This window comes from Bos grunniens, chromosome 20 (genome assembly GCF_055505025.1).
Source record: "Bos grunniens cultivar Pamir isolate PY7600 chromosome 20, Bosgru_T2T1.0, whole genome shotgun sequence".
NCBI lineage: Eukaryota > Metazoa > Chordata > Mammalia > Artiodactyla > Bovidae > Bos > Bos grunniens.
Window position 1 is genome coordinate 60,072,679 of NC_141184.1, and position 1,153,433 is coordinate 61,226,111.

Sequence of the window (1,153,433 nt, forward strand, 5' to 3'; positions counted from 1 at the left end):
TTAGAACTGAGTAGAACCAGGACTCTCCGGAAAACAATGTGCTGAAAGTCTGTCCTTGAGAGCTTTCCAAGCTGAAGACACTCATAGGAGCACTTCCTCTAAGGCCAAAGGCTTATTTGCTAAGAGCAGTTCACAGGGAAGAAGACAGCCCGCTTATCTTTGGTAAGAGGACAGCTCTCATGATACCGAGTGACACAGGATCACCCTAAGAGTCAACAGCATCCATCTTACAGAAATCAACAACCCTTGCTTTCCCCCTTTCAAAGAATTTACTGGTCTGGTTTGGCCTTTCTGTGCCACATTCCGTTCCAGAACCCCAGCTAAAATGTTCTCAAGGGCTGACCAGAGATCCCTCCTCCTTTCCCCGGGCTGGTACAACTTGACCGCTGCTTGACATCAAGGTCAACTGGAGACTGGGAACAGTTATGTAACTGCATTATAAATTGAATTAGAGCTGTGCATGAGCCCAGACCAAGTAACCAGGGCAGCTCCAGGCAAGAGCAGCAACGTGTCCCCAGGAGACAGCATTGGAGGAATCGTTTTCTGGGGAAAGGAAATAATGTATCACAGGCAGCAAAAAAAAAGAATCTCTCCCCAGTCCCTCCCAAGTCCGGGCAGGCTGCTGCCCTGTCATGCGAGGAGCAAGAAAGAGGCATTAAGTGCAGAGGGAGTTGGTGGCTATGTGGCAGTGGGTACTGAAGAAGAACCAGGTATAATACACACACACACACACAATGAAGAAAAGAAATCAGTTTTAATATCAGAACAGACACCACCCTTTACAAGAGCATTAACAAGGCTTACTCATGGGGAGGAAAAAAGCCACAGGCAACCATCTGTGCATTGGAAGATGGATGGGAGAACTTATTGCAAGAGTCCCTCTGCTACTAGGCCCTGAAAAGACCCTGATGCTGGGAAACATTGAAGGCAGGAGGAGAAGGGGATGACAGATGAGGAGGTGCTTGGATGGCATCACCGACTCAATGGACATGAGTTTGAGCAAGCTCCAGGAGTTGATGATAGACAGAGAAGCCTGGCATGATGCAGTCCATAGGGTTTCAAAGAGTCAGACACGACTGAGCGAATGAACTGAACTGAACTGAACCCCCTTCTACCAGCAACCTGTTGTTCTAGAGAGAATATATCCACAAGGGTCTTAAAATGTGAGGCTGAAACATCTTTTGATGCCTCTGATAACCCAGGACATTCTTCCCCGAATTAAGATGTCATACTTGAGGGGGGGTGGTGTGGAAATAGTAGCTGTTTTGTTTTTTTTTTAATAGGCAAATAAATACAGAGGTAACTTTTGAAATGGTAAAAGGTGCTGGGATCACAGTTTAACCCTGGTCTATGATTGCAGGACCATCTTTAGAATCAAATGAGAAAAGGCAGAACAATGTGAAGCTGAAAGCTTAAACTGTGCAGTTCACTGATGGGACCAAACCATAGTTCCATCTTTTACTGAGTACTTGACGTGTGGCCAAGTTCGAAAGTTCCCTCTAAGCTCCAGCTTCCTATGTGCAGAAAGGGATAATTACAGTACCTACCTCAAAGGGCTTTTGTAAGATTCAATGACATCAAATGCAATAGCATTTGAAAACTAGTCACACAAAGACTTGAAATGCTAACAACAATTGCTGCTGCTGCTGCTAAGTCGCTTCAGTCGTGTACGACTCTGTGTGACCCCATAGATGGCAGTCCACCGGGCTCCCCTGTCCCTGGGATTCTCCAGGAAAGAACACTGGAGTGGGTTGCTATTTCCTTCTCCAATCATGAAAGTGAAAAGTGAAAGTGAAGTCGTTCAGTCGTGTCCAACTCTTAGCGACCCCATGGACTGCAGCCTCCCAGGCTCCTCCATCCATGGGATTTTCCAGGCAAGAGTACTGGAGTGGGGTCCCATTGCCTTCTCCGAACAACAATAGCTAATGGTTCTTAAATGTTTTAAGTGGTTTACACGTATTAATCCATTTGCTTTTCACAATAATCCTCTGAAAGATGCAGAGAGGTTTAGCAAATTTGCTCAAGTTTGCATATCTAGTGAGTTGCAGAGCCAGGATTTGAACCCAGGCAGTGGTTTTTGCATTCATATTACAACCTAGAATGTGTTAATGAAGGAATCGGGGCTCATGAAGTTATATGTGTGTAATAAATTGTAGGTTTTAATATCTGGCAAGGCCAGTGCCTAAGAGGTGTTTATTGCCCATGTTTATTTTCCACTAGAATTGGTGTTCTAGAGATGTGCTCTCTGAATGTGTGCAGCTGTGTTCTCACATGTGAGCATGAGCAGAACATGTTATTCTTTTGCTTTATGCCTGGAATAGGGCAACTGCTGCTGCTGCTGCTAAGTCACTTCAGTCGTGTCAGACTCTGTGTGACCCCATAGACGGCAGCCCACCAGGCTCCTCCATCCATGAGACTTTCCAGGCAAGAATACTGGAGTGGGGTGCCATTGCCTTCTCCAGGAATAGGGCAAAATGACTATCAATTGTACAGTAATTTAGGAGGGTGTATGGGGCAGCGGCCGGGAGGAGCTACCCCACGCCCCTAAGCCCAAGACCAGGGGCAACGGCCGGGAGGAGCTACCCCATGCCCCCACACCCAAGGCCAGGGGGCTGCGATGAGAGGAGTTACCTGGAGCTGTGGCTGCACGGGCTCAGGAGGGTCTAGAGGAGCTATCCCACATTGAAGGTCAGGAAGGGCAGTGGTGAGGAGATGGCCCTCGTCCAAGGTAAGGAGCAATGGCTGCGCTTTGCTGGAGTACCCGTGAAGAGATGCCCCATGCCCAGGGTAAGAGAAACCCAAGTAAGACGGTAGGTGTTGCAAGAGGGCATCAGAGGGCAAACACACTGAAACCATACTCACAGAAAACTAGTCAATCTAGTCACACTAGGACCACAGCCTTGTCTAACTCAATGAAACTAAGCCATTCCCATGGGGCAACCCAAGACGGGCGGGTCATGGTGGAGAGATTTGACAGAATGTGGTCCACTGGAGAAGGGAATGGCAAACCACTTCAGTGTCCTTGCCTTGAGAACCCCATGAACAGTATGAAAAGGCAAAATGATAGGATACTGAAAGAGAAACTCCCCAGGTCAGTAGGTGCCCAGTATGCTACTGGAGATCAGTGGAGAAATAACTCCAGAAAGAATGAAGGGATGGAGCCAAAGCAAAAACAATACCCAGCTGTGGATGTGACTGGTGATAGAAGCAAGGTCCGATGCTGTAAAGAGCAATATTGCATAGGAACCTGGAATGTCAGGTCCATGAATCAAGGCAAATTGGAAGTGGTCAAACAAGAGATGGCAAGAGTGAATGTCGACATTCTAGGAATCAGCTAACTGAAATAGACTGGAATGGGTGAATTTAACTCAGATGACCATTATATCTACTACTGCGGGCAGGAATCCCTCAGAAGAAATGGAGTGGCCATCATGGTCAACAAGAGAGTCCGAAATGCAGCACTTGGATGCAATCTCAAAAACGACAGAATGATCTCTGTTTGTTTCCAAGGCAAACCATTCAATATCACAGTAATCCAAGTCTATGTCCCAACCAGTAATGCTGAAGAAGCTGAATTTGAACAGTTCTATAAGACCTACAAGACCTTTTAGAACTAATACCCAAAAAAGATGTCCTTTTCATTAAAGGGGACTGGAATGCAAAAGTAGGAAGTCAAGAAACACCTGGAGTAACAGGCAAATTTGGCCTTGGAATACAGAATGAAGCAGGGCAAAGACTAATAAAGTTTTGCCAAGAAAATGCCCTGGTCATAACAAACACCCTCTTCCAACAACACAAGAGAAGACTCTATACATGGACATCACCAGATGGTCAACACCGAAATCAGATTGATTATATTCTTTGCAGTCAAAGATGGAGAAGCTCTATACAGTCAGGAAAAACAAGACCAGGAGCTGACTGTGGCTCAGACCATGAACTCCTTATTGCCAAATTCAGACTTAAATGGAAGAAAGTAGGGAAAACCACTAGACCATTCAGGTATGACCTAAATAAAATCCCTTATGATTATACAGTGGAAGTGAGAAATAGATTTAAGGGCCTAGATCTGATAGATAGAGTGCCTGATGAACTATGGAATGAGGTTCTTGACGTTGTACAAGAGACAGGGATCAAGACCATTCCCATGGAAAAGAAATGCAAAAAAGCAAAATGGCTGTCTGGGGAGGCCTTACAAATAGTTGTGAAAAGAAGAGAAGCGAAAAGCAAAGGAGAAAAGGAAAGATATAAACATCTAAATGCAGAGTTCCAAAGAATAGCAAGAAGAGATAAGAAAGCCTTCTTCAGCGATCAATGCAAAGAAATAAAGGAAAACAACAGAATGGGAAAGACTAGGGATCTCTTCAAGAAAATCAGAGATACCAAAGGAACATTTCATGCAACGATGAGCTCGATAAAGGACAGAAATGGTATGGACCTAACAGAAGCAGAAGATATAAGAAGAGATGGCAAGAATACACAGAAGAACTGTACAAAAAAGAGCTTCACGACCCAGATAATCACAATGGTGTGATCACTGACCTAGAGCCAGACATCCTGGAATGTGAAGTCAAGTGGGCCTTAGAAAGCATCACTACGAACAAAGCTAGTGGAGGTGATGGAATTCCAGTTGAGCTAGTGCAAATCCTGAAAGATGATGCTGTGAAAGTGCTGCACTCAATATGCCAGCAAATTTGGAAAACTCAGCAGTGGCCACAGGACTGGAAAAGGTCAGTTTTCATTCCAATTACAAAGAAAGGCAATGCCAAAGAATGCTCAAACTACCACACGATTGCACTCATCTCACACGCTAGTAAAGTAATGCTTAAAATTCTCCAAGCCAGGCTTCAGCAATATGTGAACCGTGAACTTCCTGATGTCCAAGCTGGTTTTAGAAAAGGCAGAAGAACCAGAGATCAAATTTCGAACATCTGCTGGATCATGGAAAAAGCAAGAGAGTTCCAGAAAAACATCTATTTCTGCTTTATTGACTATGCCAAAGCCTTTGACTGTGTGGATCACAATAAACTGTGGAAAATTCTGAAAGAGATGGGAATACCAGACCACCTGATCTGCCTCTTGAGAAATTTGTATGCAGGTCAGGAAGCAACAGTTAGAACTGGACATGGAACAACAGGCTGGTTCCAAATAGGAAAAGGAGTTCGTCAAGGCTGTATATTGTCACCCTGTTTATTTAACTTCTATGCAGAGTACATCATGAGAAATGCTGGACTGGAAGAAACACAAGCTGGAATCAAGATTGCCAGGAGAAATATCAATAACCTCAGATATGCAGATGACACCAACCTTATGGCAGAAAGTGAAGAGGAACTCAAAAGCCTCTTGATGAAACTGAAAGTGGAGAGTGAAAAAGTTGGCTTAAAGCTCAACATTCAGAAAACGAAGATCATGGCATCCGGTCTCACCATTTCATGGGAAATAGATGGGGAAACAGTGGAAACAGTGTCAGATTTTATTTTTCTGGGCTCCAAAATCACTACAGATTGTGACTGCAGCCATGAAATTAAAAAGACGCTTACTCCTCGGAAGGAAAGTTATGACCAACCTAGATAGCATATTCAAAAGCAGAGACATTACTTTGCCAACAAAGGTTCGTCTAGTCAGGGCTATGGTTTTTCCAGTCGTCAGGTATGGATGTGAGAGTTGGATTGTGAAAAAAGCTGGTGCTGAAGAATTGATGCTTTTGAACTGTGGTGTTGGAGAAGACTCTTGAGAGTCCCTTGGACTGCAAGGAGATCCAACCAGTCCATCCTAAAGGAAATCAGTCCTGGGTGTTCATTGGAAGGACTGATGCTAAAGCTGAAACTCCAATACTTTGGCCACCTCCTGTGAAGAGTTGATTCATTGGAAAAGACTCTGATGCTGGGAGGGATTGGGGGCAGGAGGAGAAGGGGACGACAGAAGATGAGATGACTGGATGGCATCACTGACTCGATGGACGTGAGTCTGAGTGAACTCTGGAAGTTGGTGATGGACAGGGAGGCCTGGCATGCTGCGATTCATGGGGTCGCAAAGAGTCGGACATGACTGAGCGACTGATCTGATATGATCTGATGACGTAGTCATTAAGTGCATGAACTCTGCAGTCAGGCTGTCCGGGTTTTCATCCCAACAAAAAGTGAAAAAGTTAAAGTGTTAGTTGCTCAGTTGTGTCTGACTCTTTGCTGCCCTATGGACCATAGTGCTCCAGGCTCCTCTGTCCGTGGGATTCTCTAGGCAAGAATACTGGAGTAGATTCCCATTCTCTTCTCCAGGGGATCTTCCTGACCCAGGGATCGAACCTTGTTCTACTGTATCGCAGGCAGAGTCTTTACTATTGGAGCCACCAGGGAAGTCCAATACCAGCATGCAGTAGTTCCGTGCCTTGGACAAGTCACTACACATACCCAGGCTCAGTTTCCCTATCAAGGATAGCATACAAGCACTTACCTCCTGTGCTTGTACTTAAGATTAGATGAGTTAGTACACAGAAGCTGACTCAGCACAGTACATGGCAACTCCTAAGTGCCCTATCACTGTTGACTGTTGTTGATCTTTCTGCCATTCACCCTACCAGGCCTAGAGAGACAGCAGTGACAGGCCATGCTGCTGCTTTCATGGCATTTCCATGGATGAAGCAAGTAAATAAACAACAAAGATGTAGATTGTGAAAAGCGTTAGAGAGGGCAATATACTACAGGCTAAGAAACTGGGTCTCCGAGGAGGTGATAGTTAAGCTGAGGCTTGAAGGAATGAATGGTAAGCAGAGGACAGAGTCCCTAGAAGAGGAAAAGTGCGTGCCAAGTCCCTGAAGCATAAAGGCACTCACCACATCCATAAAACAAGACAGAAGCTGCAGTGGTGTAAGAACAGCAACAGGGGCGTTGGACGGGCTCACCTAGCTCTGGAGAGCAGTGGAGGGTGATGTCCCATCTCCCCCAGCTCTGTTTGCACCCACTGATTGCCACTGGGCCTGAGGAGCATCCTGAAACTGAAACCTGTTCACCCTGGAATTCAGTCACCGGTGTGTCAGCTTATTGAGGTGGTCCCAACAAGGAAAAGAAATCTTTGAAAAGTGAACGGAAACCAGAGGCAGGCTTGAGCATTGTGGGAGAGTGACAGTTCCAGGTTATACATGATAAAGGACTCCACAAGTTATCTTGACCCAGACACCCTTGCATTGTTTTTGGGAAGAAAGGTATGTGTGTTCACGGAAAGAAATGCAGCATTAGGTACATGGAACTTTGGCTATAGTCTTTGAATAGTCCCAGTTGGCTACCAGGACTCGAATAACCTTACTGAGAACCCTTCCCCAGCACCAAGCTTAGCTTAAAACTGAGTGTCCCCTTGTCACTTTGCAAGAGTGGTGGCAAGATCTCCAGCCTTAAGGCACAGTCACTGTCCAGTTTCTCCACCGTGGGCACCATGAATAGGAACCTCGAGCTTACAACTCTGTGAAAGTGGCTCTCACAGTAGCTTTAACTTCAGAGATTCCAATGCACTGGTTTGGTTGGCCATCAATGGCAAGATACAGCAAACTCTAATTTGGGGGCACGTGAGTATCCTGGTAAATTTCTGGAAATATTTAGAGAGGGATCTATAAGACTGGTCTTCTCACACTTTAGAGGTGGGAGTTAAGAACCGCCATGTACATTTGTAGAGTAACATTAAAAAGTGGTCACATTTCAGACAATTTTAATTATATTTTTATATTCATATTTGAACTGAGACTCATTAGATGGATGAAAACTATCAGGCCATCTTATTTCCATTTGAAAACAAGCAATTTTCTAATCTCACCTTCAATTTGTTTCCTTACCGGACTTCCTAGAAAGTGATAATGAGAGAATAAAGGCTGAGGTTTAGAAAATAGACCAGAAGCATGAGAGCCAAGGTCTCACCCTCTCATCTGAATTAGATGGAGATGGGCAGAGTGAACACGACTTTGCTTCTGATAGAAGCCATCCCAACCCTCCACTCAACTCCTACTCTTGTAATCTAAGACGAGTTTAACATACCTGACAGGGCATGGAGATATGTTTTATTGCTCTTTCTTCAAAAATTGCTTCTCTGGCATCACTTACCAGTTACCCCTGACCCCTAGATAGACCTCAGTGGGCGTGTTTTCACCCATAAACAAGTACATGATTATTAGGGTATTTTATTTTTAAGAGTTGAGACTGCTTAACTCATGTTGATCAAGTAAAGCTTGCTTGATAACACTTTATGCTGTATTTACAAATCCCTTTCATTTATTTATTTTTTTTTACTTTTCTTTAATAGCAGATGAGAAAGAAGACAAGCAAACATTATCCTTAATGGTGGTTTAGTCGCTAAGTCATGTCCAACTCTTACAACGCCATGGATTGTAGCCTGCCAGGCTCCTCTGTCCATGGGATTCTCCAGGCAAGAATACTGGAATGGGTTGCCATTTCCTTCTCTAATCCTTAATCAATAGATGAATAAAACTGACTTTCAAAAGGTTAAGGGACATGCTCAAAATCTGACTACTAGGAAATAGCAGAACCAGAACACGTATCTACATTTTCTGCTACAAAATTCTCAGTTTTTTGCATAAAGTTTTTTGCACACGTATCCACCCAATGCAAATGACCACTGTCATTCCCATAGGGACTTCCTGAGAGGTGCATGACAAATGCCACTCCAAGATCCTTACGTCTTATTCTCAACCTCTCATCCCCCTGCTCCTTTCCAGAATAAAATACCATACTGATGTGACATAACACAAACAGCTCAGAGCTGGAGGTAAGGAGATTGAGGCTTTTTTTACAGGGTCTTCACAAATGGCACATATAAAGTACAGGACGTGTTATTTTTCCTAGAGGAACTTACAGTCTAATCTTCTCATTGTTCGGTGGTCTAATGAAGCAAACTCTGCAGCTGTCTAAAATGTTGGCCCATGATTGGCTCTGCAGGGGTAAGCAGCAGTCCAGGCAAGCCACACCACCCTCAGAGTATGTTCTCTCATCTGTGAACTCATCAGATCCTGAAATGAACGGAAGCAACAAATACGCAATCATCATTACTGCTCCCTTTGGCCCCTAGTTTGATCTTTTTTCTGGTCTGTAGTCCCCTCCTGGCTCCAGACAGACAACTCCAGGAACCCCCCACCCGCATCAATGCCCCATCCAGACACCGCAGATTTCAACCCTGAAGCAAAGTAGGAAAGGCCATGGAGACAAGTGAAATGTCGCACTGCCACCTGAGGCCTTTTCTTTTTTAAAATTTTCAACAGGGCTTGAATGTACACATAGAGCTTAATTGGACAATAGTTTTTCTCTCTGTGGAGGCTGCTTTGAACAACAAGAAGGAGTTCATTGCCAAGTTCGTGTGGTGAAATTAGGGGTAAGTGGGAGAAGGGAAAGATAGACCGAGTCTCATAAAGTGCGATTTAATTTTAAAAATGCTTATGCTGCTTTTTATACGAATAGCTGTTTAACTGGATTTAACTGGATTTCTTTCTTGCTGACAAAAGAAAGACAAAAATTGCCGTATATAAAATAAATCTGATTAAAACTCTGTGTCTGTTCCAGTCAAGGTGAAGGATACAGACCCAAGAACAGCACACATTTGGATTCCTAGTGTGTGCAAATGATTGTTTATGGGATGTCAGCTTGCCAAGACCCGCAGAAAGCTCTTGTGCTGCCCCGTAAAAGTAGAGGGAATGGAAAGCTTTTCCTGAGGCATAAAAAGTTTATTTTATTTCTTATTCTCTTTCACAGTGGTAGCTATTACATTGTAATTTTCTTGGCATTTTGTTGGCAGCCAAAAATGACAGAAATAATAGCCCTTGCTTACACCGTTTAGTTCCGATTCATTTTATCTCAGGTTGCCTTGTGTGATAAAGGCAGCAGCTGCGAGTCCTTGTGCAGAGGTCTAGACCAGAGCAAGTTTCTTTGAGCAAGTCCTTAAGCAGAAAGGCAGAGCAGGTTCAAACCCTTCCCTCTCCTTTATCCTAGCAGGGATGTAGAGGGAAGAGAATAGCAAGAAATGAATACAGCTTTGGTAATCACCATTGAAATCTTTTCTCTGCAGTGTCCAGCTAAGCAAACAACCTTTATCAAGCCAGTCAAGCACCATTTCATACAGTTATATCTGTGTGATGCTGTTTGGACAGCAGGCTATCATGAGTCTCAGACACAGATCAAGGTGTGGGGCTAAAGTGTCTGAGAAGGGATGCAGTCTCCCAGATCTGGGGCAGTTGTGAGGAGTCACCAGAATCCAGGGACCATTAAGTTGATGGTGTAGTCAAAACATGGAGTCAGAAATCCAGGCAGGAACACAGAGGTCTGGGCATGTGTTCAGTACTCAATAGAAGTGGTAGCCTTGAAACCAGGAGGCACAACTGCCAACAGATAAGATTGCTGAATCTGGGAGCCTGTAGTAGTCGACAGATAGTGGACAGCAAATGCAACATGAGAAAGGCTTGGCTTCTATGTTAGAAGCCACCTCTCCACAGTCAGGAGGACTTTCATCTGCTGCTTCTATTAAACAAAGAAGCAATAGGCTTGTGCAGCTTGCCTGGAGCCTTCAGATGCTAACAAGCACACTGGATCACTGATGTGGGACGTAGCACTGGGTGGAGAAATGCCTTCCTGAAAATGTAAAGCACTAATTCGTGCCCTCTTTAGCTAATGAACTTAGTGAGTCACTAAATAACGCAGAAGTCTAAATACAAAAATGCCATGGCTTGCTTTGGATGTGGCCATTTTTCAGGTGAGAAAGCTGAGACTCAGATAAATGCATTGACTTATCCAAGGAGACTGAGTCAGGCACAGAATACATGGCTTGGAATCCATGTATTAAGTCTTGAGTCAGCTCAGTTGATTCTGTTAATCCAGAATCTTGAGCATCTGTGTCTAAAGTATCTACCTTTGGTCAGAAGGTTTTCAGTTCCTGTCTGAAGGGTTTATTTTCAGTTGGTGGGAATCTAGGGCTGGAGAACTCGGTCACCAATGCTCTCATTCCCAGCTCCTGTTAGGGCATTCCTAAGTCTAGCAGGAAGCCTGGCATAGACAGCCTGCAAGTTGTACTCAAAACAGTTTGAGCTCCAGATGTCATGGGTGCCCTGGTATTAGAGAAAGTGGCACAATGGGTCCCAGATGCAGCAATTGCCATCTGGACAACAGAGAGGAATAACAGATAAAGTTTCATAATTGTGCACGATGCTTATAATCTTTCAAGATAGGTAGTTATCTAAAGAGATCTAGAGGTATTTTGTGGATGACATTGGGCAATTAAATGATACTGGTGATGAGGAGGTTTATGAGAGTAGTAGTTTTGATTAGGAGGAGGAGATATGTATGTACTAATTTATATACAAGGGTTCAGTTCAGTCAGCTCAGTAGCTCGGTCATGTCCGACTCTTTGCGACCCCATGGACTGCAGCACACCAGGCTTCCCTGTCCACAAACTCCCAGAGCATACTCAAACTCATGTCCATCGAGTTGGTGATGCCATCCAACTATCTCATCCTCTGTCATCCCCTTCTCCTCCCGCCTTTAATCTTTCCCAGCATCAGGGTCTTTTCCAATGAGTCAGTTCTTCGCATCAGGTGGCCAAAGTTTTGGAGTTTCAGCTTCAGCATCAGTACTTGTAAGGGTTAAAGAAGCTAAAATGTATTTTTGGCCTATGATTGGATGACTCCATGAGGGCAGGGACCAGGTCTGTCTTTTTCCTCACTTTATGCTCAGTGTCTTTCTCTGTTCTTAGCCCTGCAGGGCTGTGCTATTATTAATATTTCAGGACTGAATGCACTGATGGCCATAAACCCATGGCCATGCCAGGGATGACGTATGATTGGTGTGAATTCTGCCTCACTGGGTGACACCCTTTGGGTTACAGCCTTGAGATAAGCTGTGATTTGGCACTCGTCCATTCCTAGTTCATTTATTTTTTGAGGCGGGCATTTTTTGCCTCATTGATTTTCACTGCTCATCAAGTTCCATTAACCTACTCATTAGTGATGGCTTCATTCCCTCCTCACATATTCTGTCTCCTCAGTGACACTTCTTTGTGTCATTAGTACTGACCACGATTGCTGGGTATCAGCAGAACATGGCATTAACAGCAGGGGCTGCTGGCTGCAAGTAACACCCTTCTCTGTCACATTGGTACCCATGGGAAACAGCAGTTTCAATGACAAAGAACTAAGAACATTGGGTTGTCACACTGACATTAGAATTCTAGTCTCTCTCTCTCTCATGCACACACACACACACACACACACACACTCAGTAGATCTGATTCAGTAGATGTGGGGTAAGTGTGCAAATCTGAGAATCTGCATTCTGACAGGACCCCAGGTGATGTTGATGCTGCTGATGGGGACCATGCTCGGAGTCAGTGCTCCAGGCAGCACTTGTTTAGAGCACTTTCTCCTTAGGCACACTATTTCTCTGTAAAGACACTCCTGCATTACATCTAGTACTTCCAACTCACTTGCCTAAGTATGAACACATTATTATATCCCCAAACCTTTTCTTCCGCCTGAATCAATTTTCCCGCTGGAATCACTCTAAACCTGTCAGTCCAACTAGAGGCAGACCCATCTCTGACTTTGCTCTGTGTTTCTCCACATCTGACCAGGCACCCAGGTCTACCCACGCCTCCAGAGGAGCAGCTCTTGGATCCTCCATGTCTCTCCTCTGCCACTGAGCCCACGCTACTATAGCCCTCTGTTAGCTTTTGTACATGCATGCTAAGTCAGGTCACTTCAGTCATGTCCGACTCTTTGCAACCATGTGGACCATAGCCCGACATGCTCCTCTGTCCATGGGATTTCTCCAGGCAAGAATACTGGAGTGGGTTGCCATTCTCTCCTCCAGGGGATCTTCCCAACCCAGGAATCAAACCTACATCTCCTAAGTCTCCTGCATCGGCAGGCAGGCTCTTTACCACTACTGTCACCTGGGAAGCCCCTGTTAGTTTCCACCTGGACTCAATTCCAGCTGTTTTTCTGGGCTCCAGATATTTCCATCCTGCCCGTTCCTCTTCTCAGGGCATAGTGAGGGTGCACAGTGTCTGTGGGAAGGAATAAGGGAAGACAGACTCCCAGGATGGCAGAGAGTACTAATAGTAAGTATTTTTTCCAGAACATTCATTGAGCACTTTCTATGGGGCACACGTTGTTTTCTTAATATTTACATGATTTTACTTAATCCCCACAAAAACCTAAGCTACAAAGATATAAGTATAGATCACATTGCTAGGAGCGGCAGATCTGGGACTGGAATCTGGAGTTATTGGACTCCGAAGTCCACACCGTTTCTATGGCAGCATCCTTCCTTTCTAGTTGCTCTAGATGAGAAGTTGAGAATCACTTGGAGGGCTTGTGAAAAACATACTGGTGCCCCCACCCCTGGGGTGAGTCTCTAAATCAGTAGATTTGGGCTAAGCTTGCAAACCTGAGAATTTGCCTTTGTAACATGATCCCAGGTGATGTTGATGATGCTGATGGGGACCGTGCTTGGAGTCATTGCTCCAGGCGGTGTTTGTTCAGTGCATTCTCTCCTGGGGTGCAGCACGTGCAGTTCAGAATTCAGATGTCAAACTGGTTTCCAGTCCTAGAATTGTGTCTGTGGGCCATCAGATTTAAACTCTCCAAGCTTCTGTCACCCATTCTATAAAATAGGGGCGTTTGAGGACTGAAAATCACATAACCAAAGCTCTGAGCTCTGCAACAGGTGCAGAGAAAAATTCAGTAAATACTGTTTATATGTTTCTTGTACTCTTGTGTCCAACTCTTTGTGATCCCATGGGCCGTAGTTAGCCAGGCTCCTCTTTCCATGGGATTTCCCAGGCAAGAATACTAGAGTGGGTTGTCATTTCCTTCTCCAAGGGATCTTCCTGATCCAGGGATCAAACCCATGTCTCCTTCATTGGCAGGCAGCTTCTTTATCACTGAGCCACCTGAGAATCCCCCTTGTTACTATCTTAAGTGAGCCTTTTTAATCTGTTTCTGCTGTTTTGCTGTCTGTCTCTCACTGGCTTAGATACTTTGAGCTCCCTCCTTCTCAACACTCAGTTTTACCTGAAATGGTCCACTCAGAGGCTTGGAGCCTGGATGAGGGAGCCTCCAAGCACATGAGCATTTTTTGGTAGGTAGATTTTTAAGTATTGATCTAATTTCTAGAATGATTTTAGAACTGTTCAGGCTTTCTATTTTTTTTTCTATAATCTGTCTTAATTTTGGCTTTTAAGATAATGATCCACTTTTACCAAGTTTTCAAATTTCTTGGCATAAACAAATTCATGGTACAATGTTTATATACTTTTAATCTTCACCCCTCAGTATTTTAACCCTTGCACTTCTAATATTTTTTGTACCTTCTCTCTTTTTTTGCTGATCATTCTTGCTGAGTTTGGTCTCGTTAATTAGTCCTAAAAAACTTTCTGATATTATACTTGCTTTCTGTTGATTTCTATGGTTTATTTCATGTCTTCCTTCTCCTATCTTACAATCTCCCCAGCTTCTAAGATTGGATGCTTAGGTCTTTATCAGTGCTTTTCCATTTCTTCTGTAACCATTTAAAACTATAACTGTCTATTAATATCACATATCTCACTTTCATGCTGGTTGTTTTCCTATATGTCTTTCAATATTTTTGAGCAACTTAAATCTGTTGGAATTCAGAAGGGCCTCGGTTCACCTCAGCAGAGGGTTTCCTTTGGCTTCAGCCAGGTGCCCAGGGCGCTCTCCATTTTGTGTCAATTTCTCTGTTTCAGGTTTCCCAGATCACGCAGGTGGTACAAATTTAAACCTCAAACCCACACAAGGGCAGGGCTATGGTGGTCAGTGCTCAGGAGGGATCATTTTTTGCTTCTTCCCGGATTGAAAACCAAGACAAAAGCTCTCTGCTCATCTCATTCAGAAGGTAGGTGGAATGGTTTTTTTTCCATGTTTACACTGAGTGGCTAGCCCTTCAGGGGCCCTGAATTTGCATAATTTTTTAGTTCTTGAGCTCTGCCATCTCCTCTAACCCTGAAGCCTAAAATGCCATATTGGTAGGCGGCCTCAGGGTGATTCAGTGCTAAGTATTATGTGAAATAATTGCTTACCTTTTATATTTGATCTGTATGAAGTTTCCTCACTTTCTTACTAGTTTGGCTATACTTTCTAAAAGGAAAAAAAAATGTGTATTCATTACAAACTGTGTATGTGTGTTGCATTATTAAAAAAATAAAAAGACTTTTAAGACTAGTCAACCATATTATCAGAAATTGCAGTAACCTTGTCAGTCTTTAGGATTATCTGTTATGGTCTCTATAGTCGTCGTCAGTACCTGAATTTATTTATCTATGTGTTTGTTTTTTGTGCCTCATCTTCAAGTTAAATATGAGTAATTGGATGCCTGGGACTCTGCCTTGTGCACTGGTCACTACGAACTGTTGTTGGAAGTGTCAGGGTGGACAAGTGGTCTAAGGCGCCAGATACAAGCTCTGCTTCCTTGTCTAGAGAAGTCACTGGCATTGAATGAGACTCAGTCAAATTTGCCAATTGACCTGCAAATAAATTATGTATTAAATCATGTATGCTGCTGCTGCTGCTAAGTCGCTTCAGTCGTGTCCGACTCTGTGCGACCCCATAGACGGCAGCCCACCAGGCTCCTCTGTCCCTGGGATTCTCCAGGCAAGAACACTGGAGTGGGTTGCCATTTCCTTCTCCAATGCATGAAAGTGAAAAGTGAAAGTGAAGTCGCTCAGTCGTGTCCGACTCTTAGCGACCCCACGGACTGGAGCCTACCAGGCTCCTCCATCCATAGGATTTTCCAGGCAAGAGTGCCATTGCCTTCTCCGTAAATCATGTATAAATATATATATATATAAATTCAGTATTCATACAGTAGACTCTATCCTATGCAAACTTTTAAAATAATTATTTATAGTCAGCCATTAATATGAAACATATCAATGAGATACTAAAGTAGAAAAGCAGACTTTAAAATAGTCATGTGTAATATGACCACCCATTATAAAATACATGTGTGCTTGTGTGTGTTCATTTTATGTGTATTTGTTTAAAACTATCTGGAAGGATATATGATAAAAGTCATCTATTTCTGGTTACTAGGGTTTTACAAAATTTCTGTTTCATCCTAATGTTTTATATTGAGCACATGTATTTATAATCAGACACATGGAAAAAACATCTTTTAAAGTTCTAGGGTATTTGTTTCCTAAGTTTTGAGGTGCGTATTATAGGTAAAGCTTCTTTTTTTCTTTCTTCCTAAGGATTCAGCTTGATATTATATATGCTTGTTTCTACTTTTCTTGAAAGCAAAAATAGGCCATTTTCAGGCTTGGTATGTTTTCTTTAACAACATTAGTATCTTTTAACTTACTACACACTCAAGATTAGAGTGAGGCTCTGTCAGGGCTCAGCTCAAGTCTGTTCTAGATTTGAAGCTTTATCAGCTTCGTCTTGTTCCTTGTTTTGTGGGTAGGAAGGACACCGTGATATGTCCCCCTCTGACCTTGTGAGAGGAAAGTACACCATAGGGCCTTTTTCTCCTCTACACTATAGTTTTTGTGATTATACATTGTGACCTACTATATTATATGCTAGGGATCGCCTATCTTTGTTTGAACAGCCCAGAAATATTCTAATGGATCCCCTGTCTTCTGAACTGCTTATGATTTACATCGATGATAAAGTTGGGAGCTGGGAGCAGAGAATGAGTAAGAATCAGCTTCTCCCATTCAAGCCCATAGATTTGTTTCAAAACATAGTAATAATGTTGTAAGTGTTATGTGTGAAATGCTTTCAGAATTCAGAGAAGGTGCTTGATGGATAAGTGAAGATGAGACAATAATCTCCCTATTGTTTATTTTTCAGCCTTATCCACCATTCTTAATAATTTTGCTCCAACCATTGTATCTCTTATACTTTTTTCCACAAACATCAGGCCATGCATTATGATCTTACTTGTACTCTTTACCTGGAATCTCCTTTTCCATCTTCCAGGCAAATACCTACTTACCCTTTACAGTTTGGATCAGGCATCAACTCCATTAGAAACTCTTCCTAGCAGCCCATCCCTAGGCAGGCAGATGCTATGCATTGGCTCATTCATTCAACCAGCATTTATTGAGCATCTGTGATGCACGCAGTAGTCTCTATGCCAGATCTAGAAAGGCAGTGGTGGAAAGACATGCAGTGCACTGTGCTGGGAGTTCTTATATCCTAACGGGGGTGGCGGGGAAACGGCTGATGAACAAAAACCAGCCCAAAATAAAAGAAAGGTGCTCTACAATCACTGGTGAAGAAAATAAGCCTGAAGTTCTGAAAGAACTCCGGGCCTAGAGATAGAGAAGGGTGTGGTCGTGCACAGATCAAGAAAGCATATTTAGTAGACAGTCTTTGAAGAACTGATGCATGAACCAGTCACCTTCTATCTTGCAGCTCTTTCAGTTTTTCAGTTGGCTCCATCTGCCAGCTGGGAAAGGGAGAGAGGGGAAAAAAGGCAGAGAGGAGATGTGATTGGGCCCAATCCTGAAAGGAACAGGACTGGGTCAGTTTTGCCCACATTCTATTGGCAAGAATTCAGCCCCAAGGTCACACCTAACTGCAGGGAAGGCTGGAGGATGTAGACTCGCCGTGTGCCCAGGAGAAAGAAGACATGGGTTTGATGAATGACTCCTTTGCAGGTCTCTGCCACATTTGTCAAATACAAAAGATGGTTCCTCTGGTAAGAAGTGAAGTCATTCTCTGGACATGTGGGTGGCTCCAGAGCAGCCATTACAAGTGACTAATGCTTCAGCTTTCTCCTCAACAGCAGACTAAGCACAGTGAGGCCACTTCCAAGAAATCAGTTCCTGTTTAACATATATTTCCTTGAGGAGAGTTCAAATACTTAATTTGATATTGTGCTTTTTTTTTTGGTGTATGCCCACATGGTTCTATTGATACCAACAAGGAGTTGGGAGGATAAACTCTGAAGTATTGGCAATCACTATAATTCTTCTTATAATAATATATAATTACAGCAAACTCAATATTCTCAAGTATCGGGGCTTCTTTCTATCATGTTTTTCCATATTGAAAGAAATAAATATATGTTTTTCATCAAGTAATTCTGGGGGACATATTTATTCTGCCTCATTATTTTTAAATTATTTTTAACTTAAGCTCTCTATATTTAAGAAAAATTGTAACTTCTATTTGTAATTAGAGAGTCAATATAACATTACAGGTGAAAAATGAAATACTCTGTGATGATAATATTCCCTGGACTCATGATTTCTCAGTTGGTGATGAAATTTTTACTACTGATAATTTTTATTATTGATAATTTTTATTACTAATAATTTTGATCATCTGATATTGAGATTCATGTCCACTTATGTAATGTAAATTCCTAGCAAGGTAGAAAATATACCATTCCTTCTGCTATAATCTTATATTCTAGCTTCACCAGAAAATGAAAGCAATTAAATGGATGAGGAAAAGAATAGATAAAACAAAATCAATTTTGTTGTTAGAACATGGCTATCTTGCCTCAAGTATACCCTGAACCCTCTTGTAAATATTCATCTCTGACTGTAAACTGTTTCTGGGTAGAACTCTTATTCTTAGCTGTACTGTGGGTGTTGACTGTGGTTTTCAACTGGAACGCAATGATGGAGGAAGGCAGAAAAATGGCAGGCAGGAAGGGGAATATTGAAAGGAAATAGGTAGTCCAGTATGTTTAACTTGACATTTAAATCTAGACTTTAGGAAGGTAAATATCTAAGAAAACTTAACAAATTCTCAAAGTTAGGGTATTTTACCTTTGAAACTGGAACTCTCTCTCCAGCATTAGATATAGTTAGGACCCACTTAATGAAATACATGATGCATATTCAGATCAGATCAGTCGCTCAGTCGTGTCCGACTCTTTGCAACCCCATGAATCGCAGCACGCCAGGCCTCCCTGTCCATCACCAACTCCCGGAGTTCATTCAGACTCACGTCCATCAAGTCAGTGATGCCATCCAGCCATCTCAACCTCTGTCATCCCCTTCTCCTCCTGCCCCCAATCCCTCCCAGCATCAGAGTCTTTTCCAATGAGTCAACTCTTCGCAGGAGGTGGCCAAAGTACTGGAGTTTCAGCTTTAGCATCATTCCTTCCAAAGAACACCCAGGGCTGATCTCCTTCAGAATGGACTGGTTGGATCTCCTTGCAGTCCAAGGGACTCTCAAGAGTCTTCTCCAACACCACAGTTCAAAAGCATCAATTCTTCGGCGCTCAGCCTTCTTCACAGTCCAACTCTAACATCCATACATAACCACAGGAAAAACCATAGCCTTGACTAGACGAATCTTTGTTGGCAAAGGAATGTCTCTGCTTTTGAATATGCTATCTAGGTTGGTCATATATTTCCTTCCAAGGAGCAAGCGTCTTTTAATTTCATGGCTGCAGTCACCATCTGCAGTGATTTTGGAGCCCAGAAAAATAAAGTCTGACACTGTTTCCACTGTTTCCCATCTATTTCCCATGAAGTGGTGGGACCGGATGCCATCATCTTTGTTTTCTGAATGTTGAGCTTTAAGCCAACTTTTTCACTCTCCACTTTCACTTTCATCAAGAGGCTTTTGAGTTCCTCTTCACTTTCTGATGCATATTAGTTATATGTAATTGTAAGTGTAGAGAAATATTTAAAATATACAACAAAAAGGTAACAATGATTTCATTTGGGTGATGGATTTAAGCTGATTTTGGATTCTGTTCTTTATATCTTCCTGTGCTTTCAAAAGAGTTGTTACAAAGAGTATTTCTTTTTGTATCACAATAGAAAAGTAAATGTCATTAAGGAAGGAAAAAGAGAGGTACTCTTCTTCCAGTCTGCCTCATTTCTTCTTAGAATATTATCCTGATTTCCTCTCTCTATACCTAAAGCAGCAGTAGCACAAACTCAACCCAGACCCGTGTGTCCACCATGCCTGTCGGTAGTCCCTCTCTGGACCAACAAACTTTGTCCTTCCTTGAAACCCTTACTCCCACATCTTCCTTTTGGAACTGGGATGCACATTCTAAAGTATATCAGTAGAATCTGAATTACCTGATATCTCTCAAGTATAATTGGCCCATTAATAACTGAAAGCCTTTTTTGAGTGTTCTAAATTCTAAAGGCCTTTTCATGAAACTCTGGAAAGCTTCTCTGCAGGAGGTAGAGATCTACCCTGGGTCTGATAAGCATCAGGACTTGGTGAAAGTGATGTGTGTAGGTTCCTCCCTAAGTTGTTGCTTGCATTACCAAATAGGCGATGATGTCATTATGGAGCTGTGAAAGAAGACTGGCTTTAACCGGGAATGTTGGAAGTGGAGTTCGTAAGACCAGGTTTATACATAATGAAGTTGAAATGTCTCTAGGAATTCAAGAGAGCATTTCATGTAGGCAGATGGATGTATGAGCTGAAGTATCTAGCCTGGAGATTCAAATTGATGCTTTATTTGCAAGTGGGGATAACTGAAGTTATTAGCTTGGGTGATACCTGAGAAGAAGAGAGCACTGAAGAACTGAAAGGAGCTGAGTACACAACCTGGAAAAATTCCAGCATCTAATGGCAGGTTATAGAAAAACAAGCCTGCAAGGGAGACAGAGAAGAAGCATCCCAAAAAGTAGCAGAAAAGCCATCAGACTATTAGGTCCCAGAAGCCAAAATGAGGAAATGCGTAAAGGAGTATGTTGTCTACAGTTCAGAAGCTGCTGAAAGGTTGGATAAGATAAGAAATAAAAAATATCCTCTGGCTCTAGAAACAAGTAGTCACTGGTAACCAGAGAAAAAGATGAAAAACACATATAATGTTGGGCCAGAATTCATATTAGAGTGGATTAGACAGTAAATGCTGCTGCTGCTGCTGCTAAGTCACTTCAGTCATGTCCAACAGTAAATGGGAGGTGAGAAAATGAACTGATGAAAAGAGGTGACTTTTTCTAGTACTTTGGCTGTGAAAGGGGATGAGAAAGATAGGAAAGAGATGGCCAGAGATGAGAAATCCAGTAAGAGACTTGGTTTGGTTTGGTTTAATTGTTTGCAATGTGAGAGACTCTAGATGACGTCTGAAAAATTATTCAGTATTTGGAGAGATTACTGGGGGTACTTTCAGTAGAATGCTAGGCTGCACTTTTTACAACTTTCTTGCAGTTTACAGTTCTATAATGGCAGAAGGTGGAGATTTTTTTTTTTTTTTTTTTTACCCAGGAAAGGCAACTAATTTCTGACTAGAGTGAATGGGCTATTAATGTTAGCAGCCTGTTGAACACCAAACCACCAAACCAGTGTTGTATGCAACCCCGACAGCTTATCCTGATATTTCTTTTCTAAATTGACAATAGGGTAGTATTTCAAGTGCTCTTTGGGCTGGTTTTAATGTCTTATAGACTCCTCAATTAATTGATGAGTTAATTAGAATCCTTGTGTGTTTGTTTTATATGACCCTGAGAATCATGTTGTTTACCATTTTGAAAATTATGCTTGAAGAGTTGTCAAGCCAACTGAAAGAGGAACATTGAGAGAGCACACCAAACACATTGGAAGGAATACATTCAGAACACAGCCATAGAAAGGAGAAAGGAGTCTGCGCTGAGAGGGTGAGAAAAGCCTAGTAGATATATGCACGTCTCAAACACAAAACCATACTATCTGGGGTTTCAAATTTGAAACATACAAAATTTGCATCACAAATTCATTTAAGAAAGATTAGTTGTTACTTATTTTAACTGAATGAAGTAGAAAATACAGAGAATTTCACCCAGAAAGAAAAACTGAGTAAGGTAAGGGGCCTTCGGATACCTTTGTGAACGGGAATCCAAATGCCATACATTTTTACCACAGCTGTCTTTATGATTCCAAACCAGTAGTTTGTTTCTGAGCAGAGTACTGCAGCTTCGTGCAAGTATCTCGCTCACTCTGGAGCCTCACCGCTCACTAATGACCCCTCACCCGCCACTAGTGTAGGCCGTGCTCCACACAGCCTGGGGATGAAGCGGCCATTAGGAAGTAGAGCAGATGTGATTAAAGGCAGCGGCACACCGTACCCAAACCTCCCAAAATAAACTCCCTTACGTAACAGGCAAAACCTCCCAATCACTCCCTCAGGTTCTCTTGGCAGAACAAGCTGATTTCCACCGAGAGGAAATATTCCATGATCCAAGATAAGGAACTCCATTCACTAGTATTTTTGTCATTCCTCCATTAATTCTCTTCAGGAACTTCCGTCAGAAAGGTCTTTTTTGAACCATTTCACTACACAGCAGCTGTAGTTGTGGGAATCAAACTGGTCAGCAAAAACAAACAAACAAAAATGATGCAACAGTAACTCGCCGGCTTGTTTTCTCAACAAGGGTCTGTTTACCTTGCAATCGATCGGCTCCTCCTACGAAGTCATTGTGAGACTCCTAATTTGGACTGTTTTAGTCAGAGATGTTCAGCCTCTTGTTTTATTCAAGAGTGTCTCACCTTTTGTTCATTTCGGACAAGGATCTGACTATTCATACATTTTGCCTGTTGAAGTGTTCTTTCACACAGAAAGCAAAAGTAAGATTTTTGGTTTCTTTCTTTTTTTTTTTTTTCTTTTGAAACAAGAATAACAGTGATAAAGACACAAAGGCTCAGAAACACGTGGGGAGTTCTTGAGGTGGCCCAGGCAGGAAGCCTGCTTGTAGTCACGGCTGGTGACAGAACACAGCTGTCGAAACCGTACTGTGTACAGCTGACGGATTCTGCCTTGGCTAGTCCTAGAAGACAGGCCCTTCCTGACTCTAAATTTCTATGCATTACAAAAGACTGGTGAGTCTAAAAATACACTTACAGTGTCTGACCGGTTTAAAAAAAAAAAAAAGTGTACTTTCCTCATTGGTTTTTCTCTTTCTCTGTATACAATCCAGATTTCCTTATCATATTTTATCACTTGTTCTTATTATTGCCACAAACATAAGAAGGCCAAACTGTTACTACATGTGCTGCTGTATAGTAAGGACTAAGGAGAAAACTCCTGGTGAGCACCTTTGCTGCAGCCAAAACCACATACGTATCACCAGGCACCGCAGAGCCCTGAGAGGGAGGAAGGGATGCCTTAGTAAGAAAGACTATTCCTCCAAGGGTGTGGGAAACCACAGACAGGAAATCGAGAGCCCAAACATTGTATTGGCTGCAGAGGAAATGGCACAGCATCAACACATCATCTTCTGCCGGGAGGAGCTCCAGTCACCTTCTATTGCTGGGACAAAGCAGAGGGGGCAGAGTGCACCGGGAGGGGAGATGTAAGGAGATTGCTGCTGCTGCTAAGTCACTTCAGTCGTGTCCGATTCTGTGCAACCCCATTGCTGGGGTGGGGGCCATTTCCACAGGTGCCAGAGCCCCCTGGGTAATAATAGCAGCAGTACCATTTATGAATACATGATGCATGCCCATCTCTGAGCTAAAAGCTGTCTGTACTCTTAATTCAATGCTTATAACACCCCTTATGATAAGGTTCAGACTTAAACTGAAGAAAGTAGGGAAAACCACTAGACCATTCAGGTATGACCTAAATCAAATCCCTTATGATTATACAGTGGAAGTGAGAAATAGATTTAAGGGCCTAGATCTGATAGATAGAGTGCCTGATGAACTATGGAATGAGGTTCGTGATATTGTACAAGAGACAGGGATCAAGACCATTCCCATAGAAAAGAAATGCAAAAAAGCAAAATGGCTGTCTGGGGAGGCCTTACAAATATCTGTGAAAAGAAGAGAAGTGAAAAGCAAAGGAGAAAAGGAAAGATATAAACATCTGAATGCAGAGTTCCAAAGAATAGCAAGAAGAAATAAGAAAGCCTTCTTCAGTGATCAATGCAAAGAAATAGAGGAAAACAACAGAATGGGAAAGACTAAGGATCTCTTCAAGAAAATCAGAGATACCAAAGGAACATTTCATGCAACGATGAACTCGATAAAGGACAGAAATGGTATGGACCTAACAGAAGCAGAAGATATTAAGAAGAGATGGCAAGAACACACAGAAGAACTGTACAAAAAAGATCTTCACGACCCAGATAATCACGATGGTGGGCTCACTGACCTAGAGCCAGACATCCTGGAATGTGAAGTCAAGTGGGCCTTAGAAAGCATCACTACGAACAAAGCTAGTGGAGGTGATGGAATTCCAGTTGAGCTAGTGCAAATCCTGAAAGATGATACTGTGAAAGTGCTGCACTCAATATGCCAGCAAATTTGGAAAACTCAGCAGTGGCCACAGGACTGGAAAAGGGCAGTTTTCATTCCAATTACAAAGAAAGGCAATGCCAAAGAATGCTCAAACTACCACACAATTGTACTCATCTCACACGCTAGTAAAGTAATGCTCAAAATTCTCCAAGCCAGGCTTCAGCAATATGTGAACCGTGAACTTCCAGATGTTCAAGCTGGTTTTAGAAAAGGCAGAAGAACCAGAGATCAAATTGCCAACATCTGCTGGATCATAGAAAAAGCAAGAGAGTTCCAGAAAAACATCTATTTCTGCTTTATTGACTATGCCAAAGCCTTTGACTGTGTGGATCACAATAAACTGTGGAAAATTCTGAAAGAGATGGGAATACCAGACCACCTGATCTGCCTCTTGAGAAATTTGTATGCAGGTCAGGAAGCAACAGTTAGAACTGGACATGGAACAACAGACTGGTTCCAAATAGGAAAAGGAGTTCATCAAGACTGTATATTGTCACCCTGTTTATTTAACTTCTATGCAGAGTACATGATAAGGAACGCTGGGCTGGAAGAAACACAAGCTGGACTCAAGATTGCTGGGAGAAATATCAATAACCTCAGATATGCAAATGACACCACCCTTATGGAAGAAAGTGAAGAGGAACTCAAAAGCCTCTTGATGAAACTGAAAGTGGAGAGTGAAAAATTGGGCTTAAAGCTCAACATTCAGAAAATGAAGATCATGGCATCCGGTCCCACCACTTCATGGGAAATAGACGGGGAAACAGTGGAAACAGTGTCAGACTTTATTTTGGGGGGCTCCAAAATCACTACAGATGGTGACTGCAGCCATGAAATTAAAAGATGCTTACTCCTTGGAAGGAAAGTTATGACCAACCTAGATAGCGTATTCAAAAGCAGAGACATTCCTTTGCCAACAAAGGTTCGTCTAGTCAAGGCTATGGTTTTTCCAGTGGTCATGTATGGATGTGAGAGTTGGACTGTGAAGAAAGCTGAGCTCTGAAGAATTGATGCTTTGGAACTGTGGTGTTGGAGAAGACTCCCTTGGACTGCAAGGAGATCCAAGCAGTCCATTGTGAAGGAGATCAGCCCTGGGATTTCTTTGGAAGGAATGATGCTGAAGCTGAAACTCCAGTACTTTGGCCACCTCATGCGAAGAGTTGACTGATTGGAAAAGACTCTGATGCTGGGAGGGATTGGGGGCAGGAGGAGAAGGGGACGACAGAGGATGAAATGGCTGGATGGAGTCACTGACTCAATGGACGTGAGTCTCAGCGAACGGGAGTTGGTGACGGACAGGGAGGCCTGGCATGCTTCGATTCATGGGGTCGCAAAGAGTTGGACACGACTGAGCCACTGATCTGATCTGATGATAAGGTAGGTCTAATTAACTTTTTAAAAAATGACTTTTTGGTGATTTTTCTCTCTAAAACACATTAGTCATTCATTTAAATATCTGATTTCATTAGAAACCATATTAACACCTTTTCTCCCCCTTGCCATAAAAATACACTAAGAAACTGGCTTTAGAAACAAACAGCTATGAGCAAATATTCCTGTTTCCTCTGACTTAATGAATGTTTACCTCAGTGATAATAGTCTGTAAATCAGTGAGACAGGAGGCTGAAGACTGAGATTCAAATGATCATCCTCTTAAAAGTGGTAAAAAGCTATGGAACTCTGTTCCTTTCTTCACCATAGCCTAACATATGTACAACTCTTCAAAATTAATTTTTATTGGAGTAGAGTTGATTTACAATGTGTGTGTGTTTCTGCTATACAGCAGAATGAATCAATATAAATATACATATCCATTATTTTTTAGATTCTTTTCCAATTTAGGTTATTACAGAGTATTGGGTAGAGGTCCTTGTGCTATCAGTTCAGTTCAGTTCAGTCGCTCAGTCGTGTCCGACTCTTTGCAACCCCATGAATCGCAGCACGCCAGGCCTCCCTGTCCATCATCAACTCCCAGAGTTTACCCAGACTCACGTCCATCGAGTCAGTGATGCCATCCAGACATCTCAACCTCTGTTGTCCCCTTCTCCTCCTGCCCCCAATCCCTCCCAGCATCAGAGTCTTTCCCAATGAGTCAACTCTTCGCATGTGGTGGCCAAAGTACTGGAGTTTCAGCTTCAGCATCATTCCTTCCAAAGAAATCCCAGGGCTGATCTCCTTCAGAATGGACTGGTTGGATCTCCTTGCAGTCCAAGGGACTCTCAAGAGTCTTCTCCAACACCACAGTTCAAAAGCATCAATTCTTCGGCGCTCAGCCTTCTTCACAGTCCAACTCTCACATCCATACATGACCACAGGAAAAACCATAGCCTTGACTAGACGAACCTTTGTTGGCAAAGTAATGTCTCTGCTTTTGAATATGCTATCTAGTAGGTCATTATCTATTTTATGTACAGCAGTATATATATGTCAATCTCAGTCTCCCCATTTATCCCTACCCTCCACTTACCCCCTCAGTAACCATCAGTTTGTTTTTTATATCTGTCACTCTATTTCTATTTTGTAAATAAGTTTATTTGTGCCATTTTTTTTTTTTTTTAGATTCCACATATAAGCAATATCATACAATACTCGTCTTTCTCTATCTGACTTCACTCAGTATGACAGTCTCAAGGTCCATCTAGGTCATGCAAATGGCATTATTTAATTCTTTTTTATGACTGAGTAATATTCCATTGTATAAATGTACCACATCGTCTAGATCCATTTCTCCGTAAGTAGACATTTAGGCTGGCTTTATGTCCTGGCTATCATATATAGTGCTGCGATGAACATTGGAGTGCATGTATGTTTTTGAGTTATGATTTTCTCTGGAGATATTCCCTGGAGTGGGATTGCAGGATTATATGGGAGTTCTATTTCTAGTTTTCAATGAACCTCCATACTATTCTCCATAGTGTCTGTACCAATTTATATTCTTACCAATAGTGCAGGAGGGTTCCCTTTCCTCCACAACCTCTCCAGCATTTATTGTTTGTTTTTCTATGATGGCCCTTCTCACTGGTATGATGTAATACCTCACTGTAGTTTTGACTTGCATTTCTCTAATAATTAGTGATGTTGAGCATCTTTTCAGTGATCTTTTTACAGATTAGGAAACAGCTTTAGAGAAGTTAAGAAACTTGCCTCAGTCATGCTGCTGAAAGTTGAGAAGAGTCCATATTCAAATCTCAGGCCTGTTTGACTCATAACCTCCCCCTTCATCATTACACTATGTTAATCCCATAGAAAGTTAGCAGTTATTTAGCCTCGTGTAGTCCAGCGTTTTATCGAAATCACAAATCCCTCTGATAACACACTCAATATAGGGTCATCTGTGACTGTAACCTCTAGTAAGGGAGCAGCATTGGGTATCCTGGTGTTTCTCAAACTGGATACCTGTGCCTGCAAAGTATGTACATTCAGAATAGCCATTTGTATTCAGGAAACAGTCAAACATGGTCTAACATGCCTTCACTTCTGGATAGTTAAATATATTTAAAGGCTTGAAAGATTGAAGGCAGGAGGAGAAGGGGACAAAAGAGGATGAGATGATTGGATGGCATCACTGACTCAGTGGACATGAGTTTGAACAAATTCCAGGAGATAGTGAAGGACAGGAAAGCCTGGCGTGCTGCTGTTCAGGGGGTCACAAAGAGTCAGCACAACTGAGTGGTTGAACAACAACAACAAAGGCTTGAAAGAGAAATTGTATTTTTAAGTAAATGTAGTAGGGGATTAACTGCAACATCATCATTCCTTTTAAGGTAAAACATGAGACCTTAAAAATTAGCACCAGAAACTGCAAATCCCATCTGCACCCCCTACTGCCACCCTGCCAGGGTTCAAATTGTCTCTTTCCTTAGAAGGATTTCAAAGCAAAAGTGTAGGAAGAACTAGGTTAGTAGACTACTTTATATTCTTTGGAACCTGCTTCCAAGGCTCATATCCCATCACTACTACTGTTATCAGCCTAGTTTAGGCAACTTACTTAGCCTCTCTGAACTTCCATTTTTTTCTTATCCATAGAATAAGAACAATAGTGCCAGCTTCTCAAAGCGTTTAGGGGGGTTAAACAAGGTGACAAGTGCAACGTCTTCAGCACATTCTGTCATAAGTGGCCAATACAATTTCTGCCCCCCTGCACCCCACCACACTGTTCACTAAAACCCACCCTCTTAAGTGGCATCAACTCTCTTGACATCACAGAGAGGCTCCTCCTTGGCGCTGATGTTTCTTGAACCTGTACTTACCCCACCCTCACAAGACTCAGTTAATGAACCTTGCTATAGTACGCTATGCTAAGTCGCTTCAGTCGTGTCTGACTCTTAGCGACCCCATAGACGGTAGCCCACCAGGCTCCGCCGTCCCTGGGATTCTCCAGGCAAGAATACTGGAGTGGGTTGCCATTTCCTTCTCCAATGCATGAAAGAGAAAAGTGAAAGTGAAGTTGCTCAGTCGTGTCCGACTCTTAGCGACCCCATGGACTGCAGCCTACCAGGCTCCTCCATCCATGGGATTTTCCAGGCAAGAGTACTGGAGTGGGGTGCCATTGCCTTCTCCATGAACCTTGCTAGAGAACAGCTAACATGACTTCAAGATCTTTCTTCTGCTCACCTCTTTCTTCTGTCCTCACCTGGAATTTTTCTGGAGGGCTGGCATTCCTCCTACCTTTGAGACCTGCAGACAACGGGCATGTCTGATGGCCTGCTTCTCTCTCACTGTCAGCAGAAACCCCAAATCAGAAGACATCTTAGGTACCTGAGTAGGAACTCATGGAGCTCTAAAGCTGTCAGGTGGTGGGATTTTTCCTATAAGAACTACTTTATCATGTTAGCAGTAATTTTCCATTGTGGACAAATTGGAAGAAAGAGATAGCACCTGGATCCTAGAAATACCACCGTTACTTGGGGCTATTGCAAATTGTTCACTTTTTTTTTTTTTGATGGGACCTCCAGTTCCTGACTCAGGGCAGGGGGATACATTGGTCACTTTCAGGGGTGTTGAAAGGGGGTTTGCAAACAAGAACCCGCACCTCTTCCGCAGATGCCTCTAATGAAAATTGCACCCAGATGCTCTGAGCTCTCCTTACACTGACAGAAGTGACAAAGGAAACAAAGGGTCCAGATGGACCTCAGGCTATGCCTGTCTCACAGCTGATAGCTCATCTTTCTGAATCCCAGGGTACTGCTGGTTGGGGTGGCCCGATGCAGAGAAGGCAATGGCAGCCCACTCCAATACTCTTGCCTGGAAAATCCCATGGACGGAGGAGCCTGGTAGGCTGCAGTCCATGGGGTCGTAAAGAGTCCCACATGACTGAGTGACTTCACTTTCACTTTTCACTTTCCTGCATTGGAGAAGGAAATGTCAACCCACTCCAGTGTTCTTGCCCGGAGAATCCCAGGGACTGTGGAGACTGTGGGGCTGCCGTCTATGGGGTCGCACAGAGTCAAACATGACTGACGCAACTTAGTAGCAGCAGCAGCAGCAGTGGCGTTATGGGGTTGGTGAGTTAAAAAAAAAAAAAGGCAAAACAGATTTTACTATGATAATGGTTGTTAAAAGAAAGTGAAGGGCAACCATTCCTTGGGAGTCATTTTGACAGCACTGTTACATGTGATACTTAGAGAAAGCATTTCCCTTTTGCTCAAGAAATGGCCAGATACGCAGGTGGTGCCTGGGTAAGTTTTCTCCACCAGCACCTTTTTGATCTGATGAGGGAGACGGTGACATTGTAGGTGTCTGTTGCACCCATCAACCTCCTAGTTCACACTTGATTTGACTCCTCGCCTGCATCCTGTATCCCCAGAGCACAGGGTCAGTATCCTCTGGACTCGGCTTCCCAGACTGGAAGGAAGGCACCTAGCTGAGCTGCCATGAGGTCATCCTAGTCTTGTACAGGCTCGGGTGACAGCGGATATTCCGCTGTCTCTGGGAGGGTGCAGCCAGAGAGAGAGAGAGCTGTGTGCCTTGGGGGGAGGGGGTGGATCTGAGGAATAGCTCAGCCTCACTCAGCATCAAAAATTTTAACCTCACTTAAGCCAGTGTGCTCTCCTCTATCTCTCTCAATTGAGCTAGAAGCAAAGCAGAAAGTCACTATGCAAATCCAGGAACTGCGGACCTGATAAAACTCCTCTCTCTGTGGCAAGGCTGGTGATTCCTTCTGCACGTTGCTGGTTGGAAAACTCTATCCATGGTGAAAATCGAATGTCCTGGACATAAATAGCTGGAGTTGATAGGCCTGTCAGATTTCTCTTATCATGTGGGGTTTTACTTCTCAGCACATTATAAACTGGGAAGAGTTTACAGGCTGAAGAGTTAAATGGCTCTCTATAAGTTCATGAATCTTGGAAACTGAGGAGAGAGGTTCTGCTGGGGGCTAAGGCTGTTATGATGCGGTGTGTGCTCCCAGAGCACTCTTCTTTTTTAATGTAAACAGTTCATTTCATTTTGTTAATTTTTCATTTGGCTGTGCCAGGTCTTATTTGTGGCATGTAGGGTCTAGTTCCCTGACCAGGGATTCAAGCCGGGCCCCGTGCATTGAGAGCATGGAGTCTTAACCACTGGGCCACCAGGGAAGTTCCTCCACATTGCTCTTCCCTGATTCATGAGCTAAAGCTTCAGGACGACTCTGTCAAAGGCATTGACACCACAGTGCTCAGTCTCTTATCTGTATTCATAAAGTGTCAAGGGAAGATGTGATACGCTAGGGTTCCTGGAGACTCTCCTTGGACCTGGGACTTGAACCATTAGTCCTCCAAGCAAGAGGGCAGACTAATCTTCCTCAGCTTTTCCGCACAAGTCAGTCACTTGCCCCTGAACTGGGCTCCCCTCTTGACTCTGTCTGCTCATTGTGTTAGTCACTCAGTCGTGTCCGACTCTTTGTGACCCCGTAGACTATAGCCCACCAGCCTTCTCTGTCCATGGAATTCTCCAGACAAGAATACTGGAGTGGGTTACCATTTCCTTCTCCAAGCTATCTGCCCATTAACCATCTCTTATTTACACATCTGTTTATTAGATCCTGTTTTAGAAGTGATGCAAGGCTAAAGGAGAATTTGAGAGAAAATATTCATAAGTCATTATATCCTCACCAGATGGAAGGAAAATAAAGAAACATTTAGGAGGGTTTTTTTTTCTTTTCTTTTCATATGAGTTGAAAGAATGTCCCTGTGTGGCTTGAATAGCAAGAAAAGGAAAATATTCCTCTTTCAGTAGGTACTTCCTCTACTTTAAGCTGGCAAGAAATGTTTCAATAACAGGTTGTACAGAATGTAACTTCAAAGACCTGGAATTGGCACGCTGGGTACTCTTGCCACAAACTGCATCCAAAAATGATTTAACTTCCCCAGCCAGTGATGTGTACAAATGGCACACACGCTGCTAACCACACATGCACGCAATGTATGAATTCCCACATTCCTGATTTCTCATTCCAGCCAGCGAATATTTTTTTCAGAGCTAAAAAGACATGAATCAAGTTGTAAAAGGATATGTGTGGAAAATGCCAAAGGAAAAATGAAAATCAGATGCTTTGAAAGGTGAAAGGCTCTGCTGAGATGCTCTGTGTCCTTTCCCATTCTCTCATCAGAGGTGACCAGGGGAGTGGCCATTATATCCAGTGGACTTAGGGGGTGGAGGGTGTGGGAGGAGGCAAGTCATCCATCATTCTTTAAAACAGTTGTGGCATAGCTCAATACTTTGAAGGAAAGGTATTTCAAACTAGTTCTTATGGACATAACATCTATGCAGCATAAAGTATTTTTTCTGTATCATTGCTGCTCTGCTTTCAGCTGGTATGATTCTTGAAAAAGAAAAAAAGCCATTCCCAGCACAGTGAATCCTCCATTAGCATGACCAGGCCAAGGAATAAGGAAAAAAATACATATATTTTTTTCAGTCTAGTGCATTCATAGACTCACAAAAATATTTACTGGGGACATGGAGAGGTTGGAAGGTAATATTTTGAATCCCATTTTTTATCTTGATAAATCCCTGATGTGAATTCCTGTGCTCTGAGCCAGTTTCTCATCAACAGAATTAACACAGTCTCTGCTGTTCCTGTCACAGTACAATATTGATCACAATGCAGAGCAAACTCAGCTGCCTTCTCCGCCAATGGCTACACACGGGACAGTGTAGATATACTGACAAGATAACTGCTGGGGACAGTGTAGATATACTGACAAGATAACTGCTGGCCTTGGGCGTATTCTGTCCGTGGTGATCTGGGATGTTTCATGTATGCCACTGCTTAAGAGCCCTTTTATTGGATGAGATTTAGAAGGTCTGTTAACCAGTGGAATATCAAAGCCCTGCCCTAAACATTCATCAGAGGCATAATTTATGAATGCCCTGAATACTATAGGGTCTTTATACTTTTCTCTAAGTCATTTGAATGCTAACTGTTTGACTGGGGGCATGTATATACCACGTGGGCTATTGTCATTTTTTATTTGAATGGGGCATTGTGATTACTCAAAGGAAAGACAGATTTGAGTAGGGCCATAGAATAGGAATGTGATAAGTAGCTAGATAAATACATTAGCCATATAGGCACACAACAACCCCCATTTTTTATAAGGAATGGCAGTGTCAGCAGGTATTAAGCCATGCCTTGTACACATGGCAATCTCTGCTTGACTAAAATTAAATAAAGCAGACATCATGACTTAGATAAACATGGCAACGCAGAATTGGAAAGAACTGACACCACACAAAAGACTGTTTCTCCCCTTTCCCGGTCTCCCCAGGATCACAACACTACCTAATATTGACAAGTCTCATTCTGGTCAATCAAATACTCTTGTAGTGTGATTTATGGGAGAAATATTGGGCTTGCATCATCTTTTTAAGGTTTTTCAAATTGCTTTTGGAACTGCCTCTTTCCACCATTATTCTTATAAATACTGAAGGAGTCCTAAAAGAACTACTATCCTTCCTCTTCTTCAAACAATCCATTGTATATTCTATCTGGCCTTAGAGATCAAACCAAACTCTGAAGTTTGAAAGTAGAAATGGTATTATAACAGACAACTGAGAAGAACCATCAACACTGGGCCAGATACTAAAATTTGGTTTAAAATAAGAGATGAATATTAGCAACCGATATTTTTCAGTATTGTCATTTTGCCATTGAGCTTGAGCTTAAAGAAATTGCAAAGGTCCTTTGTGCTCTTTCAAGAGTTACTTTATCATATTGGTTTTACAGACGAGAGTTCAACTTCAGTTAAGTGACTTGCTCAAGGAACTGAGGGGAACTTGAGGGGAATTTGATGCATTTCTTAATAGGGTCTTAACTTTGTGCTTCCACATCTGTCCTTTTCTGAAATCCCTTTTACTATCTGATCTCTTTCACTATCATGATTCCTTTTACTATCTGGAGAATTCTGATCACATGAGTGGGTGTTGGAAGACAAGATGTCAAACCTATTTTTTCTGTAGAATGTGAAATACATACATATAAAATGTATACAAACAAATGAGTAGAACTAAAAGTGCTTTACAGTATTACATAAGGTATTATAATCACCATGTCTTCATTTGCAAGATGCCATGAAATGTAGGACGATGTATCACCAGGTAAATGACTTTTCAGGGAAAAAAAGAAATTCTATATTCAATGCATAAGATGCATTTCATTGTTTAAAAAAGTGAAAATATGAAGCATATATATGTTATAATAAGAAGTTACCATTATATCTCCCCAACTAAAATATACATTCTTTTAAGGCTATTCAATTTTGAATGCAGACAATCTATTATCTTTTCTGTAACTAACATTGCATTTCTGAAAAACAAACTTTGATATAGTAGGAATGAAATATAAGAGGTGACATGTCTTGTATTTAGAGCTCCACAGAAATGGTGCAGTCTCTGCTTCTAAAATTAGAAAAGAAAAATTTGTCTCATTACCTTTCAGCATGTGTTTGGAGAGAAATTATAATTTCTTCCAACTCAAAACTTCTATTGTTAAAATTAAGAACAAAGTAAAATGTTCCAATTGATACAACTAATCAATAATAAAGCTCTCATTGGTGCCTTTACTCTAAGAAATAAAGAAATGTACTTGAACAATGATCAAATGGAATGACCTTGAAAGAAAGTAGTTGATAGTGGTTTAATCACTTTATCCTGAACCACTGAAAGTGAAAAGTGAAAGTGTTACTCGCTCAGTTGTGTCCAACTCTATGCAACCCCATGGACTGTAGCCCACCAGGCTCCTCTGTCCATTAAATTCTCCAGGCAACACTGGAGTGGGTACCCATTCTCTTCTCCAGGAGCGCTTCCTGACTCTGACCCATTATTTTTAGCTAAATCATTATAACAACCAACAAGCTTTTTTACTTATTAACCCCGTAAGAACTTTAAGGTTTGCCTAGAGTGGACAGAAGTCATCATTGGCCACCAATGATCAGTTCCCTTGAAAATAACAGAAATTTTATCAATATAAATTGCCTATAGTCTTTGTAAAATCACCTGAAATTTTGACAGAGAGAATCATCTTCATCATCATAAAGAGAAACAGCAGCAATAATAATAGAAAGCTAACAAGTTGCAGAATGTTTGTCAACTAAAAAAAAAAAAAGCAAGACCTAAAGTTGACAGCTCTTGCTTTACTCAGCAGACTTTCTGAGAACTTCAAACCCTGGGTGCATCCTCTCAGATCGCTCTGAGGGACTGCTCTGAAGAAGTAAGGGAGGAGCCAGGATATATAGGAGTTTTTCCAACAAAGACCAGGTACTCAGAACATCAGAAGATTATTTAAAGAAAACTAGATATCTAAGTTAATGAATTTAGAGTTTTTCCTCCTATGGGAAGATGCAAGAGTCTAGGCTCATTGAAATCATTCCTTTGATATGCACCTTAGCTGCCTAGGGCCAGTATCCTGTTCTTTCCCATCCTGAGTCCCCCCCACCCCCACCAGGATGCATCATTGTAGGTGGTTGCAAAGGCGAAATGATTGACAGTAGACAACCCATTTGTCTCCATCCTACTCCCCTCCGGGCTTACCACTGGGGCAGCTGTAGTGGCTGACGGCTTGCTGGGCTCAGCATTCTTTGTTTGCTGATACGGCAGGAAACATTTTTATCCACATGTTAGAGAAACCTGGAAACCCTGGGTTTGGTGATGAAGTGAGCAAGCCTGCTGCAAGCCTGGGATGGGGATTGCACATGTGCTCCGCTTCTCCCCCTATGGGCCCAGGCCAGCTGAAATGGTAGGTTCTCCACTCTTCTACTGAGATGTTAACTCTGATCTCAGAACTACAAACCTAGGGATGTGGCTTAATAATTGGCCATGTTTCCAAGTAGAAAATGAAAGAGTCATTTGCATCTGGTTTGGAGCTTAATAGCATGCTGAAAACATTTAGATCATGTTCCACTATTGAGGAAGATTTTGGGAGAGACAGGAAGAGAAATGAAAAGAGAAAGAAAGAAGACAGCTTTGCACCATCCTGATGCATATCTGGTCTGTAACTCTATGCCAGGGGCCCTCACACCAGGGTGCTGAAAGGATGTTCTCATTACCTAATGCGGAAGACCATGCCTTTGTCCTCGGCCACTGTGTCTGAAAGACCCAGGTGCGAGCCAGAGAACTGTCCTGGGAGCAAGAGGCTTTTGCAGTAGCAGAAGGCACTATGGAAATGAAGGTAACTTGGGACTGTCAACTCAAGTTACAGGGAGCAGTAACAAAAGTCAAATCACAAGTTATTGCTTCCTTGCCACTGCTGAGTACTGCTGAACATATGGAAGCTTGGATTCTCTCTAGCCAAAAAAAGAAAAAGAAGGATAATAAGGATCCCATCAGAATAAACGCCATCTTCTCAAGCAAGAAAGCATTATTAAAATTTTGTTTTGTTGGTTTTCAGCAAAATCTGTTAAAGAGAGACCTTGGGCATCTTTGCTAAAAGTCCAGCTGGCCAGAGAAGTCTTGTGCAAGATAGACTAGTAGCTTTTGGTTTTAAATGCCTGGAAAAGTCTAGGTTTTACCAAAGCTTCAGATCAAAGGAACAATTTGATGATGAGTTCCGCGAAATGTGGAAGTTTGCCTTATACTGATTCCCTTTGGGCAATTTTGTTAATCTTTTTGGGTCTGTATTTGAGATTGTTTTCCTGGCCAATTGTTTGTTTAACTCATAAAGGAGAAAGCAGGAGGTGAGGGGTGAGGGGTCCTGGGCTTTCGTTTCTTGTCAGGACCTTTAGGCAAATCAGTGACTTGACATTTTTCTGAGCCTCCATTTCATCATAAGTTGAATGAAAGATCTGAATGTGCAACATTAGGCTTCTTTGCTGTTTTAAAGACCTAATTCTTCGGTTTATTAACCCATACCGTCATTGCTTGTGTGCTTAGTCACTTAGTCATGCCCAACTGTTTGCCACCACATGGACTGTAGCCCACCAGGCTCCTCTGTGGGGGTTCTCCAGGTTCCTCTGTCTGTGGGCGTTCTGCAGGCTAGAATCCTGGTGTGGGTTGCCATGCTCTTCTCCAGGGGATTCTCCCAACCCAGGGATCGAACCCAGGTCTCCCGCATTACAGGCAGGTTCTTTACTGTCTGAGCCACCAGGGACCTGATTCTTTGATTTATTAACCCTCATCTTCATAGCCTACTTACTGACATCTTTACCCTCTTTTGTAGAGACTATAGTGCTGAGTTTTCCTCTCCTCTATTAGAAATACGATCCCAATTCTTCTGTCTGTCTTCCCAAGGACTATTTCTCTATGCTTTAATAACTTTGTTCTGATAACTGAAAAAATGCACAGCCTCAAAGTTGATAATTATGTTTTATTTGGCAGTCAAAACTGAGAACTTAAACCACTCTGAGAGACTACTCCGAAGACATTAAAGGAGAAGCCAGGATATGAACAGTTTCGTAGCAAAATCAGGCAGTGACAATATCAAAAGATTACTATTAATTAAAGAAAACCAGACATCTCAAGTTAATGGATTTAACGCTTTTCCTTTTATGGGAAGATACAAGAGTGTGGGCCCCCTGAAACCATTCCTTTGATGTGCACCTCAACTCTCTGGGGCCAGTATCCTGTGTTTTCCCATCTTGAGTCTCCTCCTTGGGGGTGTGTGTAGTAGCTGATGATTTGATGGTGGACATCCTGCCTCTATCCTGCCTTCCCTCGGGGTTCACTGTTGGGAGGGCTGTCATGAGATGCCTTGATGGCTACAACATCCTCTGTTTACTGACACTATTGCAGGAAAGTGGACCCCTTCCAGGGACCGAAACCAGGCTCTTGTCTAACACTTGGAAATGAACTGTCCAAGGAGACACATGTGCTGATAAAGCAAGAGATTTTATTGGGAAAGGGCACCTGGGTGGAGAGCAGTAGGGTAAGGGAACCCAGGAGAACTGCTCTGCCACGTGGCTCGTGGCTCACAGTCTCGGGTTTTATGGTGATGGAATTAGTTTCCGGGTTGTCTTTAGCCAATCATTCTGACTCAGAGTTCTTCCTGGTGGAGAACGCCTTGTTCAGTCAAGATGGATGCCAGAGAGGAGGATTCTGGGAGGTGGTCAGACATGTGGTGTCTCCTTTTGACCTTTCCTTAACTCTTCCAGTTCATGGTGGCTTATTAGTTCCCTGTTCCTTACCAGGACCTCCTGTTGTAAAACAACTCACGCAAATGGTTACTACGGTGCCAGGCCGGGGTGGGCAGTTTCAGTCTGTGTGCTTCCCCCAACAATATGGCAGACAGCACTTCCCCAGAGTTATGGCTCAGCGGTGCAGAGCAACACTGAAGAGAGGGCTCCAATAAAAGCCCACCTATTGCTGAAGTAAGAGGGGCACCAGGTTATCCATCACTGTGTCTGACAAATCTAAGCATCTGACCCCCTGCACATCTCTCTGTGCACCCACCTATCCCTGGGATGGAGAGGGAGCCCTGGGCTGTGAGAGCAAATCTGACCCCAGCCTCCCTCAGCCACCAGTCACCGCAGCCAGTGCCCTTACCCCAGAGACATGCCCTGTTTTCAGCTCAGCGCCTTTTTCAACTAAAGAAAAGGATTGGGTCAGCTGCCTGGGCTCTTTTAGCTCCATGAGAAATCTTCTGAGATGACCACATCTTTGAGGGCCATGTTTGCTTCAAGCAATTCTGACTGCGTTTCACATTTGTGCAGTTTGTTTTCATTTTTTTTCTCTTAATACAGAACAAAGAAACCTCTCCTTTTGAAGTCTATGCTAGAGGTGTCCTGGTTCATTTAAAAATAGCTCACTTTGTGTTTAAATCTTATTCTCCAGAGGAGAACTACTACCATTCAGATTAGTTGTCAGGCTGCCCCTCATTGGCAGATCATTAATAAACCAGTTAATAACTAAGACTGGGCCAACACTGTACTTGAGGAATTCAGTAGGAACCGGCGGGCTCAGGTTGACTCACTGGTAAGGGCAGATTTGATTCATTTTAAGTAAAACAGATTGTGAGAGAAAAACAGTATTTTCAGGTGTGGAGAATTAGCCAGACCAAATCTGTAAAAAATCTGAGAGAAATTTTTCAATATCATTTTTCGTTTCCTAGAAATAGTTACTGTTATTATTATCTATTCTGTCAGACACCAATATAAATGTTTTTTTATTTGTAATACCTCATTTTATTTAACAATGGATAAGACGGGACAAGAAAAGGATAAGACATGATAAGAAAGGTCCATCTAGTCAAGGCTATGGTTTTTCCAGTGGTCATGTATGGATGTGAGAATTTGACTGTGAAGAAAGCTGAGCACCAAAGAATTGATGCTTTTGAACTGTGGTGTTGGAGAAGACTCTTGAAAGTCCCTTGGACTGCAAGGAGATCCAACCAGTCCATTCTGAAGGAGATCAGCCCTGGGTGTTCTTTGGAAGGAATGATGCTAAAGCTGAAACTCCAGTACTTTGGCCACCTCATGCGAAGAGTTGATGCATTGGAAAAGACTCTGACGCTGGGAGGGATTGGGGGCAGGAGGAGAAGGGGACGACAGAGGATGAGATGGCTGGATGGCATCACCAACTCGATGGACATGAGTTTGAGTGAACTCTGGGAGTTGGTGTGCTGCGATTGATAGGGTCACGAAGAGTTGGACACGACTGAGTGATTGAACTGACTGAAGACAGAACAGGTAGCTAAATTGACAAGTAGAAGGATTCCCTAACTATATTCTAATAAACAGATGAATGCTACAGAGCCTCCTGAGATACTTAGTCTTTGGCAGGTATTAAGAAGTCTCCAGGATGGGGACATTCACACACCTGAGTGAAGAGAGCTGAGTGTGAGACAATAGGAAATGACGAGGGCTTTAGAAAACTGAGGACTACATTCTGTAGCTAATTATTGCCAGGACGTGGATGTCTTTCCTGATCTTGTTTTTTGTTGTTGTTGTTATTTTTTTCCAATAAAATTTGGAAATCTCAATATGTATGTGACATTCCCTCTTGTTTTTAAAGCACAGACTAAACAAGAAGCAGCTGAGAGACAGATTTCTGTCCTTGGTATCCAGCTCATGACCTTTGTACTGTACTGCTCATTCATACACATCACACACTATCTTGTCACAGGGAATTTCCTAGGATGTATACAGGGAGTCTCCAGCTTTGAAATGCCTGACATGGATATCTCTTCTTTACAAATGACTGCTATGAATATCCACTCTGACTAGGGACTTATTTCCCTTCTATGCGACTCTTACAGTGCAGTGCAGGAGACCCCAGTTTGATTCCTGCATTGGGAAGATCCACTGGAGAAGGGATACGCTACCCACTTCAGTATTGTTGGGCTTCCCTTGTGGCTCAGCCGGTAAAGAATCCACCTTAAATGCAGGAGACCTGGGTTCGATTCCTGGGTTGGGAAGATCTCCTAAAGGAGGGAAAGGCTGCCCATTCCAGTATTCTGGCCTAGAGAATTCCATGGACTGTATAATCCGTGGGGTCACAAAGAGTCAGACACGACTGAGATACTTTCATTTAAATAATTTCAGTTCACTTAATGTGACTCTTTATTTCCAGTGCCTCCAAAACCTTCTCTTAACAACCAACTCAGCTATTCCATCCTCCTTGAGATAGTTTTCCCTCAGGCATGTTTTCCCTTTATTGCCTCATGGCCAGTAATGACACGGCATCCTTGAAGCTGCAGACCCATCATCCCTGGATACATTCCTACAGCTAAAGACCTTAGCCGTCATTACCATTTATCAAGAACCTGCTAAGTAACCTGATCTTGTTCACCATGCCCCAAGACTTTACTTTCCACCCTAACTGCAAAAGACTTGAACCCTCTCCAAATCTTGCAAGACCTCTACCTCAGTCCCTTTTCCTGCTACCTAAGATCTTCACTCAAGAACCATAAATTCCCATTTCGCCCTGCTCAGGAATCTCAATTTGGTTTATCCTCCACTGTTTGAGGCAGACAAGTCAAAGTGTGAAGGGGCAGTAGGGCAGGGATGGGAGTAGTGTAGACTCATCTCTGTGCAACTAACATCCAAAGCACTCTCGTCGCATAGCAACAGTATTGAACTTAGAAGATTGGTTCTGAAGCACCGTTTTGTACATACTGCTCAGGAGCAGGATGAGAGATGATTAGATTTTCCTGCCCAAGTGTCTGTCAGAGGGCAGAGACTGTGTAATCCCCTCACTTCCACAAATTCCTCTCTCTGTGAAATCTTTCTGAAGATGTATGACTTAAAAGTTTATGAGCATTTTGCATTTTATTCCCTGCTCTATTTACCTAAAATTGAGAATCTTAGATGATGTATATGCATAAAAATAGCCACTTCCAAAATATCCACATTTATAATAGGTTGCCATAAATTTTATGTGCTGTTGCATATACTTGGCAATATATGAGCCCAGATTGAGAGCCATAGGGCAATATTGTAAACTAGACTTCACAGACAGGTCTAAAAATATACTAATTTTCATGTGTAATACTATTCTCATGGAGGAATTTTATTACGAATGGTCTATCTTCAATATTCATCCCTTCAGTGCACATTTGTTGAAAAGGCAAAAGAAGTCAATCTTTATTGAGGGCTCAGAAAGTACTATGTACTTTAAATAATTTATTTCCTTCAAAGTAACATTCTAAATTGTGTGTATATATAATTTTACAAATGAGAATACTAACTAGAAAATGGCCAAATTGATAATGGGGATGTGTTCACAAAGTCAGCAGAAAAGAGCAGTTGAAACAGATCCTAAGAAAAGATGTGGAAAATGGTTTTTGGAATGAATAGTTTCATTTTATGTGTCAACTTGACTGGGTCACAGGATGCCCAGATGTCTGGTGAGGCATTGTTTCTGGGTGTGCCTGTGGGAGTGTTTCTGGAAGGAATTAGCACTTCAATGGTAGACTGAGTGGAGCCCATTGCCATCCCCAGTGTGTCTGGATATCACTCAATCCATCTGGGCCTAAAAACCAAAACCAAAACAAAAACAGAGAGAGAGAGAAAGGGAGGGTTCACCCCTTATTGTTGGCTTGGTTGAGTTGGGACATTGTTCTTCTGATCATGGATTGAAATTTAGACCATCAGCTCCCCTCTTCTCAGACCTTCAGACTTAGACTGGAATTATACTACCCACTTTCCTGGGGTTTCCAGCTTGAAAACGGCAGGTTATGGGACTTCTCAACCTCTATAATGGTGTGAGCCAATTTTTTCTCAAAATGCATATGTGTATCTTGCATTATATATATATATTTACATATATATATATATCTACATATATATATATATATCAGATCAGATCAGTCGTTCAGTCGTGTCCAACTCTTTTCGACCCCATGAATCGCAGCACGCCAGGCCTCCCTGTCCATCACCAACTCCCGGAGTTCACTCAGACTCATGTCCATTGAGTCAGTGATGCCATCCTGCCATCTCATCCTCTGTCATCCCCTTCTCCTCCTGCCCCCAATCCCTCCCAGCATCAGAGTCTTTTCCAATGAGTCAACTCTTCACATGAGGTGGCCAAAGTACTGGAGTTTCAGCTTTAGCATCATTCCTTCCAAAGAACACCCAGGGCTGATCTCCTTCAGAATGGACTGGTTGGATCTCCTTGCAGTCCAAGGGACTCTCAAGAGTCTTCTCCAACACCACAGTTCAAAAGCATCAATTCTTCAGCACTCAGCCTTCTTCACAGTCCAACTCTCACATCCATACATGACCACAGGAAAAACCATAGCCTTGACTAGACGAACCTTTATTGGCAAAGGAATGTCTCTGCTTTTGAATATGCTATCTAGATTGGTCATAACTTTCCTTCCAAGGAGTAAGCGTCTTTTAATTTCATGGCTGCAGTCACCATCTGCAGTGATTTTGGAGCCCAGAAAAATAAAGTCTGACACTGTTTCCACTGTTTCCCCATCTATTTCCCATGAAGTGATGGGACCGGATGCCATGATCTTCGTTTTCTGAATGTTGAGCTTTAAGCCAACTTTTTCACTCTCCACTTTCACTTTCATCAAGATGCTTTTGAGTTCCTCTTCACTTTCTGCCATAAGGGTGGTGTCATCTGCATATCTGAGGTTATTGATATTTCTCCTGCAATCTTGATTCCAGCTTGTGTTTCTTCCAGACCAGCGTTTCTCATAATGTACTCTGCATAGAAGTTAAATAAACAGGGTGACAATATACAGCCTTGACGATATCCTCTTTATCTGTTTCTCTGGAGAATCCTAACACAATAGTAAAAAATGTGTTCACAACCAAAAATGCTGCTGCTAAGTCACATCAGTCCTGTCCGACTCTGTGTGACCCCATAGATGGCAGCCCACCAGGCTCCCCTATCCCTGGGATTCTCCAGGCAAGAACACTGGAGTGGGTTGCCATTTCCTTCTCCAATGCATGAAAGTGAAAGGTGAAAGTGAAGTCGCTCAGTCGTGTCAGACTCTTCATGACCCCATGGACTGCAGCCCACCAGGCTCCTCCGTCCGTGGGATTTTCCAGGCAAGAGTACTGGAGTGGGGTGCCATTGCATTCTCTGACAACCAAAAATAAGATTCAATACAATGGAAGCAGAGAGTTCTAAAAAATCAAGCTTAAGAAAAAGAACCAGACATATGCTGTTGAAACAAGTAAAGGACATGTAAATGGGAAGTAGAGTGAGAGAATGTCTTATCTTTCAGATGGGCTCCTTTTTCAGCCTTTTATTACACATGTAGTCAATAATAATAATTAAAAAATCCCAAAGCATTTTTCCCTTAAGATTCTTGAAGTGTGCTAGGAAATCAGAAGCATTTTAATATTATTTTAAAAATACTTTCTCCAACAAGAAAAAGAAAACTTTTATAAAAAGATTGAACTCTTATTAAAAGGTATAAATTAGTTTCCAATTGCATTTATTAGACTAGACTGTCTTCCAGTATACCCATAAATACTCTGAAGCTTCTATCTAGAATCTAACAGGTTAAAGCAAAGCACTACATCATCTCAGAGGCCTGAATTACAGTGGTAGACCTTTGAAATATGTGCATTTTTTTTTTTTAATTCCTGCAGACTTTATTAGAATCACATGGAGGACTGCTGCTCAAAAGCTTTTTCCCTTTAAGACCACCTTTAATCTCTAGAGTATACTTTGGCCAAGGCAGGGGAGGGTAAATGTCTACAGCCCAACAAATTTCTCATTAGCCCAACTTTCTCACCAGCTTATTTCCATTTTACAGCCACAGAAAACTTAAAGGAGTTATACGACACATTCATCTTCTCTTGAGGCCTAAGGCCTAGAACAGTCTATAGCAGTTACCACAGAAGGAGCACTTAAGGAATGTATTTATCAGGTTAGGGGTACGAGTTTCTCTGCCATGCATTTCTCAACATGCACTTCTGAGTAGTATTCTTCCATGTACAACAGGAGCAGGCTGGGCAAGAATGAAACTCCAGAGTGTTGAATAGGCTAGTCTATTACATTCCACAAAAACTTCAAGGAATCACCCCCACCAACCTACCCAAGATCAAGTAATAGGCCATCTTCAATAGATTATTTGAACAAACGGTAATTAACGCACACTTCAACAGATTTATTTCTTTAAAGGAATGGATTTTGAAGAGAAAAAACATGGGGCAGAGAGGTATGGAATAGAAAATAAATACAAATGTAAGCTGTTTTACTAATTGCTTTATAACCACAAACTAGTACAGAGAATGCCCTGTACAAAACACAACAAAGATTCAAAGATGGAGATGTTCCCTTAGGCAAGGCTGAAGACTTCAGTCTCTGGTATTTGGAATTTAGGCTGCAGTCCTTGTTTTTGGATGGATCACTGGGTGTGTGGCACAGTCCGTGCTTTTAACCAGATTTGAACAGGAGAATGGCCACTTGGCCCAGGTAGAAGTAGATGAAGTGTTTGGTTTCATGTGTCACATAACTACAGAAGTTCCTCCCCACGATGCAGTGCCAGGTGGGGTTGTACTTCTTGTCAAACTCCTTCTTGATATGGGCCGCAATGTCCTTCTCTATATTATACTTTTCCAATGCCTGAGTAGCACACTCCACCGAGTCCTGTTGCATCTCCTCCGACATATCGGCATTCTTGATTACGGCCTTTCGGTCACACATGGTTACCAAGGAGCAGGGGCTGGCCGACTGCAACGGTCTCCTGGGGGAGGGGCTGGCGAAGCTCACACCCGCGTAGAGAGGCGGTCGCTACCGAAGCCGTGGCGCATCTAAGGAGCCTGAAATATGTGCATTTTTTAAACAGCTTTGTCAAGGTATAATTTACATACCATAAAATTCACTCATTGCACATATACAATTCAGTAATTTTCAGTGAATTTATAGAGTTGTGCAACAAACCCCACAATCCAGCTTTGAACATGTCTACCAATATAAAACATTCCCTCATACCTGTCTGTAGTCAATTCCCATACCCAGCCTTAAGCAACCACTGACTACTTTTTTCCTCTATAGATTTATGTTTTCTAGAAATTTCATGAAAATGGAATAATGTGATATGTAGTCTTTTGAGGCTGGCTTTTTCTACATTGCATAATATTTTTGAGGTTCATTGATGCTGTAGTATGTATCAAAAGTTCATTTCTATGTGTTGATGAATAGTATTAGATTGGTTCCATATTTTGCTTATTGGTTTGAATCACTTTCAATTTGAGGCTACTATGATAAGGCAATGGCACCCCACTCCAGTACTCTTGCCTGGCAAATCCCATGGATGGAGGAGCCTGGTAGGCTGCAGTCCATAGGGTCGCTAGGAGTCAGACACGACTGAGCGACTTCACTTTCACTTTTCACTTTCATGCATTGGAGAAGGAAATGGCAACCCACTCCAGTGTTCTTGCCTGGAGGATCCCAGGGATGGTGGAGCCTGGTGGACGGCCGTGTATGGGGTCGCACACAGTCGGACACGACTGAAGTGACTTAGCATAGCATGATAAAGCTCTGATAAACTTTTATACGCAAGTTTTGGGGTGGACATAGGTTTTTATTTCTCATGGGTAGATACCCAGGAGTAGAATTGCTGGGTTGTATGGTCGTGGACAGTGGAGCCTGGAGGGATATGGTCCATGGGGTAACAAAGAGTCAGATACCACTGAATGACTGAGTGCACACATACAGAGTAAATGTATGTTAAGTTTTAAGAAATTACTAAACTTTTAAAAATGGGAGTATACCAATTGATATTCCCACCGGGAATGTGTAAGTGTTCATGTTACTCCATAATTTCTCTAACACTTATTGTCATTATTTTTATAGCTATTCTAGTGAATATGCATTGGTCTCTGTGTGTGTTAGTCACTCAGTCATGCCTGACTTTTTTCAGCCCCACGGACTGTAGCCTTCCAGGCTCCCTTATCCATGGAATTCCAGGCAAGAATAATGGAATGGGTAGTCATTCCCTTCTCCAGGGGATCTTCCCAACCCACAGATCAAACCCAGATCTCCTGCATTGCAGGCAGATTCTTTACTGTCTGAGCCACCAGAAAAGCCTATGTGTTGGTCTCTGGTTCAGATTTTAATTTGCATTTCCCTACTGATCATTTTTTATGTTGCATTAAGCCATTCATGTGTCTTTCGTGGAATTTAATTGCTTAAATTAATTTTTTGGGCTCCTTTACAGTCAGGAAGATTATTCTCTTATAGCAGTGGTCCCCAACCTTTTCCGTACCAGGGATTGGTTCTGTGGAAGACAATTTTTCCATGGACCAAGATAGGGGGTTTCAGAATGACTCAGTTCAGTTCAGTTCAATCACTCAGTCATGTTTGACTCTTTGCACCCCATGCACTGGGCACACCAGGCTTCCCTGTCCATCACCAATTTCCAGAGCTTGCTCACACTCATATCCATTGAGTCGGTGATGCCATCCAACCATCTCATCCTCTGTCTTTCCCTTCTCCTCCTACCTCCAATCTTTCCCAGCATCAGGATCTTTTCCAGTGAATCAGTTCTTCACATCAGGTGGCCAAAGTATTGGAGTTTCAGCTTCAGCATCAGTCCTTTCAATGAATTTTCAGAACTGATTTCCTTTGGGACTGATGGGTTTGATCTTGCAGTCCAAGGGACCCTCAAGAGTCTTCTCCAGCACCACAGCTCAGAAGCATCAGCTCTGCAGCGCTCAGGATGATTCAATCATGTTGGATTTATTGTGCACTTTATTCCTATTATTATTATGTCAGCTCGACCTCAGATCACCAGGCATGAGATCCTGGAGGTTAGGGACTCCATCTCAGATCACCAGGCTTTAGATCCTGGAGGCTGGGGACTCCATCTCAGATCACTAGGCTTTAGATCCTGGAGGGTGGGGACTCCATCTCATAAAATAATAAGAGTGCTTTTAGGTTCTAATTTTTTTTTTCTAGTGTGTTTGTTTGTCTTTTCATTTTCTCAGTGATGCTTTTTTAAAATTCAAAAGTTTTTAATTTTGAAACAGTTCAGTTTCTTTAAGATTTTGATTTTGGTGTCATGTCAGTGTCCCTTTGTAACAAAGATTTTCTTCTAGAAGTTTTATAGTTTTTGTTTTTCATGTCTGGATGTCCAGGGTTTTTTTAATCCATTTATCAAATTGATGGACACTTGTGTTTTTTCCACCTTTTGCCTATTATAAATATCGGTGCCGTGTACCATTTGTGTACACACTTTTTTGTGGTCATGCTTTCATTTCTCTTGGGTATATACCTAGGAGAAATTCCAGGGTTATAAGATAACTCTGTGTTTTGAGGAATTGCCACAATATTTTCCAAAGCAACTGCACATTTTACATTTCTATCAGCAATGTATGAGGGTTCCAATTTCTGTATATCCTCACCAACCCTCATCTGATTTCATTTATTATCTCCTTTCTATCTAGCCATCTCTGCTGCTGCTGCTAAGTCACTTCAGTCATATCTGACTCTGTGCGACCCCATGGACGGCAGCCCACCAGGCTCCCCCGTCCCTGGGATTCTCCAGGCAAGAACACTGGAGTGGGTTGCCATTTCCTTCTCCAATGCATGAAAGTGAAAAGTGAAAGTGAAGTCGCTCAGTCATGTTCGACTCTTAGCGACCCCATGGACTGCACCAGGCCCCTCCATCCACGGGATTTTCCAGGCAAGAGTACTGGAGTGGGGTGCCATTGCCTTCTCTAGCCATCTCAGTGGGTATAAAATGGTATCTCACTGTAGTTTTGACTTCTGTCTCCCTGGTGGCTAATAATGAGCATCATTTCATGTGCTTATGGGCCAGTTTTTATATCTTCTCTGGAGAACTATCTATTCAGATCCTTTATTCATTTTTAGATTGAGTTTTTTATGCTTTAAGTCATAAAAGTTTTGTGTATAGTCTAGATACAAGTATCATAACAGACATGCTATTTGCAAATGTATTCTCCTATTGTCCTCCCTGATAGCTCAGTTGGTAAAGAATCTGCCTGCAGTGCAGGAGATCCTGGTTCGATTCCTGGGTTGAGAAAATCTGCTGGAGTAGGGATAGGCTACCCACCCCAGTATTCGTGGGCTTCCCTTGTGGCTCAGCTGGTAAAGAATCCACCTGCAATGAGGGAGACCTGGATTCAGTCCCTGGGTTGGGAAGATCCTCTGGAGAAGGGGAAGGCTCCCCACTCCAGTATTCAGGCCTGGAGCATTCCATGGACTGTACAGTATGTGGGGTCGCAGAGTCAGACACGACTGAGCGACTTTCACTTCACCCTCCTATTCTCAAGGTTGTCTTCTCACTTTCTTTGTGGTGTCCTTTGGAGCACAGAAGTTATTTTTTTATGTTTTTGACTTTGATGTTGTTCAGTGTATCTTTTCTTTTGTTTCTTATGCTTTTAATGTCATATCTAAGAAAGTTTTGTCTAACCTGAGTTTGTGAAGATATACTCCTATAATTTTACTCCTTTCTTTCCTCTAAGGAGGGATCCAGCTTTATTCTTTTGCATACAGATATCTAGATGTCACAGAATCATTTGTTGTAAAGACTATTCTTTCCTTCTAGAATTGTCTTAACTTCTCAGATTTTTAAATCCTTACATTTACTGGGAAAAAAAAATATTGATCTAGCTTTGTTGACATCTTTGCTCTTTAAAGATAATGTGCAGGCCAAGTAAGCATGAGATCTGTTTCCATGGAGAAGCCAACACTTGTCTTCTCCCTTACCAGGTATCTTCCTGTGTGTTGAGTCCACAAGCTTTGGCCTTCTGAATGGCACCCATTATTTCTATTCCATGCTATTCTCCCTACTTTGACATTAGTACTGAATAATTCTAAATAAAACACCACCAATTAACACCTGGGAGCAACTCTCACTTCATGTTTCAGGACAACATATTTTGGGTGATGAGATCCTTGCAAAAGCGAGAGATTGCTATTAGATAGTATGCATGATCAAGAACCAAAATGGATGAGACCAACACTGTACTATAGAAGGTCAGAAAAAAGCTGAGAGCAATTGACCTGTGACAACTCCCAGGATTCAGACCTGTTTCCTGTTTTACACAGATGCAGCCACCAGCAGACCAAGGTGCTCTAGTTATAATTTATTTACATTTATTTGTTTTCATAGAGAGGACTCATTAATGACAATGATCCTCCCTCTCTCACCTGCAAAGAGGGACAGTTATGCTAGGAAAAAGTGCCAAACCATTTTCCTGTTTCTGAAGCCCCCGGGTGCTTACTGATTCCAGGTTAAAAGTGTTTACCGGTGGCCCTGTTTGCACAATTTCTTTTACCAGTAACTTCCTAGTTTTTGCATTATTATAAATGAAAATTTCTGACTGAGAGGTTACACAGGAAAGAGAACAAAAAGATGATTCCTAAGAGAAGCCAGAGTTTTTTCATTCAGTATCTATATTGCCATCCAAAAAGTAGTGATTCAGTACAAGCTATTGGTTAATACTGTAGTGACGATAGGGTATACCCACTGACTTGGGACCGTGTCACCTCACTGATGAGGTAAAACACTCACATCCCAAACAGTTCGGATTTACCACAAGGTAGCATGTAGGTAGCACAGAGTCGGACATGACTGAAGCCACTTAGCAGCAGCAGCAGCAGCAGCACGTAGGTGGGCGGGGCCAAGATGAACCAGAAAAGAAAGACTGAATGAGAACTATTAGGCACAAAGCCTGGAACATGACTAAGGTTAGTATAGTAAGTTTCCATTATTAATACTGATGAGAACAAGAAGGACAATAGTGTATCAGAAGGAAAGTGGTATTTGAGACTACTCTGAGCTGAACTGGAAGGAGAAATTCTTCTTTAACTTCCTGGAAGAGCATTTGCGAGGATTATTTCCCTCTTGAGGACACTTAATTGATCCTATAAAACTATTTAAAAAGACAGAGCTACAAAATCTAGATTACTGGAGTATCCGAAGTTTATATTTCACAGGCAGTTGAGAGAGATTTTAAAAGCCCCCGACCATAAAGTTACACCCTCCAGCTTTGTATCCTTCTTTTTCCACATAGTATCTTTTTTTTTTAATTGAAATAATGTTAATTTACAATGTTGTGTTAATGTCTGCTGTAGAGCAAGGTGATTCAGTTATACATATATATATATATATATACACACACACATACACATACATATATTTTTTCAAAACTCTTTTCCATTATGGTTTATCAAAGAATATTGAATATAATCCCCTGTGTTATGCAGTAGGACTTTGTTTATCCATTTCTATATATAATGGTTTGCATTAGCTAACCAAACTCAATCCATCTCTCTTCCCTCTCCTCCTACTTGGCAACTGCAAGTTTGCTCTCCATGTCTGAGTCTTGTTTCTATTTCATGGATGGGTCATTTGTGTCATATTTTCGATTCTAAATCTAAGTGACACCATAAGGTATTTGTCTTTTTCTTTCTGACTTACTTCACTTAGTATGCTAATCTCTAAGTCTATCCATATTACTGCAAATAGGATTATTTCATTTATTTTATGGCTTAATAGTATTCATGGGGTCGCAGAGTCAGATACAACTGAGCGACTGAACTAAACTGAGTATTCCATTGTGTATACGTACCACATATATGTATTATCTTTATCCATTCATCGCTGACACACATTTAACTTGTTTCTATGTCTTGGTGCTGCTACTGCTAAGTCGCTTCAGTCGTGTCCGACTCTGTGCGACCCCATAGACGGCAGCCCACCAGGCTCCCCAGTCCCTGGGATTCTCCAGGCAAGAACACTGGAATGGGTTGCCATTTCCTTCTTCAATGCGTGAAAGTGAAAAGTGAAAGTGAAGTTGCTCAGTCGTGTCCGACTCTAGCGACCCCGTGGACTGCAGCCTACCAGGCTCCTCCGTCCATGGGATTTTCTAGGCAAGAGTACTGAAGTGGGGTGCCATTGCCTTCTATGTCTTAGCTATTATGAATCATGCTGCTATCAACTTAAGTGTACATGTATATGTTTGAATTATAATTCTGTCTAGATTATGCCCAGGAGTGAGGTTGCTGGATCATATAGCAACTGTATTTTTAATTTTTTGAGGAACCTCTATTCTGTTTTGCATAGTGGCTGAACCAACTTGCATTCCTACCAATGGTGTAAGAGGATTGCTTTTTCTCCACACCCTTTCCAGCATTTGTTATCTGTAGACTTTTAATGGTAGGCATTCTGACTGGTGTGAGGTGGTCACTCACTGTAGTTTTGATTTGCACTTTTCTGATAGTTGTGTTGAGCATCTTTTCACGTGCCTGTGGGTCATCTGTATGCCTTCTTTGGAGAAATGTCTGTTTAGGTGTTCTGTCCATTTTTTCCTTGGGTTGTTTGTCTCCACATGACATCTATGTGCTTAATTTTTAATCTTAAAGTTGTAATTCTTTTTCTGTAAAACGGGAATAATTTTTTTTATCTCCTAGAATTCTGTGAGATTTATTAACATATTATGAGTATGTTGCTCACATGTTGTAATAAGATATAATGACTAACATCTACTAGATATGACTAAATTCCCAATGAATATGGAGGTAATAGTAGACACAATTTTTTTCTTAGCTTATAGTTTCTTTTACTGACTGTAGAGACAGCTAATCAACACTAAGACCAAACAAGACAGCTAATCTACACTAACAATATCATTACCTTTTGCTTCAAATGATTTAAATTAGAACCTTGACTGTAAAGAAAAGTCAACTGCATAGCAAATCTGTCTGAAGATATGAATGAAGTTCGATAATTGTAAATAACAAATATGTCTCACTTATAACAGAACCGGGAAAGTGCTTCTAAAAAAAAATTCCATGGTCTAATAACCTTCCCCAAAAAAGCTGCTTTGGGGTCACTCTGTAATAAAAATGCAATGGCACACAGCATTGCAGTGAACAATTGACAAATTTGAACTTTCCCCATAATGGGGAGAATTTCTTTGTTTTTGAGTATTTGTATTTTTATGTCTAGAGGCAGTCATATGCCCTTGGACTCACCAGTAGGCATGTTGAAATGTCTATCTGGAAGTCAGTAACATGAAGAAGCAGGCTTCCCTGGTGGCTCAGAGGTAAAAAATCTATCTGCATTGCAGATCTGCATTTCAGGAGACTGCCTGCAATGCTGGAAATGCAGGTTTGATCCTTCGGTTGGGATGATCCCCTGGAGAAGGAAATGGCAACCTACTCCAGTATTCTTGCCTGAGAAATCCCATGGACAGAGGAGCCTGGCGGACATGACTTAGCAACTAAACCACCACCACCAACAGGAAGAAGCAAGAGCCACAGAAAGGCACTTGGCAGTTGTGCTGGATCCAGATTGTATGCTCTACCCAGATTCACTCGTCCATGCGGTAATATAATGAAAACTGTTACTTGGGTTTTGTTTCCAGTAGACTTATATCTATACCAGGGGTTCAGATTCTTTTGGCATAGAGCTTCAAAAAACCTTCCTGAGTGATAGAAGTGTCAGTAAGACCCTTTGGACCGCATGTGAGTTTATGTTAACAAGGCTCCTAGCTGTCTTTGGGATGGAGGTTAATTGCCAGAAACAAGTCCTACCCCCTAACACCCAGAGAGGGAAGTGTGGCTGGAGATTGAAGTCAATCAAATTGCCAATGATTCAATCAATCTTGCTTACATAATAAAAGCTAGATTAAAAACTATGAACAATGAGGCTCTTTAGCTTCCTGGATAGTGAATACATTAACATACCAGGAGGGTGGCACTCCCTGGTGCTATAGAGAAAAGATGCCCCCTCTCCCGTCTACCCTGCCCTGACTTCCGACTGTGTCTCCAAAGTTTGGCTGATCCCGAGTTGCATCCATTATGATATACCTGTAATTATAAAGTGCAGCATTTTCAGTGAGTTCTGTGAGTCTTTCTAGAGAATTATAAAACCTGATGGGCATCATAGGAACACCCACTTTGGAGCCAGTTTGTCAGAAATGTGGGTGGACCCCAGGACTTTCACTCGTCTGAGGGGAGGACAGTCTTATAGGACTGAGTCCTTAACCTGTGGGATCTTATACTCAATCCCGGTAGTTCTAGAATTAACACCTTGCCCTTAGCTTGTAGGATTTGGGCTAACTCTAGGTCATTAACATCAGGCCTGAGCAGAATTGTAGCATGCCCAGGTAAAGTGGGCAACTGGAAACCACGTGCCTTCTCCAGGACTCAGATTCTGGCTTATTCTGTCCTTGAAACACCCCCAGTGATGCCTTACATTGCTCCTGCTCCCTCTAACAGTACTCCTCCTTATCTCTGCCTTTCCCAGTAGTGCACACTGGGTTCCAGCACGGCCTCCATTTGTAACCCCTCCCCAGTGAGTGCTGCAGGAGCATCGGAACTTGGATTCAAACCTATCAGACTCATGAAAACTTTGATTTCTCTAGTGGTTGCATGGAGGTTCTAGATAATACAACCTCAGTGTCTTTCAGGATGTCTTTCACCAAGAAGGAATAAGCAGGTAAACCACCCATGCTGCCTGCCACCAAGGAATTTTACAACATGCGGTGTTTGCTTATAACCTCTCTAGAGACATCCCATGTATTTAAATAAACACTGAGGCTCTGTGTGAAATTTTAGCCAACTCAGCAATGCACTGTGTGCTCACCCACTGAGTCATATCCAACTCTTTGAGACCCCATGGGCCGTAGCCTGCTAGGTTCCTCTGTCCATGGGATTTTCCAGGCAAGAATTATGTCTTCAGCATTGGCAGGCAGATTCTTTACCACTGCAATACCTGGGAAGCCCCACTAATGCACTGCTCTCCTGTTTTTCTTTTCTAGTCCTGCTTTCCAGGATTGCACCCACCCTTACTGCATTAGAATGTAAGCTTTTCCTTAGACTTTGTTTTCTAGGAAACCTGAAATAAGACAGATGTGTAGTTAGCAAAATCCTGCACTAAAAGGATCTGTGGCTGCTGGTCTGCTTGTTGTATCCCATGTCTCGTATCTGCAATGTGGACTGTGTAATACTTGTGCCAGCTTCAGATACAGGGTAGGCTCAGGTGGAATCATCTGAAAGTATATTTGGGCATTACCCCTGTTTGTATAGCACACAAACATGTTTTTATGCCCCTTTTAGAAATGTATTTGCAGCTAATAATCCTATCTCATATAAAAATAATTTAAAATTACACGCATTATAAGTCACTAAAACCTTCCTATTTGGGAGGTGATAGGATGTCTTTATTATGTAATGATAATAATGGTTGATGGCTGATGTGTTTGTTTTATTTGACAAAGTAAAAATTGCCCTGATTTTCTAAAACAAACTGCCTCCCCCCAAAAGTGTTTATCAAATTCAAAAGCTCTTGAAACCACTAGATTTCCCCATTAAAGGACAGGTCCTAACTATCTATTCTTTGGCTTTTCTTTGACCCAAATATAAGACCCACTGAGCCTGCCATTTTCCACAGCTATGAAAGGAGTAATTAATTGGGGGCTTAGGGACTGTTAGTGAACCAGTGAGGGTGAATAGGTTTCTTGTTAGATACTCATTGGGGATACAACAGGGAAATTATTCACTAGATTGAGACTATGAAAAAAAATTATAGAAGACATCTTTTTCACACAGCCACCATCTCTTCCTACATAACTCATGTAGAAATCAGTTACACTGTAAAATATCAGATAATCAGGTCACCTGTGTCTAATGTTAATAGGACAGTACATTTTCTGAGTCCATATCTTCCAGAGCTCTTCTGCTAAATGAGACTATAATTGCTTTCTTAAGCGCGCGCGCACACAAACACACACACACACACACACTTATTGGGGAACCAAAGGAGGGAGATTTCTGGCCATAGTGGAGTGAAAAGTAGGCTAATATTCTCCTAACAAAAAGCATAAAACTGGACTAAAGAATGCAACCATTTCAGTGCTCTGGAAATTGACCGCAACAAAGGCAAATGACAAATTGAAAAGGGTTTCTTTAGGGAAAACTGCTAGAACTTCAAGTGAGAACAGTGGGAATCTTCAGTTGAGATGCCTGTAGCTGTACCCATCTACTCTCTGGCTCCAGCTTACTTGGTGCTAGTGTATTATCTGGAGGCAGCCAGCTGTAAAAACCAGCAGCCATGGTTGGTTGACATGATTTGGAGCAGAGAAAGTCCATACCTAGCAGTGTTGTCCGGAGAAGGCAATGGCACCCCACTCCAGTATTCTTGCCTGGGAAATCCCATAGACAGAGGAGCCTGGTCGGCTGCAGTCCATGGGGTTGCGAAGAGTCAGAAATGACTGAGCGACTTCACTTTCACTTTTCACTTTCATGCATTGGAGAAGGAAATGGCAACCCACTCCAGTGTTCTTGCTTTGAGAATCCCAGGGACTGAGGAGCCTGGTAGGCTGCCGTCTATGGAGTCACACAGAGTCGGACATGACTGATATGACTTAGCAGCAGCAGCAGCAGTGTTGTCGATGAAAGAAAGAAACCTGGTCGACAACAAAAGAGCTCTGCTTGCCCGAGGTTGCAATCTCAATGAGAATGGTAGACCAGCCATAAATTTTAAAAAGAGCTCTTAGTGAAAGTCATAGAAGAGATTTAAATGCTCTTCACACATCCTGTATTCATACTTTTCTGACCACTGCTCCAGCACTTGTGCCTGGAAAATCCCATGGATGGAGGAGCCTGGTAGGCTCCAGTCCATGGGGTCGCTAAGAGTCAGACACAACTGAGCGACTTCACTTTCACTTTTCACTTTCCTGCATTGGAGAAGGAAATGGCAACCCACTCCAGTGTTCTTGCCTGGAGAATCTCAGGGACGGGGGAGCCTGGTGGGCTGCTGTCTCTGGGGACCCACAGAGTTGGACACGACTGAACTTAGCAGCAGCCATGTACAGGAGAGACCTGAGAGGTCCTGGCAGAGGATAGAATCTGAGGCAGACTTCATAAAGCCTGAACTTTGAATGCGCTTGTTAATCCACATACAGATCCACAAGGAAAGGGTAGGTGCCTTATAATGGACATTTAAGCACAGCATCTGCTCCATCACTGGCTGACCAGTCAACAAAAGAGATACTATGCAAACTCAGGAACAACTCTAAGTGAAAAAATAAGAATAAAAAATTTAAGCAGAGACATCAGTGACTGCTCATAATTGGAGAGATCAATTCCACAAACTGAATCCAGGTGAGTTAAAAAACAATCTCCATGAATCTGAATCCAGATTTGCTACAGTGTTTTATATAAAATATTCAACTTTCAACAATAACAAGAACACAAGCAAAACATTCAAAAGAAACAAAAAAAAAATGTAAGCCTTACTTGCTATATTGGCATTAGCAAAGATTTAACTTATATGCAGAGTACATCTTGAGAAACACTGGGCTGGAAGAAGCACAAGCTGGAATCAAGATTGCCGGGAGAAATATCAATAACCTCAGATATGCAGATGACACTACCCTTATGGCAGAAAGTGAAGACGAACTAAAAAGCCTCTTGATGAAAGTGAACGCAGAGAGTGAAAAAGTTGGCTTAAAGCTCAAAATTCAGAAAACGAAGATCATGGCATCCGGTCCCATCACTTCATGGGAAATAGATGGGGAAACAGTGGAAACAGTGTCAGACTTTATTTTGGGGGGCTCCAAAATCACTATAGATGGTGACTGCAGCCATGAAATTAAAAGATGCTTACTCCTTGGAAGGAAAGTTATGACCAACCTAGATAGCATATTCAAAAGCAGAGACATTCCTTTGCCAACAAAGGTTCGTCTAGTCAAGGCTATGGTTTTTCCTGTGGTCATGTATGGATGTGAGAGTTGGACTGTGAAGAAGGCTGAGCGCCGAAGAATTGATGCTTTTAAACTGTGGTGTTGGAGAAGACTCTTGAGAGTCCCTTGGACTGCAAGGAGATCCAACCAGTCCATTCAGAAGGAGATCAGTCCTGGGATTTCTTTGGAAGGAATAATGCTAAAGCTGAAACTCCAGTACTTTGGCCACCTCATGCAAAGAGTTGACTCATTGGAAAAGACTCTGATGCTGGGAGGGATTGGGGGCAGGAGGAGAAGGGGATGACAGAGGATGAGATGGCTGGATGGCATCACTGACTTGATGGACGTGAGTCTGAGTGAACTCCAGGAGTTGGTGATGGACAGGGAGGCCTGGCGTGCTGCGATTCATGGGGTCGCAAAGAGTCGGACACGACTGAGCGACTGATCTGATCTGATCTAACACTATAACGAATATTATAAATGCATTCAAAGAATTAAAGGAAAATATCAGGACAATGTGAAAACAAAAATACCTAGCACTCAGATCTTGGTTTCTAATACTGTTATTCAGTTAAAGGATGCAGGAATCCTTAGAGCAATGGCTGAGACTGGAAATATACAAGATGAGCTTGGAGGAACTTGTGGTTTAAGAAAGTACTTAAAAAGCAAAAAATACTCTCAGGGATTCTAAGTTCTCATACACAGCCTAGGTTAAGCCTCCAAAAATTCATTAGACGATCAGCTGGGTCGTATGGTAGTTAGACCCAGGGATCCCACTACTGGGCATATGCCGCAAGAAAACCACAATTCAAAAAGACTCATGTACCCCAGTATTCATTGCAGCACTATTTACAATAGCCAGGCCATGAAAGTAACATAGGTGTCCATCAACAGATGAACAGATAATGAAGATGTGGTACACATGGGCAATGGAATGTTGCTCAACCATAAAAAGGAACAAATTTGAGTCAGTTCCAGTGAGGTTGATTAACCTAGAGCTTGAAAAACGAATATCGTATATTAATGCGTATGTATGGAATCTAGAAGAATTGTACTGGAAAACCTACTTGCAGGGCAGAAATAGAGTTGCAGACATAGAGAACAGACTTTTGGACATGGAGAGGGAAGGAGAGGGAAGGACGAACTGAAGAAGTAGCATCGACACATATACTGTCTCGTGTGTAAAACAGATGACTCGTGGGAGGCTGCTCCAGAACACAGGGAGCACAGCCTGATGATCTGTGATGACCTGGGCAGAGGGGAGCGGGCCAGGGAGGCTCAAGAGGGAGGGGATATAGATATAATTACGACTGATTCACACTGGTGAATGGCAAAAACCAACACAACACTGTAAAATAATTATTCACCAATTAGAAAATGTTTTTTAAGTTCAGCTGTTTTCTTCTTCTCCTTATCTGTGACTCTTTTCTCCTCTCTGTTCTACCAAACATGAAAATCGCGATGGTCCTCATCTCTCTTAGGAGGAATTTGTCCACTTTTTGATTTCAGTTTGTCCAATTGCTTTGCATTCTCAGCTCTCTGACACATAAAATGATAGTGATTTTATAAATTATCTTACTTTTTAGTGGGAGTAACATTTTCTTGTGACTGTCCACATCCTAAATAGAGATGAACTTTCTCTACATATTTGAAATAGTTCTCAAATTCTTATCAAAGTGATCTCCTAAAGTTCTGTCATTCAGGTTTTTCTGCTGGAATCTTCTCTCCACTTATTTGCTTGGAAATTTCCACTTATTCTTCAAAACTTCAGTTACCTTTTACTTCTAAAAGAATTCCTGGTTTCTCAACTTCTGTGGACATCTAGGGCCAGAGAATCCTTTGTTGTGGAGTCTCTCCTGCGCATTGTAGGGTGTTAAGCAGCATCCCTGGTCTCTAAAAACTAGGTGTTGGTTGTACACCACACTCCTTCTCTGATTGTGACAACCAAACTGTCTCCAGACACCCCCAAATGTAGAGAGCAACAGGCATGCCTTGATCCTTCTGGGATCAGCGCAGGGGGCAGTCCTTATTTGCTCTCATTCTCGTGTTATCTTGGGTCTACTTATCACGTTAGCACTTATATTTTGTTTTATGTGCCTGTTTCCTCTCTCTGTCTCTAACACACACATTTATATCAGGTGAAAAGTAATTATTATTTCAAAACCTCGGATGCATTGAAGAAGGTGAATGTTAAGAGGTAGAGAGGTAGGGAGAGAGTTGATGGCTGTGATGATGTAAATAATTTGAAAAGGCTGGGGAAAAAAAGCTAAAGATCTGTATGCAAGAAAAGGGAAAGATCCAGGGGAAAGTTTGTGTGTATGTGTATTTGTGCATATGTGTGTGTTGGCATGGAAATATGACGAGGAGGGAATAACCCCCTTCCTGGAGAGGGCTTTGAGTTGGAGCCAGAGAACTTAGAGAAAGTAATGGAAAAAGGATGGTGAGGAAAATAATGTTTGGCAGTCAAAGTTGTAATTTGAAGAAGTTAAAGAGGTCTAGTCAGGATTCTTGTTGAGTTTTGCCATTTAGCATAAAACTGACATTCTCATTCTACCCAAAAAATCGTTATCATTGTGGAGTTGGATTTGCTTTTATAAGGTTGCAGAGGAAGTTCCAAGTTCTGCTTTGAGGCAGACAAAATGTTGGTAACAGTGCTGGAGTGGTGTGATGTATACAGTCACCTGTTCTTACTTGGTTTTTTGTGTATAGTCTTCATGCTTTGGGTGCCAGTTGAAGGCAAGATGTGCCCCTGGTATAGAGCAGAATTCACTGCAGATAGTATACTCTCAGGATCTGTTGTGCAGGACCATGGATGAGAAGTAGCTTCTCTTTGAGGGATAATGCAATGATCAGTGAATATTATTCTCCTAGCAATGGGGAAAAGTAATAACCTGCCCATGCAACCAGGGGAAAAGAACTCCTGAGTATTTCTCATTCTCAGATATCAGGCAAGGACTGGTACTCTTGGGATATAAGGTAGTAGTGGAATAAAGAGAAGGAGGAGTAATATTTATTGAGAATTTACTAACACTATATCAAATTTAAGATTGAAAGATACACCCATAAGTGTCAATGATAATTTTAATGTCAATCATCATTTCTAAAACACATGCAAATTTTATAGATTTAAATATGAAATAAAAGTTAATATTAGAATTGGAAATTCTGGTGAAAAATTGTTTCTGAAAGATATAAGGACAGAAGCTGATCAAAAGTATCTAAGAAAGAATGAGTGGGGTGAACCTGAAAATCATATTCTAGAGATCTAAATGGGGGAAGAAGAAAAATAAATAGATGTCTCATTCCAAAGTATTCCATGATGTTAACATAACCCACAAACTGTGAGGCAGGAACCAATTAAAACATTCTAAAGTGCTGACAAGTCCTTCTGTACCAGGGCAGCAGTTTGAATGGGTGCCATACTGTTTGAATACCAAGCAAGACCACTTCCCTTTTGCTATACAGCTGTGGTCAGAGAGGAACAGTTCCATGGGGAAGGGAGTGGAGGAGGGGATATAGAGAAAGAGTTTGTTGTTCCTGAGAGGACAAAAATCTCAGCATGCTGGAAGTCTTTCCATCCCTCCCCATCTCCACCCCACCCCACAAAAGCTTGGGAACACCATGCTGAGAGGAGAATCCACAAAGAAGATTAAGAAGAAGGAAAGCAGACAGGGGATCTGGACATCTGATGGAGGAGAGTGAGCAAGGGTGGTTAGAAATGTGGATTTGGAAACAGGGAGCTTGCATGTGAAGCCTGGCTCCATCCATTCAGCCGATGTGACTGGGGCAGCTACGTAGCCTCCCGCAAACCTCAGTTTTCTCTTCTGTGAAACACAGATGATAGTAGTATCTGCCTCACTGGGATGGCTGTAAGATTGTCAGCCTACTGACTGGCACTAACTTAAGTACAAGATAAGCATTAGCTGTGGTTATTCTTAAAAAAGTAGCATGCCTCTTAGAAATGGATAGAGATATTAATATATAAAGTAACCCTGTGTGCATGGCTGAGGAATGTCTATATAATTAAAGAAGGAAGGCAGGTAACCAGATGCAGAAGACATGACAAGCACATTTGTTGACATGTGGCCAAGAAGCCAGGACAAACTCCCCTAGAACAAGATTTTGACCCTCTTTGGAAGAATGTGGTGGCAAGTCATGAATAGCTAAGGGCAGAATTACAACTGGGCTTCCCCAGAAATTGCTTGTCAACTGCAGTAAGTGACTGTTTCTGATTGGAGTAATATTGCACATAGACATTATCCTTCAGTGGTGTACCCACCAACATCACTGTTTTACAGAAGTGATTTTTGACTTTGCACAACAGAATCATCTAGGGAGATTTTAAAATTATACAGATTTCTAGACCCTACTCCAGACCAATTGAATTGGAATCTCTGGGAGATTCAGGCATCTGTGTTCCAGTGGGCAACTAGAACTGAGAATCGTTGCCTTAGAGCTGTGGGTCCCAAGCTGAAGTGTGCGTCATGACCATGTGGAGTGCCTATTAAAACACAGGATGCTGGACAAAACTCCCAGACCTACTATTATTCATTAGGTCATCCTTCTGTTATTCATTATGCTGAACTCCACCCTTAGATCTACTGTTGTTCTTTAGGTCTAGGGTTGGACCCAAGTGCCAATGTCCTTCAGCCAAAGACCACCAGGAACACAGCTGTAGTTAAATAAGTTGGATTTATTATTTGCTGCCAGGAGGAGAAACACACACCTCAGGGAACCATGGATGTGTCAGGGAGAGGGTGCTCAGAAGACCCTGCTGTAGGCTGTGGGCTTCTGTTGAAAGACTTGAAGGAAGGTTCAAGCAGGAGTGAGTCTGCTCTCAACTGGTTGCTGCCAGAAAAGGGGAATGATTCCATGAGTAGATATCTCAGAAAGTTTTATCTTTAGGGAGGGGAGACTCACAAGAGGATAAGCTATACTTGGAAGAGAAATAGAAGCCGCTCATTTTGGCCAAGAGAGGGGATGTTTGGTAACTTGTGGGCTGCACAATGACCTTGGTTTTGTCTGTATTTAGATAAGATTATGAAGTGGCCTTGTTTTGTCTTATTTTATCATGGTTTCAGAGTAACCTTGCATGGGATTGGTATTCGGTGAGATTCTTTTCTGTTCAGTAGAGGAATAACATGGCCCATGGAGAGTGCCAGGCCAGCTTTCCAGTGTCAGGTATCGCCCTTTGCCCCTTTTTTTCCTTTCTCACAAGTTCCAGGTGATGATGATACTACTAGTCCAGAGACCGCCAGACTTTGAGAACCACTGTCTAGGAGGGTAAAGAGACCTGAGACCTGTGTTTGGAACAGGTAGATAATAAAAAATGCATGAACACAGCCTTAAAAAGCCAGGGCACAGAGTTTCACGGCAACAACAAAAGAATAGCGTAGCCTGGCGGACGATGTAGCTTGGGGAAACTGAGTCCAGCGCGGATGAATGCAACGCAGCAGCTTTAAGGGTGGATGTGGCCAGTGCATCTGGTTGTGTTCTTCCTCTCCGGTTCCACCTTCCACCTCAGGGCCTTTGGCCCTGTTTCCTTTGGTAATGGGCCCATTTTTGACCGTATTCATTCTTCATGTGTCCTTTGATAATGTCCCTCTTTCAGAGAGGCCCGGACCCGCACTCAATCGGATTCCCTCTTCGTCACCCTCTTCTCTTTCTTCAGTGTACCAATCACGATTTACAATCAGATATTTTTACTCTTATGATGGCTGATTTAATGTCTGTCTCACCTGGTGGGCTACAGTCCATAGGGTCGCCAAGAGTCAAATGCCACCGAGCGTGAATTCCCCTGCTAAACTGTAAGCTCCCTATGGGTAGAGCCCATGCTTAACTTGCTGACCTCTGTCTCTTTCCCTTCCAGTACTTTTCTGAAAGACACACTTCCTTCCACAGCATGTGCATATCACAGATGAGTCCCTCTTCCCTCTATCCAGCCCAATCCATACTGCATCTTTAAAAAATTACTTATGGCTTTGGCTTGTAAATGATGCTCTTCTCTGTTTTTCATTGCTTATATAGATCCTATCCAGCACTTTATATTTTTCTCTGATTACTTCCATGAAAAATATAAAGTGTTTGGTGAAGTCTCCATGAGCAAAGAAACTTGAGTTTCACATCTAACAAATCACGATTTGTTGTCAAGCTCTCCCTGTCTTGATTCAATCTGGCGGTGGTTCTTTGAGCTGCCATTTTATGAAAGCTAGAAGGGACTATCTTTAAAATAAAAATTTTCCTTCAGGCATGGCATGTGTTTGAGACATAGCTTGGATTTGTTGTTTCAATTAAGTGTTCTGACACACTTCCCTTAACCCTTCTTCTGGGGCTGGGCTTGCTGCAGCAGCCTCCTTGGCGATGGATCTGGGACAAGAGGAGAGATTTTGCCAAAAATGAGATCCAACGGAGCCTCAAGAGTTTTAAATTTCAAGCCAAGCTGGGTCCTGTTCAGATCTGGTTTAGCTGGCTCCTGGATTCTGAATGCACATGCTTCAAAATGCTCATAAAATGGTAACAGAAGACTCTGTGGACATCAAATGGCACTCACTGAACATCACTTTAATGAGTTAAGTGAAATGAAACAGGAACATATGGATTCCATTGTCCTAAAAATACACAGGGGTTTAAAATAAAGGCAAATAAATAAGTTCCTTAGTGACATGTGTTTTGGGGTTTGCTGAACCAAACACATTGGAAAGTTCTCCAAGACATCTATCAAGTCTGAAATGCAGCTGGCTTCACCCACTCCCTCATGTGTGGTCAATAATTTCGTATGCCCACTCTTCCCTTGCACTCACAAAGCCATTTGGTCTCCTAAGATGGAGCCAAGCTCACTGTCATTAGTATATACAGATGTGAACAAAGCTCTGTTTTCTCAGAGCCTTGGGGAACATGTGTTCCCCAAGCAAAGATAAGAAATGCTTTCTTTTCTCTCTACCCCAGTCCATCCTCCTTTGCCTTGTCTTACTTTCTCTTCCAAAGTGTTGCTGCTTCCCTGTACTGGACAGAGGGGTGGTCAGTGGGCATCCTAGATGGGACTGGCCTCCAGTACAGGCCTGCAGGACTCGGAAACTTGAACTGATTGTTGATTGTGCTGATTCCTATAGGCCCTTGAGTGTCCCTTAACTGTAGACCCTTGGCGCCAAGTATACACACTTGCCATGTGTGTACACACACTCCCTTTGTCTGTTCCTGCCTCCCAAGTACCCATCCTTGCAAATGTGAGAAGGGCTTCATTCCACAGTTACCCATTTATACTCACAGACTTCTCGAGTAGGCGAAGTAGGTATTTTTGACTTTTTGTATGAGCATGGGCCTTATTTTCCTGTGGTATGTAATATACCTTACCACAACAGTAGAAATGGTTCTGCTGCCTTTGTCTCAGACACATGTTGAAGAGAGCCTTTGGCCATATTCTGCAGGCTGTAAAAATCACTAGCCCCGGAAAAGCTTCAGAAAAATTATCGCCACCTCTTCAGAAAAGGTAAAATGGACATCTGGGATCCCTGGAGGCTTCTAGGCATCTTGTTTCCCTATGACTGTACTGCCTCACAACTCCAGCAAGTAATTCTATCCAGGCTGGACCCAAGGATCAAGAGCCTCTCTGTACAATGTGATCCCCAGAGAAGCTTTGGGCAGAGGGTCTCTTGTTTTGCTTCCTTCCAGGTGAACAACTCAAAACAGGGGGCTGTCCCTTTCCTGAACAAAGTAGCTACAGAGAGGCAGTCGGCGCACACTGGGGTGTCATCTACAAATTGTTTGGCTTGTGGGGCTGAGTCACTCATCTGATGGGAAAGAAGTGGCTGAGATTCCTATGCTTTGTTTTGGTTTGGTGTTTCCTGCTCTAATCTTTTCTCCTTCCAACAACTATTTCTTGTTCCCTAATGCTTTGTGACTTGTTTTAAAAATATAATGTTTTTTTTTTTTTTTGGAGGGGGGTGTCAAGAGAATAAGGGCATGGGGGAAAGGGTGTTAGAATGTTGGATAAGGAATAAAAAGTTGGCTCAGATGAACAAGAAGAGACCAGTTATCACTAAAGGGGAGTCACGAACGACTTTGTGGTCCTGGAGCCCTGAACAGTTTAGTAGAATAGGAGTCATGTTCATTCTTGTCAGAAACAGTTAAAAAGGGGATCAAGAATGTATTGAAGCAGGATAAATTCCTCTTTGTTGCAACTTTAGTCCTTGTTCAGCAAATAAAAGAGAGATTTGAATGCTGAGGGTTAAAGGGAAGCCTGTTCCTCTCCCTTTAACATATAGAAGAGCTGAGAACATTTTCTCCTGACATAGCATGACCCCTGTCAGGCTCCTAGTCAATAAGACAGAGTGAGGTCTCCTGGTGTGAATCCCCACTACACACAAAAATGTGTTTAGAGACTCTCTACCTCTCTGTCCATGCACTGTCAAGCTTTCTAAGATCTCTCAAGATTTTCAGAGGGACATTTGCATAATTACTCTTCCTGGCTGTTTTCTGTCCCTTGCTGTTGTGCAGAGTGGCTGCAGCTCTTCCTCTCTCCCTCACTTTCTAGTTGTGCATTATGCTCATGGCCAAGGCCAAGGCCAATTTCTATAAAGTGAAAAATGAAATTCAGTTTAACCAAACAAGTGGTTGGGTTTAAGACTACAAAAACAGACAACCTTGTGCATCCCCTGGACACAATCTAAGAAAGACTTAAAATGTTCTCTTTATTCTTATTCAAAGAATGACTAGACAAGATTCACCAGGGACCATTTTGGGGAGCGTTCTTTCTTGGTTGGCAAAGGGAAGGGGGGATGACCTCATAAATTTCCTCCATCCCTAATTTTTAACGACTCTTTATGAGAACATTAGCTTTGTAAGCTTTTACCCCAGGGTAAGCTGGTGCTCTTTGTGGGGAACTGTTTACATAGCTACATAGCCCTGTGAAATACTTGATTCAGCCAGATTGCATACGTGGTGAGTGAAAAAGCAGACTCATTTCCTCAGTAAACACATCTGCCTTCACAATTGCTTTCCTTTGCCTGAGCTCTGGCGACATTGTGAGAAATGACTCTGCAGTCACTGAAAGCAGGGGTGGAAGGATAGTCTTCAGCCTTTTGTTTTCCATTACTACCCATCCCTGTTCCCCAAATAAGATGAATGTACCAGGTTTCACCTGCCAAAACCTATGAAAACACTGAGCCTTCTCCAACACCCTGCTATGACCTTGATTATCTTTCTTCGTGTCATTGGTTCATAACATCAGCGTGAATGTGGCAAGAACATAAGCTCTCCAACTCTAATAATAATGTTCTGAAACTGTTTGCCTTGATGCACCTGCCATGAAATTATATCAAGCACTTTCTAGAATTTTCTTTACAGAGTTTCTCCCTAGATGGCCATTGTTTCTCCTTGTTTAGTTTACTTTATCTCTTTCTCATGAGTCATCTTATCCATCTTATTTCTTTGTAGTACATGTCTACGTTTTGTCTTACCAACCCAACTCACTCTGCCCATTTTCTAGGAGTTGCTACTTCTTCTCCAACACCCACTCACATTCTTACAAGGGGGGGATCTGGATCATAACTTCACCCCAACCTCAGCCCATCCTCTACACCCAGTGAGCATCTGATTCAACTTGAGCCAATTAGAAACTCTCTTTGGAGAATTTAGATTCCAACTTCTGTCAGACTGGTCTAGACAAAGGAGATACAACATTGTAAACTGTTGGCTACTGAGTTTTGTAGGAAGGAATAAATGTTTCTACCACGTTGCAAAGGAGCAGAAGCTGGACTGTGGGTACAAAGCAAGCAGGTAGATTGGGAGAAACATAAATGAGATGAAAGTTGGAGAGAGAATGCCGGTGGGATTACCAAGATTTCCCTTTTAAAGCCTGGCTGCATACTTACCTGTGGGTCTGATGAGTTAGTCTTGTGTAATAATATTTTCCTTTTATGATTAAATTTGCTAGAATTGGCATGTTATTTATAATCCAAAGAATGTATAACTAATCTATCTTTTAAATATCCTCTTTATTAATTTTTTGGGTAATTTAATGTTATTTTCTTGCTGTACAACAAAGTGGATCAGTCACACATATGTGTGGGTGTGGGTGGATGTATGTATGTGTGTATATCCACCTTTTTTTATTTTTCGTACCCATTTGGGTCACCACAGAGCACTGTGTAGAATTCCCTGTGCTACTATGGAGAACAGTGTGGAGTTTCCTTAAAAAACTGGAAATAGAACTGCTTTATGACCCAGCAATCCCACTGTTGGGCATACACACCGAGGAAACCAGAATTGAAAGAGACACGTGTACCCCAGTGTTCATTGCAGCACTGTTTATAGTAGCCAGGACATGGAAGCAACCTAGATGTCCATCAACAGATGAATGGATAAGAAAGCTGTGGAACATATACATAATGGAATATTACTCAGCTATTAAAAAGAATGCATTTGAATCAGTTCTAATGAGGGAGATAAAACTGGAGCCTGTTTACAGAGTGAAGTAAGTCAGAAAGAAAAACACCAATACAGTATATTAATGCATATATATATGGAATTTAGAAAGATGGTAACAATGACCCTATATGCAAGACAGCAAAAGAGACACAGATATAAAGAACAGACTTTTGGATTCTGTGGGAGAAGGCAAAGGTGAGATGATTTGAGAGAATAACATTGAAACATGTATATTGCCATATGTGAAATAGATCACCAGTCCAGGTTCAATGCATGAGATAGGGTGCTCAGGGCCAGTGCACTGGGTTGACCCTGAGGGTTGGGATGGGGAAGGAGGTGTGAGGGGCAGTTCAGGAAGGGGGACAGATGTACACCCATGGCTGATTCATGTCAATGTATGGCAAAAACCACAACAATATTGGAAAGTAATTAGCCTTCAATTAAATTAAATGAATTAATTTTAAAAAACGAAATCCCTGTGCTATATAACCAGTTCTCATTCAGTTCAGTTCAGTCGCTCAGTCATGTCTGACTCTTTGCAACCCCATGGACTACAGCATGCCAGGCCTCCCTGTCCATCACCAACTCCTGGAATTTACTCAAACTCATGTCCATTGAGTCGGTGATGCCATCCAACCATCTCATCCTCTGTTGTTCCCTTCTCCTCCTGCCTTTAATCTTTCCCATTATCAGGGTCTTTTCGAATGAGTCAGTTCTTTGCATCAGGTGGCCAAAATATTGGAGTTTCAGCATCAGTCCTTCCAATAAATATTCAGGACTGATTTCCTTTAGGATTGACTGATTTGATATCCTTGCAGTCCAAGGGGCTCTCAAGAGTCTTCTCCAGCACCACAGTTAAAAGCATCAATTCCTCGACGCTCAGCTTTCTTTATAGTTCAACACTCACATCTATACATGACTACTGGAAAAACCATAGCCTTGACTAGATGGTCCTTTAATGACAAAGTAAAGTCTCTACTTTTTAATATGCTGTCTAGGTTGGTCATAGCTTTCCTTCCAAGGAGTAAGCATCTTTTAATTTCATGGCTACAGTCACCATCTGCAGTGATTTTGGAGCCCCCAATAAATAGTCTGACATTGTTTCCCCATCTATTTGCCATGAAGTGCTGGGACCGGATGCCATGATCTTAGTTTTCTTAATGTTGAGCTTTAAGCCAACTTTTTCCTGTCAAGTCCAACCACTTTCTCAAAGTTAAGAAAAGTCTATATTAAAAAAACCTGTGACTTTTCTTATCCATCGTAATTTCTTCTGTCGTCTTTTCTTAAACAGCAGTTCAGGTCTGCTCAAGGCCTTTCCTTGACTACCTCTTTATACCAATCATCATTCATTTCTAGCCCTCTGGGCATGCGTGCATGCTAACTCACTCCAGTCATGTCTGACTCTTTTGTGACCACATGGACTGAAGTCTGCTAGGCTCTTCTGTCCATGGGATTCTCCAGGCAAGAATACTATAGTGGGTTGCTATGCCATCCTCCAGGGGATCTTTCCAACCCAGGAATCAAACCTGCACCTCTTATGTCTCCTGCATTGGCAGGCGGGTTCTTTACCACTAGCGCAAATCCTCTGCTAATACCGTCACTCACTGAGGTGCTCCTGTCCTTAGAGCAGGTTTGCTTAGGTGGCGCAGTGGTAAAGAACCTATCTGCCAATGCAGGAGATGCAAGAGACACGGGTACGATCCCTGAGTTGGGAAGATCCTAGAGTAGGAAATGGCAACCCACTCCAGTATTCTTGCCTGGAAAATTCCATAGACAGAGGCGCCTGGCAGGCTACAGTCCATGGAGTCACAAAGATGGACATGACAGAGTGATGAAGCACGCATGCAAGCGCACATGTCCTTGGGGTCACCTCAGTCTCTACAGATCAGGAGAAGGAACACATAAACTATTTGTAGACAGCCTAAACACACACGATGTGTGCAAGACACAAAGAAATGTCCCTGCACAAAAAGCAGGTTATTTTTAGCACTGAGATTCAGTGAGAGTTCATTGAAAGTAGCTTTCATTAAATGTGAGTCACAAGTAATCAGTCTTTGTGACATAACCTGTGAGTTAGTGAATTCTTACAGGTCTTGATGAAAATCATTCTTTATCCATGTGGTTATTAATAGGTTTGTAAAATTGCATAATAAGGTGAAACGAAGGCTTAAAAGCTTACTTCTCCATGCTAGTTTCAAAAAACAAACAAAAAAACCTAGTCCTGCACCATGTCTCATGGCTGGGACTATGATTTTAAGATGTATACACTAGGTTAGCAAGAAACCTGCTTTTAAGGGGCTGCCTTTTTCATCAGAGGACTTACCACTTGGCATAAAAATTGAAGGGCTCAGTGATTAAAAAGACAAAAATGCAGGATGTATTCATATTTCTGAGGTTATGAGAATATGATTTCTAAACATAGGTTCTAATTTTCTCTGGCTACAGAATGACATTCTGTGTGTGAGAGTTCCATTGTCAGTGGTGAGTTCATCTTTTACTACCTTTTATCAGAGCAAATGATGGTGCGCCAGGCACTTACTTCTCTACGCCAGGAGGGGTCAAGTAGATAATTAATGAGAATTAATCTGTAAAAAGGAATGAAATCTCCAATTTGAATCCTGGTTTATGACTTGGTTTATGATGCAAGTGTGAAACTTCAAAGGGAGTTAACTCAATGTGGCACTTTAATTGTGTTTTATTATATTTAAGAGCTTTATGGAAATTTTCCTGCCTGCCAAGAAATGGCCTTTGAGAATACTTTCCTCCTCAACAGGCTGCTGGGGTCCCTGTTCCCAGAGCAACTACAGAGAGGAGCCGCTTGCACCTTCCTCATATCTGAGAAAGAAGTTGCAGACAGCTGCTAGGTGGTACACTGGCTTAGGCAACAGCCAAGGATCATTTCTCTAATGGAGGGTGAAAGCACAGAAGCCAACAATCACCCCTCTGAAGATTCCAAATTCAAACATTCCCAAGGGCAAACTGGAAAATTTGTGTTAGGGACAGGCTTTTAGTGGATCAAAACCACAAGGTATCAATTCTATGGTGACCTCAGAGATGGCCATTTCCTCTACTCAAGGAAAAAAAGCCAAAAAATAAAATAAGTGGGGCACACATATCTCTTCTTTGTACCTTAATTCAAGAGAATTTTCTTAATCATGTTGGCTTTGGCAAAGAAAAGACACCCTTTCTTTAATAGCCATATTGTCTCCCCACCCTCTTATCTCCTGTAGAGCATGACACTAAGGGAAAAGGGTTCCTGGGTTAACATGACCTCGGGTCTGAATCCAGGGCTGAGAGCCAGGATTCCTCCCATCTGACTCCAGCTCCAGTGCTGACTTGTCCCATGACCTTCGGCAAAGCCGCTGAGGCTCTATGCTGGGTCTGCCCCCTCCTAAAATGACAAAGATGATGCCATCCACCCTGACCTCACTGGGACATTGTGCAGACGAGTGGTCTCTGGTGATGGCAGGCTGAAGGAATGCTTAGAAAGGGAAAATGTTAGAGGAGAATTGGTTGATTTATTTGGCAGAGTAAGCGATAAAACAGTATGTTCAAAGGTGTTTCTGCAAAACAGAAATCAAGTAATGATACTGAAAAGTGACTTTGTTGTGAGAGGAAATTGCCCTCCAGCATGAATAGTTGGACTTTTCCTTTTACCCCTACTCATGGATTTGTTGTTGTTTAATTGCTGAATCATGTCTGACTCTCTTGCAGACTGTAGCCCATCAGGCTCCTCAGTCCACAGGATTTCCCAAGCAAGAATACTGGAGTGGGTTTTCCTCTCCAGGTGATCTTCCATACCTAGGCATTGAACCCATGTCTCCTACATTGCCAGGCAGTTTCTTTACCTCTGAGCCACTCATCAGTTAGCACTATCTTTCCATAAATGGTCACATCTAGGGGTCTTTGAACTAAATTAACTTCACTTGGAATAAAGTAGAGAAAAAAAAAATACACCATTTCCTCAAAGATAAGACACAAGTTGTAGGGGAAAAAAAATGTGGATATTGGGATAACATTGGCAGTTGGGGGGAGTACTGCATTTTTCCAAGTGCTATTAAAACTTTTATTTATAGCTTTGGAAGTTGAGAAGAGAGAGTCAACCTCATATCTGGGGCTGTAAGATGGTGGGCAGCATTTATTATACATTTCATCATTCAGTAAACATATATTGAATATACTTATTTGGACATAGTTCTTGTCTTCCAAGAACCTAGACTTCATGAGAAAACATCATGCATCCAAAATTGTTGCAAGATCCTAAAATTAGTGTCACAGTAGGGATACAGGATGATACTGTACTAGTAGGGATAAAGGTGAGGGGTGTTTTAAGAACTCTGTGGAAGTCAGAATCAAATCTTCCATGTGAGGCTGAATGCTTCTCAAAGTGATGTGTAAGAGTTTCCTGGGAATCTGAGGAGATTCAGACAGAAAGCAGAGGGACCTGTGTGTTCACAGGTATAGAAACCAGGAACAATATCATAAGTTCAGAAAAGAGGTAGATGGAATTTCTGATGAAACAAAGAAAATGGTAGAAGATGAAGCCAGAAAAGACAGGAAGGTCATCAGGGAGGGAGAATAACTCTGCAATCAACCTGCTTTTTTACCCTTATTTTTTAATTGAAGTATAGTTGACTTAGAATGTTGTACCAATCTCTGCTATACAGCAAAGTGACTGATAAACACATACATACATTCTTTTTTAAAATATTCTTTTCCATTTTGGTTTATTCCAGGAGATTGGATATAGTATTCTGTGCTATACAGTAGGACTTTGTTGTTGCTTTTTAATTCTTATTCCAATCACTTACACACCAAGGTACCTAGGGCAAGTTCTTCAGTTCCCTCATAAGTGAAATGAGGGTGGTAATACTGCATACACCATAAAGTTGCTATGAGAACTGAATTAAATACCATGTGGTAATACATGTGATTAGAACAGTGACTGGCACAAAATGACTTCTCAACTAGTATAAACTTATTGTTATTAGTTTAAGAATTAGGTCTTTAGTCTTTTATAGTCAGAGGAAAGCCATGCAATTATCTTAATAAAAGCAATGCCATATTAAGATTTATATGGAGAAGGACTGAGAGAGGCTTTGTGTTAACAGGGAAGGAAGACTGAGATGAAGAAGAGGAATTTATGGAATTGAGTGAGAGTAAGATGAAGGATTTCAGCTATTTCCCAGATCTGGGACTTGGGTGACTAGAACAGATGATGATAACAGTAACCCAGATAGGAAGAGACATAAGAAACAGGAAATGTGGTGGAAAATAATAAATGAGGTTTACTAACATGTGCATTTTAAGCTATCCAGGGACATTCAGGTAGGGCATTCTGCAGGCAAGGGGAGTCAGGCCTGGGTGTCTGAAAAAGCCTGGACTAGAAGTTCAATCTTGAGTGTTTTTGGATTAGTGAGATTATTCAGGGAGAAACGCTAGTGTGTCTGTCTAAGAAAGAATAGAAATAAGAGTGTGAGGGCCCAGGAGAGAATGAGCCTGCAGAAATCAAGGGAGCAGAGTTTGAGTCAGTCTGGAATCATGTTTGGACTCTTATCTTCACTCTACTTTCCTATGTTGCTACCCCTCTATGGCCAGAGTCTGGGTCTTACCCCAAGCAGCTAGAATTATTTGTATCATCTCTTGTGGGACACAACATTCTTCTTGACTCCTCTACACTTCCAAGCTATAGGATTTGTTTTACACATGCTTTTCTTTTAAACCACCACAAAATGCATGGTACAATATCTCTAAGAAAGGTCCCAGCAAACATCAAATGTGAAACAACATTTTTCCCTAAGATTTTATTAACACATATTGGAATTGCATTCAAGTATGCAGTGCGGGAGACCTGGGTTCGATCCCTGGGTTGGGAAGACCCCCTGGAGAAGGGAAAGGCTACCCACTCCAGTATTCTGGCCTGGAGAATTCCATGGACTGTATAGTCCATGGGGTCGCAAAGAGTTGGACACAACTGAGCAACTTTCACTTTCCCTTTATGCATATATGACTTTAAGAGCAACTGGAAATCCAGAATCACTTTTTTAAAAAAAGACAGTGTTTTGTTTTGTTTTTTGTTTTTTTTTTTTTAATTCAGCATAAAAGCAAACACCATAAGCAAAGCCAAAACTTGGAAAAGTATTAGCAATTCATGCCACAGACCAAGAGCTAATCTCCTTTATTATCTTATTACACAAAGAACATCTAGAAATTCAGGTGAATTTTTTCAGTGATAGTAAAATAAATGGGCATGAGCAGTTCACATACACAAAAGAAGAGATATGAATGGCTCTAAACAACTGAAAAGGTGCTAACTCATTCATCATAAGACAAAGTTGAATAGTACAGTGATCACATTTTGCACTTTAGTGGAAAATACCCCAAAATTGCATGTATTGGTGAGACTATTGGGAAATAGACAAATACATTGCAGGTGGATGTGCAAAATTGAAGGAACCTGGTAACCTTGAAGGAAGGAGATTTAGTGAGATTTTATCAAAATTACAGATGCCTTTGCTGTTTGCTTCGGAAATCTCACTGCTAAGAATCTTGCCTACAGATAACCCTGAACAAGTTCAAAATGATGTATAGAGAAGATTATTCATTGTGACACTGTTTATAATAGCAAAAGGTTGCCAGTACAAACCTAAGTGAGGGCAGTAGGGTACTTGGTTGAGAAAAGTATTAATACATTCTTAGAATATAGTAACATGCAACCATTAAAAAAAAAGAAAAGAAACATATTAGATTCTTGTATACTAAGATGCAGAGATCTCTAAGACATTGTATGTTAAAAATACAAGGAACAAAAAGAATACAAGGAACATAACTGCTATTTATTTGCTGCTATTTATTTGTTACTATTTGTGTGAGAAAGTGGGATGGTAAGAACATATGCATTTGCTTATAATTATAAAAAAATATGAAGGAGCAGAGCTTTTTTTCTGGAGAATCCTTTATTCTTTGCTAGTACAAACAAATATTTAGTAAAAATAATTACCACAGGGGAGGAAAGTGGGGTAGAAGGTATATTTGTTGTGGGATATATTCCATAGACAAAACCCATGAATAAGTTCTAAATGACATTCAGGATTGTTATTAATGTTGTTAGAATTAAAATTTTCTAATGTGAAAGAAAAGTTTAGTTACAAAATCAAAGAAGTAAAATTAAAATGTTAAAAATAAATTAGAAATATCAGTATGAGCTAGTAGTTTAAAAGACATGTAATTTATTCTCCAGCACAGAAGTTGTCTAGAGAGAAGGTCACCTTGGGAGCATCCACACTCATCATGCCCAGGTTTTTAATATCATTGCTCCCCCAAAGGGAACCAAGAGCCTTTAAGATGTATCTGATTTCTGGTTTAGGGTAGGGAGGGCACAAATGATGAGCAAAAGAAGCTTTCACAGATTAGTGGGATCTTATCAAATGGTATGGAAGCCAGCTTTTTGAAGTTCCAACTAGCCAAAGATATGACAATTTGAACATCAGAAAGAATACTGTTTGTTACTATGAAATGAAAACCCATGATTCTCCAAGAATGCTCAAAGAGAAAGACAGAAAAAAAATACGTTGGTCACTATTTGAGGAGACTGTTAAACCAAATCAGCTTTTGACGATTAGTAATTTAAAAGGCGAAAAGGTTAGCAATTATCCTGTCTATCTGGAAGAAAGTGTGTTTCTGGAACCAAACAAATTCAGTTGGTAAGGGAGAGCTCTGCTTTACAAAAGAATAACAATTGATACATATGAAAATAATAAATTTATAAAATCATTGCTGTGCAGCCACAAATGAAAGTTTTGATTCAGGCAGATCACTCACTGCTGATCAGTAAGGATGAGTTCTCCATCTGATACCATGTGCCAAAGATCTTGAGGCTGAAACCATCAGGTAGGTGGTTGATGAAGAGCTAAACATTGGTATGGTGCTCAAACCGCACTCTATTACTCAAAGGGGAGAAATTAGCAGTGGGAGAATCGGATTGTCCCTGATACTCAGTCTAGCATCATTAATAGTGGGGCAGTTCATTTGGAGTGCAAAGTGATGTTATAGGGAATGTACTCTGTCCCTAAATGTTTACCTCAAATCTAATAAAGCCCTTCCTATTCATAAGAAGTGTGGGGATAGTTTCCTGTTTGTAGGAAATATGGGGAAAATAGGGATAAAGTAAATGATGTCTTCAGAAAGCAGTCAAATCACAAGGAGAAATGACTGTGAGATAAATGGGGGCATAGACTGAATGATGACTTTTCTCTATTTCCACAGAGCCTTGTAACCTATGTACTAAAAATTGAAAAAATAAACAGTAGTGATTAGATATTTTATCACATCTTGTTAAACATGAACTCTAGGATATTGGAATGAGAAAAATAATTCTAAATACAGCTAGCTATTCTGCCATCTTGAAAATAGGGTCGTCAATCAGTAAGAATGTGGTCTTTCCACCTTCCATGCTGTCTCAACTTCATGTTATATAACTCAGCTGTAGCTCTGGACCACCAAGTCCAGAATGATCTTTTATAAGGGAGGAGGGAGGGAGGTTTAAGAGAGAGGGGACAGATGTATACCCATGGCTGATTCATCTTGATGTATGGCAGAAACCATCACAATATTGTAAAGTAATTATCCTCCAATTACAAATTAAGTTAAATTTAAAAAAGAATGTCCTTTTTTTTATAAATGCAGTAGTCATGTTCCTCCTCCTGCCTTACCCACTTCCCCATTACATAAGAACCTAACCCTGCCAGATAGTCAGCCAAAGGAAAGAAGGATGAGAAATTTCATTCTGGAAGCCTAAGAAGAATATTAGAAGCACAGGGTTTGGATATTGAAGATTTGGGTCCAGTTTCTTATAAGGATCCATAGCTATTCTCATAGCAGTTTAGGTTGGTCAGACCAACTCTTGCAGCAGCAAAGGGCCAGCAGACCTGCTTTCCTTTTGCTGCTTACTGACAGCAAATAGCAATCATAAAGAAGACCATTGAGAAGATAGATTGTCCCAAATGTAAAACTTAGGGAAAATTGCAAAGGGAAGATACACCTGCAGGTCAGAGGTACCCCTCCTTCACCCCCACCCCGGGGGGCCTGGGTTCTGACTGGCAGGCCATGGTGCCTCTGCTTCTGTGCGCATATCAGGGTTAATAGATGGACTCACACTTAAATTATTTTCTACTTCCTGCAGATGGCACAGATTTAATTTTTGAGTCATTAGATAATAGTAACACTTTCTTATTTCAATGCCTGGTAAAGGTCCTTATTTTGAGTCCCTGGGAAAAAGGCAGTGAGTGATCTCTTGGGTCTTCCCAGGTGGTACTACTGGTAAAGAACCAGCCTGCCAATGCAGGAGACATAAAAGACATGGGTTCAATCCCTGGGTCAGGAAGATCCAGAGGAGAGCATGGTAACCCACTCCACTTCATTGCCTTGAGAATCCCATGGACAGAGGAGCCTGACGGGCTACAGTTCATAGGGTTGCAAACAGCTGGACACGACTGAAGAGACTTAGCATACAGCATGTGGAATCTTCTTTGTAGTGATTCTTATCAACTATATAAAGAGCAGTAATGACCTCAGGAGCAACACGCAGAGAAATGGAAGGATTTAAAACTGGGTTCCTTGGGAGGATGATTCTTCTTGGGCTATCACTGGAGTCTCAAATTAGGGTGGATGAGGAGACAGAAATTGAGGATATTTGCAAACCTTGACGTTGCAGGGGAATTAAATTCAAAGTCTGATTGATATTTGACCTGGCAAGTCACACTATCCCCAAACACCATTCCCTTGAGCAAAGGAGAAATTATGCTCATGGTAAACAAAAGGAACTTAGAAATCCAGAGAACATTTGAGCAAAGAGTTTTGAAGAAACCCTAAGTGAAGGGTTCACAGAAGTGACCACTTGCAAAAAAGAGAAGTAGAAATTGGGAGACAACATCTGGGAAGATTCTCAAGGGCATCAAGGCAAGGTGGGGGTGGATAAGTTTATAGGGAGCCTAATGAAGCCATTTATGCAACAAGTATTTGAGTACCTTCTAAGTGTTAGGCATCATGCTAGGTGCTAGGGACACATGCGTGAGGAAAAGCAGATACAATTCTAGCCTTGATGGAGCTAATGAAGGGAGAGGGCAAGCATCAAGATCACAACTGTGCTAAACACCACAGAGGCTGGGTGTTCAGTACCATGAAAGTGTGTGTTAGGGAGATTTCTCTGTTGAAAAGTTCAGAGATGGTTTCTTGAAGAAGTGATGCTCAAGATGAATCTTGAAGGGAAGGTGGGATACAGCAGTAATAGCATGTGTAAAACCCAGAGGGCAAGAAGAGCATGGCTATTCGAGAGACAGAGAGAAGCCCAGAATGGGAGAGAGCCTGATGCAAGATCAGAGTAGTCTTTCTCCTGTAACAATGATGGTTCTTTATTTGGCAAGGAAGCTGGCTGTTTTCCCAACATTTTCTTTCTATTTGCTGGTCCAGGACTGCATTACAAAGATTGTGTTCTGGGTCAAGATGTCCATGATCCATAGCTAACAAATTCAAGAGTGTGCTTGTCAACCACTAAAGGATAGTTAAACATTATTTTGTGCTGGGTCCTGAACTAGGAGATGGTGCCTTAAGATATCCACATTTCCCCAGGTCTTAAAAGTCTCAACTGGCTCGTATTAGTGAAATGTTTCACCCGCTTGGATATTTTGACCAATATCTTAATTCTGACATAGGAGCCACCTATGGAAGCTTTCTTACAATCAAAACTAGCATACGTTATAGTGAATTGCAGAGTGCGGTCTTGCCGAGACATTTTCTCTAGTTTCTTGAAATTCCTCAACATAGATCCATAGTAAAGAGCAACCCAACTGAAAGAGAACCTGGCTCTTTGTTCCATATGTACTTACCCATTAATCTGTAAGACATTCCTTCAACTCTCAAGTCTGGCTTATTTTTCCACAAACGATAGTACCGGACCTTTAAACTCACAGTAGGAATGAATAGATTTTTAAGTCAAAATGTTTTTCTATCCACGAGAATGTTTCATTCCACTAAAAATATTGTTAAGAACGAGATCCTTCTAATGTTTTGTTGCTCTCTAGCAGCCTTTTATTCTCAGTCAGAAAGAGTCTGGGCCCCAAAATGTTCAGTCTTGGGATAAATTCCAACTCAGTAATGGTTTATCAATGTACCGGGTAGGACCACGATGAGCAGAACAGGTGTATGACGGATGTAATTCTGATTCCAAAGTGGTGAAGCATGATTGTGCCCTGTTTCTATTTGACTTCTAAGTGGCTGATCTCATAGACAAAGTGGATTCGTACTACTGCCCGCCTTAGCAAATAAGAAGACAAACACTTTAGGAAAGGTGGCTTGGCTCTGTCGTGCAGCTATCACGCTCTTATCTGACATAGAGTTTTTAGAAAAATCTAGAGTCTTAGAAACTCCACAAGAAGCATTCAACCAATCTACTTTCCTCTCTCATTGATCCTGGGTTATACCTTGGCAAATTGTTGCCCAGCGTCAGTTTATAGACTCTGCATGTGAACGGTGGTTCTCTGTTAGTTTGTCTGCGTAAATCTGGTTTATTAACACTGCTAACTTTAGATTTCGAATTGCCCATTATAATTCACCAAGGGCCAGGGGCAATACATTGTGCTAAGTCTCTAAAAGGGACAGAATAAGATTTATATATATATATATACACACACACACATATACACACACACACACACACACACATATATATATATATAATCTGTTCTTGCATCTTAAAGTCTCTTGAGGAAGAAAAGATAATGGACACAGACCAACTAGAGGGTCATGTTTTTGTTATTAGGAGCTTCTTAAAGATTTCACTGCCAGAGAGGGCAATGGCACCCCATTCCAGTACTCCTGCCTGGAGAATCCCATGGATGGAGGAGCCTGGTGGGCTACAATCCATGGGGTCGCTGAGGGTTGGACACAACTGAGCAACTTCACTTTCACTTTTCACTTTCCTGCATTGGAGAAGGAAATGGCAACCCACTCCAGTGTTCTTGCCTGGAGAATCCCAGGGATGGAGGGGCCTGGTAGGCTGCCGTCTATGGGGTCACACAGAGTCGGACATGACTGAAGTGACTTAGCAGCAGCAGCAAAGATTTCACTGCACCTGCCTCGAGGTTCCCAAATGAAGACTTTTCCATATCATTTTCTCTGCTTCTGTTTTCCTGCAGTTTCAGTTCTGTCCCTGTACCATCCACAGACATCAAGTTCTGCTTCTTCAGAGTCAGAAATTGACTGACATCAAAGCATTTTTTAAGTTTAGTAGCTTCACTGAAGATGTCCAAGCCCTGGAGGAGGAATTACATCTCAAGGTCCTCTGTGGTTTGACCTCCTACTGCCAAATCCTCTTACTTCCATTATTTGTGTCTCTATATGTCAGTCTCTGAAGTAGCCAGCACATCCTTTCCCCTTTTCTCACAAAATGGTCACAGAATATTATAGGTACTGCAGGAGGAAAGGTCAGGGAGGTGATGGGTGCTACTTCAGGAATGCAGAATGTAGGACTGATGTGTTGTCTTGGGTTTCTCCTGAAGCAGACCCTTAGTTAAAGAATTTTTTCTTTAGGAGGTAATCCCAGGAAACAGATGAAAAATGAGGAAGGGAGGTAGGAAAAAGAAGGAAGACAAGAGGAGCTCAGTGCTGCCAGGGAACTCTGGAAGGAAGTATTGCAGGAAATTTTTCAAAAGGCAAATCATGTCTCTCACATAAACATAAACATGTATAAAGCTTGTGTTCAACTCTTCATTGACAAGGGAACCAGTAAGATGTTACAACACGTTCAAGTGAAAATTTAACTTATTCTCTGCTGGATAAAAATCCATTGACTTTGTCATGAGTGGGAAACATTGGCTTCACGATCAGTACTCTTCAAATTAGCATATGCCTCTGCAGAGTGGTGGAGTATCTAGTTAAAGACTGTCCAAGCTGCACACCCTTAGAAAAGAGACAAAGCCCCAAGGGTTGCCAGACCGCATCTTGAATTCATCTCTTTTGCCTGTTTCAAAGTCTTTCATAATTTTTGCTGACAGCAGTGTGAAACATATCTCAGAGTTGTCCCACCTGAATGGCAAGGAAGCTGGAGAATTTATGTACTGAGCCCAGTCTACCATCAATTGAGGAGTTTTGACATTCTGGCCTTTCCAGCTTGTTCTGTTTAGGGGCCAAGCACAGTCTCCTGACCATTTAAAAAAAAAAAAAAAAAAAGCCCTTAGGCAGAGTCACAAGTACTGGCAGGAAACTGCCCTTTGTGTGTAGAGGTGAATGCCAAGGGAAATGGGGGGAGGAGGAAAGAGGGTACACCAATCATGCCTGATTTATTTGTCCTGTTTGTTTATTGGCTGATTTATCATTTTGTCTGTTTCACACTTCCCATTAGAAGGTAGGTTCCCTGAGGGCCAGAAATTTTCTTTCGTATTCTTTACTATCTCCCCAACACTTAGCCTACGGCCAGGCACACGGTAGGTAATCCATAAATATCTGATACCTGTTGAATAAATGAGGACTTCAAGCTGGGCCCAGAAGACAGATTGGAGTCCCAATTAGAGGAAGGGAGTTTGCAAGAAACTCCAAGAGGCCCATACATTCAGGCTTTGTGTAGTGTCCTTGGAACCAGTCACTTGCTCCATAGTCAACCTCCACCCTATCCCAAGTCTTGTTCATATTAAAACAGAGGATCATAAAGTACAGACTCTGCTTTCCACATACTTGAAAAGAACCAAGAACACAATCTTACACCTTCTTCCCACTGCCAATTACTACGCATTCAATATGTTTTTGCTTATACACACTAAAGCCCTTATATATGTATTTTCAAGACTCAGAGCAAAGAAATTAGACAAGAGGCAAGGGACGTTTTCTGGGAAGCACACAGTATGTTTGTCAGGATAGATATGGAAAAGTCTATGAAAAAGCTAAATTGCATGTAGGCATCACTGAACAGCCCCAAGAGATATACCGGTTTTATTAAGTAGCCAGATGGCCTTCAAGAGTAGCCAGAAGAGCAGACAGGCCCAGATGACAAATGATGAGAGACCCTCCCTATGGGCATTTTTTGAGACAATGTGTTGACATTAGGTATGGAATAAATCCATAACTGTTCTGTTCATGCAAATTCACAAGACAAGCAGGTGCTATTCACTGACCTTACCCAATGAAATTTTGCCAGAGAAAATAGCCCAACTCTTTTAAATTCAATTTTGGCAGATTCCTTCTCCCATCCCCCCCCAGAAACGTTCAAAACAAAATTCCAAACAACAAACAAAATGGGGGAAACATAACTTGAAAATTGTCCTTCATCTGAAATGGTTGACAGATGCCTTGCAGAAATTCGGAGTATCGTCCAGCTGCTTAGAATCTACTCGTATGAAATGGAGTGCTCATGAAAGCATCAGCATTGTCAGATTATAATTGTCTTATTATAAAAAGAAACACTATTAAATGGATACATGCATTTTTATTGGTGTCAATACTGTGTACCAGTGACATTAAATGGTTTCAAAATTCAGAGAACATTGTAGATTGCATATAGGTTTTAGTCCTCAGAAGAAACTCCAGGGTTTGTCCATGGTAATGAAAATGCCCATTGTGCGTATGTATGCGTATGTGTTTGTTGTTGGATTCGTATCTGATTCTTTAGGGAGGGACGACTCTGAGAACCTGACCACACTGTCCAGTTGAGTTACCCACAGAAGGTATTTGGTGGCCAGAGGAAAAACGACAGTGGATAAGCTATCCCACCTCCTCTTAGAGGTCGTTTTACTTTAGGATGACTTAGAAATCCTCCAATCATTTGCTCAAAAAAGGAATTTTTGAATTACTACTGTGTAATACACTGGTTATTTTTGTCATTTAAAAAGAAAGATTTTCTTTTCCTTTGTGGAGCTTATGTATTGTTGTGGAGAATAGCAGCAGATAGATCAAAGATACACTTTAAAAAATGCTAAGCAACAAATGTACAAAATTGCAGAGAAACATTTTTAGTGGAGCATATACACTAAGAAAATAGAGAAATATATGAAGTAACTATAAAAATAGAGTAGAGTATGGGAACTTAATGGTGGGAACTGAGAGAAAATTACTGGCATTTCAAGAAAGCTGGCAATCCATCACTCGTCAACAAGAACTCCTAGAGGATCGGCTGCATGCCCAGGACTATGCAGGAGACATGTAAAGAAATGTTAAGTATAATTTTTTCCCTACGGGCCCCCAGATCACAGTGAGGATTCAACCCTGCACAGATAACAGAATGAATGAATAACTGCTGTATGTAATTAAGAAGAAAACAAGTTAGCATAGAGAAGGAAGGTTCCTTAGAGAAAGCGTGTTTGGGGGAATCTTGGTTAGGAAACAAGGAGTTAGGTTTTACTCCGGCCACTTCTATCCAAGAGATTATTCAGATGCAGAACTGGATGAAATTGCCTCAGATTCTCGCCTGTTCTAAAAACCCAGCCTTTTCACTGTTAAGAGAGTGATCATGATGGGAAGAGTCTGTAGCAGCATTCAGCATTAGTGTGAAAAACTGGAAAGCACGTGGCAACTATAAAATGCCATCAGAACAGTGAAGAGTGGTCACCATTCCAGGGGAAGAAGTGGGAAACTGAGATTCTGTCACGATGCCTTCTCTGAATTTTCACTGCTTGTCAGTGGATATGAGAATCTCTTCCTTAAAATCCTACTTAGCAAACTGTTTCATTCTCTGCTCTTTACACCTGGCCTAATGGAATGGACAGCAGCAGCATCTATTCAGGACCCAAATGTCCAGGAGGCGGATCTGTTCTTTCTTTTCAGGTCTAGGGCAGCGAAAGCCTGATCCATCAATTGAGGAACAAGCTTTGTGCTACAATCATTCTGATTGCAGGGACATCAATATTGACAAAAATGCCCCTGAAATGTTGATAAATGCAGAGCACATGTGGGATTTCTACGTCATGCATGGGGTGGGCTCCATCAGACAGACTGAAAGCTTTGCAATATCCAAAGGAATAGAATACAGCAGAACCCATGCATGTTGACATGCAGCTTCCAGGCATGATGTTTGCAGATTCACGAGGAGCTCATGGAAAAGACTAACTCTGTATCATCTAGGAGTAGACAGAAGACAGCAATAAAATGAGGACCAACACCTGGCTTCTGCTTCTGCCTCTGGAAGACACCCTGGCAGTGTCTCCAGATACTGTAAAGCCATGGGTTTTGAATTGTAGGGAAAGTTAGCCTGTGGTTTTCTTTGCCCATGGGAACAGAGAGAAGATTTTGCTAAATACTTTTTTCTTCTTCTTCTTTCTGCAATTATCATCACCATCTTCTCTTCTTGTTTGGAATTTGTCCAGATGCACTTGGGACAATCTGAAGCTTAGAGTCAAGACTGTCACGTTGACTTGGTTCCCCCTAACTCTTTCCTTGATGCTCAGAATAGGGCTAGACTAATGGCTGTAATATGTGAACCGTGAACTTCCTCATGTTCAAGCTGGCTTTAGAAAAGGCAGAGGAACCAGAGATCAAATTGCCAACATCCGCTGGATCATAGAGAAAGCAAGAGAGTTCCAGAAAAACATCTATTTCTGTTTTATTGACTATGCCAAAGCCTTTGACTGTGTGGATCACAATAAACTGTGGAAAATTCTAAAAGAGATGGGAATACCAGACCACCTGATCTGCCTCTTGAGAAATTTGTATGCAGGTCAGGAAGCAACAGTTAGAACTGGACATGGAACAACAGACTAGTTCCAAATAGGAAAAGGAGTTCGTCAAGGCTGTATATTGTCACCCTGTTTATTTAAATTCTATGCAGAGTACATCATGAGAAACACTGGACTGGAAGAAACACAAGCTGGAATCAAGATTGCCGGGAGAAATATCAATAACCTCAGATATGCAGATAACACCACCCTTATGGCAGAAAGTGAAGAGGAACTCAAAAGCCTCTTGATGAAAGTGAAAGTGGAGAGTGAAAAAGTTGGCTTAAAGCTCAACATTCAGAAAATGAAGATCATGGCATCCGGTCCCATCACTTCATGGGAAATAGATAGGGAAACAGTGGAAACAGTGTCAGACTTTATTTTTCTGGGCTCCAAAATCACTGCAGATGGTGACTGCAGCCATGAAATTAAAAGACGCTTACTCCTTGGAAGGAAAGTTATGACCAACCTAGATAGCATATTCAAAAACAGAGACATTACTTTGCCAACAAAGGTTCGTCTAATGAAGGTTATGGTTTTTCCAGTGGTCATGTATGGATGTGAGAGTTGGACTGTGAAGAAGGCTGAGCACCGAAGAATTGATGCTTTTGAATGTGGTGTTGGAGAAGACTTTTGAGAGTCCCTTGGACTGCAAGGAGATCCAACTAGTCCATTCTGAAGGAGATCAGCCCTGGGTGTTCTTGGGAAGGAATGATGCTAAAGCTGAAACTCCAGTACTTTGGCCACCTCATGTGAAGAGTTGACTCATTGGAAAAGACTCTGATGCTGGGAAGGATTGGGGGCAGGAGGAGAAGGGGATGACAGAGGATGAGATGGCTGGATGGCATCACTGACTCGATGGACATGAGTCTGGGTAAACTCTGGGAGTTGATGATGGACAGGGAGGCCTGGCGTGCTGCGATTCATGGGGTCGCAAAGAGTCAGACATGACTGAGCAACTGATCTGATCTGATCTAATTGTTGTAAAACATCATACTATGACTAGAGATCCCATGAGTTGTTTCTGCTTAGGGTATAGACATTTGTCTAACAGAAAATATGCCCTTTGAGAACAAACATCCTCTCAAGCAATAATAGCACATTAAGAACTAGGCTGATTTAATTCTATTAAAAATTAATAGAGTTTCAGAAGGTGGTGCAGTAGTAAAGAACCTGCCTGCCAATGCCAGAGACTCAAGAGATGTGGGTTCGATCCCTGGGTCAGGAAGATCTTCTGGAGAAGGAAATGGCAAACCACTCCAGTATCTTGCCTGGGAAACCCCATGAACAGAGCAGCCTGGAGGGCTACAGTCCATGGGATCTCAAAGAGTCAGACACGCCTGAGCACACACACACACACACACAAATATACATGATTCATAGTTATTGTATTCAATACCGAGTATCAATCATCCATATATGTGAATACTTAAAAATATAAATAAAAATATTAAAGTATAGAGGTCTTCCTTTCAGGAAGGCCAAGAAAAGGAATTCTGTTCAATACATATATTAAAAAAAAAAGTGACAGTTGAGGCAAGCCCTAACAGTCTTTTAAAGTCAATTATCAGTGTAAATGAGCTGGCCGGATTTACATAGACTTGGTGAGACTTCAGAGGCTCCCTGGCATCAAAGACCTCATCCAGATGAACTGCCTGGAGAAGAAGGAGAGAACAGACAGAGGAACTGGCTTGCAGACATTAACCCTCTCTGGGCTTTTCCCTGACACTTGCAGAGAGTCATCTGGGTTAGGTTTAGAGGGTGACTCAGTAGAGAAGAAGGAGCAAGAGACTAGAAATAAGAGGTCCAGCCTCAATTTACTTGCAGTCTGCAGGAGAGAGAAGGGAAACTGCTGTTTCTTCGCTGCTGCTTGTTCTGGTCTGTGTCTTTGTAGTATCATTTCTTTACTCAGAGTGGCGGTTGAGTTATCCTCAAGGATGCCTTTTAGTTCCCACGGGCTTCTTCCAGGCTCTAAACTTTAATAATTTCCCTTTATCCCTCATCTGCGGTAACAGCTGCCCTTGCTGTTACCACTTGTACAGTGTGCCACTCTCCAGTTCTTGCCTCTTGGCTTGTCTGGCGCAGGGAGTTCTTGCTTTGCACAGTTACAATAGATATGAGTTTCAGTTACCGCAATAGAGTTAAATTATTCCAATTTCCCAACAACACAGTCAAATTTTAGTTGCTATATTAATAGCATATTAACTGAGAGCAATTGCATAACATACAGACTTTGTTGCCAGCTCTTTAGTCCACAAATCTTTATATAAATAACAGATGTGCACCATGATTGGTGACCAAGCACATTATTTCTTTCTAAATCCATTTGATTGGTCACTCTGCATCTGTTGCTCCCTTCCCACACACAAACAGCAAAGCATGCAGTTGCATTGTCTCCCAGACTCACAGTGATAGACCCACGTGGCATTTGATGAGAAAGAGAGAACTGGTCAATAAAGATGAAAATGCAGCAGCAAAAAGGAAAAGTGATAATATTAGAAGGGGAATTTAAATTGAACAGAATGGAGTTATAGGATAAACATCTGACCAAACACTGATATTGCTGTCCTTCAAGAGACTCTGGAAGTGTAGGCAGAAGACAAACTTACAGCATAAATGAGGAAAGTGGGTTTGGTTTGAAGGATGAAGGTGTCTGAGAGGAAAAGACACTGGCAAGACACTTCACATCAAAGAAACTCTAGGAGATATTTTATGACATCGAAAGCATGAGATGTAAAATGTTGAGAACTGACCCAAATGTAGAAATGAGAATGATAATTTGCTGATGCACAAATAAGATGCTTGATAAGCATGGTAAATTATGAGACTGGAAGAAGACAACCAAGCACTTGTTCAAATTCTTCTCTCTCTCTCTCTTTTTTAAGAAAGTGATTAATTAGAAACAGTAGTCCTTGCACAGTTGTGGGCTGATGGAGTAGTCTTTCTTGGCCATTGCCTCTGAGTCTAGATCTGAACTTCAAGTTATCATAGAGCAAAAGGCTGGTGATCAAAAGTCCAGATGGAGGTGGACCTTGAAACCCATGAGGATGAATTGGAATCCACAAGGATAAACTGGAACCCATGTCTGTCTCTCACACCTCTAATTTCAACTTTGGCCATAGAGCTGTCCTCTCATGGCCCAGGACATGAAGAAGAGGATCTGGCAAGAGTTTGAACAGCAGTAGATCAGAGTGCTGCCCTACACCAATGAGATGAGCTAATCGATCTAAGATAGCATGCATGATCCACCACAGCCCATGAAGCCCTGTGCTAACCTTTAGTGCATGAAAAGTATGGCTGGTGCTTCACTTCTGCCTTCCGAATCTATCACAAAATATTTCCTGTGGTATAGCTAACCCCGAATCATACAACGAAGGAATTTCTGGGAAACACTGTTCAGCTTAGCTAAGTGAACACAACCCAAAGCCACCACATGTGGCCTGTAAGACCTGGCATGAGCTGACCCCTGCCTACTTCTCCATCGTTGTCTGAGTGAACTTTCCCCCTTTTCTATTCTTTTTTGTCTCTTTTTGTTTTATTGAAGCATAGTTGATTTACAATGTTGCATTGATTTCTCCTATACAGCAAAGTGACTCAGTTACATATACATATTTTTTCATTTTCTTTTTCATCATTTATCATGTATTCCCCTGTGCTATATAAATTACTCTTTTAAACATTTTATAAAGATATGAAACACTTTTAAAGCATTAGAAACATGGGAATTTAATTATAGGGTGCTTAGCCATGAAATTAAAAGACGCTTACTCCTTGGAAGGAAAGTTATGACCAACCTAGATAGCATATTCAAAAGCAGAGACATTACTTTGCCAACAAAGGTTCGTCTAGTCAGGGCTATGGTTTTTCCTGTGGTCATGTATGGATGTGAGAGTTGGACTGTGAAGAAGGCTGAGCGCCGAAGAATTGATGCTTTTAAACTGTGGTGTTGGAGAAGACTTTTGAGAGTCCCTTGGACTGCAAGGAGATCCAACCAGTCCATTCTGAAGGAGATCAGCCCTGGGATTTCTTTAGAAGGAATGATGCTAAAGCTGAAACTCCAATCTTTGGCCACCTGATGCAAAGAGCTGACTCATTGGAAAAGACTCTGATGCTGGGAGGGATTGGGGGCATGAGGAGAAGGGGATGACAGAGGATGAGATGGCTGGATGGCATCACTGACTCGATGGACGTGAGTCTGAGTGGACTCCGGGAGTTAGTGATGGACAGGGAGGCCTGGCGTGCTGTGATTCATGGGGTCGCAAAGAGTCGGACACGACTGAGTGACTGAGCTGAACTGAAACAATATCAGTTTTAGCATGTTTTTCCTTTCCTTATACATTTACATCAACAATAAGAGACATTAATGTTTTGACAATAATTTCTAAAGTTCATAGAACAATCATAGTTTTCCCATTGATTATTAAGATCAGTTTCTATAGCTGCAGCTTGCACAATAACTTTTACAGTCCCATGTTACCAGGAAAAACAAAGACTGCCTGTATATGGTTTAATTTTTAGAGTCAATTCTTTCTGTTTAACGTGCGGATTCTGTTCCCTGACTTGACCTGGATCGATACTCCAGCCTTTTTTTTTTTTTTTTTAAACTTTTATAGGAGTATAGTTGATTTCCAATGTTGTATTAGTTTGGGGTGTACAACAAAGTGAATCAGTTATGCATATACATATATCCACTCATTTTTAGACTCTTTTCCTATATAAGCCATTACAGAGTATTGAGGAGAGTTCCCTGTGCTGTACAGTAGGTTCTTATTAGTTATCTATTTTGTATATAGCAGTGTGTATATGTCAGTCCCAATCTGCCAGTTTATCCCTCCTCCTCCTTTCCCATCTAGTAACCATAAGTTTGTTTTCTACATTTGTGACTTTGTTTCTGAATTGTAAATAAGTTTGTTTGTACCATTTTTTTCCGTTCCACATATAAGCACCACCATATCTTTCTCTGTCGGGCTTACTTCACTCAGCAATGACAAACTCTAGGTTCGTCCATGTTGCTGCAAGCGGCATTATTTTGTTCTTTTTTGGCTGATTGATATTCCATTGTATATATGTACCATATCTTCTTTACCCATTCCTGTTTTTATTTTACGTTTAGGTTCGCTCCATGTTCTGGCTATTGTAAACAGTGCTCCAATGAACACTGGGATATATGTACATTTTTGAATTATGATTTTCTTCAGCTACATACCCAGGACTAGGATGCTGGATTGTATGGTAGCTCTATTTTTCATTTTTTAAGGGACATTCATACTGTTCTCCATAGTGGCTGCATCAACTTACGTTCCCGCCAACAGTGTAGCAGGGTTTCTATTTCTCCAAACCCTCTCCAGTATTTGTTATTTGTAGACATTTTGATGATGGCCATTCTGACTGGTTTGAGGTGGTACCTCATTGTAGTTTTAATGTGCATTTCTCTAAGAATTAGTATCCCAGGTAGTACAGTGATAAAGAACCTACCTGCCAGTGCAGGAGACACAAGAGATGCAAGTTTGATCACTGGGTGCGGAAGATCCCCTGAAATAGGAAATGGCAACCCCCTCCAGTATTCTTGCTTGGAAAATTCCATGGACAGAGGAGACTTGCAGCTACAGTCCATGGGGTCTCAAAGAGTAAAACCTGGCTGAGCATGCACAAGAATTACTGCATACACACAGCTGTACAAGAATTAGTGATGCTGAATATCTTTTCATGTGCCTGTTGGCTATGTTTGTCTTATTTGGAGAAATGTCTGTATAGGTTTTCTTCCCATACTTTGATTGGGTGATATGCCAGTCTGTTGGAAATCCCCACCTCTTGTGACTTTTTTTGCCTTTCATTGCTATTTAGTAGGAGGGAGCAGTGAATGAAGAGCTGGGAGAATTGAGTTGGAATATAAGTTCCATTCATTTCCTAAATGTAAGTCACTTAACCTCTCCGAGTTCCTATTTCCTCACTTAAAAATGAAACTGATAACAAAATCAGCTACAGTAACAGTTGTCATGAGAACCCAGTGACGCACATGTGAAAAGTACATATAGTAGTAGGTTACTGGGGTAGGGTGGATAATGGCCCCCAAAGATGTCCACATCCTAATCCCCATAACCTGTGAATATTAACTTGGCAAAGTTAATGTCAAAGGGATTTTGCAGACAAGGTTAAGTTAAGGGTATTGTGATGGGAGAATTATCTTGGATTATCTGGATGAGTGCTAAACGCAATTACAAGTGTCTTTAGTGGGAGGCAAAGGGAGATTTGAGTACTGAAGAAGATGATGTGAAGGAAACCAACACTGGCGTGATGCACAGTGAAGAAGAAGGAAGTGGCCCCAAACCAAGGAATAAAAGTGGCTGCTAGAAACTGAAAGAGTCAAGAAAATAGCTTCTACTCTCACAGGCTCCAGAATGAACCACCTCTACTGATACTTTAGCTTTAGCTCAATGAAACTGATTTATACTCTGACCTCCAGAGAATAAATGCATATTGTAAGCAACTAAACGTGTGATATGTTACAGCAACAATAGGAAACCAATACAGCTACAAAGTGCAGGGATTATTGCTATACTCAGTGAAACTGCTCGTGCAGCCTCTTCTCCCTTACATCTTTTCTTTGGATTCATCCTAACTAGAATTAAGACCTTTAGAAAGCACTGGGAATGTTAAGTTGGAGAAAGACAGGCAGCCATGCTTGTTTATCGTTTGTCAAGTAGAACCAAGGAGGTTACAACCTTCATCTTCTGTGGTGCACATTCATATGACCTGAAGATCATAATTTGTCCAAGTCTATTCTGATGAATTCTTTCCAGTGGAGTGAAATGGTTTGTTCTACTTGTACATCTTTTGCCAGAAGTGTAGGTAAATCAGTTGTCTTTGTCTTGCCTTCATTTCAATGTATGGTGCACAGTGAGATAAACTTTCTGGCCCTGCCCTCCTGAGTAACTTTAAGGGAACTGGCTCCAGAGGAAAGAGTGGTCTGGCAAAGTTGTATGCCGGCTGAGCTTTGGGACCCATAACATGACAAGCTTCTGTACCTCCCAGAGAGAAGTTGGAATGACGTGTTTGCCTCACTGGCAGTAAAGGGGTTATATGTTTGCTTCAGTGACACCCAGAATATCAACTCCCATCTTTGTCTGTAGCTGTGGTCTCTGCCATTTAGTCATCTGGGTGTTGAAACTGCTGATGATTTACTTTTAAAGGACAAAACCAAATGGTAATAATGTTTCAGTGGGTTTATCAGTGCCCACCTAGACATGCCCAGAACTGAGAACCAGATGGTACATGACCTGCCATCTTTAAGGGAAAAACCAGGTATTATGGGGATAAGTCTTAACATGCACCTTTTGTGGTAAAATGCCAGTGAAGCTTTCTCCTGAGTGGATTGGCTAAATCTGTCGTTATACAAATGGGTGGCTCCAAAGAGAAGTTCCTCCATCAGTACCCTTACTGGTCATGCCTGGATGGCCTCAACCTGGTCCCCAGCGTGGTCAGGTGGGATGTGTCTCAGTGGGGAGCTGTGGAAGGATTAGCATGCTAAGGAAAGCACCCAGAAGTCTTGGTGTCGGGGCTCTTAAGCATAGTCACTAAAATAGCTCAGCAAAATCCAACCTTAGCATTATCACAGATGCAAGTAAAGGGACAACCTGATATTTTGTGCCCCTCATCTGAAATAGTAAAACATATGCAATACTACCATATGTAGTATTTTTGCCAAAAATGTTTAAAAGAAGTGTAGTTCTGAGAATTCAATCAAATAAATACAGAGTGCAAGACACTCTGTACGATAGCTCCTGGACGCTTAAAAAAAAAAGTCAATGTCATGAAAAACAAAAAAGACAGGAGTTGATGAACATTTTCTAAGTTAAAAGAGACTAAAGAAACATACCAACCAAATACAATGTGATAACAAAATCCTTGGATTTTGGATCCTTGGATCCTTGATTTTTAAGACTGCTATAAAATATAACGGGGTTAATTGGGGATATTTAAATGTGGACAGCACATTGTCTATTTCAGAATAAATGTTAATTTCTCTGAGATAATACTATTTAGCTAGAAAAATATCATAGTATTAGAAAATATAAGCTGAAATATTTACAAGTGAGATATCATAATATAAACTATTGACTTTCACATCCTTTAATTATAAATAAAAAGAGACTGAGAGTGGGCACTACGTGGTAAAATGATAACAACTGGGGAATCTTAATGAAGACTAAATGGGTATTCCTCGAATTGCTTTTCAATTCTTCTACAGATCTGACTTTTTTTTTCAAAATAATTGGGATTATAAGATATTTTTTCAATTACCCCCCCAAAAGTTCAGAGGACTATAGAAATTTACTTTATTCTGAGAATATCTAGACACAACTTTTAAATCATGTCACAAGTTCTTTTGTCTATCAGTGTTCAAGTAAAGTAATAATGTCAACAGTAAATGCGGTGTTGGTAGCTCCTTATAATACACAGCATTCTAGTGTTCACAGTATGTTAATGCCTGCATCTGCATCGTATTTGCTATGACTTGGCCACTGAACACAAAGGCCTTCATTATAGATGAAAACCTGGCAAGTCCAGTTCCCTTTCTGTCTCATCACTTTGCATTGGCAGTGCCTGGTTTTCTTATGTAACTAGCCTTCCAGCATGAGAGCCTAGCTCTGGATTATTTTATATGTCCTGACCCCCTGATTTTGCTCTGGTCCCAGATCCTGACAGTAGTTCAGTTCAGTTCAGGTCAGTCACTCAGTCGTGTCCAACTCTTTGCGACCCCATGAATTGCAGCGCGCCTAGCCTCCCTGTCCATCACCAACTCCCGGAGTTCACTCAAACTCACATTCATAGAGTCGGTGATGCCATCCAGCCATCTCAGTTATTATTAACAGACAAATAATGAATTATATCCAAGAGGGCGGGGGAGTATTTTAGCCACTCAAACAAGACAGCTGTCCCAAACTAATTAGTAGTGGGTGTGTTTACCATCAGCAAAAAGTATAAAGAGTGAGTACTACACTAATTGCAAAAGTTGTTGATTTTTGGAAACCTGAAAAGGCAGGAAAAGAATAGAACTTTGAAAAGTAATGAGTACTTATTAGACCCTTTTTCTTTTGATTATTGGATAAACTGAAGATATAAGTTCCAGGTCTTGTTTAAATTCAGAATTTCACCTGATTTTTCCTAATATTTGCACAGCTTGGTGAGACTTAATTGGAAGTTAGTACAAATAACACCACCCTTATGGCAGAAAGTGAAGAGGAACTAAAAAGCCTCTTGATGAAAGTGAAAGAGGAGAGTGAAAAAGTTGGCCTAAAGCTCAACATTCAGAAAACTGAGATCATGGTCTCTGGTCCCATCATTTCATGGGAAATAGATGGGGAAACAGTGTCAGACTTTACTTTTTGAGGCTCCAAAATCACTGCAGATGGTGATTGCAGCCATGAAATTAAAAGACGCTTACTCCTTGGAAGGAAAGTTATGACCAACCTAGATAGCATATTCAAAAGCAGAGACATTGCTTTGTCAACAAAGGTCCATCTAGTCGAGGCTATGGTTTTTCCAGTGGTCATGTATGAATGTGAGAGTTGGACTGTGAAAAAGGCTGAGCACCGAAGAATTGATGCTTTTGAACTGTGGTGTTGGAGAAGACTCTTGAGAGTCCCTTGGACAGTAAGGAGATCCAACCAGTCCATCCTAAAGGAGATCAGTCCTGGATGTTCATTAGAAGGACTGATGCTAAAGCTGAAACTCCAATACTTTGGCCACCTCCTGCGAAGAGTTGACTGATTGGAAAAGACCCTGATGCTGGGAGGGATTGGGGGCAGGAGGAGAAGGGGACGACAGAGGATGAGATGGTTGGATGGCATCACCGACTCGATGGACATGAGTTTGAGTGAATTCCAGGAGTTGGTGATGGACAGGGAGGCCTGGTGTGCTGCGATTGATGGGGTCGCAAAGAGTTGGACACGACTGAGTGACTGAACTGACTGACAAAGGAATGTCTTATGTTGATATTTATTTCAATGGTGACTGGAGCCATGGCTACTGACAGCAGCTCTCATACAAGACATGCACAATAGGGGGACTGTTTTAACAAAGAACCAAAAAAGTTTAAAATAAATAAGGCACTCAGTTCTTAAGTTTGTCATCCAAAAGCTTAAGAGAATGTACGTGGAGAAATTCTATACTGTGTACATAGTAACTCAAAAATAATCACTAAGTTGTTAATTAGGTAATAATTATCCAAGACACATAAGTGATCTATACAACACTTCGGAAATCTCTAGGTTAGTCCAAGCGTCTGACCACAGATGAGCAAATTGTAGACTATGACCCAAGGTGTACAATAACAACATCAAGCATGGTGCAATCTTAAAACAATGACATAAAACACTATAACTCTTCTGCAAGAACTTGTTACCATCATGGGAATTTCCTAGTCAGCCTCGGCCTTCCCATTCAAGTCAACAGACACACCCATGCTTAGAGAAAGCCTTGTCTTGGGTAGCAGAGGCCTGGGTAGTCTGGGTAGCCTCAGGAAAAGTCCTATAATTTTACTTATATGAGAAACCTGAGGAGCCTGGGCAAATATTAACCAGTAATATTTACTGAGCACTTACTATGCATTGGGGCTTCCCTGATAGCTCAATTGATAAAGAATCTGCCTGCAATGCAGGAGACCCTGGTTCAATTCCTGGGTCGGGAAGATTCCCTGGAGAAGGGAAAGGCTACCCACACCAGTATTCTGGCCTGGAGAATTCCATTGGACTGTAACTAGCAAAGAGTCATACACAACTGAGCGACTTTCACTTCACTTTCACTTACTATGCATCAGGCCCCGTGCTGAGAGACTTATATGCAAATCTTCTCTAACTCTTACAACAACCCAGTGGGGTAGGCCCTATATTTTATTTATTTTGCAGGAAGAAGCTGGGGATCAAGAAATCAGGCGGCTTGCTCAAGTTCACACAGAAGGCAAGTAGCAAAACCAGGAATGGTACCTCCTCTGTTTCCATACCTCTGCACTTTAAAATATTTGTGCATACTCTTCAAGCAGGAAATGGAAGCACAATAATTCTGTCATCGATAATAACCCCTTTCATATAGCTGTTCGGAGTTTAGAATTCTTTGAAAACGGTATTTCAAATGACCACTACATGAATGCAGTGGAATTGGCCATGATGTAGACAGAGGATCCTCACTCATGGGCAGGACTTCTGAGGCCATGAGCGGGTCTTGGCACCGCATGGCCACCATCTCCCAGTGTGACTCCCAGGGACTCCCAGCTGGTCCCTGTGGTTGGGACCAGCTCCTTTTGCACAATTCTTGGCAAGTTCTCCATGTTCTCCTTGGTCTTGTTCCTCAGGATACAAGTAAAAATGCAGGACTGTCTCTCTCCCTTAAGGTTGCCTCGTTTGCCATCTGTCTCAAACTTGGCCCCAAGGGGAAGCTCTGCCACACTCAGTTTCTCTGATCATTTTCCTTCTTTCTATTGATCCTCATGGAGATATCAGTCCAGTGAGGACATTGGCTCTCTGATTTCAGGAACTCTCTTTCTACTTTAGCATTTATCAGCCCCTGTTCTCTAATGAGAAGAGTGTAGGCGATAAAACACCCACAATGCTTAGAGTGCAATACAAATGATCTGCAGCTTTCAGATGTTTATTTTACTAATTATCTGCCATGATTTCTTTCTTTTTTTTTTTTTTAAATTTTCACTGTATTATTATTATTTCTTCATTTAATCACACATCATGGATCTCTCCTAAGCCAACAATTTCCTTGCAAAGCATATTTTTCTGTGGGCATCCTTTATTCATTCAGTCATTTTCCTATAGATTGCTGACAGTGTTACAGTGAATATATACATTAATATATGTATGTGTTACAATGTTTAGGGCTCCCCAGGTGGTGCTAATGGTAGAGAACACGCCTGCCAATGCAGGAGATGCAAGAGATACAGGTTCAATCCCTGGGTCAGGAGATCCCCTAAAGGAGGGCATGGTAATCCACTCCAGTATTCACACCTGAAGAATCTCATGGACAGAGGAGCCTGGCAGGCTACTGTCCATAGGGTCACAAAGAATTAGATATGACTGAAGTGACTTAGCACAGCACACAACATTTAATGTGGAATAGATGCTGAGGAGTGGAATCACTGGGTCAAAACGGTATGAATATTTTTTTTTTATGGATGTCTTTTTTTTTTTTAATTTTTTTTATTTTTTTAATTAAAATTTTCCTGAACCCTCCTCCCTCCTCCCTCCCCATACCATCCCTCTGGGTCGTCCCAGTGCACCAGCCCCAAGCATCCAGCATTGTGCATTGAACCTGGACTGGCATCTCGTTTCATACATGACATTTCACATGTTTCAATACCATTCTCCCAAATCTTCCCACCCTCTCCCTCTCCCACAGAGTCCATAAGCCTGTTCTATACATCAGTGTCTCTTTTGCTGTCTCGTATACAGGGTTATCGTTACCATCTTTCTAAATTCCATATATATGCGTTAGTATACTGTATTGGTGTTTTTCCTTCTGGCTTACTTCACTCTGTATAATAGGCTCCAGTTTCATCCACCTCATTAGAACTGATTCAAATGTATTCCTTTTAATGGCTGAGTAATACTCCATTGTGTATATGTACCACAGCTTTCTTATCCATTCATCTGCAGATGGACATCTAGGTTGCTTCCATGTCCTGGCTATTATAAACAGTGCTGCGATGAACATTGGGGTACACGTGTCTCTTTCCCTTCTGGTTTCCTTAGTGTGTATGCCCAGCAGTGGGATTGCTGGATCATAAGGCAGTTCTATTTCCAGTTTTTTAAGTAATCTCCACACTGTTCTCTATAGTGGCTGTACTAGTTTGCCAGCCACTAGATGTTTATTTTACTAATTATCTGCTATTTATTTTTGTACTAGATGTTTATTTTACTAATTATCTGCCGTGATTTCTTTAGCTGCCTGGCAGAAGGGTTTTTGACTCTCCTTTTGCAGACAGAATTGCTTGATAAGATTGATAGAGTCCAGCAGAACTGGGGAGACTGGCCTTTTCCAAACCTGCGTTGCTTTCAAGCAACTGCAGCAGAAATCAAGCAAAGCACCCAAGGGAAGGAGACCCAATGAGATCACACACAGTGAAAAGAGTGAGATTTTTATGATGGTGCTTAGCAGCTATAGCCTGGAAAATCCCATGGACAGAGGAGCCTGGTAGGCTGCGGTCCATGGGGTCGCTAAGAGTGGGACATGACTGAGAGACTTCACTTTCACTTTTCACTTTCATGCATTGGAGAAGGAAATGGCAACCCACTCCAGTGTTCTTGCCTGGAGAATCCCAGGGACGGGGGAGCCTGGTGGGCTGCCGTCTATGGGGTCGCACAGAGTTGGACACGACTGAAGCGACTTAGCAGCAGCAGCAGCAGCTATAGACATGTGGAAAGACATTAGAATTTACTCATAATTGACTAGCACAAACTAAGTGATAATTGAATAGCATTTATAGGTTACAGGTGGATGGTAAAGAATGCTCTGGTGAGTGAACAAATGCAGGGACAAACATTAGTTAAGCATTAACAGTGATGGACTTTTCATGTGTATAAATCTTCCCCATGGCTCTGTGAGATAAAACTGCTATTTTACTTTTATAAGGGAGGAAACTGAGGCTATGCATGAGATACAAGTGACCAAGCTGATGGAGCCAGAATCTGGAGACTTCTGAATACAGATTTCCCTTGCTTTGGGTTGTTTAAAAATGTACCTGGGACTTTGTTGTTATGCAAGGATGGTGAGACCAACAGCTCAGGAGACAACTGCCACCAAAAAGATAAGAGTTTGTTACTCACAGTTCTCAAGAGGAAAGGGCAAATGTCAATACACAGAGCTACTTGGGGAACACCAAGTCTGGTTAGGAGGCAGAAGAGTGAGGAAAAGATTGGACACAAAACTTTATTGTGGTGGTTGCAAGAAGGAATGGGCAAGCAGGCTAAGCAGCTGAGCTTAGGACTGGGTAATTTGAGTGATTTCAGCAGACGCTAAGATATTGGGGGAGTCTACCTATCAGGTACCTGAATCCTGGAGTGGTTTAGAGCAGAGGGATCCTATCCTCAAGAGCAGGGACCAGTAAAAGGAAGCAGGTGGGGGTATGGATTTGGGATTCATTGGTTGTATATGAAAGGCATGCCCACGGGCAAGCTGTTAGCCATCTCTAGGAATCAGTTAACCTTGAGAGGAGCAATTCTGTCCCCAGATCTGCAAAGCTCCAAGATAGCAATGTATCATAAAATATAGGAAATTTAAAACATGATTGATGCTTCATGGGCAAAATGTATAGTTTTATATCTGAGATTAGAAGTACCTAATGACTTATATTCTGGAAGCTTATGATGTGGTCTTCCAAAATACAGCTGAAAATTAAGCTAAAATGTTTGACAGCCATTTTTAAATAGCTTAAAGTTCTATTCTGTGTTTTGGGTTCATCCCAAAGCAAAACCTTTATCCCTGGCTCTAATCTTATTGCCTTGCCAATTTTTAAGAAAGTGTCTTCCTTGGCTGGGAGGCAGGCCCCCTTGTGTGTACCACAGCTGTCTGTTGGTGTGACAACTCATTTCCCAATTTTTCTCTCAAACTTCAGAGACTATGGTTATTTAAGAATATAACCCATGTTATCTTTGCCTCTCCATTTTTGGATGAGTTGAAGTCCACAGGCAGAAATCTCCTCTCTTGCGTTCATGCATACCTCTTATTCAATAGTCATTATGATAATGCTTATAAAATTATCTGCGTTTTCTTGAGCATTTACTCTGTGTCTGGCATTGTGCTAATTATTTTATATGCATGTGAAAGTCACTCAGTCGTGTCCAACTCTTTGCAATCCCATGGGTTATAGTCCATGGAATTCTCCAGGCCAGAATACTGGAGTGGGTAGCCTTTCCCTTCTCCAGTGGATCTTCCCAACCCAGGAGTTGAACCAGGGTCTCCTGCATTGCAGGCAGATACTTTACCAACTGAGCTATCTGGGAGGAGAAGGGGATGACAGAAGATGAGATGGTTGGATGGCATCACCAACTCAAGGGACATGAGTTTGAGCAAGCTCTGGGAGTTGGTGATGGACAGGGAAGCCTAGTGTGCTGCAGTCCATGGGGTGGCAAAGAGTTAGATATGACTGAGTGACTGAACTGATTTTATATCCATTTTGTGATTTTTATCCTTGCAGCAACTCTCTGAGATAAATATTGTTAGTCCAATTTTTGAGATGAGGGAACCAGAGCAGGGAATGTAAATAAATCGCTGAGACCAGTAGGGCTGTGCCTAATTCAGCCCCAAGTCTGTCTGACATCAGTGCTAATGCTTTTCACCATTAGCTGCCTTCCAATCTTCAGTGTACATTTTTCTATTAGAACAGGGTACCTATAAAACTCCTAGAGAAGAACATAGGCAAAACACTCTCTGACATACATCACAGCAGGATCCTCTATGACCCACCTCCCAGAATATTGGAAATAAAAGCAAAAATAAACAAATGGGACCTAATTAAAATTAAAAGCTTCTGCACAACAAAGGAAACTAAAAGCAAGGTGAAAAGACAGCCTTCAGAATGGGAGAAAATAATAACAAATGAAGCAACAGACAAACAACTAATCTCAAAAATATACAGGCAACTCCTACAGCTCAATTCCTGAAAAATAAATGACCCAATCAAAAAATGGGCCAAAGAACTAAATAGATATTTCTCCAAAGAAGACATACAGATGGCTAACAAACACGAAAAGATGCTCAACATCACTCATTATCAGAGAAATGCAAATCAAAACCACTATGAGGTACCATTTCACGCCGGTCAGAATGGCTGCGATCCAAAAGTCTACAAGCAATAAATGCTGGAGAGGGTGTGGAGAAAAGGGAACCCTCTTACACTGTTGGTGGGAATGCAAACTAGTACAGCCACTATGGAGAACAGTGTGGAGATTCCTTAAAAAACTGGAAATAGAACTGCCTTATGACCCAGCAATCCCACTGCTGGGCATACACACTGAGGAAACCAGAAGGGAAAGAGACACGTGTACCCCAATGTTCATCGCAGCACTGTGTATAATAGCCAGGACATGGAAGCAACCTAGATGTCCATCAGCAGATGAATGGATAAGAAAGCTGTGGTACATATACACAATGGAGTATTACTCAGCCATTAAAAGGAATACATTTGAATCAGTTCTAATGAGGTGGATGAAACTGGAGCCTATTATACAGAGTGAAGTAAGCCAGAAAGAAAAACACCAATACAGTATACTAATGCATATATATGGAATTTAGAAAGATCATAACAATAACCCTGTATACGAGACAGCAAAAGAGACACTGATGTGTAGAAGAGTCTTTTGGACTCTGTGGGAGAGGGAGAGGGTGGGATGATTTGGGAGAATGGCATTGAAATATGTATAATATCATATATGAAATGAGTCACCAGTCCAGGTTCGATGCACGATACTGGATGCTTGGGGCTGATGCACTGGGACGACCCAGAGGGATGGTATGGGGAGGGAGGAGGGAGGAGGGTTCGGGATGGGGAACACATGTATACCTGTGGCAGATTCATTTTGATATATGGCAAAACCAATACAATATTGTAAAGTTAAATAAAATTAAATTAAAAAAAAAAGAACAGGGTACCATTTATTTGTATTTTCCAAGCCTATAGTTTCACAGACATTGGTTATGCAATAATTTCCCAAACCCAGTGTGCTCTTTATAGGAGGGTAGAAGCCAGGGACAGAATCTTAGGTCCTAAGAGAACAGGAAGTGGGGCAGGCTGGCCCAGGAGGAAGGCAGATTGATGGCTTTGAAGAAACTGGAATATCAGGCAGGGAGGATCTGAGGTCATCATGGAGCCACCGTACAGGGAGTCAGTTCCTGAAAGTGAAGAGCAAGGCAGAGCTTGGTGATAGAAGAGCCAAGGAAAAGGCCAGCAGTGGAAGCTGTCGTTAAGGCCAGAGCAGGGCCAACTGCTGTCATAAGGGCCAGAAGGCTGCAGAGCCTGAGAGCTTGTCAAGAGAAATGTCCTTTCCAGGCCTTGCTAGAAATCATGAATGTTCCTGAGTCCTAGGTGGGGTTGAACCTCTGGGTGAGACCTTAGTATTCTAACTTCAAGAGTATAAGGTAACTACGGGCTAGGGTCAGAGAGACCTCATGAATATGCATTGCCAACACTTGGTCACTAGTCTTATGCATCTACTTTTAGGTATGTTGAAGCAGAAGGGAGGTACTTGTGGGTATGCTCTGAAGGGTGAAAACTGAAAAATGTCTCCATACACACATATTCTTAAACTAACCTCCAGCTTCGACTGAACCCCACCCACCACCCCTCCACCCATTATGGGCTTTGGATTCAGACATTATTTTTCTGAAAGTTCTGGGCTAAATATTACTCTTATTTTGGGAGGAGTAAGAGGTTAACCACTGGCACCCATTTTAATAAACCTTGACTTGTATGTAAGGATATCACAGTGGTGAGCCTATCTGGCAGAAACGGCAGGGACCCGAGGACACAATTAAATCACAGTGCACGTAAATTTTAATGGGGAATGCCACCCTAAAATACAGTCAGCTACGTAACGCTGGGCAGGGCTGCCATGAGTGGAGATCTCAGTACTGGGGAGGCGAGCGAGGGGCGGGGGCGGAGATCCGGGGAAAGAATGAACGCCCACTGCGAACCGTTCCTGTGCTGGTATCGTTCCATGTCCTGTATCTTATCGAACATAAGGATTGCAAAGTAGGTGTCGTAATTCTGCTAACTCTGTGGAAATCAAGGTTCAAGGGGCTAGAATAAGTGCCCAGCGTCCCTCAGCTGGTCACTGGTGGAGCTGGGATGGAAGTCTGCGTCTGTCTGAAGGCCATGTTCTTTCCCGTTGTGCCGCAGTGCAGAAAATGCCGAAGATAAATTCGTCTCTCCTAATTTTCCCCAGAGTCCATTCCAATGATAATGAGAATTGATGCGCATCTGTAAAGTGGATCTTCTAGTGTAAGCCGTGTCCACAGAAATGACTCTTCAGTCCTGCAGACCAAAGTTACTTGATAGCGCTCCGGAAGGGCTGACACTCACGCTCACTATTTTGGAATGCTAAATGCTTTCCTTCATGTTCAAATTGCTTCTCTGTTTAAAAGGCAACATGAAAAGCTTTTCAAGTTTTAAAAATGACCGCAGGGAGACTTGTACATGCCATTTGAACTGTGACTGTTGAGAAACAAATGTCGTTTTTATTTTTAAATGTTCCTTCAACTCACAAAGACATTTAAGAAACAAAAATGAAGCTTTTAAAACATCCTACTTACCCTAGATTGATTTGTTCTTTGCAGAGCAAGAGCCAAATGGTAGTCAAAAAGGAACTGCTTAGATTAGGTTCTGCAGCCCAGTGGGTGGTCTCAGGATTGTGAGGGACTCTTTAAGGTCTTCTGTTACTGTGAGTCCACTGAGACCCTCAAATGACATATGTTGTCCTGGGTACTAGCTCAAGTAGCCCACATCTATAACCACTTATTGAGAGCTTACAAGATAGTACATTCTGTCTCCACTATTCCACACCCTAACATATTGGTATTAGGAAATAGACCTGATTAGTTATGTCTAGACTTTGTGACAATATTCTATTCATTTTCCATCTGTTTTATAAAGGAATCACTGAAGGAAATGTGGCCCAGGACAAGTCTTGGTGACAAATGAATCTTGGAGACAAAGCAGGGTTGTGAATTTGATGATGACCAAGCACTGTTTAAGGGTGGAATAAGAAATCTCTTCACCATCTGAACACCGACTCTAAGTCAAGAAGATTTCCAAAGGAAGCTTTTAAGCCAATTGCTAACAAGTATTTGGTAAACCTAATGGGATAGCTATTCTTGTTTTGTTTCCCAACTGAAGCGAAATCCTTTCAGCCACATTTGAGCCCAAGAGACTGGAGGAATAACATTTTCTTTGTTTACCATTAGGGCAAATAAGAACTCCTGCTTTCTTCCCAGTTTAACTCAGGGAAAATGAAATTTCAATCCTGAAATATTTTTGAAAAGCTGCATTCTTTGATCATGAGATTAAAGAATACAAGAAGAGTTGACGACTTCAAAAAATTACACAGAGGTTAAAATGCAAGAATTCATTTTTATAACCTCAGATTCATCAAGGGTGACAACCTCAAGCTGTCTGCCACTTTCATTTATGTCTCATGGGGTGACCTTGAACAGAGCAGTGCCTCTATTTTTCTTTCTGCAAATGCTTACATAACAGCTAACCTTCAGATTGCAGGATGTGACTACTTCAGTGAATACAGGCATACCTCAGAGATTTTTAGGCAAGTGCAATAAAGTAAATATTGCAATAAAGCAAGACATAGATTTTTTTTTGTTTCCCAATACATGTAAAAGTTACGTTTACACTATAGTCTATTAAGCAGTCAACAGCCTTCTATTTAAAGAAACAATGCACATGCCTTAATTAAAAATATTTTATTGCTAAAAAGTGCTATCCATATAATCTGAACCTTCGCTGAGTTGTAATCTTCTTGCTAGTGAAATGTCTTACCTTGATGTTGATTGTTGCTGGCTGATCAGGGTGGTGGTTGCTGAAGTTTGGGGTGGCTGTGATCGTTTTTAAAAATAGACAACATTGAAGTTTGCCTCAGAAATTGACTCTTCCTTTCACGGATCATTTCTCCATAGTATACAAACCTGTTTGATAGCATTTTACCCACAGCAGAACTTCTTTTGTTAATAGAATCGGAGTCAATTCTTACAAACACTGCCTCTGCTTTATCAGCTAAGTTTATGCAATGTTCTAAATCCTTTGTTGTAATTTCAATAATCTTCACAGCATCTTCACCAGGAGTAGATTTCATCTCCAGAAAAGTCATCTATGTAAGTATTATCATGAGATTGCAACAATGAAGTCACATCTTCAGGCTCCGCTTCTAATTCTAATTCTCTTGTTATTTCCACCTCTGCAGTGACTTCTTCCACTGAAGTCTTAAACCTCTCAAAGTCATCCATGAGGGTAGAAGTCAACTTCTTCCAAACTCCTGTTAATGTTGATATTTTGATCTCTTCCTATGAATCATGAGTGTTCTCAATGGCATCTAGAATGATGAATCCTTTCCAGGAGGTTTCAGCTGACTTTGGTCCAATCCATCAGAGGAATTTTTGTCTATGGCAGCAATAGCCCTATAAAACGTATTTTGTATAGAATAAGACTTAAAAGTCTAAGTTACTCCCTGATCCTTGGGCTGCAAAATGAATGTTGTATTAGCAGGCCTGAAAACAGTATTACTCTCCTTGTACATCTCCCTCAGAGCTCTTGGGTCACCAGGTACATTGCCAGTGAGCAGTCATATTTTGAAAGGAATCTTTTTTCTGAGCAGCAGGTCTCAACAGTGGGCTTAAAATATTCAGTAAGCTATGCTGTCAGTCGAGGTGCTGTCATCCAGGCTTTGTTTTTGCATTTATAGAGCACAGGCAGAGTAGATGTAGCATAATTCTTAAAGGCCCTAGAATTTTCAGAATGGCAAATAATCATTAAAGTGAAATTAAAGTCACTCAGTCATGTCTGACTCTTTGCGACCCCATGGACTGTAGCCTACCAGGTTTCTCCGTCCATGGGATTTTCCAGGCAAGAATACTGGAGTGGATTGCCATTTCCTTCTCCAGGAGATCTTCCTGACCTAGGGATTGAACCTGGATTGTCTGCATTGCAGGCAGGCACTTTACTATCTGAGCCACCAGGGAAGTCATTGGCTCCAACTTAAAGTCACCAACTTCACTAGCACCTAACAAAAGGAAGCCTGTTTTTTGAAGCATTGAAACGAGGTATTGACTCCTCCTCTCTAGCTATGAAAGTCCTAGATGGCACTTTTCCCAATAGAAGCCTGTTTCATCTACATTGAAAATCTATTGTTGATTCATGAAAGCACCTTCATGAATTATTCTAATAAGAGCTTCTGGATAACTTGCTGCAACTTCTACATCAGCACTTGCTACCACACCTTGCAATTTTATGTTATAGAGATGGCTTCTTTCCTTCAATCTCTTGAACCAAGCTCTGCTAGCTTCAAATTTTTCTTCTGCAGCTGCCTCATCTTTCTCAGTCTTCATTTAATTAAAGAGAGTTAGAGCTTTGCTCTGGATTAGTCTCTGGCATAGGAAATATTGTGGCTGGTTTGATCTTCTATCCAGTACCAAAATTTTCTCCGTATCAGCAATGTTCACTTTCTTATTTTTCTTATGTGTTGATTTTTTTTATGTGTTTTTTATGAGTAGCACTTTTAATTCCCTTCAAGAATTTTCCCTTTGCATTCACAACTTGGCTAACTGTTTGGTGGGAAAGACCTACATTTTGGCCTGTCTCAGCTTAGACATGTCTTCCTCACTAAGCTTAATCATTTCTATCCTTTGAGAGAGACATGTGACTATCCTTTCATTTGACTACATAGAGGCTATTGTAGGATTAATAATCAGCCTAATTTCAACTTCGTTGTGTCTCAGAGATTAAGCAGACCTGAAGAGAGGGAACAAGATAAGGAAACAGCCAGTTAGTGGAGCACTCAAAACACACACATTTATTAAGCTAGTTTTCTAGCTTATATGAGTGAGGTTTCTGGTGTCCCCAAACAATTATAAAAATAACATCAAAGATCACTGAGCACAGATCACCACAACAGATACAGTAATAATGAAAAAGCTTAAAGTATTGCAAGAATTACCAAAATGTGACACAGAGACAAAGTGAGCAAATATGGTTGGAAAAATAGACTTTCTCAACAAAGGGTTGCAACAAACCTTCAATTTTTGTTAAAAAAACAAAAAACCCACAGTGTCTGTGAAGTACAATACAACAAGGTATACCTGTACTGTTACCAGACAAATCTCAAAAAGGTCAATACAACCAAAAAATTAGGAAAAACAATAGCAAAGACCCATGTTGGTCTGGATATTTTTTTCTTATCCCACACTCCTCCTCCATGTAAATAACCTCTCCTCCTCTGTTTGCCTCTTGCACACTCAAGGATAGTGTCACAGGCAGATGGGGATAGATTAGCTTAGAATCGACAGAAGAGGGGAAAGAGGACGAGGACTTTCTAAGCAAATGGACCCAGCTACAAAATGTCTTGACTTTTCATATAAGCTGATAAAGAACATTCCCGAGGGACAGAGAGTGTGAAAGCAAAGAGCAGTGAGTGCAGCTCTGAGGAGCAGGGTGACAAAGAAGTCCCACCTCTGCTGCCTACCCTGTTCAGCTGGTATAGCTGCCCACCATATTAGCTTGAGAAAGATTCTTAGGTTGCCCCAGCTTTGTGTGAAAGTGTGCTATGATTGATTACTGATATCTTACATGGGCGTGGCTGGGAGAAATGTAACAGAATAATTCCTGTTGTTGTTCAGCCATTGTGCCCGGTTCTTTGAAATCCCATAGACTGGAGCATGCCAGGCTCCTCTGTCCATGGGATTTCTCAGGCAAGAATACTGGTTGTTGTTGTTCAGTCGCTCAGTTGTGTCCAACTCTTTGTGACCACATGGACTGCAGCATGCCAGGCTTCCCTGTTCTTCACTATCTCCCAGAGTTTGCTAAAACTCTTTCCCATTATTAAATATTTATTCTCGAAACAGTGCAGTGAGATAGATAGATATTATTAATCTCATTTTATAAGACATGAACCTAAGACTTAAAGAATTTGAGGAGACTTCCAAGAAAACAACTATAGAGTGCCAGAGCCAGGATTTGAACTTGACTGTCTCTCTCCAAAGCTCATGCATCTTCTACTAATACACATTGCCCAACTCATCTGCTGACTTGCTCTGTGAACTAGGGAAAGATATTACTCTTGGCCTCAGGGTCTGCTGCCCACAAATGGAGGTATTGGAGGTATTAGACCCAGCAATGCCTACTTCATAGGGTCATGATAAGGATTTTGCTAGGTAACCATATGACAAAGTTCACAAAATCTTACAACTGCCAGTGGTACTTATATGGTACTAGCACAGAGTGTCAGGGATGATCACCTTCCTACCTTTTGTCTCATAAAAATACTGCTGTCTGTCAAAGACTCATTTTAGGACACTAAGGCCAAGTTCCTATAAATCAACCAATTCTGAGTGTGTGATTGCCTTCAGAGAGTATTGTAGTCACATTATAAAATTGCCTCCTGTTAAACGCTTCTCTCAGTTAAGTCTGTGAGAGAGAAACCTTTTTCCATTGGCAACTCTCTAAAGTGCTGGAGTTCCCTGCCGTAACTAATGTTCCTCTAGAGGCCTTAATAGATTGCTGAAATTGTGAACTTTAATACTGCAAAAACGTTGGTTTTTCTTTAATGTGCTATAAAAAATTCATAAAAATAAGCAATATTTCCTGTGCATATTTTCATATTCACTATTTGCATATGTGTGGTTTTCTGTAAGCTTTTTTCCATCCTTAAAATCATAAAAATGCTCAAACTAATGCAAAAATATGGAATAAGTTTCACTGGAGATTATTACTAGAACAGTCCTGCTTCATACAATTGTCAATTAAATATGTTTTCAGAAGCACTTACAGACTGCATTGTAAAGGTTATTAACTCAGGAAATTGCTGAGTGACAGAAAATGAGAATCATTTTCCCTCCTACTTTTTACTTATATGTGTATATACATATAATATGTGTGTATATATATGTATATATATATGTGTGTGTATCTCTACTTTTTGTAAAACTATACCTAAGCTGGTGGCTCATATGGTAAAGAATCTGCTTGCTGTCCAGGAGACCAGGGTTTGATCCCAGGGTTGGGAACATCCCCTGGAGAAGGAAATGGCAACCCACTCCAGTATTCTTGCCCAGAGAATTCCACGGACAGAGGAGTCTGGTGGGCTACAGTCTATGGGGTCTCAAAGAGTTGGACACAACTGAGCATTTTCCTACCTAAGCTGAGGGACATGTGGATTTTATAAATAACAGTGTTTCTAATTTTTCAAAATTTAAGCATAGGAATTTATCACTCAAATTTCATTCTCAAAATTGAAAATATAAATATAGCAAAAAACAAATTTTAATGCCATCAACATGCCGCAAGTCATACCATTAGAACAGCCATTATTAAAAATGGAAACTAACAAGCGGTAGTGAGGCCTCCTAAGAATTGGAAGCCTTGTACATTTTTGATGGGAATGTGCATGTTGTAGCCAATGCAAAAAACAGTTTGGTAGTTCCTCAAAAAGTTAAACACAGAGTCACCTTATGATCCATCAATTCCACTCTAATGTGTATGTCCCAAAGTATTGAAAGCAGAAATTCAAACAGATACTTGTACAGTAGTACTAGTCACAATAGCGGTGGAAATAACACAAATATCTATCAGTCGATGAATTAGATAAACCAAATATGATATATCCATACAATGGATTATAATTCAGCCTTAAAAAGGAATGAAATTCTGATACATGTTACAACATGCATGAACCTTAAAACTGTTTTGCTAAAGTGAATAAACCAAACACGAAAGAACAAATATTGTATAATTTCATTTATATGAGGTACCTAGAGTGGCCCATCAAAACAGTAAGCAGCGTAGAGGTTGTCAGGGTCTAGGGCCAGGAGAAATGGGAGGTTGTTTAATTGGTATAGCATTTCTGTTTGGGACGATAGAAAAGTTCTGGAAATGAGAAAATAATGATGGTTGTACAGAATTGTGAATGCAACTACTGCCACTGAATTTTATACTTAAAAATGATTAATAGGGTAAATTTCATCTTATATGTATTTTACCACAATAAAAAAAAGAAAGCTAAATAATGAAGACAGACTGTGTCATGTAGTACTTAATAGATGAAACTTTTAGTGATCATCAACGTTATTTAAAAATAACGTTGACTTACAAACCAAAATAAACATTTAATTTAAAATATTTTTTAAAATGTCACCAATGCCTCAGAACCTTTTCAGTGTTCCTATCCCCAAATATTGTGTTGATTTTGCAACAAACATGCTATCTGGCACTGGGGATAGAGAAATGACTAAGCCACAGTACCTAACCTAAAAGTAATTATAGAGAACGCAGTAGTAGAAAACACAAACATGTAAGTTCATAATCCAGTATATTTTAAACATGTTGATAGAAGCATTTTTGTAGCATTGTGTGCCAAAGTAAGCAACCAGATTTAGGGTTAGTCTGAGAAGACTTCCCAGAAGGAGTGACATTCATTCTGAATCTTAAGGGATAAGTAAGAGTTTGCCAAGAGAAAGCGGAAGTTGGGAAGGGAGTGTCCTAGGAAGAGAAAATGCATCAGCCAGGCCAACCACAGTCCTGATGCAGAAGGCACAGGCTCTGGCAGGTGAATCTGAAGACATAAGCCCTTTCCAGAATACAGAATATAGCCCTTTCCAAAACAGCTTATTTTTTTTCCTATTTTTAATTGAAGTATAATTAATTTACACTTAATAAGTCCATTCTGAAGGAGATCAGCCCTGGGATTTCTTCGGAAGGAATGATGCTAAAGCTGAAACTCTAGTACTTTGGCCACCTCATGTGAAGGGTTGACTCTTTGGAAAAGACCCTGATGCTGGGAGGGATTGGGGGCAGGAGGAGAAGGGGACGACAGAGGATGAGATGGCTGGATGGCATCACTGACTCGATGGACGTGAGTCTGGGTGAACTCCAGGAGTTGGTGATGGACAGGGAGGCCTGGCGTGCTGCGATTCGTGGGGTCGCAAAGAGTCGGACACAACTGAGCGACTGACCTGAACTAAAGGGTGTATTGTGTAAGTGTAAAGAGGCAAGGAGAGTGATTAGATGATATTGCAAGTCTAATTATTTCAATATTTATTGAATGTCTAAATGTCTATTAAGTGTCAGTTTCCCTGGTGGCTCAGTTGATAAGGAGGCTGCCTGCAATGCAGGAGACCTGGGTTCGATATCTGGGTGGGGAAGATCCCCTGGAGAAGGGAATCGCTACCCACTCCAGTATTCTTGCCGGGAGAGTCCCATGGACAGAGGAGTCTGGCAGGCTACATTCCATGGGATCACAAGAGTCAGATATGACTGAGAGACTAAATCACAACCATAATTAATTTACAGTATTTTGTTAGTTTCAGGTGTGTAGACAAGTACCTTGAATAGCTTATTAAGGAATAATGATGTTCTCCTAAACCATGTGCATCCTTTGAAAAGTTTGAGAAAGGAGAGTACTGTCATCAAGGTTCATGTTTGATGAGGATTGTCTTCAGAAATAAGGGTATAGTGTGTAAGTGTAAGGAGTTGTGATTAGATAATAGATGATACTGCAAGTCTAATTATTTCAAAATTTATTGAATGTCTAAATATCTATTAAATGTCAGGCACTATTTCTAGACTCTGGGGATAGTCGTAAACAAAACAAAACAAAACAAAAGCCCTTCCCTCTTAGAGCTAGTGGAGCAAGAGAGAAAATGAAACTAATGAGCTATGAGACCTTTTTCTCACTTAAAGCCTTCTCTTAACTAGAAATATAAGCAGAGAACCAGGTAATGAAAACAAATATGACTGTAGAAAACACTAATTCTATTTTTTTCCTTCTTAATAGTAGGTTGTAACTTGTTTTCTTGAATTACTATTGCCTAAATCTATGTGGGTTCAATCTGCATTGGGAAGGATTTGAGATAATAATACAAAAGACTTTCTTAATAATGTTAATTGTTCTCCAGTAAAATGAGTCCTTTAGACTACCTGTGGTTTTTACCCTTCCTGGATATCTTCATAAATATTAAGCTCATTTCTTCTCTTTGGCTTGGGTTCTCCAGGTCTTGTTCACTTGAAGGCTAAAGAATGTTCATCATTGATGGTCTATAGGTTCTTCTTATCAGGATTCTGTGATAAGAGATCCTGCCTGGACCTTCTGTTTTCCTGTTTCTGTGCCTGTATAGACCATCTAGCTCATTACAAAATTCCAGAAAGTCAGAAAAGATTTTGGTCTGCAAGCCCAGATTGTGTGCAGTCCTGATTTTTTTAGCCTTCTCTTTTACTATTCTGAGCAGACTTACACTCAGCGGAACTTTGAGTTCCCCTTAACTCCTTTGATATTATATCCACAGCCTCCTTATTATTATTATCTTTGTCAAACTCAAGTTTGTGTGCCCAGTGCACAGTAGGGCCAAGCAAACCTAAAAGTTGGAGTTTGGAGCAGAGAAATGTTTTTCACAAGGGCCAACCAAGAAGAATGGGCAGGTTGTGCTCAAAAAGCCTGAACTCCCTGCGCCCCCAGCAGTTTTTCAGGGAAGAGCTTTTATTTTAAAAATCTGGGAGAAGGGCTGCAGGGTGTGTGAATTTCTTCTGACTGGCTGGCTGTGAGGTAATGGGGTGATACTCTAAAAATCCCAGTCATCAGCCTTCTGATTCCAATCACGCTGGGATCCCTGTGCTTGCAGTCAGACTGAAGTTACCATCCTCCACATGGGTAGAGGCCGGAGAATTCAGAGATATATATCAGATTGCTATGCATATCCCCAGAGGGGGCACCCGGACCCTGCCCTATCCTGCACTGCTGTTTCTTTTTGCATTTCCCCCCTTCCTTAATTAGTAATTGTTTGAATCAGTCCTTTGGAACTCAGGGAAAGTCCAAGAGGCTGAAGCCCTTTCTCTACAAGAAAGAAACTGGAGTGCACTGAAAGCCTTGCATACCTGGGAGGGCCCCACAGGGGTTCTGCTTGGTTTCATGATGATTGTTGCACATCTATTGGTAAGCCCTCCCAGGTCTGTGGCCTCGCACTGGGGATGTGAAGACTCACTCATCCATGCTCTACAAAACCATTTCCCCTTCTCCTCGGCATTGAGGTTTTCCATTTCATTTCAGAATTTGTATTTTAAAATATACATGTTTGAAGTGACCCCATAAGTACAAAGAACTATTATGAAGGTATGGAGGAAGGCTTATCAAGAGCTGCAAATTCTCCTTGATCCTTCGACTTCCTCTGGATTTTCCTGCTCCTCAACTAAGTTCGGTAAAGAGAAATACCTCTTAATTGGAGTGGGAACAGGAGGGTTGCAGGAGCAAAAGTGAGACCGGCCCAGGGAGAAGCTGGCCTTCAGTACCCCACGCCCACTCTGCTCACTTCTATTTCTCTTCCTTCTGGAAGCCTGTTGCTACGCAGGAACGTAGTCACTAGCACCCTAACGGGACACTGGCGTAGTCTGTTGTGGATTGCCCTGCTCACATGTCTTTCTCTCGCCTCTCTCCTAACAAACCTTGTGGATTTCGGTTCACATTTCTTAAAACTTTCTTTTTACCCTGAAAACTACTTCCAGTTAAGTTTTTTAATGGTTGACAATGTACTACTGAGTTACCACCCTTAGGAAAGCTTTCAGTTGTATGGATAGTGAGCATCATAGCCAAAAAGGTTAAATTATAACCGCATTTGATCAATTGTTCCAGAAGAGAAAATGACCAAAGAGAGGGTTTTTGATCCGGTTGGCCTTTTTAAAAGCTTCTTACTATCAAACATCTGACAGTCCCTTTCTCTGGCTCTAGAAAAGGCCAGCACAAGCCAGGACACAGAAACAGTGGCACAATCCTTTGTTTTGTTCCATTCATATTTTCCTGCCTGGGTTCAAGAGAAATTCTTCCAGACTGGCAATGTCCATTTAAATACTGAGATCCAAAACAGGTGGGGAAAATGATTACAGAAAAGTCAGGAAGATCATGGGTCAGTGGCATAAGATACGAGTGCTGGGGGAGTTACAATGCAGAGTTAGATCATAAGGTCAAGGGTGGGTGAACTCACAAGCTCTGGCAGCCATGTGTGACAGACAGCATGAGCTTTGGTGTCAGATTTGGTTCTGTAGGCTGAAGAGGAGGTTCTGTTTATTTCTGTAGTATGGTCCTGAGGGTGCAGGCCCTTACCCTTCCTACACAGAATACAGCTGCGGGGAAGGATGGACTGTGGTGGAAACCAGCCCAGGAAGCTAGTGCACAGTGGGGAAATGGCTAATGTCACCTCTGAGATGCTGCCTTGGCATCTGGGCACAATCACTGGAATTCTTTAGAGCATGGTTAAAAGCACACATCTTATCCTGAAAGCCACTAGGCTTCATAGCTTTATATGCAGCTGCATCCAAGCCTGAGGCTGCTGATACTTGATGCCAGAAGCTATTTATTTAGTGCAGAGGGCCCCTTTATATCTTGAATGAAGAAGCAAGGCCTGGGGATAAGAGTGGGGGAGGGGTGAGAACCAGTGCTGAGTGCCTGTAGCATCTTTGTCTTCGCTATTTAAAACTTGTAACTGAAATATTTAAAGTGAAAGTGAAAGTTGCTCAGTCATGTCCGACTCTTTGCAACCCCATGGACTATACAGTCCACGGAATTCTCCAGGCCAGAGTACTGGAGTGGGTAGCTGTTCCCTTCTCCAGGGGATCTTCCCAACCCAGAGATTGAACCCAGGTCTCCTGCACTGCAGGCAGATTCTTTACCAACTGAGCTATCAGGGAAGCCCAAAATATTTAAAGAAATTGATTTTAAATTCAAATTAAAGGGCAAATGGTTCAAAAAAAAAAAAGCAATTTCCTCCTCTTTCCCTTCTATGTGGCCTTGGGTAAATTTTTTAATCTCATGTCTCTCTTCTATAAAATGAACATCACAATATTCATTTTAGTATAGTTTATAGATTATAGATGATGTTTCTCAACAACTTAGACCAGAACCTAGAATATATTAATACAAAGGGCTGAGAAAATGATAACTATTATAAGTATTGAACTTGCTTTGCCAGATATGAAATAGATTGTGAATAGATTTACATTACTTGGATTTCCCTGAAACTATAAACCTCCTTGAAGAGCAACTCTGCACCTGTACTCACTACATTCCACAAATGGTTTTGAAGTTATTATGAGCTGACCCTGGGCATCTGGGAATGGACAAATAGAGGGGAGTTCAAGCTCTTTACATTTATTCTAAAGCTCACTGCTCCTCCAAGTTCCACTTTTCTTGTGGGTTATACCACCATTTTGCCCTTATTGCTGTGAGAGAAATCCGGTTAAGGTGCCCTCTTTCTCCTCTTGTCAACTCTAAAAGTTGAATGTTGTTTTCTTTGGTGAGAATTTTTAAGACTTCAAGCCTGGGAGGACTACATCTCAAGTGACCCTGAGACAACAGTTCCAAGGAGGTTTGGGGAGGAGTCGGGTTATATGTGTGTGTGTTAGTCACAGTCGTGTCTGACTCTGTGTGGTCCCATGGACTGTAGAGCACCAGGCTCCTCTGTCCATGGAATTCTCCAGGCAAGAATACTGGAGTGGGTTACCATTTCTTCCTCCAGGGGTCAGGTTATATAGAAGTCTGCAAATTCATGCAAATGTAACTTGTGTGTGAATGAGAATATTCAATAGCTAGCATCATCTTTATTAGAATAATGTGCTGGTATCTAATGAGTTATATTCATCTTCCTGGAATTCAAAGTCAAACCAAGGGAGCCTATCAAACCTATTTCTGGAGGGCAAACTATTTCTGGAGGGCAGTGGTTCTCAGATTTAGGGTGCATTAGAATCATCTGGAAGACTTAAAACACAGATTGCTAGCCTCTCCTTCCAGAGTCTGTAATTCAGTAGGTCTGGGCCAGAGGGTATAAGAATTCACATTTCTAACAAGTTCCCAGATGGTGCTGATTCTACTGTGAACTACTGCTCTAAGTAACATTGGGTATCCAGTGGAAGTTAATGTGAATGTATATGACATTATTTCTCGGTTTTAAGCAAGTCTAAATGCAATTAACTAGCACATAGTAGTAGACCACCTAGATAGACAGTGCATTTTTTAGAACTTTAGTCAATGCTTCCATGGGCATGGTGCTCCACTCAATAATGCGTATTCAGCTTAACAAATCATGACCCGTATCCTGAGGATGTTTCAACTTCTTCAGGCCAGGGATCCAGAGAAGGCAATGGCATCCCACACCAGTACTCTTGCCTGGAAAATCCCATGGATGGAGGAACCTGGTAGGCTGCAGTCCATGGGGTCGCTAAAAGTCGGACATGACTGAGCGACTTCACTTTCACTTTTCACTTTCATGCACTGGAGAAGGAAATGGCAACCCACTCCAGTGTTCTTGTCTGGAGAGTCCCAGGGACGGGGGAGCCTGGTGGGCTGCTGTCTATGGGGTCGCACAGAGTTGGACACGACTGAAGTGACTTAGCAGCAGCAGCAGTAGCAGGCTAGGGATCACGTTTTATACCAGATTTTGCTCTCATCGTACCCAGCCCAGGGGTCGACAAACATCCATCGAATACCTACTGTGCTTTATGAACTAGATATAAGATGTAAATGCAGAAATTATTAATAGGCTTGTGGCCTCATAGAAGATACTAACACATTAAGACATTATTTCAGTGTCATATGGTGACTAGTTAGATGATTTGTATGACAGCACACTGAAGAAGACCCTTAGCTAAACTCAGCCAAATGATTGAGTCATGAATGATGAATAAGAGTTGGTTAAGAGGGCATATCCAAATATTCAAGCTGGATTTAGAAAAAGCTTGATTTAGAGGAACCAGAAATCAAATTGCCAACATCCATTGGATCATAGAAAAAGCAAGAGAATTCCAGAAAAACATCTACTACTGCTTCACTGATTATGCTAAAGACTTTGTGGATCACAACAACCTGTGGGAAATTCTTCAGTTCAGTTCAGTTCAGTTGCTCAGTCGTGTCTGACTCTTTCCGACCCCATGGACTGTAGCACGCCAGGCTTCCCTGTCCATCACCAACTCCCAGAGCTTGCTCAAGCTCATGTCCATAGGGTCAGTGATGCTATCCAACCATCTTATCTGTCGTCCCCTTCTCCTCCTGCCTTCAATCTTTCCCAGCTTCAAGGTCTTTTCCAATGGGTCAGTTCTTCACATCAGCTGGCCAAGGTATTGGAGTTTCAGCTTCAGCATCAGTCCTTCCAATGAATATTCAGGACTGATTTCCTTTAGGATGGATTGGTTGGATCTCCTTGCTGTCCAAGGGACTCTCAAGAGTCTTCTCCAACAAGAAATGGGAACATTAGATCACCTTACCTGCCTCCTGAGAAATCTGTATGCATGTCAAGAAGCAACAGTTAGAACTGGACATGGACCAACAGACTAAGTAAACTTAGAATCAGTAAACCACAGGTTGGACAACAGTTTAAAAGTCTACCTTCATCCCCTGCAGTAGTATTCACAATCGCTAGTAAGCACTTCACACAGCAAGGTACTGTGCAATTGCCTATGCAGTATCTCACTTCTTTGTATAAACTCTATTGAGGAAATATTATCTCCAGTTAACAGAAGAGGAGACATGATCAGCCAGATTGAGTACCTTGTCTGAAGTTATACAACTAGCAATCAATAAAGTTGAGATTAAAACCTAGACTGATTCCAAACTGTACCCATGAAAACACTCCAGTCTACCCTCTCTCCCTTTGTGAAAGTTTGAAAGACCAGAAAACAGCAGCAATTTAAGTGACCATTTAAATCTCAGCGAGGTCAACTCGATCCTAGCTCAAACACAGTCTGCGTTAACTGCTATGTTAATCCACCAGCTCTGTTCTCATCTATTTTTCTCCACTATGGGTGAGAAATTATGAACACTTATCCTCATTTTTTCTAAAGTGTACGAAGTGCACTAGTGACTGATTTTCCAAGCACTCTGAAAACTGGGGATTTTTCTAAATTAGGAAACTGGTGGACCTGTGCAGTTGTTTATCAAAACAATGTCTCCAAGTTACACAGCAGAAACTGTCATCTTTTGTCCTTGTGGCTAAGCCCCAAAGTTTTCCCAAACCTCCATATATCTTAGGTTTCATTTGCTGTCAGTCAGTTGGTCCATAAATAACTTCCTGAACACTTACTGAAACCCCACTGGGAATAGGAGATAGGGTACCAAGAAAATAGAGGTTTTGGCTTCCATCTGCAAGAACACTACAATACATTTTGGGAAATAGAAGGGATATATTCAAGCTGGAAATGTAAGATCACTTTAAACAATGTACAAATATATCCAAAATGCATTTGGGTCAATGTGATCACAAAAGAAGGAAAGTAGTGTAACTTTGCCATGGAACAGCATAGGTACCCGGGGAAGGGGTCAGGCAGGGATTTGGCCTGGAGGGGTTCTAGCCTCAGTTTTACTCTAGCTAACAATGTGAGCTTGAACTTACCACTGAATATTTCTGAAATTCAATTTCTTCCCTGTAAAATAAAGCAACTGGTCAAGATCAGTGATTTTTGAACTTTGCATAGCCAAGATCCATTTTTTCCTTCCTCGCACACAATATAAGCTTGAGTTGAACTCCAGCTGGAGCTGACAGGAGATGGAGTTCCTCTATGTCCTCTCAGAAGTCTCTTATCTATTTAGGGAAATCTAAGTTTCCCCCAGGACACAGCCTAAAGACCTAGATATTATCAAGGTGACCTTGGATTAAAGCTTGGTGATTTTATGGGTCCTAGAGCATGGACAATTTAATGTGAGAAATAGATTTTAGTTCTTCTGAGATTTGAGTACAACTCAATTTATAAATCAATAGAGCTACTGTAGAAGTAAAGAGCCATATCTCTCTGCTATATAAGATATGAGATCAATAACCCATTAGACAGTAAATCAGAGTCATGCTTTCATTCATAAACATTCTTTGAGCATCTTCTACATGCCAAGTTTTATAGACATAGGGGCTGGTAATGAAATCCCTTGAGAAGTACTTGGTCTAATAGGTTCTTGGACCAGAAAATGTCCTTCAATTTGAGAAACTCTCGAAAAGGCAAGGTAAGAATGGCATGGAGTGTTCTCAGTTAGTGCTTTTAAGGACTGGGTATTTGTTTCCCCTAGTTGTAATTGCTCTGGACAGATTTAACATGCACAGCGCAGCCTGAGAAGTTCTGTGCAATAAGCCCAGGGTAGACAGCATGGTGGCGTCCTGACTCCCAGCCAGGGGCACAATGAAGTCAAGTGCACTTAATCAATTAGGGATCAGAAAGCAGATGGAAAATGCTCTACATGTACAAGCTTCACTGTTCATTTTATCCCGAGAGAGGGCTCAAAAAGGTACGTACCCGACCACATCACACTCACCCACTCACAAATCCACTCCTGAACTAAAAGTTTAGAAAAACAGGCTACAAAATATCAGCCTACCAGAGTACAATTAGTTCAGGCATGTTTTATTAGAGTACTTGCCTATGGAACTCAAACATGTCTTATATCTTAATGGTTATATTAAACTTTGCTCTGCCTTAGGACTATTACAATGTGGTCATTGACTCATTGAAAAGCTTGTAAGATAGAACATCAGATTTTAATACTTTGTAGCAGGAGAAAATGAGTGTATATATTTTTAAAACATTTTAGTGAAAATGACTGGAAAGAAGAGTAGAAAACAAGGCATAGTTTAAAAGGAAATTCCTTTCACACTTATATGTTTATAGATAAATAATATCTTTATAAATAAAATTATAAGTATCTTATTTATATTCTATGCAGTTAATTTTATATATAAGCATAAATAAATATAGAGATTAATATGCAAACATTTTCTGTGGATATATTTATGAATATATTATTTATATTTTATATTTATAATATAACAAAAGCTACCTTTCTTTGAATGATATTAATATCAAGATCATTTTGGGATTCAATATGCATTAATTCCCTTCGCATGACTTAGTCACGTTAACTTCTCCACACAAAGAAAACTCCTAGTGTACATCTACTATAATAAAGCTGTATCAAGTAACCTTCTTCTTGTCAAGAGGCTGAGAAGAAACTGAAGTGGAACCTTTATCATGTACATATCAATTGCTTATAGATATGTCAGTGCCTTGCTATCACTAGACATTAATAAAATTTGTCCTTTTTTGGTAAATTACCTTTTATCATAGAAAATTCAAAACATATGCAAAAGTAGAGACAATAGAATAATAAACTTATAGCTCCCATTACCTAGTTTTACCAACGATCAACCAAAGGCCAGTTTCATTTCATTTATATGCCTACCCACTTTTTCCCTACCCCATGCATGGATTACTTTGACATGAACATATGACATCATGTCATTTGACTCATAAATATATTGGTGTATATCTCTAAAAGATAGGCACTTTAAAAAGCAAAAGCAAAATCATAGTGTTAAGACTTTCCTCACACCTAAATATTTAACAATATTTCATTATGTCAAATATTCAGGCAGTTTTCAAATTTTTTCTCATTGTCTCATAGTTTTTACATAGACATTTTATTGAAATGTACTTGATTTTCAGTATTATATTAGTTAGAGGTACATAACATAGTGATTCAATATTTTTAAAGATTATATTCCACATAAAGTTATTACAGAGAAGGAAATGTCAACCCATTCCAGTACTCTTGCCTGGAAAAGCCCATGGACAGAGGAGCCTGGTAGGCTGCAGTCCATGGGGTCACAAAGAGTAAGACACGACTGAGCGACTTCACTTACTTACTCACTTAAAGTTACTATAAAATATTGGCCTATATTCCTTCCCCTACTAGTAACCACTAGTTTATGGTCAGTATCTGAGTCTGTTTCTGTTTAGTTATATTCATTTGTTTATTTTATTTTTTAGATTCCACATATAAGTGATAACATACTACTTGTCTTTGACTTAGACATAATTTTTGTTTTAATTAAAGCTTCAAAGTCAGTGCATTGCAGTTGACTCATATGTCTCTTAAAATCTCCTTTTACCTATAAAAGTGTCCAATAAGAATATAATGTGAGCCACACATAAAATGGTAAATTATCTAATAGCCACATTTAAGATGTAAGAAAGCAACATCAACTTTAATAATATACTTGATTAGACCAATATATGTAAAATATTATCATTTCAGCATATAATCCATATAAAAATTACTCTCCAAAATCTGGCATACGTTTCACATTTATAGAACATCTCAATTTGGACTAACCACATATCAGGGGCTCAATACCCACAGGTACCTAGTACCTACTGATTGGACAGTGTCAACATACAACTTTCCTATCTAAAGCATACATTTTTGGTAATCAAAACAAGCAAAGAACATAGAAAGGACTTTTATGTAACTCTTCCTTACCAAAGGATAAGAAGAGGATTCCCCCAAGTGTTATAAATGCCTATTAGAGCCTATGTCTCCCCAGAGTGTGAGATAGACCCCGGCATGCCCATGATTTTTTGGGAAAGTGATCCTTTAGAGCAGAAGAGGGGGAAGGGAAGTAATCATTGAAAAAAGGGAAAACCTATGCAAAAATATGTTGTTGAGTTGACTTCTGCTACAGGAAACTGGTGGTTGATTCTGCTGGGACCTTCTGAGGAATCTTATAAACAAGTGTTGCAGAACTAACCACATGGGACGAACAGGAAAGCACTCCTGTTCCCATCCCCTGTGCTGAAGGATGGACCTCGGGAATTATCACTCTCATGCTTCCGGTTGTGAATGTATAAGCCAGCATCTTCAGTTTTGTAAAGCAGATAAGCCCAGAAGAGGAAGCAAGCTATATCTGATAAGGGCAGAGATAAACTGACCCAGGAGAGCTGTGCAGATCTGGTCACAGCCTGCAGGGACTAGGTTGCCCAGTGCAGCAGTGGCTAGAAAGAAGAGGATTCTGGAGAGGGACACACAGGTGCCCAATGGGACACACTTGCAAACTGAAAGTAAGCATGTGTTAGATGGAAACCATTTACTGCAGACATAGGATAATCATGACAGGAACATGGAGAACACAATTCAAAAGGGAGTGAAATGGTCCAGGAGAGAAAAATACTAGAAAAAACAATCCCATGAAACTCCACATCTACTACTGGTTTCTAATACTTTATGTTTATTGAATGTTTCATTTCTTAAAAAATTTTGGCCACCCCACACGACATACAGGATCTTAATTTCCCAACCAGGGATCAAACCTGGTTTGATAAGCACTGAGGTTATCCACTGGACTGGCAGGGAAGTCCCTCTACTACTATTTTTAAAGCCTCGGGATTCTTCAAGTATAATCAAGTATAATCAACAACATCTGAAATTCTGCCAGACTATATAATGTTCTGGTTTTCATTAAAATAAAGGCTTACTTTTATTGCATTAGTGTATTTTTATGAAACTAACCTGATATCACAATATGGGCAATAGCCAGTCAGTGCCTAGACCTCATATCTGTTTAATAAATAACACATCTCCAACATTTATAGTGGAGATGATTTTGTAAAGACACTTTTTCAGAGCTAGACATGACCTTAGAAAGGAGCATATTAAACCAGTGCCATTAAGTGATAGAAGAAATTGTTTAAGAGCCGCCACTAGAAATAGTCACGCAAGGTGTGTTGCCACCAGGGGATAAATGGGAAATACCCGGCTTAGTTTGGGACATCTCATTTGGCCTGAATACTTACGATTATCATAAAGCTAAGCAGCTTGTCCACCCTTCACCAGTAAGTGCTGCTGCGTAAAGTAAGACACACGTTAGCCTAGCAACTGTTAAGTTCAAAGATGCCAGGTCCTTTAATAAAACACCTTGTAACAAATCTGTGCCATGAAAATGGTATGATCCTTCTTACCTACCTTGCTACCATACTATAGCAGATAAATCATCTGCCAGAGTGAGCTTTGCTGTGCCTTAAAATGTCTGTGATGGCTATACAAGAAATTGTGTTTATCACTGCACACAATATGGGATCTCATTCTCTTTACACATCAAATGCTGATTCCTATTAAGTGACTGACTCAAATGACAGCACTGAGACAAAAGTGATTAATCTGAGAATATGTATAGACTTCCACACTCATCCAGCGCGCCTAAGAGAATTCTGCAGTTTTTGTAACCCAATTTTCCTTCTCTGTAGTCTCCCTAAAGGGACTTGATAATTGGTACTTGGAAAGAAGTTTATCTATACAATAAAGGGCTAAGAGAAATACTGCAAAGAAGGGAAAGCAGTGCGAAAAGCCCTATGGGGTAGGGAGGAGCGAATATTATTGTCTTGGAAGTTAAAGAGAAGGAAGAGAATATGAATGGCTGTGATGAGTGAAAGGAATGAAGAGAAGGGACAGATTTCAGCCTTGCTGTGGATTAGAAAGTGAGCTCCTTTTTAAATATCTTCTGCAGCAAATGATAAAGAAAGCCATTCCTTTCTAATTAATGTTGCCCTTTGCACTGTTCTTGTTTATTGTTATATGGGTCTTTGTGTTTATAGAGAGTACACTCCTCCAAATGAAACCCAAGTTCAATGAGATGCTAACCAGGTATGTCAGTGGAGCCCAGTTACTGATGTATTTGGCTTTATGTCTTGGTTTTCATATTTATTTTAGCTCCTTTCTTCAGAACTGCATTTTTAAAACTCTTTCTTGGCTTCTCTTTGGAAATATTTCTACTGAGTGTAACAGCTATTGTGGTTAAAGTTTCCACTGCGTTGTTAGTCATTATATTTCATTCACCAGACACATACTAAGTGCCAACCATATGGCACGCTTGACATGGAGAACCGGGAGTTGGAGATGATCAATGATCAGACCTTGCACTGAAAGCTCCATAGCTGCCAGTAATGGCACTGGAGAATGTGTCATAATTCAAGTATTCTAATATTAGCATTCTCATCCTACAGGCCATGATCTTAGGAAGCTTATAATGTCTATTATTGCCAAGTCAAAGTACCTACCAAGATAACTTCAATTTTGGATACTTATACACAGGGGTGGATAAAAGTGAAAAATTGAATCATTCATCCTGATATTTTGCCAACATTTAGAAATTTCTGGGCAACAGTCTTATTTCCTTCCCTTTCATCTTGAAGCTTGGCCTCATGTAACCATATGTTGAATGTAAGCACTCTCAGGAATGCACATCCTCAGTTCCAAGGGCATTTTTCATCCGATTGAAGGTGATAACACAACTGGAACCAAGTCATAACATTTGATGGATCCCTCCCATTCCAGTAAAAATGGTTGGAGAATGTTCAGCACCTGAAATTAGCCAGAACTTCAAGTTGTAGATCTCATCATTAAATTTATCTTTTCTGAACCTGAATTTCCTTGACATGGAAAGCTTTTTTTAAAATAAGTGCTTAGGGCTGGGGAAATGCCCAGCATATTAAGCCTTGAACCACACAAAGGGAATCATTTTGTAAATGGAAGTAAGTCCTTTAATATAAACTGGGCGACCATTCAACCACTAAGCCTAGCTTTGGAGGAGCCTATTTAATCCACTGAGTGTTCTGTTCTTTTCCATTCATCTAGCTCGAACCACAAATATGTTGTTCCTCAGTTTGCTCTCTGAGGATTTTTTTTCCTTATCATGCCTTAGAGGTAGCAAGAGAATAGTATTCATGCTTGGAAATGAACTATGAATCATTCGGTAGCTTTAGAATCCAAAGGGATAAGAAAAGTAATAGTCCCTAAAATTCTAGTCATCCTTTTTAATTCTACTTTTTGTAATAAAAATGCTATAATTTGAAAACTTGCTACAAATATTCTTGTTGAGGTCAGAGGAGCAAATAGGTAAAGATTTCAAAGAGAGAGAGAGAGAACAAGAAAAAGCATCTAAGTGCATTTTTATCAGATATAGTTCTGATGGTCAGTGTATGGGGTCAGGATGTGAAAGCAGGAAAGGATGAGTATCATGGCTTTATCTTCAAGGTGTTGCTTGCTGCTTCCCACCAAATGGAATGTAAACAGAAGGCAAAGCGTTCCTTCTCTGTCGTGAGTCAGACCCAGCCTGGATGCTGAAGGCCCATTCAGGAAAGAAAGCTGCCCCATTCAGAGATGACCTTATGATCTGACAGAAAAGTGCTTCTGTATTTAGGAAGCTCAGCCTGTGCCAAAAATAAAACTGGTGGTCCCTGGGAGCTCCCCTCCTATTCCAAAGTAAACTGAATGAGTTAAATAAATAGAAAGTCTGAACTAACATTTAACATCCATGACAAGTAAAAAGGGATCATTCAGAAGGGAACATGGTCACACCTTGTGTCAGACTCAAAGAGAGGAATCGGGCTGAGAATAAGTAATAATTTACTTACAGGACTATAAAGGCAATCTTCAAAGATGTTTTTGTCATGGTCAGTATCTTCCTATTATTATATGTGCGGAAAATCATATAAAGTACTTCACAGTCTCAGTAGCAAACATTAGACTTGAGAGATGAAGTACTTTATGTGATGATCCCAAACATTGACTTTACTAGTGAAGATTTATTAGTCTAGGTTTATAATCAAAGATAGCGAAGATGATCTCAGAAGTTTTCATATTCCCATCCCAATGTCTGTCTTTTAATTCCATAGCCAGATAATATTTAATTGCATCAGGTCCTTTCAAGTAGCTGTGCCAGAGACCAGTGCTTACCTATTTCAGTATCTATTTGATTCTTCCTTTTAGTAGAGATACCCTAATTTCTACCTATGTTTGCCAGATTTAGCAAATAAAAATATAGACTATCAAGATAAACTTGACTTTCAGAAAAGAAGTAAATGCAATTTTACTGTAATATGTCTCAAATATCATACTCTTATACTAAAAAAAGAAAAAAGGTTTATTTGGAAACTATCTGATTTAATTGGGCACTTTGTTTTCATGTGTCCTTACAAACTGCTTGTGTTTCTCCCCAGCTAAGATTGCATTTCTGAGGCTCACAGTATGATGTGATCACGTGACCAAGTTCTAGCCAATGAGGTGGAAGCTGCTTGTGTTGCGTGTTCCTAGAAAGTCTCCTTAAAAGAAACGTGCATTATCTTCCCCTCTACCCCAATCTCTGTACTGATGTCTGAGAAGGATATGATGGAATAAGAGCAGTCTTGGGCCATGAAAAACAAGACCATACCATAGCTCTGGTAGAGCAAGCAGGAGCCTCCATTCCCCAGCAATATCATGCTCCTGAATACCAGCCCGGAGCTGCCTTTCTGAAGATTTTCCTTGAGAGAGGGAGTGAGGAACTGGGGGAGAAGGGGAAAGAAAGGGAAAGAGAATGGGAGAAACTTCTTATATAAGTCACTGTTATTTGGGGCTTTGTCTTGTATTCAGTTGAATCCAATACTAATATAAACCTTATACCCCTAAAAATTTGTGGGCACAGCAAAACAAAACTTTGTGAAACAGAACACTGTGTAGAGCAGAGTATTCCACAGACTCTGTGAATGCTCAGTCACATAGATTTTCATTGTCTATCTCACAAACACAGATTCACTTACTTTTCTAAAGCTTCTGATTCCTGTCTTATCTCCTTGATAGTGCTCAGAAGTTAACTCTTGCAAATCAAGGGGAATAAAAGGCCATGCCTAGTGAAGCAGAGCATAAAGGTGAATTGTGGTCAACAACATCATCTGAAGAGGTTGCTTGAGCATTTCAACGGATTTCATTGATAATTTTTGAACATGCTGTCAGGTGGCAAGAAGAATAATTGATTAAGTGGATTTCATATTATGTTTTGAAAATCTTTGGCTTTGAGAAATATAAAAATGAATTCCTAATAACAATTATACCTTGTATAAAGAGGAAGAAACCAATATATCATTTCTTGAAGTTATCCCAGATCAGAACACTTATATATAAAATTCTAGTTCAAATGAGCAATGTTGATTTTTTATTCAGTGCTTGAGATTTGCCAATTTCAACATTCCTCTTTGTGCCATGAAAAATGTTGCCACTGGCAGACACTCCAAACTACAGAGAAAGGAAAAAATAGTGTTAAATGGTAGAACTATGAGAGCAGGAGTCTACATTTTAATTAATGTATCACTCAGAATCCTTGGTTGGGGAGCTTAGATTCCACAAGCCATGTGGTGTGGCCAAAGGGAAAAAAAGTATAGTTTAAGTCCAGTGTTTCCAAATTAATTTTTTATCTGTATAATCTATCAGTTGATATATGAGTAATAAACAATGATTAAATAGTTTTTTAAAAATCTATCAATTATTGACAGCGGGAGTATTGAAGACCACTTTTATTATACAATTCTCTATTTCTCCCTTCAGATCTGGTAGTACTTGCTTGTTATATTTAGATTCTTCCATGTTGAATACATAAATATTTACAGATTGTTATATTCTATTGGTAAATTCTTAATCATTACATAATGATTTTTGTCTTGTGTTACTGTGTTGACTTAATATCTATTTTGTTGGATATAGGTATAACTACCCCTGCTCTCTCTTTTTTTTTTTTTAACTTTACAATAATGTATTGGTTTTGCCATATATCAACATGAATCCGCCACAGGTATACACATGCTCCCCATCCTGAACCCTCCTCCCTCTTCCCTCCCCGTACCATCCCTCTGGGTCGTCCCAGTGCACCAGCCCCAAGCATCCAGTATCGTTCATTGAACCTGGACTGGCGACTCGTTTTATACATGATATTATACATGTTTCAATGCCATTCTCCCAAATCATCCCACCCTCTCCCTCTCCCACAGAGTCCAAAAGACTGATCTATACATCAGTGTCTCTTTTGCTGTCTCGTATACAGGGTTATTGTTACCATCTTTGGTTTTTCATGTGCATATAATAACTTTTTCAATCCCTTCTCCTTGAGCCTATGTGCATCCTTAAAACAGAAGTAACTCTCGTAGGCAGTATATAGCTGGATCTTGATTATTCACTTAACCATTAAATACCTTTGATTGCAGAATTTAATTCATTTAAAGTAATTATTGATAGGCATGGTGTGTGTGTTAACCGCTCAGTCATGTCCGACTCTGTGACCCCATGGACTATATATAGCCTGCCAGGCTCCTCATCCATGGAATTCTCCAGACAAGAATACTGGAGTGGGTTGCCATTTCCTTCTCCAGGGGATCCTCCCGACCCAGGGATTGAACCCAAATCTCCTGCATTGCAGGCAGATTCTTTTACCACTGAGCCACCAGGGAAGCCCCGATAGGCATGGTAGGTGGCACTAATGGCCGCCAATGCAGGAGAAGTAAGAGACTTGGGTTTGATCTCTGTTGGGAAGAGGAGGAAATGGCAACCCACTCCAGCATTCTTACCTGGAGAATCCCATGGACAGAGGAGCCTGGCAGGCTATAGTCCGTTGGGCTGTAAAGAGCTGGACATGACTGAAATGACCTAGCATGCATGCATGGTCTTTTTAATGGCATCTTAATGTTTTTGGCTATTTTGTAGGAACTACAAAATACTACTACTACTATAGCCTCCTCTCTTGCCATCTTTTAAAATGACTTGATGGTATTCCATAGTAATACACCTTAGATACCTTCTCTTTGTCTTTTGTGTATCTACTGTAGAGTTTTGTTTTGTGGTTATCATGAGGAACACATAACACATCTTATAAATATAACAATCCAATCCCAGAGAAGGGCAATGCCAAAGAATGTGCAAACTATCACACAATTGCACTCATTTCACATGCTAGAAAGTTCATGCTCAAAATCCTTCAAGCTAGGCTTCAACAGTATGTGAACAGAGAATTTCCAGATGAACAAGCTGGATTTAGAAAAGGCAGAGGAACCAGAAAACAAATTGCCAACATCTGCTGGATCATAGAAAAAACAAGAGAATTCCAGGAAAGTATCTACTTCTGCTTCATTGACTATGCTAAAGCCTTTGACTATGTGGATCACAACAAACTGTGGTAAGTTCTTAAAGAGATGGGAATACCAGACTACCTTACCTGCATCCTGAGAAACATCTATGCAGGTCAAAAAAGCAACAGAACTGAACATGGAACAACAGACTGGTTCAAAATTGGAAAGGATCGCACCAAGGCTGTACATTGTTGCCCTGTTTATTTAACTTATATGCAGAGTACGTCATGTGAAATGGCCAGGCTGGATGAATCAAAAGCTGGAATCAAGATTATAGGGAGAAATATTAATAACCTCAGATATGCAGATGACACCACCCTTATGGCAGAAAGTGAAGAGGAACTAATGAGCCTTCTGATGAAAGTGAAAGAGGAGAGTGAAAAAGCAGGCTTAAAACTCAACATTAAAAAAATTAAGATCATGGCATCTGGTCCCATCACTTCATGGCAAATAGATGGGGAAACATTGGAAACAGTGACAAACTTTGCTTTCTTGTGTTCCCAAATCACTGTGGATGGTGACTGCATCCATGAAATGAAAAGACATTTGCTCCTTATAACAAAAGCTGTGACAAACCTAGACAGCATGTTAAAAAGCAGAGACATTACTCTGCCAACAAAGATCCATATAGTCAAACCTATGGTTTTTCCAGTAGTCATGTATGGATGTGAGAGTTGGACCATAAAGAAGGCTGAGTGCCAAAAAATTGATACTTTCAAACTGTGGTGTTGGAGAAGACTTGAGAGTCCCTTGGACAGCTAGAAGATCAAACCAGTTCATCCTAAAGGAAATCAACCCTGAATGTTCATTGGGAGGACTGATGCTGAAGCTGAAGCTCCAATACAGTGGCCACCTGATGCAAAGAGCCAACTCATTGGAAAAGACCCTGTTGCTGGGAAAGACAGAAGGCAGGAGAAGGGGACGACAGAGGATGAGATGGTTGGATGGCATCACCAATTCGATGGACATGAGTTTGAGCAAGCTCCGGGAGATGGTGAAGGACAGGCAAGCCTGGTGTGCTGCAGTCAATGTTGTCACAAAGAGTCGGACACAGCTGAGTGACTGAACAACAACAATGCAGATAAAAAATTAACTTCAACTGTCTACAAAATCTTTATCCTTTTACTCCTCCCACACATTTTATTTTTGATGTTACTGTTTACCTCTTCTTTTATTGTATATCCATTAACAAATTATTTTACCTATAGTTACTTTTAATTCATCTGTTCTTTAACATTTATGCTAGAGTTAAGTGGTTAACATACCACATTGAATTATAGTACATTATCAAATTTGACTATATATTTACCTTTACCAGTGTGTTTTATATTTTTATATGTTTTCATACTAATTAGCACTCTTTCGTTTCACCTTGAAGAACTCCTTTCAGCATTTCTTGTAATGCAAGTTTAGTTAGTATAGTTTTTCCAGTAGTCACGTATGGATGTGAGAGTTGGACTATAAAGAAAGCTGAGCACAGAAGAATTGATGCTTTTGAACTGTGTTGTTGGAGAAGACTCTTGAGAGTCCCTTAGACTGCAAGGAGTTCCAACCAGTCCATCCTAAAGGAAATCAGTCCTGGGTGTTCATTGGAAGGACTGATGCTGAAGCTGAAACTCCAGTACTTTGGCCAGCTGATTCGAAGAACTGACTCGGTGTAAAGACCCTGATGCTGGGTAAGATTGAAGGCAGGAGGAGAGGGGAACGACGGAGGATGAAATGGTTGGATGGCATCACTGACTCAATGGACATGAGTTTGAGTGAACTCCACTAGTTGGTGATAGACAGGGAGGCCTGGGCTGCTGCAGCCCATGGGGTCGCAAAGAGTTGGACACAACTGAGCAATTGAACTGAACTGAAGTTTAGTCATCATGAACTCCCTGTTTTTGTTTGTCTGGCAAAGTCCTTATCACTACTTCACTTCTGAAGGATAACTTTGCCAGGTAAAGTATTCTTGGTCAGTAGATTTTTCTTTCAATGCTTTGAATATATCATCCCCCTCTCTCTGGCCTGCAAAGTCTCTGGTGAGAAATCTGCTGATAGCCTATGAAGGTTTCTTCACAGATGATATGCTTCTTTTCTCTTATTTTCAATTTTTTTTCTATATCTTTCATTTCTGACAGTTTTGTTTTAATGTATCTTGGAGACATCTTTGGATTAAATTTGTTTGGAAATATGACTTCGTGAACTTGATACCCAAATTTCTCCCCTTATATGGAAAGCTATCAGCAATTATTTCTTCAAATAAGCTTTCTGTCTCCATTTTTCTCATTTCATCCTGGAATTCCCAATAGTATAGATTGTTTATTTTAATGGAATCTCATAAGTTCTATAGATTTTTTTCATTCTTTGCATTCTTTTTTCATTTGTTTCCATGATTTGATAATTTCAAATTATCTGGTTTTGAGTCTTTGGTTCTTTATTCTGCTTAGTCAGTTGTGCTCTTGAAGCTCTTTATTAAATTATTCTGCTCAGTCATTGTATTCTTCAGCTTCAAATTTTGTTTGGTTCTTTTTTATGTTTTCTTTTTGTTGAACTTCTCATTTTGATCTTGTATTGTTTCCCCGATTTTATTGTTTATCTGTACTCTATTGTAGTGTTCTCTGAACATTGCTAAAACAATCATTTAAAATTTTTGTCAGCAATTCATGAATCTCCATTTCTATATAGGTCAGTTGCTAGAATTTTACTGTGTTCCTTTGGTAGGGTCATGTTTACCTGATTCTTCATGATCTCTGTAGCCTTGCATAGATGTCTGCCCATATGATGAATGTCACCTCTTCCAGACTTTATGGACTGACTTTAGTGAGAAAAGACTTTCAGCTGTGGGTTAATGCACACTGGAATGTGCTGATGACAGGATTCAGGGCAGGTAGTGTATAGCTGCACAGCTACAGGGGCTAGCTATAGCAATGCAGGACAGAAATAGGAGTCAGGTCCTGATCCAGTCCCACAAACAGCTATGGGCATGTGTGGTGGTGGAGATAAGCTACAAATGACCTGTCGGTGTCTTGCAAGTGTACAGCTGAAAAGTCCAGGCTACTGGTGTGGATCCGAGGCTCTGGTAAGAGTGAGGAAAGACAGCATGCAGGGACTTGGGCATCTGGCATTCATGAGTGTAAAACCTGTAGAGTGGAAACCTCAAGAGGCACAGGCCTGAGGGATGGGATTATGGAGGCAACATGGAATGATCATTTGATATTATTTTTCTTGAAGAAATGTAACAAGGAGCTCATATCTGACTGTTTTTATATGTACCGATTCTGAAAGGCATAGACTGAGGTACATTTCTCCATAGAGGATTTGTGTTATCTTTTTCCAAGCCTCTGGAACACTTCTGATCCAGAAGCATTTCAATTTAATTTATTGAATGAATTTCCCTGGACTGTGCAGATGATGTGATTCAAATCCTTAATCTCTGCATGGGCAGGCTTATGGTTATGACTTTCCAGAGAGATTTTTTTTTTTCACTTCAAGCCAGTTTTCTTGTCACTTAGACTGACAAGTTTTCTTGCCACTAGGTCTCTTTTCCAGGGAAGAGTGTTTTTAGGCCACCCTTTCACCTGGCTATAACCCATCATAAGTACAGAGCTTGTGGAACTATGTTCCTTCTCCACACTTTATATGGGACAAAGTCTTGCTTCTCATTCTTCCACATGGGCCAAAACCCAGGTCCTGAGTTCTTAGTATTGGAACCTCACAGAGTAGCTTTTGTCTCTATTACACGTGCATCGCTCTGGTTCAGTTCACTCTGGTTTTCATCACTATAGACTCTCTCTCTCTCTCTCTCTCTGAGGCACCATATGTTTTTAAAAGGCTGTTCGTGAGTCTTCAACAGCATTTCTAGGTGTTTGTAATAAGGTTTTCCAGAATTTCTTATTTATAGCAGTGCCAAAGTGATAATAGAGCTGAAAGCTACTGAACATTTGCAAATTTTTGAATATAATAACATTTATAATAGTTTATTATATACCAAAACACTCCTGATAACTTACAGTTTTGGGGTGCAGTGTTCTAGGAGATGCTAGGGTAGTGTTCTTCTAGCTTCATTAACATCTGGTCTTATATCAACTTTATCATCACACAATATAGATGAACCAGCATTCATATCTTGTCAACAAATATTTTAAGTCTCAGTTGTGAGGAATTGCGAGTCAAAAGCATGAAAAAGTTGTAAAGGAATTCAGTTTGGTATTTGGATTCTTGGATTCTAATGTTGTCTTTGAGGTCACTGTCTTATGTCTGTCTCTAGTCACAGATTTCAAACCTGTTGACAATCTTTATCTTCTACACAAACAAACAAGCAAAAACTTTTCTGTATCCAGAAGTTTGTGTACCACAATGAAGTAGATTTTTGTTTTTCTGTTGTGGAGAATGTACCTGCTTGAGGTGTGCGGGGGCTTAGAATCCACATGGTCTTCTCGGGTTCTCCCTCGTGAGGAAGGAGGCCTGAGCTCCGATTGCAGGTACCCTGAGAGTCCTCACGAGGTGCCACAGGCTTCCCGTGAGTCTCCACCGCAACTCCGGCTTTGAGTTCTGACCGTAATTGCCTGGCTCTCTCCCTTCCCCCACCTCGCTTTCCTTCTTCCGTGCCAGAAACAAGTGGGAACGTCAGACTCCTGGTGGAAGTCAGTCGGTCACGAGCATGAACTCCTCACCACGGGTTCCCGGATTTCTGTTCTCTCTCGTCTCGGGCACAAGCTCTGTGGGAGAGGATGAGTTTCCCCTTAGGCTCTGGCCTCCGCAGAGCATCGTGTACCTGCTGAGCTGTGATGCGGCCCTGTTCCCGAGCTGACTGCCCTTGGGGTGGAGAAGCAGCCCTGTTCTTTCTTGTTCTGTGGAGTGGTGAGCGCACGGCCACTAAGGCACACACTGGCTGAAGCCCCACCCCACCACACCCCAGGCCGGGAAGGCTTTCTAAGCGGGTCGCACCTGTTGACAGAGGGGCTGTGACCACATTGTTCGCCAGCACTGCGTCCTTCAACAGGAGAGTGTGAGCACTGCTAAACTCCTACTAAGCAGCCCCAACCTTGCAGGTGGGTCGGGAAAGGCAGAGGGCCTTCTAGGAAAAGATGGATTGTTGTGAATGACCATCACACCAGTCAAGGCTTCCCACAAAGAAGGCAAAGAACTGTAATGTCTTCCTTCCTCTCTCAGAATGTATAACCTACTGCCCTGAAACGTAGCTGGTCAGGGAAGCAGGTGTCAGCTTACAGCAAAACCTCCATGTCTGTGTCTAAGGGCTTCCCCTCTCTTTCCTCAGGGGTCTCTATGCAAGGCTTGTGTTTTGAATATTCCCTTCAAGAAAAAGAAAGCAGACATTTGTTATCCAGAGATATGCATACAGTATTCCCTAGACATAATTAGATCGCATCACTGACTCAACGGGCTTGAATTTGAGCAAACTCCAGCAGATAGTGAATCAGTCCATAGGGTCACAAAGAGTCAGACACAACTTAGCAAATGAACAGCAATATGCTCTGTGTAATTATAATACAATCTAGATATCTGCCTTCTAAAATTTTAACTTTCAGATTTTAGTTCATAATGATTCCAGCTTTCTGGTTAGTGCCACATGTTAACATAGTCAGGGTTTTGACTTCCTTAGTCAACAACTGAATTCCACAACAGACAAATTTGTTTGTTTGACAAATACTGTTGAACATTTACTATTGTCAGGCTCTAGATTAGGTGTGAGGTACAGTCAGACATGACTGAGCAAATAAGCACAGCCCATATAAGAGTGGAAACACCAGACAAGATCTTTAGAGTTTAAATTTTAATTGGAGAGACAGAACAAAGCCCCTACCTAAATAAAATAACTACACGCTAGACTGGGTACCATGAAGGAAACATAAAGGGGCTGAGCTGGAGCCTAATGTGACTCCAGAACGTTTTCCATCACAGCATATCATAATGGTCTGTTCTGTCTCCTCACTGGATACAATAACCTCCAGGGCTCACTAATTCTTTTTTTCACCTTGGTCCTCATCGTACTTACAACAGTGCCTGACACATAATGCTGCTGAAAAAAATGTCTACTTCATGAATGTGTGGATGTTCGTGTTGATCAGTGAATTAACAAAGGATTGGAGTTTGATCTACACCTTGAACTAAGTACAAAAATGACCAAGTACAGCCTGTATTTCACCTTCTGTTTTCTTAGTAACATTTTATATGTAATAGTCAAATTCTGTGATTTCATTCTATGTAAATTCAGTCCATAAGCAAATGGAGGTTTCAAGGGTGAAATAGAATCCAGACTTCTTAATCCTCTTCCAATCCAGTACAAGTGAGGCACGTATTACCTACCGGGGCTGTTAAGTGTCTGGCTGTGAAATCAAAGCTAGAGGAAGACAAGAAGGTTTGAGGTATCACTGGAAGCATTAGTGATAATTTAGTTCCCTGTTCTCAGGTTTCCTGTCACCTTCCTTTTAGCTGCCAGAAGAGCGTGTTTCAGTCTTACTGCTAAAGGACTAAATGAGCAGCTGTGTTCTGTTCCTGTCCCTTCCCCTGCTTTCAGTTGCTTCCTTGAATTTCCTGTCATTCTGGCAACCTGTCAGGGGCACTGGGCTGAACAAGTGCTGGTATCTCTAAGCACAGACCACGATTTATCCTTGTCCTTCATGTAACAAGGCTTTTGACTACAGAAAAGTGGATAGGCTGGACAAGAGAATGCAGCTTTCTGAGACTGGAGGATTGTGCTGTTTGGGGGAATTACATTTGGGGAAATTAAAATGAGAGTAAAGTAGAGAGTCACCTGCCAGCTTTACAATGAAGAGGCTGGGGCTGGGGATTAGTACCTGAGGGAGGTGGGAACACAGACCTGGGACTAGAACCAGAGCCCAGCTCTGCCCAGTGCCCTGCCTCCTCCTCATGCACATTTATAGACCTTTACTCCAGGGTGTTTTACCGTGCTAAACATACAAAACCTTGAAATTGAGAACCAGAAGTTCATTTTTAGTTGGTCAGAATGGTCAAAAAATCATACAAATAGTTATGGAGCACTTGTCAAACTCATGAATACTATTATAAAAATCAAAAGGCCTCAAAAACCTCACAATATAGTTGGGAAAGCAATTGTAAAATAAAGCTAGAATCCTGTTATTCAACAAAGGAAGGAAGAATTTTATGGAAGGGAACATGATTTACTCCTGGTTGAATAGCTGATTGGAGAAAGAGTTGAGACTCAGCTCCTGGGTCTCCGACTCCCAGGTTATTAAGCATCCCACGCCACCTCACACCACTGGCACTGCATACCTGCAATGTCCAGCAAGAAAACAGACATGGGAAACACGACTACAGGCTTTGTGGCACTGCATAGTCACTAACGAGCCCAAAAGAAAAAGGATACTAAACCATCAAGGTAGTTCCCCAGAGAATCTGAGTTCTGAGCAAGATTTATGGGAATGTTCCATTTGGAGAGCAGAGAAAGAGAAGGGAACAAGGGAACATTACTTCAGATTGAGGCATGAAGTAGTAAGAGTAAGCCAGATACCTTCAGGGGCTGTTAAACAGACTCGCATGCCAGGAGCGGAAAAGCTTCAGAAGAGCAGAGGAGAAGTTGCCAAGAAATGCTGGGATCGGCTCAGAAGTTTATCGTATACCACCAAACACTCGGAGTGTGCCAGGCACTGTGCTAGACGCTGGGGACTTGGGGATGAAAAGGAAGTGATTCCCTATTAAATTGTGCTTCCTACTCTGGTCGCTAGAATGATTCTGAAAGCCAGGCAAATTTGGCAAATCTATCCATAGAGAATTAAACCCAAGGAGAACTTTTAACCCAGAAGTTTATGAAGATGACAGGAGGGTGTGATAAAAATAATAGAAACCATACTTAGTTAAAAAATCAGTTCTTAGTCCATACCTGGGAAAGACGACCTCTAAAAGATACATTGATGTTGCAGGTGCCAGTTCCTCCTAACCTGGGAGCAGGCCAGTATCTTCAGCCAGTGGAGTTCAGGGACTGTCTTCTGGACTAGCCAGGTCCTGCCTCTGCTCTAGGTCCCTTTGGCTCTGATCAGATCCAAGTAAGAATATTTGTTTCTTGCTTCAGAAACCTTATTTCTAAGAGTTATTTTCCCCTTAAAAAAAATCCGTTTAATTTGTTCATCAGTTGATTTCCTCCTTCCTGAATAGTCTGCAAACTCTGGTGTGAGTGTGTAACATTGGAGTCCAACAGTGTTCCCTCCACAAGCTACTACTTTTGTCCTGGCTGCCAGGTACTTTATGAAGGATTCTCATGGTTCTGTGATCTTGTCGGTGGGAGGGATTTTGTTCATTGTTGTTCTTTTCTCAATTCTATAGAGGATAAGATGAAGGTGAAGGTCACAATGGCCGTTCTGCAACGCCATTTAGCATCCACAAAGAACTGGCCTGCCAATGCAGGAGATTCCTTCCCTGGGTCAAGAAGATTCCCTGGAGGAAGAAATAGCAACCCACTCCAGTATTCTTGCCTGGGAAATCTCATGGACAGAGGAGTCCGGCAGGCTAGAGTCCACGTGGTCGCGAAAGAGGTGGACACGACAGTGACTAAACAACAGCAAAAACTTAATAATATGTGCTTGACATTAGAAAACTCAGCAAGACTCCACCAGAAAATTACTAGAACTAATCAATGATTATAGTAAAGTTGCAGGATATAAAATCAACACACAGAAATCCCTTGCATTCCTATACACTAATAATGAGAAAACAGAAAGAGAAATTAAGGAAACAATTCCATTCACCATTGCAACGAAGAGAATAAAATACTTAGGAATATATCTACCTAAAGAAACTAAAGACCTATATATAGAAAACTATAAAACACTGGTGAAAGAAATCAAAGAGGACACTAATAGATGGAGAAATATACCATGTTCATGGATTGGAAGAATCAATATAGTGAAAATGAGTATACTACCCAAAGCAATTTATAGATTCAATGCAATCCCTATCAAGCTACCAACAGTATTCTTCACAGAGCTAGAACAAATAATTTCACAATTTGTATGGAAATACAAAAAACCTCGAATAGCCAAAGCGATCTTGAGAAAGAAAAATGGAACTGGAGGAATCAACCTACCTGACTTCAGGCTCTACTACAAAGCCACAGTTATCAAGACAGTATGGTACTGGCACAAAGACAGAAATATAGATCAATGGAACAAAATAGAAAGCCCAGAGATAAATCCACGCACATATGGACACCTTATCTTTGACAAAGGAGGCAAGAATATACAGTGGATTAAAGACAATCTCTTTAACAAGTGGTGCTGGGAAATCTGGTCAACCACTTGTAAAAGAATGAAACTAGAACACTTTCTAACACCATATACAAAAATAAACTCAAAATGGATTAAAGATCTAAACGTAAGACCAGAAACTATAAAACTCCTAGAGGAGAACATAGGCAAAACACTCTCTGACATACATCACAGCAGGATCCTCTATGACCCACCTCCCAGAATATTGGAAATAAAAGCAAAAATAAACAAATGGGACCTAATTAAACTTAAAAGCTTCTGCACATCAAAGGAAACTATTAGCAAGGTGAAAAGACAGCCTTCAGAATGGGAGAAAATAATAGCAAATGAAGCAACCGACAAACAACTAATCTCAAAAATATACAAGCAACTCCTACAGCTCAACTCCAGAAAAATAAATGACCCAATCAAAAAATGGGCCAAAGATCTAAATAGACATTTCTCCAAAGAAGACATACAGATGGCTAACAAACACTTGAAAAGATGTTCAACATCACTCTTTATCAGAGAAATGCAAATCAAAACCACTATGAGGTACCATTTCACACCAGTCAGAATGGCTGCGATCCAAAAGTCTACAAATAATAAATGCTGGAGAGGGTGTGGAGAAAAGGGAACCCTCTTACACTGTTGGTGGGAATGCAAATTAGTACAGCCACTATGGAGAACAGTGTGGAGATTCCTTAAAAAACTGGAAATAGAACTGCCTTATGATCCAGCAATCCCACTGCTGGGCATACACACTGAGGAAACCAGAAGGGAAAGAGACACGTGTACCCCAATGTTCATCGCAGCACTGTGTATAATAGCCAGGACATGGAAGCAACCTAGATGTCCATCAGCAGATGAATGGATAAGAAAGCTGTGGTACATATACACAATGGAGTATTACTCAGCCATTAAAAAGAATACATTTGAATCAGTTCTAATGAGGTGGATGAAACTGGAGACTATTATACAGAGTGAAGTAAGCCAGAAGGAAAAACATAAATACAGTATACTAACGCATGTTTATGGAATTTAGAAAGATGGTAACGATAACCCTGTGTACGAGACAGCAAAAGAGACACTGATGTATAGAACAGTCTTATGGACTCTGTGGGAGAGGGTGGGAAGATTTGGGAGAATGTCATTGAAACATGTGAAATGTCATGTATGAAACGAGATGCCAGTCCAGGTTCAGTGCACGATGCTGGATGCTTGGGGCTGGTGCGCTGGGAAGGCCCAGGGGGATGGTATGGGGAGGTTGGGAGGGAGGAGGGAAAAAAAAATAAAATAAAATAAAATATAAAATAAAAGAAAAAAAAAAAAAAAAAAAGAAAACTCAGCAGACTTTGTTGATTTATTGGGTGTGAGTCAAGAAGAAGAGAGGGTTGAAATAATAGCTCTCAAAGTGTATCTCCTACTAGGTCCCCACAGCATGGATACACAGTTTTTAGCATAACTTTCTTCTCTTCTTGTAAGCTTCACTCTCAGAGGCATTGGACGTGGGCTAATGAGGGAACTGCCTGCCCCCTGGAAAGTAAAGGGAGTCAAGGAACATGTCTTAGATGATCAATCAAACTCTGTACTTTCAAGTTAGAAAACCAAAGAGACACCACAAGACAGTTTGTAAGGAGTAGAAACAGAAAATTCTTCTTTTTAAATATTTTTCTTCTCATTTCCTTTCTTATCATGGGAACATTGAAACATATGAAAAAAAGTCACAGATTGGTAAAAGGAACCTCATGTATGCAAATATGTATATTTTATTTTCATTTTACCCTTTTGATTCTATTTCATGCATTTTTATAATGTATATATTAAACAATCCAATATACAATTTAAGTTTAAATAATATATATTTTTGGAAAGCGTGCTTTAAAATGTCTTATAAATAGTGATAATACATTGAAAATGTTTGGACATACTTGTGTTAACAGCAGTCACAAGCTACTGTTAGGAATAATAATAATGATAATTAATATTTGTTGATGCTTATTTCCTCCAGGCACAGTGCTAATAGCTACACTATACAAGATGTCTACAGGCACAGATTACACACTTTTCCTATAATATCCATAACAGGAGGAGAAAATCTAAACTGATGGACTTCAAATCGGTTTCGATTTTGGATCCTATCTCCAAAAAAGAAAAAAATCTTTCTAAAAACAAGTACTAACCTTCCCTATACCGCTATACATTTTTCAGTTCAGTTCAGTTCAGTCGCTCGGTTGTGTCTGACTCTTTGCGACCCCATGAATTGCAGCATGCCAGGCCTCCCTGTCCATCACCAACTCCAGGAGTTCACTCAAACTCACGTCCATTAAGTCGGTGATGCCATCCAGCCATCTCATCTTCTGGCGTCCCCTTCTCCTCCTGCCCCCAATCCCTCCCAGCATCAGAGTCTTTTCCAATGTATAATTTATGTTTATATAGCATTAATATTAAAGAAGTACTTATGACCTTGGAGAAGTCACTATATTTTTAGAACCTGTTTTATCATCTATAATGAGGGTGTCGGGAGTGTCTATGGTATCTAATATTCCTCCCAGCCCAAACATTTTATGAGCCATTTCTATGAGGCTATAACTTGCGAAAGCCAAACATCCTATCCAATACGTTATTTATATTGTGTCTATTTTTATAGCAGAGACAACGCACTGAGGCACACTGTTATGTAAATATTTATCAAACATCAACATTCATTGAGGATCTCTGCTCTATGGCAAATGTCATCAACCATGACAAGGAACAAACATGAACGAGGCTGCGTTTTGCGGTTTGTTCGTAACTATGTGATCCTCTCAGATTTCATGCATACTGACCGTGCCCGGTCATGCCATCGTCCTTCTGGCCCCCTCTCCCCTGGTAGGAACGGGTGTCCGGGGGCTGGCACATGGGTCAGCTGGCTGCCGGGGTTCTTGTCACACTTACAGGGATGGGCATGTGGGATTCCTTTCAGTAAAGTGATAGGCGCATCACAGGCTGGCCTTCAGGCTCTGACACGCCACAGAGTAGCAGGCGTGCCTCTGTTAAAAGACATGTGATGGGCCTGTCAGTCTACATTCTGAAACACTCAAATCCTCCCTCACGCCATTTCCACCCAGTTAGAGCCTTTGTCACTATTTTTCTTTAAACGGTTTGAGTGCAAAATGAAAAGTCAGAGCAGTGGCTATGGCTCACTTACCTTCGAATGCTGCATTTCCATTTTTTTGTTAGATATAGCTTGGAGAAGAGACGCTGCAGAGACTAGGAGTGCTAAAGCAAATGAAGGGATTCAGTGTGCTCACTATAGAGACGCTAGTCTATGATGGTTTTTAAACATTGACTTCAACATTATTGGTCTTAGTAATATTCTTTATAATCTGTCTCTTCAAATGAGGGCAATAAAAGCAAAATAAACAAATGGAACTATATTAAACTATAGCTGAGGATGTGGAGAAAGGGAGCCTTTGTGCATTGTTGATGAGATTGTAAATTGGTACAGCCACTATGGAAAACAGTATGGCGGTTCCTCAAAAGGTTAGAACTGTTATATGATACAGAAGTTTCACTTTGAAATATTTACCCAAAGAAAATAAAGCACCAATTCAAATTGATAGCCACCTCTGTGTTCATTCCAGTATTATTTACAATAACCAAGATATGGGAGCAACCTAAGTGTCCATCAATGGATGATGAATGGATAAAGAAGATGTAGTATACATATATGAAATGGAATATTACTCACCATATAAAGAAAAACCATCTTGAATTTGTGACAGTAGTCATGTATGGATATGACAGCTGGACTGTAAAGAAACCTGAGCACCTAAGAATTGATGCTTTTGAACTGTGGTGTTGGAGAAGACTCTTGAGAGTCCCTTGGACTGCAAGGAGATCCAACCAGTCCATCCTAAAGGAGATCAGTCCTGGGTGTTCATTTGAAGGACTGATGTTGAAGCTGAAACTCTAATACTTTGGCCACCTGATGTGAAGAGCTGACTCATTTGAAAAGACCCTGATACTGGGAAAGATTGAGGGCAGGAGAAGGGGACAACAGAGGATGAGATGGTTGGATGACATCACCAACTCAATGGACATGAGTTTGAATAAATTCCGGGAGTTGGTGATGGGCAGGGAGGCCTGGTGTGCTGTGGTTCATGGGGTCCCAAAGAGTCGGACACGACTGAGCAACTGAACTGAACTGAGAGGGTATTATGCTGAGTGAACTAAGTCAGACAAAGTCAAATCGAGTATGATTGCATTTATATGTGGAATCTGAAAAACAAAAGAACAAACAAAATAGAAACAGATTCATAGATACAGAGAACAAGAGGGTGGTTTCCAAAGGTGTGGGAGCGTGGGGGATTGGGTGAAATAGGTAATGGTGATTAAGAGGTCTCTTGATGAAAGTGAAAGTGGAGAGTGAAAAAGTTGGCTCAACATTCAGAAAACGAAGATCATGGCATCCAGTCCCACCACTTCATGGGAAATAGATGGGGAAACAGTGGAAACAGTGTCAGACTTTATTTTTCTGGGCTCCAAAATCACTACAGATGGTGACTGCAGCCATGAAATTAAAAGATGCTTACTCCTTGGAAGGAAAGTTATGACCAACCTAGAGAGCATATTCAAAAGCAGAGACGTTACTTTGCCAACAAAGCTTCGTCTAATGAAGGCTGTGGTTTTTCCTGTGGTCATGTATGGATGTGAGAGTTGGACTGTGAAGAAGGCTGAGCGCCGAAGAATTGATGCTTCTGAACTGTGGTGTTGGACAAGACTCTTGAGAGTCTCTTGGACTGCAAGGAGATCCAACCAGTCCATTCTGAAGGAGATCAGCCCTGGGATTTCTTTGGAAGGAACGATGCTAAAGCTGAAACTCCAGTACTTTGGCCACCTAATGCGAAGAGTTGACTCACTGGAAAAGACTCTGATGCTGGGAGGGATTGGGGGCAGGAGGAGAAGGGGACGACAGAGGATGAGATGGCTGGATGGCATCACTGACTCGATGGACGTGAGTCTGAGTGAACGCCGGGAGTTGGTGAAGGACAGGGAGGCCTGGCATGCTGCGATTCATGGGGTCGCAAACAGTCGGACACGACTGAGCGACTGATTTGATCTGATTAAGAGATAAAACTTACAGTTGTAAAATATATGTCATAAGATATAATGTATAGCACAGGAATATAGTCAGTAATACTGTAAGAACTTTGTATGGTGACAGATGGTTACTAGACTCATCATAGTGATAATTTCATAATGTATTTAAATGTCAAACCACTATGTCATGCACCTGAAACTTACATAATATTGTATGAAAATAGTGTCAACTATCAGCTGTGAATTCTGTCAGTTTTTAAAGTAAAATTTAAAAAATTTAAATTGACCTTTGCTGTCAGACAAAGAGCTGATTCTCATCTAACTCACTGGTCATATGATCCAGGACAAATTTACATATAATAAAATTATATTAAATACTTTTTGGGTTGGTGACAGAATTAAATGAATTATCACAGATAAATTGCTTGGGAGAAAACCTAGCATCTAATAAGATCTAAAGATCTAGAATCAATTGCTGTCATCATCGATAATGTCTTCATTGAGTTATAAAGTCAAAAGATTCCCCAAACTTTGCAGTGGACAATTTATCTTAGAACCTGATTTATATAATCAAGAGTTGTAAAGTGATGGATTGGGTTATAGTTGATCTTAAAATATATGATTAGTTCTTTGGGGCATTTTTTTATTGAAGTATAGTTGATTTACAGTATTTCAGGTATACAACAAAGTCATTCAGTTATGTGTGTACATATATATATATATATACATAATTTTTCAAATTCTTTTCCATTATAGGTTATTACAGTATATTGAATACATCCCTGTGCTATACAATAGGTCCTTCTTTGTTGTTTAGCTGTTTTGTATATAGCAGTGTATATCTGTTAATCCCAAATTCCCAGTTTGTCCCTCCCATCCTTTCCCCTTTGATAACCATAACTTTTTCTATGTCTGAGTCTATTTCTGTTTTATAAAAGACTTCAATTGTATTATTTTTTTAGATTCCACATATGAATGATATCATATTTGTCTTTCTCTGTCTGACTTCCTTCATTTAGTGTGATAATCTCTAGCTCCATCCATGATGCTGCAAATGGCATTATTTCATTCTTTTCTATAGCTGAGCAGTATTCCATTGTATGAGTATGTATGTACATGTATCTGTGTGTGTGTGTGTGTGAGTGAGTGTATCCACAACTTCTTTATTTATTCACCTATTGATGGATGTTTATGTTGCTGCTATATCTTGGCTACTGTAAATAATGGTGCTCTGAACATTGGGGTGCATCTATCTTTTTGAATTAGAGTTTTCCAAAGGAATTTTTAATTGTCAGATGAAGAAAATGATATCATATGCCCAACTGATAGTCAGTCTGCCGATCTTCCTGAAATACCCCTCTACCAAGTTCATCTCTTAAAGGCCTTTTTTGGTAACTGGAGTTTCTCATGGAATGATATGCTGTTTACCTTATCAGAGTACTGAAAATGTTTGTGGAAAAAGAAAGTAAAAAAAAAAAAAAAGGCAGTTACTGGTTTTACTCACTTTATCCCCAAACCAAGAAATAAAAGCCCAAAATTAGTTACCCTTCATATTTGACTAGGTTTTCCTGTTTCATGACTTTCAGCTCTAGACTTGAATGCATGTGCCAGCTTAGTTCACAAAGGTAAATCAGGTTTGCATTCAAACTACCTCCAGAAGGCTAGTTCCAGAGCCAGGGCCAAAGAGATTTCTGCTTTAAGGTTTTTAAACCCTACATGAGAAGCCTGTGTCCACAGGGCACCCTCTCGACTGATTTTAAACGCTTGATGACTCTCAGTGTGTTTGGATCCATGTTTGTTCAGACTCTCAAAGGACAAGTGTTCTGTTCCAGTTTGTGTGGAAGGCACAATAGCCTTTAATAGTCCAGAGTTCTGTGGCAATGTCCAATTGCGTAGTTTCTGGTGGTCCAAGACCCTCACCTGGGGGTGGATTGGAATAGGTTCTGACCTACTTTCTACCCGCGAGTGAAAAGTGTACAAAGATTTCATAGATTTCATAGACCTCTGGTTGCCTTTATTTATGAGGTGGTTTACAATTGTTCTTTGGAACCATGTAGCAGTTTCTCCCTGGTTTCCTTCAGTTGATACATGGCTTCTATAACAACGTATCAGTACATCTTTCTTAAACCCCTGTGTTTCTCCTTTCATTGAACATCACATTTGTGCAAAAACTTCTCTCTCAGCTTGCAGGAGACTGTGTGTCATGGGGCAGCCCTAGCTGCCCACCCTTGAGCCCTCTGCTACTAAATTATCAGAAAGGAGATTGAGTTAGCAAGAAAGACATTGTAGCAGATTTCACACAAGTTAAGAACTCAGGTGGGCAGGAAATGCCACATCGGTTACTTCTATGAATCAAATTAAATTTCACTCTTCACTTTCATCCAGGCTGGCGGATAATCAAAGGCAATCATCACTGAATCTCCCTCTCCTCCTACCCTGCTCCCACCTTCCCCACACCCCCAACACAAGGAGTCTTATATTCAGAGGTAGCTCTCTGGCCTTTAACCCTCTCCAGATACTGCACAGATCAAATCCATTCAGCCTAAATGTCTCCGTGAAGCCCGGGGACCATGGTTCTTATAGCTGCTCATCGTTTTCAAGGTTGCTGGGGTCAGATGTCTCAGGCCGAGCATCCTTTCTGCACCCCCATTCTTTTTCCACCCTTGAGCAAAACTTGGGAGCAGAGCCCATGACCCAGCAACACACAGGATTCACAGAGCCCTGTCTCCTCTCTGAAAACCGCCTCCATTCTTTCTGTCTCACTTTCCCCTTCCCTGGCTTTAATCACTTGAAAATGAATTCATTTTCCAGAGACTTCCCTGGTGGTCCAGTAGCTAAGACTCTGAGCTTCTAATGCAGGGGGCCTGGGTTCAATCCTTGGTCAGGGAACTTAGCTGCATGCTGCAACTAAGACCTGGCACAGTCAAAAAGATAAATAAATATTTAAGAAGAAAATGAACTCATATTTAAAAAAAGCCAAGGAAGACTTTCTCAGATGGCCACTTCTGCTTCCCATTGTACAACACACACCTCTCCTGAGGCCAAGAAGCTTCATGGGTTAACAAGGCCATGCCCATTTTCTTGGAATGGGGTTAAAATATGAGGAAAATGAAACAGAATATCTTTATGAACGACCCTGCTGTATTATAGAAGACACTGAGGCTGCCTCCAGTGTTTTGGGCTATTACAAATAAGGGAGTAATAAACACTCCAGTACATATTTTAGTTCACATATTTATGATTAGTTCATGAGGGTAAATTCCTAAAAGGGAGATTATTAGGCCATATGGTATGAATAAATAACATTTTACATAAATATTGTTAAACTGAACTTTCCCCAAAAGTATAGTAATTTACAGCCCCACTAACAAGGCACAAGTGTTTTTTCCCCCATATCTTTATCAAACTGAGTTTTGTGTCAATTTTTTAAACTTTGCCAAATCAATGGACGTTTTAAAAATCTTGCTTTGTTTGCAACTCCTTGATTGTTAGTGATGCCAAATCCATTTCTCCACATTTAACCATTTTAATGGCCTGTTTATATTTTGTTTACTTATCTGATGGGGTATTCTTTTTCTCACTGATTTCTAAGACTTTTGGTATATATTAAGGCTATCAGCCCAAGATTCAGTGCCAGTCTCAAAGGGTTAAGAGATCACCCCAGTGGCTCAGATGGTAAAGAATCTGCCTGCAATGCAGGGGACACGGGTTTGATCCCTGGGTTGGGAAAATCTCCTGGAGAAGGAAATGGTAACCCACTCCAGTTTTCTGGCCTGGGAAATCCCATGTAGATAAAGCCTGGTAGGCTGACTGTCTGTGGGGTCGCAGAGTCCGACACAAATGAGCGACTAACAAGGCCATCCTCCACTGTAATAAAATGGAGAAACCCTTTCAACAGAGGAGTCGCTGCTCTGACAACATCAGTTATGGGACCTGACCTCCCCAGCTGGAAGCAGACTGACTACTATTATCTGGGTACCCCCTGACCCCCACATTCTCTCCACCTGCTGGGCTCACTTCTGGAGCGTGAGACACACCATGTCATATGTGGTGCCAACACCCTACACACCCACCTAGTGAATGAGGCTGAGGTTGAGGGCGCTGGCCACAAAGACTGTATGTATGTCTGATGACTGTCTTTCTCATTACCTTAATGTGGAGTTCTTAGACTTTATAACGCAGACTCTTGAGACAGTGTTTTGAAGCCCACCGGCCCCTTTGTAGATTAGATTTCTTTTTCCTTTTGGCTGCACCGTGAGGTTTCCAGAATCTTAGTTCCTTGACCAGGGATTGAACGATCAGCAGTGAGAGTGCGGAGTCCTAAGCACTGGACCACCAGGGAATTCCCTGGATTTTACATGTGTAAAATAAAATACACAGGATTACATAGAAACAAATTATGTTAACTTGCACTTAGTAAAATAACTTTAAAAACAAATGTGCAATATAAAAAAATATATATATATATATACACACACACATACATATTTTATTGCCTCATCAAATAAAGAGATCTAACAATGGGTCTAGTAACTACCCTAAATTTGGAATTTAGTACTGAGGGCAAATGATAGCTGTGACAATTATCAGTTCAGTTCAGTTAGTCGTGTCCAACTCTTTGCAACCCCATGGATGTCAGGCTTCCCTGCCCATAACCAACTCCTAGAGCTTGCTCACTCATATCCATCGAGTTGGTGATGCTATCCAACCGTCTCATCCTCTGTCATCCCCTTCTCCTCCCACCCTCAATCTTTCCCACCATCAGGGTCTTTTCCAGTCAGTCAGTTCTTTGCATCAGGTGGCCATAGTATTGGAGTTTCAGCTTCAGCATCAGTCCTTCCAGTGAATATTAAGTATTGATTTCCTTTAGGATTGACTACTGATTTGATCTCCTTGCAGTCCAAGGGAGTCTCAAGAGCCTTCTCCAACACCACAGTTCAAAAGCATCAGTTCTTCAGTGCTCAGCTTTCTTTATGGTTCAACTCTCACATCCATACATGACTACTGGAAAAACCATAATTTTGACTAGATGGACCTTTATCAGCCAAATAGTGTCTCTGCTTTTCAATATGCTGTCTAGACTGGTTATCGCTTTTCTTCTAAGGAGCAAGTGTCTTTTAATTTCATGGCTGCAGCCAACATCTGCCCTGATTTTGGAGCCCCCCCAAAAAAGGCTCTCACTGTTTCCATTGTTTCCCCATCGATTTGCCATTAAGTGATGGGACTGGATGCCATGATCTTCGTTTTTTCAATGTTGAGTTTTAAGTCAACTTTTTCACTCTCCTCTTTCACTTTCAACAAGAGATTCTTCAGTTCCTCTTCACTTTCTGGATAAGGGTGGGGTCATCTCTGTATCTGAGGTTATTGTTATTTCTCCCAGAGATTTTGATTCCAGCTTGTGCTTCATCCAGCCCCATTTATATTTAACTTAATATAAGTTAAGTAAGCAGAGTGACAATATACAGCCTTGGCGTACTCCTTTCCCAATTTGGATCCAGTCTGTTATTCCATGTCCAGTTCTAACTGTTGCTTCCTGACCTGCATAGATGTTTCTCAGGAGGCAGGTAAGGTGGTTCTGGTATTCCAGTCTCTTTAAGAATTTTCCAGTTTATTGTGATCCACACAGTCAAAGGCTTTGATGTGGTTAATAATACCAAAAGCAAGAGGTAGATGTTTTTCTGGAACTCTCTTGCTTTTTCTGTGATCCAACAGATGTTGGTTATTTGATCTTTGGTTCCTCTGCCTTTTCTAAATCCAAGTTGAACATCTGGAAGTTCTCAGTTCAAGTATTGCTGAAGTCTCTCTCACTTGGAGAATTTTGAGCATTACTTTACTAGTGTGTGAGATGAGTGCAATTGTGTGGTAGTTTGAGCATTCTTTGGCATTGCCTTTCTTTGGGATTGGAATGAAAACTGACCTTTTCCAGTCCTGTGGCCACTGCTGAGTTTTCCAAATTTGCTGACATATTGAGTGCAGCACTTTTAACAGCATCATCTTTTAGAACTTGTAATAGCTCAACTGGAATTCCATCACCTCCACTAGCTTTGTTTGTAGTGACATTTCCTAAGGCCCACCTGTCTTCAGACTCCAGGATGTCTGGCTCTAGGTGAGTGATCACACCATCGTGGTCATCTGGGTCATGAAGATCTTTTTGTATAGGTCTTCTGTATATTCTTGCCACCTCTTCTTAATATCTTCTGCTTCTGTTGGGTCCATACCATTTCTGTCCTTTATTGTGCCCATCTTTGCATGAAATGTTCCCTTGCTATCTCTAATTTTCTTGAAGAGATCTCTAGTCTGTCCCATTCTGTTTTTTTCTCTATTTCTTTGCACTGATCACTGAGGAAGGCTTTCTTATTTTTCCTTGCTATTCTTTGGAATTCTGCATTCAAATAGGTATTTCTTTCCATTTCTCCTTTGCCTTTCACTTCTCTTCTCTTCACAGCTATTTGTAAGGCCTCCTCAGACAACCGTTTTGTCTTTTTGCATTTCTTTTTCTTGGGGATGGTCTTGATCACTGCCTCCTGTATAATGTCATGATCCTCTGTCCATTGTTCTTCAGGGGCTCTATCAGATCTAATCCCTTAAATCTATTTGTCACTTCCACTGTATAATCATAAGGGCTTTGATTTAGGTCATACCTGAATGGTCTAGTGATTTTCCCTACTTTCTTCCATTTAAGTCTGAATCTGGCAATAAGGAGTTCATGATCTGAGCCACAGTCTGTCCCAGGTCTTATTTTTGCTGACTGTATAGAGTGACAACTATAACCTAATATAAAAATATCTGATTTCTAGTAGTGATGTAGGCAACACTAATACTAATGCAGTTTACTGACTGTATTCATAATCGAAAGACATACTAAGTTTTAGTCAGACCTACTGGAAGTTGGAGAAACTAAGATTTTTTTCCCCCCATCCAAATTCATAGACATTCTGAGTTCAGGGGATTGTTAAGAGTTTTTTTTTTTTTAAGTTTTTATTGAATTTGTTACAGTATTATTTCTGTTTTATGTTTTGGTTTTTTGGCCGTGAGGCATGTGGGGTCTTAGCTCCCCAAGCAGGGATCGAACCAGTATCCCCCACACTGGACAGCAAAGTCTTAATCACTGGAATTACCAGGGAAGTTCTAAGATAATTTTTATAAGGGGCAGAACCATCAGTGCTAATTCACATTATAATTATGCTTCAGTACTTTTCTTTAGAAGGCCCTAAAACATTTGCCTACCATGAATTTTGTTATACAGAAATTTTAAATTTTCATAGAGTCCAATTTTAACTTTGTAGTTTCTGAATTTTCTACATGCTTTATTGGTAGGCAGAAGTTTTAATCAAAAGGAAGCAAGAGGAAGCTATGATAGAGCTTAGTAAAGTCAACCCTCCTCTTTGAGGCTACAGGGGTGGGGTTAGTAGAAGGCGATCTTCCTGAAGAGTCTTCTGTAACTTCTAGAAGAATTCAATAGCCCAACCATTCTGGAGGAGTCTATAAACTGGGCCCAGTACTCTAATAAAGGTCTTTAATAAGCAAAGATTATAAAAATATTCACCCATGTTTTCTTCAAATGATTTTAATAGCATAAAAATTATTCAACTTTTTCTATCTGGAGTTTATTTGGATGTAAAGAGTAAATTTGGAATCTGGCTTTATTTTGAACCAAATGAATAGTTGCTAGTCTCAGTCTCATCTTTTTTCCACTGATTTGAAATGCCATCCTTAGGATATACTGTATTCTGTGCATATCTGAGTCTATGTCCTGAGTTCCTATCCATTTGGTTACTCTATATGTTCTATAATGTTTACTTAATTGGCTTTATAATTCATTTAATATTGGATTCTTATGGATTACTTGGAAATGCAATATTCATGTTTATAGCTCTGAGCCGGGAAACAAATAACAATGCCCTTTTAATGTGAAAACATCCTTTGCCTTTGCGCAGTTCACCATCTCCTCTCTGTGTGTCTTTTCCCACTGGACACAGTCACTTCTGGCTTCCTTGGAGTTTCTCTTCCCAATCATTCCAACAGCATTTCTTACTTGACGTGCTTTATCATCATCAGGCATTTTATGACTAAGCAACTGATTCCCTAATTAGAATATGGTCTAGTCATGACCATTTGTATATATTTAAAAAATCAAATCTTATTCTATACTTAAAGGAAATATTAATGAAGAATTATGCATCCCATGTGGTCACTGTAACTTTACTGCGACAATGGAAATCCCCAGCCTTTCTCTCTGATAAAGTTTCTATGCTTCTGACCCCTTGCCTACCTCCTCCCTTAATCTTGCCATCTCATGCTATTTCAGATATCACATTAAGTGTGATTTATTCAGAGAGTTAATGAGTCCCCTGTTAAAAGCTCTCATTGTGTATAATGTGTGTGCTAAGTTGCCTCAGTCATGTCCGACTCTGTGTGACCCATGGACTGTAGCCAACCAGGCTCCTCTGACTATGGAATTCTCCAAGCGAGAATACTGGAGTGGGTTGCCATGCCCTCCTGCAGGGGATCTGCCCAACCCTGTGATCAAACCCAGATCTATTACATCCGTTGCAGTGGCAGGCAGGTTCTTTACCACTAGTGCCACCTGGGAAGCCATGAAATATGATAGTTTTTAACTATATAATTATTAGCTTAATATTGCTCTCTTTTGCTGAATTCTAAATGCCATGATGACTGTGGCCATATTTGTTTTTCTATTTCAGTCTTCTCAGTGCCTAATTCAGACCCTGGCACGTAGCGAGAGCTCCATGAATCTTTGTTGATTAAACAGCAGTTATTTTTACCTCCATCAAGGGAGGCAGCATAACATCAAGATATGAGCTTGACTTAAAGCCAGAATGCCTGGGTCTAAATCTGATATATGATTTATTATCTATATGATCATGGGTACATTATTAAACTTCTCAGTGACTCAGTTTATTCATCTATAAAATGGACATCAGTAACATGAGGTTTTATGAGGATTAAGTATACAGAGTATCCACAAGAACTCAGTGAATGTCAGTTATTATCATCATGATCAACATTGGAGAGGAAGTTGTTTGAAGGGAAAATAAGCCATAGAAAACATTAAAAATCTCACTTCACATCAAGTTCTTTCTTGGATTCTTTTGAATGAGGACAGAAAAAGTAGTTTGGCAAAGATTTCTAAAAGCATCAGCTTTCCAGCAGATGAGAAGTAGATGTACCCTCCATCCTGTGCAAACTCATGAGCTCTTTATTCCTTTAACTAAAAATGCTTCCTTTGAGAAAAAGTTGTATAGTCACAAGTGAAGGTCTAACAAAGCCAGCAAACTTTCTGAAATAATCAGTTTATTTTTGGCAGAGTCATAGATAGATTGCACAGGAGAATCATAGGAGACAATGGCTAGCAGAAGCCTTGCATTTGCCTTCAAACTGCTAGCCAGTGATGTCAACCATCAGCTCTCAGTTCCACAGCAAATGCCACACAATGCGGTAAGTACCATCATCAGTGCCATCATCGTTGGCATCATTACCACAGTCTTTGAGCATCTACCAGTGTAAACCTCATGGAAAGTGTATTTCCTGACTTGTGAGCTATTTCTCTACCAAAGTATGCCTGATTGATATACTTGTAACATTTCTGTGGAAAGTAAAAATTAACCAAAAGTAGTTCTTTCTTCAACCTTTAAAGAAATGAGCAGTTCACAACCACCAGGATAAGCAACATATATAGCATTTAAATTAAAAAAATTAACCTCATTGTACCACTTATCTTTATATTACATCAAAATTCTTCAAAAATTAAAGATAACCTCTTGCTGTATGCCTGAGAGCTCATACCTCTTCCTTCCTAAAAGTCCTTTCAAGTTGCTTCCAGAAGACTGGCCTGATCCTAGAAGGATATGGAAGTAATTCACAGCACTGAGAAGACCCACTGCTTCCTGTTGGCCTTCCTGCCTCAGGCATTTCTTATAGTCTGCAGCTTCAGCATTCTGCAGTAGAGGGATGCCAGGGCTCAAAGCACCATCCTGCAATTATGATGTGCGGTTACAGCAGGCACAAATACACAAAGACCACAGAAGGAAGAACAAAGATGGGAAGGCGTTGAAAGATGCAGCTGGGAAAACTGAAAGCTTCTTCAGAACCATGAGAACCCTGATTGTGCTTACAAATAGAGGAGCAGCAGTTTGAATCGTGGTGCAGCAAAAGAGTTGGTGATGGATGGGGAAGCCTGGCATACTGCAATCCACGGGGTCGCAAAGAGTTGGACACGACTGAGCGACTGAACTGAACTGACAGCAAAAGAGTGGGAAACTTAAATCTCACTCCTGTTAATTTAGCCCTTTCCCTTTTATATTTCTATTTCATCAGAATTCAGAATGGCTGATAGCAGCATAGGAGGCCTCCAGGTCAAGACAAAGGTGGCTTCTACTTCAGGGAGCCATGTTGGGCTTCCCATATAAGATACTCACTTATCCTTGAAAAACAGGGGATGAGGGCATGACAGCCTCTCTATTCAGAGCAGCCATCCTGGAGGACCTCAGGCCAGATGTCCCGGCAGCAACCACATCCAAATATATCAAGGTGGCAAGTATCACACCCCTCCCTTGCAACCTGCCTTTCCTGGAGATGCATATGCGAGGTCTCTCTTAAGGCAACCTTTTCTGCTCATCATGTAATTCCACATGTGCACAATCTTCTGATGGAGAAGGGATAATGGGAAGAATTTAGATGCCTGAGTTTCTTATTACCTCAAAACTCTACATATTTGAATGACTTTTCAGTAACAGTGGCTTGCTTCACTATGAAAAACATAATTTTGCCTCTCTTTAATTTTATTTCTGCAAGTTAGAAGTGTAACGACCTTTTTGGAAACCAATTTCTGCATTTGGTTTTAGGTGTTAATAAATTTTTGAAGATGTTATTAATAGTGAAGCAGTGGATTTGAACTTAGTTGACTGTTTTTAATTGCAATGCTTAAGTTGTAGCAAGAAACAAGTGGTTTTATACAGGTTTATTTCCAGTTCAGGGAATAGCAAGTTAATATCCAAAAGGATATTAAAAAGGAAGATGGAGGAAGAGCCAGAGAAGGGGATAAGGGAAAGAAGAGACAAAAGAGAAGGAAGAGGAAGTAGGTGGGAGAGAGGTAGGGAACCCAGGAGGACAGGGGGCATAACAGAATGAGGCAGTGGGAGATCCTGCTGAAAGATGCTTACAGGAAGTGATATTGGTGAGAAGCCGGCAAGTGCCATGAGGCTGCTGAAGAGGAGTGGATGGACTGATATGAATCCACTCCTGGCTGCCCCGAACTTTGGAGCAAGCATTCATTTGGTCATCTGTGGGCAGAAGGGCTGCTGCAGACCAGAGCTCAACAATGAAAAGAAGAATGAGAAAGCATGGCCCGTGCTCCCGCACCAGGCCCAGCTCATAGCATTCCCAGTCAAGACTCCTCCTGGGTAAGAAACTTGGCCTAAAGCACCCCAACATCACCAGCACTCACTAAATGTTAAAGAACACAAATACTGGAATCGCTTTGAAAATATCTAGCTGTTTCTCCTCAAATGTGGCTCAAGTTTTCTTTCGCAATATGAACGATGTTCTTGCCAATTTTCAAGTTTACAGCTCCAGCTGTTAGGGGGTTATGTAAGAGCCAAAATGATCAAAGGGCCTCATGAGTGGAAAATGCATTTTTCCCCTTGGTTGCATAACTCTCCAATGGAATGGGCTCTGTAATCGAAGCATTGTCTGCCCACTCCTCCTGCCCCTCACTGCTTCTCTACAAGCAAAAATGAAAGAAAGAAAGAAGGAAAATTCACATTGGCGGGAATAAAAGGTTATAAAAAATGTTGTTGGACTCATTTAGAATGTCCAAGCATTTTTCAAAAGAAAGTTGCAGGTAACTTTTATGAGTAATTACAAAAATAGTAACTAAATAAATTCCCCTCAACTCTAGGGAGCTTTCTCTAAAGCATATGAAATCATTACATTAAAAATATAGTTCCTTATAGCCAGCACAGTATTCTAATGTCATTGTTTTCTGAATGTCACTCTTTCTGTCGGTCTTTTAGTCCTTTCAGAGCAGGGAACTTATCTTTGTGTTGTAGCCTCCCCAGTGCCTAGCATACAATAAGTTCCAATAAATAGCAAATGTTTGAATAAGGATTTAGAAAACGTGATCACAGTCATATATCTGCAGAGACCTAGACATGATGCAATGACAGCTTTTCTAAGTAGAATCAGAGGCTAAACAGGTGTTATTTGCCCTTATTTCTTTTTATCTTGTGGACATAATTTCAAAAGAATAATGAAAGCTGGGCAAAGTCAGGTGGACAAAGGTAACAGTCTTTGTAAGCCCTCAGCAATAACCCCAGACTTACTTTGGGGTTTCAGGCACCAATGGCTTGTCCTTTCCGCTTCTGGAAATGACAGCTACCAGACTGCATTTACCCCTGCCCAAAGTCTCAGTAGTTAATGATTATGGAAAGCCTGGGCCCAATTGGCACCAGGTTCCCTTAAAAATGGCCCAGTTATCAGTTGGCAAATTACAGTCCCCGATCCAGGATATGCTCAACCAATAGACAGATTAATTTAGATTTATAACACTTCAAATATCCAGGGAGATCCATCCGCAATGGAGAGATTGCACTCCAGTGAGAGGAAGGGGAAGCCAGGGAGGAATTCCAAAGGGCTAGTGAAGCAGACTGGGAGGATGGCAGGATGAGAGGACCCCAGGGTCCTTGCTAACTTAAACCACGCTGCCTCTTCTTTGAGGCAGGACTGGCCCTCTTTGCTTTGCTGGTGTTTCCTCTCCACCATCCCTAGTTGGCCCTTTCATTTTTCTGGTCTTGATCATCTATGGAATGCACGGAAAAAATGTTCAATTAGAGGACACTTCTAGCTCTCAGATTATCCCATATCTGTGTATTTTAATGTATTTTGGGGCTTCCCTTGTGTCTTAGCTGGTAAAGAATCTGCCTACAATGTGGGAGACCTGGGTTCTATCCCTGGGTTGGGAAGATCCCCTGAAGTAAGGAAAGGCTACCCACTCCAGTATCCTGGCCTGGAGAATTCCATGGACTGTATAGTCCACGGGGTCACAAAGAGACAGACACAACTGAGTGACTTTTGCTTCACTTCTCATGGGTCTAGATTCACCCTTTATCTCTTAGGACCCTCCCCTGTTATAGAGAACCATTCAATTACTTTCGTTGTTTCACCCTCCTTTCAAAGGCTGAAAATTTCCTCCCACCTTCCCCTGGCCTACTCAATGAAGATATGTGCCACCTAGCCTGGCTGTCATTAGCCCTTCCCACTGTGGTCTAAACCCTCCTCTTCTGCCTTCTCTGTTCCCCTGCCTGGAAACACTGCCTCTTTCTGAATCATGCCCATCTTTTGACATCCTAAGTACATCTGATCTCATTTTCCCAAGCCATGGTAATACTTTAGGCCTCTCAGTTCCTGCAGAATGACCAAAGGCTCATGTACTCTCAGCTTTCTGTGCCTTGCTGGACCCATGGGTTAACTCTCTCTGTTTAAAACACAGTGGCTTCTAAATGTCACAGACCCTAAACGAGTTCCAGTAGTGAGACTACTACCGAGACAGAGTCAGAGGCCCAAGTCTCAAGCCAACGTGACCACTTGATGTTTCTGTCATCTGGCGCAAACGATTTCTAACCTGGTATGGGAAGGGACAGGTACACGACCTAGTAAGACATGCTAGAAAACTGAGATTTCAGATTGTTTTAATCATGTGTTCAATAGTATTTACACCTAGGAACACAGATTATTTTTGTAACACGTTCTAGGAGGGAAAGTTTAGCCAAATCTTGCCTTCAGAGTGCCTATAGATATTGACTCTACTTTGTAATGATTGATGATTCTTGATCAAAGGCTGAAGCCCCCCATGCCAAAGGATAGGATAGATCAGAATTTCTGGGAAATGTGAGGTTTTTGTGGTTATTAAAAAGGTAAAGTTTTAAGAAAACTAGCAACTTTACTCTTTCTTAAATATTGCCTTATATAAAATGGGGAAAACAATTAACCATGGGTTCTTATGAGAAATAAGACAAGATCTATGAAAGTATTTGAAAATGATAAGATTTACTTAAATATAGCCTGTGAGTATGTATGAGGTTCTCATTATCTGAGGTTAACTATAACCAGACAAAATCCATTTAAAAGAGGGCCAAAGTGGACATAGAAAATGGTGGGAAATAAAAAGTTCAATTTAAACCTGGCTTTGAAAATTGTAACTAAAAATTATGAAGGCAACTTATTTACAATACATCTAATAAACTCTAGATTACCATTATGGCTATGTGTTAAATCTTAGGACAAAAAATGAACAAAACTATTCAGGATTTTGGGCACAATTTGTCTAATAAAATTGCTTCATAGCACAATATAATTACTTTTACTTCAGGTTTGGGTTTCTCAATGTGCTCATAAAAAGGATTATTTTTCAAAAGCATTCAAAAATGTGTCTACTTTATTTTTTCATGCTTTCTCAGTTTGAAATTTACTTTATTTTTTTAATAAATTTATTTGTTTTAATTGGAGGCTAATTACTTTACAATATTGTATTGGTTTTGCCATACATCAGCATGAATCCGCCACAGATATACACGTGTTCCCCATCCTGAACCCCCCTCCCTGGTCCCTCCCCGTACCATCCCTCTGGGTCATCCCAGTGCACCAGCCCCAAGCTTCCTGTATCCTGCATCGAACCTGGACTGGCGATTTGTTTCATATATGATATTATACATGTTTTAATGCCATTCTCCCAAATCTTTCCACCCTCTCCCTCTCCCACAGAGTCCAAAAGACTCTTCTATACATCAGTGTCTCTTTTGCTGGGTTATACAGGGTTATCGTTACCATCTTTCTAAATTCCATATATATGCGTTAGTATACTGTATTGGTGTTTTTCTTTCTGGCTTACTTCACTCTGTATAATAGGCTCCAGTTTCATCCACCTCATTAGAACTGATTCAAATGTATTCTTTTTAATGGCTGAGTAAGATTTCATTGTATATATGTACCACTGCTTTCTTATCCATTCATCTGCTGATGGACATCTAGGTTGCTTCCATGTCCTGGCTATTATAAACAGTGCTGTGATGAACATTGGGGTACACGTGTCTCTTTCAATTCTGGTTTCCTCGGTGTGTAAGCCCAGCAGTGGGATTGCTGGGTCATAAGGCAGTTCTATTTCCAGTTTTTTAAGGAATCTCCACACTGTTCTCCATAGTGGTTGTACTAGTTTGCATTCCCACCAACAGTGTAAGAGGGTTCCCTTTTCTCCACACCCTCTCCAGCATTTATTGCTTGTAGACTTTTGGATCACAGCCATTCTGACTGGCGTGAAATGGTACCTCATAGTGGTTTTGATTTGCATTTCTCTGATAATGAGTGAGGTTGAGCATCTTTTCATGTGTTTGTTAGCCATCTGTATGTCTTCTTTGGAGAAATGTCTATTTAGTTCTTTGGCCCATTTTTTCATTGGGTCGTTTATTTTTCTGGAATTGAGCTGCAGGAGTTGCTTGTATATTTTTGAGATTAATTGTTTGTCAGTTGCTTCATTTGCTATTATTTTCTCCCATTCTGAAGGCTGTCTTTTCACCTTGCTTATAGTTTCCTTTGTTGTGCAGAAGCTTTTAAGTTTAATTAGGTCCCATTTGTTTATTTTTGCTTTTATTTCCAATATTCTGGGAGGTGAGTCATAGAGGATCCTTCTGTGATGTATGTCGGAGAGTGTTTTGGCTATGTTCTCCTCTAGGAGTTTCATAGTTTCTGGTCTTAGGTTGAGATCTTTAATCCATTTTGAGTTTATTTTTGTGTATGGTGTTAGAAAGTGCTCTAGTTTCATTCTTTTACAAGTGGTTGACCAGTTTTCCCAGCACCACTTGTTAAAGAGATTGTCTTTAATCCATTGTGCCCGCTTTATTAAGGACTGCTTTCTCTTTGAAAATCCCATCATGTCATTATCATTGTCAGTTTTTCTCTTCTTCAATAATTTACTGATAAAACCCTGCTAGACTTTTACTTGTCGAGAGTTTCCTTTCTGATTGACTATACCTCCAACTTCAATTTCATCCATGTTAGAAAATTCTGAATATTTTGTAAAGTTGTAAATTTACTTCAATTTTTCCATTGTTTTCCCACCCTCTTACAATAACAGCTAGTTATTAAAAAACTATTAGACAAAAACATTGCCATTATGAGTGAAGGTGGATTTTAGATTTAAAGAGAGGAATGTTAGAATGGGCCAATTCATATTATAATTGGTCACTTTATTCATTTTTTGTATGATGATGACTTGTTTCCCACTGCAACTTTGTACCTCTAAGGCTTTGGGAAAATGCATTTTAAGGTTATGGGTACTCTGTCTCATTTTTCATAATTCTCATGTAGTCATGTACTTAATACTTACTGAAATAAGTGCTAGATTACTTTTGACTGAAAAAGTAATTGATCCAGTGAGTGAATGGAAAAACTGGAGGAAGAAATGAACGAGCAGCCATAGGTTCCCACTGCAGATTTTATACTTTTAGTAAGAAAGTCACACACAAGAATAGCTGATCTCAGTGAAATAGGTAAACATAACACCAGAGATGAAAAGGGCTTGAGGTTTAGATCGAATTTTTCCATTTACAAAACAGAATCAATTTGTCCAAGGTTCATGCTGGAAAATGTGTGGGTTCTCACTAGGTCTGTCCCTTGGAGAGTTGTAAATGAATAATGTTTATAAAAGTAATTGCAATAAAAACTCACACCTACCCTATAATGGGGACCAACTTTGTTCCTTATACACATTATGTTAGAGATTCTCACATCAGGGAGCCCAAGGGGTCTGCAGAGCTATAGCATGAACATAGTCATCTCAGGGAAACATTTTACTTAGAGACTTGGAGAAGTGGAAAGAAGAATTATATCTTTGGCTTAGAATATAAACTAGCTCTACATTTTTACAATAAAACTTATTTTTTTTATTTTATTTTATTTTTAAACTTTACATAATTGTATTAGTTTTGCCAAATATCAAAATGAATCAAGAAATTTTACTTTGGGACTTCCGTGGTGGTCCAGGGGTTAAGGATCTGCCTTCCAGTACAGGGTGCGCAGGTTTGATCACAGGTTGGGGAATTAAAGTGCACATATCACGGGCAGCTAAGCCCACCCACCACAACAAGCCCATCCATCCACATGGCTGCAATAACAGAAGCCCACATGCCACAGCACAGACCCACAGAGACTTCCCCACAGTCCAGTGGTTAAGAGTTTGCTTTCCAATGTAATGAGTGCAAGCTCAGTCCCTCATTGGGAAGTAAGGTCTCACAATCCTCATGGCAAAAAAAAAGGTTTTTGGTGGTTTTTTTAAACTTTTACAGAAGGTCTTGAAGGTATGCATGCAGGAAGCACCCCTCACACACAACCCACCCTTTAGGTGCCCTTCCCACTTCAGCGGAAAATTTAGCAAGCTCTCCATCTGGTATGTCATCCTTTTAACAACTCTACCGCGTATATATCATTATCTTTGGTTGCATATGAAGAAAATGAGCTACATAGGAGTTGTGAATGAAAATTTTCAAACTCCTTGGTGATAGAACCCTGCTTTCCCCTAACTGTGTTGTCTGGTAGTAAGATGACCCTTCCTGTTCCCATGACTATCTGCATTTTTTTTTTCTCTTTGAGTTTCTTCTCCACATGCCCAATCTCTACAAGGACTCTAGGTGCCTAGAGAAAAAAAAAATCTGAGAATTTGTCCTTATACCTTAGGGTTCTGGAGTGACTAGGTCAATTCAGACTAGCTGATTTGAAAAGAGGACTGTTGAGACAGGGGAATGGAATTAATCTTAGAATGGAATTTCCCCACAGACTGATTGGGATATTACTTGAGGTGTTGGTGCCCTTCCGTCAAATGATATTGAATGAAAAATTGTACACATGTCAGGCCAGTTCCTTTTTAAAGGAATGACCAAAAAGGTATCCAAGAGGTATTGTTGCAGCCCACTTTCCTAACTTTCCAGATACAGTTGGTAGTTGGGGAGCCAGGCAGATAAGGGGTCTGCTAGCAGCAGAGAACAGAAGCTTGCTCATTGGATCAAGGAATCTTGAGGCCCATTTAACAATAGACACTCTTCCACCAGAGTGAAAAAGAATGAATGCAAAAAGATGAACAGTGTCTTTAAATAGCTCTAGGAAAGGTCTTGTAGAAGGCAATGGCACCCCACTCCAGTACTCTTGCCTGGAAAATCCCATGAACAAAGGAGCCTGGTAGGCTGCAGTCCATGGGGTCGCTAAGAGTCGGACATGACTGAGCAACTTCACTTTCACTTTTCACTTTCATGCATTGGAAAAGGAAATGGCAACCTACTCCAATATTCTTGCCTGGCAGATCCCAGGGACAGAGGAGTCTAGTCAGCTGCCATCTATGGGGTCTCACAGAGTCAGACACAACTGAAGCGACTTAGCAGCAGCAGCAGGAAAAGTCTTTGCCCTGAGGGGGAACCCAGATCCATTCCTAGGTCTTGGGGTCTGTTGTCTCAGCATCCTACAGAACTGAAGTAATAGCCCTGCTCTCACCTCTCTGAGTATAGAAAGTAGACCCATTACCCACAGAAATGTGGTTGGTTTGTCAACATTTTAGGAGAGTCACTAGGCTCTTCTAAAGCACAGGAATTTATGAGTTGAAAACAGGCTTAGAATCTCCAGGGTTGGGCCAGCACTCCAATTTGTGGATAAACCACAATAGGACATAATATTCTTTCTTGCTCAGTTCATATATAATTCTGGTTTGAATATGTCCATACTTGTGGTTTCTATTTCTGACCTAGTTTTGCTTCCTAAACTTCAAAATATTTGAGTATTAATCTCTCCATCTCCCTCTCTTGCTCTTTTTCCTATGTATGCACACACACACACACACTTCATCACAAATACCTTATTTCTTTTATTGGGATTTCTTTTTACATGACAATTAGAGGATTGCAGAAAGCAGATGCTGGTGGCCTTATCTGACGAGTTAATTGGGGCTTTCTAAAGAAACTATGACAGAATTTGTTTATCTGGATCTTTGTCCCAAAAAGCAAACATGCAGGAGCCTACGTTGAGGCTATTAAGTGAAGAGTAAGCTATTGTTTGTAAAAAGAATTGTGAGAAGAGGGCAAATTGATAAATAACAAGCATTTATGTGGTAATGATTATTTGACAGGTACCTTCCTATGTATCTTAAATAATACTCCCAACAAGCTCACTATATGCAGAACTATTACTGTCCCCACCATACATTCCCTCCAGAGGAGAAAGTTGGGGCACAGAGATGTTAAGTCACTTGCTTAACAGCTAACTAATAGTGGAAGGAGAATTTGAGCCCAGGCATTTAGGCTGCCAAGTGAAGTGAAGTCATTCAGTCGTGTCTGACTCTTTGCGACCCCGTGGACTGTAGCCTTCCAGGCTCCACCATCCATGGGATTTTCCAGGCAAGAATACTGGGGTGGGTTGCCATTTCCTTCTCCAGGGGATCTTCCCAACCCAGGGATCGAACAGGGGTCTCCTGCACTGCAGGCAGACTCTCTACCATCTGAGCTACCAGGGAAGCCAAGTTTATGCTTATTACGATTCACCAGTCTACTTTGTTAGCTTTATTTATTCATCCATCATAGCCTCAACCCTCTATTCTCATTTATTCTTCCTTTCACTCTCATTTTTTTTTCTTTTTTCTCTCTATCCCACTGTTTATCCCAACAGGAAACCGGTCCTTTTTTAAGCATTTGCTATACTTAATCTTGCAAGCTGTTCCTCATTCATTCAGCAGATAAGAGGACATTTCTATTGAAGATATTTAAAGATAGAAATAAGATTTGCCTACTTAAAGTATACAAAGAAAATACAATTTCTTTTCTTTGTAAGTCTTAGAAGAATATTTCTTCTGAGGGTTAATAAAAACTTCTTTTCTTTGCTCTTACTTCCTGGATTGCAAAAAACCCTTTAAAATTTTTGTCTTTATCAATCTTCCTTAACATTTTAAGGACTTGAGTCCAATAAGTTGGTTTATGGTTGGACTCAATTCAGCTGAAATTCTATAACCCATATATCAGCCACTGAACTGAAGCCATTGCTGGTTCTTTAGTCTATCCTCTGAACTGTAGTCATTTCCATGGTAATTTTCTTATTTTTTGTGGTGTGTTTTTTTGAGATTCTGTTTTTGAGCTTCCCATCAAACCAAAAACAGATTTCTCTTTTCCATTCCAGCCCATTCTGTTCTTTTAAGGTGGAGGACAGCTGTAAGGTAGGGCTGGTTTCCGCCACGTACTAGACTGTCAGCGGCTGGAAGGCTGGGACCAGTGAGAGCATCTTTGTTCCCTGGTGCCTGGCAATGTCTAGCGTGTAATAGTTGCTTAGTAATTGGAGGTTAAAATGAATGAAACAGTGAAATGGGAATCCTTTTCTCTACGTTGGCCATCTTCCTATTTCAAAATTTGGATATAACATCCCCCTGTAGTTTACCAAGAATTCTTCTCCACTGAATATGTCGGACACGACTGAGTGACTGAACTGAACTGAACTGAATATGCCATTATTAAATTAGTAGAATTCCAAACTGAGAATGGGTTAATATGTCAGTGAACTTCTTTTTGTTCAAGATATCCTCTGCCAAACTTTTGAATCAAAACCCAGTCCCAAAATGTTACTAATTTCTAAAGACTGGTGATGGATACATGAAGGTTTATAATGTTATTTTCTCTATCCTTGTGTATGTTGGAAATTTTGCATAACTTGTTAAAATCTGCCTACATAGAATGATAGTTAAATTAGGATAATGGTGATTTTAAAGAAAGTGGTTAGTATAATGGAGTGCACGCAAATTTTCTAGGCACCATTGCAAAAAAAGCTATTAATATTTTTTTACCCATAGTGGAGTACTGGTTTAAAAGTTTAGTTAGAGCTTGCAAAAGCATTTTAATTTAAATAATGACTTCTTTGGAAATAATATTTATTCTTTATCTTCCTATGGAACGCAGTAGCTGGGGGTCTGTCTTACAGCAAAGTGGTCAATCTGTTCTAAAATGCTGAAGGAATCTAGGCTGTAATGCTGATATTTTCTAAGGACTTAAATATGAAATGGTACCAATGAGAATATACACTGGAAACTTTAAGCATATATGGTAACTCTGTGTGTATGCATGTGCGTGGCTATATGTTAGATAAATATTTACAGCAAGAGATCTTTCCACTTAAGGGAAATGGGGGAAATGCTAGCTATAGCCATTAAAATTGCAAACATTAATGGTTCAGGAATGTTCAAACAGCAGGTTCCTGTTTCTAGCCCTGCAATTAGACTCTTCTATACAATTGTGTTAATTGAATAACAGGCTTTACAATGGCTTTATCTGGGTTAATATATCCACTCCAAACAGACTGGACAATGGCTTTCTGTGGTAATAGTGATCTTTAGTTTATTGGAATCTTCTTGAAAAATCAAAGTAACCTACACAAGGAAAGGAGGTAAACTTAAGCTAGAATTTTTTGATGTTTGGGATTTTTAGAAGAAAGTGGGATCTAAGTTGCGTAGGCCTGTGACTCCGTTTCCACTGCTTACTACTACCATACGTATTTCTGAAGTTCTCCATTGTCTCAGTTTCCCACTTTGTTTAACATGCAGAGATCATTCAGTTTAGAACTGAAACCCACAATTTAGAAATACAAGGATTATTCTTACATTTGCCATCGGTGTTTTCCCTCAAACATGCAGTATCTAAAGAAAGTGATCCAAACACCTTCACAAAAAACAAAACAAAACACTTATTCCTACCTGAAATTTAGTTCCTTCTTTTTCGGGAGGAGGACTGGTTTACCATATGTATTCCTATAATAGTGTGAAGATCTAAGAAGCTTCTGAAATTCAGTATTAGCAGAGATAACATGTCCACCTACCTAGATGTGAGGACGGGAGCATCAGAGGAGATGTGAATGCATTCTCAAATCAGATGGCAGCTTCCCAGTAAGGTGATGGCTGGTGGGGATGCTGGTGAGATTGGCTACTCGTACATGTGGGATCCACATCCCCAACAGAGTGCACGTGAGGAAGCCACAGCCATCTTCAAGGATTAAAAAAAAAAAAAACTTGAGTTCTCTCCAAAATCAGAGCTTGGCAGGGTTTTGGACCAGGCATTCAGCAATATGAATAGCTCATTTTCAGACGCTGTTCACATCTTATCTGATTTGAATTGATTCAGTATAGTTTCTCCAGAAGACTTTGAAAACCAAGTAAATATTAAGCCGTTCTCACTGTGTTAGCCAAACACAATTAATTTTGCTCTGTATAATCCTAACAAACTAAGATTCTACAAACAGAACATTCTGAGTTCCGCTGACCCACTTTAAATGAAAGTATATGCAACTGAAGCCAATTCCATGACTAGCTGGGCATAGTCAGAATTATTTGTTTTACCATTACTTTACTTCATGTCTCCCTGTTAAGGATATGCCCAACTATCGACCAATCTGAAGCTAAAATACCCCAAACTACAGCATTCAACTGTTAGTCCTGGTGGGAGGACAACCTTTGATCACAAATCCCTTTGGCCATCCACTCTGTGTTACCAGATCAAAAATAGGGGTGTTTATTTCATTTGGCAAAGATTGGAAAATTAAATCAACACATCACCAAACACAAACTCCAGAAGATGTGGCTCAGACAAGGATCATAGCGCAGTCCCAGAGAAACAGTTTTTTATGGCACATAAAGTTTCTATTATACATAAATTCTAAATTTATTTTTAATTCTTTTCAAGTCAGTCAGTGGGAGGATTGCTGGCCGATAGCAAATTGCAGATTGTAAAAATCGTTCCGCAGTGAAGCAACATCTTTTTCCACGCTGACTATGGTCCAGGTTCTCATAGACTTGTTCTTACCACACTGGGTCACGGCCAGGTGTCTTGGAGTTTAGACAAATCCAGCCAGCTAAGGAAATCCTAATGATAGTTCTGTCATGATGTTCTTCCCATCTTCCTCCCAGACCCCAAACCATTGGCTTCGTTGCCACTGGGCCAGGATATATCCTTCCCTCCTTCCCTTCTCCAAACAATGACCAGCATTCTGCACAGTTCTTGGCCCATGGTTTGGCTCATACTCCCAGGACCTTGGAATTCATCTAGCAGTGAGGCTCTCATAACCCAAACTTCCTGTGCAGACTTCAAACACACACACAAACACTGGGACCAGAGCTCATGGAGCAAGAAAATGACACAAAGTACACAAACTCTCTCCTCAAACCTGCCAGCAACATCCTAATAAATCCTGCCTTGTTTCCCCGGTGGAAGAAACACTTCTGGGATCACTTCTTCTCTACTTGTGAGATGAAGCATCCTCCAAACCCCAAAAATGTAGCCTAGATTCTTCACAGCCAGCCTCCTTACTAAGCTACAGTTTCTGAAATTAAAAGTTACTCTTTGAAGATATTAACAAAATTTCCATTTTTTAAGCACCCAGTTTTACTTCCCCACAAATCTATTTACTTTCTGCAAAAGCTTACACTCTGATAGAGGATATTTACACACACACACACACACACACACACGCTTTCCTGGTGGCTCAGTGGTAAACAATTCGCCTACCAGTACAGGAGGTGCCGGTTTGATCCCTGGGGTAGGAAGAGTCCCTGGAAAAGGAAATGACAACCCAATCCAGTATTCTTGCCTGGGACATCCCAAGGACAGAGGAGCTTGGTGTTCTATAATCCATGGGGTTGCAAAAGGATCGGACACGGCTTAGCAACTAGACAACTAAACAGCAACAATACACAGAGAGAGAGAGAGAGAAAGAGAGAGAGAGAGAGATGCACATCACACAATAAATACACAGGACTCAGATCTCTTCTTGCAAAGACTTTAAAGAATTTCAGTTGGATTTTCTGTTTAAGGGGTTGAAAAGCCTCCTGGGAAAAGTAAAATTTGAATCCAACTCTAAAAGAATACATTCAACCAATACACACTCAGAAAAAGTTCTTCCTATCTCCGATCATACTTTGTGAGGAAGGAATGTGAACTTTGAAGAAATTGCAGGGATCTGGGCTGAAAGTCACTACTTTGAAGAGAAGGGGAACCGAGATTCAGCTGCTCCACACTTTGCAAAGCCAGTGCTTGAACGACCAGGGATTGACTGTGCTCATTCATGTCACTTCTTCCCCACGTGCTTTTTAGCAGCAGCTCTGAGTTCCATAGGCAGAAATTCCATTGAATAGATGTAGTTCTGGCTTTAGACAAGGGAGTCTAAACTTCATTTTTGTTTGTCCTGTTGATGAGTCTGTTCAAAGTCACTGGAATGGCAAGTCAAAGGAAATGTTATGATTTTTCTCTCATCCACCAGGGTCAAAAGATTTCCCTCCTTTTGCTATGGATGATGGAGGCTCTTATCAAAAACCCTTAAAGTTTTCTTCAGTTCTGGACCTGGCTTCTGGCTATGTAATGAAATTCTTTCTCTAGAATTGAAACTCATGACTTACCAAAAATTTCTGGCAAAAGTAAACACACTTTTAGTAGACCAATAGTAGACAACGCCATTAGAACCCAAGTACTCCTAAGAAAATTAAGATCTTTGGGTATCAGGACCTCAAAACAACATGGTATGCAGCAAGTCACTCTGAGTCATATTTTCCATCAATAAAAGTTCTTAAAACTTGTGCAAACATTAATTAAACAAAGATCATAGAGCTCCAGACAATTAAAAGAGCACTGGCTCCCAAACATTAAGGATAACTATGATAAGATGAATAGGTTTGAGCAAGTTTCTTAAAAGTGTGCTGAACCAAACTGTTAGGACCTGGGTGGTGCCTTTAAAGATACAGAGAGCATGTGTGCCTTGCTCTGGACTAGAGGCCATGAATGAGTCTTCTTAAGTGGTATGATTTGGGAAGACCTGATAAAAATCCATTTAGTGCTTCTTTCAGAAGAAGTAAAATTTATGCCATCAGAGATTCATTATTTGGGGATAGGATTTTTGTTATTAATTTTTTTATGAAATGCACATACTCCTGGGAAGCAGTATGACCTTAGCATTAGCAATCAATTGAAATGGCATATCAATAACTTCTCTAGAGGGCAAGAAAAATGAGTCAGAGGGAATGAATTTTGGTGGAAAGATTACTTTTCACTGTGTCAGAAAGGGGCTCAGCAGAGTTAAGATGATGAGCGTAATAAATCCTATTAAGAGGAATCCTAGATCACCAAAAATTTAACAAAAAGTAATGAACATCTAGTGGCATGATTTCCTCTATTCCTCAGATTATAATACCCATCCAAATCTCCTCCAGCAAAGACTTTGGATGACTGTAATTAGGTTGTTTTAACTGCATTATCTACATATATTATTAATACAGAACATGCATGGGCATATATATAGTTTTATAACATGCAAGCCTGTGGGCCTCTCCCTTAGGATGTTTCCATCCGTCCTTACCCCAGACAAAGGATAAGATAACCAACCAGCCAGTCAACCCTTCTGGAGGTGTTACAGCCATTATAGACTTGTTCATAACAACTGCTCAAAACTCCTTATTTTCCTGCCCATTTTGCTCCTGTTTTCTGCACCTCCTTTCTTCCAGTTTGGCTCAGCCCTAACTGGAAATTGAGCCACATGTCTGCTCTTGCCTCCATATTTTGAAGGTGAATTTTGTTTCTTTGGTTCTGTTTTGGACCTGATTTAAGTTCACTATCCAACAATTTTGCTTCCTGAGCACTGGGTAAAATCTCTACAAAACCCAATTTGGCTTCAACCTTGGCCTGAGGGGCTCTGGGGAGGCAGGATCCTAGGAACCCTTACTGATGCACCTCTGCTGCTGTGGTCAATGTGTGTTCCATTTCATATCCTCATGATGTCCTCTTCTCACAGAGAAGAAATGGTGGAGATCTTCACTTCCAGTTAATGTCAGCCCAAAGAATCTTGGAGAATTTATAGCAAAGAAGGTTATGCTGCTGCTGCTGCTGCTGCTGCTGCTGCTGCTAAGTCGCTTCAGTCATGCCCGACTCTGTGCGACCCCATAGACAGCAGCCCATCAGGCTCCCCCGTCCCTGGGATTCTCCAGGCAAGAACACTGGAGTGGGTTGCCATTTCCTTCTCCAATGCATGAAAGTGAAAAGTGAAAGGGAAGTCGCTCGGTCGTGTCCAACTCTTAGCGACCCCATGGACTGCAGCCTACCAGGCTCCTCCATCCATGGGATTTTCCAGGCAAGAGTACTGGAGTGGGGTGCCATTGCCTTCTCCAGAGAAGGTTATAGTAACATTTTAATGGCATTTATTTGTCTATCTTCACCCTAATTACAAAAATAGCAGGTCACTGGAGAAAATCTGGAAAGTGAAAAAAAGATAATCTAAAATTATCCATAATGCTATCTCCTAGACATAATATCTGTTAACATTTTAGTTTATAAATTTCCAATATTATTTCTTATATCTGAGTACATTTGCATAGCAAAATTAGTCACACTAATAATTCTGTTTTCACTTAATTTTATCTAATGTATTCAATTACTATTTCCTATATCTTTAACTGATTATATTAAATTTGAAAATCTTATAAAACTTAATGAATTCAATATAATGGAAATCTGGCTGTGAATAAATATGACAGATGCAGTTAAACAAATAAGTAAGTCTGCTAGAGATAACTATAAAGCACAATATAAACATGACTTAGTGATCTAGACTCTTTTTAAGCAGTGTCACTTATGGATAACAATCTTCAGACCATAAGACAGAACTTCACTCTAGAGCATTGAACTTGGAGTCAAATACCCTGGTATGAGTTGAAATCAGTGGTACATCCTTCAACAAATTCCTTGGGCTTTCTTTTTTAATTTTTGTTTTATATTGAAATGTAGTTGAACAGCAATGTTAGTTTCAGGTATACACAGAATGATTCAGTTATATATATACATGTATCTATTTTTTTTTCAAATTCTTTTCCCATTTTGGTTATTATAGAGTATTGAGCAGAGTTCCTGTGCTCTATAGTAGATCCTTGTTGGCTATCTATTTTAAATATAGCATTGTGCACATGTCAATCCCAAACTCCCAATCTGTCTCTGCCTGCAACCATCTTTCCCCCTGGTAACCGTAAGTTCATTCTCTAAGTCTGGGAGTCTGTTTCTGTCTTGTAAATGAGATCATTTTTTAAATTCTGCATATAAGCAGTATCATTATGTTTGTCTTTTTCTGCCTGACTTACTTCACTTAGTATGATAATCTCCAGGTGCATCCACGTTTCTGCAAATGGCATGCTTTCATTCTTTCTTATGGCTGAGCAAGATTCCATTGTGTAATTGTACCGCATCGTCCTTATCCATTCATCTGTCGATGACGGTTGCTCCCATATCTTATCTTGGCCATTGTAAACAGTTCTGCAGTGATCATTGAGGTGCATGTATCCTTTTGAACCATGATTTTCTCTGGATATATGCCTAGGGATGGGCTTGCAGAATCATGTGATAGCTCTATTTTTAGTTTCTTAAGGAACCTCCATACTGTTTTCCATAGTGGCTGCACTAATTTACATTCCCACCAACAGTATGGGAGGGTTCCCTTTTCTCTCCACCCTCTCCAGCATTTATTGTTTGTAGATTTTTTGATGATAGCTGTTTTACTGGTGTGCAGTGATATCTCACTGTAGTTTCGATTTGTATTTCCTTAATAATTAACAATGTTGAGCATCTTTTCATGTGTTTGTTCACCATCTGTATGTCTTCTCTGGAAAAATCTCTGTAGATCTTCAACCCATTTTTGATTGGGTTGTTTTTTGGATATTTAGCCACCAGAGCTGTTTGTAAATTTTGGAGATTAATCCTTTGTTGGTCATATCATTTGCAGATGTTTTCTACCGTTCTGCGGCTGTCTTTCCATTTTGTTTATAGTTTCCTTTGCAAGCGAAAGTTTTTGAGTTTAAGTAGGTCCCATTTATTTATTTTTATTTTTATTTCCACTACTCTAGGAGACAGATTGAAAAACATATTGCTACATTTGCATCAGAGTGTTCTTCCTGTATTTTCCTCTAAGAGTTTTATAGTATCCAGTCTTACAGGTCCATTTTGAGTTTATTTTAATCCATTTTGAGTTTATTTGTGTTTGATATTAAATAATGTTCCTATTTCATTTTTTACATTTAGCTGTCCAGTTTTCCCAGCACCACTGATTGCGGAGATTGTCTTTTTCTCATTTATCTAGTCTTGCCTTCTTCGTCATAGTTTAATTGAACATAGGTGCATGGGTCTATTTCTGGACTTTCGGTCCTGTTTTGACTTGTATTTCTGCTTTTATCTGTACCAGTACCATACTGTTCTGATTACTATAGCTTTGTAGTATAGTCTGTAGTCTGAAGTCAGGGAGGCAGATTGCTCCAGCTCCATTCCTTTTCTTTCTAAAGATTGCTTTGCCTATTCAGGGTCTTTTATGTTTCCAAAAAATTTTAAGATTTTTTTGTTCTAGTTCTGTGAAAAATGCTATTGGTAATTTGATAGGGATTGCATTGAATCTGCAGATTGCCTTGGGTAGTATAGTCATTCTGACAACATTGATCCAAAAACAGTGTATGTTTCCATTTGCTTGTGTCATCTTTGATTTCTTTATCAGCATCTTATAGTTTTCAGAGTATAGCACTTTTGCCTCCTCAGGTAGGTTTATTCCTAGGTCTTTTATTCTTTATAATGTGATGGTAAATGGTATTGTTTCTTTAGTTTCTTTTTCTGATCTTTCATTGTTAGTGTATCTGTATACAACAGATTTCTATGCATTTATTTTGGATCCTGAAACTTTACTGAACTCATTGATGAGCTCTAGTAGCTTTCTGGTAACATCTTTAGGATTTTTCGTGTGTAGTAACAAGTCATCTGCAAACAGTGACAGTTTTACTTCTTCTTTTCCAATTTGGCTTCTCTTTATTTCTTTTTCTTCTCTGAGTGTCATGGCTAGGACTTCCAAAACTATGATGAAACAAAGTGTCAAGAATGGACATTCTTGTCTTGTTTCTGATCTTAGAGGAAATGCTTTCAGCTTTTCACTGTTGAGTATGATGTTAGCGGATGGTTTGCATATAAGTCTTTTATTATGTTCAGGTTTGTTCTTTTATGCCCACTTTCTGGAGCAAGTGACTGTAATTTCCTTCTTCTTCTTCCTTTTTTTTTGTGGTATTCATTCATAATTTTATTGTTTCCAGTTGTGGCCTTTTTTCCACCTAGAGAAGTTCCTTTAGCATTTGTTGCAAAGTTGATCTGGTGGTACCAAATTCTCTTAATTTTTGCTTTTCTGTAAAGCTGTTAATTTCTCTGTCAAATCTGAATGAGAACCTTCCTGGGTATTCTTGGTTGTAGATCATTCCCTTTCATCATTTTAAATATATTGTGCCACTCCCTTCTGACCTTCAGAGTTTCTGTTAAACAGTTGGCTGATAACTTTATAGGAGTTCTCTTATATATTATTTGTTGCTTTTTCCTTGTTGCTTTTATTATAATATTTTCTATTTGTCTTTAATTTTTGTCAGTTTGATATCTATGTGTCTAGGCATGTGCCTCCTCAAGTTTATCCTGCCTAAGTCTCTGTGCTTCCTGGAGTTGGCTGACTGTTTCCTTTTCCATATTAGGAATGTTTTCAGTTATTACCTCTTCAAATATTTTCTGAAGTCTTTTCTCTCTTTCTCTTCCTTCTGACATCTCTATAATGTGAATTTTAAATATAAAACTCTCTGGGCTCTGGAAGAAAAATTAAATAAAATAAACTAACAAGCTAAATAAAATAAACTTTTATTATAAGACAGATTTAGAAAATAACCTAAACCTAAAACTAGGTGTTCCTCCACAAATCGCATCAAACACTAGCCTCCTAATTGCCAATTTGTATGTGTGGAGTGGAAGAAAGGGATCTAGATAACCATGAAATAAGTAAAAATGAGAAACCTGTGACACTCCACTCTACTTTAGTTCAGTTCAGTCACTCACTCATGTCCAGCTCTTTGTGACCCCATGGACTGCAGCACACCAGGCTTCCCAGTCCATCACCAACTCCCAGCACTTGCTCAAACTCATGTCCATCGAGTCAGTGATACCACCCAACCATCTCATCCTCTGTTGTCCACTTCTCCTCCTGCCTTCTATCTATCCCAGCATCAGGGTCTTTTCCAATGAGTCAGTTCTTCGCATCAGATGGCCAAAGTATTGGAGTTTCGGCTTCAGCATCAGTCCTTCCAATGAGTATTCAGGATTGATTTCCTTTAGGATTGACTAGATTGATCTCCTTGCAGTCCAAGGAACTCTCAAGAGTCTTCTCCAACACCCCAGTTCAAAAGCATCAATTCTTCATTGCTCAGCTTTCTTTATAGTCCAACTCTCATGTCCATACATGACTACTGGCAAAACCATAGCTTTGACTAGATGGACCTTTATCTAGTCCACTAGACCACTCTACTTAGAAGGCTATAAAACAAATTTAAGTAGATTCCATTGTATCTTACAGACTAAAATTAATGCATTTGTGGTGGCAATTACCTGTTGTCTTATGCTCTTCTCTGATGTGCATTAATTTTGGTGCTGATTCTCAAATAAATCATGAGCCCAATGAAGGAAAGATATGCTTAGTAACCTCTGTGGCTCCCATGAGTCTCATCACAACAGAAGGAGTTCATTAAAACCTGCTGATCCAAGATATACAAAGGACTCTTAAAGTAAACAATAGGAAAATAAACAACCCAGTTAAAAAATGGGCAAAAGATATACAAATAGCAAGAGAGCATATGAAAAGATGCTCAATATTGTATGTTCTTAAAGTTCAGTCACTAGCTTTGTGACCCAATGTGCTGTTGCACGCCAGGCTCTCTGTCCTCCACTATCTCCTGGAGTTTGCTCAAATTCATGTCTATTGAGTCAGTAATGTTATGTAACCATCTCATCCTCTGCAAAGCAATGAAGACAAAAGGAGAAGGAAGTGATGGTATGTCTATGTGGTGGTGGTTGTTCAGTCTGTCAGTCATGTCCAACTCTTTGCAACCCCGTGGACTGCAGCATACCAGGCATCCCTGTCCTTTACTGTCTCCTAGAGTTTGTTCAAACTCATGTCCATTGAGTCATTGCTGCCATCCAGCCATCTCATTCTCTGTAACTCCCTTCTCCTACCCTCAATCTTTCCCAGCACCAGGATCTTTTCAAATGAGTCAGTTCTTGCATCAAGTGGCCAAAGTATTGGAACTTCAGATTCAGCATCAGTCCTCCAATGAACATTCAGGGTTGATTTCCTTTAGGAGTGACTAATTTGGTCTCCTTGTTGTCCACAGGACTCTCAAGAGTCTTCTCCAGCACCACAGTTCAAAAGCATCAATTCTTCAGCACCCAGCCTTCTTTATGGTCCAACTCTCACAGCCATACAAGATTACTGGAAAAACCATAGCTGTGACTAGACAGACCTTTGTCGGCAAAGTAATGTTTCTGCTTTTTGATACCCTATTTAGGTTTATCATAGCTTTTATTCCAAAGAGCAAGTGTCTAATGTCATGGCTGCAGTCACTGTCTGCAGTGATTTTGGAGCCCAAGAGACTAGACGGTCACTGTTTCCATTTTTTCTCCATCTATTTGCCATGAAAGTGATAGGACTAGATGCAGTGATCTTAGTTTTTTGAATGATGAGTTTTAAGCCAGCTTTTTCACTCTCCTCTTTCACCTTCATCAAGAGGGTATTTAATTTCTCTTCACTTTCTGCCATTAGGGTGGTATCATCTGCATATCTGAGGCTATTGATATTTCTCCCAGAAATCTTGATTCCAGCTTGTGCTTCCTCCAGCCCAGCATTTTGCATGATGTACTCTGCATATAAGTTAAATAAACAGGGTGACAATATACAGACTTGATGCGCTCCTTTCCCAATTTGGAACCAGTCTGTTGTTCCATGTCCGGTTCTAACTGTTGCTTCTTGACCTGCAAACAGGTTTCTCAGGAGACAGGTCAGGTGGTCTGGTATTCCCATCTCTTTAAGAATTTCCCACAGTTTGTTGTGATCCACACAGTCAAAGGCTTTAGTGTAGTCAATGAAGCAGAAATAGATGTTTTTCTGGAACTCTCTTGCTTTTTCTAAGATCCAGTGGATGTTGGCAATTTGGTCTCTGGTTCCTTTGCCTTTTCTAAATCCAGCTGAAAATTCTCAGTTCACGTACTGTTGAAATCTAGCTTGGAGGACTTTAAGCATGACCTTGCTATGAGTGCAGTTGTTCAGTAGTTTGAACATTCTTTGGCATCACCCTTCTTTGGGATTGAAATGAAAACTGACCTTTTCCAGTCCTGTTGCCACTGCTGAGTTTTGGGAATTGCAAATTAAAACTACAATGAGATACCACTCTGCTCCTGTGAGAATGGCCCAGATCCACAGCACCAAATGCTGTTGAAGATGTGGAATACAGGAACTCATTCATTGCTGGTGGAAATGCAAAATGCCAGGGCCACTTGGCAAGACAGATTGACAGGTTCTTACATGACTAAATATATTCCTACCATATGATCCACAATATATTCCTTGATATTTATGCAAATGAGTTGAAAACTTTTGTCCACATAAAAACCAGCACACTAATGTTTATAGCAGCTTTATTTGTAATTGCTAAAACTTGAAAGCAGTCAAGATGTGCTTCAGTAGATAAACAAACTGTGGTATATTTATATAATGGAATATTATTTGGGTATTAAAAGAAATGAGTTACCAAACCACAAAAGAACTGGACGATCCTTAAATGCATACAGTTAAGTGAAAGAAGTCAGTTTGAAAAGGCTACATGCTATACGGTTCCAACTATAGAACATTCTGGATAAAGCAAATCTTAGAGTAAAAAAGTGGTTGTCAGAGTTCAGGGGAAGGGAAGGAGAGAAGAGGGGATGAAGAGATAGAAGACAAGGGATTCTTTACAGCAGTGGAACAGCTCTGTATGACTCTGTAATGATAGGCACATGTCATCACCCATTTGTCAAAATCCATAGAACAGTACAACACAAAGTGTGAACCCTAATGTAAATTATGAACTTTATTTCACATAATACACTAATACCATTCACCAATTGCAGCAAATGTAACACACTAATGTAAGATGTTAATAGGGAAAACTGGGGGGCCTGGGTGGGGGGATATGCCACACTCTGTTTTTTCTACACTTTTTCTGTAAAGGTGAAACTGATCTAAAAAATGAAAGTCTGTTAGTTAATCTCTCTTTTTTTTTTTTAGTTCCTGGTGATTGATTGGTTTCTTTTCATTGTAAGAAATGGATCCTCTGAAGAGATGTTACTTTTTCCTAGCAGGCACTGTAGCTGACAATTAGAACAGTGAGGAGTCTTCCCACTGAATACCAAGTGCACAGACAGTATGGAATATGAATTTATGGAGCTGTCAGCAAGTCAAGTCTCTTCTTCAGAGCCTTGATCTTTACTAAAATAAAATTCACAGGAAATTTCACACGCCATGGAAGCAAAATGGTTCCTCCCCACCACCTCCCAGGGGAAGTGCCCTTGTGCCCTTGAGCGCAGACACAGACAGGGAGAGGCCAATTAAATAGACCCCTTGCTCTCCTCCTGGGAGTCTTGGAGTTTCACAGAATCATAACTTCCCAGCCAGCTAAAAAGGCCTTTCTACCAAGCTAAGGGCATTTTAATGTATTTGCCTTATTAATCTTTGAACCCTTACTAAATGGCATGTGCATTAAATGGACCAGAGATCTGGGAGCTGAGAGAATATTCTGGGTTGTATGGAGTCAGTGTGGAAAAAATAAATGAGGTAGAGAAAGGTGGGAGGAGAGAGAAAAAGACAGAGAGACAGAGAGCAAGAGAGAGAATCTTTTCCAAAATCACAAAGCATAGATGTTTATTTTTTTGTTTGTTTATTTTTTTTCAGATTGGCTTATTTTATTATTATTATTTATTTATTTTACTTTACAATATTGTATTGGTTTTGCCAAACATTGACTTGAATCTGCCATGGGTGTACATGTGTTCCCCATCCTGAACCCCCTCCCACCTCCCTCCCCATCCCACCCCTCTGGGTCATCCCAGTGCACCAGCCCCAAGCACCCTGTATCATACATCAAACTTGGACTGGTGATTCATTTCACATATGATAATTTATATGTTTCAATGCCATTTTCCCATATCAGTCCACAGAGTCCAAAAAACTGTTCTATACATCTGTGTCTTTTTTGCTGTCTCACATACAGGGTTATTGTTACCATCTTTCTAAATTCCAAATATATGCGTTAGTATACTGTACTGGTGTTTTTCTTTCTGACTTACTTCACACAGTATAATAGGCTCTAGTTTCATCCACCTCATTAGAACTGATTCAAATGTATTCTTTTTAATGGCTGAGTAATATTGCATTGTGTATATGTACCATAGATTTCTTATCCATTCGTCTGCTGATGGACATCAAGGTTGCAAGCATAGATGTTTAAATACAACCGTACCCACCATGATTTGAACTCCAAAATTTACACATGGAAATGTAGGGTCACCTGCATATATGGAAAAAGACGGTTCATGGGAAGAACTGATATATTTTCCCTTTGTTTTCATATTCATTCTCTTATTTTTGCTGTTTTTCTCACCCATCTCCCCTAAGCTAGTACACTTTTCTAAAATTTTCCCTGTGGTCACCATAAAATTCTAATTAATTAGAAAGCATTTTCCCTTCTCTAAACCCTTTCTCAGAGCTCATATTTTCTATTAAAACTTTTCAGAGGACAAATTCCTATTTGATTCATTGTGCTGTTTAAGGTATCCTGATACTATACTAACTGGCACCAAGCATTAAAAGAAGACTTGGAGATTCGCAATAAAATAAGAACATTAAAGCAGAAAGAAATGTACAGGTCCTAAAGACTAATTTCCTTTTTTGTAACATATGAAGAAAATGAGACCAAAAGTTTCCTTCCTTGGTATCTTCTAAGGAAGATACCTTCCTTATTATCACATAGCAGCAGACCTAGGACAAGAACCCAAGTTTATCAGAATCTTTTTTCCCTTATCTTTAGGGTAGTATCCTTTAAGCTAAATACAAATTTTGTTTCAATCCTGTTTTAGTTTCAAAAAACATTATTTTTAATTATAAAAGCACAGTTACTCATTCATCCATTCACTCTATAATATGGTTGAAGGCACATACTGTTCCAGCACCACTGGTCCTGGCAATACAGAAATCAATGGAACGGACAACATCTTCAGCATCTTCATTATTTAAAAAGACAAAGGGAGTGGAGTAGGCAGTGGATAAAAATATAAATTGCACTCAGATCTTGCCCTTATGGAATTTAGAATCAGTCACAGGGTACATGAAGGGGTACAGAGGAAATAAAATTAAGGGAAATTAAAAGTTAAAGAAAATAAAATTAAGTAAAATTAAAGAGATCCTGGGAGTCAGGTCAAGAAATGATAAGGACCTGGATCAGGGCATCACCACCCTGCTCTACACCAGCCATCCTCTCGGCCATGGCCTTCACCGAGTCTGCCCCTCACATCACAGCAGCATGTAGTTCGGCAGTTATTTTAAGAGACCAAGTCCCCGGTTCCAAAGGCTCTCTAACCTAAAATGCCCATCACTGATATCATTTCAGAAAAGAGGTGCTTGTTGAGTAGAGTCATTTTTAGCTCAAGGGCCCCCTGAAATGCCAATGTGAGTCAGATTTAAAGATCCAGTGGCCACACCCATGAAAAGTAGTGTCAAGATGCAGTCCTTGCTGAGTCCTCAAGTTGGAGGGAGCTTCCAAACCCTTCCTCAAGTGGAGTTATCTTACATAAAGGGCAGGACTCCATGAGTAGTAATTAAGACAAACTAGTTTGATTTCCTATAGTAAGGGTTGCAAAGATTTCTGTAAAGGGCCAGAGAATAAACATTTTAAATTTTGTGGGCAGTACAGTCTCTAAGGTAACTACGCACCTCTGCCTCTATAGACAAAATTTAAATGAATGATCTTGGCCATGTTCCAGTGAAATCTCAGTTGTAAGCCAGGTTGACTACAGCCCAGGTCCAAACCCTTACCATTTCTTCTCCTGTCTCCCAGAATGCTTTTCAAACTGGTCTGCCTTTCCTATTAAATTGACCCTCTGCACTGCACTAGAAGCAATTCTCTGAAACACAGACCTTAGTCCGTGACTTCTCTGCTTGAAACAGGCAATGAACTAGATTTAGCCTACGGGCAAGATTTGCTCTTATCCCAACCCCACCACTCCATTTCCCATCCTGTAAGAATCACTGTATACTTTTCCTACAAGGACATATTTGTGGTACATTACCCCATTCACCCTGAACATGTAAAAATCTGAAATTTCAATAGAGTTGCTATTCTCGTTTTCTCATTCTTTGCTTTTTATGAAACCGATAAACACTACCTTTCTTAGAAAGTACATGTTGAATTTTGTTTGATTTTTAAGCATCTTAAATAGTAGCAAGTAATATAAATTTATAGCATTTAAAATTGGAAGGGGATTCAGAGATCTACTAACCCAACTCCCTTTCTTGGCATAAGGATCTGAAGCTACAGGAGCAAAGGGACTTGCTCAAGGTCTTAGATCCTGACTGACTGCAAATTGTGTATCCAGGTTGTACATCATGAGAGGCGCCCTGTTTGGGGTGTGTCCCTCTATGCAACCACACTCATATACACATGCTCTGACATTCTTTTCCTTGATTTTTTTTAACTTCATCTTGAAAAATAAAATTTTCAAGCCAGAATACTGGAGTGGGTAGCTGTTTCCTTCTCCAGCAGATCTTCCCAACCCAGGGATCGAACCCAGGTCTCCTGCATTACAGGCAGATTCTTTACTAGCTGAGCCAACAGGGAAGCCCAGAAATGTCTGTACGTTGTCCAAGGAATTGTAAGCCATATTTACATCCACTGGAGTGGAGTGAATACCAAACTAGAGGAAAAGTGCCAGGAAAATGAATATTTCCAGTGTCACCATTTCCATTCTTCTACTTCCATCTTTTCTCTAGGATCTCCATTTTTCAACAAGGCCAAGACAGATATAGTAGCAATGTCATACACTAGTTTTGAATTTAAATATTCAAGATGGACTATTTAGGCCTGCACTGAAAATTTTTTTGAATGCAAGTCATAAAAATGAATTATGCAGTGTCCACGACTGACTCATTCAGCAATGGTTCCCAGAGAGAGGCCAAATTCACTGTATTCTGTCTTGATGTCCTTCCACTAGCATTATATCTACTTGGCGTCTTTGCATTTCCATATTCTGAAATCTTTTTATGCACATTCTGTTTCATCACATGAAAAGATCACAAACTCTTTATCAGTTGGTGTTGTCTTTTATTTCTGTTTTACTTTGTATATTTATTTCCCTTCCTTTACTAGAATTAATTTAGCCCCATAGCTAGTCGAGAGGACTGAGGCAATTCAAAAGAGTAAGCTCTCTTCTGGGATAGAGTAAGATGGTTCCAAAGACTTATAAACTCAGGAAGGTCCTTGGGTTTCTACCTCCTAACTTTGCTTATTAGATGCCAAGCACTACATAAGTGGTTTGTGTGAATTATGTCATTTAATCCTCCAACAACTCTCTGAGATAAGCATATAATTATTTCCGTTTTACAGACAGGGTAAGGCTTTACATAAGGCTTTGGGTGGTTAAATAAACTGCCCAAGTTGACAAAACTAATAAGTGGGGAGACCAAAAGTTCCAACCTATTTTGTCAGCCAACAGAGCACAGACTCTTAAACACTATGCAAACCCTTTTAGTTTGCCAAATGATGCTGGAATAATTTTTTCCTCCAAAAATGCAAATCAGATTACACTACTCTTCTGCTGTGAACCCTTGAATAACTTTTTATGTGTACTATGTGCACAGGACTTTATTCAAAATGCATTTTCCATAGAATAGCATTGAAAAGCCTCTGTCCTCTCCCTCCTTCTTACCTTATACCTTCTCAGCTATTCTCCTGGCTTGCACCTTATGTGCCAATCTGCTTGCTTCTAAATAGGATGAGTTACTTCATCATACTGTTGCTCATAGAGCAGACTCTGCTTGGAAAACTTCTACCAGTCTGCCTGGGAGATACTTACTCATTAGCATTTGATTCACTATCATTTCCTCTTAAAGATTTTTTTGAACTTCCTCCCAGTTTCCTTCCTTCAGCCCCATTTTCATCTTTTTCAGACTTTTGTCATGGTGACTAAAATACATCATTGTACTTCTTGGTCTACAAATATATCCAAATACCTCTGTAAAGCAGGCCTTAAACCTTATTTATCTTCTATCCCTAGTGCCTATTGCAGGTTCCTATAGTAGGTGTTTACTCACAGCAGCAACAGAAAGCTACCATTTGTTAAGCATATGGTATGTGCCCAGTTTGCATATGTTTGTGAACCATATGTCTGTATAAATGTCTATGCATATGTGTATGTATTATTACTCCCCTACAGATAAGGAAGCTCTTATAGCTTGATTGTAGCTTAGAGAGGTTATGTGACAGAGTTGGAATTTGAACACAGCTTTGACTGACTTCAGAGGAAAAGAAGGAAGGAGGAAAAGTAGAAGGAAGAGATACATAATTTAAAATGAATGAATAGAAGTACTCAACATGAGATACAGCAGCAAAATCGCCCCCATCAAAATGTGAACAGCATATTTCGCAATGAAGATAGCAGAGTTAGGGGATCTTTCTTGGACGATAAACCAGTGGTACCCTTTTTGGGGAGAAAATTCAAAGTGAAAATTCCTGCTGCCCCAGAACTCTTTCCCAATCCCACTGCCAGGAATAAAATGGAAAAGGAAAAAGAGAGACCTTTAAACATCACAGTTCTTCCTTTTTAACAGACTGTCATTCTCTCTCAACAAATAAAAAATGAAAACCTTTATAGTGAACTACATTGGAAGGACTGATGCTGCAGCTGAAACTCTAACACTTTGGTCACCTGATGTGAAGAACTGATTCATTGGAAAAGACTCTGATGCAGGGGAAGATTGAAGGCAGGAGGAGAAGGGGACGACAGAGGATGAGATGGCTGGATGGCATCACCATCCAGCTCATGACTCAAAGGACATGAGTTTGAGTAAACTCCAGGAGTCAGTGATGGACAGGGAGGCCTGGGGTGCTACAGTCCATGGGGTCACAAAGAGTTGGACACAACTGATCGACTAAACTGAACTGAACTGAACAGCTAGCAAAGAAGCTCCTTATCCATAAAAAAAAAAAAAAAAAAACCTTTGCCCTCAACTGTGTAAACAGTCCCTTTAAATTATTCTAATCTAAGTGTGCCTTCTGTTTCCTGCTAGGAATGCGATTGATGCACATAGAAGCATATAATTCCCAGGAAAAGAAATCTATCTGGACAAAAAAATATATGAATATGAAAATACACATTACAACAGCAGTGGGATAATATGTCCTACCTATTGGATTGGGAGCAATGTCCAAGTTTGGCAGTACCAAGTTTAACCAGAATCTGGGGAGAAGGGAAGCTGGCAACTCTCACTGGAAGGATTATTTGGTACACCAGCTTTGAAGAACAGTTCGGCATTGCACAGCAAATTTGAAGCTGTACCTTCACTCTACCCTAGAAATTCCACCCCTGAGTATATGCTTTAGAGAAATTCTTGCACCGGTGCACAAGGAGACATGCATGAAATGTTCATTGGAGCATAATTTTCATAATTTAAAAATGGAAATAGGCTTCATGGTCATCAAACAGGTGAATAACTAAGCAAATTATAGGATAGCCATACTCTGAGGTTCTATGTGACAGTTGAAATGAATGGATTAGAATTCCATTCTATAGTATCAGTATGCATGAGTCTCAGAATCATCCATTTAAGAGCAAGAAGCTGATATAAACATTTTGACATTATTTATGTAAAATTTTTAAACACAAAAAATAACACTATTTTGCTAAAGAACGAATTAGTGCATTATAATGTGGATAGAACTAATATTCACCAACCTCAAAGTAGGAGTTAACTCTAAGAAGGAGGAGGGGAAACTGGTCATTTTTAATTTTAAAAAATCTGAAATAACTACTACAAAATGTTGATTGTTAATTTGTGGACTTCCCTGATGGTCCAGTGGTTAAGAATTCACCTTGTAATGTAGGGGATGTGAGTTTAATCCCTGTTGGAGGAACTAAGATCCCACGTGCCTCAAAGCAAGGAAGCCCGCAAGCCACAACTAGAGAGCCTGCGTCACAAAGAAAGATCCCACATGACGCAATGAAGATCCACATGCCATAAATAAGGCCTGACACAGCCAAATAAAGAAATAAATTATTTAGAAAATTGTTAACTTGGAGTGATAAGTACCTGGAGTTTTGCTATGTTAATATCTGTTTTGTTCAATATGAACATTTTTTTAAATAAGAATATTTAATATCACTAGCAGTGATAGACTGCTAGTTAATGACAGAGTGTGAACTTGGGTCAAGTTAAATTAATTAACCAAGGAGGCCATTGGACTGGGGGGCTCTAATGCCCTGGTGCCCAAATTAAGCAAGCCAACTTCTAAGCCTAGAAGGTTGGAGTGATAAGTGATAACGTATCATTTCCAGGTTAGGAAATCCAACCTAAGGACAATCAATTGCAAACAGTCAACTAGGCTTTTGACTATAGCCAATCAATATTTTCCTTTCTTTGTTTCTGCCTTTTCTCTGTGAAAGTCTTCTCCCAAGCTCCTGTGGGTAGAGCTCCTAACCACTTCCAGTTTGGCACAGCCCAACTAGAATCAACAAATTTTTAATCTGATTCATCTTTTAACAGTCATTTGACACCTATGTCTGTGTTCTTCCAAGATCTCGTACCCCTTCTCCAAATCAAAATCAGAAGGAAAATCACTTAGTGCTTGCCCAGTAAAACTGCTAGTATGTTCTTCTTTTCTCTTTATGAATGTTATGCAAGTTATTGTTTACTTATTACTTTGTAATATTTATAGCAGCAAAAAATGAGAAGAAATAAATGTAAATGTTCCCATCATTCCTATTCTCTGATGGGAGAAAAGGAGATTGTTATTTTGTAGAAAGCATTTCCGAATGGAACAACAAATCCCTATTCCAAAATCACCTTACCTTTGTGTTTCTTCCTAGCTGATTGTCAGGACAGGGGGATTGGTTTGTAGCACAGCTGAGTTGCTACAGGACATTCTCCATAACTTTTCTCACCTGTTTAATTTCACACATAAAAAGAGAAGGGCTGCTGTTGCAGGCAAATGTTTGCAGCTTCTCCCCATCCAGACTAGCCACACCTGAGGTTGCCTCTGGGTTATAGCAAGAGCCATGACCAGCTCCCTTTCCTCCTCCGTCATCTTTTGTATAATCCCCTCTCCCTACATTGCTCTCGCTGGCTAGTGTTTGATTTTCTCCTAGCCCTCTTCTGTGCCCTTCTATATCATGTCTTAATCGCCACCACAAAATGAGATTCTGTGTCAACATGTAAGTGGAATAGGGACACCCAAATCCATTGTTGGTGGTCGTTGCCCCATCTGAGAGTGACCCAGGATGACACCTAGAATATCACACCTCTGCGGCAGGAGGTAACCCATACTGTGAGTCATGCCGAGTCTCAGAAGAAAGTCACAGGGCTCTGGAGGTATCTAGGTGAGGTCAGTGTCCAAAGGGGAGTGTCAAACTCTGACATCATCAAAACTAGAGACACTTGGAGAGTTGAACAGAGATGGAGGTGGCGGTGCCATATGTCTAGATAAGCTATCCATTTTAAACCAGGATACCAGGAAGTGGCTGGACTATCAGAGACAAGTGTAATCTCTCAGAGGCTGAAAGAATGGAAAGCTCATCGGGTTCTGAGCTGCCTTGGATTCATAGCACAACTACACCTCAAGAAGGAAAACAGAGTGAGTGTAACTCAGGAAACCAAGGCAGAAGATAGTGAGCTGTATAGACTGGAATATGGTCAAGGAGGTGGATTCATGAGTGATGGCTGTGGGGTGCCAAGGGTTCATCCCTAACACAAGGACTGTGGGCTCAAGGAAGTCAGACTAATTCTGACTCCACCCAGGGAGAGGCCAAGTCAACTGATAACCTTCCTGCCTGGGTCAGGGATTGCTCAACCCCTGGGAAAGATTGTGCCTTCAGGGAACATTCTCAGGGCTACGGCCTGAGAGGCTGGGGAGTCAGCTGTAAGTTAGTAAAGCCCTCAGGACACTCTCCTGGGAGAATTGGTGCCTGCTTATCTAATTAGGGCTAGCTGGAATTTACTGTCAAGTTCCCAACATCCACATTCTCATTGGAGTTCATAGTTCCAATTCCCCAACCCCATGTGACGACAGTCATGCAGCCTCCTCCCCACATAAACTTTGAGTATATTAGCCCCAAGAAGTCAAAGGCATTTCACCTTTTCCTCTCTTGTGGGTGTACCAGAGAGGCAGTCTCAGATCAGGCTGAGGTTGAATAATCTATGTCTGAATGATGGCATGTATAACAGAATGTGCCTTATAAATTGTTCTTAGATAAGATCTAAAATTAGAGATCATTTCTGTCCCTGGCATCCATGATTTTATAAAAATAATGACTTCTTTCCAGATTGAAAAAAAAAAAAGAACAAGGATGAAGTAACAGTTAATTTTGATCTAGAAACATATACTTAAAATTGTACTGGGTAGCTCCAGGGTTCTGAGAAATCATGATGGAGAGCTCAGTTACTGTGAGGTCCACATGATTATAAGCTCCCTGAAGGCAGGGAAATCCAAATCCTGCCCTCTGAAGTACCTTAGCATGGTGGTTGGCATGTAGACAGAATGTTCAAAATAACTGCTGATTAACTTCAATAAAATATTTTTCCTTAATTTTTGGTTCTACTTTGAAAGATGGTTTAATAAAATATTTGTATATTATATTACAATTTATAAGCTATATTTTAAATATAAAATAATATAACTTTACATTTTGTAAGAATTTATGTAATAAAATTTTAAATAAATTAAATTTCTATATAATTATATAATTTAATGTAAGGGGGAAAAGAATCAGCATTGAGCATTATGCAATGTCAAGCACTCTACTAAGTTCTTTCACATATTTCATTTCATTTAGTTTGCTGTTGTTTAATCACTAAGTTATACCTGACTCTTTGTGACCCATGAACTACAGCCCGCCAGGCTCCTCTGTCCATGAGATTTCCCAGGCAAGAATACTGGAGTGGGTTGCCATTTCCTTCTCCATTCATTTAGCTTACCTTTCTATATGTGTTCCCTTTTACATCCTGGAGATGCATAAGAATGACTACCTTTTACCCCAAAAGGGACAGCACAGTGAGTTGAAAAGTCAGTGATTAAATATTAAGCATCTTTTCTTTATTCATTTTTTATCCATTTGACAATCAAATGCTTATCAAATGCCTACTCGATAAAAGCCCTTTATTAATATCTGAGGATACAAGTAAGAATAAGATACAAGGGCCTACCCTCAAGAAGCTTACAGTCAGTCTAGTGGAAAAGACAGAAACCTAAGCAGATAATTAGAATGCAGTGTGATAAGCAATATGGATATATCCAAGACATGATGGATGGCCAAAGAAAATTAACCAAATAAAGACTAGGAGTGAGGAGGGTATATGGGTTTTAGGCTGATATGACTACTAAAAATAATATTATGGGCTCAAAAAAAATATGTGCAGGAAGTTTCACAAAGTCTGAAACTTCCAGGGCATTGGGTATCAGTCAGGATATGAGGAAAGGTGAGGATGCAGAGATAAGGCCCAGACTGTGGGGGCTCTATCCGTGACTAGAGGAAAATCCTGGAAGTGATGGAAGCAGGTGAGCAACGGGCTAGGTGGACAAGTTTGATAGTGGACTTTGGCTGCAGTAAGAGTGAGAGGGATCAAGACAGCCAGGGGCAGAAGATCAGGAGGAGGCCATAAAGGGGCAGCTTAGCGAGGGATGGAAGAGGAGGAGGGGAGTCAAGGACACATTCAACATCACAGCTATTCATCTAGTCCATGAAGGCCCATGATATTGCTACTATGAACCCATGGGTCCCCAACATGGCAGAGTGTGTGTGTGTCTGTGTGTGCGTGTGTGCACATGCATGCAAGTGAATATTTGATAAAGGAGAACGTCGCTTCAATAGATTCTCAAGATTTTGACTTATAAGCAGATTCTGGAACATGATTTTACCTCCTATACAGAGTTGCTGATTCTGGTCATCAAAAGAGGTTCTTCATTCTGACTAGCCACAGGTGGGAAGTGGTAAACAACAGGCTAATGGCAAAAAAATTGATTTTAATTTAGGCAGGGGAAATAACTTTTTCAATAATACAGCCGAGCCTAGTAACTGAAGTTAGGATTGGTGAACTGAATAATGATCTCTGCTCTTGGACTCATTTCTTCTGCCTTTAAAATGAGTATTCATGATTGTCATCAGAGAAAAAGGTCTGGTTCTATTTCCCATTAACTTCACCGGCATTGTCAGACCCAAATTAGAAATGTTACTTGTTCTTTGTTCTCATCTTTCACACAGACATCCCACTTCCAAAGTCATCATCTTTCTAATTTTGAATTATATCAGTGAGTTCTAGTCTACCAACAGTCAGTTGTGTGGCTCAGTCCATTAGCTCTACCTTTTATGATGTTCATCATGGTAGATACCCATGGACGGATAAGGGACACGAGAAGTTACACAAGGAGCTTTGGGGAAGAAATGTGAGGGCGTAACTTTTAGGTAATCTGGCGAGGATAGTCAAGTGATTCTGATTTCTGCTCTAAGAAAGCAGGTTTTTTCTGTCTGTTTTCCCATGAAAGTGTTCTATACCCAGTTATATTAATGAATGGCAAACTGATAATGTGCCCCATCAATAAGGACAGTGGTATGGAATTAGACGGTCTAATGGGGACAGCCCACCCACTCTTGAAAAACCCCCTGCTGACCAAGGCAGAGCATTCTTCTGTAGCTCTGTTCAGGGTGGGAGGGGAGTCAGAGGAAAAACAATGCTCCAGTACAACCAATGCATGAATAAGATGATACAGCACTACGTTCCTTCGGTCTGTTTTTAGTCAGAAATGTATATATTGTAGGGAAGTGTAATTGTATAAAAATCAAGACCTAGAAAATCTAGACTAAAGGTTTTTGCTAACTCACCCCTATGTAATCTCGAGCAGACTATTGTACATCCCAGGAAGGAAACAGGGGCCAGCACAAAAGCCAAGGGCTACAGTTTGTTATTGCTGGTCACGTCATGCTGCCTGACCTTTGTCAGAAGGTATGATGAGGATGGAAACACTTGTTTAGGAAGTTACTTTGGGGTTATACCTTCTTTATACCCAGTATCTGTGTTATGCTGCACTCAGTCTTACCCTAATGTTTGCTCAGGTTTTTCCATACTTGGCTTTCCCTGTGATCATCATCTGCAAAAATAAGGGAAATGATGACGTCCAACCTGATGTTTCCTACACAAGATAACAAATGTCTTACAAATCCTGAGTGCCATACAAATCCCATGTCTCACAAATCCTGAGTTCTGAGAGAGTTTTTGTGGGAAATTTTCAACCTGCTGGAGAATCTTCTTTAACTTCCCATAACATTTATAATGCCCATCTTTAGGTTAGGACTGTTGTAAAAATATTTTCACTATAGTTATTATATGTAGTCACTGTTAAAAAAGTAGGTAATTTTTGTAATACTGAGAATGGGGGTGTGTGTCCATATAGTGTAAGTTCCCCTCTGCTAAATGCCTAAGAGAGTAGAGTAAAGCATTAATTAAAACTCTTTAAATGCAGGTTACTGCCTGAAGGATGCACACATATCTACATAATATATAATACTATATATTGTATATTATGTGTACTATACATGAATTATGTATGTATTTGTGTATTTGGTATATATGTGTATTCTCCAAGCACCATCTCAGCCCCCAACTTATGATTATATTAATATCATATACATAATTTCTAAATATAATTGTTATAACTATTAAAATATAAATAATATGGGTATATAATAGTAATGTATTAATATTATATATTACTTGTATGCTTCCTTGATGGCTCAGCAGGTAAAGAATCCACCTGTAATGCAGAAGACACAGGAGACGCAGGTTTGATCACTGGGTTGGGAAGAGCCCCTTCAGGAGGAAATGGCAACCCACTCCAATATTGTTGCCTGGAAAATCCCATGGCCAGAGGAGCCTGGCGGGCTACAGTCCAAAGGGTCACAAAGAGTCAGACACAACTGAGTGACTAAGAACATTACTTGTGTTTATACATTTAATATATAATTTACATAATATGTATATGTTTATATATACATATAGTATATATTGTATATATAATATGCTATATATTGTATATACTATATATATAGCATAGCTATACATACACAAAATATGTATGTGTATATATGTGTATATAGCATATATATATAGATACACATATGTTGTATTTGTGATACATACACATGTATGTGATACATACACATGTATCATATGTATACATGACATATACACATATACCATGTATACATATGATATGTGTATACATACTTATATAATACATGTGTATGTATATATATGTATAATGTGTGTATGTGTGTGTATGTGTGTGTATATACATATATGTGTGTGTCTCTCTATATATATAGATAGATACTCCACTGTGCACAGTATTTCTTTTAGAAGTTGCATTATTGCATTTCATCAAAATACCTCACTGACTCCATCCCAGAGCCAACCCAGAGAGAAAAGCTTTGGTTCTCTTCTCCCCTGTGCTTAAGAACTTCCTCAAGAGCAAATTAGGAATTTATTTGCTTTACCTTTTAAGTAAATAATAAGCTAACTGTGACCCTAGTGACTTAAAAGAGTGTAAAGTTTCAAGCATCATTTCACCCTCTTCATCATGTATATACAAGATGGAAAACCAAGTACATCTACCAAATACCCCAAATTACAACAAAACTCCATTGGGCTCAGTCATAGTTTGTGTGTGTGTGTCAGTTATTTCATTCTTGTTCAACTCTGTGCGACCCCACGGACTGTAGCCCACCAGGTTCCTCTGTCCATGAGATTCTCCAGGCAAGAATACTGGAGTGAATTGCCATTCCCTTTCCATGGGAATCATAGTTTGCCCTTGCATATTCTATCAAAATAGAACATGTTTAACCAATTTAAGATATAGTTTATAATATTATATATTATCATATAATACATTATTATCAGTTCAGTTCAGTTCAGTCGCTCAGTCATGTCCGATTCTTTGCAACCCCATGAATCACAGCACGCCAGGCCTCCCTGTCCATCACCAACTCCTGGAGTTTACTCAAACTCATGTCCATCGAGTTGGTGATGCCATCCAGCCATCTCATCCTCTGTCGTCCCCTTCTCCTCCTGCCCCCAATCCCTCCCAGCATCAGGGTCTTTTCCAATGAGTCCACTCTTCGCATGAGGTGGCCGAAGTATTGGAGTTTCAACTTTAGCATCAGTCCTTCCAATGAACACCCAGGACTGATCTTCTTTAGAATGGACTGGTTGGATCTCCTTGCAGTCCAAGGGACTCTCAAGAGTCTTCTCCAACATCACAGTTCAAAAACATCAATTCTTCAGTGCTCAGCTTTCTTCACAGTCCAACTCTAACATCCATACATGACTACTGGAAAAACCATAGCCTTGACTAGACAGAACTTTGTTGACAAAGTAATGTCTCTGCTTTTTAATATGTTGTCTAGGTTGGTCATAACTTTCCTTCCAAGGAGTAAGCATCTTTTAATTTCATGGCTGCAATCACCATCTGCAGTGATTTTGGAGCCCCAAAAAATAAAGTCTGACACTGTTTCCACTGTTTCCCCCATCTATTTCCCATGAAGTGATGGTACCAGATGCCATAATCTTCGTTTTCTGAATGTTGAGCTTTAAGCCAACTTTTTCACTCTCCTCTTTCACTTTCATCAAGAGGCTTTTTAGTTCCTCTTCACTTTCTGCCATAATGGTGGTGTCATCTGCATATCTGAGGTTATTGATATTTCTCCAGGCAATGTTGATTCCAGCTTGTGCTTCCTCCAGCCCAGTGTTTCTCATGATGTACTCTACATATAAGTTAAATAAGCAGGGTGACAATATACATCCTTGCCGTACTCCTTTTCCTATTTGGAACCAGTCTGTTGTTCCATGTCCAGTTCTAACTGTTGCTTCCTGACCTGCATATAGATTTCTCAAGAGGCAGGTCAGGTGGTCTTATATTCCCATCTCTTTCAGAATTTTCCACAGTTTATTGTGATCCACATAGTCAAAGGCTTTGGCATAGTTAGTAAAGCAGAAATAGATGTTTTTCTGGAACTCTCTTGCTTTTTCCATGATCCAGTGGATGTTGGCAATTTGATCTCTGGTTCCTCTGCCTTTTCTAAAACCAGCTTGAACATCTGGATATAAATTAAAATTTAGGAATGTGGTGATCAATGGGGTCTATAGTCCCCACACCTGGTTTGAATCCTGACTTTCCTGCTTGTTGTGGATGAAGGAACTTCTAACTCACTTTAGAGAGCCGTTTTGGTGGCTCAAATGGTAAAGCATCTGCCTACAATGCGGGAGTCCCAGGTTCAATCCCTGGGTCGGGAAGATCTCCTGGAGAAGGAAATGGCACCCCACTCCAGTACTCTTGCCTGGAAAATCCCATGGACAGAGGAACTTGGTAGGGTACCGTCCACGGGGTCGCAAAGAGTCGGACACGACTGAGCAACTTCACTTCCTTTCTTTCACTTTTGATAGTGAGATAAGTTGATAAAGAAATCCCTACTGTTAGGGGTTGAATTGTGTCCCCTCTTCCCCATCAAATCCCTAGGTTGAAACCCAGAGACTCAAGTACCTCAAAATGTGACTATATTTGGAGATACAGTGTTTAAAGTGGAAATTACAGTAAAATTAGGTCATGTAAGTGGCCCTAGTACAAGACAAAGGGTGTTCTTATAAGGAGAAGAGATTGTAACAGAGACACATGCAGAGGGAAAACCATGTAGAGACATAGGGAGAAGATGGCCGTTTCCAAGCTGAATAGAAAAAGGAAACCCTACCAACACCTTGACCTCAGGCTTCTAGCTTCCAGAATGAGAAAAAAAAAATAATAATAATAACTTTGTTGTTGAACTCAACCACCCTATGGTACTTTGTTATGGCAGTCCTGCACACTAATACACCTACTAAACCATCAAACTCCATAAACCTGAATATTTAATATCCTATCTCTGGCAACAATTGCTGCAGAGTACCTTGCTTCTATATAAATACATATGTCCCAAATTTCCAATGGTAAGGAATTCATATTTTTTCATTTTAAAGTACAACTCTGATCAGTCCTTCTGACCTAAAACATTTTAGCTGTCACTTATTTTTCTTTGAACTACAAAATAATGACTCCTAATTTAAGTTTTTCAGTGATTAACTCCAGCATTTTGTTTAATTTGTTTAAATTATTTTCATTTTATGGATCCTGTGTTTTTGAGACAATGGGATTGTGCACTTTTGAAAATGCCGTATAAATACCCAAAGTTGTGGGTTTTGGTGTGAGCTCTTGCATTTTTGCTCATTTGTTTATTGCATTCCTCTCTGTGTATTTGGAGCCTTTTATTTTTAAAATGTGATGCGCAAAGTCAATTTTACTGTGTGTAAACTTTTTAAAAATTTAAGGTAGATGATACTGATACTAACAATATATAGCATGTAGAATGAGTCATGAGGGCAAAAAATAAATTAGGCACAGTTAGTCACTGATGTTTGGGGATAATTTTTTAAAATTAGGCATATTTTGACCCCAAAAAGAAAATATATAAAATGTGATTTGAAAGAGTATAGAGAGGGTCATCAATGTCAAGAAAAAAGGGTGTCAGTGAATAAAGGAAGCAGACAAAAGTCAGAATGAACCTGTATTAATCTGTTCTGCCTGCCATAACAAAATGCCACAGACTAGGTGGCTTAAACCAAAGAAATTTATTTTCTCAGATTTCTGGAGGTCAAAGTCCAAGATCAAGTCCAGCACGGTTGGTTTCTGGTGAGACCCCTCTCCTTGCCTCGCAGAGGGCCACCTTCCCACTGTGCTCTCTCAAGGCCTTTCCTCTGTGTAAGTCTAGAGAGAGCTCCCTGGTGTCTCGTCCTCTCCTCATAAGGGCCCAACTTCTCTTTGACCAAGGTCTCCCTATGATGTCACTTAACCTTCATACATCCTCAGAGGCCCTGTCTCCAAATACAGTTGCACTAGTGGGATAGAGTTTCAACATACAGATTTGGCAGAGGGCACAGTTCAGTCTATAACACTTGTCCCTCTAGCTCTCCAAAATCTGTGTTCTTCTCATACACAGAGTGCATTCACCCTGTCTCAACAGCTCCAAAAGTCTTAACCCTTTTCATCATCAATTCCAAGTTGAAAGTCCCACTAAATGACATCTAAAGCAGGTGTAGATGAAACTCAAGGTAAAATTCATACAAAGGCAAAATTCCCTTCCAGCTGTGACCCTGAGAAAACAGACTAGCTGTGTGCTCCCAAAATACAATGGGCAGGCATAAGGTAAACATTTTCATTCCAAAAGAGAAAAATCAGAAGAAGAAAAGGAAGACAGGTCCAAGCAAGTCCAAAACTTTCACAAGGCAAATTCCATTATATCTTAAAACATGAGAATAATCTTTGGCTCCATGTTCTGCCTTCTGGCCCACTGGGGCAGCAGCAGCAACCTTTTAGCCCTAGATGGCAGACCCCAGTTCTACATGTTTTTGTGATGCCCCACCCCTGTGGCACTGGGCGAGGGTAGCCTGTTTCTGCTGAAAGAAAGAAGATGGTCCCACCCTCTGAAACTGAGGAGGTAACAGCCTCTCCTCTCTGCCCCTAAAGTGTAAGCTTTAGGTCTGCAGTAGGAATGGCCTGCTAATCTCTGAATTGCCTTTCAGAGGGTCCTTCCCTTTTCTTGAGGGATAAATCATGTTCACATGCGGATAGCTGTATTGTCCTGTCCTGTAGAATCCTGGAAATCTGAAAGATTTCCTTCATTTCATCCTGTCTTGATCTCTGTGTTCAAACTGACAGTGTCTCGCTGGTATAATCCCACCTCTATTCTGAGCTTCTGCTGAGATAACTTATTAAGAACATGGACCATCTCTTTGTGGAATGATTGGCAAGCCACATGCCTTCTCATTTTTTGAAATATGAACAGACTAAGAACATTCCAAAACTTCAGGTTCTAATTTCTTTTTGCTTAACAGACTCTTCAGTTTCTCTCTCTCGTCTCTCGTTTTACCATAAGTAGTAAAGAGATACCAGGCCACACCTTCAAAACCTTGCTTAGAAATCTCAATTAAATACCCAATTGCATTGCTGACAAGTCCTACGTTCCACAAGAATACATTTCAGCCAAGTCCTTTACCATTTATACAGGAATCACCTTTCCTCCACAGACCAATAACATATTCCTTGCTACCACTGAGATGTCACCAGAATCACCATTAATGTTTATATTTCTACCAGCATTCTGTTCATCATGATATGTGTATCTCTAAGATAGATAATAGCTTCATAGATGAGTCAGTGGTAAATAATCCGCCTGCCAATGCAGGAGATGTAAGTTCGATCCCTGGGTCTGCTGGAGAAGGAAATAACAATCCACTTCAGTGTTCTCTCCTAGGAAATCCCATGGACAGAGAAGCCTGGTGGGCTGTAGTCCATGAGGTCTCAAAGAGTTGGACCTGACTTAGCGACTAAACAAGATAGATGGTAGAAGCTTTCTATGTACAGTTCTCTTCTTTCTGAGCCCTCACTAGAATTTCTAACGTCCATAATTCTGCCAATAAATTCTTCACAACAATTCTAAGCTTCTAACAAGGACCTCAGGACTCACCAGCCTCTATGCATTACCCAGTTCCAAATCCACGTCCACTCTTCAGGCATTTGTTATGGCAGTTCTCTGCTTCACCCTAACAAAATCTGTATTAGTTTGCTAGGAATAGTAACATAATACTGCAGATGAGGTAGCTTAACCAACAGAAAGGGATTTTCTCACATTTCTGTAGGCTCTAAGTCCAAGATCAAGGCATCATCAGGCTGACCTCTGGTGTGGCTTCTCTTTCTGACGCTGCCTTCTCTCTGCGTCCTCATGCTGTCCCTTCTCTCTGCATACACAGACAAGCATGTTCTCTGGTGTCATTTCCTCTTCTTATAAGGACAGCAGGCATATCTGATTAATTCCTTACCCTTATGACCTAATTTAACCTTAATTACCTTCTTAAAGGTCCTGTCTCCAAACAGTCACAGAGAAATTAAGATTTCCTTGTATGAATGTGGAGGAGACAGAGTTCAGTCCGTAACAGGATCTAAGGGGTTCATATAAGAGCTTTGCTTGGGCATGGAGAGAAATGAAGAGTGAGCCAGAAGTAAGACCAGACTTGCAAGCTCCTATATCTAGAGAGAATCTTAAGAAAGCATACATTAGCATTTGCTTCAGAGAGTAGATGCCAGCTAAGTCAGAACTGATGATTTTCTATTCTCTCTTCAAATGTAGAGTATAGAGCCTCTACACCCACATTAGGTAGTACAAGTCAAGGACTTCCTGATGAGGAACAAAATGTTTCATCTTTTCGTCCTTCAAAATCACCAAGAATGATTTGCACATACACATTCAACAGGAATTCATGTCCACATGATTCAAATAGTCTTCCCCAGTGGCTCAGAGGTAAAGAATCCACCTGAAATGCAGGAGGAGACACCGGTTTGATCCCTGGGTCAGGAAGGTTTCCTGGAGGAGGAAATGGCAAGCCACTCCAGTATTTTTGCCTGGAAAATTCCATGGACAGAGGAGCCTGATGGGCTACAATCTGTGGGGTCGCAAAGAGTCAGACACAACTGAGCAACTGACCATGCATGCCTGGTTCACGTACTAGAAGATAGAAGGCAAAGCACGTTTCCTGCTTTGAAGAAACCAAGGCAGAGGCTAAGAGATTAGGAAGTCACATAGATCAGTTCATCCAGAGACCTCTGTCATTGAATCACTCCTTTTACCTTAGTGGAAACTGCATTAAATCAGAAGTCAGGAGTGCTGGGCTGTGGTCCCAGTTCAACTCCCACTTAAGCACAGAATTCATCATCTCTGTATGAATTCTACATCTCTGTATCTCTGTTTCATTATGTGCAAAACAGTGGTAGTAGAAATAGGCAGTGGCTGTTGAACTCGAAACTCTCTAAATACTCTACAGCTTTCTAATATTCCACAACTACCTATTTCGTATATATGTATATTTTTATTTCTCTGACATAGTCTTATAGGTTCAGTTGTCCACCACTTGACTTATTTTTGTGTTTCATGTGATCATAAACTGCAGTGACCCCAAACTAGAAACTGCATTTTAATGAAGTTTTGACTAATGCTGAATATACCTGGGCCTTGAATATCATTCTTCTTGTATGATTTCTCAATATCATGTCTCTCTTTCTCCACAAGGGAAGTTTGGCTGAGAATTGTGAACCCAAAATAAAGTTGAATATGATATGGCATGTAAGCATGAAGAAATCGGGGGAGGACTCAATAACATTTACAGACAGTCCAAAAATAAAATGTTTGTTCCTATGAGAAGTAAATTAAATAATCAACAACACTCCTTTTCCTTATTTTCTATGGAGGCAATGTTTCATTTACAAGACACAGTGTGAATTATGACCATGACAATGACAGTCTTTTCTTCCATTGATTCTGGGTGTCAGGCCCAGCTCAAGTGAGAGGTCTGTCATTTAGAATGTGACCTTTCAGAGTGCCTTGTACAAACCTGCATGTCTGAGGTTAAACCTGTTTGAATGGTGCTTGGACCCTACAGTGCCTTGAAATTTGATTCCAAAGTTTGCATACTAAATAATACTATTTTTTAAGGTCAGGATTGTCCTTGTTTAAAAATAGTTGTTCCCCTTTAGAAAGATCTTCAGATGATGTAATTGCCATATATTGCACCGCAATTTGAGAAGATCAGGTTCAAGTATCAAATTCTCAGACACTGGGTAAAGAGAGACTAAGAATGTGACAGAACTGATGAGCTTGGTCTCCTGGAAAAGGAATTTGCCATCTTACTTTTCAGCACCTTTTGTTGGTGGATTTACCCCCTTAATATGAGAATCCAGAAAACTACATATCTCTTAAAGACGGACCATGGTAAATGGAAAGGAAATCCAAAGTAATGGTAATTACCTGATAGAAAATACAACCAAGCACTGTACTTTGAGGAGTAAATGTGCATTTATTCTCTTTGCCTTGGAAACACACAGGGGAGACCTGCATGGAATGGTGAGGGGATTTGGAGGCTGAATTCTCAAAGTCTTGGTACAATGAACGTGGGTCTTAAGGACAATATTTCATAATGCAAATTAGACTATAAGAAAAGAAAGCGGGGCAGAGTGGGTGAGAGATTCAAACACACTTTGGAAAGCTTGACAGGAGAAGCTCCCAATTTCTTATTTTTATCCTTACGAAGCAGAATTCCTCACAGGAGCTCTGCATTCCTCAGGCTCAGACATGATTAAACACCATACCTTTTAAAATGTTTTACTATTCCAAGCTGAGGAATATATAAATAACCACTTTCCAGCTACCACTCCTCAGCCTGGAATTTAAACTGAGTGCCTTCTGGGCTTCAGCCTGCTTTGACCAGACTTTGCATCAGAAGAACTTAAAAAGCTGCCTTGCTGAGCAGCAGCATGGAAGTCTGTGTAGGGGTAATAGACAATAAGCAGCCCAGGAGGGTGGTAGGGGAGAGTGAGCAGCCAAGTGGAGCACATGCTTTTCTTGTCCGGTATGTTTTAAGAAGCAGTGATGATGTAGTACTCACGTGAGGAACTGAAAGAAGTTTGAACCAACTCAGATCTATGATGTGCATGCATGCTGAGTTGCTTAGTTGTATCCGACTCTTTGCAACCCCATGGACTGTAGTCTACAAAGCTCCTCTGTCTGTGGAATTCTTCAGGCAAGAATGCTGGAGTGGATTGCCATTCGCTTCTCCAGGGGATCTTCCTGACCCAGTGATCAAACCCAGGTTTCCTGCATTTCAGGTGGATTCTTTACCATCTGAGCCACCAAAGGAGCCCCAAAGATCTAGAACAAAAGTTCTAAAAACCCCTCAGGTGGCAGGTGTTGATTAGGACACAGGGCTTTCATGACCAGGCAGATAGGAAGACTTGAGTGTCCACTGGAGTCAGAGTGCTTCAGAATGAACATATGAAGTGATAACACACCCTCACAGCTCTGATTTGTACAGAGAAGTTCATATGTCAGGGCCCCTGATTGCTGAGGCTGGGACCTACCTTGCCTGATGCAGCCTTGACCTGCCTCCCACTTTGAATGTGAGCACTAGCCAAACTGAATACTCTTTTTTTGCAAAAACCAAAATGGTGGTTAGATTCCTACTTCTCTGCTTTTTCTCATTCTGTGAAGGCCCTGCACCCTCCTCTCTTTCCTCTTTTCTTGTCTCTCTCTTCTCTTCCTCATTTAAGTATTGTTCTCCCCTCAAATACCAGTTCAGGCGTCAAAGAGTTAATCCCTTCCAAAACAACTTCCCTGTAAATGGTAGATCAACATCTGCTTCAGAATGAAATGTCACTTTCTGAGCCCTCACCCCAGACCCACAGTATAAGAATTCCAAGTAGTGAAGCCAGGAACCTTCATTTTAACAAAGCCCCCAGGTGATTCCAATGCTCTCTCGAGTCTGAGAAACTCTTCTGCAGCCTCACGGCACACCCCTGTAGCAAGTACTGTCAATATCCTGATGGTGTCATACAGCAGTGGGTCCTTCTCAGTGGGTCTCCAACTTCAGTGTGCCTTAGAGTCTCATGGAAAACTCATACAAAATGCAGAGGCCCTGTCTCAGTGGATAGGCCCTTTGTAGTGTCACCAAGTTCCCCAGGTGATCCTGACTCAGTAAGACTGAGAAGGACAGCTTATGGGCGTGGATGGCGGGGGGTGGTGAGTCAGAGAGGACCCGAACACAAACACAAGCTTCCTTGTAAGAGGAGGTTAGAAAAAGATTTGAGCACATACACGAAGGAGGTGACGTGAAGACAGAACACAGTTTTGGAGATGCTGCACTCAAAGGTCACAGTGATGCAGCCACAAGCCGCAGAACGCCAGTAACTGCCAGAAGCTGGAAGACAGTAGCAACAGCCTCTCTCCCAGAACGTCCAGCAGGAGTGTGGCCCTGCTGACACCTTTGATTTTATCCATTGATATTGATTTTAGATTTAACGGCCTCCAGAAATGGGAGAGAATAAATTTCTGTTGTTTTCAGCATCCGAGTTTGTGGCAATTTTTTACAGCAGCCATGGAAAATGAATATACCTTTTAACTAATTTAATATGATGCAAATGTTGCTTAGGAAATTAACCTAGAATTAATGAGAATAATAAGAGGAGAAGAGGCACCAGAGTGGGAACTAGTTTATGCCAAATAGGATGTTTGTGGCAGAGGCCTCAGGTAAAGGAGCCAAAGTCATGAATTACGCTTGTGAAAACAAAGAAGAAAAAAAATATCCAAAAGCCATCTTGAATAAGAAATTGCAAAAATATGTAATAGAAGGCCTTCAGGTCCATAAACGACACAGATGAGGTAAAAGGTCTTTTTAATAAATGGTGCTAGACACCCATTGAGAAAATAAAAGGACTTTGACTTCTGCTTCATACCACAGATAAAAATTACACAAAGATTGTAGATTTTAACATGAAAGATAAAACAATAATCTTGGAAGAAAATAGAGAAGAAAATCTTTGTAAACTTGCAATAGACAAAAAACCTCCCAAAACAGGGCACCCAAAGTAATAATTATTTTTAAAATAAAAGATAATTTAAAAACACCAGGAGTGGAAAAAAAATATTACTAGTAGGAGATGGTATTCACAGTACACATATCTGACAAAGATATACCCTGAATATATAAAGAATTCTATTAATCAATAAAAATGGGCAAAAGACTCAAACCAATACTAACATCAAAGAGGGTATATGTCTAAATGGCCAAAAAAAAAGTTTAAAATGTGTTCATCTTCATTAGTCATCATGAAATGTACATTTAAACCCACAGTGGGATAATTCTGCATGACAACAGAATGGCTAAAATGTAAGATGAAAATTTCTCAAGTATCTCTGAGAATGTGGAGAAACTAGAACTTCTATATATTTTTGTTTCCAATGGGAAAACCCCTATTGAAACTACTAGGATTTGCCAGTGTCTACTAAAGCTGAACATATGCACAATCTATGACCTAGTGGTCCATTCTCAAAACAACAAAAGCACATACATGTGTTTATCAGGAGAAGTATATTAAAAATCTGTATGTGTTCAGTCGCTCAATTGTGTCTGACTCTGTGCGACCCCACGGACTGCACCCCATCAGGCTCCTTTGTCCAGGGGATTCTCCAGACAAGAGTACTGCAGGAGGTTGCCATTTCCTCCTCCAGGGAATCGTCCCCACCCAGGGATTGAAACTGCATCTCCTCCTGCATCTCTGGCAGTCGCCTACATTGGCAAGTATGGAAGGATGTGTGCGTGCTCAGTCGTGTCCGACTCTTTTCAACCCTATGGACTGTGGCCCACCAGTCTCTTCTGTCCATGGGGAGTCTCCAGGCAAGAACACTGGATTGGATTGCCATACCCTCCTCCAGGGGATCTTCCCAACCTAGGGACCAGACCCATGTCTCTTGTTCTCCTGCATTGGCAGGTGGATTCTTTACACTGCACCACCTAGGAAGCTCAAAAAGTCCATAGCTCTATTCATAATAGTCTCAAACTGGAAATTACCCAAAAGCCCATCAGCAGTAGAGAGGATAAATAGATTGAGGTATACCCACACAATGGAACATGTACACCAGTGAAAGTGAATTATCTACCACTAAACAGCACACATACCTACTTGTTTTTATTTTATATCTTTTGGCATTGTTTGAAATTTGTTTTTTTTTAACTTTACCGGGGGTGTTACTTTTTAAATCACAACATTAAAGTTTTACAATGTGTTAGGGCTTCACTGTGCTCAGAAACGAGGAAGAAGCCAAATATAAATATATATATATATATATATATGCCCTGTGTGATTCTGTTTAATTAAAAAAGGAAATAAAGGGCAAATATATATGCTGTCAAAATACTAGATAGTGGTTACCTACAGGGGAGAATGTAACTTGAGGGAACATGGGGAGGATTCCGGGAAGATGGCAATGACTTCTTTTATCTGGATATTGATTACAAAGGTGTGTACAGATTGTAAAAATTCAAGCTGTACACTCAATGTGCCATTCTCTGTACAGATTCCATTAACAATGTTGTAAGACCCCAAAGTCTAATAAATGACACAGATACATGTGTGTAAAGATGTCTTGGGTTCCTACATACCACATATGCACATAATACTGCTCTTTTGGAGGACTTAATCTTAGCACATTTTAAAGCTGAGCACTGAAATTCCTTCTGTCCCTTGTGATGACTTGCCCTTTCTCATAATTTTATTTGAAGTCACAGAAAGTTTCGTATTTAGGCATTTCAGCAGATTGTGCTTCTCCCAGTGAAGGAAAATAAGGAAATGTCACATGAAGACTTATATACCTCAGAGGCAGTTCGGCAAAATGTTCTTAATCATCTCATTTTCATCTCTCAGCCGGTCTTTTTGACTTAGAGGACTTATTTTTAGATAGCTGTGCAGCTGGTAGTTTAGAATCCAGCCATTCTACCCACCTCCTCTCCTTTCTCTGCCAGACCCTGTCCAGTTGGGAATTTACATTTCCAATGGTCCCATAAAGATTATAATGACATTGGGATTAAGTCGACATGGAAAGAGCAACCATAGATCTGGACAAAAACTGATGTTTGCAATGGAACATTTGAAAACTGAAATAATCACCATTTGATTTAAAACTGGAGTTTCATGAATTAGAAATGAGCTATGAAACTTTCACATCCAGGTCACTGGGTCACATTCCAATTTATATAATCAAATTAAATAACCCACAAGACAATTAAACATCAGTTAAAAATGAAGCATTCAACCATACACTATATCTCAGTGGCACTCCAAGTGGGGTCCCCAGGTCCCAGTCTCTGAATCAGAAACTCCAGAAATAGGGCCCTGGGATCTGTGTTTAGCAGGCCCTCCAGGTGATTTACAATGCACACTCAAGTTTGAGAACCACTGATATACATGTGGTCCATATGGAATTCAAATGTAACCATTGTGCTGCACAAGCAGAATGTTTATCACATATTAGAATGGCTGTAATAGAAACTCACTAGCAGTTTTTTCTTAATGACCTCATAGGCCAGAAATAGCAAAAGAATATGTGGCAACACAAACTGTATTTACAGGGACACGGAAGTGAGTGGGTGTGTGTAAGCCTTTGCTAGAGAAGTCTGCCCTGTATTGGGCCAGTGGTACCACAGTTGCCAGCATCCATGCGTGCTGCTGTCCACTATGACCCGCAATTATCACATTTGCTTGGGTTTGGAAAAATTCTTTCATTTTCAAAACTCTGCCCCCTGCCTAGAGACTCGCAGAAATACTCAGTAATAGACCTACTAGCCTATCAATACAGTTTAGATAAATTTAAGGCAATAAGTGAAAATTTACATTTTCTTTCAAGAGCAATTATGAATGCCAGAAAACTCTTCCAGATAGGATTTTGTAAACAATTTGGCATTAATGTATCAAAGAAAACCAACCTGAGCTGAAAGAAGAGGATCTTTGGACTCAACCCCCCATAGAGAAAACTCTGTCACTTAAGTTTGGAAATGTTTAATAAACATTTATCAAGCATCCATCATGTATAAAGTCCTGTGGTCATTTTGATCAGAGTCCCATGATGGAGGGCACAGCACCACTGCCTTAGAAATATAACCGCTACTCCTCTTATAACAGTGACAGAAGGCCAACTTGAATTAGATTAATAAAGAAAAAAGGAAATGGAAGAATGGAAAAGGAGGCATTGGGATTTTATTGGCTCAACAAGTAAAATTTGGGAAGAGCAGGATGGAATATGCAGAATAAAATCTAGAGCCAGTGACTCAGGCACTCTCTGAAGAATACTCTCTGTCCGTCCTTATCTCTGCCTCCCTTTTCTTAGCAGCATTTTCTCTCTCTCTTTGAAATGCTTCATTGAGATAAAATTGACAAGTCATACTACTGATTCATCTTCTAAAGTGTGCATTTCAATGGCTTTTGGTGTTTTCAGAAAGTTCTGTGTCCACCCCAATGATCAATTTTATTGAAGTATAGTTAATTTATAGTGCTAGTGGCAGGTGTACAGCCCAGTGATTCAGTTACACATACGTATATAAATATATATATATATTCTTTTTTAGATTCTTTTCCCTTATCAGTTCAGTTACTCAGTTGTGTTCGACTGTTTGTGACCCCATGGACTGCAGCATGTCAGGCTTCCCTGTCCATCACCAACTCATGGAGCTTGCTCAAATTCATCTCCATTGAGTCAGTGATACCATCCAACCATGTCATGCTCTGCTGTCCCCTTCTCCTCTTGCCTTCTATCTTTTCCTGCACCAGAGTCTTTTCCAATGAATCAGTTCTTCACGTCAGGTGGCCAAAGTGCTGGAGCTTCAGTTTCAGCATCAGTCCTTCCAATGAATATTCAGGACTGATTTCCTTTAGGATAGACTGGTTGGATCTCCTTTGTAGTCCAAGGGACTCTCAAGAGTCTTCTCCAACACCACAGTTCAAAAGCATCAGTTCTTCAGTGCTCAGCTTTCTTTATAGTCCAACTCTCACATCTACACATGACTACTGGAAAAACCATATCTTTGACTAGACAGACCTTTGTTGGCAAAGTAATGTCTCTGCTTTTTAATATGCTCTCTAGGTTGGTCATAGCTTTTCTTCCAAGGAACAAGCATCTTTTAATTTCATGGCTGCAGTCACCATCTGTAGTGATTTTGGAGACCAAGAAAATAAAGTCTCTCACTATTTCCATTGTTTCCCCATCTAGTGCCATGAAATAATGGTACCAGGTGCCACAATCTTAGTTTTTGCATGTCGAGTTTGAAGCCAGCTTTTTTACTCTCCTCTTTCACTTTCATTAAGAGACTCTTCAGTTCCTCTTCACTTTCTGCCATAAGGGTGGTATCATCTGCATATCTGAAGTTATTGATATTTCTCCTGGAAATCTTGATTCCAGCTTGTGCTTCATCCAGCCCAGCATTTCACATGATGTACTCCGCATATAGGTTTAAATAGGCAGGGTGACAATATACAGCCTTGACGTACTCCTTTCCCAATTTGGAACCAGTCCATTGTTTCATGTCCGATTCTAACTATTGCTTCTTGACCTGCATACAGACTTCTCAGAAGGCAGGTAAGGTGGTCTGGTCTTCCCGTCTTTTGAAGAGTTTCCCACATTTTGTTGTGACCCACACAGTCAAAGGCTTTGGCATAGTCAATTAAGCAGAGGTAGATGTTTTTCTGGAACTCTCTTGCTTTTTCTATGATCCAACAGATGTTGGTAATTTAATCACTGATCCTCTGCCTTTTCTAAATCCAGCTTGAACATCAGGAAATTCTCGGTTCATGTGCTGTTGAAACCTGGATTGGAGAATTTTGAGCATTACTTTACTAGCGTGTGAGTTGAGTGCAATTGTGCTGTAGTAGAGAAACCGTCTATTCCTGGACTTTTGTTTCTTGGGGGTTTTAAAATGACAGTTTCAATTTCAGTACTTGTAATTGGTTTGTTCGTATTTTCTGTTTCTTCCTGGTTCAATCTGGGGGGATTGTACTTTTCTAAGAATTTGTCCATTTCTGCTAGGTTGTCCATTTTATTGGTATAGAGTTGCCTGTTGTAGTTTCTTATGGTCCTTAGTATATGTGTGGAGTCATTTGTAACTTCTTAATTTCTAACTTTATTGATTTAGGCCTGCTCCTTTTTTTTTCATTATGAGTCTCACTAAAGGTGTATCAATTTTGTTTATATTTTTAGAGTACTAGCTTTTAGTTTCATTGATTTTTTTCTATTGTTCTCTTAGTCTATCTCTGCTCTGATCTTTACGACTCTTTCTTTCTACTAACTTTAGGTTTTGTTTGTTCTCTTTCTCTAGTTGCTTTAGGTGTCGAGTTTGGTTGTTTATTTGAGATTTTTCTTGGTTCCGGAGGTAAGTTTGTATTGCTGTAAATTTCCCTCTTAGAACTGCTTTTGCTGCATCCCATAGGTTTTGGATCCTTGTGTTTCCATTTTCATTTTGTCTCTAAGTATTTTTTATTTCCTCTTTGATTTCTTCAGTGACCCATTGGTTGTTTAGTAACATATTGTTTAGCCTCCACATTTTTTGCAATGTTTTTCTGGTAGTTGATTTCTATTTTCATAGCATTGTGGTCAGAAAAGATGCTTGATATGATTTCAATTTTCTTAAATTTATTGAGGTTTGCTTTTTGCCCCAGCATGTGATAAATCCTGGAGAATGTTTCATGTGCACTTGAAAAAAAAAAAAAATGTGTTCTGCTGCTTTCAAATGGTATGCTCTATAAATATTAAGTCTATTTGCCCTAATGTGTTATTTAGACCTGTGTTTCCTTCTTGAGCTCCTGTCTGAATGATCTTTCCACTGATGTAAATGTAGTGTCAAAGTCCCCCACTATTATTGTGTTACCGTTGCTTTCCCCTTTCATTGCCCTTAGCCTTATATATTGAGGCACTCCTATGTTGGGTGCATATATATTTAGAATTATTGCATCTTCTTGGATTGATCCCTTAATCCTTATGTAATGTCCGTCTTTGTCTCTTGTAACAGTCTTTAAGGTCTATTTTGTCTGATGTTAGTATTGCCACTCTAGCTTTCTTTGGTTTCCATTTGCTTGGAATATCTTTTCCTACTTCCCCATCACCATAATCAATTTTAGAAATTTCTCAAAAATAAACCTTGCACTCCTTGCACACCCTCCCCACAACCTCCCCTTCGCCCTCAACACTAAACAACCACTAATCTTCTTTCTTTCTCAATAGAGTTGTCTTTTATGGATATTTCATGTAAATAAAATCATACACTATGTGGTCCTTCATGACTGGGTTCTTTAACTTAGTGTAATATTGTCAAGGTTTATTCATATAATAACACGCATCAATACTTCATTTTTTGTGTGCCTGATTAATATTCCATTGTATGGAGATACCACATTTTATTTAGCCATTCATCAGCTGACAGGCATTTGCATTGTTTTCAATTCAAGGCTGTTATGAATAATGCTTGCAGCATTCTCTTAAGCCACTGTCTTTGGATGGATAAACCTAGCCAAAACCAGCACTGTGTTCGCTCTTAGTCTCTAGTCACAACTAGGGATAAGCAGAATATTCCATACAGATTTTAGGTATAAAAGAAACAAAGGAAAAGTATGATTATTCTGAATCAATGCCACTTTCAAGCAGCCTAAAGGGCCATGAAGATGGAGGCATCTAACAAAGATGACTACTCAGTCACTTGTCTAGAGACCAAGCATATGAAATGTTTCCCAAAGAAAGTAGGCTGACATAGACATGTGTACAGAAAGAACTTTTAGTTAGGCAGCCTCTCCAATTTTTGTGTATTTTAGCTCTTCTCTACAACTACTCCAGTGAACCTCAGACAGGAAGTCAGGAGACTTGACATCTTTAGATGTGAAACCATAATGCTGCCAACTCTACAGTCCTGCAGAAGGTCGCAGAAATCTTTAAGGGTGATCTTACACAGGGCGAATCAGGTTGAAAAGCAAGGACACTGGTCCATATGAGGAGAGTTCATCCAGTTAGTCAACCATCAGATACTGACTACATACCTACTGTGAGGAGGTATCATGCTAGTAGTGCAGCTAAAAAGACACAAAAAAATGGTTTGGAGACTGCAGAGAACTTTCTCCAAGGCTTTCTTTTCTTCTTTACTCTTTATTCTACTTCTCTGTTTAATTCATGGTGGCCTGTGGGTATACAGGCTTGGCACAATGTACCCCAAGGTTTCAAATTTGTAGATTTGTTCCACTGCCCATCACCCAAATTTGCTCTGTTCTGTGGCACCAAAAGGCAATAAGCTCTTGAAGACTAGACTTTGCATCAAGGACAGAGAACAATGGATGTTCAAATGTGGAACGAATCCATGCTGAAAAATCAACCAAAGTTTACCAGGTGCTAGCGTGTTTGTTTTGCTTTTAGCAAAGGTGAGAATTGAGCCTAGTAAGGAGGAATTTCAAGATGAATGAGATCCTTGGATTACGGGGTCCTGACTCCATTCTGTTGCATTTCACCTTTCCCTTGGGTCTCAATCACTACCATTGTCATTGTCCTAGGAACTATTCTCCTTTAAATGTCTGGATAAATTCAGACAAAATCCTTAAAAATGAAACAGGTTAAAGCTGCCAAATGCTACTGGGGAACAAAATGATAATAAGTAAACGTAGCAGAAATAATATTGGCTCTGATGCTCATCAAAAGCATTCTACAACTTCCTATCTATGGGATCCTGGATTGACTTCCTATGTTCTGTCAGGCTCTTTTCCTCTTCTGGAAAATGAAATTAATAATACCTATCTTGTAGGCTTAAGCTGAGGGCTACATGAGATTTATTCCCTCAACAAATATATACTGAGTGCTCATTAGGCACTGATGTAGGTACGCCAGTGACACACCACCCCCAAAATCACACCCTTATGGAAGCTATTGTTAAAGGAAGACAGACAATAAGCAAATCAGTAAGTCGAAGATATGGGCTTATTTGTTTTCTACAGTGAGATAATCTATGAGTAGCAATGTCTAAAAAGGAAAAGGACATATAAAATTCCATCTGAAAGCCACCTGCAATTTATACCTATTGCTCAAGAACGTACTTTTAGAGGAAGTTGGCCTCTTTGCCTGAGAACAGCATTTCAAGGGGGAATTTAGTTATCCAAAAGAAAAGGCCAAATTCCATTTTATAACCAAGACATCCCAGAGAATGAAGAGCAAGGCTTCTATGCATAATAATGTAGAAGGCTAGTTTGGGACATTAAGACAAGTTGAGAAAAACTTGGCCTAAGGTAAGTGACTCCTGAGTCGAGGGAGTTGGTCTGGCCCCTGGCCAGTGCTGTAGCCTGGGGTCTCATGAGGGAGCAGCCAGCAGCTGGTCCCTATGAAGAGGCTTAGTTCATGGTTTACAGGGGTAGGGTATTTGGCTTATAGTCTGAATTTTCCATCTTGGCATTGAAATCATCTTATACTATTCTCAAACCGTGTGTAAATTTTATCGTACACTTGAAGCAGTAGTTGTACTTTCTGGAAAAGAGAAAGGCCTTTGTTCACACCTAGAGTGCCTCAGGGTGGAGAGAAGATGGCAGAGTTGATGAGAGAAGGAGAAGAGTGTGGAGACAGACAGCTGGAGGACAAGTGCAGGGTGAGAGGGGATGGAGGTCAGATTAGAGGGCATATTGGCACGTTTTCTGGTGGGACTTAGAATTATGAAGGAAGAAGAAACTCATGAAGATGAGGTCATGTGGGAAAGAGCCTCAGCTTACATTCATTCAGCATTCAAAGGAAGCTCCAAAGGCAGGAGAATTGGGGACCCCTTTTTATTACATATGGAAATTTCTGAACGCATCATAGATACTCAGTAAAGACTCATTCCCTTCTTCCTCCTCCTCTATTTCCATAATAAAATGATAGGGAAAAATTGAAGTTGCGAGAAACTGTTCACCCAACAGGGAATATTTTGTAGAGCTACCAGAGTTAATTTGCCTACAAGGCAATTTTGATATAAATGCTTACACAGCTTTTCAAAGCTCCTTACTTCCCGGTTGCCACAGAAGGATCCCTATGAGTGTGTGTGTGTGTGTGTGTGTGTATTTGTGTATAAATGTGTGTGTGTGTGTATTTGTGTATAAATGTGTGTGTGTGTGTGTGTGTGTGTATTTGCTACAGAAGAGTTGTTGCCTGAAAGGTCTTTCTTCATGCCTCCTGAGACCTAAGAGAATCTTCACTGGACAACCACCTTAAGAGTACAGCCTAATCCTGGTTTCTGTTTGTCAATATCTTCCCTCCTCATAAGTGAAAGAAGTATTACATTTGATGACATGTATGGTCTCATATCTAAAATTGGTCTTGTTCCCTAAATACAAGGTACCTTGACCATATGACTTCCATCCAAAGAATACTTCAGTAGACACAGCCATATCGCTAACATGGGAAAAACACTATTACAAGGATGGTTCTGACAGTGTAAGTGATAATTATATTTTCTTTCCTGGTATCTTTCTTTGCTGTTTCCTCTGCATTTAAAAGTTTCTCGTTAAAGCAGCATGTGTTTTTGTTTTTGTTTTTTTCCTCTCCTCTCCAGTATTTCTTTTCTCATCCCTTTGCTTAAGAGTTACTATTTACAGGTAAGCTTGGAGATGGAGTTTGGTTAGAGTTACACAATTTCATCTATTTAGCCTCATCATGAAGCGTGCTGGAAAGACTTTGAAGCTGGTGAACATTTTTTAAGGCCAGTAAATATCTGATGGGCATTTTCATTTACTTTATAGCTTTTTTCCACGACTGGTGCATGTCTACAATGCAAGAGTCAGCTCTTCCTTTAAGTGACAGAAGGAAGCCATTCTCAAGTAAAAGGAACACATTTAAATTTATGATAGCTGAACTTGGCTGCAACAGCCACATTCTTGTTCTACTTTGAGCTTGGCAGGCCACTCTAATATTTCTTCTTGGTCTGTAGATGAGAGATCTCTTTTATTTTCCTTTGTTGGAAACTTGAAAAGCTTAAGAATAGATTTTTTTATTTGAGACTTTAACAAACTATACAACCATTATGTGAATAGTTGAGCTTTGCCCAGCCTGACAAAGCAGTAAATAGAATATACTCATAGCACATTTATGTTTCATTGCTCTGATACTGCCAGTGTCTACCCGAGTACTTTCTTTGTCCAGGAGTGGATTTACAGTCAGATCCTGATAGCATGTTGTTCTACTCTAAATGACTTGTTCAATAGATTCAACATGGAAGTAGGGCTTTTAACAGAAATAATATTTTTGGAAGCATATAGGCCCCCAGTGCAAATGGTCTAGATTAAAATGGAAAGTTATCACATTTATGTGGCTTAAACCTAGGCCACGAATCCTGGGGCAATGCAGTGGTTTCCATCCGTCTCCATGTACAAACACACATGTAGGTCATAACATATCAGAAGGAAACTTTACCATTAGAAATGTATACACCTCAGTATTTTGCAACATCCCCAAAGACCACTGTTTTTCAGATTTTGATTCATTTAACAAGCAATTATTGAACATCTGTTATGTACCAGATGCTGGGAATGAAGATAACAGTAAACCAAAAGACAAACTTCCTAAAGTCATGGAGTAGTCCAAAGAGGGAAAGGATAGTGTGCAGGGTACAAAATAACAATCAGATAACTGCCTCACGTAAGGTTGCTGCTGCTGCTGCTGCTGCTAAGTCGCTTCAGTCGTGTCCGACTCTGCGACCCCATAGACGGCAGACCACTAGGCTCCTCTGTCCCTGGGATTCTCCAGGCAAGAATACTGGAGTGGGTTGCCGTTTCCTTCTCCAATGCATGAAAGTGAAAGGTGAAAGTGAAGTCACTCAGTCGTGCCCGACTCATAGTGACCCCATGGACTGGAGTCTACCAGGCTCCTCTGTCCATGGGATTTCCCAGGCAAGAGTACTGGAGTGGGTTGCCATTTCCTTCTCCAATGCATGAAAGTGAAAAGTGAAAGTGAAGTCACTCAGTCGTGCCTGACTCTTAGTGACCCCATGGACTGGAGCCTACCAGGCTCCTCTGTCCATGGGATTTTCCAGGCAAGAGTACTGGAGTGGGGTGCCATTGCCTTCTCCGCATGTAAGGTTAGCTACTGGTAAGTGCTAAGAAAAGTTAGTCTTCTTAAGAATTGAATGGGGGTGCTTGTTGGAAAGGCAGATTCCTAGGTCTGTCCACATTGAACTAGAATATTCTAAAGCTCCCACTGTACCCAGGGAGGGATCTCCAATGTCTGTGGAGGAAGTCTGGTTCATCTAGAGGTCTACCATGCCGTCTCAGCCCTGGCAGGGGACCAGACACACAGAAAGTGAAGCACCCTCCATCACCCTCTGCATGGCTGTCTAGGCCTGGAGAGTAATGATTCATCAAAAGTAGTATACCTTCGACCAGACCCAGGCCACTGCAGCTTGGCCTGGGACAGCAAGTGTCCCTGAAGTCAGCTCTGCGCTCCCTCACAAGGCTGCTATAGGCAAGGACACTGTAAAGAGAAGAAAGCAGGTGTTAGAGAGAAGACATCAGTTAGATTCTCTTCCTAGTAATGCATGACCCAGACATCCCAGATGGCAGATCTTTCCCACTCAAATGACAGGGTTTCCTGAAAGGAAGACTAAGCGGTCCATCCCATTATGAGAGTCTCATATGGGGTGTGTCTGAGTGTATCTGTGCGTGAGAGAGAGAGAAAGAGACATATATACATACACACAGAACACAAAGAGACACAGAGAGGAACAGGGGGAGAGGCAACCACAGAGCCCCTTTAAGACAGGGCAGCTTGTTTCTCTTTGAGGAGCGCTGGACTCAGTGGGAGAAAGGGCTAATACCTTAGACAGAATGTATGCCTTTATAATTTGCAGATAAAAATGGTATCTGTAATTTCATAGAGTGTTAGTCCCGGAGGGAACCTTAACCATCATCTATCCAGTTTAGGTGAGAAAGGCAAGGGCTAGTGAGGCTCCCCAAGGGCTCAGGGCAGGGGGAAGAAAGTGCCAGTGTAGCCCGTGGCTCCTGGAGCCAAGTCCATTGTCACCTGTTGAAGGTCAGTCCTGTAAGCACACTCACATGGGCTTACTCATCGTAACCCTCTTATTGCATCCAGTGTTTATTTGATCAGAAATAACTGAATCCAGATGAACCATACTGACCGTTTACTACATGGACACCTAGACGGAGCCTAAAGCGAGGTTAACTCAAGTGTACTGGGGAGGAGAGCGAGGCGGCTCCTAGCACAGCTTGAAGTTCTGGGCCATTTACCTCTGCCCACCTGTCATTTGGTGAGAAGAGACCTATGGAGAAATAGGGGTGAAGGGTTAAGTTTGGAATGTCTGGCCTTTGTTAGCACAGTTGGAAGGACAGCAAAGCCTGGTGGAGGCTCCCAGAGCCTCTTCTCTGAAAACCGCTCAGGGACACCAGAGACAAGGAAGAGGACGCACCTCTGAGGATGCCAGCCTGTCCAGGGGCTCTGCGTTGGGCACAGCCATTGCGAAACACAGGGAAACCACCCTCCTCCGTGAGGTCACTTTGAGAGGTGAAGGCCCATTTCTGGCAACTTGGGCTAAAAGGAAGAAAAGTTTGCTTAAAAAGAGGCCTCACTGGGAAAAACAAATAAATATCTCCAAGAGGAACACCCAGGCTGCCCCTACTCCCAACCCCAGGCAATGCTGAGCCATGCCTGTAGGCCCAGCTTTACACTCCAGAGTGTAAGGCAGGATATGCAGAGGAATTCGATCAACTAGTGCTCCTTGACAGAAGTGATAAGGGCTGGAACCTACAGACAGGACTTGGAGTCCTAACGTCCAGCAAAGTCTGGAACTAGGCCAGTGGGGAAACAGGCAGACACATTCAGATCTCAGCCCAGCAGTCCTTTTCCCTTGCCCCATGGAAGCCTGTCCACACCCAGCCGCATCAGCACTGCTCTCGGGATCAGACGGATCCAGGCCCAGGACTGCTGCCCAGAGTCTCCTGCTGTGCTCCCAAACCTCGCCGCCTCCCGCTGGAATTCTCAACCCACAGGTCTCTTCTATGGGTGTATGAGTGGGGCCTCACTTTCCTTAGCCGAGACCCTCAGAGTAGCCAGTCGGCTTTGCTTTAGTCCTGGTGGGCGTGCAAAGAGTTATTTGCCGAGTTGGATAGAAAAGTACGCTTAAAGGCTTAAACTGGTAAGATAGAGAATTTCAGCTATCACTAACTGGGATTGCAAGAAAGTGTTTCTAAATTCAAACTCTCATATCCTGAGCATGGAATGGAAAAAGCCTCTCTTTTTCACAAGCCGGATCAGTGCTCACCTCCTTCCCGAGCATGCAGCTCTGGTGCTCGCAAACCTTTCCCACCACAGCTCCTCATACTCAAGTGTTCTTCCTCCGCCATCTCTTCTACTTTTGGCTTTTATTGCTTCTCACATATTCTGATTACTGTATGTCACAGAGATTAAGAACAAAGACTTTGCTGTCAAATAGATCTGAGTCCAAATCCTCAACTGCCACTTATTAAACACATGCCCTCGGACTAGGCAACTTCTCAAGGTCTCGATTTTCATATTTAACAAATGAAAAATAATAATCCCTCCCCCCTGGGGTTATTGTGACAATTTAAGGAGTCAAAAATAAAGCGCCTAAAATAAATCCTAGCACATAGTAAGCATGATAATAAAAGTTAGTTCTCATGTTTACTATGAATAAATAATAAGTAGATCCCCAGTTATTTGATATTTTTTAGGAAATGAGTCCCTTTGGATATCTGATGTAAAATCCTTGACATTCTTCCCTGAAAAACTATGTGTACTCAAGAACTTTGCACATAATTTCAGAGGAAATATGGAATCCCTGAAGCCATCCTTTGGTCTCATTTTAGGATGTCCCAGCATAGACCTATACCTCACTGTCCAAAAAGAATGTATCATTTTTGAGGGCTAAAATCATGTCTTCTAATTTTTCTGCTCCCCATAGCACCTACAATGGTATCTTGTACTTGGAAATGCACTCCATAAATATTTGATGAGTAGCTGATGCCAAATTTCAACTCTCCATTGGATGTTGGAACTAAGCAATAATAATTTGGATTTAATTCTCCTATTCGTAGAGGAAAAAATGACTTTTGCTTTCATGTACTACAGAATACTTGATGTTAGTACTACTTTTGCCCAGAGCATGAGTTGTCAATTCCAAATGGGACTCTCACTTTCCAAAGCTCTGTGGCCAGTTCCAAGGAAGGACATTCAGGCCCCAAAGCCAAGTCGCACTCACTAAGAAGGGAGTGTGTTCTCAGCCAGCCCCTGAACCAAAGGTTCCTTACATCTTTGCTGACAACCAGATGTCATGGTGGCCCTGGGCAATGGCTTTCATTAGGTCAAGTTTACTGCACGTCAATTTAGAGCAAGCCTAACTCTGGCTAAATGGGCTAGACATTGAACCAAAAATTCAATAAGAACTCTGACAATAATTAACTCGTACTGATTACCTTTGTAAACGTAGACGTACTGTAAATACATGTTCCTTTATCCAAAAAAAATCAATAAAAGGGACGTTTGTCAAGGTGCAAATGCAGTCATGTGACGGGACCTGCACTTCACGTCCCTCCCGCCCACTCTCCCATCCCTTCAGGCTTTGGTTGTTCCTCTCTGCTCTCCTCCTTTAATGGTCCAAGCACATTGAGAGGGAAGCAGATACTAACTGCAAATAGCAGATCTTTTTTTGTTGTGTTATTGAAATTGGTTTTTACCTTTCTTGAATTAATCTATCTGTTAGTCATGCACGCTAAGACTTAATAACTGTGCAAACTGAAAATGAGGTAATCACAGCCAAAGAAAAGAAACCGTACCGAAGGCTCTTTTTGCAGCTCTTGTCAGAATGAAAGCTCAGACTTCACCATTCCTGTTCCCCTTTCTTTTGCCAGCATAAGCATGACAGGTTCTAAGCTGATTCTTTTTTCTGAGCCTTGGTGCTCTTCAAACTAAATGACTCTGGCAACCTGTACACAAGAATGCAAAGGGAACTGGTGAGCAAGCACTGACTTTTCAAAGCACAGTTGAGACTATTAGGAGGGAAGATGAGAGGAACTGTGAGCAGCTTTTGCTAATCCAGACACTCTGTCCTGCACCATGTTCTAGCTTAGGGGGAAGAAGTCCAAGGTCATGTTTGGTGGGCTTTCATTGCAGGGAGGAAACAAAATGCTAAGAGACTTTCAGCATAAACTTCTTATACTGACCTGAAGACAGACAAGCAAGTGCAAGGTGACCTCCAGTCCCCCGCAGGGCATAGCATTCACACGCACCATCACACACACACACACACACGCAGGCACATACGTGCACATAAATATATCTGCCCCACTACCTAAAACAAAAAGTTCTACACATTTGGTGTTCATGAAGACATACTTTTATTAAAAAAAAAATTCCTGAGCCCCTATACTTGGTCTCTCCATGCCCACCAACAAGATCATTTCCACCATCCTAGCTCTTCAACACTCCTGTCTGTGAGCAGAAGTCTGAGGCGCCCTCAGGATCCAGCTTCCTCTATGAATAACATGGGCGTCCAAGCTCTGACTGGACTGGGGGGCCCCTTGTACACACCCTTCCTGTTCAAACACCAGCAAGAAAACCAGTGCCTTTTTTAGTGTGTTCCTTTCCTCCTGCCTGGTAGTGGCTCCAGAGGCCCCCTCTAGTCGCTAGTGAGTTAAAATTTCTGCCTTCCGATCCAACCCCACCCATTAGTAATCTTGCTAATTAGAATCCCATGGACAGAGGAGCCTGGCAGGCTACAATCCATGGGGTCACAAAGAGCTGGACATGAGTGAAATGAATTAGCATGCAATATATAACTTATCTTTGGAGACTGGTCTTTACTCAATCATTAAAAAAAAAAAACTAGTATTGAAAACAAAGCTTTAACTTAAACACTAGAACCAGAAGCAAGTTAGACAAAATAGGGAATGTGGCTTAGGCCAAAATCTGGAGCCCCTATTGTTGTTACTGTTGTTCAGTCACTCAGTTTTGTTCAACTCTTTGCAACCCCATGGACTGCAGCACACGAGGCTCCCTGTCCTTCACCATCTCCCGGAGCTTGCTCAAACTCATGTCCATTGAGTCAGTGTCCATTGAGTCGTCTCATCCTCTGTTGTTCCCTTCTCCTCTTGCCTTCAGTCCTTTCCAGCATCAGGGTCTTTTCTAATGAGTTGGCTCTTCCCATCATGTGGCCAAAGTACAAGAACTTCGGCTTCAGTATCAGTCCTCCCAATGAATATTCAGAGTTTATTTCCTTTAGGATTGACTGGTTTGATCTCCTTGCTGTCCGAGGGACTTTCAAGAGTCTTCTCCAGCACCACAGTTCAAAAGCATCAGTTCTTCAGTGCTCAGCTTTCTTTATGGTTCAACTCTCACATCTGTACATGACTGCTGGGAAAACCATAGCTTTGACTAGATGGACCTTTGTTGGCAAAGATCTCTGATGATGTCTCTGCTTTTTAATATGCTGTCTAGTTTTGTCATAACTTTTCTCCCAAAGAGCAATCATCTTTCAATTTCATGGCTGCAGTCAGCTACTGGGACAGAGTGAATGGGTTTATGTGGTAGATTCAGGGTGTATAAGCAGAGGAAATAAGCCTTGCTCTAACTTCCATTAGGAGAGCTGGATTCTCTACTTTGTGTTCCTTGAATAGCTCTGACCAGCAACCTGAAGCTTGGCCAGAAACCAACAGGACCTGGAATGCCCAGCAAATAAAGATAGCATTTTTTTCCTGGTTCACAGTATCTCCAGGTTTCTAAATATGGACTTCCCATCTTTCAAACCAGGAGGATTGCATTTTCTAAGCCACAAGACTTTGCAGAGAGCAGGACGGACAAAACACGTTCTGCATCCCGCTTCTTTCAGTCTCAATGCCAGGTCCACTTGCCACCACACCATGGCCATCTGTGGGAGGCTCAGATGCAGCAGTGCAGAGCAACTGGTCTCAGGTCCCCAGATCTCTGCTGCTTCCCTGGGGGCTCAAATGACTACAGAGAGTCACTTTCTTTCCATCAAGGACTCTAGAAGTCAAGGGTTCTAGGTTCATACAAAGAATCTATTTCACTTTGGAAAACCGAATGTTTTTATTTTTGCTAATTACCAACATGCGAAAGGCTTAATGGTGAAAGCAAAAAAAATGAGGTGGACAGAACTCATGGAGTTCACAGTCATCAGATTCTATATACACAAAAGGGTGTTATCTTCTTGGACATAAAATCTCCAATTGGTCAGATATTTAGTATTTTAAGAGGCCTTGACAGTTTTGTTTTTTAATATCCTCAGGGGTGGTGCATTTTTACCCTTTGAGGATGGATTTGGTGTTTGAAGGCAACCAGAAGTCATTTCGGAGAAGGCAATGGCACCCCACTCCAGTACTCTTGCCTGGAAAATCCCATGGGCAGAGGAGCCTGGTAGGCTGCACTCCATGGGGTCGCTAAGAGTCGGACACGACTGAGCGACTTCACTTTCACTTTTCACTTTTGTGCATTGGAGAAGGAAATGGCACCCCACTCCAGTATTCTTGCCTGGAGAATCCCAGGGACAGGGGAGCCTGGTGGGCTGCTGTCCATGGGGTCACACAGAGTCGGACACGACTGAAGTGACTTAGCAGCAGTATCAGCAGAAGTCATTTGGACTTAAATCTGAAGACTACAACCCATCATCAAGTTGGTTATCTGTGGCAGGCAGCTTAAAAAGGCCCCAGTAATTCCTGCCTCCTGGTGATCACACCTTTATGTAAACCCTGACACTTGCCTTGGGCTGGGTTTGCTTCTAAGGAATAGTGTACAGCTCACTTCCAAGAACAGTGACAAACTATCTGTGACTTCCGTCGTGTTCACACTGTCTTCCTGTATGTGGCTCTCCCCCATGTTTGCTCTCTGAGGGAAGCCCATGCCATAAGGAAAGCTGCCCAGTGAGAGGCAGGGAACTGTTGTCTTCAGCCAGCCGCCAGAGAGGACCCGAGGTCTGCCTACAGCCCCTGCAGTAAGCTTGGAGTAGACCATCCCCATTCAAGGCTTGAGACGCTGTAGCCCTAGCCAGTACCATGTCTGCAACCTGGGAGACGCTGGGCCGTAGGACGTGCACATAGAAACTACACACAGATTCCTGGCCCACAGAAGCTGTGAGATCAGAAGGGTCTGTTGGTTTCAAGCTGCTGTGTTTGGAGGGCACTCTGTTACATAGCAGTAGATAATGAACACAGATTTCTTAGAAGTAAACAAGGATGTGTCCATTGAGCAAGCAGAATGGTTTCTTTGGTACCTCAGAATCAGCCCTCTTCCGGTCTTCGTGAGCATATTATCCCCAGGGGCACCTTTCCTCAGGGATGCATGTCTCAGACCTGCCCCCCACCCCCCCAGCCCCGCCTGCCTCAGCCTCCAGGTGGATTCCCGGCCTATTTACCACTCGTATGTCTGACCGTGTGCTCAGGGTGTGGATGCGGTTTCCAAGGCAGATCTGAGTAGAAGACGACCTAGTAGGGTCCCTGAGGACTGTTTCTGGGCCTTCTGTTGCTCTCCCTCCTGTCCTCAAAATACCATGCTGTCTTCCTGCCTCCGTGAGGATGGAAAAAGAATGTTTGAGCACACCTTTGGGCACCGAAAGGTTTTTTTCTGTCAAAGTCTTAAAGAGGCCATCTCTGAATGAGTGATGGGGACTGAGTTCTGGTGATGGTGAGGGTGAAGGGCAGCAGCTTTCTCCTCCTCTGCTATTTAATGTCCACCTCCATCCACCCAGTGAGGATGCCCACCTGTCATTTCCACCGCTTACAACTGAACCAGTCTCTAGTCAGCCTTCCTAGGAACTAAGTCAGGGAAAACGGGCCTTTCTAACTGCTCCCTGGGAACATCTTCACGCGTTTAGGCTCCTTTCTCTGCCTCTTGGGAGATGCTGTGAGGTTCATGGCATGCTCTGTGAGCTAAAGGGAGAGAGAAAATGAAAAGCAAGGTAGAGGAAAAAACAGAAAGTGATGGTGAAGAGATGAAAGAGATGGATGAGTGGAGAAGAGCCGCTCACCTGGCCTGCCCCTGGGCACCACGGTTCCAAGAGAGTCCTGATAATGGACTAGCGTTCGCATGCCTGGTTTGTTCATCCCTTCATTCAAGATTACACATGGCATCATTTAGTCCAGAGAATTGAAACTGCTCAGAAATGTGGTCACAGTGCATCTCCATTTCTATTTCTGTAATTATTCTTCTCTGCAGAACTCTGAGTGGCCTACTTTTAAGTGTCTGCTTTTCTTTGAGTGGGAAAAATAAATACTTCTTTAAAATCTGGAATCATTTTTCTATCAACTCAACAGAACACTGTTTTAAAAAACAGAATATAATTTCCATGGTAACCCCAATGGCCATGGGGCTGATTCTAACTTTCTATCTTAGGTGCTGGATTTACCGTGCTGATTTTCTAACGATAATGTAAATGGTTTCTGGGCTCAAGATTTTATGGGAATATATTGGGGTTTGTATCCTTTTTATGATAGTTGGATAACTCTAGAAAGATGTGCATAAAAATCTTTTAATGTGGCTTTTCTGTAGCCTCATCTCAAGGTTAGTTGCTGTCCAACATGCTCTTCCCTTTGATACCACCAGGATACCTCTCATCTAGAACTTTCCTTTTGCATACTGACATCAGGGTGCTGATAACATCTGCTAAGCTGCCATGCAGAACCAATAACCCCTTCTTCCAAAGCTAAGGAAATCAGGTTATCCAAAAAGTCACAAAAGGTACCCATGAGGCACAGAATCTTCCTTGTCTCTGGCCCCAGGGTATGCACAGTTATTTCCAGGGGGAATCACGAAAGGGATGTGATGACTAAATTCTAATCAGATCTTCTTTGATTTCATCCTTCTCTTTCCTCGTCATTCTTCTGATGATGTCTATAATCCTAAGTCTATAACAAGCCATCGTGTATTTCAGGTTTATTTGAGATCTGTGAATTTATGAAGAAGGGGGCTTCGCAGGTGGCACAGTGGTTAAGCATCGGTCTGTCAGTGCAGGAGACCCAAGAGGTGGGGATTCGATCCCTGGGTTGGGAAGATCTCCTGGTGGAGGAAATGGCAATCACTCCGGTATTGTTACCTGGAAAATTCCATAGTCAGAGGAACCTGGCGGGCTGCAGTCCACAAAGAGTCAGACACAACTGAGCCCTGAGACTTTGAGGACTCAGTGTATGCATTTGAGGGTCACTCAGGTGTTCGCCCAGGGAACACGTCTCAGCCTACTGAAAAGGAACAGCGGCAGTATTGGAGACACCAGCCTCAGGCCTGCAGAGATTCTGAGTGGCGAAGATGCTGCAAATCCCATTTCCTTCCCACTGCTAACACCTTTGGCAGCACTTCCCACCTTGGTTTCCTCTGGCCGCACAGGCTGGATGAAACTTGTTCACGCTCCTGCCATGGGTACCGAGGGGACACATGTGAGTGAGAGGTCTAAGCCATAACGTGCCTCGTCAGAGAGTACAGTGTTGATGAGTTAGAATGATGTAATTAGAAGGCCAATGACATCATATCTGCCATCACTTATGTTTTTAAAAAAATATTTAAATATTTTATGTAAGTCAAAAGTCAAATAAATACCATTCACATATGTCAGTATTTTCAAACAGTACGAGTAGCCAGTTGCCTGGCACTCAGCCCCCTAGATGTCAGCTCTGGGTCTCAGGTCTTTACTGGATATCTTGGTCACATTTCTTATCTTCTGAAACTTGGTTTCTTTGGTGAAATGAGGATGAAGATAATCCATAGTTGATGAGGCTCTTTGGGATTGTAAAAATACTCTAATACATGTAAAGCTTTTTGCATAATATTAACTATTAGGAAAGCAATAGTATGAATTGTTCAACTGTACAAAAACTGTGAAAGCATTCCATGCCTATGGCTTGTAGACTATGCCCCCTGCTATCTGTCTCTTTGACAATCAGTTGGTAGCCTAAGATCAAGACTATTTGTCTAGACCAAGGTTGTTAAATTACAGCCTACATGCCAAATTTAGTCCACCTGTTTTTACAAATATAGTTTACAAAACTCACTGGCTTACATATTGTATCTAGCTGCTTTCAAGCTGAAATAGCAAAAGTTGAGTATAACTGTAAAATCTGAGCTATTTACTCCATGGTCCTTTACAGAAAAATGTTGCTAGCCATTGGTTTATCGTGCTGTGAATATCCTAGCAGAGCCTACACCAATACATCTTTTTGGCAGAAGCAGCTATGTAGGGCCCATTCCAAACTGAAAATGCCATGCACCTTCTTCCAACATTTTAAGTTTCAAGACAACAGCAGCAAGTCATTCAGTCAAGCACAGAAGCCTCGTGTATGTGGAGCCCTGTGTGACTGCGGAGGTGACACCCCAGGGAGGCCAGCTCCGCCTTCTTGTTATCTAGATGTCACTCCCTTTATAAACTCTGTCTTCATTTAATCCCCAAAGGACTCTTAGAGCAAAGACTAGAACAGGAAAGGGAAGCACTACCAAAGTTATACCATAAAATAATTCCAGGTAAATGGAGTTCAGAGTTCTCTATTAAAGGGATAACTGCTCATTTGAAGCATCCTGCTTTCACATGACACAGGGTTTTCCCTCTTGGTTCTTTGTTTTAAATTGTTGTCCTGGATTTTCTCTAGTTTTTAATATTATTTGACTAAACATAATTCTCTATCAACACTGGTTAGATGACTCCAGGAGAATTGTCATATTTGGTGTTTGGAATCTAACAACTATTAATGCATTTTCCCTTGAATGAAAAAGAATGTATTTGGTATTTTAAAACTTATGAGACTAGAAGTATCTGAAAGGCTAGAATAATACCTCTGGGCTTATAAGTCACAAAAATTCAAAACAAAGTGAAAACACTTAAATTGTCTTTTTCTCATCTTCTCTAATCACTTCCCACATCACTGTTCACCTGAAATTATCACAACATTTTTAATTGGCTATACCCTAATACAAAATAAAAAGTTTAAAGAAAAAAAAAAATCACCTACCATCCAGGTTCCTAAATTGTACAGGACTTTGAAAAAGTTTGCACTTATAAAGCAATTAAACATTTCTGTCTCATCAAAGTCAGGATTTAAGAAGGTCTAGTGTTTCAAGATTAGCTAGGAAACCATTTTGCTGGCCACATCAATAAACGAGGAGCTGATCAGACAGGGTCCCTCCTCTTAGTGTAATTTATGCTACAATAACATGTGGGATAAGACAGAGGAGAATTAAAAAGAGAATAAAGTAGAGAAGACCCTCATTAGATCAGCATCCTTCTCAGACTCATGTTTTGTCTCAAGGAGAAGCAGATGTGGAAGCCAAAAACCAAAGCAAGAAAGAACTTCATTCGTAGACAGTCCTTCTCAGTCCTCTCTCTCCACCAGCTTCCCAAGGCCACGAACAGCAGCAGAGCTCTCTGGATAGTAACCAAGAGACGAGACTTGCTCGCCCAGCCCCGCCTCTGGGTCTCACCTCTCTAGCTTCACTCTCCCACCCTCAACCTTCCAGTTGTTTGTTTTCAGCCCTCTCTTTTTTGAAAGACTGAAAGCTTTTTTTGAGATTTTTTTGAAGTATAGTTGATTTACAATGTTGTCAATTTCTGCTATATAGCAAAGCAGTTTAGCCATATATATATATATTCATTCTTGTTCATATTCTTTTCTTTCCTAGTATTATGGTTTATCACAGGACACTGAAGGTAGTTCCCCGTGCTATCCAGTAGCACCTTGCTCTTTATCCATCCTGTATAAGACAGTTGGTCTCTGCTCGCCCCAAGCTCCCAATCCCTCCTCTATCTCCCTCCCCCTTGGCCCCACAAGTCCGTTCTCAACGTCGGCGAGTCTGTTTCTGGTTTTCAGGTGAGTTCATTTGTATCATATTTTAGATTCTGCATGTCAGTGATAGAAAACGGTATGTGTCTTTGTGTGAGTTACCTCACTTAGTATAATGATCGCTAGTGGCATCCATGTAGCTGCAAATGGCATTATTTGTTCTCTTTTATGACCGAGTAATATTCCATCGCATATATGTATCACACCTTCTCTATTCATCTGTTGACGCACATTTACACTGTTCCCATGTCTTGGCCATGGTGAATGGTGCTTCTATTAACATTGGGGTGCATGTATGTCTTCCAGTTATAATTTTGTCTGGATATATGCCCAGGAGTGGGATTGCTGTTTTCAGCCCCTTGAAGTCAGGGAATTTTATGTGAATTTATCAAGAGTCCGTCAAGCTCTTATATTCTTGTCTCCACAACCCAAATTGACCTTCCAGTTTCCATAGACAAATGGCCTATTCTCAGCCAGCCAGACGCTCACACCTGCTGAAGAGTGACCCAAAGATGCAGAAAGAGTTAATGATTCTTTGAAAGAAAGACATACTTAAAAGCTCAAAAGGTCCTGGTGGTGCCTGGCCAGGCTGGTGTCCTAACAACATTCTCTGCAGTGCTGTCCTGAATGCATGTCTGCTCCTGGCCTCCTGGAGTGTGGTGTATTTTCTTCTCCTTTTTATCTCACCTTCCTATCCACTTTGTGAGCACCCTGGTATTATTTTGGTTCATAAGTGTGCTACTTTAATTCACCGGAACTAGCTTCTATGGTTTGTAACCAAAAGCACTAATGGATACAGCTGGTCTATTAAGAAGTGATGGTGCGGGTGGTAAAGAACGTGCCTGCCAGTGCAGGGGACTTAAGAGGCGCGGGTTCAATCCCTGGGTCAGGAAGATCCTCTGGAGGAGGGCAGGCCAACACACTTCAATATTCTTGCCTTGGACAGAGGAACCTGGCAGGCTACAGTCCGTGGGGTTACAAAGAGTTGGACATGACTGAAGTGACTTAGCATGCACAGAAGAAAGGATGAAAAGGGCTCTGAAGTTTAGAGTGGCGGTCACGCCCCTAAGGGAGTGAGGAGGCTGGTTTGGCCTCCCATCAAAGTACCCACTTCTGGCCAATACGGAGTACAGGGTTCAGTGCTCTGTGGCAAATAAGCCTTTAACACAGGCCCAATGGTCAGGTCTCAATGATCTTAAGCAAGATGTTAGAGAGAAGACAGGTTTAAGATGGAAAAGACTTGTTTGGTTATATCCTACTGAGCCTTCAAATGTCTCTTCCTCTCTTCTCATGATGGGTACTACCACCCACAAAATGAATTCAGAATCAGAAAAAAAAAGTTATCAGTGGAAAAAATGTAGTCAGTCATTCATGTTCATCTCCTTCTCTGAGGTAGGAACACCCAGTAGTTACAAGCAAGGGTTTTGAAGACAGGTGACCTGGGTCCAGACTCCAGTTCCATCATTCACTAGACCCCTGATTCTCTCTAAATTCTCTGGGCCTCAGTTTCCTCACAATAAAGTGAAAATTTAAAATGGCATCCACCTCATGAGTGTTGTAAGAATTTAAATAGCTGCATGTAGAGAATTCAGAACAGTGACTGGAGCAAAACAAGGGCTCATCAAGTGTCTTGCTGCTGCTGCTGCTGCTGTTGTTATATGACTTCAGTCTACACAGTGCTTGGTGGTACCTAGCATTTTCTCTGTAGTGGTGGGTTACATGAGTGGAAAAAGTATCAGGTGTTTCTTTTAGTATATAGAGGAAATTATATTTTAATGCAACAATAGGATTTTGCTTTACTCAGAAGCCCCAAGTAGAACACAGCCAACTGCTTTGATAAGTGGTGTGGGTAAGGATGGTTTCCCTGCTGGTTCAGCTGGTAAAGAATCCACCTGCAAAGCAGGAGACCCCAATTTGATTCCTGGGTCAGGAAGATCCCCTGGAGAAGGGATAGGCTACCCACTCCAGTATTCTTGGGCTTTCCTGGTGGCTCAGATAGTAAAAAATCCACCTGCAATGTGGGAGACCTGGATAATTATACTGACTTGAGCAAGCCTCTGTCTTAATGGGTTCTCTTGGGCATCTCACATGCTACCTGCTGCCTCTTTGGACCAAATTTGGTTAATCTGCCATTTTGGAACCAAATAGAGATCGCTGACGTATTAAGATAGACATATCTCTTTGTTTTTAGCATATTAAAGTGCATTTTGATACAAGCAAGTGAGATATCAAAGATATGTAATTTCTGGGAGTGAGGTGGACCATGTCTAGAACCGACAGTCTAGGGGACTGAACTCTGATGAGTAATCACATGACCTAAGGCAGGAGAATGGCTTTGACCACTGTAAGGAGAAGTGACCCGGAAATCGAATTTTATTCCAGAAAGAAATGTAGCTTACCCGGTTCCGTTTTTCATCTGGACAATCCTGTATCACATCATGACCCCACCATTCTGGGAACGGGGTCATTCTTTCTTAGAAATGCAGACCTGGGGTCACAGCGCTGTGGTCGGGGAAGCATGTGGCTGTGTGGGTGCCTTGGGAGAGGCACATGGGTTCCCCAGCAGGCTTCCCCTGTGAACAAAAGCAGAAACCCACCAAGAGGACCAGGAAGTTAGATTCATGGCCCACAAAGAGGAAGAGGGAGCATGAGACTCGGGTGTGAGCAGGGTGACACCACATAAGTGGAAAGAAAGGTCAGGTGTCCAGGAAGCCAGAAGCAAGGGCAGGACGAGGTCACAGGATTCGACTGCCAGGGTTTGAATCCTGGTTTCAAAGTTTATAAGGTGTATGACTTCAAGAAAATTACTTGAATTATCTGTGCTTTATTTTCCTCATCTGTAAAATGGGACTGGAAATAATCATCTTTCTCCTAAGATTGCTGTGTAGGTTAAATTGGTTACCACGTGTAAAGTACTCAGAACAGTGACTGGAGCAGAACAAGGGCTCATCGAGTGTCTTGTTGCTGCTGCTGCTGCTGTTGTCATATGACTTCCATCTACACAGTGCTTGGTGGTACGCCTAGCACGCAGTGACTCTGTTGCTGTGATTATCAGAGCTTGCTATTCTTACCATGTTAGAATGCTTTGCCATGTACAAAGCAATATACAAGCGTAAGGCATGGTACTGGATTGATCGGTGTGGTAGTTTTCTAGGGCTACCATGACAAAGTACCACAGACTGGGTGGCTTAAATGACAGAAATTTATTTTCTCAAAGTTCTGGAGTCTGGAAGTCTGAAGTGTTGTCAAGGTTAATCTCTACTGAGGCCCCTCTTCTTGGCTTCTAGATGGCTGTCTTTTCCTCGCTGTGTCTTCACATGTCTTCCTTCTGTGTCTGTGTCCTAATCTCCTCTCCTATTGAGGATGCCAGTCTTGTTGGTTGAACCTTCCCTAGTGGCCTCATTTAACTTAATTACTTCTTTGAAGACCTTCTCTCCAAAGATAGTTACAATCTGAGGTTCTAGGGCTTAGAATTCAACATGAATTTGGGAGGTGGTGGAGGAGACAGATATGCAACTCAGTCCATAAGAACCAGTGGTCCCTTTGGTGAAGCTGGAACTGTATTTCCCTTATCCAAGTGAACCCTGACTAGAGTTGGCCAAAAGAGGTCCTTTTATAACATAAAAACAGCCCCCTGCTCTCTGGACAGCATGGCTGTTAGATGTAACAGATGGATGCAGGGATGCCTGGCAAGATTTAACTTACCCTGGCTCTCCTCTGCTCCCCCAGCCCATCTCCTAAATTGCTTACCCTAGTGGTCTAGTGCGGAGAAGGCAATGGCACCCCACTCCAGTACTCCTGCCTGGAAAATCCCATGGATGGAGGAGCCTGGGGGGCTGCAGTCCATGGGGTCGCTATGAGTCGGATACGACTGAGCAACTTCACTTTCACTTTTCACTTTCATGCACTGGAGAAGGAAATGGTAACCCACTCCAGTGTTCTTGCCTGGAGAATCCCAGGGACGGGGGAGCCTGGTGGGCTGCCGTCTATGGGGTCACACAAAGTCGGACATGACTGAAGGGACTTAGCAGCAGCAGCAGTGGTCTAGTGACTGACAGTGGCTCCGAAGCATCCCTAGGCATGACGCTGAGGACCCAGGAATTTCCCATGCTCCTCATGATCCCCCTTCAGTGATTGGACATGTTTGGGTTCTAGTTTGACTAACTGGCAAATCCTCTGGTCTCCCGCTTTTCCTCACCTCCCACAATTGTGTAAAACCTAAATAAATCCCTTATCCTAATACACTTGTAGTGACTCTGCTTGCATGACTGAACCCTGACAGATACAGGAATGATAATAATAATACTAGTCTTCTGGACACACTATCACTAAACCTGAAAAGAATCTATGACTCAGAAGCATGCATTTGAAGTTCTTCTAATTACGGCAAGCCTGAGCTTACTCCAAAGTTCTCCGAATTAGTCTTTTCACTTCCATTTCTCCTGGCTCCAATATGTCCCACCAATGGCTGCCAGATGAAATTTCTCACACCCCCTTTATGTTATCAAGTAACAGTCAAGAAAAGTTCCCAGATGACTGGGTAGCTGGCCCAGAGAACAATAGGTTCAGATGGAGGGTTAAAGGATGGAGGGTTCCCAGAGGGATGTCTCCAGGTGAGGGGACTTGGAATGGATGCAAAGTCTGATAAATAGTAAGAAGGCAGTTTACAATGTCATTGAGTCATTGGGATGAGAATAGCAATGGGATATAGAAAATTAAGAAAATGTTTTGGAAAGTAATTTCAGGACATACAAAAAATCACATAAGAAAAGATATATGCAAATTACACTACTGTACTCAAATGTGGAGTTTTTAGGCATAATAATGTAATAGTAAATCTAATATGACTATAACAGTAGGTTGTAAAGTAAGCCTATGGGAGAAATGAGAAGGCGGATGGCAGGCAGGGCAGGAGCCACACTGGAGCCTATTTGAAGACTTTACCAAGACAAGTTTTTGAAGAAGGCATACTGCTATGGGAAGCTGAGAAATGGAACAGCAACTAGAGGGGCCTATGGGACAAGGGAAGAATCTTGGAAGACACAAGTCCATGTTTGCAGACTTCAAGACTGATCCAAGAGAAGAGAGCTGCTAGCAGAAGAGGAGGTAACAGGGCAGAATCCTTGAATGGGGAAGGCCGATGGATTCAGAGTCCAAATGCAGGAGCCTGGCTTTGCTAGGAGAGGGATGTACCCTCCATTGTATCAGGAGGGAAGAAGCCTGATCCAGAGGTAGAAAGGTTGTGTATCTAGGTCAGAAGATGAAGGCATCTTCCTTCCTTACTCATCTCCACCTTCACTGCCGTCGGTGCGAAGTTTCAAAGCACTTGGCTCGATCTGCCTCCTGTCTCTGCACATTTGCAGTGGTTACCACAGAGGAGAGAAAGCTGGGCTGAAGGAGGTTGTAAACCCAGACAGAGATGAATGAACTTGTTGGAGTAACACAGCTAATTAGTGACAAAGCCAGGACTGCAACCAAACTGGCTCCCAGCCTAGTACTCTTTCACTACCAAATTACCATGTAATATTGAACAGATGGGAGCGATTAAGGTTTAGGACCATTAGAACGACCAACACAACCCAAGTTACATGAAATAAGGAACCAAGCAGAAACAGAGCACAGAGATTTAAGCCTCAAGTCGCAGGAAGGGGTAATTTTACCCGTTGTGAGGCCATGATTAGATTAGGGTGGGTTGAACTAAATTGTCAACTGGAAAAATGCACTGCCCCCAGAGTTCCCTAACCCGGCAGGGCTGGCAACACCCTGGCTCCAGGAGGCGGCTCTCAAGGGAAAAGACTGAGATAAACCTCAGCCAACAACACTTACCAGCATGAAGCCAAATTAACTCTTTAAATTACATAGACCTTCTGGCAATCTTTGCTCTACTCCATTCAGAAGTACTTACTAAAAATGCTAAACTGTACCAAGTTCTGAAAAATAACAGGTACTGCACTACCTCCTTACCTATGGGGGCCCTGGCATTTGTCACATTAATTGGAAGAGACTCTTTCTCAAAAATATTCTTTCCTTAGACTTTTCCTTCATGCTGCTCATGCAGCGCTTGTTCCATTTGCAACAAATGTGTTTTTTCTTTGTTCTGTGTCTGAATTTCCAAAAGATCTTGGGTGCTGGTGTTTATTTTGATTGATGTTTGGTTAGCTGACATGCTGGTATTATTTCCCCCTCAGTATCACTAAATGTGATGGACAGTATCCCACTGCTGGGCATACACACTGAGGAAACCAGAAGGGAAAGAGACACGTGTACCCCAATGTTCATCGCAGCACTGTGTATAATAGCCAGGACATGGAAGCAACCTAGATGTCCATCAGCAGATGAATGGATAAGAAAGCTGTGGTACATATACACAATGGAGTATTACTCAGCCATTAAAAAGAATACATTTGAATCAGTTCTAATGAGATGGATGAAACTGAAACCTATTATACAGAGTGAAGTAAGCCAGAAAGAAAAACACCAATATACATACAAACAATATATATACACCAGTATACTAACGCATATATATGGAATTTAGAAAGATGGTAACAACAACCCTGTGTACAAGACAGCAAAAGAGACACTGATGTATAGATCAGTCTTATGGACTCTGTGGGAGAGGGAGAGGGTGGGGAGATTTGGGAGAATGGCATTGAAACATGTATAATATCATGTATGAAACGAGTCGCCAGTCCAGGTTCAATGCACGATACTGGATGCTTGGGGCTGGTGCACTGGGACGACCCAGAGGGAGGGTATGGGGAGGGAGGAGGGAGGAGGGTTCAGGATGGGGAACACATGTATACCTGTGGCTGATTCATTTTGATATTTGGCAAAACTAATACAATACTATAAAGTTTAAAAATAAAATAAAATAAAAAAAGCTATCACTGGGCATGCAAGTTGGTCTCACTACTACATAACTTAGTGGGGTGGTAGGGAAGCAGATTAGAAAGCCCACTTTGACAGGTTATCATCGGGTAATGCTAACTCAGAGTCTTCTCTGATTTAAAATTCTTCTGATTCAACTCTTAGTGCTTATAAAGAATAGTAATTTCTAAATAATCAGCTAGTATTCACATTTTCTCCTATGTTTGAACCATCCTGGTGCCCTAACCCCTAGCACAGTACTCTTTTGTTCCCCAAGCTCAGGGAAGAGTTCCTGGACCAGGGAGACCAAGAAGATGAACCCCATGAGCTGCCAGATTGCCTCAGTTATCACCCCACCTGCCAATATCCTTTTCCCTTAGACTATGACTCTGGCTAAAGTCGCATAATTTTGTTGTTCAGTTGCTAAACCGTGTCTGACTCCTTGCAACCCTATGGACTATAGCATGCCAGGCTCCCCTGTTCTTCACTGTCTCCTGGTGCTCAAACTCATGTCCATTGAATCAGTGATGCCATCCAGCCATCTTCTCCTGTCGCCCCCTTCTACTCCTGCCTTCAATTTTTCCATAATCTTACCTCAGACTAGATAAACCCAACTGTACACCCAGGTCTCACGCTTACCTCACAGGTAGACTCTGAAGCACCTAGGGGAAAATAATACAGTGGACACCATACAGAGTCCTGTTCCTACCCATTTCACAAGGAAAAGGGTATAACTTCTGAGGGGAGTTAGTGAAAGGATTATAAATGCAGAAGACTTCTCTGACCACCTTATCTAAAGAAAATGCCTTCCCTCTCTTTGCATGCTATGTCACGTCACAACATCTTGTGCATTTTTTTTGTGGCATGTATCATAGTAATTTGGATTTCAATTTTACTTATTATTTTTTTCCTCTGCTAGAAGACTTCTATGGAAAGGATCCATGTCTGTCTTGTTCCCTATTGAATCTTCAAGTGCCAGAAAAAATGCTTGGCACACAGTAGGTACTAGATGGGCTTCTCTGGTGGCTCAGACTGTAAAGAATCTGTGTGCAATACCAGAGGCCCAGGTTTGATCCCTGGGTCAGGAAGATCCCCTGGAGAAGGAAACAGCTACCCACTCCAGTATTCTTCCCTGAAGAATTCCATGGATGGAGGAGCCTGGGAAGCTACAGTCCATGGGGTCGCAAATATTCAGACATGACTGAACAACTAACACTTTCACAGGTGCTAGATAAATATTAATTGGATAGATAGAGGGAGGGGTATGTGGATGGAAGCCGTGTGCTCCCTTCTCCCACGGGGAGCTACCTGTTTAAGAGACATCCCAACTCGGGATCACTAGGTGGGTCTCAGGTAACATAGATACAGCAGGGAGGAGGATAAGGTGCTCATTGTTTGGTCCCATTGAGGCTTACACTTGAAAGAAAAGAAATAAGCCAGACGAGGAATTGGGGGAGAAACCAACAGTAGGAATAAAGGGAACGTTAGAAAACCACCTTTTATCATGTGTCTGAGGAAGCTAATACTCAACAATGAATTGGGCAAGAGGGAAAACTAGATTGAGATTAGGAGATATTGAACAAATACATTTTGACTGACTAACTGAAAAAGCAAAGACAACCAAAATGAGTAGAAACATAAATTCAATATAAGACGTGTTAAAGTGGACTTTCATCTGATCTCTGTGCTCTTGAGGAAGATATTACATTGAGATAAAGTAGAGAGAGTTGTCTTTGGGACACAACTGTCACTCCCTGTCACACACATTCCATCCACACCAGTACACTTGTGCTGACAGCCTGCAAAGCCAGCCTCCCAAGGGCTGCTTTCTCCAAAAGAGACTGCCCGCTTGGTAGAGTATTCCAAGAATCAGACTTTCTTCCTCCCATCAAAAATACTGCTCTGGGTCTTCTCCATTCTAGATTCTGAAGATAAATAGTTAAACTGAAAAATCCTCATTACTAGGTCATTTCCATGGGGGGGGGGGGGGGCGGGGGGGGAAGTGCTATAATTTTCTCATCTTAAAAATAATAATTTATTGACTTCACCTCCCCCTCTAGCTACACTTCAATTTGCTCTCCATTTCTATGCTCTTTTTACAGAAAAATTCATTAAAAGCTTTGTCTATACTTGTCATTTCCAGTTTTTTTTTCCTTTCATTCTCCCTTGAGTCTATTCTAATCAAGTTTTTATCTCAAACATTTTACCAAAACTGCCCTTATCAAGGTCACCAACAACCCCTAAAGTTCCTAAATCCAGAAGTTATTTCCAGCCCTTCTTTTGTTTAACACATCAGAAGTATTTGACACCACGGATTGTTCCCTCTGGGCTTCTCTGATAGCTCAGCAATAAAGACTCCACCTGCAAGGCAGGAGACACAGGAGATGCAGGTTTAATCCCTGGGTCAGGAAGATCCCCTGGAGAAGGAAATGGCTACTCACTCCAGAATTCTTGCATGAAAAATCCCATGGACAGAGGAGCCTGGCAGGCTACAGTTCACCAGGTCCCAAAGAGTCAGACACTACTGAAATGACTTAGCATGCATGCATTGTTCCCTCTGCCTGGATACACTTTCTTCTCTCAACTTTCAGAACTCCACCCTGTCATGACTTCCTTTCTATTCACTGGTCACTTCTTTTTGGATGTCTTTGCTGATCTCCTCATCCACCTGACCTGGTAGTTAGGACTAAGTCCTTTGTCTTCTCATCTTAAATGTACTCACTCCCTTGATCTCACCCAGCCTCAAGGCTTTAATGGATGTTTATATGCTGAGATATGTATACACCGCCAGCCTACATTGATTTCCTGAACTCCAAACTAATAGGTCCTACTGCCTAATTGGTACCTTCACTCAGATGTCTAAAACTCTAGATTTTCCTACCTCTTTTGGCTGGTTACTATCTTCCCCACATCAATATTGGTAACACTGGTCTTCCAGAAGCTCAAACTCAAAAACCTCAGTGTCACCTGATTGCTTTCTTTCTCTCATACCTCATATCTAAACATCCACAAATTCTTTAGGCTCTATTTTTCAAAACATATCCAAGTTTAGACCACTTTTTCAGTTCAGTTCAGTCTCTCAGTCATGTCCGACTCTTTTCGACCATGGACTGTAGCACACCAGGCTTCCCTGTCCATCACAACTCCCGGAGCTTGCTCAAACTCATGTCCATCAAGCCAGTGATGCCATCCAGCCATCTCATCCTCTGTCATCCCCCTCTCCTCCTGCCTTCAATCTTTCCCAGCATCAGGGTCTTTTCTAATAAGTCAACTCTTCACATCAGGTGGCCAAAGTATTGGAATTTCAGCTTCAGCATCAGCCCTTCCAATAAATATTCAGAATTGATTTCCTTTAGGATTGGCTGGCTTGATCTCCTTACAGTCCAAGGGACTCTCAAGAGTCTTCTCCAGCACCACAGTTCAAAAGCATCAATTTTTCAGTGCTCAGCTTTCTTTATGGTCCAACTCTCACATCCATACATGAAAAAACCATAGCTTTGACTACATGGCCCTTTGTTGGTAAAGTAATGTCTCTGCTTTTTAATAAAAAGACCACTTTTTACCACCTCCTTAATTACCATCCTGGTCCAAGCCACCAGAATCTCTCTGCTGGGTTAAATTAAGAACCTTCTAATGAATTCTCCTGCTTCTGTCCTTGCCCACCTGGAGTCTATTCTCAACACAACAGCTAAAGGGATCCTTTCAACAGAAAGTCAGGGAATGTCACCCCTCTGCTCAGAACCTTCCTGTGGTTTCACATGTCATCTAGAATGCAAGCCCAAGCCCTTACAATAGCCTACACAATCTGGCCCCACTCTCTCTCTGCTCATTTCTTACTATTTTTCTCATCGCTCACTTCTCTAGCTGCTCTGGGCTTCCACTTATTCCTCAATCTTGCTAATGATGCTCCCACAAACTTCCACCTGCTGTGCCACTGCCTTGGTCCTTCCCTGCACCCAACCCCTGATCTCCACATGGCTTCCTCCTTCATCTCCTTCAATCTTCTAGGTGAAGTCCTTTCTGAGTTTTAATCACAAAGTCTCCTCTTCTGCCACTTCCCCTTTTTCTCCTCTGCTCTATTTTTTCTCCAAAGCATTTATTACCATCTATTTTATTAATTTTATTACATCATTGTAACAAATTTTATTGGTTATAGTCTCTGTCTGCTCACATTATTGTGCAAACTCCATTAGAACAGGAAGCTTTGTTTCTTTTGTTCATTGCCTTATCCCCAGAGCCTAAGACAAACCTAGCACGTGGCAAGCAATCCATGAATATTCATTGAGTCAATGAAAAAGCCATACTGCACCAATGTGTAAGTGATTCCTAATGAGTAGCCTAGATTTGACTCATTCCCCCAACCACATTGTCTAACCCAAAGAAGTTCCTCTAATGGAGAAATGTCAGACCACATAGATTGAGACTACAGTACCAGACAGTCTAATGGGGAGAGATTTTGGTGTGGTTGGGGCCTTGTGGAAACCCTTCAAATTACACTGCATTGCTGACTCCTATGTGAAAATGACCTAGACGTGATACCAAGCCACATGCTCTGTATGAGTCACATAAAGAGACCCGATTGTTGATTGCATTGATGGTAATGTATTTTAATGGATAGCATAGTCCCTTTGTTTTCTGATCTAGTCAGACCACATTCAGAGTATTATGTTCACCTTTGGGAATTATCTTTCATGAGAAATATTGTTCAGAGAAAATCAGCCAGGAGAGTGAGGGCTCTAAAAATGGTACATGAAGAACGACTGAAGGAATCAAGGGTGCCCAGTGATTCCATTACTTAAGAATAAAGTCTGAATACATGTACCACCTGTACCAGCATTCTCGTCCTTTGTTCTTGGCAGACTTTGATAATCAATCTTGATTCTCTTTCCTACGGCATGTGCACAGCTCACAGCCCTCCAGGCAGCCACAATCCAATCTACTGGAATTGGCAAGTAAGACAAAACTTGTTAGTTGTTCTGGCTATAAGGGAGATATGGTGTTTTTTTTTCCCATGAAATATTTGTGATATGAAAAAAACTAAACTGGTCCCATCTAGTTTTACAGGGTAAAACTATGAATAATGAAAATCCAGGATAGCATTCTCATGGTAATAACTGTCCAAATGTGAGGTCTTGGAAGGTAGAGAGTCTGGAGGACCACTTACCAAGGATTAACAAAGGAAATCTCCTTGTTAGGTGGGAGACTGAACTGGATAATCGCTCAATTTCATCCACCCCTAAAGTTCGGTGGATATTTTCCTACTTGGCTCTACTAGGCAAGGCCAGGGAGGTCGGCTGGGAAAGAAAACCTAAAAAGTGAACATTCACCTTTCAATTGCAATTATTTCACTGAGAAAGGTAACAGAAAACCAAAACAACAACAACAAAGGCGATGGGTTACACACAAAGAGAGAAAATGATTATCTCTAAGCTTAATAACAATAGCAACAGAAACCTTTTTTTAGTTTTTGAACACTCTTCGACTTTTATTTGTTTTAGTTCTTTCCTATTCCTACATATTTTAATCCCATATTTTTGGTCAGAAGCCAATTAATTTCATTAAAAACGGTGGATGCCAGAAGCTTCACTTAGTGTGTTCCAAGACTTGGAAATTCCTTCCCTAATGACATAGTAGAAACTCTGTCGCCACAGTTAAGAGCAGGCTAGAGACAATTATTACATTTAAGTCATGTTTTGCAGGTTACCATACCCACATCTGCAAGCTATTCCCTTTGTAAACCATTTGGGGGTATTTGCCACAGAAAACTCATTGGAAAGTGCCGGCAATTGCGTGAGGACCCATGACTGAGAATCTCCCGTGTGGCTCCAGAAGACAAACAGAGAACTTTCCTTTCAGCAACTCCATGCCCACTTCTTGGAGCCAGGCTCCTCTTACCAAGAGAAGAAGTCTCTGCTTGGGGTGGAATGAAGGGGTGGTAAAGAGCAAATCCTTAAGCAGCCACCCACCCTGGCCTGTGAAAGGAGAGAGGCCCATCCGGAGAGTTGGTCAGTTTGAGTGCTACTCTCCCTGACTTCTATAAAAAGAAGACAATACCAGGACAGGACCTCTGCACAGGATGGCATTTTCCAACAGAGCTCAGAGAACATGCTGCATCCGTCTAAACACTCAACTGCTGGCAGCTGTAGCTTTGAGCGTGTGACAACTGTTCTTGGCTCCCTCATCCATAAAATGGGATAGCAACACCTGCCCTTCATACCCTAGGGGCACTGGAAATATCGAAGTAAATAACATATGGAAAAGCACTTGGAAAAGAATTTTAGGCACTATACTAATATCAGGATTTTTGTGATTATGAGCATACTTTTGAGCCTGTTAGGTACTTTTTTATAAGGTGATGATTATCCTTAAACCAAGATGAAATCAAGACCAATGTCACTCTAATGCTCTTGCTTGGGACCTTTGATTGGGACCATCCTTTCTGAATTCATCCCTTTCCCAGTTTATCCAGAATGTGCAGCTCTTGAGTTGAGTCCTTGAGTTCCACACTTTAAAATTGGGGGTCAGTTATAGTTGGAAAGAATGTGTCAGTCAACTGGGATATGCAAAATCACACTTCTCTCTGCTGACCAGAGGGGCACCCACTTTGAATTCCACCCCACCCTGCCCCTTGTCTCTTTCCCCATCGTCCCTCCCTAGTAAGTTAGACTTAATTGGATCTGTCCATGTTCTTGACTTCCTATCCCCTATAATGAAAAGGATATCTTTTTTGGTGTTAGTTCTAGAAGATGTTGTAGGTCTTCGTAGAACCGGTCAACTTTAGCGTCTTCCACATCAGTGGTTGGGGCACAGACTTGGATTACTGTGATGTTGAATGGTTAGCCTTAGGAACAAATAGAGATTATTCTGTCATTTTTGAGACTGCACCCAAGTACTGAATTTTGGACTTTTTTGTTGATTATGAGGGCTACTCCATTTCTTCTAAGGGATTCTTGGCCACAGTAGTAGATATAATGGTCATCTGAATTAAATTCACCCATTCCCATTCATTTTAGTTCACTGATTCCTAAGATATTGATGTTCATTCTTGTCATCTCCTGCTTGACCAAGGCCAATTTATCTTGATTCATGGACCTAACCTTCCAGGTTCCTATGCGATATTGTTCTTTACAGCATTGAACTTTACTTTCACCACCAGACACATCAACAAATGAGCATTGTTTCTGCTTTGGCCCATTTGCTTCATTATTCCTGGAGCTATTAGTAATTGTCCTCCACTCTTCCCCAGTAGCATATTGGACACCTTTTGGCCTGGGAGAGTAGGGGGGTCACCTTCCAGTAATTGTATCTTTTTGCCTTTTCATATTGTTCATGGGGTTCTCCAGGCAAGACTACCTCAGTGGGTTGCCATTTCCTCCTCCAGTGGACCTCCTCCAGTTTTGTCTCATAGCTTCATTTGTCTCATAGCTTCATTCATCATGCAAGCCCCTTTGCCACAAGATTGTGATGTAGGAAGGAGTGCTCATACTGGGAAAGATTGAGACCAAAAGGAGGAGGGGGCATCAGAAAATGAGATGGTTTGATAGTGTCACCAATTCAATGGACATGAATTTGAGCAAACTCTGGAAAATAGTAGAGGACAGAAGTGCCTAGTGTGCTGCAGTCCATGGGGTCACAAAGAGTCAGACATGACTTAGCAACTGAACAGCAACCCATGTTCTGTCACTGCTACCAAATATGCTTTTGCAAGATATGCAGACACCTCTGCTTTTTTCCTGGACCGATTATTCTGGAGGTTTTTTTTTTTTTTTTTAATCTCAGTCCTTTACATCCCCACTTGTTTCTGTCTGAATTTTAATTTTACCCCTGAGACAGATAGACCCAGAAAAATGGAAGAACTTAACACTTATTAAAAAATATTTAACAGGTACATAGGAAAAAAAATGAGCTGGTTTGTAAGGAAAAGGAGTAAGAAGTTAGGATTGCAACACTAGTTACAAAGAGGTTTATAGATACCATTTAGTGTGATATTGGTGTCATCAATTACTATCTATGAGCTGCCTAAATCTGTGGCAAAGCAATCGTTCTCAGAGATTTTCTCAAATTTCCCAATAAGATTAATGAACTATTCTAGAACATGATTGGTTTTTGCCCATAAGATGGAGTCCTACAATATTAGTTAAGTATCAAGCTCTTCAAATATTACAATTCACTGTAGTCATGGAATTCTATGAAATACCAAATAAAACTAAACACCAACACATTTCCTAAACTAGCTTAGCAACTGACAAATGAGACAATACAGCATTATCTTCAGTCGCTTAAGCTAAGTCTACCTCCACTTTACAGAACCAAATTTAATATATAATTCTAACCTGGTTGTATGGAATGTACCATAAGAACATGTGTATGCTAATATACTTCATTACAATAAATCAGAAGAGAAAAATATTGAATCAGACCCAGCCAGCAGACAAATAAATTCACCACATCTAATCTAAGTGTCACTTTAAACCGACTTGTCTTCCTTTCCATTGTAAATATGGCTGGCGTGTAATTTGATATGACAATATGTGGTTATGACAAATGCAGCTTTACGTTCTCACATTGATTACTCTACATAGCAAATAAATCACAAAGCATTAATCCAGAAAGGACAAAACCTTAGAAGACATGGAATGAGATGTATATATATTGAAGGACTATGACTTCAGTAATCACTCAATAAATATCCATGGTTTCTTTTTCATGTTCTTTGCCTACCCCATCTGATTCCTTATTCAAGATATTAAAACTTAAAGGAATTCTATGAATAGCTAGACTCCAGGTCCATAAAAGTTCATAAAGGTGAGATATTGAAACTATTTTCAGTATCTCAAAAATCCTAATAGATGTCATCCATTTCTTGTTAAAATTGAAATGTTGATTTCATTAGCTTAATTTAGTTAGCCTATGTTGATTAAATATGAGTGGCAGTTACATGTCTTTTGTGAATAAAATATGTGAAATAAACACTTACTTCTCAGTAAAGGCAGTTAGATAAGTATGTGAAAAGGTAAGGTCTGTGTACATGGACTCGTCCATGTCGTTGACTCATTGGAAAAGACTCATGCTGGGAGGGATTGGGGGCAGGAGGAGAAGGGGATAACAGAGGATGAGATGGCTGGATGGCATCACTGACTCGATGGACGTGAGTCTGAGTGAACTCCGGGAGTTGGTGATGGACAGGGAAGCCTGGTGTGCTGCGATTCATGGGGTCGCAAAGAGTCGGACACGACTGAGCAACTGAACTGAACTGTGTACGTGGAAATGCAATTAACAGAAGAGACTAATCCTACAGCTGTCTTGACTTGGTGGTAAAAGTTTTGAGCAGTCCTCAAGTAGCAACTTCTTTAGGAGTAAATTGTAGAATAGATAAGACAGATTCAGACTAATATGACCCCTTGGTAAAAGGAATTCCTATTTTCCTGGTAAGGTTATTAATTTGCTTCCTCAATTCTTTCTTATTTTCATCAGGAGCAAATTTAATGGCCGTGGTTGTTTTTGTGTAGTTTCTAAGTTGTGTCTGACCCTTTGCGGCCCCATGGACTGTAGTTCACTAGGCTCCTCTGTCCCTGGGATTTCCCAGGCAAGAATACTGGAGTGGGTTATCATTTCCTTCTCCAGGGGATCTTCCCCACCCAGATATCAAACCCATGTCTCCTGCATTGGCAGGTGGATTCTTTACCGCTGAGACATCAGGGAGTTTCAATGGTGTAGTAGTAACTGTATAAATAAAATGATAATATGCACACAGACACACATACATACAGCCGCAAACACACAGGCTCTAAATTTCAGAGGGAAATCTAAAGAATGTGGAAATGAAAATGCTCATATCTTGCCTGGTATGAAACATAAGCTTTTGGTATGTCAACTATAGGACAGGCTGGAAATTTTAGAAACAAACCACGACTAAAGTGATGCCTTTTTTTTTTTTTTAAACTTTACATAATTGTATTAGTTTTGCCAAATATCAAAATGAATCCACCACAGGTATACATGTGTTCCCCATCCTGAACCCTCCTCCCTCCTCCCTCCCCATACCCTCCCTCTGGGTCGTCCCAGTGCTCTAGCCCCAAGCATCCAGTATCGTGCATCGAACCTGGACTGGCATCTCGTTTCATACATGATATTTTACATGTTTCAATGCCATTCTCCCAAATCTTCCCACCCTCTCCCTCTCCCATAGAGTCCATAAGACTGTTCTATACATCAGTGTCTCTTTTGCTGTCTCGTACACAGGGTTATTGTTACCATCTTTCTAAATTCCATATATATGCGTTAGTATACTATATTGGTGTTTTTCCTTCTGGCTTACTTCACTCTGTATAATAGGCTCCAGTTTCATCTACCTCATTAGAACTGATTCAAATGTATTCTTTTTAATGGCTGAGTAATACTCCATTGTGTATATGTACCACTGCTTTCTTATCCATTCATCTGCTGATGGACATCTAGGTTGCTTCCATGTCCTGGCTATTATACACAGTGCTGCGATGAACATTGGAGTACACGTGTCTCTTTCCCTTCTGGTTTCTTCACTGTGTATGCCGAGCAGTGGGATTGCTGGATCATAAGGCAGTTCTATTTCCAGTTTTTTAAGGAATCTCCACACTGTTCTCCATAGTGGCTGTACTAGTTTGCATTCCCACCAACAGTGTAAGAGGGTTCCCTTTTCTCCACACCCTCTCTAGCATTTATTACTTGTAGACTTTTGGATCACAGCCATTCTGACTGGTGTGAAATGGTACCTCATAGTGGTTTTGATTTGCATTTCTCTGATAATGAGTGATGTTGAGCATCTTTTCATGTGTTTGTTAGCCATCTGTATGTCTTCTTTGGAGAAATGTGTATTTAGTTCTTTGGCCCATTTTTTGATTGGGTCATTTATTTTTCTGGAGTTGAGCTGTAGGAGTTGCTTGTATATTTTTGAGATTAATTGTTTGTCCATTGCTTCACTTGCTATTATTTTCTCCCATTCTGAAGGCTGTCTTTTCACCTTGCTAATAGTTTCCTTTGTTGTGCAGAAGCTTTTAAGGTTAATTAGGTCCCATTTGTTTATTTTTGCTTTTATTTCCAGTATTCTGGGAGGTGGGTCATAGAGGATCCTGCTGTGATGGATGTCAGAGAGTGTTTTGCCTATGTTCTCCTCTAGGAGTTTTATAGTTTCTGGTCTTACGTTTAGATCTTTAATCCATTTTGAGTTTATTTTTGTGTATGGTGTTAGAAAGTGTTCTAGTTTCATTCTTTTACAAGTGGTTGACCAGATTTCCCAGCACCACTTGTTAAAGAGATTGTCTTTAATCCATTGTATATTCTTGCCTCCTTTGTCAAAGATAAGGTATCCATATGTGTGTGGATTTATCTCTGGGCTTTGTTTTGTTCCATTGATCTATATTTCTGTCTTTGTGCCAGTACCATACTGTCTTGATAACTGTGGCTTTGTAGTAGAGCCTGAAGTCAGGTAGGTGGATTCCTCCAGTTCCATTCTTCTTTCTCAAGATTGTTTTGGCTATTCGAGGTTTTTTTGTATTTCCATACAAATTGTGAAATTATTTGTTCTAGCTCTGTGAAGAATATTGTTGGTAGCTTGATAGGGATTGCATTGAATCTATAGATTGCTTTGGGTAGTATACTCATTTTCACTATATTGATTCTTCCAATCCATGAACATGGTGTATTTCTCCATCTATTAGTGTCCTCTTTGATTTCTTTCACCAGTGTTTTATAGTTTTCTATATATAGGTCTTTAGTTTCTTTACGTAGATATATTCCTAAGTATTTTATTCTTTCCGTTGCAATGGTGAATGGAATTGTTTCCTTAATTTCTCTTTCTGTTTTCTCATTATTAGTGTATAGGAATGCAAGGGATTTCTGTGTGTTGATTTTATATCCTGCAACTTTACTATAGTCATTGATTAGTTCTAGTAATTTTCTGGTGGAGTCTTTAGGGTTTTCTATGTAGAGGATCATGTCATCTGCAAATAGTGAGAGTTTTACTTCTTCTTTTCCAATTTGGATTCCTTTTATTTCTTTTTCTGCTCTGATTGCTGTGGCCAAAACTTCCAAAACTATGTTGAATAGTAATGGTGAAAGTGGGCACCCTTGTCTTGTTCCTGACTTTAGAGGAAATGCTTTCAATTTTTCACCATTGAGGATAATGTTTGCTGTGGGTTTGTCATAAATAGCTTTTATTATGTTGAGGTTCCTTCTATTCCTGCTTTCTGGAGAGTTTTTATCATAAATGGGTGTTGAATTTTGTCAAAGGCTTTCTCTGCATCTATTGAGATAATCATATGGTTTTTATTTTTCAATTTGTTAATGTGGTGTATTACATTGATTGCTTTGTGGATATTGAAGAATCCTTGCATCCCTGGGATAAAGCCCACTTGGTCATGGTGTATGATCTTTTTAATGTGTTGTTGGATTCTGATTGCTAGAATTTTGTTAAGGATTTTTGCATCTATGTTCATCAGTGATATTGGCCTGTAGTTTTCTTTTTTTGTGGGATCTTTGTCAGGTTTTGGTATCAGGGTGATGGTGGCCTCATAGAATGAGTTTGGAAGTTTACCTTCCTCTGCAATGTTCTGGAAGAGTTTGAGCAGGATAGGTGTTAGCTCTTCTCTAAATTTTTGGTAGAATTCAGCTGTGAAGCCGTCTCGACCGGGGCTTTTGTTTGCTGGAAGATTTTTGATTACATTTTCAATTTCCGTGCTTGTGATGGGTCTGTTAAGATTCTCTATTTCTTCCTGGTCAAGTTTTGGAAAGTATTCTTACTAAAGTGATGCCTTTTTAAGAGCAGTTCCTTTAAGAGAATCTGTTATGTATCCCTTATCATATTTCAAGAACCCAGGATTTTCTTTGCAAAGGAAAAGATAACATGCCAAGATAACTGAGGGAAAAGTAAGAGCCAGGCCCTAAAAGCAAATCAAAGCCCTAAAAGCAATTCAAACTCCTAATTGAGGCCCAGGCAAGTTCACTTGGTCAACAACAATTTCCATTTCTGGTGTTAATAGCCTGTCCCTATTTTGTTCATTCACTTACTTACTCTTTTGTTGATTTGCTTGTTCTTCTTTTTTAGATAATGTGCAGCAGATGGTTATACATACCTATTACATTCTAATACTAGTTGTAGAACTGCATGATGACAGTATTACAGTCAATACCACCAAAGGGCTTATAGTATAGCAGAAGATTTGGTAAAACAAATATGGTTGAACAAACAGATTCTTATTGAACACTTACAATGCACTAGGCGCCGTTTTCAGTGGTGTGACGCAGAAGATTAAAGCAGATGCAATCTCAGTCTGGTGCAGCTTGTCTTATGAAGATTGCTCTGGTAAAAACATGAACCGAGCCAAATTTGGAGTCTGACAATAGAGTAGACAGTATTTTGTGATATTCTCGGCTCCTAGACAATAAGAGGCACCCCAGCCTAAAGCTTCAATGTATCAGGACATCACAGAGACTTTTAGAAAATAAGTTGTGGTGAATAAGAATTATGTGTTGTGAATTTTACAACATGCTGTGAAGTCATTGATAGTGTTAGGTCTATAAAACCACTGTTTACCATTGTTATCTCAATAGATAACTATTTAATCCACCCAGTCAAATGTGATCTTTCCGCAAGTCTTTAGAAAACCAAGATATGAAAATGCATTAAATCTCACTAATGTCATCTTCCTGGAGAATAGAGCTGACCTCATTAAAAACTTAGTTCCCTAACAAAATGAGGGTTTTCAAAAATATGGTAACTGTGATCATTTGAAAGTTGTACTTCTTGAGCTTTTCAAGGATTGTGCAAAATCCAAAAATTTACATGTGCATGTAAATATATCAGATCAGATCAGATCAGATCAGTTGCTCAGTCATGTTCGACTCTTTGCGACCCCATGAATCACAGCACGCCAGGCCTCCCTGTCCATCACCAACTCCCGGAGTTCACTGAGACTCACTTCCATCGATCGAGTCAGTGATGCCATCCAGATACACATACCATATCATTAGCAGTGGTTGGCTTTGGAGTGTGGAAATACGATTGGAAGATAGAAGGGAGAGACATTCAATAGTGTTTGAATTTTTTAATGATTACATAGTTACATGTTATTCATATAATTGTTGAAACATAGTATGCATATAGAAGGGATTGTCTATATAAAAATTAACAGTTAATTTATCTAAATCTCTAAATTTTGGTTTAATCATTTAATGACCTTTTGTTTTCAACTGAATCAAATGTGCTCATCTAACCAGAAGCATCAGCAGGAGCTCAGCAAGCTGTGAGTTTACTAGGAGTAGTAAAGGTAGGAAGATTAAGAATTAATGACAGGATCTCTTTCTAACCCACTCAAGTTTGTTCTGCATCTTCTCATTTGAATAGTAATGTGTAAAGGAAGTCAGGAAAATAAATTTTTAATTAAAAATTGTAGAGCTGGAAAGGAAAATTATTATTACTTCACAGGTAATTTTTTTTTAATCTCTAAAGAGAATGAGGCCTTAAAGGTTAGCCTTACCCACTGCCAGATGCTGACCCAGTGGTAGGGGGACACTGGGGGCCAGGTCTTCCTGTGTCACACTCTTTCTACTGAACTTCTCTGGCTTTTAATCTCCAAGTCTCATAAAGTTTAGTTGAAACAGCTCTAAAATATAAGTTTTACCCAAACACAACTGCAGTTTCTTATGATTCAGATACCAAATCGTGAGATGCTCTGCCCATCATAACATTTCATCCCAAATTCAGTAAGAGAAAAACTTCTTTAAAGTGTCTTTGCAGGTCCAGGTCTGATGAGTTTTTCTCTCTTTCTGGAGAGCCCACATCAGCATCTCTGCAGGTGTCTTTCAGTCCTAAACAACTCAAGGTCATCCAGGTCTGCACCTGCACACACCCTCATGCCCGGATGGCCTTGGTCTGGAAGGTTCAATGTATTCACCTCCCTTCCTTCTACCTTCCCCCAAGCCACAATAATAGAAAACACACAACTTTATCCCTATGTCTTAGAGAACCACTTTACATGACTTAGACTTCCAACCCAAATATTTAAGGGTTAAATTCTGCAGTTGCACTCCAAAAATTAGGTCTGGAGGCAAAACAAAAAACAGTAAATCAAAATCAGAAGTGACAGTAGAAAGGGAATCAAATATTTTTATAGAAAAGTTTTATCATTTTGGGGAGCAGTAAGAGAGACTGGGATTACTCAAGCTCCTTTTCAGCAAGCCCAGTTGGAGGAACAGAAAGTTAATCCTACATCTGGTGTTGCCCAGAACAGTAAAGATACACTGTTGCATCAGGTGTTCAGACTCAAGCACTACATGCATTTTCTAATGTCATTTGTCAAAGAGAGTTTTTAAAGCTGATATTGTTAACGCCAGCAGAAGGGTCTGTGAGTCACAGCCCCGGCCTGCAGCAGAATGCTACATGGGAGCTACTTTGACCTAATTGGGCTGAAATTCAGAAGCTACACGTTGACCTCTGAAGAAAATACATTGATTATCCTTCTGGATTTGCCCCTCAGTTAACAAACATATGAATTTGGACTCATTCACATGCCCCTCATTTTTTCAAGTTCACTCAAGCGAAGACATTTTTTAAAATGGTCTCAAACAATGCCCATTGAGCAGAGTCCTGAGATCAGCTGAGCAGCTCAAAAGGCTATTTTTTGAAGTCCTCTTCTGTGTCACTCATTCATTCTCTCCACTCAACCAAACATCATTTTCCTCGGCCCTGTGGGGATCTTTGGGTTAATACCTGGTAGTTGCCATATTTACACCCTGCAGATGGCTGCAAGATGGAAGACATGGATGTGTCTATTCCCAAATTGGAATTTCTTTTAATACCACTTGAAAACATTTAATACCTGGAGAAGACTGCAGGAAAAAAAAAAAAAAAAAAAGACGTGTGGGGTGATGTCACACTCCAAGAGGTATTTTATACTTAGAGCCTTCTTCTAAACACCCATAACGAGATGAGTATTCTTCTCTGGGAAAAGCTGAAACTTGTCACTGTCTAAATCTTCATCAACTCAAAAAAGAAAAGAGTTCAACTCATTTACAGTACAGTTGTCAAAACTGTACATTTGACTCTTCTCTTTAACAATTTTATGTATCTGTATAAATGGTGAAAGTGAAGTTGCTCAGTTGTGTCCGACTCTTTGTGATCCCATGGACTGTACCTGCCAGGTTCCTCCATCTGTGGGATTTTCCAGGCAAGATTCCTGGAGTGGGTTGCCATTTCCTTCTCCAGGGGATCGTCCCAACCCAGGGACTGAGCCCAGGTCTCCTGCATTGCAGGCAGACTCTTTACCACCTGAGCCACAAGGGAAGCTCTTGTATAAATGGTAAGGTTTACAAATTTCAGGTTGATATGTTTATCCATAAAATGCCTTTCCCCCCTACATAGTAAATATCATATTCACAATAAATGCTATCAAAACTAGCCTACATTATTCCTAGTTGCATTAAATTTGCCTAGGAGTTTTAAACAACAGAAATTTACAATTAATTTAGATCAGAGGGGTTGTTACATTTGTTAAACCAAGGCTTTAGTAGAACCAGCTAAATCTGGATGCCAGACCCAGTGACTTTTCCTGTTTTACTGAGACGCAGTTCACAAACACTACTGTGCAGTTTAAGGTGTACAGCATAATGGCTTGACGTACGTATATTTTGAAATGGTTACTACAGTAAATTTAGTCAGCATTCATCCTATAGAAATAAAAAAAGAGAAAAAAGAAAGGAAAGTTGTTTTTTCCCCCCCTTCCTGCAATGAGAACACTTAGTACCTCAGTTCAGTTCAGTTTAGTCGCTCAGTTGTGTCCAGCTCTTTGGACTGCAGCACACCAGGCTTCCCCATCCATCACCAACTCCTGGAGCTTACTCAAATTCATGTTCAATGAGGCGGTGATGGCATCCAACAATCTTCCTCTGTCATCCCCTCCTCCTCCCACCTTCAATCTTTCCCAGCATCAGGGTCTTTTCCAATGAGTCGCATCAGGTGACCAAAGTATTGGAGAATCAGCTTCAGCATCAGTCCTTCCAATGAATATTCTGGACTGATTTACTTTACAACTGACTGGTTTGATCTCCTTGCAGTCCAAGGGACTCTCAAGAGTCTTCTCCAACATCACAGTTCAAAAGCATCAATTCTTTGGCACTCAGCTTTCTTTATAGTCCAACTCTCACATCCATACATGACTATTGGAAAAACCATAGCTTTGACTAGACAGACCTTTGTTGGCAAAGCAATGTCTCTGCTTTTTAATATGCTGTCTAGGTTAGTACCTGAATGGTCTAGTGGTTTTCCCTACTTTCTTCAATTTAAGTCTGAATTTGGCAATAGGAGTTCATGATCTGAGCCACAGTCAGCTCCCTGTCTTGTTTTTGCTGACTGTATAGAGCTTCTCCATCTTTGGCTGCAAAGAACATAATCAATCTGATTTCGGTGTTGACCATCTGGTGATGTCCATGTGTAGAGTCTTCTCTTGTGTTGTTGGAAGAGGGTGTTTGCTATGACCAGTGTGCTCTCTTGGCAAAACTCTATTAGCCTTTGCCCTGCTTCATTCTGTACTCCAAGGCCAAATTTGCCTGTTACTCTACTTTTGCATTCCAGTCCCCCTAATGAAAATGACATCTTTTGGGGGTGTTAGTTCTAAAAGGTCTTGTAGGACTTCATAGAACCATTCAACTTCAGCTTTTTCAGCGTTACTGGTTGGGGCATAGACTTGGATTACCGTGATGTTGAATGGTTTGCCTTGGAAACAGAGATCCTTCTGTCATTTTTGACATTGTATCCATGTACTGCATTTCAGACTCTTTTGTTGACTATGATGGCTACTCCATTTTTCTAAGGGATTCTTGCCCACAGTAGTAGATATAATGGTCATCTGAGTTCAATTCCCCCATTCCAGTCTTAGTTCCCTGATTCCTAGAATGTCGACATTCACTCTTGCCATCTCCTGTTTGACCACTTCCAATTTGCCTTAATTCATGGACCTAACATTCCAAGTTCCTATGCAATATTTCTCTTTACAGCATCAGACTCTGCTTCTATCACCAGTCACATCCACAACTGGGTGTTTTTTTGCTTTGGCTCTGTCCCTTCATTCTTTCTGAAGCTATTTCTCTACTGATCTCCAGTAGCATATCGGGCACCTACTGACCTGGGGAGTTCTTTCATTGTCCTATCGTTTCAGCTTTTCATACTGCTTGTGGGGTTCTCAAGGCATATAATCCCTTATGATTATACAGTGGAAGTGAGAAATAGACTTAAGGGACTAGATCTGATAGAGCGGCTGATGAACTATGGACGGAGATTCGTGACATTGTACAGGAGACAGAGATCAAGACAATCCCCAAGAAAAAGAAATGCAAAAAAGTAAAATGGCTATCTAAGGAGGCCTTACAAATAGCTGTGAAAAGAAGAAAAGCAAAAGGCAAAGGAAAGATATACTCATTTGAATGCAGAGTTCCAAAAAATAGCAAGGAGAAATGAGAAAGCCTTCCTCAGTGACCAATGCAAAGAAATACAGGAAAACAACAAATGGGAAAGACTAGAGATCTCTTCCAGGGAAGGCAATGGCAATCCACTCCGGTGCTCTTGCCTGGCAAATCCCATGGACAGAGGAGCCTGGTAGGCTGCAGTCCATGGGGTCGCTAGGAGTCGGACACAACTGGGCAACTTCACTTCCACTTTTCACTTTCATGCATTGGAGAAGGAAATGGCAACCCACTCCAGTGTTCTTGCCTGGAGAATCCCAGGGACAGGGGAGCCTGGTGGGCTGCCATCTCTGGGGTCGCACAGAGTCGGACATGACTAAAGCCACTTAGCAGCAGCAGAGATCTATTCAAGAAAATTAGAGATACCAAAGGAACATTTCATGCAAAGATGGGCTCAATAAAGGACAGAAATGGTATGGACCTAACAGAAGCAGAAAATATTAAGAAGAGGTGGCAAGAATACACAGAAGAACTGTACAAAAAAGATCTTCACAACCCAGATAATGACAATGGTGTGATCACTGACCTAGAGCCAGACATCTGGGAATGCAAAGTCAAGTGGGCCTTTGGAAGCATCATTATGAACAAAGCTAATGGAGGTGATGGAATTCCAGTTGAGCTATTTCCAATCCTGAAAGATGATGCTGTGAAAGTGCTGCACTCAATATGCCAGCAAATTTGGAAAACTCAGCAGTGGCCACAGGACTGGAAAAGGTCAGTTTTCATTCCAATCCCAAAGAAAGGCAATGCCAAAGAATGCTCAAACTACTGCACAATTGCATTCATCTCACATGCTAGTAAAGTAATGCTCAAAATTCTCCAAGCCAGGCTTCATGAATTTCCAGATGTTCAAGCTGGTTTTAGAAAAGGCAGAGGAACCAGAGATTAAATTGCCAACATCTGCTGGATTATTGAAAAAGCAAGAGAGTTCCAGAAAAACCTCTATTTCTGCTTTATTGACTATGCCAAAGCCTTTGACTATGTGGATCACAATAAACTGGGGAAAATTCTGAAAGAGATAGGAATATAAGACCACCTGACCTGCCTCTTGAGAAACCTGTATACAGGTCAGGAAGCAACAGTTAGAACTGGACATGGAACAACAGACTGGTTCCAAATAGGAAAAGGAGTACGTCAAGGCTGTATATTGTCACCCTGCTTATTTAACTTATATGCAGAGTACATCATGAGAAACGCTGGGCTGGAAGAAACACAAGCTGGAATCAAGACTGCTGGGAGAAATATCAATAACCTCATATATGCAGATGACACCACAAAAGTGAAGAAGTACTAAAAAGCCTCTGAAAAAGTTGGCTTAAAGCTCAACATTCAGAAAACTAAGATCATGACATCCGGTCCCATCACTTCATGGCAAATGGATGGGGAAACAGTGGAAATAGTGGCTGACTTTATTTTGGAGGGCTCCAAAATCACTGCAGATGGTGACTGCAGCCATGAAATTAAAAGATGCTTACTCCTTGAAAGGAAAGTTATGACCAACCTAGACAACATATTAAAGAGACATTACTTTGTCAACAAAGGTCTGTCTAGTCAAGGCTATGGTTTTTCCAGTAGTCATGTATGGATGTGAGAGTTGGACTATAAAGAAAGCTGAGCACCAAAGAATTGATGCTTTTGAACTGTGATGTTGGAGAAGACTCTTGAGAGTCCCTTGGACTGCAAGGAGATCCAACCAGTCCATCCTAAAGGAGATCAGTCCTGGGTGTTCATTGGAAGGACTGATGTTGAAGCTGAAACTCCAATACTTTGGCCACCTGGTGCAAAGAACTGACTCATTTGAAAAGACCCTGATGCTGGGAAAGATTGAGGGCAGGAGGAGAAGGGAACGACAGAGGATGAGATGGCTGGATGGCATCACTGACTCAATGGACATGAGTCTGAGTGAACTCCGGGAGGTGGTGATGGACAGGGAGGCCTGGCGTGCTGCAGTCCATGGGGTCACAAAGAGTTGGACACGACTGAGCGACTGGACTGAACTGAACTAGGTTGGTACCTACTCTCTCATTAACACCCGGAAACTATTTTTAACTAGAAATGTTTGGGTCTGTGTGATCAGAATACCTCTGCCTGACTGTTTCTGGACAATTGGGTGTCTATTGCATTCTCATTTCCAGAATTTAGAAATACACCTAAAGTTATTAAAATCTCATTGCCCCTATCGGATGCATGAAGATGAAAATGTCTTCCAAAGGGGCACAGATTTAACCTGTCTTCCGACTAGACACAGGCATGATTAGAATGATGAGCTGCCTGTAGAGCTTGTCCGTTCTTCCCAATACACTGATATTCTCCCTCGGCTTAATCTCCTTTTCCTAAGTTTGTTTTCGTTTTACTGTACTCTCCACAGGTACTAATTTCAATTCATCATCATGGTAACTAGGAATCAAGTTCTATTTTGTTTCCTTTCTCCACATTTTTTTTCAGTAGCAAATGTTTATTACAATATATCTGATACTTGCAAAAATATGGAAGCAATCTGAAAGTCCAAAATAGGGAATTATTAAATAACTTATATTGTGTTCTGGAGTTTTATGCAGCTATTAAAAATAATATTTGTCTATACATCTATATCTATAATCTCTTTCTAAGTAAAAACATCAAATTAATACAGTAAGACCCCATTTTTGAAAAAAATGAAAATTTATTCCAGTGATTTTTTTAATGTATGAAGGTTTGCATGCTGCTGCTGCTGTTGGTACTAAGTCGCTTCAGTCATGTCTGACTCTGTGCAACCCCACTGATGGCAGCCCACCGGGCTCCCCCGTCCCTGGGATTCTCCAGGCAATAACACTGGAGTGGGTGAAGGTTTGCATTAGATGGGGAAAAATATGGAAAGATACATACTAAATAGTTGATATTAGTTACTTTGAAGGGAAAGGGTCTTGTGGGTATATATTTGGAATAGTTTTAAAGTTCTAAAATTCTGATTTTTGTCTCCAGGAGTGCATCAGGCACAAGCCCTTGAAATCTTCACGTGGCAGGGGCAAATTCCCCTTGAGGCTTTCTGAGTTAGCTGCCCCTTAGCTTGGCTTCATGGGCTCACATGGCCAGTATTCTAAGGTTAATACGAAACACCAGTTGCACAATAGCAAAAGAAGAGGGGGTAGGGTGAGTAAGCATGTGTTTATCTGCACACACTCCTCTCTGGAGATCTTCCCTTCAAAAGATAGTTGAACCAAGATATGATTTAACAAGAACCAAATATTTGGAATTTTTTAAATGAATACTAAAATTCTGACTCAGTATGGTACCACAAGCCAAGATGACAGAAGGTGACTAGTAAGACCCTACAGACAAGTGAATGAAATTTCTTTTCACGAAAGAACATTCAATGTGGTCCATGTGCACTATTTAGAAACATCTTCATTAATCAAGAAGTGAAACTATATTCTTTAATATAGTTACATATCCATGCAGTCGTTTAATCTCCAGAAATTTCAGTTAACTACAGACATGAATTTCCAACAACCTCTAATGGGTGTAACTTAAGATAGAACAGATGACTCTACCAGCAGATTAATCAACCTCTTCCAAACTGCAAATTAAAGAAGAAACAAATCAAACACTGCGTTTTCCTCGCAGATGTTGAGCAAAATATATTCCATCTTACTCCTATAATTACAGCATTAGGAGAGATTTACCAACATCAAAGTAAATAAAAAACATACCAAATGAAAGCTGGTGAAAAACTAACAAGAGACTGAATAATAATTTTTTTTTAAATCTCACAGCCATAGAATCTCTTATTGATTTCAATTATATATTCATTACTTTCAAATTGAGAGGCCTGGAGTAAGAATTAAATGCAACTCTTGTGGGGACCTCAGCCATGTTCCAACCACACAATATCCGACTAAATTCATCTCCAGCATCTGCAGTTGGTTTTTTTTTTTTTTGAAAAATCAAATGTTTTCATTTGTTTGTTTGGCCAACCTTCATTTGAGCTTTTCTAATACTGGATAAAGGAAAAAATATCAGTATATTTGGCAAAACTAATACAATTATGTAAAGTTTAAAAATAAAATAAAATTAGAAAAAAAAAAATATATCAGTATGGATGCCCTGGATCTGGAATATTCAAAGCAAATGTTATAAATTGGCCTTCACAAGTGTACTGGGCACAAACAGCAAATTTTCACAAGTGATTTCCTATCAGTGACACTTCTGCCAGACTTCCTGGAAACAAATGAGGGTCAGAGAGGGCTAATCTCTCAACAGATTTATTAGCAAACGTCCCATTCCATCATCTCCTAATGCCCATGTGACTTTACCACACTGAGTCCTGGTGGTATTGCCCACAGACTGACCAAGGTTGGACATCACTTGTGCTGTCTCACTCTCTACACAGCAGCCAATCAGTGTGCCCCAGTATCGCTGCTCAGGACTCTCAGTAGGATGGAATGATAGGGCAGTGGTAAATCAAAGCTATAACTACTCCAGCTCCCGCCAGTCTGTCTCCACTCAAAGCGTCCATTTAGCCGGGAAGCACAGCAAAATTTATAGCCTGGACTTTTATTGTGTGGCACTTTAACACTTCGAGGAACCCTATACTCATGCCTGAAATCCTTTAAGAAGGGCAGACCCTCAATTTGTTTTAAGCTATAGGCGAGTTCAGTAGTCAAGGCTGCAACAGGCCTGAAATTTATCAGTTTGACATTCACAAATCTCTTCAACTATCACTTTGCATTTTACTTCGAAGATGCCACAGGTTCAAAAAAAAATGATTGCTTATAGCAACAGTCCTGTTTCATATTCATTTTCTTTCTGCACAACATATTTCTCAAAAATTCAAGATGAAAGGTGTTGTCTGAGAAACACTTTTAGAATGTCAATATGAAGCATTCATCTCTTTCTCTCACCTTAATTTTTGAGTGTTTTGTTGATGAGGTGCCCATGGAAAAATTCTAACTTTTCTTTATTCATACTCTCAAGAACCCTGCCCTGCACACCATATAAAATGTCAATACTCCCATAACCCCAAACACAGATACATCTTACCCCACTTCCCTGTTTTATCTTTTCTTCCTGGCAATTATCACCATCCATCAGACTACCCATGTACACAGTTTATGCATATTCCACTTGATGGTTCAATTTATGGTCTCACTCAGTGGAATGTAAACTGCATGATACTGGGGTTTGTCAGTCTCGTTCGCTGCTGCGTCTCCTAGCACTTGGAGCAGGGTCTGGCACGTAGCAGCTGCTCAATAAATACTTGTTGAATGCAGATCCTGCTGACATCATATATGATTGATGTCAGGCAATGGTTATCTCATCTCTTTACTTTTTTAAAAGATCAGAGCTTTTTTTTTTCCGACTACACTGGGTCTTCATTGCTGCGCAAGGGCCTTCTCTAGTTGTGGCAAGTGGGAGTTACTCTCCAGTTGCGGTGCACAGGCTTCTCATTGTGGGAGCTTCTCTTTGCAGAGCATGGGCTCTAGGCATGCAAGCTTTAGTAGCTGTGGCCCACGGGCTTAGTGGCCACATAGCATGAGAAATCTCCCTGGAGCAGGGACTGAACCCAGGCCCCCTGCATTAGCAGGCGAACTCTCAACCATTGGACCACTGGGAAACTCCAAACTCTTCACTCTTAATGAGTCTCCATCCCAGACTCCCAAGGCCCTCTCTTAAAGCACCAAATCTAACCTAGACCTTTGTTCCACATCCCTGCCTCTATTCCATCCACCAAGTTCCACCTAATCTAATCCTGGCAGATAATCTGATCAGCTAAACTCTGCAGAATAATAGTTGCTGAATTTATTGAAAGTGTTAGCTGCTCAGTCATGTCCGACTCTTTGGACACCATGGACTGTATGTAGCCCACCAGGCTCCTCAGCCCATGAAATTCTCCAGGCAAGAATACTGGAGCGCGTAGCCATCCCCTTCTCCAGGGGGTCTTCTCGACCCAAGGATCAAACCTGGGTCTCCTGCATTACAGGCAGATTCTTTACCATCTGAGCCACCAGGGAAGCCCAGTTGAATGTGTTAGTCACAGTAATAAACAATTACCTTGGGATTTAAAGTCTTAGCCTCAAGCAGTGACTCTTGTGACAAAGTATGTTCCAAGTGGTCTACTCTTATCCTTACCTCATCCTGACATTGAAACGATGTAGGGGATCAATCAGTCTAGAAGAAGTTTTCAGACTCTCCTAATTCAATCTACAGAGGTCATCAGATGGAGAGGAGGGCCAGTCACACAGAGGGGAAAGTCAGAGGATAGTGTTGCTAGGGCAATACCAGGGGTCAGCAAACGTTTTCCTTAAAGAGCCAGAAAGTAAATAGGTTAGGCCTTGCAGACCAGACTCAGCGCTGCTGCTACCGTGTGAAGGGAGCCATATACAGTAGAATCCTGGCTGTGTTCCAATAACACTTGATTCCCCAAAACAGGCTGTAGCCAGGTCTGCTCCATGGGCCACTGTCCACTGACCCCTGCTCTGTTGTTGTTGTTAAACCATGTCCGACTCTTTGTGACCCCATGTACTCAGCACGCCAGGGCTCCCTGTCCCTCACTATCTCTCAGACTTTGCCCAAGTTCATGTCCATTGAATCAGTGATGCCTTAGACCCCTGCTTTAGACCCAGGGTAAATGTAAAATAATCCCAATCCTACTCTCTAGGCTCTTAAAATCTAAAGGAGTTCTGATGTTTCTTTAGTGCATTTTAATGTAACCAATAACCACAGGTAGGGGCTTCCCAAGTGGCACTAGTGGTAAAGAATCTGCCTGCCATTGCAGGACACTCAAGAGACTTGAGTTCGATCCCTGGGTTGGGAAGAAGCCCTGGAGGAGCAAATTGCTATCCACTCTAGTATTCTTGCTTGGAAAATCCCATGGACAGCGGAGGCTGGTGGGCTCTAGTCCATTGTGTCGCAAAGAGTCAGACACAACTGAACGAGAGCATGAATAACCCCATGTAGCTGCATATCTACTGGCTACTTTTAATATAAGGTAAAGAAGGATGATAAAATGTCTTGATAAAATGAATACACTATAATTCCTTCTTATTTTTTGTGCTCACCCACCACTCCCCAGCCCACAAGACAGCATGGAGGAGCACTGCTCAGACCTCCCTTCAGGAAGGAACTTGTCACTAAGTTTCAGGGAGCTCTGTTATACCCCAGTCCCCAGGCCCAGTGCCCTCAGGATCTGCCAGCCTCACTCTGATGCCATGGTCTTCCTGGGCAGCCCTCAGCCAATGACCGAGCATAGTACGGACTAGTATCTGGCCATTCCCACCCAAGGAGGGCTCCTCTCCTGGCCACCTTGGCTCTAGAAACCCGCATTGTATTGACTGAGCTTTACCAGGTCTGAGTTGTATCCTGTGATCACCCTGCTCTGCTCTCTCCTCCCTTTCCTTTTCAAGGTGCCAGATCTCCATCTCCATCTAAAGGTTTCCTCTGCCCAGCTGTTTCCCCTCTCTCTCTTTTTTCCAGGCTTACCCCCTCCCCAAACAAAAGAAACCCACTGTACTTCTAATTCCTGGTACTGTCTGCTTTCCGTCCTTACTCCACCCCTACCATATTTTATTGAACTTGGTTGAGATTCTTGATATAGTCATGTTACAAAGAAAATTCCAGCGTGCATCTACAAATACTGTGATGTGAATAAGGGGGGAAAATTGTTTCCTACTTCTGAAAGATGTCTTCCTATGGTTTGGATATTTAAACTTTGCTATTCAGTCGCTCAGTCGTGTCCGACTCTTTGTGACCCCATGGACTACAGCATGCCAGGCTTCCCTGTCCTTTACTGTCTTCTGAAGATTGCCCAAACTCATGTCCATTGAATCAGTGATGCCGTCCAACCATCTCATCCTCTGTCATCCCCTTCTCCTCCTGCACTCAAATCTTTCCCAGCATCAGTGTCTTTTCCAATGAGTTGGCTCTTCGCATCAGGTGGCCAAGGTATTGAAGCTTCAGCTTCAGCATCAGTCCTTCCAATGAATATTCAGAATTGATTTCCTTTAGGATTGACTGGTTTGATCTCCTTGCAGTCCAAGGGAGTCTCAAGAGTCTTCTCCAACACTGCAGTTCAAAAGTATCAATTCTTTATGGTCCAACTCTCACATCCATACAGGACTACTGGAAAAACTATAGCTTTGACTATATGAACCTTTGTTGGCAAAGTTTAAAGAGTAAGTTCACTCACTCAAATTATTCACAAATTATTATTAGGAATCAGAGTGTGGTTGCAGTATCTGCTTATACCACACAAAGGCATGCAGAAGGTCAGGACCATTGTGAGAGCAACCACTCCTGATCAGGACACGGGCAAGCAGCAGCCTCTGGCCCAAGACCTCAAGTTTCAGTGAATCCCACACGTAGGACCTCTCTGGGCCTGGGACAGGTGCTACACTCGGGTCTCAAGCTTACTTACATGAGAGACCCCGGTTAGAGCGAAATTCAGCCACGCCCACTTTGGAGGCACCGGGCAGCACAGGTGTCAGAAGCGCTTGCTGCTGGGACCCCAGTGCAGCGGCACCCGGAAGCACCAAGGCCCCTTCTCTGTCCCCTGCAGGCAGTGATTTCCTTAGGAAGGAGGGCTTGTAGCCTGCTTTTTAAAAATACTTATTTATTTATTTGGCTATACTGGATTCTCTGCTGCAGCACGTGGGACCTTTGATTTTCATTGCAGTATGCAGGTTCTTCTAGTGGCATATGGGCTTTAGTTCCCTGACCAGGGATCAAACCCAGGCTCCCTGCATTGGGAGCATGGAGTCTTAGCCACTGGCCCACCAAGGAAGTCCCTGAAGCCTGCTTTTAGTACTCTGCTGAGCCTCCGAAAAGGGCCACAATAAAGTCCATAGTTCTTGCAGTAATGGTGATCCCAGCTGGTCCCAGGGGAGGTCTCTTAGTCTGTTTGGCATTATGACTTATAATTTGCCCTCTCACCATATAATTGACAATGTGAAAATATGAGGAAATGGGACTATAGACGATGATGGAGGAGGGATGGGAGAGGGGAGAGGATGAGGCAGAGAGGAGGAGGAAGATGAAGAGGAGGAGAAGGAAACAGTTTAAAGTAAGATAGAAATCAACTAAAATGCAAGACTGGTGTCTAAGGCTCTTGTAGTTAGTTAATCATTGCAATTGATCTGAACTTACTGTTCTGATCTGTTCTGAACTTACTGACCACCTGAGATCTAGAAAAAAACACAACAGTTCTGATGAGGCAAACTCCTTGTGGCCTAGCTCTCTGGAATCCATTCAAGAGTATAGCCAAGTCAGTTTATCTACCCGGGCCTCAGTCTCCTTATTGCTATAAAAATGTATCTTGTATTCTGTTAACACCATGGTCCCCACCACACCTACCATTCTGGGATTAAGTAGCGCCCAGAGAAGCAAGCCAACCCCCAGAGTTTATCAACTCACTCTACCTCTTTGCATTCCTATACATCTATAGGAGGTTTTAAGTGCCAAGCCTGGAAGTGGAATGTCTATTTCTCCCCACATACTGTTGCCCAGAATTCAGTGATCACCCCACCTCATCTGCAAGGAAGTCTAAGAAACAGAGTTCAGCTCTGCACTCAGAAGGAGGGACGCCATTGGGTAAACACCCTGCTAGTCTCCACTAGCTTATTGTTTAAGACTCTGCTTCAACATTCACCAGGGAAAGCTAATCACTCTCTCTTTTGAGCCTCTATTCTGCTTCCTCCCTGCTTCTGACATCTGCCTCCAACAAAAGAGGGCGTGGCTTTGTCTTCCCATCTATTCTTACTGACTGTGGTGGTGGTTTAGTCGCTAAGTCATGTCCGACTCCTGTGACCCCATGGACGGTAGCCCACCAGGCTCCTCTGTCCATGGGATTTTCCAGGCAAGAATATTGGAGTGGTTTGCCATTTCCCTCTTCAAGGGATTTTCCAGACCCAGGGATTGAATCCAGGTCTCCTGCACTGCAGGCAGATTCTTTACCAACTGAGCTATCAGGAAAGCCCCCTTATTGATGACATGAACCTTGAGTAAAATTCGGATTTTATTTATCTCTGAGCCCAGTTCCTAGAGCACAGTAATTAGTCACTTATTCTACATAAATAAATAAATATAGAGAATTTTCTAAATAAAAGTAGAGTATACCTCTTTATTTAAAAACCCTTCAATAGCCCCCAACTGCCCAGAGGATTAAATCCAAATTCCTCATTATGACATTAAGGTAGACTTTCTTACCTCTTCAGTCTTAAATCTTATTACCCAATTTGACCAAACTGCTCACCACTTTTTTTCTTTCCTCTGCTCCTTCCTTCCTTTCCTTTTTTGTTTCTCTCTCTCCTTCCCTTTCCCTCCTTCCCAGGGAGCCATCTCCCTGGTGGCTCAGACAGACACGACCGAGCGACTTCACTTTCTTTTCTTTCTCTTTCCCTTTCATTCCCCTCTCCTCCTTTCCTTCATTTTTTTTTCTTTTTTGCTTTTACCTGTATGCATTGGAGTAACCCTTGAACATCTACTGTGTGCCAGGGACCAGGGCATAAATGAAAGATACAAAGGTTGAATTGCCCTCCACGTCTACTGAAGACAGATGGAGAAACAGACAACTGGAAAGTGCTATGAAAGTCAAAGTGGCCTAGTAGCTCAGGGGATGGATTCTACTCCGAAAGAGGCAGGGCAGGAGGACAGACGAGAAGGTTCAGGAGAGGTGATAATCCCTGACTCTTAGAGATGGAATGGGGTTGTTTGGGCACAGGAAGGTGGTAAGGAAATTGCCAGCAGGGAGAACTGTGTGCCCACGTACAGCGCCACTAGAGCACAGTTCGTGTGAGACTTTGAGAAATGGTGTTGGCCAGGAGCTAGATTATGAAGGTAATGTTATGCTAAGATTTTTGGAGTGTCCCATCACTTCATGGAAAATAGAAGGGGAAAAAGTAGAAGCAGTGACAGATTTTATTTTCTTGGGTTCCAAAATCACTGTGGACAATGACTGCACCCATGAAATTGAAAGATGCTTGCTCCTTGGATGGAAAGCTATAGCAAACCTAGACAGCATATTAAAAAGCAGAGACATCACTTTCATCAAAGGTCCCTATAGGTCAAAGCTATGGTTTTTCCAGTAGTCATGTACAGATATGAGAGTCGGACCACAAAGAAGGCTGAGTGCTGAAGAATTGATGCCTTTGAACTCTGGTGCTAGAGAAGACTCTTGAGACTTGCTTGGACTTCTGGGAGATCAAACCAGTCAATCCTAAAGAAAATAAAACCTAAATATTCTTTGGAAGTGCTGATGCTGAAGCTGAAGCTCCAATACTTTGGCCACCTGATGTGAAGAGCCGACTCATTGGAAAAGACCCTGATGCTGGGAAAGATTGAGAGAAGGAGAAGGCAACAACAGATGACAAGATGGTTAGACAGCATCACCAACTCAACGGACATGAATTTGAGCAATCTCTGGGAGATAGTGAAGGACAGGGAAGCCTGGTACACTGCAGTCTGTGGGGTCGCAAAGAGTTGGACCTGACTTAGTGACTGAACAACAACAACGAAGCCCAAAAGGGCAGGCTGATCTCCACTTTAGAGGCATCCCTCTGATGACAAGGAGAAGGTCAGCTGATGAGAGACAAGGAGAAGGTCCAGAGGGAAGAATGCAACACAGGGAAGATGCAGGCCTGTCCTGAGGGAGGAGCTTTGGGACGGGAGCTGCAGAGAAGGGGAAAGAGTCAGAAGATAGGAGGAAAAAGTGGTCAAATTTTGTGACAACCTGAATGAAAGAGGGATGCAAGTTATGGAAGAAAGAAAGGCAATAAGGGAGGCAAGAGGGTGGGTTCGTTCCTAGAGCTTCATTCTTAGATGGCCAGGTGGACCATGGCTCCATCATTGTGACCAAGGACGTGGGAAGAAGAATAAGATACAGAGGCAGGGCAATGAGACCAATACTGGATCGGCTGGGACTGAGCCACGTGGAGGGCATCTAGGCAGCTATGGCAAGTAGATTCTTAGAAGTGCTCTTTTTACATACGGGGAAAATCATGCACAGGAAGATTACACGAACCAGTCAAGGAGGAATCAAGGCCACAATGTGCTAATGCCTAGTCCTGAGCTCTTTCCATTACAATTTCTGCATTCATACGTTGCAGCAATAATACAAGATAAGGTCTCTCCAGTCACCCACTGGCAAGTCACTCATTCATCTCTGTGGTTGCACATTTAAATATGTGGGGAAGATAAGCCTCTAGAAACCTCATCAGAAAGTCCCAAATCATTTTAGATTATGGACACTTAAACTCATATTTAATTGGTTAAGACTATTATTCAGTAATTTGATGGATCTGTTCCTTTTTAATTCCAAGTGTGCAGACCCAATTTATACAGAAATTATTTCTAATTTCTAACATCTGAGTTTATTAAAAATATCCTCAGTGTGACTCAAAATACCAACTTCAAGAAGATTTGGTCATAAAATGTTATTATAGCTTTTCCTTGATCTTCCTCCTTCCCCCATCCCAAGTTCAATTCCAAGTATGAAGCAGAGGCAAATGGAAAATCTACTCCCAGAGAGAGGTTCACACTTACTCCTGTCTCAAGAAAGTTGACATTTGGGGTGGTGTGGGTTTTACTTTATTGGAATTCATTGATCTTCAGATTTTCCTCATGGTAAAGTCAGGGAGAGCAAATGTCATAAGAAAGTCACATTTTCCAATGTTTTCCTGGTATGCCTCACACAGAACCCGTCCTCATAAAATGAATTTCTCTCTCAACTCCTCAGAGAGTTGTGCCCAGCATATGAACTTGAGAACAGTTGCCTAAGAACGAAAAGCATCACCAAAGTGTGGTTTACTTTTCCAGTCGCTGTTTTCCAGGTCTAGCTGTGAGCTCATCACTCGTTAAATGGTTAAATGACAGCTGCAGCCATAGAGGTACACTGGCAAGGATTTCTCAACCTAGCTTGCAAAGGGCCAAGCACATTTTCCGTACATTTCCCCCATCCTCTTTTTTTAAGTGCTCTTTCTGGGGAGCTCTTTAGTGACATAGAAACATTTTGACCTTCAAAAAGAATTAAAAACTTGGGGGGAAAAATCCCTTCCAACGCTTTGCTGAGAAGAGCCTGAAGAAGCTGCTGGAGGAGTTGACGTGAAGTCGAAAGCATTAGCAAATACTGAAAGTAATTTGCTGTGTGTGAACCTTAATTAAAAAAAAAAAAATACAGCATAATATTTAAACAGCTCCTTCCATCCAGAACTCTCCAAACATGACCTGCTCTGTTCAGCAGGCAGCTTTGGGGTCACTGACTCATGCCATTCCTACGGGGGTGAGTCTCTAAGTCAATTCTGGGGCTCCTCCACCACATCCCCAAAAGTCCTGTTTCCACGCATGCTGAGATTCACTCATTTGTCATCTCCTGACTTCTCCTTTTTCCCTCTCATCAATACCCAGAAGTGGCCCACAGGTTGTGAGTTCATTCTGGCAAGAGCAGACTTCCTCAACTGTTTTACAAGTTCTCCTAGAGACAGTATTCTGTCAAGAATGCCAGTGAGCTCCCCACAAGCTTCCTTCAGGGTCATTTCTCTTAAATGTGATCAATCTAAATCCATAGAGTTTGGATCATGTCCTACTTTTGTTGTTTTTGTTTCCTGAGACGGAGAACAGCTGGTCACCAACTTCGTATGATTCCCCTTTTGCAAACTAGCCAATAGAAATATGTTTCTATCCTTTTCTTTTATCTCCCCAAGTAAAATAACTCAGGTTTCTTTATTTTCTTTTCATACTCTTTCTACCACTTTCTTTCATTTTAATCCATCTTCATCAGGCTTCACTTTCCCTCCTCACTTGACTCATGACTTGCTCACTGAATCTAGTCCTCTCAGCAGGGTCCGATTATTACTAATGTGTTGGGAGATATCCTCTTGGCTGCTTCCGTGATTTATGCTCCAGCCTTGAACTGGCCTTTTGAAAACCACTTTTGGTTTTCTGACTCGTGTTTAACTTTTGCTACCCAATTCCTTGAACATATGTAAAACCTAAACTGCATTTGGGCAGTCCCAAGGTCATCTGCCCCCATTCATTTGACCTCCTCCAACAGTTTGGCAAGTTGGTTTTGAGCTCTAATGCTGCCTTTCCCTGTGGATTTTCCCTAGTTTGAGGATATGAGTCAGGGTATGGAGTCCCCATAATTGTCAAGCTTTTCTCTGTGTCACCAGTATCTCTTAACCACCAATATTGTCTCCTTCCCCACACTTTGGTCAAAGGAATTTACAGAAATATGTAGAGCTAGATATAAGCAAGGACAGGTTTTCAAGCCTTAGGTATAGACATCTTTTGAAGCCAAAAAAAAAATTTATAAGGTATACATGTGAGCCTATAGTATTTAATTGAAATGTTACTTAAATATCTATAAGCATAAATCCAGGTACAAACTCCCTATACCTATAGCTCTTATACAACCATCAAGCAAAAATGAAATTATGAACTACAGTTCAAACAAAGTCATTTAATGTAGACAATGAAGTTGATTTGTTGAAATGAACTCCTCTCACTCAATATGAAAAGAGTAGTATGGGCAGTGTCAAAGATTTTTGAATTCTGCACACCTGTAGTTTGGTTTGTGATGTGGTGATTCCATTTTAGCAACATATTTTTTCATCCAAATTTCTACAAAGCCCTTGACCTTATAAGGTCTTGGGACCTTCACCTGGCTGGAATACATCACTTAGGGGTTAAATTTCTCTCTCTTCCTTTCCATCTGACCTCTAGGTTGACTCTGCTGTAATATGTCATTTCCACAGTGTCTCCTCATTTTTTTCAATGCATTAAATCGCTTACAAAATCCAAGTCTTACTTTATGAAAATGACTTTTAGTTGAAAAATATTTGATATCAAAGTGAAGTTTTGTCATTCAGATAAAATAGTTCAAGATGAATGTAGCAGTAGACACAGGACCTGGGTTATGGATTTTAAAGTAGAACAAACCATTCTAGGTAGCTGAAGAAGTCTCCCAACATTTTTTACCACTTAAAATTCCTTTAGGGATCAAAAGCCGACCTAGATGTACACTTTCAAATAAAAAAATAAATGCTAGGTGCCGAAATCTGCAGCCATGATTTCATCATGCAAATGATCAAAAATTTACTTCTTTTTTTGTCATCAAAATATGAAATTTAGAGTTTTTTACTGGGATCTCACAGATCCAGGAGACTATGTCCATTGACCTTGGAATCAGAGAAGTACAGTTTGAAAAACAACCAAGATTTTTTAGTGGAAAGGAACCCTTGAAAATGCCTATAGAGACTAAATCATCTTCATTACTCCTTGCAACTTGAAATGACAGAATAAAGATCTAAGGAGGTTAAATTGATGGTTAGTGATAAGATCTGCTTCTCCAGATTCCAAGTTCATGCCCTTGTCTACCACATCAACATTTACCCAGGAGTTTTACATTTAGGATGCTAGCTCCCATAGATAATTCACACACATAAGACCTCGTGACTCTCACAAGATATTCTTATAATCCAACACATAATATTTTTAACAACAAATCCTGTAAGTTATTAGTACTTCCATCCACTTAAATGACTCTCTAATGAATATCTAGTTGTGAAGACTGTTTATTAATAACCTCTGTGAAAATCAGCACTTTATTTGTCATAAGGTTATTCTCACCAGTTTCAAAGATTGCCTGGAGCTTTTAAGTGTGTTCAGATCTCTGCCATCCTAAAGGGATGCTTCTCAAATTATTCTCTTCTCTCCTCCTATTTTAAGCCTAAGTTCCTTGAAAATAGAGTATGGATTTTATGTCTCTATTTCTTCCAGTAACCCATACACATGAGCTTCTATTTTCATTGCTCTGTTGAAATAGTTCCCTCAAAGGCCACGTTGCACTCTTGCTATATCTGGTAGACTCTCTGTACTATTCTATTTGACCTTCCTTCAGGGCCACTTCCCTCTTAAAACTCTTCCTTGGCTTTTCCAATGCATCACTATGTACTCTCTAGATTGCATTGTCTTTGTCTTCCCTGGTTTCTTTTCCCAACATCATAAATATTGATATTCCTTAAGATTTGTCATTATTCATGTTCTTTCCTTACTATATATGATCTCTATGTTGACTTCATATAGATCCATGGTGGCTCAGGGCTTCCCTGGTGGCTCAGATGGTAAAGAATCTGCCTATAGTGCAGGAGACCTGGTTCAATCCCTGGGTCAGGAAGATCCGCTGGAGGAGGAAATGGCAACCCACTCCATTATTTTTGCCTGGAAAATTCCAAGGTCAGAGGAGCCTGGTGAACTACAGTCGATAGGGTCGAAAAGAGTCAGACATGACTGAGCAAATAACACAGACAGATGGTGACTTCATGTAGATCCGTGTACTAATGATGCCCAAATATGTCCCTGTAATCTCTTTTCTGAGGCCCGAATAAGTATTTCTGGGAAACTTGTACATTTAAGAGACAAGCAAAGGATTTTTTTTCTTCCAGTTTTATCAAGATATTGAAATAAGTTTAGAGACCATTCTAGTAGATTTTAGTGTCATGAATAGATATGTAATATTATACATGGTATATAAACTTAATGTATAGAGACATACATATTCATCCGTTATTCCACTTCACATATAGTAAATTTAGAAACACATTGCTTTTGCTTTCATATTTGTTACTATTATCATACATTGTAATTCTAAATACTACATAAAACCCATATTACCTTATTACTATTTTTGCATCAGACAGTAAGTTATCTTTTGAAGCATTTCAAACTAAGGAAATAATGTCATTTCTATTTACTTCCGTATTTGTAATTTCTTAGTACAGATAAGATTTTAATCTGAAGTCATACTGTTTCTACCCTAAAACATTTCTTAGCATATTTTGTAGTACATTTAAGCATAGGATTCCAAGCTCACAAAAAGCCAGAGAATATAATAATAAAATCTTCTACATGGAAGGAAAAAGAAAATGAAAGAAGAGTTTCAAGAAGGGAGCAGCCGGCTGGTTCAAATGCCATGCTGGTGTCGAAGAGGGTGAGAATGGAAGTATTCTTTCAACTTAGCTAGTGGAAGACCACTGGAAACATGGCAAGAGAAATTTGGATCAAATGCAGATTGAAATAAATTGACAAGTGAGTTAGAAGAGAAGAAATGCAGACTATGAATGTGGAGAAGCTGTAGCAACTTAACTGTTGAAGAAAGGGGGGATAGAGAAATGACTACAGAGGAATCTAGGATCTGAGAAAGGACACATTTTATTGGCTAAGGAAAAGAAGTCAGGGTAGAGAAGGAGCAAAAGTTACAAAAGGGGTGAAGCCACATGGTTAAGCAATATTATGAGCTCTTATCAGGAAAAGAACTACCTCTTCCATTGACTAGGAGTGATGGAGGTGGGTATTATTGTGATATGCTTCTTGTTTTTCTCTTTGAAATAGGAAGATAAGAGGCAAGGTTACTTCCTGCATTTCATAGGGAAAATGGTGAGATTTTGAGGAGAGCTGAGATTTTTAAAAGGATCCGACCAGACTCCACAATCTGTGCTCTAATCTCTCCTGTACCCTGTTCTGAAACACAGATCCAACCATGATTCTCTGGGGCTCCCAGTTTCTTCAGGATAAAATCCTACCCCACAGCATATTCCATAGAGCCCTCCGTGACAGAGCTCCCACCTGCATCTCTAGACCATCAACCCCTTCCACTTATCACCCACTCCTGCTCCAAGTTCTAGAATCATGGTTCTCCAAACACACCACATACCAGAACTGTCAGCCTAGAATACTTTCAACCTTTCTTCTCTGCCTAGAAAGCCTCCATCCACTTTTTAAAATCCAGTTTGAGTTTCTAATTATTCCTTAATATCCCTGACTTTTGCTAACCTATTTCCCTTTGTCCCAATTTTGCCACTTCTTTGTTTCTGCATTTATTTAGTTTTACACTGTCACTCTTAAGTATTTCTGTAAAGTATCTAAAATCCTCTTGGGCAAGCACTTTCATTCAATTATTTACTTGCAGTGACTGTATATTTGTTAAATTTTATTTTGACTGCACTGGATCTCCATTGCTGTGAGTAGGATTTCTTTGGTTGTGGCAAGTGGGAGCCACTCTCTAGTTGAAGTGCACAGGCTTCTCATTGCAGGGTGGGCTCAGTAGTCGTGGGCAAGGGTTTAGTTGCTCAGCAGCAGGTGGGATCTTCCCGGATCAGGGATTGAACCCATATCCCCTGCATTGGCCCAACCACTGGACCACCAGGAAAGCCCCTCATTCAATTACCTAATTAACTATCCAATGAATATGTACTAAGCAAAATGTAATCCCTAATTTCATGAAGCCCACAAGGCAACAGCCAGTCATAAGGCAGTGTGACTTGAGCTGTACCTGAAGACTGACCAAAGACAGGGGAGAGGGGAGAATGCTGAGAAGAATAGCTTCCAGGGCACCTCTGCCTATGAATGCCTCTCTTCCAGTGGAGTTCCATGGGAAGTTCCATGAAGGCTGGGGCAGAGCCTTGTCCAATAGGGTGCACCCACATTGACCATCACACTGCAGTTACTCTGAATGTAGACTGTCCTTGTACCAAAGTCACTCTATAGCTCTTACTTTCAGGAGTTCGCAGACTCCGAATGTAATCCCTTTCAACTGGAAAGATTAATTACTCTTTCTGATGTTTTGTCCCTTCCTACAATACCTGTTCATGGCCCTTGACAGAAAAGAAAGTCCTTTCTGATGCCATCCTGAAAGTCAAGTCATTACACAGGATCTGTTTCTTGCTCTGTTCCCCCTTTTCCCTGAATCCCTGACTCAACTCCCTCATCACAAGGGCCCAGGCAGGGTCCTTTTCTGTGCTCACTGCCATAGATTTGGCCTCTTGTTGTTCTTCACTTCTTTTATCTATACTAACTATTATGTTGTTGTTAAATTGCCTTTTTTGTTGTTGTTCTTGTCTATCATGGTTGTACATAACTTCTTTAAACTAAAAAGAGAGAAAGAAAAGGAAAAAGTGCTCAGTTTAGCATGACTTATGCTTTATGGACTCAGGTTGCTAGAAGAGTCACTGTTGTCTGTTTAATTCGAAATCATGATTTTCCTGTGAACTGTTCTAATCTCGGCTTTACCAGCAGATGGTCTTACACCTAAAATAAGACTAGCTTCACGCCTACTTGTTTTCTGTTTAAATTCTGTGTTATAGGAAGATGAAAGACTGCAGGTTAAAATGTTCACATTTGCTGTGATTCCTTGTTACATAAGTTTCTACACTTGAAAGATGCAGCTGTAAAATATACAACTGCAAAAGCTGTATCACCCAGCCCCACTGCTGCCCATCCATGTGTTGCCAGGCCCTGGCAACGCTGCATAGAGTCTAGTAGACTCAGGCACCCAGCACCTTTGTTAGCAGTCTAGATACCAATTTTTTCTTAAGGTGAAAATCACATTCCTCCAAAACAGTCCTTTCTTTCTGACCATCACCATCCATTTCTGACCATCTTTTCTTTCAGATTGGTGTACAGTCTGCTTTCCTCCTAAGATTAATTTTAAGCAACAAGGGAACTGTTTGTATAGTAAAGTTGCCTTCTTACCAAATAGGAGTGCATTTGGAAGACCAACATATCTGTGAGTGAGGAGGTGCAAGCCCAAGAGTTACGTTAGAGTAGTGAGTAGTAGACAGTCTTAGAGATGGTGAAAGTGAGAACGTTAGTGCTCAGTGGATTCTGACTCTTTGTGACTCCATGGACTGTAGCCCCACCAGGCTCCTCTGTCCATGGAATTCTCCAGGCAAGAATACTGAAGTGGGTGGCCATTCCCTTCTGCAGGGGATCTTCCCAACCCAGGGATTCAACCTGGGTTGTCTGCACTGTAGGCAGATTATTGTCTGAGCCACCAGGGAGAGAAGGTCAAACGCAGAGTTCTTGTTTGGTTTTGCTGATGTGAACATGCAGCTTTGGAGAGGAACTGAATTTCTCAGGACAACAGAAAAAGAGATTGAGAGCTGTCACCTTCTCAGCTCTTCCCCCAGGGCAGCACTTGGACTTTCTTCTAAGTAAATGTTGATCAAATATTTTAATGGCAATATCTGAAGAGGTGCCAAACTATCAGCCTGTTAGAGAAACCAGTGTCTTCGTTCCTTGCTTGGTGCTAACAGGTAGCTCAGAACTCATCACCTCCTAGCTTGTGCTGCTTTTTCTCTAACATATTCCCTTAGATCATTGCCAGCATTCAGACTCATCAGTCATTTCCTTGATACCATGTATCCTATCAAGATCTTCTAGAGTTTTCCCTCTTTGGACTTGGCATTGTGCTTCTGAGAAAAATGTCACTGTAAACTCTCTCTTCCAATATATGCTGAAGAAAACTAGCCATGCCCCATTTTGGGCCCCCTTCCATACCAACCCCCCATTCAGAGAAGGGTCCATTCTCTTTGGACAGGAGGTTGTAAACATATGGAATTCGTTACTAGAAGAGTTTGTTGGTTCTGGCTGTTTCCGCTCCCTAAGCCAGTTCCCTAGCCATGACAAAACATTCCCCACACTCTCATCATGACTCATTTTTATTTTTAAATAACCTCTAGTGTGGAACTTTGTCAAGATTTTTCAAAAGGTTAAAGAAATTATGTCCGCATGCTTTTGACCCCCTTGGAGAATTTTAGTAGATCAAGCACATTCTCTCATTACAGAAATCACTGGCTATGTTTGCTGAAAATCTCATGACTGCCCTGAAACTCATGGATGTGAATTTCTCTAAATCTGTAATGTATGCTCATCATTCAACACTCTATCAGTTCAGTTCAGTCACTCAGTTGTGTCTGACTCTTTGCGACCCCATGGACTGCAGCATACCAGGCATCCCTGTCCTTCACCAACTCCCAGAGCTTGCTCAAACTCATGTCCATTGAGTCGGTAATGCCATCCAACCATCTCATCCTCTGTTATCCCCTTCTCCTCCTGCCTTCAATCTTTCCCAGCATCAGGGTCTTTTCCAATGGAGAAGGAAATGGCAACCCACTCCAGTATCCTTGCCTGGAGAATCTCATGAAAGAGGAGCCTGGCAGGCTATAGTCCATGGGGTCACAAGAGTTGGACACGACTTAGCAACTAAAGAGAAAGAGAGAGTTCTTCACATCAGGTGGCCAGAGTATTGAGTTTCAGCTTCAGCATCAGTCCTTCCGAAGAATATTCAGGACTGATTTCCTTTAGGATGAACTGGTTGGATCTCCTTGTAGTCCAAGGGACTCTCAAGAGTCCTCTCCAGCACCACAGTTCAAAAGCGTCAATTCTTCAGCAGTCAGCTTTCTTTATAGTCCAACTCTCACATCCATACATGACTACTAGAAAAACCATAGCCTTGACTAGACAGACCTTTGTAGGCAAAGTAATGTCTCTGCTTTTTAATATGCTGTCTAGGTTGGTCATAGCTTTTCTTCCAAGGAGCAGACATCTTTTAATTTCATGGCTGAAGTCACCATCTGCAAAGATTTTGGAGCCCAAGAAAATAAAGTCTGCCACTGTTTCCATTGTTTCTCCATCTATTTTCCATGAAGTAATGGGACCAGACGCCATGATCTTTATTTTTTGCTCCACCCTCTGTGAGGGGATATAAAGGCATAAAGATATACAGGCATAGTCTCTGATATTAAACTGCTTGAAATCAAATTAGGCTAAAAGAAGTCACAAAATCATGAATGAGCAACAGTATACATAAGTTGGTGGTGACTAAAATTATAAAAGGAGTTCAGAAAATTAACAAGTGTATTCAGGAGAAGATGGAAAAATCTGTGCAGAGGAGACAGCCCTTGAATTTGGTCTTGAAAGCTAAATAGGATTGAGAGAGACAGGGAGAAGAGGAAAAAAAGGAGCTGCCAGGGGCTTCCAGATGTTTGAGAAATAAAACAACATGAACAAAGACTTCAAGGTAGAAACGTCCGGTGAGAGTGGAGCAGACATGTGAAGGGGTCTGATAAGTTGAGAGAAACCAAATTAACAAAGGCCTGGAACAACCAGCCACAAGAGTTAAAAACTGGTAAGAGAGGTGATAGTTATGGGGGACTATATTTAAGTATGTAGTATTTAAAAGAAAACAAGTTGTTGACTGGTGAGAGATAATTTAATCAAAGGACCATCAAAGCAAACCAAGATTGAGAATGTTAAATTTTGTTTAGATCAGAATAAGTTAAGCACAAATGAAAACAGAAATGCAAGAGCTCAAAAAGGATAAATGGAAGCTGCAAGGGATGGTAATAACAGACATGAAATTCTAAAGGAATTATTCCTGGTACCAAAATCTGTATGTTTCCTAGGGCTATCATAGCAGAGCCCCATGAATGACGTGGCTTGAAATAACAGAAGTGTATTTTCTCAGTGTTCTGGAGGCTAGAGGTCCCAAATCAAGGTGTTGGCAGGGACATGCTCTTTTGAATGGCTGTGAGGAAGAATCCTTTCTCACCTCCTCCAGCTTCTGGTGGTTGCTGGCAATCCTTGATGCCCCTTGTTCTGTAGCCACTAACTCCAGTCTCTGCCTCCATCTTCACACCAGCTTCTTCTCTGTGCAGCTGTGTCTCTGTACATCCCCTTCTCTGTTTATAAAGACAACAGTCATTGTCTTTAGGGTTCACTCTAATCTAGTATAATCTTGCCTTAACTCATATCTGCAAAGCCCTTATTTCCAAATAAGGTCACATTCTGGGATTCTAGGTGGACATGACTTTGGAGGGGACACTGTTCAATCCAGAGGACAGCATAAAATCCAGAAAGCACATGGGGGGGGGTTGGGCTTACAGGACCTCAGGGAAAAGAAGCTGTAGGAAAGGAAAGCTTCTTTCTACCTTCTTAGATTTGAGTCAAAACATTAAACTGGCGTAAGACAGAGTAGCAGACAGAACAACACATATAGATTTCATTTAATATTTTTTCACGTACACAGGAGTCTGCTAAAGGAAAATGAAGACACAAAGAAGCCATTAGGCCCTGAAGCTTACTTAACGATTTACTGTGTTTCGTTTAAATTACCTTCATCTCTTTCAGAGGTACTGATGACTTGGGGCAGAGCACAGTAATAAGGAAATTTCTCATTCCCTCTAACTTCTCTGAAAGCACTGATGCTGCCCAACCCCTTAATTTTTGAGAGTGAGGAGATGGGGACAGAGTCCTTGCCCAAGAACACGCTTTGTTAAAGCAGAGGCCAGACAAAACCCAAGGCCATTCACTTCCCAGACAGTGACCTTCTCTCTCTACGTGATAGGCAGGCTTGATTTGACATCCCTATCTCCCCCAGTAAATCAGGGCCATTTTCTACATCTATTTTCACAACACGTGGGGAACATTCAGGCAGCTGTTGCTGGTATTTTAAGCTTCCCACAGCAGTGGGGGACACCAGGTCTCCCAGTGGTGGTATTGTATAAATTCACTAGAACAGCTGGCTCACCCAACTTTTCCTTGTGATGCTTTTGAATTATGAATCGGCTGGAACACACTGGCCCCGCTGCTGGTGCCTGTTCCTGGGACACAAGTATCAAGCCACGCCAAACAGTTAGGTCATGTTAGATTCCCTCTGTCATCAGCATGTCAAAATCCTTTTCCAGGACACAAATTCCGTTGCCCTGAGAGCTGTCTAATTAAACTTTCAAAAGGATTAATTGCTTATTTGTTGTGTAAGTGCTAAGAACAAATAGAAATCCACATGACATTTTGGTGGAGAACCTAAATTTCTTGCAGCAACCTAAGAGCAGACACTTAGTTCAGCTTTAAGAAGACCCCACTTCTACTGCCTTTGAGCTCAAGTTATTACTTTTGACTTTCCTGATGTTTGTAAGGTTTTACCCATGTGGTTGTTTTTTACATTAACAGACTTAGGTAAAAATATTTTTCCTGTTAATTCAGTAGGAATTAACTGAGTTTTCAAAGGAAAACTATCAACAAAAGAAAAATGTACAGCTAATGCTAAAGTAATTACTAAATATGAATACATATGTGTTTTTTGGAAGGGGGGTATCAAAGTTGCCTTGAAGATAATTAATATTTTTATTACTCAATTCTTTAAAACTTGCTTATTCCAATGTTTCATTCCAATTTATTGGAAATGGGCCTTGTGCCTGGTACATTGTAATCAATCCAATATTTTTGTCATTGTTATTAATATATTTTATTATCATTCCCTGGGTTGCTTCTCCTGCCTTTAACTTGCATAAAAACTTGGATTTCCCGCCCCCTGCCGAGTAATGTTTATAGCAATTCCAGGAGTAAATAACACGGTACTAGTCAACAAGCAGCCTCCCTGTATACTTTTGTTTCATGAATAGGGCATTTCGTGAGCAGGACACTCATTTATTCAACAGCTATTTTTAAAATTTGCCATTGTAAAATTTTTAAAATTTTTTAATATGTACAAGGTAAGACGATCCAACACAGTATACAATTTCCCCATTTTTAGCTCACTTTCTTTTGAAGGACACCATGTATCTAAAGAACCTCTTTCAAAGGCACATGGTAACGTTGGTTTAGTTAATTTATGAACTAACTGTCACACATGTTTGGCCTTAAAGATCTCTCTCAGGGAAAAGTGCAGTAACAGTGTTTGTGGTTTCATGTGGGCTCCAGGAGTCTAATCTCTGCTATACAACAAAAAATTAGTTCTGTGATTTTAGGGAAATCATTTCACCCTCATGGGCATCAATTTCCCGGTCGTGAAAAGATGGTTTTTGAATAGCTTGGTAGTTTTTAATAATTTTAGTGAACCATATTCCTAAGTAGATCTAATGATATGATATTATTAGCCCCTCAATAGAAACACGAACATACCAACTCATAGTTAATATTCCATTTCAAAAGCTCCTGGCCCTCCTTGAAGCTCACCTGTGACCTGCGGAGGTCCATGGACCTCAGGTAAAGTATCCCTGGGTTAGAACAGGGTCTCTGCTTCACTGTTTTGAAATTCTCAACCACACCGCCAACACACTGTCCACCACCCAAGATTAACAGGACTGAAGTCTCTTCCTAGATAACCGTCACTCCACACCTCCAGATGGCTCTTCTTCCACTACTTTCTCTAATGGCAGTTACTGCTCCCAAATGTGCTGATAGGAATAAATGATATCAGGGAAAACACTTGCAATCAAAACCCTTGTGCAGATCTTGAGTAATCACTTTTAACTCCATGGAAACTATAGGAAAGCCCTCTAGGTACCTCAGCCTCCTGGTGATTACCTCCTGTGTCATGTACCTGGGCCTCCAATCATGAGTCCCAGCTATTTCCACCGGAAGAAGCAGGTGACATGTCTTCCTATATGAAAGCAACATCCAAGGGGAAAGTGAAAATCTTGCAGGCTACTGAGTATGTCAAAATAGGAAAGAAGGGTCATAGATAAAGAAGAGAAGCTGTCCAAGAGTGCAGAACAAAGTATATTCATATTTTAAAATGATGCTGTTACAGAAAATACCTGTATCGTGGACCAGGACAACAGACCTCAGTCAGAGTTCAGAATAATCCAACCTCTCACACACCACACATGCTCTCTATCTTACACACACACACACACACACACACACACACACACACACACGCACGCATGCACGTGCACACAATTCCTGAGCTCAAACCAAAGCCCTGGAATAAAGAAAATGGCATAGACAAAATTCTAAAATGATCCCCTATGACATTTGCCCTTGTATACTTTCTTCCTCTTGAGTGTGGGCAGAATCTGAATATACTATAATATAACACCATGATTATGTTAACATTAATATGGCCAAAGGGATTTTGCAGGTGTGATTAAGTTCCTAAATCAGTTGACCTTAAGAGAGGCAGATTATGCAGGTGGGCCTGACCTTATCACTAATCCCTTTAAATCTGTGTTTATAGACCAGAGAGAAATTTGAAGTGGGCCAGAAGGATTCAACATGCCACTGTAGATGGAGGGGGCCATGTGGCAGGGAAGGTGGGTGGCCTCAAGAAGCTGAAAACAGCCCTCAGCTGACCATAAGAAAAACTGTGGTGACCTGAGTGCTACAACTGCAAGAAACTGAATTCTGCCAATGACAAGAATGGGCTTGGAAACAAAGTTTTCCTGGATCTCTGGGTGAGAACTCAGTCCAGAAAATAAGTTGAATTCAGCCTTGTGATACCCTGAGCAGAGGACCCAGTCATGCTGTGGAGGAATGCTGACCTACAAAACTGAGTGAATGAATGGGTATATTATTTTAAGCTGCTAAACTTGTTATTATTTATTACACAGCAACAGAAAAATAATGCAGGAGAGAAAGTGTAAAGATGTCTGTCTGGATTCTTGATGGCCAAGCACATGGAAAAGAATATTTCTTCTTCCCATCAAAGAGCCCAATGCTTACACCTTCAGGCTGTGCTCAATTTGCCTTAACAGTCAAGGTTATATTATGGTTTCAACAAATACTTATTGAGCTTCAGGTGATACTTTAGGATCTGTGTACAGTTCAGCTCAGTCACTCAGTCGTGTCTGACTCTTTGTGACCTCACGGACTGCAGCACGCCAGGCCTCCCTGTCCATCACCAACTCCTGGAGTTTATACAAACTCATGTCCATTGAGTCAGTGATGCCATCCAACCATCTCATCCTCTGTCATCCCCTTCTCTTCCTACCTTCAATCTTTCCCAGCATCAGGGTCTTTTCAAATGAGTCAGTTCTTCACATCAGGTGGCCAAAGGATTGGAGTTTCAGCTTCAGCATCAGTCCTTCCAATGAATACTCAGGACTGATTTCCTTTAAAATGATAAGAGTAAAATTATTAGGACTTGATTTTTAAATATCTTAAGCCATATTTTAAGACTAAGCCATTAGAGAAGTAAAAGTAAAGCATTTCAAATGACACCACTAACACATTAGTAGTGTCATCTCATACATCGGCCTACATTTTAATACACGCCTCATATGTAGTTAAATTTATAGCAATTTCTATAATCTATTGACAGTGTATGCATTTGATAACTTTCATCTGATAACATCCAGCGTCTCACACACAATATCATTGTGACTGTTAAAGTGGTTCTCTATGACATCAATTGAACTTACATTGAATTTTATAGTGAATTTTGAGGTGGTATGGGGATAAATATATTCATTTATTCACTGAATACTTATTGAGCATCTACTGGATATCAGCTACTCTCCTCAGCCCTAGATATAGATGTAACTTAGGAGCTTATAGTCTATGGAGACCCAAAATTCAATAAACAATTTTACATTTATCACTATATATATATATGTTCATATATATGACCAATTTCTTTCATATATATGAATCTTTTCTCCTTTAAGATGAAACTCTATGCCCTCTGCAGTAGTTTGTATTAATATTAAAAATTTAAGTCCTAATAGTTTGTGATGCAAGAGCATCACAAATTACATTTAAAGACAGTGACCAACCTCAAGAAACAAGAAAAAAGTCAAATAAATAACCTAACTCTACACCTAAAGCAACTAGAAAAGGAAGAAATGAAGAACCCCAGGGTTAGTAGAAGGAAAGAAATCTTAAAAATTAGAGCAGAAATAAATGCAAAAGAAACAAAAGAGACCATAGCAAAAATCAACAAAACCAAAAGCTGGTTCCTTGAAAGGATAAATAAAATTGACAAACCATTAGCCAGACTCATCAAAAAACAAAGGGAGAAAAATCAAATCAACAAAATTAGAAACAAAAATGGAGAGATCACAACAGACAACACAGAAATACAAAGGATCATAAGAGACTACTATCAACAATTATATGCCAATAAAATGGACAACGTGGAAGAAATGGACAAATTCTTAGAAAAGTACAACTTTCCAAAACTCGACCAGGAAGAAATAGAAAATCTTAACAGACCCATCACAAGCATGGAAATTGAAACTGTAATCAAAAATCTTCCAGCAAACAAAAGCCCCGGTCCAGACGGCTTCACAGCTGAATTCTACCAAAAATTTAGAGAAGAGCTGACACCTATCCTGCTCAAACTCTTCCAAAAAATTGCAGAGGAAGGTAAACTTCCAAACTCATTCTATGAGGCCACCATCACCCTAATACCAAAACCTGACAAAGATCCCACAAAAAAAGAAAACTACAGGCCAATATCACTGATGAACATAGATGCAAAAATCCTTAACAAAATTCTAGCAATCAGAATCCAACAACACATTAAAAAGATCATACACCATGATCAAGTGGGCTTTATCCCAGGGATGCAAGGATTCTCCAATATCCGCAAATCAATCAATGTAATACACCACATTAACAAATTGAAAAATAAAAACCATATGATTATCTCAATAGATGCAGAGAAAGCCTTTGACAAAATTCAACATCCATTTATGATAAAAACTCTCCAGAAAGCAGGAATAGAAGGAACATACCTCAACATAATAAAAGCTATATATGACAAACCCACAGCAAACATTATCCTCAATGGTGAAAAATTGAAAGCATTTCCTCTAAAGTCAGGAACAAGACAAGGGTGCCCACTTTCACCATTACTATTCAACATAGTTTGGAAGTTTTGGCCACAGCAATCAGAGCAGAAAAAGAAATAAAAGGAATCCAAATTGGAAAAGAAGAAGTAAAACTCTCACTATTTGCAGATGACATGATCCTCTACATAGAAAACCCTAAAGATTCCACCAGAAAATTACTAGAAATAATCAATGACTATAGTAAAGTTGCAGGATATAAAATCAACACACAGAAATCCCTTGCGTTCCTATACACTAATAATGAGAAAACAGAGAGAGAAATTAAGGAAACAATTCCATTCACCATTGCAACGGAAAGAATAAAATACTTAGGAATATATCTACCTAAAGAAACTAAAGACCTATATATAGAAAACTATAAAACACTGGTGAAAGAAATCAAAGAGGACACTAATAGATGGAGAAATATACCATGTTCATGGATTGGAAGAATCAATATAGTGAAAATGAATATACTACCCAAAGCAATTTATAGATTCAACGCAATCCCTATCAAGCTACCAACAGTATTCTTCACAGAGCTAGAACAAATAATTTCACAATTTGTATGGAAAAACAAAAAACCTCGAATAACCAAAGCGATCTTGAGAAAGAAGAATGGAACTGGAGGAATCCACCTACCTGACTTCAGGCTCTACTACAAAGCCACAGTTATCAAGACAGTATGGTACTGGCACAAAGACAGAAATATAGATCAATGGAATAAAATAGAAAGCCCAGAGATAAATCCACGCACATATGGACACCTTATCTTTGACAAAGGAGGCAAGAATATACAATGGATTAAAGACAATCTCTTTAACAAGTGGTGCTGGGAAATCTGGTCAACCACTTGTAAAAGAATGAAACTAGACCACTTTCTAACACCATACACAAAAATAAATTCAAAATGGATTAAAGATCTAAATGTAAGACCAGAAACTATAAAACTCCTAGAGGAGAACATAGGCAAAACACTCTCTGACATCCATCACAGCAGGATCCTCTATGACCCACCTCCCAGAATATTGGAAACAAAAGCAAAAATAAACAAATGGGACCTAATTAACCTTAAAAGCTTCTGCACATCAAAGGAAACTATTAGCAAGGTGAAAAGACAGCATTCAGAATGGGAGAAAATAATAGCAAATGAAGCAACTGACAAACAACTAATCTCAAAAATATACAAGCAACTCCTACAGCTCAACTCCAGAAAAATAAATGACCCAATCAAAAAATGGGCCAAAGAACTAAATACACATTTCTCCAAAGAAGACATACAGATGGCTAACAAACACATGAAAAGATGCTCAACATCACTCATTATCAGAGAAATGCAAATCAAAACCACTATGAGGTACCATTTCACACCAGTCAGAATGGCTGCGATCCAAAAGTCTACAAATAATAAATGCTGGAGAGGGTGTGGAGAAAAGGGAACCCTCTTACACTGTTGGTGGGAATGCAAACTAGTACAGCCACTATGGAGAACAGTGTGGAGATTCCTTAAAAAACTGGAAATAGAACTGCCTTATGATCCAGCAATCCCACTGCTGGGCATACACACTGAGGAAACCAGAAGGGAAAGAGACACGTGTACCCCAATGTTCATCGCAGCACTGTGTATAATAGCCAGGACATGGAAGCAACCTAGATGTCCATCAGCAGATGAATGGATAAGAAAGCAGTGGTACATATACACAATGGAGTATTACTCAGCCATTAAAAAGAATACATTTGAATCAGTTCTAATGAGATGGATGAAACTGGAGCCCATTATACAGAGTGAAGTAAGCCAGAAGGAAAAACATAAATACAGTATACTAACGCATATATATGGAATTTAGAAAGATGGTAACAATAACCTGGTGTACGAGACAGCAAAAGAGACACTGATGTATAGAACAGTCTTATGGACTCTGTGGGAGAGGGAGAGGGTGGGAAGATTTGGGAGAGTGACATTGAAACATGTAGAATATCATGTAAGAAACGAGTTGCCAGTCCAGGTTCGATGCGCGATACTGGATGCTTGGGGCTGGTGCACTGGGACGACCCAGAGGGATGGTGTGGGGAGGGAGGAGGGAGGAGGGTTCAGGATGGGGAACACATGTATGCCTGTGGCGGATTCATTTTGATATTTAGCAAAACTAATACAATTATGTAAAGTTTAAAAATAAAATAAAATTAAAAAAAAAAAAATAAAGACAGTGACCAAAGTTTGAAGTGACTCGAGTATCTGTTACTTGAGCCTCGACACTCTAATCATACTGGCAGGCCTGTGGGGCTCATCAGGGCACCACTGGTACCACAGGATCTCAGCAAATCAGCTGTCTGTGTTCAGACCACTAGCTGACTTCCCCTCCAGGTCTGCTGACTGGCCACTGGAAGAAGATTTGTATCATGTGGGAGAAAACTAAGACTATCTGCCAATGAAATGCACAGGCAGCTCTGGGGGCTAGGGAATAAGGCTCCAGGTATGGCACAGCAGCATCAGAGACCCAGTCTGCTGCTGCTGCTAAGTTGCTTCAGTCATGTCTGACTCTGTGGGACCCCATAGACGGCAGCCCACCAGGCTCCCCCGTCCCTAGGATTCTCCAGGCAAGAACACTGGAGTGGGTTGCCATTTCCTTCTTCAAAGCTTGAAAGTGAGAAGTGAAAGGGAAGTCGCTCAGTCGTGTCTGACTCTTCTCGACCCCATGGACTGCAGCCCACCAGGCTCCTCCATCCATGGGATTTTCCAGGCAAGAGTACTGGAGTGGGGTGCCATTGCCTTCTCCAGAGTCCCAGCCTAGGAAGGCCTTTCTAAGCAGGTGCTGGGAGCCAGACTGCAGACCACCAAAGCTCCAGGCCTAGCAGATGACTTCTGGGAGACATGGACAGCCTATTTGAGACCACCACCAGCTGGGACCCTCTGCTGCTTGATATGCATGCTGTTTCTATTTACTGGATGTCTTCTTGGTTTAAAAAAAAAAGTTATTTTCTTGTTTCAAGTCAGGAGAGTTGAGATTACTGCAATCCCATAAAGAGGAGAAGTGAATGTCCTTTGCCTAGAGGGTGGGGGATGAGATATTGCTAGATCCTTGGCAATTTAGGGTGTCAGGGGAAGAGGCCTATAGTCTGAAATCTTCAGGGGAGATAAATTTTTGTGTGGAGGTCAGAAAAGAGGCATGAGATAGTTTTTTGTTTTGTTTTGTTTTGTTTTTACCAAAAAAGATCAATATGACTGTGACACAGAGAATGTAATTTGGGGGATTTGCCAAAACTCAGTTCTCAGTAATCACCAACGTACTGAGTGACCAATTTGCCAATTTTCAGTTCGTCAAAAGTTCAATTAACTTTCTCCAAATATTATAGCTAACCATTTCCCATAAATGGTTGTGACAGCCTTAAAGGATGTGTCTCACCATTTAGTTAGTTTTGGTTGAGGCAACTTGAAATTCACCAGCAATGCTCATCCCCCAGATCATAAATCCAAAGAAGCTAAAGTACAGAAGCTTTGGCTGGTCCCTGGAAATGAAGTAAAATTACTTCAGTGAGATTAGACTAACTGGAAACTAATAGAAAATGGTGTTTATATAGGATTCTAAATTGTTTTAACTTTTTTCCTGATCTCCTCCTATGTGTTACCAATGGAATTTATCATTCTTTTCAGTAACCCCCTCATCTGAATCCCCTTATAATGGGCTTGTTCCCTTAAGAGGCTGAAATGCTAAAAACACCAGCTACTAAATTCCCTTGCTGCCCTGCCACCGACATGATTTGCTATAAAATGCATAAAATTATCTAATCATAACTTTTTTTTTAAATCCTTAAATATTTTTATCAAAGAGTTTGGAATGTTCCTCCCCTGATCCTCTCATGTCTGCCCCCCACAGCCCCCCCACCAAGTGCAATAAACAGCTGCTTCTGTCCACACTCTGCACCATGTTCTAAATGACTGGATTGATTAGTCATAAATGTGAAATAGAAACATTTTCATTCTTTTTAAAATTCATTTAAATTCAATGAAAACAATGACGTGAAAAGCAGTTAACTAAAGCATGCAGTGTTTAGTTTAAAAATCTCATTCAATGAACCACCAGGGAAGTCCATCCAATATGAACTGCCACAAAATTTATACTTAAAAAAAAATCTGGGGGGAATGTTAATAATTTGGATATTTTTAAGATTTTGGTTTTCTAGTTAAGTTTGTTTCTAGTGAATCAGTTTTTGGCAACTTGACCTAGAACTGAGCAAGGGTCAGAGATGGCAGGTGCGGCAGTGTGAAGGAAGCCGGTCAGGAACCCTTTCCCAGTCATGCTCAGGAATCTGGACTCGATCCTGGGACCCTAGGTCCAGAGCATCTGGGAATTCTTGAAGGAAACTGACTTGTCCTGATTGCATTTTAGAAGATCTGGATACAGCCAGATAACCTTAACAGTGGTTACATGGAGCAGCGGACATAAGAAATATCGGGAAGATGATAAATCCTTTTATTTTTTTTTTGTTTATTTGACTTCTTTACTTAAATAGTAATCATGCATTGATTAGAGGAGAGAAAGAGGTAAAAAAGGAAAAGAACCTCTCACATTTTCCTTGGGTTTTTTTTTTTTTATATTGAAGTGACAATTGCTAGATGGCTATCTTTTAATACTTTTTTTACCCACATTGTTGCTCTGTCTTCAGTAATGAAAGCTAAAACTAAAATTCCAGTCAGAAAGATAGCTGGCTTTTCACATGATTCTTCCAGTAATTTTGAATATTGCACTCAGCAACTGAAATAAACCCTTCTGGTATTCATCAGATGACCACTTAATAATTCACTCTCTGTGCTAGATTCTGGTTAACTACCTCATCTGTGTATCTCAAAACGTGTTTCTTTAGCCCACCAGCAGCAGTTTCACCTGAAATGCTTATTAAAAATGCAAATTCTGGGACCCAAGCCGCCCAATTAAATCTGCGTCTCTGGGGTCAGAGCTGCAGGGTCTGCACGTAAATGAGCTCCCTCTGTGACTCCTAACCACGGTGATGTTGGGGAACCACTGCCTGATTTAGTGCTTCCCTGTTCAGTTGGGCTGGAATCACCCAGGGAATTCATTGGCAATACAGCCCTGGGTAACTCCCCAAGAATCTGATTGCATACGTCTCTCCTGGGCTGGGCTCAGTCTTTGAAGTTCTCAGGTAAATCCAGCGGGATCAACGGCATCACCTTGCACACTTGATAGCCCTCGTGTGGGTGCTCTAAAGGAAATGATGGCACTTTTCACAGAGCCCCTCTTCTCTCTGGACACATGGTTGAGTGAACCTAAGAGTATCTTACCCTTTGGCATTCACGGTACAGGAAGGCTTGCTGTGACTCCATAGAAAGTTTTGGCCTGAATTTCAACTGAAGCTTTCAGTGTATGTGATAAACATTGGTGGTTGCAGTAGAGAAGCTACAGTAAGTTCTAGACTTTGCCAAGATCCTGATGGCATTTCCCCCTTTACATAGATAACCTGAAATGCATTTTAATATCCTTAAAGACTGCAACCTAAATGTAATCTTCACATGACCAAAATAATAATAAAAATTATATATATATATATACATATACATATATATATATATCCCTTTTTGCAGAAGTAAGTTACAACTAGTAAAGAACTGAAATATAGTTTTTCTGATGGGGAGAAGGTCCTAATGGTATTTCAGAGATAGAAGCCATCATTTTCATAGCATTAAAGTGGAATTTCAGGCAAATTACTATTGCCTGGCATGAAAAATGGATGAAATCCTGGATGACAGATGAGAGCAGAAGCTTGAGAGGGACTGTAAACCATCAAGAGCTTGATAGCAGCTGAAGATAATTAATTCTGTTAGAAACTAATAAATAAAGATAACAATATGTTGCATTATGCTTAGCATGTCTGGTACCTCAAAACCGAGAATCAGAAAAAAAATGAAGTATGAGTCAGCAGTCCTAGGTGGAAAAGTCACCCCCAAAGGCGACTCTGAATTGCTTTTTTCATGAAATCAAGTGCTGCATTAGACCTAATCACTGGCCTTCAGCTCACAACTATGCGGTCATCGCTGGCGGGGAAAGGTGGATTATCAGCTTTCAGTTGGTTAAGAGTCAGGTGGCACCGACACAGTGAAGTGGGTCAATATTTGGACAGTCGATTTTCTCTCTCTCCCTCAGTCTTCAAATGTTAAAGGGCTGGGAAGAGGGCTGAAGACTACTGAAGGTGAAGGACAGCACAAAAGACCAAGAGCACCAACGTGAGTCCCTTTTATTAACTTGTCTCAAGGAGACCAGATTTTTGTTATTACAATCATGATTTCAGGATTGGCCAGGCAAACTAAAATGTACCTAGTGCACCTTCTTTCCTTTTCAAACATAAAAACAGATGATCAGTAAGAGTGAAAATCCCGGTAAATGAATATGGTACTTATTTCTTAAATATGGATTCTATTGGAGCTATTGCACTCAGTACTTTAAGGGTTCCTTTGAGATCTCATCTTTGTATAAAAATTCAACTAAGTCTTTTTTTCCCAAAAATGTGCTGTATTCCTTTAAATTATGATCTCTTTTAATGAAAAAAAATGTTGCCATATCATATAAACAAGTGTAGATATTAAAATTATTTGAAAAACTCCTAAACCCTATAAAATTCTCATGGCCACTTTCTTTGTGCCAGGCTCTAGGTCCATAATCTGGTGTAAAGGAACTGACAGCCCAGTGAAGGAGAATAGACACCTGAACAAATGGTTAACAAATAACTCAAATAAAATGTGTTCAGATATACGTACATAAATAATGTGAAAAGAATTGGAAGTAAAATGTCTTGAAAGAATAGAAATCAATACGATTTGGGAGATTTAGTGCCCACATTTTTATAAAAATAAAGTGAAGTCGCTCAGTCATGTCTGACTCTTTGCGACCCCATGGATTGTAGCCCACCAGGTTCCTCTGTCCATGGGATTTTCCAGGCAAGAGTACTGGAGTGGGTTGCCATTTCCTTCTCCAGGAGATCTTCCCGACCCAGGGATTGAATCCGGGTCTCCCTGGATTGTAGGTAGGCGCTTTACCATCTGAGCCACCAGGGAATTTTTATAGAATGGCGTTAATAAATCACCTTCATTGCATTTATCCAGGTCGAGAGAACAAAAGAGATGGTGAAAAACAGGAGAGATAAAAACTGGGGGAAATTTTCATTCAAAGACTGTCATTTCTAGATTGGATTGTGAAAAAGAAAATATTTCATGGTAGAAAAAAAAAAATATATATATATATAAACAGCAGAGTGCCTAATATGGGTCTGCAGGAATGATGCTGGCTGCTGGAGATACAGAGCCAATAAGCTTGGTCCTGAGTCTCTCAGTCTTGAGGAAGAAAAAACAGGCAAATTGCAATGGTAACATTGTATAAATATTATAATACCTAAAGCACAGATGGCTGTGTTTTGGTTGTTTTGTTTCTTTTTCTTGAATCTGTATTGGCTAGAGGAGAGAAATCTCCTTGGAGAATACCAAGAAAAATACAACCATAATTAGGAGCAGAAGCCCAAATTCTGGAAATAGGAAGCAGAAGAGAATATACATTCTTTCGCCTGCTCTGTGTTGGTACAGATCTGGCAGGTGTGAATTTGCATATAAGTAACCACTTCAGGTAGACACAGGTCAGCACCTGCATTCACAAACACAGGTGGTTGGGCAGTATTTGTGAAAATTTAGCTACTAAATTACAGTCTCTTGTTCCTACCCTGTGTTAATCTGTCTGATTCTCTATGCTCCTTATAGAGAACTGGCAATTTAAAACCATTCAAGGGGCAAAGAAACCCAAATACAGTTAATTCCCTGCTCTAATCATGAGCTTGTTTTAATACAAATTCCTGGGACCATCTCATATATATTGAATTAAATCCACAGGGTGTGGGGCTTGCGGGATCTGTTTGTATGGCTCCCCCCTCCACCCAGGGTTTATGCTAGATGTTTATAAACTTCACTTTGATTATACAAACACAAACAAAATCAGTTGTTTTGGTCTGACAGTGAGATAATGAATGACTCGGCCATGTTTTATTTAATAATTAAATTATATTTTTAAGTTACAAAATTAATATGGCCACTCATTCTCATTATATAAATTTAAACATGGAATTACATAGAGCAAAAAGTGCCAAGCTCCCCTTCATCCCCTCCCCATGACACTCCCCACGTTACTTAACAGTTAGATACAGACTCTTCCAAAGCTGTCTATATGGCTTCTGTAAGTATGATACAGTTAAGTTTTACTTCGTTTTCATTTTAAAGAAATGGCAACTTTTTTCACTTACCCTGTAGACATTTTCCAAGTTAGAATTTATAAATACATTTCATTCTTTTCATCAGTTCTTTGATATTCGTGTATAGATACAACATTATTTGCTTAATTTTTTCTAGCAGCTGTACATTTAGCTGTACATTTAGGTTATCCTACATCCTTTTTTTGCTACCAACATAAAGTATTTCAGTGAAACATCTTTATGAATGCCTCTTGGTGCAAATGTGCAAGAATTTCTTAAGGATAATCACCGTCTAGAATTTCTGAGTCAAAGGTATATTCATTTTAAACATTATTTGCCTTCAGATACTACCACCTGATCAAAATGAGTTATCCTTTTTCTTTAACCAGTCTGATGGGTGGGAATTACTTCATCATTTTAATCTGCATTTCTCTAATCATTACTAGACTGAGATTCTTCTGAGAAGAATGGGGATCACCTGTGTTATTTCTGTAGCTTGCCTGCTCATGTTCTTTCCACATATGTCTGCTTTTTCTTGTTGATTTATGGGCCATTTTAAATAGTCTGGGTGATAATTCTACTTGAGAAATAATGATAAAAGTAAAAAGGAAGTCAATCATAGAATTAATATGATTGGGGCTATAAATAAGAAATCAATACTGTAAATAATATCTTACATGGTAAATTATCTCTTCTTTTTATGATGCCTATTGTTGTTTTCTGTTTATATCCAGTCACATCTGATCATCATCATCTCTATGATTTTAGATGCACTTACTGTCTGTCTTGCTTCTGGACGTGCATGAGGGCAGCGGGTGGGGAGTTGCTGGGGTGAAGGAGGGGGAGCACAGTACAAAGTGATCAGGGATTTTAGCTTCAGCGACTTGAAAGTCAGTAACTAACTGACATACAGGATTGAGGAAAAGAAGCATCTTTGAGAAGGAAGAGAATGGTTGGGTTCTGTGTGGGGCATGTCGAGTTTTAGATTTCAACAGAGTATCTTGCTTATGTCCAGTAGAAAGTGGGGAAAACACCCGCCACTCACCTCTTTGTTGGTGTTTGCAGCCCAACGGTCCGGTTTTGCTGTGTGAGTCCACTTTCTTTGCTTATAGGAGATGGAAGCCTGGAATTCAAATGACTAGATCTTTGCTGGGTGAACTCACTCTGAGTTCTTCTTTTGTTGAAATATAATATTGCATACTTTTTAAAAATAGCCTCTTTGGGGAAAAAATTATTCCCAAGGTATTTGCAAAGGCTACTGCTTGTCTGTCCTAATGTTCACAATTTCCAAATAACTGGTGAAGAGCTAGCACTAATGTTGCAGCATCTACCCAGTCTTCCTGCTTCAGGACTGTTTACCTTTTATGAATGTTGACAGTTTATAGCTGCTGATAGGGTATATTATCAACATCTGTGATTGACTTACCACCTTGATACTTGGACAAGCTTCCACATAGACTTGCAGATTTTACACCGAGACATTGCAGCTCAGAAAGAGTGAGTGTCTTGCCCAACATCACACAGCTGGTGAGTGAAACTGTCAGGAGTAAACCAAAATCTACCTGGAGGAGACTGGTGGTCAAAGAGGGAGTGGTCATCATACAGAATAGTGTTTAAGCCTAGAGCTCAGGAGAGGGGTCTGGGCTGGAAATAGAGACCTGGGAAACACTGTGCACTGAAGTTCTAGAGTTGATTGAACACAGGACCGGCTTCATGAACGTGCAACTTACACAGTTGCCAAAGGCCCATGCTTAAACCCATACTCTACCTGAACCATCTTGAAATGTATAATCGTTGTTTAGAAAAGGACCCTGAATTTTCATTTTGCAGTAGACCTCAAAATTTATGTAGCCCATCCAGGGAAAACATGACTTCTCCTGGGGCTGTGAATAAACTAAGGACAAAGGAAGTGGGAGAATCCAGGCAAACTCCACCTGGGAGTATTGGGAGAGGTCAACTTGGCCATGAAGAGGAGTGTGGAGTAGTAATGAGAAAAGTAGGAAGAAAACCGGAGGGAAGGGATGTGATGGAGGGTGAGGGGTGAGTTCCAAGAGAGAAGAGTAGGTCTGTAGTGATGCCAGCTGTCAGGAGGTCAGGTAACTGAGAACCAAATGAAATCTTTATCTTTTGAGGAGTCAGAAAGTGGGAAACGGTGCTGTCTGAGACCAGATGCACCTCTGTGATAAAGTGGTCAAGGAATAGAGCTGGTGTGTGTATACTATTCGTGGCAGAATTTTGGTCAATACAGAAAGGGGAGCAGTTTGGAGGAGATTCAGGGCCATGGACAACAATTATATAATGAGAGAAATGAGAAAATGCTGAGCCTGGGCAAAGAAGAGAAAGAAGGCCATTAAGTAGAAGGAAAGGAATTTATGATACAAGGCAATTTAGTATTGTCCTTAGTTTGGATGAGTGGTAGTGAAGCAAATTATTGAACTAACCGTCAGCAATACCCAGAAGACCACCTCCTACGTGCAGTCTGCAGCCCTCACACCTTTTGTACTTCCTCAGGATCTGTCCCACCCTTACCTCCAGTGGCCACAATGTGGCCCCTATCTCTCCCACAGTTCCAGGCTGCAGTTTATCCAGCTTCTCCCACCAGTCCATGCTGATCTCCTGTCCCTCCTGGCCCCGGTTCAGGAAGCTTGTTAAGTCAGTGCCTCCAGTGTCCCACTCAGTTTAGTAGGTTAGAAGTGAAAAGATGCTCAGCTGGTCATAGCACAGTTGGAATCACAACTATGACCTTCAGTCTTAGTGGAGCGAGAGAAGTCTAGGTTTCTATATGCAATTCTGTATGTGAACATATGTGTGTATATACACAATGCCATGAGCGGCTTATTTGAAATAGATTTCCCACAGGGGTAATGAAAACGGGAAGCTTCGTCAAAGTAAGGACGACATAAGTAGCACATGCTGCCAAAAGCATTAAACTGAATGAGAGAGTTAGGCTCCTGGCATGAGGCCACCCTGCTTAGCCTCCAGCGCTGCCGCAGTCCTGCTGGTTCATCAGCCATCCCCTCAGGACAGCTGCTATCTGGTCACTGAATGCATTTCTGTTTGGCACATGTGCTCACGTGGTTGAATACTCGAAGTGTGTTGTTCTGCAAAGCAGACACAGAGGATCATATTTCTAGGACTTGACCAAAGACATAGCTGACTAGACATGATTTTTTTTTAGAAACTTTATCTTATACTAGTCACAGTATTTAACCCAACAGATTTTTCATTCACATAATTTTACCCCCCTCCCCACAAAAAAAGGATGTTGAAGATGTTTAAGATGTTCAGAGTGGTATACCACTTTGGAAAAGAGTTTGTCATTTGCTTTAAAAAACTAAATATGCACCTACCATACTAACCCATCCTCAGTTCCTCACACACATGTTAACCCAAGGAAAACGATAGTACATGTCCATACAAAGGCTTGTATAAAATGTTTCTTTATGATAGAACACTTCCAAAAGAAATCCCAATGTCCATCAACAGGTGAACAGATAAACAAATTGTGGTACATCCTTATATTGGAATACTACTCAGCAGTAAAAACGGATGAGAAAATGACGTAGCAAAACATTGATGAATCTCAAGATAATTGTGCTGAATGAAAGAAGCCAGATAAAAGAGCTGCTGTTGTTTAGTCGTTGAGTCGTGTCTGAGTCTTTTGCAACCACATGGACTGCAGCCCACCAGGCTCCTCTGTCCACGGGATTTACCAGGCAAGAATACTGGAGTGGGTTACCATTCTCTTCTCCAAGAGATCCTCCCAACCCAGGAATCAAACCTGAGTCTCCTGCATTGGCAGGTGCCTTCGTTATCACTGAGCCACCAGGGAAGTCCCAAAGAATACCCATTGTATTATCCCATTATTAGGACTTTTGGCCTCGGTTAATAGTTTGGGTTTTTTTTCTTCTTCTTCTTGATTTAGTGTGAGAATTCCAGTACTCTGAGGGTAAAAATAATTGGAAAGCAATTTGAACATTATGTTGAGGGAGACTATGGAGCAGATACTAGTGGACAGAAATTAGAATGTGGATAGAGAAGTTCACCTTGGAAAGAAGGAAAAAACTTATTTTAGGAAAGCAAGACCAAAGGAATAGGGGAAGAGATGGGGGAGAGAAAGGAAGTTGGAGCACCATTTCCCAAATGATTCTGAGTTGTTAGTGGGTAGTCGAGATCAAGAGAGGGCATAGGATGGAGCATGTGAGAATGGAGAATTTGGGAACAGTCGCACAGAAAGTCTATAGGGAATTGACAAGAGGTGAGGGAACAAAACAAGCTTGGTGGCACCTGAAGTCAACTAGGATGAATTTTTGTGGAACCCACCCAGCATGGTTTTGTGAAATTTTTGAAAATACTAGCGACATTCAATTAGAGGTACAGTCAGCCTTTCTTACTTTTTTTTATGGTGAAAATTTTATATGTAGAATTAGTCAGCTGGACTCCTTTAGATGATCCCAATTTTGTGGGCAGCATGCAAAGCGTCACAGTCACCAGTGGAACGTCAGGCTTTTGCTCGCCATCAGGCCTGATCAGGATGTTGACCTTGGCCATGTCGGGGTCATAGGGCTTCCTCACAGCCTGTCTGACCAGGGCCGGCTGGCCTCACGTCCAGTGACCATGGGGATGCTGTCCTCGATCTTCATGGCTGACTCGGTGGTCAGGCAGAACCCGACAACAGTGTAGCGGTCAAGCGTGTTTCTGCGGGGAGTGTTCTTCCAAGGTAGTTTGGGTGGCCTTTGGGGCAGCGGTATCTCGGGCTGCCGTGGGGGGATGGCGTGTGGCTCTTCGTTTTCTTGTTCCCACAGACACCTTTCAGTGCTGCCTCCTTGGTCTTTGCAGCCTTTTCTTTTGCTACAACTTTGGAGGGGCGGGGGTGTCACAGTCAGACTCCTTCCTTGCTTTCACTGCTGTCCTCATAAAAACGTTCAGCCGTTATTTTAAAAGTTAAAAAAAAAAAAAAAAAAAAAAAAAAACAGAAAAACTGTGCTCTCATCTAAAAACCAAGCTTGCTTGAAGTCTGTTCTCAAATAAATAAGCCATTACATTGAAAATAATTGAGTTGCACTGTTTAAACTGTTTCCATCTTTTCAGAGACCTTCAGTAAGTGTATTGTATCTCTCATACATGAATTTTATGTAGTAACTGAGTATTTTTACAGTTAACTGTAAATACAGCTATTTTAATCATCTTTGCTAACGTTTACTGCCTATTTACAGTATGGCAGGCACTGTTTAAGGCACTTTAAGTACATTACTCTGTTTAATGCTCATAACAACATACTGTCATCCTTTACAAATGAGAAACCTCAAGCATATAAAAGGTAAATATTCAATAAAGACAAAGCTAGGATTAAGAAAGCTGGTTCCAGAGCCCAGTGTCTAACCTTGGCAGCATAGCACCTCTCATGCCGTGTCACAATTATACCAAACAAGCAGGAGTCGTGGGATAGAATCAGGAAACACCTTTCTTTGTGTCTCCCACAGCCCTTTAACATTTATTCTAGTTCTTTGCTCATCCTTGAATGAAATTTACAGCCATCTCATCCCTTGTTGTGGAGGAGAAAATGGTAACCCACTCCAGTATTCTTGCCTAGGAAAATCCCACAGACAGAGGAACCTTGTGGGCTACAGCCCTTGAGGTCACAAAAGAGTGGGACTCAACTGAGCAACTGAGATCCAACCAGTCCATTCTAAAGATCAGTCCTGGGTGTTCTTTGGAAGGAATGATGCTAAAGCTGAAACTCCAGTACTTTGGCCACCTCATGCAAAGAGTGGACTCATTGGAAAAGACCCTGATGCTGGGAGGGATTGGGGGCAGGAGGAGAAGGGGACAACAGAGGATGAGATGGCTGGATGGCATCACCTACTCGATGGACGTGAGTCTGAGTGAACTCTGGGAGTTGGTGATGGACAGGGAGGCCTGGCGTGCTGCAGTTCATGGGGTCACAAAGAGTCGGACACGGCTGAGCGACTGAACTGAACTGAACTGAACTGAGCAACTGAGCACACATCCCCTGTAGAGTTGTTCTGAATAGCATAAGGTCCTATGATTAGTAACATCCACCACTAGTCCAAAGCAACAACTAAAACTGCAACTTCGTTACACATATCTTTTTCCCAAACCAGGCCTGATACAGCTAGCAGCCTATAGATGGTGGTGGAAGGCAAGTTTAACCTTTCTCTCCCCTTCCAAACTTCCCTCTTACCCGCCCCCCACCCCCCATCTTGCTCTTTTGTGGTTTCTGCTCCCAACCTCCAGGATCAAAGAGGCAAGAAGAACTAAAATGGCAGGAAGTGTTTCACCTAACTGGCAACAAAGTGATCTTAGTTTCCTCTAGCTGTGGGGTCAAGGCTATCTCTCAGAGGCATTTTTGTGTTTTTTAGCAATTCTCCTACAGAGTTACCAGGGGGTTTTCACCTGTAGTTTTCTGGAGTAAGGCAAGTTCAGCTGGTTATTAGCTCCTTCCTCCACTCCCTGGGTATCTGACAGTTTCCTTCTACTGGGGTCTTTTACCTTGAAGCAGTTCTCTCGAGCAAGGCTCATAAAGAACCTGCAAAAGCACATTCTCCCATTGAATCCTACCTCATCCATAAGAAACATTCCAGCATCATTTGCCCAGGCCAATTCTAATGGTCCAAGCCACTAATACAACCACCTTTCCTTTGCTCGGCCATCCCTTTAGCATTTCCTCCAGTGCAGGTCACATTTCTTTAGGCTCTTTAAATCCTTAATATCTTGACTTGATAGAAGGAGATGGGTGGGAGCTACTTTCTCCTTCATCGACAAAAAACAGCAATATAAAGAACAAAAAACCTGGATGACCAATAAGCCTATTAAAAGATGTTCAACTTCACTCGTCTTTCAGGTGATGGGAACTGAAACAATTCTATCCTTCTTTACACATTGAAATGGAAATAACTACAAAGCCTAATGGTACTAAGCATTGAAGAGGACGAAAGAAAACAGAAACTTCCACTTACTGCTAGTAGAAGAACAGAGTGATGTAAGAGCAGACTGGATCTTTAAAGGTCTGCCTTTTAAAAATGTGTAAAATAGATAGTTAGTGGGAAGATGCTACAGAACACAGGGAGCCCGGCCTGGTGCTCTGTGATGACCTAGAGGGATAGGATTGGGTGCGGGGGGTTGGAGGGAAACTCAAGACAGAGGGAGTATACGTATATAGTTAGGACTGATTTGCTTTGTTGTATGGCAGAAGCCAACAAGCATCACAAAGCAGTTATCCTCAAATTAAAAAAAAAAAAAAAAATTTAAGTGTCAGGCAAATAAGACAATGCTAACATTTATAAAATCTGGGTGGTAAATACACACATTTTTATTATATTATCCCTAAATTTTAAATTACTTATTTTTTAATTTTGAAATAGTTTCAGATATTAAAGAATTTTTAAACAGCACAGAGAATTCCTATATACCTTTCACCTACATTCCATAAATATTAGCAACCTTGCATAACAGTGGATCAAAATCAGGACATTATCATTGATACACACTACTGTCTACGGACCTTACCCAAATGTAATTTTTTTCATTTAAAAAATCTAACCATCCTATGATTAATGTCATTTAAAATGAATCCTGGGAGTTAACTTACATAGTAACTCAGCCAAGTTGCTGTCAGCAAGCAGAAAATGTATTCCTGGGCATGAAGTCTACCTATTTAGGTATTCTGTACAAGTGATGGAAAAAATGTCTCCTTCTCCTGAAGATATACTAGAGAGAAGAGGGTATGTAACTGATAAGAAGGCTCAAGAGAACATTTTTATTCTATAGATCTTCACATCCCTAAATGTACCAAACAGAAAAATGTGAGAAAAGTTGTTTTCAGGTAATATATCTTATGATTTTATTATGAAAATTTTAGGATATATACAGACAATACATTTTTTCTTCAAGTAACAATGGGATTTTAAATCTAACAGACACTTAGTTTATGAGTAGTCAGAAGTGAAGCCTGAGCAGGCTTAGTAAATTTTTTAAAAATAGCCATTGCATTTATTCATTCTCTTTTTCTCAACAAATACTTAACTATCTATCCCTCCCTAGCACACACACCCGTGTTACTGCAAAAATCCAATGTCAGGATGCGATAGATGCTCCCATAAAAGCTAAACCAGTGTTTTACAAATTTGCCAGATCATAAGAACACCCGGATTATATGAAGAATGAGACCCCTGGACTCTACCTCAGAACCATGGAATCAGAATTTCCACGTTTTGCAGGTATCCCAGTTAAGTCTTAGGAGCAGGAAAGTTTGGGAAACAAGAAAGTTAAAGGAAGACACATCTGTCAGTTTTGCTGGTACTTGAGTTGAGCTGATGAGGAAGCCTTGGTCAATATGTTTAAGACTAGTGTTGTAACCTTGGCAGAATCTATCAAGAGCCCATAGACCACCAGGCTATGTGGGAAGGAGGGGTGGGCGGCAGGGAGAGGATGGCTATGCAGGAAGGGGCTAAAATAGTTCAAAGAAATAGGGAGCTGCCACGTTTAGTCACAAAGCCACCCTCTTGTTCACGTAGGTGACCAACACTCCACTTTCATTTCTTCTGGGTTTCTACGAAGTTCCACCCCGACTCCAGGGGTCAAACTACCCACCTGGCTGAATCCCCCAGGGTTGAAGCGGAAGACATGAGAGGAGGTACCTAGCTGGGCAAGCTGTCTGAACCAAAGTCAAAATGCTTTGAGATGCCTCTGTGTTCTATCACTTTAGAAAGGTGGTGTTGTTAAAACATTCTTCACATAACAACTGAAGCCAGTTACTAGCCTCTGGCGACAATGATTTGTGCCAGAAGGACGCTGTAAGTTTGGAAAACTGCTCACATTGTGGGCCTTCAAATCTCAGGGAAAAAAGCGGCAAACACACACACACACACACACACACACACACACACACATACACATGCACACGAGCTGAGAGGTTGTTAATTTATCAATCTGTAAACCTGGGGCCAGGCCAAACTCTGTAGCTGTCAAATCACATATGAACCCAAATTAAAAAGCTTTATTTTTCTAGTAATGATTCCTAAGAGGACCCTTCTAGAAGTTTAACTTTCAAATATCCATGGAGACAAGCAACATAAAAGGACCCAAACAAGCTTTTGTGGCTACAATGAGGGAAACAGAGTCAACATGTCTAATTATATTTCATGACACTAATCTACAGTGTGTATCATAGATTATTTTAAAAATTGAAGATGTTTTGGAACTACGGCTAAAACTGGGGAGAATATAATTACAAACATAATAATTGCCAGGGTGACACACCAGGCCAGTCGCACTAACCACGCTGCGTCTGCTGTCTCATGCAGTCTTCAGAGCAGCCCCATGAGATAGTGACTATCATTATGTCCATTTTACATGCAAGGAAATTCGTGAATGGAGGTGTTCAATTACTTCCTCAGGGGGACTGCTTTTCAGAGGCCATACTGTTGACAACTATACTCTTCATCACATCCAGCGATTTGATAGCTAAATTTCCTGGACCTGTATCCCACTTCCTTAAGATGCCATCTCCATTTCTGGGCATTGTGCTGGCATTTCACACCCTACCCGCCCCAGCTTATCCTGACGCTCACTGTTTGTGACAGCCCTTCTTCTCTGTCATCTCTTTAATGCTGCTATTTAAATGTTTCTCTTGGTGTGTGTCTCCACCCTGAGTGGATCCCACGCCACCTGGGGCTGAGATCATGTCCTGTTAGTTTGTCCTCTGCTTCCCTGAGCTCTCCAAAGTAGCAGATATTCATTAGATAATTGATAAATATATGTTATTTCAACAGTGATGTTAGTACTGAAGTCATTGTAGCTTAAAGAATGAAAAAAAAATTCCAAAGACATTTAGAAAACCAACCAATTCATTTTGAGATTAAAATTGTGTGCTCTCAGGAAGGACAGTTCTCAAACACAAGAGCTAATGGCTCAAGACTATTTTGTTATTAGGGAAAAATGAATGAAAAAGTAACTACAAGCTTCACGGCCCGTGAGCAATGGACTATACATTTTGTAAATCATTTTGTTGTCAATCTCCTTAGTCAACCTTTCCTTGCCAGCAGTTAATGGCCGTGCCTATTTTCTTTATAAAGAAGCAACAATTGAAAGATGAAGATGGATTGGGCTGCAGTATCCCCACATACAGCTATTTATCATCACTAACTACACTTCTGAGTCTATAACTGTTTCAAAGTAATTTATAGGAATGAAATTCAATATTCAGAAAAACCAGTAACAGATGTCAAGGATGGAGGGGTACAGCCTGCAGGTCTTGCTAATCAGCATTTTTCTTCTTGGGCCTGTCCCATTGCTCAATTCATGCCATATCGCCATGATCTTCAATAAGCACCTTTCACAGAGAAAAGTCTGGTGGCAATCCTGAGAGTCAGTGACCTTCCTTTACCATTCAACTCTTTCAGATTCCAAACAAAAGGTAAGAACTAGGTTTGCCTTTCTTCCATTAGACAGAAGAGTTTTCTCCCAAAGTATTTTCAATGAAATGTGTAGAACTGCACGGTTGGATTACCTGAGTGGGCAGCTACGTTTCTTTCCACAGCATTCGTGAAGTACACAACGAGATGTTCCTTTAAGACATGCTTTTTAATCATTCTTTAAGTGATAACTTCTTTTTGTATCTTATACACTGAAAAACTCTCTTCATTGGTGCACTAAAGCAGGTGACTTTTTAATAGATTGTAACCTAGTCTGTTGTTATTCACGTCTCTACTTCTGTGGAGTCTACTTTGGTGGGATTTTTGAAAAGTGATGGCTTTATGTGTACTCTGAATGTTCCACCTGCCACTTAATAAGTCACTTACCCAAGACTGTCTCTGCTAAATTAAGCAATTTGGTATTCATTATTAAGGAAGAAAGAAGTTACAGGTCTAACCTACTAGAAAGCGGATATGTGATTAAAAAAAAAAATCCTGGATTTATTATATTGGAATGTATTTAAAGAAGCAAAAAATATATAAAGGAATTTTGATTTTGTTCATGAGAATAGTACATGTGAAAATATATCTCCCTGCTGCAAACAGAAATCATGTCCATTATTATTATTATTAAGAATGACATGGGGAAATCTCAGCAAGAACAGTTAATCCCAGAGAAAATGCCTCCGTGGGAACACTAGCAAGGTCAGTGTTTGCTTAATTATTCACCACCAACTGTCATTCTAATTGCAAATAATAGATGAGCCTTACATGTTGAAGGTTTCTGTAGACCTCTGCATTTCAAGGCTATTCCCAACTCTCTGAGATCTGGACTCAAGAGTCAAAGCAAAAGCAATAGGTATCTGTTAAAACCACTCCCATTGAAAAGAGAGTTTCCATTTTGCTTTGTGTGTCCTTAGAGAAAGGTCTTAGGTAATGAGATGCTAGGAGATTTAGCTCAGGTAAGCTCTGTGGAGGTTAAGTCAACAAACAAAATTTATCGGGAGCAGGGAAATATTCATCATGTTATATAAAGGGTGTTATAAAACAGATAAAACCTTTGGTCCATACATAAAGCAACAAGCAAGGCTTCTGGAGTTAAGTTAGCCTGCAAAATTCAAGATTTTAAATCGTGTTTACACAAGGCTGGACCTGAAAAAAGTTAGACTATGAAAATGTAGGCTCTATATCACAGTAACAAGCTGAACGTCTTTGGATTATGAGTCTTGGCTGCCAGTGGATACATAGGGTGAATCTAAAATGGCTCATTATCCTTGTCTACACAAATTCTTTGACAATAATTTGCAGTTTAGCTCCATGGTCAGAGCAAATCAGGGTCATTGCTTGAATTTCCACTGGCATGCTTAGCTGCCCTGGATAGCATGCCCATGGACAAGGATTGCCAACTCAAAAACGCAGGAACAAAGCCACTAATGGCCATGAGTGAAATGGCCCTGGGGTAAACAACAGAGTGGTGAGGACTGTGGCAATGTAGAGAATTCAAACCCCCTGTAAAGGAGCAGTTCTTCTGCAGGCTCCAGCCTGGTTACTGAGAGGGAACGTGGGCCCGGTACTGTTAGATCTGACTTCCAAGAAAAGCCAGAAACCTGAGACTTTTATGCAAAAATACTCCAGTTTTTCACATACTCAACTAACTCAAAAATATTAAAGCCCCACAGAGAGCAACCAAAACACATCTCTTGATTAGAGCTGACATTGGGTCCACCAGTTTGCAATCCCTGCTTCAGCCTCTAAATTAGGCTGCTGCTGCTAAGTCACTTCAGTCGTGTCCGACTCTGTGTGACCCCATAGACGGCAGCCGACCAGGCTCCACCATCCCTGGGATTCTCCAGGCAGGAACACTGGAGTGGGTTGCCACTTCCTTCTCCAACGCATGAAAGTGAAAAGGGAAAGTGAAGTCACTCAGTCGTGTCCAACTCTTAGTGACCCCATGGACTGCAGCCCACCAGGCTCCTCTGTCCATGGGATTTTCCAGGCAGGAGTACTGCAGTGGGGTGATGTGTATTCACTTTACATTCAGAGTAAAGGAGGCAGGCGCTTACGGGTAAATCTGTATAAATCCATCATCGCTATTGGGAAAGCACCTTTGTTACCTTCAGGACTTCCTGACTGTGGGTCCTGTGGTGAGCTCAGTGGTGGTACCCAAAAGGATATGTCCATGTTCCATCCCCCTGGAACCTGAGAATGTGATCTTATTTTGAAAAAAAAAAAAAAAAAAGGCAGTTAGGGGGAGGAGCTTTCATAGATGTAATTAAGTTGGAGATCTTAAGATGAAATCACTCTGAATTATCCAGATGGGCCCTAAATGCGATGACAACATCCTTATACGAGACGAAAGGATAGACTTAAAGAAGAGAAGAGCAGGTAGAGATGGAGGCAGAGCTTCTAGTTATGTAAACACAAGCCATGGAAACTCTAAAGCCCCTAGGGGCTAGAAGAGACAGTGAACAGTCTCCCTGAGAGTTCGCAGAGGGTCATTTTGTACTTCTTGTCTTCAGAACTGGGAGCATAACTTTATGCTGCTTTAAGTCACCCAATTTGTGGTAATCTGTTACCACAACCCTAGGATATTAATACAGGTCAATAACATCATCTTTCTAAACAGAGCTTCTATAAGCATCATGCTCACCACCTGATAGCGAAAGGTACCTCTGAGGATGGCTGCTTCAACAGAATGTTTGCCGAAAGTTAAACATCAACTCCTCCACTTAAACTCTGGATTTCATGACATCAACCCTAAAATAAGGATGCTCATATAACCCACAGAGAAAATTAAACTTCAGAGAAAACTATCATTCCGGAGAAAGACACATTGAAAAACCAAAGACTGGGGCCACTCACTGACTATACCTCAGAAGACAGTGCAGAGATAAATGTCATAACATCTGAATTCTGACTAATGATAGCTGGTCTTCAATGTTTGCCTCTGAGTTAAAAATGAGAGCTATAACTGAGATATTTTGATGGATCTGAAGACTACTGAGACAATGGTCATTTTCTAAATTCTAGATACTAACTAAATGTGAGTTTAGAAACCAAATCCAAAATAGTAAATTACCCAAGGGTGGGGGAGGGAATTGAAGTCATCCATTAGAAGCCACTGAGTGTTGGGATTATTCAACCCATTTATCACCCTTTCTTAAGTAAGCACTTTGTATCCCCTATGATGTCCCCAAAATTATAAGATCAAAATTAGTTGATATGTGCAGCCTAGAATAGTGCCTGGGATGCAGTAAATGCTGTTTAGGAGTTAGCTATTGTACTTATTGTGGGCTGGTGAACTCTTCACTGTGGTCAAACATCATGTCTTCTGAGAATCCTCCTCTGACCTCACATTCTGCTCTGTGTTCCCACAGGACCACTGTGGTCAAACATCATGTCTTCTGAGAATCCTCCTCTGACCTCACATTCTGCTCCGTGTTCCCACGGGACCATGGACCAATTAATAGTTCTGTCTTGATTATTGGTTGCCTGTCCCACTAGTCTGTGACCCCGTAAGGCCAGAGACCTCTCTTCTTGGAAATCAAAAACTCAGTCTCTGGAGTCCACCTGGGCACCCACACCAGCACCAACAATTACTATCTGTGTGTACTTCAGCAATTTTATCTAAATTGTAGTCCTAGGCTTGCTTATGTGTAGAATGGATATAATACTACTACCTACCTTGTTCAAGTAGCAACTGGCTCAGTGGTAAAGAATATGCCTGCCAATGCAGGAGATGTGAGGTTCAATCCCTGGGTCAGGGAGATCCCTGGAGAAGGAAATGGCACCGCTCCAGTATTCTTGCCTGGGAAATCCCATGGACAGAGGAGCCTGGTGGGCTACAGTCCATGGGCTCTCAAAGAGTCGAACACAACTTAACAACTAAACAACAATGATCTTGTTTAGGTATTGCAAGGATTTAACTATATTAAACACATAAAGGACACCTTTGCTACAGAATAAGAAGTACTGATTATTAGCTATTATCTATTTTTATAAGCTTTGTGTCTCCACCATCTAGTACTTGTTAAGTATGCAGCGATGTTTAGTTTGAATGTGATATCTCTGTTGGTTTCAGAGGCTGTTGGAAGGACAGCCCTCAAAGATCCAACGACAAGCAGCGCAGTGAAATCCTTGGCTTCCTTCTCTTCTCATCACACGTGTTGGTCTCATCTCTAGTGTGATTGTGGGACCGCATCAACCACACCATAGTCCACACAGATGTAAACATCTCACTCCTCTCCATAACTGTGCCTCTTTCTCCTCCTGCCCATAATAAGTCTTGCATGGATTCCAGAGCCAAATCTCTGCCAAAATGTTAACCTGGGAATCCAAAAGAGACAGCCCACAATTCTCTACTGGGATAATAGCGACTTTAACTGTACGCATTGGAAAACTTAAAATGAGTTTATTAGGTGTCTGTAACTAGTCTCCTTTCAAGACACATCATCTAAAATCCACCACCTCTAATCCTCCAGCTTCAGGAGAGCATGTGAACAGATGGCTTTACAATGGGAAGATCTGAGAGGTAAACAAGGAGGCCAGACCAAAATACTTTTGGTTTTACTTTAATACAAAGGCAAATAAAATTCCATAGACAAAAGTTAAGTGGGGAAAGCACAAGCAGATTCAAAGGATTTTCCTCAAACCTTCCATACACAGTCTGTCCACACCTGACTCCTTGTTGGCAGAATTTTCCCTCACAACATGTTTCACACGTCTGCCCTTACAAAAGGAAAGGGGAAGTCAATACCCACCTAATGTTTTTCCCTCTGATGTATTTTTTAATTAATATTCTGTGATTGTCTCATTACAAGTACAGTATATACTCACCAGAAAACACAGCAAAAAAAAAAAATAATAATAACATTTCTGAAAGATCAACAGTCATGCACATCCAGACATAACTGATGTAAACAGTCTGGCGAGTAGCCTTTGTATTCTATAGCTATAGACAGAGACATAGGCTATAGATCTAGATAATAGGCTGTAGCTCTAGTTCCATCTGTTAGTAGACATAGCACATCACTCTCCATTGGTAGCACCAGCACATACAGCTGCAGAAAATGTTCAAGTTGATGGCAATTTATTGGGTGGGAGGGACATATTTTGATTCATAATCTGCCTTCTTCATTGAAGTCAACACACACCTTGTTTAATCCTAAATCTTTTCCCTCCTAAAACTTCAGATTGGGTTGTTCTCCACTCATCCAACTCTAGCTTGGCTCTCCCCAGTTATAATCCATTTTTTCAGCCGCTGTAAAGCTCCTGTAAGCCCAGGTGCTCTGTGGGTTACTGGGTCCAGGGAGTCTTCAGATTTCCCTACCACAAAGAACTGGCTACTCGTGTTGTGTATTGGGAAGTGACTTGGCCTAAGAATTTCCAATCAAATGTATTCACCCAGCATTTGCTGTTTCTTTTTACATCCTTAGATTCAGTCGTGACCCTTGAACATGTTTCCCAATGGCAGAGATTCCTTCTAAATTTGCAGATGATGGGATCTTAAATGTAATGACAACTGCTGCAAAGCTAAGAGCTTCAGAATTAACCCTTCGAACCACTCTTTAAATAGATACTGTTATTGTCCCCAGTTTACAAACAAGGAAACCAAGACTTAAAGAAGTATCTTATCTAAAGTTTGAGTCAAATCCAGGATTACCTGACCCCATAGCTTGGATCATGCTGCACTAAGTTTGATCTACAAGAGTTTCTCACAGAGGATTTAGCAAACTCCCAGGACATGGATCCTAGGTATTAAAGTCCTCCTTCTCAAGGTTTGAATTCTTTCTGGATGAGAACTATATCAGCAGGTTTGTAGGAGGATCTTAGTCAAGGGAAGTAGGTCATCTCCCGGGAATGCCTCCTGGTTTAGAAGGTTGACTTGCTGCTGCTGCTAAGTTGCTTCAGTCGTGTCTGACTCTATGTAACCCCATAGACGGCAGCCCACCAGGTTCCTCTGTCCCTGGGATTCTCCAGGCAAGAACACTGGAGTGGGTTGCCATTTGCTTCTCCAGTGCATGAAAGTGAAAAGTGAAAGTGAAGTCGCTCAGTCATGTCCAACTCTTAGCAACCCCATGGACTGCAGCCTACCAGGCTCCTCCGTCCATGGGATTTTCTAGGCGAGAGTCCTGGAGTGGGGTGCCATTGCCTTCTCTGAGAAGGTTGACTTAGCTTGATAATATTATAAACTGTGTTGTTGTTTAGTTGTTCAGTTGTTCAGTCATGTCCAACTCTTTGCGCCTCCATGGACTGCAGCATGCCAGGCTTCCCTGTCCTTCAGCATCTCCCAGAGCTTGCTCAAACTCACATCCATTGAGTCCGTGATGCCATCTCATCCTTTGTTGTCCCCTTCTCCTCCTGCCTTCAATCTTTCCCACCATCAGGGTCTTTTCTAATGAACTGGCCCTTCGCACCAGGTGGCCAAAGTATTGGAGCTTCAGCTTCAGCACAGCTTAAACTGGGTAATTCTGTGTGTCAGATGACTGGGAATCCTCTTCAGAGTGCTGAAGGCCAGGTTTGGTGGTGGGCAGGCTGAGGCTTTACCTAAAGACTTATTTGACTTAGAGTGCTGTTTCCCCAAAGATTGTTTCTCCAGAGAAGACTTAGCAATTATACGAAATAACTCCCAACCAGGCCCATTTATATAGTTTCCTATTGTTGAAATCAGTTGATTTGGCATGAAGGACTTCCTAGAGATAGTTTTTGCCTATTGAGGATCTTCTGAGGTTTATTTTTCTTTTCTTTTATCTTTTTTTTTTTTTTTTTTACTAACTTTCATGAGTGTTTCCCTCCCACTTTCCACTTTCCTGTCAACTTCCTGTTGACATACCTGAAACTGGTTGTGATCCCCCATGTGTGGATAAATGTGAATTTATCCTTGTCCTCTTAAATCCATCTGATAATGACTAACAAGAAACAAACCAAAAAATTACATAAAAAGTGTACATCTTGGGCAGGTTGGCAATGCAATATCCAAACTACAGTCTGGAATAGGGTCCTCAAGAACTTAGCATATTTGTATCTCATCACAGACTTTCTTCTCACTTGCCTACTAATTTGTTAATGATAAGTGTGAAGAGGATAGACACAGTTGTGACATCCAATTATGAGAATAGATGTTGGGACACAGTTCTCTAAGCAAGGGTCTTAGACATATCTCAGAAGAAAAGATTGTAGCTGATGCATGGACATTGTATTTCTTCCCAATTATACTCCTGTGAAAGCTGCTCCCGCAATGCAGAGGGATGAGCTATGTTCAGGGAGGGATACTACTTCTATTGAAGCTGAAGGTAAGGAGATGGGGGTAGTGAGGAGGTTTATATATCATAAAAAGGAGCCCTTGGTTCTAGGGCTGTCATACATGATGGTTTTCATTTCCTATGATATAAGGGGACAGAAGAGATGGGGAGGGTAGCGGGAAGAGAGTAGTGAAATTCTGGCCCTAGTGGAGAATGCAAAAGGGCTTAGAGTATGGAAACTCTTTTAAAGGACACAGAGGTCGCCAAGAAGCTGTGAGTTTGAAGACTCTGGGGAGGGCAGCAATAGGCAGTGGAGTGACAGATAAAAATAGGAGATAGCAGGGACCTCCCTGGCAGTCCCCATACTTCCACTGCAGGGACTATGGGTTCTATCCTGAGTTGGGGAACTAAGATCCCACATGCCACGTGGTGTGGCCAAAAAGTTTAAAAGAAAAATAGGAGATAGCAGATCATTTGGCTGATCCAGGTTTGGAGTTTGGGGAGACAGTTATAGCATAAAGTGGTGAAAGTGATGCATTTGTGTGTCTGGTTTGGATAAGGAAGGAAGCGATGCCATATGTAGGGATAATCAATGTGGATAGAAAGGAATATTGAAGAGCTGGTGTACTGACAGTAGTGGGGGGGACGAATAATCAGATAAGAAGCAAAAAGGGAATATGGAAGAATAGAAGTTGGCCCAAGACTGATAAATTGGAGCTTAAGGGAAAGTTCCAGGTGGTAAGATCCAGGGTATATCCATCAATGGGAATAGGTGGCTGAGATGGGAAAAACAGGAAGTGTTAAAGACACAAGACTCTTGAGGCCAATTTGTGGAAAGAGTGGACCAGAAGGATCTGAAGACATTCGTGATGGTGGCCATGCTTTCTTTCTAGTACTAGTTGTTATCACTATTTTCTTGTATGCTTTCTTGTTACAGGCTGCTTCTAATACTTGTAAAAAAGGAAGAAAACAAAAGAGGTAGAGAGCCAGTGAGAAGGACATCTTTGGATATAATAAGTGGCCTAAATGACAGGGATTATGTATCTCAGGGACCTTAATCTCTCCTCATGTTATGGGGCTGTGTTTATATTTCTTACCTGCTCTCCTCAACTGTTGGTTTCTTGGAAGGAGACCTGTAGCTCATCATATGAGCATCCTCCTCAGTTCTGAGCATGCAGAGCACTTCTTCAGGAAAACTTCATTAATAGCTTGTGGATGGTTCTAATAAATCTTTAGATGTCTGTAGACAGTTTCTACAAATGCTTATATTAATGCTCGAACGGTTACATGATGTTTTCTGTATGCGCAGCTTTGGCCCACTTGCATAAGTTGGGAGATTCAGGATGACCATGAGAGTAGATCTGAACACTGCTGAGAAAAGGGAAGTTCCCAGAGGACAGGTACAAGCTCTCCTATAGCTTCTAGACTCCAGCCTCTAGCACAGGCCCCTGTACTTAATAAATGCCAGAGAGGCCCAGATTAGAACAATAACATCCCATTTTTCAAACTAATCTACTTCTGACCAATCAGACACTGAGAGGCAAGAAGCGTCAGTATTACCAGAAGCACAAGTCCGTCTGATCACCCACAGACTCAGGTTCATAAAATGTTTCTTGACCTTCAGATTAACACACTATATATATCTTTTAATGAAGGCTAGTACTTGAACTATTTTACAAACATAAACTAAATAAAGAAGATCCCAGTTGGGCAGTGTTTACTGAACTGTAAGATAATGTGTTCTGAATGGGGGTGATTTCAAGTCCAGAAATAAGAAATAGGTAGTGTGGTTTTGATCCCAGGCCACTGACAGTTCTTAGCCAGTCTCTGAAATTCTTGGAGGCTTGGGCACGCTTCAACTCAGTGAAGGGACACCATGACAAAAAGGCAAACTTCTTGTAAACACTGGTGGTACAGGCCTGGGCTGGACCAGGCCAGACATGGTTCCCCTTGATGTGCTCTCTGTTTAGAACCAGAACCAGAGAAATTGGAGCAACAGGGCAGGGGCGAGCCTGGAAGTGGTGTGTCAAGATCTATGACTTGACAATACATATTTTTTGGTGACCATCTGGGGATTAAATTAACATATTTAAAGTTCAAAAGGGAATAGAAATTCATTACTAGAATGGGAGAGGTCATTTTTTTCCTGGATCCCTCCCAAAGAGAAAATTGAGAACAGGATTTGTTGCAGGAAAAACCCAGAGGGATTTTTTTCCTTCAAAGAAGCCAGCAGATGTTTTCACTCTTTTTAGAGCCAACTCTCAGTTAACCAGCATTTGGATATTCAGTTTTTCAGTTATTCACTTTTGCTTTTCTCACTCATGTCACCAGACCTGACAAGAGCTCCTCTCTAGTCAGTATTTGAGAGATTCTACTGTTTGTTGGACCATAAAGAAAGCTGAGTGCTGAATAATTGATGCCTTTGAACTGTGGTGCTGGAGAAGGCTCTTGAGAGTCACTTGGACTGCAAGGAGACCAAACCAGTCAATCCTAAAGGAAATCAACCCTGAAGATTCATTAGAAGGACTGATGCTGAAGCCGAAGCTCCAATACTTTGGTCATCTGATGCAAAGAGCTGACTCACTGGAAAAGACCCTGATGCTGGGAAAGGTTGAAGGCAGGAGGAGAGGGGACAACAAAGGATGAGATGGTTGGATGGCATCACTGACTCAATGGACATGAGTTTGAGCAAGCGCCAGAAGATGATGAAGGACAGGGAAGTCTATCATGCTCCAGTCCAGAGGGTTGAAAAGAGTCAAACTCGACTGAGCAACTGAACAGCAACAACTAATAGACTTGTTAGAAGATCTATTACCAGTGAGAGAGAGCAAAAAGAACAGAAAATAAGATATTTCCCAATTTATTAGCATTTTGCCTTCTCTTCTTACCTTCTCCTTTTCCTCTCTACCATGACACTCCCTCACCGTCTCCTTCATACAGCAGGTGGGCAGACCCTCAGAGTTTTGTTATCCCTCCTAGTCCTCTCCTCAAGACATATGCCCTTCTCACAGCCACTCCGCCTTACACAGAACAGTTAGAAATTCAGGGCAGATAGCAGAATTTTAAAATGAAAATAACACTGCAATGAATTAACCTCTGGAGGTCTCATTCACTGAAGTACTATTTTTCCAATTAAAAAAAATATTTTTGTAAGTAGCATCAAAGATAGCATTGCTGTTCAGCTACAGTACTACATTCAGCATCCAAGATCATGGTCCACTGGGATAGGCATATCTGATAATCTCAACTTCCTATACAGAAGAGAAGGAATGTATAGAGCACTGCTACATCATTATTTCATTTAATTTTCTCAGCAGCATGCTGCACTATACAGATGATGGTTCCTGACATGCAAAAGCCTTACCTGGTTGATCTCTAAATCCATGGTTGCTGCTGCATCACTTTCCATGTATCCCTCTTTGTACCTCCCTCTCCACATTGTCCTCAGTGGGTGGCGACAGGAAGGGACTCTGGACAAGAAATTTATGCAGCCTCCCTTTCCTCCCAAACTTATCCTGTCCCCCAGCCCACTGCCCCACACACACTTCTTTCTTTATTCAGGGACATCTAGCCTTAGGAGAAACATAAAGGAGTTCTCCACCTAAAACTTTTTTTTTTAAGTTATCCTATCAAAATAAATTTAACTTCTTCAAAATTGTTGTTGCTATTCAGTCACCCAGTCATGTCCAATTCTCTATGACCCCATGGACTACAGCATGCCAGGCTTCCCTCTCCTTCCCCATCTCCCAGAGCTTGCTCAAACTCATGTCCATTGAGTCAGTGATGCCATCCAACCATCTCATCCTCTGTCATTCCCTTCTCCTCCTGCCTTCAATCTTTCCTGGCATGAGGGTCTTTTCCAATGAGTTGGTTCTTTGCATCAGGTGGCGGAAGTATCGGAGCTTCAGCTTCAGCATCAGTCCTTCCAATGAATAGTCAGAGTTGATTTCCTCTAGGCTTGACTGGTTTGATCTCCTTGCTATTTAAGAAACTCTCAAGAGTCTTCTCCAGCACCAGAGTTTGAGGACATCAATTCTTTGGTGCTCAGCTTTTTTTATTGTCCACCTCTCACATCCATACGTAGTTAATTGCAAGGTTGTGTCAGGTTTCAGGTGTCCACCAAAAGAGTAAAACTAACTTTTAATGTTAAAAATTGGAGAATAAAACAAAAAACAAGTCTATGTCCCAAATTGAAAAATTCTTTCGTAAACAACCCTTGGAATGAAAAGGAAATCGAATCAAAAACTGAAAAATGACTAAGAAATGCTGATTCTAGAACTATGTAGCAGAATTGCTTGGTGGGAGAAAATACGATTAGCTGGTTTCAGAACAATATAAGACATCTCTAGATGTTTTGGAAAATAAGAATTACAACAGCCAGCCTCTGTTACCCTCAGCTACATTAATAGCCAACCAGGACCCAGCCCAACTTACCAGCAGGCCAACAGTACATATAGAAACTTTGGCCCCCCAATCACCCAGAACCAATGCTTTGCCTGACAGTGAGCCAGGACTAGCACTGGGGCCCCTGGAATCCCATAACCAGACACATCATGACCCAGCCCTGCTAGCCAGTGGTCAGCCTCCACACAAGTTAGGGCCTGGAAACCAACCAGACCGGGCCCCAGCCTGTCTCACCCTAAAAGACCACCACTGGTAATCAGCCTACCCACAGAAGGACTCCACATGCAGCCCACACAAAGACACCCCTAGAGCATATAATTCTGGTGACCAGACATGAGCATGCTGCTGGGATGCATAAGATGTCTCCTACAAAAGGCCACTTCTCCAAGGCTGGGAAACAACCTACCAGATACATCAAAACAAAACTGGCAAGTTAGGCAAAATGAGGCAACAGAGGGATATGTTGCAGATGAAGGAACAAGATAAAGGCCCCAGAAGAAGAATTAAGTGGAGATGGGGAAAAGAAAAAGTTCAGTTCAAGCTAATAATTGTAAAGATGATAGGAGAAGAAGAGATGAACAGAGCAAACAGATGTAACAGACGCAGGCTGTTGTAATTCTTATTTTTCCAAAACGTCTAGATATGTATTATATTGTTCTGAAACCAGCTAATTGTATTTTCTCCCACCAAGCAATTCTGCTATGTAGCTCTATTACCAGCATTTCTTAGTCGTTTTCCAGTTTTTGATTTGATTTTGTTTTCATTCCAAGGGTTGTTTACAAAGGATATTTTCAATTTGGGACATAGACCTTTTTTATTTTTTGTTTTATTCCCCAATTTTTAACATTAAAAGTTATGTTTATTTTTTTGTTGGACACCTGAAACACCTGTAAGTTATTAACAAAGAGAAAATAAAAGAAAGACTTAAACAAAGATGAAGGATGCAGTAACTGAAATGAAAGATACACTAGAAGGAATCAATAGTAGATTAAATGATACTGGGAATTGGATCAGCAAACCAGAAGACAGAGTAGTAGAAATGACTGAAGTTGAATAGAAAAAAGAAATGAAGACAAATTAAGAGACCACTGGGAAAACATTAAGCATACTAACATTTGAATTAAAAGGGTCCCAAAAAGAGGAGGAAAAAAGAGGCAGAGAGCATATTTATTTGAAAACATAACAGTTGAAAACTTCACTAACTCAGACAGAAAAATAAACAGATCTAGATCCAGGAGCACAAAAAGCATCAAGCAAGACCAACCCAAGGAGGACCCTTAACAAGACATATTGTAATTAAAACAGTAAAAATTAAAGATAGAATATTTAAAAAAAAACAAACACGGAGAAAGCAGCACTCCTGGGCACATATTCAAAGAAAACAAACTAAAAGACTGACCTAGAAAGGTGCATGCACCCCAGTGTTCATAGCATCATTACTTACAATAATCAAGATATGGAGTCAATCTAAGTGTCCATCAGTGAATGAATGAATAAGGATATGGTATACATATATACAATGGAATACCATTAAAATGAAAATTTGCCATTTAAAACAACATGAGGACCTGGAGGATATTATGCTTAGTGAAGTAAGCCAGACAGAGAAAGACAAACACTGTATTTATCACTTATAAGTAGAATAAATAAAAACAAATAAAAGACATGAATGAATATAACAAAACTCTGTCCATAGGATAAGCTCCACAGTACATTGTTGAATGAAAAAGGTGAAGCAGGCAGGATGTGTAACATACTATACAAATACACAGCTAGCATATTGAAACAGCATGACTCACGAGTGAAATCACACAGTGACTTTATGTCCCACTGACCCATTAAAATGTATTCACTGGGGAAGGTCTCCTACCCCTCGATTAAAATTCATTTCCATGATTTTTCTGATCACCTGTGAGTTATACAAAGTTTTATATCACTTCAGATCACCAGTATCAATTTAGATTTCTCAAGCTCAATTAAGAAATTAGAATGCCCAGTCCTATGCCATACTCAAAACTGTGAACCCAAAGTTAAGTTACCATTGCACTTCTCTCTCAAGGGAGACTTGCTTTCTCTAGCTCAGCTCTTCTGCTTCTTATTACTAGTTATTTCTGACCACTCTAGGGTGGGATGATGTAAGGTAAAGACAGCATGAAAGTAAGAATTGTGCTGTACATTCTGAGGGGCTTCCCAGGTGCCTCAGCAGTAAAGAATCCACCTGCCAATGCAGGAGACACAAGTTTGATCCCTGAGTCAGGCAAATCTGGAGAAGAAAATGTCAACCCACTCTCATATTCTTGCCTGGAAAACCCCATGGACAGAGGAGCCTAGAGGGCTATAGTCCATGGGATGGCAAAGAGAAGGACACAACTTAGTAGCTAAACAACAACAAATACTCTCTAGGTCTGACAGGTGATTGAAATGGACAATTTTTACTCACGTGTAGGGTGACCAACTTGTTCCAGGTTTCCAGGACCTTCCCAGTTTTAAAATCAAAGTCCCTGCCTTTGCAATTCCCTCAGTCCACATCAGTTGGGATGGCCATCATCCTACTCAGAGGATACTGTTGTGGCTATGTAGTGGCAATCCTCCCACCCCTGGAGGTATCTCACCTGTTTTTCCCTGATGCACTTGATGTGCTCTCATCGGGGGTACTGCCTACTCTTCCTCCTGGCAACCTTGCAGTCCACCTCCACATTGTGAATGCTGAGCTCTCTTCCCCTTCTAGATAGACTGTTGTGTGTGACTTAACGTAACTCTTTCCCTCCCCTTCCCCATCCCTCTCTCTCTCTCTCCCCCCTGTGTGGTCCATCCTGGTACATGAAAATCACACATTTTTTGTGTGAAGCTCACACTATGAGCTTCAGGAGCCAACCCACGTGACCAAACTCCCACAGCTCCACCCATCTGTTTCTTTGGCTCTCAGGCAAGTGGGAGACACCACACCCTTAGTGTCTGTCACTTGGCAAGGCCCCATGTCAAAATGAGTCCCATGGAAGGTTCCCTCTACAACTGAGGGGGTGGGTCATGCACTGCTCTCTCCAAAGAAATCCTTTTCAAAATCACAAATTTATCTCACTCTCCTTTTCCATCAGCAACCCACTATTTTATACCCACAAAGTGGGTACAAAATTGAAGGCCACAAAATTGGCTTCTGTTTCCATTGAGGATTTATATTTTGGTATGCTATTCACTTTAGTATCTGGCAATCTAATATCTGTCATCTTAGGCTCTTTACTGAAAGTGCCAATTTAACATCATATTTCTATTCTATATAAGCATAGAATAGCACTGGAAGAATGTATAAGAAATAGCAGTTTAAAAAAAAAAAGTAAAGAAATAGTGGTCGGCTCCAAAATGGGAAGTAACTGACAGAGAAGAAAAGAGAAGGAGATTTACTTTTCACTATTGACAAACCCACTCCAGTACTCTTGCCTGGAAAATCCCATGGACGGAGGAGCCTGGTGGGCTGCAGTCCATGGGGTCGCTAAGAGTCGGACACGACTGAGTGACTTCCCTTTCACTTTTCACTTTCATGCATTGGAGAAGGAAATGGCAACCCACTCCAGTGTTCTTGCCTGGAGAATCCCAGGGACGGGGGAGCCTGGTGGGCTGCTGTCTATGGGGTCGCACAGAGTTGGACACTACTGAAGAGACTTAGCAGCAGCAGCAGCACATCATTTAAATGTATATACTGTACATATATTATTAAAACAAATTAGTATTTCTTGAAAGGTGATGGTAGAATGCCTATAATTAAACTTAAGCACAAGCCTTGTATAAATTGCCAAATTTAGCTTCTAGTTCAGTTCAGTTAAGTCGTTCAGTCATGTCTGACTCTTTATGACCCCATGAACTGCAGCACGTCAGGCTTCCCTGTCCATCACCAACTCCCGGAGTTCACTCAAACTCACGTCCTTCGAGTCGGTGATGCCATCCAGCCATCTCATCCTCTGTTGTCCCCTTCTCCTCCTGCCCCCAATCCCTCCCGGCCTCAGAGTCTTTTCCAATGAGTCAACTCTTCGCATGAGGTGGCCAAAGTATTGGAGTTTCAGCTTCAACATCAGTCCTTCCAATGAACACCCAGGACTGATCTCCCTTAGGAAGGACTGGTTGGATCTCCTCACAGTCCAAGGGACTCTCAAGAGTCTTCTCCAACACCACAGTTCAAAAGCATCAATTCTTCAGCACTCAGCTTTCTTTATAGTCCAACTCTCACATCCATACATGACCACTGGAAAAACCATAGCCTTGACTAGATGGAGCTTTGTTGACAGTAATTAATAAATGTGGTTCTATGCAGGAATATATGAATCAAAAAAAAAAAAAAAAACGGAATGGAAAGTACAGAAACAAACCTGAGGCTATATATGAACTTACCATATGCTAAAAATATCTCAAATCAACAGGAGGGATCAATTATTTTAAAAGCCATGTCTGAGCAATAGGCCAGACATTTAAAGAAACATAAAGTTAGTTTTCTTGCTCACTCCTAAACCAAATCAATTTCATGTAGACCAAAAAGATGAATTAAAGAAAGTTAACCATGCAATGATATGACATGGGGAAGGATATCAAGTACGATACAAATAGAGAAGTTGTGAAGGAGAAGTTGAATAATTAACTACATAAAAATTAAAGCCATCAAAAATTTCCCCAAATGTAAATAATGACAAAAATACATATATATGTACACACACAGAAAAATAATCCACAAAGCTATGCACCATAGCAGTCAAAGTAGTTTGATTTTATGAGCATATTACACAGGTGATTTTAATTGTTCTGTTCTTTTTCTTGAAAAAAAGAGTTGTCCTGTTTGTTTTTTCTTGAAATTAGCATGCATTACTTAGTAGTAGAAATATTTTAGATTACATCAGAAATAAACTGTGATCTGTAACAATAATAATTCCTTATTGAAACAACATTTTCCAGTAAAACATAAATATGTTTGCTCACGCAAAGGACGTGTTTTCATAGCAGGTATTTTATCCCCGCGGTCCTATTCCTAGAGTTACTGATCCTCATCAAGAAAAGGGCTGAAACTTGAATCCTTCCATGCACTTACTTACTTTGAGCGAATGTTAATAGTCCACTGTCCACAATGACACTTGAGACGGGTTCTATTGATGAACCTGAAATTGGAGACCTTGGTTATAAGCAACGCCCAACAGAATGCTATTGTGAAGGGTGTACATGCTCTAATTGATTTATTCTTTCACACCCAGGTTAAATTTTTCTAATTCCAGCTCCAGAGGACAGGGCAAGGCAGATATTTTTAGCCAGAAAGTTCAGAGAAGAAGAAATTGTGGTTATACTGCTTCAAAAACCAACATTTGCAGTGTTCAAAAGCTGGGGGAAAAAAATATGTGTAATCCACAAAAGAAAAGCTCAGTATGGGATAAAGTACTAGTAAACCACAAAACAGATATGAAGATGTTCCATTAGGAGTAGTGACAGTGACTTTTATTGAATGTCTACCATGTGCCAGGCTCTGTGCTATATGCTTTATTATGTTCTCTCAAGCCAGAAGTAACTTCTTTAAAAACAGACTCCTTCATTGATTACTTTTCTAAAAAGATAATTTCATGAAAGTTGGATTTTTTGAGATTTTTCTAGCTCATTGCATTTTCTGAAAAATTGTTGCTGAGTACAGACATAAGTAATAATAAAGGTCCTAATACCTATTAAAAGTTCTCCAGGAAGTTTTAAAATATAAATGAAGATCTTTGGACCCTTTCATTTTCCACATTGAAAAGCAGAGTTTATAGCGTTGTCAAACACTAAAATTTCTGCAAGGAGTTAGAAGATGCTGCTGCTGAAGGTGTTAGCCAGCACTTAATGAGCCTTACTCTAGGTCTGGTGCTGTTCCAAGTGCTTTCCACGTGTGAATTACCTTAATCTACCCAGCAACTCTATGAGGACTTACAAGTATTATCTCTGTTTTAAGAGAATGAAACTGAAGCATAAAGAAATGTTAAAACTTCTCCAAGATCTCACAGCTAATGAGTAATGAGGCTGCTGATTGGACCCAGATAGTCTGGTTCTAGGGCTCTTATACAACACACCAGGACTTGGAGACTGGCCTCCCTAGGCCAGATCCCTTTAGGGAGAGGTGGGAGGGGATGGGAAGGGGTGTCAAGTTATCAGACTTGTAGAAATAGGTCCGCATCCTTTAACTAGCATTTCAAAATGAAAAACTGAAACATTATTTGGGCCAAATCAGTCCCACATTCTTGTATGAAATTAAACAAAAATCAGGGTGCTTAAGTTGCCAAGATAATTGCCTCAGGGTTTTATTATCCTCTGCTACAAGACAGCTACATAGAAGGGAATATTTTGCTGGATACCCACTTCCTCTGTGAATCTGAAGGATCAGATTTTCACTTACTGTCCTTGTTCCTCCCTGGGCAAGCTAGTTGCCTTTTATCCAGTGAAGTGAAGTGAATGAAAGTCACTCAGTCATGTCCTACTCTTTGCGACCCCATGGACTATACAGTCTGTGGAATTCACCAGGCCAGAATACTGAAGCGGATATTCTTTCCCTTCTCCCGGGATCCTCCCAACCCAGAGATCGAACCCAGGTCTCCTGCATTGCAGGCAGATTCTTTACCAACTGAGCTATCAGAGAAACCTGGAGTAGTAACACTGTGAAAATGTAGGCTATACATACTCATTATACATAGCAGAAATCAGAATTTCTGCTATATAAACCATGTGGTGTCTCTGGAAACACAGTTGAGTCTAAGTAATGCAGTAACTTTACAAGTCAAAGCTGAGTTCAGTGCTGAAAGTGAAAGTGTTAGTCACTCAGTCATATCCAACTCTTTGCAACCCCATGGACTGTAGCCCACTAGCCTCCTCTGCCCATGGAATTCTCTAGGCAAGAATACTGGAGTGGGTAGCTATTCCCTTCACCAGGGGGTCTTCCTGACCCAGGGATTGAACCCAGGTCTCCTGCATTGCAGGCCCCTAGCTTATTAGCTCTGAGACCTTGAGAAAGTAGGCTTAACATCCCTAAGCCTTAGTTTTCTCATCTCTAAGATGGAGATAAAATGTACTTACTTTACTGAGTTGTTGAGAGGGTAAAATGAGATACTATGTCTGGTACAGTGACTGCTAAGCACTCCGTAATTGTTAGTTTTTAACTGTTTTCACCTTCTTTTTCTTCTTCAATATCTCATCATAATTAACCAATACCTGCTCTGATGTTATCATTCTTCAACATTAAAAGTGATTTCAATGTGCCTGTCATCTTGATTTTAGTTTTTAAGTGTGAACAATGAGATGTTGAGACATGAGGCTATCAAGGTTTCCATCTGAAGCATCTTGTAACCTGGAACCAACAGGAAGGAAGGACAGGACAAGATGATAATGAGGAAAGCCCAGCCCACAGAGCATCCTGTGGCCAAAGCTCTTGCAAAAAAATGCAAAGCACATAAGACAAAATGTCCCCTTATGTCACAGCTGAAAACTGTAACATAAATATTTTTGTCAGTTGGCTTTATTCTACAGATGTTTTTGAGGATTTGTTGTTGAAACAGCCAATCTACTCCTGAATAAAAAAAAAAAAAAAAACCTTTGGCTGTACTCAAAGTGTCAACTAATTAGATCCAAATTGCAGCTGAACATTTTGAAATGTATGCATCGCCCACGTGAATACTGAGCAAATTTATTATAAATAGAATTTCAATTGCTGTGAAAGAAGGACCCTCAATGGGTCAGGAGTAAACTAACTGGTGAGTGTTTATTAAATCTCACCTCACAAGGGACAGTTCACAATGGACTAAACGATGAGTATTCCAACTGTGTACTTGGGGAAGGCGTTCTGCAAGGGAGTCAGAAAGCCACTAGAAGTTTTGTGTAACAAACTAAATCCATTTCTTCTACTAATTTTGTGAAGGTTAAAAAGTCACTTACCCTTTCTGTTTTAAACTGGACTCCTACCCTGTGGGCCTAATTCTCCCAGCAAACTTATTTATAAGTGAATTTGAATGCTTGAGAATGGTGTCACCCATTCTCATTTGCAAGACCCACAGCTTCTTAGAAACTCACACACTTATGCTACGTTCTACTCTGAAGATGAGTTGATGCAGGCTTTGAGGATCTGTTTCTGCCTTTGGATGAGTTACACTTTGAGTGACCCATTTGCCAAAGTACATCATGATAGGTGATATAGATGACAGAATTCTAGATGGGGTGGTTGATAAAAATAAAATAATGTAAGCAACCAACTTGTTCATTATGTAAAGAACTCGATATCTTTTAGAACCATCCAACATTGAACCTATTTTTTAAGTAGTGTGTGATTTGTCATTGGAACTTCAGAGGTCAGTGCCACAAAATAATCTCCAAAAGGTTTGAAGAAGAGACTTTGATGTAAATAGGTAGGTGTATTGGTTTCCTTAGGCTGCCCTAACAAAGCATCACAAACCGTGCTTTGAAAGAGCAGAAATGTATTGTGTCATGGTTCTTAAAAATCCAAAATCAAGACAGCAGTAGGGCCATGCTCCCTCTGAATGCCCTAACGAAGGATCATCTTTTCTTGCCCCTTCCTAGTTTCTAGCAGTTGCCAGAAATCCTTACTGCTCCTTGGCATGTAGCTGCACTGCTCCCATCTCTACTCCTGTCCACAAAGGGACTTCTTCCCCCTGTGCGTGTTTCTAAACCTCTCTCCCCTTAGAAGTGTACCAATCATTGTGTTTGCTGCTGCTGCTGCTGCTAAGTTACTTCAGTCATGTCCAACTGTGTGCGACCCTGTAGATGGCAGTCCGCCAGGCTCCCCCGGCCCTGGGATTCTCCAGGCAAGAACACTGGAGAGGGTTGCCATTTCCTCCTCCAGTGCATGAAAGTGAAAGTGAAGTCGCTCAGTTGTGTCCGACTCTTAGCGACCCCGTGGACTTCAGCCCACCAGGCTCCTCCATCCATGGGATTTTCCAGGCAAGAGTACTGGAGTGGGGTGCCATCGCCTTCTCCCATTGTGTTTAGGGCCCACCCAAATCTAACATGACCTCCTATTAACTTGACTACCTCTGTGCAGACCCTATTTCCAAATAAGATCACATTCTCAAGTATAGAGGATTAGAACTTCAACCCGGGGTTTGGGGATAGGAGAGCACATAATTCAACTGACAACAGTTGATTAATGGATTCCAGGAGTTTGTAATCAATTGATTATTGATTGATCCTAGGAGCTTATAATTCCTTTCTATCAAAATGATGCCATTATTTGGCCCAGCAGTTACTAACTAGCTCCCTCAGTACTAAACAGAATACTACTATTGTGAGGGGTTTTTGCTTTTATTGTTGTGATGTCTTGCTAGTTCTAAAAGTCGTGTATTCTGTGAAGGATTAGGGAACCTTCAGTTGCTGTCTTGAGTCAGAGCACAAGATGTTATTTACAGTGTGTTTTTAACTCATATTCAGGCTTACCCATCTCACATTTGCTTATGTTCAGAAATACACAGATGCACACTACCGGAGTTGACTTATGGCATATAAGTGAGATAGAATGAGCTTCTAAAATTTTATGAGAATTTTAATAATAGACTAGACGGCACCCCACTCCAGTACTCTTGCCTGGAAAATCTCATGGACGGAGGAGCCTGGTGGGCTGCCGTCCATAGGGTTGCTAGGAGTCGGACACGACTGAGCGACTTCACTTTCACTTTTCACTTTCATGCATTGGAGAAGGAAATGGCAACCCACTCTGGTGTTCTTACCTGGAGAATCCCAGGGACGGGGGAGCCTGGTGGACTGCCATCTCTGGGGTCGCACAGAGTCGGACATGACTGAAGCGACTTAGCAGCAGCAGACCACAGATATTAGCCCCCTTTGGAAAATGACCAACTGGTCTCAGTGGTAAATCAGAGAACAATTTCATGGCTTTGGCCTACTCTCCTATGCTGATTTGCACATACCTTGATTAAAAACTGTGGTGTTTCAGATGCATACATTTAAGTGATTCAGTTTTCTCTTTGTTCTGACAGGCAGTTTATATATCTGTTTACTGTAGTTAAGGTAAGGGTTTCTCAACCTCAGCACCACTGATACTTTGTGCTGGATAATTCTTTGTTGCGGGAAAGCTGTCCTGTGCTTTGTAAGACGTCTAGTAGCATCCCTGGCCCCCACAGTGGATGCCAATAGCACCTCCTCCCTATACTCTCCATCCACCCAGAGTGACAACCAAAAACGTCTGCAGACATCTCAAATGCCCGTGGAGGGAGAGTGGTCACTATCACTCCTAGGTGTAAATCATTGCTTTGCCAAATTTTTAAAAATTTATATTCTTTGTTGTTGCTTCCAAATTTGTCTCCTCAATCCATTCAAATCTGTAACTCAATTTAAGATTAGGCCATGAACAGATAGATTAATCATGGTTAGTTTAATTCTCCTACTTCTGAGTCTTAAGGCCCCTTAAAAACTGAGGACCTCAAAGAGCTTTTGTTTATGTTAAGTATAAGCCTTTCTTATTTATAGCATGAGAAAAATTCAATGTTTATGTGTTCATTTAAAAACAATAATAAAACCCATTACATGTTTATATAAATACCATATTTTATGAAAATACACTATATTTTTCAGAAAAAAATAGAAAAATAGCATTGTTGCATTGCTACAAATATCTTTAACATCCAGCTAGATAGTAGACAGCTGGATTTTCATCCACTTTTCATCTTGTTGATAAATGTTGTGCTTGACACATGTAAAGAAAATTCCATACAGATATACAGTTGGAAAACAGAGGAGTATTTCAATTGCCTTTTCAGGGAGTTTTGGATATTTTTCTTTAATACTTCCCCAAACTCTCCTTGTATGTAGTTGTTTTTTAAGGGTTACTTTGTCACATTAAAATTCTTTTGTCTGTCTTTCACTTTTAATGGCTATTTTACCCATTTGTTGGTCATGTGAAAAATACTGGTTCATTGAGTTATATGCTGCTTCTAAAACTTGTGACACATTAATAAAGTTTATTGTTCTAATATTGAACACTCGTGATCATTAACATCATCACCAATCCCATGAGCAATGTCTTCAAGTATTAGATTGTTGTCAAGCTCACAGCGGTGGATATGAGTTTTCCAAAGTTCTAATTTTCACTTGAAAGCTTGGATTTTATCATTGGCAAAGAATACTGTGGGTTGCTTCCCTTGAAGTGGCAGACTCACTTCATTAATTTTTGAGAAAATGTTTGACAAATACTCAAGTCTGAATAACTATAATTTGTCTGTCAGTCGTTCTTGCAAATGAAATCTTGTGTTCTGTGAGAAATAACTATTTAGCTTAACCCATGCAATTAAATGTGCACTTTTCCTCAAGACAAGCACCCTGTTTCAGTGGGCAGCAGAAGTGTCTTACACGCCCTTCCCATTTTGTCACATGGAATACTTAATTGTACTTAATAGTTGGGATTTAATAAGATTAATCATTTTCATGTTTGATCTAAGACGTTCTTAAGAGAAACTGGCTCTGTTTTCACTGCTAGTGCATGTTATTGAAGAAATCAGTATCTGTTAGCATAGTTTGATGCCACTGTCTTGATCTGTGGTCAAGCACCAACAGGTGCAAATATCAATACAGTGAAAAAGGCAAATAATGTCATTAGTTCAGCTCAGTTCAGTCACTGAGCAGTGTCCGACTCTTTGCGATCCCATGGACTGCAGCACACCAGGCCTCCCTGTCCATAATCAACTCCTGGAGTTTACTCAAACTCATGTCCATTGAGTCGGCGATCCCATCCAACCATCTCATCCTCTGTAGTCCCCTTCTCCTCCCATCTTCCATCTTTCCCAGCATCAGGGTTTTTTCAAATGAGTCAGGTGTTCTTCACATCAGGTGGCCAAATTACTGGCATTTCAGCTTCAGCATCAGTACTTCCAATGAATATTCAGGAATGAGTTCCTTTAAGATTCACTGGTTTGGTCTCCTTGCTGTCCAAGGGACTTCCAAGAATCTTCTCCAACACCACAGTTCAAAAGCATCAATTCTTCAGCACTCAGCTTTCTTTATAGTCCAATTCTCATACCATAAATGACTACTGGAAAAACCATACATAGCTTTGACTAGATGGACCTTTGTTGGAAAAGTAAAGTTTCTGCTTTTTAATATGCTGTCTAGGTTGGTCATAACGTTTCTTCCAAGGATCAAGCATCTTTTAATTTCATGGCTGCACCCACCATCTGCAGTGATTTTCGAGCCCTCCAAAATAAAGTCTGTCACTGTTTACATTGTTTACCCATCTATTTGCCATGACATGATAGGACCAGATGCCATGATCTTAGTTTTCTGAATGTTGAGTTTTAAGCCAACTTTTTCACTCTCCTCTTTCACTTTCATCAAGAGGCTCATTAGTTCTTCTTCGCTTTCTGCAATAAGGGTGGTGTCATCTGCATATCTGAAGTTATTGATATTTCTCCCAGCAATCTTGATTCCAGCTTGTGCTTCATCCAGCTCAGCATTTCGCATGATGTACTCTGCATAGAAGTTAAATAAACAGGGTGATGATTATAACCTGGATGTACTCCTTTCCCAATTTGGAACCAGTCTGTTGTTCCATGTCTGCTTCCAACTGTTGCTTTGTGAATACAGATTTCTCAGGAGGCAGGTCAAGTGGTCTGGTTTTCCCATCTCTTTCAGAATTTTCCAGTTTGTTGTGATCCACACAGTCAAAGGCTTTGGCATAGTCAATAAATCAGAGGTAGATGTTTTTCTGAAACTCTCTTGCTTTTTCTATGATCCAACGGATGTTGGCAAATTCATCTCTGGTTCCTCTACCTTTTCTAAATCCAGTTTGAACATATGGAAACTCACAATTCACCTACTGTTGAAGCCTGGCTTGGAGAATTTTGAGCATTACTTTGCTAGCGTGTGAGATGAGTGCAATTGTGTGGTAGTTTGAACATTCTTTGGCATTGCCTTTCTTTGGGATTGGAATGAAAACTGACCTTTTCCAGTCCTGTGGCCACTGCCGAATCTTCCAAATTTGCTGGCATATTGAGTGCAGCACTTTCACAGCATCATGCTTTAGGATTTGAAATAGCTTAGCTGATATTCCATCACCTCCACTAGCTTTGTTCATAGTGATGCTTTCTAAGGCCCACTTGACTTCACATTCCAGGATGTCTGGTTCTAGGTGAGTGATCACATCATCGTGATTATCTGTGTCATGAAGATCTTTTTTGTATAGTTCTTCTGTATATTCTTGCCACCTCTTCTTAATATCTTCTGCTTCTGTTAGGTCCATACTATTTCTGTCCTTTATTATGCCCATCTTTGCATGAAATGTTCCTTGCTATCTCTAATTTTCTTGAAGAGATCTCAAGTCTTTCCCATTCTATTATTTTCCTCTATTTTTTGCACTGATCACTGAGGAAGGCTTTATCTCTCCTTGCTATTCTTTGGAACTCTGGGTTCCAAGTGGGTACACCTTTCCTTTCCTCCTTTGCCTTTAGCTTCTCTTCTTTTCTCAGCTATTTGGAAGGCCTCTTCAGACAGCCATTTTGCGTTTTTGCATTTCTTTTTCTTGGGGATGGTCTTGATCACTGCCTCCTGTACAGTGTCACAATCCTCCATCCATTGTTCTTCCGGCACTCTGTCTATCAGATCTAATCCCTTGAATCTAATTGTCACAGAATAATAATGTCATAGAATTATTCCATAGAAACATTTTTTACCTCAGGGACTTCTAGAGGCCCACAGAGGCTAAATCCGAGAACTGCTGAAATCATTCTACTCCATACTTCAGTTGAATGATACAGAAAGTATCTCCTGATGGACTTATGTAGTAGTAGATACATGTCTTCTGACTAAAACTCAGGAGATCCCAAGAGCTGCACGTGGCACTCCACAAACGTATCTCCCACCCCCACCAAAATTTGGGAAAGATATGCTTCTTTTCCTTGACAGTAGTCTCAGAGGTTAGAAATGTGTCTTCTTCATTTTTGTCTTTCTTGATGGAGCTAATATTTGTGCACTCACTGTACCTTTTTTGAGATTATTTCCACCTCTAGCCTAGATCCTTTTGGATTAGTAAGTTTTAAAACTCTGTGTGTCAGGTTTGTGTATCAGTACTACTTTCTTGCTCTTTACCTTAAAGAATCGGTTTCAGTTCCAAGGAATTTGGTAAAGATGTACACATTCACTCTTTTTCCAACATGAATCTATGCTCGGATTAGACATTGAATTGTCTGAATATATTATGAGCTGTTGTATCTGTTGTTGATTGACTAACAACAGTTGTCAGAACTTTTCAAGAATGACCAATGTTGCTGTAAACTTTCATAAACACGTCTCTGGGTGCATACTTCTCTAGAGCAGTGGGTCTCACAGGGTGGGCCCTGGACCGGTGACATTAGCTTGCTAGTAATACGGTTCTTGGGCCCCACCTCAGACCTACTGAATCAGAACCAATAAGGGCAGGCTCAGCAATCTGTGTTTTAACAAGCCCTAAAGGTGATTCTCGGAGAAGGCAATGGCACCCCACTCCAGTACTTTTGCCTAGAAAATCCCACGGACAGAGGAGCCTGGTAGGCTGCAGTCCATGGGGTCGCTAGAGTCAGACACGACTGAGCGACTTCACTTTGACTTTTCACTTTCATGCATTGGAGAAAGAAATGGCAACCCATTTCAGTGTTCTTGCTTGGAGAATCCCAGGGACGGGGGAGCCTGGTGGGCTGCCATTTATGGGGTCGCACAGAGTCAGACACGACTGAAGCGACTTAGCAGCAGCAGCAGCAAAGGTGATTCTGATGCTCACTTAAGCTTGAGAATGACAGACACTGTGTGATCATGAATTTATCAGTTTCTTCTTGTAGTTTTATCTGTATTTGGTTTATATATTTTGAAGTTATATTTTGGGGATATGTGAATCAGAGTTGCTGTATTTTCCTGGTGAATTGAAACTTTTAGGAAAATATAGTGATTCACTTTATTTATAGTAATGCTTTCAGCCTAGAAGTGTATTTTGTCAGATATTACACTTGCTAACTTTCTCTTGTTCTCTGCTTATTGTTTAGTTTTCCATCCTTTAACTTGAACTCTTTTTTCTATACTTAAGTTTCTGTTGAATGTGGGCCTTGTAAGACAACTTATTACCTTTCAAAAAATGCATTCTAATAGTCTCATGATTGAGGAGTTTAGTCCACCTATATTGATTACTGGTCTGTTTTAATGCCTTTCTACCGTCTTATTTTTACATTCTATTTGCTCTCATTTTTCCTTTTTATTTTTTTTCTCTTTTTTGCTTCTTTGGGTTACTTGGGATCTGCTTTTTCCTCATTCTATTTTTTTCTTCTGCTTGTTTTATGCTCTTAGTGTTTTTCCTAGAAATCATTTTAATATGCATATTTAATTTTTAAAGTCTGAATTTAATCAGCATTTATACTCTGAACAATATAAGAAGCATATGACATTTTAATGTTGAATGGAGCTCTTCCTGACATGTTTTATTAATCAGGGATTTTAGTTTTTAAATTTACATCTTAACTCCATAAATTAGATATTATTATTTTATTCCATTGTTCATGTTTAGACACCAATGTGGTACTATTCTTGATGCTTGTTATTTTCTTTGTAATTTAAGTCTTCTTGGAATCCTTCTCTTCATGAAATCTGTCATGTAGGAGCTCTTTTAGAGAAGATCTGGTGGTGGTAAATTCTCTCCATTTTTGTATGAAAGGTTCACTATTTTATCCTATTTTTAAATGATAGTTTCACTGGGTAAACAGTTCTACCATGATAGTTATTTTATCTTCAGCAGCTTAAAAACAATATTCTAATATTTCCCCATTTCTGTGTTGTTGAAAAGTCAACTGTCTAATTGTACTTATATAGTAAACCTGCCTTTCTCTCAAACTAATTTTTGTTTTACTTCTAGTTTCTCTAAAAGGTATCTCAGTCAGCTCTCTATTTAATTTTCCTAGGGATTTATTGGATTGTATGAATCCAAGAATTGGTCTTTTCATAGAGATAACAATTCAGTTATACAATTTTCATGTAACTTAAACTCTAAGTTTTCCTGTGATCTTTTCTAGCAGCCTGATTACACTGGATCATCTCTCCCCATGCTCAGTAGCTCTAGGCCTCTCTTTTATATATTTTCACTCTTTTTCAAATCCTTCTATTTTCTTTTAGCTTTATATCTGATAATTCTACTACCTCCTGCCTTTGTGGGTCTGTTTCGATAGTTGGTTGTTTTGCTCGTTCTTCCTCGTGGTGGCCTGTTTCTCCATGTTACTGTGATGTGGGAGATGGGGTGGAGAGAAGGATGGTGGAGGATGTTCCTTGGAACTTGACCCATAAGAATTGATTTGAAGCCTGGATTTAAAGAGGATTTGTATTGCTTCTGTGGTATCTGTGGACAATGCCAACCTGGGATCATTGTAAACACTGTATGCGTATGTGCGTGCTGAGTTGCTTCAGTCACGTCCAACTCTTTGCGACCCTATGGACTGTAGCCTGCCAGCTCCTCTGTCCATGGAGTTCCCAGGCAAGAATACTAGAGTAGGTTTCCATGCCCTCCTCCAGGGGATCTTCCCCACCCAGGGATCAAACCCGCGTCTCTTATGTCTCTGGCATCAGCAGGCATTTTTTTTTTTAACACTAGCACTCTTTGAGAAGGCCAAAGATGTAGAGATATTAGCAATTATGATCACAAACCCCCGTCATTAGAACATCATTGAAGAGACATTTAAAAATATTTTTCCATCCTTATTTTTTATTTGTATTACACGAATTATTGATAGAGTCTTTTATTGCAAGTCCTTTTATATCCTCTTTGACAACACTTAATTGTCAAATAAAATGAAGAGAATAAAGAACATCTAAAGGCTGGCTAATTATAACACTGGATTATTTTTAAATGAAACTTTGTTAGGATCTCAGGCAACACAATCCAATGTATCTTACTTTTAAAGTCAGTTTCAGCACCTTTCATAAGGCAATGGTAGCAGAATGAGTTGACTTTAAAGACTGCTTAGGCAGGCTCAAAATGTAAATGAGGAAAACAAGGAAGTTCCAAGTTAACATTAAATATTTATGTGGAAGTTAAGATTTAGAGACTTAGAGAGTCAGACGTGGGTTTGCTTCCCAATGTGAATGGGCTGGATGTAACAGTATGGGTCCTGTGTTTAAAAAAAAAAAAAAGAGTAGTAAAACTCCAGAATATGCTAAGTGGAAACCCTTAAGTGCAGAACAGTGTGTATAGCATGCTGCCTTCATGTAAAAATAGGAGGAGACGGATATGCATTTCCTCATCTGTGTGCATGAAGTACCAAGGGAAGAATACCCAGGATCTCCAAATATTGCTTGCCTCTGGAGACAGAACTGGATGGTGGGGGAGAGGGATGCAGGACAAACGTGATACACATTTTTCCACATGTATATTGAAAAGCAGAGACATTACTTTGCCAACAAAGGTCTGTCTAGTCGAGGCTATGGTTTTTCCAGTGGTCATGTATGGATGTGAGAGTTGGACTGTGAAGAACCTGAGCGCCGAAGAATTGATGCTTTTGAATTGTGGTGTTGGAGAAGACTCTTGAGAGTCCCTTGGACTGCAAGGAGATCCAGCCAGTCCATTCTGAAGGAGATCAGCCCTGGGATTTCTTTGGAAGGACTGATGCTAAAGCTGAAACTCCAGTACTTTGGCACCTCATGCGAAGAGTTGACTCATTGGAGAAGACTATGATGCTGGGAGGGATTGTGGGCAAGAGGAGAAGGGGACGACAGAGGATGAGATAGCTGGATGGCATTACTGACTCAATGGATGTGAGTCTGGGAGAACTCCGGGAGTTGGTGATGGACAGGGAGGCCTGGCGTGCTGGGATTCATGGGGTCACAAAGAGTCAGACACAACTGAGCGACTGAACTGACTACCATTTTGAACCTCTAGAGTTTTGTGCCATGAAAATATATTATCTATGCAAATCAGTGGATACATAGGTACATCAGTTCAGTTCAGTCGCTCGGTCGTGTCCGACTCTTTGCACCCCCATGAACCACAGCACACCAGGCCTCCCTGTTCATCACCAACTCCCAGAGTTCACTCAAACTCACGTCCATCAAGTCGGTGATGCCATCCAGCCATCTCATCCTCTGTCATCCGCTTCTCCTCCTGCCCCCAATCCCTCTCAGCATCAGGGTGTTTTTTAATGAGTCAACTCTTCGTATGAGGTGGCCAAAGTATTGGAGTTTCAGCTTCAGCATCAGTCCTTCCAACGAACACTCAGGACTGATCTCCTTTAAAATGGACTGGTTGGATGTCCTTGCAGTCCAAGGGACTCTCAAGAGTCTTCTCCAACACCACAGTTCAAAAGCATCAATTCTTTGGCGCTCAGCTTTCTTCACAGTCCAACTCTCACATCCATACATGATCACTGGAAAAACCATAGCCTCGACTAGACGGACCTTTGTTGGCAAAGTAATGTCTCTGCTTTTAAATATGCTATCTAGGTTGATCATAACTTTCCTTCCAAGGAGTAAGCGTCTTTTAATTTCATGGCTACAGTCACCATCTGCGGTGATTTTGGAGCCCCAAAAAATAAAGTCTGACACTGTCTTCACTGTTTCCCCATTTATTTCCCATGAAGTGATGGGACCGGATGCCATGATCTTAGTTTTCTGAATGTTGAGCTTTAAGCCAACTTTTTCACTCTCTTTCACTTGCATCAAGAGGCTTTTTAGTTCTTCTTCACTTTCTGCCATAAGGGTGGTATCATCTGCATATCTGAGTTTATTGATATTTTCCCGGCAATCTTGATTCCAGCTTGTGCTTCATCCAGCCCAGTGTTTCTCATGATGTACTCTGCATATAAGTTAAATAAACAGGGTGACAATATACAGCCTTGACATACTCTTTTTCCTATTTGGAACCAGTCTGTTGTTCCATGTCCAGTTCTAACTGTTGCTTCCTGACCTGCATATAGGTTTCTCAAGAGGCAGGTCAGGTGGTCTGATTTTCCCATCTCTTTCAGAATTTTCCACAGTTTATTGTGATCCACACAGTCAAAGGCTTTGGTATAGTCAATAAAGCAGAGGTAGATGTTTTTCTGGAACTCTCTTGCTTTTTCCATGATCCAGCAGATGTTGGCCATCTGATCTCTGGTTCCTCTGTCTTTTCTAAAACCAGCTCGAACATCTGGAAGTTCATGTTCATGTATTGCTGCAGCCTGGCTTGGAGAATTTTGAGCATTACTTTGCTAGCTTGTGAGATAAGCGCAATTGTGCGGTAGTTTGAGCATTCTTTGGCATTGCCTTTCTTTGGGATTGGAATGAAAACTGACCTTTTCCAGTTCTGTGGCCACTGCTGAGTTTTCCAAACTTGCTGGCATATAGGTGCATAGATAAATATAAAGATAGACAGGAAGTTGATGAGTAAATAAGAGAGTGAATGAATGTTTCCTTTAACTGGATGCACCATGTACTAGCTATTGTCTGAGCCTTCTGTGCCTTCACTTCCTTATCTGCAAAATGCAGATAATGACATCCACCCCTCAATGGGTTCTTGTGTGAATTAAATAAGACAAGTAGTCAGAACAAAGTGTAGCACATAGTAAGTAAACACACACAAAAAAATGCTAGTATCTTTGTTTTGCACTAATCCTTGTGATATTGAGAACATGGGCTTGTGTTCATCTACACCTCAACCTATAAGCAGATTCTCCTACTTCTGTGAGATATTGTGCAGAATTTTTAACTTCTCTTGCCTTCAGTCTCTATAACTGTAAAATGTGAATAATAATATAACAAAAGCAATAGTTATGAACTCAAAAAGCCATCTCACTGATATTTGTTGATATTAGAAAATAATTATTGATTTTTTTCAGTGTGGTGTAATGGTATTTTTATTTTTAATGAGTCCTTGTATTTCATAAGTACATACTAAAATCTTCATGGATAAAAATATCTAAGATTTGCTTCAAAAGAATTAGTGATTGCCATAAATGAGACATGAGCTCATGGGACTCATTAGATTACTCTCTCTGATTTTGTGTATGTTTGAGTTTTTCCCTAATAAAAATTTTTTCCCCCTAAAGGGCTGTTGTTAAGTGAGAAAATACATTGTCCAGTAGCAGATATATAGGCATGACTCAGTGAATGGCTACTGGAAGCAGGTGTAGAGCTGGTGGTTACAACAGGAGTTGTAGCATCCTATCTACTTTTATTAGCCTCAGTTAGATGGTCAGGAACAAAAGCTTATAGCAAAACAATGGATTAACTGATACACATGAGGCAAACCATCCTATATTTAATTCTCCTGATGAATATCCCAGCTTTCTGACATGTGGGGAAACACCAACCTACACTCCCACCCCCACTGCAGAAATCTGTGCATAGTCACAGCTCTCAGCCCCAAACCAGACTCTGGAAACCAGTAGGATTCTCTTTCTGTCTTTAAATGGCAGCAACCATTTTACCTTCATTTGAGCTCCAATTTTCAGCTTAAACAGTACCCAACAGAATGGGTGTTTTCTTTTTTTTTTTTCATGCAAACATACCTTTGCAAGCAAATACCTTATTTTCAGCCATTTAACCCTGAAGAATAAAGAAAATTTCAGTTACTGATGTGTGGCCAGTTTTAACTTGAACACTCTTTAGGATTGGAGGAGTGGGGATTTGAAAATACTGCCTTCAAGAAAAAAAAAGTTTTCCCTTTAACTTATTTTTACCCTTCCCACCTCTGTCTCCATGGAAATGGGGTCAGAGGCCACAGGGAGCTCTTAGGGAGCCAGCAGCTGAGAATGAGAGTTCGCACTTAGAGATTTCAGCTGAAAACTATAAACTCCTTCACAAAGACCAGCTGAGTCTTGGCCCCTACAGTCTCTGATTTTTTACACTGGTAAATAAGATGCTTTTTTTTTTCCTATGTGGAGGAGGATGTGATGCTAAAGTAAAAACCATTTTTGCATTTAAACTTAAACTTTTTCTCTGTAGTAAATCAAAGACATCTCTTCAGAAGTTATTTTCAACTTAAAAGTTTTAAATGATCATGTACATTTGAAATTAAGCAATTATCACTAGTTTTACCTCTGTCCTCCTCTCAAGCTTATGATAGTACCAGATATTTGAAGGAAAACATGTGTGAACTAGCTCATTGCATAGTATCAGCTGTAAATGATTCTAATGGAGTATCACTGCAGCACGATTCAAAATCATTTGAACGAAAAAAAAAATCTCCAGAATATGGGTGGTCAGTACCATTGCACAGAATGTTTTATGAATTAAAGTATAATTTACAGTTAGTTCCTTGTTTTTCTTGAACTGTTATCACTATTTCTTTCCTTCTTTCCTTTATTTTTTGTGCTTGAAAGATTCAGTTTATTTTCTTATAAACCATTTGAAAATATCTGAGAAGGCTAAATACTCAAATATGCCAACTATTTTAAGTTATTTTTATATATTCTACATTATTCTGTTATTCAGTAGCATCCAAGTAATTATTGAAGCAATATGAAATATAAATATGGTTTGAAAAAGTCCTGGCAGGTCCTGATTACATTTGGAGTTAAAAAGTCTGTGTTTCAGGCTATTCCCCCCCCTTTTTTTTTTTTTAATATTCTTTTTCTCTTTATGCCACACGTCTTTCTAGTTCATAGTTTATAGACTCAGCATTATTCCCAAGCAAATTTTTCAAAATTTCATCATTACTCTGACATAGAACATTCAGTTATTATTTTTAATCATTAATCACACAACTGCTCTGAATTTTCCAGAATTTAGTTTCAGTAAACATCAGAACTACAGTACCTCTCTCAGGGGCGATAATTACTTTCTCTCTCTCTCTCTCTCTCTCTCTCTCTCTCTCTCTCTCTCTCTCTCTCTCTCTCACACACACACACACACACACACACACACACACACTCTTTTGTGTCCACCAGTCTAAGGATATTGCCTTATTCCTTAGCATTTCCTTTGTCTCTCGGCCTTGCTGCCTGTGTGTGCTGAGCCCTCGCGATGTCCTGGGTTGAGCCCTTATTCCACTTTCCTTCACTCGCAGAGTGAACAGAACATTGTGTTCTGAAGCTGCCCCAGCACACATGCTTCCCAACGCTGCCAAGTTTGCAGCTGACCAATTGGCCTACTTTAGAGGGCTTGATTTATAAAATTTACAACCCTTAATTTCCACCACCCCACTCTTCCTCCCCAACACACCCCTGAAAAAGAGTGTGCCAAATGTACTGATAAATCAAGCGTCCTTTGGTTTCTTTGCAACAAAATCGGCAGTCATTTCTCTCCCCTTCATTGGCTCTCAGCCTTGTCATTCCCTCCTGAATAGATGGAAAATAGTGGTTGATGTCTCGTAGGAAGACATTTGATAGTGGCCGCCTCTGAATTAATAACTCATTTTAAGAGAAATGTACTAACAAAATCATACACTCCTCAGTTTCTGGAACTGCACTTCTAAAGTAATTCCTGTTCCAAAAACCAATTCAGGCAAGTTTGTCTTCTTCCAGATTAGGAAGCTGGAGTTGGATCCTTGATTTTTTCAGTGAGGTTGGGTCAGGCGGGTCTCCTGCGTTAAAGGCAGATTCTTTACCTTCTAAGCCACTATGGAAGCCCCTTTTGTATTTAGATATTTTGAATACTCCTTCTTGGCATTTGACTCCTTGGAGCCTTTTTAAATAGATGCAAGGCCAAATAGGATGGATTTCCCTGGTGGCTGAGTGCTAAAGAATCTGCCTGCAATGTAGGAGACCTGGGTTCAGTCCCTGGATTGGGAAGGTTCCCCTGGAGAAGGAAGTGGCAACCCACTCCAGCATTCTTGCTTAGAGAATTCCATAGACAGAGAAGCCTGGCAGGCTACAGTCCGTGGGTTTGCAGAGTCGGACACAACTGAACGACTGACTTATAAGAAGGCCAAATAGGAGAGGGTGAGGATTTAATGGAGTAAAGAAAAGCTGTGGGAATTGGTTTCTCATGATTTTAGTGATTTCTTATGATTTTTTTTTTTCCTGCTCACTTCTTTAAGAAAAGGAGCCCTATCAGAGTAGAGCTGAAGATTCACAAGGCCTGATGTTTCTTAAATAGGGAGCCCTCTTTATGAAAGAGAATATGAAACTAGATTCAGGGTAGAGATCTATTTTGAATGAAAAAAAGAAATCATAACAAATTACAAATTACAAAAAGCATCCAGGAAAATAGCATTATTATCACTAGTATTAACAGTTCTTGTTATTGTTACAATTTAACTGGTTGACCCACATATATAATGCACATTTTCCCTATATGTTTGGTTTTATACTCTTCAATTTTCACATGGTAAAAATTTTATAATACCATTTATTATGAAATTTAATAATAAATGAGAGAATAGAAAGATAATTTTGTCTTTCTCCTGGCATAGTAGATAGAAATATATTTTTTGTTATTGATGGCTTAGAAAAGGCTTTTTTAGCTTCAGAACTTGTTGGTCATCCCACAGCTCAAACAATTTCTTGCCCTAAAGGTGCTTTGTGTCCTAGGAAAGGCCCTCAGAGGCTGCAGACCTTTGATATCACTGGAAAGGGCTCCAGCTGGCCATTTGGCCATGGCCTCAGGGCCTGATCCAACTAAGCCAGGTCTGCCATCCAGTTAGTACTGGGCAGAGGAAGGGGGTTGCAGGGAAAAAGGTGCACTGAGAGGGGAGTAGCATTTTAATCAGAACCTTCTTGATGCCAGAGTTGGGCTCAGGGTACTTGGGGAGGCCCCCATGTAGTATAGAATGTCACTATGGGCCAACAAAATTTAAGGAGTTCCTAGGACCCCACTGATCTTCCCTGTAGATCAGGCTATAGAGGACAACGCCCTGGCTGGAGCAGGGCCTGTGTATCCATGAGTCCCAAATCCCTGAGGAAGACACACAGAACAGGGGGCCCATGAAAGCAAGCAGCCACGAAGACTGAAGTTCATTGGTTTTCCTGAGAATCTGCCTCTGTAGCTGAGCATATAGTGGACATTCATGTAACTGAAAACAACACTGAATTCCCTGCTCAAGTGAGCCCTACTTAATATATGTGAAATTATAGGATCCATAGGCAGGTTCATGACTATACCCTTATCATTTAGAACAGTACCTAGCACATGGTTGGAATTCAATAAATATTTGCAAAATGAATGAGAAGTATTTTTTTCTGAATATTTTCCCATTTGCAGAGGGGACCAAAGTTAGTTACCAACACCTCTTATTTTCCTGGGTTAAAATAGGCCAGCCAACTGGAAGCCACTGGATATTGCGCACTTTTCATGTCTTCATCCACCCTTACTCCTTCTTACATCATCCAAGCTCCTTCCCCCCACAATGGGTGGCAGGCAGGACTTTAAAGCATAGTTTGAGCATCATGTCATTTTCTTTTCATTTTGAGTACATGCTCTTTTGCTGCCCAGATAGTCAAATGTCAAGCCTTTTCAACTGGGATTCTTCCAGTTATGCTATAAGGCCTGAACTTTTCCAGAGTACAAAAACTGTTTACCCTTAAAAAAATTTAGTTAAAACATTGAGAGAATTTTTTAAAATATGAATATGTTTTCTTCTTATTTCTTGAGGATTCTGAGATGCTTCTTTCAATCTATTGGAAGAAGATAAGGCAGTCATCATGTTTAATGTGGGGATTATTGTGACCTTGTCATTTCTGAAGCCTGCACGTCAGAATGTGGCCATACCATTATCACCATAGTGAGTAGCGATGCAAAGAACTCATGAAACTCATCAATGACATAGAATCTTATGCTGACAAGTGACATCCTGTATCCTACCTCTTTATTAGTGAGGAAATTGCTGGTCAGAAAGATAGTGAATTGCCCAAATTTATAGTCATGACTGGCATTAATCAGAAGTTCTAAAAGGCAGCATAATAAAGCTATTCCTCAAAATAAGTTTTGGAACTTTTCTTATCTTTTATATTCATTTCTTCAACTCATATCTCTAATACTGTAAATCCAGTTAACTGTCTCTGCATCAGTAAAGTTCAAAAACCCAATGTTTTATCAATATAAGGTACACTGGAAACCAACTGAGTCAGGGAGGCTGCCTTGGAGGAACTTGACATTGGCATGGTGCTGAGCACCTAGTGAGCATTTGAAGAACACTACTGAAATAAACTGAGTAGACTGAACCTTTGTTTCTAATTTCCTATACAACATTGCAAAATTTTATTCAAGAAACACTTATTAAACCACTGTTCTAAGTTAGGTACTTTGCTTATAGGGGACTACGTTGATAGTTAAGAAACAAACCCTGCCTTCCAGGTGATCACTGTTCAGTGAAGAAGACAGATGCAAAATCTGTTACTTTCTATGGCTGTGTTATTGTTGTTGTTCAGTCGCTCAGTCATGTCCAACACTTTGCGACCCCATGGGCTGCAGCATGCCACGCATCCCTGTCCTTCACCAGCTCCCAGAGTTTGCTCAGACTCCTATTCATTCAGTCGGTGATGCCATCCAACCATCTCAACCTCTGTTGTCCCCTTCTTCTCGTGTTGTCAATCTTTCCCAGCATCAGAGTCTTTTCTCATGAAAATCAGTTCTATGCATCAGGTGGCCAAAGTATGGAGTTTGGAGTTTCAGCTTCAGCATCAGTCCTTTCAATGAAAGTTCAGGATTGATTTCCTTTAGGATTGACTGGTTTGATCTCCTTGCAGTCCAAGGGACTCTCAAGAGTCTTCTCTAACGCCACAATTCAAAAGCATCAATTCTTCAGCACTCAGCTTTCTTTATAGTCTAACTCTCACATCCATATATGACTACTAGAAAAACCATAACTTAGACTACATGGACCTTTGTTGGCAAAGTAATGTCTCTGCTTTTTAATATGCTGTCTAGATTGGTCATAACTGTTCTTCCAAGGAGCAAGCATCTCTTAATTTCATGGCTGCAGTCACCATCTGCAGTGATTTTGGAGCCCAGGAAAATAAAGTCTGTCACTGTTTCCATTGTTTCCCCATCTATTTGCCATGAAGTGATGGGACCAGATGCCATGACCTTAGTTTTGGAATGTTGATTTTAAGGCAACTTTTCCACTCTCCTCTTTCATATTCATCAAGAGGCTCTTTAGTTCTTCATTTTCTGCAATAAGGGTGGTGTCACCTGCATATCTGAGGTTATTGATATTTCTCCCAGCAATCTTGATTCCAGTGTGTGCTTCATCCAGCCCAGCATTTCACATGATGTACTCTGCATATAAGTTTAATAAACAGGGTGACAATTACAGCCTTGATGTACTCCTTTCCCGATTTGGAAACAGTCTGTTGTTCCATGTCCAGTTCTAACTGTTGCTCCTTGATCTGAATACAGATTTCTCAGGAGGCAGGTCAGGTGGTCTGGTATTCCCATCTCTTGAAGAATTTCCTACAGTTTGTTGGGATCCACACAGTCAAAGGCTTTGGCTTAGTCAATAAAGCAGAGGTAGATGTTTATCTGGAACTCTCTTGCTTTTTCAATGATCCAGCGGATGTTGGCAATTTCATCTCTGGTTCCTCTGCCTTTTCTAAATCCAGTTTGAACATTTGGAAATTCATGGTTCATGTAATGTTGAAGCCTTGCTTGGAGAATTGTGAGCATTACTTTGCTAGCCATGTGAGATGAGTGCAATTGTGTGGTAATTTAAACGTTCTTTGGCATTGCCTTTCTTTGGGATTGGAATGAAACTGACCTTTTCCAGTCCTGTGGCCACTACCGAGTTTTCCAAATTTACTGGCATATTGAGTGCAGCACTTTCACAGCATCATCTTTCAGGATTTGAAATAGCTCAACTGGAAATCCAACACCTCCACTAACTTTCGATGTAGTACTGCTTCCTAGGCCCACCTGACTTCGAATTTCCAGGATATCTGGCTCTAGGTGAGTGATCACACCATCGTGGTTATCTGGGTCACGAAGATCTTTTTTGTACAGTTCTTCTGTGTATTCTTGCCACCTCTTCTTAACATCTTCTGTTTCTGTTAGGTCCATACCATTTCTGTCCTTTATTTTGCCCATCTATGCATGAAATGTTCCCTTGCTATCTCTAATTTTCTTGAAGAAATCTCTAGTCTTTCCCATTCTGTTGTTTTCCTCTATTTCTTGGCATTGATCACTGAGGAAAGCTTTCTTATCTCTCCTTGCTATTCTTTGGAACTCTGCATTCAGATGATTATATCTTTCCTTTTCTCCTTTGCCTTTAGCTTCTCTTCTTTTCTCAGCTATTTGTAAGGCCTCCTCAGAAAACCATTTTGCTGTTTTATATTTCTTTTTCTTGGGGATGGTCTTGATCCCTGTCTCCTGTACAATGTAATGAACCTCTGTCCATAGTTCATCAGGCACTCTGTCTATCAGATCTAATCCCTTGAATCTATTTCTCACTTCCATTGTATAATCATAAGGGATTTGATTTAGGTCATACCTGAATGGTCTAGTGGTTTTCCCTACTTTCTTCCATTTAAGTCTGAATTTGGCAATAAGGAGTTCATGATCTGAGCCACAGTCAGCTCCCAGTCTTGTTTTGCTGACTGTATAGAGCTTCTCCATCTTTGGCTGCAAAGAATATAATCAATCTGATTTCGGAGTTGACCATCTGGTGATGTCCATGTGTAGAGTCTTCTCTTGTGTTGTTGGAAGAGGGTGTTTGCTATGACCAGTGTGTTCTCTTGCCAAAACTCTATTAGCCTTTGTCCTGCTTCATTCCATATTCCAAGGCCAAATTTGCCTGTTACCCAGGTGTTTCTTGTCTTTCTACTTTTGCATTCCAGTCACCTATAATGAAAATGACATCTTTTTTGGGTATTAGTTCTAGAAGGTCTGTAGGTTTTCATAGAAATGGTCAACTTCAGTTTCTTCAACATTACTGGTTGGGGCACAGACTTGGATTATTGAAATTGAATAGTTTGCCTTGAAAACAAACAGAGATCATTCTGTCCTTTTTGAGATTGCGTCCAAGTACTGCATTTCAGACTCTCTTGTGGACTATGATGGCTACTCCATTACTTCTAAGGGATTCTTGGCCACAGTAGTAGATATAATGGTTGTTTGAGTTAAATTCACCCTTTCCAGTCCATTTTAGTTCGCTGATTCCTAAAATGTCGATGTTCGCTCTTGCTATCTCCTGTTTGACCACTTCCAATTTGCCTTGATTCATGGACCTGACATTCCAGGTTCCTATGCAATATTGCTCTTTACATCGTTGGACTTTACTTCCATCACCAGTCCTATCCACAGTTGGGTGTCGTTGTTGCTTTGGCTCCATCTCTTCAACCAAAATGGGGAGTTCATCTTTCAATGTCCTATTTGCCTTTTCATACTGTTCGTGGGTTTCTCAAGGCAAGAATACTAAAGTGGCTTGCCATTCTCATTTCCAGTGGACCACGTTTTGCAGAACTCTCCACCATGACCCATCTGTCTTTGGTGGCCCTACACGGCATGGTTCATAGTTTTGTTGAGTTAGAGAAGACTGTGGTCCATATGCTCAAATTGATTAGTTTTCTGTGATTGTGGTTTTCATTCTCTCTGCCCTCTGATAGAGAAGGATAAGAGGTTTATGGAAGCTTCCTGATGGGAGAGACTGACCTGGGGGAGAAACTGGGTCTTGTTCCCCAGTCTAATGTAAGTTCTGGCGGCTCTGTGTTGGGGTTAATGGAGACCTCCTCCAAGAGGGCTTATGCCACACCCAGGTCTGCTGAACCCAGAGCCCCTGCCCCTGTGACAGGCCACTGCTGACCCGTACCTCTGCAGGAGACACTCAAAGGCAGGTCTGGCTCAGTCTCTGTGGGGTCTCCTGGTATGCACATGGTTTTGTTTGATCCCTTGGAATATCTCTGGCAGGTATGAGGTTTGATTCTAAATGCAGTTTCGCCCTCCTACCATCTGGGGCTTCTCCTTTGCCCTTGGACATGGGGTATTTTTTTCCGGTGGGATCTAACATTCTCCTGTCAGTGGTTGTTCAGCAGTGAGTTGTAGTTTTGGAGTTCTCACAGGAGAGGACGAGCACACATCCTTCTACCCTGCCATCTTGTCCTTGTTAATTGATAGTAAATATTTAAAAAATATTGTTAAGTACCATAATGGTCTCATGGATTTATAAAAAGAATCTTTACATTTTGGAAATATACATATAGATGCATTTACTAATAAAATCATACAGTGTCTTGAAAAAATAAAGATAGTAAAATTTGATTTTCTAAAAAGTTTTAAGATATTTGGAAATAGTCATGTGTGTACACATAAACGTGGACATAGAGAAAACTATACGACTAAATTTTAGTAACTGACTTCAAGTAACTTCTCCTGTATTTTTCTCTTTTGCTTATCCTACCCTTTTATATTAGGGATGTTCAGGTACTTATTAATTAAAGAGATTTCAATTTTAAGCAGCAGAATCTAACTCTACTTAATTCAAGAGAGTTAAAAGGGAACTTGCTAGAAGCCTGGGTATCCAGTAGCAGTAGCTAGTCACTAAAGAAAGCCCCCAATGAACCACACTTGCCAGACTCTGCGACCTTACATAGGTCCACACTGAATTTCGGTTGGCACTTTCACTCTTTTATTGTGGTTTCTTTGTATTCTTTTGTCCAGTTTTATTGACATTTAGTTGACATTTAACATTGTATGCTTAAGATGTACAAAATAATGATGTTTGTATCTGTGCAAATGATTACTACAATAAGATTAGTTAAAAGTCCATCACCTTATGTAGTTACAAATTTTTTCCTTGTGATGAAAACTTTTCAGATCTATTCTTTTATCAACTTTCAACTATATAATACAGTATTTTTAAACATACTCACCAGGCTGTACATTACATCCCCAGAATGTATTTATTCCATACCTGGAAATTTGTACATTTTTACTACCTTTAACTAATGTCTCCAATACCCTCAACCCTTTCTCTGGCAAGCAGCAATCTGTTCTTTATTTCTATGAGTTTTGTTTTTGTTTAAATCCACATATAAGTGAAATCATATAGTATTTATCTTTCTCTGTCAAACACATTTCACTTAGCATAATGCTGTCAAGTTTTATCTATACTGTTGAAAATAACAAGATGCCCTTCTTTTTCATGGCTGAATATTATTTCATTTTTTCCTATTTAAAAAAATTTGAGATATAAGTGACATCTAACATTACATTGTTTTAGCATTTATTAATGTAAAGATTTGGTATATGTATATATCATAATATGATCACCACAATAAGTCTAGTTAACATCCATCAACACACAATTACACTTTTTTCTTGTGATGAAAACTTTTAAGATCAGCTCTCTTTGCAACTTTCAAATATGCAATATAGTACTATTAATTATAGTCATCATGATACATGTTACATCCCCAGGACTTATTTCTTTTATGATTGGAAGTTTATACCTTTTGACTACCTTCATACGTTCTGCCCACCCTAGTCCCTTGTTTCTGGCAACCACCAATCTGTTCTGTATCTGTGATTTGAGGTTTTGCTTGTTTGTTTGCTTGTTTTTAGATTCCATGTTTAAGTGGGAGCAATCACATGCCATTTGTCTCTTTCCATCTGACTTATTTCACTTAAAATATGCCCTCAGTATCTACCCATGTTGTCACAAATAACAAGATTTCCTTCTCTTGTAGCTGAAATATATACATATCACATTTTCATTATTCATTCATTCTTCAATAGACACAAGTTGCTTCTATATCTTCAGTTCAGTTCAGTTCAGTCACTCAGTCGTGTCCGACTCTTCGCAACCCCATGAATCGCAGCACGCCAGGCCTCCCTGTTCATCACCAACTCCCGGAGTTCACTCAGACTCACATCCATTGAGTCAGTGATACCATCCAGCCATCTCATCCTCTGTCGTCCCCTTCTCCTCCTGTCCCCAATCCCTCCCAGCATCAGAGTCTTTTCCAATGAGTCACCTCTTCGCATGAGGTGGCCAAAGTACTGGAGTTTCAGCTTTAGCATCACTCCTTCCAAAGAAATCCTGGGGCTGATCTCCTTCAGAATGGACTGGTTGGATCTCCTTGCAGTCCAAGGGACTCTCAAGAATCTTCTCCAACACCACAGTTCAAAAGCATCAATTCCTTGGCACTCAGCCTTCTTCACAGTTCAACTCTCACATCCCATACATGACCACTGGAAAAACCATAGCCTTGACTAGACTATATCTTAGCTATTGTTAATAATGATGCAATGAACATGGGGATACATATACTTTTTGAGTTAATATTTTCATCCCTTTTGGTAATATTTATTTCCAGAAGTGAAATTTCTATATTAAATGGTGGTTCAATATTTAATTTTTTGAAGACCTTCCATACAGTTTTCCATAGTGACTACACCAAGTTACATTCTCACCAAAAGTAATGTGGGAATGTGTTTCCTTTGCTCCACATTCTTGCCAACATTTGTTACTTCTTGTCATTTTTCTAATAGCCATTCTAATGGGTGCCTGGTCTTTATTTACATTTCCCTGATGATTGTTGATGGTCAGCATCTTTTCAGGTACTGTTGGCCATCTGCATGTCATCTTTGGAGAAATGCCTATTTAGCTCCTCTACCCATTTTTAAATCAAATATCATGGGTTTTTTCCTCAACTGACTTGTATGAATTTTTATGTATTTTGAATACTAACCCCTCATCAGATATAAGATTTACAACTATTTTTTCCTGTTCTGTTCTCATTGTGTTGATAGTTTCCTTTGCTGTGCAGAAGCTTTTTAGTTTGGTGTAGTCATATTTGTTTATTTTTGCTTTTATTGCCTTTGCTTTTGGTCAAATCCAAAAAAAAAAAAAAATCGTTGCCAAGAGCAATGTCATGGAACCTGTTTTCTTTTAGGAATTTTATGATTTCGGGTCTCATGTTTAAGCCCTTGATCCATTTTGAGTTGAATTTTAAGTATGGTGTTGAATAGTGTCTACTTGTAGTCTTCTGCATGTGGCTGTCCAGCTTTACCAGCACCATTTCTGAAAAGACTGTCTTTCCCAGTTATATGTTTTTGACTCCCTTGTTGTAAACTAACTGACTCTATACATGTAGGTTTATTTCTGGACTCTCTTTTCTGTTCCATTTATCTATGTGTCTGTTTTTTATGTCAGTACTATACTGTTTTGATTACTGTAGCTTTGAAACATAGTTTGAAGTCAAGAAATGTGTTGCCTCCTGCTTTGTCCTTTTTTCTCAAGATTGTTTTGGCTATTTAGAGTCTTTTCTGATTCCATACAGATTTTAGGATTGTTTGTTCTGTTTCTATGAAAATATCCTTTAAATTTAGATAGGAATTATATTAACTCTGTAGATTTCTTAGGGTAGTATGGACATTTTAAAATATTAACTCTTCTAACCCATGAGCATAGAAGAGCCTCACTTACTGTGCCTTCTTCAATTTCTTTCATCAATATCTTATGGTTTTAAATGTATAGGTCTTTTACCTCCTTGGTTAAATTTATCCCTAAGTGTTTTGTTCTTTTTTTATGCAATTGTAAATGGGATTATTTTCTTAATTTCTCTTTCTGATAATTAGTTATTAGCGTGTAGAAATGCAACTGATTTTTTTTATTGATTTTATATATTCAAACTTAACTGAATTTTTTATTAGTTCCAATAGTTTTTTGGTGGAGTCTTTAGGGCATTCAATACATGATAGGATGCCATCTGCTAATAGTAACAGTTTACTTCTTTCTGATTTGGATGCCTTTTATTTCTTTTTCTTGCCTAGTTGCTCTAGCTTGGATTTCCAATACTATATTAAATAAAAATAGCAAGAGTGGGCACCCTTGTCTTGTTTCTGACCTTAGAGGAAAAGCTTTCACCTTTCCACTGTTAATAATGATGTAATTTGGGAGCTTGTCACATATGAGCATTATTATGTTAAGATATGTTCCCTCTGTATCTATGTTGTTGAGAGTTCTCATCACAAGTGAGCTGAATTTTACCAAAAGCTTTTTCTACATCTCTTGAGATGACTGTGTGACTTTTATCTTTCAATTTGTTAATATGACATATTACATTGATTGATTTGCAGATGTTGAATCATCCATACCTTGTTGGAATAAATCCTAACTAATCATGGTGTATGATCCTTTTAATGTGCTGTTGGATGTAATTTACTAATAATCAGTTAAAGATTCTTTGTGTCTATATTTATCAGGAATATTGACATGTAATTTTCTTTTCTTGTGGTGTCTTTTTCTGGTTTTAATATTAGGATAATACTAGCTTTGTAAAATAAGGTTGGAAGTGTTCCCTTTTCTTTTTTCTGGAAGAGTTTGAGAAAAATTGATGTTAGTTCTTCTTTAAAAGATTGGTAGAATTCACCAATGAAACCATCTGGTGCTAAAGTTTTGTTTGTTGGGAGTTTTTTTATTACTGATGTGATCTCCTTACTAGTAATCAACCTATTAAGATTTTCTGTTTCTTCATGATTCAGTCTTGGTAGGCTATGTGTTTCCATGAATTTATACATTCTTCCAGTTTGTACACTTTTTTAGTGTTCATAGTTGTCTCTTATTATCCTTTGTACTTCTGTGGTAACAGTTGTAATGTCTCCTCTTTCATTTATGATTTTGTATTCTCTATTTTTTTTTTCTTGGTGAATCTAGCTAAAAGTTTTTCTATTTTGTGTGCTCAGTCGCTTCAGTCATCTCTGACTTTTTGTGACCTAATTGACCATAGTCCTCCAGGCTCCTCTGTCCACAGGATTCTCCAGGCAGAAATATTGGACTGGGTTGCCATTTCCTTCTCAGAGTATCTTTCCAACCCAGGGTTCCATCTCCTGCATTGCAAGCAGATTCTTTACTGGCTGAGCCATTAAGGAAGCCCTATCTATTTATTTTATTTAAAAAAAAAAAACAAAAAAACCAGCTGTTGGCTTCATTGACCTTTCTGTTGTCTTTTTAGTCTCTGTTTCACTTATTTTCATTCTGATCTTTGTTATTTCCTTCCTTCTACTAACTTTGGACTTGGTTATTTATTTGTTTTCTATTTCTTGAGGTGTAAAGTTAGATTGTTTATTTGAGATCTTTTTTGTTTCTTAGTAAGCATCTATCATTATGAACTTTTCTCTTAGAACTGCTCTCTTGCTACAAACCACAAGTTTTAGTATGTTGTATTTCCATTTTCATTTGCTTCAAGATACTTTCTGACTTCTTTTTTGATTTCTTTATTGACCCAATGATTGTTTAGTTGCAGGCTGTTTAGTCACCACATATTTGTGAATTTTCGAGTTTTCCTTGAATTGATTTCCAGTTTCAAATCATCACAGTTAGAAAAGATGCATGATATGATTTTAATCTCATTAACTTTATTAAGATTTGTTTTGTGGTCTAACATTTGATCTATCCTGGAGTAAGTTTTGTGTGAGCTTAAGAAGAATGTATTTTCTGTTTTTGGTCATGGAATGTTCTGTATATGTCTGTATATGTTCTGTGCATGTGTGTGCTCAGTCACTCAGTTGTATCCAACTCTTTGTGACCAGTCTTCTCTGTCCATGGGATTTTTCAGGCAAGAATACTGGAGTGGGTTGCCATTTCCTACTCCAAGGGATCTTCCCCATGAAGGGATTGAACCTGAGTCTCCTGTCCCTTCTGCATTGGCATACAGATTCTTTACCACTGCATATCACCTGTTGCTGCTGCTGCTGCTGCTAAGTCACTTCAGTCATGTCCAACTCTGTGCGACCCCATAGACGGCAGCCCACCAGGCTCCCCCGTCCCTGGGATTCTCCAGGCAAGAACACTGGAGTGGGTTGCCATTTCCTTCTCCAATGCATGAAAGTGAAAAGCGAAAGGGAAGTTGCTCAGTTGTGTCCGACTCTAGCGACCCCATGAACTGCAGCCCACCAGGCTCCTCCATCCATGGGATTTTCCAGGCAAAAGTACTGGAGTGGCGTGCCATTGCCTTCTCTGATATCACCTGTTAAGTCCACCTAATTTAATACATAATTTAAGGCTAATTTTCCTTATTGAATTTCTGACTGGATGATGTTAATATTGACAGGTATTGAAGTCCCCTACTATTACTGGATTTCTATCTGTTTCTTCCTTTCAGATCAGATCAGATCAGATCAGTCGCTCAGTCGTATCCGACTCTTTGTGACCCCATGAATCACAGCACACCAGGCCTCCCTGTCCATCACCAACCCCGGATTTCTTCCTTTAGGTCTTTTCATATTTGCTTTACACATTTTGCTATTCTTATGTTGGGTGGACAGATATTTACAATTATTATATACCCTTGATGGATTGACCCCTTTATAATGATTTCTGTGTCTCTTATTACAGCTTTTGTTCTAAAGGTTGTTTTGTCTGATATAAGTATAGCTACTTCACTTTACTTTCGGTTCCCATTTGTGTGAAGTAATCTCTTCCATTCCTTTATTTTCAGTCTGTGTGTATTCTTATATCTGAAGCAAGTCTCTTTTAGGCAGCATATAGATGGGTCATGTGTTTTTTTTTTTTAAATCCATTCAGCACCTTGTTGTCTTCTGATAGACTGATATGGTCTATTTACATTAAAGTAACTATGAAAGGTATGGACCCTTTGCCATTTTGTTAATTATTTTCTGGCAGTTCTGTAATACCTTTTTTCTTTATTCTTCTTTTGCTCTCTTCCTTTGTGATTCATTGATTTTCTATAGATTTTTTTTTCTGTGACTGTTTTCAATTAACAGAATGCAACAGACATGATGTTGTAACAGTGTGGGCTCTAAACCTTAAGAAGGTATTTTTATGCGTGGAGTCCTGACCACCACGTACTCATGGTGCTGTCAGAGGCTCACCTGAAGCTTACATCCTGTTGGACCAAATGGACTTAGCATACATATATATCATAGGTAGCAAATTTCTTTTACACTTAAACCTTTATATTTTCTATTAGTTGTATCTGAAATGATCTTTGTATAAGGGCCATTACCAAACAAGAGAGAGATTTTATAAGCTAGGAAAATACCTCAAGAGAGGGGTTTGGGGAAGAAGATACATGTATATATATGTCTGAGTCCTTTTGCTGCTCACCTGATACTACCACAACATTGTTGATCAGCTATCAGTTCAGTTCAGTTCAGTTGCTCAGTCATGTCTGACTCTTCACGACCCCGTGAATCACAGCATGCCAGGCCTCCCTGTCCATCACCAACTCCCAGAGTTCACTCAGACTCACGTCCATCGAGTCAGTGATGCCATCCAGCCATCTCATCCTCTGGCATCCCCTTCTCCTGCTGCCCCCAATCCCTCCCAGCATCAAAGTCTTTTCCAATGAGTCAACTCTTCACATGAGGTGGCCAAAGTACTGGAGTTTCAGCTTCAGCATCATTCCCTCCAAAGAAATCCCAGGGCTGATCTCCTTCAGAATGGACTGGTTGGATCTCCTTGCAGTCCAAGGGACTTTTAAGAGTCTTCTCCAACACTACAGTTCAAAAGCATCAATTCTTCTGCGCTCAGCTTTCTTCACAGTCCAACTCTCACATTCATACTATACCCCATTACCAAATACAAAGTTTAAAATTTAAAGGGAAAAAGGAATGTAACTCCTTTTCACTTAGATCAAGAGCTGTCTTGTAAGCACAGAAATTTGGGACAATAGAGGAGGATATGAGGTCACATGGTTTCCTATTGCCATTACAACTCTTTATGTCACCTGTTAGGAAGGGACAATGATGGAAAAGTAACTAAAACCTACTGATCCCCTACTATGTGCTAGGCACTGGCCTTGGTTCTTTATGTATCTTACTGAATCTTCACAAAAACCTTTTGAGTAGGTATTCTTAACACTGCAGATGTAGAAGCTGCAGCTCTGAGAGGGTAACTTGGTGAACGTTGTGTTGCTGTCAGGCAGGTCTTCCATCTGGCTGCAAAGCTCCTTCTCTTCTCCTCTCTCCTTTGTTCAATCCCAGAAGCACCCTTTTATATCAGTTCTGTTATCCCCACCATTAAGCATAATTAAACAATACCCAGTTGTGGATGTGATTGGTGATAGAAGCAAGGTCCAATGCTTTAAAGAGCAGTATTGCATAGGAACCTGGAATGTTAAGTCCATGAATCAAGGCAAATTGGAAGTGGTCAGACAGGAGATGGCAAGAGTGAACGTCGACCTGCTAGGAATCAGCGAACTAAAATGGACTGGAATGGGTGCATTTAACTCGTTATATCTACTACTGTGGGTAGGAATCCCTCAGAAGAAATGGAGTAGCCATCATGGTAAAAAAAAGAGTCTGAAATGCAGTACTTGGATGCAATCTCAAAAACGACAGAATGATCTCTGTTCGTTACCAAGGCAAAGCATTCAATATCACAGTAATCCAAGCCTATGCCCTAACCAGTAACCTGAAGAAGCTGAAGTTGAACAGTTCTATGAAGACCTACAAGACCTTTTAGAACTAACACCCCAAAAAGATGTCCTTTTCATTATAGGAGACTGGAATGCAAAAGTAGGAAGTCAAGAAACACCTCGGGTAACAGGCAAATTTGGCCTTGGAATACAGAATGAAGCAGGGCAAAGGCTCACAGAGTTTTGCCAAGAGAACACACAGGTCATAGCAAACACCCTCTTCGAACAACACAAGAGAAGACTCTACACATGGACATCACCAGATGGTCAACCCCGAAATCAGATTGATTATATTCTTTGCAGCCAAAGATGGAGAAGCTCTATACAGTCAGCAAAAACAAGACCAGGAGCTGACTATGGCTCAGAGCATGAACTCCTTATTGCCAAATTCAGACTTAAATGGGAGAAAGTAGGGAAAACCACTAGACCATTCAGGTATGACGTAAATCAAATCCCTTACGATTATACAGTGGAAGTGAGAAATAGATTCAAGGGATTAGATCTGATAGACAGAGTGCCTGATGAACTATGGATGGAGGTTCATTACATTGTACAGGAGACAGGGATCAAGACCATCCCCAGGGAAAAGAGAAGCAAAAAAGCAAAATGGCTGTCTGAGGAGGCCTTACAAATAGCTGAGAAAAGAAGAGAAGTGAAAAGCAAAGGAGAAAAGGAAAGATATAAGCATCTGAATGCAGAGTTCCAAAGAATAGCAAGAAGAGATAAGAAAGCCTTCCTAAGCAATCAATGCCAAGAAATAGAGGGAAACAACAGAATGGGAAAGACTAGAGATCTTTTCAAGAAAATTAGAGATATCAAGGGAACATTTCATGCAAAGATGGGCTCAATAAAGGACAGAAATGGTATGGACCTAACAGAAGCAGAAGATATTAAGAAGAGGTGGCAAGAATACACAGAAGAACTGTACAAAAAAGATCTTCATGACCCAGATAATCATGATGGTGTGGTCACTCACCTAGAGCCAGATATCCTGGAATGTGAAGTCAAGTGGGCCTTAGAAAGTATCACTACGAACAAAGTTAATGGAGGTGATGGAATTCCAGTTGAGCTATTTCAAATCCTGAAAGATGATGCTGTGAAAGTGCTGCACGCAATATGCCAGCAAATTTGGAAAACTCAGCTGTGGCCACAGGACTGGAAAAGGTCAGTTTTCATTCCAATCCCAAAGAAAGGCAATGCCAAAGAATGCTCAAACTACCGCACAATTGCACTTATCTCACATGCTAGCAAATTAATGCTCAAAATTCTCCAAGCCAGGCTGCAGCAATACGTGAACCATGAACTTCCAGATGTTCAAGCTAGTTTTAGAAAAGGCAGAGGAACCAGAAATCGAATTGCCAACATCCACTGGATCATGGAAAAAGCAAGAGAGTTCCAGAAAAACAGAAAAACATCTACCTCTGATTTATTGACTACGCCAAAGCCTTTGACTGTGTGGATCACAATAAACAGTGGAAAATTCTGAGAGATGGGAATACCAGACCACCTGACCTGCCTCTTGAGAAACCTATATGCAGGTCAGGAAGCAACAGTTAGAACTGGACATGGAACAACAGACTGGTTCCAAATAGGAAAAGGAGTATGTCAAGGCTGTATATTGTCACCCTGTTTATTTAACTTATATGCAGAGTACATCATGAGAAACACGGGGCTGGAAGAAGCACAGGCTGGAATCAAGATTGCCGGGAGAAATATCAATAACCTCAGATATGCAGATGACACCACCATTATGGCAGAAAGTGAAGAGGAACTAAAAAGCCTCTTGATAAAAGTGAAAGAGGAGAGTGAAAAAGTTGGCTTAAAGCACAACATTCAGAAAACTAAGATCATGGCATCAAAGTGATGGTCCCATCACTTCATGGGAAATAGATGGGGAAACAGTGGAAACAGTGTCAGACTTTATTTTTGGGGGTTCCAAAATCACTGCAGATGTTGATTGCAGCCATGAAATTAAAAGATGCTTACTCCTTGGAAGGAAAGTTGTGACCAACCTAGATAGCATATTCAAAAGCAGAGACATTACTTTGCCAACAAAGGTCCATCTAGTTAAGGCTATGGTTTTTCCAGTGATCATGTATAGATGTGAGAGTTGGACTGTGAAGAAGGCTGAGCGCCGAAGAATTGATGCTCTTGAACTGTGGTGTTAGAGAAGACTCTTGAGCGTCCCTTGGACTGCAAGGAGATCCAACCAGTCCATTCTAAAGGAGATGAGTCCTGGGTGTTCATTGGAAGGACAGATGCTGAAGCTGAAACTCCAATACTTAGGCCACCTCATGCGAAGAGTTGACTCATTGGAAAAGACTCTGAGGTTGGGAGGGATTGGGGGCAGGAGGAGAAGGGGATTACAGAGGATGAGATGGCTGGATGGCATCACCGACTTGATGGACATGAGTTTGAGTGAACTCCAATAGTTGGTGATGGACAGGGAGGCCTGGCTGCTCTGATTCACGGTGTCACAAAGAGTCGGACATGACTGAGCGACTGAACTGAACTGAAGCATAATTATCAGTGAAGATAAGGAAAGGAAGGCATAAAAGCAACTCTGGGCACACAAAGCCCTGGGGATGGGATTAGAGGAATGAGATTTGCCCTCATCCTCACTCTGTTCTAATACGTTTCATGGCCATATGTGTTCCATATAGAACCCTGAATGTTGAAGCAGTAAGAGAACTTTGTGTCATCTACTCTTATCTTTTCTTTCTACAGTTGATGAAACTGAATCCAAAAAACTGAAATGACCTGCCCTAAAGTCACACAGTTAGAGACAGTGCTTGAACTAGAACCAGGGTGTGCTTTTAGCTCCACCTCTCTGGTCTATGCTGCTGCTGCTGCTAAATCGCTTCAGTCGTGTCCAACTCTGTGCGACCCCATAGACGGCAGCCCACCAGGCTCCCCCGTCCCTGGGATTCTCCTGGCAAGAACATTGGAGTGGGTTGCCGTTTCATTCTCCAATGCATGAAAGTGAAAAGTCAAAGTAAAGTCGCTCAGTCGTGTCCGACTCTTAGCGACCTCATGGACTGCAGCCCATCAGGCTCCTCCATCCATGGGATTTTCCAGGCAAGAGTACTGGAGTGGGGTGCCATTGCCTTCTCCATCTCTGGTCTATAGTATAGTGTTATTTCAGAGTTCCAATTTTGGAAACACACTACCTGGGTTCAGTACTCAGCCCTATCATTTCCTGAGTGGGCTGGGCAAATAATTTCCCCACTTGTTAAATGGAGAAAAAAACATCACCTCCCTCTTGGATGTAGAGCACATAAAACGGTATCAAGAACACAGTGAGTGCTATCTGTTTCTTACCATTGACCAGCTTACAGCTCATGGTCTCGGTGACGCTGATTCTTTTTCCATTCTGGCCCTGTCTTGAGCACCTCCCAGGAATTTTGTTATACTCTGGTTACCTTCAGTGTGAACTGAATTACAGTCTTTCTGTCATCTGCCTATATCTGCTCTAAAAAAGAATTTCTGATCCCTGTGCTATGAAGTAAGGGAGACAATCGGGCAAGACCCCGAGTTTTGGTCCTAATATCTCTAACCTTTAGTTTTCCCTTTTTGCTTTTCCCACCTGTTGGAGGCAATAGAAGGAGCGGGGCTCAGAGTTTTCCTCATCCCACCCTCTCAAGTTTGAAATCTGCCACTAGGAAAGGATCTGATAAGCTAATTCTTGGGTAACTTACTGATAAGGCCTAACCAACAACCTCTTCTTTTAGGGACGTTTTGAAGTTTTACAACAGGTTAAAGCCTAAACCAAAAGACCCTCTAATGTTAGGGTTTTGGTATGAGTTAGGAGAAGGATAGGTTTGCATTTTGGTTTTGTGTTGCTGGTATGGGACTGCGGAGAAGGAAAGGGAGGAAATCCACGTCTTTCCTATGAACCCGGGTTCTATCCTCCAAGCTGGGAGTGAGCTAACCATGTGGGCAGTTGGGGAGAAGTACTGGATTTTTTCCCAGAATTTCTTGAGGCAACTCTAGGATAGAAAATCAGAATTTCTTTCAGGGGAACCAAAGAGTGGGGTTAGACGGCGACTCCACCAAAAAATAGAACGCTTACTGAGAACAAAAACATATCTAAGCCAGAAGAAGATAGAGTGACCCGCAAGTGATGCCAGGAATGAGTCTGAGCCCTGACCTTACGCTCTTTTTTAATTTGAGCTGGCTTTGTGTGCTATGAGACAGTGACAGATTCAAGGTCCCAAAACATGTTCACGTGTTGCTGCCCTTTCTTGTTGTTCTCGGGGTTCCTACACCTTCTAAAGAGCTGTGAATGGAGGGAGCCATTGACTAATGTGACCAAGAGTTACTTGGACTCCTGGAAAAGTGAAATTCTAGCCAGGCCTATCCATCAGCCCACATAGAGTTCCCTCTGCACTTCTTTCAAATAAAGTTCTGTGGAAATGTGAGGAGGAAGTGGATCTACAGAAACTAGAAGTCCAGATGTAACAGCATCTACTAGAGGAGAAGAGCTAGATCAGGAACCTAGTGATGGGCATGGGAGTAGGGTGGGCAGCAGGAGCAGTGGCAGAAATGCATGCCTTCCCGATTGTGGGTCATTACAGGCCTTTATGCAGCAAACACTAGCTACAGACTTGATAGATATGTTTTCACACATTAGATAACATGTCTCACACATTAGATAACGTGTTTTCACATATGTTTGTCACTGGTTTTTCAAACACATTTGGAAGCTATAGTGTAGTAACATGGTTAATGCTGCTGCTGCTAAGTCGCTTCAGTCGTGTCTGACTCTGTGTGACCCCAAAGACGGCAGCCCACCAGGCTCCTCTGTCCCTGGGATTCTCCAGGCAAGAATATTGGAGTGGGTTGCCATTTCCTTCTCCAACATGATTAATATCATCCCTAATTTATAATTCATTGGCAATGAATGCATAGTAAAATTCAATGACTCTTATACAGGGTTCCATGAACTTGTTTTGACTTGCAAGAGAGATTCTTGTACTTGTAAAGGCTGGAAACACTGGGCTACATATATGTCTGTTCATTGTCACTGCCATGTACTCTGTGACAACCTAGAGGGGTGGGATGGGTTGCCAGAGATGAGGGGGATTCAGGAGGCAGGAGACATATGTATACCTGTGGCTAATTCATATTGATATACAAAAGAGGCCAACACAATATTGATGTTCTTGATCACTGCCTGCTGTACAGCATTACGAACATAGTTCTTCAGACACTCTGTCTTATCACATCTAATCCCTTGAATCTATTTGTCACTTCCACTGTAAGGGATTTGCTTTAAGTCATACCTATGTTAGCAGACAGATTCTTAACCACTAGACCAGCAGGGAAGTCCTATTTTATTTTCTATTAAAACTCAACAGTTATTTCCTTTATTAAAACTCATCCAAACCAGTGCTTACGTATATAACGTTGAAGAAGTGATGCTTCTTCAAATTTATATCCTCCTTCATCACCTTTGTACTTCTCCTCATCAGCATCAAAGAATCAGCTGCCCTTTGTGTTTTGTTGGGAAATCCATGTTCACAGTATCGGTTCCCATGTTTAGTAAGCAGACTTTGTTTCCTTGAGTTGAGACACCACCTCGGTGACCTGACATTTATTTTAGGAGCCAGAATGACTCTGGTCCCTAAAATAAATCTCAGGACACTCAACGAATTTCTGAATATCCTATGATAATGGAGGGGGGGCTTCCCTGGTGGCTCAGTGGTAAACACCCGCGTGCCAATATAGGAGACACAAGTTCAGTCCCTAGGTCAGGAAGATATCCTGGAGAAGGAAATGGCAACCCACTTCAGTATTCTTTCCTGGAAAATCACTTGGACAGAGGGACCTGTTGAGTAATAATCCAGTCCATGGGGTCGCAAGAATCAGTCACAACTTGGTGACTACACCACCATCATGATGATTGCTTCCTTGCTTTCAGGGAATATGAAATATGAAATTCTTTCAAAACATGTATATATTTTTGCTTCCTCTATCAGATAACTCAATCACAAAAGGGCTAATGTAGTTTATACTCTCTGAACTCTGAAAGTCTAGGATTTGAGAGCAGTAATTTGGAGAGTAGGAGCAGAGATGAAGAGATTAATTAACAAATGGTATCAAATGAGGCTAAACAAGAAGTCACTTTGTGTGATGGAGGAAAATTAATAAGACTATTTTTAAAAGTCAACGAGCACCCCCACTTAAGTGTGGGCTATGCATAGCGAGTTTGAAGGAACGTAGTATGGGAGGTGGGGGTTGGGGATAGGTAACCTCCCAGTGGGGAAATCTGATAAACATTACCTCAGCCATGTGATCAAGGTCAACATCAACAGTCATAGGTCATGTTGATAGTATATACCCTTGATATGGTGTGATGAAAATGGCACCTTACATCCAAGGTCCTCTACCAAAACCCATTACCTTAGTCTAATCACAAGAAAATATGAGACTTGTCCTCAGAGAGCACATTCTCTTACCTCTTACAAAATCACTGGTATACTTCAAAACTGGCAAGGTCATCAAAGCCAGTGAAAGCCTGAGAAACTCTCACAGCCAAGAGGAGCCTAAGAAGACATGGCAACTAAATGCAATGTGGTGTCCTAGGTGGAATCCTGACATAGGAAAAGCACATTGGGTAAACACCAAGGAAATCTGAATAAATAGGACCTTAGTTATACTATTTTGATATTAGTTCATTGATTATAACAAAGGTGCATTAGTAGATGTTAATAATAGTGGAAACTGGGTGTAGGGTATGGGGAACTCTGTATGACTCAGTTTCTTCCACAAATCCTAATTGTTCTAAAAACTAACAGCTATTTTTAAATTTAAAAATTTAGGAACAATTATTTAAAATAAGAACAATGACAATTGTTTTAACAAGCTCACTGAGCCCATACTTGGGAGGGTAAAACCTCTTATTATTAAGAAGAGACCTTTCTGCCTAATGATTCGACCTCATCTGACTTTTCCTGGAATTCTCTGTAATGAAAAGAGTATATAAACTATTGATTTACTCTGTACTCCCATGGCCAACTTGCCTTTTCTAGGCCACAGCCACCTGGAAACTTAAAGTTAAAATTTATAAGCATAAGCTATAAATGTGTCTCCCCCAGAAAGAGTAGAAGTTATTTTATAGTCGTACCAGGGTTGGATTTCTGGCTGTACCATTTATAAGCTGTGTAACAGTATTGAACATATCACTTAACCTTTCTGAAACTCAGTGTTCTCCTTTCTTAAAAAAAAAGAAAGAAAGAAAAACAAAAGACATTGCAAGATTATGACAAGCAAGACAACATGCAGTCCTTAAGTCAGTATCCAGCACATTAGGGTTCCCAGGAAGTGATAGTTAATAATAAACAGGGTCGTCAATCTACAAGATGAGATCATCCCTTGGGTTGCACCAAAATATAACTTAGAGCTCTTCCCTTCCAGTCCTCCTTCCCACTCCAGCAGGTCACACAGCATCAAGCATCCAGAAGGCTTTCTGCCAAAAACGGTACTGGTTTGTTATCTAAGTGAGTCTGGGCCATTTAGCAAAGTCAGGGTCTTTGTTATTGTTTTCATCACCACTGGCTGAGCAGAGAAAGACCAAGCCACAGGGTACATCTCTGCCTGCCAAGGTCCTGTGTTCCTAAAACAAAAACGCAGTAAAAATGGCAGTTCATGGCAGACACTGAGCCCAGGCTTGGGAGCCCGTGGGGAGGGGCTGCTCCTTCTCCTCTTCCTCAGCACCTGTCACTGAGACGGGGTGGCCCAGCCCGGGGGCAGCTCCAGCCCCGGGGCTCCCAGCAACGCCGCCCAGCCCACTCAGCGACTAGAAAGCGCCCATTGAGGGCTTGCAGCTGCCGGGGCCGCTTGCCCAAATACTACATAAAGCCTCAACTTCAGCTCCAGTGAAGAAGTCACTACTGTGTTCTTCCTGAGCCCCAGTCACGGCTATCAAACATTCAAAGCAAACTGGCGATGGTTAAACACTGCATGTGTTTACACCCCGAATCTTGAATCACAATGGGGAGGCTTGAGCTGCCAAGGCCCGGCTTTATCCTGGACACTGAAGTCTGTTCTCTGACCCACCGGACAGGAGTAGCATTGAGTAAATACCAGATCGCTTTGCTTTTCATCGATGTTTGCTCTCAGGGACTTCAGTGGGGTTCGTCTCCAGGCGGGGTTGAAGGGCACATACTTGCAGAGTCAAGATGCTGTCTCACGTGAGTGGGCGTTCAGAAGCTTTAAGGCTTTGGAAGCCATCTCTAAAGAGAAAACACAAACAGTATAAAATAAAATATATCCAAGCAGATGAAAGGGTAACTGGGATCCTTTAAAAAAATAAAAATAAAAAACTGCTATGAAAAAAAGTGAGGAGGAAAAAGAAGGATGGCAGTGTGGTTAGTGGGGTGAGCTGAGGGCTGGATGTTTAGCGCCTCATAACACTGTTCTCTACCCTTGAGAATTTAAACACTATTCATTTTAAAAAATACTATAATTAGAAAGACCCTTTGCCTGGCCCCTTTATCTAGGATAAAATACAAAACCTAGATTTTCTTTTAAATGTCCCAGTCTGTTCTGTGTTTTTAACTCTTTCAGGTTTTTTATCCTTTACATTGCATGTCAGGATTTTGTTTTTTTCTGACAATAGAAAAGTACATCATCATTGTGATAAATTGAGAAATCCAGGAAAGAAACATAAAGAAGAAAGTGTAAGTACTGTATCTTTGAATTAGAGTTTGTATTTTTGTACACTTCCTTGCCACCTGTTTACACAGAGAGAGAAAGAAAGAAAGAGGAAAAAGTAATTTTAAACATACTTAAATAGAATCCAGTTTTGTTTAGCTTTATACTATGTGTTGTTTTCCTTTTTTTTAACTTCTCTTGACCATTCCCCATACCACTAGATATTCCTAAAAGAATGACTCATAATGGCTTTGGAATATTTTCACCCTATGTTTTTCAATGCCAGAAAAAGTTCAAAACAGAGTTTTACTTGTATACCATGCCATATTTTTAAAAACTGGAACAAGCTTTTTATAGCTGGAGAGTATAAGGAAATTTATTTTGCACTAGATATATACCACTTTCTCCAGAATAATTTAAGAATCGCAGCTGGATTCAGCATAGTATTTGGCAAGTACAAATATAGTAGTAAGATGAAGTTTTCTTACCTTCAGAAGTGCTCCAAAAGGGAAATGAGACAAAGAAATGGAAATTGAGCACAAGGGTGGGTTGTAGACGTGAGGAGTGAAGCCAGAAATGGGAGATGGTGACTCAGTTCTCACACACAATCACACGCGCACACACACACACACACACTCACACCCCGACTTCTGCAGTCTGTGTACCAGCTGACAGGACCTCTCTCTTTTAAGAACTTTGGAATCAAAGCTCAAAAGGATCCAGTGAAAATCATAAAGATTAGGAGGAAAAGACATACTACATATTAGAATGCAGAATAATTGAAGGGATGACAGGCAGATCCAGGGACAAGCCTCCAGCATTGTATGGGCACTTGCCTCACCTACAGCCATACGTTGGATACGACGGTGAAAGAATAAACTACAGGGTTTGGCCCTGTGGAGCTCCCAGACTAATGGAGAAGACAGGACACAAGCAAGTCGTTTCAGCTCAATGTAAGACTTGTACGGACGGAGAATGGAAGGCAGCCCTTAGCCAGCCTGGGAGCTGAAGGATGAGGATCCATGTGCCATCAGAAGGTCTCAGAGAGGATGCAGCCTAGGAGCCAAGCTGAGAAGAATGAGACCTCACCAACACAGGAGGAAAGGGAAAATCACAGGGGGAACACTGAGTTAGCAAAGAAAGAGAAACAACTCTATTTTAAAACATCTTTTTGTCATGGGCTTGAGACCCAACGTTATTTGATATAGACTTGTCCTTTCTTCCTGTAATTTACATACAGAATGTATAATATTCTGAAGCACCCCTGAAAACTTTTGTGCTGGACAAACTTTGATAATTTTAAGCATATTCCAAATAAACGAAGGGTCAGTCATTTAAAGAAACCCTATTTAATTTGTTGGGATTCCCTGGTGGTATAGATAGTAAAGAATCTGCCTGTGATGCAGGAGACCAAGGTTGGATCCCTGGATCAGGAAGATTCCCCTGGAGAAAGGTAATTTGTTTATCTAGATAATCCCTTATTCCATTATTTTTTTAAAATATAGGATTATACATACCGCCTGCAGTTAGTGCAATGGTGAAAATAGATGTCTCCCTACTTGTTGTATTTGTTAGTTCAAAACCCAGAAGGACCTTGAATGAATTTTATGTTTCTTTTCTGATGCCCTGTCTCTCACTCACACATACCCACTTACTTAGTCAACTTATATAGTGAATATTAAAATTCAGATGGCAAAGGCAGATAGCAGTACAGACAAACGTGGCCAGTTGTTGTTCAGTCCCTAAGTCCAGTCTGACTCTGTGATCTCCAAGGACTGCAGCACACCAGGCTTCCCTGTCCTTCACTATCTCCTGGAGTTTGCTCAAACTCATGTCCACTGAGTCAGTGATATCTAACCATCTCATCCTCTGTCATCCCCTTCTTGTCCTGCCCTCAGTCTTTCCTAGCAGCAGGGTCTTTTCCAGTGAGTCAGCTCTTCATATTAGGTGGCCAAAGTATTGGAGCTCCAGCTTAAGCATCAGTCCTTCCAAAGAATATTCAGGATTAATTACCTTTAGGATTGACTGGCTTGATTTCCTTGCAGTCTAAGGGACTCTGAAGAGTCTTCTTTAGCACCACAATTTGAAGGCATTGATTCTTTAGCATTCAGCCTTCTTTATGGTCTAACTCTCACATCTGTACGTGACTTTTGAAAAAAAAACAGAGCTTTGACTGTGTGAATCTTTGCCAGCAGAGATGTCTCTGCTTTTTAATATGCTGTCTAGGTTTGCCATAGCCTTCCTTCCAAGCAGCATCTTTTAATTTCATGGCTGCAGTCACCACCTGCAGTGATTTTGGAGCCCAAGAAAATAAAATCTGTCACTGTTTCCACTTTTTTCCCTTGTCCGTGGGCCATTAAAAATATGGCCAGTATGAATGCAAATTTTACAGATTAATCTCTTTTTTAAAAAAGCAAGTTGAGTTGATTTTGAAAACTTCCACATTTGCAAAGCTGACTTGGCATTTATAATTCTCAGGATTTTTTTTTTCCAGTAAGTTTGCAGCCTCCCACAACCTACACAGTGACAGTTCAGGGAAGTCAGGACTATAATTACCACTTAGCACATAGAGAAACCAAAATAAAAAGGCAAGGTTGGCTTTTAGCTGCTCTCCCAGGTAGACCTTTAGATTGTCAGCTGTCAATAGAGAGGTTTCCTGCAGTGACTAGAGGCTGCATCCTCAGATGAGTTCTAGGTCCACTGAGTTACAACACAGCCATTTTCAGGAGGTGAATCATGCCCTCTACTTCAATTTAATTAGAACTCTCAAATCTTGATGGTATTGAAAGTATCTATGAATCTGTGGCAGGATGGTCAAGTGCCCCACAAATTAGCTGAAGGGACAGGAGGCAGGAGATTATTCTTATCTCCCTATATTATTGCTTTGATCCCCAGGCCAGAATGTGTTTCACTGTAGTTAGAGTAATTACAGACTCAGAATGACTTTTTTTTTTCCAAACAGAAAAAATTTCATTTTTCATTTGTCCAGAAGAGCAGTGATAACACAAAAGAAGACAAGTGTAGTTGTTATTTAATGAGTCATCTTGGTTTCATTTCTCTTAACTTGAATTTTTATTGTTCAGAATATAATGTTCCACAGATATGTTTCTAGTTTGAAGGAACTTAAACTACTTCACAAGGTTATACTTTAAAAGAGTAAGGTAGTGTAGAACATGCCATGATTGTTTATATAGGTTTTAGGTCACTTATACCACTGTTATCTTTCTCTCCTAGAGCGTGGACTATATACTTATTGGAAAATTTTCTTGAAATAGAAATTTTCTAACTGTGTTCACTTTGATTCTAGAATAATCAAGGATCATTTCAGTGCCGATGTTGTTCTGGTGACTATTGCTTGCGTTACACATTACCCTGAAATCAGTAGCTTAAAACTAACCATTTTATTTTGATCACAGTTTTGTGGGCTGGGAATTCAGGAAGAGCTCAGCCTAGGCAGGTCTTGCTGAGGATTTTTCAGGCTGTTGCCGTCAGATGTTGGCTGGGGCTCCTACCATCAAAGGCTCCACTGTGCTCTCTCCTGAGTGTGTGGTTGAGGAATTCCTATGGGAGCTTGGCATGGTTAGTTAACAGAGCACCTACACCAGCATGGCGGTCTTGGGGTGGTCACACTTCCCAGATGCTGCATGACTTCACCCAAGCCATCAGTCCCAAGAGAAACAGGCAGTAGCCTTTGCCAACCTAACCTCCGACATCACACAGCATCACTGTCACAGACTCAATGGGTTACAAGCGAGTCACTAAGATTGAGCCCCCTCTTATACGGAGAAATATCAAAGACACATTTTTAATCTGCCAGATATATGTCTGTGTTTGTGTGTTAAATAACAACTTAGAGTGTATTATCTTAAACTAGCAACCTGGATCCTCCTCAAGACTGCACAAGTCTGTGAGTTCATTTTTTACTTACAGTACCTAGCACAGGCACTGTGTTGTATCAAATGTTCCAGGGTGTCCCTGGTGGCTCAGACTATAACGAGTCTGCCTTCAATGCGGGAGACCTGGGTTCGATTCTTGGGTCAGGAAGATCCCCTGGAGAAGGGAATGGCTACCCACTCCAGTATTCTTGCCTGGAGAATCCCATGTACAGAGAACCCTGGCGGGCTGCAGTCCATGGGATCACAAAGAATCAGACTCGAATGAGCGACTGAGACACACACGTTAATCTAAGCAGAGAACTGACAAGCTAAGGACACTACAATGCAAATGAAGAAGGGACTTTGTGGCTGCCAAATTTTTACCTTTTGTGAGCTGGAAGGATGATTGTGCTGATAAAACCACTCTACATAGTAACAACAGAAAAGCTTGGGGTTTTAAATGTAAAAGGAATCTCAGAAATCCTATGACCCCACCCTTCCTTACAGCCTTCCTCATTGTACCCCAAGGGCTTCCCTGGTGGCTCAGAGGGTAAAGTGTCTGTCTGCAATGTGGAAGACCTGGGTTCGATCCCTGGGTTTGGAAGATCCCCAGGGGAAATGGCAACCCACTCTGGTACTCTTGCCTGGAAAGTCCCATGGAAGGAGGAGCCTGGTAGGCTACAGTCCACGGGGTTGCAAAGAGTTGAACACGACTGAGCGACTTGACTTTCACTTTCATTGCACCCTAGTTTTTTCAGCTGAAGCCCAGAGAAAGTAAGTGACATAACTAAGTGACAAAGATCAAGTCTCCAGTCATAAATTCTAGTCACTGCTTTTGGTACATTATAAAACTTTTTGTCAGCCACTGTTTGAGGTTATGACTTGATCAAATTGCAGGGGCTTCCCTGGTAGCTCAGATGGTAAAGCATCTGCCTGCAATGCAGGAGACCTGAGTTCAATCCCTAGGTCAGGAAGATCCCCTGGAAAAAGGAAATGGCAACCCACTCCAGCACTCAGGCCTGGAAAATTCCATGGATGGAGGAGCCTAGTAGGCTCTAGTCCATGGGATCACAAAGAGTTGGACACAACTGAGCAACTTCACTGTGTTCACTGGTTCACTGTGGTTTAGATCTTTTTCATATATAAGGGTGAATGAGGTTGAGACTCTGCCAACCTGTTGACTTAGCGCGAGTCCTTTTATTACAGGACTTTTCTATCCATTCCATCAGGTGGGTAAAAGTCCTAAAAATGTCTCACTGGGAGGCCCCAGGAGTGGCTCTCTTCAGTCCCAGGTCAGAAAACCTAACTTTCTAATGCTTTCTTCCTGTTGCAATACAATCTTGTAGTTTCTACGACTGGGCAGTGTGGAATCTGGAAGGCTTCCTGAAATTTACAAAAAGCCGTGAGGTAACGAAGATGTCCCTAAGATTGCCTATAACCTGTCACAAGGATCCACTGTATTTCTAGGTAGTGAGCACCCAGCCTACTATGACAGTGTGAGATGCTGTGCTAGCTGTTTAGAGTCTTGGAAGCAGAAAGATAGTTCAGTCCCCTGTTTTGCATTACACTGATGCAGTTTTGTCTGGAAGAATAGGATTTTTAAAGTGACCACCCAGTTAATTAATATAAGGAAAGAAATCACACCTTCTCCTTTGAAGTTTCTGTAGCTCCCTTTAGTAAGGGAAGGCTCCTGCCATAGCCTATGTCAGGGCCATGTTTGAGGCTTATTCAATTTAATAAATTCCATAGTTTTGCAGAAAGGCAAGCGATAGAACTGGTGCCTCAGACTTGTTCTTAAACTAATTTCTTAGCTCTGTAAATATGCCTTTAATTCATTAAACTGATGTTTGTGAAAGTGACTGGCTCATAGCATGAACTCAGTACACGTCAGCTCCCCTTTTCCAACCCCTCAGAACTATACAGTGAGTGACTCATGTTCACAATGTTAGTGTTTCTCTAAAATCTTCTGACTCTTCGTTAGCAATGAAATGTAGTTAATATTTGCTTTCCTGACCTTATTAAGGCAGAAAAATCTTCTGGAGCTCTTTGTATTAGGGTTCCCCAGAAACCTAATAGAAAAAAGTACAAATATATATATACGTATAGAAAGTGAAAGTGGCTCGGTCGTGTCTGACTCTTTGCGACCCTATAGACTATAGCCTGCCAGGCTCCTCTGTCCATGGAATTCTCCAGGCAAGAATACTGGAGTGGGTGGCTGTTCCCTTCTCCAGGGGATCTTCCCAATCTAGGGATCAGACTCAGGTCTCCCACTTTGCAGGCAGATTCTTTACCATTTGAGCCACCAGGGAAGTCCATATATATGTATGGAAACATAAATATACATGTGTGTGTGTGTGTATATATATATATATATATACACAGAGAGAGAGAGATTTATTATAAGGAATTAGTGATCATGGAGGCTGACAAGTCTCCATGAGACTTGCAGTCACTCTCCATAAGATCTGCAGTCAACAAGCTGGAGACCCAAGAAAGCCAGTTTAGTTCCAATCTGAGTCCAAAAGCCTAAAAGCAGCAGAACCAATAGTGTAATTCCAGGCTAAAAGCCAGCAGAGTTTCAACTCAGGAAGAGCCAGTCTGAGTCCCAGAGAAAAACAAATGTTCCAGCTCAAGGTGATCAAGCAAGAGGAAATTCCTTCTCCTTTGAGGGAAGGTAAGCCTTTTTATTCTATTCAGGTCCTCAAATGATTGGATGAGTTTCACCCACAGTAGGCAGGACACTCTGCTTTACTCAGTCTGCCTATGCACATGTTAATCTCATCCAGAAACACCCTCCCTGACACATCCAAAATGTCTAGGCCCTCTGTGATCCAGTACAGTTGATACACGAAGTGAACCGTCACATTCCTCTTCCAATGAGTGCTAGTCAAACTGAACTTCAGGTGAAATTGGTATAGTTATAACAAAAATGACTTTCTAGTTGAAATGGATGTTACTGAGGATGTGTGATGTAGCCAGTCCTCTGTGCCGTCACATGTTACTGTGTGCTCAGGACATTTCATTCCAGTGCTGTGCGCTTAGTCGCTCAGTCGTGTCTCACTCCTTGCAATCCACCAGGCTTCTCTGTCCATGGGGATTCTCCAGGCAAGAATACTGGAGTGGATTGCCATGCCCTTTTCCAGGGGATCTTCCCAACCCAGGGATCGAACACAGGTCTCCCACATTGCAGGTGGCTTCTTTACCATCTGAGCCACCAGGGAAGCCCACAATAATTTTGTGGTTATGTAAAGGAGAAAGCAAAAGTCACTCAGTCGTGTCTGACCCTCTGCGACTCAACCCCATGGACTGTAGCCTGCCAGGCTCCTCTGTCCATGGAATTCTCCAAGCCAGAATACTGGAGTGGGTGGCTGTTCCCTTCTCCAGGGGATCTTCCCAACCCAGGGATCCAACCCAGGTCTCCCGCATTGCAGGCGGATTCTTTATCGTCTGAGCCACCAGGGAATCCCAGCATTCCAGAGCATGTGAATAAATGTGATGTCCCTGGGAATGCATTTACAAGCATAAGGCAGGGCCAGAGGCAGGAGGATGTCCTATGTAGAAGGTTGCCTCAGTCACTATCCTAGGAAGGGGTGCTGGTGCAAGCCCTCCGTCTTCCCTTCAGAAGGTGAAAGACTTGCCTTCAGAGATATCACAAGGCATGGAGAGTATAGTACACTTCACAGACGTTTGCAGACAGCAATGGCATTTTAGTGCCTGTAGTCAGAAGGTAAATCATTTGCACAATCATGATTGATCCAAAATTCAGAAATTGTAAATGTGCTGCACGTTGGTCTTATTTAGAAACCAAATATTGCTGTTTATGTGGTAGCAGCAATATTCTTGCCTGGGAAATCCCATGGACAGAGAAGCCTGGCAGGCTACAGTCCATGGGGTTGCAAGAGTTGGATGCAACTTAACGACTAAACCACTGCAGCAGCAAGTTTGCCCCCTAGCAACTGGGGGTGTCGACCGCAGTGGTTCAGAGCATGCAACTATCAGGCTCCTCCTGCTGCCAACACAGAAGCGAAAATGGGGAAACTTGTAGAGTTTCAGAGTAGAAAACAAGTTATAAAAACAATGGCTGAAGAAGCCTTGTGTTAGCTAGAATTTGTGCTTGTGTTAGCTAGAATCCATTATCTTTATAATGAATCGCTAAAGAGATTGTATCTATATAATGTTGTATACCCACTGCACTGTCATCTTGCTCATGATACAGTCTGAAAACAGAAACAGAGAACATAACGAACTTGTCCTCAGGTCATGCGGCAAGTAAGTACCAGAGCTCTCTGTAGGAGTTTGAAAAGAGAGTCTGGCTGTATGTCTAGTCACCAAACTAGATGTCCCATCTAGAGAAGTGGGTCCTCTCTCTGCAACTCAGACAAAACCACAGTCTCTCCCAGTAACCCCATAGCGTTGCTGCCTTGTCCTGCCAAGGCCCAGGGGGATTACTGAGCAAAGGTTCTCCTTTTGTGTTTTCAAGCCGTGCCACTTAAGCCATAGGTAGAAGTTTATGGGGGTGAAATGAAGACCAGCCCTGGTGGAGTCAGAGCCTCTCCTCTGGACCCTTCACCTAACTTGAGCCTTTTATGCCCTGCCCATTCCATCCACCATCAACTACAAGCCCCTTAAAATTTTTTATTGCCTATTCCACTTAAGACTTGAATTTTCCTTTGGAGTTTTTGTTAGTTTTATAACAAAAATCTTGGCACTGAATTTTAATTTCCATAGCAGTAGGGTAGCCCTCAGGAAATATTTCCCTCTCCTCCCTTGGTCCTCGTCACAAAGAAAGAGGGCCGCCTCGTCTTCCTTTGTGAGGAAAGCTGTGGACTGGAGATGCAGCAGTGAGCAAAGCAAACAGGGCCCCTGCTCACAGAGTGTATAGTTTAGTGGGGAACACAAACATGATTCAGAGACTTACACATAAATATAAAGCTTACTGTGACAAGACCTATAAAGGAAAGGTGCAGAGTTCAGTGGGCCAGAATGGGCAGTTGACCTACTCAGGAAGGTCCAGGAAGTCTTCCCTAAGGAGGTGACATAGAGTGAAGATCTGGAGAGAAAGGAGAGTGTGTCACAGGAAAAAGCTGCTCAGAGGCCGTAGACCCAGGCAGGAAGGAGTATGGGGATTTTGAGCAACCAAGAGAAGACCAGCGTGGCTGGAGAACAGTGGATGGGGATGTGGCAGATAATGAGGGAAGAGAAGGAAGCAGAAGCAAGACCATATCCAGCCCCCATGAAGCAGGGCTTATACACCTAGAGCAGTTCTTGCAACTTTAACTTTTCATTAGAATCACCTAGGGAGTGTTTTAGAAATACTGATCAGAAGATCCCACTCCAGAACAATTCAATCCAGACTTCTGGAAGTGAAACCCAGGCCTAAGTTTTGTTTGCTTGTGTGTTTGCTTGTTGTAAGGCCTCCAGATGATTTTATTGTGAAGTTCAGAATGAGAATCATTGCCCTGCAGCAAAGAGGAAACAATATAACATTTAAAAGATGTATATATTGTGTGTTTGGGGGGAGATGGATGTCATCATCAGATTTACACTTCAAAAAGCATCCTTTAGCTAGAACCATGGAGTAAGAAATGCTAGGAAGTAAAGATTTCAGAAAGGAGTCCAGTTGAGTGACAAGTAAATGATGCAACAACTTTGGATTAGGGTAGTAGCAATGGAGGGCTTCCCATATGGTGCTAGTGGTAAAGAATCCAGTGGAAATGAAAAGAAATGGGTAAAGATGAGAGACTTCTCTTCTATTGAACAACTGGGACTGGTGGAATGGTGAAATGATGGACTTGGTACAGGAGAAAAGGAGAAGATGATTACTGGGGTTCTGCTTATACAGCAGACTAGATAATTGTCCTCTTTATTGAGACAGGGACAAAAGCTAGCCCCAGACATGGTTAGAGTGAGTGCGGGTCTTGAGTTGTGGCGTGTGGAGTATGCTTTCATTGCATACTTTCCTTCTCTTTTCTCCAGGTGATCAATATGTCACTCACCAGTCCTTGCTATTTATTATCCATTAAAACAAACAACAGCTACAACAACAAAATTATTGAGCACTTACTAAGTTCAAGTCACTTGCCTTATTAATCTGCTTTCAATTTACTCGAAGAAGCTTACTTATGAGTGAATAAGCTTTCTTAGTAAATATACATATTTCACTAGCATAGTTCTATTTCATCTTCTCCTTAAAATTTTTTAATACTATGTATTTATTAAGACATTGAATGCCAAGTGACAGAAGCCCCACTCCAATAAACTTAAATAGAAAAAACATTTTCTTGTAATGATATAAAGGTATCTCATGGACACAAATTTGAATCTGTAGGAAAAGCTGAAATCAGGAAGTCAGGACTCCATGGTAGCTCTCCTCAGTTCCCCCTCTCTGCAAAGCTGTTTGTTCTCTCTCCTCACAAACCAGCTTCCATGACATTTCATGTCAGCATAAAAGAAAATAGGGTAACAGACAGTTTGGGAGTTTTAAATGTTAGAGCTCAGACTGACTGACTCATCACAAAATCCAAAATCCTGAGAAAGGAACTCATTGGCTCAGTTGAGCCACATGTCCTCCTTTGGACCAATCAGCTGTGGCCAGGAAGTATGAGCTGAGGAAAAGGGGATGGTCCTCCCACACTGATTCATAAACCCCACTGTACTCTGGCTGAAATGGGTGCTCCTATGATAACCCGTGGGTACTGCATCAGTACCAGGCTTGCAAATCCTGGAGAAGCAGAGGTTAGGCAAATAGTGCAAGTTTTCCAATCCATCCCAACTGAGTAAATTCACATATGTGAGCCATCAGCTCCATCTGAGAAGAGTTTCAAAAAGGTTGATACTTTACAAAATATTTTATTTCTTTGGACTGGCGCTATCATGACATCTGAAGTTTCCAAAATTTTGAGAATGTCATATTAGATAGTGATTACACCAGTATATTTGTATTTGAATGTATATGATTTGGACTGGGCTTTTCTGGTGGCTCAGATGATAAAGAATCTGTCTACAATGCAGGAGACCTGGGTTCAATCCCTGAGTCAGGAAGATCCCCTGGAGAGGGAATGGCTACCCATTCCAGTATTCTTGCCTGGAGAACTCCATAGACAGGGTAGCTTGGCAGGCTAAAGTCCATGGGGTTGCAAAGAGTCGAACATGACCGAGCAACTAACACTTTTCATGATCCGGACTACAAGGTTTTGAATGGATTCAACAAAGCAATGCACTAACTGTAAAATTATGCTGATTTGAAACATCATTTGCATTTCTGTAGATGGAAAATTATATAACAATTTCTAGCTCTTTTGATTCTCATTAATATTTGATTAACACTGACTCCCCAAAGCCCTAAAAGAAGGAGCAGGGGTTGCAATTTCAATTGCATTTGGGAAAATATGTACTTTGTTCCCTTGGAAATGAAGGAGAACATATTAAATGACAAGTCAGGAAGAAGCTGGTTTTGACAGTGTTTTCTTTTGAAGCTCTAAGATAAAATGAGGACTTTGCATATGACGGGTGATGAAAATGATCAGAAATAAAGATTTTGGCTGGGCTTTCTTATGGATGGGCCTCGAACAACATTAGGAAGTGATCAGGTCGATATTTGCATTCTAACTTCTCAGGGTGGGGCCCTCTTTGTAGACCATACTCATGTATTCATGACTTTTGGAATGTCCCTCAAGGCATTTACCATCCAGTTAGAATTAAACGAATGCATGGTTAATACCGTTTATGAAACTTCTACTTCTGAGAGTCCAGTAGACAGTCTACATTAGTTTTATTTTTTTTTATTTTTTTGTGCTGCTAATGAAACTTTTATTTTAATGAGTCACAGTTAACATCCAAACTGTTGAACAATCTTCAGAGAAAACTGGAATGTGCAAGGCTGCAAAGAGAAGTCAAGGGATGGGAATCCAGGCAGGCATGAGCGGCCCTGCCCTGCTGCCCTGACAAAACTGTGAAATAACTGCCTCCAGACACTTTCATCGGGCTTCCCTGGTGGCTCAGTTGGTAAAGAATCCATCTGCAATGAGGGAGACCTGGGTTCGATCCCTGGGTTGGAAAGATCCCCTGGAGAAGGGAAAGGCTAGTGACTCCAGTATTCTGGCCTAGAGAATTCCATGAACTATACTCATGGGGTCACACATTTATCAGCACAGACTGAGTTTCCTCCCTATTGGCCTCTCTTTACTTACCTTTAACTTCCTTCTCCATCTTCTGGAGGGTCGCTCTGATTCGTTCCAGTCTTGCTCTCAACTCATCTTTAACTCTTTCCTGCTAAGGCGCTAACTGAAAATTGAGGTGTTGTCTCAAACACAGCAGGGCAGCGAATTGAGGATTTAGATTCTGGATCCGTGTCTGCTGTTATCAGTGTCATCTGGAGGTCAGTTTCTCTCATGTGCCCAGACCTCAGTTTCCTCACCTTTAAGACAAATGGGAAAGAATTAGATGCTAAACTCTCTCCCGGATATTGCATGTTAGTCTATGTAATAACAGCTTTCAGATGTGTTTGTATTCTAAAAGGTATGAAGAGAACAGTCCCTCTCCCTCCTCCAGTATAATTCAGAAGAAGGGTCAGCACACTCTTTCTGTAAAGAGCTAGTAACAATTTTAGGCTTTGTGAGTCATACAGTCCCTGTTGCAACTACAAACTCTGCCAGGTGAGCATAAAAGCTGCACAGAAAGGGGAGTTATTTACGATAATAGGTGGTAGGCTGAAGTTAACCTGCAAGATAGAGTTTATAAACCCCTGGTTTAGAAGATGCTGTGTGAGACCAAGTTGCTTGAGTTCAAAACTCAGCTGTACCAGGTCCCTGATCTTTTTGTGCCAGTTTCTTTATCTGCAAAGTGGGAGAGATGGCACAGTGGAGAAATTAATTCTTATGTGTACAGCATGTAGACCAGTGCTTGATTCATAAGAAGTGTGGTTAGCGGTTATTCTCTTCCCTCTTTTCAAATTCATGTTATGTTTCTGCACACTGTCTTTCTGTTGATGAGCTTAGCCCAACAACCTATTCTGCAGGGAGGTGTTACTAAGGCAAGGGCCACTGGCCTGCCAGGTGAAGAAAGACCTATCCATGGACAGAAACTCATCTCTTCTGAGCTTTCTACTGGTGGACAGTCACAGCTGTCTCCAAAGCTTCTTACTAGAGCAAAAGCATATGAGCTTGGCCTGCCTCAGATGAATGGCTCTTATGCCCTCTTGTAGGATACCACCTGAATCTAAGATGAATGGTCTTGTACCTTCTGCAGGGTAGCCTTATTGTTAAGCCAAGAAGTTTCTGAACCCCTTGCTAAGAGAGGATGAATAAGGAAAAGCTTGACAAAGCCACCTCTGTCAAAGTACTGAGCCTTCGTTGGTGGTCCAGCAGTTTAGACTCTGTGTGTCCAGTGCAAGGGTTGCAGGTTCGATCCCTGGTCCTGGAACTGAGATCCCATGTGCCGTGAACTATGGCCAGTAAAAGAAGGTACTGAGTCTCATGATGTGTAGAATAACAGATTTCTGGTATTACACCAAGGATTGGTGAGGGAATGTCTCTGGCATGAGGGGAATGTCAGGACACAGTTTTAATGTGGTCCCACATGGTCTGCAGAAGGGAGATGGTGGTGTTGCTGGGTGTAGAGAGGGTATGTGCCATCATTTTTGGCTGGGTAAATGGTTTGGGAAATGGGTACATATTCTTTTTTCCTTTTGAATTGAGTGACTGAAAAAATAGCAGGAATTGCCATTTCTTTGCCACAGAATTGTGTGGTAGAGTCTTTTATAGCATTTCACATTTAAAGAAGCTTTGTCCTTAGATTGCATCATAAGCCTGCATGGTTCCTCCTATTTTTTCATGTGGCTCAGTGCCTGAATTATGTACAAGATTATTAATATTTTACAAGGCCATTGTTGACAGACCTGTAGTCATGTAGACGAGTCATAAACCTTGTCTTCCATAAGTCAACCGTACCTGTTACACTTGGCAAGTGCTTACCAGGCACCAGCTAAACCAGAATCATACCGGTGAGGCCATGGGCCAGACCAGTAAGGCCCACAGCTGGTTTAGGAGATGTAGGTTCTTGTCATGATTCTGTAACTAATTGGCTGTGTGACTTGGAGCATCACCTAACTCAGTATTATGGAGACAGTTATCTACCCTCTCTGAGACTCAGTTTCCTTCTCTGAAATATAACAGAGTTAAACTATTTGGTTGGTTCAAAAGTAATTGCAGTTTTGAATTGTTGAAGTTTGTTGTTTGATATTGGAATACATTCTTAAATGTGGTTATGTTATACATCATTTTAATGTGCATTTCTCACTTTCTGTTTTTTGGTAATGACTTATTACTTGCTGTTTATTTTATATTTATTTTAGACTAGGGAAATGATGTTAGACAAAAATCAAATTCAAGCAAATTTTTTATTGAGTTAAAAATGGGTTGTAAAGCAGCAGAGTCAACTCACAACATCAACATATGGCCCAGGAACTGATAACGAACATACAGTGCAGTGGTGGTTCAGGAAGTTTTGCAAAGGAGACAAGAGCTTTGAAGATGAGGAGCATCGTGGCCAGCCATTGGAAGCTGACAATGATCAACTAAGAGCATCATTGAAGTTGATCCTCTTATAGCTAGAGGAGAAGTTGCCCAAGAATTCAACATTGACTATTCTATGGTCATTTGGCATTTGGAGCAAATTGGAAAGGTGAAAAAGCTCAGTGAGTGGGTGCCTTGTGAGCTGATTGGAAATCAAAAAAAATCATTGTTTTGAAGTGTTATCTTCTTATTGTATGCAACAACAACAAACCATTTCTCAGTCAGGTTGTAATGTGCAATGAAAACTGGATTTTAAATGACAACTGGTGATGACCAGCTCAGTGGTTGGACCAAGAAGAAGCTCTCAAGCACTGCCCAAAGCTAAACTTGCACCAAAAAAAAGGTCATGGTCACTGTTTGGTTGTCTGCTGCCCATCTGATCTACCTGATCCACTATAGCTTTTTCAATCCTGGCAAAACCATTATATCTGAGCAGTATGCTCAGCAAATCGATGAGATGAACCAAAAACTGCAGCAGGCATTGGTCAAAAGATGGGCCAAATTCTTCTCCACGACAACGCCTGACCACAAGTCGCACAACAAACATTTCAAAAGTTGAACAAATTGGGCTACAGAGTTTTGCCTTATCTGCCATATTCGCCTGACTTCTTGTCGGCCCAGTCACCACTTCTTCAAGCATGTTGACAACATTTTGCCAGGAAAGTTCTTCCACAACCAGCAGGATGCAGAAAATGCTTTCCAAGTGTTTGTCAAATCCTGAAGCACGGATTTTTACAATATAGGCATAAACAAGTTTATTTCTTATTGGCAAAAATGTGTTGATTGTAATGGTTCCTATTTTGGTTAATAAAGATGTGTTTGATCTAGTTATAATGTTTTAAAATTCACAGTCCAAAACCACAATTACGTTTGCACCAACCTAATAGATGCAGCAGGTACCTGCCAACTCTGTGATTCAGGATTACCCAAGGAAGCAAATGAGGTGTTCCCAGAGGTGTGAAGTTTTCTGATCAGCCTAGATCCTGAGGGAACCTCCCTGGTGGTCCTGTGGTTTAAACTCGGCCTTCCAAGGCTGTGAGTTCAATCCCTTGTCAGGGAGCTAAGATCCCTCAAACCTCATGGCTAAAAGACATAAAACAGAAGCACAGTTTCTCCTGGATTTGTAGTGATGATAGATTAGCTGATAATTGCAATGGTTAGATTGAAAGTTGCCTAGAAGTGACTTATCACAGATTGAGGATAAGGAGCACATTAACCAAAAGGGAGGTATTACTGAACAAGGCAGCATATGCTGCAGTCCTACAGTTAAAAAGCCCCAGCCAAGATTTTATTCTGCTGCTCTCCATCTATGAGACTTGGGTCAAATCACATAGCCTTCCCAAGTTATCTTCTTCATCTGTAAAACGGAAATCATGATGCATGCTCTGCCTACAATGTAAAGCAGATGCATCAGTTGAAAGAATTCATGACCAAGCCCTCTTGAATCGTTGCAATCCAACACAAAAGCCATCATAAGCATGGCTCCCTTTTACAACAGAAAGCATAAGATGTATGTTTCAAACATATCCATGGTTAAAGAAGCTCATGTCCTCCCAAACCATCCTAAATAAGGAGTCGTCTTTCCTTCACAATGCATTTTGCTCATAACTGAAGAGAGGAAATCCTTGTTAACATTGGGATACAGTCACCCAACAAAAGATTTTAACTACTTTTAGAAAATTGGTACTGTCAGAATATAGCCTTACCTGATGTAAAGCGTTTTCTTTGCACACCCAGCTTGGCAAGACCTAGAGGAAAGGCAGTGGGGTGGAAAGTAGACTGGAGAGGCTGATGGTAATGGGTTTCCTTTATTCTGTGAGGCTGTCTGAATCCTTGGGGCTCGGACTGACAGTTCTGGATCCCCTCCAGTGGAGGGAACAAAGGCTGGGGTTTCTTTTGAAAAATTCTTTCTGAGGACTGAGATTGTCCAACACAGTTTCCTTGATAAAGGGCTCATTATCTATCAGTGTGACTTTGCCCTTAATTTTTATGCTGGCAGTGCCAACATGAGCATATTTAAGCCAATCCTTTTACCCAGACAGCTGTAACGGCACCCTAACAATTTGTGCCAGTGCTCAAAGCTTGGGTGTAGAATATAATCAACTATGGGTGAAATTTCCAATTAGTTGAATCACCAAGAAATACAATTTATCAGCTTGCTTTTCATCGTATTTACACTTCTTGTCATTTTCCAAATGCAAGCCCATTTTAAATTTAAAAAACATAGAACATTTCAGAATTCCTTCCTTAGGTCAACCGACTCATGTTTATAGATCTAAAGAGGTTGCTTTTGTTGGAGAAAGGTGGCTCCAAACTTCAGAAAAGGGGACCCTCTGAAAAAGAAATCCATATTAACAATGAACATATGAGCAACTAGCCAGAGAGGGAGAGTCTGTTGATGGTGATGGAGAAAATCTTATATATCACCCAAGTCTAAACAAGGTGACTACATTTTAGTCTCTAAAACTGGAAGGACTGGAATGTGACGTTAGCTCAGAAAGCTGAAAGCTAACTAAGTATACTGTAAGCTTTGTAAACGATTTTTAATCAAAATGACAAAGCTTCAAGGAGCCTACACAAAAGGGAATCAAAGAGTACAAGTGAAATAGTACCAAGGGAAGGCGTGTGAGGTGGGCTATATAAACAACACGGCTCACTGATGGGGGACGGGTGCTCCCCATCAGGTGCCTGGGACGCTTTGGTAAGGTTTTCCAAAGGCAGGATGAAACATCCCTCCAGCTTCCCCACCCTGTGTAGTATGGATGTTTTCAGGGTTTACCCACGTTGTAGCCTGTGTCAGGACTTCATTCCCTTTTTTACGGCCAAATGATATTCCACTGCACATCAGTATACTTTGTTTAGCCTTTCATCTGTTCATGAACATTTGTGTAGTTTTCAGCTTTTGGTTATTACGAACAGCACTGTTATCAACGCTGCATGCAAGTTATCTATTTGAATCCCTTCTTATTGTGGTTTTTATTTGCTTTTCCCTAATAACTAAAGATGCTGAGCTTCTGCACTTTATTCTTGGGTAAAGTGTTCAAATCTTTTGTCCATTTTTAAAACTGTTTTGTTTACTTTAAAAAAAAATATGATTGTGTTGTGAGAGTTCCTGACCTATTCTAAACACAAGTCCTGTGTTGGATATATGGAGAAGGCAATGGCACCCCACTCCAGTACTCTTGCCTGGAAAATCCCATGGATGGACGAGCCTGGTAGGCTGCAGACCATGGGGTCGTGAAGAATCAGACACGACTGAGTGACTTCACTTTCACTTTTCCCTTTCATGCATTGGAGAAGGAAATGGCAACCCACTCCAGTGTTCTTGCCTGGAGAATCCCAGGGACGGGGGAGCCTGGTAGGTCGCTGTCTATGGTGTCGCACAGAGTCGGACACGACTGAAGCAACTTAGCAGCAGCGGCAGCAGTGTTGGATATATGTTTTGCAAATATTTTCTCCAAGATGTGGCTCTTTATTTTCATGAGTGGTTTTTGAGGAACAAATGTTTCTGATGAAATCCAATTTATTGATTTTCTTCTCTTGATAGTTCATGCTTTTTGTGTCCTAGTATTTAAGAACTCTTTCCTAAACCTATGTTCTCTTTTAGAAGTTTTATAGTTCAATTTTTAAGTGTAGATCTGTGATCCATTTTCAGTCAATACCCCATATTCAGTGGGGTACTAACATCAAGGGTCATTTTTGCTTGCATGTAGCTTTCCAGTTGCTCCAGGCCTGGTGATGTTTCAGCACCACTCACTGACTAGTAGCATTAATGGTCCAGTTGCTCTGTCCTCAAATCTGGTTCTGACTTAGACATTCAGAGGTTCTGTCTGAACAACCTTTGCATTCTATTGCTTTAACAGTAACACATATTAAGAATTTCCAGTTGTTTCATTTAAGCTTCCAGACCTTTCTCCATTACTGAGTGTCCACAGTGTACCAGGAAGTCTATTATTTGCTGGAGTTATACAAAAATACAAGTGGTTCTTGGCATTAAAGAAAATAGCTACAAAAATCTCATTTGCATGTTTCATATTTTATCAACTCAAGTTAGATTATCGTATTAATTTTTTTTTAAATCCAGCTTCTTATTACAGGGGATTTTGAGAGCAGATACAGAATAGAATTAACTGAAAACTATTACTAAGGTGGCTCATTTACTTCCATTGCATACTGGTTGATTTATTTAGTTTCCTTCCTAAAGTATGAGGACTAAAGAGCTGAAAGAGACAAGAAATGCCCAGACCACAGATTATGACCAAAGAACTCTGAGTACAGGTGATGATGATCTGACATGTTCACTGAGGGTACAGTCAGGAAATTGCCTCTCCTTCTGATCCTTCAACATGGTTATCAGCATGTACAAGCTCAGAAACAGTAGAATGAGAATTCTCAATCTGTTGGCCTTCTGAATTCTCCCTTTGCTAGGAAGTACTATTTCAGCCAATAATTTTTTTATGCTCCTTGTAATATGTGTTTAACCTGGGTAGCTCACAAAGAGTGGAAAATTTTAAGCTAAATAATACAAAGATTGATTTTTCTCCCATTTTAGTTATCAGGGCAGGAGATAGGGAAAATAAAAATATTGGGCAAAATGTCAGAGTATTTTGCCCCAAGGTTGCTAGCACTGGTATCTTACCCATTACCAATTCTCAGCCATTGAATTCCTGCAAATGTTTGGTGTTGTAGGGAACAGAAGATTCAAAATACATGAGCCTTGAGATTAACAGTTTGACCTCAAGTTCATTATCTTCTTGGGTGTTCTTTCTTTTCTTATTCTTTTTTTAGGCCCACTTAATTTTATGTCATAGATCATCATAAAACTATAAACTGGTGGTCATAACTCTTATGTGGCCTAAACCCAGGGTTCAAAAAATGTTGAATGAATTGCCAGCATTTAATAATTGGGAAATCGCCCATTAAAAAAAAAAAAATCTGGATTTCCAACTTCTCTCTGAAAGGCCTGGCAAATCTGGGCTCACATTCCTGCATGGCCACAGTCAGCTAAACTCTAGTACCAGCTGCTTCTTTTAAGACCAGCCATTTAGGCTCCAGTCTCTCCCCAGTTGGCTTTCCTGTGGCACCTTTCCCACCTGGGTCCTTTAAGACAGTGGTTCTTGAACCTGGCTTCAAATACTGGAATCATATGAAGAACTTTAAAAGCTACTGATGACTCTGTTCCAACCCCCAAAGATTTTGATATAATCTGTTGTGTAATCCAGGCATTGGGATTTTTATAAGCTCCCCAGGCAATTCCAAAATTGAGGACTGGTCTAAAAGCATCTCAGAGTTTAACTTGCATACAAAACACCTGGGGACCTCGTTAAAATGCAGATTGTGATTCAGCAGGTCTGGGATTCTGCAGATCTAGCAAGCTCCTACATAGTGCCCATGCTGCGGGCTTTAAGACAAAGGCTTGAAGGCATTTGTTCTTGTTTAATTTTGATTTTGACCCTGAATGACAGACTTAGGTTTCATGTCTAATAGAAGTTTATTCTTTTTGTTTGAAGTTGTTTATTTATTTATTTCTGGCTCTTCTGGGTCTTTGCTGCTGCACGTGAGCTTTCTCTAGTTCAGCGAGTGGGGGCTACTCTCTAGCTGTGGTGCACGTGCTTCTCATTGCACTGGCTTCTCTTGTTGCTGAGTACAAGCTCAGTCGTTGTGAGGCCCAGGCTTACATGTGCAATCTTCCTGCACCAGGGATTGAATCAGCGCCCCCTGTTTCGGCAGGAAGACTCAACCACTGAACCACCAGGGAAGTCCTAACAGAAGCTTATTCTAGCACTCCTGTCATTGAAGTAGCTGGAATGATGGTAACAAACGAGAATATCCTACTGGTCCTCTTTGAGGAGGGTACTTCTCAGCTTGCTGTGGCCTCTGAAAGCCTTTCAGTGTTGGGGGTCCTTGAGCCCTGTAGGTCTGCCTTCTGAGCCACCTTCGCTCTCACCAACCATAATATCGTGTCACCACACGATAAATCCTCTCTCCCTTTGAGAACTGTACCTCCTTTGACGTTTTGAGCTCTTTGATGGTGGCACTGCTGCCAGCCACCAGTTCGGCTGTTATTGATTGAAAGGTAGTGTTTGCGCATTTATTTGAGCATTTTATTGCAGTGGTTTCCGTGTGTGTTTCCAGATGCCTTAGGCCTGGAGCAATGGTTCTCACACCCTAGCATGCCACTTGGAAGGCATATTAAAACAGATTCACAAGCTCTACCCCCAGTATGTCTATTTCTCTGAGAGGGAATTTGTATTTCCAACAAATTCCCAAGAGGTAATGCCATGGCAGGTCCAAAGACCTAGAGATGCTCTTGGTCTCACCACATGACTTCTTATAACAGTTACATTTTGGGAGTCCAGATAAGATTAGATTAAAGCAAAGGTTATTTTTTAAAAATCTGAATATTGCTGTTCTGGTGACTTTCGCTTTTATTATTCAAGTTAGTAGAAAATGAATAAATATTTGAATATTAGTGAAATGGTGAAGAGATCAATTTAATAGAGATGAAACAAAGACTAAAATTATTCAATTTATGGAAAGAGAGACGTATTGTCCTTCCATGCAACACTCTATGGACTTATGCTTTGTGTTCAAATATGATAGAAAAAATACATATATACTGGAAATAAGTGGCTGAAGTCTAGAAAAAGAAGCTTGATCAAGGATTTCATGCTATTTTTAGTTTAGGGAGAATAGAACACCACTAGAGCAGTATATAAGTGTCTTTCCAGGAACTCATTATGTAGGAAAGGAGACAGCTGGTAAGGTTTCTTCCGGCCCATGCCTAACAGAAACACAGCAAATGTCATAGCAGTTATATCTCAGTTTATTGGATTGGATAAAATTATTCTGTCACAGGGTGAGGCCCCTCCTTTCGTTTATAAAGCTCAATGTATGAGGTCCTTTATTTCACAGGATGCATGGGAATGATGTAGCTTGGTAAACTTCATATTTACTTTTAGATGAAGTGGATTCTTACACCAGTAGGTAGCTGTCTGCTTTTGTATCTCCACCTCAAGAAATACGTTGGAATAACAAAAATGCCAGGCCTGAAAACCCTAAAGTAGAACTAAGCTGTCCATCAGAATGTGAGTCACCTTTAGGGATGACTGTATTTCCCAAGGACAGTCAAATTTCAGGATATTCTTCCTCTACTTCCATTGTCCATTAAAAATAAAGAAAAGAAAAAAACAACGGAATTAAAAAAATACCTGAAAAAAAAAAAAAACCCACCAAATTCAAAGTTTGACAAAAGTAAGTTATTGGTTTAAAAAAAAAAAAAGTAATATTCTTGCAAGGAAATTGGGAACAGGGCTTTAGGGCAAGTCGACTGGGCGGGTGCAGGTCTCGAAACCGCAGAAAGAGGAATCTGGGAAGAGGTTTTTAAAAGGCGGACTATTACATGTTTTTATGGGCGAAAGAGGAACAGAGCGGGTGGTGGCATCCCATCATATCGTCAGAGGAAGGTTTGTATCAACAGCAGATTTTTCTTGAGCAACTAAGATAATGAGGACTAGCTGAAAAATGTGCATTAGAAAATTAAGAAATTTAAGGAATTCACAGTTCACGTGAGCTTTCTCCCACCGACCCCACGAGCAACTGCGGTCTGCCTGAGCGACCTACATTTGCTCCGTCATCTCAGGACTGGGAGGGATCAGTCAGCGTGCGCCCTCCTCATAAAACTCTGCCCTTCTGGCGGGCCCGCCTGGCTCCCGGGGGCGGCAGTGCCAGCCAGGGTCCTGGAGTTCCAGGCAGGCTGCGGACGCCCGTCCCTCCGGTTCACCCTTTCACCCCTCCTTCACCCCGAGGCGCCACGCGGGGTGGCGCGGTTTTTCCGCCCACCCCCGCGGCCGCACTGGCCAAGCCGAGAACTGCAGGGCCTCCGGCTTTGGCGAGCCTGGAATCCGAGTCCTCCCAGCCTCAACCCAACCCCTGCGCTGGGACGCTGGGGGCTCGAAAGAGGCTGGGGTGTGTTTCAAGACACCGCGATTAGAGACGCAGCTTCTAAGTCTGAACTCGTCCTCGGTCTCTCGCAGACCTGCCGCCTCCGGTCTCGAAGACGCCCGGCAGCCGGCTCAGCCCTAGGCGGGAAGCAACCTGGCCGGGCTGGCGGGCGAAAACCCAGAGCACTCGACCGGGTAGCCCAGGGCATCCCCGCGGCTGGGGGCGGAAGGCGAACCGGGCCGCAGGAAGAGTCGGCAGGAACCGAGCTCCGCCCAGCTGGCCGCCGGGCTCGCAGGCCGCGCGGTGAATGGCAGCGGCGGAGGGCGCGGTGCCAGCGGAGAGGGGCGGAGCCGCGGGCGCTGGTTGGCGAGGGCTCGGGGGCGGGGCTCGCGGGGCGGGGCCGGAGGCGGGGCCGCTGCCCGGCGCTGGAGCTGCGGGCGCACGGAAAAGAGTCGCGAGCAGCTGGAGCGGAGTTGGAGGAAGCGGCGGCCACGGCTGGCAGCGGGTTGGAGACGGCGAGCTCGGGTCGGGAACGGCTGGCGGGTCTGAGCTGGGTCAGGGGCTCATCGGAGCCGTGCGCGCCAGAGGCTGCCGGTGCAGCCTGGGCCCAGCAGAGGAAGGAAGCCGGCCGGCGGGGGAGGTAGGCGGCGGCAGCGGGTCCGGGTGTGTGCTCGGGAGGGGGAGGCGGTGCGTGCGCGCGCGGCCACCGCCGCTCTCTTCCTGTCACCAGCAGCCGCTTCTCCTTCTGCAGAACCGAGCCGGAGGAAGCGAGCCGGCCCCCGTCCTCCCTGCCGCTGGCATCTGCCGCCCTCCGGGCAGCCGCGGGTTCCCTTCGCGGCCAGCGTCCCCGCGTGCTCCGGGTTCCCTCGCGGCTCCCGTTTCCCTGGTCCTCTTCCGAGCGGGGTGTGCGCGCCGCCGGGAGCATTCGTCCCCGGAGTTGCAGGCGAACTCGGGCTTCCGCCACCTATCCGTCACCGTACACTTTCCTGAGGGTTCCCCCAGTCGCCCGGCTGCAGTTTTCCGGAGCCCTTCAGCGGAGAAGAGCTCCCTGACCGCCGGCTTCGCGTAGCGGGCTGGATCTCTGCTTTCCCCCGCGCTCTCCGGCTGCAGCCGGGTCGCTGCCCGGGCACTTCCCCGGGGCGGGCGGGGGTCCCAGGAGCTCGCCCGCGGCCCCCGCCCTTCGAAGTTTGCCTCCCTCCTCTTCCGGGGTGGGGGAAGTGTGCCTCGGGGCGGCCGATCGCCGGGGCCCTAACTCGGCGTGTGGTGCCGGCCGGGCCTGTGGCAGGTTGTTGGAGGCAGATTTAATGGGGTCTTCGGATAGCCCGGAAATCTAGCTTTTTGTAACGTGGGGCTAGACTGGAGGGACCGGCCCCGCAATATGGAGCCGGCTAGAGGGAGCGAGGGAGCGTGCAAGCCCGAGCTGAAAGATCGTGCGGAATTGTCTGGAATCCACAGCTCTCACGCTCACTTCCCAAGGGCAGAAACTGCCCGGCAGATCACAAGACAAAGAGAACAGGAAAGCTCAGGCCAACCGCTCGAGTGCAGAAATGTACTTTGGTAACCAGATTCGATCGTGTAATGAAAGGGTGTGAGCGGAATGGCTGTTACATGTTGAATGCAGAATGTGTGTGAACTGGATTTGGGGAAATTCTGCTTCTCTGGACGTAGTTTAATATCAGAAAGCTCTCACGTTTACCGTTAATCTCTGGTGTAGCTGCAGCACTGCTGGTACATAAGTGTGAGTTTACTGGGTTGGGGGGTTTTATGACTTTCGAAGCGATAGGGGTTTTTCCGGCCTTTTTTTTACCCCTCTCCAGTTCTTTCCTCTTTGTCAGTCTGTGCGAAGTACGAATGGATAAAACAGTTCCGGGTTTTGAACGCAGCATTAGATTGTCATTTCAGTGTGATGGGGCTGAAGTTTTTAGTTGTTAGGCGGGACATTCACAATATAAGTTACCCAGGCATTATGTGAAGTGGGGTTTTTTTTTGCCCCCCCACCTTTTTTTTCCTCATTGGCTTGTGTTGCGTTTTGGCAACTTTAAAGGTGGTTAGGTGTTAGTTAGAAAAGGTCAGAATAGGTAGGTATCAGCTAGAAAAGGCCAGAGTAGGAAGACAGGTTTATCAGTCATCATCAGGAATTTGGTGACTTCTGCACAGAAGGCCACAAACATTGAAATCGTTGAAACACACAAATCATTGAAAGAGAGGGAAAAAAATCACTCCTAGCCATAATTTCTTGATAGAGTACACTGTCTTGAAATAGTTTTTTAAAAGCAGTAGATGATAGTTTTCTAAGGAACAAGAGTTACTTAAGCTTTGGGAAGCAAGTGTTTTGGTCATTCCAGAGAAAATACCCAGAGTGATTTTTTTTTTTTTTTTTTTTTTTGAGGGATCCCTCTTCAATTTGGAAAGATATGTTTGGTTGAGGATCAGGTTTAAACTGGAAAGGCCTGTGGAGGAGGGTCTCTGCCTTGCAGAAATGCTAGGTTATGTCAACTACTGGCCTCTTTAGCTTTTATATGCCAATTGCAACTAGAGAGTTGTACTTTTTTTCCATAGAAGTATATAAATTTTTGTGATTGGAAGAAAGTTTTGTATATCTGATACTGGCTTGTAAAGTGTGTTAGGATGTAGCTTTTTAACTTTCATCTTGATCTGGGACCTGTTCTTGTCAGTTGCATAATAGATATTTGCATTGTACACATTACTATCTGCTGTTTTATCTGCTTTTGTAAAATGATGATATCGCTGTGTCTTTTCACCTCTGATGCTGAGGGCTGACGTGAAAAAAGCATTTCATTTTCCATTGATTAATGGTATTGTCTTTCTCTACCTGTGTCTTTAAATTGATTAAGAACGGTAAAGCCCTGAAGTATTAAGTTGATTTGGGAAACAGAAGTGGTACAGTAAGTCATAGGTGATATGTATGTTGCTTATTGACAGTGGTGGTGGTAGTGCAAATTTATCTGCTGGAAATGTCAAGTGCACCTTGGTTGGTTATAGAGGGTTTTGTATTTTCATGCAAGCCTGCTCCACTTATTCAAATTTTGTGTTGTTTAAAGTTTTGCTCATATCTTTAAGTAAAATTTCATGAATGCCTGGTAATTCTTAGGCTACTATGTTGGTCAAAATCTTTCTTTCTTAGGTATTTTAAGGGATTATTCTAAAAAGACATCTAATCTGAAAGATTGTCCACTTGCTCATTAAAACAGGAACAATTCTAGTTGAGCTCGCATTGTGTTTGCATTTTGTCATATGCAAAATCAATTTTCGTGAATAAAGAGATGGTCAATGAGCAGATTTAAAAAAAAAGATTTCGTGGTCAGGTAGAATATTGAAAGCTAAGATCATGTTTGCATTTGGTGTTTTGCTTTTAATTCTCCCACAACTGAGGCATACACAATGCAGAAGAAAAGGGGAAGTGCCTTTTTTTAGTATATTATACATTTAGATGGGCTCCGCACAGCTCTTCTGTATTTTGGAGGACGCAGGAATTTGCCAGTGAAGGCAAGAGAATAGAGTGTCCTAGTGAAGCCCTCAGAAGCCCTTACTTATCAATGGAAGGAAGGGGTTATCACCTTAGAAAGCAAGGCATAATATCAATTATATGACGGCTTTTAATAAAAAACTTAGCCTGTAATTCATTTTTGAAATATTCATCCTATCCCTTTTTCTACCCGCCCCTCTGTATCCCGGTCTCCTCTACCTACACCCTAATGTGATTACCTGCCATGATTCTACCAACGCTCTTATTGGAATTACTTGCTTAAGAAAGTGGCAATTAAAGGCCATTTCACATACATGATGCCAAAGCAGCTGAAAACAGACTGTAATTACTGCTAACCATGTCTGTTTGGGTGATGTTAGGGTTTTTGTGTATATTTGAAAGGATAGAGTGAGTGTAATATACCTTTTGCTTAAAAAAAAAATCCTAGTATAAAAACATCTTGGAGATTTTATATCCTCCCAGCATTGTTTTCCTTGAAGTATATCTATACATACATGCTCCCCACCCCCACTGCCCCCCACCCCCTGCACCTGTAGTCAAAATGGTGTTCATGTTAATAATCACCCCAAAGAGTATTGCAGTCATAGGAATCTGGCAGAAGGGAGGAGAGAGTGAAGAAAGGGAGGTGCCAGGCTGTACCCCTCTCCCTCACTGGACTTCAGTGGTTCAGCCCTGGACTCAGCCTTAGGAGCTAGGGCTGCAATAGGAGCAGCCACTGCTTTCAGTCCTTGGAGAATGGTGTGAGTGGGATCACCTGTTTTCCTTTGAAGGCAGCTAGGAAGCAGCCACCACAGCTTCCTGGAGAGTTTTGTCCCCTAACTCCACCCCCTGCCTCTTACCACCCTCTCACACAGCCCTGGCCCCTCCCAGGTCTCCTCAGCCCTGACCTCTATAGAGCCACCCTCTGCCCCAGGACTAGATGGACAAAGTCCACAAGCAACCCTTATCTGTCTATCTATTTACTCTGAAAAGGAGTTAAAGAAACAGAGTTTTATTTTGGCTAGCTTCAGGAATCTTTCTGTACAGTTTGCAGAGTTTAGAAGCAGTGCCAAAGAAAAATTCTTGGCAAATGTTTCCAGTTTTAAATAGGAATTGTATAAGTGGCAATCAATGCTAATAATAATGATGGGATATACAGTACTGCTGCTACAGCTGTGATTTCCTGGCTGTCTGACCTGAGGCACATTATTTAACTTCTCTGTGCTGATTCTCCTCTCTGTAAAATGGAGATGATAAACTGTACCCAGAATGCAAGGATTAAATGAGTTGATATATACAAAACTAGAAGGACAGTGCCTGGCCCCTAGTAAGCACTGTGTCGGTATTATATTAAGCTCCGATTATCAAGACCAGAACTCAGCCTCTGTATAAATAATTTCCTTTCATCTTCATAATAAACAGTGGCACAGAGAGGTTTAAGAGGCTTGGTCAGGTTGGAAAATCTAGGCCCCAATGGGGACAAGCATCTTTGAGTGTGAAGTCCAGTGCTTATACTCGCCTGCTTGCTGAGAATTTTCCACAGTAACATCCTATTTTTGCAAGAGGAGAGACGCTAGAGTGTCTTCTTCCGCCCTGCCATTCCAGGGCGGCTTCCTCTCAGGGCTTCCTTGCCCCGGGGTGATGCAGAGAACTGGAATGGTCCACCCCAGGGCCTTTTCTGGGTTATAGGATGTGTTTCTCAGGCTCTGGAAGCCACAGCCTCCCTGTGATGACCACTGAGCCTGAGAAATGCGTCCAGCTGGGGCTGTGTTTCTGCCTCGGGCAGTGCTGGCGCCATCCCATCGCTCTGCTTTCTGGAGAGCCCCATGTTCTTGTTGTTTGACCAAGGCTTGTCCTGTCCCCACATACCCAGCCCCCGGAGGGCCTGCAGGCAGGAGGCATGGCTCAGATGCCCAGCTCCCCCAGAGCATGGCAGCCTGGTACTCATTCTGGTTGGTTTGAAAAATGAATGGGGATACTTGAGGACGCTGGTTTGGGGCTTCATCCCAGCCCCTCATTTTATTTTAATTGAGATGAAATTCTCACCCCATAAAACTTTACCCTGAGCCCAGCACTTTAGGTTGAAATTCATTATGTTTAATAGGAAAATTTGATTTTCATGATTTCCAGGACACCATATTTAAAAGGGGAAAAGATTTTTAGATGATGATTAGATGATGAATTGTGTTTTCTGTTTTTTAAAAAAGCGATGTGAGTTTAGGTAGGGAGCTTGCCCTACTGAAGATGAAAGGATGAATTGTAGGGCTGGGGCCCAGGCATTGATCCGTAGCTTTGCAGCCGGATTGAAGGTCTGTCTTGTGCTGAGAACCAGGGCCAAACAGCTGATTTCATGGCAAGGTAGAATCACACGATCAGGATATATTCTTGGTTTATTTTAAGTGATTTGAAAATATTCTTTATTCCTGCCTCCCCACCAAGATTGCTAAACCTCTGTCCTTTGTAAATGGGAATGAGTAAGTCAACAAAGTCGGAGGACTTTTCAAAGAGTTGTGTTTGGTTCTTTGCCCAAATGCCTGCGGGTTAGAGGGTTAAATTGAAAATTTACTTTCAAGCAGTTGGACATGGAGAAGTCATGGATAGCTTCTTGTGGGGCGTCAGAAACAACTTTATTCTGAGGAACAGAATGATAATTGGTCAGTATTTTAGCAGAGAGAAAATCTGCCTTCATTGCAGGCAGTCTGTAAAAGGCTTGAAAGATAGGAGCAACATAATTCCCGTTAAGGAACTTTCGAACTGTTTCATATGATGTTCTAATAAGAGGAAGTTAATTTGTTATTTGTTCCTAGGTTTTCTTTATAGCTTTTGTTACAGTAACTCAGGCTATGCACTGGCTTAGAGCCTATGTCATAAAACTGCCTCAGGTATTTGAAAACATTAATTACTAATGGTGGATACTGTTGTTTAGTTGTTAAGTCGTGTCTGACTCTTTTTGCGACCCCGTGGACTGTAGCCTGTCAGGCTTCTCTGTCCATGGAATTTACCAGGCAAGAATACTGGAGTCAGTTGCCCTTTCCTTCTCTAGGGGATCTTCCCAACTCAGGGATCGAACCTGCATCTCCTGCATTGCAGATGGATTCTTTACCATCTGAGCTGCAAGGGAAGCCCCGTGGTGGATATTATCTGCATATAAAAACCTAAACTATGGAAATAATTCCATTGGAACTGAGTGGAAATAGTTCAATGGACAGGTGCATGTAGCCAAAGGGTTAGAGGTACAAGCTGGTGAATCTGGGGAACGTATAGTTTGGGCTCCACACTGACCGCAGGCGAGTAACCTAGGCACTACCAGTGTCCGAGGTTGCAGAGATTGCTGCTGTGCTGGGGCAAACCTGAAGGTGAGAGAAAGAGAACTTGCCAGTCCTCTAGACATGGTCTCCCCAGTGCCTGTGAATGATGATTTACATCTCTCTCCCCCACCACCCAGCAGGGACTGAGTTGTCAGAAGTTGTGCAGTGAAGAGGACTGGGGTAGCAGCAAGAGGCATTTAGGTGACAGAAGCTGAAGCTTGTAGAGCAGAAATGGACAGGATTCCAGAAGAGGGAAGCCTTCTAGAAGTTAGATGCCCAGTATTTGATTCACCCCATTATGGACTTGTTTGGCAAGGATGCATCTCAGTGAAGTCTCTTTGGAAGAAAATCTGCATGGTCCAGGATGCTGAGTCTTGGACTTGAGGGCACTCCTGCTGAGTTAGAAAGGCTTCTCTTTGTGCAGGTGTTTTTTTGTGAAAGAGCCACAGATACTGCCAGTAAGGCCACTATCACAGAGAGTAAAAAGCAGACCATCAGGATGAGTTTGAGAGGTCTGAGTATGCAGGCAAGGAATCTACATGGGTGACCTTATTGACGTATCTGGCCATCCATGGGCATCCAGGGAAACTGAGTTTGAGCAGCAGGTTTTAGAATGTTAAAAGTGATGACTCTGAAGCCAGACTGCCTGGATCTGAACTCTAGTTTTACCTGTCACTTGCTGAGCGTTGTCATGGCCAAGATATCACAGCCAAGACACAAACTCTGCACCTCATTTCTTCTTGCGTAAAGTGAGAATGTTGGTAGTACCCACCTCATAGTCACTGACCCGTGTCAATACATATATAGCTCCCAATAAATATTTGATGGTGATGGTTGAATGGGTTAATACATCTATCTATAGCTCCCAGTATTAGATGATGACCATGATGACTATGACATCATTAAAATGGGCGTGGCCATCAGGAGAAAGTGTAAGGTGTGCAGCAGAGAAGCCACGTGCTTCCTCCCTCTAGCGAAGGCCTCTCTGTGCCTCTCCATAGGATGCCTTTCACCTGCCCCCCAGATGGCTAGGCAGCTCTCCCTCTTAACTGCTCTCCACTCACTTAATTGCCACTGAATCATGGCTGACCTTGGATTGTTTTGATTGGTCTTTCTGGCCTTGATGGTGGAGTCCCAGAAGATAAGAGTAGTGTGTGTTACTTGCAGCCCTAGAGTCATAGAAGATCTGGGGATGTTTTTTTTTTTTTCCCCCCCGATGGAGGGCCCAGAATTCTGCACAAGATTCTTACACACAAAGTAAGGTGGTTCTTACAAATGGTGAGGAAGGGGAGCTTTGTAGAGACAAGTCTCTGGCATCTAAGGCGAGGATTGTTATTGCTGCTCTAGAGTCTAGCAGTTGCTAGAGTCTTAGGGTTCCTCAGGGTTCTTTATCTCTTTGCAGGGATTTAGCTTCAGGCTGGTGTTAACATAGTTTTTAGGTTTATAAAACCTTGAGCAGACCTAGGGCTTTTCGTACTACAGTGTCCCTGGTGCAGGACATGCATAGCTGCAGAGAGATGTCATGAGCAGGGCTTGGCGATTTGCTGAGACTTTTTAGAGGGGAGAGGAGGAATTGCAGGGGACAGGGAAGAAGGGAGAGAGGGATCATTATACTGCTCATTCTGTTAAGAATCTCACCGAACTGGCCTTCTGGGTTGTTGAAACAGGAAGCCATAGGCAGCATCTGGCGGAAAGATCTACCCAGCCTACTAGTTGAGGATTTTCCTCCCCCCCTCCCCCCCAAAAGATATAAACTGCCAGGAAAAGCTAACAAAAATTTCAAGGCAAATTTGAAGGAATTAAATTATTCTTAGGCATATTGCCTGGTTTCCAGGCATTTAGGGATATGTAAATTTCCATGTTCTTTAGAGTTCTGTGTCTCATTTGTAACAGAGTACATTAGTACTAAAAATGGGATTTGCTAGTTCTACATTTTCGTGTGAATTTATGCAGTGAATATTTAATTTGATTCTGGATCTGGCAAAAGGAGAGGCTGTCTTCAAACATAACATAGTTTATTTTTCTCATATGCTCTGCTGGCTGCTTTAATTTTTTTTTCCTCTGCCGACTGAAATGCAAAGTAGAATACTACCCCAAATTAATATTCTTACTACACAAAGATCTCTAGTGTTTGTTTTTGCTTCTTTTAATATGTAACTCTCCTAAGAGCGTTATTGTATTACAGCTAAGAGGCTTTAGCCATGTAAAGTTGAATGCTTTACACTTCTGAATGCCAGTATAACAATTAATCTGTGATTAGGTTTTGCTTCTTAAGATGCCTGCACCGCAGAGTGCCTATAATGTTAAACTTCTAAGGGGTTCCACTCTTGAAAACTTACAAAAGCTCTCTTTGACATAGCACACCGACATTGTGAGGCTATTGTTTTTATTGCTTTATTGTTCAGCCAGCTTAACTGAAACCTTGAGTTTGCTTTTCCTCTTTATGACCAAGATAACCTGGAGAAATGAACATGGGGCGCATAGTGCGTCCAAGTGCGCGCTGTTCTCTGTTGTTCTAGCGGCAATCCAAGCTTCTTACCGCCTCTCTTAAGAGAGTCTCTTGACTCTCCAAGCCCTCTGCCTCCACTAGTTAAAAAAAGAAGAACCTTGCATTTCCTCCTCCACTGAACTGTCTTCATAGAGTGATCTGCAGCAGCTATCTGCTTTCTCTTTATTCCTTAACTCCTTAAAGGCGTGCCGCAAAGTCCATGGGGTCGCAGAGTTGGACACGATTTAGCAACCGAACAACAACAGATCCTCTATACCATTAGACTCGAGTGGCTTGCTCTGCTTTTCTACTGTGCGTCCACGATGGACGCAGCCCTGGGGTGACCTAGCCCTGCCTATTTTACACTCCCAGAGGCCTCTGCAGGATTTCGTCTTAGAGATCACCCTTTTCTACCTGAACCCTCTTACCCCGTATTTCCAGGGCATGGCATTGTCTTCAGACCTTGACTTTCCCATTTCAGCAGCATTCAGTGAGCCTCAATGTTTTGTCCTTGGATTTTTTTTTTTTTTTTGACTTTTAATTTCTTTTTTTCCCCTGAGTTCCTTTATTCCATTGAGTTTGCCCATGTCTTATTTGCAGCTGATAACCAAACTTCAGGTGTGTTCCCTGTCCTGAATCACAGACCAGGTTTTCAGCTACTCACACGTGGGTTTGGATGCTCAGCATCACTGCTAGCCCACCAAGGCCTCCTGGCTTCCCTTTACCTGACACTGGTATCTACGGTCTTCTCATGAACTCAGGGTCACGCACCCTTTTTGCTCTCTTTCTCTGTTTAAAAAAAAAAAAAATCATTTTTATTGCTTTTTAATATCAAACAGTAATAACCTTTGGGATAAAGGAGAAAGTGGGAAGGAGAGAGCATTTTTCCTTTTTATTTTGTACTTTTCTGTACAGTTTATACTTTCTACTTTGCTTTTTTTTGCTTGGAAGGCACCAGCAAAATGACCTAAGTTCTGGTATTATATACTGAATTTTTGTGTCTTTTTTATTTCTTTGCATTACCACATAGTAACATGTTGCTAAACAGACACACAAGTAAATATTTCTCGATTATCTGATGTCATGTATAAATGAGTTCTAAAATAGTGGATGGAGTAGCTGATCTCTAGGCCCCAGTAGTCGGACAGCGCCTTGAACCTTCACTCAGCTCTCGAGGCTGGGAAGAGCCCTTCCTCTTGGCTTCTCTGCGGTCCTGTTCCTCATCTTGCTGTGGTCTCTCTGTCTCCCACACTGGGATGCAGTATCCTAGGCCCGTGTGCTTCTCTCTCTCCATCCATTTTTCAGCACTGCCGTGCCCCCCCACCCCGCCACACCTCTTTGTCCCTTTTCAGTTCCCGCCTTTCCACGCCTTCTCCTGCCACTTTGGTTCATGCCCTCATGCCCACTTGCCCAGATGGCTGCAAAACACCTTGCCTGGCTCTCCTCTTCTGTCTCTATGACAGCCTCTCTCATGCATCAGGATTAGATAGAAATTCTTCACATGTAACCCTGGTCCTGCCCGTCCCCTTTCTCCAAGCCTTTTTCTGGCTCATTGCAGATAGCATTACTCATGAACCCGCCACGAGCATGTGTGGTGTCATACAACCCCTGCTTATCTTTCTAACTCGGATCTGACGCCTCCTCTTTGGCTTCACACATACTGGACTGCCTGTTCTGGCTCTTCCCAGAATGTGACACATGCCTCCTCAGAGCTTCACCTAAGTTCATGCCGCATGTTCTTTCTGTCTTCAGATGCCTGCAGTGAGATGTGGGCTCTCCCCTGCTGGAACTCCCTAGCGTTCAGTCTCTGCTCTCTTAGGACATGTACCTCATGTCACGCTTCCTTGTGTCCCTTCTTGTCTCAGAGATGTTGCCACGTGCCAGCACCCCTCTCAGCCTGCCGAGCATTCTTAGAAAGCAGGGACTGCCTGCCTCCCTCATCTTTGTTGTGTATACCGCGTGAAGCCCAAGTACGCCGGCCCATGTCCGTCTGCCAGATTGGTTAAGTACTTGTTGAATGGCAGTCCAAGTCCAGACTCATGCAGATGGCCCAAGTGTGCTGCTCATTCATAAGTCTTGCTTTCCCTTTGCTAGGTGCAGCTCGCATGTGGCGTGCCACAGTCAATGACAGATGGGCAGTGTGACAAGAGTGTCAGAAAGGATCGGGCCTCGCCGGGGGACTCAGCCTGGAGTCGGCTTGTCGACGAGTCGCTGAAGAGGAAGCTGGTGGGGGGACCGTGGCCACAGAGGAGGAGAGCCTTGACTTCAGTCACACCCTTCATGGAGGACAGATGGACGGCCGGATGGCCAATCACCTCTCCTCCTAAACCTTTGGAGATTGATGCTTTGTCTCCTGCTGGAGGTGTATCAGGAGCCTTCGCACACACTCTGAATTCACTTCCCGGAGAAACGTCAGGGTAGACTGCAGTGTGCAGCCAGCCTCAGCCGTCGCATGGTCTCAGGTCTGCAGCCATGAGTGCCGAGGGGTACCAGTACCGGGCGCTGTACGACTATAAGAAGGAGCGGGAAGAAGACATTGACTTGCACCTGGGGGACATATTGACTGTGAACAAAGGGTCCTTGGTCGCTCTTGGATTCAGTGATGGACAGGAAGCCAAGCCTGAAGAAATTGGCTGGTTAAATGGCTATAATGAGACGACAGGGGAGAGGGGAGACTTTCCGGGAACTTACGTAGAATATATTGGAAGGAAAAAGATCTCGCCTCCCACACCAAAGCCCCGGCCACCTCGACCCCTTCCTGTTGCCCCAGGTCCTTCAAAAACTGAAGCAGACAGTGAGCAACAAGGTCAGTATTGATGAGTGATTGTTTCATGACTCCTTTTTTTTTTTTTTAAAAGGAAAAGTCTCAGATTGGTTGGGCTGGGCTAAAATGCTCTGGGCAGAAATTGTTTTAGCAGCTTTACTTGAATTTACATGCGGTGCATAAAAGTTGATTAGTTATTACATGGCTAGAAATTTGTGTTCGTGGGGTGGAGAGTTGTTATAAAAATAGGACATGATATATGAGAACGTGTTTAGTGAATGTCTCTGAACATGATTATTAGAGTCACCGTGGAATCAAACACCTATTGCATTCTTATTCGTGTAATTGGTAATGTATATCCAAATAATCATTAGGGGAAAGTAGAGGGTAAGGTTAACTTAAGTATATTTCTTCATGGAAAATGGAGAGAGTAATAAAATGACCACAGAACTCGGCAGAGAGGAAACCAGTGTTTTTATAACCTGATGTCTGCCTCTTGGTTTCTTCTCCAGGAGTACTGGCTGAAGCCCAAACTCAATCCTGTAGTTAGTATAAATGCATAGGGAACCTCTTGCTGCCCGGGTCATGTCGTCTGTTCATGAGAAAAAAAGAAGCCACTGAATGTTTTTCTCAAATGGAAACCACCTTGATCCAAACCCACTCGTGTTTTTTTTTTTTTTCTTCATATATATGTAATTTCATTTATTGATTTTTGGCTGTACTGGGTCTTCATTTTCTCTAGTTGTGGCCAGAGAGGACTACTCCCTAGTTGCAGTGCTTGGGCTTCTCGTTGTGGTAGCTTCTCATGTTGCAGAGCACGGGCTTTAGGGCACTTGGGCTTTAATAATTGTGGTTCCCCAGGCTCTAGAATGCGGCCTCGCTAGTTGAGGCACATGGACTTAGTTGCTCCGAGGCGTGTGGGATCTTCCCAAATCAGGGACCGAACCCATGTCTCCTGCATTGGCAGCCGGGTTCTTTACAACTGAGCCACCAGGGAAACCCCGAAACCCACTCATTGTTGATGGGAGATGGTCTCCACTTCAGCTCTGAGCACAGCTGTTCCTTAAGGTGTTTCACAGGGACAAGCCTTTTGCTGTTTTGCTGTTAACAGCCTTGTCAAGTCATTTTTTCACTAGTAAATCTCAAGCGTTATTCCCCCTGTATAATCTTTTGCCCACAGACAGAGAAAGGTATGGAAAGATGTGTTTCTAATGGGTGGACTCAACTGCAGTGGTTATTGTCAAGTAAAACTGACTCTGTATTTCTGGATAAGCTCCTGGTACTTTTGTGTCTTCTTTAACATTGACTTATTCTAGTGTAAATGAATGAAGTACCAAGAGTGAAGAAGCAGAATGCAAGGCTAAATAGAATTGGGAATATTTTATAAAAGTCAAGGAACTCACTAAAGATTCTTGAAGAGAAGAGCTTTTCTCTTCCATCCCAACCCAACAGGGATACTTGTTTTATAAACATTATACCATTTGTTAGAAGTAATGCCCAAATGATACATTTAACTTGACAGTTCAAAACAATAGTTCAGAACTGATTTCCTTTAGGATTAATTGGTTTGATCTCCTTGCAGTCCAAGGGACTCTCAAGAGTCTTCTCCAACACAGTTCAGAAGCATCAATTCTTTGGCCCTCAGCTTTCTTTATAGTCCAACTCTCACCATCCATACATCTCTACTGGAAAAACCATAGCTTTGAATAGCCAGACCTTTGTTGGCAAAGTAATGTCTCTACTTTTTAATATGTTGTCTAGGTTTAATATGTATGTCTGGGTCACAGTTTTTCTTCCAAGGAACAAGCATCTTTTAATTTCATGGCTGCAGTCACCATCTGCAGTGCTTTTGGAGCCCAAGAAAATAATGTTGGTCACTGTTTCCATTGTTTCCCCCATCTATTTGCCATGAAGTGATGGGATTGGATGCCATAATCTTAATTTTTTGAATGTTGAGTTTTAAGCCAGCCTTTTCACTTTCCTCTTTCACTTTCATCAAGAGGCTCTTTAGTTCCTCTTCACTTTCTGCTATAAGGATGGTGTCATCTGCATATCTGAGGTTACTGATATTTTTCCTGGCAGTCTTGATTCCAGCTTGTGCTTCATCCAGCCCGGCATTTCTCATGATGTACTGTGCATATAAGTTAAAGAAACAGGGTGACAATATACAGCTTTTTTTTTTTTTTTTTGCTAACACTTTTAGTTTCCTATCTTTTTTTAAAATATCAATTTATTTATTTTAATTGAAGGCTAATTACAATATTGTATTAGTTTTGCCATACATTGACATGAATCTGCCACAGGTATACATGTGTTCCCTATCCTGAACCTCCCTCCCATCTCCCTCCACATCCCCTCCCTCTGGGTCATCCCAGTGCACTAGCCCCGAGCATCCTGTATTATGCATCGAACCTGGACTGGCGGTCTGTTTCACATACGATAAATATACATGTTTCAATGCCATTCTCCCAAATCATCCTACCCTTGCCCTCTCCCACACAGTCCAAAAGACTGTTCTATACATCTGTGTCTCTTTGCTGTCTCACATACAGGGTTATCGTTACCATCTTCCTGAATTCCATATATATGCGTTATTATATTGTATTGGTGTTTTTCTTTCTGGCTTACTTCACTCTGTATAATAGGCTCCAGTTTCATCCACCTCATTAGAACTGATTCAAATGTATTCTTTTTAATGGCTGAGTAATACTCCATTGTGTATATGTACCACAGCTTTCTTATCCATTTGTCTGCTGATGGACATCTAGGTTGCTTCCATGTCCTGGCTATTATAAACAGTGCTGCGATGAACATTGGGGTACACGTGTCTCTTTCAGTTCTGGTTTCCTCAGTGTGTATGCCCAGCAGTGGGATTGCAGGGTCCTATGGCAGTTCTATTTCCAATTTTTTAAGGAATCTCCACACTGTTCTCCATAGTGGCTGTACTAGTTTGCATTCCCACCAACAGTGTAAGAGGGTTCCCTTTTCTCCACACCCTCTCCAGCATTTATTGCTTGTAGACTTTTGGATCGCAGCCATTCTGACTGGCATGAAGTGGTACCTCATTGTGGTTTTGATTTGCATTTCTCTGATAATGAGTGATGTTGAGCTTCTTTTCATGTGTTTGTTAGCCATCTGTATGTCTTCCTTGGGTAAATGTCTGTTTAGTTCTTTGGCCCATTTTTTGATTGGGTCGTTTATTTTTCTGGAATTGAGCTGCAGGTGTTGCTTATATATTTTTGAGATTAATTCTTTGTTAGTTTCTTTGTTTGCTATTATTTTCTCCCATTCTGAAGGCTGTCTTTTCACCTTGCTTATAGTTTCCTTTGTTGTGCAGAAGCTTTTAAGTTTAATTAGGTCCCATTTGTTTATTTTTGCTTTTATTTCCAATATTCTGGGAGGTGGGTCATAGAAGATCCTGCTGTGATTTATGTCGGAGAGTGTTTTGCCTATGTTCTCCTCTAGGAGTTTTATAGTTTCTGGTCTTAGGTTTAGATCTTTAATCCATTTTGAGTTTATTTTTGTGTATGGTGTTAGAAAGTGTTCTAGTTTCATTCTTTTGCAAGTGGTTGACCAGTTTCCCAGCACCACTTGTTAAAGAGATTGTCTTTTCTCCATTGCATATTCTTGCCTCCTTTGTCAAAGATAAGGTGTCCATATGTGCGTGGATTTATCTCTGGGCTTTCTATTTTGTTCCATTGATCTATATTTCTGTGTTTGTGCCAGTACCATACTGTCTTCATGACTGTGGCTTTGTAGTAGAGCCTGAAGTCAGGCAGGTTGATTCCTCCAGTTCCATTCTTCTTTCTCAAGATTGCTTTGGCTATTCCAGGCTTTTTGTATTTCCATACAAATTGTGAAATTATTTGTTCTAGCTCTGTGAAAAATACCATTGGTAGCTTGATAGGGATTGCATTGAATCTATAGATTGCTTTGGGTAGTATACTCATTTTCACTATATTGATTCTTCCGATCCATGAACACGGTATATTTCTCCATCTATTTGTGTCCTCTTTGATTTCTTTCACCAGTGTTTTATAGTTTTCTATATATAGGTCTTTTGTTTCTTTAGGTAGATATATTCCTAAGTATTGTATTCTCTTCATTGGAATTGTTTCCTTAATTTCTCTATTTTCTCATTGTTAGTATATAGGAATGCAAGGGATTTCTGTGTGTTGATTTTATATGCTGCAACTTTACTATATTCATTGATTAGCTCTAGTAATTTTCTGGTGGAGTCTTTAGGGTTTTCTATGTAGAGGATAATGTCATCTGCAAATAGTGAGAGTTTTACTACTTCTTTTCCAACCTGGATTCCTTTTATTTCTTTTTCTGCTCTGACTGCTGTGGCCAAAACTTCCAAAACTTTGTTGAATAGTAGTGGTGAAAGTGGGCACCCTTGTCTTGTTCCTGATTTTAGGGAAAATGCTTTCAATTTTTCGCCATTGAGGATAATGTTTGCTGTGGGTTTGTCATATATAGCTTTTATTATGTTGAGGTATGTTCTTTCTATTCCCGCTTTCTGGAGGGTTTTTATCATAAATGGATGTTGAATTTTGTCAAAGGCTTTCTCTGCATGTATTGAGATAATCATATTATTTTTATTTTTCAATTTGTTAATGTGGTGTATAATATTGATTGATTTGTGGATATTGAAGAATCCTTTCATCCCTGGGATAAAGCCCACTTGGTCATGATGTATGATCTTTTTAATATATTGTTGGATTCTGTTTGCTAGAATTTTGTTAAGGATTTTTGCATCTATGTTCATCAGTGATATTGGCCTATAGTTTTCTTTTTTTGTGGCATCTTTGTCAGGTTTTGGTATTAGGGTGATGGTGGCCTCTTTTGGAAATTTACCTTCCTCTTCAATTTTCTGGAAGAGTTTGAGTAGAATAGGTGTTAGCTCTTCTCTAAATTTTTGGTAGAATTCAGCTGTGAAGCCATCTGGTCCTGGGCTTTTGTTTTTTTGGAAGATTTCTGATTATAGTTTCAATTTCCGTGCTTATGATGGGTCTGTTAAGATTTTCTATTTCTTCCTGGTTCAGTTTTGGAAAGTTGTACTCATATCAGATAAAATAGACTTTAAAACAAAGGCTGTGAAAAGAAACAAAGAAGGACACTACATAATGATCAAAGGATCAATCCGAGAAGAAGATATAACAATTATAAATATATATGCACCCAACATAGCACCACAATATGTAAGACAAATGCTAACAAGTATGAAAGGGGAAATTAACAATAACACAATAATAGTGGGAGACTTTTAATACCCCACTCACACCCATGGATAGATCAACTAAACAAAAAATTAACAAGGAAACACAAACTTTAAATGATACAATAGACCAGTTAGACTTAATTGATGTCTATAGGACATTTCATCCCAAAACAATGAATTTCACCTTTTTCTCAAGTGCACTTGGAACCTTCTCCAGGATAGATCACATCCTGGGCCATAAATCTAGCCTTGGTAAATTAAAAAAAATTGAAATCATTCCAAGCATCTTTTCTGACCACAGTGCAGTGAGATTAGTTCTCAATTACAGGAGAAAAACTATTAAAAATTCCAACATATGGAGGCTGAACAACACGCTGCTGAGTAACCAACAAATCACAGAGGAAATAAAAAAAGAAATCAAAATATGCATAGAAACGAATGAAAATGAAAACGTAACAACCCAAAACCTGTGGGACACTGTAAAAGCAGTGCTAAGGGGAAGGTTCATAGCAATACAGGCATACCTCAAGAAACAAGAAGAAAGTCAAATAAGTAACCTAATTCTATACCTAAAGCAACTAGAAAAGGAAGAAATGAAGAACCCCAGGGTTAGTAGAAGGAAAGAAATCTTAAAAACTAGGGCAGAAATAAATGCAAAAGAAACAAAAAGACCATAGCAAAAATCGACACAGCCAAAAGCTGGTTCTTTGAGAGAATAAATAAAATTGACAAACCTTTAGCTGTACTCATCAAGAAACAAAGGGAGAAAAATCAAATCAATAAAATTAGAAATGAAAATGGAGAGATCACAACAAACACAGAAATACAAAGGATCCTAAGAGACTATTATCAGCAACTACATGCCAAGAAAATGGACAACTTGGAAGAAATGGACAAATTCTTAGACAGTATACAGCTTTGATATACTCCTTTACCGATTTGTAACCATTCTGTTGTTCTATGTCCAATTGTAACTGTTGCTTCTTGACGTGCATACAGATTTCTTAGAAGGCAGATAAGGTGGGCTGGTATTCACATGGTATTCCTATCTCTTTAGGAATTTTCCACAGTTCATTGTCATCCACACAGTTAAAGGCTCTGATGTAGTCAATATAGCAGAAGTAAAGGATTTTCTGGAACTCTTTGCTTTTTCTGTGGTCTATTGGTTGTTGGCAATTTGTGTTGGCTCAGATGGTAAAGAAACTGCCTCCAGTGCTGAAGATCCAGTTTCGATCCCTGGGTCAGGAAGATCCCCTGGAGATGGGAATGGCTGCCCCCTGGAGTATTCTTGCCTAGAGAATTCCATGGACGGAATTCTATGGGCTGTAGTCCATGGAGTCAGAAAGAGTCAGGCACAACTGAGCGACTTTCACTTCATTTTCATTTGTCGCAGTTTGAGACTTCCCTGGTGGCTCAGATGGTAAAGAATCTGCCTGCAATGCAAGAGACCCAGGTTCGATCCCTGGGTTGGGAAGATCCTTTGGAGAAGAGAATGGCTACCCACTCCAGTATTCATGCCTGGAGAGTTCCATGGACAGAGGAGCCTGGTCCATACAGTCCTCTGTAGGGACAGAGGACCCTACAGTCCATAGGGTCGCAGAGAGTCGAACACGACTAAGTGACTAAGCATGCACACAATACGAAAGATTACAAAATCATAAAAATATCTGAGTTGGAGTAGAAAAGATTATTTAACAGGTGGAAAGGGGTGCCTTGCCAAGGTTAGGGACAAAAATTTTGTAAAAATAACTGCTACACAAAAATTGCGTTTGATATCTGCTGTCAGGTGTAACTTCATTTGATTATAGCATATGGAGAAGCCAGTTATTCCTTAAAAATAATTTTCTCTTTGTAAAATATAAAATATTTTATAATGCTTTCTTTCTCATGTACTATGGTAACAATTGAGATTTTTAACAGCTTTTTCTTTTTTTTTAATGTATAGAAAGTTAGAGTAAAATAAAAAATTTTAGCAGAGTTTAATAAGAAAGAGATACATAATGTGCACTAAAGTAAAGAGCAGGCCTGAATATAAATGAGAAACTAGGAGCCATTGAAAGGTTGAAAAGGTAGTATGGGGAGGTTGGGTAGGGAGCTGAGATGCTAAATATTAGATTTTCTAGAAATGTTAATCTGAATGTTAATGTCTTCTGAAGAGGATTCAGCAGCTCATGCTAGTTGCATGTCAGATTGATAGGGAAAACAGTTGTAAGGACAGATTTGTTGGAACCTGTGGGACTCTAATTTCGTTTGCCTAAGCGTGTGTTTATTATTTGAAAAGTGTTTGCAGGGACAAATTATGTGAAGGTGAGAAAGGATGGTTCTTTTCTTACTGTAATTGAATTCATTGGCCTTTTTTCCGTTTTTACTCCTTCACCTGACTTAGCCTGTTTTTCAGGTTTGACTGTCTTTATTTTATTGAGGAGGTACCCCTGTGACATGCAGGTCTCTTTTGTGGAAGGAGTGTCCTGGGGATGGTGGGCACGGCACCCCTGCTTGGAATAAAAGGAGGCCGCTGGGACGTGCCTTTAAGACCCCTCACTGCCTACCCTCTTTGTAAAAGGAAGTTGTCCTTAAACTCTGCCCACAAGTAGAATCTGTGTGAGAAGTTCCCCCTTAGATAACAACATGCTTTCCCCACTTTTCTTGTATGTTCCTAGAAATAAAGCTGTCATGTTTCACTTTGGGGAGGAAAAGAGGGTCACAAACCTATTTGAAGATCTGGCACCCAGTTCCTCTCAGGACAATGTGCCATTCAGCTATCTGGTTCGCGTGCAGTTTTCTTAGTAAGTGCTGGCCTGTTTGGATTGAGTTTCTATACTTGATAACCTTGTGTTTCTTGGAGTTTAAATGATCTGAGTGCCTATTCTGTGCCAGAAAGCAGGGATGAAAGATGAAGTCAGGACCTGAGAGAGATGGCGTGCCCTCTGATGCACTTTGCAGCCCCCCTTAAGCCCCTTTCCCACCTTGCGCTCTGCTTGGACACCCTCTTAGCTGACCTACTCTCCACTCTTTGCTTAAAGCTTTCTTCTCAAGGAGACTGGCTCTGCCTACCTCAGTCTCACGTGGCAGCCTTCCTCTCCGCTTTGGCAAAGCATTTATCATCTAACTTACTACAGAATTTACTTGCCATGTCCTTTGTTTATTTTCTGCTCCCTCGGGTAGACTATAAGCCCCGTGAGGGCAGAGCAGTCTCTATTGTCCCAACAGTGCTGTGGGTGCTCAGCAGGGGGACAGATGCTTGCTGTTGAAATGTATCATCTAACTGGTTCACAGCCCACGTGACTGTGGAAATGAGCCATATGCTTTGTATGTCAAGTCTGTTGCAGCCCATTTCTGTTTTTAGACATCATGGTTTATTGTGCATGCACATCATTCACATCTGAGGGATCTTGCAGCCTTGGCCTCGACTGTTGCCTGGTGGTCTGTAAAACTGTTATTTTTTTATCCCGTTTCCTAGGACTGGTAGTTCTGCTGGCAGGAAAGCTTGTGGAGCTGAGAGTGGGCTCGGTCAGCCACTTAAGCAAAGTGAATAGAACTTGTGTCAAGATGAGCAAGTGTCCTCAGGAGCAGACTTTATGCCCTCACTCCCCATCTTTTATCTCCTCTTTGCATGGAAGCTAAAATTGCGGCTCTGAGCAGCACATTTCATTTCCGCAAAACCCAGTCAAACCCTGTTTTACCCTCTCTGAAGAGAACCTCTTCCCTGCCTGGTGCAGGTAATGGGTGTGCACAGTGGATGGGACATGTGAGCTCTTGAAAAGCCATCCTTCCACCCTCTCTGCATCAGGCTGCTTGCACGGGACATGGCATTCCCATAAACACAGCCCTCTTCAACCATGCTGCCATATTTCCCCTGACACAAGGAAATGAGTTGATGGAAGTGGGGATTTAGGGATAAGAGAATCAAGAGAATCAAAATGTGTTTCTTTCAGATAGCATCCACTGGGGCTATTTCTCGAGACAGTCTTCTGCAGTCCTTTAATTAAAGTCACGCTAATGTGGAATATTTAGACTAGCGAGATTCCAGGACCACAGCAGTTTGTAGAGGATGTTGAAATCCGCTAGCCTGAGTGATCACTTAGGAATCTGAGTTCATCCCCACCTCCATCCCCCATCCACACACTCCTCCCCCAGCTCCTACTTTGGACTCTCACAGTGGGTCCCAGCTGGTCCCACATATAAAACATAAAGCACACATTTGGTGTGGCTTATTTTAAACTTTGATCAAAATTCTTTCTAAACAGAAAAGGAGAAAAGCCTGCAGCTTGTGTTTGCTTTCACGGTCTCCCCAGGCACGTGATTTTTCCATTTTTCACACTCAGCATTTGTGTGTCCCTTCACGGCTGTCGTTCCCTGTCTGGGAAGCCAGCTGTAATAAATCACATAAATCAGCTACACTACACAGAGGTCACAGAGGATGGCGACCTGATCCCAAATTATACACCTCTGCTGAGCCCTGTGGTAGAACGTACTGCTGTTACCCACAGAAATGGTACCCGTGAAAATAGTTTGCTGTGCCTCACGAATTCCTGCCTCATGAATTCTATTTTAGTTCAGAATCTGCTTTCTCACAACTTTCCTCACCTTTCCTCCTGCTTAAGTGAGACTTTGCTGTGATGCGGGAGGACTGTGGTTAACCACCAGTGATGGGGTGAGACCTTTCACTTTGGTGCTGACTCCCTGTTTTTCATCAGTCACTCTGCTTTGGGGAGCAAGCAGGCCTGGTTATAGGATATTTGAAGATCAGGGCCTTGGTGTCCTGTCTTTAACTTCTGACCAATCAGAAAAAAATCAGAACAATAGAAAATTTTACCCAGATATTAATATATAAGTGGTTTTTTTGTGGGGCGGGCGGGAGCGTGGATATCTTAGTTCCCTGACCAGAGATTGAACCGTGGGCTCCAGCAGTGGAAACACCCAGTCCTAACCACTGGACTGCCAGGGAATTCCCAATATATGTGTTTGCTCTTTGTGTTTTAGTAAGAAGAGAAAAGTGTTGATGAAAGATGTCAATGTAATTGATTAAAGAGCAGGCCTGGGTGAGGGGGGAATGTGATAATCATTTTTGATAAAATCAGGTGAGCCTAACCACTTCTCTCATGATAGAATATATCACTCAGGCATTTAGTTACATGTTAGAACACAATTCTCTCTCTCAGAAGCACCAATGTTTCTACTGAATTCTCTAATTTTAAGATGTTGTCCCTGTTAAATTTATTTATTTAGTTTCCCCGGAGGAAGTAACCCTAATTAACAATTTCCGTATCTACGGTTATTTGAAAAGGAAATTGACGAGAAGAGAAAGGATTCTCACCTTTGCTGCTTTTTAGCAGGAAGGTTCCACCCGGAGCTGACCCAGCCGCGTTAGAAACTTGCAGGCCACCCCGAGGTGAGAAGGAGCCGGAAGCTCCCCTCTCCCAGGTGGAAATGAGCTGGACTCTCTCCTCTTCAGCTAGAGAATTTAGAATTCCTCCCTCCTTCTTCCAGTGTGTTATTAGACGAGAAGGTCTTGATAGTCTCTTTCCTGGAGCTTCCGTGACAGCTAAGTTCAGGGTTACAGATAAGACATTCGAGGAAAAGCTTTCCTCCCAGGCTACCATGGCCTGTGTCATTTAGAATCTCAGCTGTAGTATGAACATTATTATTACTTTTTACTTAAGTAAAATTAATATTATTTACTTTTTACTTACTTTATTTCAGAGGCTTTTATTAAGGCTACTGGCTCTACAGGTTTCATTCCCTGTTCTTTTTTCTAAAATGGGTAAAGGGTCCCATGTCTGCATCTGTGCAACCCAGCAAAGCCCTCCCACTTCTGATTCAAACAGGAGCTGTGTGAGTGGAGTGATCCTGTTTTGTTTACTAGCAACCTAGCTAATGTTAATGTTCTGATACAGTTTTCTTTGTCGTGAAAGTAGAACGCTGTATGTTAAAAGTGTTTCTGTTTTAACTTTTTAGCTTAGTTGTCAATAGATCATTTGATAACTTTGATGTCAGTCTTTTCTGGTTTCTCAGTGAACGCATCTTTGTCTAAAACAGGCAAAATTCTGAATTCTGATTAATAAGCACTTTTTCAGTAAGTCAGAGTTTGAGAAAATAAACATTCAAAATTCTGAAATTTAGTGACACATGGCACCTTATATGCTAAGTAGCTTCCCGAAAGGGGAGAATATGGTACCTCTGGCAAATAAGAATACCAAGTATTAGATGCTATTTACATATCCATGTTTTTCTTAGTAAAACAAAACAGATGTTAGCAGTACAGCTGGCTGTTGCATATTTGTGTATTTTTGTTGCTAACAAATTTCCATGAGGAAGGGCATAAAATTGGTTTGAAGGCTAAAATGGGAGAAAATAAGTTGATATTTTAACTAGAAATGAGAAGCATAATTACATGATGGATTATATCTTAATTTTTGAGGTCTTGATTGAATTTATAGCATTCAATATCAAAACAGTGTTTTCAGCGTTCAATGAAACTAATCTAAATAGAGGAGGTCAGAGTGAACTAGAAATTGGCTTTATTTTAATTACTCGGTACAGCTCCCTAAAATGTCAAGTTTAATGGAATGTTAGCATACTTTATATAGTAAATGTGTTATTCCTAGTTACTAATTTATATAAAAGACTGATTTGCATCTGCTATGATAATTGCATGCAGTATGCATTTTTTAAATGTTCTGATAAGACATAACTTTGCAGTTAAAAACAAAACGGGCATGCAGAAGATCTTTGTTTCATTTTTATATGCAGAACTTTGTCCTCCTGACTTTATGCGACCTAAAGTTTGGCTGTCATTTTCCTGAATACCTTCTCTCCTCTGTTTCTTGCTTGGGGGTGTTTGCATTCATCTATTTTGTCTGTTCTCGGTTGGCTGCTTGTGTTATGCAGTACCTATAGATCCTTCTGTCCTGTCACAATCTGATGCATACTAAACTTAGCACTGCGAGTTCCTTACACTCTATTGTAGGAGACTATTTGTAATTTGATGATCAAATCTGATAAACAAGATGGTGAAGATGTAGGCATATGTGAAATAGAAATCCCTATATTATTTGAATCAAAAATTCCACTCAGCTTTGCTTTCTGTAAATTATGTAACCCTTCTTATCTCAGTGGTCTCTACTTGTAAAATAAGAAGTAGATGCTGGATCTTTTGAGTTCTTGCTATATTTTTATTTTAACCTCTTAGTGACACTTGACCAGTGAAAGTTTCTCCATTCCTGTTTATAAGAATTGTTGGGCAACCAAAACCCAGAAAATGTAAGTTCTTACTAGTAGTGTTTCCCCAGTAATGCAAACCGAGACTTCCCTGGACCTCCAGTGGTTAAGACTCCATCACTTCCTGTGCATGGGGCAAAGGTTCAGTCCTTGGTCAGGGAACTGGGATCTCACATGCTGAAGGACGCAGCCAAAAAATGTATGTGTGTGTGTGTTAGTTGCTCAGTCGTGTCTGACTCTTTGCAACCCCATGGACTGTAGCCTGCCAGTTTCCTCTGTCCATGGAATTCTCCAGGCAAGAATACTGGAATGGGTTGCCATTCCCTTCTCCAGGGAATCTTTCCGAACCAAGGATCAAGTCCGGGTCTTTCCTGCAATGGAGGCAGATTCTTTACCATATGAGCCACCAGGGAAGCCCCTGCCAAGAAATAAAAATAATAATAACAATAGTGTAACCCAGAAGCTAGAAGAGAAAATAAGGAAGGAACTCAGAGAAATAAACAAGGACAGTTGAGCAGATGTGCTCACGTGACCTCACGCAAGATCTGATTGCAGGTCTGTACTTGGGATGATGTGGGATTGTTGCTAATGAAAGTGCCAAATTGGTACCAAGTTTTTGCAGATCTATGTACTGTATGATTTTAAGATCTGTTTCACCAGTGTGAGAATTTATGCTCTACCTTTATCGCTGGCATCAAAATTGGTTTGGGAGTCTTCCCATTTTACACATTGCAGTTCATCAGCGAGTTAAAAGACATTGATGGAATACCTCCCTTGGCCTGTGTCTGTGTGGCATAACTGCATTTGTTGACGTGATATGTGATCAGAGCTCCTAGGGATTTTTCTAGTGGGTTTTTTGTTAAATTTTCCAAGGCAGGAGGTGATGTTTATAACATTTGCCTATTCAAGTTTTAAAGATTTATTTAGACTTCTTCCAGTTTATGAGATAGACATATTAAAATATCCACCCAAGAGAATAATACTCTTGCATAAGTGTTAGGTGAGTGTGCATTGTAAAACTAGAGGGACTACTGAGGGGTCAGTGTTCTCTCCCAGACTTTAACTGCACAGTGCCCTCAGGCTCAGCGCGTGGGACCACCGCCACAGCAAGAGAAAGGCAGCATTGGTTCCCACTGGCTACTGTGTTTTGGAAAATGCAGTTTTCAAAATGACCTGAGGTTGTTCATAGAATAACCTATTGTGAATCTGCACTAAACCACTAGTGGCTTTATTTTTATTCTTTTAAAATTTTTTCTAATGTTTAAGAATGTTGCTTCTTTTATCAGTAAATAATTCATTTGAAATTTCTTTCTATTCCTGTGTCTTAACTATGGAAATGTCATTGAATATTTGTATCATTGTTAATTTATAATTTCAGATTATTTTACAGCATGGTTAACTTAGGTCTTGCCATGTTTCTTCCAGGAGCAAAAAGTAAATTTTCCATTTTCAAAGGAGAGAGGTTCAAAGAAGTTAGAGCAAGATGTGATTTTTATTGGTAAATAATTGCTCAGTGATTATCTACAGGGTACCAAGGAATGAGATGTAATGAATTTAGTTATCAAAGTATACATTAGAGTCATTGTCCCATGTTTCCCCATGTATTTATTTAAATACTGAAAATGGCTTTTTCAAAATACACTCTAAAAATTTGCTGACTTAACAGTTTGCTAAGTATTCTGCTAGGCATTTTAAAGACATTTTTCCTTTGATCCTTATAGCCACCCTGCAAATATGGCATTATTATAACTATTTCCCAGATTAAGAAACTAAAGCTCAAATGATTGTATAAATATTTGAAAGGGGGGCTCCCTAAAAGGAGCATTCAGAGGTTCAAGAACACTCCAGCAGGCAGTTGGGTGGGTCTCGTGAAGCAGTCTTTTGTGGAGTTACCAGTAACTGAAGAAGTCAATTATTTTCTGCTTTTTGGGTGGTCTGTAATTATGTATATTTAATCTGTTAAGTTTAATTGGCTGTTACATTCATACAGTCACACAAATTATCTTATTTTACCTACAACTTATAGAGTTTTCGTATGTTGCTAAAAATATGAAAGAGTTGAGTCGCAAAGAGACTGATAATGGATAAGGCCATGAACCTGAAACCAAGTTTTTGGTTACATGTGTGTATGTGCAGTTTTTGATAAGTGATTAGTTGGAAGAAGTTAAATGTCTGCCTCAAATGTTTCCCTGAGCTCTACATTTTCTGACTTCTGATTCAAAATTGAGTCATTTTGGCTAAAATTGAGCACAGGCTGGTTATTACCTGCTTCTTAAAAGCCCAAAGCTGAGGATATTCAGCATAAAAATTATGTGTTTTGGTGTGTGGATAGCAGCTGCTTAAAATTCCTGATTATAAGAAATCTTAAATGAAATCAAGTGAATATAAAGTCTCGTACCTGAGTTCTGTCAAAATTAGCAATAAATGCCATTTTTAGAGTTTGGCTAAATAAATTCCTTTGAATGTCAAATTTTATTTCTCAGGAATATTAGTCACTGCCAAGTTTATAACATAAACATCGTGTTTTTGTTACCTGAATTCCGACGACAAGAGGGTAGATGAGGGCAAGTGAAAGGCTCAGGTGAATTTTATTTCTAGGTGTTTAATTTAAAAGGACACTGTGACATTACATAGAGAAAGTCTTTCTAGGGATATGAGTGCCAGTAAAAATTCTTGGATGCTTTTATTTTTGATTATTATTAATTTTTTCAATTAAAAAGGAAACTTGTTAAAAGTTTTCTGATTTAAAAAGGTGTCTGCCAGGTAGTCCTGACATGCTTCTCGCTGGAGTCTCTAAGAAGGTAGAGAAAAGCCCTTACATTCTAAACAGTTAAAAAAACTAGAACTAGCTGGAGTAGTGTCTACTGTAAACCAAACGGAACTGGGTTTAAAAATATGGGCAGAATAAGTTTTGACACCTAAAAATAGGTAGGGAGAGCCATGTCCTTGCTGACTCTGCCTGTAATTCAGAAAGAGCCTCCTAGCAGCTGTCCCCAGAATGCTCTTCCCTTCCTCTTTCTAATCTCCTCCAACAGTGCCTTTTTATTCAGTGGAAGGTCATAACTCAGAAAATAACCAGGCAGAGCTGGGGGTGGGGTGGGTAGGGGCTGGTATTACTGTTACATCCTAAGAATCTTATTCCATAAAAGTCAAGTGCTGGAGGTCGGGTAGAGTTAGAGCTGTGTTTCCTGAGGGTTTGAGTATTGTTTGAGTCCACCATCATTTAGAGCTTCAGAAAGCCTTGGCAGTAAAGGTTGGAGAAGGTTTGCTTTCAGCAAAACTATATTGGAATGAAAATCACATTGGAAATTGGCCTGGGAACTATTCAGCTCAACTTGCCCACTAGCTCTTGGTCTGAAGCCAGCATGCATGTGGATCAGCAGTAGCTCAGAGCAAACACCAGGGCTAGGCAGATATCTCCCTGTATAATGACCAATAAATAGGAGGGGGAAAATAGCTGAAAAACATTGCTTTGTAAAGGAAAGGTGAGATCATAGCAAAGATTGAAGGAAGAGCAGACCGCCAAACAGTGGCCCAAATGAAAGAGGAGCAAAAAGCAGTTAGATGATGAGCTAAAAAGAATTAGATGGGATGAAATGAGAGTGAAACCATTAAGAAAAAATTGTAAAGAAATTAAGAATGCTGTATAGCGCATTAAAATCCGTAGGGGATGGCAATAAAGAATAGAATTAACACTACTGAAAGTAAAATTAATGTCGTGGAGGAGAAACTCAAAGCTCTTCCAGAGTCCAAAGAGAGAATAAAGAAGATTGTAGATGCATTGTGGAAAGATACAACCTGGGGATTTTAAGTGTTGATAAATGAGAAAGAACTAAGTCATATCAAATGGAAAAAAAACAAATATAAGAATAAGCCTGTGTGTATTTTGTGCTGATTTGAAAGTGTTGCTCACATTGTTCAGATAAGATCAATGAAAGGCCACCTCTAGATACGTTTTGACAATTAAAAAAATTTTGTTTAAGAATACTATCAAACATCTTGCCAAAATATCTGCTTAACTATCACAAACCCAAGTTCAGGCTTCCTTCTCTTTTGTACCAGTAAAGCCAAGGTGGTGGATGGAGTTTTGAGGAAGAAAAATTTTGATGCAAGACCTCAGTGTGTTGCCTCCTTATATATCATGTGGAAGGAATTGAGAGGTGTTCTCTGATAATCAAGAACTCAGGGAGATACTTTCAACTTCTCATGTCAGGAGGGTGAACTTCAAAATTGCCGTTTCATTAAGTTTTATAATTAGAAAAGCATAGATTGAAAAGCAATTCATTTTGATTATCTTAAAAATAATTAGCAGAAGAGTAAAACTGTAAGATATATTTTTTCCAAATACCTAGGTATATTTATTAAAAAAACAACTAGACACAAAGAGCAAAACTATTATTGACATGGAGAAAATGTTTACCGTGTATGAAAATTTAAAGAAATACATATATCAACACATATATACATACAGAAATACAAAATTCAATTTGTTACCTACCTATATTTGTGTGTTCAACAAATACTTGTTTTGTGTCAGATGCTATTCTAACATTTTGCTACATTGACATGTTACTTTTCATTAGGTGTCATGACATTGGCCTTAATGTTTTACCTGCTCTAAAGATAAATTAAAAAGCTTAGTTAATGGCCCGTAGTCACATAGCTTATGCAGGAGTTAGGGTTTGACCCCAGCCATGTGACTTTTGACCCAGCTTTCTTTCTTTCTTTCTATCTGGCTGTACTGGGTCTTTGTTGCTGCGTACAGTCTTCCTCTAGTTGCTGTGAGTGGGGTCTCGTTGCAGTGGCTTCTCTTGTCGCGGAGCACAGGCTCTACAGTGTGTGGGCCTCGGTAGTTGGAGCACACAGGCTCAGTAGTTGGGGCTTGAGGGCTCCAGAGTGTGGGCTCAGTAGTTATCACTCACCAGCTTAGCTGCTGCGCAGCATATGGAATCTTCCTAGATCAGGGATTGAACCCGGGTCCCCTGCATCGACAGGCAGATGAACGCTGAGCCACCAGGGACGTCCTGACCCAGCATTAGTAAGTGACGGTGTGACACAGTGATGCACGCTTGGGCAGTGTTGTTTGTGCTGTGTGACACTACTGTGTTTCTGGCCACGGTCTCCCAGCCAGGAGGACAGATCATCTCCTGGTTTGCCAGTGACCTATGCTGTGGTCTGATATGGGGGGGGAAAAAAGGAGTTAACCAGGTTTTTCCATTCTCAGGCAATAGACCCAAGAAAATCTAAAGAGAATGAAACAAATGCACGAGTTACTCTTGGGTCCAGCAAAAGAACCTCATCGGAACAGACTGGGAAGAGGTGATGAGTTTTAAGGGACAGTCCTTCCCTTGGCAGTTGGAAGCTGTGGGGCTTATTAAATGGTTAAAATACTAACCTTTGCATCAGCCCTCACTTGGCTAGGGTTTCTCAAAACGTTTTATATATCTATATCCATAGATTTATTATTATATATATACATAGATATATAAAACATAAAAGATAAATTTATAAAATGGTATAAGTAACATATAATCATGCATGTATGTAACATGCATACATGTATATACATGCATGCATGTATATAATGTAACATACATTATTATATAAAGTTATAATTTGTGTGTTTAATAACATTTATATAGACAATGTTTATGTAAACATCTATCTGCTAGTGCAGTATGTAAGGCAATATAGGAAAGTCATTGTTGGGTTGATTATGCAAATGTAATTGATCTGCTGTTTCACTACAACAGGCTTGAAAGGATTGAAAGCTCACTCTAACTCGCTACTTTCCTGACCATCACTCTGCAGTTACATGCACAGTTATATTGTAACTGTCATTTGTGATCTAATCTTCCCCTCAAGGGAAGCTTGAGAAACCTGGTCAGCTTTAACATTTAGAGGAAGTTTAAACACACTGGAACATGAAATGTACAGTTGTTTAGGTTAAAACTCCGTTTCTTGTCAGATCACATGTATCCAGCTCTTCTGTGATTAGAGTCATCTGACTTTGACCTGAATTAAGGAAGGGCCTTGCAAGACACACAAATGTTTGCTCTTGTTTGCTTTGCCAGCTTCCGGAGACTGTGCAGTGGGCTGAGACCTCTGCTTATCTGAAGGCAGTGTGGCCACGTAAACCAGTTGTCACTGGTTAACTGTTTTCATCCCCTGAGCTGCTTTGGGTGAATTTCAGCCTAGTAACTACATCCCTTTAATATTTTCAAGAATTTATATTTTTTAAGAGTGAAGATATTTATGGGATTTTTTTTTTTTTTTGAGGGGCAGGGGTTAGTTAGAGTATAGCTGTGAGGCTAGTTCCTTCATATACTCCAGAAGAGAAGCATAGGGTCAGTTTCACAATGATCTTTTTCCAGAATGCAAAACCACTGTCCTCCTCATCTCTTGGGCAACCCCTGCTCAGTCCACTTTCTAGAAGAATTTAAAATGCAGCCAAGGCTTTGGCTTCAGAGTCTCCAGGTCCCTAAAGGATCATCTTTTGTCTGTGTCAAATGTTGTGTTTAGGTTGTATTTTGAAATGTTCCAAATTTTATATGCTAGTAAATATAGTTAATAGTCTTCAGGTTATGTTGTCTCACATTTGTGTATAATTTCCTCAGAAAGGGAAATGGAGAGGGTGGGGGTGAATAGAGTAATTAAACCTTCTTTAAAGGAAGGGAGGAAAGTCTCTTGTTTATACACGTTGAATAGACCACTACTGATTGATGTTAGTCTTTTCCCGGAAATCCATCTCACACAGTTGATACTCAGCGTTTTAGACAGAGGTGGTATGGGCTCTGATAATTTTGTTACCGTATTTTAGACCTTTTATTTATGGTCATTTAGTTGAATGATGAGGGCTCCCTTGTTGGCTCAGTAGTAAAGAATCCGCCTGCCAATGCAGGAGACCCAGGTTTGATCCCTGGGTCGGGAAGATCCCCTGGAGGATGGCATGGCAACCCACTCCAGAATTCCATGGACAGAGGAGGCTGATGGGGGTGGTAAAAGAGTTAGACATGATTTAGTGACTGAACAGCAAGTTGAATGATTACATGAATTTTTGATTTGCTAAAAAGGTTATATATGCGGTTTTTAAAATTTTACTTTTTAGTTCATTGAATCTGAATGCTGGCTCTTTCCTTTCTTAAATATGTGTCGGATGAAATGTTTTACCTCTGAGATGAGAAGTTCCAAGTTTATTCTTTATTGATATGTTTGATAGCATGCGTGAGCATTTGCTCTGTGCTTTATCTCCATAATTTTATTTATTTAGTGCTATTTATAGGTGGTGGCTTAGAAAGAACAACCTAGTAGATGACATTAGACATCTGATGTAGTAGATGGTAGACAGCTGAGACTTGGCATGCAGGCTCTGACCTGAGGATGTGTGCTTTCCAACCTGTATCATCCCCAAAGGAAAATGGGGAAGGAAGGAACCTTTAGAAGTAACTTCTCCAGAAATCATGTCATTAAAGCAATCACGGGTTCTGAAAGCAAATACTAAAAGGCAGACATTTTAAACAGTCTCACATCTTTGTAATCTTTGCTCCATAATCAGGTTACCCTCAAATTAATTGAAAAATGTTAAAGACAGATAACTAAAAATGCTTGATTGGCTGATATTTTGTCTCTGTCAAGATCATGTGCTTGAACCATATGTCAAACCAGAGACTTTTTTGAGACAATTTGTATGAAAATGTCAACTTCTCTAACAGTTTTCTTGCAGTAAAAAGGGAAGAATATGAAATCTATAAGTTAAAACATTGACCTCATTCCGTTCATGCAAAAGTGTTGTGCTATCAGAAGAGAGGAGAAGGGGACGACAGAGGATGATGGCTGGATGGCATCACTGACTCAATGGACATGAGTCTGAGTGAACTCCGGGAGTTGGTGATGGACAGGGAGGCCTGGCGTGCTGCGATTCATGGGGTCGCAAAGAATCGGACGCGACTGAGTGACTGATCTGATCTGAGCAGAACAGTATCAGTGTTTAAACCTGGAGTTTAACTCTTTGATAGCAGTGCCAGTCTAGAAGAGTATGTGTGCTTTAATGTGTCGTTTAAAGGTTAATTGTTTAAAATTAACAATTTTAAAAATTTGAAAAGAGAGTAGCTCTGAGAACAGTTGAAGCTAGAACATGGATCAGGGGACTGACTGAATGTCCCCATGTGGCCTCTGGGTCTTCCTCAGGGAACACGGCAGCCAAACTTCAGTTCATCTCAGTCATGAAGTCAGAAGCCAAAGAAAAAGTCCTAGGTGCTAGGTGGTTTTGTTAAGTCATCAAGATGGATTTAATGTTTTTACTTGAAGCATTACTTCCAGTGAACCACAGCTTGGGGGCTCAGAGTTCTTGCAAGAGTAGACAGGCCCTCAAATGCTTTTCCAGTGTCCATTACTGCAGTCTATTTTAACTCTAAGGCAGAAAACTCCTCCCCTCTTAGAAGTTAAGAGTATCCTCTGTAGCTGGGATAGGGGGAGCTTCACTCCCATTAACTGGGAGGTATGAGGGCTTGACCAGTTAGCCCAAAGCTCAACCATAGACAAGGATTTCTCAAATTCACAGGGCCTCTTTCTTAAGCTTGTCTTCTTTCAGACGTAACCCTCAGTTTCTGGGTAAGTTGCTGTATATCTATAGGGAAAGCCCCTGGTTTGAGTTTAGTCACGCTTGCCAGAGAATACTGGATCTAAGTGGGAATAAAATTTACTGACCCCTGTTCTCAGAGGTTAACATTTTCATTTATGTTTTACATGACTCATTTTAAATTACAGTGCTCTACAGATATAGAAAGAAGCCTTCCTCTTCCCACCCTCCCCCAGACACCACATAATGGAAAAAGCAAGAATTTTCTGCATAAGCAAGACTTTTTTCTTTTTTAAACAAAAAGCCAGTCTCTGATGGGACTTTTTTTCCTGCCAGAATTCCCACTGGTCCACTGTTGCAATATTTACAAAAGGCCACGAAGAAAGAGGAAGGCCCATTTTTGAACACTCTGCCTCTGTGCTACGTGAAAGTCACTTGTATTTCTGTTCTTGGTATCAGAAGAATTGTTCTTTTTTCTCTTCTCTGATAGGTTTATAAACCTACTAGGCCCTTTTAACTCTTAAGGTATCATTTTAAGAGATTTGTTCCTCTGCTCTAATTAGACACATAAAACTTTGAAGGGTTTTGATGTTCTATTTCCTGTTTAAAAAAAAAAAAAGAGTGTCCTCTCTTGTGAACTCCAACTAGATGAGAGGATTTTCCTCAGAGAAAATTCAGCTCTGGGAAGAACCATCCATGGAGGTCGTAACCGAGAACATTTTTGAAGGGAAGTTTCAGTGAATTAAAAGAGGGCAGGGTAAGGAAACAACGTTCTGTCCTACCATAGCTGCAGCTAAATAAATCATTTCACTCTAGAGCCTGGGCAGTATCATAATTTTTAGCCAATTGTCCACAGAGGTCACTGATTTCAGTTCATTGTGGAGGGGAGAGGAGGCCTGGACCCCACTAAGAATTTATATTAATAGTTGTATCTTACCCAGAATGTTCTCTGGAGAGAACTCTGTTAACCACTGATCCTCAGTCATCTTTTATTTCTACATCAATTCAGTTCAGTCGCTCAATTCATGTCCGACTCTTTGTGACCCCATGGACTGCAGCACGCCAGGCCTCCCTGTCCATCACCAACTCCCGGAGCTTGCTCAAACTCTTGTCCGTCAAGTCGGTGATGCCTTCCAACTATCTTATCCGCTGTTTCTACATAAAAACCTTTTAAAATGGAAACACTTTGACTTGATTTTTCTTTTTATTTTTTTAGTTAGGTAAAGGAAAAGTGAATCTGCTCAAAGCACAATTAAAAGAAGTGTATTTGCTTGGGTGCGGGACTGAGAGATGGAAAGCTTCTGTTCTTTCACTCAGTGGGACAGTGTAAGCAACTGTGGTAAACACATATCCCCTTGTGTAGCCTTTCTTCTACTTTGGAGACAGTCTGATATGGTGACCAAAAAGAAGCTACATCATGACAAGCTTCCAGCCCAGGGCTTTAGCATAAAGCAAGTGCTCAGTTCACTTTGGGGGCTCAGGAGGAAGAAGCAAGTTAGTTTTGGGATCCAGATTCTGAAGAGTCTGCTGTTGAACACCCACATGGACCCGGGTGACAAGAGACTGTTTAATTGAAGCTTCATAAAATGGTTCCTTAAGTTTCATGGACAATTAAGTAACTTCAGTTTCCTCTCTTTACTCTTGTTTACTTCCTGCTCTTCTAGAATCCAGCATTAGCTACTCTGGTCTCTTACAATGAGAAGATTAGACAGATGTAGTTTAAATTAAAGCATTAATTTGGAGTGTTCTGTAGCTGCATTAATTATATCTTTACTAAGATTACATTCCTTTGGATTCGACAGAGGCGTATGAGCAGCAGTATGACTTATCTGGGGCAAACCCAGATTCTGTTAACCATTGAGCCTTGGTGATCTTTTATTTATACATAAAAACCTTTTAACAATGAAATAATTCACCTTGATTTTTTTTTTCTTTTTTTTTAATACTAGTTCAGTAGAAAAACAAAAGAACTGGCATGGTGCACAGTGGTGAAGAGTGTTTGCATGGATGCAGAACTGAAGTATGTATGAAAAAGTCTGTTCCTCGGTGAGAATTAGCAGGAAGCATGTGTTGAAAGTTTCTCACCTAAACAGGTCATAATTACAGACTTTAGGATTTATTTCTTTTAATTAGAACATGAAGCTCACTTAGTGGTCCTTCTGAAAACTTTCCTTCTGACTGCACATTTTATATCGAATAGTAAGTTAAATTTCTCAGGTAGAAAGAAGAGTTTTTTGTTGTAACTGTAATTGTAGCTCGTGCTGAATACATCAATGCTGCTTTTCCCTAAGTAGTTGACTAGTCAGCTTTTAAGTTTTCTTCCTTTGTTTTCTAAGAATAGTCTTAAGACAGTGTTATGTTTTTAGAAAAATGTACTTGTTTGGAATGTCTCGGATCTACCATGACCATCAGTGGGAATAGAGGTGAGAAATTACAGCTTTAACTGAACGTCATCTAGAATTCTGTAATATTCCAGTGCACGACACACCCCATGTGTTTCACAGTTTCTAAGAAATTCAACGTTGTGTGCAGTTTTATCAACCTCCCTGCATCCCTGGAGCACAAGGAATTATTTTTGTTATTGAGGGGACAAAACAGGGGTGAAGTGACTCACAGTTAATTGCCGGATTAAATCGGGCATCTAAGCCTCTCTGCTTTGGGTAGATTCTCAGACTCAGCTGCTATCGTCAAAAGGAAGAAATACATTGCCGCATCCGAAAAGAACATGGTGTGCAGTATGTGATGGGTCTTGTTAACTATCCCTTGTTTTCTAATCAAAATAGCCTCCGGGCTGGAGGAAAATTTTGAACTCCTGTAGTAAATTAGCACATCTCTTATTATGTTTCGTCATTATTTATAGCATTGTGAATGAATTAACAGTGGCAAGTTGTGGTAAGTTGACGAATTCTAATTTTTTTTTCTTTTAATTTTAAGATGGTTGAGTTTTACATAGGCTAAGTTTTGATCTCTGTGGGCTTGTAAAGATGCATCGGAGAATGCGTTCGTTACTGACGTTACAGGAGCACCCAAGCAACCATCACACTGTTCAGCGTCCTTTTTCATTGTTCTTGCTTTCACGGAGCCCTGTGCGGCGGCCGAGCATCTCAGGGCTTTGAATAATGCCCTTTGCCAACCGTTAGTCCTAATTGCTGTAACTAATTTGCTGTGTGACCTAAAGACAGTAACATCCTTAACTTTGGTTTTCTCATCTGTAAAATAGAATTAATGACACTCTACAGGCCAGGGATTTCAGGGAGGCATCATCATCACAATACTAATTAGAGTATTAAAAACCAAATATTTGGTGAAAGCCAGATATACTCATAGATGCCAGTCAAAACCATGAAAAACACATTTGCCACAGACAGATACAAAATATTTCATAGACTTAAGTGATATGTTTAGACCTGAAGGAAATGAAAGGAATTGAAGTTGTTGAGCTACAGGAAATAAAGATCTAGGGCCGATTTAAACAGTTGAAAATGATTTGAAGAAGTGTTTTGTCTCCATAGTAATGAATTCTTTTTTAGCTTCTTTTGAGGCTATCCAAAGAAGAAGTGAGATTCAATTACAGCAGAATTACATAAGTTAGACAGCAACGGTAGTGATACCAATTCTTTGTAAGACCCAAACTTGAGTACCTCAGTTTCAACGAAAAGGTCAGTGAATTTGCCAGAGTTGTGTATGTGTTGCCTCAAAAGAAAATCGAAAAAACCCCACAAAAACACTGGGCTAGTGCTCTGAAGATGTTTTCTAGTTATAACCCCTGTGTTCTTTTTCTATTTGTATGGCTTCATTACCTATACAATTTCATTGATAGACATTCCACAATCTTTATTATGCTATCTGGGTATATTGTATACTTTTTCTTTGCTGTACTTGGAGATAATACTGTCAAAACCATGCTGGCTACCCCCCCACCCCACCTCCCGAAAAATATCTCCTGTTTTTTGGTGTTTATTTTTGAGGAGATTTCCAGGTTGTCTTTTTCTCCTCCATGCCAAAATTACAATAACTTAGTAAATTACAACTCTTTCATTTTTTTACCATTACCAGTCATTTGTCAAATAGTTCATTTGTTTAAAAACAAACAAAAAAAAATTCTGAGCCTTGACAGGAGGGAGAAAAAAACAATCTTACCCAACTGAATCTTTTGCCTGAATATTCTTGGTGATAAAGATTGCCACCTATTGGTTAAAGAAAAGAACTAAAACTAAAAAAAGGTTTGCCAGTCCCAAGTACTAAGTGTGATCAAAACAGAATTATTTCAGTGGTGCTCTGGGTGGAGGTATTTGAAAATGTGTGATCTGATGAGAATCTTTATTCTGTGCTTTGAACTTCGCACAGCCAGTATCATTAAAGTACAGCAGATATTTAAGGAGAAGGATCCCTTAAATATCTGTTCTCAGGATCCCTTTTTAAACATGTATTTTTGAGACTGTCAGAATTCCATTTTAATGGAATCCTAAGTGGATAAGTGCATGTTTAATTGGACAAATGTTGGAAGCTTGATTTTGAAAACATTTTTCTTTTTTTTTTTTTGAAAACATTTTTCTAACTCTGTAGTTTGGGCTTCCCTTCAGACTTTGAAATCCAGCATTTCCTGTCCAACCAAAATGGGATGGGGTTGGTGACACTGGCTTTTCATGCCCCTTGGTGCCAGGATGTGTTTTTTCCAGATGGCAAACACTACATGGGGCATAGCCCTGGGTGACTTCCTCTCTCCAGGGTCATCACGTGTCCTTTTAAGGTGCATTTGATAATCAAAAAAAAAGTTCCTATTTTCTTGTTGAAAAGTCCCAAATGGTTGCATACTGGGAAAATGTTCTTTTTAATTATTTTTCCCAATATTATATATGTATTTATGCTGCTGCTGCTGCTAAGTTGCTTCAGTCGTGTCCGACTCTGTGCGACCCCAGAGACGGCAGCCCACCAGGCTCCCCCGTCCCTGGGATTCTCCAGGCAAGAACACTGGAGTGGGTTGCCATTTCCTTCTCCAATGCGTGAAAGTGAAAAGTGAAAGGGAAGTCGCTCAGTCGAGTCTGACCCTCAGCGACCCCATGGACTGCAGCCCACCAGGCTCCTCCGTCCATGGGATTTTCCAGGCAAGAGTACTGGAGTGGGGTGCCATTGCCTTCTCCGATATGTATTTATACATACATATAAATTCAATTATTAGGAATACTTCTACTGAATATAAAACACCAGTGTACCAATTCTTTGTTAATACTATACCATCTTAAGTCTACCTCCCTCTGTGTTTCCTCAGTATCTAAACACCCTTTACATCTACAGATAATTAAAGTTTACAATGCGTTTTATCAGTGATTGTGTGTTACATATGTATATGTAGGTATATATCCTAATAAATTTAGGATTAAGGCTATCACTGCTCCTGTGTTTATTTTTTGCTCATATGTGTTGGCATTTAAAATGTTAAGCTTTTTCATCTTAGGTACTTCCCAAATAATTTGATGCCCTTTGTTGGCATCATCTATTTGGTTAATAAATTTGACAAAGCCTGTTTTATCATCCTTCCTGGCTAGGGAACCAAGTACTCTTAACAGCTACAGAAGAGGTGGTACAAGGGAAATTAGGAGAAGAACCATATGTTATTTGACTTAATTTGTACATAGCACACCTATATGTGTGTTAAAAATATACATAAACTGTTATAAAGCAGCATATTGATGAATTTAAATTAGTAGGTACAATTAAAAACAAAAATCACGCAGAAGAGAGGTTGGAGTGAGGCCATAATAAATCAAGGAATGTTTCGCAGCAGATTCCTATGGATGTCGGGAGTAGGCTTATATACCTGCTGTGTACTTTGAAAAGCTGAAATAGAGAAGAAAAGATAGCTTTGTCAACATTGTTGAAGAATTGAAGACCTGAGCATTTTTATGTAGGAAAGTTGGAACACATTGTTACAATCAGTCTGTGTAATTTCCTTCTGTAAAGGCCTGCCCATTTACCAGTAATGATACCTTCTTTCTCTTCTATTTTTGTCCCTTCCTTTAGGAAAAGGAATATATGCTTACTCATTATTTAAAATTCAGAGTCATTTTCCTGTTCCAGTCGGTGGGGTTCCTACCATTACAGAAGAGTGGAATTAGGTACATGTGAAACTTCAGCCCTCCTTAACTTGTACTCTTTCCAGCTACCCAGCTTTGTATACCTTTTAGAAATCCACTCTTCCAACCGTCAATCTGTATAGTGGTTAGCTCACCTTGGTCTTTTTGTGGTTTGTTTCCATCAAAGCAGATGTACTGGGCTTTTTCAGTTGCTGAAATGATCTGCCTTGGGCACTAAGAGGTGCTGTCACAGAATCCAGTACTTAAACATACAGGATTGACCTGTTTAAGTTCAAACTCATTTATAAAGAATACTGTGTAGGGCAGTTGAATGTCTTAGCTAAACAGTTTCTTTTCCCCAAAGGACATGTTAGTCCAACAGGCCATTCTAGGACTTCTACTAGCCCAGTAGCTCCTGTTACCGTGCTGCTATGATAATGATTTAATCTCCCATAAAGCTGCATTTTAATAGGTGTTTATAGGTATCACTTACCAAGCGTTTCAAGTACTCTTTGGATGGAAACTGCTGGGGGAAAATGTTAACACAGGTACTTTCTCAATCACGCCACCACATAGAAAGCAGTTGGTAGATGATTTCGTGAGTAAATGAATATAGTCGTTTACATTCAGATGGGATTTGTTTACCAGTTAATAATATTTATTATTCAGATGGGTAAATGAATACCCAGCTCAGGCCAGTGACCTTCAGTTTTTCCTGTAGGGATGTGGAGGTGATTCCCTGGGCACCTCTGTTCATATTTATTATGCACTTATTTTATGCCCCATGCTGGGCTGGATGCTGGGGTCACCATAATGAATAAAACATCTTCTTGCCTGCAGGGAAGCTCCAAAAGTGCAGGCAAACAAAGAGCATGAGCGAAGTGCCACCCCCGCTGTGTGTACAGAGAACCTTGGAAATGGAAGGCGGTGCTTTCTTTCACCCCTGCACCAAGCCCCTCTCCTGCATCACTGCCCTTCTCCCTGATGTGGGTTGCCCGGGCTGCAGTGCCCCCTCCTCTGCTCATCCAAGCAGGAGGAGGGCGGGGGGAGCCTCTCACAGGGTCTCGGGTGTCAATGACAGTCATCAGCTGGATAGAACCCACAAGTTGCTTCCTGGAATTGCTAGGTCTCTTCTAACTCTTGCTTCCCACCCCTTGAATTTCCCCCTGCTCCGTCATTGCCTGTGCCTCTGACGTCACTGGCAAAGGGAGGGAGGTCTGGATTATTCCTGTTGGTCTTGAAATACTTACATAGAGAAATTCATACAAGTGATTTCTGTGTGTATTTACTATAAATTCTGTTACCCATGGTGCCATGAAATACACTAACTTGCAGTCATCACCCATGTAGTTATTGAAAATAGCTTGTGAAATAGACTTTGGTGGTCTAATCTGGGGAACCTAACCACCTTTTGTAATGTTTCTAGGGAAAATGTGTTCCAAGTTTTGCACAACCAACTTACAAATGAGCTTGGAAAACACAGTTCATGTATAAGTCAGAGACTTCCTGTATTGACGTTCAGCCACACTGGGAGAGCCTCATTTTGCTAGTGGTGGTGTATCCCTAGCCTTCTGCTCCCAAAAGTAATCTGAAAGCAGTGCTGCTGGGGATTTCAGATTGACTTTGGGATTCTTGAAGTTAGGTACGCAATTTCAAAATCTGCTTACCAGCACCACAGAGCTAAATGAAACCTAATTCATATCTGAAATGATCCTTTCTGATCAGAAGTGTGTGTTTTTACCTTTTATGCACATACTGAAATTAACCTGGTGCTCCCATCAACTTTGTTGCCTTGGGATGCTCTGAGGCACTAGGGAAGGGAGGGAAATGATTAATTTCCTGACACAGTAACCACCTGTTGGGTATTAAAGATTTATCGTCAAAACCTCTCAGCATACAATGGGTTACCTTCGAATAAGGATCCCATTTAAACTGCCTTAGGGTTTGTATTGTTTGTTTGGTTGAGGGTTTTTTTCTTTTTTTTTTTTTTGCCAGGAAGATTCTTGTAAAGTAGTTGATTCTTAGTTAAAATTCCTGAATTCTAGATTTGATTTTAAAATAGCTATTTGATAATGTGTAATGTATTCTTGATAACACCTTTCCAGACATCTCTGGTGGCCCTGCTGTGCATGAGATGACCCAGAGTTTCTTGGTTCAGTAGATGCAAGGTGTACAGTGTTTCTGAGTTGGTTTTTCAATGTACCCTGTGTTTTAAAAAAAACTTTATAATGAATATATCTTTTTTTGAGCTTTACTGGTCCTTGACGTTTTTACTTATTTGAACTAAGCAAGCTGAATGTTCCTGAGCCATTGACTAATACAGGAGCCCTGGATCATCAGCCACTGATTCTAGATGGTAGACTCAGCTGCAGAAAGTAGGAGGCCTCCCTTAGGGGCTAGAACAACTCCTGTTCTTTCTTTCAAAACTTCTAGCCTTTTCATTTTTCAGATTTTACGGGTTTGAAAATTGAGTCTTTCTGTATCCAGAGGAAGGCACAAAATTGACACCACTGAGAGAGAAAGATTGGAGGGGACTCGTGTCCTCCAAGGAGGGCCTCAGATCTGGAGGTCTGCATGTCCCCCACCCTGCTGGGGGTAGGGGGTGTTGGTGGAGCCTTGGCTGTGTGTGGAAGGAGTGGCTGACCTGGGAGATGTTCCGGCTGAATCATGCATTTGGGCTTGGAAAGCCCTGCCTCAAGTTCACTGGCAAGAATGAGGCAGAATTCACGATGTGGTGTCTTAAGATCCTGACGTTTGCCAAGGGTTTGAGCAATCCTTGACATCTCCTGTGGAAGAGAAGGCTATGCCTTGTCTCACAGTAAGTCCGGCAGAGATGGAAAAAGTCCATCCCTTGCATCTCTCTTGTGCTGTTTAGACTAAGACCTCGGCCTTGCTGGCCCGCTCTTGGCACACTTTCCCGAACCTGACGACCAGCAGAATTACAGGCCCAATTTCAGGCCGACTTGAGTTGGTGTCTGATGACGGACAAGTACCTACATGTGTCTTTCATTATTCTGTTGCCTTAGGAGATGCTGTTTAAGTTGGCAGATAGACTTATTGAAAGCAAAGCTTGTCACTGGTGAGATTACTGATTTCCCAAAAAAAAAAAAAAAAGATCAAATGCCAAGGGAGAAGGAGGGGCATGTGTAGCATTTAAAAGTGTGGTGAAGCCATCAAGTTAACAAGAAAAAGTAGAATAAAATGTGGTTTCAATTTGTTGTACTGGGCTTGGGATGATAATGTTTCAATAGTAAACTGTAGGGAGAGAGTTTTCTGAATTTCAAAATTCTGGAAGTTATTTAGGAGGTTTAAATTTGCTTCAGTTCCCAATTCTATACTATAGTAAATCAGGATTTTTTTGCAGGACTTGCTGATGATGAGAACAGAGGTTGGCAATTCCTAGGCTGGAGGTCCTCAGCCTCTTTATGGAGAGGATCTACTTTTTAATCTCCTGAAGCCTTGCATTGTGGGGCAGAGCATGTTGAGGATGTTGAACAACCCATCCTAAATCTTCACACTTCTTACCTACATGACACCCAGCTGCCATCCAGTGGCAGCTGCTGGGCAGCACGGGAGCTGTAAAATCTACCTCGTTTTGTTCTCCCTTCCTGAGCGTCCACTTCTCTGCTGCTTCTAGTTTGGGGGTGTTTTCCATAGATAATACCTGACCCAGTCTTTGATGGGAAGAATTGACTATATGTCTAGTTTCAGTCTTTCAGGGTAAATGTGCATTTCTTTACTTTGTCCCTTCTTCCTAGTGGTACTAATTATTATCCATATTGATATTTTTCTTCCTCCAATTAGTGATAATGTGCATACTTTTTCCTTGAATGTTCTTGTTTCTTTGGCTAAAGAATTAGTGCCTGATGGTATTTCCCCTTGTTACAGTTTTAATTCAAAGAGAGTCTTCACTTATATCTTCATGTTTATCTTTGAGCTGCGGTTTCCCAGTTCCCAAGTATGTTTCATGACACTTATCCTACATTTCAGACGAGGATTTGTGTGTCCCATAGGATTCAAGCTGGATTTGGAGAAAGCGCCAACTAGCAAATGGAATTATTCTGCCTTGTGAAAGATTCCAGCCCTTTTAAAACTCGACTCAGCGAGATAGAAAACAAATATTCTTGGGAAGAAACTGGGTTTGTTAGTACTTGGCGAGAAACTTTCAGAAAGGAAAGAACATTTCCCTTGGCCTCAGGAGCACATTCAATGTGAAATATGACTGTTTTTAAAAGAGTTAAACTTAAATTTATCTTTGGGTCATTTATTTGACTTGAAAATGAATGAATCTAGTCCTTACTTTAAAAAGAAAAGATTCAGAGTCCTATTTTAAATAAGATGATAGTTCAGTACATTAGGCAAGATGCTCCCAACATCAACTCTTCACTGAAAACAGCTGGGATTCCAGAGGTGTTTGCAGAAATCTTTACGAGCTGGGGGATGGGCGAAATGTGGCACAAGTCAGTTCCAGCTGCACACATTTGCCTCGTCTGAGCTCCTTATGGTAAATGAAGCACACGCTTCAGACTTACTGTGGTGGAGTCAGATTCTCTCAGCAGCGGACTGAGCAGGTGGAAAGTTTATTTAGTCAGAGGAATGACTGAGAACAGTGAGCTATAAATCCATCAATAGCCATTCCAAGAAAGAGCTGTTAAATGTCTTCTTTTTATTTTCCCACAAATCCCATTTTGGGGGTTTGTTTTCATATTTTTATAACCTTTCCAGAATCTTGAGTGATTTTGAAACGCTTGCCATTTGGTCATAAATGTGACAAGTGAATAGGAGCCTGTGCGCTTGGATATGATTTAAAGCAGTTGACCCACCAGTGCTGGGCATAACTTCTGAAGATGGCTCTGTGAACACCCTTTCTCCTGGCACCAACAACAAACAGGAAGTGGGCCAGGAGAGATTTGTTCTTGACAAAAGAGTGATCTGTATCCCAACTCTAAACTCACACGCTGTTTAGATGTTGCTGTGTTTGGTGTGGTCAGTTCCCTCCTCTTGTCCTCTCCAGGGTGGAAAATGGAAAGTTTACCGAACAGAATTTTGAGTGGAATTTTAGATTGGAAAAGGACCATAGGGATCATCTAGTCCAAATTGAAAGGCAAAAAAAAAAACAAAAAAAACTTCAAAGAGAATGAATGATGTCATGTTGGGATACTGGGATCTCTTCATAAAGCAAGAATCATCTTAAGGTGTCTTCATCTGAGACCTCTATCCAAAAGGGTAGCTTTATAAAGACTGCTGTAGTGAAGTCTTCAGTTTTAAAAAAGTGGCTCTTTGTCAGGTATTCTAAGGACAGGATAATGGGTATGTTTCCTCAAACAGTAAAGAATCTGACTGCCTTGCAGGAAACCTGGGTTCAATCTCTGGGTGCAGAAGATGCCCTGGAGAAGGGAATGGCAACCCACTCCAGTATTCTTGCCTAGAAAATTCCATGGACAGAGGAGTCTGGAGAGCTAAAGACCATGGGGTTGCAAAGAGTCGGACACAACCGCCAACTAACACTTTCGCTTTCAACATTTCCTGAACACTGGTTTAGTATTGAAGTCATTCTTACCTTGGTGCTGGTCTGAATAGCCTGGTAATTGAGTTAGTCACCATCTGTAACTTACTTTGTACAATTTTAATGTGATTTAAGGGAAGACACCCTTGGAAGTGCTTAGCTATGGTTCATGCCCATAATCAATCAATCATATTTCTTTTCAGTCTTAAAATTGTATATAATACAGGGAAGTAGATTGCACAAGGACAGTTTTGTTTTTTTTTTTTTTTAATGAAGCAGATGAAGCAGTGTCTTAAATCAGGGTTTCCTGAGGATCCAGAATCTTATTCCTAAATTTTCCCCTGGGTAGCCTCCAAATCCTTCTCTCGCCTTTGTCCCTAGTTGACACGAGTCGGGTCACGATTTACACTGTGAGTGGAAACGATGCTGCTCTGAGGCGATACTTGCTGGCAGGGAAAGATTTCTTCAAGGGAAATGAATCTAGACTGGAATGTGTGTTGCTGGATGGCTCCAGAAGCATTTCCTTAGAGCTTAACTTCTGAGATTTTTCAGTAAGGGGAATGAAATTTAACAGTATATAATTTTCTAAAATTACTGAAAGAAAATGGTTTCAGCCCCTGATTTGCAAAGTACTCACATTATAGTACTCTTGAAATTTTTGTTGGATAAAGATTTTTCCATGCCACGGATGTGGAGGGAATGGCCCACTCTTGCTGATAAAGGGAAGCTAGTGTTGGACAGGAACAGACGGTGAATTCAGGGCTTTTCCGGAGTCTTTGGAGGTATTCATTCTTGACCAAGCTATATGCGAATAGCATCTTTATCCGGGTCTGCCTCTGATTCAGCCTCACCATCTCCTTCAGCAATGGATTAAACAAATGTCACTTGTTAGCTACTTCTCCCTGACCCTAATGGACCAAGCATTAATTTGAAGCCATGTTCTGTGAAATACTCCTTGGGGGAAAATGGGTCAGTGATTTTATAATGATAGTGGGGGTTGGAGAACATGCTTAAGCTTGCTCATAATGATTGCATATATCTTCATTTTGATTCTCAGCTTCACTACTTTCATAGCATTCTTTTAGGATCCCAGCCTGACTTCATCCACCCTGCACTGCTTCTTTTAACTCAGAAATGGAGGGCCCAGAGAAACGTGCTGGCCATCGGGGTGAAGCAGCTTTTCAGCATTGGTGTCTGTGGTCTTCTATCACTTTTAATGGAGAGATTATAATATATACATTCAGCAGTGTTCTTAGGTTGGCTGGAATGTTATTTATGCTTTGCAGAATTCCCAAGAGTGATGCTTGGAACTTTGGTCTGCAAGCCATTTTGCTTTAAAATGCAGATAACATCTTTAAAAACCACGAAGTCGTGGGCTTTGCAGGCTTGGTAACTGAGTGCCTCTGTGGTGTGGTTTTACTCTTTTTTTCTGAAGTACTTGGTTGCAAGGAGTGGGACACTGAACTCATAGGGGCGTATACACTGAAACCTTTAAAAATAGTATCTATTTATTCCACATAGCACATCCTTCAAAACAACTTTGATGACCCCAACTGGATGTTTTTCTGGTCTTAAATGATAACATCCTGAACTTATTTATTAACCTGGTCTTTCTCCCCCTTGACCGCTCCCCTCTGCTTTTTTTCTTTATCTAGTTTTCTCTCGAGGATCTCAAAAACAAACACATATGAACTCATTTTGTAATCTTTTAAAGGGTCTAGAAATTGAAGGCATTATTGTTATCCTTCTTTCTTTTACTGTTGTGGTGTGAAGTGGATTGTTGCTGAAGCACTAACAGCGAGGATGGTTGGGTATCTTCAGTGATCATCCAGTCTCAGCTTTGCACACCCACCAAGATCCTGAGCATTTTAATGATCTTAATTAGACATGTTCTGATGATTCATTCATAGCAAAGTACTAAAGGACCATATAAGTGGGTGTATGTTTTCAGAGAAGATTATGCTTGGAGTTTCTGTAGAAGAATTTTGCCGCAGACCCTATTAAAATCAGCCCTGTCCCTCTGATATGACACAGAAAGCTTTGTTAACTTCCATTTCAGTGTGATTATTTATCAGACCTTTCCTAAGAGACTGGTTTCTGAGGGGGGGTGGTGGGTGGAGGGGGTGGGTGATGTGAGAGACCGTGGGGCCCTGAGTGGTCTCAGGGCTGTGGGAGGAGAGTTAGCAAGAGAGCGGGATGTTGGAGGAAGAAACATTTGCCAAGCAGGACACAGCTTTAGGAGGAGAGGATGGAGACGCTCAGGACAAGGCCCCTGGTTTTCAGTTGTTTTAGGCTTTGCCCTGTTGAAGAAGGCCAGTGCATCCACCTGGCCTGCTTGGGGTTACATTAGTACTTGTCCTCCGTGGGGCGTGGCCACACTGGGGAGAGGCAGATGTGCTTTATGGCTCACCCTGCTCACTTCTGTGGTGGGTACCACGGGGACACGGGCCACTGCACAGTCTACAGTCTCAGGTGGGAGCCCCAGAGCGGGGGTTGCTTCAGGGCCCAGCCAGGCCCCGCTCACCTCCACAGCCTGTCATTTCTCTCCTTGTCAGTATTTTGAATTACAGGAGCAAGTATGCTAGCTGCTGCTGCTAGGTCACTTCAGTCGTGTCCGACTCTGTGCGACCCCATAGACAGCAGCCCACCAGGCTCCTCTGTCCCTGGGATTCTCCAGGCAAGAACACTGGAGTGGGTTGCCATTTCCTTCTCCAATGTGTGAAAGTGAAGTCGCTCAGTTGTGTCCGACTCTTCGCGACCCCATGGACTGCAGCCTACCAGGCTCCTCCGTCCATGGGATTTTCCAGGCAAGAGTACTGGAGTGGGTTGCCATTGCCTTCTCCGGGAGCAAGTATAGGGGCTCATAACTCAAAGAAATGTGATAGACGGACAGGGGAAGCTGCGTCTTCATCGGGAGAGGTCACAAAGTCCCTCTACCCACAAGTTTCACTCCCTCTCATCTACCAAGTAGCCTGCTGCAGTGCAGACTTTACCATGAGAGACCAACCCATTAATACAGGCCTGGCCTTTATTAATTTTAAGTTGGTCCTAATGCCTTTGGCTTATTATCTGTGGAAGATCCTAAAAGGGAGTGATAGAGTTTGATAGTCGGTAGGATGGGGAAAGGGGCTTTCACTACTCTGAAGTTAGGATACTTTTACTTGCATCTTGCAGAGCAGTATTCTCCTTCGTTTGTTACACAATTTTTGCAGAACGCATTAATTGACATTTTCAAACACTTACTGTATATGGTGTTACAATTTTGTTTCGTTGTTTTTTTTTTTTTCCTAACACCATAACATCATTTTATTGTTCATCAGTAATCTCTGAGTTATTCATATACCATCTTCAAGTGCTGAGTAAGGAAAGATCTATTACTTATGGTTGTTAAAATCTTGGTGATACGTTACGTTAGGTATTTTAACATATTGTTAACAGAAATACACAACACAGTTGCTCAGTTATTTTCAAACAGCTAGTTCAGTTCTTAACCATTGTTCAGAGAGCGCTTGAAAAGATCTTAGAAATAATCCACTCCTTATAGTTTTATGTCTTAGAAAACTGAGATCCAGAAAGAGTCAGCTTAGAGGAGTCCAACATTCATTCATTAAAAGGCTTTTATGTATCAGGCACTTCACAAAGTGCAGGGTCCAGTGATTATCGTCCTTCCTCCAGTTCCCTGCCCTGGAGACACCACCCGGTGGAAGAGAAGCAGAGGTGTCATTTGAACCCAGGTCAAACTAATTCTAAAGTGATTGCTCTTTCATTAAGCACCTAAGGTTTCTTAATTAAGCACCTCAGATGGATTGTAATCTGTCCAAAGTTTTATCTTCCAATGGTCCTCATAGAACAAGACTTCTTAAACATTTGGGGTGACAGGGGCCCCTTTATAAATGCATTCGGTCAGCTGATCATATCCTCTGTGTCCTTGTACAGTGAGTTTGGGGCACATTCCAAGAGTGATCTCCCCAAACCTATATTCTCTTCATGATCTGGAGCACCTTTTGGAAATACGAGTTTGCAGCTGAAATGAATCTCCGGGCTCTTCAGTGTAGGTGGTGTGGACCTAGTTTTACAGACCATACTCTTCAGCCAGTTTTCCTGGGTATTACCACCATAAAGCACATTATACCAGGGTTTCACCTGCAGAGTCAAACCCTGAAACCATTCACACTGACACCTCAAAAGCCATGCTACCTTGAAGAACTCTGGGTCAGCTGCCTTTCAAGGAGCCAGCTCATGCAGACTTTTGCTTAGAAGTTCAGGCAGTTTGGAAATTCGTACTGCCTTCAGACCTGTAGACCTTATGCCAGAAAGAGCCCGGAGGGCTCAGAAGGACGCACTCACTGGAGATTTCTGTTCTTTTCTCATTGCCTTTCCTGCATGAGGAATCTTGATTCCTTTGGTGCCTTTGAGCTCTTTCTCATGTTATCACATCATCTGAATTGGAGCTGCTTGCCTCTTCCAGCCTCTGCCACCCATGAAACATTTCACATTTGGAGAAAACAATAGCAGCTTGACTTTCTAAAGGCAACAGCTTCTCTTCTGGGATCAAACTGGAAGCAGATATTTGAGCTGTGAAACTTTTTTTTTTTTTTTTAAGTGTCAGGAGCTGAATTGAAGCATCATGTTCCATGTACTGGGACAAAGTCAAGTTTTAGGGCTAGAAGCAGGTGGCATGGACACCTGCTACAGGAGAGACTGCCTTGGACAGTTCAGTCTGTCCCTTAAGTGTCTCCACCCTTGTCCACAGCCCCATGTTTTAGCCGAGGTTTGAAGCCCAGAAGGCATTTACTATTATAACCCATAGGGCTTAGTCTCCAAGATTTTATAAGAATGGATACATTAAATTATACCTTCTGAAAAGAGTCAGTGTATTAAGAGACTGAATATAAAGATGCTGGGTAACACATTGGACCAGCTTATCAGAAGGAACGCTCTCTAAGGTGCCTGCCTCTGCCCATCAGAGTAGGTAGACATTTCTACCTCCATCCTTTTGGTTTTTGACTTCTGTTTATTTATCCTGCAGCAAACATCAGACATGTTAACGAACCCTAATTTTATAAATGAAATTATTGCAGCTCACGCTGTCAAGATGTGAACCTAACCAGACCTCAGATTTTCTGACTTAATAGCTGGACTGTAGCAGCCTTTCCCAGATAATGCAAGCTTCTGTCAGCTGCAGTCAGCCACCTGTTTCTAACAGGAGGCACCCAGACACACAGAATGCAAATTCTAAGGGTAGCCAGTAGCAGATGGAGAGCCACCAGATGAAGCAATTTCACTAATCATGGGCATTTCTGAAAAACTGACTTACAGGTCTGGCCTCATGTCCTGACCCCAGGCCAGGCACTGTGATGGACACCGGGCATCTGCTGCTGCATATTCCAGAAGGTTCTTAGTGTATAATGAACTCTGCAGGTGCCCTAGACTCAATGCCTTCACAGTAGGGTTAAAGCTGGTTGTACTCATTATACACAGTAATGAGTAAAGAAGAGTAGAAAACTCAGAACTCTTGTTTGGTCTTTGGGGATCTAAGGAATATATCTCTTTTTTGTCTGTTTTTTTTAGTTTTGATCCCACAGCTAACATCTTTTGCAGATTACCAAATTCACATGAAGACAAGCTGAAAGCTGTCCTTCTTAGGCTGTGCTTCCTGGTACAGGGTCCACCAGCCACATGTTTCACAGTCACCCTGAGCCATGGAAATGTGGCTGTGAGTATGAAAAGAGAAATGAAAATTGTCAAATAGCTCATTAATAACTTTTATACCAATCATATGTTGAAATACTACTATTTTGGATATATAGTACTAAATAGAAGATTAAACTTTCACCTGTTTCTTTTTGCTGATAACGTGGCTAGTAGAAAATTTTAACCAACATGGCTTACATTCGGACCCCACCATTCAAGGTACATGGAGTAAGAAGTGGCAACCCACTCCAGTATTCTTGCCTGAAAAATTCCATGGAAAGAGGAGTTGGGTGGGCTACAGTCTCTGGGGTCACAAGGAGTTGGACATGACTGAGGAACTAAGCACATTAAAGGTACTGAAAGCCTCTTCTTTCTCTGAGTTTCTATAAACTCAATGACTATTTTGCATATTCTGTTGGATTCCATTTCATGTATGCATATCTGTGTCTTTTTTTCCAAAATGAATCGTCACTTACTCAAAGACAGGACCTTGGAAATAGTCTGTCTCGTGCCATGATTTTCAGCAGTGGAGAGGACTGGTGGTCCCCATGCCTGGAGGGGGTTTCTCTCCTTTGTGAGTACAGAGCACCTATGCTCAACATCCTATAGAATGTCATAGAATTCAAAATACATGGTTACCAGGGACATGGGCCAGCAGGAGGTGCTATTCCTGAGCACCTGTTCTCTGCTTTCCTGGTCTGTCCTTGGGAGAACTCTAGACAGCTTTGTGTTTTTGTTTTTTTCCTTTGTGGTTCTGACTCTTGGCTGTACCAGTTTCCAGAGTAGACAAGAAAAGGTGCAGTCTTTAAAGAAGCCATGTGCCCCGTGTCCTCGGGGGGAGTGACAGTGCAGAAGAACCCTTTGCAAGGGAACTGCTGGTTGGTTCTCCAAACCAGATAACCCTTCTCAATTAAGTCCTGGCTCTGACTGGTACAGCTGTGTGAGCCTGGGCAAAGCTCTTAACCTCTCTGAGCCTCCGTTTTCTTCTGTGTAAAATGAGAATACAGATAGAATATTTGATTATCATAATCAGATAATTTCAGTAAAATAACTTAGCACAGTATCTGGCACATCATAAGTGTTACCTATTGTTATTATTGCTGTCACGGTAATGAGAGCCTCAGCTACTAAGCAATCTTGAATGATTTTTTCCTGATCTTGTGTGATTTGGGATTATTCCTACTGCCACATTTTTGAAAATGTACCATTTTTCAAATGACTGAATGGCAAGCCCCAAGTCCAGAGGGGACTGGGTAAACTTACAAAGATCTAGGATTTGGGGAACAGAGCAATTTCCTCTGAGCATCTAATTCTGTCCCTTTACCTGTTTTTTCACTGACATTTGTATTCACTGAGTGCACAGCATAGATCGCAAGCTGATTTTGCATGGACTCCCATTTACTGGAACCCAGTGTGCTTTGGTCAGAAATCTCAAGGTGTTGAAAGGAACTGGGTTTACAAGCAACTTAATTCAGAAACTCAGAAGAGGGTGTGTGTGTGCGCGTATGTGTGTGTGCACGCACGTGCGCTTACTCAGTCGTGTCCTACTCTTTGCAACCCCATGGTCTGTAGCCTGCCAGGCTCCTCTGCCTCTGGGATTTTTCCAGGTAAGAATACTGGAGTGGGTTGCCATTTCCTTTGCCAGGGGATCTTCCAGACCCAGGGATCAAACCTGGGTCTCCTGCACTGTAGGCAGATTCGTTACTGGCTGAGCCACCAGGGAGACCCCAGAAGAGGGTGAACAGGAGAAAACTCCCTGGAGGAAAATCACAGGTGAAGTAGAATGAGCAGGGCCCTTGGATTCAGACAGACATGGGTGATAGTATCTGCTCTGCCAAACTTTAGTCAGTTGACCTTGCTCTAGCCACCTAACCTGTGTCTTTCCCACATACACAGTGAGACAGATGGACTTTGCAAGGCTGTTACCATGACTAGGAAGTGACCTAGATGACTAGAACAGTCTAAGCCAGTGACTGCTCACTCCTCCCCTCCCTTCCTCACTTGGCCTGACCCTGACTCTTAATTTCACCATCTTTCCTCCCCACCTCTGCCCCCTTTAATCGTGGTATACAGCAGGGGTCCACAACCTCTGCAATCTGATGCCTGATGATCTGAGGTGGAGCTGATGTGACAATAATAGAATTAAAATGCGCTTGAATCATCCAAACACCCGCACCGCCTGTCCATGGAAAAATTGTCTTCCACAAAACCAGTCTCTGGTGCCACAAAGGTTGAAGACTGCTGGATAGAAACCATTTAGTGTTAGATCCCCTGACTTGCAGCAGCAGTGACTGTGGAAACACTTAAGAACATGTGGTCCGTCGTCTTCCATTAGATCCACTCACACAAACGGGAGGGAGGTTTTAGTTCTTCTTGAATTTACTATTCATTCTGGAAAAGTGGAAGTTTATATCTCACCTAAAAACACTTTCAAAAAAGTTTGCCCTCCTCTTTTGGAAATGATGGGTTAAAGTATAAGAATGAAATATAACTAAATGCTGCCATTTTCCTACTTACTTTATTTAATTTACCCCCCACCCGGTTATTTAACGTAAGTTTTTGCTTGGGGCCAACACCAGCCATCTCCCAGGTACCTGTGATTTTTTTCAGATCTACAGCAACATGGTGGCTAACTGGGATATAGTTATTTTTACAGTAATTTATGATTAAGTGCAATTTAGTATTGGGCATATGATCTCCTTGACTTTTATCTTCAAATCATGGAATTTTAAGGACTAGTAGTTACTTTAGAACTTATCTAATCCTTACCACTTCACTGATACAGAAGTGAAGACCCAGAGGTATTAAATATCTTTCCCAAAGTTCCCAATGTGTTACTTACAGATCTAGAACTCATGTCCTTGCCTGTTGTCTTTTTTTTTTTCCTTACTATGACACAGTGGCTTCTGGGTTGCTTTTCATATGATACAGTAACAGTCTTGCATAGGTATGGCATTTTAATAGTGTTTGGTTTGCTTTTTTTTAAACAGAAGTCACAGAAAGTCCAGCAATGTATTTTAGGACCCTAATTTTCAGTTTCTTTAATAAATTACATTCAAGTAATGCCCAGAAAGTATTTTACAGGCTGAAATGAAAGCCTTTAGTCTTTAAAAGACTAATGCAAAAAGTGACCAACAGGGGGAAACCTTCTACAGCCTTTTGGATTAATTCGCTTAGGTTTAGCCCCTTTTAAAAGCTCCTGTTGAAGTCAGCAGAAAACATCTGTTGACTTATTTATAGCCACAATTTCTAAGAAGCATATTCTATAGCAGATGAAAAAGTAGTTGACAGCTCATAATTCATAAAGTTACTGAGGCCTAATCTAGAAGAACAAAATGTACACAACCGGCTCCTGTGGTTCAGGCCCTGTCGCTCCCCTTTCAGCTGAAGACAGAGTGGTGTAACCGAGCGGAGCGCAGATGGTTCTGGTGGTTAAGAGAGAGGCGGCTGCGTCCTTTTTCATGACAACGTCACAGGTCTTTCAACTGTAGGAAACCAGGGTTTTTCTGACCAATCTCACTTTTCACTGGGACGCTTAAACACGGTGATATCTGCAAATTGTTAACAGTGTATTTTCTGTTAATCTAAGATGTTGATGACTATGACTGATTGAATACTTCTGTATCTGGGTTAAGCTTATTCACTCCTTTTCTTTGACCACGTATTGTATTATAATATTTGACAAAACCACGTTGTCCTTGCTGACTTTTAAGCAATTACTAAAAATATACCTAAAAAATCTGTATTTTTTAGCTCACTTCTGGTCTTTTGGGAAACGTAGTCAGATTTCTTTCTGTAATTAATTCATTTTATATTTTGCTTCTGTTCTATCTGTAGGACCTCCTGTATATCACAGTTGGTTTTTTTGTTTCTCGTTTTTCTGGTTTTTTTTTTTTTTTTTTGGTCACAGTTTAGGGGGAAAGAAGATGGTAGATTGGTCTGGCACAATTAAGTCTCTGTAGCATAGTACTATTTATTATACCCTGTGCTTTTTTGAGAATTTAATGATAGGATCCAACTGCTGCCAATACTGACCCATCTAAAATTGTTATCCTTAAAAAGAAATTTACATCCAGAGCAAGTCCATGGACTTCTTTAGCTGAGGGGTGAATAGCCTTGTGTTCATTTCACAAATGATTGTTGTACATTGTGAAAACGGAGAATTTATTAACCCACCAGAATTACTTACATTTGTCTGAGGTTGTAAAAGTATGACTCTTATTTTTTAAAAACTCTTGATTCCTCGCACAATTGTTAATGGTTGTGTTTGCTTTTATCTCACAGTTGCTATCCTTTATTGTATATATGAATTGCTTAGTTTTCTGTGATTTAAAAAAAAACACATTTAATCAAAAAGCATGATTAAGTTACCTCTTGCTTGCTTAATTTTCTCTGTTAGCTGACAGGGTATATCTATTCAGTTATTTTCAGGTCCCTTGTCTTTCTCACCTTTTTCTTTGTAATCCTGTGGACACATCATCTTTTTCCTTTTCTCTGCCTCTTTGATCATGAGCATTTTAACTCCCTTATCCTTATTAAGCAGGCATATGACATTAATATTTCATTTTGGACTCTCTGAAATATAAGTTACTATGTAAATCTTTAATTTTTTTTTTTTGGTAAATTATTCACGGGGCCCTCTCCCCGTCTGATGATTAACCAAAATAAGTCCATTTGTATCTTGCAGAAAGTGATAAGTTAGTCAGCTATATTTAGCAAAATAAAACCCATTACATCCTTGGGGAAGAATGTGCTTAGTTTAGCCTTATGAGAAAACATTTAATAAATGCTGTCCTGAGAATATTTAGCCTGGCTGAGTAGACTGGCGAGGGTTCAGTCCTGATAAAGCTGAGGTGATGGTGAGAAGCTGGCCCTCTAGTCCAAGCTCAGGTTGAACAGTCGCACCTGTTGTCAGTAAGGGGTGTAGCTGTGGGTGTCTCCTGTTGCCAAGTGCTTTTCCACTGGCTTCCTGCAAGGATATTCCCCCTGCTTCTCGTGGCTCGTAACCTCCAGAAAGGCATATGCAGCATGTCTGCGTAAGGAGGAAATGAGGTTCATGGAGTGGTTTTATGGCCAACGTGCTGAACTTGGCCTCGGTTTCCTCCTCTGTAAAATGGGGACAATCATAATTCCACACAGAGTTCTGCACACTAAATGAGGTGAAGCACATCAAGTGCTGAGCAGTTTCCAACACTAATTGTTCAGTACATAGAAACCACTGGTTGTAGTAGGAGTAACTTGTCAGGTCAGCTTTTCTAATGTTTCCTTACCTTCCTCCCTCCCACCCACCCTGCAGTTTAACAAGCTGAGTCCTCTGAATGTGGCAAGGTAGGAAAAGCTCTTGTGTGGGCCTCAGGACTGGGTTCTAGCCCTTGGCCTGAACTTCTGTGGGACCTTGGACACGTTGAGACTTAGTGATCTCTTCCCACACAATGGTACACAGAGGCACAGAGCAACAGTCATAAAATCACACCTTGGTCTCCATTCTGCTGGTGATCCTTCACCTTGGAAGAGAATAAAAATGCTCATCTCTCTCTTCTGATACTTAATTGGGTATGATAGCAGATCTAATTAGAATTGAGAGCCAGACCCATCACCTGCCTGACACATATTTGGATATTGTGCTGTGGGATCTGGTATAAGATCAGCCTGTGAAGCCCAGAGCAATTTAAGCAACAAGTTATCAGTGTGTGAAGGTTAATTGTTGAGAGTTTGTCTCCCACAGTGATCTGGATTTTCTCTCTCCAATTGGTGGGCCCAATCCTTGCTATTCAGAGTGGTCTGAGGACCAGCAGCTGGGCATCAGTTGGGAGCTTGCTGGAAATGCAGAATCCCGAACCTCACCCTGATCTACTGAATCAGGTTATTAATACACATTAAAGTTCAGGAAGCACTGCCCCAAATGGCTGCCATGGGGAATATTCTATCTGACACAGAGGACATTTACTAAATAACTATAGAATTGGTATTTAGCATTGATTTCCACCACCCTCCCCCCCCCCCCCCGCCTAGATTTATAGCTTCTTTCCTCTCTTTGGGTATAGTGTGTTGATGTGTTAGGTGGCTCAGTTTGTCATGACAAAATACCATATCAAAGTGGCTTAAATAGCAACAAAAAAAAGTAGTTTCTCAGTTCAGGTCATGTGGCTGAAAGTCTGAGATCCAGGTGCCAGTGTGGTTGAGTTCTGGCAGGGGCCCTTTCCTGGACTGTGTACAGTAGCTTGTTTTGTGTTCTCACATATTAGGGGGGGCACTAGTGGTAAAAAGAACCCAGCTGCCAACACAGGAGACATGAGAGACTTGAGTTTGATCCCTGGGTCAGAAAGATCCCCTGGAGAAGGAAATAGCCACCCACTCCAGTATTCTTGCCTGGAGAATCCCATAGACAAAGGAGCCTGGAGGGCTGCAGTCCATGGGGTTGCAAAGAGCTGGACATGACTGGAGTGACTTCAGCACATATTGGGGCTCTCTGGTATCTCTTCTTACAAGGGCACTAATCCCATCGTGATGGCCCCCACCCTTATAATTTTATCTCAGTTTAATTACCTCCCAAAGGTTCCATCTCCAAATATCACGTTGGAAGTAAGGCTTCAACATATTAATTTGGAGGGATGTGGTTCAGTCCATGGCAACTGATTTCTGCAACTTATTTTGAGATTCATCCAAAAAAGTAAAATAGGCAGACGGAAAGATATGTAATTAAATACAGTAAAATGTTAATAATAAAATCTAGGATGTTCATATTCACTGTACAGTTCTTTCTGGCATATTCAAAATTGTCAGAGAAAAAGCCCTGCTCTCTTTAGTTACTGGAGTGAATCTAGTGGTTCTTTTCTCTGATTTCCATCCAGGCTTTCTTATAACGGCTTCGCTGGACAGCTTTGCCTCTTTGGCAGGAGCCCCCTCTGCACTCCCTCCTTGGTCGGGTAATGTCCTGCTTCTACACTGTTAGTTATAAGGTTCCAGCCTCCACTGAGATGCTTCATTCTGGCCTCCGGTTTCCCCAGTAGTATCTTTCTGTTCGGTTTCTCGTTTACCTTAGCCCTCTCCTGATGAGAGGATCCTTTGATTCTTATGAGGTTGGTGCCTCTCAAGTTTCGTTGAAAGAGCCTACATAAAGCATTTCTTACTTTTTCTGCACTTGACTGTGAAATCTATTATCAGATGAAAGTGGGAGAGAAGGGTGTGCCTCTATGGTCCACCCTGCCCCTGAGAGAGAGAGCATGACTCACCTGGAGCCCCCACCTCCCTCATGTTATTAACGGGGCTCCCATTATTTTTTTAGGACCGTCAGGATCTGAAGTTCAGGGTATTTTCTAGTGAGGGGCAATGTACTGGCTTCTTTATTTGGTCATTTCAGTTCAGTCGCTCAGTCATGTTCAACTCTTTGCTACCCCATGGACTGCAGCACTCCAGGCCTCCCTGTCCATCACCAACTCCCGGAGCTTGCTCAAACTCATGTCCTTTGAGTCGGTGATGCTATCCAACCATCTCATCCTCTGTGGTCCCCTTCTCCTTCTGCCTTCAGTCTTTCCCAGCATCAGGGTCTTGTCCAGTGAGTCAGTTCTTTGCGTCAGGTGGCCAAAGTATTGGAACTTCGGCATCAGTCCTTCCAGTGAACATTTGGGACTGATTTCCTTTATGGATTGATTAACTGGTTGATTGGTTCAATCTCCTTGCAGTCCAAGGGATTCTCAAGAGTCTTCTCCAACACCACGGTTCAAAAGCATCAATTCTTTGGTGCTCAGCTTTCTTTATAGTCCAACTCTCACATACATACTGGAGAAGGCAGTGGCATCCCACTCCAGTACTTTTGCCTGGAAAATCTCATGGATGGAGGAGCCTGTTAGGCTGCAGTCCATGGAGTCGCTAAAAGTCGGATATGACTGAGCGTCTTTCACTTTCACTTTTCACTTTCATGCATTGGAGAAGGAAATGGCAACCCACTCCAATGTTCTTGCCTGGAGAATCCCAGGGACGGGGGAGCCTGGTGGGCTGCCGACTATGGGGTCTCACAGAGTCGGACACGACTGAAGTGACTTAGCAGCAGCAGCAGCACATCCATATGTGACAACGGGAAAAACCATAGCTTTGACTACACAGACCTTTGTTGTGTACTGGTAATGTCTCTGCTTTTTAAGCTGCTGTCTAGGTTGGTCACAGCTTGTCTTCCAAGGAGCAAGAGTCTTTTAATTTCATGGCTGCAGTCACCATCTGCAGTGATTTTGGAGCCCAAAAAACGTCTGTCACCATTTCCACTGTTTCCCCATCTATTTGCCATGAAGTGATGGGACCGGATGCCATGATCTTAGTTTTCTGAATGTTGAGTTTTAAGCCAAGTTTTTTGCCCTCCTCTTTCACTTTTATCAAGAGGCTCTTTAGTTCGCTTTCTGCCATAAGGGTGGTGTCATCTGCATATCTGAGGTTATTGATATTTCTCCCGGCAATCATGATTCCAGCTTGTGCTTCATCCAGCCCGCCATTTCGCATGATGTACTCTGCATATAAGTTACATAAACAGGGTGACAATATACAGCCTTTACATACTTGTTTCCCAATTTGGAACCAGTCTGTTGTTCCATATCCAGTTCTAACTGTTGCTTGTTGACCTGCATACAGATTTCTCAGAAGGCAGGTAAGGTGGTCTGGTATTCCCATCTCTTTCAGAATTTTCCACAGTTTATTGTGATCCACACAGTCAAAGGCTTTGGTGTAGTCAAAAAATCAGAAGCAGATGTTTTCCTGGAACTCTCTTGCTTTTTTGATGATCCAGTGGATGTTGGCAATTTGATCTCTGGTTCTCTGCCTTTTCTAAATCCAATTTGAACATCTGGAAGTTCAGGGTTCACATACTGTTGAAGCCTGGCTTGGAGAATTTTGAGCATTACTCTGCTAGAGTGTGAGATGAGTGCAGTCGCGTGGTAGCTTGAACATCCTTTGTTTATTTGGTGGGGAGTGCAAAAACTGGTGTTATTAGAGTCATTTTACTTGAAGACACCAGAGAGTATCAATACTACAGCTGCCCACTTGGGGAGCAGCCACTGTGTGTCACGTGACTCCCTTGCTGCAGTTACCCTTAAACTAGGGAGCCTTGGTGGGAGATTCGGAGAAACTTATCACAGGTTTCTGTCTTTGAAAAGAAAAAATAAGATTCTGGTGAAGAGAAACAGGCCCAAGCTGAACTCAGGGACACTATTCAGGAGGTTTGTGATTAAATGACTTCATTTCTCTCCGTCTCCTCGCCTTTAAATTGAGGGTGATAAGGAACTGCTATAAAAAATAAGTGAAAGCCTGTCTGTAAAATACTTAGTGTGGCAGTGTGATTCCTGACTGATGTTCAGTAATAGTCATTCACTCAATAAATGGTCAAGCGTCCGTTGGGTTTGAGTCACACGGTTCTTCTCTTTCCTTCCCTTTTGGGGCCTCTCAGCACACTTTGTATGAAATCTTTCTAAGCCAACCAACCAAAGGATCCCAACTTTTCTTATAAACCATTAGGCTCCCAGATCCTAGGGACTCAACTACAAATTATTTTCCGTGTGGGGAGAGGGAGAAGTCTTTTTCTCTTCCCCATTTATCTCTTGCCCAGCATCTTAATTTGCTATATGCTATAAATGGTAATCTTTAAATCAGACTCCAATTTAGGTGATAAGAATCACAATTAATTAGGCTAGCCTGTCAAAGATTAAGTGTAATCTTGCATTTCAGTTATCTCAATGCTGAGACTTCAGCCAAGGCCATCAGAAGCGAAACTGTAATGTCTGCTTATGTTTAATAAAGTCTTTGCCTGCTGTTTGTTTCCTGGACTAGTCTCTTGTCTAGAAATAAATTGATGGGCAGAGGATCTCAGATCCCTTTTTTCAGCTGTGGAGCAGAAGAGATAAATGGGAGAAGATAAAACTTAAAGGTATTAAAGACTAATTACGGGATCTGAAAAGATTTGCAAACTTCTTATTTAAATCTGTTGACAACTCTTTAATTCCCCCCAACTAGTTATGCCTAAAAATAGTGTAGTTATGGCTGAAGATTTCCTTTGACATTTACTTTCTACTCCCATTTTCAGTTGCTTGTATTTTTTTCTTCCTCCTACTCCAAAAGAAAAATCCTAGTTTACACCAAGTTCAGTATCATTCCAACCACATCTTCCTTTACATTCAGAAAACTGAAACATAGTAGCTCAAATAGATAGTCCTTACAGGGAAAAAGTGCGCTGTAGTGAAAATCATGTGATAATTTAGATATAATTTCTGAAAAGATACTGAGTGTTATATATGGAAAGGCAAAATGCAGATATCTACTCTAATTAAATATTTCCTGTTTGCCACGTTAAAAAAAAAACTGTTGAGAATTCTGTCTTAATTAATAATTTCTGGTGTTAAAACTTACCATTGCTTTTAGGTATTTTAAAAAACTATGAATAATAATAAAAAAGATTAAATGGATAATTCAAAATTAATAATAGCTACCCATTAGCTTGTGCTTGGCTACATTCTAGGCACTGTGCTTACCCGTGTTTGTTTATGTATTATTCATTTAATCCTTGCTACACTTAAAATTATTCCCATTTTACAGGTGAAGAAACTGGGGTTCAAGTTAATTAACATACCCAAGATTATACTCAGTAAGTGGCAAAACCAAGATTAAAACCCAGGTCTCTTTGGCTTTAAAGTTGTGCTTTTAGTAATTTCTCTATACTGCTGATTAAGCAGTTACAGAGTTAAGGAACTCATGATTATTTTATTTTTGTGGGGTTTGTTTGTTTTGTTTCGCTTTTTTCTGCATTGCCTTAGCCAGCATTTGTTATGGCTTTGCCCACGGAACTTGAGAAGTTTAAACGTTCAGAGTACTAACCATTATAAGCATAAAGTATGAATGTGCTTATAAGGTTTATTTGAGAAAAGTATTATTGGGATTTGTTAGATTTTAGCCTACCAGAATGTCCATTTTTCATTTGAAAGACTGAGAGATTGTTCCAGGTGGAAAAAAGTTTTGATTGAGCAACAGTTAATAGGCAAGCATCTTGATTTAATATTGATCCACAGTTTGCATATACTTTCTTTTCTGTTTATTTGTACTACATTTTAAAAGGTAAGTGGCAGCTTTTTATGTACTTCCAAGCTGCTTCCATCAGTAATGAAATACTTGGCTTGGGCCGTTTCTGGAGTCCCAGAATTTCAGCCTAAATTTTCCATTCGTCCCTGCCAGGCCCTAATTCTAAAATATCTTTTTTTATGGAGAAGGCCTCCAAAAGGTGCAGCTGTGTGCTGGTTTCATCTTGCACTTTGTAGCGGCGTTGGCACCACTGATCGTGAGGAATGCCACTGTCTCCCACACACCACTGGCGCCCAAGGACTGTTCAGGCCTGTCCATGTTAGTGATTTGGGAAGGGCCTGCTTCGGGAGGGAAGGCTCTCTCCTGTGCATGCGATTGGTTGTCGCCAGGGCAAAGGGGGGGAAATAGAACTAGTGGGAAAGGCAGCATCTGATGAGTTTGAGCAAGCGCTGGGAGTTGGTGATGGACAGGGAAGCCTGGTGTGCTGAAGTCCATGGGGTTGCAAAGAGTCGGACATGACTGAGTGACTGAACTGACTGACTGACATGTCCTCAAGAATTCTTTTCTACAACCTGGGACAGGTTCATTAGTTTGTTGTTGTTCAGTCGCTCAGTGGCATCTGACCGCGATCCCGTGGAACTGCAGCATGCCAGGCTTCCCTGTCCTTCACTGTCTCCTGGAGTTTGCTCAAACTCATGTCCATTGAGTCGGTGACGCCATCCAACCATCTCATCCTTTGGTCGCCCCCTTTTCCTGCCCTCAATCTTCCCCAGCATCAGGGTCTTTTCCAATGAGTGGGCTCTTAAACAGTATGACTAGTTCATTGGTGTTCCTGTAAAAGGCTGATTCCTCTTTTTTTTTTTTTTAAACAAGATGCATCTTGGCTTCACCATCACTTTTAGAGCCTTCTGCTGTTCTTTCTTGTCTTCTTTCTCTTTAATACCTATTTCTTTTGATGAAAAGTGATTCAGCTAAGTGAAAAACTGGTGTTGCTTATAGTGGAGGAATCTAAAATTCACCCAGCTTTAAGAGTAGACTTGGCTCTCCACACGTTTACACTGATTACAGCAGGAGTCAAAAACCAAAAAAACATTCCTCATTCAGGTATACAAATCTGTCTGCAAGGTGAAATCAAATGAGAATTCATATGTATGAGGATTACGCTCTGCTAATTTGTGTTTTGTTTAATGGTCACCATATATGACCTCTATATTGTGTGTGTATATATGAGTTCCATTATGTTTTACTTTATTGACCTGTATGATGTACTTCATCAAGGACTTTTCAAAGAACAACTTGCCAAATTTGGTACTTCTTAGCAGTTGTCATTTCCTGCTGAAATTCTTTAAAATGGGATCTAACAGAAGTGTAAATATTGACCTTGAGTATTTAATAAAACTAAAGGAATAGTTGATTTTAGGATTGTGGAAATAATACTTTGTTTTAAAATGCTTTTTAGACTTTCACTGTTAATTGATCCTAATACTCAAAGTAGAAAACGTGAACTTCATAAGTTTCTTGGGTAAAGCTTTCACATCCCCTGTGTTTAAATATTTTAAAGGGAAATGGACTGAATCATAGATATTGTACTACAGAATAGGAAATCCTTGCATTGTTATTTTTAAAAACCTTGTGTCTTTGTAAAATTTACTTTTTAAAACCCCATTGCAAAACTTTAATCAGTTGTAATGATTTATACATTTAAGTAATAAGCTTTTTTCAATATTAAAAAAAAGATGCAGTGATAAATTCACTCGATGTGTTACAAAGGAGTACCTGTACTTCCTACTGCATACGTCTAGTATTTTTCTTTTTAAAATATTCTGGGGTGTACTTTGAGAAAGGTGTTGTTATAGACACCTGATAGCCATCACAGCGCTTTTTAGAAACTTCACGTTGCACTTGTATGAGTGAAACAGATGATACTTTGCATCTCAGGATATGGAAAGCAAACTACCATGTTTTGCCAAAGAAACATTGAAAGGACTTAGGAAAGATTTTTTTTTCCCTCCTTCAAACTGAAGTGAAGAAACAATTTTATATGTAGTATTTGCAGCCCAGTAATATAACAACTGTTGGGTACACATTTCAATCACAGTTAGGTGAAATCTTTAATTATCACTTAATTTAACTTTCATATTTGCTTGCAGAAATGATCTTGTTGATAAGATTCTGGGAGAAGATAAACGTTTATTAAGCAATTCCATCTTTGGTTGCCAACTTTAACTTTTTTTTTTTAATTAAAAAAAAATGCCTGTGTAATTTATGAGGGAAGAGAAAGAGGAGCTAGACATGTTAGTTGGATGAATGTTGTGCGGATATGTGGGTTCATGTATTTACTATTTAATCTTTAGCTTTTTGCACTTTGGTGTATGCTGAGATCTGTAAGTTTGAGAAGGTTAAGAGATGCTACTGCTGCTGCTGCTAAGTCGCTTCAGTTGTGTCCGACTCTGTGCGACCCCATAGATGGCAGCTCACCAGGTTCCCCCGTCCCTGGGATTCTCCAGGCAACAACACTGGAGTGGGTTGCCATTGCCTTCTCCAATGCATGAAAGTGAAAAGTGAAAGTGAAGTCGCTCAGTCGTGTCTGACTCCTAGCGACCCCATGGACTGCAGCCTTCCAGGCTCCTCTGTCCATGGGATTTGCCAGGCAAGAGTACTGGAGTGGGTTGCCATTGCCTTCTCCAGAGATGCTACAGTGAGTCCTAATTAATAATATTTCTGTACCTCTGATCTCTACCTTTGTGTTTTTCTCCTGTTACATGTGCTGATAGGAAATTTCACTTTGCTCAGTGTAGAAGCCATCTGTAGGGGAGGATATTTTTTGTGAGCTGACAATCTAAGGCAAAAGGAAGTAGTTTATAGTTTACCAGAGGAAATGAGATGCTGTGCTCTTTTATAGTGTTTTTTTTTTTTTTACAGTGCTTTTAATTAAAAAGACTAGTTAAAAAGAAACTTTCAAGATATTTGCATTTTTTACTAAAGAATAGTTGATTTACAGTATCATGTTAATTTCAGGTGTACAGCATAGCCAGCAATTCAGTTTCATATATACATATATATAGTCTTCTTCAGATTTTCTTCTGTATAGGTTACTGCAAATACTGAGTAGAGTTCCCTGTGCTATACAGTAGGTCCTTGATTATTTTATATATAGTAGTGTGTATATGTTAATCCCAATCTCCTCATGTATCCCTCTCCCCACCCCAAGATACTTCTATTTTAAGGACTTTTCAGGTGTACTCATATTTTAACAGATGTGGGCAGTGTCATTGCTGGATTTTTTTTCAGGCAGTGGCTGGGGGTCACTTGCATGGATTTGCTTCTCATATTCGGATGGGATTGGATCAGTCGCTCAGTCGTGTCCGACTCTTTGCGACCCCATGAATCGCAGCACGGCAGGCCTCCCTGTCCATCACCAACTCCCGGAGTTCACTCAGACTCACGTCCATCGAGTCAGTGATGCCATCCAGCCATCTCATCCTCTGTCGTCCCCTTCTCCTCTTGCCCCCAATCTCTCCCAGCATCAGTCTTTTCCAATGAGTCACCTCTTCGCATGAGGTGGCCAAAGTACTGGAGTTTCAGCTTTAGCGTCATTCCTTCCAAAGAAATCCCAGGGCTGATCTCCTTCAGAATGGACTGCTTGGATCTCCTTGCAGTCCAAGGGACTCTCAAGAGTCTTCTCCAACAGCACAGTTCAAAAGCATCAATTCTTCGGCACTCAGCCTTCTTCACAGTCCAATTCTCACATCCATACATGACCACAGGAAAAACCATAGTCTTGACTAGACGGACCTTTGTTGGCAAAGTAATGTCTCTGCTTTTGAATATGGTATCTAGGTTGGTCATAACTTTCCTTTCAAGGAGTAAGTGTCTTGTCCTAAAACGTATTACTAACCTAAAACAGATGACTAGCTTCATTCTTGGATATTCTGATTCTGGGGATTTGTAGTTTTACCAGCAGTCTGTCTGCATAACAAGTTCTCCAGGTGATCCGTAGGCTCAGGTTGGTGGCGGAAACACAGGTGAGATGAAGTCGCCACTCCGCTTTCTGCATCGTGACTGTCTGGCGAGTCAGCAGCGTGCCTGCCCTGCTTTTATGAAGTGCCAAGTATGTTCAAGTGCTGTTGCAGCAGGACAAAGTGGCCCAGGAGACTCAGGGATAGACCTTGCATGCCCTGTGTTCACACACTCTTGAGTCCCATGTACCGATGCTGGGTGCTCAGGGCCGGCTTTACAGTGAGGTCTTTGTAGTACGAAGTCAACTCAGGAATCTTTCATGTGCTTTTGACGAAACTTGCCCTTGTTCAGGCTGTGGGACTGTGCTCTTCAGGACTGTGGTCAGTAGTCATTTACAGCTGTTTCATTTTAAGTCAATAGACATTAAAAATTCTCTTCCTCTGTTGCGGGAGTTATATTCCAAGTGCTCGGAGCACTTGCTGGGTAGCACAGCTAATAGAGCATTTCCACTATCACAGCAAGTTCTTCTGGAGAGTGCTCCTATAGGATTTTCTTCCATAATATAGCTCTTCTCCTTTTATCCTCAGTAGTTGGTATGGCTAACAGAGTTAGGTGGCAAGATCACGTTACTGTCTCAGGGAATAGAAGGGTCTTATACTACAGGGTCTGGGTTTCCAAAATCACATAAACAATAATTTTCTGAGGTCAAAGTTTAACATAATCTTGCTTGACTGTGGTTGTCTTGTGAGTCTGTTGTTTTTCTATCTCACTATTAGTGAGATATTCTAATAGTGCTATCTCACTATTAGAAAGATGGGCTGCATTAGAAATTTGCTTAACATGATATATGGCTTAAAAAGTCACACCACTGAAATCTCATTGAAACGAAGTTTTCAATATTTAGTCTTAGATTATATAAACTATGTGAGAGTACACACACAGCCATGAACCTTAAGTGTCTAAAAGTGATTTATGGGTGGCTGATAAATAGACTTCACAGCTAGGTATTTTCATAAAGACTGTCATTTACCTATATTTTGCATTTTGAGAAATTTGAGGTGCGTATATTTAGCTCCCTCTTCTGGTGTCTTATAAGAAAGGTATTTATATTTTTTTGGAGTGAAAAATGCAGTTATCAAATGTTGAAGGACATTATGTGTGTCACCCAATTAGATTTTTTTCTTTTGTTATCATTTGGTAAAACATGTAAATAAAAGCATGGAAAGAACAGTTTGTGACAGTATCACATGTGTTAAGATATTAACTGACCAAAGCATGTGTAAGCCAATAAAGGCATTTCAGCAGCAGGTCCATGGGGACTTGGACCTCTTTTGTATTTGATAGTACACCCACCTTGGCATTTGTGGGGCCTGGGACAAAACACAAAGGAGCCCCAACTTGCATCTGAATATTTGAAAGTTAAAATCACATCGACAGACAGTTTGATAAAAGCGGTTCCATCCTATTACGTTGACAGTTATATCTTCACAATGACCAGGAAGCTGGACCTGAATTTTGATTTCTTGGGTTCCGAGTTCTGCCTGAGAGCGTGGTGACATGTGGAGAGCTGGTCCGCGCCTGGCTTGGCCCCATGCCGCCGGAACCTTGCGCGGCCAGACTCCATTCCATCCTGAGCCCACTCCCCTCCGCCACAGCCCATGCCTTGGGCCAGTGGGGCATGCCGGAGCTAGGTCTGCGCTCAGAAGGATGGGCCTGAGGCAGAGACCCAAGAAGCCACTGAGGCAGGGGATCTGGGCTTCTGGGGAGCCCTCTGATCGTGTCCTGGGAGAGGAGCAGCAGGTGTGTGCCCCAGGCAGCTCACCCCGTGGGAAGAGGCAGTGCTGGAGGGTGGTGGCCTGAGAGGAGCCTTCTAAACACAGGGCCCCGCTCAGGCGCTCTCTTTCTTCCTGGCCTGAGTTTGCTGCTGTCCTGATTGCAGTCCATGACCTCGTGTTGGGATCGTTTTCACTGCTGTTGACTGCATTGGATTACCCTCGATCAAACGTAACCGCAGGATTGTTTTTGTTTGCAGCTTCCACTCTCCCAGACCTTGCAGAGCAGTTCGCACCCCCTGACGTTGCTCCACCGCTTCTTATCAAGCTCGTGGAAGCCATTGAAAAGAAAGGTAATCCAACGGGTCAGGGAAATCAGCTCACAGGTTATGGTCTGATCTCGTGGGTGTCATCATTTGTATCTGTTGCGTGGACGTTCATTGAATCCACTTCCTGCCACCTGTGCTGGATACATAAGTTGTTTGTGGCCGTGATGTGGGGAGATAGTCTTGCTCTGACTTCTCACTCCATACTAATGTGTAGTTACTATATGGAAACTTTTAAATTCTCCCTATCTTAATAAATAGAATTAACTTGTTCCTCAGTGGCCAGATGATTTTGCCAAAATTATTGATATGCCAAATAAGATGAATAGTGGGAGTTGACTTCCAAGAATGCTCCGTACACATCTCGAATAGACACTGGATGAAAACTGGAATGTCTATCTGGCTGCAGGCTTGCAGGTTCCCCAGAGAGCTGTGTTTTGCATACTCAGTCTGTTTTGTGTCCTAGGTCTGGAATGTTCAACTCTATACAGAACACAGAGCTCCAGCAACCCAGCCGAGTTACGACAGCTTCTTGATTGTGGTGAGTGTCAGAGAGCTGGAAATACACAGAGGGAAAGACGGTTCTTACCTTTGCGTTTTAGGTAAAGCACAAAACACTTGAGCTTAAGCGTGCAACGTTCTCGGTTTGGAGGGAGCTCAGAAATCATGCACACTTCCCTCTGTGTTCTTTGTGTAAGTGGGCAGGCCTTTGATATTTGTCTCCTGAGCAGAGGTGTCTGTGCCCGTCTGCCTGCAGGTACGTTGGCTGGCATCACAGCCATGAGCCTCTTGGACCTGCAGAAACTGCACAGAAGAGAAACATCTTGGGATTTCTCTGATTCTGCTCATCTGTCATCTTTCTCCACCCTTGCCATTGGCTACATCTAATTCATTTGGACTAGTTGAAAAAGTACTTATGAACCTGTCATTTAACAAAGGTCTCTTCTGACCTTTTCCCTTCTTTTCTGTCTTCATTCCTTTCTTGCTTGCTTGCCTTTTCATGCCATATTTTTGTCAAGTAAAGTGAAAGTCGCTCAGTCATGTCCGACTCTTTGTGACCCTATGGACTGTACTGTCCGTGGAATTCTCCAGGCCAGAATACTGGAGTGGGTAGCCTTTCCCTTCCCCGGGGGATCTTCCCAATCCAGGGATTGAACCTGGTCTCCCGCATTGCAGGTGGATTCTTTACCAGCTGAGCCATATGACCACACTGTAAAGAATCTGCCGGGTTTGATCCCTGGGTTGGGAAGATCCCCTGGAGAAGGAAATGGCAACCCACTCCAGTATTCTTAACTGGAGAATTCCATGGACAGTATAGTCCATGCGGTTGCAAAGAGTCGGACACAACTGAGTGAGTAACACTTGCAACATCATGATATTGTTATATTTAGTAGTGTGCTGGTAAACCAATTCTTGGAGAAGGGGAGGAAGCCCTGGTTTGTAGTGTAGTGTAAATATTCCTACGTGATTAATTTCATGTTACCAATGTGTTACCACTTGGGAAGAATTGTGAGCCAATTCAAGTCAACTCTTAGCACACCATAAATGGCATCCATTAATTTAACCAAATGGTACCTTAACTATTAGTTCCTTCTCTCGTTGCCATACAGAATACAACTATAAAAATACAAATTTACTTGCCATCATTCCAGCAAGTCATCTTCTACATCAGCTTCTGGAATCTTTTAGACCCTTTATTCCCTCCCAATTCTTTTCTTTTTACTGATAATTTTTTTTGCCTTGCACTGTTTTAACTGGATTTGGGTGCTTGAACCAAAAGTAAAATCTAGTTTTAGAAGAAGCATTTTCAGATGTACAGTTATGCAAAGAATACCCACGTGATATTTAATAAATGAAAAAATCTGAAGTGTAAGGCAGCTTCAAAACGAGGCAGCTTATGAAAATTTCTAGAAAAGATGTTTCTGGGAAAGAAAGGAGATTAGATCTTCATCAGTCGATAGTTTAACTTGAAACACACCACCCAAATGTTTGAAGCTTGAAAAAAAATTTTTTTTTAACTTTCATTTTTCCTTTGTACATGGAAATCAGTCTTACACACAACACAGGGCCCATCCTCCTACACACCCAGAGTAGGTCATTAGAAGTTGACTGGCAGAAAAAGCAAGGTGAAAAGCCGTGGTTTTTTGGCTTTTTTTTTTTTTTCTAACAGCTTTACCAGGGTGTTAAGGAAACACTGAATTTTGTCCTAGCCAATTGAACTAGAGATACATGTTTTGGTCAGAAAATTGGTCAAGTTGAGCATGTTAAAAGTCACAGGAAATGTTTAGACTTCAGAGACTGATGAAATGGGAGTTATTTGAAAAAGAGTAGTTACGTTTTCAAATGTAACCAAAACCAAAATGATCCAGTTGAGCTTTTAAAAAAAAATCTTCATACCACCTGTAAGAGGGAATAAATAACCCAAGTTCAAGTCAACAAGATATTTTGATAGACAGCTTTCTTCCCCATTTGAGATCAACACACACAGAGAAAACTGGTTTTCCTTGGATTCTGTGCCATAAAAGTAAATTTTGTGGCAAAACAAAAAGAGTAAAAAACATTATCTCAGTTTAGGAGTGAGGATCCTCCAGGACTATTTCCAGCTTGAGGATTTGTCTATTTAAAAAAACCGTAATTTCCAGAGATTAAAAACTTATCTCTGGAGGAAGCTCAGAGATAAGTCACTTAAACTCAAAAACAAAAAGCATGGCTTTTAACTAACCCCATGAATTACCAATGTCAGAAAAGGGTGGATGTGCGTGGAGGACCACAGCCCATTTTTAGTAGCACCCACTAAGTTACTTTATTTCATCCACACATCAGTCTTGTGTATAAAAGTTATGCTGCTTATAAAGCCATGACTTGCATGCAGATTGTTCTGGCCCTAAAAGTCCTTACTCTTTTTACCCTCCCACTGTATTGCCCTAAAATACATTGTCTTTTTTAAAATTTTAATAGTGTGAATTATTCTCCCTCTCCCCACCTTTTTGGTTTCTCTTAACCTGATTCAGATTTTTTTCTTTAAAAGTTCTCATCATAAGAAAAAAATTTCTATGTGTGACTCTGTGGATATCAACCAGACTTACTGTGGTGATGCTTTAACAATGGTATATACAAATAAGAAATCATTATGTGGTAATCATGTGTCAAGATGCCTCAATTTTAAAATTCAAACTTTTTCAGCCTCAGTGCGTGGACATTTTAGGATGGATAATTCTTTGTTGTCAAGGAGCTGTTCTTAGCATTGTAGGATTTCAGCAGCACTCCTGGCCTCTGCCCAGTAGATGCCACTGAGATTGTGCCCAGCTTGTGACAATCAGAACTGTCTGCAGGTACTGGTGTCTCCTGAAGTCAGGAGTAGGGCAGCAAAATTGAGGACCCCAGTCGGCAACCCCTTGACTCAGCTAGAGATCAGTCAGGGAGGGGACTCCTTTCCAGTGGGAGAAGGGCTGAAATGTGGGAAAGGTTACTGGTTACCTGTCAGGCGCAGACTCAGTGAAAAGCAGGGTGGAAGAGAGTGTAAATGCCCCCAACCCAGACCTGAAGACTCAGCCAACTTCCATAGTCCTCACATGACAGCTGTTTCCAGCTCTTGGAAAAGCATGTTAGGATAGCTTTAATACGGAAAAGGAGACTTCTAGAACAGAAGTCAGAAAGTCCAAGGAGCTTTAGAAGTTATCTGTAAATAAATAGAATGTACTACATCAGCTCTGGTGGAATTTGACATAAGGTGAGGTTACCTGAAGACTCGAAGTAAGGTTATTTCATTCAAAAGCTATAAAGTCTCTTTGGAATAATACCTCATGTTTTGGAGAAGGGCTTCAGTGAGTTAACATCACTCTCAGGAAAGTCCTGAGCCCACAAAGTAGCTCAGCCCACAAACATTTAACAAGCACATTCTGTGCTGAGCCCTGAGGGATGTGAGAAAAGCAGGTGAGAGCCACAGTCTGTGCCCTCAAGGGACGTCAGCCTAGGAGTGCCCATCGGTCTCCGAGAGAGACTCGTAATTACCGTAGTGGGAAGTGTCCCAGTAGAGGGATGGCTTATCAGCACTGCTCCTGCACAGAGAAAAGGCAGCAGATAGCCTGCCTGAGGGAAGGACATGGGGAATATTTAGCATCTTAAAGTTTATACCTCATTGCAAAAATGGTTTATTACTCTTTTTAGGATGAGCAAATTAAGAAATACGAATTTTCTGGGCAAAGTGACATTAAATGGAGTATACAGGTGATTTGGTGGCAGGTTGGGGGGGTGGGGGGAGCTGGCCAGCAGCTATGGAATGCTCCAGCAGGAATGCACGCACAGTTTTGACAGTCACACTAGTTATATTACTTTCCACATGGATCTTTTAGGCAGAGATCTAGTCTTGCCCTTCCCACACTTAACTAAGGATGTGATATGTACCTGGTTTGTTCTTTGTGGGACATTTAAGTGATTTAACCCCTTGCTTCTCCACCTTTTCGTTCTTTCCCTGTCCATATTTGCTACCAGATGGATATCTCTGAGCTTTATGATATTACATGATTATCTTTCATAAGATCTACCTAGCTGGCGAGACAGGTTTGGCTTATGATGACGATGTGCTCAAGGAACTCTGGGAGCTTCCAGCTCCACTTGAGTGCTTCATACAGTGTCACACCTGGTTCATGAGCGTCCAGGATGCTGCCGCTCCTTCTCAAGCTGAACATCTCCCGGTGAACTTTGCTTCTCTCTCATCCTCTCCTGGGCCACCACCCAGTCCCGTCCGTCTCCTGGTTAGGTTACTCCTCCTAGTTAGTTTCTAACTGCCTTGGAATCCATATTACCAAACGTGGTATCAGCACTTGCAGCAGTGCGCCTTTCAGACTTATTTGAAAGCCCAGTTAATAAAGCTGTTTAGCAAATATCGTGTATTAAGGAAAATATACGGAATCTAGAAAAATGGTACTGACGAACCTGCTTGCAGGGCAGGAATAGAGACGCGGACGGAGAGAACTGACTTGTGGACACGGGGCAGCGGGGAAGGAGCAGGTGGGACAGAGAGTAGGGCTGACGTGCTACACTGCCATGTGTCAGGCAGCAAGCGGGGAGCTGCCGTATGGCGCGGGAGCTCAGCTCGGTGCTCTGTGATGACCCAGAAGGGTAGGATGGGGGTGGGAGGGAGGCGACAAATGTATGAAAGTGAAAGTCGCTCAGTCGTGTCCGACTCTTTGCAACCCCATGGACTATACAGTCCATGGAATTCTCCAGGCCAGAATACTGGAGTGGGTAGCCTATCCCTTCTCCAGTGGATCTTCCCAATCCAGGAATCAAACCAGGGTCTCCCGCGGATTCTTCACCAACTGAGCTACCATCATGTATACATAATAGCTGATTCACATTGCTGTAAGCAGAAACTAACAACATTGTAAAGCAGTTACCCTCTAAAAAAAATTTTTTTAATGAGAAAAAAAAAAAAAGCTGTTTAAAGATGTAGCATTTTGCTCCTCCGCTTCCCTGTTCTCCACTGAGTACACGAGTCCCCAGATAATTGCTCTTGAGTCGTCTTTCCCATCACTAGTGTGCATCCTTCAGCAGTGACTGTGGTCCTTCCAGCCCCCAGCAGCACTTCTTCCCACTGGGCCATATGCCTCATTATACCCCAGGTACTCACAGAGCAGCTGTGATTCACATCAGCCCAGGGTTGAATTGCCTGACCTCTTTTCCAGATGAAGGATTTACTGGACAGATTGCACATGTTATATTTCTTTCGAGATAGTTCGGTGCCCACAGGTTTAATTAGTAATACCTTAATCAGAATACTCTGTCAGTACTAGGGAGAAATATTCTAAGGATGTTCACATTATTTTTATGGCTATTCTTGAGATTAGTAAAATTATCTAATCGCTTGCTGTTAAATCAATCAGTCTGTACTCTCTTGGGTTAAATTGATACTGATATTGAACAACTCAGATTTTAGGAAATCTGGGGACAGGATTGCGTTTCATGTTTCCTCATTGGGATTTCAGGAAGGTTTTACCATGTGATTCAGCACCCTTAGACAGAACCCTTCTCCACCAGGGCAGAACCCCCATCTCCAGAATGTATGTGCAAATGCTGTGTGGGCTGCAGCAGTTTGCCATGGCTGCCATAACAAAATTCCGTAGACTGGGTGGTTTAAAAAACAGAAGTCTGTTTTCTCACCGTTGTGGAGGCTCGAAGTCCCAGCTCAGCAGGTTTGGCTGCTTCTTGGCTTCCAGGTGGCCGCTTCCTTGCTGTGTCCTCTGTGCGTGCACCTTTGCTGTGTCTCTGTCTAAATTCTGTCCTTTTATAATACCAGTCCAGTTGACTAGGGCTCACTCTTATGGCCCCTTTTATTTTAAACACCTCTTCAAAGGCCCTGTCTCCAAATACATTGGTATGTGGAGGTGCTGGGAGTTGGGGCTTCAAGATAGGAGTTGTGGGGGACACAATTCAGCCACAGCAGAGGCACTGTTTTCTGTTGCTGCAAAGTCTGGGAATGTGTTCTGGCACCATGGGCAGGGGCAGGGGCAGGGGCCTTCATGCTAAATGCTTGCAGTGTGGGCGACAGATCTGCATGAGGAGAAATGCTCTATTCGAAATGCCACGAGCAGCCCCTGAGAGAACACTGCTAATAAATGCTCAGGCATCTTCTATTTGTCCTCATCCTGCTTCCTTTCACGTGTCACATGTAAGTTGCATATTCAGAAAATCACCCCAAACAGTGCATAACAGGTCTGATTTTTTGTTGTTGTTGTTGTGGCACATTTCTATTAATAGATACCGCCTCCTTGGACTTGGAGATGTTCGATGTGCACGTTTTAGCTGACGCCTTCAAACGCTATCTCCTGGACTTACCGAATCCTGTCATTCCGGTAGCCGTTTCCAGTGAACTGATTTCTTTAGCCCCAGGTATGTTGTCTCTTCTGAGAGCCTCCTTGAACATGTGTTGAGATGTGGATGGACTTGTAGACTCAAGTGCTGCATATAAAGAGAGATTGCTTAGAAAATGTTAGTAGGACTCTGTCCCCCGCCACCCCCACCCCGTCCCATCAGCACAGAGTCCCTCCCTTCCCTGGTATCCAGTAGAAGACCCATGTTCTCCTTTGCATCCCCATGCTGAATTTGGCTAATTGTGAACCCTTGGTCGGTATTTTAATACTACATCAGAGAATGGCTCAGAGTGCCAAGCATCATCACTGGACTCAGGGAACTGGACTAGGACTGAGGGACTGGGGATGTTCTCATCACCTTCCTCCAGTAGAACATGAGTTCAGGGAAGAAGACTCTCCGCTTCAGGAGCTAATGCTCAGTTAAAGTGCTCCGGGGACAGGAAATTGTGGTTCGTAACCTTCAAAGTTAAAACCTGCGATACTTATCTGCTGCTCCCCCGAGTTAGCCAATCACACTCGAAGCTGGCCCACAGAAGGCAGCACACCCAGTACCTCCTGGGTTCTGCACACCAAGAGTTTCTTGCGTTTCCATTTGACGTGAGATTTCGACTTTCTCATAATGCCTTTTCTAATGAGAAGAGCAAACATAATTCTCTGCTGATTCTGGTGCCTTCGTTCTAAACGACTCCTCTGTAGCTAGAACGGAAATCTAGGTGTTTAGTCACTGATAGCTACCAACAGTCTCTTAGTCTTTTCCTTGCTTTTTTTTGTTTTCACTCACAGAAGTGCAGGGTTCTGAAGAATACATCCAGCTGTTGAAGAAACTCATTAGGTCGCCCAGCATACCTCATCAGTACTGGCTCACACTGCAGTATTTGCTAAAACATTTCTTCAAGCTCTCTCAAACGTCCAGCAAAAATCTTCTGAATGCAAGAGTACTTTCTGAACTCTTCAGCCCTCTGCTTTTCAGATTCCCAGCAGCAAGGTAAGTGATAGAAGAGAAACCTGGATTTGGGGATCATGAGGGTAGTCCTAAGGTGATGGGTCATTAGGCTTCTAAAGATACTAGTTCACAAATGCATTTGCATACTTCCATCAGACAGAGTCACCCAAATGTGCAGAAATGAAAATGAGTTTGTTGTTTAGGGAACAAGGTTTCTAACAGACCTCTCTCTCTCTCTTTTTTTTTTTTGTAGTTCTGAGAATACTGAACACCTCATAAAAATTATAGAAATCTTAATCTCCACCGAATGGAATGAACGCCAGCCTGCACCAGGTAATGCCTTCTGAACTTTTAAAATTTCCTCGCTGTTCATTTTTTAGAGCCTGAAAAATGGGAGCTTTCAACCTCCTTTGAAGTAGCATAAGTTTCTCATGAAATTGAGATCCATAACAATATGTTCCTTTATGATTTAAAGAAAAAATATCTGGGTGCTGCATATATAATCAGTATTATCTGGCTTTTAAAATTTGTGGATTTTACATGATCTTGGTTTTAGGTGAGGGTTGTTGGGAGTGCTCCCCTGACCCCTTCAACTCAATGCTTCTGGTTGCTGCATAAATTATGGCGTTCATTTTACTTGTTGACATTTCTGTTTTTCTTTCTAATACTTATAAGGTAGGGAGTTTATAATTACTATGTAATTTAAAGTATTTTGGAATGTGTTTTTTGGAAATACGTAGGCTAAGAAATGTCTTGTCAAAATAAACATTTTTAGTAATGCAAGCAGTAGGAGAATAGGGGTTGACTGCAACAAGTTAGAGCAAGCCATACACTTCCGTGAAAGCAGCTTGGCATTCAGTTAGCCTTTTAACAAAGTGGGAAATGCAGATGGAACTAGCAGTGGATTTTATCTAAACTGATGTATTTTTCTTCTACTGTGGAAAGTCTAAACAACCTTGGTTAAAAGTGAACTGGTCATTTAGAAATGGTGATGAGCGCCCTAGAAGTGAAGTGCGAGGTTTCAGGACCAGTAATATCGCTTGTAGTGTGAGTTTATGTCTTGAATTTAATTAAAACATCATGAATTTATTGCTTATTACAAGTAGCTCATGCAAATTACCAAACTCATCTCTGTATGAGCAAGCAATGGGAACCCAGTTATCAGTCATACGTTGGTACATTATGTTGTGCTTGTGTGTGTGCGTGTGTGCGCGTGTGCACACGGATTTTTTTAAGGATGTTACATAGCCAGGCTTAGTTGTATCTGAACTGGGTGGACAGAGAGGGGAAGGCCTCAACTTAAAACCCACCTAAAGGATGGGATGGGCATTCATGGCGCAGGTATCGGGCAGGGCTTCTATGGACAGACCCAAAATATGGGAGCCACAGGTGAAGGCTGTAGCAGAAACAGTCCATTAGGCAACCCTGGTCCATTCCAGTGTTCCAGATCCCAGCTAGGAGGATATAAAACAGGGATATCCTGGATTGTAGGTCCACTGCATCGGAGAATGTTAACAGGTATGGCCCAGGTATGTAGTCCTGGGTGTTGGCCACAAAGTTTCATCTGTGTGGCTGCTCAGATCACTTGATAATGGTTAGGGAGCTCTGTGTTGGTGTTCAGAAGCTGCCTTTGGGCTCAGTAGGAAATGACGCAGTGACAGGTTAGAAGTACTCTGTGGGACGGGGATGGGCCAGCGTGCCCAGGGCACTAGAGCTGTTTATTGACCACCCCCTCTAGACTGATCACAAGGGTGGAGAGGAAGAGGACCAGCAAGAACAGGACAGGACCCTGGGTCAAAGCATCGAGCTTCTATCTTTCACTTCCTCCTGATTCTTGTGGAGGTCCATCTCAGAGACAGGGAGAGCTGCGCCCAGCTTGCAAGGAAAGGGGGGGTTCCTAGTCCTCTCAGCGCCCCACCCTGCTCCAGAAAAGAGGGGAAAACATGGAAGTGAAAAGCCAGACCAAGCTTGACAGAGACGCACAAACGATTTCATTCCACGAGAGTTTTCAAGCGTTTGTACTGCACAGAGTATACTAGAATCGGTGGTAGAGTTTGATGCTTCTGCTTCTGATGTAAAGTGGCTAAATGTCTTTCTCAGTTTCAGCCTAATTCCACCCAAGAAAAGCTTGCTCTGCAACTGTTTTTCATCACGCACGCTCAAGACTGCTTGCTGTGTCATGGACCCTACCTACATCTTTCTGCTAAGAATTTAGTGTGCCAATTTCAAGGGTGGATTTGTTCTATCAGCTCTGTTGAAAATGACTATCCCAGAACTCAAGCAGCCTCTCCCCCTCAAATTGCATCCAATTAATTTTTAAACCCGAGTTGGAGGCATTTCCCCATTTGTGTGATATCTCTCACGTGATTCTGGAAATCATATGGAACCTTTGGAATTAACTTGTTGCTTCAGTGCCTCTCACTGGTGAAAATAGCCCACCCACCCCAGGACAGTATCTCCTCACCCACACCTTTGTATTCAGGAATGGCTCCAGTGTAGATGATTGGCGGGACACCCCAGGTTAGAGAACTGACTTCCTTGGCCTGGTAGGAACGTGATATTTTCCTGGAGTCTCATCATTACCCTGACACGTGCTCGTCCCATGGGGCTGGGAAGAACAGTACTGGCGCACCTCCAGGGAACAGTCATAAATCATTCATTTGCAGTAACTTCATTATCGTGAATAGAAATGAATGCCTGAATGATATTTGGGGGGTGGAGGACAAGCAAGACTATTATGGGGCAAACAGATACCTTTTCTAGTTGTTGCCAGTTAGAACTGGAAATGAAAGGCAGAACTAATGATGTGTGAGGCACTGTGTCAATTCAAATAAGACCCATCAGCACATAGCATCTCATTAAATTCTAGGTGGGAGGGCGTGTACTGGAAGTATAAAAAGAATTTGAGAGATGTGATTGGTGACTTTTTAGGGTAATTGAATAGACAGAAAAAAAACTTATAGGGAAAAACACAGAACTTGAAACGGGCTTTGAAGAATAGGTACAACTTGAAAGGGGGAAGAAGAAATAGCATTTCATTGAAAGAGTTTCAAAGATTTATTCAAAATAAATTGTAAAGGATAAAAATAACGGCTCGATATTTTTACCAGGTTTGAAAAAGCAGTAAATACTTTAAGTGACAGTATCATCCAAAGCGTCACTTTAGAGTTGAAAGTATTGTCCAGCTCTTCACTTGCACCTGAAGGCCATAGAGCTTGATGGTTTCACCTGGGGCCACCCCAACCAGTGTGAGCCAGGGGTGGGTCTGCGGCGGGGGGCCTGGCTCAGGACACCAGCCTGCGGCTCTGTCTGCCGCCTGGACTTTGGGAATCTTCACTGGCAACAGGGCTGCTGTTAGTGTCCAGTCAAAAAGTTCTCTGAAGTTTCCAGCAAGTAATACATTAAAAATAGGTGACGTTTGCGCCCAGGGATCACATACAGGGAACAGCCCCAATGCAGGCTGTTTGAGATCAGGCTCCAAGTTGCTCTGTCGTGCTTCATACATCATGCAATGGAGAGAAGAGGATGAGTCAGATAGATCCAGGTGTTTGAATTCCAATTCTTGCTGCTTCCTTGCTGGCTTCATTGCCAAGACCTTCATTCAGCCTTTCCAAACTGTTTTCCAGTCTGTGAAATGGGAATAATGCCTCTCTCCTGGGATGGTTATGAGAATTGAAGGAGGTGAGGAGGACTGAAGCACGTGACAATATAGCATGCCTTTCGTGTCCTCCTCTCAGCTCTAGTGTTTGAGACCCTACCGGAGCTGGCCTCGTTCTCAGCTCCGTCTCCTCAAGCCGCCTTCCTGGTTAGTGCTGTCCAAATCCCAGCAGGCAGTGCTCCCCACTGAAAAGCTGGAGGGCATCTGAAAGGACACTCTCCGGGCAGTTGCTGCCCCGTGGGCGCACTGCTTGGAGGTCTGATGGCCTCGGCCCTGTGTGCAGCCGGGTGAGTGGAGGCGCCTGCATCTCAGGACCAGCCCTCCTCCACCACCTTGCCCTGGTGCCCTTAACCCAGTGCACACGATGTATCAGTGCCCAGCAGCCGCTGACAGTGCCATCCTCTTCTTTGGCACCCAGGGAGCCTCTCCCCTGCCGGATGTGCAGGGTTTTGACCCATTCAGTACATTTATGTCCTGAAGTCCCTCGTCCTCTTATATTTAGCTGTTCAGTAGTGTTCTGTTCGTTTCATCTGCTCGGCTACATTTCTCAAGGACAAAGCCTTCTTTTCGGCTCTTCCTAGCGTAGAACTGGGCATAGCATAATAATCCTCCAAATAAAATTTTTAAAAATTCTTTGATAAAGTTCCCTACTGTCAGAGAACTTCTACACACCAACCCATTTAATGCAACCAGCACACCTGTGAAGTAACTTCTCTCCTATAGGGAGAGAAACTAAGGTTTCAAAGAGTAGGCACCCGGTATGTTCTTAGAACTTGGTTGACAGTTTGCTGTTCTCTTTGTTACTGAAAGTCAAAAATGGTTAAAGTGGAGCAGCAGGTTTTCTTGAATCACTTTGTGTTATGTTTACCCTACTTGATCCTTAGGTTGCTAAAGCAGATTTCTATAGAGCAACTAAGGTAAAACAGGGGCTATTTAACACAGGGTGCCTTTGAATGAAACCCATTATAAGTGTATTGACATATTTCAGATTTCATGGATATATTCAGAAAATTGAAGTCTAATATTGCACCCTCAAACCCAGAGGGAAAATAAATGACTTTCTTTCTCCCCCTTGCCCTTCTACACCTGTCAGAGTTAATTTTTAACCACTGGTGCATTGCAAAACATTTATCCTGAAGAGCCTGATTCATAAATCTTGTTTTAAATGCTCCGGGCTTGGTTTGCAACCAGGACTAAAGCAAGCATTAAGCCAGAGGGAAATGACTTTCAAAGAGTTTTACTTTTCTCTGATTTATTTTTTATTGGGTTTAAAATGCGGTCTGACATTAGAGGCTTGTTTCGAAGGTGAGAAATGAAACCTTGAAAAAACTGTGTGTGTTTAATAGATGGGTAGGAGTAAACAGGCCAGGCGTGCTAGGTTTTGACAAAAAATAGGAAGTGTATTTGTGCTCTGAACAGCAGGAGCACGTCGTGGAGGCTACGGTTCACTTTTACTTTATGTTTTCACAGTGCAGCCTCCTTTGTCTCAAGGGACAGCTGAGACGGAAATTGTGGAGGGGCTCTTTTTTCTTTTTTCTGCTAAGCAATGGGCACACCTTTTCCGATAGTCTATAGAACGTATAACTTTGGTGCATCTGTAAACCTGAGTTTATGTATAAACTCTAATGGACATTTTCCTTAGTGTAGGGTCATGACGAGCCCTGGATGTGGACTGCAGATCTGGCATCACCCTGAAAGGCCTTTCTACTCTAAATTGTCTTAAGTTAAAATTAAGTAAAGAGGCATTAGTTGAACCCTTAAAAGAAGATTTGGGTTCATTTATTTTTTTTTCTCACTGCCTTTTTTTTTTTTTTTCCAATGGGCTTTTGTTCATAAATTGTGGCCCACAAAACCATTTAAGAAGCTGTGCAGGTTGAAAGCTGCCTGTGGGGCATTGGCCACTCAATGGTGATTGGCACGTATGAGATTCAGCATTCAGTCTGGAACTTTCGCACTATATTAACAATTAAGAAACCTTTTCCTGACTAGCTCACACCTGCTGAGAACTGCTACATGGCCTATTTTGCCTCTGAAATGAATTTTACAAAACTTTGAGGAAGAGGAAAGTCGTAAGACTTAGAGTTTTGAAGAATCTAGAAGGTAAAGTTAGTTTTCAATTGAGTAAGTTTTCTATTGTGGAAACCCAGATTTCTGAAATCTCTGGGTTTCAGAAATTAAAAGTTTTCTTACAAGAGTTTAGCAGGCATGTGTAAAATATTTCCAAGGTTGTTATGACATCTGTGCATTTATTTTTTTTTCTTAGTGAATCATATAGATTAAATGACAGTTGGGCAGTTATGTTTTTTTGTGTGAACTTTTGAACACTGGGAGATGAGTTAAATAAATACACAGCAAGTTTTCTCTGGAGCCAAAGTTACTGATTCTGTTCTACCAGCAGAGGGCTCCCTTTTTAAACTAATAAATAGCATGTGTTTTGCAGATTACTAAATTGACTAAAATTGAATGGGAAGAGACTCTTCTCATACTTTGAGTAATTAATAGAACCTCTGTGGTAGATGATTGTACATACTGTGAGAAATTTGAAGCAAAGTTTTCAAATCTTTTTTAAGATTTTCTATAAGTAGTGTGCTGTTTCCCCATGGATAATTTTCTTCTGACACAGGAAACAGACCGTTGGACTAGAGAACATTTTAATCTTAAAAGGTTTTGACGTGACACATTCTGTAAATCCAGACAGGTATGCGTGAGTGACTGATGTTTCCAAGATCCCCAAGCTTTAGAAAGACTTTTTTTTTTTTTAGGTAGGGCAAGATTATGCAACTCACGATGCAGGAGTATTCTCTGAACTAACCCTATGTCTGTAATCAGCCGGCAGGAGCTAGGAAATTCACCTATAGACTAATTTTTCCCCCATAGGAAAAGTAGGTGCTTCATAGTCTATCAATTGCACCAAAGCAGAGCTTGTAAAATCACTCTCATTGTGAGTTTGGCAGCATTTCCCAGATATTGCAATAATTCTGAAACTGGTTCCTCCCTTTTGGACTCTGGGTCAGCACTTAGATCTTCCTTTATCATTGCATATGACCTTTGACATTGCATGTCACCTTCTCGTATAGAGTCTAAGGGTATCACAGAATGCATGTTTCTTCGAAGATAATTAGAAGGCAGCTTTTCAAAAAAATTAAAAATGGGAAACCAAAAAAAAAAAAAGTCAGTTTTGTTCTAGGTGTGAAGTTTTTTGCATGTGGCTTAAAAGAAATTAACTTCAGTTTCACTTGTTAATTTTTACTTTCTCTGGCAGAGGGAAGTAAAGAGCAGGGCCAGTGGGTGGAGAAAAAGGAGTTTAGGACCAAAAAGGAGTTTAGGACTAGTGGTATAATCTTATGCAAACCACTTCACTCTGGGTCAGAACAGTTTGTGTGTGTTGTACGGGGGAATTGCTTGGAGTGATCTCTAAATTTTGTTCTGGTTTTCAAGCGAGTGTTCTGGTTTTCAGGCATGTGTGTGTGTAGTAGGAGGGAATTGCTTGAAGTGATCTCTAAATTTTGTTTTTGTCTTCTAGCAAGTGTTCTGGTTTTGAAACGTGTGTTGTGTTATAGTAGGAGGGAATTCCTTTAAGTGATCTCTGAATTTTGCTCTGGTTTTCAAGCTAGTGATTCTGTGATTTTACATTGGGTTAAGGTTCTTGAGATAACAGTGAAGCCATCTGTGCTGATGTGAGTGAAAATTTTCTTTGGCCAAAGTTTAGGGGTTTTTTTGTTTGTTTGTTTGTTTTAAATAGAAGCCAAGGGTCCTAAGTTTGGCAACTTTTATCAAGTAAAGAGAAAAGACTCCTCTAGCATGGGGTGCCATCTCCTTGCCCTCCTACTCTTTGCTTCCTGTAGCGTATGCATGAACCTAATGCATTTTTATGGCCATTTCAACTGGAGTTGAAACTGACTCCATACAAATAGCTGCAGAGTACAGTTTTTATCTGAGTGTATTTTTAATACTACGGCACTTACTGGAGCCATGCAGTCACTCTTCCCTAGGAGCCTCCTCCTGTGGACCAGTTTGTAACCCTGTTCCCTGCAGGGTGGCTCCCCCGGGGGCTCCCCCGTGACACCTGCAGGGCTGTCTGTGCTGGTGCGTGGGAGGAGGTGGACGCGAGCGAGGCACGGTGTTCTGGGCCCTTCTGAGAGAGGTTCAGGCCTTTACAAGCGAGGCTTTGATTCTATTTTTTGCTGAACTAGCTCAGCCACTTCCTGTGTTTGGCAGCGCCAAGTGCCTCGCTGCACTGTGGCCACTTGAGCCCCACAAGCCTGCGAGCCGCGCTGCCGCCGCAGCCTGTGGAGAACCTATTTTAGGCCCCCTGACAATGGCCTTCTCACTTCCTCGGCGAGGAGGAGGAGGAGGAGGACCCGGGCTGGCAGTGGCCACTTGTTAGCCGATGATGACAACTTGGACTTGGGCTCCCCTCCCCCACCCGAAATCCCTAGCTCAGCAAATATTTGAACCTGCCCAAGTTAATCATGAAGCCGCGATCTTTATCTGAGAGGGACGTGCGAGCGCCCCGGCTCCTTCTCTCGCCGGCGCAGCCCGGGCTCCGGGCGGCCGGCTTCTGCACGGGCTGCGGGCGCTGAGCGGCAGAGTCCCGGGGTCCTGCGCCGCCTGGCTGGAGGAATCGGTTTGGGGATTTTTTTTTTTTTTTCCCATTGTCGGATACAAGCATTTCCAAGGGAAACCGTTGAAATGCATAACCTGCAAAGTAAGTTGCCTTTCATTTACGCACTGTTCTGGCCCTTGGCTTTTGCACTGTTTTGGGGGGACTCTTTTGGAAGGTTCATTTCTACTGTGTGTGTGTGTGTGTGTGTGTGTGTGTGTGTGTGTGTGTGTGTCCCAGGGAGAGAGGGAGAGATAGTAAGCACTGCATGAGGAGGGCAGATGAGAGATTAGTGGAACCACTCCCCCATTTCCTTGGGCAGTGTAAGGGAAAGATGGGCTCCCGTTGGAAATGGGGAGGGAAGGTAATTACCAAGTGCTGGTCTGGAAGTTGGGGTCTGGCCAGGCCTGGGAGAGACGTGAAAAGTCACCTGTCTCCCTGCCCTCCTCCCGGGTCTGTTTGCCACATGGGCTCCAGCGGCAGGACCGGTTTGCACCAAGTGCGCCCAGAGGCATGGGGTGGGGGAGCCCTTGGGGCTGTGTGCTGTCCGAAGCTGCTGGGAGGACTTGGGTCAACATTTTTATTAAACTCAAAAAAAATTTTTTTCTCATTCTTTTCTGAGGGCTTATCCCCCCACCATCACTTTTACCATTTTTACCATTTGTCTTTGCATTTCGGGTTACTTAAGCTTTAAGCAAAGAGAGCATGTGAGTGAGAGAGGGTGGGAGGGTGTAGGATGCATCTGCCTTCCTCCTTAGTGGGAAAATGAAATAAGCTGGAAGAGGGACACGTGAGCAGTGCTCAGAGACTGCCTTGCCTTTGCTATTTCTATATATTTTATGATTCCAAATTTGACAACTTCTAAGAATAAATTTCAAGGGCTTCTGTGTTCTTTAAATTGTCACAGAAATATGTGACAGGCACACGTACGCAGATCACACAGCCCACTGTAGTTTTTTAAATTAGCTACATTTACCATGGGTGAGGGAAACCTTTTCTTCCTTCCTCCCTGCTCATTATAGAAGAACTAGCATTTAGATTTATAGGGGAGTTGATTTCTTTACATTAAATACTGCTAAGAAGGAATAATATTTCTTCCCAAAGTGAGGCATTTGAGATGGAAGGGGGGAAAAAAGTACCCCCCCCCCAAGTGATTACATCACCCACCCCCTCAAGCAGTATTTAGCACAGTAAATCTGAAGATGGGCTCATCAGTGAGAAATACTTTGCAAAGATAACTCTGCCTGTACTCTGCATTCTGATATTATGGCCTGTCTTTTTTTGAGGGGGTGGGGGGTTGCATTCCATATTCTATAAAGTCTAGTTTCAACTGCAGTGTTTAATAGAGATTTTTGCCTCTACATTTTCTTTTAATTGTGCTTTCTAATGTAGTACATTTGTGACACTGTATAAGTTCTGAGTGCATGAAATATCCAGAGAGTTCTTGATCCTTCTTGCTCTTAATATATATCGGAGGCATTTTAGGACTGTAAAACATATCTTAAGTATACCATTTGGATGCCTTTGTAAGATTTTTAAACCAAGAAATGATCAGGCTATCTATAAACCCAGATGCACTAGGGGGAGGCGGGGACGGGGTGGTGGGGGGAAGCTACGTGCTGCTGCATATCAGCTTTGTCAGCCTGCCAACAGTGGAGCATACCATGCTGCAAGGAGCAATAAAAAAGGAATTAGACAACTCACGGCTCAAGAAGAACAGTCAGATTAAACACCTTTTTGAAACGAAGAGCGTTTACACATTGCAGCTCTGTCAAATGTAGGATCTTCTTGAGGTTGGGGCTGTGTTAAAGCTGGTAGGGAAGAGAAATGATGAAGCAGGAGTGGTCTGGTGACATTTTTGTGACTTGATTGGCTGGGGTGTGTGATGTCATAGGTTACAGTGCAGCCCCTTATAGGTTTTAAAATGAATTCCAAGACACCATTACAAAGAAAGCCGGACTCTTTTCTTATAACTGAGCTCAGCCAAGGAAACTCTCGCACAAATGTACAACACTGTTTGGAATATGGAAGACCTGGATTTAGAATATGCTAAGACAGATATAAATTGTGGCACAGACTTGATGTTTTATATAGAAATGGATCCACCAGGTAATACTGCAGTATTCTTTAGAGAACTGGTTAATGTTGTGGCATTTAATTTTTTTGACAACTGCTATTAACAGCTCCTCTTTGGATGTCTGTTTTTATTAATTTGTTCTAATTTAATGAGTTTGCTCACAGTGTGAAAATGAAACAAATGGTTTGACTGCCTGTGGCAGCAAGCAGGTCAGGCTGTGTTTGGTAAATGCTTATTCTTAGTTGAATGGATATAAATTGGATTCCAGTTTTTCACCTGTGTCTTTTGTGACTCGAGCTCGTTTGCTATTTGGGTTATATTGTTGTATATTGTTCCTTTAATTAAAAGGCTGCATCCTTGGTGCTTCTTTTCTGACAGTGGTTGAGAACAGTGTGGTACTTTGCAGTGATAACACTCGGTACTTTAGAAAGCATGTCAAATGTAGCAGTGATTGCAACTCAGTTCTTGGTGCCCTGAAACTATTCTGAATCAAATGTTGAGACTTTGTCTGCTCTCTCTTCTTTTAAGATACTGCAGTGAGAGAAGTTGGCTTTCCATTATTGAGTCTCAGGCATTATAAGATATACCTGCTAGACTCCTGAAATAATTTTTGCTTAAAATGTAATAGTGGTGCTTTAAAACTTATGACTTAGAATTTAGCAAGATATCCTAGACTTATTTTACTTTCTCAATTATTTCAGCCTTCCTCCCAATTAAGAAATTCAGAAATACTGCAGTCTTTATTTGTCACCAGTTGGTATATGAATACTGATTTGACATTGAGGAAGAGGGGATATGGTTTTTAATTAGTCTTGGCATAATGTAGAGCATAGTTATCCAATAGAATATTAACATGAATACTAAAGAGATTGAGGTCACAGAGGAGTCTCTTCAAGTGGCATTTGGCAGAACAGTGCCTGAAATACTAAGATTAGAGAAACCCAATTCCTCCTCTTAAAACATATTGCTGTGTAGATGAGCTTTTTTATTACCGCAACGGCATTTGTGGAGGACAGAAAGGAAATTTGTCTTTTATAATTAAATAAGAGGAGGAAATTAAAACCAAGCCATGTGATTCCTCCTGCTACTCTGTTCGTGGTTTCTTACTTTAGCTAGATTTGACCAGATATGAAACTTTAATACAACTCAAACCTAAAAGTAGAAGATGCTGTGACCCTGGATTTACTTTGAAATTCATTTACATGGCCAGCCCATTTTATTTGCTAGTCTCTAAGCTCTTTTTTAAAATTTTAATCGGTAGTCAAAAATTTCTGATTTAAAAAAAAAAGAAAGTTTCATGGACTTGTACATTACTGCTGTGTTTCATAGCTAATCTTTTCTACATGAAAATGTTGTTTATCTAAGGGAACTTGGGTAGAATTTTAAATGTTTATTTGCAGTTGGGATTGCAAAAACTTTTTCTTTCTCCTCCATCTACAGCACTGCCTCCCAAACCACCAAAACCCACTACTGTAGCCAACAACGGTATGAATAACAATATGTCTTTACAAGATGCTGAATGGTACTGGGGAGATATCTCGAGGTAAGGCTATAGAGACTCCGAGTTTTTCAGCAGAGCTGGGGAGTTTAGAGGAAGAGAAAGCAAAGCAAAAGCACCAGCTTGCTAAATTCCATTTTTAGGATATCATCCAACATAAGCATGAAGCATAGTTGGTTCCCTTCCAGAGACGACCATAGAAGTCACTGAGCTCCGGGGAGCTGTGGGTGCTGGATGCCGCAGGAAATTAAATACCCGAGAAGTTTCATTATTGCCAGAGATGTCAGGGAGGCAGTAGGGTGAAGTGGCACTGCCTCGAGGCAGAGTGTAAAGTCACTCTCTATTAGACAGGAACTCTCAGAATTAACGTTAAACGTAACGAAGTGGCGTTCTTAGTCTAAGCTTTTTTTTTTTTTTTTTGAGGGGAGTAAAGAGGCAACCTTTTGGGGATCATGATTTTCTGTGCTGATTTGTCCAGAGTGACTGGGTGTTAATTCTGAAAATGCCTTTAAAAAACATAACTCGAGAACCATCAAATCTTCGAGGTGAGCATTATCTCCTGTTCTTTTCACTTCAGGGAAGAAGTGAATGAAAAACTTCGAGACACAGCTGACGGGACCTTTTTGGTACGAGACGCATCTACTAAAATGCACGGGGATTACACGCTTACACTAAGGTGAGTTAGGGCACGTGGCTGGAATGGCATGTTCAGGGTGATGGTAGAACATGCCGGCGTTTGTTTGTTTTTTTAAGAGAATTCTAATGCCATTATTTTTATATTGCATTTGCAGGAAAGGAGGAAATAACAAATTAATCAAAATATTTCACCGAGATGGGAAATATGGCTTCTCTGACCCATTAACCTTCAACTCTGTGGTTGAACTAATAAACCACTACCGGAATGAATCTCTAGCTCAGTATAATCCCAAACTGGATGTGAAATTACTTTATCCAGTATCCAAATACCAACAGGTAATCACATACCCATGTTATTATAATATTTGTAAAAGATTCTTTTATTGCGTAGAAAATATTTTGAGGCAGATGAATTCCATGTCATTAAACTCAAAAAACTTTCAAACTGTAATTTTGTGATCACAAATGTATAAAATATTTTAACAATAAAATACTGTAACAAAATATCTGATGTGGAAAAATCCTCCCAACAGTGGTCATTTAAAAGTACCTTATCAACTGAATTTATTTTTCCCTTTTTCTTCCAATCTCTATAATCCTTCCAGGATCAAGTTGTCAAAGAAGATAATATTGAAGCTGTAGGGAAAAAATTACATGAATATAACACTCAATTTCAAGAAAAAAGTCGGGAATATGATAGATTATATGAAGACTATACCCGAACTTCCCAGGTGAGTTTTCTGTGAAAATCACATTAAAACTGTAGAGTTCTTAATTATTAGAATCAAGTGCATGTTATATTCAGCTTCCAAAAAAGACTGTAAAATGTTTTTTTCTGGCAATAGAGTGATGAGAGAGATCATTTATTTGTGAATCATTGTTAATTATTCTAGTACTTACTTACTATATCTCTAAACCTTTTAAATGAAGCCTGTAAGTATCAGAATAATAAATTAAGTTGATTTGACATAATTGCTGACTGCAGAATTCTCTTTAGAGTAAAAGCTAATACTAACTGGAAGTTCTACAGACTTGTCTAATCTCTGAAATGGGGATTTAACCATGATAGGTAGGTCCTGTTGCAATGAAAGGTTGAGGCTACATTTACTGCCTTGTTTTCCTAGAGGCTTAATCTCCTCTAGGCCATCACATATCTGGGACCGCCAGAGGGAGCAGAAGGATGCCATAAACTGCTGATAAAAGTGGAATGGTTTTTAAAAAAAGATGAAAACTGTAGCAAAGTGTCAAGCAGTCATCTTCCACAGACTGGGAAAATTCTCCAAAGGAAATGTGTGCTTCTCTGATACTATTTTAAGGAGTTTTATGAATTAGAGTCCTACCTTGCTAACACTGGGACTTACATGTCAGATAGTAGTGCCAATCAATTGTCTCTAGCAGTGTCTTGCTGTAAGAAATTGTCTGTTTTGTGAAAGGAATGACCCTGTCTTATTAAAATTTGTGTTGCAGGAAATCCAAATGAAAAGAACAGCTATTGAAGCATTTAATGAAACCATAAAAATATTTGAAGAACAGTGCCAAACCCAGGAGCGGTACAGCAAAGAATACATAGAAAAGTTCAAACGTGAAGGCAACGAGACGGAAATCCAAAGGTTGGTGGCCTGGGCGGGTTTCACTGTCCTTGTGCTTGAGCTCACCACACTTCTCTTATACTGTCTAAAGGTGACCTCTGTTTCTATGAAATGACAGGGAGAGAAAGCATTCTTTACCTGGCGCGAACTGCTGAGAATCAATACTGAAACCTTGGGGGAACTTTCATGATTCTCCAGGTAATTACAGATGCATCTCTCTTGCCTGCAGGATTATGCATAATTATGAAAAGTTAAAGTCTCGAATCAGTGAAATTGTCGACAGCAGAAGGAGATTGGAAGAGGACTTGAAGAAGCAGGCGGCTGAGTATCGTGAGATTGACAAACGCATGAACAGCATTAAACCAGACCTCATTCAGCTAAGAAAGACGAGAGACCAATACTTGATGTACGTACTGGAAGTGGAATCCTGCCCGTGCATGATAGGTAATTGTGAAAATAAAGGATAGGTTCTTAATGCATTTTCTTTTTAAAACTCTTTTCCAGGTGGTTGACTCAGAAAGGTGTTCGGCAGAAGAAATTGAACGAGTGGCTGGGCAATGAAAACACTGAAGAGTAAGTAGTTAGTACAGATGGGAGGAGGCAGGGGTGATTTTTTTTTTTTTCTTTTGAGGAAAATGCACGACTTGCTTTGTCTGTAGAGCAAGTGAGGAATGGACTATCTTGTAGGAGATAATACATCTGTCTCATTACCGAGAATTTTCAAAAAGGAAAGTTTAGCAAAGGAGAACGTAGATTTATCCACACCACCTCCCCACCCCCACCACAGGCTGGGGAATGAGTGACCCTGTGTCCATAATGAAGCCCCAGAACCATCTGGAAAATCCCAACATATTTTGGGAACAGTCAGAGGGGAGTTGGGAGGGAGACAACTGCTGTTTAGTATATTTTTAAAGCTTATGTCTACCTTTTGTTTCAATTATTTAAAAACTGGCGTTCCTCCTAGTCAGTCAATTTCCTGATCTAAACTGGACAAACAGGATTGTTTAATACCGTCCTCTCTGCCCAGGTAGCTGAGCATAGTTGCCGACTTGAAAACAGGAAGAGTCTCACTTAGTGCTGCTAGCTTTGTTCAGGGGGTTGAAGGCTAAACTCTATGAGGAAGCTCAGGCCCGAGGAGCTGGTTGAGTCAGCCCCGTGACTGCCAGCCTGAGTCGCTCAGAGCAGAGGCAGGAACTAGGTCGAGGCGATAGGCGGGCTTTTCCTCAGAGGGGCAGCGAGTGGCCGCCACTTGTACTTCACTCAGAAACCTCCTCTTCCACCTTTTCAGCCAATATTCGCTGGTAGAAGATGATGAGGATCTGCCCCACCACGATGAGAAGACTTGGAATGTTGGAAGCAGCAACCGAAACAAAGCTGAAAACCTGTTGCGAGGGAAGCGAGACGGCACTTTTCTTGTCCGGGAAAGCAGTAAACAGGGCTGCTACGCCTGCTCTGTGGTGTATGTATCTCCAGCCAATTATCTGTCTTGTGAAACACGTCAAGGAGGTATTCCAGCCAGCCAACCTTGGGGGCAAGATTTGAAAAAGTTCTAATTGTCAAGCATTACGATAGTGTAGAAGAGGAAATAAAACCTAATATTTGAACATCTAAGCAGGAGTATCTATCTGTTCAGAGGGCTAGTAGAAAGCAAGCTGCTATTCAGGTGGAGAACTGGGGCTCTGGGCGGCAGGTCAGCAGCTGTCTCATCAAGAGAAGTCTTTTGCTTTTCATCTTTAAAATGGAAACAGCCATACTTGCTGTTTGGGGGCTTCCGTATAGTTAAAAATCTGAGGAGATTCTCGTGGAAGCACCACCAACAGGTAAAGTCCCCATCAGGGACCAGTTAAAACAGTAAGAGAAAGGGCTCTGCTCACTGTCCCTGCCAAGAGAAGACATTTCCCTCCTAGGGCTGGTTTTCCTTTGTTTATTGTCAGAGTCTGGGGAGTACCATGAAGGGGGAGAGGTTGGATCACTAACATTATTTCAGAGAAGCGAGTGGCCTGCTGAAGGAAAAGGCTCTCGGGTATTTTCTAGCCTGTCATCTCCCTCCGTGTAAGCAGAGGACCACTGCCACAGGAAGGAAGGGGAAAGACCTTGAATAGAGGACAAGGCAATAGAGTTTAGAGTAGATGGAGAGGTATGTGGACAATTCCAAAGCTGTCTCGAAATGACCATCCAGCGGCTCAGGGAAGCTGGTTACCCCCGCAAATCACTCAGCCGCTAAGGAGCACGGGGACAGCGCCACCAGTCCCGAGCTCAGGCAGCATCGGGGGTACCTTGGCATGACGCTCTTCTTTAGCTCACGCAGGCCCGTGTGCTCTCTCCCCCGCGCAGGGTGGACGGCGAGGTCAAGCACTGCGTCATCAACAAGACGGCCACGGGCTACGGCTTCGCCGAGCCCTACAACCTGTACAGCTCCCTCAAGGAGCTGGTGCTCCACTACCAGCACACCTCTCTCGTGCAGCACAACGACTCCCTCAACGTCACACTAGCCTACCCGGTGTACGCGCAGCAGAGGCGATGAAGGGCCGCCCTCCAGCCTGCTCCTCACCTTTGACTCCCCAAGGCCTCTGGCAAGCACAGGGCTCCCCTGCAGCCTGACCTGGGAACTGAGCTGCGGACACCCAGCCGCCTGTCTTCAGATGGGACTCGAGCCTTCGACCCCACGGCAGGAAGGGAAGACGCATCGCAGGGCCACGCACCGGACAGCCGCCGTTCCTCGTCTCGAGTGCTTCGTCAGCCTTTCTCTCTTCCCTCTTTCTGTTTCGGTTTTTTTTTTTTTTTGGTTTAATTTAAAGCCACAACCACACACAAAGAGAAAAAGAAATGCAAAAATCTCTGCGTGCAGGGACAAAGAGGCCTTTAACCATGGTGCTTGTTCGTGCTTTCAGAAGCTTTACCAGCTCAAGAGTTGGGACCTTGGAGACCGGAGCGGGGACGGGCTGACGAGCCCTAGCCTGGGGTCGCTCGGTCCAGCCTGGGTGTTGCCGTGCACGGTGGCCCCCAGACGCACTGCACTGTGGATTATTTCATTTTCTAACGAAATGAACCGATATGTAGCAGAAAGGCACTTCCGCTCGCAGGGAACACTTGAGGGAACGTCTGCTCCGTGTGTTCAGAGGAAGTTTTGTTGTAGCAGAGTGCCAGAAAGTGTTTTGTTGAAATTCTTAAACCAAGAAGACCCACCAACAGAAAAATGGAGCTTTGAAAACAGGACTTCAAAATGACATTTAGTATATAAAATATGTACATACCATTGGATGACTAACTATCAAATAGATGGATTTGTATCAATACCAAATAGCTTCTGTTTTGTTGTGCTGAAGGCTAAATTCACAGTGCTATGCAATTCTTAATTTTCACTGTTGTTATCTGTTTTAAATGTACCTTCAGAATAAGCTTCCCCTGCCCCAGTTTTTGTTGCTTGAAAATACTGTCCCTGATTTTTTTTTTTGTTAATTCATTTTGTTACTCATTTCCTTTTTTTTTTTTTTTTTTTTTAAGAAATGTACAGGATGCCAGTTTAAAAAAAAATGGCTTCAGAATTAAAACTATGAAATATTTTACAGTCTTTCTTGTACAGAGTACTTGGCTGTTAGCCCAAGGTTAAAAAGTTCATAACAGATTTTTTTTTTTTTGGACTAAATGTTTTGTTGGGCAGTGCCTGATAAGCTTCAAAGCTGCTTTATTCAATAAAAAAAAAAAAAAGATATATGAATATGACAAAGTATCGCTGAGTTCAACAATGTTGTTTCAAGACTTAAGATACGGTACCTGGCAATGTTTGTTTCGTAAAGAATTGTGAACTTCTTGAATCTAGGGACGGGGATGTAGCAAAGGGTTGTACAAGTGGGGTGGGGGAGGGTTGGCAAGATGGCATGCACTTTCTCTTTCTTGTTATTACGAAGAAGTGGATCACTGCAAAGTGGAGTCTCTTCCCACTTTGATCTGCTACTTACTATGCCCTCATGACAATTACAAACCTCCTGGAACGCTAGTTCTTAGGAAGGCAGGCAGGGTCTTCGAGCAGTGTTCATCCTTGTTGGAAACACTGATTTCAAAATATCATTGCTGCATTTTTTAACATTAGATGACCCATTACCAGCCAGCCAACATCCATTTTAAGAAAAAGCATGACCTGAAAAAGATATTTTTATCCAGGTATCTGCTATTTTCCTAGCTTTCCATTCAACTTAGATCAGAGAGCCTCACATGGTCATCATCGTTCCTGCCCCGATTGTGGGGGAGCTTGTTGAAGTCATGGCCGTTGTAGGAATCATAGTAACAGTCCTCATTCACCCAAATAATTGTATGTGTTATTACTTCATTGTGGGGAAGAGGGAGGAATTGTTAGAGTATTCTTTCCAACTTACCTTAGCAAGAGCAAGAGGTGTCTATCCCCAACTTGTATGTAAAAGCCTTTCAGTTTACTGGGAACTGTACCTACACTGGAAGGAGTAAAGGGGAGATTAAAATGGAATCTTACAACTTCAGTTCTTCTTGCTCAATATTAGATTCTCCACAGGTTTGTTTTTCTTTCTTTCCAACTACTGGGGTAAGGGGTTTTGTTTTGTTTTTAATGTTGTTCCTTTGAAAGGATCAATCCCGCAGCTGACTTAACTAGAATGTATTTTTTTTTTCCTTTTTACATGAAGCTACTCATATCAAGAGCAATAGTCAGTCTTACAGCCAGACAGACTGTCAGTCCTCAAACTTGACTGTACTGACCTGACCATCTCCCTTTCATCTCCAGACAGTTGATGATTCCCCTAGTTTTAGTCTAGGAGTGTCTGCTTTACAACTATCCTTCCATGTCATACAGAAGCCCAACCATTAGTAAACAGTAGTTTTATCAGCTAGGTTTATTGCTTTTTTGATAGCACATCCATGTATATTATTAACTTTCATTTAATTTCTAAACTATCTGAGATGCAGTATTTCGTGGAAAAGCTACAGTTCTGTTCACCTTTTTTGCTTCAACACTTTGCAAGATGGCATGGTATTAGGCACTTGCCTCATTTCTACATCTCATGAGCATAAATGCAGTAGATTTTTCTTTGAACAGCAAAGGCAGAATTCATGATTTCCTATCACAGTGAGTCACACCTTACGTAGGATGCTATACCTCTGCCCGACGCCTTATTGATAGTGTATAGCATCCCATCACATCTGTCTTGTAGATGTTTGACCAGCAGGGTTCTTGGAGTCCAACCATTCATCTTACAGCACTGAGTGGCTTGTGAGTATAAATGGAGACAGCAGAGGCATTCCTGATACATGCTTACATCCATGTGTGGATTTTCCCCACCCGGTATAGCATCCTGAACGTAAAAGCCAGAAGCTAAGCTGCAGAGAGGCTATGATGGGGCTGTAGAAGTGGGAGCGCTGCGATCTGAAATCACCCACGAGAAAAAAATCACAACCATAAGGAAAAGGCAGAAAGCTTGTTTTTGCAACTTCTGACAACTTCACGGCCCTTGATATATGTATATATGTATATGTGCATGGACTGTTTCCAGTACACCTTTCAGCCAAAACAGATCCACAGTCGTTGAGTTCAAGTACATAACGAGACAATGTCTAGTACAATTCTTGTATATGTGTATGGGGTTTTTTTCTTTGAAGTTGTTTTGTTTTGTCTTAACAAAGGTGAAAATTGTTTGCAAGTGGAGTGAGAAGTTCATAATTCTTTGGCCTTTTTTCTGTTGTTTAAAAGTTACTCCTTTGGGGTAGCTGGTCTCCGTGGCTCACTGAACTTGGAAACCCACGTTTTTGGTGTGTTCAGTCAAATGTGTTGATGTGAGCTGTCACTGCGGAACCAACTGCTTTGTCATATAGCTGGTTATGAACTAGTAACGTGTTTGGGAAGTCCTACTGATGTTCCTTTTTGGGAGAAAAATTCTGCTGGTTCTAACAACTGTGCTTCTGCTATGCATGGTATCCAAGTCAGTTGGAAAGCAGACCCTGAAATTTGAGTTTAGGGTCATTTAAGAAAGGGGCAGTTTATGGCACAATGCCTCACATGAGACAAAGTTCTGAAATGCCAAATTCTTATTTTTTAGAAATCTAGTTAAATTACCAGTATAAATGACCAGTATGAACAGAATTGGGTTCATTGGAAACACTAACCAACTTAACATTGAGCTTGTCACCATGAGAGAGCATTAGCTGCCCAGGATGCTGCTATTAAAAAAAAAAAAAAAAAAAAGGCAAAACAAAAATAGCTCATTTATATGTGTGTATTTTTTAAAGCTATGATCTGTTCGATGTTTTTACAAATCTGTTTCTATGACATTGTTAAAATAAAGTTGGTCTTTTGACGAGAGGGAGGTTGTCATGGTCAGCTGTAATTTTGCCTTTACAAGGCACCTGGGGCGGGGGGCGGGGGGACTGTGCCTCCTTGACATTTGTTCAAGCTATAGGTTCAATGGAGCTATGTCTTGTTGTTTTAAGTTGCTTTAATGCATTGTATTAGGTCTTCAAACAGAATAAAGGTTGTTTTGAAACTGAAGTCATGGTTTGAAATTTCAGCAATCACCAAAGAAATTTTTAAACACTCTTCCTCTTTATGTTAATGTTGCATCTCCTTCTGTAGTCCCCCACCCACCCCATCACTGTCATTATCTCGTTTTTGTCCAGTGAGAAAAACAGGAGTGGTCACGTGAATGATGGGTCAGTGTCATTTACACCATTTCACTATATGCTTAATGGTGGAAAGAAATAGCTCTAGGTAATATCATGTGTAAGAAAACGTAATCACTGTCAGTCCCTCCCATTCACTGTCCATCTCCAAAGCTGCAGAATCGTTCTCTAAAAACTGGTCGGTGAAAGTAACCTTTGTCCCTCTGTTCTCTGGGCTGCATATATGGGCCAGCCACAGCACAGGGGTCCTGAGAGGCACTGTGCGGCATGCAAAGGTGACATGGACCTCCAGACAGGAAACGAAGATTCACTCTAGATTCTGCTTTCACATTATAGCATCTAGTCAATATATGTAAACCATTCTTAATCTAAAATAACTTTCCCACTTGTTTTGATTGCTGACTGAATTTATAATGAGGTCACTTTGCATGCACCTGGCACTCAACACCTAAGCACAGTGAGGGTCCCAGACATGAAGGCATGGTCTGGTGATGGTGATGAGATGGGCACACAGTAATTACAGTCATGGCAACAATGACTAATACACCAAGTATGGCAGTACTGCTCGGATTCATTTCCTGCTCTTTCCCTGCTCTGTTCTGTATTAGAGAGAACTCTATACTCAGAATCTCCTGACCTCTGGCTTTTAGGGAGCGACTCTCCCTTGTTTCACTACCTCGGTAGTGCATCTAGTTGGTGAATCTCCCAGCTCCTGCCAGAAAGACTTGGGGATCTGAGCAGCCTTACTATGCTCCTCTCTCCCTCTCTGTTCCTCTGGCAACTGTGTCTTCCCATTTTTACTCTAACACAAGGTGTAGTTGCAGCTTTATGTTGTTGCTAAACTTGTGGTTTCTCTCAGAACTCCCAGTTTGGTTTCTGAGCCAAACCTAGTCTGGTTTCTGTCACCTAAGTAGCCAACCGTCTTTATTCAGGCCTTTCTTTAAGACTAGATTCATTTCTTTTCTCCTCACTGCTCTTTGATTGATAGACCAAGTGAATATTATCCATTTAAACTATGTATGTGTTATCTGATTTAACAATTCTTTCACAATTATGAGTTAGAAGACAGTATCTCAGGTGGGGAAACAAGTATCAAATCTAGGTGACTTATCCAACGTCATGCAGCCCTATGACCACAGAGTACCCAGGCGGTCTGACTCAAGCTACAGCTCTTCACTACTAAGTGCTGGAAAAGGCACTAGGAAGTTCAGAGAAAAGTCCACTGGTTGGTCTTCCTGCTGGGGGATCTAACCATATAGCTCTCAAGTGCTGGAGAGGGTACACGTGGCACACAATGAGTGGCAGGAAATGGCATGGGTTGCTTTAGAACAGTGGTTCCTGCAGTGTGGTCCCCAGACCAACAGCATTAGCATCAGGACTGCTTGGAAACCTGTTAGAAGTGCCTCTTCAAGCCCCACCCCTGACCAACTCAGAGTGAGACCCAGAAATCTGTCTCAGGAAGTTCTCTGGGTGATTTTAATGTTAATACTAAAATTTGAGAATCACTACTTAAGATCACCAGATAGTTGAAATAGTGCTTCTTATATTTTAGTTAAAAGTCACTACCATTAATGAGTGATATGTAGTTTTACTTTATCATTTGTATTCATAGCATAGACTCTATATAGGGAAGAGACTAAGATCCATTTACAGCTTAGGACGTCTTAGCTAGGTCAGCTCTTTCTTTAACCCAGCTGTGGGAATTTATCAACTCCACATACCTGTAGACCTCCAGTTCTACACCTGTGAAGTAAGGTTATGAGAAAGTCCAGAAAGTCTTCAGGACTCCTAGAGCACATGTTGTGTATTGAGTGAAACAACTCAGTTGCCCAGTTCTCCACTTACAATTTGGCCAAAGTTATAACCCACAACATGACTGTGGCTATAGACCACTAAGACTGTAGTATGGCCCTTTATCTGTAGCAATGGCCAAGAAGCATTAGCAAAATTAGAATCCTCTTATCTTGTTCATGTCTTAAAGCTACACTTCAGATGAGTCAAAATGGGAAGCCAAGTTCTTGATAATATGATGAAGAATACAGTTGAAGATGGCACTTTGTCCATCTATCTAAACCACAAGACCCTGAGTCAGAGAACTTGGCCTGCCAAATCTTCTGGGATATGGTTGGAGTTAGGTAAGTATAGTAAGACTTGATACTGTGTCAACTCAAAAAAATATTTCCTCCCTGGACTTGCCCCTTAAAAACGAAAAAGTATTTGTCTAAAAATAAGAATCCTGTAAAGACTTAAATGTACAAGACCTGAAACCATGAAACTCCCAGAAGAAAACAGGGGAAAAGCTCCTTGGTGTGGGTCTTGGCTATGATTTTGGATGGGACACAGCACAAACGACAGAATCAAAAATAAACAAGACAGACTGCATCAAACTAAACAGCTTTTGCACAGCAAAAGAAATAATGTACAAAATGAAAATACAATGAACAGAACGGGAAAAATATTTGCAAACCGCACGTTTTGTGAGGTAAATATCCAAAATATATAAAAAATTCATACAACTCAATAGCAGAAAGCCCCACAAATAATCCAAATGAGCAAGAGACTTGAGTAGACATTTTTAAGGCATTCAAAAGGCCAAAAAGCACATGGAAAAAAAGTTCAAATCACTAGTCATTGGGAAATGCAAAAGAAAACCACAAGTTGTCCCCAGAATGGCTATTATTGATAAGTGATGTCACCCAAATGGTGACATAAGTGACTCCTGATTTGACTTCCCCTCACACAAGGAACAATTCACAACTCAACTATTCATGGACAAGCTACAACTGAGAATCGTAGAACAAGGGAGTGAGGGAAGCATGCCCCTGCTTCAGCAGTTGTCCCAATCAGCAGCTTTGCTCACCTGCAGAACCAAGTCAGTGGCCCAGTCTGGCTAAGGATACTGGTCTATCTGATTCAAGTTCCTAGTGGAAGAGTTCTGCCAGCCCTGGAGCCTGGTCTGCTCACACCCAGGCAGAAAAGCTGAGTCACAGGCCTACCAGCTGCAGAACATGGCTCCCATCCTCATATGACAGGAAGGGCTGGTGAGAACATCTGGAAGCTGTGAAACCCAGCAACACTCAAGCTGAGAGGCAGGTGGACAGAGCTGATCACCCTTAGAGTGAAGCTAGTGGACCTGTTCAGCCAAGAAACTTGGGGCCCACGTCTCTGTGAGTCAAGACCACAAACAAAACGCTTTTGTGGCTTTGGAGCTACTTTTCTCAATGTGCTCAGTCAGGGAAACAAATTTATAGCCCTGCTCACTGCTGAAGACAGCCTTCAGCCTATCTGACCAGGGAATCTAACCAGAGCACACAGGAAGCTGTATAGCCCATCCAGTAATCCTGCTTACATGGGAACTTCAACAGAGAGCATACCCCCATGCTTTCTCTGTCTCCAGAGCAAAACTGGTGACCAAAATATTCAGTGCACAGTGTTGCCTGATTCAGGTCCCCATACAATCAGTTGTGCAGGCTGTCCTACCCTATCCTATCCTGCTGTCCTGCCAGGGAAGGGAAGCTAATTCATAGGCCCACTTACTCCTGAGTACATTACTCAGTCCCTGCCATCTAGTAAACATGACCAGATAATCCATGCAACTGTGGAGCCCATCCTAAAGCATCATGTGGCCAAGTAACCAAGCTAGCAGTCTTATCCAGCTGTTCTCAGCCAGTGGCACATGACCCCACTCCTGACCTCAAAGCTCAAACTGCTGCCTCACCCCGTAATAGACCCTAATAGCAGGCTCAGCCTGCCCAAGGTCATTACCAGGATACCTGTCCAGAAACCCAATCTGAACTAACTGGTGAAGAATTATCTCTACCGAAATGTACACGCAATATCTGGAAGAGGAGGCTACATACTCAAATGCACAGATATCAATGTAAGAAATCAAGGTTCACAAAAAATGAGGTAAATATCATACCACCAAAGGAAACTAAGAAAGCCCTAATAGCTAGCCCTAAAGAAATGGAACTCTGAATAGTCAAAATTTTCAGAATAATTCTCCTAAAGAAGTTTAGTGAACTATAAGAACACAAACTAAATGCAATTAGGAAAACCACATGACCAAAACATGAACTTCAACAAAGAAACAAACCAGTAAAAAAGACATCCTAGAGCTGAAAAAGCTGAGGATTCAATAGAGAGCTTCAAAAATGACTCAATCCCATAGAAGAATCAGTGACTTGGAAGACAATATATTTGAAATTAACTAGTCAGCAGAGCAACAAGACAAAAGAAAAGAAAAGAAAGAGTGAAAAATGCCTACATGACTTATGGGACACAATAAAAAGTAAAAATATTCATATTATGGGAATTCCAGAAGAGAAGAAGAAGAGAAAGAGAAAGGGACAAAGTCTAACTAAAGCAATAACGACTGAAAAGTTCCAAAACAGAAATAGATGTTCAGATCCAAAAGGCCCAGAAGACCTCAAGTAGGTTGAACCAGCACAGGGCTGCCCAGAGACACAATATAATTAAATTATCAAAAGACAAAGAGCAGCAAGAGAAAAGAAAGGAATTACATATAAGGGAATCCCTATCAGACAATCAGCCATGTTCTCAACAGAAACTTTTCAGGCTGGGAGAAAATGGGATGACATAGTCTACATGGAGAAGGCAATAGCAAGCCACTCCAGTACTCTTGGCCTAGAAAATCCCATGGACGGAGGAGCCTGGTAGGCTGCAGTTCATGGGGTCGCTACGAGTTGGACATGACTGAATTACTTCACTTTCACGCATTGGAGAAGGAAATGGCAACCCACTCCAGTGTTCTTGCCTGGAGAATCCTAGGGACAGGGGAGCCTGGTGGGCTGCCGTCTATGGGGTCGCATAGAGTCAGACACAACTGAAGCAACTTAGCAGCAGCAGTAGCAGCAGCAGTCTGTGTGAGAATGAAAGTGAAAGTTGCTCAGTCATGTCCAACTCTTTGCAATCCCATGGACTATGCAATCCATGGAATTCTCCAGGCCAGAACACTGGAGTGGGTAGCCGTTCCTTTCTCCAGGGGATCTTTCCAACCCAGGTCTCCCACATTGCAGGCAGATTCTTTACCAGCTGAGCCACCAGAGAAGCCCAATATGTAGACTATCTTTCAATAGTCTACATATTGAAAGATAAAAACATTTGACCAAGAATTCTACACCTGGTGAAGCCATCCTTTAGAAAAAAGGAGTAATACAGACTCCCAAAGAAACAAAAGCTGAGGGAATTCATTACCACCAGAACTGCCTTCTAAGATATGCTAAAGGGAACTCTTTGAGTGGGTTAAAAAAATGCTAATTATAATCATACAAACAAGATTGGGAGAGAAAATGGCCAAGTAGAAGGACATGAGCTCACCTGCTCTCACATAAACACCAAAATCACAAATAACTGTTGAACGATCATTGATTAAAAAAACACTGGAACCTATCAAAAGAGATATCCTACATCCAAAGACAAAGGCAACTACAATGAGATGGTACAAGAGGCACAGTCATTGATAAAACCAAATCCCATACTCACTAAGTGGGCACCCTCAAACTGGGAAATAGTTGTATCACAGAGGCTCTCTGACAGGAGTCAAAATTCTGAGCCCCACATCAGGCTCCCCAGCCTGGGAGTCTGGCAGTGAGAGAAGCCCTCAGAGCATGTGGCCTTGAAGGTTAGCAGGGTTTGATCATAAGAATTCCACCAGACTGGGGGAAACAGAAACTCTACTCTTGGAGGGCACACACAAGATCTCATGCACACCAAGACTAGGGGAAAAAGCAGTGACCTCATAGGAGTCTGGGTCATAGCTACCTGTTGGTATTGGATGGTCTTCTGTGGAGGCTGGTGGCATCTGTGGCTCACTATGGGAACAAAGACATCAGTGGCTCTAGTTTTGGGGAGTACTCATTGGCATGAACCCTCTCAAGGCCACCATTTTCTCACCAAGACATTGCCCCACCCAAAAGCCTGCAGGCTCCAGTGCTGGGATGCCTCAGGCTGACAGGGCAGAAATATAGCACCACACACCAGTAGACAGGCTGGCTAAATTCTCCATGAATCCACAGCTGTCTGCTAAACACACACCTTGACAGAGCCTTACCCACCAAAGAAACAACACCCAGCTCCATACACAAGTGGGCAGGAACAAGCCCCACCCACCAAGAAGGCTGCACAAACCTCTTAGACCAGCCTGATCCATCAGGGGGCAGAGAACAGAGGAAAGAAGAATTACTACACTGCAGCTTGCAGAATGAAAAACCACAATCATAGAAAGTTAGACAAAATGAGATGGCAAAGGATTATGTTCCAGACAAAGGAACAAGATATAACCCTAGAAGAACAATTAAGTGAAATGGAGATAGGCAATCTACCCAAAAAAGAATTCAGAATAACGATAGTAAAGATAATCCAAGATCTCAGGGAAAAAAGAGACCAAGAAGATATAAGAAATGTTTGACAAAGAAAAAATCTAAAAAACAAACAGAGATAACAATACAATAATTGAAATGAAAAATAACACTAGAAGGAATCAATAGCAGAGTAAGTGAGGAAGAAGAACAGAGAAGTGAGCTGGAAGACAGAATGGTGGAAATCACTGCTTTGGAACAGGATAAAGGAAAAAGAATGAAAAGAAGTGAGGACAGTATAAGAGACTTCTGGGACAATATAAAATGCACCAACATGTGCATTATAGGGATCCCCACAAGGAAAAGGCAAAGAGAAAGGACCAGAGAAAATATTTGAAGTGAAAACATCCCTAACATGGTAAAGGAAACAGTCACCCAACTCCAGGAAGCACAGGTCCCAGGCAGGATAAACCTGAGGAGGAACATGCCTAGACACATAGTAATCAAACTGATAAAAATTAAAGAGAAAACATTAAAAGCAACAAGGAAAAAGCAACCAATAACAAACACGGGAATTTCCATAAGGTTATTAGCTAATTTTTCAGCAGAAATTCTGCAGGCCAGAAGGTAGTGACACAATATATTTGAAGTGATGAAAGGGAAGAATCTACAACCAAAAACATGCTACCCAGCAAGGCTCTCATTCAGATTCAATGGAGAAATCAAAAGCTTTACAGATAAGCAAAAGCTAAGCAAAGTCAGCACTACCAGAAGAGCTTTGCAACAAATGTTACAGATCTTCTCTAGGAGAAGAAAGAGCCACAACTAGAAACAAGAAAATCATGAATAGAAAAGCTCACCTGGAAAGGCAAACATACAATGAAGGTAGGAAATCATCCACACAAAAATATGACATCAAAACCAGCAATTGTGGGATTTCCTTGGCAGTCCAGTGGTTAAGACTTAATGCTCCCAATGCATGGGGCACAGGTTCAACCCCAAGTCAGGGACTAAGATCTTATATGGCCAATACATAAATACATAAAAATAAATTTAAAAATAAATATAAAATAGATAAAACATAATTTAAAATAAATAAAAGTCTTAAAAAAACAAAAATTGTGAAAAGAGGAAAGTAACCAATTCAGGATATTGGAAATGCATTTGAAATTAAAAGACCAGCAACTTAAAATAACCTTGTATATCTATATCTATTTGACTCCTATATCAAAACCTCATGGTAACCACAAACCAAAAATCTATGGTACAAACACAGACACACACAAAAGAAATTCAAACACAACAATACAGTCATCAAATCACAAGAGAAAAGAAGACAAGAGAAAGGGAAGAAAAAGATCTACAAAAACAAACCCCAAACAATCAACAAAATGGCAATAAGAACACATGTATTGATAATTACTGTAAACATAAATACTCTTAACAGAAAGATACAGACAGGCTGAATGCACGCAAAAACAAGACCCATGTACATGCTTTCTACCAGAGACCCGCTTCAGATCTAGGGACACATACAGACTAAAAATAAGGGGACACAAAAAGGTATTCCACACAAATGGAAGTCAAAAGCAAGGTCTAAGAGTAATATTCATATCAGACAAAATAGGCTGTTGCAAGAGGCAAAGAACACTACATTACGATCAAGGGATCAATCTAAAAAGAAGATATTAAAAGTGTGTGTATATATATATATGCACCCAATATAGGAGCACCTCAATATATAAGCAAATACTAACAGCCGTAAAAGGATTAATCAACAGTTACACAGTAATAGTGGGGGAACTTTAACACTCCACTTTAATCAATGCACAAATAATCCAAAGAGAAAATCAATAAGGAAACAGAGGCCTTAAATTATAGATTACACCAGATAAGCTTAATTGATATTTATAGAGCATTCCATCCAAAAGCTGCAGAATACACCTTCTTCTCAAATGCACATGGAATATTCTCCAGGCTTGATTACATGCTGGGCCACAAAGTGAGCCTTGGTAAATTTAAGAAAATTGAAATCATATCAAGCATGTTTTCTGACTACAATGCTATGAGACTAGAAATCAACAACAAGAAAAAATTGTAAAAAAAAAAAAAAAACCACAAACATAGGGAGGCTAAAAAATATGCTACTAAACAACCAATGAATCACTGAGGAAATCAAAGACAAAAATCAAGAACTAACTAGAGATAAATGAAAATTAAGGCACAATGATCCAAAACCCTACAGGGTTGCAGCAACAGCCGTTCTCTAAGAAGGAAGTTTATAGCAGTACAAGCTTACCTCAGGAAACAGGAAAAGTCTCAAACAATCTAAACTTACTCCTAAAGCAACAAAAGAAAGAACAAGCAAAAACCAAGGTTAGTAGAAGGCAATAAACCATAAAGATTAGAAAAGAAATAGAGATGAAGAAAATAATAGGAAAGGTCAATGAAGCTAAAAGTTAGTTCTTTGAAAAAATAAAATGGATAAACTTTCAGCCACACTCATCAAGAAAAAAAAAAGAAATAGAAGGCTGAGATCAATAAAATTAGAAATGAAAAAGGAAGAGATACTACTGACTCTGCAAAAAAACAAAGTAGTAACTCTATGACAATCCAATAGACAACCTGGGAGAAATGGACACATTTTTAGATGAGTACAATCTCCCAAGAAGAAATAAAAAATACTAACAGACCTATCACAAGTACTGAAATTGAAACTGTGGTTTAAAAGCTTCTAACAAAATCCCAGAACCAGACCATTTCATGGGTGAGTTCCACCAAATATTTAGAGAAGAGTTAACATCTATCCTTCTGAACAACTGCAGAAAACCTGCAGAGGAAGGAACACTCATAAGCTCATTCCATGAGGCCACCATCAACCTGATACCTAAACCAGACAAAGATATTACAAAAAAAGAAAATTACAGGCCAATGTGTCTGATGAACACACAAATATCCTCAACAAAATACTAGCAAACAAAATCCAACAGTATGGATTCAATACAATCCTTATCATATTGCCAATGGCATTTTTCACAGAACTATAACAAAAGAGAAGGAAATAGCAACACTCCAGTATTCTTGCCTGGAGAATTTCATGGACAGAGGAGCCTGTCAGGCTGCTGTCTATAGGACTGCAAAGAGTCAGTCAGACGTTACTGAGCAACTAACACTTACTTAGAACAACAACAACAAAAAAATTGTTTTTGTATGGAGACACAAGAGATTCGAAATAGCCAAAGCAATCCTGAGAATGAAAAATAGAGCTGGAGGAATCAGATTCCCTGACTTCAGACTACAATACAAAGCCACAATCATCGAATCATTATGGTACTGGCACATACAAAAAAACCCCAGAAATATAGATCAATGGAACAGAATAGAAAGCCCAGAAATAAACCCATGTATCTATGGTCAAATTAATCTAAAATGTAGGAGGCAACAATATACAGTGGAGAAAAGAGAGTCCGTTCAATAAGTGGTGCTGTGAAAACTGGCGGCTACATGTAAATGAAACTAGAACATTCTCTAACACCATACATAAAAATAAGCTCAAAATAGATCAAAGACTTAAATGTAGGCAGAACACTGACATAAATCGCAGCAATATTTTTTTGGATCCACTCTCTAGAATAATGGAAATAAAAACAAAAATAAACAAATGGGTCCTAATTAAACTTAAAATCTTTGGCACAGCAAAGGATACCATAAACAAAATGAAAAGATAACCCACAGAATGGGAGAAAATATTTGCAAACAATGTGACAGACAAGGGATTAATCTCCAAAATTCATAAGCAGCTCATATAGCTCAAGATGAAAAAAACAAATAACCCATTCAAAAATGGGCAGACCTAAATAGACATTTCTCCAAGGAGGACATACTGATGGCCAAGAAGAACAGGAAAAGATATCCAACATCGCTAATTACTAGAGAAAAGCAAGTCAAAATGAGGGGATATAACCTCACACCAATCAGAATAGCCATCATCAAAAAGGCTACAAACAATAAATTCTGGAAAGGATGTGAAGAAAATGAAACCCTCCTACACTGTTGGTGGGAATGTAAGTTGGTAATACCCACTACAAAGAACAGTACACAGCTGCCTTAAACAACTAAAAATAGAGCTACCATATGATCTAGTAATCCACCCCTGGGCCTGTATCTGGAGAAAAACATAATGAAAGACACATGCATGCAATGTTCACCGCAGTATTGTTTACAATAGCCAAGACAGAAGCAACCTAAATGTCCATTGATAAATGAATGGATAATGAAGAGGTGGTACATATATACAATGGAATATTACTCAACCATAAAAATAATGAAATGATGCTATTTATAACAACATGAATGAACCTAGAGATTATCATACTAAATGAAGTAAATCAGACAAATATATGACATCTCTTACATGTGGAATCTAAAAAAGAGATACAAATGAACTTATATACAAAACAGACACAGACTCACAGACATAGAAAACTAACTTATGGTCACCAAAAGGGAAAGGGCTGAGGGATAAATTACAAGTGTGGGATTAACATATACACACTGCTACTGCTAAGTTGCTTCAGTCGTGTCTGACTCTGTTCGACCCCACAGACGGCAGCCCACCAGGCTCCTCCGTCCCTGGGATTCTCCAGGCAAGAACACTGGAGTGGGTTGCCATTTCCTTCTCCAATGCATGAAAGGGAAAAGGGAAAGTGACACGACTCTTAGTGACCCCATGGACTGCAGCCTACTAGACTCTTCCGTCCATGGGATTTTCCAGGCAAGAGTACTGGAGTCGGGTGCCAGTGCCTTCTCCAATATACACACTACTATATATACACACTACTATATATAAAATAGGGCTTCCCTGGTGGCTCAGACATTAGGGCTTACTAAGTAACATCTAACCTTACAACACTGTAAATCAACTACACTTCCATAAAAAAGAAACTAATTAAAAAATACATTGAAATATCACTTCATACTTAGTACAGCCATCCTCAAATAGAAAACTGAGAATAAATGCTGGCAAGGATGTGCACTGTTGGTGAGATTATATACTAGTGCATTACTAGTGAGGATGCAGTCTCCTCAAAAAATTAAGACAAAATTACCATATGATCCAGGAATTCCACTTCTGGGAATATATCCAAACTAAACAACAACATGAACTTGAAAAGGTATCTTCACTCCCATGTCATAGCAGTTACTTACAATAACCAAGACATAGAAACCACTTAAGTGTTCACTGATAGATGAATGGATAAAGAAGTTGTGATACACACATATATACATATATATCAGTTCAGTTCAGTCGGTCAGTGGTGTCCGACTCTTTGCGACCCCATGAATCGAAGCATGCCAGGCCTCCCTGTCCATCACCAACTCCCGGAGTTCACTGAGACTCATGACCATCGAGTCAGTGATGCCATCCAGCCATCTCATCCTCTGTTGTCCCCTTCTCCTCCTGCCCCCAATCCCTCCCAGCATCAGAGTCTTTTCCAATGAGTCACCTCTTCACATGAGGTGGCCAAAGTACTGGAGTTTCAGCTTTAGCATCATTCCTTCCAAAGAAATCCCAGGGCTTATCTCCTTTAGAATGGACTGGTTGGATCTCCTTGCAGTCCAAGGGACTCTCAAGAGTCTTCTCCAACACCACAGTTCAAAACATATATATAATGGAGTATTATTTAAGCATTTTAAAAATTACAAAGAAATCCTGGCATTTGTGATAACATAGGTGGGCCTCGAGGGCATTAGGCTAAGTGAAGTAAGTCAGACTGAGACAGACAAATCCTGTATGACTTCACTTATTTGTGGACTCTAATAATAAAAATAAAAAAACTCACAGAAGAAGATCAGATATGTGGCAACCAGAAGTGAAGGGTAGGGGGAGGCAGAATTGGAGGAAGGTGGTCAAAAGGTACAAACTTCCAGTTATAAGATGAATAAGACAATTAATGTACATGATAATTATTGTTAACATTGCTATATGTTATGTATGAAAGAGGTTGAGAGGGTAAATTCTAAGAGTTCTCATTACAAGGAAAATAATCTTTGTTTTGCATTTTCTTTTTATTTTATCTATATGTGATGATGAATACTAACTACATTTATTATAGTAATCATTTCCCATTATATGTAAGTCAGGCCATTATCAGTTCAGTTGCTCAGTTGTGTCTGACTCTTTGTGAACGGCCACTATCAAAAAGATAAGAAATAACAAAAGCTGGGGAGGATGTGGAGAAAAGGGTACATTGTTAGTGGGAATGTAAACTGGTGTAGCCACTATAGAAAGCAGTATGGAAGTTCCTCAAAAAACTAAAAATAGGAGTACCATGTGGTCCAGCAATCTTGCCTCTAGGAATACATCCAAAGGAAACAAAAACACTATGTCAAAGAGATACCTGCCCCTTAACCTTTATAGTACACACACACACACACACACACACACACACACGCATACACACTAGAATATTACTCAGCCGGAAAAAGAAGAAAATCCTGCCATTTGTCATAACATGGATGACCTTGAGGGCATGATGCTAAGTGAAATAAGTCAGAGACAAACGCTGTATGATCTTATGTATATCTGGAATCTAACTAAACAAAAAACAGAACAAGAAGCAAAGCTCAAAGAAAAAGAGGTCATATTTGTGGTTACAAGAAAGAGGGGTGGGAATTAGATGAAGGAGATCAAAAGGTACAAGCTTCTAGTTGTAAGATAAAAAAAGATTAAGAGTGTAGTGTGCAAAATGATGTAGCTAACACTGTGTGGTGTATCTAAATGCTGTTAACACAGCAAATCCTAAGAGATATCATTACAAAAACGATTTTTTCTTTTTGTACTTATATGAGATGACAGATGTTAACTTAATATATATGTCAAATTATTATGCTGTATACATTAAACTTATACACTGCTCTATGTCAATTATATCTCAATAAAACTATAAGAAATAACAGAATCCTGTTGTGACATCTCAAGTATACACAGATATATAATTGATTATTAACCACTCAAACTTCAGATAATCTTCTCAAAAGATAGCAGCTTTTTTTGTTTTGTTTGTTTGTTTTACCTCCAGCTTGGTACTGACGTCATAAATCAGCTTAGCAGAAAACTGCTGAAATACTTTCAGGAGCAAAAAAAGAAGAGCGGGAGGATAAACAAGTAACCATCAACATGCATATCTGCATTTACTTTCCAGAAGGAAACTCAGAAATTCCCTGCTCTGTGCAGCACTCAATCACAGCTGTCTGAAGCATGACCTCAGGTTTAACTTTCTCTTAAATAAAAATTTCTAAAGCTGTACCTGGTTTGATATGTGTAAAGGTTTGCTCTGTAAGACAAGACTAGGAAGTCAACCTCCAACTGCCACCACTCATCACGTTAAGAGTAAAGTTACAGGATAGCTCCATGCATCACCAAGACTGTGCATGAGAATTATGGTGTTGAGTGGGAAATATACCATACCTTCTATGACTAACCTGCTGGAACCAATTTATTTACAGAGGTCTCATTTCGGAGCTCAATGATTTATAGTCCAAACTCTCCCAAACCAAAAAATATGGATAACTTTACCACAGTGGAGAAAATGTGCTGGTCACTTTATTTCATATTTACTTGTCTTGAGAGGCCCTGTGACTCATGGTTTGGTATTTTAAGCAGTTTTTGTTGACAGAGGTAATGATCTTTTTCACAGAGACTAATGAGTTTGAGAAGTCTGATAACGGCCTATTGATTCATTCAACAAGTCCAGAGAAGGCAATGGCACCCCACTCCAGTACTCTTGCCCAGAAAGTCCCATGGACGGAGGACCCTGGTGGGCCACAGTCCATGGGGTCGCTAAGAGTCGGACAGGACTGACCGACTTCACTTTCACTTTTCACTTTCATGCATTGGAGAAGGAAATGGCAACCCAATCCATCGTTCTTGCCTGGAGAATCCCAGGGACGGGGGAGCCTGGTGGGCTGCCGTCTATGGGGTTGCACAGAGTCGGACACGACTGAAGTGACTTAGCAGCAGCAGGTACACCATATTACCCGTCCCTCTGGCTTCCCACGGGGCGCAAGTGGTAAAGAACCCGCCTGCCAGTGCAAGAGATGGAAGAGACACGGGTTCGATCCCTGGGTCAGAAAGATTCCCCTGGAGGAGGGTATGACAACCCACTCCAGTATTCTTGCCTGGAGAATCCCATGGACAGAGGAGCCTGATGGGCTACAGTTCACAGGGTTGCACAGCGTCAGACATGACTGAAGCGACTTAGCACGCACGCACTGGCAGTCCAACGATAAAGAAGGCAGGCAGCTGCCTTCAAAGACCTGGGTCTGCTGGGGAAGACATACTCTTAAACAACCATTGTCTATCACGATAAGAGACATGGTAGAGAGGAATGAACAATAAGCCTGAAGAGGCCACGGGGAGCAGTTAAGCAAAGCCTCAGAGAGGAGACACCTTAACATGATACCTCGTTTAGAAAATTCACCTCTCGTCCAGGCTGCTCCTTGTCTTAGCTTGGACTACCATCACAAAAATACCCATAGCTTATAAACAAGAAAGAAGAGAAATCCATTTCTCACCATTCTGGAGGCTGGGAAATTGAAGAGGGAGGAGCTGGGGAGGCGGGCCTTACTCTAAGTCTTCCTCTTTTGGCCTATGGTCTGCAGTTCTCTGCTCACGTGCCCTCACGTGTGTGTGCTAGCACATGTGTGCATGGGGGCAGGGGAAGGCACTTAGGTGTCTATAAGAACTGGCATTAACCCTGTCGTGAGGGCCCCACCCTCCTTTATTTCATCTAACCTTAATTGGGGTTTCTCTGATGGCTCAGACAGTAAAGAATCTGCCAGCAATGCAGGAGACCTGGGTTCAATCCCTAGTTCTGGAAGATCCCCTGGAGAAGAAAATGGCAATGCACTCCAGTATTCTTGCCTGGAGAATCCCATGGACAGAGGAACCTGGTGGGCTACAGTCCATGGGGTTGCAAAGAGTCAGACAGGACTGAGTGACTAACACTTTCACTTTCAACCTTAATTACTTCCCAGAGGCCTCATCTCCAAATACCATCACAACTGGTGGCAAACCTCAGAATGCGAATTTGGAGGAAAAGGAACAACACTTAGCTGATATCTCTCCTCCCCAGCCTTTATGAGAGCTAGTATTGTCAAGGCTAAGCCATTGCACCTCTTTAATATAATCACTTTTCAAACATAGTTTATTTTTCCTTTTCTTTGTAAAAGTACTGTCATAGGCATTACTTCCATTGCAAGTTCTCCAGAATTGAACGTCTGCATCTGTGGTTCCTATTCTGCAGGTGGTTCCAACAACTGACATCACACCCTCGGCTCCAGGCAGGCTGCTGTCCTCCCTATGCATGGACAAATGCTGTGGCATCATTTGGCTCTGCTTTGCATGCTCTGCTGCTGCTGCTGCTGCTGTCGCTTCAGTCGTGTCCGACTTTGTGCGACCCCATGGACTGCAGCCTACCAGGCTCCTCCACCCATGGGATTTTCCAGGCAAGAGTACTGGAGTGGGGTGCCATTGCCTTCTCCGTGCATGCTCTGCAGTCACACCTATTTCTTTTACTCTGGATTAGAAATTCTCAGCACAGGCTGCACATTAGAATCACCTGGATAGCAATTTAATAAAAACCTGACCCAATGAGTTGATGTCTTAGGGGTGAGGACTACATAAGATAATATACAGAATGCACCTGGAACATGGCTGCACCTAATAACTAGAAGCCAGGAATTATGGTCATTGGAAAGACTTCCCTAGCCAATAAGATTAGGTTCTCAAGAAACCATAACTGGATTTTCTGAGTTCTTAGCATAGGACCGAACATTTGCTAGGCCATTCCAAATGTATTTACTTAACTTCTAAAATATTTATTTATAATTTTACTAACTTCCAGAAAATATTTCACTGCTTTACTTTTATTGGATTGTTGGTACACAGCATTGGACTACTCATAATTCAACAAACTAAAGTCACTGATCCATACATGGTTGGCTGTTCTATTTAGGTATTTATTCTGATAAAAATATAGTATAGCATTTTATTAATTACAAGTATGATGAGTGAAGAAAAAAAAGGAGCAGTGTAAAATAGATACAAAACAGGTAGTGAAGGAAGAGGGGAAGAGAGAAGTTATTGAAAATAAAATTATACCCATGGAAATTTTCAATAATTGAAGGGAAATGGAGCTTCCTATTGTCAGGCAAAAATAAAAGGCCACACAATGGTTTCATAGTCCTAACACTCCAATAGAAGGAACTTGCTAGCTCACTGTGAGATAAACATTTCCCTTGCCCTGATTCTTGGGAGGAATCTGTCAGAGTGGACTTTGTAAATGATTAGTGCCTCTTACACAAGGTTCTTGAAGTTAAAAAATTGTTTCATAGATATTCCCTGTATAGGACTTTCTTATGTGCCCTGTGGCGGAAGCTAGGTATTGTTCTAGAAAGGTTCTATGGCTTGGCTCTATAATCATATTGCAATGTCTTCATTTCCTAGCTGCATTTGCTTTAACATACCTGATAAAAGTAGATCTGCGAGTTCTTCAGAGGAAAGGCAACAAAATCACAGACCACAACTTATATGCTAGACTGTTCCAGGCTGAAAGCTCAGTGGTAAATCTCTCTTGACACTTAATGTACATTTTGGCATGTGGATACTAAAAGTTAGTGCAAAATAAAAGCTAATGCACCTTTTCAAGAAGTCCATATGACATCTTTGGCAGTGCCAGATGGCAAGGGTGTGGGGAACCAGATGCTACTGTCTCTTACCTATCTGCACATCAGCTTGATCTGGTCTAGAGCCCAACTTCACGTGACACTACATCCTGTTCATCATTCTCCCACAGGACTTCCTAATTCAGTTCATTTTTACTGTTCATTTTCTTTTTAACTTCATCTCTCACAGATCAATTTCAATGATATGTATCAGCTACAATAACACCCATGAATCTCTGGGACTCCAAGTTTTTTGGCCTTTTCCTTAGGGAAGGACTTACAATCAATAGGAAGAACTTAACTTTTGATAAATTTCTACAAAAACTTGTGAGCACAGGCTAGGATCAAAGGAAGTTCTGATCAGTCTATGATCAAAGGCTTTAGAAGGATAGGCATCTCTGGGAAGTAAATAGCTATAAATCTTCAGCAGAACCCCACAGCACATCTCTCTCTCCCCTGATTTCAGAGAAAATTGATGCTAGAGGTGATGGTGGATCAACAGAGGTAGGGTAGAAAATAATCAACCATCAGCTCTCCTTCACATCACTGAATGGGAATTGGGAAGTGATACACAGGAGCACACCGATATGACTTAGTATTGCCACCATATGGATACAAGAGATAAAAAGTATCCTTAAGAGCACAGATAATAAAATGTTGTAAAGCAACTAGGAAATGATGAGTTTTGAGTGTACATTTGATTGTAAGTTTACATGATTTAATTTTTAATGATACTTATAATTTATTTTTCAGTTTGTATCACATACTTTTAAATAAGAGCTGTATATAACAACCAAATTGCAAAATACTGGAAAACATAGCCAGCTGAGTTTTGTGTCAGCTCCAGCACACCCCTATAGCTGTAGGAAAGGACTAATCTTAAATTTAAGGGCACTTCGGATGGTGCACTGGGTTATCTACATACACCAATGGCTAGTGGACCTCACATTCTGCTTCTGCTTAGAAGGACGGTTGCTAAGAAAAGCAGAAGGATCCCCATACCAGATTCCTAGCAATATCAGTTAGGGGGAGGATCAAACGGTGTCCTGGCTAATTCAGTACTATTACAATAACATGGAAAACAAATAGGAGCAGTGACTGGTTTTATTTAGGAGTTCTCCCTTGTTTCATCACAAAACAGTGGTCCTCTAGTCTAGAAACGGAGAAGGCAATGGCACCCCACTCCAGTACTCTTGCCTGGCAAATCCCATGGATGGAGGAGCCTGGTAGGCTGCAGTCCATGGGGTCGCTAGAGTCGGACACGACTGAGCGACTTCACTTTCACTTTTCACTTTCATGCGTTGGAGAAGGAAATGGCAACCCACTCCAGTGTTCTTGCCTGGAGAATCCTAGGGACGGGGGAGCTTGGTGGGCTGCTGTCTGTGGGGTCACACAGAGTTGGACACGACTGAAGCGACTTAGCAGTAGTAGTTGTCTAGAAAAATGTTTAGAAATTCTTAGATGATTTAAAGTTTTATAATGCTTTTTAATTAAAAACTTTAAAGTATTAAAAGACATTTATGTAACTTTCTCCACCCCCCACAATCTCAGGCAGAATTCATGTGTGTTCTCAGTGATAAACTGCCCTGCTGCAGAAATTTTACAGCCAATCTCTGGGCCCTTGAAAAGTTTTAGTAATTAAAACAAAGGGGACGTTTCTGGAGGGTTAGAGCAAACATCTTCCATATAAAACAAATTGACTATAGGAAAAAAAAATATTTTCTCAGTTAAAGTTGATAAAACCTTGTATTATGAGAAAAGAAGATAATTTGAGATCAGGTCTAGCAGCTATCAAGCTTCCCAGGTGGTACTAGTGGTGGTAAAGAATCCACCTGCCAATGCAGGAGATGTAAGAGACACGGGTTTGATCTTTGGGTAGGGGAGATCCCCTGGAGGAGGGCATGGCAACCCACTCCATTATTCTTGCCTGGAGAATCCCATGTACAGGGGAGCCTGGTGGAATATAGTCCATAGGGTCGCAAAGAGTCAGACACAATTGAAGCAACTTAGCATGCATGCATGTACACACACTAGCTGCTATCAGATGAAAAACACTATTAGCAAAGTGTAAAATGGAAAGTTGTCAGTAAAAAACACATCAGATCCTACAGAAACTTATACTAATGAATTAGAGTAATACTTCAAGGTATTTCTCAGTACACAGAGAAAGAAGAAATGAACATGCTAAGTGGAAAAAGAGAAGACCTAGTGAATGAACAACATGGGTTTGAACTGCGTGGGTTCACTTATAAGTGGGTTTTCTTCCAACAGTAAATACTACACACACCACAGTTGGTTGAATTCAAGGATGTGGAATCATGGATACTAGAAAAATCACCTATACAGAGGGTTGACTATAAGTGATGCGAGGTTTTTCCCACTGCATGAAGGGTCGGCACCTCTAATCCACATCTTGTTCAAGGGTCAACAGTACTCGGAGTTTCAGGAGAGCAGGACAGGCAGAGGAGTACTTATGAAAGAATTGCTGGAAAAAAACTTCCTAGGGTTGAATAAGGATTGAGCCCACATAAAGAACCCACTGAGTCACAGAAAATAATTAAGACCCTCAAATTGCTGGTAATTCTTTTTAAGACTCAAGAGAAAAAAAAATTATAAGTAGCCAAACAAAAACATCAAGATCAGATCAGATCAGTCGCTCAGTTGTGTCCGAATTTTTGCGACCCCATGAATGGCAGCACGCCAGGCCTCCCTGTCCATCACCAACTCCCGGAGTTCACTGAGACTCATGTTCATCGAGTCAGTGATGCCATCCAGCCATCTCATCCTCTGTCGTCCCCTTCTCCTCCTGCCCCCAATCCCTCCCAGCATCAGAGTCTTTTCCAATGAGTCAACTCTTCGCATGAGGTGGCCAAAGTACTGGAGTTTCAGCTTTAGCATCATTCCTTCCAAAGAAATCCCAGGGCTAATCTCCTTCAGAATGGACTGGTTGGATCTCCTTGCAGTCCAAGGGACTCTCAAGAGTCTTCTCCAACACCACAGTTCAAAAGCATCAATTCTTTGGCGCTCAGCCTTCTTCACAGTCCAACTCTCACATCCATACATGACCACAGGGAAAACCATAGCCTTGACTAGACGACCCTTTGTTGGCAAAGTAATATCTCTGCTTTTCAATATGCTATCTAGGTCGGTCATGACTTTCCTTCCAAGGAGTAAGCGTCTTTTAATTTCATGGCTGCAGTCACCATCTGCAGTGATTTTGGAGCCCAGAAAAATAAAGTCTGACACTGTTTCCACTGTTTCCCCATCTATTTCCCATGAAGTGGTGGGACAGGATGCCATGATCTTCATTTTCTGAATGTTGAGCTTTAAGCCAACTTTTTCACTCTCCACTTTCACTTTCATCAAGAGGCTTTTTAGCTCCTCTTCACTTATGCTGATGATGGCTTTTCTTCAAGCCACTTAATGACAGAAAACAGTGGAAGAATATCCGCAGTGTTTGAGGGAAAAGGATTGTGACGTAACAACTATATGACCATCAAATGACTGATCATGTTTAAAGGCAAGAGAAATTTAAGACAATGCCCAAGAGTGCCCACTGTTTACCTTTTCTTAAAAAAAAAAAAAAATCCTTTAGCCAAATTAAAGGAAAATCAAGATAAAAATCACTATATGGAAAATTGTCTTTAAAGAATAGTGGAAACAGTGACAGTAGTAAAAGCATCTATTATCCATATTAATGCTAACACATAATACACGAAAAATAATGAAAATGACAAAATAATTATTGAATGGGGTATTATTGAAATGTAAAGGCAAATTAAGATGAAAGGGGAAAATATAGATCAAAAAATTGAAATTGTTCCAATAATCCTGAAATGGATAACTGAACGTGTGTATATTTATATATGAGCAAGGATATATAGAAAAAGAAATGCAAGAAGGCAAAAATGGTTGTCTGAGGAAGCCTTACAAATAGCTGAGAAAAGGAGAGAAGTGAAAGACAAAGAAGAAAAGGAAAGATATAGCCAACTGAATGCAGATTTCCAAAGAAGATCAAGGAGCGATAAGAAAGCCTTTTTGAGTGAACAATGCAAAGAAATAGAGAAAAACAACAGAAGGAGAAAGACTAGTGATCTCTTCAAGAGACTTAGAGATACCAAGGGAACATTTCATGCAAAGGTGGGCACAATAAAGGACAGAAACAGTAAGGACATAACAGAAGCAGAAGAGATTAAGAGGAGGTGGCAAGAATACACAGAACAAATGTACAAAAAAGGTCTTAATGACCTAGATAACCACAATGGTGTGGTTACTCACCTAGAGCCAGACATCCTGGAGTCAGAAGTCAAGTGGGCCTTAGGAAGCATCAATACGAACAAAGCTAGTAAAGGTGATGGAATTCAAGCTGAGCTATTTCAAATCCTAAAATATGATGCTGTGAAAGTGCTGCACGCAATATGCCAGCAAATTTGGAAAACTCAGCAGTGGCCACAGGACTGGAAAAGGTCAGTTTTCATTCCAGTCCCAAAGAAGGGCAATGCCAAAGAATGTTCAAACTACCGCACAATTGCACCCATTTCACATGCTAGCAAGGTCATGCTCAAAATCTTTCAAGCTAGGTTTCAACAGTATGTGAACCAAAAAATTCCAGATATGCAAACTTAGAAAAAGCAGAGGAACCAGAGATCAAATTGCCAACATCTGTGGATCACAGAAGCAAGAGAATTCCATCTACTACTTCTTCACTGACTATGTGGATCACAACAAACTGTGGACAATTCTTGAAGAGATAGGAATACCAGATCCCTTTAGTTGTCTCCTGAGAAACCTGTATGTAGGTAAACAAGAACTAGTTAGAACTGGACATGGAACAACGGACTGGTTCAAATTTGGGAAAGGAGTACACCAGGCTGTATATTGTCACTCTGATTACTTAACTTATATGCAGAGTTCAGTTCAGTTGCTCAGTCATGTCCAACTCTTTGCAACATCATGGACTGCAGCACTCCAGGCATCCCTGTCCATCACCAACTCCTGGAGTTCACTCAAACTCATGTCCATTGAGTCGGTGATGCCATCCAGCCATCTCATCCTCTGTCGTCCCCTTCTCCTCTCACCTTCAATCTTCCCGAGCATCAGGGTCTTTTCAAATGAGTCAGCTCTTTGCATCAAGTGGCCAAAGTATTGGAGTTTCAGCTTCAACATCAGTCCTTCCAATGAACACCCAGGACTGATCTCCTTTAGGAGGCTCTGGTTGAATCTCCTTGCAGTCCAAGGGACTCACAAGAGTCTTCCAAAACCACAGTTCAAAAGTATCAATTCTTCGGTGCTCAGCTTTCTTTATAGTCCAACTCTCACATCCATACATGACCACTGGAAAAACCATAGCCTTGACTAGATGGACCTTTGTTGGCAAAGTAATGTCTCTGCTTTTGAATATGCTATCTAGGTTGGTCATAACTTTCCTTCCAAGGAGTAAGCACCTTTTAATTTCATTGCTGTAATCACCATCTGCAGTGATTTTGGAGCCCAGAAAAATAAAGTCAGCCACTGTTTCCACTGTTTCCCCATCTATTTGCCATGAAGTGATGGGACGGATGCCATGATCTTCATTTTCTGAATGTTGAGCTTTAAGCCAACTTTTTGACTCTCCTCTTTCACTTTCATCAAGACGTTCTTTAGTTCTTCTTCACTTTCTGCCACAAGGGTGTGTCATCTGCATATCTGAGGTTATTGATATTTCTCCTGGAAATCTTGATTCTAGCTTGTGCTTCATCCAGCCCAGCGTTTCTCATGATGTACTCTGCATACAAGTTAAATAAGCAGGGTGACAATATACAGCCTTGACATACTCCTTTTCCTATTTGGAACCAGTCTGTTGTTCCATGTCCAGTCCTAACTGTTGCTTCCTGACCTGCATACAGATTTCTCAGGAGGCAGGTCAGGTTGTCTGGTATTCCCATCTCTTTCAGAATTCTCCACAGTTTATTGTGATCCACAGAGTCAAAGGCATAGTCAATAAAGCAGAAATAGATGTTTTTCTGGAACTCTCTTGCTTTTTCGATGATCCAGCAGTTGGATCTCTGATTTTGATCTCTGGTTCCTCAGAGTACATCATGTGAAATGCCAGGCTGGATGAATCACAAGCTGGAATCAAGATTTCTGGGGGAAATATCAACAATCTCAGATATGCAGATGATACCACCCTAATGGAAAAAAAGGAAGAGAAACTAAAGAGCCACTTGATGAAGGTAAAAGAGAAAAGTGAAAAAGCTGGCTTAAAACTCAACATTCAAAAGTAAGATCATGGCATCTGGTCCCATCTCTTCAAGGCAAATAGATGGGGAAATAATGCAAACAGTGGCAGACTTTATTTTGGGGGGCTCCAAAATCACTTTAGATGGTGACTGCAGGCATGAAAGTAAAAGACGCTTATTCCCTGGAAGAAAAGCTATGACCAACCTAGACAGTGTATTAAAAAGCAGAGACATTACTTTGCTGACAATATAGTCAAAGCTATGGTTTTTCCAGTAGTCATGTATGCATCTGAGAGTTGGACCATAGAGAAGGCTGAGCACTGAAGAATTGATGCTTTTGAACTGAGGAGAAGACTCTTGTGAGTCCCTTGGACTGCAAGGAGATCAAACCAGTCAATCCTAAAGGAAATCAACCCTAAATATTCACCTGAAGGACTGATGCTGAAACTCCAATACTTTGGGCACCTGATGTGAAGAGCCGACTCATTGGAAAAGAACTTGATGCTAGGAAAGACTGAAGGCAGGAGGAGAAGGGGATGACAGAGGATGAGATGGTTGGACGGCATCACTGACTGGATGGACATGAGTTTGAGCTAAGTCCTGGAGATGGTGAAGAACAGGGAAGTCTGGCATGCTGCAGTCCATGGGGTCACAAAGAATCAGACATGTCTAAACAACTGATCAACAACAACACAACAAGGATGCTTGCTGATGCATTCCTTTCAATAACAAATATTGTAATTCATCTAAATGGAAAATAATTTGTTGCACAAAATTATAGTATAGATCAGAAGGAAACCACAAACAATTTAAAATTTATATAATATGTTATCACTCATATGTGGAATCTATCCAAACTCATAGAAATGGAAAGTACATTGGAAGTTGCCAGGGATTAGGGTATGGGGGAAGTGGGTGAAGGTGGTCAAAGGTACAAGGCCCCAGTTTTAAGATGAGTAAGTTCTGGGCATGTAACATACAGCATGGTGATTATAGTTTCCGATAGCATATTGTATACTAAGAGAGTAGATCTTACACGTTCTTACCACAAGGAGGAAAAAAATAGGTAAGTGTATGAGGTAATGGGTGTAACTAAGCTTCCTGTGGTAATGGTTTCACTGTACACACATCCAACTATCACACTGCACACCTGACATTTACACAATGTTATGTGCCGATTATATCTCAATAAAGCTGGGAAAGAATCTTTAAAACTGAAGTTTATCCTTCTGAATTGCTTAACGTTCCATTTAAAACTAAAAATAAAATTTTATGTATTTTATCAGCAGTTTGTTTTAGCAGTTACTTAAGATATCTTTTGTAGATGTTCCAGTTTCATTAAATTCAATTATTAGTCTCATCCAGTTTACTCCAGACTATGCCAATTCTATTCAAAAGCAGAGACATTACTTTGCCAACAGAAGTCCATCTAGCCAAAGCTATGTTTTTTCCAGTGGTCATGTATGGATGCGAGAGTTGGACTATAAAGAAAGCTGAGTGCCAAAGAACTGATGCTTTTGAACTGTGGTGTTGAAGAAGACTCTTGAGAGGCCCTTGGACTGCAAGGAGATCTAACCAGTCCATCCTAAAGGAAATTAGTCCTCAATATTCATTGGAAGGACTGATGCTGAAGCTGAAACTCCAATACTCTGGCCACCTGATGGGAAGAACTGACTCATTTAAAAAGACCCTGATGCTGGGAAAAAGAAGTCCAGGAGATGGTAGGAGAACAAGGGGATGACAGAGGATGAGATGGTTGGATGGCATCACCGACTCAATGGACATGAGTTTGAGTAAGCTCCGGGAGTTGATGATAGACAGGGAAGCCTGGATGCTGCAGTCCATGGGGTCGAAAAGAGTCAGACGTGACTGAGTGACTGAACTGAACTGATAGCAACTCTGAAAACATCACTGAACCTAAAGGTCATTATTTAAGTTTTTATCTTTTTATCATACATAATTATTGTATCTTTTGCTGGATCAAACAATCATGTGATAAATTTTAGCTTAAAAATCTATTTAAAGGGCTTAAAAATAATAAAATGCAATGTTATATACTCCAGGCAAATTTTCTTTAAAGAAAAATGATTTCATAAGGACCTTTGTTAATGTCCAAAACATCTTTGAGAGATGATATTCCCATATGACGGAGAAGGCAATGGCACCCCACTCCACTACTCTTGCCTGGAAAATCTCACGGACGGAGGAGACTGGTAGGCTACAGTCCATGGGGTCGCTAAGAGTTGGACACGACTGAGTGACTTCACTTTCACTTTTTACTTTCATGCATTGGAGAAGGAAATGGCAACCCACTCCAGTGTTCTTGCCTGGAGAATCCCAGGGACAGGGGAGCCTGGTAGGCTACCATCTATGGGATCACACAGAGTCGGACACGACTGAAGTGACTTAGCATAGCGTAGCGTGGCGTATTCCCATATGGTAGATAGAACAACTGGGTTCCAGGGGTTAAACAAGCATCCCTATGGTGACTTATAAAAATACACAAAATAATATCTGATCATAATAATGATGGTGATTATTCTTGGTTTCATATTCACAACTACTACTCATATTATTGATGGTAATAATAACTACCACTTAGTATGTACCAAGCACCATCTATGTGCCTTGCTTGTTATTTGGTTAATTTTTACTGCTTTGAGAGTATAGATGAGGAAGCCAAAGTTTAACAAGTTTATGCAAAGTGCTGAGTCACGCAGCCAGTTTGCAGAGGAGCTGGGGTTCAAACCCAGGTCTGTCTAATGCCAGAATCCTTGCTCAGACACATACACTATACTCCCTCCAACGACACAAGATGTCCCTAGCCTTGTCACATCTTATGGTACAGGGACCAACATGATCTTGTCTTTAGAGATACAGATTCAGTGACAACAATTAATGGGGATATCTGGTGCATCTCCTCTCGAATGCCATCCTTCCTTTCATCTGCTACATTCCATGTATCCAAGCACACCCCAGTGACTTGGATTCCTCTGACCAGCCTTTTCTTAGCTCCCAGCTCTCACTGAAGTCATCTCTCATTGACCTTTCAGGGCCTTTACTTTCTAACACTTATTTGGCCTTCTTTCATTTTACTTAGGAAGAATATGAAACCAAGAGAAAAGCCACCTCAAAGTGGCTTTAATGACTATTACTAGCAGTCTGGAGGTAGGGGATTGATGGAAGTTTGGAAAGACTGCGGTTCCATCCTTGACGAAGTTTCCCTTCATGCATCGCTCTGCATGTGGGCTTTTTGGCCTCAGAGCTGTGCTTCACAGTCACAAGATAACCGCCCTACGCTAGCCCAACATTCACATTCAAGGCAGAAGATGAAGGGGCAATGCTAGTAAGACCTCTCTTCACATACTTTCCCAAATATCTCCAGCAGACCATATGTCTCATGGGCCAGGACTGGGCGATGTGGGCAGCCCTAGCTTCCAGAAAAGCAAGTACCTCGCTTCTCTGTCTATAGTGGAAGTAGGGCCAGAAAAAGGTCCTGGAATGCCTGCTGGGTCACCAGTCAAATGCGTCTGCCACTGGGGTACTGTAGTTTCTTTCAGCTTTTTTTTTTTTTTTTTAATGCTTTGTTACTCCCAATAGACCATAAGATTCTTGAGGGCAGAGTTTTCAAAATTAATTCTTGGGACTTCTCTAGTCGTCCAGTGGCTAAGACTCCATGTTCCCAATGCAAGGGGCCTGGGTTCGATCCCCAGTCAGGGAACTAGATCCCACTGCTGCAACTAAGAGGTAATATGCGGCAAATAAAGATTTTGCATGCTGCAACTAAGACCAATTGGTATACCAATTAGTTAGTTAATTAATTAATTTACTTTTTAAAGTAAAAAAAGAAAATTCTCTTTTCACTGTATCTCCTTCTTACTCTCACCTTGCAAAGTTCTGCAGCACACTGTTGGTATTATATAAATGCCTGTAAAACTGAATGCATTAAGTATACAATGCACACCTAGAAATACAAGGAGTGTTTTTTTTTAATCTCATAAAATCTTGAGTGAGACACAAAAAAGTAAAAGAAAACATTTGAGCAATTCTGTCAAGATTTGACTGTATTTCATTATTGTAGGGGGAAAAATGCAAAGCTCAGAGCAAGAAGGGCGGTTGCTGAGCTTAATGCTTTCTCTTTTGGCCCCCTTTCTGACCATTTCTGTGTAGGCTGACCCCGTTAGAGAGGTTGAGCAGGAAATAGCACAGGAAGTCGAGCTTATATTTGCTTTTTGTTGGCAGGATGGATGAAAGGTCTGGTGGGGTGAGAATTCGAAACTATTGGTCAAAGTTGACTCAGTAACTCTCCTGACTTGTAACAGGCAAAACGAGGGCCAAGCAAGACAATGCTCAGCATTCCTGAAGCTTTTCTGAGCCTCTCAACCCATCCTTATTCATTGCTCTTTTTAAGTATTCATGACACTTTCTTGCTGTCTCTTTCCTATCATCCGTATTTTGGAGTCTAAAGTTCAGAGAACAGAAAGAGCTGCTGGGCTAGAGGAGGCCTGAAATTTAGCTGAGGTCATCACTTATACTAGAAGTAGTTCCAACTTAGAGCAATAATCTCAGAACAGTACATCCAATGACATCTGCAGTAGCCAGCTTATCAAATGACTTCTAGGATGGCTCCAGTGATTCCTAACCGCTGGTATTTGTGTTTCTAGCAGTCCCATCCACACTGAACAGAGCTGACCTATGTAACCAAGAGCACGCCTGTGCTGAGAAGTGTCTGTCATGGCTTTTCTTCCAAGGAGCAAGTGTCTTTTAATTTCAGAGCTGCAGTCACCATCTGCAGTGATTTTGGAGCTCAAGAAATAAGTCTGTCACTTTTCCATTGTTTCCCCATCTATTTGCCATGAATTGATGGGACTGGAGCCCCAAAAAAGTCTGACACTCTTTCCACTGTTTCCCCATCTATTTCCCATGAAGTGATGGGACCAGATGGCATGATCTCAGTTTTCTGACTGTTGAGCTTTAAGCCAACTTTTTCCTCTTTCACTTTCATCAAGAAGCTTTTTAGTTCCTCTTCACTTTTTGCCATAAGGGTGGTGTCATCTGCATATCTGAGCTCATTGATATTTCTCCCCGCAATCTTGATTCCAGCTTGTGCTTCTTCCAGCCCAGCGTTTCTCATGATGTACTCTACATAGAAGTAACATAATCAGAGTGACAATATACAGCCTTGACGTACTCCTTTTCCTATTTGGAACCAGTCTGTTGTTCCATGCTTCCTGACCTGCATATAGGTTTCTCAAGAGGCAGGTCAGGTGGTCTGGTATTCCCATCTCTTTCAGAATTTTCCATAGTTTGTTGTGATCCACACAGTCAAAGGCTTTGGCATAGTCAATGAAGCAGAAATAGATGTTTTTCTGGAACTCTGTTGCTTTTTTGATGATCTGACAGATGTTGGCAATTTGATCTCTGGTTCCTCTGCCTTTTCTAAAGCCAGCTTGAACATCTGGAAGTTCACGGTTCACGTATTGCTGAAGCCTGGCTTGGAGACTTTTGAGCATTACTTTACTAGCGTGTGAGATGCGTAAAACTGTGTGGTAGTTTGAGCATTCTTTGGCATTGCCTTTCTTTGGGATTGGAATGAAAACTGACCTTTTCCAGTCCTGTGGTCACTGCTGAGTTTTCCAAATTTGCTGGCATATTGAGTGCAGCACTTTCACGGCATTATTGTTCAGGATTTGAAATAGCTCAACTGGAATTCCATCACCTCTACTAGCTTTGTTTGTAGTGATGCTTTCTAAGGCCCACTTGACTTCACATTCCAGGATGTCTGGCTCTAGGTGAGTGATCACACCATAGTGATTATCTGGGTTGTGAAGATCTTTTCTAGGTCGTGCAGATGGTGATTGCAGCCATGAAATTAAAAGATGTTTACTCCTTGGAAGGAAAGTTATGACCAACCTAGATAGCATATTCAAAAGCAGAGACATTACTTTGCCAACAAAGGTCCGTCTAATCAAGGCTATGGTTTTTCCAGTGGTCATGTATGGATGTGAGAATTGGACTATGAAGAAAGCTGAGCACTGAAGAATTGATGCTTTTGAACTGTGGTGTTGGAGAAGACTCTTCAGAGTCCCTTGGACTGCAAGGAGATCCAACCAGTCCATTCTAAAGGAGATCAGTCCTGGGTGTTCTTTGGAAGGACTGATGCTAAAGCTGAAACTTCAATACTTTGGCCACCTCATGAGAAGAGTTGACTCACTGGAAAAGACTCTGATTCTAGGAGGGACTGGGGGCAGGAGGAGAAGAGGACGACAGAGGATGAGATGGCTGGATGGCCTCACCGACTTGATGGACATGAGTTTGAGTAAACTCCGGGAGTTGGTGATGGACAGGGAGGCCTGGCGTGCTATGATTCATGGGGTTGCAAAGAGTCGGACATGACTGAACTGAACTGATGGGACCGGATGCCATGATCTTACTTTTGAATGCTGAGTTTTAAATGAGCTTTTTCACTCTCCTTTTTCACCTTCATCAGGAGGCTCTTTAGCTCTTCTTCACTTTCTCCCATAAGTGTGGTGTCATCTGCATGAGGTTATTGATATTTCTCCCAGGCCATCTTGATTCCAGCTTGTGCTTCATCCAGCCCGGCATTGCTCATGATGTACTCAGCATATAAGTTAAATAAGAAGGGTGACAGTATACAGCTTTGATGTACTCCTTTCCCAATTTGGAGCCAGTCTGTTGTTTCATGTCTGGTTCTGTTACTTCTTAAACTGTATACAGGTTTCTCAGGAGGCAGGTCAGGTGGTCTGGTATTCCCATCTCCTTAAGAATTTTCCACAGTTTGTGGTGAGCCACATAATCAAAGACTTTAGCATAGTCAAGGAAGCAGAAGTAGATGCTTTTCTGGAATTCTCTAGCTTTTTCAATGATCCAACAGGTTTGTTGGCAATTTGATCTCTTGTTCCTCTGCCTTTTCTAAATCTAGCTTGAACATTGGAATTTCTCACAATTTCACTATTCCTATTGTCTTGTTGGGGCTTCTTCTTTGCCCTTGGACTCAGAGTAGCTTTTCTTGGTGGGATTCAACATTCTCCTGTCGATGGCTGTTCAGCAGCTAGTTGTGATTTTGGTGTTGTCTCAGGGGAAGATGAGCACACATCCTTCTAGCCCGCTATCTTGGGCACAAGTTCTGGGTATATGTGAGCCCATGTAAAGCATTTCAACTAAAACTTTCCTCCCTGCAGATGACTTCTTTCACCATGGCAGGGAAGGTCCAACCACAGCCTCTGGCCTCTCCCAGGTTACATCTCCCACAGGTCCTCTTGTCCAACAGAAAGGCTTGGCTCAGTGTTTATCAACACAGGGAACAAATGTCTAGGGTCAAATGGGACTTCTGTTTTCTAAAACACATTGATTTTGTACAATTAAGGGCTCTTATGGTTGGAAATGTCTTTGGAAGTCATATAGCTGAACTTTTGCATTTTATAGGCTAAGGATGAAAGGATAATGAGAAACACCCGGGGTTCATGATGTTCAGGACCATAGCCCTATGCCTTGCTCTCCTTCTTCCCACATTGCTAAACCTCCCCCACAGCTTACTAATCTTGCTAACAGAGAACTCAGAATATTTCCTCTTCTGTCATCTCTCTACAGTTTGGGAATAGACCATATCATAGGTTTGGGAGTAACCTTCACTTGGAATCTCCTCCATGGGGATCATCTAAGGCTTTCACATAACACATTTACTACAATTTTTCACTTATCCTCTGTGACTCAGTTTCTTCATCTACAAAATGGGTATAAGAATAATACTTGTATGTTGGAGAATTAAATGAGGGTAAAAACTATGTAAAGAACTTAACCCAGTGCCTGGCATGCAGAAAACTCCCAATAAATGTTAACCATCAGAATAAAACAAATCATAGAAAGAAAACATCTCTATGGAGTATGGAGTAGTAAAGATGTACCATAGGGGAAGTGGGCTCCTTCAGTCAGAAGTGGAGTGTTTATCAAAGGTTGTGGCCACCCAATATTACAAAAAGGCCAGGTCAGGCCAAGTGGGGAACAGAGGCCACCTATATAAGGGGAGGATCTGGGGAAGCAGACAGCTGAGAAAAGCCTTTATCCTCCTAACCATTCTGAGAACGTGGTCCTTGGTCATCTCCCCGAGAAACCAGGAAGGGATGAATGAAACACACAAGGGTGATGGCAAAGAAATCAAGGTTTCCCTCCTCTTACTAGGCTCTCTGTAAAGCAGGTCCAGAGTGAGCTTCCCTGGCAGTCCAGTGGTAAAGAAGCTGCCTGCCAACCAGGGGACCCGAGTTTGATCCCTGGTCTGGGAAGACCCCACATGCCATGGAGCAACTATGACCTAGCACCACAACTACTGAACCTCTGCTCTGAAGCCGGGAGCTTCAACTATTGGGCCATGTGCAGCACCTGTGGTAGCCCGTGTGCCCCAGAGCCTGTGCTCACAAGAGAAGCCACCACAGTGAGAAGCCCATGCACAGCAAAGGAGACCCACCATAGACAAATAAAATGAATGAATCTTAAATAAACAAATGGACCCAGGGCTGGACACCCCCTCAGGCGCTCACGCCCTGGGTTCCCCACTCCTCTCCGGGCCCTTCCATTCACCACAGCTCCTTCCACAAGGCTGCTGGCTGGTATCCAGGTGCAGCTGTGGCTTAGCCTGGAAGGATGCAGAAATTCATTCTTCCTCACCCCTCCTGTGAGTCATACTCTGGACTTGCCCACTTCCAGTCACCTCAGTAGCATCTTCTCCCAAGAGAACAGAAGAGCAAGCAAGCCTGAATGGACAGCTTATTTGTTGGGAAGTCTTAGAGTATTTGTGGGTAGTGATCAGGTCTTAATACCAATTTGCTAAGCAACTTTGAGTAGGTAACTTAGCCTCAGATGCCACATCCATAAAATGAAGTTAATTGGACTCTCCCCTGCTGTCCTCTCAGGCGGGGAGCAGGTTTGGATCAGTGAACTGATGAAAGAAATTGCTTCAGGATGTCAGGTGTCCTGACTGATCTGATGAATTTCTCTGATGTACAAAAAAAGGAAAAGAGAAGAAACAGAAAGAGGTAGGTATGAAGAGGAAGAGGAGAGAGAAACGGGACGGAGGGAAGGAAGAAGAGGGGTAGGTATGAAGAGAAAGAGGAGAGAGAAATGGGAGGGAGGGAAGGAAGAAGAGGGAGACACAGAGAGAGAAATTTTTTGAGAGAGAAATTTTTTAAAAGCTATGGTAATTACTCATTGGAAAAGACTGATGCTGGGAGGGATTGGGGGCAGGAGGAGAAAGGAATGACAGAGGATGATATGGCTGGATGGCATCACCGACTCGATGGACGTGAGTTTGGGTAAACTCCGGGAGTTGGTGATGGACAGGGAGGCCTGGCATGCTCCGATTCATGGGGTCGCAAAGAGTCGGACATGACTGAGCGACTGAACTGAACTGAACTGATGGTAATTTCACATATAAACAAGCTTCTTTCTCACTCTCTAGCCTCAGGAGAAAGGAGACACTGACTTTCTATTCCCCAAAAAGCCTTCCAAAGAGTGAGCGGATCCTGAGGGACTTTAGAAGAAAAGGGGATTTCATTCTCAAGATGAATTCTATACATTCATGCTCTCAATATAACCTCCCGCCTGGCTTTGTAACTATTTTTAGTGTCACCCTGAAAAGTTCAGGGTCCGTGAGTCTATTTGTTTGCTTGGAGGTAAGTAGAAAAGGTAAGCCTGTAGGATGGTGGTGTTTGCCTGAAAGAAGTGATGCTTCCTTAGAATTCCCCCATTCTGTCCAATGCTCTATACAAGTGGTCCTCAAGGTGTGATTTCCTGGGAACTTGTAAGAAAGTAAAATTCTTGGATCCTACTGAGACCTACCAGAAACCAGAAATTCAGCAATTTATGTTATAACAAGCCATCTGGGTTGATCCTAATGCTTGGCAAAATTTGAGAATCATTGATCCTACCACTGCTCCTTAAATGTTAATGTACATACAAAGCACTTAAGATTATGTTACTCTTCAGGATTTAATTTAGCAAGTCTAGGTACTCCACGCATCTACTGAGCTCCAGGTGTTGCTTATGCTCCGGTCTTTGGCCCACACTTGGAGTAGCAAAACTCCACATCAGTGCTTCACATACAAGTTCACATGAGAGTCATCTGAGAAAATTTTTTAGCCTATCAGTGCTTGAGCTTCATCCCCAGAAATGCTGATTCAATTGGTCTGAGGTTATACCCCAGCCCCAGCATTTTTTATAAACCTCCCCAGGGACCAACCTCTCACCAGGGTGAAAACTGCTTCCCACACTTTCAACCTATTGCATTCAGGTAACAATGTTTTGAGTCTTGTTTGTTTTATACTCACTCAAGAGCACAGGCAGACCTCTGAGATATTGCGGGTTCAGTTCCAGCCCACTTCAATAGAGCAAACAGTGAAAAAAGTGAGTCACACAATTTTTTTTTTTTTTTTTTGGTTTCCCAGTGCATGTAAAGGTTATGTTTATATGATACTGCAGTCTATTAAGTGCAAAATAGCACCATGTCTAAAAAAATAAAAAGATGTACAAGGACTTCCCTGGTGGTCCACAAGCTAAAACTGTGAGCTTCCAATGCAGGGGACTAGGGTTCGATTCCTGGTCAGGGAAATAGATCCCACATGCTGCAACTAAGACCCAGTGCAGCCAAAAAGAAAAAAAAAAAAAATTTGCATACATTAATTTTAAAATGCTTTATTGCTCAAAGGAAATCATTGCCAAAAAGGCAACTTACTGAAGGGAAGAAAATAAATTATATGACTGAAAAGAGGTTAAGATCCAAAATACATAAACAGCTCATACCTATTAACATCAAAAAAACAAACGATCCAAATTAAAAATGGGCAGAAGAACTGAATAGACATTTTTCTTAAGAAGACATACAGATGGCCAACAGGTCCATGAAAAGATGCTCAACATCATTAATCATCAGAGAAATGCAAATTAAAACCACAATAAGATATTACCTCACACATGTCAGAATAGCTATCAAAAAGACCACAAGTCACAAATGCTGGTGAAGATGTGGAGAAAGGGAACCCTCTTTCACTATTGCTGGTGATGTAAATTGGTGCAGCCACTGTGGAAAACAATATGGCAGTTTCTGAAAAAGCTAAAAATAGGACCTATGATCTAGAATTTCACTGCTGAGTATTTATGCAAAAAAACCCCAAAACACTAACTTGAAAACATACCTGCACCCCAATGTCCATAGTAGCATTATCTACAACTGCCAATATTTGAAAATAATTTAAGTGTCCATCACCAGAGGAATGTATAAAGAAGATGCGTTGTGTATATATACACGATGGAATACTACTCAGTCATAAAAAAGAATGAAAATTTGCGGTGTGCGATAGCACAGATGGACTTGGAGGGTATTATGCTAAGTGAAATAAGTCAGGCAGGAAAAAGCAAATACTGCATGATAATATGTATACATGGAATCTAAAATAATAAAAGAAACTAGTGACTATACCAAAAGAGAAACAGACTTACAGATATGGGGGACAAACTAGTGGTGAGCAGGGGAAAAGGGTAGAGGGGAAGAGCAAGATACGGGTAGGGGATTAAGAGGTACAAACCGCTATGTATTAAATAAATAAGCTGCAAGGGCAATGCAGGGAATATGACCAATATTTTATAAGAACTATAAATGGGATATAACCTTTAAAAATTATAAATCACTATATTGTAAGCCTAAAACTTATATAACACTGTAAATCAACTATACCTCAACAACAAATGTTCTTTATAGCTAAAACATGCTAATCATCATCTGAGCCTTCAGTGAGCTGTAATCTTTTTGCAGTAATATGAAGGATCACAAATATAAAAATATTGAAAAAGTATAAATAACTGTGAGAATTACCAAAATGGTACACAGAGACACGCAGTGAGCAAATGTCGTTGGAAAAATGGTGCTAACAGACTCGCTCAGGACAAGGTTGCCACACACCTTCAATGTGTATATTTGCAAAGTGCAATAAAGCTTGAATGCAATAAAACAAGGTATGCCTGTATATGCATTTTAAGCAACTGATCATATCATAGCAGGGCATATCAGTGAAGTAGCAGATCTAGTGATATAAGGGTAAAGAGAACTTGAGGCACTGAGAAGGGAGGAAAGCCTCTAGAAGGACTACAGAGTCAGGAAGCTGGAAGTGCTGATGCCTGACTGTGTTTGTTACAGTTCTTTGGAGTTGCATAGTATTTCTTTGAGGATCAAAGGGAATTCTTCAATTGTAGGAGCTGTCAGGAAACATTGTGAAAGATAGAAATGGGCAAAAATGGGTGTCTGGGATAACACATTGGATTATCTTGGTCTTTCAAATGAAACCACAACTCTGCAAGTTGTAGAATATTGATAGTAATAGAAACCATTTTTGTTTTCATAGAAATGCAAATTATGTGGAGATATACTCGATTTTGGTCCTATAGATATGGACCAATTTTATATCCATCTGTAAATGCATTTCAGCATTCCTAATGGCCTATGTATGTGAGTTTTTAACCTTTGAAACAGTTGTGCCATTTTCCCATTCCTTGATTTATTGGTGAGTTAAATACAATCTTTGATGTGTTGATTTTATTTTGTATTTGTAGAGAGTTATAGTTTTATCACGGGGGGACGGGGGCAAGTAGCCTTTAGCAAAGGGGATGAACTTCACTGCGTAGTTGTTAATATGTTGAATAATGGCCCCAAGAGACAATGACTCCCTAATTCCCAAGACTGCGGAATATGTTTCCTTCCCTGGTAAGAGGGATTTTAGCGATGTGATTGAGTTCAGAATCTTGAGATGGGAAAATTATGCTGGATTATTTGCAGGGGGTAGAGGGTAGACAGTATAGTCACAATAGTCCTTTTAAGTGGGAGAAAGATCACATCAGAGAGGGGATATGATGACAAAAACGGAGTTTCAAGTGATGAGCATAGGTACCACAGGCCAAAGATGCAGGATGTCTCTAGAGACTGGAAAAGGCAAGGAAGGGATTATCCCCCAGAGCTTCTTGAAGGAATGCAGCTCCACCTTGACTGTAGCCCTTACGATCTGGACTTTTGAGCTCTAGAATTGTAAATTAATACATCTGTATTGTTATAATTTGTTACATCAGCAACGGGAAACTAATATAGTAGTGGTCAGAAGGCTGCTTCTGGTTCCCTTTAGAGGCGGTGAATCACATGAGTTTGCTTTGACAAGCAGTGACACTTCAGGCTGTGCTCCCACCTCGAGTGCTCCATGGCTAAAAGCGGAAGCCTTGATTTACATTCCCTCAAGCCTTCCCTCCGGTTTGATGTTTCAGCTTCCCTGGCTGAATGCTACCTCACTTCTAATAACTTTGAGTTAACCACCTATTCTTTACCCTCTCACTCAGGCTTAGCAAAAATGATACTACTGAGGTTTAAACCCTCAGTGCTTGGAGGCCCTCAGAAGCATTCCTCAGCCTCCTCTCACCCCTCTGTAACTTACTCTCATTCTTGTCATCTTTCTAACGGCAGAAAGTGAAGAGGAAGTAAAGAGCCTCTTGATGAGGGTGAAAGAGGAGAGTGAAAAAGCTCACTTAAAACTCAACATTCAAAAAACTAAGATCATGGCATCTAGTCCCATCACTTCATGGCAAATAGATGAGGAAATAGTGGAAATAGTGACAGATTTTATTTTCCTGGGCTCCAAAATCACTGTGGACAGTGACTGCAGCCACGAAATTAAAGATGCTTGCTCTTTGGAAGAAAAACTATGACAAATTTAGATAGCACATTAAAAAGCAGAGATATCACTTTGCTGACAAAGGTCTGTAGAGTCAAAACTATGTTTTTTCCAGTAGTCATGTATGCATGTGAGAACTGGATCATAAAGAAAGCTAAGCGCTAAAGAATTGATGCCTACAAATTGTGGTGCTGGAGAAGATTCTTCAGAGTCCTTTGGACAGCAAGGAGATCAAACCAGTCAATCCTAATGGAAATCAACCCTGAATATCATTGGAAGGACTGACGCTGAAGCTTCAATACTTTGGCCACCTGGTGTGAAGAACCAATTCATTGGAAAAGACCCCGATGCTGGGAAAGACTGAAGGCAGGAGGAGAAGGGGATGACAGAGGATGAGATGGTTGGATGGCATCACTGACTTGATGGACATGAGTTTGAGCAAACTCTGGGAGATGGTAAAGGACAGAGAAGTCTGGCATGCTGCAGTTCACGGGGTCACGGAGAGCTAGACATAACTGAATGACTGAACAGCAGCACCAACCAAGGACCATGGCTTGGAGGACTCACAGAGGGCCATCAAATGAGTGGCTGGGCCTCCCTCTTCCTCCCAAGGGGTTCAGCTGCTCTGGTCTGACTCCTTCTCTAACGAGATACTCCCAGCATGCCCTTCACACTGCAAAAGAATGAGTTCCAAACATGTCTCCTGATCCCTGAACTTGATCTTCTTGTTCTCTTATCCTGAATCCTGGTTTTTCTCCCACTCATCTAAGCACTCTTTGAGCTTCTGAATTCTTTCTCACTTACAAAAGCAGTTATGGAAACCCCTACCTGCTGTATCAATCGCTAAACCAAGACAACAGCAAAGAGACACAGCCCTTGGTCCTTGGGTGTTTAGAATTTAAGACAGGGACAAGATAGCCCACTTAAACATGAGACGGTGAACAGACAAGAAAGAAGTTAACTGTTTAGGTCAAGGTTAAATGCACAGAGTGAGAGGAGTGGCTGCGGTTGGGAGGGAGGTTGGGGAGGGCCCATGAGGTCCAGGTCCAGGCAGGAAGAAGTGAGAAGCTGCTACATTCCAGTGATCAGCACTGGGCCGGGCTTTCATGAGCTCCATGGACGGCATGAACCTCTTTGTAGTGGGTAACGAGCTGCTTTCCAGATGCCTGCAGTTCAATAGGACCCCAGGGAGGATGCCCTCGGAGGGCACTGGCCCGAAAGCTTCAGAGCAGTGAGAGTCAGAAGACACTATTCATGCCTAATAAGAACCCTGTGGACAGACCTCTCCAGGAGAAACAAAAGCAAGTTACAGCCCCATTGAACTATTATGGTTGATTTTTCAGCCAACTGCACCTACAGCAAGCTGGAAAAAGGTACCAATTAGCTGTTCTGATGTAGCAGCAGTCAGGAAAACAACCCCGAGCTCCAATCTTGTCATTTTTCCTTGCTAGACAAGCAGAGAGGCAGAGCTTCATGAAAAACACCATCCCAGGAGGCACTCCCACAAGGAAATAGCAGGGTGGGGCCAGGGCCTGGGCTGTTTCATTAGGAGAAATCCCTGGACTCTTCTCCTCCTCTGCCTTCTAAGAAACAGGCCTAGGAAGGGGACTATTTCTCACCCTCGAAGACTTAAAGAGGAAGGGTAATGACAAAATATCAGCGGGAAAAAAGCTATTTTTAAATAGATGCACTAACCAGGAAGCATCATCTTCTCTCTCTTCCTCTCTGCCTCGTTTTAGGAGAATGAGGAACAAGGATGTGGTTCCAGGTTAGAGTGGCTAGAAAGCACCCCCTAAAGCTCCCTTGATAGGGATTTCTGCTTGTCCTACCTGCTTTTTAAAGAAGCATTATTATTTTCTGATCAGAGTAATGCATGAGTATGTTAGAAACTAAAATGATACTGGATGAGATTTATTGAATGCTTCCTATAGCCCAGACTTCTCAATGTATCCATGACTCATGTCATCCACATTGTACTGATAAAACGAAGGTTGGTTGATCATCAGTAACTTTCCCAAGGTCACAAGGCTACTAAGTAGTGGCATTAAAATGTGAACTCTTACAGTTTTTCCTCTAGAATCAACACACTTAACAAGCAGGAATTCATTCAAACAAGTTTACAATAAAAGTTTGTAGTGTCTTCAAAAATAAAAGCACCAGATTCCTAAAACACACACACACACACCCCCCTCACTGTCCCACTTATGAGAGGCATCTATTTTTAACCCTTAAGGTGTGTCTTTGGGTTTCTAACACTGTAATAATATTATTCATATAATAATTCATATTATTCTAAATAATATTCATATACTTATAACTCTTGGTTTATAATTTATCTATAAGCTATTTAGTTATTATGGTAGATGAGCATTATAGCGCCTTTATGTTTCAATATAACTATAATTACAGTTTTTGGTTAAATACTTATTCAGTTTTATATTTGACTACTGTTCACTTCTAAGTCAAGTAATGTACACTATTTACATTCCCTATATTGTATAAATTTTTGTTTTTCCTATAGTTATTACCTAATTTTTTTTATCTGCTTAGGGTTTTTAATCAATGGCAACATCTTTCTGTGTCTTCTATAGTGATGCACCATGGCTTTTAATAAAATTTTTTTCATCTTCAAGCCCACAGCAGATGACTAAGTTTTTACATCTCTCTGGAGGCCTTCCTCCCAGCATCTTTTCTCTTGTTCCCCTTTGGGCTGGTGTTCTATATTCTTGTTGCACATCTGTGGTTCAGGGACTTCCCTTTGCCATCATTCAGGGAATTCCCTTCACCTCTTTCCTGCGTGAATCTCCTGCTTCCTAAAATCCCTGTCTTCCTCTTTATTAGTTTATACCCTGTTTGGGTCAGCATATCCTTCAACAGCTTCCTTAAAAAATAGCAGGGTAGCTATTTGGAGTCCAAGGGGGTCAAAATAACTTGCATGTAGCTTTTAAACACTCCTCTTGGTTTTATAATCTCCCTCACCCAATCTCCTCCCATATTTTGCAATACTTGTCTTTGATCTTGATGCCTTTCCAGAGTCCTGAAGGCGAATTGGCTAAATTTATTTCTTCCTTTATAGACTCTGAGTTTTGACCTTGAACTGTTTTGCTAAGTCATTTACCAAGCTTCCATCTACTTTTTGTCTCCATATCTCCTGTTTCAGGGCTTCATTTGGCTCCTAGTATCATGAAAGGCAGTGTTGCTGTTTCCTGTGATTCTTGTTATTAAGGGGATGGATTTTGAGAGGGGAATGGGCTACTGTTACTCTGCTATCATTAAGCCCCATGTCTCTTTGTCCCTGGCTCTCTTAGAGAGTTGGTATTGGGCAAGGTTGGATCATAAGATCATCAGTGCTCTTTAGTCGATAAATGTCCCACAAGGCCAATCCGTTATTACCTCTGCAGTCAACTGATTGAAGGCCCAGGAACTGGGATCATTTTGTCAAACCTAAAGGCTCGGGCTGCTTTGTCCACCTTCATATCCACTTTAATCCTGGTGGGATGCTGTTTTTCAGTCCTTGGATGGGTGGTAACTAAGTGCCTAATAATCACCAGAGAAGGAAAGAGAAAAGAAAAAGAAATTCCCAGGGCTTCTGAATCCATAGTATTCAGGCATTTACCTTTTTAGAAGACCTCAGTGAAGAGGCCCTCAGACTTCACTTTGAGCAACACTTAAGACGACTTCTGTCACATCTCTCTTTGCCAAGCTGCCTGTCCTCCCTTTTGTTCTGCTTCCTATCCGATAAAGAAACTTGAGTTACAGCTCAATATGCTTTACTTGTAAAATAGTTACTTGTCAGTCTCGTTCTGTAATCACGTTACAACTTGTTCTTATATATTTATAATTCCTATGTCTTGATTTTAGTGCATGAACCCAGCCAATATCCCCATTGGACACTTGAGACACTCTGGAAAGAATAATAAACAAACCTTGATTGAGCACCTGTGTGCCAAGCATTAGCCTAAGTGCTTTACAGTTACTTATTAAATCACACAGCTCTGAGAGGTAGATACCATTATCATCTGATTGTTATAATAGCAAAACTCATGGCAAGAGAGTTGAACAACTTACCCAGGTCACACAACTAGCAAGTCTAAGAGCCAGGAATGACTGAAATAAAAGGAACTGCCAGTCCTTTCAATAATTATCAAGGGACTGAGGAAGGAACAAGACCCAAGCAGCCCCCAAATGACTCATCAACTTCTATCCTTCAGCTTCCTGACCGCCACACAGGTGTTCCCTGGTGGAGCAGGTGGCTAGAACCGGAAGCAATGCTGGGAGGTAACAGCAGCAGCTGCTGTTAGAAGTGCTCCAGTAACGTATGTAGACTTGAATCTGGGATATTATTATGGGGTGACACTGCTAATACTGAACCCAAAAATCTGCTTCAGCCAGAGCTTAAGGGTCTGCACAATTGAAGCTACCTAACCCTAAAATTATCAGTTTCAGAAGAGTGGTAGAAATTGTGATGGAAACAAAAGAAATGATAAGTCAGAGTCTAATCATGGAGGTAATGATGCTTACAGCAAAGCAAGTCTCTGGGGAATGAAACAGACCCTTTCCAAGCCTCCCTTTCCCCATTTATAAAGTACGGATAATATATGTATATATAATATACACACACACACACACATATATGTATACATGTAATAAAATTAGTAAGGATTTAATGAGTGGACATATAAATGGTATAATATAGCACCTGGCACAAAGTCAAGTGTTCAGTAAACATTAGCTTTTCTTACTTTTTGTTCTTTTAAGTTTCTGACCCAGATGGAATTTTTCATAAAAGCAAAAAGATGGATAACACTGTAAGGTTTTAATTTTTTTTAATTTGGTCTCTGCTTAACTCTGTGAAAACAGAAATACTTTGATTTATACACAAATAATCAAATCAGCCTTCTGTAACTACTGCAGCCTGTGGGAACCTCTTGACCTTCAAGAGCATCTTTGTCATGTAACTCACTTGGTACTTAATCAAACAACGAGAGGCCATAGAGACCGTGTATTTGGCCTTCTGAACAAATGCCTCTCTCCAAACACCTCCTCTCCCACAACCTATTTGTGAGATCCTTAAAATTTTAGAGGACTGGTTTTGTATCAGTATTTCTTCTGCAAGTCTTCAGCACAAGTAGGTATTAAACTTTTGTTTCATAATGAATAAGCATCACCATTCTGATGATATTCTTGCCTAATACAAAAAAGAAAGTTTGAGCACCATTTTATGAAGACTGCTTCTTTCTAGCAACCCAGGCAAGACACTGGCTTTTATCCTTCCCTGAGCAGCAGAAGGCCCTGGGGGCCAGTTAGCACAAGTTTAGCAGATGCCTCTCATGTCTGGCTGAATCCACAGAAGAGTTATTTTTTCGGCCGCCTTACCCCAGTTCAGGCTTCACTGGTGATTCAGTGGTCATGAATCTGCCTGCTAATGCAGGAGACTTGGGTTCAATCCCTGGGTCAGGAAGATCTCCGGGAGAAGGAAATGGCCACCCACTCCAGTATTCTTGCCTGGAGAATCCCATGGACAGAGGAGCCTGGCAGGCTACAGTCCATGAGGTCACAAAGGAGTCAGACACGACTTCACAACTAAACAACAACCCCACTTCAGACCCTCACCCTTGACCCCTGCTGTACTGAAAAAGCCTCAGGGCAGTGGGTCTTCATCCTTAAGGCTGGCAAGCCAGCCTCTGTCCTGTGATGCTTCCAAAAGCACCACTTACACCAAGGCAATCAAAGCCTTTTTGGCCAAAATCTAAGCTTCTACTAAACAAGTTTTAAACCACTTCCCCCTTTTCCTCCCATGTCTCCCCTGCATGAACCTCCTGTTCCAGCCCAGAATGGCCTGTTTATTGTATCTTCTCCTCTCTTGAATATGGGACATTTGTACCCTGGTCGGACACGACTGAGCGACTTCACTTTCACTTTTCACTTTCACGCATTGGAGAAGGAAGTGGCAACCCACTCCAGTGTTCTTGCCTGGAGAATCCCAGGGACGGGGGAGCCTGGTGGGCTGCCGTCTATGGGGTCGCACAGAGTCGGACACGACTGAAGCGACTTAGCAGCAGCAGCAGCAGCTCACCAAGATACATTCAACGATCTCCTCTCCCACCTATGTGTCAAAACTCCAGTAAAACACTACATCCTCCAGTAGAAAGTCCTCCTCGCTAATTCCCAGAGATCCTCTCTCTCAGGTTGCTGTAGTTACCCTTCCATATTTATCATATGCCCGCTTTTGGCGGTTGTATTTTTATTTGCAGATGTTATTTCCTCTAACATTTGAATGGTTGCTCTGTGCCACTTGCTTTATAAATGCCTAGTTAACTTAAAGTTTATAAATGACTAAAATTAATTGTTAATTTTCACAACAAATATATGAGGCAAGTCCTGTTATTAGCCTCATATTAGAGAACTGGGACAGAAAGCAGTAAAGTAAGTTGCCTAGTAAGCGGTAGAGCCGGTAGACCTAATGCTCTGTGTACATAACCACTGTGCTTTGCCCTGCACACAATAGCCACTCAATAAATATTTGCTCATCAATTAATTGTTGATTTTCCCACCTATCCTCTGACCCAGTCCTGCCTACACTAACTTCTTGAAGAGAGCCTGGCTTGAGAAAATGACCAAACATCTTCATTATGTTGACCTCCATGGAATAAAAGTATTCCCCAAATAGCTGAAACTGTGCTATTTTGATTCTGTAGTTCATCACTGTGGTTTGCGATTCTACTCTGAAATTCTTTGTTGCCAGAAGCCCCCCCCACCCCAGATATAAGGCCTGGTGCAAAGTTGTTATTTTGGATATCAGAAAGTTGGGGATGTTTCTATTTGAAGCACTATTTACATTCCTTAGCCCAAAATAGTCTGAAGTGTCAGTATTATGTCTTCATGTTTCCGAGAGAACATGATGATATTACATCAATAGTCATGAGTTTCCAAGACGTGTTTTTGTCCTTTCCAGGTTTTGGGAAAGTGTATTGTGATAATGAGTAAGGTCATATTTATGAAGTGACACCAGTGTATCTCTTTCCCCAATATGAGAAGGAAGATAGAGTTTGTATAGAATTAAGTTGTTGGCAACACACAGGAATAAGTGGCCCACATTACAGCAAAAGTTCTCACAACTCCCACATTACAGACTCATGGATCAGCCCACTCCTGGTTTTATCCTGGCCCCCAAAAGCAAATCATACTTCCAAGGTCATTCCTGTGGGATTGCAGGACCCAGGACCCATTATACTATGTGAGCACCTTTATTTTCTCCTGTTATTATTGAGATAAATTCTAGTTACAGTAAATAACATCAAGGACAGCCTTCAGGAGGAAAATTCAGACAAACTCATCCTGATGGCCTATGAAAGAGGGGGAGGGAGGTTGGCTGCCAATCACTGTCACATCACAACTCTATTCGCCTGCTGTCTGCATGCTCACGGTTCCACCAAAGAGCCAAGAAAAACGTAGAGGGTGATTTATTTGTTACTGTCTGGCTTTAAAGCAGTACTCTAGCCTGGAGAATCCCATGGAGGGAGGAGCCTGGTAGGCTACAGTCCATGGGGTCGCAAAGAGTCAGACACAACTGAGCGACTTCACTTTCACTTTCACTTTAAAGCAAACATATCAGAACTCAGTCACATTTATATCAGTATGTTCTTAAAGGTAGTTCTTAAAAACATTAGGAAGTTGGACCCTCAATCCTCACCCTACCGCTGCTGACATGCTTATTCCTTTTTGGAACTGTCTTTAGAACAGGATACCATTATTTATCACTCAAAGTGGGGCACTTGGAGAGTGACAGTGGGTACTATTAAAAATTAAGCTAAGACAACTAGGGAAAAGTCAATATTGGGCAACTAGGAAGGGTGATTACTTTGTTCTAGAGCTACATCAGAAAATCAGTTTTTGTCATTTTTTTGACCAAAATGTTCTTACTTAGCTGATATAGGTACAATATTATTTAGAGTTTGTACAATATAATAATTTCATAAGATAAATACCATAAAAACATGTTTCTTTTAGAAATATGCATGTATAAACAGACTGGATTTGCATCAGGTCATGACAATGGTTGATTCTAGGAAATAGAAAGGAAAATGGGGCCAGGGAGAACAAAGAAGACTTCAACTTTATCAGGGACACTTTTTTAAAACCTATGATAGTAAAATTCAGTTCAGTTCAGTCGCTCAGTCATGTCCGACTCTTTGTGACCCGATGGACTGCAGCACACCAGGCCTCCCTGTCCATCACCAGCTCCCAGAGTTTACGCAAACTCATGTCTATTGAGTTGGTGATGCTATCCAACCATCTTATCCTCTGTCGTCCCCTTCTCCTCCTGCCTTCAATCTTTCCCAGCATCAGGGTCTTTTCCAATGAGTCAGTTCTTCACATCAGGCGGCCAAAGTATTGGAGTTTCAGCCTCAACATCAGTCCTTCCAATGAACACCCAGGACTGACCTCTTTTAGGATGGACTGGTTGGATTTCCTTGCAGTTCAAGGGACTATCAACAGTCTTCTCCAACACCACAGTTCCAGTACTCTTGCCTGGAAAATCCCATGGATGGAGGAGCCTGGTAGGTTGCAGTCCACAGGGTCGCTCAGAGTCGGGCATGATTGAGCGACTTCACTTTCACTTTTCCCTTTCATGCATTGGAGAAGGAAATGGCAACCCACTCCAGTATTCTTGCCTGGAGAATCCCAGGGACAGAGGAGCCTAGTGGGCTGCCGTCTATGGGGTCGCACAGAGTTGGACACGACTGAAGCGACTTAGCAGCAGCAGCAGCAGCAGCTTTCTTTAGTCCAACTCTCACATCCATACACAACTACTGGAAAAATCATAGCCTTGACTAGACAGACTTTTGTTGGCAAAGTAATGTCTCTGGTTTTTAACATGCTGTTTACACTGGTCATAACTTTTCTTCCAAGGAGTAAGCATCTTTTTATTTCATGGCTGCAGTTACCATCTGCAGTGATTCTGGAGCCCCCCAAAAAAAGTCTGACACTGTTTCCATTGTTTCCCCATCTATTTGCCATAAAGTGATGGGATCAGATGCCATGATCTTAGTTTTCTGAATGTTGAGCCTTAAGCCAACTTTTTCACTCTCCTCTTTCATCAAGAGGCTCTTCAGTTCTTCTTCACTTTCTGCCATAAGGGTGGTGTCATCTGCATATCTGAGCTCATTGATATTTCTCCCGGCAATCTTGATTCCAGCTTGTGCTTCTTCCAGCCCAGCATTTCTCATGATGTACTCTGCATATAAGTTAAATAAGCAGGGTGACAACATACAGCCTTGAGGTACTCCTTTTCCTATTTGGAACCAGTCTGTTGTTCCATGTCCAGTTCTAACTGTTGCTTCCTGACCTGCATATAGGTTTCTCAAGATGCAGGTCAGGTGGTCTGGTATTCCCATCTCTTGAAGAATTTTCCACAGTTTATTGTGATCCACACAATAGTAAAATTGTACACTTACAAATTGCACATAAATATTGGCAGTATTACCCTTTGTAGCTGCTTTTTTTTATTCAGAATTAAGGCGAAAGTAGCGGTTTTACTAAATGCCACTTTGCGTAGCTGAAAAGAACGGATGCAACACACATCAGAGGTACAACTTTCTAGAGAGGCTCTGTACACACAGCCACCTGAAGTCCCCCTGTCAGCAGCCCTGCTCTCTCTGACCCATTGCCCTTGAATGTATTAATTCTCTCCCCTTCCCTCCTTCCCACATGAAAAAGTCACCTGATGTACTCTCAATTTCTGCCTCAGTCTTTCTGGGGCAAAACATGCGAAGACATGGGCATTCATCCGAAGCAGAATAAATTGGGAGCTGGTAACTAGCTTCTGTAGATAGAGCTTCTCAAACTTTAATGCACTTGGAGGCACTTGGGGATCTTGTTGAAATGCAAATTCTGATTCAGTAGCACTGGGTGAGCCTGAGACCTCCTTGGTCTATGGAACTCCCTGATGTCTCGGTGCTGCTGGTCCCTGGGCCACATTTGGAGGAAAGAGGCCCTGGAAACCGAGTGATATATTCATCAAGGAGGGGGAGAGGAAAGGGCTGGTGGGGGCCTGCAACTACAATTCAGTGTTTTCCCTGTGTTCCTTGTCACACACACAAAACCTGCCACCCTGACCCCAGCAATAGCCATTGTGGCCTCTCGGACTCTGATTTTTATCACTTCCCTTGAAACTTATTTTCTATACTTGCAGGCTAAACCTAAGCATAATGTTGGGCTCTGTATCAAAGAGGGGACGGATGTTATCAGCAGAACATTTACAATATTAAACTCAGATTGTCAGAGGCTAGGTATTGTTTTCTGACATTTATGACCCTGCTTCTAAAAAGAGAAGAAATGAAAAGGTGAACATAATTGTATTAAGTACCATTTCCATTAGTAGTTTTGTGACAACTAACTGTCATTCATTTATAGACTAATTAAAATAATCAACAGTACTTGCTTCATCACTGTAGATTTGTTTTGTTTTTAATGGCCTTACTGCTTAGGAGAAAGCCAGACCCAGAAAAATGATTCACCTAGTGATTGAAGAATCCTCAGGGAACTTAATTCCTTCCCCATCCTCCTCATTTCTAATCCATTAAACTGCTATGACCTGAAGCTTCTGGCCATTTTTGTCTACTGAATGAAACTGCTGGGGTGACAGATTCTATTTCGCCCTAGAAGAGCTCTTAAACAATGACTGTTGTTTTATGTATGCGTAAACCCATATACAGAAACACTTAACATGGGCTGAACACCCCATTAATTCCTTTTAAAATGATTACTCCTCCTAATAATCCTAAAGTGTACATAATACTACGATCCCCGTTGTACAGATGAAAAAAACTAAGGCACAGAAGTGAGGAAACTCAACCAAGGTCACATGACTAGTGTCAGGCAGTGCTATTTCTAAAGTCCATATTCATACCCACTTCCATGGAATGAACTGTATTTCAGTTTGGGCTCCCTCAAAATTAGAGCCTGAGGCAAGTGCTTGAATGCAAGCTATTTATTCGGAGATGATTCCTAGTAATAAAATAAGAGAGAGAAGGGGGTAGGGGTAGTGAAATTGCAAAGGAAGACCCGATATAAATGCTGCTGCTGCTGCTAAGTCACTTCAGTCGTGTCCGACTCTGTGCGACCCCATAGACGGCAGCCCACCAGGCTCCCCCGTCCCCGGGATTCTCCAGGCAAGAACACCGGAGTGGGTTGCCATTTCCTTCTCCAATGCAGGAAAGTGAAAAGCGAAAGTGAAGTCGCTCAGTCGTGTCTGACTCTTTGCGACCCCATGGACTGTAGCCCATCAGGCTCCTCCGTCTATGGGATTTTCCAGGCAAGAGTACTGGAGTGGGGTGCCATTGCCTTCTCCACGATATCAATGAGCATCATCCAAAGCCCTGAGAATCGCAGAGAAAGCCCCAGAAACATCCACCTGAAAGAGGGTAGGCTGCAACACAGACCCAGGGTCCACCTTCACATTGACTGAAGGTCAACCCCAGGGCAAACCCCTACTTCTGGGCTGCGTTTGCACAGTAAATGGCCTGGGAGAGGGTCATGAACAGACGTGGGAATACATGGGGGCACCAACGACCTCAAAGTGAGTCTGGTTTGGGCATGGCTGAAATCAGAGGTGGGCTGAGCTGATGCGACAGGGCTCCGGCAATACTGACACAGACAGCCCCTAGAAGCGGTGACAGGTGGTGGTGGAGGACTGTCCCTGGGAAATGCTGCTGAGCATGCAGGCTAGATGATCCCTTCATATAGGCAACTCTGTAATTGTCTAAATCAAAGTTCATAGGGACCTTCATACTTTGGCAATAATAAATATGGTATATCTTTGACATTATAATTATCAAGAGTCATGAGAAGTATAGGGACTTCCCCGGTAGTCCAGTGGCTAAGACTCCACGTTTCCAATGAAGCAGGCCTGAGTTCAAAACCTGGTCAGGGAACCAGATCCCAGATGCCACAACTAAGAGCTGGAAGTGAAGATCAAGATCCCATGTGCCAGAACTAAGACCCGGTGCAGACAAATAAATAAATAAAAATAGATATTAACAATGACAACAACAACAAAATGCAATGGAAGCATAATTTAAGGGAATACTGTCGATTGTAGCCAACTTCTTTTCATCCAAGTACTGTTTAGACGTGACCCCCTAATAGTAACACTTCCAATAGAAAAACAAGTCCTTTTGAAATATGTGTTAATGTACTCTAACTTTGGTAAGTTGGAGGGAGAAAACTTCCTGTAGACTCTCCACCAGAGGCCATTATGATTAAGAACATGAGATTTCCAATCTTCTAATGATCATTTCAGGTCAGGAATGTGTCACACAGGAATGTGCATATACGTTCTCTTGCTAAACAGAAACTCAGTTACCAAGGGAGGTTTTGAAAACTGGAAGTTGACTTCCTGTGCTCAGTGCAACACCATCCCTCCTACCCATATTATTGAATTCCTGAGTTCGTACGAAGGACTCTTGGTAAAGACTCGGTTTTGTCCACCGACTCACAGTTGTGCTTAAAGTTGAAGAAATTCTCTGTCTTCTGCCTCTGGGCCACAGGCTGTTTCTGAGTTCGGAGATTCTATTTGGTCACTTCAGGATGCTTCTGGGGAATCATGTGTTAGGACTGTGGGGAGTCGGGATCAGCTCAGGTCACATCAAAGTGCAGCTTAGCCCAGCCTATGCAGCTGGTCAGGGTTTGGCACCACTGGTGAAAGGATGGGCTGGAGGTCAGCTTTGCTGGTTTGACCCTTCAGTGGACCTGTCAGCTTGGGGCAATTCCCTGGCCACAGAGCCTAACCTCATTCCAAGCAGTGGTCTCCTTCAGGCCTCCCTCCTGGCTCATCCAGGAAACAAAAGAAAGGCTGTGGATGAGTCTCTGCACATTCATCATCTCTACTGGGTAAAACCACAAAACCTTTGGATGTTTTCCCAAAGGCCCACACAGAAAATTGGGAACCTGCGAAGGCAGCCAGCGCCTAGAGAGAGTGTCATTGTAGAACAAGACTGACACCATTTTCTCCGCACCCTTCCCTCTGTACGTTGACATCATCAATATGCATTTTCCCTTTGTTTTATTTTTGCTCACTAGTGAGTTTTTCCCTTTAGTGATATGATGATTATATTGTCTCCCTGCTCTTGACTGTCAACATACCCTTTCTTCTCAGGAAATGGAAGAGGAGGACATAACTAGACTTCAATGGGGGGACAGGCAGATAGAGTATAGAAGAATTATAGTCTCTAAGGGCAGCTGATTGTGTTGAGGGCTGGCCCTACTTTGCTATGCTGGAGTCTTGCTTCCTGTAGGAAGGGTCATTGAGAATACAAAAAGAAAAAAAGAGATAATTCTAGATTGCCACATGAGTCAGTCAAAAGAAAGCGTTGTGATTGTGAGGACTCGGGCCCTTGCAGAGGACGGAAACACAATTCAAATTAGCTTGAGCAAAAATGGGGATGTCTTTCTCACATCACTGAGAGTCAAAGGGTCAAACAGCTTTTGTGTTCAAGCGTGTGCAAGGACTTGAAAGAGGCTGACAGCATTCTTTCTCTTCATTCTGCTTGCATCCCACTGCCTTCCTTTTCAGAGAGACCCTCGCTTCATGTAGCACCAGGGCTGTAGGAAGTTTCAAGTTCAAAATATCTCAAAATGTACTATCGAGGCCAGAGAAAGTGAGAGGCAAAGTCTTTCCTGAGAGTTCTGAGAAGTCTCAGAACTCTTGTAGGATTGTGTATCAGTCAGCACAGGCTTGTGACTCTATGGTAATAATCAATCCCAAATCATAGGCTTAACGCCCAAGTTTATTTTTTATTCACACTACATATCCCATATGTGTCACTAGAGAATGGATACTCTACCATTTTGTAGCTGCACAACCTGGGATTAAAGATTTTTTATTGCAGCAGCAGAAGAAAAAGAACTAGAGATATGACGTGAGTTTTTCACTGCATCAGCTCAGAGGTAACCAACATCATGTCCTCTTCCTTTCTTTGGCCAGAAATATCCCCATGGTCCTGCCTAGGAAAGTGAGAGAGGACTTAGAATGTTCAACAAGCATCACTTCCCTACCACACCTAGCTTGGGTCATATACCTATTTTTAGGTCAAGACTGTGGTCAGAGAATTAAATGCTACCATTGCAGGGCCCATCCCAGGGACTGGTGAGGAGGCTCAGCACAAACCTTTGCAGAGATCCAGCAGCCCCAAGCCTAGGTCAGGGCTGGCACTTTAAACACTGATTGCTGTTAGCTGTTAACAATCAGCTAATGTTTAAAGCCCTAGAGAGCATATCTCAATCCATGTTTCCCCAAATTGAAATTTTCATCCAAGATAAAGTCTGGTGAACTGGTCACAAGATGATGGCTGAGAATAAAGAACTTATGTCATCTGAAAGAGAGAGAACACTGGGATCCCCAAAAGTTGATTCAGACTACGTGCCTGGGAAGACAGCCAAGGGAAGTGGATCACGAATGGTCACCAATGGCCAGGAGTGGGCAGTTCAGAGGGTGTGGCTGCTGGAAGCCCAGCCCCTGGCCAGGCCTACTTCTAGCAATGGCCCTGTGCACCCTCCACCTTGTAGAAAGAGAGACACATGGTTGGCATAAAAATGCTCCCAAAGGTATCCTCAATCTTGTCCCCAGGTCCTAGGAATATGTAATGTTACGTGGTAAAGACGAATTAAGGTTGTAGATAAAATTAAGGTTGATGATCGGTTGACCTTGAGATGGGGAGATTCTCCTGCATTATCCAAGTGGGCACAACATAATCAGAAGGGTTTTTATAAACAGAAAGGGGAGATAGGGGAGAGAGAACTACAGAGATGGCAGCACGACCAGAGACTCGGCCAAACCTTGCTGGCTTTGAAGATGGAAGATGGGGACCATGAGCCAAGGAACATGGATGGCCTCCAGAAGCTGGAAAAACCAATGAAACAGATTCTTCCCTAGCACCTTCAGAAGGAAGGCAGCTTTGCCAAACCTTGATTTTAGCTCAGTGGACTTCTGATCTCCAGAACTGGAAAATGATATATTTGTGTTAGGTCATTAAGTTCATTTGAATCTGTCACAGCAGCAAGAGCCACACTGTGTCTCAGTGTTTAGCAGCCTCCCCCTAGAAAGTGCATAAGAGAGAGGAGTTTGGATATGACTGACACCGTCAGGTTCAGGACAGAGTAGGGTTACCTCCTAGGCTGGTCTCAGAAAGCGGTAAGGGTCACAGGCTGATGAGGAGGGCAGATACTATGGTTCCTATGATGGGGAAGTAGACCAAATTCAAAGAAGGTACCAGGGAACACGGCCCTTCTTGGTCCACCGTGTCCTTCCTGGTTTAAGGCAGTTCAGAGTTTGGCCATCATTTGACTACCATCTTTACCTGACATATGATCAAATTGGAATGTATAAAAATCAAACCCAAACAACTGGATATTTTTCCATCAAGATCAGGAGGGTGGAGCGCAGCAAGAACTCAAATTTTATAAGCCAGGAAGCTACAGCCAAACCCACAGACCTAGTAGTAAATGAGTCTGAGTTGACAGTCACAGACAACCTGGCCTTTGCTAATAATCCTCACATAAGTGTATCCTCACAGCATGCTCTACATCAGGGTCACACAGAAGGAGGTGATCGTGAAAGCAATATTCTTTTATGGTTACCTGGTGAGTTTGCACACATAGCCACACACACACAAGCACACAGAGAGAGCAAAAATTAGCTTGTCTGCCAAGAACTGAATGCTAGCAGGGAAGACTTGCCTCCTTTGAATCAATGGATTTTCCCCTCCTACCTTTGAGAATTGCTCCCGTGCGCAGGCAGGTAGACTTCAAGTAGGGCCAGAGGAACGAGGCTTCAACAGTGGGTAATGAGACTCAGGACTCATGGCTGCCCTGAGGGGAATACCAAGTGAGCCCTGCAATCATTTCACAGAGGCTCAGAGCCTGCATGCTGTGAGCTAATGGTCCCAGTCTTGTTCTTAGGCGAGAACGTGTTCGCATTAAGCTTGAACTTAAGTGCTCATCTATCAGTTAGCAGCATCCGAGTCATCCGGAGCAGACAAGCCACTCTAACATTTGGATCTCATTAGCACCCTTCCTGGCAATCACCCTTACACAGCAAAGGCAGGGAATCAAGCTGCTTACAGAAGCCAAAGTATTTTCAGAGTCCCCTTCCAGGAATGGCTCTGCTTCAGGACAGCCAAGGCCGAGAACTGTCGAGATACTCGGCCACCCGTAACGAGTACTCACTGTACCTGGTTTGGGGGCAGGAGAAGGCTTCTGAATTCTGGGCTTCAGTTACCAGATTTTATCAGGTAGACATTTGTCGATCTAACACGTGAGGGAGAGGAAATCAATGTCTCCAGAGCATTTCTTTGCCAGGCAGTCGTCTATAATCTCTTTTAATCGCCACAGCAACACCATGAAGCTAAGACTCTTATTCTCAATTCTGAACTTGGGGAACTAACAAGGTCAAGTAACTTGCCAAAGTAGCAGAGCCCAGGCCTTCTCTTGAGCTCCTTGGGCTGTCCTCGCCGCACACTAATAAAGTCTCCTTTGAAAAAAAATCCCACTCCGCTTGCTGAATTTCTGTATGATCTGAATAAACTTTCTTTCCATCCTGGGAATACAATTTCCTAATAAGTGATTATGAAAGAGAAGAGTGTGAGTATTTTCACTGAGCATTTCAGAGATGAATACATACATTTTAGAGTGGTCAAGGGGCATAATCTCTGAATTCGTTTTAGAAGGCAGGCACATGAGTCTGAGGGTAAACCATTTAATCGCACTAATCCTTATCAAAGCCATTTGTGAAGGGAAGAAAATAATATCTATCATCCATCACAGGACTGTTATGAGGATCAAATGAAATAATTGATATAAAACTCCTACTACTTGTGGGGTGTTTTGAGCTCACAGAAGAATATACACATTAAAGCTCTGTATTGTTATTTTCAAAATCAGGATGACCAGAAGTCTATACATACCTTTCATGTGATTTGGTTCATCCTCGGACACTCCATTAACCTGGGAAATGAGTTCTAGAGTAGTTATCATAATATTATCTACCATTTATTGAGATACCACTTTTACATTATTCCCATCCTCACAGCTCACTCCTTCAAGCAGATATTATTGTCCATAATTAAAATCTGAGAAGGACTTCCCTGGTGTTCAGTGGCTAAGACACCACACGTCTAATACAGAGGGCCTGGGTTTGATCCCTGGTCAGGGAACTAGACACCATATGCCACAACTAAGAGTTCACATGCCACAGCTAAAGATCCTGTGTGCCATCATGAAGACTGAAGATCCTGAGTGCCACAGTTAAGACCGGGCATGGCCAAATACGTTAATTAAAAATAAAATCTGAGAAACTAAGACCTAGAGGCTAAGTAACTCACTCAAACAGTGGCAGAAGCAGAATGGGCATTAGGTATGTCTAATACAAACTTGATGCTCTATGCCTTGAATTTTGTAGGGGAAACACTCCCATGATGTTATTAATTTATAATGCAATTTATTTATAAATTTACTAATTTACGTAGAATCCGTACATAGCTTGTGGGTCTGTCCTAAAGATTCTGCACTAATTCCTAATTCCTGGTGTATTTTCTGCTGACCCTTCATTTCTGCTTCCTCCCTTTTTTGACTTGAAGATGTGGACAAATGCTACACACAGGATAAAACAGGTCAGATTCTGCCAAAATCAACATATTCAACAAAACCAATAAACCAACATGAGGTGGTCTGAGCTCGTGTTCCCACTGCCCCTTGCCCTGGTTAGCCCTGGCAAGGGGCTGCCTGTGTTCCCTGAGGTCAGCCTGGTGAGCAGGGCAAAGGGCAAAGTTCATAGCAGATGGGCAAGCTCATCCAGCCCTGCACACAAATGCTCCAGCTCCCCTCCATCCCACTGGACTTCTTCCTTAGCTTTTATTTTAGTTCTTTGAAAGTAAATGTGCAAAGAAGCGGAAGATCGCAGCTATATCACAGGATGGAAGTGCAGTAACAGTGGGGGGTGGAATGTCTTTAAGTAGAAAGAAATCCCATGGATCTGCCTTGCTCCCCAATCCCAGACCTGTTTGATTTAGGAGGAGGATGGATGGTGTTGCTTGGATGGACTAGGTTGCTTGGAGGAACATTTCAACCCAGCCACTCTCGCGTTGGGTTGAGTCAAATGTCTGAACCTCTCTAGACCTGTTTTATCATCTCTACTGGGGGAATAACCCACAGCATTATTGTGAAGATTAACCCTACCCCCCTGAAAGGCCCAACACAGGGACTGACATGTAGGAAACAATAAATGGGTTGGGTGGGGAAGGAGGTGTGAATCTTCTCATGTAGACTGGAGAAAGCCTGGTGCATCTCCAGCTGTCCACTGTGACTCTGGGATGAACCAGAAGCATCATCTTCCCATAGAATGGTCCTAGTGTGACCCAGAAACGCCTTTCTGGATTGCCAGCTGCAGTGTGACCAGATTCCTTCAGAAACGGTACCAAATATCTGTTTAAAACAATGCTTTTTTCAAACTGTGGTGTGGGGACCATTTGAGTCACAGTTGTCTTGAGTGCCTTTCAAAATGCACATAACTGGGCTCCACCCAAATCTGTAGAACCAACACCTCTTGGGCAGGAATGGAGTAAGAATTTTCATCCTTGGTTCTCTCTCGGTCCAGAACCTGATGGAATAAGCCAAGCTGAGACTGGGCAAGAGGGGTGAGGGAGTAAGACTCCAAGAGGGGATAGAGCTAAACATTTCTCTGAGAAACCCTTCACCTCCCAAGCTCAGTAAAGCCCCTGTCACTGAATTCCCAAAGGGCAGAGTAGAGTCTGTGCTCTGCAAGTTTTCTTCTGTCTACCAAAGAGAATCCTGCAGGACATTTTATGATGGGAATTTCCAGGATTTTCCTAATGATTCTGGGTTATTCTAACTGTCATAATCAAATCCTTACTCTACAAGAAGCTCTGCTAGGAGCTGGAGCAATAGGAAAAATAAGACACATCCAGGGACTTCCTTGGTGGTCCGGGGCTAAGACTCTGTGCTCCCAAAGCAGGGGGCCTGTGGTTCAATCCCTGGTTAGGAACTGGATCCCACATGCCGCAACTAAGGATTCTGGGTGCCACAACGAAGACTGATGATCCCATGCGCTGCAAGTAAGATCTGGTGCAGCCAAATTTATATATATTTTTAAAGACACAACCTATACCTGGCATGCTGTGCACAGACAATCCATTGGCAAGACAAGGCAGACCTTGATGAAGTAATTTAGGAGAGAATAGATTGTGACAAAGTTGTGACTGGCTCAAAATGGCTCCAATGCAAGGTGTGACGCAGTCCCTCTCTTGTATGGCTCACCCTGCTACACACCAGGAATTCTGCTTCATTATCCCTGAAGCAAGGGAAGTGAATGTGGCTGCGCCAAGATGAAGTCCTGGGGTGACCAGGGGTATGTTAGGGGGAGAAATGCATTGTTAGAGGCCATGAGCTTAGCATAAATGGATTCTGGGCTTTTGGAGAATAGGGGGACGGTGGAAGAAAGAGGAAAGAGCATAGGGAAGGCTCACCATCAACCAGATGCATACACTCAGGACTCTCCTAGGAGAGGGGAAACAGATCTGAGAAAAGGCATCTCCCTTTCTTCTTTAACTCTAACGGGGCCAAAGTGGCACGGAGCACTGTGATGACAGACAAGACCCTGAAGTTTGAGTTTAACCCCAAATTCACTTCCAAACATGTACTTAATTTTGAAAAATGATCTCAGCCTTTCTGAGATCTTCATTTTTCTCATCTACAAAGTGCAGAAGATAATTTTTTACTACAGGTTGGCTGCAATAAATAACAAAATTTACATGATAGGGCTCTATAAATTTTAACGTGCCAGATATTTTTTTTCTATTATTTTTTTAGAATGCACAAGTCCTATGCCACGTCAGAGAGTACACATGGAGGTGTCACTTTCGCTGTTTCTCACAGCTCCTAACAGGATGTCATACCCAGAGCAGATCCTCAGAATATGTTACCAGCTGACATGGGTAATCCTCATGCTAACCCTTCGACAATGCAAAGAAACATCTCTGCTCTGGTAAATTCTTGGGTAGGAGCTTGGGGGTTAGGAATGCTTTGCCAAGAAGTAAACATTTCAGAATACCTGAAATCATTAAAAACAAGTCTTAATTGTCTACTTTTACTTTCTCCAGGCGACAGGAGCTCTATCTTGGAAGATGCAGGTCTGTGAGGCACAATGGTCAGAGCAGAGCAGAAGTGTGAGTATGGAGAGGGATATTTTCCTGCTAGTGACCCTGCCAGCTAAAAAAATCTCCCAAGGCCTCTAATTCAAACAGAGAAACCCACACTGGGACCCTAGTGATGAGGCCAGCCCTATGGTGCTTGGAGAGTGCAATTTTGCTGACTATGGGTCCTTAACCACTTGGCTAAACAGCCAAGCATCCCAGTGCAGTGGGTCTCCACCTGGCTTTGGACAGCCTCATACTCACCACTCATAGTCCTCAATGTGTGGGACCTAGAATAGAAGGCGTAGGGGCCTGTGACTGCTTCATCTAGGTCTCATGACCTCAGAAAGGCCATCCCGGGGCCGGGGGGATGGTGTAGGTCCATTGGACCACCTGATTGGTGGGTACAAGCTGCTCCTTTCTCAGATCCAGGACATCCTGGAGAAAAACCTTGCAGGGATGTTTCCCTTTATCAGGCAGCACCTAGTTGCCCAGCCTGAGCTAGAGATAACTTCTGGCAACAATGGAGGCTGATGAGTCACCAGAGAGGTTTCCAACCTATTCTTATACCATGAAGAGCAGTGGTTACTGATTTGCAACAGCATACCTCTATTTTGGGCAGGTCTTTCTCAGAGTTGGGTTTTCCTGCAATCTGCATTAAGCCCTCAGTCTCTCATGAGGTCCCCTCCTCCCAAATCTGGCATCTCCAGCCTGTTGAGTCACCTTGGCAACACAATGTCAGACAGAGGCGGGACTCACACACCAAGGTTTCCTGAATCACTTTCTTATTCAAGTTGCTCAGATTCTGATCAACTAAGATAATATAATTAGATGCTGGCAGCTTGGTCCCATGCTGAGGGCGTGATAGAGGCCTCAGCACTGGCAGTTCTACTTCCCTTCTCCTTTATGGAGGTGATGAGATGGGAAAATCCGTAAAGGCACATGTGTTTCTGTTCTCATATCTGTTGGCGGAAGCAGGCTGTTGTAAGATGGCATGCTCAGCTCTGATGAACAAAGCCCTTTGCTATTCAAGGTATGGACCATGCAACAGCACCGTCTCTTAGATGTGCAGAAATCATTAGCCCACCCCAGACTTCCTGAACCTGAATCTGCATTTTAACGAGATCTGGGTGATGTGTATGCATGTTACCTTTTGGGAAGCAGGAGTTAAACCACTATGCTGGGGATTGGGTGGAGTGATCACACAGCTCCAGAAAGAGTGACCTGGATTAGAGGGAGGAGTTATATCAGGTAAACTGGTAAAACGCTATCTCTCCAGGGTCCCACAGTGCAGGAAAGCAGGACCTCCCTCGGGCCACCTTCTCTCATTCATTAGCGACTTCAGACAAGTAATTTAATGCCGTATCACTTGACTGACAGCCTCTGCAAGTCTGTGGAATAAAATAATGACCCCCAGCCTTCTGCACGCAGTGGGCTGCCAGAGGAAGCAGATCGACAGCTCTTAGGCTAGAACTTGTCCTAAATCATCAGATGTCTAGCAGCCACGTTGTCATTTTCATGACACCTATGGAAACCACAGAGCTGTTTGAAACGGTATTCACTTGGCTCAGAAAATCTGAATGGGGGCCTAAGAAAGGATAAAGGGCGTGCATGGACCGGGAAGAAGGAAAACAGAAGAGGGTCTTAGGGGTGGCAGGCAAGATTGCCTCCCTGTTTTAAAAAGTAAAGATTCAATTTCCTTTTACATTTCAGTTTCCTTTCATTTGCAAGATATTTCTCCCATTTTCTCAATGGTTTTCCTAATTATCATTCAGCTCATAAGATGCTCGCTCACCCATGCACAGAAGCTTAGGGGCGTTGCGTGGGGGAGGGCGCAGACAGGCAGCCCTGCGGGGAAGGATGTGCTATTGTTCAGACACACTGAGACTCCCCAACTTCCTCTACCTGCCTACCTCATAAGAAACCCAAGAGCAGAGATTGTGTATCACGAAGCACTCTCTGCCCTCAGAAGAGAAGAGTGAAATATTAAAGAGTGTAACAATGTCATTGTAACAAGAGCAAGTCCTTTCTGGTAACCTAACTGTTGCCACATTATTCTGCCAACAAAGCTACATTTAGTCAAAGCTATGATTTTTCCAGCAGTCATGTATGGAGAGTTGGACTATAAAGAAAGCTGAGCACCGAAGAATTGATGCTTTTAAACTGTGGTGTTGGAGAAGACTCTTGAGAGTCCCCTGGACTGCAAGGAGATCCAACCAGTCCATCCTAAAGAAAATCAGTCCTGGATATTCTTTGGAAGGACTGATGCTGAAGCTGAAGCTCCAATACTTTGGCCACCTGCTGTGAAAAACTGACTCATTGGTAAAGACCCTGATACTAGGAAAGATTGAAGGTGGGAGGAGAAGGGGACGACCGAAGATGAGATGGTTGGATGGCATCATCAACTTGATGGAAATGAGTTTGAGTAAGCTACGGGAGTTCGTTGACGGACAGGAAAGTCTGGCATGCTGCAGTCCATGGGGTCACAAAGAGTTGGACATGAACTGTTGCCACAAGCATCCATCAGAGGCATCCAGGTGAGCCTCAGACTTCTGGCACACATGGTGAACTATAACTCATGCACACAGAGCAACAGCTTTGAGGGGTAGGGACAAAGAGGCCCCGATTCATCCTCCTGACCTTTATGAACAAAGGGGGAAATGCTCTTTTACAGGTGATTAGACAGGTTTACTGAATGACTTCCTCCTCTCATTATTATCATCATGACCATCATTGCCATCATGGACATCATGGACATGAGAGCTGACTGCGCAGATAGAATTTGCATCCTTGTGGAATTTATGTTACAGAGATCTGAATTAAAATCTTTCCTTGATTATTAAATCAGATTGGACAAAATCCCCAAGGAAACAAATTCTGGTTTTTAAAAGATACAAAGTCTGTTCTCTGAGAATAGTTCGTGGCTGGGCCACTTTTGTTAATAACATTACAGATCTATTTGTATTCAGAGAGACCAAATTTTTGAGTTTTCTAAATTGGTCCAACTTGAGCAATGGGTCCTCTCCTGGCCCAATCCAACTACAGCCGGGGGGCGGGGGGGGTGGTGGAGTCACATAAAGAATGTGCCTGATCGAGGCTGGCTTCCCCCAAAAGAGTTATGTGGTAGGAAAGGGTGCAGCTGCCAAGAGATGGGAAATAGGAAGACACCCTAACTGCTACACAGAGACATCCAAGGGAAATGCTGCAAGGGGCTAGGATTGCCCTGTTCTTTTCTTTTTCTTCATGGTCAAACAACAGAACTTCACTATTCGCTACCTCCATTCTCTCATTTCTTTCTTTTTCTTTAAATCACAGACTTTGTTTTTAAGGCAGTTTTAGACTTACAGGAAAATTAGGCAGAAAGTAGAAAGTTTCCATAGATTCTTTATCCCCACCTCCAGACCCACTGCCCCTATTATTAACATCTTGCATTAGTGGGGCATACTTAGTGTAATTGATAAACCAGTATTGATACACTATTATTAACTAATGTCCATAGTTTATATTCGGAGAAGGCAATGGCACCCCACTCCAGTACTCTTGCCTGGAAAATCCCATGGACAGAGGAGCCTGGAGGGCTGCAGTCCATGGGGTTGCTAGGAGTCGGACATGACTGAGTGACTTCACTTTCACTTTTCACTTTCATGCCTTGGAGAAGGAAATGGCAACCCACTCCAGTGTTCTTGCCTGGAGAATCCCAGGAACGGGGGAACCTGGTGGGCTGCTGTCTCTGGGGTCGCACAGAGTCAGACACGACTGAAGCGACTTAGCAGCAGCAGCAGCAGCATAGTTTATATTAGGGCTTCCCTAGTGGCTCAGATAGTGAAGAATCTGCCTGCAATGCAGATGACCCGGGTTCGATCCCTGGGCTGGGAAGATCTCCTAGAGAAAGGAATGGCAATCGACTCCAGTGAAGACCGGCAAGCTACAGTCCATGGGGTTGAAAAGAGTCAGATATGACTGAGTGACTAAGCATGCACACATGTAATTTATATTAGGGTTCACACTTTGTGCTTTATTATTCTATGCCTCTGTGTCTGCTAAGTCACTTCAGTTGTGTCCAGCTCTTTGCGACCTTACAGACTGTAGCTGGCCAGGCTCCTCTGTCCATGGGATTCTCCAGGAAAGAATACTGCAGTGGGTTGTCATGCCCTCCTTCAGGGGATCTTCCCAACCCAGGGATTGAACTCGTACCTCCTGTGGATGGCTCCTGCATTGCAGGTGGATTCTTTACTACTGAGCCACCAGGAAAGCCTTTATTGTTCTATAGGTTTTGACCATTGTTTATCATGCCCCCATCATTATAGTATTATATTAAGTAGTTACATTGCCCTCAAGATACCCCTAAAGATTTCAGGGGCTCCCAAATCACTGCAGATGGTGACTGCAGCCATGAAATTAAAAGACTCTCACTCCTTGGAAGAAAAGCTATGACCAACCTATATAGCATATTAAAAAGCTGAGACATTACTTTGCCAATAAAGGTCCATCTAGTCAAGGCTATGGTTTTTTCCAGTAGCCATGTATGGACGTGAGAGTTGGACTGTGAAGAAAGCTGAGCACCGAAGAATTGATGCTTTTGAACTGTGGTTTTGGAAAAGACTCTTGAGAGTCCCTTGGACTGCAAGGTCAAACCAGTCAATCCTGAAGGAAATCAGTCCTGGATGTTCACTGGAAGGACTGATGCTGAAGCTCCAATACTTTGGCCACCTGATGCGAAGAGCTGACTCACTGGAAAAGACCCTGATGCTGACAAAGATTGAAGGCAGGAGGAGGAGGAGATGATAGAAGATGAGATGGTTGGATGGTATCACCGACTCAATAGACATGAGTTTGAGCATGCTCCAAGAGTTGGTGATGGACAGGGAGGCCTCAAGTGCTGCAGTCCATCGGGTCACAGAGAGTCAGACATGACTGAGCAACTAACCTGAAAGATCCCCCATGTTCCACCTATTCATTCTTTCTTGCCTCCAAATTCCTGGTAACCACTCATCTTTTCACTCTCTCTGTAATTTTGCCATTTCCAGAATGTCACAGAACTAGAAACATAGAGTATGTTTATAGAACAAACTACATACAGTAGCCTTTCCATAGTGACTTCTTTGACTTAGCAATATGAATTTAATATTCTTCCATGTCTTTTCTCAGCATGATAGCTCATTACTTTTTATTGCTAAGTAGTATTCCATTATATTGATATGCCAAACTTTGTTGAGCCATTCACTTATGGAAGGACACCATCATTTCCTTTCTACTTCTCTGTCCTTAGATTCCCACTTCATGTTTTTAATGGGTCACTATGAACTTCCTGCTCCTTGATATTAGCTCATGCAATTACTATGTCTCTATGAAAGTGACAGGACTTAGAGTGTCATTTTGGTTGGCAACTTGGGTACTGGTGGTATTTGAGTATGTACCTAAAGCCAGTGAAATGTGTGCTTAAAGTAGAATGCCAACATTTACACAATGAATTGGCTACTCAGGCTGCAAGTGACCTACTGGATATTCTAAAAAGCAGTGACACTTCAACAATTAGAATTTTAAGTTAGGAATTTTTAAGAATGAAGACACTATCTGTAAAATGGAAATAGGTCAAATAGTAACTAAGGAGGATATCGCCCAGCAACAAGCCAATGGTACTGGCTACACTGAGTTAGTGCCAAGAAAGGTTGAATAGGGTCAGTGATGTCAGGTTTAGGCAAAGTTAGACACACACACACACAGTTTATTTGATTTATCTTTAAATGTATAAAAATGGTTCTATTGAAGAATGGCATGAATATTATTTTGTTCCCTCATTCGCATGGCTGCTTCATGGGTATGTTTCAAACACAGTCTTCAGGTGAACCCATCCCCCTGGCTGCAGTTGTATTTGGTCCAAAAGAGGACATGGACTCTAGCTGGGCCAGCCGGGTACAAAGGAAAAACTCCATTTCTTTGAGTGTGGCTAGATTTCGAATAATTAGGCTTTCACGCTATTAGAGGTCATATTTTATGACTTGGACACTAAATTCTCTTTAGAATGAGAATGATACAGCTGTGTATGAGGAAGGATCACAGAATCTTGTTTTCTTTTTCCTTTTTGCTCCTGTTTCCAAAGACTTTTTTGAAAAAACCATTAAGGTTGTCTTAGTATGAGTTCTTCCTTCTTTTGTAACTGCCTCAGTCTTCACTTTGATATGCACAGCTACGCCACATATACAGAGTCAAGTGCCTAGGCCTACGTTTATCACAATCCTAGTCTCTGGGCACAAGTGTTGGTCCAGAGTTTGAGGGGGCCACCACGTGGAGCCAACAAGACAGAAGAAGATAACTGTTGGGAGATTTAAGGAAAGAGGTTTCCTTACTCTTCTGGAAGAGACTTCCACGCCAGATGGGGGTGATGTTCTGGACTCAGTTTATGCGCCATCCCAGACGCACACACTTGCCTTGCTTACCGAGCAGCAAGACCCTAGCTACAGTCCACTGTTCCTGAGATGCTGGATCTGGGTCATTGTTAGAGGTGGAGAAGTCACATACCCAGGGCCATCTGGCAAAGAGAGATTGCTGGGTCTGTGCTCTAGCCCTACTGCGTCTGTGGGGACCATGGCTTTATCAGGAGCCACCTAGAGAAGCCTAGGGACAGAACTAGGAAGGGAGGGGGAGGTAGGTTCCATAAGAATGACTCTGATTGGTGGAAGATGTGGGCCAGGAAGCTGCTGATAAATTCTGCTCTCTTCCTGCACTCACACAGCTGGTCCTGAGATATGGCAGCTGCTGCATCCTTTCCGAAAATTTCCCTTCAAACCTGCTCTCTCCTCTTTCCCATCTCATCCCCGCTTTTCCTTCTCCTGCTTTCCCAAATCGCAGTCCAGTCTCAAATAAAGTGTCAACACATCAGTGTTTTCTGGGAACCCAGGCTAACACAGGAGGCTATAACCTCATGGACTGCTGGCAGTGCTGTTACGGGAACCAGTACATGGACTGAGGCCAGTAGTATGAAAGGCATGTGAGGAGCTGACAGAAACGTGATGACATCAATAACCAACCTGGAAGCTCTTCCTGTCTCTGGACCTCCAGTTACCTGAGTCAGGCAGAAGTCCATTATATCTAGTTTTCTGTGAAGAGCAGCTGAATACATTGTAACTGACAACCTTCTTTAGCTTCACCTATGGTGGGCTGCCGTCTATGGGGTCGCACAGAGTCAGACACGACTGAAGCGACTTAGCAGCAGCAGCAGCAGCAGCAGCAGCATATTTGCAGATTCTGGGAGGGCCTCCCTTGTATCATAGACTTACAATAAATTCCCCTTTTGATCTCAGTTAACATAAGCTGATTCTGGTACCTGCCAGCAATCAAATCCTGATATGCCTACCTCCCTTTTGATCCTGATGAAAAACTTTCAGAACTTTTAGAATTCCTTGTTGGAATTCTGGTCCTTTTCACCATTTAAGAAAGAAAAATCAGTTAAAATGTAAAGCACATCCATAGCCAGGCATAAAACACAGGTTCTTTCTGTTTTAATTAAAAACAAATCAGTTTTTTAAACAATTCTGGAAGTTCTCCCAAACAAAAGCAATCAATGCCCCCAAATAAGAATAGTTTAAGAATTAATCTCTGCCAAGTCAGCTTTCCCCCAGACGATGGATTTGTTAGTTAATCATTCTGAAGCCAGGATTAGAGCACAGTGAACAGTTTAATAAACCATTCATTTCCTACAGTGCCGAGTAGTTCCATGGGTTTTTTACTTGCATGCCATAAACAGGACTATAAATTGTATTAGTAATTGTTTTTGAAAAGGATGTGAGACTTCCGTTCTACGGTAAGATGGCGATTTGTGCAAGCATGTTTAACTACTCCCTTTCTTCCCCAGTTCCTATGGAAATAACCACAAACATATTTTAGAATATGGTTTAAAAGAAAAAACAACCAAGCATCTTTAGGCTGAAATACAATGAAAAGTGCTATGAACAGGTGGCCAACCCAGAGGAGTTGGGCAAAATAGCAGAGACAGAAACAGCTGAAGAACCAACTAGCCAGAGATTTGACCAAGAGCAAGGAAAAGCCCTCTTGCACTTGAGCAGGAATCTGGCAGAATCTCCTAGATTCGGATACTCCTGGAGTAGCCGGGGCAGGAAGTGGAGGCTGGGTATGGAGTACTTGGTGCCTGTAATGCAAGAACTTTGTTAAATTGGGCTCCCGACAGGGGTCATCTTATCCCTTAGAACGGAGATAATGGCCCAGCTAACCTCAGGTCACTACAACACACACAGGAAAAATAACAAAACAGGAAAAAGAAGAAAAGAACATCAGGACCTACAGAGACGCTGAGAGCCTGGCCTCTCAAACTGCATTCGTTTCTTGAGGTCAGTGTCAGAAACTGGAAAACACTTTCCAATCATGTGCCAGGGGCTGCTGGGCAATTTTCTTCCATCAGGAAGCAATTTGAGTTTTGCTGTTTATATGAAAAAAGCAGAGCCATACCGGATCTGAAAGTCATGGGAACAGAAAAGGTCCTTCTGCCATCCAAAGGTTAAGGTACTAGAAGCTAGGGAATGGATTGAAGTTTATTGATTTTCAATTGATGAAACATTGACAACAGCGTTGGGTGGTGAAATTACACCTCTCAGCTCAGAGAATATTGTTTCTCGACCCAGGCTGATTGTTGAAGTTGACAAGTAAATGGGTTTCTGGTAAACATTTATTCCATTTTTCAATCTAGACACCAAATTGATGTGTAGAATAATGTGAATGTAATTATAGGAATCTGAAGGACCTGAAGTCTTGCAAAAGCCTAAATGTTTTAGAAAGCAGGCTATTTCTTTTGCTATTGAGTTGGTATTAGATTGCTCAAGAGGAAAATGCACAGTGAAGAACTGCATTCAATTCCATTCAAAAACTACATATGCGGGTTTTCTGGGAGGCAAGGTACAGAGCTTAAGGTGGCACCGATGATGTTTTCTTTCTCATCCTCCTTCCATCCTCTCCTTTAAAGACCCTTTCATTAATTCTGTAAAATCCAGAGCGTTCTCTGTTCCCCAGGGCTTTCTCACCTTAGCTGAAAACAGCTCTTCACAGCAGATGATTAAATTTTATTTTCCCCTTGCTGAAGGAATTATTCCCGTAAACTAAGATTTCTCAACATTTCACATTGTCTTCCTCCTTCATATTCATGAGCCACTCTCCTCCCCCTTCATTTCTCATTAAGAATGTTCTACAGCAAAACTCTAACTAAAGTGTACCTTACTCAGGATGGGCTTCCCTGGTGGCTCAGATGGTAAAGAATCCACCTGCAATGCAGGAGATCATGGTTCAATCCCTGGCTTGGGAAGATCCCCTGGAGAAGGGAACGGCTACCCACTCCAGTATTCTGGCCTAGAGAAGTCTATGGACAGAGAAGCCTGGCCGGCTACAGTCCATGGGGTTGCAAAGAGTCGGACACGACTGAGCGACTTTCAAATAGTGACATGATTACAAAGGATAGTGAGGCTTAAACCTCTGAGGCCCAGTGTCCATATCTGTAGAATGGGGCTAATTAATTCATCCGTCATGCAATTCTGTGAAGAATTAATGAGATACTTTATATAAAAACATGTTCTAAAGCAAAAGTACCATAAGGGATACAGAGGTAGAGTGAAAATATAGGATGATTGAGAGCTCAGACCAGGAACCTGCCAGCCCCATTTAATGTGTGAATCTGAGTGAATTATTTAACCTTTCTGTTCCCTTAGCTTACCCATCTGTAAATGGGGATAGAAGTGCCCACGCCAGACAGTTTCTGTGAGAAGCAGTGAGTTACTGCTGGCAAGTTCTTAATGAATACAGTGGTGGTTTAGTCGCTAAGTCATGTCCGACTCTTGCCTGCCAGGCTCCTCTCTCCATGGGATTCTTCAGGCCAGAATAATGGAGTGGGTTGCCATTTCCTTCTCCAGGGGATCTCCCAACCCAGGGATCGAACTCAGATCTCCTGCACTGCAGGCAGATTCTTTACCAACTGAGCTACGAGGGAAGGCTAATACAAAAATAAAAGATATTGTTACAATTTCAGAATAGTCCTGTCATACTTAAGAGGTTTTCCATATCCTTCACAAAATAATTACTTTTCAAATATATATTCAATGGTCTGTCTGGGGTTGTGTGGTGTGTGGGAAAAAACAGATCTAGATGTAGAGTCAACCCTCTGCATTCAGCTGGGGTCTGAATTTTACATGGAGGTCAAGGGTACACTTCATGGAATGAAGGGGGAGGTATTTAAACAGGAGGATGGAAGTAACTGAGTCAGTGCACAGGCCCAAATCCATACAATGGAGAAGGGCAGGCCACTCACCTGCCCGTTCTGGGGCCTTTCCCGCCCTGAGCCCCTAGTGGTCCAAGTCCTCATCTCATATCTGGACAATTTTGGTGTCAAACTAAAATGGTGTTAACCCTAAACTGGGTTGAACTACTGAGATAACTACTAAAAGACTTTTAATTCTAGAGGTGTTGGCACCTCTTGACCAGGTTCTTAACCTGGTTCTTAACCAGGACTTCCTTGGTGGCCCAGGGGCTAAGACTCCTAGCTCCTAAGGCAGGGTCCTTGGTTCATTCCTTAGTCAGGGAGCTAGATCCCACATACTGCAACTCAGAGTTCACACGCACACCTAAAGATCCCATGGGCCATGACTAAGATCTGGCACAGTCAAATAAATACATATATTTTTTTAAGTTCTTAACCTTTCAAAGAGGGATCTGTATTTGTGGAATTTGAGGCACACGTATCATCCAAGGAGGCATTTTGCAGGAGATGGAGGGTGAAAGGTCCAGAAGAGCTGCAAAATTTCAGGGCCAGATCGACTGTCGGAGGCCCTAAACACTGATAACAGTTTGGTGATCATCGTATCCCATATAATTCACTAAACATTATACAAAATCATAAAACACAAATACCATGCCCACATGTACACTGAAAAAGAAACATGTTCATTCTAGATTTCCTGAGTTCAAAATTCTGGGTAAGTTCATCCAAGCTGAATCCATACGATCTCTTTTCTCTCTTTCTCTGGTCCTGCTTTCTTGCCATATCCTTAGGCTGCCTGTCGGGCACTCGTGCACTGCCATCTCCACATCCTTCTGCCGTGATCACCAGCCAGGCCACCTCCTTCAGCTCTCCAAGGAGGCTCCTCAGGAGTTCTTGCCAGGCTCTGCCACCAGGGCCATCCTATCCCCTCCCCATCACACAGAGTTTCCATGAAAGATTCTCCATTTTGCCTGTGAAGTTCACCTCCCTGCACTCTCACTTCAGAGAGCTGTGACCACCAACACCTTGTCATGTCTGGAGTGTCTTCTGTATTGGGGAAAACGAGTAGAAAGTGGGTTCCCAGGAATGGCTTTCCTGCCTCTTTGGGGACTGAGCCGGGGCCTCTTCCCACGGTAGGGGATATATAATCCCTGCAACACCAGTTTCTACAACAAAGATGGCGGACAGAACTGCATGTAGCGAAGAGCTTGGGCATTTAAATGAGTATGATGAGAGAGTTTGTTAAGAGTACTTACAATAATGTAAACTGGTGCCATGCCTGGCTCAGAGCAAGTGTGTAATACACGGGAGTTTTACTTACAGCAAGACCGGGTCCTATGACTCAGAGATGGTGGCAACTTGTCCTTTACATGTACCTATGATTCTCCTGTTCCTCTGGGTGAATCCTCTGGAGAAGCAGACTGGAGACTTGCTTCCACCATCAGAAAGGGCACCTCACACTCCACTTTATCGACCCTTTATTCATAACTTGTCACCAAGTCAAGGCTACTTTAGAAGACACACTTGGTCTAGGGATTAGGAGGAAATACCATCCCCAAGCTCCCAAAGACCACTTAGCTTTTTAGGGCCAGATAGTGGAAGAAAGAAAAACATCCTTAAGGCTTTCAAGCAGGATGTCTAAAGTGAATCCATTATGTATAAAGAATTGCCTGAACATTGAGAAAGGCTAATTTGATGGGCTGAGAGTAAAAATAAGGCTTCTGACAGTTTTCGTTCTGGGACTTTTAATAATTTTTTTTTAAGTATAAAACTCAGAGGAATTCCCTGGCAGTCTAGTGGCTAAGACTCCATACTCCCAATGCAGGGGGTCTGGATTTGAACCCAGGCCCAAGGGGTCAGGGAACTAGATCCTGCCTGCTGCAACTAAGGCCAGGTGCAGCAAAATAAATACATAAAATTTTTTTAAGTATAAAACTCAGGTAACTCTCATCAGCATTTAGATTTCCTTGCTTATAAAGTATGAGCTCTACAGTCAAGTGACTGCTTAAGGAATCTGTTAAAATGGATTCTAGAACACTCTGCCTCCCACCTAGGGACTAGTCTGGGTCTCACTTATTTTTTCCCTTGGGATCAAGGACACCACAACCTGACAAGCCCCAGTCAGGACCTGCTTCCTGGGCTCATGGCCTTGCAGTTTCACGGGGCCCAGTGCTTAGAACGGTCCTATAATTGGTTTGATGCTCTGCTGTCAGAACATCAAATTCTTAACAATTATTATTCAATTCTTAACAGTTTTTGAACAGGGAACCCTGCATTTTCTTTCTTTTTTTTTATTTTATTTTTTAACTTAATAATATTGTATTGGGTCGCCAATACAATATGAAATGAGTCGCCAGTCCAGGTTCGAGGAAGCCTGCATTTTCATTTTGCCCTGGGCTCTGCAAATTACGTAGCAGGTTCTGGCTGTGGTACCCAGCCAACTGTCTGTTGTGTAATAGATGCTTTTTCACTATCTGAAGAAAATTAATGATCAATAATGTAACATCTTCTCTAATTCTTCATTAGAGTATATTCAAGCTAAGGTCCATAGGCATTTGAAATCCTCCTATTTGTTATAACCTGCACAAAGGCCTCATTAAATCTAAAAATTATACTTGAAACTTAGAAACCTAATGTGATACATGAAATGCCAACTACCGTATGTTCCCTGCCAAACAGGAACAACCTACAAATCTCGCATTTTCCTGGTAGTGACAGCTTCTGTTATTGAAAATCTCAAAGGAATAATAGGTCAAAGTGCTGGCTATAGACTTCTGCCAATTCAATGTGCTAACGCTATGGAGGTGATGCTATTAAGTACCAAGAAGCAAATATTCAGATCTCAGTCAAACCAAGTTCTCAAGGGGAATTGTCCTTTATATAACAATTGATTTTTCTAAAGTAAATTACCAGTTATAGGACATTTACTCCAGTTTGTTGTTTAGGGACTTGGGGATGTGTCTGAATGACATTTAAGGAAAGAGAGCTGAAAAGCAGGGAAGAATTGTAATCAGGAGGTAGATGATAAAATCATTTAAAGAAAAAAGCAGAAGCCAGTCAAAAGACACAATCAAAAAACTGAGAAGTGAAATCCCCAAAGCATGACCATGGTGGGATTCTGAAGTTGAGAATGATGTAATACATTGAATTTCATCTTCCATTCCCAAGGATTCAATTTGCAAGGGCACCATCAGTGTAGGTTAAATAAAACACTCTTACTTGGAAACAAGTGGTGGTGAGCGAGGAGAGCTGTAACACCTTATAACAAAGTATAATGGGAACAGCATGTAACCTTCCTTCTCCACATCTCCTCTTGTGTCTCTCTATGGACCTTTATTGATATGTCTGAGCATTCTCTCTTAGACCCAGGCAGTCACTGAAGTTTCAGAGCAAGGGCAACAGCACAGGGAGTAATTACAGCATAAATACAACCAGCCACAGAGAAGGCCAAGTAGGAAAGGAAATGAGAGCACCAAGAGGCTAGATTTTACTAGCTAATTCAGGAATCATTTTGGAATACAGTGTGCCCTGTGCTCACAAGCCCTACATGAAGGGTTGTAGCCAGGAGAATATTTGATTGTGCTACACCAGAAGTATATAGCATATGTAACTCCTGAATGAGTCTTTTCCCACACGGATTTAACTTGGAGGCGGTTCTCAACCTCCCAAGCCAAAAGCCAAAGCACAGGATATAATTCCTCTCAGATGGAGAATGAACACCAGGAAGAGGAAAGAGCAAGAGGCAATTTCATACACAGGCAACATACTGCAATTTATGGAGCTTCAACTGTTGTGGATGGAAAGACAGCGTTCTCTATAATTGGGGTTAAAGCCTTACAACAAGGAAATTCCACACGACCAGAAAGAAAAAAAAGGGGACAGAAAAGAGGATCGGGTAATGAGAAAGAAGAAAGGAAAGGATGCAGGCCAGACAGGAACTGAGACAGTTTTTGAAGCCACAGCTCGCTTGTGGGCCTCACCAATTCCATGGTTAAGAGAGAGTGAGAGTTAACATCAGAAGCACATTATTTTATTTGTAGTTTACTGGTGGTACTCAGATTAACAGTTGAATAAACTATGTGTGTTTCTCAGTCCAGTATAGAAAACAACATAAAAATTATTATTAGACTTTGGTGTCTTAAAGTTCCTTGGCCACCCCTAGCACAGGCAAATTTACACTGCCAACTGCTTCCCTGCCCCCTGCCCCTCCTGCTCTCAAGTAGCTGACTTGACTCTCCCTTGACCCCCCGAATCCATCCACTCTTCCTATATTCATTTAAACCCCCTCCTACTGCTATGAGAGCTGCTAAAGGCCCAGTCCCACATTCCCTTGCTTTTTAAAGCAGTGGGACAGAACATGTCTTTGTGTAAATGTCTTCTATCTAGGTGATGCTGGGGGAAAGCCACAACTTTCAAAGTGCCACAAGCCCTTTCAAGTGCTTTTCTAAACCAAGGGTGAAGTCTTACTCTAAAAGGCATCCTACCCTGCTCTTTGACCAACAGTTCAAATTTCAAGGGGCTCTTTAAAAATAATTTCTCCTTTTTTCTTTACAAATTGCAATGTCACTAAATAGTCCTCTAAAATATTATTTTTAAATAGTGGCATACCATTCAGCCCATAGATGTGACACTTATAAAATACAATGCCTTGCTGTTGGATGTTTTAATTTATTTAAGTTGTTTAATATTGTGGCCAATATTTTGCTATTATACATAGGGCTAAAATAGTTCCTATGTGTATACTGTCATGCATACATGATTATTTCCTTATTGTAAATACATCAAAGTAGAATCATTACAAAATATCATAAATTTTCAGCAAATTATTCTATACTTTCTTTTATGTATTTTAAATGACATGCTGAAGGCTTTACAAATGTATAAAAGGCCTACATTATTGCACCCTTAGCCACTTAGAGAATAAATTTTAAAAAAGTTTAGAGCATTAGAATCATGAATGATTATCATAAAAATAAGTAAATTGCCAGGTAGTCAATAGTCATAAATAGTATCTGCTGCTTGAGGTTTAAAGAAATAAGAAAAATTAAAACTAGACAAAAGGAGTTTCAAAAAGCTTTTATGAATAATAAATCACTCCAGATTCACTTCTTGCTATTGATAACTATGACTGACATCCACCTCAAGGTAACTGTGATTTGACATATTTTATGAGTTAGATATAATAATCCAAAAGCTTTAAGAAGCAAAGGCTTTTAAAGGGTTTTATCATCAGAAAAGCTTCAGTTGAGCCAATAGTCCTATTCATTTGCATTAAGGCAAGATTATTTTGAAGAATTATGAGTCAATATTGCAAACATGTATTGGCATATACTATATTTTAAAAACATATTTTCCCTACTGCTTCCCTATATTTACTTTCAGCTCCAGTCAAGTTGGTCAGATCATGTTTACAAAATGTTTCCTTAATTTTACAAGAAATATATGAATACTTTCTTTTAGAGATAATAAATGTGACAGAAATCTTTCATTTCCAGTTATAAAGCAGCATATATCAGATTAAACCTATACTTAAGATCAATCTACTCTTCTAGAACATTTCAAGTATACAATACAGAACATTTAGTAAAATTGACTAATTTCTAGGGCACAATGCAAGCCTCAACAAATTTCAAAGGACTAAGGGGAGAAAAAGTATTTTCTGACTTTAGCAAAGTTAAGCTAGAAATTGATCATATATACAGAAATTTTAAAAAATCACTAAAAATGTTTTCAATGTTTGAAATTAAGTAATAAACTATTAAATATTTCATTGATCTAATTAATAAATCACAATGGAAATTATAAAATGTTTTAAACTAAATGATAATCATATCAACACTACTGGGTCAGGTTAGAACTTGTTTTAGCTAGCTTTTGACATGTAACAAACCCTCCCAAAATTCAGTGGCTTACAAACAACCACCATTTTATTTACGTCAAGATTCTATGGTTTGGTTGGGTGGTTCTTCTATTCCGGCTTAGCTGATATGTTGGACTGTCTTGAATCTATGATAAGATAAAGTCTGGGGAAGACGAAAGATCTAGAGTGACCTCTCTCACACGTCTGGAAGCTAGCAGGCTTTCAGACAGAACACCTTAGTTCTTCTCCATGTGACCTCTTTCCCTCCAGCAAGCTAGCCTGCTTTCATTCATGGAGTGTTTTCAAGGACAATAAGAAAAAAAAAGTTTTCCAAATCTCTGTTTTATATTTGCTAACATCTGCTGATTAAAATAAGTTACATAGCCAAATCTAGACTCAAGAGCAGAGACATTTGATGGAAAAAACTGAAAAATTATATTACAGTGGTCATGCAGACAGAGATAGAAACAAACCTGTGGTCACTTTCAGTCTACACACAGCTTATATAGTGCTGAGGGAAATTTATATCTTTAAATACAGATATGAGAAATTGAGAAAAATTTGAGTTTTTAATCTCAAGAAGTTACCAAAGGAAAAACAAACTAAATCCAAAGAAAACAGAATAAAGAATTGGTTTATAAAGAATAAAAACCAATGATAAAAAAAAAAACCAATAGAGAAATTCAACAAAGCCAAAAGATTGTTCCCTAAAAATACTGATAAAATTGATCAATAGGAAAAAGTAAGAGAGAAAACACAAATTATCAATAAAAAAGTAGCCATTATGACCGATTGTTCAGGTGTTACAAAGATGAGAATTCATAAACAATTACTTACCAATACATTTTAAAATTTAGGTAAAATGGAAAACTTGTTGGAAAATACAAGTTATCAAAATGGACACCATAAGAAATAGAAAACCTTATATTTATTACAGTAATTGTATTAAAAAAATCTTTCTGCAAAGAAAACTCAGGCCCACAAAAAGGATACTACAGGGAAGGAAAATTATGAGCCAATCTCTCTTATAAACACAAAAGCAAAAATTCTAAATAAAATATTAGCAAATTGAACCCATAAACCATTTAAGATCATTTAAGTTTAGAAAATGTAGGAAATCAATCAATAAAATCAGCCATGTTAATAAAATAAAGGAGGAAAACCATGTGATCATTATTTTGCCAAATGCAAAAAAAAAAAGAGAGAGAGATTTTGATAGAATTTAATAACCATTCATTTTTTTAAAAAAACTTTTCAGGGTGGGGAGCAACCCAGCAATAGCAGCGACTTCCATAATGTCCATAAAGGATGTATTTTTTTAAAGCCAACATAAAACTATATATAATGATAAAATTATTTAAAAGGCCTCCAGAGATTAGGAATAAGGCAAAAGGGATAATTTTTACTACTTATATTCAATGTTGTACTTGATGTTTGTCAGTGTAATAATTTTTTTAAAAATTGATAGGTATAAGTACTTAAAAGGAAGAAATAAAACTATTATTCACAATGATATAATTACGTATGTAGAAAATTCAAAGGATTAAATATCAGAATAAATAAGTGAATTTAGTAAGGTCCTGGATATAAGATCAATATAGAAAAGCTAATTATATTTCTGTATCTTAACAAGATATAATTAGAAGATAAAAATTTTAAATTACATAGTATAAAACAGCATAAAAACTTTAAACACCAAGGAATAAATCAAATAAAAAACGTGTACAACATCACCAAAGAAAACTACAAAACATTACTGAAAGAAATAAAAGAAGATCTGAATAAAAAGATACACCAGTTTTTGTACTGGACTACTGAACACTGTAAAATTGTTCATTTTTCCTAATAAATCTTTAAGTTCAACAAAATCCCAGTTGAAAACGCCAGAAGCCTTGTGTGTATGTGTGTGTAAATTGACAAGTAGATATTAAAATTTAAAATGGAAACACAAACGGCCAACGATAACAAAAGACAAACTTCGTTAAATAACAAGGTAGAGGATTTAAGCTACCAAATATCAACTTATTACAAAGCTGCAGTTATTAAAACAAGAACAAAACAAGCAAAACAATGATGTGACATTGTTTTACAATTCAAAACAATGTGAAAAATAAAGGAAGGAGCAGAGTCCCAAAATGGACTTACACATTTTACAATAAAGAAGTCACAACACTGTGGTAGGGACAAGGGGGTCATTTTCTCTTAAGTGATCCTTGATCAATTACATGTCTATACAGAAAGAGATGAATGTTGACCCCTCCCACACACAAAACTCAATTCCAGAAAGATTATAGATCTAAATGTGCAAGGTAAAATGATAAAACAGCTAGAAGGTAACACAGCAGTGTATCTTCATGACCTTGGCAGTAGAAATCAGACCACTTTTATTTAAGTATCTTTCTCAAATGTCTATGATATATCCAGTCTGCTCTATCCATTCTTTTCCATTCGTTCTGGTTCACTCCGATTACCCTCTTTTCAGAGCTTCTATTTCCCTCTCTCAGTTTCTATCATATTATAAATTATCCCAACTTTTGTCATGTGCGTTGGTCTTGCAAACTTTACGATGGCAGAACTCATCATTCTCTTCTGTTTTCAATAGTGTGAGTTAGTGCCAGACTCTCAATTAATAACTTAGAAGTCCAGGTGGTCCCCAATCTCTCTGAATCTCTGCTCTGTTCTCTGCCCTTTCCAGACACAGTGCTAGAACCCCTTCAATCATCTAGACACTCTAGAAATCTGACCAAGAGTCACCTGAAAGCAAAACATTCTACCAGGCATTAAGCAGGCTGTAAAATTGTACAGTCTCATCTTATGCTCTCAACAAGTTTATCATCTCTTCGGGAAGATATGGGACAGAATCATTATTTTATATTTCAAGGAAGTATGGGATGAGTACCTGGAGAAAAGGAAGGAGAGGAGAGAAGAAGGAATTATTTTGCCCCGGCTAATTCTTTGGCCACCTCATGAGAAGAGTTGACTCATTGGAAAAGACTCTGATGCTGGGAGGGATTGGGGGCAGGAGGAGAAGGGGATGACAGAGGATGAAATGGCTGGATGGCATCACTGACTCGATGGACGTGAGTCTGAGTGAACTCCAGGAGTTGGTGATGGACAGGGAGGCCTGGTGTGCTGCAGTTCATGGGGTCGCAGAATCGGACACGACTGAGCAACTGAACTGAATCAGGAAGAGCATTTTGAGTAAGCAGCATCTGAGGTGGGCCCTAAAGTTTATAAAAAATCTATTCTAGGCAGAGCCAAACCCTAATGAATATTATTTGAATTGATGCACTATGTCTCCTGGGTAACTGTCTGAGTAGATTTCTCCTGGAATACTTAGATTGACTTTCTGTAACTACAGAAGAGCATTGTTCAGGCTATAAAGCAAGTGCCCCTGGAAGAAGAGAACAGACAAAATGCTTGCTTCTGTGTGAATTCTATGGCTTTTAAATCTGAGCTGTCAGAGGATTGTGTTAGCAGAGGCTCTTATCTTTCATATACATAGATGGCTCTTTTCTGCTGGTTCCTTCCAGCTCAGGAGAAGAAGCTACCGCAACATGTCTGCTTTGGAACTTTTAGTAAGTCTTCCCTAGCCTTTGTGAAATTGAATGAAGAGATTGCATTATGTTTTTAAGAGCTGAAAGAAGTCAGAACAGTAAGTCCAGAGGAGCTTCAAGATTCATGTCAGAGATTAGTGAGAATTTAGGAGCACATGCGAGGGTCCCTCGGTGTTAGAATAACACAGTGCCTCGGTTGCAAACTCAAATGCCTACAGGAGACATGGAGGTAAAAGGAGTGGGTGGGTGGGCTGAATATAAAAATAGCAACAGCACAAATGTGATGAGAAATAGCCGCTCACACTTGGTTGTGAGGCAAAGTCTCAGGCCCTACCCAGGTTTACTGAATCAGAAGCTCTGGGTGGGGCCCAGCCATCTCCAGATGGTTCTGATGTATAGTCACATCTGAGAAATACTGAAATACAGAAAGTGGAGAGAGAGGCAAACTGGGGTGTTCACACCCCATGGAAAGGCCAGACATTTCTCTGTTCTGTGTGACTTTTGCTTTTTAGGACATAGAACCGATGTCACCAGATCTTCCAATTTTGTAAAGAGAAGTCACACATCTGAATTTTTACATGATATGTCTTGACTTTTTAAAGTACAGTAATGGTCATCACTAAAAAATAAAAAAAGGAAAACAGCTGCTGGCCAAATATAGTCATGGTCAATATTTTATCACTGACTACTGGCTTCCAATCTCTAGCATAGAGATTAAAAGCATAAGCTCCAGGTTCAGATAGTTGTTGAATTCAAACTCTAGCTCTTATTTCGTGGGTACTTGAGGCAAATTGTTTAACTTCTCCAAGCCTCATTTCCTCCTGTGTGAAATGGGCATAACGATAATGCCTGCTTTACAGGGTCCTTGTGAAGGTGGAGTAGGGTAAAGCCTATTCTAGGGTCTGGCACATAGTAAATGCTCCCTAAAGGATACCTGTATAATTACTCTGCTCAAGCACAGGACGTGCTGGGTCTGTAGGGAAAGGAAGGCATCTGAGATAGGAGACTAGGGAACTCATTGACTTCTCTGGGCTGGGCTGGGAGTTCCTACACAGTGTCCAGAGTATGTGGCAGCCTCACTGAGGGAACAGGGTATGCTCAAGCAAGAAGGGGATGTGTTGGATGGGTCTGACGCAGAAGGAGAAGATTCCCATAATCTCCCATGTCATTTTGGGCAATCAGCTTATATATGGCCAGAACTCAGTCTGGGTTGGAAGTAAGGACCTTGGCAAGTCTTAAATTTCTGGGAGCCCAAATAAGCAGGTTATATTCAGAGCTTAAAAGTAAGAATATCCATGTAGCCTGAAGCAGCAGCTCAGACCCACACTTGGGGCTGTATATGTGAGGGGGTAGGGAAAGGGGAAGTAGAAAAAAGATAAAAAGTGGTGTGCCCTGGAGGCTAAGTTGGCATCAAGGGCATATGCTAGGTAGAGCTGATACCAGGTCTGTGGGCAGCCATGATTAACTCCAGGCCCCATGTCTGGAGGGGCTGAGGCAGCTGATATACTTCCTGTCTTAATCTAGACCAGCTCAGCATCTAGGCATGAATGAGCCTGAAGGTGGAAGGCTTTGGGGACTCTTCCATCTATGACTAGGAAAAATGAAGCTTGATAGATATAGATGCTGGCTTAGGCAATGGGGTATCAGGCATTTTTTTAGGAGGCAAGAAATTATAGTGCTAATTAAAAGCATAGATTTTGAGTCAGTATAAAGAAAAGATGCACTGGATGAGGAGTCAGGGAAAAAGGAAGACTATGGCCCTTTTGTTGGCCAGAATCTCAGCATTTTGACCACTCTTCTCAGTTATACTCAGGACAGACATCTTTATCGATTAAAATATCCTTTCCTGCTGATATCCCTGACAAGGGATCAACATCTTTTCAAAACCCTGCTCTATCTAGACTTACCGTATGATGCGTCAATCTCACTCCTGGCCATAGATCCAGAGAAAACTCTTGGATAAAACTCTAATTTGAAAAGATACACGCACCCCAGTGTTCATAGTAGCACTATTTACAACAACAAAGGTGTGGAAGTAGCCTAAATGTCCATCAACAGATGAACAGATAAAGATGTGGTATAAATACAATGGAATATTACTCAGCCATAAAAAGAATGAAACAATGCCTTTGCAGTGACGTGGATGGATCTAGAGATTATCATACTAAGCGACATAAATCAGAGAAAGACAAAAGTCACGTGATATCCATGGTGTTGCAAAAAGATGGACACCAGTGAGCAACTGAGCACACACACACATGCACATATATATGATTTATTTGTGGAATCTAAAAATATGAGTTATCTTATTCTAATTCACTGGTCTTTAATTTCCTGGTCTGGGTATCCACTGCTATAGGGTGATGACAATGGGGGTGGAAGAAATGTACTTACCTACAAAACAGACTCACAGACATAGAAAACAAACCAACTGTTGCTAAAGGGGAAGGGGGGTGAATAAATTAGGAGCTTGGGATTAGCAGACACACACTGCTATGTATAAAACAGGCAAACCACAAGGACAGACTGTGTAGCACAGGGAAGTATATTCAATATCTTATAATAACCTATAATGTAAGATCACGGCATCTGGTCCCATCACTTCATGGCAAATAGATGGGGGAACCGTGGAAACAGTGACAGACTTTATTTTGGGGGGGCTCTAAAATCACTGTGCATGGTGACTGCAGCCATGAAATTAAAAGACGCTTGCTCCTTGGAAGAAAAGCTATGACCGACCTAGACAGCATATCGAAAGGCAGACATTACTTTGCCAACAAGGGTCCATCTAGTCAAGGCTATGGTTTTTCCAGTGGTCATGTATGGATGTGAGAACTGGACTATAAAGAAAGCTGAGCCCCAAAGAATTGATGACTTTGAACTGTGGTGTTGGAGAAGACTCTTGAGAGTCCCTTGGACTGCAAGGAGATCCAACCAGTCCATCCTAAAGGAGATCAGTCCTGGGTGTTCATTGGAAGGACTGATATTGAAGCTGAAACTCCAATACTTTGGCCACCTGATGCAAAGAGCTGACTCATTTGAAAAGACCCTCATGCTGGGAAAGATCGAGGTCAGGAGGAGAAGGGGACGACAGAGGATGAGATGGCTGGATGGCATCACTGACTCGATGGACATGGGTTTGGGTGAACTCCGGGAGTTGGTGATGGACAGGGAGGCCTGGTGTGCTGCAGTCCATGGGGTCACAAAGAGTCGGACACGACTGAGTGACTGAACTGAACTGATATATAGATATAGATGTATATGAATAAGGGAATCACTTTGCTGCACACTTGAAACGAACACAACACTGTAAACTAACTATACTTCAATAAAACAAAATAACTTTGCTCTATTGAGACAGCTACTCCAACAGATGGAAATGAGCACTTTAATTTCCTAATTTGGGTATCCATTGCTATAGAGTGATGACAATGGGGGCAGAAGAAAGGAGTTATTCAGAATATGTTGTGAAATGTCATCAATAGCAGTCAGTGCTTAAATTTTTGATGAGGGTTGAAAAGCAAAATGGGACCAGCACAAAGAATCCCAGGTGAAAGATCACAATAGGGTTTCAAGTCTAAGAGTAACAGACTGTTTGATGCTGTTAAGAAAAGTACTTCCCCTCCAATAAAAAAACAAACAAAATATATAAACAATCACCCATCAAGGAATTCAGAAAAATGAGCAGGTTGGTGCAGAAAAGAGGATAAGTTCTGCTTTTGATGTCCTGGAGATGTCATTAGAGCAGCTTGAAATGCTGTGTTCTTCTCAAATCCTAATAGCTGACACACGTGACTAACAAGGACTGGTATAACCAAAGCAATCAAACAGAAATCTCACACATATTTAGGAAGAGGGGTGAGTGGAGAAACAAGGCAAGTCATGGAAGCTGAAGGTGGATCTCAAAGAAATTCTGAGCATGAACAGAACACTGGGGCCAAAAGATGATCTGAATTATTCCATGGACATGCATAATTATCTAGGAAGGACACATGCATGGCCTGAGAATCCCCAAACTATTGCTGATGCCATCATCATACAATATTTACTTACTAAAAGCATCAGCATATTAGCATTATGTTAGTGGTCAAAAACTCTTTGCCCTTGAGGAACTCATAGACCGGTAGGTGAGAGATATGTACCAAGGTGTTGCAATATACCATGAGAAGTGCTAAGATATCTGTACACACGGAGAGTTACAGGTTCGTGATACCTGCATACACAGGGCGATACAGACGCATGTAGCAGGGTCTAAAGCAGCCCGAGAGGAGCAGGGCAGGTGCCACAGAGGATGAAGATGGAGATGCACTGAAAGCAAACTAGAAAGACTGATTCATCTACCCATGCTTGTCCATTTGCATGCTGAGTTTCCCAGCCTTTCTGGGCAACACCAAGCAGGACCAGAGAAGTGTGTAGGTGTGGAGTGGGACTCGGGGTGGGCTCTTGAATGCAGTTTCTCAAGCTTGTTCTTGGGAAAAGGCCAGAGAGTTTTAAATTACCTTTTATTTATTTAGTCATTCATTCTTTTTTTTCTTTTTTTAGGGAAGCAAAACAGCATTTGTAGCTTAACTATTGTAATTCTTCTATGCTGGCTGGCTTCCAGAATAAGCTGACTAAATAGACTCATCATCTTTTGGGACAGATACTCCAAGGCATCCTTCTTATATACTGATCTTCCCAAAGTCTTCTCTATTAACACTAGCAAAATGAAAGGAAAATTGATCTCAGAAAGTTGTTAAGACAAGAGGATTTTTTGGTTATTATTGTTTGCTTTATTGTTAGGTCTCCATTTTTTTAAAGTTAAATTTTATTTTTCTATCATTTTTATAATGTTTAATCTTGAAAAAAGGAAAAAACACAGCAAAGTTTACTATCTCAACCATTTTTAAAAGTACAGTTCAGTAGTGTTAAGTATATTCACATTGTTGGTTAACTGATCTCCAAAAGTTTTTAATCTTGCAAAACTAAAACTCTTTGCCCATTTTAAATAACAACTCTCCATTTCCTCCTCTCCTAGTCCCTGGAGACCACCATTCTACTCTCTGTTTCTATAAATGCTATAATTTAACTACTTTAGATACCTCATATAAGTGAGATTTGTCTCACTCATATAAGTGAGTGTTTGTCTTTTTGTGACTGGCTTATTTGATCTCAGGATTCATCCATGTTGTACCACGTGTCAGAACAGCCTTCCTTTTCAGGGCTGAATGCTATTTCATTGCATGTATATACCACATATCCTTTATCCATTCACTGGTGGCTTGCCTCTACATCTTGGTTACTGTGAATAATGATGCTATGAACATAAATATACAAATATCTCTTCAATATTCAATTTTCAATTCTTTCAGATATAATCCTAGGAATGGGACTGCTGGATAATATAGTAATTCTACTTTTAATTTTGTAAGGAACCACCATACTGTTTTCCATAGTAGCTGCATCATTTCACATTTAAGTCTCCCATTTTTTGAGGAGGAATTTATAACCTCTGATATCAGGAGGACTTCCAGGACTCCTGAACCCCCTCTACCTCCTGACCAAATCAAGGCCCTAAACTTCCACTTGTCCTTTGTGGAGAAGGAGGCAGCTGTCTTCAAATACAAACCAAAACTACAATGAGGACTTCTGGTTCAAGAAGGCAGAGTAGAAGGACATACACTCATCTTCTCCTGAAAGAGCTCCAAAATTGCAACTAACTGTTGAACAACCATCGACAGGAGGCTGCTGTAATCCACAAAAAAAGATAATCTATGTCCAAAGACAAAGAAGAAGCTGCAGCAAGATGGTAGGAGAGGACGCAATCATGATAAAATCAAATCCCATACCCACTGGGTGGGTGAACCACAGACTGGAGAACAATAATACCAAAAAAGTTCTTGCACTATTGTGAAGGTTCTGAATACCATGTCAGGCTTCCCAGCCTGGGGAACTGACAAAGGGACTGGGATTCCCCAGGGAATCTGGCTTTGAGGGCCAGGGAGACTTGTTATAGGCCTTTCAGAGAACTGGGAGAAACAGAGACTCCAGTCTTCGACGGCACATACAAAATGTTATGCTCACCAAGACCCACAGGAGGGACCAAAACTACCTGCCAGTGTTGGAGGGCCTCCTGCAGAGATGTGGGTCAGCAGAGGCTCACCACAGGGACAGGGGCGTTGGAAGGTCCCCCTTGGTGTAAGCCCTCTTGGAGGGCACAATGGTGGAAATCACTGTTACAGAACAGAATATAGAAAAAAGAATGAAAAGAAATGAAGACAGCCTAAGAGACCTCTAGCACAACATTAAACACACCAACATTCACATTATAGGGGTCCCAGAAGGAGGAGAGAGAGAGAAAGGACCTGAGAAAATATCTGCAGAGATAGTAGCTGAAAACTTCCCAAATATAGGAAAGGAAACAGTCAACCAGGTCCAGGAAGCACAGAGAGTCCCAGGAAGGATAAACCCAAGGAGGAACACACTGAGACATTGTAATCAAACTGACAAAAATTAAGGACAGAGATAAAATGTTAAAAGCAACAAAGGAAAAATGACAAATAATATACAGGGGAAGTCCCACCATTCTATCAGCTGATTTCTCAACAGAAACTCTATAAGTCAGAAGGGAATGGCATGATATATTTCAAGTGATGAAAGGGAAGAACAGACAACCAAGAATACTCTACCCAGCAAGACTCTCCTTCAGATTTGACGGGGAAATCAAAAGCTTTCCAGACAAAACTGGAGCCTATTATACAGAGTGAAGTAAGCCAGAAAGAAAAACATCAATACGGTATACTAACGCATATATATGGAATTTAGAAAGATGGTAACAATAACCCTGTATACAAGACAGCAAAAGAGACACTGACGTATAGAACAGTCTTTTGGACTCTGTGGGAGAGGCAGAGGGTGGGATGATTTGGGAGAATGGCATTGAAACATGTATAATATCATATATGAAAAGAGTCGCCAGTCCAGGTTCGATGCACAATACTGGATGCTTAGGGCTGGTGCACTGGGACGACCCAGAGGGATGGTATGGGGAGGGAGGAGGGAGGGGGGTTCAGGATGGGGAACACATGTATACCTGTGGCGGATTCACGTTGATATATGGCAAAACCAATACAATATTGTAAAGTTAAAAAACAAAATAAAAAAAGAGAATTCAGCATCATCAAACCAACTTTATAACAAATGTTAAAGGAACTTCTCTAGGCAGGAAACACAAGAGAAGGAAAAGACCTACAGAAAATAAACACAAAACAACTAAGAAAATGGTAACAAGATCATCAGTTCAGTCGCTCAGTCATGTCTGACTCTTTGTGACCCCATGGATTTCAGCACCCTAGGCTTCCCTGTCCATCACCAACTCCTGGAGCTTACTCAAACTCATGTCCATCGAGTTGGTGATGCCATCCAACTATCTCATCCTCTGTCATCCCCTTCTCCTCCCACCTTCAATCTTTCCTAGTATCAGGGTCTTTTCCAATGAGTCACTTCTTTGCATCAGGTGGCCAAAGTATTGGAATTTCAGCTTCAGCATCAGTCCTTCCAATGAATATTCAGGACTGATTTTCTTTAGGACTGACTGATTGGATCTCCTTGTAGTCCAAGGGACTCTCAAGAGTCTTCTCCAACACAACAGTTCAAAAGCATCAATTTTTTGGCACTCAGCTTTCTTTATAGTTCAAGTCTCACATCCATACATTACTACTGGAAAAACCATAGCTTTAACTAGATGGACCTTTGTCAGCAAAGTAATGCTTTTTAATAAGCTTTTTAATATGTTGTCTCGGTTGGTCATAGCTTTTCTTCCAAGGAGCAAGTGTCTTTTAATTTCATGGCTGCAGTAACCATGTGCAGTGATTTTGGAGCCCAAGAAAATATATTGATAATTACCTAAAATGTAAATGGATTAAATGCACCAACCAAAAGACATAGACTGGCTGGGTGGATGAAAACATGTACATGTATGCACTTCCACTTACCACATCACTCTGCTTGACCCTCCCCCCCAAATTGTATCTAATTATTTTATATTGTTAAGTTAATCATGTTCCCATTATGGCATGCAATTGTAATTATCTTTTTTTTTTTTTTTTTTGGTCTGGCTTTCAGATTGTGAAAACTGATAAACATCTTTTACTATTGTGATTATGTAGCTATTACTCACTTAATACCAATGTATCATGATTGATCAACAGAAAAAGAATAGAAATCTATATCACCAAAGCTAGAATCTAATAGAAAAACCTGTAATAACTTTTTAAAATCCAGATGTGTATCAGAATTATCTTGAAATTTTTTGAAAAATACAAATGGTCAGGTATTGTTTTTTTTCCTCCAGAGCTCCAGTTATGTTTCTAATGAGCAGTCATGTTTAAAAACAACTGGACTATATGATGATCTTTTACTTTTATTGAGTTTGTTTCACTTTTTCTATTTCATATTCACTGCTTTGATTTCATTTAATTTATGTTCTCCAATTTCTCCATTTCTTTCTTTATTTTGATGTTCCTTCTCAAGTCTTTATCTAGTAGAAAAGCTTTGGTATACATATATAAATAAATATGCATAATATTAAATGTATGTATTTTTGCCTCATTAAAAAAATCGTGACATTTTGATTCCATTTGTTTGACTTAGTATAAATAGAATCCTAGATTTCTAATTAAAAAATAGATATGCAATAAGTAACAAAGGTTTCAGTTCAGTTCAGTCACTCAGTCGTGTCCGACTCTTTGTGGCCCCATGAATCACAGCACTCCAGGCATCCCTGTCCACCACCAACTCCCAGAGTTCACTCAAACTCACATCCATCAAGTCAGTGATGCCATCCAGCCATCTCATCCTCTGTCGTCCCCTTCTCCTCCTGCCCCCAATCCCTCCCAGCATCAGAGTCTTTTCCAATGAGTCAACTCTTTGCATCAGGTGGCCAAAGTATTGGAGTTTCAGCTTTAGCATCATTCCTTCCAAAGAAATCCCAGGGCTTATCTCCTTTAGAATGAACTGGTTGGATCTCCTTGCAGTCCAAAGGACTCTCAAGAGTCTTCTCCAACACCACAGTTCAAAAGCATCAATTCTTCGGCGCTCAGCTTTCTTCACAGTCCAACTCTCACATCCACACATGACTACTGGAAAAACCGTAGCCTTAACTAGACGGACCTTTGCTGGCAAAGTAATGTCTCTGCTTTTGAATATGCTATCTAGGTTGGACATAACTTTCCTTCCAAGGAGTAAGCGTCTTTTAATTTCATGGCTGCAGTCACCATCTGCAATGATTTTGGAGCCCCAAAAAATAAAGTCTGACACTGTTTCCACTGTTTCCACATCTATTTCCCATGAAGTGATGGGATCAGATGTCATGATCTTCGTTTTCTGAATGTTGAGCTTTAAGCCAACCTTTTCACTCTCCTCTTTCACTTTCATCAAGAGGCTCTTTAGTTCCTCTTCACTTTCTGCCATAAGGTTGGTGTCATCTGCATATCTGAGCTCATTGATATTTCTCCCGGCAATCTTGATTCCAGCTTTTGCTTCTTCCAGCCCAGTTTCTCATGATGTACTCTGCATGTAAGTTAAATAAGCAGGGTGACAATATACAGCCTTGACGTACTCCTTTTCCTATTTGGAACCAGGCTGTTGTTCCATGTCCAGTTCTAACTGTTGCTTCCTGACCTGCATACAGGTTTCTCAAGAGGCAGGTCAGGTGGTCTGGTATTCCCATCTCTTGAAGAATTTTCCACAGTTTATTGTGATCCACACAGTCAAAGGCTTTGGTATAGTCAATAAAGCAGAAATAGTTGTTTTTCTAGAACTCTCCTGCTTTTTCAATGATCCAGTGGATGTTGGCAATTTGATCTCTGGTTCCTCTGCCTTTTCTAAAACCAGCTTGAACATCTGGAAGTTAACGGTTCACATATTGCTGAAGCCTTGCTTGGAGAATTTTGAGCATTACTTTACTAGCATGTGAGATGAGTGCAATTGTGCAGTAGTTTGAGCATTCTTTGGTTTACTGTATAGCATAGGGAACTATATTCAATATCTTATAATAACCTATGATGGAAAATTATTTCTAAAATAATGTGTGTATTTGCATAATTGAATCATCTTGTTGTGTACCTGTAACATTGTAAATCAGTTATGCTTCAATAAAATATACAATTAAATAACTACAATAACTACAATGAGGTATCACCTCACACTAGTCAGAAATGCCATCATCATCAAACAGTCTATAAACAATAAATTCTGGAGAGGATGTGAAGAAAAGGGAACCCCCCCTACACTGTTGGTGGGGCTGTAAATTCATACAACCACTATGGAGAACAGTATGAAGGTTCTTTAAAAAACTAAAGATAGAACTACCATATGACCCAGAAATCCCACTACTGTGCATATCCCCCAAGGAAACCATAAGTGAGAAGGACACATGCACCCCAGTGTCCACTGAAGCACTATCTATAATAGCCAGGACAGGAGACAACCTAGATGTCCATCAACAGCTGAGTGAATCAAGAAGATGTGGTAATACATACATAATGAAGTATTACTCAGCCATTAAAAGGGATGAGATTGGGTCATTTGTAGAGATGTGGACGGACCTTCAGACTGACACACAGAATGAAGTTAAGTCCGGAAGAGAAAAACAAATATCATGTATTGATGCATATGTGTGGAATCTAGAAAAATGGCATAATGACCTTTTTCAGGGCAAGAATAGAGATACAGATGTAGGAAACAGATGTGTGGACATCTGTTTGTGGGGTTGTGGGGAAAGGGGGATGGGATGAATTGGGAGATTGGGATTGACATACCCAGCCTACCATGTGTAAAATAGATAGCTAGTGGGAACCTGCTATAAAGCAAAGATGCTCAGTTTGCTGCTCTGTGATGACCTTGATGTGTGGGAGAGGGGGTGGCATGGGATTGAGGTCTGAGAGGGAAGAGATATACGCATACATATAGCTGATGCGACAAGGTTGTATACTGTCATCCTGCTTCTTTATCTTATATGCAGTGTACATCATGCAAACTGCTGGGTTGGATGAATCACAAGCTGGAATCAAGATTGCTAGGAGAAATATCAATAAACTCAGATCTGCAGATACTACTCTAAATGCAAGTGAAGAGGAATAAAGAGCCTCTTAATGAAGGTGAAAGAGAGTGAAAAAGCTGGCTTGAAACTCAACACTCAAAAAACTAAGATCATGACATCTGGTTCCATCACTGGATGACAAATGGAAGGGGAAAAAATTGAAGCAGCGACATTTTCTTGGGCTCCAAATCACTGCAGATGGTAACTGCTGCCATGAAATTAAAAGACGATTGCTACTTGGAAGGAAAGCTATGACAAATCTAGACAGTGTATTAAAAAGCACATACAACACTTTGCTGACAAAGCTCCATATAGTCAAAGCTACCGTTTTTCCCAGTAGTCATGTATGGATATGAAAGTTGGACCATAAAGAAGACTGAGCATCGAAGAATTGATGCTTTTGAATTGTGGTGCTAGAGCAGACTGTTGAAAGTCCCTTGGACAGTAAGGAGAACAAACCAGTCAATCCTAAAGGAAATCAACCCTGAATATTCACCAGAAGTGAAACAGGAGGGAAAGGGGCAGGGCACAACTTTTGAAAGAATGATATAGCCCGAGGATACAATAGAAACTGACTAGAATCAGGCAATGGCACCCCACTCCAGTACTCTTGCCTGGAAAATCCCATAGACGGAGGAGCCTGGTGGACTGCAGTCCATAGGGTCGCTAAGAGTCAGACAGGACTGAGCGACTTCACTTTCACTTTTCACTTTTATGCATTGGAGAAGGAAATGGCAACCCATTCCAGTGTTCTTGCCTGGAGAGTTCCAGGGACGGGGCATCCTGGTGGGCTGCCGTCTGTGGGGTCGCACAGAGTCGGACACGACTGAAGTGACTCAGCCAGCAGCAGAATCAAATGAGTCTAAGAGGGTAGACAAGTCAACTTTGCTTCTCAATCAGCAAGCAAAACGACATGACAGTTCTAAGCACCCTCAGAAGACCAAAAATTGCGTGATGGCCCAACTCTTGGAAATCTCCACCCCTTCCCCAAAACAGTTGGAATAACCCTCCCACTCATTAGCCTATGAAAATATCCAGCCCATAAAAGCTAAGCATGCCACATTTTTGAGGTTGTCAGACTCACCCTCTGTGATAGCCCACACTCTGTCTGTGGAGTCTGTTTCTCTCTGAATAAATCCACTTTTCACCTATTACTTTGTCTCTCACTGAATTCTTTCTGCAATAAGACATCAAGAACTTGAGTTTCATTGAGTCCTGAAGCCAGGTATTGTGGGTTTTGGCTGAGTTAGAGTCCTGGCTATGTGGGTTAGAGTCCCAAACTGGGTTTTGGCCAGGTTTGAGTCCCAGGCACATGGGTTCAAGTCCCAATCTAAGGTACACGGTTTCAGAAGGACAGATGTTGATGGTGAAGCTGAAGCTCCAATACTTTGGCCACCTGATGCAAATAACTGATTAACTGGAAAAGACCCTGATGCTGGGAAAGAGAAAGGCAAAAGGAGAGGGGGGCAGCAGAAGATGAGCTGGTTAGACAGCATCACTGACTCAATGGTGAATTTGAGCAAATTCCAGGAGATAGTGGAGGACAGAGAAGGCTGGCAGGCTATGGTCCACGGGACAAAGAGTTGGACATGACTTAGTGACTGAACAACAATAGCTGATTCATTCTGTTGTACAGCAGAAACTGACAATACTGGAAAGCAACTGTACCCCAGTTTTTAAAAAAATGGACAAAGAAGTTAGGACACCATCAATGGGTGAGGTGGCAATACTGCAGAGCAATTGGATCACAATCTGAGGCCCAAATAGAGGATGAATTCACTCAGTATCTTCACCTGCTGAACTGCTAACTGATCTCTGCTTCTGCCAGACAGCAATCCATTCATGTGGCTGGGGCCCCTGCTTCCTTTGGGAACAAGCTTCAGCTGAGTTGATGCCTTTAGCATTTGATGATGCCTTGACCCTTGATTTCCAGTGGGATAAGCGACATTGTGATTTATAAGAAATAAATATTTGGACATTGAGATGACCAAAATATCTTTTTCATATGTGGTTCCTGGCTTATAGCCCCTAAAACCCTTGGAATTTCCTAAGTGAAAAGAGCAATACAGATGTCTTTTGTTATGTTAATGAGGTGACTTTTCAAAAACACATAAGGATGGGGTTTGGTTGCCAGAGGGATACACCAGGTGATCCGATGGTTGGAACTTTCAATCCTATCCTGACCTCCAGGGAAGAATGCTCTAGTTTTTAAGACACCTAACGTCAGTCTCTGGCGTGGAGCCCTCCTAAGGGGAGGTCTATGTAATTTCCATATGACTTCTCCCTGCTGATTAGAACTTATGCCCAATGTTTGATGCAATTCTGCTGAAATCAGCTGGATGACTCTAGAGTGTTATTGTCTTCCTGATGCTCAAGTTTTCTCAAGTGTCTATGGAAAGTTAGACCAGAAGATCTGGAATATTCCTTCAATCTTCAGTCATTCAACCAGAGTAGGAGGAGCTGTACAAAATATCTGTCTTGGGGAAAAAGCAGAAGAGTTTCTGTCCTTTCTTGTATTAATGCTCTCATTGCATCTACCTGCTAGAGAAACAAGAGCTGCTGCTGCTGCTGCTGCTAAGTCGCTTCAGTCATGTCCGATTCTGTGCGACCCCACAGACGGCAGCCCACCAGGCTCTCCCGTCCCTGGGATTCTCCAGGCAAGAACACTGGAGTGGGTTGCCATTGCCTTCTCCAATGCATGAAAGTGAAAATGGAAAGTGAAGTCGCTCAGTCGTGTCCGACCCTTAGCAACCCCATGGACCGAAGGCTTCCAGGCTCCTCCATCCATGGGATTTTCCAGGCAAGAGTACTGGAGTGGGGTGCCATTGCCTTCTTAGGAAACAAGAGCTAGGAGTCCCAAATGAGAACCCACACTAAATAGCTTCACATGGTGGTGTCCAGTGGTCCTCCAACATCTGCTTGACAGTTACTGAGACAGCATCTCATTATAAGATTGCTCACGGTTCTTCTTGATGAAATGGAGGACACTGTGGGGTCCCCCAGGGTAAAAATCCTTTCACTGTCCCCCATTTTTTATTTATAGGAAACAGGCTTCATTCAGCCTCCTGTGAACATTGACATTTTAAGAATTAGTGAACTAAAATGAGGAGGCAAGAATACACAGAAGAAATATACAAAAAAGATCTTAATGACCCAGATAACCACAATGGTGTGATCACTCACCTAGAGCCAGACACCTTGGAGTATGAAGTCAAGTGGGCATTATGAAGCATCACTATGAACAAAGCTAGTGGAGGTGATGAAATTCCAGCTGAGGTATTTCAAATCCTAAAAGATGATGCTGTGAAAGTGCTGCACTCAATGTGCCAGCAAATTTGGGAAATTCAGCAGTAGCCACAGGACTGGAAAATGTCAGTTTTCATTCCAATCACAAATAAAGGCAATGTCAAAAAATGTTCAAACTATTGCACAATTGTACTCATTTCATATGCTAGCAAAGTAATGCTCAAAATTCTCCAAGCTAGACTTCAACAGTACATGAACCAAGAACTCCCAGATGTTCAAGTTGGATTTAGAAAAGGCAGAGGAACCAGAGATCAAATTGCCAACATCTGTTGGATATAGAAAAAGCTAGAGAATTCCAGAATAACATCTACTTCTACTTCATTGACTATACTAAAGCCTTTGACTGTGTGGATCACAACAAACTGTGGAAAACTCTTCAAGAGATAGGAATACCAGACCACCTTACCTGTGAGAAATCTGTATGCAAGTCAAGAAGCAACAGTTAGAACCAGAAATGGAACAAAGGACTGGTTTCAAATTGGAAAAGGGGTATGTCAAGGTTGTATATTGTCACGTTGCTTATTTAACTTATATGCAGAGTACATTGTGAGAAATGCTAGGCTGGATGAAGCACAAGCTTGAATAAAGACTACTGGGAGAAATATCAATAACCTCAAATATGCAGATGATACCATCCTAATGGCAGAAAGCAAAGAGAAACTGAAGAGACTCCTGATGAAGATGAAAGAGGAGAGTGAAAAGCTGACTTAAAACTCAACACAAAAAAATGAAGATCATGGTATCTGGTCCCATCACTTCATGGCAAATAGGTGGGGAAACAATGGAAACAGTGACAGACTTTATTTTCTTGGGCTCCAAAATCACTGCAGATGGTGACTGCAGCCATGAAATTTGGACTCTTCCTCCTCGGATAAAAGCTATGACCAACCTAGATAGCATGTTAAAAAGCAGAGACATTACTTTACCGACCAAGCTCTGTCTAGTCAAAGCTATGGTTTTTCCAGTAGTCATGTATGGATGTGAGAGTTGGACCGTAATGAAGGCTGATTGCAGAAGAATTGATGCTTTTGAACTGTGGTGTTGGAGAAGACTATTCAGAGTCCCTTGGACTTCAGAGAGATCAGATCAGTCAGTCCTAAAGGAAATCAGTCCTGAATATTCATTGGAAGGACTGATGCTGAAGCTGAAACTCCAATGCTTTGGTCACCTGATGTGAAGGGCACACTCATTAGAAAAGACCTTGATGCTGGGAAAGATTGAAGGCAGGAAGAGAAGGGGATGACAGAGGATGAGATGGTTGGATGGTATCACAGGCTCAATGGACATGAGTTTGAGCAAGCTCTGGACATGGTGAAGAACAGGGAAGCCTGCCTGACATGCTACAGTCCATGGGGTTGCGAAGAGTCAGACAAGACTGAGCAACTGAACAACAGCCTCCTTGACCTTCCCTGAGTTCCAAAAGGAGATTCAAACAGTGGCTTATCAGAGAAAGAAGGAAATACAGAAACAAAGGAGGAGCAATCAATCAAGAAACAATAGTGCGATGATTAAACAGGATCCCGGTTCCTCTTTGAGGAATCTACATAATAATTATCTTTCAGTTTTCTGCAGGAACTAGGGCCCCTGCCCAGGTGGAAGATGGTAACTTCACGCTGAGCACTAGATTCCTGAACACTGCTTTACCTCAGTTCAGTTCAGTCACTCAGTCCTGTCCAACTTTTTGTGACCCCTTGAATTGCAGCACGCCAGGCCTCCCTGTCCATCACCAACTCCCAGAGTTCACCCAAACTCATGTGCATCGAGTAGATAATGCCATCCAGCCATCTCATCTTCTGTCGTCCCCTTTTCTTCCTGCCCCCAATCCCTCCCAGCATCAGGGTCCTTTCCAATGAGTCAATTCTTCGCATAAGGTGGCCAACATTGGAGTTTCAGCCTCAGCATCGGTCCTTCTGTTAGGGGAAGCACACTGATTGAAACCGACCACCCTGGCCAGGCACCATAGTAACCATTTGCATGAGTTGTTTTATGACAGGAGATCCTGATAAGGAATAGGAAACTAACAAGCCACCACCAACCAGAAGAGTTCTGGAAAGGTCAAAAGGAGACACCGCGTGTCCCTCCACTTCCCAAATCCCTCTCGCTAGCATCCATCTTGGCTGAGTGATGCGTGTGCCACCAGGAAAGACTCTGAATTAGAATGATTGGCCAAAGACCACCTGCAAACTAATCCCATCACCATAAAACCAGAGACTGCCAGCCATGTGGCAGAGCTGTTCTCCTGGGTTCTCTTACCCTACTGCTCTCCACCCGGGTGCCCTTTCCCAATAAAATCTCTTGCTTTGTCAGCACATGTGTCTCCTCGGACAATTCATTTCCAAGTGTTAGACAAGGGCCCAGTTTTGGGCCCTGGAAGGGGTCCCCCTTCCTGCAACACTTCCAATGAACACCCAGGACTGGTCTCCTTTAGGATGGACTGGTTGGATCTCCTTGCAGTTCAAGGGACTCGCAAGAGTCTTCTCCAGCACCACAGTTCAAAAGCATCAAATCTTTGGCGCTCAGCTTTCTTCACAGTCCAACTCTCACATCCATACACGATCACTGGATAAACCATTGCCTTGACTAGACAGACCTTTGTCGGCAAAGTAATATCTCTGCTTTTGAATATGCTATCTAGGTCAGTTATAATTTTCCTTCCAAGGAGTGTCTTTTAATTTCATGGCTGCAATCACCATCTGCAGTGATTTTGGAGCCCCCCAAAATAAAGTCTGACCCTGTTTTCACTGTTTTCCCATCTATTTCCCATGAAGTGAAGGGACCAGATGCCATGATCTCAGTTTTCTGAATGTTGAGCTTTAAGCCACCTTTTTCACTCTCCTCTTTCACTTTCATCAAGAGGCTTTTTAGTTCCTTTTCACTTTCTGCCATAAGGGTGGTGTCATCTGCATATCTGAGGTTATTGATATTTCTCCTGGCAATCTTGATTCCAGCTTGTGCTTCTTCCAGCCCAGCGTTTCTCATGATGTACTCTGCATAGAAGTTAAATAAGCAGGGTGACAATATGCAGCCCTGACATACTCCTTTCCTGATTTGGAACCAGTCTGTTGTTCCATGTCCAGTTCTAACTGTTGCTTCCTGACCTGCATATAGGTTTCTCAAGAGGCAGGTCAGGTGGTCTGGTATGCCCATCTCTTTCGGAATTTTCCACAGTTTATTGTGATCCACACAGTCAAAGGCTTTGGCATAGTCCATAAAGCAGAAATAGATGTTTTTCTGGAACTCTCTTGCTTTTTCGATGATCCAGCAGATGTTGGCAATTTGATCTCTGGTTCCTCTGCCTTTTCTAAAACCAGCTTGAACATCTGGAATTTCATGGTTCACGTATTGCTGAAGCCTGGCTTGGACAATTTTAAGCATTACTTTACTAGTGTGTGAGATGAAGGCAATTGTGCAGTAGTTTGAGCATTCTTTGGCATTGCCTTTCTTTGGGATTGGAATGAAAACTGACCATTTCTAGTTCTGTGGCCACTGCTGAATTTTCCAAATTTGCTGGCATATTGAGTGCAGCATCACCTTTCAGGATTTGAAATAACTCAACTGGAATTCCATCACCTCCACTAGCTTTGTTCACAGTGATGCTTTCTAAGGCCCACTTGACTTCATATTCCAGGATGTCTGGCTCTAGGTGAGTGATCACACCATCATGATTATCTTGGTTGTGAAGATCTTTTTTGTACAGTTCTTCTGTGTATTCTTGCCACCTCTTCTTAATATCTTCTGCTTCTGTTAGGTCCATACCATTTCTGTATTGAGCCCATCTTTGCATGAAATGTTCCTTTGGTAACTCTGATTTTCTTGAAGAGATCTCTAGTCTTTCCCATTCTGTTGTTTTCCTCTACTTCTTTGCATTGATTGCTGCGGAAGGCTTTCTTATCTCTCATTGCTATTCTTTGGAGCTCTGCATTCAGATGCTTATACTTTCCTTTTCTCCTTTGCTTTTCCTTCTCTTCTTTTCAGAGCTATTTGTAAGGCCGCCTCAGACAGCCATTTTGCTTTTTTGCATTTTTTGCCCATGGGGATGGTCTTGATCCCTGTCTCCTGTACAACGTCACGAACCTCTGTCCATAGTTCATCAGGCAGTCTATCAGATCTAGTCCCTTAAGTCTATTTCTTACTTCCACTGTATAATTTTAAGGGATTTGATTTAGGTCATACCTGAATGGTCTAGTGGTTTTCCCTACTTTCTTCAATTTAAGTCTGAATTTGGCAATAAGGAGTTCATGGTCTGAGCCACAGTCAGCTCCCAGTCTTGTTTTTGCCGACTGTATAGAGCGTCTCCATCTTTGGCTGCAAAGAATATAGTCAATCTGATTTCTGTGTTAACCATCTGGTGATGTCCATGTGTAGAGTCTTCTCTTGTGTTGTTGGAAGAGGGTGTTTGCTATGACCAGTGTGTTCTCTTGCAAAACTCTATCAGTCTTTGCCCTGTGTCATTCCATACTCCAAGGCCAAATTTGCCTATTACTCTAGGTGTTTCTTGACTTCCTACTTTTGCATTCCAGTCCCCTATAATGAAAAGGACATCTTTTCTCTGTGTTTGTTTAAAAGGTCTTGTAGGTCTTCATAGAACCATTCAACTTCAGCTTTTTCAGCGTTACTGGTTGGAGCATAGGCTTGGATCACCATGATAGTGAATGGTTTGCCCTGGAAACAAACAGAGATCATTCTGTCGTTTTTGAGATTGCATCCAAGTAGTGCATTTCAGACTCTTTTGTTGACCATAATGGCTACTCCATTTCTCCTAAGGGATTCCTGCCCGCAGTAGTAGATATAATGGTCATCTGAGTTAAATTCACCCATTCCAATCCATTTTAGTTCGCTGATTCCTAGAATGTTGATGTTCACTCTTGCCATCTCCTGTTTGACCACTTCCAATTTGCCTTGATTCATGGACCTGACATTCCAGGTTCCTATGCAATATTGCTCTTTACAGCATCTGACCTTGCTTCTATCACCAGTCACATCCACAACTGGGTGTTGTTTTTCCTTTGGCTCCATCCCTTCATTCTTTCTGGAGTTATTTCTCCACTGATCTCCAGTAGCCTATTGGGCCCCTACTAACCTGGGGAGTTCCTCTTTCAGTATCCTATCATTTGCCTTTTCGTACTGTTCATGGGGTTCTCAAGGCAAGAAAACTGAAGTGGTTTGCCATTCCCTTCTCCAGTGGACCACATTCTGTCAGATCTCTCCACCATGACCCGCCCATCTTGGGTGGCCCCACACGGCATGGCTTAGTTTCATTGAGTTAGACAAGGCTGTGGTCCATGTGAACAGATCGGCTAATTTTCTGTGATTATGGTTTCAGTGTGTCTGCCCTCTGATGCCCTCTCACAATACCTACTGTCTTACTTGGGTTTCTCTTACCTTGGACGTGGGGGATCTCTTCACGGCTGCTCCAGCAAAGCGCAGCCGCTGCTCCTTACCTTGGACAAGGTACCCCATATCCGAGGTCAGGGGCAGTGGCTGAGAGGAGCTACCCCATGCCCAAAGTCAGGGGCTGTGGCTGAGAGGAGCAACTCCACATCCAAGGAGCGGCGGCTGCACGGGCACAGGAGGGCCGAGAGGAGCTTTACCCCACTACCAACCAATCGAAAGAAAGTCTGCAGACAATGGAAGATAAGAGAACTCTGAGCCACTTCCCAAATGATTCTCCCTTTAAAAATTTCATCTTTGAGGAGAATCTTCACAGCTGGATTTCTAGCACAAGTCTACCATCTCCCCAGGTTGCTGGTCTCCTGAATAAAGCAATCTTTCCATTCCTACCAACACTTCTCTCTTGAATATTGGCTTTCAAGTAGCAAGGAGCCAAACCCGAGTTGAGTAACACTTAGAAAAAGTCTTCTTGACATTAATGTTGATTTGCCTTGCTGTACTTTTCATCTATCAATTCAAATTCTACGACTAGGATTACACAGAACAAAGCCTCTTGGTGTAATTTGCATCTTGGTGGTGTTACTGGAGTCCAAGCTCTCTCTGCTTGCCACACAATAAGCCAATAATCCAAGAGATGAGGTGTTGAGTCAAGGAATACTTTATCCAGAAAGCCAGCAGACCGAGAAGAAGGCAGATTAATGTCTCAAAATAACCATCTTGTCAGGGTTTGGATGCAGGTTCTCGTATAGAACAGGGAGAGGGAGAAGGTGAGGAAGTAAGGTAAAAAGGCCATAAGTCTTGCAATATCTCATGGAATGGCCAGCTTCTGGGAGGGGATGTTTTAATTTCTTATTTTTTGCGGCCACTCACAGGTAGGCCGGGTCAGATTGTCTCTCTGAGAGCTGAACAAAGGTACTTTAACAGTCAGGCAGAGGGGTAGAGTTCTCTGAGGCAGGCAGTATGTATGATTATAATAACAAAAGCAATGAAAAGCAAAGGTTAAAGTCAAAGAGACACATCCAACATGGAGTCAGAATTGGCTCTGCCCTGTAACTGTGGTGTGTGTTTTGGTGATGTGTGTATACACACAATAACACCTTTATACTGGCTCCTTAAGAGTTGTGTGTGGTCATTGTAGGATGGGTCTTGATGCCCTAGTGTGTTTTATAACACTAGAAAGGCCAGGATTCTGAGTTCGATCCAATTTAGTGAACTATGATTTACAGAATCAATTTGCAGGTTAAGTGGTGGAATAACAAAGATGATTAATGAAGGCAAGCTGTCCATTGATACAGTCCTCTTGTTCAACTGACTTGTAAACAACACTACATTTATTGCAAAAGCCCAGTTCCTTTATTGAAGAAAAATTTCCCTTCAACTTTCTCCCTCTCTTCTTATTTTCCCCAGGCCTCTGTTCCTGTCTCCAGGTCAGGTTTAAGCTCAAAGGTAGATTTGGCCCTTCTACAAACTAGTTGTGTGACCCTACATTCATTTCTAAACCTCTCTACTCCTTGGTGTTTCTGCGAAGGCAGACTAATGGCCTGGAAGCTGTGCCTATGTTAGGTTACATGATGAAGGAATATTAAGTTTGCAGATGGTAGTATGCTTGCTACTTAGCTGAGCTTGAGATGGGAAGATTATCCTGGATTGTCCATACAGGCGCAATGTAATCACATAGGAAGAGGAAGACAGAAAGGGTCAGAGTGACAAGATGTGTTAAAAATTCAACCCAGCCTCTGTTGGCTATGAAAATGGAGAAAGGCAGGCATGAATCAAGAAATGTGAGTGGCTTTTAGAAGGCAGAACTGAAGGAAAAAAAAAAAGATTTTTCCCTATAGATTCCAGAAAGGACTACAGCCCTTCTGCCACCTTGATTTCAGCCCAGTGAAAACACTGTCGGACTTATCAGAACTATAAGATTATAAATTTGTGTAGTGTTAAGCCACTAGGTATGTGGAATTTGCCACAGCAGCAATAGAAAATATACCATCTATAAAATGCAGTTAATAATGGTATTTGTCTTAAAATGATTACTGAGACAAAAATTAAAAAAAAAACAAAAACAAAACATTCACTGCCTGATACACATGGAGTACTCAGAAAATAAATGCTATTATTTTTAATCCTCCTCCCAACTTTCTTCCCCCTTCTTCTCCCAAAGCCCACAGTCATGGTACACTGGAGGCTGCACCACACCTATGAATGGGCCTGCCAGCAGCCACTCTCCCAGAGGTCAGCTGACAGTGCTTTCAAATCCATTTGACCAGGGTTGAAAGTCTGCCAGTATTCTAAAGGAATTTTCTTTTTTACATTAAAGTGACAGATCTTTATGACAATAGGAGCAGCTGCTGGCCAAAGAGCCACCTTTGCTCCTTTTACATATTCATTCCTATTTTAACTTGTATGTTATAAGAAGAAGCCAAGGATATCTCAGCTTTAAAGCAATGTCCTATCTGTAAGCTTTTAATTCCTTACTTGGGGAGCACAACAGCTCGTATCATGGATGAATTCAATGAAAAGAGATGGTATTTCCTGCTGGGTGGAGGACAGATCCAACAGTTTCTGGGAAACTTCTCTCTTGGCACCTTGCCTAACCACCAGGCTCTTCAGTGCCCCCGCCCCCTTTACAGTTACCCCAATAGTCCAAGAAATTGCCCAATTCTTTTAAAAGCTTAAAGTCTGGTTCCATATGTCTTAGGTATAGGCAACAAAAGTCCTTAGAGGACGACTTGACTCCCTTGGGTTATGCAAAAAAATGTTAATGTAACATTTATGGTTGAGACTTTACATGCATAAAAGTCAGGAAAGCTTTATTTATGGCTTGCACAGCTGTTGTAAGGTACTTGCCTCCTTCTGATTGCGTGGGGATTATCATATAGGCCGTTAACCTTAATGCTATGTTAGCCCTTATTTGGAATCCTCTCAGCCCAGTTCTATCTCACCATTTGCATTTGTTGTCTTTGGCAGAGAAAATAAAAAGAGAAAGAGAACCATTGTTGATTGCATATTCAAATAAACACAGCGTTCACACAGACTGGGGTGTGGTGGCAGATGTAAATCAAGAAGTCTGGTTTGATGAATGAGTTGAGGGTAGGGAGGGGTGGGCTGCTGCCTGATCTAAGTAGGGGGTTTCTTTCTTTCTTTTTGAGGGGGCAGTAGATGGGTCAAATGTTTCAATTCCTTTCATGCTGTTGATACATGCATGTGCTTGTTCATGCAAGATCAGCAGTTCAAAGAATGGTAGGATTTTCCTATTTCTCTTTTCTTTCAATAAGGAGAAGCAATGAAAGAGTCTCTTGAGAGCATCTGATTCTTCTCCCCACCAGCAGCCTACTTACAGTGCTGTGAGCAATACAGGATCTCCTCATCTCTAGTCCCAGGCAGGCCAGTCTTTATCTGCTTACCCTGCTCCGTATCTGGGCCCCACAGAGACAATGGGACACAGCCAACTAGGATGAGCCAGGGAAGCAGATAGCACAAGTGAGGAAAGATTTTGGAAGTGAGCCATACCTGGAAGGAATGTGGGAATGGGACGTAATTGTATGGAAAAGAGAAGGGCTTTGTGAAGAGGGCCTAATTACAGAGAAAAGAGGGAGCCAGTGTTCAGGGCGCATTGTCTGAATGACAGAACCCACCCATGCCTTCCTACAGCAGGAAGGAGAAGACGCAAGTCGTGGGAAGATGGATGAGGTTGACACACAAAGACCTTCTGACCATAAGGATGGGGAAGGATGGTTTTGTTTCTTTTCCCAGATAATCTGTTTGTATTTCATATGGGCGCTTTCCTTTCTGTTCTGTCACAACTGCAATTCCATCTAGGTAGGAAGGATGGATTAGGATTTCTCAAGAACTCTTCCAAACTTCTCAGCCAGAAGCCTGAATTCCATATGAAGTTCCACCTTTAATAATATTTAAGTTTTGTTTTGTTTTTTTTTTTTTAACTAAAGGAAAGTAAGACATTTTACCAACACAGCATGCTGGAAGAGTTTATTACCTTCATTTTTGAATAGAGGGAAGCTGACACCTAAAAAGCATTAGTATTCTTTTCCTTCCCATATAAATAGAAAGTTCTCTAGGCATATGATTTCCAATTTCCTGTCATTGACTCTGGATTTGGCTTTTGAATGTGGAGCAAACATAAAATATCACTGATGTTTTAAAATTGCTATGCCTGCATCTTTCTTGGTTATACTCACCTCCATTTAAATGCTTTTACTAGGAATGAATAATATTTCAGGCAGTCTTACAGATAACCATTTCCTCTTTACCAAGGCAAAACCACAATACCTGAGTGACACAATAGTGTTTATTTCAATCATGGTACTGACTACAGAGGGATGCAGGATGGAGGGACAAATTCTGAGATGGTGGAAAGAAAAAACTTCCTGGTAAAAATCAGAGTGGTCAGAAAAAAGCTGTGCTTACTGAAAGATCCTGGAAAGGGTTTGTTGGAAAAAGTGGCTGCACTTATTATCATCAAGGCTTCAGAATCCAGTCCCATTTACTTATTAAGTCCCTATTATTTATCTTTAAAAGGAAACCAATACTGTGGCTATCAGAAAGCCCAGCCTGCGAAACAACTGGAGAGCAAATCAAGACAGGATTCCATCCTCCCCCCTTCCCCACACTTCAACTGCAGTGTTTCAACACTATAGATGTACCCACCCCCCGTGAAAACTGGAATGCAGTGGACCTTTGCTTCCAAAATAAATAGGAGTTTAATTTCCCAGCATTTCCCGTCTTTTCCAGGTTCATTCCAGGAGCTTGGTTTTAAACAAGATTAAACATGCACACAGCTGAAATCAAACTGGGTGCTATGGAAATGTTGAAAGAGTGGACTTAAATCTTAGCTCCTCAAGACAGTCTAGAGTCATCCCACAGCAAATGTTCCTTGCAGCTGCTGCTCTTCTGGTAAACAGAAGAGAGAAGGGCAAAAAAAGTTATTATCTGCCTGTTGAAACTATCCCAAACTTAGGTAGCATACTCATCATGTAGCATAAATGTATCTTTTCTTTTCAGTTTTAGTCGACCAGAACTGCTGCCTGTTGGAGACCTCTATGAAGAGAAAAATAATTTCACTTATTAAAAACTTGATTTTGCTCCTCCTTGGACATCTCTATAGCAGATTTATGGCTGGATTCAGTCTGTTTCCCGAATCTGAATTCACCATTTATTCAGGTTCTCCATCTTGTTGGCAGCTATGATACAGAAGAACTATTTTTATATTTAGCAAGAGCTGTTTGTCTTATCTTTTAAGGATAATATTGACTTAAGAGAGAAGACAACCAGGCAATGTATATTTGGAAAATGATCATTACCCTTGAAGTCCTGGGTGTCTAAGGCCAAGGAAGATAACTGATTATCTGATCTCAACACAAAATACACAGTCACGTCAAGGGGAAGACACCTCAGAAACCGGCAACCTCTAGCCTCTTCACTTACTATAAATGAGGAAGCTGAGCCCTAGAGGAGACATCATGTCCTTCCAGCATCTTCCTAGGGCGAATTTACTTTGGCTTCCCTCGTTGTGACAAACAAATCAAGAAATTCTGCAAACAGACGTGCCCAGGTAAGAATTCCATAAATACCATGGCTGCTTGGTATTTATCGGCTACACAGGGCACTGAGCCAGATTGAAGGTGGTCTGGGTGGTCATTGGCCAATTCAGGTAAGGGTCAAAACAGGAGGATCTTGGCACAGATTGCCTCAGAAAGGTGACATAGCCTCAAAATAAAAATTCCCTAGTCCCCTGTGGACTGTTTCTAAGGGTTCATGCTTTAGAAAGGGGCACAAAGTGGTAAGTGTTCCCATTTAAGATGTCCCCAGGCATTAGTGGTGGTTTATCCCTGATCTCCAAACCCTGGGTTCTAGACTGAGTCTCCTAAGCAAAGAAATCTGGTTTTCCTGTGTGTGTGAACCACTCTTTCACCGCCACTGGTTATATCTATTGTTATTGTGGTGCCTGGAATTTAGGCACCTAACCTGGAAGTTAGGGCCCAGACTGACCAAGGAGGAGTGGAAAAGAAAGTTAGTCCTGGCTGTTTGGGATTAATCGATACACACACTATGGACAAAACAGAAGAGCCACAGGACTCACTGTATAACACAGGAAGCTATACTCAATATGCTATAATAACCTAAAATGGAAAAGAATATATATATGAACTGAATCACTTTACTGTATACCTGGAACATTGTAAATCAACTATACTTCAATAAAACTAAGTAAATAAATAAATAAGGGGGAAAACGTTAAAAAAAGAGTTTGGGCCCTGTTGGAAGAAAGCCTTGAGGCAGTGAGTGAGGTCTGATTTGGCCTTGCAACTCAAAGGGTCCCCTACTGGGGACATCAGCCTTTTCTGGGAACTTGTTAAAAAAGCAGAACCCGCAGGGTCACAAGATCTTCAGGTGATGTTCACGTGCATTAAACTTGGAGAGTAGTACCTGGTCCTACTTCCAGAGATTCTGACTAAATTGGTTGACTTTGTGGTCTGGGCATGGACACATTGACAGACTCGCCCAGGTGATTCTAAAGTGTAGCCAGACTTGACAACTACTGCCCTAGAGGGCTGGGCTGTGACCACATGCCCAGGACAAGAGGGCACTGGGCAAGTACCCTTGACCCAAGGAAGTGTAGCTCATTCTTGCTGTTGTTAGTTTTCCATGCAAAAATCTTCATGGAAGTTTAGAGAAAGGATTCCCCCCCACAACCCCCACCCCTCTGCCCCAAGCATTCTGGTTTTTTTTTTTTTTTTCTTATTGAAGGATAATTGTTTTACACATTGTGTTGGTTTCTGCCATACATCAGCATGGATCAGCCATAGGTATACATACGTTCCCTCCCTCTTGAATCTCTCTCCTACCTCACCCCACCCCTCTAGGTTATCACAGAGCAGGGTTTGAGCTCCCTGAGTCACAGAGCAAATTCCCACTGGCTATCTGTTTTCTATAAGGTAATTTTTATGTTTCCATGCTACTCTCTCCATTCATCCAGCTCTCCCCACCACCCCCCTCCACCCCACCTGGTCCCCAAGTCTGTTTAGAGAAAGGATTTTTTTTAAGAGGAAAATAATGGGGAGAAGGCAAACCTATGGTTGGTCAGGGAAAGATGGCTGTTCCTGTTTAGTCAACTTGGCCCAGTAATTGGGATGAAATGAATTAATATAAGCAAAGCACTTAGAACAGATATGATCTAAGTGATCAGAGCTTTACTGATCATTAACATGTGATCAGAGCTTTAGACATGTCTGTTATTGTTACTACTATTGTTATTCATAGAGACTGTGGACTTGAATAAAGAGGTTACTACAATGGCTACCTTTCATTTAGTATCTAAGCATCCAGCCTTCTATATTCATTATCCCATATACTCCTCATAATAGCTTTCAAAAAGATATTACTACCCCATTTGGAGGAGAAGAAACGGAGGCTAAGAGAGATGTCTTAGACTGCTTGGCAGATATCACAAAATATTATAGACCAGGTGGCTGAAACCACAAACACTCCTTCTCACCCTTCTGGAGGCTGGAAAGTCCAAGGTCAAGATTCCTACTGAGAGCCATCTTTCTGGTTTGCAAACTGCTCTGTCCTCCCATGGTGGAGAAAACAGGACTCTGGTCTTCTTTCTATAAGGGCACTAACCCCATCATGGGAGCCCTACCCTCATGAGGTCCCACTCAGATATACTTGACCCTAAAGCACCATTTCAGCCAGGATGAAGATTATATCATTGTATGTCCTGGGAGTGCAGAAGATGGAGGTAGGTAAGTAGAGGCTGAGAAAAGTGAAAGGTGAAACTGGAATGAACTTGATAAATTCCAAAAGTTATCAGTTTATTAGGCCCTGCCTCCTCTCAGTTCCCAGACCCTCACTCGGCCTGCTGCCCAAAGTGCAGAAATAATGCAACACTTGGTCATTCTAGAAAAGCTCATCTCTGCGATCAAGAGAGATGTCTTGCCCCCGGCTTAGCACACCAGGGCTGGGTTCCACCTAACGAACCTCCTCTTAGCCAATTACAAAGGAGGGTGGAAAGGCTAAGAATTAGAAAGGAGTGAGTGCCAAGCCCAACACATTTTATTACCAAACTGTTAGAATTAGAAGAGGGCGTCTATCAGATCGGCTAAGAAAACACTAGCAACCACTTGGACTGTGGAACTCCAAAAGGATTTGCAGTAACAGAGTCTGATAAGATGTAGCCAGTGTGGATTTGTGAGGGCAGGCCTAGCTTGAAAGAACTCGTTGGGTTTGTTTTGATTTTATTTTTTTAAGAGGAATTACAGTTATAGGAGACAAAAGAAAAAAGAAAAGTCTAGGATTCTATTTACCTAAAATTTCAAAAAGCATTTGATAAGGTTGCACATTAAAGCCAATTGCCCCAGGTGAGAAATCATGGTAGGGGGTAAAAGAGCACACTGTGAAGACAAGGTTCTGCCCAAACAGGAAACCAAAAAAGGGTAGTAAGAGGTAATATCTCTAGCTGGAAAGGGGTTATTCGTGGGGCTGGTTTGATCTTTTCTCATTTATACAATTTAATCAGAAGACAAAAACTCTGGTGGTTTTTCACTGTCTTTTTTTCAGGTGGAAAAGAAATTGAACAAGGGTATTGACATCGTGTGTGTGTGTGTTAGTCGCTCAGTCATGTCTGACTCTTTTGAGACCCTATGGACTGTAGCCTGCCAGGCTCCTCTGTCCATGGAATTCTCCAGGCAAGAATACTGGAGTGAGTTGCCATTCCCTTCTCCAGGGGAACTTCCCGACTCAGGGCTCGAACCTGGGTCTCCTGCATTGCACGCAGATTATTTACCATCTGAGCTACCAGGGAATTCTACTGACAACCTTGCAGCATCAAAATCTACCCTCAAGTCCTCTCCTCCCCAGTTCTTCCTTCAATAACAATTCATGGGATGTTTCTGCAATGAGAGGGACTGCTGTAGACCCTTGGGATAATCAGTGAACCAAAAAGACAGAAACCCCTGCCCTCCTGGAGTTTGCAGTTGTAGCAAACAGACAATAAACAATATATACCACGCTGTTCCCTAAACACCTATGTTACAAATGAAATTGAATCCCAGGAACGTTGCCATGGTTCAGCTAAGACGAGTCAAAACGAAATGACTACAAACATTGAGTGATTTGTTAGAACTGCGACCTATCCCACCAGGGCTACATAGCAAGACTTTTGGAATCCCTTCATTTCCAGGTTAGGATTAAGGGGCACTTAAAAGTCTTTAGTTCTTAATGTGAGTATATTCCTGCACCCTTGCCCCAGCACAACTTGAAAGTCCTAGAGGGCAAGAATCACTGCACCTCTTCTATTTCCTACATCTCTACCTGGCTCATGGGAAACAGTGAATTCTCAACCCTACAAATGTCAATGACTTTGTTACCAGTTTCCATAAACTAGAGGAGGAGACTGCAGAAAGAGTTACAGTTGCATCTCTAAACCCACAAAAGATTATTACTGTTAAGCCTATGGCAAACAGTTCTCCAACTCTGCAGAAGCCAGGAAACAAAACAAAACAAAGTAGCAGAGGAAGTGAAGGTTGCTGGTTTGCCAGACAGGTCGATAAAGACATCAACAGAACTTTTTTCCCCTGCTGCTGCTAAGTTGCTTCAGTCGTGTCCAACTCTGTGCGACCCCATAGACGGCAGCCCACCAGGCTCCGCCGTCCCTGGGATTCTCCAGGCAAGAACACTGGAGTGGGTTGGCATTTCCTTCTCCAATGCATGAAAGTGAAAAGTGAAAGTGAAGTCGCTCAATCGTGCCTGACTCTTAGCGACCCCATGGACTGCAGCCTACCAGGCTCCTCCATCCATGGGATTTTCCAGAACAGGTTGATAAAGACATCAACAGAACTTTTTTCCAGAGACACTTAAAACAGAAAAGATTCTCAAGGGCCTAACGAAGTTTGGTGATGGAGGTTTCTAAAAAACAGACAGTGGTAATAATTGCTTATGTCAATTCTAATTTGTGATAACAATCTAAAAAGCATGAGGCTAGCACTGGAGAGTTGAGTTCACAGTTGGAGATTTAAGGATTGAGTCTCCCTCCCAAAAGGATCTTTGCCAATGGGGAAGGCACAAGGTCTCTCTGGGAGATAGAGCCATGGCATATTATAAACTCAACACTTGAGCCAGATGATTCAGTGGATTGAGTGGGCTGTGATCAAGTATGGAGCCTCTGAAGCTTTAACTGGCCACTGTAGGATGGCAACCATAACAGGAGACTAAAGCACTCAAGATCAGTCCTGGAAGAAGTCTTCACCTTTGAAGAAGAATGTTCAAAAGAATGTGGTCGTGATCCATCATTGCTCTAGCAAAGTAGGCAACAGCCACGGTGTGTCAACTTAAACAAGGAGATGAGTGCTCCCTAAACAGGGAGGATTTCCACCCACTGTTTTTGTGGGTTGTGATGGCATAAGACTTGATCACACAAGGCTTCAAATGATGCCAAGAGCCAAGGTAGAACTCCTTGGTCAAAGGCATGGTAGTCAAGAATTGGTCTTCCCCCTCTCCTCTCACACCTGCTGTCCTCCGTGTCCTACTAAACACATACGCACGCTCAGATGAACAGTAGAGTCCTTGAGACTCTGATGTTTCTTTGTTCAGTACATTTAGGCAGGTTTTCTGACCACTATGACTTCCTGATATCCATTTGTATCACACTTCAAAACAGCAAGTCTGTCCAAAACGATCTCATCTTTAAAACTGTCAGATTTATCTTTGACCTTACAATTTTTTTTTGTGGCAGAAAGTCTTCTTTTCTGAAGACTGCAAACTTCCTACAGCAGGGTGTATAATCCAAAAGAAATCTGCTATAAGAAGCACATCACAGTTTTGACTGATGACTTTGCTTGGATTCCAAGTATAGAGAGTACTTCGAAAAGTCTCTCTTCTGAGTGTCTGATGTGTCATGTCTTTCGCGTCATCAGAAGAGGGAATTGGAGCGCAAGACTTTCAGAATTCAATAGGCAGTGTTCTTTCTTCCATATCATAGTGTTTTGAAAATTAGCAACATTCTCCTGACATATCTTGCTAAACCAAAGTGCATTTCTTAATCACTTCTTTATGACTCTAACTTTCTCCTTCACCTACAATTTTTTTTTTTCAATCTTATATTCTCAAGCCACCTCTGCCTTCAACCTCCAAGTCCTAGCATCCCATGGATTTGGCTTCCAAAGGACCTTCCTTGTGCTATTCTTCCAGACCAGGAACAACTATTTCTCTGGACCTTTCTGTTTGTAAAGTCATGAACCATATGGACTGGCAAGGCCCTGAGACATCACCTTCTCAAATGCCCACATTTTACAGGAGGTAGAAATTGAGTGTAAGGGAGCCCTCAGTCATACTGGGTTCATGACTCACAACCTACATCCTTTCTACTTTATTAGGCCATCCTTAACAAGCTCAGCATCAACTCAGAACTGTCCAGAGCACTTTCTCCAGGCCCCTTATTCTCTGCAGGTTATGACAGAACTAAAGTACTCAGAGAAAAATTCTAATTGGTGTGCTTTCTCAGCAATAGATTGCCATTCTGAGGTATTAGTGTCTTAACTCCGTAAACTGTGCTATTTTACAGATGACCATGTTGTGATCTGAAATAAATGGTAGGGATTTGAGGCTTTGAGGCAGAAGGGAGAGAGACTATAGATTGAATAGTTTTGTCAGACTCATGGATCACTCCTTTAGAACTTGTGGAATGTTGAAAGAGGGCCCCTAAACCAGAGGTCCCCATGCTATTTCTTTCTAAATGTAGATAAAGCCTGATACCCTGAGAAATGGCAATTAGTCAAGGAACCAAGGAGCCAGCTTCTCCTTCACTGCACATTTTCTGTGAATTTTAGATATATTTAAATCTATCTATTTGGGACTAGTTTCCTGGACTAGTTAATCCTAGGGACACCCCCAATTTAAGAATTCCATGGACCCTGAGGAGCCTGGTGGGCTACAGTCCATAGTGTCGCAAAGAATCAGACACAACTAAAGTGACTGAGTGTGCATGCATGTCCCCAGTTTAAAATGTTATGCTTTATGGTAACAGTGAAGTAACCTCTAGTTTAGGATTTGCAAACTCAGATATCTAGTGGGGCAGGAAGTTCACATAAGGAAGTAGGATGTTTGTATATTAAGCATTTTATTTGCTACTAATTGTGAACGGCATGCTGGGCATCTCTCTTGGAGATTTAGAATGTATAACATTATATTCAAGGATTTGAGATGTACTATAGTACCACCAGGGGCTTCCCTGGTGGCTCAGACAGTAAAGCGTCTGCCTGCAGTGACGGAGACCCTGGGTTCGATCCCTGGGTTGGGAAGATCCCTTGGAGAAGGAAATGGCAACCCACTCCAGTACTCTTGCCTGGAAAATTCCATGGACTGAGGAGTCTGGTAGGCTACAGTCCATGGGATCGCAAAGAATCAGACACGACTGAGAGACTTCAGTTTCAGTTTCAGTATAGTACCTGCTGCTGCTGCTAAGTCGCTTCAGTTGTGTCGACTGTGCGACCCCATAGACGGCAGCCCACCAGGCTCCCCTGTCCCTGGGATTCTCCAGGCAAGAACACTGGAGTGGGTTGCCATTTCCTCCTCCAATGCATGAAAGTGAAGAGAAAGTGAAGTTGCTCAGTCGTGTCCGACTCTTAGTGACCCCATGGACTGCAGCCCACCAGGCTCCTCCGTCCATGGAATTTTCCAGGCAAGAGTACTGGAGTGGGGTGCCATGGCCTTCTCCAAGTATAGTACCTAAAGTCATTTAATTGTTTAACATAGAACCCTGTTTCCTAGCACTCTTCGAAACCTACAGGGGAACAGTGTTTCATGAATGTCAGTTTGGTAAAGGGTTTATTTAACGAGTTTTATACATTGTTTGGAAATACTTAATTTAGAATGACAAGTTTACTCTATGAAAAAATAAAAATAAAAAAAACTTGTAAGGGCAACTATTCTGTCTACAATGAACTATGATGGTCCAGTGTTGCTAGAGTCTCTGAGTTTTATCAAGGAAAGCCCCAAATCCAAACTTACATGCGAAGCCTTGATTTTTCAATGCTGGCAATTCAAATTTGAACAATGGAATTTGTAAGAGCACAAAGCAACTCCCATCCTCAGGCTGTAGGAAGCACTGATTGGCCCCCCAGGAGATCACAACGTAACCAAGGCAGCCTAGAGTCCTATGTCCAAGGGATGCTGACTGGTACTTGGAAGTGTTATAAAGAAAGTCTACTGCACCTTGGAAGTGCATTTCTGTGCAGGAACAAAGAATTACTATACCTCGATTCCTCCTGCAGAGGCTGGGCACTCACAGGAGGGCTCAGAGATGTGGAGTTCCCTACCTGGGTGGTCCAAAGAGCTCAGACCAGTTGGGCTCTGCTGTGTGCCCCCAGGCTCTTAGCCTTCACAGTTCAAGGGGCACTTACTGTTAGATTACAGCTCTGCTTTGAGGAATGTGAAGGTGCCTAGAGGTTACCACTTAACAACCCAGAGAAGGGAAGAGGATGCCATTCCCTCACTGTTTTGTTGGGGAGAAGCTGGCCAGGGTCCAATCGTGAAACCAGGGCATAGAGAGAAGGCTATTTCGAGAGGCAGAAAGACATTGATGGGGTGAGACCCACAGATGATTAAGTCACCAAGGACCATGCTCGATAATAACGATACTAATCACAATTACTACGTAGTGACCTCTGGCTCTAAGTGAGAAGCACTTTATAAGCAAGATTGCATTTAATTTCTACAACAACACGACAAAGATTAAGTCAGTTACCCAAGGTCACCCAGGAAGTGGGAAAGTCCGGACGCAAAAATCAAGCTCAGGCAAAATTTCTGAGTTGGGTTTTAACTCACAGAACAAAACTTCTGCTTAGAAGGTTCGAGAGAAATTTAATGCGGTTTATTGTTCCTTAACACATTTGCCCTGACCTTCTTGGAACTACTGGGCTTCCCAGGTGGCACTAATGGTAAAGAACCCACCTGCCAATGCAAGAGACATAGAGACATGGGTTCAGTCCCTGGGTTGGGAAGATCCCCTGGAGGAGGACATGGTAACCCACTCCAGTATTCTTGCCGGGAGGATCCCATGGACAGAAGAGCCTGGCGAGCTATAGTCCACAGGGTCACAAAGAGTCAGGCATGACTGAAGCTACTTTGCATGCATGCTTGGAACTGTTTTTGATTTTCTTTCTGGGTGTCATCAACTTCTCCATGATTTTACCAGAAGTTGTCTTTGCAATTTGTCATATTTAATTCAAATTCTGTTCTCTGTATTTTAAAGGAATAGGATGTTTGTAAATAAAGGCATGGTTTTTATCTTGTCCAAAGCCAAAAAAGCTCAGGTAAAAAGCTGGTGGCCAGTGTGATCTTAAGCGACAGTGATGGGTCATGGTCAATGACTGGTCTCTCAATGAGGGGAGCAGGCCATGTATGTTCCCATGAGAAAATTAATTTTCCATTTTTTCCACAGAGGAGACCCCTATAGCTTCAACTTCCTGCCTGGCCAAGCTAAAGCTGCTCTCTTCCTAAAGCTCCCCCATTTCTGTTGTCTCAAGAAAGTATACTTTAATGAGAAAATTTAAAACCCAACTTACTTGTCACCTCCCCAGATCTACAAGGTGGTCTCTTCTTATGGATGTAGCTTGTCACATGATTCCACTCATAATAAAAGAACCATGGACCATAGAATGACCTGGTTTTTCTGAAAAGTTTTTGCTGATACAGTAACTAATTTTATTTTCCTATTAACAATTAAACTAGAAGGCTCTTTTTAGCAGCTTGCTGCATTGACAACCACCACCTCAGTCCCACTCAACAGCCGTATCATTCAGAGGAAACAGCACCAATAAGGACTACAAATGAACCCCGTGGACAGGTCTGGCATATTACATTATTTGACATTCTTGAGGTCACTGCTGTCTGCCAAGTAACCAATCTTACTTTTAATCAGAAAAGGCATAAAGGGTCACAAGTTCATTTGAGACAATGGTTAAGAGGGCAAAGGAAGAGATGGGTCGGATGATTTATTGTAATGTGCATCTATTTGATGGACATTTCCATTTATCTTATTATCCATACGCAGAGTAGACAGAGGGAGGGGAGACTTTGAAGGGGGAAAAGGGAATGAAGTGAGCAGGGACTCATCTGGGAGTGATGGCTTTGCCATGGAGGGCAATGAAATAACACAGTGAACTCAGGAACATCAATCATCAATCTCCCAGTTAATCTCCAGGGTTTGGGCTTTGGTTACTTATATATGGACCCTGGGATTCTAGTAGAACTTATCCACAATCAGGGCACCTTAATCTTGAGTTTGGATGGGCCTATGCTGAGAGTCTTTGACTTGGCTGATTCATTGGAAGGAACATCCTCACCATAGTCAATGCTGCGAAAACTAAGTCAGCACTAAGCCAGTGCTTAGTGATCACTTAGGATGAGTCTAGGCTCTGCTTGGCACAAGAGTTAGAGGAAGAGAAATTACCAAAGCATTATATCTGATCCCTGCCCTCAAGGGGTTTATACTCGGAGAAGAAATAGTGATACACAGAGCATCTGGAGAGACCTGAGGATATGGACCAAAGAAGAGTATTTAAACAGAAAATGCTGCCAGGAGAGGAAGAAGAATGAGATGGGTGTGGGCCTGATTAGCCCTACAGTACTATCAGTTCAAGAACTTAACGTTTAATAAAAGGTTCCTAATTCCAATGTTCTTGTTTATTTCCCCCAGCCTACAATTAGCCATTATAGTATGTGCAGTGGTAGCTCAGCTAGTAAAGAATCTGCCTGCAATTCGGGAGAGCTGGGTTTGATCCTTGGGTTGGGAAGATCCCCTGGAGGAGGGCATGGCAGCCCAGTCCAGGATTCTTGCCTGGGGAATCCCCATGGACAGAGGAGCCTGGCGGGCTACAGTCCCTGGGCTCACAAAGAGTCGGTCATGACTGAGCAACTAAGCACAGCACAGGAGAAGCTTAAAACAGAAAAGGCCATTGTGAATTAAGAAGCCAGGAGTTAGTTATCTGTTGCTGCTTGTACTCTCACTTACTACTTGCAGAAAAGAACAAAAATGTGGGATCCAGACAATACATGATTATTTGGGTCGTCTACCTACCATCACTCTAAAAAGACTTTATTAAACTGACACAGCCACGATGGAGAACAGTATGGAGGTTTCTTAAAAACTTAAAGTTACCATATGATCCTGCAATCCTACTCCTGGGTATATACCAAAAAAAAAAACCAAAAAAAACATAATTCAAAAAGATGCATGCACCCTACTGTTCATTGTAACACTATTTATGATACCCAAGACATGGATGCAACCTAAATGTCTATCTACAGGTGAATGGATAAAGAAAATGTGGTGTATAAATATACATATATGTACATACACACACATAATGGAACTCAGTCACAAAAAATAATAAAATAATGCCGTTTGCAGCAACGTGGGTAGACATAGAGAGTGTCACACTAGGTGAAGTAAATCAAAGACAAATAGCACGTGATACCACTTATATGTGGAATTTTTACAAAATGATAGAAAGTAAGTTATACACAAAACAGAAATAGACCCACAGACACAGAAAACAAGCTATGGTTACCAAAGGGGAAGGAGGGCAAGGGATAAATTAAGAACGTGGGATTAACATAAACATACTGCTATATAAAAGATAACCAACAAGGACCTACTCTATAGCACAGGGAACCATACTCCATATTGATAACCCATAAGGGGAAAAGAATTTGAGGGAAAAAAAAATATATATATATACACATATGAAAAAAGTGGAAGTGTTAGTCACTCACCCACCCAACTTTTTGCAACCCCATGGACTATAGTCCACTAGTCTCCTCTGTCCAAGAAATTGTCCAGGTAAGAACATTGGAGTGGGTAGACTTTCCCTTCTCCAGGGGATCTTCCTGACCCAGGGATCAAACCATGGCCTCCTGCATTGCAGGCAGATTCTTGACTGTCTGAGCCACCAGGGAAGCAAAATAATTCAGATATACTTTGCTGTACACCTGAAACTAACACAACATTATAAATCAACTATATTCAGTTTAAAAAATTAAAAAGTCTTCAAATGTAAGTTCTGCTTCATCAGACAAGAGTTTGACATCACTCTTTATATAGAACATATAACTCAGGAGTTGTGCATCTAGGAGTCAGTTAATGTGAGTGAGTCACGGGGTAGAGGCAAGTAGAACAGGTGGGAATTCGGGGGCCCTGGAGGGGAAGGCAGACTCTATCAAAGCAGTATTACCCGGCAATACCTCTGCTGCCGTGTGCAGACATGGTCCTGTATAGCCCACGTATGCAGTTTTCCAGAAGATAAAGTGGTAGTTTGCGGCCCAGTCCAGTATTCCTGTCTGGAGAATCTCATGGACAGTGGAGCCTGGTGGGCTGCAGTTCATGGGGTAGCAGAGTCAGATACGACTGAGCGACTAAGCACACATGTGAAATTTAGTCACGTCTAAGTCACTATTTAACCCACAGCAAAACAAAACTCACATGTGGATCTGCTCCATGGATTTCTGATTTATGGATCTGCTCCATGGATTTCTGATTTATAATGCCTGATTTAGAGCAATCTGTTCATTTTACAGATGAAGAAATAAGATCCATAAAAAAGCAAGATGAGTTTCTCAAGGTCATACAACTAACTCAAGAGCCAAAGCTCAAGATTCAGTTTTCCTGAATCTTAAATCTCAGTTGCTTTCATTATATCATATTGTCTTATAAGAAATCAGCCTCAGAGATTATAGAAAGATTCAAACTATAGAACACCTGAGAGGGACTTTCATTCTTCCTTACCCCTCCATCCTCAGTTTTCAGGATTAACCACAGTCATTGTGAAAGGTCTGAGACTTCCAAGTAGCTCCATCTCAAGCCCTTCTCAGCTGAGTGTTCCTTTAAGATTCGTCTCAACAACGGGAAAATGGGAGTGATGGAGCCATCTACAAAGGCAAAAAGCACTGGGCCTTGACTGCTCACTGGGGAGTCTCAAAGGAGAATTCTCCAGAGCTTAGGTTTGCAGAATGCGATAGGCTGTGTTTCAGCACCCGTAGCCCAGGACCAGCGAACTCTTCTCAGTTTATAATTTGGAGTGAGAACCAGCAATGGACAACAACTCCTAGTTTCATTTCCTACCAGGAATACACAAAGCCTCCCCAAGAAAATCATCCCTCCATGGCTGATAAAAATAGAACTGCAATTTATGCTTCCATCTACTCCCTCTGTCTTCAGGCTCTTAAGGCGTACTTCCCTTTGTAATGGCTGATTTAGATGGATTCCTGAGGTACTGCATCACTGCTGATGACATTAATGGTCTTGGGCTCCCTGAATTTTGATTGATTGGTGTAATCTGCAAAACTATTTCAGGACATAGATTTATTATTATTAAGCCTATAAAATGGTGTCAGGGTCAAAGCAAGCGGATGATGTGTGTTGTGATGCAAACACGGCCAAGGGGCAGAAGCTACCATTTAATAGACGTGAGTGGCAGGAGCAGACCACGCTTCATCCTCTGCTCGTGACCTGCCTCTAGGCCTTCTCCCAAAGGCACAGTGGATTTAGGCCCCGGTTGTACTGGGCGAAGGGTTGGGGGTGGGGAAGAAGGAAGATAAAGTGTATACCACTAATTACCCTGCTAAATTGCTTAATTCCTTACAGAGGCTTTGGAGATTTTTCTTTTCAGCTCATTTGGAAGGGATTAAAGATTTCCTCCAATTTTTTGTCTTGCAAATATTTTCTAGCTCAAACCTGTTGTTTTTGGAATGAAAGAAATACTGATGCTATCTCATTTAACCTCTATGAAGGCAAGAAGATAAGACTAAGACTAAACAAGGAATTATACAACTAGCCCTTTTATCCTTCCTTCCCTCCTTCAGAAAGCTTAGCTGCAGTACCAAGAGCAAAGAAATGGACCTCATGTTCATTATGGAACCTTATGGGTTCCAGAAAGATATTCTCAAGAATGCCTTTGCAAATTCCTTTTTGGAAAGGATGGGATAGTCCATAAAATAATAACCTATACTTTCCATTTATATATGGAATACAGAAAGGTGAAAAGAGCTTCACTCTCTTACAACAGCAAAACCTGGACTTGTGTATTCACAACTTTCCATAAATTTATCAAAGAGCTGAGGTTACTAGGCAACCAACTAGCTAACCAACCAAAACTAATTCGAAAGAAGACAAGATGATTGAAAGCAGAGATGGGATGTGAGTACTTTTTTTCCTTGGACTGATGCAGCTGGACATCCAGAATGAGAGGGATTCAGTTAAAATTATGAATGAATTGATTGGCAGTGGTCGAGTGTGGGCTGATGAGACAGTATAGAATCCTGGGAGCCATGGATATAATGGAATTCATGCTGATTCTTCTCCACTGGCTTCAGAGGGCTCTCACAGAAAAGACTGGTGAGAGTCCTGGGAAAAAATCCCTGCAGGTACACACTGGCAGAGAAGAGCAGCCACCACAAGAAAGGTGTGACACTTTTCCTACATTCTCCCCTGTGCTCCTCTCTACAGAACAAAAGTGTTAACCTACTGTGGAGAAAGGGCAACAGCCCACTGCAACTGGGCTGAGAAGAAAATCCTCTGACCCCTGGATAAAGAAGAATACTGCATGCTGATAAAGGGGTTAGTTATCCAAAAGACAAAAGATGGAATTTCAGTTGAGCTATTTCAAATCCCAAAAGATGATGCTGTTAAAGTGCTGCACTCAATATGCCAGCAAATTGGGAAAACTCAGCAGTGGCCACAGGACTGGAAAAGGTCAGCTTTCATTCCAATCCCAAAGAAAGGCAATGCCAAAGAATGTTCAAACTACCCCACAATTGCACTCATCTCACACGCTAGCAAAGTAATGCTCAAAATTCTCCAAGCCAGGCTTCAACAGTACATGAACCGTGAACTTCCAGATTTTGAAGCTGGATTGAGAAAAGGGAGAGGAAGCAAAGATCAAATTGCCAACATCCACTGGATCATCAAAACAGCAAGAGAGTTCCAGAAAAGCATCTAATTCTGTTTTATTGACTATGCCAAAGCCTTTGACTGTGTGGATCACAATAAACTGTGGGAAATTCTGAAAGAGATGGGAATATCAGACCACCTGACCTGTCTCTTGAGAAATCTGTATACAGGTCAAGAAGCAACAGTTAGAACTGGACATGGAACAATGGACTGGTTCCAAATCAGGAAAGGAGTATGTCAAGGCTGTATATTGTCACCCTGCTTATTTAACTTAAATGCAGAGCCCATCATGCGAAGTGCCAGGCTGGATGAAGCACAAGCTGGAATCAAGATTGCCTGGAGAAATATCAAGAACCTCAGATATGCAGATGACACCATCCTAATGGCAGAAAGCAAAGAGAAACTAAAGAGCCTCTTGATGGAGGTGAAAGAGGAGAGTGAAAAGGCTGGCCTAAAACTCAACATTCAGATAACTAAGATCAAAGCATCTGGTCCCATCAATTCATGGCAAATAGACGGGGAAACAATGGAAACAGTGTCAGACTTTACTTTTCTGGGCTCCAAAATCATTGCAGATGGTGATTGCAGCCACGAAATTAAAAGACGGTTGCTTCTTGGAAGAAAAGCTATGGCCAACCTAGACAGTATATTAAAAAGCAGAGATGTTATTTTGCCAACAAAGGTCCATCTAGTCAAAACTATGGTTTTTCCAGTAGTCATATATGGATGTGAGAGTTGGACTGTGAAGAAAGCTGAGCGCTGAAGAATTGATGCTTTTGAACTGTGGTGTTGGAGAAGACTCTTGAGAGTCCCTTGGACTGCAAGGAGATCCAACCAGTCCATCCTAAAGGAAATCAGTCCTGAGTATTCATTGGAAGGACTGAAGCTGAAGCTAAAACTCTAATACTTGGGCCACCTGATGAGAAGAAGTGACTCATTGGAAAAGACCCTGATGCTGGAAAAGATTGAAGGCAAGACAAGAAAGGGACGACAGAGGATGAGATGGTTGGATGGCATCATCAACTCGATGGACATGAGTTAGAGCAAACTCCAGGAGTTGGTGATGGACAGGGAAGCCTGGCATGCTGCAGCCCATGGGGTTGCAAAGAGTCGGACATGACTGAGTAACTGAACTGAACTATCCAAAAGACAACATCCCAAATGCACCTAACACCAGAGCATTAAGATACTTGAATCAGAAATTGGCAGAAATGAAAGGAGAAATTGCTCATCAAACCTAAAGGCTTCAACATTCTTCTCTCTGTTACTAATACAAAAATAGGCAGAAAATCAGTAAGAGCAAAGAGTATGTTAAATGACCTAATTGAAATCTATAGAATATTGTATTTAACAATGGCAGAATATACATTTTTTACAAGTACAGAAGGACGTTTCATGAAGAAAGGCCATATTCTGGGCATAAACTAAATCTTAATAAATTAAAAACACTGGAAAATCATACCAGAAAAACAGTCTCTGACTGTAAGAGAATTAAACTAGGAATAACAGAAAGATATCTTTAAATATTTAGAATTTAAGCTATGGATTTCTAAATTGCCCAGGGCTCCAAGAGACATTCTCAAGGGAAGCTAAAATGACTTTAATAAAATAGAAATAAAAGTAAGCCATATCAAAATGTATGGGATACAGTTAAGGCAGTAGTTAAAGGAAAATGTATAGCACCAATTGCTTATATTATAAAAGGGGAACGTTTTCAAATTGGTTATCAAAGTTCCTTCTTTAAGAAACTAACAAAGACAGAGCAAGTTAAACCCAAACCAAGACAATGTCAAGAAATAATAAAGAGTAGAAATCTGTGAAATTTGAACCTGAGAAAACAACAGAAGAGGGCTACCCCTCTTTATTTTTTTGGTACTTATTGGACTCTATTATCCTAACATACTTTGTTTTTTTTTTTTTTTTTTCTTCACCAGCCCCAAGCATCCAGCATCGTGCACTGAACCTGGACTGGCATCTCGTTTCATACATGACATTTCACATGTTTCAATGACATTCCTAACATATCCTAACATACTTTGAAGAATTCAAAGCTATCATTTCCTTAAGAGTGACTAGTAGGTTCCTATAAGCCTGCTCTTCCCCAGAAGTCAGCCAGGAAAGAAGCGTGTGGAGGTCACTGGGTTTGACACTGTCCTCTGATAGCCGGCAGTGCAGGACAGCTGCAGAGGACTGCTGTGATGCTGATGGACACTTGCATAAAAACATACACTCACCGGTAAACAAAGACTTTATACATCACCACTAAAATTCAGTACAAAAGATACCCCCAAACCCTGAAAAATATGTTTCTAGGCACTATAAATGTAACAAACCGCTCCTAAGACACTGAGTTCAGGTGTCTGTATGGGGCATAGTTATATTTAGACTGAAGTCTTGTTAAAAGTATTCTGCAGAAATCAAATAGTCAGGTTTTTAATAACCCCATGAAAGTAGAAATTCTGTAAGTGTGTGTGTGTGTGTGTGTGTCTGGAAAGTCTTCCCTGGAAAAGCTTCTCCAAGCAGATGGTATGCGTGCGTGCGTGCGTGCACGCGTGACTCCATGTGTGCTCAGCAGTGTCCCATTCTTTGCCCAACCCTGCAAGCTCCTCTGTTCATAGAATTTTCCCAGCAAGAATACTGGAATGGGTCGGCATTTCCTACTCCAGGATATCTTCTCCACCCAGGGATTGAAGCTGCATCTCCTGGGTCTCCTGCATTGGCATGTAGATTCCTTACTGCTGAACCAACGGGGAATCCCCCAGGCAAATGGTTTCCTACCAGTTAAAATGAGGGGCAGTGATGGGAGGTGACACTCAGGGAGACAACAAACCCATCTGGGGCTGGAACAGGCATTTGTTGTGTCTCAGGAAAAGCCAAGAACCGAAACTATGAAAGGCAAGGAGCTCATGGAAGGGAGAGAAGAGTTAGAGCTGAATGAAGGTTGGAGCCCAGGCTCTCGTTCCCAAAAGGAATTTAAATGCCTTCTGGAATGTCACCTACTCCATATCCATTAAACCAACATATTTTAGAAGCTTAGATTTTTGTCTTAAATAAGCTTAGTTTTGCCTCTGGTGAGAACCTAGCCCTTTTCCTGAGGCCTCTCAGGGGCCCAGCCAAGCCCCAGACTTGCTTGCCTAGAGAGACCAAGTAGAGAACTCAAACAAGGAGTCTAACCTGATGGGTGACCATGGGGGTGTGGTTTCCCGAGGAGTCTAGGGCACTGTTTCAATTCTCAGCTCTGTCTATAAAGCACCATCTCCCAATCTGGTTATATTCTTTCCAATGGTAGGGACCAGACACCTTATTTTTTTGTTGTTTTAAACTTCCATGATTTTGTTCTGCAGTTCCATGAGAACCATTGTATTAGATGGGAATTTCTCCAAGGGCAAAGGCTGTATTTTTCTCTATTTATTCAAACAATATTTGTTGAACATCTACAATGGGCCAGGAACTGTAGGGGCTGGCCACAGGATAATGGAGAGGAGGGGCCGTGTCCCTGATCTCATGGGACTTTCACTGGGGGAGTTAGACACTAAACAAATAATTATAGTTAATTAAATATTTACAACTGATTTAAGAACTACAAAAGAATGACAAATTTCTATATCCCAGGCACTTGGCCTACCTAGCGCAGTACATATGCATAACAAATATTTGTCGAATGTCTGCCTCTGTGGTTATCTGCATGGACATTAAATGCCCAAGTATATTCTGGTAAGAGCTACTAGGCAAGAAAAACTCTCAGAAAATTTTGGGAAGCCTGCTATAGACAAACCTCAAACAGGTTTCCTTCGTGCAGGATTTTCCCTAGACTTTAACCTGCTGATGTGTACTGGAACGCTAAAGGAGCCCCCGGTGTGCATGGGGCATCACAGGGGCTTGTACTCTGCAGTGACCCAAAAAGCCTAATCATCAGGGGAATCTCTCTTGGAAACACTGAATGTTTTCAGGAGGAACATCAGTGCTCCCTGCCATGGTCAGCAGTTGAGCCTTGGAGAGTCTGGTGAAGATCTGGGTTTTTTTCTGGTAAAACAATCCTGCCCCTTGTTCAGGGAACACACTCTATGGCACACAGATACCAGGGGAATATTGCTCCTACTTAGGGTTGCTTGAGACACACTTATACTAAAAAATTTTATTTGTGTTCATCTAAAATTCAGGGCTTCCCAAGTGGTGCAGTGGTGAAGAATCCACCTGCCAATGCAGGAGATACAAGAGACACGGGTTTGACCCCTGGCTCAGGAAGATCCCCTGGAGTAGGAACTGGCATCCATTCCAGTATTCTTGCCTGGAAAGATCCCACGGACAGAGGAGTCTGGGGGACTACAGTCCACGGGGTCACAAAGAGTCAGACAAAACTGAGAGACCGAGCATATCTGAAATTCAAATTTAGGTGGGCATCCTATATTTTTTAAAAAATAGGTGGGCCCTACTTTTGCACCTGATCTGCTGGCTACCACGAAGTCTGCCCATGGAGAGCTAGGCTTTGAATCCAAGGGGCTGAGGAGGCCACCCTGCAGGTGCCATCCTGGCCAAGCCCGCAGAAGCCAAGTCAGCTGTTGTGCAGATGTGCAGGACAGACCTTGCTGGGAGGCACTCCCGCGCCGCCCTACTTGGCCCGGGTCCACTGCTGGGGAGCGGGTCAATTTCACACTTCTCATTTCAAAACCAGGAAAAAGATGACTTCTGTCATCAAATTTCTGTGGTGCGGAATAGACTGAAGTGGTAATTCTTAACCAGGGGCAATTTGGCAAAGTCTGAAAATAGTTTGGTTATCACAACTGGGAGTAGGGGGCAGTGTTACCGGCATCTAGTGGGCCCAGGCCAGGATAAACACCCTACAATGCACAGAGAAGCCCTTGCATCCAAGCATGACCCCATCCAAGACACAAACAGTGCTGAGGCTCAGAAACCCTGGGCAAGAGAAAGCATGACCGTGTTTCAGAAGCAAGACCAACCCTAAGCAAATGTGCGAAGAGGAGAAAGTTTTAGTTCTCTGTTCCCTGACCTTTGTCCAACAATCCCCACTCTGCAAAGAGTCCCTACGTTGCTTTTGCTTCCTTTGAGAAAAACAATATCTGTGTACTGCACCCCAATTTTTATGATGGTATCAATGACACAATGTGCTAATTTTAAAAAAACATGTTCCTGTTCAAAAGATGGTGTGGCAGACCTTGCTCATTCCTTACTTTGGAGCCAATCTTCTCTTTTTTCTTACTAGGAGGACATTCAGCTTTGTCCAAGGAAGCAAGGTACTCTGTTGAAAATATGGACCTCCTCAAACTTCGACTCAGCTAGAGGTGGATATGAGATAGGACAGGAAGTCTGCTGGGTGGAGGTTTCAGGAGGAGACTGTCACTAAATGTGGTCAGACTTAACTCGCACCTGGACTGAGGATGTGATTTGAGACAGAAAAGTAGCTTCCATCTTGTAAGTGTGAAGAAAAGAGCCACACCCAGAAGGTGCTTCAGCAAGAGGCTGGAAGAGAGCTCGAGTCCTGTGGGGGAGAAGGGGGGGGCACTGCGGTTTCCTTCAGCTGGGGTTCCATCCTGCACCAGGTAGCTCAAGTCTCCTCTTTACGAAAGAAAGACAAACAATTTGGTTCCAACGCTCAAGATGGGTTTCTGGTCCATGCAACTCAACTGTTTTAATGGAGACACAGGCCTGGAGAGGAAAATGCTTAACGCGAGCCTGGAACCCAGTGGTAAGATCCTGGGAGCTGTGGAGCTCCTCAGAAATAATGAAGTTCTTGGGGACGGGGACCCTCCCATCTCTTCATCATTCACACAACGTGAGCTCCTCTGCACATAGGTAGCTGCCCCAGTTCTGACCCAAGGAGCAGATTAGATAAGCACTTGACTATTAATGGTGCTGGTCATTGCTACAAAGACTGGTGACAACTGCAAGGAGATAAATGATTATAGGAAAGGCACACGGGAGTTCCCCAGGGGGCCCAGTACAAATAATAATTGACTGGCCTTCATTAGGACCCTATCCTGTGAGGACTCACAGGACCAGGAAGATGCTTTGGATGGCACTGACTTTTGAGAGAACAAGATCAGCATGGATCCAAAAAGAGAGGGTCTGGGAATCCTCCTTAACATTGACACACAGTATCCGCTCTCTTTTCATATCCACTTTAGGTGTATAGGAGGGTGGGGTGGAATATGATAAAGAAAAGGCCATCCTTGGAAATTCCCTGGTGGTCCACTGATTAAGACTGTGCTTCCACTGCAGGGGGCACAGGTTCAGTTCCTGGTTGGGGAACTAAGATCCTGCATGCTACTCGGCCTGGCAAAAAAAAAAAAAGCCATTCTCAATATTAAAGGCCTGTTTGCAGAGATCAGCAGCCACCCTTCCCTTAGCGGAATTCACCCAGGTGTCTAGCCTCATGGGAACAGAGCCTGTGATGAGGTATCACATCGTTCTGATATTATGGACCTAATCAGAGGAAGGGCCCCCTACCCCCAGTTCACACCCCTTTTTGTCCCCCGCCCCCTCCAGACCCTCATCTGTGTGTCCCAAACAGGGCTAGGCTGGGCCAAGAAGAATGGCTAGGTCAGAAGCTGCTTCTTATCAGGATGTGGCCTTGGGCTCCTGTCCCCATCTCTCTGTTACTTGAGGCTTCCTCATCTGCATGAATGGTGTCAATCACAGCACCTCCTAGGGTCCTTGTGAGGAGTAACAGGAATAATTCTCAAAAGGGCCAGACAGACACACGACCGTGAACGCTGGGTTGCCTTATTTAAGGATCCGATTGCTTTACTCGGTGATCTGAGAGAACACAGAGTGGTCCAGCCGAGTTCTCAGAGAGGAAGAAAGTCACCCAGTGGGCACTGAAGCGGGTACTTCTTTGGGGGGTGGGAGGGGTGCTGCTCTGCCCTGTCAGGCCCGAGGTGCCCACTGCCCCACCTCTCAGGCCTCGTGATGCTGGCTGGACACAAGCCCCAGGGCCCGGAGGGCGTGGAGTCACATGGGAAGCCAGCAGCGGTCCAGGGGGAGGGGGCAGACACTGGGTGACTGAGGAGAGCCACGGGGAGGGGCGGGAGGCGCGGCACCCCCAAGTATTAGGAGTGCAGAGCCTCCCTTAGTGAGGTGAGTCTGCATAGATGGTCACAGAGTCCTCAGGTTGCTCCTGCCAAACACGAAGTATATGTTTAAACTGGAGGACAGAGTGTGTAAACCATTAACAGGCCTCCCGACAAAGCGACAATGATACAATATGCCCTTGTTGGGAGGCCTACCTGAATTCTGCCTTTGTGTAATAAAATCTGTGCAAACGGCCTCTGGGCTGGGAGCCACTGTAAGCAGGCTTTTTATCTAAAAGCCTTACCTAAGAAACACAATAGCCCAAGTTCACCTGACATGATTTCTTTTCAAGGGGTGTGTGTCTGTGTGTGTGTGTGTGTTTTCTGAGGGGGAAGGGAAGCAGGTAAGTGAACCACACTGGAATTCGCATGTCAACTTCTCACTTGTGAAATCTGTAGGGGAAGAAAGAGAGGGCGTAAAATTCGATGGTTGAAATCCCACATGGAGGGGGATTCGACCAGAGGCAGCCACCCAGTGGTAGGCTCTGTGTCCCACTGGCGCACCCTCGGTTAAACAGTACATAGGTTCTGGGATTTTTATTCTTCCCAGAGGAGAAGAGGCTGCTCCTGACCTGGGCAGACCTGGCCACCACACACCTTTCTCTAGGGATCCTCAAGCAGTCTGTCAACATGGCCTCATTGTTAAAGCAAGCTCCCCACCCCCTGGAAAGAGCCAACAAGGGCTCTGTCCTATTTCCTCATCGGGGAGTGACCTTGAGTCCCCTCACAAGTCTGAACAGGATCTTGCTGAAATATTTCAGCAGGATTTCAGTGCCTCTGTCACTAAGATTCTCCAGGTCCACAGTAATGAGTGTCCCTGACATCCCTCCTTAGGTTCCTTCATTTATTTCTACCCCTAGCAGAATCCCACGTGCACACACAGTTGCTTCAGATGTGTCTGATTCTTGGCGACCCCATGGACTGTAGCCTGCCAGGCTCCTCTGTTCCTGGACTTTCCCAGGCAAGAGTACTGGAGTGGGTAGCCATTTCCTTCTCCAGGAAGTCTTCCTGACCCAGGGATCAAACCCGGGTCTCCTGCATTGGCAGGCAGATTCTTTACCAACTGAGACACCAGGGAAGCCCTAAATCCAGTGCTAAGTATCCTTAATAATAGACAGAAAGGGAGAAGGACAAGCAAAGATGGAGGCACACACCGGAGTGATGCAGCCACAGCCAAGGACCATCTGGAGTTACCAAGAGCTGGGAGACGCAAGGAACGGATTCTCCCCTAGAGCCTCTGGCAGGTGCACATCCCTGTGGCCACCTTGATCTTGGATATCAGCCCTCCAGAACCATGGAGAGTATACTTCTGTTGTTTCTAGTCACCCAGTTTGTGGGAATTTGTTACAATAGTCCTAGGAAACTAATATAATCTCTAAGATTTAAGACTAGAAAACCAGAAACAGGAAACAAGGTGAAAGAATATATACAGTAGATAGTGTATAGAATGTGCCACTCTTGGTATTTTTAAGAACTTTGTTTTTAAGAACACATTTGCATATGCATAGCATATGACTTGAGGATATAAAAGATACTGGCAACAGGGCTACCTCTGGAGAGAAAGGCACTGTGTTGTGTTCTAAACAGCATGCCCTGGAGAGGGCAGCACTCTGATCAGCAGAATAACGGCCCCCTACAATGGTATCCACATCCTAACCTCCAGAACTATGACCGGGTTATTATGTTCAAATGCAAGAGGGAATTAAGATTGCAGATGGGCCTAAGGTTGCTAAAGATCTGACCATAAGATAGGATGATTATCCTAGACTGTCCAGGTGGGCCTAGGAGTCACAGGAGTCTTTACAAGTAGAGAAGGGAGACGTTGGAATATTGGTGGTGGTTTAGTTGTTAAGTTGTGTCCGACTCTTCCGATCTCATGGACTGTAGCCCACCAGGCTCTTCTGTCCATGGGATTCTCCAGGCAAGAATCCTGGAGTGAGTTGCCATTTCCTTCTCCAGGGGATCTTCCCGATCCAGGAATCAAACCTGGGTCTCCTGCATTGCAGGCGGATTCTTTACCAGCTAAGCTACAAGGGAAACCCGATTGGAATGTTACTTGATTAATAAAAAGAAAGGAAGTTCTCATACACACAACAACACAGGTGAATTGCAAAAGCATCAGGCGAAGTGAAAGAAGCCAGTCACCAGGGATGACATACGGCTCCACTCACAGGAAAAATCCAGAAGAGGAAAATCCATACAAGTCAGAAAACAGATTAGTGGTTGCCAGGGACTGGGGAGGAAGGAGCATTACAGAGGAGGTGATGAGCACATGGTTTCTTTCAGGTGTGCTGAACGTGTTCTAAAATTGACACTGGTCATGGACACACAACTTTGTGATTATCCACAAAGCCATGTAAGGGAGTCAGTTGTATGATATGTAAATTATGTCTCAATCAAGTTGACTTAAAAAAAGTAGAAAAGGAAGACAGAAAGGGATCAGAGTAGGAGGAGTAACCTATCATTGATGGCCTTGAGGATGGCTGGGGCCCACAAACCAAGGAATGCAAGCAACCTCTAGAAGTTGGAAAAGGCAAGCAAGCCTCCGGAAGGGATGAGACACCTTAGGCTTAGCCCAGCGTGACCCGTTTCAGACTCCTGACTTCCAGAACTCACAGAGTAAATCTGTGTTGGCAAGCCACTCATTTTCTGATAATTTGTTACAGCAGCAATAGAATACTATTATAAGTACTTCTTACACCCTTTTGAATTTTGTGCTTCGTATATTACCTCTTCAAAACTCAAATCAAAACAAGGCAAAACATCTATTCAGAACAGTGCTTTGATGTCATTTGGGAAATTTTCAAATATTTGTAACACTCTTCTTCAATAGAAATACAATGCAGCCACAGATGTGAGCCATATGTGTAATTTTAAATTTTCTCATAGCCACATTTAAAAAAAGAAAAAGAACCAGGTGTAATAAATTTTAGTAATACAATCTGTTTAACCTATTATATCTAACATATACCATTTCTATATATAATATAAAATTATTAGAGATATTTACATTTTCTTCCACACACTAAGGCCTTGAAATCTGGCGTGCATTAGTCAGAGCACATGTTCATTCCGACACGCCACCCTGCAGGCACTTAGCAGTACCATGTGTCTAAGGAGCAACACGAATATATCAATACGACAGCAATTTGGGGTGCAGAGTAGGCTTTTCACCTTTTGAGCATGCTACATCATGCCTAAGAATGTGGCTATGAAGATATTTATTGCAGCATTGATCAAAGGATAAAAATCTGAAAATAAAAACAGTCTCCAATGCAGTACAGACACACTTTGGATAAAATGTAGACATTAAAAAGAATTAGCTAAGGCTACATGAATTGACCATAAAATATTGACCATGACCCTGGGTATTACTAAATGAGAACAACCAGGTACGCAGTGTTTTTGGATAATTAAGAAAACCAACCAACATATAAATACGATATTATTCACACAAAGCTGGTTACTCTGCCCAACAGTACAAATACTGTATTGTTATTATACTATCATTACAAACGATATTACAAAGGTATTATGAATACTATCATTAATATTCCCCTTGTACACATTTTGTTGTGTATTGCTTTGTAATTTAATAATTGATGGATAGAGAGAAATATTGATAAATAGATAGACTCAAGAGTAAGTTGCTAATCAAATCCTTAGGAGCATCCCCAGTGATCACACCATTGCCAAAGCATAAGCAACCCCATCAAAGACTCTCTCCTTACCATAACCCTATATAGAACTGACTCCTTCTTTTACCAGGTACTTTTTCCTAATGAGAGAAAGGATCTCAAAATATGCTCTATGTAACAATACTTCTAAATACACACACCAAGTTACTATGCCTGTAGAATCTACCAGTCTGCAATAGAACGAAGGTCTATTCTGCTATTCTGAGAAACAGTTTGCATCTTTCCAAACTCACACTTCACCAAACCCATCCACCCAATACCCAGATAATAATGAGATTTTTAAAAACTTGTATGTGGGGGGGGGTGACATGAGGGAGGGAGCCACGATGGGGTGCCTACCAAATAGAAAGCAAGAGGTTCCATGAATGGATTAAAAGAAACTCCCAGAAGGTTTCTAACACTGCAGACCTTGGAGTCTCTTCCAGTGTGCAGCACTGATCAGTATTATTGGGTACACAGTGCCTTCAGTCTGGTGCGAGGTCTGCCGTCCTGTGCTAGCAGTATGCAACAGGGAACTCAGGCCCTACAGTATGGCTGTCCAGCCTGCAACGTCCAGGGAGTGAGACTCTAATCTGGGTAATTCGGACACGAGTTAATCCTACAGCACAGTGCCCCTGTAAAGTGAGTCACCACCTGCTAGCCTGATAGTCTGTCACTCAAACAGCCCAATTCAGGAAGCAGCATACCTGTGTTCCTTGGACTGACCTGTGTGACTGTGTACCTGAGTATTCCTTCCAGGCAAAGAATGACCTGTCGAAGAGTTTGGCCAAGATCCCAAGGTTGTCATAATATTTTTGCTTTACGTCTTTTTTTTCCCCATGGCAAGTAACATTCAAAGCCTTACTGAGACTTTGTTTTGTATTCTTCCCCTTCCTGCATTTTAAATATTTGGGAAGGAAGGGCTGGGGGTGGGGAACCCTCTGATGCACTCAGAAGTGGGTGCTGGCACTTACTGACCTTCTCTTTGCTCTACACACTAATTACAAAGCAGCAGAGAGAATCCAGGAGACCACAAGTCAAACTTCGACAAATATTTCTTGGGGCTTAGTATGTCTCCTGGACATGAGACCCATTCTTTTGATCAGTCCAGTCGCACAAGGCCCTAGGCCGAGAAGGGCCCGGTGCTTGGATTAGAGCTCTGCTGTCATTGTAGAATTCTTAAGAATTCTTTGGTATATCTTCTATGCTCACACAAATAGACACGCACAACTGTGATTCGGCAGCAGCCCTGCAGCACAGTGGGCAGTGTGCCCAACAGCTGTCCAAGTCATCCACATGCAGGAGCAGCCTCGGGCACTGGGGTACCATGGACCCACAGGGGTTGGCCAGGCCATGACCTCGACCCAGATGTATGGCAGTGGCCACAGCAGCAGAAATAGCTGGGTCCCAGGCCCAGGGAAAAGGAGACCCATGGTGGGAGGCCAGCTTGCCCATCAGTCCCTAGAGCCCGACCTTGCCGTGCCCGCACAAATATTAGCTCTCCCACCTGAGCACTAGAACAGGAACTACAGGCACTTGGGCAGTAAACTTCGAAAGTAAATTATTATAAAACAGAAGCATAAACGAGGACATCAAAATAGAGCTTCTTATGGAGTTAATTAGAATGCAAAGAGTTTAGAATCACCAGTTTGGAAACTGCTGCCAAACACTGCAGAGAGAATGTCTACAAACTTAGAAAGGGGAATTAATAAAAATATGAGAGCACTGAGTAGAAAAACCCTACACTATTTTCATTCGAAGCTTTAGATGAACCGATGATTAACAAAGAAAACAATTTTAAAATTAAAATTTTCTGCCTAATTGAAGGTAAGGCAAAGCATGCATGAATATGTTTTAATCTATATAAAAAGTATGAAGTCACTTGTTTCTTGTACAGCCTCTACAAGCTGACAGAAACTATCAGAGGAAACACTAAAAGGCCTTTGCATAAATTTACATGTGAAATTAAATTCAGGCTAACATTAACTGCTTTGTAGAGAGTTAAATCTTTTTAGAAAAACTGTTCTACAAGAATTAGTTCTAGATGTGTGAAAATCTTATATACTTTGAAATTATCAGAAATGTAGCCTAATGTGACAGTCTATAACACGTTCCTAACTCTAGTAACTCTAGATGCATCAGATTTCTCAAAACTAAAAATTATCAGAAATTACTTTCTATCTTGAATTTGTTAAGAATGACTGACATCACTTTCAAAATTAAAGTATAAATATATCAATATCATTAAAGGTATAAATTTGATGACCTGAATTTGCAGAAAACTGAGCCAGTGATCTTGTGATCAATCAAAATACTGAATTAATGCATTGCATTTATGTATTCTATGAAATTATGTCATGAAAAATATCTTTTTGTAAACTTTAAGTACGTGTTATTTCTCATGAATTGACATTACTCTTACTATGTTTCATAATAAAATATTTTTAAGGAAAAATCTTTATGTTTTTGTACCTTTAATGGCACTTTTTCCTGCTTTTTGAACACAGGCTTGACATTTTCATTTTGCACTGAGCTCTGCAAACTTTATATAGCTGACCCTGGATACAACATTGCATTCAAGTCAACAAATGTATATTGATTGAATTGTACGTTGTATGATTAATCAAGATGAAAATGTGGGAGATGTATCTTCAAGGAACTTATATTCTATTGTTTCAGGTCAAATAATTTTAATATATGGTAGAATTTAAGTCAGAGAAGGCAATAGCCCCCACTCCAGTACTCTTGCCTGGAAAATCCCATGGACCAAGGAGCCTGGTAGGCTGCAGTCCATGGGGTCGTTGTGGGTTGGACACGACTGAGTGACTTCACTTCCACTTTTCACTTTCATGCACTGGAGAAGGAAATGGCAACCCACTCCAGTGTTCCTGCCTGGAGAATCCCAGGGACGGGGGAGCCTGGTGGGCTGCCGTCTATGGGGTCGCACAGAGTTGGACACGACTGAAGCGACTTAGCAGCAGCAGCAGAATTTAAGTATCATGTAATGAACAATGAAAGTATTATGAGAATATAGAGGGAGATTAGTCATTTAATTTATGACCTCTTAGGATCCTCAAGTAGCTTTAAGGGACAACTCAAATGTTTCTAAATTCCTTCCTGACTTCTTCAGGAGGCTTAGGCCTGTGTCCCAAGTTTCAGGTTACCAGTATTCCTAGTCAGTTGGCAATTACATGGTTGGTAGTATCAGAAGGAATAATGCCTTTCTTCATTAAAGCCCTTCTTCATTACCAGCAGCATGAAGATGAATTGTGGACTGAGTCCACATATGGCCTAGTCCATGCTGCTATGCCTAAGTGTAGTATATATTATTTATTCTTCCATTCCATGTCCTCAAAAGTTTGGAAGGTAAATGACCTCATCTAATTCATGCATCATTCCAGATCTGTCCACTTGCTTTGATTTTGACCTTGAGAGGAGTAATACCTTGTGCTTAAGGAGCCAGATCCCTGCTGCCTTGGCCAGCATCACAAGCCACTTCAGTGACTGCTTGCTTAGACCCTGGAATCGCTCCTAGGCGCAACCTAACAGCAGCTGGCCAAAGCACATACCTCTAGATTCCTGCCTTTTGACTTAGGAGTTTTCTGTTGCTATTGAGACATGAGTTATCTTAGGGCCCACTTGGCATCCATATATGCACAATGCAGAAAATACATGTGAGTTAATATCCCTTGGGACAGACTTTGACTAATGGGTGTGAACACTAGCGGATAAATTCTTCTCCTTTTGTTCTGTTGAATGGACTGTTCCAGAGATGTAGTTTCATGTGACTTCTCTGGAGACATCCTCTGAGGCCAAGCAATAGTTCCTGAAAGCTATGGGCAGCTCAGAGGCACATTTCTTTGCTTTTGCTTTTTCCTTCTGTGTTAACTTCCTCTCTTTTCACATCATTGCCTCTTCCTTAAGATTTCACATCTAAGTAAATTATTACCATGTAAGAATTTGACTTGGGTTTAATTTTCTAGGACATATGGGCTGAGATATTAATATGCTGTAGGTGTATTTCTGACATGAACACTTAGGCAGCAGTATAATCTGGTTAAAAGCATAGACTCAAGCTGGGCCACCTGGGTTCCAATCCCAGCTCCTGCATTTAGCACTGGTATGACACTGAGTAAGTCACTCAGTCTGCATTTTCATCACCATTAGCAAAAATGCATGTTAGTAGCTACCTCAAAATTTTTATGTGAGATTTATAAGGCACATAGTGAGAGTTATGTGTGTTAAATAATTAAAGGAGAAAAAGAGACGAACATTGAATTTCTTTACTAAGGAAAACTCCCAATCAAAACACAGATCCTATCAGCAGACTTCACCTTTTGACCAAATTGAATTCAAGGAACTAAAGATAGAGGAGCCTTGGGGGATAAAACTTGGAATGACAAGAACTGAAGCTGAGTCTCACCTACTATGCATGGTGGTGTGGGAGAGAGCTGACTGTTAAATATTCAGGCATGTTGTGATTTCAACTGTCATTAGCTTGAAATTGGCCATGATAGCATTTACACTGTGGAAACCGGCAAATGCCACAAATCAGGGCTTCACATTTCTTCTGAGTCTCAAAAATGCCACGAAGAGTAAGTGGAAATATTTGTTAAGCTATGAAGTGTTACTACAAAAATTAGCATTAATATTTGCCTGTCACACCACTAGATAAGGGCTTGGATCTCTGTATTATTTGGCTCCATTCAAATCAAGAGCCCTTGAGGCTTCTGGTGACTCCTCGTTTCTGCCTCAAGAAAAGAAAGACGCCTAAAAGACAACACTGGGCTTAGTAAGAAGTGTTCTCCGTGATCTCAGTTTCAATCACGTCACATAAATTTCCTCAATTTGTGTCACAGATTTTTCAAAGCATTTAAAGTATTAATTTTATCTCACATTTGTGTATACTGGAGAGACTTGAACTACAATCAGTTCCTTGCTCTCCATTCCTAACTTCACTCTCTTTCACTCACATTGCCCGTGTCTCTTCCTTCTTCAGAAGCATTCTCTCCTCCAACATTCTTGTTTTACCCTTCCCCAGCCTCCCACATTGCCAAATTCATTTTTATTTAATGGATTTCTGTTCCCTTATCACTTGGGAACTCTTTTCTAATTTCCAGAATTAAGGGAAGTACCTTTCTACCTATTTTCATTGCAGCCGCCACACACTTCATCTTATCTATTATTTCTGTGAAAGAAAATTCAGCTCATTTCCTGGTCTCCTTTACAAGGCTGTGCATTTCTTTTTTATTATGTATCCCCATATTTAGTGCAGTTCTTGGCTCATAGTAGATTTCAAACACTGATAAATTTCTATATGGCCTTAAAAAAATTTTTCCCCTAATTCCTACATGAATATTTATATATCCATAAAAGACCAATTTTGCTATAGGACAGCTTACTTGAGTAGAAAATTTGTAAGTGTATCAAGTATAGCTCAGGAATCTATAAGCTAATGTCTAACATGTCAGATACATGGATATATTCTAGCATAAATCACTCATTCTGGATTTTCAAACCAAAAAGTGTACATTTCCTCATAGAAACCGAAGGGAAAAGGAGTCTGAGAGCAAAGGAATCATTTCTGAAGTCTCTGATAATAAGGAAGGACACAAGGATCCTCAGATGTCACCATAACCCTGGATTTATTCCTGGGTAGACTTGCTTTTATTAGATAGGAAACTGTGATCCTCTGTCCTAGTATATTTCAAGGAATATTTTAATTAAAATGTGTTCAGCATGCATGAGTTAGCATACTGGAAATGTCATTTTAACAGAAAAACTTTCATGTGCTTTGTGGCTGTGAACCAAGGAGCCAGTAAACAAATGGAAACTACAACCAAAAAGCCATTTTTAGATTGGAAACTTAGAGGTACTCTATTTCGCACTAAGAATTTCTCTTCCTCATTGGGCTTTTATCTTTGCATTTCTTTAAGAACTTCTCATTTATCTCAAAATAATCTCCCTTTCTTAGTATCTCCCCTTAACAAGGCAGCACCCTTCTGCCCTTGGAATCTTGTTAATTACATTTTGGATAGAATTTGGATATGTTCTTCTTTATTACCCATTTTCCACCAAAACAGAGAAAATCACTTTATCCCCCCTGGATAAAGTAGAAAATCATTAAAATTGGTCCAAGACCATACTACAAAGCTACAGTAATCAAACAAGCATGGTATTGGCACCAAAAACAGACATGCATCAATGGAATAGAATAGAGAGCTTAGAAACAAGCCCACACACCTACAGCCAATTAATCTTCAATAAAGGAGGCAAGAAGACACAATGGGAAGATGACAGTCTCTTCAGCAAGTGGTGCGGGGGAAGTTGGACAGCCACATGCAAATCAATGAAGTTAGAACACTCCCTCACACCACAGACAGAAATAAACCTAAAATGGCTTAAAGACTGAAATATGAGAAGTGACACCATGAAATTCTTAGAAGAGAACATAGGCAAAACATTCTCTGACATAAATTGTACCAATGTTTCCTAGGTCAGTCTCATAAAGCAATAGAAATAAAAGTAAAAACAAATGGGAACTAATTAAACTTAAAAGCTTTTGCACAGCAGAGAAAAACACGAAATAAAAAGATAACCTGCAGATTGGGAGAAAATATTTGCAAGCAATGCCAACTGACAAGAGCTTAATTTCCAAAATATACGAACAGCTCATATAACTCAACAGCAACAACAACAAAAAGTTGAAAAATGGGCAAAACACCTTTTAGTTCTTTTAGTCATTTCTCAATGATAAGAACCGTGCATAAAAGAAAAATCTTCATCTCTCTTATTCACATCCCTAGAGGCAAAAAAACAGATAGCAGCACAGTAAATATAAATGGATGGCTCAGTCAAGGCACTGTAGCCAAATGATCATCTGTCTTTACACAGAGGCAGAAGCAAACTCTGCAGCTTCACCAGGCTAGACTCATTCCAGCAAAGGGCACCCCTGCGTACTTGCAGGAAGCTACTATCTTATAAAATGCCCTCCATGCATCCAGGGCTTAAGAACAACTGTAGAAGTGAGCAGATCAGAGGCTCAAAGGCACAGAAAACTCCCAACAATATACCAGGTAGAGCTCTTGCTTTGGGTTTGCAAACTATTCTTGGAAACCTTACATGGAGTCAAGATTCAGAATATTCACAAATTCCATTCAATTTCACAAATGTGCTATACTTTTGGACATACCCTTGATTGAGATGGAGAAGTTTATCCAAGAAGCAAACCTTCTTTAAAAAGTGAGTAATTCACATTTCTTGGGAGATATGGTAACTAAAACAATCAGAAGGAGGAAGGTTTGACAGTGACACCTAAAATACCTTTTTCATATTACCTAACACATTCCGTCTGATTAGCATCATTACTCCCAATTTCAGAAAACTGAGATGAAGAGCCATATAGAACTAGATTTAAAATTCAGTTTCTCAGCTGGGATGGGATGGGATGGTCTTCAACTCTGTCTCCAAAGCCCTTTCTTCTGCATCATGAAACCCCTCATGAGGCTCTTTAATCGCAGCAATAAAGGGACGAAGAGTAGGACACGACCAACTGTATCACTGGTCCCTTGGCTTTTGACTCAGTCGCAATATCCACTATGCAGGAAGTGGTCCAAGGGTCCCATCACTATTAATTTATGCCACTCTTTAATGGGCTTTTGGCCAAAACTTGTCACCTCAACGTTTCAAAAGTACTATGAAGGCAAATTCAATGTTTATACTGGTGTATTCTTTACCATAAGAATCCTAAATTTGGCCTCCTATTCTAATTTATATTACTTCAATTTTTTTTTTAGTTTTTATATTTGTTACCATATCACTGTGTTCATTTTTGCTGTAAGCCACCTCAAAGCCATTGTGAAATAAAGGTAAGTATAAAGAAATAAATTATACTTACTGTGGTAGATGACAAAAAGAGTCATAAATTTTTATGCTTCCTTATATCCATGGCTTTTGCTGTAGAACATAACTCCTCCCAGAAAGAGAATCTATTTCCCTACTCCTTAAATCTAGACCGGCTTTGTGATTTGCTTTAGACAATAGAATATGACAGAAATGAGAGCGTGCCAGTTCTGAGCCGAGGCCTCCACACCTTGCATGCTTTTCTCCCTTGGGTCCTTGAGGCAACCATGGTGAACAAACCCGTATTTAGACGAGACACCACTTGGGACCACCGATTCCATCTTCCTAGTGAAAAACCAGCCAACTCCAGAAGCAGAGACACCTGGGCGCTCTGTCGCGAACTCCAGATTCATAAAGGAGCCCAGCTAAACTTGTAGCACCAGACAGCTAATTCCAGCCTAAGTAAGCAAAATAAATAGCTGTTTTCTTAACAAAGAAAGCAATAGCTACCTGATACACCTATATTTATAATTGCCATGCATATGCACTCATACTGTAAGAAGTGACTGACTTACATAATCTCAGCCATTTTGAGCTGGGCACCGTCCTTGTTTTACAGCCGATCCTTATACAGGTTTAGCGACTGGCCTTTCCTCTTCCATAGTGTAAAGTAGATCAACCTATTGGATTGTCATAATAGGAAACGTTAGTTAGAACTCCTTAGCCATGCACTATTTCACTTGTATACTTTCCCATTTGGCCTCCAATTAAACAGACTGAAAAATGAAGCTTGAAGTCATTTGCAAATTTTTCATATTTTTGCTTAAACGTTAAACCTTAGATCATTGAAAAGGATGAAGTCAAATTATATGGAAGAACCATCTTATCAGAAAGGTTTTTCCCAAGTCTGAGAGGCTTTAAGAAAGTTCTGAGAAAGCCAGGTACTCTCTGAAGGATCCAGCCCATCCCCAAGTTGCCTGACATCCCTGAAGGTTACTCTGTAGAGCACTCCTCAGGGGGCCTTTGAGACTACAAATTACTCATTTGGAAGTTTATGGGCTGACACATCTTGAGAATGTCTTTGAAGGAACACAAATGAACGTTCTATTTTCCTGACTACAAAACTCAGTAGTAAGTCATGAGCCAAATTCTGTTCATTCTATTGGTCTTCGTCCACCAAGTATCCCTTCCCAATGCATGGGCATAAATCAGCTCCCAGTGTCAGAATGTAACAATTTCAGGAGATTGGAAAAAAACAAAACAAAACAAAACCAACGTCCTTTCAGGCTGGCTCTGCAATCTGTAACCTGTGACAGTCAAGATCTCTTCCAGTAAAAGAGATAGCACAGGCATTCCAGTGGTTAGTTGAACCTTGTATTATGTAAGGATGAAAGAACAGAAGGCTGCTCAGTTATCCCAGCTGTGTTCAGATGGGCAAATACAAATTTATAAACTAAAATTAGAGCACTTAAAAATTTTTCTACTTGATACCTTAAAAAAAACAAGATGCACTGAATTTTTCTCACTTTCATCTTGCTTCTAGTTTGTATTTCACTTTGTTGTTCTTGAGTATTTTCTACACTCTATCAATCCCTTCCTTGCCCAAGGACTGTGTGTGTGAGTGGACACACGCGGGGCAATGAGCTCTGGGGACAATGGAGGCAAGGGTGGATGTACCCAGATAATGAGAAGGGGACAAATCCACAAAGTCAAGGAGAACTAAAGACTGTTCAATAATAAAAACTATATACATATGCAATTGAGCAAAAATCTAAAGTATAATGGGTCACATTAAATTTGACAGTCACAAATTTTCCAAAGAGCCCTCCTTAGACCTCAGTTCCTACAATGACAGTTCTAACTCAATTCATTAACTCAAAGCCCTACAGGATTGGCCCTCTGCCAACCAACACCCCTTATCATATTTGCTTTCTGGTGTTGAATATGAATTCTTGCACCTTGTCTATGAGACTAACCTTTAGACATTTCACTAGTAGTTATTAGGCTAAAAGTCAATCAATCTCCTCTGCAGAAACTTTAACTTTGAAAAGAGGTTCACACTGGTTGGATGCAACTGTAGGGCTTTTGACGACTGGGTCAGGAAGGCAGATGGGTCTGAAAGTTCAGGTGGGAGATGGTATTCAAATGTTGACAAAGGGTGACGTGAAAAATTAGCCTCCTGGTTCTGCGTCTTGCAGACTTATTGTGTGGTCTCTCTTAAAAGATAACCATTCTCAGGATTTTTAATGTTGAGAAATATTCTATCATTTTACGGAAATAGTTATGAAAAAAGACAAGTACTGAACATATGTAGATAGCTTTAGAACTACACCGAAATCCAAAGAAATGTTGTTACAAAACTTTATCAATTTAAAATCAGTGAAAATAATTTAAAGAAAAGGGTGATTTTGTTTTTGCTAAAATGAAATAATCCAGATTGTATTTAAGGATAGAAAGATGCATTTGTGTGCTTAGAGCCTCTTTCTTTTTTCACTTGATTCTTTTGCTTTTGATAAGCTATTGCTTGACTCATTATTCTTACTTTGTTAAAAAATATTTAGTCATCAGTATATTAGATTGACCAGCCATTTAAAACTGTGTACCACAGGTAATACTCTGTAATGACCTATATGGAAAAATAATCCAAAGAAGAGTGAATATATGTGCATGCATGAATGATTTATTTTGCTGTACAGCAAAAGGTAACAGCATTATAAATGAACTATATTCAAATAAAACTCAAAAAAAAAAAAAAAAACCTGTGCCAAAATGAAATACAGTGGGAAAAAATTAAATTCCATGTAATAAGTTTTCCAAGTGTTTTTATAACTCCCCATACGTCTACTTATGACCCACTCCATGTCCATGAATAAAAAGATGGGTACCACCATCACGCTGGCCAGCAGCACAATCATGGTGTTCACTGTTAGACTGAGGTCTTTTTGAGCTGGGCTTTGCTAGGTTGCTATTTCTTGAGTGTTTACTTTTTGGAAACAAAGGCAAATTCACATATGGAAACTGAGTAACAACACTCAGGTACAAGGTAAAAAAATCAATGTCCAGAATTGCTTACAGTAACTTGTATGACAACACAAAACTAAAATTATCACAGAAAACCTATGCCTTGGAGAACACGTTCAATATTTGTAAAACATCTTCCTAGTATACTGTTTTGCCTGGGACAACCTGGCCTTGCTAATAGATTACTTATCAAAGCGTCATGAATAACTTTGGGAACTTAGAAAGGTGGTGCTGCAGACTTACTCACATAGTGGGACTTGAGAAGGACTAGATATATAAAGACATCTGATAACTGAAAGTAAGAAGTTTTAAGAACAGCTCCTAATTTTTATTTTTCTGCCTTAGAAAACACAAACGAAAAAGTTTAAAATGTTATTACTTTTTAAGAACACTAGCATTTTTATTTAATATATCTGAAAACTAACCTTCAAAGGCTATTTTTGAGTTTGTTTCTGGTTTCTTTGTCTGATCAAGTCTGAGGCTGTTCCCTCATGTCATTTTAGTATCTCTTGTTGGCGGGGAGGTGCGGCGGGGAAAGTCAAATCCTTTCTTTTACACAGAAATGAGCAAAGAACAAAATTAAGGAAGAACACTGTATGTCCCCTTTTAAAAGTTAACCTAAAACCCAAAGATTATTTTGAGTTATATTAGATAGAGATCATCATCCAAGGGATAGACTTGTCCACAAGGGTGTTAATTATTTATGAAGTACATTATTTCACCTGTGGCTTCATGAATCCCCCCCCCCCCACATAAAGATGTCCCACCTGTGCAATTACCCCACGCACATATACATCTTCCCCACACCTTGCAGTAATTTAAATACCAGTCTCCTCCAATGTCCTGTTTCTTCCATAACAGAATATGCAGACTTGGTAGCCCTGGGATTTTTTTTTTCTACCACTAGGTTGAAATAAATCTGGCAACTGGGACCCCAGAGATTTCACCATCTGATGCCTTAAAATCACCAGCCAACTTAATGGGTTCAGAGGATTATTGCAATCTTGGGTAAAACATTTTAGAACAAGTCATTATTACTTACAGAAATAGCTTTAAAACTTTCCCAATATATAACTCTATTTAAAATATTACGTAGTGACCTACATAATTTGTTTGTATGCTTATTTAAATGCCTTACAATTTATATTCAAGGAGTAAATCATTTGGATTGCTTTTTAGAAACATATATTCTTCATTCTACAAGGAGCCGCCCCCCACCCCAGTCTATTTTTCGACATTTTTGAGGCAAAGGCAGCTCCTTTTCCTCGACTATCCTTTCTCCTTAATAATACGATGGGTAGCAGGCACATGACTGTCCTGATAAAGATGTTACCCAGCCTCCCTTGCAGCCAAGCGTGGTCCATGATTAAGCTCCAGTTAATGTGGCACCCGACTCTAGTACTCTTGCCTGGAAAATCCCATGGATGGAGGAGCCTGGAGGGCTGCAGTCCATGGAGTCGCTAAGAGTCAGACACTACTGAGCGACTTCACTTTCACTTTCATGCATTGGAGAAGGAAATGGCAACCGACTCCAGTGTTCTTGCCTGGAGAATCCCAGGGACAGAGGAGCCTGGTGGGCTGCCGTCTATGGGGTCGCACAGAGTTGGACACGACTGAAGCGACTTAGCAGCAGCAGCAGCAATGGGAGATAAGCAAAAATGTCAGAGAGCAGCTTCTAGGAAAGTTACATGAGATTTGGGTGACATACGGCCTCTGCCTGTCTTTCATTACTTCACCCCTCCTGATGCCGAGAAGTAGATACCACTTTGACCGTGAACATGAGGTCATACCATACAGCAAACAGCCCAGAGAACTGTTTAAGGACTTCCAGGAGCCCAGTCACCCTACCAGCTCTGCAATGCTTTTGTCTACACTCACCTGAGAGATATCTCCTATTTCTTGACCTCTTTTGTTAAGTTTTTATAATTTTGGATTTCACTGTAACAGGCACATAAACCCAAAGTTACAGAATGCAATTTGGCATGAATCAAATTGCTAAGTCGCCAACTTACAGCACTAATATGGCACAAAGATATGTAAAAATACAAGAGACATGAGATCTACCCATGAGTAATATAGAATCCCTAAGGCATGCACGTTACGTCTAGGTTGATCATTTCTATCACTAACAGGGAGAAGAATCATATTCTGAATCCACACAGGATGGAGTGAGGAAAGGTCATCAGCTTGCATAAATGCCTGAAGGTCAAATGTCAAGAGTTGTTTGAATAGCTTGGTGGGCTAAAATGAGGTAATCCAGACCCACAGACTCTTGGGAATAAGCTGAGTGGTTGAAAGAGAAGCCCAGACAGAAGGGACTTTGAGAAGGTCCATGGGCCAGGCCGACACCAGCCCAGCTCCCCTTCTCTGGGGCTGACGCAACCTGCCCCACTCCGCCCTAACCTCTGACCTTCTGTTCAGCCCCACACAGAGGAGAGCCCTGGGCAACTGCACTCTTGTTTCTTTACCAGCCTGGCTGCAAAAATAACCCCCAGCTGCTCCAAGAGTGCCAGAGGGCACGGGGCCGGGCCCGACCCCACACTTGGAGTTTGGAGAGGGAAGGGCAGCCCACTCAGGCAGGCATCAGATGCCTGAAGCTCCCTCTTCCTTCCCCGAGTGTGGCAGCTGCCACAAGAAAGGAAGGGACCCTGAGAATGCTCTGTCACATGTGCTCGGTAAGCACGCAGGAATGGCAGCCGAGGTGGCAGCCATTCCTGGGCGCCCGGGCTCCATTGACAGGCAGTGAAAAGGCCAGGGGCACGGAGCTAAAAAAGCCCATGGAAAGCCCCCACCCCTGGTGAGTCCAGGTGACACTGAACAGCTCCGGTCTCTCCCAGCGTCAACACCAGGAAGGGACAGCTGGTGTGACCTGGGCATGACAACAAGAAACCAGGCTGAAACCAAAGCAGCAGGAAGTGGAGCCCAGCTGTGTCAAGTAGGCGAGGAAGCCACGTGGTCCCTGGGGAGAATAGGGTGGGGCAGGAAGGACTAAGCCGGGGTCCAGATAAACTGGGAAAGATAGAGGTTTTTAAAGCTTTGTGCTATTTCAAGGTAAAGGGAGTTTATTTAGAGTGGTTGAGCCCAGCCTCTGCTTCATCACATTCTTAATGGGCCTCAGACATTGTCTCTGAAGGGATGACACACTTGGATGCTCTGGGGCCCCTTGTTAACATGGCAGACTTCCTCCGTTTCATTCCCCTAGATTCTCATGCTAAGGCAAAGCCTTCTGATGCAGACAACCCTTTTCAGTTAGCCTGACAGTCCTCCACTCATTCATCTGTACACGGGCTCTATGAAAGTGACCAGAGGGTCTCTGGCCACTAGGCAGAATAGTATCCTAGAGCACCAGATGTAATTGCAAGACCTCCAGCAAAGGACTGGCAGACTGCCCAACCCGGGTGGCATGCGTCAGCTTGATAAGTCCTCCAAAGCACCATGCTATCGTGGTACAGCTAGGACTCGGGTGGTGATGCTGATGATGCAAAATGCTGTTAAGCTTGACTCACCCAGTTTTTGGATGAATTGAGGATCTAGAGACTTGCCTTCTTTCTCTCTCCCCTCTCCATTCCTTTTAGTCAGCTCATAGCTTTTAAGCACCATACCACCTAAAAGCATTCTCTTAGATTCTCTCCAACAAATATATTCAAGGGATCCTTTATTCAACGCTATTGAGTATTAGTTCCTATCCTATCATTGGACTTGTCTCTGCCTACTCCTTACCCCAAACTAACCTCTCAGATTTTCTGAAATTAAATCAGCAAGTATGTGTTGAATTCATATCAAAAGTATCATGAGTATAATGGGATGAACATATGTAAGGAGCTCAAATTCTATATGGGGAAGGTACATAGACACACAGGGGCTTCCCAGATGGCTCAGTGGTAAAGAATCCTCCTGCCAATACAGGAGATGGAGGTTTGATCCCAGCGTTGGGAAGATCCCCTGGAGACAGACATGCAGAAAGAGAAGACAATGTGAAGAGACACAGGGAGAAAATGGCCATCTACCAGCCAGGAAGAGCAGTCTGGAACAGACCCTTATCTCTCAGTCATCAGATGGAAACAACCCTACTGACAACGTTGACTTTAGGCTTCTAGGCTTCCAAACTCTGAGACAAGTCTCTAGGTGGTTTTTTAAGCCACCTAATCTGAGGAACTTTTCTGAGGAAAAAAAAATGCAGCTTGGCACATGGGTAAAACCTGAGTAAGCACAGGACAATGAGGAAAGCCTTACATGTTAGTGAAACAGCACAAACAAAATAACCAATCGGAATGCCACAGTGTGAGAAAATCAGTTTACCTGAAGCAAAATGCTCATGGGGAGAGTGGTAAAACCTATCTTGTAAGGTAAAGGGTCTTTGTGTCAGCTCGTAAGAGGCTGTGGTCTCCATTAAGGCATTTGAAACGTGTTCTACAGGCAGAGGTAAACTTCGATGGCATTTCCTCAGGAGCCATGTGAAACAGAGATGGGCATGTGTTAGGAAGATGGTGAGCAAGATGGATTGGACAAAGGAGCCTGGAAGAAGTTTGCTCAGTTATGAGTGGTTCACAAACTCGACTGCAAATTAGAATCACCTGGTGTGATGGGCCGGCTGATGACTTCCAAGGATCGTCATTGCTTATCCGGAAAACCTGATATAGCCAAAGAGACTTTACCACCGTGCTTTAGGATCTTGAGATGAAGAGATGACCCTGGATTATGCAGATGGACCCTAAATGTAATCACCAGTATCCTTGTTGTAGAGGAAGCAGAGGGAAACTTGGCTTACAGCAGAGAAGGTGATGTGGTAACAGAAAGAGGGAGAGACAGGAACAGGGAGAAAGAAGGCCTCGTGATGGGCCAAGGCTCTCAGCAGATTGAATCATGCCCACCTGCGTTAGAGGACCACCTTCTTCATCAGTCTAGATTAGACTAATTTCTTCCAATGCTAATTTCTTCCAGAAACGTCCTCACAGACACCCCTTAGAAATAATGTTTTCCTAGCTCTCTGGGGATCGCTTAGACACATAAACTAGCCATCCTGGGGAGAAATCATCAGAGCGGCAGCAGGAGACTCCATATTACAGCATAAAAACCTAGTGTGTTGGGGGTGGGGAAGGCAAGCCCCCACGGGGAGAGTACGGAGTCACATGACACACAAAGGGTGAAGAGAAGGGCGACTAAGAAACGACGGCAGATTAGAGGCCGGCCCCGACCTCTGAGAACAGTTTCCAGAGCGGGGAAGAGGTGGGGGTGGGTCATAAATCAGGTTACAGGAGGACATGGGTGGAGAGGATGTGGAAGCAGCAGTAGGGGCTAGCTTTGGGAGCTCCAGCAATGAAATCAAGTAGAGGAAAGGAGCTCGAGCCTAGCCAACTAGACAGAGCTAACTTAGCAAGATGGACGTTGGCGTCGGACTGACCTGACCCACCCCTACCCCCACCACCTCCTAAAATTTGCATTAAACCAATTGTTTAATTTTGCACAAACTCAGTTGCCTTGTTTGGAAAATAGCTGTAAACAATACCAACACAAATAACACCAACACCAAAGAGCTGTGAGGATCAAATGAAAGAGAAGAGTTAAGTTGCCTACGTTAACTGGCTGGTACATAGTGAGTGCCTAGAATTCAAGGCAGAAATGTACAAGAGTTTTGGAATCCCACTTTCCGATCAACAGGGTTGACAGGCAAAATACAGGTTTCACAGTTAAATTTTAACTTCAAAACAGAAATAGTATTAGATATGTGTGTCCTAAATATCGCATGGCCATACTTATACTAAAAAAACTTATCTTTTTAAAATTAATTTTCCATTGCTGCTGTTAGCAAATTATCACAAACTAAGTGACACCAATTTATTATCTTACTGATATGGCTCTCACTGAGCTAAAATCAGGGTGTCAGGGGGGCTATGTTCCTGCTGAAGGTTTTAGGGGACAACTTATTCTTTTACCTGTTCCAGCTCCTGAGGCCACCCACACACCCAGCCTTCTTCCACCATCTTGAAAGGCAGAGATGTTGCAGCCTTTGACTCACCTTCCTTAATCATATCTCCCTGATGGCAGCTGGTGAAGGTTCTCTCCTTTGAAGGACACACTTGATTAGATTGAATCCAGCTGCAAAAGCCAGGAGACTCTCCCCATTTCCAGGACCATTAGCTTAATCACATCTGAAAGTGCTTTCATCATATAAGGTAACAGTCACAGGTTCCAGGGACTGGGAGAGGAACATCTTTGGTGGGACATTATTCTGCCTACTCCACTGTTAATCTGGGGTTTCCCTGGTGGCTCAGCAGTCAAGAACCGCCCACCAGTACAGGAGAAGCAGGTTCAATCCCTGGGTTGGGAAGGTCCCCTAGAGTAGGAAATGGCAACCAGCCCCAGTATTCTTGGATGGAAAATTTCATGGACAGAGGAGCCTGGCAGGCTACAGTCCTTGGGGTCTCAAAGAGTCAGACACTACTGAGCATACACACTCACACTCACACACACACACACACTCACACTCAAACACTCATACCCTACTGTTAATCTAAAGTTCTAATTCAACTAGGTGACCTCTTGTTGCTTGTGAAATCTGGTGACTGTGAACCCACCTATCAAACATGCTTTGATTAATTGGCAGGAAAAATGCTAGTTTCCCCTGCCCCAGAACCCCAGCTACACATTGTGTTACTTCCTCTTTCCATTCTACAATTCCCCCATATGTATCTCCCTCCAGGCTGTATGACGCGAATGTGTTTGCGTTCAAAGTTTTATGAAAGAGATCTGTAGCTGAAGAGAAGAAAACTGTGCGGAAAGAAATTCTACTTTCTTTAAAAAAAAAAAAAAGAAATTCTACTTTCTTGACTTCCATTATAAAATAAAATTTAGGCTTATGTCATAAGAATTAGTAGGAAAAACAGAAACAATTTTAGGTATTTTGGGCTATAGAAGGAATTTAACACAAGGAACACAAGACCGTGACGCTGGGAGGGATTGGGGGCAGGAGGAGACGGGGACGACAGAGGATGAGATGGCTGGATGGCATCACCGACTCGATGGACGTGAGTTTGAGTGAACTCCAGGAGTTGGTGACGGATAGGGAGGCCTGGCGTGCTGCGATTCATGGGATCGCAAACAGTCGGACACGACTGAGCGACTGAACTGAACTGAACACAAGGAACTGGATGCACACAAAGCTTCTGGAAGGTCTGGAGGAGGGCAGGTCAGGGACAGCAACAGCTTTTAAGTTTGCTGGTAGCTTTAGAGACAGGAAGCTTCAGGGACTACAGGAAATGGCTGGCGATGATGTCATCTGCTTCCAGCACTCACTGAGGTGGATGATTCAAAGGGAGATGTCTGGGATCTAAAACAAACTCTGATATCTGTTGAACCCCACACATCTGCTCACTTCTGACAGAGGAGCAACAGCATAACTTCTACCTCTCCTCCCTCTTCCAAGTCCCGTGCAATTACCTCTGGTTGTCAGCATCAGACTAAAATCTCTTTTGGCAAGGGATGCTGGGAAATGTAGTTCCCAGACTTCCAACCTTAACACTTAGAAGGAATTGCATAACAGACAAGCTGGCCTATACAGCTAAAGAAACACTCCCAGAGAATCAAAGAGGGAAAACTTTTGCCAAAGGAAAAGGGAAAATAATCACCGGTGCTCAGGTTCCTGGTTATTGCAAAATAGCAAAATCCCAGTGTTTTGTATCTATCTGTAACTTTCATTTTAAAATGATACTTTGGAAATTTGCTGTGGGCTTACCCTGGCCCTATGATTTGGTCTTAGGATTCAGCCCTAGGATTTCACTGTCTACAAACTCTTGACCACCAGAATTTTGCTTTCTTGTCTAAGATGGCAATATGTGAAAAGAAGAGTCTTAGTAAATATATTTGCTTCCAGGGCTAATTCGTGAACCATACGATATGACAATTTTATTATCTATTGCTGTGGCACAAAGTACCCTCTAAAACTTAGTGCTTTAGAACAAAAATTCTCCTTTTTTCAGAATTATCTGCTGGGCTCTTCTGCCCTGTGGTGTCAGTTGGGTCACTCATTCAGCTACACTCAGTTGGCTAGGCTGGAAGATCTAAGAGAGCTTCTTGGTGCCCCTCAAGGGGCCTAACTCAGGCTTCCCCATAACTCAGTCGCATATGGTCAGACTCTGACTGCCCAGAGGGAGGAAGTGGGAGCTTCTAGACTTCTAACAGCCTGGGCATGAAAGACCTAGAATGTTGCCTCCATTATATCCTATGGCTCAAGGAGAGGCATAGTGTTCTGATTCAAGTAGAGGAGAAATGGGCTCTACGCTCTCAAAGGATAGAAAGCTTGTGCATAAAGAGAGGGAAGGAATTAATCAGAGCCAATCCCCATGGATACCTAGGGAAGATTGAATGTGTACAATTAACTGCCTTTGAACAATACACAGGTTAGGGACAGTGACCTCTAACTGGGTTGCTGCTGCTGCTGCTAAGGCGCTTCAGTCGTGTCCGACTCTGTGCAACCCCACAGACGGCAGCCCACCAGGCTCCCCCATCCCTGGGACTCTCCAGGCAAGAACACTGGAGTAGGTTGCCGTTTCCTACTACAAGATATATGTATAACTTTATCCTGACCCAGATCATGTAGTACTGCAGTATTTAGTGAAGGAAATCCTTATATAAGTGCACCCACACAGTTTAAACCCATGTTGTTCAAGGGTCAACTGTAAGTACACATTATGTGTATATTACACATTATAGAGTAGTATATATATAGTATACAGGCTTCCCAGGTGGCTCAGTGGTAAAGAATCCACCTGCCAATGCAGGAGACTCGGGTTTTGATCCCTGGGTCAGGAAGATCCCCTGGAGATGGCAACCCACTCCAGTATTTTTGCCTGGGAAATACCATGGACAGAGGACCCAGGTGGGCTGCAATCCATGGGATCAAAGAGTCTCACATGACTTAGCGACTAAACAACAAAAACATATATAGTATACACATATACTACTGCCAATCTATTTGTTAAATATTAATAAAGTTTAATGTATTTTTAAAATTTTAGTAAGTGTAACTTATGAACAGAAGATTGTGTATTATTTTTTTACACTCCGCTGTGAAGATCACGGATCTATCCTTCTGTCTTGGATTTTCTCATTAAGTCCCTACCCTTGCAAGCCCCTTCTACTACCCTTGAGGTGACACTGAGATTTTGTTCCCTCCTTTTATCCTCTTCTTCTTGCCTAGATATATCAAATATATCAGATAGAACTCAGCGTTGTTCCACACTTCACAGCAGACAGCTAAGAATATACGAACTCAAGCATTGTGAAATCTTAAGGCTTATAGTTGGGTAAAGCAGATTTGCTCTTCTTTTATAAATGTTGTTACCCTTTTAGGCCCCCAATGTTTGTATAAATATATATGGGTACTCGGGCACCCTCATCCCTCTGGAAAAAAAAAATTGGGGGGATTAAGCGTTGATTAGAATTATGTTCTCTCAATACAGTATACCCTCAGCTTATAGGAGGCAGGTGGGTGTCTTATCATCTCTGTCTCCAGAGTTCTAGCACAGGGGCTAGCAAACAGTAGGTGCTTAATAGATGTTTGTTATACTAATGACTGACCCCTTACCTCTAGCCATCTTGTACATACTGCCTTTTTTCGTGTGTGAATGAAAATGTACACTTTGGTTTGTAAGTAGTTACTAAGAAACTCTGAAACACACAAACAGATGCATTTCATAATACAAAAATCAAACTCTAATCATCACAGAAAATGTCAGATAGAAGGAAAAGAAGGAAAAAAAATTGTATATTGTAGTTGTGAGTGCTCTATCCTTTTAGTTTTGAGTACAAATTAATTTCTTTCTAATCTTTAGGGGGAAAAAATGTGTGGAAACAGAAGAGGAGACTTGAGGCAGAAGCAAGGGTGGAGTATTTTAAACGATCCCTTGTGATCTGCAGCTCCTATCTCAGCCAGGATTGTCTCCAAACAGGCCTCAGTGGAAGAGAAGATGGAGTTGGAGGCCAGCTTCCTTGTTAATCAAACACGAAGCTGCCGTGTGCGCAACCCTGATGTCCAGGCTGCTGAAGGCGCTGATAGCTGAGGCCGAAGCACGGGAGAGCCTGACAACGGGGCCTCTGGCGGCCATTCTCGTGCTCCTGGCTGCCAGAGGTCATGCCTGGCTCAGGGACCTGATTCACAGCCTGGAGGTGGAGGGAGCGGGGTGGGGCTTTCCCTTTCTCAGCTTGTCTATAATTTACCCTGGTTTTCTGTCTGGCTCCCCTCCGCTTCAGAAGGGAGACTGGAGGGCTTGCCTACACTACACAACAGAGTCCTAGGGAACTTTCTTAGTTGGTATTTCGAAATAAGCACTGGAGGCAGCCTGTCAGGCAAGTGCCGAGAAGCAAGAAATATGTGCAGAGGTGTGTGTGGGTGGGCGGTTGGAAGGGAACCTGGGCTCTGACTAGATGCCTTTTGTTCCTTTCATTCCAGGCTGCCGTTCCCATTGTTTTGACCAAGACGTTTTTTCTCCCCCAAATGCAAAAGCTGGAGCTATAGGAACAACCCACCCCTGGCCCTTTATACAAACAAACCCTGGGCTGCGAGCTACAGCCGGAAGCAAGAGTCCTGCTCCCGCTGAAGGTGCTGACAGCTCACCTCAGGGCTCCCTTCCAGCAGGCAGACGGGAGCGAGGCTTCTGGGACTCCCGCCACTGGATACAGGGTAGTTACTCTTAGTGAGACCTGAAAAGAAAATCAGGATACTGCTAGGCAGGCTTCAGACCTGCTGATCAGTGGGTTACAGAGAAGACCTTTCTTTTAGGTGTTTCAAAGCCTGTGCTCCTTAAGCTGGGTCCTCCCCAGCCTCTGGGCCATCCCCCTGAGATGAAAAGGTTGGGCCAGAGGGTGTTCAAACCCCTCTGTTGCTCCCACTGCCTCTGATCCCATGACCTTTAGCTGTCAGGACTATGGAGACCAGCAAAGGCCTGGAAAAGCCAGAAGACTGGAAAATCCCCAGATAGTTCTTCACCTTGGAATATCAGTACTTGATTTGGAATGCGCATGCGACCTCATGAAGTCACACAATAAAGATCTGACATAGAAGGTTTCCCTGGTTTCTCTACTCTGCCCCTTTAAATCCTGAAGAAGTCTGTTCACCTTTCCAAAGAGATTTAAATACCTGCTTAAGCCTTCCTTAGCTGCTTCCCTGCCCCCATCCTGACTAGTCTTTCCAGTTTCTCTATCTAGTTAGCACTTCCTCAGACTGGGAGAGGGGGTGGTGTTTGGTTTAAAAGCCCTCACTACAGGAAAGGGCTGCAGTTCCTCTCTGCACCCTTCTTTAAAAAAAAAAAAAATGATTGCACACATATATTTAACAGTAGAGTTTTACATAGAATGCTAAAAGCACTTTCTTCATATTTTGCAGAAGGCCTTGAAACATATGGACTTTCTATTAATATTCATACCATAGCACAGACAAATCTAACTCCTAAATAGATCCATTGCAAGTCATTTAGAGTTTGAAGGCTTAATGGCAAAAATGAAGTGAGAGAAAAGAGTAAGTGTATTTTTGTAAAACTGAAGGAAAAATATATTTACGAAATAGTAAATAAAATTAAACATGGTCTTATGCTCCCCGAAGGAGATGACGCCCAATTTGGAGCGGTGACTGCTATGTCCAAATAATCTCCATTTGGAATCTCTGTGGTTGCAGAGATGAACTGCAGTTTAAGTTGCATCTTAAGCAGTTCACAGGGAGAGAAAGAGTTATTAACCAGGTTTTGAAACAACCAACGTGATACATAAGAGATCACGCCATCTCTGACTTTGTTCCTCTTACAGTGCTACATGTATAGCCCCATTTTACAAATGGGTATACTGACTCTGAGATAACTAAGTTATTCAAAACTGTCAAGGCTCTTTAAAAGGTCAAATGAAGAGTAGAAACCAAGCCTTCTGATTCATAACACTCCCCCCACTCCACAGCACTGTTTAAAATATTGATCATCTTTCCAGAGGAAATGACTTGGCCTTCCGTGTTCACCTGTCCTTGGATTGAAAGAGTGGAAAAATGGAATAAGTGGGGAGAGGTCAGTTCAGAGTTAAAACTCTTCTTAAAGGGATATGACTCCTTTCTTGCTATGCTCAAAAAGCTGCTTCTGCTTCCAGGATTTTCCAGAAACCCATAATCACAAAACCTGTAGCTCTTTTTGTCATGTGTAACTACTTAAAACTGTGCAGGCAGAGTCCAACTCAAGGGTCACCTTTCTGTTATGTGAGATGATAAAGCCACAGCATTCACCGGGTATTACAGAGTGTAGGACACCCTCTACAGTAGTAGCACTTTAGTGGTCATGTTCCTTGCTTTGACAGCGTCCTTTAGTAGACAGAGAAGTGTGCTACTGACCAGCGGGACTTTTTCCTGTTTAATGTGAAAGGGCAAGAAACTTAATTGGAATATGAATTTGGAAAAGATATTGATATGTTCATTTTTTTTCTAACGTAATACTTATGAAAAGATATAATTTCAGTTCTGACTCTGCACAATTCACTGGTGGTTTTATAAGGCAAAGCTCATTTTGATTTGTTTTAAAATTCAGTTAAAAACATTGCTGATGAGTGTTACTGGGGGTTCACGTCAAGGATTTTATATTTTCACGGTTCTGTTTTGTTGAGGTCCTGAAAAGGTCTATGAATATTCAGAGTATGAATTTGATCCAAGAAAAAAAGAAAGAAAGAAAAAAGAAAAAGATGAAAAACCAAAACACACACAAAAAAACAAAAAGCCTCAAGAATGCAAACATTTTTTGAAAATCACTAAACAATAGGCTTCTGATGGCCATGATTTAAACAAGATGAACTGCAAAGGCTGTCAGTCCATTTTGGATTGAAAAATAGCAGATCCTTCTTTTTCTAAATTTCCTTAATCATCTCCTTTACAATGGTTTTCTATGCCCAAAGCGTACCATTTCATTCTCTAAAGACCTCTGTCCTGACTTGAACTTTGAACTGACTTGACATAAGCAGTTTCTGGTTCTGTATTTTAGAGGGTTTGTTGGAGGAGGTTTTCAGGGAGGTCACGTTGAAAAGTCTGAAATGCCCAAGGATATATGAGGAACTTTTTTCTGCAACACAGATGCACAGAACCCAAACAGCAGAACCAAGAGGGGGATGTGCAAGCAGGCAGCTCTGTGCCAGGGACGTCCCTACCTTTGGCTAACTCGCTCATTTTGATAGTACATTTATCTGGTGATGTTGCTTTGGCAGAAACAGTATGGTGGTTTTGAGTTCTTTCGGTGTCGCTGGTGGTTTTAAATGCCTTTGCCCCAGTGAAGTAGTTCACACACATTTCTTAGCCACAAAAGAGTTCAGCGAAATGCCTTAGAAAATGAACACTTCCTCTGGACTCTTGCCTTTCTTCATCACCACACACATACAAGTTTCCCTTGTGGGAAACTTCCCATTTCTTCTATTCTTCATCCCAATGGAGCTGGTTGTTTGGATTTTTATCACCAACTTAATTGCTTCATTTTGGTTAAAGATCATTTACTGTAATCACTGAAGATGTCTACTCATCAGAGTCCTATTAAACTTGCAGCTTTTGTTTAACTTTTGTATTTATTTTTAAATTGAATATTTATGGTACAATATTATGTTAGTTTCAGGTCTACTAAAAGTAATAACTTTTAAATCAGATTTCAAAGGCCTCAGTTTTCTCATCTGAAAAAATGAAGATGGCAACAGGACCTCACTCAAGGGGACTGAGAAAATTATACTGAGAAGATTCCAGCAGACCACTTCCTAGGTGTTCTATAAGTGTCTGATGCAATTATCCTAACTTCAGACAGGCCTCTTGTACTCTCTGGACTCGAGTCAGGCTGAGATGGGCATCTTCAGACATCCTTGAGAGGACGTGGGGAGAGATCTCAGTGACATAGTTTATGGTTAGCCATCCTTAGGGGGAAGCTTCCAGTCTCCCTCAACTTGCCTTAACTGCAGAAGTGTAAGTTTTCCCTTTCAGATCAAGGGATAAAAAGGCATCCCAGATCTCTACTTCTCTGCCAATCCCAAGCCTCACACTGAACTGATCTGTGAGGGGAAAACATAAGCCTCCTCCTCCACATTAATTTCAATAGTTGCATTTCAAGTAGCAGACAATAAGCAGGCTTTTCTCTTTCCTTTATAAGGTGGCCAATCTGGGGGAAGGAGAAAGACTCAGGATAAGACTGGCACCAAGCAACAGGGTAAGACCAACTGGTCTCTCTTCATGGAAGTACCTGTGCCATCACCATCTCACCAGGTGCAGTGAGTCATAGGCTCCCTCCCTGCCCCTTGTCACTGCGGGAAGGAAAGTGACAGTGACAGCTCCTGGGATGCTGCACGTGTTTGCAACTTGGGGAGGAATTTCTCATCCCTCCCTTGTTCTTGTCTGCATGCCTACTCCTGCTAGGGCACCTCTGACACAGTCCACCTGCAACTTCTTCCAAGATCCTCTTCCATGTTGTCCCAGGAGCTGTTTGGTTTTATCTCTTAGGATCTGAAGATGTTCTAGCCAAAGGGTTTTTTTGGTCATATTCATGTTCTCACGTTTTTGTCAAGTAGGGAATATAAGGAGGTTAACTTCTCTCACTCTTTCTGTCTCAGAAACTCAGCCAGTGCCACATCAACACAGAATTAGGAGTCCTGAGCTCAGAACTCATGCTTTGTCTCCAAGATTATCCAACCTGTAAGAAATACCAGAACTTTCCTGAGATCCCTATCAGCTGGACATTAATCAGTATCTCACCTGAAAGAGGTGGTTTCTACATTAGATTTCACAGACTAATAGATGAACTAAACATATCTCCCCTGCCTTGGACAAAATATATTAATTCTTACCCTGAGTCACAAAGGTTAATGCTTAAGAGGCAGCCTGCTTGCGTGTGCACTTCACCACCTGTTGGCTACATGACCTGGAGCTCAGGTCTTTGCTTCCCAGCACTTCAGTTTCCTCATCTGTAAAACAGAGACAGGAATCATATAACTGGCAGGGTTCATGGCAGGCAGACTGCTCAGCAATAGTAAAGACTCTGATGATACAGGCTATCAGTGACCCTGACAGAGACAGGAATCATATAACTGGCAGGGTTCATGGCAGGCAGACTGCTCAGCAATAGTAAAGACTCTGATGATACAGGCTATCAGTGACCCTGGCATGGAGAAGAAGGAGCTTCCAAATTCCAATTCAGCTCAATATTTAGGTTGGTATAAATAAGCCCAGCTTCCCGGGTGGCTCAGTGGTAAAGAAGCCACCTGCTAATGCAGGAGACACAAGAGACACTTTGATCCCTGGGTCAGGAATATCCCCTGGAGTAGGAAATGACAACCCACTCCAATATCCTTGCCTGGGAAATCCCATGGACAGGGGAGCCAGGTGGGCCACAGTCCTTGGAGTTTCAAAGAGTCAAACACGGATGAGTGAGCGTGCATGCACAAATAAGCACAACACATTCTTCACTGCACATCTTTGTCCAAGTTTCTCACATCCCTGGTTCTTTTCCCACTGACTTGATACTGGTTTTCTGCCTCTTTCCCTGTCCCCTCCCAGCTCCATCTCCCCAGGTACTTCTGCCCAAAGAGATCTCTCCTGTTTCCTTGCTTGTGGGCTTCCCTTGTGGCTCAGCTGGTAAACAATCTGCCTGCAATGCAGGAGACCTGGGTTCCATCCCTGGGTTGGGAAGATCCCCTGAAGGGAAAGGCTACCCACTCCAGTACTCTGGCCTGGAGAATTCTGGCCTGGGGTGGCAGAGAGTTGGTCAGGACTGAGTGACTTTCACTTCACTTTCACCCCTCCTTCTTTTCATTTTCTACCGATTCAATGGACATGAATTTGAGCAGACTCCAGGAGATAATGGAGGACAGAGGAACCTGGGGTGCTGCAGTCCAAGGAGTAACAAAGAGTCGGACAGGATTACAGGCTGAACAACCACCACCTTTACATTCAAAGCAGAACTGTAAAAGGATTCCTTTTAAGCCACCCATGAAGGCAGGCCCACTGCTGGGCGCATGCAGTTGGGAAAAGTGGAATGCCTGGGCTATGGAGACCTTTCTCAGAAACTTGAGACCTAAGCGCAAACCACTTTGTAATCTCCTCGGGGTGCTGCGGGGCTGCGCAGAGATTTGCAAATCCTGGGCACAGGACAGTGAAGTCTGGGAAGGGAGCGTGCGCTGCGTGCCGAGGCGACTATTCCAATAATAGCTGCAGCCTGGGAGGATGGTGCGGTGACTCATGCCCCTGGCGCACTTCCCCAGGCAGCGGTGTGGGCGGGGACGCGCACCAGGACAAGGGGGATTTACCTGGGGAGGCCGCCTGCAGACACTGACTCGGGAGGGAGCCGAGGGCACTAGGGCAGCGACGCTGACTCACACGGGAAAGCCAGAGGGCAATGACCAAATTTGAAAGAGCAAATCGCCGCTGTCTGGGAAGCTCTTAGAGAAACAGGAAGTGATCAGCTGGTACCAAGCTCAGGAAGGGAAAATCACCTGTCGTTGTGCCTTTGTGCTTGCTGAAATTTATCAAGATGAGAGTCTGCTGAACGCAGCACTGTCTTCTGAGAAGTGAGACGCATCATTCCCACTCCTATGCTCCCCCTCCTCCTACCCCCTCCACCCCATCCCCACCCTGTCATTTTCAAAGCCTGCTGAGGGAGAATCCTGGTTCAAGCTCATTCCCACCCTCACGTGGAATTATTACTAATACAGCTAACATCTAGTCACAGATATCTGTTATCACAGATGACTAGATAACATCCAGTCATCTAGCAAACTCTGGGAGTTGGCAATGGATGGGGAAGCCTGGCGTGCTGCAGTCCATGGGGTTGCAAAGAGTTGGACACTACTGAGTGAGGGAACTGAACTGAACATCTAGTCACAGCCTTCGCGTTCAGTTTTTCAGGCTGTGATTAACTGAAGTGGTGGCCAGCTGAGATCAGCTGAGATCCCACCAAGATAACAGCCGGGACACCAGCCTAAGCCAGTCCAGAGGAAAGGAAATCTTTTCTGATATGTCTACCCAAAGGAGAACAGCATTTTTTTCTAAATAGCACACCATTCTGCATGCTAGCAGTGGTCCTGTTTACTGAGAACTTACTCTATGCCTGTCTGTGTGAAGAATTTCATACACATCGGAACATTTAATTCTTATAGCAATCCTAAGAAGCTAATTCTTGAAAGTGAAGTCGCTCACTCGTGTCCGACTTTTTGTGACCCCACGGACTGTAGCCTGCCAGGCTCCTCCGTCCATGGGATTTTCCAGGCAAGGATACTGGAGTGGGTTGTCATTTTCTTCTCCAGGGGATCTTCCTGACCCAGGGATTGAACCCGGGTCTCCCGCGCTGCAGGCGGACGCTTTACCGTCTGAGCCACTTTCAGTACCCTTTTTGAAGGATGAGGGAATGGAAGCACAGAGAGGTAGAGTGACCTGCCTCACACCACACAGCTGTTTCTGTCAGGTTTGGACTTTGACACAGGCCATGCTCCCTCCTGATATGATTTAGTCCTAGTCGATGAGGAGGAGGAGGGTAGTGATTTAAGTCTTTGGATGCCTTTTTTGTAGCCTGTGTTCTCAGGGGTGTTTCAGTCAGCCTACTGAACCTCTAGGGAGAACTGGGAAGGTGGAGGATTGGGGAATTCTGAGAGAGATGGGCTCCATCCTTCCAGGGCCAGGCTGCCCCAGGGCCTCCCTATAGGCAGGATGGGGCTGAAGTGCCCCCTGGCTGAGTAGCGGGTCTGGGAGGGAGGTCCCAGGCAGCACAGGGCAGCGGGCCCTCTTGAACAGCATAGACTTGCCACTGCCCTGTTCCCTTGATGCCCTGAACGGGGTGGATCTTCCTGTTATGTAGGGGATTCACATGGCACTCTCCAGAGATGACAGGACAACGTGCCGCTTAAACGGAGCTAAACAACCTTCAGTTCAGAAGCTCTCAAACATCAGCGCCTTTACAACTACACTCCCAGCCTAAGAATTGGCATGTTAACAAGCTTCCCAGGTGATTCTGATATACGTAGTCATTAAGACTATTCTTCATGAAACACGGCTTTGGGCCTTTTATATTATGGGATGTAGGCCATCTTCCCAGTTAAATGAAAAGAGGAAAACTAATACTGAAAGTCCCCTTGTCAAACAAAAGCCAACAACCCTGGGTGTCTCTGCTGGCCACCATAACTGTTCAGGATACTTTTATTTTTGAAAAGGACCTGGAAACACTTTGCTCACAACCACAGGTAAAGGATCTTGGTGGGGGGGGTGGGGCTGGTGGAGAGCAACCTGTAACACCATGAATTGCCCTGCAGAAAATCTTAGGAAAAGAATATATAAGTAGGCGTCGCCTGGAGCCATATTTTTTGAGCATGTTTTCCAATGGCTCTACAAAACTAAAGATGTTCAGGTGTAAAAAAACAAAAGATTTGGAAAATGAGGGCAGATGAGGATCTGTGTTTCAGAGGGTGGCTTACACCTCCAGACTCAGGTGTAGATGGTTCCTGAGACCAGAGGGTGAGGGGCCTCCTCTAATTTCCCACCAGGCCTCCCTCCTGCTTACAGGAGTAGCAGGCTTGACCTGGGTCATGATAGGAAAAGCAACATGAAGGCATGGGGCCCAGAAATTTCTCTCCAGGCTCTGTGACACTTTTCCTTACGTGGTTTCTCTTGGTCTCCAGTGGGATCTATAAGACTACCCACATGAAAGTGCCTGAGAGGGAACATCTTCCTCCCTTTGACATCTGCCATCTGGGTAGGGATTTAGATATCTTGACAGCTGGCTGAGAGGATTAAGGCAGGTAAGGAGGCATGGAAGAAAAGCTATGACCAACCTAGACAGCATATTTCAAAACAGAGACATTACTTTGCCAACAAAGGTCCATCTAGTCAAAGCTATGGTTTTTCCAGTAGTCATGAATGGATGTGAGAGTTGGACCATAATGTGATGTAGAAGACTCTTGAGAGTCCCTTGGACTGCAAGGAGATTCAACCAGTCCATCCTAAAGGAAATCAGTCCTGAACATTCAGTGAAAGGACTGATGCTAAAGCTGAAACTCCAATATTTTGGCCACCTGATGCGAAGAATTGACTCATTGGAAAAGACCCTGATGCTGGGAAAGATTGAAGGCAGGAGGAGAAGGGGACAACAGAGGATGAAATGGTTGGATGGCATCACTGACTCGATGCACATGAATTTGAGCAAGCTCCGGGAGTTGATGATGGACTGGGAAGCCTGGCGTACTGCAGTCCACGGGGTCGCAAAGAGTCAGATGCGACTGAGCAACTGAACTGAACTGAAAGGAGGTATCAGATGGCTAGTGGGATGGGAGACAACTAATGAGATCAGTCAAGACACCTAATAAGGGGAGTGGAGTCTCCCATGTTAAAGACCAATTCTGCTAACTCCCTTCTTCCTTATGATTAGAGATGGAATTGTCCCTTATTCCCTCCCTGGCTTGCCCCATCCCTTAGAGTCAATACACTAGAAGTCTAAACAGCTGACCACATCATATATTTTGCCTTCTTCCTTTCACAAAGGAATAAGGCAGGTGGTGTGTGTGTGTGTTGGGAGCTATGTCGGGCTCTAGAGCTACAAATTTTATCCCCTTTATGTGCCCCCTCGGGCCTTTTCGTGGGGACGTCAGTTCGGACAATCCCAGGGACTGCACAGACAGGCAGCTGGGAACCTGTCTCCTGGGGGCAGACCACTCTTTGATGGAGCCAAAGCTGCAGTCAATCCCTCTCGAAAGGAGCAGATTCCCTGTAAGATGCAAAGGCCAGACCTTGGCTACCACACTTCCCTGTGTTTGGTTCATGAGGTTTGAAGGCCCTTAATGGGATGAAATAAGGAGAGGCAGGTTCTGAGTACTTTCCTTAGGAGCAAACCTTTGGGATCACAAAGCATCAGTGAAGTTGGGCAAAGAACAGCCTCTTGGGGCTCACCTCTGTTTCCACAAACGTAAAACAAATCAGTTGATCACAGAAGGTCCTTTCGGCTCTAAAGTTGTGTCATTCCTTAACATGTAACACCGTTTATCTGACACACATTTAGATGTGTGCCTATCTAGAGAGACACCATATAGGTGTTTAACTTAAGTGAATTCAATTATATCAGTTCTGTTTTTTTACATACTTAAAAGCAAAAGTGCAGTAGGATTACATTTTGCACACATATGTGTGGGGCAGGGGTATCCTATGACTGTGCACCCACCCTTATGGCCCCCTGCTTCCCCTCACTGCCTACACTGCCTGCTGTGGCCCGGTACTAGGAAAAAATGTAGCATGTGTAACACGTTCAGAAAAGCTGTTGGTGATTTACAGGAGTCTGATTCCCCTCCAGGGAATATCTGCTTTGTCAAATGCAGGAGGAAAGGGACAGTGGTGGAAGCTGGGCCCTCAGACCATTCCCCTGTCATTCACCTCTGGCCTCCTCCAAGGCGTGTTGAGCAAAATTTCTGGTCAAATCAGATTGTGTGGGTTGAGAAAAAGGAGGTTGATAAGTGAGGGAAAGAGCTCAATGATTTTTAAATGGCATCATTCCAATCTGACCAAATACACCAAGGAACCTTCCCTTCCAAGAGCAGTGACTGATGAAAATTCCCCGTTCTTCCTCTGCTTCCCCCTACACCACACATACGAGCTATTGCTCTTCTCCATTTGTCAAGACATAGGTGGATGGCCAACTTCCCATATAAATGACATCTTTCCCCCTTTTAGCTAGCATTTCCCTTGAGGGAGCAGAAAGATACAGGCATCAGTGTTGCTTGTCTCCATGACTCCTCTGAGTTCCCATAATTGGCATGTTTCCTGTCTAGCAGAGAACACACGCACCTACCCAGCAGAACCCAGATGACATGTTGTGAGCCCCACTGTGTGCCAGCTGCCCCCACCTGGAGAGCTCTGGCCTGAGTTCCTCTCTGTTCCTAGACTATCTTTGATATGGTGACCCATTTTACCTCTTTTTGTCCATAAGTGGCTGTTCCTCAGAGAAGGCTGAATCACTTTGTATCCATAACAATGCAAGCTATTCCCAAACATCAGATGCCTTCCTATGTTTTAGAGTTTTGAACAGGCTTCCAAGCGAACTTCGCAAAGCAGTTACCCGTGGGTGAACACCTGGTAAGGAGGTGGTACAATTTGAAATAGAACGTCACAACCCACCTCAAATTCACTAGAGATAAAGATTTGAAGCAGAAAGACCATTCTCCTCTAAGCAGTCCAGCATATTTCCTTCCAACCAAGCAGTAAGCCCAGTGTAACAGCAGAATCCCAGCACTGTCCTGAGTTAGCACAAAGCCGCCATGTTGCCATGGCTCCATTCGAGCCCTGCCGCTAGTCAGCCTCCTGTTACCATATCTAAGAAATCAGATAGAGGCTGGTTGCCTCCTAAAAGATGGAATTTGCCTTGTTCTCTGTACCACACGCAAGCAAGCAGTCATTTATAATTGCCTGGAAACCAGCAGCACAAACGCTGATAAGTAAATGTTCAATTGAAGCCAAATTCCTCTTCTTATTCATGAAAGGAACTTGGATGCCCACCCTCAAGTGTCAATCATCTTGAATCACGCTGGTGCGGATTTGAACTAATGTTTTTTTTCCCCAAAGTAGCATCTCCCATTAAGCCAAATGATGCCTTCAGGCATATTATTCCTTTAAAATGTTATACTGTATTTGAATAGAAAAGAACTTTAAATGTGAAAAAAAAATAAGTCTGTTTGGGTGGTTGGTTACATCGCCAGGGTTAAGTGTCTGCACTGCAAGTTACTATTTTGAATCAAGAGTTTTCATATAATTGGACCCTAAAGGAAAGCATAGAAAAATTTGAACCAGAAATTTACTTACTGTAATGGATTATAACCAAAGAATAAATAAATCACATTCAGGAACAGGAAAGAAAGGAAAGTGACATTTTTAAAAAGCTGTCAACTTTTCAGAGCAAAATCCCATCCCCACAGTTCTGCTCCCCCACCCCCTCAACTCCCCTTCCCATCTCAACCAGGAGCTCAATGACCTTATGCACTTTTCCATCATTTCTCTTTTTTCAAACTTGCCTAATGGAAAAGATCTGAAACTCATTTTCATTGTGGTACAAATGACTGATAACTTAAGTGTTACATGTTTTCAGATTATTCATTTCTTTTAACATACTTGCTAATGCTTTAGGCTAAAGGCAGGAACTCTAATGGGAATTTGAGCAGCCGGACCACAGGGGAAGGATTTTTGTCTGTGAAGCTGGTGATGTTGGGGGAATGCCTTTCCAGCCCAAGGGAGATCTTGATAGATATACCAATGAACATGGGCTAAAACAAAATATTAGATAAGCATATTTAAAAAAAAAAATAGTTGTGTGCCAGGAATTTAAGTAGCCTCAGCACAAAAGATTTGGGCATTTGGTAAAAATAGCAAGATAGGAACATTGAGAAGATAAACACACAAGCAGTTCAGTTCGGTCTCTCAGCAGCGTCCGACTCTTTGTGATACCATGGACAGAAAAACACCAGGCTTCCCTGTCCATCACCTACTCCCGGAGTTTACTCAAACTCATTTCCATTGACTTGGTGATGCCATCCAATCATCTCATCCTCTGTCGTCCCCTTCTTCTCCCACCTTCAGTCTTTCCCAGCATCAGGGTCTTTCCAACGAGTCAGCTCTTCATATCACCTGGCAAACATATTGGAGTTTCAGTCTCAGCACAGGTCCTTCCAAAGAACACCCAGGACTGATCTCCTTTAGGATGGACTGGTTGGATCTCCTTGCAGTCCAAGGGACTCTCAAGAGTCTTCTCCAACACCACAGTTCAAAAGCATCAATTCTTCGGCTCTCAGCTTTCTTTATAGTCTAATTCTCACATCCATACATGACTACTGGAAAAACCATAGCTTTGATTAGATGGACCTTTGTTGGCAAAGTATTGTCTCTGCTTTTTAATATGCTGTCTAGGTTGGTCATAACTTTTCTTCCAAGGAGCAAGCATCTTTTAATTTTATGGCCGTAGTCACCATCTGCAGTAATTTTGGAGCCCCCGGAAATAAAGTCTGTCACTGTTTCCACTGTTTTCCCATCTATTTGCCATAAAGTGGTGGGACTGGATGCCATAATCTTAGTTTTCTGAATGTTGAGCTTTAAGCCAACTGTTTTACTCTCCTCTTTCACTTTCATCAAGAAGCTCTTTAGTTCTTCTTTGCTTTCTGCCATAAGGGTGGTGTCATCTGCATATCTGAGGTTATTGATATTTCTCCCAGCAATCTTGATTCCAGCTTGTGCTTCATCCAGCCCAGCATTTCTCATGATGTACTCTGCATGTAAGTTAAATAACCTGGGTGACAATATACAGCCTTGATGTACTCCCTTCCTGATTTGGAACCAGTCTGTTGTTCCATGTAAAGTTCTAACTGTTGCTTCTTGATCTGCATACGGATTTCTCAGGAGGCAGGGTTTGGTATTCCCATCTTTTGAAGAATTTTCCATAGTTTTCTATCATCCACACAGTCAAAGGCTTTGGTATAGTCAGTAAAGCAGAAGTAGAATTTTTTATGGAACTCTCTTGCTTTTTCGATAATCCAACGGATGTTTACAATTTGATCTCTGGTTCCTCTACCTTTTCTAAATCCAGTTTGAACATCTGGAATTTCATGGTTCACATACTGTTGAAGCCTGGCTTGGAGAATTTTGAGCATTACTTTGCTAGCTTGTAAGATGAGTGCAATTGTGCGGTAGTTTGAGCATTCTTTGGCATTGCTTTTCTTGGGATTGGAATGAAAACTGACCTTTTCCAGTCCTGTGGCCAATGCTGAGTTTTCCAAATTTGCTGGCATATTGAGTGAAGCACTTTCACAGCATCATCTTTCAGGATTTGAAATAGCTCAACTGGAATTCCGTCACCTCCACTAGCTTTGTTCGTAGTGATGCTTCCTAAGGCCCACTTGATTTCTCATTCCAAGATGTCTGGCTCTAGGAGAGTGATCACACCATCATGATTATCTGGGTCCTGAAGATCATTTTTATATAGTTCTTCTGCGTATTCTTGCCACCTCTTCTTAATATCTTCTGCTTCTGTTAGGTCCATACCATTTCTGTCCTTTACTATGCCCATCTTTGCATGAAATGTTCCCTTGGTATCTCTAATTTTCTTGAAGAGATCTCTAGTCTTTCCCAGTCTGTTGTTGTCCTCTATTTCTTTGCATTGATCGCTGAGGAAGGCTTTCTTATCTCTCCTTGCTATTCTTTGGAGCTCTGCATTCAAATAGGTATATCTTTCCTTTTCTCCTTTGCTTTTCCCTTCTCTTCTTTTTACAGCTATTTGTAAGCCCTCCTCAAACAACCACTTTGCCTTTTTGCATTTCTTTTTCTTGGGGATGGTCTTAATCCCTGTCTCCTGTACAATGTCACGAACCTCCATCCATAGTTCATCAGGCACTCTGTCTATCAGATCTAATCCCTTGAGTCTAGTTGCCACTTGCACTGTATAATCATAAGGGATTTGATTTAGGTCATACCTGAATGGTCTAGTGGTTTTCCCTACTGTCTTCAATTTAAGGCTGAATTTGGCAATAATGAGTTCATGATCTGAGCCACAGTCAACTCCCAGTCCTGTTTTTGCTGATTGTATACAGCATCTCCATCTTTGGCTGCAAAGAATATAGTCAATCTGATTTTGGTATTGACCATCTGGTGATGTCCATGTGTAGAGTCTTCTCTTGTGTTGTTGGAAGAGGGTGTTTGCTATGACCAGTGTGTTTTCTTGGCAAAACTCAATTAGCCTTTATCCTGATTCATTCTGTACTCCAAGACCAAATTTGCCTGTTACTCCAGTTATTTCTTGACTTCCTACTTTTGCATTTCAGTCTCCTATAATGAAAAGGACATCTTTTTTGGGTGTTAGTTCTAGAAGGTCTTGTAGGTCTTCATAGAACCGTCCCACTTCAGTTTCTTCAGTGTTACTGGTTGGGGCATAGGTTTGGATTACTGTGCTATTGAATGTGCCTTGGAAATGAACAGAGATCATTCTGTCATTTCTGAGATTGCATCCAAGTACTGCATTTTGGACTCTTTTGTTGACTATCATGGCTACTCCATTTCTTCTAACACACACATACCATACTTTATAGAGTTTACAAAGAATGTACATATTTGTATAACTGAATCCCTTTGCTGTACAGCAAAAGTTCACAGAACATTGTTAGTCAACTACTTCAATAATATAAATACATAACAGAGTTTGCTGTATCCTCTCTTACATTAAGGAGGTACAAGGGGAATGGGGTAGAGCCCTGAGGCTCTTGCAGGACCTCGAAAATACAGGATTATGGGAGCCAGTGTCTCAGGGGAAGCGTGTGTACGCTCAGTTGTGTCCAACTCTTTTTCACGCCATGGACTGCAACCTGCCAGCCTCCTCTGTCCATGGAATTTTCCAGGCAAGAATACTGAATACAATGTGTGTGTGTGTGTGTGTGTGTGTGTGTGATAAGTTGCTTCAGTTGTGGGTTGCCATATCCTGTTCCAGGGATCTTCCTGACCCAGGGATCGAACCTGCATCTCTTGAGTCTCCTGCATTAGCAGGCAGAATTTTTTACTGTTGAACCATCTGGGAAACCTCAATGTCTCAGGGACCCTGACATTTGGGGAAGAAGGAAATTGGGAAAATGCTGCAAAACCAGCTAACTAGTAGGTCACTGGTAACCTTTACTGAGGATAATTCTGGAAGCCATTGTTCTCATGACAAAGACCAAATATCTCAAGACCCTAGACAATCTGGTCCCTGCCTACCTATCATCTCTTTCTACTTCCTCCCACCCCTCCCCCAGCTCCAGCCAAAGGTCTTTGAACCTGGCATTTCCCAAATCTGAAACACTCTTATAATCCTCTAACTGCTCCAGTTAACTCTTAGTAACCTTTCAGATCTCAGCTCAGTGGCCATATCCTCTGAGAACTCTGACTCCTCAGACTAGACAAGTTCTCCTGCTCTCATAACTACGAAACTCTGCTTTGAAAACTATCAATACTTTTCTTAGTTTATCGTGTGTGTAACAATTGATTAATGTCTGTCTCCTCTACAGCTCTGTGAACACCATGAGGATGGGACCACATCTCTTTGGTTACCTTTGGGTCCCTGGTGCCAAGAATAGTGTTTGGTACAAAATATGTGCTCAATAAATGTTAATTGATTATGTAAATGAATCAATGTGTGTGTGTTAAGTTGCTTCAGTTGTGTCTGACTCCTTGCGATCCTGTGGACTGTAGCCCACCAGGCTCCTCTGTCCATGGGGTTCTCCAGGCAAGAATATTGGAGTGGATGGCCTTGTCCTCCTCTGGGGGATCTTCCTGACCCAGGGATCGAACCCACTTCTCTTACATCTCCTGCATTGCAGGCATGTTCCTTACCATTGGCACCACTTGGGAAGCCCAAATGAATCAGTAATTGTAAAAGAATCAATAATTCTTCTCATCAGTTGCTTTATACTGAATGTTTATGTCCCACTAAGATTCCTATGTGAATGCTGAAGCCTAATCCCCATTGTGATGATATTTGGAGGTGAGGCCTTTGGGACATAATTAGGTCATGAAGACAGAATCTCCGTAAGTGGGATTAGTGCCCTTATAAGAAGAGATCTCTCTGGAATTCCTTGGCAATCCAGTGGTGAGGACTCAGCACTTTCATTGTAAGGGCCTGGGTTCAATCCTTGGTGGGAGAACTAAGATCCCACATCCTGGCCATCATGGAGAAAAAAAAGAGATCTCTGCCCACCATGTAAGGACATAGCAAGAATGTGTCCATGTGTAAACCAGGAAGAAGGCTCTCACCAAACACCAAATTGGCTGGCATCTTGCTCTCAGACTTACCATTTTCCAGAGCTGGAAGCAAAGTTCTGTTGTTTAAGGCTCCAGTCTGTGGTATTCTGATTCTAAGACATCAAGACAGCTCAGGAGAATTAACAATCTAGAAACCTTAAGTAAGTAGCTTATTCAAACATCAGTTTCCTTTACCTCTATTATAGCATTAGCAACAGTACCTATTTCTGAGGGTTGTTTTGAGAATTAAGTGAATACATGAAATAATGTAGTGCATCTGGCATATAAAACACACTCAGTAAAGTTTTCTTATTATTACTGTTGCAACTTACTTCCTTGTACCAGCTTTCTCATCTATAAATTGATGGTTTTAAAGGTTCCTTCTACTTTAAGCATGCTATAAGTCCTTTCTAATCCTAAAAGAAAAAGTCTTTGTTTTCTAGATTTGTCAACCTGGTAATTTTAACAATCAATATGTTAACTTTTCTTTCCAGTAAAAAAAGTTCTACCAGAACCAGCAAAGATTCATCAGCCTATAATAATATGCATGAATTTAGGACATGGCCATAACTATTTTTTGAACTTATGTTTAATGTACAAAAGTTTTCATTCACCTCACAAGATTTCAGGAGATACAGTAAGAGTACTGGAGTGGGGTGCCATTGCCTTCTCCGATACATAGAGGCAGGTGATTTGAAATTATAAAGCTCCCTTTTCGTCTCTAGTCCTGAAGAAGGGCATGTTTTTTCTTTTCTTTTTTTTTGTCTAAAGATATACATGCCCTTACTTGAAAGAGAATAAAACCAGAAAACCAAAAGTTAAGATATTCATATTACACAAGCCAAAATATTAAACAGAAGCCTGTGTGCCACTCTGATTTTCTAACTCTATGGAATATCTTCCTGGATTTAAAACCATGTTCATGACCTCATAGTGATGAACTGTATATTCAGTGTATATTCTTACTTTCAGTGAAAAATATGATGTTCTCTACTCTTATAAGATGTAATGGGAGTTTTATGTCCATCTCATGCATGAGAAAGTTGAGGATCCATGAAGGCAGATAATTACCTAAAAATTACTTAGCTAACCAGGAATGAAACCAATGCCAAATAAGCCCAAAGGTTTAGGCCTCGTGATCAGACACCCCACTTCCCTTTGCTTACCTGCCAAGTCCCATAAGTGTGAGCTATATTTCATGTTTGTTTCCCATAAATACATCCTTATTGATAATGTCAATAAAGTAAATTTCATCACCCACTTGGAATGGCTCCATCTTCATTCCGGCAGTGTTCTGCCTTCCAGAAGAGCAGAACAATGCTCCATAGTGTCCAGGTGCCTTTCATTTGTCACTGGGACCTTTGCATTTAGATCAAACTTCCTCCTTCCCAGACCTTAGCAAATATAATATCTTGGTCCAAATAATTGTCTCTGTAATGGAGGTAATTGCAATGGTAAGCACCTTTTACCCAAATTCCCATGTTTCTCCAGTGTTTTATTTTTTTTAGGTTGACCCATGCTATTGAAAAATGTTTCAGTGACAGCTAAAGCTAGGAAGTGACAAGGTACTAAGAAAAAAAATATTAAAACCAGCAACCAATATTTATATAGAATTTTAAAGTTCACGTGCCAGGTCACTTTAACTGTGTCCAATTCTTTGCAACCTTATGGACTGTAGCCTGCCAGGCTCCTCTGTCCATGGGATTCTCCGGGCAAGAATAGTGGAGTGGGTTGCTATGCCCTTCTCCAGGGGATCTTCCTGACCCAGGGGTTGAACCCGGGTCTCTTATATCTCCTGCACTGCCAGACAGGCTCTTTACCAGTAGAGCCACTCGTTTCAATCCAGGGCGGTCACTAGGGCAGAGCTCATTGTCTCCATTTTATAGATGAGCAAACTGAGGTTCATTCAGACCTTTTTATTTCAAATTCCATGCTACAGCTATACTACCCCAATGCCACAATAATACAATTCCTGAGTGCTTCACTAGTATTCTTGTTATTACTCCTACCATGCAAAACCAGAAGGGCATTTTCCTGACCTTCCACCCACATGAGCAGTCAAAGAAATCAGAATTGGAATCATCAACCAAATTTTACTTAAAATAACTTACTTATTGTTTCCCAGACATGCTTTGGACAAGTTCTTTTAAACACGATTGCACATCAGTAAAAGTCCATGGGAACAATGAACCCTCCACAGGCGTCTATTGGAAAAAGTGAATTCAGAATGGACCTTGTTACAGTGTCGAAATGGAACAATGCCTGGGCAAGTTCCATTACCTTTCCACAAACCAAATGAAGGAAATGGGAGAAGAAAGGAGAAAAGTAAAGTGAATTTGTGTCCTGCAGGGCTGGAACTCTGGCAGGAAATTCTGAGTGAGAGCTCTTGTCCTTGCCCAACCACCTGACCTGGGGTTGTGGAGGCTTTGTGTGGCCATCTCCCACCAAGCATGTGTTGGCTCCTTCCACAGGCTCCAGAGGCAAAGAAGTCTGAGCCTCACTCAGCTTTTCCACATCTCCTCAAACCCAGTCACTGCCTCTATAGGAGAGCTTCCCTTCTGCTCTTATAAGCCTTGTAGATTTCCAGTTTATGGCAGGAAGAGCTGTTTCTCTCCCCTCACCTTTTACACCACTGCCACATACACCATTCACTGATCCCTGTCTTAGTAAGTCTTTATTAGTTATTTATGTTTTTAAAGGCTTTATTGAACTTATTACAATATTACCTCTGTTTTATATTTTGATTTTTTGGCCCTAAGCCTGTGGGATGTTAGCTCCCCAACCAGGGAATGAAACCCACACCCCGTGCATTGGAAGGCAAAGTTTCAACCACTGGACTGCCAGGGAAGTCCCAGCAAGTCTTAAAGTAAGTGCTTTCAAGGCTATGGTTTCTCCAGTGGTCATGTATGGATGTGAGAGTTGGACTATAAAGAAAGCTGAGTGCTGAAGAATTGATGCTTTTGAACTGTGGTGTTGGAGAAGACTCTTGAGAGTCCCCTGGACTGCAAGGAGATCCAACCAGTCCATTCTAAAGGAGATTAGTCCTGGGTGTTCATTGGAAGGACTGATGTTGAAGCTGAAACTCCAATACTTTGGCCACCTGATGCCAAGAGCTGACTCATTTGAAAAGACCCTGATGCTGGGAAAGACTGAAGGCAGAAGGGGATGACAGAGGATGAGATGGTTGGATGGCATCACCAACTCGATGAACATGAGTTTGAGTAAACTCTGGGAATTGATGGACAGGGAGGCCTGGCATGCTGCAGTCCATGGGGTCACAAATAGTCAGACATGACTGAGCAACGGAACTGACTGACCTATTGACTGGGCACAGACACCCTGAAGAGACATGCTATGTGCCAGGTACATAACAATATTCTCAAACTTGGTTATATAAGAATCACTTGGAAAGCCCATTGAAAATACCGACTTCGGGATTCTACCTCTGGAGAGTCTATATATATGTGTGTGTGTGTGTGTGTGTGTATATATATATATATATATAGTTTATACACATTATATTATATATATGTTTATATATATATTACATATATATATATATATTATATGGTAGGCATGGGATGCAACTCAAGGTCTGGGTTATAATCAAGCACTCCAGATGATTTTGATGTAGGGGATCTAGGATCACTTTGAGAAATACCTTAGGGAGGGCTGAAGAACTCAATGAAAGAATGGTAGTATCATAAATGAGAATCAGTGGTTGAACAATTTTTCCCTCATTTGCCTTGCCAGGAGGATCATTGGTACAATTAATAAAAATACTGATTCCTAAGCCTAGGAAAGTGGAAAAGTTGGCTTAAAGCTCAACATTCAGAAAACTAAGATCATGGCATCCAGTCCCATCACTTCACTGCAAATAGATGGGGAAACAGTGGAAACAGTAGCTGACTTTATTTTTCCGGGCTCCGAAATCACTGCAGATGGTGACTGCAGCCATGAAATTAAAAGGTGCTTACTCCTTGGAAGGAAAGTTATGACCAACCTAGAGAGCATATTAAAAAGCAGAGATATTACTTTGTCAACAAAGGTCCATCTAGTTAAGGCTATGGTTTTTCCAGTGGTCATGTATGGATGTGAGAGTTGGACTATAAAGAAAGCTGAGTGCTGAAGAATTGATGCTTTTGAACTGTGGTGTTGGAGAAGACTCTTTAGAGTCCCTTGGACTGCAAGGAGATGCAACCGGTCCATCCTGAAGGAGATCAGTCCTGGGTATGCATTGGAAGGACTGATGTTGAAGCTGAAACTCCAATACTTTGGCCACCTGATGTGAAGAGCTGACTCATTTGAAAAGACCCTGATGCTGGGAAAGATTGAGGGCAAGAGGAGAAGGGGATGACAGAGGATGAGATAGTTGGATGGCATCACCAACTTGATGGACATGGGTTTGGATGGACTCTGGGAGTTGGTGATGGACAGGGAGGCCTGGCGTGCTGCAGTTCATGGGGTCACAAAGAGTTGGACACGACTGAGTGACTGAACTGAACTGAAGCCTACCCCAGACATAGTCATCACAGTCTGCAGGGAAAGCATCTGAGAATCTAGATTCTTAAATAAGTGCTCCAGAGGAGTCTTATGATGAGGTACTTTTGGGTAATACTACTATATAGGTTATGGTCTCTACAGTTCCCGCAACACTCATTTCCTATTCTTTGAAGCAAAAACTGGGGTGACCACGTTCAAGCAGGTGCTTGAAGTTCTTATTGTCTTCATAAAACTGCTCCTTCACTTTTTAGAAAAAGTCAGACCCTTCAGTCATACCCCATATGATGCTTCCATAGTCAACAGTTACAGATTCAAATGGGTTTTAACATAATCTGCCAAGATTTCAAAATATCTAATGATCAGTACCATCTGGGCATTGACTAATCCAAGTAGACAGAGTATATATAATATAAGCAACCAACAGTTACTGTCTAGATATCAGCCCCTAGTATAATAAATAATGACTTTTATTTAAGTATAGTTGATTGACTTTATATATATATATATATTCTTTTTCAAATTCCTTTCCCTTACAGGTTATTACAAAATATTATAGTTCCTGTGCTACACAGTAGGTCCTTATTGGTTATCTATTTTATATATAATAATGTCAATCTGTTACTCCTAAATCCCTAATGTATTCCTCCCCCTTAAATGATAGTTTTTTCAATTGGGAAGAATGCTGTCTTTTCAAGATTCCTTTCTACTTTATTTCTTGCACTCCATTATAGAAGACTTGAGTTTGGTAAATATGGTGAAGGTAATGCCTGGTAATTTTGCTCAGGTTTGGTTAATACATCTTTCTCTGTTTAATTTGTTGCATGCTCCATGCCCTGACATCTTATTCTTTACCAGACCAGAAGTTTTTAAATGTGCAAGCCTATTGTGCCTGGGGAAAAATGTTGAACTTTTGCCTTTATAATAAGATATGCTCCAATGACCAACTTTAGCAATTTAATATAGTTGAATAATAACTGAATGGGGCACTTTGTCACTCAGTCATTATTCAAGCTCCTACTGGGGGTGGAGAGAGAAGTTGCTGGAGGCCAGATTATTCCTGGGGGAGCTCAGCCACACAAATCAACCCTGAGAGAGTCTTTCAAGAAATAATGTTACAAAAAATCAAAAATTCCAGGAAATACAAGTCAAACTATAGATTTGCAAAATGCTAATAAGAGTTCAAGTTCAACTTGATAAAAATGGCAGAGTGCTTAGTATTCATTTAAGATATTTTTATACATGAAAAGTATGCTGGAAGGATAAAGCAATCGCCTGGATAATTCAATCTAAAAAATGCTTTGTAGGTGGACATGATCCAGATAGATGAGATCATTGCCATACAGGACAGAGGTATGTGAAAATTCTCCTTCACCCTACATTGCATGTTACCTCAGATTCTGAGGATATTCCAGTATTCACAATGAACTTCAAGCACCTGTATCTTGCTCTGATGTGTACACAGAGATTCTGCTGAAAATTTCAAGGTCTCTTATTTGTATGCAAAACTTTTAGAAGCCAAAGTTTTTGTTTATTCACTTTAGTCTGAGTTGTATTGTTTTGCTTTTTGGGATGCAGTATTTCAAGTGCAAAAGAAAAAAGCCAATTTTTCTTTTTTCTGTATCTAGGATCAGTGCTTCATTTGCCAGTGAAGAAAATACCCCGTGCAGACTTTTAATTTATGTACTTAGCATATATAATGTGTTCCAGAGTTTCCTGAAAGTTTATCAAAGGAAAACCCAGGCAGCCTGGCAGCCTTAGGGAATGAGGTTGTTGTCATTTGGGAAGGCTGCCTCTACTTCTGGAAAGACATCTGGCTGAGATGAGGCTGGGCCAAGGGTATCTGGTCAGTGACGGCTGCCTCAGTATCAGGATGGTTTCCCTGATGGTTCAGTAGTAAAGAATCCACCTGCCAAGCAGGAGATGGGGGTTTTATCCCTGGATTGGGAAGATCCCCTGGAGAGGGAAGTAGCAAACCACTCTAGTATTCTTGCCTGGAAAATCCTGTGGACAGAGAAGCTTGGTGAGCTACAGTCCATGGGGTCACAAAGAGTTGGATTTGACTTAATGAGTAAATAGCAGCAGCAGTGTCAGGATGGAGGCTCTCAGAGAAGACGTGATTCTCTTCTAAATACCTGAGCCCTGATCCTTACAACCCTACAGTCTTCACTTTTACTCCAGGTGTGGACATCACTACCAAAGAAGTCACTGAAGCTTCTGACCTCATCTCTGTTGCAAGGAAGGACCTCACTGGCTGCCTAGACCTTTTCCTTTTGAGGGATTCTTAGAAGACGCAGGAGAGTTGCAGGAGTTCGGGAAAGAGTTTCAAAAGGTGTAGGAAGCCCTGAAAGACATCATCAACAGAGGGCCAGAGACATCATGGAAGTGGCCCCTCATTGTTCACTTCCTCTCATAGCCCTCCCCTACCTACCTGATGCCAATCCCTAGGGTTTTCACAAACCAGGTTGAGGGACCAACCACAAGTCAAGAAAACCCCCAGTTCTGTGACTGATATGTTAATTAAGGGACCTCAAAGGACTTTTACGATTGTTGATAACCTCTTACAGTCACACCTACTTATTGTCAACAAAAATTTTTCTCCTGTCTGAGATGTGGATAGAAAGACTTAGAAGTAGGGTAAGTGTTCAGTTCAGTAGATGTATTTTCTTGATAGTAGATCTACATGGCTACAGATAGAAGTTGAAAAACACATTTCCTAAAGGACTAATTTTCTCATATCAAGACTCTGGTTAGATGTCCCATGGTTAAAGGTCCCCATGTAGGAACCTTTCTCTATAACTTGTGAATGGACAGAGAAAATCCTAGTCTTTGCCTTGGATTTCATTTCAGGAGCTCTGCTTATCTAGAAAGATTCAGTGGCCCTGGCCCAAGGAATATTCAAAAGAATTTTGTTCCAATGGAAACAGAATCTCCTCTTCACTGTCTACCATGAACTTACAAAAAACAGATTGATTGCCCCATAGTGGAGCTGCCAGAGAAACGCTAAGCCACACTTTGGTAAATGGAGCTTCTCGTGAGCACCACACGGCCCTGGGGAAGCATCTGGAATGATCTTTGTTATTGTCTTCATGGCCTTACCTGACTCCTCAAATTCCTTCCATTAAGCCTGATCTGAGGACCACACCTCTAGAATCCACACCAGCTCAACTTCCTCATTCTGATTCCCATTCTTGTCATTTCTAGGGCCACTCTCAGCCTCTGTTCCTGATTTTACCTGTCCAACAAACCTTAGTCTCACCTGCCATTGCTGATTATTCAAGCTGAACACATGTCTGCTAGTCCCACCCAGGCCCAGACCCATCGGGAAGGCTAACCTCATCCTAGCCCTTGTTCTGGCTCAGTGCCTCTGATGTCTGTTGCACAATTGGGCACCACAAGGAGCACATGACTACCATCGACAAAGACAAAGATGGAAAATATGAGCCATCCACTTGGCAACCATGTTGGCATCTTCTTCCATTCATGCTGCCAAGCTCTGACCAGAAAGATCCTGGACTGCTTATTGCCTAATGCGGTCAGTCCAGACCCAGGGTGGCTCAGGTCATGGCGGGAGGAGTCAGCTATAATGAGACTTATACACACAAGAAAAGGAAAGAAAAGGAGACCCAGACTCCATATCAGCTTATGCCCACCAGATTCAAGCTAAAGGGAGATCTAGAAAATCTTCATGAACTTAAACAGGAGAGTTTTATTATTGCTATTGTTATTATTATTTAGAAAATGGCCAAAAATATAGTCTAATTTTTTAAATGTTTGATTTTTCATAGGAAAAACTGAATGTGTTCTGTCCACAGAAAGCATGCATATGACCTTTTTCCAGGAAAAAGGGAAGCAGGAAGACAGGTAAAGAAAATTAAGTAAGTGGATTAGGACATAAGCTGTAACAGTAGGGAAGAGCTATATCATTGTTGCCTACAGAGTCCTAATCCTGGGTCCCAAATGACTCTGAAAACACTTTAAAGACAACAGGAAGAGAATTAAACACTGGGCTACATATTTATCTCATTTTATCCCCTCCCAAATCTTTCAAGTGTAGAGATATACTCCCCACCTTGCAAATAAGGAAACTGAGGCAGCCTGAAGAAGTAAAGGATTGTTCAAGGTTATAAAGCTACAAAATGATTGAGCTCACCAGATAGCAAAGCTCGCACTGTCTCTCATTAGGGACTGTCATTAATGTAGACAACTATCCTCTCCCTGAAGCATACGCCAAAAGAACTTCACCAACATTCCAAGACGATGTCATCAGGGAAAACACAGTCAAGTTACTATTGAAGGAGTCCTTCCAGTCCATTTCCCAAAACTAGTGTTGGAAGTGTTGGGAGGTGAGTTTGGTAATTGGTTCACTTTTAATAGATGATTTATTTTAAGCTGCCTGGTTTGATGATGCAACAAGCAGGGGAATGAGCTTGGTTTGAAGATAGATTTCTGATCTTCTGGGAAGTGTTTCTGCTTTAATAAGCTTTGACTCACCAAGGAAATTCCTAAGGACGTTTAGTCACAACCTGCTGAGCTGCCAACTCTGTAAATACACACATGCCCATATGCACACATATGCGTAGGAATACATAATTTTGTAGTCACGGCAGTGAATGCTGCTTTCATCAGGGAGCAAGCCATTGCAGTCAGCAGGGAGAGACTGTTATACGGGAAACTTTCCTTTCAAATTGGGTCCAGTGGTTGGTGGCCTGCAAATTAACTGACAAGAGATAAGTTAGCAGGAAAAGAGACAAGGTTTACTTATGTCCACACACAGAACTATTGATTGAGTTACCTATTACTCAGTAATAGGTAACTCAATCAATAGACTAGGATAAAAAGGTTTATATGCCAAGCTTAACAAAGGTGGTGGTGATGGTGGTGGTTATGCCTTCAAAGGGAAGGTAGAAAAGGTTCTGTGGGAGTTTTTGATGCTAATGGCTATGGGCAGTCTGCCTCTGTGGTGGCTAAATGCATAGGAAGCAACCATGGTGGGGAACAGGGAGCAGGCTAATTGCAGCTGTATATTCTGGAAACTGTGCTTGAGTCAGATAAAGGAATTTGAGATAAGATTTATTTCTGTATCTTTTTTCAACTTTAGGGGTTTGAAATGTGGCTCCCCACAGTTCCCCCACCTGAAGCATCCCTGAAAGTTTCAAAAGAATGGAGGCTTGGTTGATTGTTACAGAGAGAGAGAGATTTGGATTAGAAGTTGAAGGCAAAGAGATACCCAAAGGGAGAGAAAGACAAAATTGAACTGCCTTCTGAGTTCAGAGGGCAGCCAGTCAAGATTTCTAAATGTTGGGAGTTGGAGCACTTTTAGCGAGGATGTTAGTGGCAATATCATAGTCATGGCTATTTCCTAGAGCAGAGCATGGAAGATGCACGTGTTCTGGTGAATTTTCTGAGTGGGCCACACTGTTGTGCCGATAAATCCTTTGAAGTTATAGCGTGTTGTCCAGCTTCATCTCACAGGGCTTCAGGAAAATGGTAGTTTTAGTTCACAGTGATGCCAAGTTGGGAGTGGGAGAAAAACTTAATTACCAACGAAATGTGTAAGAGAGCAGGTAGAATTCACAAAGAGATGAAAAATAGCTCTGAGACAGTGAACAGGACACAGATCTGGTAACATACTAAGGTAGGTTATTATTTTCTGATGAAACATACAATTTCTTTCTATAACCATCCCTATTTTGATCAAAGATTATCAAAGGAAGATTATTCTTGTTTACAAAATAAATCTAGTCTCATTAAATTTGGTCCGATCATTTACACAACTGCAGCAAGATTGTTAATTGGGCCACAAAGGCCTTTTAAAGTTTGCTTTGCTGGAACTTTTGTAAGGAATCTCAGAATGGACATTTAAATGCCTCTTGATGCTTGTAAACCACACCATGAAGTTATCAGATTTAATCTGTCTGTTTACAGATTTGGTGATTTCCTTTCTTCTTGAGGTTCCCAAAATATTCTAAAGTTTCCAGGCCTGCCTGAAAGTGACTTTCCTTACTCACATATAAATCCGTAAGTCAGGTACCAGACCAGTTTTTCCAAAAGGGTTTTGTAAACACTGACTTCATAAAGCAATCTTGATTCCTGAAAACTGTTTGGTCATATCTGAATCTGTGCACCTGGATCTCAAATATGATATTCCAGTTAAAGCCTTGGTGACATAACCAATCTTCTGAATTATGTTCTGTTACAAAGAGAACAGATTCCTATTGAACTTACACAAGCAAGTATTTTACAATGAAAATAAGAATATTCAGTAAGAGTTTCTGAATTCTGGAGGGATCAGGTAGGAAGAAAACAATAAATGTTTCTTTTAGTTTGCAAAGATATAATCTTCTAAATTGTTGTGAGTTATCCATAGCTTAGGATAAAATAGAAAAGGGTTTCCTTATATCCAGAAAAATAAAACATTTAAGAACAATAATATCAATAATATTTAGGTATACAAATATAACGTAGGGACGGCTAAGCACCTCTTCACATTTGATAATGCTTCCCATGCAACTTATCTTATGAAATAAACTTAATTAATTAAATATATCCCTTTTTACAAGGTGAGAGGAGAAACCCTTTGATATGTTACAGGGACCCACCTGGAAAGTCTCAAAGTCAGTTTCAGGTCAGAAAGACTTCATTTAGAATTTAATTTAGGGAAGTTGTCCAAAATGTCAAAAGGTTTGGACATCTGATTAAATAGAATCACCAGTGCTTGTTTTTTTGTTTTTTTTTTAAGAAAAAAGACTTGGTCTTCTTAAATAATCAAAGACATGATAAAGTTCATTTCAGTTCAGTTGCTCAGTGGTGTCCAAATCTCTGCGACCCCATGGTCTGCAGCAGGTTAGGCCTCCCTGTCCATCACCAACTCCTGGAGTTTACTCTAACTCATGTCCATTGAGTTGGTGATGCCATCCAACCATCTCATCCTCTGTCATTCCCTTCTCCTCCTGCCTTCAATCTTTCCCAGCATGAGAGTCTTTCCTAATGAGTCAGCTCTTCGCATCAGGTGGCCAAAGTACAGGAGTTTCAGGTTCACCATCAGTCCTTCCAATGAATATTCAGGACTGATTTCCTTTAGGATGAACTGGTTGGATCTCCTTGCAGTCCAAGGGACTCTCAAGAGTCTTCTCCAACACCACAGTTCAAAAGCATCAATTCTTCAGCACTCAGCTTTCCTTACAGTCCAACTCTCACATCCATACATGACTACTAGAAAAACCATAGCCTTGAATAGACAGACCTTTGTTGGCAAAGTAATGTCTCTGCTTTTTAATATGCTGTCTATGTTGGTCATAGCTTTTCTTCCAAGGAGTAAGCATCTTTTAATTTCATGGCTGCAATCACCATCTGCAGTGATTTTGGAGCCCAAAAAAGTAAAGTCTATCACTGTTTCCACTGTTTCCCCATCTATTTGCCATGAGGTGATGGGACCAGATGCCATGATCTTAGTTTTCTGAATGTTGAGCTTTAAGCCAGCTTTTCAATCTCCTCTTTCACTTTCATCAAGAGGCTCTTTAGTTCTTCTTTGCTTTCTGCCATAAGGGTGGTGTCATCTCTATATCTGAGGTTTTTGATATTTCTCCTGGCAATCATGGTTCCAGCTAGTACTTCATCCAGCCCAGCGTTTCTCATGATGTACTCTGCATAGAAGTTAAATAAGCAGGGTGACAATATACAGCCTTGACATACTCCTTTCCCTATTTGGAAGCAGTCTGTTGTTCCATGTAAAGTTCTAACTGTTGCTTCCTGACCTGCATACAGATTTCTCAAGAGGCAGGTCAGGTGGTCTGGTATTCCCATCTCTTTCAGAATTTCCCACAGTTTGTGGTGATCCACACAGTCAAAGGCTTTGGCATAGTCAATAAAGCAGAAGTAGAATTTTTTATGAACTCTCTTGCTTTTTTGATAATCCAATGGATGTTGGCAATTTGATCTCTGGTTCCTAAAACCAGCTTGAACATCTGGAAGTTCACGGTTCATGTACTGTTGAAGCCTGGCTTGGAGAATTTTGAGCATTACTTTGCTAACTTGTGAGATGAGTACAATTGTGCAGTAGTTTGAGCCTTCTTTGGCATTGCCTTTCTTTGGGATTGGGATGAAAACTGACCTTTTCCAGTCCTGTGGCCACTGCTGAGTTTTCCAAATTTGCTGGCATATTAAGTGAAGCACTTTCACAGCATCATCTTTCAGGATTTGAAATAGCTCAACTGGAATTCCATCACCTCCACTAGCTTTGTTTATAGTGATGCTTTCTAAGGCTTACTTGACTTCCCATTCCAGGATGTCTGACTCTAGGAGAGTGATCATACCATCATGATAATCTGGGTCCTGAAGATCATTTTTATAGAGTTCTTCTGTGTATTCTTGCCACCTCTTCTTGATATCTTCTGCTTCTGTTAGGTCCATACCATTTCTGTCCTTTATTGAGTCCATCTTTGCATGAAATGTTTCCTTGGTATCTCTGATTTTCTTGAAGAGATCTCTAGTCTTTCCTATTCTGTTGTTGTCCTCTATTTCCTTGTATTGATCAATGAGGAAGGCTTTCTTATCTCTCTTTGCTATTCTTTGGAACTCTGCATTCAAATAGGTATATCTTTCCTTTTCTCCTTTGCTTTTCCCTTCTCTTCTTTTTACAGCTATTTATAAGCCCTCCTCAAACAACCACTTTGCCTTTTTGCATTTCTTTTTCTTGGGGATGGTCTTAATCCCTGTCTCCTGTACAATGTCACGAACCTCCATCCATAGTTCATCAGGCACTCTGTCTATCAGATCTAATCCCTTGAGTCTAGTTGCCACTTCTACTGTATAATCATAAGGGATTTGATTTAGGTCATACCTGAATGGTTTAGCAGTTTTCCACCATGATAAAGTACTGGAAATTATTCCAATAAGGCACAGAATCCTTGCTTGAAAAGTTCTTTATGTTTTAAGATGGGTTAAAAGATAAAGAGAAACTTTTACAGTCCCTTATTAAGAACAGACCAATAATCCAAGAAACTGTCCTTTTAAGAGACAGAAAACCAAACTCTAGTTTTGCATCAGTATGGTATTGATATTAAAACTCATTTTAAAGCCTTATAGTAAATCCATTCAATCTCGGCCAGCCTGACCACATGAGGTAAGATTCTCTCTGTGTGTGTCCCATGAAATTGTCCCTCTCTCCCAACTTTTAAAACTTCTATATTTATTCCTATTTTCATCTCTCATTTTTCTTTTTCCTTCTGGAACAATCTTTAAGCAATACTTTTGGAAAGAATCAACTCTTTTCTTTTTCATAACAAAAATAATCCTACATTCCTTGAATACTCTGGAGTCAGAGTTTCCTTCTTCATTCTTATTATTTCTAAGTTTCATTTACATATATTATTATAATTTTCAACCCTTAGTAACCTTTATTTTCCAGAGAAAATTACGAAGTAGACAATTGTGAATTGCCTGTCATATACGAGCATTGTGTAATAGATTAGTAAATTTATCAAAACACCATCTCACAATTTCTAGAGATGTATACAGCCTCATAGTACAATTTCTCAATGCGACGAAAAGATCATCTTTAGCCTTTTGTGTAAATAAGTCAATAGTAGAAAACTTAAAGCTATGTTTAGTAATTAATGTCTCAGCATTTTATATTATTTGAAAATGATCTAACTGCTATCATTTAACTTCGTATACCTCTGAAGTTTCAAGTTACCTAAAAGATTTTAGAAACTACTTCTAACCAGATGTACAATAAAACAAAATTATGTTGAAATAAAGTTTGTAAGAGCAATGATCCAATTTGATTGAAATAAAATGTATAAAGAATCATACTCCCTGACTTCAGACTATAATACAAACCCACAATAGTCAAAACTGTGTGGTACCAGCACAAAAAAAGGGCACACAGATCAATGGAACAGGAAATAAAGCCCAGAGATAATCCACTCACTATGGTCAATTAATCTGTCATAAAAGATGCAACAGTATACAATGGAGAAAAGACAGTCTCTTCAATAAGTTGTGCTGGGAACACTGGAAAGCTACATGCAAGAGAATGAAGTTTGAACATTCTCTAACACCATATACAAAAATAAACTCAAAAAGGACCTAAATAAAACTCCTAGAGGGAAACATAGGTAAAACATTTTTTGACATATATACCAGCAATTTTTGATCAGTATCCTAGAGTAATGGAAACAAAAGCATAAATAAACAAATGGGACTTAATTAAACTTGAAAGTTTTTGCATTGCAAAAGAAACCATAAGCAAAACAAAAAGACAACCTAAGGAATGGGAGAAAATATTTGCAAACAATGTGACCAATAAGGGAGTAATTTCCAAAATATACATCTTACCTGACTCACTATTAAAAAAAGGGGGGGGGGCGGCAGAAGATCTAAATAGACATTTTCCAAAGAAGACATATAGATGGCCAGCAGGCACATGAAAAGAAGCCCAACACTGCTAATTACTAGAGAAATGCAAATCAAAACTACAATGAGGTATCACCTCACACCGATCAGGATGGCCATCATCAAAAAATCTACAAACAATAAATGCTGGAGAGGATGTGGAACAAAGGGAATGTACTGCTGTTGGGAATGTAAATTGATACAACCACTATGGACAACAGTATGGAAATTCCATAAGAAACTAGGACTAAAACTACCATATGACCCAGAAATCCCACTACTGGACATATACCCCAAGAAAACCATAATTCAAAAAGACACATGGACACCAACGTTCATGTAGCACTAATTACAATAGCCAGGACATGAAGCAACCTAGATATCCATTGATAGATGAATGGATAAAGAAATTGTGGTACATATATACAATGGAATATTACTCAGCCATAAAAAGAAACAAATTTGAGTTAGTTGAACTGAGATGGCTGAACCTAGACCCTGTTTACAGAGTGAAGTAAGTCAAACAGAAAAAGAAATATTGTGTATTAATGCATACATATAAATGGTACCAATGAACCCATTTACAGGGCAGGAATGATATGCAGATATTGAGAATGGACTTGTGTACACAGCGGGAGAAGGAGGGGGTGGGACAAAGTGAGAGAGAAGCATTGACATATATACATCACCATGTGTAAAACAGAGAGCTAGTGAGAAGTTGTTGTATAACACAGGGAGCTCACCCCATTGCTCTGTGATGACCTAGAGAGGTGGGATGGGGAGTGGGAAGGAGGTTCAAGAGGAAGGGGATATATGTACACTTATGGCTGATTCATGTTGTTGTATAGCAGAAACCAACACAACATTGTAAAGCAATTGTCTTCCAATTAAAAATAAATTTTAAAAAACTATAATTCAATTTCTTGTAATAACCTACAATGCAAAAGAGTCTGAAAAAGAATATATACGTATATATATGTATATATATGCTTAAATCAGTTTGCTATACTCCTGAAACTTTGTAAATCAACTATATATCAACTTAAAAAAATAAAATCTGTAAGTTTTATAGTCTTAAACATATAGTAAATAATAACTTCTTTTCTTGGGTAAACCCAAGTAGTCTAAACATATATGTTTGTATCATAATGCTGGTAATTCAGATGACACCGTTGTTTTTATTATTAAGCCAAAAATAATTAAACTAGTCTTATTTACCAAACATTTACCCAAATCATGTGAATTTGAATAAGACAATTTTGAACTTTAGAAATATTTCATTTATGTAAGTTTTCTTTTTCACTAAGCAAATAAAGTAGAGCTCTTTTAAGGAATTTCATACATTGATTTGGCAATGGCATCCAGAGGTAAGAAAACGCCACATACACGTATCTATCTACAGAGACAGACATAAGCATACATGCAGACACCAACAGAGACCTTACAGCTTTCACAGTAATCCTGGGTGTCCTCAGACTGCTATGGCTTGGAGCAGGATTTCAGTTCTGGGTCAGAGACTGAAGTCAGGCCATGGCAGTGAGATCACTGAATTCTAGCCACCAGACCACCAGAGACCGGGAACCAGTGACAAGGCCCTGGCCTGTCAACTATGTAGAAATGAATTTCCACATAGAGACTGAAAGTAGTGAAATAAGTGTTTATTACAAGGAAAAGGGGTATATGTGGATAGACAAATGGAGGGCTTAGAGAGGATGTTGAGCCCTTGTAGTAGTTTGAGTCACGTATATGGGGCATTTTTTTCTGGGTCTCCTTTGCCAATGATCTTGCTTTGCCTGGTTCTGAGTCTGTATTTGGTTATCTCAGCGCACTCCCATGTCTGCATGCGCATCTCTTAGCCAAGATGATGTTGTTCAGTTGCTCAGTCATGTCCGACTCTTTGCAACCCCATGGATGGAGCAGCATGCCAGGCTTCCCTGTCCTTCACCACCTCCCGGAGCTTGCTCAAACTCATGTCCATCAAGTCGGTGATGCCATCCGACCGTCTCGTCCTCTGTCATCCCCTTCTCCCCATCCTCAGTCTTTCCCAGCATCAGCGTCTTCTCTAATGAGAGTCTTAGCCAAGATGGATTCTACCAAAGAAGCCTATGGATATGTTGACGTCACTCCCTTTTTGATGTCCAAGAAGCCTTTCTGTTCAAGTATGGTCAGGAAGGTCTCCTTGACCTTGAAAATGAGAAATATGAGGTCTCTTATCTGGGCAGGGCTTAGCTTCCCCTCCTCTTCATCTCAGAATGTCTGTCCACAGGGGACAGGCTCCTGCTGCTCAACCAGGGACCCAGCTATCTCCTGCCTCAATAGTAAGAGTTGTGTTTGTCTTTGTCCCACTTTTTACTCAGACTACGTTTCTAGCAGATGGAATGAGTTGCTGTTTGTTCAACACACGGCTAAAGCTTTTTACCGATATTTGTAGGCGAGAGTTTTGTAGGGTAGACTTCACCTGGTTACCTATCTTTACTTTGCCTTAATATGTAACCAGTAGAGGTTGCAGTTCAGTCTCAGATGGTTATAGTGGACTGAGAAGTTACTTGTTAAAGTCTGGGCTGTGCTGAGGAAAAGAGCACTGGGGGGCTTATTAAAAGGGGATATATTAATTGATTCACATCAGGAGGAGAAATAAATTTCTTATATTTTATGACAGGAAGCAGTAGTACAAGTGAAAGCAAGAGAGCCCTCAGGCTGACAGCCAGCCTTATTTCCTTGGATGTTTGCATTTTAAAGAGTTGGCTCTTGAGTCCTGAGGAAGACAGTTCTGGGTGGTAGAAGATTTACATCTCAAAGAGGGAGAGGAAGAAAGCAACCTTTTTAAGTAACTGCTCTAAGAGGGTTTTTCAGGGCTATATTTGCCTATTGCCAGATTTTGGCTGGGACAAAGAGTAAATTTACCTGGTAACATTGAGCTCTGCAAGCAGGCATTTTAAGGGGGCTACTGGTGAACAGAATTATTTGTGTGGAGAGTCTCTAGTTTCTAATTGGCCCAGGTTGAGGCCTAATTGAGAAGAGGTTCAGAGGAGCCTAAATGAGGAGGCTGAGGCCTAGAATAATTACTATCTGTGTTTCTTTTCCTTAAGTTCATGTCAGTTTTCCCCCCAATGTCCTGACATTTTAAAGTATTAGCAAGTATCTCGAGATGAATAGAGGAGGCTTTGGAATTGGCAAAAAAGATGGTAGACTTTGCGCTAGTTCTAGAGCCATAGATCTGATTTTGTAAAGATTAAGAAGGTGAAGACAGATATTTTTAATTCTTCAAAGAATTGAGTGGCAGCCTCAATAGTACCATAGATGGTTGGCTGGCATCACCGACTCAAGGAACATGAGTCTGAGTAAACTCTGGGAACTGGTGATGGATAGGGAGGCCTGGTGTGCTGCAGCCTATGGAGTTGCAAACAGTCGGACCCGACTGAGCGACTGAACTGAACTGAACTCAATAGTACCAAGGGGGTGGCCTACCCATCCAACTATATTATTTTGAACTTATTTCTTACTTATATCAGAGAGAGTTCCAGTTAAGGCAGAAACCAAGATTCTTAAGGTTCTAGGGTGCCTGGATTTAGAGTTCTATGTCTTTGAAATGTTTTTTTTATAAATCACTCAACAAAGGTTTTATGATGTATTTCTTTCCTCTGGGTACCATTCCACTTCAGCCCAATTAACCTTCGGGGAAAGGCTTCTATAATAATTCCTATTGGGCCCTGAACACCAGCTTCCAAGTGGGCCATTTGTACCAGGGAGGTGGTGGAGGGGAGTTTATGGTGGTTGCAGATTTAATTTTTGTTCTAAATCTGATTTCTTTCCTTTAATTTTGTTAGTGGAGACTTTAAGCTATCTGTGATCTTTTTTATGTCCTTTTTTCATATTGGTAAAAGGATATTTGTTTAGGGTGAGAGTTTTCTCAAAACTCTTACAAGTATAAACTCTTTTCCAAATCAAAGGACTTGTTGACTGGCCATTGATATTTAGGATCCCCAAAGGTATATCTATTGTAAAATGTGACTCAAAACCAACTAGCCTTTTTATGACTTATCCCTGGACACGGAGGCATCCCCCTAAAAGGGTACAGAAAATGAAGCACCATAGTTTAAGGTCACTCCCAACAGTAGCCAAAGAGAAAGAAAGTAAAGCATCTCATTTGCTGAGGGACTTCCCAGGTGGCACTAGTGGTAAGGAATCACCTGCCAGTGCAGGAGACATAAGAGATGAGAGTGCAGTCCCCGGGTCAGGAAGATCCCCTGGAGGCGGGCACAACAACCTACTCCATTCCAGGAGAATCCCACGCACAGAGGAGCCTGGTGGGCTACAATCCATAAGATCTCAAAGAGTTGGACACGACCGTAGCAACTTAGCACACATGCACGCTCATTTGCCACAGTTGATGAGTGTTGGTGAAAACTTGTGTGTCTAGTTTCCCATAAAAGTGAGACGCCTCCAGTTACAGACCTCCCTATCTGTATCTGACATCAGGCAGGGTATACGAGAATAGCACTTGCCAGCATAAGTCAAGGCAACAAGGAAACAGAGGATGAGGTCCTGATGGACTGAGACCCGAGAGGGACACACTCAGAGCTGTCAACGGTTAGCAGGACACCAGCCACAAATAGGGTGCTCAGTCTGCTTACATTTTTGTCTGGCAGGCTACAGATTTTCATGCCCTCATGTTTGGCTTCTTCTGAACACAGATCCAAAAATCTACATCTCTGTGCAGACAGACAACCAAAGGGTGAATGCTCTTCTTATTAGATCCAAACCAGGCTCTCAGGACACAAAAAGCAATGAATAGATAGGACAAGAAGCTATCCCTGGCAGGGAGAGGATCTATCATAAGAGAACTCAAACCATGAGTCACAATATACAAACAACTAGTTCATAAAAGTGTGTTTTTTTTCCCTTCTAATCTGAACCTTAGAAAGAAAAGAAAATGAGAAACTCCTACGGCCTTTCCTCACCCAGACCCTGAGAGATGTGGGAGTCTGGCTGGCAAAGAAATTTAACTGTCAGCTTGGTCAGAGTTCCCAAGATCTTGTTACAGGCTCCAGAGTGAGCAGGGTGCCCTAGCCACCCTGTCCTCATCACTGAAGCTGCTGAACTATTGAAGAAGGAAAGCTTCTCTTCTTCCAACTTATTTATGTCTAGTGGTTGAGGGCCTACAAATTAACCCACAACAGATTAACAAGAGAAAAGACAAGGATAATTTACACATGCAGGTGGAAATAGTCAGTGATGAGAAACTCACTCAACAGTCAGGGATTAATAGGTTCATGTGGCAGATTTAACAAAGGGCTCATGGTGGAGGTAGTGGTGGTAGGGAAGGCTCTGTGGGACTTTTTGATGCTAAGGGAATGGGTAGTCTGTCTCTAGGGCAGCTGAATTTACAGGAAACTCCCTGGGAAGGAAGTTGGTGGCGGTAGTTAAGTTGTTAAGTCCTGTCTGACTCTTGCGACCCCATGGACTGTAGCCTGGCAGGTTCCTCTGGCTCCATGGCATTCCCCAGGCAAGAAAACTGGAGTGGGTTGCCATTTTCCTTCTCGGGGGAATCTTCCCAACCCAGGGATTGAACCTGGGTCTCCTGCATTGCTGGCAAATTCTTTACTGTCTGAGCCACCAGGGAAGCTCCAGGAAAGGAGTTAACCACAGGTGTATTTTTCTGGAGGCTCTGCCCTAGTCAGACAAGGACCATTTAGGTAAGATTTCTTTCTGCTTCTGCTTTAGCTAAAACATTTGCCTTTAAAATTATCTTAATTTTTTAGACTCTAGGGTTCTGAGTGGATCCCCCACAAGACATAAGACTCTCATCATCACAAAAATTTTAAAGAAGGAAATCTCCCAGGTGTTTCCTCTGAAAAGGATTGACATAGGCTATATTTCTATGATGGACATAAGAGCTTCTGGAAGATTCAGTGACATTCCTGGTGACAGACACATTGCTGCCTAGTACAAAGGCACTGTGGGTTTATCAACGTGGTCTCTGCACATGGAGAGATCATCATGGGCCTCCTTCCAAAAACGCAAGTCCTGGCTTCTGTGCCCACAGTGAGGGCTGGTCTTTAACTTCATTAAGTCCCCAAGGTTCAACACCCATTACCTGCCTTCAGAAAACCATTGCACAATATTTCAAGACTTAAGTGATATCAGTTTTCAAACTGTTTATGTATAGTTGCTTTTGCCTTTTACCCACCACAAGCAAGAAAGACAGGCTGGTTATATTTTCAGGTCACAAATTGATCTTATAATTAAAATCCTAATGTCCAAGGAAATGAGGTTATCTGGGAAAATATCTAGAAGAAAAGGAAAAATTCAATTCTAATTTCCAAGGCAGCATTTCATATTCTCTATTACTTTGAATTAGTGGTATGATTTAGCGCTGTTTGGTTGCTGAAGAACAAGTTTCCTGTTCATTAAAGTCATTTTCACACTTTTAGAAATTCTAGTTATTAAGATAGATAAGGATATCTCCATAAAAAAAATCGCAGTCTTGGGTCCATCAATTCAAATTTCTCATCCAGAATTCAAAGTGTAGAAATTAAAGATAAATGATCTACCAGGTAATCTCAGAAGATGAGAAACATCCTAAAAAGGCAGGTATTTGTTTGCAGTACAGACTCTCAGGATGAAATTCTAAAGGATGGGCAACATGGATTTGGGGCTTACTAACCTGTAGGGATACTAGAAATGAATAGCAATGAAAATAAGAACATAGCTAGAATGGTTCAGAGTTTGAATCACTGAACCATTGAACCATCCTACATACTTTTATATAGAATGGACTTAGACATTGCTAATTAGTGGCTCAAATGCTAGTTCACCCAAACACGAGCAAACAACCTTTTGATACTGGGTAATGCTTTGTTAGAGAAGGCAATGGCACCCCACGCCAGTACTCTTGCCTGGAAAATCCCATGGACAGACGAGCCTGGTAGGCTGCAGTCCATGGGGTCGCTAAGAGTCAGACACGATGGAGCGACTTCACTTTCACTCTTCAATGTCATGCATTGGAGAAGGAAATGGCAACCCACTCCAGTGTTCTTGCCTGGAGAATCCCAGGGACGGGGGAGACTGGTGGGCTGCTGTCTATGGGGTCACGCAGAGTCGGACATGACTGAAGCGACTTAGCAGCAGCAATGTTTTGTTAGAAGAAGGGGATTGTCTTGGGCAGGATATTTAGCAGCAATCTTGACCCTGACCTAGATGCCAGTAGCAACCCTGGTCATGACAATCAAAAATATCTCCAGACACTGCCCCATGTCCCCTGGGAGGCAAAATCAGCACCAGTTAAGAAGCCAATGCTTTACAGGTAATAGAGATCAACACCTTGACAGTCTTATCAGAGGCTCAGAGTTGGGAAAGAAGATTGAAAAGAGTTTTGAGATTTTTGAAGCATACCTTTTCCAACATGTGTCTCTTCCTTTTTTTTTTTTTTTTAGTGAAAGTTGCTCAGTCACATCCGACTCTTTGTGACTCCAAGGACTGTATAGTCCTTGGAATTCTCCAGGCCAGAATACTGAAGTGGGTAGCCTTTCCCTTCTCCAGGGATGGAACCCACGTCTCCTACATTGCAGGGGGATTCTTTACCAGCTGAGCCACAAGGGAAGCCCCAACATGTGTCTTTCATTTTGAGCATGGGGAAGAACTGGTTAGGGCTGAGTGAGGACTATAATACAATCTTTAGGATGAGTGGACATAGCAAAGTGAACATTTTGAGGTGCATGTGTGCTAAGTAGCCTCAGTCATGTCCAACTCTTTGCAACCCCATGGATGGCAGCTTACCAGGCTTCTCTGTCCATGGAATTTTCCAGGCAAGAATACTGGAGAGCATTGCCATTTCTTCCTCCAGGGGATCTTCCTGACCCAGGGATTGAACCCATGTCTCTTAAGTCTCCTTCTTTGGCAGAGGGTTCTTTACCACTAGCATCACCTGGGAAACCTCATTTCGAGGTGAGGGTTTTGAAAATTGATGTAAAATTATCCTTTGTTTTCTATAGATGAATTGAGGGTTTCCCTGGTGACTCAGCTGGTAAAAAAGTTCGCCTGCAATACAGGAGACCTAAATTCAATCCCTGGGTTGGGAAAAGCCCCTGGAGAAGGGAAAGGCTACCCACTCCAGTATTCTGGCCTGGAGAATTCCATGGACTGTATAGTCCATGGGGTCGCAAAGAGTCAGACACAACTCAGCGACTTTCACTCTCATAAATGAATTGAAGGGTCTTTAAGGAGGTCTTTGGAATGAATGATAAAGTCATTTGTAACTGTCATCTTCCTGGGCTTTCTGGAACAGAAAAGTTATGCTGGTGAAGACTGCAGAATAGAAAATGCCTGCTAATAGAGTGTGGGGATGGAAATGGATTTGGTTCTTGGTAGGTTTCTTGAGCTTTCCCCTCTCAGGTTGCTACCTGCCTTTTTGTTTCCTATTACCACAGTCACAAAAGTTAGTATATGAGACGCCAAAGATGCAGAAGTGAAGCAGATTCTGGGTTACTCTTAGGGTTCCATCCTGGTTTCACCACATTATTTGTGACCTAGGCAAGCAACACACTCTTGTCAAAACTCAGCTTCTCCATCAATAAATATACTGAAGTCAGTAATAGTATCTCCTCATCAGATTGCGGTGGAGCTTGAATGAAATAATACTTGTCTGGAGTGCTGAACATAATATGCACTCAAAGGGTATGTACCAATTATGCAAAACTGTGAAAAAAAAAAATGTCCTAGCAACAGTGTACCTATGCTCAGACCATCATAGTTTTTAGGACCCACTGCATTCTCTTTCTCATAAGATCTAAGAAAAGACTGGGTTGAAAAAGAAATTGAAACGCTTTCTCTGCACCCCAGAAGTATTACGGAGAGAGAGAGTGGCTACCTGTTCTAAGTTCCTTCACTCACGTTCTTAATGGAGCTTGATCTTTGATCACCGCTAACATTTGAGGGGAGACTTAGGCTGTAGTTTCATTAATGTCGCTGCTGTGAAAGTTGGTGAATAGTAAGAGCCCCATGGCACTAGCCTGGGGTAGGTTATAAAGCTACTTTCCTGAAACTTATCCAATGTAATGTTTATCTATTTTCCATGGGATGTTTTAAAAACAATACCTCACTTTAATAGTCAAGACCTTGAATCCATTACACTGTGGAATTATGCTTTTTGCTGTCTCCTAATTTTAATAACAGGTCATATTCTACAGGTGCTGATTTAGGCACTTATAATTTTCTAATTTAATTGTCACTCTATAAGGTAAATTGGAGAAGGCAATGGCACCCCACTCCAGTACTCTTGCCTGGAAAATCCCATGGGCAGAGGAGCCTGGTAGGCTGCAATCCATGGGGTCGCTAAGAGTCAGACACAACTGAGCGACTTCACTTTCACTTTTCACTTTCATACATTGGAGAAGGAAATGGCAACCCACTCCAGTGTTCTTGCCTGGAGAATCCCAGGGATGGGGGAGCCTGGTGGGCTGCCATCTATGGGGTTGCATAGAGTTGGACACGACTGAAGTGACTTAGCAGCATAAGGTAAATATTGTAATGAGAAATCCGATATGCATAGAGTCAAAGTAACTTGCTGCAGAGACCTGGCTGATACATGAGTAGTAGCTGGTCTGCTCCAAAGTTGATGGTTCTCTACTACAGCATGGTATGTGCTATTTTTATTACATGTCTATTTCACAAAATAAGAGCAAACAGAAAAGCCCAAGGATAAGACATCAAACACATCCTCGTCATGGTTTTACAAAACTTGGTTCCATGTATAGTATTTCACCAGGTGAATTATTTTCTGAAATATTGTCAAAGACTAGACAATCTTGCAAACTGGTAGATCTAATCTGATCACAGGGTGATTGAAATAACCAAACACTAATCTCAGGGGAACACAGCCATTGATGGGATTAGGAGGGAAAAAAAAAACAAAAAACCCTCTACACACCATCCAGTCCTCCAAAGCACTTCAAGGACTGCATACATCTGGCAAAGAAGTATTTCAACAGCAAAGATTATCAACAAAATGGTAGCAGGCTAAGGGAATTTCTTGGGATAGCACTGTGACTGGGGAATAAAATGCCTTCAAGAAAAAATGTCAAAGGTTTTCCGGGATAGTGTCCTTTTTTATGGTGATATGATATTATTGTTTTCAGAAAGGGTGATTCAGTAACTAGAGAACTGAATGCAACTTGAGTTTTAGATTCTGTAAGTTTTTTTAAACTTGGATCAGAATTCTTCATTCTCTAACACAACGTTGCAAATCAACTATACTTTAATTTTAAAAATTAAATTACAGAAAAGAATTCTTTATTTTTATCTCAGCTCTCCTTAGTTCTAGCTGTGCATTTCTGAGCAAGTCAACTGATTTCTCTGGGCCTCAATTTTCTCCTCTATAAGAAAGAGGAATCCATAAAGTCCCTTCCTGCTTCAGTCAAAAAGATGTTATTAACTGACTACTGCCCTCTACAGGCAACTAGCTCCTCAGTTTGAGAATTCGTAAAGGGGATGTTGGCAAAATTCTCTGGGTACATTTCAAGTTGTGACAGCGTCTCACAGAATATCTTGTTATTCAATGAACCATGGGTGTGAAGCAATTAAAATGTTAGATTTTGTCTAGACTTCATTTAACAGATAAGGAATGATAAGGAACATGAGGACTCCCATGGCTGTGAACTTTTCCAATTCCTCTGGAGTAAGGCTGGGCTTGAATACAAGTGTCTTCATAATCAGTTCAATAACATCCAATAAATGACCTTTCCAGTCTCTTGCACTTGTCTTCAAAATATGCTTCCCATCTCTTGTTGGACAGCATTGGAACTCAGCATTTTCTAAATTTTCTATGAACTTACTACCCTTAGGAGTTGATGAACTGTGGATTTTTCCATTAGAGCAGGAGATAGTGGTTTCAGCATTGCCTGGTAATTATGTGAGCACCATGTTGTCAGCTTGCTTTCTTGCAGCCATCCCTGCTCCTGATGGGGAGGCCATTTACCTATAGTGCCAGTAGAAAATGTGTGCATGCTCAATATCTGATTGATTCCCTTTCAGTTCAAGGACTGCTAAAAATTTTAATTTTTCACCCAGAGACCTACTAGGAAGTTGGGACACTATTCACTTCCAAGGTGGAGGACACAGAAAAAAAATGTCTTAGACAGCTTTCAGTGAAAATCTGAGCCTCCTTGAAACATCTTAAAAATTCATTCATGTTTTAATTTTTATTATTGCAAAAGTTACATTGTGCCTTGCAGAAAGTTATAAAATCAGATAAAAAAATATAGGAAAATGCCCCATATTCCTACCACTGTTAATACACCTGTATGTAGATTCTGAAAGCTTTTCCCATGCATATATAAATATACACATATATATTTTTTTACCAAATGAAATCACATGTTGTTCATAACCTACTTTCTTTAGTTAAGGATCTCCATCTTTCTTTGTCAATAAATTGTTTTCTTACCTAAACCCTAGTCTGTATTCAAATTTCCCCTTCTTGTCCCCAAAATGTCCTTTACAGTGTTTTTATCCAAACCAGACTCAAACCTAGAACTCTGCATTGCACCTATTTATTCTGTCCCTTAAACATCTTTTATCTTTATTATTATTTTATTTTTCATCAAACTCCTAGTTGAAGAGAACAGGAAAGGTTGAAGTTTTGTATGTTTTCCTTTTGTCTTTCATATTTTATTCTGTACATAAACCAGATTTTTAGGAAAGGGCCCAACTTTCTGCTTTATCTTCACCTGAAGCAGTACTGCCTTCATGGTATAACAGATGGTCAACTGCTTAAAAATAAAGTCTAAGATGAAATCTTTTAGTCTAAGATGAAGTCTGTAAACCTGATCAAACATCTCTGTTTTTCCCGAGTTTCTCTCTCCCACTCTAGCACCTAGAACAAAGGAAAATGCATCAAAATGATGTCAGCCCCATGTTTTTTTTTTTTTTAATACTACTAATTTTATTTCTGAAAACAAGTATTTTTTGAAAGGAAACAACCACACACACACACAAAAAAACAGAAAAACTTTCTTTGAGCACCTATTATGTGCAAGCAGAGAGGCGTAAACCACCGCCCCCTGCCCTCTGGGGCTCAGAGCTTAAGACAGATGCAGCAATGACTAGGACACCCTACACAGGCACAAAAGTGACGAAAGGAAAGAAGGAATACGCTCTTTGGGGCACAGCTAAGAGAAGGGACTTAGGGCAAGTTTGTGCTATCTGACTTGGGATTGGACTGAGGGATGGGGTGTATCAGGCAGCAGGGATGTCGCCAGAACCCTCTTTAGGCTTTAGTAGAGTCTCCATATAGAAAAGCATTGAGGGCCCCAAGGGTCAGCACAGGAATCGAAAGTGTGAAATGATCTGGAACAGGGAAAGTCTAGACAAGAGGGGTCCAGTGGAGAGGCTGTCCACTTGAGTGCTACTGAGGCTGAAGAGGACTCGAAGGGAAGGGAAGCGGAAACAGGGGTGAGGAAACTTCCGAGGCAGAATCAGCAAGCCTGGAAGGTGATGTGAGGTTGGCAGTAAGGAAGAAAGAGGGCTAGAGGGTGATGCTGAGGTTTCAAGCCAGACCTGGAGAAGGGTGAAACGTGGAGCTCCCTGAAATCCCAAGGAAACACCGTTTAAAAAGGAAAGGACTGGTGAAGTCCCAGTGGTAAAGACTCTGTGCTTCCAATGCACGGGGCGCAGGCTCCATCCCCGAACGGGGATCTAAGATCCCAGGAGGCTGGGATGAATCGGAAGATTGGATATGACATAAATACACAACCGTGTACAAAATAGCTAGCTAGAAGGAAACTAGCTGCTGATGGACAGGGAAGCCTGGCATACTGCAGGCCACGGGGTCGCAAAGAGACACGACTGAGCGACGGAACTGAACTGAGAGGGAAACTGCTGTATAGCACAGGGAGCTCACTTGGTGCTCTGTGATGACCCAGAAGGGCAGGATGGTTTCAAGGGAGGTCCAAAGGGATGGAGCACATGTATACATATAGCTGATTCGCTTCACTGTACCGCGGAAGCCAACACAACATTGCAAAGCAATTATACTCCAATTAGAGAGGGAAAGGAAAGGACGAAGGTGCCACACCCTGACCCTATGGAAGTGTCCAGCAAGGAGTGTGACATGAAGTGTTAGGAACGAGGAAAGGGGGCTGGGGCTGGAGAGGCGACTTTTTCTAAAGGAGGAGGGGGTCTTCTGATGTCAGAGTGGCATTTCAATCATCTTGGCTGCTCCAGCCAGTCTGTCTTCCCTGGAATCCCAGCTCTTCCACTTAGTACCTGTGTGAGCTCGGGCTTGTCACTTAACCTCTCTGAGCCTCAATTTCTTTCCTTTTTTTTTTTATTAATTAATTTATTTTAATTGGAGGCTCCACAATATTGTGGTGGCCTCTGCCATACACTGACATGAATCAGCCACAGGCATACACATGTCCCCCCGTCCAGAACCCTCCTCCCACATCCCTCCCCATGTCAGGCCCTTTGAAAAGCTATAGTGGTAAACAAAATAGTCATGACCCCGATCCTCATGGAGTATATAGTCTAGTGGGAGAGTTAGAGTTGAGGTTAATCATTAACATTAAATGACGACAAATACACATGAAGAGAAGGAAAAGTATAGAGTACAAGGTGTGAGAGATGGCTCAGGGGCAAAAGGGGCCTGGTTCAATATGTTAGGGAAGCTTTCTTCTGAGGAATGACATTTAAATCATAGGTAAGGGGAGATCCGGGGAAGCCTGTTCCAGGCACTGGGAATGGCATTTGCAAAGGAGCTGAGATTTAGGAGTAATGCCTAGCACCTCTGGGATGAAGAGAGGAAAAGGGAAGATAGAATGAGATAAAGCTGGAAAGGTAGACAGGAACCTACCCATTCATCCACTCACAGGGCATGTGAGTCATTGGGGACATAATTATATGGGCAAGAGGGATCAATGGAGAGCTCGAAGTAGAAGAGATACAGTCAGATTTTAGGTTTTATTAAGATCTTGTGTACCATTGTGTAGAGAGCAGATTGAAGATACCAGAAGGGATATAAAGAACCAGTTAGAATGCCACTGTGATTGTCCAGAAATGATGGTTTGGCTTAGGGTGATGGTTGGACTAAAGTGAAGTAGGTTGATTTTAGAGATATTAATATTTAGCTAATTAGGCAGTGCAATAAAAAAGACTAAAGGACTAATTGGACTGTGTGTGTGTGAGAGAAGGGGAGGCACTAAAAATAATAGAACTGTTTCTATGTAAGTGACTGCAACCCAATTCAAAGTGGCTTAAGCCTGGAAGGAAATTGATGAGTTCAAGTTTAGGAAGAGTCAGGGAGTAGCTCAGATGCTTCAGGCATGGCTGGATCCAGGAGTTCAGACGCCATCTCTCAGAGCAGGTCTCTTTCTGCTGCTTTGGCATCCCCTCCTCTCTGGAGAGCTCTCTCTAGATGCTGGCAAAATAGCAGCTGTGGCGGTTGCAGGTTCACATCCTCACAGAGCAGCAGCTCCCACAGAAGAGAACCTCTCATCATTTTCAGGAAATACCCTAGAACTGAGTGTCATTGACTAGTCTTGGGTACCCCTGGAGCTGAAGGGTAGAATTGGTCCCACTGAAGCAAATAGACCCAGAGTAGGAAAGGAAATTTGAGGAGCTCTTATCAGTACAATGGTGAATGAAAGCTAAGCAGGCAAGAATACCAGCACTTACTACAGTTAACTGGGATATTTACAGGCACAGCTAAGCGAATGGTAGGGTCATTTGCTGGACAAAGGGTACAATGTCAAGAAGAATGATCACAAGCTCAAGTTTGCACCATGTTCTTTTTGGGGGGCCTATTAAACTTATACATGCAGATGTCATGTAGGCAGATGGATACATGGGTCTGAAGATCGGTAAAGAGTCCTTGGCAGCAGGTCAAGGTTTGGGAGTTATTCGTGTACAGGGTATGGATGAGATCATCTGAGGAGTGTGTCAAGTGAGAAGAAATTTAATGCTGAGTAGAAGAAGAGGAGGCAGCTACAGAGCAGGGTGAAAAAGAAGGGATGGTCAGCCAGTTAAAAGAAAACCTAGTGGGAATGGTTCCATAGAGTTCGGAGTGTTTCCTGAAGCTAAGTGTGGAGTGTCTAACTATGTGTCATGCTTCTGAGAGATAAGATCAGATGAGGAATTGTCCATTGAATGTAGCAATCTGGAGATTTTTGGTGAGCTTAGTTAGTGGAACAGGTTTAGATAGAATGATGGGGACGGAAGCAGGTTTGGTAAGAGCTTGAGGAGTGAATAAGAGTTTAAAATCTGATAAAGGTGAGAAGCTTACCATGAATGGGTGGAAAAGTGACAAAATAATGGCTAGAGTGAGAGGTGGAGGTCTAATGAAGGATTTTTGTTTTGTCTTATTTTTTGATAGAGATGTGAACTTATTGAGAAGACTGTCAGACATGTACAAGGTAAATGATAGAGGAACATGGGATCCAGAGCCCTGTGGAAGAAGAAAGAGACCTTATAATAGAGAAGGGCCACCTCCTCCACTGTGACTGGAATGGGGGGAGAAATGAACACTGATGCAGGAACATGAGTGGATTCCATGGCCAGAAGTCGAAGTCATTTCATATCAAGTTTTCTATTGTCTCTGTGGAACGGGAAGTCATCTCCTCTAAGTGAGGAAGGGATGTGAGGTGTGAAGAGAGTAGACAGACCTGAAACAGGGTTTAGGAAAACTGGAGCTAGAGCAGGCTCTCAGAGCAGAACCTGAACTTGCCTTCACCGGGCCAGTTGGTGATTCCCTCCAGCAGTTCTCAGCAGGTCAAGTGCTGGACCTGAGGAGATGTACAGTTGGCCAATGGATGTGATGAAGGATCTCTCAGTTAAAAGGAGTCGATAGTGGAGTAAAATCCCATCATAACATTATGCACAGAGTAAAATGAAGAGCCTTGTCATGCCCAGGTTAGTGAAATGAGACTGGGGCCACATGAAGAATGTCTATGGAATTCACATTATCACAGGATAGGTTCTCATGCTCAGGAGGCTTCACTGAGTGTGCAAGAGAATGAATGAAGGGATGAGCCACGAAACCTGTGTTGGGTGGGAAGGGGGTTGGGAGAGGAAGTCACTGAAAACAGGGGTTGACCAGAGGACTGACAGCCAGCAACACTGGGCCAGCCTTAGGAGGGAGAGGCAGCCTTGTGCCACAAAAGCACACTGAGGTGGGTATGGGAAGGTCTCAGCCCTACCACAGATTAGTCACATGAACTTGTCTCTGCTTTGCTGCTGCTGCCAAGTTGCTTCAGTCGTGTCCGACTCTGTGCGACCCCATGGACTGCAGCCTACCAGGCTTCTCTGTCCATGGGATTCTCCAGGCAAGAACACTGGAGTGGGTTGTCATTTCCTTCTCCAATGCATGAAAGTGGAAAGTGAAAGTGAAGTCACTCAGTCGTGTCTGACTCTTAGCGACCCTATGGACTGCAGCCCACCAGGCTCCTCTGTCCATGGGATTTTCCAGGCAAGAGTACTGGAGTGGGGTGCCATTGCCTCTCCCTGTCTCTGCTTTAGATCCCCAATTTAAAAATTGGGGACAATGGTATCTTTCCTGTTCTCCTCACTGAGCTATTGTCGGCAACCAGCTGAAGTGCTATTAACGTGTGAGCTATATTAGAAAACAACCCCAAAGGTCTGCTTTTTCCATTGTGTGCAGAGGGCTGTGTGGAAAGAGAGGTGGTTACCCAAGAACCCACCACCGACTAGCGGTGGCCTCACATGTGTGCTGTGCTTAGGTCAGGAGAGGAAAAACAAACTTTGCCTGCTCTGTCTTGAACTGTTGCTATTTACTAACAAGCTGTTCTTTAGCAGTGCTGTGGTTCTATTTTAATTTTTTAATTGTTTGTTTTTATTCCATAACACTGTAGCCTTCCTGGATCATCCACACACATTAGAACATTGGATCAGGGCACAGTGCCTGAGGACTGATGCTTCAGAGCGATACTGTAGAGGAGGTTAGCCAGTCTCTCCCCAACGAGAGGCACAGTATTTGTAACACTTTAGTCCCATTTTTCTCTCTCCATTTTCTTTTTCCCGTTAATCTCCTGCTCTGGGGGAAAAACAAAACAAAACAAAACCCTTTTTTTCCTGCAGTAGTCTCTATGGTATCACTACTCATCCAGATGATCAAGCCAAAAACTTGGGAGTCATTTTTGATTGCTGCCTTTCTCTGATATTCAGTCCACTGACAGGTTTGAGTGACTCTAATTCCAAGAAACATCCACTTTTCTTTGCCACCATTGCCGCAGTCCAGCAACCATCATTTCTCCCAGGGACAACTGCAGTGACCTCTTACCTAGGCTCCCTACTTCATGTTTGCCTAATCTGTTCTCCCCACAAGCCATCTGCTGGAGCCACATTTTTCAAAGCCCAAGTCGATGTCACTTAGAACTGAAATCTGTCCTCCTCCCCTACTTCGCTCAGTCTACCTTAGCCCTCTTTTGAGTCCTTGAACTTGTTGAGCTTGTTTTAGCCTCCATTCCTTTGCCACAGCTGTTCTCTTGCCTTGGAATGCTGTTCTCCCTGATCCTCACATGGCTGCTTCTTTCTTGGTATTCAGATCTCAGATTGCCACCTCTCCAGAGAGTCCTTCCCTGCCCACCCAGCCAGAAGTAGGATAAATCATTTCATCTGTCTCACAGAAACATATCCATCATTTTCCTTCTCCTCTCTTGTCTATTCCTCTTTTCCTTTTTCATTCTTAAAAAGATATTTTTCATCTATTTCTCAATTTAGCCTATGGTTTATAAAAAAAAATCACTGGTTAAATTAGTGGAGAACATTCCCTTGAGGGTCAGATAGATTCCTCCTTCTTCCTTTTTTTTCCTCTCTTCATCCTTCCTTCCCTTCTTGCCTTCCCTTCTTCCCTTCCTTACATCATTAACTCTCCCTGCTCTCCCTCCCTCCCTTCCTTTACATCATTAACTCATAGGCTCCCAAGATATATCAGAGTCATATTTCTAACATAAAAGCAGCTATGGTACGAAGACTCGGGCTAAATACTATTTTCCTCCTATTTATTTGTTCCTGAGCATCAGTTTTCTTATATTTGAAGTAGAAATAAAAAGCGGTATTTCACAGGTTGTAGTTGAGTGAGATGAGGTTTCAGTTATATACTGCCTCAGTAATGCTGTGTAACAAATCACCTCAAATCTTATTGGCTTAAAATAGCCATTATTTTTTTTTAGTCATTTCTCTATATGAATCATAGAGAAGTTTTGCTGATCTGGCCAGGGCTCACACACATATCTGCAACCAGCTGTCCACTTATATGGGGCTGGCTGGCCTGGGATGCGTTTCAGCTGGGGTAGCTCATCTCTGTTCCATAGGGTCTCCTATCTGCCAGCCAGTTAGTCTAGACTTGTACTTCTGGTGGTAGCAGGGTTCCAAGAGAGAAATCGGAAATCACATTTCAAGTTTCTGCTTGCATCAAGTTTGCTACTATTCCATTGTCCAAACAAGTTATATGGCAAAGCTCAATGTCAAAGGGCATGCCTATAGGGAGGTATGAAAATCCCATGGCTAACAGTGCAATTTATTCCTCACAATGAGATCAAATCTTGATAACATAGAGCCTCCTCCTCTGGAAAGACTTCCCTGATTTCTCACAGCAGGCTTGCACACTCTTTCTGATTTGCTTCTGGTGTAGAAATTACTCATAAATATGTATTGAATCTCTAACATTCTCTAGAGTCTAGGTGCTGGGGTGCTACAAACCTAGCAGTGAACGTAATGAAGTCCACTGCACTATTGTGAAGGACAGAGTGAATAAATAAACACATGAAAATACACATATTCCACATACTGGTATGTGCTTTAAAAGTATTGTTCTGTAGCTCTTTATGAGCATGTCCGTCTCTCCCACTATGCTGGGATCTCACTGAGGGCAGGGACCACGAAGTCTTTCCATGTTTGCATCCCCAGTCCCTAGCATGCTGTCTGATCCAAGAGGTGCTCAATAAACAATGAAACTGCAAGGGGGCAAGAGAGCCCTGCAGAAGGAATAGCCCACAGAAGGCATGATGATGAGAAGGGTGGAGCCAAGAACCCTGCCTTGGCAGAGCTATTCATTCTCTGGCTTTTTTTGTTTTGTTTTGTTTGACTCATGTATTCCCATGAGAAGATACAAGGACTGACTTTTCTCCCTGAGACTCTTCTCTCTACTTCAGTCTCCATAGGGACCCTCCTGACACAGATGTTTATCACTCAGCAGTGATTCTGACATACAGCTCAGGCAGCATTTGCCTAGTTTTTCGTCTCCCCTAATGCAAAGAAGCTTTTGCTCCCTACTTCTCAGCTCTTGTATGTGTCATCACAGATGGTTGTGGTGTCAAAGTCAGATAGGACAAGGGACACGGGGACTTGGGTGCTTGCATTTTCCTTTTGAGACTGTGAAGGCAAAAGTCAATCACTTTGAGTAGTAAGATTCCACATTATTCTACCTCTCCTTGTGAATGAGAGAGAGATCATTAACTATGAGAGTTCCTCTTCAATTGGCTTGGTTCTATGTGCCCTCTATTTATATGTTATTCTGAAACTCTTTCCAAAGACTATATGCTTACTTGGAGACATAGATTGGCTTAAAAAGGATTGATGTGGCTACTTGAGAGGTTTAAACTGCTCAGCCATTAAAATCACTCCTTCCTTTCGGGGTGTCCTCAAAGCATGCATCTTGGCAGAAATCCCCCATTCTAGAAACTGAGGAGACAAGTCTAACTTTCTGTCTGTTCACTGGCAGGGGTGGTGTGTACATGAGACCAAGTTCAGCCAGGTGCTACCACCTGGGGCACTGGAGTATTGCTCCCTCAGTGATCAAGGCAGGAGAGGTAATAGCACAAGCACGAAACTGAGTTCTCTAACTAGTATTCAGTGGGGTTATCTGTTTTGGGTTGAACTGTGTCTGAGTTGTGTTCACCCAAATTCTTATGTTGTTGTTAAGCTGCTCAGTCGTGTCCAACTCTTTGCGACCCCATGGACTGCAACATGCCAGGCTTTCCTGTCCTTTACCATCTCTCAGAGTTTTCTCAAACTCATGTCCATTGAGTCAGTGATGCCATCCAACCAAATTCTTTTTTTTTTTTTTTTTGATTTTTTTTAAAAATTTTATTTTATTTTTAAACTTTACATAATTGTATTAGTTTTGCAAATATCAAAATGAATCCATCACAGGTATACATGTGCTCCCCATCCTGAACCCTTCTCCCTCCTCCTTCCCCATACAAATTCTTATGAATACCTAATCTCCAGTATCTCAGAATGTGACCTTGAAAAAAAAAAAAAAAGAATGTGACCTTGTTTGGAGATAGGGTCTTTGCAGAGGTCATCAATTAGAGTGATGCCCTTAGGGTGGGTATTAATCCAAAATGACTGATGTTCTTATAAAAAGTGGCAATTTGGACACAGAGACATGAGTAGAAGGAAGACAATGTGAAGAGAAATACAGGGAGAATGCCATGTGAACATGAAGACAGCCATCTATAAGCCAAAGAGTGGCCTGGAACAGATCCTTCCCTTACTGCCCTCAGAAGGAACCAGCCCTGAAAACACTTGGATCTTGGCCTTCTGATCTCTAGAACAACAAAACAATAAATTTCTGTTGTTTAGGCCGCACAGCCTGTGGTTCTTAGTTATGGTAGCTTTAGCAAACAAACAAACCAACCTCACCAGAAAATTCCTGTAGCATGGCTTTGGCTCTGGTCCTAGCCTCTTTAGATTCTTTGTTCTCTATCTCCTAGGACTTTCTAAAGCAATTAAATATATTTTCAAGAAAGTTTTTTAAATTAAAACTTAGCCAAAGTTTGTTGTTTCCAACTATTAATAAGAAACCCAACTAATACAAATACAAAGTACTATAGAGTATCCCCTCTACAAGGGATTCCGAGTTCATTTTTCTTCCTCTCTCAGTGAAATAGTTCCTGCTTCTGAGCTTCCTGGTCCAGCCAAGCCTTTGTAGGATTGACATATCTGCCCTTCCGTTGTGGTTAGTGAGCTTTATAACAGATCTATCCTTACTCTTGGAGGAATACGGGGCTTCCCAGGTGGCACAGTGGTAAAGAACCCACCTGCCAATGCAGGAGACATAAGAGACGTGGGTTTGATCCCTGATTGGGAAGATCCCCTGGTGAAGGGATACTCACTCCAGTATTCTTGCCTGGAGAATCCCATGGACAGAGGAGCCTGGTGGGCTACATGTCCATAGGGTCACAAAGAGTTTGACACAACTGAAGTGACTCAGCACACATGCATCCCTACTCCTACGCTTCCCTTCTTCCTGATAATACAAGTGCGCCTTTCTTATATGACTCCTCTTAAGATTGGCTGATTTATTGACCCTCTTTATTTAAAACAGCCAGGATCAGAATACTATTCAAGTCATACTACAGGGGGGAAGATGTGCTCTTGGAAGCATGGCATATTCTGTAATACCAATAGGCTAACCCCAGCTGCAACCCCTCAAAGGTACACCCCAATTTTATTCCTGCTCTAGAGTGTGTTATGAGTAAGTACTCTGTTGCCTTTACTTTGGGTTTAGTCACATTAACACCATAACTTGAACTCTTGGGTTGCTAATACATTTTGATACAACATCCAGATAAAATCCACAGTAATAGTGCTACATTCCTTATAAATATATGACACGGAGGCTATGTAACCAGTGACTGGATGAAACTGTCTTATCAAAGGTTTGCATAAGGTCAAAATGCTGGTGAGCTGAACAACGGTTTTCTTGGTTCCTCTTATATTTCACAGTTCATAAGACAAAGAAAAAAAAAGTCCCTATAATAGAAGTATATTATTCAGCCAAGGCACTCTTATTTCAAGTTCAAAGCAGAGAAGAGGGAAAGAGGAAAAAGCCAACAGGGTATATTGCCAGCTTTTGCCCCTATTTCCATTTCCCAAAAAAGCAGCAGAGGATTCACTTCTGTTAGGGAAGAACCATATGCTAGATATAATGCTGACTACTTCACAAATATCATCTAATTTAGTTCCTGCAACAACCCTCCACATTCACTACACTCATTGTCATTCTCATTTTATAGATTAGCAATTATGTTTTTGGGCTTCCCAGGTGGCTCAGTGGTAAAAAAATCTGCCTGACATTGCAGGACCCTCAGGAGATGCGGGTTTGATTCCAGCGTTGGATAGATCCCCTGGAGGAGGAAACGGCAAACCATTCCAGTATTCTTGCCAGGATAATCCCATGCATAGTGGAGCTTGGCAGGCTACAGTCCATGAGGTAGCAAAGAGCCGGACATGACTGAGTAACTGAGCATGTATGCACACAAATATGTTTTCACATTGATAAATGGCCAAATCAGTATCACATATTACTCGAAAGGATGTTCTTCCTTCCTTCCTTTCTTTCTAAGGATGTTCCTTCTACCCCACAGGGAAAGGAGAACATGTTTTCACATCCCCTAAGAAAGCCCAGACAACCCACTCCAGTGTTCTTGCCTGGAGAATCCCAGGGATGGGGAAGCCTGTTGGGCTGCCGTCTATGGGGTCGCACAGAGTCGGACACGACTGAGGCAACTTAGCAGCAGCAGCAGCAAGAAAGCCCAGAAGTCATAATGATCCCTTTGCTCCAACAGAGTAGCTGGGAATAAATAGGACAGAAAAGTCAAGTTGCTCCTCTGAGAAGTCAGTAATGCTGATACACTATCACCTCTCATTATCCCCTTTTTTCAAGCTCATTCCTCACAACATGGGCAGACCCATCTCTCAGGGGTGCTGCCTGTTCAACATCTAGGATTTGATGTGTTGTATCCATTTTTAGTGTCCAGAAATTTCGTTTGTTTTCTACTCTTTTTTTCTCTCTAACTCTTCTGTAGTTTATAGTGGAGAATTTGGTGTATATTCTATCATTATTGATGGCAATGACCCCTTGCTCTCCCTGGAGAAAAAAGTCAGTATGGATGGCAATAAGGTAAAGTTATTTTCTTACTTTCACCTTTATTCCCTCCCACTAACAATGATCTAATGGAGTGATCTTGGACAAGTCAGTTAACCTCTTGAAATTTTGGTGATTCCATTAGAGAGTAGAGATGAAGGTGCCTTGTGTGTCTGATGAAATGGACATGACCTAAAGAATCTCTTGAGCCTCTGCCTTTTCTACATCAGAAACTAGGACTCATAACAAGTACACTTTCTTTCTTATGACATAAATAATGAATTGCTACTCCAACTACATGTCTTCAATAGGAACATCTTACAGTGAGCATTCTTCTGAAGGGCGGTTATGATTACTAAACAGCACCAATCTTGCAGCATTAGGGACCAGAACATCCCTGACCACAGGTTCACGTTGCACATGTCACTGGTCACAGTCATCCAAACACTGTATTTTAAAATTAGTTTCCTCAGATCTTTTTAATTTCCAAATTACATAGGGAAAAGGTTATGTTTTATAAACCATTAACACCAGGGCACAAAGCACACTTTGACCCAGAAGGGAAGGGCAAAGTCATTTGGGAAGTGAAGTTTGACCTGCTCTCGTTCATTTTTTAAAAATTATACCCCCCTGTCTCGGAAATTCCAAAAACATCATGGGATATTCTCTAGGAAATATTCATGGTTGAGATATTTGAGCTTACTGTTGAATACATGAAACAGAAGTTATACTTGGCTTCTCTCCTGCTGGAGTACAGTAATAGCCCTCCCACTAGAGCCACTTGTTTGGAGCGTGGATTTGAGACTGTGAACCTGAAAGGGGTCTCTGGTGGATGTGAAATGATGCTGCATTTTGTGAATGCTGCAAGTGCGGGTTGAAGACTTTTACTTCCTTTCTTTCCATGGAAAAGAGGAGGTGGAGTCAAATGATAGATGACTACTTCTCTATGTAGCAATGGGAAGAGTCTACTGTTATGAGTAAAACTCTTGTACTCGACCTTCTTTCCTTTTGGAGAGTTAGAAGAGCTCTAGGTATTGCACTGGAGAAGAAGATGGCAACCCACTCCAGTGTTCTTGCCTGGAGAATCCCAGGGACGGCGGAGCCTGGAGGGCTGCTGTCTATGGGGTCGCACAGAGTCGGACACGACTGAAGCGACTTAGTAGTAGTAGTAGGTATTGCATGGAGATGAAAACCAAAAAATATAAGCTTCTAGTGATACTAGGTTTCCTAGTATGAAACTGCTATTCTCTTTTTAAAGAAGATTATGGTGACAGTAGCAGGATTACCAATCACCACAGCAATAATATATACTTAACATGCATGAGGCATGATTCATAGTCCAGGAAGCTTTATTATTTAAAGATTCCAGGAATCTTTAAATGCTTTACATGTGTTAACTCATACCATTCTCACAATAACCATATGAATTAGATGCAATTATTATACACATTTAACAAATGAGAAAAGCGGTGCATAGAGGCCTCCCCTAAGGTCACACAATTAGTGGCATCAGGATTTGAACCCAGGAAGTCTGCTCTGAAGCCCACACATTTTAATTACTGCACAAAAGACTGATGTCCCCACCTCCCCTGGGATCTTCCCAGTGCCACCTCTGACTGGTGACTCTCAGTGGTAGCCCTGGGGGCAACTGCTGCCAGGCTACTGACATCACTGCAAGGGGCTCTTCTCCTTGGACACGGTCCTGTGGCAGGGACCCTGCTCAGCCGGTGTTCCACTGGGGAAGTTTTTGTCATTGGAAGTGGCTTCCATCACCACCTCTTTTCAAGGCTGCTGCAGATGAATGGTGGTTTTGGGAATCCACTCCTGCCAACATCATTTTTAGGGCCCTCTTCATGTCTGCACCTCCTATAAAAATATCCAGGTGTCTCAGCCCTTGTCAGCACCACCTCTATCTAAACTGTAGCTTACTGAAGCTTCAGTGTCACACAGCTTTTTCAAGGAACTTATTTGGGTAATATAATAGTTTAAAAATGGCAGCAAGAAAGCTAGTTTAACTACCCCCTCATCTCCCTTTTTTTCTTTGAGGCATAGGACTGGTCCTCTTGGCTTACCAGACCCAATAATGAGACCTGCATATTGGTGGCTCAGTGGTAAAGAATCTGTCTGCCAATACAGGAGACACAGGTTCAAACCCTGGGTAGGGAAGATGCCCAGCAGAAAGAAATGGCAACCCACTTCAGTATTCTTGCCTGGGAAATCCCACGGAGAGAGGAGCCTGGCGGGCTACAGTCAGTCACAGAAGAGTCAGACATGACCTAGTAGCTAAACAACAACAACAGCATATTATACTTGTATAGCTGTGTGTCTATTACTTTTGAATTTGCAAAGTCCTTTTTAAAATTCATTATCTTATCTAATCTTTAACCTTGTGAATGAGACTATTATGCGCTCCATTTTAAAGATGAGCAAGTTGAGGCTAAGAAAGCTTTCCTAAGATTTTATACATGGCATCCAGTCCCATCACTTCATGGCAAATAGACGGGGAAACAATGGAAACAGTGAGAGACTTTATTTTCTTGGGCTCCAAAATCACTGCAGATGGTGACTAAGCCATGAAATTAAAAGACGCTTGCTCCTTGGAAGAAAAACTATGACAAACTTAGACAGCATATTAAAAAGCAGAGACATCACTTTGCCAACAAAGGTTCATGTAGTCAAAGCTATGGTTTTTCCAGTGGTCAGGTATGGATATGAGAATTGGACTATAAAGAAAGCTGAGCGCCAAAGAATTGATGCTTTGACCTGTGTTGTTGGAGAAGACTCCTGAGAAAACCTTGGACTGAAAGGAGATCCAACCAGTCCATCCTAAAGGAAATCAGTCCTGAATATTCATTGGAAGGACTGATGCTAAAGCTGAAACTCCAATACTTTGGCCACCTGATGCAAAGAGCTGACCCATTGGAAAAGATTAATGCTGGGAAAGACTGAAGGCAGGAGGAGAAGGGGACGACAGAGGACAAGATGGTTGGATGACATCATCAAGTCAATGAACATGAGTTTGAGCAAACTCCAGGAGACACTGGACAGGGAAGCCTGGTGTGCTGCAGTCCATGGGGTCACAAAGAGTTGGACACAACTGAGTGACTGAACAACAACAAAATCTAATCTTGGAGCGTTAACTTTGGCACACCATTACTAAGGCTATTATCAGTCTTTGATTTTATCGGCAAAATAGTGTCTTGTTTTAATTTATTCTACTTTAAGCATCCCTGGGGCTCTTTTGTACTTCTTTCTTACCAATTGACTATGCCATTTTTTTTTTTTCCTTTTGAGGAGTATCTTTTCTGAATTGACTAATAAGAATTGTTGCTATCAGGGAGATACTGATTCTTTATCATATTTTGAAAATGTGTTTTCCAGTTTCTCCTATGCCTTTAACTTTTATATTTTTAGGATGTACAGAAACAGAAAATTGTTAGGTTTTCAAATTTATCCACCTATTTCTTCATAGTTTCTGTCTTGGAAAAGGCTCCTTAATCCAAAATCATATACAGTTTTTCCTACTTAGTTTGTACTTTTACTTTTCTACTTAATTTTTTAGTCTATCTGGAATATATTTAAGTATATACTGTGAGTTAAAGGTTCATCTTGACACTTTTGCAAATGAACAGTGTTTCCTGTCCTGTTTATTAAATAATGTGTTTTTCCCCATTGACTTGACCTTCACTACAGGTTAAGCACAACTTATATTTGGCTTTGACTCTAGGCTTTCTTTTCACTTCCTCTGATATGTTAATCCTGATTCCAATTACAGATTCCTCCCATGTCTAGCCCATGACTGTCACTGGGGCTAAAGAGGGTAGAACCTGCCCTCCCGTCTCAGCATCATTTTCCCTTAGGCACCTAGGAAGGGACTTGGCTTCAACACCTAATGCCTTGTCACCTGTTCCTCTCTAGAGAGAAGAGCCATGTTCTGCATGGACTGAAAAAGGATGCTTCCTTCAACTATAAATGTGTGTGTGTGTGTGTGTGTTTCAGGTTCTCCAAACTAGACAGTTTCTACCTATGACTTGTGTTAGAGAATACCTAGAATCTGAGGTTGATTTAATGGCTGTTCCCATTCAGAGAAATCTCATTTAAGAAAAGTTTTGCTCCATGTAACATGGGGTCTTGTGGAGAAGATTTTACACACTTCATTTCCTTTTAAATTGTGCAAGTCATAATAAAATATGGAAATACATGAGCGCTCAAGACCTAAGTTACCGCATGTGTAGAAACAGAACATCAATCTGGGGAATCAGAGATCAGTTTTTCTGGTCTTAAAGTCCCCATGTCTGTGCCATTTATGGTCTGAGAAGGAAATGGTAGCCCACTCCAGTACTCTTGCCTGGAAAATCTCATGGATGGAGAAGCCTGGTAGACTACTGTCCTTGGGGTCGCAAAGAGTCGGACACGACTGAGCGACTTCACTTCACTTCAAGTCACTGAAAATCACAAACTATTATCCCTGAAATGGACCCTAGACCTCTTTGAGTCCATCCTCTTTGTTTTTACAGATGTGGAAACTGAGACCCAGAGAGCTTACACAACCTGCCCCATAGGGCAGAAACTGGCTTAAAAAAGGGGATCTCAATGCATAACACTCTGCACCCCCCCTTGTTTTATAGCTTCAGTTCAGTTCAGTTCAGTTCAGTCACTCAGTCATGTCCAACTCTTTGCAACCTCATGAATTGCAGCACACCAGGCCTCCCTGTCCATCACCAATTCCCGGAGTTCACTCAAACTGACGTCCATTGAGTCGGTGATGCCATCCAGCCATCTCATCCTCTGTCGTCCCCTTCTCCTCCTGCCCCCAATCCCTCCCAGCATCAGAGTCTTTTCCAATGAGTCAACTCTTCGCATCAGGTGGCCAAAGTATTGGAGTTTCGGCTTCAGCATCATTCCTTTCAAAGAACACCCAGGACTGATCTCCTGTAGAATGGACTGGTTGGATCTCCTTGCAGTCCAAGGGACTCTCAAGAGTCTTCTCCAACACCACAGCTCAAAAGCATCAATTCCTTGGTGCTTAGCTTTCTTCACAGTCCAACTCTCACATCCATACATGACCACTGGAAAAACCATAGCCTTGACTAGACAGACCTTTGTTGGCAAAGTAATGTCTCTGCTTTTTAATATGCTCTCTAGGTTGGTCATAACTTTCCTTCCAAGGAGTAAGCATCCTTTAATTTCATGGCTGCAATCACCATCTGCAGTGATTTTGGAGCCGCCCAAAATAAAGTCTGACACTGTTTCCACTGTTTCCCCATCTATTTCCCATGAAGTGATGGGACCAGATGCCATGATTTTCGTTTTCTGAATGTTGAGCTTTAAGCCAACTTTTTTACTCTCCTCTTTCACTTTCATCAAGAGGCTTTTAAGCCTCTTCACTTTCTGCCATAAGGGTGGTGTCATCTGCATATCTGAGGTTATTGATATTTCTCCCGGCAATCTTGATTCCAGTTTTATAGCTTAGAGTTAGTTAAATAAATCAAGCAATCCAGCTGACCAAAACTGTGTTAATCTGTGGTGTCTGAGATTTTCTTCAAAATAATAAAGGAGGGGTGAATCATAGAGATGAACCAGAATCAGCCAAGATGGAAGCTGAGTAGTAGGTACATGGAGGAAATTATAGTATTCTTTCTGTTTGCATCTGTTTAAAATTCTCCATATAAAAATTTGTCATGGTTATCAGGCTGTATATAATACTTTGGGACTTCTTCTAAACCAAATATTTTATTGCTAAGAATCATTCACCTTGTTACTTATTTTGATTTCTGCATGATATTCCCTATTGTAAATAGATCACAGTATATTTGAAATATTTCTGAATACAAAAGTTGAAGCAAAAGGTTTTCTGTTCAACTAAAAGCCCAAAGTAAAAATATTCTCCTTTTCCCCCCGTCCTCCCTGCCTCCTCTCCCCCATCTCTGACACCATCTCCCAGTGTTCCGTGAACTGGGTCCAGCTCCCAGTGAGCTCTGGTCAGAACCTTGACATTTCCACCTGACTCCAGTTGGATGTGGCTTTTAGTTACCATGCAGAGCTTGGTTTCCCTGAGGTGTTGCCCTCCAGGGACATTCCCCCTTCCCTGTGCCAGGCAGTGCAGGACCCAGGAGAGCGCTGAGGGTGGGTGGGGAGGGTGTTCTTGAATCTCTGCAGTAGCATTGCCCCTTCTGCAAATAGCCTCACTCTTCCAGGACCTATCACTGAGGCCCCCCTTCCCAGGAGCTGGGCCCCAGTTGGACCTAAACTTTCAGTCTTCATGCAAAGACTGCTCTAAAGTAAATCCAGAGAAAACAACATGCCTCCCTCCCTCTCCCTCTCTCTCGGCCTGCTCAGTGACTTTCCTGTCCTTTTGAATTTTCACCTGCATAACGCAGAGCACCACTTTCAAATGCACTTCTAGGTGGCCCTTACATTGATTCACTTAGAGACTTAGCAACAATCTTTTCAGGGCATCATACACTGCATGTGACCCAAAATGTTAATCATTTCCTTCCTTCATCAAATATTTATTGGCTGCCTATTATAAGCCAGGGCTTTCCAAGTGGCTCAGTGGTAAAGAATCTGACTGCCAATGCAGGAGAAGTGGGTTCAATACATCAGTTGGGAATATTCCCTGGAGAAGGAAATGGCAACCTGCTCCAGTATTCTTGCCTGGAAAATCCCGTGGACTAAGGAACCTGGTGGGCTATAGTCCATGGGGTTGCAAAAAGAGTCAGCTATGACTTAGCAACTAAACAAGAATAACTATTATGTGCCAGGCACCACGATAGGGTTTTGTGTGTACACAAAGAAGATGCAATCTCTGCTTAAAGACCTCTTCATTCTGTTGGGGACACAGAGAAGTACATGAGCATATGTAACGAGGCGTTTGCCAGTCAGGGCTGTATTATGATACCTGTGGCCCCGAATACCTTGTCCTCATTGGACTCTTCCTCTATAAAAAGTCTTAAAATTATGTGCAAAATTATGTGTTAATATTATACATTAAAACATTTTTTTCTAATTTTAAAAGAATATTTTTATGATCCCCTAAAATTATCCCGAGTCCTAGGCTCTCTATCTACTGTGCTTAATGGGAGACATTGGCCTTGACTTCCACATATATTTTCTTCTCTATTTTGAGATAACTCAGCCCTACCTCTTTATTCCTTCCATCCCTTTCTAAGAATGAGGATCTCCTATATGATAGTAATCCTACATTTGATTTCTATCCACTGAAACTGCATATATTTGCAGAGAGTAGCAACGAAATCACATTCAAATGAATACTTTTTTCATTTACCATGATGGCAGCCACTAATATGTCTGTCAAGCAGTAACAATAGTTAAAATGTGTTGGGTCCTACTTTCTTTCCTATGTGAGAGAACTAGTTCACATTTTGCGGAGATGAGGAAACAAAAGTATTCAGAAGTGAAATCACGTGCTCAGTGCCACACCACTAGGAAGCCACACCATAGCCAGCATTTGCACCTGTCAGGCTCCAGGGCCTTAACCACTAGGTTAGATGTCTGAGGACACAATTGTATGAGATATATCATGAAGGCTATTTTCTATCCAATTTCTCACCCTTTGCAAAACTGCAGCCTGCCAGGAGCCCACAGTACACAGGCTGGGAACCTATACTTAGGGCAAAAGTTCTTACTCTTTTTATAGCATTAAGCTGCCATTGGGAGTCATTTACTACCTGCAATGTTCCTATTTCAGGGAACCTATTATGAAAATGCAGGAGCTGTGCTTCCCCCGTGTGTCCCGGAGCTCTCTCTGGTAGCTGTACATGAGCCAACCTAATGAGAAGCTGTGACCCGCCTCCTCCCAGTCCTTAGTACCTGTTAAAATAATTTAAAATATTTAAGTCCCCTGGACCCTTGTCCTTAGACTGGAGCACTGAAATTACAGCCAGTATCCCCCTGGGTTGTGTCTTCACCAACAACGTAGATTCACAGGAAAGGAATTTAGGTGAAAAAAAAAAAAAGGATGTCTTAAATTCTAGGCCCACAATGCCAGAAAAATCCTTGTTTGCCAAGTAGAAATTTATGTAATCATGAGACTAAAGACACTTCTTATTTCCCAAATGTTACTGCCACCAGCATAATAATTCTCCCTAAGTAGGTGCCAAAAGACTTTCCCTGAGTCTTCCCAAGTGCTTAAAGTTGATAGAAAATTATCCTCTTGAAATTATACAAGTCAACTACAGAACTACAGCTGTGCCACATGAGAAAAGAAGACAGGAAGGAAACAATTCAACTGAGATATACATTATGGGGGAAGAAAAGACATAACATCCTGACCCATATACACTGTTTTCTGTTCCAGAAATATTATTTGCTTAACAAGAACTGTAGTAGAGAATCAAAAGCAATGATAAAAAATTCTGATGGTTTTCTGTCCAGAGGGACAAAGCTCGAGAGTTTGTCATATTTTTCATTCATACAGCTTGGGGCCAACAAACATGCTGTAACTGGATAATATAAGGAACAATAAATGCAAGAAAATATATGAAAGCTGACTCACAGTGGCCCTCCACTGTGGTCTCTGGATAACTAGCAACGTGCTGACAGATGAAAGATCATACGACCTTCTCTACAACATGGCCACCTTTCTTAAAAAGACCCCCAAAGTTATGTGCTTTTTAAAAGAAGTTTAAATTCCATGGGAATCTATCCCTAAGTCACTGAACTCTAGATGAAGAAGTGTCTGATACTTAGTTTGAAGTCCTGGGATGGGATTCCAGGCTCAGGCAAATGCTTCGGACAGGGCGTGTAGATAGGTGACAGATGGTGGATTTTCGCCTTTCAACACATAACTGTAACCTTATGCACTGTCTGAGTTTATTTTCAATCACATACACAAGGGCTTACTGTGTATAATAAGCTGTCCTCCAAACCCACTTCCAGGAAAAGATGCTCTGTGTGTGTCACCCTGCATCACTTCCTGGGTCGCACAGTGATCATGAGGACTTCGGGACCCAGGGCCAAGTGTCCAGCACCAATCATGGGGTTGGTCGGGGGATGACATTTCCGGTCCTTGTTACTATTTATATTTGTTTCCCATCCAATCTAGTCTCAGACCATTTTAGATGCATTACTCAGAATTTATAACCTTACTTCTACTTTCTCACCTGGAATGAAAACCAACACACATTTCGCCAAGCCATTCCTACTTGTCAGAAAAGGAGGAGAGAAGAGAAAATTCTGTCTCACAGGTCAGGTTTCTATCTCAAAGTGGGAAAACTTGATAATTTATACTTAAAAGTAAACAAGCTACACCCACTGTCAGCCTATGAGGTGTGTAAACATAAAACGGGCAATTCTAATTTTATTCCTGGTATTGCATTCACGTTTTGAGTCAACTCTTGTCTTTATTTTGAAGCAGATGAAGGCAGGCCTCCAAAGCGACCTGATACCTTGTGATTCCACTGGGCTTTTCAGAAGGATTAAGGTCAACACAAGGACGTGAATTTGAACAGAACTCTAGCTATAGGGCTCCCAGCTAAAATATGAGGCAGAGAACAGCTCTGGGATTCATGAATGTCAATTTACTTTGGAGAGAAGCTGGATAAAACTTTGAGTTTGATCTCAAAATAGCCTGGACAATTTTAGTTTTCTGACAGCATTTGGTGGCAAGCCTGTTAAAGAACACCATCTTGAAATTTCCCATTTGTGTGCTGTAGATATCAGATCATCTGGACACACCCAGAGCTTCAAAAGCATTAATCACCAAAGCACACCTGGCGTGGAACAGAGGTTCGAGGAGAGGAGACAGAGCTTCAGGTGGACTCCGTGCCTTGTGATTTCTGCATTTCCACCTAGTTGATGAGATAGCACTTCCCTCCTTGCTAACCCAGGGAGGCCTTGGGACACAGTGCTTAAGACACAGATGCTGGACTCATGAAATCTTGATTCGGAATCCCAGATCTGCCACGTATTGGCTCCATGACCATGCGCAGGCTCCTTAACTTCTACCAGTCTTAGCTTTCTAATAATGAGACAAAGTATGTCTGGACTAGCACAGTAGCTGCACAGTATTTGGGGGCTCAGGGCTCTTCCTTACCTAGTTTTTCCTCTTGACTATTAACAAAGATGATAGGTATGAATGTACTCAGCACACAGTCAGTTCTCACAAACTATGTTTGTCACCCAATATGTAAGACTTAAAATTATTATTTTATTATTAGTATTTGAAAAAGGCCATTTAAAATTCCCTGTTTCTGATTCTAATTATCAAGTTATCTAGCTAGATACTAACTATCTAGCTATCAAGTCCCTTTGATGTAGACAATTTTGCTCTGCACTAACCTGTATGAAGGGTTCAATTGAAGTAAGGCTAGTGCTCACCCAACATTCTCATGAAAGGGTTGTAACAGGGTATTCCCTGACTTGACAAAGTCTTACTGCTTGGCTGCTATTGGCACTGGCATTATACAGGGCACTCCTGTAAGAACCAATATTCATAATGGGATTCAGGGATTCTTCAGTGGTTGAAGAGACACAAGACTCAAAGTTCTTATTTTAGATACTCCAAGTTTAAAAACTTCTTTAAAAACTTCTAAAGAATATCTCTGAAATAGAGAAATGTTTTGCATTGAACTAACTTAGCAAGAAAAGTCATTGAGCTCAAAGGGAAACTCACCATCAGGTACATTTGAGTGCCTTCAGTTCAAGAACAGGGTTAAGATTGTCCAAGAGGGGAGCTAGTTTGGCACTGATACCATCCTTTCCTGCTTCAGTTGTCTTCATACAATGGCCATGCCCAGTGGAAAATAACTGAGGATGTGAGAGAGGAAATTGATCACAAAGACTCGCCTTGCCAGGACCCCATATGCTGTGGCAAGGAGCCTCATAGCTGAGTGGAACATGGCACTCCAGGGAGAAACACTCTGCCCTGCCAACCTCCCCAACCCCAGATGGTTGTCAGTAGAGACAAAGCTGAAGAAGAGACCTGTCATCTTCTTCCATGAGTGCTTGTCCTTTGTGGACTTGGGTTCTTAGTCTCCTCATGAGTAATGGCCAGGAAAGAAAGTATAGACTTCTCGGTGAGAACAGGGGATTAAAGTTATTATAAACTGAACTTTCAAAGAAGTGTGAGGTTATTTCATATTCCAAACTGATGGAGCAGGATATATTAGTGACGCCTAGGTGCATTTGAGTTGGCAGACTTCATAGCATATGTTTCCAAGTCCTTCGGCAAATTCTTAAACTCAAGAATTTGTGAAAATCGCCAGGAGCTCATATCTTAGAATGAGTTATACCTCTTTACCTTACTGCCTTCCAGTCCAGATTTCTAAATGAAGACTCTGATGAAATGGAGGTTAGGGACACAAATAAGCTAACTTGTCTTTTGAGCTGGACAATTCATTTCCCTTTGGTGACTAATTTCCAATCCCTTCCTCCCACTAGTTTGACCTTTGGCCAATTTCAATTAATTATAGAAACTTGCATTGTTTGAGGTTCCTGGTTTTAGAGACAGAAATGACATTGCATTGAGGTGATCCAGGGTCTTAGTATTCTTAAAGGAAGATCCAGACAAGCTCATTAGAAGTAAATGTGGTAGATATTCTTGTGACGGTACCAGGAACAAGCAAAGAACAGGGATCGTCATCCCAACTTTGTTTAATATAGGCTCAAAAGTATCATCAAAATTGATTGGCCATATAGCAAACTTGTCAGGTTGTGTATAATTTTAAATAAATGACATGACACAGGGAGAAACATTTCTCCTTATATAAAGATGTAGTCATAGAATTGGTAATTTTTGAATCTGACCCATATAGCATTTTTTACCTGATAATCTCAGAGCAATTTTCAGCATCAATACTGACTTTCATTACATTATCAGTGGGTGGGGAAGGTATCAAATATTTGCTAACCAGTTGTGTACCTTAGCTTCCAGCATTAGCTCTGGGAACAAAATGGAAGGGAAATAGCACAGAGCCTGAATTTAGACTCCTCTCTCTCTCTCAATCTGTCATTCCCAACAGCATCCCAACTGCCCCAACTGCTGGGCACTTGAAGGGATGGGATGTCAGAGAATGTGTATATTCTTGTGATGTGCTTTCCTGGTTCTTAGAATTTGCCCTGGGGTGGGGCTTTGGTTCTAAGGGATGACTTCTCTCTGTGGGCCTGAGAAGCTGCAGTACAATCAAGCTCTCTAGTCTGTTGGGCTTGAATGAGCCCATTAGGAAGGAACACCCAGTATGACCACAGTGCCATAAAGATACTGGACATTCTCCTGTTTATTTAGTAGAAAGTTTTAGGGGAAAAATATTCTTGGGCATCACACTTTCAAAATGCCCATTTACTAGGTTCTTTAGGAGATTTAGATCAGACACACAGATCTTAACAATTGTCTACACCAAACCCCCTGTTTTACCAACAAATGAACGAGCCCAGTGTCACACAGATGACAAATGGCAGGTCCGTGTCCAAGATGGCTTTGTGTTCCTTCAATCACCCTTTTTGTGTGCTCAGTCATGTCTGACTGTTTGCAACCCCATGGACTGCAGCTCACCAGGCTCCTCTGCCTATGGAATTTTCTAGGCAAGAATACTGGAGTGGGTTGCCATTTCCTCCTCCAGGAGATCTTCCTACCCAGCGATCGAACCCGCATCTCTTGGGTCTCCTTTATTGGCAGGCAGATTTTTTACCAGCTGTGCCACCTAGGAAGCCCTACTCTTCCCTATGTAAAAACAAATAGGATGTGACTTTTGTCCTGGAGGGGTTTACAGTAATGAAGGGGAAATGAGACTTCATGCCAATGAATAATGAATATCCAGGCAGGAGAATGTGATGGGTGGGGGCGGAGAATTAATGGGTGCTGAGCATCTGCAATTTACAAAGGGTTCCACTGCACATGTTCTCACATAATTCTCATGTTAAACTTATAAGGAATACATAATCATTCCATTTTATTGATAAGGGAACTAAGGATCAAAAGCTCTGCAAATCTTTATTGGCACGTGCACGGAACTGTGGTCCATCTATCCACCTACAGCTCTGAAGCCTCAGTCAGCAGACTCCCAAAGAGGAGTGGTCTGGGCAGAGAAGCCTGCTCAGAGAGACAAGGCTCGTGTTGGTTTCTTGTACTTGTTTAGGCGCAGAGAAGACTCAGCAGATGGAGAAAACACAGATGGCCTCCCCACGATTGCGTCACCACCCAGACAGGGTTGGAACCAGTTACACACCCACTGCTCTGCAGTCTCCAATGTAAATTGCTTAGAACCTCTAGCCCGCTGAAGAGAAAATTTGCAATTTAAACTTGTAGTGGCCTTATTTACAGATAATCTATTCTGGGCAAGGAGTTACACAATATATAATGAGGAGTTCCCAAGGATGTAGAAGACCCTGACGCCCCCTTTGTGAGTTGTACCCTTTCATGATGAATCAGGTGATGGATAGTTGGACATGGCTACATGCTAGAGTCAAGGGAGAGTCAGATGGAGCAGGATGAGGACAGAAGGGTGGAACGTATGTGCCAAGTTTAAGAAGGAGGAATATCCTGAGTGATGGTTTGAAGGATGTGCTTGGCAGAGAGCGGGGAAAAGCACTTGAGGGAAGGTTTTTAAAGCGAGAGAAGGAAATCCCATGCTTAGTTGGGACAGAGAACACGAAACAGCATGGGAGCTGGAGATGAGGCAGTTTGGTTAGGAGTATATGTTAAGAAGTTGAGAAATTTATAAATTCAACCACATTACCCTTGATTGCCTACACACAAAACTGTCAAACCTTCTCAAGGGCCCATTTTCTCTGTAAACACCTTTGCATGTGACCACTCTGACACTGTTATCTTTCTTTATACATGGGATACTGAGTCAGCAGGGAAAGTCAGGACTTAGGTTTCACCATCCCCTTAAAGAACAGGTTCAAAGCAACACAGCAACTAGACTTAAGGAAACTCTGAATTTGAATTTTATGAAAGAGTGTCAGAACACACAAAACGTTGGTGGAAATGTGCCCCAGAAAATAAAGCCATGAACTGTCAATGGGCAGGAACCACTCTGTGAGGAATCTCCATGAGGTATAAGTTCAATAGTATCCCACATTTCCTGAAACCCCTGGTGGCTGTAAAGGTGCAAACTGGAACTGGTGTTTAAAGCAGTCTCTCATGCAGGGAAAAAAGTGAAAATGTACTTTCTGAGAAATCTCTGAACAAACAGAGTGACCTAGAGGCAGGTGCTTCAGACCGAGATGGTAAATATCCTATTGAACAACATAAGAGACTTGAAACAGGTAGGTGGGTTCATTTGGAGAAAAAACAATGTTTGTTGTGTGCTTTTTCCTCCTGACTTATTCTTCTGGTAGACAGAGAGAGAGAAAGAGAGAGGCCTTTGTCCCCCAGGAATGACCAGAGTCATCAGGGGAATAAACAGTGGTACAGTTGTGTCCTGCGTGGAGGTGCTCAGCTAAGGGGACAATTGGGGGTGGAAACCCAGTTTCTCCCATTACAACATAAGATTTGAGAAGGGTGGGGCCTTGACATCTTGGTGTGTCCCATATCTAGAACAGTCTGTGACACACAGAACTTGTTTAAGAGTGTTTGTTAATTGAATGAATAAGGAACTAAAGTGGTCTCAGCAGTATGATGTCAGGCTGGAGGACCAGGAAGTAAGGCCCAGCAGGCCACGCCCCCATGAGGAGACAAGGCCCCATGTCTCCATGAGGAGACAAGGCCACCACCAAGGCGCTCATATCTGGTGAGAGTTCTGCCCCGCAGTGAGGAGACAGCCAGACCTGGCCTGTATGGAGCAGCAAGGAGCAGGGGCTCAGGGTGATGGGTGGGAGGGCTGGCAGACCCTGCTGGGGGACTCAGCTGCCACGCTCCCCTTTTTCCTTACCAACCACATTCATATTTTGTTTCTTCAGGTGGGAATGCAGGGAAAGCACTGGTATTCGTGTCAGGCCACTGAGACTTAATTACCAGTCTACGGGGGATTTCGGGGAATCTTTTGCTTTCCTGCTTCAAGTGTTACCCTTGATTCTTTGTCGTTTCTTCTTTCGGCTTAGAGCAAAGACCTGAACTTGGAAAAGGGGCAGCCATCTCATGACCATGAAGCAACAAGAATGAGGCAAAAGCCTTGTGTTAAAGATAGACAGGAAAGAAATATTGACAGGGCTTGGAACACTGAAGACCTCACAGAACCGCTGGACTGCTCAATGCCAGACCTGAAGTGTGAGAAAACACCCCTCCTTCTGTTTGGTTAGACCACAGCAGTTAAGTTCTGGCTATAGGCAGACATTCCCAATTCCTAACTAAGACGATAAGCAACCACCAGGAATGCAAGTCATCCAGGAATGTTTAGAAATACTTGAGGAAGAGACAGGCCTGCTGTATCCAAGATGGAGACTTGGTGTAAGACTGATGGCCACTCAAGGACACAGTGACTCCTCATGATGCTGGAAGACTTGGGTTACAAAATAAAGAAGTTTCCAATAGGGGAGCTTTAAGATTTATTGAAATACATTATGCAGACTCTCTGTGGACTCTAAAATATGTGCTTTTGGGATTTCCATTCTGACAACAGCAGAAATGATGTCCTAGTTGAGCAATGTCTGAAAGAACCATTTGTCCAGAACTTCATCAAGCTTGAGTTGGTACAAACCAGTTTGAGAACTTCACATTCTTTCTATTGCCTAATGCCACTGAATTGAAATGAACCAATTTATTTTGAATGGCTGCTGTAAATTTGAGCTCTAAATGACTGGTTGGTAATTTTAGTGTCCATGATCTAAAAGTACCCTATGATTGTAAGGAAAAACAGTTGATATAATCACTGTCATCAACATAACAACCTCATTTCACACGCTAACACCTTGAGTTTGTTGACATTATTGGTAACTATGCTACATATCTATTCTGCTTTCCACAATACTGGTGTGAATTAGTGTCCTGAAGAGCTGTGGGCTCTTTGAAGTCTATTTGGAGACTTTTTCTGCCTTAAGCCTCCACACAGCTAGGAACAACAGGGAGGTGTTGATTGGTAGGTATATTTTTAGTTGGATTACTTCAGCCCCAAACAGGGAATGCTTCAGGCAGTAAGTAGCGAGGTACATCTGATTAGGACTCATAAACTTTGTTTAGGACTTCTCATATGGCTAAGTGGCTGGCGTGGCATGTCTACAGGTGTGTGTGTTTTGATGGAAGCCCTTAGGTGACCCACTCTCAAATGAAAAATAATACATAATTGTGGCAAACTACCATCTTTATTCTGCAGAGCTTCAAATTTTATTTTTCAAAAGGGTCTTCTCTTTTTCACCACAGGTCTGAGATATAGTTAGACATCCTATGCCAAATACCTCTCTCCTGACACATAAGAAAATTGAAAAGCCAGCTTCAATATGAGGTTAAAGGGTCAGAAACTTATAAATTATATTGAAATTTGCAAAAGTAAGTAGAGAGTCTCAGATCTTATCTTTGTCAGGAGTGCTTTGTTTCCACAGGTAGGCAAAGTTCATGTTATCACTTCCAGGTCACGGTCTCTGCTGTTCCTTGAATGCTCCAGGTCTCCGATGCCAGGCGGCCATTTGGACCTGATTTCTGCTGCCTGTGTTCATCTCTAGTGTGGTATAGCTTGTCTCATGTGTACCTAGCCCTTGAGGTAGAGTCTGTGGCTTCAGCCATAGTCTTCTGACCTGAGGACTCAGCATCATGAAATAACCTCCCCACCTCACCTCTTGGACTTTGCTTTGTCCTTCTCTACTTCAGTGGTGTCCAGCACCTCTTGATTCCTTTACTGAAATGCATGAGGATTCTGGAGCTCTATCCTGGCCATGCAGAATAGTTTGGGCCTTTCTAAATTCCCACTTGGGTGGCCCAGTGCTAGACTGAGAACGGGGAGTTTCCCTGATGGGCTTTTGTATTCCCTCTACTTATCTTGATATCTTGAGATGTTTGGGCTACCTCAACCTACTCTGAGGGTTTCTCAAACCTTCTTCCACCCGGAATTTTCATCCTGAAGGTGAAGTCACATTCTTCAATTCTGCTACCTTGCCTCTCTTTCTCTCTCTTCCTTCTTGAACTCCTCTCTCTGGAACCTTAAGGGATTTCTTAATTTCCCTTTCAGTCAGGTGAAATTTTTTCTTACATCACATCTTCCTTCTTTCTTTTTCTAGAGCTCATAAGTAAAGCTCTGGAATCCAAATCTAGCAGGCTTGCCTCTTATTAAGTAAAGGCAAGCTTTACAATTAGAAGGGTCTTTTCTTTTTCAAAGGCTTGGCTTTGAAGGTATCGTCACACTGTAGACTCAGAACGTCAGCTTTTCAACTCAGAGCTAAATGCTAACTTCTGAGGCGTTTGAGTATGTGCCCACCTTCTCTTTTCCTGTGGCAATCAACTGTAAAGGTCCAAGGAATTTACAGAAACAGGAGTTGCCAGGGATTAATGTTTGAAGGGAAGAGGAAGAAAGACTGGTTTAATATTTAAAACTCTACTGAGCTTACAGGAGAACTAACTGTGGCCCATCAGCTATATGCCAGGCACAGTGTTAAGTGTTGCTGTTCCTTCCTTCCTTTCATCCTCACAGCTCCCAAGGACACTAAAGGACACTGAAGACACTAAAGCTTATAGAACTTACTGATAGCACTGAAAATCACATAGCTAAAGAGCAGTGGAGCCAGTATTGGAGCCCATGGGCTCTGCCTTGACAGCTTGCAGGGTGACTGACTTGTGTCAGAGAGAGAACAGAGAGGTGAGGACATGGAAATCCACATCATGTCCAAGAGCACACTCCATAAATCTCATCACACCCTGATTTCTATATTTTTCACTCAAGTTTTCATGCCCCCTTGAAACACATCAGGCAAATCCAAATACTGCTCATTGGAAGAGAAGATGGCTCACAATTTGGCAGGAGGAGATAGGAAGAGGAAGGCATAGGACGTCCACAGAATTCCAACTCCTGGGAAACAGACTTGCTGGTGAGTTCATTAATTTTTCACCCACATCATTTTGAAGATGATTTTAATGAGCCATTTATTGGAAGTTTGTTAAGGGCCTATATTTTGGGTGCTATATTTTTATTGGCTTCCTTTTTATAAAAAGGCAAAACCAAAGTACACAGCGTTCAGATGACTTTCTTAAAATGGGAGGCCATCTGAGTCACAGAAGTAAAGTTAAATTCTCTAAGCTTCCGGTCCCATAATATCTTTCTTTAAATACACGTTTGTCCTGCAGCTCCACTTTCTCAAGATCACAGGATGATTCTGTAGGAAGAAGAAAATCCATCTGACCTGCCTACACGACAGTGAGGCAACCTCCTTGGAACCTATTTCTTTTCACACTCCAAAGAAATCATGTTTCAAACAACAGAGGTGGCAGGAATTTGGAAATAAAACAGAAAGTTTAATGTTCTTTTAAAAATTCAGAAAGCAGTGTTTCTTAAAGTGTAGCTCAGTAGTGTGAGGCCACATTTCAATATTGTCATTCAGACCGGCTATATCTTACTGTATACTATGGGAAGGAAGAAAGAGCAAGCCAGCATCAAACCTGTCTAAAAATGAATGACAAAATGTTCCAGAATAGTAATGAAAACCATTAAGATCTATAATTGTTCTTAGATAACTTAAGAGGGGTTCTTTTGTAATCAAAGGTAGTAAAAACAGATGAAGACTCCAAATGAAAACAAGAGAACTAGAGGAGAAAAATGGAGCAAGAATATTACACAAGAAAACAAGAGTAGTTTAAAATACATAGAGCAGAGGAGGACGACAGAGCCCACAGGACTGTGGAGAGAGAACTCAAGAACTTTAAGAAGCAGGAAAGATGGCTTGAGGAAAGAAATGACTTCTTTGTCTCAGTGTGTGAAGCTGGGTAAGTGGGCACAGATGCCAGAGACAGGCACACTTGCCAAAGGAGGAAGAAATAGAAAATTGGTTTCCTGCCAGAACAGGTGGCGTGCTGACATGCGCATGTATGACATGTTTCTGAAGCTCTCCAAGGGGCTGCCCAGGCCAGCTGAAGTTGTCTCCAAGACTTCAGGGAGAGGCGCCGCAGGGGGCCCCAGCGATACTGTTTCAGGTGTGACTGCATGAGAAACAGCAGTGGTGGGTAAGGAAAGTCATGTAGCAGCCTGCTCTGAAGCACAGCCTGTAGGTTGGACCAAACTCTTTCAGAGCTCACGGTCTGATATTTTTAACCATCCATTATAGGACGAGAGCCAAATGTCTGGATAATTTCAGGAGCAGGCAGATATTAACTCACTAAACTCCCTTTGACCTTCTCGAATACTGTGGACGCTTTATCAGGACATTTTTTTTTCTTCTTTTTTCTCTTTTGGTTGTGGTGGCGAGTAGGGAGTAAGTGGGTGGGTGGGTCTAAGACTGGAGAAGAACATGGGTGGTAGGGTGCAAGGCTGCTATTCAGTTTTCCTACAGAGCTTAGAGTCTTGTTTTGTTTAAATAACTGGCTTATAATATGACCTGTGAATGGGACTCTGTAAACAGCACACTTATCCAATCATAAAAATATTTAAATAATAATCTGGGGCTAGCCCTGGGTGAAACTAATCAAACAAAATAGTGATGTTTTGAGAACAATGTTTCTCAGCCTGTGAAAACTGAGGGGCAGTAGAGGTGTGGTTACAAGCATGGACTTAGGAATAAAACTACTTGTTTTTGAACCCCTATCCTACTGACTCACTGTGTGGTATTGTGTGTTAAACCTTTGAGCCTTCATTCCCTCCGCTATAAAGCAGGGATTATGGTAGCGCCTATGAGGGGCAGAAACACTGTTGCAATGTCTACTACACACACTTTTTCTTTTCCTTGCTGGGAACCAAGGAAAATCACATTTCCCATTTTCCCCTTGCATCTGTGTGGGAAATGCAGTGACTAGTTCTAAACATTAGAATGTGGCCACAAGTAGTTATGCCACTACTGGGAAGATCTGAAAACCTCCCACAAGATTTTCCATGTTCTTTCTGCCCTCTCGCTGTCTGCTGACCAATTACAAAAGATCCAGCAGACGGTCGCGAGGACCCCATGGCTGTTGCTGCCTCCTCAAATCACAGCCGTCTGCCAACCATTCAGTGGCCTGTGATGTAAGCACAAAATAAACCTTCTGTACAAAGCCACTAAGATTTAGGGGATGCTCGTTACAGCGATCTGTCAGTTCTAATGCTATCTCAAATATTAGCCACTCCTCAATAAAACTATATTGTAAGGTTATTGTAAAGATTAAATGCATTACTATATATAAAACTATTAGATCTGTTATACAAAGTGTTTGTTGTTCAGTCATGTTTGACTCTTTGCGACCCCATGGACCTACCAGGCTCCTCTGTCCATGGAATTCTCCAGGCAAGAATATTGGAGTGGGTAGCCATTCCCTTTCTTAGGGGATCTTCCTGACCCAGGGATCAAATCTGGGTCTCCTGCATTGCAGGCAGATTCTTTACTGTCTGAACCACCAGGAAAATCCTTAAACTCTCAATAAATACTATTTCACATATCATAATCAGTATAGAATTGGCCAGTTGGTTATTAGTTGGTCCATTAATTCTAAAAAATAATATTTGCATCTTCTTGGCAAATTTGAGAGGCTTCCCTAGTGGCTGAGTTGGTAAAAAATCTGCCTGCAATGCAGGAGATGTGGGTTCAATCACTGGGTTGGGATGATCACCTGGTTGGGAATGGCAACCCACTACAGTATTCTTGCCTGGAAAACTCCATGGACAGAGGAGCCTGGCCAGATATAGTCCTTGGGATTGCAAAGAGAGCACAGACTGGGCCACCTATACCTCACAGTTGTCGAATCACTTCTATGATACGCTTCAAATAATCACTTTGGGTCACACTGGGCAAGATAGTGTGTTTGAGTGGTTGGAAATCTGCAAGAACCTTTAAGTATAAGTCATTCCGACTGGAGATCCCTTTCCATATTAACCTAAGATTCAGATGGATGACAACGTGGCCTCTAAATTCTGATAGGGAATTTTATAAAAGAAGTTATACCAACTAAATACTTGTGCTGAAGGGTTGTTAGGTTTAAAAATAGCGTAGGCACTGGGTGCAGCAGCACAGGACATAACCCAGTTTCAAGTGCATGCTAGGTATCTAATATGTATTAGCGATAACAACAAATATAAAATAATTGTCACTATTATTTGAAGACTTTTTTTTTTTTTTTTTCTTAGAACTTCAGGAGTCTGTCTGCTATATACTTTCTACCTGGGGCTCTTGGGAGTCACTTTATATCCTGATGATGCAGCTGTGGCCTTGCTTATCACATAATGCCATCTTTTCTAACATTTCAGTTCCTTTTTCCCTAGTGCAGTCAGAGGTCATTACTCGTCCTTATGCTTGCCCAACCTACTGAGATGAACTGGTCTCTACCCTCTTTATAACATCCTTTACTTACTTGCAAACTCCACACTTGTGTACTATTGAATATCAGGCATTAGATATGCAATACTGCACAGAGATCTCAGAAATAATTAGGCAGTAGGAGGTGATATTTTTCAAAGACACATGAGTCTCAATCCTAAAATTCCCTTTTCCTCAGTAGTTTAAGTCAATAGATAAAGACCTTAATGATCCTTTAATATGGAGATGAGCAAATCTGGCTGCTTTTGGTTCTTGCAAACTCTTTCTGGCTATTTTTCAAGCATTATATGGCTGGCAACTTCATGGATATATTCTGCCAAAGGCTTTGTCTCCTTAACCTCTAGGTGTATATGTATTTCAAAGGGAATTTAAACCTTGAATTTCTGACTTATTCATACTTAACTGATCAAAACTGCCACATTTGTCTTAGTCAACACTTACAGTTTCTAAATTTTGTTTCTTTGACTCAGGAAACTTGAAGAGGTTAGCAGCAACCACCTCCTGGAGAAGAAATCAAACCAGTTGTCTGGGTCTGGGAGGCAACTAGTTTATATCTGTCCTTCAGACGATATTTACAATGATTTTTTTTGTCTTTGAATTCTAAGGTAAGGGTAAAGAAAAAGATGTAAGTGCTTTCCAACCTCTTAGCTGATATCAACTTGAAATTTAAAAGTCCCAGAACACCTCAATAGGAGAGGTCTGGGGGCTGCAATCTGGTTAGGAGGGTGTAGGTATGGGAATCTCACCCTGGAGCCTAGTTTACACAGCACTTCATATACGTCTGAGAAAACATCAGCTGTCCATATTTTTAAAAGGACAGAGGCGATGTTGGGGGGAGGGCAGCAGTGGGAATAGTGGTACTGGGGGGACTCTCAGCACTCCTTCCAAGCCACTCCTTAGTTCTCTTCCTGACCCGACAGCACCGCACTTTGGACTTAATATTTTGGGGCTGATGTTTCCAGAAGCAAAAGGAAACACTCAAATACTGGTTAGGCAAAAAGCGGCAATTAAAGGCAAATCTTTGCTAAAAGGATGCAGACATCAAGCATGCCAAACTCACAGGTTGGTTAAAAGCCCAGGTTATTTGGCTGTGATACATTTTTTTTCCCCATGGCAATATTTTATAATATTGGCTCTCCTCCCAAAGATGACAGAGCATCATGTGAGTGTTCACAGAAGACTTCACTCTGCAGATAGTCCAGGGATAGCAGTCTCCTAGAAAGGCAAGTTAAAAAATGCGATAGATTTATTTTGGCTGAATATTGCCTAGTACAGGATGGAATGATCTTACTACAAAAAGATAGGAGGTAGCCTTAGACTGTCACGAATAACGTAACTGTGCAGATGTCTGTTGATTTACAAACCAGTTCAAATTAATGTTAAAAAGATATCCCTCCTGCTCTAATTTCAGAGGAGACCCGTGGACAACAAACTTTAAATTTATAAATGGAACATATTTAAGACATCTGCTGCTTAGCAATCACTGAAGTTTATTACATTAGTAGGTTATAACTTCCAAAGACAATTATCTTTTTTAATAAAACCAAGAGTGGTGGGAAGACTCTAATATGGCCCCATGACTCCGGGTCCTATGTTCTGGGCATTCACACCCTCTATACTCTGCTTCCCTTGGGGACGGGTACTAGATTTACATCTAACCCAGGAGAATGTGGCAAAAGTGATGAGCTGTCACTTCCATGATTATGTTGTGTTATTAAGATTCCTCCTTCTTAGCAGACTGGCCCACAAGGCAAGGGACTGACAGCAGCCTCCAGAATGGCTTCCAGTTGACAGTTGGCGAGAAGTCAGGGCCCTTGGTCCTGCAGCCACAAGGAAATACATTCTCTCAACAAACTATCGGTGACCTCAGAAGCAGGTTCTTCCCCCAGGTAAGCCTCCAGATGAGAATGCAGACCAACAGACACTCTGATTACAGGCTGCTGAGACCCTGAGCAGAGGACCCAACTGAGCTGAACCTGGCCTCCTGACTCACAGAATCTGTGAGACAATAAATAATACACCAAATTCTATCATAGGTTTTCTGCTACTTAGAGGTTTAATGCTGAATAACCAGAAAGAAAGCTGAGCTGTGTAGTTAGCTTATTAGGTGACACAGTGAACCACAACTCTGCTACTGCCACATTGAGCTCAGTCACTCAGTTGTGTCTGACTCTTTGCAACCCCATGGACTGTAGCCCACAAGGCTCCCCTGTCCATAGAATTTTCCAGGCAAGAATACTGGAATGGGTTGCCATTTCCTACTCCAACTGCCAAATTACCACCAAAGTAAAATGAGCTAAACAATTTGTCAGGGGTATTCCTTCTCCCTCTTCCATTTCAGCATAGATAGAAAGAAAATCATAGATCATAATGACCTTTCTGTCTCTTAGGCACTTGGACACCATGTGCCTAAGTACAGGATAGAGTGCCCTTACTACAAAAAGACAGGAGGTAGCCTTAGACTGTCATAAAAACATGGGTCAAGGGTCATGTTTTGTTAGAACAAATAGAACTGAATGCACTAAAGCTTTCCTTACCCTAGAGGTCACTAGTCGAATTACCTTAAGGCCCCATCCAAATATATGAAATAGTTAGGACAGCCCACATACATTTGCGTTTGCATCATCAGTCGACTGTGAATTGCAATTGCGTTACACACATTTTTCAAAATTCCATTATGCCCACAGTGAAATCCATACTCCTTCCTGTGACATTCAAGGTCACAGAATCTGGCACAGCCTTCATCTCTGACCTCTGCGCTAGCCTCTTTGTTCAATATTTGCTCCGCAATGACCTTCTTTCTCTTTTTCAAGCACACAAACCACAGTCATGTCTACCGTCTGGGCTTCTATCTGGAACACTCTCTGGAAATCCCATGGCTGACTACTCAGACTTTACTCTCCATCACCCCCCTCCCTCAGCAAGGCCTTCCCTAATTTTCCCGAAGGCTCCGTTCCTGCCCAGGCACTCTCTTTCACATTAACTTATTTCCATCAAGATATTAATACTACTTGAAATGACCTGCTTATGGATGTACGTGATGGTTCCATTTCTCACTAGAATACGATTACCATGTAGTACGTGCTCAGTAAGTATTAACTGACTATTTAAATGAAACACAATCGGGTTATTATAACAAGACTCTCAATTCTTGATTTTTCTTCTTTTCCGCCTTGTTCACCCTTTCACAGGTCTGAAATCCCACAGCAGTTTCGCCACCAACTCAGCCAGTATACTTCACAGACCTGCACACAGCACGAAATGATGTATCTGAAAGGAAACAGAAATGAGAGAAGACATCGTTCTGCCCTTAAGGACCATACACATTGACCGGGCAGGAAGATGCCGCATACATAAATTGATTAAAATCCAACTACGAGGCACTCACCACAGTAACTGGGCCAAGCTCAATATGAAATTGCTTAGGGAGTACTGAGGAAGGGAGTGATCAGAAAACTTCTTATAGGAGCTGATTCTTGAGACAGAAGTGTCTATGGAAAAGAAGGCAAGGGCATTCAGAGTGGGGGTGGGGGGGAGAATGAGGGGAAGCCACTGAACCCCCAGAATGTATGCACCCATTTCTCAGAGAAAATGTATCTCTAATCCAGAACTTGCTTGAGTTTTGCATTCACTTTTTTTCCCTAACTTTTTATTTTGTATTGGGGTATAGCTGGTTAACAAATAACGTTTTGGCAGTTTCAGGTAAGCAGCAAAAGGACTCAGCTATCCATGTATCCATTCTCTGCCAAAACTCCCCTCCTAGCCAGGCTCCATATAACATTGAACAGAGTTTCATGTGCTATACAGTAGGTCTTTGTTGGTTATCCATTTTAAATATAGCAGTATGTATATGTCGATCCCAAACTCCCTAACTAGCCCTTCCCCTGCGGCAACGATAAGTTCATTCTCTAAGTCTGTGAGTCTTTCTCTTTTGGAAGTAAGTTCATTTGTATCATTTCTTTTTTAGATGGAACCACTTTAAAAACAAAAAACAAAAACAAATACTGGCCTCTACCTAAACTGAAGATATTAATATTCTCCTCAGCTCCAATTTAGATAGAATCTCTGAAGGCTGGGCTTAGGCTTGGTATATTTCAAAAGGTCCTTAGTGAGTTAATGTGTGTCCTGGGTTGAGATCCCTTGCTAGCCTGAAATGCCATCACAGAGTTAAATTGATGAGAAATGCCCCAGGACAATAAAGGAAAACAGTGGCAGATAGCAGCTAAGGCTCTGGAGTAGAATAGCCTAGGTTCAAATCTAAATCCTGCAACTTACCTATTGGGTGACCTTGGGCAAGTGACTTAACCTCTCTGAACCTCTGTTTACACATCTATAGGCTAAGAATTATGAATGTAATTACTTCATAAGGCTTATGGAGAATTAAGTGAGATATGCTTATGAAACACCTGATAATATGCATGGCACATAGTAAGATATTGCACTTTTTTCATTAGCATTATTATATATGCCCCCAATTCTTCATTTTTCCTAAAGGCACTAGAAAGTCCAATATGCATTTCTGAAGTCTTTGCATCCATCAGCTTAACAAATTATTTGAAGTCTGACCACAGCCTTAACCTAGCACACGTGAATTCAAGCACATTTAAGCAGGGTCACAAAAGAGTAAGACAGGACTGAGATAAGTCAACCTGGGAGCAAATGAGCATTTTAATGGAAATTGAAGTCATGAGTGATGGGCCAGCAGCCTTGCCTGATGACGAAACCAGGAGCTCACAATGTCAGAACAACTCTGTCTGTAAAAAATATTATAGGGCATTTAAATGAAACATAGCCAAGATTTTCCATATTATTTGGATTAACAGCACCATCCTTTCCCTACCATTAGTGTGGACCCAGCCCTAGAATAAAAATCATATCCTGAATCACTCTCTCTCTACCTCTCCCTAGGTCTGATCCCTTGACTCCAAAGTTCCTGAACATATGTCCCACCTAATATTTTTAGGACAAGTCATTTGAAAGTTTCCCAAACATTTTAAAACTAGCAAGAGGCCAAGAATAAAACAATTTAGGTCATTTATACTTATCAGAGAAGCAGTTAAGTGTAGAGAATTCACTGCATAACTTTGTTTTCATATGTCTACATTATGTTTAAAATTGTGTGCCCTGTGATGACAGAGCACACAGATTTGAAAATCTTGGGCACATAGACCTGAAGTTACAATACAGAAGAGCTTTAGAAGCCACGGGTTTTAGAGACCACGAAACAAAAGGGCTGCAAGAACAGAAAATTGATAAAAAGCAATAACAGCATGAAGAGATACCTCATCGACAATTTCAAATCCTCTGGAAAGTCAAGTAAAATAGGAGTGGAGAGGTTTCCTTTCAACAAAGCCACGTGGTCTTTGGTGATTTTAATTTCAGTTGTTGTAGTTCCAAGTTCTAAAATATACATTTGCTTCTTTTATAGTTAAAAAAAATACATGCCTTGAATGCTCTTAAATGTTTAGAAAATAAAGTGTGGAAAAGTATCCTCCAATCCTTTGATAATGGTCATTTCTAGATGAACATTAAAGGTGACTAAGTTTTTAAATTAGTCTGTTTAGTGGCATTTGAAATTTGTATATACGCATTTATTTTTGTACTATTTAAAAATAAATACAGTTCTAGATGAAATGAAACACATGTTTTACAGAAAGACCTTGGCCCTTTTGGAAATAAGTAAGCTTCAAAACCGCCAACCCCTTTAACTTAGTCGAGAAAGGGCTGTCACTGAGTATGAATTTTAAATATTTAGTGGGTTGGAAGAAGCCTTCTGCACTGGAAAGAGAAGATGGAAAAGACTCCTGGTTAGAAAAGGACAACCTTTCTGGCTCCCCCTGGGTGGTTTTGAGGATCTCAGCTCAGCTTTCAAACGCTGACCAATGAAGTGACAGCGAATGCTCCCTTGCATATGTTTGTGAAGTGTAGACCTCCAAGGCCGGCTAAGAAACGTCCTCCTCAGCAAAGACTTAAGTCTCCATTTTACTCATTGAATCAGTGCTTTTCATGATTCCAAAGGACTACCATTCAATTTTTTTTTTTTTTCCCTCTTCCCTCATTCAACTCGGAAACATTCCTTTCTGTGGATTTTCATGAACCCCTGCCCAACACCAGGTGCAAATTGAAAAAATCCCACTGGCCAATTTCAGCATAGGAAGGCCTACTGTTCTTTCAACAGAGCCCCTCTTTCAGGCCAGGAGTTCAGATCTTCGCCCCTGGGCACACAAGTCAGGGGTTTCACTTTCATCCGCAAGCGTCACTCATGCAAAAACTCCTTCTCTGTGGTGGCTGCCTCTCCAGACCCCCCAGCCGAGAGGCTCTGATACATCTGCTTGTGTGAACCTGGGCATCTGTCAAGGAGGAAAGCCAGAGGGATTCCTTGCTGATCCTACCTTTAAATGTTCAACTGTCCCTGGCTCCGACATGTAATTTTCCACCCGCTGTGGTTTATGTGTGGTTGACATTATCATTTGGCAAATACTTTACAGCAAGTTACCCTCCTTGGTTTGCAATTCAGAGACTATTGGGTGGTCTTCCCCACTTGGGACACTCCACAGATGAATCACAATGTTACCTCTGCTATCAATGTCCCAGGAAGGACCTGGGTGCCTTCAGAAACTGGCGGGTTCAGATATGAATTCAGTTCTGGTTTCAAGTCAGCACTCCACAGTACTTGTGGCTTGAGCAATCATTCAGTTAAATTATATTTTATAGGCCTGTACTGAGCATCTACTTTGGATTAATTATCTGTGGCCACCCAAATTACTAATACCTGTTATTGAGTTGCATTGCTACCACCATATTGGGTGGTGGGATTGGAAGATCAGGACTGGGGTCCACACTGCCTCCAGCCTTTCTATAAATGTTTCCTCCTCTGCTAAGGGGCATAGGGTACATCCAGGTATCAAAATTCTACTGTTAGGATTTTCCTGATCAGAATTGACTAGATACGTCACTGTGGACTCAGCAGATGGACACGGTGTCCAAACTCCCCATCTGAGGTGCAAAAGTGGGGGTTTGGGATAGTGTCTTCTGCTGTTGTTAACAGTCTGGGCTACCCATCGTATAGCTCAAAGAAGCAGTTCACATGGCATCTTGAGGAAAAAGCAATACCAATTGAGCAGACTGTAGATGTTACATAAAGCTCCTGATTTTACTGTGGAAACCAGGTGTATTAGACAGAGTCCTACAGGGTACAGATGGTCCACTCAGATCGGGTCATTAAAGACTGTTCACAAAGGCCTGGGCAGGGTTTCAGGGAACAGACAAGGGTGGGGCAGTACGCCATGGCCAGCAGCAAGGAGAAACTGCTACTACACTAGAGACCCGAATAAGCAGGAAGGGGAAGAGGACCCCAGACGCAGGAAAGGATACCTCTAGAGAGAGTTGCCTGTGAGGAATTGTAGCTTTTTGGTAGAAAGACCCTAACAAATCATAGCAACCACGCAGCAGGGAGCCAGGAAATAAATGCCTCAACTCCCTCTCATCCTCCTCCCTGATCTCCTGCCAGTGACTCCCATTGGCCAAATCCCACTGGGGGCAACAAAACGAAAGACTACAATAAAGGTACCCTTTCCTGGAAGCTAAAAGCAAAGGTGTAGAGAGCTGATGCCTGACCGCTTCGAGCACAGGTAGAAGTGTCATCTAGGTGGGAGGAGAAGGTTATGGGGAAAGAAGCTTCAGAAAATAGCTGTGTAGGGACTGCCCTGGTGGTCCAGTGACTAAGATGCCATGCTCCCAATACAGGGGGCCTGGGTTTGATCCCTAGTCAGGGAACTAGATCCCACATGCTGCAATTAAGATCCCACGAGCCATAAGTGAAGATCCCTCAAGTGGCAGCTAAAAGACTCTGCATGTTGCAATGAAGATCGAAGATCCCAGCTGCCACAAGTAAGCCTGGCACAGCCAAATACATACATAAATAAATAAGCTGTGTGGCTGAAGCCTGGAATGTAAACGGCATGTCAAGTAGGAGCCTGGAGGAGAGGGGGGCCAGGCTCTGGAATCCTATGCTAGGTTGAGGCATTGGGATTTTTTATGGATTTTAAGCAGCAAAGTGTTATAATCAGACTTTCATTTTAGAAAGGCTATGAGCTATACAGAAATGGGATGAATGATGCTGTGGGGCTTCTAACTTTTTTTCTGGAAACAGGTAGGGCAAGGAGATTAGATAATCACAATAAGTGAAAGAATTCCTTCTGACTATGACAGTCCCAGATCTGGTCTTGGTAATAGCTGAGAAGGAGTCAGTACAATTATCCTCCTTCTTAACCCTAACAATGATTATGTTCAATTATCTTTGCCAGAAGATAGCCTTCCTCTAGTTTCTAATATTCTTTCCCTCATCTACAGATGTTCTTTGCAACAATATTAAACATATCACACAAAAGAACCAGGTCCATTTTTGTTGCAAGCTTGTGAAGAACCCTCCTTGGCACTTGGAGCTCCCTCTGGCTGACTTCGTTGCTAAATTCTTATACCTTTTAAATGCCAGCCATATTATTTCACATTAAAATATGTACACAGTGTAATTTTCTCTGACTGTGTTGTTAATTTTGATGAATTAGATTGCAGCCTCTTTGAATGCACCATGCTGAATCCTGTTGTGTGTTCCTCACTGCCACCTCAGTGCTAAATGTGTATTTGTTTTTTCGAGAGCATATATGATCATACTTTACCTAGGAAGCAATTTCTGCTTTGAAAGGCGGGGTGTCTTATGACTCACTGGTATGTCTACCTTCAAAGCAATCCATGCCTTTAAACACCACTATGAACCCAGGAAAAGTATTTATTTAATTTAATAAAAAGTATTCTGAGCATATATAGTACACAAGGACTAGCTCATATAATCAATAAAATATAATAATTTGGAACATAAAAATAAGGAAGTTCAGGCTAGTATATTAGCGACTAAAAATGACCCACTGTATAACCGTTTCCAAATAATATTTTAAACTTTGCAGAGACCTTCAAAGCCAAAAGGTGGAGGATGAAATGTTATATAGGAGTTTTGAATCCTGTAGGGGGCTAATGAGGAAGGCATTTTTGGTTAGGGAAGCTTTTTGGCATTTGTCAGATTATACCAGTCCCTGAGGATGAGATGGTTGCATGGCATCACTGACTCAATGAACATGAGTTTGAGCAAACTCCAGGAGATGGTAAGGATAGGGGAGCCTGGCGTGCTGCAGTCTAAGGGGTCGGAAAGGGCTGGATACAACTTAGTGACTGAGTAACAACAACAAACCAATCCCAGCACACAGGGCTGCCAGAAGTCTGGACTGACTGAACTGTCATCTCTGTGGAGGCTTTCCAGATGAGTCCCTGCACAGTCTCAGAATCGCTCCAAACTCAGGAGTATTTCTACAGCTAATGTTCCTTAAAAATGTGATTTCCAGTCATGCTTTTCAGAATAACTCAGGGAATCTTGTTAAGCCTGCATCCCATCAATGGCATCAATGGTCCTAATCTTGATGTTTCATGTACATCTATCATTTCCATCAGAACTTCTTAAAAACAGGAACCATATATGAATAGCTATATGCCCCAGCTTGGCACAACACCAGGAAAACAGTAGATTTTTTTTTTATTAAATGTGATCATTTTTACACAATTTTAAGATGTTGCTATGGATCACCATATTCAAATGCTCATCCCTTGAACCCAACCACTGTGTTCTTGGTATCTACTGCCATATGACAAAGTACCACAGAGACAGGCACAGTGATACCTCCAAAGTATTCTATTGATCAAGCAGCCACAGAGCATGTCCAGATTGAAGCTGAGCAGACATAGACCTCACTTCTCATTGAGAGAGTGTCAAAGAATTTGTAGCCATCTGTAAACTACCACATAGCATATGCCAAAGCCTGCTAAATGAAGAATGGCTATAATTCTTTCATCTGGCTTTATGGTCCTTTCAAAGAGCCAAATAAGGAAACCAGACATTTCACTGGTGCTGAATGGAATAACTTGCACTCCTCATCAGTCTTAGGTCAGGATCAGAGATTGAAGCTGCAAAAGTGTTATAACCCCCTGGGAACAGACCTAGGGTATTGAGCCCAGGAATCTTCTACCATAAGGATTCTCTTAGCTTATAACTTTGGGTCCAGCTCTGGAGGTGGGAGGTTGTTTCTCTGGATGACTCTCAACTGGAGAATCTCCTCTCCTTATTTTGCATGTTGGCAGCTCTCATCCATCCATGTGCCTAAATAACACACATCTTGTGATCCACTTCCCATAACAGAGATATAGGACCTCACCACCCAATTCGATGTCTGGACCAAATGTGTGACCAAGCCAATAGAAGTGGATCAACCAAGTTGGTTAGCTATTAGACAGTCAAAAGTGAAGAACTGTACTTGGTCAACATAGAAACTAAAATAAGCTGTCCTTCTGAAGCTGAGTGAAAATGGCATTTCAGCTAACAGCACTTTTGTTGAGCTTGAAAAGTCTTGACTAAGGGGTGAGAGTCACAAAGTACTTTATGAGTCACGGGAAGGTCAAAGATCACCTTTCAACTTGTAAAACTCACCCTAGCTACTTACGGTAGCTTTCTTTCTTTTCCTCTTCCCCCTACCCTCTCCATCAGCTTCATCATCTCTGTCCACTTCACAGTATATCTGTAATGAATTTGGATCAAATTCAAGGAATACACAGGAAGCCTTCAGCTCCCAAAGCAAGCTGCTCCGTAGGCGGGAGAGAGAAAAGAAAACACCCTGGGGCAGCTGTGTATTTCCATAAGATTAAAAATAATTAAACAATATGATATTCAACTTGGATTATTTCAGCACAGTGATTAATAATGTTTTTCCCTTTAATGATGCCCTCCCCTCTGCTAATCCTTCCCAGTCTCATTCCAAAGAAGATGTTGGTTAATGCTTTGTTTCATTCCAAGTGCTCCTAAGTCAGGGTGTATTATGCCCCCGACACTCATACCAGCCAGCTGCCTCCCTCTCTCCCCTCTTGGAATAATTGAGGATGAAAGAAAGAAGACATTCTCAAAGGTATCAGTGCTTAACTAATTACCTCCCTACCCAAGACAATCACACTGGGGGCACCCAACAGGCTGCTCTTGGAACTAGAGGTCAGAGCATGAGTGTCCCCCAGCCAGTATTCCCGGCACTGTGTCTACCACAAACAGCCATTCGGCAGATGTTTGTTGCATAACACACTGTAGGAACAATTCTTTTCCTTTTTTGACCAGGACTTCTTTTTGACCAGCATCTTTTTCCTGGGGACACAGTCTGAGCAGAAGTGATGCCGATGCCACTATTCATATAGGATTTCTCAGATGTCATAATGGGCTTGTGTATTCAGTCATCAAGCATTTACTCAGCACCCACTATGTGCCAGACTCTGGATGCCATGTTGTAGTGCATTAAAACAAGGCCTCTTCTAGCAGAGGTGGCAGCAAATTGCAAATAAATAATTAATCCAGTGACAGTAGATAGCGGTTTTGTTGCACTTAGTACACAGCATATTAAAGCACTCAGGAGATATTAATTGAATGAAGAATAATGTAAAAAAAAACCCAGATCATTTTTAAGTGTGACATCTCCCAAGCTCATGTCCTTGAATCTCAATGCAGCAATCTGTTGGCAGCCCAGTCTTGGGACATCTAATTTAAACTGTAAGAATATAACAAAAGCCTAGATTTTAGCTCTTGTGTCTCTCCTACCTTAACATGGTCAGGCAGACAGCCCTTTTCCCTGGGGAAGTCAGAAGGTTCTTTGGCAAGATGACAATTTACCAAAACCACATGGAAATGGCTGAGTGTGGCAAGTTCATTTTCATAAATTCATGATAAATTTAATTTGAAATAAAACCTTGACCTTTGACTTAATGACAAGAGTAAGAACAAACTTAGCAACTTTTACCACACAGTTTCAATTGCTTCCCCAAAGGACTTCATCAGCTTCCAATTTGGATTCCTAGCATAGGGACACTTAAGCTTTATTCTGTAACTCCACCAGTGGGACTGCAGCAAATAAAGGTTCGTTCTTTAATCAATGCCACTCGATTATATCTTCCTTTATTCACCCAAGACAGAAGCTTTCCATTTGGGTAACAGTGACTCTCTTTTTTTCACTTGTAGGAACGGAGAAAACCCTTACAATTATGGGCCCAAGAAGACTACACTGCACGTAAATTTTAAAAAAGACAACTTCTGTCCCACTCAGCTGCTGTCAAAAAGCAACTCAATGCAGCCTCTATGTAAGCTGGAGCTGGGCTCTTAAGCATCCCTTCCTGAAATGTAACTCTGTGACTCTCTGACGGAAGTCTCTGTCACTGCATAAGCAAGAAGCTGACCCTACCACTCAGGGAATACTCCGGGGAAACACAAAAAGATTTACCCCATCAGCTGTGGCATAGACTCGTGGTACCATTCCCTTAATGACCACAGAAACATAGGGCTGAGTGTCTTTTGAGAGTATTATCACTACTTTCTTTAACCAATAATACAAATCAGATATTTTTAAAAGGTTGAAGCTTCTATGAAAAATAACCTTGGTTCAGTTCAGTTCAATTCAGTCGCTCAGTCATGTCTGACTCTTTGTGACCCCATGGACTGTAGCACGCCAGGCTTTCCTGTCCATCACCAACTCCTGGAGCTTACTCAAACTCATGTCCATCAAGTCAGTGATGTCATCCAACCATCTCATCCTCAGCACAATAAACATCCATTTAATACTCATGTCCCAAGAGTTGGATGGTTTTCCTAGATAGTTTGCATTCACATGATGACTGTGCCACCATCATCTACAGCATGTGGACTTCTTATCTATATGGAAAAAGAAGAAAGAGCAAAGAAAATGGTCTAGAGAAGTTTCTGTCCAGGCTTGGAAGGAACATATGTCACTTTTTGTCCCATCTCAGGGGCAGCAGGAGCATGTGTCTCCAAGTTAACTTCAAGGGAGAACAGGAAACTTAGACTTCCAGTGCACCTGGCAAGAGGAAAGAAGTTAGCATCTACCTAGTCTCTGCTACAAGTATTATGATTTACAGTAATAAAGTGTGGACTGGGAGAAATAGAGAGATCCTAACATTTTAAAGTGCTAAAGAAAAGATCATCGTAGGCAATGTTCCCTGGGCTATTTCAGCAAAAGGAGGGAGAGTCGCTTAGTGATTAGGAGCGTGGACTTAGGAGTCACACATCTTCAAATCATATCCTGATTCAACCAGTTATTAGATATGTGACACTGGGTAAAATGCTCCATTTCTTTGTGCACCAAATTTACTTGCAAAGTGGAGAGAATAACAGTATTTACGTCACAAAAGAGCTATTATAAGGATTAAATAAGATGAAAGATTTGAAGCACCTGTCTACTTTGGAGCCTAAGATAAAGTGTAATGAGTTTTTGGAAGGACTCAACCTCTGAGATGGAAAAGGCAATGGCACCCCAGTCCATTGAAGTCTAATGGACTTCATGAAGTCCATTAGACTTCAATGGAGTCCTACTCCATTGAAGTCCTACTCTTGCCTGGAAAATCCCATGGACGGAGGTGCCTGGTAGGCTGCAGTCCATGGGGTCGCTAAGAGTCAGACACGGACTGAGCGACTTCACTTTCATTTTTCACTTTCATGCATTGGAGAAGGAAATGGCAACCCATCCCCAGTGTTCTTGCCTGGAGAATCCCAGGGACAGGGGAGCCTGATGGTCTGCCATCTATGGGGTTGCACAGAGTCAGACGTGACTGAAGCAACTTAGCAGCAGCAGCAGCAACCTCTGAGATGCTCTAAAATGAGAAGTACTAGTAAACACATATGGCGAGAGGAAGGGGGTATTAGGAAAACATTCTCAACTTGGACCAGGAATTCCCTGGATTTCCAATGCTACAGGCCAGCCAGATGTCCGATCAACTCATCAACTTGTTAAAGATTAAATTGCTTCCTGCAGAAGAAGTGCACCCTTAAATGGATACAGAACTGTCTCATGGATCTCAAGGACAAAGGGAAGACTGAAACTCAGGACTACTGAAACTAGAGACTAGAGCCCATTAGAGAACCAGAGTCCCTTCTCTCCTTCTTTTATCTTTGCTTCTCTTTTCACACCTGCCCCATTCATTTTCCTCACTGCAAATGATTTTCTTTGCTTTGTCAAGATGGAAAATGGCTGCTACCAATGTTTACATCTCTTCTATAAAGGATAATAACCAAACTACACCCAATTGCAAATACCTAGGAGGTGATCTGATTGGTCCAGCTTGGTCAGGTACCACCCTTGGCCCATTCAGCTTTGGCCAAGCAGGTGGGTTCACATTACAAGAACATGACTTCTACAGCAATCCTGTCTATCAGGATGGGGAAGTGATGCTTCCCCTAAAAATGAAAAGGGCAAAGTAGATTCTATTCTATTCTTCAGTTTTCTGATCATATATTGCCTTTTATTGATTTTTGTATTGACATTTCCATTATTGATTACCTTAGTTTCTCATGCACTTGTATCTTTTCTCCTTAGTTAGGTTCTACTATGGTATGAATGTGAAAGTGTTAGTCACTCAGTTGTGTCTGACTCTTTGTGACCCCATGGACTGTGGTTTGCCAGGCTCCTCTGTCCATGGAATTCTCCAAGCAAGAATACTGGAAGGGGTAGTCATTCCCTTCTCCAAGGGATCTTCCTGACCCAGGGATTGAACCCAGGTGTGGATTCTTTACCATCTGAGCCACCAGGGAAGCCCATGGTATGAATGTATATCTTCAAACCTGATATGTTGAAACCTAACACCCAAGGTGATGGCATTAGGAGATGGGGTCCTTTGGAGGCGATTACGTCAAGGCTAATCACAGCCCTCACAAATGGAATTAGTGCCCTTAGAAAAGGGGCTCTCAAGAGCTCCCTTGGCCCTCCCCCACCTTCGTGAGCATACAATGAGAAGTCACCATTTGAAACCCAGAAAAGGGCCTTCACCTGACCATGCTGGCACCCTGATCGAGGACTACCAGCTCCCAGAACAGTGAGACATAAATTTCTGTTGTTAACAAGTCAGCCAGTCAATGATATTTTTGTTATAGCAGCTCAAACAGACTAAGACAGTTTATAAGTAATGAGGGTAAGTATGCTGTGTACAGTTTTTTCTGTTCTACAGTTTTACACCTATATTAGGTATAAAAATACTTATTGAATGAAAGAAGAAACAATTAATATGGGGGGAGGGGACAAGTCTTGCCAACCTGTGGCTTCAAAGCGTCAGTGGAACACCTTTGGATGAAAGTCATAATGAGAGCAGAGGAAAAGCTAAAGTTTTCCAGCTCTCTCTCTCTCTCTTTTTTTTTTTTTTTTACCATCCTTGCAAATGACTGATTTGAGGCTTAAAAAATTAACCTCTAAAAGTAGTGACTACTACCTTCTTTTGCTTATCAACCCTTGGATACTGCAACTTCACTGAGTATTTTGACCCTTACCTCTTCTTATCATCACTCATTCCTAAAACTGAACGTCAATGTAAACAGAAAAAAAGCGTATTTTCACCCTAACATCACCATTATGGAGGCACATGATGAAAGTTTGGTGTTAATTAATGCATTTGTTACTATAGCACTCATTCCCAACTCTGTAATCCCCCTTGTTGCTAATTCATTCATTCACTCATTTACTATCCACTGAGTATCTCCCATGCACAATAGCCTGGGTTTAAGTGATTAGGGCCCAATACCTCTATCAAGGAGATTACAGTCAGAAGTAATGAACAGGCAGTTACTGAGGAAGTTAATATACACCTTTCTCATCTTAGTGGTTCTGCAGACAACAGTCAGCAAACGAAGAAGCTTTACAGAAAACTGTTCCATAGCATCTAAGTAAAAAGAACCATTGGAGAGTCTACAAGTAGGTTGGGGTAAAAATATGCACCTCATTTAATGGATAGAATTGTATCCATTCTCTGGTTATAGTAGCCATGGTCTATATTTCTTTCTCTTTTCAAGTTGAAGTCTGACTATGGTAAAACTGAAGGGCCACTTCTCTTTTCTTTTTTTCTAGTCTTTCCCATCTATTTATTCTCACTGGCTTGGAATTCAATTCTCAAAAGGCATTGTAAAGAGAGAGGACTCCCTGAGGGCCTGGAGAGTGGTAAGTGTGGAAATAAGAGATAATTGCAATCTTGAGAGGTCTGTCAAGAAGAGATCTGCCTTTAATTCCACTCCCCTCCCTCATTAGAGTGAACCATCTGAACACCTTCAGTGGCCACAAGGTGAGGAATTGGAGAGACCTGGTTATGGAGGGAGTAGTAACTGGCCTTTTTCTTGGCTATTTAGCACTTATTCCTAGTAACCTAGCACTTACTTACCATCACCCAGTGAAAAGGAAGGTCAACTGCTAATCCCCTCCACTCTAAATAATCAACAAGGATCTCTTTGGAAACTCAATGGCACAGCTAGATTCATGAGAAAGAGATTGATGTCACCCTCCTTCCTACAAATTTATCTACATATTCCACTCCCCCATCACTTCCTCCAAAAGTAACTGTGACACAATCAACCAACCAAAAAGCAACAGAACACCCTAAATACAAAAGTAACAAAAATTTCTGGTGTTGTTCAGAACTAAAGATTCTAATGTGAGAGGAACGCAAGCTCTTTGGTGGAGCTCCAGATCCCTATGTACGTGTAACGGCAAGGTTTGGCTTTGCGGTAACTTGTGGATCTGAGAAGGTTGCAGAATTAGCAGTTCTTGTGTGAGAATGTGGTTCCATTATTTATTCAGAGTAAATAGTCACATAAAAGCCCACAGGAGCTGTCAAAGCCAGCATTAGACCAGGCCTGCGGGCAGAACTGTTCTTTCTTATGTCTTCTTCAGGGACCCTTTCTAAAGAAAGCATCACCACATATTTAAAACATGATGGGCCTGGTCTGACTTCATTTTGGGTGGTGCAAAACTTGGGCTGTTTTTTTTCCAACTTGGGAAAATTGAAGTAGTGGCCATGCGGTTAACCTTGGGAGACTCTCGACCTACGCCCCTCCCACATTTATGGATTGTGCCATTCTTAGCTTCCTCTTCCAAAGAACGTGGATTCATTGTTCTACCATTACACCATTCAGCTTCTGCCGGTGGAGTGGCAGCAAATTTCAACTCTTTCAGAGATGAGGCTTTTCTTTTTCATTTCTGGAGCCATGGGTCACAATGCTTAGGTTAGTCACCACCAAATTATATAGCTGGGACTTTTCTGACCTAGACCAGAGTGACAAATACATGGAGAAGAGAGCTTGACAGCAGCCAAGGGCCTTGGTGAGATCTTTGTGTATTTTTAAACTGTAGTAATTTAGGTTGTAGGCCCTGTTAGAAATAATTCACAAGTGGCTTTTATAACAGAAGGAATGGCTGAAGCTCCAATACTTTGGCCCCCAGGTATGAAGAACCAACTCATTAGAAAACACCCTGATGCTGGGAAAGATTGTGGGCAGGAGGAGAAGGGGGTGACAGAAGATGAGACAGGTAGACAGCATCTTGGATATAATGGACATGAGTTTGACCAAACTCCGGGAGAAGGACAGGAGAACCTGGTATGATGTGGTTCATGAGGTCACAAAGAGTTGGACATGACTCAGCGACTGAAGAACAACAATAAGTTTTTAAAACAGCTACATTCGGTAAGCACACAATGTATCCCTCCCCACTCCCCACCACCCACCCCCAGAATCCATGACAGATTAAAAAAGACTTCCATAGATAAACTGTGTCCTGTGGTGAGCAGGACTGAAGTCTGTATCAGCTGTAAGGAAAAAAAAAAAAAACACCTCAATTTGTATTTAAATGCCATTTATAACTTTGTTTCTTTCACAGTTGCAGCTGAAGTTGTTAAACTTTGAGAGTTAAATGTTTAAAAGCTGCCCAAGGATTTTATGATGTCTGAATTCTAGAAGCAAAAGCATGTTCATGTTCACCTTTTACAGAATTTGTTTAAATAATTAAATGAAAAAAGTATGAGCAAAGGGTATATTTAATAAAACCCAGGTGAGGAAGAGTCAAGGTCAATTAACTGTTGAGGACCTTGAACCAGAGGTGTTGGGTAACCCTCTCTGCTTTTCTCCGAGACTCTGCCCCTGGCTGTTGTGCCTTCTCCACTGCCCCATCTCTACAAGTGCGATTGGGAATCAGTCACGCAATTCAGGAACCAGTTTTGTACCAGCAAGCACCCGTATCTATTTCATGTTCCATCTGGATGCGAGTTGGGCAGCATTCCATGGGGTCGCTAAGAGTCAGACAAGACTGAGCGACTTCACTTTCACTTTTAACTTTCATGCATTGGAGAAGGAAATGGCAACCCACTCCAGTGTTTTTGCCTGGAGAATCCCAGGGACGGGGGAGGTTGGTGGGCTGCCGTCTATGGGGTCGCACAGAGTCGGACACGACTGAAGCGACTTAGCAGCAGCAGTAGCAGCAGCAGGGGCAAGCTTTGGAAAATGGGGACTAAGTTCAACCTTCCCTTTTCCAAGCCAAAGGATTGAAGGTGCCACCTTCTGCACAGAATGAGGGTCTCCCTGAGGGGACGCTTTGACTCTAAGAAGAATTTGCTGTTGGCATCGCCTAGACCTCCTGACCCAGATGGGGGTGTGGCCACACCCCAGCTCACTTTCCAAGCCCCTGAGCTCTCTTATCAGTACCTTGCCTGCAGTCAGAATGACTCTAGTCAGCGAACCTGAATTCTAATTCCAATGCCACCATTTATCAGCTGTGTAAGTTTAGGCTGAGAAAGACTGAAGGCAGGAGGAGAAGGGGATGACAGAGGATGAGATGGTTGGATAGCATCATCGACACAATGAACATGAGTTTGAGCAAACTCCTGGAGATGGTGGAGGGCAGAGAAGCCTGGCATGCTGCAGTCCATGGGGTCGCAAAGAGTTAGACACGACTGAGGGAATGAACAACAACCACCTTCGGCAGGCCACCTCTCCTTTCTGAGCTTCCACTCGTTCATCTGTAAAATGAGGGTCATAATAACACCTAATTCATGGGGCAGTTGTGAGGACTGATGAGATAACACATGCAAAGCACTTCCTACAGGGTCTGGCATACAGTGAACACCCAACAATCACGTGCAGTTATTATAATAATCCACATGCATCTGGCAAAGTGTCCAGCCCTTTGAGGCTAAAACCATTAAAGTCATAGACTGTCTCATGTTGACACAAAACACCTATTTAAAATGATGTTGTGAATAGCAGAGTATCTATCAGGCCTAAAACTTACTTCTTTTAGTTGTTTCTGAACTTGGAATCAAAGTCAAATGTCTATGTAGAGCTGGAATATTGTAGTTTCCAGTCTTAAAGTAAAAATCCTCAACAATCAAGGCAGCTTGGAAATCCAATAGTTCTCTTCTATGAGAGTTCTTTGCCATGCTGTCTCTGAAATGTCCCTTGAGTCTGTTCCTTCTCTCTCTGTACTGCTTTTGTGAGTTGTGATGACCCGATCTTGCTCTCTCTGACTCTATTTCCAAGCTGCTGAGATAGAAGAATACTAGGTGGACTTAAAAACACAGTAGAGTTAACCCTTGAACAATGCAGGAGTTGGGGCCAACCCTCCACATAGTCAAAAATCCCACACGTCATGACTTGCCATATAGGCTCTCCCCACTGCCCCCACACTATCAGCCCTTCTTCCCCTCCAGATAGAGTTGGATTGTAAATACAGGATGCACCTGTATCAAGAAATCACCAAACCTGAAACCTTGACTAAGTCTTTAGCTGGACAACTCAATGAGCTGCCTTTATCCCTTTTGGAGTTTTCTCCTAAGGGTTTTTCCACTGTTCCCACCAGAGTTTAGGGCCTCTTTAGACCTCGACACTGGGGACTACCTTGGCAGTCCAGTGATTAAGACTTCCCCTTCCAATGCAGGGGGTGCATTTTTGATCCTGATCAGGGTGTTAAGATCCCACAGGGCTCATGGCCAAAAAAACCAAATCATAAAGCAAAAGCAATATTGTAACAAATTCTCATACCAGGATCTACAGTATCACTTAGGAAGTATATTTTAAAAATGCAGATGCCCCTCTATCTCCTTCCCCACCCCACCCTACCCCACTCACAGGTCTTTTATTCAGTCGTTGGGACATAGGCCTAGGGACATGCATGTTTCAAAAGCTGTTCTGATACAACTACCTGGTTCCCGTGAGTGGACTTGCCTTTGGAAACAATGACTTAGGTCCTCCAGCAGGGCTCAGTTAAGACTTTCCTAAACTCATCGGTCCACTGTGTTGCAAGGGATAGAGAACCAAGACAAGGAGAAGGGCACCTGGGGAGAGGTGTGGCACCATTCTGAACTCTCCTGTCAGGCGGAGGGATGCGCTAGGAGAGATGTGGGGATGGAGTGGCATGGGGGTGAAGGTAAGAGGATAAACTCAATGCTGGACCAAGGAGGGATGCAGGATATGACATGAGTAACGAAAGAAAAGTTCTCCAGAAACAGGGTTTTTGAGAGGCAAGGAAAGAGAGGCAGGCAGGAAGCCTGAGGAAGTTGTACAGCAGTTCAGGAAGGCTGTGCAGTGGTTCAGCCTGGGGGATTTCCAACTCCCAGGACAGGAGAGATTTCCCAGGACAATCAGGTGTTCCAGTCTGAATGCACAGGGATGGAGGCAAGGCTGAGAGCCTTTCTCATTTCAACAGGGTAAGTTGTGGTGACACTCAGGAGACACAGCAGATGTGAGATGGCTCAGGGCCACTGTTGGGCACCTTGGGTGTCTCCCTCTGAGAGATCCAGGAGAGGCCAAGTGAATTTGAACAAGAGCAAAATCAGAGAATATGACTCAAGGAGATGATCTATGTAAGTGGAAAAATATTTGATGCTGATATTACCCATTGGTTCACTGCTGCTGCTAAGTCGCTTCAGTTGTGTCTGACTCTGTGTGACCCCGACGGCAGCCTACCAGGCTCCCCCGTCCCTGGGATTCTCCAGGCAAGAACACTGGAGTGGGTTGCCATTTCCTTCTCCAATGCATGAAAGTGAAAAGTGAAAGTGAAGTCGCTCAGTCGTGTCTGACTCTAGCGACCCCATGGACTGCAGCCTACCAGCCTCTTCCATCCATGGGATTTTCTAGGCAAAAGTACTGGAGTGGGTACCCAAACCAGGTTGTTCCCAGGCCTTTGGTTGCACACAGAGGGCTGGGTGTGACTCCCTGAAGGCACAAGATGAGCCAGTCAGGTGTTCTCTAAATGGAAGAAAGAATCAAGAGCTCAGGTAGAGGCACAAGCAGTCCTGGACATAATGGAGCCATCTTGGGAGTGGGCAGGTATCAGCCGCAGGATGGTAGGATGTGACACCGTAAGTTGGGAATATTCTGAGAGAGAGGAAGAGTCTTATGAGGAAGAGCCTTATGTCCAAAAGGGAGATCCTACTCTGAACTCTGTACTGCATACTTTACAAGTCACATGCTTCTCAGGCCTCTGCTGGTCCACTGGACTTCTCAGCACCTGTTGGTCCTGCTGTGGCCCTCACCAAGCCGTTTGGGAACTTCCAGGGCCCTGTGTGCCCTGCCTGGAAACTGGGGAATCAGAAGCACCATTATACATCCATTGGCCTAGACGTCACCATTGCTCTCAGTCTTAAAATGCACTAGATGTGGCACTGAGCCAAATATGGGCTGCCTCCAAAGACACATCCTGAAGAAGGGCAATGCCAAAGAATTTTCAAACTACCATACAGTGCTTATTGCGCATGCTAGCAAGATTATGCTTAAAATCCTTCAAGCTAGGCTTCAAAAGTACATGAACTGAGAACTTCCAGATGTAGAAGCTGGGTTTAGGAAAGGCAGAGGAACCAGAGATCAAATCGCCAACATTTGTTGGATCGTAGAGAAAACAAGATGGCTCAGAGGGTAAAGCATCTGTCTAACAATGCAGGAGACCTGGGTTCGATCCCTGGGTCGAGAAGATTCCCTGGAGAAGGAAGTGGCAACCCACTCTAGTACTCTTGCCTAGAAAATCCCATGGATGGAGTAGCCTGGTGCAGGCTACACTGTCCATGGGGTTGCAAAGAGTTGGACATAACTGAGCGACTTCACTTCAGAGAAAACAAGGGAATTCCAGAAAAATATCTATTTCTGATTCATTGACTATGCTAAATTAAAAGACACTTGCTCCTTGGAAGAAAAGCTTTGATAAACCTAGACAGTATATTAAAAAGCATAGATATTACTTTGTCAACAAAGCTCTATAATCAAAGCTATGGTTTTTCCAGTAGTCATGTATGGATGTGAAAGTTGGACCATAAAGAAGGCTGAGAGATGAAGGATTGATGCTTTTGAACTGTGGTGTTGGAGAAGACTCTTGAGAGTCCCTTGGACTGCATGGAGATCAAACCCATCAGTCCTAAAGGAAATCAATCCTGAATATTCATTGAAAGGACTGATGCTGATGCTGAAGCTGAAGCTCCAATACTTTGGTCACCTGATGTGAAAAGCTGAATCATTAGAAAAGACCCTGACTCTGGGAAAGATTGAAGGCAGGAGGAGAAGGGGACGACAGAGGACAAGACGGCTGGATGGCATCATCTGCTCACTGGACGCAAGTTTGAGCAAGCGCGGCAGATGGTGAAGGACAGGGGAGCCTGGTGTGCTTCAGTCTGTGGGGTTGGAAAGAGTGACACAATTGAGCAACTGAACAACAACAACAAAGCCTTTGACTGTGTGGATCACATCAAACTAGAAAATTCTTAAAGAAATCAGAAGACCGGACCACCTTACCTGCCTCCTGAGAAACGTGTATGCAAGTCAAGAAGCAACAGTTAGAACCACACATGGAACAATGGACTGGTTCAAAATTTGGAAAGGAGTATGACAAGGCTATATATTGTCACTCTGTTTATTTAACTTATATGCAAAGTGCATCATGTGAAATGCTAAGCTGGATGAACCACAAGCTGGACTCAGGATTGCTGGAAGAAATATCAATAACCTCAGATATGAAAATAATACCACCCTAATGGCAGCAAGTGAAGAGGAAATAAAGAGCATCTTGATGATAGTGAAAGAGGAGACTGAAAAAGCTGGCTTCAAACTCAACATTCAAGATCATAGTATCTGGTCCTATTACTTCATAGCAAATAGAAGGGGGAACAGTGAAAAAAGTGGCATATTTTATTTTCTTGGGCTCCAGAATCACTGCAGATGGTGACTGCAGCCATGTAATTAAAAGATGCTTGCTCCCTGGAAGGAAAGCTATGGCAAACCTACAAAGTATATTAAAAAGCAGAGACATTACTCTGCCGACAAAGGTCCATATAATCAAAGCTACGGTTTTTCTAGTAGTCATGTGTAGATGTGAGAGTTGGACCATAAAGAAGGCTGAGCACCAAAGAATTGATGCTTTTGAATTGTGGTGCTGAAGAAAACTCTTGAGAATCCCTTTGATAGCAAGGAGATCAAACCAGTCAATCCTAAGGAAATCAACCCTGAATATTCCTTGGAAGGACTGATGCCAAAGCTGAAACTCCAATACTTTGACCACCTGATGTGAAGAGCCAACTCATTGGAAAAGACTCTGATGCTGCAAAAGACTGAGGGCAGGAGGAAAAGGGGATGACAGAGGATGAGATGGTTGGATGGCATCACTGACTCAATGGACATGAATTTGAGTGAACTCTGGGAGATAGTGAAAGACAGAGGAGCCTGATGTGCTGAAGTCCTTGGGGTCACAAAGAGTTGGACATGACTTACCCAATGAAGAACAACAAAAAGAGACTTGGAGCCACCCATGGTTATGCTCAGAGAAACAAGCCGCTACTCTGACATTCTCTGATTTGTTTTTACTAAACTGGTTGCTTCCATAATCTTCTATCCCAGTCCCCCTTCAAGGTTTCATACTGTAGTAGATACTGGGGTTTCTTCCCCTTTCTTCTCTTCTAATAGAACCCCAATCTTCTCCAGGTAGCCTGGTACTAAGGAAAAGCTGATCCCACTCCTAGCCCCAGGGGTGATCCTGATCAGAGTAAGGAAAATCTCATTTTCCTTGTCATGTTTGTTCAGGAGTGGTTATGTGACCTAATTCCAGCCAAAGAAACATGAAGGGAAATCTGAGCACTTCTGGAGAAACTTTTCAATCTTCCAAGAGAGCTGCAGGAAGAGATTGCGTTCCCCTTTCCTCTGCAGACATTGCCACTTCTGGACATGTGGCCCCAAACTACTGTGGCCATCTTGCTGCCAGAATGCAGAAGAAGCCAGCTTTAAAAATGAGGCACAGGAGTGTTGGTGAGAACATGGGTCTTTTAAGAGACCAGGACTGAGCCATTGAGTCAACTCATTCTGAAGTCCACTCTGCCCTGGACTTCCAATTACGTGAAATAACACACTCCTTCATTGTTTAATGCAATGTGAGTCAGGGTTTCTACTACTTGTAGCTGAAAGCATTCTGATTGTTTAAAGCCTCAAGAGGAAAGGGAAGCATCTGAATAGATCTTTTTCATTCTTTCCCGAACTTGTAAAGAATGGAAGGGTGGTTTCCATTTGCTATTCCAGTCCTCCCTGTTACTGAATTAGTGTTTCTACCTCTACATGACCTCCAGTATTTGCAGTGTTTAGGGCATCTGTTTAATTGATGCAATTCAAAAGGAAGAAATTGTTTGAAGCAATGGGACACAGGAAAGAAAAGAAGAGGGAAGTAAAGGTTATGGATGAAAGTTCTGGTCACTGTATAAAATGCTTACAAAGTTTCCATGCAGACACGGTTATGGCACACATACCTGCAATGCAATTTCAAGACACCTTTCACACCCACTGCTCTTGAGGACCCCTCCTAGAGAGCTACGCTGTCCTATATAGTAGCCAACAGCCATCAGCCATCTGTTCTAGCCACTAGACACATAAGGTGATTTAAAATTTTAATTACAATTAAATAAAAAATTCAGTTCTTCAGTCACACTAGCCACATTTTTATTCTCAATAGCCATACATGGCTACCATATTGGACAGAACAGACACAGAACATTTCTATCATTGCAGAAAGTTCTATTGGACAGCACTGTTATAGTGCCATCTCTTTATTCAAAGTGGAACGATAACCAGAGAACCTATTCCGGGCTTAGGAAGCAGGAAAGATGGATGGCACGGTGTCATGGACTCAGTCCTGTGATGCGTCCTGGCTCTGCTTCTTACCTAATTTCTATGAACCTTAGCTTTCTCATAATAGAAATGAAGACTTTACTAGCAGGATGTTGAGAGGAGTAGAGTTGATAAGAAGGGTCTTATCACACTGTATGTGATCCATGACAGTAAATATTACCGCTGGTTTACTTCCTTGGAAACAGGTTATACAAAATTTTGTTGTGGCCATACAACCCACCTTTGATACTCAAAGGGTGGTCCCCAGACCAGCAGTATCAGCCTCACCTCTGAGAATGTTAGAAAGGCAAACTCTCAAGCCCCACCTTAGAGCTATTGAATCAGAATTTAAATTTTAACAAGATCCCCACTTGATTAATACGCACATTAAATATTAGGAAGCACTAATCTATATAGGCAAAAATCCAAAATAAGTGAACTATGTGAACACATAAAAAGGACAAGTAGATTACAGAACCTTAACCATAACTTAGATTCCTCAGTTTGAAGGGTCTGTGAGAGACTAATGGTTAAGCCCAACTTAACCATGATGACCTTGGTCAAGAAGGAGAGACCAGGACAGACAGCCCTTGCACCATCCTAGCAAAACAGGGCTGCAAAAAGCAGAATCTGCCAGTTCCCTGGGTGGCTGATCTGGTGGCATCCCTGAATTCTCCCAGAAGAAAAACAAATTACTCCCAAAGTTAATGGTTTAAAACAACAATACAGTAATTATTTATTATCTCTCTCAGTTCCTGCAGGTCAGGAATTCAGACAGGGCACCAGACTGGTAGCTCAGCTGGTAAAGAAACTGCCTGCAATGCAGGAGACCCCGGTTCAATTTCTAGGTCAGGAAGATCTGCTGGAGAAGAGATAGGCTACTCACTCCAGTATTCTTGGGCTTCCCTGGTGGCTCAGCTGGTAAAGAATCCACCTGCAATGTGGGAGATCTGGGTTCGATCCCTGGGTTGGGAAGATCCCCTGGAGAAGGGAAAGGCTACCCACTCCAGTATTCTGGCCTGGAGAATTCCATGGTGTCGCAAAGAGTCGGATATGACTGAGTGACTTTCATTTTCATTTTTCACTTTCACCAGATCTGGGGCCTCAGCTGGAAGATGTTCTGAGGGCTGGAATCATCTGAAGGCTCCTTCAACCACATGTCTGGCAGTGATGCTGGCTGTCAGCAGGGGGCCTCCTTATCGTTGTCAGTTGGAATACACCGAGATGGCCTCTCCATGTGGGCTATCTTCCTCAGAAAATGGTGGCTGGGGTCCAAGGACAGTAAGAGAGAGAGAGAGAGAGAGAGAGAGAGGAAGAGAGAGAGAGAACCGAATAGAAGCCATATTGCTTTTTATGACCTTGGAAGTCGTGCAGAATCACCAATGCCACATTCTGTTGGTCAAGGTAATTACAAAGGTTTGCCCAGGAAGGCAACAGAGACCCAAGGCATGTCAAGGTCATACTCGGACATAAAAACAGAGGTACATCAAGCTCACATTGTAAGAATACCTTGTGGGAAGTGATATTTCTGTGATGGCCATATAATTGAAGCCACTTTATTATGGCCATCTTTGGAAAACAAAATCTGCCAAGTGAAATTTTTTTTTAGTTCAATTTATTTGAGATCTCATATCACCACACCCACCACATTACCATAAACAAGTTCTTATTTGGTATCTTCCACGTGGAGGGCACCATATTTTCATTCATATTTATTTTATAGCAGGAGTTACAGCATGTTCATCTCCCTCCACTGTACCTCATCTTTGGGAATTCTTTTTTTTTTTTTTTTTTCAAAAAAGATAGCCTGAAGGTTAGTTTCAATTTCTATTCCGTCTTGTTCTCTTGCATTATTTCATTAAAGTCAATCTCTTTGGATGTGGCATCAAAGAACTTCAAAAATAAAGTGAGAATAAGTAAGATAATGACTCATTCACTAGTACTAAGTTCTCAAATAGGTTTTTGGCGGCTCTACAGCTTGAGAGTCCATGCTAATGGCAAAATAATTATAGCAAAATGTGCCCATGCATTAAAATTTTGATTTCCAATTTTGTAGCTATCTAAGTACCTTATATTTTCAGACTAAAACTTTTCTCTGTGTATTTTCATCTTCATAATAAAACTTTCTTGGCAAGACTGATCTCAATCTGTTTGGTGGTTCTTAGAGTAGAATCAAGAAAGAGGGAGGAAGAGATAGAGTTTTCTACACATGACAAAATGAAAATGCTAGTGTTTGTTTCTCATTTTAAAAAATCAAAGGCAAAACTACAATCGGATCTGGCCTACAGTCATTCATCCTAAAAAGTGGAGGAAGAGAAGCATAAGGCAACTGGATGTAGAGCTGGCACAGCCTTTCAGAGTTTCTAGTTCTATACAATCTTCTTTGTCCCTTTTCACCAGAAAGGCACATTGTAACTTCATATGGTTAGAGGATCTGCCCCTGTGATAGACCTGTCCTAACCGCTGTTAACATCTCAGGGCTCCCATTATTTCCTTCTTTTAGAAATTTCACACACACATACATAGACACACAATCATTCACCCCATATGTATGCAATCACTTACACAAACTTGCATGCACAGAGACATACACACAGTCACACATGTACATGGTCACCCACACACAAAGCCATTCCCAAGCACATATGTACACACACACACACACACACAAGCCTACCACAGTGCACTTCCTGACTTGAACATCCCAGTTCATCCACCTCTGAGCAGGAGAAAACCTTCTATCTTTTGGGATCTTTCCATATGACAATAGCAACTTTCACGTTCAAGACCCCTGTGCCCAGGGTCGTAAACCTTTTCTGTGCCAGCAATATATGACTCCACCCTATTCTTTTCTGCTAATCAAGATTATCAGAATGTGATTTAAAGTAAGTGAAATTTGCATAAGGTTAACACCGAATCTGTTCTAATTTATTTTTAATTTCACAAAATTCTGTTATGTGCATTGATTGGAAAAGACCTGAATCAGGAAGAAAAAAGATTTCTTGGGAAGGTGAGAGTGTAGACATGATCAGACAGCAGAAGAACAGATTCCAGATGAGAGAGAATAATGTATATCAAAAGAAGAAGGAAAAGACATTTCTATTTATCCTATCAATTGTACCTATATGCCTGGTATTTCACATTTGTATTGATATTTAACCCTAGCAACATCTTTAGGCATGGGCACCAAGTCCATTGTAAGGATAATAAAATTGAAGCTGCTGCTGCTGCTAAGTTGCTTCAGTCCTGTCCGACTTTGTGTGACCCCATAGACGGCAGCCCACCAGGCTCCCCCGTCCCCGGGATTCTCCAGGCAAGAACACTGGCTGCTGCTGCTGCTAAGTCGCTTCAGTTGTGTCTGACTCTGTGCGACCCCATAGATGGCAGCCCACCAGGCTCCTCTGTCCCTGGGATTCTCCAGGCAAGAACACTGGAGTGGGTTGCCATTTCCTTCTCCAATGCATGAAAGTAAAAAGTGAAAGTGAAGTTGTTCAGTCATGTCCAACTCTTAGAGACCACATGGACTGCAGCCTATCAGGCTCCTCTGTCTGTGGGATTTTCCAGGCAAGAGTACTGGAGCTAGGAGAGCTTAAATGATCTGCTCTAAGTCACAGAGCCAGTAAGTGGATGACCTAGGATCCGAATCCAGTTATGTCTGACTCCTAATCCTGACAACAGGTAGTGGAAACTCAAGTATTCGATCACCTGTTCAGATTTACCAGAATCAAGGAAGAAAGCTACATTCTTTGATTATCAACTTTAAACTGTAAGTAGCCACATCTTTTAAACTGAATATAATGGCAATCTTCGGAGAAGGTGATGGCACCCCACTCCAGTACTCTTGCCTGGAAAATCCCACGGACGGAGGAGCCTGGTAGGCTGCAGTCCAAGGGGTTGCAAAGAATCGGACATGACTGAGCAACTTCCCTTTCACTTCAGAATGGACTGGTTGGATCTCCTTGCAGTCCAAGGGACTCTCAAGAGTCTTCTCCAACACCACAGTTCAAAAGCATCAATTCTTCGGTGCTCAGCCTTCTTCACAGTCCAACTCTCACATCCATACATGACCACAGGAAAAACCATAGCCTTGACTAGACGGACCTTTGTTGGCAAAGTAATGTCTCTGCTTTTGAATATGCTATCTAGGTTGGTCATAACTTTCCTTCCAAGGAGTAAGCGTCTTTTAATTTCATGGCTGCAGTCACCATCTGCAGTGATTTTGGAGCCCAGAAAAATAAAGTCTGACACTGTTTCCACTGTTTCCCCATCTATTTCCCATGAAGTGGTGGGACCAGATAATCTATGTTAAAATAAAAAAAAAAAGCTTGCTGATATCCATAAAACAACTTGCTAGGATTCTGATGGGCAATGAACTGAATTTATAGATCAGGTTGGGAAGAAATGACATCTTGACAATATTGAATCTTCCTATCCATGAACATGGCACATCTCGCCTTTTATTTAGCTCTTATTTCGTCCATCAAAGTTTTACAGTTTTTCTCATATAGCTCTTAAGCATATTTTGTTTGATATATACTAAGTGCTACATCTTGGGAGGGTGATATTAATGGTATTGTGTTTTAAATTTCAAATTTGCTTGTTCATTGCTGATGTCCAGGAAAGTCTTCGAGTTTTTTATATTAATTTTTTATCCTGAAACTTTGCTAAAATTACTTATTAGTTCCAGGAAGTGTTTTGTCATTGTTCACTCTTTGGAGCTTTCTATGTAGACAATTACATCATATGCAAAGACAGTTTTATATCTTCTTTCTCAATCTACATACCTTTTCTTTTCTTATTGTACTATCTAGGACTTTCAGTATGACACTGAAAGGCAGTGATGAGAAGACATTCTTGCTATATTCCTGATTTTAGCAGGAAACATTATACTACACACTTCATATGCGTGTCTCAGAAAACCCTTGCAAAGGCCCTGTGAGATAAGAACTATTTTATTCTTATTTTTTCATGTGAGAATACTGAAATTCAGAGAGGTCATGTCCAAGGTTACATGGCTTTCAAGTGGCTCGAGAAGACATTTAAACTCTTATATTCTGCCTCCAGTGTCCAGATTCTGAACCATTATTTCAGGCACTAAGTTCAATTCAGTCACTCAGTCATGACCAACTCTTAGTGACCCCAAAGACTGCAGCACACAAGGATTCCCTGACCTTCACCAACTCCTGGAGCTTGCTCAAACTCATGTCCATCTAGTCGGTGATGCCATTCAACCATCTCATCCTCTGTTGTTGCCTTCTCCTCCTGCCCTCAATCTTTCCCAGCATCAGGGTCTTTTCCAATGAGTCAGTTCTTCGCATCAGGTGGCCAAAGTATTGTAGCTTCAGCTTCAGCATCAGTCCTTCAAATGAATATTCAAGACTGATTTCCTTTAGGATGGACTGGTTGGATCTCCTTGCCACCCAAAGGACTCTCAAGAGTCTTCTCCAACACCACAGTTCAAAAGCATCAATTTTTCAGCACTCATTTTTCTTTGTAGTCCAACTCTCACATCCATACATGACTACTGGAAAAGCTATGGTTTTTCCAGTAGTCATGTATGGACTAGATGGACCTTTGTCGGCAAAGTAATGTCTCTGCTTTTTAATATGCTATTTAGGTTGGTCATAGCTTTTATTCCAAAGAGCAAGTGTCCTTTAATTTCATGGCTGCATTCACCATCTGCAGTGATTCTAGAGCCCCCCAAAATAAAGTCTCTCACTGTTCCCATTGTTTCCCCATCTATTTGTCATGAAGTGATGGGACCGGATGCCATGATCTTAGTTTTCTGAATGTTGAGCTTTAAGCCAACTTTTTCACTCTCCTCTTTCACCTTCATCAGGAGGCTCTTTAGTTCTTCTTCGCTTTCTGCCATAAGGGTGGTGTCATCTGTGCATTTGAGGTTATTGATATTTCTCCCGGCAGTCTTGATTCCAGCTTGGGCTTCATCCAGCCTGATGTTTCACATGATGTACTCTGCATATAAGTTAAATAAGCAGGGTGACAATATATAGCCTTGATGTATATGTAGCTCCTTCCCCAATTTGGAACCAGTCTGTTGTTCCATGTCCAGGTCTAACTGTTGCTTCTTGATCTGTACACAGACTTCTCAGGAGGCAGGTCAGGTGGTCTGGTATTCCCATCTCTTTAAGAATTTTCCACAGTTTGTTGAGATCCACACAGTCAAAGACTTTGGCATAGTCAATGAAGCAGATGTAGATGTTTTTCTGGAACTCTGTTGCCTTTTCAGTGAACCAACAGATGTTGATAATTTGATCTCTGGTTCCTCTGCCTTTTCTAAATCCAGCTTGAACATCTGGAAGTTCACGGTTCATGTATTGTTGAAGTCTGGCTTGGAGAATTTTGAGCATTACTTTGCTAGCTTGTGAGATGAGTGTAATTGTGGGGTAGTTTGAACATTCTTTGGCATTGCCTTTCTTTGGGATTGGAATGAAAACTGACCTTTTCCAGTCCTGTGGCCAATGCTGAGTTTTCCAAATTTGCTGGCATATTGAGTGAAGCACTTTCACACATCATCTTTTAGAATTTGAAATGGCTCAGCTGGAATTCTATCACCTCCACTAACTTTGTTCACAGTGATGCTTCCTAAGGCCCACTTGACTTTGCATTCCAGTATATCTGGCTCTAGGTGAGTGATCACACCATCGTGGTTATCTGGGTCATGAAGATCTTTTTTGTACAGTTCTTCTGTGTATTCTTGCCACCTTTTCTTAATATCTTCTGCTTCTGTTAGGTCCCTACCATTTCTGTTCTTTATTGTGCCCATCTTTTGCATGAAAATTTCCCTTGGTATATCTAATTTTCTTGAAGAGATCTCCAGTCTTTCCCATTCTATTGTTTTCCTCTATTTCTTTGCACTGATCACTGAGGAAGGCTTTCTTATCTCTCCTTGCTATTCTTTAGAACTCTGCATTCAAATGGGTATATCTTTGTTTTTCTCCTTTGATTTTCACTTCTCTTCTTTTCTCAGCTATTGGTAAGGCCTCCTCAGACAACCATTTTGCCTATTTGCATTTCTTTTCCTTGGGGATGGTCTTGCTCCCTGTTTCCTGTACAATGTCACAAACCTCCATCCATAGTTCTTCAGGCATTCTGTCTATCAGATCAAATCCTTTGAATCTATTTCTTGCTTCCACTGTATATTGTAAGGGGTTTGGTTTAGGTCATACCTGAATGGTCTAGTGGTTTTCCCTACTTTTTTCAGTTTAAGTCTGAATTTGGCAATAATGAGTTCATGATCTGAGCCACAGTCAGCTCCCACTGTTGTTTTTGCTGACTGTATAGAGCTTCTCCATCTTTGGCTGCAAAGAATATAATCAATCTGATTTCGGTGTTGACCATCTGGTGATGTCCATGTGTAGAGTCTTCTCTTGTGTTGTTGGAAGACAGTGTTTGCTATGACCAGTGCGTTCTCTTAGCAAAACTCTGTTAACTCTTTTCCCTGCTTCATTTTGTACTCCAAGGCCAAATTTGCCTCTTACTCCATGTATCTCTTGACTTCCTACTTTTGTATTCTAGTCCCCTATAATGAAAAGGACATCTTTTTTGGGTGTTACTTCTAAAAGGTCTTATAGGTCTTCACAGAACCATTCAACTTCAGCTTCTTCAGCGTTACTGGTTGGGGCATAGACTTGGATTACTGTGATACTGAATGGTTTGCCTTGGAAACAAACAGATCATTCTGTCGTTTGTGAGATCGTTGTTTTGAGATGCAAGCACTAAGACATCCTATGAAAAACTGTCAACATTTGGAGCTGCTCAGACTTTCAGCCAGTATATAGATCCACTGAGGTATATAGCAAGTACGTAGATCTACTGAGGATCAGCACATATTGCAAAAGTTACTCAACTGATTTTAACATTTAGAATCTATCTGAATTATACTTTAATAGAGAAAACTCAGTGGAATCAGTCTGGTTAATTTGCCATATTCCTCTGATATAATTTAATTTCATCATATACATGCTACTAGACTTGACACTATTAGCTATCCCACAACATAGATTAATGTGACACTGACCCAGATCACTGAGGTCCCTACTCTAAAATGCAATGGATATTTTGAAAGTACAGATAGTGGCATCACCTGAAATCATTTAACAAGAGCAAACCTGATGAGACTGAATATTGTCATCATAGGCCACATCCTAGGCTTTATGTCCAGAAACGGCTTAACTTTCATACTGGGTGAGAGAAGAAATAAATCACACTTCATCCTCTTTGCCCAGAAACGATTTACAAGTGAGATCAGACTTTGGGAAAGGCCTTTCTGTAAGCAGGAAAAGTAGTACTTCTCCTTTCTGTGTAAACTTCCTACCAAATGAAATTCAGTTGAGTTTTGACTTAGAGGTGAAGAACTGGGAGATAAATTATTGCTGAGTTTCTGAAAGTACACAGTTCAGGGCGCAGAGTAGGCTCTTAAAAAATAATTTTAAAAGATTCAATGAATAAAGCAAAGAACCACACTGAGTGATTTTTTTTTTTTTTTTTTTTTAGGAATGGGTTACATTATCCTGAACTTATATCTGTGTCCTGAATAGGGTTATTTGTGTAATAGGATCCAGAATGGGGATCCAAGCTGTGGCCTTCCTGCATACTCTGCCATTCCACTGGGCATCCATAGAGAACAGATGAGTGGCAGTTTATTCCCATAAGGACCCCAAGTGTCTCATGGGAGAATCAGTGACTGAATGCAGTGAGGCTCAGAGATATCACAGTTGTTGAAATTAAGTATGAGCACCTCAGTTCTCTGATCATTTTCATCCTTAGGAAGAGACTGTAGGTACTATATCGGTTTCCTATGGCTGCTGTAGCAAATTACCATATCTTTGTCACTTAAAACAACATACATTTATTCTCTTGCAGTTCTGGAGGCCAGAGATTCAAACTCACTATCCCTGAGCAGAAATCAACATGAAGCAGGGCTCCTTCCAGAGACTCTTGGGAAACACCCACTCCATGCCTCTTCCAGCTTTTGTAGCTTCACCATCCGATGGCTTTTGGCCACATCACTCCAGTCGTCAAGGCCAGCACCTTTGAATCTCCCTCGTCTTTGGCTACAGATCATTTTCTCTTCTTTGTCTGGCATATCTGCCTTTTGTAGGGATACATGTGATTACATTTGGGACCCACCCTGATAATCCAAGATAATTTCCCCATCTCAAGAATCTTAACTTAATCACATCTGCAAAGACTCTGTCATATACCTCAACATACACAGATGCCAGGGATTTGGATCTTCAGGGGCCATTATCCAGCCTACTGGGCTTCCCACGTAGCTCAGTGGTAAAGAATCCACCTGCCAATGCAGGAGATGGGTTTAATCCCCAGGTGGCAAAGATCCCCTGAAGGAAGAAATGATAACCTACTCCAGTATTCTTTTTTTTTTTAAATAACATTTCTTAAAAGTTAACATGTGCATAATAGGAAACCAAAAAGCACAAGAAGCAAAAAACGAAGTCATTCAGAATCACAAGCAGTTCCACTCCAGTATTCTTGCCTGGAGAATCCCATGGACAGAGCAGCCTGGTGGGCTAGAGTCCATACAGTCACAAAGAGTCAGATGCAGCTGGGCGACTGAGCACGCACGCACATCCAGTCTACCGCAGGGAAAGAAGGGGACGACAGAGGACAAGATGGTCGGATGGCATCACCAACTCAACAGACATGAGTGTGAGCAAGCTCTGGGAGATGGTGAAGGACAGGGAAGCCTGGCGTGCTGCAGTCCATGGGGTTGCAAAGAGTCAGACATGACTGACTGAACAACAACAGGGACACAGCCTGACCAAGGGGCCTGTGACAGAACAGTCTCCTGTCCGGGTCCCCAGAAACTGCTGTCATTCTAGGGTGAAGGTGTGCTGCTACACAATGGCTCCAATTATAGCGATATATGTCAATCTGCTATTTAAATGCAATTTACTTGGCTGTTAATATAGCTAAGGAAATACAGATCTGCTCACCATTCAGCTACTTTGCATCATGTTGTCAAGCCCTAAATGATTTGTTTTTTTGCCTGGAGCAGAATTTCAATTTAATGAATGCTGTAAAAATGAATGTGAGCATATTTCTGCAGAATTAAGTCATAAAATGTTAAATTTAGTATACATTTTTCTGAGGTGGGGCTCATTCGTGACTTCCGTTCCTATCATCTCGTGTTTGCACAACTGATAACTGTCAATTCAACATAAAAACAGTGTTTGAAAATCAGCGGACATTTCACTAAGCTCAGGGCTGAATCTGTCACTGCGAATTCTGTGGTGATTAATATTCTTAGTCTCTTGACTTTGTTGGCAGGAGTTGGGGGTGGTAATGAGTATGATGTCACTCACAGGGGGGTCTAATGTTCACTCAGACACCCAGACATATACAAGATACTTAAACCTTATCTAGAGAATTTTTTCTGTTCTAATACAGAAAGGAACACTGATATAAGGAATAGGCATAACACTGGCATTAGGAGGGACTCTCAGAGAGTTCAGAGCTCAGCTACAGCTCTGCTGAGAGTTCTGGCAGAACAGGCAGCAAAGAATGTTCCAGAAAGCATCAGAGCAGACCCTCTTGCTAACAACCATCCTCCTGTCAATGAAGGCTCCAATGCCTTTTCCTCTTGCTCTTTATCAGCAGGTGGTGCCTGCCACATTCTTTCCTAATGGCCTAGGAAGGGGATCCCAGTTGCAAAAGTGGCTGTGTGTACAGTTGGGTAGGTTTTATGATGAAAAAGCCGGCCCAAGTCCCTCTTCTTAGGTTTCTGAGAGGCTCAGGATGGCTTGCGAAGGAAAACAGATGCTCAGCAGCTGCCCTCAAGGTTACAAACAACAGCAGCCCCCCTCTCCTCACCAGCCCCTGCAAGTCCCACAAAGAATACATATTCTCCTTCACAAGGACTCCTTCACAAGGACTCACCAGGCCGCCAGTCAATGGTCGACAGAAATGGAAAATCGATTTTAGATTTATCTCTGCTGGGAATTAAGTATATTCCTTAGAAATAATGAGTTATGAGGTCATCAAGGGCTTGTTCTCTTTCCTGCTTGCAGAGGCATTTTAATTTTAGAAGAAAAAGTGACTAATTTAACAGGACATTCTAATTCCAGTGATGTGCTTTTTCCCATGTTAATGTCAGTTGAGCCACAAAAATGTTCATTTTTCTCTCCTCATTATTCCTCAGGGTTCAGGAGGAACTGAGTCGCCAAAGGGGAAAAAGAACTGGGTGGCTCCTGCTCCCTCCACCCACCTTCCAAGCAACAAAATGTAGGTCTGGCCTCATTCAGCCTGTGTTTTTTCACTGTTCGCTGTGGGGCCATTCAACTCACCAGCAAGATACCCACAAGGCAACATTTTCCATGCTTGTTAGATAGTGGAAGGATATAAGGGAGACCATGCTCAGAACCCAGGACATTCAATAGGGTCGGGAGAGGCTTCATAAGCAAAAACAAATTCTCTTATGTTGTTGATTTTCTCACATGATCCTTGTAACATCCCTTGAATGTCACACCATAAACCAGAATTGATACTAGAACCCACATAACACAGTCTGCATTTTTCAGCCCCCTGCTCTCATCTAGTGGTCTCCAAACTTAAGAAGGCATCAGCATCACCTGGAAGGCTTGTCCAAATAAAATGCTGAGCCTCACCTGAGAATTTCAGATTCAGTAGATCAGAGGTTCAGAGTTTGAGAATGGCAACTCTAATGGTTCTCTCTGATCATCAGCAATCATATTCTAAACAGACTCAAGGAAGAGCTTCAAATACAGGATGCCATTCTTCATCTCCTGTTCCCTTCTCTACTTCCTAAAAGAGAAACTGAGAAGGATGGCTGGTATACGCAAGGCCAAGTAGAGAAAAAGAAAAGGGAAGGAAGAAGAGACACCTATTTCTCTTATAACAATGTCTCTCTCAATCCAAATAAACTCTCTATAGTGGACCAGGGCATCCAGAAGACTATGGCTTTGAAGTGAAGCTCCCCTTGGAAGTGAATGCCTCCTTTACATGGGCAGGACTTGACCCTATGGGAATGACTTCTTTTTTTTTCTCCACCATTGCAGCCCGTAGGTTAGTTCTCATGGTTTAGAATACTTTGCATTTCCTATCTTTCTTGAGCTTCCCTGATGCCATCATTGTGATCCCACAGTCAACTCAGCCACTGAGGCACCCACACAGATGCAACCTCATTACCAATGTTCTCAATGAGTTTGAGTTTTTCTTCCTCTAGGAGGGTGTATCCCTCTTCCTCATATTCTCTCTCTCCCTGTCTTACATTTATTGCTCACATTTTTCTCTGCTGCTGCTGCTAAGTCGCTTCAGTCGTGTCCGACTCTGTGCGACCCCATAGATGGCAGCTCATCAGGCTCCCCCGTTCGTGGGAATCTCCAGGCAAGAACACTGGAGTGGGTTGCCATTTCCTTCTCCAATTTTTCTCATGAGTGAGTTAATCGCTGGTTGGTTCAATAGTGAATCTGATGCAGTGCAATAAAACACCCGAAATAGAGATAGCCGGGTACTCTGATTACAAAGGGCAAGGATCCAACAGGACTTCTTTCTCCCACCTTTTCTTCCCCAACAACATCTCTATTCTCTACTCTGGACCTTAGAGAGTCTCCCTCCTCCCCTCTCCCATTCTTTGTGATGGTGAAGACTTTCAGAAAGGAGAATAATGATACTAGTCCCCTCAATGATGGCACATCTTCTGTAACTTAAAACAAGCCCTGAACAAGGGCTGTCATGCCTCTGTAGCCCTCAGAGAGCAAGGGGAGGAGATGTGCTCCTCAGAGATGAAGTTTGGCATGACCAAAGCCTACTTGACTCACACATTAAAGGTTTCTCTTTAGATGGTTTCATCTCAACAAGTCAGAATATAACAATAACAGGAGATAAGGCCTCAAGTTTCACTTGTCAGTATTGAAAGTCTCAAGGGTAGTTATCTCAAACTCCCAAGACTTTATAAAATGAATCAGATCAGATCAGATCAGTCGCTCAGTCATGTCCGACTCTTTGAGACCCCATGAATTGCAGCACGCCAGGCCTCCCTGTCCATCACCAACTCCCTGAGTTCACTCAGACTCACGACCATCGAGTCAGTGATGCCATCCAGCCATCTCATCCTCTGTCGTCCCCTTCTCCTCCTGCCCCTAATCCTTACCAGCATCAGAGTCTTTTCCAATGAATCAACTCTTCGCATGAGGTGGCCAAAGTACTGGAGTTTCAGCTTTAGCATCATTCCTTCCAAAGAAATCCCAGGGCTGATCTCCTTCAGAATGGACTGCTTGGATCTCCTTGCAGTCCAAGGGACTCTCAAGAGTCTTCTCCAACACCACAGTTCAAAAGCATCAATTCTTCGGCGCTCAGCCTTCTTCACAGTCCAACTCTCACATCCATACATGACCACAGGAAAAACCATAGCCTTAACTAGATGAACCTTTGTTGGCAAAGTAACATCTCTGCTTTTGAATATGCTATCTAGGTTGGTCATAACTTTCCTTCCAAGGAGTAAGCGTCCTTTAATTTCATGGCTGCAGTCACCATCTGCAGTGATTTTGGAGCCCCCCAAAATAAAGTCTGACACTGTTTCCACTGTTTCCCCGTCTATTTCCCATGAAGTGATGGGACCCGATGCCATGATCTTTGTTTTCTGAATGTTGAGCTTTAAGCCAGCTTTTTCACTCTCCACTTTCACTTTCATCAAGAGGCTTTTGAGTTCCTCTTCACTTTCTGCCATAAGGGTGGTGTCATCTGCATATCTGAGGTTATTGATATTTCTCCCAGCAATCTTGATTCCAGCTTGTGTTTCTTCCAGTCCAGCGTTTCTCATGATGTACTCTGCATAGACGTTAAATAAGCAGGGTGACAATATACAGCCTTGACATACTCCTTTTCCTATTTGGAACCAGGCTGTTGTTCCATGTCGAGTTCTAACTGTTGCTTCCTGACCTGCATACAAATTTCTCAAGAGGCAGATCAGGTGATCTGGTATTCCCATCTCTTGAAGAATTTTCCACAGTTTATTGTGATCCACACAGTCAAAGGCTTTGGCATAGTCAATAAAGCAGAAATAGATGTTTTTCTGGAACTTTCTTGCTTTTTCTATGATCCAGCAGATGTTGGCAATTTGATCTCTGGTTCCACTGCCTTTTCTAAAACCATCTTGAACATCAGGAAGTTCACGGTTCACATATTGCTGAAGCCTGGCTTGGAGAATTTTGAGCATTACTTTACTAGCGTGTGAGATGAGTGCAATTGTGCAGTAGTTTGAGCATTCTTTGGCATTGCCTTTCTTTGGGGTTGGAATGAAAACTGACCTTTTCCAGTCCTGTGGCCACTACTGAGTTTTCCAAATTTGCTGGCATATTGAGTGCAGCACTTTCACAGCATCATCTTTCAGGATTTGGAATAGCTCAACTGGAATTCCATCACCTCCACTAGCTTTGTTCTTAGTGATGCTTTCTAAGGCCCACTTGACTTCACATTCTAGGATGTCTGGTCACACCATCATGATTATCTGGGTCGTGAAGATCTTTTTTGTACAGTTCTTCTGTGTGTTCTTGCCATCTCTTCTTAATATCTTCTGCTTCTGTTAGGTCTGTACCATTTCTGTCCTTTATCGAGCCCATCTTTGCATGAAATGTTCCCTTGGTATCTCTAATTTTCTTGAAGAGATCTCTAGTCTTTCCCATTCTGTTGTTTTCCTCTATTTCTTTGCATTGATCACTGAAGAAGGCTTTCTTATCTCTTCTTGCTATTCTTTGGAACTCTGCATTCAGATGTTTATATCTTTCCTTTTCTCCTTTGCTTTTCGCTTCTCTTCTTTCCACAGCTATTTGTAAGGCCTCCCCAGACAGCCATTTTGCTTTTTTGCATTTCTTTTCCATGGGGATGGTCTTGATCCCTGTCTCCTGTACAATGTCATGAACTTCATTCCACAGTTCATCAGGCACCCTATCTATCAGATCTAGGCCCTTAAATCTATTTCTCACCTCCACTGTATAATCATAAGGGATTTGATTTAGGTCCTCATTCCATATTTCATCTATCAGATTTAGGCTCTTAAATCTATTTCTCACTTCCACTGTATAATCATAAGGGATTTGATTTAGGTCATACCTGAATGGTCTAGTGGTTTTCCCTACTTTCTTCAATTTAAGTCTGAATTTGGCAATAAGGAGTTCGTGGTCTGAGCCACAGTCAGCTCCTGGTCTTGGTTTTGCTGACTGTATAGAGCTTCTCCATCTTTGGCTGCAAAGAATATAATCAATCTGATTTCGGTGTTGACCATCTGGTGATGTCCATGTATAGAGTCTTCTCTTGTGTTGTTGGAAGAGGGTGTTTGTTATGACCAGTGCATTTTCTTGGCAAAACTCTACTAGTCTTTGTCCTGCTTCATTCCATATTCCAAGGCCAAATTTGCCTGTTACTCCAGGTGTTTCTTGACTTCCTACTTTTGCATTCCAGTCCCCTATAATGAAGAGGACATCTTTTTTGGGGTGTTAGTTCTAAAAGGTCTTGTAGGTCTTCATAGAACCGTTCAACTTCAGCTTCTTCAGCGTTACTGGTTGGGGCATAGACTTGGATTACTGTGATATTGAATGGTTTGCCTTGGAAACGAACAGAGATAGGGTTTGCCTAAAATGGGAAAGGGAATTTAACATTTGTGGACACCTACAATATACCAGGCACTAAGTGAGAGATGCCAGCTATGTGCTGTTTAATTTAGTCACCATAATAGCACTCAGAGGTTGGACTGACAATTTCATAGTTAAGAGAGCTGAGGCTGAGAGGTTATGTAATTTGCCCAAGATCAAATTGAGCCAAGACTGGAACCAAGACTTGTCTTTCTTCTATATTAGGTGGCCTTCTTGGAAAGGATATAGTAAATAAAGATGGCAGAATGGAAGACAAAGATAAGCAACCTGAAAAGGAAAGTCAAGAAAGAGCGTACAATGGAAAAACATCAAAGACGTTTGCAGGGATTGTGCAACCAAAACATTTCCCATTCTGACACTAATTCCAATGTGTGTTTTTTCAACCTGCCACCAAGCAATTAACTCAATTTTCTATGGCTACTGACCAGATGTCCCACAAGTATAACTCAATTCTGACACTGTCTACCTAGAGATAATGTCAGATTCCACAAGTTAAGTGTTCGGTCCCACAAGACTGCACCCCCACTTCAGATGCCAATTGCAAGTCAGTGTTGTCACTTTTGTTACCAGTTACAAACCAGAGGTTCCTGCAACCACTCAGGTTTGATTCATTCACTAGTTCAACTCACAGACTCAGGATATTAGTTTACCTACTAGATTGCCAGTTGATTACAAAGCATACCAAAGGATATTACTCGTATAATATGAAAATACCTAGGTCAAGGCCTTGAAGGTAAGAATTTCTGCCCCATGGAGTTTGGGGCCCAGCACATGGATGTGTTCTATTTGGTTCACCAACATGGAGGCTCTCAGAAACCGCATCCTTTGGGGGTTTTATGGAGGCTTCTTTACACAGGCATGGTTAATTAAGTCATTGGCAATGGGCTGGTGAATTCAACCTGCAGCCCCTCTCCCCAGAGGTCAGAAGGTGGGGCTGAAATTTCAAACTGTCTAATCAAGGCTGGTTCCCCTAGCAAGCAGCCCCCACCCTTCGGTTACCTAGGAGCTTTCCAAAAGTCACCTTATTAACACAAAATGAGCTACCTTAATCAATTAGGGTGGAAGGTGTGTGTGTGTGTGTGTGTGACTCAGTCTTCTCCAACTCTTTGTGACCCCATGGACTGTAGCCCAGCAGGCTCTTCTGTCCATGGAATTTTCCAGATGAGCATACTGGAGTGGATTGCCATTTCCTACTTCCTTTAAGAAATTCCAAATGTGCTAGGAGTTCTGTGCCAGAAACAGGGAGGCAAACAAACCATACATTTCTAATAATAATTCACAATAAAACAACATTTTAAAAAACACTAAAGACAGGCAGGCATTTTGAAGAAAGACAAATTTGAGAATTAATGAGAGGCACTAATAGAAAGTTTCAGGATAGATAAGAATTTGACCTATTGATAAGAAAAGGAAGAAAGAAGAAAGAGCACCAAATGCTTGCCCAGGAATATATGAATGCACTAAAACAAAGATGCTGCAGAAACATGACCAAGATGCTGGAGAATAGGAATGTGGACAACACCAACTAAAGGCAAGTGTTTCTTTAGTCTTGTTTAAAAGTAGAGAAGGAAATACAAATAAGAACAAGGTTCTCAAAGTGGTAAACCCTATAAGTTGCCCAAAGCAGAGAGAAGAAGAAAAGGAAGAGGAGGGTGAAGGTGAGGGAGGGACTGGAGTAGGAGCTGGAGGAGAAGGGGAAGCGGGGAGGGAGAGAGAAGCCTGGGGAGATGAGTGGAGAGGAGCAAGACACAGGCGGAAAAATATGTTTCTAGTGTTTCTGAAAAACAGACGTGCAATATTTTTATGTTTGTAGAAACACTGAGTTTCTCTTAATGAGGGAAAATACAAAATAGCTCTGCTAAATCTCAAAATAAAACCAGAGACAAGGCTAAAGTGCTAATACCAATGAGGGGTTCTTCAGGGAAAGAAGTTATGTGACTAAGAAAGCTGAGCTCCACTTTTTCCTTCAAGATACCTGGAAAAACCCTGGAGAATTCAATTCCCTTCCTTTCCTTGCCTTTTTTGGGTTATTACTAAGGTGCAGGCAGCCAGATACCGTCACAACGCCCAGGCAATAAAGGCTTGGGTGGAAAGACAGACCTGTTACTCTCTCTTTTACAGCTGGGAGTACACGGTGCTGGTTAGGATTTACACCAGGTCTGAAAATGCCCCCAAGGTGGCTTCTGTCCACAGGCTAACTAATCCAGTCTCAGTTATAGATCCCTCCAGTTCCCTATTCCAAGTAGCTGTCTTTATCGACTATAGGAGAGTAACTGAGGTCAATTGCCACTGAATGATGCACACCATACCATCTTTTTATGTCCGCTTAGTGAGACAGTTCCAACAGAGAGAGATTTTCCCCGGGGCCCCCCAGTGAGTTGCTCTCTGGGCTTCTCTGCTCCTTACAGTTACAGGTTATGCACAAGCTAATGGGGCTAATTGCTCCAGCTGAAGCCCCTGTACCATTTCCCTGCCTCCTGCCTGAATGTCATTGTCTTCTTGGGCTTCTGGGTTTTCACATTTTGTAGTCTTCATCATTTAACTGCTGCTGGAAAGAGGGGAAGTTACCACAACTGGAGGTTGGTGGCCTTGACTGTTGTTCTCTGCTCCAGAGAGATTTTGTTTTTCGAATCATAGAATCAAGTGATTTAATAAAAAGAATCCTCAGTGCTCAGGCTCTGCCTTTCAGCTTCAAAGCCTTTTACAAGCTGCAATTCATTAAACACAATAATCGTTTGAGGTCAGTGGTGCGACCTCTGCAGAGAGAGGGGCCAAGGCCTCCCACCCCACCCTCTTTCTTTTTGTGTTCCCGACCACAGCAGGCAGGATGGGGCGGGATGAGGGTGCTCCCAGTGGGCGGCCACCCATGGCCCTCTGCCCAGGCCTGCCTTTCCCTTCCTCCCTGCCAGGGCTCCACGCTCCACTTACCCATCGGGAACACGATCTTCCCTCCTCCAGGCTGCATTTGTCTGCCTTTCACAAAACAGTCAACCCACATTTTTTTTCCTTTATGTAAGTGAGGAATCTCCTAGCCAGAGAGCCCAACCAAGCATGACATTTCCCCCCTGGAATGGATTTCTACCTGCTTGACCACTTGAGGACCAACAGCCAAGAAGGATCACACCCTCTGTCAACATGAGACCAAGCCAGCGTGTCGCCCATAGCAGGCAGGCCCATTACCCCAACATGTGCCCTGGGCATCCCAGCCAGACCCAGGTACCTGTGGGCAGCTCCCCATCCTCTGCTGCCGAGTGGTTGCCTCTCCAGAGGGTGTGTGGGCATAGCATATCATGGGTCTTGGGTATCAGGGTCACCAAAACAAAGAGTTATGTGGTCTACAAGCTCCCGTGAGTCTTCCCACAATTTGTAAGCCTCATTTTGCTCGCTTTCCATTCTTCCACATGGCCCCTACCCAGACCCTTACTTTGAGAGAGGGGAAAAAATAATAAAGCACCCACAAGGCCTGACCATGGTATATTAAGTTTCATAAGACAATGCTGAATTGATTTTTTTAAATTTTATTTTATTTTTAAACTTTACATAATTGTATTAGTTTTGCCAAATATCAAAATGAATCCACCACAGGTATACATGTGTTCCCCATCCTGAACCCTCCTCCCTCCTCCCTTCCCATACCATAGAACAGTCTTATGGACTCTGTGGGAGAGGGAGAGGGTGGGAAGATTTGGGAGAATGGCATTGAAACATGTAAAATATCATGTATGAAATGAGATGCCAGTCCAGGTTTGATGCACGATACTGGATGCATGGGGCTAGAGAACTGAATTGATTTTTATAATTCTTCTTTCCTCCTAGTTCCTTCCCTCTCCTCAACTCTGCCCACTAGTTTAAGGAAAAACAAGCCTAGTATCCCCTTAAAATACCACATTCATAATTCTAGTGTAAGAATGCAAATTTGGTCTACTTTTCACTGCTGAGCATTTCCCATTGGTACTGAAAACAATCATGAGTTTCATCCAGGAACAACCTGAGAAGCAAAACCTTGTGCCCGGCTCTTCGTGGGCCAGAGTTCATGCGGGTAAAAGATGAGTAGCCACACCCCACGCTGGGCCTTCCCCCTCTGGTGCCTTCTTCATCAGAACTCGACCAACCTCTCTGCCTTTTCTCCAGGTCTGCATACGGTTTCTCCACTGCTCTCTCCTCCTGCCCCAAGGTCCATATCCTGCCCTCCCACTGAAGGCTCAGCATCTCTCCTAGCAACTTCACCAAGGCTTTTCTATCTGCTCCAGCCCAAATGGATCCCTCTCTTCTCTGAATTCTTTACATGTTTGTGCTCATCAATACTCAAAATCATAATTTTGGACCTCAAAGGAGCCTAGATTCCCATGCTGTCCATTTACAGACTAGAAAATAGAGTCATTCTGAGTAGCAGTGAGTCTCCCTATGTCTTACAGCTGGTTTGTAGAAGGGCAAGACAAGAATCTGAGGCCCCTGGCAATGACTTGCACAACCACCTCCCCTGCAGAAGTTGCCAGAGACAGAGATGCCTGAAAATCCCTAAGGGCATTGGGCAGGGGATACTTCAGTTCAGTTCAGTTCAGTCGCTCAGTTGTGTCCGACTCTTTGCGACCCCATGAATCACAGTACACCAGCCTCCCTGTCCATCACCAACTCCCGGAGTTCACTCAAACTCACGTCCATCGAGTCGGTGATGCCATCCAGCCATCTCATCCTCTGTCATCCCCCTCTCCTCCCACCTTCAATCTTTCCCAGCATCAGGGTCTTTTCCAATGAGTCAACTCTTCGCATGAGGTGGCCAAAGTATCAGAGTTTCAGCTTCAGCATCATTCCTTCCAAAGAACATCCAGGACTAATCCCCTTTAGGATGGACTGGTTGGATCTCCTTGCAGTCCAAGGGACTCTCAAGAGTCTTCTCCAACACCACAGTTCAAAAGCATCAATTCTTTGGTGCTCAGCTTTCTTCACAGTCCAACTCTCACATGGCCACTGGAAAAACCATAGCCTTCACTAGATGGACCTTTGTTGGCAAAGTAATGTCTCTGCTTTTGAATATGCTATCTAGGTTGGTCATAACTTTCCTTCCAAGGAGTAAGTGTATTTTAATTTAATGGCTGCCATCACCATCTGCAGTGATTTTGGAGCCCCCAAAAATAAAGTCTGACACTGTTTTCACTGTTTCCCCATCTATTTCCCATGAAATGATAGGACCAGATGCCATGATCTTAGTTTTCTGAATGTTGAGCTTTAAGTTGGCTTAAAAGGCATACTTAGTCCTTCTAAAAAGCCATTGAGGCAAAAGGCTACTGCTTTCAGCAGAATTCATGTCATTCCTCTGTCAGGCCACAGGCTGGGACCCTTTGGACAGAGAACATTCAGATGTCACTAACATATTCAAAGTGAAAAACTATCACTTTATTGTGAAATTAATTGGCACCAACCTGACCATGAAGACACACTGTATAACAGAATTTGGTTATAAAGAGGAGGTCACGATGACTCAGAAGATATGTGTATTAAATTGGTCTTTTAAAATAACTTCAAACTTATAGTTTAAAGAACTTTTTTTTGAACCTTTTGAGATTAAGTTGCTGACAAGATGTGCAATGACACCCCAACTCAAAAAATACTTAAGTGCCTAATTCCCACTAAAAAAGATATTGTCCTACATAATATAAACATCAAATTCCAGACACTAAGAATGCTATATAGAGAAGGAAGGAAGGGGAAGTCCCTCAGTCGTGTCCGACTCTTTGTGACCCCTTGGATTGTAGCCCACCAGGCTCCTCCATCCATGGGATTTTCCAGGTGAGAGTACTGGAGTGGGTTGCCATTTCATTCTCCAGACAATGATATATAACTAGTCTCTAATTCACAGCACTCATTCAAGTTTTGCCAATTGTCCAAATAATGTTCTTTATGGTAAATGCACCCAGTTCAGGATTGTGTATTAGATTTAGTTGTCATGTCTTTTAATCCCCAGCAATTCAGAACAATTCTTTGGTCTTCCCTTGAGATTTGTAATTTCAACACTTTTGGAAAGAATACAGGCCAATTATTTCATAGGAAATTCCTCAATCTGCATTTATCTTCATGAATAGATTAGATTCTGCACTTTCGCCTAGTCAAGGCTATGGTTTTTCCAGTGGTCATGTATGGATGTGAGAGTTGGACTGTGAAGAAGGCTGAGCGCTGAAGAATTGATGCTTTTGAACTGTGGTGATGGAGAAGACTCTTGAGAGTCCCTTGGACTGCAAGGAGATCCAAGCAGTCCATTCTGAAGGAGATCAGCCCTGGGATTTCTTTGGAAGGAATGATGCTAAAGCTGAAACTCCAGTACTTTGGCCACCTCATGCAAAGAGTTGATTCATTGGAAAAGACTCTGATGCTGGTAGGGATTAGGGGCAGGAGGAGAAGGGGATGACAGAGGATGAGATGGCTGGATGGCATCACTGACTCGATGGACGTGAGTCTGAGTGAACTCTGGGAGTTGGTGATGGACAGGGAGGCCTGGCGTGCTGCGATTCATGGGGTCTCAAAGAGTCGGACACGACTGAGCAACTGATCTGATCTGATAGAGATATCACAGAACTGACGCTCTTATTATATCTCAGGTGGTACATCAATTTGTCCCCTTGACATTAACCCTTTATGATGAGCAGAATAATATATCATCAAAACATATGAAGCAAAGACCTCAGACTTATGAAGGAATTTATAGAAGTACAATATTGTCACCCTGCTTATTTAACTTATATTGCAGAGTACATTATACAAAATATTGGCCTGGATGACTCAAGCTGGAATCAAGATTTCCAGAAGAAATATCAACACTTCAGATATGCAGATGATACCACTTTCATAGCAGAAGTGAAGAAGAACTAAAGAACCTCTTGATGAAGGTGAAAGAGGAGAGTGAAAAAGCTGGCTTAAAACTCAACATTCAAAAAAGCAAAGATCATGGCATCTGTTCCCATCACTTCATGGCATATAGATGGGGGAAAAGTGGAAACAGTGTCAGATTTCATTTTCTTGGGCTCCAAAATCACTGTGGACAGTGATTGCAGCCACAAAATTAAAAGACACTTACTCCTTGGAAGAAAAGTTATGACAAACCTAGACAGTGTATTAAAGAGCAGAAGCATCATTTGCCAGCAAAAGTCTGTGTAGTCAAAGCTACGGTTTTTCCAGTAGTCACATATGGATGTGAGAGTTGGATCCTAAAGGAGGCTGAGTGCTGAAAAATTGATGCTTTTGAACTGTGGTGCTAGAGAAGGCTCTTGCAAGTCCCTTGGACTGCAAGGAGATCAAACCAGTCAATTGAAAAGGAAATCAACCCTGAATATTCATTGGAAGGACTGATGCTGAATCTGAAGCTCCAATGCTTTGGCCACCTGATGTGAAGAGCCAACTCACTGGAAAAGACCCTGATGTTGGGAAAGACTGAAAGCAGGAAGAGAAGGGGACAACAGAGGATTCGATCATTGGATGGCATCACTGACTCAATGGAGATGAGTTTGAGCAAACTCAGGGAGACAGTGAAGGACAGAGAAGCCTGGAGTGCTGTAGTTCATGGGGTCGCAAAGAGTCAGACATGACTTAGCAACGCAACAACAACACAGAAACACAATAATAGGGGAAACATTAACAACATACCTTTTTTTTTTTTTTTGGTAGATTGGAGTCAAGAAAGAGAAAGAGAATTTGAGAAATATAATTGATATATAGTTGGCTCATTTAATATATATTGACTTTTGGACCAAAAAGACAGATAAATATTTTCCCCTATATTGGGTTACTAAGAAAACAGTAATAACTTTCCCACATAAGACATTTAATATTTTATTTTAATAATGAAAGTATTAAAAAGTAAATCACTACGTGATTACTTAAAGATCCCTTTAGAAATGATTCTTGGGACAAAGAAAAAATCAAAACTGTAATTAAAGAATCCTTCAGCTCAGTTCAGTCACTCAGTCATGTCCGACTCTTTGTGACCCTGAGAATCACAGCACACCAGACCTCCCTGTTCATCACCAACTCCCGGAGTTCATCCAAACGCAGGTCCATCAAATCGGTGATGCCATCCAGCCATCTCATCCTCTGTCGTCCCCTCCTCCTCCTGTCCCCAATCCCTCCCAGCATCAGAGTCTTTTCCAATGAGTCAACTCTTCGAATGAGGTGGCCAAAGTATCAGAGTTTCAGCTTTAGCATCATTCCTTCCAAAGAAATCCCAGGGCTGATCTCCTTCAGAATGGACTGCTTGGATCTCCTTGCAGTCCAAGGGACTCTCAAGAGTCTTCTCCAACACCACAGTTCAAAAGCATCAATTCTTCAGCGCTCAGCCTTCTTCACAGTCCAACTCTCACATCCATACATGACCACAGGAAAAACCATAGCCTTGACTAGACGGACCTTTGTTGGCAAAGTAATATCTCTGTTTTTGAATATGCTATCTAGGTTGGTCATAACTTTCCTTTCAAGGAGTAAGCGTCTTTTAATTTCATGGCTGAAATCACCATCTGCAGTGATTTTGGAGCCCAGAAAAATAAAGTCTGCCACTTAGAACATTATAAAATATAAGGACAGGATTTGCAGCAACATGGATGGACCTAGAGATACTGAGTGAAGAAAGTCAGATAAAGAAATATCATATGACATCCTTTATATATGGAAGCTAAAGAGATGACACAAATTAGCTTACAAAATAGAATAGACTCACAGACTTAGAGAACAAATTTATGTTTACCAGGGGAAAGGATTGGGGGAAGGGATAGTTAGGGAATTTGGGATGTACACACTGCTATATTTAAAATGGGTAACCAACAAGGGCCAACAGTACAGCACATAAACTCTGCTCAGTGTTATGTGGCAGCCTGGATGGGAGGGGAGTTTTGGAGAGAATATGCTATGCTATGCTATGCTAAGTCGCTTCAGTTGTGTCCGACTCTTTGCGACCCCATAGATGGCAGCCCACCAGGCTCCGTCGTCCCTGGGATTCTCCAGGCAAGAATACTGGAGTGGGTTGCCATTTCCTTCTCCAGTGCATGAAAAGAGAAGAGTGAAAGTGAAGTCGCGAATGGATACATGCATTTGGATGGCTGAGTCTGTATGCTGTTCACCCGAAACTATCAGAACATTGTTAATTATCTACGTGCGTTCATGTGTTGTCGCTTCAGTCGTGTCTGACTCTGTGCGACCCCATGGACTGTAGCCCGACAGGCTCCTCTGTCCGTGGGATTCTCCAGGCAAGAATGCTGGAGTGGGTTGCCATGTCCTCCTCCAGGGGATCTTCCCGACCCAGGGATAGAATCTATGTCTCTTAAGCCTCTTGCATTGGCAGGCAGGTTCTTAACCGCTAGCACCACCTGGGAAGCTGGCTATACCCCAAGACAAAATAAAAAGCTTTAAAAATAAATAAATATAAGGGCAAGAAGAATCTATGATTACTCAAGTAGTGTGTAATGCTTCAGAATTGTACAGATGAATGAAATTATATAAAGTTCCCAGAAACAGAGTTCATATATAAGTACTTCATATATCAGCAAGGTGGCATTTTGTATCAGTGAAGGATGATGCTATTATTTAATAAACGGTGCTGGGAAAACAGGTTAATCTCAAGATGTCAGGGGAGGAAGTGAGACTTCTTCCTTATACTATGTACCCAAAATTACAAATGATTAAAGTGAAGTGAAGTGAAGTGAAGTCACTTCAGTCATGTCCGACTTTTTGTGACCCCATGGACTGTAGTCTACCATGCTCCTCCGACCATGGGATTTTCCAGGCAAGAGTACTGGAGTGGGTTACTTAAAATCTTATTTCTAAATATTAGAAAAAAGGTGACTATTCTATCCTACAGGAGAAACAATCTCCCTAAATAGCATCATATATAGATAGCCTGAAGTTAAAAGATGAGTCCATTTGATTATATAATATTTGAACAATTACAAACTAAAATTAAAGGAATTTATTAATCTTTAATAAAAAGATTCAAATTAAAATGACATAGAAATTTCTACTTCTCAACTAGACAAAGATTAACAAAGAAACAGTCTATCCAATGTAGACTGTAAAGAGAAACAGATATTTCATATATTACTGATACAAATATAATTTAGAACAGTTTTACTAGAGAGAAACACGTCAGTGTGTATAAAAAATTTAACATGAGCATTCCACTTCTAGAAATGTATTCTAAATATGTACTTATAAAGGTGAACAAAGACTTCAGTTAAAATTAGAGACAACCTACATGTCCAACAATGGAGGTTTGATTGACTAAATTAAGGTACATGAAAAAGATGGGATAATAGCTCTTAAAATCATTTTATAGGAAAACATATAATGCTGAGTAAGAAAGGATGTATGACATATTCCTCCTTTAGTTAAAAATATATACACACCAACAATATATAACTTTATATACATTTAATATATGTTTATATGTGTGTGTATAAATATATATATGTGTGTATAAATATATCTATATGTGTATATATATATGAAAAAGGGCTTCCCTGGTTACTCAGTAGTAAAGAATCTGCCTGGTAATACAGGAGACACAGGTTCGATCCCTGGGTTGGGAAGATTCCCTGGAGAAGGAAATGGCAACCCACTCCAGTATTCTTGCCTGGGAAATCCCACGGACAGAGGCACTAGGTGGGCTACAGTCCATGGGATTGCAAAAAAGAGTCAGACATGACTTAGCAACTAAAACAACAAATGTGTGATGTCAAAAAGACCAGATGAATTTATGTAAAAATATTAACATCATGAGAAACGCTGGGCTGGAGGAAACACAAGCTGGAATCAAGATTGCCGGGAGAAATATCAATAACCTCAGATATGCAGATGCAGAGAAGGCAATGGCACCCCACTGCAGTACTCTTGCCTGGAAAATCCCATGGACAGAGGAGCCTGGTAGACTGCAGTCCATGGGGTTGCTAAGAGTCGGACATGACTGAGCGACTTTATTTTCACTTTTCACTTTCATGCATTGGAGAAGGAAATGGCAACCCACTCCAGTATTCTTGCTTGGAGAATCCCAGGGACAGTGGAGCCTGGTGGGCTGCCATCTATGGGGTTGCACAGAGTTGGACACGACTAAAGTGACTTAGCAGCAGCAGCTATGCAGATGGCACCACCCTTATGGCAGAAAGTGAAAAAGAACTAAAGAGCCTCTTGATGAAAGTGAAAGAGGAGAGTGAAGAAGTTGGCTTAAAGCTCAACATTCAGAAAACTAAGATCAGGGCATCTGGTCCTATCACTTCATGGCAAATAGATGGGGAAACAGTGGCTAACTACTTTTCTAGGCTCCAAAATCACTGCAGATGGTGATTGAAGCCATGAAATTAAAAGATGCTTACTCCTTGGAAGGAAAGTTATGACCAACCTAGACAGCATATTCAAAAGCAGAGACATTACTTTGCCAACAAAGGTGCATCTAGTCAAGGCTATGGTTTTTCCTGTGGTCATGTATGGATGTGAGAGTTGGACTGTGAAGAAAGCTGAGCGCTGAAGAATTGATGCTTCTGAACTGTGGTGTTGGAGAAGACTCTTGAGTCCCTTGGACTGTAAGGAGCTCCAACCAGTCCATCCTAAAGGACATCAGTCCTGGGTGTTCATTGGAAGGATTGATGTTGAACCTGAAACTCTAATATTTTGGCCACCTGATCTGAAGAGCTGACTCATTTAAAAAGACCTTAATACTGGGCAAGTTTGAAGGCAGGAGGAGAAGGGGATGACAGAGGATGAGATGGTTAGATGGTATCACTGACTCAATGGTCATGAGTTTGGGTGAACTCTGGGAGTTGGTGATGGACAGGGAGGCCTGGCGTACTGTGGTTCATGGGGTTGCAAAGAGTGGGATACGACTGAGCAACTGAACTGAACTGAACTGAATTAACACATTAACAAGAGTTGTCCCCATTTAGACGATTTTTGTTTTCCTATTGGTGTTGTAGTTTTCATGTTTTCTATAGTGAGCATGGATGTTTTTATAAACAGGAAAAGAAAATCCACTATTAAAAAGAAAAAAATGATTGAGCCCTTTAATGACAGTCACTAAATTTTTTCTCCCCAAAATTGCTGGTAATGAGCTTAGTTCAATAAGTCAAAGCCAGATATACTCAGGCTGCCTTCTCCCCCATCCCTGCTCATCCACCCCTCCTCCTATGGCTGCACCCCCAGAGTGCTCCTGGGTACACTTTGTACACAAACTGCTCCTTCTCTGAGCTCTGTCCTGGGTTCCTGGAATAAGGAAGCACCAGGGAATCCCCTGTCCTGAGCCCTGGGGTTCCACAGCAGCTCCAATCTTCCACCCCCCACCCCTGTGGACAGTGCACCCTCAAGCAGACACATCCCTGCATGATTCTGCTGAGCCCCAGCCAACCCCAACACAATGGGAACTCCACAGCTTCCACAGAAAGGAAGCCAAGCGAAGAGTCCAGTGTGGTCAGAACAAAGTGTCCAAGTTGCAGAGTAGAGGGCAGCCTGTGGCAATTGTTGTCACTAACCATGTGTCCAGGCTGACAACAGAGACCCATGGAATGGTAGTGACTAACCAGAGCATCTGAGGCCAGTCTGGGATGATTTTTTTCACAAGCAGACACGAATCGCTCTACAATAATTGAGATTAACTGTGTAGAACAAAGCTAAGATGACATTGCCTCTATTCCCCCAGGCACTTGGTCTAGGTGAGCCTGGCTTCTCTAGACTTCTCCAACAAAAGAGAGAGGGGAGATGGACAGTAGATGGAGTAGGTTCCAGGCCACAAAGCACAGTGATATTGAAAGCTTCTCTTAGCATCTAAGCCCCTCCCCACTGTGTGTGTGCTCAGTCGCTCAGTCATGTCCGACTCTTTGCGACCCCATGGACTGTAGCCCGCCAGGCTCCTCTGTCCATGGGATTTCCCAGGCAAGACTACTGGTGTGGGTAGCCATTTCCTTCTCCAGGGGATCCTCCCAACCCGGGGATCAAACCCATGTCTCTTGCATCTCCTGAATTGGCAGGTGGATTCTTTACCACTGTGACACCTAGAAGCCACCCCATTAGCTTCTGTCAAAAGGAAATGAAAGTGAAAGAGTCCATTGAACACTCCAGGCCAGAAAACTGGAGTGGGTAGCCTTGCTCTTCTCCAGGGGATCTTCCCAATTCAGGGATGGAACCCAGGTCTCCCACATTGCAGGCAGATTCTTTATCAGCCGAGCCACCAGGGAAGCCCAACTTCTGTCAACTAAAGTAATTTCTAGAAACCTAAAGACAATCAATCCATGGTGATCCATGTGAGTGGATGCGTGGCCTTCTCCTCAGAGGGCCCATTAAAAACAGCATGGCGGGCAGGGCATTCTGGGGAGAGGAGGCAATGATGAAGGTGTTTGCTAAGTGACCAGATCTGGGAGGAAGCCATGAGTGATGCAGGGGCCACAGCAGGGCTCCAGGGCCATCAGGGAAGAGGGAAACCAGAAAAGGGGTGTTTCAAGCAGGGTGCAGAGGTTTGAAGACATAGTTTACCTCATTCTTTTGTCCTGGCCAGCCCTGGGTTTGGGGTTTCCACCTATCTTCAGTGTGGTATTCAGGGGAAAAGAGTTGGTACTCAGCTGAGATCCATCAGATTCTTGTTCTGCACTGAGGGTAATCATTGGTATCAGTCTGGTTATTTGGAAGAAAATTTCATATAAAATACATATGTGTTTAACATTTTGAAGGGTCTATTCATTTTCACATGCTGAGCTCTGAAGCTTTGGCTTGAATGGCAAGCACTGAACCGTGACCAGATCTTTCTGTCTCCTTCGCCATCCATTGTAACTTCCCTGTCTAGTGTCCTAGCTTTCCTGAGAGCTTCCTTCTGCAGGGAGTGGAAGATGGAGAGTGGCAGGCATGAAAGAGAAGCCAAGACTACTGAACATCAATGGGTTCCAGCCATGTATTGGCCCAAACTCACTGTAATATGTTCCTGTTTCTAGAGGTCATATTATTTTCCCTTAACCCAGTGAGTTAAGAAGGGAATTAGATTGTAGTGTTTCACGATATGAAGCTCATTTTGCCTACAGATACACGAGGCCCCCCAGTTAATTATAGCTCATGCCTATCCTCTAAGATGTCTTAAGGACCCCAGACTACTCCAGGCAGGGGACATGAAGAGCCAAAGTCACATCTCAACATGAATCCAGGAAAAGCCCTTTTATTCTGTATAGTCAGCTCTGTGGATTCAGTGAAATTTTTTTCTTGGTCTACAAGAAGCTTAGAAAACATTTTGGGGAAATGATTTCAGTACTCATGTTTTGTCATGCGTAATTCAGTAAAGAGACTCCTTGGGAAACATCTCATATCAGTGGACTTTGATAATGCCAAATGTTTTCTTTGTGCCTTGCATATGCCCTAAATTATGAATCCTAAATTAGGCTTGCTATATTGTTGTTACTGTAAGTGATATTTATGCTGTTGATGATATATACATTTTAAAAAATGATCATGGAGGGCTGGTTCTGCATGTAAACCAGTAACAGATCCCTGACATATTACAAATTGGAGGAAGGATGGAAAGAGTGAGAAAAAAAGAAAGCTAGAAATAAAAGTCTCCTTCCTCCCACTCTTCTCCTTCATCAAAGTGGCTTTGTTTTTGTCTCTCTTTTTTTTTTTTTAAGGAAAACAAGGAGTGTTTTTTATTTTTTCATATATCATAGTCTTTTAGAGACATCTCCATTAAAAATAAACAGAGGTTCTTACTAAATTGTTCCAAGTTTACATTCTTTGATGAGTTTGGGCAGGCAGGAGAGAGAAATATTTTCCCTAAGTGGCCACCTGGCAACTAAAGTGAACAAAAGTTCTCCCGTCTCTTGACCCCTCTCCTGAGAACTCCCTTGCTTAATTCAAGTCTTGTATTTGCTTTGGGCTTTCATTCAATACAGTGGGTCTTCTCTGCAGGAGAGTCATTCCAGTCCCACAGACAGCCCTGGTTCTAGGTTCTCCTTTCCTATGAATCATGTGTTAAATCACCTAATTTCCAATTTCTGTTTATGGGGAGGATTTATTTTTTTAAAAAATCTACCTTAATGTCTTACGTCCAATTGCACTGATTCTCTTTAGACCATTAGAATTTCAGAAAAATCAAAGTCAATAGTAGCCACTGGCATAAGGATATAAAGATGCAATTTTATTGAGAGAAATAAATTTTTATATTTAAGGTCAACTGATTTTTGACACAAAATTCAATGAGGAAAGAATAATCATTTTAACAAACAATGTTGGGAAAATCGTATGTCCACCTGAGGAAAGGTAAACTCAGACATCATACCATACACAAAAATTAACTTAAGATGTATCAGAGACCTAAATGTGAAAGCCAAAATATAAAACATTTGGAAGAAAAAGGGAAAAAAATCTTCAGAAACTTGGGGTAGGCAAAAATATCCTTGATACAACACCAAAAAAGTATGAGCCATGAAAAGAAAAACACTGATAACTCAAACTTTATTAAAATTCAAAATTTTGTGCTTCAAAGACATGATTAAGAAAATGAAAAGATAAGCCGCAGACTGGGAGAAAATATTTTTGCAAATTACATACATGGTAAAGGACTGTCAACCAGAATATATAAAAAAACTCTTTAAAACAAAAAATTCATATAAAAGTTGACCTAAGGTATGAATCAACATTTCACCAAAGAAGATATATGAATACAAATAAGCTCACAAAAGGAAGTTCCATCTCATTAGTCATTAGAAGAATGGAAATCAAAACCACAATGAGGTATCATGCCCACTAGAATGGCTATAATCAAAAAGACAGATAATAGCAAATGTTGTCCAAGATGTGGAGAAACAGGAAACCTCACACAGTGCTAGCAAGAATATAAAATGGTACAGATGCTTTGAAAAAAGTTTTACAGTTTCTTAAAACTTAAACATAAATTTACCCTATGACCCAGGAATTCCAGACCTACTCATTTAACCAAGAGAAATGGTAACATACGTCCACACTAAGACCTGCACGCAAATATTCACAGCCATGTTGTTCATAATAGCTTAGAAGTGGACATAACCCAAATGTCCATAAATTGATGAGTAAACAAAATATGGTGTATTCATACATTGGAATATTCTCAGCAATAAAAGGAATGAAATATTGATACATACTACAACATTAATAAACTTCAAAGAAAGACTACATATTGAATGATTCCATTTATATGAAATGTAAAGAAACTGCATGAGATATAAAGAAATGTAAAGAAACAGGAAGTAAACTAGAGATTGTCTGAGGCTGGGGATAGGAAAAAGATTAGGTAAAATGGATATGAGAAACTTCACTAGAGTGATACAAATATTTCTAAATGATTATTGAGATTTTACATAAATTGACATAAAAATCATTGAACTGCACACCTAAAACGTGTGAATCTCATGATACATTATTTGTTAAAAGTCATTAGCCACCAAAGGAAACATGATAGAAGATGTAAACCTAAACTCTCAATCTTAACTTCAAATTCTTTCTATTATTTGTTAACCCTTTTAAAAAGAGACTAGCTCTCTAGCTGCAAAGAAATAATGGAAAACAGTAGAGAAAATAATGGAGAAACATAAGATGATCCATCAGTAGAAAACAAGTTTAAACTAACCTAGGCACAATCAGAGGGAAAGCTGGTTTTCCTCTGTGTGTTTTCTTTGTAGAAGATATCCCATCTCAATATAAATATGTCCCATCTCAAAAAGAATTATTCCTGAACCCCATATTCTAAAGTCAGATATTGGGGGTATCATCCATGATATTTTCACCAAAGATCTTTTCTAAACAGAAAGAAAAGATGAAAGGAGAAGGATGGAAGGGAGAAAAAGAAAAGCCAGCAAGTTCAAAGAAGACACAGGAGTTTGAGATTTGAAGAAGCTCCAGCCGATCTCCAAGGTAGGAAAAATTTCACAAAGTTGGTGAATCAAATTTCCATGACTCCCCACTCAGAGGGCTAGTTTTCAGGGAGAAGAGCCCACTGCTATTCCACACTTCTCCCCCACCACCCCTGCGCAGCACACAAAACCTCACACTTCATTCCTGAATAAACACGAACACAAGTGATACCAAGGACTCCAAACAAAAGCCCAGTTGCACCCCGAGTTGATTAACTCTGCTGCTGCTGCTGCTGCTAAGTCTCTTCAGTCGTGTCCGACTCTGTGTGACCCCATAGACGGCAGCCTACCAGGCTCCCCCATCCCTGGATTCTCCAGGCAAGAACACTGGAGTGGGTTGCCATTTCCTTCTCCAATGCATGAAAGTGAAAAGTGAAAGTGAAGTCACTCAGTCGTGTCCAACTCTTAGTGACCCCATGGACTGCAGCCTACCAGATTCCTCCATCCATGGGATTTTCCAGGCAAGAGTACTGGAGTGGGGTGCCTTCTCCGTGATTAACTCTAGGGTCCACCAAATTGGCCAAGTCCTTTAGCTTCTGATAGCCAGGGAGATACACAAACAGATACCTGTTTATGGACGCTCCAATGCAGCCTGTCCCAAACCTCAAGTCAGAGTATTCATCACGGTTTTCTGTTCCTTTAATAGTTATGTTTCTTTTATTCTTTCAACTGAGAAGTCGCTGATTATTAGACAGTTAAGATTCTTCTAAAGAAGAAATATGAATTGTGAGGTTTCAGAACATGTGTCTGTAAATCCAAAACCTGTGGCTGCTTCTCTCCAGGTAACCCTGAAATGGTAACTAGGGGCTGTGTGTTTAACTTACTGTCAACCATGATCCCAATCAATGTTATTTTCTATTGCCTTCAGCTGGAAGAATTCAAGTCAAGAAGGACTTGTACAGAAACTATGTTGGGGAGATGACAAAGGTCTAGTTCTCGTTTAAGAACTGGGATCTTTTCTTTCATAGGCAGGAGAGAAGGGTGTGAGAAATAAACCTCCTGCTGACACAAAGAAGGGGTTCTCGTAACTGTTTACTCTACCCACAACAGTTCTGAACCCTATCAGACAAAAGGTGGCTTGTTCCTCTGCAGACTCAGTGATATGCGGAATTGGCTGAGGTGGTTCCAAAAGGTGTTTGGCCAGTGCAAATGAATGAGCTTGGAGAAGGGCTTGCCAAGTCCTGTTAAGGTTTATAGAAGTCAAGAAGCTATGGCATTCCAACTCTGGTCATATTTCTCCAGTTCGGCTTAAGTTTTGTGCCTGCAGTTGACTGCCTTTTTTGTATTTTGATTTTCATTAAGACAGAAGGCTTGCTGTTGGCAATAACGCCATGGAACGTCCTTGCTGGAGCTTAACATTTCAGCACATTTTGCATTGCCTAATGATGGGGTTGTGGTTTGCCAGGAAGGGACTGTTAACGCTTTCCTCCTAGAACTGGGTAGAACTATCCCTGTGCAAACCTCAGCTAGTTCAAACAAAGCTTCTGTAATGGCAAAGGGAGAGAAAAGCTGCTATAAATACTTTTAAAGGCTGCATAGGTGATTTACAACTCGCTTTATTAATCCTATAAAAAGGCACAGCTGAACGCCTTTAAGTTACATGCATACAGATGACTAATTAAATACACAGTTAAAAGTCTTGACCCAGCACAATTCTGACCATTAAAGAAATAAGTCTTGAATTACCCTCTAGGCAAAAGTTTTTGGATGAATTTGTGGGTGGAAGAGGATGAGGGGTGAGGTGAAGAGAGAAGGTTGACATAGTAGATGACGGCAGGCGACAGAGAAGAGGGGAAATTGAGTTCCTGCTGGCTCATGTTTACCCAGCATCACAACACTTACTGACGACAACACAGCAGCCACAGAACTGCCCACCACTGCCAAAAGCCACTTCCTCTCACCTCTGACAATGACTAGACTATGGTTAGTTTGAGTAGGGGTGAATTAAAGTAGCTTTGGATGCAGAAAGAATAATAGAATCCTAACATGCTGGTGGGGTGACATCTCACAGGCTTGCTGACCTCAATTGGTTTATACTTTTAAAAACTGAAACTTGGGGATGAGAGGATTTTTTTTTTTTTTCTATCACAGGACTAGTTATCAGCAAAATGAGAATGAGGACCCAGAAGCAACCTCTAGAACATTAACCTTTCCAAGACACCACTCATTCTGCAGGCTGTGTTGCCAGGAGACACAACATATTTTGATGGAGGAGAGAGGGGATTAGTGGAAGGCAAGTCAGGTAGGATGCAATTCCAAAACTTTAAATGTTTGCCAAACCATTTATCAGAAACATAAAAGGCTCTTTCAGTTTTAAGGTTCTTGGAAAGGATTGGGAGAGGAGGGAGTGGCCTTTCCCATCAGGGGACAAGACTGAACAATTCTTCCATCGGCTAAGTGGGGTTTTCTTTGTTGCTTGGCCCCCTCACAAAATCTGGCTCTGTACAAAACATTTTTAGAAACTCCCAAATCAGGCTGTGAAAGTGTTGTGTGAGAACACTGGGACACAGGTCAGGAAGATTGGATAGCACGCCTGAGGGGCTGCTTGGGGGCAGCCAGTGTTATTCCTCTTGCATTTAGCACTTGAGGTGATCCACCAAGGTCAAGGTCACCTCCATCTAGGCTGCCCAAATAAAGTCTGCAGCTGATAACTTTTTTTTTCCACTTGCACAGCTCTACCTGCTTTGTTTGCTTCCGTAGTGACCCTGAGGCCATTTCCTCAGTTCCAAATAGAGGCCAAGTTTACTTCCCTATTTATATGTGAAGCACGGAGCCCAGCTGTTGCCTTTACCTAGAAACGTTACCTTCTTTGCCCTCACTGTTTTTCATTGATTTTACACCCCTTTCATCAGCTAATTTCTGTCCATGACTCAAGTTTCAGCTCGGATGTCACTTCAGAGTGACAGAGAAGTCTTTCTGGATCCCAGGAGAAGATTCGGGGCTCTCTTACCTCCTCTCACAGGAGGCTTTGCATACCCTTGTCATAGGAAACACTCATCACACTCTAACTGTCTAGGTTCAGGTTTTTTTTTTTTTTTTTTTTTTTTTACTTCTGATTATAGGCTCCATGAGGGCAGGAACCATGTTCTGTTATTCACCATTGTATATATATTATGGTGCCTGACGTATAGAGGGATGCTTATAAAACACAGTTTTTAAATAGCCAAATGTCCTCTCTTTCTCACCATCTCTCCATTCCTTTCCATATGGGAAAACAATTTAATAGAATATAAGGTTTTATTGGACTTCCCTGGTGGCTCAGTCGGTAAAGCATCTGTCTTCAATGTGGGAGACCTGGGTTCGATCCCTGGGTCGGGAAGATTCCCTGGAGAAGGAAATGGCAACCCACTCCAGTACTCTTGCCTAGAAAATCCCATGGACAGAGGAGCCTGGTGTCCATGGGGTCGCAAAGAGTCAGACACAACTGAGAGACTTCATTAAAATAAAAAATTATTTTACTTTAAACATAGAGAAGTGGATGAAAATGACTGAATGTGAGAATTTGATTAGTTTTATAGGGCTGTCACAACAAAAAAATCAAAGACAAGGTAGCCTATATGACAGAAATTTATTGTCTAGAGGCAAGAAGGCCAAATCAAGGTTGTGAGCAGGATTGACTCCTTCTGAGGATTATGAAGGATCTGTTCCAGGCCTTCATAGTATGTAGATGGCTGTCTTCATGTTCACATGGCATTCTTTCTGTATGCCTGTTTGTCTCCAAGTTTCTCCCTTTTTATAAGGACCCTAGTCATATTGGATTAGGGCCCTCCCAAATGATCTCATTTTAACTTGATTAGCTCTAAAAAGACCCCAGTCTCCAAATAAGGTCACATTCTGAGGTATCATGGGTTCAGTTCAGTTCAGTTCAGTCCTCAGTCATGTCTGACTCTTTGTGACCCCATGAATCGCAGCACGCCAGGCCTCCCTGTCCATCACCACCAACTCCCGGGTTAGGACCTAAAAAAATGAAATTAGCGGGACATGATTCAACCCATAATAGGAACAATGATGTCACTGCAACTATAGCTGGCCATTCAAAAGACTAAAATCACAGTGAGACTGAAATATTTCAACATTCTCTATAGGCTGATTGTGGTCACTTCTAATAGAGCTTAGAAAGCCAGGCTGAGTAGCATATTCTAGGGATATAATCTCCAAATGGAAGCCTTAGGATTTTCAAGACCCTCTACCGTAGTGTTCAGTCAGAACACAAGGTGCTATAGAAACATTTTGCTAAAAGAACCTCCTGGATCACATGTCACAGTCAATAATTGCAGTCCTTTCCCCTCAAAATCATTTCTGTGCTCATGCCAAGAAGCAAAGGAAAGCTAAGTTTCCTAAGGGCATTATGGGGTTTCCATCTTTTGGTCTAAACTTGCACTATTATTCCCAGAATAACTGTGAAATTGAATTTGATCCATGAACCTGATGAGTAATCAGCTAAGGTCACCTAGAGGTGAAATATACCTCTGCTCACTGATTCAATGTTTCTTTTGTAAACGCTCTTTACGTATGAAGGAAGGTGGCTCTTAATGTGGCCCATTTTCTTCCTTGTTTCCAAGTTTCAGTTTCATTTATGAATTTTTTCCTGCAAAAATTTTAAATGCTTATGTAGTCAAGTAATAAGTCTTCTCCTTTTTATCTTCTGTGTTTCTCAGGAGCCTTGTTGATTCCCTAGTGGCATCCTCCGTCCCCTGCCTCCTACACCAGGAGTTGTTCATGTCTGACTTCTCTAGGAGCCTTGAGGAACAGCACAGGCTCCTTAACTGATAGGTTTTATTTTTTCAAGGGTGGCTTTGCAATATCCTGGATAAGACACATTTAATAGCATCAAATAGCACTTCTTTTATACCATTTGCTATATTTTATGCAATTGGGCAGATGTTTGTATCTCCCATTAGACTGACCTCCACTGAAGGCAGAGACTATGTTTGGTTCACTGTTTTAGCCCCAGAACCTAACTCAGTGCATGTTCAACACAGGTGAATGCTACAGTGAATGCCTATCTAACGTCTGTGAACGTCATCACTGGGGGGCCCTCTTCTCACCCTTGGGTGCTCCTTATCCTTTAACACCCGTGTCTTGCATGTTAAATTCTCTCGGATTATTCCAAACTCAAAACTCAGCATCTTATGACGTCATCAGCTTTTTGGTCACATGGTATTAAGTGGTCACATTAGTCTATTACAAGACTAATTTTATTAGCAAAAAAGAACAAAATCCAAAGGACTGAATCCTTTGAAGTCACTCAAAGGATTCTGTCTCTAGGTCCATTTTATCTACATTTGAGGATGAATCAGATCAAGTGACTTTCTTACCTAACACCTTGGCTATTTCTTAAGCTAATTGTCATTCATTTCTTCTCAGAGTCACGCAATCAACAAAGCCCCATCTTTAGTAGCTTCCATTTCACTCTTACTGTTTGTAAGGGAGTGAAGCTAGACCTCTGTTGAGAAATTGATGCTGTAAAAAGAATTTTAGATACAATCAGTTCAGTTCAGTCACTCAGTCATTTCTGATCCTTTGCAACTCCATGGACTGCAGCACACCAGGCTTCCCTGTCCTTCACCATCTCCTGGAGTTTGTTCAAACTCATGTCCATCCAGTCAGTGATGCCATCCCCCTTCCTCCATCATCCCCTTCTCCTTCTGCCTTCAATCTTTCCCAGCATCAGGGTCTTTTCCAATGAGACAGTTCTTTGCATCAGGTGGCCAAAGTATTGGAGCTTCAGCTTTAGCATCAGTCATTCCAATGAATATTCAGGACTTAGATACAATATGGGCCATTAAACAGAATAATAGAATAATGAGATTCTTTTCTCAGAATACACGTGTGGCAACCACCAATCTCTCCCACTCATTTTTTTCCTCCCTCACTTACCTCTGCTGAAAACAGATAAGACACATGCTTGCTGAACTAATCTAAACCTAGCAAACCAAGTATAATGATGTTGTTCAAGGAAAATAACCCTACTTTGTGTTTCTCAATTCCATCTTAGCAAATTTAGGCTGCTACTCAGGAGCTGGGCAAGCATGTGAAGGGAGAAAATGAGAAGAATGAAGTGGGATGCGTCTGTCAAATCCAGCACAAGTTTGCTTTTGGATTTGCTATGAAAGTGACTCATTTCATAAACAATACAGCTGCTGTAGGAGGCAGCCTTGTCAGATTTGATGGATGGCTGTGTATCTCTGGATCTTCTGCAGTTGTCGGGCAGACACGCTTAGGGGCCAAGCAACCATATCAAATATATCTTGAGTCAATAAGAAATATGAGAACTCTTCCTACCAATGGTAAAAATAAGGCAAAATTTTCTGAACAGTGGGACTCTGGATCCACTCTACATGCTGGCCCCAGCCTATGTTTTGACCACAGTTTCACATCTGACCTATCCAAGTGCCCCTGCTTTGCAAGGGAGTTCTAGGGAGTCTCTCCCTTTCAGAGAGCAAGGTCAATCTCATGGTACCCAAATAGGAAAGCCTAAGTGAGGGAATGGATAAGTGATAGCTAGTATGAGGAAAGATTGGATTTCTGGCAAATGTGAACTTCTGAGCATCAATCAGTGGGTTGGATAATGAACTTTCCCGTTTTTAAAGAGTTAGTCCAGCCACATTCCTCATTTCTAGCAGGAACACAATCTACAGGACAGCTTCTATGGCTCCCAAGCAAAGAGAACAAGAATAACCACCAATGGGCTGTTTGCATGACAGAGCTTTTATCCACTTCTCTCTTTCACTCCAGCTTAAGGAATAATGGGGTTTGCTCTGATCTGACCTCCCAACTCCTAGAAAGCCTACATTCTGGCCAGGAAACATGCCAATTTTGACAGAGGGAATGTTATTGGAAGAAATTTGGAAAAGTCTTGTCAGTCAAATACATCAATTCATCAATTACCCCAATTCTCATGGTCTCTAAAAGCTCCATCATAAACCCTTCCTTTGTTTTAAGACACCAAAGACAGCTGTGAAAATGCAATTGCAAGGGTAAAACATTAAGCCATTTCTTACAAGCCATTTGTCAATGAACTTGATCCTGGTTGAATGTCCCTGAGCAGAGGTTCCTCTGGCAGTAGCTGACCAGAGTGCTCCAGCATCTCCTTCTTGCTTCCAACTCTGTTCTCCCACCCTGTTTTTTCATCTCCTTTTCTCTTCAGATAGGACTTACTCTTAAAAGTGTGTCTAGGTTGGACCCTCATGACTTAGTTTTTGGCCTCAGACCAAGGGTTGATACCAGTTGTTCTTTTAACGGGACTTCACCTGTGTAAACCAATATGGACTATACTTTAGAAAATCCCTCTAACAATGTCAAAGTTCCAGGTAGAAGGGACATCTTAAAGGCTTGCTTTACATTTTTAATGACTTTTTTTATTTTGAGAAAATTATAGATTCACATGCAATTGTAAGAAATAATAGAGAGATGTTGCCACAGCTACTTCCTTCCACACCCCCAGTCCCTGGCAACCACTAATCTGTTATCCATCTCTAGTAGTTCGCTACTGTAGGAATTTATATTTATGGGTCATATATAACCTTTATGTAACCTTTTGATGTTGACTTTTTCACTCAGCATAATTCTCTGGAGATTCATTCAGGCTGTTCTATGTCTCAGAAGCTTCCTTTATATCACAGAATAGTATCCATGGGATAGATGTATCAATGGTTTGATTAACCACTCACCTGCTGAAGGACTTTGGAGTTGTTTCTAATTTTTGGCTATCACAAATAAAGTTGCTATGAACAACTGTTTTCAGGTTTTGGTACAGACATAGGTTTTCATCATATGTGTGTGTGTGTGTGTTCTCAGTCATTCAGATTCTTTGCAGCGCTATGAACTGTATACTGCCAGGCTCCTCTGTCCATGGGATTTTCCAGGCAAGAATACTGGAGTGAGTTGCCATTTCCTTCTGCAAGAGGATCTTCCTGATCCAGGTATCAAACCTGTGTCTCTTGCGTCTCCTGCACTAGCAGGCAGATTCTTTACCACTTGTGCCACCTGGGAAGCCAGGTTTCATTACTCTGGGATAAATGCCCAACAGTGCAATGGCTGAGTCATACCACAGTTGCATATTTAGTTTTCTAAGGAACTACCATAGTCTTTTCCAAAGTGGCTGTACTATCTTGTATTTCCATCAGCAATGTATTGAGTAAGCCCTTGATCTACATTTTGAGTGTTTTTATTTCACTAAATGTCAAAATCAAAGTCCTTTCAACAGCTCCCATTAGGCACCCAAAGAAACAACAGAAAGGGCAGCCCTCGCCCTCTTTGAGTTGCATGGTTTATGCCCCTGCCTGATATATGGCTCTCTCTGCCCACGCTCACTTTGATTCTGCAGACTGCCTTCATGTTTTCCCCTCCTCTGAGTACCTTCCAAAACCCTTATCAACATCAGCTGCAATTCCTTTGTGTCTTGTTCCGATCATAATCTCCTAATCCTCCCCAGATGCCATGCCAAGCCCAGCAGCACAGCGGCAGCTGCAACCACAGCTCATGCATGACTCAGCACCTCGGACAGAAGAGCTGGACCTCTGACCCCAGGGATCTGGGCCAGCACTAGCCACTCACTCTTTCCAGGTCCAAGGGACAACTCTGTCTTCACTCCTATTCTGCCAGGAATAAAGCAGAACTTTCATAGGGCAGAGAATGCAGTTTGAATTGAACTAGGCAGGGACAAGGGCCTGCTGACAGGGAAGTCCAAGCCGGGGGTGGGCACAGCCTTAGCACCTGAAGTTTTACCATGTGGGGCAGGTCTTTCCTCACTTCTGAGCATCATGACTGTAAGTATAAAAATGCTAGTTATCATTTATGGAGTATCTGATGTGGTCCAGAAACTTTTAAAGTATACTTTCCATGTATCAGGGCTTCCCTGATAGCTCAGATAGTAAGGAATCTGCCTGCAATGCAGACCTGGATTCAATCCCTAGGTCAGGAAGATCCCCTGGAGGAGGGCATGGCAACCCACTCCAGTATTCTTGCCTGGAGAATTCCATGGACAGAGGAGCCCGGAGGGTTGCAGCCCATGGGGTCACAGAGAGTTGGACAGGACTGAGTGACTAACACTTCCAGGTATCAGCTCACCAAATCCTCACAGCCTCTCTACAAGGACAGTTCTAGTTTCTTCTCCATTCTACAAGTGAGAAATCTGAGACCTGACATCACACAGGGATTTGAGTCCAAGCAGCCAACTTCAGAGCCCATACATTTCACTGCACTTGTTCTCAAATGAGCAGACCTCTGCAGCTCCTGGTTTCTTGATAGAAAGTTCTATGTCCTCTTCTTACTAATTCAGATCCAAATCATGTGCAAGTCAGGAAGGAGAGTCCATGTAGGGTGGGGAGCAAGTTGTAGGCAACAGCTGTACCCCCTAGTAATCTTAGTTCTTATCTGAAGAGTTGGGTGGTGCTGCCTTATCCACATTAACCAATGTCTTTCTGGCAGTTTACACCTCTCATGATGAAGGAATGCAATTGAAAAGCTGCTGCCTATATGAAGTGTTTGAGGGGGATATGGTATGCAGCAAGCTTCCAGCTAGGGACACAGACGAGCATGGTTCTCATCCACCTGCTCACAGCCCTGCAGCATACCACAAACTGGCAAGGACACAGTGCAGCTTCACGGCATGCCACAGCCCCAAATGCGTATTTGTCACATACCATTCACTCTGGCAACACGCATTCCACATGCCCCAGAGTCCTGCATCTCGTGTTGTTTTGCCTTCAGATGCAGTAGTTTGCTCGCAGTAAATATTTCTTGATAGAGGCCCTCCGCACCCAAGATGAATGTTATTTGACCAATGTGTGAGATTCTTTCCCTCTCTCACTTTAAGCCACACCTCCATATTCTTCACACACCCCCGCTTGCATGGCCTGCTAAATATTCCATTCTGTCCTCAAGAGGACTGCCTTCTAGACAATTCCTTGCCTTCTTAACCCAGACTTGTCACGGGACTTCCTGACACTGAGGGCTGCCAAGAACAACTTGGAATTCTTGCAATCAACACACTTCATGCTCTTCTCAGCCTCCCTTCACACTCTGGGAGCCCCACCTTTCTTGGGCACATTCCATCCCCACTCATCCCACCCACCTGGCCTCCTCTACTCCATCCCCTGGAGGTGCCACTCAAGCTCTTTTCCCTCAGGCAATGGATTTGGGTTTGACAATTTTATCTACTTTATGTGGTCTAGGACAATATTTTAGGATTTAATAATCAGAAGTCTGTGGTTCCCAGTCCTTACACTTATGTTAATAACATCCCCAGGTACCAGTAGTGTTCAAAATCACTGGGTTATCAATAATCTATATGAACCTTAAAATTCTTGGCACAACATTTATTACCAGATTGGATCCCAAATTTTAAGGCATTAAGGGCAATTTCTTGCTTTGCTGCTCCTAAATAACAAGTATCTTCTTTCTACCTAATGATCTCTTCCCTTGCTTCATTTTTTTTGTTTCATCTTTGCTTTTTATATATGCTGTTTTTATGTGTTTGATGAATGCTCATAAACTGGTTTCAGTCCCTTCTGGTTTTATATAGTGGAAGGAAGGAAGGGAAGAAAGGAGATAGGAAGAAAGAAGGGAAGGAGGGAAGGAGACAGATGTAAACAAAAATTAAGACATTCCAGACAGAACCCTGTCCACAGCAAATAAGCTCAGAATGCCTTAGAAATTTAGATTTTTCTATCTATAGGAAGCAAGGGTCAACCAAAGGGCAGAACCCACCTGAAATCTTACAGGTAAGATTTGAATAGCTCAGATTTCTTGTATTCTGTGCACATCTTCGTAAGTGTGCTAAACTTTCTAATTCTTTCTCCATTTGTAAAATGAGATGGGAATTATGAAACTAGACCGCAATAACCAACATAAGACAACCTCTTATAAAATACTGCCATCACAAACGCAAAGTAGCATTATTAGGGTAAAGACTGTTGCAAGCAGTATGGTGATTATTGGAACAAAAGCATCATTTGCCACTATTGTCTAGGTAGAACCACGAATGCTAATGCTAATTGAAATAGAAAGTGTTCTATCTCTGATCAAAAAATACTTGATAATGACGGGAATGATTAAATAGTTTAAAGTACCTCAGCAATTTCCCTCACCTTTGTTCATGGAACACTTTCCCTCAGTTCTTCTTAGAAAGAAATGATTCGGGAGCAACCTGTTTCCCACCTCAGGGCATTCTCTGCTCGGCCATTTTTTGCTTTCCATTGCTGGGTCCTCCTTCTCTGTCCTAACTGTAGCCTCTACTGCGCTCACTTTATACCCTCTCCCTTCCAGTGTCTCTGTGATTCCTAAGGGGAATACTATTGGCAATTTGGCTGGGAAATTCATCAAGTGCAACAATTCTTTGTGTTGCGGGACAGTTCACATCCTCCATTCCCACTCAGTTCTGCCATCAGCACCACCTCCAGTTATTGTGCCAACCAAAAACACACTTTCATATTTCAAAATGGCCCTTGGAGAAACCACACCACTCTCATAGTTTGAGAATTTCTGTGTTGTTTGGAGGGAATGGCAACCCACTCTGATATTCTTGCCTGGAGAATTCCATGGACAGAGGAGCCTGGTGGGCTACAGTCCATAGGGTTGCAAAGAGTCGGACATGACTGAGTAACTAACACTTTTACTCTCACTTTATCATACCTAGCCCAAATATCTCTCATCTGCTTTAATCCATTGTTGACTAGCTATTCTCACTTGGATGATACAAAAGAACTTTAACCTCCTGTCTAAAGCAGAACCTGTCATCTCCCACTTCTCCAAATCTTATTTTCCTCCTGAAATTCCATCTCTGTTGGCTGCATGTAATCAAAGCCAGCAACCTAGGTATCAACTTTCACTCCTTCCTCTTATTCAAATCCCACAATTACTCACAAAGTAATTCTACCTCTTTTGAAATCATCTCTTCCCTGTCTCTCTACATAATAACTATTTCTTTTCCAGCCCAGAGTTTTCAGGAACATCTTCGTAATACAATAACTTCAGCCTGCTGGTTGGCTGTGAAAGGACTCCTAATAAACTATGTAATGATCAAATGAGTTTAGAGAGAATTGCTGGATAATAAACATTGAACATATCTAAACTCATATTCTTCTTACTGAATAAAGGTATAGTTCTATTCAGAATCTTTCTCTAGATTCTTTTATACCAGACAGTGAACTTTCTAGAGTAGATGTGTTAAGGCAGCTTTTGTCCCAACTAAGTGAGCTAACAGGTTGTGCACCACTATCCCAGATAATAAGTTCTTAAATATACTAACCTGAATCTCATCCCTTTCAGCTCTCTCTATTTTCCCTCTCGAGTCTGTTCTCTTCTTTCTAAAATATTTACTTGCAATTGTGACACCTCTGCTAAAATTTGTTAAATGAATTTTTGTCACCTAAAACATACGTCTTTGTTGACTACATGTGGAACACAAAGATACGGTCCCTCTCAAACTTTTCAACCTCTTTCTCTACTTTGGTCTCCAAATTTCACATGAAGCTCTAGCAATGACAATGTCTAATAGTTTCCTAACTACACCTTGTAGTTCCATGCCTCTCTGCATTTTCACATGTGGTTCTCTTAGCCTGGAATTGTTTCTCACTGTTTTGACTTATGTTTCAAAAGCATCAGTGTTGATATTATATAGAAAACAGTCTTGAGAAGGCCAGAGCAAAAGAAAGGAGGCCTGAGCTGGCTGCAGCTGGCTTAGCCCATGGTTATAGCAGTGAAGGTAGTAAATAGTGTTCAGATTCTCATAATTTTTAAATTTATTTATTTTAGTTGAAGGCTAATTACTTTACAACATCATGATAGTTTTTGCCATACATTGACATGAATCAGCCACGGGTGTACATGTGTCCCTGCATCCTGAATCCCCCACCAACCTCCCCCCATCCCATCCCTCTGGCTTGTTCCAGTGCACTGGCTTTGAGTGCCCTGTTTCATGCATCGAACTTGGACTGGCCATCTATTTCTCATATGGTAATATACATATTTCAATACTGTTCTCTCATATCATCCCACCCTCGCCTTCTCCCACAGAGTCCAAAAGTCTGTTCTTTATATGTGTGTCTCTTTTGCTGTCTTGCATATAGGGTTGTCATTATCATCTTTCTAAATTCCATATATATGTGTTAGTATACTGTATTGGTGTTTTTCTTTCTGACTTACTTCACTCTGTATAATAGGCTCCAGTTTCATTCACCTCATTAGAATTGACTCAAATGCATTCTTTTTAATGGCTGAGTAATATTCCATTGTGTATATGTACCACAACTTTCTTATCCATTCATCTGCCAATGGACATCTAGGTTGCTTCCATGTCTGAGCTATAGATTCCCATGTTTTTAAGGTTTCCATTTTATATATCTTATTTAAAAGCCTATTGAAATTGTAAACTCTTTTAAATTTGACATGGGAAAACTGAGTCATGAGATAATCAAACATCTTGGTCAGTAGTTTTCTAATATTTATTTGTTTCTTTGGTTGCATCAGGCCTTAGTTGTGGCACAGGGATCTCTGTTGGGTCACGAGGGATCCTTTTCATTGTGATGCATGGATGCACTAGTTGTGGCACAGGCTTAGTAGTTGCAATGCACAGGCTTGGTTTCTCTGAAAAAAGTGGGATTTTTTTCCCCAACCAGGGATAGAACTTGCATCTCCTGCACTGCAAGGCAGATTCTTAACTACTAGACCACCAGGAAAGTCCCTCTTGTCAGTATTAATACCTGAAAATTCCATAATCCATTTTCTTACCTAAAGAGATTCTCTGTCAAAAAAACACACAAAAAACCCTGATACTCTTTGTAAACTGAGCAGGAGTCTCATTTCTATCTCTCCTGGGGCTCTTAAAAGATAAGTGCTTATCTTAGTTATCTTGAAAATAATTCCCCATTTGAGGTTTTTGTTGTTATTGTTGTTAAACAATATTCTTCATAAGAAAAACCATGAAATTAGTCAAGTTTAACTCTGGCTCTTGGCTTTCTCTTTTTTCAGTACTCTAACAATATTCCCATATCCATACAAGGTCTTTTATCCTAATAGCTGCACTGGTAATTAGTAACAGTAACAGTAGGAGTAGTTGAAATAATAGTAATAACACAATGCATTAACTTACATTCATAGAATCTTGCCATATTAAAGGTTTATGCAGAATATCTCATTTAATTCTTATGTGTGTTAGCTGCTCAGTCGTGTCTGACTCTTTGTGACCCCATGGACTATAGCCCACCAGGCTTTCTGTCCAGGGAATTCTCTAGGCAAGAATACTGGAGGGGGTTGCCATTCCCTTCTCCAGGGGATCTTCCCAACTCAGGGATTGAACCTGGGTCTCCTGCATTATAGGCAGGTTCTTTACCATCTGAGCCACAAGAGAAGGAACCCTAAAAAATGGATAGTGTATTTATCCCCATTTTGAAGGTAAGGTAATAAAAGTTCCAAGAAGTTACATAATTTGCTCAAGATCACTCACCTAACAAACTATGGAGAGAAATTCAACCCCAGATTTCATGTCCTGTCCCCTTATCCATTGCACCATATTGGCTCCCTTACAGATATTTTACCTAGATTCTAATTAAAATGTAATTGTAAATTAATCCACTAAAGCATTTTAAATAATGTTTTAAAATTTAAAAAAAATAAAGTTTTGTTTATTGTAGAAAATTTGGAAAACTAAGAAAAGCACAAAGCATAAAGTATTTCTATAATTACATCACCCAGGAATGCTTATAATAGGTTAATACTGTTGTGATTAATCTGAGCACACTTTCTGTAGTCTAATTTTTTCAATTCAGTAAAATTGTTAAAACATTTTCCTATATCATTCTTATATTTATTTAAAAAATTTTTGTAGTTAAATAGTAAATCTTTATGTGGATGCACCAACAAATTTATTTCACCAACTCCATACTATTGGACATTTAGGTTAAATTTTTTCTTTATTATATGTTAACTTTTTAATTATAATTAATTCTGTAATGTATAATTTTATATGTCTGATTATTTTCTCTGAATAAAACTCTAAAAGAAAAATTGCTAGTTCAAAAATTGAAAATACTTAAGTTTTCTTTTTTATTTTGCCAAAATGTCTTCCTGAAAGACGGTTCAAAGTTAAGTACCAAACAGTAATTTTTTAACGTGGCCTACTTTCATATACTCCAGCTAATACTCAGTATTAACTCTTACTATTTTTATTATCTGGAGTTGTTTTCTGTTCCTTTTAATAGCTCATCCCATTTATTTTTAAAATCACAAAGGGAAGGACTTGTGGTTCGACCCATGATAAGTAGTAACTGATGGTACCTGTACTCTTCCCCACCCCGAAGCACCCATAACGGATAAACACTATCGAATTGGACAAAAAGTATGAAATGTCTGTTTTTAGATACTAGATAACATACATACAAATCTGTGATCCCTAAGAGCATCATTTTCATCCTAGAGCAAATTTTCTAGCCTCAGGGCAGGGCAAGAGAGCACCTGTAGAGCTTGGCAACTTGAGTTGAGGAGAGAGAGAGAAAGGAGCTTGGAAAAGCTGAAGCATCTGGTAATTTCTGGGAAGCATTTCAAAGAGGGGAGAGCTACACAAAACAAGAGCTCCAAAAATCTGTATAGGAGTCTCATTGAGTCTTAGGCTGAATCCCAAACTGCACATATGTAATGAACACCACAAAACAGGCAAAGAACAACTGCAAGGGCTTTCTAACTGAACAATTCTCTGAGCTCACACTGGGTTAAGAGACATTCAGAGTGGAAAGATTTCATTGACCACCTAAGCATTCAGGTAAAGGCTATAGAAAACTCAAGGCTTAGTAGTAGGAATAGAATAGCCTTATAATTAGGCTACTCTAGATTTGCCCTTGGAGAAAGCAATGGCACCCCACTCCAGTACTCTTGCGTGGAAAATCCCATGGACAGAGGAGCCTGGAAGGCTGCAGTCCATGGGGTCGCTGAGGGTCGGACATGACTGAGCGACTTCACTTTCACTTTTCACTTTCATGCATTGGAGAAGGAAATGGCAACCCACTCCAGTGTTCTTGCCTGGAGAATCCCAGGGACGGGGGAGCCTGGTAGGCTGCCGTCTATGGGGTCGCACAGAGTCGGACACAACTGAAGCGACTTAGCAGCAGCAGCAGCAGCAGCAGCAGATTTGCCCTAACAAAACTTAACAACACTCAAAAGGATCAAATGAATCACAAGTAACCTCACTGTCTGCCAGTACAATTGCCTATACTCTCTGAAAGAAAGCAACAAAACACCTCAAAAATGTAACATTCTTAATAACCAACATCCAATAAAAAATTACCAGATATGTCAAGAAATAGGAAAATGTGACCTCAATCAGGAAAAATATTATCAATGAAAATAAACCCAGAAGTGGCAGAGATGTGAAATTAGAAGACAAGGACTTTAAAAGAGTTATTATAAAAGGCCAACAATTTAAGAGAAAACAAAGAAATGAAGAGATAAGAAGTTGAAAGCATAAAAAGCAGTCACATAAATATTCTAGAGGTCCAACACACAATAGCAGAAATGAGAATATTCACTTATGGATTTAAGGGCCAATTAGATATTGCAGAAAAAAAGATCACTGAATTTGAAGACATAATAATAGAAACTATCCAAAACAAGCACAGAAAACAGAAATACTAGAGAAAAAATGAATGAGACCATAGTAACATATGAGACTTCACTTTCACTTTCACTTTTCACTTTCATGCATTGGAGAAAGAAATGGCAACCCACTCCAGTGTTCTTGCCTGGAGAATCCCAGGGATGGGGGAGCCTGGTGGGCTGCCATCTATGGGGTCGCACAGAGTCAGACATGACTGAAGTGACTTAGCAGCAGCAGTAGCATCAGCAACATGTGAGACAATATCAAGCCATAAATATATGTGTAATTGAAGTTCTAAATCAAGAGATGGAAAGAAAGAGGCAGAAAAAAAATATTTAAAGGAAAAAAAATGGTTGAACATATGCCACAATTGATTTTAAAAATTAAAACTTACACTTTTAGAATGTATGAAAAATCTTAAGAAGATAAATTTTTAAAATTCCACATCCACAAAGATAGACCACATTCTGGCCTTAAAACACATGTTAATGAATCAGGAAGAATAGAAACCATACAATGTCTGTTCTCAGACTATAGTGGAACTAAAATAGAAACCAACAACAGAAAGATACCTGGAAAATAACAAAACACATGAAGATTAAACAACATATTTCTAAATATTACTTTGGTCAAAAAAAAAATTTCAAGAGAAAATTTTACATATCTTGAAACTAAGTGAAAATGAACAACCTATCCAAATTCGTGGGCTGCAGAAAAAACAGTACTCAGAGGGAAACTTATAGCACTTAATAATTTATTAGAAAAGGAGAATGATCTAAAGTCAATAATCTAAGCTTCTACCTTAGAAACTAGAGAAAGAAGGGCAAAATAAATCCAAAATAAGCAGAAGAAAAGGAATAACAATAATTAGAGCAGAAATCAATTTATAACAGCAAACAGAGAAAATCAATAAAACCAAAATCTGGTTCTTTAAATAGATCAACAAAATTGATAAGCCTCTAGTCAGGTTAACTAAGAAAAAGAGAGGACACAAATTGCTAATATCAGAAGCCAAAGGAGGGATATCACTACAGACCCCACAGAAATTAAAAGGATAATAAAGTTCATGAACAATTCTATGCCAACATATCTGATAATCTAGATGAAATGGACCTACTCCTTGAAAGATACCACCTGCCAAAACTCATACAAGAAGAAATAGATAAAATGAATAGACCTGTATCTAGAAAAGATATTGAATTAAAAATTAATAATCTTCCAAACAAGAAATAACCAGGCTCAAACGAATTTACCAATTAATTTATAAAACATGTAAGGGAGAAATTACACCAATTCTCTACAATCTCTTTCAGAGGACAGAAACAGAAGGTATATTTCCTAACTTATTCTATGAGGCCAGAATTATCCTAATACCCAAGTCAGACAGGTATTATAAGAAAATAGAACTATAGTATCTCCCATGAACATAGATGTAAAACTCCTCAATAATATAGTAGCAAATCAAACAACAATGTATAAAAATAATTATGCAAAACAACCCAGTGGGATTCATCCCAGGTATGAAAGGTTGACTCAACATTCAAAAATTAATTATGCAATCCATCACATCAACAGGCTAAAAAAGAAAAGTCACATGATTATATCAATAGACACAGAAAAAGCATTTGACAAATCCAACACCAATTTCATGATAAAAACTCTTAGTAAATTAGGAATAGATGGGATCTTCCTTAACTTGATGAAGTGTATCTGCAAAAATCCTACAGCTAACATCATATTTAATGGTGAGAAACTTGAAGCTTTCCCACCAATATAAAAAAAAAAGGCAGGATGTCTCCTTTCACCACTCCTCTTCAAAATCATACTGGAAGTTCTAGATAATGTAATAAGATAAGAAAAAGAAATTAAAGGTATATAGATCAGGAAGGAATAAGTACAACTATCTTTGTTAACAGATGATATGGTCACCTATGCAGAACTTGAAAAATTAACAAAAATGTCTGGATCTAAAAAGCAATTATAGTAAGGTTTCAGGACACAAGACTAATATACAAAGGTTAATGTCTTTCCTGTACATAAGCAATGAACAAATGAAATTTGACATTAAATATATAATATCACTTACATTAGCACCCCCCAAGATGAAATTGTTGGGTGCAAAACTAATAAAATGTATATCAGATTTACTTGAGGAAAACTACAAGACTCTGGTGAGAGAAATAAAAGAAGAGCTAAGTAAATGGAGAGCTATTCCACGTTCATGGAAGGAAGACTCAATATTGTCAAGTTGTCAGTTTTTCCCAACTTGATCTATAAATTCAATGTAATCAAAATCCCAGTGAGTTATTTTGGGATTACTGATAAACTAATTATGAAGTTCATATGGAGAGGCAAAAGTTGTAGAACAGCCAACATAATACTGAAGGATAAGAACAAAATTGTAAGACTCTTTTAAAGACTTACTATAAAGCTACAGTTGGAGAAGGTGATGGCACCCCACTCCAGTACTCTTGCCTGGAAAATCCCGTGGACTGAGGAGCCTGGTAGGCTGCAATCCATGGGGTTGCTGAGAGTCGGACACGACTGAGCGAATTACCTTTCACTTTTCACTTTCATCCATTGGAGAAGGAAATGGCAACCCACTCCAGTGTTCTTGCCTGGAGAATCCCAGGGATGGGGGAGCCTGGTGGGCTGCCGTCTATGGGGTCACACAGAGTCGGACACGACTGAAGTGACTTAGCAGCATAAAGCTACAGTAATCAAGACAGGTTGATACTGGTGAAAGAAGAGACAAATAGATCAGTGAAACAGAATAAGAAGCCCATGTGCATGCATGCAACGTCGCTTCCATCATGTCCAACTCTTTGCAACCCTATGGACTGTAGCCCACCAGGCTCCTCTGTCCATGGGATTCTCCAGGCAAGAATACTGGAGTGGGGTGCCATGCCCTCCTCCAGGGGATCTTCCTGACTCAGGGATAGAACCCAGGTCTTCTGGGTCTCCTCTATTGGTAGGTGAGTTCTTTACCACTAGCGCCACCTGGGAAGCCCAAGAAGCCCATAAATAGACCCAAATAAATATAGTAAATTAATCTTTGACAAAGAGCAAAGGTAATATAATGGGAATAAGATAGTCTTTTTAATATTTGATGCTGGAATAACTAGACATCCATGTGAAAAAAATATATAAACACAGACCTTGCATCCATTGCAAAAGTCCATACAAAATGGATCCTAGATCTAAATGTAAAACACAAAATGAAAAAACTCCTAGAAGATAACATAGGATAAAATCTAGACGACCTTGGGCATAGCAATGACTTTTTAGATATAACATCAAAGGCGTAATCCATGAATGATATAATAAGCTAGGCTTCATTAACATTTTTTAAAAATTGCTCTGAAAAAAATACTGTTGAGAAAATGAGAAGATGTGTCATGGACTGGGAGAAAACATCTACAAAAGACACATCTGATAAAGAACTGTTATCCAAAAATATACAAAGAACTTTAAAACTCAACAATAAGAAAACAAACTACCCAGTGAAAAGAAAGAGGCCAAAACCTTAACTGACATTTCACCAAAGAAAGTATTCTGATGGCAAATAAGCATATTAAATAATGCTTCACAACATATAACATCAGAAAAACACATATTAAAACAATAAGATACCACCACATAGTTATTAGAATGGCCAAAATCCAGAACAACTTACAATACCAAATGCTGGTGAGGATGTGAAGCAAGAGAAACTTCCACTCTTTGCTGGTGAGAATGCAAAATGGTATAGCACTTGGGAAGACAATTTTGTCTTCCATCTTTCTTACAAAACTAAACATGCTGTTATCGCACAATCCAGCAAATAAGGTTCTTGATATTTATCTAAAGGAGTTGAAAATTTATATCCACACAAAAACCTACATATAGATATTTATAGCAGTTTTATTCATAATTACCCAAACTTGGAAGCGACCAAGATGGATAAGTAAACTAAACGGTACATCTGGACAATGGAATATTTTTTAAATATAAAAGAAATGGGATGTCAAGCCAAGAAAAGACACAGAGGAAACAAGCGCATGGTACTAAGTGAAAGAAGTCAGTATGAAGAAGCTACATACTGTGTGTTACGGACTATCTGACATTATGGAAAAGGCAAAACTTATGGAGACAGTAAAAGGATCCGTGGCTGTCCTGTCTTGTGTGTGTGTGTGTGTGTGTGTGTGTGTGTGTTGGGGTTGGAGGAGGTGAATTGGTGGAACACAGAGGATTTTTAGAGTAGTGAAAAGACTCTACATGATACTGTAATGATTAATAAATGTCATTATACATTTGTCCAATCCCATAGAATGCACAACACCAAGAGTACACCTTCATGTAAACGATGGACTTTGGGTGATTGTGATGTGCCAATGTAGGCTGTTATCAGTTTTAACAAATGTACCACTCTGATGAGGGATGCTGGTAATAGAGGTGGCTGTGCATGTTTTGGGCAGAGGGAATCTCTCTGCATTTCTCTCAGTTTTTCAGTGAATCTAAAATTCCTCTTAAAAAAGTCTTAAACACACACACACACCCCAAATGTGATAATCGATGCCCAAGATGGTTCTTAATGATCTTTACCTGCTGATATTTATGCCCTTGCATATTCCCCGCTGCTCCCCAACAGAAAATCATAGTGGCCTGTGTGACTAATTGGATATTATGGAGATAACAGCATATGGCTTATGAATCTAGATCAGTAGGAGTCTTTAACAGATACTGCAGCTTCTGCCTAGCTCTCTTTTGAATCTCTTGCTATGGGAGAAGCTAACTATCATGTCATGAGGACACTCAAGCAGCACTATGGGGAGGCCCATGTGGAAATAAACAGAGGTGTTCCATACAAGTCAGTACCAACTTGCCACCACATGAGTGAGCCATTTAGGAAGCAGATCATTCAGCTCTATCCGTTAACTGCAGCCCCAACCAACACCTTGATTGAAATTTTATAAATAATCTACAGCAGAGCTACCCAGGTAAATTAAACCTAAATTTATGACCCACAGAAACAGTGGGACATAAGAAATGTTTATTGTTGTTTATTGCCAGATAATTTTGTGGATGATATTTTACACAACAATAATCATTGTGTTTCTATTTGTTAGCAAAAAAAAAAGGAAAGAAAAATGAAAAAGAAAATATATATCATAGTATCAAAATAACATGAAATATCTAGAAAAAAATATAATGAAATAAAGGAAAACTTCACTAAAAAATAGAGAGTATCATTACAAGAAATTAAAGAAGACCTAAATAAATGGATTTTTTTACCGCGTCCAAGGTAAGAGAAACCCAAGTAAGATGGTAGGCACTGAGAGAGGGGATCAGAGGGCAGACAGACTGAAACTACAATCACAGACAACTAGCCAATCTGATCACATGGACCACAGCCTTGTCTAACTCAATGAAACTAAGCCATGCCATGTGGGGCCACCCAAGACAGACGGGTGATGGTGAAGAAGTCTGACAGAATGTGGTCCGCTGGAGAAGGGAATCGCAAACCACTTCAGTATTCTTGCCTTGAGAACCCCATGAACAGTGTGAAAAGGCAAAATGATAGGACCCTAAAAGATGAACTCCCCAGGTCAGTAGGTGCCCAATATGCTACTGGAGAAGAGTGGAGAAATAACTCCAGAAAGAATGAAGGGATGGAGCCAAAGCAAAAACAACACCCAGTTGTGAATGGGACTGGTGATGGAAGCAGGGTTCAGTGCTGTGAAGAGCAATATTGCATAGGAACCTGGAATGTTAGGCCCATGAATCAAGGCAAATTGAAAGTGGTCAAACAGGAGATGACAAGAATGAACAAAAACATTCTAAGAATCAGTGAACTAAGATGGACTGGAATGGGTGAATTTAACTCAGATGACCATTATATCTACTACTGTGGGCAGGAATCCCTTAGAAGAAATGAAGTAGCCATCATAGTCAACAAAACAGTCCAAAATGCGGTACTTGGATACAGTCTCAAAAATGACAGAATGATCTCTGTTCGTTTCCAAGGCAAACCATTCAATATGGTAATCCAAGTCTATGCCCCGACCAGTAACACTGAAGAAGCTGAAGTTGAACAGTTCTATGAAGACCTACAAGATCTTCTAGAACTAACACCCAAAAAAGATGTCCTTTTCATTATAGGGGACTGGAATGCAAAAGTAGGAAGTCAAGAAACACCTGGAGTAACAGGCAAATTTGGCCTTGGAATACAGAATGAAGCAGGGCAAAGACTAATAGAGTTCTGCCAAGAGAATGCACTGGTCATAGCAAACACCCTCTTCCAACAACACAAGAGAAGACTCTATACATGGACATCACCAGATGGTCAACACCAAAATCAGATTGATTATATTCTTTGCAGCCAAAGATGGAGAAGCTCTATACAGTCAGCAAAAACAAGACTGGGAGCTGACTGTGGCTCGGATCATGAACTCCTTATTGCCAAATTCAGACTTAAATTAAAGAAAGTGGAGAAAACCACTAGACCATTCAGGTATGACCTAAATCAAATCCCTTATGACTATACAGTGGAAGCGAGAAATAGATTTAAGGGACTAGATCTGATAGACAGAATGCCTGATGAACTATGAATGGAGGTTTGTGACATTGTACAGGAGACAGGAATCAAGACCATCCCCAAATAAAAGAAATGTAATAAAGCAAAATGGCTGTCCAAGGAGGCCTTACAAATAGCTGCGAAAAGGGAAGCAAAAAGCAAAGGAGAAAGGAAAGATATAGCCATTTGAAAGCAGAGTTCCAAAGAATAGCTAGGAGAGATAAGAAAACCTTCCTCAGTGATCAGTGCAAAGAAATAGAGGAAAACAATAGAATGGGAAAGACTAGAGATCTCTTCAAGAAAATTAGAGATACCAAGGGAACATTTCATGCAAAGATGGGCACAATAAAGGACAGAAATGGCAGGGACTTAAAGAAGCAGAAGATATTAAGAAGAGGTGGCAAGAATACACAGAACTGTACAAAAAAGATCTTCATGACCCAGATAATCACGATGGTGTGATCACTCACTTAGAGCCAGACATCCCGAAATGTGAAGTCAAGTAGGCCTTAGGAAGCATCACTATGAACAAAGGTAGTGGAGGTGATGGAATACCAGTTGAGATATTTCAAATACTGAAAGATGATATTGTGAAAGTGCAACACTCAATATGCCAGCAAATTTGGAATTTTTGCTACACTCAAAGGTAGTGTTTTTTGCTACACTCAAAACTGAAAAGGTCAGTTTTCATTCCAGTCCCAAAGAAAGGCAATGCTAAAGAATGCTCAAACTACCACTCAGTTGCACTCATCTCACATGCTAGTAAAGTAATGCTTAAAGTTCTCCAAGCCAGGCGTCAGCAAAACGTGAACAGTGAACTTCCAGATGTTCAAGAAAAGGCAGAGGAACTAGAGATCAAATTCCCAACATCGGCTGGATCATCAAAAAAGCAAAAGAGTTCCAGAAAAACATCTATTTCTGCTTTATTGACTATGCCAAAGCCTTTGACTGTGTGGATCACAATAAACTGTGGAAAATTCTGAAAGAGATGGGAATACCAGACCACCTGACTTGTCTCTTAACAAACCTGTATGCAGGTCAGGAAGCAACAGTTAGAACTGGACATGGAACAACAGACTGGTTCCAAATAGGAAAAGGTGTATGTCAAGGCTGTATATTGTCACCCTGTTTATTTAACTTATATGCAGAGCACATCATGAGAAACGCTGGACTGGAGGATGCACAAGCTGGAATCAAGAATGCTGGGAGAAATATCAATAACCTCAGATATGCAGATGACCCCACCCTTATGGCAGAAAGTGAAGAAGAACTAAAGAGCCTCTTTATGAAAGTGAAAGAGGAGAGTGAAAAAGTTGGCTTAAAGCTCAACATTCAGAAAACTAAGATCATAGCATCCAGTCCCATCACTTCATGGGAAATAGATGGGGAAACAGTGGAAACAGTGGCTGACTTTATTTTTGGGGGCTCCAAAATCACTGCAGATGGTGACTGCAGCCATGAAATTAAAAGACACTTACTCCTTGGAAGGAAAGTTATGACCAACCTAGATAGCATATTCAAAACCTAGATAGCATATTCAAAAGCAGAGACATGACTTTGCCAACAAAGGTCTGTCTAGTCAAGGCTATGGTTTTTCCAGTGGACATGTATGGATGTGAGAGTTGGACTATAAGGAAAGCTGAGTGCAGAAGAATTGATGCTTTTGAACTGTGGTGTTGGAGAAGACTCTTGAGAGTCCCTTGGACTGCAAGGAGATCCAACCAGTCCATGCTAAAGGAGATCAGTCCTGGATGTTCATTGTAAGGACTGATGCTAAAGCTGAAACTCCAATACTTTGGCCACCTCACGCGAAGAGCTGACTCATTCGAAAAGACCCTGATGCTGGGAAAGATTGAAGGTAGGAGGAGAAGGGGACAACAGAGGATGAGATGGTTGGATGGCATCACTGACTCAATGGACATGGGTTTAGGTGAACTCCGGGAGTTGGTGATGGACAGGGAGGCCTGGCGTGCTGCGGTTCAGGGGGTCGCAAAGAGCTGGACACGAATGAGCAACTGAACTGAACTGAAATAAATGGAGATGCTTCCCATGTTCATGTACTGGAAAATAAAATATTGTTAAAATATCAGCTATCCTTAATATCTCTAAGTTGTATTTCTTAAGTTGATATCTAATAATATTTACTTAATAATTATCTAATAATAACAATAATCTAATAATACAATAAGTATTAATAATATAATAATCTAATAATATCTCTAAGTTATATCTCTTAAATTAATATCTCTAAGTTATAAAGGTTTAGTGTTGACCTCAATTAAAAGTTTGACAGTCTTTTTATAGGAACTAACAAGCTAATTCTAAAGTTTATGTAGAAATAAGAAAACGAGCCTTGAAATAAGAAGAACTAAGCTGGGGGCTTTATCTTATTTCTGAATTATTATAAAGCTACAGAATCTAAGACATTGTGTTATTACTGTAAAAGTAGACATACAGATTAATGGAATAGAATACAGAGTCAAAACTAGACTGCATATAAAAGCAATTGTTTTTAGCTAGTGTGTCCAGACTTTTCAGTGAGGAAAGGAAAATCTTTCAACATATGATGCTGAAATCATGGGATATCACTGGGGAGAAAAAATTAATATCAACTTCTACCTCATACCATACCCAAAAGTTAGCCTGAAATGGTCATAGAAGTAAATGTAAAAGCTAAAATTACAAAATTCCTAGGAGAAAACTTTTGTGATCTTGTGATAGGTAAAGATTTCTAAATACAATATAAAAAATCACAAACTTAGAGAAAAAATTGATAAATTAGACAGTATCAACTTTTAAAACTATTGTTATTCAGCAATTATTATTAACACATCAAAAAGTCTAGTCACAAAATGGGGAAAATATTTGCAACACATGTATGACAAAGTACTTGTATCCAGAATATGTAAAGAGCTCAAAACAATAATAAAAAGTAAACAACCAAATTAAAGATGGACAAAGGATTTAAACAACGATTTCACAAAAGATAATATATAGATAGATGACCGATAAACACATGATAAGGACTCAGCATCATTAGTCATTAGGGAAACATGAGTCAAAATTATGAGGTATCTTTACCCATAGCAGAATGGATAAAATTTTAAATTGATAACACCAGGTGTGGTGAAGCTAGGGAGCAACTGGAATTCTTGTGAATAACGATACAACCACTTTGGAAAACTGGCAATTTCTCAAATGTCAGACATGCAGTACCTACCATATCAATTTGCACAAGAGAAATAAAAACACATGTCCACAGAAAACTTGTAATTGAAAGATTATAGACGTTTTATAAATGAAAGCCCCAAACTGGGATCAACACAGTTGGTGAATGTGGGGAGAGAGCAAATTAGCCAAGATGGTGTTTTCAGGCTCTCTGACCTCACGCTTTGTAAGTAATGACTATGTAACAGCTGAGCGCATTTGTAGCACTGCACATCGTGTCACAAGGTACTCGCTTGGTCAAGGGTTGTGTGCTGTGCGGATATGAGCTCCACCTGGAAAGTGCTGGCATGACTACTGCGTCACGGCTGTGTCTGTTGGGTCAGCCACGAGAGGAGAGAATATAGCATGTCTACTACTGCGGCCACTGCGTCAGCCAGGAGAGAATGCTGCTATGGCTGCTGTGCCTGCCAGGAGAGAATAAACATATCTGCAGATCCTAAGGCTCCTCGTGTCTTCTTCCAGTCTTCTAGCTCTCACCTTGCCTACCCTGGATTCAGCAAATAGTCTGGACAGTGTGAACAGCAAGACAATTGGCATCAGGAACAGGATCAGCAATGCAGTGAATAAATAAACATAGTATGTTACATCTATACAACCAAATGCCACTCAGCAATAAAAGGAAACAAACTACTGATATACATAGCACAATAGAGGAATCTCAGAATCATTATGCTGCATGAAAGAAATGAGACACAGGATTATATAAAGGGTTTCAAATACAGAAGTTGTGGTACATTTATGCAATGGAATATTACTCAGCGATAACAAGGAACAAAGTTAGTTGAAGTGAGGTGGATGAACCTAGAGCCTCTTATACAGAGTAAAGTAAGTCAGAAAGAGAAAAACAAATAGTATATTAGCACATACAAATGGATTCCAGAAAAATGGTACTGATTAACCTAGCAGAGTTCATCATGAGAAACGCGGGGCTGGAGGAAGCACAGGCTGGAATCAGGAATGCCAGGAGAAATATCAATAACCTCAGATATGCAGATGACACCACCCTTATGGCAGAAAGTGAAGAGGAACTAAAGAGCCTCTTGATGAAAGTGAAAGAGGAGAGTGAAAAAGTTGGCTTAAAGCTCAACATTCAGAAAACTAAGATCATAGCATCCGGCCCCATCACTTCATGGGAAATAGATGGGGCAACACTGGAAACAATGGCTGACTTTATTTTTGGGGGCTCCAAAATCACTGCAGATGGTAATTGCAGCCATGAAATTAAAAGACACTTACTCCTTGGAAGGAAAGTTATGACCAACCTAGACAACATATTCAAAAGCAGAGACATTACTTTGACAACAAAGGTCCGTCTAGTCAAGGTTTTTCCAGTGGTCATGTATGAATGTGAGAGTTGGACTATAAAGAAAGCTGAGTGCCAAAGAATTGATGCTTTTGAACTGTGGTGTTGGAGAAGACTCTTGAGAGGACGGCAAGGAGATCCAACCAGTCCATGCTAAAGGAGATCAGTCCTGGGTGTTCATTGGAAGGACTGATGCTAAAGCTGAAACTCCAATACTTTGGCCACCTCATGCGAAGAGCTGACTCATTTGAAAAGACCCTGATGCTGTGAAAGATTGAGGGCAGGAGGAGAAGGGGACGACAGAGGATGAGATGGTTGGGTGGCATCACTGACTCAGTGGAGATGGGTTTGGGTGGACTCCGGGAGTTGGTGATGGACAGGGAGGCCTGGTGTGCTGTGGTTCATGAGGTCGCAAGGAATCGGACCTGACTGAGCGACTGAACTGAACTGAACCCAACAGAGAGCAGACTTGTGGACACAGTGGGGGAAGGTGAGGGTGGGATGAGTTAATAAAGTAGCAATGACATATATATGCTATCTGTGTAAAATAGACAGTGGGAAGTTGCTTTATACCACAGGGAGCCCAGCCTGGCTCTCTGTGATGACCTAGGAAGTAGGATGGGAAAGGAGAAGGAGGTTCAGGAGGGAAGGGATCCATCAACTGATGAATGAATAATAAAAACATGGTGTATACATACAAAGGACTATTATTCAACAATAAAAGGAATGAAGTACTGACATACAGTAGACCATGGATGTGCCTTGTAAACATCATGCTAAGCGAAAGAAGCCAGTTACAAAAGTTACAAAAGATTTCATTTATCGGAAATGTCCAGAATAAGCAAATCCATAGATAGATCTTTTATGTGTGGTCCGTTTTGTAGCCTATACTCATAACTTTGTGAATACACCAAAAACTACTGATTTACATACTCTAAATGGGTGAATTGCATGGTATGTGAATTGTATATCAATAAAGCTATTATTTTAAAAATTGAACAGAACAGTTATTGCTGGAAGTCAGAAGTTTATTGCAAAGGAGCATGAGGAATCTTTTAGTGGTGATGAAAATATTTTATATCTTCATTGTATCAGTAGCTTCATATATGATACTGTGCTGCTGCTGCTGCTAAGTCGCTTCAGTCTTGTCCGACTCTGTGCGACCCCATAGACGGTGGCCCACCAGGCTCCCCCATCCCTGGGATTCTCCAGGCAAGAACACTGGAGTGGGTTCCCATTTCCTTCTCCAATGCATGAAAGGGAAAAGTGAAAGTGAAGCCGCTCAGTCGTGTCCAACTCTTTGCGACCCCATGGTCTGCAGCCTTCCAGGCTCCTCCATCCATGGGATTTTCCAGGCAAGAGTACTGGAGTGGGGTGCCATTGCCTTCTCTGTGAGGATCATTTAATTGTTCACTATAAACAAATGCAGCTTATTATATGTAAATCAGTCAGGCTGATTTTATAAACAGTATGGCACCCTACGCCAGTACTCTTGGGAAAATCCCATGGGCGGAGGAGCCTGGTAAGCTGCAGTCCATGGGATTGCTGAGGGTCGGACACGACTGAGTGACTTCACTTTCACTTTTCATTTTCCTGTATTGGAGAAGGAAATGGCAACCCACTCCAGTGTTCTTGCCTGGAGAATCCCAGGGACAGGGGGGCCTGGTGGGCTGCCATCTATGGGGTCGCACAGAGTTGGACACGACTGAAGCGACTTAGCAGCAGCAGCATACACTAAAAGTCTCCTTTCTTCCTCTGGCACCCATTTCCCATCCCCATATGCAATTTAACATTATCAACTTCTTGTATATTCACCTAGATATATTTTATATATATGTAAGTATATTCTTAATACATTATTTTTACCTTCTTAAAACAATGGTAATATACTATATACACTCTACACCTTGCTTTTTCCACTTAATATATTTTGAAGATCATTCTCCATCAGAATATAAAGAACTTCATTATTTTTTTACATCTGATTAGAAATGGGTGGTATGGATACACCACAATTTATTCAATCAATATCTTACTAATTCATGTTTATTTCTAGTTGTTTTGATATTACACACAGTGCACATGTAATTTCACACAAGTATACATCTACCTAGAGGCTAAATTTTTAGCCAACAGGTTTCTGGAAAAAAAATCTATTATATCTATTGATAGATACAATAAAATCGCCTTCATGAGATTGTATATATTTATATTACCAACAAGAGTTATTGGTTTTTTGGGTTTTTTAATCTGCCATTCCAACCATTTAAATAATTTATGTATCTGCCACTCCAACCATTTAAATAATTTATGTGTTTATGTATGTATGTATTTATTTATATTTATTTACTTTTGGCTGTGCTGTGTCTTTGCTGCTGCGAGTGGGGGCTTCTCTCTAGCTGTGGTGTGTGGGCTTCTCATTCCTGTGGCTTCTCCTGTTGCAGAGTGTGGGCTCTAAGGCGCATGGGCTCAGTAGTTGCGGTTCCTGGGCTCTAGAACACAGGCTTAGTTGCTCTGTGGAATGTGGGATCTTCTCAGAAAAGGGAAAGAACCTGTGTCTCCTGCATTGGCAGGAGGATTCTTTACCACTGACCCACCAGGGAAGCCCTATTGGTTTTTTTGATCTCTGACAATATAAGTAAAAATGGAATCTACTTTACTTGAAGTCATGCTTCTATAATTGTGAGGAAAATTGAATATCTGTTCATAGTTCTCAGAATCATTTGTATTTTCTTTTCTGCAAAACAGCACTGGTACCTTTTGCCTATTTTTCTATTAAATTCTTGGACATTTATGTATTTATTTGTAGAAGCTCTTTCTATATAAGTATATTAATCTTTATATGTGTTGTAAGTTGCAAATATCTCCTTCAGTTTGCCACTTATACTTTGACTTCAGTTATACTGTTTTACAAATATTTGAAAAATATAGTCTAATATATCACTCTTTCATGATTTCTGTGATTCATACTATGCTTCAGTCTTTCCCACCCCAAGATTATAAAAATAATTCTCCAGAGTTTTCTAAGTTATTTATGGTTTTATATTTTATGCTGAAACTTTTAATCAATTGGGACTATATTTTGGTATAGCATGCAAAGTTCCCATATTTTTTCCAGATGGTTACTCAATTCTTCCAATACCATTTATTGAATAATCCATCTTTTCTCCATTGATTTGAAATATCATCTTTATCATGTACTACATAACCATATGGACTTGGATCTATTTTGATAATTTCTGTTCTGTTCTCCTGATTTTCCTGTCTATTCATGAAACAATATCAGATTGTTCTAATTATTATAGCTTCATAACAAGAGCTAATAGCTAGCAGGCTAGCTTCTCTCTTCCATTATCTTCTTTATCAGAATTTTCCCTAGCTACCTTCGCTTATTTTCCATTTGAACATTAGACGCTTATATTGTTCCACAAGAAAACTCCTTTTGATGTTTGCATTGGGATCACATGAAATTTAGAGATTACGGGAAATACACGTCTCTCTGATTTTAATGCTTCCTATGAATGGCACCCCACTCCAGTATTCTTGCCTGGAGAATCCCAGGGACAGGGGAGCCTGGTGGGCTGCCGTCTATGGGGTCGCACAGAGTCGGACACGACTGAAGCGACTTAGCAGCAGCAGCAGCAGCCAAAACCAATTACAGTATGCCTTTCCATTTGTGTAAATCTTCTTTTATTAATCTTCAAGTCTCTTATTAGCATTTAAGTTTTCCTCTGGCAAGTTTCCCTTTCAGTTGTTTTAATCTACTTGCATTCGCTAGAATCCTTAGAGCTTATAAAAGAAGACTGCTCACAGAGTATATCTTTGTCTTGTTCTTAAATTTAACAGAAATGTTTCTAATATTTTCCTATTAAGAATCACATGGCAGGGGGAAGGAGAGAGTGAGATGTATAGAGAGAGTAACATGGAAACTTATATTACCGTATGTAAAATTTATAGCCAATGGGAATTTGTGTATGACTCAGGGAACTAAGGCAATGGCACCCCACTCCAGTACTCTTGCTTGGAAAATCTCATGGAGGGAGGAGCCTGGTGGGCTGCAGTCCATGGGGTCGCTAAGAGTCGGACACGACTGAGTGACTTCACTTTCACTTTTCACTTTCATGCATTGGAGAAGGAAATGGCACCCCACTCCAGTGTTCTTGCCTGGAGAATCCCAGGGATGGGGGAGCCTGGTGGGCTCCTGTCTATGGGGTCGCACAGAGTCATACATGACTGAAGTGACTTAGCAGCAGCAGCAGGAACTCAAACAGGGGCTCTGAAACAACATAGAAGGGTGGGATGGGAAGGGAGATAGGAGGGAGTCTCAAGAGGGAGGGGACACATGTATACCTACGGCTGATTCATGTTGATGTTTGGAGAAAAACCAACACAATTCTGTAAAGCAATTATCCTTCCATTAAAAATTAAATAAATTTATAAAAAAGAACCATCATGGTTGAACAGAATGTATATATATATATATATATATATACTTTTTATATTCACATATATATATATATTCACATACATATACAAACACAGGCTATTTCTATCTACTGAGAAATTTTAAAGTTCAGGAATAAAAACTGAACTTTATTAAATGCATTTTAAGCCTCTATGGAGGTTTATAATATTTGTTTTATTTTACTTATTACTATTATAGATTTTGAAATTAAATTTTTATAATATCAAATAATTCTTGCTTTTCTGAAATAAACTTCTCCATGCTATATTAATTTTTTATATTCTGTTGGATTCTGTTTGCAACTATTTTATTTTGGAGTTTATATTAGCCTACATAAGTGAAACTGATAGCCTGAGCTTTTTGTTCAATATTTGTTGTATTTTGAAATCAGTGTTATACTTGCCTTGTGAAATGTTTTGGAAGCTTACTTTCTTTTTCTGTGATCCGTAGTATTAGAAAGTCAGATATAACTGCACTATCTATAGCTTTTCATCCCCCATCCCCATCAATTTTTATTATATACATCACTTCTACATTTTTAGGGTTTGTAATATTTACATTCTATTGACTGTTTCCATTCCTTTTTATCTTTACTTTTTCATTCACTTACTGGTTGGCTAAAATTCTCTGTCAATATCCTTAAAAAGAGCTTATGTGAAAAAATTCTGTTATTTACATTCTGTTTTTTTATGTTAAATATTTTGCTGATGTTTTTATTTTTATGTGTAAATGAAAACTTGTCTGAGTATATTATTCTTAACTTACATTTTCTTTCCTTTAGTACTTAAAAATACTACTCTATCCCCTTCCAACACTGAAAGTTGTAGTGAAGAAGTCTGAGGCTGGCATTATTTATTTTCTTTATAGGTGACCTCATCTTTTTGCCCAGATGCCCAAAATATTCCCTAGCTTTAAGTCTAGTAACTTTATAGGGAGATTTTGGTGTTATTGTTCTATGGCAATGTTTCCCTGATACACCCTAGAAGTTTCTAGATTCTAGTCCTGAAAGTTTCTTTAAATATATTTTTATTTGGCTCTCTACTTTAGAAACACTAATTGTGCATATTTTGGATCTTCTTTGCCTGTCTCCCAGGTAATAAGCTCTCTTCAACTCTATAGCAATATGTGGAACCACAATTTTTACCTGTGCTGTAACAACATTTTAATGACGAGTATTTCCCCCGTCAAATGGTTACTCCTTCTTTTTTCCAAATTTTTTTTCTTGTATTATTTCTATATAGATCCTGTAGTGGTTCCTTCGTTATCATGTGGTGGTTGATATTTGAATAAGATAAGTGATTCCTGGATCTTGTTTTAGGGAAAAGTCTACAAACTTGTTCAAAGACAAAATAACTACCACAGCACTGGGCTGTGAGTATATGAATGAGACTGTTTAACTTTTACTCCTCAGCTAACAAAAATCACACTGCATGGCTCACCCTGTGAGTCAGAAGTGGCTTCTCTCCAGTCTCACCAGTGAACCAGTTCCAGTCAACGTGGCTGTCTATACGTTTCCTCTTCAATACTGATTACTCGGCTTCTCAAAACACCTTTCTGTACAGACTCAAGGAAGCTGTATCTGCCAGTCTGCTCACTCCATCTTTACCGATACAAATAAAGGAAAGCTGGTTTTATACCTTGGCAGTCAATCCTAAAGGAAATCAACCCAATATTCATTGGAAGGACTGATGCTGAAGCTGAAACTCCAATATTTTGGCCACCTGATGAGAAGAGTTGACTCATTGGAAAAAACCATGATGCTGGGGAAATTGAGGGGAGGAGAAGGGAGCAACAGAGAATGAGGTGGTCGGATGGCATCACCAACTCAATGGACATACGTTTAAGCAAACTCTGGGAGACAGGGAAGGACAGGGAAACACGGCATGCTGCAGTTCATGGAGTCACAGAGTAGGACGCGACTGAGCAACTCAACAACAACAACAAAATATACCACTTATTTTATTTTATTTAAAGTTAACAGCTTATTTATCAATTTAAGTAAACATTAAAATGTAGAGTCATTATTAAAAATGAATGTTAATTGTAGTTCCATTTCTATTGCTTAAATAAAAGCAACTTTTCAACACACATCCAATACAAGGTACCACTTATTTTAAAGACGTGTGTTTGCTAACCTCCAGTGAGATGCTCAAAGCATCCTTTCTCTGTGTCTTCCTCTACTCCTGTTTGACCTTCACTGTTTTAGACAGTGCTTCCTCTTATTTTATGGTTTAAGTTTCAGGTGTCTTCTTTTCTCAATGATAACAGAACTCTTGCTTCTGCTTTTCATTATCTTTGTTGCTTTGGATAATTCCAAGAACATAAGAAGAAGTACTGATTTTTGTTTTATACTTTCAAAAAAAAAGAAATATAATTGATAAGGTTAAATTACAGCTTCCATTTGAGAAATATTTAATTTAAAATTCAGTCAGTTGAAATTCCAACAAAGTTTTTGTTAGAACTACAGCTCACCAAACTGGCTTTAAGACCATGTGTCAATCTTGGTGTCATTCTCACACATTTCTTACTTTTCATCATCTACTCAGAAGCAAGCACTTGATGGTAATAGTAAAAGTATCAGATGGGCTAATTTCTCTTGTAAATGGCTAAATTAAGTCCTCAGTAACTTCTTTCCATTATTAATAATAGCATCATCCTATGCTCACTTCAATTTTATAAGAGAGAATTTTCTTTCCACTCCATTTGCCTATCAAGTACTTACTGAACATATATACAACGCAACTTTGATGAAACTTTTTAACCACAGGAACTGTCACTTCATGGATAGATTTCATAAAAATCAAGTATTTCACCAAACTGAACAATCCTCATAGGCCCCAACTCCATTAGAAAGCTTCTATAGAACACGTCTTTGCCTTTCAGTTCAGTTCAGTTCAGTTGCTCAGTCACGTCTCACTCTTTGGACCCCACGGACCGCAGCACGCCAGGATTCTCTATCACCAATTCGTGGAGCTTGCTCAAACTCTTTGTCCTTAGATATTGTTAATATCCAATTTTATTGAATTGTGATTAGAAAGTGTTGACTACAATATGTCTCGTTTTTGGAATTTATTGAGATTCAGTTCAGTTCAGTTCAGTTCAGTCACTCAGTCGTGTCCGACTCTTTGCGACCCCATGAATCGCAGCACGCCAGGCCTCCCTGTCCATCACCAACTCCTGGAGTTCACTCAGACTCACGTCCATCGAGTCAGTGATGCCATCCAGCCATCTCATCCTCTGTCGTCCCCTTCTCCTCCTGCCCCCAATCCCTCCCAGCATCAGAGTCTTTTCCAATGAGTCAACTCTTTGCATCAGGTGGCCAAAGTACTGGAGTTTCAGCTTCAGCATCATTCCCTCCAAAGAAATCCCAGGGCTGATCTCCTTCAGAATGGACTGGTTGGATATCCTTGCAGTCCAAGGGACTTGCTCAAGAGTCTTCTCCAACACCACAGTTCAAAAGCATTAATTCTTCAGCGCTCAGCTTTCTTCACAGTCCAACTCTCACATCCATACATGACCACTGGAAAAACCATAGCCTTGACTAGATGGACCTTTGTTGGCAAAGTAATGTCTCTGCTTTTCAATATGCTATCTAGGTTGATCATAACTTTCCTTCCAAGGAGTAGGAGTCTTTTAATTTCATGGCTGCAATCACCATCTGCAGTGATTTTGGAGCCCCAAAAAATAAAGTCTGACACTGTTTCCACTGTTTCCTCATCTATTTCGCATGAAGTGATGAATATATGGTTAATATGAAATGAGTATTTGTCTATTTTAATGAATGTTCTTGGGTATTAAAAAATGGAATATTCCCAATCATCAGTTCCTACATGTAAGTCATAGCAACTACTATATTGTTTATCTTTTATTAGTCATCTTTAGCCTTACTTTTTCTTCTTATTTTGGCCCCTTTTTCCTATAATTCCTGTTACTGCTGATGTGTAAGTTAGAGACATATTTGTAGCTAATATCACCCTTACAAATTGCATTCTATGGCATCAAATGGCCTGTAGCATTAATTTCCTTGAAATGATTTAACTTCCTAAATTCCACCTTATCTAACATTAATATCAGGGCTTCAACTTTTATTTGGTGAGAGTGGGTTTGTCTTTTAACTTGCTCTACTGTCCTTTTGCTCACCCGTTCATTTTCAAACATCTTATAGCTTTTAGTGTTCACTTGTTCATCAAATTTGGTTTTGATATATAGCTCAATTTGAAAAGTTTATTCATTTAATAGATGCATCAAACTCACATTTATTGATATAGTAGATTTTTTAGCTGTAGTATTCTCATTTTTATTTTTTTGTTTTATTTTTATATAGTTTTAAAAAATACCTTTAACTTTGTGGCCTGTTGACATCTGTACATTAATTTTACACCCTAATAGTTAACTATATAGTCTCTTACTCAATGATTTTCATGGATTTCCAGGTGAGTGATTTCAAACAAAATTCTTCTAAAATGATAACTGGTAAAGACACCAAAATATTTTTAAAATATGCATTTCAGCTCCAAAGTTATGTCATGTTCAATGGAAAGACACTGTATACATTTCAATTTGGATCAGAAATAATACAGTAATGCCCACTATCACTGTTATGGTAATGCAATTATCTGAGAGAAAAAGAAAAATGGTATAAAAATTATATATAAGGAGTATAACTGGAATTCTCAAAAGAATCAAATCAAACAAAAAACTACTATGAATAATAGGAGAATTCACAAATTAAAATATATAAATTAATTGTTTTCATATGTTCAAATAATCACAAGATGTATTGGAACAAAAATCCCATTTAAAATATAATTTCTACCATAAAATACCTAAGAGAAAATTAAACAAAATTTTCAAAAGTTTGTGAGAGGGAAAAAAAAAGACATTTAACACTCTTGTAGGGTATAAAATAAGATCTGAACTAACAAAAAGACACACTATTTTCTGACTGGGGCAGAGCTGCCACAGGCAAAAAAATCTTGCATCTATGTGCCCAGGGTCGCTTCGGTAGTGTCTGACTCCTTGCAACCCTGCAGACTGTGGGCTGCCAGGCTTCTCTGTCAAGGAGGGGGTCTCCAGGCAGGAACACTGGCGCGCACTGGCCAACACTGGCGGCCATGCCCTTCTAGAACACTGTGTTTCCTGCTGCCCCAGCCGCCAACCCCCCTGAGTACCTGGTGCTGCCAGAACCCCTGCGACCCAAGCAGCTGCACCACCTCCACACCCGCCCTCACAGGGGCAAACCCAAGCCCTCCAGGGCAGCCTCAGGAGCAAACCCCAGTGGACGACCCACAGGCAGAGGTGGAAATAAAACCAGAATTGGAACCCAGGAGCAGTGTGGCTAAGGAAGAAGACCCAAAACTTTCCCATCAGTTGTACAAGCTATAGATTAAATCCACATGATCAACTAAGCAGATTCTGTGTCTATGGAATATATAAAGGTCATTGAGAGCTCCCACAAAAGAAAACGCACTAGTTCTGATAGCTGTGGACACTGGAGGCAAGAACACACAGGAGTAGGACCAGATTAGGATCTGAGCTGCCCCCACGGCAGGTCCAGAGATCAGCACAGAGCTGGAGGGCATCCTAGGGAGGCGAGGTGGACTGTGACTCCCAGCGAGGGAAAGGACTCTGACAGCAGTGACTCAAGAAAAACATTGATTATTCTTACGTTTTGACTTGTTCTGTAGATTCTTTTGGATTTTCCCCCCCTTTTTTCCCCTCTGTTGTAGGTGTTGATTTTATTGGCACTATGAAATCTAATTAAGCTTTTGAGCTTTTTTTTATCCCTCAGTCAAAGTTTTTATTGTTGTTATAAACCTCTGCCTCTATGTGGGGCTTTTGCAGTTCTGTGGAGTTTTCCTTTTTTTTTCTTTTCTCTTTTATTAATTTTAATTTTTAATTTTTAACCTATTATTACTTTTCTACATTTATTCCTTTGCTTGCTTTTCCTCCTGTTCTTTTCCCCTTGCAGTTAATCTTTAATGTATATAAATCTTCTTTATCTACCTCTGTTTAATTGTGTATATCTATTCTTTCTTTCTTTCCTTTCCACTCAACATAGTTGTTAGTTTTATTCTCACTGCTTTATTCCCCAATTGGCGTCTTACTTTAGTTTTGTTTTCCAGTTTGTGTTTTGGTTAGTTTTTGGTTTTCTTTGTTCACCAAGTCAGTCTATTGTACTTTATTTTTGTTGGACTGTTTTGATTTTGCTTATGGGTGTATATGTATATGTGTATATTCAGTCATAATTTTTATTGTTGCTATAAGCCTCTGCCTCTATGTTGGGCTTTTGCAGTTCTGTGACGTGCTCCTTTTTTTTTTTTTTCCTTTCTTCTTCCATTTTTTTCCTTTTCTCTTTTTTATAATTTCACTTTTTAATTTTTTTTAAACTTGTATTTTTCTACAACATTCTATTCCTTTGTTAGGCTTTCCTACTGATCTTTTTTCCCTTAATCTTTTATGTATATAAATCTTCTTCATCTACCTCTATTAACTTTGCATATCTATTCTTTCTTTCTTTTCTTTCTTTCCTTTCCTCTCAACATATTTGTTAGTTTTGTTTTCATTGCTTTATTCCCCACTTGGCACCTTGCTTTTGTTTTGTTTTCTAGTTTGTGCTTTCATTAGTTTTGTTGTTAACTGGTAAATATAATATTTTATTTTCTTTGTTTGCCAGGTCAATCTACTGTACTTTATTTTTGTTGGACTGGTTTGACTTTTCTCATGGGTGTATATATATATGTGCATATTCCATTTTAATTATTATTTTAATTTAATTTTTAATTAATTAATTTAATTAATTTTAATTATTATTTGCCTGATTTTGTAACTGCCATTTGTCTGGGGTTCATCTTTGGTTACTCGTTTTTGAATATTTTTTTAAGCTCACTTAATGCCATAATAAACCACTTGTGGAATCTTTGTTCCTGACCAGAGATCAAGCCCTGAGCCTTTGGAGTAGGAGCACTGACTCCAAGATCCTAGACTACCAGAGTACTAACTCTATGGACTGTGTTAGTCACTCTGCTGCTGCTGCTAAGTTGCTTCAGTCGTGTCCGACTCTGTGTGACCCCATAGACGGAAGCCCACCAGGCTCTCCCATCCCTGGGATTCTCCAGGCAAGAACACTGGAGTGGGTTGCCATTTCCTTCTCCAATGCATGAAAGTGAAAAGTGAAAGGGAAGTTGTTCAGTCGTGTCTGACTCTTAGCAACTCCATGGACTGCAGCCTACCAGGCTTCTCCATCCACGGGATTTTCCAGGCAAGAGTACTGGAGTGGAGTGCCATTGCCTTCTCCAGTTAGCTGCTCAGATCAGATCAGATCAGTCACTCAGTCGTGTCCGACTCTTTGCGACCCCATGAATCGTAGCACGCCAGGCCTCCCTGTCCAACACCAACTCCTGGAGTTCACTCAGACTCACATCCATCGAGTCAGTGATGCCATCCAGCCATCTCATCCTCTGTTGTCCCCTTCTCCTCCTGCCCCCAATCCCTCCCAGCATCAAAGTCTTTTCCAATGAGTCAACTCTTCTTTGGCCACCATGAGGTGGCCAAAGTACTGGAGTTTCAGCTTCAGCATCATTCCTTCCAAAGAAATCCCAGGGCTGATCTCCTTCAGAATGGACTGGTTGGATCTCCTTGCAGTCCAAGGGACTCTCAAGAGTCTTCTCCAACACCACAGTTCAAAAGCATCAATTCTTTGGCGCTCAGCTTTCTTCACAGTCCAACTCTCACATCCATACATGACCACAGGAAAAACCATAGCCTTGACTAGACAGACCTTTGTTGGCAAACTAATGTCTCTGCTTTTCAATATGCTATCTAGGTTGGTCATAACTTTTCTTCCAAGGAGTAGGCGTTTTTTAATTTCATGGCTGCAGTCACCATCTGCAGTGATTTTGGAGCTCCAAAAAATAAAGTCTGACACTGTTTCCACTGTTTCCCCATTTATTTCCCATGAAGTGATGGGACTGGATGCCATGATCTTTGTTTTCTGAATGTTAAGCTTTAAGCCAACTTTTTCACTCTCCACTTTCACTTTCATCAAGAGGCTTTTTAGTTCCTCTTCACTTTCTGCCACAAGGGTAGTGTTAGTTGGCCAAACTCATTCTAAGAGGCCACCACACCCTGATACCAAAACCAGACTAAGACAACACAAAAAAGGGAAACTATAGGCCAATATCACTGATGAACATAGATGCAAAAATCCTCAACAAAATTTTAGCAAACAGAATTCAGCAACACATGAAAAAGCTCATACACCATGATCAAGTTGGGTTTATTCCAGGAATGCAAGGATTCTTCAAAATACACAAATCAATCAGTGTGATACACCATATTAACAAACTAAAAGACAAAAACTATATGATCATCTCAATAGACGCAGGAAAAGCCTTTGACAAAATTCAGCGCCCATTTATGATTAAAACTCTTCAGAAAACGGGCATAGAAGGAACCTACCTCACCATAGTAAAGGCCATATATGACAAGCCTACACAAACATTAATCTCAATGGTGAAAACCTGAAAGCATTCCCCCTAAGATCAGGAACAAGACGAGGGTGTCCACTTTTGCCACTATTATTCAAAATATTTCTGGAAGTCCTAGCTACAGCAGTTAGAGAAGAAAAAGAAATAAAGGGAATCCAGAGTGGAAAAGAAGAAGTAAAGCTTTCACTGTTTGCAGATGACATGATACTGTACAGAGAAAACCCTAAAGAGTGTACCAGAAAATTACTAGAGCTTATCAGTGAATTTAGCAAAGCTGCAGGATACAAAATCAATATACAGAAATCCCTTGCATTTCTACATACTAACAATGAAAAATCAGAAAGAGAAATTAAGGAATCAATACCATTCACCACTGCAACAAAAAGAATTAAATATCTAGGAATAAACTTACCTAAGGATACAAAAGAACTGTACACAAAAAATTATAAGACACTAATGAAAGAAATCAAAGATGATATAAACAGATGGAGAGATATTCCATGTTCCTGGGTAGGAAGAATCAATATTGTGAAAAATGACTATACTACCAAATGCAATCTACAGATTCAATGTGATCCCTATCAAATTACCAATGGCATTTTTAACAGAACTAGAACAAAAAATTTCACAATTCATATGGAAACACAAAAGACCCCAAATAGCCAAAGCAGTCTTAAGAAAGAAGAATGGAGCTGGAGGAATCAACCTCCCTGACTTCAGATTATACTACAAAGCTATAGTCATCAAGACAGAATGGTACTGGCACAAAAACAGAAATATAGACCAATGGAACAAGATAGAAAGCCTGGAAATAAACCCATGTACCTATGGGTACCTTATTTTCAACAAAGGAGGCAAGAATATACAATGGGGCAAAGATAGCCTCTTCAATAAATGGTGCTGGAAAAAACTGGACAGCTACATGTAAAAGAATGAAATTAGAACACTTCCTAACACCATACACAAAGATAAACTCCAAATGGATTAAAGACCAGAAACTATAAAACTCTTAGAGGAAAACATAGGAAGAACACTTGATGACATAAATCAAAGCAAGATCCTCTATGACCCATCTTCTAGAGTAATGGAAATAAAAACAAAAGTAAAAAAAGTGGTACATGATTAAATTTAAAAGCTTTTGCACAGCAAAGGAAACTATAAGCAAGGTGAAAAGACAATCCTCAGAAAGGGGGAAAATAATAGCAAATGAAACAACTGACATAGGATTAATTTCCAAAATATACAAGCAGCTCATACAACTCAATGCCAGAAAAACAAACAACCCAATCAAAAAGTGGGAAAACGACCTAAACAGACATTTCTCCAAAGAAGACATACAGATGGCTAACAAACACATGAAAAGATGCTCAACATCCCTCATTATTAAAGACATGCAAATCAAAACTACAATGAGCTATCACCTCACACTGGTCACAATGGCCCTCATCAAAAAGTCTACAAACAATAAATGCTGGAGAGGGTGTGGAGAAAAGGGAACACTCTTGCACTGTTGGTGGGAATGTAAATTGATACAGCCACTATGGAAGATGGCATGGAGATTCCTTAAAAAAAACTAGTAATAAAACCACCATATGACCCAGCAATCCGACTCCTAGGTATATACTCTGAGGAAACCAAAATTTAAAAAGACACATGTATCTCATTGTTCATTGCAGCACTATTTACAATAGCTAGAACATGGAAGCAACCTAGATGCCCATCGACAGATGAGTGGATAAAGAAATTGTGGTGCATATACACAATGGAATATTACTCAACCATAAAAAGGAACACATCTGAGTCAGTTCAGGTGAGATGGATGAACCCAGAACCTATTATACAGAGTGAAGTGACTCAGAAAGAGAAAGATAAATATCATATCCTAACACATATATACAGAATCTAGAAAATTGGTACTGAAGAATTATTTTCAGGACAGCAATGAATAAACAGACATAGAGAATACACTTATGGACATGGGAAGAGGGGAGGAGAGAGTGAGATGTATGGACAGAGTAACATGGAAACTTACATTACCATATGTAAAATACATAGCCAATGGGAATTTGCTGTATGGCTCAGGAAACTTAAACAGGTGCTCTGCATCAATCTAGAGTGGTGGGATGAGGTGGGAGATGGGAGGGAGGTTCAAAAGGGAGGGGATATATGTATACCTATGGCTGATTCACAGCTATTTGTAAGGCCTCCCCAGATAGCCATTTTGCTTTTTTGCATTTCTTTTCTATGGGAATGGTCTTGATCCCTGTCTCCTGTACAATGTCACAAACCTCATTCCATAGTTCATCAGGCACTCTATCACATCTAGGCCCTTAAATCTATTTCTCACTTCCACTGTGTAATCATAAGGGATTTGATTTAGGTCATACCTGAATGGTCTACTGGTTTTCCCTACTTTCTTCCATTTAAGTCTGATTTAGGCAATATGGAGTTCATGGTCTGAGCCACAGTCAGCTCCTGGTCTTGTTTTTGCTGACTGTATAGAGCTTCTCCATCTTTGGCTGCAAAGAATATAATCAATCTGATTTCGGAGTTGACCATCTGGTGATGTCCATGTGCAGAGTCTTCTCTTGTGTTGTTGGAAGAGGGTGTTTGCTATGACCAGTGCATTTTCTTGGCAAAACTCTATTAGTCTTTGCCCTGCTTCATTCCATATTCCAAGGCCAAATTTGCCTGTTACTCCAGGTGTTTCTTGACTTCCTACTTCTGCATTCCAGTCCCCTGTAATGAAAAGGACATCTTTTTGGGGTGTTAGTTCTAAAAGGTCTTGTAGGTCTTCATAGAACCGTTCAACTTCAGCTTCTTCAGCATTACTGGTTGGGGCATAGACTTGGATTACTGCGATATTGAATGGTTTGCCTTGGAAACAAACAGATTATTCTATCGTTTTTGAGAGTGCATCCAAGTACTGCATTTCAGACTCTTTTGTTGACCATGATGGCCACTCCAATTCTTCTGAGGGATTCCTGCCCTCAGCAGTAAATATAATGGTCATCTGAGTTAAATTCACCCATTCCAGTCCATTTCAGTTCGCTGATTCCTAGAATGTCGACATTCACTCTTGCCATCTCTTGTTCGACCACTTCCAATTTGCCTTGATTCATGGACCTGATATTCCAGGTTCCTATGCAATATTGCTCTTTACAGCATCTTGCTTCTATCACCAGTCACATCCACAGCTGGGTATTGTTTTTGCTTTGGCTCCATCCCTTCATTCTTTCTGGAGTTATTTCTCCACTGATCTCCAGTAGCATATTGGGCACCTACTGACCTGGGGAGTTTCTCTTTCAGTATCCTATCATTTTGCCTTTTCATACTGTTTATGGGGTTCTCAAAGCAAGAATACTGAAGTGATTTTCCATTCCCTTCTCCAGTGAACCACATTCTGTCAGATCTCTCCACCATGACCCACCCATCTTGGGTGCCCCACGGGCATGGCTTAGTTTCATTGAGTTAGACAAGGCTGTGGTCCTAGTGTGATTAGATTGACTAGTTTTCTGTGAGTATGGTTTCAGTGTGTTTGCCCTCTGATGCCCTCTTGCAACACCTACCATCTTACTTGGGTTTCTCTTACCTTGGGCGTGGGGTATCTCTTTATGGCTGCTCCAGCAAAGCGCAGCCATTGCTCCTTACCTTGGACGAGGGGTATCTCCTCACCGCCGCCCTTCCTGACCTTCAATGTGGGATAGTTCCTCTAGGCTCTCCTGCACCACTGCAGCCACGGCTCCGGGTAACTCCTCTTGTTGCCGCCCCTGGCCTCGGGCATGGGTTGCTCCTCCCTGCCGCTGCCCCTGGCCTCGGGCATGGGGGCGTTCCTCCCGGCCGTCGCCCCTGGCTTCCAGCTTAGGGGCATGGGGTAGCACCTCCCGGCCGCCCCCCCTGACCTCGGACGCGGGGTAGCTCCTCTTGGCCACCGCCCTTCGGGCATGTGGTCCTCCCGGCTTCTGCCCCTGACCTTGGACGTGGGGTGGCTCCTCTCGGCCACGCTATGGCACGCCTGTCGCAGCCAACTGCGTAATGCTCAAAATTCTCCAAGCCAGGCTTCAGCAATATGTGAACCGTTAACTTTCTGATGTTCAAGCTGGTTTTAGAAAAGGCAGAGGAACCAGAGATAAAATTGCCAACATACGCTGGATCATAAAAAAAGCAAGAGAGTTTCAGAAAAACATCTATTTCTGCTTCATTGACTATGCCAAAGCCTTTGACTGTGTGGATCACAATAAACTGTGGAAAATTCTTCAAGAGATGGGAATACCAGACCACCTGATCTGCCTCTTGAGAAACCTGTATGCAGGTCAGGAAGCAACAGTTAGAACTCGACATGGAACAACAGACTGGTTCAAAATAGGAAAAGGAGTTCGTCAAGGCTGTACGTTGTCACCCTGCTTATTTAACTTATATGCAGAGTACATCATGAGAAACGCTGGACTGGAAGAAACACAAGCTGGAATCAAGATTGCCAGGAGAAATATCAATAACCTCAGATATGCAGATGACACCACCCTTATGGCAGAAAGTGAAGAGGAACTAAAAAGCCTCTTGATGAAAGTGAAAGTGGAGAGTGAAAAAGTTGGCTTAAAGCTCAACATTCAGAAAACGAAGATCATGGCATCCGGTCCCATCACTTCATGGGAAATAGATGGGGAAACAGTGGAAACAGTGTCAGACTTTATTTTTCTAGGCTCCAAAATCACTACAGATGGTGACTGCAGCCATGAAATTAAAAGACACTTACTCCTTGGAAGGAAAGTTATGACCAACCTAGATAGCATATTGAAAAGCAGAGACATTAGTTTGCCAACAAAGGTTCATTTAGTCAAGGCTATGGTTTTTCCTGTGGTTATGTATGGATGTGAGAGTTGGACTGCGAAGAAGGCTGAGCACCGAAGAATTGATGCTTTTGAACTGTGGTGTTGAAGACTCTTGAGAGTCCCTTGGACTGCAAGGAGATCCAACCAGTCCATTCTGAAGGAGATCAGCCCTGGGATTTCTTTGGAAGGACTGATGCTAAAGCTGAAACTCCAGTACTTTGGCCACCTCATGTGAAGAGTTGACTCATTGGAAAAGACCCTGATGCTGGGAAGGATTGGGGGCAGGAGGAGAAGGGGACAACAGAGGATGAGATGGCTGGATGACATCACTGACTCAATAGACGTGAGTCTTAGTGAACTCCAGCAGTTGGTGATGGTCAGGGAGGCCTGGCGTGCTGCGATCATGGGGTCACAAAGAGTCGGACACAACTGAGCGACTGATCTGATCTGATCTGATGGCTGATTCATGTTGAGTTTTGACAGAAAACAATATAATTCTGTAAAGCAATTATCCTTCAATAAAAGAATAAATTTAAAAAAAAAACAGAAAAATGGACAAGTGATATTAATAGAAGTTCACAGAATATGAAATATGAAATACAAACAACACTTGCAAAGACACTTAATATCAGTGAAAGGAATGTACACTATACATTATATGCAAAAGTTTGTGTGTTAGATGCTCAGTCGTATCTGACTCATGGATTGTAGCCTGCCAGGCTCCTCTGTCAGTGATATTTTCCAGACAAGAATACTAGAGTGGGTAGCTATTCCCTTCTCCAGGGGATCTCCCAACCCAGGGATCAAACCCAGGTCTTTTGTATTGCAGGCAGATTCTTTACTCTCTGAGCCATCAAGGAAGCAGATGACATGGTATCAATATAGAAAACCCTAAAGACCACACAAAAACTATTAGAACTAACAAATCCAGCAAGGTGGCAGGATACAAGATTAATATACAGCAACTGGTTGCATTTCTTTACACAAACAATGAAATAATAGAAAAAGAAGGTGAAAAAACAATCCTTTTAAAATCACATCAAAAATAAAATAAAATACACAGGAATAAACTTGACCAAGGAGGTGAAAGATTTACATGCTGAGAACTATAAAACATTGATAAAGGAACCTGTCACGCTCTTAGATTGGAAGAATATTGTTATTGGCAATATTACCTAGTGCAATATATAATACTATCCAATACAATACTACCCAAAGCAATGATGCAATGTCTATCAAATTCCCCATGACATTTTCACAGAACTAGAATGAATAATCACAAAATTAATATGAGGCCATAAAAAACCCAGAATTGCAAAGCAACCTTGAGGGAAAAGAACAAAACAGGAGGCATAACCCTTCCAGACTTCAGAAAATACTACAAAACTACAATAGTCAAAACAACATGGTACTGTACACACACAGACATATGGATCAATGGAACAGACAGAAAGTCCAGAAATAAACCCACACACCCACAATCAATCAGTCTTTGACAAAGGAGGTGAGGATATAAAATGAAGAAAAGACAGTCTCTTCAGCAAGTGGTGTTGGGAAAGCTGGACAGCGTACATAAACCAGTGAAGTTAGCACATTCCCTTACACCATAAACAAAAATAAATTCAAAATAGTTTACATACTTAAATGTCAGACATGACACCATAAAACTCCTAGAAGAGAACATAGGCAAAACATTCTCTAACATAAATCACACCAATGTTTTCTGAAGTCAGTCTCACAAAGCAATAGAAATAAAAGCAAAAATTAACAGATGGGACCTAATTAAACATAAGCTTTTGCACAGCAAAGGAGACCATAAATAAAATGAAAAGACAACCTGTGAACTGGGAGAAAATATTTTCAAATGATGCAACCTACAAAGGCTTAATTTTCAAAATGTACAAACAGCTCATACAACTCAATAACAACAACAACAAAAAAAGCAAACAACCCAATCAAAAAATGGACAGAAGATCTAAATAGACATTTCTCCAAAAAAAGACCTCCAGATGGATAATACTTACATGACATCACTAATTATTAGAGAAATGAATATCAAAACTACAGTGAGGTACCACTTCACACTGTTCAGAATGCTTTGATGATATTTTGATGCTAACTTGCTTCAGTCATGTCTGACTCTTTGCGACCCCATGGACTATAGCCTGCCAGGCTCCTCTGTCCATGGAATGCTCTGGACAATAATACTGGAGTGGGTTGCCATTTCCTTCTCCAGGGGATCTTCCTGACCCAGGGATCTGTTCAGAATGGCTATCATTAAAAAGTCTACAAATAATAAATATTGGACAGGTATAAAGAAAAGGGAACCCTTGTACACTATTTGTAGGAATATAAGTTGATGCAGCCACTATGGAGAACAGTACAGGGTTTCCTTAAAAACTAAACACAGAGCTACTATATGATCCTATGATAGCACTCCTGGGCTTGTACCCAAAGAAAACCATGATTCAAAAAGATACATGTACCCCAGTGTTCACAGCAGCAATATTTACAATAGCCAAGACAAGAAAACAACCTAAACATCCATTGACAGATGAATGGATAAGAAAAATGTGGTACATGTAGACAATGGAATATTACTCATCCATAACAGAATGAAATATTGCCATCTGCAGCAACATGGATGGATTTGGAGATTATCACAACATGCGAACTAAGTCAGGCAGAGAAAGACAAATATTACATGATATTACTTATGTTGTGCTTAGTCACTCAGTCATGTCTGACTCTTTGACCTCATGGACTGTAGCCCATCAGGCCCCTCTGTCCATGGGGACTCTCCAGGCAAGAATACTGGAGTCAGTTGCCATGCCCTCCTCCAGGGGATCTTCCCAACTCAGGGATCAAACCCAGGTCTCCTGCATTGCAGGTGGATTCTTTACCATCTGAGCCACCAGGGAAGCCTAAGAATACTGGAATGGGTAGCCTATCCCTTCTCCAGGGGATCTTCCCAACCCAGGACTTGAATCAGGGTCTCCTGCATTGCAGGAGGATTCTTTACCAGCTGAGCTACCAGGGAAGCCCAATATCACTTATATGTGGACTCTAAAATATGACATAACGAAACAGAAACAGACTCACAGACATAGAGAACAGACTTGTGGTTGCCAATGAGAAGGGCAAGCGGAGAAGAGACAGATCTGGAACTTGGGATTAGCTGCAAGCTATTATATATAGAATGGATGAACAAGGTCCTGCTGTATAGCACAGGGAACTGTGTTCAACATCCTGTGATAAACCATAAGGGAGAAGAATAGGAAAAAGAACATGTATATGTACGTATGCATGTGTGTGTGTGTGTGTGTGTGTGTATGATTGTATAACTGAATCAGCATTGTAAATCAACTATATACTTCAATAAAAATTTTTTAAAAGAAATGCTCATTATAGCAACCCTAGGATGCATTTTTTAAGCATATCAAATTGACCAAAAATCCAAATGTTTAAAAAGACATTTTATTGGTAACATCTATCAAAAATGACAAAAGCATATAAATACATAGGCCCCAGACTGAGTAATCCAGTACTGGAGAATTTATTCTATGCGTATATCTGAAAATGTTGTATTTAGTATTATTTTTACAATATTTTAATAAGTTAAATTAACCCAAATATCACTATGACTGGTTAAATAAGCAATAGTATATAGTACATCCATTGAAAAATACTATGAAGTTTTAAAAACTGAGGAAGCTATATATAGATATGAAAAGATTTCCACAATACATTAAATAAAAAGAATTAGGTATAAAATTCAGTATAAGTATGATAACTTTGGGGTAAGTGTTAAATATGAATATACATTCATATTTGCTTATGTTAAGATACACTGGAAGGACACATTAAAAATGTAAAACAGAGGTTTTGTTGGTGGGGAAGGCTATATGACTTAGGCATAGGGTGAAAGGAACACACTATTAACTTTTAAATATTTTTCTAGATTTCCAATTAAATGAATTTATTACCAACTCAAAAGATTACATTTAAACATCCTTTCTCTTTTTACTAAATTCTATGAATAGAATTTACAGATTAATTTAGGAAGAAATTATCTTTACTATAATGAGCTTTCCTATGCATGAACAAAGTATTTTCTTTCATTCTACTCAAGTTTTCTACCTATCTAGGTTTGCAAAAGTTTCTTTGTGTTAATCCTAAAGATTTATCAGTACCTTTATTACTAAATATTTTTTTATTTGGGGATGTGTTATAAATGGTACTTTTTTCTGTACTTTTTAAAGGATTTTTTTTTTTTTCTTTTTTGCATAGAGAGACTGTCTTAGTCTGTTTGGGTTACTATAAGAGAATACAATAGACTAGGTGGCTTGTAAATAACAGAAATTGTTATTTCTAACAATTACAAAATGTGGGAAACCCAAAATCAAGGCACCAGAAGATTCATTTTTTGTTGCAAGTTTTCTAGGTCATAAACACTCATCTTTTTACTTTGTCCTCCAATGGTGGAAAGGGTGGGGAAGTTCTTTGGGGTCTCAAAGAACAGTAATCCTATTAAGAGCACTCCGCCCTCAGGACCTAAGTACTTCCAAAAACCCCACCTCAAGATACTGTTACATTGGGGTTATATTTCAATATATAAACTTGGAAAGGACATAAGCATTCAGTCTAAAGCAGAAATTGTTGATTTTATTACATTAATTTCATACTCATTTTTCTCTATTGTTACTTTTTTTATATAATACTTTCACAGTTGAACTTTTTGGATTCATTTCTTTTGTTCCTTTACATCAGCTTAAACATCTGGAATAGTGAGCATTAAATTGTAGCAGGGAGGTGGACCTCTTTGTTATATTCAGGACTTTAATGGGGAATGTTTCTTATGTTTTACACACACGCAGTCACTTAATGAGATTTTATAGCAAGTAAAAACACTTGGAGGAGGTATGGTCAGGACATGATAAGACCACGTATTGACAATTGACAGACATAGACCAAATCGAGCTTGCTGCTGGTTTTTATAAAATTTTATAGGAACACAGTCATATTCCCTTGTTTATGTACTGTCCGTGGCTGCTTTCACTAAAAATATTCACTGTCTGCTTCTTTACAAAAATTTTTTTATCTCCAGGGCTAGACCATGCTTTAGTAACAATTCCAAAATATTAGCTGATTAACATAACAAAAAGTTTATTTTTCTCGCTTAAACTGCCTATCCTACATAGAGTCGGTGAAATCTTACAGTCCTGTGGATGCACTGTCCGTAACACACACTCTTCTGGTTACACATATCATTTCTACTCACGCCCTGTTGGCCAGAACTCATCACATGGTACTACACTGGGCGCTATCAAGATTAGAAAATGGAAGAACCTCTTATCTTTGCTCTTGGGAGTTTATAGTTGGATAAGGGAGAAATGAGCAAAAGGACAAATAATCAGTTAAAACCCAAGTTCCATCAGGAGGATCAAAGTTATTTTAAAAAGGCAAAAGTAGGAAGGAAGTGGGGCTTCCCTGAGAGCTCAGTTGGTAAAGAATCGACTGCAGTGCAGAAGACCCTGGTTTGATTCTTGGGTGAGGAAGATCTGCTGGAGAAGGGAAAGGTTACCCACTCTGGTATTCTGGCCTGGAGAATTCCATGGACTGTACAGTCATGGGGTCACAAAGAGTCAGACACGACTCAGCAACTGTCACTTCACTTTAGGAAGGAAGAAAGTGTGTGAAGTCTTCTGCCAATGGGTGTAGACATGGAGACTCTTCAGTCTCAATGGTTTAGCTCACCATAGTATCCTTAGCACTAAGAAGAGCTGTTGGTATATACAAGTTTTCAATAAATATTTATTAAATGAATGAAAGGATAGGATATTCTTTCCTAATATTCCCCTTTATTATTTTAGAATTTACTGATAATGCATAATAAACAAAAGAGATCAGTGAAGACAAAGCTGCTCTTTGATCTTATAAAAAATATCTTCAATAAACAACCTAGGCATATTACTGTTGTCGTTCAGTAAGTAAGTTGTGTCAACTCTTTGCGACCCCATGGACACCAGGCCTCTCTGTTCCTCACTATCTCACGGAGTTTGCCCAAGTTCACGTCCATTAAATCATTGATGCTATCCAACCACCTCATCCTCTACCACCCTCTTCTCCTTTTGCCTTCAACCTTTCCCAACATCAGGTGTACTGGCCTTAAACAAATAAATAAGGCTGAAAGTAATCATTTTCTCCATCTTCTGCTTTCAACTAAGTTTCATCCATTAATTTCAGTCAGTCAGTCGTGACACTCAGTCGATCAGTGTGTCCAACTCTTTGCGACCCCATGGACTGTAGTCTAACCAGGCTCCTCCATCCATGAAATTTTCCAGGCATGAGTACTGGAGTAGGTTGCCAAGTCCTTCTCCAGGGGCTCTTCTTGACCCAGGGATCAAACCCAGATCTCCCGCACTGCAGGCAGACGCTTTACCATCTAGCCACCAGGGAAGCCAGATTATTTTCTCCATCTTCCTGCTTTTAACTAAGTTTCATCCATTAATTTCGGTGTACTCCCTCAATTCATTTATTCCCTCAACTCCCTGCTCCACTTCTCCCAACCAGAGATCTCATCCCATTAGTGACTTTCTATAAGTACTGTCAAATTAAGTTCTTTACCTTAAAGTTATTTTTTCCAAAAGGAAATTCTAAATTAAGAATCACTTTAAATAAATGGAAAAAAATGCTTTCTTATACCATAGACCAAAATAAATTCCAGATGGATTAAATTGCTTAAAAAATTCAAATCATAGGAGAAAATGGAATCAGGTAACTATCAAACATCTGAAGAGAGAATGACTTTGTAAGCTTAGAAACAACAGAAGTTATTTTAGAAGGGAAAAGTCAACAGGCTTACTACAAAATCCTAAATGTCCATAAATGAATAAAAACAAATCAATATATTAAAAGAAGTCACAGACTAAAGAAATTACTTGTACTATATATAATATACAAATGGATAATATCTTCAAAGTTAAAAAAGAACTTAATTTACTGAGTTACCAAGATCTCTGAATGAGCAAAGGAAGGACAATTTAAGACAGGAAAAACTTTTAAAAATTAGAAAGGTGGTCAGTCTCACTAGTAATAAAATCCAAATTAAAAGTAAAGATACCCCTTTACTGGAGAAATAAACAAAAATGTATGAAATCCAATGCTGGAGAGATTTGTAATAGTTGCACTTTTTAAAATATAAATGTATTTATTTTAATTGGAGAATAGTTGCACTTTTATCAATAGCTGCTATGTTTGTGAAATTGGTACAGCTCTTTAGGAAAGCAATTTGGTAATATGTATAAAGAAGCATAAAAATGTAGTTACTTTTTGATCCAATAATTTCACTTCTGGGAACCTGTCCTAAGGAAACAATCCAAAATATGGGGAAAGGTTCATTTACCAAGATGTTTATCACAGCACTATTTGTAATTATGAAAAAATTAAAATTATCCAAATTTCCAACAAGGGGATACTAAAGTAAATCACAATGCATCATTTGAGGAATTTTATGTGGCTGTTAAAATACAGTTAAAAAGAAACTTAATAGGAAAATGATTATTCTATAATTAGAAGAAATATGCAAAACATTGAGTAGAGTACAATATCCAATTAGCAAGAATTGTCATTTAAATGGTAAAATCGTAAGGTTAACCCTCTTCATTCCCTTCAAAAAAATCTTTGATCATGACAGCTTCCCACCTTAAATGTCCTAATGATCAATTCCTTTCTTAGTGAAAACACAGCAGGGACTGCAGTTAACACAGCACCGTGTCATTCTTTAGTTCAGTTCAGTTGCTCAGTTGTATCCAACTCTTCGCAACCCCATGAATCGCAGCATGCCAGGCCTCCCTGTCCATCACCAAATCCCAGAGTTCACTCAGACTCACGTCCATCGAGTCAGTGATGCCATCCAGCCATCTCATCCTCTGTCGTCCCCTTCTCCTCCTGCCCCCAATCCTTCCCAGCATCAGAGTCTTTTCCAATGAGTCAACTCTTCGCATGAGGTGGCCAAAGTACTGGAGTTTCAGCTTTAGCATCATTCCTTCCAAAGAAATCCCAGGGCTGATCTCCTTCAGAATGGACTGGTTGGATATCCTTGCAGTCCAAGGGACTCTCAAGAGTCTCCAACACCACAGTTCAAAAGCATCAATTCTTCAGTGCTCAGCTTTCTTCACAGTCCAACTCTCACATCCATACATGACCACAGGAAAAACCATAGCCTTGACTGGACGGACCTTTGTTGGCAAAGTAATGTCTCTGCTTTTCATATGCTATCTAGGTTGGTCATAACTTTTCTTCCAAGGAGTAAGCGTCTTTTAATTTCATGGCTGCAGTCACCATCTGTAGTGATCTTGGAGCCCAGAAAAATAAAGTCTGACACTGTTTCCAGTGTTTCCCCATCTATTTCCCATGAAGTGATGGGACCCGATGCCATGATCTTCTTTTTCTGGATGCTGAGCTTTAAGCCAACTTTTTCACTCTCTTCTTTTACTTTCATCAAGAGGCTTTTGAGTTCCTCTTCACTTTCTGCCATAAGGGTGGTGTCATCTGCATATCTGAGGTTATTGATATTTCTCCCGGCAATCTTGATTCCAGCTTGTGCTTCTTCCAGCCCAGCGTTTCTCATAATGTACTCAGCATATAAGTTAAATGAGCAGGGTGACAATATACAGCCTTGAAGTACTCCTTTTCCTATTTGGAACCAGTCTGTTGTTCATGTCATTCTTAGGTTATTTTAAAGCACGATTCATCCGGCTCATCCAGAAACTCTCCCTCTCCACTGCCATAGAGACCACTCTCTTACTTCTGGGCTGTAGGAAACTTAGACTTAGTGTGTCTTTCCGTCAAACTTGGATTCTGCCTAGACTCAGTGAGCTGGTGGAGAGGCAATTAGCTTAGGACAAGAAAGCAAATGGAGGGTCTCTTACCACTATGATCAGCTTCTCATGACACCCCTTCTACAGAGGAAAGAAGGCTAATGTCTGCTGCCCAGATTATCGTAGGTTTAGGAATATCTACAGCATGTTGGTGAACTCCTACAGGTCAACTCTGCACTAAACTGTGCAAAGACTAAACAGGCTAGATTGTCTCGGCCTTCCCTAAGAGTACACTCCTGGTAGTATGTCTATGGTAGATTTCTGTGGCTGTGTAATCATTTTTAATATGAATCAGACTCAACAATTTAACTATTTCAAGTGCTTACCTTAGGTTTAGCCCTAAGTGCTCAACATTTATTAATTCATTGAATATTCACAACAGCTCCATGAGGCATGTGGTATCATCATTCTCATTTTACAGATGGGAAAACTCAGGTACAAAGAAGTTAGATGACTTACCCAATGTCACTTAGCTAGTAAGTGATGAATTTGCTCACATGGATTCACAGCCTAGAAGTAAGAGAGTGGTCTCTACGGCAGTAGAAAGGGAGAGTTTCTGGATAAGCAGGATGAATTGAACTTTAAAACAACCTATGAATGACACAGTGATGTGTAAACTTCAGTTCCTTGCCATGTATTCCTTAAGAAAGGAATTGATCATTAGGACACTTAAGGTGGGAAATTAAATTCATACCTTAAAGTCCTAACCCCCAACAGCTCAGAATATGACCTTTTTTGGAGGCTGGATCGTTGCAGATGTAATAAAGTTAGAATAAAGTCATTAGGGCGCACTCTAATGGAATATGACTGTTGTCTTTATAAAAGGAGAAAATTTGGAGTCACACAGAGAGATACCATGTGAAGATAAAGGCAGAAATGGGGCAGTTCTTCTACAAGCCAAGGTATGAAGGAGATGTCCAGCAAACTACGAAAAAGCTAGAAGAAAGACATAGAAATGGTTCTCTCCCATACTTCTCAGAGTAAACCACCCCTGTCAATACCTTGATCTTGGACTTCCAGTTTGTGACACTGTTATTGGATCCCTAGCAAACTAATCCAGTACCTTCCCCATTTTTGTTATGTTTGTCTGTCTACATAATGAAAAAAAATTTTTTTCAAACCAAATAGCTGAGGAAATGGATAGAGGAGTCAAGTAAAGGACTTACTTTCAAAAATATACAAACAGCTCACACAACTCAATAACAAAAAAACCCAACCAACCCAATAAAAAAAGTAGAATATCTGAATAGACATTTATATAAAGAAGACATCCAAATAGGCACATGAAAAGATGCTCAACACTAATTATTGGAGAAACGCAAAGAAAGACTACAACGAGGTATCACCTCACACTAGTCAGAATGGCCATCATAAAAAGTCTACACATAATAAAACCTGAAGAGTGTGGAGAAAAGGAAACCCTCCTACACTGTTGGTGGGGGAATGTATATTGATGCAGCCACTGTGGAAAACAGTATGGAGACTCCTTAAAAAACTAAAAGTAGAGTTATCCTGCTGCTGCTGCTAAGTCACTTCAGTCGTGTCCGACTCTGTGCAACCCCATAGACGGTAGCCCACCAGGCTCCCCCGTCCCTGGGATTCTCCAGGCAAGAACACTGGAGTGGGTTACCATTTCCTTCTCCAATGCATGCAAGTGAAAAGTGAAAGTGAAGTCGCTCAGTCATGTCCGACCCTCAGCGACCCCATGGACTGCAGCCTACCAGGCTCCTCCACCCATGGGATTTTCCAGGCAAGAGTACTGGAGTGGGGTGCCAGTGCCTTCTCCGAGAGTTATCCTATGATCCATCAACCCCATTCCTGGGCATATATCAAGAAAAAACTCTAATTAGAAAATATACAGGTAGAGAGATAGGGAAGGGAAGGACTGGGAGTGTGGGAGTGGCGGATGTAAACTCTTACATATATATATTTTCCATATGATGCAAAAACAAGGACCAGGTCCTGAAAACAGGTCCTACTGTGCAGCACAGGAAACTATATTCAATATCCTGTGATAAAGCAAAATGGAAAAGAATATTTTATAAAAAGATGTCTATATGTGTATAACTGAGTCACTTTACTGTATAGCAGAGATTGGCACAATATTGCAAATACTTGAGCAAAAATTTTAATGCATGCCCTCCCGAAAAGAAAAGATACATGTACCCCAATGTTCACAGCAGCACTGTTTACAATGGCCAAGACATGGAAGCAATCTAAATGTCCACTGACAGATGAGCAGATAAAGCAGACGTGGTACATATATACAATGAAATATTACTCAGCCATAAACAGCATGAAATAATGCCATTTGCAGCAGCATGGATGAACCTAGGCATAATTTATTGAGGTGTCTCAAAGAAACGTAAAATATGAAGGTTTCCTATTAAATAAAGAGTTAAATGAGAAACAATAGGAATTGGCTTGTCTCCATTCATTTCAAAACAGCAACCAACAGATATTTGAGCTTATAGGTACTTCAGGAAGCTGGAGTTTCATAGTTTGGGGTTATGTACGGCCTGGAAGGAATGAGGCTTCAAAGGTATTAAATAAATAATATTCTGGAACATAACTGACACGGAGATGGTTTCAAGTCTGCTGAAGATTAACTTGAAGTTTCGGCATTTACTCAGCCTCAGAAACAGAAGGATCATTCTGTTGTCAAATATTTACCTAGTGGAGATGTGTGCAAGACCCTGCATGAGGCAGAGGAGGCCCAGCCCAACAGCAGAGCAGGAAAGCTATGGGAAGAACTAGTAGGGGTTATAACCATTAAACAGGCCTGGCCGGCCTAGCTGGCCAGCTCCGTTCCTTCCTGCCCCCAGCCTGCACTACCCCTACTCCATCAGGAGTTGAAGGCCCCTTACTCTTCACTCACTGGACAAAGAGGTGTTTCCTCTGAGGTTGTTATTATTATTATTATTGCAATTTAAAATAAAGATGACTTTTTATGCTATCACAATTGTCATTAGAAAACCTCAATCCTTAAAGATTTAGCTTGCATATTACCAGACAAGAAACATCAACTGTGTTTCCACTTTCTTTAAAAGAATGCACTAGTTTCTGAAGAGAAATAGCAACAGAGAAGCAGCTCAAGGAGTGAGGCTATAAACTAATGAACCTGATTTTTAAACAGAGTCCCAATATTTTGGATTCAAACAACTATTCTTTTCCTTCACAGATGACACCCACAAAGCTACAAACATTGTCATAATGATGCCATTGGTCAAAGATGGCCAAGAAATACTTTTGGAATTGCCCTCCAGAGTCTGAAACATTTTCTCTTAAACAACCTCAAAGGTGATAAATCACTTTAGGCAAGTGATATAATTTCTTTGTACCCAAGTTGACTCACAGTAAAATAGCGATAATGATGGAATCTACCTCACCGGTTTTCTGTGCAGGTTATATGAGAAAATCCACAAATAGTACTTAGCACAGTGCTTGGCACCTATCAAGCATTCAGTAAATGCTATTAGTATTATTAGTACTATAATTACCATTGTCACAGTTCCTGGAGGATGTGTGTTTTTCAGAGTGTTGAAAGCCTTTTGAAAATAGGTCTTAAATTAGATGGGCGATACAAATGAATAGCAGTTTTATGTCAGCAGCAAGAGGAGGCAACAACACAAGAAGTATCTTTTATTTTTGTAGGCTAATAAAGTGGACTTTTAAAAAATGTCTTAAATAATGGCAGCACACTTAAAATAAGCACTGTCTGTCTAATGTGACTCCTCTGAAAGAAATAAACAGGCTTCTTGCAATAGAAACTTCATGGAAATGTGTGACTTCACCATCAGTCACTGTTTTCCAGAGTCACGCTTGGTTTAGTATAATGGGAGTTGACAAACACGAGCGCAGCATGTGCAAACTGAAATAATGCAAACAAGCACCTGTGAATTTGTACTTTGTAATTCCCTCTAATTTTATCTCCTCCATGTGTTGTTTGTCTCCCTGTGAGCCTTTGAGGGCAAGGGAAAGGGGATTTTCTTAGAAGCTTCAAGTGTCTGTGTTCTTCATGTTTATGTCATTAGATGTTTAAAATGGGGAATCTAAATTGTTCATGCAGTAAAGAACATGGATAGGGTTTCTTTCTCCTTTCTTCAGCTTGCTCCTAGTTACACATGGTTCAGCTCTTCAATTCTTTAATTCTAGAAGCATTCATGGAGTGTCTATTATGTGTAGGGCCCTGTCCTTGTAGATATGATTCACATCATCAAGGAGCTTCCTATCTGATGAGACAGACAAGATTTTAAATCCACACGGAACAGATGAATCATGATACCAGGCAGGACTAAAGTCTCAGAAACAGATAACTGTTGTGGGTTATAAGTAGAATATTGGTCTAATAAATGGTCTGGAGAAACATTATGGACAAAATGAGATGTAAGGGAGCTTAAATTCAATATTTTGTTTGTAATGGGGACAGGGAGTTGGGGGAAGACAGTCACCATTCATTCAACATCTGTGCTTGAACGCCCCTTGTTTGCCAAGATCTTGATGCAAAAGTGAAAAGCACCTTTCCTAATGGGAAGGAAATTCAGAATCTGGCTTTATAGAGAAATAGATACAAAAATAACTAAAGAATAAAATGTGAAACTTGCTATGAGGTAGAAGAGTATTCAGATGGTTTAAAAGAAAAGTACTTCCATATTTATGTGTCACAGATACAAGTCCACAAAGATAGACACCAAACTGTTAACTGGGGCATGTTCACTTTACATTTCGTGAACTATTTGACTATTTTTCCAGTGGACACATATGCAAGTATTATGTGGGATATTTTTACAAGGTACTATAGGAAATGTTTTGGAAAAAAAAGAAGAGGATGCTGAATTTGGGGATTCAGGGAGGTTCCATAGGAAGAAGGCTAAGGAGTTCACACATTTGCAGCCACGGTTTAGAAAGTCAAGTTGTCTAGTTCCAGAATCTATGAAGTTATTTTCACATTAAATAGCTTTGGTGCAAATGGAGGGCATACTTCTCCAGCTTTAGAGATGAGAATTCAATAAAAACAAGGAGGTGGAATAGCAAGTTATATGTGGGGAATCCTGAACATCTTCATGTATAAACCATTATCCATATTAGGAAATTTCCGAATATGGAGTAAATTTACTTCATAAAAGGCTATGAATATTTTTAAGGCTCTTGATTAATTATAATTGTTCCTACATAGCCTCCCTGCCTCTTATATTCTACACTTAGAAGATGTTTATCACACTAATGTCAAATAAATATTCCTATAGCAGTTACTTTCCCAGTTAAATACACCAGTCAATCATATAGTGTATAGAATCCTTTCCCAAATTCTTTATCACATAGATCAAATTGCTGCACCATCTGGGCCCAATCAATTTAATAAGTTCCCAACATATCTTGAACATTACAAATAAGAAGCTCAAGGTCTATTTTTTAAGTCACATTGGTTAAAGCCTATTTTTATTTCCTTGTTGAGGAAGGATGGAAGACCAATAACATAAAAGTACCTTTTTTTAAAGTCTTTATTACATTTGTTATAATATTCCTTCTGTTGTTTATCTTCTGGCTATGTGGCCTGAGGCATGTGGGATCTTGACCAGGGATGGAACCCACCCTCACTGCATCGGAAGGCAAAGTCTAAGCGACTGGACTGCCATGAAGTCTTAGAACAGTATCTTTTATAGACAAATAACAAGCACAGTAAGCAACTGAGTCTTCCTATGATGAGAGAAAATTATGCTTTCAAACCAAAATTGATTAATTTTATTTTCTAGAGCAAAGAAGAGATGAAAATCTCAGCTGTATCATTCAAAAAGTGCACTGTTTGTAACAAAAAGAAGTTCAAAGTTATAATATTTCCAAGAAATTTTACAGCCAGCTACAAAGTTGGTAGCAAAGATTTCTTAAATTCCTGTGTCAAATAATATTGCTGGATAGTGCATATTATCAAATATATGTGGATATTATCAAATTATGTGGATAATAGTGCATATTATCAAATGTATCATATTATCAATTATATGTGGACATGCAATTCTTTCATATATACATAAATTATTTTGTGAAATGAAACTACTGGTGAACCTAACAAATCAACTCTTGGCATATATGTGGTATGTTGGTGAACATTTGGTAAACATGTAGATTTTATCACTGAAAGCACACACTACTAGAGAATATGTTTGCTTGTTTTATTTTTCTTTTCAATGCCAATTATTTGGGGAGTTAAAAGGTATAGACAAATACCATTTGGTTGCATTTGGGCTGCTGCTGCTACTGCTACTGCTAAGTCGCTTGAGTCGTGTCCATAACAGCTGTTAAATACCAACTGACTGGACAGAGCAAGAGATGGTTTTACTATATGAATAAAAGATGTTACACTTGAATATAAGTCCACATGTTAGCTTATTTACAGACAGCAGCTCCTGGTCAGCAATACACCTTTGACTTCTGATTCAGTGCTGAGGGAAGCAGTGAAAATTGTTAATACAATCAAGTCATGACTTGAGGCATGAAATGGACTGGATGTTGGATATTCCGTGTTTCCACCTGCAGTGCTCTATCCATGAAAAATAAGGGTGCTTACAGGCATTTTTGAGATGAAAGATGAAAAGATTTCTTCATGACACTGATCTTGAGTGGTATTTATCAGTGATGCATACAGTATTTTAAATAGGTTGGACCTGTTGCCTTAGGATAAAATCATCACACAGATTTTAGTGCTGTGCACAAAATATTGGCATTTCTTATGACCAAACTGTGACCCAAACAGCTCATTCTCTGAGCTTGTCTCTTTTCAGCATTAGATGAATGTCTTCACTCAGCTGAAAAATAAATCTAGGAATATTATTATTGAGCATATTTTTTAAAAATCATATCCACATTGTAACAAAGAACATGGAAAACTACAGAGGCCAATACTACCAAAGAGGGAATTTGGAACCCATTCACCCTCATCTTCCAAGCTGAGTCACTCAGCATTCAAGTGTCCTACTTTTGAATGTAACCGACGTATCGACTCAACATATGATAAAAAACCCAAAGCAATCTACAGTGAGAAATTGCTCCATAATTTCTCAATCTTAATACCTAGCACTCACTGCCATTTCTAACGAACTATAATTCTGCTAAGATTTTTGCAATTAAATACAAAGAAAAAGTAAAAGGTAAGCCACCTGGATGTGGACTCTGGCCTAAAACTCAGACGGAGGTTGAGACAAGGTTATTCTTATTCAGATTAATTTTAAAATATGTTTTCTTTTTAAAACATCATGATGAATTTTTTTCACTTGTTGGACATCAGTAATCTATTCCTTAAGTGGTTTCCAGATGTCAAACTTTAAAAACTGTGCCTTACAGAGTCCTGTCTTACTAAGCCTTCTCTGTTTCAAATTACATCGTATCTATACTTTCCGTTCATAACTTCAAAATTGCTTTGTAAGTGGCTTGCTCAGCATTACTCAAGCCCAAGTGGGAACTCTGTCTTACCCTGAGTTAATGCTGCCAAGCAATGGTAATATCACTAGAACATTAAAATCAATAATCCTGAAACATTGGGGATTTTCTTTACTTAAAAACCATGTCTTTTCTGGTTATTATATCTTTTCCCTTGGAATCTAGAGTCTATTAGAAGTTTCTTATCTATAGAGAAACAAAAAAATAAGAGATGAGGAATACAAAGAGAAAAAGCATACAGTATCTGCGTGCATGCGTGCTAAGTCACTTTGGTTGTGTCCGACCTTTTGAGACCCAACGGACTATAGCCCGCCAGGTTCCTCTGATCATGGATTCTCCAGGCAAGAAGACTGGAATGGGTCGCCATGCCCTCCTCCAGGGGATCTTCCCAGGCCAGGAATCGAACACGCGGTGCTTAGGTCTCCTGCATTGGCAGGCACGTTCTTTACCCTAGCGCTACCTAGGAAACCCATATAGTGCCTAACTCCCTCAATAATGAAGGTCCATTAAGAAAAAGCCTGAAGTTTGTAGACAAAGGCCTGTCTTTAGATGCTGACATATCATAGCAATGGCTGAATGTGAGGACATGTGGATTCTCAGCTTCATACCCCAGTTTCCCAAGGGTCAATATTTGTGCCTTAGTGGCAAAACATTTAGGAGACTCTATTAGTAACTCTAAGCATGAAACTTTGGTATGTTCCAAAAAAAGAAAAATCTGTATCCTGTGTAGGTAGGTAAATTTCTGGGTGTGTGAGTAAGGAAGATTCCAAGACAGATGTGAGACAACCAGTGGTCACTGATTACATTTTTCTTCTGAACCTAGCAACTGATTTCCCAAGTGAATTAAATCACAAGCTACAACAATCTTAGAGCTGTAAGAGACTTGAGCGATCTTCATTACACACACAAGGAAACCAAAGCCAAAACAGGTTATGTCACTAACTCAGAGTCAAACTAGCTTCAAGGTCCAAGTAAGGAAAAATGTTCCTCAAACTTGCAGACCACAAGATTGTTTTCAGCTCTTGCTTTTTGATCCTTCGTTTTCTTAAGAGAGGCAGCTCATGACCTACCTTCTGTGCTCCCCAAATCTCATAATCAGCTTTCCTAGGGACTGCCTTACGTTAGACAGACACAGAACACATTAGCAAGGAGTTGGTGGGTCTCTCTCTAGACAGTTTGAAGAAGGAGAAGGAGTTCTCTATTAAGGACTATTTGATACGCAGTACTTACTGGAGGACTGCTGAAATTCCTTTCATGTCACATCATACTTTTATTCAATGTTCTCTAGGAGAAACATAAAGTTTTGAGAGGCCTCCCAGCAAGTCAACATCAAAATGAATATGTCATCTCAGATAAGAGCAAAACTAACCTTTGATTTAATCCTACTAAGTCCTGTGGCCAGTTTCTTTGGGTTAGTTTGAGTCTGGTAGAGACAGAGATTAAACTAGAGCACACATTGATGATGGAGCAGGTTTTCAGAGGTATTTGAAGACTGTGTCTACCTGGTCAGCCCAAGACTTGCAGTGAGTAAATAAACTTAGATTAACCCTAGATTAATCCAAAGACAAAAGAACCTTCAGCCAGAAGATGAAGATAGAGCTGAGGGAGAGGGGTAACAAAACTATGCCATGTCCTAATCACTAGAAAAGAACAGGCTGTCCAGGCCAGTTCTGTTCTGATCTCTAATGAGATCAATTGTATCTGGAGCTCTTGGGGCACTGGCAGCAGACACAGGGACGGCGGTGCGGCGCTGTGGAAGGATTACCTCATTGAAGAGAGCAGCTGAGACTCCCCACCTCCCTTTCTGACCCTCCCTCTCTGAGCCTGCCTTACCTCCTCTCCATCACCAATGGACTGCCAGTTGCCCAGTGAAGCACAGCTAACCTGAGAAGTAAATATGTCAATATACTGAACCTACAGTCTCTTTTCCAATCAACCAACTAGGTGTCTTCCTGTCCCGATCTATCTTAAACTTTAAACCAGTACAAGTGCACCACCACCCACAGAATCAAGAAAGAGCTCTCAATCTGTCAATCCTGTCCGTGTCTGCTCTCAAATGGTTGGTCTTCCTACCTGCCCCCCCCCCACCAAAATTCTCTTTTCATTCCACTCCCTGACTGAAAATTCATTGGAAGGACTGATGCTGAAGGTGAAGCTCCAATACTTTGACCAACTGATGTGAAGAGCCACCTCATTAGAAAAGACCCTGATGCTAGGAAAGATTGAGGGCAGGAGGAGAAGGGGATGGCAGACGATGAGATGGTTGGATGGCATCACTGACTCAATGGACATGGGTTTGAGCAACCTCCCAGAGATAGTGAAGGACAAGGAAGCCTGGCATGCTGCAGTCCACAGGGTCACAAGGAGTCGGACTGAGCAACTCATCTGAGCTACTGAACAATAACCCTGACCAAAGAAGATGCGAATTACTATAGGAATAATACTTCTACCCAAAGGAAAAGTTAGGGTCTTTTTCTTCATTCTTTCCTCTCTTTTACTTATTTCCTCCTTCAGGTAGCACAAGAAAACAAAATGGATAGTCTCAATGAGCCACTTCAATTAGTGATCATGTACGTGTGTTAGTCACTCAGTCATGTCCAACTCTTTGCAACCCCATGGACTTAGCCCACCAGGCTCCTCTGTCCATGGGATTTTCAGGCAAGAATACTGGAGTGGGTTGCCATTCCCTTCTCCAGGGGATCGTCCCAACCCAAGAATTGAACCCAGTTCTCCTGCATTGCAGGCAGACTCTTTACCCTCTGAGCCACCAGGAAACTCATCAGCGATCATATCAGAGTAGAATTGGCATGGAAGGGTACAATAAAGCTTGAGTCAGATAGGGACTGAGAAGACAACAATTCCCTATTAGCAGAGGAAAAAACTGTGAGGGAAGAAAGGCTTACACTGGCTTTTTTTTTTTTTTTTAATGGCATAGAAGGCCTCTTGGACTTCAGATAACTCTTACAAAATATTTTGATGGATTGAGTGCAAAAAGTGAATCAAACATATGGATTAAATTTTCATTAAAACACAGATGGGTTTTTTTTTATTGTTATTATTAAATTAAGTAAAATGTTTGGCAAAGTAGATTTGGCTTTGGCCAAACCCAGGACATTTGAAAAATAGCTTTGAGATATTCAGTGAACTGAACACAAAGCCAGGTTTACCCATCCCTGGAGTTTGGAAAAATGAAATTTGGCTCATCAAGGTTTGATTCAATGTCAAATGTCTTTGTGGGGAAAGAAGTTTCTGAAGCACCAAAACTGCCTACATGCCTTGGGAGTGCAGTGGAAATGCTCAATAGTTATAGAGTAACTCAGTCTGCCCCAGCACCACAAAGGGCAGCAATCCACTGACCTGAGAAAAAGGTGACTTGCTCCCCTCCTCCCTCACCAAGATACTAAGAACTGAACCAAAGCCAGCGTGCTGGTCTAGCCTAGAAAATTAGCACAAAGCAGCAAATGAAGAGGAAGTGCTCATTTGAAAGGGAGGTCATCACCATAGCTGGATTGCTGACAGGGGGCTTATATTATCTGCATTGACCAGAAGAATTTAGAAAAGTAACGGACAATAAAAGTATTTATGAAAGGTGAGGCAATATTGTTAAGAAGTTTTTTTCAGGCATTAAGTACTTAATTTTATTATTTTGAAAAAAAATTCCAAAGGAATGCATGGAAATTTTTGCACTGTAACGCCGGTCCATTGAAATATCTTTCCATCAACCTATGGGTTACTGGAAAAAAACAATTTAAATCCATCTATCAGCAACCCATCTGAACATGACTATACATGAAATTTCAAGTTTAGCAATCTTTAATTCTTGCATGTGGCAATTATGAAATGCCATTCTACCCATGGTAAAACTTTAGTTTTCTTGCCAGTGTTTTAGGGGAATGAGGTCAACTGAAGAGCCAGGTTTTCTAGGCAACTAAATGCTTTAAGTATTGAGCCTCAGCATTAAATTAGTGGAGATTCACATTTAAACCAATTTGAATAGAAGTATTTGTCAATCTATGATCTACTCCTTCTTCTTAAAGGACCACATTTTATTGCAAGAATGTTCTAAAGGTGATTGAGGCAAATAGGACTGTTTGACTTCACAGGATCTAAGCTTGGGATACTATTTTGTAATTGATGCTTTTGAACTGTGGTGTTGGAGAAGACTCTTGAGAGTCTCTTGGACTGCAAGGAGATCCAACCAGTCCATTCTGAAGGAGATAAGCCCTGGGATTTCTTTGGAGGGAATGATGCTGAAGCTGAAACTCCAGTACTTTGGCCACCTCATGCGAAGAGTTGACTCATTGGAAAAGACTCTGATGCTGAGAGGGATTGGGGGCAGGAGGAGAAGGGGATGACAGAGGATGAGATGGCTGGATGGCATCACTGACTCGATGGACATTGAGTCTGAGTGAACTCCGTGAACTTGTGATGGACAGGGAGGCCTGGCGTGCTGCAATTCATGGGGTCGCAAAGAGTCAGACACGACTGAGCAATGGATCTGATCTGATCTCATGTGATAGTTGGTTTATAGCTTCCAAGGTCAGGGGCGGTGGCCGGGAGGAGCTACTCCACGCCCCCATGCCCAAGGCCAGGGGTGGTGACCAGGAGGAGCAACCCACACCCGAGGCCAGGGGCAGTGACGAGAGGAGTTACCCAGACCCGTGGCTGTGTGGGCGCAGGAGGGCCTAGAGGAGCTATCCCACATTGAAGATCAGGAAGGGCAGCGGTGAGGAGATACCCCTCATCCAAGGTAAGGAGCAATGGCTGCACTTTGCTGGAGCAGCCGTGAAGAGATACCCCACACCCAAGGTAAGAGAAACCCAAGTAAGACAGTAGGTGTTGCAAGAGGGCATCAGAGGGCAAACACACTGAAACCATACTCACAGAAAACTAGTCAACCTAATCACACTAGGACCACAGCCTTGTCTAACTCAATGAAACTAAGCCATGCCCGTGGGGCAACCCAAGATGGGTAGATCATGGTGGAGAGATCTGACAGAATGTGGTCCACTGGAGAAGGGAATGGCAAACCACTTCAGTATTCTTGCCTTGAGAACCCCATGAACAGTATGAAAAGACAAAATGATAGGATACTGAAAGAGGAACTCCCCAGGTCAGTAGGTGCCCAGTATGCTACTGGAGATCAGTGGAGAAATAACTCCAGAAAGAATGAAGGGATGGAGCCAAAGCAAAAAGAATACCCAGCTGTGGATGTGACTGGTGATAGAACCAAGGTCTGATGCTGTAAAGAGCAATATTGCATAGGAACCTGGAATGTCAGGTCCATGAATCAAGGCAAATTGGAAGTGGTCAAACAAGAGATGGCAAGAGTGAATGTCAATGTTCTAGGAATCAGCGAACTGAAAGGAACTGGAATGGGTGAATTTAACTCAGATGACCATTATATCTACTACTGCGGGCAGGAATCCCTCAGAAGAAATGGAGTGGCCATCATAGTCAACAAAAGAGTCCGAAATGCAGTACTTGGATGCACTCTCAAAAATGACAGAATGATCTCTGTTCGCTTCCAAGGCAACAATTCAATATTACAGTAATCCAAGTCTATGCCCCAACCAGTAATGCTGAAGAAGCTGAAGTTGAATGGTTCTATGAAGACCTACAAGACCTTTTAGAACTAACACCCAAAAAAGATGTCCTTTTCATTATAGGGGACTGGAATGCAAAAGTAGAAAGTCAAGAAACACCTGGAGTAACAGGCAAATTTGGCCTTGGAATATGGAATGAAGCAGGGCAAAGACTAATAGAGTTTTGCCAAGAAAATGCACTGGTCATAACAAACACCTTCTTCCAACAACACAAGAGAAGACGCTATATATGGACATCACCAGATGGTCAACACCAAAATCAGATTGATTATATTCTTTGCAGCCAAAGATGGAGAAGCTCTACACAGTCAGCAAAAACAAGACCAGGAGCTGACTGTGGCTCAGACCATGAACTGCTTATTGCCAAATTCAGACTTAAATTGAAGAAAGTAGGGAAAACCAGTAGACCATTCAGGTATGACCTAAATCAAATCCCTTATGATTATACAGTGGAAGTGAGAAATAGATTTAAGGGCCTAGATCTGATAGATAGAGTGCCTGATGAACTATGGAATGAGGTTCGTGACATTGTACAGGAGACAGGGATCAAGACCATTCCCATGGAAAAGAAATGCAAAAAAGCAAAATGGCTGTCTGGGGAGGCCTTACAAATAGCTGTGGAAAGAAGAGAAGCGAAAAGCAAAGGAGAAAAGGAAAGATATAAGCATCTGAATGCAGAGTTCCAAAGAATCGCAAGAAGAGATAAGAAAGCCTTCTTCAGCGATCAATGCAAAGAAATAGAGGAAAACAACAGAATGGGAAAGACTAGGGATCTCTTCAAGAAAATCAGAGACCAAAGGTACATATCATGCAAAGATGAGCTCGATAAAGGACAGAAATGGTATGGACCTAACAGAAGCAGAAGATATTAAGAAGAGATGGCAAGAATACACAGAAGAACTGTACAAAAAAGATCTTCACGACCCAGATAATCACGATGGTGTGATCACTGACCTAGAGCCAGACATCCTGGAATGTGAAGTCAAGTGGGCCTTAGAAAGCATCACTACGAACAAAGCTAGTGGAGGTGATGGAATTCCAGTTGAACTATTCCAAATCCTGAAAGATGATGCTGTGAAAGTGCTGCACTCAATATGCCAGCAAATTTGGAAAACTCAGCAGTGGCCACAGGACTGGAAAAAGTCAGTTTTCATTCCAATCCCAAAGAAAGGCAATGCCAAAGAATGCTCAAACTACTGCACAATTGCACTCATCTCACACGCTAGTAAAGTAATGCTCAAAATTCTCCAAGCCAGGCTTCAGCAATATGTGAACCGTGAACTTCCTGATGTTCAAGCTGGTTTTAGAAAAGGCAGAGGAACCAGAGATAAAATTGCCAACATCCGCTGGATCATCGAAAAAGCAAAAGAGTTCCAGAAAAACATCTGTTTCTGCTTTACTGACTATGCTAAAGCCTTTGACTGTGTGGATCACAATAAACTGTGGAAAATTCTGAAAGAGATGGGAATACCAGACCACCTGATCTCCCTCTTCAGAAATTTGTATGCAGGTCAGGAAGCGACACTTAGAACTGGACATGGAACAACAGACTGGTTTCAAAGAGGAAAAGGAGTTCATCAAGGCTGTATATTGTCACCCTGTTTATTTAACTTATATGCAGAGTACATCATGAGAAACGCTGGACTGGAAGAAACACAAGCTGGAATCAAATTTGCCGGGAGAAATATCAATAACCTCAGATATGCAGATGACACCACCCTTATGGCAGAAAGTGAAGAGGAACTAAAAAGGCTCTGGATGAAAGTGAAAGTGGAGAGTGAAAAAGTTGGCTTAAAGCTCAACATTCAGAAAACGAAGATCATGGCATCCAGTCCCACCACTTCATGGGAAATAGATGGGGAAACAGTGGAAACAGTGGCTGACTTTCTTTTTCTGGGCTCCAAAATCACTACAGATGGTGACTGCAGTCATGAAATTAAAAGACGCTTACTCCTTGGAAGGAAAGTTATGTCCAACCTAGATAGCATATTCAAAAGCAGAGACGTTACTTTGCCAACAAAGGTCCGTCTAGTCAAGGCTATGGTTTTTCCTGCGGTCATGTATGGATGTGAGAGTTGGACTGTGAAGAAGGCTGAGCACCGAAGAATTGATGCTTTTGAACTGTGGTGTTGGAGAAGACCCTTGAGAGTCCCTTGGACTGCAAGGAGATCTAACCAGTCCATTCTGAAGGAGTCAGCCCTGGGATTTCCTTGGAAGGAATGATGCTAAAGCTGCAACTCCAGTACTTTGGCCACCTCATGTGAGGAGTTGATTCATTGGAAAAGACCCTGATGCTGGGAGGGATTGGGGGCAGGAGGAGAAGGGGACGACAGAGGATGAGATGGCTGGATGGCATCACTGACTCAATGGACGTGAGTCTGAGTGAACTCCAGGAGTTGGTGATGGACAGGGAGGCCTGGCGTGCTGCGATTCATGGGGTTGCAAAGAGTTGGACACGACTGAGCGACTAATATGATCTGATCTGATAGTTGGTTTAAACAGTGTGTTAGTTTCAAGTGTGCAATGCTTTTTAAATACTTGTATTTTCTCCATATGGTGTGTGAATTAGGAAAACAGAATCACTCTAGGTATTTAAAGCATGATGGAATGTAATATAGGAATGTTAGCAACATATTCAATCATTGAAAAGGCTGGGTGATGGGAAGATCAGGGAAATCAGTTCTAGCACTTAATAATTCAGAAAATGAAGGTTTCATCAGAGGCTGCTCTTCATGACCTTTTAATTGTGGTGCAAAAGTAGGTGATTCTCAGAGGGTTATCCGGAAGTCCTTGTAAAACTTTCTTTCGCTACTGCTCATGTCCACATACCCACTAAAGCTATAGCTAGAAAATAGCCTCTTCTTTTTCACATTCTATGTCTTGTGCAAACATCTCTCTTTGGTAAAACCAAAACCTGAATCCTCCTAGTAAAAGGAAATGCGGATTCCAGACTCCCAGTGTCTGCCCATAGGAGACACTCCGGGAGGGAATGACGTGAATAGACATCAATTGTACATATGGTTTTCCTGACTTCTTTGCCTGCTGCTGAGCACTCTACCACCTACTATGTGTGTTTGTCCTCGTCATCCCACTCCATTCTTTTCCATCTTTTATTTTTGTGGCACTTAACATGGTATTCAGTAGAAAATCTGATAATTTATTAAGAATAAACTATCCTGAGTGAGAACACTGAGAACTTTTATAATGAAAAAACAGCATAGCTGAGTGGTGGGTGCTGGGTCAAAAGTATCAAGCCTACCTCTGTCAACTACTAGCTACGTTATATTCATGTTTCTGACCATTTCTTCTCTGAAAAATGGGAATAATACCACCTGCTATACTCACTTTTTCCCAAAGATGTTGAAAGTATCAAAAGATTTATACACATGAAAGCACTTCACAGAGTATAGAGTAATCTAATTCATGCTCTCAGTCATTCATTCAACACATTTATTTAGTGCTCAGTCTAAGGCAAAGACTTAGATATTTCAGGAGTATGACAGAAGGATAATACTCCTAGAAATTTATCAGTCAGAAGCAGAATCAGTTCAGTTCAGTTCAGTTCAGTTGCTCAGTCGTGTCCGACTCTTTGCTACCCCATGAATTGCAGCACGCCAGGCCTCCCTGTCCATCACCAACTCCCGGAGTTCACTCAGACTCACGTCCATCAAGTCAGTGATGCCATCCAGCCATCTCATCTTCTGTCGTCCCCTTCTCCTCCTGCCCCCAATCCCTCCCAGCATCAGAGTATTTTCCAATGAGCCAACTCTTCGCATGAGGTGGCCAAAATACTGGACTTTCAGCTTTAGCATCATTCCTTCCAAAGAAATCCCAGGGCTGATCTCCTTCAGAATGGACTAGTTGGATCTCTTTGCAGTCCAAGGGACTCTCAAGAGTCTTCTCCAACACCAACAGTTCAAAAGCATCAATTCTTCGGCACTCAGCTTTCTTCACAGTCCAACTCTCACATCCATACATGACCACTGGAAAAACCATAGCCATGACTAGATGAACCTTTGTTGGCAAAGTAATGTCTCTGCTTTTGAATATGCTATCTAATTGGACATAACTTTCCTTCCAAGGAGTAAGCGTCTTTTAATTTCATGGCTGCAGTCACCGTCTGCAGTGATTTTCGAGTCCAGAAAAATAAAGTCTGACACTGTTTCCAGTGTTTTTCCATCTATTTCCCATGAAGTGATGGGACCGGATGCCATGATCTTCGTTTTCTGAATGTTGAGCTTTAAGCCAACTTTTTCACTCCCCACTTTCACTTTCATCAAGAGGCTTTTTAGTTCCTCTTCACTTTCTGCCATAACGGTGGTGTCGTTTGCATATCTGAGGTTATTGATATTTCTCCTGGCAATCTTGGTTCCAGCTTGTGTTTCTTCCAGTCCAGCGTTTCTCATGTTGTACTCTGCATATAAGTTAAATAAGCAGGGTGACAATATACAGCCTTGATGAACTCCTTTTCCTCTTTGCAACCAGTCTGTTGTTCCATGTCCAGTTCTAACTGTTGCTTCCTGACCTGCATACAGATTTCTCAAGAGGCAGGTCAGGTGGTCTGGTATTCCCATCTCTTTCAGAATTTTCCACAATTTATTGTGATCCACACAGTCAAAAGCTTTGGCATAGTCAATAAAGCAGAAATAGGTGTTTTTCTGGAACTCTCTTGCTTTTTCCATGATCCAGCGAATGTTGGCAATTTGATCTCTGGTTCCTCTGCCTTTTCTAAAACCAGCTTGAACATCAGAAGTTCACGGTTCACGTATTGCTGAAGCCTGGCTTGGAGAACTTTGAGCATTACTTTACTAGCATGTGAGATTAGTGCAATTGTGTGGTAGTTTGAACCTTCTTTGACATTGCCTTTCTTTGGGATTGGAATGAAAACTCACCTTTCCAGTCCTGTGGCCACTGCTGAGTTTTCCAAATTTGCTGGCATATTGAGTGCAGCACTTTCACAGCATCATCTTTCAGGATTTGGAATAGCTCAACTCGAATTCCATCACCTCCACTAGCTTTGTTTGTAACGATGCTTTCTAAGGCCCACTTGACTTCACATTCCAGGATGTCTGGCTCTAGGTCAGTGATCACAACATCGTGATTATCTGGGTCATGAAGATCTTTTTTGTACAGTTCTTCTGTGTATTCTTGCCACCTCTTCTTGATATCTTTTCCTTCTGTTAGGTCCATACCATTTCTGTCCTTTATCGAGCCCATCTTTGCATGAAATGTTCCCTTGGTATCTCTAATTTTCTTGAAGAGATCTCTAGTCTTTCCCATTCTGTTGTTTTCCTCTATTTCTTTGCATTGATCGCTGAAGAAGGCTTTCTTATCTCTTCTTGCTATTCTTTGGAACTCTGCATTCAGATGTTTATATCTTTCCTTTTCTCCTTTGCTTTTCGCTTCTCTTCTTTCCACAGCTATTTGTAAGGCCTCCCCAGACAGCCATTTTGCTTTTTTGCATTTCTTTTCCATGGGGATGGTCTTGATCCCTGTCTCCTGTACAATGTCACGAACCTCATTCCATAGTTCATCAGGCACTCTATCTATCAGATCTAGGCCCTTAAATCTAATTCTCACTTCCAGTGTATAATCATAAGGGATTTGATTTAGGTCATACCTGAATGGTCTACTGGTTTTCCCTACTTTCTTCAATTTAAGTCTGAATTTGGTAATAAGGAATTCATGATCTGAGCCACAGTCAGCTCCTGGTCTTGTTTTTGTTGACTGTGTAGAGCTTCTCCATCTTTGGCTGCAAAGAACATAATCAATCTGATTTCAGAGTTTACCATCTGGTGATGTCCATGTGCAGAGTTTTCTCTTATGTTGTTGGAAGAAGGTGTTTTTTATGACCAGTGCATTTTATTGGCAAAACTCTATGAGTCTTTGCCCTGCTTCATTCCATATTCCAAGGCCAAATTTGCCTGTTACTCCAGGTGTTTCTTGACTTCCTACTTTTGCATTCCAGTCCCCTATAATGCAAAGGACATCTTTTTTGGGTGTTAGTTCTAAAAAGTCTTGTAGGTCTTCATAGAACCATTCAACTTCAGCTTCTTCAGTGTTACTGGTTCGGGCATAGACTTGGATTACTTTGGTATTGAATTGATATAAAATACAAAGTAGAATGTCATAAGAGCCATAAGGAAATATAAACAATGACAATTTAGTCTGGGGTGGGGCTGTTATTTCCATCTGGAGCAATTATTACAGAAAGGGCTTTTTGACCCAGCTCTCTCATCTGCTTAGGTATGCTACTTGATACCTGCTCTTCGACTTTCATGTATTCACCATGTCCTATAGATGCCACTGAATAAATGTCATCAGTTACCCATCTGATTCCTTTTTTTTCCATTCCATTTGTAACTGTTTTAGTTCAGAGTATTATTACCATTTGCTTGCTCCACTGGAATACCTTCCACATCAATCTATCTGCCCACAAGCTTGCCCCAATTCACCCCACCCAACACATAACCTCATATAAGGTTCATCTATCACTGCTGCTCTCAGAATAATCTACTTAAAATGCAAATCTAGTCACAAAATAGCTTATTTAAAATTCTTTCAAACAACAACCTCTAATGCAAACCTAGAGAACAGACTTTGGACACAGCGGGGGAAGGAGAGGGTGGGACAAATTGAGAGACTAGCACTGACATATATACATTACCATGTGTGAAAGAGACAGCCAGTGGGAAGCTGCTGCATAGCACAGGGAGCTCAGCCCGGGGTTCTGTGACAACCTAGATGGTTGAGATGGGTGAGGGGGGAGCTTCAGGAGAGAAGCGACATATGTGTACTGTGGCTCATTCACGTTGTTAATGGCAGAAGCCAACACAATATTGTAAAGCAATTATCCTCCAATTAAAAAAAAGAAATAAGAAAAACCACCTCTAATTTCAGGATGAAGCTGAAATGCATTCATTTAGTATACAAAGTCTTGCACGATTTCGCCTGTTATCTTTTCTAACGTTGATTTACATGGAATGTGCCTTCATTCATGAACTTTTTTACACCTATTTTAACCCTATTTATAGTTCATGATAGTTTAAGGTTAAGTTTAAGTCCTTAAAATAGGATTAGAATATGGAGATTGGTGGCCTGGGGAGCAAAAGAGCTAGCTGGAGAGAATAAAGGGTGAAAAGTATAATAAGAGGGGAGTAGAAAGATAAAATCTGCTGTTGGAGACATCTGGCTTACATAAGATTGGATGTAGGAGTCAGGACTCAAGCTGATTATCAGTTACCAGAGGATTCAGCAGGGAAGGCTCTTAATACTGTGACCATACAGACAAGATTCCTCTCTATGTGAAGGCCAAAGTCGGGAACTCTGAATCTCTCTATGGAAGAAAACTCCACTGGAGAGGAAGATTTACTTTTCCATACGATGCTCCACTATACATAATGTTCTCCAAATGTTTTATGTTTGGATGTGATTGTGTTAGGGGAACCAATGACTGAAACCACCCTCCCTGGCTAGGCAAGATAGTAACCACGTGCATGAGTTAACTATCCTACAACAGGAGGTTCTGGTTAGGCATACAGAACTAACAAGCTACCACCAACTTGAAGAATTTGGGAAAGCTCAAAAGAAGATAGGAGACACCAGTCCTTATGTCCTGCCAACCTCCCAGAATCCTTCTCACTGGAATGCATCTTGGCTGAGTAATGCACATACCACCAGGAAGGACCCTGAGCCACAATGATTGGCCAGAGACAACCCGGAAACTAATCCCATCATCATAAAACCCAAGACTGCAAGCCGTGTGGCAGAGCAATTCTCTTGGGTTCCCTTACCCTGGGCATCCCTTTACAATAAAGTCTCTTGCTATGTCAGCATATGTGTCTCCTCAATTTATTTCTGAGTATTAGACAAGAGCCCACTCTAGGCCCTGGGAGGTGTCCCCTTTCCTGAAACTTCTGTTGCACTTATTGTGATGATTATATCATATTGCATAGTACATATTTCAGTTTCCCAAAGGTTGCCATAAATATCTCACTTGAGGATCAGATTCTGGGCTCTCCAAATTAAAGGACAGAGTTTTCAAAGGATGCCTAGGCTAACTTTGCTAGGTTAACTAAAATGATTATCAAATACTATATTTTGGTGGAGCATTTGAACCCTATTAACTCTTGGCAAAACTAGTGTGTTTAACTGGGAGTTACTTGAAATTAATATGATAACACAATAGAGTCTCAAAAATATTTAAATGAATGAATAATCACAAACCTTTCTGCTGAGAACTTAGATCATCTCTTTAAGAAAATCAGCTAGTGGAGAACAGAAGATTAAAAGAGAGTAGGAAGTGTAAGAAGGTAAGAAGGCTAGTCTTGACTGTTGACCCACCTATCTTTGCTCTCTTTATGTGTCAGACTGGTCTGGGTGTGCTCCTGTGTCTAAGGGGGAAAGTGAGGAAGACATATTCAGGGAGGAATAAAAAGATCCTTTCACTTTATAACTAATGGATTAACTAACCTTTACTGAACATTTTTCCTTATTTAAAGATTTAAAGGCACACAAGTTTAATCTTGTGTTACTGAACTAGTGATTTGTTTATACCAAGCATATTAAAAATTAACTTTTTCACAAAATCTTTCTCCTTCTTAACTCAAACACCAAAGGTTTGTCAATATCAACTTAGAGTAACAGAACTAAACAAAATGTAATTTAGGCCCCAAATTGAAACTTGAAAAGGATAAGAAATCCTAAACATAAACAATGCTTTTCAATTACTTCACAGATCATTTGTTTTGTTGCTGTTTAGTTACTAAGTCACATCCAACTCTTTTGTGACCCCATGGACTAAGCCCATCAGGTTCCTCTGTCCATGGGATTCTCTAGGCAAGAATGGAGTGGGTTTTCATTTCCTTCTCCAGAGGATCTTCTGGACCCAGGGATCAAACTTGCATCTCCTGCACTGACATGCAGATTCTTTACCACTGAACCACCAGGGTTATCCCTTCCTTTTCCCTCCCTTCTGAAGTTCTCTTCTGAAATAACTATATTTTTGTGTTCTGAAGCTTCTGAAGTTTCTGGCAGGATCCATAAGATTCAATTTAGACCACAGGACAAACGCCCTACTGAAGCAAACTGAAACCAGAAGTGTTATTTCATTTGGGACATCTGGTCACCTAGTCTTTTGACTTCTCTGTAAGAGTAGTGTAGTCCCTAAATTTATAAATATCCTTCTGTAGAATCTGGAGGACTGTTTCACTTACATCTCAATCTTACAGGCCAGAAGAGAATACTTCATGGCCTTAGGCTTCTTCGGGAAAAATTAGAACTGTTACAGTGGCCTTAACTTAAAAGATCTTTCATACTCATGACTGCTCGCCACTTAGGGAATGGATGAAAAATAATATTTGTGAATGCTCCATGGCTTCTTTTCATAATTTTTGTATTTGTTTCCTGTTCCTGCTACAAAAAATGACCACAAAGTTGATGGCTTTAAAAAAATGTACATTTACTCTCGTAGAGTTCTAGAGTTCAGAAGTCTGAAATCAGTTTCGCTTGGCCAAAATCAAGGTGTCAGCAGGGCCATGCTCGTTTCTGCAGGCTCTAGAGGAGAAATTGTTTTCTTGACTTTTCTACCTTTTAGAGCTGTTTTTCTTGCATTTCTTGGCTCATGACTCTTCTTTAAAGTAAGCCATATGGCATCTTGCTTCAGTGGTCACATTGCTGCCTTCTGTGTCAAATCTTGCTCTGCTTCCCTCTTATAAGAACACCACCCAGATAATCCAGGATAACTTCTTTATCTCAAGATCCTTGGCTTAATTACATCTGCAAAGTCTTTCTTTCCATATAAAGTAACATTCACAGTTTCCAGGGGTTGGTCCTGGATATCTTCAGGGCCATTATTAATCAGTTCAGTTCAGTGCAGTCACTCAGTGTGTCCGACTCTTTGCAACCCCATGAATCGTAGCATGCCAGGCATCCCTTTCCATCAACAACTCCTGGAGTTTACTCAAACTCATGTCCATCAGGTCAGTGATACCATCCAGCCATCTCATCCTCTGTTATCCCCTTTTCCTCCTCCCTCCAATCCCTCCCAGCATCAGGGTCTTTTTCAATGAATCAACTCTTCTCATGAAGTGGGCAAAGTATTGGAGTTTCAGCTTTAGCATCAGTCCTTCCAATGAACACCCAGGACTGATCTCCTTTAGGATGGACTGGTTGGATCTCCTTGCAGTCTAAGGGACTCTCAAGAGTCTTCTCCAACACTACAGTTCAAAAGCATCAATTCTTTGGTGCTCAGCTTTCTTCACAGTCCAACTCTCACATCCATACATGACCACTGGAAAAACCATAGCCTTGACTAGATGGACCTTGTTGGCAAAGTAATGTCTCTGCTTTTGAATATGCCATCTAGGTTGGTCATAACTTTCCTTCCAAGGAGTAAGTGTATTTTAATTTCATGGCTGCAATCACCATCTGCAGTGATTTTGGAGCCCCCCAAAATAAAGTCTGACACTGTTTCCACTGTTTCCCCATCTATTTCCCATGAAGTGATGGGACCAGATGCCATGATCTTCGTTTTCTGAATGTTGAGCTTTAAGCCAACTTTTTCACTCTCCACTTCACTTTCACCAAGAGGCTTTTTAGTTCCTCTTCACTTTCTGCCATAAGGGTGGTGTCATCTGCATATCTGAGCTCATTGATATTTCTCCCAGCAATCTTGATTCCAGCTTGTGCTTCTTCCAGCCCAGCATTTCTCATGATGTACTCTGCATATAAGTTTAATAAACAGGGTGACAATATACAGCCTTAACGTACTCCTTTTCCTCTTTGAAACCAGTCTGTCGTTCCATGTCCAGTTCTAACTGTTGCTTTCTGACCTGCATATAGGTTTTTCAAGAGGCAGGTCAGGTGGTCTGGTATTCCCATCTCTTTCAGAATTTTTCACAGTTTATTGTGATCCACACAGTCAAAGGCTTTGGCATAGTCAGTAAAGCAGAAATAGATGCTTTTCTGGAACTCTCTTGCTTTATCGATGACCCAGCGGATGTTGGCAATTTGATCTCTGGTTCCTCTGCCTTTTCTAAAACCAGCTTGAACATCTGGAAGTTCACAGTTCACATATTGCTGAAGCCTGGCTTGGAGAATTTTGAGCATTACTTTATTAGAGTGTGAGATGAGTGCAATTGTGCAGTAGTTTGAGCATTTTTTGGCATTGCCTTTCTTTGGGATTGGAATGAAAACTCACCTTTCCAGTCCTGTGGCCACTGCTGAGTTTTCCAAATTTGCTGGCATATTGAGTGCAGCACTTTTACAGCATCATCTTTCAGGATTTGGAATAGCTCAACTCGAATTCCGTTACCTCCACTAGCCTTGTTTGTAGTGATGCTTTCTAAGGCCCACTTGACTTCACATTCCAGGATGTCTGGCTCTAGGTCAGTGATCACACCATCGTGATTATCTGGGTCATGAAGATCTTTTTTGTACAGTTCTTCTGTGTATTCTTGCCACCTCTTCTTAATATCTTCTGCTTCTGTTAGGTCCATACCATTTCTGTCCTTTATCGAGCTCATCTTTGCATGAAATGTTCCTTTGGTATCTCTGATTTTTTTGAAGAGATCCCTAGTCTTTCCCATTCTGTTGTTTTCCTCTATTTCTTTGCATTGATCGCTGAAGAAGGCTTTCTTATCTCTTCTTGCTATTCTTTGGAACTCTGCATTCAGATGCTTATATCTTTCCTTTTCTCCTTTGCTTTTTGCTTCTCTTCTTTCCACAGCTATTTGTAAGGCCTCCCCAGACAGCCATTTTGCTTTTTTGCATTTCTTTTCCATGGGGATGGTCTTGATCCCTGTCTCCTGTACAATGTCACGAACCTCATTCCATAGTTCATCAGGCACTCTATCTATCAGATCTAGGCCCTTAAATCTATTTCTCACTTCCAGTGTATAATCATAAGGGATTTGATTTAGGTCATACCTGAATGGTCTACTGGTTTTCCTTACTTTCTTCAATTTAAGTCTGAATTTGGCAATAAGGAGTCATGGTCTGAACCACAGTCAGCTCCTGGTCTTGTTTTTGCTGACTGTATAGAGCTTCTCCATCTTTGGCTGCAAAGAATATAATCAATCTGATTTCGGTGTTGACCACCTGGTGATGTCCATGTATAGAGTCTTCTCTTGTGTTGTTGGAAGAGGGTGTTTGTTATGACCGGTGCATTTTCTTGGCAAAACTCTATTAGTCTTTGCCCTGCTTCATTCTGTATTCCAAGGCCAAATTTGCCTGTTACTCCAGGTGTTTCTTTTTTTTTTTTTTTAATTTTATTTTATTTTTAAACTTTACATAACTTTCTACTTTTGCATTCCAGTCCCCTATAATGAAAAGGACATCTTTTTTGGGTGTTAGTTCTAACAGGTCTTGTAGGTCTTCATAGAACCATTCAACTTCAGCTTCTTCAGCATTACTGGTTGGGGCAAAGACTTGGATTACTGTGATATTGAATTGTTGCCTTGGAAATGAACAGAGATCATTCTGTCATTTTTGAGAGTGCATCCAAGTACTGCATTTCGGACTCTTTTGTTGACCATGATGGCTACTCCATTTCTTCAAAGGCATTCTTGCCCACAGTAGTAGATATAATGGTCATCTGAGTTAAATTCACCCATTCCAGTCCATTTCAGTTCGCTAATTCCTAGAACGTCGACATTCACTCTTGCCATCTCTTGTTTGACCACCTCCAAATTGCCTTAATTCATGGACCTGACATTCCAGGTTCCCATGCAATATTGCTCTTTACAGCCTCGGACCTTGTTTCTATCACCAGTCACATACACAGCTGGGTGTTCTTTTTGCTTTGGCTCCATCCCTTCATTCTTTCTGGAGTTATTTCTCCACTGATCTCCAGTAGCATATTGGGCACCTACTGACCTGGGGAGTTCCTCTTTCAGTATCCTATCATTTTGTCTTTTCATACTGTTCATGGGGTTCTCAAGGCAAGAATACTGAAGTGGTTTGCCATTCCCTTCTCCAGTGGACCAAATTCTGTCAGATCTCTCCACCATGACCTGCCCATCTTGGGTTGCCCCATGGGAATGGCTTAGTTTCATTGAGTTAGACAAGGCTGTGGTCCTAGTGTGATTAGATTGACTAGTTTTCTGTGAGTATGGTTTCAGTGTGTTTGCCCTCTGATGCCCTCTTGCAACACCTACTGTCTTACTTGGGTTTCTCTTACCTTGGGTGTGGGGTATCTCTTCACGGCTGCTCCAGCAAAGTGCAGCCATTGCTCCTTACCTTGGACGAGGGGTATCTCCTCACTATTGCCCTTCCTGACCTTCAACGTGAGATAGCTCCTCTAGGCCCTCCTGCGCCCGGATTTGAAACAGCTCAACAGAAATTTCATCACCTCTACTAGCTTTGTTCATAATGATGCTTTCTAAGGCCCACTTGACTTCACATTCCAGGATGTCTGGCTCTAGGTCAGTGATCACTCCATCGTGATTATCTGCATTGTGAAGATCTTTTTTGTACAGTTCTTCTGTGTATTCATGCCACCTCTTCTTAATATCTTCTGCTTCTATTAGGTCTATACCATTTCTGTCCTTTATCGAGCCCATCTTTGCATGAAATGTTCCCTTGGTATCTCTAATTTTCTTGAAGAGATCTCTAGTCTTTCCCATTCTGGTGTTTTCCTCTATTTCTTTGCACTGATCACTGAGGAATCTTTCTTATCTCTCCTTGCTATTCTTTGGAACTCTGCATTCAGATGATTATATCTTTTCTTTTCTCCTTTGCTTTTCATTTTTTTTTCACAGCTATTTGTAAGGCCTCCTCAGACAACCATTTTGCTTTTTTTCATTTCTTTTCTATGGGGATGGTCTTGATCCCTGTCTCCTGTACAATGTTACGAACCTTCGTCCACGGTTCATCAGGCACTCAGTCTATCAGATCTAGTCCCTTAAATCTATTTCTCACTTCCACTGTATAATCATAAGGGATTTGATTTAGGTCATACCTGAATGGTCTAGTGGTTTTCCCTACTTTCTTCCATTTAAGTCTGAATTTGGCAATAAGGAGTTCATGATCTGAGCCACAGTCAGCTCCCAGTCTTGTTTTTGGTGACTATATAGAGCTTCTCCATCTTTGGCTGCAAAGAATATAATCAATCTGTTTTTGGTGTTAACCATCTGGTGATGTCCATGTGTAGAGTCTTCTCTTGTGTTGTTGGAAGAGGTGGACCACTGGAGAAGGGAATGGCAAACCACTTCAGTATTCTTGCCTTTAGAACCCCATGAACAGTACGAAAAGGCAAAATGATAGGATACTGAAAGAGGAACTCCAGATATCAGTAGGTGTCCAGTATGCTACTGGAGATCAGTGGAGAAATAACTCCAGAAAGAATGAAGCGAGGGAGCCAAAGCAAAAACAATACCCAGCTGTGGATGTGACTTGCGATAGAAGTAAGGTCTGGTGCTGTAAAGAGCAATATTGCATAGGAACCAGGAATGTTAGGTCCATGAATCAAGGCAAATTGGAAGTGGTCAAACAGGAGATGGCAAGAGTGAATGTCGACATTCTAGGAATCAGTGAACTGAAATGGACTGGAATGGGTGAATTTAACTCAGATGACCATTATATCTACTACTGTGGGCAAGAATGCCTTTGAAGAAATGGAGTAGCCATCATGGTCAACAAAAGAGTCTGAAATGTAGTACTTGGATGCAGTCTCGAAAACGACAGAATGATCTCTGTTCGTTTCCAAGGCAAACCAATCAAAATCACAGTAATCCAAGCTTACGCCCCAACCAGTAACACTGAAGAATTAGAACAGTTCTATGAAGACCTACAAGACCTGTTAGAACTAACACCCAAAAAAGATGTCCTTTTCATTATAGGCGACTGGAATGCAAAAGTAGGAAGTCAAGAAACACTTGGAGTAACAGGCAAATTTGCTTTGGAGTACAGAATGAAGCAGGGCAAAGGCTAATTAGAGTTTTGCCATTATTAATAAACCTCCTACAAATGTTTTTCATTTTCACAACTACACAATCACATAAACATTATTATCTCCATTCTAAAGATAAGGCTCCTGATGTAGAGACAGATTGAGAAATGTATCATTATTATAGGTAATGAGCAGCAGAGCCAATTCATCTAGACTTATGGAAGGAAAGAACAAATATCAGAGATACAAGGAAACACTTATGACAACTTTTTCAAATCTTTTTCTCAAATTCCCTCTGTATTTTCTCCTTATATAGCAGGGAAACATAAGTTCTGCCTGGCGTTGGCAGAAAAACAACAACAACAACAAACTCTCCATTTTCAAACATACAGTTGGAAGGGAATGGTCACTGGCAACTGATGGACACTGAATTTCATATTGTCACCCTGCTTATTTAATTTATATGCAGAGTACATCATGAGAAACGCTGGGCTGGAACAAGCACAAGCTGGAATCAAGATTGCCAGGAGTAATATCAATAAGCTCAGATATGCAGATGACACCACCCTTATGGCAGAAAGTGAAGAGGAACTAAAAAGCCTCTTGATGAAAGTGAAGTGGAGAGTGAAAAAGTTGGCTTAAAACTCAAAATTCAGAAAACGAAGATCATGGCATCTGGTCCCATCACTTCATGGGACGTAGATGGGGAAACAGTGGAAACAGTGTCAGACTTTATTTTTTGGACTCCCGAACCACTGCAGATGGTGACTGCAGCCATGAAATTAAAAGACGCTTACTCCTTGGAAGGAAAGTTGTGACCAACCTAGATACCATATTCGAAAGCAGAGACATTACTTTACCAACAAAGGTCCATCTAGTCAAGGCTATGGTTTTTCCTGTGGTCATGTATGGATGTGAGAGTTGGACTGCAAAGAAGGCTGAGTGCCAAAGAATTGATGCTTTTGAACTATGGTGCTGGAGAAGACTCTTGAGAGTTCCTTGGACTACAAGGAGATCCAACCAGTCCATTCTGAAGGAGATTAGCCCTGGGATTTCTTTGGAAGGAATAATGCTAAAGCTGAAACTCCAGTACTTTGGCCACCTCATGTGAAGAGTTGACTCATTGGAAAAGACTCTGATGCTGGAAGAGATTGGGGGCAGGAGGAGAAGGGGATGACAGAGGATGAAATGGCTGGATGGCATCACCAACTTGATAGATGTGAGTCTGAGTGAACTCCGGGTGTTGGTGATGGACCAGGAGGCCTGGCGTGCTGCAATTCATGGGGTCGCAAAGACTCGGACATGACTGAGTGACTGAACTGAACTGAACTTCATATTTTATCTAAACCTATTTTATGACTTTTCTCATCTTTCAATTTTTATTATAAAAACAATTTTTTAGTCTTTTCTGTGTCAGCTACTGTTCTGTATGTTTTTGTATGTATCAACTCATCTAATCAATTTGACCTCCCTATGCTGTTGATGTTATCATTATTCTTATTTTTTCTTTTCACAAATGAGAAAATTGAATCGTTACTTAATCATATGGTGGTTAAGTAATTTGGTCACTTTCACAGACCAGATTCAAGCCCAGGCATCTTTAACCATTAGGTTCTGCACTATACTATTCATAATCTAATGCTTATATACTTTTTTTTTTTCATATATAAAAGCTCTACATTTTTACTTCCCACACAGACACACTTTATGTTATTGTTTTTTACACTTTATGTTATTAATCTCATAATTTACTTCTTTTATATTGTGTTTCCATTAACAACTGTTTATGGTTATAGTTATTTTTAAATTTCATTTATTTTATGTATTTTTGCTGCAGTAGGTATTCGTTGTTTTGCATGGACTTTGGTTGTGGTGAGTGGGGGCTACTCTTCATTGCGGTGCTCATGTTTCTCATTGCGGCAGCTTCTCTTATGGCAGAGCGCAGGCTCTAGGCACACGGGCTCAGTGGTTGCCGCACACGGGCTTAGTTGCTCTGCAGAATGTAAAGATTGAAACTGTGTCCCCTGCGTTGGCAGGTGGATTCTTATCCACTGTGCCACCAGGGACGTCCAGTTATAGTTATTTTTAATACTTTTGCTTTTAAATTGTTATCCTGAGGTTCAAAGTGATTTATGCACCACCATTACAGTATTACATTATTCTGTATTTATCTTTATTTACCTTTATCAAACCTCTTTCTACTTTGTAATAACAGGTTTTATTCTGATTCCCCTCTCCCCCCCCATATAACTAAGTGTAGTGTGATATACATACTAGGCCTTTAAACACTGAATAAATAATGAATATTGATTGTGACTGTATTTCTCTTCCTTTTTCATATATTTACTCCTGAATGTATACCTTCAAAATCTTATTACTCAAAGTATAGCTCCCAGCATAGGCACCACCTGGAACATTGTGAGAAATGCAGAATCCCAGGACCTATCCCAGATCTACTGTGTCAGTAAGTTTCCCACATGACTCACCCACACATTAAAGTTTGAAAAGCATATTTTAAAGTATGTGTGTAAATTTACAAACTTATCCCACGATATCCACACGGCTCTCTCACCTGCTCACACACTTGAATGCCTTCACTCTGGCCTCTCCAGTCCCATCCCAAGGTTCTATGATTTGGTCAGCTCCACAAGAGCTATTTCTTTGTAAGTAGTGGTTTCTTTGAGAGATGAGCCAAGTGACTCAAGGGAAACACTAGTAGCTAATTTTTGACTTTTGTATTTCGCTTCAAAGCAAGCGCACAAGAATCTCTCCTGCCCAGTCCCCCCACCACACACACAGGGATTAGCTTCCTCAGGCTACAACTGCAGGTGTGCTGAAGAAAGCAGCAACTCAGGTGGAGCAAGGACTCACAGCCTGGTATGAGAAGAAAGCTGGTAATCACCAGGACAGACCATTAAGCCTCTAAAGTAGCTCATATGTCTCAACCATCAGGAGGGTTTCATAACAGCACATTTTATCTTTGCATACTCCTCTGCAGCTGCTGTGAAACCTGACGGTGGAAACTTGTGAATAAAGAAGGTATTGATATAGAACATCCAAGGCAATGCATTCTAGAGAATCTAAAGGGCATTTTGTGATCCCAAGATCGAGGCATCTCTTTCTAAACTAAGAGATGATATCAGCACAAGAATAATGAAAAGGAAGTCCTTACTCAGCATGAAGGGAAAGCAGATAACTGTGGATCCCCACTCTTGAAACTGGAAATCAGGTTGATTTGTTTAAAAGCAAGACCCAAAAGGATTCAACTGTTTTCAAGTTACTTAACCTTGTTCTCAATTGCTTCAGTTGTATCTGACACTTTGTGACCCTATGGTCTGTTACCTGACTAGCTCCTCTGTCCATGGGATTCTCCAGGCAAGAATACTGGAGTGGGTTGTCATGGCCTCCTCCAAGGGATCTGCCCAGCCCAGAGATTGAACCCATGTCTCTTATGTCTCCTGCATTGGCACTAATACCACCTGGGAGCCCTACTTAACCATATCCAAAAATAAAACTCTAGAATATCTATAGGAACACAAAAATATCTAGCAGCCAAAATATAAAACTCACAATGTTTAATATATAGTAAAAAATTCAGTTCAGTTCAGTCACTCAGTTGTCCCTCTGCAACACCAGGGACTGTGGCACGCCAGGTGTCCCCGTCCATCACCAAATCCTGGAGTTTGTTCAAACTCATATTCATCAAATCGGTGATGCCATCCAACCATCTGATCCTCTGTCATGCTCTTCTCCTCCCACCTTCTATCTTTCTCAGCATCAGGATCTTTTCAAATGAGTCAGTTCTTTGCATCAGGTGACCAAAGTATTGGAGCTTCAGCTTCAGATCAGTCCTTCAAATGAATATTCAGGACTGATTTCCTTTGGGATTGACTGGTTGGATCTCCTTGCAGTCCAAGGAACTCTCAAGAGTCTTCTCCAACACCACAGTTCAAAAGCATCAATTCTTCAGCAATCAGCTTTCTTTATAGTCCAACTCTCACATTCATACAAGACTATTGGAAAAACCATAGCTTTGATTACATGGACATTTGCAGGCAAAGTAATATCTCTGCTTTTTAATATGCCATGTAGGTTTCTCATAGCTTCTCTTCCATGGAGCAAGAGTCTTTAAATTTTCTTCCATGGAGCAAGAGTCTTTAAATTTCATGGCTGTAACACCATCTGCAGTGATTTTGGAGCCCAAGAAAATAAAGTCTGTCACTGTTTGTATTATTTCCCCATCTATTTGCCATGAAGTGATCGACCCAGATAATCTCGATGGTGTGATCACTCACCTAGACATCCTGGAATGCGAAGTCAAGTAGGCCTTAGAAATCATCACTATGAACAAAGCTAGTGGAGGTGATGGAATTCCAGTTGAGCTATTTCAAATCCTGAAAGATGATGCTGTGAAAGTGCTGCACTCAATATCTCAGCAAATTTGGAAACTCAGCAGTGGCCACAGGACTGGAAAAGGTCAGTTTTCATTCCAATCTCAAAGAAGGGCAGTGCCAAAGAATGCTCAAACTACCACACAATTGCACTCATCTCACACCCTAGTAAAGTAATGCTCAAAATTCTCCAAGTCATAGCTTTGATTAGATGGACATTTATGGTTCTATGGTTCTTCGGCAGTATGTGAACCATGAACTTCCAGATGTTCAAGCTGGTTTTAGAAAAGGCAGAGGAACCACAGATCAAATTGCCAACATCTGCTGGATCATCGAAAAAGCAAGAGAGTTCCAGAAAAACATCTATCTCTGCTTTATTGACTATGCCAAAGCCTTTGACTGTGTGGATCACAATAAACTGTGGAAAATTCTGAAAGAGATGGGAATACCAGACCACCTGACCTGCCTCTTGAGAAGGCAGGTCAGAAAGCAACAGTTAGAACTGGACATGGAACAACAGACTGGTTCCAAATAGGGAAAGGAGTACGTCAAGGCTGTATACTGACACCCTGCTTATTTAACTTATACTCTGACTACATCATGAGAAACGCTGGACTGGAAGAAACACAAGCTGGAATCAAGATTACGGGGAGAAATTTCAATAACCTCAGATATGCAGATGACACCACCCTTATGGCAGAAAGTGAAGAGGAACTAAAGAGCCTCTTGATGAAAGTGAAAGAGGAGAGTGAAAAAGTTGGCTTAAAGCTCAACATTCAGAAAACAAAGATCATGGCATCCGGTCCCATCACTTCATGGGAAATAAACGGGGAAACAGTGAAAACAGTAGCTGACTTTATTTTTGGGGGCTCCAAAATCACTGCAGATGGTGACTGCAGCCATGAAATTAAAAGACACTTACTTCTTGGAAGGAAAGTTATGACCAACCTAGACAGCATATTCAAAAGCAGAGATTACTTTGCCAACAAAGGTCCGTCTAGTCAAGGCTATGGTTTTTCCAGTGGTCATGTATGGATGTGAGAGTTGGACTGTGAAGAAAGCTGAGCACCGAAGAATTGATGCTTTTGAACTGTGGTGTTGGAGAAGACTCTTGAGAGTCCCTTGGACTGCAAGGAGGTCCAGCCAGTCCATTCTAAAGGGGATCAGTCCTGGGTGTTCTTTGGAAGGACTGATGCTAAAGTTGAAACTCCAATACTTTGGCCACCTCATGTGAAGAGTTGACTCATTGAAAAAGACCCTGATGCTGGGAGGGATTGGGGGCAGGAGGGGAAGGGGACGACTGAGGATGAGATAACTGATGGTATCACCAACTCGTTGGACATCAGTTTGAGTGAACTCCGGGAGTTGGTGATGGACAGGGAGGTCTGGCGTGCTGTGATTCATGGGGTCGCAAAGAGTCAGACACGACTGAGCGACTGAACGGAACTGAACTAATGGGACCAGATACCATGATCTTAGTTTTCCAAATGTTGACTTTTAAGCCAGCTTTTCCACTCTCCTCTTTCACTTTCATCAAGAGGTTCTTTAGTTCTTCTTTGCTTTCTGCCATTAGGGTGGTATCATCCGCATATCTAAGGATATTGATAGTTTTCCTCACAATCTTGATTCCAGCTTGTGCTTCATCCAGCCTAGGATTTCGCATGATGTACTGTGCACATAAGCTAAATAAGCAGGGTGACAATATACAGCCTTGACGTACTCCTTTCTCAATTTGGAACCAGTCCATTGTTCCATGTATGGTTCTCACTGTTGCCTCTTGACCTGCATACAGATTTCTCAGGCAGCAAGTAAGGTGGCCTGGTATTCTGATTTCTTTAAGAATTTTGCACAGCTTGTTGTTATCCACACAAAGGCTTTGGTGTAGTCAATGAAACAGAAGTAAATGTTTTTCTGGAATTCTCTTGCTTTTTCTATTAACATAGATGTTCTATACCAACATCTACAGATGTTGGCAATTTGATCTCTGGTTCCTCTTCCTTTCTAAATTCAGCTTGAACATCTGGAAGTTCTCAGTTCATGTATTGTTGAAGCCTGGCTTGGAGAATTTTGAGCATTACTTTGCTAGCATGTGAGATGAGTGCAATTGTGTGGTAGTTTGAACCTTCTTTGGCGTTGCCTTTCTTTGAGATTGGAATGAAAACCGACCTTTTCCAGTCCTGTGGCCACTGCTGAGTTTTCCAAATTTGCTGGCATATTGAGTGCACTTTAACAGCATTATCTTAGGATGTGAAACAGCTCGGCTGGAGTTCCATATCCTCCACTAGCTTTATTCGTAGTGATGTTTCCTAAGGCCCACTTGACTTTGCATTCCAGGATGTCTGGCTCTAGGTGAGTGATCACACAATCATGGTTATCTGGGTTGTGAAGATCTTTTTTGTATATTTCTTATGTGTATTCTTGCCACCTCTTCTTAATATCTTCTGCTTCTATTAGGTCCATACCATTTCTGTCCTTTATTGAGCCCATCTTTGCATGAAAATTTCTCTTGATATATCTAATTTTCTTGAAGAGATCTCTAGTGTATCCCATTCTATTGCTTTCCTGTATTTCTTTGCATTGATCACTGAGGAATCTTTCTTATCTCTCCTTGCTATTATTTGGAACTCTGCATTCAGATGGGTATATCTTTCCTTTCCTCCTTTGCCTTTTGCTTCTCTTCTTTTCTCAGCTATTTATAAGGCCTTCTCAGACAACCATTTTGCTTTTTTACATTTCTTTTTCTTGGGGATGGTTTTGATCACTGCCACCTGTACAATATCATGAACCTCCATCCATAGTTCTTCAGATGTTCTATCAGATCTAATCCCTTGAATCTATTTGTCACTTCCACTGTATAATCATAAGGGATTTGATTTAGGTCATACCTGAATGGTCTAGTGGTTTTCCCTACTTTCTTCAATTTAAGTCTGAATTTGGCAATAAGAAGTTCTTGATCTGAGACACAGTCAGTTCCTGGTCTTGTTTTTGCTGACTGTGTAGAGCTTCTCTATCTTCAGCTGCAAAGAATATAATCAATCTGATTTCGGTATTGACCATCTGGTGATGTCCATGTGTAGAGTCTTCTCTTGTGTTGTTGGAAGAGGGTGTTTGCCATGACCAGTGCATTGTCTTGGCAATACGCTGTTAGCCTTTGCCCTGCTTCATTTTGCACTCCAAGGCCAATTTTGTCCGTTATTCCAAGGATCTCTTGACTTCCTACTTTTGCATTCCAGTCCCCTATGATGAAAAGGACATAATTTTTTGGCATTAGTTCTTGAAGGTCTTGTAGGTCTTCATAGAATCATTCAAATTCATCTTCTTCAGCATTAGTGGTTAGGGCATAGACTTGGGATTACTGTGATACTGAATGGTTGGCCTTGGAAATGAACCAAGATCATTCTGTCAGTTTCGAGATTGCACCTAAGTACTGCATTTCAGACTCTGATGTTAACTATTAGGGCTACTCTATTTCTCCTAAGGGATTCTTGTCCACAGTAGTAGATATAATGGTCATCTGAATTAAATTCACCCATTCCGGTCCATTTTAGTTCACTGATTCCTAAAGTGCTGGCTAAACAATTATCAAGTATGCAAAGCAGCAGGAATGTTTGACTTATAATGAGGAAATAAATAATAAATCAAGACCAACTCAGCACTGACAGCAATAATAAAATTATAGAAAAAGATCTTAACATAGTGATTACATCTATATTCTACATGACCAAAAAGCTGCAGGGCAGATAGAACATATTAGGTAGAAATATAAAATATATTTATTAAAAGACTCATAATGATCTTTTAAAGATTAAAAATATATTAGGTAGGATTGATGTCAAATTAGACACTGCAAAAGAAAACTGGAAGATATCAATAGAAACTATCCAAAATAAAGCACAGAGAAAAAGTGCATACAAATAAATAATTAAGAGAACATAAATGAGATGTGTTTTAGGGCTTCCCTGGTGGCTCAGACGGTAAAGAATCTACCTGCAATGTGAAAGACTTGGGTTTCATCTCTGGGGAACAATAAAGGAGATGTAGGCAACTTCAAATGCCTAACATTTATATAATTAGACTCCTTGAAGGGACAGGAAAAAAAATATAAGAAATAATGGTTGAAAAACTTTCAAATTAAAAAAAAAAAAACAAAAAAAACTATATACCCACAGATCCAAGAACCTCATGCAACCTCGAGCATAAGATGTATGAGAAAACTGTTCCAAGCATATCATAATCCAGTTGCTTAAAATCAGTGATAAAAAGAAAACCCTAAAGCAGTGAAAAAAAAAGTCATGATATGTTCATAGTAACAAAAATAAGGATAAAAGCATATTTCTCATCAAAACAATGCAAATGAGAAGATAGTGGAACATCGTTAAGGTATTAAAAAAAATTATCAGCATAGAATTCTATACCCAGCAAAATCTTTTAACACATCACTGACTAGGGGATTTTTGCAGAAACTAACACCTGTGACATTAATACATCTCAGGTCAATAATGTGTTAAAAATGAAGGTGAAATAAAGAAAAGTTTGCTGATATACAACAGCTGAAAAAAAATCCATCAGCATCAGACCTGCAGTATAGGAAACATTAAAGAAAATCTTTCACTCACAAGGAAAATGATATCAGATAGAAATATGTTTCTGCCAAAAGGAATGAAAAGCATCAGAATGGTAACTACATGGGTAAATATGATTTATTTATTACTAGTGGAATATCTTTAAGATAACTGGCTGTTTAGAACAGGGATTGAAAAACTTTTCTGGAAAGGGTTAAGGAATAAACATTTTAGGCATTGTGAGATGTTTAGTCTGTGGCAACTACTCAGCTCTGCTGTTATAGTATGAAAGCATCCATTAAAAGGCATGTAAATAAATTGGCATGGGTGTGTTATGGTGAAACTTTACTTACCAGTACAGGTGGGAGGCTGGTTTGACCCTCGGGCCTTATTGTAAATATATAAATCAATATATTATATAATATATATAATATATTATATATCAATCCCTGATTTAAAGCAAAAATAATAATAACATATTGTGGGATTTATGACACATATAGAAATAAAAAATGTGGCAACTGTAGATTAAAGCCAGAAGGTGAGAACTGGACATATATTACTCTGAAGTTTTTTTTTTTACTATACGTGAAACATAAAATGTTACTTGAGGTAAACTGTACTAAGTTAAGTATTTAAGTGTGCTGTTAATCCTATTGCAATTGCTAACATAACAAAGAGTTACAGTTAATACGCCAATAAAGGAGACAGAGTAAAATTGTAAAATATACTTTAAAAGAAAGCAGTGAAGAGGAGAAAGAGGAAAAAAGACAAATGGGATAAACAGAAATCAAGTAGCAAGAAAATATAAAATACTGACTAAGATGTCAAAGACGGTAATAGAAGAGGTGAAAACAACAGGTCAGATGGGTACTATTAGTGGAGAGATGAAAACTGTAAGAAAATAATCAAATGAAATGCTAGAAACAAAATCAGAGATTAAAAATGCCTTTCACATGCCTATCAGTAGATGTCACATAGTTGAAAAAAATCAGTAACCTTGAAGATAAATCAATAGAAATAACTCAAACAAAAGCACAAAGAAAAATAGTGGAAAAATAAAGAGCATCTAAGAGATAGAGAATAATGTCAGATGGTCTAATAAACTTGATGACAAAATCCAAACCACAGATTCAAGAAGTCCAGAAAACATCAAAGAAGATATGCCAACTGCTGAAAACAATAACAATGAAGAGAAAACCTTAAAGGCAGCTAGAAGGAAAAAGTCACATTAAATGCAGAAAAACAAAAATAAAATGAGAGCAGACTTTTCATTAGAAACCATGCAAGCCAGAAGACAATGCAGTAATGCCTTTAAAGTGCTGAAAGGAAAAAGAAAAACCTGTCAATTCAGAACCCTAAAACCCAGAGAAGAGAGTTTTCAAAGAGGAAGGACGAAATAGTGACTTTCTCACACAAACAAAATCTCAACTAATTCTTTGCCGCTAGCTCTTCACTACAGGATATGTTAAAGGAAGTTCTTATGGTAGAAGATGTAAAATATCAAACAAAAATTTGAATCCACACTGAGAAATGAACAGCATTGTAAATGGAATAAATGAAGGCAAAAATAATTTTTATCTTTTAAAAATTGCTTTAGAAGGTAACTATAATATTTCTCATTCTTAAGTCTGTTTTTCCTGATATCAATATAGCTTTTTTTTCCCACAAATAATAATTATTTTCCTTGAGGTAGCATCGGAGAAGGCAATGGCAACCCACTCCAGTACTCTCACCTGGAAAATCCCATGGACGGAGGAGCCTGGTGGGCTGCCGTCAATGGGGTCCCACAGAGTCAGACACGACTGAAGTGACTTAGCAGCAGCAGCAGCAGCAGCAGCAGCAGCAGCATTGGTTTATAACATTGTATCTTTCACTTGTACAAAATTATAATTCGGCTTCTGAATATACTAGTAACGTGCTGACCACCAAGAATCTAGTTTTCCAGGTTCCTTTTTATTAGTGTTTGTGTGTAATATGTTTCCATTCTTTCACTTTTAATGTAGCTATTAGTTTATGCTTAAAGTTGATTTTTGTAGACAGTATACAGTTGGGTCTGATTTAATTTTTGTCTAATTATATAATTTATGTCTTTTTACTGAGATGCTTAGTTTGCATTTAATATTATTCATATGGTAAGTTTTAAATCTATCATCCTATTAAATGTTTCCCATTTGTATTATTTATTCCTTTTCTTTTCTTCTTTTTGATTGACTATTTTTATGCCTTAAGCTGGAATCAAGATTACCGGGAGAAATATCAATAACCTCAGATATGCAGATGACACCACTCTTTGGCAGAAAGTGAAGAGGAACTCAAAAGCCTCTTGATGAAAGTGAAAGAGGAGAGTTAAAAAGTTGGCTTAAAGCTCAACATTCAGAAAACGAAGATCATGGCATCCGGTCCCATCACTTCATGGGAAATAGATGGGGAAACAGTGGAAACAGTGTCAGACTTTATTTTTGGGGGCTCCAAAATCACTGCAGATGGTGACTGCAGCCATGAAATTAAAAGACGCTTACTCCTTGCAAGGAAAGTTATGACCAACCTAGATAGCACATTTAAAAGCAGAGACATTACTTTGCCAACAAAGGTTCGTCTAGTCAAGGCTATGGTTTTTCCTGTGGTCATGTATGGATGTGAGACTTGGACTATGAATAAGGCTGAGCGCCAAAGAATTGATGCTTTTGAACTGTGGTGTTGGAGAAGACTCTTGAGAGTCCCTTGGACTGCAAGGAGATCCAACCAGTCCATTTTGAAGGAGATCAGCCCTGGGATTTCTTTGGAGGGAATGATGCTAAAGCTGAAACTCCAGTACTTTGGCCACCTCATGCGAAGAGTTGACTCATTGGAAAAGACTCTGATGCTGGGAGGGATTGGGGGCAGGAAGAGAAGGGGACGACAGAGGATGAGATGGCTGGATGGCATCACTGACTCGATGGACGTGAGTCTGAGTGAACTCCGGGAGTTGGTGATGAACAGGGAGGCCTGGCGTGCTGCGATTCATGGGGTAGCAAAGAGTCGGACACGACTGAGCAACTGATCTGATCTGATCTGATCACGTCTCCACCGCTGATTTTTTTATTTCTATTACTTCTAAACAAAAAAAAAATCCTTTATAGTCTCTGCCCTAGGATTTACAACAGGTGTATTTGATTAATCAGAAGTCAAATAATATTATAAAATCTTATATGTCATATAAAGATCTTGTAAAAGTGTCTTTTTGGTTCCTTCCTCCCATCCTTTGTGTCATTATTAATATACAATTTACTTTTATATATGCTTAAAACACACAATGTATTTCTACTATTTTGGGTTTAGATATTAATACAAAAAGTGGTAAGAAAATAAGTAAGGATAGAGAAGAGACTAACAACACAACCTGACCTAATGGACATTTATGGATCACTCATCCAACAACAGGAGAACATTCTTCTCAAGCGTACAGGGAATATTCATAAGATAGACCATGTTCCGTGTCATAAAACAAACACTAACAAATTTATAAGAATAGCAACTGTACAACATAGTGAAATTAAACTAGAAATCATAATCAGAGTATCTGGAAAACTCACAAATATTTGGAAATTACACAACAAATTTCTAAATAACCCACGAATCAATGACATCTCAAGAGAAATTTTCAAATAATCTGAACTCATAAAATGAAAAATATAACAAAGTTTAAGAAACATACACCTACCATACAACCCAGACAGTCCATTCTCATTTAGCCATGAGAAAGAAGAAAACTGTGTCCATACAATAACTTTTATACAAATGTCCTTAAAATTTTTATTTGTAATTGACAAAATTTCAAAACAACCCAAGTATCTATCAAAAGGTAAATATGTAAATGTTGCTGTATCCATATAACAGAATACTACGTGTAATATAAAAAATATAAACAAGCTGTGGTATATTTGTACAGTGTAACACTATCTGGAATAGAAAGAAATACACACATATGGGTGAATTTCAAAACTATTATGCTGAGAGAAATAAACCAGGCAAAACAGAGTATATATTTTACGACTCCATTTATACAAAATTCTAGAAAACGCAAACTTAATCGATAATGACAGATCAGTGGTTGCCTAGAATGAAGGGTGGGGGTAGGGAGGAGAGAGAAGGAGGGATTACCAACAGGTCCACACTTTTAGGGGTGATGGCTATGTTCACAAGCTTGATTGTGGTGATAATTTCATGGGTGTATGAATATGTCAAAATGTATCAAACTTGCACAATTTAAAATATGTGCAGTTATTATATGTCAACCTTGACAACGCAGTTAAAAATAAATCAGGGAAATTCATGTGAACTTTTACAATTTTAGTTGACTTCAAGCAGACATCTTGAATAGGACCTAAGAATAACCACACTCTACCCCATTCTTTCCTAGCATATGTAAAAATAAATACATGGGATTTTTTTCAGAGCTTGACTTCATAAAATTTTGCTTAAATGTCTAGAGTTTAAATCGATGTTGCAAACTTAAAAAAAAAAAAAAAAAACTTTTTCCAAAGAGAAAAGTCTTAAAGATAAATATAATTCAAAAGAATAATTATCACCCTAACTTCTACTTGTAGCATCTTTCAGCCTATTTACCACTTCGCCTCCTGGACCACAGTTATCAGCAACAGCATCATGTTCTCTCTTTTTCATTATCATTACATCACAGGATCATTTTTATAAAGTCATCTGGATCCACTATTAAGATGCTGTGTTACCTCATGAAGAAGTAGTTTTCACTTTTTATTCACAATAAAAGCTCAGACTGGGCAGTTTTATCACTGCTTATCCCACATCCAGGGAAAAATCACCCTCCAGTTGGCAGCAAAGAACAGCTAGTAACTTTAAGGCTGCAACAGGCCCTGACTGCTAGGGGGCACACCCCTGCTTTAGGGGGGTGGAGGCTTAGGCAGCAGGAAATTCTTATAGCACCATGACTCACTCCAATAAAACAAACGAACTAGGCCATGAGAACTTGGAGAAAAATATATAATTTTGCAGCCTATTCCCATCTGTTCAATGATACCAGCATTCACAACCAATATATTAAATTGAATATCCTAATGATATTTGCCATTCCTGGTTTTGAGTTTATTTCCTTAAAGAACAAGCATTTTGCTTTTCTAATTTCAGAGAATATGAAGAACTGTTCTCTAACTAAATCCAGGATTATGAATGCTTCCTCCTAACAAAGTAGCCCCTATGCCCCTCCACCCATTTGACAATTCAGTTGCTAAGAAAATAAAGGCTGTTTCTCTGCGTTTGCATGTGAGGCCGCGTGAACATCTGAGCCTCGCAGCCCCACCTCTCACACAAGAAGAGTACCCTGTGCCCTCGTGCTCTTCAGCTCTCACTTTGGGCCAAGGAAATAGTTTGCGGTCAGCAGTCACACAATAATCCCTGGCAAGTGAGTATTGCCATTTTGAACCCCAAGTCTCAAAGGCATATTTCCTGTCTTCTGTTTATTGTTACTGCTAGAGTTTCATCTTGTAGCTTGTTGTGGTTATTATTATTTTTTAAAGCCACAGGAAGTTGCTGTTGTCTGGTTTGGGTCGAGTTTCTTTAGTTTGTTCTTTCTGCTACCACATTATGAAAGGCACTAGGCAAGCACTGTCTGTGTTTCTCTTCTCCTAAATGTCAGCTTCCCCTGGCTGCTCAGGTAAGTGGAATTTTCCAGTACAAGTGTCCCCCAGTCTCCTCATTCTTGATTTGGCAGCTAATTGACCTGTCAGCATTCACTCTGCATATGTTATTTGCAATGTTTGGAACATTTCTGAAAGGTAAAATAATGAGGCCTAAAGTCACACTTTTTAAAAGAAACTTTACATTGTCCTCTCCATTTTACCAGAAAGGGAGTTACTGAAGTGACCTGATGGTAAACTAAAGTTTCCACTTTTAAGAATCTTTTTGGATGGGTTTATTAGCCCAAACTTGGACATCTTCTTCAGAATGTTCCTTTAGGTTCTCCTGTATGATTTTCTCATTGGTATTAATAGAATCAACCACAGATTGCTTGCTCAGTAGTTTGTTAGGTATTAGTACAATCTGACTTGAAATTTATCTCATAATGCATTTGGCCAATTATTTAAGAACTAGCCACTCTAGTGGCTCAGATGGTAAAGAATCTGTCTGTGATGCAGGAAACCCGGGTTTGATCCCTGGGTCAGGAAGATCCTCTGGTAAAGGGAACGGCAACCCACTCCAGTATTCTTGCCTGGAGAATTCCATGGACAGAGAAGCCTGGCAGGCTACAGTCCTTGAGGTTGCAAAGAATCAGACATGAGAGACTAAGTGCACACATGCAACACTCTGCTGACACTGCACAGCTACCTTTGGCTGCCTAACTCCAGATTTCTTTTATGAAAGAAATAAAAGTCTATCATAATCCCCATATTAAGATGCCTCAATCCTTGGTCCTAATGAACGTTACCTTAAGTGACAAAGATTCTGCAGGTATGATTAAGTTAAGGGTCTTGAGATGAGGTTATTCTGAATTATCTGGGTGAATCTTAATTGCCATCAAGTGCTTATAAGAGAGAAGCAGAAGGAAATTAGACACACTGGGGAGAAGTTGATGTGAAGACAGGAACAAAGATTGGAGTGAGGTGACTACAAGCTAAGGAATGCTGGATCTCACCAGAAGCTAGAAGAAATAGGCACTTTCTGCCCTAGCCCCACCCAAGGTAGAGTGTCTCTGATCACACCTTGATTTCAGCCCAGGGAAAATGATTTCAGACTTCTGGCCTCCAAGACTATGAGAGGGTACATTTCTATTTTTTATGCCAAAAACAAAACAAAAATTTAAGGACTATTAGAAAACACCTCCAGGACTTTCTAAAATCTCCATTCCTTGTCAGAGATTTTGTGATGACATGAATGACAGCATCATTTACTCACACGGGAGGGTCTCAGACTGAAACTCTCCCAGATATATGTAGAATAAGTGACCTCACTGTATGTCTGTACTCCCAACATATAGGAAATTAAGGCTGGCAAGTCTGAGAGCAGGGCCCAAAGAGAGGGCTACTCTGAATGATAATGTCAGAGGTAGGGGTAATTCACATCTCTAACTTCCCTTTCCCTTCAGAAACACAAATCAATGGACCTGCCTTTCTTTAATTTATCTAAACTGTTCTTGAACCTGTTTATATGTTCAGCCTGTATGAACTCCTGGGGTAAAGAATCTGAGAACCACTGTTTAAGAGGATTGATTGTATTGCCTGTAGGAAAATAGAGTGAAGATGAATCAATCAGGCAGAATCATTGTGCTGCAAGCCAGATCAAAAGATTCTCTGAGCCTGCCCATGTACACGTGCTCCTCCTGCAAACACAGAGCATCTGGTCATGTCCTGCCTTGGTGGGCAGAGGAAAACACAAGCTCTCACCCTGCCAGCTGTGTCTTCCATCTTAATTTAAAATTCACACTGAAGCTAGAGTTAATACACTCAGCTGGGCTATGCGAGCTCTCAACCCTTCCTTTCAGAAAGGGCTATTGATATCTTTCTTGAAAAAATATTTACTACTACCTATGAAGCTGCTTTGTGCTAGTTGTTGTTTAAATAAATAAAAAAGGCATGGCTCTTACCACTTGCAGGATTCTGTCAGCAAAATAAGCAAAATAGGCAGACAAACAAAAAGAAGTCTATAGCCGGAGACAGGATAACTATGAAGAGACATCAATTAATTAAGAGGAGAGGATTAAATATTTATAATCTTTACCAGAGTTACCCTACCCTACAAGTGCCAAAGTTGAGTGGATGGATAGATGGATAGAAGGAAGGAAAGAGATCGACAGATGTACGGATGGACAGAAAGACAGACACCGACTCCACATTTGCTCAGGAACTGGGAGAAAATTTAAAGAGATCAATGACTTGATTCTTCTGAATCTGGTAATACTAATGAAGAGATGGTCAGTACTCAGTAGATTTGCCACAAGAGGAATGGGCGTACTGGGACCACATTTTTAAAAGAGCTAGTCTGATAGGGTGAGTAGGCAAAATAAAAATAACCACAATGGAAATGGAAGAGGTGAGAAAACAGGCTGAAGGGGCAGTGCATATGAGAGAGGAGAAGACAGGCAAAGAAGATTTGGCAGAGAGATTTCTGGTAAAGAATTTGTGTATTGAGGGACAATCTGGATTTTTCAAAGCTCTTCAGATGATCCTATCAGTCAAATCTCAGAACCACTTACCTCTACTACCCTAAAAATGGCCATCAGATCAAGCTTTCAACTATTTTCATTTTATTATTTCCTCTATTAAAAGACCACACATTGTTTCCTTCCCAATTATTCAGTAGGTATTATCTATTCTTTTTTTTTAATTAATTAATTTATTTTAATTGGAGGCTAATTACTTCACAATATCATGGTGGGTTTTGCCATACATTGACATGAATCAGCTACGGGTTATATGTGTCCCCTGATCCTGAACCCCCTCCCATCTCCCTGCCCACTCTTTTTTTTATAAAGGCAAGTTGTACATATGCATGCATACTCAGTTGTGTCCAACTCTTAGCGACCTCCTGAACTGAAACCCACCAGGCTCCTCTGTCTGTGGGATTTTCCAGGCAAGAATATTGAAGTGGGTTGCCATTCCCTTCTCCAGGGGATTCTTCCCAACCTAAGGACTGAACCCTCATCCCCTGCATCTCCTGTATTGGTAAGCAGATTCTTTACCACTGAGCCACCTACAAAGCCTTTAAGGCAAGAAATATGACTTTATTCAGAAAGCTAGCAAACAGAGAAGATGGCAGACTAATGTCTCCAAATAACCATCCCGTCCAGTCTGAGGAAAACAATAAAATGGAAAGACTAGAGATCTCTTTTTAACAATTGGAGATACCAAGGGAATATTTCATGTAAAGATAGGTACATTAAAGGCAAGGACCTAACAGAAGCACAAGAGATTAAGAAGAGGTGATAAGAACACACAGAAGAACTATACAAAAAAGCTCTTAATGACCCAGATAACCAGGATGGTGTGGTCATTCACCTAGAGCCAGACTTCATCCTGGAGTGTGAAGTCAAGTGGGTCTTTGGAAGCATTACTATGAACAAAGCTAGTGGAGGGGATGGAATTCCAGCTGAGCTTTTTCAAATCCTAAAAGATGCTGCTGCTATAGTGCTGTACTCAATATGCCAAAAATTTGGAGAACTCAGCAGTGACCACTGGAAAAGGTCAGTTTTCATTCCAATCCCAAAGAAAGGCAATGCCAAAGAATGTTCAAACTACCACACAATTGCACTCATTTCACAAGCCAGTAAGGTTATGCTCAAAATCCTTCAAGCTAGGCTTCAACAGTACGTGAACCGAGAACTTCCAGATGTACAAGCTGGATTTAGAAAAGGCAGAGGAACCAGAGATCAAATTGCCAACATCTGTTAGGTCATAGAAAAAGCAAAGGAATGTCAGAAAAACATCTACTTCTGCTTTATTGACTATGCCAAAGCCTTTGACTGTGTAAATCACAAAAAACTGTGGAAAATTCTTAAAGAGATGAGAAGACCAGACCTCTTTATCTGCCTGCTGAGAAACCTGAATGCAGGTCAAGAAGCAACAGTTAGAACCATACATGGAACAATGAACTGCTTTAAAATTGGGAAAGGAGTATGTCAAGGCTGTATATTGTTACCCTGCTTATTTAACTTATATGCAGAGTACATCATGCAAAATGCCAGGTTGGATGAAGCTCAAGCTGGAATTAAGATTGCTGGGAGAAATATCAATAACCTCAGATATGCAGATGACACCACCCTAACAGCAGAAAGCAAAGAGGAACTAAAGAGCCTCTTGATGAAGGTGAAAGAGAAGAGTGAAAAAGCTAACTTAGAACTCAGCATTGAAAAAACTAAGATCACGGCATCCAGTCCCATCACCTCAAGGCAAATAGATAGGGAAAAAATGGAAACAGTGACAGACTATATTTTCTTGGGCTCCAAAATCATTGCAGATGGTGACTGCAGCCATGAAATTAAAAGATGCTTGCTCCTTGGAAGAAAAGCTATGACAAACCTAGACAGTGTATTTAAAAGCAGAGATATTACTTTGCTGATAAAGGTCCATATAGTCAAAGCAATGGCTTTTCCAGTAGTCATGTATGGATGTGAGAGTTGGACCACAAAGAAAGCTGAGCGCTGAAGAATTGATGCTTTTGAACTGGGGTGTTGGAGAAGACTCTTGAGAGTACCTTGGACTGCAAGGAGATCCAACCAGTCCATCCTAAAGGAAATCAGTCCTGAATATTCATTGGAAGGACTGATGCTGAAGCTGAAGCTCCAATACTTTGGCCACCTGATTTGAAGAACTGACTCATTGGAAAAGCCCCTGCTGCTGGGAAAGATTGAGGGCAGGAGGAGAAGGGGATGACAGAGAATGAGACGATTGGATGGCATCATCAGCTCAGTGGACATGAGTTTGAACAAACTCTGGGAGATACTGAAGGGCAGGGAAGCCCGGTGTTCTGCAGCCCATGGGGTCTCAAAGATTCAGACACAACAAAGTGACTGAACAACAAACTGGGGTCTGGATGCCAGCTTCTTTTACATAACAGAGAAGAGGGAAGTAAGGAAGTAAAGTAAAAACATCGTAAGTCTTGCAAATATCTCCTGGCATGGTCAGCCTCAGGAAGGACATATCATCTCTTCTTTCATTTACTCTTTTAACAAATGACCTGTAATAATTATTGATAAACACTTAACTGTGTGGAGTCTTGGGCTTCAACTGTAAAATGAGGATAATAATATCTACTTATAACTTTGCCTTAAAAACTAGATGAGGCAATATTTACAAAGCATTATCATAGTGCTTGGCATATAGAATATTAACAGTGGCAATTACTGTTAGTAACTCTCATTATTCTCTAACAGATGGTTTTGCTACAGTCTTCACTCCACCCACTGAAAGCATCAGGTAACCACTTCTGGATCTTTGCTCCTGCTATTCTTTTCTCTGGATAAAGACCCTGTTCCTCTCAGCCTAAGCCCTGCTTATCAGAAGTTCTACATCCTTTAAGTCTTTTAAGAAAATCTCTCCAAAACAACTCATCCCCAGTTTGGGATTTCTAAGGACAGTTTTCTCTGCAGTAGTTGATCTGGAATTGTCTCTTCATTTTTCTGAGATGTTAAGCACTGTCTTTGCAGTTCTGTTGCATATTCCCTGAGATCAGTTATCTGATTGTGTCACCCTTGTGTGTACACATGGTCATGCATTCAGAGCCCACTTAGTGTGTTGAATATTCATTCACATATAAGAGACACCCAGTAGACTGCAAGCTTGTGAGGGCAGGGGCCCAGTGTGTAAGATTCATCTAAGTACCACTAGAACTTACATAGTTCAGTTCAGTTCAGTTCAGTCGCTCAGTCATGTCGAACTCTTTGTGACCCCATAAATTGCAGCACGCCAGGCTTCCCTGCCCATCACCAACTCCTGGAGTTCACTCAGACTCATGTCCATCGAGTCGGTGATGCCATCCAACCATCTCATCCTCTGTCACCCGCTTCTCCTCCTGCCCCCAATCCCTCCTAGCATCAGTCTTTTCCAATGAGTCAACTCTTCACATAAGGTGGCCAAAGTATTGGAGTTTCAGCTTTAGCATCAGTCCTTCCAATGAACACCCAGGACTTATCTCCTTTAGAATGGACTGGTTGGACCTCCTTGCAGTCCAAGGGGCTCTCAAGAGTCTTCTCCAACACCACATATCAAAAGCATCAATTCTTTGGTGCTCAGCTTTCTTCACAGTCCAACTCTCACATCCATACATGACCACTGGAAAAACCATAGCCTTGACTAGACGGACCTTTGTCGGCAAAGTAATGTCTCTGCTTTTGAATATGCTATCTAGGTTGGTCATAACTTTTCTTCCAAGGAGTAGGCATCTTTTAATTTCATGGCTGCAATCACCATCTGCAGTGATTTGGAGCCCCCCAAAATAAAGTCTGACACTGTTTCCACTGTTTCCCCATCTATTTCCCATGAAGTGATGGGACCAGATGCCATGATCTTCTTTTTCTGAATGTTGAGCTTTAAGCCAACTTTTTCACTCTCCTCTTTCATTTTCATCAAGAGGCTCTTTAGTTCCTCTTCACTTTCTGCCATAAGGGTGGTGTCATCTGTATATCTGAGGTTATTGATATTTCTCCCAGCAATCTTAATTCCAGCTTGTGCTTCTTCCAGCCCGTGCTTCTTCCAGCCCAATGTTTCTAATGATGTACTCTGCATATAAGTTAAATAAGCAGGGTGACAATAAGTATTTGTTGAATGAATGAATTGCATGCTGCCCAACAAGTCTTCACTGTTTAATCCAGTGTCACTGTTTAGTGCAGTTTGACATTTATTAAGTAACCATTGTGTTCCTATCTCAGGTGGTTGTAGTAGGAAGATGAATAAGCTATGGTTTCTAGTTGAAGGGATTTGCATTCTAATGGAAGAGACTACTACACACAATTCCAATAAATGGAAAATATACTAAGCTAAAAGTATGCAGGGTTCAGGATGGGGAACACATGTATACCTGTGGCGGATTCATTTTTATATTTGGCAAAACTAATACAATTATGTAAAGTTTAAAAAGAAAAAAAAAAGACAGAGAGAGCCATCTAACCAGCAGGGTTTCAAGGAAGGCTTCCTTGAGGAGATAATTTCTGAAGTTTTAGAAGATAAATGAGAATTTTACAGGAAAGAAAGACAAGAAGGAACTGATTTTAGAATTAAATGATTACACTGTCTACAGAGTGGTGGACGGTTTTAACAGGAGTGTTTGTGGCATGAAGAAGTACAAACAGATGATTATAATAATCCAGGTGAGAGATGAAGATGGAAGGAATTTGGTCAGTGGGAAGTCAGGGCAAAGAAATCAGCAGTCATGAGAAACGTTTAAAGGGTAAAATCTACTGGCCTTATTGAATATGGAGGTGTTGGAGAGTAGAGGTATGCACGAGTGTGTACCCAGGCATTAAGTCATGTTTGATTCTTTGTGACTCCATGGACTGTTGCCCACCAGGCTGCTCAATCCATGGGATTTCCTAGGGAAGAATACTAGAGTCGGTTGCCATTTCTTTCTCCAGTGGATCTCCCCAATCCAGGGATCAAACCTGTGTCTCCTGCATTGGCAGAAGGATTCTTTACCACCAAGCCACCTGGGAAGCCTGAGTAGAGGTATGGGGTAGTTCAGAAGGAGGGAGGAAGGCTGAATAATTTGTGGCCATTTTTTAAAAACCACTACAATCAGCAGCACATGCATGGACCTTATGGGAAATGCATACTCTTAGGGTCCACTATAGACCCACCAAGCCAGACTCTCCAGGAGTGGGACCCAGGAATCTGTTTTAACAAGCCCTACAGGTAATTCTGGCACCTGATAACAAGCCCAACTGTAAGGATAAAAGACACTCTCTTTGTATCCAGGAATACATATTTGGTCCCCTTTGTTTCTTCCTAACAACTCTCGTTGAACTATTTATCTTCCAGTCCTTGCTGAATAGTTAAAAATCAATTCGTTGAAGGGTGGGGAAAAAATGAGGGAATGGTAGGGATGTATAATATATATGGGTGTGAGTATGCGCTGGGAAAAGAGTTGGGGAAAGTGTCCAAGTACAAAGGATCTCTGTTCATCAAAAGGCTTTCTGAAATCTGGTGTTCATCATTTATAAAATCAAATGTAATATATGACTAAGCTTTAGGAAAATATTTTCTAGTAAGATCATGAATTGAAAGAAAATGTAAGCACATCAAAGAAAAGGGCTCTAGTCTAGGGAGCAAGATTTGGAAAGCACAATTTTTTTTGATCATCCAATGTGTTACTCATGCCCACTGAAGGAGAGAATGTATTAAAATAACTGGTCAATAATCTCAATCAATATTTTAGTGGAACCCCAAGTGGAATCAATAATGGTGACCCAAATGCAATGACCTTTGGAGCTCAGAACTCTGCTGTCTCATAGGTTGTTTCTAATCGACTTAATAAAAAATGTTCAGGTGCAAAACCAAATGGTTCAATTCCTGGAAAATCATTAGTAGTTAAGTAATTAAACAATCACTCACTTATTAACTTTTCCAGGTACTTTGGTCACGCTTGACAACACCAAGATTGCCTAGTAATTATATAAATTATTCCTTTTCTCCATTCAGTAGTTACTCTAAAAAATAAATTTTCGTGAAAAAAAGATAACTTTTGAAGCATGGGTAGTGGAAATAGGGTGCTAAATTCTCCCAGAGGTACTGCTGATTCAAAACATATGTCAGGAGTAAGCAGCATGGAGCAATGGAAACAACAATGATTTATTTCATGAATTCTTTGCAATTTTAACAAGAATGATCATTTCATAATTATAAAAAATAGTTATTTTCTTTTAAATTAAAATTTAAAAAGAAAGATATGCATGAAGAAAAAAGTACAAGTGTCAAAGTCAAAATGTGTTGGTTCAGTTCCTGATTCTGCAACTTACTAGCTTACATGACCTTGGGCATGTTACTTAGCTGCTCTGGGCTTCTGTGTTCTTCTCTTGAAGATAGAAATGCTTACCTCAAATGGTTACTGTTATATTAAAAGAGCTAATAGATAGGAAGCACTTTGCACAATACTTGTCCAGATGAGTACTCAATTTTACAATATTAGCTTTTGGTTGCTATTTCTAGCTTTGGACTCAGCTCAACTCAGAGTTCAACTCCCAGCTCTTCTACTTACTAGCTATGTACCTTGGGCCAATCATTCATCTCTAAAAGCCTTGTTTGTTGGTTTGTTTTTAAGATATGGAAAATGAGGACAAGATTATCTACCATGTATGAAGGTGGAGATCAAAGAGTAGAAACACAAGTCATGACTACTTTAACTCTTCAGAATGAATTTTACCTTCTATATCAATTTTCCTCAGACTCCCCTGTTAAGCTCAGTACAATCCTTAGCACCGCCCCGTCCACACTGACACTGGCATACCCACACCGGGACTGGTAGAGGACCCTATTCTTATAGAAGAGATGGTTCTCTTCATTTTGTGTGTTTGTACAAAGGTCATCTTACACACACCTGCTCTCAGACTGTTCAGAAACCACCATATGAAAATCCTACAATCCATGGGGTCATGCCTTTATATGAGAGAACAGAGGTGATCTCAAACACATTTTCTAGTTATTTTCCCATTTTTACCTGCATGGTCCCTTGTCTTATTGGAATGAATTCTTAGCCATCTGGTACTCACCCAAGCCTCAAATTCAGTTGGGTACAACCAGTGAGACAATATAATTAGAAATGAAGATAAAACATAAAAATACAAAACCATGAAAAAAAAAGGTGACTAGATATGACCATGGCTTTTCTGTTTGTTTGTTTTAACCTCTCAATGACAAAGACAACATAAAAAATTAAATGTGAAATAATATATAGAAAAGATATTAGTAATAGGTATAGCAAAGTTTCCGGAGAAGGCAATGGCACCCCACTCCAGTACTCTTGCCTGGAAAATCCCATGAACGGAGGAGCCTGGTAGGCTCCAGTCCATGGGGTCACTAAGAGTTGGGCACGACTGAGCGACTTCACTTTCACTTTTCACTTTCATGCATTGGAGAAGGAAATGGCAACCCACTCCAGTATTCTTGCCTGGAGACTCCCAGGGACAGAGGAGCCTAGTGGGTTGCCGTCTATGGGGTTGCACAGAGTCGGACACGACTGAAGCAACTTAGCAGCAGCAACAGCAGCAAAGTGTCAATGCCCTTAATATACAAAGAGCACTTGTAAATCATTAATGTGAAAAGACCAGAATCTCAATAGAAAAAAATAGGCAAAGGATATGAACAGAAGGTTCACAAAAGAAGATATATAAAGAATGAATAGACAGATAACAATCAACTTACTAACAAGTAAAAGTAACTTTCATCAGATGGTCAAAGGTTTCATAAACTGAGGATTCCAACTATTGGTAAGGTATGGGAAAATGACTTTACATACTATTGCTAGAATTTTCAGAAGGGCAACACGTATTAAAAATTTCAAGTCTATATCATTTGATCTAGTAATTCCACTTTAAGGAATGTACCCCAAAATAAATGGTCAGGATGTATACAAAAGAATGTTTGTTAGACAGCTATTTATAATAGAAAAAATATTTGAAACAATCTAAAATCTAATAATAAAGTCATTGGTTAAAAGTAAAAATGAATCAATGATTCATCCATACAAAAGAAAACAGACTTCCATTTCATATACAGCAGAATTATATCTTTTAATGTGGAAATCCTTCCACAGTAGGGGGAAGGGAGAGAAGCAATCCAGGCAGAGAAGCCAGCTTGTTCAAAGGCTCCACTATCAAGCACAGGGCTCCTGGCCCACATGGGGTTTTGTAATCAGCATCAATTTTCTGGGAACCTGCCTTAAATGAAGGCTGAGAGTGAAACTCCATTAGGCAGGGTTCCTCCCTGTCTTGTTCACTGCTTGTTCATGTATGCCAAATGCCTTGCATAGCCCTTGCACAATAAGTGTCTGTTAACTTAAACTGCATACCATTCCTACAAAAGTGTTTCAGTGTGGGTATATGCAAGTTTACATAGAAGGATGTTTGCTAAAGTGGCATACTCTAGGTTGAAGGATCTGAGTTGATACCTACTTTCTCCCTTATATTTTCATGTATTGTTTGAAATTTTATGATAAGCAAGAGTCATTTTCACAATTAAAGATAGCTAACAAGACTATTGCCACTCAAAATTACTAGAGCTAATCAATGAATATAGTAAAATTGAAAGATATAAAATTAATACACAGAAATTCCTTGCATCCCTATACACTAACAATGAAAAATCAGAGAAATTAAGGCAACAATCCCATTCACCATTACAAAGAAAAGAATAAAATACTTAGGAATAAATTGACCAAAGAAACAAAAGACCTGTATATAGAAAACTATAAAACACTGATGAAAGAAATCAAAGATGACACAAATAGATGCAGAAATATACCATGTTTGTGATTGGAAAAATCAATATAGTGAAAATGAGTACACTACCTAAAGCAATCTATAAATTCAATGCAACCCCTATCGAACTACCAATGGTATTTTTTACAGAACTAAAACAAATCACTCCACAATTTGTATGGAAACACAAAAATCTCAAGTAGCCAAAGCAATCTTGAGAAAGAAGAATTGAACTGGAGGAATCAACCATCCTGACTTCAGACTACAAAGTTACAATCATCAAGACAGTATGGTATGGGCACAATGACAGAAATATAGATCAATGGAACAAAACAGAAAGTCCAGAGGTAAATCCACACACTGATGGACAACTTATCTTTAACAAAGGAGGCAAAAATATACAATGGAGAAAAGACAGTCTCTTTAACAAGTGGTGCTGGGAAAACTGTTCAACCACATGTGAAAGAATGAAACTAGAACACTTTCTAACACCATACACAAAAATAAATTCAAAATGGATTAGAGATCTAAATGTAAGACCAGAAACTATAAAACTTAGAGGAAAACATAGGCAGAACACTCTCTGACATAAATCACAGCAATATCCTCTATGATCCCCCTCCCAGAGTAATGGAAATAAAAACTAAAATAAATAAATGGGGCCTAATTAAGCTTAAAAGCTTTTGCACAATGAAGGAAACTCTCAGTCAGTATCAGTTCAGTTGCTGTCTGACTCCTCGTGACCCCATGGACTGCAGCACGTCAGGCTCCCTGTCCATCACCAACTCCTGGAGCTTACTCAAACTCATATCTGTCGAGTCAGTGATGCCATCCAACCATCTCATTCTCTGTCATCCCCTTCTCCTCCCACCTTCACATCTACTTCTGCTTTATTGACTACACTTAAGCCTTTGACTGTGTGGATCACAACAAACTGTGGAAAATTCTTCAAGAGATGGGAATACCAGACCACCTTACCTGCCTCCTGAGAAAGCTATATTTAGGTCAAGAAGCAACAGTTCTGGACTGTTGAACATAGAACAAAGTAATGTCTCTGCTTTTGAATATGCCATCTAGGTTGGTCATAACTTTCCTTCCAAGGAGTAAGTGTATTTTAATTTCATGGCTGCAATCACCATCTGCAGTGATTTTGGAGCCCAGAAAAATAAAGTCTGACACTGTTTCCACTGTTTCCCCATCTATTTCCCATGAAGTGATAGGACTGGATGCCATGATCTTAGTTTTCTGAATGTTGAGCTTTAAGCCAACTTTTTCACTCTCCTCTTTCACTTTCATAAAGAGGCTCTTTAGTTCTTCTTCACTTTCTGCCATAATGGTGGTGTCATCTGCATATCTGAGGTTATTGAGATTTCTCCCAGCAATCTTGATTCCAGCTTGTGCTTCTTCCAGCCCAGAGTTTCTCATGATGTACTCTGCATATAAGTTAAATAAGTAGGGTGACAATATATAGCCTTGACATACTCCTTTTCCTATTTGGAACCAGTCTGTTGTTCCACGTTCAGTCCTAACTGTTGCTTCCTGACCTGCATATAGGTTTTTCAAGAGGCAGGTCAGGTGGTCTGGTATTCACATCTCTTTCAGAATTTTCCACAGTTTATTGTGATCCACACAGTCAAAGGCTTTGGCATACTCAATAAAGTAGAAATAGATGTTTTTCTGGAACTCTTTTGCTTTTTCGATGATCCAGCGGATGTTGGCAATTTGATCTCTGGTTCCTCTGCCTTTTCTAAATCCATATTGAACATCTGGAAGTTCACGGTTCACGTACTGCTGAAGCCTGGCTTGGAGAATTTTGAGCATTACTTTACTAGCATGTGAGATGAGTGCAATTGTGTGGTAGTTTGAGCATTGCCTTTCTTTGGGATTGGAATGAAAACTGACCTTTTCCAGTCCTGTGGCCACTGCTGAGTTTTCCAAATTTGCTGGCATATTGAGTGCAGCACTTTCACAGAATCAACTGTTAGGATTTGAAATAGCTCAACTGGAATTCCATCACCTCCACTAGCTTTGTTCGTAGTGATGCTTTCTAAGGCCCACTTGACTTCACATTCCAGGATGTCTGGCTCTAGGTCAGTGATCACACCATCATGATTATCTGGGTCGTGAAGATCTTTTTTATACAGTTCTTCTGTGTATTCTTGCCATCTCTTCTTAATATCTTCTGCTTCTGTTAGGTCCATACCATTTCTGTCCTCTATTGCTTACCTCCCCTGAAAACATCCCAATCCTGGTGTTTTTCCTGTGTGTTCCCCATGATACTTTCTTATTTCTCTTGTGTCCTCTCCTGGGCTCTAAATGTTCCATTTACTTGCCTGTCTCATCCATTCACACAACCTCCTGGAAAGCAGGAAGCATGTTTCATTCAACTGCTCTTTCCAGACCCAGAATATCATCTGATATTAATACATAGCAAACGAGATGCCAGTCCAGGTTCAATGCACGATGCTGGATGCTTGGGGCTGGTGCACTGGGATGACCCAGAGGGATGGTATGGGGAGGGAGGAGGGAGGAGGGTTCAGGATGGGGAACACATGTATACCTGTGGTGGATTCATTTTGATATTTGGCAAAACTAATACAATTATGTAAGGTTTAAAAATAAAATAAAATTAATTAAAAGCTAAAAAAAAAAAAAAGAAAGGAAAAAAAAAATTCAATATATGCTTGTAAACAAACCAGCAGACAGCAGCTGCCATCTCCCAGGCTTTGCCATACAGCTGTTAACTTTCCCCTAAGAAAGCTTCCACACCCCTAAGTTCTCTTGCAGCTCAGTCGGCCTAGCAGTCCCCCAGCTGTGTCAGGCCCTCAGCAGATACCCATTCACCTGTGCCAGCCAGGTTTGAGGGATGGAGGTGGTTTATCTCCCAAATACAATGAAGGCTATAGGACGCTCCTTTGTGTGTCCTGTGGCTTCCTTACACCCTCCTGTGTTCAACAGAAACAAGATGCACTACCAGTTGAGAGTCATGTGTCCTGGCACTGTCTGATGGGGAGACAGTATTCCTCCAACCCACGTTTTACCAGTGCGTGGAGAATACAATGCCTCTTTCATCACATGGATCCTCACCACACAGCAGAACTTCCTCACACACACACAAGGCCTCTGTGCAACCTAGCATTGCCACAGTGTCCCTCCAAATCCCTCAGCCACAGACTACCAGGCAGGTTCATGTCACTGGGCAGCAAAACGTATATAAGTGTCACTTGAACAAAGCCTAATAGAAAAAACTGGAAAGTTATGTGTGCCGACAGATTGGAAATGTTTTTATCCAGTTCTGTGAGTTTTTCTCGAGGTTCAGCAGGAATGCAAACACTAAGCTGTTCCACCTGAGCTGAGCTTTTAAAAGTTGCTGCCTTGGAATCAGAGCTGTGGGAAATGATCACATTTGCACTAACAAGAGCAGTGTCATTGTACAACAGTGTCTTTCCAGTGCTTCAAAAGGCTAACAGGATTCGGGTAAGGTTCTCAAGAAGTACACGGGTGATATTCAGCATCTAGTATATTCTCTCCACCTCTCTCTTCCATGCCTAACAGACACTTTAATTCTTCATGTGTATATGTTCAGTCACTCAGTCATGTCCAACTCTTTTCAGCCCCGTGGACTTTTCAGCTCCTCTGTCCATGGAATTTTCAAGGCAAGAATACTAGAGCGAGGGGTTGAACCCTGATCAAACCCTGATCTCTTGCATCTTCTGCATTGGCAGATGGATTCTTGACCACTAGCGCCACCTGGGAAGCCCATACTTTAATTCTGGGTCTATAATTTATGGAAATAATCCAAAATGTGGGAAGGGGAGTTTTGCCTTATTTATATAAGGAAGGAAGGAAAGAAAAGACGGAGGTAGGAAGGAAGGGAGGGCCTAAAGCCCATTATTAAGAGATAATTAAATAATTGATGAAATTTTACAGAGATTATTGTGAATACATTAAAATGATTTTAGAGAATCAAAACTACAATGAGATATCACCTCACAGGGGTCAGAATGGCTATTATAAAAAAAAGTCCACAAACAACAAGTGTTGAAGAGGGTGTGGACAGAAGGGATCCCTCCTACACTATTGGTGTGAATGTAAACTGGTACAACCACTATGGAGAACAGTATGGAGATTCCTTAAAAAACTAAAATTGGAGCTGCCATATGACCCTGCAATCCCACTCCTGGGCATATGTCCAGAGAAAAACATGATCCAAAAGAATACATGCACCCCAATGTTCATTGCAGTGTTATTTACAACAACCAAGACATGGAAGCAATGTAAATGTCCATCAACAGATGAGTGGATAAAAAAGATATGATACATATATACAATGGAATACTACTCAGCCATTAAGAAGAATGAAATAATGCCATTTGCAGCAACATGGGTGGAGCTAGAGAGTGTCATACTGAGTGAAGTAAGTCATACAGAGAATAAGAAATGTCATATGGCATCCCTTACATGCGGAATATAAAAATAAATTATACAAATGAACTTATTTACAAAACAGAAAGACTCATAGACTTAGAAAACAAATTTATGGTTGCCAGGGGAAGGGATAGTTAGGGAATTTGTGAACATCATGTATACACTGCTATATTCAAAATGGATAACCAAAAAGGACCTATTGTATAGCACAGGGAACTCTACTCAGTGTTGTGTGCCAGCCTGAATGGGAGAGGAATTTGGGGGAGAATGGACACATGTATGTGTATGACTGAGTCCCTTCTCTGTTCACCTGAAACTGCCACATCATTGTTAATTGGCTATGCATGTGTGCTAAGTCACTACAGTTTTGCCCAGTTCTTTGCAACACTTTGGACTATAGCCCGCCTGGCTCCTCTATCGATGGGATTCTCCGAGCAAGAATACTGTAATGGGTTGTCATGCCCTCCTCCAGGGGAGCTTCCAAACCCAGGGATCAAACCCATGTGTCTTATGTCTCCTACATTGGCAGGTGGGTTCCTTACCACTAGACACCACCTATATCCCAATAAATAATTAAAAGTTTACAGTTTGGAAAAAAATGATTTTTGAGAAATGCAATACTGTGGAAAATGCTAACTATATGACTTTTGAAGGAAATGCAGAATATTAGTGTTATCATACCATACAAATTTGGAGACGATAGTAAAGTATAAGACAAAAGTAAATCAAAAGATTAATATAATTCAATCAATCATAGAACTACTAATAATATGAAGAAATTTAAATGATCTTTCTGACCATGTATATACACATATACACAAATCTGTATTTTAATCAAATAAAATGGAGATTTCATGCTATATACTTATTTTCACGCCCTACCTTTATTTAGTTCAGTTCAGTCGCTCAGTCATGTCCGACTCTTTGGGACCCTATGAACCGCAGCACACCAGGCCTCCCTATCCACCACCAACTCCTGGAGTCCACCCAAACTCATGTCCATTGAGTCAGTGATGTCATCCAACCATCTCATCCTCTGTCGTCCCCTTCTCCTCCTGCCCTCAATCTTTCCCAGCAGCAGTGTCTTTTCAAATGAGTCAGCTCTTCACATCATGTGGCCAAAGTACTGGAGTTTCAGCTTCAACATCAGTCCTTTCAATGAACACTGAGGACCGATCTCCTTTAGGATGGACGAGTTGGATCCCTTGCAGTCCAAGAGGCTCTCAAGAGTCTTCTCCAACACCACAGATCAAAAGCATCAATTCTTCAGCACTCAGCTTTCTTTACAGTCCAACTCTCACATCCATACATGACCACAGGAAAAACCATAGCCTTGACTAGATGGACCTTTGTTGGCAAAGTAATGTCTCTGCTTTTGAATATGCCATCTAGGTTGGTCATAACTTTCCTTCCAAGGAGTAAGCGTCTTTTAATTTCATGGCTGCAATCACCATCTGCAGTGATTTTGGAGCCCCAAAAAATAAAGTCAGCCACTGTTTCCACTGTTTCCCTATCTATTTGCCATGAAGTGATGGGATTAGATGCCACGATCTTATTTTTCTGAATGTTGAGCTTTAAGCCAACGTTTTCACTCTCCTCTTTCATTTTCATCAAGAGGCTCTTTAGTTCTTCTTCACTTTCTGCCATAAGGGTGGTGTCATCTGCATATCTGAGGTTATTGATATTTCTCCCGGCAATCTTGATTCCAGCTTGTGCTTCCTCCAGCCCAGAGTTTCTCATGATGTACTCTGCATATAAGTTAAATAAACAGGTGACAATATACAGCCTTGATGTACTCCTTTTCCTATTTGGAACCAGTCTGTTGTTCTAACCGTTGCTTCCTGACCTGCATACAGGTTTCTCAAGAGGCAGGTCAGGTGGTCTGGTATGTTTATTCATGAGCATTAAATATTCCTTTAAAATGCAATTTTCAATAGCCGTATAGAAGTCTATCATGTGAACCTCCCATAATTCATTAGGTTGAACCATACAAAAAGTTGTTTTGTAGGTCAACATTGGTCAGCTATCAGAAACTTCATATGATTCAACTTAATATCTAACTAATTTAGAAAATCATGAGTATATTAATTACTCATGATGAAATTAGTTTAAATAAATATTTAGTGCCTCTTAAACAGTTTTATATGGACAAAGTTTCTAGAAGGGGGATTTTCAGATAAGCACATTTATAAGGTTCCTAAAATATTTTTTCTATATTGCCCTTCAGGAAATCTGTACCAGTCTACATTCCATAGTGGTGTTTGTTATTCTGTTTTTACAGCATGCCAAAGGAAAGAAAATCTTTATAGTTTTTCTTTAACACATAATATTCCTTTAAAAATGCCATTTTCTCTTTCTTTCTATTTAAAATATCTCCCCACAACAGCTAAAAATAAGTTATCTCACAAAGATTGTTGGTATTGAGGAAAAAAAATCCTGTTGAAACACCATCTCCAGGCAGATCAAAATTGGAAATCAGCTCTGAAGTCTAGAGTGAGAAACAGGAAAAATAGGTTCTGGGATAACACCACAATGAACAGAAACAGAGGAAATGTGAAATTTCAGAGTTAAGTTCAAAATTCCCAAGTTTAGAGTCTAGAGAACTGATGAAAACTCAGCAGTTTAGACTGGAACAGGATGATGCTCAAAAGCACGACTGCTTTATCAACAAATTAAAAAGGCCACCTACTGAATGGGAGAAGATATTTTCAAACAGTACATTCAGTAAAAGGTTAATGTCCAGAGTAGACAAAGAACTCATACAACTCAACATTAGAAAATAATTAAAAATTGAGCGGAGGAACTGAATAGACATCTTCCCAAAGACATACAGATGGCCACCAGGCACATAAAAGGATGCTCAACATCACTAATCGTCAGGGAAATGCAAATCAAAACCACAATAAAACATTACCTCACATCTGTCAGAAAGGCTATTATCAAAGAGACAACAAATAACAGGTGTTGATGAGAATGTGGAGAAAAAGGAATCCTGCGCACCGTTGGTGGGAATGGAAACTATAGCAACTACAGTGGAAAACAGTACAGTGATTCCTCAAAAAGATTAAAAAGAGAACTACCATATGATCCAGCAATTCCACTCCTGGGTATTTATCCAAAGAAAACAAAAATATAATTCAAAAAGATATATGCACCCCTATGTTCATTATAGTATTATTTACAATAGGCAAGATATGGAAACAACAGGTGCCCATCAATAGATGAGTGGATAAAGATGTGGTATGTGTATAATATATAATATTAATAATATACCTATATTAATAATATATAACAATATGTTAATGATATGATATATAATGGAATATTACTCAGTAATAAAAAGAATGAAATCTTGCTACTTGTGACAGCGTGAGTGGATCTAGAGGGTATTATGCTAGGTAAAATAAGTCAGAGAAAGAGAATGTATGTTTTCACTTATATATGGAATCTGAAAAAATAAATGAACAAATATAACAAACGAGAAACAATTATAGATACAGAAGACAAGCAGGTGGTTGCCAGAGGTGAGGAGAGGAAAGACATGGATGAGGGAAATTAAGAGGTACATACTTCCAGTTGCAAAATAAATGAGTCATGGATATGAAATATGCAGTAAGGAGAATATAGTCAATAACTAAATAATATCTCTGTATGGTGAACTTCCAGATGTACAAGCTGGGTTTAGAAAAGGCAGAGGAACCAAGATCAAATTACCAACATTTGTTGGATCATAGAGAAAGCAAGAGAATTTCAGAAAAACTGAGAAACAAGTAGCAAACTACTTCTGCTTCATTGACTACACAAAAGCCTTTGACTGAATGGATCAGAACAAACTGTAGAAATTCTTAAAGAGATGGGAATACCAGACCATCTTACCTGTCTCCTGAGAAATCTATATGCAGATCAAGAAGCAACAGTTAGAAATTTCAAGGAACAACTGATTGGTTTAAAATTGAGGAAGAAGTAAGACAAGGCTATACATATATTGTCACCCTGCTTATTTAACTTATATGCAGAGTACATCATGCAAAATGCTGGGCTGGATGAACACAGGCTGGAATCAAGATTGCCAGGAGAAATATCAACAACTTTAGACATGCAGATGATACTATTCTAATGGCAGAAGGTGAAGAGGAACCCTCTTCAGGGTGAAAGAGGAGGGTGATAAGGATGGCTTAAAAGTCAATATTCAAAAAATTAAAATCATAACATCTGGTTCTATCACTTTATGGCAAATAGAAGGGGAAAAAGTGGAAACAGTGACAGATTTTTTATTTTCTTGGGCTCCAAAATCACTGCAGACAGTGACTGCAGCCATGAAATTAAAAGACACCTGCTCCTTGGAAGGAAAGCTATGACCAACTTAAGACAGCATTTTAAAAAGCAAAGATGTTACTTTGCTGACAAAGGTCCATATAGTCAAAGTATTGTTTTTCCAGCAGTCATATACAGATGTGAGAGCTGGACCATAAAGAAGGCTGAATACCAAAGAATGGATGCTTTTGAATTATGGTACTGGAGAAGACTCTCGAGAGTCCCTTGGACAGTATGCAGGTCAAACTAGTCAATCATAAAGGAAATGAACCCTGAATATTCACTGAAAGGACTGATGCTGGCACTGCAATACTTTGGCCACCTGTTGAGAAGCATCGACACATGGAAAAGGCCCTGATGCTAGGAAAGATTGAAGGCAAAAAGAGAAGAGCATGGCAGAGCATAAGATGGTTGGATAGTATCACTGACTCAACAGACATGAAGGACAGAGAAGCCTGGCATGCTACAGTCCATGGGGTATCACAGAGTTGGACATGACTTAGTGACTGAACAACAATAGCAAATGGAGACATATTATAACCAGACTTATCAGGGTGAGCATTTTGAAATATACAGAAATATCAATTTACTATGTAGTATAACAGAAACTAACATAGTTTTGTAAGTTAATCATAAATATAATTAATATATATACATATATATATGAAATTTGATAAAAGAATAAATCCTAAAAGTCCTCATCACAAGGAAAAAACTTTAATTTTGTATCCATATGAGATGATGAATGTCTTCTAAATTATTGTGATAATCACATCATGATATATGTAAGTCACATCATTATGCTGCATACCTTAAACTTACACAAAGTTGTATGTCAGTCATATCTCACTAAAACTGGAAGAAAAAAAAAGAAAAGAAAAAAGTATGATTGCATTTAAATGAGAGGGCTTGGGTGTCTTTGGTGTCTGGCTGTGGCCAGTAATGTCTCCATCTCCATCAGAGTAACTCTGCTTCCCAATCAGCACCCATTTTACTACGGAGACCAGACATACTAGCTGTCACAAAATCATATGATGACATAGTACTGGGTAATGGATAAAGTCCAGGGGATCAAGAATTGTAAAAAGACAAGAGGCAGATAATTTAGAAGGTGCCCTCCTAGGAGGATTTCTACTTACTCCTTTTAATGCAAGCAGAAAATCACTCATTTATTCAGATAAATATCTTTGCAAGGGTAGTAAGTAAATCCTTGGCCATTCTGACCATCTCCTTTCAAAAAGAGAGGTGAATACTGGGAGGCCTACAGAGATTTGCAGAGCCCAGTACAGCCTGGGGGTTGCTGAGACCTCTGTAAAGGGAACTGAAAGAGTGACTTTGTTCTCCAGAAAACAACCTAAAGAAAAGACAGAAATCCTCTAGCTAAAGTGACCCCAGGCCAACTAAAACATCAAGCTAAATAAAAACATGGAGACCTTTCAAGGGGAGACTCCATAACGAGCAACTGCAAAAGCTTCTTTGAGTCATGGCAAGACCTTGGTTTCCAGTAAATTCTAGACCCTCCAAGTTTGCCTGGCTGGGGACTTCTCTAGAAGCAAAACACAGAGCTCTCCTGGAGCCTTTCAAAGACCTTTTCACAGACTTTCACATTCCCACCAGCAGCAAGTATGCCATCTGCAGAGATGCTTAAGCCAGCTTGGTCCAGCTCATGAATGCTCCCAGAATCTAATTTTCCTTTTCTAAGCTCATTGGCTATAAAGACATTCAGCTGCAGCACTTTAGTTTTTCACATTACCAATGACTAAGCTTTATACTTGTCAAAGAAAAATGAATTGTTTCTGACCTGGAGGCCAGGGTTTAGAACTGACCCTGGTCTCTGAACAGTTTCCCTCCCTTTCAGCCTCTCAGATTCCTGTCCTGTCCAGACTGTCACTAGACAATTAGCAATGAAACAGACTGGAGACAGAAAATGGGCTTTGAAGTTTCTACATTTCAGAAAAGATCAAGAAACTCAGGTTTTCTTTCTCTTAAGATTCATTCTTCTATTTCTGATTCAGAAGTCATGCATGCAGACCAAATATATATCCTATCCCATATAGAACTCCACAATCATATATAATAACTTTTCCCTTCATACTTCCTATTCACACAGAAGTTTAAACCAGTGGTGCTTGTATTCTTTCCACAAATATTTCTTTGGGCATCTGATGTATCCCCATGAATAACTATTTCCCACTGCCATCATTGAATTCATGTACATTAGTATTACTTTCTCTCTCCTCACTCTATAGCCAGTGTTAGAGAATCTGCAATGAGCTTTGGGGGATTAGAGTTCCTGGAAGAACCATTTAAAGTCTTAGAGAACATCAGTGGGCTAGTAACTATTTTCAGAAGTCTTGGACAAACCTTCTCTTATCTATTATTAAATGTTTCATCTTAGAATTCATACTGCTGCTGCTGCTGCTAAGTCGCTTCAGTCATGTCCGACTCTGTGCGACCCCATAGACAGCAGCCCATGAGGCTCCCCTGACCCTGAGATTCTCCAGGCAAGAACACTGGAGTGGGTTGCCATTTCCTTCTCCAATGCAGGAAAGTGAAAAGTGAAAGTGAAGTCGCTCAGTCGTAGGCCCCTTAAATATTGCCAATGAATTTGAAGCAGAATTTCATCTGCAGTATTATACTTTGTGTTTACCTGTTTACATAGTTTTATAGTAATTTTTACATGTTAAGGTCTTCACTGGGTTTGTATTCTTTTACAAATACACTCTTAGCACCAAAACTTGAGATTCCATAGGTAATGGGTAGATCATAGTTTTTTCATTTTAGTAGAGAAGAAATTGGTTTTATTTTAAATTATGTTTCCACTTCCAATATGACCCAGAAAGCTCCTGTTGTTGTCTAGTCGCTAAGTTCTGTCTGACTCTTTTGTCGCCCCATGGACTGTAGTCCACTAGGCTCCTCTGTCCATGGGATTTCCCAGACAAGAAGAGTGGGTTGCCATTTCCTTACCTAGGGGATCTTCCCAACCCAGGGATCAATCCATCTCCTGCATTGGTAGGTGGATTCTTTACCACTGAGCCACCAGGGAAGCAAGAAAGCTCCTCCCACACCCTGTCCTACAACAGAGAACTATAAAACATGGATAAAATATACAAATAAAAATCAAATATCCAAAGGTGCTAGAGAGTAAACTCAAGTAGCCAATTTCTGGATAGGAGGTGAGATTTCATACAAGGGATAGGCACAAGTAAGTTGACAATTTGTATGCCTTCTATTTGAAGGCAGGCTGAAGTCAGTGTCACTCAGGGTAAGAAAATCTTTAATAGAAATATTAAGTCTTTTTGAAGAAAAGAACCAAAGAACAAAATTTAGGGCAACCACAGCTACTAGAAAGTGAGCAGAAGTTTCCCACAAGGAGTGATTTAGAAAGGGAGGGTGCCAAATTTGTACATACCCTCTTTGCAAGTATCTGGATTACCCTTGAATTATACATGCATATGGTAGACCTTAAGCAAACTAGCAAAAAAGAAAATACCCTAAGATTTGAGCTACTATACAAGAGACAGAGTTTTCAGTTTGAGTCACCAAATTAATTATATGTTGAAGCAAATCATCTATCTTCAGAAGAAATAATAGATTCCAGGATATCTAAAACAAACCATTCATAACATCCAGGGTATAATCCCAAAATTCCAACCATATAAAGAAATGATCCTCACCAAAATAAAGAAAAATACTACCACAGTGAATGAAAAGTTAGGAAACCTCTGCTGAGAAATGAAAGCTATTTTTTTTTAATTAATAGAGAACTAAATAGAAATACCACAACTTAAAACACCATAATTAAAAATTTTAAATCCACTGTATATGTTCAGTAGTAGGATGGAAAAATACAAATGAGTCAGATAACTTTAAGACAGATAAATAGAAACAATCCAATCTAAAAACAGATAAGAAAAAAACTGGGGAAAACGGAAAAGATTCTCATGGACTCATGGACATGAAGAAGAATAATTACTGGAGCCTATTATACAGAGTGAAGTAAGCCAGAAAGAAAAACATCAATACGGTATACTAATGCATATATATGGAATTTAGAAAGATGGTAACAATAACCCTGTATACGAGACAGCCAAAGAGACGCTGATGTATAGAACAGTCTTTTGGACTCTGTGGGAGAGGGAGAGGGTGGGATGATTTGGGAGAATGGCATTGAAATACGTATAATATCATATATGAAACGAGTCGCCAGTCCAGGTTCCATGCACGATACTGGATGCTTGGGGCTGGTGCACTGGGACGACCCAGAGGGATGGTATGAGGAGGGAGGAGGGAGGAGGGTTCAGGATGGGGAACACATGTATACCTGTGGTAGATTCATTTCGATATTTGGCAAAACCAATACAATATTGTAAAGTTTAAAAATAAAATAAAATTTAAAAAAGAAGAAGAAGAAGAATTAAAGGTCTTACATATGTATAATTGGAATTTCATGAGGAGAGAGACAGAATAGACATTTAAAAATAACAAAACTGGAGAAGGAAACAGCAACCCACTCCAGTATTCATGCCTGGAAAATCCCATGGACCGAGGAACCTGGTGGGCTAAGTCGGACACGACTGAGCGATTTCTGTGTTTTTGAAGCTCAAAGGGATATGGGCCACTGAAAAGGATATAAACCAGGGCAGAATTTCTTAAAGAAGTAACAGATTAGTTAGTTACAACATCAAGATAAATGGAATTGAAAGAGAGATGCTACCAAGAGAGTTGGGCAGTACTGCTTAAATAATGCTCAAGAGTTTCTATTCTTAAATTGTTGCCTCTTGAGAGAAGATGAGCAGCACTGGGCCCACTCACCTCTGCCTTTTTTGTTCCCCACTTTGGTTATGTGTTGTTACTTTCAGAATTGCACTTTTTCCACCTTGTCATAGTAGCTGCCAAAGTGTGTTTTTATAAACATGGGGTTCTAGAGCACTGGCTTCCTGGGGCAGAGGAAAGAAAGAAATGCGTGTTGTACAAAATAAGTACGTTCATATGTTTAATAAAATAGTTCTATTATTGAAAAAAAATAAAAATAACAAAACTATAATGCCCAAAAATCTTTCAAATTTAGGATAAAGACTTAACTTTACCAGTCCAAGAAGCTCAGCAAACTCCAAATAGGAAGTTTCACTGTAGTCACATTGCTGAAAATCAAACCGAAGATAAAAGAGAAAATCCTGATAGCAGTCTAATAAAAATATATTATACACAGGGAAGCCATGATGCAAACTCAATGACTTTTCATTGGAAATTGTAGAAAACAGAAGAGAATGCAACAAATAAAACATTAACCCTAAATTTAATATTCAGTGAAAATATTTTTCAAGAATAAAGACAAAGACATTTTCATTTAAAAAAGAAATTAAGGGAATTTATTGTTAGCCGATCTGCACTGTAAGAAAAGCTGAAAGAAATTCAACTGTACAAAAAGGAATATAAAATGTCAGAAGTGGTTTACACCTGGTTAAATATCTGAGTAAATGCAAAAGACATTTTTCCCTTTATTTCTTTGAAATGCATAAGTATTTACAAGAAACACATACATTGTCTCATGTCTCATAATGTATGTAGATGATACATACAATAATTATAGCACAAAGGATAGGAAGGCAGAAAACAAACTCACACAGTTACAAGGTTTCTACATTTTATATGAAGTGATAGAATATTAACTCTAAGTAGTAGACTGTGAAAAGTTAAGTACAGACATATCTTGTTTTATTGCGCTTTACAGATACTGCATTTTTCACAAGTTGAAGACATTGTGACAACCCTGCAACAACGGACAACTTGCTTAAGCAAGTCGATTGGTGCCATTTTTCCAATATCATTTGCTCGCTTCACGTCTCTGTATCCCATTTTGGTAGTACTCCAAAAATTTTTAACTTTTTCATTATTATTATATTTATTATGATGATCTGTGGTCTTTGATTCTTACTGTTGCCAAAAGATTATGACTCAGTGAAGGCTCAAATGAATGGTTGGCAGTTTTTAGCAATCAAGCATCTTTAACTAGGTATATACACTGTTTTCTTCAACATGAAGTATTTGTACAGTTGGTAGACTATAATATAGAATAAACATTACTTTTATACGCATTGGGAAACCAAAAACTTCATGTGACTTGCTTTATTGTCACGTTAGCCTTATTGCAGTGATCTAGAACTTAATCCACAATATCTCCAAGGTATGTGCTGTGCTGTGCTTCGTCGTTGTCATGTCTGACTCTTTGCGACCCTGTGGACTGAAGCCTACAAAGCTCCTCTGTCCATGGGGATTCTCCAGGCAAGAATACTGGAGTGGGTTGCCACGCCCTCCTCCAGGGGATCTTCCCAACTCAGGGATAGAACCCAGGTCTCCCACATTGCAGGCAGATTCTTTACCAGCTGAACCATGAGGGAAACCCAAGAATACAGGAGTGGGTAGCCTATCCCTTCTCCAGTTAGATCTTCCTGATCCAGGAATCAAACCTGGAACTCCTGAATTGCAGGTGGTTTCTTTACCAACTGAACTATCAGGGAAGCCCTTTAATCTCTAGAATAGCCACCAAAAACAGTATAAAGAGGTATAACCTAAAAATACAGTAGATGATTATAAACGTTTTGAAGATAATGCAAATACTACAAAAGAAGAAAACAAAGGAAGAACAAAGAAACAATACAAAAATAATAATAAAATGGTAGACCTAAATTCAACCATAGCAATGGTTTCCTTAATTGTTTACAAACTAAACAGAGATAGTCAGAATGGTAAAACAGAGACCCAGTTTCTAGAGATGCAGTTTAAATATAGAGAAACTAAGAAACAAAAGAGAATCTGTCCAAACCATAAAACAGAAATAAAGCAAAACAAAATTAGACTTGTGAAGAACACTTGACAAATCTGTACAAAGTCTGTGTTTGAGAAAACAATCTGTTGATTTTCTGAACTTTATCATTCAGAGTAGCAGGCACAATTCACTGATTTTAGCCAAATGCTACGACAATTTTCTGTATTCAACCTACCTCCATATAACTATTATTAATCTACACAGGAGTGAGACATCACTAGTATTATTCCCTTCCTCCTAACTTCTCCTTGAGCAGATATGCTTCTCTTCTTATCAAGCTTAATCATCAGGCAAGGTGTCTACACCAGTTTTCTCATACACAATCTCAAAATTCTTGACCCCAGAACCAATTCTTTACTTGAACAATACAATCTTAGTTGCATCTTGAGAGGAGGCAGGAAAAGTGGTCTCTGATTGACTTCTGTTTATGAACTAAATTGTATCAAGTAGCTTTCATTTTCATGATCTATTTTTACCATTTTCTAGATAGCTACAAGTTTAACTTCCTCTAACTGACAATCATTTTCTCCTCTGCCCACACAATTAATTAGATGTGATTCTCACTGAGGTCTCCTCTGCTGAAACAATCCATAACCTCAAGATGATGCCAATGTAGACTAACAACTTTTCTGTTATTACTACAGTGAATTGGGTATGGCAATCTAAATGTAAAAGTCAACTTTAAAAAATCTTGAGGGATAGAACATCAGTGTTTTGGGCTTGAATAAATGTTTAGCAAGGGGGACTGTTGATTTGAAGAACTGTTCCCTTAGAACTAATGTTATGATAAATGATAATCTGAGGAGACACTAAAACCTTAAAATGTGAGATGCGTGGTATGAGATTCCTTATATGGCAGGCATAGATATTAAGCTAATTTCATTGTGCAAAGCTATATGACCACTGTTTTTCCTAAGCAAAATGGCTAAAAACAATGTCTCCTCTTTTGTTTTGAAAAGATGAGCTGAGAGTGTTGTGGAATGAGTGTGGTTTGATAACCATGGTAGCCATATAAAAGTCAAACGTGGTGGGAAAAATCAAACAATGAAGAATGGTAAAAGTGAAAATGTAAAATTCCTACCTTGCCCTTCTTGGTCTCCTTCTGTCTCTGTATCTCTCTGTCTTTCTCTGCATTTCCCATGCTCTGCTCATAATCCTACTTGTTAGAAGTCAACTGTATTAGCAGTTTCTTGGCTAGCTTCCAGAAAATTCTGTGCATGTGCATGTTATTGAAGCCTTCCCTTGCCTTTTGAGGATAAGCTTAAAAAAATAATTGTAGATTTATAGAAAAGTCACAGAGAATTCCCATATATCCCTTCATCTAGGTATCCCTACTGTTAACATTTTACAAAATCATGGTACATTTATCAAAACTAAGAAATTAGCATAGATTCACTACTATTAATTGAACTACAGACTTCATTGAGATTTCACTCATTTTTTCACAAACATCCTTTTTATTGTTCGAAGAATTCACCCCGGGATTACACTAAGTTGACATTTCTCCTAATCTCCTCTGCTCTGTTTTCTCGGTCTTTCCTTCTTTTTTTTCTTTTCCATTATCATAGACAGTTACAAGAAGTATTGGTCAGATATTTTTTAGAATGTTTCTCAGTTTGGATTTGTCTGGTGTTTTTCTCATGACTGCACAGGTATTACTGGTTTGGGAGAAGAAAACCACAGAATTGAATTGCCCTTGTCATCACACAATTTCAAGGGGCTCAGATGGTAAAGCATCTGTCTACAATGAGGGAGACCTGGGTTCAATCCCTGGGTCGGGAAGATTCCCTGGAGAAGGAAATGACAACCCACTCCAGTACTCTTGCCTGGAAAATCCCATAGATGGAGGAGCTTGGTGCAGGCTACTGTCCATGGGGTCACAAAGAGTCAGGCACGACTGAGCGACTTCACTTCTTCACTTCACTTATCAAGATAATATCAATATGGCTTATCACTGGCAATAAGACTATTGACCACTTGGCTAGGGTAAGGTCTTAAAAGTTTCTCCTCTGTAATGTTAAAATTGTTCCCTTTCCATATTCCATTCTTTGGAAGCAGGTCACTAAGTCTAGCCTACACTCAAGGCAAAGAGAATTAAGCTCCACCTTTTGAGGGAGTGATACCTACATATATTACTTGGAATCCTTCTTCTGAAGAGAAAAATATTTCCTTCCTTCCTTATTTATTGATTTATATCAGTATGGACTCATGTATTTACTTTATGCCACTCTTCTGAATATATATAAACTCATTTTATATGAATAATTCTGAAACTTTTTGAATCACATAATCCATACTTTCTATATCAGCCTCAATAGATTTTTTAACTAGGATTTAATATCACATTGTAAAAGTGTTTCATGTTTTACTTATTTAGTCCTATTTTATAAGATATTTAAGTCTGATTAATTTTTGTTCTTATCCAAACAATGCTTGGTGAAATTCCTATGTGTATCTTTGGTACTGCAGATCAATATCAGAAAGATAAGTTCCTAACAATGAAATTTCTGAGTCAAATGTATGTGAATTCTCCAGTGTAATAGATATTATCCAATTGTTTTCCAAGAGTTCCATCAAATGGTACTCACAAAGAGTTTTCAATAGGTCACGGCACATGTAGCAGGGGATCTGCTTTCTTCTTATAACTGTGATGCATGGCCACCTTTCCTAATTACAGTGGGATATTATCTTTGTGAAAGTCGCTCATTAGTGTCTGACTCTTTGCTTCCCCATGGACTGTAGTCCATGGAATTCTCCAGGCCAGAGTACTGGGGTGGATAGCCTTTCCCTTCTCCAGGGGTTCTTCCCAACCCAGGTATAGAACCAAGGTCTCCTGCATTGCAGGCGGATAGAATCTGTAGATGTGGTATTAAGATATGTGGTATTAAGATATTAAGATGGGCAAAAATTGACAGATTGCAGCCAGAGAAATAACTTAAGGCTTGCTATAACAAAGCAGCAGAAAACAAAAATAAGAGAAAAGTAATCAGGAGGAGAAAAAAAAGCACACATGTAAACACATACACGGGCCTTCCTGGTGGCTCAGTGGCAAAGCATCCGCCTGCCAATGCAGGAGACAGGGGTTCCATCCCTGGGTCAGAAGAAACCCTGGAGAAGGAAACGGCAACCCTCTCCAATATTCTTGCCTGGAGAATTCCATGGACAGAGGAGCCTGGTGGACTACAGTCCATGGGATCACAAAGAGTTGGACGCGATTCAGCAACTAAACAATAACACATACACACACACACACACACACACACACACACACACACACACACCCAGAAAAGAGAAAGAGAGAGAATCAAAGAGATTACAGTTAATTGGAAGCAGGACATGACAAATTAGGAAAACTGACCAAGGTATGTTCTTGAGAAATTGTTTCAAGAGCTTCTTGACATAAGATTCCAAGAAAATGGAATAATCAGCTCCAAATATAACACTCAACCTAAGAGTCATGGAAAATAGATGGGGAAACAATGGAAACAGTGACAGACTTTATTTGGGGGGGCTCCAAAATCACTGAAGATGGTGACTGCAGCCATGAAATTAAAAGACGCTTGTCCTTGGAAGAAAAGTTATGACCAACCTAGACAGAGTATTAAAAAGCAGAGACATTACTTTGCCAACGAAGGTCCGTCTAATCAAAGCTATGGTTTTTCCAGTAGTCATGTATGGATATGAGAGTTGGACTATAAACAAAGCTGAGCACCGGAGAATTGATGATTTTGAACTGTGGTGTTGGAGAAGACTCTTGAGAGTTCCTTGGACTGCAAGGAGATCCAACCAGTCCATCCTAAAGGAAATCAGTCCTGAATATTCATTGGAAGGACTGATGCTGAAGCTGAAACTCCAATATTTTGGCCACCTGATGCAAAGAGCTGACTCATTTGAAAGGACCCTGATGCTGGGAAAGATTGAAGGCGGGAGGAGAAGGGGATGAAAGAGGGTGAGATGGTTGGATGGCATCACCGACTCAATGGACATGAGTTTGAGTAAGCTCCGGGAGTTAGTGATGGACAGGGAGGCCTGGCGTGCTGCAGTCCATGGGGTTGCAAAGTCAGACACAACTGAGCGACTGAACTGAACTGAGGAGTCAGCCTTAATATTCCCCCCAAAGAGGCCTAAGATACTAGCCCTTGTTTTTTGAGGGGTTAAAAACTGAAAGTCAAAGTGTTAGTCACTCAGTTGCCTCCAATTCTTTGTGACCCGACAAACTGTAGCCTGCCAGGCTCCTCTGTCCACGGAATTCTCCAGGCAAGAATTCTAGAGAAGGTAGCCACTCCCTTTTCCAGGGGATCTTCCAGCCCAGGGATCAAACCCAGGTCTCCTACAACCCAGGGCTACTTTGTATTGAGTCACTAAGAAGCATATGGGGTTAGGGCACTAATCATTTCAATTAAGAATTGCAGGTGACTTCTTTACCATCTGGTGATTCTTTACCACCAGGGAAGCCCCAAAATTGAAAGAAGTGATGATTAAAAAAAAAAAAGAAAATTGAAACTTGGGCTTGTTATATTCAAGAGATAGTTAAGTTCTAAAATTTTGCTTTATTTGGTTTTCTTTCCCTCCTCAAATGGGCTCATCCCTAGAATTTCTTTCATCTTAAATCTCTTGGCAGATGGGATGCCTGTCTATGGTGTCAGATGTTGCCCATGAATGAGACTTGACATGACCTCCACATCACGTTCAAGAGAGGAGCCTCTTCTTTTATTCCTTGGGAAGCACCTGTCAAGCCCCTTTTATTCCTTAGGATCGTAGTGCAGAAGGGTAGTGTTCATCTCAAAGCCTCTGCCTGCGTTTTCCCACCATTTTTGCTACAAGTAGAGTCCCCAACCTGCCCCTGCACCGGTGTCACCTCTCCCATGGCACAATAAATATGAATACATCTGTAACAGACAGGCTGCCTCTTTCTTAATCACAGGTTACATCTGCTGACTTGTTTGGGGTTGGTTTGTATTGAGTCACTAAGAAGCATATGAGGTTAGGGCACTCACAGAATCTCCACGTCTCTCAAAGAGATATCAAGCTTGGGAGTCATTCATTTTCATTACCCTTTCTCCCCATAGGAAAACCTCAAGAACACAGTTTATGTACTTAAAACAATAAGCTGAATCACTGTTGCTATTTAACATCTTATTAGAAAATGTTCATTCTTTGTCACTATGCCCGAAGTCAATGCAGCAAAGGAAACAATTATTTTAAACAGAAGAAATAAATGGAATAATACCAACTTGCAAACAAATTTTAAATTAAAACAATCCCCTCTATGTTCTTTTTGGACAGCTCTGCCTGATCTCCCAAGAGATCAGTAGGTACATGACCTCCTATTTTCTGTTTGCACAACATGGATCATGGAGGGAAGAGGGGATAAAATAACATCCTTGCACCAAAAGTTTGTTCTCTTCAGTTTTCAGCTAATATATAATGAGTTTGCAACCCATGGATTTTGTAGGCTGTTTCTCTGTGACCTAAGGAGTCACAGTGACAATTCCAAAGGCTATATGAATTTCTTTTTAAAATAAAATAGGGAGGGGTTGCTAAGGGTGGACAATGGGAACTAAGCTATTTCCATTATCTTATTTTAAGAAAAACATTAATGAGATGACCCAGTTATTATTGACCCCTAACTTCAGAAACTCATTTGCAAGGAGCTTTCCATACCTATTTGGATGGGAAATGTACTATCGCTTCTCTTCTCTAGGAGGTTATCAAGAAACACACTTTACAAAACTCCCAAAGGACACATAATCATTCTTTCAAGATAGCAATTTGGCTGTAGCAGGTTTCTGCCCATCCAGCTAAGCCCGTCTGTGAATGGTAATGGAGACAGCTAATGCCTTTGGGTTTTCTGGGCATTGGGGAAACTTACCACAATATGTAATTAGGAAGAAAGAGCAGAAAAAGCTAACTTGTGGAAGCCCAACAGAAAATACGCTAACAAATAAGTCAACACAATATATCACTGTGCCCTTTGGGAATAGGGTAGGGGATAATTTTCTAATGTTAAGAATGTCATAAGTCTGCCAAAGTCATAAATCAGCATGACTTTACAAGGGCCTCTGGAAGGAGAGAGGGAGACCCCATAAGAAAATGACAGATGCTCATTTATTTCCATGACCTTTTTTTTAAAAAAAAAAAACCTGTTAGCTCTTTCTTCTCAGTCAGTATATGTAGTATCTCCTCCACTTCCCCCAACAACAACAACAATGAAAAGATTCTTGACTGTCATACCTTGGATTGCCCCTCATCTGCTAAAACATGGCAGAATTGATTGTATAAAAACATTTCAAAAGCCTGCAGTTTTTGAAGCACACCAAGGCCAGTAAGGGCTACCTAAGAGAGGAGGTAAAGGCTTTACCACTCACCAAAATCTGGATCCACTGCATCCCTATGCTCCCCACCAGGGGTCCTAGCTCTGAATTCTCCTAGGAAGCCCCCAGACCTTTCCTGCTGCCTCCAGACCTTTGTCCTCCTGTCTGCCTGGAACTGCCTGGGGTGCCCCTCTTCTAACCCCATCCTCATCTGATTTGAATTCATTCCTTAGGGACCCAGCTCTTTCCAGTTGACAGGCCTTTTCCTCTCATCCAGCCCACACTGAGTTCCCACTTTTCCAAATTCTTACTGTTTTTATAATCTATGTAATAATATTTTATGTGTGTACCCATGTACTGACTATTCACTATGTAGTAGGGTCTATATTAAGTAGTTCTATACACTATCTTATTTAATCTTCACAGCTACCCTAATCTATTTTCCATTTGAGGAAATTATGGCTACAGAGTCAGTGAGCAGCAGGGATGGGAATTGAACCCAAATCTGTCATCAGTCAAGTCCATGCTCTTTCTCATATTCCTTGCTATGGGCTACCTCACAGTATGCTTGCATTGGACGCTCTTATATCTTATTCAACGTGCTTGTGCCTACCCCAGACAATGGCATTTACTTCACTAGTGAATGGGGATCACGTTATATTTGTCTAGCATGGAGCAAAGCATGCAGTAGGTGCCTAGTATTTGTGAATGGATGTAGAATGAATGAATGGGCATATTTCTTTAAGGTTCTCAAAGGCTAGGCTTTATAAGAACAACCCTGACAGACTGTGGTGGATGGATAGGGAAGAGCAGGGGGGGACAGCAATGTGCGGAAAGAGTCCATGACAGTCAACAGATCATCTTGCTTGGGTTCGCTGTGTTTCCCTTAGACCCTCAGTAACAAGTAGGGCCATGTAAAACCTGGCACAGAGGCAGTGTCAGGGAAATCCCCAGGAGATGTACCACCACCACCACAAAAGTAGTATGACTGTGGTAATCGTTGCTCCTGAAGTTTCTCTGAGGAGCCAACACTCCTTCAGCCAATCAGCAGCAGGACAGGATTTCAGCATATTACTGGGATCCCTTGCTAAATTTTAAATGGCTTAGTTAGATCATTGGAAACTAGTGCCAAATGAAAGTCTTTTTCATTGACCTGCTATTAGGAGGCCATTGCATTATAAACCTTCAAAGCTTGAGCCATAAAATAATTTCAAATGCAGAGCCAAGAGATGAGTTCCAACATGTAATAAACAAAATTTAGAAGAAGCGTAAAAATTAAAAGGAAGGTCAACTAGTTTGAATGGCATTCAGATTTAATGTTAGTGTCACAATCTGATGGAAAACCTCAGGATTTGAGGAGGTTCATGTCAACTACATCATTGCCCTTCATAGAACCTCAACTAGATTACTTCACCTTGCTGTGCCTTAGTCTCCCCATCTGTATGAGGAAGAATGCAATCTCTTTTATTCTCCAATTACCTTCTTGATGTCATCTGAGATTCATTTGATGGCTGAGTTTCCTTTCCCAAGTCTCATGTAAATATACACAATGTTTCTATCTGCATGTACATCTCCATTATAAGAGCATATCACTCAGGACTTTATATCAGGGCAACCAGCTCCATTAAAAAAAAAAAAAAAAAAAACCAGAATGGGAGGGTAGAGTTATTTTCAGAGTTAGAGAAACAGTACAGAAACAGGTTCCAGATAAACAATCTGCTGTTTATCCATTAAGCCTTGCAACTTCCCTTTCAGAGTACTTAAAGAATATGATTCTATCTTAGATCTCGTCAAAGAGAGCAATACTTTTGCAATGACTTTTAAAATAACTTGAGAACCTCCTTTCTTCTCACAAATTACTGTAATTTTCATGTCAATTAAAAATTGGGAAAATAGTGTATTTCTCAATTAGACAAAATGCCAGAAAAACAGGATCCAAGACTCACTAAAAAAGGGGAAAATACAAGGCTCTCACTGAATCCCTATCCCCAACGCACTTGGCCAGAGCTCTCTTAAGTTTTAGGGCTTTCCTGGTGGCTCAGATGGTAGAGAATCTGCCTGCAATACAGGAGACATGGATTCAATCCCTGGGTCAGGAAGGTCCCCTGGAGAAGGAAATGGCAGGCCACTCCAGTATTCTTGCCTGGAGAATTCCATGCACAGAGGAGCCTGGAGGGCTACAGTCCATGGGATCACAAAGATTTGGACACAACTAAACGACACACATGGAGAAGGAAATGCAACCCACTCCAGTACTCTTCCCTGGAAAATTCCATGGACTGAGGAGCCTGGTAGGCTACAGTCCATGGGGTCGCAAAGAGTCGGACTCGACTGAGTGACTTCACTATCACTATCACTTCACTATCAAATGACACACACATACTCTTCAGTTTAAAATTCTTGTGTCTGCTTCTCATGGATCTCCTCTTGCTCTTTCCCCATTGCCCAGCTGTCTGAAGTCTCTCCTGGTCCCCTCTGGAAGTCAGCTCCTTCATCCCTTCTCTTTTCTTTGCTTGTTGCATCTAACATCTGGGGTGGGGGAGTGGGGCTGGAAAACAAGAGACCCAAGACCATTAAGATTAGGACTAGTTCCAGGGCTAGAGGGAACCTGAACTGCCTCCTTGAGGAAAGGGCATGAACGCGTGTCACCTGCTAGTTACTGGGCTCTAAGTCATAGACTGGTGAAGCTAGTAGATTTTTCTCTTTCAAAATAAGGAAGATTTGCTCCACTTATAAGGCAACATCATTTAAGCTTATGTTTCAGCTTTGGGAGAAGGAACCCCCTCCTGTTCCTTATCTAGTTAGCTCTTACTCCACTGGGACTGTAGTTAAAGTGTTATGCTGGGACAAGTAATGAATAGAGCCCCTTTCCTGAAAGGCATCTTTGATAAGATCCTTCATCAGACAGACACCGTGACCCAGTCAAGCAGCATGACCAGCCTAGTCCTACACATAAAAATAATAGAAAGTAGGGACAGGAACCTGAGCTTGGCCAAGTTGTAATCTAATCTTTGGGGCTTTGCTAGTAAATAGGATAAAGTCCTTTGGAGACCACACTGGGTGTTAGGGAATAAAACGGTTCCTTCTTCAAAGAAGCAGCTAGAAAGGAATGATCCCAAGCTACATCCTGAAAGGTTATACCCTTTGGGACTCAATTACAGTCATCAAAATCTCTATTTTGGAAATGAATTATTAATTGTAATGATGATACCAGACCTCTCATTTGTATCTGTTCCTCAAATCTCACCCCTGAGTTATGCCCTCCAGAAAGCCTTCCATAAACCCCTCTCCACCTTGGGTTAGATGCTGCTGCTCTCCCTGCAGCCTCCATCTCAGAACTGACTTACTGTACACATCATACCATATTATTGTGCTTTTTCTCACCTGGAGGCTCCAGTTCCATGAGGAAAGGCTTATATCTTTCAGCTGATAACTTTAGCACCAAGAATTGTGCCTTGTGCAGGGTATATGTACACTGTATGCTTGAATGAACGAGTAAATGAATGAATGAACCCCTGTATCTTCCATAACATAGCTCCGCCTCTGACCAAAGAGCTAGTCTAGCGTGTTCTCATAATCCCACAAGGGTAGGGTATCGTGACATCACTCTAAGAGAAGCCAAAAGAATCAGCAGAAGCTATATCAGCAGAGTCCAAGGAGGCTGTCCTCCACAAACAGAAAGTTTCCCCTGAGTGAAGTAGCCCAGAAGTATTTTCTTAGCTTCCCATTGGGCCAAGCAGACCCTAGATGGGGAGATGATCTATGATCTTGAAAGCACATCCTTCTTTGTTACGGGGACTCAAAGGAAACAGGGTTGGGCCATGGACAGGTCTGGTCTCCAAAGCCTGGGAGGGTAAGATTGATGTTCTGTACTGTGGCTCCAAGGACAATGTGCTCTGTTCTTTAGCACAGGGTGAGCCTCCCTAGGACCCACACAGGAATTCAAGCTCTGCACTGTGAAGTTATCTTACGCCTTTCTTGAGCTCTTAATTCAATTTTCAGTAGAAAAAAAGAAGGAAAGAAAAAACAACTGGCATTTTTGAGGGCTCCGAATAAAACCCAGAGCTACCTCGTGCTGCTAGGGGACAGGGGAAAGATGATCTACTGAACTGTAATGGTTCCTTAAACTAACAGGCCATGGAGCCACAGGAGAAGCCATCTAGGAAGGTATATTTTCCTTAGTCCTTCTTTTAAAGGCAAACGAGATTTTTTTTTTAAACCACATGAATTCTGTTTTTAATGTGCATAAAAGCCTGAAGTTAATTTTTAAGAGCAGAATTTAAATCCCTGAAAAACAGGTTTGGTAAAAATCTCTGACAAGACTTGAACAGCAAGATTGAGGGAAACCTCAGGGGGAAAAAGAAGGAGACATTTTTATGTCCTTTGTACATTTTCCCTACAAAGTCAGGTCAGATTGTTAGTAAATAATATTTAAAAGACAAAAAATGTTGCTTAACAACTTAATTCCAATCCTCCCATGGAAAATGCCCCCAAATGAGTAACTTCCTGAACTTAAATGGGTGGGTACAAATCATCAGAACCAATCACTCTCAGATTAATATTTTTCCTCATTTCTTTTCTTAAAAATATATTTCTTATTATTTTAAAGATAAATCAATAGCAAATGTTCAAGAGCTTTCTGGGGTTCTGATGTCATGCTGAAAGAATATTCCATAAAGCATACCATCAACTTCTGTCCCCTTCTCCAACCCCTAAAACACTTCACCCAACTGAGATTTCCTCTTTATCTTCCTCGAACTTGCAGAAGGTCTGAAATGGCCAACTGGGACTTCCATATGCATCATCCTGGGTCTTGGCTTAGTCTGGCTCTATACATGTAAGTCAATGAAAACAAACAGATCTAAAAATTCTTTTCTCTTAATTTAGCCACATAACTGATTAGTATCCTTAGTTTCAACAAGCTGTTTAACTCTAATTTTCCCCCAATAATCTATGGTTTCATTGACATTATTGGAGTGATCAAATTCTCTTCACAGGTTCATATCTGTAAAAGCACATTGTAAAAGGACTAGCCCTAGGACCTAAAGGCAGATGATTTCTTCTTTTCCACTCACTTTTTCCTTACTCCAAACCCAAAAGAGTGGAAGGCCAAAATGTGGAATCCTGGCTACACTTGAAGAGTCAGTCTACCATATACAACATTTCTGCATGCCCTTCTCACTATTAGAATAAACAATGGTTCAGGAAGCCAGCAGCAGCAGACAGCTGCAGTCGAGCAGTAAAACTAAGAACTCAGAGCCAGGACACTGGGTCCATGTCATGGCACAAGACCCATGTCAATGCCCAGGGCTTGCATCCAGCCAGAAACTGAGGCTCAGACTCCCCTCTATCTCCTCCACATCCTTCCATCCTCACGCCACTTCTCCCTACCTTTGTTGACTTTTGCTGATCTTCTCTACCCTGGAAGCCCAGACCCTAAACAGGCCGTATCCAGAAACTGCCTGGCTTGTGGCCAGGATGTGAAATATTTTAAACACCTAACCCACCGCAAGAGTGGTCAGTGGCTTCATTTCACATCCACCCTGAAGCGAGGACCCAATGGCAATAAGCCTTTAATTACAGCATTACTCCCAGGATGATAGGAGGATTTACTTACAGATTGGGGGAATAGGAGATAGTGTTAAGCGTCTTGGAGGAATACAGGTTAGAAGCGGGAAGTGCAGCTTGATCCAAATGAAGGATTGTCCTAAATTCTGCCGGACCAACCATGGCCACAGCAGACAAGTGTGTCTGGGTGAGCTGGGCCATTATGGAAAGGCAGTGATGATTCTCCTTCCAGCCTGACTGGAGAAGCAACCAGTATATGGCATGTGTACAATATCCTTTTCAAATATTAAAAAAAATAATCCAATTTACACATTTTCTAAGCATTTCTCTCTTGACAACAACTGATCACATTAGAATCCTGGGATACTAAAATCTCAGCTATCATTCATTCCAACTTTTTCATTTGACTTTTTCATAAGGTCCAGAGAGATAAAGTGACTTCTCTCAAATTATTGAAGTTTCCTGTTTCCCTAAGGGTGCTGCTGCTGCTGCTAAGTTGCTTCAGTCGTGTCCGACTCTGTGCGACCCCATAGACGGCAGCCCACCAGGCTCCTCTGTCCCTGGGATTCTCCAAGCAAGAACACTGGAGTGGGTTGCCATTTCCTTCTCCAATTCCCTAAGGGTATAATGATACAAAAAGGTTATTAACCTATGTCACGTGGAGAAGGGAGGCCAGTGTAATGTTGTATGTTTGGATGTCCGCCAACTGTGTGATCTCAACTAATTTGTTCATTTCCCTGAACCTCAGTTTCCTCATTTCCAACAACTGGGATAAAAACAGCAACCAACTTCAAAGGGTTGTCGTAAGAATTAAATAAGAAAATATATTTTAAGCATTGAGTGCCATGCCTGGTACTAGTAAGTATCAGCAAAATAATATAATTATTGTTGTTGTTATCTCTACTGATAGCATTAATAATCTATGGAACTGTAAAGTCAGCAGTCAAAATACTTTTAATCAAAATAATGATATTATTATAATAATAATATGACTAGAACTTCTTAAGTATGTGCCTGGGCACTTTGCTAATTGCTTTAAATACATCATTTCATCCCAATCCTTCTAACTCCATAGATAAGAAAACTGCTCCTGAAAGAAACTTAATATTTTGCTCAAAAGCTGGTAAATGGTGCTCCTAGGACATGAACTAGATCTCTCAGACTCCAGAATGTATATTGTTGTTCTGAATCAAGACTAATCATCTATAGATAAAGGAGAAATAAAGAAAAGGGAAATGTTTGATTTCATGACTGAGGTCTTTGACTCTTCTCCCAATTACAACAGATGAAAGGCTGCATTTAGAGCTGAATGGGCCAATATGAATCGTTACACTTAACCACATCAGACTTTTATAATAAATGTTTTGGCTGAGTATGAGGTCACTCAATGTCAGCTCAATATCCCTTTAACAGGGAGCTATAAGTCAATCTGCCATCTTGAGATTTATCTCAGATGTACACTAAAATTGGTTGGTTTTCTATTGATTGAGCATTTGAGATACAGAAGTTTGAGAATTAGTTGCTGTTTATTTGATGTGTTCCTGTATCCATCAAACTTGGAGCCACATTATCTGCTGTTTTAATGTGTCCTGAAGCTTCCCAAATCTGGCTTCCATAATTGTGTGGAAAATGGCATTCATTCGGAAAATGGTAGTAAATTTTCCTGCTTGTGGATATTCAGAGATTTTATTTACACAGGCTGTTAACCAGGTTAATGTCACCCGACCCGTCCCTAGGGTGGAGGTAGAAGTCGGGGTGTGGGTGAGGCAAACTTCTTAAGGATGCTCAAAGCCATCTCAAAAAACTGTATCTTCAGTCACAAGGCCCACATGTTGCAAAATATTGAAAGGAGGGTGCCTTAAATTGTGAAATCTTCTGTGAGGGATCTCATTTTTCTGGAACTCCCTGACATCTGAGCCCTCGTGCTGCTGGAAGGGTTCCAAGAGCACCATAAAATTAGGGCTGGACCTGTCTGAACTGAGTCCAGATCATTTCAAAGTGACTCAAGGCAGGGAAATAAATATTGAACCTAGTTAAATGTTGCTTGAGATTATGCTTGGCACTGGGTGTCCGGTCACTGATTTACTCTTAGGTTACATGGGTTATTTTGAGCTCAAATGGATGTGCCAGGGTGGATTCATTCAACGGCAGCAATTATTTGCAAGCGCAGTTACATTTCTGAACATGTAGTGGAACGTAAAGATGTATGGGATGGCATTGGGGGGTGGAGGCGTCAGGGTCCTTGGTTTCATGCTGCTTTATTCAACTCTGGGCCACACTTCCTTGTCTCCTTTTCCTTACCTTCCTTGAACAAACTGTCTTTCTTTCTTCCCACTTGTTTTCTTTCTTTCTTCTTCCTTTCCTTTTTTAGGCAGTAACATAAGTAATGAATGAACAGTAAGAAATCAAGATCAAAGAGCTGTAATGATCTGTAGCTCACCCCACCCCTTTAAACTGCCCAAATACGTGGGGGTAGCTGTTTGGAAAAGAAATGTTTTAAGTGGCCAGTTATGTGTTTAATGAACAGACTTTGAAGCAAAGAGGCCCCATACATAGCCCATTTGTACTGTGTACTCACCTGCCTGAACTGGCCTGTGGCATTTTCAGTCTGGGACCAACGTTGGGCTTGTTACCTCAGTGCCACAAGAGAGAAGTCCTAGGCACTCTCAGCCCCCTGCCTCCCCTCCCTTCAGCAAGAGGAGAACATTCCCCAGGGCTAAGTTTGATCTTGCCCTGTGATCTGAGGCTCTGGTTTCCGTGTCCAGTCATAGCCCGTCCAGGCCCAGGAGCAGCATTCTGCTAAGAACCACATTTGGGGCCCCACAGTCCCACATGGGACTCCTGATCTGTACTACATTAGCTGTCAACCTCCAACATCTGATCTAAAACTCTCCAAGCTCAGATTCCTTATCTGCAAAATGAGGTTGATAGGAGTTCCTACCTTATGGAGTTACTGTGAAGATTTAACTGGGGTGGTGTATGGAAAGTTGGGCACTTGGCATACAGTAAATAATAAGTAGTAGCAATTATAATAATTCTCTAAGTGTCAAACCACCTCTCTTTCTGAAAGACCTGCAGACTCTGGGCAGAGATGTAACCACAGCCCCCAGCCTCTAAGGAACTCAGTACACCAAGAGATAGCTCAAAGGCCTGGCAGAGGTAGAAGACGGGGCCAGAGGAGGGGCCCCACCACGGCAACCAAGCAGGGGCTCCCTTACCGGGACATACACCTGTTCCAGACAGGATGGCTCCGGCTCTGGCCAGTTTCCACCTTAGCTCAGCAGAGTGTAGGGCCCTGCGCAACACTATTTAAAGTACAAACCTTTTTAACTGGCCTATCTTTGGAAAAATTAGACATAAGACAACAGAGTATAGATTAAATCCTGTTAGGAGAAAAATCAATAAGAAATATCTAACAAACCTCCAGACTTAGACTGTCTTCTTTCAAAACCTCTTTGATCCAACTTAAGTCCAAGACTCACAATTTCCGTGTGTTTAATATTGTACAGTTCCCAAGGTACTTCCCCACCTTATCTGACTTGAGCCTTCCCCAGACCTTTCAAGGTGTGTATTACTATCTACACTTTATGAATAAGAAACTAATGCTCAGAGAGTTTTAAGTCAAGTCCAGTGTAACTAAGCTAACACCTGGCTGAGTTATTTCTTAGCCCCAGTGATCCTGGCATAACACTGTTCAGCTTCTTCTTCCTAGTGAAGCTTGGTCACCATAACCCCCACCACACTGACGAATCCAATCTGGCTCTGATTAGAAGTGCATCCTCTGTAGAGGCTCTGAAGAGGGGATCAGCTGAAGTAGGGCATGAAGAATCTCTGGTTTTAAAATCTGGTCATGAATACGCACCATAAACTAAAGAACTTTCAGGAAAGAAACACAATCCAAGCACTTCTGGAAGCTCTTCACTGGGGAGCTTTAAGAAGTAGACTGGACATGAGAGGTGATATACTTGGTAAACCAGTTGAATATAAATACCATGGTAAATTTAATGATAGCATGCCCCAAACTGCAGACCTAAGAGTCTCACCAAAGGCACAAATGAAAAGGGATTTTACAGAGGCAGATCAGTTCTTGTGCCTCCCAGCCACAGTGAATTATTTCTGCCCCTCCAAACACAACATTTTCAGAGGGTCCCATGCCCCCGATCCCCGCTCTTTGCTGGGGAAGAAAGACCTGAGCTGGTCAAAAGAGCAGGGCTCCCAAAGAGAAGCGGATGGATCTCATGACGCTGTTTTCACCCTCCCCCTTTCCTACCACATAGGACAAGAAGACAGACAATTAAATGCATCCTGGTAACCATGTATGGATTATTCATCAGAGAAAGCATGATCTGAAACCATAGCTAAGAGATGATGATTTCAAAATGCCCTCATTTCCCATCCCAACCTGAAGCTGTCAGGGTGGAGTCAGAGCCAGCACACAAAGCTTCCAAAGGAGCCCAATTCCTTGACTCGGTCACCGCAGGGAGCCCAGGGCCCAGCCCTGCCACACTGGGGAGCCAGAGAGACTGTCTTTCTTAGGGTATGTTCCAAAATGGTTTTCTTGCCTCCTCTTCAGCCCAGAGTGAAAGAGGTTGATTCCTTGGCAGAAAGCACAGCCCTGGCTTTCCCCATGGTGAGAGAACACTCAGCAGACACCCTCTCTGAGCTGACTTAACTGATGGGTCTCTCAGTAAGCAGCCACTGGACTACAGCTGAGGCCAACTGGAGCATGTCCAATGACGTCTGTAGATCCCAAGATTTGGTTTCATTAATCTCAGCAGACAAATCAACTGGGCATTTCCTGGCAGTGTTTGTTTGTTTGTTTCTTCTCTCTCTGTCTCTCTTTTTTTTTTAAACTTTTATGGCCACACCATGGGGCATTTGGAATCTTAAGTTCCCAGACCAGGAATCAAACCTGCACCCCCTGCAGCAGAAGGGCAGAGTCTTAACTGCTGGACTTCCAGGGACATCCCCCTGGCAGTGTTTCAACTGCCATGGTGGGTCTGATTAGGAAGTTGCTAGAACTACAAGTCCAAAGGTGACTCAGGGAGGGTCTTAGCTTCTGCCAAGGGTAAATAAGATGCCACAGCTGCTCTGAAGGTGATCCCACCAGAACAGAGGGAGGCTGGCAAACCTATCACTCCCTCCTGACGGGATGTGACCACCAGCCACCACCACGACACACATCTCTACTGCAACCAGAGACAGCTAAGGGGCCTTGGACTACAGGCAGGCCTGAGTGCCAGCAGCCAAGACTTCCTTCCAGGAAGTTTGACAGACTTCTCCCCAGAGGTGCTCCTCCTCCTCCCAGTGAGGCGAGGTGGTGAACGGCAGGAGCTGAGAGTCAGGCTGCCAAGGTTTGAATCCCAGCTCTGTCCATGAACCATGTGATCCTGAGTCACTTAGCCTTTCTAGGTTTCAGGCTCCTCTTCTACTGAAGGGGATGGTCAAAGCTCCCATACAGCATTCTGAAATGGCTGTGGGATTAAATCGCATCATCTGTGGTAGTGGTGGTTTAGTCACTAAGTCATGTCCAGATCTTTTGCGACCCCATGGACTGAAGCCTTTTCAGCCAGGCTCCTCTGTCCATGGGATTTCCCAGGCAAGAACACTGGAGTGCGTTGCCATTTCCTTATGATTTGTATACAGATTTAGAGCAGGGCCTAAGTCTGAGTAAATGTGGAGTCATATTAGATGGGATTTCCCTCTTCCTGGGCACTAGGCCCACCATGTTCTCCTCTCCCCAAGACTCCATCCTATCTGCCCTGTGGGGGTGTTGTGTTCTGGGCCTTTTGCCCTTTATCTTCTTTTTTTTAAGTTGGAGGGTTGACATAGCTGGGGAAGAAGAGGGTAAGACGAACTGAGAGAGTAGCATTGAAAGGTATACATTACCATATGCCCTTTATCCTTTGAAACCTTCTGTCAGCTGTCATATTAAAAAATGGCTGCAATCTACAAATCCATGCCATGCTCAGTGTGTTGCCCTATGAGGGGCATTTGTATTCCTCAGGGAGGCAAAGCCTTAGATACAAGGAATGAACATCTAGGAGGAACTCTTAGATATTATTGGCCCAAAAACAGAAAAGGTTTTTATATCCTGTAGGTGGGTATTAAAGAACAGAGGAGAAAGCAAGCCAGGGCCATATAATCCAAACAATGATTTTAGGATAAGAAGAGCATATATAACAGGTACCCAGGTGGCGCTAGTGGTAAAGAATCTGCCTGCCCATGCAGGAGAAGTAAGAGACACAGGTTCAGTCCCTGGAGAAGGGCATGACAACCCACTCCAGCATTTTCCTGGAGAATCCCATGGACAGAGGAGCCTGGCGGGCCAAAGTCCATGGGGTTGCAAAGAGTCAGACACCACTGAAGTAACTAACAGTTTTCATTCTTTATAGGTAGAGTCGAAGAGGAGAGAAAAGATGATACCACAAAGTGCTTTACAGAAAAATAACTTTGAAGGGAACCTGGTATCCCCAGGTGGGGGCTGAGATGCAGACGCCCTGTTTATAGCACTCATGAGCCCAGAGCTACCAGGCTAGCCTGTGGGTCCCAGGGCCTCCTGAGTAGGAAGTGAAAGGTGAATGAGAGAAATTTCACCTCCTTGTGCTTTTCTCATATCCAAGGGTACAGGCAACTGAGAGACACCTTGGTAAGTCTGTACTCCATCCGCAACTGTCTGGGATCAACGCAACCATTAATCCTCTTTATCCCTCCTCACCGCCCTTACATCTCCACACACACACACACACACAGACACACACTCCCCCTCTTTCTAAGCTTTGACAAAATGGGACAACACAAAACACAGACTCTAAGGACCATGTATGGACAGGTGATGGGGACCAGGAGCAATCATATGTGCCCACGGATACGGGCAAGATTTGTCACCAAAGGCTCTAGCTCCTGTGCTCTCTAAAAATTATCATCTTCCTGCAGGTGGATGGTGACTGTCAACTAAGGAACGTGCACAACCTAAAAGCTGAGAATTATGGCTTACTCAGCAGACACACTGAGGACGTAAGCCCAGAAGACAGCCTCTCAGATCACTCAGAGGCCCTGCTCTGAAGTGGTAAGGGGGCAGCCAGGACAAACAGGAATTTTCCAAAACAAAAAAAAGATGAAACATCAAAAGATGACTGTTAATTAAAGAAAATTAGACATCTCAAGTTAATGAATTTAGTTAGCACTTTTCTAAGTATGGGAAGATACAAGAGTCTGGCCTCATTGAAACCATTCCTCTGATACACACCTTAATGATCTAGGACCTGTATCCTGCTTTTCTCCAACCTGAGTCCCCTCAGGTGCCCAGCGGGTGGCCGACTGTAGCGGCTGCTGGTTTGATGGCCACGGAGGCCTTTGTTTACTGGTAAGGCAGGCAATGATATGGTATCCACTTGACAATCCCACTTCTCTGGCCACATGGTGGTGAAAAGACAGTGAAAAGGTCTGTTGGTCAGAGGGATGGAAGGGGAATGAGGGAGACCAGACACCCCCACATTCCCACCCGTGACAGGACATTATCCTCCAGCACATGATGTGAGGTCTTCTCCGTGGCCAGGGGCCCACCTCTCAATGAGGTAGTTCAAAGAGGGCTCCAGGTCCTGGAGGGAGTACCTTGAGCAGTGCTTTCAACCAACTTCATGCAGCCCAAAGCCCAGTACATCTCTGCATAGCTCTGGGCATTTAACAAATGCTTTTAATAAGGATGATGCAACCCTCCCAGCCTAGATCTGTCAGGATCTCTGAAGCATGAAATGATCCCTGGAGAAACATACATTATCTGAAGCTTTCCCTTTTGCTTAATTATATGGTCCTAATGTTCATTTTCCACAGGATTTCTTGTCCCCCCAAGTCCTCCACCCAAACCTGGCTTCACTGTGGGTTGGATTTACATAAAAGACCAGCACATTATAATTGTGATGATGGATCACCGAAGTTTCCCTGGGTTCAGATTGTTTCCTAATGTGGGTCATTTTTCATCATAAAGAGTCGGCTGATAATGATGTCATTTCCATTGCTTGAATTTCGAGGCAGTGGCCACATATCACAGAGTTTAAATGACTGTCTATAGGGCAGCAAAATCGTGTCGTTATCAGTTTAAAGCAGTTGCTGCTTTACTCCTGGGGACAAGACAAGAACTGGGGCCTCTGAGAACTCATCAGACGAGAGCAGGATACCAGGAATACAAATCTGTACTGGGAGCTGGGGGGAGGGAGGGGAGGCAGGGGAGCAAACCTGTTTTGTGTGAAGCTGTGTGGTAAGCATCAGATAAAAACCACAAAGTCATACTTGACAGAAAATGAGCCACACTGTTGATCACTGGATATCTTAAATGTACCTTCCCACAATCATTTAACCATGGTTCTCCAGCAAGATTAATGAGGAAGAATTGAAATCACTCGTGAGGAAGTGTTTTGCACTAAAAGCCACCTACCAGATAAGCCAAGCAATGTGCCTCTCACTGAGTGAATGGGCCTGGGACAGAGTTGGAATAGGACCTCAATTTGTGTGTATGATATATGGGTATGAAATGAAATCATATTTGAAACAAATAGTCGCATCATTAAGGCCCAAGGCTCACAGGTGCTCAGTCACCGCTGCCCTTGATGTTCCGTTTTCTTTTTGCCTCAAACCACCTTCCCCTGCGGCCCCACCTTCTAGCACCCTCTAAGACAGCCCGTGGAGGTTCACAGTTTGCAGCTTGACCCCAGTCCCGCCTGCCACGGTCTTCCTCATTTGATCCAAAGATGTGTTCCTTCCTCTCCAACTTTTTATTTTGAAAATCTTTCAACATAAAGAAAATTGTAAGACAAGTATAATGAATAGTTCACCTAGATTCGCCAGTTGTCCACACCATCTCAAATTTGCTTTATCTCTCTGTACACATACATAACATGTTTTTATTTAACCATTTAGAATTAGTCGCATTAGTTTTATGACTTCAAGACACCCCCCCATACTTCACAGTATATCTCAAAAGAACAAAAGGTTTTCTTCATTTCCACAACACGATTATCTTATAAAAAAAGGTAACATTGATACAATACTATTATCTCATATATAATCCTTAAGTTCCCCAAATATCCCTATAAATTCTTATGCAGCTGATTGAGATGTATATGTGTATAGTGAGAGAGAAAGTGAAGCCTCTCAGTCGTGTCCAACTCTTTGTGACCCCATGGACTGTAGCTTATGAAGTTCCTCCATCCATGGAATTTTCCAGGCAAGAGTACTGGAGTGGGTTACCATTTCCTTCTCCAGGGGATCTTCCCAACCCAGGGATCGAACCTGGGTCTCCTGCATTGCAAACAGGTGCTTTAACCATCTGAGCCACCAGGGTGTATATTTAAATTATATATGTATATACAGATTAATAATATAGAGACAGAGATAAAGATATATAGAGCTATATCTACCAGATTTAATCAAATAACTCATATTGCATTTATTAGACATAGCCTTTTACTTTGGTTTCATTTTTGCTTTGTTATGGTTTGAGTTTGCATTTGCTTTGTTTCATGATACTTAGCTTTGTCTTAGCAGACACAATTTTTTCAAAAAAGGTGTATCTCTGCATAATGGAGATGTGTCAAAAGGACACAGGTTCTGGCTTACAGGAATTCTCACTCGGAAAATGCATAATTTGAACATCAAAATGGCTAATCACAGAAATGACTATAGCACATTGGTTGTGGGGAGGGGAAAATATAGTCTGATATGAAAAAATAAAAGAGGGAAAAAATAGAAAAGAAAGCTTTTTACAGGAGAAAATCAACTAATAAATGAGGAAGGAATTCAGAAAATTACCATTTCTACCACTATCATCAGAATAATAACTCAGACAAGAATCATCCTATCCCAGTCCATATATCTATCTCCCCTACCTAAGTTCCCAATATCCCCAGTATCTTCATTTGCTGGGTCTTGTAATACATATAAGAGTTTCAAGATTGCTACACAATTACCACTACCAACAGCTTATGTAAATTTCCAGATTTCTTTGCAATTTTTTCTTAGGAAAAAAATCACATTGGGAGCACACAGTCAGAAAACTGTGTTTAAAAGTGAATTGAATGACTTCTCTTATGTGAGATATTTATCTATTTGATATAAAGTTAGATTCTCCTTTTTCTGTTAAATTCAATATCTATCATTTTCATCTTTGGTAATTTAATTTTACTTTTTGGAAATACAACCTATTTTACTGTTGAGTCACCCAGTCATTTTTGACTCTTTGGACTGCAGCACAACAGGCCTCCCTGTCCTCCACCATCTCCCAGAGTTTGTCTGAGTTCATCTCCATTACATCAGTGATGCCATCCAGCCACCTCATCCTCTAATGCCCTCTTCTCCTTCTGTCCTCAAACTTTCCCAGCATCAGAGACTTTTCCAATGAGTCATCTGTTCACATCAGATAACCAAAATACTGAAGCTTCAAATTCTGCTCAGTCCAATAATTATTCAGGTTTGATTTACTTTAAGATTGACTGGTTTGATCTCCATGCTGTCCAAGGGACTCTCAGGAGTCTTCTCCAGCACCACAGTTAGAAGGCAGCAATTCCACAGCAACAAGTTTTCAAGTCTTCAGCAACAATTCTTGGACAATAGAGTTTTACCAAGAGAATGCACTGGTCACAGCAAACACCCTCTTTCAACAACACAAGAGAAGACTCTACAGACGGACATCACCAGGTGGTCAATGCTGAAATCAGACTGATTATATTCTTTGCACCAAAGATGGAGAAGCTCTATACAGTCAGCAGAAACAAGACTGGAAGCCAACTGTGGCTCAGATCATGAACTCCTTATTGCCAAATTCAGACTAAAATTGAAGAAAGTGGGGAAAACCACTAGACCATTTAGGTCTGACCTAAATCAAATCCCTTACTACTATACAGTGGAAGTGAGAAATAGAATCAAGGGATTAGACCTGATAAACAGAACTGTGGACGGAGGTTCCTGACATTGTACAGGAGGCAGTGATCAAGACCATCCCCAAGAAAAAGAAATGCAAAAAGGCAAAATGTTGTCTGAGGAGGCCTTACAAATAGCTTGAAAAGAAGAGAAGCTAAAGGCAAAGGAGATAAGGAAAGATATAAGCATCTGAATGCAGAGCTTCAAAGAATAGCAAGGAGTGATAAGAAAGCCTTCCTCAGTGATCAGTGCAAAGAAATAGAGGAAAACAACAGAACAGGAAAGACTAAAGATCTCTTAAGAAAAGTAGAGATACCAAGGGAACATTTCATGCAAAGATGGGCACAATAAAGGACAGAAATGGTATGGACCTAACAGAAGCAGAAGACATTAAAAAGATGTGGCAAAAATACACAGAAGAACTGTACAAAAAAGATCTTCATGACCCAGATAACCATGATGGTGTGATCACTGACCTAGAGCCAGACATCCTGGAATGCAAAATCAAGTGGGCCTTAGGAAGCATCACTACAAACAAAGCTACTGGAGGTGATGGAATTCCACTTGAGCTATTTCAAATCCTAAAAGATGATGCTGTTAAAGTATTGCATCCAATATGCCAACAAATTTGGAAAACTCAGCAGTGGCCACAGGACTGGAAAAGGTCAGTTTTCATTCCAATCACAAAGAAAGGCAATGCCAAAGAATGTTCAAACTACTGCACAATTGCACTCATCTCACATGCTAGTAAAGTGATGCTCCAAATTCTCCAAGCCAGGTTTCAACAGTACGTGAACCATGAACCTCCAGATGTTCAAGCTAGATTTAGAAAAGGCAGAGGAACTGGAGATCAAACTGCCAAACATCCACTGGATCATCAAAAAAGCAACAAAGTTCCAGGAAAATATCTACTTCTGCTTTATTCATTATGCCAAAGCCTTTGACTGTGTATATCACAACAAACTGTGGAAAATTCTTCAAGAGATGGGAATACCAGACCACCTGACCTGCCTCCTGAGAAATCTGTATGCAGGTCAAGAAGGAACAGTTAGAACCGGACATGGAACAACAGACTGTTTCCAAATTGGGAAAGGAGCACGTTTAGGCTGTATATTGTCACCCTGCTTATTCAACTTATATGCAGAGTACATCGTGAGAAATGTCAGGCTGGATGAAGCACAAGCTGGAATCAAGATTGCTGGGAGAAATATCAATAATCTCAGATAAGCAGATGACACCACCCTTATGGCAGAAAGTGAAGAACTAAAAAACCTCTTGATGAAAGTGAAAGAGAAGAGTGAAAAAGCTTGACTTTTTCAAATGTTGACTTAAAACTCAACATTTAGAAAACTAAGACCATGGCATCCGGTCCCATCACTTCATGGCAAATAGATGGGGAAACAATGGAAACAGTGACAGACTTTATTTTCTTGGGTTCCAAAATCACAGCAGATGATGACTGCAGCCGTAAAATTAAAAGACGTTTGCTCATTGGAAGAAAAGCTATGACAAACCTAGACAGCATATTAAAAAACAGAAACATTACTTTGCCAACAAAGATCCGTCTAGTCAAAGCTATGGTTTTTCCAGTAGTCATGTATGGATGTGAGAGTTGGACTATTAAGAAAACTGAACGCTGAAGAATTGAGGCTTTTGAACTGTGGTGTCAGAGAAGACTCTTGAGAGTCCCTTGGACTTCAAGGAGATCCAACCAGTCCATCCTAAAGGAAACAGTCCTGAATATACATAGGAAGGACTGATGCTAAAGCTGAAACTCCAATACTTTGGCCACATGATGCGAAGAACCAAATCACTGGAAAAGACCCTGATGCTGGGAAAGATTGAAGGTGGGAGGAGAAGGGGACAACAGAGGATGAGATGGTTGGTTGGCATCACCGACTCAATGGACATGAGTTTGAGCAAGCTCTGGGAGTTGGTGATGGACAGGGAAGCCTGGCGTGCTGCAATCCATGGGGTCATGAAAGAGTCGGACTCGACTGAGCAACTGAATTGAAATGAATTCTTCGACGCTCTGCCTTCTTTATGGCCCAGCTCTCATAACCATAGGTGACCCTGAGAAGACCATAGCCTTGATTATACGGACCTTTGTCAGCAGAGTGTCGACCAGTGTCAACCCTTGTCGGCTTTTGAACACTGTCTAGGTTTGTCATAGCTTTCCTTCCAAGAAGCAATCGCCTTCTGATTTCATGGCTGCAGTCACCATCCACAGTAAGTCAAAACCAAGTCAACAGGTACAAAGAAAGGTCCCTTCCCCTGCACCTGGTTCCCACTCAGCACCATAGATAAGAAAATTCCATAACCTTCTGCCTTATTTTTATTGGATTTCTTTTTGCAAAAATAAGCAGGTTTATCAATAACTTTTAAAAGTCACTAACATTTGCATCCTTTTCTGTAACGAAAGTGAAAGTATTAGTTGCTCAGTTGTATCCAACTCTTTGCAAACCCCATTGACTATACCCTGACAAGCTCTTCAGTCCTTGGAATTCTCCAGGCAAGAATACTGGAGCAGGTTGCCATGCCCTTCTCCAGGGGATTTTCCCAACCCAGGAATCCAACCCAGGTCTCCTGCATTGCAGGCAGATTCTTTACCATCTGAGCCACCAGGTGGCTCATTTCTGTAATAATTATTTTCAAATTTTGGAAAAGTATATGAGAAAAGTCTAAAAGATAAATTCATCCCCAAGCTTTCCTTCCCAATTCCTGTTTGGATTTAGAGAAAGTATCTTTGTTTCATTTTCAAAGCACATCAGAAAAGGTGGACAGTAGGGAATAAGGAGAATGATGGAGGCCAAACCCAGCCATGTGACTTAGGAAGCTAAGTACCACCAAAGTCCTCAAAATGTGTATTTTTCTCTTGCCTGGGCAGCAAATGAAAAAGTAACCAACTTTCCCCATGTCTGATTCTCTTGTCACTGATATAATCAAACAACAGCCCAGGTATAGCACTTCCTAAGCTAAAAATAAATCTCATCACATCATTCCCTAGCTTAAAACACTTCCATGGCTCCCCATGGCCTTCAGGACAAATCACAGACTTACAAAGTCTTCAGAAGGCTGCTCTCTGCAGCCTTGCATCACAAACACATACACGTGTTAGTAACTCCCAACCGCTTGGTTCTTTCCTCACCCTACTCTTGGCTTTGCTAACACGGATCCCAGAGCTTGAAATGCTCTCCCCCACAGGGACCAGTATGTCACTGAATGGGCTCCACTTTGATCAGCCCCATTAAGCAAGTCTGTTCTTTAAGCCCTTGGGAAAACTCTCATACCACAAAGCTCCGCATGTCCACAGCCTGGGTGTTAAGTGTGTAATAAGACCCACAGAAATTGCAACTACTTATTGTCTAACATGAGAGAGGTGTGACAGGACACAAGGTGTGCAAGTTTAACCCTCAAGCCAGGGACAAGCAGAGGAAGGCTCATGACTGTGGCCACATGGCTCTTAGCCCCAGCCTATCAGGTCCCGTGCTGTGGTGCATCGCAAGCCCTCCTGATGGTGAGGGTCAGGGCCCCTCACCCAGCATCTCCCCTCCTCTGGCCTCCTAGGTTACCAATCCTGTAGTCTTAGGGTTCTATATGCCTCACCTCTGCCTCCCTCTCTCGCATTTTCAACCAAGTGAGTAAATTAACTGTCTCCTGAGACATCTCTTTTTGACAGCTCTTCTCACATTCCTGTTTCCTAGATCCCCCATCAGACCCTATGTAGCACTATTAACAATCCCGTAAGTCCCAACATTTCATCTTGGTCTGTTTCCTTCTGTTACCTTCCACTCCTTCCTCCCACCTGAAGAGACGCTGACAGAGAAGTGATTTGCAGGCTTTACTACAAAAAAAGATCACCTAAGGAATTTCTGACTCAGTAGGTTATGGGTGAGGCCCTGGAATCTGCATTTTCAGCACGGACCTGGAAAGTGGTCCAAGGACTCTTTTAAGGAAAACAGCAAGTAGACACGATCTCAGTGCTCTATGTCACCCTTCAGCCTAACTGGACCCTCTGAATGCTAGAGACAGTCTTTCTCCTAATGACTCAAAATGACCAGACATCATGAGTGGAATCCGGGCAGACAGTCCTCATCATAACAACTGCCCTCAGCTGGTCCAGGCAGGAACTACAGCTCTAAAACACTTCCAGCTCTATACCCCACTAGATCCTTACCCTGACATAACTTTATCTTTGAGCTATGAATAATATTTTATTTTCCACTCAAGTAATAGAAATTATTCTGCTGCCTACTTATACTCCCTGTTTTATTCACATCAATGTGAGTTTTCTTAGAATAGAATAATAATGCTTCTCTATGCACTTCATTTTTTTTTTTATAATTTTATTTATTTGGGGCTGTGCTGAGTCTTAGTTGCTGTGTGGGTTTTTCTCTAGTTGTGGCAAGCGCAGGCTACTCTCTAGTTATGGTGCGCAAGTTTCTCCTTGCAGTGACTTCTCTTGTTACAGAACATGGGCTCTAGGGCTCATGAGCTTCAGCAGTTGCATCACGTGGGCTCACTGGTTGCGGTTCCCAGGCTCCAGAGCACTGGCTCAATAGTTGTAGCACACCAGCTTTGTTGCTCCACAGCACGTGGGATCCTCCCAGATTAGGGATCACACCCATGTCTCCTACATTGGCAGGTAGATTCTTTACCACTGAGCCACCAGGGAAGCCCTATGTAATTCATTTGTAAAAGATATTTAGATAGTATACAGATTTAGAATTCATAACCCAACTTTTGCAGAAACAATTCTACTAACATTCATCTAATCACATATACTTTCCTCAAACATGTTATAATAGCTAATTTGAGCTTGACATCAATGGAGATCAGTGAGAATTACTACCATCTAGCAAGTACACGGCTACTAGAAGTGGTGTGAAGTGTCAGAACCAGTTATAAACAGAGCTTGAAGGAGGCAACACGCAGCGCAGTCCAGTGAAAGCAAAGGGTGGGGCCCGGGGAGCTGTTTTCCTTGTCCTTTGGGACATGAGCATGCTTATGTTCTGTGAGTGTCAGAAGCCGTTTCAGCCAAAAATGCATGCTGTTTTACATGTAAAGAGTTTTTATTACATACATAACATAAATTTTATGATTTTAACCATTTTTAAGTGTACAAGTCAGTGGCATTGAGTACATTCACATTTTTGTCTAACCATCATCACTATCCACCTCCAGAATCTTTTCATCATCCCAGACTGAAACCCTATTATTATTTTGATCCATTAACTGGTTTTGGTCACGTTCATCAATTTTTTGTAGCATGGTACCTAAATACATGTTGACTATGTTAACTGTCACGATAACATCAGGAATGTTGGGTCTTCATTTTTGTTTTTGAGTTTCATTTTTGAGCAGTCCTGCTTGTAGGAAGTAATGTTTCATTGCTATTACTTTTTCTTAGAAGTCTTCCAATGAACAAAGAGATCCGCTTTTTAAAAAAACAGAGTGAAACTCACTACATCTTGACTTTTTATAAATTTAAGATATATTATGGGATCTTAGCAATTTCATTTTTCCCATATCTTAAAATATTTTGCTATTCATCACTTTAGGCATTATTTGATATTACTCACCAATTATTCTCAATTATGCTAAAAACATTAAAATAATGTGTAATGGAAAAATAATGAAATTGCCTAAAAGTTTCATGCAATAATAAAATAAACCATCACTATTACATCATCCTTCAGTTTTCCTATTGTCTTGCCCCAAGTACTTCAGCATCTTTCAAGGATTAAGAGAAGACAGGGGATACCATCTTTGTAATTTTAAAATATCTTTCAGTCAACACAGTTTATAATTTATAATTTTTATTTTCTACCCATAGTGGCAAAAATAAGGAAATTTGCAGAGGAAGTTGTTTCACAAGTATTACATAAATCATAAGATCAACGCAAGAGATTGCAGGTAACCAAGATCTCAGACTATGAGTCTTCAGATGATGATACGCTAGGCAAATTTTCTCAAACTCTAGAATCATTGAGTAGATACTGTATTTCTAAAGATTAAAAGGCAATGTGGTGTTCTCAATGAGATAGTCACCCAGTAAGAACTTTATCATGCAATGTTTTCTGATCAGAACCTGGCCCATCCTGTTTTGCTAAAAAGATGAATTTCAATATTCTTTCATCTTTATGATGACTGTACACCCAAATTTTGCTTGATATGGGTCATAAGCAGAGAAGACAGGTATGTATAAAAGGATGGATGAAAGAAAGAAATAATGCAAATAAAAAAAATCTACTGATCACTAATTCATGTTTATAAATCTGAAATGTTTTACAATTATGGAAAAAAGATGGCTGTCCTCTCAAAACTATGAGCCATCAAATTTTTCAAAAGTGTATTTTGATGATGTTAACTGCAAGAAGATAAAAATCAGAAGCAATGATAAGCTAAAACTTATAGAGGTGTATTTAAAATCTGGAGTCATATTTACAAGATGGATATGTTCCAGAATCATACATGACAGTTGATGATTGTGGTTGAATGGTATTCAAAGGAAGTTGCCCATTTTTGGTGTATGTACCTTCTAAACCTGGGTGGCTCAGATGATTAAGAATCTACCTGCAAAGCGGAAGACCCCAGTTTGATCCCTGGATTGGGAAGATCCCCTATAGAAGGGAATGGCAACCCACTCCAGTATTCTTGCCTGGAGAATCCCATGGACAGAGAAGCCTGGTGGGCTACAGTCCATTGGGTTGCAAAAAGTCAGACATGACTGAGTGACTAACATTTTTACTTTTCACCTTCTAAACCAGGAATTGGGATTTTCTATGTTGAAATTTTTATTAAAATTTCTAATAAATCTGTCTTCACACTATCTGTGATATTACTTCTACAAATTACTCATTAAATGACTTAAAAATATAAAAGCACAAAAAAAGATTCTTTGGAGGCAAATGGTAAATACTGACAACTATTCCTGATATACCAAGTGGTAAGTACTCAGTAAACTCTGTTGTTATTATCACAGTCATCATACAGAGTTTAATCAAGTCCTAGATTTACCCTGAGAAAGAAACCACATCCTATGTTCACGAAACAATAAGGACTCATGAGCACCAGCAGGTCTGAGGTATCCTGTTACCACATCCAGCACAAAATGTGTCTAGTAGGAGTTCCCACTGTGGTACACAAAAGGCCCATCTGGGGGCCTGATGTGGCCATTCACAGGTGAACCTTCTTCCTGGAGTGCGTGTGACTTGGTGCAAAGCCTGCCAAGATGCATCACTCCCAGAGAGCAGCACTGAAATATATACATTACTGTAGGGAGCTCAGCCTGGTGCTCTGTGACAGCCTAGAGCTGGGGTAGGAGGTGGGAGGGAGGTTCAGGAGGGAGGGAACATGTGTATACCTATGGCTGATTCATGTTGATGCATGGCAGAATCCAGCACAACACTGTAAAGCAATTTTCCTGCAATCAAAAATAAGTAAATTATTTTAAAAATAAACTAAAACAACTGAAAAGATGCATCATTCTCCCTGACCACCACTCACTTCCGCTGACTCACACAGGACTGAGAAGCCACCAGAAGACTGGTAATGTACCTTCCATGAATTTTAAGAGCTCAGCCCTTTAAAACAAAAGGAAAAGGAAAACTTGTACCCCAAGCTCCTTTAATCAAAGGCTGTGATTTTGAATGAAGAAGGCTATGAGACACGACCATCTGGCTCGAGGAGGGAGTATCCACTGAAAAACATCATACCACTGAATCCAGAAAAGAACACCATGAGGGCCACAGAAAGGAAAATAGAAATATAGGAATTTTTTAGTAACCCTGAAAAGAAAGATATAAGTGGGTAAAGAAGAAAACTTGGTGATTCAAATGTCTACATTTACATGTATATATGTAGTGTGTGTATGTGTGTATATTAAATATATACTTATATATAATATATTTATATATTAAATATATAAATACTTATATTTACATATTTATATAAAAATATATATTTATATATATGTAGTGTATGTATGTGTATATATTAAATATATACACATACACACATAATTTTTTTAAATTAGAAATGTGACCTCCTGGGTTTGTCCAATGCAAGAAATAACTTTCCAGTTACAGAAGGATCCTTTAATGGGAAAAAAAAAGTTCCCACAAGACTGTGGATGGTCCCCATGCAGCATATAGTCAAAGAGTGACCAGAGGACCACCTGAAATCTGTGCTGCAAAAGTCATTCCTGAGCCAGGAGAGAGGAAACTGGATTCCCTCTAAGGTCTCTTCCACCTGAACTCAGGATAACCCAATGGGGAGAATGGGGGTCCTGCAATCAGAGTGTCTGGGTTCAAATTCTAGCCCAGTCTTTAGAACAGGGCTGTGGTATGCTATGGTTAGTCATTCAGTCGTGTCTGACTCTGCAACCCCATGGACTGTAGCCCACCAGGCTCCTGTCCATGGGGATTTTCCAGGCAAAAATACTGGAGTGGTTGCTATGCCCTCTTCCAGGGGATCTTCCCAACCCTGGGATCGAACCCAGGTCTCCTGCACTGCAGGCAGATTCTTCACCCTCTGAGCTACTTAGAACAGGACTCAGTTCAGTTCTGTTCAGTTCAGTCGTGTCTGGCTCTTTGCAACCCCATGGACTGCAGCACACCGGGCTTCCCTCCATCACCAACTCCCGGAACTTACTCAAACTCATGTCCATCGCGTTGGTGATGCCATCCAACCATCTCATCCTCTGTTGTACCCTTCTCCTCCTGCCCTCAATCTTTCCCAGAATCAGGAGTCTCTAGCAGAGGCAAGGGTTGGCAGTGGCCTGCTACAGGGTCCGAGGCAGAGTGCAGCAGTGCATGCATGGGACCTTTTGAAGGAGGCCCCCATTATCTTCATTACCTTCAGGATAGTTTGGCCTCAGGTCAAGCAACAGGGAGGAACACAGCGCCGCCCAATAAAAAATTGGATTAAAGAATTACTGAACATGGCCCCGCCCATCAGAACAAGACTCTGCAGGCTCTCCCATCAGGAAGCTTCCATAGCCTCTTATCCTTCTCCATCTGAGGGCAGACAGAATGAAAGCCACAATCACAGAAAACTAACGAATCTGATCACATGGACCACAGCCTTGTCTAGCTCAATGAAACTATGAGCCATGCCGTGTAGGGCCTCCCAATATGGATGGGTCATGCTGGAGAGTTCTGACAAAACGTGGTCCACTGGAGAAGGGAATGGCAAACCACTTTAGTATTCTTGCCTTGAGAACCCCATGAACAATATGAAAAGGCAAAAAAGAACAGGGCTAGAGAGACGCTATTTAAATAAACCGAATTTGTATCATCTGTGGGCAAGCGGGGCCCAGTGATGGCAGGGGTACCCACTTGGGGAGGATATGTTCTGTTTGCCCCTACAGACCCCTTTGCAGCCTTCATTAGCCACGTCTGCCCAGAAGACATCCACTAGCCTGGAGGAAATTCTTCTACAGGCTCTCTTGTTGGATGCAAGAGGCTCCTGCCACAGTAGGAGATTGCAGGAAGGGAAAAGGGTGAGGGGGGGACAGTGAAGCCATGGGCTGTCTCCTGGTCCCTATCCTATCTGACGGGCTGTGTCCTTCAAGTGAAGGTCACGTGCTCTCCAGGCAGCCTTATCTACATGCTTGCTTCTGGACCCTGGAAATTCCTCCCCTAACCTCAACCCTCCAGGCCCAGAAGGGACAGCTCCTTTGCTACTAGCCCAGAGATACTGCGCTTTCTCTTGTGGAGTCTACTAATTAAAGCCTCTTCCAGTGATCTTAATTTGAAGTTGCTTCTGTGCTTTGCTGGGACCCTGATGCCTCTGAGGACGGTTGAGAGGGTTAATGTGCACTTAGAAAACATCATGACAATGACAGTTGTATCCTTTCTCCTGTGTCCCACTCCTCTTTTCACCCAGGGTTAACCCTTCTATCTGGTTCCTCTTCTGATTCTTTAACAGAGGAGTCAACAAACTGCAAAGAGCCAGACAGTTGATCTTTTAGGCTTATGGGCTACCAGCCTGTCACCATGACTCAACTCTTTCCTTGTCAGAAAGAAGCAGCCATAAGCAATATAAAAACAATAAGCGTGGCTATGTTCCCATAACATTTATGAACACTAATATTTGCATTTCTTAGAATTTTCATGGGTCATGTAATAGTCTTATTTTTATTATTTTTCAACCATTTGAAAAATATAGAAACCATTTTCAGCTCTCAAGTTATACAAAACAGGCAGGCTTTGTATTACACTCCATAGTTTGCCGACTCCTGCTTTAACAAAGTTCTGAGATTTAGCATTCATACTACACCAGAGAGCTTTTAAGCTCCAAATTATTATTCTACTTTTCTTCTAGTTTCCTTTTAATTTAAGAAGCCTACAAATTCATTCTTTGAAGCCAAAGCTTGCTAGCTCTTTACCATCATCTTTGCCAAATGGCTTCCAAAATCCCTGTCCCATAGCACATTCAGACCCTTCCCCTCTATAGCATCTTCCAGGGGCAATGACCCCGAAGCTGTTCCCACACAAGAAACCCATCCCAGCACTGTTTCACCTAGGAAAAGGCACAGCCAGGACTAGCCCAGGGTGATTCACTCCCGGAGACAACAGCATGGTGTATCTGGACCAAGCCTGTATGCTGGCAACGTTGAGAAGATGAGGGTAGTGTTTGCAGGATTCCACCTGATTATGTCCACCATGGGATGCTACCCATTCAGGACATTCATGTATATCTCATGATTTACTGCTCTGATGATGATTCTCTCCTTCCTCCCTTCCTTCAAAGGCCAATCTGATCAGTTGGTGCAAAAGTGCTGGTAGATACTAAGCTGTTTAACCCATTCCAACAAACCTGACTTATACAGACACAGACATTCTTGAATTTCATCCATCCAGTCTTTAAAATAATTCCTTATCTAAGCAGTGATTTTCAACTCTGGCTGCACATTAGAATCACCTGGAAAGCATTTTAAAATGCTAATGTGTAGACCCCACCCTACAATGGTTACAACGTTATCTGCGATTTTACAATGCTTCCCAGTGAATTCTGGTGCCAAGTGAGGCTTTAGAATTATGGACCTAGAGGGATGGCCAAGGAAAAAATTTTCAGGCAGCTGAAGGAGGTCATGTCATGGCACACCCATTCAAATCACAAATGCTTTATTTTTCTTACTCTCCATGCAGAGTTGCAAAAATGAAGGCAATTGGGAGAACGGATTAGAAATTAAAATTACTGTGCACCTAGTTTGTGTTTTGCTTGTATTAGTGACTTTTCATTCATTTACTCATTCATCCAATAGCATTTATAAAGCTACTGTGTGCCAGGCACCCTGCTAAACACTGCATATATGAGGTGAGTAATACAGGCATGATCTCTGCCCTCATGGAGCTTATATTCTCATGGGTGGAAAGTGTAGAGGAACTGAACTAATTATGACACAATTATTATTTAATGACAATTAAGTCTTACAACCTCAGAATACACCTTCCATGGGTATCAACTTACTTGAGGGAGACCAGGCAATCTGGCTGAACCTCAAAGCATGAATAAGAACTTATGAAATAAAAAGTGGGGATGGCCCTGTGGTAAGTAGGTAGGAGTTTAGAGCTTTTGAAGAACTGAAGACAATGTGGGTGAAATTCAGAGAGCAAAAGAAGAATAGTGGGATACATGAGGGCCATGGCCTTGGAGGCCTTATTAAGACACTATATGTTACCTCATTTGTACATTAATGTCTGCATTTTATAGACTCAGAACACCAGTAACATGCTCAGGGTTTCATCACTGGAAAGAGGTGAGGCCAGCACTCAAACCCCCTCAGTTTAATTCCCCCTCTGTACTTTTAAGGTGAGATGATTCACTACAAATAGAAATTATAAATCCTTGGAGAAGGAAATGGAAACCCACTCCAGTATTCTTGCCTGGGAAATCCCATGGACAGAGGAGCCTGGCGGGCTACAGTCCATAGGTTCACAAGAGTCTGACACTACTTAGAAACTAAACCACCACCACCAAATGCCTCTGGAAGATTTTTCCCAGGTGTTTCGTGTGGGGCCGACCTACCACTCGTGAGTCAGCACCCAGATGCACAGGGTTACTGTTCCCTCCAACAGCCCTGACCTGGTAGGCTCATACTGACAACTCTGCCTCTCTTGCTCATTCAGATAGTAGGGGACTCAGAGATGAATAAAATAATGTGTTAACATAAGGCAGGTTGTAACAATGCTTGGAAAGAAAGCACCCTGTTCTAAGACTAATAGTGTCAGAGAGACTGATTTTGATTTGAGAAGAACATAAAACGTGAATCCAGCTCTGATGGATGATAGCCCATATTGATCAAGGTTTAACTGCAATGCCATATTTGACTGTTGTCTCTGGTTTGGTAGTATTCCTAATTTTGTTCTAGCTTGTACCCTCAGTCATCTTCTGTGTGCAAGCTCTTAGTCAATCTGAATAAAAGGAGTCTTTTTAAAATGGTTTTAAAAATAAATTATAAATCGTTTGTGTTTCTATACAGTCTCTTCACATAGAAATGTAATATCTGTGCTTATACGTAGATGCATAGATTGCTGTTGTTCAGTCTCTAAGTTGTGACCAACTCTTTGTGACTTCATGGACTATAGCATGCCTGGCTCCTCTATCCTTCACTGCTTCCTGGAGTTTGCTCAGATTAATGTCCATTGAGTCTGTGATACTATCTATCTCATACTACATCGTAGGTGGATTCTTTACCACTGAGCCACCAGGGAAGCCCAGATATATAGATAGGAAGGAACAAAATAAAAGGAATACAAGAATCAACTTTAGGGAAATTAACTTTCACTTTATGAAGGAAAAGATTGGCCTTCACCTCCGAGTCAGTCTGCGACAGAATTCAAAAAGAGTTTCCATCACTGGACCACAATAATAATCAGAAAAAAATCATTCATTGATTTATTTATCAGTATTTATGAGCACTTACATACCAAGCACTAGAGACACAGATGAAAATACAGAATCTCAACACTAGTAGATCTTACAGTCTTTTCTAGAAGAGAGGATAGAAGCAATGTACTTCAGTTCAGTTCAGTTCACTTGCTCAGTCATGTCCGACTCTTTGCGACCCCATGAATCGCAGCACACCAGGCCTCCCTGTCCATCACCAACTCCTGGAGTTCACCCAAACTCATGTGCATCGAGTCGGTGATGCCATCCAACCATCTCATCCTCTGTCGTCCCCTTCTCCTCCTGCCCCAGTCCCTCCCAGCATCAGGGTCTTTTCCAATGAGTCAGCTCTAAGCAACAGGTGGCCAAAGTACTGGAGTTTCAGCTTCAGCATCAGTCCTTCCAATGAACACCCAGGGCTGATCTCCTTTAGAATGGACTGGTTGGATCTCCTTGCAGTCCAAGGGACTCTCAACAGTCTTCTCCAATACCACAGTTCAAAAACATCAATTCTTCGGTGCTCAGCTTTCTTCACAGTCCAACTCTCACATCCATACATGACCACTGGAAAAACCATAGCCTTGACTAGATGGACCTTTGTTGGCAAAGTAATGTCTCTGCTTTTGAATATGCTATCTAGGTTGATCATAACTTTCCTTCCAAGGAGTAAGTGTTTTTTAATTTCATGTCTGCAATCACCATCTGCAGTGATTTTGGAGCCCAAAAAAATAAAGTCTGACACTGTTTCCATTGTTTCCCCAGCTACCCCACGTCCGAGGTCAGGGGCGGCAGCCAAGAGGAGAAACCCCACATCCAAGGAGCGGCGGCTGCATAGGCGCAGGAGGGCTAAGAGGAGCTACTCCACTTTCAAGGTCAGGAGGGGTGACCTCGTCCAAGGTAAAGAGCAGCGGCTGCGCTTTGCTGGAGCAGCCGTGAAGAGATACCCCACGTCCAAGGTAAGAGAAACCCAAGTAAGACAGTAGGTGTGGCGAGAGAGCATCAGAGGGCAGACACACTGAAACCATAATCACAGAAACTAGCCAATCTGATCACATGGATCACAGCCCGGTCTAACTCACTGAAACTAAGCCATGCCCTGTGAAGCCACCCAAGACAGACGGGTCATGGTGGAGAGGTCTGACAGAATGTGGTCCACTGGAGAAGGAAATGGCAAACCACTTCAGTATTCTTGCCTTGAGAACCCCATGAACAGTATAAAAAAGCAATGTACTTAGCCCAATGCAAATCAGAAATCCTTAAAGTTTAAGAGAAGGCAATGGCACCCCACTCCAGTACTTTTGCCTAGAAAATCCCATGGACAGAGGAGCCTGGTAGGCTGCAGTCCATGGGGTCGCTAGAGTCAGACACAACTGAGTGACTTCACTTTCATTTTTCACTTTCATGCACTGGAGAAGGAAATGGCAACCCACTCCAGTGTTCTTGCCTGGAGAATCCCAGGGACGGGGAAGCCTGGTGGGCTGCTGTCTCTGGGGTCGCACAGAGTTGGACACGACTGAAGCGACTTAGCAGCAGCAGCAGCAATAGAAGAAAAGAGAGTGGCAATACTTCATAGTTACTATTTATTTCTACCAGGATTATCTTTTTCTACTTTACTCCTTCACCGCAAAGTTTTTCAAATGTGAACATCCAAAAAATTAAGGTCAATAAAATTTGCTATTATTTGGTAATTAGGGAAGACCACATTGTGAATAAAATTTAAGCAATGGGCAAGGACATTCTGGAGCATGATCAAAAAAATTGTACAAATTTTGGAAAATTGTACAAATCTTCCCCAAAAGGTCTGAGCCAGTTCCAAAATCAGCAATGTACATGAGATTGCTCCAATCCTCTTCCAGATGGTTTGAGGAAATGGGAGCTGAGTCCTAGACATAATGCTTAGTATAAGAGATAGAAATGGACAAATAAAAAGCTTCATTAAAATCCTAAAATAAAATGGAAAAGTCTGCAGCAGATGGTATGGATTATACACAGTTAAATGTCTGACAAAGGCAGTCATGATTTTTTTTATCAGCAACAAGAATTTGGGAGAAAATGGGAAGACTGAATTATAGAAAATACAGTATTGATTTTTGAAAATGGAAGTAAGATTATCCTAACCAGTACCTCAGGTAAACTTTTTCAATTTCTATTAAAATGTTCAGTTTGAGTCTAACAATCAAGGAGGCTTCTAAGCACACTTTCCTGAGACCCAATGGGAGGTGATGGGGAAGGGCCTGTCTTCTCTTTCTTCTCCAAAAACAGCCAACAACTGCTCAGAACAGTTGACCTTGGGGACCAGCACACCTGCACATGGTCAGGAGAGGTGACTGAGTGGGGCGGCCCTGCTAAGTTGCACACACCAGTCTACTGTATATCAAAATCACACCACGTGTGTACATATATGAACACAGGTACACATGTACATATACGTCACCACTCACTCTCTTTCCTCTCTTAAGAGCTATTTCTTCTGCCCTATCATCCAGCTAGCATTTGGCAAAAGAGAAGAGACTCAGGCCCTCAGAGCACAATGAACCCTCTCCCAGTGTATTCCCCAAACTAAGATGCATAAGAATACCTTCCTGGTCCTCTTTGGAGACAACTAAGTCAGAGTTCTGCCTAAGAACAGCCTTCTCTTTCTTCCTTCCAAGAACACTCCAGGGGCCATCACCTCACATGCCCTTCAGTCACCCTTCCCTCAAGTAAAATATTAAAAATGGCAATAGACTAGAAGAACTTTGCTTTCAAGGGCCACAAAGGCTTACCGTACAATACTTTGTGCCAGCCCCACCCACATCAAATTTATTCTCATGAATACTTTGACTCTCATTTTCTCATCCTCCAACATTATGAACCTTAATTTCATCAGCCAGCCAGCCCAGTTTCCTAGATTTGAGCATACGCAGTTGTCTGTTCATCATACCCATTATGATAAGTGTTCTTAGTAGGTTGTCAGCTGCCTCTGATGTGTAAATGTGTGGTCTAGACTCACTGGAAGTGTGGGTTCAGGATTAACAACATCATTATTAGAATTATTAGAGAAATGCAAAGCAAAACTACAATGAGGTGCCACCTCATAAAGGTCAGAATGGCCACCATTAAAAAGTCTACAAATAACAAACGTTGGAGAGGGTGTGGAGAAAAGGGAACCCTCATACACTGTTGTTAGGAATGTAAGTTGGAACAGCCACTATGGAAAACAGTATGGCAATTCCTCAAAAACTAAAACTAGAATTGCTGTATGTTCCAGCAATTCCACCCCGGGGCATGTATCCAGACAAAACTATAATTCAGAAAGATACATGCACCCCAATGTTCATAGCAGCTCTCTTCACAATAACCAAGACATGGAAACAACCTGAATGTCCATCAACAGATGAATGGATAGAGAAGATGCAGTATAAACACAATGGACTGTTACTCAGCCATAAAAAAGAATAAAATAATGCCATTTGCAGCAACATGGATGGACCTGGAGATTACCATACTAAATGAAGCCAGAAAGAGAACGACAGATACTATACGGTATCACTTACATGTGGAATCTAAAATACGGCACAAATGAACAAATCTATGAAACAAAAACATATTTACAGAGAACAGAATTGTGGTTGCCAGGGGAAGGTGCAGTGGGGAAGGGAAGGATGGGGAGTTTGGAATTAGCAGATGCAAGCTATAATATATAGAATGGATAAACAACAGATCCTATTATGGCACAGGGAATGATATTCAATATCCTGTGATAAACCATAATGGAAAAGAATATAAAAACAATGTATATATATCTAACTGAACTATTCTGCTGTATAGAAGTTAACACTGTAAGTCAACAATACTTCAGTAAAAAAGAAAAGAAAGAAAATACAAAGATCAGAATGAAAAAAAAAAATTCAGCAGAACTCTAGGCCTCACCCCAGATCTCCTGAGTCAAAATCTGCATTTTAACACTACCTTGGGTGATCCTTATGCACACGAAAGTTTAAAAATTACTGAGAAATAAGAGTTCTCTGTCTAAACTGCAAGGCACTTATCATACTCCTAAATACAGGTTGGGAGTAAACATAAAATGTTAACTGAGTCACTAGAATCGGATTTTACAGAGATAATGGGAGAATATCTAATAAACAGCTGTCAATACTATTTACATCTTGACTCCATAACCTACGTCCCTTATATGAAGCACTTTGAGAACTCAATGACTCTACGTATTTAAGTGTAAGTGCCAGAGAAGTTCAAAGAAAGGAGAGCTTGATGCAGGATATCCAGGTGAGGGGGAAATACCATTGGACAGGACTTGAACCAAAGATAAGTGGATAAGACCGTGCTAAAATATGACTACTAGGAAAATCTTGTAAATCTAAAACAGATGGATTGAGTTGTCAGCTAGTCCTTACCAACCATGTGAACCTCAATAAATTGCTTCTTTTCTCCAGGCATTAATAAACCAGGAAGGTAACACAGCAGAGTGGAAACAAGATTTGGTGTCAGAAGGACCCGCCTCCAATTCTAGCCAGACTATGTCACCTTGGGACAGTTACCTACCCTCGCTAAGCCTCAGCAACCTACCTAAAAATGAGAGTAATAACTGAGAATTCAATAATAGGAGAATAAAGCTCTCAGATGTATCTGTTGCATAACAGGTGGTCAACTAACATTACTTTACCTTTGTTCCTCCCTTCCTCTGGCAAAGAATTGGGCCAGGAGAAATGTGAACTAAATCTAGATCTGAGTTGCCAAGGACAATCTGGATGAGGAAAGTCCTGAAGAGCTCAAGTTTGATGCAGCAAGAACTAAGAGTCATCGTGCAAAAGTGAGATCAGTATTTTAGGAAGGCCAGCCTAGTAGTGTGTCCAGAATGGACTACAGAGACGGACAGGTGATTGCAATAGTGAATTGGCAAGTTCACTGAAATGCATAAAGGACTTTGTACCAGCTTTAACAGCACATCCGCGTGGATCATTTGTCTCTGCTCCCAGATCTACTCTGCACTTCATCCGCTCTAACCTGCATATTTGAGGACTGGATTTCTTGCCAACTGGCTTCCAGGTAGGAACAGCCAATGGGAGGCTAGAAAGCTTGAAGTAGGAGGAGGAAGGAAGCTGTTTACCCTTTCCTCTCCCTGCTCAAGGTGGCATCTTACAGCTTATTTCTCCTGGGTGTCTCCAGCTCCAACAGGCAACCTTGGCCTTTGGGCTGCCTGCTTCTGCCAGACAGCCTTTGCAGAACTCCCAACTCTGGGCTCTGGTGACACCTCCACCCTCTGTGGTCTCTCTGGTGTGAGGGTGTGACAAGCTTCCAGCCACCGCCAACCTCTGAGTTGCTGTACCCTCTCCTTCCTGCTTCTCAGCTTTACCATCACCTGGGTAACCATACTAAAATATAACATGGCTTTTATATTAACATATTATAGCCATATAATATGGCTTTCTGTACTATATTAGGGATGGAGCCAAAGCAAAAACAATACCCACTTGTGGATGTGACTGGTGATAGAAGCAAGGTCCGATGCTATAAAGAGCAATATTGCATAGGAACCAGGAATGTTAGATCCACGAATCAATGCAAATTGGAAGTGGTCAAACAGGAGATGGCAAGAGTGAACGTCGACATTCTAGGAATCAGTGAACTAAAATGGACTGGAATGGGTGAATTTAACTTAGATGACCATTATATCTACTACTGTGGGCAGGAATCCCTTAGAATAAATGGAGTAGCCATCATGGTCAACAAAAGAGCCCAAAATGCAGTACTTGGACGCAATCTCAAAAACGACAGAATGATCTCTGTTTGTTTCCAAAGCAAACCATTCAATATCACAGTAATCCAACTCTATGCCCCAACCAGTAACGCTGAAGAAGCTGAAGCTGAACAGTTCTATGAAGACCTACAAGACCTTTTAGAACTAACACCCAAAAAAGATGTCCTTTTCATTATAGGGGACTGGAATGCAAAAGTAGGAGGTCAAGAAACACCTGGGGTAACAGGCAAATTTGGCCTTGGCATAGGGAATGAAGCAGGGCAAACGCTAATAGAGTTTTGCCAAGAGAACACACTGGTCATAGCAAACACCCTCTTCCAACAATACAAGAGAAGACTCTACACATGGACATCACCAGATGGTCAACACTGAAATCAGATTGATTATCTTCTTTGCAGCCAAAGATGGAGAAGCTCTATACAGTCGGGAGCTGACTGTGGCTCAGATCATGAACTCCTTACTGTCAAATTCAGACTTAAATTGAAGAAAGTAGGGAAAACCACTAGACCGTTCAGGTATGACCTAAATCAAATCCCTTATGCTTATACAGTGGAAGTGAGAAATAGATTTAAGGGCCTAGATCTGATAGATAGAGTGCCTGATGAACTATGGAATGAGGTTCATGACATTGTACAGGAGACAGGGATCAAGACCTTCCCCATGGAAAAGAAATGCAAAAAAACAAAATGGTTGTCTGGGGAGGCCTTACAAATAGCTGCGAAAAGAAGAGAAGCAAAAAGCAAAGGAGAAAAGGAAAGATATCTGAATGCAGAGTTCCAAAGAATAGCAAGGAGAGATAAGAAAGCCTTCCTCAGAGATCAATGCAAAGAAATAGAGGAAACCAACAGAATGGGAAAGACTAGAGATCTCTTCAAGAAAATTAGAGATACCAAGGGAACATTTCATGCAAAGATGGGCTCGATAAAGGACAGAAATGGTATGGACCTAACAGAAGCAGAAGATATTAAGAAGATGTGACAAGAATACACAGAAGAAATATACAAAAAAGATCATGACCCAGATAATCATGATGGTGTGATCACTCACCTAGAGCCAGACATCCTGGAATGTGAAGTCAAGTGGGCCTTAGGAAGCATCACTATGAACAAGGCTAGTGGAGGTGATGGAATTCCAGTTGAGCTATTCCAAATCCTGAAAGATGATGCTGTGAAAGTGCTGCACTCAATATGCCAGCAAATTTGGAACACTCAGCAGTGACCACAGGACTGGAAAAGGTCAGTTTTCATTCCAATCCCAAAGAAAGGCAATGCCAAAGAATGCTCAAACTACTGCACAATTTCACTCATCACACATGCTAGTAACGTAATGCTCAAAATTCTCCAAGCCAGGCTTCAGCAATATGTGAACCGTGAACTTCCTGATGTTCAAGCTGGTTTTAGAAAAGGCAGAGGAACCAGAGATCAAATTGCCAACATCTGATGGATCATTGAAAAAGCAAGAGAGTTCCAGAAAAACATCTGTTTCTGCTTTACTGACTATGCTAAAGCCTTTGACTGTGTGGATCACAATAAACTGTGGAAAATTCTGAAAGAGATGGGAATACCAGACCACCTGACCTGCCTCTTGAGAAACCTGTATTCAGGTCAGGAAACAACAGTTAGAACTGGACACGGAACAACAGACTGGTTCCAAATAGGGAAAGGAGTACGTCAAGGCTGTATATTGTCACCCAGCTTATTTAACTTATATAGAGTACATCATGAGAAACGCTGGGCTGGAAGAAGCACAAGCTGGAATCAAGATTGCCAGGAGAAATATCAATAACCTCAGATATACAGATGACACCACCCTTATGGCAGAAAGTGAAGAGGAACTCAAAAGCCTCTTGATGAAAGTGAAAGAGGAGAGTGAAAAAGTTGGCTTAAAGCTCAACATTCAGAAAACGAAGATCATGGCATCTGGTCCCATCACTTCATGGGAAATAGATGGGGAAACAGTGGAAACAGTGTCAGACTTTATTTTTGGGGGCTCCAAAATCACTGCAGATGGTGACTGCAGCTATGAAATTAAAAGACATTTACTGCTTGGAAGGAAAACTATGACCAACCTAGAAAGCATATTCAAAGGCAGAGACATTTGCCAACAAAGGTCCGTCTAGTCAAGGCTATGGTTTTTCCAATGGTCATGTATGGATGTGAGTTGGACTGTGAAGAAAGCTGAGCACTGAAGAATTGATGCTTTTGAACTGTGGTGTTGGAGAAGACTCTTGAGAGTCCCTTGGACTGCAAGGAGATCCAACCAGTCCATTCTAAAGGATATTAGTCCTGGGTGTTCTTTGGAAGGAATGATACTAAAGCTGAAACTCCAGTACTTTGGCCACCTCATGCGAAAAGTTGACTGATTGGAAAAAGACTCTGATGCTGGGAGGGATTGGGGGCAGGCGGAGAAGGGGACGACAGAGGATGAGATGGCTGGATGGCATCACAGACATGATGGACGTGAGTCTGAGTGAACTCCGGGAGTTGGTGATAGACAGGGAGGCCTGGCATGCTGCAATTCATGGGGTCGCAAAGAGTCAGACATGACTGAGTGACTGAACTGTACTATATTATTCCTTATATTGAAAGATTAAAAGTCATTTATATTTTCCAGCTAGACCTTATCTGACAACAGCATCGAAATCACAATACATCTCAGATGATTTTTATATGATGATGTGGAAAATATAGAAATAAAAGCTACATAATGACTGATCTTCCATTGAAGAGAGGGTGAGAAATTGGGGTCAAAAGTCTCCAACCAAAACATATCACGAATCCATTAACACAGGATAATTATTAATCTGGGACTGTAATGGTACCTATGAGTGTGTCACATTTAATTTAGCACTTGCATGTGTGATCTGGAAAGGTGAATAACAAAGGCAAAACTTAATTCCACAGGTCTACTTGGGAGATGTTTCAAATACCCAAAAGGATGGTGAAATAATCATACGCACAAAAAAACCTTACAGTTAGAGAAATATGGGCAGGATATGGTGGTGAAACTTATCAAAATGCATAGCTGAATCAGAATAGTATAATGAGATACTGCCCCAAAATCACATTTGCATAGTTAAAAGAAAGGAATCAAAAACACAGATATTCCATGGGTAGGAAAGAAAGTAAGAAATGAATAAAGCTGAGAAGACCGAGGACTGACAGTGCAAATTTGTATGTAATTTGAAATATGATGGAGGAAAAAGAGCCTAGTTAAGTTGAACTTTAACTACAGACACCCTGTGGCTTTGGGAAAAAAAAAAAAAAACAAACAATGACGAAAGATACTCTCTCTCCCTCCAACTTCCAATCACTCCCCCAATTTACTGTGGATCAGGTCTTATCCACTGTGCCTTATTCAGTTTTGTGTAGCTTAATAACAAAAATGAGAAAAATATCAAGAATTGCAAGAACTCTGGGAAATAAAATCTGAAAGATAATCAGCTAGAGGATACGAGTGATAAAGGAAGCTGAAAGAGCCAGATTGGCTGAACAATCCTATTTCTAGCACAGACCCAGAGAAAATCAGGCATATTGTGTGGAACAAACAAATTCCAATTAGGGAATAGATCTCAATGTTGACCTAATCATCAAGTGTCCAGCTTTCATTTTTATGGGATGAATTCAGGCAAGTAAAATAAATGCTTGGAGACAAAACTGATCTTTCTAATAAGGAAAATGACTTCCTCTTTTTCCACGAAACCCCAGATGGTCAAAAAACAAAAGCCCAGTATATCATTTTTTTGTTCAGCTTGAACCTGAAATCCTTCTATAAGGATAATATTGACTTTGAGGGATCCAGACAGTGTGGTCACGAAGGGTTCTCTTTTAGGGAAAGAGGAGTTCAAAATAAAGACAAAAACTCTTAACTATGCAAGGATACAGCTGGCACAAAGTAGCAGCCACCACCAGTAAGATGGCTTGCTCCCTAGTAAATTATTAGGTGAACGAAGAGTAAAGGATTAAAGTGAAGCACTCATAGCTCCGTGTTAAGCTGGGCTGTTATAATCTAAGTATTCATGAGAAACCATTTTAGAATTTAGAAGTGGGTGGGAGAGAAGTAACTCAAGTCAACTGTAATATAGTAAGGGTCTGTCACATGATCTAATTACAGAAATGAAAGCAACCCAGGAATTATGTGGCCTATTCAAGTCTGCAGGGAGGATGAACAAAGAATATAATTATCCATCAAGCCTGTTGATTAAACAATTACTATTTAAAGCAGATATAGATTTAAAATTAATTTGCTTCTGCATTCTGCGGATTTGGGGATGGAGATAAACAGTGTTTGAAGTTTAATTATCCATGTGTAAGATGAAGGGGCTCATTTCAATTCGGTTAGCACTGCAGAGCATTTGGGATGGTGTGAAAGGAAGGATCCGACTCGGTTGCAAGTCCCGGCACTGCCAAAACCTGTGATTAAAGCGAGCGAGGAGGCTCCCTCAGCCTAATCCCCCCAGGATGTGGTAATATCACAGGAGAGAGGGTGCAATTGCAAATTAATATTTAAATGAACACTAGTTTGAAATTTACCTGGAGGGGGAAATACACTATCTCTAAAAGAACAGAAGAGGGCCAGCCAAAGAGCTCCAGACTCCACAGCCATGCAATCTAGGTAATGGAGACCTTCACGCATGTTTGAGCAAAGAGGACATCTACCTGCCAGCCACTCTGAATGGACTGATTCTAATCAGAGGCCACGTGGGCAGTGTCCCAGGACCAAACAGCAGGGCTGAGGGGAGGGCAGGGTGAAAGGGTGAATTGGAGCTGGAGTGCAAGATAAAAAAACAGAGACCAGAAAATTCATAAGTTAAAGAATGACTATGGAGATGCATGGAATCATGTCTGTGCTCAGACATCAAAACCCTCCCAGACAGAATTTCCAGATGTCAGATCTACTCACTAGCTGTATGGAGGAGGTGTGCTCAGTGACCCGGTCAGCTCAAAGGGCCCGGAGCAGGGAGCTATGTGGCATGGTGGTTCAAAGGGTGGACTTGAGATTGGACCAGCATGAGTGTAAATCCAGCCCTGTCACTTCTCAGTTTTGAGACAGCCTCAAAGCATTTGACTCTCTAAATCCCTTGCATCTCATTGATGACATGATTTATTTCTTCATTGGATGGCTGTAAGTATTAAATGTGGTTACAAGGGAAAACCTCAGTGTCCTCTCCCTACTTAAACTTCCAAGGTGTTTTGGGTAAAGAATCTCTTAAAAGTGGACTGACTGCAGAGCCCAGAAACAGGTGCCTCCTCACCTAGCTTCCCTTTCCCTCCGCACCACTCTAGCCACTCAGCCTCCTTTAACTCCTCCACTCTCTCTCCTGCCTGAAGGTCCACCCATTCACTTTTGTCTTTGCCTCAGAACAATTTCCCTCTCACCTCTACCTTAAGCATTCAACATCTATTCATTCTGCAGATCTCAACTCATGGTATCTTGGGTGGTAGTTAGAAGCTCAGGCTTTGAGAACAACTCATTACGTTCAAAATCCCAATTCCACCATTTACTATCTGTGTGACTGTCACCCATCTAAGAGTCAGCTTCCTTACTACAAAACAGGTACGAATGCCAGCAGAGGTGGGCCTCATACTGTTGTTGGAAGGAGCACAGGAATGAATATGTGTGACAGTCTCAGCACACAGCCTGGTCATGGGGAGCACTGCTTTTGCCAGACTCTTCAAAGCCCTCCCTTCTTTGTCACTTGTCAGGGTGGAGACTTTATGTTTGTGTGATTATTTCAATCTGCCCATCTCTCCGCCAGAATGGCAGCTCCACAGGGGCAGGAGCTTTCCAGTGTTGAGCCCACAGAACAGATCTAGTTCCTAGCAGAACACACACCCAAGCACACGCTGAGGAATAAATGAGTGTAAACGCTGAGCACAGTGCCTGGCGTGTCCCAGGACCTCAATACTAGCTTTTCAATAATAACCCACTGATAATGCCAACTGATAAGTGAAAAAATTAATATTCACTTTGCCACAAGGTTCTCAACTAGAAGTCATTTTGCCCCCCACCCCGCCCCACCCCAGGGAAGACTGGCAATGTCTGCATGGGCAGGGAGAGGGGCATGTGGGTGCTACTGGCACCTAGTATACAGAGGCCCTGCTAAACGTCCTTCAATGTACAGGGCAGCCTTCCCACGACACAGAGTTATCCTGCACAAAATGGCAATGATACTGAGGTTGAGAATTTGGCCTTCTTTCAGTTTTCCCTGATCAGTTAATTCACCAGTTGAGTTACAGCAGGCAAATCCAGCTTAAAGTAATCCTTGTCACCTTTCATCCTGTCCATTCCTGTAGGTACAAGGCCATCTTTGCCTCCCCTCTTTGTCCCCAAACTCTGTTGGCCCAACTGAACAGTCTTATTTCTTCTCACCCCTGTGACCAGTGGGAGCTTGAAATGTGGGCATGTGGGTGAGGCTGAAGAAGAGCACACACTCCAAGATGTTGCCCGCTTTGTTCCCTCTTTTGCCTCATACACACATGCCTATTTTCAGCACAGCTTCAGTAGAAGCCAAGTGTAATTGCCGCTACTTGGCTTTCAGGACAGAGCTCAGTTATGAACTCATGCTTCAAGAAGTTCAGCTGGCCTAAATGCAGAGCAGGGGCCAACATGTATGAACTCTCAGGTCTAATACAGAGGTCACTCACAGGTGCAAGAGAATTTGCTCCAACAATAAGCCCTGGGCTCAAAATTGTCAAATGTAGTCACAGGGATGAATTATAGGATCTGAGAAGAAGTAGGATAATGGAACAAAATTGCTCTGAAGTGGCAATCCAGGTTAATATCAAATGCACCAATACACATGAATGCTAGACATTAATACAAATTTTAAAACTCAGCCTTTAGTTGATTGCATAAGATGACATGTTCACAATGGTTAAAAGTATGTCAAACAGAAATTACAAGTGTTGCCAAGGGTGTGAAGAAATTGAACCCCTTGCACACTATTGGCTAGAAGGCGTAATGGTTCAGCCACAGTAGAAACCAGTTTGGCTGTTCCTCAAAAACTTAAACGTAGAGTCACTCTGCTGCTGCTGCTGCTAAGTCGCTTCAGTCATGTCCGACTCTGTGCGACCCCATAGACGGCAGCCCACGAGGAACCCGGCAATTATGTTAATACCAATATAAACTAGGCATAGAACCAAAAGCATTGAAAAACGGAGAAAAAAGAACATAGACGTATATATTCACATCAACACTATTCACAACCCCCAAATGTTGAAATAACCCAAATATCCATGGATAAATAAACGGTGGTATATCCTTACAATGGAGTATTATGCAGCCATAAACAGTGAAAAGTACTGATACATGTTACAGTATGCATAAACCCACAAGAACAGTATGCAAAACAAAGTCATGTAATACGTGTAATACATGACTTTGTTTACATAAAATTCTAGAATAAATAAATCCTCAAAAACAGAATGTGCATTAGTTGTTTCTAGGTGCTGGAAAAAAGAGGGAAATGCAGAGAAATGCAGGAAGACTGTTTACTGGGTAAGAGATTTTACTGATTAATACAGATTATCATCTCCTTAATTAAGACAAATATTTTGGAACTAGATGGACATGATTGCACAACACTGAGAATGTACTAATACCACTGAATTGTTCACTTTTAAAATGGTTGATTTTGTGTTATGTAAATTTCATCTCAATAAATTACTTTTTTAAAGCCTGCCAAAATCACACAAAATTGACAAACACTGAAAGAGAGAACACTTCAAAATGGAAATAGATATAGTAGCCTGAGGGATTATATGTAATTTATTTTTGCAGTCTTAATATTACTTTGTTTTCAAAGTAGTACATATTGACTATAAAAACTTTATAAAATACATAAAAGCACCACTAAGAATATATGAGACTCTATGAATAATAGTTCCAATTCAGTATCAAATTAACTTTGCAATTAAAAAAAAACCAAGACCCAGGGCATTAAGTAATATAAGCCTACACTGTTGAACATCTATTCTGCTATAACTTTTATCATAAGTTCATTTCTTTCTAATGGGCAGAGGCCAGGCTGGGGGACCAAGAGTCGCAGGGAAGTAGGTAAGCCTTTTTGACTAAAGCCTCGCTTCTATCCTTCCAGCCACATCAGATCAGGCTGATAAAATCTGTTCTCCATTGGACAGAGTTCAAGAAAGCCTCCTTCTCCACATCTGACCCATCAACCCTCCATGAAAGAAACTAGAATTTCTACTCCTTTCCTTGAAGAGCCTCCTTCCTGCCCACAGCAAGAGGTATCCATAAACTACTGTACTAGTAAGCTCTGGGAATGGGGTGATAGGGGCTTAGTATCCCTGACTTCATGAAAAAGATCACTACCTCCAAAAAATTCACAAATGATGGTGAATTCTATGTCTCACGAGCTCTTATCCAACCAAACCTTTATGAGCATGAACATGAATAAAATGAAAAAGGAACAAAAAGAGGAACAGAAGTTTGGAGCTTGGCTCAGCATAGAATGAATACATTATCAGCGAATGAACAACAGTCAAAGATCCATATTATAATCATACCAGAGTGACAACTGTCTCTATGAAAAGACACCATCCCAATTCACAGATCCAGAGGTTTTGGTTATAAATAGTCACTCTTACCTTCAACCATCAGTGGCCTCTCTTTCAATCCAATTTTATCATCAAAGTGTCGGCTCCAAAATCCCTCCTCTTCTTGCAACACTTGCTCCTTCTGTTCTTAGAGCAAACCTGCTCTTCGTGAGTCACTTCCTCCTGATTAAAAAGACCAGATGTCAAAGGTGTGTACCTATCCTAGATCTCCTCCCTAAACAGACTGATAGGCCCAAAAGAGCACCAGTTTACAAAAACATGGTAAAGGAAAGAAAGTGAAAGTGTTAGTCACTCAGTCAACCCCATGTACTGTGGCCCGCCAGGCTCCTCTGTCCATGGGATTCTCCAGGCAAGAATACTGGACTGGGTTGCCATTTCCTTCTGTTAGGTAGGTAGAATAGGGAAAAGGAGTCCAAAATGGCGGTGGCTAAAAGACAAGGAAGGTCCGAGGACCAGAGTGAAGACTTCAGGCAGAACAAACAGAAAAAACAGCACTCCTGGCTAAGCCCAATTTATATAGGGCAGGCCCAGGTGGAAGAAAAAACATATAAAAGGAGGAGCCAAAGCACTTTCTCTCGGACTCTCTCTCCCGCATGCATGCGCTCTCTCTCTCTCTTTCTCACTCTCTCTCTCTCTCACTCTCTCTCCCTCCCTCCCCATGCACTCCTCCACTCTCTTCTCTTCAAGTCTTGGATTCTCCTGCTATCTTCTAAATAAAATAGAGCTGTAACACTGATTTGCCTAAGAGCTGTAGCACAGTTTGTCCAAGACCCAAGAGCTGTGACGCACTGAGGGCTTTAATGTCCGTCGCTCCAAATCTTTGTTGTGATGCGACAAAGAACCGAGGAACATACACTCGCGTGACACTTCACTACGGGACCTTCCTGACTCAGGGATTGAACCAATGGCTCCTGCGTTGCAGGCAGATTCTTTACCGTAAATAGGTAATTGTCAGACTCATCAACATTGACATAAAACGGCAGAGAATTTTCCAAATATGGAGTTGCCTCCCTGACTTGGAAAGTCTATCCCAAAGCTGATGGAAGGTACCAATTCTTCTACATTTCCCCAGGGAAGTTAGCATTAGTGGTTTTCCCAAAAACAGTTGCTTGAGGAAACATCACCAAAGCAGACAGAAGCAGCCAAGCCAGCTGGCCTTGCTCTGCTCCTTGCAGCGTGTGACACAGACACGCAGAGCCCACAGCAGGGTCCCACAGAGTAACGCAATCAAGAGACATAAACAAGAGACGAATATTTAGTCAAACGCTCAGTGTCCTCTCGTTCTGTCTTGTCATGATGTGCAGACATGAGAAATCACAGAAGCTTAAAAAAGAAGTGAATTATGCTCAGCATATACTAGGGGTTAGGGGGTCCAAGGGTCTTCACTTCAAGTGTCTTTCCCTCTGCAGAGGTGGAATTTTAGGTCTTCAAAATGGTACATTTCCATATAAACCAAAGTGGCCACCAGATGTGAGGCACTCACAACCCTAATCTATGATAAAATGGAAAAGTCCAAACGCCCTCGTGAGCCATTTGGTATCATTGAATTTCTCCTGGGATACTCTACTGCCTGTAGATATGCCCAAAGTCAGTTCTAGGTGGCTTCTGGAACAAGGCAAGTGGTCAAGATTTATTCAGGCCAACATCTGGAATCATGCATATTCCAGTTAACTCTGTGAAAAAGCACAGTCATATCCAGGGACTGCCTTCTCCCCACCCCACCCCCATCTCCACCCGCCCCTCCTCTACCAGCCCAAAAACCTTCATGGTACAATATGTCTCTAGTAAGTTTTAAGATAGCATCACAAAACTGGACAATAGCTGACAGCAATCATCTCCCAGACTTGCCAGACTTAGTATTTTTTTTAAGGTGGAAAGCATCTAATGGCCATGAGTACTTCATTTAGTGTTTTCCTAATGAATTGCAAGAAGTTCACTCTCTAGCACTGAACTCTCCCAAGGAACCCATCTCAACCTCCCATTCAACTTCTAGAGAAATTTCATCCAAATTTCATGCTCAGGGTTTGCAATAATTTTGTAGCCTTCACTCAAGACACACCTAGAGAAAGGAGATTGACCACACACTATCAACTTTTACTTTATAGAGGGAGACCCCGGAGTCTCTAGGGAGGTTTACAGCTGATGGCCAAGTTTTTTTTGGAATCATAAATAAAGTTCAAGTCTAGACTTCTAGACCTTCACCCTGGGGCCCATCCCATACAAAGAAGGGGCAGCTGATTCCACTGGGAAGGGGACCAGTGACTGCAAGGTCTTCCTTTTGGGTTGGTGATATTTCATTTCCCATTAGAGTTACTGCTTGGAAGCCTTCTTAGACAAAAGTCTATCCTGAAGTGTTTTAAGATGTTGCTTATCAGGAAGAAGTAAATGTTCAAGTTTCTGGATAACCTAGTATCATCCACATGAGAACAGGTCCTGAAATGATGAGATCCAGGGCAGACCAGTTTGGAAAAGGAAGCTAAAAAGGAAAAGGAGGATGATCCACAGTAGGGGGTGTTCTAGGACCAGAATACAGGACACAGTAGGAGTGGGGGTAAAGCAAAGGGGGTGGGAGAGAGGAAATGGGGGCACTAGACACTTGGCTGGTGTGAAACACGGCAGGAGGAGCAGAGGAAATAAACCAGACGGCTGAGTTGACAAATCCGCCTGGGCCAGCACTGTGTTTACTAACACACAGGGAGGAGACCCCAGGGAAGGGGGCTGTGACTGGTCTTTGATACCCTGCCCTCCTTGGCATCCTCAGGAAATAAATAACCTCTCACAGAACTGTGAGACTCGGTGGAGTGTCAGAAGCAGAGTAGGAGCAGGGGAAATATGTAGGAGAGTGTCGGAGGTCCTTCAGGCTGGGAAGAGTGGAGTGGGTCAGAAGCCCTGGAGTTTCCCACTGGCTAACCGTGCCTGGGCCCATCTCCTGGGGAGGGGGGCAAGCCGGCACAGTTCCCCCCACAGCCAGGCATCTGGGAGTGACTCCGGAGCCCATCTAGGATCTCTGATTTCCTAGGAAAGAGCGTGTGGAAAGAGCTAGCAACACCACGCTCCTGCCCTAATTCTGGTGTGGAAACGTGTTCATCAGCCACACGATCGTCTTCCCTTTTCTCAGCCCCTCTCCCCACATCTCCTGCAGGCTCCTTCTAGTACTACCAAGACAAAATTGTGAAGAAATGCGGTCTACTTCTTCGATAAAATATAACTACTGAGTGGTACCCACTGATAAACCTTACCCAAAAAGATGAGAAAGAAATTTAAATATTTAAGTCGCCTATGGATTCCCCTCTGTATACAAATGCTCTTCACATTTTAGCTTCATCGCCTTCTGTGGTCTCAGCGCCACTTCTTGGGATACCCAAGGTTTGATGCTGGTCTCTGGATGCTTTCAATTCTATCAGGATTCACCCCAAGGGACAGGAGCCTAATGCTCCTGGCCTTTGCCAACACCTCTCCTGATTATCTTTCTTACCATCAAAATGCACCTGTCCTGTGCTCCATTCCCTGAGGACTTTGCTCAGTGCTGTCTGTCTGACACATTCACCGATGTCGAAAGAAAACACACGCCTTATGCTTTTTTGAGAAACTCAAATGAGAGAAATCAATATATACAGGTGAAGTGTTAATATTTTGTTATTATCAGTACATTAGCCCTTGCAGATAATAAACTGCCATTTCAGGCAGGACTGAGAGAACTCTCATCTAAACCAATGGTTGTTTTGGAAAATTTCAGGCATCAGGCAGGCTGACCTGGGAGCAGCAGGCTGGGTGAGCGGAACACAGGGAGAGATTGCAGCTTTGGCTCTGACATTTTATAAGCCAGCTGCCCTCTCCTCACATGCTCACTCCCCATCCTGTGGCCAGTCCACAGTTACTTCATTCAATTGAATCTGGTGGGGAGAACCTTAAATTGATCTATAGTTAATAAAATTAAGTGTTTGAAGGACACAAGAGCAATAATGTAGAGTTAGTTCCCAATTATGGTAAATAGCATGCCTGAAGGCCAAATATCTTTTAAATTTTCTGCAGTTGGCAAGGAACCATTAGGAGCTCACTCACTCCCCTAGACAGGGGCTGAACTGCTTCTATTTGGGGAGCCTGTCAATTTCCAGCTCTGTAATATCACACAAGAAGTTCAACCTCTCTGAGCCTCAGGTACTCATCTATGAAATGGAGATATATACACCTAGCTCATCAGGTTGTAAGGATTCAATGTAATAGTTAATATAATATCTGCAAGCACATAACTCAGGACTTGTTACATATGAAACATGTGAAAAGAGTAGCAAGTACAACAGCTACTCCCAGGCATTTTTGAGAGTGGAAGTATTCAGCCTTCAGGACTTCCCTGGCAGTCCAGTGGTTAAGACTCTGCCATTCCACTGCAGGGGACATGGGTTCATTTCCTGGTCAGGGAACTAAGATCCCACATGTTATATAGCACAGCCAAAAAAAAAATTTTTTTTAATCTCAAGAAAAAAAAAAAAAGAAGAAATATTCAGCCTTCAAAAGGTACTGGAAGGTAGCTGTGTTATCTACATATTAGCCAAGAGACTTGGAAACCATTTGAGTTTGGGAGTTTCACATTGCCCTTTGAGACAGCTGGCAAACCCATGAAGTATCTCAACCTCAAGGACAGGAATTTCTGCCCTAGAGATAGACATGACCTGTCTACCCGGAGACAGAACAGAGGGCCTGGCCACCCCCGTGAGATTTTTCCCTCCCACCAAGCCAAGGGCATACCCGCTCCGTGTCCTTTTCCTGACCTCCCTTTCCACCCACCCCCGCCCCACCCGCTCCCGGCTGTGAGAGCCTGCAAGAGCCTGCCTAATCTCAACTCCAGGAGGGCTCTTTGCTTTTAAAATGCTTTGCCCAGCTTAATCAGTAACCAGCCTCCCTCCCCTGCCAGTTAGTCGCCTGCCCTGACATGAGTTCCTTCTTCTGCCAGCCAGCAGATGTGACTTTTTTAGGAAGATTCAATCCCCAGACTGCGCCCTTCTGCTAATGACAAACTCTCTCTGAAGGTTACCTGTCGCCAGCCAGCATTCTTGCTCATGAATGCAAAGTAAAGTGGGTGCTTGCCCTGACCTTGAAGAAGCACATCATTCTATATATGAGTTCTAAAAAAGAACATATGACATTTGCTGTCTTATTTGTGTCAGGACTGAGAAAAGAGAGCCCCGTGTGGCAGGATACCCTCTTAGGTTCAGGGATGTGGTTCGTGAATGGCACTTGTCAATGAAACCTTGCAATGATATTCAGCAGGCATGATGTGCAGAAAATGTTAATGAAATCTTGCCTAACTGCAGGAACACATTTGAATAGAATCAAAGTCATACGTGAAATCTTTTTTCTCTTATACTAAGTCTTTTCTGCATATATTAACCTTTTGCCTGTTTTTTTTTTTTAAAGCACAAAACTAGGATAATTCACTCATCCAATCATTCTTCCAACATTTATCAAGCAATCATTATGTACCAGACCCTGTACTGAGCGCTAGGATTAAATATGAAATGAGACAAAGATTATTTTAGGCAAATTATCATTCAAGATTTTGTGCTGAGAACCCAACTTACTGGTCTGCTAAAAACAAAGCAAAATGACAACATGCATTTCTGGACCTTGGCATCATTTGGAAATGGGCAAAGGGAAAGGCAGGGCTTAAAAGAGCAAACAGACTGCAAGCAACCAGAATGGATGGGATGATCTCAGACAGATTGGGATGGCCTTCAGAAGGAGAATGTCCTGACTTGCTTGCTTGTGAAAGTCTTTCAAGCAAGAAAGGCCTGTGATGGCCAAGCTAGGTGTGCCTTCTTGACCAGATTCTGCTCAGCTGCCTGACACCACTGATAATGAAATCCAGTTGAGCCCTGCTCTCCTGATAGTGCTGCAAGGCACCATTTAACAGAAGCTTCCTGAAGCAGAACCTTCAGAGAATTCAAGGACTCACTCTGTCGTCATCATCAGAAGTGCATGTTTCCATTGCTGAGTCAGAAGAACTAAATTGGAGCTGGCCCAGAAACAAATGGTGAGTCAAATGAGAGCTGTAACTGCAGAGCAAATGCCCCGGTGCTCAGATTGCTGGGGAATAGTGTGGAACACCTCTGCAAATGCCTAGGGCCCATTCATTCATGCCACAAATGGCTGTGGAACACCTCCCATGCTTCAAGAGCTGTCCTAGGTGCTGGGGACAGAGCAGTGAACAGGACAGATGAGGCCCCATCCTCATGAAGCTTTTACTTTAGTGGAGAAAGACAATACACAAATAGTCGAAATTATAAGGGTGAAGAACAAAAACTAAAAGATGAGCTAAAGAGTAACTTATAGAGGTACTTGTACTGGTCCAGATTTGATTGCAGACAACAGAATCCACGCTTACTAGCTTAAACAGAAAGGGATTGTATACAGGGAAATTAGTGAGTATAAAATTGTTCAAAGGGTTGGAAAAGCAGGCTCTAGACTGATCTCTCAAGAACAATCCCCAATTTCTGCAAAATCTATCATACGAAGCTGTTGTACTAGGAAGGTGCTACACCCCTGCTGACTACAGAACCATTCTATGCCCCAATGCAATTAAAACTGCTACAGAGCCACAGAATCCGAAAGTTGTTCTTTGCTGCAACACACTGTAGCCATAGTTACAACAACTTTCTCCAAAATCCACACCACAGCTGCCACATACCAGCAAAATGATGCTTGGTCCCCTCAAAATGGAGACCTTGTGAACCACAAAATGAGTGCCCTGCACTTTGTTCCTGGGAAGAAAATCATTTCTAGGATCCAACCTCCAAGATAGTTTGGGAAAGGTGAATTTCAGTTTTGCACTCTTGGCATAGGAAGAAAGTTTGAATGGAGGTTAAACTACCCAATTCATAGTAATTATCATATCACTTTGGAAGGATAATCAAGGAACGTCTTTGGGGGAGGTGGCATTTAAGCTAAGACCATGTAAAGAACTGAGGAAGAAACTTTATAGGGATAGAAAAAAAAAAACAAAGGTAACAACTCTTGGCATAGTGATTGAGAGCAGTAGACAACTTGGAGGAGTTAGGAGAAACTAGATGAAGCAGGGCTTAGGAGATCACAGAAAGGACTCGGATTTTATTCAGAGTACTGGAAAACCATACAGAGTTTTATCAAGGGGGGTCACCTTACTCTGATTTGTATTTTTAAAAGAAAATTCTGGAAGAATACAATAATGCCACTTGCAGCAATATGAATGGACCTAGAGCTCATCATCTTAAGTAAAGTAGGTCAGACAGAGAAAGACATATGATATCATTTATGCTGCTGCTAAGTCGCTTCAGTCATGTCCAACTCTGTGCGACCCCACAGACGGCAGCCCACCAGGCTCCCCCGTCCCTGGGATTCTCCAGGCAAGAACACTGGAGTGGGTTGCCATTTCCCTCTCCAGTGCATGAAAGTGAAAAGTGGAAGTGAAGTCGCTCAGTCGTGTCCAACTCTTAGCGACCCCATGGACTGCAGCCTACCAGGCTCCTCCATCCATGGGATTTTCCAGGCAAGAGTCCTGGAGTGGGGTGCCGTTGCCTTCTCCATATCATTTATACACAGTATCTAAAATATGATACAAATGAACTTATCTACAGAACAGAAATAGGCTCACAGACATAGAGAACAGACTCATGGTTGCTGGGGTGGGGGTTAGGGGGTGGACTGGGAGTTTGGGGATGGCAGATGCAAACTATTATATGTAGGATGGATACACAACAAGGTCCTACTGTACAGCAGGGGGAACTATATTCAACATCCTATGATAAACCATAATGGAAAAGAATATGGAAAAGAACACCTTTATGTATAACTGAATCACTGCGCTGTACACCAGAAATTAACACAACATTGTAAACCAACTATACTTAAATAAAAATACAAATGTTTAAAGGGGGAAATCCCGTAAGTTGTCCAGTGGTTAGGACTCCAAGCTTTCACTGCCAAGGGCCTAGGTTTGATCCCTGGTCAGGGAACTAAGAGCCCACAAGTCATGCAGTACAGCCAAAAAGAAAGGGAAAAAAAATTCTTGCTTCAAGCTGGAGAATGGATTGCAGATAAGCAAGGATTAAGCCAAGGAAATAAGACAGAACATTCTTGAGGATTAGAGATGATGCTGGTTTGGGCAAGAGCATTGAATACAGAGATGAAGTTGACACATTCTTTGTGTATTTTGTAGGGAGAACCACAGGATTTCATAATGAGTTAGATGTGAGGAATAACAAGAAAAGGAAGCATTAGGGATTGTTCCTATGTTTCTAATCTAAACAAAGGGTCAATGGTATTCCATTTGCTGGGTTGAAAAACAGTGGAGAGGACATTCAGTGAATGTACGACTCACCGAAACACCTGACCAAATCCTCAATGTTTTAAAAAAAAAAAACAGTCATGCAGATAGGCTGGACGTGGACTCAACCAACTCAAAGTCTCATGTTTTCTCCCAATTGACCACTACTTTCATTCTTCAGCATACTCAGAGTATTCTTGTCGTTCTGGGGCAGTAGGAATTAAACTCTATGTATAAAATGTTCTGACACAGGCAGGATCCGTAGTTAGACTGGGATAAAGGTTTGCATGGGAAGACACATGGAGCAGTGCAGAATAGTTTGGGGAGTTGGTAGCTAATAGCTGTAAGGAACAACAGTGATAAAAAATAAAGTCATTTGAAGGTGAGAGACTGAGCTCTGAAAAGTCACAGGAATTTAGGACTGCGGCAATTCAAAGCCCCGTGTTTCCATTTTGGCACAGCAAAATAATCCTCGGGTCATCTACTCTCACGCCTCTCTCCCCCTCACCTCTCTCTATTCACTGCCACCATCAGAATGCTTGCTAGAATTAGAATAAAACGCTTCTTGGGTTTTATGAACCAATAGTTCAACGATAAAATGATGCCAAGAGCAAAAATGCAGATTATTATCTCTTTATAAACACGAATACTATTAGTGATCAGCCTGGGAGTCACCTAGAAGAACAAACTCAAAAACCACTGCTCTGTGCTGTAATCCCTTTGACAAATAAATAAACCAACAAGAATTTAAAAGTCCAAAGAGACAGAAAGGGAGGCCATGCCTGTGCCGTGCCTTTCTTAAGCAATCAGAACTCTTAGAATAGCTCTGTTGCTGGGGCAGAATCTTTTACTCTCCCCAAGCATTAAATCTCCCAATGTCTTTAGCACTCTCCATGGGCATACTGGTGCCAAAGCAGAAAAAGATTTAATTTCATGTTGCTAGGTTTTCACTGTTCTGCGGTTATTAAAGAGGCAGGTGCAGTCAGCCAGGCTGTTAAAAAAAGAGAGGCGGGGTGGGGGGGTGGCGGGAGTTAAGATTGTTTATTTGACCAACTTCAAATCTTGCTAAACCACAGTATAAGACAACTCATAACTTGTTCTCAGCTCCCGTATCTCAACTGATTTCAAAGGAAGTGCTTCTGAAGGTATTTCACACTTACAAATGAAATTATTTTCCAACACAGGGCACTCTAAGCTCTGCATATAAGAAATTTTGAGCCCTTCTACCCCTCTTAGGGCTTCCCTCATAGCTCAGTTGATAAAGAATCCACCTGCAATGCAGGAGACCCCAGTTCAATTCCTAGGTTGGGAAGATCCTCTGGAGAAGGGACAGGCTACCCACTCCAGTATTCTTGGCTTTCCCTTGTGACTCAGCTGGTAAAGAACCTGCCTGCACTGTGGGAGACCTAGGTTCAATCCCTGGGTTGGGAAGATCCCCTGGAGAAGGGAAAGGCTACCCACTCCAGTATTCTGGCCTGGAGAATTCCATGGACTCTATAGTCCACGGGGTCACAAAGAGTTAGACACAACTGAGCGACTTTCACTTCACTTCCAACCCCTCTTAATATAAAAGGTGTAAATAAGCCCAAGAGTAAAGTTACCAGCTATCAAACTGATGAGTTGTGGGTTACAGAAATGCATACCCAATGTTCTCAACAGTTACAGTTTAAGTCAGAGTAATCTATCACCTGATAAAGGTAAGTTCATCTGTACAAAAAGAAAGATTAATTCTTCTCAAGGATGGTGTTTAATAAAATAATTAGTTAGTAACTAAGTGGCTGACTGAATTTGGCCAGTTTCCTTGTTTTGGAGCTGTCAATTTGGGATCAGTTTCCACCTTCGGCTGTGTTGGGATTTTTGTTGAGTTCTTATACTGAAGGGTAGGGAGGAGAAAGCGGAAGGGGCATGAGCCACAGTTTGCCATTTTTCTCACCTAATAGGAAAATGTATTCATGTGTAACTTTTCTTTAGAATCACTTGGTTCTGAGCAGATGGCAGATATTTAATACATGTCTCTTGAATATGTCAATGAATCATGGTACCCATCTGGTGCAAGCAAATTCTACACTGGAGATCGTGGTTGCCTCTGTAACATACATCCCACTTTCCTCTTATGGAGAAAAAGCAATGATGTCTGAGGGAATGACCTCATTTAAAGAGACAGACCTAACTGCCTATGAGTAGTCTCAACCCATTTTCCAGAGATAGGCTAAGAAATGGTCCTGTGACCCTTGATTCTGGCCAGCGAGAAGGAAAGGAGGTTTCTGGGAAAGTTCTTTGTTCTTGACAGAGCAACAGGAAGCTGGTTTCTCTTCTTCACTATATGTGAAGAAGGGGGATTCTACCCTCAAATGCTGCTGTCAACCATTTTGTGAACACAAGGAAAACCAACTCATGACTGAAGACAAATCTTCAAAACAGAATAAAGAGATGGAAAGAACCTGCCCCTTTGATGACATTTTTTTGAGTCACTGAACCAATCAAACATAAAACCCATTCCCTGGTGGCTCAGATGGTAAAGAATCCGCCAGCAGTGCAGACCTGGGTTCAATCCCTAGGTTGGGAAGATTCCCTGGAGAAGGGCATGGAAACCCACTCCAGTATTCTTGCCTGGAGAATCCCCACAGACAGAGGAGCCTGGCAGGCTACAGTCCATGAGGTCGCAAAGAATCAGACACGACTGAGCAATTAAGTACAGCACAGCATAAGACCTAATAAACAGCCTTGTTGTTTAAGCCCGTTTGAGTTTGGTCATCTGTTTCTTGCAAATGAATCAGAATGATGTGAAGACTGACACCATTTGCAAAAAGAGATTTTTTTTTAAGTATTATTTCAAATACCCAGCTCACCTCTCTTTGAAATAGATGATTGGTAATTAACTTTTATATTACTTAAATGTCCCTAACAGTTTTTTCTCACTATCAAGCTGATTTAAAGAATCTAAAGTCTACAAAGGCAACAGGAAATCAGAATTGAGAGCATTTAGAGCATTTATCCCCTCTTCCAACAGTGAAATACCCATTCTCTAAGTATTGGTTATGAAGCTGACTATCCATTGCAGGAGAGCACAGCCCCTAAGAGCATGAACTCAAATCTTGGTTCTGCTAGTTATTAGCTGTGTGCTTTTGAGTGAAATACTTAATGTCTATAAACTTCTATTTATCTTCTGTAAATGAAGATAATAGTTGTATTTATTTCATATCACTGCGGTGGTGGTGGTGGTGGTGGTTTAGTCGCTAAGTCATGTCCGACTCTTGCGACCCCGTGGACTGTAGCCTGATGGACTGTAGCCCGCCAGGCTCCTCTGTCCAAGGGGTTCTCCAGGCAAGAATACTGGAGCAGGTTGCCATTTCCTTCTCCATCATACCGCTGTGATGGGGATTATATAAGGAGCACTGAGCACAGTGCCAGCATGTAGAAAGTGCTCTAGAAACATCATTAATATTCAGTTTGTGGTACAAGTGATCAGTGGAGTTTACCTGGAGGGAAGATATGGGTATTTAAAAAGTGCAGCTTCATGAACCAAATTTTTATCTAAAAGAGTGAGGTTTATGAGAAAACTGTTTGGGAGAACAGGCAGAGTGAGATATTCCTCTTCTACTTAACACTGATCTCCTATCTCCTCATATGGAATTAGTCTAGATCCCTCTTTCCTCTTCTATCATCATAACACTTAGAAATTAACTTGGATTCCTTCACAAGGAGGTCAGTGAAATAAAAAGTTGTAACATAGCAGGATGCTAATACCATGGATTGTAATAGAAACACTCAAAATTGTCTTTTTTTAATCTAGAATAGAGAGAATGAATTTTTAAATAAATGGAATTTATTATTTTATTATTTATTTTATTTATGATTATTTTTAAATGTATTATTAAATGGAATTTAAAACAAATCAATATAGCCTGCATATAGTGGCTAAATTACAAGAAAACTGCTTGAAGGGTGAGGGAGACAGCATCCTAGCAGGAGCCAAGGGGATCTATCCCCACCAGCTGAGGGTAACCTTGAGCAAATCCCACCAGACGTCAAGATCCCCATCCGTTAAATGAAGGGCTTGGGCATGAACCAGTGTTTTACACCATGTGCTTCCTAGAGCTTGGTCAGGGACTAGCACAGGTGTGAGTGAGAGGAGAAGGATGAAGGGGGGAAACAGGAGCTTAATGGAGTCGCCTTAATGGGGTCTTTGGGGTCCCCTCCAAGTGGCTCAGCAGTAAAGAGCCTGCCAATGCAAGGGATTCAGATTCAATTTCTGGGTCAGGAAGATGCCTTGGAGGAGGAAATGGCAACCTACTCCAATATTCTCGCCTGGGAAATCCCCTGGACAGAGGAACCAGGCGGGCTACAGTCCATAGGGTTGCAAAGAGTTGGACACAACTGAAAGACTGAAAACACACACACATTGTCTCTAACCAGAGCAGCTCTGTAGTCACCTGCTTTACATATTATGTTGCAACAAAACATGTGAACACAAACATACAAGATAATAAGTCAGTGATCTCTAAAATCCCTTCCAACCCTGACTTGCCAAGATTTCCCTCCCCATGGCTGTGATTGCCAATCCTCCCCGCACAGCACAATCTCTCCATTTCCACTGCACAGACAGGGGATGTTATCAGCTGTGTAGCCTCCGTCCTCCTCTAACAGGAAGGTCGGCAACGTCACAGCGTCATGGCTGTGGCCAGGACACCTACAGCAATCTGTTAATAGGCCCACAGAGATGCAGGAATGCAGGGGTGGGAGGCCACGTGAAGGCCAGGAAACTTGATCCTGACAACAGAAACAGAGATGCCTTGGACAAAGTTCTATAGGAGTTGCTGAATCTTCTTAGAAGTTCCTGATCTCTGAGGCTTTCCCTGAGCCAACATTCTTCTCCCCAGCCCATCCTCAAAGTCCCCAGAGAAGACAGCTAAAGGAATCCTTTCTGATTACCCTCAGGACGCTTGATCTATTTGGGTTAATCTAGCTATCCTCTTTCAGAGTCCCTGTAGAGTCAGAGATAGAGTTTATCAGACTAAACTCCATGATCTATGAAAGTTGGGTTTCACTGGTCAAAAACTAGGATTTATAACTTTAATTTTAATCAGATCACAATAATATATTTCCCTTAGATAATTCATTTATTTAAACTTAATTTTTTCCTTAAATTCTGAAGTAGTTCAAACATACCAAAAAGCAGAAAATGAAATCACAGACATTCATGTACCCACCACTCAGCTTTGTCAAAGTCTAAAATTTTGCCTTATAATTTGAGTGCTTTAGGGTCTTTAAGGGGAAAAAATTACTGCAGATAGGATGAAAGCCCTCTCCTCAATCCCAATCTTCTCCTTCTCATACTCCTTTCTACAGAAGGAATGAGCATCTTTATTTGGTGTTTTTCACTCCCATTCATGTTTTATAATATTTAATAAAATATTATAAAATATATGTAATAAAGGTATAATACATGTACTACATTGTGTAATATGTATCATCACATATATGTGACATGTGCAATATGTGCAATTACATATATGAACTGCATGCATGTAATGTGTATAAATTCAAAAACCACATAGACCATTATACTTTAAATATTCTGTAACTCAGTTTGGAATTTGGGTTTTTTGGTTCAATATTTTACTTTTAAGGTCCTTCCACATTGAGACATGTGATTCTAGATTACTTTAACTTCTACAATATGTCTTTGTATTGAAGATACTTCAACTTTTCCATTCACCAGTGAATGGAAATTAAAGCTATCTCAAATTTCCATCCATTACAAACGGTACTAAATTGAGCATTCTTATTCACATGTGAAAAAAATTTCCTAGCGTAGTAGAGGATTGCTGGAGTGAAAATTAAGCCCATTCTAAATTTTATCTGATATTCTAAATCACTTTCCAAAGTGGCTGTTGCAATGTACACGCCTTCTCTACACCTCACTAGAAGAGTATGAATGTCTTCTTTCCCCCGTTCCTCACTGACACGTGGACCTGGTACATTTCTCAATCTTTGCAAACCTGGTGGATGTGAAAAATACTTCACTATGGTTTCAATGAACTTTACCCAGGTTGCTGAGGAAAGTGAACAGCTTTTCAAAAGCATATTGCCCATTCGTCGTTCATCTTCTCTGAACTGCTTGTTCTTATCTTTTGCCTATTTACATGTTGATGTGCCTTTTCCTTTTTGTTTGGGGGAGTTCTTTAAGTATTCCAGATATTATTCCTCCATCAGTTACATGTATTGCAAATATCTTTCCTCATGTCATGAATCGTCATTTAAGCTGTATTTTCTGTGTAAACTTTTAAAAGCATCAAAGTTATCAGTATTTTCCTTCATGACATGGTTTTCATGCCTTGGTTAAGAAATCTTTTACTACCTCAAATCATAAAGATTTTTCTGTATGTTTTCTAGTAAAACTTTTATTAAAGTTTTACAATTTATTCACATTCAGTCTGCTTGGAATCAAATTTTATATATGGAATAAAATAGTTATAATGCTATTTTTCACTATAGAAATAATCAGTTGCTTCAGCACCATTAAAAAAAAAAAAAAACCTGTTCCCCCACTAATTTACAAAGCTACTACCATCTTGCATTAAGTATTTATTCAAACAAAGGTAAAATCCCTATTATGTTGTGCTAACCTCCTATTTTGACTATTTTAATTTTTAATAAATCTGATTATCCTGTGCTTCCCAGGTAGCTCAGTGGTAAAGAATCTGCCTGCCAATGCAGGAGATGCAAGAGATGTGGGTTTGATCCAAGTCGGGAAGAGCCCCTGGAGGAGAAAATGGCAACCCACTCCAGGATTCTTGCCTGAAAAAACCCATAGACAGAGGAGCCTGGTGGGCTATGGTCCATAAGGTTGCAAAGAGTCGACATGACTGAGCAACTGAGCATGCATGCACCTCCAGTAGGGAAAGTCCTCCTGCCTCATTCTGACTTTGAACTTGTTTTTGCTATCGTTGACCCTTTGTTCTTTTCATATTTTAGAACAATAATCAATTTTAGAATAATTTTATCAAGTTTTTAAAAGCTATTGGGATTTTGAATTTTATATTAATTTGAGCATTAACATCTTTAGAATACTGAATCTTGCCATTCATAAACATGATATATCTATTCAAGTCTACTTTAATGTCTTTCAATAAAGTTATCATTTTTTCTTAAGATGTCATAAATATTTGTTAGATTTATTCTCAGACACCTAAGAATTTTTGTTATTCTTTTAAAAGTTGTCATTACTTAAATTATATTTTCTAAATCTGAAAATTCTCTACTTTTGTGGCCAATGTTTAGGGATCTTCATAGTAAACACTGTGACGTAGCGTCTAGATCTCCCTTTAAGACTGAAGGGCTTATTTGCCTTCAGTGGGATATGCTACTAGCAAGTATCCCCCAGCTATTGCAACTCTCAAAAAAGTACCTTAAAGTCACATCCCTTTTCTGTGGACTCCCACATGCAAAGACTGATTGACAGGGAACAAGAGCTCATATCCCTCTTATCAGCTGGGACAAATTGGAATGGCCATCCAAGTTCTAGAGCTTTCCTACCAAGGTCTTCATTGAGAGTATATCCCAGCTCATCTTCCCCTCAATTCAGTCTTGCTTCTTTCCCATCCTGTCCACAGGTATCTACTCGAGAGCATGCTTCCTGCAGGTTAATCTATATCTCAGTGTCTGCTTCCTGGAGAGCCCAACCTGAGACAGGCCATGAGAGCAAATGCTAAAGTGAGATTTGAGAATTGGATCATCCTCCACATAGCTGACAATAAGGACCCATCATTGGCAAAAGGTAGATGAATAATTGTTTAAAACTTCCATCAGTGGTAAACTGAGAGGGTATTCTGTGAAAAAGAGTACACAAAAGAATGTAATTTATCAGGCATTTGAGAAACATGGGTCAAATAATAACAATAAAAACAGTGGAATTGGGTGGCTATAGTTGAATCATTAATCCTTTGAAAAAGATAAAGACTAATAGAAATTAATTGTCAATTAAACTAAATGTGAAAGCCAAAGAGTCTTCATAGCATCATATATATAAAGTGGCTCTCACATCTTACAGCCTGAGGGAAGAATGAAGAAGAAATGCTAAGGACCAGGCCCAGGACTTAACCACAAAGAAGCAGAGTTCCAAAGAAGATGAAGCTCTACTGCAGTTCAGAGCCCGGGCTGGGAAAGAACAAACCCTACTGCAGCAATGTGGATGCTGGGATTTATACCCCTGAAACTGTTTAATATCCTGGAACCCTCTGAGCCTGCAGAAGTGGCCTCCCTGTTCACATCCACTTCTTCTTCTCTTATTTGCACGTATTGAAGAGGGCTCTCTCCTGCAGGACAACATGCATCCCCCTTGGGACTTGCTTCCCCCTCCCCTGCTGGCAAGAAAGACAATAATTAAGGTTAACCCAGCCCAGGACATGCTGATCCTGATAAAGAAGAAAAGAAAGCATGCCAAAACAGAGCTGCAGGGCCTAGAAAACACGTCCCAGCGGGAGCCAAGAGAGTATGCACTGGACTGGATCCTGTGGACTCTGACTCAAGGGAGGCAGAAGATAAAACTGAAGGAGGGAGTGTTTAGAGAACTGTGACAGGACATGGGATTTAACAGGGGTCCAGTCGAGGACCTTGGGAGATTGTGCAACCCTGATAGCACAGCTCCCAGAAGCACGGAAAAGTGATGCCCCAGGGGCTGCAAACTTTGCTGGCCAAATCCAGCCTGCGCCTTAGTTTTGTGCAGCCCGTAAGCTAAGAATGTCTTTTCCATTTTTAAAAGGCTATAAACAATAAACAAAGATATGCAAACAAGGCTGTTTGTGGCCCACAAAGCCTAAAATATTTACTTTCTGGCCCTTTATAGAAGAAGTTTGTTTTGACCCTAGCCCGCACTAAGTGAAGGGAGAATGCTTGAATTACCCAGACAGAAAGCAGAAGAAATAAAGACCCAATGTAAAATGTTTTTGGTGTTAAAAAAAAAAAAAAAAAAACAACTCAGGCCTATAAGAGCAGACTTACCCTGTCAAGCTGAAAAATTCACAGGATGATAATACTCCACCGTAGGGCCCGAAGCAGACCGTGCCTCCTGTCTGCAGGCCTGGAATGAGACTCAGAGGCCCTTACAGAGCTGGGCTAACTGAGAGCAACTGAGGACCCTGAAATAGCAGAGGCCAGAAAGCAGCACTTAATTGTTACAAGCCAAAGAGATGCAAATATTATAATAAGTGATAGGTTCAGGGTGGCAGAGGTATTAATGTTGATTATTATGTATCAGGAGAAGATAGGGTTGCTGTTTCATAATGTAGGCAGGGAAGAATATATTTGGCATTTAAGAGATGCACCTGGGTTCTTCTTGGTAGTATCTTGCCCCTGTTTTGATGGTACCTGGACAGTTGCAGCAACTTTGGCTTAAGAAAGGCATCAGTGACCAGGGTGTCAGACCGCTCAGCAGTGAGGATATGGGTCACCCACCAGATAAGCCAATGAGACTACTACAGGTGTTAGTTAAGAGGAGGGGGCAGGTCTGGTATGTCAAGTAAAGCAGGATCAATGAGTATCACCTATGGCCCCAAGACCAGCTTTAACAATAGGAGTTACCGTTCATTCCACTCATCTTCCTCTAACAAAAGTCCACCAAGGCAAATACACCCCCACCCCCGACCCCCACCCTGGAATCTTTAAGGGATGGCTCCCAGAACTTAGATGAATAGATAGATTCCAGTGCCACCCACATCCCTTTCTGAACTAAAGAATTTATCCCTCAGGTGCAGGAAGTAATGTCAACAGTCAGATCCACCTACCAACCCTCTTCAAGAAGAGTCTCGGTGGAAAGCAGATGGCAAGCCCAGAGCCACGCCCCTTCCGGGGCATCCTGCTCCCCCCACCCCCACCCCCGGAAGTGGTCAACTTGGGGACGGAAAGGGGTTGCCTCATCATCCCAACTTGGGACCATTCTGAAGGGGCTTGCCAGCTTCCGATCTTCCCATGGGGTTGTCCCAGGCCTTCTTTAGGACCACACTATAGCTCAGCTTCTCCCTTTGCACAATCACACCCTTTCCACAGGTGCTGAGATCAAGAGCTCAACCTAAAAACCTCTGCGCTGATTAATCTCTGCTGAGCATCAACCTCCAACAACCTTTTATCCAATCCTTGAATTATTTGACTGCTTGTTATGAATATATAAATAGATTGTCTAAAAAAAATGAGAAAAACTGTACACCTGAAACTAACACATCATTAATCAACTATATATTCCAATATAAATTTTTAAAAAGAAAAAAACAAAGATTAACACTTACAAAGAAAATGAAATAGAAAAGATTTTTATTCTTTCCAATCCTTATAGCTTTCTTTTTCTTTCTGCCATCATTGATGAGAGCTTACAGTACACTGATAAATAGATGCTGTGATGACAAGCATGCTTGTCTTTTGCCTCTCTGAAGTTAATATCATAGAGTGTGATATTTGCTCTAACATTTTGGTAGATATCCTTTATCAAATGCTCCTTTTCTATTTTACTAAAATTTTTTTATCATAAAAATATATTGAATTTTCAAGTGCCTTTTCTGCTTCAATTTAAATGATTATACTTCTTCTTTAGCAATTGCATTAAAAGGGTTCTATTGTTAAACCTTCTTTACATTAGTACTTAGTAAGCCCCACACATACACACACATACACACGCACACACGCCCGCACGCACGCACACAAATATATACAAAACTCACAAAGATACAGTTGGATGCTGACTTGTAAATATTTTCTTTATGATATTTGGTCCTATATTCATTGGTGATTACTGGCCTACAAATTTCCTTTTTTATACTAATTTTTACTGTTTTTAGTATTGATCAAACTTTGATTTCTTATCAAAGTTATACTAGTCATAAGATAAACAGCATTCACTCTTTTTATTATCTGAAACATGTAAATAAGATTGGATGTTTGATAGAACACACTTCTAAATGAGAAATTTGAAATATTTGTGTGTGTGTATGTGTATATCCTTGTGCCCATATATGTGTAGATTTTTTTTCAAAAAGGCTGAATTTTGTTGATGACTGTAACTACTTATCTGTTTCTTCCTGAGTCTGTTTTGGTGAATTTCTATTTTTCTATGAAACATCTATTTCATCAAAGTTTTAAATTTTATGGGTATTTGTCTTGCCATAGGATATTCTTTTCATTTTTTAATGTCTACTAAATTTTACCATGTTTCCTTATTTGTTCCTAAAAAGACTGATTTGTGCCCTACCTCTTTCCTGCCCAGGTTATGAACAAATTAAGAAATCCAATAAAGGAGTAACTTTATTACTGATAAGGTTAGGTTGGAGGTTGTGTCTTAATATGAGAGCCAGAATTTGACTGAGTAAGAACACCCTGAAAGTGCAGCCTGGGTAAAGTCTAAGGCATGGGGGAGCAGAGGCAAACATATTCTTTCTCCAGATGGATTTTCCCTGAAAGGGAAGAGCTGAGTTCAGTAAGCTCAGCTTAGAAAGAGAAAAAGGCTTGCCTGGTGGCTCAGACAGTAGAGAATCCTCCTGCAATGCAGGAGATGCAGATTCAATCTCTGGGTTGGGAAGAACCCCTGGAGAAGGGAATGGCAACCCACTCCAGCAAAATCCCAAGGACAGAGAAGCCTGGCAGGAAGTCCGTGGGGTTGCAAAAAGCCAGAGAGGACTGGGTGTGTGCCTCTAAGTGTATCAGTTACACGCTAAGTAGCATTCTAGCTCTATCACACTGCTTTTATCTATGATATTTTCATTATTATTAAAATATAAATTTTATCTCCATTGTTATTATTTATCTAGTAATAAAGTTATTCTTAACTTCCAAAAAATACTAGGTCTTTTTCATTTCTACCTATTGTTTTTCATTTAATCCCATTGTAGTCAGAAAGCTTGTTGTGTATATGCTTTTTTGGTCTTCAAGTATTTATTAAGACTCTGTCTGCAATGGTACATGATGAGTTTTTCTAAATGTCCCGTGAGTCCTTGAAAGGAATTTGTATCTTCCAAGCATACTGTTTGGAGAAGGCGATGGCACCCCACTCCAGTACTCTTGCCTGGAAAATCCCATGGATGGAGAAGACTGGTGGGCTGCAGTCCATGGGGTCGCGAAGAGTCAGACACGACTGAGCGACTTCCCTTTCACTTTTCACTTTCCTGAATTGGAGAAGGAAATGACAACCCACTCCAATGTTCTTGCCTGTAGAATCCCAGGGACGGGGTGCCTGGTGGGCTGCCATCTATGGGGTTGCACAGAGTCGGACACGACTGAAGCGACTTAGCAGCAGCAGCAGCATACTGTTCAACTTCTCTTTATTTAAGGGTCATCTTTACCTCTAATAAATAAAAAACTATTTTGTATGATTTTAATTTAGCTGTATTACCTTTCTTTTGGTTAAAATACGTCCGCTATATCTTTTGTCATGTTTTTACTTTTAACTTTGGGTCTTTATGTTATAGATATGTCTGGTTTTTGTTGTGCTTTACTTTCAATTCTATATGATAATCTTGATCTTTTAACAGGAGTTAGTCCATGTACGTGTACTGTAATTACTGACATATTACATATTTCTTTTTTTACATATTTCTTTTTTTAGGTGGTTATTGTGAAGTTTTAATGTGCATACTACCTTAACAAAGTTTGTGTTTAATCTATATCTCTATCTTCCTCCAAAATAACACTATGGGGAGGGAGGAGGGAGGAGGGTTCAGGATGGGGAACACATGTATACCTGTGGCGGATTCATTTTGATATTTGGCAAAACTAATACAATTATGTAAAGTTTAAAAATAAAATAAAATTTAAAAAAAAATAAAATAAAAAAGAATTTAGAATACTTTAAATCCAATCAGTGTCTTCCCATCTTGCACATTACTTGTGTACAGCTTTTTTTTTTTTTGGTTTTAAATTATAGTCTTTTAATTTTAAATACATTTAAAATTCTGTACACTTTTTACTCCCCTCCCCATCTTATACATTTATGATGTTATATTTTACATATTTATTTGTATCACTTAAACATTGCTTGTAACTATAATTGATTTTATGGTTTATGTCTTTTTTTTGTCTTTTTTTTTTTTTTAACTTTACAATATTGTATTGGTTTTGCCATATATCAACATGAATCCGCCACAGGTATACACGTGTTCCCCATCCTGAACCCTCCTCCCTCCTCCCTCCCCATACCATCCCTCCGGGTCATCCCAGTGCACCAGCCCCAAGCATCCAGTATTGCACAGCTTTTAATTTCTTGTTTTTTTACCTCTAAATCATGCTATTGTTGACACTGTTATTTTGTAGAGTCAATACTAATTTAGATTTATCTCATGCTTACTAATTTATGTGTTCATCATTCCTTTTTCCTTTTCACTCCTAATTTCTGAATTTAATGTTACTGAATAATTCTGTGTTCAGCCAAATGATCATTCCAAAATGGGAGTATAATAACAAAATTTTATCTTTGCACTTTAGCCAATTAATTCCCTGTGGAAGAAGATATTCTGAGGATTATCAGGGTGGGGAGGTGAATACTATTTAGGAAATCATTTTGGGTACATATGAAGATTGAAAAGGGTGTAAGAAAGAGGGTATTTTTATCCACCAGGGATTTAAAAAAAAAAAGGAGCAAAATTCTTATAATCCACTAGTTTTATACACTGTCCTGAGCATTAACAAGATACTGCTTGAGAAACAAGGAAATAGACTTTCCATAGACCTATGCCTGTTGAAAATATTATTCTTTTGCTCTTGAAATGTCTGTTGTCAGTTGTTGTAAATAATATAGTGTTTGCTTTTCTTGCTTCTAAAACTTTGTCTTTTGAGTTCTTAAATTTCATTTCAATAAGACCAGTATATTTCTTTTTACTAAAACTGACTGCACTCTATTGTAGTCCCCAGATAAGAGGACTTTTAACTCTGGAAAATTCTTAATCATTATTTCTTCAAGAATTGCTTTTCCCCTACTCTCTTTATTTCCTTCAGGAACTACGATTACCATATATAAATCTTTTAATCCTATTCTATGTGTGTTTTACCTGTCATATATTTCCATGGCTCTATCTCTCAGTGCTAATTTCTGAGTAATTTTATTAGATCTACTTTCTACTTACTAATTCTCTTTTCAATTCTTTTTTTTTTTTTTAATTTTTTAACTTTACAATATTGTATTGGTTTTGCCAAATATTGAAATGAATCCGCCACAGGTATACCTGTGTTCCCCATCCTGAACCCTCCTCCCTCCTCCCTCCCCATTCCATCCCTCTGGGTCGTCCAAGTGCACCAGCCCCAAGCATCCAGTATCATGCATTGAACCTGGACTGGTGACTTGTTTCATACATGATATTATACATGTTTCAATGCCATTCTCCCAAATCTTCCCACCCTCTCCCTCTCCCTCTCCCACAGAGTCCATAAGACTGTTCTATACATCAGTGTCTCTTTTGCTGTCTCGTATACAGGGTTATTGTTACCATCTTTCTAAATTCCATATATATATGTTAGTATACTGTATTGGTGTTTTTCTTTCTGGCTTACTTCACTCTGTATAATAGGCTCCAGTTTCATCCATCTCATTAGAACTGATTCAAATGAATTCTTTTTAATGGCTGAGTAATACTCCATTGTGTATATGTACCACAGCTTTCTTATCCATTCATCTGCTGATGGACATCTAGGTTGCTTCCATGTCCTGGCTATTATAAATAGTGCTGTGATGAACATTGGGGTACATGTGTCTCTTTCCCTTCTGGTTTCCTCAGTGTGTATGCCCAGCAGTGGGATTGCTGGATCATAAAGCAGTTCTATTTCCAGTTTTTTTAAGGAATCTCCACACTGTTCTCCATAGTTGCTGTACTAGTTTGCATTCCCACCAACAGTGTAAGAGGGTTCCCTTTTCTCCACACCCTCTCCAGCATTTATTGCTTGTAGACTTTTGGATCGCAGCCATTCTGACTGGCGTGAAATGGTACCTCATATCTCTTTCCAATTTCTTTCAGTTACATTCCCTTCTAGAAGTTCTAGTAAGTTCTTTTAAAATTTGCCTTGTCTTTTTAAAATTATTTTTATAATAGCTTGTTCTTCTCTCATATTTTAAATTCCCTATTTTATGCCTTTAATCACTTAAAACATTAGTTTTATAACTTCTACCCAATGATTCCTCTATCTAAAATTATTGAAAACTGTCTAATTTTAATGTGCTTTTTTAAAATATCTACTAATGCACATTCACTGTAGTCTGTCTTATGTATTTTACAACTGTTGGGTAGGAAGTTAAGCATGAGCAACAAGGGGTGGCCTGGCTGAAAGGAGTGCAAGCTGATCCCTAAAACCCATCCCACACACACCCAGAAGAGCTCACAGATATACCACAAAACAACTCCAGAGACTTCTCTAACTCCTGCATATGCACCCCAGGCACACAGTGGATACAATATGACCACAGGGGCTTCAGGTAACCTTAGGCAGCTAAAAGTCCATTAAGAGTTCATAAATATTCTACATCTGATTATAACAGACTAAATTATGGGAAGACATAAACAATACAGCCTGTTCTTACATAACTTGCAATTGTCAATGGGCCTTGAGCATATGCCCATTCGCATTCCCCTTCACTGACTGGTGGTGGGCACAAGCAAGCCCTATTTTGCATAGGGCATAAAAAGAGGAGACTGGAAGTATAAAGACGGTGAAAAGAGAGGACTCCTTTGAGATAAGCCTGCTCCCATGTCTTGCGAGTATCTAATACAAGATCCTTCTGTTTGAGCTAAACTGAGATGTAACGTATTTGCTGTTTTAAACCTTAGTCCACTGCTCCAAATATTTGTTGTGATGAGACAAGAACCGAGAAAGAGAAATAAACTGACTGACACAACCATGCTTTATCAAGAGCTCATGCTCAGCAGGTATTTATCTGTGGGAATCCTAAGAGACCCAGATTAAGAGTTCATCCCACTATGTCTGTTTAGTATTTGCTTCTGCAGAAACTTCAGGGAATAGCTTTTTTATTAACATTTCTCATCTTAGGGGTATCCCAAATAACATAAGTAGAACAAAATCACATGTCAAACAAGTCCATAGAAGAACATTTTTCTTATTTTTCAAACAGTATCTTTCTAATGCTCAGGACACTGTAGAAAGCAAATGGGTTATGAGAATTGTGTTCCTTTTTAATCAATGGTGAGTAAAATGCCCTTTTTCTTACTCCTTTCTTAATCTTTATATACACCCAAAACGACTCCCTAAGTAGTGGTTTCTCTCTCTCTCCACCACTTCCATAATCTTCCAAGTATATTCCTCCAAAGGGAACTAAATGGCTAAAGCAGAATTTCTAAAAGGAGCAGATCCAGAGCCCACTTTACAAGCAGAAGCTTTATAAGCTTCGAGGCAAACAGCTATTAGAATATTACTGAGAAAAGTCAACAGGAAATGGGAAAAGAGAAAGGGAAAACAGAGGGAAGGAAAGAATTGATATTTTTTGGCTGCTGACATTACATCAGTTTTCAAGACAACGTTTTGTGGCAGAGGTTCCCTCTCCATTTGCAGATGAGACCCGAGGCTACGCAGCAAAACAGGAGCTAGCCCATGTCTCCCTGACTCCCTTCCTCAGAATGAAAGTCCATGAGCCCAAAAAGCAGCGAATGGGAAACATCAGAAATACAGCCTCAAGCAAAGAAAATCTCAAAGCAGGTAAAACTTCTCTCATTTTGCATGTATTAAAAGCTGTGTTAATAAGGAAACAAGATACTGTGTACTCCCACTAGGCCGTCATTTCCAATGTAAAACAGAACTGTACATAAGTGAGATAAGAATATGAATAAATAGTAAAAAAAAAAAGGATTTTCAAAACTGAGATTTCGCTTTTTAGACCAGTTTTAGCTCATTTAAAACAACTAATAGATAGTACCAAGAATTCCCATTTATCCCTTCTCTCTGCACACTATTTTCTCTTACTAACATCTTGCATCGTGTGGTGCACACATTACCATTTATGAACCCATGTTTGGTCCATACTTTACATTATGGCTCACTCTCGGTATTGTACAGTTAGATGGGTCTTGACAAATACATAATATTACGTACCCACCATTACAGTATCATACAGGATCGTTCCCCCATCCTAAAAGTCCACTGTGCTCCACCTGTTTGACGCTCATCCCTCTTCTCTGAAACCCTAGCAACCACTGATCTTTTTACCATCCCTACAGTTTTGCATTTTCCAAAACTGTCATGCAGTTGGAATCATACAGTAGTAGCTTTTCAGACTAGCTTCTTTCACTTAGCAATATGTATTTGCTATTCCTTTGTGTCTCTTGGTGGCTTGACAACTCATTTCCTTTTACTTCTGAATAATAGTCCTTTGTATGGATGTAGCGCAGTTTGTTTATCTCAAGTTATACCCTATGAAGGGGCATCTTGGTGGCTTCCAGTTTTTGTCAATTATGAACAAAGCTCTTATAAATCTTTTTAAAGTTCTAAGTGGATCGTGGAGGCTACTCTTTCTATAAACTCTGCATTAACCAACTAATTCCCTCAAGATATACTGCCCCATTTCAGATTTCCACTTTTTATCCTCTCCAACCCCACCTTCCCATCTCCCAGGTTTCCAATAGCTATCGTGCTGATTCTCCAGACTGGGAGGCTCACCCCTCAAATGGAGAGCAAGAAACAATGGCAGTGAAAGGCTTTCCCATTGTCAGTATCTGTGGCATTTCCCCGTGGAGACAGCCTACTTCCCTGAAAGCCAAATATACCTGTGACATAAGGTTGCAAAGCAACGCATTTCTAGCATTCAGGCTTTTTTGATGCTCCAGGACATTTTTAAAAATCATAGAGTCATCAAAAAGCTTCACTCCCAGCTGTGTAGAAAGTGACTCTGCCGCTCTCATTTAATTTGGGTTGCATTACCTCATTCTATACATCATTCATGACAAGCAAGTCACCATGGGGCTCCCTTGGCTAACTCCTGTTGTCTTTGACTCAGCTCTCATTTATCTGGACATTTACTTCATAAATGTTGTAAATCCTATAGCTGAAAAAGGTGGTGCAGAAGTTTCAGTGCAGTGGGGTCTGTCTTCATTGTCACAATAAGCAAAAGAAAACAGAGGCAAATAGGAATCCTAACTTCCTATCACATTCTTGCCCTTCTCATGTGACTCATGATGCCATTACTCTGGCAGCTGGGATGGAAAGGGTGAGAGAAGGGAGATTTTCAAAATTGTCTCTGGATGGGCTATTTATGTCTTCCAACCTGGTACATTTCCTTGAACTTAAAGAGAACACCAAGACAGCCTGTAGTGTGACTTCTCCACCCCACGTAAATGAATACATTTACACTTCCTCAGCTGTTTGTGTTGGGAAACAGCTAGGATCCTCCCTGTGCCTCATGGGTCCGTCCAGGTCTCTTGCATGTCAAGGCAGAAACTTAGGAGCTCGTGGTCTCAGGCCTAAAAGTGAGGAGCACCCAGCCATGCCCCAGAGGAATAGTTCCTGTAAGGGTTTTGTCTTGCTTATAGACACAGCTCTTGCGCTGATCTTCATTATCCGGGCTTCATAATTTTCCTGAGAGGAGATAAGTCAGAAACAGACAGTTTATTCTGGTCCTGCTAAAGGAGAGGCAGCATTTGAGACTGGAGTCTGCAGGCTTTCAGAACTGAATGCCAGTCGGCTCCAGGATTCAAATGCAATCAGATAAAAGAGCCTTTTCAGCCAAGGCTTAGACTCATTCCAATCTTCTGTATCCTTTTCTCCAACCATAAAACATTGTTAGAACCCAGGGGCTGCAAGATGCTGAGTCATCAGAGAGAGATTAGATCATGTCCATGTACTGTGCACAGACATAAAAGCAAATGTAAACATTTTAGAAAGGATTTCAACATTAAGGATTAAAGCAAAGGGGGTTTTATGTTTAACTAGGAGTTAAGCATAAATTCTATTTCCCGAGAATTCCATTAATAAAAGTTTTGCTTCTAAAGTGTTTGGGGGCACTGTGCAATCTGTAAGACCTTGGGCCATAGCAGGATAAACAAGCAAAACACAAAAATAGCAAAATTGACTGGAATTTCTCCCCAAATATGCACTGTACTTGAAAACCAAAAGAATAGACTAGCAAACAGATACATATTGCTCTGTTTTAAGCCAAACATTGCTTAAGAAAAAGGGAGCCAGAAAAGAAGCTTCTTCAACAAAGATCATCTCTTGAGTCCCCTTCTTGTAGAAGCTAACTAATCTGGTAATCGGAAGCATTCTCCCTCTACCCTTGGGTCCTGCTGAGCTCCTTAATTCTTGTATTATGTAAACCTTAAAACCAATCGCTAGAAGAATGTATCAAGGGAAGTTTCAAAGTCCTCTTAAGGTTAATTTCCCGTAAGAAATTCCTGGCTTTTCTTCTTTTGGTGCCTCCCTGTCCCTCCACTTAATTGCTTCTGTCTTCCTCCAGCCTAACCCCAGCTTGATCTTTCTTACCAAGGTCTGCCCTAGGACTGGCAGAGCAGACAGAAAAGCTCTTTAAGAATATAGAGTTTACTATTCATAGCAGTGACACAGACCATTGAAAGCCAAAGCAGTCAAGTAAGGAAATCTGTCAGCCTAGATTATCTTTCCAGCACCTGGGAGGTAGGACTTATTTATAAATAAAAATAGACACCAAAAATGTCTGGCCCCTCATAGGCCCCTGATGTCTGAGAACGCTGTACGGATCCAAGTCCAGAGGCTTTTCCCAGCTGTCCTCCAAACCTAGCAGCAAATTTTGTTTTTGAAACTGGAATTAACAAAAAGATGGTTTGCTTCAGTCCATATTAAAATTCCTGCTAGTACAGGCAGTGTGCTGTCTTCTATGGATTTCCAAACACTTAGCCACACTTAACCAGATCTCCAGTCCTATAACAGGAACTGCCTATGTCACACACAGCATTCTTTAGGATTCATCTATCAGCCTTACTGGTGGGTTCTTGTCCAGATGTGGTCCTTGCCTTCTCTTTCCCTCTTTGGGCATCTCTGCATCCTCCATGGAAGGACCATGCTTCCTCCATGTGAGGTTAAAGCCCTCTGCTTCTCAGCCTTCATGAAATTCCATTGCTTATCATGGAGCAGATTGTTAAGACTCAAATCAAAATCTTTTGAAATAAGCCTACCTTTTAGAGAAGCATTTTGAGGTTACTTTGCTAAGGGTTTGGGTTCTAGAAGCTGCATTCAGATACTTATTGCCAAGTTTAGAGGCCAGGTGATTCTGGGTTTAATTCACTTTGATCAAGCATTGGAATTATAAAATATGCACAGAGGGCTCTGCTCTTGAAGCTTTGTTGATTAGACCATTGTGCTGCAAAAGTCTCTGATTCAGAGAAGCTTACTGTACCATTGCACTGAAAATCTACTTGAAAACATCTCAAGTAAAGGAGGCCTTGAACATAAACACACACTCTGAATTACCTTCAGAAATGGTAGTCCTGCTTGTAAGATAATACAATTGGTGGCTCAGATGGTAAAAGCGTCTGCCTACAATGTGGGAGACCTGGGTTCGATCCCTGAGTCGGGAAGATCTCCTGGAGAAGGAAGTGGCAACCTATTCCAGGACTCTTGCCTGGAAAATCCGGTGGATGGAGGAGCCTGGTAGGCTGCAGTCCATGGGGTCACAAAGAGTCAGACACGACTGAGCAGCTTCACTTTCACTTGATGGCATTTTCTTACACTCTTCAGCCTTTTAATTCCCATCTCTTATCTTCCAATTATGCCATCTCCTATTATAATAATTCTTGCCTTCTAGAGTGTCACGAATTAGCAGACATTACCATCCCCCCATTAGCTACCCGAATTTAGCTCTTCTAAGCTTTCCTCTAATCAGAATCCCTGAGACCTCCTCACCTTAAAACTATTCCTTCTCCTTGCCCTTCTCCAAATTCCCTAAGGTCCTATGCCCCTAACCTGAGCTTTATAAAGATCCAAGTGATATTCCAGATGCTTGCTCACCGAGGAGCCAAGAGACCAGCTGTCACCTCTGGTCTCTGTTACTCCGTGACTCAGGGTACGTGTCCCAGAATAGGTCTGGCCTTTCGTGCCGCCTTCTCTTATTGCAGTCTGGCTGCTCGGGGCCTGGCCATTATCACCCTAGCTCCCCTTTGGCATTACTGCTTTCCAGGTTTCTTCTCCCCACCAGGTGTACGGATTTCAGACTATGTTCCTTCAAACCTGAATAGGCCACTGGTCAGCATTCCCAGAAAAGATATGTCTTTATTATCATCCTGGTTTGGAAATAGCCCCAAAACTTCTGTAAACATTTTTACCAAAACAAAACAAAACAAAAAAACTTGGTAAGATTTTCCACTCTGGAAAGAGAAAGCAAGAAGGAAAGTTATTTACGACTTTAGACCCTTAATGTCAAACAGTATTCTGGAGAAAGTAACAGAACGTCCCAGGCAGGATCTGCCTCAGGAAGGATTTAATGGGCTTGTGAAAGGGTGTCCATGCCTGGGACTATAGAGAGGACATTTTCTCCTGCTGTAGTCAATTCCCCTGGAGCTCCATGAACCTGCCATAGGCTTCTCTGCAGTGCTATGTTGCCTGAGAACCCTGCTTTCTTCTGCCTCCTCCAGGACCTGTCTTCCCCTCCTTTCTGGGAAGCTCAAGTATGGCAGGTGGCAGGAAGTGTGTCTGTGGGAATCGAGGGTCCCCACCCTCCTCCAGGAAGGTTCAGGGGCCCACGCTGTGCCCTGGGAGGCACTCGCTTCAGGAACTCCCAGGCCCACAGCACTAATCCTGACAGCTTCAGGGGAAGAACATTCCTATTTTAAGAGGGCCCGGGTAACATTGTGCTCACCCGTGTCTGAGTCACTCCTCCTCTTTAGGGTTTGTGAAAGAAATATAGTTCTCAGCCTTTAGCTCTGCAGGCTTTATTTTCTTCAGACTCAGTGATCAACTGGTTTACCACAAAATGGAAAAGGCGCTAGCAAAGCAGGGGTAACCAAGGAAGCTATGATGTCTGGAATTGTAATAACAGAGGACAAGCTAAGAGTTATACGAGATCTAAAAATAAGTCACTAACCATATCCTATTTCCTCTAACATACATATGCAGGTACCTAGGAGAGAAAACTGCCCACAGTGCAAAAGAATCAATAAAGAACACTGTGATGAACCACAGCCCACCCTAACCCAAAAAGATAGCTTTGCCCTCACAGTGAACAGTCTTTTAAGCAATGAGGCTATTTCACTGCAAGCTATTCATAATTCGTCATTATTGTACTTGAAGATGTAGAAACACCAAGGGTCTTCACATCAGCCATTGCCGTAATTAGAAAGGAACATCACATCATATCCATGGCATTTGCTACCCTTTGTATAAACAGGTAAGTTTGAATTCTTATATGGTTTGCCTACAAAAACATGTATTTCTTCCTTATCAGCAAGTTGCTGTTTAAACAACTTTGTGCTTTAATATTAACGTAATAACAGCTCACATTTACTGTACATTTACACAACAACTCATTACTAGCTCACTTAATCCTTATAACAACCATGTCAAGGGCCCCTTTTACATATAGCAGGAAACAAAAGCTTAGAGAGCTCAAGTCACTTGATCAAAATCACGCCGTTTGGAAGTGCTAGAGTTTAGGTTCAAATTGAGGTCTCCCTAGCTTCTCACCTTGAGAACTTAATCACATTTCTATGCTGTTGTTTACAAAACCAAATTCTGAGCCCTAATGCTGTCAAACTTTAATAGCAAATTCTCATTCCTCCAACTCATTGAGCTGATTTTTCACACATTTTAAATGACATCAGTTAAAACACAGTCTGTACTTATTTCTCAGGCTTCCGAGCTGATACCACATTTTAGGTGTGGCTCGGGAGCATAAGTACCTGGTTCAGGGAATCCCAGGCTTCTCCTTATCTTTTTTTTCCTTCAAGGAAAATAGTGGCCAGATCTAAACAGAATGATCCTGGCCCCAGGTTATAACTCCCAGTTCTTTTTTTCAATTTCTAAACATTTATTTTCTCAAATGATGTGCTTCTCAGACTGAAAAGAAGCTATTTGCTGACTTTCACTGGTCCATGAAGCACATGCTGAGTACCACTGCTTTACTCTAATACCTTTATGCTCCTTTAACTCCTAATTCTTTAGGACCACCCAGGTATCTGTATTTGTTTGCTTGACCTGCCATAACAAAACACCACAGACTAGGTGGTTTAGACAAATGAAGTGGATTTCCCCATTATTTTGGAGGTTAGAAGTCCTAGATCAAGGTGTTGGCAAGGTTGGTTTCTGCTCAGACTACTCCCCTTGGCTTGTAGGTGGTCGTCTTCTCCCTGTGTCCACACATCACCTTCCTTCTGTACCAGTCCGTATCCTAATCTCCTCTTCTCAGAAGGATAATGGTCATGTTGGATTAGGGCCCATTCACATGACATCATTTTATGTTAATTACTTCTTTAAAGATCCTGCCTCCAAATACATTTTGAGACACTGGGGGTTATTAATAGAATTATGAGTTCCGTATGTGAGTTTGGGGGATGGGTGGAGACATAACCCATCCTGTAATAGTATCCCAACAACTCCCTTTTATAAAGTTCTCTGTGGTGCACATGTAAATGCCTTTGACCCTGACAACCCCTGCTTTCTCTAGATGTGTTTGTGTTACCTCCCTGTGGTGATATAGACAAGCTTTTCTGTGAGCAGACCACAGTTATTCAAACGCTATTACCAGCAACATCAACCGTATTATTTTTTTCATCTTAGAAGACATTATTGATCTCACTTGCGAAAAAAAAAAGTTATATATATACAGAAAATGTTTTTACCAATTGTGAATTACCAATTTGCAAAAACAGATTCTAGATTTTTAAAAAGTTACTGAAACCAATTGAAGAAGGAAATGGCAACCCACTCCAATATTCTTGCCTGGGAAATCCCACAGACAAAGGAGCCTGGTGGGCTACAGCCCGTGGCGCTTACAAAGCATCAGACATGACTTACCAACTAAACAGGAACAAAAGTTGAAACCAATAATGTCTTCTTAATTTTTTTTCTTCTTCTTAAATTATTACTGTATATACCTGGAATTTAAAACTGTACAATCTCTAATCAAGATGGAATCCAGCTAATTTATCCAGGGCCCTCAGCATATGTCACAATTCCTGGTCATTCTATGTAAAGATTCAAATGATCTGAAGAGGCAATTCACATGTGTCGGTTGCATCGGTCTAAAAGCTATCATTATAGGGTGCCTACCAGTTTCACATATAGTGCCATTACGGCAGGCGTGTTATGTGCGTTAAATCATGTATCTCCTCAATTTCCTGCAGGACAGAAACTGTCTACTTTACCAGTGAGCAAGCAGAACATCAGAGAGCTTCAGTAAATTGCCCAAAGTCACACAGCTCACTTTGTGTGGTCTAGATAAGTCTTAGACGTGAATCTAGTCCTGTCTGACTCCAGAACTTTTTCTTTTTTTTGACCACTACAAATTGCTTCTTTGACTTCTTAAGACAGGTAACAGTATACTCTTAGTGGCTCAGAACTTTTCCTGGACATTAAAAATATCCAATCTAGTTCCTTCAATTGTTAGTTTTGATAAATAAAATAACAACAGCATCTTAGTTTCTGTGTCAGAACTGCAAAATAAATTACAGAATATTCGTCATCAGAAACAAAATCTACATCCGTCTTTGGGTGATGATGTAAGGCTATGTAAAACAACAATGGATATACTTATTTTTTGTCAAAAAAAAGTTAATTATATTAAGTAACCCTAATTAGTATCACCAACTTCCTTGTAACACCTCCAGGACTGCAGTCTTGTGTTCCTATAACACGTTTATTTCATTGTTTAATTGTGTCTGTTTGAGCCCTGGCTTACAAGGCAAGATTTCAAATGTGTTGAAGGCTGCTGCTGCTACTGCTAAGTCACTTCAGTCGTGTCTGACTCTGTGTGACCCCATAGACGGCAGCCCACCAGGCTCCCCCGTCCCTGGGATTCTCCAGGCAAGAACACTGGAGTGGGTTGCCATTTAGGCACCCCTTTTTATCCTCCTTTGTATTGTCTTGAAGTGCTAAGTATAGTGCCTTGTCTAGAGCAGATGCTCAATAATATATAACAATCAGTTTTAAAGGCTTCACAAAATAATCACCAAGAGAAGCCCATTGGAAGACTTAGTGATGAACCTCATAAGCGTGCAACAGGGTATCTAAGAAATCCCTATACCTGGCCATGTTGAGCCAGCTTTCTTAGTTCTCTGGGTCAGATGTACCCTTTCCAGACCTTGGTTTATAACCCCAAATGCCTTCAGGTTGGCTGATGGTGCTGGTGAGGTATGTTTCTGTCATAATTGTGTGATTCAATTTGCTCATGTATAGTAGGAAGTAGAATAAATCTTAGTGGGTCCCATTTGGGGGCCCCAAAGGCAATCCTAAATAGGATTCTGTTTGAGGCGCTTGTCAATGTGCCTACGAGAGGCCAGTTGAAGCATCCAGTCAGCCCAAGGCTATGAATGCAGCTGGCAGGGCCTTCTCCTTCCTCCTATTGCTCAGTTGTCTTCCATCTCAGTGGGACCCCATTCTCCTGGCTGAAAAGTGGACTACTGAAATTGTACCAACAGGCAAAATCAGGGTATTTATAACTAGAGCTTTACTCTAAAAACTAACTAGTCACATCATACTTCTTTACCTAGAAGTCTAAAAAAATAAATAAAAAGAGTAACTCAAAGGAACATATAAGCAGATTCAGTACTTAAGATTGAGCCCTAGGGCCCCTTGGCAAATATAACAAAAACTTTGATGCCAGAGATAAAGATGTATTTCTCAAAGAAATGTGTTGTCTTCAAAAGATAGATCTAATAGTGAGTATGTGATTAGATGGACATTGATAGACCTAGTCCCCAGGAAAAAGGTATAGTTTGGAGAGCCTGCTTAGATGAACAGAACTTTTCTTTAGTTTGGCATTTCCTTTCAGTTTAGGAATTCTGTCTGCAAGTCTGTCCTACACCCTTATATTTGTCCCAGAGTAATTCTGGGCACTCCTTCTTGAGTTTTCTACACCTCAGACAACTAAGAAAATTATAAAATTGTTCAGCCTATGGAGACAAAGTTTTGAGAATGGCTGATAGATGAAGTGAGTTTATGGGTCTCCTGATCATTTAATACTTTGATGTGGAGTTTGCAGCAGTTGAGAAATCACCCAGGCTCTAGGGATTTAGGTGGTTGCCTCCAAGAAGCTCAGTAGCTTGGGCCATCTTAAGACTGGCAAGATGCTTTCATCTCCTTGCCTAGGAAGTTTTTGTCTGCATCACACCTTCGGGTAGGTTATTAACGCACTAGTATCTAGAAGTAAAAACAGAGGTGGAAAGAAATGAAAAGGATAAGGTCTCTCTGGTAAAGACTCTTCTAAATTTGAGTAATCTTCTTCAGAAGATGCTAGTTTGCAGAAGACAGTGATTTAGATTAGGAAAGAAGGCCATGATTTCCAAAAGTGAAATAAGCACAAATTAGAACAGAAAGGTAAAATCTGAGGTGCAAAGCATGGCAGATGATAGAGCTTGGATTATCCCAAGCACCACCAGTGATGCTTGTGAATTCATTATCCTAGTGTAGACTCAGGAGACGATTTAGCAGAGCATTCCTTCAAAACAGCAATTCTAGAAAATGAAAGAAGACACCAGGGCCCCAGAAGAAGCGAATCACACCAAAGTCATCACTACACAGCTAACCCATCCCTTTCATCAAGGCAGAAATGACTCCATCTTAGCCATAGCCTCCATGATCTCATTAGCAAAGATACTGAGACTCTTGTTCCTCTACCAGGGAGGATTTAAACTGTGCCACAAGTTACTTCACCCAGAATATCTCAGTCTGATTGGAAGGATATGGATGAGGGAAGAAAAACTCTATCTCCCCATGGTAGTTTCTTTAATCCTTGTGCAATAGATACTTGTGCAAATAGATACTTGTTTCTTTAATCCTTGTGCAATAGATACTTGTGCAATAGATACTTGTGCAAAGATACTTGTGCAATAGAAACTGAGATACATCTGGATGTCTCCTTGTACAGGGCAAGGCCTAAACCGAGATGTCCTGAAGATTTACAGATGGGTTCAAACACTTTCATTGCAAGTGAGTAGCTTGGCCAAAGGGCAATTTATGGACTTACTAACAATTCAGAGGTAGATCTTGTTTGCTGCTGAATGGATTTAGGACTCAAATAACAAGATCAGGACATGGCTGCTTTTATTCTTCGTTAGTCCTTCCTTACACAGTCTCTAGTCCCACATGATGGCATTGGCAGCACAGACCTCTCAGCTTCTCAGGGGCCCAGCCCAGCACACAGGAGCAAGAGTTCTATTCCCACTAAGTCTGACAGTATCTGATTAGGTCACATGTTCTCCTCCAAACCTAGACTATGGCCTGGAACATGTGCAATCAGGAGATGGAATCAGGTAGACCAAAGCCACATGGACTGAGTTAGGAAAAAAAAAAAAAGAATTCAAGCTATGGCTATCATAAGAAGAGAGAGTACAGGATGGCCATCATCAAAAAGTCTACAAATAATAAAAGCTGGAAAGAGTGAGAAAAGGAACCCTCCTACACTGTTGGTGGGAATGTAAGTTGGTACAGCCATTATAGAGAACAATATGGTGGCTCCTCAGAAAACTGAAAACTTAAAGTTACCATATGATCCTGCAATCCCACTCCTGGGCATATATCCAGAGAAAATTCTGATTTGAAAAGATACATGCACCCAAATATTCACTGCAGCACCATTTAAAATAGCCAAGACATGGAAACAACTTAAATGTCCATCAACAAATGAATGGATAAAGAAGATGGGGTACATATATAGAACAGACCGTTACTCAGCCATAAAAAACAATAAAACACCATTTGCAGCAACATGGATGGACATACAGATTATTATACTAAGTGAAGTCAGATAGAGAAAGACAAGGATCACACAGTATCACTTATATGTGGAATCCCAAACTATGTTCAGTTCAATCACTCAGCTGTGTCCAACTCTTTGCGATCCCATGGACTGCAGCATACCAAGCTTCCCTGTCTATAAGCAACTCTCAGAGCTTGCTTAAACTCATGTCCATCGAGTTGGTGATACCATCCAACCATCTCATCCTCTGTCGTTCCCTTCTCCTCCTGCCTTCAGTCTTTCCCAGCATCAGGGTCTTTTCCAGTGAGTCAGTTCTTCGCATCAGGTGGCCAAAATATTGGAGCTTCAGCATCAGTCCCTCCAATGAATATTCAGGACTGATTTCCTTTAGGATGGACTGGTTGAATCTCCTTGCAATCCAAGGGACTCTCAAGAGTCTTCTTCAACACCACAGTTCAAAACCATCAATTCTTTAGCACTCAGCTTTCTTTATAGTCCAACTCTCACATCCATACATGACTACTGGAAAAACCATAGCTTTGACTAGATGGACATTTTAGACCCACAGACATAGAAAACAAACTTATGGTTACCAAAAGAAAAGAGGTGGGTGGGAGGAGGATAAATAAAAGGTTGGGACTAACATATACACACTACTATACATAAAATAGATGACCAACAAGGACCTACTCTATAGCACAGAGAACTATACTCAATATTTTGCAACAATCTATAAGGGAAAAGAATTTGGGAAAGTTTTATGTGTATATATATATGTGTGTGTATATATATATATATATATATATATCACCATGCTGTATATCTGAAACTAACATGACATTGTAAATCAACTATAATTCAATAAAAAGAAGAAAATGTAAATACCAAATGACAGAAACAATGAATGTTTGCTGCAATTAGTAAGTGGTTTGAAGATCATGTTTGCCCAAACCTTTTGTCTTAGCTTGGGTCTCCCCCAGAAAACAGAGCCTGAGATAAAGGCTTGCACATGGGTCATTAATTTCCAGCGATCAAGCCAGGAAACAGTTGAGAGCTGGAAAGAACAAAACAGGAAAGGAGAAAAAAATAATGCAAGGGACTTTGCAGAGATATGTAGGAGGAGCCATCCAGGAGGGGAGAATTTATTGACCGGCTACCATCCTCCATTGGTGGGGGATTGCCCTTCCCGGCTTGTGCACGCATGAGAACAGCCTGGTGAGTTCCATCCAGTGGCCCACACTGTGGGACAAGTCAGAAAACCCTGGATGCGCAAAGATGGAGATAGATGGTGTAGCTGGTTTCCATGGTAATGACTGGAATAAATGGTGGAGCAAGAGGATATGGGGTGGGGGACAAGGTTTGGCCAACATATCTTTCCTCTTGGATACTCAAATTGTTTTACTTTTTCTTGTTCATTGTTGCAGGTCATTTATCACCAAAAATAAACTCTAAAAGACACCACAGGGCTAGGTTATGGAATTATATGAGGAATAGTAGGGGAAGACTTGGGCTTGAATCCAACTTAACCACCAGCAGTGTCATTTAGAGCAAATCCATTAATCTCTTTGATTATCATCAGTAAAACACAGATGTCAATAAGGCCTACCTTATATAATTTAAGGTAATATTAATAGTACATAAAGTCATACTGTCACTTTATTTTAATGTTAATTTCATTTCCACTACAGTTAATTACAAAGGAGTCTCCATAAATTTTAGATCGTTTATACAAACCAATGGAGAAGGAAATGGGAAATGGCAACCCTAGTTGGCAACTCTAGTATTCTTGCGTGGAGAATTCCACAGATGCACTAGCCTGGTGGCCTACCACCTGTGGAGTCACAAACAGTCAAGCACGATTTAGCAACTAAAAGATGACAACAACAGTACAAACTAAATGTACTTAAATAAGGGACACGTCTAACCACTTCTGCTTTTCTCCTGTTTTGAAGTTTGTAGTTCATTGTGTTTGAAGCAACACCCAGCTGACTGCAAAGTAAAGGATGTACTCCACCATCAGAAGAGCTGCAAATTTTCATTGAAGTTGCCACAGGATACACCATCAAGCTGGATTTAGAAAAGACAGAGGAACCATAGATCAAATTGCCAACATCTGCTGCATCATCGAAAAAGCAAGAGAGTCCCCCCAAAAAATCTACTTCTGCCTTACTGACTATGCCAAAGCCTTTGACTGTGTGGATCACAGTAAACTGTGGAAAATTCTGAAAGAGATGGGAATACCAGACCACTTGACCTGCCTCTTGAGAAATTTGTATGCAGGTCAGGAAGCAACACTTAGAACTGGGCATGGAACAACAGACTGGTTGCAAATAGGAAAAGGAGTATGTAAAGGCTGTATGTTGTCACCCAGCTTATTTAACTTACATGCAGAGTACATCATGAGAAACGCTGGGCTGGATGAAGCACAAGCTGAAATCAAGATTGCTGCGAGAAATATCAATAACCTCGGATAAGCAAATGACACCACCCTTACGGCAGAAAGCGAAGAACTGAAGAGTCTCTTGATGAAAGTGAAAGAGAATGAAAAAGTTGGCTTAAAACTCAACATTCAGAAAACTAAGATCATGGCATCCAGTCCCATCACTTCATGGCAAATAGATGGGGAAACAGTAGAAACAGTGACAGACCTTATTTTTGGGGGCTCCAAAATCACTGCTGATGGTGACTGCAGCCACGAAATTCAAAGACTCCTTGGAAGAAAAGTTATGACCAACCTAGACAGCATATTCGAAAGCAGAGATATTACTTTGCCAAAAAAGGTCCATCTAGTCAAGGCTATGGTTTTTTCAGTAGTCATGTATGGATGTGAGAGTTGGACTATAAAGAAAGCTGAGTGCTGAAGAATTGATGCTTTTGAACTGTGGTGTTGGAGAAGACTCTTGAGAGTCCCTTGGACTGCAAGGAGATCCACCCAGTCCATTCTAAAGGAGATCAGTCTTGAATATTCATTGGAAGGACTGATGCTGAAGTGAAACTCCAGTACTTTGGCCACCTCATGCGAAGAACTGAGTCATTTGAAAAGACTCTGATGCTGGGAAAGATTGAAGGCGGGAGGAGAGGGGGATGACAGAGGATGAGATGGTTGGATGGCATCATCGACTCAATGGACATGAGTTTGAGTGAGCTCCGGGAGTTGGTGATGGACAGGGAGGCCTGGCGTGCTGCGATTCATGGGGGTTGCAAAGAGTCGGACACGACTGAGTGACTGAACTGAACACCATCAAGATCACCCCTCGAATCCTAATTTCTTGAAGGTGTACCACCATTATCTTTTTAACCCCATTTCAAAGTCTAAAATAAGGGAGGAGTCATTTTACATCCAGCCATGTGGTAATTCAGTTTTCAGGAACTTAGAAAAAATGTGTACAATTCATTTGTTATCATTGACAGCAGCCCATATGCCTAAGCATTTGCTTTCTGAAGTTTCTGAGAAATGTGCTGGGGAAAAGAAGTGCTGAGCCCAAACATGATCCAGAGCCCTGACGTGACACTGTTGTCAGAACAGTGAGCACGCAGCCCGCCCCTCAGTCTCCCAGACATCCTCCCACTACCCTCAAGCCTCTATCTCAGCCCCACGGTGTTTGGTCTCTTCTGTTTCTCAGTCACTGAGCATCAAGACATCAGTCTCATACCCTCTTATTTGGAAAGATCCCAACTTCCCAGGGACTAAAGGCAGAAAGTCACCTCTTTATTTTTATTCTTCAACCTGTCTTGAATCCTAAAATGATTCAAATATTTTCACAGGAAATCAAACCATCCCTGGGAAAGAGTACACCAAGATGGTCCATACAACACTCCAGACTCCTGTGAGAGAAACACATAAATGCCCAAGTCCCTTTTAGTTCCCAAACTACCTCAACCTCTACATCAAAATGCATCATTCAAATCAGCTAGACTCAACTGCCCAAAAGCAACTGGATTGCAAATCAATCTCTTGCAGATGCTTTGGAAAATGCCTATGGAAAAAGCCCCTCTTGGAGTTATTCTCAGCCATCCCCACAAGGTGAGTTTCATGGCTGTCATTCAACCTACATTTTAAGTCAGGTCATGTAAATGTATTTGCCAATTAGGATGAAAATCCATCCATGTGTTCCTCCATTATGTACTAAAAGCAAAGGCAAACGTCTATATATGTGAGAAAGAAATCAATAGGTAAATCATTACCATAGAAATTTATCAGATCAAATTTTAGGAAAATAAAAATGGTGGGGATGATAGGAAGGTTAGGCAAAAGCATAATTGAGATGAGGCTTTTTAGAAGGAACAAATTTCAGTGCATGGGGGAGGGGAAGGTAATCCTCAGGTCAAATTCTTAAGCGAAAAAATACCATTGATCAACCCAGTCTAGGGACTGATTCTTCTGGGATCAGATACCTACTCCTAGTCTACACACTCAGCTGTGACCTGAAGAGGGCTGAGTCACACAATCCACTGTCTACACTGCTCCAGGAGGGGGCGAGCTGATTTATGAGAAGGGGAGTTGGGTGGGAGGGACTCATACAGGAGAACCTGTCTTTAGAAACCTAAAAGACAGATTGTAGCCCTGCGACAGTTATACAATGATGTCTACTGGGGAAGAAACTCCTCTCCCCAATTCATCTATGCTCAGATAAATGCTGTATCCACTACTCTGATCCTGTGCGACTCGTGTGAGCCAAGATGAAAACAGAGTGTAAATAAATGGCTTCACCTTGGCTTCCGTATTACTATTAATATTATTAAAGATAAACAGATTTGGAAGAAAGGAAGCTTCCTGGGGGCTATGAATGAAGATGGTTCCATACCTGTCACCAAAATGCTACGGCCACATTCAGAATGTGAGGTTTGCATCAAGACTAATACCTTCCTTCAAACGACAGCAAGAGTGTCCTATTACCAACAGAACAAAAACAACATCCCCATGAGACCAGTGAAACTCTTGGCCAGGAATACCAAGCCCACTGCAGATCTTCGAGGACTCAGCTTGAGAAGCTGAGGGCAAGACCTTGGGCTGGGTGCATTTTGATCGGAAGGATGGAGAAGCCTCTGGAAGCAGCCTTCCCAGAGATGGTCCAGTTAGGATCTGACTTCACAGATCAGGAAACTGGAGCCCCATGGGGTTTAGAGTCCAGCGTGTCTTCACAGAAAATGTGGGATTTCCTTCCGGTCCGAGGCTTTTCAAACATTGACAGCAGGCTCTGAGTTTGAGGTGGGAGGACCAGAGAGAAGAAGACACTTAACTATAAAAGCCACATCTTTCTGAGGTTAGACTTTCAAACTGAAGGTGTTTCCTTTTGCCACTCATCAAAAGTGTGCAGTCGGCATCTTTAAATACAATGATTGAAGGGCAAATGCTCTTTGACTTGACAGCCTGTTTATAATTACAGCATTAGTACAGACACAGTTTAATTAAAAATCATGAAAATGACCTTAGTTGGGCTGCAAGACCTATATTAAAAACCCTGGCTGAGGATCCACTTTCTAGCCAAGCTCCTATTTCCAGATGCCTGCCCTTTGTTAAAGGATTTCCTTTAGCCTAAAAGGTCATAGGTTTGTTCTCTGACCACTAATGGCTCTTTGACAATATCTTAAATAGAATAAGCCAAAAGGACATCACTCACACCCAAACAGGTAACACTAATTTACCTCTAGTCCGACCAGCTGTGGGTGAGGGGCTGGGTGGCCGAACCTCCGGCACTGTCTGCCTGGTAGGACCTTGGAGAAGGGCACGCGATCATCTGGCCCAGCCCTCTCCTTCTGCACATAAAGAAATGGAGGTTCAGAGAAGACAAAAGACAACCCAGGGCCAATGCTCAGCGCTGAGAGAGCTGGGCCGCACCAGTAGCCACTCTAGATGATCACTACCCAGTCAAATAAAAAACAGGTATAATTTTGAAATCTCAAATATCATCTTCTTTTACTTCCCAGACAGTGCTTCTGAAAATATCAGTCTTCCAGATACTTGGTTTAATAAACAGACAAAGAAAATGGAAGAGAGAGGGGGGGGTGCAAAAGTAAGTTCATGCAAGGCACATAAGCCCGGGAAACACTGCACACCGCATTCCCTTCTCAGAGATTCACACCACACACCCCAGGGAAGCTGAGAGAGAAGCCCAGCAGCAAAGAAACCTGTTTACCTCAAAACTCTTTTTCCAAGTCACATCTATTAACATCCTACAGATCCGGTGTTCTAGGAAAGACTTTGGGACATGCTGGCTTAGTGAGAGGAGACATGAAATTTCAAAATAATTGGGCTGGAAAGTAAAGAAATTGAAACAGTCTGGCTCATGTCAAGCAAGAGTTCAGAAATGGCACCATGTCATCTTCAGTTTCTTCCCCTGGGTCTTTCATGCCTGGAACTTGGAAAGAAATAGGGGCTAAGGGTGTCCTTGAGTAGCAAGGATAAAGAAAATGGATCTTTTTCTTTAATTTGCCCTTAAAGGTTTGTGTAAAGGAGTAAAAACACAGACCCTGCCTTTGCTACTCTTCTCCGTATTTAAGTCCCTACCAGAAATATAATGCTGAGAATAGTATTTCCACATATTTATAACTTCTTTATGATGAACTACCATGATTTTCCTTTCCCTCAAAGCTGGTAAAGTTACAGTTCTACCTCAGAAACTGTGAGGAGATCAAATTTGGCCTTTAAATAAACTAATTTGAAAGGTTTATAAAAATATTAGAGACTTTAAAAAAAGGAATAGGGGGACTTGAATATTCCAAAGTGTGAAAATGCCACATTTTTACACTCAAATGATTCAAAATAGATGAACAGAATGCTTCCAAACTTTCTAAAAATATGCACCTTCAGGCAATTAAAAAAATCAATCTAAAGGGTCATTTATTTCAAGAACCTAAGAGCTCAATTTAGCACTCCAGTGAGCCCCCACAGCTGACTGGATCTGGGAGACCAGGGCTGAAGAAAGGTCATTCACACTCCTCCCTAACTCCTTAATGATATGTTTAGCCAGGCTAAATTTAGACCTGTCGGAAGCTTTTGATTCAGTTAATCATAAGGTGTCGGTGACAAGACTGTGGTCAATGGCAGGCAGGGGCTGAGTTCCTTTTGAAGTCAGTTGGTGAGTTCATTCCTGGAAGGAGGGGGGTCCATAGGTAGTCATGAAGAACTGCTCATGATTCATATGCATCTCCTGGGAGGTCTCTTCCCTCTTCCCTATTTACCTAACATGGGCAGATGACCCTGGGAACCATCAGTGGAGGCAACAGGACCTTAATGACCCTCAACTAATTATCGTCTTTTCTGCTGATCCATTCAAACTGTCTTATCCTTTGACTTGGCTCACAGTTATTTTGGTTTGGGCAGGAAGTAGCTGGCTTCAAGTCAACCTGGATAGGCTGAGGTTGTGATCTTTAGTCAAAGGAAATGCTTTAAGGATGTCAGAGGTGGATCTGTACCAGAGTTATTCAGGGATAGAGGTTGAGTGATGGGTCTTTTAACAGGTGCTTCAGTATGGACAAGAAAAGTCTTTTTTCTTAGATTCGGAGATGTGTGTGCCTACACCAACTTCCAGAAAAAGAACAGTTACGATTAGCTTCCCCTCTGGTTCACAGAAGTTTCACCACAGTAATATCCATTCTTTTCTTAACTTTGCCAAATTTTACAGGGGAATTTCATTACCCTATTATTCATTAAAGAGAATTTCTTCAGCTCTATGAATTTTGGGTACCAGTCAGCTCAAATCCTTTTCACCCACTCAAGGTTTAACATCCTCCATAAAACTATCTATAGAAAAGAAGACATGAATGTTCTACCCAAGAACTCAATAGCCTGAATGAGGGGGGAAAGTATCTAGTACTGTAATTTACTAGATTAAAACAAATTTTGATGCTATGAGAGAACTCAGGGCCAATCTGTTATCATCACTTCATTTTACAGAATGGGATAGCAAGGCTTAACTTTCCTCAATGGATATAATAATTCAGTGGAACCAGAAAACTTCCAGAGAACAAGAAATCTAATATTATCTTTCTAATCTCTATCAATCACTCATGGTCCTACCATGAGTCAAAAAGTATGGAGGACAGGAGGAAGACGAGAGGGATAGGAAAGAGACAAGTAAAGGGTGAAAATTTTTGATGAGAAAAACAAAGTCAATAAGTCAGAGGCTTCCTGTTATCTCCATGTCATCACCCTTTTCTTCCCAACTATTTTTATGTTCTCATTGGCCTCCTCAGATAAACCAAATAACAGCAAGTCTCACTGAATAGCCTTGGTCACCCATATCTAAGGGACATAAAGAAGCAGAGACAAGTCTACCTAAGTGAACCCCATTTTCCAGCTTTGGGATTATATATGTCTCAGTGGTTAATATTGCAACTGTGGATTTTAAAGGCTCATTTCAATCAATTGACAGTCATCTACTGAACATCTGCCATACGATAAGAATCTGCTGCACACTCTATGGGACATGAATATGAAGAAGATGTACTCTAGCCTCTAGGAATTTAAAGAAAAGAAAAATATTCCTCCTGGTTGCAAAATTCTAAGATTGACGTTTCAGATTAACAATTATAACACAGCGAGGAATCAGATAGGATCCCTGAGAGATTCAACCTAAATATTACAAGAGCCCAGAGAACAAGTCAGTCATTTCCAAGAGGCAGGAGCCAAGAAATCATCAAAGATGTGGCGTCTTGTGCTGTAGTTGAAAGATAGAAAAACCTTAACCAGTAAGAGGACCTTAAGGAATGGCCTTCCTCGGGGAAAAAAAAAAAAAAAAAGGAAATTGCACAAAGGTAGAAGAATAAAATATCTGTTTGAGAGACAATAAGTAGGCCAGTTTGGCTAAAGCATAGGACAGATAAATGAAGGGATATATTAATACAGCTGGAAAGTTTTGGTGAAAGCCAAATTGCAGAGAATGAGCTAGAAATGTTGGTCTAAATTCTCTAGGTGATAGCCACTGAAATTTTTCAGAGGACTGACCTTTAGGCAGATTAATTGGGCCATAATGAATTGGAGTGAATGACACTGGAGAAAGAATTGCCTTCTTTTGATGATCTGAATGAGAGGTACTTGCTGTAAGAATGGAATGGAATGAAAAGGAGGGGGATTCACTAGGCATTAAGAATGCAGAAAGGGCAGGAATAATTTGGTGTGAAAGTTGAGGGAGCATTTCCCAGGAGTTTTGTGATGAAAACAAAATTCCCTCATACCAAACAGATATTTAAAAGCATGAGATTTTGAATCTACCGTTGAGATGATGTTACCATTGCCCAAAGCTTGTTGACTGAATGATTTTGCTTGTTGTAGGTTGAGTATATTTGTGAGATTTTAAAAAATTGTGTTGTCCCTTCTATGTCTTTTTATGGCTTAGAAAGATAAAAATAACCAAGCAGACATCAGATATCACATATCTCAGACTGAAGAAGAGAGAGAGAGTCTCATAATCTCCCTCCTGTTGTATAAATACAATAACTATATAGTGGTGGATGGAACCATGGTTGTTGAATATAAAGGAGATTATTCGAATCAATAATTATGCTTTTCCATGTCCTTCCTGTAGTCAAAACTATGCTCCCATCCTCATTCATTTTTATATCAGAGATTCCTTTCAAAACTTGACATTATTGAATTGGTAAGAACTTGTCTGTGGAGGAGCCTCTATTAATAAAAATGTAATCTCATTCACTGAGCAGACTCCATCACCTAGTCAGATGCTAAAGGATTTGGGGACAAATAATAATAGCCCTTTCATCTTACTCAGCTGCTAATGCAGACACATTGTAGACCATCTTTTTCACGCAGTCTTCACAGACAAACTGGAAGCAGCCTGACTCCTTGTCATTTTTAGCATGCTCTCTATCGGATTTGGATTTTATTCTTTCACTTACTCTTTCTTCTACCTGCCCCCTTGCCCACCTTAGTAAACATTTAGGGAGCATTTGGTGTATGCCCAGCACTGGGCCAAGTGATGTAGATACAAAAAGAAAAGACAATAATCCTTTGCTTTGTGAAAATATTAGTGTAAGGCATTCATCTGTCCTGTGGAATACCTCACCTTGAAGACAGCAGCCATCTCTACCTAAATCTGATGTCATCTGTACATTTGTGCTCCAAAGTGGTTAAGGATGCCACCTGAAGAGTCCTAGGATAAGAGGGATATTGTTACCAGTGCCAGCTGGGGTACATACGAGCTGGGAAACTGATGAGTTATTTAAACCTTCTGAGCCTCAGTTTCCCCTTTATAAAATAGATGTGATAATACTAAGTGTACCTATCCCACAAGGTGGGTTCTGCTAAGAACTGAATGAGACAGTTAATGCAAGGAGTTTGGATAGCACCTGCTGTACACTAAAAAACACTGGATAAAAATGATCATTAACAGTGTTAATATCTGACCTGTGATCGGTCTGCAAATGACCAGCAGTGGCTGAAGTCATTTCCTCAGGTCACTCATTTCCTGAGCTTACGCTCCTTTCAACAGTGAAGAATACACTTCAAGACTTGCTGGCACTTCCCAGTAAGGTCTAGAAAGCAATGCCCATTTCAGTTGGCATGTCACAGGAACAATTCTTCTTTTGCCTATATATTTTCTGTTTTATTTCTCTCATTTTCTTATACCAGAAATTTTTCCTCTGCTCCCAATACTCATTCCCTATTTAAAGACACAGTCTTCAGTCTGTGAAGCCAGAAATTCTCTGCCAGTGCTCTCAGCACCCAGGTTTGTGGCACCAATGGCCTGATCTGCAGCAAGAAAGGCATAAAACTACTGCCGTACCGTCCAAAGGGAGTAGCTGGTGTGCAGGGCAGGTTCCAGGAGCGAGTCCCCCAGTGAGGAGTGAGCAGCAGAAACCGTGGAAGGCAAACAAAACAGAAATGTGTTCTTCATGCAGGCACGCAGAGCCTTGCAAAATGAAGTGGAGGAAAGAAGGAACAGAAAGAGAAAACTATAGCGGGGATAGGGTGAATGGCTTTTAAGTCAAAAATGGTGCTTTCCTTTCCATATTCTCTGAGACTCTAGTTCATTGCTTAGATGAATTTACGGCTGCTCTCAACATGTGTAGGAAGCACGACAAAGAGCTGGACTCTGGTTGCCAGGCAGGCTACAATCCCAGGAGGTCAGGATGCATCATTAATTAAGGTAAGGCTGATGGGTTATGTGGGAGTGTCAGATACCCCACATATGAACTTCTCCAAACCAGGGCAGGTTGCACCTAACACAGTTTTCAAGGTGATTCTGACTTTCTCCATTGTTCCTCAGCCCCTCCCTCGACTTCCTCCTAGGCATTTCCAGCCTAGTTACCCCCACATGCCAGGGAAGGCACGATCTCCTTCAAACACCATCTCCGCTTCTCAAACATCATCTGCAGAAACAAATTTAGCCTTACACATTACATCACCACCTTGCTGCAGATGACAGACCCAGACAACTATCTCCCTCATGGGCCAAGGTGATCCGGGCAGCCTGGGGCACCAGTCTGTCCAAACTGGAAGGGGGCAGAGCTTCTTGCTGAGCAGGCGCTCTTAAGCCCCAGCAGATCTAGGAATTCTATTTTATTTCTTTTTTTTTTTTTTTTTGCCTTTAAACATGCAGATTGGAATATCAGACCTAGAAGTTTTCCGAGCCGCACAATTTATGCTAGTTCATTACCTCCTGCTACACTCCACGGCTTTGTAACGGAAATTGGCTCTGATTTCTGAGATGGGCATTACATCATGGTCTTCTTTTAGCACATTATGTCATCCCTGCTGAGAGGCATTATCTAGGGTTGGCTCAGCAGTAGCGATTTTTGTGGGCCGACTGCAGTGTTCCCAAAGAGCTGCTGGGAACCACAGATTGAAATCTGAAACATTTATCTTCTAAAACGCTGAAAAGAAGGAAAGATGTTCACATCGTACCCCATTTATTTTCCTTAACCCTCTCCTCTCTCAGTTCCTTTGAGAGTACAGCACAGCGAATGCCAGAGATCAATGTGTGGAGCCTACACAGGGAGGATCATCTTGAAATAGCTGCTGCTAGAGGTACCTGAAATACTCCTTCCATACACCTGACACTTTTGGTTCTATCTCAAGGGGTGCTACAACCCCCCCTGAAAGGAATCACCTTGTACACTTACACTGATAACACAGAGCATCCTGCCTAATTCCTGGGTTATTTAAGAATTTCCATCCCATGATCTGTTTATAAATATGTGTAAATGAAAACTATATACAAGCACATACATATGCTTATCCTCCTGACCACGTTGCAGCCACAAAGGCAAACCTCTAGAAGATTTGTATTAGAAATAATTTTTATGCAGGGAACTGAGCTGATATGATCTCTTCTCACATCAACCATGAAATTAGAAGCCCATTTTGTATCTCTCCATCGTAGGCAGGATTAGAAACCACTGCACAGAGGGAATAGATAGGTGCTTTCAGGATAAAGCAAAGATCTTCCCAAACCCCAGAGAATCCCAATGCCTCCCTCAACACAAAAGCATAATTATGAAAAGCAAGAAAAGTCTCTACCAAAAGGAAATGGGATACATTCAACCATGACTCAATTACAATTTCCCTCTTATATACCAACTAATGAGATTCACTGGGGGTGGGGGGGAGTAATTGCTGGGAGAGGGGCTAGGAGGCAGGTTATGATAGTCCCTTCCCCAACCCAGGGTGCTTCATTTCTCATCCACTGATTTTTTTCTATAGTAAATATGGTTGTGCCCTCAGTTGCTTTTTGTGGCTCTCAAATGGTAGGCACAGCCAAACAAGTAACTTCATAATTAAAGTACAAGTGGTTAAACCTATCGTTTGCACCAGCCGAAGAGCCTTGCTTCTACTTCTACCCTAAACGATTTTTCGTGTTCTTTAATAATGTCCTCCCCTCACCCCCAGGGGATCATAAAACAAGATGGCGGCCTTCATCCAGGGCACAGCCATGTGAGCCGTCTGCGTGTGCTGAAAGAGGTCAGGACACCCGGCCCCACACTCATGATACAGAAACTTACTGGTGACATTAGAGCAAACAACTGATAGCCCCTCTTCAGCACCTCTTCTTTCACATTTCACATCCATTTCCATCTGCTCCTTATCTCCTAGAAGGGATAGTGTGAAGATTGATGGTATGAGCCCACAAAGAGCTCCGAGGCTTTCAGATGGACAAGTGCCTTATAAAATAGCATCATTTATCAGCTAAGGACATTTACAAGAATCCTCTTCCCCTTCCCCTTCCTTCCTTTTGTCCCTTCATCTCTACCCCTCCCCCTTAGCTCCAGGAATTTATTATCTGAAGGCCAAAATACTTTATTAATAACTACCTGTGTCGCTCGGGGTACTGAAAGGAAGCTATATATACCCTTGACTTAACTCGTTCCAACTCTTTTACTGCAGCCAAAGTAACTGCCACACCATTTAAAAATTCCACTCAAAAAGCAAGTAGCCTTCAACACATTAAGCTGATTTTCATCTAAGTTGTAAAATATTAAATGACCAGAACTTCAATCCAATAATAAAATTGCCTTTCCCTTTGCAGGAGGCAAGAACATGGATTCATAAGCCCTGAAGGATGTGTGCCTGCCTCGAAATGTTGGCTGGCTGGCCACCACCTTCTGAAGGCACAGTACGGGAGGGGCTGAGCGTGACCCCTCCTCCTTCCTCCAGAGCCCTGTGTGTCCCAGCAGGTGTGCCCAATCCTGAACACACACACACACACACACACACCCCAAAAAGTGTTCAGGACGCCCAGAAGCCCTCAGTCCACTCCCAAACCAGGCCAACTGTGGAAGAGCCAGTGGGCGCTTGGCTCCGTGACAGCACGACCAGTGGCCATGAGACTCGATGCACGGACATCCTGCCTTCTACCCTCTTACGGAGAAGAAAAAAGCAAGCCCCAAATCTGTAGGTAGTTCCCAAGAGTAGGCATATAGTGGGGATCAGATTTCACAGTGAGAAATCAACTATTCCCTAATGATACACCACAATGAAGGTGGAGAGCAGGGCGGGCCAAGTCAGAATGGGGAGCTCATGGACCCAGCTTCTCACTGGCTCTTGACAGTACAGTCAAACCCTGGCTTGGAGTGAGACGGGAGTTCTGGCCTGGCGTCAGCCTCCTTCGCCAGCTGCCTTGGCACCAGTCACTATGCTTAGGGGGTTGGCAGAAGGGGACCAACAGTCCAGACCTCCCAGGCTCTCCTGGGCAGAAGGCACACTGGAGAACTGGCACGGCCTCTCCTGCCGAGAATCCCTATCAGCACCACCTAATAACGGGTAAGAAAATGGACATTTGTTTTATCATGAAGGTCTTGATCCTGCCATTTCCCAGCAATGCCAGGATACCCACTGTCCTCACCACTAGCTCTCTGGGTGCCACCCCGGAGTCCCACTCCCAGTCCCTTGGGGGTCTGTGGCATTTTCTCCACAGCAGGGCTTTTCCTATTTCTCAGAGTGAGCCCTCAACACAGCACCTTCAGACCTGTCTTCTCAAAAAAACCACCATAAAAACCTCTTTTCTATAAATGTAAGCATGTCATGAAGACACAGACTACATAAGCATCAAGAATTACAGTTCAGACTCATAAAGGTTAGAGAGATCTGCCTTATCCAGCTTTGGAAAGAAATCATGGAGTTCCCTCACAATGCAACAGAACATTTCTGTTCAGAATCCTCCTTAGCTTCTGAGAAGTTTACATCGCCTTCACCTGTATTCCTAGTCCAGACTAAGGACCCTGTCTTTTTCCCAAAGAAAAATTTTTCCTTCTCAGATTCTAAGTTTCTACACCACATTTCCTTCATGATCTGAGAGGTGTCTCTTGTTTGCTGTTTTTGTTATTTAGTCACTAAGTCATGTCCAACTCTTTGTGACCCCATGGACTGTAGCCCACCAGGCTCCTCTGTCCATGGGATTTCCCAGGTAAGAATACTGGAGTGGTTTACTGTTTCTTCCCCCAAGGGATCTTCCTGACTTGGGGATCAAACCCAAGTCTCTTGCCATCTCCTTTACTGACAGGTAGATTCTTTACCACTGAACCACCAGGAAGTCTCTTGTTTACACCTTAATAAAAGTAATAGATTCTCATTAATCCTGAACAATAGAATTAAGTAGACTCTATTCATTCATTCAGCAAATATCTACAGAGCAGAGATAGGTATTTATCAATTATTGTAAAAAGTGTTGTGGGGATGAATCAGACATGGATTCAGCTTTTCAGGCATTGGCAAGACCACAGACGAGCTATATTAATAAGTATGTGACAGAGACAACTAGTCTTTAACCTCCTGGCTGGTTGGAATGGCAAGATCTCTAAACCCTTGAAGTCAACTGTTAAAGGTGGCAGAGCCTCAGACACCCTGAGTTCCTGGTTGCTCACTTGGAAGAAAGCTGGCCCTATGGTCTATTCATACTGTTCAGAGTGCCTGAAGAATTATGGACAGATGTTCGTGACACTGCACAGGAGGCGGTGATCAAGACCATCCCCAAGAAAAAGAAATGCAAAAAGCCAAATTGATTGTCTGAAGAGGACTTACACATAGCTGAGTAAAGGAAAGAAGCTAAAGGCAAAGGAAACAAGGAAAGATAAACCCATCTGAATTCAGAGTTTCAAAGAATAGCAAGGAGAGATAAGAAAACCTTCCTCAGTGATCAGTACAAAGAAATAGAGGAAAACAATAGGAAAGACCAGAGATCTCCTCAAGAAAATTAGAGATACCAAGGGAAATTTTCATGCCAAGATGGGCACAATAAAGAACAAAAACAGTATAGACCTAACAGAAGCAAAAGATATTAAGAAGAGGTGGCAAGAATACACAGAAGAACTATACAAAAAAGATCTTCATGACCCAGATAACCACAATGGTGTGATCATTCACCTAGAGCCAGACATCCTGGAATGTGAAGTCAAGTGGGCCTTAGGAAGCATCACTATGAACAAAGCTAGTGGAGGTGATGGAATTCCATTGAGCTATTTCATATCCTAAAAGATGATGCTATGAAAGCGCTGTACTCAATATGCCAGCAAATTTGGAAAACTCAGCAGTGACCACAGGACTGGAAAAGGTCAGTTTTCATTCCAATCCCAAAGAAAGGCAATGCCAAAGAAGGTTCAAACTACTGCACAATTGCACTCATCTCACACACCAGTAAAGTAATGCTCAAAATTCTCCAAGCAAGGCTACAACAGTACATGAATTGAGAACTTCCAGATGTTCACATTGGATTTAGAAAAGGCAGAGGAACCAGAGATCAAATTGCCAACATCCACTGGATCATAGAAAAAGCAAGAGAATTCCAGAAAAACATCTACTTCTGCTTTATTGACTATGCTAAAGCCTTTGACTGTGTGGATCACAACAAACTGTGGAAAATTCTTAAAGAGATGGGAATACCAGACCACCCTACCTGCCTCCTGAGAGATCTGTATGCAGGTCAAGAAGCAACAGTTAAACCAGACATAGAACAATGGACTGGTTCCATATTGGGAATGGAGTAGGTCAAGGCTGTATATTGTCACCCTGCTTATTTAACCTATATGCAGAGTACATCATGCAGAATACCAGGCTGGATGAAGTACAAGCTGGAATCAGGATTGCTGGGAGAAATATCAATAACCTCAGATATGCAGATGACACCACCCTTATGGCAGAAAGCAAAGAGGAACTGAAGAACCTCTTGATGAAAGTGAAAGAGGAGAGTGAGAAACTGGCTTAAAACCCAACATTCAAAAAACAAAGATCATGGCATCTGGCCCCATCACTTCATGGCAAATAAATGCAGAAACAATGGAAATAGCAACAGACCGTTTTCTTGGACTCCAAAATCATGGCAGATGATAGAGGGCAGATGCAGACTGCAGCCATGAAATTAAAAGACATTTGCTTCTTGGAAGAAAAGCTATGATTAACCTAGACAGCATATTAAAAAGCAGAGACATTACTTGGCCAACAAAGGTCCATTTAGTCAAAACTATTGTTTTTCCAGTAGTCATGTACGGATGTGAGAGTTGGACCATAAAGAAAGCTGAGCGTTGAAGAATTGGTGCTTTTGAACTGTGGTGTTGGAGAAGACTCTTGAGAGTCCCTTGGACTGCAAGGAGGTCAAATCAGTCAATCCTAAATATTCATTGGAAGGACTGATGTTGAAGCTGAAGCTCTAATACTTTGGCCACCTGATGCGAAGAACTGGCTCATTGGAAAAGACTGATGCTGGGAAAGATTGAAGGCAGAAGAAGAAGGGGACGACAGAGAATGAGATAGTTGGATGGCATCACTGACCCAATGGACATGAGTTTGAGCAAGCTCGGGAATTTGGTGATGGACAGGGAAGCCTGGTGTGCTGCAGTCCATGGGGTTGCAAAGAACCAGACACAACTGAGCAACTAAACTGAACTGATGGTCTATTCATGTTCAGGACTGGTACAAGAGCAAGACTTACACTTCTGCTGCATGCATCATGATAAGGTCTATTTACAGCAGTGGCCAGGTTGCTCTAGTATAAGCGTTGAAATGATTTACTGAAATGGAAAGATACTCAGTGTACGTACGAGGGTAGAATAAGTCAAAACACTGTTATAGTGTGATATCACTTTTTAAAAAATTGTGTTTAAAAATGTATATACAAACATGTAAGAAACTTCTAGACATATATATATATAGCAATGTTTCAGTGTCTGTCTCTGGGTGGTGGTGGTATAGCATGGCTTACCTACATTTCCTAATATGAAATATGACAGTATAATCAAGAAATCAAAGCTATGTTTAACATTAAAAAGGAAAATACGTCTTAAGATGTAAATACAGGGCTTTCCTGCTGGCTCAGTGGTAAGGAATCTGCCTGCAATGCAAGAGACATGGGTTTGATCCCTGGTCCAGGAAGATCCCACGTGCCACAGAGCAACTAAGCCCGTGTGCCACAACTACTGAGCCTGTGTTCGATAACTGGGAGCCACAACCACTGAGCCCGCACACCCTAGAGCCTGTGCTCCACAGCAAGAGAAGCCATCTCAGTGAGAAGCCTGCAGGCAACCAGAGACAAGCCCGAATAGCAACAAAGACCCAGCACAGCCAAAAATTAATAATTATTGTTTTTAAGTAAATACAAGGGCTTAGCCTCCCAAAGTGGATAAAGCTCTCCTGAGGGAAATTAGGGAAGGCTTCTCAAAATAAGTATCTATTAATGACCTCTCTAACACAGAAAATCTATAAATTCACTACAGCCTGAGAAATACCATAGTTCAATTATACCGCACACCTAGTTCCCAGACTTCACACATTGAGGCCTTGTCAATGAAATCCGTTTCCCATAAAGGATGGAAGAAATAAATTATTTGCCTTTACAAAGTGCTAAAAGACTCATCTCAGGGGTTGTTTGGGGTGGGGAACAGGGATGGAGAGAAAGGGAAGCACTGAAAATGTTAGAGGAAGGAAAAAGTAGCATACTTAACCTTTCACCCTTTCATAACTTTTGGATATTTTGCTATATGCATGTATTACTTATTCTAAAAATATGTTTAGACTTTTTTTTTTTCCCAAGGCCTTTAGTTTATTTCCATAGTTCTCAGGAAAATAGATTAGGTTTGCAGGGTCTGAGTCCACGTTCAAAAACTGAACCACTTCCTCTCACCTCCTCCAGGCCTTCTATCTCTCGCTGATTGCTTCTTTGCCAAGGCCCCACAAACCTCCCGGGGATGCTACGTGTAGCTAGCTTGCTTCTTGCATGTACAGAAGGCTATAGAAAGAAACCACAGAATGATCTAAAGGTTTTTAAAGATTCTATTTCAAAACCATGTCTGGTATTTTCAGCCATAAGAAAAGTTTTAGTTGTCCTTAAATTTGTATAACTGTTTAATCCTTTCTTGTTCATTTTGATGATTATGATGATTTTTAATCCATGGTAGAATGCCTTCAAAAGGTCATAAGGCACATGTTATATTCTGTCTTCCTAAATCCAGTCTCCTCTCCATTTTAGTCCAGTGTTTTCTTTGAAGACCCCTTCATCATGCTTTCTTTTGAATGTTTACCCAACTGGGTTGGAAGGCAGAGAGGTCTCCAAACTGATTAAATATTTGAAGAGATCTTGTGTTTGGTTCATTTTGACATGGGAGATGATTCAGTCTTTGGGGTTGGTTCTAGCTCTCTTTAGTTTATTGGGTACTGGCTTGAAAAGCTCTCCAGAGAGCATGATCATCATTAAAAACATAATGGGAGTGAGGGAGAGGAGAGCATCAACCCCAAATCCTAGTCCATTTCATTAGAAGAAAATGATCAAACCCTCTGTGATGTAGATTATTTCCAGGTACTTTTCCAGAACAGGAAAGTATTCAAGTTGTTTTAAATCGGTGGCATTTAAGTTTTCCCATCAGTCTATGTCCTATTGTTGAGAGCACATCAAAATCAAACCCATGGCACTCCTCTTTGAAATTCCTCAGTAGCTTCCCATCACCCATGGGAGCAAATAGATCTTCCTACATAAGCCAATGGGGCTCTTCTTGGGACTAAGGGGGAAATCCTATTTGCCATTTCTCCCAGGGCAATGAGGCTCCAGCCACATGGGGCTATTCACCAGTCCCAGTAACTACCATCCTCTGTCATGGCACTGAAACTTCATATATGTTATTTCTTCTGCTAGAATGCTGTCTCTATTCTTATCTTCCTAGAGAATCCCTAATTATCCCTCAATCCTCCAGGACATTTCCACAGAGAAACTTCCTTAGCTCTCGTCGGCAGATCATAGTTCCTTTACTCCAGGTTCCCACAAAATGTGTGCATCCAAACCAGCCCTTGTAAGATAGACCAGTTCTGTACATCTGTATTCCCACGAGCTTGGAGGCTTCTTGAAAACAGAACCAGGTCCGCCATCTTTGTATCCAACACAGAGATAGCACTGAATTCAATGTTTAATGAATAAATAATTCAAAGTGGAAGCAATGGCGGTATTAGCTCCTTCACAGAACAGCAGATGAATTCTGACAAAATTGATGGGAAACTAAGCAGGGAGTAATAGACAGGAGGAGAGGCAAGGCATTTGTAGCCAGCAATGAGCCAGAATCATTTGGCTTTCATGTTCTCTTTGGTTCTTGGTATCTATAGTCCAAATTCAGCTTACTGGAATGGAGAGGATATTAGGGGCTCTTACAGGGAAATAGATGGGGAAACAGTGGAAACAGTGTCAGACTTTATTTTGGGGGGGCTCCAAAATCACTGTAGATGGTGACTGCAGCCATGAAATTAAAAGACGCTTACTCCTTGGAAGGAAAGTTATGACCAACCTAGATAGCATATTGAAAAGCAGAGACATTACTTTGCCAACAAAGGTCCGTCTAGTCAAGGCTATGGTTTTTCCAGTGGTCATGTATGGATGTGAGAGTTGGACTGTGAAGAAAGCTGAGTGCCGAAGAATTGATGCTTTTGAACTGTGGTGTTGGAGAAGACTCTTGAGAGTCCCTTGGACTGCAAGGAGATCCAACCAGTCCATTCTGAAGGAGATCAGCCCTGGGATTTCTTTGGAAGGAATGATGCCAAAGCTGCAACTCCAATACTTTGGCCACCTCATGCAAAGAGTTGACTCATTGGAAAAGACTCTGATGCTGGGAGGGATTGGGGGCAGGAGGAGAAGGGGACGACAGAGGGTGAGATGGCCGGATGGCATCACTGACTCGACAGACTTGAGTCTGAGTGAACTCCGGGAGTTGGTGATGGACAGGGAAGCCTGGCGTGCTGCGATTCATGGGGTCGCAAAGAGTCAGACACGACTGAGCGACTGATCTGATCTGATCTGAACCAGAAACCCTCCCAAGGATGACTTCAATAAAGAAGTACTGGGCTGCAATATCCCTGGCTGGGCTATTAGATAAATGAGATGGTGAGTCTGAAGAAGCATTCCCCTCTCTCTCTGTTCTCCCGGAAACTCTGCCAAGGACCAGAAGAGCACCACATGTGAGTAACATGTTATTCAACTTTTCTGCATGGTGCTGACCAACAAAGGCGTTAATGAGGCAGATGGGCAACGGGGTTATACAAGCTGAGGGTGTTTTGGCCAAAGCGGAAGATGGTCCCAGGTAACAGTAGAAGGGACAAGGGACTTGGGTTATTCTGGAGCTCCCTGCAAAGGAAATGGAAGTGCAGACTCCCATCTTTCTTTGCCTCTCATCTCATACCCATCCTCATTCCATATTTCCACTTTCATGAGAAATGGAACTAGCCCAAACCAGCATTAAAAGTGGCATCTCAGGCATATCTTGAGAAAGTAACTTATTTTCAGAATCCCCAGTGCAAACATAATACACTGGATAATGAAGCAAAATTATCTAAGGTCATTGTAAATAGGATTCAATCACATTTAGCTTCAATCAAAATGGATTTTAGCTCTGTCTGTATTTTCAAATCTTACTGCCTCACATCAGAACCAGAGCCCTGTCATTTGGGGAGAAAAAAAAATATTCTATTTATTCAGGAAATGCCAAGGGGCCACAAATTTTAATCTGCTCCAGTTGGAGGGGAGGCAAGGGGCTCATTTAACTTCACGAAGTATACTTTCTCACCTTTCCTCCTGCTAACAAACCAAAGATCGTCCTCGACCAAGGTTTAGGTAGCTGTTTCCAATATCCAAAGAAGATTGCCCAGTCAAGCAACTGTTCCGCCCACCTGAAAGCCGGCTCAGGATTCCATTTGAATGTAGGAGTTGATCTCTAAATATAACCGTGAAAGCAGCCTCCGCCATCATCACCACACTTGTAGCTTCTCTCCTTCCAAAATAATAAAATGGGATGGATGGGTCTCCAGATTTTTTTCCCTGAAAGGGTAGCTTGGGGTAGTGAGACAGAGGAGAATAGCCCTCTACTGTTACTCCCCAACCTTCTTATTGGGGTGGGAAGAGGAGTGGACAAGAGTAGTTTTGTATCCAGGAGATGCCGCCAGGCCCCAGCCCCCCAGCCCCCAGTTCTCACTGGGCCCCTTTCAAAGCAGATAGTCCCTAAGGTGAGCCAACTGCACATGAGTGTCAATTAACTCAGGAAAGTCCTTAGAGATGCACCTTTTCCAACTGCTCTACCCAGGGTTCCTGCTGTAAAATTCAGAATCTCAGCCTGTTCCTGTTTCATTCTTGTCTCACCAGATGATCTTACACTAACCAACCAACACCTGTTCATTATCAATTACATTCACTAACCCTGAGATTCTTGACAGAAGTGCTGTGTGTTCTTCATCCATGGACGTTCAGCATCTTCCACAGTGCCAGGCACAGTGCAGATAAAGAATAAATGCTGGATGGATGGAAGGATGGATGGAGGGAAGGATGGAGGGCCGAAGGAACAGAGAGATGAATTGCCTCAGTGCTGTACTTGGTAGATAGAAGGACCAGTGATAAAAACCGCAGCTGAGGAGCTTGACTATAGCTGTGTCATGCAACTCAGGGCATGATCATGGAACCCACAGCAAGCTCTAGGGGCTCCAGGTCAAAGCATGAGGGTACGATGTCTCCCCCTGCATGGAGTCACCTGCCTAAAACGACATCCAGTGTGGGGAAGAGGTGGGGCCCTCCATAGCAGGCTGAGAAGAAAATGGTGCTGGGATAACCCATGGAACACAGAACTCACTAACACACCCAAGACAGGCTCTCATTTTCTCTGTGTGCTGCTCACCTCTGTGAGGAGTGAGGTGGAGATGCAATCTAATCCCTGGGCTAGTGAGGGAGGTGGCAGGGCACGGCAGCTGCAGCCCCGACTGCCACATTGACCTTTCACCCCAGATGGGACTGAGGGGGGCCCGGAGCCTGTTCATCTGCCCAGACAGCCAAGGGAAGCTGGGCTGTTATTCTCCTACACGAAGACTAAGAGGCCATGGGCCTTTGAATGGAAGGTAGTAGGTTTTGTGGAAATGCCATTTACTGGCCCTGCTTTCTTTCTGGCTAGGCAGTCTTGCTACCAAGCAGAGACAAGTGAGCTACTTAGGGCATAGGCGTCCAGACAGGTTTCCTCTGACCAGGAATGGAAAGGTGCCAGCACCACGGTAATTGAGGGACAGGATGGAATGGAGCAGAAGAAACATAAGGCTGGAGTCAGATGGCACTTCCCCAGGGCTAGAGTTCAGCTTCTGAGAGAACAAGGGCCACCATTTTCCCTTCGCCCACCCTGGACCACTGTCCCCAGAGAGCCCCCTGGGAGGCAGGGACGCAGAGGGCCCTGCCCATCTAATTGAGAGCACTGCCCTTCTGCTGTGGGCTGGCATCCTGGCTCCCACTAGATGAAATAAACAGTTCAGAATCAGGTGGAAACAAAGAAGCTGCCTTTATGGAGGCTGAACCTGAGGCTTCCTGACAACACCAACCATTCATTTGGCTCTACTGACTTATTTCAATAAAACCCAAAGCAAGAGCTTTCGGTCCTTTCATGTTTTAGGTTTTAAATTAGCAATGAGATATGTGTATACTCAGTCATGTCCACCTCTTTTGCGACCCCATGGACTGTAGCCCACCAGGCTCCTCTGTTCATGGGATTCCCTAGGCAAGAATACCAGAGTGGATTGCCATTTCCTCCTCCAGGGGATCCTCCCAACCCGGGGATCAAACTCACATCTCTTGTTCATCTTACATTGACAGGCAGATTCTTTACTCCTGCACCACCCAGGAAGCCCCAGTGAAATACAGAAAAGAATTTCTATCACATAGAAAACTCTTTAGACTTGTGGTGATCGTTTCACAATGTATACAAATTTTTTTTGGTTTTTTAATCTTATATTTGGGCACAGTTCACTGACGGTGAATCATGATTTGGTGCACCTGACGCTAATATAATGTAATAAGTCAACTTTACCTCAATTTTTTTTAAAAAAGAAGTAAACTCTCTCCCACTTACACAATAGATGGCAACTGTTTCCACAGCAGCTGAGGTAAACGAGAGCAGGGTGGTAATATTTTTTGAGTAAACCCTAAGGACCTGCTATAAGATATCTCATTCAACTTAATTTCCCTTGATCTTCCCAACAACCTCATGAGGTAAGTATTACCATCTTCAGTTTAGGAGGATATCAGAGTTCAGAGAAGTTGACTAACACATCTACAACAAGTGCAGAACCCACGTCCTTTCTTCTCCACCTACGGTGTTTAGCCTGGGTGGCAGAGTAGAATCAACTGAGGAAGTTTTTAAAGGCCATGAGCACCCGAGTCCCATCTCCAGAGAGTCTGACCTAATTAGTCAGAAGTCTCAGGCTTTTTTGGTAAGAGGATCAGGGGACTATACTACACTGAAACAGAGGGCATGTGAATCTTAAAAAAGGTGCTTTACAGTCTTCATCTCATCTTTATGCCAACACTAAGTCACCTACCATGTGACTCCTGCCTAGCCATGCCAGCAATGCCAGTAAGTCTTAGCTAGGGTGGAAAATTTGGGTGACAACTGAACATTTTTTGTAGCTCATAAATGCTTTTGCTGCTGCTACTGCTGCTGCTGCTACTGCTAAGTCGCTTCAGTCATGTCCGACTCTGCGACCCCAGAGACGGCAGCCTACCAGGCTCCCCTGTCCCTGGGATCCTCCAGGCAAGAACACTGGAGTGGGTTGCCATTTCCTCCTCCAATGCATGAAAGTGAAAAGTGAAAGTGAAGTCGCTCAGTCGTGTCCGACTCTTAGCGACCCCATGGACTGCAGCCTACCAGGCTCCTCTGTCCATGGATTCTCCAGGCAAGAGTACTGGAGTGGGGTGCCACTGCCTTCTCCATAAATGCTTTTAGCCTACCTACAAAGTCACACTGTGTCTCCTAGGTAGCTGGGACTATTTCCCTTAAACTGGGAAACACTGAGCAAGGTGGATGGCAACACCTGCATGGAGATTTACCCATCCTTTAACTGGTGACCAGTGTGTGATGGGACTGGTGGTAGCATTCCTCTGTGATTCCATGGGCTTCCCCGGCCACAGAGGTAGGAGGAAAGGTGGACACTGGGCTGTCTGGCAGGGAAAATTTGGAGGCATGAATAAATACCCCATGTTTATAAGTGCTCTGGGCAACTTGAGGAATAGTGGAGTGTCAGGGCCTAGTGTCACTGGTTTTCACACAAGTCCCAAGGTTAATTGCTCCTCTTAACCTCCTCCCCAGCCCACGAGTTATGCTCTCTGTCCAGCTAAGTCCCTCTGCACGAGCCCTAGTAGAGAGCAAAGTGAGGGCTTGAGCCCACCCTGTGGGGAGGCAAGGAAACATGTATCAGACGTTGCTGATCCGTCCTATCAGCAACCTTCCCCTCATAGCAGGAACCCATCTGTTGTGAATTCCCTAGGCTTTAACACAGGTAAAGGAAGCAGAGCAATAACACGAGCTCTGATTAGCGATGGGCAGTTCTTACTGGGAAGAATAAAAGGAGCTCTGGTCAGGCATGGGCTGTTCTTACTGGGAAGACACTTTTGATGAAACATCACTCATTTTCAAATAATTAGGCAATCCAGGCCCCAAGTTAACAAACGGGAAGGGTCTCCCACTCTTCTGCAGCCTTTGCTCCTTGGTACCATTTCCTCCTCGATCTTCTGTTTCGGCACAAAACCAGGAAGTTTTCATAAGCAAAGTCAATCCTTTCTTGAAATGCCACTTCCTGAACAAAGGACATAATCAGCTTCTCACAGCCGAGCACGCCTGACCTCATTGCCGGCTGCCGCTCCGTCAGGGAAGCCATTGCTGAATGTCTTTGACTTTGACAGTAGACAATTTCAGGTTTAGATTCAGATGACGTGTGCATTTGCTATTGTGTCATTTATAGAACTTAAGAATGTTAAGGTGAGAGGGCTGCTTAGAAATCTAGTCCATGTCTTCCATTTTAAGAGGAAACTAAAATCCAGAAAAACGAAGTCACCAGTCTGAGGTTAGCCCAAGCACCCAGAACTCTGCCCTCAGCCCTCCTCTGTTCCTTATCCCACATTCGGTCTTTAGAAAAGTCCACAAGTTCCATGAGTTAAGTGACAGCACATATTAATAACTCTCAGCCCAGATGTCCCCACTGGACTGTTGCTTTTCTACCCCAAACCTCTCCCCATCCTCTCCCCCTACCCCAAGCCTCCCTCCTCCCAATATACCGCACCACTCTTCCAGAGTTACTTAGATCCAAAATCTTGCTATTATCCTTGCTCACGACTTTTTCACTTCAGTTCTTTAGGTTAGCTAGACAATTCTTTGTAGGTTTTAATTGATATTCCCAAAACAAAATCCAATCAAACCAGTTCATGTTTTGGAGCTGTCTATAATTTTGTAAACATTATACAGATGAGGAAATTTTAGGCCAGAGAATTAAATAACTTTCTCAAGATTACATAACCAGAAAGTGGCCAAGGAAAGAAAACTTGCAGAAAAATGGGAAGAATCCTGGGAGTGATGGGAAGAAGCCAACAGCATATGCACAAGATGGCCTGAGACAGGAGAATGAGCTGGGCCGTGAAGGGAGAGTAATACAGGAGGAGATGGCAGGAAGCCTTGCATTCCTAACTGGGAGGAAGGGAGGGATGACAACATGGCTTGAAGGACAGAACCAGGCTTTACTCTTGGCCCTGAAATCTGATGCTGTCTTGAGTAAATGCCTTCCCTCTTGAGAGTTAGTGTCTTCTCCTATAAAACAGGGATAATTATATCTAAAACCTTGCAGTCTGGATAGGGATTCATGATCACTTGAAGCAAGGTCTCAATAAAAGGTATTATTTCTGGAGTAAATAATTCTATTGCTATTGCTACATGTTGTCAGGGGCAACATAGAAACATCAGAAGAGATAACTGGTCAGAATTCTGTTGTTGAAGAGGTTTCAGGCTCATGGTTCAGCTTCAATATTGCTCTAATGATGTGGACAGTTAAGCACTGGGCTACTCATTTCTTAGAATTTGATGCATATGGGCTGGCTGGTAAGACAGGTCTAACTGTCAATATCAAATCATCTCATCATTTGAGTTACACAGTCTGGACAGGCAGGCAGAAGGTAGCGCCGTCTCCCACACACAGCACAGCCTAAAGCTATGTGCCCAGAGCTGGCGGTGCAGCCCCACAGTGACGCCCCGATCTAGAGGGGACACAGGTACAAAGCAACTCACCAGTAGCAGGTGGCGAAAGCGCCACGAAGTTTCTGAGAATGTCTTGAAGCCCAGAATCCAGGTTTTAAATATTAATTTGACTTCAGTAAGAAAGAGCTAGTTTTTACCCATTAGCTGAAAAGCACCTCAGCTTCCACTTGTTATTTTTAAGCAAAAATGTTTTTTTAAAGGGACCAGTTCTGCTCCCCACGAGGGAGACAACTGGTATAAGCAAACCCCAGCGGTCTTGGTGTCTTTGCCGAGCGGGAGCAGAAAGGCAGTCAGCTAGCATTCCACATGTGCCTTCCTCAGGCCGCCAAGCCTAAAGCCTGCCCAGGGATGTGATCAGTCCCAACTCAAGACCAAACTCCCTCCACGATGCAAGATGGAAAAGGACCATTAGCCAAACCACTGGGCACAGTTTCAAGAAACAGCCATCTATTTCTGATTCTTTTCCACACAGGAAACAAACAAAATATAGAGCTACCAGCGCCCAGGCTACCAAAAACCTATGTTCTATTGCTGCCTGATGCCATCCCACCCTGCAGACACCATGCCAAGAAAGGCACAACTAAACAGTTTGGTGCCCCAATTCCAGACCCTTTCTCCCTCAATTTTAGATCAGAATCCATCAGAGTGAGAATAATTTCCTTTAAAAGTAAATGTTAGTTTCATTCTAATCAAGGCTTGGGAAAGAATCAGAAGAAAATTCTTCTCGGAAAAGAATTCTGAAGGAAGCAGTTGGCAGAATTCCAACAAACATAGGTGTTAAAAAAAAAAAAAATCTAACAACATGAATCTGTTCCCTAGCTAGAAAGAAAATATATTGTATATTTAAGGCAGAGAAACAACATTGCATAACTTCAAGGGGGGTGGCATTTGCTTTATAATCTATGTGAATAGTGCCCCCTGGAGTTGTGCAGTATACAACCTGTGAAACCAAATTTAAACAATCCCAATTCAGGATATCTATGTCAGAAAAAATGCCTATAATAATTTCCACACAGGTGTAGCAGCTTCAGGTTATTAAAAAGTGAAGTTGCTATATTCTGTAGAAAACTCTTAAGGCACACAGTAAAACCCAAACTTCCCACAGAATCACACTCTAAATTACAACCAAGGGGACCTGGTTAAAATCATCTAGTTTAGTCCCTCACTGCGCAGATAAGGCTACTGAAGGTCAGAGATATAATGTCTTGCCCAAGGTCAACAAGCCTATCTAAAAAGGTGAAACAGACTTTCCCTACTTTCCGTAGACAGCCGAAAGAGGCTGCTTTGCTGTGAATGGTATTCAGTTCACCCAGACTCCAAATGGAGTCTTATTCATCATTTCAGATTTTTTGAGCACCTTCTCAATGCTAAGCCTTGGAAATGGGGCAATATAAGTAGGGCAGCTTTGCTTCAATTACACACAACATTTAGTCTAGAAATTGAGAACTTTACTAGAAACATTTCCAGGCACAAAGGTAGCATACTCTCTTTTGAGCCGTGACTGGTTATGGTCTACTGAACAAACTCTTATTTTGGCAATTTTTTAAAATGTGTTATGTCCCCGTTGGAGTTGACTGACTTCTTTGAAGCCATTTTGATCTATTGGTTAAATATTTATTTGTTAATATATTTACAAACCATATTATTTATGCAATAGATTTAGAGCCATTATGACTTACTGGATAAGTATTACCTATTTAAAATCAGGCTATCCAAAGATGAAAACCAAAGGCCATTTTCAGGGAGAATGGGAAACTTACAAGTTACTGAGGTTGGCCTTTAATTTAAATTTTATTTTTAACACTGTCATTCTACTCTTTATAATAGGAGTTTTATGTGTATTTGAATGTGTGTGGTGAGAGTGAGGTGGGAGGAGAGAGAAGCCCTTTTACCAAAAACCAATGCAATTAAAGTGCTTTATGGACAAGCTCTCTGCCAAATTTCTTATTTAAATCAAAGACACCTTTGAGTTAGTTACACAAGAGCAGGGCAGAAAGCACCTGCAGTCACGTCTGTTTCTCATTTTGTACTCGTGTAACTCAGATGCCCTGTGGCTTCAGTGAAATCTGCTCCTGCGTTGAAATCGTGTACACCACGTGGCAGCCCAGTTTGAATTTGGAAACAGGAGCTCAGGAGGTGCCACTCAAACATGTGGCTCTGGTTTTCCCTGAGTGTAACATGAACAAGGGAGTCATGTTATGGGCGCCAGTGTCTCCAGCTTCACTGTAAGTAAGAGATACGGCAGCCCCGTGTTTCCATTTAATGGTGTTCCCCATGACCCCCTCCCCGTATCAGTTCCTGCTTCAGTGTTCACGAGGGAAGGTCATAGCATGGAACAACGTGTACTGTAAATGTCCACGTTGACAGTCCATGTTCTGTGCATGAATTTACAACCAGGTCCTGACACAGAGAAAGGAAGCCAATCAGAATTCATGATCCAACGTTCCTAGGTAGACAGCTATGGGTCCCTCCTCTGGATAGATTCTGTTTGTGGCTGACATAAACATATAAAGGATTCCACTGGTCTGGAGAAATTGCAGTGACATAAAATTAATACCCAGTAAAAAACAGTACTCTTGGGTTTAGACCCCAATTTCTTTTCATTTTATCCCAAAGAAGCCTCTTTTATATATTAGCACTAACCGTGAATTCTGGATATTTTTTCTCTCTAATCACATTTTAGAATAGCAGATCCTTGTTTGTCTCTTCACTTGTCCCATTGACTCAACAAACATTAATGAGTATCTAAGCATCTGAGCTCTGCAGCATCAAAGATTCCGTAATTATGAACAGCAAAGACTTTGCTTTCATGGAGTTTCCTTTCTAGCCAGGGAAGGGGAGGAACTGGCTTCAAACTAGCTTAGTGAAGACGCGTTCCAGTTAAAGTCAGGTCTCCATGTGGCATTCCAGATTTACACACGATAAACTGGGATGTGATAATTTGCTTCAAAAAAAGATTCAATATTTTACTAAGAAAAAAAAAAATTACAGAAGGATTCCCTTTCAATCTAAAATTCCCAACCACTCTTCTGCCTGGCCAAGTCATTTTATTTATTTGGAATTTTTGAGGATTCCATCAATTGTTAAAGTACTCCTGTACTGTTCTGGAGTACATCCCCTAATCACCAGCATTTGTAGACATTCATTTTTAATGCATAAAAGAAGTGCCAGAAGAAAGTATTACTTATTCCAGAATTAAAAAACATAGCCCACTCTGAAGAGACTGCTCAGCAGAGACTACAGGCAGGCCTAGAAAGAAAGAGTCGTAGGGACTCAGTACTGTGGCTTCCCTGGAGCTTCTCCGTACCCTCTTTACCTAAGCCGAGGACAAGGAAAGTCTGGCATTGAGGGGGATTTTCTTTTCAGTTTCTCTGGAATTTTCCCATTGACATGAGTCAAATTTTGGAAAAGGGAAAAAAACAAAAACAAAAAACACGAATGCAGCTTTTTAAATGAACCTGGTGAGGTAAAGACATCATTTTCTCTCCCAACACTTTCAAATACGTGGATACTTAATTGTCTGTCACCAGAATCTCTCTAAATGAGCACCGCAATTTGGCCCATTAGCAATTAAAGAGAACAGTTTCTTCACTGAGCTTTGTCTGAGAAATAGAGAGCTGCCACATCAAATGCACAGACTTAGAAGAAATGAGAAAGACGCTGAAAAGAGCATTTCTAACGTTACAACTGGCCTCCTGTTATTTTCCCCACCCTGATGTTTCTCCTCAGGACTGTTGTACTGCCAGGAAGCCTCCTGGTCCAGCTGCCTAGTGGTCAGTTGGCACAAAAAGTTTTTTTTTTTTAAGCACCAGCCCTACCCTGCTCTGTTTAGGAGAGGTAATGCCATATCATGCATGTCAGCCCCACAGGAAGGCTATCCTATTTATATAAGGGAAGCAAGAGTGAAACCAATGCTGGGTGTTTCCACAAGCCTTTCATCTGCCCAACAAGGATTCGTAGGGAAAGGTTTCATAGGAATTAGGTAATTTTAGGAAATACCGGTACAAAAGGATATTCAGAAGTCCAATGAGCCATTCTTCCACTGAAGTGCTTTGCTTTGGATTAAAGATTCATGCTCAGTACAGTCAGCGTCTCTTATATTAGCCAGGGAGAGATCTTCTTAAGGAAGAAAGAAATGTACAAATACAATGGGACCAAAATGGGAAGAAACAGTGGATTTTTTTTCTGTCCCAGGGTTAGATCAATCCAAACAGGCAACAGATGAAGCCAAGTCTCCATACACATGTCACAACCCTAGATCCTCAAGGTCTCTCCTGGCCTTAAGTGTGTGGGTTCCTATTGTGCTGACACATTGGAAAACTGCACTTGACCTTCAGAGGAGGACCAGGTTTTTTTTTTCCTGCCACTTAGACACAGCACTCAGAATTCATCTTTGGCTGTGACTCATACTAAATAGCAACCATGCAACTACCTTGGCAGGACGTGAGGGCACAGAATCAGTGTTTGGGTCAAGTAGAAGAGCTCAATTTACCTTTATCCATAACAGGCCCCTCCACCTGGTGGGGAACGCTGAGTAGAGACGTGCCTGGGGGTTCCACATTTACCCGTCTCTCATTACAAGTTATTAGTCCATGTCTTTGATTCATGCTGCCATCTTCCTCAACTGAAAGATAAAAAAAAAACCCGGAAGACTATTTTTATGGGGAAAAAAAGTTTCCTGAGGCATACTCAGGTTACTGACAACTCCTAGCATGAAAGTCAAACCTTGAACTATTTAGTACTCTGAATACAGTCTACAGGGACACAGAGAAAAATCTTTGCAAAATCACTCACAAAGATCATAGAAGACTTAAAGTCCATATATCAAAATGCCATCCATTCTCTGGAATTAGCCACACTGTAAAAAGTTAAACTGATGTTACGATGTAATGTAACATGTAACATTTTATGATGGCACCATGGCCATTTAGAGCTGCCTGCCAAGTGCTGGGCATGACCCCCAGCACTATGGAACAAAATCCTGTATTTCAAGTGGCCACACAGGTCTCAGGGTAAGATAGACTTCAAAATAGGCACTTAAAAAGGGGGAGATTCACCTACATGTGCTCAGTCATGTCTGATTCTTTTGCAACCCCATGGATGGTAGCCTGCCAGTCTTCTCTATCCATGGAATTTTCCAGGCAAGAATTCTATAGTGGGTTGCCATTTCCTGTTCCAAAGGATCTTCCCAGCCCAGGGATTGGACCTGCGTCTCCTGTATTGGCAGGCAGATTCTTTACCACTACTGCCACCTGGGAAGCTTGACTTCAACTTGATATTGTAATTCCTGATGAGTTCAATCAAATGAATGGTATGAGGAATACAGAAAGACCAACTCCATTCATGATAAGAATCATTAGGAATTCATAACAAGAAGAAGTACAAAAAGATAAGAAGATTGGCATAGTGATGTATGCTTCACAAAGGTGGCTTTTTCATTTCGTTTTCATTTTTTTCTGTACAGTATAAGTAGACAGTTTAGAAAACTTTCCTGAGACTTCCTTGGAAATCCATCTTTAAGACCTTGGGCTTACTACCTCCCTTCACTGTTTCATGTTCCTCTTCTGTGCCAGTGTCGTCTCTCATTGCCTAAATCAAGACATCAGCAGCAATCAGCTCACTCTGAAATTCAAAGGTTACTGAAGAATTAGGGATGAGTTTGCCCTATATATATTTTGCCCTATATACTAAAGATGGGACAGAGCTCTTTTACTTTATGAACTGTCCCAGTGTTCATATAACTAAAAATATACCACAAAATCTATAGAACATACTCCAAGCATTATTAGAAGGGCCAGAATATACTGCTCTGAGATTCTTGATAGTGAACCAATTAGACTGTTGAATTGATTCTGATTACCAGAATGTTTGAACGTCTATCAACTCTTCTACCCATATTTAAAAATAACCTCAGATATGCAGATGACACCACCCTTATAGCAGAAAGTGAAGAAGAACTATAGAGCCTCTTGATGAAACTGAAAGAGGAGAGTGAAAAAGTTGGCTTAAAGCTCAACATTCAGAAAACTAAGATCATGGCATCTGGTCCCATCACTTCATGGGAAATAGATGGGGAAACAGTGTCAGACTTTATTTTTGGGGGCTCCAAAATCACTGCAGATGGTGGTTGTAGCCATGAAGTTAAAAGATGCTTACTCCTTGGAAGGAAAGTTATGACCAACCTAAACAGCATATTAAGAAGCATGGCTGATTCATATGAATGTAAGGCAAAAACCACTACAATATTGTAAATTATTATTAAATTACAATTAAAATAAATTAAAATAAATAAGTTAAAAAAAAATAAAAAGCAGAGACATTACTTTGTCAATAAAGGTCCATCTACTCAAGTCTATGGTTTTTCCAGTAGTCATATACGGATGTGAGAGTTGGACTATAAAGAAAGCTGAGTGCTGAAGAATTGATGCTTTTGAACTGTGGTGTTGGAGAAGACTCTTGAGAGTCCCTTGGACTGCAAGGAGATCCAACCAGCCCATCCTAAAGGAAATCAGTCCTGGGTGTTCATTGGAAGGACTGATGTTGAAGCTGAAACTCCAATCCTTTGGCCACCTGATGCGAAGAGCTGACTCATTTGAAAAGACCCTGATGTTGGGAAAGACTGAAGGCAGGAGGAGAAGGGGACGATAGAGGATGAGATGGTTAGAAGACATTACCGACTCAATGGACATGAGTTGGGTAAACTCCAGGAGTTGGTGATGGACAGGGAGGCCTGGCGTGCTGCAGTTCACGGGGCTGCAAAGAGTCGGACACGACTGAGCAACTGAACTGAACTGAGCCCATATTTATACTAATCCATATCTGAGATATTTCCTAGCTCTAAAATTCCATAATTCTCTAATTCTGGGCATCATTTTTTCCCTTCCTCTACCCTTCTAAGATGCTCTTATTATTGTGTGTGGGGGGTGAGGTGTTCATTTATCATCCCCATCTCTAATTCCTTCTCTAAAGAGAACCAACACATTCTTATTTATGGAAACTCCATTTCCTAGTGTACATTATTTTCAAGGATAGTGAAATGATTACCACCAGTGCATCTGACCATCTCAGTGAAGAATTACTACTTCAAAGGTAGGTCAACCAGAAGGGGACTCCTGGCCAAATCTAAAGGCAGAGCTAAGGAAACAGTTAACTGCCCTCTCTACAAAAGTTTTGATATTATTTAAAGACTATTAGTGCCTACTTTACAATTTTATTGGTGTTAATGTCAATAATTTTAGACCTACTTTACACCTTTGCTAGTGTTGCTTAAAAAATGCCGGCAGATTATAAAGATAAGCACTAATTCTTGCCTTATAAGCTTGCTCTTTTTGTCCTAGAATGCTGAGTGTGATGTGATTTTTCATGAATAATTCTGAAAAAGTCATCCCTGCTGAAAGTCCACACACAGAGCTAAAAGGCTCAAAGAGTCTTAGATTCAAATTACCCAAATCACAATCAGATTTGATACTCTAAGCAGAGCAAACAATAGGTGGACAGACCGACCATTGTTTATAGATGTCTTTTCTCATCATACTTCATTAACACTAGGAGAGTTTTCATTTCTTTATCTCAGTTGTGAAAACACCTGGAGAATTTAATTCATACATTGAATCATGCTGAGTAATGCAGGTCTCAAGGGTAATGTGTGTTAGTTTACATTTGTTGGTTTCTGTAAGGAAAACGGCCACTTTAATAAACTGAGAGCAGTTTGAATGGCACAGTGCTTACACTGGTGGAATTTGGTGTGGGGTTTCCAACCCTGGGTCCTGGGTCTGCCTCCTCACCAGTGACCTACATAATCTTGCTAAGGAAGATCCCCAATATGATTACCTTATATAGCGTTCACACATGTGGTCAATGGCAATGAACATTATCAACTGTTGTTTCTTTCTTGTTTCTTGCACAACTATAGTGATTTATCTTATATGGTAATCATTATTTGTATCAGGTCCTGTGCTTGGCATTGAGATGAATAAAGCTCAGCTCTTGCTTTCAAAAAGCTCAAAATTCCCTGCACATAACTAACTATAAGGTAGTGAATGAGAATAAGGAAGAAGAGAGAGGAGAGCAATGCCTGATGTAGGCTGAAAATATAATTAACCAGCCTTAAGATTTCCATTGCTCCATAATGCAAATGCCACCCACCAGAGTCTGTCAATTTCCAGTTACACCCTTATTTAGACAGAAGAAAGAAGACATAGTTGAATAGGGAGAAAATACTGATAGTTCTCATTGACTTATAAATATGAAAATGTCAAGCAATGAAAAGTATACACATTTATATACAGATTATGAAGTAAATATTTCCCCTAAAATACACAAGTTAATAGGCTGAAATCCACAGAGAGGAAACAGCTTCTATACCCAGAGTTTTATAGTTTGCAGCCCACCACTCCTCTCAAATTTCTTTAAAGCTTAAATACTGTCATCCTTCAGTTTCACCAATGTCTAGGATGCAGCTAAGAGAGCTCAACAATAATAATGCATTCAAAGCCACGAAGTTCAACATGATAGACATTTATGGCATGCATACTTTGTGCCAATATCCTCACTTTAATAGTTTCTATTTCAAATAGCATTATGAATTAGGATTTTATTAGTTTATACAAAGTTTCAAGGATTTCCCCCCACCCCTTTTACTGGAAAAACACATAAGACCAGTTTTCAAGTCTTCCATGTTTATACTAAATTTTAAAAATATTTAAAATAAAGGAGCAATATTACTAGTCATAGCAAAATCATCAATATTTAATTATTCTGAAACCAGAAAGCTTAAAGTTAAGGAAAATGAATTCAATAAATTCTCAAGTGAAAATTACATATCCCCAGTGAACACTATTATTTAGGATTTTTCTATCTCACTAGACATAAGTCAACATATTCTGATTAAACACCTACTATGTTTAAGGCACATAGTTACTGGAAGAAGAAAGAAATCATTTCTACACTTAGAGAATAACATTCTAACAACCAGTTTAACTGACTGAAACTTCCAAGCACAGTATTATTTTAACTTTTGAAATAAGTGAGTCTGAATATCACCATAAGAATGAAACAAACAAAAAAAAAACTGATTTAGCTGTTTTTCAATGGAGCAGAGACTTGTTTTATCATCTACTAGATAATAAGTCAAAATATAAACTCAGGAAATATTGATATATTTCCTACCTGATAGGTGAGCTTGAATTTGGACAGATGCATTCAAAACGAAAATTCTATTTCAGTTACACAAACCTTCAGCTAATGAACATCCTTGATTAAACTTTCATTTTCATAAAAAAACACCTATAACAATAAAATGAATCAAAAAGAAAAACAATAGTAGAAAAAGTAGTGATTGAGTTCAAGTTATTCAAAAGAAAGATTCAGTCACTGATGAGCAAATTAATCAACATCAAATTTAAACTACAGAAATTAAATGACATGAAATGGTATGTCACTTTACTTTTCTATAATCTTCAGTTTTGAAGAGAATGATACCCGTTCAAAGAAACTCTCAAGTAAGTAATATCAGAAATACAGCAAAAGAGACACTGATGTATAGAACAGTCTTTTGGACTCTGTGGGAGAAGGAGAGGGTGGGATGATTTGGGAGAATGGCATTGAAATAGGTATAATATCATATATGAAACAAGTCACCAGTCCAGGTTCAATGTACTATACTGGATGCTTGGGGCTGGTGCACTTGGACGACCCAGAGGGATGGTATGGGGAGGGAGGAGGGAGGAGGGTTCAGGATGGGGAACACATGTATACCTATGGCAGATTCTTTTGATATATGGCAAAACCAATACAATATTGTAAAGTTAAATAAAATAAATAAAATAAAAAAAGAAATACAAAGAAAGAGGGGGAAAGGAAAAAAGTAACAGCCACTTCAAAATGATTCCAAACAGTGCACAACCTGTTTATTATAATATTTTGATACAGTGGTGATTTTCAATGAAATTGGAGTTTTTTTCAATTTAGATTGATATTGCCCAGTGTTTACATACATCTGATATTTGCTCAATATTATTAGGCTATGTTAGGAACTCTATAAATAAATATCTAACATTTTAGTAGGCTTAAAATCAGCTGTGTAATATGCTCCAAACTACGTTTGAAAAGCATGTCAAATGAAAATATATCTCTGTGAAAAATGCTTCAGACAGCTAAACTAATAGAATATTAAATACACACACACACACAAATCCAACAGGTTTTTCATTATGTTTCTGCTTTTAAGTTACTTAACTAGGATTATGTGCACCGTTCCCGTGTTTGGAATCCATTAAGATCTTTCAGATCCCATCAGAGCTAAGTCTACAAGACTGTCCCAGTTCTTTCATTAGACTGACAAATTCTTCTTGTCAAATATGACTTGAAATAAATGAGCCATTATAGTAACCTTGGAATTAACTTTGTTATTAAAAGATAATGGTTCTTGTTGTCACTAATCTTGCTCTGTTTTAACATGATGGTATCAGAAGAAGCTTTTAACTATTTAGACTTCTAAGGAAAGTCCATAAAAGGTGAATGTTTAGCTTGAACGCCGGAGTCAGATCCAAACTGACATATATTTTTATGGTTTACAAATAAAACCCTCTCAGTGTTTCATTCACCGAAGGAGAACTGGTGTACAGCAACCAAGTTAAAGAATAACTGACCCGTGTGGCAGCTCAGCGTTGGAAAAGTGCTAACTTTTCAAGTTCTAGTTCTGCTAGTATGTGGCTATAGTCAAAGGCTCAAAAGTAACTTAAAATGGCCGAATAAGGTCTTAACACACTGAGTCTCCCACAGATAGCAACTATAAACTCTAATTCAAAACAAAACAAAACAATCCCAGCTACCTGAAGACACTGGAGAGCAGCCAAGTGCAGGCAGAATCTGGAAGGAAGTTAACACTTGAAGAAACAACGCTGGGTGAATTCCCTGTTTTCATGGCTTCTAGGAGGAGGGCAGGATCTCGAGAAGTAAAGAGCTAGAAATGGGGCGCTCTAAATTCTGGGTGTAACCCTCCCCACATCTCTGGCAACTAAACCACAAGTGTGTGGGCAGACTCCAAGCAGCTCAGCCAAGGATAAAACAACTAAGCTGAAATTGAAATGGCCATCCAAATGATAGCAGTTGCAGCTCTAGGACAGTTAATGGCCTACTATAACAAAGGATATCAACTCTATTCAAGGAAATATACAATACTCAGAGTATCCACAACAAATCATTCATAATCTTCAGAGTATAATCCAACAGTGAACCCAGTGAAGTTGCTCCGTCATGTCTGACTCTTTGCGACCCCATGGACTGTAGCCTACCAGACTCCTCTATCCATGGAATTTTCCAGGCAAGAGTACTGGAGTGGGTTGCCATTTCCTTCTCCAGGGGATCTTCCCAACCCGGGGGGTGAACCCAGGTCTCCTGCACTGCAGGCAGATGCTTTACCGTCTGAGCTACCAGGTAATCCAACAGTGCTCTACATATGGAAAATGTAACCGCTTCTCAAGAGAAAAGATAATTCTAAGAAAACAATCATGAGATGGCCCAGATGATGGAATTTTCAGACAACTTTAAAGCCACTATTGTAACTATGCTCAATGACATAAAGAAATATGTGCTTTTATTAAATGAAAAGATAGGAGATTATTAAATGAAAACATATAACTAGAAACTATTTTTTTAAAAAAAGAACCAGTTGAAAATTTTAAATCTGGAAAATAAAATATCTGAAAAACAATTCACTGGATAGGCTTAACACAAAATAGAGGTGACAGAAAGGGAAGAGTCAGTGAATTCAGAGATAGATCAATAGAATTGCTCTACTTTAAAAGAAGAATAAGAATAAAAGAAAAATAAAAGCATTTTAAGAATATTTTATTCTTAAAATAAGAATAAGGGAAAAAATGAACAGAAACCTAAGGGACAATATCAAAATAAGTTACCAAACATAAAGTAACCAAAATTCTAGAAAATAAGAAAAAAGAGAATGAAACAGAAAATATATTTGAAAAGTTAAGAGCCAAAAATTTCACAAATTCAGTGAAAGATATAAATTTACAAGCTCAAGAAGCTTGGTGAACCCCAAGAAGTATGAATACAAATAAAACCATAATTATACTGATAATTATACTGCTAAAAACCACCAATTCAGAAAAAAGTCTAGGAAAAGCATCACATATAGGGAACAATGATTTAAATTGTAGTTGACTTCTCATTACAAAAACAAACAAACAAACCAGAAAACCAAACAATGCATTTAAAGTTTTGAAATAAAAATAAGTATAAACTCAAAATTCTTGATTCAGTGAAAATATCCTTCAAGAATGAAATAAAATGAAGACATTTCCAGACAAAAGAAACAAATTTATTCCAGTATCCTGCACTATGAAAAGTGCTAAAGGAAGCTCTTCAGGCTGATGGAAACCTGAATCTTCAGGAAGAAATGAAGAACATTAGAAATGTTTTGAAATATTTTTATGATAGAATGATGGAAAAATAATTAAAATGTGTAAGTCACTCAAACTTTGTGAATCTCAATATCCTAGCATAAGAGAAGGAAAACAATGCCTTGAGGAATATATGTGAAGAAGTTTCATGAAAAAATTAATGATTATTAAAAAATATATGGTATGCTTATAAACATGTTCAGAATCAGGGGACGTCACAAAATTTTGGTGTTCAGCTTGGCATTTATATAACAAGCATTTCAGGGATACCTATTATTTGTAATATACCATGCTACATGTTTCAGATGTTCTGCTTGAAAACAAAAGTAGGTGATTTTAATTTCCAAACTAATATCATAAAAAATTATTGGTAAGCCAGGATTTTAGGAAACTCAGAAGCAAAATGCAAAATAGCCAAAACCTCTTAAATAATCATTCTGCACCTTTATTCTGAGCCACCTCCAACCAGTCCAGCTGTAGAGAGAGAATGCCTATGTTTGTGTATTACCTGCTCTAAGTTTTTACTTAATTTGCCCTTGTAAAAAAGTGCGATGTTAAGTCACCAGATTATGTTTTTGCTAATGTAGTTTCCCTTCAAGCTATCAAAGTATACATGTCTCAGTGTAGCATACATAAGCAAGAAAGGACAAAATAACCCAACTCTTTCATTCCTGATACCTAGAAATTTGCATTGACTCCAGACCCATGGAAAGACAAATGGCTACCTATTTACTTATCTTTATGACATTATAGGAGAAGGGAACGGCAACCCACTAGAGCATTCTTGCCTGGAGGAGTCCAAGGACAGAGGAGACTGGCAGGCTACAGTCCATGGGGTCTCAGAGTTGAACACAACTGAATGACTAATACCATGAATTACAAGGGCTTCCCAGGTGGCACTAATGGTAAATAACCCACCTGCCAATGCAGGAGACATAAGAGGTGAGGGTTTGATCCCTGGGTTGGGAAGAACCCCTGGAGGAGGGCATGGCAACCCACTCCAGTATTCTTGCCTGGGAAACCCTGGTGGGCTACAGTCTATAGAATCTAAGAAAGTCCGACGCTACTGAAACGACTTAGCAGACACACATGATGTTACAAACAAATAAAGCAGAAAATGCATGTATATATATAATACATAGGAAACCAAAAGACGCTAAGCATAAAGCTTGAAATATTTTTAGAAATGTTGATTCCGGGAGAGATTCAAATGCCGTGTTCCTTAAAGAGCTCTAAAAATCCGTAACTTCTCCTATTCTCTTTTCTCTTCCCATCTGGGAAGGGAATAAACTATTTCTCCTCTTGCTCAACAGTAAACCCTGGTTGATTTGGGTCAGAAATGACAAATGTTCTATACAGAGATATCTTTATCACACATTACTGAAATGTCAATTACATAAAATCATGAAAGAAGGTATCAGAGTTTCATCTTAAATTCCCCTTTTGCTTACTTGTATTTCTGTTTTCCATTCCTATCTCTGCACCTTCTTCCAAGCCATTTTCTGATATGGAAATAACTTTCCACCTCACTTCGCAGAGATATCTGCCTGTCCTAGTTGAAAAAAGGAATTAAGGAACAACGTGGTATGTATGGTGATCTGGTTCGACAGCCATCATCTCCCACTTGACTCTGCTGTGTAGAATCAGATGTTATTTTCATTTGCAGTTGGAAGTTCATGTTGTATAAGAGGAAGCAAAAAGCGAAGTCACTAAAAACACAGGTGCCCCTGTCAAGACCAAATTGTCAATCAGCCTTGTTCATAACCTTGGCAAGCAGAAAAAGGATATTTATGGGCTGTGTGGTCTTTGAAAGCAGTGACTAGAATCATTTAAGAGAAGCCGAACTACCTGTTTTAGGACTTTATTTTGCCTAAAAGCCCAGTGAAGGTCTGTCCCACCCAAATCTTTTGTACATTTTATGTAAGTGGGTTTTCAGACAGTACTATTCCATCAATGGAGTACAATTCCACTTTCCCCAAAACTTCCCTTTGCATTTCTTAACTTTAGAAAATTAAATCTTTCAGTAATATGTTTCATCTTTACATTCTAAAGAGCCAAAAAAGCTGACTGATCATCATCCAGGAGAAGAGACACAGGCAGTCCACTTTACTGGCTGGTACACTCAACTGGAAATATATTAGTGGTGGTAATTGCTCAAGGATTGGGATTGAAAGGACGGGTTGCAGTGGGGAGCCTGCTTAACAAACATTGCAATTAACACCACCTACATGTTGGAGGGTGAACTAGGTAATAAACAAAAGATGAAATTAATATGCATGTTCAGTCCCTAAAGATAGCCAGATGGCTGGCTACAACATCAGATGTTTCCTCTTTGCCTTTGCAGAGAGAAGCACTTCTTTGTGCACTGAGCGGCACAGTTGACGTCTTCTGTGAGCATGGGCATCTGACGGCGGCTGAAGCAGCCTAGATAGCTGGCCCTTAGGACTGGGAGCTCAGCGCGATGCCGGTGTCCCCGGTGGCCAGAAGGCACAAGGAGCAGCAGTCATAAACTGAATAAAGGGCGCATCTCACAAGCACAATGCTGACCACACCACTGTGGATTCATACTGCCCAGGGAAGAAAGAAGGGCAACAGGAGGCCTGCAGGACTGAAAGGTTTATTTTCTCTCAGCCTCAGGAGCTCCAGGAGTCCCAGGTTTCCCACTCAATGTGGTCAGGCTGTGACTAGAGCCATAAACGTAAAGCCCTTTTGTTCCAATTCACTGTTAGAAGACAAAGGAGCCCTTATTTGTCTCTAAAGTAAGCAGCTGTCTCCACGGTTTTTGTCATATTCCAAAACGGCATATTGCAGAAGGCAGTCATGTAAACTAGGCTCCAGGCACAGAGGAAAATCTCAGTCCTGAAGACTGGGTGCTCTGGACACACCTCGCACCAAAAGAAAAAAAAAAATGCCTTTCCAAAGCCCCCCTCTTTTTCCTTCTGCTTCCTTTGTTCTTCTGCCTCTCCATCTAACTGCTCTATTCCTGTTTTACTAAGATTTCTCCAACTAGCAAATAACTCAGCAGCCCAAAACAAAAAGGCCAGGGACAGCAGCCGATGCCAAGACAACAGGACGCATCTCCGCCGGCCCGTCTCCTCCCAGGGCTTGGAAGACAAAGAGCACACTGTGCCGCTGGCCACCTCGGGTGCCCAGACCTCTGCTCTGCCCCTTGCGCTTGATGCCTCTCCGTGGACTTGGGAAGAATGCGCTCCTCATCCTGCAAATACTGTCGAGAGGTCTTCTTAGGCAACCAAGGGCAAAACACATGGGTGGCCTAAAGAAATACAACCTCCTGGGCCTTCTTGGTTCACTCAGTTAGCATGGTACTTTTCCAAGAGTGAATGAATCTTGATTTTGAAAATCAAATTCTATCTTAAAGCCCTGGCAGATCTCACAACTTAGGCCACGGTGCTGTATTACTTTCTGAACCGCGTTCTCTATAGGCGTTCTTAACTGAGGTTCATAACTCCCCTGGCATCTGTGGCTAGAATTTATAAAGGGCATGATCCTTTATGGGGAAAACGTTTACCCTTATTTTCAGTAATGACTCAAGCACTGTACTTATATTATGACTGTGGGCCACAAACCATAGTATTAGCAGTACCGGTAATTTTGTCAACAATTGAGATCTCAGATATTTTCATATCATGTTAGAGTTGTTGCCAATATCTCAAAATATCACTTAAGCTCAACTTGGAGATTATAGTCATGATTAGATGGCTGCTAGACCTTCTTATCGGAGAAAGCAATGGCACCCCACTCTGGTACTCTTGCCTGGAAAATCCCATGGATGGAGGAGCCTGGTAGGCTACAGTCCATGGGGTTGCTAAGAGTTGGACACGACTGAGCGACTTCACTTTCCCTTTTCACTTTCATGCATTGGAGAAGGAAATGGCAACCCACTCCAGTATTCTTGCCTGGAGAATCCCAGGGATGGGGGAGCCTGGTGGGCTGCCGTCTCTGGGATCGCACAGAGTCGGACACAACTGAAGCGACTTAGCAGCAGACCTTCTTATTTATTGCATTACTAATGAAATACACATATTACTATATCATCAATGTGTTTATTTTATTGATGACTTTATTTCAATCCAATTGCTTTCCCTTGCAATGCTATTATTTTAATTTATACACCAAAAATATTATTCTAAGAAAGCTGTAGGTTTCACCAGACTATCTAGCAGATTTGTGGCATAAAAAAGATTAAGAACCCATGCTATAAACTAAATGAACCATTTGTTCTTCCCTCAAACACATTCTATGCTTTGGGCCAACACAATTTATACTTTCAGAATATCTTCTTTCCTTTCTTCCTGGCCATAGATCAAAACCTTATCTCCCCCTCAGTGTGAAGACCAAATACTGCCTCCTTCATAAGGCTTCTTTGATCCCCTTGCACTGGTCAGGATGGTACTCTGCACCCCTCTTTTCACATTATCACTTTCTACCTTGTAGGCACTCTTGATCCCCTCTAAGTTGAAATGTCGAGGGCAGAGACCCTGTGTACTTCATCACTGAGTGCCCAGCAGCAACAACTCCTGAGAGCTCAACCTGCTCTCATTGCTCCATTCTCTACCCTGCTCCTGCTTCTCTACATTTCCAAACCACAGAACTCGTATGCATGTCACTTCTCTTTTATTCTGCAGAATAAAACCAAATTCCTCCATCTGGCGTTCAAGGCCCTTCCCAAATTGGCCACCTCCTACAGTCTAAGTGTTCATCTCTTCCATCTCTGAGCCCCACAGCTAATCACTTCACAAACTCCCACACAGATCCCCCCACTTCCCTGCTCTCATTTATAACAATCTCTCTTCCTGGATTGTTCTATGTCCTTCTGAATGGAGAGGAGAAAATGACACCCTCCGCATTTCCAAAAGAGCCTTTCTTTTCAAGGAATTCCTGGCCTGATTCACACAGATAAAACTGAGTTTTATCACTGAAAAAAAACTTGATCACAAATTTCCATTCAAAATGTTTTGTGTTTTATTATTTTGTGACAGTCTCTGAATGTTTCAGAGCCATGAGGCAGGTGGAAATCATATATCCCCCTTACAACTGTCCATACCTGAAATTCAAGGCCATTGCCAAACCCTCACCCTCCTACCCAATGATCTAGCCCCTAAAGCTGACCTACCTAGCAATTCTTTCCACCAATTTTTATGCAATTTCCTTGGCAAACAAATGCCCTCATCACCATGGAATTACATCAAGGAATGCTAACCTCAGATGCCTTATAGCCATCTCCAGAAGATACTGAAAAGACAAATAGTAATGCAAGCATTTCCCAACCCACCACAGATCCTTCCTGCCTTTGATGAAACCCCCCTCTGCCTTGGAATCTCCTGCCATTCAGCCCCATCACCATCTACCCTTCCTTGACCTCACCCCCAGCCACCTCCTGTGGATGTCCAGGGATGTCCGGTGAGAACGAAGGCACTTGCTTTACAGTGTCCACCATGACTTGCACCATCCTCTGCAATGACTTGGGAACCCAACCTCTGACCCCATAATTCCTAAAACTTCTGGACTCCATCACTCTTACTTGCTTTGCACATCAGCAACAACTCCTAACCATTCCCTAGGTTCACACAAGACCTTATCTCTGGGTCCTAAATCATTAAGCCTGGTGCCAATGCCCTGTTCTCTGAACATCACCATCTCTCCTACAGTATTAATGCTTAGTATTCCATCTAAACATTCCCTTCTCTCTCTTATAGAATCCTTCTTTCCCTTTATACATTCAACTTACTTGAATCTAGAAAATAAAACTAAAACACAATTAGTGATTATAGTAAGTAGAAAAAAATGTATCTTTATACATTTTTATTAAAAATTTATCTGTATACTTTATATAAAAATGTGTCTGTATACTTAACATAATTTTGCACTTCCATCCCACTCCCTGAACCCACATAACAGACACTTTAAAGAAATCATGCCTTATTTAACCAAGGTTGTCCCCGGAACCTAATACAGTGCCTGGCATATAACAGATACTCAAAGAGTAAAAATTCCATCCAGCCCCATGAGTTTTTTTCCCCTATGCCTTTATACTCACAAATCTACATACTCACTTGAGAATTCTTATCTAAGCTCAGAACCACAGTTTCAAATGTCCAGTAGATTCTATCTGGATATCTGATAAGAATCTCAGTAGATTCTATCTGGGTATCTAGTAAGAATCTCAGTGACTCAATGAGTCCAGAATGTAATACTCTCCAGCCTCACTCCAGCTTAAGTGTGCTGCTCAGTTCATTTCAGTTCAGTTGCTCAGTCGTGTCCGACTCTTTGCGACCCCATGAATTGCAGCACACCAGGCCTCCCTGTCCATCACCAACTCCTGGAGTTCACCCAAACCCATGTGCATCGAGTCAGTGATGCCATCCAGCCATCTCATCCTCTGTCGTCCCCTTCTCCTCCTACCCCCAATCCCTCCCAGCATCAGGGTCTTTTCCAATGAGTCAGCTCTTCACATCAGGTGGCCAAAGTATTGGAGTTTCAGCCTCAGCATCAGTCCTTCCAATAAACACACAGGACTGATCTCCTTTAGGATGGACTAGTTGGATCTCCTTGCAGTCCAAGGACTCTTAAGAGTCTTCTCCAACACCACAGTTCAAAAGCATCAATTCTTCAGCACTCAGCTTTCTTCACAGTCCAACTCTCACATCCATACATGACCACTGGAAAAACCATAGCCTTGACTAGACAGATCTTTGTTGGCAATGTCTCTGCTTTTTATTTATTTATTTTTTATTTACTTATTTTTTTAATTTTATTTTATTTTTAAACTTTACATAATTGTATTAGTTTTGCCAAATATCAAAATGAATCCGCCACAGGTATACATGTGCTCCCCATCCTGAACCCTCCTCCCTCCTCCCTCCCCATACCATCCCTCTGGGTTGTCCCAGTGCACCAGCCCCAAGCATCCAGTATCATGCATCGAACCTGGACTGGCAATTCGTTTCATACATGATATTTTACATATTTCAATGCCATTCTCCCAAATCTTCCCACCCTCTCCCTCTCCCACAGAGTCCATAAGACTGATCTATACATCAGTGTCTCTTTTGCTGTCTCGTAAACAGGGTTATTGTTACCATCTTTCTAAATTCCATATATATGCGTTAGTATACTGTATTGGTGTTTTTCTTTCTGGCTTACTTCACTCTGTATAATAGGCTCCAGTTTCATCCACCTCATTAGAACTGATTCAAATGTATTCTTTTTAATGGCTGAGTAATACTCCATTGTGTATATGTACCACAGCTTTCTTATCCATTCATCTGCTGATGGACATCTAGGTTGCTTCCATGTCCTGGCTATTATAAACAGTGCTGCGATGAACATTGGGGTACACGTGTCTCTTTCAATTCTGGTTTCCTCAGTGTGTATGCCCAGCAGTGGGATTGCTGGATCATAAGACAGTTCTATTTCCAGTCTTTTAAGGAATCTCCACACTGTTCTCCATAGTTGCTGTACTAGTTTGCATTCCCACCAACAGTGTAAGAGGGTTCCCTTTTCTCCACACCCTCTCCAGCATTTATTATTTGTAGACTTTTGGATCGCAGCCATTCTGACTGGTGTGAAATGGTACCTCATAGTGGTTTTGATTTGCATTTCTCTAATAATGAGTGATGTTGAGCATCTTTTCATGTGTTTGTTAGCCATCTGTATGTCTTCTTTGGAGAATTGTCTGTTTAGTTCTTTGGCCCATTTTTTGATTGGGTCATTTATTTTTCTGGAATTGAGCTGTAGGAGTTGCTTGTATATTTTTGAGATTAGTTGTTTGTCAGTTGCTTCATTTGCTATTATTTTCTCCCATTCTGAAGGCTGCCTTTTCACCTTGCTAATAGTTTCCTTTGTTGTGCAGAAGCTTTTAAGTTTAATTAGGTCCCATTTGTTTATTTTTGCTTTTATTTCCAATATTCTGGGAGGTGGGTCATAGAGGATCCTGCTGTGATGTATGTCAGAGAGTGTTTTGCCTATGTTCTCCTTTAGGAGTTTTATAGTTTCTGGTCTTACGTTGAGATCTTTAATCCATTTTGAGTTTATTTTTGTGTATAGTGTTAGAAAGTGTTCTAGTTTCATTCTTTTACAAGTGGTTGACCAGATTTCCCAGCACCACTTGTTAAAGAAATTGTCTTTAATCCATTGTATATTCTCGCCTCCTTTGTCAAAGATAAGGTGTCCATATGTGCCTGGATTTATCTCTGGGCTTTCTATTTTGTTCCATTGATCTATATTTCTGTCTTTGTGCCAGTACCATACTGTCTTGCTATGAAGGTTGGTCATAACTTTCCTTCCAAGGAGTAAGCGTCTTTTAATTTCATGGCTGCAATCACCATCTGCAGTGATTTTGGAGCCCCAAAAAAGTAAAATCTGACACTGTTTCCACTGTTTCCCCATCTATTTCCCATGAAGTGATGGGACCAGATGCCATGATCTTAGTTTTCTGAATGTTGAGCTTTAAGACAACTTTTTCACTCTCCTCTTTCACCTTCATCAAGAGGCTTTTTAGTTCCTCTTCTTTCTGCCATAAAGGTGGTGTCATCTGCATATCTGAGGTTATTGATATTTCTCCCGGCAATCTTGATTCCAGCTTGTGCTTCTTCCAGCCCAGCGTTTCTCATGATGTACTCTGCATATAAGTTAAATGAGCAGGGTGACAATAAACAGCCTTGATGTACTCCTTTTTCTATTTGGAACCAGTCTGTTGTTCTATGTCCCGTTCTAACTGTTGCTTCCTGACCTGCATGTAGGTTTCTCAAGAGGCAGATCAGGTGGTCTGGTATTCCCATCTCTTTCAGAATTTTCCACAGTTTATTGTGATCCACACAGTCAAAGGCTTTGGCATAGTTAAAGCAGAAATAGATGTTTTTCTGGAACTCTCTTGCTTTTTCCATGATCCAGCAGATGTTGGCAATTTGATCTGTGGTTCCTCTGCCTTTTCTAAAACCAGCTTGAACATCTGGAATTTCACGGTTCGCATATTGCTGAAGCCTGGCTTGGAGCATTTTGAGCATTACTTTGCTAGTGTGTGAGATGAGAGCAGTTGCATGGTGCTGCTCATCCTACCCTAATAAATGTCATCACCATACACAATGCTGGTCCCTAGAGTCTGATAGAACTAATACTACCCTCCTCTATTTTTACTTCTATATCAACTAGATTCTCTCTTTTAATGTGTGTGTATATCCGACTCTTTGCAACCACCAGGCTCTTCTGTCCATGGGATTCTCCCGGCAAGAATACTGGAGTGCATTGCCATTTCTTCCTCCAGGGGATCTTCCCAACCCAGGGATTGAACCAGCATTTCCTGTGTCTCCTATAATGACAGGCAGATTCTTTAAGTCCTCTCAAATCGATATCACATGTATCTTTGTCCTGAGGCATCACTGATACCACCCTTACTTCAGACCATCTTGATCTCTTGCCTGGACTTTCACAGTAGTCTCCTGCCTTGTCTGTTCTCTAATCTCCTACTTAGATAACCATAATAGTTTCCATACATTTCTGGATAACCTTCAAACTCTTTATCACATCCAGTGATACAAAATATCAAGCTCTATCCATCTCTTTAACCAGGCTCGAACCATCTAACTTTTAACCAGGCTTAGTCCAGAACTCTAAATGCTTGATGAAAGTAGCTGCTTAATAAATTGAACAGTATCATTTTCACTTTTTTCGATGCATAAACTCTACCCATACCAAGTTATCTGCAGTTTCCCAAACACACCACATCTAAGTCTTGGCAAGACTTGCTATTCTCTTCTGCCTGGAATGGTTTTCGGTTTTTCCCTGATATACTTGAAAACCCTTACTCAATATTCTGGACCTAAATCAAATAATTCTGTAAATCCCTGACAGATTACTCCCAGGATGAACCATCAGTCCCCTTGCTGTGTCTCCATTGTTCATTCCAGACCCTCCATTTGGTGCCTAGCTCATTTCATGGCAGCTTTTGTTTACAGAGCTGATTCCTGTATTGGAATGAACATTCCCTACAGGCATAGACCACAGCAGATTTTTCCAGGTATCTCTGTGCCTAGGAATGTGCTTGTTGCAATGCTCAAGCTATTAAATTAAAAAAAAAAAAAACACTTCATTAACCAGATCCTCGGAAGTCTGCTGTAGCTGTCAGCACTCCTGCAAAGCTGCCTCATCAGAAATGTGTTGCCCCTCACTCTGTCATGACATTTATCCCACTCTGAAGACCCACTGCTCACATTTGCAGGGCCCAGAGTGAGAGAAACAGACTGTCAAATAAAAGAGGCTTATCCTATTTTACCTGCTTTGACAAAATATCTTCACAGTGACCCAGAAGATCCAGTTGGAATTTTAAATTGTTGGATTTCTCTAAGTTCTAGCTCAGAACCAGATGAGTAAGGACAATCAGTCATGGGGCTTCCTGGGTGGCAGCAGTGGTAAAGCATCTGCCTGCCAATGCAGCAGACGTAAGAGACGCGGGCTCAATCCATGGGTTGGGAAAATCCCCTGGAGGAGGGCATGGCAACCAGCTCAGTATTCTTGCCTGAAGAATCCCATGCGCAGAGGAGGCTGGTGGGCTACAGTCCATGGGGTCGCAAAAGTCGGACACATCTTAGCAACTAAGCAATCCCCACCGATATTGAAAACAGAAATATACTCCCTAGAGCAAAAGAGTCAGCAAACCCACTCCAGTATTCTTGCCTGGAGAATCCCATGGGCAGAGGAGCCTGGTGGGCTACAGTCCAGAGGGTCGCACAGACTTGGACACCACTGAAGTGACTTAGCATGCACACATGCACGGACAGTCAGACCCTGGCCCCTAGCCCACTCTCCTTTTCTTACATCACAACGCACCTTATATGCATTATGCATATAATATATGCATGCTAACAAGACCTCAACCTGCGTGTCCTCACTCTGCCTACATCTCTTACACAGAGCTGCCCTGTGACCCCTCCTCCTGCCCAGGGATGCTTACAGCACAGATGAGCCCCAGAGAGGGGAACTGCACGGGGGCTAGAAACCACTTGAGCCATCTAGACAGGGAAGTCCAGTGCCCACAGCGCCTAGAGGAAGAGGGTGCAGATGCTGCATGGGCACTGGGCTCTTTTCTCTTAGCACCCAGGCTCCTCACTCCACCGAGAGAGCTCACATGAGGGATTTGAAAGGTAAGGTCCAGGACACGAGACTGAATACCTGGATGTATAGGACTACAGCAGAGTCTTTGCACCATGCTGATCTGCCCATAGACTATAAGCTCCCTGAGGTTAGGAGTTTTCTAATCCTACTTCCTGGAAGAGGAGAGAGAGGTGCTCTCATCAAGCTTCCAGTTCCACAAAGTATCAGCTTCATCCCTGAGCACTTCCTTAAAAGAGATGTTGAAAAAACAGTTATTTAGGGAATGAATTAACAAAGATTCTTTTTATACTTGGAACAAGTAGCAATTCTAGTATTAGAGGGTATTTATTATTAACTCTTAAATTGTTTCTCAACCTTGAGTCCATCATGCCTTATCTTCCCTAAGGGACGGGGGAGCCTGGTGGGCTACTGTCTATGGGGTTGCACAGAGTCGGACACGACTGAAGGGACTTAGCAGCGGCAGTAATGATTTTCTATCTCCCATAAAAACTCCAGTGTCCTAAACATAATCTGCACTCAATAAATATTTGTTGGACTTTTTTTTTTTTTACAGGTAATCCTCATTAACATATTGAGGTTTATTATTCTCAGTCACCTCAGTTGCATTGTGAGTCATAACCCAAATGGTAACAGTGACTATCATAACAAAAAGCTTCTGAGAGTAATTTTAACCAGTCGCTAGTAATAATTTATTTTTAATTTTTAAAAACAACTGTGGCTGTAACTATTCTACTGGTAAAACATAATAGCTATCATTACTAGTGTTCAAGCAACTGAAAACTAACAGTTGAACCTGTGCTGATGAATCAGAGGAAAGAGTGAATGAAAAGAACGACACGTTTGAAAGTCAGTATGTGAGAAATTGGGCTTCCCAGGTGGCTCAAGTGGTAAAGAGTCTGCCTGCCAGTGCAGGAGACACAAGAGATATGGGTTCAATCCCTAGATCGGGAGGATCCCCTGGAGAAGAAAATGGCAAATATTGTTTGGAGTTGTTGGGAAAAAAAACCTGGCTGAAGAAAGAATAATGATAATGTTCTAGATGTTCATCAGCAGATGAATGAATAAAGAAGACACAGTTTCTATATACAATGGAATATTAGCCATAAAAAGAATGAAATAATGCCACCTGCATTATTTGAATGAACCTAGAGATTATCCTACTCAGTGAAGTAAGTCAGACAAAGACAAATATCATGTATCACTTGCATTTGGAATCTAAAATATAATACAAGTGAACTTATTTACAAAACAGAAATAAACCCACAAACATAGAAAACAAACTGATGGTTACCAAAGGGCAGAAGGAGTGGGGGGGATAAATTAGGAGTTTAGGATTAGCAAACTATACATAGATTATATACAGAAAATAGATAAACAGTAAAGTCCTACTATATGGCACAGGGACCTGATAAATCATAATGGAAAATAATCTGAAAAAGAAGGTATTGATATAGATATATAACTGAATCACTTTTCTGTACACCAGAAATTAACACAAACATTGTAAATCAATAATACTTCAATGAAATTTTTTTCAAAAATAAAATTAAAAAAAAAGCAATCTGACTTACATGAGTTCTGTCCCAGGAGCATCAGAGACAAGGTAGACAGAAGGGTGTGCAAAATCCTCTGCCCATGAAAAGATGTCCATTAATGGAATTATTTTAAAACAGCTTTATTGAGATATATAACTGACATACCATCTCATTCATCCATTTAAAGTGTGCAATTCAATGAGTTTTTAGTGTGTGACAAGGTTGTGGAACCATCACCATAATCTCATTTTAGAACAATTTGTCCCTCAAAAGGAAACTTGTAGTCACTCTCCTCTCCCCCTGTCCCCTCAACCCTAGGTAATCACTAATCTATTTTCCATCTCTATGCATGTGCTTATTCTGCACATTTCAGAGAAATGGAACCATGTAATATGTAGTTAGATTTAAGGGACTAGATCTGATAGACAGAGTGCCTGATGAACTACGGATGGAGGTTTGTGACACTGTACAGGAGACAGGGAGCAAGACCATTCCCAAGAAAAAGAAATGCAAAAAAGCGAAATGGCTGTCTGAGGAGGCCTTACAAATAGCGGTGAAAAGAAGAGAAGCAAAGAGCAAAGAAGAAAAGGAAAGATATACCCATCTGAATGCAGAGTTCCAAAGAATAGCAAGGAGAGATAAGAAAGCCTTCCTCAGGGATCAGTGCAAAGAAATAGAGGAAAACAACAGAATGGGAAAGACTAGAGATCTCTTCAAAAAAAATTAGAGATACAAAGGGAATATTTCATGCAAAGATGGGCTCAATAAAGGACAGAAATGGTATGGACCTAACCGAAGCAGAAGATATTAAGAAGAGGTAGCAATATACACAGAAGAACAATGCAAAAAAAGATCTTCACAACCCAGATAATCACAATGGTATGATCACTCACCTAGAGCCAGACATCCTGAATGTGAAGTCAAGTGGGCCTTAGGAAGCATCACTATGAACAAAGCTAGTGGAGGTGATGGAAGTCCAGTTGAGTGATTTCAAATCCTATAAGATGATGCTGTGAAAGTGCTGCACTCAATATGCCAGCAAATTTGGAAAACTCAGCAGTGACCACAGGACTGGAAAAGGTAAGTTTTCATTCCAATCCCAAAGAAAGGAAATGCCAAAGAATGCTCAAACTACTGCAAAATGGCACTCATCTCACACAATAATGAAGTAATGCTCAAAATTCTCCAAGCGAGGCTTCAACAGTATGTGAACTGAGAACTTTCAGATGTTCAAGCTGGTTTGAGAAAAGGCAGAGGAACCAGAGATCAAATTGCCAACATCTGCTGGATCATGGAAAAAGCAAGAGAGTTCCAGAAAAACAACTATTTCTGCTTTATTGACTACGCCAAAGCCTTTGACTGTGTGGATCACAATAAACTGTGGAAAATTCTGAAAGAGATGGGAATACCAAAACACCTGACCTGCCTCTTTAGAAATCTGTATGCATGTCAAGAAGCACCAGTTAGAACTGGACATGGAACAACAGACTGGTTCCAAATAGGAAAAGGAGTAGGTTAAGGCTGTATATTGTCACCCTGCTTATTTAACTTCTTTGCAGAGTACATCATGAGAAACGCTGGACTGGAAGAAGCACAAGCTGGAATCAAGATTGCTGGGAGAAATCTCAATAACCTCAGATATGCAGATGACACCACCTTTATGGCAGAAAGTGAAGAAGAACTAAAGAGCCTCGTGATGAAAGTGAAAGAGGAGTGTGGAAAAGTTGTCTTAAAGCTCAACACTCAGAAAACTAAGATCATGGCATCTGGTCCCATCACTTCATGGCAAATAGATGGGGAAACAGTGGAAACAGTGATAGACATTATTTTGGGGGGCTCCAAAATCACTGCAGATGGTGACTACAGCCATGAAATTAAAATACGCTTACTCATTGGAAGGAAAGTTATGACCAACCTAGACAGCATATTCAAAAGCAGAGACATTACTTTGCCAACAAAGTCTTCTAGTCAAGGTTATGGTTTTTCTAGTAGTGATGTATGGATGTGAGAGTTGGACTGTGAAGAAAGCTGAGCGCTGAAGAATTGATGCTTTGAACTGTGGTGTTGCAGAAGACTCTTGAGAGTCCCTTGGACTGCAAGGAGAGCCAACCAATCCATCCTAAAGGAAATCAGTCTTGAATATTCATTGGAAGGACTGATGCTGAAGCTGAAACTCCATTACTTTGGCCACCTGATGGGAAGAGCTGACTCATTTGAGAAGACTCTGATGCTGGGAAAGATTGAAGGTGGGAGGAGAAGGGGATGCCAGAGGTAGAGATGGTTGGATGGCATCACCGACTCAACTGAGCAACCGAACTGAACTGAAGGATGGAGGAGATTATCTATAATAAGAAATTTTAAGCAGAATTTAAGAGAAAATAAACTAATTTGAATGAGCAACTACAGGGACCTAGATCTTTGGGGGAGAGACTACAGGGCATTCTGGACAGGAGAGAAAGGATAATTGAGGAGAAAAGAAGAGAGAAGGTGATCAGACCAGAAGTGTCAGAGAGAATAAGAAAGAGCTTCCTAAGAAAGCTATGCTCCAAGACAGCCTCCCTGGGCAGTGAGTGAAATACTTAACCTGCTGGGCAACCTAGTCATGTTAGAGACAGCATCCTCTTTCAGATCAACTAGATCATTCTGCAAACAATTTTAAATTTTTAAATAAATATTTAAATTTTTGCAAGTAAGCCTAATTATTCATAAAATAATAAACACATTCAAATTTATTCAAAATTGGGCAATGAAAAATTTATGGTAAAGCTATGTGATCTGCTAAATGAACTTGACTATCTGTAATGCTCCTTTCTATTTCATGAAAGAGTCTGTCATTTGAGCATGCATTTATATAAAAGCCTGTTAATGAACTCCCTTCAATGGGATTTAATCACCAAAGCTCTAAAAAAAGATCTGAAATGATTGGATTATAGGGTATTTCAATGGCCTTCTCAGGAATGGACTCTGCAATACCTTATAGCAGGTTCCAGCGTCCCATGAATGAATTTACTATAAACCTCACATATGGCACTCCCTTTCCAAGAGCCAAACCAATTTAGAGAGAACACAGGGAAAATGATCCACTTATTTTATTTCTGGAAATATATGCTATGTGGAAAGAGCTTTTTATCCAGAGGGAAAACTTCTGGATTTTACTGGCTCACTAAAATATAAGCCATTTAGTGGCTTTTTTTTTAACCTAATATTAAGCTGTCTTTCATCTGTTTGCACATGTCAACCAAAAATAGCAGCCTCCATATAAGAAAAACAAAGTGTTTATCCAAAAAAGAAAATTTATATCCCAAAAGCCATGATCTCCCTTCTTCCAGAGTGTTATTTCATAGTTTTACTTTTTTTTATTCAGGTTGTTTATCAAATGTCTGCAATAACATGAAAGAGAATAGTCATCACCTATCAACCCTAAAAATTCTCACAAAACGTCCAAGGGACTCACTAAAGATAAGCAAATACTGACAGCTGAGCATTAGCCATCGCAGAGAAAGCCTGTCAGGTAAACATGTGTGTGAACTGAGATTTAATATTCCATTACAGGATAGAAAAATTAATAACTTGTAAATGACAGATTCTTTATTTCCCTTTACCAAGGCATAGATGGCCCCCAAAATAACCCGTATATGTATTTAATCTTGGCAACACACAGCTATTTCCTCTCTGGTCTTTAGGGTCCCGCCACCCTTCATCTGCTACAAGGCAGCACATTTAAATCTTTCCAAGGGGCCTTTTAGAACCAGGCCACCCTGTTTCTCTTCACAGAGGATACTGAAAGCCTATTTGTCAGGAGCAACACAGGATCTATCGAGGTCTGCTGACAGGCCAAGAGGAGGTCCACCTGCTGCATTCTTCATCCAAGGATTATGAGACATTTCTGCCGGCCGCGGTCTTGGCCACAATTTTGCAACCCACACATTTCACACCTTATCCTCAGTAATCAATTTCAGCAACAAGTTGAAAGCCGTTTCATAGCAAGAAAGTTGTCAATCTGACACAAATTCACATCAGTTCACAGTGATATCCTACAGAACCTCTGCCATTAGCTCAACACCACTGCATCATTTAGACAGGTCAGGGATTCGAGTCGTGTGCCCTCTCCATTGATTGAGTTCTGCGGGTTCCTAAGACTTCAGCAGTAGGCAGAGGAAGCAGATGTTCTCTGTAAGCGTCTGCTCCTGCCCCCTCCCTCACTCCCAGCCAGTACTCGACATCCAGGCTGCCTTCCTGACTGCACTGTTCTCCTACATCCACTGCTATTCTGCCACAGCCCTGCTGCCTCCCTCGTGAGTTAGGATCCCTGAGAATGAGTCCACACACAACCACCAGAGCTGGGTCATTTTCCCTAAATATAGGTTCTTGAATACTTTTTGGAATAGGCTGTGAACTCTTTCACAGCAGATATTAGGTCTAGTTCATCTTAGTACCACTTAACCCTGATTTTTATCCCTGGTAGCTCAGTGGTAAAGAATCCACTTGCTAATGCAGGAGACGTGCGTTCAATCCTTGGGTCAGGAAGATCCCCTGGAGAAGGAAAAGGCAATTCACTCCAGTATTCTTGCCTGGGAAATTCCACAGACAGAGGTTAGTCGCAAAAGAATCGGACACCAGTTAGCAACTAAACAACAACAAAGTTTTCAATAAGTATTAATAGCCAGTGTAATAACAGAGAGCAGCAAAATTTCTCAAGTCCTTCTTTTGCACCAAGGACTCAATTGAAATCTTATTTGCATCATCTCATTTAGTCTTCACAAATGCACTGGAAGAGAAGGAATCAAATTATCGCCACTTTACAGATGAAGACACTGAGTTTAGGAAAGTCATTTGCTCAAGATCACTGTTGTTGTTGTTAAGTCGCTTCAGTCGTGTCCGACTCTGTGCGATCCCATAGACGGCAGCTCACCAGGCTCCCCCGTCCCTGGGACTCTCCAGGCAAGAACATTGGAGTGGGTTGCCATTTCCTTCTCCAGTGCATGAAAGTGAAAAGTGAAAGTGAAGTCGCTCAGTCGAGCTCAAGATCATACACACATAATAAACAGGAGAGGAGAGATTGAAATCTAGAGTAGTCTGACTCCAGAGCCCAAGTTCTGTAGTCTCTCTGATAAGTGAATGCAATTATGCACTCAATGATATTAACCCTTCTCTGCTGCCAACAGGAATTCTGCAGCCAGAATGAGATAAAGTCTACTCGTTGGAAAATTTTTTGGCTGTTGGGATTTCTGTTACTGACAACTTTTGGTACCAGAGAACAACACTGCCAGCAGAAGATGTTTGTGAGATCAGCACTTAGCTATTTTGGGGCCACGTGGGAGTGTACCAAGCACTGCACTTTTAATTTTACACTTTGTTCTTCCTCTTGGTGGCTTCCAATTTAACCAGTGCTTAACGGAGGAGAACCGGACAAGACCCAGGCAAGGGACATGGAGCTTCTCCTCGGTTCTCATTCATTCAACAGTCATAATGCCTTTCACGTGCTGTTTGTTCTGCTCCTGTTTCCTTCCCTTGCGTAATCACTATCAATTCAATTTCCAGGGGTTCTGCGTGCTGAGCAGGTGATGAACAATTTCCAGGCACTAACTTCAATCTGCAAATGGCCTCATCAGCACTTCCCTGCACATATACTCTCCTCTGTTCCCAGGTGTTAGGTAAAGTTCAGTTACTAAGCTTTCAGGGTTAGGAGCTGCCTGTCTTCCTGGAACTCCATAAGCAAAGGGAGAAAACTGTAAGCCATTAGCCTGCTTCGAAGATTTGGAGACATGAGGCTTAACTGAGGTTTACTGGCAATGGGTTTGTCCTTATTCCAAATCCTTCCAGCTCTAGCCCCCATTAAGTTTCTTTGAGTACACCATCGTCTTTTCCCATTCCCCAATACACTAAAGTTTCTTTTCTGTGACTGAATCATAAGTTTCAAGGTGTAATCTAAAGAAAAACATTTATTTTGGAGTCTCATTAACAACTCAGAGGAGAGCGATAGTGTTTATTCCCCATACGATGGAGTGGACTCCTGCAGATGTGAAAAAGGCCAAGTCTTCTTCCTAATCCTTAAACACACACACACAGTCAATATTCACAACAGGGAAGGGACCACAGTGGCCAGAGGAAACACTGCACTAAAGGCAGTCTCTTTAAATGCCAAGTATGAAGTTCCTTGTAATTAATGATTTACCAGCAGCCATACATAATTATCTACCTCATGTGCCCATTTTTACGATAGCCTCTCTCAATGCCAAAACCCATTCCTTTACACTCTACTCCGCAGTGCTGGGGCTGGGATCTGCAAACCACCTTTCTCCTTTGTCAGCAGGCTCTGTTTTCAACTCCGCCTATAGGGATACTCAAGGGAAACTTCAAGGGAGAAAGCAGGAGAAGCAATATCCTTCTTCCTGTTTGTCCCTGTCCCTGGGAGCATCACCCCAACAATGGTCCTGAATCCTGGAAGTGACAGCTGATTCCAATCTTTTCCTTCCTTTTGCCCCATCCATAACTAGCCTTCTCACCCCCAGCCCCACAGACCTCTCTCCCGAGCTGCTGAGGTGTTTGGAGCTGGGTGGTACCCCCTCCTTAGAGGCCTGAGTCCCAATTCTGTGAGGCCCTCCTCTGAGCCTCTAGGTTCTGATCGACCCCACCTCCTCCTTTTGTTCCCCAGCCTTGCAGGATGCAGTGGCTTTATGTAATTATTACTCTACATTACCTCTGTGTTCATTTTTTGCTTTTTCTGAAACACTTTGGGTTTCCCTGGTGGCTCAGCTGGTAAAGAATCCACCTGCAATGCAGGAGACCTGGGTTCAATCTCTGGGTTGGGAAGATCCCTGGAGAAGGAAACAGCTACCCACTCCAGTATTCTGGCCTGGAGAATTCCATGGACTGTATAGTCCATGGGGTCCCATGGACACGACTGAGTGCCTTTCACTTTCACTTTTCACTTTTGAAGCAATCTCCTACATTCAGTCTTCTCTGTTAGAAGCCCAACCGTGGTTTCTACTTTTCTAACTAGCCCCAGTAGGTCCCTCCATGCTCCATGCCTGATCCCTGAGCAAAATTCTAATCATTTTGCTCCTGCAAAGCCTATCTTCTAACAGTCCTGACTTCTGATTCTCCCAGTGCAGTACCTAGATGGTGGTCAACGGTAGTGGCTTGGGGTGGAGGAAAAGGCAAGGCATGAAGGATCCTGCACCTTAAAGACTAGTGTCCCGGCATAAAGTCTTAGCTGGCCCACCTACAAAAGGAGAAGAGGGTGTCGAAAGTAAACAAATCTCCCTGTCAGTCTGCTCCCAAGACTTCATGCTAAAATACTTGGAAAGAATGTTCAGAAACTAATGAGCTGCACTCATATTTTAATAATTCCAGGAATTGTGAATGATATAATAAATAAGCAAATTGCAAACACTACCACTGGAAGTATGAAAATGGTCCCGGGAAGTACTACTGCCCAATATTATCCCCGTGCCTTCCCATTCCTTTCAAATGTCAACAAACCACCCTCACCCGCCTCCTGAGCTTCCGTCTTAACCTTCCCCAAGGTCCTCTTCATTGCAGTGAGGGGAGTGACTTAGTGATTTTCATTCTCCACTGAAAGAATTGGCCTGTCAGTCACCTTTTCCTCAGGATAGCTAGCTGAATTCAGAATGTTGAGAAACTGGGACTCTCTCATGAAAAGAAATGAGGAAGGATAAAACGGGAGCATCAGGAGGGCAAAAACACACAGGTTTCATCAGACACTTGAGTGCAAACCCTGGATCTGCTGATTTCTAGCCTGAACCTCAGTCTCAGCTGCACAGTGGGAGTGATAATGACCTTGCAGGATCTTTATGGGGATAAATCATATGGAATACCCTTGGCACAGTGTCCTGGCAGAGAGAGACTTGGTCACGGACATTTTTGATTAAACCTGGCTTGAGAGGTTATATGTCAAGGACATTCCCGTAGTTGTCCCAGACTCCAGCAAGCTCCCATCTTTCCTGTCACTTTTTTGAAGCAGGCCCCAAACCCGGGCCTCAATTCCACACTCCTTCTTCCCCCACTGCTTCTCAGGGCTCCTCCCGCCCTCTCCAAAACCAGCTGTACAGGCAAGTATTCACCCCTGTTCCCTCACTTTCTTGTAGGCCCTCAAAAATGATCCTGTGGGATTTGTTTTCGTTTTAGAGGTTTGCTACTAGCACTACAGGGAAAGCGAGACAGGAGGAACGAAATCAACATCGAGTGGAAGGCTCGAAGACCGCAGAGTCCTCACAATGGCCATCGGTAGCTTCTGACTCACCCGGAGCCTCAGTCCCATCATATCTGTGGGTGAAGGAGGGGCTTACTCAGGGTAAGAGGAAGAGCAACTATATCTCCTTGACTTGCAGAATCCTTGTCCCTGGGTAGCAAGAAGTCCATTCACCAGGCCTCCGCCTTGCCTGGGAGAGAAGAACCCTGTGGACCATCACCTCACTGTGGTGCCATTTGAGTAGGTGTGAGAGCCTAAAGGAGAGGACTTTGGATTCGGGGGAGAAAAATGAGTGTGGCAGACAGAAGAGAGACAGACCCTCAAAAGATCCACTCGGGCTACTTCCCAGCTCCAAGGAGGGCTACTACCTACAAATGGTCTGCTCACCTCCTCTCCCTGCCTTCTCATAATTGACGAATAATAATATAACTATGATGAATTATATAGTTATTTCGTTTTTAACAACTGCAATAGTAAGGATATAATAAGTCCAGCACTGACTGTGTTCCAGGCAGGGTTCCAAACACTTACTTCCATCAATTCTCACAACATTGCCAGGAGGCAGTTCGTGTTACCCAGTATACAGTGGAAGGAATTTAGGCCACGAGAAGGCAAGTGACATAACTTGTCTGCAATCCCACCCTAACCAAGCAGCAGACTGGGATTTGAACCCAGGCCTGTCTGACTCCAAAGCTCACATTCTTTTCCATTATGTGATGCTTTTTCAATAAATTTTCTCCCCAAGAAAGGCCCTTCCTAATCCATTGCTGGATCCTCTCTAATCCTTGGCAGGATCTCCTAGAATGTTTGCTATTCAGTGGGAAAGGGTGAAGACACCCAAACAAATTCCCCAGCTCCCTTTTTCTCCCTCTAGCAGGAGTATTATTTCAGTGGATATATCTAAATTTTAAATGGAGTGCTTTGATCTCAACAGCAAAACATGATACCTAAGGACCCATGTACCTTGGATCAGAAAGCAAAACTGGACGGGGGAGAGGCAGGCGGAGGACAAGCAAAGGTCAGCAAATGGCCTTGTGGACTCCCAGCCCTGCCTCGATGCCTGGTGGGTTCAGACTTCTGCACTGGTCCCCCTTCTCCTCCAAGAGCTTCATGGGAATCTGTGGGTTCCTTTAGACAGAGAATGGACATTGGGAGGTTGGAAAGAAGAGGGCAGATTTTTTTCTTGTTATTTTACTATTTAAAATTTGAAAATTGTCACACTGAATGTATTTTTTTTTTCCTGGAGTATAGTTGCTTTACAATGCTGTGCTATTTTCTGCTGTAGAAAAGTGGTACAGATGAGCCTATTTGCAAAGAAGAAATAGAGACAGAAATAGAGAACAAATGTATGGACACTAAGAGGAGAAGGCGGTGGGGATATATTGGGATATGAGGATTGACATATATACACTGTTGATACTATGTATAAAATTGATGGGTTCCCAGGTGTCCCGGTGGCAAAAGAATCTGACTGCCAATGCAGGCAATGCAGGAGATGTGGGTTTGATCCTTGAGTTGGGAAGATCCCCTGGAGTAGGAAATGGCAACTCACTCCAGTATTCTTGCCTGGAAAATTCCATGGACAGAGGAGTCTGGCGGGCTACAGTTCAAATGAGAACCTACTGTATAATACAGGGAACTCTACTCAATTCTCTGTGGTACAGAAATTTTTTCTTTTTACTTTTTTTTTTATCCTTTCCTCACATACTTTGTTTGTTTGTTGTCTTTGGGTTCTTCTTCTTCTTCTTTTTTTTAATGGATAATTGTGCTATTTGGTTTTAATTCTCTTCAAAACTGGGTCACTTCTGAGCAAATGATTAAGAGCCTCCTTAAACTCCGCAGAATCGCTGACCTCGGGAAAGAAAAACGTTTTTCCACATTGGTTGATGTGTTGTTTTTTCCTCTCCCTTAATCCGTGTCAAAATAACACCAGGGAGAAGGTTCAGAGAGGCGGGGCACCACGATCCTGGCCACCTGGCCGCAGCATGGCCCCTGCACGCCAGCTCCATTTAGCCTGCCTTTGTTCCCCCCTCTACCCACACCCGAGTGACACAGGCCACGGCTTCAGCTGGGGAGGCAGTCGTTGCCCGCTCCTCGAATGGAAATCGTGGCCCTGCTGAGACCATGCCAGCACCCCAGCCAAGCCAGAAACATCTCCTCACCTCATCCTGCCTGACGTCCTCCTCTCAGCTGGCCGCCTGGGCAGGTCACCTCTCAGCTGACTGTTTACCTAACTCCACTTCAAAAAGAAAAGGCCCATTCCTATTGGTCTAATAAAATTTCATCTGCTTTTCCAAGCCCCAGGGCAGAAGGAATTGTGGTAAAATTTGCCCCGATAGCACTAATTTAATGAAAAAAAAACTTTTAAAAAATTCTGGATTTTTCATAGACTTTCCTCAGCCTATTTAATTAATATTATAATCACTCTTTGCCTCTACTTGATTCCAGAAACACTTATGGAACAACTGCTACAAAGTGGGTACCTGGTAGGCACGGAGAAGGCGTCAGTGGACAAGTACAGGTCCCGCCCTTCATGGAGAAATCAACGTGGAAAAAAACACCCACATGGTTAAGCAATCTTCACCATGTATAGCTTGCCTGCCATCAGTAATAGAGTCATCAGGCATTTTCCACTAAAATCCTAAAAGATTTCTATGGTAAGATGTTAATCTCATCTGAGAGACCACATCCAGTCAGCCCTGATCCTGGCAGGTGGTTTCCACACATGTACAGAAACGTGAGTGGATCTGATAATAATGTTTATGAAGACATAACATGGCAGAGTGTTTTCTTTCTCCTAACAGGTGAGCATGGATCCATTCCACCATCCATCACGCACACTGACAGTTTTTCTGATCCAAAACAGCTGTGGCCCTGAAAAGACGGAGGGCCAGGTGTCCATTCTGCTTTGGTGCCCATTAAGAGCCTAGCCTTTGTGATGCCAACACTGGCACCTTCCTCTGTGTCCTTCACCTGCACCGTCTCAAATGGCCTTTTTCTGTTTGTTTGTATACATCCTCCTGACAACAGAAGGGGCCTGAGGCACAAACTGACTCTAAATGGTCTGGGGAGCCAAATCCTAGCCCTGAGGCTCCCCAACCCACAGGCCTCCCTGAAGTGGGTGCTGCACAGGGGCTTTAGATCAACCTTCTGTTTCCTTCATGCTCAGATGATTCATGGAAATATTGGGGTGAGGGGGTTCTCAACAACTGGAAAAACGCTCAGCGTAATACAGCAAAAGCAGGAATTCAACCACTTAGGGAACCTGCCGACTTATGGCCAAAGGCAAGTACATTAATTTATTCCAATTCTAAGTGAGAGAAAGAGGAAACTGTGTTTCTAAGAAGGTAAAAGGAAAATCACGCTTTGGGGACACTGATCATTTACCCTTTCCTACTTATGAACTAAATACACACAGCAGTACACACAAACTCCATTAGAAATGACATAGTAGGGCTTTGTAAAATAATGACCTTTGAACAGAACTTCACAACATGCCTTCACCTCCATTATTCATTTAAATCTCTTTTCCCACCTTCAGTAGGCCTTTTATTATGCCCATTGTTATAGATGAGAAAACTGAGTTAGAAAGGTAACTCGCCAGGATCCACAACCAAAAAGTGACAACATCTGGGGGTGATTTGTACAGCTTTCCAAGGAGCCATCCTGCTCCAACAGCCCCCCTCACAAACTCCTGAGGCACTTCCATGGGACACCACTGCACTCCAAGGAGAGCATCGTAGGAGGCAAACTGGATAGCAGTGATGGACCCCAAAGACCTTACTGATGAAAAGATCAAAATGCTAAAGAGAAACTCAGAAGAGATTGGTCTAAGAGTAGAAACGAGAAAGTAAACATTCCGTCTCCTCTCTCCCATCATCATATCATCATCATCATTTCTCTCTCTCCTACCTTCCCTGTCTCTCCCCTCTCCCTCCTCCCTCTTCCTCACACTCCCTAGACCAAGGCCTGGTGAGGACTCAAAGGCCAGGGCAGTTGGCTAAAGCCATGCCTCATGGTCTATAACCCAGGGAAATAATGTACAAGAACTGGGGCCAGGTAAACCAGGACTCAAGAGAGTGGCATAGTGAGGCTCTAGACCAATCACAGAGGACCAACCAGGAGGGAGCTCCCTGGGGTTTGGGTGCCTCCAGCCTCAGAAGTATCTGTGCTAGGAAGAGGAAGGGGCCTAGGGCAGTCCAGAGCACAGAAATCTGAAGGCTTCTCCAAAACCTCCCGCAGCAATTTAGGCTGACTTCACAGGAAAAGGGTAAGGATTACCCAGTCACCTGGCATCAAGATGGAACTCTAACACACAGTTGATTAGCATGTCCCACTCATCAGAGGGCAGTTTGGTGGTACCTATCAATCTACAGTCTTCATGCCATTTGATGTAGCCATCCCACTACAGAGATGGCTGACAGAGAGACCTGCTTGTGTGCACACAAGTATCTGCAAAGATGTTCACTGAAGCATACTATAATTACAAAAGACAGGAAACTACCTAAATAGTGAGTGACTGAAATGGGATAAATATGTTTAGCTCTGCTCATACAATGGAATACTCAATAGCTATTAAAAAGAATGAACAATATGACCCAGCAATCCCACTCCTATGCATATACCCTGAGGAAATCAAAACTGAAAAAGACACATGTACCCCAGTGTTCACTGCAGCACTATTTACAATAGCTAGAACATGGAAGCAACCTAGATGTCCACCAACAGATGAATGGATAAAGAAGTTATGGTACTTATACACAATGGAATACTACTCAGCCATAAAAAGGAACACATCTGAATCTGTTCTAATGAGGTGGACAACTAGATCCTATTACACAGAGTGAAATAAGTCAGAAAGAGAAATATAAATATCATATACTGACACGTATATATGGAATCTGAAGTGATGGCACTGATTAATTTATTTTCAGGGCAGCAAGGGAGAAACAGATGTAGAGAACAGACCAATGGGCACAGTGGGAGGAGAGGAGGGAGAAGGGAAGATGTATGGAGAGAGTAACATAGAAATTTACAATACCATGTGTAAAATAGATAGCCGACGGGAATTTGCTGTGTGACTCAGGGAACTCAAACAGGGGCTCTGTGACAGGCTGAAGGGGGGGATGGGGAGGGAGATGGGAGGGAGGTCCAGGAGGGAGGGGACATTGGTGTACCTATGGCTGATTCTTGTTGATGTGTGACAGGAAACCACAAAATTCTGTAAAGCAATCATCCTTCAATTAAAATATTTTTTAAAAAAGAGAGAATTAATCAAATCTGTATTAAAGACAAGGGGATGGAGGATGGCCCCTAAACCCATATAAGAAGTTCAAGTTAGGGAGATGGAGAGTGGATTTTTTGGGAGGCAGTTCAAAGAAACTGTGCCATGCTTTCCCCACCCCAACCGACCCCTACGGAAGAGGCTCAAGGGGGACTGGTGGAGAGCATGCCTGAATTCCCCGGAGTTTGAAGGCCACAGAGATTGGTCCATGACTCACACTTGCACCTGACGGGATCTATCTCAAGCACATGCTAAGTGTCCAATAAATACCTGTGGATAATAGAATAGATGAGTGAGTGAACAAATGAATACCGCAAAAGTGTAAAAGTGAGGAACCATGGCTACAGCTAAAAAGGTGGTGGGTACATTAGTTACAGAATGGTTACAGACAGCATTTCCACACACGCTTGCTCAAAAGTCTATGACAAATACAGTTAGGGAACTAAAGCTATTTGACTAAACTCACTTTTGTCATATTATATATTTTGGCAGAAGTGCCCATGTTGGCCCAGGAGTTTTCCATGTCTTCCTTAAACAGCTCTGGCCTCAGGTTAATCCCTAGGAGGAAGACCATAGAAAACCCAGGGAATATTCCAGATGAAAAAAATAAAAAATCTCTGGGTTTAAAGGTGGTTGTCTCTGGTTGACAAGAGGATTCTGGTTTGACCTTTATTTGCTTGTGTCCTCGTGTCTTTCCTTCTTCTACTCTTTAGTCAGTCCTTGACTATATCACACTTGAAAGTAGAGCGAAAGGATACAACCTTGCTTCCCTCTCTCATCAGCACACTGAGGACCTTCAGCAGCTTCTCAGCCCAGAGACCCAGGTGAAATGAGCAATAAGCATCACTTGTCTGTGCACATCAGCTCTTGTAACAACAGGCTTTGCTTGTTGTTGTTCAGTCGCTAAGTCACATCCAACTCTTTTGCCACCCCATGGACTGTATCCCACCAGGCTCCTCTGTCCATGAGATTTCCCAGGCAAGAATACTGGAGTGGGTTGCCATTGAAAATGCTTTATTTTAATTAAGCAGTGAAACTGCATTTGTAATCTAGTTTAGTGCCCCAGAACAAGTTCCTGAACTACAGAGCCCGTATCTGTGCTCCACTAACTCTCCACGACAAATATCAAGCTTCCATAAACGCACTTACTACAGCTGCAGCAAGGAGAGGGAAGTATGGATGTCTGTGCAAATATACACTGGAAAGACTGAATCCAAACGGGAACCATCATGGTGTGCATTTGCACTTGGACTCTGAACACCTTTCACCAAAATGGATCCACTGGTCTTCCATGAAGGAGGAAGATTAAACCGGACTCCGAGTGTGACCCCCACCCAATCCCACCATACTTTCAATATCCAAGTGATGGGATGAAAGTGGCCAGGGTAAACAAGCATTGGGTGTGTGATTTTTGAGATCTATTTATCCAGTCCTATTTGGAATCGGAAGGGATTCCAAGGCAAGGAAATTCCACAAGGCCCCATATAAGAAGCCAAGCCTTTGATATAACCTTCTGTCGCTCCTTGCTTCCCCATGCAAATCTCTCATTACCCCCATCCAAATAACTTCCAAAACCACAGCTTCCTCCGTGTGCAATGAGAAAATCTGCACTTGTACTGGGAACGTACCTGCCCTCACTCCCCACCATCTGGAGGAAAGGAGGCCTGAGCCCATCAATAGCTCGGTTCAGCTGGTTCCTGAATGGAGAGGGGAGGATCAAAGGGCCAGAAATATTCATTTATGGGGAAAAGTAAAATAATTAAATATGTAGAACCTGACCAAATGACGCCTAAAGGGGGAAATAAATGCCCACGAGCATTTGAAGGGTGTAACCAAACACCACAAAGAGAAACTTTTTTTAAAAGATGGTTCAAGTGGTTGTAACAGGGAGAGACTGAAGGAAAGCAAAGGAAAATCTCAACTATTAAGTAAATTCTACCTTCAGCCAGGGCTGTAATACAGAGGGAATTGGTATCAACAGAACCTCTAGACTGAAACTTCTACAGGATACGTATGTTTCCACTTCCAATCCATTTCTCAGATGTGTTTGTTTGCACTTAGAAATATACATTTCAGTATTGCCTCTGTCTCTGTATGTTCTGTGTATTATTTTTTAAGTTTTGTTTTGTTTTGTTTCGTTTGGCTGTGCTGGGTCTTCATTGCTACACAGGGGTTTTCTCTAGTTGTGGTGAGAGAGGGCTTCTCATTGCGATGACTGCTCTTGTTCTGGAGCACAGGCTCAGTAGCTGTGGCTCACGGGCTTGCTTAGTTGCCCTGCTGCATGGGGGATCCTCCCAGAGCAGGGACTGAACCCGTGTCTCCAGCATTGGCTTAACCACTGGACCATTGGGGAAGTTCCCTGTTCTGCGTATCTTCTGAATGTGCTTTCTCGCTCTCACATCTCTGATTTCTATGAACTTCTTGCACGTACTCCCTATGGTGTAATTTGCAAATGGCTTGGTCTTGTGGTGTGCATCATTTGTCAGAACAAACAAATAAGCTCGGTAACAGTGATTTTAGGAATAAAATATCAAACAAAGAATCCCTCCATTTTAATGACTTCACTACCTCACATGGATCTGAAGTTTTGCTTCTCAGCTTTCTCCAAGCTCTCCAGAGAAGAAATGGATGAAGTCATAAGAATATAGCCAGAAAATAGATCTTAACAGTTTTCTCCTGAGATACGCTATATGGCAAGTCCTTCTGGAATTTCTAGATGGGAAGAAATAGGCACAGTGAGAACAGCTTTTCTGAGAGTCTTTCAACACATTGATTCCCAGATGGGTTCAGTGCAAGAGTGAAAATTATTTTTTTAAGGAGCATAGAAATTTCAACAAAGGTTTGGGTTGAATTTAAAGTAGAGACTTCAGCTACTACCTCACCTAGGGAGTTGATGAGGGTTCTACATTTCAGTTACAAGCTCTTACGTGGCTTATGGTTTATAGCAGAAGGGGCACTGAACTAGATGTCCTCTACCTCTATTCTACAAACTAGAAGGCTAGCATTCTTTTTTTTTTTTTTTAAACTTTACAACATTGTATTAGTTTTGCCAAATATCGAAATGAATCCGCCACAGGTATACCCGTGTTCCCCATCCTGAACCCTCCTCCCTCCTCCCTCCCCATACCCTCCCTCTGGGTCGTCCCAGTGCACCAGCCCCAAGCATCCAGTATCGTGCATCGAACCTGGACTGGCGACTCGTTTCATACATGATATTATACATGTTTCAATGCCATTCTCCCAAATCTTCCCACCCTCTCCCTCTCCCTCTCCCACAGAGTCCATAAGACTGATCTATACATCAGTGTCTCTTTTGCTGTCTCGTACACAGGGTTATTGTTACTATCTTTCTAAATTCCATATATATGCGTTAGTATACTGTATTGGTGTTTTTCTTTCTGGCTTACTTCACTCTGTATAATAGGTTCCAGTTTCATCCACCTCATTAGAACTGATTCAAATGTATTCTTTTTAATGGCTGAGTAATACTCCATTGTGTATATGTACCACAGCTTTCTTATCCATTCCTCTGCTGATGGGCATCTAGGTTGCTTCCATGTCCTGGCTATTATAAACAGTGCTGCGATGAACATTGGGGTACACGTGTCTCTTTCCCTTCTGGTTTCCTCAGTGTGTATGCCCAGCAGTGGGATTGCTGGATCATAAGGCAGTTCTATTTCCAGTTTTTTAAGGAATCTCCACACAAGTCTAGCATTCTAAACCCCTCCTCCATTGCTTAAATATCTGGTTGAATTTGGATAGGTCAACTTTCCTTTCCAAACCACTTTCTTTACATCTAAAACACGAAACTGAACTAAACTGGTGGGATTTTTTTTTTTTAATACTTTTTTCTTTGACAGCAGAGGCCCTTTTTAAATATAATATTACACAAAAGCCCAATAATCTAAACTGGATCAAATCTTTCTGGTTAAAGCAAAACTGAGGGGTCCAGAGTTTGACCATCAGTATCTTCCATTCGAGGTCATGACCCTGAAGCCCCCTCAGAAGTCCCCTGAGGCATCTGCACAGGACACCATTGCTCCCCAGGGAGAAGGCTGCGGAAGTCACTGGATTCCGGCTCCCTCAGACCTTTCCCAGCTCTAGCTCCCCATGGGTTTACATGGCAGAAAATGAGGGAGAAAGCTGGACAGCCATGAGGCAGCCCAAAGACCCTGACGATAAACAGTAAAATGACCGAGGAATCGGTGGTGTAGAGTTTCCTTTAAGGTTCAAAACCTAAGGAAAATAAACACCGAAGAGATAGGTGTGGCAGCAAAAACAAGGAAGTGTCAACATTCAGCCTCTCTCTTCCTCCTCCCCTCCCTCCCTCTCTCTCTCCCTTTCTCCCCCCTCTCACCTTCATCATCATTTCTCTCTCTCTCCCACCTTCCCACCCTCACCCTCACCCATCACACTCCACAGAACAAGGCCTAGCGAGGTCCCAGAGGCCAGGGCAGTTGCCTGCAGCCATTCCTCATGGGTTATGGCCCAGGGAAACGATGTATAGGAACTGGGCCAGGTAAGCCAGGCCCCAGAGAGGGGAGCATAGGGAGGCTCTAAACCAGTCACAGAGGGCCAACCAGGAGGGAGTTCCCTGGGGTTTGGGTGCCTTCGGATGTAAACATGCTGGGAAGAGGAGAGGGGCCCAGGGCAATCCAGAGCAGAGAAATCTGGAACCTCCCCCAGCAATTCAGGCCAGCTTCACAGGCAAAGGGATGGCTCTTCAAGTCACCTGGCTTCAAGATGAAACTCTTACATGCAGTTTGATGGGCACGTCCCATTCATCAGAGGGCCGTTTGGCGGTACCTATCAATGCCTACAATCACCATGCCACTGGCGTAGCCATCCTACTACAGGTCTGTCTTACAGAGAGACCTGTCTGGTGTGTGCACAAAGATGTTCCCTGCAGCATATTGCAATTGCAAAAGACTGGAAACTACCTAAATAGTGAGTGATTGGAATAGGATACATACAATTAGCTTTGCTCATATAATAGAATACTCTGCACCCATTAGAATGAGTCAACCCTGTAATAATGACAAGGAACGAGCTTTAACATGTAATGTTCAGTGAAAAGAACAAGATACAGATATTGTGCACAATAAGGTATGTCTTTTGGAAAAAGGATGTGCACATATATGCTCACATATTCACAGAATATTTCTAGAAAAGTATACACAATGTGCTCATAATGGTTACTTTAGGGGGGGAAATCCAGATGGGCGATGGAGAGATATCTCTGAGGGGAAAAGGCTTTTTAAAATGCTCTTTCATATACTGATTCAATTTCTTTTTATATTATACATGTATGCATTTAAAAGAAAAGAAAAAAAGAATTGTGTTAGAACAAAATCTGTCAAGTTGATTTCGCTTTCAACAAGCCATTGTACACTTTAGGAGTCCAAAAATTGGCCAACTGTTATCTTTATCAGAAACTGGAATCAAACAGGGTAGTTGGCTGGGTCAGTAAGACCTTTATTGCAAACCAGTTGACGGTGGTGAATGCTGAGAAAAGTGTTGGTCGTGAGAGCAGGAGGCCAGGTTTCCGTGTCCTCTCCACCTCAGGCAAGGCACAGGGGCTCTCGGCCCAATGTGCTTCATTCATAACACAACTGCATGAGCTGGGCAATCTCCAGGTTGCTTCCCTCTGCTAAAATGCATTACCCCTGGCATGTTATGGTCCCAAACTTGAGCTATGTACTCGGGCTTCCCTGGTGGCTCAGACGGTAAAGAATCCACCTGCAGTGCAGGAGACCCAGGCTCAATCCCTGGGTTGGGAAGATCCCCTGGAGAAGGGAATGGCTACCCACTCCAGTATTCTTGCCTAGAGAATTCCATGGACAGAGGAGCCTGGCAAGCTATAGTCTATGGAGTTGCAAAGAGTCAGACATAACTGAGCAACTAACACTACTTCTAATCCCAGCTCTCCTGACCTATTACTTCTGTGACCTTGGGCAATGTATCCAATCTTGTAAACCTCATTTTCCTTATTTGAAAAATACAGATGCAAATTCTATCTGCCACATAGGGTTTTGTGAGAAATAAATGGGAGACTGCCCTAAAGCATGGAGCACAAGGGCATCTTCTAGCAGATACGCTCATCTCCAGAAATTCTCAGCCTTAGTTCCTACCTCATAGGTGGCCAACCCGTCTAAACTGACTTCCCTGCCCTGGTTACTATTCATCATATCAGGTTGTTTCATTCCTTTATAGCATGAATCACAATTTGTAATTATCTTGAATATTAATTTGTTTATTATCCATCTCACCCCAACTAGAATGTAAGCTCCATGAGGTTAATGATTTAATTTTTCATGCTTACCACTCTAGCCTCTAGCACAGAGGCTGCTCATATAAATTCCTTGAGTGAATAAATGAATAAAGGAGTCCTAGATGCTAGTTGCTTTTGAACCTTACAACAGCACTTTGCCAGGAAAGACTAATGAGCTCTTTCTCAAATTGGTTGTGAGAATTGCTAACATTATAGAGGCTCAGAGCAGTTCAATAATGTGCCCAGAGTTACCTGGCTAATAAGTAGCAGAGCCAAGCCCGGAATCTATCCCTTTGTTGACTCCAAACGGTGTTCTCTCAACCACTGGACTATTCTAGGGCAAAGAACTCCCTTGCCTGGCGTTACATACAAACAACTCCTGCCTGGGTCCTGACGACATGCCTACAACAGCGCTCGTGTCCAATCTTTCAATTTGGCATTGCCTGAAACACCACTTATGGGAAATCCTATAACGAATCACACTAATCTAGGCAACAGCACATTTGTCCCCTGCTGTCCCCTCTTGCTGACCCTTTAAGGTGTTTGCTGGAGGCAGAAAACAGAAGATATTCTTGTGTCATGCAACAACACTTTGAAATCTCCTTTGAAGTTCAGAATCATTCACAATCACCAAATAGCAAAGTGGCTAATTGTCATTTGAATATCAGCAAAGTCATGAGAACTAATCACTTGGAAAGTCTTATTACAACTGCAAAAGGAGACAGAAGCAACTGAGAAGAAAGACAAATCCTAGAGGCTGATTCATGGCTCACTCTACCATCATTTTCGAAGTCATTTCAAGTTTATGAGTGTTGTTTGCCTGAATACTGTTGTTGTTATTGAGCTAATGAGCATTTGTAAAGTTTCTGGCTAAAAAGCCCACAAAGTTATTTTTAAAACTATGAATAATTCCTTTGTTTTTAGATATAGGTTCTACCCCTGACAAGCAGGAAAAACCTTTTAGACACAAAGCTTGGGAAGGAGAGAGATATAAACAGTACCTTGGCTAGGGTACCAGTCATAGGTAGCACTGGCCTCGGAGGAGCAAAACCACAGAATGAGCAAGCTGTTGCTGATTAACCCATGACATGCATGTTCTGAGGAAGATGCTTTTGAAATCTAGATTGAAAAACATTCAGCAGGAAAAAGTTTTGTTCTTGTCTACAGTGGAATGGGACGATTCCATTTGCACTCAAAACCCAAGCAGGGCTCTGTTACAACCTAGAGGGGTGGGAAGGGGGAAGGGGTGGATGTGGGAGGGAGGTTCAAGAGGGCGGGGACATATGTTTAAAAAAAAGAAAACAAAACAAGCAGTATATTCAGTCACCTGCAAAAAATTCTGTTCCATTCTCCCAGTAGACAAGTTAAGAATTGTGACTTTGTCTTTACAAGTCAATACATACAAAATCTGTCATTCATTCCGTCTTCCAAGAAGTCAGTTGGATATGCCATTTAAAAACACAGCTCAGTGGGATGTTATTTTGGACACATGTAAATATGGTCACAAGTTTGACCTATCTGTACAAATCTTATAGAATCAAATCCCCAAATTCACTGACATATCAGTTAAATAGGGCTTTCAGTGACAGAGATCTTTAATAGTTAAAGAATATGGCAAATTGGCAGCTCGAATACACTAGAACAGGGTTTCTAAAAACGTGGCCAATGAATTACGTTTATCACAAATATCTGAGAAGCTTCCGAAAGGACAGATTTCTAAGCCCACCTTAGTCCTCGAATTTTCATGGATAGTGTCCATTACCTTACAAAAAGGAACAAACAAAAAACCCTTCTTGGGTGAATATTTTACATTCTAAAATTTGAAAAGCACTCCATTACAGAAATGAGGACATCTGCTCAGGCCGAGCAACCTGGACTTCTCACATCTACATGATGTGTAGCAGGATACAGACAATTAGTAACAACCAACAGCCACTGTGGTGAAAGCAAAATAGGAGACATTTCTGTAGAATAATGAAAACTAGAGCTTATCGTCATTCCATCTCACCTTTTCCTCTTTTTCCTTCAGTAAAGCAGAATGGGACTTTTTCAGGCACAGAAAATCTCATTTCTTATCACTGTAAAGAAATAAGTGGTCATGTCATGTACACACAAAATAAACAGGAGGAAAAACAAGCTTGGAAACAAAAATGATGAATCAAGTTCTGGACACTGATTCATGAAACAATTATGAATTAAGTACCATCTCCTATTTGTAGGATCATCCAAGTGGAGTTTGCCTATGGGCAGCTGGCTTCTCTGATCTCATACTCAAGGAGAGGTCTAGAGTCAACACACAAGTGACACCAGAAGACTTGAGTGTAAAGTGTGTAGAGTGGCCAACGAGTAACAAGCATAGGATCTTTGGGAGCATTCAAAAGAAGATTCCTCAGAGTAGAGTGATGGATAACAACGATCCAGAAGGAACAAGAAGAGCTGACAGAGTGATATGGGAACCAACGAAAACACATCCAAAAGAGAGAAAAAAAAAAAAAAAGGAATGATCACAGTGTCAAACAAGAAAGAGAAATCATATAAGTACAAGAAGTACCTACTGAGTTTGATAAGTGGATCACCGGTGATCTCTGTAAGAGATGCTTTCATAGATGACTGTGTGGTGGGAGGTCAGACTGCAGAGAACTGAGGAGCAGTCAGAAGAGGAAGTCAACAGAGCACGTGGGGATACTCTTTGGAAAGAGTTGACTGGGAAGGAAGAAGAGGCAGCATTCAGAGAGGGATTTTCAAGAAGAGACAGGTACTTATTTAGGTACCAAGCAAAAGAATCAGTGGAGAAAGAAAGAATAAGAATACAGAATGGTGTGAGGATAATGTATGGAGAAGCTCCCTGGGGAAGGAAAAAATGTGATTTAAGGCACTGAGGAGAGAATTACCTTTAAACGGGAGATGAACATTTTACTTGGCTACTAGAGTGAAGGACAGAGGAAAGTCAGATGCAGATGAGTTTGCGAGTGAGGAGTGAAGGAAAGAGATGAGTAAAGTCACAACTAATGACTTCAGTGTCTCCTACAAGACAGAAAGAAAGGGTATCTCTTTACAGAAGTTAGTGGGATTAGAATAGACAGTTGAGAAGGTCAGAGGACTTGGAACAGTTATTACAGGACATGGGAAAGAGAGCTGACAATGGGCAGGAGAAAGGAATAATGAGCTAAGGCTCAGTTAAGGTCAGACCATCAACTATTACTGAGATCAAGTGCAAGGCTATGCAGTTTCCTCCAGCAGCACTCAGAGTCCAGGTAATGGAAGTAGAGAAGGCTCTGACAGTGGATGCCTCCGGAGGTGAAGGTCATCAGAGTCAAGGAGGCTAAAGAATTTTAGGTGGAAATGTTAGATGGAAATTGAAGTCAATCAAGAAATGGAATGAATAATAAACCTATAAGCTAGGTTCCAAAACCCTCATAAATGTTGAGTAAGCCAATATTTATGTCAAGGATCGGGGGAAGTGGCAGAGCCAGACCACATAAATTTCAAAGGAAAAGAGACTTTTGCATGAGGATCCAAGAGAAATGGTTTAGTGGGACATGAAGAAATACAAACGCCTCCCTTGGCCCAGGGATGTGTGGAATATGAAAGAATTCCTTCCCTCCAAAGGGCCATAGAGGAAGCAGGTTCTAAGGAAGAATACATTTCAGTTAAAGCCAGGGGTGAAGAGAAGGTTTTGCAAAAAGTCTAAGCTATAGAAGAGCTAATTTAAAATAAAATGAGATTCAGAGGGTGCAGTAGAAGGTAAGGTGGGTATAAGCAACAGGGAGGGCCAGTGAGCACGGCATCCCTGGCAGTGGGTGATGGCACAGGGTGGGTGGGTGGGCTTGGAAAGGATGTTTTTGTCCCCACTCCCTTCAGTTCCAGCCGACTTTTAACTCTAAGGTGTTCCCCTTTCCTTTTAGCATCCCCCAGCCATTTCCCCTTTGACAGGACTGACCGTGGCTTCCTAGCTTAGAGGCCTTTTTTTCCTATACATTCCTGGCGCTTCCAGGAACAGACCTAGCCCCACCTTAGTTCACCAGGGTGTCCTGTTTCTAACAGTCTCAGGCCCTGAGTCCTGTTCTTTGTCCTCATCCTTCCTTGACTAACCTTACATAATGATCTAAGCTCCACACTTTATTTATCTCAGTCCTCCCCCCTGGATTGAGATCCCTACCCTGATCAAATGTCCCTGGAGCATGACACCACGGTCAACTGCTTCAGCTGGCTTTCCCAAATCCGTAAGATTCTTTACAGGATCCCAAAGGCCCACAGATGGTGCCCTTCCTGAGACCCACTGAGGCATAGCTCACTGCCCCACACCCAAACCTCTCCAAGGATTTTCCCTCCCCCTCCTTCATTCAATTTTCTGGCATCACTAAGGCAGTGATGTCAGTGCTATGCCAATTGTGATCTTGAGGGAGCAAAGGTAAACCACTCTGATATGATCACTCAGCTACTGGAGGCAAATGAAACTCAAGGCACATGGCCAAACCATTTAACTGTGTGATTGTCACCTAGATACAGTCAGAAACATTCAGTAGGCTTGCAGAAGGCAAATTTCCAAGTCCTCAGATAAGGTATCAGCATGATCACATTGTCTGAGACTCTTGATAGAGAAGAGGATTAGGAGACATCTGAAAAATTAAATTCCAACAAGACCATTGCAAATGCATGACAAGGCATAAACACACAATTCATGAAAGAAAAAAAGTATAATAGTCGTAAACATGAAAAATGTTCAGTTTCATTAGCAATCAAAGGAATGCAAATCGTAACAATAATACTCCATTTTTTACCTAGACAATTAGCAGACGTTTTTTAAATTGCTGTGTTTATAAGAATGGAGGGAATCCAGCAAAAAAGAGAATACAAGGAATCCAACAATGATGCTCTTAAACACTGCTCAAGAAAGTGCATTAGCATCTCCTTTTTGGAAAGCACATTAGCCAGAGGAATCAAAAGCTTTAAAATATTTTTGTAATCATTTAGAATAATGGCTTTGGAAAAATAAATGACATGGAGAAAGGAACGTGATACACTGATAGATGAAAAAGTTTGCAAAATGTCATGTGTGGTATGACCCCAGTTTTATAACTATAGGTGTATAGTGTACATACATACACTCACACACATATACACATATAATGTTTGTGTAGATATGCATGGGGAAATGACTGGGAAGATATCAAAGTGTTAATATAAATTGTCTCTGTGTGGTGGAGTTATGGCCATTTTTCCTTACTGATGATTCTCTACTTTCATGCTTTCTACAATGTAACCGTAACAGTTGTGTTTTCAGTTTAAAAGTTGAGTCTTTAAAAAGACATAGCAAGAAAAGGAAGTTCATAGCCCAAGGGGTGGGGGAGGGGGAGAAAAGTTACCTACTAAGGACAACAAGGACGCAAAGGGAACTTGCAATTTACTCATAGCTATAAAAATAATTCAAAAGATGAAGACATACGCAGAGACGAAAGAATATGAAAGGCTAGTACAGAGGTTAAGACACAGGTCAGAAAGTGGAAGCACACAATGAGCTGAGGTTGGCCAAGTATGAAAGACAATGAAATATATTTTCCTTATATCTAGGTTGAGAAGGACAAGGAAGTAAAAATGCTATTTGGAGCAAATGGAGTAAAACTAATAAAACTTGTTTTCTCAGTGCATGCAACCATAGAAGTAATAATAAGATAATAATAATGGACACAAAACACTATCTTTCTGGCTTCAGTTCCACCTATCCTGTAGGACTTCTAACATACACACACACACACACACAAAATTCTTTTCCTATGGCTTTTGGAACACTTAAGGGGAAACAGAGATAATACCAAGTCATCCAGCTTTCATCGCTGTAATTGACATTTTTTCCTGTCCTCTTCTGATTCTCTGTGGAGAATTCTCAAGTCATGTTCACACCAAGGGTAGCAACAAACGCTTGTGCTCCAACAGCCACCACCCCTGTCTTGTCAACATCTCTACTGCCAACAGCACCTCTGCTCACAGCTTGCACTCTCTGCTGCTAAGTCGCTTCAGTCGTGTCAGACTGCGCAACCCCATAGATGGCAGCCTACCAGGCTCTTCGGTCCCTGGGATTCTCCAGGCAAGAATACTGGAGTGGGTTGCCATTTCCTGCTCCAGTGCATGCAGGCATGCTAAGTCGCTTCAGTCGTGTCCGACTCTGTGTGACCCTGTGGACAGCAGCCCACCAGACTCCTCTGTCCACGGGATTCTCTAGCCAAGAATACTGGAGTGGGTTGCCATTTCCTTCTCCTTGCACCAAGTCCCCCAAAAGCTACTAAGAAATGGTCTTTTCAGCTTTCCTTGCTTTTGTAACAGCCTCCTCACCCTGGACCTGAGTTCTTGAGGACTGGGCCAGGGGCTGATGGTAGTGACCTGTGCCAGACTGTGCTCAGAATGGCCCCTCTTTTCGAAAGCTGGTCCATTCTCCTTGGACCAACTTCTTGGCCTCTACTCTCATTACCCTCTGTTATAGCTGGTACTTCTATCTCTGGAGGATCCTCAGATCTTTGAGTAAAGAAGCACTGTCAAGCTGATTCCATGATACTTTGGGCACATAAGCTCACATCTAACTTCTGGGATGACTGCTCCTTAGGCTAAAGTTGAGATTCTTGCTAGGCTGGTGGAGGACAATTAGAAACCAAGACTCTTTAATTCCAATTTTATTCCAGCCTCTTTGTCAAAAAAAGATCTTCTGGAAATGGGAAGATAAATTAATTCACGGGGAATTAACAACCCAAGGTAGATGAAGAGCTCATGAGATAAAATTTTGGTATTCAGAAGCAGGTATATACTCTGATTCTGACTCATCACACACTTCCTTTGTGAAAATCTACACATGACATGGTTCAGTCATGGTCAGAAATCAGTGAGGAACCACAGAGAAGCACAGAAGAGGCTCTAGAGACAGCCAGTCCCATTTTTAAGTATGGACAATAAAGAGAATTCACAAATGAGAGAATGATAAATTTGATCACCAGATGGGCAATATTTTTTTTAAGGAGAAGTGAAGTTGCTCGGTCGTCTCTGACTCTTTGCAACCCAATGGATTGTAGCCTACCAGGCTCTTCTGTCCATGGGATTCTCCAGGCAAGAGTACTAGAGTGGGTTGCTATTTCCTTCTCCAGGGGATCTTCCCAACCCAGGAATCAAACCTGGGCCTCGCATATAGCAGGCAGATGCTTCATCATCTGAGCCAGCAGGGAAGCCCAAATGTTTGCCAGAGTTGGGGAATAGATGATAGTGAAAGTCACTCAGTCACATCTGACTCTTTGCAATTCCATGAAATTATCCAGACCAGAATACTGGAGTGGGTAGCCTTTCCCTTCTCCAGGGGATCTTCTGAACAAGTGATCAAACCCAGTCTCCCACATTACAGGCTGATTCTTTACCAACTGAGCTATCAGGGAAGCCACAGAAGTTGCTCAGTCGTGTGCAACTGTTTGCAATCCCATGGACTGTAGCTTACTAGGCTCCTCCATCCATGGAACTTTCCAGGCAAGAGTACTGGAGTGGCTTGCCATTTCCTTCTCAAGGGGAACTTCCCAACCTGGGAATCGAACCTGGGTCTCCCACATGGCAGGCAGACACTTTACCCACTGAGCCACCAGGGCTACTACATTTTTTAAATGTAGTAGCTATTCATCTCTACCTACAGACTCAAGAAATTTAACTTTTTAAAATTTTCTATAACAGTATACTTTCTCAGTCCAAGTCCTCACTTCCAGGCTAATGGAAAAATTTAACCTGAGTGCTTCCTAGAATGATTCACATTACTGGGTTCTATATGGAGCCAGGATATGAGACCAGCAGAGGAGGGCATAGGGGTGCCAGTAGGCAGTCTGCTCCTCTGAGTTCCTCTGAGACATCCATGTCCTTATCCTTGTGGTCATTTTTAGTCCAAAAGTGTTCATCTCTCATGAGAAAACAAATCCAAAAAAAGTGATCACTGATAACTAATTCTGCTATACCAGTTTCATTTTTTTAATAGCATTATGATCGTGGTATCTCCAATGCCCCAGGATTTCAGTAGAAGAGTTAAAAAGGCTTTGATGATGTTTTTAACAAAATGGATAAATGTGACTGGATGCCAGCCTGGGTCAACGTATTCATAACCAAGCTAATCATGATGAGAGATGAGAGGCAGTCTAATGCAGTTGCCAACAGCACAGATTGTGAAGCATGACTGCCTGAGTTCACATCCCATCTACTTTACTACTATAGATGTGCCCAATGAAAAGCACTTAAATTTTCTCCACTTCAAGTTCTCATCTATGAAGATGGGGATGATAATGATTCTAACTTTGTGACGGGCACTATTAATTTTCATCAAATGCCTAATGCTCTGCTTATTTATCAACCCTCATGCAGCTACATGAGGTCACGGGACTAATAAGGCTAATGGGATGTGAGTGGAAGAGATGGGATCAATTTCCCATTGTGGGCCTCAAAAATATCCACCAGGCTCCTCCATCTCCATCTCCTTGTCCTTCTTCTTCTCCTTCTCTCTCTCTTTATCCCCACTCTCGTCACCTTGCAAGGGAGTCTTGGAGGTCACATGTTCCAAATGGCCCAGTAAAAAGACAAAAGCAGCCCAGATTCCTAAGTCACCACTCAAAGAGCTACTCCTGAAGAGTCACCTGGGCCAAATGGGATTTTGATGTGAAAGAGAAATAAACTTTTATTGTGTTAAGACATTGAGATTTTGAGGTTCATCTACTGAGACAGCTAGAGCTAATTATACTGCCAAATAGGATAATAAACCACCCACGATGGCGCCTGCCAGGTAAAGTGCCTCAATAAATACAAGGAATATTTGTCATCATCATTATCATCAGTACTGGGAAGTACATCGTAGGTATCAGCATATTTGAGATTAAGTCCCAACAAGACAAATACATCTCAGAATCTCATCTGATAGACATAAAAATCGTAGCTTCACAAAGTTGTGGAAATTAACACAGAGATCTGAAAACATTTTGGAACTGATACACAAATATTAGTTTTCAGTTCAGTTCAGTTCAGTCGCTCAGTCATGTCCAACTTTGCGACCCCATGATCTGCAGCATGCCAGGCCTCCCTGGCATCCATCACCAACTCCCAGGGTTCACTCAAACTCATGTCCATCAAGTCGGTGATGCCACCCAGCCATCTCATCCTCTGTCATCCCCTTCTCCTCCTGCCCCCAATCCCTCCCAGCATCAGTCTTTTCCAATGAGTCAACTCTTCGCTTGAGGCGGCCAAAGTATTGGCGTTTCAGCCTCAGCATCAGTCCTTTCAATGAACACCCAGGACTGGTCTCCTTCAGAATGGACTGGTTGGATCTCCTTGCAGTCCAAGGGACTCTCAAGAGTCTTCTCCAACACCACAGTTCAAAAGCATCAATTCTTCAGCACTCAGCTTTCTTCACAGTCCAACTCTCACATCCATACATGACCACTGGAAAAACCATAGCCTTGACTAGACGGACCTTTGTTGGCAAAGTAATGTCTCTGCTTTTCAATATGCTGTCTAGGTTGGTCATAACTTTCCTTCCAAGGAGTAAGCGTCTTTTAATTTCATGGCTGCAATCACCATCTGCAGTGGTTTTGGAGCCCCCCAAAAATAAAGTCTGATTGTTTCCACTATTTCCCCATCTATTTCCCATGAAATGATGGGACCAGATTATTTAATTACATCTAATTATTCATGCCATTCATTGCCATACTTCTAGAACACCCAAGGAAGGAGTATGCACCCTTGTCCCACTGATGTTGGGCTTGATCACATGACTAGCTGTGAAGATATGTAGCACATCCACATTAAAGCAGAAGCTTTAAGAACCATTGTGTGTAGATTAGCAATATCTCTTTGTCTCTCTTTGACATGAAAAAAGGATATCACAGACTAGGATTTCTACTTCTTCCTGGCCTTGCAAGAAGACAAAGGGAACAGAGCCATAGCTGAACAACACTCAGCATAAACTGTGAGTGAGGAATAACTCTGGTTACTGGAAGCCACTAGGATTTGGAGACTGTTTATTACTGTAACATAAACTAAGGTTTAGCTAAATTGTATATTAACCAAAGGGTATTGACTAATCGAGTAATATCAGTACAGACAAAGGTGTCCAGTTCTCCTTCCTTAACACTTTTATAAATAACTTTCATTTTAATCAGGGATTTAAAAGAGGAAATTGCACTTAAGTGTACATATGACAAGATCATGAGGTTAATTGCTAACAGTTTGCAGGACAGAATCAAGATCCAGAAAGAGATAGAAACTGGAACAATGGGCTGGGTCTAGCAAGATGTCATCTAATTAGAAGAAATGTAAGATCTTCCACACAACTGCAGAATAAGGAAGATGGTTGTTCTCATGAAAATAATATGAAGTTTTACTTGATAGCCAACGCAATATGAGGCAAGAATATAAAGTGGTCACCAAAAGAAATCAGATGTCAGGCTGTCTTCATAGAAATGTGATGCCCCAAATTGTTGAGTTTCAAGTATCTTCACAAGTGTAATCACTTTAATTTATTGCATTCCCTCTTAAACTGTAGAACCTAAACTGAAAAGACTTAGGTTTGGTTTAACTCCAAAAAGACAGTGACTAAGTTGTATCTGTCACATGTAAATCTTGTAGGAGGGGAGAGTTGGGAAATTTAAGGGAGGAAGCAGAGGAAAAATAGGAGGCCAACACCACAGGGGAGTTCAAATATTTGAATTTAAATATTTGAAAGCCTGTCCTTTGGAAGAGGCATTAGAATTATTCCACATGACTCTGAAGTACAAAGCAAAGGCATAGATTGTATCCTAGAAAATGATTTCCAACAAATAGACCTCCCCCAAAATTGAATGAGATGTTTAGGATTTGTTAGGATATTCATGCATCAGTACAAATAAGGAAAGGTCTCAAGGATGGCAAAGTTCTCTTATAAATGAAAAGAATCAAAACCAATTTATACAGAGCAGGATAAGATTAGGCCAGTGGAATACCTTGGGGAGGCTATTAATAATTCACAATCTGCAGTTGATGTTGGAAAATGAATTTCACTTACCAAGGAGAAGTGCAAAAATGGTATTATTGAAGCTGATTCTACTTCCACTGAAGGGGGATCCATCCTCCCCTCCACCCCACCCCCCAGCCAGAAGAGCCAACGTGCAGTTAGATTTAGAAATGGGCTGATCTGGCATCGGTAGACTTTCTTTCTCTTGTCAGCAAAAGAAAGACACAACTTTTGCAAACTCTCTGTTTTAAATCAGCCATTTCCATTTTTATTTCTTTAAAACAGAGGGGGGTGAATGGTTACAGGGACACAACCAGTCCCAACTGGTGAAAGAAAGGCAAGCAGCCAATGTAAATATTATAGCATAAGCTGAACCAGAGAAATGAGAAGAAAAGATCAGTTCCTCCAAAAAGTTTCTCTCAAAATAGAAGGCCGTGCCAAGGAAAGCCACAGATGCAACACCACAAGCCCAGGGAGAGTTTTAATCAGGAAAAGCTGGCCTCAGGCACGCACGCGCGTGCAGCTTCCCACCGGCCTTTCTGTGTGCCATTTTCTGAAAGTTAGGAGACAGGGGTTTCATTCATGGCCAGATGAAAAAGTAATACACATTTTAAATGGCAGCCCTGGGAGGATTCACATTTCTACAGCTTTCTTCCGCTTCCTCTCATAAATCTCATTCTGTCTACTCTCCTGGGGCCATCTTGTTTGATCTTATGGTTTCAACTACTGTCTTTAGGCTGACCACCACCCCTAAATCTAAATCTGCAGATTGGACCTATCAAAGAAAATAAGACCCTTCTATCCTCCCCCCCTTGGAGATGTGTCTCCCTTTTGGATCTCCCACTGACACCTCAAACTTAAAATATCCCAAACTCCCACATTTATTCCCACTGCATCCCCATCTCAAGCAATGATGGAGACCCACATCAGGAAGTTGGAAGTTATAGTTCCTATTAACCCTTTCCGCTCATACTCTGCCTTCCCCATCTCCCACTTCTCCGTTGCCACCCAAGTCCTGTTAATTACATCTCCCAAGCACTTCTCCCCATCCCAACTAATACTACCTTAGTCCAGCCACCATCATCTCTGGCTACTGCAATATCCTCCCAACTGAGTTTCCTGATTTTAATCTTATCACCCTCTAATCTATTTTCCACACAGCGTTCAAAATACTCTTTCTAAAAATGAAAACCTGGACATATCACTCTTGTATTTCAAACCCTTCAAATATTGCCTTTTGCCATCAGAATGACATTCAAAATTGGTAATACAGAATACAAGGCCCTTGAATTCTGGTCCACGACTTCTCCCTAACCTCTCTCTAGACATTCTTCTCCTTATCCTCTCCCCCATCACATACCCTTTTATATTCAAAAAGTTGCATCACAAATTGCTGAATTTATATGCCTCCTTTTTTGTCTCTGTATGTTCATTTCCTTTCATCTGGAGAGTCCTAACTCTTTGCTGCCATTTCTAACTATGACTTCTTACTCAAGCTTCAGGACCACTCGAAAGCCTAGAAGACCTTGTATGTGCCCTCACGATACGCCCTCTTCCTTCTGCCCTCTGTCTCCATACACTGCAATAGTTTCCTGCATCTCATCAACTAACGGCCTGTGCTGGCCAGGGGCTGTGCTCTGCCACCTGTCAGGGAGTCATCACCCAGGAGTGATCCTCATCCAGCGAGGGTTACGAGTATCTGGACAACTAACTAGCTCACCCCATGGTAGAACAGCTCTAAAATATAGCTCATATTTTTGTGAGCACGCATAAAATTTTAGTAAAAACCTGCTCAAGTTTTTTGTCTGTTTTTGCTTAATAAATGTAAGCATACATTAGCCCACTAAGACTAACTTAATAAAATCCAGAAAGAAGTAAAGCTCACAGTAAGAAAAAAAATTCAATTTCTGTTGACATTATACACTTATAAATTTAAAAAAGAACTTTTCTAAATATTATGGAGTCAAAATGGGGAAACATAATGGCTATTTTAAAAATAATAAGTGAGAATACTAAATACCAAAAATTATTGTACTCAAAGTTAGGCTCAAAGGAAAATCCATAGCCTTAAGTATAATACTAATTTTAAAAGCTTAAAAATATATGAATTAGCATTTAGCTGAGTAATTTTTTTTAATTCTAATGCTATCACTACCTAAAAAAATGCTTAAAAATGAAGGTTAAGAGTAGAAATTAATGAATCAAAAAAGAGAAGGTCAATAAAATTTTAAAATTCAGAATCTGGTTCTTAAAGAGGACAATAAAATAGATATTTTCTTTAAAAAAATCACAAAGAGGAAAGTCTTAATACTGTATGTAGATCATTTTTAAAAAATGAGAATTCTACAGAAGTATTTTAATGAAATTTGTGGTTGGTTTAATGGTTTCCAGACTTCTGTGTCTTCTACAACATGACAATTTTGGTGAAGCTGCGAAAACTACAATGTCATTTCACATGTGCTTAAAAAATAAGAAGAAATAAAACTTATTTTTTAAAAGGCTATAACCCATATCAGATTTTTATTTTGATAAAAATTTGTCTATATTTAGTAAATATCCCCAAAGGCCTATGTCTCAAAGCCCGGAGGTTTACACCTGTAAATCATGGACTGCCTGTGATAAGGGTACAAATGCCAGTGAAGATTTAACTATGCTAGAATTTTTATGACAGTTGTGGTAATTTTGTTATGAAGTAGGCTAGGTTTTTAGTGGCTAACCTCTAAACCTGTTTTCCTCATAGTCCATCATTCTGCAGAATGAGAGATTTTTTTCAGGAACGCACATATTGCATTAATCAAAAATACATATAAGAATTTAGTAGATAATAAAGGAATTATATAAACCAACAGAAAAAGGTATGGACTGTAAATAATAATAATAATAACAATGCTAAAAGTAGCTAGCACGTTTTTGTAGAAAAGCAAGTTAAATACTTACTTTAGATCAAAGAAATTTCTTCAAATTTAAGTACAAAAATTAAAATACAATAAAATTTTTAATTAGATAAATATTTAATGCTGGATTAGGGGTGGAATTTCTAAACACAGAAGCAATGAAAGAAGTCACAAAAGAAAAAAATTCAGACACTCAATCAAACAAAATTTGTAAATTTTTGTTGATCAGAAAAAGTTTTTTTAAGTAATAACAGCAAGAACCCTGAGAAAAATTTGCAGTGTTGATATCTTTTATTAACTCAAAAATAAGAGAGAACAAAAACTCTACCCCCAAAAAAAATTTTTAAGTAGACTTATCAGGATGAAAAAAAAAAAAAACGGTTGTATAACAGCAAGAGGAGGGATGCTTTTAAGGAAAAAGAAATTAATATGTACTAACACATTTGAGAATCATAATGAAGTAGACCTTTTCCAAAGAAAAATTATCTCAAGAAAAAGTAGGAAACTTGAACAAACTAATATTCATGGGATACATTTTTCTAAACATGCATGTTGAATGGTTTCATTTCTGAGTTCATTAGTAAGTTCTCTAGAACTATCAAGAAATAGATACAAACTTTTCCAGAGGATATGAACAAATGTGGAAAGAGGTCTCGGTACCAGCTAACTGATACCAAAACCTGGCCAATGAGTCTCAAGGATCTTGTTTCTAAGGGACTCTCCCCAGTGACGGAGCACACTGTGGTCACACGCATGTGTTTGGTTCCCAGGCGTCCTTGGGCTCTGATGGATGCACGTGCCAGGGAGCCTGGTGCTTGACTTTCTACCAAGCCCTCTCTTGCCAACAGAAAGTAACAGTCAGGCTCACATACTAAGGCTGAATAACATTCTCAAAACAACTTTGGAAGAAAAGGCTGGTATATGGAAGGGAACACAAGAGCCCCCTGCTCTTGCACGCAAGCCTTCTATTGAAAAGTTGTGTATACACAAATGAATTTATCTACAAAACAGAAATAGACTTGCAGACAGAGAACAGACTTGTGGTTGCCGAAGGGGATGGGGGGGAGAAGGAAGGATTGTCAGTTTGGGGTTAGCAGATGCAATCTACTTGACATAGGATGGATAAACAAGAAGGTCTTACTATGTACCACAGGAATATGTATTTGATGTCCTGTGATAATAAACCATAATGGAAAAAGAGTACATGTATGTATAACCGAATCCCTTTGCTACACAGCAGAAATTAATACAATGTTATAAATCAACTATACTTCAACAGAAGAATTTTTTATAAGTTGTCTGCAGAAATTTCACTCCTAGGTATACACTTAGAGAAATGCAAACCTATGTTTACCACGAAACATGGACAACAATGTTCAGAGCAACACTTCTTGTACTTGCCGAAAACTGTGTCCAAAAACTTCATGTGTCCATCTCTAGCAGATGGAGCCACAGTGAGATAAGTGAAGCACTCACCTCAGGAGCAAAGTTTAAAGGGTGCCCAAAAACTGGTACTCATGGTAAATAATATTTTAGTGCAATGTTTTGTTTTTTTTTTTAATTAAAAGTAATGCAAAAACTCCATGATGAACAAAATACCAAATTTTAAATAAAAGCAGAATCAGTATTAGTGATCAGGAAAAATCAGCCTGAGTTTTCCTCAGGCACCAATATGCCTCGGCACAGAATTGACAGCAGAATGGACAAATAAATTGTGGAATGCTATACAGCAATAAGAATAAATGAAGTACAACTACAACAATAACCCAGATGAATCTCACAGATACAGTGTTAAGTAAAGCAGGCCAGACACTAAAGTATATACACTGTTGACTCAAAAACAGACAAAGTTCTTATTGAGAAGTAGGTGAAACTAATCTAGGATATTAAAAATCAGGATATTGGTTTCCCTTGGAAGAGGGCCTGCAAGAGCGGGAAGGTTCTGAAACTATAGGAATATTTTACTTCTTGATCTGTGTTTTCCATGGATTTTAAACTTTAGGAGAATCCATCAACCTGCTGACTTATGATGTGTACTTTATATATGTGCTAAATTTTACTTTAAAAATTTCTTCAGAGTTGTCTTACTCTGGGCCTATAAATTATCACACTAAATAAATCAGACAAAGACAAATCATATGATATCACTTATTTGCAAAATAGATATCGGATGATTGAACTTATTGGCAAAACAGAGGCAGACTCACAGACATAGGAAACAAATTTATGGTTACCAAAGTGTAAGCAGGGGGAGAGATAAATTAAGAGTTTGAGATTAACATACATATACCACTATATTTGGAATTAATATATCTAACATTAATATATATTAATATATTGAGGATTAATAAAAATATACTAATAGATACATACTATTACAGATAAAATAGATAAACAAAAAGGACCTACTGTGTAGCACAGGACTATAATCAATATTTTGTAACAACCTATAATGGAAAAGAATCTGAAAAATAATATATATACATATATAAGTGTATACAAATGCATACCAATATGTACAACTGAATCACTTTGCTGTTGACTGTAAATCAATTATACTTCAATCTTTAAAATGTATGGGGGAAAAAGCGTTTAAAAAGTAAACAAAAAAAATTGAAAAAGAATTACTTTATTCAGAAGTGAAAATATATGCAAGCGGCTTAAAAGCGAGATGAATCCCCTTGAGGAGGAGAAAGCAAAGCCGTCAGAGCTGTGGGAGGTAGCTTTTAGGACACTACTTTATTTCTGGGCATCTATCCTTGACTAACCTTAAGGCCAAGAGAAGTGAACTGAATTCTTCATTAGCAAGCATGGCTAGCACCCAAACAACACCATGTGTTCCACCCATTCAGAACATTGGGCTGACAGGAGTTAACCCCCAGTGGGCATGATTCACTGAGTATTAATTACAATTGCTGCTTGCTCAGATTTTTCTGGGGATAGGACAGGACAGGACAGCCCAGATTTCATCCAAATCCCAGAGGAACCTTTCCTCTAGAAACCGGATCCTGCCACATCAGACATGACAAGACTTCCAAGCAGGGACCAAGGCAATTGTCCAGGAGACTGGCCGCCACTGCCCAGCTTTGCCAATACCCCCACGTGGCGGTCAGCATGACCAGCACAGAAGTGACAAGCTTTCTACAGCCTACCGCAGAAGCCGCACATTGTGTGAGAGGCAGAAGCCACCCGAGGCAGGGGAGGGCTGTTTCAAAACATGAATTAGAACCAAACATGGTCAACTGTGGCCTAATTCCTAAACGGGAATGATTCTGTCCTGGCTCCTAATGGTACCCAGCCTCACTGCCAACCCTGCAAAGGCTTTTCACTAGGAAGAATTGGCTGCTTTCGATTCTAATAGCCCCCGAGTAGGGGAAGGCAGTGAACAAAGAGAACGGTCAGCGGGTCTTTTCCTGCCTTGTTGGTGCATACGTGCTCAGCTGTGTCCGACTGTGCGACCCTATGGACTGTAGCCTGCCAGGCTCTTCTGTCCATGGAATTCTCCAGGCAAGAACACTGGAGCAGGTTGCCATTTCCATCTCCAGAGGATCTTTCTGATCCAGGGATAGAACCCATGTCTCCTGCAGCTAAGGAAATGCGAACAATGCTATCAGCAAGCTCCTTGAAAGGCAAATGATCGCCCAGGCACCCACTTCTTGAATTCAGGCCTAGGGCCTGAGGCCTAGTAGACAGTGGTCACCTTGCTCATTCCTGCTTCCTGCTGCTGCTGCTGCTAAGTTGCTTCAGTCGTGTCTGACTCTGTGCGACCCCATAGACGGCAGCCCACCAGGCTCCCCCATCCCTGGGATTTTCCCGGCAAGAACACTGGAGTGGGTTGCCATTTCCTTCTCCAACGCATGAAAGTGAAAGTGACGTCGCTCAGTCGTGTCTGACTTTTTTCGACCCCATGGACTGCAGCCCACCAGGCTCCTCCGTCCATGGTATTTTCCAGGCAAGAGTACTGGAGTGGGGTGCCATCGCCTTCTCCTAAGCAGTTCTAAAAGCAGGTGGGGGCTACAGAATGGATAGACTTCAAATATAATACCTTCAAGGATATTCTGCTAAGCCAAATGAGACAGGCACCATAGGACAAATATTATATGATTCCGCTTATATGAGATTCCTAGCATAGTTAAATTTACAGAGACAGATAACATAATGGAACTTACCAAGGTCTGGGTTTGCAAGGACAGGGAATTATTGCTTAATGGGTATGGATTTTTCAGTTTGGGAAGATGAAGAAAGTTCTGTAGATGGATGATATGATGGTTAAACACCAATGTAACAGTACTTAACTTCACTGAACCATGTGCTTAGAAATGGTAACTCTTATGTGTATCTAGTTTATCACATTAAAATAAAAGCTCATCGTGTCTTCCCCATCAGTCCTGCCCCTTGGGCCGTGTCCTAACCTGAGTCTACCAGCAAGCTCAGCTCTAGGATTTCCAGAATGTATATTGGGCAATTCAGGTCCTTTTTTTTTCTCTCACTTCCCTTAGCATACTTCCTTGTCATATAAATTCCAATAGAATTATAGCAAAAGACTGCAGTAAAATATTAAAGAAATATTTCAAGAGACAATCCTGCACAAGATGGCAGGAACAATGAAGGTAGATGCCAATCTTGGATAATACAGCCCAGAGTAGTTTTCTGCAGAATCCCTTATTCCACTACTTCCTTCCTTCAGCCTTTTCTTCACCAGATAATTCTTCCCCAAACTAAGCCCCAGGTCGCCTGCTCAAATCAAAATCCTTTTCTGAGGAAGGAACCCAAAACTCAATTTCATGGAGTTGTAAAGTTTTAATTTGTTAACTCTAGAAAGATATCAGATTTTATCAATGACCGTGGGCTTGGGTGAAATCTCACTGTGGGATTTCATGGAGTAAATAAGAGAGGTGGTAGGGCAGAAGGAGCATGGGGGTCTTCAGATACTTCTGAAGGAGTATTTAATAGCTGTCTACTTCTCATCAATTACAGACAACCTTGAGCTTTCCATCTGCAAAGATTTATCTCTCTTAGGGCCCACTCACAGATTCTTGAGCACATGGAAAAAGAGGAAGCCAGGAATTCTGGGAAAATAAATATAATTGCTACTTTTTAAGTACTTGCTATATAAGATACATTATCCTATTTAATCCTTATAGCTATCTTATGAGGCAGAACATTATTATTCACATTTGACAAATATGACAATAAACACTGAAAGAGAAAGAAATTGCCTATTTTTAAATGTCTAATTAAATACAAATAGTCATTTTTTTTATTTTTGTTTTTCCTTTTTTCACATTTCCCTTTCTCTCCATTTACAGCTCCTTCTCTTGAACCCTAAATACCAGCACCCCCAGCACCGCCAGGTATCAGAGTATAGAATACAAAAGCACAGTCTGAGGTCAGAGAGTCCTGTGTTTGAATTCACCATTTACTAGTTGAATAAGGTGTGTGTGTGTTTGCAACATCAAATCATGTGTCTAAGAAAGCATGCGTGAAAATCAATTCTAAAAACATCCCTCGTGTAGCATAAAAAAATGGAAACAGTGACAGACTTTATTTTCTTGGGCTCCAAAATCACTGCGGACAGTGACTGCAGCCATGAAATTAAAAGATGCTTGCTCCTTGGACGGAGAAGGCAATGGTACCCCACTCCAGTACTCCTGCCTGGAAAATCACATGGACGGAGGAGCCTGGTGGGCTGCAGTCCATGGGATCACTAAGAGTCGGACACGACTGAGCGACTTCACTTTCACTTTTCACTTTCATGCATTGGAGAAGGAAATGGCAACCCACTCCAGTGTTCTTGCCTGGAGAATCCCAGGGACGGAGGGTCCCTGCCGTCTATGGGGTCGCACAGAGTTAGACACGACTGAAGCGACTTAGCAGCAGCAGCAGCTCCTTGGAAGAAAAGTTATGACAAATCTAGACAGTATTTTGAAAAAAGAGGCATCACTTTGCCAACAAAGATCCATATAGTCAAAGCTATGGTTTTTCCAGTAGTCACGTACAGATGTGAGAGTTGGACAATAAAGAAGGCTGAGCTCCAAAGAATTGATGTTTTCAAACTGTGGTGCTGGAGAAGACTCGAGAATCCCTTGGACTGCGAGGAGATCAAACTGGTCAATCCATAAGGAAATCAACCCTGAATACTCATTAGAAGGACTAATGCTGAAGCTGTAGCTCCAATACTTTGGCCACCTGATAAAAAGAGTCGACTCATTGGGAAAGACCCTGATGCTGGGAAATATGGAAGGCAGGAGGAGAAGGGGGCAACAGAGGATGAGATGGTTGGATGGCATCATCAACTCAATGGACATGAGTTTAAGCAGACTCTGGGAGATAGTGAAGGACAGGGAAGCCTGGTGTGCTGCAGTCCATGGGGTTGCAAAGAGTTGGACACAACTAAGTGACTGAGCAACAACAACACATAACATAATTAATGGTCTTTAGAATAAAAATCTTTAAAAGATGTCTGAAAATGTAAATCAGAACTAGGCACTGGGAACACAGTCTATCTGCTTAGCTACGCATCAAAGAAAACATCTTTGCAGCCCAGATTTTATCAGCTCCACACTCAACAACAAATCTTTGTCAAGCACTGCTATGGGAGAGGAGATACAAAATTGAACAAGATTCAGTCCTCATCCTCAGTCTAGCAAGCTCCAATACTTTGGTCACCTGAAGAGAAGAGCCGACTCATTAAAAAAGACCCTGATGCTGGGAAAGATTGAAGGCAGAAGGGGACGACAGAGGATGAGATGGTTGGATGGCATCACCAACTCAATGGACATGAATTTGAGCAAGCTCTGGGGAATCGTGGACGACAAGGAAGCCTGGTGTGCTGCAGTCCATGGGGTCACAAAGAGTCAGATGTGACTTAGTGACTGGACAACAACAAGCAAGGGATACTCACAAGCCAACAAGCAAATGAGCAGCAGGATAAGTTATAATACAAAGATGGACATCATGCAATAGGGCCACAACAAAGAAGGTTCTGGATACGAAGAGGAACACACCAAGGAACAAAAAGCAGGGATGACCCCAGGCAGAAGGGAAGAGCCTGTGCTGGAACACAGTGGGGCTGAGTGAATTCACTCCCTGTAGCCGCAAGCTGGACACAGCTGGACACAGGTATGGGTGAGGCTGGGGCAGGGCTGGTTAGGTAGACTGGGCAGTTTAGAAGCTTGTCAGTCTCTAAGGAAGTCGGGCATCCTGTAGGCAACAGGAGGCCACTGAAGATTTTTACGGGGCAGTAATGTGATGCAAAGCTCACATCACAAAGGTCCCCTGAGCTGTCCCGTGGGAACGAGGACTCAGAAAAGTGGACACCGGGAGACCCTTGAGAGCTCCTGCAGTTCTTCAAGTGAGGGAGAATTAGGCACTGAATGCAGATTCAAGACACTTTGTCTGGGAGACTGGACAGAATTTGGTGAAGATGGGAGGGTGGTGTGAAAGAAGATAGTATTTAAAATTTTCCCAATATTTTGGACTTATACACAAGTAAGAACTCATTTCCTTCAGGGAGCATTAAGAGCACAGCAGGGATGTACGTGCACAATCTAAAGCCCCACCAGTGCCATCTACAAAGTCAGGCAGCCCCTCGAAAGCAACCCTTAATTCCTGTGAGTGGTGTCATCTCCTTCAGACAGCTCCCATTCTGCTCACAATGGCTCAGTGTGTGGAAAGGCCTTCACGAAAGCTGGTCCTTCTACACACCCTGCTGTCTGTGCCCAACCCTCAGTGCACAGAGCAGGCTGTCCCCAACTCACTTGTGTGTGCTGCATAGAACCCTTTTCTTTGGTTTGCAAAGACGTCATTTCAAGTAGCGTATCATCATGTAGGGGCACATCTTTACTTTGGAAACCACAGTGAAAGCCAGTGGGCCTCTCAAGACCCTTGAAACCTACATATGTCCTTAATAGATCACAGATCTCAGTGCTGCCAGGCTGGCCATCTGGGTCAGCTGAAACATATTCACACGTGACTTGCCTGCCCCAGCCTAAGCCACGCAGTCAGCCAATTTGTCAGTGATACCCTCTGAGCTCAAATGTCTGCACCTAATTGCCTGCAGATCACAACCAGAGAGTACACATTTATTGCCCTACCAAAGGGAACATTTCATTTTATTAACTTTCCATTACAGCCTTCCTGCTAATAAAGCTGTGCCACACACATTAGCTACCAAAATGTTCATCAAATCATTGTTCATAAGAGCAAAAAGTTACAAACCATCTGAATGTCCAACTATAGGACACAAAGACATTAAAATCCATCTATATCGTGGAATAGTACATAGCTCTGAAAAATGCTCTTCTATTAGAGGATCTATGCATATGACAGGATGCTCACTGCAGAGTACTTTCTAGACTGCCTGCTCCACAAAGGTAAGGGATTTGTTTTGTTCATCAACATACCCCCAGTGCCTCGGACAGGATCAGGCACAGGGTAGTCATGCTTTAACTATCTTTTGACTGAATCAACATAAGAAGTAGGAAAAGTGGATGACAGAGTCTGGTTCCAATTCTGTAAAAAGAAACACAGAGAGAGAGAGAGAGAAGGATCTGGAAGGATATACATCAAAATGTTATCAGTAGTTTTTCTGGAAGAGTGGGCTCTTTTGTATTCTTGTCCTATCCCTTTTTTCTGTTCACAGTAACAAAAGCCAAAACAAAAGAAACGAAAAAAAAATCATTTGGGGTAAGGAGGGGGTATCCCTTTATAAACTCAGCTCTGTTCACCCATGAATTCACTGTCATTTCCATGCCAGAATAACATTGAACTAACCTCAGTTTTACATGTAACCCAGAGCACTAATGTGCAATAACACAGATCAGTCCCCTCTGGCTCACATCAGACTGGCCCCCTTGGCTTTAACCTCATTATCAGCTTGGGTTCCATGTAGGGCCTTCAGGATCCCATCACTCTTGGTAGAGCCTCATCCTAGTCCCTGTGACTGAGCTCTGTGAGTTTCCAATCCTTTTCAAATAGGAAAAGGACATTTTACTACTCTCATATAAACAGACTGCCCATGTTTGCAGGGCCGTTCTCCTCTCCTCACTACACCAAGCATGAGAAGTGTGAACACTTTTCACGCAGTTTCTCCAAAGGCAGTTAAAAAAGCACCCAAAAGTGTCACCCGCTGGGGCCTCATCCGAGTTAAATTACAACCACCCAGGAGGAAAAGGGGGTAAGCAAAAACACTAAAACTGTGTAAAATCAGCTTATGGAGTTGCCCTGGTACCAGAGCTGGTGTGTCTAATCCTCTCCTGGCTGAGCTAATTGGCTTAACTCACTGATGATTTTACAGCCCCAGAAGCCATTCTCTGATTGCAGGAATGAGAGCTGCCAAATGATCTTCAACCACAGCACAGACGGGCCCAGTGCCACCAGAAGAATATTTGGGGAAAGAGCTATTTTAAACGAACGCTTCTGTGGGTATAAGGATACTTTTCTGTCTAGACTCCTGGTAACACCTGTTGCTCACTCATCCTGCCCTCTGTCCACCTCCCCCTTGGCAGTGACGTGGCCAAGACAAACCATGGCCACCTGACAGGGCCCGGGGATGCGGCCACGTGAACAGAAGTACCAAGCAGCACAGGCGTCGCATGCTCTGGCCAGCCTGTCAGACTCAGACAGCTCTGCTGCCAGGTGTCAAGGAGCCGTTTGTGGGCAGAGAGCAGGCGGGGCAGGCCAGCAGTTTAAACTTTCAGATGGCCAGGGAGAGGAGTCGTCTTCCTCAGTGCATTACGGCTCTGGTTCCGACATGCAGGTCAGCATGGAGCACGGAGAAGGAGAAGATGGCAGAGTTCTTGTCCAGTCCCATCCTCTATACCTGATCATCGCTGAAAAGTGATTGTCCAGCTTATCCTTGAATCCTTATGGTGACAGGAAACTTGCTACCTTATGAAACAGCTCATTTTATTGGGGAGCTGTCTTCCTTACACTGATACGATCCCTTCCTGTAACCTTTACTCCCTTCATTACACATTAGAGAGTTATGTAGAAAGAATCTCATGTCTCTTTCGTGCAATTCAAATCAAGATAGGCTTCTGTGTAAGGAGTATAAAATGGTTCAGGTATACAGGGGTATGTGGGTAGTGGAAGCCTGTGGCAATTTGCCAATTCCTTGCAGATAAGTGCCTGGGTTTTAATAAGTCCTAGAGATAGATGGCAACCCACTCCAGTATTCTTGCCTGAAGAATCCCATGGACGGAGGAGCCTGGGAGGCTACAGTCCACGGGGTCGCAAAGAGTCGGACACGACTGAGCGACTTCACTCACTCACTCACAGAGATAAGACACTCAGCCTGGGCTTGGGCAGGGCTGGAGGTGAGATAGGAGATGACTGCATAAAGCTAGGATTCCCAAAGGACAGTCCTCAGAGGAAAGAAGAAACAGCACCAAACCAAAAGTCTGTAAAGACACTGTCTGATTCAAACCAGATTCTGGATGGAACAGGAAAAAAATATTTCCCTATAAATCCCTAAGCACAAGTTCACATTCTTTGAGATAAAATTCACACTATATATGTAACTTAAAAACTCAGTTGATATCATCATTTTAAATAATTCTGAGTTGGTCATGCAAAAGCAAAGTTAACTTTCTCTAGAGGAAAACAAAACTCAAGCCTCAGGAGTTCTCACAGACAAAGCTTCCAGCAATACCATCTCAGAATTCTCAAATCACCAAACACACAAGAAAACAAGCTACCATGATCCCAACTGAGAATAAAGAAAAAATTGCTGAATCAGAACCACACAGACTACAGATATAATTATCAGATACAGAATATGAAACAAGTGCACTTAATGTGTTTAAAGAAATTATCTAACGAGAATATTTAATTTTTGATACTTTATTCTTATTTAAAGGGGAGAAAAGCTTATCAAAATTAATAATTCAGATAAAATATGCCAAAATAGAATTCCTAGAAATAAAAAAATACAAAAATTGAAAGTATAAACTCAGTTGATGTGTCAAACTGTGTAAAACTAGAAAGAGTGAGTAAATTGAAAAATTAGGTTTAAAATAGATAGATAGATAGATATAAAATACAGCATGGATATACAGAAGTGAAAAACTTGCCAGAGTTTAAAAAGATATGGAGGCTAAAAAGAGGAGGCCCAACATAGGTCTAACCTGAGGTCTAAAAAGGGATAATAGAAAGAGGTAGAAGCATCACGACAGAATTTTCCCAGGGAAATTTTATCCACAGATTTAGGAAACACAATAAACTTCAATGAAGACAAGAAAGAAAAAGGAAAAAAACAAACAACCTTGACCCATTATAGTGAAACTATAAACATCAAAAGCAAAGAGATTTTTAAATCAACCAGAGAGAAAAAAAAAACAAAAAAACAGATTACCAGTAAATAATTTACATTAGACTGATAGCTGATTTCTCAATTACAATAGTGTAGGACTTCAAAAATACAAGCAAAAGCTGAAGGAACCACGGGAAAACTGACAAACTCACCATTGTAGAGGAAAATTTTATAACCTCTCTTTATTTGATAGATCAAATAAAGTAACACCAAAGTTTGGTGGATTTTCCCGCTCTAGATTTTTTATTCTCATCTCTTTGTGGTATGTCTTCCTAGACTGTGGTGCTAGAAACCTAAAACTACATTTCCCAGGTTCCCTTGTACGACCCAGTTTTCCTAGGACAATCATATTCGTGCCCGTTTTCCTGATGACCATTAACAGCATCCTCTTTTTACACTCAAAAGTGTTTCTTATGGATAAGAAATTATATAGTTACTCCATTTATATGTAAAACACCATAAAAGCAAAAGCTTTTTTCCAATATGCTGTATTGGTGACTCAAATATCAAATGCCATATTTTACGTTCAGGGGTATGATTTTTCCAAAAAGGTGAACGCTTCTTAACAAAGCAAATTATAACCTTCTCTTGGATTTATATGACAGTGACATTTCGGGAAAATTATGTGTGTGCTAAAATCATGAAAAATATCTTTAGTGTTTACATATAAAATGGAGATCAAGTCTGGACTTAGATCATTTTCAACAGGTTTTCCACCTAAACAGAAGTACAGAGGCAATTATGCAGGATGGAAGACAAGTCTTCACTGCAGAAGGCTATTCTATATATTGCAGGATATTAAGCATCTACTGTTTCTCACCAACCAAGTGCCAGTTGTGCATCCCCCAATTATTGTGACAAAATCAAAACTTACCTTCCACATGGTGTCTTTGCCCCAGGTTAGTACCGCTGAGCGTAGATGACGGAGGTTATTTCAAGCTACAGATGAACATCCATCCAGAGCTTGGATCACGTGTCATGGTCTCTGAGGCCCTTCAGTACCTACTGTCTTCCTGCTGGTAAAATGCCTCCCCTTAGACTCTGAAATAGTGTCTGGATTTACTTTATCTTTGCTCTAGAAGGCATTTCTGAAAATTACCTTTGTATTAAAAAGTAAACTGTCCTGGAACAGTTTTATATTGACAAAAACAAATATCAAGATAATACAAAGTTCCCATATATTCCACACCCAGTTTCTTCTATTATTAACATCTTACCCAGGGGCACTAGCAGTAAAGAATCCACCTGCCAAGAGACACAAGAGACTTGGGTTCAATCCATGGGTCAGGAAGATTCCATGGAGTTGGAACTGGCAACCAATCCAGTATTCTTGCCTGGAAAATTCCATGGACAGAGGGAGCCTGGCAGGCTACAGTCTATGGTGCCGCAAAGAGTTGGACACAATTGAGCAACTGAGCACATATATATTTCTATACATTAATATGGTACATTTGTTACAATTAATGAACCAATGTTGATATATTAACTATATATAATAACTGATATAATAATAATATATTATTATTATTAAAGTCCACTCTTTATTCAGATTTCCTTAGTTATTACCTAATGTCCTCTTTCTAATCCAGAATCCCATCCAGGATGCCTCATTGCATTTAATAATCATGTCTCCTCAATCTCCTCCAGGCTCTGACAGTTTCTCAGATTTTCTTTGTTGTCATGACTTTGACAGTTTTGTAGAATCCTAGTCAGGTACTTTGCAGAATGTTCCTCAGTTGAGATTTGTCTCATAATTAGACTGGAGTTAAATGTTCTTGGAAGGAAAATCTCAGAATTAAGGTACATTTTCATCATATCATATCAACAGCACTCACTATCGACGTGACTTATCACTGTGGATGTTAATCTTGATCACCTGGCTCCAGGTGGTGTTGATCTGATTTCTCCGCCATGAAATTACTCAGTACTTCTTCTCCCTGTCCCTACTGAGCTTTTTAGAGTGCACAACTCACACTAAAGTGTGAGGAGTTATGATTCCCCTCCTTGAGAGCAGAGTATCAACATAAACTATTTGGAATCCTTCTACAGGGAAGATTTCAGCTCTCTCCCAGTTATCTTTTTTTTTTTAATATTTGTTTATTTGACTGAGCTGGAATCTGAGTTGCAACACTCAGGATCTTGGATCTCCACTGATGCATGTGGGATCTTTAGCTGTAGTATTCAGGATCTAGTTCTCTGGCCAGGGATGGAACCCAGGTCCCCTGCAGTATGAGTGTGGAGTCTTAGCCACTGGACTACCTGGGAAGTTGCCAAGTTATTTATTATTCAATTGTTTATATCAGTGTAAACTCATGGGTATTTATTTTTATATTTTTGGTTATGAGCCAATATTATTTTATTTATCTTATTTCTCAAATTGTTCCAGCTTTTGCCATTGGCTCCCATGTTCCTTTAACATATCCCAATTGTTGGTGTCGGCAGGGGTTGAGGGAGTTCTGGGTTTTGCAGGGGCGGCGGGGAGGGTTGGGGGTTAGAATTTCCTTCAGTTCAGTTCAGTTCAGTCACTCAGTCGTGTCCGACTCTTTGCGACCCCATGAATCACAGAATGTCAGGCTTCCCTGTTCATCACCATCTCCCGGAGTTCATCCAAACTCAGGTCCATCAAGCCAGTGATGCCATCCAGCCATCTCATCCTCTGTCATCCCCTTCTCCTCCTGCCCCCAGTCCCTCCCAGCATCAGAGTCTTTTCCAATGAGTCAACTCCTTGCATGAGGTGGCCAAAGTATTGGAGTTTCAGCCTCAGCATCAGTCCTTCTAATGAACACCCAGGACTGATCTCCTTTAGAATGGACTGGTTGGATCTCCTTGCAGTCCAATGGACTCTCAAAAGTCTTCTCCAACACCACAGTTCAAAAGCATCAATTCTTCGGTGCTCAGCTTTCTTCACAGTCCAACTCTCACATCCATACATGACCACTGGAAAAACCATAGCCTTGACTAGACGGACCTTTGATGGCAAAGTAATGTCTCTGCTTTTCAATATGCTATCTAGGTTGGTCATAACTTTCCCTCCAAGGAGTAAGCATCTTTTAATTTCATGGCTGCAGCCACCATCTGCAGTGATTTTGGAGCCCCCCAAAAATCAAGTGTGACACTGTTTCCACTGTTTCCCCATCTATTTCCCATGAAGGGATGGGACCAGATGCCATGACCTTAGTATTCTGAATGTTGAATGTTAAGCCAACTTTTTCACTCTCCTCTTTCACTTTCATGAAGAGGCTTTTTAGTTCCTCTTCACTTTCTGCCATAAGGGTGGTGTCATCTGCATATCTGAGGTTATTGATATTTCTCCTGGCAATCTTGATTCCAGCTTGTGCTTCTTCCAGCCCAGCGTTTCTCATGATGTACTCTGCATAGAAGTTCCTTATTTTCTGGCAAAAGAAGATGCTGTAGAATCAGCTTGTAAATATCCTCTCTCAGTGCTAGAATTAGCTGTTTCTTTATTTCTTATATGGGAGAATAGTGTTAGAACCAAGAACCAGTTGCTGGATGCTACAGGTTGCTACAGAGGTTGTGCTGCTTCTAGCCTCTCAATAGAGCAAGGAAATACATATGTGGATACTACCCCATGAATATAATGTTATCTATAAATAAATGTTACTACATGCAATCATCTGTATCTATAGTATGCTAAACATGAGTTCATACTGATATCTCCAACTCTCTTACTATGAGAACAATTCTAACCTACTCCCCTTGCTTATATGTAACCAACTCCAACAGGAAAAAAAAAAAAAGCTGATTGCCACCATGCACCATCTACTTAATCACTGAATTCCACCATAGATTATAGCAGGGTCAGAATTTTTAATTAGTACTTTCATGGGAAACAACTTTATTAACTAGAGTACAATGCTTACCAACACTTCCCTTTGCCTTAAGTCCTACAGCCTCGGTTCATTTCCAAAGTTACTTAGGTCAGCACTTTTTTCTGCACCCCATTTAGTGAATCGTTTCATATATTTGTAATACAGCTAGATTGCTCTGTCATATTTGTCATATTCTCCATCCCATCCAGCACTGCCTAAATCATTTTTTTAATTTTGATACATCAAGGTTCACATTTTGTATTCTAAAGTTCTACAGGTTTTGACAAATGCATTTTGTCATGTACTCATCCACGACAGTGTCCTACAGAATAATTTGATCACCCTAAAAAATGTCTTATGCTTCATCCTTAAATCCCCACCCCTAAATCCCTGGCAACTACTGATCTTTTTGCCATCTTTATAGTTTCACAATTTCCAGAATGTTAAATAACAGGATTGTATAGTATATAGCATTTTCAGAATGACTTCTCTCATTTAGCAATACACATTTAAGATTCATGCATGTCTTTTCATAACTTGATAGCTCATTTCTATTTGTCACTGAATAATATTCCATTGTATGGATGTCACATAGCTTTTCACTTATTCACATACTGAAGTACATTTTGGTTATTTCCATTTTTTGTTGCTTATAAATAAAACTGTTAAAAACATTCATGTGCATGTTTGTATAAGGGCATAAGGTTTTTAATCAGTTGGTTATATCCTATGTGAAAGCTATAATTAAATTTGTAAGAAACTACTATTCTAGCTTCTAAAGTGGCTGAATAATCTTGCAGGGAATAAGAGTTCCTATTGCTCCACATCCTTGTCAGCTATTGGAATTGTTAGATTTTTGGCTTTTGGCCATTCTAATAGGTGGTATCTCACTGTTATTTTAATTTACAATTCCCTAAAAACAAATGATATTTAGCATCTTTTCGTAGGCTAATTTCACATCTATATATCCTTTTTTTTTTTTTTGGTGAAGTATCTGTTCTGATCTTTCTTCCATTTTTCAATTGGGTTGTTTTCTAATTGCTGGGTTTTAAAAGATGTTTGTATACATTTTATACAAGTCCCTTTTAAGATATAAGATAGGTGTTTGGCAAATATTTTCTGCCAATCTATGGCTTGTCTTTTCATTCTCTCAAAAGCATTTTCACAGAGCAGAATTATTGATTTTAGATTTTAATAAAGTTAAATTTATCATTTTCTCATGGATTAGGATTTTGGTGTTAGATCTAAAAACTCATAACCAAACACAAGGCCATCCAGATTTTCTCCCATTTTTCTTCTAGAAGTTTTATAGCTTTGTATTTTACACTTAGATTTACGATATATTTTGAGTTAACTTTTGTGAATGGTGAAAAATCTATGTCTAGGCTCATGTTTTTGAGTATGGACATCCAAGTGTCCCAACACCAGTTGTTGACAATATTACCCTTTCTCCATTAAATGGCCTTTATTCCTTTGTTAAAGGTCATTTGCCTATATTTGTGTTGGTTGATTTCTGGGCTCCTACCTGTTCCAGTGATCTTTGTGTCTGTTCTTCAGCACTGAGTTGGTTATTCCATGTAAACATTAAATCCATTTGTCAATACTTACAAAATAACTTGCTGGGATTTTGAGATTTTTTTGAATCTATAGATCAACTTGGAAAAAACTGATGTCTTAACAATATTGAATCTTCCAGTCCATGAACACAGACTATCTCTCCATTTATCTAAGATTTTTTAATAACTTTTAAATACTGACTTTTATATTTTCTTAATACAGTTTCTGTACCCATTTTGTTGGATTACACTGAGTGCTTACTTTTATGCTACTATAAGTAGTATTTTTAACTTCTAGTTCAAATTTTTCCTACGTATGTGGGGTGCAAGTAATTTATAAGACTATTCCTAATTCCTCCTTCTCATCTCTAATGAAAGCACGATCACTCATTTCATTTATCCATACATAATCACCCAATACATAATTACTCTTAATACTTTAAATAAATGGGTATATTTTAGATCAGTTAAGAATAAGGTAAATTGGACTTCCCTGATAATCCAGTGGCTAAGAATCTGCCAGCCAATGCAGGGGACATGGGTTAAATTCCTAGTCCAGGAAGATTTCATATGCCACTGGGCAACTAAGCCCATGCACACACTACTGAGCCCACATTCTAGAGTCTGCAAGCTAATTACTGCACCCCCATGCCACAGCTACTGAAGCCCAAGTCCTGGAGAGCCTGTGCTCTGCAGAAAGAGAAGCCACCACAGCATGAAGCCCATCCACTGCAACCAGAAAGTAGCCCCCTCTCATCGCAACTAGAGAAAACCCACAGGCAGCAATGAAGACCCAGCACAGCCAAAATTCAAATAAATACAGTTAATAAGAAGAAATAGGTACATAAAAGATATTATCTTTATTCCTTTTCTAACACTCTTCTTTCTTTATATAGACCCGAGTTTCTGACCCATTTCATTTTCCTTCTGCCTGAAAAATTTCTAACATTTCCTCCAAAGAAGATCTGGTGGTCATAAATTCCTTCACTTTTTCTCATCAGAAAATGCCTTTATTTCTCTACTTTAGAAGGATAATTTTAGCAAATATAAAATTCTAGGTTGATGGGGCTTTCTCTCAACACTTCATATATTTCATTCTATCCTCTTCTTGCTTATAAGGTTACTGATGAGAAGTTCACTGTAATTCTTATCCTTGTTCCTCTGCAAGTAAGGTATTCTTTCTTCTAGCCTCTTTTGGAATTCTCACTCTGTGTTTAGCATTCTGCAGTTTGAATATGATATGTCAAACAGGTATTTATTCTGACACTGTTTTATGAGCTTCTTGGACCTGTTCTTTGGTGTTCGTCATTAATTTGGAAAGTTCTTGTCCAATATACTTCAAATATTTCTGCTCTGTTCTCTCTTTCTTCTTCTGATATTCCAATTATACATCTGTTATACCTTTTGAAATAATACCTATGGTTCTTGAGTAATGAGTTCTAATCTCTGTAGTTTTTCCCCATTCTTTTTTCCAATTTGAATTTCAGTTTGAGAGGTTTCTATTGATTTTTTTCAAGTTCCATGATTCTTTCTTTGATTGTGTCCAGTCTACTGATAAGACATCAAGACATTCTTCATCTCTGTTACAGTAGTTGTTTATTTACAGCTCTCATTTGATTCTTCCCCAGAAACTCCATTTCTCTGCTTACATTAGCACAGGACCTTGTAGGTTGTCTACTTTTTCTACTTTTTCCATTAGAGCTCTTAAAATCATACTTCTCATTTTAAATTCTGTATCTGATAATTCCAACATCTGTGTCATATCTAAGTCTGGGCCTGATGCTTTATTTTGTCTCTTCAGACTATTTTATTCTTGCCTTTGGTAAGTCTTGTGGTGAGGCATAGGGGAGAGGAAGCATTCTATAAGCATATGATTATATCTCAGTTTTAGAGGACTTCAATCTCTGGGCTGTGACCTTCAGAAGTGCCACTTGTAGCTCTTCCTTGACTTAAATGAAAGCAAGGCAGGCTAAAGGAAGCTGGAATAGGAAGAATATTCTTTACCCAGTGAGATAAGTTCCTGGCATTTTTCCCCTTGAAGAGTAGGCCTTGGTTAGGGAACACACTCATGGCATATCTCAATGATTATTCTTCCTCTCCCCTGCCAAAGCCATTTCTCATGAATCTTTACCATTAGAACCTGGTAGAGTTCCTGGAGGTAAAACCTACAAAATGTGAGTATCCCCTTAAAACCAGAGCATGAGGATTTTCTCACTCTCGGGCTAGCTCACACTCAGTTCAGTTCAGTTCAGTCGCTCAGTCGTGTCCGACTCTTTGCAACCCCATGAATTGCAGCACGCCAGGCCTCTCTGTCCATCACCAACTCCCAGAGTTCACTCAAATTCACATCCATTGAGTCCGTGATACCATCCAGCCATCTCATCCTCTGTCCCCTTTTCCTCCTGCCCCCAATCCCTCCCAGCATCAGAGTCTTTCCCAATGAGTCAACTCTTCGCGTGAGGTGGCCAAAGTACTGGAGTTTCAGCTTTAGCATCATTCCTTCCAAAGAACACCCAGGGTTGATCTCCTTTAGAATGGACTGGTTGGATCTCCTTGCAGTCCAAGGGACTCTCAAGAGTCTTTTCCAACACCACAGTTCAAAAGGATCAATTCTTCGGCACTCAGCTTTCTTCACAGTCCAACTCTCCCATCCATACATGACCACAGGAAAAACCATAGCCTTGACTAGATGGACCTTTGTTGGCAAAGTAATGTCTCTGCTTTTCAATATGCTAACACTCAGCCTCCAGCAATTCATCAAAATTATCACTTAACAACCAAAATTACCAGCAGCTTCTACTTCAGATAAACAGATCCAAACTGCGGTTCTTGGTGTTCACTTCTCTCCAGATTTCAGGGTGGTGATTTGTCCTGAAACTTCATTTCTCTGATAGACCTCAGAAAAGTCATTGATACACAGTTCATTTCATTGTTTCATATAAAAACAGAAGTGATATCTTCCAATTCAAAGAGGTTTCAGAACTGACACTGAAAGTCCAAAAATTATCTATTTTAACTAGACAAAAATCAAGATTGGCAGGATGTAGTCATTGTTAAAGCTGGGTAATAGACTCATGGGGGTTCTTTATAGAATATTTGAAAATTTTCATAACAAAAGTTTATTTTTAATAAAAGTTATTGTTAAGTAACTGAATTGGGGGCTTCCTGGATGGTTCAATGAGTAAAGAACACTTCTGCAATGTAGGAGACACAGGAAATACAGGTTCAATCTCTGGTTTAGGAAAAGCCCCTGGAGGAGGAAATGGCAACCCACTCCAGTATTCTTGCCTGGAAAATCTTATGGAGAGAGGAGCCTGGCCAGCTACAGTCCATGGGGCTGCAAAGAGTCGGACACAACTGAGCACCTGGCACAGCATTATGTAAGTAATTATGAATTAATTATTGTACTAAGGGGTACAGAGGAGGTTTTTCTCATGGTGCTATGGAAACAAGTAACAGAGAATAGAGGCTCTAACCTGGTCCAGAGGGCAAGAGGAGGTCATCTCAAAGACTTTTAGAGGAGATATTGTGAAAAGAACCCTTGTGCTGTTCCTGTCTTCAGGAGATCCAGCAGCCTGGATGGAAAATACAACCTGAGGTTAATCAGGTTGGACCCAAAGGCTGGCCTTCAAAGTTTGAACATGTTAACAATAATTTTAACAGATGAAAAGAGTGAGAATGTTTTGGAAGCAAAGTTTCTGTAAGTTGGAATCCCAAGTAACCTCTTACCCCTCCTGACCACTTGAATCTAGATTGGACAACCAAGTGAGATTTCCACAATTAAATCTAGTCTCCTATAATATTAACTTTGTAAGGACCTATCCTTCCTCCACAATCAAATTCTCTCTGGGTACCAGTAAGCTCTGGGTTAACCTGTTCATGGAGTAATCCCATAGAAGAAGGATTGAGACTTCATGCTGGGTAGAGATAAAGCCTGAGAAGTGAGGCAATTAGAAAAAAAAATTATAATTTTGGAGTTCTGCACACAGGTATGCCATTCTGCTGCTGCTGCTAAGTCACTTCAGTCATGTCCGACTCTGTGCGACCCCATAGACAGCAGCCCATCAGGCTCTGCCATCCCCAGGATTCTCCAGGCAAGAACACTGGAGTGGGTTGCCATTTCCTTCTTGCAACATATAAACTAATGCAGGATGCATATGTCTTGTGTGTAACATTTTTCCCAGCTGGAAAAACAAAAATTATGCCACTTATCAGCTCTTGTGTGGATTATTGCTAAGCAAATTGAACAATTTTGTGTATGAAAACATTTTCTATCAATTTATTATATAGCTAATGATAACTTATGGTAATTATTAAAAAATAGATTGATATCAACATTTAGAGCAACATCTAAACTTCCCAAATTATTATTATCAATAATTTTTCAAATTACAGTAATTAATCATTATTATGGTTAAATGATGATTTGCAATATAGTATATGTTTGTTTCAAATAATAAGAGAAATACTAATCTGTTATGGTGAAGATAATAAAATTAATAATGGAAGATTGATGACTGCTAATCACTTAACAGTATTGATATTAAAATATCCAAATCATCAAAAATCGGGCAAAATAAAATATAGTGAGGCATATGGCAAAATAAGTGATCCATAGTCACCAAGTATTTCAAATCAGGATTCAGACCACTGGTTTGCCACACTGGCTACCCACTAGAAAAGACAAGACTGGGAGGTACCTTTTTAAAAATACCGATGCCCAGCTCCTCCCACCTCTCCACCTCCAAAAAACTGATTTAATCAGACCTGGTGTGGCCAATTTTTTTCAAGCTCCCCAAGTAACTCTAACATACAGCCAGAGTTGAAAACCACTGCTCTTGATGTTTGATTTTTATGCCTGAGTATAAAGATATATTTGCTCCTAGGGGCAAAATGGAATTCAGAAACCCACTTGCCCAGCCTCTGTCAATCAGCGCTGTGTATAGCAGAGGAATGAGTTGTTAGTTTTAGTTGTCAAAGAATTTTCTTCATGGAAAAGAAGTACATTAAAATACCAAATCACAGTATTTACATATTGCATGTTTTTTTTCCAACTGTGTTCCCATAGCAACTAAATCCATTTGCTCCCTACTTTCTCCTGAGTTATTTTCCATCATGAGCCATGCTTTATTAGTGAGGCAAACAGTTTGCCCTCTGAAATGACTGTTTTGCTGTTTACTATTTCTTTGCCAAGGAACCCAACTCTAGTTAGCATCTTCTTCCCTCTTGTGCTACCCACATTTGATAAGCTGGCTGCTGGTTTGGGCAGATAGTGTCCCTGCCACTTTCGTCAATCTGGAGCCGCCCTTGAGTTCTTTCTGATGAGCTACTCAAGAATACACAAGTGGAGAGGGAAGCTTCCCTCAGGAAACCTGAGACTGGAAAACGATGCGAGAAAGGGGATCCATTGAATCCCAAATAGTGACTCAGTCACTTAAATTGACAGTGGGCAGAGGGTCACCCAGCTCCCGCAGACTTCACTAGGCTTGGTCAGGCAGGGTCACTGGTGGAAAGGAGTCATGGCTTTGAAGCTGGATGCCCACTAGCTAGGGAGAAAGTGAGTCCTGCTCCTGTATGAAAGCATTACTCAGTCCCCTGAGAGGAGGCCCCAGCGAGGTGCAGGACACTGAGATTTCTTTGTGATTTCACCCAGGCCACTTGGCAGACCGCAAGGCCTGTTTGTTTGCATGTTTGAAACTATGACATTTCACTTGCTAATGGGGTTCTGCTTTTCAAGGGGACAGAGATGCCAAAGAAGACGGCAGGAGGGAGGCACCAAGCGCGGTGCCTCAGCTCAGCTCCTCTCACTGACGTCTGATGCCAGGATGGACCTGGGCCGCCAGCACCAGAGGAGAGACGATGGGCACCATTGACTGGGTGATGCTTTGAAATCTCATCTCACTTGCTGCCTCCTCCTGTGCCAGCAGCATAATGAAGAAGAATTGTTTCCTCCTCTCTCTCAGGCTCCTATTAAAAGCCAGAGCGGTGGTGGAGCTGCCCTCCAGGGACAAGGAGGCTGGTAACCCAGGCAGTCTCAGATGGCAGCGACAGAAATCACAGCGGCCAGAGCTTCCCACTCACTGTCAGGATCAAGGGGACGCTTACAGGCATGCATCAGTTACATTGCTTTGCCAGGTTCTGGGGGTCACCGGAACAGTCCTTCAGGACTCTTCTACCAACATCACCTATTCAAGAATAACTCCCTATATTGCTGAGGGTCCCAGAAGGAAAGAGATGCCATCCTTAAACTGGGTAATTTGAGGAGAGTTTAATAAGGGACTATTTACAAAGCTTTGATCAGGGATGCCCATAACATAGCACAAGAGATGATGTGTTACCTGAAAGCTAGTAATAGCAGGGCACTGCTACCACCCAAGGCCCGGGCAGCAGAATCCAGAGGCAAAGCTGAGTGGAGCTGACAGGAGCTGAGGCCTCCAGTTGAGGAAGGCGGCCAACCGCCATGAGCACAGAGGAATAGCGGCACGGAGACACCTGGACCTCATTCCCCTCTCTCCTTTCCGACCGCCAGCAGAACTCTCATTGCTAACTGGAAGTTGAGGACCAGGTGTCTTTTTTCCAGCTTATACAGGTCAGCCTCCTAGGGCACAAAACAAGGTGAAGTGGGAGGAAAGGGTCTGGGAGGGCAGGCAATGATATCAAACATCCAGTCTTACACACCAGAGCCTCCATGATACCCCAAAATACAGGGATAGATTTGTTCCACCATTGCCAAAGCCCTCCCAAATGCCAGTGAATCCCAAGACACCAGTGTCCAGGGGGGTCAAAAGGGGACACTGAGAGTTTGTAACATGTTCAACAACAAAGTAGGCAAATGGAAGCCTGATTTCCACAAGGACATAAAAGTGATCCAGAGAACACAGACTTAGCATTCCAGACCTATTCAGTGGTACATCGCAGACTTAAATCACATTGCTGCTCACATTTTCCACTTTTCCTACTCGAAAGGAAATCAGGAGTATCCTGATAGGCCCACTACACACAGAAAACCTGCCTGGTTACTTATTTAGAAAGGAAAATGTAAAAAAAAAAAAGAAAAGAAAAGAAAGAAAGGAAAATGTAAACGGAAGCCTTATTATTCTAAAGTTTGGTGTCGTTTGCAGCATTAATTCTAGGCAGCCTTCTTGAGTCTAATGATACTTGATTAAGGAATATTACTCAGCCAAGTAAAGAATGAAATCTTGCCATTTTGGACAACATGATTCTGCAGGGTATTACACTAAGTGAAATAAATTAGAGAGAGACAGACACCATATGACTTCACTTATATGTGGAATCTAAAAATCAAAACAAGTGAACGAACATAACAAAACAGAAACAGAGTCATAAATATAGAGACCAAACAGGTGGTTGCCAGAGGGGAGGGATGTTGAGTGAGATGAGGAAATAAATGAGGGAGATTTATAGGTGCAACTTTCAGCAACAAAATAAATGAGTCATGGGGATGAAATGTACAGCAAGGAAAATAAAGTAATATTATATCGGTAAAGTAATATCAGTATTATAATAACTCTGTGTGGTGACAGATGATAACTAGACTTACAGTAATCATTTTCATGTGCAGAAATATTGAACTAACATAATGTTGTAGGTCAGTCAATAAAATAAATAAATAAATGTAAGAAATTTTAAAAATGATACTTGATTATTGAAACTAATGTCTAAGGAAAATCTGCAGGATTAGTGGTCCGCGTTCTTGGTGGAGCTCGGATAAAAGCAGATGTATAGATGTACAGAAGATATGGAAGCAATGACAAGATGCTCTCCTGCTCCCGGTGAATGGGATGAGGAGAGGCAGTAATGGTTATAACATCTGTTCTGCCCGGTTTACGTGATCCACCCAACATTCTGTGTTTTGGCTTCTACTTGGTATTATAAAGAACCGGAAGAGTGCTATGTATGGCTCAAAAAAAGATGGTGTCACCCAATGCTGATGGTGATTTCAGAAGGTAGCGCAACTTTTTCTAAATTCAAAGTCATGTGCAAATTTGACGGTGCATTCATTCTCTATTGCAATTTATTCATAAAAATTCTTGGATTTTAAAACTGGGTCAAAGATGTTCAATCAGTTTGACACTAGAATTGGCCCCCACTTCAAGGTTATTAAAAAGAAGACAAAATTTACAAAACAGATCAGAAGACGATAACATGGTGGTAGAAATCAGATTCTTATTCGTTTGGACTCTCCATGCTTTGTACTGTTTTTATTCAATATATTAAATTTTTCATAGCTCTTTACTGACTAGGCATATTATGCACTGGTTGTCTAAGAATCATTCTTCTTTTCAGTTCATAGCTATGGTGACCATATTTTCCCAAGGAAAATTAAAATTTACCACCCTGACACGTGCTAACCTGAAAAACATATGGTCACCATGGTTATGATATATACAGAAGCACACTATGGGTAACAGCATCCACAATAATGGCCAAAAATAGCCTCACAAAAGCCTCTCTTTAACCCATGAGCCTGTTCTCCAGAAACCTGATTCTTGTGATTAGAGTGGCTCAGGGTAAGTTCAGACAAATGGAAGCATTTGTCACTTCCCTTGCACTTGCATCCTTTTGCCTTCCCATAGCCCACAGCTACCCCTCTCCCATCCCAAAACAGCAGTACCAACGTGCTCAAGACACCAATACACTCCACTATGCTCTCAAGTCATGGAATTTCTCCACTGAGGTCTCTGTACACATGCAGCAGTGTTATTTTCAGAGTGGTAAACCACTTTGCCCAGACAGCTGAGATCATGACTGTTCAGACAAGCCTCTTGGTTTTCAACCTTTCCTCTCTTCTCCATTGCAACGATGTTCAGGTCTCCACAGCTATGGTCTCCTTCCAAGACCTAGGTTGGTCATAGGAAGCACTTGGAGAGCCACATGTCTTAAGTGGCTGCAGAGAAGGAGGACAAGGAAGACTGGGCCCAATGAAGAGAGGGCAGACTAATTATCCTGCATCTGCTGAGACTGGAGTTAGATACATGGCCAAGGATTTTTGTAATTTTTCCTATAGGTAACTGGGAAGTATCACTGTTTTCTAAGCAGGGATATGAATTAATCAAAGATCATTTTAATGGCAATGGGAAGGATGAAATGGCAGAGATGGGGAGAGAAAATTTCAGATGGTACATCAGAAGACAGAAGATAAGAGTCCAGTTCTGGCAGTGTCAGTAGAGAAGACAAAAATAGAGAATATCTAGAAAGAAAATTTCTCAGCATAGTCAAATACTATAGAAAAGTTAAAGAGAATAGTATTTTTTTTAATTTAGCTATTTGACCTTGTGGTTGGTGTTAAGAAACCTGAAAGGACATAATCTCATTTCTCAGTAAATTGTCACTCTGAGAAGCTCAAAATGTCAATGAAGTTAAAGTATCTAGAACACAATTTCGTGTCTATGAAATATTTCTTAAATGATGAAGATGTTCTTCAATAAATGCAGAAAAAGCCTTTGACAAAATTCAGCATCCATTTATTATAAAAATGCTTCAAAAAATGGGAATAGAGGAACCTACCTCAACATAGTAAAGGCCATATATAAAAAGCCCATGGTAAACATTATTCTCAATGGTGAAAATCTAAAAGCATTCCCTCTAAGGTCAAGAACAAGACAAGGGTGTCCACTCTCACCACTATTATTCAATATAGTTTTGGAAATTCTAGCTATGGCAATTAGAGAAGAAAAAGAAATAAAAGGAATCCAGATAGGAAAAGAGGAAGCAAAACTCTCACTGTTTGCAGATGACATGATACTCTACATAGAAAACCCAAAAGAAACTATCAGAACATTACTAGAGCTCATCAGCGAATTCAGCACAGGATACATGGTCAACACACTGAAATCACTTGCACTCCTATATACTAACAGTGAAAATTCAGAAAAAGAAATTAAGGAATACCATTCACCACTGCAACAAAAAAATAAAATAAAATAACTAGAAATAAACCTACCTAAGGAGACAAAAGACCTGTATACCAAAAACTATAAGACACTGATGAAAGAAATCAAAGATGACATAAACAGATGGAAAGATATCCCATGTTCCTGGATAGGAAGAATTAATATTGTGAAAATGAATATACTACCAAATTTGGTCTACAGATTCAAAGCAATTCCTGTCAAATTACCAAAGGCATTTTTCACAGAACTAGAACAAAAATTTTCACAATTCATATGTAGACAGAAAAGATCCCAAATAGCCAAAGCAGTCTTGAGAAAGAAGAATGGAGCTGGAAGAATTAACCTTCCTGACCTCAGACTATACTACAAAGCTACAGTCATCAAGACAGTATGGTACTGGCACAAAAACAGAAATATAGACCAATGGAACAAGATACAGAACCCAGAGATAAACCCATGCACCTACAGGGACCTTATTTTTGACAAAGGAGTCACAAATATACAATGGGGCAAAGACAGCCTCCTCAATAAGTGGTGCTGGGAAAACTGGACAGCTATGTGCAAAAGAATGAAATTAGATCACTACTTAATGCCACACACAAAGATAAACTCAAAGTGGATTAAAGACCTAAATGTAAGACCAGAAACTATTAAACTCTTAGAAGAGAACATAGGCAGAACACTCGATGATATAAATCAAAGCAAGATCTTCTATGACCCACCTCCTAGAGTAATGGAAATAAAAACAAAAATAAACCAGTGGAACCTAATTAAACTTAAAAGCTTTTGTACAGCAAAGGAAACCACAAACAAGGTGAAAAGATAACCCTCAGAATGGGAAAAATAATAGCAAAGGAAACAACTGATAATTAATTTCCAAAATATACAAGCACCTCATACAACTCAATACCAGAAAAGCAAACAACTTAATCAAAAAGTGGGAAAGGGACCTGAAGAGACATTTCTCCAAAGAAGACATACAGATGGCTAACAAGCACATGAAAAGATGCTCAACATCACTCATTATTAGAGAAATGCAAATCAAAACTACAATGAGATACCACCTCACACCAGTCAGAATGGCCATCATCAAAAAGTCTACAAACAATAAATTTTGGAGAGGGTGTGGAGAAAAGGGAACACTCTTGCATTGCTGGTAGATACTGATACAGCCACTATGGAAGATGCTATGCTGCTGCTGCTGGTCAGTCGCTTCAGTCGTGTCCGACTCTGTGTGACCCCATAGACGGCAGCCCACCAGTCTCCCCCATCCCTGGGATTCTCCAGGCAAGAACACTGGAGTGGGTTGCCATTTCCTTCCCCAATGCATGAAAGTGAAAAGTGAAGTCATTCAGTCGTGTCCGACTCTTAGCAACCCCATGGATTGTAGCCCACCAGGCTCCTCTGTCTATGGGATTTTCCAGGCAAGAGTACTGGAGTGGGGTGCCATTGCCTTCTCCGGGAAGATAGTATGGAGACTCCTTAAAAAGCTAGGAATAAAACTACCATATGATCCAGCAATCTCACTCCTAGGCATATACCCTGAGGAAATCAAAACTGAAAAAGATATAGGTACTCCAGTGTTCACTGCCGCACTATTTACAATAGCCAGAACATGGAAGCAACCTAGATATCCATCGACAGATGAATGGATAAAGAAGCTGTGGTACCTATATACATTGGAATACTACTCAGCCATAAAAAGGAACACATCTGAATCTGTTCTAATGAGGTGGACGAAACTAGAGCATATTACACAGAGCAAAGTTAAGTCAGAAAGAGAAATATAAATATCATATACTGACATGTATATATGGAATCTGAAGTGATGGCACTGATGAATTTATTTTCAGGGCAGCAAGGGAGAAACAGAACAGACCAATGGGCACAGTGGGAGGAGAGGAGGGAGAAGGGGAGAAGTGTGGAGAGAGCAACATAGAAATTTACAATACCATATGTAAAATAGGTAGCCAACGGGACTTTGCTGTGTGACTCACGGAACTCAAACAAGAGCTCTGCAACAGGCTGAAGGGTGGGATGGGGAGAGGGATGGGAGAGAGGTTCAGGAGGGAGGGGACATTGCTGTGCTGCTGCTGCTAAGTCGCATCAGTCGTGTCCGACTCTGTGCGACCCCATAGACGGCAGCCCACCAGGCTCCCCCGTCCCTGGGATTCTCCAGGCAAGAACACTGGAATGGGTTGCCATTTCCATCTCCAATGCATGAAAGTGAAGAGTGAAAGTGAAGTTGCTCAGTTGTGTCCAACTCTTAGGGACCCCATGGACTGCAGCCCACCAGGCTCCTCTGTCCATGGGATTTTCCAGGCAAGAGTACTGGAGTGGGGTGCCATTGCCTTCTCCGCTAGATTCCATACATATGTGTTAATATAGGATATTTGTTTTTCTCTTTCTGACTTACTTCACTGTATAATAGGCTCTAGGTTCATCCACTGCACCAGGACTGAGTCAAATGCATTCTTTTTTTTACTGAGTAATATTCCATTGTATATATATACCACAGCTTCTTCATCCCTTCATCTGTCAATGGACTCTAGGCTGTTTTCATGTCCCAGCTAATGTAAACACTGCTGCAATGAACACTGAGCAACATGTATCTTTTTCAACTGTGGTTTTCTCAGGGTATATGCTCAGTAGTGGGATTGTTGGGTCATATGTAGTTTTATTATTTTAAAGAGCATTTCACTAGAAAAAAAGTATGGGCTGGAGGCATTAAGAGATTCTTATACTCCCTTTCGGTGTTGACCATCTGGTGATGTCCATGTATAGATTCTTCTCTTGTGTTGTTGGAAGAGGGTGTTTGCTATGACCAGTGCATTTTCTTGGCAAAACTCTATTAGTCTTTGCCTTGCTTCATTCCATATTCCAAGGCCAAATTTGCCTGTTACTCCAGGTGTTTCTTGACTTCCTACTTTTGCATTCCAGTCCCCTATAATGAAAAGGACATCTTTTGGGGGTGTTAGTTCTAAAAGGTCTTGTAGGTCTTCATAGAACTGTTCAACTTCAGCTTCTTCAGCATTACTGGTTGGGCATAGACTTGGATTACTGTGATATTCAATGGTTTGCCTTGGAAACGAACAGAGATCTTTCTGTCATTTTTGAGACTGTATCCAAGTACTGCATTTTGGACTCTTTTGTTGACCATGATGGCTACTCCATTTCTTCTGAAGGATTCCTGCTTGCAGTAGTAGATATAATGGTCATCTGAGTTAAATTCACCCATCCATCACCAGATGGTCAACACCGAAATCAGATTGATTATATTCTTTGCAGCCAAAGATGGAGAAGCTCTATATAGTCAGCAAAAACAAGGCCAGGAGCTGACTGTGGCTCAGATCATGAACTCCTTATTGCCAAATTCAGACTTAAATTGAAGAAAGTAGGGAAAACCACTAGACCATTCAGGTATGACCTAAATCAAATCCCTTATGATTATACAATGGAAGTGAGAAATAGATTTAAGGACCTAGATCTGATAGATAGAGTGCATGATGAACTATGGAATGAGGTTCGTGACATTGTACAGGAGACAGGGATCAAGACCATCCCCATGGAAAAGAAATGCAAAAAAGCAAAATGGCTGTCTGGGGAGGCCTGACAAATAGCTGTGAAAAGAAGAGAAGCAAAAAGCAAAGGAGAAAAGGAAAGATATAAGCATCTGAATGCAGAGTTCCAAAGAATAGCAAGAAGAGATAAGAAAGCCTTCCTCAGCGATCAATGCAAAGAAATAGAGGAAAACAACAGAAGGGGAAAGACTAGGGATCTCATCAAGAAAATTAGAGATAGCAAGGGAACATTTCATGCAAAGATGGGCTCGATAAAGGACAGAAATGGTATGGACCTAACAGAAGCAGAAGATATTAAGAAGAGATGGCAAGAATACACAGAAGAACTGTACAAAAAAGATCTTCATGACCCAGATAATCACGATGGTGTGATCACTGACCTAGAGTCAGACATCCTGGAATGTGAAGTCAAGTGGGCCTTAGAAAGCACCACTACAAACAAAGCTAGTGGAGGTGATGGAATTCCAGTTGAGCTATTCCAAATCCTGAAAGATGATGCTGTGAAAGCGCTGCACTCAATATGCCAGCAAATTTGGAAAACTCAGCAGTGGCCACAGGACTGGAAAAGGTCAGTTTTCATTCCAATCCCAAAGAAAGGCAATGCCAAAGAATGCTCAAACTACCGCACAATTGCACTCATCTCACACGCTAGTAAAGTAATGCTCAAAATTCTCCAAGCCAGACTTCAGCAATATGTGAACTGTGAACTTCCAGATGTTCAAGCTGGTTTTAGAAAAGGCAGAGGAACCAGATATCAAATTGCCAACATCCACTGGATCATGGAAAAAGCGAGAGAGTTCCAGAAAAATATCTATTTCTGCTTTATTGACTATGCCAAAGCCTTTGACTGTGTGGATCACAATAAACTGTGGGAAATTCTGAAAGAGATGGGAATACCAGACCACCTGACCTGCCTCTTGAGAAACCTATATGCAGGTCAGGAAGCAACAGTTAGAACTGGACATGGAACAACAGACTGGTTCCAAATAGGAAAAGGAGTATGTCAAGGCTGTAGATTGTCACCCTGCTTATTTAGCTTCTATGCAGAGTACATCATGAGAAACGCTGGGCTGGAAGAAGCACAAGCTGGAATCAAGATTGCCGGGAGAAATATCAATAACCTCAGATATGCAGATGACACCACCTTTATGGCAGAAAGTGAAGAGGAACTCAAAAGCCTCTTGATGAAAGTGAAAGTGGAGAGTGAAAAAGTTGGCTTAAAGCTCAACATTCAGAAAACGAAGATCATGGCATCCGGTCCCATCACTTCATGGGAAATAGATGGGGAAACAGTGGAAACAGTATCAGACTTTATTTTTTGGGGCTCCAAAATCACTGCAGATGGTGACTGCAGCCATGAAATTAAAAGACGCTTACTCCTTGGAAGAAAAGTTATGACCAACCTAGATAGCATATTCAAAAGCACAGACATTACTTTGCCAACAAAGGTCCATCTAGTCAAGGCTATGGTTTTTCCTGTGGTCATGTATGGATGTGAGAGTTGGACTGTGAAGAAGGCTGAGTGCCGAAGAATTGATGCTTTTGAACTGTGGTGTTGGAGAAGACTCTTGAGAGTCCCTTGGACTGCAAGGGGATCCAACCAGTCCATTCTGAAGGAGATCAGCCCTGGGATTTCTTTGAAGGGAATGATGCTAAAGCTGAAACTCCAGTACTTTGGCCACCTCATGCGAAGATTGACTCATTGGAAAAGACTCTGATGCTGGGAGGGATTGGGGGCAGGAGGAGAAGGGGATGACAGAGGATGAGATGGCTGGATGGCATCACTGACTCGATGGAAGTGACTCTGGGTGAACTCCGGGAGTTGGTGATGGACAGGGAGGCCTGGCGTGCTGCGATTCATGGGGTCGCAAAGAGTCGGGCACGACTGAGTGACTGAACTGAACTGAATACTCCCTTTCTGGTTTCTTTTAAGATGCTATACCATCTTGAAGGTCCCAAAGAGAAGTATTTACTCCTTACAAGATAAATTCTAACTCCCCTGGAACAAACACACAAATATGCAGCTACAAATAAATATTTTCTCCAAAACTCCAGGCTTAAGACCATATGGTCAGCTGAATTCCTAGAAGACACAGTTCCCCAAAGGTGATACCAGGCTGATCCAGGAAGAGATGATAAACCTGTTGCTTAAAGTGTTTGCAACAAAGCACAAAATACAAAGGCGTAAGGTGCTCAAGGTGTAAAGCTATTAAACCGTAAGATTAATTCTGTAAAGCACACAAGTACAACCACAAAAAGAAACAAACCTGTTTTTATATTATAAAGCAGTTATCAAATGTCATAAACTCCTCTTACAGTCTTCTGTTTTCTACCGTGAGCCTCATTTCACTAATACACCCCCAAACCACTTTGTGGAAATGTTTTACATGTCAACAAAGAAGCAAACAGTAACTAGAGTAGGCAACGGGAAATTCAGCTCAGACTTACAGGTTTATATATAGAGTCACCAGACATTCTTTTCTTTATTCTGCCCTTTGCACTTGTATTCTCTAGACCATGTGTCTAAATGCTATGATGGATGATCAAATGTCTTTGAATACAATACATTACCTCCTGTTGAAACCCACAGTATTCTCCCCTGGTTTTGCAGTAGACTCCCCACCCACTTTTACTAGTACAGTGGTGGATTTTGCTTTCATTCCTCAGCTACATACACTAAATTCCATCCAGAGCTCTTATTTGCCTGGCTTTTTTGGCATCTTTCTATGTGCGTCTGCATTCCTCCAAAGGTAACATCTTCATCCTTTTCCATTTCCCTTCTTTTCCATTTCCTATGGTTTTCTCTGTTTCTGTTCTTCGGCCAACCCTCCCTGCAGCTACATGTGTTTTCAAACCTTTCCCATAATTTTAAATTATCCTGGTATTCTTAGCCTTTGGGCTTTCAGGACTTACTCAAACTCTCTCATCTTTCATCTGCCACCATTCCAATTATTTCTGGATCTCATTTTGCATGGGCTACCCATAGCTTCTTTTTAAGTAAAATTTACTTTCTGAATAGTGAGATGATTTATTTACCAGGATAGATGCTTTCTGTAACCTCTTTGCAGCACAAATTCAAAGTCTTCAAGATGAGTGATCCACCTGTCTATTTGCTTCCAGTCTAAACTATCCAGAGTTCTAGTTTATCTCCTTGTCATTAATGATATGGATCACATTCTCTGTCAGAAAGTGTTCCCAGAATTGGAAACTTAGGCTAAGAGTGAGCCTGTATCAATGGCAAGTTACCTGTATCTCCTCTGTTACCATCCTACATTGCTTGTCTTCCCCATAATCTCATCATCCAGGTGGCTGTTGTTCAGTCGCTAAATTGTGTCCAATTCTTTGCAGCCCCATGAGTCACAGCACACCAGGGTTCCCTGTCCTTCACTATCTCCCAGAGTTTGCTCAAACTCATGTCTATTGGGTCAATGATGCCATCCAATCATCCCATCCTCTGCCACCCCCTTCTCTTCCTGCCCTCAATCTTTCCCAGCATTGGGGTCTTTTCCAATGAGTTGACTCTTCACATCAGATGGCCAAAGTATTGGAGCTTCGGCATCAGTACTTCCAATGAATATTCAGTGTTGATTTCCTTTAGGATTGACTGGTTTGATCTCCTTGCTGTCCAAGGAACTCACAAGAGTCCTCTCCAGCACCTCAGTTCAAAAGCATCAATTCAAGACTTCACTGGTTAAGTGGTTAAGACTCCATGCTTCCACTGCAGGGAGCATGGGTTCATTCTATGATTGGGGAACTAAGATCCCACATGCTTCAAGCCATGACCCAAAACAAAAAAAAACAAACATAGTCTCATCATCCTTCCCAAAAGGACTTTCTGAACTTTACACCAGGAACACTCACTTAGAAGTCTGTTCATGACAAACCTAGACAGCATATTAAAAGGCAGAGACATTACTTTGCCAACAAAGGTCCGTTTAGTCAAAGCTATGGTTTTTCCAGTAGTCATGTATGGATGTGAGAGTTGGACTATAAAGAAAGCTGAGCGCTGAAGAATTGATGCTTTTCAACTGTGGTGTTGGAGAAGACTCTTGAGAGTCCCTTGGCCTGCAAGGAGATCCAACCAGTCAATTCTAAAGGAAATCAGTCCTGAATATTCATTGGAAGGACTGATGCTGAAGCTGAAATTCCAATACTTTGGCCACCTGATGCAAAGAGCTCACTCATTAGAAAAGAACCTGATGCTGGGAAGGATTGAAGGCAGGAGAAGGGGATGACAGAGAATGAGATGGCTGGATGGCATCACCAACTCGATGGACATGAGTCTGAGTAAGCTCCAGGAGTTGGTGATGGACAGGGAAACCTGGCATGCTGCAGCCCCTGGGACTGCAAGAGTCTGGCATGAGCAACTGAGCAACTGAACTGAACTGAAGGAGCAAGAAATTCTAATGCTATTTAGTCTGTTAAAGAGACTAGAAAAAATCAAAATTTTCCAATTCAGTTTTAAAAAACAACTACCATAACCCTGGTACCAAAAAACTGGCAAATACAACACAGAAATCTATAGACCAACATCATTTAGGAATGTTTGCACGAACACATGAAAAATATTAGCAAACCACACCAGCAACAATTTTAAAAATAATAAGCTATTAACAATGACCCCCAATTCTTTGCCATTCCTGCTGCTGGAAGGCGGAACCTAATTCCCTTCCACCTGCATCTACACTGACCTTAGTGACGGGCTTGACGAATAAAATCCAGTGGAAATGACACTTGAAAACTTCTATGGTTAGGTCATAACCATAGAGTTGGAGGAGTCTTGCAGCTTCCATGTCTGGGATCATTTGCTTTTGCAAGCCAGATAAGATGTAAGAAATGTGATAACCCAGAAGTCACTATGCCCTGAGAACTTCAAGTGAGAAAAAGAGTCACTATGCAAGAGAGCTTGTGGAGCAGGAGAAAGAAACCAAGGGGTACCCAGAAAGCTGACACGTAAATGAAAAACCCATCCTGGGAGCGGGTCCTTCAGCTCCAATTGCCCCAGCCGATACAATGAGGATCAGAGATGAATGGTTCAACCAAGCCCTTCCTTAGCTCCTGACAATAAACAAACAGGAATCATTCCATGAACACAAGTACTTTCAACACTAGTAAATCATTCACATCAATAAGTCCAAAGAAGAAAAATCATATGATCATGTAAAAGTTGCGAAAAAGATATTTGAAAAAAAATCAAAATATACTCTTGGTTTTTAAAGAGCACAGTAGAATATGAATGTGTTCATACTCTTTTAATGTAACTTGGTAAAGAGAAGTTCTCAATCTAATGGCTAATTTAATACCTAAAGATACAACAATAAAAGCATTCCATTAAACTGAGAAACAAGACAGGAATATGCCTGTCATTTAGTATCATTTTAGAAGAGCTTTGCAATTAAAATGGATAGAAAAGCAAAATAAAAGTTTAAGTATTGACTGTAACCCACCAGGCTCCTCTCTCCATGGGATTCTCCAGGCAAGAGTACTGGAATGGGTTGCCATTTCCTTCAGGGGATCTTCCCGACCCAGAGATCGAACCCGGGTTTCCCACATTCCAGGTAGACCCTTTAACCTTTGAGCCACCAGGGAAGCGAAACTACTAAGTTTCGTGGGAAAGCCACTTGAACAATCGTGGTTGTTGTTGTTAGTCGCTAAGCCATGTCTGACTCTTTTGCAACCCCATAGACTGCGGCTCTCCAGGCTCCTCTGTCCGTGGGATTTCCCAGGCAAGAGTACTGGAGTGGGTTGCCACGTCCTTCTCCAGGGGATCTTCCTGACTCAGAGATCAAACTCGTGTCTTCTGCATTGGCAGGCAGATTCTTTACCACTTAGCCACCAGAGAGGCCCTCACTTGAACAATAAATATTTTAAAAACCATACTTTTTTTATATATCCTAAATAAACCACTAGAATAATTGAAGAGAACCACTCACAATAGTAATAAAGGGAAATAATGCTGAAAATAAATGATAAATAAAATAATGTTGAAAAGGTAATAATGCTGAAGATCCAGTAATCAAGTTAATAAGAATATACAGGATGGATATGAAGGAAATTATTAAAATTTTACTGAAGGACATAAAGAAAAACATGAATAAATTAAAAGATATATTATGTTTCCAGATAAAATTACCCAATACTGTAAAGATTTCCACCAAATTTATCTATGAACTCAAAGTATTAATACAGCAAAATATCAATAGGTATCTCTAAGAGATTATATTTTCTAATTTTAAAAAATTTTGCTTGTATGATTTTTTTACTTTTTCTCTGATGAACATGTTACTTTTAAAACTTAAAACCAAAAATGCAGGCATATTTGTTAAGTATACCCACTGTCAAGTCAACATTACATCCTTGAGTTAATTTAAGCCTTTGCTTGAATCCCATCATATTTTGACCTAACTGCTCTTAGAATAATGAATCGTGATTTTACTATAAATATATAAAGCTGCACTTTCTTTTGTCTCCAAACTACCTTCAGTATATGTTCCTTACCCTTACTTTGCCGAGTTGTTACTCACCTACTTCATTCCCTTCATGACACTGTAAATTTTTTATCACATCCCTCTCTACCTTCATCTTTCCAGATTGAGAACATTAAGTAGTCAGCCCATCCTCATAAAGAAGCACTCATTTGCTCCATCTCTGTTTTTACAGCATCATTAAAATGACCACATGGCCAGAACTGAGCAGTATATTCCCAATTTATTTTTCCCTTACTTCCACTGTGTAAGAATTATTCCCCCAAATGTAAAATATCATCCTCCATATAATTTATAAGAGTTTTGAGCCAAATATGTCTTCTGCACTATCCACTGGGAAAAGCGAATCTCTCTTTAGGTCAATTTCAGTGACAACATCTATATTACCATAGCTTTTTATTCCACAAATAGACATAGATTCGTCTAGACTAGGCAGATGTATCTGTATCCAAATTCACAAGGAAGGTCTTTTGTGAATCAATAAGTGAGATCCCAGTGTCATTTTTCTTGCTGTCAAAATGCCATAGTAAAGGGGAAAAGGTCCCAACCCAGCCTGTGTACATTGTTGGTTTTAGACTCTTTTCAGATTACTCTGTGTTGCCTGTGAGGTGGGGGAGGGGTGCACTGCTCAGACACAAGCACACAGAAAGTCTGAACCGGTCTGATCGATGTGCAGAGCTGCCTGGAAGACGTGGGAGGTCTACCATTTGAATATGGATGAAAGAGCCTGGCAGCAGGCCAGAAAAGGGACGAGACCAGGTGGCAGACAAACACGTGGACCGTTGAGGAAAGGAGTCCAAGGACATAGCTAGCTGGCTTGGCTGCTAATGGAGCAGGCGCACGAATTTAAGGGCCCCTGTAGGAAGGGCTAGTGGACAGCCATGAGCCACTGATGATCAGCAGGAGAATGCTCCCACAGACCAGTGACAAGTCCGCTCCAGTTAATGTCACATGGGAGGGGGATGTTGGTACTTCCTTTTTGCTTTTTTCTCACCCATACTGCCGCAGCCTGCCAATGAGTTCCATTCTTCTCCACTTCCTCTTACACACTGGTGTCAAAGTGATATGTTTAAATGAAGTTCTTATGTTATTACCTTTATAGTTTATTAGAAAAAAAAAAAAAAAGTCATCTCTTGGACCCTCCTGCTTCCTCTGCAAGCCTTTCAGGATAGAGCAAAAATTCCATCACTTGACATATGAGGTCCTTCCAAACCAGGCTCAGCCTCTCACCCAAGACTCACACTATCCCAGCTCCCAAACTCTCCCTTCACCTTTGCTGGGCATCCTTCTGCATGGAGTTTTTGGCTTCCCATCCCTGCTTGTACAAGTATCACCCACTCTTCTTTAAGACCCGCCCAGCATCCCCAACTGGGACCCAACAATCAAGTTTTTCTCTTTACCTTTCTATTCTTGAAGTGCTTTCAGTGAATCTCCATAAATGTTTTAGTACAGTAATAAAAAAAAAAAAGCACTTATAAAGTGTTCATTAAATATCTTGAGTATCTTGCTGAGTACTTGTCTTAACTAGAGATCCTCAGGTTGTGGGAAATGGAAGCTTGCTTGATCCAAAAAAAAAAAAAAAGGTGTGGGGGGTATTTATTATAAAACTCAAGGCACCCAGAGCAAGATATTCAATCAAGCTTCCAGAGGGACTGAAAAGTGATCAGTAATAAGGAAATTTGTGCATGTGTCTGTCTCTCTGTCTCTTTCTCTCTCATTTTGCATCGCCTCTTCCTGTTTGCTGCCTACTACAATGGAGAGAGTTGGAAGATCTTCCTTCGACCCCCTACCAACCACTACAAAACAAAACTTGACTCCATTTCTATTCCAGACTGTTGACTGAATATTATTTATATATGCAGATCACTATGTATAAAAATAATTGTTGGAAAAAGAGCAAACATAGATCATCTGTATTAGGTAAGCATACTCTATTTAATCAAGTCTAAGATTCCACTGATTGTGAGAAACACCTCCATTTTAGGTATCATCGAGAAAGAAAACTAGAAGAGTGAAAAGGCAGCCTTGAAACTCAACATTAAAAAAACTAAGATCATGGCATCTGATCCCATCACTTCATGGCAAATATAAGGGGTAAAAATGGAAGCAGTGGCATATTGTATTTTCTTGATATCCAAAATTACTGTAGATGGTGACTGCAACAATGAAATTAAAAGACATTTGCTCCTTGGAAAGAAAGCTATGACAAACCTAGACACCATATTGAAAAGCAGAGACATTACTTTGCCAACAAATGTCCATATACAAAGCTATAGTTTTCCCAGTAGTCATGTACGAATGTGAGCATCAGACCATAAAGAAGGCTGAGTGCCAAAGAATTGATGCTTTCAAACCATGAAGCTGGAGAAGACTCTTGAGAGACCCCTGGACAGCAAGGAGATCAAACCAGTTGATCCTAAAGGAAATCAACCTTGAACACTCATTGGAAGGACTGCTGCTGAAGCTGAAGCTCCAATACTTTCGGCATCTGATGAGAAGAGCTGACTCATTTGAAAAGACCCTGATGCTGGGAAAGATTGAAGGCAAAAGGAGAAGGGGACGACAGAGGATGAGATGGTTAAATAGCATCACTGACTCAATGGATATGAATTTGCGCTAACTCCAGAGATAGTAGAGGACAGAGGAGCCTGGCGTGCCACAGTCCATAGGATAACAAAGAGTTGAACATGACTTAGCATCTGAACAACAACAAGAAGAAAGAAAAACAAAAAGGCTACCTTTTATTATTGCCAAGAAGCTGTCAACTGTAAGACACATTCTTATTTTTAGAAATGCTAAAATGTAAAACAATGATTCTTAATGAAATATATAGAAAACAAAGTGTAATCTTCCTTTGTATAGCACCTAAGACCTCAAAAGGAGAAGTTGTTTACACCACCTTCCAAGGAGATGGCCCAAACCACCAGTTAACTAATGCATAGGCTTCCCTAGTGGCTCAGACAGTAAAGAATCTGCCTGCAATGCAGGAGATTTGGGTTTGATCCCTGGGTAGGGAAGATCCCTAAGAGAAGGGAATGGCTACCCACTCCAGTATACCTGGCTGGAGAATTCCATGGACAGAGGAGCCAAGCAGGCTAGACTCCATGGAATCACAAAGAATCCAACACAACTGAGTGATAGGCTCCAAGTGGAGGACCCAGCAGCTGGAAATCATATCACAATCTGTCAGAAACTCATCCCAAAGATGTCTTCAATGACAGTCAGTCAGTCAGTAATTAAAGGCCTGTTCAGCTCAGTTCAGTCGCTCAGTGGTGTCCAACTCTTTGCGACCCCATGGACTATGGCACGCCAGGCTTCCCTGTTCATCACCAACTCCTGGAGCTTACTCAGACTCTTGTCCATTGAGTCAGTGATGCCATCCAATCATCCAATCCTCTGTTGTCCCCTTCTCCTCCTGCCTTCAATCCTTCCCAGCATCAGGGTCTTTTCAAATGAGTCAGTTCTTCACATCAGGTGGCCAAAGTATTGGAGTTTCAGCTTCAGCATCTGTCCTTCCAATGAATATTCAGGACTGATTTCCTTTAGGATGGACTGGTTGGATCTCCTTGCAGGCCAAGGGACTCTCAAGAGTCTTCTCCAACACCACAGATCAAAAGCATCAATTCTTTGGTGCTCAGCTTTCTTTATAGTTCAACTCTCACATCATGTACTCCTGGAAAAACCAAAGCTTTGACTAGATGGACCTTTGTTGGCAAAAGTAATGTCTCTCTGTTTTTTAATATGCTATCTAGGTTGGTCATAACTTTTCTTCCAAGGAGCAAGTGTCTTTTAATTTCATGGCTGCAGTCACCATCTGCAGTGATTCTGGAGCCCCAGAAAATGAAGTCTGTCACTGTTTCCATTGCTTCCCAACCTATTTGCCATGAAGTGATGGGACCAGATGCCATGATCTTAGTTTTCTGAATGTTGAGTTTTAACCCATGAACAGTATGAAAATTGTCAGACTTCTTAATTTTTGCCCCTCTAGTAGAATGATGGAAACAACATACAATTTACCATCATTTTATAAAGTTTAAACAATATGAATAATAAATTATATAAGTTGTATATACTTGTGCAAAAAACACAAAGCCCAGGATTGTAATTATATCTAAAAAGAGCAAAGTAATTGGATTATATTATGTAATATGCTACAGGGACTTCCCTGGTAGTCCAATGGATAAGACTCCATACTTCCACTACAGAGGATGCAAGTTTGATCCCTGGTCAGGGAAGTAAGATCTCACATGCCACACCATGCAGCCAAAAAAATAATGATAATAAGACATATATAATGTACATACAATATACATACAGTTTATATATTTTTACTATTCAAATAACATAATAAAATACTATTTTAATTGCTTTATTCTCTATTCTCACAACATTGAAACAATGACTGCAAATACCTTTAAAATTGCATTCTTACAGCCTTATTATCCACAGAAAAAAAAGAAAAGAAAAGATAGCTCTTCTCTTCTTGCTCCAGATAGAAAAAAATCTCAGAAAAGGACTCTAATTGACCTAAATTAGATCATGTGTTCAGCTCTGAACCAATTACTGCAGCCAGGAGTGATAAATACAGTGACTGGTCTGTCCTGGGTCGACCTCTGTGGTCAGAGAGATAGGATCTGTTGCCATAAAGGATAGGGTGGTGGCCAAGGAGCATGAAAAGGCAAAACATGACACAAACTGCAAATTTAGATCAACTTCTAAAAACCATACAAACAGTGGGTAACAGAGCTGCCATTCAAACCCAGATCTGCATAACTCTGGGGCCTGGGCATTAACTATTTCGATTCTAGCTTCTGCTGGATTAGAATATTATGAGTTTTCTCTAGTGTTATGCCAGGATTTTCTTAAAGGCTGGGACCCTGTCATGTTTGCCTTTCTCTTCAGGTCCTAGAAATACTACCTGGTACTTTTTAGGTGTTTTGGGAATTGAGTCTCCAAACTACAGACTGCTTACTTGAACATCTTCTTATGTCAACCTGGATGTGACCATTTCTGAGACCAGCTGTGTAGGCCTTGTGCTCAGAAGAGAACAGATGGGGATCTGAAGAGTGGGCAAGGGTGGAACATTTTAATTTCAAGAACATTTTAGTGCCACAAAAGTAAAAAGGGAAATAGAAATACTAGAAATGTTATATTCAAAGTAAAGTTGCCTGATGATCAAAAGTGAACAGAAGAAGAGTAGCAAGGGGACTTCCTTGGTGGCCCGGTGGTTAAGAATTCATCCGCCAATGCAGGGGACACAGGTTTGATCCCTGGGCCAGGAAGATTCCACGTGCCTCGGAGAAGTTAAGCCCATGACCCACAACTACTGAGCCCACACGCCGCAAGTACTGAAGCCTCACACCCTCGAGCCCATGTTCCACGAGATAAGCCACAGCGATGAGAGGCCCACGCACAGCAGCTAGAGTGTAGCCCTGCTCACCACAACTAGGGGAAGCAACGGAGACCGAGTGCAGCCAAAACTAAATAAATTTTTCAAAATTTAATACAAAAGAAGAGTGGAAAGGACCAGCTAGCCTATATTTTTCTTACTGAGAAAAAGATGATCGTCTAGGTTTGTTACTTCTATTACTTTTTTTTTTTTTTGATAAATACTTTAGGAAGAAAAACGGCTTTGGGTGGGGCCAACAGGGACTTTAATGCATTATTACAATTATTGCAACAAAAATGTGCTCATGAAATTACTTGCAAACTTAAAAATCAATCATCACGGTGTAAATGCATGCATGAAGTCTCTTGGCAATAATTACCAGTTTTCTGTCTCTTTCCACTTTCCCCAGCTCTGGTGATGTGAAGGTATTGTTCAAGAAATGATCTTTATCTTCTTTTATTTTCATGTGGTCATGGCTGGTTTTCATCTTTTTATTCCACAGAATCATGTCTTTCCCTGGTACTTGTCTGTTATGTTTCTTTGTGAAGCCTAAAATAAAACAAAGAAAGAGATCATTTCTTTGTTAAGTATAATCTTATTTCTCACTATTCATTTTGTCTTACTTTGGAATGCTTCTAGTCTCCACTGGACTTTGGATCTACATATTTAAACTTTTATTTTCATTTTAGTCTTTCAATCCTTTTGTTCTCCTTTCTTTGTTTCACACACAAAAAAGTACATTTCATTTTAAATGACTCACCATTGTATTGCTTCCTTGGCTTTCATAGCCATTAAGTTGAATATAGTCTATTAATTTAGAGTGGTGTTATGCTGTCTTGGCTCAGGCTGCTTCTAATTTTGCTGAAGGATTTGTATGTGGCTGCAATTAATTTATTTTTAAATATTTTCTTTCTTTCCCTCTGTCCTCTTTTTGGTATTATCCAATCTGATACCCACCAGAGCATTATACTCTGATCCAAATTGTGCCCCATTTCAAATTTCAACTTTTTCAGTTTTTCCCTTCCTATTAGACTCACTTGGCTTCTAATTCCAATCCAGCTACCCACAGGATTGCTTCACCGGAGGCATTAACACTTATGTTTATTCAGGTGATTTTGAAGTGAGTTTTACGCTGCATATACTAGGGAAAAGAAGAAGGGAGAAAAGTAGAGAAATTGAAAATAATAATTGTTTCAGTCTTGAAACTAAATATTCCCTTTTGACTATGTACAATGTTAGGATTTTTGTGGGCCCTTATTTAATCATCCCATTGCTTTGCCTGTATGGACTTGAGAGGAGAGTAGACTCAAAATAGCAGTAGAAGAATTAAGAACCCTGATTCAAGACCTCTTGGCCCCTTGCCCTAATCCTCCTCCCTTACCTCTTACTTAGCAAACATTAGCTCCAAATCTGTCCTTCTTCTTTGAGCAAAAGAAAGAAGTATGCTTTCACCATCTTCTTCTCTAGTCTAACTGATGTAAGCAAAAAAACAAGTATGGTCTAGCTGGGCTTTGGAAACTTTTCAAAGATGGCATTACAACCATGCCACAAGGGCAAGGTCTTAACACACTTAACTCGTGGAAAGCCTTGGCGCAAGGAGCTAAGGCTAGAGGTTTGGTCGAATTCATTAAATCTCCAAACTGCAGATTGCTTATTCAAACATATTCTTATATCAACACATGTTGGAGACCAGTTGTGTGGGTCTAGTACTCATAAGAGAGCAGATGGGAAGGAGAGCCCATCCCACGGAATATCAGAAGGGTAGGTCCTGGGGCATTCACCCACCCCTGCCTTGGTCTCTTCTGGGCTGTCCACCACATGTGAGAGTCATGTGACTACAGCCACAGGCAAAATGAGTTTGCCTCCCAGAATGAGTTCTGCGGACTCAGTTCTAAAGATCTGAAGCATTGCATTGCTAACTACAATGCAGTGCCATGCCTTCTCAGCTTCAGGTATCAAACTCATAGCAAATTTGAGGTGAAAATCACCAAGAAACTGTCTTGTTGCATGTCTTGTGGAGACATAGGAAGGCCTATGGAAAAACAAAAGACATGCCATCACAGAGAAGCTGGGTCCCATCTCAAGAGCTCTGGCTCTGCGGCCCTGGTAGACTGGCAGCACCTATCTTGATGGCCATCAGACTTCACTGAGGTTGAATTAGGCTGTTGCCTGCAGGGTCTGTCCCTTAGTTACAGGAGTTTTCACTGTCACCCCCACCATGACTCACCAACACAAGCCTGCAAATCCTAGGGGCAGGACCAAATCTCACAGAGAACTGTGAATGTGTCCCTAAGTCTCTTCCATGCAAAGCTAGTACTTCCTGTTGGTTAGAGTCTACGCTGATGAGTCCAGAGCTTGGGCAATACATGAACCAGTTTCTCACAGGGGAAAATTCTACTCCATAGTCAGAAACTAAACCTGTAAGTCTAGCCAGACAGTTTGCAACTATGAACTTAATGAAATTAGTCAATTTTCTATTCAGTTTTTCTACTGTGTTAGTGAATGAACACATCACTTTACACTGCATCAGAATCAGTGTCTAAAGAAGTCAGTGACTGGAACAAAGTAGCCAGGGGCTATCAGGGGAGAACAAGATAGAAAAAAATTTCATCTGAAAAAGCAGAAAAATTAAAAGTAACAAAATCTGAAAAGCCTCCTATAATTACAGCAAGCCAGACACAGGTGTATTCAAAGTTCTGTATTCTATAGCTGCAAAGGAAAACTGATGTATTCTTGGGAGCTTCTGAATTTAGGGATAAGAAATTGAATTAAAGAAATACCAAAAGCCATTGCTAGAGGTGATGCTAAAGATAGTAGGAGAAGCTAAATCTCAACTCTTCTCACTAAAAAAGTCTCCCTTGAAACAAGCTCAGGACATCCTCACACTAATAAAGGAAGTGAGATACATGAGAGAAACTACCAGTGAATTGAGACTAAGATAAGGAGGGGTGGTCTGAGAAAAGAAAGTTGTCTCATTCACTATGATGGAAGCATGCATTAGTACATTTCTGAAAAGCGGTGGGGCGACATAGTTGTCAAAATCCTTCAAAATATGTATCACCTTTGACTTACTAACCTTACTTACAGGCATCTACCCTAAGAAAACAATTTAAAAGGCGGAGAATAGGCCTGTCACAGAATTATTTATAATCCTGAATATTCACTGGAAGGACTGATGCTGAAGCTGAAACTCCAATACTTTGGCCACCTGATGTGAAGAACTGACTCATTTGAAAAAACCCTGATGATTGAAGGTGGGCAAAGGGGATGACAGAGGATGAGATGGTTGGATGGCATCACCGACTCAATGGACATGAGTCTGAGTAAACTCCAGGAGTTGATGGACAGGGAGGCCTGGCGTGCTGCAGTCCATGGGGTTGCAAAGAGTCGGACACGACTGAGTGACTGAACTGAACTGAGACGTCTAAGAAGACAATAGGACAATACCCACTATAGAAAATTATGCAATTATTTAAGTTGCACTTTTGAGATAAATCAGTAATATGAGAACATGCTCAGAATATATTAGTTAATAGATGCAACATGACATAAGTAGAATTATCTTAGATTTGTTTATGAATATTTTTGAAAGGAAATACAATATTACCAATGGTTCTTCCTCAATTGTAGATTCATATTACCAAATTTTCTGCAACAAACCAGTATTACTTTTACAATCACCATAAAAGGTTTTTTTTGAAATAAAATTTTAAAGTTTATGCCACAATGTTGGAGAGAGGGAAGAGAATAATACAACACTATATAAGAAAAAAGGGTCTGAAAGGAAACATTTAAAATATTAAGCTGTTAACTTTATTGTTTTAGATTGCTACAAAAATTTTTTTCTACTTTTTGGTATTTTTATATTTTTCTTTAAGGAAAATGAGTCTTTTTTTAAACTGGAAGTAATGTTTCTAAATTTTCTCATTAAGGATAATGTAAAGGACTTCTTTCTATTTTGTCTTTTATTGAAAGATGTAATGAGAGAAACTTTTCACGTTGCTTTTAAAATTGGCCACCAGACCCAAAAAGTAAACCATTTGTTTGTGCCTCTGCCAAGTTCAGAGTGTTTAATAAATTCATTACAAAAATTTTATTATCAAGTTTGCCTTGTATTACTAAGTGAATACATTCAAGCATTTCATAAGCAAATCATATCTATTGTACAATGCAATGGTTTTAAAATATACCTCAAATTATAAATATTTATAACCAGTAATCATTCCCTATGGTCTTCTTTTTAAGCTACCATATATACACCTCATAACTAAATTAGTGGCACAATATTTAAAATAATCACAAATCTGCATGATTTCTGAGAGAGGCAAGAAAGGAAGGAAAGCAAATATAAGGCACAGTCATTTCCTCAGTATCCATGGAAACTGGTTCGAGGAACCCCTTCAGATACCAAAACCCCTGGATGCTCAAGTCTCTTACCTAAAATGGTGTATTATTTGCTTATAACCTACATTTGTTGTTATTCAGTCACTTAGTTGTGTCCAGCTATTTGTGACCCAATGGACTGCAGCACACCAGGCTTCCCTGCTCTTCACTATCTACTGTAGTTTGCTCAGACTCATGTCCATTGAATCAGTGATGCCATCCAACCATCTCATCCTCTGTCACCCCCTTCTCCTCCTGCCCTCAATCTTTCCCAGTATCAGGGTCTTTTCCAATGAGTCAGTTCTTCGCCTCAGGTGGCCAAATTTGAGCTTCAGCATCAGTCCTTCCAATGAGTATTCAGGACTGATTTCCTTTAGGATGAACTGGTTGGATCTCCTTGCTGTCTAAGAGACTCTCAAGAGTCTTCTCCAGCACTACAGTGTGAAAGTAACAATTCTTCATCACTATAACCTACATATATCCTCTTGTATGATTTAAATCATCTCTAGATGACTTATAATACTTAATAAGTATAAATGCAATGTAAATAGTATTATAGATACAAAGTACTTGCTATGTAAGTAGTTGCAAATACTGTGTAAATAGTTGCCAGTGTGTGGCAAATTCAAGTTTTGCCTTTTGAAACTTTCTGGGATTTATTTGATCTTTTTCTGTTTTTGATCTACAATTGGTTGACTCCATGGATGCAGAGCCCAAAGATACAGAGGACTGACTATAGTCTGTCACTGTCTCTTACTGAGTGAGCTGACCACAGCCTCACCAAGATACGCAACTGGTTTCTTCTTTATGCAGGAATCTCCAGAGAGATCTCATGGAACCCCTGTATCTATGAACAGTCCATTGTGGGAGCAGGGCAGAGAATTCATCCACCATGTTCTTTCTGTCTACTGTCTCTACTAGACCAAAGGTTCCTCTACACTTCTGGGTATGTAAACTCCCCTACACTTCTGGTGTATTAGTGTTACTCAACCTCTCTAATTAGCCCCTTGCATAGTCAGATCCCATGCCACTTTCCAACAGTTCTTCTGAGCTTGGACTTGGTAGAAAGGCACGGTTGCTGCTGTTCCTGCCCGGTGAGCATAGTGGAGTCATATACAGGTAGAGCCCTGATGCTGGAAAGGCTGGGACAGCTGTCAGTGTTAAAGAGAATGATGATGGCCAAGGGTTCTCCACTGAGCAAATAGCCAGGGCCCAGAAGGTGGAGTCAAGCACATCTGAAGATGTCCATTAACTTGGACCTCACAGTCCTAAATCTAATGTTTGCACAGCACCCTTCCTATTATCTTGACAATTAGGTAACAGAGAATTGACTCATTCCCCCCACTGATGTTAAGAAACAGCTACTTCTTTCCTTTTATCACCATTCTTAATCTTGAGTTACTCCATCTGGTTTGCATTTCTTCCCAGAAAGCTCTTGATGCCCTTATTTCCAAACTCTTCTCTGTACATGAAGCTATTTCTTTCCCACCAATTTTTGTAATCCCTGCTGGAAAATACACCCAGAGCCCCTGGGCTTCTGCCCATTCTGCTTTTCATTACTGCAATTGCAATGTGGTTAAACCAGTAATGTGGAAACCATGTGTGCACATTTGCATTGTATTCTACTCCAACATTTGATAAGAGAAGGTTTAACAAACATACGGGCACACGTGACTCACGCTTCTCTGCTGGGCAGTGCAGTGTTTGAATGAAGACATGATGACATCTCTGGGACAGGAGGAACAGAGCAGAAATGCCTGGGTCTGCAGTATAAGCTTTCCAATTTCAAAATGGAAAATATTTCAAAAATATTTCACTAAACCCTTGCGTGCAGGTGACAAAAACCTTATGAGAAACATGAAAAATTTAAAAAAACAGGCCATTAATAAATAAAAACATTTTTCCCACAGACAAACCAGCCTTTGAGTCCTTTATCCAAGGCCCTCTTTTGACATTTCCAGGATTCTTGTATTTATATTCAAGCTGATCGAACAAATCATCCCCAAGTTACCACACAATCACTTTTTGTGGGTTTTCTTCTTTCCTCTTGATTAGTTTTTCTCTTCAGACCTTTGGCTGGCTGTTTTGCTACTGTTACCAGGGCTGAAGTTCCCACTGCAGTTAACAGAAGGATGAGTAGTAATGCTGTGTTCTCAACTTTTTTTCACTGTGAGCAGGAAAGGACCATTTAGAGATTGATCTCCCCATCAGAGAACCATGTCACCCAATCTCTCTGCTCTGCAACTTACCACAAGATTGATGGTAAATATAATATATATGAAAATGAAGGAGGAAATGCATGCAAAGCTCAAGTGGTGGTGCAGGGTGTTGGAAACGACGTTGTGTGGTACATCATTTCATTGGAATTTCTCGTTTTCAGGACATTGACTCTAAAATTACTATAGTCATAGTGTTTAATGTTCCTGTGTTGGGATTCCAGAGTTTTTTAAAAAATGATTTGAAGTCAGAAAAGCAAAACTGACTTATTTGGACTGAGACTGTAGTGTGACCAAAAAATCGCAAGAAAATAAGAAAAGGTATAAACATACACACACTTACAGTCAGCTTAATACTCTATTTGTAGAACATCAAGGAGGGTGTCAGCAAAAGAACAAACAGCATAATAGTAAACTTATGAAGCTTAAGTTCAAAGGCCTTGGGAAAGGACCTAGCAACATGGTCAGAGGTTTTTGTAAAATTTGCAAAAATAAGTTATTTTAACCAAGATGATTAAGAATGCTCTCTCTCTCTCCAATTTCCCCACTGTATTAAAGAAAAAAAGAGAGAAGGCCCAAATAAGCACAATGAGAAATGAAAGATGAGAAATAATAACCAATACCAGAGAAATTCAAAAAAACTCAAGAGAATACTATGAACAGTTATATGCCAACAAACCAGACGATGTAGAAGAAATGGACAAATTTCTAGTAACATTCAATCAGCCAAGACTGATTCAAGAAGAAAGAGAGAATTTGAACAGCCCAATCTCTAGAAATAAAATTAAATTTTTAATTAAAAAACAAACAAACAAAAACACCCAACCAACAGAAGTCCAGGACCAGATAGCTTCAGAGGGAAATTCTATCAAACATATTAGGTTGGTACAAAAGTAATTGTAATTTTGCACTGTTGAATTTTACTGCTTGATACTGAAATACAGTCTTTAGATGTGGTTATGTTATACATCATTTTAATGTGCATTTCTCAATTTTTTTTTTTTTTTGCTAAGGATATTACTTGTGGTTTATTTTATATTTATTTTAGACTATGGAAATAACATTAGACAAAAAGCAGATTCAAGTGATTTTCTTATTCAAGTTAAAAATAGATTGTAAAGCAATGGAGACAACTCGCAACATCAACAATGCATTTGGCCCAGGAACTGTTACTGAACATACACTGCAGCCGTGGTTTAAGAAGTTTTGCAAAGGAGGCAAGAGCCTTGACGGTGAGGAGTGGCTGACTATCGGAAGTCGACGATGCTCAATTGAGAGGATCATCAAAGCTGATCCTCTTACAACTACACAAGAAGCTGCCAAAGACCTCAACATCAACCAGTCTACAGTTGTCTGGCACTTGAAGCAAATTGGAAAGGTGAAAAAGCTCAAGAAGCAGGTACCTCATGAGCTGACCACAAAAAAAAAAAATCATTTTGAAGTGTCATCTTCTCTTATTCTACACAATAACAATGATTTCTCAATGAAACGGATTTTATACCACAACCAGCAATGACCAGCTCAGTGGCTGGACTGAGAAGAAGCTCCAAAACACTTCCCAAAGCCAAACTTGTGCCCAAAAGATGTCATGGTCACTGTTCAGTGGTCTGCTGCCCATCTGACCCACCACAGCTTTCTGAATTCCAGAGAAACCATTACATCTGAGATGTATGCTCAGTGAGTTGATGAGATGCACCAAAAACTGCAAGGCCTAGAGCAGGCATTGATCAAGAGTTCAGTTCAGTTGCTTAGTCATGTCCAACTCTTTGCGACCCCATGGACTGCAGCACACCAGGCTTCCCCGTCCATCACCAACTCCCAGAGCTTGCTCAAACTCATGTCCATTGAGTCAGTGATACCATCCAACCATCTCATCCTCTGCCGTTCCCTTCTCCTCCCGCCTTCAATCTTTCCCAGGTCAAAAGCATCAGTTCTTTGGTGCTCGGCTTTCTTTATAGTTCAACTCTCACATCCATACATGAGTACTGGAAAAACCATAGCTTTGACTAGACAGACCAAAGTGATGTCTCTGCTTTTTAATATGCTGTCTAGTTTGGTCATAGATTTCTTCCAAGGAGCAAGTGTCTTTTAATCTCATGGCTGCAGTCACCATCTTCAGTGATTTTGGAGCCCCAAAAAATAAAGCTTCTCACTGTTTCCCCATTGATTTTCCATGAAGTGTTGGGACCAGATGCCATGATCTTCATTTTCTGAATGTTGAGCGTTAAGCCAACTTTTCAGTCTCCTCTTTCACTTTCATCAAGAGACTCTTTAGTTCTTCTTCACTTTCTGTCATAAGGGTGGTGTCATCTGCATATCTGAAGTTATTGATATTTCTCCCGGCAATCTTGATTCCAGATTGTGCTTCATCCAACCAGGCATTTTGCATGTGTACTCTGCATACAAGTTAAACAAGCAGGGTGACAATATACAGCCTTGACGTACTCCTTGCCCAATTTGGAACCAGTCTGTTGTTCCATGTCCAGTTCTAACTGTTGCTTCTTGACCTGCATATGGATTTCTCAGGAGGCAGATCAGGTGGTCTGGTATTCCCATCTCTTTAAGAATTTTCCACAGTGTGTTGGGGTCCACACAGTCAAAGGAGTTGGCATAGTCAATAAGGCAGAAATAGATGTTTTTCTGGAACTCTCTTGTTTTTTTGATGATCCAGTAGATGTTGGCAATTTGATCTCTGGTTCCTCTGCCTTTTCTAAATCCAGCTTGAACATCTGGAATTTCACAGTTCCTGTATTGCTGAAGCCTAGCTTGGAGAAATTTGAGTACTGATCAGCAAAATGGGCCCAATTCTCCACGACAATGCCCAACAACATGTAACACAACCAACGCTTCAAAAGTTGAACAAACTGGGCTACAAGATTTGCGTCATCTGCCATATTCACCTGACCTCTCACCAACTGACTACCACTGCTTCAAGCATCTCGACAACTTTTTACAGGGAAAACGCTTCACAACCACAGGAGGCAGAAAATGCTTTATAAGAATTCATTCAATCCTGAAACACTGATTTTTATGCTACAGGAATAAACAAACTTATTTCTCATTGGCAAAAATGTGTTGGTTGTAATGGTTCCTATTTTGATTAATAAACATATGCTTGAACCTAGTTATAATGATTAAAAATTCACAGTCTGAAACTGCAATTACATTTTCATCAACTTAATATAAAGAACTAATACCTCTCCTTCCCAAACTATTCCAAAAAAAAAGAAAGAAACAGGAGGAAACACTCCAAAATTCATCCTATAAGGCCACCATTATCCTGATTCTGAAACCAGGTTAAAACACTACAAAGAAAGAAAATCAAAGGCCAATATCTTTGATGAATATCGATGCAAAAATCCTCAACCAAATAATAGCAAACTGAATCCAACAATGTATAAAAAGGGCCATACACCACAGTCATGTTGGATTTACTCCAGTGTCACAAGGATGGTTCAATGTATGCAGATCAATCAATGTGATATACCACATTAACAAAAGGAGAGAAAAAAAAATCACATGATCATCTTAATAGATGCAGAAAAAGCATTTGACAAAATTCAACATCCACTCATTCATCCCTGGACTGGGACTATTACAACCCACTCCAGTATCCTTGCCTGGAGAATTCCACGAGCAGAGGAGCCTGGTAGACTATAATTCATAGAGTTGCACAGAGATGGACATGACTGAGCAACTAACACTTTAACATCCACTCATGATAAAAACTCTTATCAAAGTGAGTGCAGAGGAAACATATGTCAACATAATAAAGGCCACTTACAACAAACCTATAGCCAACACCATACACAATGGTGAGAAGCTGAAAGCTTTCCCACTAAATTCAGGAATACAACAAGAATATCTACTCTCACTACTTCTGCTTAACATAGTATTGGAAGTCCTAGGTATAGACAAGAAAAAGAATTTAAATATTCAAATTGGAATGGAAGAGGTAAAACTATCACTATCTAGATATGGCATAATACTTGATATATAAAACCTTAAAATTTTAATCCCAAAACTATTAGAACTAATAAATGAGTTAGGCAAGGTTGCAGGATGCAAGATTAATATATAGAAATCTGCAGCATTTCTATACAATAACACTGAAATATCAGAAACCAAAAAACAAAAAAAAAAAACATTTAAATTGCATCAAAAAGAATAAAATAATAGGAATAAACTTAACCAAGGAGATAGAAGATCTATAATCTGAAAACTATAAAGCACTGACTAAGGAAATTGAAGGTGATAGAAAGAAATGGAAAGATATCCTGTGTTCTTAGATTGGAATAATTTTAATATTATTAAAATGAACATAACACTTGGCTGAGTCCCTTTGCTGTCCACCTGAAACTATCACAATACTGTTAATCGCCTATACTCCAATATAAAACAAAATGTTTAACAAAATAAATTTACCCATCTATAGTGGAAAAAAAATTTACACATACTACAGAAGGTAATCTACAGATTCAATGCAATCCCTATCAAAATAACAACATCATTTTTCACAGAGCTAGAACAAATAATTTAAGATTTGTATGGGATTACAGAAGACCCCAAATAGCCAAAACAATCTTGAGAAAGAAGAATGGACCTGAAGGAACCATATTGCCTGACTTCAGACTATACGATAAAGCTACAGTCATCAGAATAATATGGTCCTGGCACAAAAACAGACATGTAGGTCAATGGCACAAAGTAGAAGAGTCCAAAGATAAATTCATGCATTTACGGTCAATTAATATATTACAAAGGAGGCAATAATACACAATGGAGAAAAAACAGTCTCTTCAATAAGTGGTGCTAGTAAAACCAGACAGCTACATACATGAATGAAATTGGAACAGTCTCTACCACAATATACAAAATTAATCTCAAAAATGGATTAAAGACCTAAATATAAGACTGGAAACTATAAGACTACCAGAGAAAAACAAAATGGAACTCTCTTTGACATAAACTGCAGAATATTTTTTTGGATCAGTCCCCTAAAGTAAAGAAAATAAAAGCAAAAATAAACAAATGGGATCTACTTAAAAGCTTTTGCACAGCAAAGGAAACCATTGATTAAAAAAAAACAAAACCTATGGACTGGGAGAAAGTATTTGCAAATGATGTGACTGACAAGGGATTAATATCTAAAATATAGAAACAGCTCATACAACTCAATATCGAAGGGAAAAAACAAATAATCTAATCAAAAATTAGCAAAAGACTTAAATAATAAACATTTTCCAAGATGCTCAAAGTCACTAGGTTATTAGAGAAATGCAAATCAAAACAACAGTGAGATATTACCTCACACCTGTCAGAATGACCATCATCAAAAAGTCTACAAATAACAAATGTTGGTGAGGATGTGGCAAAAGGAGAGCTCTTGTACACTGTTGGTGAGAATGTAAAATGGTACATCTACCACCTGCAATGCCCAAGATACAGTTCAATTCCTCGGTCAGGAAGACCTACCAGAGAAGGAAATGGAAACCCCCTCCAGTATTCTTGCCTGGGAAATCCCATGGACAGAGGAGCCTGGCAGGGTACAATCCATGGGGTCACAAAAGTTGGATACTACTCAGCAACTAAACCATCACCATTGTGGAAAACAGTATGGAGTTTCCTCAAAAAACTAAACATAGAACCACCATATGACCCAGCAATTCCACTCTTGGGCATATATCTGGAAAAGATGAAAGCTCTAATTAAAAAAGAATTAGCACCCAATGTTCATAGCAATGCTATTCACCGTGGCCAAAACATGGAAGCAACCCAAGAGCTCTTTAACAGATGAATGGATAAAGAAGATGCAGTACATTACATATATGCAACAGAATACTATTTTTGTTGTTCAGTCACTAAGTCATATCTGATTCTTTGCAACCCCATGAACTGTAGCCCTCCAGGCTCCTTTGTCAACGGGATTTCCTAGGCAAGAAATACGGAAATGGATTGCCATTTCCTTCTCCACAGGATCTTCCTGTCCCAGGAATTGAACCCACATCTCCTGCATTGCAAGCAGATTTTTCACCACTGAGCCACCTTGGAAACCCCTAGATACTATTATAGATTATTTAGCTATGTAAGAACCACAAAAAATTCAGAAGAAATATGGTAGATTTGGAAGAAATATTAGTAACAAGCATAGCAAATGGTAATTATTTTTAATATGTAGGTAGGGTTAAGAAAACAACAGAATGGGAAAGACTAGAGATCTCTTCAAGAAAATTAGAGATACCAAGGGAACATTTCATGCAAAGATGGGCTCGATAAAGGACAGAAATGGTATGGACCTAACAGAAGCAGAAGATATTAAGAAAAGGTGGCAAGAATACACAGAAGAGCTGTACAAAAAAGATCTTCATGACCCAGATAATCATGATGGTATGATCACTCACCTAGAGCCAGACATCTTGGAATGTGAAGTCAAGTGGGCCTTAGAAAGCATCACTACAAACAAAGCTAGTGGAGGTGATGGAATTCCAGTTGAAATCCTGAAATGATGCTGTGAAAGTGCTGCATTCAATATGCCAGCAAATTTGGAAAACTCAGCAGTGGCCACAGGACTGGAAAAGGTCAGTTTTCATTCCAATCCCAAAGAAAGGCAATGCCAAAGAATGCTCAAACTACCACACAATTGCACTCATCTCACATGCTAGTAAAGTAATGCTCAAAATTCTCCAAGCCAGGCTTCAGCAATACATGAACCATGAACATCCAGATATTCAAGCTGGTTTTAGAAAAGGCAGAGGAACCAGATATCAAATTGCCAACATCCACTGGTTTATCGAAAAAGTGAGAGAGTTCCAGAAAAACAACTATTTCTGCTTTATTGACTATGCCAAAGCCTTTGACTATGTGGATCACAATAAACTGTGGAAAATTCTTCAAGAGATGGGAATACCAGACCACCTGACCTGCCTCTTGAGAAACCTATATGCAGGTCAGGAAGCAACAGTTAGAACTGGACATGGAGCAACAGACTGGTTCCAAATAGGAAAAGGAGTACGTCAAGGCTGTTTATTGTCACCCTGCTTATTTAATTTCTATGCAGAGTACATCATGAGAAACGCTGGGCTGGAAGAAGCACAAGCTGGGATCAAGATTGCCGGGAGAAATATCAATAACCTCAGATATGCAGATGACACCACCCTTATGGCAGAAAGTGAAGAGGAACTCAAAATCCTCTTGATGAAAGTGAAAGTGGAGAGTGAAAAAGTTGGCTTAAAGCTCAACATTCAGAAAACGAAGATCATGGCATCTGGTCCCATCACTTCATGGGAAATAGATGGGGAAATAGTGGAAATAGTATCAAACTTTATTTTTGGGGGATCCAAAATCACTGCAGATGGTGACTGCAGCCATAAAATTAAAAGACGCTTACTCTTTGGAAGGAAAGTTATGACCAACCTAGATAGCATATTCAAAAGCACAGACATTACTTTGCCAACTAAGTTCCGTCTAGTCAAGGCTATGGTTTTTCCTGTGGTCATGTATGGATATGAGAATTGGACTATGAAGAAAGCTGAGCACCAAAGAATTGATGCTTTTGAACTGTAGTGTTGGAGAAGACCCTTGAGAGTCCCTTGGACTGCAAGGAGATCCAACCAGTCCATTCTGAAGGAGATCAGCCCTGGGATTTCTTTGGAAGGAATGATGCTAAAGCTGAAACTCCAGTACTTTGGCCACCTCATGCAAAGAGTTGACTGATTGGAAAAGACTCTGATGCTGGGAGGGATTGAGGGCAGGAGGAGGAGGGGACGACAAAGGATGAGATGGCTGGATGGCATCACAGACATGATGGACGTGAGTCTGAGTGAACTCCGGGAGTTGGTGATGGACAAGGAGGCCTGGCGTGCCGCAATTTATGGGGTCACAAAGAGTCGGACACGACTGAGCGACTGAACTGAACTGAACTGAACTGAGGGTTAAGAAAGAATGACAAAAAACTCAAATGACCACTCCCTCTCCCCACAACATTTGGCCAAGAATAGAAGGCAACTCACAGAAGAGTTTATCTGAAAGTCCAGTTAAGTAATAAATACAAGATGTTCAACTTTACCAGTGGTCAGAGAAAAGAAAATTAAGGTAACAGTGATGTGTCATTACTATATGCTTCAGATCGGCAAAAGTTAGAAAAAGCAGTATCTATTGCTATAAAGTAAGCAGCAACAAGGAGTATCTCATATTCTTCTGATGGAAATGTGAATTGTTAGTCTTTTTGGAAGCACCTTGGCAGCATCTATGAAAAATTTTTTAAAGTGATACCTTTAAAACCACCAGTCCAAGTACTGGAAACCCTATAGATATAATAACATCAAGATACAGATGAAAGAGTGCTTATAGCAGTTCACATTGCAACAAATAAACAGGAGGCAAATTAAATGGGCATCAAAAGGGAAATGTTGAATTCATAATGGTCTATTTCTACTGTGAAATATTCAGTTCAGTTCAGTTCAGTTCAATCGCTCAGTCATGTCCGACTCTTTGCGACCCCATGAATCACAGCATGCCAGGCCTCCCTGACCAACCTAGATAGCATATTAAAAAGCAGAGACATTATTTTGCCAACAAAGGTCTGTCTAGTCAAGGCTACGGTTTTTCCAGTGGTCATGTATGAATGTGAGAGTTGGACTGCGAAGAAAGCTGAGCACCGAAGAATTGATGCTTTTGAACTGTGGTGTTGGAGAAGACTCTTGAGGGTCCTGTGAAATATTACACAGCTGTTAAAATAGTTAGAGCCAACCAGGAGTTGATAGAGATTGCTATCCGAATAGGGAAGTACAGAATACAAAGGACAAGACTCTGAGAGGTATACACAACATGGGAAATTTGGAGTGAGTGGTAGGAATGAGAATGGGAAATGAGGAAGAGAAGAGGCAGGTGTGCATATGTATGTGAGGTGTATGTATCAACTGGTAAAGAATCCACCTGCGATACAGGAGACCTGGGCTCAGTCCCTGGGTTGTGAAGATCCCCTGGAGAAGGGAAAGGTTACCCACTCCAGTATTCTGGCCTGGAGAATTCCATGGACTGTATAGTCCATGGGGCCACAAAGAGTCAGACACGACTAAGCAACTTTCACTTTCATATATAAAAGAAATTGGGAAAGAAATTAGAGTTTGAGCTACTTAAACTGACTTATAGGCATTTTGGAATTTAAGACTTTGGAGATAAAGCAAGGACAAGGAACAAGATGTGGCCATGGTCCAGGGTGACTAAAGGGAAGCAGAAATGAAAGCTGTCAGATCCCAGGGGGTAAGGAAAAACACTGAGGCTTACAATCTCTGTGGATGTTGGAAGCAGTTCAGGCCTTTGCTGAGAGTCAGCATTGAACTTGTGAGTCAGACAGAAGGCAAGTACAGGTAATGAAGGGCCAGAAGCTTACATAGTTCTTCAAGAGAATAGAACTCATGACTACTATAAATTAGATGCAAAAGAACATTTAGAATGTGAAAAGAATGCCATGTTGATTTTTAATATAGTGGTTTTGCTGAATTTCTTTTTTTTTTTTCATACTTTTCTTAGCATTTCTTGGGCATTTACTTTTATACCTGACATTTGACTTGTTTCTATCCAATTAAAAGTAGTTTGAGAGTTTATTAGAATTATACTAAATTCACATAACCATTTTGGGTGATTTGACCTTTTATGATATAATGTCTCCCTGTCCAAGAAAGTGGTATACCTTTCTATTTGTTCAGATTTATTACATATTCTTTCATGTAGGTCCCTTATTTTTCTTGTCAACTTTATTTTTTAATATTTGGTAATTTTATGCCACTATTTTGAACAAAATACTTCGCCCACTTCCTTTTTTAGGTGTCACTGGGAAGAAAAAGACCTTTTTTTCAATTATTTATGGAATCCAGTCACATACAAATATTTTATTAATTTCTACAAGTTTTACTGGGACCTACTGTTTTCTGAGTATACTATTATATCATCAGCCAAAAATAAATAAATAAATACATAAGTCATTTATCTCACTTTCTCTAGCACCAAGCAGTATCTCGTACTCAGCAAGCACTCTGTAAATGTTTTAGGAATGAATGAACCAATGCATAAATGGATGGACAAATGAAGTGGGCTAGAGATTACTCATGTGGTGCATTAAGGTTCTTTTCTGTTGTAGCACCACTCTAATGAATTATGGATCTTCCTTTTAAATGCCACAGCCATTTCTTACCTAGAAACCACCTAAGTTTCCATATCTTTTAAAAGAGAAGATGAATAAGTATGATGACCACAGGGAATAGGTTTCTGATTAGTGAAGGATCTTCCTAAGTTATTTGCAGTGTATTCCTTGAGTTCCTCTTTTCATTTGAGCTCAGAGAGACTGTAAAGGAAAGTTTTTTGTTGTTCTGATCAGGAAAGAAGTAACAATCTGTCCCTTTACTTTAGAATACATTAAAAGGCTTAAGGAGGCAAATTAATGCTTTTATTGAATGAGGGCAGGAGCTACCCAAAGGTTCACTTGCAGGAGAATTTCAGTGAAAGGTCCGGAAGCACAGACAAGAAAATAAAAGAAGCTTAGGAAACTTTCTAAATCTAGGAGGAGAGTCGAAGGAAAAGAAGTGCACAGATGATGACTGAGAGAAAGCCAAAGAGGTGCTAATGTATGTATAGGTATTGTTGTGCACTTTAGCAGTGGTCCACAGTTATACTTCCATAGTTATGCCTCACAAATATTGCATAATGGAATTGAAAGCATATGCTCACCTATCTAACCTCTGTAGGTCAACTATACTTAAGAAGAGCTAAACCACTAGGTCTATCATCTTAACCACAGCCAATCACCTTATGGCAGCAATCAGAGTTGTAAGTGTAATTTATTACTGAGGAGATTAACCATTATTGATGTTACAATCCCAAAATTCCAACTCAACTAAGTGTCAATCTGCATCATAATAAATAATAAATAGGCTCCAAATGCTAAAAGCTTCTGCTCTGATGTTATAATATCACTTAATCCTGGAAGAGGTTTTTCAACAAACCACAGTAGCTCCCTGCTCTTTCACAAAATTAAAATATACATATACAAATGTATGAAAGCACATGAAGAATTTTCCACCACAAGAAATACTTTTGCTTTCAAAGACAGAAATGAGGATCACCAGGCTAAAGAGCATGATACAAAGTGTTCCCCACAAATTACCAACAAGAACTCCAAGTACTAAGACAATGAGGAATAAAAGAGTATGTTCAAGCTGCAGAAATAAATAGAAACTCTGGCACAGATTACAAGAGATGGTTATCCAAAGGGTGACCAAACTGTTCTTTAAGGGAAAACAAAATGTTTCTATTAGAGAATCTAAAAGAAAATCTCTTGAGAGGCAGAGTACCAATGCAGTAATTGGCTAGATAATCCCAAGTACTGCATCTGAGCTAATGCCATGAAGCCAAATGAGAAGCATCAGCTTCTACACACACACCCCAGGCTACTGGGGAGGTCTGACGCTTTGAAGCATCTCTTCGCATTTTTACCTGGTGGAAGGTTAATAAAGAAAATGTATCCCTCTAAACAAGCCTAGTCCTGCACACACATGAGGGCACTGGGGATGTGGCTCAGGTCTCCAATTTGCTTTGTGTAGCAGCTGGCACCCTGAGGTTTGGCCTTTGCTCACAAGGTTAGTGCTGACTGAAGTGCCCTTGCCCTTCCTTTCTGAAGACCTGCATCTTTCTCATCTATTGTGTGCCTGCCAGACTCAGAATCACTTTCTTCCCTGGGCCAGACCATGCTTCAATTATGTTGATAACAGTGACTTAGAATTTGAAAACACTGAGAGACAGACCTCTCAAAATGGGTCATATGACCTTAATTCCTTATCAAAGGCAATGCTAGGAGGAGCCCAGTTACCTGTATTGCTGCCTGGCCTCTGCCCAGCAGTGAGGCCATTCAGTTCTCCAAATGGTCTGGAGTTCTTGAGCTGGGCTTCTCCATGCAGTAATTGGGAGAGATAACAAAGGATCTTCCTTGCAGCTCAGAACAGCACTCCTGAAGATGACCAAGACAGTCACTCCAGCAAACTGAAGCGGTGATCATTACTTTCTCAGGGACAGGATTGTGATTCAGATTAATGAAACACAATTAGAATTCCCTTCTCTGGGTACACTCACCATCTCAACAGTCCTGGTTTACACCTATTCTCTCTGCATAATTATTTATGGTGCACCTTTGAACTCTCAAAAGTGTTCCACTGAGGAAAATGAGTTATATTGTCAACCTACTTATTCAAGATATCAAGGACAAATACCTTCTTGACCCACACAAGGTAGCATAAGCATCAACAAAGACAAACAGTGTTCCTAGGCGACCTGAAAGAGCAGGGCAGGGACTGAGAAATGGTGCTCATTCTTCTCTGGTGTAGATGTCAAGCCTATCTTTCTGTGAGATTGCACAACACTGAAGAAGATTAATCTGGGAGAGCTCATATATTCCCATTGAAAGGAAAAGTGTCTGTAAGATCGTATTGGTCAGAGTCCCAACAGGAAACACCTAAACTAGGATCATTCAAAGAGAATTTATGACAGTGTGGTTATAGGGAGACCTCAAAGAGCAGTACTCTCCCTGGTGGCTCAGACGGTAAAGCATCTGCCTGCAATGTGGGAGACCTGCGTACAATCCCTGGGTCAGGAAGATTCCACTGGAGAAGGAAATAGCAACCCACTCCAGTATCCCTGCCTGGAAAATCCCATGGACAGAGGAGCCTGGTAGGTTACAGTCCATGGGGTTGCAAAGAGTCAGACACAACTGAGCGACTTCACTTTCACTTTCAAAGAGTAGTACAGAAGTCTTGATGCTTCATGCTAACCAAGCTGATATCATCCCAGGAAGGAGAGAAAGAGAGAGCACCTTGTTAAAAAGGCTCCTTGAGAGGAGGAGAGACCCCTCAAGACACAGCTCAAGCCTCCTTCTCTTAGGACCCAATCGCACAAACAGTCTGGCCCATGAAGATACCACCCTGCAGGATCCATCCAGCACTCACACACACTGTGTTCTTACACACCCTTTCACAGTACAAATATGTCCTGTCTTTTCATCTGGACCTTTAACTCTCCGAAGGCAGAGACCACATCTCTTACCTCTGTCTCGCAAGCATTGTAACACCAGTGGCTCTAAATCTGTTGTTTTCCCACCATAGCACATAATACCAATGACATTCACAGACAAGACATTCCCCAAAGACAGTCCCCTGGGTCATGCATAATTCCCACTGGGCTCCACCATTTCTCTCCACTCAAGGAAGCAGAGCAAAATAAAGATGAACAAGGTCAGATCATTTCACAGATGGTCTTGAACCCATTCTGACTTTTTTTTCCAATGTAATATTTTTTCTTTTTTTTAATTAATTTTTATTGAAGTATAGTTGATTGAGCAAAGAATGCTCAAACTACCACACAATTGCACTCATCTCATATGCTAGGAAAGTAATGCTCAAAATTCTCCAAGGCAGGCTTCAACATGAACCATGAACTTCCAGATGTTCAAGCTGGATTTAGAAAAGGCAAAGGAACCAGAGATCAAATTGCCAACATCCGCTGGATCATTGAAAAAGTAAGAGAGTTCCAGAAAAACATCTATTTCTGCTTTATTGACTATGCCAAAGCCTTTGACTGTGTGGATCACAATAAACTGTGGAAAATTCTGAAAGAGATGGGAATACTAGACCACCTGACCTGCCTCTTGAGAAATCTGTAAGCAGGTCAAGAAGCAACACTCAGAACTGGACATTAAACAACAGACTGGTTGCAAATAGGAAAAGGAGTACATCAAGGCTGTATATTGTCACCCTGCTTATTTAACTTATATGCAGAGTACATCATGAGAAACACTGGACTGGATGAAGCACAAGCTGGAATCAAGATTGCCAGGAGAAATATAAATAACCTCAGATATGCAGATGATAACACCCTTATGGCAGAAAGTCAAGAAGAACTAAAGAGCCTCTTGATGAAAGTGAAAGAGGAGAGTGAAAAAGTTGGCTTAAAGCTCAACATTCAGAAAACTAAGATCATGGCATCTGGTCCCATCACTTCATGGCAAATATAAGGGGGAACAGTGGAAACAGTGTCAGAGACTTTATTTTGGGGGGCTCCAAAATCACTGCAGATGGTGACTGCAGCCATAAAATTAAAAGACACTTGGTCCTTGGAAGGAAAGTTATGACCAACCTAGATAGCATATTAAAAAGCAGAGACATTACTTTGCCAACAAAGGTCCATCTAGTCAAGGCTATAGTTTTTCCAGTAGTCATGTATGGATATGAGAGCTGGCCTATAAAGAAAGCTGAGCACCGAAGAATTGATGCTTTTGAACTGTGGTGTTGGAGAAGACTCTTGAGAGTCCCTTGGCCTGCAAGGAGATCCAACCAGTCCATCCTAAAGGAAATCAGTCCTGAAAAATTCATTGTAAGGACTGATGCTGAAGCTGAAACTCTAATACTTTGGCCACCTGTTGCTAAGAGCTGACTCATTGGAAAAGACCCTGATGCTGAGAAAGATTGAAGGCAGGAGAAGGGGACGACAGAGGATGAGATGGTTGGAGGGCGTCACCGACTCGATGGATGAGTTTGCATAAACTCCACACACTATTGCCCCTGTTTCCCCTTCAGGCAGGTCACAATGGCCTGATTACGTATACTATAATCTTATGTGTACTATTTCAGCAGGAGTATAATCTTATGTTTTTAAAATATCCACCTAAACAGTATGTGGATGTGGAGTTGGTGATGGACAGGGAGGCCTGGTGTGCTGTAGTCCACGGGGTCACAAAGACTTGGACGCGACTGAGATACTGAATTGAACTGATAGTTCATTTAACATTCTGACTTTTTAATGTAAATTACATACAAACTTTGATGATCTGTTACTATTGAGTGGTGTTTAGAAACATGTCACAACTGCTACTGCATGCTGTGTGTTGTAATAGCACAAGTACAGAATGTGCTCGATGGTGAGATGCAGGAAAGGGTCAGCAAGGGGACAGATGTATGAAAGAAAGGCTGTCTCCATCACTTCAAGCACAGGTGCAGGACCAGAGAAGTAGCATACCCAACCCCAGTATGCTATTGTTGGATCACAGAAGAGACTCCACGTTTACAAAACCAGAAAAGGGGGCTAAAACGTGCCTAACACGTGACCTAGTCCAATCCTGAATTTTACAGATGAAAAAAGCAGTGTGATCTTCCTGTGATCACACAAGATACTCATCGACTACTGAAACCCTGAACTGAATTAAAGACGATTTAAGAAAAAACAAAATTCTTCTCTTGCCTGGGAACAAATGAATTCGTTTGTACTTACCAGACACAGATATTTACCAGGTGTCTGCCATGTGTAGGTAATGGAGGTACACAGTAAACAAAAACAAAGAAAGGCCTGCTCTCAGCTGGGGGTAGCATTTTATCTAGGTCAGCAAAGACTTTCTGATATAGCGATATAGGAGCAGAGAGGTAAAGGGAGCGGGGAGTCACGTGGGTCCCTAGGGCAGCAGTGTTCCAGGAAGTGGAGCACTGTGTACTTGGCATGTTCCAGGTGAGAAGGGCATTGTGACCTGACTGGAGGCGAAACAAGGGGCAATGGGCTAGAGGTGAGATAAGAGATTCGAGGCGAGGTGGCCAGATCATGAAGGCTCTTGCATTTTGTGACAAGTGAGATGGGACATCTCAGAGGGATTTTCAGCAGGAGTATAATCTTATGTTTTTAAAATATCCACCTAAATAGTATGTGGGGATGAGACTTGGCAGAGCAAGAGGAGAAGCAAGGGGGGAGCTGATGCGGTGATCTAGGAAAGAGAGGAGGCGGTCTGGACTTCGGTGATAGACTTGAGGCGATGAAAGTGGTCAGATGCTGAGCATGTGTTACAAGACTGCTGACAGGATTTGAGGACTGACTGAATGTGAAATGTGAGAGAAAAAAGCGAATGACAGATTAGGCCCACGTTTTTGACCTGAGTAACTGAAAGATGGAAGTAGACATTTACCGAAAAAGATGAATGAGAGAAAGCAGGTTTGGAGAGGAAGGTCAAGAGTTTTTCTGAACACACTAGTTAGATCTGCCCTTTAGAAATCAAAGTGGATTGCCTAGCAGGCAAGGGGACACATGGGTGTGGGGGTCAGAAGAGAGCCGAGGGGGCATCAGCAGAGAGGTGGCAAACTGGGTCGTCAGACACTGTGCGTGGGCAGAGAGGAGCCCAGGACTGAGCCCAGGTTCAAGCACCAGGCTGCCCCTCCCAAACCTCACATTTGGACTTTAACTGAGGCTTTCTGCAGAAAGCAGCTCTTCTGTCTCCTTCACCATCAGCTGAAAGACAACTCCCTGGTAGAATGTCAATGAGCCTCTTCTATCTACTTTGAGAAGCAACCCTCCACTTTCAGCCTGCTCACCAGCCTTAGCAAATGGCCACAGCAGCAGGAAGAAGGGTGACGGGCCCAAGGAACCAGCCCAGAGAACAGAAGCACTGCCCCTGTGGGATGGTACGTACGAGAATGGAGGGACACCTGCCGGACCCCTCCCAGACATCGATAACAAGCCATCCCCAAATAGCATGGGGGATAAGGGGAGCGAACCCAAACCAAGTCAGCAGGCAAGCAGACTTCTTGCTGAGGGGCACGTGCAGAGGAGGGCGGGCATCTGATGACAGTTCTGAGTTGTGACGATCAAGTCGCTCACACTGTAAAGGACAGTGGCTGGCAATCAGAACTGAGAGTTACAGATACTGCAAGTTGAACCATTCTTGTTGCCAAGGACAGAAAAGAGCAGTGGGTCCTGATACGTACCTGAGACTGGAGCTTCAGCTGGGCTCTGGGAAACCCCTTGTAGATCATTTAACTTCTCTGAGAGTTGGCTTTCCCTCCACTATGAGTTGGAAATGGTTAAATGGACTTTCTTCATGAAGAAAATTTTTTCAGAAATAACTTGTGAAGAATTAGTTTCTGAGTAAAAATAGCACTACCACATTAAGTTTTAGAGAGTTAAAAATAGGTAAACTCCCGTTGTGATGAACTCAAGGAACTTGCCAATTATTTTAATGAACTAAAGTGGTGTAAAATTAACACATTGCTAGAAAACAGGTCCCACGTTGAGGAATCTGGAGGAGAGAGAATGCCAACATCCGGCTTCTGTTAATAAATCCACAAGCAAAAGGAATTAAACCCAGCTGGGGAAAGAAATGTCATGAATATACAAACACGTATATTCCCCCTTTCTCTCACTAGATGCTGGGCTTCTGTTGTATGTGCCTTTTAAAATTAATTATTTGGAATACAAGTTGGCACCTAATTAGATGGCTAGTCCTTCTAGGTGGAAAAGGATTTGCTGAAAAAACTAACTCAATCAGATGATTATTGCACATGATTGACTGAAGCTAGAACAAGAAAGCACTGTTTGTAGAGTATAACGAAATAGCCTAAGTAATCTTGTCAAGTTAGAGAGAGATATGTTCATATTTTATGCTCTACAGATTTCTAGCTGTGTGACCTTGGACAAGTTGCTTCACTTCTCTGTGTCTTGGTTTCCACTTCTATAAAAAGAAGATATAGCACCTATTTCATAGGGTTATGAGAACTGAATATGATGATAAATGTACAATACTTAACACATGTCTGAAAACATCTACTTTTGCTTTATTGACTACGCCAAAGCCTTTGACTGTGTGGATCACAACAAACTTTGGAAAATTCTTAAAGAGATGGGAATACAAGACCACCTGACCTGCCTCCTGAGAAATCTGTATGCAGGTCAAGAAGCAACAGTTAGAACTGGACATGGAACAACAGACTGGTTCCAAATAGGAAAAAGAGTACGTCAAGGCTGTATATTGTCCCCCTGGTTATTTAACTTATATGCAGAGTACATCATGAGAAATGCTGGGCTGGAGGAAGCCCAAGCTAGAACAAGATTGCTGGGAGAAATATCAATAACCTCAGATATGCAGATGACACCACTGTTATGGCAGAAAGCAAAGAAGAGCCAAAGAGCCTCTTGATGAAAGAAAGTGAAAGAGGAGAGTGAAAAAGTTGGCTTAAAACTCAGCATTCAGAAAACTAAAATCATGGCATCTGGTCCCATCACTTCATGGCAAATAGATGGGGAAATAATGGAAATAGTGACAGACTTTATTTTGCCGGAGGAGTGGGGGGGGGCCTCCAAAATCACTGCAGATGGTGACTGCAGCCATGAAATTAAGACACTTGCTCCTTGGAAGAAAAGCTATGACCAACCTAGACAGCATATGAAGAAGCAGAGACATTATTTTACTTTACCAAAGTAAAGTACTTTTACATTACTTACTTTACCAAAAGGTCCATCTAGTCAAGGCTATGGTTTTTCCAGTAGTCATGGATGTGAGAGTTAGTCTATAAAGAAAGCTGAGTGTCAAAGAATTGATGCCTTTGAACTGTGGTGTTGGAGAAGACTCTTGAGAGTCCCTTGGACTGCAAGGAGATCCAAAACTGAAACTCCAATACTTTGGCCACCTGATGCGAAGAACCGACTCCTTAGAAAAGACCCTGACGCTGGGAAAGATTGATGGCAGAAGAAAGTGATGACAGAGGATGAGATGGTAGGATGGCATCAACAACGCGATGGACATGAGTTTGAATAGTCTCCAGGAGTTGGTGATGGACAGGGAGGCCCGGCATGCTGCAGTCCATGGGGTTGCAAGGAGTCAGACACGACTGAGTGACTGAACTGAACTGAAAGCAGCTATGAACTATTCATATGATGAATCATGAAAAACATGGATTTAGTTTTACTGTCCAGAAAGCTTTCTTATAATAGTACTTATTGTGTTGGGATTTAAATGAGAAGGACAAGCAAGAGACATCTGAAATGCCAATGCAGCTACCAAGGCGCTCACTGATAAGTTCAGATCCTAACAGGCATATACAAAAGAAGGAAAGAAGGATAGAGAACCAAAGCAAACTGTTTTTAGTAGCATAAACTAAGGACTTGGCAATAACATACAAAATGAACAGAGGCTTGCCTCATAGAAAAAGAGATCAGATTTGAGGTTACCAGAGGTGGAAGGTCAGGACAAAGGGATTGGATGAAGGTGGCAAAAGGTATAAACTTATAATTTTAAGATAAATAAGTACTAGTGACAGAGACAAAAATGTTTTAATTATCTCTTTAAGGAAAAGGTATATTATAACAATGAAGGACTGTAAGACACCATCAATATTCCAATTAAAACTTGCAACTTGAAATTTCAAAGATGAAATTATTCTTGACAAAAAGCAAGAATTGGGAAAACAGGTTCAATGGCCAAATTTAGATTAATTTGTCTTCAGTGTCCTGGGGCGAGGGAGGACTTTCTGGACTGAAAAAGCAGCGACAACACTGTTTGTGCTGAGTCACTTCAGTGGTGTCCACCTCATTACAACCCTATGGGCTGTATCCCATCAGGCTTCTCTCTCCATGGGATTCTCCAGACAAGAAAATCTGGAGTGGGTTGCCATTTCCTCCTCCAAGGTATCTTCCCAACAGAGGGATTGAACCAACGTCTCTGTGTCTCCTGCATTAGCAAGCAGGTTCTTTACCACATGTACCCACATTCCAGCAAGAAAGGATGGCTGGTTTCTAGAAAGCTGTACAGGCAAGCCCAGGGATTAACGTAGTATGAGGCACATACACACAAAAGTGAGAAATTTTTGGTCAGTGTTTAGCAAAATCATTATGTTAGAGAATACATTCACTATTTTTTTTTATGAATTATACACTGGTTAGGGTTGCCAGATTTAGAAAATAAAAATACAGGTCATCCAGCTAAATTTAAATTGCAGATAACAATAATTTTGAGCACAAATATGTTCCATGCAATATGTGGCAACCCAAACACTGGGCCATCAGTAACTTGTCACTTAAGTAGGACCGGATGCAAGGAAGGAAGCAACTTCCTCTGATTTTGGCAGAGAGCACAAGCTCTGTGTGACATTCTGCATCCTGTTTCTGAGGAAGGCATTCAGCATTGATCACTTTCATTGACTTTGTCCACTGGGTTCCAAACACACACACATGTGAACACACACAAACAATTATGTAGAAAACAACTTTTGATAAAAAATCCTAACACATTAAACAGATTTTTTTTTTTCCCAAAGGAGGGTAAGGACCTCTGGTTGAATGGAGAAGTTAGGGGTATGATGAAGGAAGATGGAGGGTCTAGATCTCTGCTCACTTATCCATCATCTCTGCTCTCAAAGCAGCCCCTAACATATCTCCTTGGGACAAAGGGACTCTACAGAACAGATGGAGAACAGGAATCATTTATTTTGCCAGACCCACCAAATTTTACATAAAATTGAATGCCCAGATCCACTTAATGTAAGCCTTACTTGTACATGCCCTTGCCTATGCCAGAGTTTCTCTTTACTGCCAACAATAGCATTGAACTCCCACAAGAGAAACACTGGAGTTCTATTGAGTCATCTCAATCCTTCTTCTGCCATAATCATTCTGTTGCCTGAATCTGCTGTTTTTTGCTTTGCAACAACTGTGCCTCTGAGACATGAAAGAAGCAACTAAAAACAGAGTCCCCCCAACTTCATCTTATCCACATGTTAACAATAATCTAAAAACGGAAATAAATTTCCAGATGCTTTAAGTAAATTTTCTAGTCATCATCTAGATACTTATTAGCACAAAAACATAGGCAACACTCTCCATGTTAGCCCACCCTCTCAGAGTTGGTGCTGTCATGTAGAGGTCTTTTCCTTCACCCATTCCTACAACCATCTGCAAGATTGCATGCCATTTCCTGCAGACTTACCTCCATTTGGTACATAAGGAATGTCCTTGAACAGAGTTTTCAGGTTTTTTTCAAGTGTTTGTTGTTCTTGTCCACCATAATCTATTTTTAATGTGCTTCCCCCGACCCTTGTCTGGGAGCGAGCAATCATTCACTATGATTTTACCCCAACCCATTCCTCAAAAAAGACCTTATCTTTTTGAAAGAAGCACCACAGAGCCATTCCCAGAACAAATGCAGAACATCCTGAAAGTGAAAATGAAGTCACTCAGTCATGTCCAACTCTTTGAGACCCCATGGACTGTAGCCTACCATGTTCCTCTGTCCATGGGATTTTACAAGCAAGAGTACTGGAGTGGGTTGCCATTTCCTTCTCCAGAGGATCTTCCCAACCCAGGGATCAAACCCGGGTCTCCTGCACTGTAGGCAGACGCTTTATCGTCTGAGCCACCAGGGAAGTCCGGAGAACATCCTTGACCAGCTTAAAAAGCCAACTTCAAACCAATGGACACTACCTTTCATTTAAGGATATATGCCCATTCAGTTTGTTCATTAAAAGGTATTCACCTATTTTTTAAAAAGCTACGGAAACTAATAAGTGAATTTAACAGAGTTGTAAGGTTCAAAATCAATACACAAAAATCAATTATATTTCTATATCCTAGCAACAGAGAATCACAGAGTGAAAAAAAAATCACCATTTGAAATACCATTGCAAAACACTCTGACAAAAGATTATGCAATATCCATAGTGAAACTTATAAAACAGTGCTGAGACCAATTTTTGAAGACCTAAATAAAACCATGTTCATGAATTAGAACACTCAATGATGTTAAGATACTAATTTTCTGCAAATTAATCTAGACAGTCAACACAACTCCAGTCAAATCCCAAAAATCAGCACACAGATTCTAAAATTCACATGAGAATTCCAAGAACAGAACAGCCAAAACAACTCTGACCAAAAAAGAACAAAGTTGGAGAACTAAAAGCACCTAATTTCAAGATTTTATTATAAAGCTACAGTAATCAACACACATGGTATTGGTGTAAAGATAGACAAATAGATCAATGGAATAGAATAAAGAATTCATAAATGGAGTCATAAATATATGCATTTTTGAAAAAGGTGAAAAGGCAATTAGTGGGAAAAGGATAATCTTTTCAACAAACAGTGCGGAAGCAACAAGATTGCCATACACAAAGAAGAAGGAGGAGAAGAATAAGGAGGGGAAGAATTTTAATCCATACTTCATACATGTATAATAAACTCAGAATGGTTCATTGACTTAAAACTAAACTGAAACTATAAAACTAAACCTAAAACTATAAAACTTTAAGAAGAAAACATATGATAAAATCTTGGATTAGACCAAGTTTCCTTAGATAATAACACCCAAATCCATAATTCACAAATGAAAAATAAATCAATAAATTAGACTTCATCAAAATTAAAAACATACACTCTTTGAAAGACACCATTAGAGTAGTTAAAAGACAAACCACACACTGGAAAAAATATTGACAAATCAAATATTCGATAAAGGACTTGTATCCAAAATATATAAAGAACTCTTAAAATCAATAAGAATAAAAGCAACCCCATAAAAAATGATCAAACAATTTGAACATACCCATCACCAAAAGATATATTTATGTGTAAATAAGCACATAAAGTGGAGAAGGCAATGGCCACCCACTCCAGTACTCTTGCCTGGAAAATCCCATGGGCAGAGGAGCCTGGTAGGCTGCAGTCCATGGGGTCGCTAAGAGTCGGACACGACTGAGTGACTTCACTTTCACTTTTCACTTTCATGCATTGGAGGAGGAAATGGCAACCTACTCCAGTGTTCTTGCCTGGAGAACCCCAGGGATGGCGGAGCCCGGTGGGCTGCCATCTATGGGGTCGCACAGAGTTGGACACGACTGAAGTGACTTAGCAGCAGCAGCAACAAGCACATAAAGAGATGTTCAACATCATTAATCATTATGGAAATAAAAATTAAAACCATGATGGAATGCCACTTTGTACATATTTGAATAGCTGAAATTAAAAAGAGTTAATATACCAAGGTGTGGTATGTGGAGAAAATAGAACATTTATATACTTCCAATAGGAATGTAAAATTGTTTTGGAAAATAGTTTGGCAGTTTCTTAAATAAATATATATCCACCATATATCCAACCTTACATTCCTAAGTATTTGCCCAAGAGAGCTTAAAGCACATATTAATACAAAGACAAGAACATGAATGCTCATAGTAGGTTTATTGTAATAGCCAAGAACTGGAAACAACTCAAACAACCATCAGCAGATAAACAGACTAACAGGCTGTGGCATATCCATTCAATGGACTACTAGTCAACAGTGAAAAAGGAATGATCTACTGTAATATGCAAAAACACAAATAAATATCAAAATAATTATTCTGAATGAAATTAGTCAGCTTCCTCTCCCAAAAAAAGGTAGATTCTGCATGATTCCACTTAAGTTCTAGAAAATGCTAACCAATTAATAATGACAGAAGGCAGATCAGTGGTTGCCTAGGGACAGTGGAATAGGAAGGATTACAAAATGTTACAAGAAAACTTTTGGAAGTGATGGTTATATTCATCATCTGGATTATGGTGATGACTTCACATGTGTATACATGTCAAAACACATCACCTTATATATTTTAAAGATGTGCAATTTACTGTGTGTCAATTAAACTGTGACAAAACTATTTGAATGAAAATAACTTTTTAGTGACGTACCCTAGTGGCTCAGATGGTTAAGAATCTACCTGCAATGTGGGAGACCCAGGTTCCCCCTGGGTGGGGAAGATCCTCTGGAGAAGGAAATGGCAACACACTCCAGTATTCTTGCCTGCAGAATTCCATGAACAGAGGAGCCTGGCAGGCTATAGTCCATGGGGTTACAAAGAGTCAGACATGACTGAATCTACTAAAACTTTCCCTATCACAGTTGATTCACAATGCTGTGTTAGTTTCTGATGTATAACAAAATGATTCAGCTATAAACATAAAGAGCATATATATATATTCTCAGTTATATATATATTCTCATTATCAGTTATTATAAAATATTGAATATAATTCCCCATGCTTGTCATATATGCATTTTATATACAGTAATTTTTACCTGCCAATCCTAAATTCCTAATTTATCACTCCTTCCCTTTCTTCTTTGATAACCATAAATCTGTTTTCTATGTCTGTGAGTCTCTTTGTTTTATAACTAAAATCATTTGCACCTATTTTTTGATTCTACATAAAAGTGATATCACATAATATTTGTCTTTGTCTGATTTATTTCACTTAGTGTGATAATCCCTAGGTCCATCCATATCGCTGCAAATTGCATTATTTCATGAGTAATATTCCATCGTACATATGTACCACACCTTTTTCCATTCAACTGTCAATGGACATTTAGGTTGTTTATATATCTTGGTTGTTGTAAATGGTGCTGCTATGAACATTAGGGCATAAAAAATTTTTTTAAGTGTTTAGGAAGAATTAACTCTATTTGGTCTGGTCTCTTCAATGTCCTATTTCAGCTGTTTGGCAGCCAAGAATTAAATGACAATAGTCTTAACCTTTAGTAAGGCTGTTGAAAACATCAGATGGAACCCAATTCATAACTGATAGCAAACACCTTCATCATGCCCACTGTCTTATTTATCTTACCCAGATACTCAGGGCTGCCCACAAAGACTCTTTCCTTCTCTCTCTGAACTCCTTCACATCCTTTTTCTCAGTATTGCCCAAAAAACTAACTGTGGTCTTTTCCTCCATCCTTCCTTATCTGCCTGGATGTATTCTCCAGTCACTCTGCCATCCCTTCCACCAGTACTTTCATTTCTTCTCAATTCTAATCTCCTAAGTGAAGTGAAGTGAAGTGAAGTCTCTCAGCCGTGTCCGACTCTTTGCGACCCCATAGACTGTAGCCTATCAGGCTCCTCCATCTGTGGGATTTTCCAGGCAAGAATGCTGGAGTGGATTGCCATTTCCTTCTCCAGGGGATCTTCCCAACCCAGGAATCGAACCCGGGTGTCCCACATTGTGGGCAGACACTTTACTGTCTGAGCCACCAGTCCTTCTTTTAATGGTTCAGCCTTTCTCTATTATCCTAAGCAGGATAAATAAAATCCCAGAAGCTGAAAAGTAAAAATCATCTTTCTTGGAAGCAGAATGAGTAGGGACAGAGAGGAATGCTCACACATTAATAAATTTTAAAAATTCTAACAGCTGGGGAGCAGAGGAGATATATTGTTTTTAAAAGACCCAGGCTCTGGTCTCCTCTCGGCATAGAGTCCGTCCTCCATACTGGCATACCATCCTCATTCATTCTCCCAGGCAAAGAGATTCAAGTTCACTTCACTCAGTCTTCACATTCTGACTCTAAAGTGCATCCCTATGCAGGAAAAAAAAAAAAAAAATTCCCCTTCCTAATTCACCCTTCCCATTACCTTTCCATAGCTGTGGCCAAAATAGCAACATGCCTCTTCTTTGAACCCCTCCTCAAGCCAATCAAATAGAAATGACCAATTTCATCCTTTCAAAACATCTTACTGTCACAATTCCTTCTTCTACATGTGTCTTTTGACTTGAACATAATGATGCAAATTCTTTATGAATTTAAAGGCTCTGTTTGTTAAATCTTTGCCTGTCTTCATACAATTAATATAATTAACATGTATGCCCACACCACTGTTCTCTGTAGAAAACTGTAAGGTTTTAGAGAACCAGGTATCCATCTGTTTAATCACCACTTGCCTCCTGCTTCATGTCCCAACAGTATCAAACCAATTACAGTGCCCAGCCCACATCCCCAATACACGACCATCTTCTTTCACCCACCCGAGCATTACCCCTGCCTAAAGCAGAAGCTGGCAAGTTTTTCTGTAAAAGACCAAAGAGTAAATATTTCAGGCTATGGGAGCCATATGGTCTCTGTCACAGCTACTCAACTCTGCCATTATAGCACAAATGCATACCCGATACATAAACAAATAAATGTGGCTGTGCTCCCATAAATTCTTATTTTGAAAAACAGACAACAGGCCAGATTTGGCCTGTGGGCTGTAGTCTGCCAAACCCTGGTCTAAAGCATCCTGCCTTCCAACTTCCATCTGGCTAGCTCCTAGCTCTACAAGACTCAGCACAAGTTGTCTTCTGAAGAGAGCTTTCTCCTCTTCCTGGTTAGCTGCATCCTTTCTGTGAAGCCCCACAGGATACATACCAAAGTATTTTTCAGTGCAAGAAAAACTTCTTCCCCAAGCCTAATGTTCCCTTCCACGTGAAGGGAGTTCCACATCCATGACACTATTGCCCCATATCTATTCCCACCAAGTCCTCCCAGGGGAGACAGAGCAACATGGATAAGTCTTACTCCTCTTCTCGGGGGGAGCAAACTGCCCACGGAGGACACATTCCTCCCACCTCCTGATGCACGCTCTGTCCCTTCTAGGAAAGGCCTGTCTGTCCAGGGCTGCTCTGCCTGAGTGCGTAAATCTCTTTCCAGAGTTCTACATTATTGTTTCAATCAGTAACTGTAGTATCTTCATCACTATCTGACTTTTGAATTATCTCTTGTTTCAGAATTCTAGAGGAAGTCAGGGGAGCTATTTACTAAGCCTCACTCATGACAACACAGACTACTTGCCACAGCACTTAACATGTTATTTAAAGTTTCTTTGTACATTTTCAGTATGTTAGTCAATGATTCTCAGGAGGGCCTTTCCAATGAGCATGAGCAGACCCAGAGATGCAAATCTTTCAAACTGACAACAAATGGCACACTTTCTACTAGCTTTTATTTTTACCTACAACCTAATATTCCCTACTAATAGCCTACTGGTGAGTTATCTATACTTTCTACATTAGAGCTATGAATATAGTTCACTGAAGTTTTAAATTCAGTATCGGGTTAAGATATCTGGTAGCTACTCATTTGAACATACTGCAAAACTTGTGCATGAGCACACAGGACAGAATCTCAGTGGTTTTCAGGAAACAATTTGAGAATCACGTATCATTAATGCTGTCTACAATTGATCATGGTTTCCAACATTACTATTTGCATTTGGCTTTTGCATTGTACCTTACAGTCAGTATAACATCTTTATGAATTTATTGGGTGCCATTTGGGTAACTTGACAGTGTATATTAATGCATATTTGTCCATCTGGAGGACAGAATAGAGCAATAATTAGAGTACAGGCTCTAAAGTCAGACTGCTTGGTTTTATCCCAGCATCACCACATACTAGTCGTCTAACTTCAGGTAAGTGACTCAACCCCTTGTACTTCAGTTTCTTCACCATTAAAATAAGAGACTAGTTGTTGCTGTTGTTGTCATTTAGTTGCTGTCATGTCTCTTTACAACCCAGTGGACTGCAGCACACCAGGCTCCTCTGTTCTCCACTATCTCCCAGAGTTTGGTCAAATTCATGTCCATTGAGTCGGTGATGCTAGTACTTATTTCATAAAGATACTGGGAAGATTAAATGAGATAATCCATGGCTTAAACTACATAGTTAGCTATTATTATTATTATTTTAGTACTATGCATAGGAATAGGACATTTGGCCTCTAATTTTCAGTAACTACACTTTAAGCTATATATAGATGTGGTTCAAATACAAATCATCCATAAATCTATTGCTAAAGGAGATATATCTGTAATCTTCCCAAAATTTGTTTACACTATATGTCTCATTGGTGGTATGTTTTATAGCACATATTTATTTGTTTGACATCTAATATCTATGTCTCTACTAGAACCTCATAAGGCCAGAGACCTTTCCTTATCTGTGGGTTCTCTACTAGAGCCCCAGTGTCCAGAACAGTGTCTTCTGGCACATAGTAGGTTCTCAGTAATTTCTTTAAAATAATTCTATGCTAACTATGAATTTATACCATGAATATGTAATTACACTCCAGTATAATATTGAGTTTGTTGTAATAAAATTATTAGATGTCCAAGTTTTGGGCATATTTTTATTAAAACAACGTGTTTAAGTTCATACTATCATTGTAATAAATAAATAATGAGTGCTTTGTTTATCGGAGAAGGCAATGGCACCCCACTCCAGTACTCCTGCCTGGAAAATCCCATGGATGGAGGAGCCTGGTAGGCTGTAGTCCATGGGGTCGCTGGGAGTCGGACACGACTGAGCGACTTCCCTTTCACTTTTCACTTTCATGCATTGGAGAAGGAAATGGCAACCCACTCCAGTGTTCTTGTCTGGAGAATCCCAGGGACAGGGGAGCCTGGTGGGCTGTGGTCTGTGGGGTCGCACAGAGTCGGACACGACTGAAGTGACTTAGCAGCAGCAGCAGCAGCTTTGTTTATATGCTGCTTTAATTCTTTGCTATCAGTGATTATTTTCTACTAAGAACACATGCGATAGGTGACCAGCATTATTTTGCAAGGTCTGAGTGGGCCACAGACAAATTAAGGACTATGTTTTTCAATTCAACAATTCAAAAATATTTTAAATGACCCAGTAGTTCCAGTTCTATATATGCCCAAAATAAACAAGGGGAAAATTCCATCAAAAGACATGTACAAGAATATTCAAATGGCTTTGTTTATAACGGCTAAAAACTAGAAACAATCCAAATATCTATTATAGAATAATAAATTAATGGCACAATATTTATCCAATGGCAGAAAGCAAAGAAGAATTAAAGAGCCTCTGGATGAAAGTGAAAGAGGAGAGTGAAAAAGTTGGCTTAAACTCAACATTCAGAAAACGAAGATCATGGCATCTGGTCCCATCACTTCATGGCAAATAGATGGGGAAACAATGGAAACAGTCAGAGATCTTATCTTATTTCCTTGGGCTCCAAAATCACTGCAGATGATGAGTGCAGCCATGAGATTAAAAGATGCTTGCTCCTTGGAAGAAAAGCTATGACCAACACGGACAGCATATTAAAAAGCAGAGACATTACTTTGCCAACATAGGTCCATCTAGTCAAAGCTATGGTTTTTCAAGTAGTCATGTATGGATGTGAGAGTTGGACTACAAAGAAAGCTGAGCACCGAAGAACTGATGCTTTTGAACTGTGGTGTTGTAGAAGACTCTTGAGAGTCCCTTGGACTACAAGGAGATCCAACCAGTCCATCCTAAAGGAAATCAGTCCTGAATATTTGTTGGAAGGACTGATGCTGAAGCTTTGCCACCTGATGCGAAGAACTGACTCATTGGAAAAGACCCTGATTCTGGAAAAGATTGAAGGTGGGAGGAGAAGGGGATGACAGAGGATGAGGTGGTTGGATGGCATCACTGACTCAATGGACATGAGTTTGAGTCAGCTCCGGGAGTTGGTGATGGACAGGGAAGCCTGGCATGCTGTAGTCCATGGGGTCGCAGAGAGTCGGGCATGACTGAGTGACCGAACTGAACTGATTTAACCAATGAAATATTGTGTAGCAATTAAAAACAACCCAAATATAAAAGAAAAATTAAAAAATAAAAAAAAAAAACTACATGTAGCAACATGGATGAAGATTACATAGTGCATAATTCCTTTTATGTGAAAATTGATTTATATGAATGTATATGAAGTATATTTATTATAGACAAAATCAACCTATGCATAAAGTCAAAATAGTAGTTATCTCTGTTGGGGGAATGTGACGAGGCAAGACAAAGCCTTTTAGGATATAGAAAATGCTCTATATTTTCATTTGAGGCCTAGTTCATAGGTGTGCATGTGTGTGTTGCTCTGTGTATGCATATAAATTTATAGAGTTGTACAGTTAAGATCTATGCATTTTATAGTATTATGTTATACATGGATGCGTGTGTATTTTTTTTAAGACAGAGAATAATCTGCATGCCCGACATTTAGCTGGGCCCTTGAAACATCCTGATAAAGAACACAAGCCTGGCCTTCCCCTCAGTATAGTGTATCTCTAGTGTTAGCTCAGTGTCTATGCTCAGTGGATTGGTGATCTGAACTGAACACTTTTTTGTACACTAACCAATTGAACTTAAAAAAAAATACTATTGTTTGCTGATGCTAATGGAAACTGCAGTGCTTCATATTTATTTGACAAACATATTCTGTTACGTTTTATAGTCCGAGGTCATCACGATGCCTCATTGTGGAAAAATCCCAGAACCTTCTCCCTCCAGCAAAAGGGCTCCACTCACTTTCATCTGCAGATTTCAGAATTGATGCTCTGTGCTGCTAGCGTTCCCTATATCCCAGGGAGTTGTGCATTAAAATCCAGAGCAATGAACACACCTATGAAAAATGATGCTTTCGAGCCTGCCCCACAGTGCAGTAAATTTGAAAGTACTCTTAATAATAATCAGGATCAACATTGACTTTAATGGTCCTCAAATCCATCACGTAATTTCATTAGCCACCCAGCACAGATGCAAGCAGGGGTGATGTCATACTTTTTCCTCTTGCTCTGAAACCCGAGTCAGGCGCCAGAGATGGAAACTAGTTTTAGAGACTCTAATCGGATTAAAGCTTCTGGCAGCCACCGATCAATAGGTGGGAGCCGGAGGAATCCCAAAATGTGCAAAGCCCTCTGAGACCCCTTCAGGGACACAGCTTTGCTCAAGCTGAAGGAGGTTCAGGTCTGCAAGTGGGAAGGTCAGGATGCTGTTTCCCAAGGGATGGTACTCTTTCCATTTTTCCCTAGGACCCAGGTTCACATGGGAGAGAAGGATTGTCACTTAAGCAGCAGCCTCCAATCCTACTCTCTGATGTAAGAGAATGGGAAAACAGCAGTTCCATAATATAGGAAACCAGCAGTTCAAAGCATGGGCTTTGGAGTCAGCCATGCTGCTGCTGCTGCTGCTAAGTCGCTTCAGTCGTGTCTGACTCTGTGTGACCCCATAGATGGCAGCCCACCAGGCTCCCCCATCCCTGGGATTCTCCAGGCAAGAACACTGGAGTGGGTTGCCATTTCCTCCTCCAATGCATGAAAGTGAAAAGTGAAAGTGAAGCCGCTCAATTGTGGCCTATTCTTCTCGACCCCATGGACTGCAGCCTACCAGGCTCCTCTGCCCATGGGATTTTCCAAGCAAGGATACTGGAGTGGGGTGCCATCGCTTGATCTAAAACCTAGCTCTTCCATTGACTAGTTAACCCTGAGAAGGCAACCCTTCTCTCTGAGACACAGCGTCCTCATCTGCAAGGTGCAAAGAATAACACCTGCCTCACAGAGGTGTAGTGATGACAAAGAGGTCCTGTGCGTCAGATGTTCATGACAGTCCCTGCTCAGTAAATCCCTGATGGCTCAGCAGGTAAAGAATCCACCTGCCATGCAGGAGACACAGGAGACATGGGTTTGATCCCTGGGTTGGGAAGATCCCCCGGAGAAGAAAATGGCAACCCCCTCCAGTATTCTTGCCTGGGGAATTCCATGGACAGAGGGGCATGGCGGGCTATAGTCCAAAGGGTCTCAAAGAGTCGGACAAAACTGAGCAACAAAGCAAGAATGAAAAGAAGTGATCAGCTGTGATGAAGAGCTACCAACTATCATTCTAATTCATAAAAACCTGAAACACAACCCCCCCCCCATAACCAGAAAGGAGAATTTTTTTAGCCTCTATCATTTCACTTACCTCAACTTTCCCATCTCTCAAAATTTAGCTGGAACAAGAAGCCAGTGCCGGGATATGCTTTTAACATCCAAGTTGCTTTAACAAGAACTTCAATAACGTGGCAGAATACAATGACCTCATCATCCCAATGTTGCTGCAGAAAAAAAAAAAATCAATGCTACTTAAAAAGCCTGACAATCAATCAAGGTCTAGCCAGATATCTGTAGAAGTCAAACAGGCCCATATAAAAACTGGTTCACCTAGGGATCTCATTAAAGGTCTGCAGCAGTATTTTCCTGATGTAAGCTGGGAGTTTTCATTTGGGTTGATTTTTTTTTTCTTCGACCATGGAATCCCTGTGAGATCAGGGGTATACATCTCCCCTGCAGCTGGCTTCAGAGCACTTTATTAGTTGAATGTCCTCACTCACATCACAAATGCAAACGGTCATTCATATGTCAATGTCATTCCTCTCTCCCTTGGTGACTGGGATGAGCTCCTACTAAAAGTACATTCTGCTATGGGCTGGAGGAAGTTCTTGAAAGAGTAATAAACACACTTTATTTTTATTGTGTTATACAAAATAGTGTAGAAATTATAGAAAGTATAATTTTAAGAGAATGCATTTATATTCTATGTGCCTTTTTTTAAAGCCTCATAATTCAAATATTAACGTAAAACAACTTTCCTTCTTCTGAACTCAGGTCATTTTAAGAAATACCACCTATTATGGGCCTGGCATTCTTCTATGCACTAGAGATATCAGATGAATAAGGCACTTCTCCTCTCTGGGATTGTGTAAGACCAGTAAGCACAGATCCCACTAACTCCAGTCCCAGCCCCTGCAAACAGAAAAGTGAACGGCTGAGTGTGACACACACCACTTTCCCCTCCTCTAGCAGTGAAAAGGCTACTGAAGTCCAGATAACCCACTCCAAAATAATCAACTTAGAGTGGAAACTTAAACTAGTATGAAAAATGGGTGAGCCAGAATGAGATGCTCCACTGTTTCCAGTAGCTTCTGTTGCTGCTGCAGCTAAGTTGCTTCAGTCGTGTCTGACTCTGTGCGACCCCATAGATGGCAGCCCACCAGGCTCCCCTGTCCCTGGGATTCTCCAGGCAAGAACACTGGAGTGGGTTGCCATTTCCTTCTCCGATGCATGAAAGTGAAAAGTCAAAGTGAAGTCACTCAGTCATGTCTGACTCTTAGCAACCCCATGGGCTGCAGCCCACCAGGCTCCTCCACCCATGGGATTTTCCAGGCAAGAGTACTGGAGTGGGGTGCCATCGCCTTCTCCAGTTTCCAGCAGCACTGGCAACCTATTCTTTGAGAAATTCAATGAAAGTCAATTCAGGACCCATTTTTTAGCCTACTCCACATCTCATGAATACACAGTGAGAAAAGGAATTAGTTTACACATTACTTATAACACATTCTTTAGTTTCTCGGAAACACACCTTAATTTCTTTAACGGCCATGCCAATTTAAAGCTGTGCTAAGTCGCATTAGTTCTATCTGACTCCTTGCGACTCTATGGACTGTAGCCTACCAGGCTCCTCTGTCCATAGGAATTTCAGGCAAGAACGCTGGAATTGGCTGCCGTCCCCTCCTCCAGAGAGTCTTCCCAACCCAAGGATCAAACCCATGTCTGTTATGTCTCCTGCATTTGCAGTCAGGGTCTTCACCACTAGCACCACCTGAGAAACCCCAATTTCTTAAATTAGTCTCCCTATCTATAAATATAATAATACCTGTCTAGTAAGGTTGCTGTGAGAGTTAAATGAAACAACATATATAAAGTGTCTAGAAAAGCACTCAGCTTATATTAGGTACTTACTGGATGACAGCCGTAAGAAACTTAGTTCCAAAATATTAAAAGGGTTGTGACCACAAATGCTATGCCTTCTGGCTAGCTTCTGCTTTTTCTCATTTTGAAGTAGGAAAAGCAGACTTTTCTCTAGCCACACCAGCCTAGAAGGATCTAAGCTTTGCTACTAGTACAAGGTCACTGGGGCAACAATTCAATCTTGAAAAGAGATCTAGAAACAGTTCCAAAAAGAAACATAAAGTTGATTAGAATATTAGTAATATCAGTACTATTGACTAGTGAAGTCACTCAGTCGTGTCCAACTCTTTGCGACCCCATAGACTGTAGCCTACCAGGCTCCTCTGTCCATGGGATTTTCCAGGCAAGAGTACTGGAGTGGGTTGCCATTTCCTTCTCCAGGGGATCTTCCCAACATAGGGACCGAACCCGGGTCTCCCGCATTGTAAGCAGACGCTTTTACCCTCTGAGCCACCAGGGAATCAAATAGGTTCCCTAAGTAAAAAGTAAGAACTTTGAACAGACAAGATATAGAAGCAATCTAAGTGCCCATCAACCTATGAGTGGGTAAAGATATGGCATGTGTGTGTTTATACATACACTCAAACTGCACACACACACATATATGTACACATACATGCCTATAAAAAGCACATGAAATACTCAGTTCAGTTCAATTGATCAGTTGTGTTTGACTCTTTGCAACCCCATGTACTACAGCATGCCAGGCCTCCCTGTCCATCACCAACTCCCAGAGCTGACTCAAACTCATGTCCATTGAGTCAGTGATGCCATCCAACCATCTCATCCTCTGTCATCCCCTTCTCCTTGCCTTCAATCTTTCCCAGCATCAGGCTCTTTTCAAATGAGTCAGTTCTTCATATCAGGAGGCCAAAGTATTGGAGTTTCAGCTTCAGCTTCAGTCCTTCCAGTGAATATTCAGGACTGATTTTCTTTACAATTGACTGGTTGGATCTTCTTGCAGTCCAAGGACTCTCAAGAGTCTTTTCCAACACCAACAGTTCAAAAGCATCAATTCTTTAGCACTCAGCTTTCTTTATGGTCAAACTCTCACATCCACACATGACTACTGGAAAAACCATAGCTTTGATTAGACGGACCTTTGTTGACAAAGTAATGTCTCTGCTTTTTAATATGCTGTCTAGGTTGGTCATAACTTTTCTTCCAAGGATCAAGCATCTTTTAATTTCATGGCTGCAGTCACCATCTGCAGTGATTTTGGAGCCCAAAAATATAGAGTCTGTCACTGTTTCCATTGTTTCCCTATCTATTTGCCATGAAGTGATGGGACCAGATGCCATGATCTTCATTTTCTGAATGTTGAGCTTTAAGCCAACTTTTTCACTCTCCTCTTTCACTTTCATCCAGAGGCTCTTTAGTTCTTCTTCACTTTCTGCCATAAGGGTGGTGTCATCTGCGTATCTGAGGTTATTGATATTTCTCCCAGCAATCTTGATTCCAGCTTGTGCTTCATCCAGTCCAGCATTTCTCATGATGTACTCTGCATATAAGTTAAATAAGCAGAGTGACAATATACAGCCTTGACAATATACTCCTTTTCCTATTTGGAACCAATCTGTTGTTCCATATCTGGTTCTAACTATTGCTTCCTGACCTGCATACAGATTTCTCAGGTGGCAGGTCGGTCAGGTGGTCTGGTATTCCCATCTCTTGAAGGCAGGTTGGATTATCTGGTATTCCCATCTCATGAAATATTATTCAGCTATAAAAAAAAATAGATTGAAATCTTGTCCTTTTCAACAACGTGGATGGACCTAGATGGTGTTACGCTAAGTGAAATAAATCAGACAGACAAAGACAAATACTGTATGACTTGACTTGTATGTGGAATCTAAAAGACAAAACAAATGAATAAACAAAACAAAATAGGAACAGTCATAGATACAGAGACAAAACTACTGGTTGCCAGAGAAAAGAGGAGTGGGACTTGTGGGAAATAGGTAAAGGCGATTAAGTGGTACAAAATTCCAGTTATAAATTAAATAAGTCACGGGGATATAATGTACAGTATAGGAAATATAATCAACAACGCTATAATAACTTTATTTGGTGACAGAAGACAACTAGGCTTACTGTGATGATCATTTTGTAGTGTATGGAAATATCAAATCACAGTGTTCTACACTTGAATCTAATATAACATTACATGTCAATTTTACTTCAGATAAAGAAAAATAATAACTTCAGACTGATTTTGGTGGGGGGGGGAGCCACAAGTACGGCATGAGGGATCTTAGTTCCTTGACCAGGAATCGATCCTGGGTCCCAGCAGTGAAAGTTCCAAGTCCTAACCACTGGACCACCAGACTGATTAAAAAATTCCCCAGACTTATTAAAAAGAAAAAAAAAAGGTAAGCTCCTTCTGCATGCTATTTAAAAGAGATGTGTGTGTGTGTGTTAATCACTCAGTTGTGTCCAACTCTTGGTGACTCCATAGGTTCTGCTGCTGCTGCCACTAAGTCACTTCAGTCGTGTCCGACTCTGTGCGACCCCATAGACGGCAGCCCACCAGGCTCCCCTTCTAGCCCGCTGTATATGGGCTCCTCTGTCCATGGGGTTTTCCAGGTAAGAATACTGGAGTGGGTGGCTATTTCCTTCTCCAGGGGACCTTCTCAACTTGGGGATCAAACCTGGGTCTCCAGCATTGCAGGCAGATTCTTTACCATCTGAGCCACCAGGGAAGCCCAGAAGAGAAATATCTAAAATAAAATAATACAGAAAGGTTACAAATACAGAGATGCCCAAAGACAGACCAAGCCAATACAAACCAAAAGAAAGCACTATAATAATGTTAACATTAGCTCATACAGAATTCAAGACAAAAAGCTCCATACAGAACAAAAAGTTGTTTCATACAGATAAACAACAGATTCATCAAAATGTATAGCAACCATAAACCTTTTTGCTCTCAATATCATGGCCGCAGATATGTCAAGAGTACTAGAGTGCTCACCGTCTGTCAGAGGAAGATCTAAGCTCTTTACACATAGTGACTCACATAATCTTCCCAAGTGCCCTATAGATGATGTCACTTCACAGGTGAGGAAACTTGTCAACGCCTGTAGGCTTGCGAGGGTAAGGCTCCAATCTAAACCAGGCAGATGGACCAGCATCAGCGCTCTTAACTTCCTACTATACTCTCTCCAAAAAGTAAAAAGAAGTATTAGAAATAGAAAAAGAAAGTAAAACCCATTGGCAGAGGGGGAAAGGTTAACAAACCACTCCTAAATTTTGTCATGTCAAGATGACAAAAACTAAATAAAGAAAGCATTTGAATAACATCTACTACAAGCTTCTCTTCATAGCAAATTATTCTCTCTCTCCAAAGGGGAACAAACACATTCTTTTCAAATGTCTGTGAACATTTATTTAAAATAAAGAAAGAATAACAACATTAATAGTCATAAAAAACTTTCTCAGTAAATTCTAAATTTCTAAAAGTGAACTCTTATAAGATCCCCCTCACTGATTAAAATGGAATTAAATCTAAAATCTCACTTCTCTAAATAACTCTTGTGTCAGTGAGTAAATAAGTTAATTTATAAATTATTTGGAAATTAACATATGTTGAAACAGTCAATGGAAAATTCTATGGGATGTAGCCAAATCCTTACCCAGGAGAAAATTACATCCTTAAATAAGTTTTTTCCTAAAACAAGAAATGTCTAGAATAAATATTTTTGTAACATTAGACTCAGAAGCTAGAAAAATAACAACAAAATAAACAAAGGAAACCAATGAATTAGAAAACTTAAAACAATTAGAATTGCTGAGTAAAGCTGAAACTAGCTCTTTTTTAAAAAAGCAGTAACAGATGTTTAACAAATCTAACAAAAGGAAAAAAGTTTGAGAACATATATACATTGGCAATGAAAAAGTATAAAATATAACTACAGATAGAGAAGAGATCATTCTTATTATTAAAATAATACTTATCACTTCATGCCAATAATGTGAAAGCCAAAAAATAAAAAAATTTTGAGAAATTGCTTGATTTTTTTTTTAAGAACAGGAATTGAAAGAATTAGCAAACTCAAATCCCTAAAAAAGTTCCAGATGCTGGCTTCATAAAAACACTAGTAAAGCTTTCAAGAACTCAATTTGCAAGGCTAGTTTAACTCTGACATCAAAATGGCTAAAATAGTAGGGAAAAAGTAACCTATAGTCAAATTCAGATGAACACACACACACACACATATGTATTATATAATATATATATCCTAAAAATAGTATTAGCAAATATATAGAATCAACCACACATTAAAAAATAATACAGTGCCTGTAACCAAGATTTATTTCCAGAATTCAAGGATGGATCGAGATTAGAAAATCTATCAATGTTATTCACAAGATTAACAAATTACAATAAAAAGCCAAAAGATCACTTTGATAAATGCAGAAAATGTAGTTGATAAAACTCTGTACTCAACTCCAGGGTAAACCTATGGGTAAACTAAGAATGGAAGAACTTATGTAATAGGATACAGAACATTTTTTTTAAAATCACCAACAGTGTCTAAAAAGTCAATGGTAACTGGAAATAATTTTTGAGTGACTTGTTCTTTATTTGAAAGAAATGAAAGTTACCTATCACATATGAATGAAATTTTATTGCGTCCTTGGTTTAAAAAATAATTATAAATAAAGGCAGCAATAAAATATATTTGGGGAAGAAAATATGTAACATACAGAGCAGTAAAAGTTAGTATCTCTATTTCCTGAAGAATTCTTATATATCAATTTAAAAAGAAAGAAGTACTCTCCTCTTCCCCAAAAGTAAGTGAAGGCTCATGAACAGCACAATTTCAAAAGAAGAAACAAACTGCCAAAAAAAAACACATGAAAAGGTATTCAATCTGATTAGTAATTAAGAAATGAATATTAAAATAACAATGGGATATCATTTTCCACCCTAAGATTTGCAAAAGTTGGTGAAGGTACAAATACTCTACTTGTGAAGTATGCATTAGTTTAACTTTTGGGAGGTAATAAGCGAGACAGTGCATACCAAAAAAGGTGTTAATTGCTCAGTCATGTCAGACTCTGCGATCCCATGGACTGTAGCCCACCAGGCTCCTCTGTCCAAGGAATTCTCCAGGCAAGAATACTGGAGTGGATAGCCATTCCCACTAATATTTTCCATAAATATTTCTTTTGACCTAGTTGATAAGCTTGTAGAAATAAACAAATGAACAAAAATTAATGTACATTATTTTTTTTTCCAGGTTAGCTTATTTTAAAAGTTTTAATTATATCCAAATGACAAATTAAATAAATTGTACTACAGCCATATAACTGCATAGTCTTAAGCACTGGAAAAGAAAAACAAAAAGAAGTCTATATGCAATAGCATAGAAAGATGTCCATGAAGTATTTTAGGCTGAAAAATTTATAGAAGAGTGGGTCTAATGTGATTTATCTATAAGATTTATCTGTGCTAATATATGTGTTTATTAGACATATCAAAAAACTTCTGGAAAACCATACATAAATTATAGCAATGGTCATGTCTGTGGGTTAAAATAATTTCACTTTCTGTAATTTATGTCTAAAATGCTTAGTATTCTATAATCAGCATATCTTATGTTTATAATCAGAAAAATAATACTAGTACATTGTAGGAAGAGAGAAAGAGGGACCCTGTGTCCCCTGCTCCCTAATGAAGGCAGAGTCCATGCCCCATCTCACTGGCTCCTCAAGGAGCCAAAGCCATGGGATTATAACAAAAACTAGATAGTTTTGTGCAAACCTTGCTTGTAAAACTTCCACCTGCCTGAGCCTTGAGTCACAGCACAGATTGGCCCTTCTTTAAGGTCACCTTTATTGCTACTGAATTAACTACTCCACATCTGGGAACTAGAAATACGTTTCCCTAAGGAAGCCCCTTTTTCCCAGTCTCCACGCTGGTTTACCATCAGTTTCGGCTCTTGGCCTCTGATGGACCATCTGCTCAGCATGTCTCTATCTCCAGCTAACAGCCCTCATCATTTTTAAACTGTTTTTAAGCCCAGATTCAGAGGCAAGGGCAACCATGACATTCCCTAAGTTCCTGAAATAAATCAGTCCCCATAATCGGCTTCCACGTCCCCTCTGTGAACACGAGGATGATGGGGGTATTATAATCATCATAACATCTTTGCCCTGAGAATCAATACTTTAAAGCAGGTACTTAGCTGAAGGTGCCTGACAGGTCAATACAAGCAGAGGTTAAGGGGGACGTTGCCAAAAAGATTCCAAGGACTATAGAGTACATCTGGGGCTTCACATAACCAAGGGTGATTCAGGAAACAAGATCTAAGATGCTGGATTAGCAAGGAAACACAGGCTCCGGGTAATTACATTCATAGCTTGAATACTGTGTGTATGGGTAATTAATAATCTATAAATGTCCCGAATGAGTGCACATATTGAGTTATTCCATCATTAAAAACAGTGGCAGTGTTAATGTGGTTCCTCTGTAGGGTTCATTAACTGGACAGAGTGTCAAGTCAGGGTGGATTTATTTTTTTCCTCTCTCCATTTACTCTTTATTTTGTTCTCTTCCATTGTTCATAAATAGAAGTGGCAATTATTGAAAGGAAAAAAATTTCTCAATTCCTTTCACTGGATATCATACAGAGAGGTGGAAATTATTTACCTACAATCATCTTGCCTAGTCTGCAGAGAAGTAAGTGGAAAGAAACAAGTAGGTAGAACATTTTGGAATTTAAAAGACTCTGAAAAGTATAAAGTTCTAAATATTAGTGAGCTGTTGTTTTTCATCTTACATTGTGTATATCTGACCTCAAAGTGATCTTCAGGCTAGGGAATTACTGGGTGGGGCCATTCAAAACTCCTAGCTTGCCCAATCATATATGACTCGAGAAAAGATTTCCAAACCTTGGTCCCACCTCATAGTACTACAGAGTTCCCCAGCATCCCTGGGGAAAAGCACTTAGAAGTAACTAAGAAATGAGTCTGGCTTCTAAGAAAAAGTTGATAGATGAACAGGTGGGTGAGAGGACAGATGGGTGAGCAGATGAATGGATGAGCAGAAAGACTCAGACAGGAAGGTGAGTGAGGAGGTAGGTAGCTAGGTCAGTTGTTTCCTCCCTCCCTCCCTCCACACCTGTGAATCCAAGCCAGGACCAGTGGTAACTCCTGCTTCAGATAGGAACCTTACCTCTCCCCAGGACTGGGTCTTCCCTTGTCCTCTTGATCCCACTTCCTGCTGTCCCCTCCCAAATCTGTACCAGCATCTATCCCCTCTCTACTGAATTTTAATCTCTCTCTCAACAAGAGCTTCAGCCTACCAACATCTTCAATTCTCCGGTGTGCTACAGTGAAAGTGAAAAAGTGAAGTTGCTCAGTCATGTCCAACTCTTTGCGACCCCATGGACTATAGTCTACCCAGCTCCTCCGTCCATGGGATTTTCCAGGCAAGAATATTGGAGTGGGTTGCCATTTCCTTCTCCAGGAGAGCTTCCCAACCCAGGGATTGAACCCAGGTCTCCTGCATTGTAGGCAGACACTTCACCATCTGAGCCACCAGGGAAGTCCCTCCTGTGTACTAATATATACACAAAATTCCCCCAACCAATTCCCCCTCAGGCTAAATTCCATTTCACCCCCTCACAAGCTTCTTCTGGACAGAGTTCTCCCCATCCTGCAGCTCTTCTCAGTCACCTCCACCTCCCCCCTCATCCCCCAACAACCTGTCCTGCACCCTCCCTTCCACCACCCCTCAAAGGCCCATAACCCCTACCCCATCAAGCGCCATGGCTTACTCTGCCTTTAATATATGACTGCTTTACTTTGTCTTGAAACTTTCTCCTTCCCAATTTTCTGTTAGCTTACTCCTCAAATCCTTTTTTCCTCGTCTCCAACGATCTTTCTTGATTCACTCACTATTTAATTTATTCAACAAATATTTATTGAGAATTTATACTGCACCAGGTACTGAATTGGATATATAGGGAACACAAAATGACCCAGATCTAGACCTTACTAAAGAGCCTAAGGGCTTCCCTGGTGGTTCAGCTGGTAAAGAATCCGCCTGCAATGCAGGAGACATGGGTTTGATCCCTGGATTGGGAAGATCCCCTGGAGAAGGGAATGGCTACCCACTCCAATATTCTGGCATGGAGAATTCCATGAACTGTATAGTCCATGGGATCACAAAGAGTCGGACACAACTGAAAGAATTTCACTCACTCAAAGAGTCTAAAGAGAGATACAGTTGTATGAACAGATGAATTACAATAAAACATGGCAAGTATCATCAATAATTCACTCATTGATTCAAAATAATATGGAACACTGACTACATGCCAAGTCCTGTTCTATGTGTCCAGGATACAACTGTGAACAAAACTGATAAAAGTTCTACCTTTATGAAGTTTATACTAAGAGAGGAATAAAACAAAATATATGAGTAAGAAATATACAGTAGGTCAAAATGATCATGTTATGGAGAAAAATAAAACAGGAGGAAAATGGGATGGGAAGTGCTGGGAGAAAGGCAGGTTTACAGTTTTCAATGGAATGGACAGGGAAAAGCTTACAGGGAAAGAGACATTTGTACAAGATTGAAGTTGATGAGGGTCTAAGACATGGCTATCTGAGGGAAAGTATCCTAAGTAATGAGAACAGCAAATGCAAAGACTCTAAAAGTGTGATGAAGGGTAAACCATACATCCTGTAATCTATTCAAGGACTTTGAGTGAGATGGGAAACCACCAGACAGCCTGAACAAAGAAATAACATGATTTGCACTAGATGTTAAAAGAATTTCTCTAGCTACCACATATAAAAAAGACTAGGGAACATGGGCGCAGAAACAGGGAAATCAGTTAGGAGGAGACCACTGCTGTAATCTAGGAGAGAGCTGGTAGTGGCTTGGAGCATAGGGAGCAGTGGAAGAGACACTAATTGGTTAGACTTGGAATAGTTTTTGAAGGCAGAACAGATTTAATGATGGATTGCAAGTAACAGCTTCCCGGAGGTGGATACTCAGAGAACCCAGAAAGTGCCCAAAATCAAGTGGGCCCATCTGTGGAGTCAGCGGCCTTCTGATGACAGCACTCATCAGGTAAGACCTTTCCTGGCTCCATCCCACTGTTCCCCAGCCCCTCCCACCTTCTACCTTGAAATTGATCTGAAATAGGGGATTTCATCTCAAAATAAGGAAGGAAGGGTATGATGCACATTAGAGAAAAAGAAGAAAAGCCAACCAGATCCCCTTTTGCTCAATGCCTCCAGCCAGCCTTGAGCAGACCTGAGATGCGGGAGGAGGGAAAATACTAACTTATAATGAAATATACTGATTCTATTATACTGGCCTGACTTTGAGAGTCCCTTGGACTGCAAGGAGATCCAACCAGTCAGTCCTCAAGGAAATCAGTCCTGAATATTCACTGGAAGGACTGATGCTGAAGCTGAAGCTCCAATACTTTGGCCACCTGATGTGAAGAACTAACTCATTGGAAAAGACCCTGATGCTGGGAAAGACTGAAGGCAGGAGGAGAAGGGGATGACAGAGGATGAGATGGTGGGATGGCATCAACGACTTGATGGACATGAGTTTGCGTAAGCTCCAGGAGTTGGTGATGGACAGGGAGACCTAGCATGCTGCAGTCCATGGGAGTCACAAAGAGTCGGACACGACTGAATGACTGAAATGACTGACTGACCTTCTGTTCATTGAAAGTGGCCAGAAAGCTACTAGGATTTGCCCTAAATTTTATCTTTCATCCAGGGGCAGAGAAGAGCTAGCACAGAATAAGTATAAAGGGCCAATAGAAGAAAAGCAATAAAGTTATTTCATTGTTATAAAGTCATGTGTGTGCCATGGAACATCTGCTTTTGGAGTTTAAGACTTAAATGGTCAACAGCTGCCCTCTATGGCAAAGGCCAGTTAAAGAAGTAAACTTACGTCCAATTAATGATCTATATCTCCAACCCTGAGCAAACCCTGTGGGAGCCCTTCTTTCAGGGTTAAATTTGCAATGAAAGGCAGGCCACTGAAAAAGTCTATCTCTAAGGCACAAAACCATTAGAAGTTGGTTAGAAAACAAAGGGTTTTGCTGTTTTGTTTTGTTTTGTTGTTGCTGCTTAAGGCTTTGCGAAGCAGAAATCCAGCACTAAATTTATGATGTAAATAGATTCTTCACAAGTAAAGATAATCCTTCATTTGACATTTCTTCACTTGGCTGTTTTTCCATATTGTTCATATTGAGCCTCGCCAGTTGATTTATTCTCACCATAATGCACTTGTACATTTGCTGTTTTGATTATTATCTTCTTTTAAAGCTGACTTGGCACTTTCTTCCTGGGCTCTGATTTCCAGCAGCTTATAAATTTTATGAACAAATTACTTTTTATTTATCAACTTCTTTCTCCGCCCAGCAGTGAATTTTTTGGAAGGTTGGGAGAGAAAGCACAAATACTACTGCTTAAATGAGACATTCTAATGAAGAAAGCCGTTGTCTATGGCGGGGGGGAGGCAGAAGAATATAAGCCAAGATGGTGCTTTATTTAAAGTATTGCATTACCTATAAATAAAGAGATAAATACAGTTTAGGAAATAAAAAGAAAAATATATGTGGTAATCCTCCAAAAAATAAAATTAATTCCTTGGAAAATGTATTTTGCCAGAATTTCACTTCTGGTGTATAGCTTCTCTGCTGGAATTCTTCCAGAATAGTCGTAATTCTCTAGCCCCATCAGGTTATGCAAAAATGTATAATTTTAGAAAGTTCATTATGATTTCAGGATGACATTTAACTTACATTAGAGTGAGAGGCTGCCAAACCCTCAATTGGTAGCAGACTTCCCTGGTGGCTCAGACGGTAAAGCATCTGTCTACAACGCGGGAGACCTGGGTTCCATCCCTGGGTCGGGAAGATGCACTGGAGAAGGAAATGGCAATCCACTCCAGTACTATTGCCTGGAAAATCCCATGGACAGAGGAGCCTGGTAGGCTACAGTCCATGGGGTTGCAAAGAGTCGGACACAACTGAGCGACTTCACTTCACTTCACTTCTACCAGCGATGCTATACAAAGATATTGAGGTCACCACGGTGGGGGCAGGGTCCATGTACATAAACTCCATACAAGCAGGGATACAACATTTACTCAGTACATTATGAGTGGCAGTTTACCTTTTGGTCTCATTTAATCTTCACTGGCTATACAACACAAGCACTGTTACTTTGCTGAGAAAAACACTGGAGATCAGAGACGTTGAGTAACTTCCCCAAGTACACAGTCAGTGTGGAGTCTGGGTCTGAACCAAATCTATTGCTCTGAAATATATCATTTGAATTTTAGATAATACTTTTGAATGTCTCTTCCTTCTCATCAAACATCTACTACCAATGCTTCTAAAAATCATTTTTAAAAAATAGTTTATAGGCAGGTACAATAAATACAGAAAAGACTGGAAGTCAAGAGCTTGGGTAGCTGGATTTCTGGATAGTGGTTTTGGAGGTAGGAAGCATGACCACAGTATCCAGGAGTCAGGAGACTCCAGTTTCCTCCTCCATGTCTATCTCTCCTCTTTCCTCATCATCTCAACCACTCTCCCAGCACCCAGGGGTCCAACCCAAGCAGGATCATGTCCACTCATAGAACAGTAAACCGAGACTCTCAATCATCTGGATTTACACAATGAATTCTATCCCAACTTCTTCATAACTGGACACAGTAAACCTGAATTAACCTATATCTGAAACTCCAAACTTCATGGTTATTGTTAACTCTTGAACAACATGGTGGGGCAAGGGGCGGGGAGGTGTTGTTAGAGGTACCACCCCTCCACTCAGTCAAAAGCCATATATATAACTCCTATGTCTGCACTTCCTGCACATGCAGAGTTCAGCAACCATGATTTCAACCCACCGCAGATCACGTAGTACTGTAGTAGCACTTAGTGAAAAGAGTCCACATATAAGTGGACCCATGTAGTTCAAACTTGTGTTGTTCAAGGGTCAACTGTATCTGGAACTAAAGAAATCCAGAAAACACAGGACTTCTCTGGTGGTCCAGTGGTTAAGAATCCGCCTTCCAATGCAGGGGATTTGGGTTCTATTCCTGGTCAAGGAACTAAGATCCCAAATGCCGTGAGGCAGCTAAGTCCACATGTCACAACTAGAGAGGCTCATGCACCACAACTATGACCCACTGCAGCCCAAATAAAAAATTCTGAAAAAAGAAATCTGGAAAATAGGATGCCCAACTATGTCTGCAGTTGCAAAAATGCCACCTGTCTTTAATAGACTAAGGGTAAAAATCCTGAAATTCTCAAAGACTGCCCCCCAAAAAAAGATGTCTGTGAAGCTAAAACAAATAGCTCTGGATGTTCCTTATTTTTAGTAGTGCCAAAATAGCCACACTTCAATGATAAAAGTATTAAAGAATTTTACCAAGGACAAGAGAACACCCCAGAGGTTTTGATTCTGACACTTCAGAAAGAACTACCTTACGCTGCAATTGCTCAGGCTGCCCTCAACTTTCTTAGAAAGAAACAAGGAATTGGGCTCATATCAGGGCAGATGCAAGGAAGTGGGTGCCAAGATTTGTCCTGGGATATTATGCGCTTAGGGGATTTCCTAGTGACTCAGAAGGTAAAGAATCTGCCTGCAATGCAGGAGATCTGGGTTGAATCTCTGGGTCAGGAAGATCCTGTGGAGAAGGGAATGGCAACCCACTCCAGTATTCATGCCTGAAGAATTCCATGGACAGAGGAGCCTGGGGCCCCAGACCGTGGGGTCCCGAAGAATTGAACACGACTGAACTTAACCCTAAGTGGGGTCTGACATTTTATCTTAGCTTTCCTATAGGGAGCCCCTTCTCTTTGGGGGGAATTGCACACATTATGAGTACTGGTGGGTAACAGACAACCCCATAGAGGAGATGAAAATGTTAGCTATCCCTCCCATGAGGGCACATCCATGAAGCAAAGCTTCAGAGCATCAGTTCAGACTCAGTACCAAAATCTCCCTCAAACTGAGCACTCTCAATCCTTCTTTCTCTCTTTTTCTCTCTCTCTTTTCCCTCTTCCTCTCCCTTTCTCACACTGACAGCAGCTGAAGCTGCAAGACGAAGTTCCCAGCACAGAAGTTACATTTAAAACTGTGCTACCCAACAGCTGCAATGGAGCTTCCCACATAGGGACAGGTCTTTGACCTCTCTTAAAGTATTATTAATATTTCTGGAAGCTTACCCTCAAGACTGGGTATCTCTTGTCAGAATGGCCATCATCAAAAAGAACAACTAATAAATGTTGGTGAGGATTTGGAGAAAAGGGAGCCCTGATACTTTGTTAATAGGAATGTAAATTGGTGCAACCACTGTGAGAAACAGTATGCAGGTTCCTCAAAATACTAAAAACGGAACTACCATTTGACCCAGGAATTCCACTCCTGGGTATATATTCAGCGGGGAAAAAACACTGATTCAAAGAGATACATGCACCCCAGTGTTCACAGCAGCATTATTTACAATTGCCAAGATATAGAAGCAAGCTAAGTGTCCATCAACAAATGACTGGATCAAGAAGATGTGGTGTATACATATACAGTGGAATATTACTCATAAAAAGAATGAAATAATACTGTCTGTAACAGCATGGCGGAGAAGGCAATGGCACCCCACTCCAGTACTCTCGCCTGGAAAATCCCACGGATGGAGGAGCCTGGTAGGCTGCAGTCCATGGAGTCGCTAAGAGTCGGACATGACTGAGCGACTTCGCTTTCACTTTTCACTTTCATGCATTGGCAGAGGAAATGGCAACCCACTCCAGTGTTCTTGCCTGGAGAATCCCAGGGATGGCGGGGCCTGGTGGGCTGCCGTCTATGGGGTCGCACAGAGTCGGACACGACTGATGCGACTTAGGAGCAGCAGCAAGTGTCCATCAACAGATGACTGGATCAAGAAGATGTGGTGGAATACTACTCATAAAAAAGAATGAAATAATACTGTCTGCAACAACACAGATGGACTGGAGGTTATTATGCTAAGTGAAATAAGTCAAAGATAAATATTGTGTGATACCACTTATTTGTAGAATCAGCAACAGAAGTAGACTCATAGATTTAGAAAACAAACTAATGGTTACCAGTGGCGACTGGGGGGAGGAGCATTATGGCGGTGGAGGAGTGAGAGGTACAAGCCACTGGGATCAGTTAGCTACAAGAATGTACTATACAACATGGGGAATATGGCTTATTTTTATAATAACTGTAAATGAAATATAACCTTTAAAAATTGTATAAAATATAAAATTAAATTCAAAATTAAAAAAAAGACTGGGTGTCTTCAGCCCTCTATACAATTGTTTGAGTACCCTCTATCCTTGATAAGCCAAAATCCACTTCTGTTGCTTCCAACCAAGAATTCTGACTGAATCAAAATCCACCTCCAAAAACACTGCCTGTACAACCCACCAACTTTCTTTGATGGAAGGCCTACATCATGAAGAAAAGGTTCAATTATATTTTATATACCCTAGTGACGAGGATATAGAGTACAGAATTTATTTTAGAAAATTTCCATTTAAAACAGAAAGTTGGGGGGAAAGGTTTCGTGAGTTAAATCAAGTTATCCACAATAACAATCATCCAAACACTTTACGCCAAGCCATACCAGGATCTCGAGGTTTTACTGTCATGTGATGTATAATACAAGGTATAAGGTATATTCTATATGAAAGAAATCTTCAGAGAGTATATATGTGGCATGCATTTTGTGTATCTTTGTGTGTGTGGGAAGCAGGAATAGCAGAGGAAAGGTATGAAAAGCAGGAAATGGCTATATACTCCTCCATCATGGATTTGAGTCATTTGAAGAATTTCCAATACTTCCAAATTCAAAACTCTGAAGTGGTACCCCAATGTGACTTGTGATTACTGATAACTAATATAAGGGCCAGATTAGGCTGAGGGTTGGAGAAATGATTATAAAATATCTCTTATTATAATTAATACCCAGTTTTTAAAAAGAAAGAAAAAAGTTTATCAACAGTAAATCATGTAAGATTAACTGAATCATTTATCCCAATTTGATTATATCAAAACACCTAAAGTTCAAAGACACCAAAAAAAGATAAGCATAGATTTTATGAAGTTACAGACAGACTTCTCTATAGCACATATAAACATACACACACACACACTTTTTCCTTGTTTTACCACTAGGCAGAGGAGAAGGCAATGGCATCCCACTCCAGTACTCTTGCCTGGAAAATCCCATGGACGGGGAGCCTGGTAGGCTGCAGTCCTAAGAGTCAGACACGACTGAGCGACTTCACTTTCACTTTTCACTCTCATGCATTGGAGAAGGAAATGGCAACCCACTCCAGTGTTCTTGCCTGGAGAATCCCAGGGACGGGGAGCCTGGTGGGCTGCCGTCTATGGGGTCACACAGAGTCGGACACGAACGCGACTAAGCAGCAGCAGAGATTAAGAAATGAGAAAATCCTTGCTGTCCCTTCAAGCAACAGGAGTCTGTAATAAAATGTAAAGCATAATCTGCTCCAATATTCACGAAAAGTCCATACCTTAAAAGGAACACCAAGATCAGTTTAAGACAAAAGGAAATTGAAAGCATTGAATAAAAAGGAAATGAAGGAAAGATTGGAGAAAAAAGGAAGACAAGTCATCATTTGTCATCAATGTTCGGACTGAATTCATTATTCAAAATGATCAGAGAGTTCAATGTTGTTTTTAAAAAAAAAAAGGGATTTAATGTTTTTGATGAAACTGACTAGATAATTAATTAAATGTATGGTCAAGTCAGATAAAGAAGTCCAAGCATGTGGGCTACATGCAGCAAGAAAGCTCAAAAGAAAAGATCCTAAAAGTAGCATAAAAACCAAATGAATTCAGAATGAAAAACAAGGCAGAGGAAAAAGAAGACAGCAAGTGATGGAACAATTGCTCCTGGAGGGATGTGAATTGTGTCGGGCAAATGAAGACTTCTGATTAGCTCCTGGCTGTGCTGTTAATAAGGTAGAATTCTGCAGATTACCTATGATTGCAGCAATTTTCAAAGCATCAGAACATACACATGATGAGCGAAGGATGGGTTTGAGGGAGTGAATGAAGAGAGTCTATATTTTTAACAAAAAATGAAGGTGAAAACCAGCCATGAAACAATGTCACTAAATTTTAAAATAGGGCGACAGAAGGGGTTTCCAAAAGGAAACACTCCAGGCAGCAACATGCAGGCCACCCAGAACAGAAGAGCTCCCCACACCTTTTTCTAGCTATGTTTCAAAGCAAATGCTTTGAAATAATTAATCCTACTTTTTTTTAATGCAATGTGTCACGCAAAGATATGTCCTGGAGCGATGCCAAATTACGTGACATGGAGAGATGGTGGCGTAACTGCTGCTCCTTTCCTATGCCTGGCCATATACACTGCATGTTCCTCTGTGAGATCCTTGCACAGCTCACCATTCAGCAGCCAATCAGCAAACATGTGTGAGCACTACTCTGCAAGCACCATGACAGGGGCTGGGATGACAGCAGTGAACAGAACCAACAGAAATCTTTGCTCCAGTGAAGCAAATATTCTAGTTAAGCCAGGGAGAGACAGGCAAACAACACAGGCAGGAAGTCAGATGGTCCTAAACGCCATGGGGAAGGAGAGAGCGGGAATGAGATGGCTAGGATTGTGGAGTAAGGAGCAGCTCTAAAGTCATATACGAGAATGGGGGTGAGTAACAAGGGCTGAAAGATGACCCTGGGTCCTAGGAGTCTTTAATTTTTTAACTGTAGTAAATACACAGAATATAAAACTTACCATCTTCACCATTTTTAAGTGTACAGTTCAGTTCAGTTCAGTCGCTCAGTTGTGTCTGACTCTTTGCGACCCCGTGAATCGCAGCACGCCAGGCCTCCCTGTCCATCACCAACTCCCAGAGTTCACTCAGACTCATGTCCATCAAGTCAGTGATGCCATCCAGCCATCTCATCCTCTGTCGTCCCCTTCTCCTCCTCCCCCTAATCCCTCCCAGCATCAGGATCTTCTCCAATGAGTCAACTCTTCACATGAGGTGGCCAAAGTACTGGAGTGTACAGGTCAGTAGTATTAAGCACATTTAGTGTTGTGCAACCAATCTCCAAAACTCCTTTTGTCTTGCAAACCTAAAACTCTCTTTCCATTAAACAACTAGACCTCCATCCTCCCAGCCCCAGTGACTGCCACTCTACCTTGTGTCAGCATAAACTTGATTACTCTAGATATCTCATATAAGAGAAATCATTCGGCATTCATTTGGTTCTGGGCTTCTTGTGATGACCAATGGAAACCATAGTAAAGTATGTGATGCGATTACTCCTAAGGTCCTCAGGAATAACAGTGGTGAGGCTCTGTGTGTTGGGTGGAGAGGTATCTGAGTAGTCTGCCAGGCACACACAGAACTCTGGGGCCCCTTTTCACAACTGCGCATGTGGGAGCACCTTGAGTGCTCATAGACCTTGGGCTCTCTTGGCTCCTACAGACGGAGATAGTCCATCTGTAAGGATGGATCCAAGAAAGTCCAAGGATCATCTTCTTACCAGCAGTAAGTGGGACTCTCAGGCTCCCTCCTGACTGCCCAGAAATGCAGCTATGAGAGGGCAGGCAAACTCTCACAGCGCCCACCATATGGAGAGCCCCCTCCAGGACGTTACACAGAGCACTTGGTTTGGTTCTCTGGGAAATCACACTGCACTAGAGAGTGGATCAGCTTCGGCATCTGACTCCTACACTAGATTCCTTGTGTCCTTGAACACACCCCTTCACTTCAAGGCCTCATTTTTCTCATCTTGAAAATGAGTTCTTTGTTCTTTGTCTATCTTCTCCACTAAAGTGTAAGCTCCTGGACATCAGGGCCTCTATTTTGTGGACTGCTCTCTCCCTAGAAAGTAGAAGAGTACCTGGTGCGTAAGATGACACTCAATAAGTATTCCAGAAAAGAATTTATGAACAAATGAACCCCTGTTATCTGCTTAGCAAGCTGCAGGGCAACATGGTGAAAATATCTGGGACACTTGGAATATTTAGAAAACAAGGCATTGAGAGAGTAATATTGAAATATGTGCATGCCAAAAAAAAAAAAAATATGCATGCCACGTATAGAATAGATGGCTGATGTGAAGTTGTTGTATAGTACAGGGAGCTCAGCCTGGTGCTCTGTGACAACCTAGAGGAGTGGGATGGGGTGGATGGGGGGGAGGCTCAAGGGAAGGGATATGTGTATACTTGTGATTGATTCTAGCTGTTGCATCGCAGAAGCCAACACATTATAAAGCAATTATCCTCCAATTAAAAATAAATTTTAAAAACAATGCAATTCCAAACACTTGACTCATTGGAAAAGACCCTGATGCTTGGAAAGATTAAGGCAGAAGGAGAAGAGGGCAACAGAAGATGAGATGATTGAATGGCATCACTGATTCAATGAATATGAATTTGGGCAAACTCCATGAAATGGTGAGGGACAGGCAAGCCTGGTATGCTGCCGTCCATGGGGTCGTGAAGTGTTGGATATGACTTGGTGACTGAACAACAATCCAAACTAAATACTACTAAGCACAGACCTTACTTAGGACCACCTTGAGTTGCTGTCATGGATAAACAATCAGTAATTCAGATAACGGAGAGGGAAATGTGGCTATTTCATAAGATGACACCACAGAAAGGTAAGATTTAAGCTGGGCTCTAATGGGTAGGTAGGTTTTGAGTAAGAAAGAAGAGGGAGAAAGTTCTCTTGGGTTTTTAAAAATACATTCAAGCATGGCATGAACAAATGACAGGGAGAAATCCTTCCCAAAGTTCTTTCATTTCTCTACACTCTCTTCCTAGGAGTTCTATTTGGCACATGTTAGATTTGAGGTGCCTGCAGGAGATGTCTAGCTTGCATTTGGAAATGTGAGTTTGGAGCTTGGCCTAAAGGTCGAGCATTGGAAGTCATCCATCAAGAGGTAATAACTGCCATGGATGCCATCCAAGAAATCACAGCTTTCCTCAAAACTTATCCTAATACCCTACAGCTTTGGATCTTTCAAACAGAAGATGGTATTCATGTTGAGAAACAATCCACATATTCAATCTCAAACCAGCATGTAGCCATATTACAAAACCAAGCAGATCCCGAGTGTTCCTCAGGTTTGTGCATGCCCCATCTTACTCAAACACAGGCACCACAAACCAGTCTGGACCAGGAGACAGGGAAGCAGGATGACCTTACATCGCAGTTTGCTTTAGTACTGTTCTAGTTTATATCTATTGTTCCAGCACAATTATCAACAGTACCCCTTTCACTCTCAAAAGCGTCCCAGTTCAGATGATAAATTACAGTCAATCTACTAATTTTCCAAATAACCAATTTTTTGAATGACCTGTTCCCCAAATGACCAATTTGCTTGATGTGATTAAGTGTTTTAACTTCGTAGTTCATAATACCACTTTAAGAAATGTTTAAACTGTCTCTTCCCTAGCTCTGTAACACTTGAACTTGAAGCTCACCTCTCTTAGTCTTCCTCTATGTCTGTGCCTCAGTTTCCCCCATCTCCTTCTAATTCTGTCCCCATCTCCAGCAGCAACAGCAGGGAGCAGGCACAGAGAAAATTTAAAAGCATTCTTATGAATATATTCTCCTCATGAATATATTGTTTTAGGAATGTATTCAAGGAAAATATTCTTTTATGAATATATTCTTTGTAAATGGTGCCTTCTTGCTTATATTCTTCAATGTGAGGAGTTCACATTAATGTATCATCCTTATGAATAATAACAATGAAAAATGTATTTATAACAATCCTTCCTTTAAAGAATGTATCCTTAGTAAAATGTTTTGTGGTCCTCAGCACCACTCACCCACACCTTGCAATTTCCCCTGCTTTCTGTACCTCAAGTTGTTGAAAACACCTTAAAATTCTGTTAGAAAATCAAAATGAAAAAAATTTAAAAAAAAAAGAAAATCAAAATGAGAACCAAAACTAAATAGTATTAATGACATAAATATGCTTGGTGAATTCATCCTTCAGTGAAAATAGCCATGAAACAAATTAGTTTTAGGCAAATTAGCTTGCAATTAATTGACTTTTAGCCACCTGACCTATGACCTTCATGACCAGGTCATCTAAAATAGGTTGACCGTTATCCTTCCCATCACTTTCACACCACCAAAATTCTCTCTCAATGACTTGTTTTATCTCTTAATAGTCTTAGCAAAACAAAATATAATTGTGTTTGCTTATTATTTTCCTTCATCCCCACTGAGAATATTCTCAGGAGGGCCAAGGCCCCTTTGATTTTGTTCCCTAGTGATTCTATAGACCTATCAGAATCTCCTGCACACATGTAGATGCTCAGTGAACATGTTGCATAAACCGACAATGAATGAATGAATGTACAAGAGATCCCAAGAGAATCTCTAGATGCATGATAGAAACAAGAATGAATATAAATGGTATGCTTATCCCTAATCTCAGTTCTAAACACCATCATCCCAAGCACCCTCCTTTTCTATCGAAAGCTAAAGAGACCCTATTAAGCAAAACTTTTAATTGGATATGAAAAGAAGGGGGAGGGAAAGTGATTCAAGAAATGAGATAACTTTAAACCATTTTTTAATCAGACAGAACCTGTTTGACCATCTGAAATCAGAACACACTGAAGAAACTCTCTACCCCAGATGTTACAACATTGCCCATTTAGTACAGTGCTACTTGAGAGCAGATGGCGATGAGTCAGGACTTAACAAAGACCTTAATGGCTCTCCTGCCAGCCCTTGGGCCATCATTTGCATAGGAAGCAGATCTGGCTTGGCTGCTGATGGTGATCGCCTCTCACCCACTTGGACATGACCTCATTTTCATGTCTTCATTTTCCATCTTTGCCATATGCAGTCATAACCTTCTGGGAAATACTGTGCCACAAAAAATATAAAATAAAAGCAAGTCCTGATCATGGGAAGCACTATTTTAATTACGATTTTACTGACATACCTCCTCATCAGAAATTCATTTTTAATCAGCCTAACACATTTGAATTAGTGTGACATGGTTTCTTTTTCACTCATTTAATATCTCAAGTCAGAAGTTTATAGCATTGCATGAGGGCAATTATATGAAGGGAGGCCATTTTTAAAGATGCATATAATTTTATTGTGGATTCACACTGTTTATGAATTAGGTTTATAGCCTCACTTCGCCTCTAGATGCACTTATAATCACCAGAAGGAGAGAAAAAAAGACATTTCACAAATGAAAGCATAACCTCGTTCCCATTTGGAAACAAATCACCTCATCCTAATAAACACAAAGGCATTTATTTGCACTTAGATGATTTACCTGGGGCGGGGGGTGGTGGGGACAGGAACAAGGTCTTCATTTATCTGCCATTTCAACTCACTGAGGTCCAGCCAACAACATATTTCCTCAGGAAAGGGCAGGAGACAGAGGGGCTGGAGAGTGATATTATTAAATGTACTTTCTGAGAGCAGAAGTTCAAGGGACACAGCAGGAATCTTGGAAAGTCCCACTTTCTTCCTCTCAAGTCCCTTGGAATTATCCAACCCAAAGTTCCAATAACTGAGTCCCACCACTTTCCAACTTTTAAATGCCTAGTGTTCCAAGCCACTACCTTAGTGTTCTAAGCTTTAGCCTGTCTCCTTCCTTGGTTATAGAAGTCTTAATAGTTAATTTGTCAAAGGAGGGAAAGTAAATGATATCATAAACATTTGAAAAGTCTCCTATTTAATAGTACTGCTGCCTGTAAGGATGCTGACAGCTATACACAAGACACTATTTTTGAAAGTGTAATTCAAAATCCATTAGAGGATGCTGAATTATATGTTTTTAATGAAATAAACTAGAATAGTAAGAAGCAGAAAATACTAAATTGTGTTATACGTAATCCATTTCTATTTCAGATATTATGTGTTTGCAAATATATGCTAATAATAATAAACTTATTATTAGCAAACACTCATATAATGCTTGATGTGTACCAGGGAGTATACCAGAGGAATTTACATGCATAAACTCATTTAATCTTCAAGATCATCAGATGAGAAAGGACTATTTTTTACCCCAGTTTTACAGTTGAACAAACTAAGGCACAGAGAATTTAGGTGATATACTCATGATGGTCCAGCTAGCAAGCAGCAGACAGGATTTGGACCTAAGTAACCCCACCTCTAGGAGAAGGCAATGGCACCCCACTCCAGTACTCTTGCCTGGAAAATCCCATGGGCGGAGGAGCCTCGTAGGCTGCAGTCCATGGGGTTGCTAAGAGTCAGGCACAACTGAGTGACTTCACTTTCACTTTTCACTTTCATGCATTGGAGAAGGAAATGGCAACCCACTCCAGTGTTCTTGCCTGGAGAATCCCAGGGACGGGGGATCCTGGTGGGCTGCCATCTATGGGGTCTCACAGAGTCAGACACGACTGAAGCGACTTAGCAGCAGCAGCAGCAGCAGCAACCCCACCTTGGAGAAGGAAATGGCAGCCCACGCCAGTACTCTTACCTGGGGAAGTCCTGTTGACAGAGTAGCCTTGGTAGGCTACAGGCCATGGGGTCGCTAAGAGTCAGACACAACTTTGTGACTAAACAGCAACAACAAATCCTACCCCAGAGTCTTTGGCCTTAATACCGCCAGTGCAGTGGTAAAGAATTTGCCTGCCAAGGCAAGAGACAGAAGAGACACACGTTCGTTCCCTGGATTGGAAAGATCCCCTGGAATAGGAAATGGCTACTCACTCCAGTATTCTTGCCTGGAAAATTTCATGGACAGTGGAACCCAGGAGGCAACAGCCTATGGGGTTGCAGAGTCAGACATGACTGAACACAGCACGTGTGTGCACGCGCACACACACACACACACACACAGGGCATCAGCCTGCCTCTTCTAAATATATTTCTTGATATAGGTTTTAGTGTTTTTTTTAATTTGATAAACAACAGTTTAGGGGGATTGTGTATTATATATATCCTAGGTTAGTTCCAATTTCAAACATTCTGTGCAATAGTCCTTATACCATAGGCCATATGATCTAATGCGTTGCTCAAGAAATTTGGTCTCTGTGTCATATATTCCAGTACCACAGATGACACCACCCTTGCCACCAATTAGAAACCAGAGAACTGCCTTTGTTATCCAGTCCCTGGGATAGCTCTTATGTTCAAACCCCATGGTTTTGAACATAACCAAACCACATGGTTAATTAAAAAAAAAAAAGAGAGAGAGAGAGAGAGAGAAAAAACACAGCTGTTTATATTCTGGCAAAACTATTATACCATAATCAGTGAAACTTAAAACTTTTGATGGGCTATTCAGTCTTGGGGTGGGAAAAGCTATAGAATTAAGTCATTAAAGCTATAAAATTAAGTCAAAAAATAACCACTGCAAAGTTTATTTTCCTTGTCCTAGCTTACAGAGAACTAACGATAAGAGGACCATATAATCCAAGAAAAACATCCTTAAACTTCCAGTCACAAAATCTGACCTCTGATCCATCAATATTGTATAATTCAGGCAAATCTCTGATTCACAACAGCCAACCTTATTTAGGATTTTCTACTCTCCAGAGGATTTTCTACTCTAGACTGAGGCTGAAGCTGAAACTCCAATACCTTGGCCACCTGATGCAAAAACCTGACTCGTGAGAAAAGACCCTGATGCTGGGAAAGATTGAAGGCAGGAGGAGAAGGGGACGACAGAGGATGAGATGGTTGGATGGCATCACCAACTCAATGGACATGAGTTTGAGCAAGCTCCGGGAGATGGTGATGGACAGGGAAGCCTGGCATGCTGCAGTCCATGGGGTTGCAAATTGTCAGATACGACTGAGCGACTGAACAACTCTCCAGAGCTAGAAAGCACTCCCTGAGGAAGGCAGAGATGACTGTTGTAGAGGGGCCTTCCACCCTCCTTCTTGATGCTTCTACCGTCTGCTGACCTCCCATCTTTCCCTCCCATCCATAGCACTCCTTTCCCCAGAAGACGAGAAAGAGCGGGGCAATTACCAAGGATGTTTCATCAGCAGGGAGTGGGAGGTCGGCACCCTGTGAGAGACTCTCTCACTTCCTGCACCTGTGTGGGGAGCCCAGCTCAGTTTTTAGATCCTTAGTCATGTCCTTAAGTTTTGGGTTTTTTAAAATATCCTCTCCTCTCTTGCTCTCCAAGGAGATGCTATGAGAGCTCCACCCAAATCCCCTAGAAGCCCCTGTACAAGTTCTGTGCACCATCCTCCAGCTTCTGGGTGCTGCTTTGCCCCTCATGACCCAGTCTGGGTCCTTCTTCAGAGGATTAGCCAGTAACCACTTCACCTGGATGTACTTAGAGATGTGGGTGCCCAGGAGTTCTTGTCCCCTCCCTCTCCCCCCACCACAACCCCAACCTCAGGTGACTGAGGCATCAGCTTTACTTGGAGTACCCCACAACATCCGGAGACTGGGGTCCTCCTGGAACCGTCCCCTCACTGGGCTCCATCTTCCCTGGTCTCTCTGCCCATTCCCTTGCAGCTTCCCCTAGGGCACTTCCGGAAGTGTTCGCTGGCATCCGTATAACAGCCTCAGGGTCTGCTTCTGGGAACCCAAACTGAACTCTCCCTATTGTGGGCCCAGGCCTGTCTGAGGAGATGAGCCTGACCAGGTTTTTTTCTCTCTCTTTCTGTGTGGGCTTCTCCTCACCTGACACTGGGCTGAGCCATGCCTGTTCCACAGAGTGGCAGCCATCTAGATTAAAGGAGGGCCTGGAAGCTTCTTGTCAATCTCCAGGCCTTCGCCGGATTCCCCAACTCAGTTTCTATCAGAGCCATGCTTTGGTGATCAGTACTCGCTGGTCAGCTAATAATATCAATTTAGC

General features: G+C 41.2%; 2 protein-coding genes, 6 long non-coding RNA genes and 1 pseudogene across 20 annotated transcripts; 1 reads left to right on the forward strand and 8 right to left on the reverse strand.

Annotated features, from left to right (window-relative positions):
• Positions 1–13,997: 13,997 nt before the first annotated feature.
• PIK3R1 (phosphoinositide-3-kinase regulatory subunit 1) lies at positions 13,998–469,329 on the forward strand. 5 transcript variants are annotated; one of them, XM_086362037.1, is made up of 17 exons: positions 13,998–14,117; positions 14,746–14,894; positions 384,866–385,577; positions 440,877–440,969; positions 441,409–441,483; positions 447,702–447,833; positions 448,598–448,799; positions 449,011–449,090; positions 460,536–460,638; positions 461,171–461,269; positions 461,385–461,565; positions 461,835–461,960; positions 462,697–462,839; positions 463,048–463,224; positions 463,323–463,391; positions 464,107–464,277; positions 465,153–469,329. In XM_086362037.1, the coding sequence occupies exons 3-17, from the start codon at positions 385,244–385,246 to the stop codon at positions 465,340–465,342; spliced, it is 2,175 nt and encodes a 724-aa protein (XP_086218163.1). In that variant the 5' UTR covers positions 13,998–14,117; positions 14,746–14,894; positions 384,866–385,243; the 3' UTR covers positions 465,343–469,329. The 5 variants fall into 5 exon arrangements, with proteins under 5 accessions (XP_086218163.1, XP_086218162.1, XP_086218164.1 ...); XM_086362036.1 differs by lacking the exons at positions 13,998–14,117; positions 14,746–14,894 and adding an exon at positions 373,940–374,128; XM_086362038.1 differs by lacking the exons at positions 13,998–14,117; positions 14,746–14,894 and adding an exon at positions 374,907–375,045.
• On the reverse strand, positions 44,175–44,868 carry LOC147350473 (dynein light chain 1, cytoplasmic pseudogene; annotated as a pseudogene). Its single transcript, XR_015148934.1, has one exon. The product of XR_015148934.1 is annotated as a dynein light chain 1, cytoplasmic pseudogene (transcript).
• On the reverse strand, positions 101,409–136,072 carry LOC147350474 (uncharacterized). 2 transcript variants are annotated; one of them, XR_015148944.1, is made up of 3 exons: positions 135,230–136,072; positions 102,183–105,384; positions 101,409–102,084 (listed from the first exon to the last, which is right to left on the reverse strand). It is a non-coding gene; the product is annotated as an uncharacterized LOC147350474 (long non-coding RNA). The 2 variants fall into 2 exon arrangements; XR_015148943.1 differs by having other exon boundaries at positions 103,420–105,384; positions 135,230–136,071.
• Positions 137,938–165,253, reverse strand: LOC147350475 (uncharacterized). The gene is made up of 2 exons (XR_015148946.1): positions 163,578–165,253; positions 137,938–138,125 (listed from the first exon to the last, which is right to left on the reverse strand). It is a non-coding gene; the product is annotated as an uncharacterized LOC147350475 (long non-coding RNA).
• Positions 165,684–214,111, reverse strand: LOC147350476 (uncharacterized). The gene is made up of 5 exons (XR_015148942.1): positions 213,157–214,111; positions 211,626–211,751; positions 210,774–210,895; positions 209,724–209,821; positions 165,684–165,960 (listed from the first exon to the last, which is right to left on the reverse strand). It is a non-coding gene; the product is annotated as an uncharacterized LOC147350476 (long non-coding RNA).
• LOC147350477 (uncharacterized) lies at positions 264,356–284,300 on the reverse strand. The gene is made up of 3 exons (XR_015148945.1): positions 284,167–284,300; positions 273,035–273,155; positions 264,356–269,000 (listed from the first exon to the last, which is right to left on the reverse strand). It is a non-coding gene; the product is annotated as an uncharacterized LOC147350477 (long non-coding RNA).
• LOC147350478 (uncharacterized) lies at positions 372,353–374,567 on the reverse strand. The gene has a single exon (XM_086362041.1). The coding sequence runs from the start codon at positions 374,411–374,413 to the stop codon at positions 373,520–373,522; it is 894 nt and encodes a 297-aa protein (XP_086218167.1). The 5' UTR covers positions 374,414–374,567; the 3' UTR covers positions 372,353–373,519.
• On the reverse strand, positions 461,591–942,304 carry LOC147350479 (uncharacterized). Of its 7 annotated transcripts, XR_015148935.1 has the most exons (6): positions 942,158–942,304; positions 924,886–925,017; positions 622,524–622,640; positions 618,304–618,389; positions 605,246–605,350; positions 465,867–467,266 (listed from the first exon to the last, which is right to left on the reverse strand). It is a non-coding gene; the product is annotated as an uncharacterized LOC147350479 (long non-coding RNA). The 7 variants fall into 7 exon arrangements; XR_015148938.1 differs by lacking the exons at positions 618,304–618,389; positions 924,886–925,017; positions 942,158–942,304 and adding exons at positions 461,591–464,342; positions 623,982–624,130 and having other exon boundaries at positions 467,192–467,266; XR_015148941.1 differs by lacking the exons at positions 618,304–618,389; positions 622,524–622,640; positions 924,886–925,017; positions 942,158–942,304 and adding exons at positions 461,591–464,342; positions 509,838–509,981; positions 613,625–613,855 and having other exon boundaries at positions 467,192–467,266.
• LOC147350480 (uncharacterized) lies at positions 901,951–906,629 on the reverse strand. The gene is made up of 2 exons (XR_015148947.1): positions 906,277–906,629; positions 901,951–902,300 (listed from the first exon to the last, which is right to left on the reverse strand). It is a non-coding gene; the product is annotated as an uncharacterized LOC147350480 (long non-coding RNA).
• Positions 942,305–1,153,433: the final 211,129 nt, after the last annotated feature.

Bases quoted from the DNA above. Each gene is read 5' to 3' on its own strand.
- LOC147350478 (XM_086362041.1), bottom strand. From the start codon at position 374,413: ATGCTCCCGGCGGCGCGCACACCCCGCTCGGAAGAGGACCAGGGAAAC.
- PIK3R1 (XM_086362037.1), top strand. From the start codon at position 385,244: ATGAGTGCCGAGGGGTACCAGTACCGGGCGCTGTACGACTATAAGAAG. The intron at 462,840-463,047 runs GTTGGTGGCCTG...TCTTGCCTGCAG, and splicing joins AACGAGACGGAAATCCAAAG to GATTATGCATAATTATGAAA. The intron at 464,278-465,152 runs GTATGTATCTCC...TCCCCCGCGCAG, and splicing joins TGCTACGCCTGCTCTGTGGT to GGTGGACGGCGAGGTCAAGC.